At 41.2% G+C, this 1,084,186-nt stretch overlaps 1 protein-coding gene and 1 pseudogene across 8 annotated transcripts; one reads left to right on the top strand and one right to left on the bottom strand.

The window, feature by feature from the left end:
- Positions 1-14,287: 14,287 nt before the first annotated feature.
- Positions 14,288-17,166, bottom strand: LOC125883510 (uncharacterized; annotated as a pseudogene).
- Positions 17,167-221,963: 204,797 nt separating this feature from the next.
- nrxn2b (neurexin 2b) lies at positions 221,964-1,034,661 on the top strand. Of its 8 annotated transcripts, none has more exons than XM_049567816.1 (23): positions 221,964-222,183; positions 316,156-317,565; positions 369,590-369,610; positions 425,354-425,383; positions 473,450-473,467; positions 568,320-568,621; positions 585,381-585,404; positions 595,146-595,307; positions 609,886-610,324; positions 612,190-612,573; positions 616,203-616,406; positions 619,779-619,805; positions 645,670-645,789; positions 647,162-647,543; positions 649,554-649,744; positions 676,076-676,249; positions 684,214-684,333; positions 902,578-902,759; positions 983,680-983,851; positions 1,001,139-1,001,228; positions 1,012,040-1,012,365; positions 1,020,118-1,020,196; positions 1,032,134-1,034,660. In XM_049567816.1, exons 2-23 carry the CDS (start codon positions 316,854-316,856, stop codon positions 1,032,430-1,032,432), a joined length of 4,458 nt encoding a protein of 1,485 aa, XP_049423773.1. In that variant the 5' UTR covers positions 221,964-222,183; positions 316,156-316,853; the 3' UTR covers positions 1,032,433-1,034,660. The 8 variants fall into 8 exon arrangements, with proteins under 8 accessions (XP_049423773.1, XP_049423767.1, XP_049423772.1 ...); XM_049567810.1 differs by having other exon boundaries at positions 1,031,540-1,034,660; XM_049567815.1 differs by lacking the exon at positions 1,001,139-1,001,228 and having other exon boundaries at positions 1,031,540-1,034,661.
- The last annotated feature ends 49,525 nt before the right edge of the window (positions 1,034,662-1,084,186 follow it).

The following is a 1,084,186-nucleotide window of genomic DNA, read 5'->3' as shown; positions in this document are numbered from 1 at the left end:
GTGGCCCAGACCTGTTAGCTCAACTGTGTAATGATAAAGAATTAAAGAAACACTTCAATCGTCAGGTTTAATACTACGGTTTCAATACTCCAAGGCTTTTTAAAAGACTTCCTGAATTAAAGAGAAAAGGAGACAACGCTATGTATTATACTTCTTTAAATGACTTGCAAAATCAGGCTCTGATGTCTACAGAGGACAACACCAGTACAGGATCCCATGCTAGAGTTACTATAATTGATAAATATCAACCTACCTGTGAATATGAGGATAATCTGAGTGAGATACTTGCTAACCTCTTCTACTTCCCTTCTCCCTGCTCCTGCCTGGAGAAGTCTTATTTAGCCATCACTGATACCAAATCAAGTTACTGCGGCCTGGGAGATTGACACAAAATCAATGGTGGTGCATCTGCAGTGGGGACAGCTCGCATATTTAATATTCCTGAGGCTGCAGGACAGGAGGGAGGAATCAGGCAGAGGAAAGGATGGAGGGAAGTAAACCTCAGCAGCGGGCAAGTGTGTTTTGACTGATGGACCCGCAGATTGTATCTTGTGACCCTCACACTTATCTTTGTACAACCCGCACGGCCAGGTCGCGCTGTTGTCAAGAGTTCCCAGAAAGAAAAAAAAAAAGAAGAAAACAAGCATATCCCTCTGCTTACCTTCCAGTCACTTTGCCTTTCATTCCTTTGGTTATTTGAAGATTTTAAACCAGGTATTTGGTGCATATAACATTCCTTCTTTGACGTATTCATGAAAGCATAGGTATGAGAGGCTATAAAAGTGTGCCTACATAAATGACTGCAATACAGAGCTTTCTCTTAACACAGGCTCTCATCGCTCTGAAAGGTGAGGTATATTTCATCACTGAATGCATCAAATAGTCTGCTTTCAGTCCAGAGCACCTCAATAATCCTCTGATTTTAAGCCCTTTGTAGCTTAGTGTCCTTCATTTATTCATTTGTTTGTTTGATGTTGCTTATGTGTGTAGTGATGCTTACACAGTTTATTTATGACTGGAAGACATAGTTAGGTTTTGGTCTTTGGCACCTTTTACAATTTAAATTTAGACAAAGCAACATGAGGATCTGAGAGCATTGCTATCATGTTAGTTGATACAAGGATGCTGTATACAGAGAGAGACACCGGTGAGCTTTGCAAGGTATGCACAAATGGCTAAACACGAATGGCAAGTGAATGATTCTGGCCATCCCTTGAATATCCCTTTGGTGCTCATTAGGCAAACACTTGGTGCTGATTATTCACACAGGTCAAGCTCCACGTGAAATCCAAATTTGTAAATATCTCAGATCAGCTGAATTAAACCTGCCTACTCTTGTAGTCAGTTCCAGTAAATTCAATAAATATAACCCAATGGGAAATATACCGGACACTGGGGTACTGGATGTGAGTATTGGTTGCTAAATAATGCTTTGTGTATATTTTCCAATGGACACCAAATATACATTTTGAGATATATTAACATCTTGCATCATTGCACAAGTAAACTGAAAAAAGCACAAAATTATCTTTGAATATATTATGCATTATGAACCTTCAGGCCATGGCTACTCAGAGCTCCCAGCTACTCCTTTTTTTAAGCTAGGTAATACAAAATAGCTTGTCTAAAAGAGGGCAAAATTATGCTCCGAATTTAGGCAATTTTTTTCAAAAGAACAAATGGCATGTCCATTTTTAAAGGGGTCTCTTGAACTCTCACCTCAGATATCTTTTTTGCCTTACAATCAGTGTACCCCTTCAAATTAAAGCTGCATATTTGTCTTTTTAAGGAAAAGAACAACCAGAATGTTAACTGTACTATTATATACACATCACATAATCAGTAATATTGACTGTAAAATAATAAACCAAAGTATATCTGAATGTGATTCCTTAATTCTCCATATTGACATAGTTTTAATAGCCTTTATACTAAGACAGCATGATATAATTCCTGAAATTCAGTTATGGCTTTTGGTTTTGGTCTGCTACCCCAAGATTTTCAGTGGCCCCCAACTAGCAACCTCTATGAAAAATTTCCAGGGGTGCTACTGACAATGTGGCCCAACACCAAAAACCTGCTGCTTATTGAGGACACCATCAAACTAAAAAAAAGTGGCCTTTCAGGTTTGGATAGCCCAGGAAGATCTCCAGGTATGAGGCCAGAAAGACTTCAGTGAATGTAGTCCTGGAAGCAATAACTTGAATGTAGATAAGGTCTGTTGGGCGCCATGGAGACAGATTTTTTTTGGCAATTGCTCAAACAAAGGAAGTGGAGGCAGGGCCTTGCCTGGGCTCTTCTTAGCAGAGAGAACTGCTGATCTCAACTGAGGATATACCCAAGCAGAGGAGGGAACACTTTGAAGAACTCCTAACCTGACGCACACACACACACACACACACACACACACACACACACACACACACTCTGTGGAGGAGGCAGAACTGAAGGTTTAGGTGGAAGCATCGCCTATCTTTCTGGCAGAGGTCACTGAGGTAGCTAAAAATCTCTGCAGAGGAAAGGGGACAGTGGTGGATGAGATGTGGATATTGCTGTTCTGTTTTAGTTTAAATGCCCTCTCTAGGTTGCGGCCTAGAGAGGGTAGGTTATGGGTGTCAGAAAGAATGAGACTGTGGAATCAAGAGGTCAAAATAAGCTTCCTACACTGGGTGTCTGGGCTCACCCTTAGGGATATCTGGAAGGAATTCGGAATTGAACTGCTGCAAGTTGGTTCAGGCAAATGATCGGCTGCTTCCTGAATGCCTTTCTGTGGAAGAATGGTCAGGCACGTCTAATTGGGAGGAGACCTGGGGCAGACTTAGAGCACACTGGGGGGATTACATATCCTGTCTGGTTTGGGAACCCCTTGGGATCCCCCAGAAAGAGCTGGAGGATCTACTGGCTACCTTACTAAACCTGCTGCCACTGAGACCTGGACCCGAATAAACAGAAAATGGATGGATGTGTACTCAGTGTCCCCTCCAGTTACAAGTAAATAATTGTCTTCTTCAATACCTCCTGTTCAAAAGTGGTTGCCAACTCTTCTGCACTCCAGGTCCTTTTTTGTGTCTTTTTATTGTCTTTTTCTGTCCTGGAGACAAGGCATCTCCTCCATGCTTCTGAGGAAAACACAGCCTTTCTGCCCAGAATAGCTGCTTAGCCTGTTCAGTTGCATAACCCACCTTGACGACGGGCACAGAATGGCAAAGCAGTGGAACTAATATACGTATCATAATGCCTCAATTTCAAGGAGGGAGCACTCATAAGTTATTCACAGATCCTCTCTTTCCCCTGTTTCTCTCTTCTGATCGAATCAAGCTTATGACATATAATCATAGATGGCGAGTGACAAGACAGGAATGAAAAGAGAAATAAGAAGAATTGCGTCAAGAGGGTACACCAGGACAGAGCATCATCTGAGGGCAATTATGCAAGGGTTATGAGGCTCTTGGAACCTCGGCTTAAGATGTTCATATTGTCATTGTGGTCAGGAGAGGATGCTACGATTTTACAGGCTCATAAGAGAGAATGACTCGCCAAAACCTTTCAGGTTTTTATGAGAAAATGCCCGAGAGGCATGTAAAACCTACCTTTATTAAAGACCACTTAAGCTGCCTTTATGATGCCTAACAGCACTTGCTGATGGTTATAGGCATAACCTTGCGTCATGCTGGTTTATGAGGTTTATGGTTTATGAGTAGAATGGCTTTGGATACAGTGTGAGGAGGCTGGTGACTGTTCCTGCATGTAAGAGTGATGCTTTAGGAGGTGGAATTATATAGAGACGCTCATAGCTATTGGCTGCTTTAAGCAAACATGTTGTTGGATACTCATCTATTTTGTTATGCTAATCATTCCTATTTGGAGTCTGCTGGGGGTTGGAGTGTATCCCAGCATGCAGCAGTGGGCAGGTAAACATTCTGCAGGAGTTACCAATCTATCACAGGGCAAACATACAACATATACCAATTTTAAATGTTGTCACTCGATTAAATGGAGGTTATTAGGGGTTATCAGCCTCATACCGTAGATATAGCAGGGTCCTGCTCAAGTGGCAACCCCCAAATGAAACCAATTGTAATGTTCTGATCATCTAATTAAGTCTTGTTCAGTGTTCGGTTGTACTAAAAGACCCTCTAAGGAGTCAGATATTAAGTTTTTCCAATAAGTAAATTTTGTTTTAATGGTTTCAACCTTTTTCGCTGGCTAATTAGCATTAGCATATTCACAGTTAACCACAGCTGTAACTGCACCCTGCTAACTAAGCTAGCAGCTAGCGTTGGGTTTATCTCCACCCTTTCGTCCACATATGGTCGGTTCTGGCTCCAAAGAAACAAGATGGCGACAGCAAAAATCGAGAGCGTCGTTATCGGGCCATTAAATGCCTGTTGGGGTCTGGAGCATTGTCACCTCTACTTATGTTAGATTAAGGCATTAATACATGTGTTAGGTTGAGAAAAAACATGATTTGGCTTAAAATAAGTGTGGTTGCTAGTGATGTAATATTACCGTCACGTCACATAAGTTATGTCGTTAAAATTACTTAACACAGTTTTATTTTCACATGGGACACAGACCCAAGTCTTTTGGTTAAAAGTCCCATCCACTATCCAAACCATTCCCACATGTGGACTTTCTTGATTTCCTCCGTCAACACGTAAAAATAAACCTGGATATTTAATACGCTGATAATGGTCTTAATCTAGCAGTTGGTGTAGCGGCCCCCTCTAACCCCCATCTATGAAGCTGACAACCACTAACAGCGCTCGTTCCATCAAATGATAACATTTGAGCTGGATGCATTCACACCTGCAGCTGTTTAGCATTTCCAGTCCACCTGATTAAAATATCGCTCCAAAGTGTAAAGGGTTTTTGACAGAAAGTTAAACCAGACATCAAGAGGACTTCTTCTTCTTCGGCCCTTCTGCTGCAATATCTTAACATGACTCAGAGGGACAGAAAGGGAGAGGATCACTACATTCGCTTATTATGGTTACATAATCCCTTAGAGAGGTGCTGGCCTGTCCCAAGGCTCACTGGGGCTTTAAACTCAGACAAGGAATCCCTGACATGGGGAGGTGATTCCGCTCAGGGCCCCTGTCCTCCCAGGCATAAAAGCTGAATGTACAGTATTTGACTGTGCAGCCAGCCAAACCCACTGGCCTTGTGGCTGTCCAGGCCTCTCTCTCTTTCTCTTTCTCCCTCTCTCTCCATTTTTCTTTTGCTCCTCTACCCACTCTCATAGCCTCGGTTTTAATTGCTTTGAAGCTGAGCGCTCACCTCAGGGAGCTCAACAGGATGTTTTACAGAGGTTTGGGGAGACTGACTATTAATAAATAATACCTCCCGATCCTCTTTCTTCACCTCCATCTCTACACTACAGTGGGATGGTGAGGAGAATGGCAGAGAGGTAACAGCAGCTTTTTGTCACCTATAGTACTCTCCTGCTAAAGGTTAGGAGGCAGAGCAAGACAGGTTACATCAATAAATGGTGTAAATGGAATTAATTTTGATTTTTAGAAAAAATAAAATGCTGTTCATCTATTAGCAGCTGCCACCTTTGTAGTAAATTCAGCAACATTTTGCATTAGTAGTGAAATAGAAATAATAATTAAACCCACCCTTATCAGGTGTAATATTTCAAAGAACTGTGCCCTGTGTATTGCATATCATAAAGACAAGTACTGTTTTTTAACCTTGTGCTGCCAGTTAATAGATTCTGCGCTGTAAGGGAGAAAGTTATAAGTCATCAAAACAATATGTCTAATTATCATTCCAAATGAAATTGGCGTCACCTCCTGAGAAAAAAAAAACCCTTTTTATGCACTGCTCGCTTTGTTCTTACTTACAGTGGATTTCTTACTATACAGAGCTTTGACTTTTTGCTTTGTTGTTATGCTGCAAGGCACGACTTTACACTCAGGTTTTATAAGTGTGTTATGTGTCTCTAAAGCTTTCATAGCTGTATTGACCTTATAACAGAGCTAAACGCTCAGGAAACAATGGTTCCCAAATGCCCTTGCTAAAAGCCTGCCCATCCGTACTTTCATTCACTTTCACACAAAGGATAAGCCTTTATCAAACTCTTAAAGGAAACATCCACTTTAAAACTGTAATGCCATATCTTGGCACATTTTATTTTGTGGTGGTAGGTTTTTTCTACATGCCAGTGGGAAATGATGATTGGTTGTTTCTTTACAAATGAGTGTCAATATATTGATATATTTTTTGCACCAGATATTTGAGTTTAGAAGCAAGTTAATTTGTATTGGAAACAGATGAAGTAATCTCACCAGATATGCAGTTTCACACTACACAAAAAGTTAATTAAGGTTAAGAACTTAACAACTCAATAAATGACAATTATTGATTAGTGACAAGATGTTTGCAGCATGGAAGCAGAAGATATGTTCATTTGTACCGACAGTAACCTCAATTACGGTGACTGACAAGGGGCAAAAACACTGTGAATCAACACAACACATGCAAACAAACATCTTCACCAACTTGACGACACGAGGAAACATCGATTTGATGTATGTAGATGCATAACATTTGGAAAAATCAGAACTTAACAGACACTGCTTCCAGGGAACACTACAAAGTGATTGACAGCTGTGTTGGTGTCATGGCTATATGAAGAAAACTGGATACAGCATTAGAGGTGGGCCCCCACTCATTCATTCCACGAAAGTTGCTCAGTTGGGCATGAGTAGCCCTCCAATAACGCCAATAGAGAAGAATGATTGAATTGTGCGGCTCTTCGAGACTTTGGAAATCTTATCAGACCTAATGGACAAAATCCCTCATTTTACAGGGGGTGTGATGTTTGAAAAAAAAAAGTTTATCCACTAATTTACAGACGTGTCTTTCACACTGTAAGTCTGTAGAAGTCAAAAAGTAATTCCACTCTTGGCCACTATGTAAAATTGGCTTTAAAGCTCTGCACTGGTCTTGGGAGCTTGGTTGGTGTTGGAAAATGCCCTATAATATAAGTCCCACATGTTTTGGCTTATTTTAAAGGGGCAATATTCAGAGTGTATGAGGTGTCTGCACACAGTTCTCGGCATGGAGATGGCTAAGCTGGTGGCTAGCAGCTAACAGTGCTAACTCCATAAACAGCGCTAAACAACAGCAACAATGCTGACAGACCTAACTCATTAGGTCTTAAGTCTCTCATGTGGTACAGACGTCAAGGCCTTCTTTCTGAGAAATTTTTGCTCGTTTGCATTTTTGGTGTTTTTTGAGTATCGGCTACATTTTCTCGGTCTCTTGCCATGACTCGCTTCCTCTCCGTCTCCTGCTACCTAATTGGACTGTCCAGCCATCAATTCCTCTGCCTGCCCCGCTCAGCCCTACCTTGCCCTCATCAGCCAGACTCTGGATTGTCTCAAATTTTGCTGCAGATTGCAGATCTGCTCTTAACCTAGCATTAGCCTCTTGTAATATATTAGACTGCCAATTCAAACAAATTAATAGTGCCATAAACAGAGTTATCTAACTAGAGTTAGTAGCCTATACTTCAAATCGAGATTAGATCATTTATAGATCCCCAGCTATGGTTACCTCAATAATAGCTGATCAACAAATTAAGCAAATTATTTCCATTGTATTAGTAATGTCAGCAAAACCTATCGCTAGTTTTACTGCTTGTCCCATTATACGGGTTCTGAAAGTAACTATTAATATTATAGCCAGCTAACATAACATTAGCTTGTTTCATTATTAATTGTGTGTATTTTGTCAAATTATTTGGTTTGGCAGTCTAATAATACCCAAAAAGCTAATGCTAGGCTAACAGCACATTTAAAATAATATCTGATTTGTTATTACAATGTTAAAGTAAGCCAAAAAACGATTAGACCACACTTAGTGTTCCCTGGAAACAGTTTACCTTATGTTTTGAGCCTCCTCCAGTGTGCTAAATGCTGCATGAGCTTTTCGTTTGTCATCGAGCTGATGTTTTTGTGTGCTGTCATGTTGGTGAGTGTTTTCTAAAAGCTGTGCTTGTTTCGCCAAGTTAGATAAAATATTTCTTCATTTGCCTATGTTGTTTTTATTTGCAGCATGTTTGCCCTTGTCAGCCACTGTACGCTATAGGCCAATATGTAATGACGGTAAAAAGTAACTGGATATTCTAATGTTTGCATTTTATTTCACTGAAAAAGAATAAATAAAAATGTTGGGGTCTGAACCACACAAGCACTTCCCTTATGTCTGGAATATGATTTTTAGGCTGGGGCCTTTGTGAAGCACCACGATGCTTTATTTATAATGGTATGCTATGATTCATTTTACCTTTATGAAAAAATTGGAGCTCCTGCAATTTGGACATTACACTTGGCCATATTGCAATTTCGATAATATTTCGATTAATTGTGCAGCCTTAATATGAGGCATGTTGTGGGAAAGGAGGAGCACAAAATAAATGACAATACACACTGCAACACTACGAAATAACTGCTGTGAATCTCAAACTGTCAGTATCCAGGGATATTTTTAAATTTCCAGCAAGAGACTTTCCTTAACTATCTGCCCTTTATACTTTGTGTGGGTATATGGGATTAGCTTCTTTAATGAAGACTTATCTATACAACTGGAGCCCACCTTGAATGTACAGACCGGTTCCCCTGCTCCAGTTCCACTCCCCAGGCTGTGTGACTAATTAGATGCTGCAATGCATCATGATGGAAGGAGGAGATATTGAAGTTTAAAAAGGAAAAGGGGCAGTGAGATTGATCTGGTCCTAAATGATAGAGGAATTGATCATGGCTGCATGTGGCGGAGGGAGAGGAGCGATAGCATTCCCTAATGAGGAAGAATAGCCATTAGTGACAGAGTTAACAGATATGTGGGCAATCTCTCACGCTGATTAAAAAGGCTTATGAGTGCTGTGACGCGTTTGTCCTCCACATTCAGCGGGAACAAGGGGGAGGGAAGATTGGAGAGGATGCTGATGAAGTCAGCGGTCAGCTCCAGATTCAGATTTCACATCCCCAACCTGTGGGATTGTAGATGCACATATTGAGGAAAATATTGGCTCTCTGATGTGAGCTGATGACCATAATGTAAAAAGCGTATTAGCTACCTGTTTAACTTGTGATGGGAAGAAGGACTTCTGGGCTGTGTATGTGGAATATGCAGAATGCTAAATATTTTGTGTCTAGAACATTTGAGGATATTTACAACCATTCATTTACATTACTGCTTCTCCTATCCAAAATTTGGACACTATCAGTTACAATGTGACTGTTGATATGACCCAGAGGGACAAACACATGACTGGCAATTACTGGCGTATTACCATAGAGCTACTGCTACTACTTTTCCAGCACAGATGGATGATGCAGGTTGATTATATGTCTCTGCTTGCTTCTATTTTTTTTCTATTTACATTGCAGTACTATAATGCATTTGGCATTCATCGCACCATCTGACATGCCTAAAAAATTCAGTTTTGTACAGATTGTGCCTAAGACTTAATTAGATACAGCTCCTATTTTGCATATGCTATTAATTAGACACATTTTTATTTGTCTAGGTTTTAAAGGAGTTATTAAGTCACATAGCGGTCTAAGGGTTTAATGACAACAGCGTTGATACCTGGGAAATTTCTTACTGAGATTAATCCATTTCAGTGGAATTAATACTATCAGTAAATATGCTCATGAAGGTTCAACTATTACAAATCAATTCATGTCATTTTCCATTTGCAAACTATCTTGTTCAGTAATACTTAAACTTTTAGGAATTGCAGAGAAGCGGCAAGCAAGTTGCCAGAAGAATATGTTAGCATGGTACATTCCTGCAAACCACAAATATGTTAAAATTGCATGGTTCATATGTATCATGAGACACCTGCCAAGCTGCAGGCCACTGTTTGGGACCGAAAAACAACAAAGCCAGTCAAGATATAGTGAGTCATTGCTGTGTTCCCAGTGGCTTTTTAGCCACCAAATGTGGGTGTTTGTAGTGACCCATTGCTGTGTTTACAGCGGAGAAAGAGGCACACAAAATTTGTTTATATTCTAAACATTGCTGAGTTTTTTGCTGGGAGAGTGGCACAAAAAGGGATACTGAGGTAGTGCTGAGATAGTGTTGCTGTCTGAAAAGGATTGTATCCCCAGAACGGTGTATTTTGGTGTTTGTGACTAGACCTACCCAGATGTTAAAGCAGCTGTGCAGAACTTTTTACCATTAATAAAACTGTCCCTAGTTCGTGTCACCCCCCCCTTGAAGATCCGCATATTTATTTGAACCCAACAGCGACAAAAAAAGCCTTTCTCTATATGGCTATTTAGCGTAGCCTCGCGCAGGTCGGACGGACAGCAGAGGTCAGCAAACCAGTATACGGCGCCCGAGGCGGAAGTGATTCTGCTCGCCCGCAGCGGCCCGCAGTCATTAAACCACAGAAGAAGAAGGAGCTGTATTTACAGAGAAGGTTCTCCAAGTAAGCGGTATACAACAGGCATTGCTGAACGCATAACAGTTTTACCAGAGATGTATCTATAAGGACTTGGTTGTACTTTTGATGTCATGGCGGATAGCGAAGGAGCACCATCTAAAAGAAAAAGAAAAAGAACAGGACAGTGATAGGGCTCGAGCCCAAACGCGTGTAAACCTCGGTCAGGCATTCGCCAAGTGGAGAGAGCTGAGAGATTTGAAAGGTTTTAAAACTGATCCCGAGTTGGCCCTTTTCCTAATCGACAGGTATGTCATTTTTGTTTTTATTTAGAGAATATACCACAACTTGTTAGACATTGTTTCACTTCAATATATGACAACATGGAAGTTATAAGCAAGCTAAATGTAGCTGATGTGAACCGCTTTTGTCTAGTACAACAAACGCCACAAAATTCTGTGACTGTGACCATGAACACAAATATACAGCAGGCAGTTGTCCTCAGTTTATAAGAAATTCAGAGCTACACCAGAACATTTATGAACAGGTCTTACTTTAATACTAACCTGTGTAACGTTAGCATGTTTCCACTAATTACCTGGACCTGACCTAATGTTAGTAGCGTTAGCTTTGCAAGCGAAGGCTGCAGGTAACAGCTTTGCTGTGTTAGAAGTAGATCAGAACAGAAACACGACAGGAGAATTTACTGAGTCATTTTGCTGTTTCCACTAATTACTTGGACTGACCTGACGTTAGTTAATCCTCTCGCTCTCCAAAACGAATGCATGCGGTAATTGCCAGTTGCAGTTGAGATTTTAGGACACCAGGCTGTACCGCTTCGACCAAAGGGGTGCTATAATCAACGAAAACGAAAAGTTCTGCACAGCTGCTTTAACCAAAGCATTGTTGAAGTGTAAATTTTCAGCATATTTGTTACATATTAATGTGCAAATACAACATACCCATGGTTTGCTCTTGTACCATGCCAACTTTGTTTCTGACGTTTGAGTTAGAACAAGAGTCTGGAAAGGATATATCAAGCCATGCTTGCACAGCCCAATTTTATATAACCCTGCTCTGCTGAATGAGAAGCTTTGCCAGTAGAGCTTTTCCCTTTGTATCCACTTTTCCAAAACCAGCAGCCAGTGCATCACTTGCAAGTAGTCACTACATCACCAAGCCTTTGCCATCTGTTTCACAAGGATGTGTGAATGGACTTCATTGTGTAGCTCTCTGATGCAGCTAGCTACAAATGCTCCTTTAGAACAACCCATGCTCACTCCGACCCCATAATATATCGCCGTTTGGTCATGGACGTTCAATGTTGGGATACGATGTGCAAGGTACACCCAGCTCTGGGACACCCTGTCAAGTTTGGCCTGTTGTCTTCTTTAACAATACGTTTTCGTATTCACAAGAAATTTACTGTTTACATACAGTCTCTTTCAAAATAAACGCACTATATGAACGCTTTTTTACTTCAACAACTAACACACGTGGTTGGGTTCAGGCAACAAAAGCAGATGGTTTAGGTAACAAAAACATGGTTGGTTTTAGACAACAAAAGCAGATGGTTGGGTTTAGGCAACAAAAGCAGATGGTTGGGATTAGGCAACAAAAGCAGATGGTTGGGATTAGGCAACAAAAGCAGATGGTTGGGTTTAGGCAACAAAAACATGGTTGGTTTTAGGCAACAAAAGCAGATGGTTGGGATTAGGCAACAAAAAAAGATGGTTGGGATTAGGCAACAAAAGCAGATGGTTGGGTTTAGGCAACAAAAGCAGATGGTTGGATTTAGGCAACAAAAGCAGATGGCTGGGTTTAGGTAACAAAAACACGTGGTTGGGTTTAGGCAACAAAAGCGGATGGTTGGTTTTAGGCAACAAGAGCATGTGGTTGGATTTAGGCAACAATGGCATGTGGTTGGGTTAAGTCAACAAAAGCATGTGGTTGGGTTTAGGCAACAAAAGCAGATGGTTGGGTTTAGGCAACAAGAGCATGTGGTTGGATTTAGGCAACAATGGCACGTGGTTGGGTTAAGTCAACAAAAGCATGTGGTTGGGTTTAGGCAACAAAAGCACGTGGTTGGGTTAAGTCAACAAAAGCATGTGGTTGGGTTTAGGCAACAAAAGCAAGTGGTTTAGGCAACAAGAACAAGAGACTGGGTTGAGGCAACAAAAGCACATGGCTGGGTTTAGGCAACAAAAGCATGTTGCTAGATTTCGCCAACAAAAACACGTGGTTAGGTTTAGGCAACAAAACACATGGTTGGGTTTAGGCAATAAAAACAGACAGCTGGGTTTAGGCAACAAAAGCACGTGGTTGGGTTTAGGCAACAAAAACATGGTTGGTTTTAGGCAACAAAAACAGATGGTTGGGATTAGGCAACAAAAGCAGATGGTTGGGTTTAGGCAACAAAAGCACGTGGTTGGGTTTAGGCAACAAAAGCAGATGGTTGGTTTTAGGCAACAAAAGCAGATGGTTGGATTTAGGCAACAATGGCACATGGTTGGGTTAAGTCAACAAAAGCATGTGGTTGGGTTTAGGCAACAAAAGCAGATGGTTTAGGCAACAAGAACAAGTGACTGGGTTGAGGCAACAAAAGCACATGGCTGGGTTTAGGCAACAAAAGCATGTGGCTAGATTTCGCCAAAAAAAACCACGTGGTTAGGTTTAGGCAACAAAACACATGGTTGGGTTTAGGCAACAAAAACACATGGTAGGGTTTAGACAATAAAAACAGACAGCTGGGTTTAGGCAATAAAAGGACGTGGTTGGGTTTAGGCAACAAAAGCATGTGGCTAGATTTCGGCAACAAAAACACGTGGTTAGATTTAGGCAACAAAAACACATGGTTGGGTTTAGGCAACAAAAGCAGATGGTTGGTTTTAGGCAACAAAGCAGATGGTTGGGTTTAGGTAACAAAAACACGTGGTTGGGTTTAGGCAACAAAAGTAGATGGTTGGGTTTAGGCAACAAAAACACATGGTAGGGTTTAGACAATAAAAACAGATGGTTGGGTTTAGGCAACAAAAGCACGTGGTTGGGTTTAGGCAACAAAAGCATATGGTTGGGTTTAGGCAACAAAAGCACGTGGTTGGGTTTAGGCAACAAAAGCATATGGTTGGGTTTAGGCAACAAAAGCATGTGGCTAGATTTCGGCAACAAAAACACGTGGTTAGGTTTAGGCAACAAAAACACATGGCTGGGTTTAGGCAACAAGAACACATGGTAGGGTTTAGACAATAAAAAGAGACAGCTGGGTTTAGGCAACAAAAGCACATGGTTGGGTTTAGGCAACAAAAACATGGTTGGTTTTAGGCAACAAAAGCAGATGGTTGGGTTCAGGCAACAAGAGCATGTGGTTGGATTTAGGCAACAAAAACATGGTTGGTTTTAGGCAACAAAAGCATGTGGTTGGGTTTAGGCAACAAAAGGAGATGGTTTAGGCAACAAGAACAAGTGATTGGGTTTAGGCAACAAAAGCATTTGGCTAGATTTCGGCAACAAAAACACATGGTTGGGTTTAGGCAACAAAAACACATGATAGGGTTTAGACAATAAAAACAGACAGCTGGGTTTAGGCAACAAAAGCACGTGGTTGCGTTTAGGCAACAACAGCACGTGGTTGGGTTTAGGCAACAAAAGCATGTGGTTGCATTTAGGCAACAAAATCACATGGCTGGGTTTGGGCAACAAAAGCAGATGGTTGGGTTTGGGCAACAAAAGCATGTGGTGGATTTAGGCAACAAAAGCAGATGGTTTAGGCAACAAAAGCATGTGGTTGGGTTTCGGCAACATGAATGAAAGATACATCCTGGGATGCTCTGGGACACATCCTCAGTGATGTGTCTGATATCACTGGGTGTTTCAGGTCTTTTAACATCAGACGCCCTCACTCAGGTGACCCAGCCAGGGCTGATCAGGCCCTGGCTTGTGTCCCAACAACGTAGTTCCACTGATCTCTCCTCCTGATCCAAAGCCATCTGGAGGCTCTCTCTGCAGCCTCCATGGTGTTCTTTGTGGCTTTCCTCTTCGCAGCCCCTGTGATGCCAAGCAGTGTGAAAACTTTGCACAGTGAGCGGCCAGCAAAGCCTTGGAACCCCACTTCTATGGGCTTACATCGTGTCTTCCAGCCTCTTCCTTGGCATTGCTCCACCAGCTCCTGGTACTTAGACCGCTTTCGCTGGTTCGCCTCCTCGATGCGGTCTTCCCATGGAACTGTCAGTTCTATCATTAGAACTTGCCTTGCAGAGACAGAGGAAAGCACAATGTCTGGCCTCAGGGATGTTGTTCTGACGTGGTCCGGGAACTTGAGTTGCTTGCCCAAGTCTAATCTCAGCTCCCAGTCAGACGCTGAGGTGAGTAGGCCGGCTGCTGGTTTGGGTTGTGACTGAGGCTGCTCTCCAGCCCTGACAAAGATGATGTTCCTCTTGCCTTGCTGGTGCTTGTTGGTGTTGTTGTGGGCTATGGCTTTGGAGATGGCTTCAGCAGCTGCATTCAGCACTTGGTCGTGCCGCCAGCGATAGCAACCCTCCCCCACTGCTTTCGGGCAGCTGCTGAGGATGTGCTCAAGTGAACCTCTCCTGGAGCACAGAGCACAAGCTGGAGAGTCCGCCATGCCCCAGAGATGGAGATTAGCTGGGCTAGGTAGGACGTCATACACAACACGGCCCAGGTCACCTTCCTGTCCAGCGCTCCCTCCCATCTCGTCCATGCTCCCTGCTTCTGCATGCCAACCATCCTGCTGGTCCGCTCCTCCTTGACTCCTGCCCGCACCTCTTTCAGGACTAGCTGACGTTTGCCCTGCCTGTGTGCCTTCTCATAGTGAGGCTGAGGAAAAGCACCAAACCCTGCACGCCCTGTTGCCACTGTGCCCACCAAAGCCCTGTGTCTCAGCCGGGACTCAGCTACCTCCAGGCCTTCCTGGGCTTTCCACTTCCTGCCTGTACGCACCATGATGCCCCTGATGCAACTCTTGAGTCCTTAGAATCCTGATAGAGCATAGCCTCTCTCGTCCGAGAGACTCTGAACTCCTCGTCAAGGCTGCTGATTGGGAGCTGGAGTTTATTGGTCTTCCCATACAGTGCTGCGCTGCAGAGGCTGCGAGGCAAGCCCAGCCACCTGCGGAGGTAGCTGCTGATCTTCTTCTCCAGGGTTTCTACTGTTGACAGGGCCACCTCATACACTAACAAAGGCCAGAGAACCCGGGGTAGAACGCCATGCTGGTAAATCCACGTCTTAAATCTCCCGGGTAAGCCAGACTTGTCTACCGCTGACAGCCACGTTTCAAGCTCCTTGATGGTAATTTGGATTGCTGCTGTATCCCTGAGACTACAGTCGAAGACCTTTCCCAGGCTTTTGACCGGTTTCTCGATGATAGATGGGATTGCCATGCCATCCAACAGGAAGCGAAACCTATCACCTTTCCCTTCTTCAGCACCATGGCCCTGGATTTAGCTGGCTTGAAGCTCATTCTCGCCCAAGAAATAAGCTTTTCCAGGCCCTGGAGTATCCACCTCCCACCAGGCACTGATGTTGTGGTGACAGTGACATGAAGGCTCTGATGGGGGGCTGCCGAATGCCAGACTTGGACAGAGGGCCTCTGCATTCCGTTTCTGCTGCCTTGACTACCATGTTCATGGCAAGGGCGAAGAGGCTGACTGAGATGGTGCACCCAGTTATTATCCCCTTTTCGAGCCGATGCCAATTTGATGTTACACTCCCAGATGTGATCCTGAGCCTGAAGTTCCCGTAGTAATTCAGGATTAGGTCCTTGATCTTCCTGGGTACATGGTGTCGGTCCAGGGTAGTCTCAACCAGCTTGTGGGGTATGGAGCCGTATGCATTGGCGAGGTCAAGCCAAAGCACAACAAGGTCTCCTTTCCCCTCCCATGCCTCCCTAATCAGCTGGGTCACTACTCCGTGTGTTCTAGACATCCTGGTACACCCGGGATACCTGCTTTCTGGACCAATGTGTCAATATGGGTGTTCTTGAGGAGGAAGTCTGTTAACCTTCTGGATAGGATGCTGAAGAAGAGCTTCCCCTCAATGCTGAGAAGCGAGATGGTTCTGAACTGCTCCAGCTTGGTGGAATTCTCTTCCTTGGGTATCCAGACTCCCTCCTGCCTGCCTCCACTGGTCTGCTACAGCTCCTCTGCGCCAAATCACATGCAGGATCTTCCAGAGAGTTCTTAGGAGCTCTGGGCAGCGCTTGTACATCTTGTAGGGTACTCCGCTTGGTCCTGGGGCTGATTTGGCTCTGGCAGCAGCAACTACCTCCTGAACTTCCTTCCAGGTGGGCTCACGGGTGTTGAAGCCGGCAGTGGGAGATGGTATGTCCAACAGGGCTCTGAGGGGTCCTAGCTCCTGCTTTCTATCAGGGTCGCTCAGGTTGTTGTGCAGGAAGTGGTTTACTTCTTCCTTAGAGCAGTCTAGATGGCCGCTGCGCTTCTGCCCCAGTAGCTGTTTGGTGAATCCGAACGGATCAGCTGTGAATGCAGTTCGCTTCCTGTCCTCCGCCTCCTGTGCCATTCAGCTCTGCGCAGGGTCATCACTTTCTTCCTGATGATATTTCGGAGCTCAGCCAGTGGTGGTTTCTCCTCCTCAGTTGCTGCCTTGAACTGTCTTGCGAGAGACCGAAGCTCTTTCCTCAGTTGGTGGATTTTCTCTGCCCTTCGGTTCATAGTAAAGTTGGGTCTGATGGTCTTTCCCTCTTCCACACCGAACCTCTCTGCCCCAAAAGTGACAATGATGGTGGTCATGGTCTGAAGCCGTCTGTTGACATCCCCTTTTGCTGTTGATTCAATGATTCTGCCTGCATCCTCATCAAATTGGTGCCACACTCTGTGCTGGCTTGCGGGAGGCAACTTGATACGCTGCGGCTGAACTACTTCGCTGGGAGCTGGGGAGCTTAGCACTTGGACGTTCTGGGCTCTGTGGGGTGTGTCCTGGCTGGGCTCCTCCGTCGTCTCACCAGGACTGGTCCTGTGCGCTGTGATGCACTCCCCTGCACCAAGTATTTCATTCGGCCCTGATGGATTTTAAGGCCGCGCTCGTTTTTGCAGACCTTCCTGCAACTGCATCTTACGGTTATCGTCGTCGCTACGCCGTTTGCTGAAGTCATCACCGTTGGATCTGTCCTGCTGGGGAACTCATCCTCCCCCCCTCTCGGGTTCCCCTGGGGGTATGTCTCAGTAGGTTGATCTGTAGCTTCTAAAAGCACATGGTTGGGTTTAGGCAACACAAGCATGTGATGAGTTTCGTGGTTGCATTTAGGAAAAAAGAACAGGTTATAATGTGACATTTGACGCACATGTAGTGGATACATTGAAACTATGTTTCAACAACACCGTGGTTAACGTGTGGTCAGGTTTAGGTCCAAAAAACACTTGTTTATGGCAAGGTAAAGGTCATGTTTTGACTTGGGAGCACAATCCTTGTTGGAAATGCAGCGAAATCTCAGCAAAAAACAACGCACATCCCAAATATATCCCAGCTAGAAAAACAGCCATGGGTTGCTACAAAGAAAAGACATTTGGAGGATAAAAAGCTGTGGTAAAAACAGCAAGGGGTTCCTAAAGACCAACCAGTTTTGTTCATTTGTTGGTCTTGAACAGTGGTCTGCAGTAGCTTGGAGCTTGGCAGCCATCTTACCCCCCCCCCCACCCCCTCTACCTCCTGATGACAAAGTCAGCACATACTACTCCACTTTAGAAACGCTGATATGAGATACTTAAGATGCGCAAATGTTTATTTGCAATAATATACAATGAAAACTTTTTCTTCTGCTGACTGGGCTGAAATTTAAAATAAAAATAAAAACTGTCCACAAATGTTGTTAAATCAGGTCTAGTCCACTTTGGTAGCAACCATACTTTGTGGCTATGTGGTGCATCATTTATGTTATCCGGACTGTTTTCCCACAAACTACACGATTGCGTCCCCTTATCTAACCTTCCTTTGTTGTGAGCTGTATCTTGCCTGACAACCCACTAGAGCAGCATCCTTCTCTAGGCTCAGTAATGTGTGAAAAGGTTGTTGGCAGGACACTATTTTCACATACACACACACATGGATACACACACTGATCCCTGTGCCCTTTCTCTCTAATGTCATCATGCAATGGTGACAACTTGCAGTGTCCTGCTTTTTTCTTTTTTTAACAAACACACTTCTCCACTTTGTTAAGCTTGATGTGTTTGGGCTTCCATCACCCCACCCCTCCCCTTCTCTGTTTCCAGCTGTTTAGGTTTACTGCTTTAATGGGGTCAAATAATTGCAGATCGCAGACGCCACTGTTCACAACACTGCATTATTTTGTGCAGGAGACACTTTGAATTTACGTCTTTCATTGTTCCGAGCTGAGCCCTTCGCCCTGAGCTTCCCATGTTAATGAGACTGATGTATCAGATACGACCACACACACACACACACACACACACACACACACACACACACACACTGAAAAATCAATGGTCTGTTGTTAGCATTTATATGGCTTTGCTTGGATATCACTAGCTAAGAGGAAGCCTGCAAGCAACAGACACAAAATAAAAAAGAGAGGTTGTTAGCTGTAGCAGGTGATAGCCATGAAACAGACTTAGCGATGTTGTCCACTTAACGAAGCCCATTAAACACCACTCCCGACTAAATGCTTAGTGTTTTAACACAGATTCATGACATTCATAAATGTTTAGTGTCACTTTCAACCAATCATGAGCCAGGGTAATTTCAGGATTTATGCACTGTTTGTTCAGGAGGGAATACTTTATGTGACAGATGCTGATTGGGCTTTACACCATAGAAATAAGACAAGATGTTAAAAGATGTCAAAACACAATGACATCTCACAAAACACAAAATAAAACTACATTTCCAAAAAAACAGTGACACAGTGGTGCAGTGGTTAGCATTGTCACCTCACAGCAAAAGGGTTTGTGGTCCGAATCCAGGGTGGGGGATTTGAGTCTGGGGTGGAGGAGCCATTCTGTTCATGAACATGTTGCATGTTCTCCCTGTGTCAGTGTGGGATTTCTGAGGGTACTCCAGCTTCCTCCCAAAGTCATGCAGGTCATGTTAATTGGTGACTCTAAATTGCCTGTATGTGTTAACCCTGCTCTAGTCTGGTGACCTGTCCGGGGTTGTGCTTTCTGAAATGCTGTGTCATGTGAAATGTTGGAGTTTATGAAATGTCGTATTTTGTAAAATGTGCTTTCTGAAATATTGTTGTGTACTGTGAAAAGTTGAGTTTTCTGAAATGTTGTTTCGTCTTGACCCTCCGGGGTCAAGATCATAATGCTGAGTCCTGATTTACCATGTTAAATATTTCATTTGCCAATGTGAATCCTGCTAATACACTGAGAAAAGTACTTATGGATTGTGCCTGATACTGGAGTTATAGGCCAAATTTAGATCACAGGTAGATTTCAGAGTCTGTATCAAATTCTTGTTCTCTCTCTGAAACAGTAAGATCTTAATACCCTTACGGAAATCTGGATGAAGCAAGAGGGAGGGAAAAAAAAAGAGGGAGTGAAAAAAAAAAGAGGGAGTGAGGAGACTGAGCATAAAAGTGAAACATAATCCACAAGTATTGGTGCTAATCTTTTGATTTGGGCAAATTTCCTTCTGCAGCAGAATCAAAAGGTCTATTTGCATTTTTTTAACAGATGAGGTTTTAATTTTCACAGTTCTGTGGATTACCTCAATTCAAAGCTCCCTGTCATAAATGGAAAGATCTCTATCTTCACTCCCCTTCTCTCCTCATCTCACCTCCTCGCCTCTCTCTTGTTGTTGTGTGCACTTATGGATGAGAAGAATTGGGGAAATTAAAAAAACAGAGGCTGGTCTGTCTTGTCTTATGCAGGGTCCTCTCACACTAAATTATATTTGGACAGATTAGCTCTCTGTTCGATTGGATATGCAAATCTTACGCTGCCTTTTCTTCTGGTGGAGAAAAGGAAAAGGAGGAAGAGAGAACAGACAAGGAAGATTTTACTCCATCCTTTCCAACAGGTACACAGACAGCAAAGGGGTCAGACCTCCGATAATTGAAGTTTCTACGTCTTTTTTTTTTCTCATGCTCTGGGACACTTTTATCATACAGGCGTCAGTATTGGCGTGATGGTCCAACACAACAAACATTATTCCTTGGGGGATTTTCTCTTTTTTTAAACAACAGCTCCAGCTTAAAGGACAGGGAGAGTCCCATGTTGCTTGGGACGGAGGGACAGGTGGAGACTGGGGAGGCGGCAGCAGCCGAAAAGCAATTAACATTCACAAATAGCGTCAGGGAAGCTATCCGCTGAGGTTACACAGGCGCTGAATGTCACCTACTGCCTGGGCCCAATTCCTTCATTAAACCCTCCCATAAGGGCAGACACACTTAAATACATATTTGCATACAAATGCAGTGATTAACCCTCTAAGTGCATTAGCTCAGGCTGCTTCTTGGAGCCTCAGCGCTAATATCTCACTCACAGTTTGTCTATGTGTGCTTGAAATGAGGTGGAATAATGATCCTTTATTGACTTTGTTGAATTGACTTCCATCGGTTTCCTCTGGCTGTTTTGTTTATGGATTTCTGAGATGCATTATTCCTTTTCTCTACAAATAAATCACAGTGAAGCTTCAGTTTGCATTTGACATTATGACAGTGTGCTCTGTCTGATTTACGAAATACATTTCCATATAGTGTCCCATCAAACAATAAAGCAGTGAAGCAAAAAAGTTAAATGATCTCAGTTGAGGAAACTGTGTTATTACAATGCAAATACTATAGCACACACTATATAAGTCTGAAAAACAGAAAAGAGACATGGGGTTCATCAACTCAAATGGTTAACTTAATCATTAAACCACCTAAAATACTTTTGACTACTTACACATGCCAGTCTACAGAGTGCCCCATGATTGAGTCCTAAAACCTGTAAATGAGTTCGCATTTTACCGCTGATGGTTCCCTCATCTTAAAGTCAATGGATTTTTGAATGGGTTTTTGGTTAGATGCCTGAAATAAGGTCTGTGGTTATGCTTAAGAGACTTTTACATTTTGTCCTACAAGTTATAAACTTCACGATTCAGGAGTAGGGCATTTACTGGTGTACAGTATTTGATGCGTCTTAAAAAGGCAGTTGCTAACAAGTGACTAAATGAGACTATAGAACATCATCATATTGAACATAGCAGTCTCTTTGTGGTGGTGACATTGAGTTATGTGATAGTGGTGAAGTTCATTTATAGTCTAACTCTAGCTTTTTATTTCTGGCAATTGCATTAAGGCATCAAAAATCAAAAAAGTGGTGTTAATTAGTAAAGAATATCTTGCTGAACAAAAACGTGAAATTATCATCAATGCCAACAGCATTGCTGTGGAAACATTGTGCCCATTCTACAGTCACACCTAATGGTCACCCCTAGTAAGAAGGTAGCTCAATTTTGAACCACAAACCCCTTTAGTATTGTTAACTACTGTTAGATCTGTTAGCACCATTAGCAGTGTTAGCACGGCTAGGGGAGAGTGTGGCTGCCTGCTAAAGCTCATATTCAGAACCAGTCACGGCCGCACTTTAGGTTAGAAAATAGATCTGAGAGCAATACATGTAGTTTTAAACACCACGTTGTCTGTTTATTAGTTGCTTTTAACTCGGTCCGAATTGCTTCGGAACCGTCCATGCTGTGTTTTGGTCCATGCTGGACGAAGCCTTGCTGCCCGGACATCTCCCTCTCTCCCAGCCCCTCCCATGGGAGAGAGTCCAGTGGTCCCCTATGAGCCCAGCCCTCAAGACGTGCAACACTCCGTTAAATGTCATTCAGTTCATCAAAAAATATCCCAATTAAAATCAGTAGCATAATAAGCAGATATGCTCCGTGTTATTTTGTTTAATTTCAACAACACAGAGAACAGCTTGATCAAGCTGCGTGTGAGCTAACCATCAGGGATTTCACTCTCAGCAGTACGTGACTGCGCATGTGCGCCTACTTCCGAAACACAGCGGTTGGGGTGCGTTTGATTTATTGTACTGGGACGTTTGATTTTTCTACAGCTGGACCACGGATGTCAAAAAACGTTGTTTGCACCGGGACAGGACAAAAACAACAAATGAAACCAACGAAATTCCACACATTCTTGTGGTTGGCTCAAACGCTGTCAGCGTGACTTGAATAGTAGATATTTAAATAGTTTATCTAGTTTATTGCGGATGTTGATCAATGTGTTTTACAACAAAAAATAGGTAAAGAGGAAAAGAGACAAAGAAAAAAATGGCATGCATGGTTTTAAGTGTTCATTAAGGTTTCATACATGCCAGCACCCTAAACATTAAAACAAATATTTTACTATACAAGTTGTGAAGTGTTTCTAATTTCTTTCAACTCCATACAGGTACAGTAAAATATTGAAATGTTTTTATTTGTTTGTTTGGATTTCTACTTTGCTTTTTAAAAATGCATGAAGCGAGGAGAGGTGAACAACATGAAGCAATGAAGGTTTTGGTAATAGTACCAGCAAGAATTTAAAACTACTTTGACCCCTGGATAGCTCCCATCAGACTTAACTGGTGTGTAGTGCAGAACAGCCAAAGCTAACCAGCAGAGACTGGAGTGTGGGCAGTGGGCTGTATGTTTCTGCATGTTAACACAGCTAGCCAACTGCCAACATAAAATAAAATAAAAGGCAAGACATTTTCATCATAAAACATGCAAGTTTTCACCACCTCTAAATTCAAAGTGCTTGGAAATGCGTTGCTAAAGCTCACACTGAGTCCATGCACTGTCAGACCAGAAGGAAAGCAACTCTTGTATTTCACAGAATTTTGCACTTTCCTCCTAAAAATTAAACTGTTAGTTACTGGTAAATGGGTATCAGGCTATCGAAAGCAAAATTAGCTGAAACTGACATCCCTATTCCCAAATGTAGGATTTTATGGAGAAGGACAGAAGAGCCTCCTTTAAAAGGGGAGAGTGTATCCAAACATTTCTTACTGCTTTGTAAGCTTTGTTCTATTTGCAGCAGATGAACACTGACATGCAAGAGGGGAACCACTGAATATGCCAAAGGGCTGATATGTTCCTCCACTGCTGCACAGGCTAGTGTGCAGATAGGCAAGTGAGAGAGGCAAGGAGCAACAGAAGAAGAGGACAGAATGAAAATGGTAAGAGTCCTGATACATTTTTTTTTTTTTTGAGTCACACTTTAAAGGCGCGCTTCATGACCTCAGAGGCTCACCTCGAGGCTTTCACAGACAACTCCCCATGGAGTCGACAATAACAACAAGAAAAACAGAAGCTAGTCATTACCGATTTCTTTCTCCGTCCTGTTCCCCTCCACTCCTTTTCTACCCTCACTCCACACTTACTAAGTTACATATTGTTGCATAAAGATGGAGAACAAGTATTAAATAATTTGTTTTTCCTTTTCTTTGCCTCTATCGCTTCCCGACTATCTCTCCTCCTCCTCCCTCTCGTCCTCCCTCCTCTGTCCATTGGCAGCGCACACAGCCGTGAGCAGAGCTAATTAAATGCTTCTAAGTGAGTCGCCTCGCCTCGCCTGCCATTCCAGCCTCAGCAAAAGGTCATCCCACTCACAGGCACGAGGCAGACATTTCTCATGACTGTTTTCCTTTTGAGAAATTTAGCAGATTGTTAATTATCAGATTACAAGTTTGCCTCTTTTAAAGGCCAGCACGCCGCCCCGAGTTGCATGGCTGGGAAGAGGGGGAGAGAAACAGAGAGGAGAAAGAGAGAAGAGGGGGTATAAGCAATGAAGATGGCTGAGGGGGTCCAGCTTTTCTCCTCTTTGCTCGAGTTGAGTCAGGGCTATGATTCGTGATCAGACAGAGAGAGAATTTGAGATAAGCAGAGGAGAAGAAGCTCTCTGTCTGACAGTAACCCCTGCGCTCTCTGTCTGCTCCCATCAGCCCCTAGCAGGCTCTCCCTCCACCTCTCTTTCACTCTAATTCCTAATTCAAATAGAGACCGTTAAAAGAGCCAAAGCTGAGGGAGAAAACACAGACCTGGCCTCCAGAGATGACCGTACTCTGACCATGGGCGAAATCACCGCTCATAGAAAAACACCAACAACACTTGTTCACCTCTTCGTCACCTTTCATCGCTCAGCCCAATCCCTCCTGCTGTGTTGAAAGAGACACGAGGCCAGGGTAAAGTCAGCCAGGTGACATTTTGCATCCTGTTAGCGGAGGCAGGCATCTATGGGGGAGAAATTCCGGTTGCAGCGGCGCTATCGTAATGATCAAAGGGGTGGGGGTTAAACATGTCATTGGTGGGTGCCTGTGAATTACTGCTAGGAGGCTTGTTAGTGTGTTTGTAAGTGTGTGTGTGTGTGTGTGTGTGTGTGTGTGTGTGTGTGTGTCTGCGTGCGCGAGCTGGATGTTATTCTATTTGATGCACTGCCTGACTTTGAAACATACAAATCTGCACTCGAGGACTTTTCCACATAGAATACATCTATCTTTGTAGTAGAAATGTCCTCCTGATCACTACCATCTGTTTCGCTGTATAGATGCACATAGGCCACAAGGCACCTTAAACCTCCATTTACAAAAAATGCTCCACCATCAACCAAATAACTCATGTTTAACTCTGTTTCTTTAGCCTGATCCCTCAGTGCCTCTGGGCGCACCGCTTTTCAGCCATCAATCTATAAATTGATATGGTGTGTTAATGAGCCGATAATTGAGTCGTGAATCAGCTGTGGAAATGGGCAATGGCAAGTCATTGATAAAAGATCTGTGCGTTATACCCCTCGGCCAGAAACAAAGAAAACAATAAACATTGTACACTGTGTGTGGAGGATTTGAATTGGAGCAAGATTTAGCCCATTCAGAAACTAGAAAGTCAAATTTTGGTGCTCATCCTTTAGACGTGTAGAGTCAGCAGAACCTCGAAATACAGCTGCTTTTCTTAATTATGGTAAACCTGGTGTAAAAAGACTACATGGAAGAAACAATTATAAGTTATATTACTTTAAGAGAAGCATCCTGAGGCATTACCAGAGGTTTTGCATGTTTAAGCTCATTAAAGCTGGGGTAGGCAGAAATTTAGACAAGAAAAAAAACAGTCTGAAAAATACATCCTCCTCCTGCAGCTCTGGCCTTTCTGTCCCACAGTTCTTCCATTAGACATCCATGGCATATGCACATGCTTCACACAGCAACCCAGTGTTACATGGATTTACTTAATCTTATTTCATTAGAGTAGCACGCAGCCCCTCCTTGCCCTGCTCTTTCTGTCTGGTTATTAAAGCAGAAATGAGACAAGCATTAGCAAGCTAACATTAGCCATGCCATACTCCCTCTGTGTTACCTTCCCTCCGTTGTGGACTTCTTCTCTGGGAGGACAACAGGCTTCAGCTCAGAGGACAAACCTTCATCTGCAGCTATAGTGACTCAAATCTGGCCAGCACAAAGCTCCCAGCACTGAGGGTCACGGCAGGCTGGTAGCCAGCAGCAGCACCAGGTCCAACCTGTGTAATGGCAGCAACAGAAAGTTAGCTGATCTCCAGTTCCCTGGAGCAAGGTTTTGTGTTAGCTGGATTTGGGTTGCTGTGGCCTCTTACTGGGGGTCTGTCACCGGAGCTGCTGCCTGCTCTCATCCCAGCAAGGTCGGGAGTGAGGTGGAGGACACACTGTGATTCAAAGCTCTAGGTAATGTTAGCTACATCTGCCACTGAAACAGGCTTTCACCCAAGGGATCTGCAAATACATTTGTATTTGTAGCTGCAGCTGATAGGCATGCCCGCTCCCTGAAATGACCTGTGATTGGCCAAAGTCTCCTGTCACAAGTTAGATTTTCTAAAGCCTGTAAACAAAGCCAAGAGGGGGTGCAGAAGTCTAATTTTCTCTTAATCCACCTACTTTATAAAAAACCTAAAATTTACTGTTTGAATTTTGCTCAATGGCGCCAAAATTACACTGCCTACCACAGCTTTAACTTATTTGTCATACTTATCATGTTAAAGGGCAGTCCAACACCTGAGATTTCAGAGCAACCCTTGTAATTACTGCTTATACTTTACTTGATTATTTTATTTCATGCTGAATAGTCTACCTCCACTCCACTACATTTTAAAATAGAAATATTAGACATTTTTCTTCACTGCAGTTGACACCTGCTGCTCATTACTCTGTAGATAGCATAGAAGCATATGATGGTCCTCTGTGATATTAAGCATTGCTATTTAGATTCATAGATTCAACAACCCATCAGTAGATTAAACTATATAACAGTATCAAGTAGTTACAATAAGCTCCACTTCAACCTCTCCAATGGCACAATAATGAACTCTCTTGTCTAATGTGCACTTTGTCTTTCCCTTGTTAGCAAAATTACCAAAATGTGTAACAAATCGCCTACTGCTTGTGATGTAGGATTTTTTTTCTTGTAGGACTACCACTTTTACTTAAGTAGAAGTACTTCTTCCACAACTGGTGCTATCATCTGCTCATGAATTCAAAGCTTTTCTGCAGCTGGCTCTCAAATAATGGATAGCCAACCTTCCTTGACGGCACCACCACGGAGAGTTTTCAGACTGTGTTAGATTTTCATACCAGAGTAAAGTGAATAGAAATACATGGCTGGATGAAGAACAGTCTAAATCACAAAGTATTAAAAAAGAGAACAGCAAAAATGTGAAGTATACACAAATACAGATGGATGAAATAATGTACTTTCTCCAGTGAGATTGCACAGTGTAGTCTTTACGCGTGCTGACAGCATTTCACATCGCCCCATTCCTCTTTTAGCCTCACATATTCCCCGTTTTCTGACCTTCACCTTGCATTGGTGATTTGTAACTAATGTGCATAAGACGTTATTTGTGTCCCTGCCTGGGGCGACCAATGCTCTCTGTCCAAACAGCCCACTGCCTAGCCAACTAAGTAAATAAATTGGACAAGACGAACAAATGAATAAGGAGATGGATGTTCCCTTCTTGGAGACACAGAGGCCTAATTTGAGCTAATAAAGGACCACATCAAGCGTGACCCCTTGCTGAGAATGGAGGGTCGATGGAGTGTCGGTGGAGCCCATGCAATCTCAAGTCAATTGCTCACAGGCCCAAAGATCTCATCAGCTTCTTTTCTCTTTACAGAAAGAAAGCGATGGGAGAGCGAATGAAAAAGGAGAGACTGGGAAAGGAAGGAGAAAGGCAACTGACGGCTGATGTTTTAAAAACAGACTAGGTCTTTATCATCGTTCGCCCTCTCAATGCTCCGTCTCATCAGCTGCTAATCTGAAAAGGAGCCACTTAAGAATGAGCTGTTGTTTGTAATACCTCAGATCAATGGATGACCACTATTGCTGCAGTGAAATGGCAGGGGGGTGGGGGGCTGACTAGAGGAAAAACCACAGTAGATGAACAGAATTAGTCTCTAACCCTTTCCCTCTTGCCTGTCTTCCACTCTCTGTGGAGTTAGCCCCTGATCCGTGGGGTGGGGGGTTATGGGTAATCGCTAGAGCACTCCCAGCGCCAGCTGTGATCTGATTTGTGGCAGAGGGCAGCCAATTACAACCATTGCGTCACTTTGTGCAAGATGGTTACTGCCTGCAGGGGGAGGGTGGAAGAAGGGGAAGAAACTGTGGGGCAGGGCAGGAAGAATGGATGGAGAGAAAGAGAAAGAATGAGAGAAGAAGGAGCTGACAAAGAGTTTAGAGAGAGAAGGAAAGAAATGAACGGGGAGATGATAAAGAGCGAATGAGTGAGAGAGAGAAAATTACGTAAAGGATAATTACTTTTTTTTTTTTTTTTACAACTCAGTTTAACCAATACATTTTTTTTGCATATGGCATATGTAGATCCATAGAATATTTGCAGGTGCTGGATAAAATACCATCCAGGTAGACCATAATGTGAGGAAGCCCCTAGCTCTCACTGTCACAAACATGGCATGAACTGCCTGCTCTGCCTCTGAATGCCTTGCCCTGACTTTCTTATCCAGACCCTAACCAATTTCACTTCTCATACCTAAACCTAACCAGTTCAACCAACCAAAGGCAGCGGGCATTAGCCAATTAATAAGAGAGTAGGGTGGGTTACGCCTTCACCAGCCTAGAAAAAAAAATAGCCTCCCTGTGAGCTCCCTGGTTGTTTGAATTCATTTACCGCGAGTGCCAGGGTGCACTCCACTTGTAGTGTCGGTGGGTTTGGCCACAGAGATGCGAGTAATGGCTGGCTTGAACGCAGTCATTTTTAGAGCATGCCCCATGGGCGACTTATTGGCTCCCTGCAGGCAACCAGGCGCTCATGGGTACTGCGTTGGCTGCCACTTATAAGGCATATAATATTTGATAGCCAGCCCAGCACAGCGCTTTGTGTGAATATGTAGTATCAATATAGTATACTTTTATGGATATAGTCTGCTGGTTCTAATTTAGTTCTGTGAACACTGTTAATAAAGAATTCTAAAAAGCAGGCTTTCAAGTTAATTGGGTGTGAGGTGATTTTTACAGTAATTCAACTCTGAGTTTTTGCTTTCTGCACACACAAACATAAGGAGGAAAACCTGAAATTAAGAGAAAACAAATTAAGAGATTGTTTTTTATTTTAATTAATGATTTATGTATTAAATTGGGAATGCTTGACAGCAAATTCCCTGGCTGCTTTGCTCTGCCAGTCCACCCTGCTTTCACCCTAAAAGTTCTAAAAACCCAGTGTATGCTATGTACATGTCCAGCACCAAACAGCAGACAAAATCAGCTATTAGCTAGTGAACATAATGGAGCATCTGGCAGCTAAAGAACAAGATATTACCCTCTGGAGTTGGTGGGGACCAAAACAGAGCTAAAAGGAAAGTGAAATTTGGACTGACTTTTATCAGCAAGACAGACACACATGTCCAGATGAATGCTAACGTTGCTTTGTATCTGCTTGATGTGTTAATAGGAAGCTGGCAACAGGCTCATCATAACAATTTAATAGGTAGTGATATGTCAGTGCTTTGCTTGCAGCTCATTTCTTCTGCTGCCAAGTTTTTAAAAACTATTAATGCAAGTTTGAATATAAATATATAACCATTTCTGTGCCATCATTATTGCATATACCTAATGATTTCATCTACATTTATCTTAGTTTTAATATATCATCTAGTGACATATGTGTGGCTGTAGCAACTCCGATTGGCTTATGATATTTTTTAGTTGATATCAGCTAGTATCAGCAAAATATGAGAGAGTCTGTGTGTATGTGCATCCACAGTATCTCCAGATAACAGAAAGAGTAGACAAAATATTCATAACAAACTCGCATCAAGATTGTTACACCCAGACCAGCACAAACAGGAGAACACACATACACACGCTGCCACAGTGGCCATTATCACCACAGAGCATCATGGAAATGGGGTTAGACAAATAATAAGAGAGTTTCTTAGTAAAAGAGGATTGTAATGTGATAGAAAACAACACATGGGAGACAAATAAATAAAAAGAACGAGAGGTTGACTTTTCACATTCCATAAGATGCTGAGACGGCACAGCGCTGCGCTTCTACAAGTGAGCTCACCCACACTGACGTCCAGTACAAGACAAGTCTTACTGCTTTAGCCTGAAATATGCCAGCAAACATTTCAAAAGATATCAACAACTTATAACTTCTGACCCCGTCGAAAATGAGGGAGAGCACTGCAGAACGCGTTGCCCCAGATTCCTGTTTCCTACCATTAAGTTCATTTCCTTTCCATACTTCCTTCATTAGCGCCCATGTTAAGCTCTGCAGAATTGCTAATAAGTTAATTGAGGGCTTCTTAAGACTTTGTAGGTGACATTGAGAGGGAGATTGGCTTCACAATGTGTGGGAATGAGCTTTGCATAATATTTAATGGTCGCTCATGCTCCATATAGTGTAGCTGGAGCTACTTGTGAGCTCATACTGTCGCACACACACAGATATAGAATCACACACAGCAACACATGCACAGTTTCCTGCTATGAGTATGGTGTCAGTATTAATTAAACACGTTGTCTCCCACTAGGGGAGAAGCTGAGTGTGTGTGTGTGTGTGTGTGTGTGTGTGTGCGATCAGTCACCTTCTGTCTCATGGGCCGAGCAGAGGGTTTAAGTATGAAATCGACTATTTCTGAGTTGTGACTGCACTTTCCTTTCTCACACACACGCATACTCAGTGCAGTGTAAAGGTGGTTGTCTGTTTTCATTGTAATGTGTGTGTGTTTGTGTGTGTGTGTGTGTGTGTGTGTGTGTGTGGGCAGACAGGTTGACAGTGCATGCAGAGAGTCGGAGAGAAAGAGTCAGGCAGGCAGGCAGCAGCTGTATTGGGACTTCCCATTGGGGCCAAAGGTTTCCTGTCTCGCTCTCTGTCTCTTTGCCTCTCTTTCTTCTCCCCCAGAGGCTTTGTGTCGACAGAAGAGACCTCCATCCACACACTGACACACCATACACACTCACACATACTCTTCCTCCTCCAGACCAATGCTACGCCCACCAACAGGCCGCAGATGGTTGTCTGAGTGTCAGAAGAAATACAATGTAAAGTGAAATATTGAAAGGGAAGTCTAGTATGGTAATTCTGTCTCTTGAGTTTCTGTTTTTCTCTGTTATGTGTGTGTGTGTGTGTGTGTGTGTGTGTGTGTGTGTGTGTGTGTGTGTGTGTGTGTGCTTCCTGGGTATCTGCAGGACAGCTTGATTAGCTAGCTGTCCGATGTCAAAATTGCCCACAACAGATCAACCTTGAACAACCTTTCCGTCCACTTGATAAGGTCCACTTACCTCCAAAAGCTCTTATCTCATTCACTCATTCACTGCGGTGAGGAAAGTGAGCAGAGAGATATTGCAGAATGGCTTCAAAGACATTCTGCAATATCAATACAACATAACACATTCAGTTTGACACTTCAGTGTATTAAAAACTCTGAACATTTTTTGAGGTAATAATTTAAACCTTGACACTTTCAATTCAGTATTCTTGTAATTTACTTGTTCTATTTTCTGCTGCATTGTGCTTCTACTACATTACATTTTACTATATTATTCTACATTTTTTGCTCCCATTTGTTGATATAAAAGATCTAAGACATTTTGCTATACACACAAAAGACTTAACTCTCAGATTTTGTTCACAAATTTGTGAAAGTCTGCCTTAGTAAGTGCATGCACCTTTGCAATGATAATCCATCCACCTGACGAGTGTGGCATATTAAGATGCTGATTTAACAGCATTAATACTTCACAGCTGTTCCTCGGGATGGTCACAATAAAAGGCCACTCTAAAATGTGCATTTTGATCACAGAACACAATGCCACAGATGTCACAAGTTTTGAGGGGGCATGCCATTGGCATGCCAAGTGCTGGACTGTCCAACAGAGCTGTTGCCCATTAATCAAATGTTTATTTCACCACCATAAGCTGTCTCTAATGTTCTTTCCGTGAATTTGACAGTACATCCAACCATTCTCACGACTGCAGACCACGTGTAACCACACCAGCACAGGACCTTCAAATACAGCTTCTCCACCTGCAAGATTGTCTGAGACCAGCCACCTGAACAGCTGATGCAACAATTGGTTTACACAACCAAAAAAAATTGTGCATAAACTGTCAGAAACCTAAGGATTTCACATGACTAATGCTACAGGAATGCATTTTTTGGTCAAAGATACCCAAAAGAATTAGTCAGTATCTGGAGTGACCACCACGGGGCACTCTGTTCACAATGCTGGCATTAGCAAACTGCTCGCCCCCACAACGCCATACACGCTACGCTGTCTGCCATCTGCCGGGATTCATCTGTGAAGAGACCACTTTTCGTGCCAGATACCATCAACCATCACCAACAACGAACTGCAGTCAGGTCAAAACCCTGGTTAGGACAGCGGGGATGCAGACACCCTTCCCTGAGATGGTTTCTGATGGTTTGGGTAGAAATTCTTCGGTTGTGCAGACCAATTGTGGCATCAGCTGTCTGGGTGGCTGGTCTCAGCCGATCTTACAGGCCATGATGCTGGATGTTGGCTGCTGTGGTTACATGTAGTCTGCAGTTGTGGGGATGGTTGGATGTACTGTCAAATTCAAGGAAAGGATGTTGGAGACAGCTTATGTGGGGTTGTACTGTTTGATAAAACTACACATTTTAGAGTGGCATTTTATTGTGACCTTCATAGTGCACAACTGTGAAATGATCATGCTGTTTGATCAGCATCTCAATATGCCAAACCTATCAGATCAGGTGGATGAATTATTGTAGCAAAGGTGTAAGTCAGACATGTCCAAAGTCTGGCCTGGGGGCCAATTGTGGCCCGCAGACCAATTTTAATAGGCCCTCGGCTTGACTTTTAAAATATACCATATGTGGCCCATTACACAATAATGGTTAAACGAGCAAGATCACTTCGCATTTTTACTCTTCACCACACAATGACAGGACTATCATGCAGTTTGTTGACAGGTTCAATGTAGTAATAGATCCTTAAAAGATAAGAATAGTTGCATTTGTCTCACTTTTTTTTAAAAAACCCATTTGATGCGAGAAACAGTTGGCCCCCGGGTATTTTCACGTTCACCCCTGGTGTAAGTGCTTGCTACAGCAGATTTTAACACATCTGTTAACAAAATTTGAGAGATAAGTCTTTTGTGTACATTGAAGAAATCTTAGATCTTTCATTTCAAGTCATAAAATGGGAGCAAAAAAAGCGTTGCATTTATTTTTTTGTTCAGTGTACACACACAAACATTATTGTAGATTAAAGAAGCATTAATACAAAGTAGTTCATATTAGCTTGGATCTATAGCAACTAAGGAGATATCATGTGGGGCAAGTTATACAAGTTTACTGGAGAAAATTGTTGATGTGAAGACAACATTAAGGACGTTAAAGATATCTGCTCCGTTTCAGTAACACACATTTAGCAAATCCATCTACTGCAAATCTACTGCTCAAGATGATTGCCTTTCACTATCACAGTGAAAGAGAGAACATAAGCATGGTGATTACCCAACAATGGTCTTGGTCTTGGATTACAGCAATATATGGCCTGATCATGTAATACTGTATATTTGTCTTGAGGTGGTGGTGCTATGAATGGGGGAAATGTGATACTGAGCCATAGATAAAAACCTACGACATAGACCTTACATCAAATATAAACCCAGCTTTAGGGTACACTATGAGCTTTTTTATGAGAAGCAGCAAGTTCCTGCTGAGAAGCACAGTGAGAAATGGGCAGGTAGTGGTGATGACAGAGTTGATAAATGATCTGTGACCTGGAAGCTGTGAAAAATAGTGTGATTACCAGTCACATCTGACCAGTTATAAATGTATCGTAAAAAAAAAAAAAAAATGCAAATAACAGCATTTTATCCCTGAAATAACACTCCTACCACCTGCAGCTCCTGCACCATCTGTATCATTATCTGTATCATGAGTCCATATAGCAACAACAAGGCTATAAACAAGCAGGAAACTGAATTTAGATTGACAGCAGGATCAGTCTGCCAACAGGTGGCAGAGCGTGGGTGGTTCCTGGTGGTCTCGCTGCCTTCGGTATGCATCTACCTTTAGGTCAGACTACCTCGAAATCCTTGCTGAGGCATCATCATGCAGCATGGCTTCAGCTTTCCAGCAGCTGTCACATTTCTAAAGCAGGGCGGCATTTAGTGTTTATCCTCATTGCTGGCAACAGTTATACTATTGATAGGATTCTTAATTCATATACTGCACAACGCATATCAGTGTGAACGCTCAAATGTTGTAGCATCATGAGTACTTTTTATTTGATACATTAATATCTGGATGAGGCCCCATTTGTCACAGCATGGCTCTCATGGTGTGTTCACACCAAACGTGAAGCGAATTTTCAAGTCGTATTACTCACCCGAACACAGCTGGAGTGTTTTGCAACTGGTGGATATTCAGCCTTAATAGCTGCACTAACAGTTTTGCTAACTAACTGAGAAAGTATGTTGAATCCTTTACATGACTGCGGGAAATCCCTACCTAACCTGCCTGTTGGAGGCAGGACTCCTTATCAGTGCAAGCTTTAGTGAGAGGAAGGCAAGCGAGGTCTTTGACCAAGATGAAGTAACGTCATGGTATGCTAGATGAGCCCTTGTGGTATGTTCTAGAAATGACAAGAAAAGAGAATCAAGTCCTGAACTTAACTGAGATAATGGAGAAACAATATTGTATTGAGATTGACCGCGGGGAGATGACTGAAAAATTAAGAGGGTACAAGATACGAGACCTACCAAGCGATTGGCCAGGATATATTTGTTCATACACTTTTTACCAGCAATACATCATACATTGATGACCACCTGAGAATAAGTTCTACATGGTTCCAGTTGTCTTCTCACGGAATGCGGGTGGAAATGGGGAAGTGGAGCTGTACACCACCAGAATTTGTGTTGCTGTAAGACTGGCATACAAAATGAGGAACATTCTCTAATGTGCTCTCATACACAGGATATCCATGAGAAATATGGACATGACTCCACTGAACTGAGCTCACTCTTCATGGACACTGACAAAAGAATCCTAGTCATGTTACATATGTCTTGTGGTACTGGAGCACCAGCAGGTCTTTACTGAATGTGTTGTTAGTTGTATTACCTTCTAATGTTTTTACTAATGGGTTTATCCTGTATAAAAATTTTTTGGTTTACTGTTTGGACCCAGATATTTTATTTGTTTGTCTGCCTTACTAACTAGTCCTTTGGCTTCGCTAACTATTCGCCAAGCCTTCTGTTGTTTTGTTCTGTCTCTGTTCTTTCTATGCATTGAGAACTAGAGCTCCGGGTGCTCGCAGATGGTGACGAAAAGTTTGTCTTCCATTTCTGATTCTCGGTAACATCAGGAGAATCTCAACTAGATCTGAATGCTAATAGGTTTTTGCGACGCAGTGTCACGAGACTTTCTTGCTTCAGCTGAAAAATTAAACTCATGCAAATAAGCAAATAGAGTGAATTTAGTGTCATTTGCATTGACGTTGTATGTTAATAACAATGCGCGAATAGCTCACTTTGTATTCCATGTGAATACACCATTAAGCTGGACAAAAAAAGTGAGAGATTTATTATTAAATCTGAGATTTAATAGAGATCTAAGGTCTCTACTAATCTCAGACCAGACTGAATGTTTTGGTCCTCCTCACTGTGCCTCGTCACTTGTCATTGAGCTTACTGTGCCCTGGGAAGATGCTGTGGAGGAGGCCTGTGAGCCAAGAGCCTTAAGTACGCCGAGCTAGCAGACAATGCTGAGCAACACAGCTGGAAAGCAAAAGTTTGCCCAGTTAAAGTGGGGTGCAGAGGCTTCGTAGGCAAATCAACTACCAGGCTGTTAAAAGAAATGGGAATTCGAGGCCAAGTGAAACATCAGGCCATCAAAGTCCTCTCTGGTGCAGCCAACTGGTGGCTGGAGAGGTGCCAGTTCACCTCCCGGGCACTGCCGAGGTGCCCTTGAGCAAGGCACCGAACCCCCCAACCGCTCGGGGCGCCTCACCAAGGGCAGCCCCCTCACTCTGACATCTCTCCACTTTGTGTATGTATAGGTCCTGTTTGTGCATGTGTGTGTCTTTCGGACCTGTGTGTAATTGACAAGCAAGAGTGAAAAAATTGAATTTCCCCTCAGGGGGATTAATAAAGTAAATAAACTTAACTTAAACTTAACTTAAACTTAACAGGCAAGCCAGTGGCAGTGGATTAAGAGTACATACTATTTGGGCTTTAAAATACCACTAACAAAAGCAGGGTTTGAAGGAGTAAAAGAAGACAGGGGCACACCTGGGATGCCAGGTGTTGCCAATGAGCCCTCTGGAGGTATCGTGGACCTCAGCATGGCTTCAACTTTGACTCATAAAACACAAAGCAAAGAGGTATGGCAAGGACATCTGCCAACACTGGGGCTGATTAATGCTCTGTCTTATATATTCATGGGGTGCACCAGGCCAAGGTGTGTCCCATGTCACCAATTGTACTCATGAAGGTATGCAGCCCTACAATGAGAAGCAGACACAGCAGAGGACCCAAGCAGAGGGACTGTCACAGTACTGTATATTTTGCTGAAAGTACTTCAATATTTTTCTTACTGAGAAAAGTTCTAAATGCAGGACTTTTCCTTGTAATGTCGTATTTTAACATTGTGCCATTGTTCAGTATGGGATCTGAGCACTTCCTCCACTACTGATCTGGTATATTAAAAACAATGTTACTATTGCTATCAGGGAGGCATCTCTTGCACAAAAATCAGAGCAGTAATTTGAAGCGATAAGACCCAATTTGTATGAATTTGTTCAAGTTGTAAATGAAGCACATTGCGCTTGAGGTCTTGTTAAACCCTGAGTGAGAGAAGGAACATGAATTTGAAATGCTTTTGAAATACAGATGGGTTGCTCCATTTTGTTAAATGAAAATGTGAAAGCCTTGCAAATCAAATCACAACTAGCCCGGCGAAATCACTGCAGCCCTATGTTATAATTCTTCTCTCTAGGAAATATCGTTCAAGTGTGTCGGTTTATTTTATCCCGGTGCCATATATCTCCAAGGAGGGTACAGTACGTACGTGCACATCAGGCAAGATTCATGTTGGTGAGCTTTGTAATGAAGAAAAAGCACACAATGCAGGATTACCAATTCCACGCACAGCTGGAAAGCCTGTTGTGAATGATACCTGCTGCACATACAGTGATTTTGTTAAGTGAATCTCTGCTTTTCCCTGCGAGACCAATCTCGGCTGGTCTGTCATGCTGGACAAGTAGTTATTGAGTAAAAGATTGAAAGTGAGAAAGAAGAGATTGGGCGAAGAGGTTGGCGAAAGAGGGGGAAGGGAGGAAGGGCAAGAGACATGGCAGAAGGAAAAGTGAGAGAGCAAGGGCAGAGGATGAAGGGGGAAGAATGAGAGAGGAGTGAGAGAAAGAAGCTGCAGAGCTAATAGGAGGCAGAGAGAGAGATGGAGTGATGGATTTGACTGAATAAAGGAGAACCGCAGGGCTGACAGAGACAGTGGAGCCGAAGTGAGAGACTGCCCTGGGAGGCAAAAGATGCGGTGGAAGGAGAGGACAGGACAGCTCAGCTCTGCTGCTTGCTATTCCAGGTGTCATCTTTTCCAGTCGCTGCTGATTAGTGCCTGAACATATCTCCTGGGGAGAAAATTAAATATTGATCTATTTTTCTCTCTTCATTCTAACCCCCATCCTCTTTTTTTTACTCTGCTTCTTTTTTTTTTTTTTTTTTTTTTTTTATAAAGAAGACCACTACTGATGGAATTTCAAATGTGACTGGTCAGGGGTAAGCTGTGTTAGGCAGCTTTCACATATGACAAAAAAACTCTCCCCCTGTTCCCTTTAAGTCCATTCATCCAATGGTTTGTGCTTTTTACTGCTCTCTGTTCAGTGCAGTGAAAGCTGCTGCACCTTGCATGCAAGAGCATAGCCACTGTCTTTGCAATGCGTATCAGAATAAGGCATCTAGGAAACCAAAATGAGACAATCTAAGTACTTACAAAGACAAAGCTGTACTGTAGATTTATCTGTATTTGACAGCATATTGGTTGTGGTTTTATTGCAAGTTAAAATGAAGTAAATCAAACTACGTGGTGAATTTGGAAAGCTGCACTTCCTTGTTGAGAAGCTGAACTGAAATTAAATCCACTGTGATCATTTGGGCTAAGTTTCAAAACTGATGCTGTATATGTGACCTTTAAGAAAATCTTCAACGTTGTTTGCATTGCCAGTACAGCCACACAATCACATTTTCTTTTCATTACATTGGTAGGCCAATTTCATGTTTTTGAAAAAACATGAAGACATTAACATCCATTATGTTCTGGGTCAAACTGAAATACCTTGTTTAAATACACAGGCAAATTGTCAAAGTGTTGGTGATTGTAGGGCAACATGGATAAGTCTGTAATTGTAGACAATGCAGGCAGACTGACACAGTGCAGAGATTTATCAAAACAAGACTAGATCGAAGCCGAATATATAACTGGACCAGGTATGAAATGTTGAAACTAAGGCAGAATTCAACCAGTCACAGACTTTCACTTACAGCACTTGCCATTGAATACATTAACCTAGCAGCTAGCGGCCTTTTCCTCTATTTATATATGAGCTGTGAACAACAGAAGAATTTAACAAATGCAGCGCTACAAAATTCAGCTCCATTATAACTCATGAGGTTCACCGTCAGAATAATGGTCTTGTAGTAGACACTTTTTCTTCACATATGGGCCATCATGCTAACATTTGGAGCCTAAGCATATGATATTTTTCAATGTATGAATTAGCCTAGCAGGACTTTTTCTCTAATCATATGAAGCCAAGATTAATATTATATTATTAATTATTATAAGATATTATATATATATTATTAATATATATTATTTTTGTGGGGGCATTCTTGTCTTTGCAATTTATTGTTTTTTTATCTGTGAAATAAAAGTAAACATGTGGAGGGAAATGGTTTTCAGTTTACAACAACAAATAGCAGGTATACGTCGTCATGGCTGTCTGCACCTACTCATTTCAAAAGAGCAACGGCCAATGGGGAAACACCATCAGTCACTACAACCAATGGTGTAACTTCATCACTCACTCTCTCTCTCTCACTGACTCATGGACAGACTTTTGTGCTCTGCTGTGTTTATGGATTGTCAGAGTAAATATAACATCATGAAACACAAAAGCTTTTTTAAAAAACAAAATAATTAGGCCTATGGCAACTCTTCTATTAATGTAATACAGGATTTTTCTCTAAATAGTCCTATATTTATTTATTTCTATATTACTAAGAGTCTACAGTCATGTCATTTGAATCACTAAGTGCAAACTTCTGAAAGTACACTCAGAAGGGCATAACAAGACCGTATGACCAGAAGGTGTATCACATATAAAAGCCCAAATAATAAAAAACATTAATATCCTTCATGCCCACTGCAGCCTCCTACCCTCTCAGGTGGTATCATAAATCCTCCTACTCCACCTGAGTCCTCTGGGTGGCATAAAAAGAACAGCATCGCATGTAAATCCTCTCCTTGTCCCTCCTCCTCTCCCCCGTGTCCTGTTCTTCTCTGCGGAGCACTGGCTTTCAGTGTGACGGCCTCAGCTGTGAGGGCCCAGAGTGGTTGTGACAGGCTGGGATAGCAGCCGTTCCCCGCTGTCTGGGAGCATTAACTCTCCTTCTTCAGGGTGACTGGGGATGCCTTCTGGCCCCCATACCTGGCTTCTATAGGGTCTTCTCCACATCACTGGGCGGACTGGGCCACATGGACCTTTATTTTTTTTTTTACAATATGAAGAGCAACAGAAATGATGCAGTGATGATGGGGAATATTTTAAAGTTTGTTAATCATAAAAATGTATGTGATTAGTCTGAATTAAAAATTAACAGCATTCATTTATGTTTCTCTTACAGCCATATGAGAATGGTGTGAACACAGTGCTAAAACCTGGAGGTGCTGCATCTTGTTTTAACTGAAATAAACTACCACAGTAATGCCAGGCATTATTGTACACAAACAAGACTACTGCCAGGAAGACTAGCACCCCCGCCACCATCTGCACTGCCTTATATGTTCATTGTGGGCTGTTTAATGGCACAAAACAGCAAACTGAGCAAGAACAGACATCATACAGATGAGTGATCTCACTTTGGTCTGCTTCTGTCATCTAGGTTGATGAGAAAGCTTTTTTCTCACTGGGACTCAACATGTGTCTTACATTCAACAGCTTTTGTTTTTTATTTAGTCAAAACAACACAATATTTGAAATGGAATAATTTTACTTTTTTGCTGATTCCATTTTGGACGTGTTGGTGACAATATGTTGTACACCCAGGCTGGATGATGTACATGCATATGTCCCCTCCACATATGACTCCAGTAATTAACTCTCACGTCATATGATTACAGTTTGTGATAATGTTGAAAACTGATTTAAAACTATGCATATGCACAGTGCTGGACCTAGTAGATTCACTGCCCTGGTCAAGGTTCCCATGGTGTTCCCATGGTTTGATGAGATGGGATGAGAACGCGTTGGCGAGCATGTTGACCTGTAAAGATTACACACTGCACTACCAGGACTAGAGGCAGTACCCCTGCCACAGACCCACAGTTAACCTTTGGATCATATTTGCCTTACGCACCCTAGGTGTCCCTCTATGTCACTGATGGGAAGATTCACCACTGCTAAAGCAGCAGGTAAATTGGCTTGTTTTTCAAGTATACAGATAGCTAGAATATATCTTGCTTGGGGTTTTGGAAGTTATGACATGACTGATTGCTCCTTGTATCATATTTTTATTTTGAAATTGTGGAGTGACTCTTCATAAAGTTTTTTAATGACTGTAGTGTTGGTATTCTTTACTGTTCGTGACAGTTACTGTCACATCGGATGAATTACTGCAAGAAAGGGAGGAGAACTCAAACGCATTTAAATACACTTCAGGCAAGCAGGTAGACTCAAGGGAAATTTACTCAAAGCAAAAGTCGGGAACTCGCTTAATGCAACAGGATGAAAGCCCGAACAAACGAATCCCAGAGGGCATGACAGGTGAGCAGAGGCCTGTATTCCCAAGCAAGATTTTGAGTTAGCCAAGCAACTTCAGGGTTAACTCTGGGTTGTCAGTACTACGAAGCTGGTTTGCTTTTTATCAGGATAAATCACCATGGGTACTTAAACAGCTAACCTGCTCATGAGCTGGTTAACTTTACATGTCAACATCCGGAACACTTACCAATCAGATCACTAGAAAAAAAAGGATACTGACATGAACTTAAGTCTTGAATTATTTACGGGCTTTCTATGTCCACTCTGGTTTTCAAACAGAGCTTCTAACAAACGGAGAGATGGTTTACAACACTAACGTTGCTTTTAGCCTCATTTTCTTTGTGCAAAGTTTACTTTATTCCCAGAGTGATATCTTCCACTGTGGCTGATCTTTTCACTTTGATTCCGTCTCTGCAGCTCACAGTACCATGAGACACCTGTGAGATGAGAAGTGGAAGTAAAAACCAAAGACTGTCTTTTATTTAAAAAAAAAAAAAAAAAATCCACACAGTTAATTGGCTCCTGTGATTATAAATGCAACATTTCACTCAGACACCTCATCAGTCATTAACTACTTTCCTACTCTTTACATCAGTAGCAGACTCAGTCTGCCATTACTTACTTACTGAGTGTTTTTCTGTGAAATATTCAAAGAAGTTCCTTCATCATCCAACTAAATAGCAAAGAATCCTCACTCTACACTTAAATCATATTAAATAATACCTACACATATTTTAAGCCTTGGCTGTCTTTCAATATTTGGAAATCTTTTCTAGTTTTTCTACAGTCATTTACATTTCACTCTGATGAATATGACTTTTTGCTCTCCCTCGACAGGACATTCCCAAAGGTAATAAGTATCAACATTTTGTCTCATATCATGTAAAGTACTTCAGTCATGGCTCTGATGATGTTGCTCCTAATTAACAACATGGCTTCTTTCTCATGAACATGGCTGGATGGGAAAACCCAGAGTGATAATTGGCTTCATGATACCGTTTGTCCAAACGGCTGGTGTTAGAGTTAATAAAGACAGATAGCGAAAAGATATCTTGGGTATGGTGAATTCGCTTTGTAGCGCAGGCCTCAGGTACAGGTTCAAGTTCAGCTTCACAGGTTCAAGTTCGGTCAGCAAAGACATAAGCATCGTTGACAGTCTGGCAGAGAATGAGTGAAAAGGGGTTGCTTATATACTGCAGGGCTGATGAGGGAAAATGGAAACAGGTGAGCTGTGACAGAGACAGGTGGGAGAGTCTTAAAGCATTTGGTGGATGGATGGAGAATGGCAATGCAGGGGGCCTTGGGAAGTGGAAGTGGCTGGAGACAGTGACTGAGTATGGAGGACCAAACGTGTCACAGAAATAGTCAAGATGAATAATTAATGACTAACTGTACAATAAAAATAGTTGGAAATACATTTGCTTACAAATAATCTGATTAATCTATAAATCTATATTTTTTTAAGTAATTCATTGTTAGATGGGCAATTAAAAAAAAGGAATTATAAAAAGAATTTATAAATGACATATTAATTCCTACCTTCCCATATCCATGTCATACGTCTGCAAGTGACAGGTGATAGCCAATCAGAGAGCTTGTTACACGCCATGCATTGTTTGTCACAGGAAGGCTTAATGGAGAGGCTAAAAGGAGAAGCTAAATGACTCAGCAAATCAAATAGCAAAGCAGGGAAATGGAAGTGCAAATAGCAAAGGAAATCGCCCTTTTAAATGTCTGATTATAGCCTGTGTTCTTAATTCAATTTGTAAATCATTGTTTGTTTGTTTTTAAACTACATTTTCAAATATATTTTTAAATTCCATTAGTCATTTATGAATTTAGCAATGTATTTTTAAATTATGTACTTATTGACTGTTTTATGTTGTTTTTGTTGATCCTTTTTTTTTATGATGGATTAATATTTCATTCATGAATTCTTTTCATAATTCCTCTTTTTATTGCCCATTTATCAATCAATCAATCAATCAATCAATCAATCAATCAATCAATCAATCAATCAATCAATCAATCAAATTTATAAAGCCCAATATCACAAATCACAATTTGCCTCACAGGGCTTTACAGCATACGACATCCCTCTGTCCTTAAGACCCTCACAGCGGATAAGGAAAAACTCCCCAAAAAAACCCTTTAACGGGGAAAAAAACGGTAGAAACCTCAGGAAGAGCAACTGAGGAGGGATCCCTCTTCCAGGACGGACAGACGTGCAATAGATGTCGTAATTTAAATTTAAATTTAAATATCAAATAATGAATTACTCTGTAATTTATGTATTTGCACATAATTAAATTAATTTGTACACAAATTTGTTAACTATTTTTATTGTACAACTAGTTATTAATTGATTAAATGCTTTATTATTATTTCCATGACACCTGTGGCCCTCTATACGCCATAACCTAAAAACAGACTGAGTAAAAATAAAGTGAGACTGTGACACTGGGAGAGAAAACAAAATCGATCATCTTTTACAACTTTGTCGACTGTGAGGTGAGCTCTCCTGGTTACCATAGAAACACAAAAACTACTGTAAACAGGCCTACTTAACAACATATGCAGTAACAGGTACATAGGCTGTAGACCTACAGTATGTTTCTGACTTTAAAAACACCTACAGTATGAACTGTTATGTTCCCAGATTGTTACTCCTTATTCCCAAACATCATATCTTCTTCCATTGTACCTATCAGTACGCACTGTACTGGTGCACTGTCAGTGCATAAACATTACACTGTAAATTGTGAAGAATCACACTCTTCATTGTAGATCATATTCTAAAGTGTTACCAGCGTCTTTTACGTAGATGGTTTGTAGTCATGGTGCTGCTTGCATACTGATGTATTCTTGACTGTTTAGCGCTGCTATTAGTCTGCCACTATTATTTATATATGTTGCCTACTGCTCAAGTCCCAGTGTCTAATAAGCTTTCTGTAGAGGATAAAGTGGCTTGAATTTGAACTGAATTCCACATGGTTTCTATAGAAAAAGAGCATAATTAATAAATGACAAAAAAACTACAGTATGCATTATTTTATAAAACACACTGTAATTTGCACTATATCTGTGAATATATCCACGAAACATTGTTCCTTTCTATGAGATCCACTATTTAATTTCTTAAATATTGCAGTGAAATACATGCTGACCATTATCTGGTGGTAGACGAATTTGATTTAAATGAGATTTAATCAGCACTGCTACATCATAGTGTCATCAGTTCAAGTTAACACCTGTGAAATACTATGTGTTGCGATGCTAATGAAGCAGGTGAAGACATCGAAATTCTGCTGTTGAGGTTTAGCACCATCATACTCAGCTGCAGGTGATTGGCAAGGCTTTTGGGTTAACACCAACAAAGTGTTAACGTAAAAATGTTCATAGTAGAACAACAGTGTAAAATGGTGGTGTTAATTGTTTTAGCTCTATGCAATGTGAGGAATTATGAATACGTGTGAATACTGTATGCTTTTCCTTCCTGTTTGCCCCTCACAGCCATTAAGACTTATTGTCCCTGACACGGTAACTGTAAAGGCGTTTGCAAACCAATTCCCTCTTTTTCCCCAATCGACCTCTCTTTTCCACATTGGTGAGCAATCGCTATGAAAAAAATGCCTGACCTTTGGTTTTATAGACCATTTGCGATATGGAAAAAAAATGTCATAGTGTGATTCCTCTAACTACCTCGAGTGTTGAAGAAAAACCCAACAGCCCTCAGAATAAATGACCGTAAAAGGCCTTTGCAGTGCTTGTGTGTGTGTTTGGTATGGGTACCTTTATCCAGAAGTTCAATTTGAACTTTCACGCACCATAAATAGCCATCAAGCGGACATTGTGAACTTGTGAGATTGAGGAAAAGACAGCTCTTGCATTAAAAGGACGACCCCAGAACAGATGGGATGCTTTGCTCTGCTGACAAAGCCCAAGGCCTAAGACCAGACTCCATCATGATGACCAGTCCACCGTGGTTTCCACAAGAGAAATAGCAAGTAAATCTCGACTGGCTTAGATCCAAACATCCAATTATTCAGCGTCAGGGAAAGCCTCTACTCTTCCCAGCCTGACTTTATTTGAAAAATTTGAACAGGCCAAACAGGAAATGTGCTTTCATTTCCAGAGGCAGCCAAGAGCCAAGATTGAACGCCATTTTAATGAGCTTTCCCAATGAGGTGCCACCTGTTTTATCCAGATAATTGGATGATTGGCCACCCTTAAACGACCCCTGCTTGGCAAGCAATCTTTCTTTTTTTTTCTTTCTCTCTCTCTCTGTCACTATACCACTCGCAAGAATAACCATAACCAGTGCATGTAGAGAGCATATTGTTATTGAAAAGACTCAACAGATGATGGGGAAACTGAAAGCAGACAGCAGACAAACCATTACGCTTTTATGTGCAGGAATTAGTCTTGCCTGCAACTGTAAACCTTTCCAGCATCGTGCAAACAGCTCAGCTGGAGAATCCTATTTTTTTCTTATGGATTTCAATAAGAATACAAAGATATGGAGTCTCCCAGGCTGCTTTACAAACAGTATGCGGTTTCTATGACTGCGGTTCACCAGTGTATGGCTGTATGCTGTTGCAGCTATCTAAGTGACTTCATTTCATAATGGCACCATGCTATACTTGGTCTCAATTAGACCACATTTAGAGACGTCACAGCTCAGTGATGGCTTTAACAATAACCTTTCAGTTTTCTGTGTCATTATGAATCCATTTGCTGGAGAGCAGACACTGGGCTCCCTGCTGAGACAAGTCAAATGATCATATCTCTTTCAAAGTGCACTAGTGAACACCACAGACTATGATGAACTTGATAATTTCATCATTTTGGTCATACATACTGCAGACATAGCCTGCTGGTGCTGTGCCCCTGGGTGCGAATGAAGCCAATTTTACCCTCCTGGTGTCTGTCTAGGAGAATCATTAAAGAGAGACATTGTGGAGTGTAATGTCTTTGATGGCACTTTAACAAGCAGACAGAGCAGCATCGCTGATCATCAAGTGAGCTGAAAGTCTGACCCAAATGAAAGAGTTTTGATAAACTGACATGTAATGTAACAGAATTAAAGCAAAACACATTTAACATAAGCAAGTAAAGCCAATTATTGACTTTTTTGATACAAGATAAATCTAAGGGGTTGAGAGGTGATCAACAGAGAGCGAAAGACAGAAAAATAAGTTCTGTTACAAAAATGTCTATGTTTGTTTGGAACATTTCTGTTATCTTTGGGTTTTTTTGGTTTTTTTTTGGTCAAAGATTGCATCATTTGACCATTTTGAGCCTAAAATAGTAATTCAAATAAAACCACCAAATAAATCACTCTTTAGTGAACTGCTAACACATCATAGATAATAGAACCGACACATAACTTTCTGTGTTGCTGGTTGCACATTACAATACAAATACCTTTTACATTACCTTCATTCCCACTATAAATATAAGTCCCTCTACGTATTATGCATGTATGGTCTTTGTGTATAAGTAATTGTATACATTGTTTTATCTTATTTCATTTTATTATATTCGAATCTAAATGTTTATATATGTTATGCGTGTACAACTTATAACTCACTCCTAGAGTGCTAAAAACCAAGACTCTGTTGACTCCAAAGGCACCCTTTGGCATGTTTATAAGATGCACCAAACTAAGTCCAAGCAATAGTTGATGCGAAAAGCAAATGACATAGTATGAAGAGTGAGAAAATCTGCCCGGTGTGACCCGATGGGTCAAACAAAACTGGACTTTCATCCAAGAGACGTCAGTTTATGGGGTCCATGTCATTGGTCTGACAGCCCATTGGTCCGATGTATGTGATTATACTAGGCTATACTGTATTTGATCAGCAAATGCAACAAATGTAGGCTACTGGTCGAGATACAAGTGTCATAGAGAGGAGAGAGTGAAACACCATAACCTCCTGTTATTAACTCTGGGGTCCGAGTTGTGTGGGGAGCTCTCCGCGGTGCTGAACGGTTCCCGGTGGGCGTATTTCTGCCTTGACGGTGTGCCGCGACCGGCTCTGGGTCAGCTGGGAAAGGCTTGAGGCGGAGCAGGCTCACGGCTTATGTGTTTGTCACTTTCTTTTTCATTTTAACCCACACCATGATCTTTTCCTAACCCTAACCAAGTGGTTTTTGTGCCTAAACCTAACTAGACCTTAACCACAGGGCATCATGATGATTTCGGAACAACGTAACTTCGGAACAATGGGTTTAATATGGTCGGAACAATGGGATGTCGGAGCAATGGGTTGTTGGAATAATGGGCTGTCGGACCAATGGGCAAACCCCAGTTTATGTCCCATGTGAAACCAAAAGTCAATGTTGTTTTAACGTAATGTTCTGTCAGTTATGTAGCTACACCCCTTATAAAACCAAAGTGGTGTTGTTTTAAAGTAACCTTACATCAGTTACATAAGTACATCCCATTTGGAACCAAAATGAGCGTTCTTTTAATCTAACATTATGTTAGTTGTGTATCTACGTCCCTCGTGAAACCAAAGTCAGTGTTGTTTAAATGTAGCAATACACCATTTTCCGTATTGTTGCGCTCTGGTGTCACTCACGTTATGTAATTGCAATGTGTTACAGCGTAAAAAACATGTTAATCTTAAGCAAAAACATGATCTTTTTTCTAAACCTAACAAAATACTTTAGTTGCCCTAACCCACCCTGATCATTTCATAACATTAATGACATGTTACAATGTGTTGCAGCTGTGCATCACATGTAGATGCTAAAGAGTGCCCTGTGCTGTGAGATGCTGAGGGGCATGACAAAGTGTTGGGAATAAGAACAGGTTGGTCACCTTGTTTTGTAAAATGAAAGATAAATAACCCCTGTAACCTTGTAGACATCTGAAATGTTACAAGGGAACCCAACTAGAGGTCGAGTCATAAGGTTGGGAGACCACTCAATCTCAATTAAACAATCAATGTAATGTATTTTAAAAACTTACCAGACTATGTTTTTTTTATGTAAAATCTTAATCTGAAAGGAAACCAGTTACCACAGCAAAGGAAAAAGTGCTATATTTAAGTTTTATAAGTTTATGGTAGCATGAAAAGGAAGTACTCAATTAAACTGGAGTACCTGAGTACTTGTAAATGTGGTTACTTTCAACTGCTGACAATAACTTCCAGACAGCTGTACTATGGTTTTCAAATCTTCATTCTTCTGAAGCCATAACTTCTGAGGAGTAATGTTTATTGCCAAAACAACTTACTGTGCAGCTAAACACCAAATGTTCAGAAGTCTGTTATTTAGCCTAAATGAGACATTTCCTCTTGAACTTATTCAGTTCAATAACAAAACAGAACTGTCTGCTTAGGTATTAATAGAAAGCCTCTCACCATTGAAAAACCATTATGGATGTACAAAACCAATGAATTTACTTGTTTTACTTAGGATTTCTTGAAAATGAACTGTGAGGAAAAATAAACATATTCTCTTTTTTCACAATCAACTTTTCAATTGATCTCTCTGGAGAAACTGGTCTGTCTGTACTACAGCTGAGTAACATCTTCGCAAACCAGGCCAGCTCTCTGGGGGAAGGTGTCACACTGCCCTGCTGAACCTTGTTGGAACTGGATCAGCTCACTAATATTTTCAGATTATTGATGAAGCTCTTAGGCCTGAACATTTTTCAAACTGTTGAAAGGCTGCAGCTCCAGAGGCAGAGGAGTCAGGTCAGCCCACATTAGCACATTTGGTTTACTGCTTTAAAATCACTCTGACTGATATAGATACTTACATGCGTTTATTGAAATCAATTCAAATGTCAGGCATTTTTATGGCAAATGAATCATATACAGCTGCAGCAGGCAGTTATTTTCAACATGAAAGCTCTAAAACCCACTGTGCTCTCTATGTAATTGATAGTCGACCATTTAGAAGCTTTTCGTAGGAGCTCGTAGAGAGTTCAAATATTCAACATGAAGCCAGAGACAAATTTTGCTCCAGATCTGCTGGATGTATAAACAAGCAACTGTTTTGCTAACAAGTTGCGTCCATGTTGTGTTCCAACCTTGTTTCTCCAGTGCCCAAGTGGCCAAAATAATCAATTATTTAAGGTTTAAACGATTTTTCTTGTAAAACATTTCACGTGGACAACATGTCTATACTCATAGCACCATTTGGTACTCTCTCATGCCAGATGTGTGCCATTGCAGTGCAGCTATGACCACATCACAAATTGCTGTACCAGAATGACATGAAGAAGATGCTGAATTCCAAAATGTACTTGGATAAAGAACTCATAGGTGACATTCAAACTTTAACGGGAGAGAAAAGGCTTTGAGAATTAAGGCTAATCTATAGGTTTGACAAATATATTTCAGGTTAACTTACTCGACCCAATCAGCAGCACACAGCCACTCCCCAAAACTCTCCAATGGTATAAGTATATCAGAGAGTCTCCTGCAGTCACAGATGAGACTAGCCCATTCATAGCATTTGATTCTTCAACACCTAGTAAGACTTGAGGAGTGTGTAGTCAATAGGGCTGAACTATATGAGAAAATAAACTAATTGCAATTTTTAAACCAACATCCCAACTGTGTGATACAGTATGCATTTTTTTTACAACTGTCTTCTGTATTGTTTACTATACACAAGCATATATCATTCTATTATGTGACTGAAAATGAACAAAAAATTGGATACAGTCAACTTATCAAATTATCTTACTGTCTCTAGTCAGTTACAGAAACAAATCACATGAACTAAAGTGCACATTGACCTGTTGTAAACACGTTGTTATCCATTTCTGCTTCAGAAATGGTTAACATGGTCGGGAAGCAAAAGGAAAATCCTGATTTGCAGACACTGATGTCCAAGTTCAGGCCAACCTCTTCACAGTACCCAGCAAGTAGAAAGCAGAACAGCAACTTAACTTGGATTTTAGAAGCTGCAGCGTTTATTCATGGACAAACTAACACCTAAATCGTACATAAACTTCCCCCCTGACAACTTCATTGCTTCTTTATTCTCTGCTCTGATCACCAACACCTGTCTGCTCTCAGAGCATCCATCATCCTTTCTCTCTTTCTCTCCCCAGTCGCCAGAAGAAAATGTTGGCTGTATACATTTTTGCAAACCACAAATATGTTACCTTTGTACCTTTCATACGAAACATATCAACATTTCTAAAGTATATGAGCTGATTTTGTCACTTGTAGGTGGAGGGGATGGCATGATACCCATGTGAGGTGGCTGCCAAACTGCAGACTACTGTTCAAGACCATAGACTCTATAAAAAAAAGGCAGACGACATGACCCCAAAGTGAAGCCAAAACATCTGGATCGCCCCCTAGTGGCTGGCTGCAGTATAGGCCATAAACCCCACCCCTTTTGAGTTAGCAGATGGGACATTTAAAATTTAAAATTTAAAAAACAAAGTACACGTCAAATACATTTTTCAAAAAGATGGTGTGTCTCATTTTAAGAGGCTCTTATCACTCTGATGTATTTAGTTATTTAATGCATAAAAAGGGGGTGTGACCTCATGATTGACAGCTATGTGCCAATTGGTGTGCTTGCAGTCAATGGTGCTGCTCTGGATTGGTTGGATGGGTGTTTGGGCGGGAACTCGACGGCACAGGGATCTCCTGCACAGACTTGACATCTCAAGCGAAAGATGGCAGCTGCTGTGTCTGGGATATTTTGCCTTCATTTTTGTACAGTGAGGGTAAGAGGAGATGTGTTGTCCCTCTTTTTATACAGTTTGTTTGAGACCAACAAACAACAAAACTGGGTATTTTTTTAGTGAGTCATTGCTGTGTCTTCCAGAATTTTTTTAGCCACCAAATGTGGGTGTTTTTGTATTGCTGATGTTTTTATATTGCTGAGATATTGCTGCATTTCCAGCCAGGATTATTACACCAAAACTGGGTATTTTAAGACAAAACATGATCTTTTCCTGACCATAATCAAGTGTTTTTATGCCTAACCACAGCTTTGTTACAATGTGAAATTTCAACACATCTGCTACATAATAACTTACGAATTTAACATAATTATGGTCGGCAGAAATGTACAGTGCCAATATTTATTCCTGTGATTGGGTTGGCATGCATGAGCACTTAGGTGATCCCCAAAAGAGCTACACTACTCTCACAATAATGTAATATGTAAAAATGTGAATTGCATCAAAGCTTGCATGTAGCGTGGCATTTTACAAGTTGTTTTCTCCTAGTCTCATTTGCATATGTCACATGGAGCATAGAGCAGCATACCAACCCTCTGGTTGGTTGGATTGTGTAGCTTTACAAAAAAGTTTTTTTTTTTTTTTCTACAGCTTTTGCGATTTGAAAATTGCATTCTATTACATGGTGATGCCGATTTGAATGCAATTCAGGGTGGGTTTTTTTTCCTTTAGATAGATATGAAAGTCAAATCTGTGGAATGATACAATCCTTTTTACGAGGGCTTCGCTGTGTAAAATCCCATCATCATAGGAACATGTTTGACACACCCAAGATGAAACAAATGGACTGACTAACAGCTGGATGAATGGTCAGGATAAAGAAAGAGATAAAGATATGTTGCGTAAGGTGCGGGGGTCATGTATTAAGTTACGGTAAAAGAGAAATCATTCCGTCCATGTGTATTTGTGTTCTCACAAAGGTGTCTGTTCAAGATTGCGTATGCATGTGTGTGAAATGTTTGAACCTGAGAGCTGGGTGGGGGGGCAGACTTAGCTGGGTAATTGAGTGCTTAATCCCATCAAAGACTGCTTCATGCCGTCCGCCTCTCCCATAATCTGCCCATAATTACACACTCCCAGCATCAGACAAACACACACATACAATTAAAGTTGTATACACGTGTAGAAACACACACATACACACACACACACACACACACACACACACACACACGTACTGCCTCATTCAGCTTTAAAAACAGTTCATATTAAGGTTATGCTTTGTCCCCATGGTAACCGAAATCATTGTCGACAGTTTCACACCATTAGTGTCCTCCTGTAAACACATTCATATATTTGATATATTTATAGATTGTTATGCACACACTCATAATTAACTCTCATGTCAACATGTGTAATGTCACAAATGCAGTGTTATATCTTTCAGAAGTTCTGGTGGATCAGAGGCAGGCAGTTTTTCCTAATTAATATGCAAAAGTGTAGCAAAAGCACTCCAGAATCTTATCAGATTATCTCCTGTGTAGGTGAAAATGTGTGTGCAAGTATGAAGTTTCTCTCCTGTTGATGACATAATGTCTGCACTCTGTCTCCCACTGTTTGCATGACATTCTATAAACCCCCCCAGATTAATATCTTTCTTTATAATATCATCCCAGTCACTCACTTGTTATGACTTTGTCACACTGACGCTGCAGAGACAAATCCATTAGTGTCTGTATTTGGTTTCAGGTTGTCCGAGGAGATACAGAACCATTCGTCTGTCACAGTATGATATATATGCTACACAGTGTGTGAAACACACTCTTAACCTGTGGGTCAGGGTAGTGAATCCCAGTGCTGACACATCTTTGATCAAGCTAGGAAATGGCTCCAACAGGATGGTGTCCCACATAAATCCTGAATGGTAAGCCAGGTAAGCCGAGGAGAAGACGGAGGAGGAGGAGGAGGAGGAGGAGGGGGAGGAAAAGGAGGTGGTTTTTTTTCTTAGGCTGGCGTGGCCAAAGGGGCTAGCACTGATGCTAGTAAATAATATGGTAAATACTGACGCTTTTATTCCTAAACACTCCCATCTGTCTGGCCTAGGGAAGGAAAATAAATACTTGTGGAGTGAGGAGCGAGAGGGAGGGTGATGAACCAGCAGGGCAGCAGATTAGAATTGCAGACTTGTCACCAGAGGCATCCTGGTTTGAATCCCAAGGCATCTTGGGATAATGTGGTAGGGGCAGGTGAGGATGTGAAACCCTGTCTGCACTTTTAGTTGCCATCAGTGTGCCCATGAGCAAAGCATTTAATCCCACACATTGCCTCAGTAGAGCTGCTGGTGGCTAATAGTACATGACTAGAGTTGTTCTGTGCAGATCCCACATGTGAATGTGTTTTAGCATGTGACCTAATATTTAAAAAAAAAAAAAGCACATATGTTTTAGAAGAAAACAAGGAAATATTGCCTTATTGGGGCTGTACGTAAAATTCAAGGCATTAATATAGCAGCAAACAACTATTTGCTATGTCAAGATATAGTGGAGTAATGGCATCCTAAGCAAAAATGAAGTCACGTTACCTCTCTGTGATGTAATCCGAGCTTCCCTGCTCTTTGTTTTGGCAGACGGTCTGGCTGTGTGTGCATATTAGTTAATGTGAGTCCCTGTGTGTGCATCCAACTGGCTATTTAATTGCATCCACTCTGCAAATGCGCCCATACCGCAGTTACCGCTGATAACGCTGTCTCAACCCACAGTGGCAGAAGGGCCCTCAAGTTTCCCTGGCCCCCAGGATGTGCCAGGCTTTGAAGCCAATTTTCGTAGTGGCCAAACTGTGAAATTATAACTTCTGGGTCCGTCGCATGATGTTGTTTGGCCTAGAAAGACTTTTTTCATAGACTTACATTGGGAAAGTGACGTCTGTAAATCAGTGGATACATTTTTCAAATGTCACAACCCTCTTGAAGTTACTCATTTCACTGTGGGGATTTGATCTATTTGGTCTGATAACATCTTTGAAAGTCTAGAAGAGCTGCAGGATTATAATAATTTTATCCCCTTTCGAGATAGCAGAGGGCTAAACTGGATGTTAGCCACTCAGCTCACTAAAGTCTGTTGCTAATATATATTGATTAATTGATTGATTGATATCATCTCCTGTTTCTTTGTCTGTAACCTGGTAGCTCTTTAACCTCTTCATCCCCAGCACCAAGCAGCAGCTGCCTCTCCACCAGGCTCTGTACTGGGCTCTCTGTCCTTCCTCCTGACCACAGCATGGAGCTTTTCTGGTGGGGAAATACAGCGTGGAGAGTCAGTGATCCTCCAAGCTGGTCTGTTTTCCGCTGGAGACACGTGTGGCTTGCACCGCCACACAGTCCTGGGCATTAGAAGTTTTTTGGAGGGGCCGGGGTCTAGCTCAGGCTGATTTGGGAGGGGCCAGGTTCAGGCTTCAGTTCACACTGGTCAGTTCGGTTCAGGATGTAATTTTTTTAGTCCAATCAGAACTCTAGTACAGCCTCACAAAAGAGCTACCATGACTGCAGACTTGTTAGGAATTAAGTTGTCTTCTCTGTATACACAGTGGTGCTTTTTTCAACCACCATGCTGATTAAGAGAAGGGTCTCTGCCTGGGGTCGAATCAGAGACTTTGCAGTTGCATGAGGTTGAGGTCTGTTATGGTTCCAGTATGACATAAACGTTTTGTCCACATCAGAGGTAGCAGAAGCAGGTAGCTCAATGTCAAGGAGCATTCTAAAAATGTACTTTCATCACCTTTTATCACATCTTGTCTTTTTGATATGCAGCCTTTTCCACTTCAGTCAAGCATTAACACCTTTTTTCAATATTTAGCATTTCTTTTTACATCTCTGGCATTTCTTCGATGTAAAAATGGAAAACGTGCCTTAAAAGGTGGAACAAAATTCATCTAATGTAGATGAGAAGGACAGGAGGCGGAGAAAAGGCCAAAACTACAAAATAAAAAGAGGGCATAAAGTCAAAGAGCCTGCCAAATATAAACACCCATCCATCGCATCAACCACACACTCACATACACACACAGTTACGCACGCTCCATCAAACGGTGGAGGTAGGCCAACATGCACGATGGCTAAGTTGACCTCTTGTCTTGCTCAGGTGTCTATCAGCTGAGACAGAGAGGGAGCCAGGGGAGGGGGAGGGAGAGGAGAAGGAGGAGGAGAGGGTGGCAACAGACTGCCAGATCGCTGTGTGACAGAGCAGCGTGGCCTCTGGCACTGTCACCACCGCCGCCACTGCCGCCTCTGTTGTTGTTGCTGTCAGATGACGACAGGACAGAGGAAAAACAGAGGAAAACAAGGGAGGGTCGGGTTAGGGAGGACAGTGCTGCTGATTGGAAGGACTACCAAAGTATCTTATTCAAGTGGAAATGTTGTCACTTTGCACAAGTTGTTCTCAATTAGAAGTGAAATAACTAAAGAAAAGTGTTTACAGATAAACTCCTTGAATTTGTTCAAGCACACAAAAGCACCCCTTAATCCCAAAATGTCCTCTTAGCTCATGGCCGAAGTTTTAAAATTGAACACAAACAGACAAACGTCTGATGAAGGTCTTCTGACTCAAGCATTTTATATTTAGGAATAGGTCCTTTGATGTCGGCAGTGTGTGCTTTTTTTCCATGTTTTACTTGCTGGGGTATTAAATGGAGAACTTTATTCATTTGCAATACTTCTATAACTATTACATACTCCTATAACTGTATATGTTTTGTTTTTTTTTTAGCTTGAAAGTCTATACATGGACTATTAAACTTTGGCTCAGAAGTATTTGTATTTTTCTCAAAACGAGGGCATTTAATATCTGAGCGATAAGCAAACAGACCTCCAGTCACAGTGAGTACACTGGCATCAGCTCACAGTGCCATTATTCAACAGCAGTTCCGAGCCTTCGCCAGCACGCCAAATTGGATTTAGTCTGGAGTATACTGTATTGTACTGCTGGGCTAACTGCTGAGTGAGAGGCACTGGGTGTCCTCCCTCACCCCTCCCTGCTGTACTCTCTAATTCTCAGGCTGGACTCTCTCTGTCTCTGCCTCTAGCCAAGGAAGCCAAATGTCAGTTTCAGTCTTCCTCCACTGCCTCTGGTTTATTTTATATGTTTCGTGATCATTTGGAGTTTACCAACAAAATGGTTTTAGAGGTAACACACTCTCTAAGGCTTGAGAGACACACTTGGACATATACTGAAGGATTAAAAAACATAGAAAACAAACAGGGCTACATGTTTGATTCAAAGAGTGCTAGTTTAAGGCAGTCTTACATTGCCAGATTTAAGTCAATACTATGTTTGCACTGAGCCAGCGCTAGAGAAAGGTCTTGTAGATTAAAAGACGTTTCAAACACTTCAGCCACGGGTTTTATGAATTACTTCATTTAAGTTAGTCATCATCATTACAGATTAGTTATTAAGAGTTCATCATGTGCAGGTTGCTGCATACAGCTCACTTGTTTCCTGGTTAAAATTTATATCATTACAGAGAAACAACACCGTCCTCATGTACACTTATTATGTCATTGTCTATTGAGACAAAAAGTGTTTCGAGGGGTTCTATGTGAAATTCAGAGCGTATGACGTGGCTGAGTCAGCTGTTAGCAGCTAACAGTGCTAAGTCCATAAATGGTGCTAAACAACAGCAACAGTGCTGACAGAGCTAATGGTGTTGACCTGAGGGTAGTCTGACTCATCAGGTATAGACTGTGGCTTCAAGTCTGTCATCAGGCTGCTCATTTCTGCAGGCATTCTTCCTTCCACATTTAGTTCAGTAAACTACAATATACACTAGAGACCCTCTTGAGATGGGATCACTCCAGGTGCAATAAAGCTATCCATGATTTAAGTGAATGTATGCTACAGTAGGGGCGTAAAGTAGAGTGGCCAGTGGCCCCTTTCCTACTTCCTACCCTCTAACTTCCGGCAACCTTGCTGGGACCACTGCCATCTTCAAACTCAACCTTCATTTAATCCGAACTAAACACTTGTAAAGCATCGTGACTGCAGCTTGCACGGTTGGAACGTTATGGGGTTGACAAAAATTCATCCACAGACAGACAGACAAGCAGACTGACATATAAACACTGGCAAACTACTCAAAACCACCTCAACTGTTGTCATCTGGACCACATTTTGCTATGATTGCACACACACACACACACACACACACACGCACACGGTTAGTCGCAACTGCTGGTTTGTTTTCACCTTGTCAGTCTGTATGTGTGTTTGTGTCATCATGGCAAACTCTAGTCCTAGACACTCCTACTGAAGCAGGAACCACCACAGAGGCTGTTTTGAGTATTGTGGCAGGTCTGTCTGTCTGTGGACAAATTTTTGTCAACCTGATAACATTGCTAATGTGCAAGATGCATTCACAATACTTTACGGGTGAGTAGTTGAGATCAAAGTGAAGGTTGATTTTGAAGATGAGTGTGGCCTTACCAAGGGCACCATAAATAAGAGGGTAGGAAGTGGGAAAGGGGCCATTGGCCCCCCACTTTACACCCCTGGCAGACATTCACTTTAATCCGCAGATCACTGTATCATTGCTAGTTTGATCTCATAGCAGGATGGTCTCTTGTTATTTGAATATTAATTGAATCAGGCTTCTTTGTTGGCACAAAATCTTAAAGAATTTTAGGAGTATTAAGCTCCATTGTATCATTATAGTTTAACAACTACATGTGTCAAACTTTAAAACTGTATTGCATTGAAGGAATTTGCACAATACTTTGATATATGATATGTAAATTAAACGGCAGCTAAGTGACATCCAGGTTCTCTCTGTTTTTAAAGGCTTAGAACTATGACTTTACATTACACATACTATATGTAATTTGGTTTATTAATGTGCAAGCTTTCTATGGATCATATCTCATCTCCATTACATGAACCTTCACCACCATCCATGAACATACCATACTGAGTATCCTGTTCAGCTGTATTACCTTAAATTGCATAAAGGTCCATTAAGTTGCTTTTTAGATACATGGACTTGATTTTGTTAACAAAAAACCTTCAGCAGGAAAAAGAACATATTTTTCAGAGATCTTCAATTAAACAGGATGATCCACCTACAAAGTGCAGTTTTTCTGTATATGGTTTATTTTGCATATGTACTATTGATTATTGATTACTTTCCTGCTCATATTTGTAAACATATTTAAAACAAATTCTAGATTTTGCTTCCCACATTGACATTACATGATGAGGAATATCAGCAAAAAAGCCCACTTCAATTTATGTGAACTCAACTCCTATCAAATGCCTGTGCATAAGAAAAGGGGCAATAGTATGAGAAGGCTGAACATTTTTTAATCAGTGGAAAAATATTTTGTTTATTCATTTATTTTTTACCATTTGAACCTTTGAAGCGTATGTGTGTCATACTGTCTCTTTGCAAGATCAAAGTCCCCAAAGTGAGTCAAGTATGTCTGTCGATCTGATGTTCGATGAATAGGACAGAAAATCATAAGGGCCATGCCAAGCTCTGTCTTAAATGCCCGTACACATTTGCTGACAAACAAAAAAAGAAATCCTGCATTTAATTCACCACTGACGCAAATCACACCCACAACTGCACAAGTCCATATGTGGTGTGGATGTTTACATCGCTGTTATTCCAATTAGCCATATTCACACTTGGCTGGTTAGCACTGTATGCCTGTAAAAAGTTCCATCTGTTTATGTATCACAGCTTTGTGTTTCTCATACCAGCTGTCACAGGTCATTTAGTTAGCCGGAAGTGAGTCAAGCTTTCACAAATCCCACAAACAGCTCTATTGTCACCGTGTTATTGTTGAAACTCCTTTGACAGAGGTTATGTTGTTATACGGTTGTGTGCTGCAGCCGTTCTGAGTGATGACAGTGACATTTTATCGTGTTGTCTTCTGTTTGAGTCGCTGCTGTAGAAAATGTGAATGTTCTCATGGCTTGACATGAGGTGACTATTTTTAGCAAGAGGACATTTGATGATTTGAGGATTTCAGTGTCAACAGAGTTTTTCTTTTCATGGAAACATGACATGGAGCTAATCCTGCAGTGACAGACAGACAGTGAGAGAGTTTCATCCTTGGTCTTAGGAAAACGGCATCGTCCAGACTCCTAACACATGTGCACAGACACACTTGGAAACACACACAACTGATAATTAGCACAGAAGTGGAAATCATCTGGCTTAATTAAATGCCATAATCACAATCAGACTGATGGATACAGACGTTGCTACACACTCCTGTGCACAGGTACACTATAGGGATGCACACACTGCATACACACACCGTTTCACCCCACCCATCTGCATGCAACAGATTGACAATTTATTCAGTATTATAGGCATTAAAAACGTTTTGCAACCTGCCTGCACTGTCAGATTTAGCAGCTTTGGTGAAATTACAGTTGAGGATGTAAAGAGGTAATCTTCAATTTCTTTTTATCCAGTAGTAACTTTAATTGGGTGATAAGTGATACTTGTCAATCGAGCAATGTCACATCGTTTTTCTTGAAGTTTTAGGGAGTTTGTAAATGCTAATTTATGGTTATGTGGGGGTTTTCTTTTCTGTGTTTTTCTCTTGCAATTTGCAATTTGTTAAGCAGACATAGTAAGGAGTTTCATAGATTTTTGTTGTTTTAGGAAGGTATGGAAGCTTTGATATATATGTATTGGTGACATATTAAGTGTTTATGCAAATCAGTGGTGACATCTGTATCATTGCACAGAAGGAAGCATGCATCTTCTCATGGACGAGAGGCTCGTGCTCGTGATAGCGCAAGATGTAAACATTAAAGGTGGCCCCTGGGAAGGCAGCACAATACACAAACACCACCATTCACTGTATACCCCAGTGAAATTTCTGGAAGGCATGAAGGTATGAAAAATAGATACCACCCAAGCCTACAGTCCTCCTCAGCTTAACTGTAACGTTAGCTAGCAAAATGGTGCTAGGTGAGCCAGCAGTATATATATAAATATGTTCCATTATGAAACTGCTGAAACTTCTTTCTTTCTTGTTGAGTATTTTTTGGTGCTTTGAGCAGCACAAGCTGAGTGCCATCTGGATCCATTAGATTAGAAAGAAGGCAGCCATCTCTATGCCCGATATCTCCAGCACTCTGCAACTCACTAAACTATGTGGACTGATGAATGGCACTCCAGGTAAGAGTAAATAAAAAGGGTGATTTGGGGGTTAAGTACAACTCAAGTTATTCAGGTAATTGTTTTGGTCTTCTGGCCCAGGACTTTGCTGTTTTGGTTCACTCTCACCGCTCTCATAGATTTGTTATGAGCAGCAGCAGGCAGTTTTTTTTTTAATGAAAAAGCTCCAAAAACCCACTGTATGCTACCTGCCCAGCCCGATCCAACAGACAGAGTTACCATAGCTACTAGCTGGTGAACACTGGAGCATTTAGCAGCCAAAGCATCAAACATTTCCCACAGGAGTTGGTGGAGACCAAAACAGAGCAAAAGGCAGAGCGAATATTAGACTTACATTTGTCGCGTGGCTAGAAACACCACTCCAAATGATTGCGAATGTAGCTCCATATTTGCTTCATGTGTTAGCAGGGAACTGTTTGCTATCAAGTTCCCCGTGTCATCTTCAAGGCTGCTGCATGTGCTCCCATGACCGGGGATGGGAAGTTGTTCTTCTGACTTTGGCATGTTCATGAGGTTTTAAATCATACTGTGAAATATCATGGACGCTCAAGAGAAGATGTGTTGTATTTTACAGCTCAGAGCATCTAAACAAAATGTTGATAAATAACTGTTTCTGCACCAGTACATTCTCTAAAGTGACTAAAAATATGACTTTACTTGGCTTGTTATCAGAGGTAATGCCAATAGAAGACTCTTCTAATTTGGGTCACTCTATGTGGACAGCAACAGTCACAACCTAACACCATATTACAAATTCTATGTGGGCAAAAAATTCATTATGCAATATGTGAATTAGTTAAAACCATAACCCAAAATTTACTTTGTCCACCATGTTTCTGCGTAATTGACGTTCAAGTCAGCAAGTCGTGTACCAACGTTTTTACCAACATTCTGAGTTGTCATTTCAACATGTGAGGGCATTTGCATGAATCTTCACAACCGGGAACTAATTTTCTGATTATTCAATCATCACATGAATGCATCATAATAATATGTCAGTGTCGTGTTTACAGCTTGTTATTCTGAAGTTGTCAAAAATAATCAGTTATATGTAAAACTTCGACAGCAGGACTTTACCATTTAAGTATTATTCCACAGTTGTACTAATGCAATTTATAAATCAAGTTTGGTACTTTTTCCCACCACCAGCTGTACATTTGCAGACAGCCCTCTCACAGCCCCTTATCATAACCCCAAACATAACAGTCAGTGGTGTGTGCATCTGTGTACGCAGCTGACTGAAAAGCTGTGCGAGAGAGTTTCGAGCCTGCAGCTATAATTGAAATGCTGTTGGAGCCATTGGAAATGTAAAACACATCTCTTCTGTGAGCCAGAGGAACTTTTCCTAGAGCAACTGTAAAAGCTTTTATGAACCGGAGTCAGAGTTTGAAATCGCTACCATATTCAACAGAGAGAGAGAGAGAGAGAGAGTGAGAGCAAGAAAGTGGGCAATTATTTGAAAAAAAAGTTGTAGATTAGGCTATTACTTTAAAAATGCAAAGAGATATGGAAACCACATGTTAGCAGCTGCGCTTCAGGCAGTGGCGTGTGTGGGTTGGACACTTCATTACTTGGATTGATCAAACGCTTCTTTAATTACCACATCCATGGGTGTGCTAGGGCCCTTCAGCCAGCCATTTCGCCACGACAGTGATAATCAGCTTTGATGGTGTTGACCACTGCATTTGTGTAATTCTCCATCCGTCTTACTGACTGATTGCGATTTAAACAGCTAAAAAATAAAAATTACAGCCATGTGCTCTTAGAAGAGTTCCAATAACAGCTCTGTGTGCAGAAAACGTGCAGAAACTTGGCAAAAGACATCCAGAGACAATAAAGTGTGCTTGCAGTGGCCTATGCAATGACGGTAGACCAACAGCATGACTGTACATCATGAATTACTCGCTGAATCTTTTTCCATTGCACTTAGTCACATACCTTTGATCGATACACCAACTTTTCCACCTCCCCCAATCATAACGTTTTTCTAAACTAGCAGTTAGCAAAAGACAACCTACACTTCAATATGGCTAGTTACTTGTCACATTAGCCATAATGTTTTTGTGCCTTTAGCAGTCCATGCTAAGTGTGTTTAGCCGAAAGATAGTTTTTGGCTTCACTGACAAATGAAAGCTGCACTTTATCCCCATTCTCCGTGTAATCATTTGCCCGCCATTGTACTGGAGGGTGGGCTGAGGGGGGGTGGAGAGGGGGTGGACGGGTGCCCCAAAGCTTGTTTACCAAAAAACTGGGGTAGAAGATCAGAGAAGAAGGTAGTCGGCCTTCCATCAACTCTTGGAGTCTTAAGATGTGAATGTTGTTACGGTACGTTCAGGCTTTGAGGTCCACAGCTTTCGCCTTCAGCTTAACATTGTTAACAGCTAACTCCACACACGTAGCTTCTTAAGTCAACAGGCGTTCACTTAACCAAGTCTGCGCTAGATTCCAAAGAAGTAATTCACTGCCAGTGGTTGGACAGAATTGCTTGCACCAGATCAAACTTAAACTCGAGAGTGGCATTGGCTGCATTGAGAGCTGCCTTGTCGTCCTCTTGCAAGTTCGCAGCCAATGTCACTAGCGGCTACATCATTCTTGTCTTTCTGTGTCTGCTTTAGGGATTTTTTTATTCGGATTTATCATTTCTTTCTGAGGCCGTAAGTTATTCAATAGCTTTATGATAAAGTTGCAAAAAGTTAGAAAGAGAGCTATAGGGTTTGAAGGATAGAGTTAAAAAGTGTGGGAACAGGAGGCAAACACATCTGCTCCTCACGCACCATTTCCCAGAAGCTCATGAAAACTATTTTTGTGATTTTTAAAAATGTTTGCTTTGTTTCTTTTGCAAAATTATAAATGTGCATAAAAATAAGGGAGTTGAAATGCACCTACTGTGTGCAGCAATTGTATTTGTTGTTTGTGAATTTTACTCAAGGTTTATTGAGCCATCAGTTCACATTCTGCAGGTGTTAAGTAATACTGCAAGTGTAACTTCTATTATTTTTCCTCTCACCTAATGCCTATGACAGGTAAGTCTTATAAAGTAATGTCAGTTTTAAAAAATTCTACTCTTGCATTTAAAATGATGGATTGCATTTGCCAAGGCAGCAGAATGTTTCTGTGAAATGTAGTAATAGATTTTTGAAAACACAGGGAGCAGATGACTTCAGGAGGTCACTGCAGGAGAAATCAACAGCAGGGCTGAAGCTCCTGACTGTGATAAATACATGGGGTTCTATTCATCCCAGACATTAATTAAAGACACTGTGAAATAGAAAAATTAAGATTTCTTGAGAATAAATTAGTATGAAATGCTGAATACTGTATGAATGTGAGAATGGGCCAAAGCTTTTACAAAAGAAAACCTAGATATGGCTCCGCCGGGCGCATTTATGTCCTGTCTGCTGCGGCTGCACACATGCCACATTCGGGCGTGTTTGCACACATGCATGTGTTTGTCCGCCTGTCCGTCCCTATGTTTAGTATGTTGGCAGGGCTACCTCCATTACACTGTGACTGTTCATCAAAGCCCTGCTCCCAGGCAACCTTGTCGCCTGGCAACACGAGTGAGGTTCACCGAGGGGAGACTTCAACCAGGCGCAAAGGGAGAGAAAACAGAGAGAAAAAAGAAAGGGCAGGACACATTAGCTCCACCTCTAGCTTTCCACCTTTTGATTTTCTCCTGCATGGCTCTACAGTGTTACACAGTGTCTGCCTTCACTCTCTTAAAATCTGGCAACTCCATAATAAACCTACAGTTCGGCAGCATGCTGAAAACAGCTTGCGATTATACACTGAATCACATACGAACACTGAGGTAGGCAGGTAAGCTGTCAGTGTCATTTTGCTCGTGGCCTGCTGCTCAATATCACTCTGCCAATTGTTAAATCTGGCTCCAGCTCGATATAGAACCACATGCACACTCTAACTCTCCATCATCAGCCACCACTACATGCACATGCATCCATACTGGAGGCTCCGTGATCGAATGTGAAATGCGTCTTCATTTTAGAGCTGTTACACCGTAGAGCTGCAATTACCCACTGATGCCTGCTTACCGCCAGGCAATCAACACTCCATTAGCCCCTCCACACTCAGCCCTCAGACACACATATGGGCTGACACCCACAGACACACACACACGGACAGGCAGACACTTGTACGCACAAATGCACACTATCCCCCCCCCCTCCCCCCAGCAACTGCAATTCTAGAGGGGACGCAAATCATTACTGACTGCTGCGGCTGTTTTTTTTTCCTTTTTTTGTTGATCTTCCCTGTTTTCTGTGTCTTCCAGCATTTTTTCTCAATCCTTAAAATCATGCTGCTTCCCCGGCTCCTGCTTCCTGAAGGAACGCTAGCTTTTTCCATATTTAACATATTCTAGCAGAGGAAACCGATCATGTAATACTTCGCCCGGGGTACAGTAGAGAGTAAATGTGTTATTCATGGCCAAAGGCATTTCTATCATGTTAAGTGGAAAATCTGCCGCAGAGAGGTGACTGAGATGCAGGTGGTGCTGAAATGAACATAAACAGACACACACATACACTGAAACATGTTTATGAATCAGTGCACAGCAGCACAGACACATACAGTACAAACAGAGAGTCAAAAATAGTGAGATAAATGTGTAAATCTGCTTTGCTGGTTAAAATAGTAACTCTGCAGGGAGCAGCATTGCAGTTCACAGCTTTGGACTAATATATATATGTTTGCTTATGTTTTCCCTCTCTTAACTTTCTAATCCAGTTGAGGACACAGGCACCCTCCAAGTATATTTTCCACCCACTCCAGTCCTCCTCGCTCAGCGTATGTGTATTGTCGCCGCCTGCCACCCTTCAAACACTTGAGGCGAGGAGCGGGCCGTCCTTCACTTTGCCTTCTTTAAATTGGCGTTCTTTTGGGGAACTGTGAACAAACATTGAGCCCAAGGTGTCATTATTCATACTGATGACTCAGAGACAAGGAGATGTTTTTCTGTCTGAACACTGAGGAGAAAGCAATCACCACCCTGTATGGCAATATGGGAAATCATATGTAACGTGAAACATACAAGAAATACCATTAAACTGTCATCACATTCTTTTAAACAACTGCAAGGACACTCACTTACCTTATATAAAGCAAAGCATGTGGAAACAACCCTGAGCCACTGCATCATCCTTGTCTATAAGGCTTGAAATGTTCTTTGTTGGTTAAACTATGTTTCCATTAGCAGTGACTTTGTGGGTCAAAAGAATTCTTTAGTGTGAAATTGTTCTTTTCTTTTGAACTTCAATCCCTTCATGCCAAAGTAACCTTTGCAACTTGGGTGAGGAGGTCAATGTATCTGCTTTTGAAAATAGCTTGCTGCAGCTGAACTGTGGAACCTGGCTCAAACTTGCACAGGAAATTCTCCCTCCGACAATATGAAATAAATGCAGGCAGAGTAGAGAAATAACACCACTTTGTAAAATTGATATGGAGCTCTTTAAAGCGCCATGAATGGTTTTTTTTACACCCATCAACTTGTCCTTACAGTATGAGATGACTTGAAATCCACTTGCACTTCTGAAAATGTAATGATCTCCATACAGTGACAGAAGCCAAATGCTTTTATTTCCCGTGGTTATTACCGCGCTTCAGTTATTTATTTAGATATTCAGCCAGACCTCTGAGAGTGGTGCATGGTAAATCACACTCCTGTAATGTCGCCCCATTGAATTAATGCAAATATCTAAAATATGCCCTTAAGCAAGTTCATTAATATGTTAATTCAGACATGATAGACTTCAGTTGGAGTAGTTAGTTCATGAGGAAAAGTACACAGGTTAATTTGGATTAATGCTGTGTGTGCTGGAACTGAGCTCCATGTTAGATACAGGTCAAAGTGACTCAGCTAGAGAGCAAATAGATTAACTGTGGTGCTCAGCACTGGCATGTGTATAGTGTTATGTAAGCACACAGGCATGTATGATGTGCAGACACGTTATATACATGTAGGATCATTTCCAGAAAGTCAACTGTCTTACTCTAATAAGCTTAAAGGTAGGGTCTGGAGGATTTTCCAGTTGCTGTTTGTAAACACACATTCGAATTTGGCCCCTCCTATCAGGCTCAACTCTCCCCGGTGTACGGAGCCCGGAGGTACGGAAGAAGGCTTCACAGAAGAGGTTCAGGCAAGGCTGGTGCTGGTGCACACTCGGACACGCTCGGGCACGGCACCTGTGCTTTCTCATTGGCTGGGGAAATCTCCACCCAGAAGCAGTCCGAGCTCACAAAAACATCAAAATACAGTTAAAGGGCAGGAGCTCTGCAAACAGAGTCACCACCACACATGAGTAGAAGCCCATAGGTCAGGGCTGCCCAATTTGGGGCCCGCGGGCCAACCGATTAGTTTTGGCCCGCGGCCCATGCTCAAATTTTCAATAATTAAATAATTATTATTTTCCCGCTGCCAGCAGTCGGAATATCTCTTTAAATATTTATTTATTGTTGCACTTCCTCTACTGACCACAAATCAGCATTGTGTTACATTGAGGGTAGGGTGGCGCTGTTTAGCTCCCGTCAGCTCAAATCCGGCCGGAACTGACCAGAGAGGGAGAAGATGCTGGGATGGAGGCATGGAGCGTGTGAGGAATTGGCACACTGACAAAAGAAAGTTTAAAAATTGTTGGGAACACGAGTACTTTTTTACTGAAATTGATTCCAAGGCAGTATGTCTAATATGCAAGCAGAGAGTCGCTGTTTTAAAAGAATACAATCTCCGTCGCCACTTCGAAACCCAGCATTCCCATCAGTTCTCAAAATACACCGGAGACGAGAAAAAGGTGAAGGCTGGAGACCTGCTATCAAAGTTAACCTCCCAACAACGTACCCTACTCCAGCCGTCAACTGTACAAGAGAATGCCACTCGGGCAAGTTATCAGCTTAGCTCCATCATTGTCAGAAGCGGACGACCGTTTGCTGTGGGTGATTTTGTGAAACAATGTCTGACAGTTGCTGCTGACACCGTGTGCCCAAATCAGACGCAGGCTTTTTCCCAGATAAGTTTGTCACGGAACACCGTCACCCGCCGTGTGGAGGATATGGCCGAAGACGTTCGGGGCCAAATTGTCCAGAAAGCAGGTCAATTTTCTGCCTTCTCCATCGCGTGTGATGAAAGCACGGATATATCGGACTCGGCACAGCTGCTCGTCTTCCTGCGAGGCGTTAATGAGGACTTTGAAGTGTGTCAGGAACTCGCGGGCCTTGAAACACTGAAAGGGACAACAAAAGGAGTGGATGTTTTTATGGCAGTATAGTGAGTTATGGATAGGAACAGCTTAAAGTGGGAAAAGCTATCTGGCATCACGACCGACGGCGCCCCGGCTATGGTCGGTAAGAGAACAGGTCTCATTTATATGTATCATAGTCATTTAATTAAATGCACTGCAACATGAATGTTTAGTTTTGGCCCGTGACCCTCCACCCTGATTCATTTTTGGCCCTCCACTGAGAAGTATTTGGGCACCCCTGCCATAGGTGATGATTAAGCAGGATTTCATTTGTATATGTCTATATTTTGTTTTGTTTGAAAATCCTCCAGATCCTACCTTTAAGAGTTATAGTCATGTGTCATCTAGTGACAGAAACTGAACTCTGTCAATTCTGTTTATGTCCATAATCTTGCTAGGTGGTTAAAACTACACTGTACCATGCCAGTAATTCAGGACAGTTAGTTTGTAGCTGTTCACTTACGAGGCTTATGGTATGTTTTCAGTGGTGCTTTATCTTTACCAGAAATGGAGTCTGTTCTTGTGACTCAAGAACCTTTAATTATCAGTCTTTCAACCATGGTATCATTTGCATCCACCTACATTTAACAATGAATACAGACAAAGTTTTGTCATTGTGATATACAGTTATTTTCTACCAGCCATAAATGGTTTATCGCATAGGATCATTGAAGGGTGTTTGTTTCAGGGATAACTGGCTGTTGGAGAAACAGGCTTTCTGTCCAATGTAACATTTACCGGTTGGATCCTCAACATGTATCTGTCTGCTAGCCTCTTATGTTGTAACGTTAATAACAGCAGCAATAGCATTAGCTTTCTTATGCCAGCCTGAAAAATGCTCAGTTGTTTTCGTTTGCTCATTTCTAGCTACTTTTTCTTGCTAACACACAAGGTAAGTAACACAACATTGCTAGTATCACAAGTGAGCGCCAGAAATATTTATCATACACTAACCTCTGGCACCAATCATTGGCATCCAAATGTATTTGTGTCATAGAAGGCACATTCAGTAAAAAAAAAAAAAAAAAAAAATACAATCAGCTGCTTTTGTGACAATTTTATTTTCAAGATATGATACATGAGTAACTCAGTCCATAGGGACCTGGGTTGGGAACCGAGGTTCACCTATTCAAGTCCCTGTCCGGACCAAATACAGAGTGTGGACTGGTGGCTGGCCACTATTTTTTTTTTAATAAAGTATAGAAAATTTAAAAAAAAAAAAAAAAAAAAAAGTAGTACACACAGTGCATACAGGATTATGGCTGCCGACACCACTGCTGCTAATATTGGTCTCACAGAAATACGTGAACTTACCACAACCACATGACATGAAACAGGTATGTGTTGGAACCAGATGTAGCACATAGGCACAGAGCAACTTTAGGTTATGACTTTTATTTATACACAGAGCCCACACACAGTCTCTGAGGACGAGCAGGAGATAAGAAGAAGCCAGGTGATGGATTGAGGAGCCAACAGGTAGGTGAAAGTAGAACGTACACATGAGGCAGCATGTGGCATCTCATACATATTCTCTGAGCTGCAGTAGGCAACTTATGAGCAGGTGGGAACACTCGCGCTTAAGCATCATCGCAGGAAAACACCACACAGCCACAGGCAGGCGGACACCAGAGACGCAGAGGCAGAACTCGTGGTCAGGGACAGAAGGCTGGTGAGTTTACCAGGAAATAGACAACGCAGGCAGGGCAGAGGCAGGCAGGGTCGACAACGGGAGATTAGGCAGGTAAGAAGTGCTGGAAAGTCTTGCACGTGGATAAAATGCAATCTGGCAGAGAGTGTGTGTGCTGGAGAGGCTTTTATACCAGGCTGACTGGCTAATGAGCTGCAGCTGTGGAGGCAGGTGAGCAGAGTGGGGTGATCAGCTGGGAGTGGCTGGCAGGTAGAGCGAGGCAGAGGTGGGGAAAGTGGAGAAACACTGGGAGAGCAGGGAAGCAGGGTGCAGGCTGTGATATAACAATGCATTACATGGTGGTGGCATGTGTGGCAATGTGTTAAAATTACATGCCAGCATCATGAAAAGACGGCTAATGAAAAGTCAATGAAATGAAAAAATGAATGAATGAATTAATGTTGAATGTGATCCATACAAAATGAAGAAAAGTGATTTTTCCCACAGCTTGAACAATTTGCCTGGTGTGGACATGGTTGTTGCTACAAATTACCTGGTCCTCCAGATCTCCTTTGTTGTGGTGGGCACATAAATTCCCTGATTCAACAACATACACAATGGGCAGTGATTAATGTTATGACCTCATAGATAGTATTAACAGCAAGAAAGTCTGCTTAAGAAGGAGGTCAGGGTGGAGGATGGATCAAACATACACAGGACTTTCACACAGGAAACTGCTGTCGTAAGTGAAACTAAAAGTCAGCGTCGACTTCTTTTAACTTTACATTCTTGCGCCCTTTGTGTAGTTATGTCACATTACATGACATACTTGTATCACTGTACGACATACTTGCATCTCATACATAACAAACAGTTGGGGTTTTTTTGTAAACCTAACCAAGCAGATTTGGTGCCTAAACCCAGTTTTATCAGAGGTTGCAGTCATTTCGCATTTTTCTGTGAGATCACGGTGGCTACTATTATGACTCTGCGTTATCTTGTACTGTGAAAAAGAAGCACATTTCCCCTCTCTTTTTATTCTTGACTTTTCCCCAGGAAGGCACAAGCATTTCTGCAAGAGAGACCCTGTGAGAGCTCTGTTTCTGTTCAATAGCAGGAGGGTTATGCTGTTGCCATATCTGTTGCCTTGCAATAAAATGCTGAAAAACAGTCCAGGGAAGTCTGGTTCTTGTCCACTTTACAACAAAATACAGAGTTAGACCCACTACAGTTAAAAAAAAAAAAAATTGGAGAGAGAAAAAAGTGTCGTTAGTTGTCACAGTGTGCTGTGTGCTTTATCAGTGTTGGGCAGTAACACATTACTGGTAATGCACTACAATGAAGTATTACTTTGTCTAGTAACGAGTAGTGATACAATTTAAGTAATAATCTTTCAGTTACCCCAAAACCAGACAACTTGTTACAACGTTATAAAGTCATCACATCACTACTGACTTGAAATACAATATCACTCAACCCCCTTATCACTACACATGCATGTCACAAAGCAGTAACCTTGTATGGAAGATAGAAATGCTTACCTTAAGCAGCTAAAACTATTCCCATTACATTGATTTTGTCAGGAGGAAAGATGATAAAAACTCTATTGCTGCAGGTAGCAGTACTTGAACTTTTCACTGCAAAAAACACATCCTGGAACCTTCGGTCTGAAACACCTACATCAACTGACAGCATAACAATGTGAAGCACCATGAAATAAATCCCCCCCAAGGTGAGCCCTCCACAGCCGCAGATGCTGGCTGTAGCCCTACACTGGTTGAGTAACTAAAACTGGATTTTAATCGTTTACAGCTGCAGGCTACAAAGAACTCACAAAGCTTGTGACTGGATATGTGGTGGATCATATGTTGCGCCACGTGTGACTCTCTGTCTTTCAGGCAGAGCCTTCAGAAAATACCGGTCATAGTCAAGAGAAAACTGCCAGGTAAATAATCATCTATATGATTACACACCACATGACAGTTAGCCACTGCTCATGAGCAATATTTGAATATTGAGCATTGCAGTTGTTTCTTTGTCCACTGTTCTAACAAGATTAACTTTCCTAAAAATCTTTTTGCTTTTTGGCTGTAGGCAGTAGTTAATTTTGTGTTGGGAAGTTTAATTAGTAGCAGGTAGCTGGCTGTTATTATCACTCTTGTTTCTCAGGTGTCTTCAGCTGACACCTAAAGCACAAAAAGCTCCATTCGCATGCAGCTGCTATGACATGTAATGTCAAAAAGATAAACAGCTTGAATAAGTCCTGGAAAAATATGGCCTTAATAACATAAGTGCACCCCATGTGGCATTGACAGTAATCCCATCGGTTTATTTTATTCAATATGATATTTTGCCAGGTGAAGTTCAGCGGACATATTATTGTCATTTACTTCATAACATTGTATCACAGTCAACTTTGGCCTTAACTGAATAAAACATTGTTACATAACATACCACACAGCCAAGCACAAAAACTTCTTTTTTTAATTTAATTTTTTATTTTCTCTCTAACATGAAGCACAGCAGATTCATCCAACTTGGCTAGTACAACCAAACTTCTCACTCTGACACATTTCTTTTCAATTCTAGAAACACTGAAAACACTATCCAAAAATTCACTGTCACCGGAGACGTAAATTGCGTGCAGGTATCACTGAGCTGTGGGTCTATGTGACATTAGTATTAGTATTTTTTGCTGTGTAGTTGGATGATGATAATACTACTCTGAATATGTCACATTAAACACTTTAAAGGGATGCCTGACTGTTTCTGCTACTGACATAAAGGGTGAAAAAGTAATTAATGACTAATGAGGATCTGACAGAAATGTTACATTTATAATAACTAGTCCATACCCACTGAGTGCACAGTTGCCCACGTACAGTTTCACATGGTGTGTGTTTGGGATATAGGTCATAGGAAATTGCAGATTAAACAGTCAGCTGAACCCATTAAGAAGAGCAATGTATTCAGACAGAGTTTTCGTGAATTTGATAGTACGATTGCAGACGTTGCACTAGACTTTTTCGTCACTGGTCATTTTGACCGACAGGGTCATAAAAATCCCGTCATAATCTATTTTTACCATATCATTTTTAAATGATAATAAAGATATTCAAAGACATTTAGTTTTCGTTTTTAATAAATCCAACAAGCAAGTTATAAAGTGTGCATTAATAAGGACATGAACGAAAAGATTAACAGACATGCACACACCCATGCCACTAGGCTTTGCCCTGGACACACCGGACGGCACTAACGCCTTCCCTGTAAAATCCAGAATTGAATTTAAAATCCTACTGTTAACTTATAAAGCTCTAAATGGTCAAGCTCCGTCATATCTTAGAGAGCTCATAGTGCCTTATTATCCCACCAGAACACGCTCTGAGAATGCAGGGTTACTCGTGGTCCCTAAAGTCTCCAAAAGCAGATCAGGAGCCAGAGCCTTCAGCTATCAGGCTCCTCTCCTGTGGAATCATCTTCCTGTTACGGTCCGGGAGGCAGACACCGTCTCCACATTTAAGACTAGACTTAAGACTTTCCTCTTTGATAAAGCCTATAGTTAGGGCTGGCTCAGGCTTGCCCTGTACCAGCCCCTAGTTAGGCTGACTTAGGCCTAGTCTGCTGGAGGACCCCTCTATAATACACTGGGCACCTTCTCTCCTTCTCTCTCTCTCTCTCTCGTATCCTATTACTGCATCTAGCTAACCCGGCCATTCTGGATGTCACTAACTCGGCTTCTTCTCCGGAGCCTTTGTGCTCCACTGTCTCTCAGATTAACTCATACCGCAGCGGTGCCTGGACAGCGTGACGTGTGTGGTTGTGCTGCTGCCGTGGTCCTGCCAGATGCCTCCTGCTGCTGCTGCCATCATTAGTCATTAGTCATACTTCTACTGTTATTATACACATATGACTATTGTCACACATGTATACTGCCAGATATTAATACATACTTTCAACATATTGTACCGCAGTAGCCAGAACTATAACTATAATATTATTACTTTCATTAATGTTGTTGTAAGCTACTGTCATTACCTGCATCTCTCTCTCTCTCTCTCTCTCTCTCTCTCTCTCTCTCTCTCTCTCTGTCTCATTGTGTCATATGGATTACTGTTAATTTATTATGCTGATCTGTTCTGTATGACATCTATTGCACGTCTGTCCGTCCTGGAAGAGGGATCCCTCCTCAGTTGCTCTTCCTGAGGTTTCTACTGTTTTTTTCCCCCCATTAAAGGGGTTTTTTTGGGGAGTTTTTCCTTATCCGCTGTGAGGGTCTTAAGGACAGAGGGATGTCGTATGCTGTAAAGCCCTGTGAGGCAAATTGTGATTTGTGATATTGGGCTTTATAAATAAAATTGATTGATTGACTGATAATGCGTCCGGTGTGTCCAGGGCGTTATGTAGTTATGCCTGTAGGCTCGGTGACACAAAATTAAAATTGTAATGAAGTGATTAGGGTATTGAATATGTTCGGTTATGCACTGTTGTGTTTTTTTAAATTATAAACATGGTATTTTCTCCTCACGTTCCACAGTGCGTGCTATTTTATTTTGAAAATTTGCCGGATTCTCTCGTCTTTTCTGTACCCGTTTGGTACGATCCACTCTATCCAGCTTGACAGAAGCGCTCGCGGCTCGCATGAAAAATAGACCAGACGCGGAACTGAAGCACTGCCTCTGCGGGCGCTCCGCTCTGCTCAGCGGCCTGTGTGGACAGTCAGATAGGTTAACATGGGCGCAGACTGAAAACTGCCTCCGCTGCTGGGCGCTGGGCTTCGGTTCCACATCCAGTGTGTGCAGGGCGTTATGTCAACAACGCTACATGAAGCAGATGAATGACTTTTTCTCTGCAGTGTGAAAACGGCAGCCACTTAAACTACTGACTGTGCACTCTGCCGCCAAGTGGGCCGGGGTGGTAATTGCAACCAGTCAAAATGACTGACGGCCTTCAGATTTTCCGGTCATTGTTGTAAAAAACCGGACAGTGACCGAGAATATCCGGTTAACGCGACCCCTGTATGATTGCTCGGCTACAGCTGATGTCCGTTTGAGGTGCATACATATATCAACACATGTACACAGTAACTTGTGGGGTGAATGCATACAATTCAGTTAAAAGTGACTCTGTAAAAGAATATACTTTTTTGGGAAAAGTAGCTTTGTCACCTTCTGCCTATGCCAGTCCTCAATGCCTATGTGCAGTTTTACATAGATTGACCACGTCAGTGAGTAGACTGACAGAATGACACACTGACAGTTTCCGTGATTATGTACAACATACCATACCATGACTTAGTCATACCAAAAATTAGAAAAAAAACAACAACATTCAGCCACAGGGGGAGCCACAGCAATCGGTCGCATTTTAGCCATTTTTAAGCATTATTATGTTGTTATAGCGCCACACAGTTAATCAATTAGAGTTAAATTTCTCCAGTCACCTTGAGGCGTCCTGTTCTACATATCTACCAAGTTTAGTAAAAATCGATATGGCAGTTAGGCCTAGATAAGAAATTAGCTCTCTAGCGCCCCCATTTTGTTTGATGGGGTCAATAATGGAGGGGTCCCCTCAGATTATGTGTGGTCATATGCCTACAAAGTTGCGTGGTGATCGGTGAAACCCTTGAGATGTTACACACCTTTATGTGATGAGCCACGCCCTCTGCAATATTCATTGCCTTATAGAAGCTCAGTTTTAGTAAGTTTTCCAACTTGCCAAGAGGAAACTTCAGATATTGGTCCCTAGATTATGTTCACTGAGTTTCATGCAGATCGGTCAAACATCCTAGGAAGAGATCGATTTGAAGTGTTTTAAAAAAAAAAAAATTCAAAATGGTGGAAAATCTGTATAACCGGAAGTTATGGGTTCTTGATGCAAATTTGTTCCTCATGAGGAGAGGCATCTCCGTGCAAAATTTCATGTCTCTACGAAATACGTGGCATGAGATATGGCCATTCAAAGTTTGCAATTTCAATCGGTTGCTATAGCGCCCCCCTTTGGCCAGTTGATGTAATATTGCTTCATTCGCATCCTCCCATGACCCTCTACAATTTCACATGGACTGACCAAGTCAGTGAGGAGAAAAACGTGGAACAGACACACAGACAGAGTTTTCGTCATTATATAATAATGAGAGCCAATTAACAGCGTGTGGATTATTTTACTAATAAAATATTATTTGTTTTATCCTAGTTCTAATCACGTAGGTGTCTCATGTTATTTTGAGCTGCAGTGATGGACTCAGAGTGTAAAAGTAGCCGCACTGTCACTGCAGACTAAAATGAACTTTGCATAATTTCAAATAGTGCTAAAATCATGTGTTAAGTGTTGGAAACGATCTTTCTATTTGTTAGAAGTTCTGTTTCAAAACCAGTGGAAATAGAGCCCTGGAGCAATTAAATGATTCTACTGACCTATAAAAGCATATAGGCTCCTCTTTTTTACCTGTCACTCTGGACTTTCATCCATTGATACTTTTTTCTTCTGTGATCTTATTGGTCAGAGGTCAGGATGTTGACAGCCTGTGATCCGATACCTTGAAGTTAACCTGCTCTGGAGCAGGTCAGCTGTTAAGCAAAAGTTACCACAGTGATTTATCCCAGTAAAAAGAGAACAAGCTTCCTAGTACTAAAAACCCAGAGTTAACCCTGAAGTTACTTTTTTAACTCCAATTCTGCTTTGTAGTACAGGCCTCTGTAAACACAAGGGAGAGACGATACCAGAATTCTAAGCGGCAGTCATTTTGTTAAAAAGCAAGACTATTCAGCAGCTGGTTAGTATGTTTGGATACTCTTGATTACCTGTTTCACAGTAACTCTTTTTTTCTGTATTGAGCTGATAGTTACAAGTCCATTCATTCAATTTTTGGGTGGCCTCGCTCACTGTAGAAGTTCCTCCATTGAAGCAAAAACTAATCTTGACACCACTGAAACACCTTCAGCCACTCAAAGGCAGAAAGAGAAATTCGACCCATCCACTCATTGATTCTTTTTCCATTCCTACCCTCAGTTGTGCTGCACTTTTAAAGCTGGTGAAAAAAAAATACAGCAGTGTAGATGGGCATCGCTTGCAACCCTTAATAAAGAGAGACTGGGAGTCAACAAAAGTTGCTTATGTGAAAGTTTCTGATTAAAACAGCAGTGGTTAGGTATAGGCTTGAGTTCTCTACCCAGAAGTACATTCTAAAATCTTTCCCTTGGAACTTGTAGTGAATTGGATCTTGTATATTACTGAGCTTTTGTGCTTTAATAAAACATAAAACTAAAAACCCAGCGCTTACTGTTCTGCTGCCTCTCCCTTTTTTGGCAAGTATAAAGCATATATAAAACAGTGCAAAATATTAAATAGAATCTTGGCAAGAAAATCTATTGGAGAATGTGGCCCTACCACATTTCACAATAAGTGGCATACAGTGGAAAACCTTTGCTGCGTCTTCTAACTGCATCAAATCAATGGTCCACTGAGACTATAGAGAGCTGAGATTGCAGGAAAGTCTTTTATTTTACTCCTTAATTTAAGTTTATGCCATCTAATTAACCCTCACTACCTCGCTATGTTACCTCATCAAAATGATGTAATGTTATTAAAGGAACACCTGCCACCGTAGCAGAGAATAGATCAATCCATCAGCCAAGTTGCGTGCAGTACAAACACTTGAAGTTACTCACACAAAGCCAGACAGAGAAAGTCGTCTTCTTTCATGTTTCCCCACAAATCTCACTCTGTTTCTTCCTTCCTCAGTCCCTCTCTTCCATTTTTCTCAGTGACACCAGCAATGTAAATAATTACCCATAGTACTGAGAATGAAAAACAAAAACAGAAAAAAATCTCCTCCCACACAAACATCTCATAAACCACCACCCTGTCAAAAATGAGCCGCATTCCCAATTGCAGTTTTCGATCTGTATGTCAGTGTATCGCTGAAAGTAGTAATTAGGTTGTCAGGGAGAGAGCATGCGAGAGAAACATAATAAGCACCACACACACAGACAGCCTGTGCGGAAGGGACAGTTGGGGGACAGAAGAGCCATTATGAGAAAGCTGATGGCGGTGACAACTGTGTGCTATATGTCTTTACTGCTGCCTACCGAAAAACCTATTGACTATGTATTGACATACCTTTTTTGATCTCTTAAATGGAGAGCACACACATCACTGACAGGTCATTTTGATCTGAACATGTAGCCGTTGTAGCAGTGCTACTGTCTAACAGACTTGCCACTGTATACTGATAAATCCTCAGTTCAGTCAGACAACTCATGTTTAAATGTTTATTTCAACAGCAGAACATAGTTAGAGCTTAGCGTCTAGACTCCGGCCTCATCACTTCCCTCAAATATGTTTACATGAGATATTGCTAAGTGATGCTTAAATCTTTTCCCCCCTAGCCGGAGCCTGCAGGTGGATGCTGGGGTGGAGGTGGGGCTGAAAGAGCAAGTGGCAGTACTGATGCAGGGCAGCCGCAGCACAGACAATGCAAAGGGAGAGCTGGGAAGATTTTGCAGCTTAAATAAACCGCCAAATTTGGAGGGTGTGTTTGTAGATGACATACGGGGAGTGATGTATGACACGTGTGTATGAATCAGTGCAGCTCGACTTGACTGCCTGAACTAGCTCGCAGGCGTCACTCCATTTTACAAATAACCCTGAACAAATCTTCATTACATTAACCTTCCAGCATCTTTAGATTTGGATCAGCCTCTTGTCATGCACTGTTCATACGTGAGAAAGTTAAACAGCAGGGCAGATCAACACCTCAGATTGATTTGGTGCAAAGGGTGCAAACTGGAAGTGCTGTGACAAATAAAATGTACTGTTGGCCATGCCTTTTGATGAAACCATCTAAGCAGCCTAGCTCTGCTGGCCATTGAGAGGACACTGGTCAAGTCCCTGGAAAAGATGGCTAGTTGGTACGACAGGGTCACAGATCATTTTCTTGAAAAGGAACGGAGGGTAGAGTATAAATAAATGGACACATTTTATGATGTAGGCCGAAAATGAGCTTCCCCTCCTTGAAAGACCAGCAGCCGCCGCTGGTATAATCAACATATTTGGGAAGGCTGCCATCATGTGACCAATGTGCTGATACGGAAGTAGTCCCCTTAAGAAGCAGGGCCCCAGGAAGTGCACCTGGCTTTGAAGCCAAATTTCGTAGTGGACAAATAGTGGAATTACAACTTCTGGGTCTGTCACATGATGCCCTGCAGTCTCAAAAGACTTTTTCCCATTGACTTACATGTACTTAACTAGAAGTTAGTCGGCTCAGCCTGCAGAGGTCTCCAGTGGACCTATTCAAAGCAGAAGCAGTGCTGATCATTTTTAGATGTGGCGGGTAAACCATTTTGGCTTCATGTGCTACTGAGCAGCTTTTGTACCCTGTATCCAGGTCTTTTTATACATTCATGGTAAGAAGTCAGGTTGGCTTTGTGGATATATCAAACAAACATAGGACTTTCCCCCAAGAGACTGTGTGATACCCAGTGAACACTGAGTAATTTTTAGATACGTTGTTACCATGTCTCTTTTTCTAAACCTAACCTAGTTACCTTTACTTACCTAATGAGCTTATGTAACTTATGGAGGTTAGGTTTGGGCAATTAAAGTTACTGTGGTAGGTTTAGGAATAGAAACATGGTAAGGAGGTACCTTAAAATGACTCAAAGTTCACATGTTCCACACATTTTTCTCCTAGGGAAAGTTCCGGGGGAAAGTCCTGTGTTTTGTGACCCTTCCATCACCTCAACCTTCCCCTCGGGACCACTTACTGTTTGTTGTTTACCCTGGTCAGCACATTGGTTACATCAGCCTGCGCGGGTTATGCACAAATTACTGGCTCATGATTACTTAGGATATGTACAAATTTGGGTGCGTTACTTTTCATAGGAAAACACAAACAGTTTATGAGAACAGCCTGTGCATACTACACTGGACCACTGCCAAAGCCACAAAGGCATACAGCTGTCACTGATTTTATATCATGAACAAATGGTAATGTGCACTCAGGAGATTTTGTACAATCTTTAGGGTGTGAGTCCAAATAGCATTTTATTTTTTAAGCAGAAAAGCGATGGCAGAGTGCTGGGGAGGGCTTCATCCCAGCACTTCATGAAAAAAATGTTGGCTGTGCTTTTTTTAAGACATACTGAGTATTGGTTTTGTTTCTATTACAACCTAGCTAAAGAAGCAGCAGTGATGTCACCAGCACCTTTCTGAGGAGTTCAGAAATGTTCACTTTAAAGCATTCGAAGCAGCCGCACATAAAAGGCGGAGTGCCCTGAAAAAAGACACTGGGCGCTGTGCTTTTTCTCGAGGCAGCCAACTCTTAGACTTTTATTTTTAATATGCTGGTCAAAACAGGCTTGCTATGTCTCTCAGCTGCTTGTTTTCAGTGGAATCTGTGAGAAGAGTCATAAAACCCTGTAGCTAGCCATATAGGACTGCCTGGGCAGGCAGCTTTTCTCAAAACTAAATGGAGAAAGGTTGACAGCATTACTCAAGAGGAGGAAGAGTAAAAGAAGCAGTGAGAGAGTGAAAGAGATGCAGGGAAGAGAAAGGGAACAGTGACAAACAAAAACCCTCAAAAGCGAACAAGCGCAGAGAGAAATCTGACGCTCAATTGGCAAGAACTGGCAGGCCCTGACAAGTAGAAATGAAACGCAACAGTAAAGGGATTTGAAGCTCCATCTTCCCACCATCAGTCTCGATCACCCATAGCTCTTGTTAAGCCCCAACCATCAGCCACACGCAGAGTGGCTAACTAGCATCCCACAGCTCTACTTCCAATATGACAGTGTCCTTAACAGCATCAGCATGGCGGGGCAGAGAGTAACTAGGGTCTACAAAGAAGATAGCATTTCAGTTTAGGAAATGCAGGAATGTGTTGAGTTCACACATACACAATGAAATCAAAATTAAAAGAATGGTTCAGTTTTCATATATGTAAACACGAAACATAATGCATTTGCAATCTGAATGATTAGCTTAAAGACACTACAAGGAACTTTTAACTGGATATGCAAAAGTCTCTCGTTTCTGCTTCGTTTCTGCTGATGTCTGTGCGTGACCTACAACAGCAAATGAGACCATCGGTGTGAACATAAGCTATTTCTATATAGTGTATATCCATACCTTTAGGAAACTGTGTCCGGGTCCGTCCCAGGTCGCTTCCAGGATGAAACGTTTTACAGCACTCAGATGGCACACGTCATCTTACCTAGCTGCCTACATTTGACTAGTAGTGAAATGAAATAGTGACTGTTAAGAATAGTCGCTATTCCTCCTCCTCGACCCGACGTTAAAATAGCAGCAATCATCGGGTAAAAGTTGTGTGAAAGCACTGGACTCACCAACAGTCAGCCATGTCTCAGTCACACAGAGAAAATCCAATCCTCAGGAAGTCAGGAAATCCTTCAGGATAAATGTTTTGTACGCTAGCGATCTAGCATTTACCAGCCCAATCCTGACAGGAGCCGGCGGGTCCATGGCATTAGCTTAGGGAGCCACACACAGAGGCCACAGGTTGCGCAGATTCACCCCGCACCAGCGGGGATGAGGAGAGCAGGAGCTGCGGGGCTGGAACACCTCATCCAGCCAGGTGTCGACAGGGTCCAGCGAGTGCCTAGAAATAAAGAGGTGAGACACCGCTCCATACTCAGTCCAAGAAGCCGTGGAAGTGCTCACCAAACAGGCCTTCAGCCTTACCAGCCGACTGCTGCGTTTACCCCGGCGGCAGTGGTGCTTACGCCGGAGAGGTGGAGCTGGGGCACGGCAGAGGTGAGCTGGGATCCCCGATAGGGGCGGGGGCAAAGTTTTCCCTTGTTGTCTCAGGGGAAAACAGCAACGGCTGTCGTTTGGTTCTAATAATGGAGATTATTGTTGTTGTTGTTGTTATTTAGTTTTACTTTGACCACAATCACTTCACTCATCTCTACACGCTTGACTGATCCAACAAACATTCATTTTAGAGTTAACATGTTTAGTTTAATAAACGCCTTTTGGTCACCTTTAATCAGTGGACTCTCTGCAATTCCTGAGCCAGGTTTGTAACACATCCACCAGCCCCAACCTGCCTCCTTACATGGACTTCCACACCATACTACTTCATTCTTTACTCCCATCAGTGCATCTGTCATGTGATTGCAGCCTATAAAATTTTGTGGGTAATACACAAATTCCTGGCTCATGATTGCATGGGTTATCTAATCATATCCCAATTGTGTTGCATTACTTCCCATAGGTATATGGTATAAATTGTAAGGTATAGGTATATTTCACTGTCCTGGTTTGAGTCACTGCTTTGTCCTCAGTGTATATTTCAGACTGTCCTATACGAGCACACTTCAACCTCTTTTCAGTGCCTTGCCCTTCAAGTCTTGTCTCATAACACTGTTCCCCACACCACCCAAATATATCATGCAGTCCATCTGGGCAGATCCTTAACCTCTCAATTCTTCTATTCACCATCCTTTTTCCTCCCATGGCTCCCTCAGCTGCAGCCTCTCAACATGCTGACCCTGCTCCCAAGAGATCCAGCTGGGATAATGTGCAGCTATTTGCTGGGTGGTGACCTGAGCACAGATGGAAATACATACATGTTCACATACCAGCACACAAACCCACACTGCAAACCTATCCTCCTCTCCAGTAATCATGGAGAGGTCACACAGATAACCGCAGGTTGTGAGCTCAGTTTCTCAAGACTGCAAGTGGACTTCATCCATCATCATCTTCATCACAACAAACAAGTTATTTTGTATGTTAACGTGATGAGTGAAACATTGGAATGATCAGCATATTTGTTTAGTTCTGTTTTTGGATTCATACTTTTATTGCAGATGCATATCACATTATTTTCTGACTCATCCAGGTAATGACCATAAATTAATTATGGATGAAAAATAGATTTTCAGCCAGACAGATTTACGTATTGTGTTTTTTTGGTCTGGACCCTAATCAAACTGAAAGCATTCTACATTAATAAAATTCACCAGAATAAGTTTCAGCTTCAGGAAAAAAAGGTGATAATTCTATCATGGTGTTCTCAAACCTGATAAAATCCAGGGAGACTCTGTCCGACAATGTCTGCGTCTGTCAATCCTACATTCACACCCACTCCATGCAGTAATTGGTCAGCTGTGTGGAAGTGAGAAACTTGGCAGGGTTTGAACTTCTCTTTCAAGCTCAATTTTTTCATGTTTTTTTTCTGTCACTTTTTGTGTGAACAACCAAGTGCAATACTGTGCACTTCTTCCAGGAGAGACTGTCTTAAAGTGTGAGCCTGATTCACATATTTAAACAATTATCACATCTCAGCTGTCTTTTTGGCAGATGGCTTTTCAAGTGTGGCATCTCGTAACAGTTATACTGTTATACATATTGTACAAACTCATTCTTTCCCAGCATAAATGGGCACTTAAGGTATTGTTTTGGCATCATTTCTATTGCTCATATGGAGATTTAATGGCTGATATCAAGGATTTTTTAAAAGAGAATGGACATGGAAATGAATGGACATGTGGATTTTCTGAATTTATAGCAATGATGGAATAGACCAAGTTGTAATAAACTAGTATTATCCTTTTAAGGAATTCGTCAACCCCGAATGACCAATTGTACATCCCTTACTCGCCCTGTGTTAGGTTGAATTTGTGAAGAAAACTGTTTTTTTTCCCCGTATGCCTGATGTGAACGAAGAATCCAAAAACAGAGAAATTTCTTGATGAATTAAAGTCATAAAGCTCCATGTTTAACATCAACAAAACTGCATCAAAACATTTGTTTACAGTTTCTCACAGTATAATCCAAAGCCCTTTTTAGATAGGAATTGTGCAAATTTGCAGGAAAGCCCAATCAGTCTTTTTTCAGCATTGGCAGTATAAAAATAAAATCAGGCAGTGCAGAAAAATGCCGCCTACCTACTTTTGTTTATACAGAATGCGCCTTTTTCGGGGCAATGGGGGGCGTGAGCAAGTAACAAAATGTGTAGCTCAGTGTGTGACATAAACCGTGACGTGGGAGGGGAGCCATGGCTAGTCAGTCCTTCGGCAGTTCTCTCGTAAGTCGGCCCGTTCTTCACCGTTCCCATCACTTGACGGTTAATGGCCTCTCTGTTTGCGATGACAAGGCGGGTGTGCAATTCTTTGTCTCCTCAGTTGCTCATCTTTACAGTGTCTGTCAGGTTTGTGTTTCCCTCTTGCTACTAGCTGCTTGCTAATTCCTGCTATCAGTTGTTTCCTGTTTATCCATCGCCAGTGACTTGCACTTGCGGCGTCATCGACAGCTCCTCCCGTTGTGGAAGGCCGCCTCAACCTTTTCAAACTAAAAGGGTTCCGCCAATATGACTTCCCTACAAGGCGGATAATTGAGCACCGCGGATCAACTCGCCAATCCGGCTCTGTGTGCCTAAATGCTCACAGCTTGCTGGCAAAACGGCCCAACATTCGTGGAAAATGTGGCAGTGTAAAAGGGGCTCAAGTCTCATTCATCCAGTTGCATGCTTAGTACCTCTCAAACATACAGCACTCTCTGATGGGGAACTGAATTTAAAGTGAAATGTATTAATTCCGGGGCGGAACGGTGGTATGGTGGTTAGCACTCTCGCCTCACTGGTTCGATCCCAGGCGTGGGAGCCCTTCTGTGCGGAGTTTGCATGTTCTCCCTGTGTCAGCGTGGGTTCTCTCCGGGCACTCCGGCTTCCTCCCACAGTCCAAAGACATGCAGATTGGGGACTAGGTTAATTGATAACTCTAAATTGTCCGTAGGTGTGAATGTGAGCGTGAATGGTTGTTTGTCTCTATGTGTCAGCCCTGCGATAGTCTGGCGACCTGTCCAGGGTGTACCCTGCCTCTCGCCCGATGTCAGCTGGGATAGGCTCCAGCCCCCCCGCAACCCTCAAGAGGATGAAGCGGTTAGAAGATGGATGAATGAATGAATGAACATATTAATTCTCTCTTCTGAGCCAGACTCCATTGACAAAATAAGTAATTTTGTCGCTGAACACCAGAGTTGCTGATCTACCTCTGCCTCAATCAGTTATTATGTGACTTTGGTGTTTTAAAGGGTTAGTTCTGATTAACTGAAGTCACACATTACCACAAATTAACTGACAAAAGTAGTGGCAAATCAGCAGATCCTGTGTTCATCAAGGGAAAAATTATTATTTTTGTCATTGTTGTCTGGCTTTCACTTTAAGTTCCCCATCAGAGAGTTATGTATGTAAGTACTGATCATATGAATGAATAAACGATACTACAATGGTACTACACAAGTTGTGTAAGAGTTTGTAAATGGATGTTTTGATAAAGTTCTGCTGTTGTAAAACGCGGACCCCTATGACTTCAATTCATTAAGAATTTTCTCTGTTTTTGGATTCTTCGTTCATCTTTGTGGCGTGTAAGAAAAACACATCTTTCTTCATAGATTTAACATAATACAGGGTGAGTTACTGATATACAAATGGACATTTGAAGTGTGGATTATTCCTTTAATGCAGTGTTGTCTTTGTGCAGCCCTAATCCTGTAGTTCATATTATACTGTATATTCTACATATGAATCATATCTCAAGTAAACACATATATATAAATACAAGTCTGTTATTATAAATACTTGAAGTCTCTTATCTGCCTTCTTATTTGTGTTTTCACAGGAGGAGGATGCCCAGTGACCACGAGCTGAAGCTCCTTAGCTGGCCTTTCTCTCCTGATTAGGATCATAGCAGAAGGAGGTGGGAGGGAAGAGGAGAACAGGAACAAGGAGGAGGTGGAGGAAGGAGGAGAGGGCATCAGGGGAGCTCTCTAGGAACACACACCAGTTGACTCTGCTGCACCCTTCACAGTGGGAGCTGTCAATCCAATTATGCCGACAGTCTGGCCCACAGACACACACACACACGCACACATGCCCACATAGTACATACACTCTCCACCACTGCAATGAAGAGCTACACTCCACCCACATGAGCTGCTCATGCATACATTTACTCATGGACACCCTCAAACATTGCAGACATTTATAAGCACATCTACACACTCCCTGCCTACACACACACATGCACACCTATAAAGACAGCTCCAGCTGAGCCCCTGACTATCACCACATCCCCTGCTTGGTAAGAGTATCACAGCAACAACATGTGCAGCAGGGGGTGTGAAACTCTCTCCAGCTAATCAAGGCGTGTAAGCACCGGCATCTCCACACATAGCGAGAGACTTCAAAGCCCCGCTGTTGTGTGTTTCTTGCCTGTCTGTTGTAAATTCCCCTTTCAAATGCTACAACAAACCCTTTGAACATCCTTCCTGCCCCTTCTTCCTTTTCTCTCTCTCCCTCTTTCTCTCCATCTCTTCTCTCCGTCTTGGCAATCCACCTCTTTCATTACAGCTTGTTTACCGTGCAGTTAACCCTTTTTGTTCCTGATGTGAACGCAGGCTTTTTCTTTGTGTGTATGTTGCATCCTATTGCATAGCCTGACTGTTGTAATCGTGTCCTGGAGAAAGCATCGCAATATCTATTTTCTACCATCCAACACAAAACTTGGCAAGTTGTTCTGTTTGCTGTGCCATAAACAAGGGGAACAAACACAAATAATTGTGTTCCCAACAATCCTTCCTTCAATCTTAAGTGGCTTATGGCATAGAAGCTGAAAGCAGCGCTGAGAATTAATCCTGCTACATACAGTACATGGGTGGCCGCAGCAGAAACCAAAGCCCCGCAGCAGCACTAGTGTTCTGCATTCAACTACACATAGCACTGCATTTGCACTGCATGTGGTATGTCCTCTGCAGCCAGCAGATTTAAAATAAACTTTTCCTCCCTCACATGTGCACTGGTCACTTGAGCTTATGTAAGTTAAACCCAATTGCCAGAAAAAATGTTGGCATTAAAAGTCTCTACAAACCGCACATACGTTACATTTGTCCGTTATTATCTAAGGGATAACTTGAAACTTAAAATTTCAAAGTGACTGGGATGGTGAATGTGTGGTTAGGTTTATGCAATAAAAATCACATGGTTATGGTTAGGGAAAGATCATGTTTTGGCTTGAAATATCCTGTTTGAGGGACTCAGTCCTGACAGAAATAGAAGCCTGTCTCGACGCTGACAATTTGCGTCGAAATACCAAAGTTTGGAACAGAAAAAAGCTGATGGAAATCAGATGGGGTGCTGCAAAACACCCATGATTGGAGCATTAAAGTAGAAGGAAAACACTGACAGGTTGCTACAAAACTCACACAATTGGTGCCTAAAAAGTCAATGGAAACACCCAAGTGGATTGCTACAAAACACCCATGTTTGGTGCCTAAAACCCAGATGGAAAAACCCTGACGAGTCACTACAAAACATCTACATTTAAAGCCTAAATCCCAGATGGGAAAACACTGACAAGTTGCTATAAAACACCCACATTTAAAGCCTAAAACCCAGATGGAAAAACACTGATGGGTAGCTACAAAATACCCACTACTGATGCCTAAAAGCAGAAGGAAAAAACACTGACTGGTTGCTACAAAACACCCAAAATTTGTGCCTAAAAAGCCAATGGAAATACCCAATAAGACTGCAACAAAACACCCATGTTTGAAGCCTAAAAAAGCAGATAGAAACACACTGACAGGTCACTACAAAACATCCACGTTTGGAACCTAAAACCCAGATGGAAAAATACTGACGGGTTGCAACAAAACACCCACAGCTAAAGCCTAAAAAGGCAATTCATTGTCGAAACATAGCAATGACAAGCTAAACACAAACTATTTTATTGTTTGTTGATCTCAAACAGTAGTCTGCAGCTTAGCAGCCATCTCGCCTAGATGTCAAGCCATCCACTTTCCCTTCCCCCTCCCGATAAGAAAGTAAGCTCATATGTTCTGTCATTTTAGAAATGCTGATATGATTTGCATGAAATGTGCAAATGTAACATATCTGTGGTTTGCAGAATTGTATAATGCCAACATTTTCTTCTGGCACCTGGGCTGATCAATTGGGAATCATGATTCATGTGTCTGACCCAGCCAGTCCTCACTAATTGAGACGTGGTTCTCTCTCTCTCTCTCTCTCTCTCTCTCTCTCTCTCTCTCTCTCTCTCTCTCATCCTCCACCCACCTATTTTGCTTTAGCTTTGCCCTCTCTCCCACGGTGCCCATTGAGCTGAGGACGACATGCAGAGCAGACAGGCCTGTCAAAGAGCCATTACATAGAGGTGGCGCGAGGAAAGGGGGGAGGCAAGGGAGGATAAAGACGGTAGATTTCACAAACATTAATTACTGAATGTGTATTTAACAGCTCCAGAGGACTAAAATACCCTTTTCTGGCAAAGAAGTGCCATTTCAGTATAATTTTTCTTTAAGCTGCACAAGGCATGCTACATTCCTAAGTCATGTAGTGTGAGGTGATTTTGGTAAGCTGCACAGCATCTTCATGTTGAACAACTCTGAAGAGACAGTGATCACTATTAATACCACAAGGTGGTAAAGAGAAGGCAGAATTTCAAGCCAGAAATTATCCAGTGTAATACCAGCAACCTACAAAGGAGTCGATATTATTTTGTCTATACATAGATAAGCAAAGAAAATGGAAATAGGACACAGAGGGTGAGGGTGCAACAGACTGAGTTGAATTCTTTCTTAAGCAGTAGGAGTGATAGGGGAAAGAAGGATGTGAGATTAGGGAGAAAAGTGAGAAAAGGTGGGGGCTGAAAAGCATTTAGTTGAAAGAGGTGGTATAAAAGTAAAGACGTGAGTTAGAGGGAATAAGATGCTGAGTGAACGGAGAGCGAGGATATATAGAGGTAGTTTATGGTACAAAAGATAAATATGACAGTCTTCTTAGAGGGTGAGGCTAATGGATTTCTCTTGTTCAGCCCTCATCCTTTCTGAAACACATCCCCGTCCACCCGCAGATTATATTGAAAGCTCCGGACACTCGTCACGACTCGCTGCCTGAAAGTAATGGTGGTTCGCTTCCAATATGAAATGACCATTAATATGAAATGCTTTTGTTGTCGAGACTTCCCATTTCTGTATGATTTCAATTGGCTCTGACATACTGTATGGGTGTGTGATTCACAGGGAGCAGTCGGCTTTCTTTGGCATTTTAAACACCACATATTAGAGATCATGCTGCGATATTTTTCACCAGATCGAAACTGCACTCCCACCATGCCTGACGTGACATATGATAATGAGTTTTATGCGCACCGTTCCCATGCGTGACATATATCTCTGTCACATAATGATAAATGCAAGAGCTCTCTTAGCCAGATTGATTTTTTTATTCAGTGATTTCTCAGCTGAAAAAATAGCTGTCAATGCCTCTTGTTCTGCAGTCGCTTTGCTAGAAGGTACATGCCCTTGTCAGTAATTAAACAGCTCGAGAATAAACACTGCATTGGCTACGGAGCACCACTTGTCCACCAACAATGTAGCAGTTCATTTTTAACCATTAACATTTAAATGGCTGCTACGATTGATTGACCAAGTTTGAATGGCAATTTTAACACACAAGTGATTCCTCTCATCCGCTATCAGCGCTGATGTTGTCACAACATCGCATCATGGGGGCTTTGGCAATTATGTTTTCATCGTGCACAGTATTTACTGTCAGACACTCTCAAACAGCTCCATTTGTAACAGACTGAAATACAGTGTGACACAATAGCACCCGGAGTAATGACTGCCTTAAAAAGTAATCGGCACTGCTTAGATAATATAAAACAAAGCTAGTCATGGCCTGATTTGAGACACAATCATTAGATGAGCTTTTGCACCTCTTATTTGAGACCAAATAGACTCATTGTCATTGCACCATCCAGCAGCATGTCACATGGTTCTAAGAGGTAGTCAATGAATGATATGTATCTATATTTGATATGCTGAAGATCATTTGGAAATTGGATTGTGTTAAATGCACCACATATAACGTGATTGTCTATAGCATCACTCAGTCTGTTTGGTTGCATTGAGGTTCAATGAGTTCGGCTTACTGAATGATTCAGAAGATAATCATCCATCCATCTGCTCATCCTTTCAGTGTGATGTCTTCATTAAGATTTTCATCTGATCTTCTCAGTTTTATGGCATTATTTTCTATAACTGGTCATTACAGCATTTATTTAGACCAATGACAAATTGCTAGCAAACTTTTTCAAATTAATTATTAATGTATTAATTTAAATTTTTGATCAGTATATCCTTGCCAGGGACAACCCCTTCTGAAGACCAAAATGCCTAATCCCCATCAGCCTGAAAATGTCCCATCAGCCTGAAAATGTCCCATCAGCCTGAAAATGTCCCATCAGACTGAAAGTTCGTTTCTCTGACAGCCCATTATCCCAAAAACAAACACCAATTGCTCGGATGTCCTGTTTCTCTAAATAAAACAGACTCTCTTTAGTTAGACAACCCAATTGCCAAAGGAAATGTTTACATTGTACACTTCTGTTAAGCATATGTTACGTTCACAACAATGCTGAGGTGACTGTGTGGTTAGGTCTAGGGACAAAAACCAATTGGTCATGGTTAGGAAGAGTTCATGTTTTGGCTTTAACCACTCATGTTTGGTTGCACAAAATGTGCTGAAAAAGCAGGTGCAAGTCAATAGAACACACCCACGTTTGGTGGCTCAAACAGTGCCAGGTAAAAACACCCTGAATTGGTGACTCAAATGTTGCTTGGAAACCCTGTGAAAAGGCTGTAAAAAACACCCTTGATTGGTGGCTCAAACATGGCTGAGAAACAGCAGGGAGTGTGTATTTTTGGGAAAACAGTACTTTGGAACAAATGAAGTTTTTTTCTTATCTAAGGTCAGGAAATGGGCTTTTGGGCCAGTGGGACATTTTTTGGACGAATGGGCTTTTGGAATTTTTGGCCATGGGAAAAATCGTATCAAAATATGGATGGCATGCACTAAACATACTGCATCACTTGTTTTATATCTGCTGGCAAAACAGCATAGCATTTTATTTCTGTTTCTTTTATATCATGGTGATTAAAATCCTTTGTGTTAGAATTAGTCATAGTGTGAAGAAAAAAGATTTAAGACTTAAAAGTTGCCTGGTTAACTTATCCAGTATGTGAGCTGAAGTTATTCCTGATTCATCCATATCTGAAGAAGTCACTGCTTCACTGAGCAAAGCATTTCAACACCAGCTGCTCAAATGAGCTTGCTCTCTGTTTTAAAGTAGAAGACTGAGGCTGCACTGTGCAGGGTTTCTTTTTTGTACATGTTGGGTAGAGCATAACAAAGTGCGAGTGTGTTGTAGTTGTAAAATAGCAGAGCATTAGAAGTCAACAATTCAGTATTGACAGTATACAGAAGCACTCTCGAGATTATTGTAAAGCATGATTTAAAAAATGAAGATGTTGCACTGATGTAACAGATAATTTTAATTTTAAAAAAATGAAAATAAGAGCTGATCTTTATATTATGACATCTGTATATCACAAGACCAGGTTGGATTCTACTGAGAGCCATAAAGCCCCTAGATTGGATAATATAATATGAAACTGTAATATAGTAATATATATAATGTATGGAGTCGGGGTGAATGAGTTGGATATGAGTGAAAATGGAACAGACGTGGGTGTCTTTTTCTACCTCTGCTACAGTCATGGTGTCAAACATTTACAGCCTTCATCCAATGGAGAAACCACGTTAGACGTACATCAAATGAATCTGTCCTTGGTGTGTGCTGTGCCTGAGGGGTTCATCAGTGACAAATGGCCTCCAACCAACTCAGGTGAGGGAAGAGAATATCTACACTCAGCACTCTGATGGCTCCTCAGATGTTAGTCGTGTGTGTGTGTGTGTGTGTGTGTGTGGCAAGAGCGATGATTTTAAGAGACTGAGCTCATGAAATGCATGTGATTTTGGAACTCTGTAGTGACTTGTTGTCACACGGCTGATTGCCAGCTCTGCTTTGGTGGCATGTGGCCACTCAAACATGAAGTTGTATTAAATTCATTCATGTATAGTGTTGAGCACATGCACAGGTTTGGTGTTGTGGGAAATAAGCTATTGGGAGGTGTACAGTATATTTTATGTGTGTGACTGTTGGTGACTGTGTGCTCACGCATCTGCAAAATATATGATTGTATTTTAACTGCCCCCCATCAAACAATAAAATGTGTGTCTACGGGAACATGGAGAGCATTGTCCCTTCGGTGTACTGAATGCAAGACCATTTTGTCATACATACCTGCAGACATATATGTATGTATGTATGCAATAACCATCTTTTACTCATCGCTTCCTGTCTGTCTACATGTCCTCTTTTATTAATGAGAATTTGCCAGGGGATATGACTAGGCTCACCTTTTGCACAACATATCTACACAAGCAGGGTGATACCTTCCCATACTGTAATACAGTTTGTTTGAAGGAATGCTCACCACTCAAATGACATGTGTTTATTAGTTACTTACCCTGTGTTGTGTTGAATTCAAGAAGAAAATGTTGTTTTTCTTACATGCCACCATGGTGAATGGAGAAACCATAAAACAATCAATTTTTATGAGTATAATTAAATGGAACCACGTTTAATAACAGCAAAACTATATCAAAACACTGGTTTACAACCAGTGGTTTACACTGGTGGGGATACCTGGTACAGCTTTTAAATGATTTTTATCTTATCTGATGAACAAGAATTTTGTGTCTCTGTCAACAACCATTTCTCTTCATTGTCTTCTCTTAAGTACGGTGTGCCTCAGGGGTTCGTCCTGGGACCAGTTTTATTCTCCCTGTGCATGCTTCCGCTTTGGCATGTTATTCAGAGACACAGTGTCTCTTTTCATTTTTATGCTGATGATACCCAGATCTACCTGCCGGTCAGATCCACAAACCCTGGAATGATGTGTTAAGTCAATGACTGCTTTACTGATGTTAAAAGCTGGATGTCAAAGATTTTCCTTCAGCTGAACTCAGACAAGACAGAGGTTGTGTCAGAGGTCTTTGTGTGTTCCAGAGGCCAGGCTGAAAACTAAAGGGGATGGAGCATTTGTTGTCAGGGCCCCAAGGCTCTGGAACAGTCTGCCCAAGGAAATCAGGTTGGCTGAGTCGGTGATCCTTTCAAAGTCCCTTCTTAAAACATACTTTTATCAGAGAGCCTTTCCTGATTTTACTTAGGTGTTAAGTTCATTTAGACTGTCCTTTATTTCCTCAGTTTTTATATACCAAAGTTTTTTTATGTTTTTTAAAAGTTGTTGTTTTCATGTCTTGTTTTTTTAAATAACTGACATGTAAAGCACTCTGTTTTGAAAAGTGCTCTACAAATAAAGATTATTATTATTTATATCACAAACTCAAACAAGTCTCATTTATCCAGTCATATGCGCAGTACTTTCCAAACACATGCAATTTTACTAAAACTTTACTATTGAAAACCAAACTAAAAGTTAAACTTATCTACTTTTCCATCAATGCCAGACTCCATTGACAAAAACAGTAATTTTACCTCGCTAAACAGCAGGAGCGGCTGGTCTATCACGGCCTCAATCAGTGTGTCTGTGTCATTGTGTGACTTTAGTGAATTTGAACAAATCCTTTAAAACACCAAAGTCATACAATAAAACAAACAAACGAACTGATCGAGGCAGCAATAGACCAGCAGCTCCTTTGTAAAAATCAATGTTTTTGTCAATGGAGTCTGGCTTTGAAGAGAGCATAGATACATTTCACTTTCAGTTCAGTTTTAAATATTAAGGGTGTAGCGAAAATACATGTGCTTGGAAAGTAGTGAGCATATAACTGGATAAATGCGAGTTGGATTATACTGCAGCGGTTGTTTGAGAGTTTGTAAGCAGATGTTGTGATACAATTTTGCAGATGTTACTCTATGACTTCAATTCATCAAGAATTTTCTACATTTTTGGATTCTTCATTCATCGGAGCCATGTGAGAAACAAAGTTATTTTTTGTTATTTTGTTTGATTGTTTGTTATTTTTACAAATTCCGTGAAGTGAGTAATTTATATACAAATGATCATTTTGGTGGTCAAGTATTGTTGGAACGTGACGTTAGATTCCGTTTTTTTTTTTTTTAAAAACAAAGTGAAAACTTTTTTTTTTTTTAATTGATTGGATTATTGCATTAAAGGATAATTCAGGTTTGTTACAATTTGGATCTTATTTTTGTACTTCATCATGATCATGATCTCAGATCTCTATTATCCCAAAGGATGGACAAAAGTGCAATCCAAGTTGAAATATACTGGATTTATCCTAATAACACTAACCATAGTTGCTCTGCGAGGTGTATTCATCATAATTTAGCATGTTATTATATTAATATTTACTAATTACCACTGAATGACCTTATCGACATGCCAATAGCAAAGCCATAAAATATGGTACATTGTGACATATATTTAATATTATTTATAGAAATTATACTTTATTTTCATTAATTTGTTTATATGACCTCTCTTGAACAGATGAAGCAGATGTGTTATTTGAAGGAGGCAACTCAGAGTCAAATTCTCCAATTCAGCAACAAATCATGAACCAAAGTCTCCCATTTACTTTACCACAAATTTCCATATGTCTCCCATGCCTGACTGCAGCTTCCAAATACTGTCATAAAAGACAAGTGAACACTCCAGCCATCTGCTTTACATACTACCGTAGCATAACGTAGAGTATCATTACAAAGATCAAAGAGAGAATCACATCCTCTGAGTGCTTTGTGAGTGTTGGGAAGAATAAGAAGCTCTATCATAAAGAAAATGACAAGTAGCAATTAGAAGTGATTAGCATTATGGGAAACAATGGGAACATTTTCTTGTCATGGCACCACAGGAATGGTGTTTTCGTGTTCTCTTTATTTTAAGAAATGTTATCACTGCTTTTCTTCCGCCTCTAGCTAGAAGAAAGCAGTGAAGTAGGATCAAAATTAACCTGTGTGTCTGGCAGCTCTGAGTGCACAGATTGATTACGATCACAACCAGTTACGGTGACACCAGATGCTGCTGCCTTCAACAGCACAAAGGCAGCATTACTGAAATAGCATTTATTTATGGATTCCCATTCCCTCTTGATTCTGCTTTTAATTGGGATTTCGGCACACTCAAATGCATGCGCTGTATGCTTTGCACACGCACACGCATGTACTCACACACACACACACACACACACACACAGCCAATGAGAAATGAGCAGTCCTTTCCCATTGATTTCTGCTTTTCATTATGCTGCGGCGAGCGTTGGGGGGTATTTCACAAAGCGCTCTTTATCACCTGCGTTCTTTTATGAAATGGAAATTATAATCGTGGGAGAAAAACCTTCCAGCCGTCATTGTCAGAGCTAGTCCAGCTAAGTCTGCTGGGATGCATTCACTGACATACTGTAGGCTGGAAGAGACATCCACACTCATGGTCAGCTACTGATCTGAGCTTATTCGTCTGTAAACTGTTTCCACACAGTATCTGGAGTGCTTGGCTGCCATCCTAAAGACTGATTAGTTACTGAGAGAAGTAATCAAAATGTTGTCTGTGTGGTCTGACATCACAGCTCACACCTGCTCACCTTTTAACTGGCTCCTCTGCGTGAGGATTCATGATAGCGGTGGCTGATGGAGGGGGTGTTTTTAAAAATGAAAAAGAGAAAAGGTGTGAAAAATCTTCTCTCCCCTGAGTGCCTTGGTGCTTTTGCCAACATCTCTTCACGTCCACCTGTCGTTCTCTTTACCTGCACTTCTTCTCTTTCAGCGACTACTGCCTTTCTTGTGTGGACCGCAAACGAAGCCTCCCTCCTTCCTCATCCCCCCCCCCCCCCCCCCCCCACACACACACACACACACACACACATACTTCCACCCACCCATGTCCTAACACTACCTTGTGTCTCTCTTCCACATCTTTATGCCAGTTGCTTCATCTCTGCCTTCACACACACGCCATCCGCTCATTCGTACTCCAGAGGAAAGCATCTCGTCCAACAAAGAAGATGCCTTACCGTTCCATATGCTGTCTTTGCGCTTCGCTGTGCCCCAACTTTTTTTTTGTAATTGGATCATGTCTCTTGCAGCAAACCCAACTTCTGTTTGGAGGAATTTCACAACTTTACAGATATCATTCACATCTGTTTGAATCTATATATTTTGCTTTCTATAGAATACATCCTTCTGATCTTGAGCTATTTCTAGGGGCACCGTCAGAAATTCTGGACCCCCTAGACAGAGCTCACAGATAGAAGTATATATTATTCCTTTTATGTCCCAAGGCTCCTTTCTTGGTCAAGCTTCTGCTCTTTTGGACATCTTTTTGGCATACCAATGTAATAGTTTTTTCAAAGAGGACACTGTCTTAATAATTAAAGCACCTGTGTAAATAATAAAATTCATGATAGCTTAATTCAATTAAGCTGCTTCAGTTTGAGGGTTCTGCATGCTGGCTCACTGTCACTCTGTCATAGCTTACTTACTGACTTAAACAGAACACAGCCATTGTTAATACAATAGGTAACACAAGTGTCTGCACTTAAAAGCCTCATTATAGTTAAAGTAGAGTAGAAGTAAAAGTAGCATACAATGGAAACACTTAAGTAATGCCTTTGGTACACTAGAAGGCTTTGAAAATACTTCTGAAAGACTTCAGTCTGACACCCACCCACATCTAAAGACAATGTTGAGTTTAAAGTCACACACTGTAAGACTTTGCAAAGACTGGGGATCTTGCAGGATCACTATTTGCAGGACTACAACTCAATTCCTTTTGAGATTATTTCCCATCCTGCTCCTGGTGGTTAATATTACGCCAAACCACCTTTAAGAAATATGACATATTACAACTCCTTACATGTCTGCAAAAAGCACATATTTCTAGAAACACAAGATAAAAGGTATCATATGTCAACAGTATTCTGCATCAGTATAATTAATAAAGAGAAACTGAATTTGCATACAAACTTTACATTTTGGATTTTGTCGCCTCAATTCGCAACCAGCCTCCATTGGTTAGCTGCTCTATTTTTGTGGGAGGAGACAATGGTAATGAGAGGAATAGTTTCTCACTGAATAGGGGTCCATGTCATTGGTCCAACAGCCCATTGGTTCGACATCCCATTAGTCCGACTGTCTGCGGTGCTGAACGGCTCGCAGCGGGCGTATGGTGCGCCGCGACCGGCTCTGGGTCAGCTAGGAAAGGCTTGAGGTGGAGCAGACTCACAGCTTATGTGTTTGTCACTTTCTTTTTCATTTTAACCCACACCATGATCTTTTCCTGACCCTAACCAAGTGGTTTTTGTGCCTAAACCTAACCAGACCTTAACCACAGGGCATCATGATGATTTCGAAATGGACTTCGGAACAATGGGTTTAATATGGTCGGAACAATGGGATGTCGAACCAGTGGGCTGTCGATTTTTTTTTTTTTTTTTTTTAAAGATTAAATTGAAATTGAAATGTTGTTAGCTAAACAATGGGGTGGGGTGGTTTGTAAACAAAGCGTTACAACCATACATATACTGTAACCTATGTAACACTGGGCAGAGGCTGAGAGACCAGGGGTCCAGTGAAAGGTTACCAGAGGAGCAGCAAAGGTTTCACTGAGGTGCTGGTGGAAGTGTTTGCTGACTGTTTGACTCAGGCAGCAGACCAGTATTATGGGCTGATTCCATGTGAGGTAAGCATATGACAGGTCAGCCATGAGATACCAGAGTAGAATTAAATGCTAAGTACAAGAAAAACTGAGAAACTGATTGGGTCTATATACCTAGGTTTTCTATTCCACTTTCTTTTAGGTCAAAAAGTTTGCATCAAATGACAGTATTATACAACATCAAACACCCACAAACATGGGATGAGAGGCAGATGGCAGGACCTGGCTGGTTCACAGTCTTTATGAAGCAGAACCCCAGACTATCATTAAGGAGTCCAAGAGCAACCAGCCTTACACGGGCCACAAGTTTTAACAACACATATGTGGAACATTTCTTCAACAGCCTTGGACAGGTCATTGAGTGGTACACCTTTGACAGAAGCGACATATGGAATGTAGATGAAACTGGTGTAACAACAGACCAGTCACCAGACCCTGTTGTTCCACGTCACAGAGTTAAGCAGGTGGGTGCAATGACATCGGGTGAGAGAGGTGTGCCCCTGTCGGTAGCATGTGCTGTGCAAGCAGGAGGAAATGCAATTCCCCCCTTCTTTGAATTCCTCCATAAATGTTGCAAGGAATACTTTATCCAGAGAGGACCAACAGGGAGTGACAGAAGCGCTAACATCTCTGGATGGATGCGAGAAGAAGGCTTCCTTTTAGAGTAGTGGTTCTTATTCCTTGATCACTTTGTGGAACCCATGAAAGGTCAGGGCAGAGAAGTTTTGCTTTTGTTGGATAACTACTCATCACATACTTTATCTGTGAAAGCTGTCGACTTCTGCAAAGAAAAGGGGGGATTGTGCTACTTACCTTATGATGTTACCATGTGATGTGCTCCAGATGAGGCAGGCACCTCGGGGTTGTCTCCAAGTAAGACATTCACTTCATCCGCTATACGTTCGTTTTTAGAAGCAGGGCCAAGAAAAAACAGCCGGCAGGATCAGGAAGAGGAGGCAGTCTGAAATACTCACCGATACACCAGTGAAGCCAGCATTGATGGAAGAAGAACAGAGAGGATGAAGCACAAAAATGCAAGAAAGAGTATCTTAGGAAAGAATAAAGGCAAGCAATGAAAAAGGAGAGAAAGTCTGCCAAGAAAATGTTGAAAGCCAACGCTGAGGATTCTGAGACTTCAGACGGCAAAAAACTTTTGTGCTGTCTGTATGGAGCCATTTGGCAACTCCAGGTAAAATATGCCCTTTGCGGTGTGTGGGCCCACCAAGCCTGTACAAAAAGTAATGCCATATAATTCATATATAAACCACATAATCATGAGCCGGGAGGCTGTGATCACATGACACATGAGTTGCAGGCTGGTCTTGATCGTAATGAGAGCCAAGGAGTAAGTCAGGTGATTGAGTATAAAGAGTAACAAAGTGTAAGCATGGAAGAGGTAAGGGTTAGGACTTTGGACTTTGACCCAGGAGAATGCTGTTTGTGTCCTGTGTGAAACCAAAAGTCAATGCTGAGTGATTTTAAGTTACATAGGTATCTCACATCATGTTGCGTCAAGTCATGTCATTAAGTGTATAACATTTTACATGAACCATGATTCTTTTACCTATCCTAACCGGTAGGGGCACAAGTTTGTCAAAGATATCAAAGGAACCTTTTCATTTCAAATCTCGTAAGATGTCACACATATCATTGTATGAGGCTATGTTGATAATGCACATATAGACACACACACACACAGAAAGTGGGTTTAACTTTACACAACAAGTTTGTGGTTTTTTTTGTCAGAACTTTTAGAATAAATATAATGTATCTATCATTTTAGTACAGGTTTGATTTTGCACATTTTTTTGCATCTGTCCAAAGCCTTTAGAGAGCTGCTTGACAAAGGAGCAGTAAAGAAAATGTGGCGTAATTTGCTATGAATCACATACATCCACAACAAGAGAGAGGAACATGGCAGAAGTGGAAGTAATGTCCCTCTGAAAACGTTCCATGACAGAGAGAAGCTAACATAAACCTTTTTAGGAATGCACAACAACAATGATGATGCTTGCAGCAGCGTGTAATTTAATAACTGCACAGTATCTTTTCAGAACTCAGGTAGCTGCAGTGTCACATGCAAGACACAGGCAGAGAGTAGCAAGGGAGGAAATTTATCCTTCCATTTTGCCTTGTATTGTGAAATTCCACAACAAATAGAATAATACATTGGACGCAGTTAGCAAGGTTTCTGTACCTAATGATTTTTATCAAATGACAGGGCAAAAAACGCGTATAAAAAATATGGACTTTTTGTGCAAAGGCCTTTGGATTGTCCTTGTTAGCTTACCTCGCTAGTAACAAGAAGCCCCATTAGTAACAAAGGAACACTGTTTATTTCATATCAGCTCAGGAGGTCTGTGATATTCTTGCAGAGGTTTGAATTGGTGCCATTTCTAGGAAACAAATGTAAGTACTTGGTGGAAAAATTTGAGAACCCGGTCTCCCTATACAGCGCTTAAGTAAATGTACCTAACTGCATTCCACTACTGAAATAAACTAAATGTTCTTAAACGCCCTCAACTTAAACTTAAGTTTCCATAATTATAATAAGAAAAGAAAAATCCAGAACAATTTGCATGTATATCTAAAACATTTTACTGGTGCAAATTCTTGCACTTGCTGAGGAAGCTTGCCTAGGGTACCACATGTGCTAGGTCTGGCCCTGCTTATTATTATAGTGTTATTAGAACAAACTAAAAATGTATTAATCTCGGGGGCACAGTATTTCAACCCAAAATATTCTCACATCTCACTTGTAATTGCCAATAGAAGGCCAATACTTGTATCTCTTCCCAGGGGACAGCTCATATTTCCAGAAAATTCCCTTGTGACATGAATGCAGCATTCATCTCCCTCCACTTCCCTCCACCTTTCTCTTAAATCACTCCATGTACCCTCTTGGTTTCTAGGTGGCACACGTGATGAACACAGGTGATTAGCCCATGTAATGACCTCTGCGGTGTGCTTACAAGTCACCGAACCACTGTCACAGTCTGCAGAGACACTATCTGACACTGTTTACCTGCTCAGGGATGTGTGTTCATATGCTCTGGGTAAATACATAAATAAGTCAGGGCAGTTGTTACATACCCAGGTATCACTCCAGTAAATACTAATATGCCTGGAGACATGGCTTATAATGTCAATATATTAGCAGAGGCAACATCAGCAGTGTGACTTGTGTAAGTGCAGCTGTCTCGGGAATCAACATTTCTTGACGTGGATGATGAAGGGTTGATTACACGAAAGTGCAGCTAATGGAGGCGCAGCATTTGTTGTGAGTGCATGTGTACGTAGGTGGGTGGGTAAAAGACATGGGGTGGAGTGGGTGATAGAGATATGTAATTTTCCTCCATGCTTGTCGTCATGTGTGTGGGTGGGACTCGATGTTGATTCGTAATTTGCATGTTTGTGGAGGTCTGCATGTATGAATATGTGTGTGGTGTACGCTCATGTGTGACGTACATAAAAACCATGAAGGATTCTGTTCCTTGTTGCTCTGTCCCCACTGGCTGTGTATGTTCTCTTTCTCATCTGCACCACACACACACTCACACGCATCCTCCCTGTCCATCCTCCCCTCTCCATCATACTTCTCTCTACGGAACTGCCAAAAAAATGGCTGTCTTTTAAATGGCCCACTCAGCATGGTAAGATAACTCGCTTATCATCAAGGTCTGCTCTCTGCGTAGACATCACACGAGAGCGGAAAAACACCAGCACGCGGCTGTGGAGTTGTGTAAGGCTATGCATTTGCATACACATTCACACACTACTAACCCAGCACGTGCTTTTTTTGCATACAGAGAGCTGCATGTACACACACACGCAGCTACTTGCTGTGATGCTCATTCCTCATCCTCATTTTTAGCTTCCTCCACAACCAGTGCACTCTCCCCTCCTCTCCCACCCTCCCTGCTTTACCCTGTCTGCCCCATAGGGGAGATTTCACACAGAGTGAAATACAGCATTGCCAACATATGTCTCTAGCAATCAATTTATGCCACAGGGCTATCTCTCTTGGCTCCCTCAGCTTAATACACCACAGAGGGCTGCATGCAGGCCGGCTTGGCTCTGTCCTCATCATGTTTACTGGCAGAATTCATCTAAAAAGATGAACTTGCTTTGCATTGTGTGACTTTGTGCTTTATTTATTGACAAATGACAATAAGCAGCTGGCTTCAGCGCTTTATTATTTACATGCTGAGCAGAGTCACTGAAGCAGACACTTGTGTTTGATGTGCTGCCTCCCATTTACGACTGCAGTAATGTGGAAATTGTAATCGCTGGTGCAGAGCAGGTAAGTTAAAGTAAAGAACTGGTTGTTGATTTGTGTGAATGTGGTGGGGAACATCAGAAAAGGGCCATCTGAATCGCCTCTGGCGCCTTCCCTAAGTGTTTTGTTTTCAAGGTAAAAATGTTTCGTCGAAATTGCAGTGATGATCAGTCCGGCGTAATGTTTGTGCTCCCCTGTAAACACTGTGTCGCCCTGCAGCACGCCGGTTATTCCGGTTTTTCAGCACCAGTGGAGTGGACAGTTCCCTGTGAATTTTCCCTCTCTTTGATTTTTTTTTTTTTTCTCTCAGCAAAATAAATGCCCACTTTCAGGGTGAGGGCAGCAATGCATTAAGAACACAGGAAGGAGGGAGAGAGAGAGTGAAAGAATGGGGAGATAATCTAACACAGGTGTCTGTTTTTTTTTCTTTCTGTTTTTGAGGAGGAAATATGTCTCGCCTCTTATCAGAGCGCTGATGTGGGATCATTAATTTGCCTGCTTCTTCTCTCACTGCTGCTGCTGAAGCCTGCCGTTTCAGTCGATTGCCTACGGTCGTTAGGACAAGAAGCAGAAATGGAGGGATAAAAAAAAAAAAACAGCGAGGAGACGGAAGCATGAAGATTTATGTAGACATGTACACATACATACAAAGAGCACATACAATAGGTTGTAGACAGACACAAACACGACTCCACACCCACGCGATGAAATCGATTCCTTTCAATCTCTCACATGCATTCGCATGCACACCAGCCTAATCGCAGCTACTGTGTAAAAAAGCTGAAATGAATAGCTGGATGGACTGATGGACTGTCTTCATTATGTTCCAGTCCGCCTCTAAAAACCACTGGGAGGAGACGTAGAGGTAGGAGAGGTTTTAAATCACCATAATCCCTTCCCAGTGCCTTTTCACTCCTGCTTTTAAGTCGCCTCTCTTGCTCTCTTTTTTTGTATCTCTTCCTATTTGTCCATGTCAAACTACCCATGTGAGGAAAATAGGTGCCCTTCACTGTGAAATAACGTTCCGTTTTTTTTTTTAAATAAAGAAAAAAGGACACTGTTGCGGTCCTCGAGGGCTTCCAAGCTCCCAATCAGAATATTCCACTTTACTATGCATTCATTTCTAAATCCTATGGACCCCTGCTGGTACCCCCTCTCATTCAGATTGTGGTATAATTCTCCGCTTTAAATGCTCCCATCAATTAGTGGTGGTCTGAGGATCGCTTAGGGCAGCAGAACCACACCTCAGTGATTCAACCTGTCATCTTTTATAGATGTTGGTGAATCTAAGGCACATCTGCCCTCAGAGGGACCAGTGTGCCGAGTGGTCAGCCGTGGAATCCATTCTCCAGAAGTGGTCCAATAAAGTAGGGGAATAATGAGCAATGGAGCGTGAAAACGAGAGGCTTGGCTGAATAACAAGGTCGGTATTATTGCATGTGCTCCATTTATATTGACGACGAGGCCAAGAGATCTTAAAGAAGTGTGCCTTTTCAGAACACTCGCACACATACAGCGGTCTTTTTATCGGGCCCAATTACACAAACTAACATTGATTCTGTTTAAACCACAAACCAGTGCAGCATTTAATGAGCCTCAGTGCTATTAAAGCCTGGATTTTTCACCATAACCCTGCTATTAAAACATTCTAAATCAACTCAGTCTTTTCGGAGGCGTAACAGCTTTCTGTAAACTGTGGATTCTACACTTCTGCTCACTAATTACAGGTGGGAGTACCGAAAAGAAACTGCAATTTAAAAAAAAAAAAAAAAAAGAAAAAAGAAATTACAAGATCAACTAAAGAGGGTGCATTCAGATTGTACTGCTGATAACTATTGATTTTCCAAATGGGAACAAAAAATAGACTTAAATTAAAAGCGATTATTCACAACATAGCACATGAAACAAAAAGACACGGAACAAAAGCAGAGAACACAACAATACAGACTGGCAGTGAAAATGACATTTACGGGGTCTGATCTGGAGAAAAATATTCTAAAATAATGAATGTAATGAACAGAGTAAAAACCAGTTGTGAGTCAAAACTGAAGGGTTTATCAACAGGGCATTGCCAACCCACTGACCATTGTTCTCCACACACAGCTTGACATCCCCCACAGAAGCTATTGTTATGAAGGTCACTTCGCGGAAAAGAAATGAAAAGGGTTTCATTGCAGAAAGTTCAGGGTGAGGACCTCCGCTTCATTGAGCCCACGGCTGCATTATGCTCCTGTGGATAACGAACACTATTCACTTGGTACAATGCAACGTGGCCTCTGCAGCTCCCAGGTGGACCACATGAATGAGGAGACCTGGAGCCTGGCCATTGGTACTTTGTCAGAAAGTTACCCCAAGTTGGCTGACAGCCTCCTGGGAGGCAACACACACACTGGAAGGTCAGGTCCGAGTGTGGGTGACACTGTGTCCGCATGATGGTGTTTGCTTGTTTTGTTTTTGTGTGTGTTTGTGGTAAATAACAGCAAAACATTATTTTGTACTGTGCTAAATAATTTGTAGAATGCATGAAAAAGTCTATGTGTTTATATTTTTGTATTTTATGTTACAGAATTATTCAGTTGTCCCAGCATCTTGTGCATTACCATTTCAATGACACATTTTAGGTACAGTAGACACTCTAAATGAATATTTTATAATATTCTAGTTATTGTTTAAAATAAATGTTCAACATACCACAGCAGTAGTTCGAATTTTTTAGCCTATGTCAGCGATTTGCAACTTCATTCCCCACACACACTTATAGGATGATAATGAGGGAGCTTCTTCAAAACTCCGATTGTAGGTTGAAGAGTAATAATTGTGCAAATGTGTGTGTGTGTGCTCGTGGATGGCAGAGAACCTTGTTCACGAATCATAAAAGTTGCTACATGGGATTTCAACTCTGTCTCTCTGCTTTCAATTAAGCTGATAATGAGCTGACATTAAGGTCAAGCATGGACAGCGGTGCAGGAGAGTCATGAACATTAATGAAAAGAAAGTTGTCAGAGTGGCCAGTGAATATTATGTAACACAATAAGATTTCAATATGACCCTGCAGTGAGAAGCCTCTTTCTGTGTTTGTGGGTGTGGATTATTAACTTTATATCAGGTCAGTAAAATTTTGTTTGGATATACTGGTCTGTCTATTTTCCACTCTTAAGCACCTTTCACATACAAAGTGCTCAACAAAAAGTAAACTAACCATATTGGTCTTTAATGAAGATGTGCCATTTGCACATTTCCTCAACTAAAATGACAGGTGCAAAGATGCAACGATGTCTTTTTGTCTAAAACTCATTACATGTTATGTTACTGTTGAATGGCAAAAACACACTCATTTATTTCTTTGTTAACGTGAGTACGTGTTGACATTTAAACAGCCAGTACAGTAATAGACAGTCCTTTATTTAGCTTTAACATGGACAGGAAACCCAAATGTTATGGTTCAGTTTTTTAGGAAGACTGATAAAATCGATCCCTTTATGAAAGAGGAATCCAAACTTCTTTTGAGTGGGGACAGATTAGATAATGTAAAAATAAATGGGGGCCATCTGCTTCTCACATTTTATGGGTTATAAAAAAATACAAGCGAAACATCCAATACAAATGACACAAGCGAAAATGTTTCATCTTTCAGTGAAAAAGTATTCAACTTTCCACTGCTCCTGAAAGCAGCGGCCCTCACTGTCAACTCTACACTTCTTTGCTGTGGCCAAATCTGCTACCTAGCGTGACATGTCTGCTGTTAGGTAACTATTTGTTTTCTTGTTTATCATGCATTTATGAAAAAGACCTTAGTTCCAGCTGCATAGTTCCAACTTGGTGCATGTCCACAAACTGTATGATGGTCCTGCTATTGAGATGAACAGAAAAATGCAAAGTGATCTTGCTTGATTAACCAATATTGTGTAGCAGGCCACATATATTATATTTTGAAAGACAATCCATTGAAAATAGCTCTGGCCCCCGCGCCAGACCTTGAACATGCATGCCCTAAGAGAAATTACATTAAATTGCCAAGGATAGTGTATCATAAGATAGCATATAAAAAGCAAAGTCACATTTAGGCTACCCTATTCTAGTCTGTTAACAAACCAGTGGCCAAAATAAATTTTTCATTTCTGCAAACCACAGATATGAAACAATTGTAAGTTATTAAGTCGGGGATATGTTGAAAATGTACATTTCATTATGTTTCAACAATGTTACAAGCAGTTGGTTATGGTTAGAAAAAGATCATGCTTTGGCTTATGGTGCCTTAACTGCTGTTTAAAGCAGCTGTGCGGAACTTTTTACCATTAATAAAACTGTCCCTAGTTCGTGTCACCCTCCCCTTGAAGATCCGCATATTTATTTGAACCCAACAGCAACAAAAAAGCCTTTCTCTACATGGCTATTTAGCGTCGGACAGACAGCAGAAGTCAGCAAACGGTATACGGCACCCGCGGTGGAAGTAATTCTGCTCGCCCGCAGCAGCCCACAGTCATTAAACCACAGAAGAAGAAGGAGCTGTGTTTACAGAGAATGTTCTTTGAGTAAGCGGTACACAGTGGGCATTGCTGAACGCATAACAGTTTTACCAGAGATGTATCTATAAGGACTTGGTTGTACTTTTGATGTCATGGCGGATAACGAAGGAGCACCATCTAAAAGAAAAAGAACAGAAGAAGGCTAAACGGGACAGTGATAGGGCTCGAGCCCAAACGCGTGTAAATCTCAGTCGGGCATTCACCAAGTGGAGAGAGCTGAGAGATTTGAAAGGTTTTAAAACTGATCCCGAGTTGGCCCTTTTCCTAATCGACAGGTATGTCATTTTTGTTTTTATTTAGAGAATATACCGCAACTTGTTAGACGTTGTTTCACTTCAATATATGACAACATGGAAGTTATAAGCAAGCTAAATGTAGCTGATGTGAACTGCTTTTGTCTAGTACAACAAACGCCACAAAATTCTGTGACTGTGACCATGAACACAAATATACAGCAGGCAGTTGTCCTCAGTTTATAAGAAATTCAGAGCTACACCAGAACATTTATGAACAGGACTTACTTTAATACTAACCTGTGTAACATTAACATGTTTCCACTAATTACCTGGACCTGACCTAATGTTAGTAGCGTTAGCTTTGCAAGCGAAGGCTGCAGGTAACAGCTTTGCTGTGTTAGGATTAGATCAGAACAGAAACACGACAGGAGAATTTACTGAGTCATTTTGCTGTTTCCACTAATTACTTGGACTGACCTGACGTTACTTAATCCTCTCGCTCTCCAAAACAAATGCATGCGGTAATTGTCGGTTGCAGTCGAGATTTTACGACACCCGGCTGTGGGTGTCATGCCACTTCAACCAAAGGGGCGCTATAATCAACGAAAACAAAAAGTTGCTTTAAAGTGTTGCGATGTTTTGCTAAAAAACAACCGGTTCCATTGTTTGTTGGTCCTGAGATTAAGGCCTTCTAGCCTTTCAAAATCCCCTTCACAAATGATACTATATGTATGAAACACCCAAACATAATGTATCTGTGCATTGCAGAAATGTGCACTCACAACATTAAATTCTGGCAACTGGGTTGTAGTAAATCAGTGCCTTTTCATTCTTTCTGAAAACAAAACATGGCCTCTTGACTTTTTTTCTGGTGATAGTTCAAAACATGTGGCAAACGGTGTTTCTATGAGGCCACCAGAAACTAAAAGACAGTGAAATTATCACTAGAATATCACTATTCTCACCATCTCAGCAGATGGAGCAAAAAGTGATTTTGAATAAGGCTTTCTTGCTTCTGAGCCAGCAAGGTTGAGCCATATATATATTTATAAAAGATATATTCTAACACACAGCAAAACCTGGCAAAATGTTCTGACCATTTCCAGCAGAACAAGAAATCTGTTGTACGTTGCTGACTGTGATAAACTAATGCCTCATTCACATTCGCTACCTCTGTGTAGTAGCTTGAGAAAAAAAGAAATAAAAAATGTTTCAGCCATTAAAATAATGATGTAGTAAAACTTTGACGGATGATGGCATATGTTGCCCATATGTCTTGTCTAAATCCAAAGCCATATCTTTTGCCCTCAGCTAAATGCCTGACATGAAGAATCTAGGCCCTTTACATACTGTATCAAAACACATCTCTCCTCCACAGCAACACATACACATACCATACACTATGTATACTATATCTGCCATAACTGTACTGTCATGCATTATTTTAGCATGGGGGTAAAGAGAAGCCTGTGGAGGAGTAGTTGGCAGTGGTGCCAGCCACCCCAGCACTCTGACAAGATTACCTCTCCACCCAATTCAATTAGAAGCCCACTTTAGTCACCGCTCACCCCTTCAGGATCTCCATAATCATAACAGATGGCTTTCTATGAGACACCCACCATCTTTCACCTTTAGGAGGCCTGGAGAGAAGCAGAGCTGAAGCACTCATCATGGCACAGCAGTGGATCATGCTGAGTCTTTTTCACTGCGCGTCAGACTGATCCTTTGTAGCTGATGGTGTGTATGGTGCGTGGAAATACTATTTTAATATGAGTGAAGGTGGAGTCAATATTGCAAAAATAACTCAAATGGGGCCAAGTACCAGAAAAGCCCTGAAACAAAAAACTGCAAAACTGCATTGGAGAAAATGAAGCAGATTTTCCTCTTCATAAGTTTAAGAATCGAACTTATAAGCTACATTACTTTAGAGGAAAATGTTTTGATTGACTTGACTGATTGGCGGTCCATGTTCTTCTGTAAGAATTCATTTGTGTTAGGGCTTTTGAGACATTCCCTCCTTCACTATTTGAGAAGAACAGAATATGAGAAAAGATGACTTTCAATCATTTAAGTCCACTGAGTCTTGTAATATCAGGCTTTTACTCAGGCAGACTGAGGACGAAAAGAGAAGTTAAAAGCTGCTTTTGTCTTCAACATCTCAGACTTCTTAGCAACAGTCCTTTGATATTGATACATGGTTACTGCAAATTACAGGTTGTACTAATGACATATACTGTACCTTTGCATTGCAGCATAGTGTATTCTATATGTCATGTGGCATCAAAGAGAATTAAGACTGAAGAGTTACCTTTTGGTTTTAATTGCAATTAACATCCAGTTTGTGCAATTTGGATTTATGCAATTGATCATAGCAGTTGTATTGTATGTATCTCAACCCTGCTGGAAATGTAGCAATGTCTGAGTCAAAAAACAACTGGTTTTGGTGCCTCTATGCCTGTTGACAAAACAGCAACAGGTTGCCACAAAACCCCCAGGGTTGGGGCCTTAAAAAGCTGCTGGGAAAACAGCAATGGGTTGCTACGAAACACCCACGTTTGATGCTTAAAAAGCTGCTTGAAAAACAGTAATGGATGGTGTTGTTGCATTGACCAGAAATCATAATGAATGTTTTACTTCACATTTATTCATATGAACGTTAGGAGTCAGCCAGGACTTGTTGTAGCAACCATGACAACACAATAACATCAAAAATGAGATCATGTTTTGCACATCTCTGGAGACTCACACCAAGTACAGCAACACTATGTGGTCAAAACAGTGTAATGTTACAGCTGTCTACACCCCCCGTCGTTAACTTCGGTCCACAACCCCAAGTAATGCAACAGAAATATCGTATCAATTATTTCTTAACATACAACAATGTATTATGAAATAACAAGGTAGCTGGTCAAGCTAACACCTCAAATTAGAGAGTCTTGAAATTAAAGGGCATTGCTAATGCACAGTCACACACTGCAGCAAAACTCGAGGAATCAACATTTAAACACACACCTTCTTACACATCCAGCTTCACATATGCTTTGTATCTTGTCTAGTTTAGGTACTTAGAATTTGGCTTAGAAACTCCAACCTCCAAACCTGGTGAGATACATGGAGGTGGTAGACTGAACTAGGCTCTTGTCTTGTGTCTCTACACACTTTGTAACATTCTGCTTCTTTTCGGCACTTTTGTTTTTGATTTTGTCCTGTTCAGTGTGATCAGGTTTTTCAGTCATTTGTGTTTTGTCCATCTATAGTTCAAGTGTAAGTTCAGGTTCAGGACACATCTGGTTTGTTTGATTGTGTGGTTGTCTTTGGAGGCTGAGGCTCCATCACAGGCAGAACATGACGTTGTTTGCATCTATATTCCTTTTCTTCCGACTCTACCACCTAAGAACGAATTTTGTGAGAAATGTATCTTGAGTCTTACCACTTGATCTGGTGTTGGGGGAACCAGTGGCTTGCTGGTCCTGTCATAGCAGTGTTTCTGTGCTTTGCCCTTCTTTGTGACCTGAGCTTCAATGCTGGCTGCTGCTTTTCCAGCTGGTTTTAGCAGCTGCCTGCGAATGAGCAGGTACCTCAGTCTTTGTGGGGGTGAACCTAGGATCCTGTCTCTGTGCATGTTTCTTATGTTTAGTAGGTTCAGATTTAAGTCTGTTCTATCTTTTGTCTTCCGTCTTTTAGCACTCCTCACAGCTCTTTCATTGGGACAGTTGGACTGTGGGTACTCAGGACTGCTTATCACACGCAGGAAGTCCAGTCCAGTACAACTTTCGTGGTATGCTGTGGACTTAGAAGTAGCATTTTGGCTTGTTGATTACACAAACTGCTGAGCTGGTCAATTTCAAACCATCCTGAGTATGAGTCCACAGGCACGAGTCCTCAAGATTTTATTTTTTTTATATATATATATATACTTTATTAATCCCCAAGGGGAAATTCAATTTTTCACTCTGTTTATCAATTACACACAGGTCCGTACACACAAACAGGACCTACATGCACTAAGTGGAGAGATGTCAGAGTGGGCTGCCCATGACAGGTGCTCCGAGCGGTTGGGGGGTTCGATGCCTTGCTCAGGGGCACCTCGGCAGTGCCCAGAAGGTGAACTGGCACCTCTCCAGCCACCAGTCCACGCTCCATATTTTGGTCCGGATGGGGACTTGAGCAGGCGACCCTCCGATTCCCAACCCAAGTTGAAAAGGTCTGTGGATACAACAGACCAGGAGAGATCAGTAACTGTGTGTAGTTTAAGTGGTTATTTTTGTTAGTGGGGCTTCAAGCTGTTACAGATAGTGCATGCCTGAATGGCAGTCTCAATATCATCACTTAATGAAGGCCAGAACACAGTTTACCTTGCCCTTCTTTTTGTGGATTCCACACCTGGGTGTCCTTTGTGCAGCTCTTTCAGATATTCAGAGTGCAGAGGTGTGGGGATAACTAGTCTGCCTCCTTTCATGATGATCTTATCTTCAACAATGAGTTCATCATAGAAGCCAAAAAATGGTCTTCTGTCTGAAGGCACACTGCAGACACATCTTGGCCAGCAGGTGACAACGGAGAGTAGTTTCTGCAGCCGTTTGCTCGTGGAAATGCATGAGCCGCTGTGGGGATATCAGCTGAACCACCATTACCTCAAACTCCGGCTGTTCCTTCTCTTGAGGACAGACATTGTGCCTTGGTGCAAAGGCTGGTGGTAGGTTTCGATCACAACCAGTTTACCATAGATGTAGTCATATAACTTGTGACAGGCAAAAACCACTGCCAGCCACTTCTTCTCTATCTGTGCTTTTCTCTGTCTGGGTCAGTGTGCATAATGCATATGCCACAGGTTCGCCATCTTGGAGACAGGCAGCTCCTAAGCCATGCTGCGATGCATCACAGGTGAGAGTCACTGGTTTTTGCATGTCAAAGTACTGAAGCACAGGTGGGCTGTCTATCTTTAGCTTGTTGGAAGCATCTTGTTGATGTTGCGTCTAGCTCCATACCACATCCTTATGCAGTAACGGGTGTATTGGTGTTGACACTTCACTTAGGTTTTGGATGACTTTGCCTAGGTAGATAATCATTCTTGGGAAGCACTGGACAGCTGTCGTGTCCTCTAGAGGTGGCATTTTACTGATTGCTGTGATTTTTGTTGGATCTGCTTTAAGTTCTCCGACTGTGAACACATGTGCGACATAGCTCACCTCCTAGAGCCTGAACTTGCACTTTTTTGGGTTAAGCCTGAGCTTTAGCAGCCTGGCTCAATCCAACACTTTCCTCAGGTTTCTGTCATGCTCCTCAGCCCTCTTACTGCCAATGATGATGTCATCTATGATTATGGCGCTAAGGTATCCAGCAAAGATTTGTTCCATCATTCTGTTAATTCCAAGAGGAGTCTAAATTTGCCAAAAGGAGTTGCAAATGTTGTTTGGTGAGATGAAGAGTCATCCAGTTGGATTTGCCAGAAGGACCTTTTTTTTTTTGCGGAGAACAGAGAAGACAGTTGCGCCTGACATCTGTGCTGCTACCTCCTGCACTGTGCTCATGGGATGGTGAGGGCGCATCAGTGCTTTATTTAGGTCCCTTAGATCAATGCAGATGCGAATGTCGTCAGTCTCCTTTTTTCCTTCATTGCCACAGGGATGCACCATGGGGGCTTAACAACTGGTGTTACATCTGGATTTATATTCATCATGTAAGTGGCCAACCTTTGAATAGATCTGAATATTCCCTAAATCCTGTCTATGACAAAGTATGATTCTGAACAGTGTCTATGAGGTGTTCTCTGTTTTTATGATTATTTTGTATGCCTTTTATTAGATAGTAACTGTGAAGGGAGAGACAAGGGATGACATGCAGCAAAGGGCTGCAGGCAGGAATCAAACATGCGGCCACTGCGGCAAGGACAGTGCCTTTGTACATGGGGCATCTGCTCTACCCACTGAGCTACTGGGTGCCCCATGAGGTGAACTTTTTAACTTTTTTTTTTTCATCCTTAGGCTGTCATTCAAGCCAAGGATGGATTGTACACTTGCGTTCTCGTCTTGAATTTGCAGATTGTATGGCTGGTCACATAACCTGCAATACAGAGTCACCACAACAATCAGTTTGATCCTTGCTCCTCCGAAAGCAGTGGGTTTGGGTTGCTTTAGTGGCTTGATCAATTTTTCATTGTACAGGAAAATTACATTACATTTAGCCCCTGTGTCCACTGTCAACTTAAGACATCTGTCATTAACAGTTACCGTGCAATGTCCTTCCTTCTTGTAAATATCCATCATCAGTTCGAATAGAGTTTATGTCATCGTAGTCATGTAATGACAGTCCTTCAGAGGTGAATGTGTCGTCACTCTCTCTGTCTGTTTCAGCTGATTTTACTGTATTTGTAGATCTGCAATGCTTTTTGAGGTGATTTTGCTTTTTGCAGTTTTAACATTGTTGTCCATATTGGGCATTGGACACATTCGGCTGGGTGGGGCACCCCACAGTTTTTGCAGCTTGAAATGAATTTTCTGGCTTTATTGTTTAATGTTGCCCTGTGTTTCATCTGCACAGCCTCCACACCAGCAGTCACAGGTCTAGGTGCAGAGAAGGCTTTGCTGTGGTGTTCTGTGAGACTTATTTGACAAGTGTGTACAGCTTAAGCTAGTGTGAGGTCAGTGTCTCTCAGCAAGGCACGTCTGACGCCGTCAATGCAAATTCCACAAACCAGTCTGTCTCAGATGAGCTCATCTTGTCATGCACTAAAGTTGCAGGTTTTAGCCTGGTTTCGTGACGTACTCACATATGCTTCAATTTCTTTACCAGGTTTTTGGTATCTGATATTGAAGTTGTGCCTCTCCATTATCATGCATATCTCTTTGAATTTCTACTTCAGGCATTCAGGATCCTCCCTGGACTCTGCCTGTGTTATGAACTTGTGATGACCACAGGTGCATAGGTGAATAACCGCTCTCTCTAAATAGCCTTGGGTTCTGCGAGATTGAGGAGTATGTAGGCTTTAGTTCTGGCAGGTTTATCACTGTGTGCGGTGGCAATGAATATTTCATATTCGCGTTCAAACTTGTGCCAATTCTCTGCCACAATTCCATCAAAGACACCAGGGTCTGGACGCCCTGTGCAGGCCTTGCACAGCGACACTTTTTACTGTGCCTGCCGTGGTCACACATGGAAATATCGCACTTCTAACACCATGTTGTTTCATTGACTAAAAATCATACTGAATGTTCGACTTCATGGAGTCAGCCGGGAGGACATGTTGCAGCAACTATGACAAGACAACGTCAATAAAACTGAGATCATGTTTTGCACATCTCACAAGACTCAAACCAAGTATGGCAACATTCTGTGATCAAAACAGTGTAATAGCAAAAATCAGTGAGGGGTCACCAAAAAACACCCACATTTTGTGTCTAAATAGCCACTGAAAAAAAACAACAACAGATTGTTACAAAACACCCACGTTGGTGCCTAAAAAGTAGCTGAAAACACAGCAATGTGTGGTCTGCAGTCAGGCAGTGTCTCAAGGTGTCACACCATCATCCATCCCCTCTACCTCCAGATGACAAGTTCAGCTTATATGCTATGTCACTTTAGAAACGTTCATATGATACATATGAAACGTGCAACTGTTATATATTAGTGGTTTATGGAAACATATAATGCCAACATTTTCTTCTAGCAACTAGGCTCTTTATGTATCAATCCATTAAATTAAAGGTTTTGTGTAACTTTGTTAAATTCATGGGGAAACAGTTCCAGTACTCTAAAAACTACTGGCATTCCCATCAGCTTCTAGCCTGAGTGTCAGACTGAAGCTCCCAGAACCTTCAGTCTGACATGGCTTCCACTGAAGGCGATTTACAAGGGGGAGGGAATTTGATTTTTTCCCTAACCATCAGTAGAGATCAACGACTCACCCAGAATCTGATGTCATTAGTATCCATGCCTCGGGGGTGCCGAAAACAAGCGAGCATTGCCCGTTTAAAATGTCTCCGTCGTCGTGCACGCCCAGCTGCATCGCTGTTAAATCCAGTTTAGCAGCTTCCTTAATTTGGTCCTCCATTAACGCGAGTAGTGGCGAAATACCTCGATAGCATAGTTAATGTGGTCTGTAGGATCTGTAGCGGTCGCCATTGTTGCTATCCTCACCAATTACCCACCGGCGTACAGCTTGACATCAGCGTGGCGCTGATTGGCTAATCGCTAGACCCCCGGCGTTCATTGGTCCGTCCAGCGTTTGGACAAGATAAATCGCAAATTCATTAAAGTATGCCAGACCAGAGATACAACCCTACTCAGTTGAGTGGGCGGGATCTATGGTCTGGAACCAGGCTAATCAGCTTCTGCTGTACACTCTGGTTAACGCTAATTGGCAATGCTAGCATTCTAACACACTAGAGTCAGTGGTGAACAATATACCTGCTAAACATAAACATGTTAGCATTGTCATTGGGAGATGTAGATGCTATTCTCATCTTCTACTTATATGTCTTATTTCAGATTTTCTTGTGATGACCATGACAGTAGAGATAGGGTTGCTACTGTTGCTCTGAGCCAGATCACAATGTTTACCCAACTGCCCCTACTGAGTTTATGTGTTTGTTTTGTTATCAACATCTATTCATTCTTTGCTCACCCTTAGCCAGGCCTGGATCCTGGTAAATGTATCCGTCTTTGTGATGCTTGATGTTTGGTCATCTCTTTTCTAATCTGTTTGATTTTGTGTTTATCCTCACTGTTAAAAAACATATTATGATATTTAAATGGGCAGGGGATTTATGTTCTTTAATGAAGTATGAGCCAGTGAGTAAATCCAGAAACCTGAGAGTGTGTCATGCAATGATGGTGCTGTATCGTGGCGGGACCACAGCAGAGTGTCCTGCCCTGACATCAAACTCCACTTGAGATTCCTCCAGAGCTGGTTTCCTCCCCACTCTATTTTTCATGTAAACTATAAAATTCTTCCTTGTGTGTGATTCATGCACAATAAATGAGGCCCCAGTTGGGTCATTTCATGATACATTTTTAAAATACCCAACACTTCGGTCCCTTTGTGGCGCCTCGGGCTAAGGCACATACCATGTCCTCATGTCATTATGAGTCTGGGTCCAGCCTCAGACCCCTGTCTAACGCCATCCTAGATTTCTTTCTCACCTCCTCTCCTCTTTTTACTCCACACAACAAGACTTGAAAAGCACCAGAAATGGCATCAAACTTTATCAAAAAAAAAAAGCTGCTCTGCTGATTGGCTGTGTACTGTATGAAGACAACATTGTGGCTGCTTGCATATGATGGGAATCGAGTTTCTCCCGCTGAGAGGGAAGTTGGCACCAAAGCGCCTCTCGGTGTACACAAAACAGTGGATCAAAGGCACCAACGAGTCTTTTTGTTTTGGTAAGATGAGGATGTTCAGAGAATAGAAAGCAAGCATCCAAACAACAGGCAGTGCAGTGATATCGCTCAAGCCTCTTTTGTTGTTTAGCACCGCTTTTCTTCATTTTTGCTTGAACATAGATGATATGCTATTGTGCTCACGTCTATACTGTTAAATTACATTCTAAAAGAAGACATAAACCAAAAAGCCTCAGTATATGTGTTTTTTAACAAGTTTTTCAAGACCTGGAATGAACCGCAGAAGAGGAGTGCGGCAGCAGTCATTGCCTGTCATTCTGCACTTTATGTGTGTGTGTGTGTGTGTGTGTATGATCAAAGCGTCTGTATCCCACCATGTGCTGATCCAGCCCAGGCCAGATAGAGCTACTTAGTCCCTATAATGTCCTGGGGTCCCCTCTCATCGCTGCCTTTGAATCCTGTCACAGATAACAGTGCAGATTATATGCCTCTCCTGAGTCACTTTCAAGTTGACTGTACTCCAAAATCGCAAATCTCTCAATCTGTCTGCGTACACATCTGCGGCAGAGAGCAGCACTATCCAGGCTTCCATCTGACTTTGTTGTTTCTATCGGTGAACAACTGGAGGGAGTTCTTGTGCACAGCGTTCTTAAGGAGGAGAAACAACATACAGGCTACAGCAGGGTAGTAATATCACGGGCAGGCAAAAGGTGTAAAAAATTCATTGTGTTTTAACACAGTCACCTATAGCTGGACCATTTAAAACAATGTGAAAGTCAAATGTATACTGGAGAGATGTTGGTCCTTAGCTGCAAAGTCACTGCACAACAACAGTCATGGCACATGTGAGGAAGAAAAATATATACATGTATTTATTTACAAGATCTCCATTTAAGTATGTATGTATGTATCTGTGCTATCGTTTGTGTACTTATGTTTGTGTTTGGATGTGTATACGAGAGGGAGACTTGAGAGACTGTTTGTGCATAATGTGATCGCACTAGTGCAGGGTTTCCAAATTTATATTCAGGTCATATTGACCCCAAGTACCCATGTGAGAATTGCTCAGTAGAGGTAAAGGTGTAAAAGTAAAATTGTTCAAATGTGTGCTTTAGTTTACATTTAGAAGAAAAAAAAACGCAGCAAAGGTACTGCCAATTTCTGCCATTTTTCCTTTTGTGACATCATATTGACATAAGGAGAACAAAAGGGTGAAATCACAATTGAAAATTCACTTGTGTTAACTGGCTTTTTCCTAATAAGTGTACCGACATGCATTTATTATTCTCTCTTGCACCTATGGGGTTTCAAGTGTCTTGGTGTCCCAGAAGCTACAGTACTTGTTAGACAGAGCCGTGAGCAGGATTCAGGGCAAGTTTTTACTAAGAAGCCACCTCTGACACTGAAAAATGAAGCCAACGCTGAGGTGCCAAAAAGTGCAGTTCCTTTAATGGCCACTTGAGGCTGGCTCAAAGAGCAAGGTTAATCCCTATAGATCTCCATGTTAAAATGCCCACCTTTACAGCAGAAATAAACTTGTTTACAGCCTGGTACAAAAATGTTTTTGTCTATGTAGCCAATTTCACTGTTCATGACAGGCTCCCAGGAGGTGTGACAGGCGTTAAAGCTCATTTCAAAAGTGGCAAAACAGAATAATTACACTGTCACATGATGCCCTGCAGCCAAAAAACATTCTTTTCCATTGACTTCCATAGCAAAGGAGATGTCTGTAATTCAGTGGATACATTTTTTTGAGCATCACAAACTCCGGTAACGGAGTGCTAAACTGGAAGTAGGTTGGTCGGTGTAAGTCTCTAGTTTGCATGCTCTATGGACTGCACAGTGTGGAATAAGTACCAATCATCTGTGTAATTTTACACATGGCAGTTAAACCATTTTGGCTTCATGCGCTGATGGGATTCCGCCTCCAGTGCTGTATCCAGGTCTCTTTCATGGTTTTATTACAACTGTACAGGGGTGAAATGTTATGTAAAGTTATGTATAACTGACTGCTTTGAGTGTCAAGTTGCTACCACAATGACAATGTTGATTGGTATAAGCCCAGAATCACAGAGTATAGGTGTAGCAACAGCTGTCTCTATTTTAGTGTGTTTTTAGTTTATGAAGGTTAACTGTAACATTCTGGTTGCCTAAAAAAGTCTTGGCCAGTGGTAAAGTTGTACAAACAGACCGTCTAAGGAGTTGCATGTTCAGTTTTTCTGGAAAGTGCCTTTTGTTTTAATGGGTTTGAGCCTGTTTTTCACTAGCAAAAGTTAGCATTTCCATTAGCATTAGTATTATGACAACTAACCACAGCTGTAAATGCGCTGTGCTAACCAAGTTAGCAGTAAGCGCTAGAGTTGGCTCCACCTTCTTGTCCAAATATGTTCACTTCTGGCTCTAACTATCCAAGAAAGCACAACCAAAAAAAGTCGAGGCTTCAAAACAGTACTCCACAAACCAATGGGTGACGTCACGGTTGGTGTGACGTATGGTTTTTGCCCTGGACCCTCTGAAATTCCTGAATTCTATATCTTATTCAACCTTACGGAAATAAACTGTCCGCCCATTGTTGTGGCCAAGACATGCAGTTTCTCTGCTGTGCTGGTGTTCATGTCCCTGAACATGTGTGAATACAAGAAACGTGAAAAGGACAGATGGTGGTACTCTGAATTGGGAATCTGTCCTTCAGCTGTATGCTCATGAGACTATAATAACAAGCATCCGCCTGGTTAAAGTGGCTTTGTGCAAGGAAGCGAAGGTCCACCAGCTACGTAGTCCCCGATCTGTGGCTGAATATGTTTCATACTCCCTGCGGAGCGGCGATGGAAAACACCAAATTTTCAAGGTGGCTGTAGGGAAAATGCAGAAAAGAGGAATTAGAATTTAGAATGGGTGTAAATTGATAACTAATGGCAGAATTAATTGTAATACTCCATGAGAACATTTGCAATATGCTGAACCTCTACTTCCATTGACATCGGCACCCAGGTTTTTTTTATCTATTTATTTATTCATTTTATTTGAGGTGTCAGATGCGTTTCCCATGATCATGCAACATGACTTTAATTCTGTGTTCTTCATACTGGGAAAATGGAGTGCAGTACAGGTCCAGCCATCTGTGAATCCAACTTTATGTGCTCCCCCTAATATAATAATCATGGCTATTGCAGCTTTAAGAATGCATTTCAAAATGTGAGTAAGCCACAGGTGTCTCTGTTTGAGAATAAAAAACCTCTTTGGGTATATTAGGTATCTGCATAAAAGAGCCATTTTTGATTCCAGACATTTTCTCCGGAGGAAATTACACCATACCATGCCACGTCGGCAACTGATTTAAATCCCTTGATGCTACACATCACAAAGCCAGGGACATTACTATCCATCAGGACCCCACCCACTGCCAAATTATAACTATCCTCCTCTCAGTCCTGGCACAGGTTATTAATGGAGCCTAAGTAGCACAATGTGCAGTGTTTCCTTATGCTAATGGTCTTGTTGTCTGGCCTGAGAGGGAAGAAGTCCAAGCTCTGTCAAATGTAATCTTTTAATAAGGTTTAATACCAAAGAGAGAGACACTGCCTCCATCGTCCCATCCCCTTACCTGTTTCTTTTCCGGGCTCGGCCGCTGCTCCCTCATGCAAACATGCTGCAGCAGAGCACTTAGCTTCATCCGGGACGTGTCAGTGCTCAGTGGATGTGACGACTGAGAGGTGAGGAAGATGAGGAGGAGGAGGGGGCTGTAGGGTGAGGGTGGGGGTGGGGGCTTGGTTACACACAGGGCCTTGTTAATGGGTACACAATGTGCCGAGAGACAAGAAGCAGCACACTCCAGCAGACAGCGCTGTCATCACAGAGGGAGAGACAAAGTGGGAGGGTGAGAGAAAGGGAGAGAGAGGGGGGGAGGGTTATTATTCTCCCACTTTGTTTATCGGTTATCATTGGCGAGCGCGCAGACACGCAAGGACCAAAGCATTTAAAGCTTACACACAGGCACTGATTGACACACACACCATGCAGACACACACTCAGCGGTATGCAGGCAGGCAAAGACGCACATAGAAATAAGGAAATGAGCACATTCACACCCACGTACACACGCACAGCATGGTTAAGTGAATCTCCTAAATCACAAGCCAGTATTCAATTCATTAGGGAGCTCTTAGCAGCTGTTCTTGTCTAACCACATCAAGGCGCAGATTTAACACATGAATCTAAGACTGAACACTTAGATAAGTCTGCTATCCTAAGAGATGGGGGAATTTTCTCAATAATAGTCTGCCCTGAAATTGGTTTTAAACCCTGAGTCATAAGTACCGTTAAGCTGGCAGTATACTGCAATCAAAATTAGTGTATTCTCATAGGCATCATGGTGGGTGTGCAACCAAAAAAAAGAAAAAAGTGCTCTGAATTGGGTTGTGATTGCTGAAATCGTCTAATTCACCACTCCTAATTGCATCATTGCCTGCAGTTAGTCGCAGTATTATGGTTTCAATAGTTGTACTTAATTTTCATGTGAGCTGCACGTACATTTCTCCAGTACATCTGTTGTTTATTTAATTTTTTACACTGGCTAGATTCCATAAAAATTTTATTCTATGTAAAGATAATTCAGGTTTATTGTAATTTGGATCTCAGTTCTATCAGTTATGATGCAGGAACAATGTACTCATCAGTTGCTGACACCTGAGAACACAATGACATCTCTACAAAAAAAAAACTCTAGTCTTTGAGCCATGTCCTTGTGTTCCCTGATATCAGCAATCATAGTATTTAATGACCTCACTCTGAGATCTCTCCACTTTGTGTGTCTTTCGGACCTGTGTGTTAATGACAAAAGAGTGAAAAGATTGAATTTCCCCTCAGGGGGATTAATAAAGTATATAAAATAAAAAATAAAATATCAATCATCTGTTAATCTACAAAAATGGTTTTGGTCCATCTTGTACAACTTGTTGTTGTACGATGTCTCCTCATACAAGAGTTTGTATGATATCTAAGAAATTAAAGGGATAGTGCACCCAAAAATGAAAATTCAGCCATTATCTACTCACCCATATGCCGATGGAGGCCCTGGTGAAGTTTTAGAGTCCTCACATCCCTTGCAGAACAGCGGACGGAGCGGATAGCACACCTAATGGCAGACGGCGCCCCAGACTAACGTCCAAGATCCATACTGCTCATCCATAGTGATCCAAGTGTGCTGTAGCCGCGACATAAAAAGTTGTTTGGAAAAACGTCATATGAACTCTGTTTTTAGCCTCACTGTAGCCTGTAGCTCTGACTGCTTCTCTGTGCTCCGCGTTCACGTGTGCACGCCTGCGCGAGACCAGCGAAAGCATGAGCTTTGCTCACCCATGTTTACATCACGTGACACATGCACCGCAGGGAGAGACAATGTAATGGAGATACTTTGTGGATTCAATTTTGTGTTCTTGGACGTTAGTCTGGGGCGCCGTCTGCCATTAGGTGTGCTAGCCGCTCCCCCCACCGATCTCCGCAAGGGATGTGAGGACTCTAAAACTTCACCAGGGCCTCCATCGGCATATGGGTGAGTAGATAATGGCTGAATTTTCATTTTTGGGTGCACTGTCCCTTTAATGCCCCACAACAAAACAGTGTGTTGTCATAAAGTAAACTTATGTGCGTTAAATAAAGTTACGTAGGTTAGGTTTAGGAAAGTAAAGTTACATGGGTTAGGTCTAGGAGAAGAAGCATGGTTGGGCATCATTGTGTTACGTACTCAACGTAAAATTACATACGTAACATAAAGTGACGTAAGTTAAGTTTAGGCAAGTAAAGTTACATAGTTTAAGTTTAGGAAAAAGCTAGGAATGTAAGGTTTAGGAAAAGAATCAAGATTTGCCGTTGTCATGTACGAGCTTAACATAAAGATACATAGGGGAGAGTCACCACCATATTAACATTTTTCACTTCTCACTCTTTCACTCAGAGATTGTTGTTTTACGTACATATGTAATATTTTCAGGCCAACAATCTACATGTGTCTGCCATCAAAAACCACTTTAAGTTGTTGGATAGAGAAAACGTGTTCATGAGGCTTTTAAACTGGAAATGGACGCTGTCTGATGTTACAAATGAAGCCTATTTGAGTCTTAATTGTTCCAGCATGAGTTATGGTTGTAGCACGACTAAAAACAGCAATAAACCAACAATTTTAATTAATTATACACAATGTTTTTAGTCAAGCTTCTGTTTCTATGTTGATTTCATACCAAGAATTTGATCAGATAATCTATAAACATAATGATGTTATTAAAATTTACCAGACGCACCAGCTGGCGCACATTCGCCTCCTTGCTCGTTGGCAAATACATTAATCACACCTACATAGTTAGTGAATTAGATTGATGGAAGTTATAAAAACACCAGTCTGATTTAGAATGTAGTTGAATGACATCTAACTGAACACGGAGTGCATGCTTTTTGGAGAGGCCTGTGTGCAATTGCACACTGACCCCTGGAGAGTTAATGAAGCAAATGACAAACAACCGCCATACAAGCCTAGTGCCAACTAAATGTCCAATCCCTTTTACTTACATTTTGACAAACGCCTGTCTCAAGGTGTTCATCTTTATAGAAGTTCTTTGGATATATAAAACTTCATTATTGTCTACCCACTTGCTAGAAACTGAAGATTTAATGAAGTCAAATAATGAAGCATCTGGACAGTTGAGAACATAACATATGTTACAAACATGTCACCGGTTACGCCTGTGCTTTGGGATTAGTTGCAGACCACAGCTCATGTGCATGACATATGAAAATTATGCTAACTGACAATGAACAGATACATGCCAACAGTCGTGTGGATTTTAGCTCCACTACATACAAAGACAAATCTATATTCGAAAATATTCCTTGGTCTTAATTTTCACTTGGTTAGTGCTAAACTGGTTTTCCAGCTGTCATTCCTTGCAGAGTGGATGAATCGTGTTGATATTTCTCAGATATGTTTACTACATTATGGGTCACAATGACATTTATGTGGCAAGAGACAATATGCTCAATACAACCATAATGCATTACATTTAAGTTGACTCTGCCCTATTTAAGGTAAAGTGGTTTGGTTAGATTTAGGCAGACATACAGGACACAAACACCAGTCTAGTGCAGGAAAGTTGTGTGTTGTTTGACCCATCCCCCATCCCAGAAGTGCCTCCTCTCACTCTTTATACTACTTCCCTCTTTACTCCCTTCAGCCTTCCCAATTACATGGATTAAATATGCAGGACTGGCTGATGATAATGTGGGTTATATAGAAATTCTTGTGCATTACTTTTCATAGGTATATGTACAAAAAATGGATGGAGAACAGCCACCTTTAATTCCACACACATTTCCAAGAACTTCACAGCAATGCACGATGTACATGCTACACTTAACATAATCTCCTTCATATACCTAAGCTCCTTTCAGGAAAAAGATTATCATATGTATAGGCCATATTTATGATGGCTGTACTCCTGAGTTAGTAGCTGTACTTAGCACTTTTCAGATTGCCTACATTAGGTTAGTCTAATCAAGTTCAGCAGAATCATGGCCCATAAATAAAATACACAATACACCCAAGTGTAGCATTTCAAATACATTGCTCTGGTATTTAAATAAATTACAGCAGCTTCATTATTTTGAATATTTATTATGGATGGCTTTTAAACATGATGGATGGATGAGAAAAAAATGTAATGAAAGGGGTCGCTCAGTTTGGGAGACCATTAAACCAGCTGCACATATTCACCTCCTCATCCATCCTTTTTATCTAATGCTTGAAAAGACTATTCCTTGGTTCAGGGAACAAACATATCATCTACTATTCTTTTTTGTTTTATTTTTTTACCGTAAGAAAAAAAAACTGTAATGGTGCCAAAGTATTGACAATAGATTTTTTCCCACCTGACAAAATGCTACCTCACTTCAGAACACTTTTGTTCCACTGTAGCTCATCCCGAGAGAGAAGCTCGAATTGTCAGAACACCAGCTCAAAATCATTTTCAGCCAGTTGTATTATACATGTAGCTTTTACTTTTAGCACAGCCAGAGCATGTGTTGTCTCTGTTGTGGATTTCACTGTTGGGATTTACTTACTCCATCATCTCCTTCACCAAACCCCACCCTCTGGAGCAGACAGATGGACCTCCAGTCGCAGTATCCCACAGCCTTCGAGATCATGGCAACTATACTGGAGCCTGTTCTCTATGAATGTATGGCTTGAATCAGGTAAAGTAACCTTTAACTAGCCTGGTAAGAACATCCCGATGACGTGAGCTCAGCATTCTGTTTCGCTCTCTGTGTCAGTCTGTACTCAGTGCCACCCTAAACACTTTAAGAGGGCAGGAGTACTTGCCTTGACAGACAAACTCCTTCAGCCTATCAGCGTAAGAAAACACCAGGGAACATCTTCATCACCAGTGGAGCCAGTTGACAAATCAAGCTTTTGCCAAATCCAGTCAGAAAAACAGCAAATGGCAAATGTCATTCTGATAATACCATTCTGCCACAGTCCCATCTGCTTACGTAAACCACATCAATGACTACAGATGACATATCAGAGTCTTGAAGAGTCATCCCATTTCATTAAGGAACTTTTCAATGACTACCCCTTGTAACTCCACGGGGGCAAAGGGTCACTCAAAAACAAAGGGTAGGAGTAAAATAAGAGATGGGATTAGGCCAGAGTCTCTAAAAGCTATAGTAGTAATTCTTTAGCATCAAGAATTGTTATTCTAAAGTAGCAATACTGCCAAACAGAAGCAGCTAATGTAAAAGAACACATACTGAGGTGTACTGGGACTCCCAACACCACATAAAAAGCGAAGTTTCTCCTGATTGGTTCAGGGGTGGTTAGGATTCAAAGCACTCAGTTTAAGAATAAAGACTCTCAACTGCTGTTTGGAGCCCGCACAGTAAGCAATCTGCTTAACTTAAGCAAAGGCTCTGTGTTTATACTCAGCTGTCAAAAACAATAAGCTCATGGACAACATGGTGGGCAGCTCAGGCTGGCGATGGAGGGGTGTAGAGGTCACACAGAGAGAGACAGAAGAGGGAAGGAGGAGGAGATGGAGGATACAAGAAGAGAAATATGTGTGACTGACGTGTGTGTGTGCGTGCACATGTGTGTGTGTGTGTGCAAACCAGTGAGTAAGCAAATGCGTATGTTAGTGAGAGAGACAGACTGAGAGACATGCCTCCACCAGTGCTGAGGGCAGCAGGTTTTTGGCAGAAGCAGCGCTTTCGTGGGCGGAGGGGAGGAGAAGGGGACGAGAGAGGAGGAAGTGGAGGAGGAGGCAGAGGAAGAGAGAGGATTTGGCCGTGGTACCGGCGCCCAGGCATGTGGCGATGGCAGGGTTGTGTCAGGCCTGATTGGCTCCGGTCTTTGATGGAGGCTGACCTTGAGAGCTCGCTGCCTTTAACTGACTCTGACTGCCCGGTGAACACCAGCCGGACACATTCCCGCGCTCTGTCCCTGAGGCCACAGTCAGTAGGAGGCAGCCATGCAGGCATGAGATGTGCACTTCACATACTAACACACACTTACTACACATGTACACTGAAGTCACTGGAGCTGGCATTTCACCAAGCATCAAGATTTAAAGGGTCAGTTCACTCAAAGTACAAACAGACCTTTTCTCACCTACCTCTAGCTGTATTAACCTAGCATGTAGGCAAGTACATTTTCATACTTTTATCCTAGTTGGACCATTAGCATAACACCAAATTGCTGTATAAGGACACTGTGTTTTGCTCCATTTGTGGGCAAGTGTCATTCACAAAAATGTTACGCAAGATTTAAAAAATGGATTTCACACCTTGGAGCCTGAAATCAGCAGACAAAACATACATTTAGCAGCATCAGTAGTGGCATTAGAGGACCTGAAACAACTAGAAAATATTAACCCAGCTGCTAACAATGCCATCAGACTAACGCTGTAGTGTGACTGAAATAAAGGAGAAACAGTTTGACACTAAGATGAATGGTAAGAAAATGTCATGACATTGTACTGGCTTATGTGGCTGGACCGTGGCGAGGCCCAGCTTTAATTTAGAGTTTTTAGAGGATACTATTACTTTTCCTTCAAACCAACCAAAAGCCCACACAAGGAATCCTATCAGCAAATTACATTAAAACAATGGAGTGCGAAAAGATGGCCGGCACAGATCGCAGACAGTAAAGAAGGGGTGAGAAATCAGACTGGGATAGAGTAGTCACCTATGTCGCTGTCCTCCACACACCATGTGCGCACACACACACACACAGCAAAATCAGAAAAGTGTGATTAGTGAAGGAGGTGCAAAAATGACCACAACACAGGTGAGAGAGGTGTGAGGCAGAGGGGAGAAACTCTATAGAGTGAAATTCACAATATTGGCACACTATTATCATTAACCTCTTAGGCAAACAAGAGTTTCACAAAGATCTGGCAAAGTTTATAAATTAAGCTCAGGGTTTTAGCAGCATAACCCAAACAAAAGGAAAAGAAACAAAATGAACAAACGAAAAACACCAGGAACAAAACAAAATCAAAATGAACAACAAAGCAGCGGCAGTAGCAAAAACAGCAGATCAATGAGTTAATATACTGCCAGACAAATACATAATACAAAATGCAACATTGATTTTTACCTGTCCTGCCGGACTACTAGGACCACTCTCACAGAAGGTCAAATACACCAGGGATCACGGGTCGCTATGGCGCAGGACCTACGGTATAAAGCAGAGGGTAGATCACAAAATTTCACTTAAAAACAAAAAAACGAAAACCACTACCTACGAGAACAGTGCCAATCACAAGCCATCAGAACCCTGGGAGCAGATGGACAAAAGTCTGTGCCAATGAGATGCAGGCTTATATAGTAAACCAAACAAACTGAGAACTAGGAAGTAGTAGGGGCTGAGGCCTGCCTACATCCACACAGGAGCACATAAAACGGATAGTGGGCGAAACACATCATGTTCCTTCTCCTCCTCCTGATAGTGCTTTTAATGGCATTTACCAGAATCCACCGCACCAGAAGGAAAACAACCAATCGCGTCTTTAACACAGCTGTCAATCATGTCAGTCACTGCATATGAACTGAACCAAAACTGTCCATCTAGGCAGCGCTGATCAAATATGAATTATGTATTTCTCATCTCAGATGTTTTCAAAAACATATTTTAGTGTACTGTTTAGCTGCAAAATTATCAAATGCATTTTTAGTGCTCAACAGTACATTGAACTAAAATATGTTTCTGAAAACATCTGAAGTGAGAAATAGGCCATGCAGTTACAGAATCTTGATTCATATTAGGTCAGCGTTGCCTAGTTTGACAGTTTAAATGCATATCAGAAGCAGTGATTGACATGATATATCGCTCTGTCAGAGACTCCTTGGAACTGATTGCTTGTTTTTCTTAATGTGCAGTGGATTCCGGCAAATGAAGCACCATTAGAAGGAGGGATGTAGGGGTGAAGGAGTTTCATTGATTATCTGTCTTGTGGAGACTGTCTGGATGTAGTGAAAGTTTCAGCAAATATGAAAAAAATATTTTTAATAAGGTTACCAACTGTAGCTTTAAATGGCTCATGCATGCCATTGATGAGCAATCATACAAGAGGTCCATGAGGTCCAGGGTCCTGGTTACTCTGAATAATCTGCAGACTATTTATCTTTCACTAACCCTCTTGTATTTGGATGGTGGCAGAATTTTCATCGCTGGATTTTTTACAACCTGGACACACACACACACACACACACACACACACAATCTGCATAGCTACATATCTCCAGAGGTGTAAGTGAGAACACATATTTTGTAATTAGAATGAACTCACCATTTCAATTTCCACGGCACTGTAGATAAACAGCGAAAATGTTAGTGTTCCCTACAAAGGCTTTGGCAATAAACACAAAATATCCCTTTTTTTTCCATAGGTTTTGTTTCTCTTTTGTCTTCCTCAGGTGATAATTATTCATGCACTTTTAACATTTTAACTTTTAACTTTAGCTTTTAAGTGGACATGTATGAAAAGCCCTTAAAGCGGTCTGAAAAATGGAGGTTTGAAGATTTAATGTTCAGTAACAGCCGGGAATGCTTCATCTGCTGATAAAGATTATGTGATGTGATTGACAGCTCCACAGTAGCCACCTAATGGACCTTGTGGTGAGACTGCTTTCTCAAATACTACTTATTGTTTGATGTATTTGTATTTGTCCTCTTATTACGCCCCATGGTTTAAAAGTTTTTGGTTCCATCGGGTCTTCCCTGCTCTATATCATTAATAGCTCACTGGTCTCTGGCTGCTTCCCCTCCTGTTTTTAACAGGCGGTGGTCCAGCTGCTTCTTAAAAAGCCCAATCTGGACCCCTCATTATTTAGCAACTTTAGGCCCATTTCTAAGTTGCCTTTTATTTTAAAGATTTTAGAAAAAGTCATTGCTAACCAACTAGTCCCTGCCCTAAATAAGCATTGTATTCTTGACAAATTTCAATCTGGTTACCGTCAGAAGCATTCCATTGAGACAGCACTTCTTAGAGTGTCTAATGACATCATGATGGCCTCTGACACTGGTAAATGTACCATCCTAGTGCTGCTTGACCTTAGCGCAGCCTTCGATACCGTGGATCAGCGCATCCTGTTAGATAGGCTCAGTGACTGTGTTGGCATTTCAGGCAGTGCCCTTGACTGGCTTGCCTCCTACCTCTCAGGTAGAAGTTTCTCTGTAGCATCTGGTCCTCTTATGTCCAAGTCCGTCCCCCTTTCTTGTGGGGTGCCTCAGGGCTCAATGTTGGGTCCAATTTTGTTTGCTCTGTATATGCTTCCTCTTGGAAACATTATCAGCGGGTTTGAAGGTGTATCATATCATATGTACGCAGATGATATTCAGCTGTTGACTTTTGACCAGGCCATGCACTTTGATAAACACATCCATGCCTTGACCCGTACATGCTTTTTCCACCTTAAAAACATTGCAAAACTGAGATCTGTTGTATCACAACATTTGAGAGCCGTTTTTAAGAAGCACCTTAAAACCTACCTGTATAGGCAGGCATTCTTCAACTTGTCTTAAGTGATTTAGTTTTGCAACAACTGCTGCTGTTTCATTTTGTGTCTCTGTATGTTTGTATGTATATACTCTTGGTTTGTGTTTTAATCCTGTGAAGCACTTTGTGAGTTCTCTCTGTGAGATGTGCTATACAAATAAATTTTACTTACTTATTTACTTGCTTACTATGGTGCCGCAACATTTAATCTTTAAGAGTGTAAAGCTAAACATTAACCTTAGATTACACCTTTTTTAAAGTCCTAAGGATGAAAAAGCATTTTCCTTACCGTGTTATCCTTGTGAGGACAAACTGAAGTGATGACGGTGTTACAGCACACAGACACATGTGTCATAGTATCCAGCTGTGAATGAATCGGAAAGGATAGTTGGGACCCGAGGCACCTGTGGTGGTGAAGGTCACACGTTGAAGTGGTTCGTGAAGGACGCAGGAAAGTGATCCTGCCTTTAAAAACCCCACTGACATCACATTAGCTGGTGTCCAGGGAGCAGCAGTCATGAAACACACACACACACACACACACACACACACACACACACACACACACACACACACACACAGCCATCCAGGGGATCCTTTTTCAGCTTTAAACATGTCCTTTCTGGGAAATCCTCTCGAATTGCACATATGATCCATGTCCCCCCTTTGGGCAATATATATTAGAATCAACACTTACAGCAGGTAAAGGAAGGCTAGCTTGCAGTCAGAAACAGACCGCAGATGGCCGCTAGGACTCCATAATTTTGGACACATTTAGAGCAAAACATGTATTGACATGTGGTTTGTTGAAGTTGCTTTGATATTTAGACAACAAGTTTAGACACTACAATTATTTTCTGCACACAAGCCAATCAATAATCTAATTCTTCTCTTTTACCAATCCTGTGTTTCGTCTCGAAAAACACAGCACAATGTGGCCGCGATTGATTGTAAAAGTGCATTATTTTAATGCGTGTGGCTGTGAAGCACAACCAACATTTCTGATGCATTTCCTCATTCAGCTGTATGAACGCCGGTCTGCTTAATGTCTGCTTTTTTTGTTAGAAACTGCTGCTTGTTTTCTTTAAGTCTACACTTTGAGATAAGTGCCAAGCAATACTGTAAACAAGTTGGTCCCTGCATTCAAAGATGAAAGAACATTGTGAAAGCCAAGAGGTTTTTGGCTTCAGTGAGATGCGAAAGAATAATAATAATGGTGGATAAATTGAAGCCATTGTCACTTGGATATCAATCTCAGAACCCACTGCCTACAGCCTGACGACAATATAGCCTCTGGAAGCATTTGTCAATATTTTCCAGTGTAGCTAACAATGTCTGGACCAAGACTTCCTCTTTCATGTGCTAGTCATTGTTTACAGTTCGATTAGCAACTTTAGACAGGTCCGGAAAAAATTTGGCTGATCTCTAAAAACAGATATCTGCACATGAATGCAGATGAACTGGAGAAAAAAAAAAGCTAATAAAAAATCCTCATCATCAATCATCATCAGACAATAGCAGATACGTTTCAAGATTGCATTTCGGCCATTCCATCTCTTTTGCTCTGTTTACCTGCAGGCAACCAACGGCCACTCCAACATTATTGGTCGAAAAACCAGAATGCTTCAGATACAAAGCATCCATATGCAGATAACTGTTTATAAAGATGATATGGATATCTTTAGATACTAAGGTAGAGTTTGGTATGGTGAGAGGGCTTATACTCTGCATTTTCAAATTGTCAGAGTGTTAAAAAAAAATCTTAATCTGTGCAAAGACAAAATCACGAATAAGAAAAACATTTTTCTAAGGTATGAACTGATGAGGACAGAGAACTAAACACCAAAGGTGAGCAGTGATGATGAACGTTTAACTAATGTGCAATCGCTAAACTGTCAGTGTGAGACTGTCCTTTAGCACTGCAGTAATTAGAGTTACTGCTACAACACTAAATCCTGCACAACACTGTTGTGAGCACTTCTTATCTGAAGAGGATTCAAAAGCAAATACTTTTACTGGAGAACTTAAAATTAAATATGTTCATTCCGGTCGCCAGAAGAAAATGTTGGAATTGCACATTTCTGCAAACCGCAGATGCATTACACTTGTATTTTTCATACATATCACATCAACATGTCAATAGTGATGTAATAAATGAACTAATGGTGTCATCTGAAAGGTGGGGGGGTTGGGTGATGATGAACACACACTGCTGTTTTTTGGTAACACTTTGTGGCATTTCCATGGGGGATTGTGGCATCAAACCTCAGTGTCTTTCATTGACACATTGCAAGTTGCTGTTGCAAGTTGTGTTTGAGCCACCAGACCTGGGACTTTCTAACTGACCCATCCCTGCTTTTCCAGGGGCTTTTGTACCTCCAAACATGGGGATTTTAAACCAAAACACGTATTTCTCCTTAACCATAACAAGTGTTTTTTGTACCTAAACCTAATCACACCTGTGTTGTTGAGAAACAGTAAGCTTCAGCATATCTGTTACATAATAATGTACAAATGTAACGTGTCAGGGGTTTGCAGAAATGCACAATGCCAAAATGTTTTCATAGCGATTGGGTCGATGTGTTTATATACTAGTATATCTAATGTTAGACAGGTGTAGAAATGAACACCTCTTCCAACATTGCTTCATACCATCCAGATTTAAAACCTGCAGCACCTGATGTACTCCTGTTGACAGGGGTGAATTCTAAGATACTGTTTTCCTTAAGGTTATAACTGTACACTGCACATACAAAGTAAACCAATGAAATGATACTGGTTGTAGCAATAAATGTAGGAGTATGAGATGTGCAAAAATAAATTTGGAAAAGGAAGGCATGGTACATTGCACACTGCAAGGAAGCACTACTGCTACTGCTTGGTCAGTTTAAAAGTTTAAATAAAATGTTTTTATGATGCCAATTAAAAAACTACATCTATTGTGTTTTATATGAATGTACATCACATAATTACAACCACATATCATATTACTCACTACTAAATATTCTAAGACATATTAGGGTAACACCCACACAGGTATTTTCCCTTACTTTGTAAATAAAACATGTACAGACCACGTGACATCTGAGTTTGGTGATATCAACAAGCTCCCAGCATTTCTCTCCCTTCATTGTCTCCTCACAAGCTGTTGTGTCACCTTGGGAAAGCTGAGCCAGAATGTATTTCACAATGAAAAACACAGTAAAACCCTATTCTGCATTTATAGTTGTATTTTCATATGCCTTGTAACTGTAACAGTATCCAGGGCTGACACCATGGAAGATAGATTTTTGTTTGATGTTAAAAGACTGTGACATTTCTCTATGAACTATAGTGTGTCCCTGAAGAATACCACAGGTCTCTAGTTCTCATGTACTATTAATGTTATATATTTGTCCTGAGACAGTCTCTTTTGGATCAGCTAGCTGGTTGGATTTTCACCCCAGCTACAGTACATGCACATGGTGAATGGTTTGCAATTTGCAGACAAAGTCCTTTGATGGTAAAGGGCCCCTATGGCAACAAAAAAGGGAACCAGTAGGGGAAAAAAGAACATCAAAATGCTTCTCCTGCTGAGTATCCATGCAAGCTGAGAATCGCATGTTTTCAGGTGTGTCTTGAGCAAACACTCGTCCTACTGCAAAGCTTTTCCTGCTCACCTCCTGGGTCTAAATATAGAGGTAGAGAAGAAGGAGAGAATGAGTTAGAGTGAGAAAGAGAAACATCTCACACTGGCATGTTGTCAGATCGTCTTTTCTTGTGCTGATTTTTCCAATTATGGCTGAGTGACATGTAGTGTAGCAAATGGCGAAGGTGTTCAGGCTTATTTCACTGCAGACAGCAGTTAATGAGCTTTTTATCGTCTATTTATGTGATTTCTGTGTGAGAGCAGATGAAAGTGAAGACATCTCTGAGAAAATATTTCCCAGACACCTCTAATTGTGATGAAATAGGATATTTCTAACACCTGATCAGCTTTGATCACATTGTCTTTTTACCTTCTTTGTCATGTGTAGAAAAACTTAAGGCATATGATCTGTCACTTTAAAACCTCCCATTTAAAATATGATGGTGACCTGCTGACATAACTGTATATCTTGATATGCCTACTTATTGTAAAGGAATCAAGAGGGTACCCGTCTAGGGGTCATCCCTATGTTTCCAGGGTTCTATGTTTCCCGGGTTCTCTGTTCCCCACTTAATCCTGCAAAAAAGCTTCTATGTTCCCCACTTACACAAAAAGGGTTCTATGTTTCCCACTCGGTTGAGCGTTTTGTGTAAGCGGGGAACATGGAATTTCAAACCCATATTTTCCTTACAGATATTGGTTTTGATGAAGATCATATGGCGACACTAGGGAGTTTAATTAGAGTTATTTATTAATCCATAAAATAACCTCCCATCTTGAAAGGTGTTATACTCCATATATGCAACACAGTTTACTTCTTAAACTAAAAAGTGAGTTCCTAAATTTTGCATTAATGTTTAGTATCTTTAACTGTTCCTGCTGTAAAAACTGAAACACTGAAGGGAAAGTCTGGTGTTATACAACTCAGACTTGTTTTTGTAGTTTTGAGCACTACTGCCGCATTTCCACTGCATCTGAAGGCACAGCTCTACTTGACTCACTCTTTTTTGGTTTTTCAGTATCAAAAGTTTTGTTAAGTACCTGGTACCTGGTATTTTTTTTGGTACCATCTCAGTTGAGGTTCTAAGCGAGCTGAGCCAGTACTAAAAGGTGGAGTTACAGTGAAGCACTGCAGATCACTGATTGGCCAGAGAATTGTAACTCAGGACATTGTGCATAAACTCTCCATTTTAAAACAGCCAGATTTTAAGAAATGGCACCCTGTAAAACTACGCAGTACACTATGTACACTACACCTTACACTTGACAAAGTGCAGGTGTTCCTTTGTTTGGTCAGCTTGCTCTAATTTCCAGGGCATCACATAGGGCAGCCTGGTCAATGGTCGTCGACATGTACTCCTAAGTAAACCCCATCGTGGCAAATGACAGTATAAACATTGTGAAACACTGTGTGAGTTTTTTAAACTATTTTATGTTGCATGACATACATGTCATGTCGTTGTTTAGTATCAAACTTTTCTATGCCTAACCAAGTAGTCTGGGGACAAAACCTACTGGTGACACCCCAAACCTGGACATCCAAAACTGATGCTATAGGGGTACTAGAGTGTCGTAGATTTAATTATAGGGCCACTGACCAAGCTGCAATATTTGACAAGTTGGATGTGAGAACATGCTTGTTTAGGCGCTGATGAAAAGATTCGGCAAGTATCCTGCTGAGGATGATGTTGCGACAATTCGTGCAGTACTGCTATGGCAATTAGCTAAGGCTCCAACCTAAACTGTCTGTCTGTTTGCCTAATACAGTGGAAAATTAAATAAGGAAACTTTTCATACCAAAAGTGAGTCAAGTTGAAACCATGCAGAGGAAATGAGGCATGACATTTTATTAACCAAATATACTGCTGAGATCTGTGAACAGGGTAACATTACTAAAATTAAGTCAGACATAGGGCAGGAAATAGGAGTCGTCAGACAGGTTTTGAACAAACCCCAAGATTAGCCTTATGGGTCGACATTAGCAATGGTGTAGCCTTGACTTTAAGTGCAATGCAGACGACAGACTGGAAGTGGATAAATCACCTGACATCGCCCCCTTGTTTGTTGCTGTAGGTGCCACCCCTTCCATGCTAGCAAGCAGTTTGCTTTTTAGCAAATTAGCTACCTATGACAGACTCCCACAGGTTATGTGGTGTTGAGCCAAGCTGCACTTTATTTTTGTTTGTCAATAATCCATCCATAATCTTGAAGACAGTTGACCTATAGTAGAGGGATCCCAGAAACTACAACAATGAGCTTCTCCTCTACAAACATTTTCAACAGGAAGTAAGACTAAACTTCCTGAGCTGCCGCCAAGGTGGAAAAGAACCGAAACTACATTTTTTTCCCCCAAGTTAATCATATTTACACATACTAAATCCAATTAAAATATTATTAGGATCTTAGACTAAGAAAATAATTGCAATCATATCAGTTTAAAGCTAGGTTCATTTTCATATTTGAGATGACAGTCTGATATTAGATTTTTAATTAATTTCCAATGTATTGATTAAACTGCAGCAAGCAATGTTTACAAACCCTCAAACAGAAACCTGGATTATTTCCTGTTGACGACCAGCATCAATCACCGCATTAGTGGACGCCACAGAGCTCAGAGATGAATCATCCTTCGGAGGGACAGTCTTGGGTGTCCTCTACCCTCCCTTCTCCTCCGTCCCCATCCTCACCCCCTGGGGATGTGTAGGAAGTGCTGTAGGGGTTGAGGTGGGAGGGGTGAGACACACACATCAGGCCTCGATGATTAAGAGTCCACATCCAGTGACCATGAGTGTCAGCTTCTGCAACACACACCTTACCAGCCGCTCTGGTCTGGTAGAGTGTGAACCCTCCCCACCTGCCTCAGTCGGTGGGGGGGGCGGGGGAGGCATATAGCCCGTCATCCCCCACTGATGGATGGGGGACATTACGGCTCTTGGGGACAGGTGCCACTGACGATTAAAGGCCCCAGCCAGTGGCTTGGAAAGAATGGAAGTGGAAAGAGGAGAGAAGAAGGAAAGGGAAACTGTTGCCGCAGAACGAGTAAACACAAACGCTGCAGGGGAAGCAGACGTGAAACGAGTGGCGAGGTGGAGGGGAAGGAGGGGACATTGCAGGTAGAGAAGAGACAGATGGCCAGAGCAGTTTTTTCCTCTGCGTTTGGATTTTAAGTGTGATACAATACGACTGCCTGTGTACCAAAACAGTGATCACACAAGCTAACATGCCCGCTAACAGGTGCAGAAACACTTTGCTTTGTCTCTTTCAGCCCCCGTTTTTGATACAGGCTCACCAAAACAGACACTCTCCTATTTTTCTGTCTGTCTGCCAGACTCCTGCAGCTGCCTGGCTGCTCCCCTCTGTGCTGTGTTGATGACCTTTGTTTCCTAACCCTGTCAGCGAGCTATGGGGACAAATATTACCTCCCCTGCCTCAGGGGTAATTCACCTGTCTGTCATTGGCACACCCCCGCCCCTCCCTGGCCTGTCAAGGCATCATTGTCATGCTACCTTGTAAATGGCTGCTTGCACTGTTTGGCAGAGGTGACCCCAGAAATTGTTCATAGGGGTGGCCCGATGTGGCCTGTGGATATCTTGGGGTGGCACACCAAAACCAAAAGTGAGTGAACTTAAAGAATTTGCTTATGCTGAATATACTTGAGTGTAAGTGCAATGCTAGAACACTTGACTAGTTATTTAAACTGGTTAAAAAACGCCAATAAGCAGAGTTAAGGAATTGCATACTGACATACTTTGGTGTCTTATTTTACAGTTAATATTACGAATCATCTGATGTGTTGGCAATCCATGATTCTTCAAATATGCTGGATATCCTTTTCCTTAAAAAGATAAATATACAGCTTTAATTTGAAGGGATCCATTGTAAGGGACGCAACTTTCACTGGGAACGAGCCTTTTCAAGTTCATGGGAGAATCGTGCATACCCATAGAATCCATTTTCATTCACATATCTTGAGGTGAGAGTTCAAGGGACCCCTTTGAAAATGAACATGCCAGTCGATTGCTCACAACAATTCAGCCTAACTTTGGAGCGTTATTTAGCCCTCTTCCCGACAAACTACCGACATGACAAACTGCCGACATGACTAGCACCAGTGGATGCCTTAGGTTGTCTAGTTTCACAAGATATCACTAGTTTTGCTAACTTAAAAAAATAGCAAACCAAAGCATCCTAAAAGACAGATATATTGTCCTGCAGTTATTTTTGCTTCCACTGGCCCCTCCATGGGGGCATCACTGGTGTTTGGGATTCAGTCATTTCAATCATGAATTTTTCATTACCTCTGCTGTGTTCCCCATTTGCAGGTAAATGCATCAGTATTGTAATTTTAATTTCCATCTCTTTCATCAGTGCAAACACAAGAATCTGGAGATTTAGCCGATAAGTGGCAAGCTCGTACCAAATTGTTATGTCCCGTTGCACATGGGACCTCCATTCCTAGATAATGATCGCACCACTAAAATGAACCCCCTGTGGAGTTTAAAATGTGACAAAAATAATATGCACGCCACGGCTGGTTTCTATTATAGTTTCCATCATGGAAAACGGGGAAAAGAGGCGTTGTCGAGAGGAAGACATGCAAGTGAAATACGGGAGATAGGAAGCAGAAAGCAGCAATCCACTGGGAACGGGCCACTCTTTGTTGATGCCAAGTTCAACAGACTGATTGTGGAATTGAATCTCTACAGGGCCGAGGAGAGTAATAACAGGCCCGGGCTGAGAGAACGGAGCTATACTTTAGGATTCAACTGTGGAGTGAAATGTACTGCCATCAGCAGAAAAAAAAGGACAGGAGTAGGACCAATATCTATCCCCGCAACACCAGTGATTATCGGGAAATTGCCTTGACATTCAGCCATAATTTGCTTTGTAATGACTGAAAATAGCTGGGGATGAGCCTCCCAGATTGCTATGTTATCAAAAATTGCGCTCGTGAAAAACAACGTTTTCACATTTGCAAACAGCAGGGGGAACCACTTCATCAAACCAACCCCCCTCTTCCAATTTCAAATGTAGCTCCTCTTCTGATCCATCTGTTTTTTTTTCCATCTTTTTTTTTTTTTCTCGGCAAGACCAAATCCGTCAGTGTTTACTCTTATAATGTTTAATGTTTGCTCATCTGCTTACCCATAATCCCTCAGCACACATCCCCTCTCCTCCTTGGCCTCTATATTAAGGCTCTGTCGTCATTGACGGATTAACTCCTCTGAACTTCTTCGGGATGATACAGAGCTAAAACATACTACTGAACTATGCCTGGCTGTCATACCCACCACAATGTCTCTTTCTTGTGTGTGTGTGTGTGTGTGTGTGTGTGTGTATTTCTTGATACCCCTCAAGGGAATTCTACATCAGAAGTCCTCTTAAATCAATAAGAAGCTTTGATAAGGACTTTAAAACACATTACCAGCACCAACAGCTGTTTTTCAACGTTGTCATATAGCCTCCTGCTGACTTTTTCACCTTTTCAACCCACAAACCAATGAGTCACATGATGGAATATGTTCTTCAAGTGCTGCGCCAATCAACACCATGCAGACTTTTCCATCAAGTGCTGATGTTCTTTTTAAAGTACTTCCAAACAAACTGGAGTGTAAACAAAAAACTTTTATGGTTCCTCTCTTAAAACTTATGTATCTCACCTAATTATAAAGAAAGGAGTGTTCCTTCTCAGTTAGTCCACGTCTGATAGGTTGTCATGTGGGTTTCTGCTTCCTCTTGAAAGTGTCCCTTTATCAGTGAATCCGCACAGATACTGCTCTGAGCCTCTTGCCAGCTTATCTCCGTTAGACCGTTAATTAGCAGCAAGTGCAGCAATTACACTCAAATATCCTGTGCAACAAAGACACAAAAGATGGCCCCCTACCTACCCCCACTCCGCCTTACCCTGGCCTTAAAACTAGCTCCCACAAATGACGGAAAGGGGAGAGGGGGTTGAGGGGAAGGGAATGAGGAAGGAAGATTTTTGAGCAACACAAAGACAGAACCCGGATAAGACTCTGCTGTCGTTTTTAATTGGTTTGTCTCTCCTGAGAGGAGCCCCAAATCTGGAAGGTTTTAGATTGCGAGCCTCCTCCTGTATATGCGTGTAAGTTTGCAAGTGTGTGCATATCCATGAGTGCACTTTTGCATACATATAACACCACACCGATTGAATAACCAGCTGAAATTGGCGTGAGATTGACACTGGCATCATCTTCTGTGGTGGCAGATAGCCTCACAATGAACTCGGCCCAGCCAGTAGTTGCAAGGCTGCTGGATAAAACTTTTAGAAAATTATAAATTGGTTGTGTGTGAGAGAGAAGGCTCAGTTACACAGACTCTCTATCTTCCTGACATTTTATACAACATTGTGAACTTGAGGCTAAGTATTAAACATGTATTGTTGCATTTGTAGTTAATTCAGGTTGGATTTTGGTGCCAGCACCTGTCAAATTAGCCTATATCACAAATTGCAACAGAGAAGAAATTCTACTAATTAATATGCTTTAAACCAAAATTTTCCATGGTCAAATAAAGTTTATATTAAAGGGATGGTTCAGATTTTTGTAAGCTGGGTTCTATGAGCTACTTATCCATAGTCAATGTGCTGCCCACAGTAGATGGTGGTCGGCACGCCCCCAGTTTGGAAAAGCAAGCTGGGGTCTGACTCAGAAGCTAAGATAATCTCTTGCTTTTGATGGAGGTCAGCAACAAAACATATTTTAACCACCTTAAAAAAAACAGCCTCTATTGATAAAAAAAAATGTGATTTACTATCGCTGAACACAGGAGCTGCTGGTCTATCGCTGCCTTAATCAATGATTTTTTTGTGAGTTACTGTGTGACTTTGGCATTTTTGAGTGGTTAGTTTAGATTCACTTAAGTCACACAATAACACAAACTAAGCAGCTGATCAAAGCAGCAGTAGACCAGCAGCTCCTGTGTTCAGCGAGCTAATTACTGTTTTTGTCAGTGGAGTCTGGTGGCTTTGACGAGAGCATAGATGTGGAACTGAAGCTGTTAACTGCTTCCCCACTGGAATGGGAATTCTGATGAAAGGGTAAAGCGGTGAAAATACTCTCAATATAGCGTACACTTAAAGTGTCATTGATTGTCTTAGGTGGGATTTTTGTTTTTTTTTTGGTGACCAACATACGTTTTATTGTTGACCCCCATCCACAGCATATATTGCTTAGTTTCCATGTCAAACTCTAGCCTGTTTCTCCACTGTCTACTGTAGGTGATACATTGACTATGAATAAGTACCTCATACAACCCCACTACAAAAGATCCAAACTATCCCTTTAACGCTATATAATCTGTATTTGAATATTAATAAAGTGTTTCATGTGAGTGAGCTGACTGAACTTCGGCAGCTGTGAGTGCTCAGCTCCAGAGAAATATTGCACCAACTCACCAATTTCAGATCTTCCTTTGGTAGACACGGGTGTTTACAGGCGTCGCATTTGAAGATCCCTCAGCATCAAGTTCAAACAGTTCTCTCAGTGCTGTTGGAGGCAGTTTAGACAAGAGCAACGTGACATTATCTGACTCACTGAAAAGTATCTATTAGCTTTCAATCATGGTGATTGTGAGTATTGCTTACAGCCTGTGTCCCTATGCGGTATGTTAACTCAAGTCGATGCTGGCACTAGATTGCTTTACTTGGAGACTTACTTGTGCTGCAGTGCATTCACCAACTGGACTGCAATGTTCACTTCATGTTACAATTAGAAAGGAGCATAAAAATAACAAGAAAAAGACAATTTGTGAGCACTGTTGCTGTGGCGATGATTCAAGGAGCCCAAAATATGAATTGGGATTTAAGGGACACCCCACAGACGGCCAGGGGAGATTGTTGTTTGCACGATCCTGTTTAAATTGATCTAAAATAAAAACCATAATAGCTCGAGCTTTTATTGTCTTTGCATCAAAAAGCTAAGGCCTCTGTCTTTCCCATCATCACATCACATCACTTGTACATCCCCATAATGACCAAGGGAGATCCTTCTTTGCATAATCCTGGATATACGGTATCAATCTAAAATAAAAACCATAATAAGTTGCGCATTTGTTCTTTTTGACAGAGAAAGCTAAGGCTACTGTCTTCCATGTCACCACGTTGTATGCTCGTGATGATGTCATTACATTACGTCACATGCTTTGCAAAACCGCACAAAAACTACTCTGGTGGCACCAGAGGAATGAATGCTAAAACTATCAAAATGCCTTTGCAATCCACTCATAAAAATGATCAAAAACTCAAAAACTCATAAAACTCATTTTTTTACATTTAGAAATATTTTGGATCGTGTTTTGTAAAATTTGATTAAAAAACATACACAATTTTTTAATTTGTGATACAATTTCAGTACTTTAATCTACTATTTTAGTTTATTGACTTACATCAACTTTTAGCTTAGATTGTACAGATTTTACGGATATGAAGCATCTAAGGATACTCTAAAAACTGACATCAATATCAGCAAAAATACCAATGTAGGCACTGGCAGACCAGTTCTATTGCAGAGTCCTTAAGGGATAAATGTAGTCAATTAAGATCCTCACATCTTATGTACAGACATGTCCAGTGAATGAATGCAAACTCTATGGATCACACTCCACTGCATATGTCAGTGTTTCAAAAGCCCTCGGGTGTTATAGTTCTCCTCACATATGCAATCGGCTGGTCTGTGAACAGCTGACTAGACAGCAACCGGGAAACTGGCAACCATCTGGCGCCATTGGGGAACCAGGTTCCCCCCTGTAGCATTCATCATGAACAGCGGAACTCAAGGGGAAAGTAGAGACACAAATTAGGATGTAGCACATAATCCTAAAGGTTCTTGCACTGTTCCAGAATTACTTTTAATTGTGGAACGAGTCGGTAATGTACATCAAACAACATCTGTGGCGATGAAGTGTTTGTACACCAGTTAGCAAGACATTTAACAGGCAGTCGTGAAAAGCTTTTTAACTACACATTGTGCCAAACTACAGAAAACATCTGGCTTCTTATGACAGCACTCAAGGTCTAGTATGAGAGTGTCTTTTGCAATTACCCATGTGCCCTCTTGGGAACTTTTTTCTAAAATTATCAGTTTGCTGGTGTGCCTACTTGAAACCAGTGAAGCCCTGAGTGTTGGTCTTATTTTCTGTTTGGTTTCCCCGGCATGGATCCCCCCTACAGAGAAGAAAGAGGCTGAGGTGTGATGAGAACTGTTAAGGAGCCTGGACTTGGATGAGACTGTGGTAAACTTAAAAGGTATTGCAAGGGCAGTGCACTGTCACTGCAGTCTGACCATGAGAGCACTGAATTTTTGATGCCTACCAATCAGTGGAAGTGTGATAATGATGCTTACTGTAGGTGGTTGAAGGCTCACTGTCACATCTTATCAAAACTTTGACTGAGGGGATTGATTGATGAATTACTTTGGCATGAGGGTCTCAGATCAAAAAGCTTACAGTTGTAATAATACAGCTACACTTCACATTTTAAAAGCTAACTTTTGTTGATTTTTATTTCTTCTTTTTGTGTTGTTAGAACAGCAGATAACATGTTTAATCTTGCTTTGCTGCCCTCTATTGTTAATTTCTAAAGCTTTTTGCAGGGTGTCATAGGTAACACTACAAAGTACAGAAGTGAAAATAATTTCTATTTGAACAGAGAGTTGGAGGACTAATGATGACTTGACAGAGTGAAGTTTTTAACTGGAACATATCGCTACATTTTCAGGTGCACAATCAGCAGAAAGGTAAGGGTGAAGGAAAGAAATGAGATCGAGGAAATAAAAAATCAACTTCAAGCTCCTCTGCATGCATAGCTGACACTCAGAGGCTCACTGACAGGAGAGGCATACCAAGCAAATGCTTGGGCCCCCCTAAAAACTAATTTGAAAAAAGCAGCCCCCCAGTGGCCACTCATATTGACACATTTTGCAGTGACAACTATAAACCTGCTTAAACCTCCCATGAAAACACTATACAGTGCACCACCAGTGCTCCTAAAAAACCCAAGTGAGACCCCCTCTAGCTATCAGGTGTAGACTTAGGCTAGGCTGTAAACTTGACATTAGGCATCCCATTCAAGCCGGCATTATTTTCCTTCCACTTTCTGCGTGTTACTGTTTCCAAATCCCCTACGCTATGGAAACAACATCTTCCGAGCTTAAACGCTGAAAATGGCACGTTTTGACAAAGATCAGGATGGTGCAATAAGGCATCCCTGCTTTGTTGTTTGGTGAATTGTTGTAACAGTATACAACCAATGAAACATGTGAAGGCACCTCAAAGTTCTGACTTCATGTCGCAGGACCAATGATTATTTGTTTTGTGACACAATTGGTTACAGTTGATTTTCCACATAATTTTTGCACCAGTGACAGCGACTTCACCAATGTGCTGAACCATTCCACTTCACACAAGCTTCTGTAATATCGTCGTAATTATGTGCTGCTAGAACCACAAACAGCCAGAAAATCATCTGTGGTTTTAAGAGCTAAAGTATAGTCATGCTTCACCTCTAGGGCACCAATTAACAAATTATGTTTGTCTTAGTTTATCAGTAAAAGTTGAATCACACAGTAATATATGACATATTCTTTTGCAGAGCCATTTTAATGTCAGTGCTTGCATCCCCATGTGCAAATGTTCAACCAAAACAAGTTCACCCCCGACACTATTTAGCAAGGGCACTGTTGCTGCATCCTGGGCTAAGTGCCACCCAAGAAAACTGTGATTGGTTTAAAGAAACAAAGCAAGCCAAAGCGTTTTCTTCCCCTATAGCAGAGAGATAATCTGTGATTCCAGACCTTTCTTGAGCACTGACACAGCGCTGTGGAGACAGGTCTGGCTATGTGAGTCTACCATTGGCACAACCGTCAGAGCCTTGATGAGTTTCTTTGCCTGGGGCCCCCAGAGTCTAGGATTGCCACTGCTGACATTTGTTGTTCTCCTGTGGTGCATTCATGAGCGGCAAGAACCTGCAAGAGTTGACACTATACATTGATGAGCGGCACCATATTAATGCAAGAGCCATCAAAGTCACAGCCTCCTTTTGGCACCATATATGTTGTGAACCCACGGCTTCAAAGGGAAAGAGAATTGCACAACCTTACCATTTTTGTGAGCACCATAGTCATTGTTGTTATTGTTGTCCCAGCAAATGCACACACAAAAAAATCTTACTTAGAAATTTGTGGATTATACAATTTACCCACAGCACCAACAGCAGCAGCAGCAGTCTGACCTGCTCATTTCCTCTCGAAGCGATGTTTCACAACAGAAAGCCAGTGATTTCATCCATTTCCTCTGTCTGGTGTGTTTCCTTAATGACTGTAATCATGACCTTTTGTGGATCCTACAGCTCTACCTCTTCCCTTACAGAGCTCTCCAGCCTCTTGTCTGCACATTAATTCGCTCTTTTGAGAATCAAACCTTATTATGCCTGAAGGTCACACCATTATCCCCCACAGTAAGAATCCAAATATTCATACTGTAACTACTGCAGACTGTGGAGGCAAGAGAGAGAGATGTCACATTACCCTCTCTGCCACTGATGAAAACCCAAATGCTGGGAACCAGGCACACATATCCAAGACGGAGTTAAAAGCTCCCATCTCTAAAATGCTGTAGGTTAAAGATTGAAAATAGATCTTCTCAACAGCAACTGTGAGAGATACCCACTGTATTTCAGGGAATGCTGCAGCTAGAGAGGCACGCAAGCAAAGAGAAGAAGGCTGTGAGAAAAGGAACAAGAGTGTCACATCCATTTGTAACTCCCGCTGTGATGTCAGGATGCTGGCGGGGGCTCACCAACTGTGCACAGTGACGTTGATGGATGCAGGTGAGCGCCCTGACTTTCTCCCCAAATACTCATCTGTGAAGATCTGTCTGTTGTCGTTCCTTTATGAACCCATAGCTGAGAGATGGAGACAGCAAAAGATGAGAAATTGGGCCAGCGGAGTAGATGAGGGTGACAAAGATAAGAGTAAAGGTGAGAGTGGAGTGAGGAATAAAGTAGCAGAGAGTGTGAGAACAAGAAAAGAAAGTCTTTCAGAGAAGTGTTGAAGGGAGAGGAGATGGAGTAGCATGGCCATTCCAAAGAAAGTCAGACAGATAAAGAGAGTACACTATAAAGTTCGTCCTGCCTGAACTTTTTCCCTCAATTCTGTTTAAATATTAAAGGTTTGTAATTAAAAGGTGACGGAGTGGGACGCCACAGGGGGCTCTGGCTTTATTGACCAAGGAGTGACAAAGTATCACTCGTTGCGACTTGCAGCCTGAATCCAAGAGGGCAGCTTGGGGATCTTGAGGCAAGTGCGTCTGGAAGTCGAGATGTTTTCATCTGTTTACATCCCAGCAAGAGCCCGGCTGGCCTCCCGGGGCGAGCTGACGGATTTGAGGCAAGAGCCCACCATGGCAGATATGTATTTCTGAGCGTTTATGTATTGCTTAATTTGTTTCTCTCCCCCACATGGGATTGAACTCTTGCTGAGAGATGACTGGCAGACAAGAAAGAGGAGGAAAAAAAGTCAGTTTTCAGCACTTCATAGCATGTAGTGCAGAGGCAATTCCCCTGCCGCTGCACACTCACAATTTTGCTTTGGAAACACAAGGAAATGATTCACTGTGTTTGACCCTCTGTATGTTGTCGGAATGCCGAAGTGTGTTTCTCATTGTCTTTCAAGTGTGACAGCTTTGACTGCACACACCAATGCACAACACTTCTTCCTCGATGGCAGACACACAGCCAGATGGTGGAGTGTCAGGGGTCGACATACTTACCACCTCGAAACAAGAGCACAATTATTGATACAATAATGGCGCTGTATTGAATGGTCCTGCGACACCTCTGCATCATGAATAAAAGTAGCTACTGTGTCTCGAATGAGAGGAATGCCTGCTCAGTCTCAGCCATCTGCTCCTCCCCATCAGGGATGTCAATTGTTAACTTTTAATCAGTTGACTGCCGAGACTATATTTAACTAGTTCCCCCTATAACTGTACTGTATATAGCTGGGAGGCTGCGGCTCAAAGGTAGAGCAGGTCGTCTGCTAATCAGAAAATCAGAGGTTCAATTCCAGGCTTCTCATGTCTGCATGTCAATGCATCCTTGGGCAAGATACTGAACTCCAAAATTCCCCAGTCTGTGTGAGCATGTGAATGGTTACTGAGTAGCAGGTGGCACCCTGTACAAAAGCCTCAGCCACCAGTGTGTGAATGGATGAATGTGACGTGGGGTAAAAGCATTTTGAGTGGTTGGAAGATTAAAAAGACGCTATAAGTGAAGTCCATTTATCATTTATAGTAATAACTTACCAGTCGCCAAGATGGCACCATTACAGTCCAATAAGAATTATTCGCCTGGTGCACATACACCAAAAAAAAAGTTTCTAGCTTCTGGGTTTATCTTCACGGTATTCAGCCTACTGAATATGCACAATTGTGTTTGACATCACAGATTTTAAAAACACTTTTTTATATAAAGAGTCATAATTGGCCTTGAACAGTTTGACAGAAGTCTCTTTTACAATGGTGGTCTACTAGCAAAAATTGGAAGCAAGGCTGAGCTGCTTTCCTGTGGTATAAGTTACACATATTGGTCTATAGGTTAATTTTTTTCTACTCTTTAGCTTAACATCACTGCACTGTGCACCACACAGCTCTGTTGGGAGCAAATATTAGCAAGTGGCGCTGCTAATTAAGTGATTACTATTTGTAATGCCATCCTGACACAGCTGTGTTGCTGTGCAAACGTTGCGCCCACCCTCCAATCTCCCCTCACGTCGCCCTGGTGAGTAAGTAGTACAAACCCCCTTTAGCACTGTTAACTAGGCATATCACCGTTAGCTCTGTCTACATAGGGGGAGAACATAGGATGACCACCATGTTTCTGCAGCAGCGCCATTCCGGTGGTAGTACCAGCAGTAATCACAATGAGCTGCACTGTTAGCTAGCTTCCACCCAGTGCAGGTGGTGCATATTGCAGAGTGGCAAAGGCTAAAGTTAGCTAACCAGTGAAGACCCAGTGTAGGGTGGGCAGTGGGCACTATGTTTCCGCATGTTATCATGGCTAGTTGGCTGGCTGTCAACAAAGCCAACAGAAGATAAAGGGCTGCCAAAGCTCTCTGAAACAGTCGAGTGTCGGACCTAAAGGAGAGGCCTCCTGTATTTCATGTCATTTTGCATTTTTTTCTTAAACATTAACTGGTTAGTTACCAGTTAATTTGCTATCGAGAGCAAAACTGACTGAAACTGATACCCCCAGTTGTGAAATTGTGAATCAAGCAGGGATATTGTATTCGGTCCTTAGCTTCATTAATCATACATGCCTTTGAGTAAATTCACAGCTCCACAGATTTAATAAGAGCAGTGCTGGTAGGCCCAGGTAGTCTATGTGCCTCACACATACCAGTGTAAGAGAGATCATTATGGAAATTCTCAGAGGGAGGTGAACTTTAATAACTGCTCAAAATAAATCAAGAGGCAATATGAAAATTGACAGGCGTTTCTCCCCCCCAGACTTCAGGTAGAGTGCAGAATTGAAACAACACCAAGCATCAGAACATCTGAAGTAATATTGCTTCTTGAGGGAGATTCTGATTATGCAGGTTAGAATATTATGTGCCACTGCTTTGGGCAATCATGTTGTGCGGCAGCCGTGCTACTATTGCAATAAATCACAGTTTATGATAATGACTGAGGAGGAAATCATTGACACCTATGCATCCGGAACACGATGTGGTGTGAAGCTCATGCATATTCAGCACGGACACCTCTGTGTGTTACGCGCTTTGCTCATCAGAGGATTCCAGAGCGACATGTGTGATTATGTGAGGAGATGTAAATCTGAGGCTAGACGACAAAACACAGATGACCTTTCTGAACAAATCCAAGATGACCTTAGTATGTGACTGCAAATGTGAGCAATGACTGATACAGTTTCAAAGGGCAGTTATAGCTGCAGATGGAGAGAATATTAGCCTGCAGGATTCACTGATACATGTTCAGGTACATGCCTCAGGTGCCTCTTCTCCTAAATTCCAGTATCTTATGAGGGGAATGGTGTCCTGCATGACAAATGCAACAAATTATTTTTTACACTACACAAGGTTTACATTAATGATTCCCAAATACAAGCAGGCAGTTGGTTAACTTTAAAATAGTGTGATGGACAAACTTCTGCCTTCAACTACAGCAGCTGGATTACTCAGTTGTCAGCCTGATCTCACAGAACTACATGAAGTGGTATTGTGTTAAAATTATGTCCTGGAGTATTGGCTGTTTCAAACATGTGGTTAATGTTGTTAAGGGGCTGCAATTTCATCAGGTTTAGGCACCAAAACTACCTGGTTAGCTTTCGGGGAAAATTAGCTCTGTTGGGTTTTAGAAAACCGGGACACGAACAGTGGTCCCCTGGGTGACAGTTCTGTGTTTGTTTGACCATTCCACCACCCCAACCTCTTCCACACACACAGACTTTCTTGTTCTTTATACTGCCTATTGGGTCAGAAAATTAACCACAGCCTACGTAGTGATAATGTTGAACCAAGGAATCTGTGTGTTCACTACAACAAAGGGGTTCTAATTGACTTTCCAATGGCCCTGTTTCCATGGTGCTGTTTTAGTTAACTGTGTTTACTGCAGTTTAGGTCCACAAATGATACAAGTCAGTGCTAGAGTTGGAATAAGATACATTCTCAGCCTGCCCCTTGAAAGTCGAAGATTCAAATCATCAGTCGGGGACTCCTCAGACGACTGAGATTGCCTCATGTCAAGCAGTCTTTCTTCTTTCTTTTTTTTTTTTTGCTGGTCAGTGTATTGTGCAGTGTCTGGGGATGTTTTAGTCCCCAGGTTTTGCTGCAGAGTGAGCACTCTTGACTTTCACACTACTTCTGGAACAGAGAGCTGCGGACAGGATGCAGCATCATAGAGGAGGACAGATCTGTCTTGGTCTTGAGACTGGTCTCGAGACCACTTCTTGAAGGGCTCATCTTGGACTTGACTGCATTTTTACTTCATTTATTTTTTAGACAGGTTAAGACAACAACTATGGGGATATCACTGAGTTACCTGTGCAGCAGAGGTGTCCTTGGTGTTTGTATTTGTTTGCTCATAGAAAACAAAGAAAAATTCCCATATATAATATTCACCCCTGCAGTGCCTTCTGATTAATTTATCGCGACGTATCTCATGATACATTTGTACATATTATACAGTGTATAGCAATAAAAGAGGTGAATGAAGAGGAATCTTCATTTGTCTTCTGAGGGGGTTTTTATGGAAAAGTGGATCTTTATTCTCAGTTAGAAGAGTGCCTATTTTTTACATGTTCCACATTTTATTTTAAGTGTGTCATGCAGTGTGGGACTTGCTCTGGTCTGACCTTGGTCTTGACTCAGTCTAAACCCCTCAAAGTCTTGGTCTTGTCTCGGTCTCAATACGCTCCGCTCTTGGTCATGAATTAGTTGCAGTTTTAGGCGGTTTTGACTACAGCACTGCATTGCTCTTGTAAAATGTTTTCTTCTCTCCCTGTTCACTAGGTCCTGTTCCCCACTATTAACAGTTTTTTTCCAGTCTGCTTGATTAATTTCAGTTTAATGTTTTGGTTTATTTTAACATTATTAATCAAGTTGTATAAATGTTTAGTAAATTTGTTTTATGGGTTCATAGGATTATGATCTGCCTTGGATATTCTGGTAGATCAGCTGCTCAATCAAAGAAAGCACAATCACTTTTCCCTTAGTATGTCCTCTTAGCAGGGAGGGGCTGTGCCCTGTTGAGATGTAAGAAGGTAGGTAAGAAAGTGCTGCAGGAAATTACATTAGCTTACATTTAGTGTGCTCATTGGTGGGTATGTGTGCCAGATACATTGTGATGTTAGCCATAACTCTAAATCTTAAATCATCATTTTGTTAATATTTTTTATGACTTTCTTTGTTTAGCTTATCCTGTGCTTACCTGGGCAGGTGGTAGGCTCCAGTTAGGTAAGGCTGAAATAGTAAAATGCTTCACTGCAGTAGGGGGGATAGAGGAGGTGACAGCTTGCTGCGAGGCTGCATCTTTCATTAGTTTTGTGTTCTTTTTGCTTGAGTTTAATTTAGATTTGTTGAATTTCCCTGGTTCCATTTTTGCCCCCATTTCAGTAAGCTTTTTCTTAATAACTGCCAATTTTTTTCTTTTGCACTACCCCTCTTAATCTGTCTCCTTCTTCAACATCCCTTTTAAAAAATTCTGGCGCCAGAAATCATCTGCCTTTTATACAAAGTGGTGGCACCACACAGTCCTCCATGCTGCTTTCATATTCAGGATTTAAAAGTTTGATTTGTAAAGTCCATACAAAATGTGGTGTGAAAAGCAGGGTGGCACACTGAGGCTGTGCCAGCATTGCCAGGAACTGCCAGGCAATTGCCAGAAAAAATGTTGGTATTGTACATTTTTGCAATCCCCAGATATGTTACATTTTGTACATTATTATGTTGCAGATATGTTGAAACTTAATGTTTCAGCAATGCTGCAGGTAACCAGTGGTGAGGTTTATGTACACAATCCACTTGGTTCTGGTTAGAAAAAGCTCATAAGCTCATTTTTACCTCACCAAGGAGGTTATGTTTTCGCCAGTGTCGGTTTGTTTGTTTGCAAAATAACTCAAAAAGTTATGAACAGATTTTGATGAAATTTTCAGGAAAGGTGTATAATGGGACAAGGAACAGATGATAATATTTTGGTGGTGATCAGTTGAAGCAAAGTGGATAAAATAATAAATTAAATCTATCATCTGACAGCCTCAGCAGCAATTCCAATTTCTGAAGACAGTGAAAATAGTGCCATCTGGTGGCCGGAAAGCACATCTAGTTCTACTTGCTAAATGTCCTACTATTAAATGGAGAAACCTCTGTTCCTCCCTCCATCCGTCCTTCCCTCCGTCCTTCCATCATCATCCGTTTTCCTCCTCACTGCCTTTGACCTACTTCTCTGAATTTGCACATAGGCTTTCATACTGGTCATGTGCAGACAGCCGCGATGCCGTTTTTGCATTTTTCCCACATTTCTACTGTTTATATATACCTGTATGTGTGTACCTGTGTGCCCACGCAAATTAATGTTCTGTGTTGGAAAAAAAGAAAAGAAAAACATATTATATTCTGTGTTGGTACAAAATAAAAACGAAATAAATACACCACAGTGTCTCCATGGTGAAGGCATATATAACCTAATAATGATAGTGATGCAAATAACCTAATTATGATGCAGGCTGCAAAATCTGATGCAGAGGGGGAGGGAATATCACCTTCTTGGCAGAGGTCTGCACTCTCTGAGTGTTTTACTAGTTTTTCTTTTGTTTTTTGTTCTCGAACAGTAGTCTGCCCCCTTTAGCATCTGTATAAGATGCACTGGGCTTTCAAGTAACTCCAGTGTAAACCTACCTATGGCAATGATGTAGTAAAGTAAAGAGTGTGAAAGTCTGAGAAACCTACACTACCAAGGAAGTATATTTTGAAAAGACACTGTAGCAGGTAACAAGCACAAACTGACACATCCAAAACTGAAGCTAGAGGGATGCTTACTGTGCATTCCCACCAAAAGATTCATGAGCATCATAAGCAGCCAGCAGCCATTCATTTTCAATGAACACTCGCGACGAAGAGGGTCACTCGCGCCGGCTGCAGCGAGCAGCAGCCAGTTGCAGACCGTGAATATTCTCAAGGCAGGACAGTGAAAGAAAGAAAGAGATCTTCTGCAGCGCAGCTTGAAAGCCCCGTCACCTTCAGCCTTCTGCAAGCCCTGCCAGAGCTGCCAGGCAGCGCGATGCCAGCGACCTGAGCGACCGCTGGCGATTTTGAATCTTTTGGTGTGAAGGCACAGTTAGAGCACTGTAGCTTACAGTGTAGCACCACTGACCAAGCTGCTGTATTTGATGAATTGGGAGATAGAACATGTTGGTCGCCAAGTCTCTTTGGGAATTCTGGGGCTGAGTCTGGTTTCAGACCTTTGGTGCATTTCATACCGCTCTCTCTCCCGTTTCTTAATGATTATCTAATGATAATTAATCTTAAAAATAGAGAGAAAGGAACCTACTTTGATGAATTCATCCTGGTTGTAATCGTACTGTAAACTAAAATGGCCATGTAGCTTTTTCAACAGCATGTTGAACTTGTTCATTTTATTATCTGTATTTTAGACTTTATACTCGCCTCACTATACTTGTGAATTTGAGGGTTGCATTCAGTTTGAAGCACTGTGGATACAAAAGATATTAATTTCAGTGTGGTAAGAGTCTAAGAACTAGTGTAAATCATTAAGAGGTAACCTTCTTTTAATTACCTGTACTGCTCTGATAGCTGAGTCCATTAAAATATTTGCTCAAATAACCTTTCTGCCGCTCTGAATATTTTTATTTTAACACTGAGAACAGAGATGAACAGGCAATCGTATTTGAGGAAGGTTGTTGATGTTCTTTGGGATATATTCTCTCCAGCAGAAAACTTTTAAAACACGCTCCCTGCCTGTTGCCATTTTGCAGTGTGTCTTGACACATTTGCCAAAGGAATATTTGTCATTTATTTACACCAGCTAACTACCACCTGCGGAGGCTGAGTCAGAAAAATACTGGAGAAATAGTGAAGAGATGGCAACATCAGTGAGATTAGTAAATCAAGCCGCTCTCTGCAGCAGCACATAAACAAACCACTCAACTGAAGGCCGAGATTTTTTTTTTTTTTTTTGTTCCGCCTGCTGCATTTCATCCTCAATCATGGATAAAATGCAAAGCGGATGATAGGGCCACTGTGACTGTGTGTGCGCACTCTCTGTTTTCCTGTCCTCACCCATCATCTGGCCTCATTACAAACTTGCAAAAGGGAATGGCAAGGAGAAAATATGATAAAGGTCAGGCTGAAGAGTCAAAATAGCTGAGATGATGCTGGAGTCGTCTTAACTTTCATCATGTACTTGTTCCAAACTATTGATTTGTTTTTTTGGCACTGTCCTGAAAGAATGTTTGCAGTAATGCAATCGATCACACACAGGGTCATTGGAGTGTCACTCACAAAATAAGTCGTTATTCCTTCCTCTTCAACAAGAAAGTACTGCTAATAAAAACGCGTCCTGACCTGTCGCACTCTCTTATCATCACAGACTTACAATAGGGTTTAAAAAGGAAAAGAAATATAGTTTTAGCTTGTGACTGCTGAGCCCTCCGGGGATTTGATGGAAGACCTGACAAGCGGTGACAAACTTCTAGGACTGTCCCTGAAGGTGCTGGGGTGAGCATTAAGCAGGGAGAGTGATGGACCCTATTTTAGTCTCTGGGAGCTGATAAGGCTGGGATTCTGAATCACACATTTACAGTCACGGTTATTGAAAAGCAGGGTCACTTCACTCAGACGAGCTCTTCAGATGGAGATGGGGAGCTTGAAGAAAAGAAATGTATTAAGTATGGCCTGTCTTTGTCTCTGCCAAACTAGAATTTCAAGGACTTTTTCCGCTGATCTTATTCAAGGAGCAGACTCTTAATAAAATCTGTCACACCATCGCGGCGTTATGAACTTACACGCTTGTGTCTTAAGTGTTAAACATTCTAAAGGCTTGATTTACTGCGGCAATTACAATCTTTTAATATTGCTTACCATTGCTTCCCCTCTTTCTGCTCTGCAAAATATGGTTGCTGTAAAGGCATGGTTTTCAATACAATGTCCCAAAGGAGAGGAAGCTTGTATTGCTACACAGCTGCAGGAATCAATCAAAACGCAGATCAAAAGGAAAGAAACTGGGTTGTGTATTTCTGTTCTCACATTTCAGAATCATTTGGAAGAATAACATATTCTGATCCCACAACCCACAAGTCTGTTTGTTGCTGTTTACTGTAACTCTTGACATTTTGAATAACAATCGTGCCTGTTTTAGCAAGAAATATTTAGAAATTACTCATGCTAATTAATGTGCTTTCTTCAGGAAGAGTACTTAAAGTCTTGGCAGCCTCAGTGATTCACATGCAGAAAATCAGGCCTGTTTGTAAGACTTTTCTATAGCTTTTATAGCTTGTTTTTGAATGAGCCGTGGAACCGAAATGAAATAGTCATTATTTATGTCAGCATGTCATTTTTGATTTGACAAACTGTGGCTTCATTTTCCTCAAAAAAATGAATGGAAGAAAGACCACTCAGAATTAGTCAGAGCTTATGAATTTGGCTCAGACTCTGTTTGATAACATATCTCCTTTTTATTCTGTGACAAGTTATTCCATCTGGGGTTCAACCAGTCAATCTGTGAAATCAAAAGACCTCAAAAATGTAACAGAAATGTAACTGATCTGATGTCTGTAGAGGATTTGAGACTCGTAGTGCATTTTTTACATCCGATGTAAAGGGCCAGCAGACTCACATATGGCAACACTGGGTGTGTGCACAGGCAGAAGGCCTCTGTGGATCCTCATGGACATGGCCAGATTATCTCATGTATATCACACTGATGCTATGGGGATGTGGAGGTCGTGTGTCCACATACGACATGCAAGGTATCCTGGGTGCGTTGGTTATTGACATTCTGGGACAAAGTTCTCTTCTTTCAAGATACACTTACAGTTTTCACCGGAAATTTAATGTTTACATACAGTGTCTTTCAAAAAAAAAAAAAAAACACACTACATCTTTACAACACCGCAAACTGACAATTTTTTCCTGCAACAACAAACACACATGGCTGGGTTTAGCCAACAAAAGCAGGTGATTAGGTTTCGGCAACAAAAGCACGTCGTTAGGTTAGGCAAAAAGAACAGGGTTTGGCTTTAGGGCACCGCTCTCTGAAAGTCGGTGATTATTGGACTCATCTACCACCCCTCCAGCTGGCCCAACTCGGACTTTCGGCGCCTTAACTTTCATCCTTGTCCTGCCGCATTTGCCTCTGATGCCGCTGTGCGCTGGTAAACTATAACAGCAACCAGCCACGTATCATGCCGAAATTGAAGGATGCCTGTTTTGCTGGTTTCTGATGCCGCAAATCACTGTCCAAGCGTCAGATTTCGACAACTTCGGAGTGAGACTGGGCTCTTGAGCCAGGTCCAGAAATTGAAGCAGAGTTTCCCTCTCACACATGAAGCACACAACACTACTAGAAACACTTGTTTGGTTTAGGTGAGGTGTGGGGCCTGGGTAGAGCATGAAGAAGGAAGGACATGACACAGATTACATGTAGCGGCTTTGTAATTTGGTCGTAAACTACAGAGTCTCTTGCCTTTCCTTGGATTTCTCTATTTCATCTTCAGTCCTTACCAACAAAAGTTCCCAAATCTCTCCAATTACATATTTTTGTTGATGTCTTTGTGTAAATGGCGCTTCATCTTCAGCCTGGGATGTTTGTTTTGGTTCGGTTTCACACGAGCCACATGATAGAAATGCCATCAACATGCCCACTTGCTTGCTGGGAATTCTCCAAAAATTACCTGCTCTATTCACACAGGATTGAACATTGTTCCAACGGCCCAAATTCCAAAGTCCCGTGAGTCCAAAAAAAGGTCCCATTGGACCGAAAGCCCATTTCTCCAGCAACCCATTGTCCCAAAAACAACATGCTCAGTAGTCCTGTTTCGTTAGAGTCCCTGCAATAAGACACCCCAGTTGCCAGGAAAAGTGTTCACATTATGTTTCTGTAAATTGAAAATACATTACATTTGTCAACAATACTGTGGTGAATGAGTGGTTGGATTTAGGCACAAAAAACACTTGGTAACTGTTAGAAAAATATCATGTTTTGGCTTAAAACACTGGGAATACAGTGGGAGAACATCTGGGTTTGATGGCTCAAATGCTGGGAAAATGTTGCAAAAGGTTGGTAAAAAACCTCAGGGATCAGTGGCTCAACTACCACTGAGAAACACCATGAAAGGTCAGTAAAAAAATACTTCAAATTGGTGTCTCAGCCACTAGGAAACACTGCAAAGGTTGGTTAAAAGACCCAGGACAGGTGGCTCAAATGCTGCTGGGAAACTAACTAATTAAACTAACTCTGAGAAATGGAACTTTGAAGCAATGGGTGTTTGTTTTTTGGATAACAGGGTGTTGGAGAAATGGGCTTTCGGTCCAACAGAACATTTTCAGACTGCTGGTGCTTTGGAATTTTGGGCCATCAGAACAATGGCATGGCACCATTCACACATGGACTCAATTGGACATTACACAGACTTTAACTAGGGAGCTGGCAGAGAAAATTCTGTTTAATGTCCAATCCAACTGATTTGGACATTTGTGTTCTCACATACAGCTCCTCTGAGTAATATCTAGATAATTTCAGGTTTGCAGGGCATGTGTAAAGGGGCTTATGTCTGCAGAATTTTGGAGTATTTCCAGCCCTTTTGTAATTTACCATTATTGGATGGCAAAAACAAGAGAGCAAATATCAAGCTATTTAACTTATTATGAACAACACACTTTTAAAATTATCTTTACTGGTGCTTGAGGAACCATTCATAGAGTGCTGTATACTGTTAGACCAAGCCAAGAAATAATAATAAAAAATTGTTGAGTCCAGTATAAACAAGGTCCTGTGGGCATAATGTGGAGCCTAATATAAAGCTTAAGGCTATGCAGAGCGGGAACGTGGCTGCGGTTGTTCTCAGAGGCCCAGAAAGTACATAATAATTTTATCCGTTTCTGCCTTGAAGTGAACCAACCAGCTACAAGATGAATCATGAGCTTATAAGATTCAAGAAAAGGAACACCAAGGTATAATACTGTTTACATGACACTTTTTAGAAGGACTGAATTACTTGTCACATGCAGCAGTAGCTCACTCATCAGCTTCCCTTTGCTTATTAAAAAAATGATTCAACGAGTCAACCTTTGACTTTGAATCTCCTTCTCTAGTTTTATTTCAAGGAGCGAGACCATGACCTTGCAGCAGTTTTTCCTTCTTTTTTATATCAGAAATCAATGTAGGTGGCGGCACCTAACCTGAATGCCAGGCCTTCTCCTCTTAAATCAAATAGTTCCCCTAACACTCTCTATATTTATTTGTGCACACACATACCAGAGGCGCCCAAGGTCAAAGAAAGTATCATCTTGCCGATGCAAGAAATCCCCCTTCTGATAACAGCAAATGCCAAAGCTGGAGAGGCCACAGACACCAACCACAACTACACAGAGAGAGAGAAACCTCAGTGAACTTTCCCCACACTGAACCAGCCTGTGATTGATTTTCTACACAGATCTCTAAACGGGTGTTACTCTCCTATCTGTAACAGTAATGAATTTCATTATAAGGCCCTGGAACACACACACACAGAGATGGAGATGCTGGCCGATGGCAGGAGAGAGAGAGAGAGAGAGAGGAGGGGGAGATAAAAGAAAGACAGAGGGAGGGGAAGGCAGGGCTGTCATTCAGGGTCTGTCTGTCAATAGTGACAACGCATCTCCCCGCCGGCGGGAGACTGAAATAACAGCCAACTGCAGAGCAATTATAAACGCTGCCTACTGCTTTTAGGCAGCCTACACATTCCTCTGCATGCCTCAGTGTCCTATAGTTGTGGAAGTATGCATTTTAACATACATGTAAATATAGGCATATGAGTTTCCACCCTACTTCCTTCTCCAGCATGTCATAACCCGTGTGCCCGGTAACCACGGTGACCAAAGAAGTCCGGAGGCTGTGGATGTATCCAGGCCACAGTGAGTCAGGACGCACAATTGGATGACTCATTGCCTTCTTGGGGCTAAAAAAGTCCTTTCATCATTATCTCTCACTCTCTCCGACTCCCTGTCTTCCTCCCCACCCGCCTCCTCTTCCTTATTTTGCACTTATCTGCACCTCGGCGTTTCCCAGGTAAATAAAAGCCATTTGGTTTTCTCCCAGACCCCAGGGGAAAGTGTTGTCGTCTGACACCACAGAGAGGTGTCGGGGCATTCTGTTGACTTGCCACTCGCCTTATTTTCATATCTACTCTACCCTTCTGTTTGGTTGTTAAGGAAGTGAATTGCAGCCCTATCATTTTGTGGTCATTAGTATTCATGGAGGGCTGGGTCAGGTACCCCAGGAGTGATTGGCACTCATGAATAAGCCAAATGCCACTCGAGAACTTGCAGAAAAATTGTTAGTCGAGTTTTGTGCAAGATTTCAATCTCAAGTAGACGGTGGCCACAGTGGATGGCTTGTAATACTCAGAAGCTATTCAAAAGGTTACACTGGTTATTTATTTATTCTTTATCATTATGGAAATCAATTGCCAGATTTTTCACTGCTGGAGCAGCCATTCCTACCTCAAGCGCTGTCATTATTTATGCACCACCTGAACCAAATTGATTTGACACCGTTCTCATCGTGTTGGCCCCAGAAATGATTTCCCAGATGGGGCATAATGTCATACAAAAACATTAGGTTAACACTTAACATGGACTCTGGAGGAATTTTATTTTGAAATAGCTGCTCGATGAATTGGCTCCCGGTTCCACGAGTAAATCTAATATTGTCAGGCTAACTGATTGCTGTGCAAAAGGGGGAAATCAGTCTTTATGAATGCTTCATCACGCTGTCATGAGGCTCGTCTTCATTTAGTGGAGGTAAAAACAAGATGATATTAAAATGAGTTGGTGTTATATTTCAGAGACACAAAACCTGTGCATCAAGAAACCAGTCTCATCCATCTTTAAAATAAAAGCAATAAAACATTTTTTCCTGAGTCAGCGGCAAGGTGTGATGATTTAGACACCAAAATAACCAAAGAAGAATGAAAGAAACCAGCAGCACAAGATTTAGAGTCTTGTAGTAAAAGTGGATTAAGTGTACATCAGTTACCTTTTCACCAGTCAGTCAATAATGGTGGTATTATGGTATTAATTAAAACAAATTTGACCTATATTAACTAAAACACTTTTTCAGAGATTTTGTAAAAGTGCACTGAATGTTTTTTTATTTCATCTTTACTGCCATGATGCCTCTGATCACAATTACACATTCTTGCAAAGATTCTAAAGATACATTTTTACAAATATGACTTGTCATTTGCCAAACATGCCATTGCTATTTAATGAATAATTCCATATTAGGACTCTCATGATGACCGCAGTATTCCATGCTAATGACAAGCCAACTGTAGGGCAACTGTAGGGCGTGGCCCTCCACAACTTCTGTTTACTTTTGTTTATGGGAGCGTCGCATATTTAGGCTACACTCTGCTAACAAACACCAGCAGCATGATGAGCCACTGAGCATCTGTTCTGCGCTGAATGCCGCATATTTGTCATTTTTTCTAGTCGCCAAGAGTTGAAAAATACTGGACTTTGGCTGAGACGCTGCAGCCACTTGTCCCTGTCTCATTTTACCCAGCTGTCCAATCACAGTAGAGGAGGGGCGGGACAAATACAACAAAGACCAGCCATCACACTGCTGAACAACAACAATGAAAAAGACATCAATACTAAACCCACATAGACCAAGCGGCAAACTCAGAGGCTGATAAATGAAGCTAATACGGAGATGCCAAAAACTGCAGCATGGCCACTAGAGGCTGGCTTCAAAACAGAGTTATGTCCTACGGACACTCATGTTAAAATGCCGAGGTTTACAGCATAAATACACATGTTTACAGCATGGTACCAAAAAACAGTTTGGTCCAATATTAAAGGGCGGGGCCACTTGAGTGACAGACTGTCTGTGAAGCATCACCACAGTCTACAAGTCAGATCCACCCCTTGCTCTTCCACAGCTCCACCCTCCAAATAGGGTCACTTCTTGTTCCATAAAAACAACATGATGAAGCTACGTCCATTATTTATACAATATATGACGTACACTTGTGAGTCTGTCCTCTCCCCCTACATGATGTATCTGATAGCAATCAGATACATCCAAAGCCGAAACAACACTGCGCCTCATTGCTCTTCTATGTTCTGCATTTAACAATGAACTAGTATTTTGTTTTTAAACTGTCATCTTTGTCAACTGAAAAGCAACTATATAACGTAAATTAGTCTAACAATAAAACTTACTAATGAAGTACTAAAATCAGAATAAATGAAGTATTTGCAAAAACACAACAAAAAAAAAAAGAGGGTAATCGCACGTTGTGCTTTTGAGCCACCCTTAATCACCACTGGGGAAATTCCTTCAATGCGACAGCTCTATCAGTTGTTAAAATACCTTTTCGTATTGCTTGGTGATGAAAAATGTGTTATTCATTTAAAAAAATGTAGAATATGAATAATAACCTGTCTTTTAAATCTAGCACCTTTCTTTCATTTCTGAGGTGCTATACAGGTGAAAGTCTGTAAATATACACATTTCCAGAAATATGAATTACTTTCTCTTTTGTAAGCATGATAAAATTCACACTTTAGGAAACTAATATCAAACAAGATTTCTACATTTTGGTTGCTTGATTAGGTTCAATTGTATGTTCATGATGCATAATTTTACACCCAAGACTGCACTGGAAAATTCCATTTATTCCTCATACCATCTTCAGAGTGGCTGTGACCCAGAATACACCAGTTGTAGTAAAGCTCAGGATGAACATGTGGGTTTGTGTGTGAAAGTGGTATTACTCTCAGGCGAGCTAATTTGAATTTTGCTGTTGGTCAGTCGCTCATGTTCCTCCCTCAACCATAACAAATCCCACCATCTATCCTCCCTTTGTCCTACTGTTTTTAATCCATCTACTTCATTGTCCCTATCTCCTGTTCACACTTAGTCACTCTAATCCCTTCACTCTGCCCTCGCTTTTAGCTTTTCAAGAGTACATTCCATTTCTCTTTTTATTCAGCTCTTGTTCTTTTTGTCTGGTCTTTTGACCTTCTGTTCTGAAATTTTCCTCTCTATTTTTCTTGTTCTCTCTCTGTTGTTCTCTTTCATTCTTCCTGACGATGCTCTTAGTTTCTCTGTCTTGCTCCTTCCTCTTGTTTTTTTATTACTCCTCCACTGCTGCCTCTCCTCCCTGTATCCACAAACTCCTTCTGTTCACTTCTGTAATGACCTTTCCCCTAGTCATCCTCAGCTACCGTATGTGCATAAACTGTACATAAATATTACTACAACATGCACTTTTTCATCTCTGCCCCTCAGCCGATGCATGTTTAATCCTTAGCTTTAATTTCACCCGTATCCTCTGAAAAAGCCTGACACCATAAACACTAACTCGTCCTCTCAAGTATAGCAATACAAACTAACACCCACATACTTTGTTCCTCTCTCTCTCTCTCTCTCTCTCTCTCTCTCTCTCTCTCTCTCTCTCTCTCTCTACTTCACGCATACACCCATGTGCATGTTGACGGCTTGTCGCCTCGGTGACGTGACTGCACAGAGGTGACACTGCGTCTGTCACTTTGACAGCTGGCATTTCACAGCGATCCACTAACTACGGTACTCACATAGCAGACAGGAGATAGATAGAAAGAGATAGAATGGGGCAGAGAGAGAGGGAGAGAGAAAGAAAGAGAGAGGTTGTGCGAAGAGCAAGAAGATCAGCAAAACAATAAAATAAAACTCTGCGACAGATGGACAGTTTTGCTTTAATATTTCTGCCCTTATCTTACCCTTGCCCGTGACGATGAAGGTAAACTGCATAAGCTTAGTGTGCTGCTCAGTGCACAGTAACATGCGGTCTGTTTGAAGGACACAATGTGGTACATTAAGGGATGAGTTTTAAAAGCAAATGCTAATTGGCCAGCTTTGTTAATAAAACCATATGGTCACTTACAAGTCCCATCGATGATTTTTTTGGCCATATTGAATTGTTATTGAACAGTCTTACAGTATATGTGCAGTTTGATAGGGCTGTCGGACAGTACCAATTAGTGGTGACGAAGATGAGATAATGAGGCAAAAATCTGACTAAATGTATTTATATAACTGTTGATTTAGAAAAAAAAGTAAGGGAAAAAATGCATCAAGGGTAAAGTAATGATAAGGCAAGATTGCTGTTTTAGCTGAAGAGGATCAGCATCTTCCCTGCTTCATCAAGGGCGGCCCCTCGGTGCAGTCGTTTGCACTGTTGTCTCACTGAAAAAGGATTCCAGGTTCAAATCAAAGGCCGGCTTGCGCTCTTCTGTGTGGAGATTGCATGTTCTTCTCGTGTTAGTGTTGATTTTCTCCGGGCTCTCCAACTTCCTCCTGCAGTCCAAAGACATGCAGTCTAGGTTAATTGTTCACTCTATATTACCTTTAGATGTACATGTGAGAGTGGATAGTTTTCTGTCTTAGGGCTGGGATGATATGCTTAACCCTCAAAATGATCATTTTACAATACTTGGATGATGATTCAATATGTATTTGATGTTATGATTCATTGTGACTTTTTCAGTCAGACACTTCTAGAGATTATTATTAGACATATTTCCAAAAACAATGCACAGCCAATGTCATTCAGTCTCTCTGACGGTTATGTCAGCAGCACCATATACTGCATAGAAAAGTGCCAAAAAACGTTTTATGGACGGACCGTTTTTATGGTTTTATACATATTTCTACCATTTTTATTCCAGTGAAGCACTATATGACCTTGCTCTGTGAAAGGTGCTGTATTAAATATACTTTACTTACTTACTTACTCGAGTGTACATGTATAATAGACTGCATAAAAATATTTTTAGTTTTTGAAATGGGTGAAATCTTATTTCATTGTAACTACATTTGCAAATTCATCTCATTGTACTACAGAAGAATAAGTGAGCTCATGCACCCTGCAGTCCTTTCGTCTCAATCTCCACCTCTAGGAGACTATTTGCTGGCAGGAGAGTAGGCGAAGCTCCAGAGAAAGAGATTCAGTAGCAGCTGTAGCAAACTGAATCCAGACAACACAAACGACAGTGCCAGGGTTCCCAACTGGCTTGGTCTAATCTCTGCAATGGCAGCAACAGAAAGTTTGAAAGGAGAGGAGGAGGAAAGGAGGACAGCGTTTGTCCAGGGTGTACCATGTCTTTGCCCAATGACAGCTGGGATCAGCTCAAAGTGTACACAGTGGAGCAGGGAAAAAATCCTGCTCCACCCCATGTGTGTGACACGTCATGTCTGTGTCTAATGTATTTTGGCCATAATGTCTAACTTGAGTTATGATTCAATGCCGTTCAAAATATTTCATTTTCTGTGCCTTCAGTTTGGATTGCAGTGGGTATGTCTCTTAAACGATGCTCTGTGCTTTGTCTTGTAGTGGCACTTCATATTTTTGCTCTTAATAATCGCCGCCATCTCGGAACGCATAATGAGACATACTGTTTTTGAAATGTCCAATGAACAAGTAAGAGTCAGTCCATTCTTGATTAAAAGCCCTGTTCTTGCTGTCTACTTCTCTATCTCTAGAACACAGCCATATGAAATTACTCTTTTGACTCTTTTGATTCTTCCAACTGTTGTCTCTGATGTCATCTCTCCCGTGTGCATGGATCTCATTCACTCAAGTCACAATGCTTATCAGAATGCACAGATTTGAATGGCATCACGTGAGAGGATTTAATACATGCAATTGGTCTGCGAGTTTCCTTGTTGCTGAGCCAGTGCTACAAATGCTGAGCCAGTAAAAACAGAAACCCTCAGTCAAAATTTTAGAATTCTTAATTTGTCAGTCATAGGTCTGGGTCCATATATGACCCATTGAGGGCATGGAGAGGGATGGCATGTTAACAAGGGGGACGCATTTCGGTCATTTCGCTAACACTGGGTCCCCCCTTAAATTGCCAGCTAGACTTAATGCAGCCTCACAGAACCAATAGCTTAGTTGTAGACTGGTTTCTAGAATATGCAGCATATTTAAATCTCTCTATGTTACTCTATTGTTAACAGGCTTCCCTGACTTGATAAACGTAATGTTCACCTGTGTAGTGGCCATCTTGTATAGACAATATATATACTATACAGCATAGGACATAAAACAGAACTTTAAGGCTTTAAGGAAGAGTTGAGAATAAACAAGATAAAATAGGTAATTCTATCTACAGCACGACTATAAAACAGAAAAAAAAGTTTGGAGTCCATTAAGAAAGCGAGCAATCTCAGAACTAAGGAAGTTTAAGTAACAGGAATAGAGATCCCCAGTGCACTAGAGAATGAAACTCGAAAGGTAATGGAGAAAGGCATTAGAAGATGAGGAAAAAGGTATAAGTGAGCTACAAGAAAACTCAAGCCATTTCACAGAGAATGCTAGAGAGAAATGGAAAGGAAAGTGTCAGCTGGGATGAGGTCTGCAGGGACACCTTTATATTTGTCAAAAATTTCTCTTCACTGGGGAGGATAGTGGTGGTATGAAAGCAACAAAGCAGAACATACACATCAGTTCATGAAAGTTAGAATGTTTGTAGCTTATTCAGAACACAAAATGAGCCTCCTGAAAGAAGAATAAAATATCCAGTAATTGTTGAGTAACTAGAGTCATTCACTTTTTAACTTTCTGTAAGGGTAAATAAATAAATTAATAATAATTAGAAAAAACTAATTTGAACCAATTTCTTGACACATCCGAACAAATAAAGAACTACCTGGCTGCTCAGGGTGTTGAGATTATCCAGCCAAAAACATGCTGTGTAATAGATCTGGAAGATGCTTTTGGCTCAGCAACATACACGCTTGTGTGGGTAGATTTTTTTTTCTTCTGTGTACCAAATGCCACCAAAAACCATGATAAAGCCCATTTTCAAGACATAATGTGCAAAATTTAATATGCTTCACAACATTGGATTGCTACTTACCAAAGCATGACAGCGACGGAAAATTGGTATCATGGCAGGGTGCACAATCTCCCCTGCAGCATTCACGATGACAATGGAGGTAATCATTAGGCCATCAAAGAAGCTTGTTGCAGCAAAAAGGACACTTTCTACCAAACCATCAGGCAAATATTCTACACTAACTGTGTTCAGATATAAAGGACAAAGTCAGGAGTTTATTCTGGTAATTAGACTAAATTAAAATTTCATTTTTACTTAGTTATTTAGTCTGACACTGCCTTCATATTAACTGTTTTCTGTTAGGAGGGGTGTTTTTTCCCCTAATATATCAGTAGTTTATTGCAGATGTACGTACATGTGATCATGTAAGATCTTGGCATAATCACTACTTTTACAGAGTTAATTCTGCCGGCCGGAGACAGAGGAGTGAAGGAGCACTGCTCTGTGTCTTCTATGGCTTTGAGCTACTTTAAGATGTAAAAGAAATCCTTATATCTTTATGTCTTTTGGCCAGAGTCACACCGAAATATATATTGTATCCTTATTAGCCACTGTATGCACAGAAAATATCAAATGCAACTGGACAGACTTTGTCAGTAACAGGAAAAAAAAGTCTACACATTTTTCAAAATCTGAAATAATTCTAAGTGAGCTGGGGATGAAGTCGACACCTGTGAGGGTTGATGTCCAGCTCTGTTTATTCTAACTAGTGGGAGGGATTTTACTATGAAAGCTTCCTCAAAACCTTAACACAGCAGAGGAAGCAGTTTGGATGAGAAAGGTCAATAACGGATACATCTCTTTGTGGACTTTGGCTACATTTGGACTGCAGTAACAATAGTTTTTTTCTCCAACTGGATCTTTAAAACAGACTGTCCCCTCACTGTAACACTGTGCGTCTGCAGGTGATCAGTTTGGATTTGTGTGTCCAGACATCACCAACCTCTCTACATGGATTGCTGGAAAATTAATGAATGAAGGAATACTCACAGACATCTGATAATCCCCATTAATGTGACAGCATCTGCACTTCCAGTTCCAGTTTGGTTGCTCTTGCTGATTCGTACAGGTCTTGTATGTGTGAAATTATTGTTCATCCCATCATTAAGGCTCATGACTGGTCACAACATGCCAACCTGAAAATGACCCTTAGACCTGAGTCTTCCACGATTGCATGCTTAGCTCATATAGGTGCAACTTTGGTGTTATTCTAAATCTGTTTGACACAAGGTGCCTATTACTTTTGACTTGTCAACTGAGCCCTCTGGGAGTCTTTTACAGCAAAATGAGCCATTCAAAAGCACAGTGGTGGAAAGCAGGAAGCTGCTACGGCAGCTTGACCACAAGTGAGGGTGCACTGAAAGGACAAAATAGCAGCAGGTGATTAACGCAGTAAAAAAAGAGAAAATGCATTATGTTCATACCTTAATCATATTGCAATTAAAAAGTTCACATCGACAGCTCTAGTATAAAAGTAATAGTAAATTCCAGTATAATACATAATAAGAGATGTTTCAGTTGTCTTTTAAAACATATCCACAGATAGATGAACATCTGATCAACCACAAAGTCACTTGCTTTAAATGATATAGAGTACTTTTTAACAGGAAGTCCTTCATCCAACCCAAACTGCTCTGCTGCACATTAAGTGAAGTATTCTGTGTCTCCAGTAGCAGCAGCTGTTACTTTGAAATAAATAAGAGAAGTGCATCGTTAGAAAAAGGAGCAGCAGCCTCAGTGGATTAACAGACAAAGAAAATTTTACTTCACAGTTACAAGAAGAGAATCTACTCAGATTTGGTCTCCCTCTTGAGTCTTCTGACTCTATTAGTGTTAGCTCTAGTTACTTAAATGTGTATGAACTCCTCTTTAAGACTATACACGGAAAATGCATAGTAATCTGTTGTTTTAGAACCCACGCTGGGTTCAAACCTCGAACCCTCTTACTGTGAGGCGACAATGCTAACCGCTGGCACCACCACTGATGCCCTGGCCGTGGTGAGTAATTCTTACACTAGTGTTAGCAGTAGTGTCAGTGAGTAATCACACTTATGTCTTTAGTGGTTCAACATACAGGAGAATGACACTATGCAGAAAAAAAATGAATAAACATACATTTCTTTGCATTCATTTGATTCCAAGACACTCTGGTAAGAATAACGTTACCTTATTAATATGGACTTCAAAACAGTTCTCAAATGCAAAATAATGGAATTTTATACATGTAATTAAAATGTGATTCAAAGCAATTGACTATTAAATTTGGAGATAATCGTTTGACAGTCCTACTTTACACACACATTTACACCAGGGGGTTTTAATCAGTGCACAAAAGGAAGCAGAAAAACAGACTTTTACCCAGAAAGCTACAATGCAATTTGAGACAAATTGACTGTAGGATGACAGGCTCACCTGATGTGTAGAGGAACATGAGGGGATCTCGTTATCTGTGCTGATGCAGCTAAAGAACGCCAACAGGCAACAGGCCTGTCTGAAGAGGGACGGCAGCCTTATCAGAACTTCAACAGACGACTGGCGTTTTTCTTAATTTATTTCCACCAGATTGCCAGATCAAGACTGGCATTTCCATCAGGTCTTGCTGGTGAGAGCGAGTCCGTGTGCATGTGAATGTTCATTTTATGGTAATCCAGGTGAATGTGAAGGTGGCGGTGTTGTTACTATGTGTTATTTTTGAAATACCATTTGACTCCTCATTAATAATTTTACAGAGCATGCTGGCATTTGCTTTGCAGAGAACATCTGTCTGGGACTCAACCCTGGAGATGCTATTGTTCTGTGTGTGGTGTGTGTGTGTGTATGTGTGTGAATGGCTCTTTCTAAAATACCTCAATCTCTCCGCTTCATTGCTTCCACTTTTCTAATTTTCACTACCTCTCCCCTGCTTCTTCCTCCACTCCTTCTCTAATTACCTTTTCTTTACCATCCATTTCCCTGTTTAGCATATGAATTGGGCCCAGAACGTCTCTGTGTAGTTCACTTATTATGTTTGCACGTGTATGGATGAAAGAATATGCGCTACTAATGAAATACACTGAGAAATGCATTATATTCAATTAAGATGTGACTGTAACATGAGTTCAAAGTTGGTAAATATGCCTTTTGTTTATACAATGTAATGTATATGACCTTGAATCATAATTAGATAACACACAGGGATGTTAGCAGAAAACAAATGTAATTGCCACGCTCTTGTTTCACCACAGCTCTACTATCTGCTTTGCCTTCGTTTGTTGTTTTTTTTTTTTGTCTTCCTCCATTTCACATTTGATGGTACTTAAACAAATGCACATTATTAGAAAACATTGTTTATTCCTCATGTATAGGAAGGGTGAAACAAAGGGCAGGGTTTTTGTTTCATCTTATTCATTTCCTGCTCTTAAAGGAAAATCCAATGCCTTTCATGACAACTGAAAGCTAATCTTTCCAGACTGAAATTACTGATAGTATCACAGAATTACTGATACAGTAGCATATTTTTTGCCTGGTGTTGTATAGCTTTACATTTCTCATTTTCATGCAGACTGCAGTTGTTTAGTGTGGTTCCTGTATTTCATTTGTTCATATTATCATCTCAGCATTTGTGCTCTGAAGCTACACAAAATAATTTCAATGCTTTATTAAAAAGAAAGGATATAAAGAAACAAATTAAACATTGATAGCACAGGTGGCTGCTACTGTACTAGGTTGCATGCCTGTCAGCAGCATTTGGAATAGGAATTTAATTTTGGAAATGACAAGTTAAAAGATATTGCAGTAATATTTGGGATCAGGGATGTCTTTCCAAAACAATGGGGTTTTTATGATTTAGGTACCGATAAGAACAGCCTCTCAGAGGATCTCAGACAGCACCTGGTCTCATAGCGAGTTAATACCTTCTCTATTGTGAATTAGCAGGGGGGAAATGAGCCAGGGTCTTAAATGTGATTAATAACATCATAAAATCAATCTTAAAAAAAAAACTGAACTCGAAGAAATGCATTGCTTTTTTGATTTGGTGAGGATTTTGACATGTTAGAGATGTTACATGTTGCTTTGGAAAGTCACATTTCAAAATCCTGATTGTCGGACTACTTTTATGGTTGAAAAATGGTACTGATTGGTATTCAACCGAAAACAGTATGAACCACCTTTACAGCAATGTTTGCATAGGTGACTAGTTTAAGGGTTGGCGGGTTTCTATATTACATTGCTCACCTGCTATACATAAAGCAAAGGCAGAGGGAGCTCTGGAATTAAAAAGCCCCTTTAAGTTTATAATGAATGACTAGAAACGTTAAAATGTATAAAAACATATCCAAACGTGTTCCTTTTCGGAGGACTCTGTGGCTGTGGCCAGAGAGAAACCAGACCAAAAAGAGTACTGCACATGCTTGCAGTAATCTAAGGGATTTATGTGTGATAAGACTGTGCATGGATGACAGGATCAGGGCAGAGAGAGAGAGAGGGAGAGTGGGGTTCTGAAGCCGACACATCACACCGTATACTCTCTCAGATTACCCCCTTCTCACATAGCATTTCTCACTCATTTCCTAATGAGCTTAATGGACTGAGAGCAGAGTCTCACCTCTTTAAACCTGATGAGCTTGGGCAGAAAATTGATCTGCCTGGAGGGCTGATATGTGCTCATGCGATATTAGATAGATGCTATGTTCATTTTTCTCTCTGTCATTTTACAGCTTACATAATGGGTATAACTGTAATGTTGTCGTGGTAAAAGGTGTTTTCTGTTCCACAACAGCACAATATCCTAAAATAATGTATAATTTGTCAAACTCTTAAACACAAATGCTTTGATTGCCATAATAAAGTCCAGCATCACTGCTTTATAGCATACAATACCCATGGCCCATGGATAGAATATTAAACTGGCCAACTGGGCACAGGCTGAGGAGGCCAAAGAGTTAGGGGCCTCCCTGATCCTCATCTGAAAAATGTCAGTGACATGTACACCCCTTTTCCACCTAAATTATATGTGTATGTGTATATATATATGTTTTCAAACGTGGGTTTAAATCCATTAAAAAGAAGCAATAGACTCCTTTCCTATTGCCAGAGGACCAGAACCATGTATGAATATGGCTCTTTTTTTTTTTTTAGTGGTTTGGTGTCATAAATGTGCTGTAAAAAGGGTTGGTAAAAGCAAAAAGCAGTATTTAAGTGGTTTATTCTTTTTCATCTTTGTTACTTTTTCAGTCTCTCTTTGCAACGTGGTGCTGATTTCATTTCAAATGATGTTCAAGCGCTGCTCAGATAGAGATGGATGGTATTTTGTGGTGGTACATCATTGCATCATACACAAAGAGGCGAAAATTGGTATGTACTCCGGGGTCATCGCAGCCAATCGGAGCTGGAGCTGACAAATGCCTGTGAGTACTGCACAGTTATTTGTCCTGAGAATGAATGCTGATTCAAACACTTCCTGTAAAATATACCCTATTCCTATTAATTAAGTGTGTTTATACAGGTTTTTTAAATGCCGGAATACCTGTTAAAAATAGGCAATAGACTTCTTTCCTATTGCCAGCAGACGTTAGGTTCAACATCACGGACAGGCTGGAAAACAGGTTAGTGAACAGCAGAAAGTGCATGGAGGCCAGTGAAACTGTTACGGTGAGTTCTTCTCTTTCATAAGCTCTCTCTCTCTCTCAAACTTGGTGCCAATTAATGTTGAACGATGTTTGAGCACTGCTTGAATGATAGTTTGTGGTGGAGAAAAGAGGTGAAGATTAACACATCCACCTGGGTGTTGTATTTCTCTCACTGCCAATTGGAGCTAGAGCAAAAAATACCCATGACTACTGCTGAGCCAGTTGCCTCACAAGTGAATGCCAATTGTAACCGTTCCCATTAAAGACAAAAGCCAGATGTTAGTGGGTGTTGTTGGGTTTTGTCCAGTGGGAAAGGGGCTTCAAATTAACAGGCACCAACCAGGAAGAATCTTAAAATGGGCACAAAGATGATAAAGGAACTGGAAACATTCAAAAAATAACTATTAAAAGTGGCAAATCAACCCCATTGAGACCAAATTTCATCAAAAAGATGCATCATGGAGACAGGAAAAACAACAACAAAAGTTAAACTAGCACAAAGTCAGTGTCTTCCTCCTTCTTAAGAGAGGTGGTGGGGCCTCTTGCATATCTGTACCCAGGGGCCCATTAGCTAATAAATATGCCAGTGAAAATAACTCTTAATCTCATTTCTCTGATTACATTGCTACAGATGTGTAGACAAAACGTAGCCTCTGAATGATGTTCAGTGATGCAGCTCTGCCTCTGTCAGTGTCTCTATCATCTCCTAGTTTTACTCTTAATAGGTAGTGTGTTTCATTTTCCATTTGATGGAATCATTGTTCCTCCATAAGGTCACCTCTTCAAAGAGCAAGAAAAAAGCTTTCCTTTTTCCAGTTAACACCCACGCTTTTTCAAAAGGGGCTTTCCTAGCCTTTGGTTTGCCGCATCATAATAAAGCATTTGACCCATCAATTTAGGAACAGCCCGGAAAATAAGTGTGAAAAAAGACTTTTGTCATTTAAAGAGATGGGTGCTGTCAATCAATAAAATAAACAGCTGAGTGACAGCATTGTGATCATTAGCTAACAGCATGCAGCAAAGCCGTCTCTTTAAGAAAATTCAAACACTTGAAATTAGCTTCTTTATCAATAACAAGGTATCTTTGAATATCACGGGTACAAACACACCATCTCGCTGCAGACTCGAGGCAATTAGACAAAAGAGGAGTGTGGGAGATCAGAGCTGTGAAGCGGAGTCTGCAGGCGTACAGGGGGGTCCAGGATGATCACAGCCTCTTGCTGGGTCTCTGAGGGTCTGACTCAAGGGGAGATATCAGATCACAGAGCCGGGGTTCCACCACCCTCAGTGCTGGAGTAAAACGTAGACTCAACTCACAATTTTAAATAGATAGACATCTCCCAACTAATACAGTTCCAGCCACTTACTTTTGTTATATCTTTTTTAAGCTTTGACACCTCTCACCTTGGCGATCCCTAACAAGCCAGAGCACCTCGGCTATGTGTGAGTCACAGTGGAAAGTGATGGACTGACAGAGAAAGTGGTAAAATATACTCCTTGGTATATGTCAGTCACATGCAGCGAAGAGTGGGTTTGTGCCTCTGCAGCCTTGATTTTATGACACAGTCACACAGAGAGAACTGTGTGTGCCTGCACATGTAAGGCAGTCTACCCATCACATTCTCCCATACTTCAAATGGCAGCCATCTTGTTGACATCCATGTACTGCAGCCTTGGGAACCCGAGGCCTGAAGCCCACACTGAGGACAGAAATGAGCGCACTTGTTTGTTTGTTCGATAAAGCTCTTGTCTCTCCCTTCTTTCCAAAATCCGCCCCTTTCTAGCATATCGGAGGAGCGCTGATTAAAGCTTTTGCCACCACAAGAAGCGATCCATCAGGGTTGTACATGAGCTATCAAAAACCTCAAAGCCTGCGCTCGCTCGCTGCTTTGTCTTCCAATCAGAAGCAATGCGGCACATCAAACGGCTGACAAAACCTGGGTAAAAAGGGAATATTTTATTCATAGCTGTCAACGAAAAGGGAGGGATGAGATATTAGGGACAAGAGGAACCTGCTGCAATTTGGATCCTGAACCCTGAACTTGATGTCTCTTCCATTCGGGCCCTATGGGGATGCTTAATGAGGAAATGTGATCAGAGGAGCAGGTGACATCTGAAGTGTGTCAGGACACAAGAGGTGGTGATATTTACAATAGGCTGAGATCGCACTCCTACCTCTCTCTCTTTCACATGACATCAGCCCTCCAGATCTATTTATTCTCGTGTTGTTGCTGGGGTAGAGTTCTTACAGCATTTTAAACCTCTTAACCTTCACTTACCGTAACCCTAAATTGCTTTATTTGCTGCTGTGCAAATTAAAACCTTATCCATGCAGCATATGTGATCGTGTTAGATTTATGCAGCGATTTCAAGCTGTTAGATTTAAAGAAAAGCAGCTGAATCTTATTTAAAATGTATTGCAGACTGTCTCTGAATGGTAAACATGACTGAAAAATTGTATTTTTCAATGTTGTCAGTGCCACAAAATGAAATTCCACTCACCCCCCAGTTTACTTTTGCTGTGCCAGAAATCTCAGTGGCAAACCTAAGCAGATAAAACCCAAACTATAAGCATTACTAGACACAGTATTTAAAGTGATTTGGATGAACTAGCCCTTATACTACTTTGGTTCTATACACTGACAGAGAAACCACTGTACTCTGCAGAGAGCCCGAACCTTTGTGCCTATGTGTTTTACACAGTGAACAAGCTGTACTGAGAGTGTTTAACAGCTAGCTGTTTTCTACTAACCCAACAACCCTATAGCCAGAAAAAAAATGTTGGCAGAGTACATTTCTGCAAACCATGGATATGTTGCATTTGCACATTGTTATTTATCAGATATGTTGAAACTTAACATTTCAACAATGCTGTGTTTAATGTGTGCTTAGGTTTATGCACAAAAAAACACTTGGTCATGGTTAGGAAAAGATCATGTTTTGGCTTAAAATACCTCCTATGGGGGGCCCAATCCCTGCAGTTTCTTGGTAAGAAACAACAGCTTTTCATAGCATTATCCCCACTGACATGTCACTACAAAGCACCAACGCTTGGACCCTAAAGGCTGATAGAAAAAAGCAGATCGCTCTGAAACACCCACAACTGGAGCCTAAAAGCTGGTGGAAAAACACTGACGGGACGCCAGAAAAAACACCCACATTCAAGCATAAAAAGCTGATGGAAACACAGCTACCAGTCCCTGCAAACCACCAATGTTTAGGCCCTAAAAGCTGGTGGAAAAACAGCGATGGGTTGCAACAAAACACTCACTTTGGGACTTAAAAAATAGATTAAAAAACACAGCAATGACTCACTAAAACACAACAGGTTTTGTTGTTTGTTGACCTCTAATGGGACCATCCCTTTCTACCTGCAAATGACAAAGTTAGCTCATATATTACACCACTTTAGAAACCTTGATATGATATGATATGATATGATATGATATGATATGATATGATATGATATGTACAAAACATGCAAACCAATGTATTTGAGGTTTTGTAGAAATGTATACTACCAGCATTTCCTCTGGCAAATTGGCCGAACTCTAATCACAACAAATAATACCTTTTTACATAGCTGATGGAGCGTATATACTGTACTTCCATTCACTGTTGGCTTCTAGCAGCTTTGAATCTTTATCCCACTGAATTTTTATCGTTTTTATTAATTGTGTAATGCAGTGATAACAGAGTAAGTGAGAACAGGTGTAGAGACATAAACAGTTAAGAAAGAAGATTACATAAAAGAGACATACAATAAAAATAAAGACCAACTAAATACATCAGAGCAAAATAAAACAATATAAAACAAAAAAGGAATAGATCACAGGCTGAAACTGATGGGCATATAGGCAAAAACAAGTATACTGTGGACATGGAAAGATGTTTTTACATATTTGGGTCCAGAAGTCAGCACTGGGGTGATCTTCAGGTCATGTTCCAATTTAACTGAGGGATGGATATTGAATGATCGGGTGTGGATATTATCTTATACATTTTGGACAGTAGTTTTTCCCTGGTAGAGATGTTGATCAGTGCGGGGAGATCTAAGTTGGATGAGGTAATGTTGATTTTTTTTTTCTTTAACTGAGGTTAGGGTTAGGGTTATCTGGAGAAATTCTAAAAGTGATTCTCCCCGATGCCATACTTCAGAACCAAATGAGGAAACAAGACCAAAATGAGAAGTGAAGTGGTTTTCTGTTCATTATAAAGTCAGGATTATTCCAGATGGAGGTGTGTTTGTTAGGTGAGATTGTGGTGTTAATTATTTTGTGAAATTCCCACCAGGCCAGTAATGACAAAAAAATTGGAGTTCCAGATCTCCTTGAGTTTTGGATATTTGTAATGTGGCTAGTTTAATTCTAGGTGTTTTGTTTTTCCACTAAAATTTCAGGATAACAGAGTCTAGAGATGTGAACTATATTTGGAAATTAATCATGGGTAAAATGTTCATTTTTATTGTCGCAATTCTGCCTGTGAGGGATATTGGTAGATTAATCCAGCACTGAAGGTTATCCTCTATTGTTTTGAGAAGTGAGTTGAAGTTGAGGGAGACTAACTCTGACAGCTTGGGGGAGATGCTGATTACTCGATAAATGATATTACCAGTACGGAGTGAGAGTAGTGGTGATTGGTCTGCCACATCTCAGCAATTTGGGCTGAGAGGCAAAATGGTGGATTTAGATCAGTTGATAGTGTAGTCAGAAATTTGTGAGAATGTGTTTATTAGACTGATGGTTTCCGGTAGTAATGAGGAAGGGTTTTGTAGGTAAAGCAGGATGTCATCAGCATAAAGACTAATCTTATGGTGTGTGTTATTTGTTTGTATTCCTGTGATGTTAATGTTTTGATGAATGGCTGCTGCAAGTGGTTCCATAAATATTGCAAACAAAGATGGAGAGAGTGGGCATCCTTGCCTGGTGCCCCTGTGCAAAGTGAAACGTTGTGATATGATTCTGTTAGTGCTGATAGTGGCCATTGGTGATGTGTACAAAATCCTCACCCAGTGGATAAATGATTCACTGAAACCTAATTGTTTAAGTGTAGAAAATAAAGTTCCCCCAAATTACCTTATCAAATGCCTTTTCTGTTGGTGGGCTTGTGTGTGATGAATAATGGAGTAGGGTTAACAAGTCTGCATAGGTTATTTGATGAGTGTCTTCCTTTCATAAAGCCAGTTTGGTCTGAGTGGATGACAGATGGAGTGACTGTTTCCATTCGTAAAGCCAGGGCTTTGCTGATGATTTTTATATTTGTGTTGAGGAGAGACAGGGGACAATAGCTTGAGAGGGAGGCGGGGTCTTTGTCACGTTTTAGAAGGAGAGTGATTATAGCAGTGTTCAAGTCTGTGGAGAGTTTTGATTTTTTGTTTAATTTCAGCTGTTAATTTGTTAAAAATGGGGGCCAAAAGTGTTTATAGAACTCAGCAGGGAAGCCATCAGGTCCTGGGGATTTATTGTTGGGCATGAGTTTGAGTGCGTTGTGGAGTTCTGTAATTGTAAATGGTTGATCCAGAGTTTTAGCTTGGTCTTCTGTGAGCTGAGGCAGATGAATACTGTGTAAGAATGTGTCTATGTGTTTTTGGTTTGGTTGTGTGTTGATGAGTATAAATTGGTGTAAAAATCTTGAAAAATCTTATTCATTTCCTCAGGTGTATGTACAAGCTTCCCTGCTGAGTTCATATTCGTTGTAATTGTTGTTTTTTCTTTGTTTCATTTGATTTGGTTGGAAAGGTATTTCCCATATTTATTACTGTATGCAAAGTTTTCATGTCTGAGTCTTTCTAGGAGGAATGTAGTTTTTTTGTTCAAGTGTTCATTCAGTTGTAGTCTATTTCTGTAGATCAGTTTGGATTTGTACTGTGGAAGTTGTTGTGTTGATGTTCTGTAGTTCATGAATCTTTTGTTCTAAGTGTGTTTCCTGTTGGTTGTCTTTCTTTTTCTTGTGTGTGGAGTATGATATGATTTACCTCCTAACACTGCTTTCTCTGTTTCACAAAGTAGTGATCATGCTATTTTGGGCGAATCATTTATTTCTAGGAAGGATGCCCACTCTCTTTTGATAAAATTGTCAGATTCAGGGTCCTCAAGTAAAGATGTATTAAATCTCCATCTGTTGAATGGCTTGTGATAATATTTTATATTCCAGATAAGGGTGACAGGAGCATGGTCACTAATGGTGATGGGGTGTATGAGTATGTCTGAGATCTAGGATATAATTGAGTTGCTGGTTAAAAAGAAGTCAATGCGGGAGTAAGAGTGATGGACTGGTGAAAGGAAAGAGAATTCTCTTGCAGATGTGTGTTTAAGCTGCCAACCATTACCACGACCAAGATCACTCATGAAATGTTTGATTGTTTCTGTGGTTTGGCAGTTCCATGTGGTGTTTGAATTGTTAGATCTGTCTAGCATTGGGTCCATGACTGCATTGAAGTCTCCTCCAATTATTATTGGTGAATCCAATAGATTGGAGAGAGCGGTAAAGAAGGTGTGAAAGAGGGATGGGTCATCATTGTTTGGGCCATAGATGGATGGATGCAATAGTAATTGGGCTGTTGTGTATTATGATATTGATAGTGATAAATCGTCCTTCAGGATCTGCAATGGTATTGTCTTCCTATATAATGACAAAAACTCTGTCTGTGGGTGTGTCTGTCTGTTTCTGTTCCACGTGTTTCTCCTCACTGACTTGTTCAATCCATGTGAATATTACTAATATTACTATTATCAATTGGCCAAAGTGGAGCGCTATAGCAACCAATTGAAATCGCAAACTTTGAATGGCCATATCTCATGCCCCGTATTTTGTAGAGACATGAAACTTTGCACGGAGATGCCTCTCCTCATGAGGAACAAATTTACCTCGAAAACTCTTAACTTCTGGTTATATAGATTTTCAGCCATTTTGAATTTTTTGAAAAACACTTCAAATCTATCTCTTCCTAGGAAGTTTGACCAATCTGCATGAAACTGGGTGAACATAATCTAGGGACCAATATCTAAAGTTTCCCCTAGGAAAGTTGGAAAACTTACTAAAACTGAGCTTCTATAAGGCAATGAATATTGCAGAGGGCGTGGCTCATCACATAAAGGTGTATAACATCTCAAGGGTTTCACCAATCACCACGCAACTTTGTAGGCATATGACCACACATAATCTGAGGGGGACCTCTCCATTATTGACCCGATCAAACAAAATGGGGGCGCTAGAGAGCTAATTTCTTATCCAGGCCTAACCGCCATATCGATTTTTACTAAACTTGGTAGATATGTAGAACAGGACGCCTCAAGGTGACTGGAGAAATTTAACTCTAATTGGCAACTGGGTGGCGCTATAACAACAGAAAAATGCTTCAAAATGGCTAAAATGCGACTGATTGCTGTGGCTCCCCCTGTGGACATTTTTTTTTTTTCTTATTTTCGGTATGCCTAAGTCATGGTATGGTATGCTGTACATAATCACGGAAACTGTCAGTGTGTCATTCTGTCAGTCAGTCATTCTGTCTGTCTCACATTTTTCTACTCACTGACGTGGTCAATCTATGTGAAACTGCACATAGGCATTGAGGATTGGCATAGGTAGAAGGTGACAAAGCTACCAATGGGTATGGACTAGTTCTGAGTGAATGAAATGTTCTTGTTTATTAGTATTGCTACTCCTTTTTGTCTGGAGTTGAAATGGGCAGATAAGATGAAATTAAATTGTGGTGTTTTTAATTTATGACAGTCAGAACCAGATATATGGGTTTTTTGTAGAAGGCAAATATCTGCTTGTAATTTGTTTATGTTGTTGAGTACTTTGAGTCTTCTTGCCTGTGCACCAATCCAACGCATGTTATGAACTTAACTGACTTTATGCTGATAAGATATAGGGGTTCACACATCGAAGCTCAGAAACGTGGTGAAGTCTGTCCCATCCCCTTTAGACCAAACCTATGTTACTGTCACTCACCTCCGCTAATGTGTTAGCTTTTTTTCCTCTTTGACAGCACCCTCCATCTTCTACCCACCCTCCTCCTCCATGCTTTCACTGCTCCTCCTCTTAGATGGTGCTGCTTAGAAAGAGGAAAAAGATTTTGAGCAGCAAGCTGCCAGGAGATAAAAAGTACTTTTATCGGCTATTAGCTGAAGAGTGGATACAGCTTCAATCGAGCAGTATTCACAGCTGAGCCATGTATCATATCAAAAGAAGAAGAGTGCCCAGACATGTGTGATTGAATGCAGGCATATCCGTGATGTTTGTGTACAAATGCCTGACTCTCTGATCACTGATACAATTTTCGGATTTGAAAGGCAGGCTGAAACATGGGAGATGACCTTGATTCTGTGCTTATACAGTAAGTGTGTGTATGTGTGCATCTGTGTGTCCATTTTTAGGTCTGTCTGAGGTGTCAAGCACAGACTGTCTGTCTGTGGCCGATTTGTTCTCTTCACTTTTTCCAGAACTGTGATTGACACTTGGGTGGGGCAAAGTGCGTGTGTGTGCGTGTAAGAGACAAAGAGACAAGAGGTTGTTGGTAAGCCAGAGGTGATTTGTATGTGTATGTGACACATGTGTGTAAAGGGGAATTTATGAGTCAGGGACAAATGCGAGCGTGCCACGCTGACAGTCTCAATCACAGAGGCCTGATGTGAAGGGACAGGTCATGTCAGAACACAGGAGCAGCAGTTTCATCATCCAAAGGCCAGACGGGAGAGAAACGCCCACAAAGATAGACACTCACACTTAGCTGACAGCGTATGTCCCAGTGCACATGGGGGGACACAGGTAATCCTGTGCTTTAACATACACGAAAATAAAAAAAGAAATCAGATTTACATTAGTCAGTCACAGGCAGCATTCAGACAGAAGAGTCATAAGTAGAAATGGCAGCTGCAGAGCAATGTCATTGCTGTCATCACAACAAGAGGGTTGCTTTTCTCTCCTCCACAGGCATGTTGCGCTTGGCTGAGCAGAGAAGTTGAGTTTCCCGTCCCAGGCATAAAAGTATGTTCAGTGAATACAGTGAGGCTGTCAATGTCATCAAAATGAAGACAGGGGATTGAGTCATGCTGAAATCTGCCAGACTTTTTTTATTTTCAAAGGTTACCACTAGAAGTGAGAAAATATGTGTTCCATTCTTCAAAAGACCCTTATTTAGGACCACAAAATTATCTGAGATGCCACAGTTCCATGTGAGTTGTCAGGATTTTATTATTGTTAATATGGTTACAAGGCCTCTGACTTGTGTGTGTCTGCTATCTGCCCCAAAGAACCTCAATCTAAAGTTTACATTTGGATATAATATAGCAGCCTATAACCAGTGTCTGAGCCCTAGCATCAGCTAACTACACCAAATACCCCAGAAATACAGCTAAAAACAAACCATATCATTGGTTGATGGATCAATGCGTCATTGGCGTGCTGAAAAAAGTTGAGGCCAACTCAACTTGTTTTTGTAGCGCATCAAGACCATCTGCAGTGACAAAAGTTGGCCGTCAGTTTGTAGCTTCATGTCAACAGCTTCACTGCTGTGTCACTCGTAGTAGGAATGCAACATTTATTGGGATTCACAGGACCACAGATGATTTATCATTTGATAAAATCATCACTGGGCATTTAAAGGCTTTTCCTCTGCATGCTCTTTGTTCTCCAAACAAAGATAGCTAGGTGACACCCATCTCCACAGGAGGTCTCACCTCATACCTCAGTGAGACACAAGTCTCTCAACTTGATTGGACAGTACTGTTACAGTGACATGCCCCTCTGTGATGTCACCAAACTCTAAGCTAAGTCCTGCTCCTTTCAAGCTCTCTCTTGCTCTCCAGCTGTTAAACAGCTAACACCTCTTTCCGGCTGGGCCTGGAACAGCAGAGGCCCAGACCCTTGCTCCATAGCCCCAAACCACTAAAGGGAGGGCAATTGATCACAGACTCTCTTGCAAACACAAAGTTTGCAACTAGCTTTCCAGCAACAAGGAACTAAGTGAGTTAGCACCCAGCGTCTAAACCGTGAGCGACCAGCTTCCTCAGAGTTTCACCTTTGGAACATGGACCCAACAAAGACTGCACCTGGAACCATCTTCCCAGCCTTCTTCTGCTGGCTAACATAGCAACACACCACCAAGTGACTCTTTCTTCCATCCATTCAAGGATCGGTAACGTAACAACTGGGCATAGCTTATCACAGCTTTACAGGCTAGGCAAGACTGTTTAACTTGTTGTATGTGATTTGATGCTGTTCATTGAGTTATTGTTGTGATAGATTGCAGTTAGGTCATTGATTAGTTGGCTTCGCCAAAGCTAAGTGTTAAGTTTGCTAATACTTTTCACAAACAGATTCTTGCACACAACTAAACAATCTCTGCACTAATCCAGACCGTTTGCAACACACGTCACATTGACATAGACTCATTAACAAATAGGCTTTCAACAGAGCTACACCCACACAGGCATCTCACAGTTCCTGCTTCTTTTCCTTTGTCTTTGTCCTGACCACACGGTCAGACAAACACCTCCCCCCAAACTGAAGCAAGCCTTGATTCGGCCATTTTTGTAATTCTCTGTTGTCAGCCATGTTGTTTTGTAGGCCAAACGCCTCTTTGATCACCACACCCGCCTTTGTCTTTCTTTCTCTTCTTTCTTTCTTACACCCACACACACACACACACACACACACACACACACACATATACACACCAAGCTTGTATATAGTTAATTAGAATTTGTGTGTTTTGGTTTGCTTTGCTAATTTGTGAATAAATATAATTCTTTGGAATCATACCTGCTGTCTGTTTAATGTTGCGCAAGAGTGAATGAATAGTCAACCTCTGCTGCGTCAAGAACTCCGAAATCCTTCAGGCGTTACTGTTAGTTTTGGTTGTTGTCATTATTTTAATTATTAATCAAACTCCAAATTAATAGTTTAGCCTATTTTGTGAGACTGATATCTTTAACGGGCTATCATTTTTCACTTTACGGCAATGGTGCCCCGCAAGGTGATTTAATGTTAATTAAGTTACATTATTTAACATAATTATGAATTATTATTAATAATTATTAATTATTTCCAATAGCCAATTAAATCCCAACATATTTGGTGCCCCTTGGTGAGACCTAATGTGTTGACCCCAACATATTTGGTGCTGCCGTGTGAAGCCCAAATTTATGTTCCCAACACATTACACACTGGAATCACACAGAAAGAGACAAATCTTAGAGGTCACAGACATCTCCTCCAGATGTCAGCTTTACATCATGCTAAATCATTTGCTACCACTTTCAAATTGAGCTTCCAAAACAGCTGCACTAGAACAATGCAGGTTAAATGTTTTTTCTCAGGGGCATATAAAAGGTTGCTGTTTTGGTTGAGTGAAGCATTCGTCATCCTTGTTCCTTGCCCAGATTTTACAATCTGCCCAAGCATCTGGACGTACAACTTTCTGACCTGTTTTCTTGACATTTGGCATGGCTGTCGCCTAGAGCTTGGTGTATTTGAACATTTTGAAGCCAATTCTCAATTGAGTAAAAGAGGAAAAAGAGAGCTGGAACTGGCCGTTATGACATGGTTGTGCTATTTCACAAATATGTCACTTATCAGAAATACCTTCTAAATTAATAAAACATGCTCTTTGAGCTAGAAAAAAAATCTTGCAGCAAATTGGAGACATTTAAAAGATCATTTTACAAAACAAAATTACGTCTGTGTCTCTTAAAGTTTTAGGAAGCAATCCTCGCCAAGTAGTTATTAATAACCACTCATTGTTTTTTTTTTTATTCCTTCTTGTTAGCAATGCCAGCTCAGTAACTCCAGCTTATTAATCACACTGCCAAAAACAATGCACATAGCAAATGAGCCTGTCTAGTTTTCTATCTCAAGTTAATAGCTCCCATTGAGATTGGAAACATATGTGGTGTTTGTTTCATGACAAGTGATAGTAAAAGATGTAATTGATTGCTAGGACTATGAGGGAAACTCACTCATGCCGCTTTGCCAAGTACAGTACAGTTAATTCAATCACTGAAGTTGCCAGGAAAAAGAATTAGACATTCTCCAAAGGGCTGTTATGTTCTTCAAAAACTTCAGAATCAGAACAACAACAGTTATGGACAGGTATCTTTAATGCAGGGAGGAGGCAGCTTTCTAAGTACTGAGACAGGGTAGAAGCAGGAAATCTTCCAGTGAGAATATGTATAGCACTGAGCATGCTCCACTTACTTTAGATAGTACTGACCTTTCCCACAGTGTCCTTCGCAAACAGGAAACCCCAGTGGTCATGGTTGAAATATACAGTATGAAGGCTTTTGAGACAATACACCCACCCCGCTGCTCCTCGTGCAATTAGCACATTTACTGAGAGCACAAGAGTGCTGTGGTCTGCTCTTAGTACAGCTAATTATAATGTGCTGATTCCTGCAAAATGCATGTGCACACGACAAGTGAATTCATGCATACAGACCAACATGCCCAAACCCACGAATAAGGGAATGGTTGTATGTGTGTGACAGTGGGAGAGGTTGTAGGATAATGGTTATGCTAATAATAGAGCACCATCCTTTTATTAAAAAAAATAGATATTCTGTAAGACACATATTGATTGTATGATTTACTGGTAACATTTTTGTTCTAATGTGAGAACCGATAATAACTTTAATTTTAATTATTATAACCAAATTGTCTAGCATGAGTCAACTATCATTTTCTGGGTCTCAACCACTCATTTAATATCCAAGTAACTGGCTTAGAAACATTCACATTTTCTGTCAACCAATGCAGTATGTCCTCATACAACAGTTCGTACAATATCTAACAAATTAGCAACCCACCAATGGTGTTGTCACGTTACGTACTTAACGTAAAGTTCCACAGATTAAGTTTAGGCAGTGAGGTTATGGAGGTTACGGTTAGTAAAAGGAACATGGGTAGGCATTGTCAAGTTATCTTTTTAACATAAAGTTATGTAAGTTGGTTTTAGGCAACTAAAGTTACATAAGTTTGGTTTAAGAAAGTGGTGTTACGTATTTTAAGTTTAGGAAAAGCCACATGATTGGGCATTGTCACATTATTTACTTAACATAAAGTTTTGTACAGTTAACATAAAGCTAATAGGTTGGGTTTAGGAAAATAAAGTTATGAAGGTTATGCTTAGGTAAAGGAAGACGGTTAGGCATCATCATTACATTGTTTACTTAACATAAAGTTTTGTACACTTAATATAAAGTTACATAGATTAGATTCATACAAGTAAAGCTACATGAGTTAGGTTTACGCAAGATGCATAGGTTATGTTTAGCAAAGCAAAATTACCTCGGTAAGATTTAGGACAAGAAACATGGTTGGCTGTCATCACATCATGTACCTATGGCAAAGTTACGTATTTAAGGGAAAGTTACATAGGTTAGATTTACACAAGTAAAGTTATGTAGGTTACGTTTAGGAAAAGAGACATAGTGACGATGTCCCTTAAAATAAGTCAAGTCTTACTTTGTTTCACACATTCAAGAGCACTGGTCTCCTGGGGGCAAGTCCTGTGTTGTTTGACCCATCCACCACCCCAACCTGCGTCCTTAAGCAGACTTTTGCTCTTTATACTACTTCTTTCTTTACTCCCATTAGTGCATTTGTCACGTGATTGCAGCCTTCCCAATAACATGGGTTAAACATGAATTACTGGCCCATGACTACATGGGTTATATACAAATTCTGGTGCATTACTTTTTGTAGGTATACATAAGAACAGAGCATGAGAACAGCCTGAACAATGGTCAACTTGATCATGATCAAAATGTGAATGCCTCTGAGTAAACATCCCTAACTATTCCATCTCTTGTCAGTTCATAAGATTATAAATTTAATCAATGGAGTCATTGCCAAAGAACTTTTAGATGATTAAAACAATACATCTCTATTAGCAAAAAAAAATAAAACATTAAATTCCCTTGTTGTGTCTTCTCTGATTGAACTGCTGTTATCCTGTAATTAAATGGAGACTGTCAGTGCTGAATGCTGAGCCAGAGGCTTTTCCACTATGCCGTAAGTGGACCTCTGTGTGAAATCACTGTATGTTTTTAATTTCTTGGGATCAGTCCAACCCTCTCTAGTGTGCACTTTACTTCTACTACAGTGTCTACTTCCTGTCTCTCTGCATCAGTAAGACGAGAGCATCCCTCCCCTCTGCCACCATCATTCTTCATTTCCATCAGCTCCTTTCCCCAAACTGTAAACACTCCCTCACCTCCTGTCTGCGGCTGTGATCTCTGACCCCTGTGGCCTACGGGAGCTGCAGTCCTACTGATGTGTCTGTGCCCCAGTCACCTCCCGGGTGCTTTCTGGCTGAGTGGAGGCAGTCGCCGAGAGTTTCCTCGGGTGACCGAGCCCGACCGGACCCAGGTCACCCGCATGGGGATAAATCGCTCACCAACAGTCTACTGGGGAAACTTAGCTGACTGTTGGCCATTTATTCAGCACATTTGTCAGCTGTCTGCTGTGGACAGCATGTCTGTTGCAATGTAGAGCAAACAGAAAATGGTATTGTCAAGAAGTTAAACACACCTTACATTAAGCATGAACCAACTAGTCTGCAGCTGGGGGCAAATCTAAGGAAGTCAAGCTCTTGTAAAAGTAAAGGTTTGACTAAATAAATTACAATTGTGTATTTTTTAAGGGTAATAGAAGACTTAAGATTTAAGCCACTTGTTGCCTTGAGCCAGCGAGGAGCAAGTAGCCTTGCTGATTTTGGCATTGAATAAAATCCTCTTTCTGAGCTTCTTCTGCTAAAATAAGTTGCCCATGGCAAGAAACTGTACTTTAGAAGTTGTTTAGAAGTATCTATTGTCTAAAAAGAGGACGTGAAGTTTGTTGTGAACTACAGCCAGTGAGCAGCTTGGAAATGTCTGCCATGTCTGCTATCTGTAGTAGCAACAGTTTCCACTATCTTGTCTTCTTTGTCTTGATTTCCTGCATTAGGCATCATTTTGTTGTAACCCACTGCCTCTTAGTTCATAGTACATTACATTACATTTTATTTAGGTGACGCTTTTATCTAAAGCGACTTACAATAAGTGCATTCAACCATGTGAATAGCAAGAATCAAGTACATCAAGCTCAGCAAATATGCTGCACTGCTTCAAGTGCTACATTTAGAAATAATATGAGGTAAAGAAAGTGTGATCTTTTATGGGGCAAGGTGCAGTCTGAACAGATGAGTTTTCAGTCTGTGACAAAAGATTTGTAGAATTTCTGCTGTCCTGATGTCAAAGGAGAGTTTGTTTCAGCATTGTAGAGCAAGGACTCCAAACCGTTGTGATTTTATTGGTAGGTAGCCAGGTCTCCTTTGTAGCTGAGCACAGTGGACAGACTAAGGTGTATGGTTTGACCATGTCCTGTGTGTATGATGATCCTGAGTCATTGGCAGCACGGTAGGAAAGTACCAGTGTCTTGATTTGGACTGGAGCAGCCAGTGCAGGGTGTGGAGGGGCAGGGTAGTGTGAGAGAATTTAGATCAGCTGGGTTGCTGCATTCTGAGCTGCAGAGGTTGGATGGCACGTGCAGGCACATCAACCAGGTAGGCACTGTGGGGGTCTAGGTCCCAGATATTAAGAGCCTGGACCAGAACCTGCCCTGCGTCCTGGGTGAGGAATGGACGAAACCTCTTGCTGTTGTGGAAAATGTGCCTGCAGGACTGGCTTGTAGCAGCAATGTTGGCAGCAAAGTGGTCATCCAGTGTCACACCCAGCTTCCTCGCACTCCAGGCCAGGGATATAACAGAATTCTCAGTGGTAATGTAATGGAGATGAAGAGCAGCCTATTCTTGTCAAGGTTGGGGCTCTGGTGGTGTGCAGACATCCATTGAGAGATGTCAGCCAAACACACAGAGATTTGTGCTGCCACCTTTGTTTCTGATCAGATTTTACAGAGTAGAAAACTCCTAATCAACACATGATCAGAGAAATGAAACAGAGTTTTGTTGTCCACAAGCACATCCCAAGGGGATGAGGTAAATTTTGAAAATCATACAGTTATACATCATACTGCCTTTTGTTGTATTTTCACAGCTGTCAGCGAAATTAAGTATTTGGGCTTTTTTTCTAAAATACTACTGTTTAATTTGAATTCCAAAAGAAGTTAAGATGTGTGATGTTTGATTTCTCACTGCCACTGTTGGCCCGTATTCACATTAATATCAAATAAACCTAAAATTAAAAAGGCTCAAGTGCTTGTGTGCATGTGTTTTTTCAGTAGGAGAGAAGGCTTCCTTGCAACATCTTTTCACAAGCTCAGGCATCCTTCAGCCAAGCACATCTCCTTACATGTTCTTCTTTAGCTTCACCCCGTGTCAATTCTCACCCTATCCCCATCACTGCACCCGCGCAATTACACCGCAGCCACTGGCCGAGGTTAGAGGGAGTTCAGTGCTCTCAAGCTCAGCCCCTCGGTCCCTAAAGGACATTGATTCCTCTGACCTATGTGTGACTGCTCTTCCTCCAACCGAGGTTCACCGAGCTTCTTGCAGCATGCTTCAGTGCGCAGCTAATTTCCCAAGGCTCAGTGCACAAGGCTATTAGCACTGAGGCTAAACACTAGCTGCCACAAGCTGCTGCCTTGGTGAGATCTATAACCAGGCTGGTGGGAGATACTGAAGGCTTCCACTGGCTACTCATGCATGTACTCGTCTCCTCCTTAACCTGTTAATAGGACAATTTCACCAGGTAGATTCTGCTCATGAGCCAGCTGTGCCTGCGAGGATGTAGTAGCTGCCTTGCAAAATGGAGTGCACAGCTATCAGTTTTCTTGATACCAATGTTTACCTCGAGATTGTATTCTATTATGTTTTGCCACAACAATTAACAGGCATGAACCACTTGAGTTGCCTCATGCTCTGACAAAATCAGAAAAAATATATCAGACAAGTTACACCTAGTTAACACAAGTTATGCTACTGAGACCATAATTAGGCTAATTAATGCATTCATTAGCATATTTTAAAATACTTGTCTTCACAACACCCTTGGTAGCAGTATTAATATATTCTGTGGGTGTTAAAGCATTAAGAGGTGATAGCAGTTGTAAAAAAAATGTACATTAATTTTCTGGTTGATGATCCAATTTGATCAGATCATTTAGAGGGCACAAGTATGGAGAAGTTTCTGTGATGATAGTGTGTTGCTCTGTAGATATTGTGTTTTTAAATGAGTCCATACAAATATGTAAATGATATGACACCACCTAGCTTTGAACTAGGATCCTTTTACTACGTATAGGTGTCACACACCTGCCACTGGTGACCAGGAGATAAACAACTTAAAGAAAACTGTAATATTAGCTAGGGGTACTGCAGTATCAAGCTTTGAGCCACCTGTGGCAGCATTGACCACACTGTTAATGACTAGCACTCCAGTTAGTGAGTAAGGCAGAAGTCCTGCAGCACCTTTGATTGATGTAGTTTGTATTGGCGTAAATGGCATAGATATTATTCATTTGGAATAATTTGTGTTTTTTGTTCCTTTATACCAAGCCCCAAGAATAGAGCCAGGATTTGAAGCCAATTTGATGCAGCAGCTAAAATGTGGGATTACAACTTGCCAGTCCATGCCATGGGGCCCAAAAAAGACTTTTTCCTACAGATGTACATATGAAAAAGACGTCTGTAAATCAGTAGAAATATCTTTTTAAGCATTAAAACCCTAATTTGACCATCAGAATTTCATCCATTCTGTTCAACAACACTTCCCAGTCCAGAGGATGAAACACAAAGTTAGATGCTCAGCCAGTGCAATCCTCTATGGGCACAATGACACAGAAGATCCAGGTAATTTTATGAGCAGGAAGTCAAACTAGTTAGTAACTTTTACAGGAACAAACAGGACCCTGCCTTTAACACTGTGCTCAGTTCTCTTTATACATTCATGCTTTACACCTGCCTGACCTTTTTTTCCTATACTATACAATACCTGTCATCCAATGAGTTTGTGTTCTCTGGGCGACGAGCTGAAATGGTGGCCAGGGACATCAAACATTTAGTTCTTTAACTGATTTTCAAAGGTAAATTCAGTTTTTGCTTGACCCCCTCCACAGGGAATCTGGAGCTCAAGTTTAGCTTTAGAACAGCAGCCCAAGAGCAAGAAGTCTGTCCCATGTGCAAAGAATGACCCTTTGTGTACACTTTTTATGCAGACGTTATTCTGAACCGTAGGTGTAGAGGACAAATGTGCCCCCACCCCAATAAAAACATAAAATCACATTTCCACTATTCATTGAAGCATAAAGGTACAAACCTGGACAAAATAATTCAGCAAAATGAAGGAAATTATGTGTCTGATGCTGAAATTTTCTTGTAGAGGACCCACCCCAACCTGTCTCATTATGTGATCCCCCAGTGTTGAAACAAAAGCTATGCCCTTGTTCTGACAACATAGCTTTTTGTTTGTAGAGACTGTGAACAAAAACAATGTAACTGACGTTGTTGGTGGTGGTAGTGGTGGTGGTGAGGTGGGGTGATATTACCACTAGAAGTCACCAAAGTCAGAAATGTTCAACTTCCACACAAAGGGGCTTTGGGTGGGATGGTTGTCTGCCAACATTGACTCAAGTGGGTCACACTGACCCCCACTTTGCACCAATGAGTAAAATGAGCTGTTGTGTATAACTGTTATTTATGTAATTAAAATATCATAACAGAATTATGCTGCATGTTTCAATGATCTCTGAGTGGATACTGCGAACCCTCTGTGGTGTTCATCAGCCCCATGAAGCTCTGCTGCTGCTGTCTGTTCCTTAGATGTATGACACAGTGGGGACGAACATCGCCTCCAAACAAAAACCTATATCCCATCACCATGGAAACATTGACCCTGACCGAACCTCCCCACCCCAAGGCTGGGGACGCAACTGCATGATAAGCAGCTTTTCAACCCAAACTCCGGTCTGGACTTTGTGTCCCTCCCAGCCCATCCCGTTATGACGCCAGTTGCCAGAGGCCAGCGTGAATCTCATATACAGCAGCCTCTATCAGTTAGTCCGTAGGGGCGGCTGCTACTCAGTTAGGGCAGAGATAGTCACAACTGTGAGCTCATTTTGCCGCTGCTCTCTGCTGTATAGTGCGACAGAATAATCACACCAATAACACTCTCTGGCTCTATTTCAGCACAGGAGCTCTGAGGAAGGAAATTAAAGGAACAACGAGGAACGAGACTCTGCTCCGGATCTCACATCAATTTTTTTTTCAGACCTTCAGGCCGCCAAGGGAGGACATCCAAGGCAATAAGGCTCACAGCCTGCGGAGGGAATTGTTTTGCCAAAAATATTTGTTGTTTTCAATAATGTGGCTTTTGTATTGCACAGAGGAGAGGAGAGATTGTGGTTCACATACTGTCTCTTGTAGTGCCCTCAATTTGCCATAGAAGCCGTATTCCCTTACCCAGGAGATATAATGAGGAAAGAGCATGATTAGTATGATTAGTTGCCGGTGTGTGAGCCTGAATTTTGCCCTGTTGTGTGTGTGGTGTGGGGGGGAGGTTACTATAGAGTAAATGATTTCTCTTTTGCACGGCCCTATTTCTATTGCTGATACTGCTATGACTGCCTGTATTCAAACCTTGTTGTGTTGGCTTAGTGCCACTGGCATATGGTTACCACTGGATCCACTTGAAGACAGCAGATCCCCCAAGACTCAATTGCTTGCACAGATTCTCCTCATTCTGGTTCTGACAGGCTAAGTCCCCTTTTGCTAATCCTTTGGAAGGGTGCCCGACCCTAGGGACAACGGCCCAAAGAGCCAGCCCCCTGTCTCTGGAGCTTTGAACAGGTGCCCTTAGGGTCTTTCCTGGCCTCAGAGACACAACCTCCAATCCTCAGTGATCCTCGGGATGAGCCAGGAAAATGCTGCCCAGGCGAGCCAATGGCAGCCAGTCATGCAGGCAGCAACTGAGCATCAGCAGTTTCACAAAGACAGAGGACTGAGTGGGAGCCAGGAGATGGGACTAACACCACTGGTCAAAATAAAAGTGGGAGCACACATACAAACACACACACACACACACACACAAACACACACACACACACACACACACACACACACACAAAACCTTTCCAGTGCACAAACTTTCACTTACTCAAGGCTAACATTTGGCATGGGGATATTGCGGTTTGCTGCAAGTGGTCTTTCTCATACAGTGAAGTGTGTGTGTGTGTGTGTGTTTGTTTGTGAGTGAAGGATCCCTTTCATCTGTCCTCTGCTACCAATCTTGGACCCCCACCACCAGCATTACCCAGCCACCCACTCTCCTCACCCTTCTCCTCCTCTTACAGTGGCTGCATTCAAAGCCCCATCACTTTTCAGGTGATTGTTCTTCCTAATGTGATGACGGAGGAAGCGGAGTAACCACACTTCTTTATTTGTAAGAGCCACAGCATGGATGAGTGGGAGTAAATCAAAGAGAGAGAGACTGGAGTGTAGTGATAATATGAACAATGATGTAAAAAATAATATATGGCATATGTCTGAGTTTGTTTTTCCAGGAATTCTTTGAACTCTACTTTCTCTGCTGAGCGTTCTCTGGTTAGCATAATCTGTGTTACCCACCATGTGTAAACACATAAATAAATCAATAATGAGCACAGGGCTGCAGCTAATTAAAAATGCATTTCATTAGTCATTAATCTGGTGATTATTTTTTTAAAAAGCATTGTGAAAAATTAGCTTCACAGAGCCCAAAAGCTTTCTTTGCTTCACTCATTTTGTCTGGCCAACATTCCAAAACCAAAAAGTGTTGAATTTACATATATTTCAATTTCACATAAAACTAGGAAGAGTATGGGAAACTAGTACTTTTAAATGTTTGGCATTTCTCCTTAATAAATATCTCACTGTATCTGATTTACTATTATTAGAAACAGTTAATTTTAATAATCATTGTTTACTGATCAATGAATCAACTTATTAGCCCAGAAATAGATATGTACAGTAGGCATAGCCACTACAGATGGGACATTTCTGCTGCAGTGGGAAGTCAGTGAGGGATTATACTGCACTACAAGTCAAGTCAATTTGTTTGTACAGCCCAATAATACAAAACACAAATTTGCCTCAAGATGCTTTACAGTCTGTATAGCATACAACACCCTCTGTCCTCAGACCCTCAAGTTGGATAAGGAAAAACTCCCCCCAAAAACTTTGCTGGGGAAGATGGGAGAAACCTCGGGAAAAGCAAAAGGAGAGGGATCCTTCTCCCTGGAAGGCAGACATGCAGTAAATGTCATGTGTACAGAATGGAGCTAATTATAGATAGGTTGTAAATATGGGGGTCACCAAACAGATTTACCTCAGTACCTGAGACATAGGTCCTCCTTTCCTGACCTGGAAAGAGGACAGACTTCACAGACTGATAAGAGCAAAGGTCAAGCAAACAATTCACTACCAACTCTTAGTTCCGCCTTTTTGGAAAGGTGTAGGATTTGGGGGAATTACATGAACCTCTGCCCTTGTTATGGCCTCCCAGCTAGATCATCACTCTCAGGTTGAAAGAAGTGGCTGGTGATCGGCTCAGTTGCCAGTAGAAAATGTTGGCTTTGTATATTTCTGCAAAACACAGATAAGTTGCATTTGTACCTTTCATACCTATCATATCACGGCTTCTACAGTGATGTAGTTCTGGTAACATGTATAGGAGCTGGCTTTGTCATCAGGTGATGGAGGGGATGGTGGATGGCATGACACGGCTGCCAGGCAACAGAGATCTGCAGACCACTGTTTGAGACCAACATACAAAATGATTTTTTTAAAAGAAACATCACTGCTTTTCATTAAGTGATTGTTGCATCAAAACCAGGTGACTTAGGTCAAAACACAATCTTTTTCTGAACAATAACCAAATAGTTTTATATGTTAATCACGGAGCTGTTGAAATGTAAAGACATGTTAAGTTTCAGTGTATCCCCTACATAATACGGTACAATTGAAACGTATCTATGGTTTGCAAAAACCTACAATTCCAGCGTTTACTGTGGTGATTGGGTTGTGGTGTGTATAGGAGCAGGCCAGCACGTACAGTAATGCATGGGGAACTGCCCAGTTCAAAGAACTGGAGAGAAAACTGACACAATACAGAAAAATACATGTAGTGGTAGAAATTATTCAAATATGAGCACAAAAAGTAAGGAAATTTGTGTTTGGTAGATTATTTCTTTGTTGGAATAATGCTTCTTGGCAATAAATCGTATACTGTTGGAAAGCCTGTTTATTTCCCTTTTAAATGGTGTCACACTTGTAAGGGACATGCATTTGTGGGATGAGCAGCAGAGCTGAGTATGTGGGTTGCGCCCATGGAAAATTTGTCAAATCTTCTGCCAATGCCAAACAGCTTGTTTTTTTTGCTGTTGACTCTTATTTGGTGTCATTTGGTGGATTGGATGATTGAAGTCTGAAGAAACAAGACATATTGACAATTTAACAATTTATTAATTTAACAAACAGGAGCTGCAGTAGCGTGTGGAAGAACCATACACAGCCACAACAGCCTGGCACCTCCTCCTCATGCTGGTCACCAGCCTGGTCACACACAGCTGTGGGATGGCATCCCATTCTTCAACCAGCATTTGTCGCAAGACAGCCAATGTGGTTGTGTTAGTCACACTGGCATAAACAGCACGCCCAAGCTGATCCCATCAAGCTAATGTTCAGTGGGGCTGGCCATTCCATCCTCTCCACTCCCAAATTCTGGAGGTAGTCTCTAATAGACCCCAGTCTGTGGGGGCGAGCGTTGTCATCTTGGAGGATAGAGTTCAGTCCCAGACTGTGGAGATATGGGATTGCCACTGGTTGCAGAATTTCATTCCAATATCTCTCTGCACTGAGATTGCCTCCAAAGATGAAAAAAGCCTAGTTTTTTCAGTGAGGGAGATGCCACCCCACACCATCACACTGCCTCCACCAAAAGATGTTACTCTTGGTGCAGCAATCAGCAAAGTGTTCTCCGCATCTTCTCCACACTTTGACCCTACATTCCAACTGCCGTAGGCAGAATCTGGATTCATCGCTCAACATAACATTCCTCCACATGTTCAGGTTCCAGTGCACGTATTGACGGTGAAGGGCAGTCATGGCAGGCCTCCTGGCAGCCCCATGAGTCTGGGCAGAGAGCCATTGGCCATATCGTCCTGCAAACCGTGACTGCAAATCTGTAGAAGGCCTACTGTTCCTAAATGCTGACAGGATGAGGGAAACGGTCTTCTTGGGGTGCCATCTTCTTGGGATGCCCACTTCGTGGCCTGTCTCTGACATCCCCCGTTATATGGAACTTGGCCTTCAGTTTGCAGATGGTACCAGGGCTCACTCCAAATAATGCCGCAACTTGGTTTGCGGAACACCATCTTGAAGTTGCCCTTTTGCACAGGCCCTACCCAGATCAGTCAAACGTGACAGACACCAACTGACCACTGTAGCAGCGTACCAAAAGCCCAAAAGAGTCAATAGCAACAGCAAAAAAAAGCCGTTTGGCAGAGAAGATTTGGCAAATCATGGGCGCAACCTACATAGTCAGCTCTGCTACTCATCCCAGGAATGTATGTTCCTTACAAATGTGGCAATATTAAAAGGGAAATAAACAGGCTTTCCAACGGTATAAGAAGCATTGTTACAACAAAGAAATAATCTATCAAACACAAATTTCCTTATTTTTTGTGCTTAGTTTAGATGTAAAAAAAAGAAGAAGAAGAAGACGAAGAAACAAGAAACTGCTGAATCATTGCTGGATCATCTGTTGTATAACTTGAAGTGGCTTTGTAAGCTCTGACGTGGTTTAAATCTGCTTACCAGTCTGTCAGGAAGAGTAGAAGGTGTGAAGATGTCCCAGAGACTTACTGTAAGACATGCTTGTGCAAAATCAGAAAACAAGAGTACAGAGGAGACAAAAAAGGTAGCTGGAACCACAGACACCCATCCTTATGACCTTTTTCCAATTACTGCTTTCTTAAAAGGTTTGTTAACTTCTTGGTTGTTTAAATAGTGTCCTACAAAGCAGATTTCTCAGTACTAAGTTTAAGTAAATATATTAATGTAAAACAACAGGGATTAATCAGAGCACATTCTTTTATCATACAGCAAGAATCAGCCTTATTAAAATAGATTAGGATTAAAATAGCAAATGTTTCAAAAACCCAGGCTCCTCTCTTCTTTGGGATGTGGACACAGATGCAAGAGTGGCATTTTCTATAAAAGTGACAAACAAGTGGAACATGGGGGTGGTTTTAGATAACACATACAGCACAACATGAGGGAGGAAAGTGTTAGCACTTTACTGCATTCATTATCACATCTAATTAGCATAATAAGTACAGTAGTTATGCAAACCTGTTATGGGGAACCCGTCGAAGAAAGGTTAGCTCTTTAACTACTGACGAGGAGTCAAAGATCAGTGGGCACACACACACACAGTACGTACACACTGTATTGAGTCAGCCTCATTTACATAGATTCACTCAGTCATCACAAACTTATCACTTATCAACTAAACAAAACTCATCTGGCTCAACAAATCACACATTTTATCAAAGAAACAGTTTGTGGGTTTGACGAATTTACACAATAATCTTTGCATAATGATGATCAGGAGTTGAACTTTTGCTGCATCTGGGATGGTAAATAAGTATTTTGGCAGCAGTCCAACTTGCTCGCTTGTTTTTCTGCTGTTTTGCAGAAAATTGTCACTTTCTGCATGCAGAGATTTCCCAGCAGTGACCTGACATGTCTGACACCAAATTACATTTCAGAAAATCTAAAGCAGAATCTACATCGTTGCACTTGGACAGTAGTGCATTCTCTATTGCAGTTCTAATTTACAATTTTGGCAGATAAGATATATATTTACAAAATAAATCTTGACTAAAATATCTTGAAAACATCATGTCCAGAATTCAAAATAGCCCTCGAAAATAGAGCATTATAATCATACACACAAACGCACATGGTGCCTTTAGACCTAAAAAGAGACTCCAATCTCCCAGCTGACTGTGGTTTTGTCTTGCTCATAGTGGAATAACAGGGTCAAACTTACAACCAGACTGGTGGAGAACAATGCAAACACGCATTCAACTAACCTGTTTATTCCCTCTAAAGCCACGGAGCATGAAATGCACCCGCTCCCTCATGACACTACTCAAGCGAAACCACAGTCTTTATGGGGCTTATTAGAAAGCCTCAACACTCTGTCTGAAAGAAGGAGCAGAGGGAAAAGCAATGCCATGCAAGTGTCAAGAAAATGTTTTGATCTTTGCGGCAACAACAGAAGAAAGGAAATCAGCTGTTCATACATCAGCTTGGTAAAAATAAAAAATAAAAAAACAGGCTCCATATAAAGTCTTACACAGACGGCAAGGACTGGGCAGGTTTATGGGTGTCTTTGTCATTTTCCATTATTGTCCTGCATCCATTATACTAATACTCAACCATGAAGGCATGCATCAATGTATGCTACAGCATGAGGCTATTATCGTCCTCACTAGAATATTCTTGTGCTAGAGAGAAGCAAAAACTGTTTCACAATTCACAGTAGCCCATTTTTATTAGGACTTTGCCATTATCTCTATTTTCAGTAAAGGGGTCAGCCCAGGATGTATTCATGTGCGTGACAGCTAACGTGCATGCACGTGTTAAAGATAGGAATATATAACTGATACATTTTCTGTAACCTAATACTTAATATAAAAAAGAAATAATATTACAGTAGGATAAAGGAGGATTTCATAGCTGTTTGCACCCTGTTCTCTCATCTGTGTGGAGAACAGGGTGCCAGTGGCAGACCTGCCAATTCTGGTGTTCTCTGGTGAATGCCAATCAAGCTGCACAGTGCTGGGCTGTGAGCACAGGTCCCACTAGAGGACAACGGACCCTAATGCCACCCTTATGGAGTCTTTTTCTGACAGTTTTGTCAGAAACATGCACACTAGCCTGCTGGTGGTCATTTTGTAGCGCTCTGGCAGTGCTCCTCCTGCTCTTCTTTGCACATAGGAGCAGATACAGATAGTGCTCCTGAGTTGATGCCGTTCTACGGCCCTGTCCAGCTCTCCTCCTGTAACGGCGGGCCTCCTGGTGTCTCATCTATGCTCTTGAGACTGAGCTGGGAGACACAGCAAACCATCTTGCGATGAGACGTGGCTCCACGTCATTGGTCCGACAGCCCATTGGTCCGACATCCCATTGTTCCAATATATGATTATACTAGGCTATACTGTATCATAGAGGATCAGCAAACGCAACAAAAGTAGGCTACTGGTTGAGATACAAGTGTCATAGAGAGGAGAGAATGAAACACCATAACCTCCTGTTATTAACTCTGGGGTCCGGGTTGTGTGGGGAGCTCTCTGCGGTGCTGAATGGCTCCCGGCGGGTGTATTTCTGCCTTGATGGTGCACTGTGACCGGCTCTGGGTCAGCTGGGAAAGGCTTGAGGCAAAGCAGGCTCACGGCTTATGTGTTTGTCACTTTCTTTTTCATTTTAACACACACCATGATCTTTTCCTAACCCTAACCAAGTGGTTTTTGTGCCTAAACCTAACCAGACCTTAACCACAGGGCATCATGATGATTTCGGAACAACGGGACTTCGGAACAATGGGTTTAATATGGTCGGGACAATGGGATGTCAGACCAATGGGTTGTCGGAATAATGGGCTGTCGGACCAATGGGCAGACCCCCGATAGGTATGGATATGCCATCCTGGAGGAGCTGAACTACGTGCGTTAGGCTCTTAAATGTGCTATATAAATAAACTTGACATTGACATTGACCTGACAAATCCACCTTATCAGCTAGAAATAAGAAGCCTGCTGTTGGTTACTTCAGACTGTGCGAGATGAAAAACCTAGTGACAGCTATTAGCCTACCGCAAATCATGAGTGGTAAATTTGCCACCTTTATCACTGTAAACTGTTCTGACCAGTGTTGCCAGCTTGGTGACTTTCCTGCTAGATTAAATGACTTTTCAGACCCTCTCAGCCACTTTATTTCTTAAAAGCAACGAGCAACAAATTTAGCGACTTATTCAGACCATCAGGGAAAAAAGACAGAAATATGTTTTATTGGAATTTATTCCCATGCATGCTGCTCAGAGTAATCACAGTCCGTGGCTCTTCTACCATCAGTGCAGGGTCTCTCTCCCACTCTCCTTTTGCACCATGCAGTAGGTGTGGGACCAGCAGGAGGAGGGGAGACACTGCTGGCCATGCAATTTCAAGTTATAGTGAGTTTCTATGGTTACATTGACACTCTCGCTCTCTGGATTGGAAACATGAGAAAGTGGTGCACTGTATAGATGCCATATCTCCCATGCCAAATGTTTTGTTGAGGATTTTTCTATTGAATCTAATTCAGGGAAGTTTTAATGCTCCCATTAATGTGTGAAGACGTTACCAATATGCAAATGAGTATCGGCCTATGACGTCATCTGGCAACATTTAGCAACTTACAGGGCTTGCGTTAGCTAGTGTCATTGGAAAAGAGTAGGCAACACTTGACCATTTCACAGTTTGCAAACAACAATTATGTACATAAGGCTGTGCACACAATATGGCAACTAAAGTGTGGCGGCGTGTTAAAGCTTGACAAGCTATGCAAAGACATAAACTACCTAATTTCGCAAATGCTACCTAAATAGATTGACAAATGGTGACCAACTTCAAGCTCCGTGTGCTATTAGTAAGCGTGAAGAAGACTTTAGTAAGTGGCCAGATATATACACATATCTGGTGGAGAAACATAGCGTGTACAAAAGCAAGAAACTAGAAGCATACAAGTTACTGGATGCTTTCGACTATGTTATCTGTGGTCATGTACAGAACCTGAAATACCATGATATAGACTCAGAGTCTAGTGTCTTGAAATCAAAAATCCTCCACAGCCAAAGACAAGGACACAAGACCAATCTGTAAGAGGCTTGGGTTACAATTAACAAACCAGAAAGCTAACGTGACGTCCTAATGGGAATAGTATCCGCATTTTGTGTTGCTGGCTTGCTAGCTAGCATAGTTCAGAGCTCAATTATACAGTTGTTTTGCTAACGTGAATTCAGCTTCTGTTTTATCCACCTTATTTTTCACGGAAACACGGAGGCAAAACAGAACGCAGCCAGCTTCCGTTTTTTTGTGCGACACTTCCGGTCCAGCACTCTTACCACTGTGTAAATGGGAATCGCCTTGTTGTTTACCTTGCTGAGGTTAGCTATATATATACGTATATATCACATTTTTCACGTCACTATATCACGGTTTAGACTAATCTGATGTTTGTAAAGTCTATAAACACAATGACTGAACAAACATTAGTATTTTCTCTGTGTGTAATTAATAACATGGTTATCGTAGATTAGCTGGGCTAACCGTTAGCTGTTAGCTGTTAGCCGTGTCTGTAATAACTCACTAAACTCACAAAGTGGCCCGTGAAAAAAATATTTTCTCCAGCAGATGTTTTAGTTACAACATGATTGAGCTAACTGGAGTACTTTCATGTCGTATCCGACAACGGGAGGCTTTTAACGGATGACGATCCTGATGTTAGCTTTGCTGCTAGTGTTAACGTTAGCTGTCCCTGTCAGCTGCAGCTACTGATGCTTTCTAGACATCGTGATTTCCCAAAACTGAATAAATATCACACATAGCAACACAAAACTGCTTTGCTAGCTCAATCATGTTGTAACGGCTGGATGGTTGATGCGTACATGCTGATTCAGGTGCTATCAGAGCCGATCCGCGTATCACTATGGCTAAATGATCAACTCAGTCAATTAAAACAACCCGTCCTGGGTTAGGAGTGTATGTCGCTGACAGAAAGAAAGAAAGAAAGAAAGGGGAAAAAAAGATAGAAAAGCAGCGTACACCTCACATATTTATTTCTCACAGTTGCGCACACGTTTGGCTGGCATGCAGAAGCACCGTCTGTGTGTCGAGGGTGCGAGCCGCAGCTTCAGCTGCTCAGGTAGAGAGGCTTAGCCAGGTGTGTTTTTTCGCTGATTCGGTTCTGCAGGTTCTCTGCTGGTACACTGGAGATGGGGATCAAGCAGTTTGTCTCACTCGGGATAGATTGTGCTTTTTTGGTTCATAGTTTATGATTGACGTGCGATTTATTCGCGTTTAGAGGGAATAAATTTCCGTTATAACGGAAACGTGGGCACAGTTATCTAACGTTATACAAAATACACAGACTAACTAACTAACTAACTAACTGATTGACTAACATAAACAACTGAAAATTGAAAAAAAATTAGCTTGCACCGTTAGCTCCGGTAAGGGAAAGCATGAGGGAAAGCGGCTGACCGGAAGTCACGCACAAAAAAACGGAAGTTGATCACTATTTACTTCCGTGTTTGAAAATAAGGTGGATTGTAACACAAGAATTTTTGATTGTGTCCTCAGTCAAGTCCAGTCAAAAATGCTTATATCTTGCAGCCATAGACGCCGCCAGCATTTCAGTTTAATGAGTGGAATGCGTCCGTGGTTGCTAGTAGAAACTTCCTTAAATGCTTGGCAGAGATTATAAACACAAATAAGTGTGTATTAAAAAATAAGTAAAATTGAAGGCTCCTTCACCTCCAATTTTGTTTTCAATAGCTCCAGTCAACACAAGCAACCACAACCTATCCGACTGAGTCATGTTAACACGTCACTTGTTAAACTGAAACACAGTTTCTCTGAAACAGTAATGATCCTGTTGGAATTACGTAGAACTTGAGTCTGCTGTAATATCAGTTCTGACAACTGAACACAGCACAACCAGACATTTTGAAGCTGGTAACAGTTTTAATTCAGTGTTTTTGTCTGGATGGCTGAGGCAAAATGCCAAAACCATTGCCAACACGTGTGCGCATATTTTTGATAAGGTCTATATTTGCCATGCTAGTGCTTTACAAGCATAGCAACAGTAACTACGGGGGGCAGGGCTAAGCAAACTTTGCTAATGTGAGTCTTTGTTTAAAATTTTTTTTTTTTTAACTGGGAGAAAAGCCTCACAAAAATATGTACAGTATATAGGCCTATATGAATCACATTGTGGCAGCACACTATGTTCCTCTAAACTGAGTCATCGTTAATGCTCATTAGCCACCATTTGTTCTCTGTCCCCAAAGTGGCAGGTTCTCTATGTTGCAGGTTGTGGTTGCAAAAATATTAAATTCAGGGCAAATGTAAGTCTGATATTGCAACCAAAACTTAATGAAAGAGACAGAAGAGAGGAGACACAGACACACACACAAGTAGGCCAGCGACGAGATGATGTCTCGTCTCCAGAAACAGAATGCTCTGGGGTCCAGACAGTGACCTCGTCTCCTGCTGGCAGAGTAAACCCAAGTCAACCACAAAGACAGAAAACAGCTTTGACTATCCTCCTATGTACACATGCTCTACATGTATTTTTATATCCGCTCCAGTTGAAAGGAGAGGCCCATTACACTCAATAGGGATTTTTCTACCCCCTACTGTTACTCACAGCCATTTTCTTCTCTTTTCTAGGGGAGTTGGCAGGAAAAAAATAAAAACAAAAATGTTGCAGGAAAGAAAATAACTGAGAATTGTTTCTGAGCATCCAGCCTTCCTCTTTTTGTGGAAAATGAAATGGCATACTGTAATTCCAAAAGTAAACAAATGTTTACGGCAGGAGTCTTGCTGTTTAGGCTTCTCGAGCCTGTCCAAGAAGCATCTTTAAAGTATGGAGATGAGCACAGACGCTTCTTTAAAAACACACACACACACACGGCTCTACCGCTGCTGTGCATGGTATATTATTTATTTCCTGTACATCAAAACTAGACTGGAGAATAAGAGATGAAACTGAATTAAACATCATTTTAGGGAGAGACTAACCGTAAGTGTGCAAGGGAAAGTGGATGTATAAGTTTCCCAGGATTTTGTGTGAGCATCTTTGACTCTGTGAGTATGCGAATGTCAGACATACTTTACCTATATGCACATTGGCTGCTCTCTAACTTTCTAAATTCCATCTCATGACACAATGACAGATAAAAACCCAACAGCATCGCCCACCCACATCTCCCTCCTCTAGCTCCGTCTCCTCGTTCCTTACTGCGCCTCAAACCAGCTGCAATGAAACTCAAAAACCCACTTGGCTCGGTTCCCCTACCCCCCTCTACGCCTTTCAGAAATGCTCTCTAGTATTTAACAGACAATTACAGTACATTATTATACAAGAGCATGGGAAAAGAAACTGCCAGAACCTGTCTCATACGATGAGTGAGGCTATAATTTGGTGAACAAACTAATACATGTACAAAATGTAAACCACCACTTAATTATAGCTGCTGTGCAGCAATGGTCGGGGCCAGGCAATTTTAGGCAAAATTAGGCAATTGTGAGCAACACACACACTAAAACAAAGCATATCACAACATAGAAGTTACATCATATAATTATGGCGTGCCCCTCAAATTGTGGATGAGTGGCTGAAGTGATCAGACTCATAATATACAAAGGAAAGAAACTCAAGAACAAGAAAGTAAGAATAACATTAACTGCTAGCAATTATGAACAAACTGGCCTGATCTAGCTTAAAGCTAAACATTATCCATGGTGACAAAGATGAAAACATTTTTTAAAATGTAAAAGTAGCTATTGGATAGACTCTGCATAATCACTGATAGCTAAGCCAAAAAAAAAAACAGGGAAAAGAGACAAGGGATAACAGGGAAAAGTGTTGATAAAGAGTATTTGTCTCTCCGCAAAACTGCCTGGATCATAATTATTTTAACCTTGGTAGTCTCTAATCCACACAGCATGATGCCTGAACTTTCACATTAGAATGTCCATTCTGCCTTAGCTGAGGCTTGAACTCATAACTTCTGAGACTGAGGTCTGTCTTCTATCTCACTGAGCTAATTGGCAAGTGACAGTTCCTGTGTGACTTCACAAACTGACTAAGCCAAGCATCAGGGTGCCAGACAGTAGCCATCCATGCCATGGAAAAGCAAATTTCAAAGTGAAAGTTCCAAAGCTGTAGCACATATGGTTGATTTATTATGAATTTTCAAAGTTTTGAAATTTAGAGGCTTGCTGTAGCGCCACCATCAGAACTATTGTCTTGTGTTTCCAGTTGAGGACATCTGACATGGGACTGGACCTTTATGAAAAGTTTGGGTAGATTTCTCATATGGAAACATTGCACAAGCTGAGGCTTGAACTCACAATCTTCAACACCAAGAACCATCTGCTATCTCACTAAGCTAATTGGCAAACAGAAATGTCACATGTAGCTTCACAAATTGACTAAGCCAGTCACCTGTGTGCAAGACAGCAGCTGTTAGTATGTAAAGGCAGATTTCAAACAGCTGTCAAAAATTCAGTTATTAAGACAAAAACCTGAAAATACACAAATTGCATCTAGACAGCATGGAGATGTTGGTAATTTGTTTTTAACAATGATTTATTGGCTCCATAAGTGAAAAACTGATGTTTAAAAATGCCATTTTTGCATTGACTCCAATTGTTCGCATGAGAGCGAAATTCAAAATGCTGTAAAAAATTCAGTTTTTGAGATAAAATTCTGATATTTTCCAAACATTGTCTACCATGACTCCAAAATTTTGTCATGTCATTTTTTTAGCAAGAATTTGCAAGGATATGTTTACAATACCGTTTACAGTCAAACATTTTGATGCACTGTAGGCTCAATTTTAGATAAATCAAAAATCTGTGTGGATCGTTTGTATAGGACAGTCTGAAGATGCTCTGTAGCAAGTTTGGTGTCAACTAAGAAAAAATTGTGGGAGGAGATAGGTTTAATAAGTTTTACAGTTTTTGAAAAAAAACAGAGTGATGGACTTCATATTTTGCAATAGGTTTAAATGTACAAAAGTTTCCTCAGTACTTTGTTGTGAATTTTCAAAATTTTGAACTTTAGAGGCCTGCTGTAGCACCACCATCAGGACTATTGGCCTGTTTTTGCAGCTGAGGCAATCTAGCATGGGACTGGACCTTTGTGCAAAGTTTGGTGAGTTTTCGAGCATGGGAAGTATGATTTCCTCGGAAGAAGAAGAAGAACACGTAGCAAAATAATAGGGTCCTGGCAGCTTAGGCTGCCCGGCCCCTAAATATCCAAGATCTGTAGGTGACAGTTAAACTTATGCTTTTGATACTTAAAATTCACATTTTCTTTTATCAAATATTAAAAACTCAACAACTCTGAGTACAAACCAACATGGACTATCAGAACTTAAAGGATTAAGACCTATGATAGTTTTTCAGCACCTGCAATAAAGGTTTCCAACAAGTTTTATGATGATCAGACTGTTGGGTCTAAATCCCTGCTGGGCCATGCCCCTCTTCAGCAAAACTGTTGCTCCCTTTTGGTTAGTTGTAGAAACATTTTGGGGAGATGCTTAAATAGCTTTATTAAAAATATCCACATGGTTTGGTGATGTTTGGACAAACTGTCATTGATTTATGGCCAATTTTTGCATCTGGGCAATGCAATTGTTTGGAACAGGTGGCGCCCCCTATAGAGCTATTTCAAAATAATTTTACATACATCGTGTTGTGTTGTTATGAAATGTATCCTGTGAGTTTTGTAATGATTGGACAAACAATTTCTGATTTATGGTCTAATTTGTGTTATGCCGTATTTTTTTTTTGTTTGTTTTGCATTTCTGGCACCCTCTAGTGATCAATTTGAATTAAACTCTTAGGGTATTTTTTCCAGTCGCTGTTTGGACATATCTTTAAAGTTTTGTGATGATTGGCCCGATGGTTGTGGAGTTGGGTCTATTTATGTGTTGAGCCATGCCCCTTTTGAAGTTCATTGGTGAATGTCTTCAAAGCACAATGTGATCTCAATAAGTTTTCAATCTGTTTTGATGAGCTTCATCAAGTAAAGATTGGCAGAAAGTTTGGTACAGATGGGACATACGGTTTAGGAGAAAATGTCAAAAAAAAAAAAAAATTAAAATGGCAGAAAATCTAGTTAGCTGCCTTTTAATAGTTCTTGAGGCTTTTTTGTAGGGCTTGGACAGCTAAAAATCTGAACCACTGTCTTCAGCTATTAAGTACATCGCCAAGTCAAAGGCCAAATCACTGATTAGCACTGATAGGCTGTAAAAGATGGCTTGATATAGGTGACATCCCACTGGATCCAATAATAAGCATCCCAAGTGATTGGATATGCCTGTCATACATAAACATCTTCTTATTAACATTTGTGAATGCACGAGGAATGTCATTTAAATCATATAACAGACTAATGAAAGAGGGAAATTGAGAAGCATTACCGAGGCACCATACATAAATTGCATGCAGCCGGTTTAATATTACCAGATAATTGATTACTTGTACATACAGGGAGTCATGTGGTTTGTGACTTCCTGTAAAAGAGAACTCGGGAAATGAGAGAGCTACGAGACTGTGGGGTGATATCATCATCAGTGACACAAGACTAAATATCTATATATCTACATCTCTGGATGTACCCGCTGAAGAGCTCATAATGTTAAACTGCTGATATGGTAATAAAAATATATCTACTTAAACTGATGTTTGAAAATTACAGACATCCCATAGTAAATGTGATTGTGATTTTGTGATTATGTTCAGTTTAATACTCCTAACATACAAATACGTAGGTAAAGACACACTCAAGGCAAAGTAAAACGTTTGGACAGCATCTAGTTTTCTGAAATTGTACAAATTAAGTTCCAGTAATAAATAAATAACACCAGTCAGAGGTATAAAGTGAGGAGTTGCAGAGCCAAAAATGGTGTTATGCGTGGATGATTTCACAAGTTGTCAACCAGTTCAACTCAATGCTCATCCCAATTCCTACCTTAACTTAAAAGGCATTTTCTTCTTTCTTTTACTACTTGAATAGCGTCTGTTAAAGCACCTTTTTACTTTTGATTGCAAAGTTACTTGTAGAAGAATACAATTCTTATTATGGATAAGTTTGTGTGCCTCCCATGTGAAATGTATTTTATACACTTAAGGTGAGAATTAAAAGACACTGAAGATCACTCCTATGAATTAATACAATAAATGAGACTCAAGTGTTAGATATTAGTGAGGTTCATTTAAGCAATATCACACGAGAGGGAGTGATGTTGTACTGTGATATCGTCACGGCTGTGATTCGGTCATAGGCACGAGGCCGCAGGCCGAGTGCCGAAAACAATCACAGCCGTGACGATATCACAGTACAACATCACAAGCTCGAGTGTGATATTGCTTTTATACAACAGTTCAACAGTTAAATAAGCAAGGCTGATTAAGAAATGTTGAAAATGAGGACAAAATAGATAATTTAAGCATTTTATTTGTCTTCCGCCAACAAAAATAGTTCCCCCAGGACTCCGCTGTCACCGTTGCTATGTAACGCAAACATGGTGCGCCAGGCACTTACTCTTTATACACATTTATCTGCACGTTTCCATTAATTGTGCAGCCGGTGAAATAAGTTTCTGGTGACTGCATGGTGGACTGTTGCTTCACAGGCACAGCCGACTCTCCCTTCTAATCTGACAGTATGTTGCTTTTCTCCAAGTCATTGAGCTCCGCTGTCGAAACACTGACAAACCTGGATGTGTGCTCAGATGGATTCAGCTTTTTCTCTCCCTCATCTTCCTCTGATGACCATTCATAGTTCAATTCAAAACTTATTTTAGGAAATAAATCCATATTTTTGGCTGTTTGACAGTGGATGAATTAATTAGCCTACAACGCAACTGCTGACCTAACTGACACTAACCGTCAGTTTTGATTTGATTGTTGATTGCAATCAGCTGTGAGGCAGAGTGATACATACACAGTCAAATAACCGTGATGTTGTACTCCAGTATCATCACGGTTTTACTGTCTCTCAACCAGTCAGATTGCAGGGCAACAACTAACTGTTGTATAAATTAACATCACACACTCTTAGAAATAAGAGTTCCACAAGAGCTCTTTCCAAAGGGCTGAGGTTCTGCCTGGAACCATGTGCTTCTGAAGAACTCTTTTTGATTAAAGGGGTGTTTGTAAGACGAAAGCTGAAAACACACCAGCAGGGCCGTGGGTGATGCACGACAAGTGCTGCCCCTAGCAAACACCAGACATGTCGCGCTGCAGTTTGTCACCAGACAACCACACAAATTATTACTACTTTTACTGAAAGGTCTGTATCTCTTTCACCTCTGCATTAGCTTAAAATCATGTGTGGAGGGCGTCAGTAGCATAGTGGATAGTGCCGGCGCCCCATGTACAGAGGCGATGCCTTGCTACAGCAGTCGCAGACTCAACTTCGGCTTGCAACCATTTACTGCGTGTCATCCCCCCACTCTCTCTCTCTCTCTCTCCCCATTTCACTCTGTCCTATCCATTAAAGGTGAAAAAGCCCCAAAATTATAATCTTAAAAAATAATAATAATAAAAATCATGTGTGGAGAGCCTCTAATTAAAGATGATTTCTCACCTGAAGAGCCAATCTCCAGAGCTATGTCTCACCAGGCATTATCTTTTGGGCCATTGTCTTTATAATGACTGGATTGTGGGTCATTTAGTCTGGGATATTTCTCGACTTCAACAATGACTCTCACCTCATCTATTCTTCATCACACACAAGACAGCAACAGGGTTCTCTTTATACATACATGATGAGGAGAGGAGTCGAGCTACCATAGGAGCAGAGGAAAAGAGCTGCTACGGGAGCTGGTATGTACAAACAAAGAAGGGTGGAGGGAAAATGTATTCAGGGGGCAGCAAGGCTGGAAATAGGACAGTGGCATGAAGTGTCGCAGGGCAGGGCATCCAGGTGTATCAACACTTGTCTAGCCTCCGCCTGTGTGGGGTTGTGCATTAAAAACAATAGGGGCGTATTTTTTGACATGCTGTGTTTGCCACCAGTGTGTGTTGGCCTTAAGGGTTACACTAAGAACTCTTTTCATCCAAAGAACCTTTGTTAAAGAAAGCAGTTTTCCAGGGTTTTTTGTAAGACTTCTACTAAGAACCTTGTTCATCCAAAGAACCCTTTTCGGAAGTAAGAGTTCATCAAGAGTTCTTCAACTGTTAAAAGCATTTGTGTTAAAAGATCCTCACCCTCAAATATTCAAATGCAAACCCATGTTTAAAATAGTTTTTTTTATTTTTTTTTGATCGAAGATGTATCTGTAATCCCCTCAATCAATTAATTTTACTTAAGGTCTACCATAGAAGATATATTTACCATGAATTTGGTTCCCAACACTACTGCACCATTGAAATAGTTAAGGCTGTAGTGGTAGTGAGTTCACAAAATCTCCACACCCTAAAAACATGATTGTGAACCATGAGTGTTGTGGGTTGCGATGGACCCCATCAACCCTTGGAAGTCTCATGAAGGCCAAGGATGCTGAACATGGTTCCCTTGGTCCTAACTTGTTAAACTAAAACCATGATTAGAGAAGAGAGATCTATGAGTCCAGTCACTTACTATTTATGGAGCACTCCATTGTGGGTTCCCAATAAAACCCTTGGACTATTAAAGGGTTCTCAGATGAACCCCCTTGGTGGGTCCTTGTCAGCACCCTTAGAGGGTGAAAAAATTCTGAACAGAATGCCCAGAGAGGGTTGGAACCATTACACTTTAAGTGAGGGGGGTCTCTGTAAAACTTCTCACTAGGGCCTCTGAGTTGAACCTTGATTTTAGAAGAGCTATTTATGTTGGGTTTTAGGTGGGACCCTCTGGAGGGGTTCCAGGTGGAACCTTTAAAGAAGGTTCCACCTGGAACCAAAAAAGTTTACCTATGGGACAAGCCAAAGAACCCTATATGGTTCTAGTTAGTAACTTTATTTCTAAGAAACGACTTGAAACAACTTCAGTCTGCTACACCTTCCTGTATATATACAGGAAGCTATATGAGCTGATTCAATAGGTGAAAACATGTTAATGCTTTTATGAGCTGCAGCAAAGCATACATAATTATAGACGCTATGGAAGATAATTTATATTTCTTTTCTGTCTGTCTGACTCACTGGACGTGGCTAATTGTAAGGGGCTGCTGTAGAGAAATCTATGATGGATGTTCTCTCCTATGATTATCAAATGTAAAAAGAAAACTATTACTCTTTCACACCAGGCAAATAGACCACTTAATGATGTTTTTGCTAATAAGAGCTGCTTTCTGTCATATCTGCCCAGGATATATCTCAACATGATGTTCACATCATCTACATTTGTCTAGTTATCAAAGGGACTAAGAAAGGAGGACGGGTAGAGGATACAGTAGGATGAAAGGCTAGCAGATTAGGGGGTACATGTCAATGTGGAATTGTGAATGTTTTATTGATTTTTTGACTTGTGACTTTGCTATGTCTTTTCTCTTAGTGAATGAGTCTGTTTGCAGGTAGCCTACGCAGTCTGACTGGAGGTTAACTGTCAAGGAAGCTCTCTGTATAGCTGTTACTACAAATTTTACATAAACCTAAAATGTCTCTAGGTTTCTGTTTGGTGTAGCAAGACAAATGTCCATCGTATAAACTCGTTCTCTCTTTCTTGGTCTTTTTTCCTGACAGCGGTGATACTGAAAACACAGGATGTGCAGCCATGCATCTCCTGTTTTAAATCAAAAACAGTGCCACTGTCAACACATCAGATGCAGTCATGCATGTTGTACACCTGAACATCCCACACTCATCCTCTGTTATGAATGGGTGTCTATAGGGTATAATGGCAAAATCTCACAATTTGAAGTTACTTCATCACTCTGCGCTTTGATCCAGCCTAGTCCTGTTGTAGGTAGTGAAGCTATTTGGAGGAAAAGACAGTCATTTCCCTCCTAGAAAGTCACACGGAGCATTGAGCGTTCCCTTATTTAATGGTTCAATAGCGATACCTACTCCCTCCTGTTTGAGAGCATTGTTTCCCTATGGTTATTGCGCCATCAGTTACCCCTGCGGATGCCTGGCTGACATAAATGCATACTTCCCATGCCAGCAGAGCAAATTAAACTGAATTGAAGGTAGAGAGAGAGAGAATGGGAGATTAAGTGAGAGATGGCCTGAAGAGAGATAGAAAGAGAGGTACAGAGAGATTGAGTAAGAGATTGAAGGAATGACTTGCAATCAGGAGTAAAAGAGGCTCTCTCACTCTCACTTTGCAACCACACACACAAACACACAAATAGGTTTGTTATACTGCACATGTAAGGCCCTTTACTCCTTTACCTGCTGAGCATGAGCCTTAGTTTCGCTGTGTGTGCACACAGTTCTCCGTAATCTAGACCTATTTCCAATTCTAAATTGAAAACAAGGTGAAGTGAGACACAGTTCTACTTTGCATGTACAATCCAACAAACTCACCAGGTGGGAAGCCGGTGAGGGATTATGTCCTTGTTGCTAGTACTAGTGACTCTTACTGGTTGGTGTAAGCAGGTGGTGGGAAAATGTAAATCCCAGATATGTTAGAATGTTGCCCTTATCCCCATATTGGAGTAGTTAAGCCAGTCAGTTTTTTGTATGATATCTTGTGAAAACACATAATGTTTGTATAATAATGAATTAAGACCCCTACTGGTTATTTATGGCTCTCCACTTACTTATGGTAAAGTTGCGTACTTAATGTAAAGTTACAACAGTCAGGTTCAGGAAAATTAAGTTATGCGGGCTAGATTTAGTAACAGAATCATGGTTTGATGTAGTCGGGTAATGTACATAACCTATAGTTACATAGGCTAAGCTTAGGAGAATAAAGTTACATAGATTAGTTTTTGAAACAGAAACATGGTTTGGTGTTGTCACTTTACGTGCTTAACAGAAGTTTACGTACTTAACGTGATGTGACGATGTGACAACATGCCTTAAAATGACTCAAAACTTAAAAGTTCCCTTGGTTTCACATGGGACACAAACAGCGGTCCCCTAGGGAAAAGTCCTGGGTTTGTTTGACCAACCTGTGTTCTTGCGTAGACTTTCGCTCTTTATACAGTTTTTTTCTTTACTCCCGTCAGCACATTCATCACGTGATTGCAGCCTTCATGATTACATAGGTCATATATGAATTCTGGTGCATTTCTTTTATACATACAAACAGTGCTTGGGAACAGCCTGAGCTGGTGAATAAAAGGGTATCATAACTGATAGGAATGATTGTACAAACTACTCCAAAATGGGTTAAATTTGATTTTATATTTGAAATAAATAAACAATTCATCAACATTCTTACACAATAATACTACTTTTACTTTACTTACTCTACTTATACTTTTGCTTATATATTCTTAATGCAATAATGACTCAAACCAACTGATCTGTGCCAATGCAAACCCCAGTCAAAACTCATAAAGGAATACTCAGACACTTTGGGAAATCTGCTTATTTGCCATCTAACTGAGAGATGAGAAGATCAATACTAATTTCATCCATGCATTCAATACGGAGGTGGCTGCATGAGGTATTTAGCCCAGCTTAGTACCAAGTTTGTGGCAGGGAGGAACAACCAGAATTTGTCAAAAGCCTTTTGCTGATGTTCATATCTAACGCTCTGTAAAACCCTCGGCAAATAAGTGAATTTGAAAATGTGATTCCTTTAACTAGCATTGATCTTGGCCAAAACCTATTCGAAACGTAACCATTTAAGATACCCTAAGAAAAATGACATCATCTAATGGATGGAATGCTAAACCTGCCTCTGTCAAGGACCGAACCGGAAAAGCACACACCTATACATGTTGTACACATGCCTCACAGGAGGGGTAGTGGAGACCCCCGCGCTCATTTCCTCTGCCTTGACAGCGCAGCGCAAAGGCACCATTGTTCACCATCGGCAGGTGCTCTCCATCTCAGGAGGATAAAAGAGGGAGAGAATAATTGCTTACCCTTGCACTGTGTGTAAAGTGTGTCTCCTATCAGCAGCTGGGCATGATGACTACGATAATGGTGCGTCTTGCACAAGATGGGACTGCTCCCACCACCTCGTCAAACACAAAGACAACAAACCGCTGTCCATGTTCACCGCTGCGACAGTAATCTCTGGAGGGGCCCCCCTGGAAAATAGCACCCCTTGATCTGTGCCCGTGCTGTGGAAAGGAGCACACTCAGGGATACTCATTAAAACACCACACACAGAGTTACGGGTTTCAGTCTTAACTGTGATCTTTGTGGCAATCCATCCCACGATTTGCTCTCTCTGTCTCGTAAGCATAACACGAAAATACCGACATGTATTTCACATGCAACGCACAATTCATTCACACAGATAAACATCTCCAGTGGTGTCTCCTGCTGTGTATCTTTGTTCCTCTTTCTCCCTTGTGCAAAAGCTGCTATCTGCAAATATGCTGATGTTTTCATTGTTGCATTACATGCACACACGCACACACCATGTCCAAAGGGCTCCGTGGGGTAAATATGTTTGGAGCCATCATGCCTGATCATCTAATCATGACTGGGCCTTCAGGGAGCAGAGCATGCCTGCATCTTCCCTCGCCATACATGCTGATAGCACATTTCTCCCACAGTGCCCTTCAACATTACAGATTCATATCTCAGGTGGGTACAAAGACTGGCTGCATAAAGTGCTGCTTTGCCAATTTTCTTTTTTGAGGGAGATAATTAATGTTTTTTGAGGTTTTCCATCACTGCTATTATTTCTTCTTCTACTCCAAACAAATACAGGTTGTTTGGTGCATTCAGTTTGCTTGTGGTTACATGACTAATTCTCATCACCTACTGCTTTTCTTAGAATGTCATACTGTCTGAATCACCATCAAAACTTCATTTAACATCCTGCTGACATGAAGGCTTTTTGATTAGCAGCTACTGTATACCTGTGCCCAATCAGTAGTGTTGCTTTTGTCCAGAATAGCAGCTCTTTTTGTCCAATGTGGTAATAAAGAGGCAAAAGGTCCCAAAAAAGGACACTTGAGGTGCACAGCCCGAGGACTAAACTAGGACCATTACTGATTGCTGTAAACTTTTATGTAACACAAGTTGTGTTTAGCAGGTAATTTATTAGTCTGCCAAAAGCATTTGCTTTTCTACTTGTTCCTCTGTCACTGCAATGTACAATGTGTGATTTTCCTCATCTTTCTTTCAGTCTGATGTGTTCTCTACTCTACCATCATCTCCTGTTACTACAGTAAGATGGATACTGTACAGCGATCTCTGCTCTCTTTTTCTGTTTCTCTCTCTGTTTCACCTATTTTTGCTAATGACACCAGAGCAGTGATGCAAAGTAGGTTAGTACACTTACTTAACAACTGTACTACAATTCAATTTCGAGGCACCTTTGTGAGTATTTTTTATCTTTTTTTTGCTACTCAATACTTGTACTCTACTGTGTCTCAAAGGGAAACATTATACTTTTTAGGCCACTACTTTCATGTGATAACTCATGTTACTTTGCAGATACACATAATTAATGCAAAAAATAAAGAATGAATAGATTTTTATTTATTATTATGGGTTAATCTACACACCTGTTAAAAAAAAAAATATGAGCTTCACCTTCCCCAGATGAAACATTAATACATTAATGCATCAATGATTATAATCCAATAATATGATATATATTGTTCTGAAAAGTGCCATTTTACATAATGAGTACCTTTACTTTTGGTACTTTAAAGGAGCTCTATGCAAAATTCAGAGTGTATGAGTTATCTGCACATGAGTCTGACCCAGCGCTTGGCAGCTAACAGTGCTAACATTATAAACAGTGCAAAACAACGGCAAGAGCGCCGACAGAGCGAACAGTCTTAACCGGAGGGGAACCACATTTTGATGCTAAAAGTTTTTCACTTTTCAAAGGGTAACTTAGGTATTTTTCCGACCTTGACTTTATTTTCACCATGTCGTGATGTGTCTAACAACAATTTTTGAAGGTGGTCTAGTATTAAGTGAACCTGGCTACAGTGTAATTCCTGTGGGCAATTGAGCACCATCAATTTACATCCACCAGACTCCATTTAAATAAACAGTAATTTAAATATGAATAAAGCAGACATATTTTCACATCTAACTGGGAGAATTAAGGGTTGTTGTTTTTTTTCCACCCAAATCAGAGCTGGTGTCTGTTGAATCAGTGGAAAGGAAAACCAAGATGGCTTTCATAAGTTTTATTTTGCTTCTGTTGATTTTGAATGACATTTGTTTTACTATGATAAAATTACTGTTTATTTAAATGGAGCCTGGTGGGTTTGATGATAGCAATTTGGGGATGTTTCTGTTAAACATACAGGATCTTACTCCTTAACACACAATCTTTATCTATTTCTTTAGGGATCCTTTCCATAATGTTGTCACCACTTCAAGTAACAATCTGATCATGTCAGTGGCAAAAACAAGCACTTTTAGTTGGCATACAAATTGACAGACCAGTACTGGGCCAATTTTGTCTTGTTATTCCAGTTACATCAAAAATGGTCCAGGTTGAAAAACACTAAAGTTACCCTTTAAGCCACATTTGTAACAGAGTATATTTACACTGTTGTTTTTCTACTTTTACATAAGTATACGGTTAAGTATAAGGTGCAGTAGTGTATCGCTGTTTCCCTTATCCCATATTAAACGAATGCATTAGAGATGTGAATTCAGTTTCCATCTTCTGTGAAAATGGTAAATGGACCTGCATTTGTATAGCGCCTTCCTAGCCATCCGATCACTTAAAGTGCTTTTTACACTACGAGTCACATTCACCCATTCACACACACATTCATACACTGGTGGCCGAGGCTACCATACAAGGTGTCACCTGCTGCTCAGCTTTTAACACACTCATGCAGGGTTCAGTAGCTTGCTCAAGGATACTTCAACATGCAGATTGGAGGAGCTGGGGATCGGACTACTGATCTTCCGATTGGTGGACAACCCTCTCTACCTCTCAGCCACTGCTGCCCATATATCATGCAACTGAATCGTGTTGATTCCCAGTATCTACTTATGTCAAATTATTACAAAGGAAACAATTTTGTGAGTGGAGGATTGAGCAGAGTGTTGGGATATTTAAACCTAAAGCATATATCTCGAAGTAAGGCAAGTAAATCTTACAGTATTGCTCAACATTGTCCAGCATAAAATAATAACCTACATATAACCTGTATATGGTAAAGCTAGGGAATTATCGTGGCCATGGTAAGAAGAAACCAATGTTGACTGTTAGTAGGATTTCAAAAGCCAACAGCAATCTCTTTGTCAAAGCTTGACATTTTGTTGACCCATCCATCTACACTGACGTCCTCCCTATGCAAACTTTGTAGTTCTTGTAGTTCTCTACCAACATTAAACACTATTTCATCCTTTGCTCCCATCATAATTCCGAAAGCCGCAGGAGGGCTTGGACATAAACATATGGGAGCATTTGCTAAAACGACTGATGCTGTCATTTTTCTTACGAGGACAGTCTCTAAATTTGCCTCAGAGGGTAACAACACAGATTTGTAACGGAAATATTAAACTGCCATTTCTCTTCTTGGTGTCAGCATGCAAACCTCTTCTCCGCCTTTTCTCCATCATTTGTCGACCATTAGTCAACATCCGTCCAACATACAATGGAAATAGATCAATTTCTCTGACAGGTGTTGTGTCTCAGTAGCAAACCCACATGCCTTGCCTTGCTGGTTAATGATCTGGATGGAGGCTTTTAGGTTTCTCGCCCGAACAGCAACACTTTCACTTTACTGTAAGTACACATTGATCTGAAAACTCTGCCTTCCCTGAACCCTGCCCTGCTGACCATTATGATATCATGTAGGCCTATGAGCTTATCCAGTAAAAGTTGTAACCTGATGTACACGTGCTGTGTAAATAGATTAGTCTTCATAATGCAGATGCATGATAGTGCATGTCTCTCCAGGTCACTGAGTTCAGCTTTCTGTAGACAAAAATATATGTTTGATATGGAGAATATAGAAGAAGCAACCCAATTGCCAGAATAAGAGTTAGCATTAGGAAAAGATCATGTTTTGGCTAGGCATCTCACATAAGTGTCCAGTATCCACCTTCTGATGACAAAATCAGCTTGTGTACTTCGCTACTTTAGAAATGCTGATATGGTACATATGGAATGTACAAATGTAACATATCCATGATTAGCAGAAAAATGCAACACCAATCCCCTCCCCTGGCGACTGGGTAAGGATAAAGGAGCATCATATTGGTATTTCAAAATAAGCAAACCACTGCCTACCCTTTTAGACAAGACAGAAATAACAATCAACAGTGATACTAACCATCCCTGAGCATAACTGAATAAAGCACTCATGCCGAGCAGATAAACCACTGTTGTTGTGAACTCAAACATAGTGCACAAGTAACACCCACTTCACAATAACATTTTGCGTGTGCAGTCAGCTAGTACTCTATATGCAAACACCTACACAGCACTACAATTTCAGCTGGCACAAGATGATGAATTTATCTCATTAATATGCATTAGTCTGCACAGCTGTTGGAGCCACACTTTGTTATATATAGTTTGAGGAGACAGTTGTAATTTTATATAAAAGTGTTACCTATTACTGTTATGAATTTGGGTTTTCCAAACCTGTTCTGAAGAAGTATTGATTTCAGACCACGGCAAAATGCACCCAAGGAGACTTTTTAATGGGTACAACAGCCATTGTCACATCTAAGACAACCAAATTTATTTGTGTTCAAACAACTCTCCCTCTGCTCTTTTATGCCAAGTTATTATTTGTGAATTTGATGGAAATGTGATAATGTGTTCACAACAATAACAACAGACAAGGGAGATGGCTTCTTTGGCGTGTTGACTTTTTTTTTTCATGTCTGATTACATGGCACACTTGATTTGTCTCATTTCAGGGATGAGCAGGACTGAGATGGTAGCACTGTGATTCGGGGGCTCGGTACCATCAATTCAATTCAATTAGTTTTAATTAGCGCAATGGAGAGAAAGAGGAAAAAGCAACAACCTCACAGGGTCCTCCAACAATGAAATGAATTACTCATGAGTGAAAGCTTATCAAATCAGCCAGCTTTATATGTAGAGAATATTAAATCATGGCGCTGGAAGACATATGACTGGAATGAGTTATAGGCCTACTGATATTTAAACAGCATGAAATCTCTATGGGATTCAAATCAGATCATGATAACAGGCTGGCGGTTATTTGATGATATTTGGTGTGTTATTCAATGCTGCCATTGAAAACTCTGTTGCATCAAACAGCATTGACACACATTTGATTGAAGTATACATCTGACAGTGACCACAGAGACCTGCAGTTTTGTGAAAGGAAGGGCTCTGACAAATGTCATATACATAAGAGCAGTCTTTGATGATAACATCTATATATCAGAACACATTGTGGATTTGTGAGGAGGATGTCCTTGTCAACAAAAGTGTAATTCTACATACTGACTTTAAACAATGTACTAGAGCAGACAGGTTACACCTCAAAATGAAGTGGTGTCTACTTGTGACCCCTTGCCACAATTTGCTTTGGCCCGTGAGCTGTGAGCATTTTCACTCCAACCATAGTTGTTTCATTTGATTGTGTGGATTCCAAAAAAAAACTATCCAGTATTTCATAAGAAAAAAGGCTTCTAATTTTGTGTTTTTCTGTTGAATATTTTTCCTTTCTTTTCTATTCAAATAATCATCTTTAATGACTGCTCAGATGTGGCTGTGTCTTGACTAGCAGGGTGCACACAGCCCATTCACAGAAGAAATTGCTGGCACTGTGCATCTCTGCAAACCACAGATATGTAGTTGTTTCTTGACATAGACGATGCTGAGTGTCCTGCCAGGATAGTGCACAAAGAGCGATTGTTTTTTACTGAAACATTGCTGCGTTTCCAGTCAGGATAGGGCCACCGAAAGAAAGGTACTGTAAGCCAAAACATGATCTTTTCCCTAACCTTAACTAAGTGGTTTTTGTGCCTTAACCTAACTACTTGTTAACCACACTGTTGCTGAAGATAAATAAATGTAAAGTTTCAACGTATCTGCTGTGTAATAAAGTACAAATGTAACATGTCCCTGGTTTACAGAAATGGAAAATGCCAAATGTTTTTCTAGCAACCGAGTTGGGTACGAACTACGGGGGAGTGACGGGGAACATGGCTCCTCTTAACAAAACATGAGATCTCCTTTTGTAACTTCCTCATCATGGGTCATGCCTAAAAATAGGTTATTATTGATGTATGACTTATGGATGATGATGATACGTCATCACTAATTTTCTTATATAAGGGCAGCGGCATGCATGCTATTCTTGCCATCATCGAATCCTGGTTACACAATATTATCTTATCCCACTCCAAGCCAGTCACCACAATAAATGTTGGCATTGTACATTTCTGCAAACCATGGATATGTTACATTTGTAGGTCTTCGTGTAGTGGATATGCTGAAACTTTTTTTGAAATCGCTGTGATTAACAAAGGATATGTTTAGGCACAAAAACCACTTGGTTATGGTTAGGAAAAGATCATGTTATTACTTAAAATACCTACAGTCCCAGCTGGAAACACTTTAATGTCTCAGTAAAAAAATAATAAATAAACTTGGTTGTTTGTTGGTCTTTAACAATGGTCTGCAATGGTTTGCAGTGGTCTGCAACTTGGCAGGTGTCTCACCTGTAGGTCTCATGCCATCCACTATTCCCCTCTCCTCCCGATAACAAAGTCAGCTCAGGTACTACATCACTTTACGAACACTGTTATGACATGTACAACTGTATCCATTGATTGCAGAAATGCACATTGCTAACATTTCCTTCTGCCAACTGGGTTGCCCACTCTGCCGAATCACCATTATTCATTTGTCTGTTTTGTGGTCAGCATGCAGATGTGTCAAAAAGAAAAAAAAAGGAAGGCTGCTTGCAACTTTAATAAATTTACCAAAAATATATCAGCCAATCACATGCTAGCCTCAAAATGCCAAAATAGAAATCATTCCAGCTTTTAAAAATATATATATACTTTTTTTGCTGGGATTTTCTTACATAGAATGGTAAATTAATCCAATAAATGGCTGCCTTACACAGAACAGTCTTCTTTAAATAATTAGTTCTGGGTTGTAAAAGAGCTCCATTGTCACTTGTCCAACTTTGTAATGCTGCTTCTCATTAACAAAGGTTATCTTTAAGAAAAGGCTGTTTTATGTGCCCCAGATAAAATGTTAGAAAACAACAAACCAGCCTCTCCTTCACCCTCAGTGAGGACGAACTAGCATGAATTCTCCTCCTCTTTGAGTAGTTTAACCCGTGTACAACCTGCTTTGCTTGGAGAATGGAATGAGTCACAGCTCTTAATAGCAAAGACAGTACTTATTCTGTTCATTTTAGTTGACATTTTGTCTAAATTTGTCTGGTAAAATATCAATTTCTTAGGCCAAAATATCAGATTGTAATTGTGCTCAACCTTGTCTTGACTGTCAGAACTAAAAACCTCATCCTAGACCAAGAGCGACACAATTCTGCTGTGACAATGGGCCACCAACCCTCTACCAATACTCTTTTTAATCTGATATATTTTGGCCTGAGAAATTAATTCAGAGAGGTGCCAATATTCCTCTGACAGGCTGCCCTCGCACCACGCTGCTCAATAAGGCTGTGATTGATGTACCCCCTCCAGATTCATTGACCAGGACTGTGATTTTTTTGTTGACACAGTTCTCGCCTGTGACGTGGACAGACCTTCAAGGCAAAGCACGCTGATGGCTAGATGGATGAGATGCACTGTAAAATACTCCAAAGACACATTATTGATTTATGTATCAATAGCGTTTGTGTGGTCAATGGTTCCCAATGGTTTCTGATTGATCATCGCTGAGGCGTAAAGAAGACGTTTATTTACTTGTTTTTAATGCTTAACACATTTATTTTAATGGAAATCTAATAAGTGCTGAACTTGTAGACTTCAAACCATCTACGCTCCTATGAAAGACCACACTGCTCTGACCAAACAAAATATATCCTGCAAATGAGCAGAGCAGGCTGAAATGAAGACTTTTACAGTGGCAATTTGTTGACATGATGAGGGACATGATGAGGAGACACGGTTGCTCTCCCACTGAGGCAAGACAGAGCAACGGGCCACAGTGAGGCCATGGAAGGCTACTAATGAGGAACTTTGTCAGCCAAGTGTCTGACACCATGAGCAGAGGAAATGAAGAGAAAGTGGGAGTGGGAGAGAAATGCAGCTTCAGCTTCAAATGGTCTCCCTGACTCAAATGACCCTCTTCACTGGCCAGATCAAATGGTCCCACTTGTGCAGGTGACACCTTGTTTTCCAGGAGCAATGGGGATGCAGACTTTAGGATAACAGGTGATAGTGCAGTAGAAAGGGAATGGCTGGGGTGTCAAAGCTGATCCCACTTGTGGTCTTAAATAAATATGCTAAAACAGTGGTTTTCAAGTCCAGCAGGACACGGAGCCTGCAGGTTTTCATCTAACCTGCAAATTAGGGTCTGATTTGCACTCAGGATGTAAAGTGGATACATTTAAAGGAGCAGTTCACTTCAAAATCAAAAATACATATTTTTCCTCATACCTGTAGTACTATTTATCAATCTAATTTATTAAAGTCTGGGTTGAAGAATGTTGGCGATATAAGACGTAGAGATGTCTGCCTTCTCTCTAATATAGTGGAACTAGATGGCACTCGGCTTATGGTGCTCAAAGCACCAAAAAATATACATTTGAAAAACTCAACAGCAATGTCTCCTTCTAGAAATCATGACCCAATTACTCACAATAATCAACAGACCTTGTTGTGAGCAGTTTCATGTAGGAGCTATTTTCTCTCTGCTGAACTACACCCACCAATCAAATCACTGTGCAGAAGGAAACGTGCATCAACTCATGGACGAGAGGCTCACGCTTGTGACAGTATATAAACATTTGGCATCCTCCTCAGCTGAGCTGTAGCCTAATGTTAGCTGGCTCTCTGATGCTAACTGAGCTATTTTTTGCCGCTTCTGAGCACAACAAGCCATCTAGTTCCATTTAGGAATGTCAATGGTTAACTGTAAAATGGTTAATGGCTAAGAGTGGCTATTTTTGACCAGTTACAAATGTCAGTTTATAGGCTAATTTCTCTGTGCACCACCTGGGTCTGCAGGGAGCTAGCTAGCAGCAATGCTCATTCAACCCAACATTGCTTTGGAAATATTGTGCCTACCCTCTGGTGCCTCCCCAGGCTGCAATGGTAAGTAGCTTAAGCAGCTCAGTTTTGAGCTTCAAATCCCCATTAGCATTGTTAGCTCTGTTAGCACCATGTCAACACAGCTTGTGGTGCTAACATACTTAACAATGCTAAAGGGGTTTGCTGCTCAAAATGAAGCCACTTATTCAGCAGGGCTATCTGGGGGGAGACAGGAGATTGGCTACCATGTTTCTGCAATAGCGTGTTACCGGTGATCATCTCTAAATGAGCGGCACTACTAGCTAGCTCCCACCAGACCTGGGTGATGAACAGTGCAGAGCATCCAAGGCTAATGTAAGCTAAACAGTGGAGAGCGGATGGTGGCCAGCGGGCACTATGTTTCCACATGTTAATGTGGCTGTCAGCAGAGCCAACAGAAAAATAAAATAAAGGCAAGACATTTACATCACTAAACATTAAAATTTCACCACCTTTAAATGGACAGTGCTTTGAAATGTGGCACTAAAGCTCACTGAGTCAATGGAGCACCCAAATAAAACGGCCTCTTTTATTTTACTTCCTCATTTTCATTTTACATTTTTTTAATTGAAAACTAATCGGTTAGTTAACGGGTTAATGGGCGTCAGGCTATTGAAAGCAAAATCCAGCAAAGCTGATATCCCTTGTTCCATTATACTGGAGAAAAAGTAGACATCTGTTTGGCTGATGACTTCAACACTTTGCAACTTGCACCAAGAAAATATAGATTAATAAACAGCATTACAGGTAAGAGGAGAAATATGCAGTTTTGATTTCAGGGTGAACTGTCTCTTTAACTACCTAGAAGAATAAAATGAGCAGTGCTCTTTAGACTTGTGAAATACTTTGAGTCCAGTTTGCACACAAAAAGAAACTATAAAGCTGTGGATATTCAGATCATCTCAGCAAATTATTCCAGTTCCACTTGAACAAACAGCTCTGCCTCTCAGTATTAGCATACCTTCGAATGCATCTGGTATTTGACAGGCTGAGGTTTACTTTGAATTTGTAAACTATACCGTTATCATAGCAAAAGTATGTATATTTGGAATATTAGAGTGATACTTTGGATCTAAATATCACAGAGCATGGTATATATTCACTATTAACTTTATCTTCAGTACTACAGAGATGCTTAAATTGCTAATGAGAACATAGCAGTATGTGAATAATCTTTTTTTTATTCATTCAGGGACTTGCAAACTTGTAAACCCCCCTTACTCAATAGTCTCTCCTCTTTATCTATATAATATTGTTTAGTCACATATTTAGACTATCATTAATCTTCATGAGGGAAACGTATGTGTGTGTCCAAGTAAATAAACTGATGAGGGTTATGCCGTCTATGGAAGGAAATTTCTTTTTATGTTGTTTTTCCCTTTATGATGATGGGCGCACGGACCCACAGTTTTGTTTACATAATTGCCTGCAAAATGTTTGAGGCTGTGGGCAGTCATTAGCAAATAATAGCAGCAGTGCACCTGATAGTTATATCTTAAACAAGTAAGTTTGTGACTCATTAGGAATTGCTCCATTTTGCCTCAGACAGTGTAGTTTATATAATTAGGTTCCAGATAGGCTAGGCTGTCTGCTTTGATATCATTATTGGAGGCAGCTGTGACCATCCTTCACAAGCAGCACAGTTTGTAGTGTGTGTGCTGTTCTTTGGGTAGATTTTGTTGATTTTTATGGGACTGTAATATAGATTTTTACCCTTTTACTTCAATTTATCAAGATTTTTTTTCACTTACTGTCTTACAAGGCAGTAATTATAATATATATTATATTTACACATTATTACACTAAATATAAATGCTATTCTACAACAGGGAGCCATGCACCACTATCCAAAATAATCATTACCAAATGTCATCATAATAATAGACTTTAAAATTGCTATTATTATTACTACCAGTTCTGGTATTTTGATGTGCTGCTGTTTTGCATGTGGTTTGTCCAAATGGTGTTGCCATGTGTGTTTTATGTTATATTTGTCAGATAGTTGAAGTTGAAGTCTGAGTAAATGGTTAATTATTTTTTGTTGCACTGCATTTCTAATTTACAGCAGTAGCGACAGTAGTAGTGTCTTGCATATTTGTACTGTCAAGCTGTAATTGCTTATGATGCTTACAATTGATTGCTTACAATATAGTAGGATGTAAGTTTTCAGATATGGAGGATTTTTGTCTTGGTTTTGTCTTCATCTCAGACATGGATGGATTACTGAACAGGACTACTGGGCACGGGCTCAGGGGCCCGCAGTGTCAGGGGGCCCCCTAACCTTCACTTGCAAAATGTCACTCTAATTAACACATACTGACCAGGAAGAGACACAAACTGACCACAAAGTGACTCAAAAAAATACAAAGAGATGCAAAGTCACCATAAAGACACACAAGAGTACCTCAATAAGACATGAAATTACCCAAATGGCTACAAAAGACACAAAACAACCACATGGAAACACAAAATAACTACAGAGAGATACAAAACAACCATAAGAAGACACCAAATAACCACAAGGAGACACACAGTGACCACAAGGAGACACAAAGTGACCAAAAGCAGACACAAAATGACGACCACAAGGAGATGCATTACAACCACAGATGCAAAACGACTACAGAGAGACACAAAACAACCATAAAAAGACACAAAACAGCCACAAGGAGACACAAAATGAGTACAATGCTACACAAAACAACCATAAAAAGACACAAAACAACGACAAGGAGACACACAGTGAGCACAAGGAGACGTGACATAACACAAAATGACCACAAAGAGACACAAAATGACCACAAAGAGACACAAAACCATACAAATATGCGTGTTGATTACAGAGGGATGCAAAACCAGCACAAGTCTGTGTGTCTTGCCTCTTTGTAGGAGAGGTGGCGGGGCCCTTTGCATATCTGTGCCCAGGGGACCATTGTCTCATGATCCGTCCATGATCTCATATACCATCATCTTCTTTTACCACCCTATTTTCTTAATTCCCCAAATCTTAACCGGCTGTCAGGTGCGACCACTTACACAGGAAAGTATTTTCCAACAGCACATCCAGCACCGCCCTCCCGTCTCCCTCGCCCAGGGTGAAGTAGCCTTCTCCAGCCGGAGCGGGGCGTGTCTCTGTGGGCGGCCTCCTCAGTGCGGTGCCGCTGCCGCTGCCTGCTGATGCCGCCGTGTCTTCCAGTGGATGCAGGTGGAGATGCGTCAAAGCGTTCAGAAGCATCCACCAGAAACACGGCGACGAAACCTCCACAATAAAAATCCCCGGCGGTACATCGCAATGTGGGAGTTTTAATTTGAAAAGAACAATCTGAAGCTGCGTGTTGTGCATTGTGGCTGACTTGACGGCAGGGATGCAGGTGGAGCGACTCGGCCAGGACTGTTCACATCTGTCTTGAAGAGAGAGGAGGGAAAGAAAAGCTACGTTGTGGTCTGCTCAGCGCTCTGGATAAAAGAAAAAAGACACACAGAAGCGTGAACAGCATCCAAGATATATCCAGGGATATTTACAAACCTCCCCAAATCTGGAGAATATTATCGGAGGGATTGCCGCAAAACACAAGTAAGGACTTTTCTTTTCTTTGCTGTGACTATGCTTCTGTGGGGCTTTTTTTCTGGCTGTGAGGATTTGTCACTCTCTGCTAATGTCCTCCAAATGATGACAGGTGATGTCGGGGAAAAAATAAAAATACACTCACATAGTCTAATCGTGGACAATTGTTGGCTTTGTTCTGCTGAGAGGCAGCCAGCAGCAAACGATGCGTAATGGGTCAATATTTGGAGGAGATTTGGGAGGCGAGTGGATTTGAGGTCTGCTGTTTGTTTTCTGCGGCTCTGGGAGCAGACACGTTGAATCCGGTGTGTGTAGGGGGGGGGTGATGGACGTATATGTTTTGAAGCCACGCGTGACAGCAGTGTCCGAGTGTGGGAATTCACCAAAAAAAGAAATATGACAGTGGTCGGTGAAAGTCAGTTTGGGGGCTTCTTTAGGCTGTGGATGTGTTTACGCAGACGACTTGTGAGGGATTTCAGCTTCCGACACTCGAGGCAGCGTTTTATTCCAACAGCTCCGGTTTGGATTTTTTTTTTTTAAAGCCTAAATTGTAGCAAGTGAGACACGCTGTGTATTCTGTTGATTATACATGTGGCCTAATTTTCACACACACAGCCTGCTTACTTGAACATCTCCTTCACTCCAAATCCCTGAAATGAAAATTTTGCTGGGATTTTACCCACTACAGAGTCGAGTCATAATTCTGGCATGCATCATCGACTGAGTCTGAAATTATTTATCTATTATTATTTATAATAAATTTATCCTTAAAATGCTAAAATAAAATATTTATAATGCGCAGAATTAGGCCACCGGAGGGTATACTTTCTTTACTGGACAGCTGCATGATAATTGGCTGCTGAAGGGCAGAATCATCTGACCCTCTGTGGCGTTAACGCGATCTCCGAAGAGTTTCCTCAAAGTAAATGTGATCAGCACGACGTGTTAGTAATGCGTACAGTATACGTGGATATTTGGGAGCTCTATGTTGCGCCGACAACACTGCGACTGTATGCGACTCCTGCGCCACCGTGTCGCCAAACGCCCACTGGGGTGCGTAACGGTGTCTCTACACAAAATCCCCGAACCGGAGGAGAAATAACAAGTAGTACAAATCGGTAGATCGCTGATGCTGAGATGCGAGTCGGGTTGTGGGGTTAGTTGTACTAATTAAACCGAGCTGATGTCTAGTTCAGCTGCGCGGAGGAAGAGACTGAAGGTGAGGAGCAGAGAGAGAGGAGGAAAGCAGACACCACACGGAGAGTCCTTGTAAACGCCTGTGGGAAAACTGACCTACTCTGCATTTTTACACTGAAGCTGTGTGAACTTTTTCCACAATACATTTTAGACTAGTAGCTTGTCATTTTTATAATATTTGTCTATTGATCACTTGTCTGAAACCACTTCCACATCTTTATTGTTGGACTGTGTGGCTAGAGGAGACATTTACTACAGGAGAAATGTCAATAATACACTTTGTATTAATTTTAAAGACTTTGCTGACACATGGTGCTCACTGTGGTGAAGTCTGATGACTACAGAGAAGTGCCCCAGCTCTGATTGACTGACCTGAATTCATTGCTTGAAGGCCTTTGTGAGAATGACTGGCTGAACCACACACAGGAAGTTGTAGTGCTTATTGAGCTGGCTGTCTTCTTAATGCAAATGAAGCCCCGTGTGAGAAATCAAGCAAGGTGATGTGACCATGAATGGATTACTGAATGGGCCTACCGGGCACAGGCCCAGGAGCCCAAAGTGTCAGGGGCCCCTCTGGCCTTCACCTGCGAAATGTCACTCAGATTAACACTTAAAGGGCAGGAGGAGACACAAAACAAACACAAAGATGTTCAAAAGCCGCAGAGAGATGCAGAGGAACTGCAAAGAGACACAAAGTAACTGCAGAATGGGCAAAACAAACACGAAGAGAAACAACATGACTACAAAGACACACAAAGCAACCACAAGGAGACACGAAACATCTACAAAGAGACATAAAGCAAAAACAAAGAGACACCATATGACTACAAATAGACACAAAGGAACAGCAAAGACACACAAAAACTACAAATATGGGCAAAACAAACACGAAGAGAAACAACATGACTACAAAGAGACACAAAGCAACCACAAGGAGACACGAAATGACTACATGGACACATAAAACAACCACAGACACACAAAAGAACTAAAAATTGGGCAAAACAACCACATAGACAAACACTTTGACTACAAAGAGACATAAAGAAACCACAATGAGACACAAAACGAAAACAAGGAGACATGAAACAACTACAAAGACACACAAACAACCACAAAGAGGCACAAAAGGACTACAAAAAAGGAACTGCAAAGGCACACAATATAACTACAAAAAGGGACAAAACAACCAGAGAGAGAGAGACATAAAACGACTACAAAGAGACAACCACACAAGACTTCAGTGTGTGTCTCACTCCTTTGTAGGAAAGACGGTGGGGCCCTTTGCATGTCAGTGCCCAGGGGCCTATCTGCCCCTGTATGTGACCCATCTCCTGGTGACTTTCTCAGGCCAGAGACGTAGAGTTTCATAAAGCCAGGATGAAAGGCCATGCCAGAGGACATGACTGACACCTGAGCACTGAGGTCAAAAGTGTATTTTTCTGCCTTTTTCAGCGACTTCATCATCATTCAAGCAAAGAGTTGCAGCGCCAATATTGCTTTTCTCGAGCGCAATTTGGCAGTTGTTAATTCCCAATTGGCAGAAAAAAAGAGACTCCACCATCAAGCCAGTCTAACGAGTCTAGCTTAGACAATGGCTTTGGAAATACCTAAATAGCTTCTCCCCTTTATAACACGCTGAGCAGACACCGCTGGCAGAAAATGGGCCCATACATGATTCCACTTTTGTTCTCCGAGCTTTCAGTGCACTTCATGAAGGGTGCTTAACATTGCCTTTGTGGGTTGAGATGACTTATAATAATTGCAAATTCCCCTGCAATTTGAATAATTTCTCCAGACCTTTTCACTGTTTGTTATGCGGCGAGTGCAAAAAGTGGATTCGAGGTCCTGCGCTTCTCTTTGTTTTCGCTCATCCCTCTGACACGTAGCTCCTAACAACTTTTCCCTGAATACGAACCTGCAGCTTTTCAACTCAAATGCCATCATTCTGGGTCAACACACAATGGGCATGCCATTTGTTTGCGGCAGAAAAACAACACCTTTTCAAATGCATAATGCAAGTTATCGTGAAGTTGATGGAATCTGTGGACCCAGTTTGGTCAAGTTAGTCTCTGAAGATGAACTTGATGAAGGAGCTGGATCTCATGTGACTTATAAGATATTCAGTCTCATGCTGGGTATATTTAGGCCAAGTGTAGCCCTCGAAGCAGCTGTCAGATTGGAGGCATCAGTCAGAAACTCTATCCTTTCACAGGTCAGTGTTTTGAGCAGCTGTCATTTTCCCCTGACAGGAAGCCAAGGCACTGTCTTCTATCTCACCTCTATCAAAACATGCACCTCTCACACCCTCCCCACGCCCCTCCCCGCCCCGTCGCACCCCTCCGGTTTACCACTGCAGAGACTGAGAGAGCGAAATTGGAAGAGAAGAGAATCAGAATGGGTAATCTTCCTGTAATCCCTCGCACGGCGGCAAAGAGAGCAATCTGCCTCATTAACTCACTCTTCTGCCGCTTGCCGTCTGGCCCTCATCCATCTTCCCGTCCATCCGTCCACCATCCGCCCGCAGAGTGGGAGAGAAGAGAGGTTAGAGGAGCTTAGGGGAGCTATAAAGAAGACAGACACTTTCACTGGCATAAAAAAAAGGGGGGGGAGGAAATGCGATAGGAAAATGAAAGATTTCCTCCTACTCCTCCTCACGCCCTCCATTTTAGCCGTGGGGGCCATGATGAGGGAAGACGTTCCCCCTCCGGCGCTTTCTCTCGCCCTTCTATCACTTTTCGCCTTTGATTAGGCATAGTAGAGGTGGAACAGCCCATGATGGAGAGATGGATTGAAAGACTTCTCATTGTCTGTGAGTGATTGCGTGGATGGATTTGTGAAAGAAGGAGAAGGGGTGGCAGGCGGAGAGAGACAGAAGGGAAGACAGGATACAGTACGGCCCATCGATCCGATCGAGTTACGCCCTCTCCTCCTGTGTGGCCACGCCAGTAGGATATCGAGATTGGTACTAATATTAGTCAGTCGAACAGGACATTTATTATTGAGGATGTCAAAGTTAGTACATCTCTTGTCGTGCTGTCTGCTACAGAGGAAAAGGCTCAAAATTGACGCATGATGGCTCCAGTTGAGTTCAAAGCTCTTTGTGGCTTTTAACAACTTGCCTTTGGTCTTTCTAATTGAGGAAGAGTTGAGAGACTCGGGTGTTGGAAATCCTGGATTCGTGCCACATACTCTACTGTATTCCACAAAGATTGGGTCATGAATTCATTCAGCAGAGCTCGCGAGTACATCTGAATCTTGGATGAGGGTTTTTTTTTTTCTTCTCTCAAATAGTTGAAAGTAATGTAATCCCAGCCCCCTTTTTTTCATATCTAAGTAACCCCAAGAAAAGCAGGCCAATGAATTAATGAAGATGTTCTTTGTAGCCTCCAGTGGGATGATTTGAAATATTTGCATTACCATATCTCGCCTTTTAAGAGGCTCAGCTTGAATTTCTTAAAGAGAATCAGGGAGTATCAATAAAAGAGAAATAAAACAGGCGTTTCAAGGCGCTTTGTCATGTCAGCACCTTATCTCTTTTGGGTCTCACCTCAAATGTCATCTGCCTAGACCTGAGAGAATTCTTGGCTGGAGAGTTTCTCAGGACCGGCTTATGTTTCAGGCGTGAGACGGATCTCTTTAGCACCCGCCAGTGAGCTGTTTAACCTAAATTACTCCAGCGCAAAGGCAGCTGCTGTTTCTCAGGTTTAAAAATATCACCCCAGACTCCCTACCTCCCCGCTCGGAAGGGCACGTTCTGGACAAAACGAGCTGATGTAACCTCCCTGTTGATGATGATGTATCATGTTCACCTGCAACCTGAAGACAGTCCTTCCTCTCGGAGTCAGTAGTAAACACTGGAGGGCTTTTTGTGCTGCCGAGCCTGTTAGACCAAATTGTTCCAAGTCTTATTTGGCTCATCAGAAAAAAACCAAGACTGTCTCCATCTTTGTCTGAACTGTACCCATGATTCCAGGGTACGCTAACATGTGGTTAGCTGTGAAAGGATCCTATTTCAAAGTGGAGCAGGTTGCATAACAGGGATATGGGACACAAAAAAACCCCACATAAGAGTTTTATGCTCATAATTGAAGAGTGGGTGTTAGTAACTAATCCTTATGCTGTGGGATATCACTCATCCACACTATTTCTAGTTTTGCATAATCATGCAATTTGTTTGCATAACACTAGCATATATCTAACGACACAATAGCATTTGTGACTAAAGACAAGGGCTGGACATTAGCATCAGTCACTTACTCCATATTTTGACAGAGCCTTATGCAATGAAAGGCAAGCTAATCCACGATAAGGCTTTTTTTTCCTCTTAGGGAGTGTTTAATTAATTTGACCAATGGTCAACAATGCATATCATGAGATTGTTTCTTCAGATGAATGATAAAATGCAGTGAATACAGACAATCCAAGGAAAGTTCAGTCATCACTTTGACGTTAAAAGCGCTTGTGTTCTCTATACTTATTTTTATATGAGTTACACATGAGCTGTAGCCAAGGCCATGCATACCAGACGAGCTTCCTCAGACACACTTTTAATGATTGTATTATTTCTTTTTATGTTTTCTTTCTTTTCAACACCTCCTCCTGACTCCTTAGCTAACTCTCAGCAGAGCACCTTGAAAAACTGTAAGCATCGCTCTCAGTGAAGTACCCTTAAGAGAATTGTTGTGCTCCAACACAGTTTATTTCTCCCCTAGAAATCCATAAGGCTTTTGTCCGTCCTGTCATGCAGGAATAAATTTCCAGAGAACCACCCCTGCAGCCAAATCAATACAAGTTGTCCAAAGTTGAGCCATATGCTAAAAACTCCCGAGCTCACAACTTGACCTCTCATTGCTATTTCCACTTCTAGAATGCTCCTGTTCCTTACGCCCTATTCACTGGCTGAAATTAGGTCTGGATTGCGCCCACCTGTGGGAAGAATGGGCTGAGCAACAGGGGCCACTCAGGGGCTGATGGGGGTCATGATATTGAGATACTGTCTACTGCTGCAACTGCGGCCACACTCAGCCCCATCACAGCAGCACTTTCCCCGCTAGGCAATGGAGAGCGATGGCTATTCTGCGAGCCACAATGGCCACTTCACCGCGGAGAGGGAAAGGCTTTGGCGGGGCACAATGAGTCCTTTTAGAGAGGTGCTGCTGCCGCTGCTGGGGCCTGCATTGGGTTTGTGCAGCCAGCGTACCTTCATCAGGCTTCTCTTGTCACCGATACGATGGCGCTCTGTTTGCAGACAGCCACAGGGCAGAGTGTGGGAATAGCCACCATTTATCCCATAGAACTCTCACGTCGAGCGCTCTCAGCAGCCAAGGACATAGGTTGAGCAGGAAGGGTCAAACAATTACCCAGCACTATTCTCTCAGTTGTAATGAGGCAGGAATAGAGAAGCACAATTGAGCGATGACTGCTGACACCATTTTGCGATTTAAAAGGAAAAACACAGAAATGAAATGGGCACTCAAATTTAATCACATTTAGCTTTATTGTATTTTTATAGTTGTTATGTATCTTGCATTTGTGCACTAACTGTGTTTCCTCTAGCCTGGTATAGCAAGATCCATTCGCAAATGCGAGATAGTCTGGAACCTCTCAGTTAATTTTTGATTTCCAAGAGGCGTTACCAACAGCTGTGGACCAAAATGTCTGTGGAGACAATTGGATACACCCACAACCAATCAGAGCAACAAAATATCTGATGTAGCGTTGAGTGACGGACAAATGAAAGTAGACTACAGGATGCAGAGATGAGTAATCATGGTGCAGCATCAGCTTGTCTGTGAATGAGTGTCGCTGTTTTTGGTATCAGAATTCAAAAGAAGCGCTTCAACAGAGAGTTCAACATCAGCTGCAACCATCTTGATTGTTGGAAACTGGCTCAGCGGTGCTCCTCTTTACTAAGCTAGGTTAACACTTGGTATAATGTCAGCGGCATGAGAGCCAGAAGTGGCATCAGAACATATTTTGCATAAAGGCTCAGGTCAGTCATTGTTTCAAACCTGCTCATATTAGGTAAATGGTTGTGATTGGCCCAGCCCAGGCCAGGTCAGGTGCACATCTTTCTGAATGGAAGAGAGACCAGACATGCCTGCCAGAACAAATAAAACATTAGCTTGCAGATTTGTCTGATTCCAAGGCTGTACTTCATCCACTTTTTCTTTGCTTTTTTTTTTTTTTTTTGCTATAGAACAAATTGAATGCTTGATAGCTGAGTTGTTTATGTTTGTTTGCACTATATGTCTGGCTCCAAGAAGCTTCTCTTGTGTTGATGCATTTTTTAAAATTTGTTTATATATTTATTTATTTCCTTTTTGTCGGGGGCATATAAAGGCCGGTGCCACATTCATGCTCGATCTGCCACTTCAGCTGAAGTTGGCAGTTTAAAGAGTAAAGCAGAGGTGAAGGCTGACTGTATCTAAATTATAGTAAGAGGGAAAAGGAGGGAGGAGGGAGAATCGGGGGAGAGGAAGTCACATGCCATCTCTCACTCCCACTGTCTCAGTCCAATCCAACCATCCATCCAGATAGCTTCAGTGTGATTTGCTGACTAACTGCTTTGAAGCAGTGCAAGCTTTTCTTTAGTCTTTTGGACTGCTTCCCTCACCATACTTGGCCTTTTTAAGTGCTGTTGCATACACTTTTCTCCTACACTCCATTTTAATGAAGAATCAGAGAGCCATTCAACACTTTGTGATGATATTGCATGTTTGATCAACTCTGTAACAGATTTAACACAATGGTAATGCAGTACATTTCAGTGTTGTTGCTGTTTTCCACAAAAAAAATAAATCCTGTGCCACACAAGAAGCACAATTCCAGCTCCACCAGTCGTCATTAGTTTAACAAGAGGAGCTGCAGCGTTAGAATGAGCAGCGACAGTTTTATTGTCATGGCTCGTATACAAAACAAGCTCATGTGATATCAGCACCCTTTAATGTCTTTATGAGATGCATCTGGCTTTCAGCTAACTCCAGTGTAAACCCATCTGCAGCAGTACTCGGCACTGAGAGCAACTGGTGTACTATAAAGAGCAAAAGAAGCCCCCGTAGGGTGGGAGGAAGGGGAGGTAGATGAGTCAGACAGAACAACACTTTGATCCAGGAGAACACAGTTCGTGTCCCGTGTGAAACCAGAAATAAATTGTTTGGTGTTTATATCTGTTATTGTTTGTAATGTAACCTTACATAATTTACGTCGTGCGATGATGTCACTAACATGATATTTTCATCACATCCGTTATTGTAACATTACAAACCTTTTTCTTTATTTGTATTGTTGGCTAAACCTAACCTTGACATTAATCACTTGTTATAATGTGTTTAAGTTGTGTGTCACATAGAGACGCTAAAGGGTGCCGTGTGCATTGCTATGAGATGCTAAGCAGAAAAAACATGATGTCACATGACTGGACAGGTTGGGTTTTGGACAGGTGAATCACCGTCAAGCACAGTGCAGAGAACTGACAGCATTCACACCATAGATGCTAAGCCGTATAGTGTCCTGTTGTTATAAAACAACAATTAAAATGATATTATAGCCAGTACTATTTCACTTAATCAGTGTTTTAGAACACTCCTGGTTTAGTCTCAGCAGTCTGAAGATGTCCAAAGCTGCAGCCTCTCAAATCATGGCCCAGAAATGAAATGAGCCCAGATCTGATTGTTTTGGGATCAGAGCCACTCTCCCCATCAACGGTGCTAATTGCGGGGGTTTAGCACTTACCAGGTTTCCAAGTCTCTCTCTCCCTTTCCGTCTCTCGGTCTCTCTCCCATTCCCAAATGGAGCAGTCGAGGATTCATCTGTGTTTTCCCTCTCTTCCAAGCTGGTGTGACACACAATTTGGCCTGGGTGTTTGGGGACTGGCATGTATGGTGACTTGTGCCTCCCATTCCACAGCAAGTCCCCAGAATAACTCTGCGATTTGACATGGCCCCTGGTGTATAGCAAGCTGTAGAGTGTGGGAGACAGGAAGTGTGTGTGTGGTGTCACAGATGGTATTAGCAGCAGAGATGCTTGTGCCTGTTTTTACAGTGTGGATCCCTGGGAATGTATCAGGGATTTCCAACCCTGCTGCGGCCTGTCGGTCTGTCACCCTTTTCCATTTTTGGGGGAAATGGAGGGTACAATGCGAGGTTTCTTGACATTTTCTTCCGCTGCGTTTGCATAAAGTCTCAGACACAACGAGCTGAATTTGGAGAACAAGGCACAATAAAACTTCACTGGCAGTTTTTACCTCAGACATTTAAATTTTGAGATAAGACACCAGAAATTCAATAGGGTAACAGTGTCTACCATACAGTAAGAAGAATGATCAATATAGCTTCCAGGCTGACAGAGAATCAGAGAGATACTAACAGAGGAAACAAAAACAGAGAAGAGAGAGAAAAAAGACAACCACAGGCAGATCATAGGACCCCAGCAGACCTCCTAGGTCCTCCAAAGCACAGATGCTGTGTTGAAAAGTCAGCCCCACCAAATCCCTATCAAACTTCTTCAGAGCAGTATCGATTGAAAGCTCTCTCCCTTGCCAAGCCATTTTCTCCAAGGATCTGCAAGGCGGGCACTTTGCTCCAGTTACCCACTACTCACTCGCTAACCCTGCTCTGCCATCAGCCGTGAATCTATAAGACTTAGTCACACCTGTGTGGCCCGGAGCAAGTCAATGAGGAGAGAGAAAGTGAGTGTGTTGTTTTCTTCTCTAACATTTACATCTCCATCTTCTTCCTGGTTTATCCTTCTGGTGTTCTCAGGGAGCGAGTAAAGCCCCAGCCTGCTCACAGTGCAGCCGCTTTCACGGTTTCCAGGCGCTTTTATGGATTTGCAAAATGATCACATCAGCACTTCAAATCATCCATCATTAATGGCAGAAGGCCTAATTATTCTCTTGTGGATGATGTCTGAATACATTGATTAGGAATGTGAAACTGGAGATTCCTATTGGGATATGTTATTCTTCTTCAGTGTTTTGACTGCATTAATATTAACTGACATGCTCTGCCACAGGGAAGAAATTTCTACATTCAACCATATGAATTCACACTACACTTCAACATATATAACCTTGCAAATCTATGCTACATCTCACAGATTCAGTCCACACATTCTCATGCCCAGCTTGTCAAATACCGTTCCTTGGGCAGTGGCCCTAAACATCAAATTATGACTCTTTAAATACCCCTCAAACGTCACTTTTGGAAGTTCAGAAATGGAGTGTAAATTTATGCTTGTTACATGCATTGTGTCTTTTCAAAATAAAATTATATTTTCACAGGAAATGTACAGTTTCAGCTCATTAAAAGCATGCAGTCGCTTTTCAAAATAAACTTACATTTTCACAACTATATGTACAGTTTCTGCTTGTTAAATGCATGCCCTCTCTTTTAAAAATAAACTTCAGTTTTAATAGGAAATGTACAGTTTCCATGCGTTACATGCATGCATTCCCTTTTCAAAATTAACTTTGAGTATTGGTAAAACATTTAATTTTTAGGTTTACTTCCTTAGAATTAGGCCACACAAGCACATGGGTAGTTTTAGAGAAAAAGTAGTGTCATGTGATACACGTCACCTATGTCACGTGACATACTTCACCAGCATAGAATGTTATACAAACTAATACACTATGTTGTTATCAAATTAAGTCCACTGACTTTTGGTTTCATACAGGAAACAAACCCCATAAAGACTTTCTCACTCTTTATAGTTGCTTAGAATGTCAAACAATACAGCGCCCGATGTGACTCATACTGCTGCTAAAGGGTGTCTCTGTGCATCTGTATCTGACGCAAAGGGCCACTGACCAAGTGTTGGTATTTGATGAGTTGGGAGTGACAAACAGGTTGGTTCAGTCTGCGATATGACATTTTCATTATGGAACATCTTGAAACTACTGAGCCCAACAGATGTGTGCTGGAGCAATCACTTAAATATGGATTGTGAAAAGATGATAATATAATTCATAGCCTCTTGGACTAAATATTTAAAGCGAAGTGTTATAAATCAGTGGGTATAAAAATTTGCAAAACTTACATTTGTTGTGAAAATGTATTTTGAAAAAAAGGACATTTCCTAACAGATGCCCTGTTTTTCACTGTTTGAAATTTGGAAGTCAAAGTGGAGCCCAGTAAGAATATTTATATAGTCAGCTGTAGAGAGCATTTGTATCGATCAAGTGAAGGAGAGAACTGTAAGTCAGCCTACTCAAATAGGAAATGCCTAGCTCAAGGCTTAAAGCTTGCCAAGCCACAGTGGTTGAAGTGGAAACAAAAACAGAAGTTGCTGTAAAAACAACCCTAACCCTTACCTAAACATGGAGTATCTCTAGAATACTTAACACACTTTCTTAATGTCATACATTTACTTATCGTTGTTCAGATTTATCTGCTACTTGCAGCTGAATGCTGAGTGTCAGCTCTGAGAATTCCACTGACCTACCTTGATGTCATTAAGTGCTTGTGGCACACCCCACAGTGCATCGCCACCGCCAGCCTTTCCGGTTCAGAGCCGGAGAGCTGAACCAGAAACAATAGGTGCAAGATGCACTGTGGGATAGGCTGTGAGGACTCCATGACCATCAAGGAAGGACATGCTTTGTGCACATGACCCATTGGCACACTTAAGCAGCACGTACTTCACAGACAGCTCCCAGTGCTGCTGCTGTATTGTGAGCTGCTGTCGATTCAGCACCATGGACACTTCTCGATTGGCATGCATTGTTTCAGCTCTCTCACACTGGGCCCGGTGCTTTGTACATGGATAACTGAGTTACCAGATTAGACTGAGGTTAACAGTTTGACATGAGTCTGGATTGTCGGGGTTTTTCAAAGCTGGTTTAAAAAAACGATATCAGAGCAACAAGTCTTAAAGCCCAAACCTGTGGATAAGGAAAATGCTTATTAACAGCTCACTGGATCATGACAAAGATATATTTATTAGAAATGTTTCTTATGCGTACATCTTAAAAGCATGTTGAAATTAAATGAACTTCATTATCTTCACAAAAGTGAGCTTAGATTAACCATATTGCAAGGTTTCTGTCTCAGAGTACTCATTTGTTCTCTTCATCATCTGATAAATACATGTCACAAAAGCAGTAAATGGTCCCCGAAACAGTCCTTTTTGGTCCCAAAATGGTCCTTTTCAATTATTCCCCATTTCCCTTTGTATGTTTTCTTCACTCTGTATAAAGGAAATGTAACAAGCATTTGCCTAACCCAGTATGTAACATTTGGACTGCTCGTCTTTTTCCAGAAAAAATTGCAATCATAAATACAGTCTGTAATGAGAACATGCAAACAATTCTGATTTTTTTTTGGTGTAATTACCACAACTAAATTTTCATAATGATGAGCTACCTAAAATTACACATGCTAAAGTATACAACAAAATATATTTTCAGATACTGTGAGCAAAAAGAAATAAACTCAAGTAAAATATTCTGACTGTTAAAAGCCCAATGGGGCCAGAGCACTTTGCATGTGATTTTAAATTAAAATGTGAATTTGTCACGTGAACACAAAAAAAAATGCAAAACCGACTTTGCTGAAAAATGTTCATGCAATTGAAGCTGCTTTTTAAAGAGATTTCAGAGAGGTTTCATTTTCATACCAGGCTCATGATTATCACTTAAAAGTCTCTTTCACATCCACGGGGGAGAACCTCACCAAGCATGCACCCAGCATTGGAGTCTAACTACATTCACTGGTGATGTTTAACAGAGAGGAAACATTGTGGAGCACAGTGTAAAACAAAATGACACCTGTAAAAATGCAGGGACACATAAAATGAGACCATGAATCCATTGCCCCGGTGCATGCTGGGAGGGTTCTAAACACTGCTACTTCATGTAACTGCAATCAACACTCAATGTGAATGCAAATCATGCTTTAAACTCTCGGCTCATTTTGCCTTCATTTCAAAATAAGAGTGCTCTGTTATTCAAAACAACTTTATCCGGGACTGACAAATCAATCCTCAAAGCTTTCAGAGAACCACATGCTATCCTTGGGTTCAGCACTAGCTTTCGTTTTGCATTTATTTTTAACTTCAGTAGCTCACCCTGGTAACTTATGCTGCAAAACAAAGCTCACATCCTCCATGGAAGGTTAAGTTCAGGATTTAAACACCATTTCTGCAGGAAAACGTCAATACTTGTTACATTTTTAGATCATTTTCTCTCTATAGCTGTAAAATGTAGTGTCTAACAAGTAGCAGGTAGATGTTAGGAGTGTGTAGCTATCAATAATGAATTAAATTTAGACTATTAATTGCGTTACAAAACTCCCGACATCGATTGGCCCGGTGTAAACTGTTGCGCTCATATTTCATCATTGCAGCTCTGGAGAACATGAAACCAACTTTTTAAATAGAAATCTTTTTACAGAGCCAATACAGTATTAATGGAGAGTAAAGTATGTCCACTGTGCTCTAATAATGCTGCACTGCTGGGCCTTTTTATTTATGCATTTACACTGCACTTCCAGGAGCCCACTTTCACCTTGGCAATAGGAGCAGTGTTTTCTTTTAGTTGTTATTATGTTCTGTAATGCTCCGACTGGATTACCATGACATTTTTTATTCATGAAATAGAGTAGAGCATTGTTGATGTTAATTATACATTTGTTCTCCATATAAACTTTTATATTCTAGGTTGTACAACATCTTGAAAATGTATAAATGTATAAACACGGACAACAAGTATTTGTAGTCTTGTTTGCTACCATTTTTTCATCCTAGTTGTGTATTTTGTTTTCTGATTTTGCATAAAATAAAAATCCACTCTGCAGGCGGCTACACCTTTTTATTTTTTCTTCAGTGGTCCATTCTGTCCGTGAACAGGATTATTCAGTCCGCAGCCTTATTCATAGCAGCAGGGAAACTCAATTGCATATCAAAGGTATAAGTAAACAATCTGACAGTGGCTTACTCCGCGCACGCAAACACAGCCAGTGCCGAAAGGAGAGCCATGCCGCTGATTCATTGCCTTGGACAGTTCCTCTCCTCAGCCCATTCTGCCTCCACTCCCCCTTCTCCTCTCCAGCCAATTGTTTCTAAGGGAGTGAGAGGTTTCAGCACCTTGGATAGCTCCAGACCTGGACTGCTACTCACTTTCCCTCTGCCATTTTTTTCCCCCTACCATAGCACCAAGGAGCTGTTCTTTCAGCACCTAGTTCCACACACTCCTCAGCACAGTTCTCACTTTCTGTTTATGTGTGTACTCGAAGTTTGTTGTTGCTCCCTGGACAGCTCTGCGTGGAAGGACTGCTGCTCTGGCTTTTTCCTTATGATGGATTAGAGGTGTGTATGTGTGTGTCTTCGTATGTGTGGGGACTTGAACTGGATGCATTTGAAGTATACTCCAGTATATCTCTCTGCATTTACCTTTCTGTCTCTGAGTCTGGTTGCTGTTTACCTTCCTGACAGTACTCGCAATACTTTAATTCACTGCTGTTGCAGAAATTAATGGCAGGACTCAGGAAGTAAACAGCCCTCAAACGACCCAGTCAGGCCCATTTCTAAATACAATACAAAGGTTGTTTATTTGTGTGTTTGTGTGAGTGTGGGCTGGTGGTGGCCTAAGCTGCCGTTTTTATTAATTATTGACTTGTGTGAAGCCAGTGGGAAGGCCTTGCAGCCCTTGTGGGATAACACTACTATGATTATGTCTGATTTACAGCCCACAGCCCTCCTGATGACTGTGCAGGACTTTCTCCGCTCCTCGCACCTCTTCCCACTTCTCTTTTTCTCCCTTAACCCATTCTGGCTTTGAATCTAGCATTTCTTTTTTTTTTTTTTGTCTCTTTTTTTTTTTTACGTTTTTAAAATCAAGCCAGACTTGGGACTGGCATAATAGAGGCTTAGGGTGAGAACTGCTGACTGGAGCTCTTTGATGTTTGGGCTGCTGGTTTTACGTCAGGTCATGGTGTGTATGTAGTGATGAGGTCACGGGGTGTTAAGCCCAAGCCTCTTAGTGCACTTAAGGTAGCTGCGGAACATCTATGTAAGCTCTTTTGAAGTGCGTAGATTCTGTATGATGGTATGTGCAACTTCAGAAATTTTTCAGCAAAGGAAACACTGTAGTGATTTATGGATTATCATAGGACAGCAGCTCAATGTGCAATTACAGCACAGCTCTGTGGTATCGGTTTGTGTGTGTAAGTGGGCAAGAATGCATTTAAGTAGATTAGATTACATCAAATTAGAAAATGCTGTCTTAAGTATTCATCATGCAGGATTAAAATATATTTTACACAAAACACATTTCCATAACAATCCCAGCAATGCTTGTTTCAGCAAGAATGATCACATCCTTCAGAGTGCCTACATGTCCTTTTAGAGAAAGTTTTATATGCATATGAATGCATATGCATATCAGTATATGTGTATACATTTTGTGCATGCGTTTGCCCCGTTGATGTCCCCCGGCGCCACCTGTGACCTAAGGAAGGGTAAAGTCAGTATGCTGATGTGGCAGCTAATGCCTTTCCCACCCCTACAGATGGTCCTGATAGGCCACGACATGGCAAAGGGACAGCTGCTGGGTGTCACAGCAACACACAAGTAGGCATAGGGATCATTTAACGTGGCATTTATGTTTGTGCTGTGTAGGCTTTACCTTGTGTGTGACCTTCTACGTCAAAAATGTCAGCTTGTCAAGAACTATGATGAATGTTGCATATTTGACTTGTGGATTGGTTTCAGAAGAGTTTTCTGAATTTAAGTAGTTCAAGGAGCAAAAACATTTAAAGATACAAGAGTTTTTTCGTGCAACACTAACCACATTTATGTTTCCATGCAGCCTCATTTTTAAAGGGACAGTTCACCCCAATATCAAAAATACATAATTTTCCTCTTACCTGTCGTACTATTTATCAATCTAGTGTTAAGTGTTGGAGATGTCTGCCTTCTCTCAAATATAATGGAACTAGATGGTGCTCAGCTTGTGGTGTTCAAAGCATAAAGTTTGAAAAACTTAGCAGCAGTGTCTCTTTCCAGAAATCATGTCCCAGCTACTCAAGATAATCCACAAACCTTGGTGCGAGCAGTTTCACTGAGAACACTCTCTGTACCACACTACACCCACCAACTGTATCACTGTGCTGAAGGAGGCGTGCATCAACTGCTAGCTCACCTAGCATCACTAAGCTAGCAAATGTTACAAATCAGCCAAAGAGGATGCCATTCACCGCTTTAAAAATGAACATCTCGCAGATGGCAGTGGGAATACATTGTTTGCATTATCCTGCTTAAATCGATCCAAGTTAAGGAGCAAAAAATTAGGGCATTCATTCTTTTTGCAGCAGAAAGCTAAGGCTTCTGTCATCTGTGTCATTAGCCGTTAGCTTAAGTTAGCTTACCTTATGTGTTGTGCAAATGTAGGATTTTGTCGTAATTATACTAGTATTTTCCTGTAAAGGCTGTAGGTGATATTTGTTCACATAATCCTGTATATATCAATCTAAAATAAAAATCCTAATAGCTAAAAGTGGTATTCTTTCTGTATCAGAAAACTAAGGCTCCTGTCTTCCATGTCAACATGTTGTACATGCGTAATGACATCATTATATTACACTACATTATGTGTGGTGCAAAACCAAACAAAAATGCACAGTGGCGCCAGGGGAATGAATGATTAATCTATCACAATGCCTTTACACTCTGCTAAAAAAGTAATGAATGCACATAGTTCAAATAACTTAGGGAGTGTGAAGACATACTTTGTTTATGTTTCTACAAATAGAATGTTTATGTTTTGGATCAATATGTTTTGTGCACTTATTTTGTAAAATCTGATGAAACTTGTCCAGTTTTTGCATTGTTATTCATGACACAATTTCAATACTTTTATCAATTATAATAGTTTGTTGACTTACCTAGCCTTTAAGCTGAGGTTGTACAGATTTTAAGGATATGAGGCATTTGAAGATACTCCAAGAAATGACATCACACTAAGCAAAAATATTAATGGAGGCACTGACGGATTATTTCTATTGCAGCGTTCAAAGGGATAACATTTACATTTTGTGCACGAGCACAAGTTTGTCATCCATGACTAGATGTATGCTCCTTTCTGTGTGGAGATACAGCTGGTAGATGTAGCTCGCTGGAAAAAAAGCTGAGCTTGATGAGTGCCATCTTGTTTTTTTTTTTTTTTAGATTGGAGAGAAAGCAGACATTTCTACGGCTGATATCTCCAACACTTAGCAATGCACATCAAAAACAGTTGGATAGCTGACTGATAAATGGCAGTATGATTATGTATTTTTGACTCCTTTACGTGACCACATTTTCATGAAGAAGAATGTAATAGTTCATTATTTCTTATAGCCTACTACAGTAACCATATTTCTGTGTGTTTGTGTGTGTGCATCTGTTTATATGGAGCAATTGGTATGCCACCAATGTGCAGCTATTCGCAGTACAAAAGGCAAAGTGCAGTCAGTCGGTCAGGGACACAGACTGCTTCTAATCAATGTTAGTTTGGGCTTGAGTCAGAGGGGCAGGATGAGTAAAAAGTGGAAAAATTAGGTAAAGATGAAAGAGAAGTGATGACAGTAAAAACAAATGAAAAGAGAGTGGGCGATGTAATGGAAGTGATTTTTACATTCGCCCCTCTGTCTTTTGTAAGACAGAGGAATGAATATAAAGGTATGAAGAGGAGGAGAGAAAAATGTTCCTCTTTCCACTTAACACAGTGAGAGTCTACCAGAAAAAGAGACAGCCAGAGACAGAGTGGAAATGAGCTTTGGTGAGGGTGCAGAGAGCAACCTGTGGTTTGACATTGGCTCACCTTGGCTGTCTGTCAGTTGGAAGGAGGGGTCATCTGTCTCCCCCCGGTCCACTCCCTGCTGTTTTAATGAATTTACCGAGGCCTTGGGAATGGCTAATGCACTTGTTTATGGAGGTAGGAAAACAGGTGGCTACACAATTCACCTCTAGCAGTCGTATCCTGGGGGGAACCAAATAGTCCCTCCGGCTGGGGCCTCATGTGCAATTTGGTTACATTTTGTAGGTTTGAATCTAAATCATGACCTTTGGTATGTGTCCCCTGAGCTCTCTCTCATATCTCCTGGCTTAGGTAGTGTCTTAGACAGTGCATCAGGAATCTGTTTGAGTTTTAACCCAGTTTTCTATCATTTTTGTGAGAAATTCCAGCTTCACGGTTTTGTGAAGAGAAAGGTCCCATGGTAATACAAATACCCAGATGACTCCCACATGTGGGGCTGAGGCTTTCCTTTCCGCTCTGTCTGCCTGCCTCCTCGGTTGGCCTGTTGCTACCAAAGCATCCCATCCTTCATTCATATGCTCCACTGACTGTGCTGCGTCAAATAGGCAGCCCGTGAACTCAGGGGGAAGTATCCACAGAGAGATGGTGAGCTGCAGGGTGCAGGGGCAGTTGTGGGAAGTGATGTGGAGGAGTGAAGGGAATGCTGCTATCATCCTTTCCTATTAGAAGAGAGGAGAGAGAGGGAGGAGGGCCAGCGGGGAGAGACGGGGAAGAGACAATAAGTCCCAAGATGCCGAGAGGACAAGGAATATGCCTCTAGATGACACGTGAGCAGGAGCATATCAAACACAGTCATGTTCACGCCAAGGATGAGAGGCAAGGAAAGCGAGCGCAGACAGAGAAAGAGAGAAAAAGAGGGACTAAATCGTGAGACAGAGACCTTTACCTCCTGTGCAGTGTTAAATGCTAAACATGTTTCTGCTTACTGGAGAGCATGGCTTTCACAACCCTTCAGGCCTTTTCCTTGCCTCTGACTCCTGAGAGGGGGAGGAGTGAAGGGGGCAGAGGACTGGGTATGTCAGAGCTAGCTGTAGGCTGCTCGCCTGCCTGAGATTGCTAAGAGATCTTTCTCCCTTGCGGTCTTTTCCTGGCTAGCATAGTTCAATTCAGTATAAAAATGGCACGTAACCATTTTCTGATTTCAGTCTTTTTCTCTTCAAATGTTTCTCTTTGGCACAGTGGAGCTCTTAAAATATGCATTGGTTCAAGTTGAGTGATCAAATTGAGAAAATTGACTCTGACAAGATGGATTGAGAGCAGGCAGTGCCAACTGATGTATAAGAATGTAACAGAGTTGAAGAATTATTGATGCATTTCTCTCTATGTCACATCACTGTATTCAATATGTTGGTGTGTGTGTCTATGAATGACCATGAAAATTCACTGTAACTTTGAATTCAATCCAGCAATGAGATTTGTATTTAATAAAAGGATGGTAATTTGGCTGGAGCACGGCACGAGAGGGAAGCCATTGAAATGTTAGAAACAGAGAAGGTTAAATCTCTAGGAGACATGAATGTGCAACTAAAATCTATTCAATTTGACTTTCCTTTGCACAGGTGGGACATTAATGAAATGTCCACAGATCTAAAAACAACCTGGGGCTAAGTATAACCATTGTGAATGTTATGGTAATCTTTTTTATTTCATTATTATTTAAAATACATATAATATTATTATTTTTCATCTGACTACTAGCTGTTGTGGTAGGTGTCAAAATGGGCGGCCCCTCCCACTCCCAGAATGGTACAGTCCTACCCTAACGTACCGTCTCGAGACAGTTACCTAGGTCTGGTTTGGCCCGTGCAACGGTGCTTTTAAGAAGATGACGAATTAAAAAGTAAGATAAACTATGAGAAAGATAGAGCAAAAGTTTTAAATTAACGGATAGATTCTGTCCAAGTGCGAAATGTTCGGTGTTAAGTAGGCCCTACCCAGATAGCACACAATTATCGCTTTAGCGTTAATTGCCTTGAAGGTGAAACTGGAATAATATGGCGTTTGTGAAAACGGAGCTGAAGGGTTTAAAAATGGAGCGCCTCAACATGGTGAGTGTTTATTTTATCATTTCGTCTGTTCTTATCAAGTACAATTATAGACAGAGCTGGGTTTTATTACTTTGCAACTTATATTTTCAAGACGGACATGGAGTTTTAGGAGGTTTAAACTAATGACGCAGTTGTTTAACATGACTTAACGTTAATGATACAGTTAGCGTCATTTTGAGCAACGAAAAATAATGTCCAAAGTACAACGAAGTCGTTGTCGTCTTGTCATTTTTAACAAATACAAATTGCTTTAAGACGTTTACAATGATGGCTACCACTTTCTAGTAACTGTAAGTGGTGCAGAAAACTTGGTCGTTGTGTAATATATGAAACTATTTTAGTCTTTGCCAGAGGTAAGTTAGAAACACGGGTGTTTTCAGTTTTGGCTAATTAGGCCTCTGCACAGGCTGAATAAAAGCCTCCTGAGACCAGGCAATTCATAGTTGTCCTCTGTGGGAGACATGACACTGAGTCCTTTGTTTTTAACACCATGCGTGCAGTCTATTTGAGTCCTAATGTACTGTGTAAGTCACATCCTGGGCTTTCTAGTGAGGTGACACACATGGGAGTGTGACCAACAGAGCATATTTTCTATCCTGGGGGCAATTGCAGCAAACACGTTTTATGACAATAAGGGAGATAAGTCATCAAAGGTTACTGTCTTTTTTAAGGAGAGTCTTAAGTATATTATATTAAGTTAATACAAGTGTATGCTAATTTGAAGCCTTTCGTAATTCACATTTTAACCTTCAGGAAACCGAGCACTGAGCAATGCAAAAAAGGTTAATTGTCGAAAATCACTGAGTCAGATGTAGATTTGTCATGTAAACATACAAACACGCACATACACCATGTATAATCAGATGAAAGCATGCATGATTACCTTTGATATCACATTTTAAAAGCGAATTTAATCATGTAATGTAACTATACTGTAATGTGCTTTATTTTTTTAAAATATTGACCTGATGTCCACTTCAGGGGACATGTTGTAAAGATATTTTTGATGTGTTTCTTCCATCCTTATTACTTAAATTATGTATAGAAGATAATAATATTAAGCCTTTTTTTCTTCTGGGTCTCAGGAGTACATTTTACCTTCAGATAAAGAGAAATATGAGTTAAGCAAATAAATAAATACACATCAATAAAACAGTCTGTGCATGCTGACACTGTCCCGAGAAGAGGTCTAATCAGGCAACACAACTACAACTAAAAATACTTTTGTGGATGCACCATATTTTTAATACTAATGGTGTGGAGATGTGTCAGTTGGTAGTTGTTGTTCAGTGGTTTGTTTAAAAAAAAAAAAAAAAATAGCGATAGTAACTTGCAATGGGCTTCACTTTCACGCCAGCAGTCATTTTTTAAGAGTAGGTGGTGTTTCTGACCGGTGGATGTCTCATTTTAAAAGGAAACTCTTTCTATTATGTGGTACTTTGCACAAATTTGATGCCAAGTGAGGTTGACTGTCTGTTGCCTTGGCTATTTGCCAAGTACTGTTGTCGTTATTTGCTCATAGTTGGCAGAAGTTTAAAGAGTAGAGTAACTGCAGCCACCACGAACGATGTGGATATATTTTTTTTCAGCACGAATATAAAAGTCTGTCACCTCGGTTCCCACCAGCCAAAGGAAATTATTGTAAAACAGACTGCAGGTAAAATAATGCAGATTTAACATGGAGTGGTAATTTGAGAGATAATAGCTGACTGCTAGCTTGTCAGAGAAGACACTTCTTACTTCCTGTGTGTGTCATTTGGAGGGAATGATACCTGATGAAGAACAGGCATTCAGGATCTCAAGCATCTTTCTGAGAGGATTATGAAACATCAAAGAAGCAGTAAAACGCAGTAAAATTGGCAAACATAGCTACCCACAATTAAAGTGCATACAAACAGGGAATTGGGAAGTAAAATCAAGTTGAGGAGAACAGGTATGTGCCCAGTCAGATTATTACCTGTTTTAAATTGTGTGGAAAATGTGACTGGAGCATTATGTCAAATCGTAAAATGATGATAATTTCTGATTTTGCATCTGTCCAGAGCAGTTGTTGCCCCATCATTTTTATTCATCAAAAACACCACTGGATACTGAATTAAGTGAGGATTATCAGTGTGGGTTTCATGGCTTTGTAACTTTAGTGTCACCCATTGCAGCAGTGTGAAGCTTACTGCCACTAAGCACTGGATGTGATGCTTGTTGTGGTGTCCTTGAGAAAGTGGTGGAAAAGAGTGACTTCTATCCCCACAATATGTTCTGTAATAATTAGATAATTATTTAATAGTATCTTTTGACAAGGAGCTGTGGAAGCTCTGAAATAACTGCTCCAATAATCTAAGTGATTAGGAGCAAACTACTTCTCAGGGTAAAGTATGGTTTCAGATCTGAGGCAAGAGGGTATTCAGAGTTACTGTAAAAGATGTGATATGTGGAGTTTGGAGAGCATTTCAGTGCCTCAAACCTAGTGGCTCAGCTGTGGTGGCTCATCAGTGATGTCATAACTGGACAAGCAACATCTTGAACATAAAACATGCCCAGCAGTACTGAATTAAAAGGTCAATCATCGCTGGATGTATGCTTCATTGGTTTCTACTCTGAACTCAGGGTCATCTTACTCAGGTGTGTTTGTGCTGCTGTATGCCTGCGTGCCATCTTAATGCTCATAGGGTTTTCTGTGTGTCAGTGTGCCCGATAGTAGATGTGCTCATATTTTTGTCAGTGTGACTAAAGGTGTACGTGTTTGTGTAAGAGTATGTGCACATGTAAGGGAGTATTCATGGATCCTCGCCTGTGGGCAGGAAACATCATCTTTTCTTGTTTACAGGGAAGGGATGTCTCAGAGTGTAGGCTGCCTTTCACAGAGCTGCTGCCCATTGGTATGTGAAGGCTTTATAATTGAATTAGCCCAGGCCTTATGGCCTAATGTTGGAGGCACGCTGAGTTCCAACGCAACACTGCTTTCTCATTATTTGTGAAAAGAGGTCAGGAAGAATCGCATGTGGAAGTGCGTGTACTTGTTAAAGATGGGGCAGACATGCGATGACGCATGTATTTTTTTTCTTTAGGAGAAAATGCGGCTGTTTGTGCTTTTGAGATCAAAATATATCCACTTTGTTATTCTCCCGCCAGGTTACCTTGCCCTGCTCCTGTACCACATGTGGTGTGTGTGTGTGTGTGTGTGTGTGTGTGAGAGAGAGTGTGTGATGGATCTGGCTGGCTGGTAGATTTACCTCAGTGCTGGATGTGGCGATGATTGCTTCATCATCAGGCCCTGTGTAAATCTGGCAATGTTTAACCGCTGTCAGACACGTCCATCAATCAGAGCTCTTTGGGCACTTAGGGAGCTGAAAAACTGGTGTGGTTTATCCAGCAAAGAGTAGCTGTGTGTTTAACAAGTGAAGATATTCTGGTGCAAGTACCATGTATGCATCAAGGACACATTCACAATCTTTTTTTTTTGCAGTTGGCACCAATTCATGGCAGTTTGTAGGCACAAATCAGTGTGCACCAAATCTTTAATCTGCCCCGCTCTGTTTGTCTGTCTCTTTCTCTATGTCTCAATCTGTCTGCACATACACAGTGCACGGTGGTTGCCCACAGGTGCTGGCTACAGCTGAAAATGCTGGGGCACGCACAATCATTTATTTCAATCGGCCTTCTGTCAGTTTAGCATAGTTTAGCATAGCCACCTGAGGGCTGAAGAAAAAATGTATGCAGATTTGCCATTACTCAGAGATATCAGCTAAACAGCACTTTGCCTCCCCTGATCAACTGTATGTGCTGCATTACATCATTCTGAGATAATATACCGCAGCCCATCCATCTAATTTCCTTACACTTTCATTCAGCTGCATTTTCTGTTCTTATAGGGATCTCCTCTGTGCTACTGGATGTGTCAGGAAACCTGTACATTTGCATGTCTCTGCTTTTGCATTTACTTATTGGCTGCCTTCACCGGCTGTCTTTTTTTGCATTCCAACCTAGCGGCAGATCACACAAAATATGCTTAAGACACATTTCTGCTTCACACAATGCGGCCGCAGTAATACGTTCACTTCTAATGGCCTACAATCGGTTTGGTAGACAGTGGTTGGAAACGGTGGGACTGTGGAGGATGTCGGTGTGTATAATGAGGATTAAATCATAGATGGGTCGGGAGCAGTGTTGAGACACTGCTGCGGTTTGGGTTTTGTGCACACACACACACACACACACACACACACACTTGCACACTGAGGATGCCAAGCACTTAAGGCCCCACGGCCTAGCAGACAACACATGTGTGAGATGTCATTGTACATAATTTAGCACGAACAGGCCGCCTTGTTGGTCATGCGCTTAGCTGTGTGAATTGGATATCTGCGATTGTAATCAAGTTAGAGTTCACTCATATGGGTCATGTAGGCTAATCTAAGCTGTGGACTGCAAATGATAGTGTGGTATGTGAGCTACGGTATATATCAGCGAGGCCTATTAAAGCAGGAATAGACTGACTGTGAGTGTACAGTATGTTAAACTGTGCATGTGGTGAATTACTGCATGATTTACATGATTTCTAATAATGACTTGTGGATCTTATTGGAAAGTTTACATGATGGAAAACGTTAAGTCAAGAGGGAATTATGGAAATTATCCCTTTATTTTTCTTCATCAGACATATCTACCCCACCACATCTTTGTTTTTTTTTGTTGAAGCTGTTATACCTCATTAGCTTTGAGCCCCCTAGTACCATTTTAATGACAACAAATTCATTTAGCTGTGTTAACAAATGACGAATTATGATGCTTAGCTGGAGAGGAGAGAAGGAGGAAGGAGGCAAAAAGGAAGTGGAAAGGAAGGGAGGGAAAAATCGGCGAGACAGGAGGTTGGACTGAGGGGCCATGTAAAGTGGAGCTTAAATTCACTGTGGTAACTGTGACTTCCACAAAAGCACTCTGTGGTTGCGAGTCCTGCAGGAGAGACAGGCAGAGAAAATTGCTATCATTTGATATTCAAATAATATTCAAATAAAAAGCTTGTGCTTTACAGTCCCTCTGGCTTTCTCTCAACAACCGGCCTCTCCATCCTCCCCTCTCCTCTTCTTCTTCCTCTGGTTTCTTTGACTGTCTGTTGTGTATCTCCTCCCCCACTGAGTGTGTTTTAACACTCTTATTTCAAGGCAAATGGAGCTTGAGGGGCATTTCGACTCTCACGGGCAGTGGCTGTGTTTAATTGTGGTGCATCCAGCAGAGGGGACAAAAGACTATACAGTCTGTCTCTCTGTCTTTGTCCCAGTCTATGTAGCCAGTGTTCTTTTCTTGTTTTTCTTTCTTTCCAGTTCAGCTCAATTCTGTCTCCTCTGTGTTACTCTCATGAATGTTAAGTGAACATTTCCAGAGCATCTAAATACAACTGAATAAAATAAAAATAAATTGCTCATAACAATAAACATCTGTTCCGTTTGTATGACTGTGTGTGGATGTGTGTGGGAGTGTTAATGAAGGAGCTGTGATGCTGTGTAGTCATTCTGCAGTGACTCAGTGTCATGTGTCTGTGGCGAGGGTATTTTTCAATAAGAAAAAAATGAAATGCGTAGCATTAATTTAAAAAAAAAACAGCTCCAAGTAAACTAAACAAGCAGCTAGCACAGGCTGTCTTTCCCCTCTCTGTGTTGCATCACCCACAGTTTGGCACTGTTTGATCTGGCAAATGACTGATCTGTTTATATGATCTGCAGCGAGTCATTATGGCCGCCTGCCGCTTGGGCGACATGTCCCTCCCTGTGTGGCGTTCCCGGGGACATTCATCAAATGCCTAATGGCCAAAAACAGGGGCCAGGCCACACTCTTCCTCGAGACTTGTGGTTTTGGCCAACATGTTAACGTCTGCAGATGGAAAGAAGATGGAAGGCCAATTAGAATCCAATAAGTCCTATTTGTGTCCTTGGCATGCACCTTTTACCAGCGAATTTACATATCATTGTTGAGATGGAGAAACCTTCCACTATATTTGTGCTTCTTTTCATGTTTAGAGATAATCAAAAATGCATAGTGATAACAATTAAATTGAAGGTTTTGTTTTGCAGAAAAGTTGTTTTCAAAATTCAAGGATTTAGCCAACAAAATTAGTTGGATGTTTGTGGCATGGTATATGGCAGCAAGACAGACAACAACATTTGTGTTGAAGGTGAAAGGAATTCAGCATGTCCTTCTAAAGCCTTAGTCGGACTAGATTAGTTTTACATGGGCACGTGGGGTAATGTCACTGTACCACAGGACGTCGGTAATATTAATGGTCAATTCGCATGGGATAAGAAATACCAGTAAAACTACCACAAGTGGGAGGGGTAAATCCATTCAGGCACCGCCATCCCCTCCCGTCGTCATGTGCGTATGACGTTGCTTCCTGTGTGTACCACACCCAAACACACTTGAATCGTGTTCGTCGTAGGCCCACAGTACCTGAGGTTTCACATGGACTTGTCCAACTGTGAAGTACAAAACTGAGTGCTTCTTCAAGAGCCTCCATGCTTGAAAATCCATGAAAACCACTTGTAAACAGAATATGACGAAATATCTACACACATATTTACTGCTGGCACGGGATTAGTATTACCTGAGGTAATTTTCCAGGACCCTTTTACAGAAGGTAAAAGCCGCAGTAATCTTTACTGACATCGTGCGGTAATGATTACTGACATGGCACATTCGGACGGGACTAAAATCTCTGGTAATTATTACTTTACCTCACGTACCTATGTAAAACTAATCCCGTTTGGATAGGGCTTTAGTGAAACATGTCAGTATCATCTCTGCTCAGTTTCTTGGCAGTTCTCTGTTCATTCCTTGTGATAGTACTGTTGTGATAAGAATTACTGCAGTGTTTTACGAGTACCAAGCATGATAAAGGGAGTTACAAAATAGCTGATATCACCACATCTGCACAATGCTTGACACCGAGCCTGAATATGAGTGGCAGTTCAATTTTAATCACCCCTCATCAGCAGCGATCATCTAGGTAAACAGTGCACAGGGATGGGATAATTAATCATCAGTCCCTCGTCCTCAATTAGCCGACTATTGGAGAGGCGGAAGGGAATATTCCAATCGCCGAGCTGCTATAAAGGCGGCATGTTGATGACACATCATAGTTAAAGACTTCCACCATCCCAAGATCTAATAGGCAACATCTTGTTAGCAGTCCCTCAGTGGATAGTCTAGATGGGCTGAGAGCTGAAATGCGAGCAAAGAGGGAGAGGGAAGAGAAGAAGAGATGGCAGGAGAGATATATTTGTATCACATTAATTGATGTTTGCTTTTCTCAGTGCACATGCGACTGGTCGTCTTGTATATATAGTATGTGTGTCGGTGTGTTGGTGTGCACTCAAGTTTCTTTTCCATCAGTGGCAAAAAAGGATGAATCAATTATGGTCTGACTGCTGTGAGCAAGTGACTGCACTGCATCAGCATTTTCAGACTGGAAACAGTGGCACCACTCCCTAAAATCAATCAGTCAATAAACTGATCAATCAGTGGAGCTACACTCAAGCCATTTAGCTTAGGTAACCTTTCAATCAGTTTAATGAGCTGTGTCACTGCAGTGATTGAGGTAATGCAAGGCTCGTCAGAATGCACAGTGACGTCATATGATTTACCAGGAAATGATCTGGCATACTCAGACCTTTCTGGGTAATGCAGTATTTAATTATCCTGCTCCATCATGACTGATGTGGACCATAGACTCTTATTCACAAATACAGTGGGACTCATCAGATGTAAGTCGATGAGCTTTCAGGCTTGTTCTCCCCGTAAGACTTGTTTCTTGGAAGAAACGCACACTAAAACCAGTGCATCAAAGCCTACTGATAAAGAGAAATGAGCAGTGGGATTTTTTTTCTTGTATTGTGCCCCCCTTGTGAGCTGGCATTACCCTTGAATTCATTTGCTGTTACCAGAGCCACAGAGGGAGGAAGAAATGATATTGATCCTATGTCAGGCAGGGAGGAGATGCTCTGTGAGAAGGGGGTAAGGGAGGGAAGCAGTCAAAGAGAGGAAACGTGAATGCAGGGAAGACAGTGATAAAGTAAATTTGAATGTAAAGATAAAGAGGAAGAGAGAGCATGGAGAGAAATAGGCTTCCCAGGCAGGCTGGCATACAGCAGCTGTCAGATTAGTGCAGGGGGAGCGATGGTAAGCCGCGATGAGATGGCTGAACTTTTCACTGCCTATCCCCTAGCTCCCTTTGGTGGCACCACGGTCACTTTTTCAAAAGGCATTAGCTGTCACTCTGCGTGAACTTGGGCATCACCGCTCTCCCACTGTCTGTTCTCAGTGCCAGTCCCCTGTGATGCTGGCTAGCAGTTAGCTGGCAGCACTACCAACAAAGGATGACTACAAGGGCTACACCAGCTCAGTTACCTCAGATGGCTTTCTGCTTCATGCCTGATCTTGCTTTTGGATCTTTTGGAGTCCTCAGGTGACTCTGGCAGTTAGCTAGCAGCGTAGCAGGTGTGGGAGGGAGCATTCCTCTCTGAGGATGATCGGATGATCACATCCATATTTTTCCATTGCTAATGTACAGTGGTGCTCAGTGTACTGAGCCAGCTTTTGGTATTATACAGTATTGTCCTCTCGGCATTCTTTGCATTTCTTTGAAATACCGTACAGGAAAGTAATGTCGTAGTTACAACAGCTCCCTGTCAAAGTGGGCCAAAATTTGTTTGGGGTCTCATTGCTACAACAATGGATTTAATGACTTAACCCTCGTAAGTCATCAAGTTGAACAATTTGTTGTATTTTCATGATGTTTTTATATATTAGAAATGTCATTGCGCCTTGCAGTGGTCAGGTAGCAGATTTTTATTTCTAGGTTCACAGAAAATGTTTTGATAGACAATGTATGTAATGTTAGAGAGGGTAACCCGAGTGAAGCTGCATGGGTTTGTTTTAAAATTAAAGTTGGGAGTAGTGATGCGTAGGGCTGGGCGATAAAATGATAGCGATATCTATCGCGATAGACACGTGATCGATATCAATTGAAAATACGTTCGATAAAACGTCTAATAAAACAGGAAGAAAATCACCCTCCTGAACCGCAAGGCATTCTGGGGGATGCAGTTCCAGCGAGGGCTTCAGCCTCTTCCGGCGCTCCCGGCCCAGCTAAGCAAGTTTGGTTGCATGAACAAACTCACTCACTCACTGCTTGTAATGTACGTAACGTTCCAATAACCTGTTGAGTGAGACGCACACTAGCAGTTTCATGTTTGGTTGCGAGAGCAGGCGGCCGCAGCGGGGGGCGGTGACAAAAAGCCGCGATGAAGTCGGACAGTTTCCCGACAGTTTCCAGCAGCCTTCAGTCCGTACAGGAAGTCACAGACACACTTACATCCTGTCTGGAATGATGTCAATTCATTAAAAAAGTGATCAGACCCATATATCAGTTTGTTTTCAGTCTCCAGTTGTTTTAATTATGATAGATTAATTTATTAAAATGCTTTACAGGTGATCTGTAGTTTATGTTCATGGTTTAACCTCCATTTGACATGAATTCTCCTGTAAATCAGCATCATATCAGTTTGACCTGTCCCCTCAACTACACAGGCTCAATAAACAGTGTTTGACTATAAGGTTAATATTTTCAGAGGAAAAAAAATACAAGACAACAGCTTTCATTAAGGCTCAGTCAGATACAGTCAGGGCTTCACATCTGTACACATGTTATTTTAAGTGTTAATATACAGTAGACTGTCTAGGAAAGGTCAGTTCGCCAGTTTGGCAGTACTTCGGATTTTATAATTAACCAGTATATTTATTTATTTGACTGTTTTTCATGGTTATGTTGACCTCTTTTTCCCCTGTGTTCGTTTGTACATTACTGAGGAAAGGTTACTTTCAAAATAGAAGTGTTTAAATTTAACATTTTTTTCTTCTGGTCCTTATTTCAAATAGGTTTTAAAAAATTCAATAATTATCGATATCGACTGATATGAAACACTTATATCATGATACATTTTTCAGCCATATCGCCCAGCCCTAGTGATGTGCTTTTGCTCTAAACTGCAGTGAAACATTTTGATGGTAACAATATTGCCAACTACTAGAGTTTACTTGATTTCTGGTTTTGCCAGTCTGGGCCAGTGTACAAGCTTAAACAGATTTGATGAAAACCTCTTTAAAAAGACTGGACAATATCCAGGCTCAGTACTGTTATTACATTAAGGATCTTTTCAAACTACCTAGGTGGCAGGCAGCCTTACAGGCAGAGATAAGGGAAATGCATTTAAAAATGAGAAAGCAACTCATAATTAGTTACTGGATTGATTTAAAAGATACAACGCGTGCTGTGTTGTAATTACTGTTGCTGAGCCATATTGTGAAGTATAACTACTATTTGAACTATCAGTGTTACTCTCAAATCAGGCTGGGCTATATGAGACTGGATATTGCAGAGGCAGGATGAGCAAGACATTCTCAAGGTCTGGTCCCTTGAGCAGTAATGGAGGACAATCTGCCCAGTGAAAAATTGACAGAATATCAAAATTCAGCGCTGAACACAAAGTGAAGTTGTTGTTCTGTGGTTCTGTACAGTGAGTCCTCTGTTTATTGTTCAGTTCGTCTCTTGCGGATGAAATAGTTCCAGACACACAAGTAGCAGTTCAGTCAGTTGCTTAAAGAAGCAAAAGGGATGGAGACTGGAGAGAGTCAGATTTCATTCACAATCCCTCCATTTAATGTTTATCATCTACAAATCTCACTGGATCTGAGCCTAGCTGGACACTGGATGAAAACAAAATGGATGGATGGAAACAAAATGTTGAATCAATTGTGTTCATTTATTAATGAGTAGCAGCAGGCCTGCTTGAATGCTGATCAAAGTATCATGATTCCAGACCAGCCCTCAACGAAAAAATGTCAATCCCCTTCTTTTGGCCTGAATCTAGATTGTATTTTTGAAGAGCAGTTTTTGCAAATTGTTCTTTATGTTTCTCAGTTTGTTATAATGCACAACAACAAGTCTTAGTTTCTTTTCCACTTTCAGCTGCAATCTGGTAATTTAGTCATTCCTTTTACAATGTGGCAGTTTGGAGAAAAACTGATTAATATTATTGACTACTACCTCACACATCACAATTGTATAGGAGCCAAAATGGCAGCCAGACTCCTCATTTTGCGGCATAAATAAACACTGCAGTTGATGATGCAGGCTTTATTATTTATGCATGCTTGCTAAGTTGCAGCACTTATGCACTATATCCAGCCTTGAATAGACATCCTGTCAATTTAACCCCACAAAGCTTAGGAGAAGTAATGAGAAAATATTTTCAAGCCCCTAATTAAACCAATTTTACTGTAACTTAACCCCAGCCTTTGTAAATGTCAAAAGCACAACTCACCCTTGACAGTCTCAAAATTCAAGAAACAGAAATATTAAGGTTTATTCTGTTTTTAATATATCAATCAAAAATTAGATACATGTGTACAATCAAAAGAGACCCTTGTGGCCACAAGTAGATTTAAAGTATTTCAGCAGTCGGCACCATACTGCAAGCACATATTAGACCTTTACAGAGCAAACATTATAGTTTACAATATTAAATCCTCAGAACACTGCAGTGTATTTGATATGTGAGCTGTCTGCCTTTTTCACCTCCCAGCTAATAGTAATAACATTTATTCAAACAAAATCATCTTCTTTTTTTCCTCTTCCTTTTAACCTTGGAGCTTTGTGTTGGGGCTTTCTGTCTGTTTGGAAGGCTGACAGCCTGAGCTGCTGTTGTCAGAGGCTTTGCTCTCAAATACCACTCTAAGGTTTCATTCAATCAGTCATTCTCCCTGTGTCTCAGCATGCTGTGTATCGATGTTGGTTTGGAGCCCCTCTCCCACAGTGAGCCGCTGAAGTTGATGTAGCCTTAGGGCAGAATAAGCAGCCATCCAGCTGTGGATTGATGGGGGAGAAAGACATGTGCACATGCACACAAACACACACAAATGATCTACAAGCCTGTTATTGATTAGATCATCTTATTGCTGACTCCAATGTAGTACACTCATGTCAAAAGGGCTGTGGAACGCCACTTGGCTACACAGGGTGCACTCAATCAAACTGGCCAAAGCTGGGTTAAGAAAGTGTAACATCACTTAAAATACTGTAGTACACTTAAGTATCCTTTGCATGATGGTTTCTCACCACATTAGTGCCAACGTGACCACTTGCTTCTTAGGGAGTGACTCTCTTTTTGGTCACTTCACCCAAATCATAAAAAGACATTTTTCCATCCACCCCAACTTGTGGTTAGCAAGGTATCTCTCTGAGTATTTTTCTACTGTAAAATATTTACCTCTGGGAAAAAAACCCATAGTGAAATGGAGATGAATGGTGTTTTGTTTGTGCTGCTCAATGCATTGAAAACATACAACGGCAATGCCTTTCTAGAGGTACCATGTCTGAGATATTCTGAATAATACACAGTTAGCTGTCAACAATATTCTTTGGAAATTTCAATAGAAAGGCTTGGTACCACAAGGCATTAGCAAGAAAACATGTTTCATTGTGTTTTTGACCAACTGCCTCTTGTATATATTGTACTTTTAACAATACACTGTCACAGTCTGACAGTCTATGAATGATCTTGTGTTGCGAAGATGAGGTTTTCCATTTAACAACAGCAACTTGTACAGTATTACATTTCCCTCTCGGGTTGATAGGGAGGACACTGAGCAAGAGATACTGATAGGGAGGCATGCACCACTGTGGGAAGTCATAAAATGCCAGTTGTTCATTACCAGACTAATGGACAAAGAGTAAATCCTATAACCTAGTTAGAAAAGGGCTTTGTCTTTATAAGCCCTGCTCTCATTCTCTCATCAACACTTTCCTACACACACAGCAGTATCAACTCTTCATAGTCCATTTTTATCCACAGGCTACTTCCTTCCTTCCTCCCTAGTTTTCACTTGGACTTAGATGTCTGTAGACAACGGTTTGACTGATATGTTTTTTTTTTATGCATTTTATGTATTAAAACGATACATTACTTTTGCTCTACAAGACAGACCAAAACGGACAAGAGTGCATGTGCACACACACATACATGAGCTTCAGCCTGCACACACAAAGGGCAGCATCAATGACTGAGAGTGTAATGCATCCACCTCAGGTTTCCCCCAGTGCACACATCTACATGAGCAGCGACAGGGCTGAGGAGAAGAGGGGGAAGAGACAAAAAGGGAGAGTGAAAGCTGCAGACGGAAAGACAGATAAGAACTTGTAAGTGCTCCTCTTTCTATTATCCAGCTAAAGCAGGCCATTGTTATCACTTTTGCACTTGCTCTATTGGGGCAAGACGGTGCTATGTTTCATGCTGCTGTGTGTGTCACTATGTGTGTGTGTGTGTGTGTGTGTGTGTGTGTGTGTGTGTGTGTGTTGGGGTTTAAGTGTGCATGATTATTTGGCAGGGCCAGAGGCATTTTCACAGTATCACTTTGATGATGTTGGACCCATAGCAGGCAGGTGATGAAAATAGCATTGTGCTACCTCTGAGGCAGAAGAGGTAGTATTAACTTTGATCGCTCCGTCTGGATGTTTATTTTAGAAGGGAACTTTAAGTAATCAGCATGGAAATGGCTTAATTTTGCCTTCCTCCTACTGACACAACAGTACCCAGTTCAAAAGTGAAGTAGTTGAATAATGAAGTGCTTTGCTTGCTGTCCTTCTCTCCTCTCCTCTCCTCTCCTCTCCTCTCCTCTCCTCTCCTCTGACGATCCTCTGTAGGCTCTTGCTCTCACCCAGAGACTGCTAGTAGGGATCATCTCATGACATTACCAATGCAGGCAGAGTAATAGGACCCCTGGATTGATCCCTTTTTCCTCCACTAGGGGATCTTTGGCCAGAGGCTCAGGTTACAAAGCTGACATCATCTTTAGTACCCCCACCTCCCTCAGTCATACTTCCCCAACCCCACTAATCCTTCTCCTCCAGCGAGAAAAGATTTGCATGAATGAATGAGCAGCTTTAAAGGCCACATAACTAAAACAGATTTTGACAGATTGAAGGCTGATGTTAAAAAAACACAACAATAAAAAGTTAGTTTGTTAATTTGTAAAAGATGTCAAGTTAAGATTGTGCAGTATCCAGTGACCTATTAAAACATCTATTTAACTCCTCATGTCAAACTGTTTATAATGAATAATGCTAAATGTAGAGTAAATTCAAACCAATCAAATATTAAATCAAACTTACTCGTAACAATTATTTTTCAATCAAATAATCTGACCATTATTTTTTTTGATTGGTAGACTAATCTATTATAAAGCTTTTTTTCTTCTTACTCAAGTAATATAACACTTAAATAACCCAAAAATAAGAGCAAAAACTCATCACATAAATATTTAAATATGCTATTCAATCATCTTCTCTTAAAAACAGCCGCATATTTTAAAATTAGTCTAATTTTCATGTAACCATTGTTTTATGATAATATTAATGATAATAATAGGCCTTATATGTCAGAAGCCTGATCAGAAAGTACTGGAACTCAAATTCAAAAGCATTGCTGTAACACATTCACTCACTGGCCACTTTATTAGGTACACCTGTTCAACTGCTCATTAATGCAAATAGCTAATCAGCCAATCACATTGCAGCAATTCAATGCATTTAGGCATGTAGACATGGTCAAGACGACCTGTTGAGGTTCAAACTGAGCATCAGAATGGGATGGGGAAGAAACGCGATTTAAGTGACTTTTAACATGGCGTGGTTGTTGGTGCCATACTGGGCTGGTTTGAGTATTTCAGACACTGGGATTTTCACACACAACCATCTCTAGGGTTTGCAGAGGATGGTCTGAAAAAGAGAAAATATCCAGTGAACAGCAGTTCTCTGGGTGAAAATGCCTTGTTAATGCCAGAGGTCAGAGGAGAATGGCCAGACTGGTTCAAGATGACAGAAAGGCAACAGTAACTCATATAACCACTTGTTACAATCTTTGAACGAACAACACGTCAAATCTTGAAGTAGATGGGCTACAGCAGCTGAGGAGCACACTAGGTGCAACTCCTGTCAGCTAAGAACAGGAAACTGAGGTTACATTTTGCACAGGCTCACCAAAATTCGACAACAGAATATTAGAAAAACATTGCCTGGTCTGATGAGTCTCGATTTCTGCTGTGACATTCAGATGGTAGGGTCAGAATTTAGCATAAATAACATGAAAGCTTGGATCCATCCTGCCTTGTATCAACGGTTCAGGTAGGTGATGGTGGTGTAATGGTGTGGGGGAAATTTTCTTGGCACACTTTGGGCCCCTTAGTACCAACTGAGCGTAATTTAAACACCACAGCCAACCTGAGAATTGTTGCTGACCATGTTCATCCCTTTATGACCAAATCATCTCAAACTATTTTTTTTTGAACATGACAAAGCGTTTACTGTACTCCAGTCACCTCACAGTCACCAGACCTCAATCCAATAGAGCACCTTTGGGATGTGTTTATGTCACAAAGAATCAAGGCAGCTCTGAAGGCAAAAGGGGGTTCAACCCTGCACGAGCAAGGTTTGCCTAATAAAGTGGCCATTAATCACAGTGTATAATTGCAGTCCTTGCCCTGAACTGGAGAATCAGTATTTTTTCTTAGGTACCTGATTTAAAACTTAAAATGGTTATGACATTTTTTTTTTTGTTTGTTTTTTTAATCACTGGAGTAATATGCAGTTAAGATAATTACGAGCAAATACATTTTTGCATCCGTGTGGGGTGATTAAAGTAACTGAAAAGATTTACAGACAGTAACAGAAGTCACAGAAGTATCAGTGGTCTATAATGTTAGTTTAAGCTGTTTTGTTGCTTGTTCATGCTTGTTAAAGTAAACAGAAAATATAAAACAGCAGAATAAAAATGTTAGATGATATATGCGGTATCATCAGCAGAGGTGCATAAATTTTAAGTGATTACTACTAACAGAGGCACATTCCTCGTTTTAATAATCCTAATTTATCATTCTTGGGTGGGGACGAAAAGTAAACAGGACAGTGCTTTCTGTTGTTGTCTTGACAAAGCACTTCGGAATGCTTTCACTTTGAGTGTCTGTGCGCTGCAGTTGCACTCCTGTGAAAAGTCATTGTCACTTGTAGGTGAGGTTTTCAGCTGCAGCTTGTTCTCTGGATTATCCGTGTTTTCACCAGGTGCAGCCTACCTTATTGTGAAGCACTTACAGTTTATTTACTATCCTTATGATTGTTATTTTTTCTATAGTCACTTTTGTTTCTGCATAGCAAAATCAGCACAAAGACAAAAGAAACAATAAGTCTGAATGAGAATAGATGTGAAAACCTTGCTGAAGGAAATTATGCTGTATCACAAACCGCTGTATGTGTATAATTCAAATGAGGAGATAAATTTTGGGGTGCAGAGTGTTGGAATTAGCTCTTAGTGGCTGAATACATTAGCACCTTGTTGCAAACATTCAGTTATATTTGGTTGATAAACACACATATTTTGCTAGCTTTGTGCTTGCTCTGTTTCTCTTTCATTGACCAACTAAGCTTCACGATGTAATATTTATGGTTTGGCGTCATGATAATCTGCCTATAGGGAAAGTTGAGTCATCTCTTCTATCTCTCACTGCTTGGAGATGTTGAGTGGGAAGAGTAGTCAGAATAGCTGCTCAAATAATCTTAAAGTGAGTCACCACTAGTGACTTGATGGTATTGATCCACTGAATCCTACAAAGTAAAATAAAATGACAATGTAGCTTATTAATTTTGACAGTCCTTAATTTCGGTGTTGGCGGTAACGTGTTACAAAAGTGACTAGTTACTTTTAGCAGTAACAAAGTAATATAACGTGTAGCCAATAGGATTTCAGGTAATATATTACATTTACTATATCAAGTAAGGTGTTACCACCCCAAATTAAGTGCTTCTTGCCCAGAAGAGGAGTGTTTGTGTCTTACCACTTCATTTTTGGCTACATTATCAAACGGTGCCAGAGATTTGCACATGTGGGTGATGCCATGGAATGTGAATTAGTGCGTTTGATGTGTTTCCACTCACATACCTGCAGCATACTTACAATGGTGCAGCAATGCCAGCTCACTGTCCTTGGTACACAACTCTGTCTTAGTTGTTGTAGCTGCCCTGGAACCCACAGGCTGGTCTTTCAGCTCTGGTCGCCATAGTGTGACTGGCCTGCACGCCAACCTGCTTGTTGTGCTTGTTGTATTAACATCAGCATTTGTTTGTGTTTCATATAATAGGCCTACAATAAAAATATTGGAAGAATAAGAAGAGGAAAGACTAACATTGACTGTAATAACAAGAGGGGCTGGCAGTAGAACTGCCCGGCCCCTGATATGGGAAGTAATGGGGTGCAGTTTTTCAGTATGCATTAATTGGCACTAAAGTAATGATTAATTTTGCTCAGACATGCCTGCGAAATTTTTGTTATGTGATGCATGTGCAAGAATATTTATCTTTTTGAGGGTTCTTAAAATGGCACCCCTGACATGAACCAGGTGTGCGATTTATCAGTTATGAGATGAGGGTATGAGTCATGGCCACAGATGACAGGTTTTGTGTTCATCCACAACAGGGCAGGAACAGAACGGGAGCTAAATAAAGCTCAGAGATCTCCTAGAATACATGCTCACAGATCACAAAAACAAACACTATGGGGAAAAAAAGCCTCCTGAATTATTCATGAGTCTTCATGAGCATGTTTTATCAAGTTTTACCTTACCACTATCACATCAGGTGGAGTGTGACAAATAATGACAAAACACAGTGTATAGGGAGAGACAATGACAAAGAAAAACAGAAATAAAAAAACTAACTCCAAAAACAAGAATAGTAGAACTCTCAGGGGACGAGCAAAGCAACTTGATCCTTTCTTTGCCTCCACAGGACTGATTGTAAAACAGTTGCAGTACTCTGAGCTGGTGTCACTGGTCTCCATATTCTTGTTAATTTCCAGTAGTTGAGTTTTTCTTCACAGAAGGAATAGATTTGAGGAATGCATGTTTTACATTCTCTCCAGTAACCTTTAATGGCGAAAGTTAGTTAAGAACTGCAGCCGCATTGACAGTGACATGGTCAAATGCATTTTTACATCTAACTGTCATGAAAGGGAACACAATTAACTGGCATTAATATTAATGGAGGGGCGGCACGGTGGTGTGGTGATGTGCGGAGTTTGCATGTTCTCCCCGTGTCAGCGTGGGTTCTCTCCGGGCACTCCGGCTTCCTCCCACAGTCCAAAGACATGCAGATTGGGGACTAGGTTAATTGATAACTCTAAATTGTCCGTAGGTGTGAATGTGAGCGTGAATGGTTGTTTGTCTCTATGTGTCAGCCCTGCGATAGTCTGGCGACCTGTCCAGGGTGTACCCTGCCTCTCGCCCGATGTCAGCTGGGATAGGCTCCAGCCCCCCCGCAACCCTCAAGAGGATGAAGCGGTTAGAAGATGAATGAATGAATGAATATTAATGGTGTGATTTCTCTTTTGTTCAAAGGATCAGTAAGACTGTGATGAAGGGTAGATGTCATAATGTGACTGCTGCATTGTTAAATGTGTGTGAACAGGGGTGTGTATGGGTTTGTGTTGTTGACAGCGAGTATATATAAAGGTCTCTATAGGACCCTGTCTCCATAGTAACGGTGTGTAGAGTTTGATGTGAGTACAGGAATGCAAAAGACAGACTCTGGCCATTCATGTCTTCACATCTTGCACTTCTTTCCACTTGCCTGAGATACATGGGCTGAGGCCTGGGGAGCTGTCATCACTCTGCGACTGTTTTGTTCCTGTATATTTTTTGTCATTCTGAGAGGTGAGAAATGAAGGAATAGGCAACAGTGGGACATAGGTTAAACAAGTGGCCACTTCATTAGTTACTAGTCCCCAGTCAAGTTTGTTTGTTTTTCTGATCAAGTTTGTTTGCCCTGATCCCAATCCAAGTAATTTAATACTGAGTATCTTTCGATACTGAATTCAGATCTAATACTTCTAATTTTCTAGATAATACAGCTGCAAGTACATTAAAGTTATTAAAATCAATCCAGTGTATATGCTTGACATTAATATAGCTCTGCAATACATTAAAAACATTCCTGTGTCTAAGCTGTATCTTTATGTTTTTATTTTTTTCAAATATAAAATAAACTTTCTCTTTAATTTTTTTGTCCTTATGGCTGTCTCAAGGGAATTTCTCTGTCCCTTTAAGAGAGTTTTCTCCAGTGTTTGTTGCTTTGGTGTAGTCTGTGTTTGAGTTAGGTTACCTGAATGAACTGTATTTCATTGAGTGTTTATTTTTGTCATCTGACCATCTTTTGCACATATTAGGACACATTATTAGAATTACTTGCATTGGCTTTTTGCTGGTGGGGCTTTTGTTGCACTTGCAGTGGTGTTATGTGTGTGGTTGTGGAACATCATGCGCCATAGAAGACATCAAGAGACTCTCATGGTGAGCCAAAATGAAATCAGGGATCAAAACATGGCTAAATGACATAAAAAGTCTCGTACTGTGTTTTCGTTTATGACGTGTAGTGTTTTTCTGCAGGCGGGGCTCATTCCCTGCACTAACACACACAATAGCTCAGCGGAGTACAGAGACAGATGGATAGCAGGGAGTTGGAGAGTTGCAGAGAGAGTTGTTTTTCCTACATACATGAAAGGCAGAATATTAAAAACAGAGTGACAGGAAGGGGGAAGGGAGAGGGGATGACATGCAGTGAGGGGCCGCAGGTTGGAATCGAAGGCAGCGCATGAGGCACATGCTCTATCAGGTGAGCTGTTAGGCTCCCCACAATACCACTTTTAAGTAGGACCTCAGTAATAAACATATGATTGAATTTTCACACTTTGAAAGTGTCACCTAAAAACTGAACATTATGAGTTTTTGTAAAGAAAGATGTTATGGCAGGGCTGTTGTATTGGATTATATTAGATTGTAATAAAGTGGCCACTGAGAGTATAAAAAGGACACACACACACACACACACACACACACACACACACACACGCTAAAGACACTACTGTCAAATAGATGAGAAATGGCCCAATAGGTGCAGACTAATTTCAAAGTGACATATATTGCAGAAGTGTGTTTTAAGCTTACCTTTCTGCTTCAGCCATTAGCGACAGATTGGGCCATGCCAGACATTGTTTATTGCCTTGCTGGCTTCAAACACCCAGCAATAGACTCAGGGGTCACTGTGGGTGTTAAGACATGGGACAGTGATGTCAGCGCCATTATTCCTCGAAATACAGACAATACTCAATAAATTGTAGTTTCTGGAGAATGGCAGTGCTCTAACACAGACACACACACTTACACACATACACACATAACCCAAACGCTCTTCATCTGTTCTTGCTCTAAGCACCATAGTAGCATAAATCGATAGCCTAAAGCTGCCTGTTAAAGACCTTGGTGGGAATCCAACTTGGCTGCCTCAAAGCTCGCTTTTAAAGTGTAGAGATGCAGGATATCATTTTACTAATGGCCTGTGATTTTCAAATGTGTGGTCTTTTGTGAAGTACCTGGCACAAAAGATGCATATATAGGCTGCTGGCATTTTAGAATGAGTCTGTGTTGTATTTATGAAAATCAGATTTTATATCCAACTAAAGCAAAGGAAAACTGAGTGGTCAAAACAGAGTGCACTCGTCCCCAGTAGATCTCACTGCCACTTGTCCCAAGGAGTGGGACAGATGAAGGAATGGGAGGCAGAAGATGGAGGAGAAGGAGATGGTTAAAGCTCCTCAATAATTGATTCCCATCAGACGATATAAAAGTCCTTCATTCCACTTGAAATAATACATGAAACGTCTGCTACAGACACACTCGTGTCAATTTTTTAAGGTTGCCTCTTTTCCAGTGAGTACGCCAAATCAATCATTGTCCCAGTCAAATTTGGAAGTTCTTTTTTTATTGCTGTCCCGTATTTCATCCAATCAAAATTATTCACAGATTCCAAGCGTGGAGGAGTTGTCTCGGCTGGTTTTCAAGGTCTGCTTTGAAGGGGCACACAGGGACAAATTCTTCACCGTGGCATGGAATTTCTAGCAAAGAAGCCCAAATTTTTCCCTTTTCTCTTTTTACTCATGTTGAAATATATATCGTAGTGCCAGAGAGCCCTGAGTGCTTTCTCCTGCCCAGGACTTTAAAGTGCCATACCCCTCTCTTTTTTTTTCTCGTATGCCAGATCTAGTTCTCTTTCCTCTCCAGTAGTATATTAATACATGCACAAAAGAATTTGATTCATATTGATGTATATTACTTTACAAAATACAAACAACTACACAAACTGTGTGTGTGTGTCCATGGTTTGGATGAATATAGTTGTCATTGTTAGAGCTGTCAATCTTCCTCTATAATTCCATTTCCTAATTCCTATAATTCTTGTACTGTATGTCAAATCCAGTAAATATCACAATATAAAATGTGTGTTTATCTGTTTGAAAACTACAAATGTAGGAAGATAGCAAGTAGCCTACTTAGCCTACCTAACCATCTTTTAAGTGGTTATGTTTCTGGTCTGATTTTGAGCACACAGCTGATGACATAACAGCAGTGCATATTTAAGGGATTCAGTGTGAACAGAGCGTCCATTGCGACGTGGTAGAGGGGCGCGATGGCAATACATTGATTTAAAAAAAGAATTAATTTCAGCATTTGGTAAGTATCAATTTCTTTAACAGCCCTAGTGTCTGACTGTCTCTATTGGTGGTTTGCCCTGCAGTTTCTCTCTTTATATTTGCAGGCTGTGGACCTGTCAGTTGGCCACCTCACACCAGCCCTGACAGGTGTTGTCTGTGTCGCCTCACCTTTCTCTCTATGGACGACTGCACAAAGCACACACAAGCACACATGAATCACACACACAGCCTGAGCACAGCTGTCGTGACAAAGGCAGATTTGTTTTTTTTTTTTTTTTCCTTGTATAGTGTGCTTTCACTGCCAGAGCCAAGGTACTGTTATAGATTCAACATGACATCGTGAGCAATTATTTATTTTTTCATACTCAAAATGACATGAAGAAAGAGACTCCATGGTAAAATCAATTATGCTGAGTCGTAATGGCCTCTTCCTTATCGGCTGACATCTCTGTTTATGTATAATTGGTTCATGATAGCAGTCTCTTTGCCCAATAAGGCAGCCTTATCAAGTACATGTCTTAACACAATTTACTGCAACACAAATGCATTTTAATCGCAAATACATCTCTTGTGCTTTATGATCACACTAGAAATCTATAGGGTCATCTCCACCAGATCCCATCATCATGATGTCAGATAATGGATAAATGGATACATCTGAAAATGCCAACCTTTCAGGCTGAGTCCATGTGATCACGAAGCCAGTGAAGTATAAAGAACTGTTTAGTGGGGTCTCTCCTTACATCGCTCTCTCAGCACATGTTTTAAGGCTAGTTTCCATTCCCATTGCTGTGGCCTCATTTCTATTACCCTATCTGCTCTACTGGTGAAATGAGAAAATGGAAAAGTGGGAATTGACTATTACAGAACAGTGCAATAATTAAAACAGAGGTTCCTTTGGGTTTCACAAAGCACAGACTTTGTTACACCATATGGGTGTCAGTTTCAGGAAAGAAGTGTTGAGGGCGACCGACTGTGAGCGAGGTCCTTGTCTTACATGTTTCGGGATCTCCAGCCGCTACTACTTAAGCCTTCACACCTCAGGCCAACCTGATTAGGCCACCTCTGCCTTGTTTTCATCCACTTCCTCTTTATTAGCTAATTGGCTTAGCTCTCTCAGGGGGCCACAGACACATCGGATCAGCACACCAACCTGTGCTCCGTCTATTTCTGCCTCATTTTCTACCCCCACCCTCGTCTCTCTTTCTATGTCTGCCTCATTAACTGTCTCAGAATCTCACTTTTTCTTTGACGTGGCTACTTCACTCACCGCCTATGGCAGAGATGCATGAAGGAATGCCAAAGGACGATATTTCTTAGATGCTCTTGTTTGTCTATGAACACACAGATACATGAACACAAATGCACATGTTATATTCACTCAACTTAAAGTGAATTAATTATTCATGTTGTTTCTTTTCTGTGTTTAGAGACCCATCTTCTGTATTTGTCCATTTTCCCTTGTGGCAGAAAAACACACACACATGCACACTCAGAACGAAGGGCAAGTTTTACAACTGCTTTGCTGATGCTGGGTGTGGAGTCATAAAAACAGACAGCATCATCCTTGACTTATCACTGGCAATATAAACATAATAACTCCACTGGGACGCTGCATTACACTGTAATTGACCCTTCCTCATCTGCAAAATTGAGCCCATCATTTCCAGCTCATGTGTGGCAAGTCCTTAGTCTGGGTGGCGAATGAACATAAGAGGACTAGCTTAATGCTATCCGTGCAGCCACCTTGAAGTTAATTGTAACATTAAAAAGTGGTAAAATACGATGATTTTATGGAGGGATGATTATTATTATCATCATTAATTTGTATGGTTTTTTTTTTTTGTCATATGACACCAGTTTCATCCTTTTATCATCACGCATGGCATGGGTTTATAGCATTATATTTACTGTTAGTATACTCTGTTATTCAAAAAGTCAATACACTTTCACCGTCTTGGCATAGAGTCATTGACCAGAGATGATTTTTAATATCTTTGTACAAAACTGGTAATTGAAAAATCTGGGGGTATCGGATATGCAAATTAATATGTCTTACATTATTGTCTGATTTTAAGGAAGTTGGCATACTAGAAGTAGAAAGTGCACAGAAACACTTTTTATTTAAAAGTTTGGCAAAGAAGGAAAAGACTCATAAAGCCTTAGTCTGCCTATTGGAAAAATCTCTCTAGACCCGTAAAAATTGTGTGAGATGGTTCTCAGTGGACCCTGGTGATGATTTTCGGCACATAGAAATGGTCTGTTTGTGGTTAATTTAAGATAGAAACACTAATGAGCTACACCATCTAAACTCAGCATGAAGATTTCATAAAGGCAAGACAGCCTGTGAACTCTAAAACACTCATTTCTTGTTGGGGAAGAACGTTGCTCTTTTTCCACAATCACGACACTAACACTAGCTTTTTTTTTTGTTAATAATTTAAAATTTATCTTGTAGTTAACATTTAGTAAGACTAATCTTTGTTTACGATTAGGTTACGGTTTTGGCCATGCTGAAATGAATAATAGTCAAAAACAGATCAAGCTTCACCCACAATGGAAGGCCTGTGTGCTGTCTGTGATTTATTGCTTCTCACAGGGCTTGTTGACAGTTCACATTAGCTAATGCCAGTGATTTGAACTTCTTCGTAAAGCTTTGCTGATTAGAACTCCATCATGTTTCTATCTATAGCAGCAGCAGCAGCACTTAGAGGAGAGACAACTATAAAGCTGTGTGTTGAAAATGATGGCAGAGAGAGAGAGAGCAGATACACTGCCGGAAGACTTGCCCACAGAAAATCATTCAAACCCACATATACTGTTTACTGGAAAAGATCTCAATATTTTAAGTAGTTTGACACAGGCAAGCATTTTATGTCTTCAAGTTTAACAGAGGCTAAGTAGGTGACAGTATTAATATATTTCATATCTTGATTAGTCAGGAACCATGCAGATTTTAATTACTCACCATTCACAGGCTCCTTTGTGTAGTAGGAAGAAACAAATAGGAGGTGGCCCTAAGGACTGACTCTACATAAAGGTCATATCTGCAGTGCCATGTAGTCCTGTGGCCATCATTAAGCTTTGGCACATTCAAGCTTTTTGGGGATATAATGTATGGTGGTGATAATGTGCTTCTCATAGTCAGGCACCACCAGGGCCCTTGAGGGAACCATAGGGGACCTATTAGCATAATGAGGAAATGTATATTAATGACTTCTTTGATAAGAGGCTTCATGGTGACAGTGATGCTGGGACAGTGTCCCTAGCGCTAGCTGCAATATACTGCAAGTATACAATTCAGTCAATATTTATGCCTCACTGCTGCATCATTTGTAACACACATTCCATTGCATTTATCTTTTGGGATGCTTAACAAACTTCTGTAACACAGTATCACTGTTTGATTGATGGAATTAACTGAAAATCTTAAGGTAATGAGCTTATAAAGCTTAGACTGTATATGTCACAGTATATTGCATAGCTCAGATTATGGCTGTTGAAACTCCATGACGCCATGCACATCTCCTGTGTCTGTCCTTTAATCTGCAGGAGATGGTACTAACATTGAAAGAAAATTATGAGAAATTGTCCAGATAAATGTTTGGAAGGACAAACGTCAGCAATGCTAAAACAGTAGTTATTGACCTATGTAGCTTGCAGCTCACTGTAAACAAACAGAAAACACATTTGTATATATTTTTTTGGGTAATGCCCAATAATTCATGTTTTGGGTGTCATCAAATGTTTATGGACCAATTAGGCCCAAACTTCTGCTGCACTGAAATGTTTTGTATAAATGACAGTAGTCCTCGAACTAAGATATAACTATATTTTAGGCATAGGCAGTTAAATACAGTAGTATTTTTACTGATATTTTCAAGAATGCGGGTTTTATTATTTACACATTATTGCACAAATATCCCTAAATTGCATCATGCTAAATCCCATGAGTCCAACACCAAATCGCTCCACAGTATGTCATCATTTATTATTCATACATGAGATTTTCTCCTGGTCCTAATATATTTTCTGACTTGTGTGCTGAGAATTGCTGGAGTTGTGTTGGAAGCAGTCCTCGTGTCATCCCTGGTGGGATGGATGATGCTCTGAAATGTTGTTGGCTTGTGTAACCATTGGCGTGCCGTAGACTCGTGGTTCCGATGAGAGAATCCCATTGATTCACAGATGAGATTAGCCAAGGATTGTGGTGCTCATGAAGAGCGTGACAGAGCATGCTGTGCATATGCAGAGTTGAATAGAGCTCAGCAAAGGGTTTTGAGGGAGGAGCAAAAGAAGATGTGTCAAGTGTTTTTTTAACGCAGGTAGCGTAACATGCTTTTGTCTTTCTAAGTACATTTTGAGTTTGTTTGCACCAGATAAATGTTCCAAAATGGCAGCATATGCCCACACACTCACCCATCGCCTTTTTGTCCTTGCGTTTGGCAACACTTCCATTTCAGCAGCTTAAGCGGACCCCTCTAGCCCTGTCCTGTTGCCTGCTATTGGGCCATACAGCTGGGGCTGGGGTTGTGACAGAGCCACCCTTGGCTGTAAGGGCTATCAAGAACAAATGAAACCAAGGTCTACAAGCTGATAGTACGATTCTGTTACTCAGATACTATCAGGAAGAAATACTGACGCCTGGCCAACTACGCCCACACCTCGTCTTCTGCCAAGTGCACTGTTTCTTCTCCTCCTCCCCAAGGAGTTACCTGTGTACAGTTTTCTCCACATACTCACATCAGCATGTGGGCAAACCTTTGCATCATTAGGATATTGCTAATAATATGTGGGATTGTGTCAAGTATATATACAAGCATTCACATTGTACAGATAATGAATACCTATTTGCATGCATATGGAAGATATTCACAAGTCACTAGGGATGTACCACCGATATTTAGTAAATTCTGATCCATTTCCAATCCTTTGTTTACTGTAATATATTGTACTCTGTTTGAAAAATCTTGGAACCTTTTTCTCACAGTGAGTAACAGTGGACTTAATTAAATGATACCCACAGTGATGGAGGGAATTGAACAGGGTCACTTTGGGTTAAAGGAGGATTGCATTGCCTGTATTTCATTTGTATTTTGCACATGTAATACAGCTCTAATGTGCTGCTGTTTGATGTTTGCCGTGCAGTATATTATATGCTGTATATTTATGCTTTTGATGGAGAAAATCCTGTCCAGATTTTCCTGTCACAACAAATCCATGCTACCTTCTACAACTCTTTGGATGCTACAGCAAACAATTTAAGGAAAGCTTTAATACAGGCTATGTTTTTCTTTTTGCATAGCAATTCATCTGTCATAAATATCTGATTGGGCTTGATTTTACTAATTTTATTGTAGGCATACTTAAGTGCACTCTGTACATGTGTATTATGTAAAAATCCATACATGTCAGATTGTGACTTGGTACTGGAAGTATTACAGAAGTTTGAACTTTTATGAGGTCACCCAGACATGTATCACACTTGCACATTGTATAATATAGTGATAAATACTAATCCCTCAGTCTTCTCCATAACCTTTGCAGGGTTTACTTGATAATGAAATTAATGTTCCCTGACCAGGTCAATATTTTGGGGGCTATACTGGCAGTCCAAGCTGGCAAATAGCCACAACCAGGGCTGAAAATTAACTTTTTGGCTCACCGGCCAAGGGGACTGGTAGATGAAGAAATCCACCGGCCAAGCATATTTTTTACCAGCCAAAATAACGCATTGCCTTTTTCTGTCACATACACATTTGTTTCAGTACTTTTCATTGAGATAATACAGTATTATGTTGAATACAAGCTTAAAGGAGAGGCCAGAGTGAAATTTGAAGCAAAATTAGTTAAATATTATCTATTTAGCTAAAAATTCCATTTGCACTTTGTACTTCAAAATTTGTACTTCAAACATAACAGTAATTTACAGTTACATAGCAGGCTATGTGACACTTGCTGCATTCATGGTCACGGATGCTCTCCAGCTTCATCATTTTGTTACAAACGATGACAAACGAGTTGTTACGTTTTGTTTCTTTAGCGTATTGCCGACATACATTACAGCTCATTACTGTACCCTCAGCATCATAGTGTAGCCAGCCTCTTGAAACGCCGTTATCGCCGAACCTCCATGTCTCACAAAACTTTCTTTTTTTCTGTAACGTTTCAGCTTCGTCCTCATCTGTGTTTTTTCGCTTTGTCGGTGGTTTACTTACACCTGGTAAATGTCGCCACATGATGCCCAGGGTGATAGCTTACTTGCTACTAATAGTAGATCATGGATCTAGGCGCGCGATATGCCTATGTGCCCGCGTGTCCTCCAAGTAGGCCTACATCAGTTCCTAGATGCAGCAGACAGCAATTTTAAGTGCGACACACAACAAACAGAGCACTGGTACAAACATTTACCCGCCAATGTGGCGGATAGCCTTCTGAGATTTAGTCGCCAAATGGAAAATCTACCCGCATTTGGTGCTTGGTGGGTGTTAATTTTCAGCCCTGGCTGCAACCACTTTTCATCTTGACTCCTCAGAATATTCTTGATATAAAATCTGTGTCTCTTGTACCAGTGAATATTGTTTGGACAGCAAGTACACATTACTTTTGTATACTTTCACTGCCGATGACTTTACCTGTCGCCCAGTGTCAACTGCCAGGAACAGGCGGCTGACCTGTTTATCAAAGAACATTTGAGAACAAACCAGCAAGGCCGTAACTACCATTGAGGACACCGAGCATCATGACCTAAATGAATGAATAAAATGAAAATAAAAATAAACCATTTCATTTGTGCGGTGAAAGTACGTGGGAGGACCGATGGAACGTGATTGAGTGACTCTCTCTTCTCCATAATAACAATTATTTAAAAAAGAAAATTCTGGTAGCTTTCATACAGCTTTGCACACACATTATTCTTAGATGGATTACTCACGAATGCAGGGTCACAGAGAAATGCCACACATATCATATGAAAGTGCAGAGGATACCACACACATCATTGTGCTGTCATCCCACGCTGTAAATACTGATCAGTTGTCTACAAAATAAAAACCTGACAAATTTCTTTACAATCCATTATACAGATCTTGTTATCAGTCACTTCATATAGTGAGGAATATCGTAACTTACCACGTCTTAGGCTTGCATGTGTTTCTCCCTGTCTATCCACATTTGTAGTCTGGCTTTCAAGATGCAGATATCTCCATATTCTCCAGTTGTCACCCCATCAAACTTTGGGGGACATGTGTCCCCCCCCCCCAATGCCCAAAATGTCCCCCCAATATATAACTGAAACTGAAAAACAACAACAAAAAACATACAGGTCAGGCCAAAGAGGAGCACAGAGAAGTAAGTCAAGATCATGTCGACAAGAAAACGTTCAGAATTTTTTTTTACTGCAAAGTGGCAAATATTATCTTGGAGGAGATCATTGCACTTGGTTGACTATTTTTCTATTATCTTAGATGTAACTATTGCATGTTTCTTTCAGATAAAACACATTTTTGACTTGTGAATGAGTCAATGGAATTTCTTGCAATAATGATGTGTAGTTCTTTATAAATGTAGCCTCTTAATTTGGCTGTCAAAGTACACCAGATTGAAGACTTTTGATATATAATTGACAAAAATTTCTGACCCCCCCACGTGCACCACGACTAAATGACCTCAGTATTTCAAAAATCCTGCGTACGGCCCTGCAAACCAGGTGCATGAATGTAAACCATGTCAGTGGAAATTTGGCTGAAACAGTGGGCAACTGCAGATCAGAGACAGATAAATGTTTGGTATATATTAGACTTAGAAAAAGGGGTACACCAGGGGGGTGTCATAGTGTTGTGACAATCAGGCAGAGAAGGGCCTCATTTATTAACGATGGGGCTGTTGATGCATTCTGGAACATCAGTAAGAAGAGGTCTTGTTATATTGTCATGAGTACTGAGCAAAATGTCCGGATATGGATACAGATATGAGCACTATTTACTCAGTTCTGACCTCTGATGTCAAGTACAGTGCTACAGTTAATTAAAGCTTGTGAAGACAATTTATCTCTAGACTGCAGTTTAGTAGTTTGTTGCATCTGAGTTCTTATCTCGGAGGTCTCTGTTTAACAGACAATCCAAGACAAAGCTTGTGTTGTGAGGTGGTGCTCTGAAAAACAGTAGGAAACACAGATGGACAGAGTTCAGAGTTCAGACAAAGAGTGAGAGAGGGATAGGGATAGAGAGAGAGCGATGGAGGGAGTAAAAGCGAGAGCGCTCACTGGGAGAAAGTGTCAGGAGAGCTCTGGTCTTCCCTCCTTCGGAGAGACGCTGATCATAGAGTGCGTGGCTGTTGTGGGATCAAAGGCTTTGTCAGTCAAAGCCCCTTGACTCTGTCTCTGCAGAGCCGACTACAGGTACTCAGGGAGGCATGGACGTGGAATAATTCATGACCAGAGAGGCTAACCCTCAAATGCTCTCTCTGCCCAGAATGAGACAGCGCATCTGGGGTCACGGGTCTCAGAGACTCCCCTTATCAGCCCCCAGGCATGGAGTTGAGAACAGCTGCTGGGTTTGGCTCCTGTTCCTCTCCAGTATTATCTGTTTTAACACACGTACAGCACAGTCCTGTCTTTGGCACAAACACAGTCATACTGTGAAGTGTTTGTGTGTGGCATAAATGGCATGTTTTGCATGTATATGGGTGGGCAGGTGGGTGGATGCTTGGCATGAGATGTGTTGTTTTTCTGTGTGTGTGTTTGATATTTTTAGCTACCCTACTGATGCTTTGGTGAACCAAACAGTTAAATCACATTCTACTCACAGATCCAAGTTTCAAACATATGGTTTGGGCTTGCTGGAAGCGTATATGAATACTATTAAGTCATCTTCTGGCAGTTCTGTTACACAAGGCTGATTAGAAACACTCAGGCAATCAGCCAGGATTTACGTGAACTGAATATACATTTACTGGAATCTGAATTGATTATTTTGTACTATTGTGGTGAAACAAGTAAAGATGTTAAAATGTTTGAGTCTCCATTCACATTTAAGGTGAGGGGAATTCAGCTGTTGTCCTTAATATACTGCCAATATCTGCCCACAGCAGTATCAAACTGAGATTGAGTCATTTGTATTTGTGGAATCACGTAGCAGCTTTTCTCAAAAGAAGGGAAAGACACCCTGTCCTCCTCTGAGCATTTATTAATTGCACTTAATAGCTCAGCATAACCAGTGTATTTTAACAAGCACGATATTTTACAAGCTTTCACAACTATTGGCCAGTTATCGGCCGCAAAAAATCAGCATTTTTACATTTATTAAAATCATTGTTTTGTTTATCTCAGCAGATTATTTGCATTTATTATTAATAAATTGTTAATTACTATCTGATTGGTTAAACATCACAAGTAATATTCTATCAATACTGAAGTGCTGCTGTGCCACAGATTGGCAGAGATGAACACATTCCCAGACTGGAGCTGCTCCTGTGATCATGTAGAGCTGTGTGTCAAATGTAAGACAGCAGATAAAACTGAAGTAAAATTCAAAATCTTCTATGCTGAAGTTGCAGAAACACCCAGTGTTTTTCACTGGTAACATATACACAATAGTAATTACTAATTAAATTACTGGATAAACCTTTAGCTGTATGGGTATGAGAGAACTGCAAGGAGAGGTAAAGGGAATGAGATGGTGCCTGAACGCAGGCAAGAGATGTGACAAGATTATCATTAGATATAAAAATGCAGCACAGTGAGGATACAGACATTTTATACATCAGATATGGCCTATACAACGCAGATCTGCCGATGGGCATTCAGCACGCATTGGACCATTCATATGAGTCAGCTGTCACTCTGTTACTGTAAGTAGAGATGTCAGTGTAGTACAGTGTAGCAGTGTATTACATACACTTCATTGATGAACTAGAGAGTTGAGGACTAACACTGGGCTTCACGATCATAGAAAGTTTGTGTTATGTCAGAACTTTAGTCCATTCTCTCTGTCTCTCTCTGTCTCTGTCTGTCTGTCTGTCTGTCTGTCTCTCTCTCTCTCTCTCTCTCTCTCTCTCTTTCTCTTTCGCTCTCAAAGTATGGATGGATGAATGGATGGAATATTGCATATATGTACCAACACCAGGGAAGCCAGCTTGCAGTACATGTAAAGAAGATGACAGCATGGAAAGAGCTATGGCTCTTTTTATAGATAATGTTGAAAATCTTATGTAGCATTGAATTGAACATATGCTTAAAGGCATTTCTTCATAGTTTTGTGTTGGGGTTTGTTTCTAACTAACTTCTAACTTTTATTTTTAATGCAAATGCATGTCGGTTCGAAATATTAGTCATCAGTCTCCTTGATTACTAATAATCAGTATCAGCCTTAAAAAACGAAACCAACAAAACTGCTCACACTAAATGCGTGTAATGGTTAATCAGTAGGTAGTATTTGTGAGTGGCTGTCATACAAGCCTGTAATACATATCCCAGCTTTCAATAGCTGTGCACGTCAGGAACTTGCTCTGCCTGTTGGAGCACGGGGATATGAAGCAATTGTTCTGGTTGCAAAATGTGCGGGTTTTTACCTTAAAGATGGTTAATTCCTACTTCTTCAGGGATTTAACTAAAGTAAGTCTTGCTTACCATCGTGATTAACTTAGAAATACATGCAAAAATAGCACCAAATAGTTTGCTTCTAGGTTGGTACTACTCTTTTCCCAGCACACAGCTGCACTTCCAGTCAGCATATCAAGCTTCTGAAGTTTGCAGATGACTCTACCCTAATTGCGCTTATCTCAGTTGGGGACAAATCTGCCTACAGGTGGGAGATTGACCATCAGGTGACAAACAATCTGAGTTTGTCACTCTAAGACAAAGGAGATGGTTGTGTATTTAATTCTGCCCCATCACCCTTTGTGACTCACTCGACACTGTGGAGTCCTTCCGCTTAATGGGCACTATTGTGGCAGCTAAAGAAGTTCAACCTGCCAAAGTCAATGATGTTACACTTCACCACCACCATCATTGAGTCAGTTCTCACCGTCTCCATCACCATCTGCCACTTCCAAGTACAAACACAGACTAAAGTGTATAATTCACTCCAATGAGAAGGTGATTGGCTGCAATCTGCCTTCTCTCCACAACATGCATGCCTCCAGAACCCTGAGGCAAACAGAAAAGATTATGGCCGACCCTTCCCACTCCAGACAGAAACTGTTTGAAACACTTTCCTTTTGCAAGAGGTTGAAGTCCATCAGAACATAAACCTCATGCCATGTAACAGGTTATTCTCGACTGCAGGCAGCCTCTTGAACAAGTCCAGGACCCCCATTGACACTGACTTTTATCCTGCCCCATGGACACTGGGCATGACAACGTAAAGTCTCGAAATCTGTTAAGTCAGTTTGTTAAGTCAGTGCAGTTTTTCACAAATCTTATTTTTGCACATTGCACATATTCTTCATACAGTAAACAAAAATAAACATCTTACAACTCTCCATTTGAAAAAAACATAGCCTACATTTTACGCTTTTTTTTTTTTTTACTGGAAATTTCTATTTTATTTTGATTTTGGCGCTTGCAGTTTTTTTCTCCTCTCTTGCTATGTTTATAATGTCCATTATGCTCCAAATTACCAAGGCAAATTGCATGTACGTGAAAACCTACTTTCTAATTCTGATTTAAATCTGACCATGTGTGATGTGTTTTGATGACAGTCACATTTGTGATGGTGCTGTGCTTTCTTGTTTACCTAGTGATGAGATTTAATTCTCATAAAAAATGTGGTTCAACCTGACACATGCTGAATGGTTTCAGCTGATTACTGTTGATAACCGTTGAAAGCTTCCCAGCAGATTTATTTGAAAGAAAACATGAACAAGCCCCTTAAAAGCAATGCTTGAAGATCTATTAAATCCATTGCTTGGGATGACGCTGAGCTCTAAAGTAATTGTTTTCAGTTTGTATTTGATTGATGCTGTCTCGTTAGCGCTTGCTTGGTAACAGTGTTAACACATCAGAGGAATGTTACATTCTGAAAAGCAGCTTGCTTCTCCTTTCTCTTTCTTGTCTTTGTGCTAACATTGAGCTTGAGAAGGAAGAGCAGCATGTAGCACTTTGTGTGTGCACCCACATGTGCCAACGGTTAGGTGACAAAAAATTTGTTTTGTTTTTGTGATGTGGCATTGCATTAAGATCCCTCAACCAAATCCAAGTGACCCCTGTCTCTGCCAAATTGCCTTTGGAAGGCATCAGTGTTGCCATGACAGAACTGCAAGAAAGACACTTGTTTTTTCAACACTTGTGTAATTTGTACTTTACCTTTTACCGGCTGACAAAGTAAAGGGAACGAGAAGGGTGGGGATATTGTGTTGAGTGAAACTGAAATGATGGAGTAGAGGCAGTCCTGGCATTGGACAAACCCTTTCCACTCTCGCCTCCACTTCTCTTTCTGCTCCCCTTCCTCTAAATAATAAAACACTTGTTTCACCAGAGCCAGACATCTCTTCAAACCACGTCTCACTTTCTGTTCATTGCTGCCTCTGCCTCCCTCCATGCCCCAATGGTTAATAGTCTATATAGAAAACCATGATGTCTCTTTCTTTGCTTCTGATTAGAGAAAATAAGGTGCAAGTGTTTTTCCCCTACTGCTTAATGAACTTGATAAACTACATTGGGATTTAATTGTACACTGAACATTTAATCTGTGAACATGACATTAAAGGGTGTGGGTAGAGAGATGAGCATGAGAGAAATACAATAATTTATAATGATGATGTAATGCCACAATAGGCCACAGAAGTCTGTCAGCTATTTGCAGCTTGGTTTTATTTGTAATAGAAAGGAAATAATAATGACCTGGTGAACTCTAAGGCCTCCCTGTTGCCTAACCTTGTCATCTTTTGGTGAGGGATTACAGGATTATGCAGTGATTTGTATTGCAGCGCAGAGACACCTGTCACCTCTCTCTGTGTACTTCCATCGTAGTCTTGACAGACAAAAAGTCCCTTGTCAACCCATTAGAATATCTCTTTCTCTCTGCTATTGTTTTAATAAATAAATGAGAAGGCATGGGTAAACTGAAAAAATAGGTCAGGGTGAATGTGCTATGTAGAGGGTGGGGATGGAAAGACAGAGTAAGGGGGAAGAATGGGGAAAGAGGAAGGGCACTAAACTCTGAGGCAATAATTAAGTGGAATATGGAACGCGCCCTCGAGGGTACATTCGAATCAGCACTTTGCATTTTGATGGAATGTGAGACAGCGTGGAAGCCACTTTATTAATGAGTTTATTTATGTGCGGGTGGATGGCATTAGCCCTGACTCTGCGACACGCTTGGCCGGACTCTTCCCTCATACTTGCAAATTGCTGGCAGGGGGCAAACAAAGGTGACTCGAGGTCGCATCTACTCAGTGTACTACAAGCTGTGGAGACCAACCATGTAATGATCAACTTATTTACATAATGTCCCCTCGAAGTGCCCAATCATATGGATTTGTATGGGTTCATTAAAGTTTGACTCATATGAGATTTTGAAGCTGATAGATATTTTTGGCCATTTGAGCAGCTGATAGCTCGGACTGCATGTCATTGTCTTATGTTAATTCAGTTTTGGAGGCTTTATGTGTTCTTTAGCAAACGTGTCATGATTTGAACATCGTCGACTGAAAAACAGAGTGACGAAAACATCTAAGGCCTAAACTTAAATGTGGCATTGTCATTAATATGAATTAAAGGCTTATCATAGACAATCATAGTTGTATTTAACTAACACAACATAATTATTATTGTGTGTATTTGAAAATTGTTTCTAGACAGAATTGTTCAGTTCTCTCTTGAAAGGGGTTTCTTAATTGACACTGGGGCTGACCTCGATGCTTTAAAGCTTCAATCATTGCCATGGTAAGTGATGTTTTTCACAAGCAAACTGGTGGAGGAAACTGAAAGGAGTTGGCAAATGATAACTTACAGAACCATTGCATGCAATAGTCCACCCTCCACCTTCTCTCTCTCAGACACTTACACCGGCGCTAAGCCCTACCAAAGTTAGGTTGGATCCAGGTGAATGATTAGTGCATATGAATATTATAATTGATCACTGTTAACCCCCGGATCCCATCACGTCCCGTTGAAGCTTTGAGTGTTCATGGGTGTTAATCACTCAAGCTTCAAAGTTCTGAAATTGTCATATCAGTATTTCCCTATAATTGTACAGTAGAAATAGATATGTATAATATAGGGGAAAAACTGGAATGGATATTTGACATTATAAAAAAAAAGGCTTTTGAAAAGAAAAAAAAAGAATTGTCAAATATCCATTCCAGTGTTTCTGCTATATTCATTCTGCAGCTGTGCATTGCTGTGAGCTGTAGTGCTGCACTGTTGTGAGTCCATGAATGAGGCAAGATGATGGAAAGATGATGGAAATTTAGGAGGCAATTTGGCCTTGTGTGCTCTGTTTAATTTGGCATGCATTTACCACACCAGTCATAATTTTGTGTCAATGAAAACTCAACTCCTGGGATTTGCTCCTGGTGTTCTTCACCACTGCGCCCCATATAGGCTGAGTCCTTGGCAGCAGCCCGGGTTTGAGGCTGACCCGCGGTCCTTAGCATGTGGATTGTGGACTGATGAAAGTTTGGAAAAGTAACTCAGAAATATTTATAGAATCCTTCAAGAAACCTTAAAGTGTTAAATTTGAAAACAGAATTTGGTGTGGTTGTAGATGGTAGAGGTGTTAGTTTGATGGTAGAATATCCCCCTCCTCCCAACCTAGGGAAAATGGACATATCATAATGGTCTCCGGCAAAAGATAGTGGAAAATCCATTTAATGAAAATTGAAGTTCGAGTGGTACTTCTCTTTGTCACCTCTTCGTCTTTCATGTTCATGAGTTTGGAAGCCTCTTAATAAAGGCTGTGTCCGAGCTGCCGGCAAGCCTCCGCAGAGAAATGTATTTGTGACGAAGTTTATGAGGGCACCTGCCATAAAGATTTAAGACGGAGCTTTTAAGGCTGTTTGCAACTTAAGCACATGTATTGAGTTGGAAGGGGGGGATTATTGAGTGCTGCGTCAATATGGATTGTGCATGATGGCCTTCAGTACTTTCTGTGTGTTCCCCTCTTTCTTTTTCTCATCTTGTCAAGCATGTTACACAGCTAATCTCTTTTTTTCATCCACTCATCATCGCAGTCATAAATGAAACGTGGTTGTGAGGGAAGAGCTGATATTGCGGTTGGTCTGAGTGCTTTCCTCTTGCTCACATGGACACATATGCCCATAGACACACATCAATCCCCCCTCTCATCTGTGATTATGCATGAAATGGTTTACCACACTTGAGCATGAAATGACCGACATCATGAGAGAATACTCACGGGATTCGACATTTGATTGGCCTGTGGCTCACCACCTGTGAGATGAATATTCATGGACCTAATCTCCACTGACAACAAACACAACCAAACAAATAAATGGGAATTAATTTGGGAACCTGTGTAGAGATGACAGAAGGTCAGGAGATGATGCATTCAAATCTTTATCCTTTCTAAGAGAGTTTACCCTAATACAACTATACCAGTGTAACCTCTGCAAACGGGGCAGTTCGTGGCAGTTCCTGACAGAGTTGGTGCTGACATTAGTGCTTGTATCTTGTTCACTTTAATCCATTTTACAAATAGGCATTTTTAATTGAAGTTTAAAAATGATACTGTATATATTCTCTATGTATCCAGCCTGCAAATAACAATGTGTTCATTAGACTGATTATGTTGTGTTTATCCTCACATTCTGTGGACGATAATGGTGGATTAGTTGAGAGACTTTGAAGTCTGGGCTCTTTTTAGCAAACTAAATGTGACTGACAGAGAGTTTTGTATGCTTTTTTAAAAATGAATCCAGACTGAACTGAAAACAAATCTAGAAAACAGCCCTTTATAGGAGCTAAAGATTGGCTAAATCATTTGAGCATTTGAGATGTAAGTCATCTTCCTTTGCTACCACAATAAATGTTTGGATGAAGTGGAGAACTGGCTTCAGAAGAGTAGACTTCACAGAGAAGATGTTAACATATCGCTCTCCTGAGAGGGCATCAGTGAGATCAGTCGGTGTGCTGAGTGTCTTGTTGATTTCCTTCAGGATGTCAATATTGTGCCATGTAGGACTGAAGTGTCTAGTTCTCTGATCAGAGGGGAGAACATGAATTAGCAGTTTACTGTTCAGTTTTCAGCACCATGGCTTGATCCTTGATTTTGATCCACATCTTGCCTGGGCACTCAGTTTTAAGCTTGTGTTCCGGTGGCTTGAGCTCCTTTGAGGTCTTGGCAAGCTCCCACCGCTGCCTCCCACTATGGCTAAAGCAGCCCACTAGATTTTTGCATAAACCCACAGCACGGTCAATTCCTGGATCTTTCATTGTGTTACCCAACGCAGCAGCCTTGTGCTAAATCACTTATCTTTTTGTTTTTGACACTGTGCCTAGGTTTCAACTCAGTTTGGAGGCTGTAGTGATGATGTTTTGTTAAACCCAAAAATAACAAGAGTTAAATCAACACCCTTGAAACTGAGTGTTATGCACTTCACAAAGAGACTAAATTATAGCTAGGTTTTGTTAGGTTATAAATAAAAAATTCTATAAACCCCCCCCAATAGTGATATATAATCAAATAAAGCATCTGAATTTATGACACACACATCTAAGCATTTAAATATTGATGTATTCAATTTAAATTTAATATTTTTGTCATTTCTAAGTTAAAAAAAACACCTACAAAAATATTAAAACGATTACAGAGATCATTAAAAAAGAATAGGTCAGGTGTCTGTGGTCTTACAAAATGAATGGCCTGAAAGTCTAGCAGTATATTAGAATATTTTACAAAAATTTGTCATACTGTAAGTACAGGGGTGTAAATTAAGCAAAAATAAAAGTAAAGAGAGAGGGGGGAGCTGTGTGCATTGAAAGACAAGGCAGGAATGTCATCATTAAACATTTTCAGATAGTTACCACAGACATATTATCAGTTTCCTTTTGAAGTTATGCTCGTTATAATGGGTCCAATTTGAAGGAGCAAATAGTCAAAGTGAGCATGTTCAATCTGAAATGCTGTTGATCATTCCTGCTCAAGTGTAGGGAACAAGCCTGTTTCTCTTCTTGCTACTTACTGGTTTGCAAACTGATGGTTACTAGTCTCAGTTATCTTTGTTAAAATGCTATGTGGAGCAAAGGTAACTGTACAGTCTGTATCGCTTTTTTTCTTTTTTCAGTCACTTTGAATTGCAGTCTGAAATGTGTGTCAGCTAGAAAATGTGGATCAACTACAAATGTCTGACAGTAGGTTTAGTTTGGACCCCAAGGTCAGTATATTGAGCTCTGTAGACTATTAAAGCGAGTTAATATTCTGCAATATTGAAGCGACCTTTGATGTATTACTTTAAAATTTGAATTACCTCAAAGATCTGTCAAGGCTCTGCACTGAAGAGAGAGAACATTTTGAGGATTGGGTATTTGGAAAGGGCGTTCATTCAAGTCCCAACACTCACAACAACTTATCATCTTAACTTCAGCAGCTGCATCACTGAGGTGTTAACTTAAGGTTTGATCATGTACAGACACATACAGGCCAGACCAGCCATATGCTAGTCACTTTTGTTCAAAGCTGTAATTATTTTATGTTCCTGTTTGTCTGTCAAGAAGATAACCTTTACATTTGTTGGCCAGTGGCCTCGCTGCCTCTGGCATCATCCCTGGCTTTAATTAAAGCTGTAATTGTGCAGACAGACTTTTCTCTCATTATATCTAATCTTTTCTTTCAACCTGCTCGCTGTCCCCTGTTCAATTATCTGAACTGACTGTTGTGGAGGCAGCGTGTTTGGTAAAGCATGGGGTCAGAGGAAAATAAATGAAGTTGGAAGTTTGAGTATGACGATTTCCGCTTTGACTACATTAATCTTCATGGCTAGCTGTATGGTCTTGTGACATTCGAAATCAGATGTTAAGTGTCGGACATAGACGTTGCCTATGCCAACTGCTGCAATTAGGGCTGCAACTAATGATTATTTTCATTAGTAAGGCGTAAGGCCTTGCTATTTTAGCCACCATTTCGACTGTAAGGGAGCTGGGAGGGACAATACCATCACGCAGAGCTGCACCTGTTTCACCTGTGACCAATTTGTCCTCTGTACGGCATCATACCACACAGAGAGCTTTTCAGAAGCAGTGAGTGTTTTGTCTGCCCAATTTTGTGGATTTGCATATTTTTTGTTGATTTGGTCAGTTTCTTGATGTATGTTCATCCACCAAAGGTTAGTTAGGCTACATAGTTAATTTTGTCCATCTGTTTTAATTGTGTTTATTGTTGTCATTTTCTATTTTGTTGTGCTGTAGCCTACAGACAAAGTTAATACCATTAAAAGTCCATATGAACGACATGAATCAAAGATTTTTGGCTGTGTTTTAGTTGTTAACAATACATTCATCTTCATAATATGTTGTGACTATATAATTTACAAGTGGTGCTTGTTAGCAGGAGAATTGATCTGTGTGCAATGCGCCAAGGCCCCGTCAAAAATACACTAGCTACGTATTTTTAGCTCCTGAATCGCTTCGCGGCATGTCTGCTGGAATCACAAGCATTGTCTGGAGTGGCCATTATAAGCTCTGGTGGCTGCATCACATTAGGATAACTGTACTGAGTGCACTTTTTTATTTTGCAGTAATTTTTTAATCCATTAAATATCAGAAAGTTTTAAAAGCACCCTTTCCAATTTCCAAGAACCCAACTTTAAACCAACAGTAAACAAATCGAAAGCTATTAATTTTACAATGATGTGAAACAGATTTAAAGTGCTATATACCAGTAGCTTGGTATTTTGGCTAAGCAATTATGGGTGACTAATTTTCAAATATTCCAATAATTTAAGTACTACAAAAATATCTGAAAAACCCTATGTAGTGCTGTATTTTCCTAATCTGTTGCTTTTCAGAATTAATGAAGAGTAACTCTGTGTTCATGTGAAACCAATGTCGGTGCAGCAAGTTCCTCTGTTTCGGCCCTTGTCAAGGTCAGTCTTTCTCCACCATCAGTGTACTGGGTTTCATAGGGTGGAGAGTCTGCATACCACATACTGGTTGCAGCCTGCATCCTGCTGCTTTCAAAGTGACACTGTTCAGCATAGAACAAGCCTCTGATTTGTTTGTGATGAGTAGCTTATGATTAGCTTTTAGAGAGGGTATTGGAAGGTAGATGTAAGGGGTTAAACTGAGATTTAAGGATGACAGTGAGGTCTTAGGAAAGAGGTGTGTTTGTGTGTGTGGTTGTGAATTCAGGTAAAGGTGACCCCTGGATGGGCAAGGGATGGAATGGAAACTTAAGATCAGTATCTACAAACTTATCTCTGCTTGGGCCTTGTACACCATATTGACAGAGGAAACTACACTGGAGTGTGTATGTGTGTATTTGTTGATGGGGACACACATTTCATTTCATTTCATAGTATATGACATGACATCCTTAGTGCTCAGCTACCAAAAGTTTCTTTGTTTTAGGCATCCAGAATGTGTGCAAGTGAATATGCCGGCGACTTTCTATTTTTTATTCAATAGAACAACATTTTAATTGCCCTTTATTTAAAGTACTTGTTGTCCATTTCCAGCAACAACTTTAAGGTCAAAGGAATTGTGTTTTGTGTTTTGAACATATTTGTAATTGGGTTATGGTGTAAAAAAATATCAACCATAACACTTGTTTTCTGAGATGTGTGCTATACCCAGTGGAAAGAGAAAACCCCAGCCCATCCACACATCTTTTGTGTAGTTGGGTTTCGAGCCAGTCTTTCACAATTTAGTGCTGAAAACGAGGTGAAACTGCCTTAATTATGTTTCTTAGAAGCCTCTGCACTATTAAAGCCAACACAAACCCCTTTTGTTGTTGGGCAATTACATTGCTTCTTCACTGATGCTCTCTTTGCTTTGTAGGGCTTGCATTTTCTTGAATGGCCTCCACCCATGCATCTTAGATATGACCAGAAAATGGAATAGATATGAGGAGCTATGAGATTGCAGAAGAAAAGGAAAGCAGCAGAGAGTGAAAGAAGTCAGGCAGAGCAATGGAAAAAAAGGATTATTGAATATTGTGCTATTGTTAGTCAGGGACGTCAGAGTGCATGTGTGTGTGTAATCCAGTTGGAGAAGCAAGGGACACACAGAGCCATGCCAACTGTTATTGACTTCAGGCCGTAGGATTAATGCTGCACTTGTTCACTCCCTGATTATTGCCCACTCACCCCTTCTAAAGAAACAATCATGTATACAAGGCTATGGTTAGAAAGTCTTAGTGCAGCTCTACTCTTTCTCCTCCTCAGAACTTACATAGCTGAATATTACATTCATACACTTGACATATAATGTGGCGACAAATGAACAAATTTATGTTGTGAAGAAAAAAGGTGCAGCAACTCACCTTCTGTCACTGACAAACATAAGGATGTACTGTCCCCACAGTATAGATCAGCATTGCCCTTGGTTAATGTCTCTGCTGTATAAATGCCATGCTCAGAGGTCAGAGGTTAATGAAACATTTGCAGGTACAAGCACTGACCCTGATGCCCAAAGGCGCCGCTCTGTGTACTGAAAAATGCATATTGTTAATTTTAGCATGCATTATTCTTCAGGGCAGACAAGCTATACATAGCTTTATGGCCTAGCTTTGTGGCCTCCAGTCAAGGCACTTTACCTCGTTAAAAGATCCCGTTAAATAATTAATCGAGTCCATCAGCTTCAAAGGCAGTGATCAATCGATTGAGTAACTCCCTCACTACCATTCCTGAGGAAGCTGCAGCTTCCATGAAATTGTGTTTCCCTTCTTCACTAATGATTTATTCTTAGTCCTTCTAACTAACCAAACATGCTAAGACTAAGAAGTCAAACGGTAATTATTTTGAAAAGTTATGTCTAGCCTCATATCATCTTTGATCATCCCAATTTAAGGGATTGTTGGTTGTACTGTGTTTTCATGAAACCTGATTTGCACAGATCTGCCAAAGACAGATGGTAGTTAGTTAGGTAAGACTGACCGCTATTCGTAAAAGGTCATCTGCTGTGAGTTACACTGCAGTAAGAGAGAGAAGATGATAGTGATGATGGCTGAGAAAGAGAGCCCCAAAGGACTGCTGCTTTGCTGTCAGCTCTGACCCTCGCCTTGGGGTCAATATCAGCGGCATATATTTCTGCCTCTGGGTCTCCCCGGCAATGCAAACCGGACAACACTTGTATTTTTTCATCCAGTTGGAGCTGACATCGTTAATCATCCACATCTCCTTTTCTTGCCTTAGCTCCTCTTTGTGCCCCAGGCCCCTCTCCTCCCTTCTTACTCTGCTTTAGTCCCTCACCTCCTTGCCTGCCCTCCATGTCTTCGTCTTCTAAGTACAGACTTACTTTTATTCCGCATCAACCATGTCATAGTGAGGTCAGTCAGTATGCACTAAATATGCCACAGTGAGCATTTTCTGAAATTTAAAATCTGACTCATCCGTGGTAAACTTGTATAAAATGAAACCCAAAAGATTATGTAATATTGGCATTTTCAGTAGGTTAATAATCAGGGATGTCAACGGTTAACTATTATTCAATCAACTGCCAAGAATATTTTTGATCTGTTATGCACGGTCTATAGGTTACTGCACTGTACACCACCCAAGTCTAGTGGGAGCTATCTAGTGTGGATCATTCGGCAACGCTGTGTCAACTCTGTAGTGTTGCTGTGGAAACATTGTGCAAACTTTCCGGTCTCCCGTCAGGCTGCTCTGGTGAGTTAGTGGCTCAGTTTTTAGCCATAAATCCCCTTTACCATCGTTGTTATCTCTGTTAGCACCTTTAGCAGTGTCACCACAGCTAGTGGTGTAAACATACTTAACAATCCTTATGGGTTTTGCTGTTCAAAATGAAGCTACTTACTCACCAGGGCTTCCTGGGGGAGACCTGAGTGGGTCATCATGTTTCTGTTGTCCTGGTGGTGGGACGGCGTTGCCAGCTGTAACCGCCGAATTGGTTAACTTCCACCCTACCCTGGTGGTGCACAGTGCCGATCGGCTATGGCTAGCTAATCAGTGGAGACTGGAGGGTGGGCTGTGGGCACTATGTTTTCGCTTGTTAACATGGCTAGTCGGCTTTATGTCAGCAAACAAAATTAAAGGCAAGATATTTACATCACAAAACATTAAACTTTCACCACATCTAAATAGAAAGTGCTTTGAAATGCGGCAGTTAAGTTCACTGAGTCAACTGACCGCTGGGACTATCAAGAAAGGCCTCTTGTATTTCACATCATTTTGCATTTTTTTGTTTTTTTTTTTCCTTAATAATGAACAGGTTAGTTACCAGTTAATGGCTGCCAAGCTTTCAAAAGCAAAATCAACCAAAACTGACATCCCTAAGTATAATTTGACCTTAAATGATCTTAATAGAACAGCTTTCTGGTCTACGACTGCTGTCAGCAAATAGTAAATATCAACTGAAGTATTGCACAAGGTGGTAAGTGCACTGATGTTGACACACTTATTTGCTACTTTGTTAAGTCATTGTGTCTCTTACCTTTGCCCAGGCAAGATACGTTTTACCTGTGCTGCATTCAAATGCAAAACGTGAACTCTGTACGTGATTCAAAGGACGCCATCGAAAGGAAAGCAGGATTTTGTGTTGATTTGGACAAGGAGTACCCATCTGCTGTAAAGTAGATGGAGCACCTGGAAGGCGCTTAGGATTTCTTAGCAAAGAAGTGCACTGGGCCCTGCGCACAGCAAAACTCTTCAGGGGCAGTTTCATGTAAAAATCATTCATCTTTCACTTCTGTTGTACCTTCTCTGAAGTATTGACAAAGGGTTTGACACAAAGTAATTAGCCATTTCTCTCTGAAATGTCACCCTACTTAACACAAACAACCAATAAAATAATCACCAGCTTTCTTTTCTTGTATAACTGCTACCACAATGAGAAACTCTGTTCTTTAATGAGGGCATAGCTCAGTCAGTATGCCAGGGTCCTCTGTTTTGTCTTTTGCCCTTCATATCCATAAGAGGAGCAACATCTTTACTCAGCTATCAGCTTGGGAAATGGATTTTTCCACTGTGTTGAGGAAGTCAATTAGTTTCTTCTGATCATATTGCAGTGGTATTGTATCATCATTTCTTTTAGTATACTCGCTATGCAGACTTGGACCATTCAAACAGATGCAGATGTTATATCCCAAAAATGTTTGTTAGAGCATCCCATATTAACCGAGAAAGACTCAACAGCACGCTTTGCATTTTGCAGTTTGTTAAATTTGCAGTACTACAAAGTAAGGACGTACTGCAAAATTAATATTATATTTCAGATAATATGCAGTAAGGCCATGCTTTCTGTAAATAGTTTTAATGACATTCTTAAGAAATAATGGAATTCAGATTGCATGCTGATAATTTTATAATATACCAAAGATTATTTCTCTCCAGATTATATCATTGATTTGCATAATGGAAGACACAGTGACTTTTTTCTCATTTCAGTCTTAAAGTTGGATTTGGGGAGCACCTTTTAATGTGCATTTTCTCAGTAAGTTTCTATGCTTTCACTCTCTCCAAGGTCAATATCTCTCTGAGAGAATCAGGTTTGACAAAGAACTAGACATCCAAACAGAGTGAGGAGTGACTGTGTGTGCCAGAAAGGAGCAAGGATGAAAAGGAACAATGAGAATGAGTAGGAGGGAGTACACACACAAACTTTTGGAAGGCAGAACTCCTCCTCACCTCACCTAAAGCAGCATGGCCTCCTTCGGTAGCCTTTACTACACAGTAGCGCGAAGGGAGCCGTGCTGGCTCAGATTACCTCTGGTCTTCCCCTACAGTTGGTAACCTGCATTGGCTTTAATTCCCAGTAAAGCGTGGGTCATTCCAGCCACAGGGCATCACTATCCTAGATCTGACATTTTATTGGCAGAAACTCTTTATTTGTACTTCCTAATTCCAAAGTGAATTGTTTTCTTGCGGTCGACCAAAACACAGTTGGGTAATATTTCTGAGCTGCAGAAAACACATGCTTGAGGCTATTGTCACATACAGTAGGGGTTATCTTCCAACAAAATACCAGACAGACATAGTCGCAGCCAAAATGTTTAACCTTCTATATAGAGACTGCTCTGTTATTTAGAAACAAAACCCCCAGGTACTATTTTTTCCCAAGATTGTGCTTTATGTGTGTGGTCTTAGGGCTCATTTGGTTGAGTGGGCCATGTTTACTGATGTTTACTGTCAAAGTTAAGGGTTTGAGTCCCACTGGCGTCACGTATGATTAAAAAATATGCCTTTATGGTGCCTTCTAAGCACTTTGAATGCAAGCATCCACCCAGTGCCAGATAGTAGTGTTAGTTATGCAAGCTCGTCTCAGAGGAGGAGTCCTCCTGTAGGCAGATAACATCCCAGTTGTTGAGTTAGACCGCATTTGATAAAGTGAAAAAGGCAACATTGTTTAATATTTATTAGTAATGCATAAAGCCCACTGAAAAATTGAGAAACCTTGTACTCTTGCTGTTACCATAAAAAAAAGATCCAATCTTTACACACTAATTTAGGTATTTCAGAGATTTAATTGGTTTTCAAATACATCTGTCTGTAAGCTAGTTAGCTCGTCTGATGAATCTCCAGGATAGTGAATGGCATACTCATGAAAAGCCAAAGAAATTAACTGTAGATTAGGCTTTGATAGGTTTCTCTCTTTGCAACGTACACTTGTTGCTCAAAAAGATATTTTTTTTCCATATAAGGTTTTCAACTATCTCCATTCTGTGAGTAAATGGCATACAAGGCAAAGCTGCAAGTGGGTCTTCATTTCCAGCTCCTGTATGACCATGACATTTGTCATTTCCCAGCTAAAGGAACAGACATTGATCCGTGTCGAGCTGGCTGTCCACTCCTTTTAGCTTAACCGCCACTGGCTCATTGTAATGCCTCAGTGTCCTACAGGTGTCATTGGACCCCATTACTGGAGACAGGCTTGATTGGCTATGCAAGACACCTTGGCTCATTAGAGGCAGTCGAACCGGTGAGATTCCCATTTCCACGGCTTCTCTCTTTCGCATATTGGCCACAGATTTCTCTGATGTGCCATTGTCTGACTGGCACGATGAAAGTGACAGGAACTTTTCAACAGATACATTTCTGAGCACCAATACACTGCCAGTAACATGTGCAGGAGCTGTTGCCTTCACATCTGAGGTATTATTATATGATTTGTTTTAATGTAATATACAGTTGTCAAAAGATCAGATCTATAATTTGACTGTGGAAGTGATTAGGCATACTTCATATGATACTTTCTTGATCTTTGCACTGTTAGATTAAAAATGCTGTCTTTGACACAGCACTTCAACTTGCAGCCTTGAGAATGTGAGGTCTGAAAATATCAAATATATTATTCAATGGACAGACAGTGAGTCTGGTGGCGTTTTATTGCCTCTCTGAGAGCTTGTGGATTCTAAATATTCTTGCTTGGCTCAAGCTGATGTGTGTGTGTTATGTGACTTTGTGTAATGTGATGCAATTTTCAACACTTCTGACCTTGTGGTTACACAGATCTATCAAGCTTAATCCACACTGGATACACACTAACCTATTAGTTTACTGACCACACACGTACATGGAGATAAACTACTCCCACTTTCTCTCTCTCTATCTGTCTGTATTACTTAATTTGTTAAATCCCAGAGGAATATGATGCATAATGTAGGATTTAAGAGCTTTCTTACTCACAACACAGTCTGCTCTGCTCCCAGTGAGGCTTCTTGGGCTCAGTCTCACAGGTTAAGACCCACCAGGCCTCGGTCAAAGAGTATCTGCTAATCCCAGCTGTTGTTATGCTTGTTGGACTCTGTTGTGTAGGGTTTGCTGAACATTTTTCAATGAATTATAGTATTTATTTTTTTGAATTTGCAGTGCAGCATTTCTACATAACACCTGTAGTGATTGGTAGAATCTACACGTTCTTGTGACATAATTATTGAAAATATTGCAAGGATAGGACAAAACAAGCTCCTGCAAATAGGGCTGCACACAGGTCACATTACCAGGATATTTTCCGTCATATATTGACTTATTTTAATAGTAATCGAAAAATCTGAAGGCAGTCAGTCATTGTGACGGATTAGAACACTGAAGGCCATCTTTGCTAATTTTAAGTAGTTTACACCCTTGTCTAGTTGGTGGTTTGTCTGTGTTAATTAACTATTGTCCATTCTTGTATTTGATCTTATGTGCGTGACCTTCACGCTGCTTTAGCCCTCACATTGGTAAACTAAAATGCTCCATACCATTGCAAGATATCATGGCAGCTGAGTTTCTTGAGTTTCTCTGCACAGTTGGTGTCTACATGTTCAGTTGCAAGCTGATCCACGGCTAATGTCACCTGTTATTTTTGCTGCATTTGTTTTTCCATCACACAGCAGGGCAGTGAAAAGACGTTGACCTGTTGGAGGTGAGCTGTTTGCAGAGGTGCAGTAAGAGCTTGTTGTCTGCAGCTCTTCATCAACATCTCACTGTGGCTGTTTCTGATTTTACTCTTCCTCCCTGTGGTATTACTAGACTTACCTGTATTGAAGAGAAGCTGCTGACAAAGTTCTGCTAATTTAGTAACACATTTCATTTTTTCTAGATTCCTCACAATAAAAGTTCCCCATTATTTTGTAATGTAAACACTTCTATTGTGAAGCACCAAAATAAGGAAATATTGAGTTTTCGAGCAGAAACTTCAAACACCTTCTGATACGGCAGATAGCGAACATAAAACAATAAAGCAGATATCTAAACTAAAAACAGGAAGCAGGAGAGAAACTAAACTCCAAACCTCAGCGATTCAGTCAGAGGCTACAAAAGTACCGAGAGCTGAAGCTGAGACTTTTAAGACACCGTTCTCTGTGGTCTCCTTCAGACATAGGGGAGTTCAGCGTCACAACCCACTGGCTTGTTTGAGGGGGAGTAGCGGGGTTGTTGGGGGATGCCTGCAGCACACGAGACATCGCCGCTACCCACTTGAGGGTGGGAGGCCTGCCTTTTGGACCTGCACCGGAGAACATCCCTCTCTGGCACAGCTCGGCGTGGCATGGTGTGTCTTAAGTGGAAACGGAAATTGGTGCGGCCAAAAGTTAGAGTAGAAAAGGCCCACAGTATTGTACATGTCCAACTCGGTCATTTAATTCATCTCACAGACTGATTTAATGTAGTACGTGCAACATATAGACCAATGTCTCACTGTAGACTAATTAACAGACAGATTAAACAGAGGAGCAGCTCCGTGTCTCTCTTAGTGTTGCTGGAGAATTTGTGAGTGAGTGAGTGGGGCAGAGCTGTACAGAGAGTGTGAGAGAGGAGAGATGCACACTGGTATGCGTTATGTGACACAACTTGACCCTATATCGATAAAAATGGTATTGTCTAAATCTATATCTTGCTTTAAAATATATCGATATATCATACATAGTTGTTATATCGCCCAGCCCTGTGTGTTGTGTTGAGAGTTGAAAAACCCCAAATATGCAATTTACAGCATTGTAGGAAAAGAAGTCTCACATTTGAGAGCCTTGAAACAACAAATGTTGGCATTCGTATAAAAAAAAAAAAACTTGGAACAATCAACTGTGAATAGCTGCTGATATATTTTTTGATCAACTAATCCACGTATTGTTGCAGCTCTCCTCACAAATACAGCAGAGATGGGATAATTTGTTCTTAAACTGGATTGCAAATGCAGAGAGACTGTGCTTTTTTTCATATAGAGGAATGAAATTAGTTTTACCACTTATATACTTAAAGAGTGGACGACAGACTATTTCACGGACAGCTGTGTAGCATGCATAATTTTTTTCCTGTTTCTCCCAAAACTTCCTTAAACACTAAAGTAGGAAGCATTATACACTATTAATGGTTGTATCTTCAAAAAGATTTTACTGGCTGTGTTATAGTTATTTCATGAAGCCTTGCTGATTTATTGATTATGATTTTATATGCTTTTAATTATTAACTATGTTGGGAAATGTAGAAGCCTGCAATATGATTAGGGGTTTAGTTTATTTTAATTGATTGACAAATGGGATAAGTTTGGTCAGAGGTGGTATGACTGAGCACTGCAGATGTCAACTCATGTCACATTGTCAGCAGCAGTGATGGGTGTGTGGGTGACACAAAAGAGGGAATGGAGGGTGTGTGTGTATGTGTCTAGGGGTCTAGTGTATGCACTCATTGCCATCATTATCACCACACAACCACAATAGGTCATTGTAACTCCCCAAACACATTCACACTGCCACATCCATACATATGTCTTGTAGTCACCTTTCTCTGGTGAGTGTTTCAGCACTACACAGGTTATTTACAGCTGTGGCCTCGGCTCTCCTCCACACGCAATTAAAAAGCTGTTTGGATGCACTCGTGTGTAACTCATCGGCCATCTATCCCTCCTTTCTTCCCTCCCCTCCTTCCTTTTATTTTTCCTCCGTTTTGCTCACTGGAGGGGAGCTTTTTCATCATGCCACAGATGACATCCTCCTTTTTGTCAAGGTCGCTGAGGAGAGGCTCCCAGATGATTGTTGTCACCTGTCACCCCTTTTTCTTCTCAGCATCGGTTTTCCCTGTGATGTGCTGATTGTGCCGACACCATACGAGCTTTTGCAGAAGGTGGCTTTTTGCTCTGCTGCCATGAGCATATTCTTCCTGAGTGCAAAGTGTTTAGCCAAGTCATTGTCAGAGTGCAAGTGGTAATTTGCACAGGCCGTGTTCTTTAATGATGCTTTTCATGGGCTGAATGTCATGTCCTGATGGCTGGGCTTCAACTGATCCATTTTAGCTCCGGCCATACATGCAACCGTACTTCATATAGTTCTTTATGGGGAGCACTGGCTGGATGCCAGACTCTCTCCGGATGTTACTTTTCTCAATTAATCTGTGTGTGTGGGTGTGTTAGAGATCAGTGGAGCTACAGAGGTCATTATCTCTCAACCATCATCCAACCAGGCTGAACTTTGATGCCCCCCCCTCTTAAAGTCTCATGTTTATCGCTCCCTACCCTTTCATCCCGTACTGTGGATCACAGTTCAGCTGCAATTCTCCTCTACTCCTCCACCCCTTTATTGCTCCCAACTGTGAACTGCTGGTACCCCCTCTCTTTTTGGCTTAACTCCTCTCGGCCTCTCCCTCCTCCACCTTGTCCCATGAGCTCCCAGAGGTGACAGGCAATGAATGAGGACACTCATTGTTACGCCAGCTAGAGCAAAGCCATGCATTTTTAATCTGCTCTGACACTGTTCTCCATCTCTCTCTCTTTCTCTGTCTCTCGCTCTCTTTTTCTTTATTTCTCTCTCATTCTCTCTCTCTGTCTCTCTCTCTATCTTTCTTTCTCCGTCTCCCTCTGCATCCTGTCCCCCAGCCACAGCTTGATTCACACCCAGCGGAGAGTCATTTCACCTGGGACCACAAACCTCAGTGTCCTGCTTGCCCCTGGTGCTTGTGCCCCGCTGTGTGTGTATATCTGTGTGTTTGTGTTTGCACATGTGTGTGAATGGCAGACACCTCTACAGTGTAATTGTGCTTCAGGGCCTCACAGCTTGTGTCAGGCAGGGGGAGAATGGGAATAGGGGAGGGAGTCTGCATCCACTGACCTTCAGCCATTAGTAAAAGGCTGCTCTTGTTTGCTCTCACACAGACACAGACAAACATTTTGTCCACTGCTGGTAAATGTAGATTCATGAAACTAATAGCACTATTACTGGGGTCCTTTAATTTCCAGCCGACAACAGTCTCTTGTGTGGGTAGATCAATGGATTCATCAATAAGACACTTGGCAGATATTAAGCATTGTTGATTGAGAAAATGAGAATCCCATTCAGGAACTAAATGCATCCGCTTTGCTGATCTTACACAGAGACGTTGTGAAAAGATACATTTTTAATTGAAGAATTCACACTCAGTTGTAAGTCTATTAGGTACACATGCTTGAAGGTCCAGTGTGTAGGATTTAGAGGCATATATTGGTAGAAATTAAATGTAATATAATAAGTATGTTTTCTTTTGTGAATTATCACCTGAAAATAAGTTCTTCTATATGAAGTTTATAATGTTCAATATTTGCTAAAACTGTCATGATTCAAAGTCATGGTCACAATACAGCGAATTATATAGTATTATGCTGAGAAGCGTTGATAACATTTTGTCCATGCCATTTGAATCAATAAGGGTAGATTTAATATTCAAACCAGCATTGCTGCAAACCACAGCCTCCAATATGGCAAAAAGTGAATGTTTAAACTTTTATGAACGTAGAATTTACTTCAGGATTGTTTTATTAAACTGCAAAACACCTCAAATGAGCCTCAAAAACTTTCTGTAGAGGTGCATCAACTCTGACATGGTTTCAACAAAATGTGAACATAGACAACCAACAACAGGGTTTATATAAAGGTAGTAGTGTTGCACGGTATACCGGTACTAAAATAGTACCGCAGTACTAGAGTATTCCACACGGTACTATACTGCATTTGGAAAATACAGGTACTTTGAAATTAATTCAATTCATTAATTTAGTTAATTTATTTTACTCATTTATGCACATAAACGCCTTTCTTGTTCCTATTGGAGCACAGATTGTGCAAGTGGTGTGTAAGTTACCAAACTGTGACGTCCGTACCGAGGTACTTACCGAACCATGATTTTTTTGGTACCGTTACACCCCTACTATTTATTGTTCTAAAGGTTTGTATCCAAAAGGACTTTTCCTCAGGAAAAGTACCGAAGAGTATCGAAAAGTATTGAAATTCATATTGGTATTGTGACAACACTAAAAGGTAGTATTTGTAATAGCAGAATTGTAATGGATTAAACTACAAGGTATTTCCATTATATTGTCCACCCGCATTTGTCTTTATGTGTGCTCACACAAACAAAAAAACATGAGGCTGTTTACATGTGTAGATGGATCTAACTATTAGGTAGCAGATGTAGTGGCTGTATCTCAGTCTCATTCTGGGTTTGTCAACAAACAAGCCTATTTTTAGCCCCACTCAGGCATAGGGCAGCCGATCACTTAATGTGTAACCAGATTTATGATTGCAATACCACACCTCTGTTTGCACCATGTTTATATCCAGTTTATTTACACGGTTCTCACGTGTGTAGATGTTGTAATGGAAGTCATTACTCTCCTGCTCTGTGTGCCATACAGGGCATTAGTATGCTCTTAGTGGCGTTGTTGGTATTGAACTCTCCCTCTCCCTCAGAGCAGACTGACTGCTGCTCGGTCTTTCCCCACTTTTCCCAATCCTGATGTCACCTCACCTCTTTTCCTCGCCGATTTCCTCCCTCCGTCCCCGCCCCCGCCTTCCCTCCCCGCTGTTCTCTCTCCTCGTGCTTGAAGACGGTGAATTAGCTCCAGCCTTCAACAGGGATCTGCCTGTAATGAAGCCTTTGTGTTTGTACTCTGAGCCGGCGCCGTTTCGAAATTGAATTGAATGTTCTCTCCCCGCTCGGTTCCTCTTACCTTGCAGCTCCCAACACGGCTCCGGCTTTCTCCATTATCTCCCGCATTCCTCGCCACAATGCTCCACATTGTGTGCCTCAATACGCGGGCATGTTTTTTGAACGCATGCAAACGCTCCCAGGCGCACGTCCAAGTCCCTGCACCTGGTTGCATAATATGCTACACACACACACACACACACACACACACACACACACACACACACACACACATATATACAGTAGCAGCACCACTTTGTATAATATGAATGCCTGGAGATGTTCACTTGGTCAGACATACACATAGTCCTTTTCATCCAATAGACAGCCCCCTTTGCCATGTCCATGGCCCAATTTGCAGTAATGCTCTATTTTGGCACCCACAGCTCCCCGTGCACTTGTACTTGCACCCTCTCCATAGTACTTCTTTCTCTTCTTCCTTACACTGCTGCTGTCATCAGTGCTTATCCTTCAAGCTGGGTTATTGTTGCTGTTGTTACTGTTCTCAATGTGTGACAGCCTGTCTCGTGTCTTCTTGACCTTGCCCCATTCTTCACACGTGGCCACCCTGCCGTCTAGGAAGCCATCAACATAGTAGTTCTGCGTTCACCAAATCCTGCCTGTTAAGCAGGCGGCATTTTTGTGTCCCCTCGCCACGCTTAGGCTCTTTAGTCTCCCTTGCTTCCCCTCTGTCTGCTCCTACCTCTCTCACCCCCTTCCCTCCCATATTTCCTACTCTACTCTCCTGTTAATGGTCGAGAATGAAAGGGAGACCTTGTTTCTGTTCACTGCCCCAGTTGGCTCCTTGTCTTTCTTCCACTATTGTTGTTGGTGCTTACCCATGGTTATTGGATGCTTAAGAGGGTAAACACAGGCCTGACAGGAACATGACAGAGTACAGGGGGCGGGGGTTTATTTAGGGAGACTGAAAGAGAAATACATGAAATAGCAGGTGGAGTGTGATGAATGATCTATGATGGAACGCTTTCATATTCAAAGAAGGAAGAAAGCAGGCTGAGGGTCCTGTACTGCAGCAGAGGGTGCACCGAGGACTGCGAACAACTCAGGTTGCGGATTAATCCCGCACACCAAACCCAGATAACATTCGACATGCAGACCCTTTGCATGGGCCACAGGCTGAGAGCTGTAGCCACAACAGACCCAAAGTGTCAAAGCCACAGTCCAGTTTTTAGTTTATTTTTGTGTTTTTAATCTCTTTTATGTGTTTTTCTGATATACAGCAAATTGACAAGAAAACATTAGCATCCCCTCTGGGCCACAACATGTGACGTATCTCTACTCTTTTTGACAGTGACACTTTATGTAGGGATTATAGAAGAAAGATGCAAATGTGATGTTTTTACTCACTGTGTGACTTGGCAGGAAAATAGAATAGAAAAGAAATAGCTGGGCAGCAAAAGTAGCAGCACAGACAGCACCACAGGTTTAAGTGCCCAAAAGAAGGCATGAGGTTAGCAAGTGGCACTCTCCAGAGCTGAAAAGTGAAGCCAACATGGAATTGCCAAAATTACCAACATTTGGTTTATTTCAACCTGTCTCCTATCGTCCTAAATTTGTTTCAAGTGACTAGTGACATAAAAATAATAGTTAGCATGTTAGCCTAAATACAGCCAGGGCGCATAGTAGCGTCAGACCTGTTAAAACGTAAGTGAATGGGCATACTTAAAGTGCAAAGTTAGTCCACTAAACAAGCTTTTTTTCCACAAAGACCGCCTCATATCGTAAGGATAAATGTCAGAGAACATATAGGAAAAGACATGTAAATGTGTTGTCTTACCTTACCGGAGTGCTGCCATGTTTGTTTACCATTTAGCTCTGCTTTCCAAAGTGTGGCCGAAATATTGCGAGAACAAGCAGCGATCTCATACCATGCCTGAAATCTCGCGAGCTCTAGATAAAGCCCAGCAGGATACTACTCCAGGTGGAGGTGTCTCGTCCTCGGTCACATCCAAACCTTGAAAATAAGGCTGCAACCGGTCCCATTCCTTGCAACAGAGGCATTCCTCTTCTGTGGGCATTGGGGTACAGCATTCACAGGTACACCACCAATCTCCAGAGATACGCAGCCTTGCAGCAGCCATTCCTCCTCTCTCGTCCTCTACCTGTTGCGCCTCTCTCTCTCTCCTTCTCCGTTCTTCAATTTCATGACGCTCTTCGTCAGTGTATTCTGGCTCAAATAAATAAGGGCGGCCATCAAACTCTGCAAAATCAAATTCCTCCTCCACAAAGTTGAAGTCTGGCAAAAAGTCAGCCATCTATAAATCCTTCATAAAATAAATGAATGAACTTTTCAGGCTACTGTCCGGTTCTGCCTTCCAGCTGTTGCTGCTTGTTCTCGTGAGATTTCAGGCACGGTATGAGATCGCTGCTTGTTCTCGCGATATTTCAGCTGCGCTTTGGAAAGCAGAGCTAAATGGTAAACAAACAGGGCACCACACCGGTAAGGTAAGACAACACATTTACATGTCGTTTTCTATATGTTCTCTGACATTTATCCTAACGATATGAGGCGGTCTTTGTGGAAAAAAAGCTTGTTTAGTGGACTAACTTTGCACTTTAAGTATGCCCGTTCACTTACAATTTAACAGGTCTGACGCTACTATGCGCCCCGGCTGTATCTAGGCTAACGGCTAACATGCTAACTATTATTTCTGTGTCACTAGTCACTTGAAACAAATTTAGGACGATAGGAGACAGGTTGAAATAAACCAACATTTCCCTTTAAGGCTTTGACCGCTTTGAGTGACAGGTGGGTGATGTCTGCTTACAAGTTGCTACCATGCCAACAATGTTGGTTAGGTAAGATAACCATGTTGTAACCCCAGATTCACAAAGTATGTGTGTAGCTGTCACTATTTCAATGTGTTTTCAGTTCATGAAAGTTAAATGTAACACTTTGGTCAACTAAAAAAGTCTTGTTCAGCATTTGCTCACTAAAATAACCTCTAAGGAGTCAGGTATTCTGTTTTTCTGATTAAAAATCGCAAGCAAAGATTAATATTAGTATTATCATACTTCACTATATCTGTAAAAGCACCATGCTAACCAAGCCAGCAGCTTGTTTTAGCTTTAGCGTTATCCAGATATGGCCACTTCTAGCTCCAAAGATTCAAGATGGTGACAGGTAAAATGCCAAACTCTAGGCTTCAAAACAGAAGTCCACAAACCAATGGGTGATTTCACTGTGGCTGCGTTCATTATTTAAACAGTCTATGGAGATTAGAGAGGAGATGAAAATGAGGCCAAGAAAAACAATGAATTTGGGGGTTTTTTAAGTCTGGAAACATGATTTATTGATTTACATCAGAGCTTTTACTTATTTACCCTTCCCACTGGCACCAAGCTTATCTGACACTCACTTTTCCAACTGTAGGTTCTCTGTGGGAGAGCTGGGCAGCCGTTTACATACTTAGACTGAACAGCAACAATATAGAATAACTCATTACTGCTGCGTTATAGCTAGTTTAGTGCTGGTGGATGGGCACAGTGTGTACTGGCTGTAGTTCACTCAGCCATATGGCTGAGGTGATTACCCCAGTGGTGTCTGGCTTTAACTTTCACAGGTGGCTCTGTGGTGTAAACATATCACTGAGAGGAAGTTGCTTTTACTATTCGTAATAATCGTCAATCTGTGAGAATTGGTGTGAATGTGCTTATAAAGATTTACAGGGCTTTATTTGTGTGATCCTTTTTAGTTGGAACTTTGTTTCATGGGCTCTGTTTATTGTAGCCTGGTTATGTTTTTAATGAAAGAGATGCAGTTTGTAAACCTTGCTGAAGGGCAGGGATTTATCCAGTGTTAGTATGCTTTCTATTGCAGTTTTTTGTTACCCATTTGTCGAGGCAAACCTGCGCACGCAATTTGTTGGGTGAAATTGTTGGTTGCATATGTTATTTCCTATGTCATTATTTATGGTCTATTTTTCTTGGCTGTATTCATCAATACATTTTCAGCTACAGTGACCCAATTTCCCATGGGAATCATAAAAGTTTCATCTTATCTCATACCTGCACTTATGCAAACACACACACACAAACACAGAGTACAAAACACAAAGCCTAAGCATGTGCTGATGCAAAATGCATGAAAACATTAGCATTATGAAAATAAACATGCTACATTACAGATGTTAAAATGTAATATCATGCTTCCCTTCCCAACATATTGCAATGCATCATTATAGTTTACTTGAAGCACAATGAGTATCTGTATTACATTTTAGTACACTTAATTATTCCCCTGCCCTGTTGTTGGAGAGCAGACTGGTAGTCTGGAGTTCACACATCTTCATTTTTATTCAATGATTGGCATGATGCTCTTTAGATTCTTGATGGATTGGGGCTGGCTGTGAAATGATTGGTAAAATTACATGCATCAACAGTAAACTGGTGATAATAAGGCACAGCGTGAGCTAATCTAAAGCCGGCCAAGACGAGATACAAGAGCTTTTTTTGCAAGCAATTATTCAGAGGCATTATCCTCATGTTGTCTCTGTGACAGAGGGATAAAGTATGTGTTACTGTGTGTGTGTGTGTGTGTGTGTGTGTGTGTGTGTGTGTGTGTGTGTATGTGTGTGTGTTCAGGGCTCGACAGTGCGAGCGTTTCACTTGCATTTGCGACTAAAAATAGGTGTGTGCCGACTGTAAAAAATATTTAGGGGCACATGTGCACATAAAAAAATCATCCGAAGCAACCTATATTTTTGTCAATAAAAAAATATGATAATCTAACCACAAATGCTGGCCCTGCAGCGATCATTTCGGCATCTGGTCTATTTTCTGCGCGAGCCGCGAGCGAATGTGTCAAGCTGGGTAGTTACCCATGATGGAAAAACAGCCCCAAATGTGACGGAGACAACAGCTGGGAGCAAAACCGCTTGTCAACCAGTGTGGTGGAGAAATGCGCGTCTGATGTGAACGGAAGTGCTCTGGCTCGTGGGAGAATTTTGGTGCGCTTCGTAGGCAGGGCAGGCCCTGGCGTTATGGGCGGTTTTCCAAGCCACTGTCGGCACAACGAATATATTGTCCGAGCTCCACCGGGCACGTCAGCGGCACAACACGTCTGCAGCGTGAGTCCCGTAGCAGCTCGCCCCTCTGTTAATCAATTACAGCGGCTCCACCGGCAACGGGAGCGGCGCGACAACCCCCGTCTGTCGCGCGACAACTCTCTATTTTATGCGGCTCTTCTATTTTTGCCGCGCTACGCTCCCCTACGCGACCCTCCAGCAGATAAAACCTACATGAAATAGTGTGCTAAACGAGCACAATGTGTTTTTAAATGAATAAACCATTATCAGAGGTGATATATGATGATTTTTTTTCATGCATTTACCCATGTTTATCCGTGACATTGTGTAAATGTCCGTGGCGGACATTTGAAAGCGAGTAGATGACAAACAGTACAGTGAACTTGTAGATAACTCAAATATATGTAATAACTTAGGTGGAAAATGCTTTAACATTTCTTTCAGCCTACATGCAGCCTCTCGGCTCGGCGGTAAACAACCCCGCTGGCTTCTCTATGTGTCGCTTCCGTACGCAGTCAGTGGAGCCCCAGTGAATACGCCACGATGCTACGCTGACGTGACGCTTATGTTTGCAGCCGGTGGAGCCCGGCCGTTCAGTCCCACTGTGGGCAGCGTGGAAATAAGTCAAAGTGTGAAGGAGACGGACCCGGAAAAGTGGCCGACTTCTGGGGAGGCCTGCTCCGTTCTCCCCGCAGTTAGGGACTGTTCGCCACGGTACCGCTGCTGGTCAGGGTGGAAGTCCTCCTCAGAGTTTCAGAGGACCTGGAGAATGTTTTAGGATAGTAATAACATTATATAAGATAATCATATTGCAAAGACAATATACATATATAAGATAATAACATTAAAGACAAAATTAACTGCAATACTTTTTTTTGATGATTTTACTTTTCTGTACATTTTGTATACAAATTCATTAAATATTTTTGCTTGTAAATGTCTATTTGCATCACGTTTATTACGGAAAACACATTATTTGATCAATTTACATTGTGCTCCTAAAGTTCTTTGTGCACTCCTTGCTTTTTCAACTTAGGAGAACATGTGCTCCTTGGGAAAAAAGTTAGCGTCAAGCCCTGGTGTTTGTGTCTGCTGCATAGACTCAGAGGTTAAAGGTACTTCTCTGCATTGGTGAGTAGTCAATGCCTTTACAGACTGAGGACTGTGAGGACAGGGAGAAAAAGCTACAGTCAGTGTGAAGCACACACACGTGGGCAAGCATACAGTGCTCACAACTGTCAATTGCCAATGCGGTAGACAAAGGAACCTGTTTTGATGCCAGATCAATAGGTAAGCATATCGACTTCATTTTAAGATTACGTGATCATCAGCATTTTGGATTACTAAACAAACACACCTGAGACAACGTATACACCTTCTACTATACTGATGGATTTTACAAGGTCATAGTCAGTGCATTTTGTATTGATCAGCTGAGCCACTGTCTTTTAGGTTTTCCACTTGGTTTCGGTAGTAAATCCTGAGGCACTGAGTGGTTTCAATTGGCCTCAGAGGCAGCTGGTGTAATATTATTTTATTCCAGGGGTCATAATTTATCCTGTCTGTAATATCCCCACTGAGGCTGTTTGGAGGAGGATGCAGTTTGTCTTGCGAGTTCAGGTTGGATGCTCAAAGTACTCCTCCTGCCTTTTTCATGGCGCTTTTTCAGGAAGAGAGTGAGCATTAGCACTACTTACATAATCTGATCCTTTATTCTTAACTGCAGTTCCCCCCCAATCCAGCCTGTGTCTCCTCTCCTCTCTCTTCTGCCTAACCTACTTCTGCTGAGGGGCTTGCAAATACGTGCATATTCTGTCCCCTTTTTCACAGCTCCCCATGTGTGTGTCTGCATCTATATGTATGTGTGCACGCACAAAAGCTGTGTGTCACCTCATATCTTTTCAAAGCAAATTCTTGCCACTTCTTTGTTCTGAGTCACAAAGCGGCACCGCATGCCTGTGCATGTTCCAGCTCCTTCAGATTTAGAGCTGAACTAAAGGAGACCTGAATCAATGTTTTCAGAGCAGTGTCAGTTCCATTTTTCATCAGTTATTCTTAGTTACTTCCTTCTTTTCTCGACGAAGAAGACGAAAGAGAGCTGGAGAGAGATGGACTTGATACTGTGGACTGCATATGAGAGGAGCTGGGTGAGAGGTCTTTTGTAAGACACTGCTTTCAACCATATTGGCCAGATCAATATGCCACCATAGGAAGTACACTGAGTGAATTGAGAGGCCAATAATGAGCTCAGCGAGTCTACAAGGTCTGTGAAATTAAACACATTGCTCACCTGCTGCAGATATCAGTGGGCCTTGACTCTTAATAATCATATTGGCGCCCTAACGTCAATGGAAATCGCTAAGCTGGAACGTTGAGTGGAATATCCAGGCCCCAGCTTATTGCCTCTGCTGGTCCCCAGGTCTCCAGTGTGCTTGTGTTTTTTTTTTTGTTTTTTTGATTCCTCTGAAATGTTTGCAACAATACGACTCTCTATCAGCCTTAGCTGGGATATTGAAATGTCAATACCATTTACAAATCTGCAGTTGCGGTGATATCTTCTCAAAGTTTTAGGGTTTATGCGTCATCCACCCACTGAGTTTACGAGCCCTGAGGTCTAAAAGCCAATAAACGTTAAAGAGGTTGGTAATAATTGCAGGTTTCCTTCGAATAAGATTTGTCACTAATGGTATTTTTATGATAGCTGCAGACAGCCGATAGAATCTTAACCAACAAAATTGATTAAATGTTCTAACTTCATTATTCCAACTTTGACACCTCTTTGCCTAAATTAAAATATTTGGTGTATCAACACTGCTGGGTAAAAATGTACCAGCATCCTCTGAATGAAAGGGCATTTCAGCTCCTTTTAAACCAAACTTCCATTATAATTATTGTCAAAAACTATCACAAGGCCTATATTGTTTAATTGTGGTTACATTATTAGCCTTTTACACAGCTTTCAGCCTTCTGTCTCCAGTTCTTTTCACCAGCCCCTTTCACTCAAAAAAAAAAAAAAGTCCTCTATTAGACAGGTGCACAGGTAGCTTATGGGTAAATGGAAGCTCAGGGAGGTTGGGAGGTTGGCTTCTTAAAATATAGGGCAGCCTCCCTAATAAGGTGCAAATATCAGGCCCGTGGCATGAGCGAAGCAAATTGCTTTTTGACAGTATATTTAAGATGGTAATCGACTGTCATTTACCACAGCCAATTCGCTCTGAATTGCTACGTGTGCTTCAGTGTCCCTCCCCCTCCTGCTCTATCTCACTTCCTTTTCTTTCTGTCTACTCTCCCTCTCATTTTTCCTGTCTGATTCTTCCATAAGTCATTGGGGGGTGAGAAGGCAAAGCAACCCTCACATACATGAGCACTCTCACACACAATCACACAATCACACATGCTCATAATAGATGAAATACAGCTTTATATTCATGAATCCAGCACTTGTTCCAAGCTTAAGGAGACTGTTCTTTGACAGAGTGGTAGCTTCTGTACTTCAGTTTTACAGACATGAACAAGCAGCAAGATGTGTGAAGGTACACAACAAGCTGTGCAACCATTAAGTGTTTGTGTGTGTCCAAGTATTCTTATCAGGAATTTTTTGAATTTGAAGACATACATTAAAACTACTTACATGAAATGGTTAAAATCAAATTTATAGACACACAAAACTGGAGCTATAATTACCTAGGCATACTCACATATCTCCTTTCATGAAATTCTTTATCCCCTCATCTCACCAACTTCCATTCTAGTTGCTGGTGGGCTCATAAAAAAATAATTGCAATGCCTGTGTTCCTTCAAGACGCTCGCGGCACTCGCTGCCCTCTTATAGGTTGGTCGTCGGCTGCTGAAATGCTTCTCGTCATTGGGCTGCTCAGGAACCAGAAATGGGCTCTAATTGTGCCTGCCATTGCCCCAATTAACATGCAGGAATGATGGGATGGCTGCCACCATATACAGCTGATAATGGCCCCTTTTTTTGTTGTTGGAATTTTCTAGTGGCAAGCTGAAGTTGCCTCTAATGGTTGCTGTGAAATACAAACACAATATAAGGCTCCTGTATGCACAAGCAAAAGCTGTACTGGTCTTAGGAAAATTTGAAAAATGAGCTTGAAAAATTGAGACGCAAACAACATGTGCCCAAAAGAGTGCATGTGTAAATCCAACCATAATGGGTAGTCTGCAGAGCAATACATTTACCCACCCATGAGACATTCAATTTGATAATTCGTATTAATATGCCAGAGTTTTGTAAGCTTAGAAGGGACAATGTGAGATGCTTGTATGTGTCTTTGTTACTCCCCTGGCTTATCAACAAATCTTGTTTGTAGGTGATCCTAAATGCTTAAATTATTCATCTCTTCAATCTGAGCCTTTGTAAATCTTTAGAAATGAGCACATTTTTAGGATCAGGTATTTCCCTTTTAATAAATCAACTCTCAGTTTTCCTTCCCCTTTGCAGTGTAATAAAATTCATCCTTAGATTAACTCAGGTTTGACATTTCACAGCGTTTTCAGGCCATTATGAGACCCAGTGCACAACAAGTGACTGCTGCTGAATGAGTGTCCTTTTTCCACCCTCCAGTTGACAATGGCTATAGAAAAGACCCAGTGGCCATATTGACAAAAGTGTTTTCCTCCTAAAATAGACACAATACCTTTGTCAGCCGCACACTATCAGTTCCTCACTTCCTACACTGAGGCGCCGGCAGGTCTTTGTTTCTTACCAAGATGGTTCTCCGTCGTCTGATGGAGAGGAGATGAAGGAAGACGGAATGGAAAGAGTGTGTATGTGTGTCTTTTTGTGGAGGGATGGGAGCTGTGAGATAGTGAGCAAGTAGGCATCTGCAGAAGCACTGTGGAGCGAGTTCTTCCTTTATTCTGCCTCTCCTCTTTTTACACTCTCAAGCCTTACTTTCTTCTTTCTAATGCCTTACAACCTTCTGTCTTTCCTCTGTCCTGTCTCACTCTATCACTTCCTCCTCCCCTCTCTCTGTCTCTCTCTCTCTCTCTCTCTCTCTCTCTCTCTCTCTCTCTTCTCCCAGATAAGGCCAGTAGAGCTGCAGGCTGCTGGGCTGGTTAATTGGAACGGGAGAGTCTCGAGGCCTGGCCAGTGAGCCTTGTGCTTCCTACCAAAACATCTTCAGGCACCAAAGGCAGCCACACGCATGCTGCTGGGTACACACTCACACACACAAACTTAATCGGCCACATTCTCACACGCCCCCAGCAAACATTTTACATTTCACGCATGCAAAGCAACTTAGAACGGTTGAACAGGTATGGGTTCAGTATCTCACTCAAGGAAAGAGGAGGAAAACAGTACTTACAGATATCCGAGCTTGTATACTGTAAACATACTGTAGATGCCCAGAGCTGCCTTTGATTGCTCTCATATGCATCACCTTTGGCACTGATCAGCGCTGCTATATGTATACATGCACCAAACACAACACAGCCTCCATACTCCAGTGGCACACACTGAGACATCTGGGACCACTATTAACCCCCCCACCCCCCCACCCCAACACACACACACACACACACACACACACCAGTGATAACATGTCAAAGTCCAACCTGGGGCCCACACAAATCGCAAATTCATTCTATGTGTTAGTGTTAGCACTTAAGTCGGTTTCATTTGAATTTACACATTTAACGCTGGCTGCATGTCTAGTCTGCAAGCTCTCGCGCTTCTGAAAGGTTGGAAGTAGGTGGAACCAAAGTGGGATGGTGATGGATGGCTGGGTAAACTGAAAGAGGAAGCTAAAGAGAGAGGGAGTGTGAGGTGGGAGAGGCGTGATGGGAAATGAGAGGCATTATGAGGAGGGTAGTGTCAAACAGGGAGGAAAAAGGAGGCTGGAAGGACAAGCGAAAGAGGTATTTAGAGCTTGGATGAGCAGGCAGCCATACGCTAATGTTACAGTATGCGTGCAGAAAAACTCACTGTCAGTCTTTCTCCTCCTCTGTCTCACAACATGATTGGTACATTACACTGCAGTATGATGAGGCTGGCTGATGGCATGCAGATCTAATGGTGCCGTTGTGTCGAGGATGATGTGCGTGTGAACGCATGTGTTGCTGCGTGATTGCATCTCAAGTAGCATCAAGGGCTAAGTGTCACTGACGCCCTCTTTCTGTTTTTTTTTTTTTTTTTTTTTTTTTTGATGTCCCTCATGCTCAGTCTCTCTCTCTCCCCATGCTCCAGTTGTCGGCCATTTTGTTGGCTTCATCATGGATGTAATAATGTCTTTGAGTGACATGACTTGCTAACACTGAGAGGTCTGCTTCGTCTTGCCACTGGTGTCACTGGCCTACAATCATGCAGCGTGTGTGGCTCTCTGTGCCCTCATGTGTCCAGCTCTATCATTTATGTTGTCTCATATTTAAGGATGCCTGTCAGCAGTGGCATCCACAGACACAGGCCCACAGTGTCTTGTGTATGTAATTGCTCTCTGACTAGCCAGACTAGTTGAAATAAACCTCTTGCACTCAGTCCCTCCTTAAAAGGCCTTCATTATTTCCAGCCAGTGGTTATTGATTGACTTGATAAGGGAGACATTTGGGTGACCTGTTACTTTAGCACCATGTATAGTCAAAAGGAAGCCACAGACTATATAATATGTGATTAAATGTGGTTATCTTTTAAGCGTATTTCAGCTTGCGGAGAAAATTCATTTACTCCCCATGATTTACCCTGTCAAGGTGTCACGGCAAAAGGAGCAACAAGGAGTCCCGCTAAAGTCATTATTAATCGCACAGCAAGGCTAAAGCCCTTGATCTGTTTCATTAGCATCTCCTCATCAGGGCTAAACGCAGTTAGCACTAACAGCCAGAGCTAGTCACTAGCGGCTTACAGCTGACGCGGCTGATCAAAGGCTGTAGTCTGATGTAGAATAAAGGCCCGCTCACCTCTGTTAGCTCACACGCTCCACATGACTGGAGGACTGTGTCATGGAGCTCGGCTTTCGAAATACTGATTAGTTTTGTTTTGTTTTTTCCTTCCCCTCTCAGCTTTAAGGTGCTCTCTTTTCTTCATTTCTTCTCTGTAAAAAAGAACACACCTACATTTCAGAGGCTTTGTAATTCCCCCTTTCCCTCAATCCCTGAGTCATAAGTCTGCCTCTTCATCCTAGAGCTGCATTCCAGTGATGTCAGACAGTCAGAAATTTTGACTTTCTAGTAGGAAAGATGCACTGCAACAGCCCTCAAGAATTAAACTCATACACAGCATCTCAAGCCAGAAGTCTGACATCACATCAACGTGGTGGCAAAGACTGTAAACAGCAGCATTCCTGATTCATAAAATACTTTTATTTTTGTACTTCATGACCTAATTTTCTGACATTTATGAGCCTGTATATTTAGTAGTAGTAGTGAAAGTGCACTGAGATAGTAACATTTTTGCTAATTAGCTAGCTGATATCAAACCAGGACATGCAGGGATTAATTTGACAAAAGCAATAATATCTTGCTGTCTTTTTTATTTGCTTCGTGACTTTGCTAACAACTACCATTTAAACACACAAAGATTTTATTTACAGTTTCCTTGGAAATATCCAACTTCCCAGCCTGCTGTTTCTCTTATCTCCTCTCTCCGTCCTCTTCCCTTCAACCCTTAATATTCAAAATGTCTAGGCTCCAGCCTTCTCTTCTCATGTTTCTCTTTTCACCTCCCTCTCCCACCACTTCTTGTTTTAAATCCTTGTTCTCCATCTTGACCAGGAATATTAGAAGTGGCTCAGCGTGCCTCTCTGGTTAATTAGAGCACAGCAGCGGCAGCAGCAGCCTCGTGCTGACGGATGGTACACTGCTGAGCTTCTCACAGGCCAGGATTAATGGCTCCTGCCTGACTGGGATATGGTGTGTGTGTGTGTGTGTGTGTGTGTGTGTGTGTGTGTGTGTGTGTGTGCGCGCGTGCCTGTCTGCATGTGGAAACTGTGTGCATATGCGTAGGTGTATTTGTGCATAGGAAAACAATTTGCATGTGTAAATATTTGTGTGAGCTACACCTCTATTATCCTTTGTCTAGATTATTGTACTGTATAAATATTTCATACGCTTCAGCCGTTTTTATTGCACTTGAAAAGTGTTTCAGTGTAATATTTACAATTCTAAATAAGGTGTAACCCTTAGGTGGAAAAAAAGAAAAAATGTGCAACATTAAACTCTATGTGGCACTGGTGGACAGTGACGTATTCAAACCAGACTTCACCTGACTGCGTTTGAGCTAACTGTTTGTGGATGAAGGAAGATGAAAGCCTGGCACAGCTTCACACAACAGGTGTAGTCTGGTCTGTGGGGAATCTGAAGACCTTGGGCCAAGGCGGAGCTCTGCAAGAGATGGATTAAACACCAAAAACACACAAAGTCATGCCATACTTTGGTCATTGTAAGTGCTCTTAAAATTTGGTTGAATTCAGGCCTCTCCTCAAAAACCAATCAAGCTGTTGAGATTTCAGTCTCAGTTACTGTCTTGTTATCTTCTTCCCATTGCTGGCTTAGCTAACATGCTGTGGGCATGAACTGGCTCACAAATGTTTTAACATTTACTGATTGTTGATTATCATGGCAGTTATTGGGTACTTCCAATTGCAGCATTCAGATAAATGAGTAAAACAACTGTGGCACAGAATTATTAAATGCAGTTTTTTTCTTGTTATCATAAATATCAAGAACATCTGATCTATGACCTCCTTCACACCTTGAATTAAAATGTGTTTTTAGTGATCAGATAGTGACCACATAAAAGTACAGGCAGGGTTCAACGCTAAGGTTTTTTTTCACTTGCCCGGTCGGGCAAGTTGGTCAGAGATCTACTTGCCCGAAGTCAGTTTTTACTTGCCCTATAAAAATTGTTTAATTTAAGCAGCTATCAAATAACAAAGACTGCAGTTATTTTTATGTTATGTAATCTTTATTCACACTGTATTTATTAATTAAAACAACATATGTCATGTATTGTAGCTTAATTCCTACACAAAAATGACAGTGTCAGGGCTTAAAGTGAAAAATTTGTCAATCGTTCTCCATCTATAATTTTGCACCCTACTTGAGCCACGCCGACCTCTATTTATTTTTCACCCCTCTCTCCAGTTCTGCTGTATTAACACCGGGTTTAATATATTTTGCTTCCATCTCTCTGCCCTGCTCTACTCTACTTCAACGCTACTTAGCTCTCTCTCTGCTCTACCAGTAGACTACCACATCCACCTGTTGCACAAAACGCACACAGCAGTGTTTCCCCTAGGATGGAGTTGTAGCAGCGGAGGTGAAGCACACGCATGAAAAATAATTTTCAACTGCGTGAAACTTTTTTGTATGCTTGCAAAGCACAGCCTGCTGGGATGTTTCTATGTATCTACTGGCACCAGAAGGGCTCTTTAGGACTAAGTACATACAGTACATGTGTGCACAGTAATGAGCAGGTGAAATGAGGTGTTTCAAGATTTAGGAACATACAATTTTATTGAACATAATGAAAGTTAAAAGTCACATGACATGCTGCTGTTTTGTGCTATAACCTATTTAAGTGTTGGAAGTTGTTATTTACGTGCCAACGCCTGAACGCAACACAAGCTCAGCACCAAGAGTGCCATGCTGAGCTGCTGTGCGAGCGCGTCTGTGCGTAACAGCAGTCTGTTGATGGTTATTTACACAGTGTCCATAACAATAACTTTGTCAGCTGACAAACTGCACCGGGCTCGGGGTCAGGTTTGGTCAGGAAAATGCGGCCCGAGCCTCTCTAGCGTGCTCACCTGTGTGTGTGGCGGAACTTCACCATGTGCGATACAGAGAGCAGTGGAGAGAAATAGTATATTGTTATGTTATTATACGAAGCGTCCGTATCATATCAATGGGGGCTGTGGGCAGGACATTGTTACATAGCTGTGCCTCTGACTTTAGGCAGAAGAGCACGTTTTAAAATACATTTATTTTATCAATTAGTTATTAACTTTTACTATTTTTAGCAACGTGCTCGATCAGGCAAGTGAGTTTTTAGTTTACATGCCCGACCCTGAGTTTTACTTGCCCCGGGCAATCGGGAAATCCTTATTGTTGAGCCCTGACAGGTCTTAATGCACCCAAAACATCGAGGACACATTGTGATCCAATTGGCCAAACCACCTCCGGAGATGATCAGGGATGCATTGTGACCACATGACACATAAGTGTAAATGCAATTACATTCTCAATCCACATGCAACAACTGAGTGGGCAGAAATATGTAACTGAGCATAATTGTTAAAATTAGTTTTACATTTTTATTTTTACATCAATTTTCTCTCTGAAAATGCAGATAATACCATCATTTGCACCCTATGTATTTCAGTTTTTCTTTAATGACAAACATTAAAAAAAATTCTCATCCTAATAGTTGTTGACAGGCAGAGGTGGGGCTTGTTTGGGGTGGCAGGTGTATACTGAACAGGCCAGAATCAAGACAAGACCAGTGTGTGCTTTCAGTTTGAGCTGACTGAAATGTGCTGGTGAAATTTGACAATCCATATAGCAATAGAGCCATTTATAAAGTAATGGCAAATCACATGGTAGAGAACAGCTACAAACGTTCGGCTGTTTGTAAAGATTTTTTGATACCACTTTTTCCTTCCTGTGATCAACTCTGATACCTAAACTTGTCGAGTACCAATTCAGATACCACTGGGTTGAAAAAGAAAATAGATTAATTAATTCACAGCTGGACACTAGGGCCCCCTAATCAGTCCCTCCAGGATCTCACGGCAAAAAACTCCCTTGAAATTGTGGCCAAAAACCTTTGAATTTGAGGCCAATTTTGTCAAAAATTGCGATAAAAATTGCACATATTGACTGTATGTAATTTTTTTGCAGGAAATTGCAGCTCATGCCAAAAGGAGAAAAAAAAAATTAAAAGATTTTTTTAATTACTACTTCCAAAAAAATAAGTCATGTAATCACTTGCTATAATAATCATACTGAATATTACAAAAATAGCTGCAAATGTTATTTATAGTTCTCTTTAGTTTTATTTAATTAGTTTCAAAACATGGACTCCAATAATGTTGCAAAAAATCCTGAGTGAATATTGTAACTCTCAAACCACACAATGTGACTGTAAAACAACATGTAAGCTACATCTTCTGTAAACATAACATTTTCATACATTCAACACATATACATTTAAACAGTACAAATTCTTATGTCAATACAGAGCGTTTCTCCATATTGCAATGCCATTAGTGCGATTTGATGACACGTGTGATGACGTTTCAAATGACGTTGCATGCGTGACAACTTCCGCTCAGCCGGAAAATGCAGAAAAATCACAGGACTTTTGAAAAATTGCAAGTCCCCGCAAATATTGCGGACTTTCATTTGTGTTAATTATTGTGATGGCATTTTCTAGCGGGACTGCCTAATAGTCAACCAAAGGATATTCGACCAGAGAGGTCATTAGTTGGCAAGATTTCGTTGGTCGCTTAGTCGCAGAACCCCCCCCAGAACACAACAAAATAAAAAATTTAAAAAAAACAAAAACAAAAAACAAATATGAAACTCTATTAGGAGTTGCGCCTTGTCAAAATAAATCAAAATCTATATGCCTGGACTATGTGGGAATTTAATTTGAAAGGACAGATGCAGGAAGAGACTGCGCACACTCAGTAGTCAGAGAGGAGGAATGGAGCATCTGCAGCATTTCCGATGCTGGTGTGGGTATCGCACTTGGACATAGTGATTGGAGACAAATTATTTCCAGGTGTTCATATAATCAGGTTAATCGTATATAGGTACAGTCTGGATGCCAGATGCATTTAAATGCAAGGTGCAAAGGGGGGCGTTGTCACAAGTGATGGAATAGAAATAATAAATGGGACATTTTCCACTGCGGTATAGATGTAGCCAGAGACTCTTGGAGTTTGAGCAGAGTTTCTGTTAAGATTGTGCCAGCATTCCCCATGGGATGATGTGAGAAGAAATGGGTCGGTGGTGGCTCACATGACCATGCAGTTATCCTGAGGGTTGCAGAGCTTCACTTGGACAAGGAGTCGGGTCAGGGTGTATGAGGCTGGGTATAGATGGCTCTTTCAGTCAAGTTGCACAGCTCTGCCACAGCTCAGCCAAGCATTGTGCTAGAAAGCTGTCCTTTTTCTTGAGGAGAGAATTGAGGCAGATGGATGTCATGCTAGCAGTTTGGGAGGGGGGGGAATGGCAAACATGTTATTTTTGGATTGAAACTGGACCAAATCTGCATCGTACATGTCATTTGTAAAACAATGCTGTGACCAAATGCTGTAGAGGAGACATTGTGGACTACAACTGTAACAAAAATGATAATCCCAAATGCAGGCATAAATATAGACACACACAAACTCGCACTGAGTATACACGGTCCAGATGAACACTGTGCTGTCACACAAGGACAGTTGCTTTGCTGAATGCAGACAGCTGCACACGCAACTAGAATCAATCATAACCACACACACACACACACACACACACACACACACACACCACAACCCTCGGAGCTCTAGTTATCTCTTGAGGCTTGTTATGTTTCCTCAGTGTCCTTGGGATTTAATAGTACCGGGGCCAATACCCCCTAATAACTAGCAACACAATGCATGGAGGAGACACTGAACATAGTAAACCTTCATAAACACAGCACTGTGGAAAGAAGGGGAGATGCTGCTTGTGTCTGTAGCAGTAGAGAGTCCCCAAACAGACAGAAATAACTCAATGAATATTCAATTTGGCCAGGGAATATTCCAAATCTATTTACCCATAAGGGACACAGATGTGGTTAAAAGAATGGTTGATTAAACAAGCGTAAGCTCTCAAATTGTTCACAAAATGCAATTCTTTTGGTCCCAAAGTGTTTTATCATGTTTTTGTTGATGTTCATAATGGCAATTAAAACAATGTCATGATCTGTGTGTGGGGGTGGGTGGTTGCGTGTGTCTAAAACTGCAGGCTGTTTACTCATGAGGTAGTATATGTCTGCATATAGAAAGAAGTGTTTTTAATTTTGTTTTTTGTATATTCAAATCACACAGTACCTATCCAGACGTGTCTCAAAGCATCATTCTTGTCTCTAAACAGGACATACATTTCTACATTTCTAATCATTTCTGTTAATTTACAGTAGCATACGTATATGTTTATGCCAGCAAACGAGGGAAAAATGTGCAAACATGCAGATCGTACCCTGTCACTCAGAGACCAAAATAAACCAGCCCTGGTTTTATCATTCCTAGAGGCATGCTGTGCCTGCCACATATTAGAAGACATTTTGTCTGACAGCTTCTCACATTTAACAACAGTCTGACATACAGTAAGACGGGATCAGTCATGTGTTCTTGGTTCCAGATGTGTAGACATGAAAGTGTATGAAAAGTGGGAATCATGAGGCATAACACACAGGACTCCAGACCTCGTTTTGCTGTCAGAAACTCCAGAACTGTAGGTCAAGAAGCCATGTACTCAACGCAGACAGCAGATCACATCACCAGCTGAAATTTAGAAGGGTGACTGGCAGGAAAAGAGCTAAACATAGTGGTTAAACTACCTGCCAGTGTTTTCTTTTTGCACTCTCTTTTGTACCAGTTGACATGCATTGCCGCAGATACATGCTGCTAAGCTGCCACTGTAACTTGTTATCATCAGTGTCACCAAAGTGAGAACACTAATTGGATTTTGACACTGTAGGATTACAAATAGAGCTGTTTATCACAAAAAGCCCTCCATTGCTAAGACTAAAAAAACTTGACGTACATGTTAAACATCACTGATTTTGTTGTGATGATCAAGATGGCTGGGTAAAGTGCAATGTTTACATCAAGCACAGTGTCAACCTTTTGTTACAACTGTGAAATCACTCACAACAGCGGTTATTGTAAGGCCTATCGGTGACTGGTAGTTTTCTTGACTTGGCATAAGAGTGTATTTTATAATAGGACGAATAATATTCAGCGTATGAAGTTACGGTACAGCGCTGTCCGTGGTATGAGAGGGAGTGGATAAGATTGTCAGACAGACACATAGTCAGACAGACAGATGATAAGACAGTCAGACGAACACATCACTTAGTTTGGATCCTGCTTGCTTTCCATGGATGTAAACAGATCGTTTGATTTTCTCTTAGAGAGAAGGAGAGAGAGATGCAAACAACAAGGAGAAAACAGCTGTTTGTACACACCTCCCCCTGCTAATTTTGACAGAGCCTTTCATAAGTTTAAAAGAATATTTGGTGCTCTGAGAGCGCCATGTTTTTAAGTGTTTACTGTGATTAAAGCATTTATACTAAAATAGGTCATATATTGTGATTTATTGGGAGAAAGCAAGCAATTCTAAGTGTAATCAGACAATCAGCACCCCCATACTGGCCAACAGGAATGCTCCTATGTTTTATAACCACATTTTCCCACAACTGCAGTGATTTGATTTTGAGATTGGCAGTCCAGTCAGGCTCCTTAGCAAGAATTGTTTAATAGTTGAGGTCAGTACCTTGGGCATATGTTGACTTTTTCTTCAAATTAAATTAAATATTTTCATTAGGGCAATAGGACATAGTACAAAGAGGTGTCAGATTATACAGACATAGATGTATTGTCAGAGCTTGTGAATGTTAAGTTTGTTTTATGTGACGTAACATCCATCTTTACTGTCGGTTGCCTAAGCAGATTGTCTTCCATCCTGAGGCACTTAAATGCCAAGGGTGATGTGCACTGTGTGTCCCATGTTGAAAACACAACCTCATAAGTTCCATCGAAAAGCAGCACTGCTTTCCCCTGCTTGCCCATATGAACATCACCCAGAGAAAAATAGCCCCGATATTATTTGTCCTCCGCCCTCTTGTGTTTCTCACAGCTCTGTCTGTCCCCTCTGTCCTCCCTCATCTTTCTCCATCGGTGTTAAGCCTCGCCCCTCTGAGATCATGATTATGCAGCCTTTCTTTTCCTTGCTCTCTCTCTGTCTGTATTTCGCCCTCCCTCCCTCCCTTCCCTTCGTGCACGCTAGCGTCATTGCTGTTGTCACTTTGAAGCCAGGCAGGATAGCACAAGGGAGCATGTGCAGGGGTGAGCCTAGCTTTAATTGTAGACTGTTTGTGATGGAAATTAGATCTCACTCAAGAAATAATGGCTAGGGATTAGGCCGAGCCCCAGGGTCAAGACTGGCTGTTCAGACAGCTATTGACTCTGCAGCACTCCACTCTGAATCGCATTTGATTTAATGATGTGTGTGTTTGCATATGCATGTTCATAGCGTGTGTATATGTGCGCCACCATGGAAGGTTGTGATGTATTATACTCTTTTGCTGATTGGCCAGAAAGTGTGTATGGATGACAGCTATCTTCACTGCATATGAAACCATTATGTTGAGGTTCAGTACATTGGTTGACATATCTGTTGGCATGACTGAGAGGGAGCAGATGAAATAAGACATTCATATTACTCAGGCCCCTCTGGGAAGTATGGAGCCATGCAAAACTCAGAAAGCTTATTTATCGCGTGGCTTTAGACAAACTTTTTTTTTGAAGTGTCAGCTTTCAACTGAAAAGAGCGAAGGGATTTTTATATAGTACATGGTGTCTAAAGCCACAGGCGAAAGCAAACTACAGGCCAAGAAGATGAAAGATAACAGAGATTAAATAGCATGTGAAAATGAAAAACTGCTGATTAACTTAGCTTGGGATGTGTCAAATTTTGTATGTTATTTACATTTGTTTGTTTTTATTTTGTATGTGTGTTTCCTCCAGATCCCCACCTGCCACCATGACAATGGGATCCATACCTGTGTGAAGCTTTTTAGGCCCCAAATTTCTGGAGAAGAATGGGTTTACACTGAAACCATGAACGCATCGTTTGCTCCAGCAGACACCAGCAGACTCTGATACCCGTCTACTCTGCGGCTCCCTCACTCTTTTGCTCATTTTCTTCTGCTTGCACTCCCCTTAAAGAAAGATCACAATCGGATAACTCTTCCCCCAAGCTTTTGGCGGCAGCTCAAATTTCCTGGAAATTGCACTGAGATCTGGATTCTAGAGACGAAGATTCTATTTTCGGTCCAGGATAGACCAAGAGGCTTTTGAAGAAACGGCTGTGTTGAAATTATCATACCCCCCCCTCTTTTACTCTCTCCTGTTATTCCTCATTCCTTTCCTCCAAGTCCCAGAGGCACCAACTGATGGAGAGACGAAGGAGAGAGTCAGGATAAGGACAAGAATTAGAGCATCAGAGAGAAGAGGAAAAAACTGCTGATTCGCCAGGAAAATTGGAGTAGAGCCCCTGTGAGGATTATTTTACCCAGTGAGCTTGATATTCCAGTTCAGTGATATATAATACTCCTTGTTTACATTCAAAATCTCTTAGCCACAGTGAAGCTCAGCCTTACCTTGGGGGTGTAGTAGACCAATAAGGCATCAAGTAGAGAAGGGGAAACTTGGGAACTTTGAGCATGACAAGGGGGTTAAGATTCCTGTGTTGGCCCCTGTGGCCTCTGGCCCTCTTCAGCCTGCTCACTACAGTGAAGATGTTGGAATTTGGTGGGGCACCTGGCCAGTGGGCACGCTACGGACGCTGGGAAGCTGGATCAGTGGGCGAGCTGAGCTTCAGTCTCAAGACCAACATCAGCAAAGCCTTGGTACTCTACCTGGATGATGGCGGCAACTGCGACTTCTTGGAGCTTCTGATTGCTGGCGGGCGCCTCCAGCTGCGCTTCGCCATCCACTGTGCCGAGCCGGCCACATTGCATATGGAGACACGGGTGAATGATGACCGCTGGCACATGGTCTTGCTCACGCGCAACTTCCGCGAAACACTCCTGATGGTCGACGGTGAGACAAAAGTGGCTGAGGTTAAATCAAAGAGGAAGGAGATGGCAGTGGTCAGTGACCTGTTTGTGGGCGGGATCCCACCGGATGTGCGCCTCTCTGCACTGACGTCTAGCACAGTGAAGTACGAGCCACCGTTCCAGGGCTTGATCTCCAATCTGAAGGTGGGGGAGATGCCTCCCACTTTGTTAAATAGCCAGGGCATTCAGAGCGACCTGGAGTACCTCTGCACCAAACAGAACCCGTGCTTCAATGGAGGGTTTTGCTCTATTCAGTATGGAGAAGTTCACTGTGACTGCACCCACACCCGCTTCAAGGGGAAGTACTGCAAGGAAGGTAAGGAACCATCATACTCTACCTGCTTAACCATGGGTTCATTGCATCGTTCCTGTGCAGTATTCTCTGTTTTAGGTTAAGTCTGTGTTTGTGTGTAAGTTTGCATTGTTTGCTTGGTTACTCCAAGTCTGTAGTATGTCATGAGATGTTGGAAATATGACCTTTACCTTGAAGGGTTTTTTTGGTCACTTTGTAGCAATTAATTCCTCTAAGGTCAGTGGTTTGAGAGGTCCTGCATAGTAAAGCAAATTGTACAGTTCTGATGTGTATAAATTATACTAGACTAGTCTCTTCTTGACCTTTTCTACATGTCTTGTAGTGAAGTCACAAGTGACTTGTTTCTTTGGTGTGAGGCAGTAGGATCTCTGTTCTAGTGGGATGTAACAGCTGAGGTGTAGACATAGTGAGGGCGAAGAGGGACGAGGTTGAGATGCTTTCTGAAAAGGCAGGCATACTGCTATTTTCAGTCTATTGTCAAAATTGTTTTTAAAAAGTTTCATCGCTTGAAAGATTGAGTTGTTGAGAAAAAACACTTTCTTAGGGATTATGTGACTCATACAAGAGATTTAGACGTGGCACAGGTGCTACTTTGACTGTGGCTGGGATTTTTTTCTAAAACAATTCTTAACATCAAAGGTGCTGAATATCTATAACAGAATATTTCAAATGCAAAATCACACATTGAAGGTCTGCTTTTCAGCTGGCTTTCTTTCCTGCTGTTTTTTGCTATGTATATTTCTTCCTTTCTTTTTTCATTATTTCTCTGTCTTCTTTCTTTCTTTCTCTCCAAGCCCATTGTCTTGGGTGTACACCCTGCTCTTGCCTTCGTTTGCTCTTGGGATGTGCTCCTGTGCTGTCAGCTCATGTCAAACTCTGTTCTGTTTTACACCTCTGGCTCCCTCCTTCACTGACACATCCCATTTCCATATCTATGGTTTTTCCCTCTGCTTTACGTTCATCCATCTCTCGTGTTTCTTTTAGTCCCGCAGCATTTCCTTCACCCGCCTCCAACCTTCTCTTCTCAAGGCTATCTGGGCTTTCCATCTCTCTTCACCTCCCTCCCCCGCTCTGTCTCTCCCAAGCTCACTCCCTTACTCCACTTATCTCTCTTTCACCTTTACCCGCTGTCAGCACTTCCTACTCCTGCCCCTCCTCCCCCTGCACTTATCTCCCTCCTCTCTTTCTTTCAAACTGTCTGCATCTCCACACCTTGCTTGTGAATTCTCTCATTCCCTATGCCTCCATCAGACATTGCTTGCTCTGTCTTGATTATTTGTAATGGTGGGGAAAAGCCCTTCATCCCCCATTATCTCCATTCTCCCGCCCCCCCCTGTTGTATGTACTATTAACATTGCATCGCATAATCCATAATAATCAATAGTCTCAGTTGCTCCTACCTTGTCCTGTGTGATGAAATGACTTGTAATTACTGGATCTTCAAAAGGCAGATAACTACTTTGCCAGCAGTTATGTGTCAATTGTTTGAAGTGTTGCATTTTTGTGGCACCCAGAGATAAGCTTTGACAGCGCTGAAAAGGAAATCAACCCAAACAAAATATTTTGTTCAGTTTTTTTTTTCATGGACTATTGCTTTTGATAGATCTGAAGTAATAATAATAAAATCCGCATGCAGCCATGATTTTGATCAAAGCATAGCTTGTTTTGATGTAGAAAGTCTAGAACAGTCCTCACCAGTCAGAGAAGCTGTATTGTTTTGTCTTTTGCTCTCTGAAGAAGCCAAACTAAAGCATTCGCTTCTTGTGAAAGTTATTGCTGTTTAGAGACCCTATTGTACAGCAAATGATGTCACTGCTGGACAGCCATATAGGTCTGTCTGGCTCTCTCTCTTTCTTGCTGTCTCTCTCTCTCTCATATTTCTCAGTTCCTTTAATTCTTCAAGCTTTTCTGCCTCTCTCTCTGTGTGCTCTGTGTCAGATTGCTGTGTGGTTGCTGGAAGCAGATACTGCTGCCTGGCTCTTGGCTAAATTGAGAGCAGAATACCAATGCAGTGCTACAGTGACTGCAGGAAACATTTGTCCTTTTGAAATGGAGAGAGAGAGAGAGAGAGAGAGAGAGAGAGATAGAGAGAGAAAGGTAAGGAGCAGAAAATGGAACAAGAGGAAATCGGGGAGAGAGAGCTATGGCCGATCAACAGTGAGAAATGGAGAGTAAAGCAAGAACGAGAAAGACAGCATGAAGATATTAATTTGCTCAGTGTTAATTTATTTTCAGAGATGTTCTTTGGTTTGAGGACCGTTAATTGGGTCATTATGGCTGACTGCCAGTGCAGCGGTGTATTTATTCCTTTTATCTAACATGTGGGTGGGAATGTAAAGGTCTCTCTCTCTCTCTTTTAGTTGGTTTTAAGACACTTTAGATGTCTGTACTAACAAATCCATGTCTCGCTGTGTTAGCTCTCCGGTGAAGGGGCCATGTCAAAGGAAAGCTTGTTTTTAAGGGCTTGCTGCCTGCTCACTTTGGATAGGGAGAGCGCATCATTCCACGGGTACATTTTTAATGATGAGATGTGGCACTTGCAATATATTCATGTGTCTTGTTCTAGATGATTCATGATGTGCTACTTGATCATTTAGGCATTTAGCTGATGCTCTTCTCCACAGAGATTTATGTTCAGTGGAATAAACTTGAATTTCTAGAACACTAAGACTACTAGGGTTGGTTACACTTCACATTTGAACCAATACTGGCACATATGATTTATTATTGGTACCCAATGGTACCTTTTTCAGTACTTCATTCTTTTTGTAAAAACAGAAAAAGTTATTTCGGTTCAGTTCTAGCCATACACCCATCTGACCAATCATGAGCAGCAACACTGATTGTGAGCACACTGGTCAGCTAGCCTGGTATGACCATCCTGCTGATGTGAGTTCAACATTCTGTTAAGCTCTCTGTATCAGTCTGGCTTTGCTGCTGCAGGCGGTTGCTTGCAGAACAGTAATGGTGGCCCCCATAGCAGCAAGCTTTAACTTGATTTAATTGATTTCCCAGGTCTTGAATAAAGGTTTGAATGAATGAACTCTAATGTTAGTAGAACAAACGCATAAGTGAAGTTATTGCAGAAATAGAGCACCTAGCAGCGTCTCCGCTGCCCCTCGATCTGGGTTTGTGTTCAACTGACCTGACCGCGCAGGTTCTCTTGTCTGCCTGTCCAAACTGGGACCGTAAGATCGATAACAAACAGTTCTCAATGAAGGCTCAGTCCCAAAGGACGCTCAGTGATGTCATCCCCACCGCTTGCCCTGTGCCTGCCCCAGGCCCAGCTGTTGCCTGCACAGTGCTGCTGCACAAAATAAATCGGGGGGAGACTCAGCAGAGGAGCAGTGGGTTGTTATTATTCTGTGCAGCATGCCTTGTAATAAAATATAATACATTCGAATACATTTCTTGCTTTTACCCTGTTGGTGTGAATAAGTTACTAAATTTGTCGCTGCACTGTCCCGGTAAGAATCCAATGTTCATTGTTGTTTCACCACTGATGGGCTGAAGGAGTTTGTCTGTCAAAGCCAGTACTCCTGCAAACTGAAGGAGTTTGGGGCTGAACAGAATGTTGTGCTCACGTCGTCAGGGTGATCTTACCAGACTACTGATCGGCGCACATAGCTGTCAATCGTGACGTCAGTGGTTTTATAGCATCAAATAACAAATCGTGAATAAAACTTAACAGAAAACCAAACACTTAAACATACATCAGTGTGATAAGAACTACCTAAAATAACAGAGACCATTTGTGAGAAAGAAATGATTAGACGTGTATTTTGATCTTTTAGTTTGGCCCATGTCACATCAGCTGACACTGGGGGGGGTTGGCTTCATTTTTGGGGAGCTGTCATCCATCTCTATTATCTCTAGTCAGTGGTTTGGACATATGTGAATAAAGTATGTAAATCAATCACAAACAGCAATGATGCTTGACTTTTTATAGAATAAAATAAAAAAAGAAAATAGAGTAGAAGGGTGCTTCCACCTCCTGTCTGAACCCTGCGTTCTGAACCAGATGCACTCTCAGGTATCTAACTTTGGCACCAATTGATTTAACGCTGAACAGTACTCGGTGGGAGCAGAATTCAGTTCCCAGCCATAAAAACTACAAAAAAAGAGAGAGAGAACAAAGATCTTAGCAATGAAACGCATACAAGAGTAAAAAACTATGAAGCAGGAAAAACGCACAATGTCCCTGACTGCTAGTGATATCTACCCATGCAGATTGTTTTGGTTTCAAAGACCAAGGTTTTGAGATGTCAGTATATGAGGTATTTTTCTCTCCACCCCATTTACTCTGGAAGTAGGGGTGGGTGATGTGCAATCTGTCTAGCATCTGGGAGTTTGCCAAACTGCAGTAATTATTATTTTAATATTTATGGTTCAAAGAGGCAATTACAGGCAATATTAGTTTTGAAGCATCTATGTAATGACATTTCTTGATTTGTCCAGTATTCAGTTTAGTGGAATGGACACAACAGACAATTGTGTCTCGTCATTTTCTCCACAAACATTGATTTTACAAGAAAATTTACTTCATCAACATATATTATAATTTTACAATGTAAAATGACATAGTCTGAAGTAAGAGGATTTTGACCTCGTCACCTGCTCCCATATGTAATCTCATTTGTGGTTTTTATTGTATTTAAAAAATTACATTATTAAATTTGCATGCGAACATTGTCCCTGTTACTTTGAATAAACCACAGAGGAAGCTGTGCACAGTCGCCACAGGGTTTATTTACTTAATAAAAACTAGTTTGTGTAAGGACTGTTCAAGTGAGATCTAAGGATTATCCAGAACAGCTACAAGACTGTTTTGGGTAAGACATGTTGCTGCTGATATTTCTAAATGTTGTGAGCAACACAGACAAAATTCTGTTTACCTCTATTGTTGTGGGGTTAAGGCAGAGATCTCATCTAAAAACCTGGGCAAATGAAATCTAAAAAACTGACATGGCCAGGTACCAGCGTAATGAGAGAACAATTATTTACGAGTGATTTGGTTAAACTGACCTTTAAAAGGACATGATCTCCAAACCAAGAAATGCAGCAGAACACATAGACAGGTGAAAAGCAAATCATTAAGACAAATGTACCATAACCATAAAACAGAGTGTATAAACTAGGAATAATTCTAGGAAAATGAGTCCAGGTTCAGATATCATGGAATTGTCTTGACAAGCTGAGATATTTCATTGATGTCGCACCAACACTTCTGCTAAATTTAGGGACAAAGTAATGGCAAATTGATACTTTGTTGCAATATTTGTCTGTAACTGATCCAGCAATTTCAACCTGAACATGCATCCACCATGGCTGCCACTCAGAGCAGCAGCTCATTAGCAGAGAAACTGTTTATGTAAAAGGAACAAAGACAGCTTGTACACATGTGGGTGTTAAAGAAGCAATGGGATGTGAATCACCAAAACAATAGCTAATGGGCTTGTACAGGAAAATAAATAAAGAAAGCAGTTGTGTTTCATGGACACCAGATAATAATACATAAATTGCAGTGAAAGATACCTGTCCTTCAAAGACAGCCGAAGGAAGTGCTTTTAAGAGAGAAAAGGGGTTGTAGAATAGTGTAAGAATATGCAGTGTAATATCCTGTTGCAGGGTTAAGATGATATGTCTCTGGATTAAAGCTAAGATTTTACAATGGCCATGTAATTTAAAGAACAAAACAAGGACAAAAATGCACATGTGGTATAATGTATTGACAATCAGAACATAAGATGCTTACTGTAATTGGCAGCTGTTGGACAGTGATTCCCAAATGTGTTGAAAGCTTTTGGACGCTTATCCCTCAAACCCAAAATTCTAAATAAATAAATAAATAAATAAATAAATAAATAAATAAATCTTTAAAAATCACTGTGTAGTGATCAATTACATTAAAAACAGTAAAGAAGCTTCATTTTTCTTTCTCAGAGAGGTATGATGATGACTGATGTTGGCAGTGCTGTATGACAATGAAGGTTCGATTAAAGAAATGGAAATAAAATGTAGTTATTAATGACAACTGAGAAATATAAGATGCGCCAGGTACAACATCAACATTATTAACAGTAAGTTGGACCAGACAGTGAGAGAAAGTGTAGTGATCACCGTCCTCTTTACTGATAGCTGCTGTATGCTCATGAATACAAGGCTTTGGAAGTGGCAGGCTTTGATGTACACATTAGAGCATACCAAGAGAGAACTGAGTTTGACACAAAGAAGTTTCTTTTAAGTCTGACTTTAGCAGAGATTGAAAGGAAAAAAGGCCAAACTTTAGCAATATGATCTTAACCACATTGTTTTACGTAAATCTTCTCATAAGATGCACGTTCAACAACCACATTTTGACAGTCTGCAGTGCAGTTTGGACACATGATTGGAATTGAAGCGATCAGCCACAAAGGTCTAATTTACTACAAAAATATTGTCTTCCAGACTTTTTAAAATCCTTTGTAATGGTGAATGTCAGCCCAAAGTGGAATCAATGAAATCTGAACATTAAATATGACAGCTGAGGTTTTGTAATTTAAGGAGGTTGTGCCATCTCATCTCCCTCAAGCACATTTTTTTTTTATCCCGCTGCTCCCTTTGAGTCTGTATCTCCTGTTGCATTCATTTGAATACCAGTGATCTCAGTCAGCTGTTAGCACTCTTCATGCAAGTCTGGCACTGATAGGTTTCAGGGTTTTTTTGGCTCATTTACATTAATATTGTTCAGGTGGAGTGGAAGGTTGTTCACAAAGGATGGAGGTTGAAGGTGAACATCATACAGTCAACCTGATGTGTTTTTTAAACTGACCTTTGATATCAGACAAAATTCAGATTTTCCCTCACAAATATTATACTGACTGCTCACAGAGAAGCAAACAAACCACCTGAAAAATGTGCGTGCTGAATGTGAATGTGTGTAGGTGCACTGTTCCTGCTATAATCATAGATTCTGTTCCCATTGGCTTGCATTTTGAAGTAGTTTTGGGCAGACCTTTTTCCATTAGGGCCTGTAATTAAAGCCACGATGTGCCTCTGTGGGCCATTGTTTTTATAATTGATGCTGACCCTGGCTTTGTTCTCTGTTGAACCCCAAATGGCAGCGCGGGGCAATGCAGTTATGAGCTCTCAAGTCAGGGTAATTAGAGGTTAAATGAATTTGTGAAAATGACTGCCACGATATTAATATATTCATTTACTCAACAAACTATGAATAGTCTTTCAGGTTGCTACGAGGCTGGATTTGCACCTGTTTTTAAACCAATTTGTCATGTTGTTTTTATTCTTTTTAATGGCTCTTTAATTTCCATATACAGCTGACTTGACAGACTGAAGCTGTTAAAAAAAGGTATGCACAGTCACTCCATTAGAGTGAAATGAAAACAACAAATTCATCTAGCCAAAAATCATAGCATAAATGTTTTCTTTATCAGACTCTTTTTTTTCTTGGGAGAAACTTGACTTTAGAATAAAACTAAACCTAAAATCAGCATTTATTGACTATATTGATCTCTGGCCATTTTACTGTATCAATTTGCAAATGCACTGGTCAGTGAATGTAATTACTTTCATATTGATTTTAGAAAGTCAGTTGCTGGCAATTTCCACTGTGATTGTGATTTATTTAGCTAAGTAACAACACCAGGCTGAAAGTCATGGTTTTGCTGCCCCTACTGGTTAAAAGTTTCAAACTTGTTTTACCTCTGACCATACCCAGGGTCACTGATAGTTGTAGTTGGGTGTGGTCTGAAATGTGCTCTATTGTACCTACAACCACACCCAATAGTGGTGCCAGTGGTCTTGAAGCACACTTCAGGGGGTGTCTTTAAAATTGGATTTTTGTTGTTAATGTGGAAAGGCATGGCTTCACAGGAGATGTTTTAACAATGTTTTTTTACTCGTCTGTCTGACACGCCTCTGATGGAAGAGATATTCTACCCTTCTATTCTTAATTATGAGCTGTCCACTCAGGCTTGCATTTCACTCACGCTCTACACCTGTGCTTCCCAACCTGACAGAGGACTGATGTTACTGCTGCTGCTCTGTGTAGACGCTTATATGAATTCCTAACAGTAATATCAGAAATATATAGACATTCTCTGTACATTGGGAAGTTTGTTGTCTTAATTGGATTGTCATAGATTTAGGTGTAAAAATACTTACTTACAGTTGTAACGATACATTATATTGATTACACTTTTGTCAGATAATCAGCAGTCAGCTGTGGTTTACTTTGAAAAGTAATCTTCCCTGACCTAATCAGTTTTAAAGTGTAGGCGTGAATTTAGTTCTCTTTTTTTAGCTTTTGACAGGAAATGATACCTGGCAGTGTCACAGAAAATTGGATGTTATCTGTCCACATTTGCCGCCTGTTCTCTGGCAGTGATTTAAACACTACATCACCATTTATGAGGAAAAAAGGTTGATGCAGCAGCCCTTTTCCACTTGGCAGGGCCATACAGAGAAGTGTTCAAAAACAGCTGCTTAGCTCATTACTGAGTACTATTCTCCATTCACTTTCATCATCACTTTTTATTATATATGTTGGAATAAAGCAGAAACCTGGGTCCCTGAGGAGCCCTGTAGTTAACCAGGCCGGACCCTGCATGTCGGGAAGGCAGCTCCCCCCAAACCCCTTAAAGAAGGAAGCCGTGACCTCAGGGAGGTAGAGAGAGAGAGAGAGAGAGAGAGAGAGAGAGAGAGAGAGAGAGAGAGAGAGAGAGAGAGAGCGAGCGAGCTGTGTTCAAGGAGTCAACGTGTCAGCTTCAAACACACACTGTCCTTTTTATAGCTTGTGGAGATGTTTTAACACAGCCTGTCATAAGCAGATGCTGTTTTCCTCGACAGACCAGAGTAATCTGGATTTATCAGCTGTTGTAATTCATGAAAGATAAGAGCTCAACACCCCTCTTAACACCACAACACCTATGAACTTGGCATTTTATATGCTGCAGCTCTACCTCATTTTTAGCTCCCGCTTTAGCCTTATTCTCTGTTTTAACTTATATTCAGATTCAGAGGTGAGCTCAAACTTGATGTTGAAAATAACTACATTTTTCTTGCCTCAGCTGTGAGAGAAGAACAAAAATTTCACACCCATGAGCTTGACGTTTTGTACGACAACTCTTCCTTGACAAAATAAATATCATGTGATTACGACTGAACTTTTATTTTACAAAATCACATTTCACACAGCAAAACAAGGAGCTGTTATTTAAAATAGGTGTGTGTTTCAAAAAGGTATGACTGTTTCTCAACTGTGAATATGTCATAATTCCTGTTAATAAGCCAAATTACCATAGGACAATATCTCGCCTCTTATTCCCCAGTTACATAGTTTGTGTTGAGCCTTGAAAATTTCCCTTGATCCTTGATGCTTCCTGTTAGAAATAAGTCAAAAGTCCTCTCACCTTGACAGAAGATGAAGAAATGGTTGTTATTTTTCTATAAGCTTTTCCACATTCCATCCTCTGCCATTGCTTGAAATCCTGTGAGTTTTAGCTGCATTTGTTCTGAAAGAATAGCGCTTCTTTCTCTTTCTCTTGTAACATTCCTTTGGGCAATAAAGCATTCCAGCAGATTTTCCAGCAAATCTACCCTGATGGCACGAAAATGCAGAATGTAGGGATGGTCTAAATGATAGTAATGCTAGAGTATGCTGTACACAGTTCTTTAAATGTCCCCATATGTGAGTTGGGTGAGGCGGGACATTGAGTTTTAGTGGTGATAGTTGGGATAGGAGCGTGATAGAATGGGGCTGGGGCAAAGAGCAGAGGACACCAAGGAGACTCATACATCACAGTGATAATTGTGCTATCTCCCCACTGGCAACCACAGAGGGAGGAGGTGGGGTGAGTTGGGGCTGAGTGTTGGGGACGGGGGCGTCTCACTGCCTGATAATTGTACTCCCAATTAACTTGTCCTGTATACATAAATAAGTATGGTGCTAATGAGGGGGCTGCACCCCGTTAGGCTGCCTGAAGAGGTTCCACAGATAACCTTATCAGCAATACGTCTGGCTGTGACGACAGAGCCTGACAGAATCCAAGCCATGTCTTTCTGCCTTCACCAGCCAACTACACTGATAAAGTCTAATGAAGCCCTCCATGCTTCAAGTCTCCATTGGATCTGATCGCTCAGATTTTGTTGGTGTTTATCAAAGCTGCTGTGTTACAGCTCTGCTGCTGTGTGCTGTTGGGACTTGGTGTTTGTAAAGTAGCTGTCGTTATCTTTCTATCATTATGGCTGTCTTTCCCTCCCTTCCTCTAGTTACCAAATAAGCAATTCCCTCAGATTCAGTTTTTGTCGGTTGGTTACAGCCACAGATGGGAAGACTACGCAAATATTTAACATAAGTGTATTGGTAGACATTTCAGTGGTACAGTTTTCCCCCTCAAGTCACTGCGATAATGAAAGTAATAACAGACCTGATTATAGTGTACTTATCCAAAGGGGATTACTCAGTGCATAGTAAATAAATGAGAATAAATATGAAGAACATACCAATTGAACTATTTACATAATAATAATTAAGGACTGAGAACACAAAAAATGTAGAAAATTGCTCAGATAGAGGATATTACTAATAAAACATCCAGTACGTAGGAATTAAATTACACACCTCAATGTATACACTAAATTAAAATCTGTAACATAAGACTAAGAATTGTAAACAACAAATAATTACAAAAGTAGTTGTTAAGGTGCACCCTTTTAAAAGTAATCAGGATATTAATCTCGCTATGGAAGCCTACCCAACAGCAAGTATAATTTGTAAGGCTTTTGTTTTTGCATGTATTATAAACAACTACTAATACTACTAAATAACACTTTATTAGAGCTGACTGAACCCCCTTGATGGAATAACTGACTAACTTTGAATAACTAACTATTTGGGTGAATATCTACACTGTTGCCAGTCATCTTACTATTTGTTTCCAAAGTTGGGAAGGTAAATATTAAAGTAAAGGTAAATAAAAACAATTCACCAACCACTTTTAAGAGGAAATTTCTCCTAAAAACCCACTTACGCATTTTGAAGGTTTTGAGATTGACCAATGTCTCTTTATTTGGGATTCATTCATAGGTAAGAACAGAATCTACACACACTGAGGAGCACTCTTATGCACATTTTGTGCTGATGTGTTTGTGCAGAATGATAATAATAATTGTCTAGAAGATTAATATTACAATTAGGGATAGACCGATATGGATTTTTTAGGGCCGATGCCGATACCGATTTTTTTTCCATCACCCTTTGCCGATGACCGATTATGGACTGCCGATTTTCTTGAGCCGATATTTGGGGCCGATACTGCTTTTGCTCCCTCAATTTACATCAAAAAAATGACACAATGATAACAAATATTACAGGTCTCAAGTTTAAAATAAGAAACATTTATTGAACAGTAAAAAATACTAAAACAAGATGGAAAGTTGAGGTAGAACAGTTAGAATATTATTATTATTATTATACATTCAAATAAAAAAAGAGTTCAGTGCTCTTAAATCTTCCAGTAATGTCTTTATAAAATAAACAAATATTTAAGCTGAAGCATAAATAAAACAACAACTACTGTACACAGTAGGATTCGCTGCATGTGTGCTGCAGGGTCTTCCGGCAACACAGAGCTGCCCGTGGATGCCTGTCTGTAAATCATGCCAGGGAAACATAAATCTGCGAACCCACACGCGTATCGGCCGATGCCGATACAAGTAAAAAACTCAAATATCGGCCCGATATATCGGCCGGCCGATGTATCGGTCTATCCCTAATTACAATAACATTTTTATGAATTATATTTCTTAGAATAATTTTGATTATTTTACATCAAACATTACCATCTTTTAAAATAAACACTACCCTAACACTCTAAAGGCCCAAACATACTCAGGCGGAACATACACGGAGTGGACTCCGCGGAGGTCCACCCAGACTAAAAGTGGACGTCCGCAAGCCCTGTGTGCGCAAAGCTCAGATTTTACGACCACGCAGACTCCGCTCCGCGCACCAGTGTCACACAAATGACTGCTCGGCATGTATTTTTCACATCGTGGGGATTTTTCACAGACATTTTTACAGGAAACTACAACGCGGAAGTGCGCTCGACTATGGAAGCCCGAATGACTGTGGACATTCCTGGTGGAGTCCGCTCCGCTTATAGTACGCCCAAGTCTGTGAGCACCTCAATTCACATCAGTTTTGTAAATAGGAACCATGTCATCTAATAATTAGTGACTGATCATGCTAGAAATGATCACTGGTGGTTCTAGCGGGTAGGGCATATAGAGACAAAGCAGTGTTCTGAATAAGTTAGTAATAAGCTAAAGAGACAGAGCGTGAAATAGTCCACCTTCACCTTCTCTTTCCATCTTTCTCTCTTTGTAGACACACATGCACAGCCTGGAGGGTGCCATTGCTCTCCTCTCTGTCCTTAGTACTGACAGTTCAGTGTTTCCCACAGGACAGGAATCTATTCGTGGTGGTGTGGTCCTGGTGGGGGGAGGGGGGTGGGGGGGTATTAAAAATATTTTTCAATACTCATCTGTGTGAAGAAATGAACATCCAACGTCAGAGTTAATTACTAATGAGCAGAACCACACGGCCGGGCTCCACCGGCTGCAAACCTACGTCACGTCAGCGTAGCGTCGCGGCGTATTCATTTGGGCTCCACTGACTGCGTACAGAAGCGACACGTAGAGACGCTAGCGGGGTTGTTTACTGTTTGCCAAGCCGAGAGGCTGCATGTAGGCTGCATGAAATGTTAAAGCATTTTCCACCTAAGTTATTACATATATTTGAGTTATCTACAAGTTTACTGTACTGTTTGTCATCTACTCGCTTTCAAATGTCCGCCACGGATATTTACACAATGTCACGGATAAACATGGGTAAATGCATGGAAAAAATCATCACATATCACCTCTGATAATGGTTTATTCATTGAAAAACACATTGTGCTCCTTTAGCACACTATTTCATATTTATAGTTTTTATCTGCTGGAGGGTCGCGTAGGGGAGCATAGCGCGACAAAAATAGAAGAGTCGCGTAAAATAGAGAGTTGTCCCACGACAGACGGGGGTTGTCATGCTGCTCCCGTTGTCAGTGGAGCCGCTGTAATTGATTAACAGGGTGGCAAGCTGCTACGGGACTCGCGCTGCAGTTAACACTACTAACAGCGTGAGTTAATGTCTCTGCACATGTTGAGCTTCCAGCTATGTTAATACAGACACAGGCTAATAAAACAGCTAATATAACATGATGAGTTAGAGTTGTTTGGACCACTTTTGGACTTGTTTGCCCACATATTTGTACCGAGAGGTCTTTGGATCCGTTCTGCTACTACGTCTGCTTCTTCTTCTTCTGGTGGACCAGGTGCGTTAAGTGCGTCTTTACGATGCATACCGCCACCTATTGCACCGGAATTGTAACGACAAGCTACATTCACAGACACTGAGTCCCATTATAATGTGTTTATGAACGAGGTCGAACAGGTAGCGCCAAAAGCAGAAAAATCTATATGTGGCGGAGATAATTTATTCGTGGCGCACCGCCACAGATAAATGAATGTATGGGAAACACTGCAGTTGTGTTACTCTAATTCATAAAGTTTGTGGTTGATATTTTTAGCATGCCACACATATATTTGTTTGATTTTATACCCATTCCTGACACTACTAAATATGATAGCTTATTTGGTGCTCATTTTCTGCAGAAGCACCTCCACTTCAAAACAGGAGGTTTTAATTCATTAATTTATTTTTAATGTCTGGAGTCCGGTACTCCACCTTCTTTGGACTGTCGGGTAGGCATTCTTGACTTAACTCTCTCAACTTCATCTCTTTCCTTTTTAAGGGGATTTGTGGGCATTTACCTATGCTAGTGGCATGTGTGTTCAACTTACAAGGACAATGGCATGGGATCCATCATTATCACACAGTTGTGGACAATTCTGCCATTTTAAGAACACGTCATGAATCTGGCATTCCTTGTGACCTTTCTCAAGAACAAATTTAAAAAGATTTAAGAAGATTTTGGTGAATGATGCCAAATGATTTGCAATTTCGACCGATATTCAATTGAATACAGTACTGGATAGAGGCAACAGAGGACTGCTCAAGAAACACTTGTTTGGAACATTCCACTGGTATACAGGTTAGTTGGTAATAGATGATGATATCATTATCATTTCTTTTTTATTTACACAGCATCCCAGCTTTTTTGAAATTGGGGTTGTACTTTTTCTCCTCCCCCTCTAACTAGTCGACTTTTTTGCTTACCCTTACCCATCACCCACTCATTTATTTTTTCTACCCTCGACTGTGTAGTCATGGCTTTTTGCTGGCTGAACAATCCCAAGTTCAAAGGACACATGCTCCTGGGCCTCCATTCTCCTGTTGATGGATTCCCAGCCTCCTCCAACAGACAGCAAAGCAGAAATCCACTATTTAGGCATGGCTGCCTAATATTCCTCAACTCCGCATACTTTGATCAAAGGAAGTTGAGCTAACGCTTATCTCATTCTCACTTGCCATCCTATCTTCTTATTGCTCTCATGGTTACTTCTGTGCTTTTGCTTTTTGAGAGGGGAGGGAGACCGTATTAATCTACATTCCAAATAACAGATTCTGATCCAGTATTTTTCATAACCTGGTCTTCATTGCATAAAAAAAATAGAATAAAATAAAAAATCTGGTAACAACTGCTCCAGATGAGAGACTTCCTTAAATCCATAATCCCCTAATTCCTCCTTTTTTTGCACTGTATGAATACTTTTATGCAGATTGCTTCTCCTAGCCGAAGCAAAAAGCAAGCATTAATGGATTAAAGTGTAAGGTTAAGTTGCTTGACTCAAAGGAGCCGATGAGTGTTGAGCACACTCAAAACACATTTGTTTTGACTGGTATGATGCAATGGGATTGTAGTATGGGATGTTGGTGGGCTGTGTGCAATCAAGCGAATGGCTTCCAGTGAGGGTGTCAATCTGATGTTTCCAACCCACCACCTTCCTCACCCTTTTCTCAGGTGAGTCTTTACTGGCTTGAAGGTCCCTGCCAGTGTGATTGGCCGTCACATGCAATTAAAGCTTGCTCTCTACCCCTGCTGTCACTTTACAAGTGGAAAAGTGAGCGAAAGGTCTGGCTCTCACATCCCTGACACATGTCACTTGCTATCCATTCCCGTTATGGCTTAGCTGTAGGTAAAACAGTGGGCCCAAAAAAAAGACAAACATCTTCTGTGAAGTTAACCCCTTAACTCTGGAACGTATTTTTTCATTATTGCATAAATCAAATTTGTTTTGTTTGTGTCACTGCAGCATCACCTTGCAGCACAACCATGACATAAAGCATTCACAGGCAGTTATCGATAATTTGCACACTTGTATGTGACTGTAAAGTATTTTTCTAAATAATAGATGAGAAAATGGACATGCGCCTCATTGCAATGCATGCATTACAACACACTGCTGGAGTACATTAGACAGCTTTTCTAATGCAACAACAAAGCAAATCAATGAGGGATTCTCTGATGGCTTGTTTTTACTATGTTGACTATGCAGCATCAATATCCTAATGGACTCGCGTCAATGGCGTTAAATTTCATATACATAGATTTTTGAGTGTCCAGTGCAAAGCTTTATGCAATTAGGCTTGATTTTTTTTTTTCCCCTCAAGGTCTCATGACTATTTGTGTTCACTGTTAATTAACAGACAGGCAGCTCCCCAGAGGCTGCCGTTGCCAGAAAAGGGGGTATTTTCAGCTGCACAGTCAGACATGTTCTATATGAATATCTGCTCCTTGTGAGCTAACAGAGACCTACCTCTGTGGAGAAATGTTTGCTTAAAATAACGTTAAAAGACATTTTTGAACTTTATTTATATGTCTACATATATACATATATGTATATTCACAAGAGAGGAGCTATGTAATAAAGCTTTGTAAGTAATATCTATGATGCATTATTGCACATAAAAACACTCCACTGTGTTAAGTATTTCTTTCGCGCCTCAGTCAGATGTGGCTTTATCTTTAACCCTGATAATATTCTATGTTACTCACACATTTTATTGTAACACTTTGTAATCATGAAAGAAGAACAATAAGGCCAGAAATCCATTTCCGTCCCTTACCCAGTTTTACACTGGATATTGTAGGCTACATGTCAGCAGTGTTATGTTAAGGCCTACATAAAATATTTATACTTTATTGCTTTTATGTTTGATTATTGTTGCCTCGAAGTTTTCCAGCTTCTTTTTATATTTCAGTGTTGTGCTTGCTTACAGTCTGTATCTTAGCAGCTGTAGCAAATGTTCTCACTGGGTTGAATGCTTTGTCCTTACATTAATTAAATTGCTTTTGATCTGTTAATGCTGCGTGCTTGTTACTTAACTTGTCTCTTGTCTCGTCTCTGACAGTATTTTTCAACTGTCACTACTGTTACCAGATCTGGTCTTAAACAACGTATCATTTTAACTTAACCTTCAGAAGAGGATTCCATTGTGTACATTGTTAGCGTACTGCAGTCAAGCAACTTAGGGACTTTTTAAGGGCTCCTGCACTCTCAACCTCAAGGAGGCAAACCTAAGCTTGGTTTATTAGACCTACATGTTGCGAGGATTTAGAAAGAAACTAAAAGGAGAGGAGGAGAGAAAGATGGTGAAGTGTTGAACACCTTCCTACTTGCGAACCGTTAATCTCAGTCAACCAGTTTTGCTCTGCAACCCCAAGCTGCTGGTGAAAATAATGACTGACTGTATTGTGACTGATAAGAGATCCTTGCAACTCCGTGCATCAGGAGACCCCCCATGGCCCTTTCCTGGACAACTTGTTTGTTCATTGAGTCATAAACGAGATACATGGGGAGGCAGGGAAGACATGCTGTGGGAAACAAACAGCAGGGTGAAAAAGGTGTGAAAGCATGGGAGAATATTTGGACCACAGCGATTCTCAGAAGACGTTGTTGTCGACACAGATGGTGGGAAAACCCTCACCTTTCCTCTGTTCCTCCCTGCTTCTTGGGATTCCACTTCAATCAAACACTTGCCAGCTGAGCTTCAAAAGAGGACTGTAATCCCACTCCCTTTGCCAGTCAGAACCCCCTGCTACTGTAATATGACAGTATTGATATATGGAGTTGAGAAGGCTCAGATGCCTCTTGTCGCGCCCCATAGTCCTGACTAAGTGTGTTTCTTGAGCCACCATTGATACAGGTGCATAATACTCTCCACTACACTCAAGTTTGTAAAAGAGAGACCTTGATCACAACATGTGGGTCTCAAATTGGCCTTTAGAGACTACCTCAAGGAGCGAAGGTGCTATCACTGCTGATGTCTGCACAAACAGGGTGGCATGTATTATTACTTTATGCATCTCCTGTGAACCGCGGCTGCTTCTATGATATTTATTTATTTAGCCTTCCAAACAGACGGGACCACCTATGGAGTTAATACAGCTCCGGCGACACCAAATTACTAGGAAATGAGGTCTGATTGCTGATGTGCCTGCTGCTGTAATGCCGTCACTCAAGTTGCAAGCTGTTTGTGCTTCTGGCTCATCAGAGCTCTCCCGCCTCGCTGCTGAGTGAGACTTGACAACATCGAGGATAAAACTTCTGCTTTAGTTATTTATTTTTTTTCCGACACCACTCCCAATTTGCTTGAGCGCATTTTAATGAAATAACTAGGCTTATCGAAGAGCTCTGGTAATCTGACACAATCTGTCCGGTTCTGTGAGAGCGTTGAGAAGTAAGCGAGAGATTTCGGGCAAAATTGTGACATGATTCCCTTCCTGTTCTCACTGACTAAGCTACGATTAAACTCGGCATGTTCTCTGCACAGGGCAATAACCTGGTGAATCAGCCTAACTTCCCCACCCGCCAAATGTTGTACAGAAAACAGGTCAAAACATGAACAAGTTAGCCAAACATGTTGGATCTGGATGGCTGAAATAAACAAATGCCTCCAGCATTAATTGCCAAAGGTGGAAGCTTGTTAATCATACTGCAGAGAATGGGACATAGAAGGGAGGTTCAGATATAAGAAGGATCAGTAAGGATGACATTATAGAGCATACAGAGAGTGCAGAGATGTGAAGATAGTACTTTGGCTAATTGGTGGACAGAAAGGCGCTGCATGACATAATAATGTGGCAGCAGTAGTGACAAAATCATCCAACACCTTAAGAATAGGCTTATGTCTTTGATGGATTGCCCAGGGTGATATTTGTCAGGGAAAATGGAACAGCTTGAGGGGCACACTGTGAGTGCTGCGGGGCAGCACATTGTGACGCCAGCCTGTAGACTGTGTGTCTGTGGGAATGCGTTGAATCGCAATCAGGGGACGTATGTGTGGCTCTCAGTTTGTGCAAGGCCTCATTGGTGAGGTTTTCAGCATGGCTCCTCTGTGTCTCACAGGCAGGTTGACAGATGGAGTGGAAATATCCACACAAAAAAGGCACAACAAAGAAAGGTATAATAGGATTGTCTCTCAATGTGTGTGAAGACGTTTCACCTTTTCTCCTCTGTACATCCAGTTCCCCCGCTGCCACAACTAATGTTTTACCACACAGGCACAGACCTTAATGACAGTTTTCAGTTTCATCAGCATCAATATGATGATACGATAATGTGATGCAAGGAAACAGACTTTATTTTTCACATTCTGCAATGATTATTGTAATTATTCAATCTTTCTGTGCTTTTGCAGCAGTCATCACAACATAGCACCGCATTTATTCACAGCCATCCTTCTCAGCAAAAGGACTTAATCACACATTTCCATAAACACACAAACACATTGACACACATCCTCTGGCGTCACTGCTCACAAGTCGAGCAGAGAAGGTAAATATTGACTCAGACTTCTCATTAAAGGGCTTTTGACTATCACAGCCTGAAAAGGACATATAGTACACTAATTGCAAATTGTAGAATGCCTGGGGCGGTGTGTGCTGATGATAATGTTGACCCTTTATCTTCTTCCCTCTCCCCTGTGTAGGCCTATTGCCAAGGGATATCTTAGACCGAGGGGCAAAATCAGATTAGAGGTCATCCCGGTTGTAAAGAATGACACAATTTCACTGTAAAAGCAGAAAACATAGATCATGAGAAAATAGGGTTAATCTTGTTATGCCAAGAGTTCATGCCAAGTTTATACAATGAGCAGCTTCTAGTCCCGTTTTCTCTGCCAGCTCTTGTCTCTGCATTCCACTAAGCCGTGCATTTTTTTTGAATCATTTTTACAGCTCAGAGTTACAATAACCATAATGCCTTCCTTTAATGCTTGTTGTTTAGCCTCGGTTTAATTTAGGTCCACCATAGCAACAAAGTCATACAAAGTCACCAGCATCAACTGTGAATTGTGAAGTATCGTAAAAATAATTTTATTGACTGCATAGTTAAAGACTTAGCTTATGAATACAGAGGCAAGAACAAGGGCAAGAGAGAGCAAAGAGAGGAGGGATAAAAGAAATCACAATCCCAAAGAGAATTGTTCTGCTGTTCGCATGTCTGATCAAGCTTAAAAATGCTATTACTCTATTGTCACTGGAGCTGTTCTCCCTGGCTTAACTCTAGAAGATGCACTGACCTTTTCAACACTTTACCACATCAGGTCTATTACGCACCGACAGTTCACCTCTCCCTTTTCCTTGCGAGACGATAATACCAGCTCCCCTTTTTATTGTGATGAAAAGGCAGAGCTGGCTTTAGTGGGATTTCATTTCCTCTGCTCTCGGAGCTTCTATAGGCAGAAGTCCTGACAGTCACTTTACCTGAAAGCAATCACCAGGAACGACCGTTGCTTTAGCGTGTGATTGAATACCAATAAATCTGACCCTCTTTATTTCCCCCTCGAACACAGAATAGTGGAGGGATGCCAGCTTGTACAGACAAGAGAGAGGATTATCTTCCCTGGTTTAGCTACATGATCCTGCATCCTGACGCAGAGTTTCCGTCAAATATGTAGAGAAGAGGATTGATTGAAGCTGATATTGTACTCCATATAATACTAAGAACATTTATATTACCTCAGCCATTCAGTATATCTGTGTTTTACTGTATGAACAAAGATCTTCTGCTCTTTTCTTTGACTTTTCATTGCCACTGGAGGAGGTTAGAGCACTGAGATCATCGTGACTCAGAACTGCGTCTCCCTCCCACCAGAGCTTTCATCCCATTCGTCTGTGTCTGTGCAGCCCATTTTTGTGTGTTTTTCTTTGTCATCTGTACCACAAAGTGTTGATATTGGCTGATATATACAACAAGCCCAGACAATCACCATCTGCATCATTCAGTCCCCCTGAGTTTCAAAGACTAAACCATGACGCACGGATCTCAAAATGGCTTCCTGGTTGTTTTTGTAAAGTAAGGGCAGATGGGGGTAAGGATTGATTCCATGTTTTATTTGTGCTGCTTATGACAAAGAGGCTGTTTTGGCCTTTGAGAGGAAAGAGTGATCTTGAAGAGAGTAGCACAATTTGGACCAAAAAAAAAAGAAAAATAAATTCCTGTGATACTTCTATGGCAACGAGACATAATAGTTACACCCACATTGCTGTTAATGAATGATCAACCTGGTATTATCCTTTTATCCTGTCCCACTGGAGTGTTAATGTTGAGCTATGACTGTGCTGGATTTTTACCAGTATGACATTATTAAATCTAAATAGCATTAAGTGTTTTATTCACACACACGCATTTAGGTACAGACGCACAAATTTAGGCTTAACGCTAAAACACAGATTCCACACAAGCTGATGAGCTAGAGATGGATTTGTTTACTCCGTCTGTCTTCAGCCAGGTAACTACTGTGATATGGCCTGGTTTTTCGTTGATGTGTGTGCGTGTGTCTGTGCACCATTGCACTGCACAGGTGGCAGGCAGCAGGGACGAGCAGGTCTGTGAGCAGGTAGAATACCACTGAGGTGGAAATAACACAGTCTGGACTCCTCTGCTGCTCGGAGAGGCCTGGCGTGAAATGCTGCAGGTAGTGCTGACCGCACACTGTTGCTCCCCCCGCGCTGGACAAAATCTGGTACAGGTGCGTCCATGTGGCTTTGTATATCTGGACGAAACATGCAGGTAGAAGGCACAAACAAGCAGAGAAATAAATATCCACATATCATTCATACATGTCGAGCAAACAGCTGTTTGACATTTGTGAAGGTTGTGTGTTTCGCTTAGATTGGTATTGAAAGCTGATTCTTATGGTGAGATGTAACTTTTTCCATTTCAGTATTCACTTGAGGTCGTCATGTGATACTAAACAAAGAAACCGTAACATAACCTGGAATGGAATAGATGGAAACCAGTGATAGGCTGGAGGGTAGGAAGTTAGTCTAAAAACTGGTATGATTCGGGAATGGTATGTCAGCCTGTCATAATAATAACTTTGATTGGACAATATATTGTCTCACAAATGATTGCAATAAATGATATTATTGTCATTTTGAGGCTATTTTATGCCACTAATAAAATGAAAATTTAATAGCATAATAATACATGCACACCCTTTGTAACAGTAACACCTGTTAAGATATTCCAGAACATTCAAAATTACTCAGTTTAGGACTTCATTTGGCCAACGAAAACAAAACCGAGTGATGCCTCTTGGGACAAATAGACAAGCTTAGTGAGACTCTTGCAGCACTGCAGTTACCCCCACAGTCCGGCTGGTGTGCTGCAGTTGGCGCTTGGGGATGGACAGCCTGGGAGCTGAGTAGTTTGCTGGTGGATTTATGGAATGGAGGATAAAGTTGTTGGCAGGTAGACAACAAATGACAGACTTTTTGGCTTGTTGCCAGGGGTTGGCGAGCTAATGACTTTAATGATTATGCTTCTTCCTGTGCAAAAGTGCAACTGCAGGCTACCGTTAAGCTATACGCTGTGCCTTCTTTGAAGTGCTGTTTCATTGTTTTTTGAGACTGCTGTTCACTCCAGATATATGTTGGCTAAAATGTGACATGATCACGGTTATGTCCATATATCGTACGATAAGTTTATAATTATCGTGACAGGCCTAAAGTCTTGTAAAATAGAGTATTGGTCCAATATAAGATGTGTAGGGTTAGGGTTAGGGTTAGAAGATGCACTTAACATGTAAAGTCAATGTAGCGTCCTCTCAGTGGATAAGAAAAATAATAATTGTCCTATTAATTAATGAGAGGACAGAAATTGGACTGCTTTTTAATATTTGATTGCTGTGTCCAGAAAGCTCTATTGTACTACTGGTAGATGGCATTTCCAAGGCCATTGTTCTCATGCTTTCACCTGTTGCCACTGACCAAAGCCAGCACACTGTGCCCAGCTGAGAGCCCAACTGCTGTTTCAACCGCATTTTAAATAGACAGGTACCATAGCCAAAGGCAATCATAAACTCATTATTGTCCAAAAGGTCCAGCTGTGTAGCAGCCCCAAACTCAGTGATTACACCAAACACTGTTAGCAGACAGATGAAGAAAGACAGCATAAGCAAGGAAATCAAAAATGCTTACCAGCTGGTAAAAATGGTAAATTCTCACACCCTGTCCTTGAGGGCCTTAGCTACTGAAACATGTACTATTCACTTGACTCCGTCTGACCTGCATACATGAGCGATCAAGCTTTTTGGAGTGTAAAAGTGGCTACGAGGCGGGGAAGGCGAATAAAGGAGACCAGTCAACTCCCTTCTGTTCTGTCTCCTCCAAAGCCCTTCTTTTGTTCTTAGGTTTTTGGCAGCGAGCCTCGAGTCCAGTCAACTTTCACTGCAGTGATTTGTCTGTGACACATCAGTAGCTCACAGAGCCGCTCAACACTCTCATCTTAGGGAGTTTAGGGGGCGGGGGGCGAGGGGTGTGCGTGAGTGCCAGCGCTAGGTATCCTGTACTGTCTGCCTTTGGTTCAAGCTGTCATATCAGAGGTAGTTCTTCTCAGAAAATAAGTCCATTTTCTGTTGTAAAGAGACAGATAGAGCAACAGACAGACAGGCGCGCAGGCAGGCAGCCGAGCATGCTGGGTATAATCCCACTAACCAGGTGTGTTCCAGTATTCATTAGTTCTGATTCTTCAGCTCCAGGTTAAGTCAGGAAACAATCCATTACACGTTGACGTTAAAATGCAAACACGTACCGTTGACCTTAAAATGCAGAGGAAAATGTGAAATTTTGATAGAAAGGCAGCAGAATTTAATGATACAAGGCAAGGAATGAATATGTATGAATGAAAATCATGCAAAAAGGTGAGAAACTAGTATAATTTAAAAAAAAAAAAGAATTGCAATACATGATGGCTAAGAAGCATAAGAACTAATGATATGGCATTTATTGCAATAAATAACAGTACAGAGAGCACATGGAGCTCATTTCAGTCCTTTACGTGCCCCTAATGTAAAATAATTTACAGCATGATATACACTCAAATGATCAGTATATCCTATTTAGACTTGAGTTAACATATCCTTGGTAAGATTCAGTTACGTATCTTTACTTTAAGCTACAAAAATCCCAACCTCTTTGTAGTCTAAAGGTCTGTAATAACGTACTATAATGTGAGTGTGCTAACATATCTGCTTTATATGTAAAGAACAACATCCACAAATCATTTAAATGTTTCAACAGATACGATCCAATGCACCATTATTGCAAATCTGTGTAAATATTCTCGAGCTGTGTCGCAAATGGGCTATTTTTGAACTTAATAATGGTTATTGTTTTCTTTGGCAAAGAGAACAGTGCACTATGAGCACCCAGATGGTGCACTCATAACATTCAAAAAGTTGTGTGGAACATTGGACATTTATTACCGTCAGTGGCTGCCATGTTGCCTCTGTAGCGCCAGGGGCTAGACCACAAAAACATTTCAAACTTGTGAAATGTTGGCCGACTACTTCTGGTAAACACCAAAGCATTGCACAAATATACATGTGTATTTTTCACTACAACTATACTGTTGTTGGTTATAAGCCATCAGTTTTTTTTTTACTTGGTTAACTTGGTGTTATTTGGCACTACAAACGATAACATGAATGCTAAGGTTTGCTCGCTAGCTAGCTTAGAGGGGCACATTTTATCATCAGGCTTTGACATTTCATTATGCAAGTAAGATGTACATATTGTATGCAGTGTATAACATGTAATTGCGTCAGTCTTTGTTCATCTTCAGCTTTTATTGATATTTGTTTTGCCCAGTCATGTTGGAAAAATGTCAACTTCATTTGGATTGACATTGATCTTGGCCTCCTCCTGCATGTCTGTGAGATATCCTTGCTGGTTTTGGTGGCAATGCTATCATTGTGTCTTTGACATTCCAGCTGTCATCACATGTCCTCTTTCTATATGTATTACAGCACTGCCTCTTCCTGCTGTGGATCCCATGGAGCCTTCCTATTTTGTGACTCACTGACCCCCTTGCTCATGTACAAATCTGCACACTGCCCCTTTACATAACGCCTACGGCCCATTTCACTTTCACTCTGGTGAGCAAGACCGAAACAGTGTCTTGGTACACCCCCCCACCCCGACTCTTTTCCTCCGTATTCCCTCCCTATGGTTCAATGACCGCTGTCTCATTGAGGGATGGAGAAGCGCCTATGTTCCTATTGCCACATCCACATAAGGGAATGATGAATGTTTCAGTCCGATGGGGGACAGTGAGGGGCTGGAGACGAGGTCAGGGGTTGGTTCGAGACAATAATGCATAAATCTCAGGCAGAAATGGATGTCCCGAAACCCTAGCCCGAGCTGGAGTCCCCTTTTGGGTACAGTGCTGCCACAGGCCAAAACTCATTCCCTCAGACACATTCAGCCATTTCTGCAATGCTATGGCCGGAGTGCATTTCACTCCACAGTGCATTCCATTTAGAAATCACATTTCTTTTCCAGTTCTAAACTTTTTATCAAAGCTGATGTTCAGCAGACAGAGTGAGGGAGGGGGTTACCAAGTAAAGGTAAACTTTGTGTACTGTGCAGCTGCAGGTGCTACCTCGGCTTTAAAGGTTTTCACAAAATAGCGCCTCTGCAGTCATGATTGTTTGCTGTGTTTTCTGAGGATTTTCTGGTATATGCTGCAGTCGTTGACCTTAAGAAAGAAAGCAGCAGTTTGAAGTCTGTGCTGTCTGCCTCTGTGATCTTTCTGTGTCTTTGGTTTTCTTGTTGGTGGATGTGAATCATCCTGTAAGCCATGTCTCGGGCTGTGTTCACACTTAGCTTTTTCGATGGAAGTTGTTTAAACTCTGGAGCATTTATTCCATTAGCATGGTTCAATGGGGCAGGTCAGAACAATGCCACACTGGATTTTCGGATATATTCTAACGCGGGTAAATAACTGCACTTTACAAGACTGAAAGAGCAGGACGAAGTTGTTGTCCAGAAGAAAAGGGAGTTTGGTTTAATAAGAGTTAGAATGTATCATGAATCAAGTACAAGGATGGTACAAAATGACAGGTGATGACATGTGATAGCTCCGAGTTACTCATCTTTGGAAAACTGAGCAAATCAAATTGAAGCAAGGGCCAACCACAGTCTAGACTGATTCTCATATCCTGCTTGTGTTTCATGTGCTCTGAACTAAAATGCAGACCACAGACACGTCCATCATGTTTTCCCAAAGCACAAAGCAGTACTCAGAAATAATATTATTCCCTTTCCCATCATTTCTTACTCAAACCTCTTTCACCTTTATGGCTATATCACTATTTTTACTGGCCTGGTTATGTATGTTTATGCATCTGCAGTTTGTCTTGATTATGAAAGTGTAAATATTGTTTTAGTGATGTGCTGTACAAGTAAAGTTATTATTACTTGATCCCCTTCGCAACAAACATGAATTATGGTATGCAAAATGGCGCTTGAAGCCACTCGAGGTAATTTACATCAGCATTGAAAAACAATAGACTTTGTAATAGCTTTTGAGTTAAGATCTATCTTTTCTCCTCAACATCTATCTTCCCCTGCAATATTGGATTTTCAGCTCTCTGACTTGAGTGCAGTGGCCCAGAGCAGCAGCAGTCATTGCCCACCTTACCCCGTTATTTTTCTGACATTAAAGGCAATAAGATAATGGAGCTCTTGCAGCAAAGAGCAGGCTAATAAAGCATAGGACCATCCACTAGGCCACATAATGATTTTGGTAGCAATAATTCAGTATATGACTCATTTAAAGAGGGAGAAAGGGAATTTGATAGTGGGTGTTTTGCAAAATTTAGAAGTTCCTTTTTTGCTGTTGAATTAAGTCTCTCTGTTCATCAAATTTAGTTGGATTGGTATTAAATGAATACAATTTGTGTTATTTTGTGGTTGTCTTGTTATACAGCTGTTCTATATTGCAAGAGTTGTAAGTTTTCCTTCCCTTTACTACCCATTAGTAATAAAGACACATCAGACCAAGAAACCTGTTACGCTAGAAAGCTTACCCCAACCAGCTAGCAGTGATAAACAGGTCCTGTCCAATATTATTTGGGGACTGAGGGTGCATTGGATTTTCTTGTTGTTGGTCATTTAGACAGACAGAGTCAAAAAAATTCCATTATAAGCCCTCATTTCAATTATAGCTGTCACTGGCTCCTTTTGTTCTTTCTTTTTTTTGGTGACTTCTCTCAGCCTGTCCTTGCCCCACTCTCACTGTTTATCCTGACAGTGCTGTCGAAGTATTAGCTCTGCGCCAGGGACAGTTTGTGAGAGTCTGCCCACACACACACACACACACACACACACACACACACACACAATGACGGGACCAACTGTTAGCAATACACAACTGATGTCACCTATACAGATTTAACAACAGAGTCAAGCCTTTTCAGTGTCGGTATAAGTTTGTTGGGACCATTTTAGCTGCTGCTACTGTGTTGGCTTGTGCTAATTGGGCAGATGTTGAACTGACCAGATACACTTTTTTCGCCTTGTTTATCAATACCATCACAGTTCTTGGGCTTTTCAAAGAAGCCTCTGACACTCAGCTGTCGTGACATTTTCAATGGTATGTAGCAAAAGAGCCTATCAATACAATGGCTCATCCAAAGTGGTCACCTCTTTGGCTAAAGCAAACTAGACAACGAGGTTATGTAGCTAATGTGACAGCAAAGACAAAACTTGATAATAGCTGATTAACATGCCACCAGCTGGACAGGGTGTGAATTACTTAAAGTTATGATAGGTACCTCAGTGCTCTGATTTGTGAAAATGATGGACGGCCTTTGGATTATTCCATAATTGTTAATAAAAATCAGTCCATGACAGAAAATATTTGGTTGACATGACCTCTGTTTGGGATGTCAAATCATTAAATGTTAGATATCTTAACGTAGCACAATTCAGTACAAAGATTATTCCCAAAGTCACCCTGTTACTAAACCCCTGTGCTATGCAAATAAAGTCAGAGACCACAGAACTCCTTAACTACAGTGTTGAATAATGTTTTTTCCAAGACACACTTTATGGGTTTTTAGCCCACACAAGTAAATAACATTTACATTTACCCCTTTTGAACACCTCAACCCAAAATCCATCGGCCTCACCCAGCAGACTGTAATGTACACATTCACTCTGACATTCATCACTTCCTGACTGTAGGGAGCTGAACTGCTGTGGGCTCACTACCATCAACAGCTCTTGCCTCAGAGTGTGGTGGCATTTTTGGAGATCTATGAGGTGTTTATGAGCAGCTTGAAAAGGGCATTTTGCAGATTTATGGATGACAAGGCTAAATGATCTATGGAAAACAGGGAGGGTGAAAAAGAGTCATTGATGTTGATTGGAAAGAGTGTTTTTGGCAGTGTGCATTTTGTGTGTGTATTTGGGAGGGGTGTGTCCATCCCTCCCAATCCCACAATATCGGGGACCTTCCACAGTGCAATTTGACAGGGACATGAGGAGGTGGAGAGGAGGGGGGGGGTATAAATGAATAAATAAAAAGGTCACGTCAAGCCATTTTCATAAAAGCTCATTAACTTTTATTTGCTGCAAAAGATGTCTGTGTAATTAGAATAACAGAGATTGAGCTAATGAAATTTCAATAAACAGTGGTGGAGTGGAACCAAAAAATAATAACGCAGAGCTCACGCGTGTCTGAGACTCAACTGCACGTTATTGGCAGGTGACCTTTCAAGGAGATTGAGGTACATCCCAGATGTATTTTGCAAACTTTAGTTTGAGCATGCATATGTTTGTAATCATTCTGTTTACTGAGTGTTTGAGCACACATGATTTTTTTTTTTTTTTTGTGTGTGTGACAGGGTGATACAGTAACAGCTGTTTTTATTGCTTCTCCAACCTTTATTTATTTGTCTGCTGCCAAAGAAGTAGAGCAGTATATGACAAGTAATCGAACTGGCTTTCTCCACACATTGTTCAATAAAATGAGCAATCAGAAGCTCACATTTGTCTTTTATTAGCAGGTTTAATAGTGAGGGTGGCTGCTGTCATCCCTGCCTCACAGAATACAGCGCCGCTACTGCTCTGCCGTTTCCCCGGCCTGGCAGTGTCACGCTAACGAAGGCCAGGAGGATGAAGGTTTCCACCGCAGCCAGAACACAACGCAACTGATTTCAGTAATTAGCACAATTTCAACCTGAGAAATAGGAACTCATTAGTGAAATGTGCTTGGTGCAGTGTTCAGGAGAAGGTGCACACTTCTAGCGCGACATGATCAGACTTAGCAGTGGACACCGGCACCCTGCTCACATATATTATTGACAGCGGACAAGTATAGGTTTCACTGCGTGTTATTAGCAAGAGCAAGCCATGAATGATGAATGATACCTGATGTTACATTTGTAAGACGTGAATGAGTAAAGCTCTCTGTAATACAGTAATCAATGCTCAGTCAATTTGATCACTTCATTGGTTTTATATGTCTTTGACCTTCAAAGGTGGAAATCATTCTGTTGGGGCAGTGATGCTGTGACATGACAATTAAAAGCACGAGTATAATTTATGAGTTAATGACGGAAAAGATGGCTGCTTTGATATGACTAAGATTGCAGGGATTTGCTCCAAAGTCGCATCAACACCACCCATGTGTTGTTCCAACACCTCACCTTTCTAACCTGTGTGATACCTGGCTCACTTCCATAGATATGAGGGAGATTTGTCAGCCGCCCTGTTTGTTCACTGTGTGTGCTGATAGCCTGGCAGGCTGTTTGTTTGTTTATTCCCTGTCTAGGTCAAAGCAGATGCCCTCGCTCTTCTCCTCTGCCTTCCCACTCTCTCACCGAGTCTCTGAATCTGAGTCTCTGAACTCATACAGACCCTGCTGCACTGACCTTTTCACAGAACTATATGTGCTGTAAGGTAATGTCACAACATCCAATTCTCAAATCCAATGCACGTTGTCTAAGGAAGCTGAGAGTTGTCTCCGGTGGTGGGTAGACTCACGAATCGGTTGTTCTTTTGAAAAGACTTGAAGGTGAACAAGTCGCATGAGTTTGCTAAAGCAACAGAATCAAAATCTGGAAACTCGAGGTTCTGTAGTTGCTACATACAGTTTTATTGCAGAATAAATGATATTTTCCAAACATATTTAGAAAAATATACGTACTAAGTTATCATAAAAAAAGAAATATGTGGGACAGATAATGTCCTTCAGACAAGCAGGCACAGAGAGATAGATTTCCCCTCCGATCATTCTGTTAGATATTTCATGAACATGCTTTGATGTGCTGGTCCGACCATGAGCATTTAAATCCTGCAGATGAAAACCTTACAAATTGATTTTCAATCCATCTTCTGCTGATGTATTCAGAAATGTCCAGTTGACCAGAATCATTTGAAGCCTGAACGTGATGCATGGCCAGAAAGTACACAACCTTGAGTTGTTGTCAATAAAAGCGTCGGCATCACTCCACTCATCTGAAATGTTTTGATGAGCTCAAGTGGTTTTACTGTCTCATGGATCCATTCAGATACATTAAAGGTTATCAGCGTAGTAACATGTTGGAAACGGAGCTTAATGACGTCAGGTTTGTTTCAAGAAAATCAGATTTAAGTATAAGCTAAAGGTCTTGTGCATTCATACCATTAGTCCTACATTTGTATGCATTTTAGTACCCACAGCCTAACAGCACAGTATTGAATGCACAGTGCTGTGTATTTTGTGAAGCAGCTTTAACATATAACCATGTTTAAATCATCCTTATACTGGCTCATATATTTGTACTGAATTTTTTAAGATGTAAGATTCCAGGGGATGTGCAATATGTCTGTATAGATTGCAAGTAAGACATTATTAAAATTGATACATATGCTTTTTCTTTCCTTTTTGCTTTTACTCTGATACAGTCAGGAATCAATATAATTTATACCTTGGAGGACATTTTTCACAGAAATGATGGGTTTAATGAAAATGGCCCCATCTCAAAAAATTTCATGCTCTTTCGTTTCTTTTTTCCTGTGAAAAAATATGAGCACTTGTAATTTTAGCCATTAGAGAGTATTTTTCACAAGTATAATGAGATTATTATTAACAATATATTATATTGTATACTATATTAAGGATAGACCAATATATCGGCCGGCCGATATATCGGCCGATATTTGAGTTTTTTACTTGTATCAGCATCGGCTGATACGCGCGTGGGTTCGCAGATTTATTTTTCCCTGGCACTTTTTTTCATTTGAAAGTATGTGGTTAAGTTGAACAAAGCTGTTGAATCCTGTTGTGTACAGTAGTTGTTGTTTTATTTATGCTTCAGCTTAAATATTTGTTTATTTTATAAAGACATTACTGGAAGATTTAAGAGCACTGAACTCTTTTTTTTTTATTTGAATGTATAATAATAATAATAATAATAATATTCTACCTGTTCTACCTCAACTTTCCATCTTGTTTTAGTATTTTTTACTGTTCAATAAATGTTTCTTATTTTAAATTTGAGATCTGTAATATTTGTTATCATTGTGTCATTTTTTTTTTTATGTAAATTGAGCGAGCAAGGCTCAAGAAAATCGGCAGTCCATAATTGGTCATCGGCTAAGGGTGATGGAAAAAAATCGGTATCGGCATCGGCCCTAAAAAAAATCCATATCGGTCTATCCCTATACTATATATTTTATCCCCTTTTTTGTTTTGTTACAAAACAATACAATTAAGAATTAATGAGAAGGATTCAGTCCATGGTAATGCTGGATAACATTTACACATATAACTTACAAGAAGTAGACTCACAAGTCAGTCTTTAGACGCTTTGCTTAACTAAAGACTGATGACTTTCTCCCTGATTTTGTGTTTAGATGGGCGGATACAATTTCAGAGTTTAAAAAACTCCCTACGTTGCAGAACCAATACTAAATCTGCAGGGCGGTCCTTCGGTGGCTCGCTGAATTCTTGTGCTCGTAAACATAGTCCCACTAGAAACAGGTGTAGCGGTACAAAATGGCTCAGCCGTGCTCGCAGAAAACGCTGTCAAAGTTAGTGGGTGTTTGTCGTGTTTGCAGCGACACATTCTCGCCAACTAAAAGAAACAAACATAATCTTTTACAAGGCTATGACTCATCCGTCCGGCCGGCCGGACTACAGAGGCAATTGCCTTGTTGTTTACAAATACTTCCGGGTAGAAAGCCAGCAGAGCTTTTAGCTATATATATAGCCTATATATCACATTTTTCACATCAATGTATCATCGTTTGGACGAATCCGATGTTTGTAAAGTCTATAAACACAATGATTGAACAAACATTACTATTTCTGTGTGCACGTTGGGCAGGGCTAACCGTTAGCTGTTAGCCCTGTTAGCCGTTAGCAGTGTCTGTAATAGGTAATAACTCATTAAACGGTCCGTGAAAAAATGTCTTTTCCAGCGGATATCTCAGTTACATCATGATTGAGCTAGCAAAGCAGTTTTGTGTTGCTATGTGTGGTATTTATTCAGTTTTGGGAAATCACGATGTCTAGAAAGCATCAGTGGCTGCAGCTGACAGGGACAGCTAACACTAGCAGCAAAGCTAACATCAGGACGTCATCTGTTAAAAGCCTCCCGTTGTCGGATACGACATGAAACTACTCCAGTTAGCTCAATCATGTTGTAACTAAGACATCCGCTGGAAAAAATATTTTCTTCACGGATGAGCACACGTTTGATAAAACGGAGTTAAATCTTTCGGCATCCATTTTCAAGCTCTCTGTGTGTTTGTTTCCTTGCGGACAAGAAAAGGAGGAGCGCACATTTCCGAGAAGGCGTGTCCTTTTCAAAAATACAAGAGGCGTTGCTTTGTTGCCAGCCGTTTTCGCCGGTGTGTTAAACACACTTTAGAAAGGAGTGTCCCCAGACTATCAGAAGGCGGAGATCTCTGATTGTCTTTTGGCGAGACTATACAAGAAGTACCAATACCAGTGCCCTTAATGTAATACTTAAACCAGTAGAGTACTTCATTTGATAACTTCTTTTTTTTATTTTATTTGATACACATTATGTAAATGGATGTACTTAGTTGTGTAAAATGCCACCAGATGCTACGGGTTTGTAGTTTAGTCATACTTCTAAACATGTGGTTGGCTGAACTTCCAACTGTGTCACTGTGTTGGAAATAGGGTTGTAGATCTGGTCATAAAAAGGATCGAATACAGTTATCCTGAAGAAAAGTAAAGACTTCTTGCTACGGGGTTATCAGTACTGAGTAGGTGTTGAGGACCAATACCCAGCCCAAGTCCATGTTTGGTAACCATGGTAGTTAAGTGCAGTATTAATCTGAAACTGTATGTATCTATTGTGAATGTGTTTATCCTGGCTAGAATAACTCTTTGACCAGTCAGACTGCTTGGCTGGAGAGGCCTCACTTTATAAAGGAAACCTGTTTCAGGTTGTACAGACAACAAGCTCCTGCTGCGACACACTTCTCTAAAATAGCTCTATCCATTCTCTGATTCTCATGTGAAATCTCATGTGGACAGAGGGATTATGGCAGTGAAACATACTAGAACCCAAACAGACACTCACAGTAGCCACACTTTGAGCTAATGTAGGTCAACACACTCAAATACCCACATGCACTGACTGTACATACAGACGTACACACTGAGTATTGATTTACTGTCATACACCTTGAAGGAAGGAAGGCGGGGGGATGCCCCCAGGCTACCAACAGTTTTCCAGAAACTTCACATATTACCTGCATTGTTTACTTTCAGTATGCATATTTTCACAAATATTTATATATATTTTCCTTTTTGGAACAGCAGTCTGAGTTAGACACACATTGGCACCTGGCGAGACACTTGACTAGGTGTTGAAACTATGAAGCAATCGTTTTGACAATGGCATGTCTATTTCTTATTTATTTATTTATATTTTTGGGTGGGTTCAAACTCGGTGAGCTGGTGCTTTTTTTTTTTTGCACTCTCTACACTTTTAAGATTTTTTTCCTCTACCTCTCTAACTGATAAAGACACAGCCTCTTAAAGATGATGGTACTTGAAAGCTCAGCATTTCATTTTCACACTTTTGCCAACATCTTTCACATTTCTTTCTTTGGAGGTGAACAGCAGATAAATACTGGACTCGCAGAGCTGTAATTGTGACTACTTACATTCCCTGCATTTGACCTTTCACTAACATCAGTAGCTTTTATAGTTTGACTTTGTCTGTGGCTGAAAGGTGGCTTTGTTCAAGCTGAGGGCAGTTGTTGAATACAGGAGGACATTTATAATTGACTCAAATGTTCTTTAAGTGTAACATGAAAGGAACATGGTTTAGTTTTTGTTGTCCATTATGTAAATGTATTTGACCTCTTCAGCAGGTAAATAACCCAAGGTCTGACAGTGAGGTATCCCTTAAAAACCAGAGAAAAATGGATGTGATAGTTGACTGCATGCTCATTATTTTCAGCTGTTTTAAGATTCATCATACCGGTAACTACATGTGATGCGACAGTATGTGGTCCAAAACCCAACTTGGTAAAATATAAATCAAGCAGATGCAATAAACATCACTAATATATGAAACAAGTGCTACATTACACAGTAGATTTTCCCTTTACATTGTTAAATTCAAAAGGTAACAATATATCATTAATGGCAGGTAGGCTGCTCAGTTGTTTGCTTCCTTAACTTCAGTTTCACCCCTAAGGTGCCTTCAGTGTGACTTCAGGTTGCAGGGTATTTTCATCATGCACCTAATTTTGCTTTCTGCTATTTTTAAAGGGGAAAAAAAACAATACAAGAACTTTCTAGGAAAGCTATGAAACTTTGGGACTTGCAGTACAGTACCTGGCTGTACTCTGTCTGAGTCTCTCTCTATACTAGTGTCCTTGTACATGTGCATTGGTACAGAATTCAGAGAGCTAACTTCATCCCATGCTGTGACCAGATGGTCATCACTCAAAAACCTGAAAGGCAAGAATAGGATATAAAAACTGTGTTTGTAGTGTTGTTACAAATACTTTTCTAGCTTCAAAGCTTCATTCATAACATTGACATTGGAATTTTAAATCGACATTTGAATGCTGTGCAGACTACAATTAGGATTGTTTTCAACTTGTACAATCCAGACCTTTCTAATAACTCCACATTGTTGTAAAGTCCAAAAGCCAAAATTTACTGAACAAAAGATACATGTAAACATTTGCAAAATTTGCAATGTATTTTTATCTAATATAATATTCAGTTTTGGTTTATATTTGTTGGCGTTTAGCCTTTCAAAACAACATTTTCACTGAAGTCAAAAAACTTTTGGCTCTCCTGCTTGCTGCACACAAAGGGAGGCACGCACCAAAAAGCACCTTAAATAACATTTATTAATTAAAGAAAGTTAATTTGATTTAAAAAAAAAAGACTAATTTCATTCAGTGAATCACTGAAGTTGATGTTGAAGTTGAGGATTTTTTTTAGGTTGATGACGGCTTTATTCAAAACCCTCAATAAAACACACACACACACACACACACACACACATAATATACATATATACACAAAACAAAAACAGCTTCTTAATAAATATTAAATGTAGATTAATAGTTATAAACAAATATAAAAAAAGAAACAACTCTCTTGGCTCTTGTTTTTTGTACATTACTGTCTGGCTGAAATGGGTTTTTGGGAATATATTGTAACGGGGCTTCAAGACATGAAGAGTGGTTTGTAAAGCCTTTATTTTCCTCCACAGAGTCATGTCTCATATCTGCGGCTGTAAATGTGATATTACCACTCGCTATGGGAATTTCTTTTGCTCTGTTAGAATCAGTTGGACTGGCTGCCTAAATGCTGTGGGGATAACATTAGCTTGTGGCATGTGTCTTGCTCTTTGTTTTTGTCTATATCTCCACCTGTCATTACATCAGGGTGATGTTGGTGTAAACAAGTTGACACGTATTCCAACTGATGCAACCTGCTGTTGTTGTTTTATCCACCACTCTCTCGCCATTGCCCACATGTTAGCCGCTGCTGCTTTGTTAGCTCACACTAACGGGCAGACTGTGAACTGACTGGGGAGAGAATGACAAGAAAGTTGGTCCTTCAGTGCTGTGTTTAACCTATGTGACATCAACGGCAGCAGACTTTCGATCTGTGGTTTAGCAGGTTATTTGGGGCCTGATTGTCCAATAAATTAACTTCAAATTGCACTTGTTTTTTGTTGTTGGCCAATTTACATTCCCATTCTTGCAATAGATTTTTTTTTTTTTTTTTTAAAAATACTGAAAATGCCCATCCCTTGTTACCAATCACATTGCAATGAGCTAGCTTAACATAGCATGCCTCTAAGTGTGTCTCCCTGCAGTAGAAGTTTTGGTTAGAGGGTGGGAGGGGCAGACAGCGTGTTGCCTGTTGGGTCATGTGGGCTGTCTTGTTGAGGGCAGTGGTACTGAGAACATTATGTTTCACACAGTGTAAGTTGTATCTGTCATTTTTCAACTGTGATAAAATTAGTTCAACAAATAGCTCCATTTGTAATGTGTACCAAACTGAAAGCCTCGTACCTAAAGGTTCAATACAAATACATGTATTGTTACACCCCTCACTGATATACATATAAAATACAATTATGATTGTTTTTACCCTATTGACGTGAAAATCGCCTTTCCGCTTTGTTCTTTACACTGTATCAAAGGCTGTCAGATGACTTACAGTCCTACTGGAGGCTTTTGGCAAAGAGCTGTGCATAATGTTTATTAGAAATAATTTGTTTTTCTTATTTCTTTGTTTGTTGGCTGTTGTAGAGGACAAAATATCCTTCCAAGCCAGAGGAAAATGATAGGTGTTCTCTACAGCACATTGTTGTGCTCATAACACCTCATCTTTCAAAGCTGTAGAGAAACAAATCAATACTCCTCGTTTTATTTCTTGCTTTCTGTGTCAACAGAGAATTCCTGCTCACCTTTGTTCAGACGGTTCTGCTCTTTCTTTAGCTTTTGCAAACAAAGAAAACAATTTTCCCCCTTCTGCCTACTTTGTATTTAATTCTAGCACTGTATACTTTTCTATTTTAGAATCCCTTCGTGCATGTAATCCAGGGGCCTTGGGGCCACCCGGGGCAGTTCCAGACAAAGTCACATTAGCTTCTCTTGACCCCACAGCTGTAATCGGCTCTAGGGTGGTGTTTGGGGGGGGGGGGGGGGGGGGGTTTCATGGTGTTTTGCAAGCATCCCATGCTCAACGTTCAAGCACGAGGCAGAGAGTGAAGAGCAGGGATGGAAGCGTTACAACAGCTTACCTGGAGATTACAGCATCAGCAGTTCACTCACAATGCAACCCCGCAGGATTTGAGTGCCATTACCCTACCATGGCGATATTTTTTCTTCCCTCATCTGTGGTACTTGGAGATTTGTTGTGACTTTACGGGGCAATTATCAGAAAGGCAAGGATTGAGCTGTGGCTCTCCATCTAAGCACACACTTAGAGCGGATCCTGACAGTTTGAACTGCTGTCACCAAAACTGGGACATCTTGTGTTATATTAATTAAGCAGATGGCGTCAGATGACACGCTATGATCATTTATTTCTTTTCTGTTTTGTTATGTATGTCTGCAGTGGCTCTGTTGTGTCTACAGGCACATGGCAGAATCCTGCTCATCACAGTACACAGCTGTGAGCATGCAGTACACCCATAGATTTCGTTACAGTGTCTCCAGGGTGAGGTGTTTCCCTTCGTACTGTACATTGTCGAGAAGTCTATTTCAGAGATGGATGAGAAGCGATGGGAATTGGCAGCCGTCTTTTTCTTTCAGAAACCTCCAACAATAGCAGCCATGTTGTAGGAACGGAGAGGCTGGATAGCTCAATCCTAACTCAATCGAGGATCATCAACAATTGTCACTAAATCAGCCCCTTTAGTCTTTTGCTTCTCTCTCAATTCATTACAAGTGAATGGGCTTTTATTGGCGTGACCATTTTAACAGGGACTCAGGGAGTGTGGGGAAGCTTGTAAGGCTGGATCGACACAGGCAATTTATGAGGGGATCGACGGGCGACTTGAGGCCAAAACCAGCACAAAACAAACATAGCCAGAGAGAGCGAGGGAGAGATTAAGAGATTTGTCAAGCGCCCCCCCCCCCCCCCAAACCTCACTGTTCCTCCTTTTTATTATCCCTCCATTTTTTTTGTTCTCAGCTTGTTTGTTTTGCTCATCCCCCTTCAATCTTGGATGCTGCTGGTCTTCCAGGCTGCCTTGTCACTTTTTAGTGCATGCTTCTCTTTTTTTCTTTTCATATTTTCTCTGGCAGCCATCCCGGTACACTCCAACGTGTCCTGAGACTGATATTCAAAATATCATCACGCTCCATGTTTTTATTTCTTCATGAAAGTATTCTGAATTCAAAAATATAGATTTAAAATGAGAAGCAGCACTACATTAGAGCTACTTCCAGTTAAAGTCCCTCCATTCGAACAACTTGCTTTTTCCTGTAGTGCAAGTAGAGAATTTCTTGATAAGACAAAAACACAAAATCCTGGCAAACCGTCTTCTCACAGCGTCTTCTCCTCAATCACCTAGTTGTTTATCGATTCACCTACCTTCTGCTGCCATTCCATAATCTTTAAGGTTTCTGAAAGGTGTAGGTGTTTACATCTGAAGGTGGCATTGAAAGCACCAAGACATGTTGCATAAGAGTCTGAGGTATCAGAGCAGAAATGATGAATATGTCTCCATTCTTTGCAGTCAAACAAGAGTTGAAGCAGGTCACATTTTTCAGCTCATGTTAAAATCCCCACCGGTGATCAATACAACACATGCTGAGTGTGATGCGTTATCTTTCTTTTCAAGTAACCTTGACTTAATAAAGCAAGTTTTCAGTAAAATTCCTCCACAGTCCCAAATAATGTCTGACATGTAAGGCTTGGAAATGATTCAGACTTTACATTTATTGCCATTCAATTGAACCGTATCATGAATGTCGGAAACATGTCATTAGAAAATAAGAAAATGCGTTATTATTGCAGTTGAAATGTCTGATGTAAAACATAACAGACTTTTACTTGTGGACCACACAACAACACTTTCTACTTTCATGAATCTTCAAAATCAAATTTTAGGAAACTGTTAATGCTAGCAGTGTGCCATTTCAGAGGCCTGTGTTCTTTGTATTTGTTAGAGTGGAAGAGTCAAATGACTAAAGAAATATTACAACACTGAAGGATCCAGCAGTCGGGGGATTAAACGCAACACAAAATGAATCTATATAGCATCACAAAACATAATACCTTGATACTCAGAGAAAACTAACCTTGACTCATTCAGCATCTGCTTTTGTGTGTACCTGTAGAGGGTAATTAATTTTGTAAATAAGGAAATCAGAGCAATGGTTATTAGCTTGTTTAACTAGCACTACAGTGTATACTATATCTCTTAAAAACAAGTGCAAGGTCACAGATGGGTGAGAGGAGTCGTCTTTGTGATTAGAAACAATAGGTCTAATTGAAAACACTAGTGCTTTAAGTAAGCACTGGCAGAATAAATAAATGAATCAGTTCATAACTTCCTGCAGTGGCTTGAAATTTCATTGTAGCTGTCCTGTCTTTTGAGACATGTAGTCAGTTGTCTACATTTGTTATAAAAGCAACATTACAATCAACATGATATTATTTTAGAGAAAATATGAAAATATTGTGATATATATTGTGGCATAACCTAAATATGATAATGAGATATTATTTATAAGCCATAATCGGCTGGTCCTAATTAAAACTTGTGAAAAATGCAGAATTTTCTGGTGTATTATGTTTGCTGCTTGGCTTGTTGTTTCAGTAAATTGTGTAGATTTCTGTTCAGTGCCCCACCCTTAAACAGCACTCCTCAGTCTCATCCTGCTTCTTATTCCACATAACAGATAAGCTCCCTGCCAAGGTTTCTTACATCTCATATCTCCCTCGCCCCCAATCTAAACTCCCCTCCCTCCCTCTCCCACTCCTCTCTTTTTCCCATTATCTCCCCCCTCACTCCCATCTCCCCTGTCTTCCCAGCTTTACAAAGATAAGATTTGCTTTCCCAGTGAGTTCTTGGTGTCGATACTAATGTGCTGCTGGGGTCGATGAACTGTCAGACCACCTTCTCCCGACCTGCACCACACCTCTCCTGACCTTTCTACAGCAACAATACAGAAAATAAAAAAATCTTAAAGATACATACATGTTCCATTTGAGTACATTTTTAAACAGGTGTAATGCAGAGCGACATGTTGATAAAATATTCCTTTGTGCCCAAGTCAATGACATGTAGAACTTTTTTGTACCATGCCTCAAGTGATTCTTAAACTTATATTTATTAATATTCTACATAGCTGAATTAAACATGATAGAAACACGTCATTAGATCACATAAGCACACATGATGGGAGCACCAAGAGACATCAGCTTACTCACTGAGGGGTCTGGTAGAGAAATGGAGCAGCAAACATGTCACCTAATGTGTGCTGATGTGTCTTTGCTCACAGTTGTTGGGCTGAGGGAGGGAGCTGAGTGGCTGCCAGCTAACAGTTAGTGACATCAATGAGGTGGATCTACCGTTGCTGATTGAACCTAACTGTATGTGTCATCTTGGTGAACACTGTTACCCAAATCCCCTCAGAGCATCATAAGTATATATATATTTAGCACTAGGAACCCCGGTGGGACCCACATCTCAAACCTTGGCACCATTAGCGTTGTGCTCTGTCTTTAGAGCTCCACACAGAAATGACTTTGCAGTGTGTCTTTGCCATAGGGATAGAGACTTGAGATGCGGAGCCCAGAGGGTGAAATGTCACTGCAATGCTTTGACAGCAAATGAGTCGTTTGACTTTTTCCTTTACACCAGTCATACAGACTGAGAGCATGAATGAAACTTAAAAAAAGTCAAATCTCCAAAGTGTGGCAGCCACACTTACAGTTGATGTCTAATCATTACTGATCGCTCAGAAAGAGGCATCAAATAGGCAGTGACTTCACAGAGATTGTGCTAGCGGGCTGTCTTGAACAGCCAATGATGTCATCCCGTGTCTCAGTTTCTCCTTTCAGACTAGTTTTGCAGTCAATAGTTGTCAATTTTGTAAATGCTGAGGCTTTACTAGAGGCGTGTTGTAACTCTCTGTAAGAGCAAATGGCCTCTGTTTGATTGTGACTCACTTCTGTGCTTCACAGCAGCTGCTTGAAGTCTCACAGTTTGATTTGTTCACACAAATATCTTGATTGATACCTGTGCACTCCAACGCCTCAATTTTAGGTCATTTTTCTTCACGTGTCCATTTTTATGGATAGAGGGTGTCAGTATTTGGTTCAGCATATAGATTTTCCGCATGTACTATCAGTGATGTTGATAGGTTTTCAATTCAGTGAGCCCCCAGGATGGAAAGGAAGGTCATCTGAGAGGGTTCCAGGAAAACTGAGAGGGTCGATAATAAAAATGTGTTGTTGTTTTTACAAATTGTAACCCGCATTTGATGTTATTTGGTTTAAATCATGGTTATATTGATGTATGTTGAAAATGCATCCGATAATTACTGTAAACAAATAAAATCCCTAATCTTAAAACTTACCTACATACTGCATCATTATATACAGTCTGTGTACACAGCATTGTACAAATGTCACATTTTGAGTGAATATAGAAAGCACCAAAATCATCAACCCAGTATCAAGTAAATCAAATGTGATATATGATTGCAATATGTGATAATCCATAAAAATGTAAATAAGCCAGTAATTGTCTAACATTTTGAGAAATATACTTGTTGTCCTCCCTTCTAAGAAGAGTTTTTACATTTTCCTTTCACTTATCGAGACAAAGAACAAATGGGATCTTGTTTTCCACAAGACATGATAGATTTGGTAAGAAAAAGGCGGCCGCTGGTGAAAATATTTTTTGAACAGGGCTCATCCTCTAGACACTAAAGCATCATATGGGCATCATCAACATGAGTCAATACAGTGTCGATCAGTGGCTTAATCACATTATCACAATGTAGCTTTTTGGGGGGAAAAACATGGCCAGGGATGATGGCTGGCGGGCAGTTGTGAGATCTGTGCAGAGCACCAGAACAAAAACACATCACTGACAGTATGATATTAACATCCAAAACATGTCAAGTCACAGGTCACGCAATGCCACTGTGTCTATTTTCGACACATACCTGTTGTTCCCAGTGAAGCATTATCAGAGAATATGCAACAGGTTATATAATAGGGTGCATCCCCTGGACTATGATAGTGACTTTACTGCGTCCTTTCAGATTTTCATGTCAGGGATGCAGGAAGCGTACCAAGCATCACTGTACTGCACTGTTTGACCTGAACAGCACTCTTGTTTGATCATCTGTTGAGAACAAAAACAGGGCACTAAAGTGAACATACAGTACCTTTAGTGAAATAGGAGTAAAGCATAAAACATTCTGTAGTAGACTGAATGCTGATTAAAAAACACAGAAAAGGCTCTCCATTAATTTAAAATCAGCCTTGCATGTTTGTGTATTTGTATAATAATCTTACCCTTAGTTTTGTTCATCGGAAGAAATAATCTAGAGGATTTGATAGTGCGGGACAAAGAAACATGATCGCTTCATGTCATTTGATGAGTTCATGATCAAAGCCGGAGATTTCAGGAGCAATGGAAACAAATCTCTTTAGGTCACCTTAAAGAGGGATTAGTTAAAGTACACAAACTCATTTCAAATTGTAATAAAAAGTCAGATATGTCTAGATGTAGAGAAAATAGTCTGTGTTCATGGAGAACAAATGTCACCTTTAATTTAGTTTACCAGTATAATATTTTCTTGAAGCAAATGCTCTCCTGAAATCCTGAAACATTTTAGATTGCCTAGTGTGTCCAAACTAGAATCACCCTTAAAATACAGCTTGCATACTTTCTGTTTTGTCATGTATATGTGTCATTTCCACAGATAACCCTCCAAATTCAGATGACATGATGCCACATTGAGATACTTCCTACGTAGCGAGAGAGCTATTTAATTGCAGAGAAAAATTCAGCTATCTGATGCACCACCAGCAAACGTCAGGTTTTGGTTTCAGCCCATTATAATCAAAGAGCAAGGGCTTGCTTGCACTTACTCAAGCTGCCATTTTACATCAGTGTTGAGCAGTCATACAGGGAGAAAGTCATTGTGCTGTAGAAGAGGCAGAAATACCCCACTGACAGCAGCCTTAATAGACCAGAATGCCAGGCAGCCACAAGACATGTTTTGTTTGGATGGTGTGGCGCAGTGCTCACTTTTTCTTTCACTGGATGAAACTTAATATGCTCAGCTGCTTCTTGTTGTTTCCACCTTCACATACGCATCTCGGCGTTGTTGAAAGACAGTTTGGGAAATGTAGGAAATTACTGTAGAACTACACCAGGCAGGTTTTGTACACAAAAACATTTCATCAAGAAATACGACCTGAAGTGCTTTGATTTATGAGTGCGGTTTTCCTTTAATTTGTTACCCTGACAACCCAGTACTCTTTTTGTGTGTATGTGCGTGTGTGTGTAAAAATGAATTACATCTCTTTCAAACATAAGAATATTATAAAATCCAGTTCATCCCACGGTCAGCAGTAACTGTAGTGAAAGCAGCCCCTCTTTCAGGGCAAATCTTGAATAGAAACATGAAAATGCTTCCTCTCTGCTCTTCTGTGAATATGTTAGTTAACTGAGCACCAGCCATTACTTTAGAATTTAATTGCGGTGACACGTGAATGATACTAATACAAACTGCAGTGGAGTTTAAAATCAAGGTTAAATGTAGTGAAAAATGAGCCGAGTTGAAAATCAAATGTCATTAAGTCCGCTAGACAAGAGGGCCCTAATCGACAGGATGCAGCCAAGCCGGGCCAACGCTTGATTGGTGAAAGATACACTCACCCCCCCGACCCCCATCATGAAGTACCTGCTGTTTTGTGATTTTAAATATTCATGTTGCTTAGTGTTTTTTAGTATTTGAATAGTGTTTTTAAGCATTTTAAACCACACAGGTGCAATGCATTTAATCCGTTATGTATAATCACTGTAGTTTGTGCTGTCAGTGGTCCGCTTGCTTCCTCTTGCTGTCTGCACACAGTCAGCAGAGCTACAGATATCCAGGCTCATTTTCCTCCCTTTATAAGAAGCCATTTGCTTCCATCCATCCTTGTATATATTGTGAAAAACTAGTTCCACAGACTTGAAAATAGACACAGCCAGATAATCCATCACTGCGTTCATTTGATTCAGTCAAAGTCTCAGGTTTTTCAATATTTCATTGCGCCTCAGTTGAGTGTTTTCATATTATTGCTGTATTATTTTACACTTTGCTTCCTGTCAATCACCTGACACCCACAGGGGGAAATGGAGGTGGAATGGAAATGATCTCCCATTTAAATCCAGTCACGTTACAAACTTTATTGTAACATGGATGTTACGATAATGTTTGTCAGGTTATTCTTTTTACTTAGGTTGCCTTTAGTAAATGGAAAAGCATTTCAAGGTTTGACCTTACAAAACCTTTTTATTGCTCCTCCTCACAGAACCATTTGGGTTGTATAATCTGATGTTGCTGATAGCCCCCCTCCCCATGCCCATATCTTTTTGAGCATCAACAAATTGTCTTTCTTTACTGTCTTTTTGCCTCCCATCACCCCTCACTCTCCCCAGTCGGCTCCTATTAGACAAGCGATCATCTCTCGCTTAATTAGCCTACATCTCATTTGAACTGTTTGGAATCCGTTCTGTTTTGCTCTCCCCTGCTGAAACACATCTTTGCTGTTTTCTTATTAAAAAAAAACTGCTGTGCTGCTTTACAGCTCAAGCTCTTCAAAACCTTTCTGCTCACAGGGTATGGTAAAATGGCTTTATTTATTAGCTTTATTTTAAATTAGTGAACTAGTTATGGAAGATCATTGTTTTAGATAAACATGCTCATTTTAATATCTAAAGTTTCCCACTGTTTTTTTTTTATCTCAACCTGTCTCCTGTGTCTCTTTATCTTTATTTATTTCTGTCTGACCTTGTCCTCGTTGAACCTCATCCGTGGGCACCGATAATATGTCAGCCATTGCCTTTTCCCTGTCCTCTAACTTAAACTCTCAGTGCAGTGATGACATTGGCAGAAGAGGTGCATCCCCATTCATTTCTCGAGTTATTACCTTTCCCTGACCTCCCTGTGATACCTGCTTTTGCTTTATGAGTCAGCACTGTGTGAGGTTACACCAGTCTGTCTTTGTTAGTCCTGAAAGTATAGATATGCTACAGATGTGCATGATTGTTTCTGTAATAAGTGCGTCTAGAAGGCACTCAGAGTGCACAAGTGTGACTAGGCTGAACAATTGTCTATTAAAAATGGATTTATTTATTTATTTATTTTTGTTTTTTAGAATAGTTAGATCTGATCTGCCTGAAAAAAAAACAAAATGATAGACAGTCACAGGGAGTTCATGCCCTGTCACACTTTAACAAATCTTTTACACACTTCTTTGCCAGACTTCTAACTATTACTTTCATTCAGGACATTTTACGTAGATCTGAGGTTGAAAAAAAGCTTTTACTGTTCAGTGAAGAAAAACCCTATGCATCTGTTTAAGGTTGCATCTTTCTAATCCGTTCCATTTGACCCCAGTTCTCTCTTTCCCTCCCTCACATCATGCATTAAATGGCAAATGCTTTATATGTTGTGTTGTTGCTAGATAAATCAGTCAATATGTTTATTTTTTTTCTGTATCAGGATTAGAAAGCCTCTGCTATATTTGCACGTTTGTCGGGTGGAAGTTTTGTGTTTAGCTGTCGAGATTTGTTGTGAAATCTGCAAAGGCCATGTCTTGTGGATTAACTTGTCAGTCAGAGAGAAAGTTTCTGACAATGTGGGAGAGTTCAGGACAAAGCCTGCCTCTGATTAGAATATAAAGAGGAAGCAGAAGGGGTGTAGGGAGTGTGTGTGTATGTACGCACATGTTTCTATCCATCTGCCTGTCTTCTGTCTACTTACCCGTCTACGTTATTCAGTAATGTTGTTATTTCTTTCCCTTGGTGCTTCTCTTAAGTCATGTCAAATAGCCGTGGACAGAAGGGCCTTTTTCTCTTCCATTGTACCTTTTGAACTCAGTTACTTGAGTGACACTTTCTGGCCAGAATAACAGACTTTCAGTGTCTTTCCAGTGCAACTACAGAGACTCACAAGGCATGGGGCATGTAAAATAATGGTTTGCATTTGAAGTTTGGAATGAAACGCCGACTCAAAAGCAATACACTGTGCTACACTGTGGTTTATTATGCAGAATTCAATACGTGGTATACCAAAGAAAGCAGTAGAGCCAGTATTGTTCACAGCACTGTGGGGCCTCTTTGTTGGAAGATGTTGCCCAAAACTCTAAAACAACCCATTCTTACTCTAACCCAGCATTGTTTGGATAAGTGCTTACCTGTGTGGATCCAAAGAAAATGTTGTACTGTGTGCCGCTCCAATATCCACTCTGGTGACTTACTTGCTTTATGCCAGGTTTGAACTACAAAATACAGGGGAGGTAAACTGCAGCTGGGAACATTAGCCAAGCCAACCGCTTCATGGAAAAAAATATTCCTGGTGTATATGCAGTATAAATCTGACATTTTTTTATTTATTTATTTTTTTTATCTACAGTGAAAATGTGTTATATTTTAATTACTTAGACAGTTCAGTCTCGTTCATCTTAAAGTACATCATACTACATCAGTACAGAGTTAAAATTCTTTGTTACTGTCTCCACAAGAATCCAATATTACAAGCTTCACACATTTTATTGCAGTGCTGTTGTATTGGATCGCATTAGACTGCAAAGTATTCCCATTGTCTTGTCATTTATACAACAAGATGCCACTTTCCCCTCTTGCTGAAATCTCTGTAAACAGATAGGCTACCTGTATATGTATGCAAAATCTGTAGGCAACAGGACAAGATTTTGGTATCAAAAGCATTCTTGTGTCCTTTTGTATTCCGTTTGTAGTCCGAATAGTACTGACAAGGGCAAGGCAGTGTATTGGTATTATATCAATATCATGATGTGAGACTAGATACTGTCTAAGATTTTGGATATCGTAATATTGTAAGAGTTGTCTTTTTCTGGTTTTAAAGGGTGTATTACAGTAAAGTGATGTAATTTTCTGAAGTCACCAGACTGTTCTACCTGTTTTATTATTTGTCTTTACCCACTTAGTCATTATATCCACATTACTGATGATCATTTATAAACAATATCATTGTTATCTATTTTTATTTAAATAAGTTGAATTGAAAATTTACTTTTACTTATGTCCAGGTTTCTCCTTTAGTATGTCAGTGTATACATACACAGGCATACATATACAGTACTAAATTAATGTTCTATTTATTGTACATATCATTATGCAGCAGATGACAGTACCACATCTTCTCTCAAGGTGAAATACAACATTAGCTGCTTCCAAAAGTAATAGTAGCGGCAACGGCTATCCATACAACTGTATTTATATGTTTATACATTTTTACTGTTATTAAAGATAAAAAAAATATAAATACATCCAACAGTGAATTTCACAGTTTGTAGCTATTTCATAAAATGTTGACGTTAGTGTGATTTGCATGTGCTTTTCCAGCTGAGTTTAAGAATGAGAGAGATATGCAGTCACTTTTTCTGCGCCTGTGATGTTGAGCTTGGGCTCCCTCTGTGACGACTTGCTGCTGTGCTTTAGCCCTTTTATCTATAATGAGAAAATGATTCTGTGAACTATAAATGACGATTTTTTTTTAAAAAAAAAGAAGTCAACAATCACAATAGATTTTCCCAAGATGTGCGTTGATTTCTAAGGCCACAACTCTTTTTTTACTGATTTAATATTAACCGACAGAATGACTTTGAAAAGACATTTATTGCTCTTTGTGCAACCATTTCTTCTGTCATATATCCTCTTGAAATATAGTTCCTAAGAACTTCTTTCCATTTTCATGCTTCTTTATTTAACCAGCAGTTCAGTTCTAACATTGTAAGGTATACTTACAGTGTTGTGCCTTTCAATATTTGCAATATTACTTCATGCCCATTCATGATCTTTTTGTATTCAACCAACAGTTCATTGTGTAGCTTCCTTCGTGTGCACAGAACCGCGAGGATAGTGATGGAGAGGAGGTTGTTTTTCAATGCAGGCATGCTTTTCTCCCCTTGGTTAATCCTTTAGTTAGCTTGGTTGGGATTAGGTCTGAAAAGTCTCTCATTTGCCTCCAAAGCCCCAAGGGATTCGTTGGTGAAGGAATCCAGCTTCTCCACTGCTTCCATCTGAATTTTACTTTGGTATTTATTTTATCTATTTTTATTGCAGCCCACGTCTGATTTTTGCTCTCTTTTTGTACCCTGTGACTGTCTCCTTGATTAATTTTGGTTTTGTTTCTGGAGGTATTGCACACTAATTTAGAGATATGAAAGAAATGTCATATTTGACTGGCTGTCAATTTTAATGCAAGTTAGGCTGGATTTCAGCTTTTTAGATCTCTTTCAGTCTTAGATTAGATGGAAAAGGTTAGAATAAAGAATTTGTATTCCTCTTTTTATCCCAGGGCCCCGTTTTTGCACCGGGGCATCACATATACATAGGAAAGCTTTTGAGTATTTTCCTCTGAAAAACGTTCTGCACATTCCCATATGAATCACAAAGTACATTGAAAAGACTAGGATCCCAGTGGAGCTTAAAGCCTGAGGCTATGTGGGCTACACCCTAATGGAAAACAGCTCTGGGATAAAAGTAATAGGTGGTAAAGACTACTGTGAACTATCAATGGGATAAAAGGGACAAGCTTAGAGAGGGATGGGGTATATCCCACCAAGTGTCTGACTGAAATCGTATTTCTTCCCTAAGGCTAGATTTCACATCTACTCCAAGTGTGAAACAATGCTTGCTCAAAAGGAAAATCTGTTGAGTAAGAGTCAGCCTTGAAATGGTATGGATTTAACATTTAATGGTGCTCACCATTTCCTGTAGCATGGCCTCTTGACAAATGATTGTTAATGTTCTCAAGCAATACAATGTCTTTCTTATGAACTTTAGGCAACATGGCCAAAAAAAAAAAAGTCAAAAGTCAAAACAACAGAGTTTTTGCTCTGGCTTTTACGTGCAAACCCAAAACTATGTCTTGAAATTGTCAGTGTTTGTTGTTTTAAATGTTTCTTTGCTTTTAACTAGAACATTATACAAGAAGTTAAGGGTCTTATCATGTATCGAGTAAACCAACATCCAGATTATCCAAGAGATTAAATTTAGTGTGTCAGAATGAAAACAAATATTTTTGTTCCTTTATCTCTCCATGTCTGAACAGAAGCAGTTTCCCTCCATGTCACTGAATGTAAACTAAATGATGCTGAGTTTTGACAGACACAGAGACTACAAAGGTAGAAACGATTAGGGACTATGTTGAGAGATGAGAGGAAGCGAAAGATAGAGTCATGGCCAGTGATGATACAAACGTCCACTACTGTACATCAAACATCCTTTGCTTCAGCTTGGGAGAAAGAGAAGAAGATAGGAGGGAGCACAATGAAAGAAAGGATGATGGACTATGATCAGAGATGAGACGAGAGGAAAGGCAGAGTCATGGCCAGTGATTATATAAACAGCCACTGCTCTACATCAGACAAACATGGTTCCCATGGTTCATCTTGGCAAATGCTCCGTCATTCATGAAGGGCTTTCAGTCGGTGTAGTGGTATCCTTTCTGTTGTTTAAATGCACCACAGACTATTTACACTTAAGGACAGATTTAATCTGTGTAGTTTTATGTTGATGGTTATATGGAAAATGGTAAGACTTGTGACAATCGCCTTGTCCTGCTGAACTCAGTTCAGGCATCAGGGATACATAGTGAGAACATCCTTAGGTTGGAAAAAATCCTGGGGCCTCATTGTAGAAAAAAATATCCTAACTATTTGTCCAATCTTAAGTTTCAAAGATAGGAAAAAAAATCCTATTATCTTCCTAATCTTCCTATTACAGAAGCAATTACTAAACTCATGGCTGTGTCCTGTCCTTGCTAGACCTCCTGTCTTGACTTAAGAAATCCTAACTATAACTGTAAATTTGATTTTTCAATCTGCACTCACCCTGTCATGCCTGTTTCTTTGATTAGAATGTAGCGGTAGGGTACTCAGGATGGACGAACCACAACATCAATAGCTGTGACTTGTCACTGGCCAGCTAGCTTTCTATCGTGGACAAAAAGAGACGAGTGTTCAATTTTAGTTACAAGGAGTCGGAGACACTATTCAGGACTGTATGACGAGTGCTGCTCATGGTCTGAAATGTACACCTGCAAAGCGCCTACTGCGGGTAGATTTACTGCTTTGCTAGTAAGGCTATTCACCACATTAGCGGGTAAATGTCTGAACCAAAATCATCATGTGATAAAGAAAACAAAACAAACTTTCCCAGGAGTCTCTATTGTGTTTTGGTGTCTTTTATGGGTGTGCTGGTTTGCTGTTCCTCTGCTGTCTGTGTCACGCTGCTAACACACATCAGTAGAACTAAACTGACCATCTTGAGTACTCCTAGTTTTTTCGGCATTTTTAATTGTGCGGGACATTAACCAAACTCTTTACTTGCCACCTGTCTGCTGCTAGCAACTTTTGGGCTTGTGTGTTGCCAAGTGTAATGGGTTGCGGCCATTGTTGTAAAGGTAATAATATAGTTACACAAAGGCTGGACCAGGACAGCAGAGTCTTTATTTCCTCCCATATTGTTAACGGCAGTGCATTATGGCTTCATTCCTTCCATTCTTACCTTTCACAATAAAAGCCTTAGATGTGAACACTGCATCACTGCTTAACAGAAGGAACTTATTCACATGCTGGAGCTGTGGTTGTGAGTTGTTCAATATATTAAAAAAAGTTTGTATTGAACATATTTTACAAATTACATATCTTATATTTAATTTTATATATTTTACTGTCGCCACTAAATATGCAGGAACAAATGTATATGTTACACAAAAAAGCAATTTGATATTTTAGCCTGTAAAAAATATACTTGACTGGTGGATTTCTTAATTTACCAGTTCCCTTAGCTGGTGAATCAACCAAATTAGTTTCAGATAGCGGTGCTGCTGCCATTTATGGAAGTTCTTGTGGATTTAGGAAAAGGTCTATACCATCATAATTTTGGATTTCTAACTTGGAGAAGCGCCGAAGTTAGGACGGTTCTGAATTGCCTGAGTCCTATTCTATCCTATTCCTAAATACAGTTAAAAAAACATGTTTCTGCAATGCCAGAAATCATCAGTGTTATCCTAAATTGAGATAAGATAGGATTTCAGACTTAGGAAGTCTCTGTAACAGGACCCCTGATGTCTTGCTCAGATGTCCTTGAGGATTGGTGTTGTATGGTTGGCGTCTTAGCTCCGTGTGGAGCGGGACAACAGAGGAGTGAAATGAGAATATCACGTCCCTCAGAGTAATTACTCTATTAACCCTGTGGTTCCAATTACCTGTAAAATCATTGATTCAACTCAATATCCTTTTATATATCAAATAGGTCAGTAATAATAATTAACTCTCATTCAGAAACATGATTTGGTCCATTCACTGTTGAATTCAAGAGAAGTCCATCTCAGGAACTGTGTTGATGTGTTATGAGATCTGGTTGACTTGCTTACTTTTCAGCCTTGTTGGGCCCCTGGTAGTGTATATCAGACTGATAAATTTGAAATGCTGTTTTAATAAAATCTTAATGCTAAAAGCAACTACAACTTTGGAGGCTAACACTTATGGACTATATATAAAAAATGGATTTGCCCTTTTAGCTCTAAAATGTAGAATATTTTTCACTTCATGTGACCTCATAGTTTTCCATAAATTGTGTGCTGCTGTGGTACAAAATGGCCTGCAGCTGTTAATACTCTGACTGAAATACTTTACTAGACTAACACATGGACCCGGTGCAGTCTAGAGTCACTATAGAATATTATTGACCGTGCAACAGCTTAATACAGGAGCGTCCCATGAAGACCTAAGCCCAGCAGCCACAATACCAGATCAAAATGCCAAGTTCTCCGCGGAGATGCCATACCAAGCTAGAGGCTGTTTTACATTCTCGGTTAGGGCCTCATCTTCCAACTTGGGGTTTCTAGAGTGGCAGACGGCTGTACTTTTTTTTTCTAGCATTACAGATTGGCCTCTGCAGCTGTGGGGTAGCTGTTGTGAGTAAAGCGTCCTGCTGTAGCCTGAACTCTGTGACTCCATCTCACTGTATCATTAAGCCAGAGAGAAGTGTGTGAGAGTCAGTGTCTCTCAGTTGGGGATCGTCTTTGACTGAAGCCTCCTCTCCTCTATGGGAGGTAGTGTGCTTACAGTATGCTGGCTGAGGGCTCTCAACACTCCTATTGGACATTTCTTGAAGATAATAATATGGGTGTTTGTGAAACGATTGGGGCATTTGCAAGCTTTTAAGAAAATTGACAGGAAAAAAAGACATCAGCATAGATATTCAGACTTGGTATTCAGAGCAGACTTTGTTTTTCTGTCAAGCCAAGATCTCAAGCCTCATTGGCAGTCTTTATTTAGATTTTTTCTCATAAAGAACTTGTTTGAAGAAAAAATAGGAAGACATTTATTTGAAGAAAAGGTAACATCTAATGAGTCTGTTCATTGTGTGTTTTCTCCCTCTTTTTCATGCATTCCCTTTGGACCCTCCCTGAAGCTGAAGAGTATGCTGTTGAAGGTAAGACTGACGCTTAACTTCTCGGGCCCTCTGATGGCTTCCCTTAATGCTGTCATGGATGCTGATGCTGGCTGCTTGTTAATACTGTATGCTCTCCCTCTGGGGAGGGGCATTGTCAGTTTGGACTGCGGTTATAAGTGACTTCCAGGGGGCCTAAATTACAGTTTCCGAAAAGTGATGAATGTACAACCAAAACGATCCCTGTTTTATCTCCTTTTTTTTTTAAATTTTATCTTGTCTTTTTAAACTTTATTTTGTTTTACTGCAGTTTATCTCCACAGATAGAAGCATATGGTTGTATATTTCACTCAGGAATATAGTCATGCACTCATGGCATCTTGGGAATCTTGAGCTTGTTTACCAGTTAACAAAGTTTTGTTAAAGTTAACAAGATATGACATGGCAATTTTGAGATACTGTCTTCCGGCTTTCCTCCTTCCTATCTCCAGCAAAGGTGAACGGAGGCTGCCTGTCGGGGCCCCTGAGGGGCCTCATTAGCCCTAGGGTCAGGCACTAAACCAGTGCTGGATGTAGCAGACTTTAGGGATGGATCAGCCTTGGCTTGTCTGTCTGCAGGCTGTTGCCTGTCTCCACTTTGCACTGTTCCGGAAGAGGTTCACCCACTGGTTGACTGAATCTGTTTGTCAGTCAAATCAGACACTCTGTTAGATTGAAAAAAAGCTCTTTTTGAATCTCTGTGTTGAGTGGTAGTGGAGCTGCTGGCTGGTGTTTGCATGTTTTGGAGTTGCATTTCCTCCTTGCTGAGTTTGAGGTGATGGATTACCTATCACACGGCCCAAACCAGCAGGGGAAATCACTATGACAAACACCCTCTTGCTCCAGGTTTTCTTTAAAGCTGAAAACTTTAATGCTGCATTTATTTCTCAATCTTTATACCAAGCATGAGGTGTTTATCTTGTGGCATATAGGAAATATAAAAGCATATGTCATAGTGTCACATCCTTGTTATCTGCTAACTCAGTGAACTCTATTTGAATTCTGGTCTGCTCTTGGTATGTAGAATGTGTGCGCCTGTAGACTGTTTGAACCTGACATTTTCTCAGTGTGTTCCTACATGAGAGATGCAGGCCTCCTGTAATTACTGTATGTATGTGTGTGTGTGTGTGTGTGTGTGTGAGAATGCCCTTGCAGCAGGTGCCACGTCAGTGCTGCTGATGGGAAAATGTCAGGGGGATGGTGGGGAACAGGAATAAATGGTGGCAATTCCACAGTTCTGACTGATGGAAAAGCCCCTCCACACTGATGTGGAGTGAGGTGAGGGGCAGGAAAGCTTAGTGAGAGAGGGAGGACGGTGGAGGGTGAGCAGAGGAGGGTGAATTTTACTTTTTGACAGATCCAAGGGAGGGTAGGCAACTCCTGTGGGACCCCGGGTACCTCTGTTAAATTCCATCAAACTGCAGAAGTAAAGCCAGGCTCTCCAACTCATGTACACATGTGCAGTTCAGACTTATAGAGCCTAACCTTTTGGCTTAGTACTTGCACTTTTCTGACTGATTTCAAGTATATTCTGCAGATATTTCTTTGCATGGCAAAGGGCAAGGGCATATGTTGTAAGTTAAGGTTCGTATTAATTATGTGTGCTCCTGGCAATTTGAGAGGAGAACACCTCTCCTTGTGCAGAGGTCCAGTTGTTTTCTTCAGCAACACCATAATTCCAAAATGAAAGATCCCTTGGGCTTTTAAAGAATTTATCTTTTTTTGCGTTATAGTTTATTTTGACTAAGAAACACATTCCAAGGTTTTATTGAGATACTTACTAAAACTGAAAGTCCTGAAATGTAAATGGTAACACCTCAATTAATTTGTGCTCTCCAAAGTCATGTCATTTAATTAAAAACAAGGAGTTGTGTTCCCAGTTCCCTGTGTGTTCTGATCAACATGACAGCTCGATAGATTTAGTTAATGGTTCATTGTCTCTGATACTAAACCCTTAGAGTGCTACTGCACTCCTTTCTCTTCTATTTTTAGGGTTTCCCTGTGAACGTATTTGGTCTAATTAGTGTCAGTGACCATGTGTTCAAAGGTTGGTTGAGATTGATGATGCACAGGGACGTGGAAGCCCCGGGGGGGCCAGTGCCCCTGGAAGGCGGCTGGTGGCCCTCGCTCGTGTACTCTGGGGCGATTGATGATCTGCCTGCGACATTGACCTGTTTTTTACCGGCGAGCCAGCCACGCATTGCTATCCGTGTACTGATAGCTAAGCATGTCCTCTGCCCGCTGGACTTCGTGTGTGATGTATAGTTTGATCATGTAAACAGCAGTTTACATCATTGCTTGGTCCGGTAGTGTTCCTGTAGAGGCTAATAAAGAAATGACACTGAAGCGGAAAGCAGTGGAAGTCAAAGGTCAGATGAATGGTCTCGTGACCTAGAGGAACCCCTTTGAACCACCTGGATCTGGAATGCAACACCTCACTGCACCGATTTGTGTTGGTGTTGTTAAGAGTGGTTGACAAAGAAAAACAGTAGTGTGGATGAAATTTTTAGTTTGATTGTAACAATATGAATATGAAAGAGAGGATCTCTTAAATAGTTACAAAAAATAAAATACTGAGGAAGCAATAGATGTCAGAGGCAGTAAAAATGCATGGTGTTCATTCAGATGCTGGAGGCTAGCCATTTTTAATTTGCTCGAAATGATGGTCTGACAGACCATGACCATGAGCACGGCTGAGTGGAAACCAGCTCATATACAATTGGACAGTAACAGATCAAATCTAACCGTGGTCAGTGTTGCTGGCCTCTGAGACTGGCTGATAGATTTAGTGACCCGGTGCTTTGTTTGGGTGAGAGATGTTCTGAGCTGCCCACGCTGATCTTAATCAATCTGATCAAGGCTAATGATCTTTTCTCTCTGAGCCACGCAGACCTCCAACTTAATCTCACCCTTGGGGAAGGCAATAACAATTTTTTTCTTCTCCCTAACGTAAAAAATGGAGTTTGATGTTGGCTAAAGATACAGGATTATAGATTTGTGTGTGGCCTGTAGTAATAGGAGATTACTTTGGATCATCCAAACCAGATTATGGATTTTGTTCTTATTTGCACAAGGAATAAAACAAAATCATAGACTAAAAACTTGAATGTTTTCTAAATGCGTGTACGTCAAGGCAACAGAAGGAGAAAACACAGTCGGGCAAATATTAAATGTACTGATGTCATTATGGTATTAACCTAGATTTTGTTTGTTTCTGGAACAAATGGTGCTTGTACATGATCCTTGTTCAAATTCCAACTGCTGTCGTTATTTTTTGAATACCATTGGCTAAAGGGCCGACCACCTGGTTTTGATCTTGCCAAAAAATGATAAATTGCAAAAGCAATTGAGAATGATAGGCATTTATTTATATAACTGCGTTGCATAACAACGCAATTTGTCCATTCTTTATGATCAATAAAGCTTAACTGTGCATTTTTCATTGGGCGCACAAGAGATTTGCAGTGTTCAAACAAAGCAATCGATTGTAGAAGATTGCTGGCTAGCTTTTTACTCACAAGCACTAAAAAAGAAAAGAATAGCCTGCAAATAACACAATAACAAACACACACCCACATGCACACAGAAACCTCATTGGAAGGGGAAAAAAAATACCAAGGAGTGGAAGGGTGGAACAGAACTGAATGGTGTCTTTCTTCAGCTCTGAAATTGCTCAAGAGCCTTTGGACAGTAGGATGCCTTGATGTTGCCTCTGCCTGCCCAGCCTCTGCCAGATGTTGCAGTGAGATTAAGCATCCTCACGTCCTGGAGGAGCCAAAGTCCAGCCATGCCTGTTCTCACAAGACGTTAATTTCACCCCACACAGCTCACACTCTTTTCTCTCCTTCTATTTTTCTGCTTTGTGATAACAAAGTCTAAAGGGATGGAGTGGGCGTCCACTTGTGAGCAACTCCAGATGCTTCAGTGTCAACATGCGTGGCCACAGGCAATACTGTTTGCTATGATGGAGAGAGAAATGGATTGGACAATGCATGGCCTGGAGCTCTGGTGTTGTATAGTGTTTGTGTGTTTGTCTGTGTGTGTGAAGAAGAGAATTATGTGTGCCAGATTTTGCTGCTCTGCTTGAGGGTTTCTTTGTTCACATTTGCAGACTAGTGCAGCGCTGTAAAACTTTTAAATGGCTACATATGCCCTAGTTAGGCCTCTATCTGATACTTCTATACATACAGTGCGGTAGACTTTGTAATTATGGTGTTTTCAATATTAGAGCTTTGTCAAATTCTTCCCCAAGTCGAATTCTTTTTGACTCGAGCACTTTTGAGTCGCTGAAAGGTTGCTGCAGTTTTAATATGCTTTGGACCAGTGTTTTTAGCATACATTGCGCTCTTCAAAACTTTTTTGAAATCACCCCCCCTTCAGCTGACTCTTTTCCCTTCCAAGCACACACAAGTCATATCTTCAGCACTTCGACTGTATTACAATGACATTGTATTACAATGAGCTTTGGGAGGGATTTTAAGGCTTTCTTCAAAGTACTCCCTTCTCCTGTGTACTAAAATGAAATTTTGTTTTGCACCTCTGTGCCTTTGTTGCTTTGGAAATAGGAAAAAATACATAACGTCTTTTAAGTATTTCCCAATGGACTTAGGGGTTATGGGGTATTTGGAGTTTATATTGCCTCATCTCTCGTTTGGTTGTCTTCACCAACTAATTTATGCCCGGTCAGGGATACAGTCTTAGTAATCCTCCTCTCTTTTTGATCCCTCTACATCTATCACTCTATGGTTTCCCTCTTCCTCTCCCCTTATCCCTACACCTATCTTTAGCTTTATCCCTGTCTCATCAATCTCCCATTTTTGTTTTGTCTTCTTGCCACCTATCTGTACTCTCGACATCTCTTCCTTCCGTTCCTTTTGCCAATCCTCCCACTCTCTTTTTCTGTCCTCTCTTCTTAATCTCGGTCACCTTCCTCCCTCTTCTGGTAGATAAACTTATAGGTTGTAGCTAAGAGGCTTATTGGCGAGATGCCTCTATAGGAAACTGTGAAATGCAGCTTTGCTGAGTTATTGAAGGCTATATAGAGTGGACTGGAGAAGAAAACGCAAGGAATAAGGGGTGGACTCAGGTTTATTTACTGGCGCCCACACTGTGATATTTAGAGCTTGTTTTCATAGCTATGCGATGTTACTGAACTGGAAGACATTAATTTGCCTACACTTCATAATATATCAGATGGCAACACTTTAGAACTCCTGTGATAGCATCCATTGTTAGTGTCTTTAAAGCTTTGACCTTGTTCTTATAGAGGCTCTAAATGTTCAAAATCAGAATCAGAGTCTTATTTACTGTCAAGTAGGTTTTCGCATAGAAGGAATTTGCTTCAGTGTATGAGTGCTTAACATAAATATAAGCCCCTTTTACATTACCTGTTTAAGGCGGGAATGTTGGAACATTATTCTGCCTTGTCCTTCTGTATAAAAGGAAATGGAGGTACAGAGTTATCTCACCTTTAAGCCGACAGCTGAGGTAGTAATAGAGCAGAATTGATGTCTGTGTTAAAAGCGCAGGCTGGCAGGATGGTGCGGATGTGACATTTTGACAATATGTCATGTGTGGAACCCACAAAGTTTTAAAAGCAGCTAGCAGCAGTTAGCAGCTAACTCAGAGAAGACGCAGCTCCTTACCTCCCAAGCAGAGGACAAGATCAAATGCCATATAACAGGGACTGTAAGTGATTGTTATTGCCATGTTATGGTGAAAAATAGCAGCTCACACAACCCCATAAATGTTATATAACATATAGAGGTGTACAGTTGTGGTGATGATCCAAAACAAACTGATGACCAGCACTCACAGTTAAATTTACTGATTTAATGTGGGCAAAATTAACAGAACCTGACACATTTCAGCTGTTGTATCTGTGAGTGCAGGTGTTCTATTTGTTATTGCCATGTTATGCTGTTGTTATTGTTTAGAAAGTGCTGTGTTTAACGTTTGCTATATGTCACACTAGAGGCCAAAGCTGTTATGTATATGTCATGCTTGTCACACGTCTTCTGCTTCCAGAGTGCTGGCAGGCTATCTAGAATCACACATTAGGGTGGAATTATGCCTGCTTTGTTTATTTCTGTATTAAAAAAAGCAAAACTGGCATAATAAAGGGACTTTATTGCTGTGGTATCATGGGATATCCCTGTGTTAAAAGTGCTAATGTGCTGAGAAAGGGGACTTCTGGGATGGGCAGCTGTGTTGTCACAGGAGATGTTGTCAGGACTGTCCCATTGTCTTTCAAATTAGATTAGATTAGACAGTAGATCTCATTCAGTTCATTTTCCAAGTGCAGGTTGCTAATTAAGTGAGGGGCTTTAGGTTTGAAGTTGGTGATTTGTCAGACAGAAGCCGAGTCATCTGCTGAGATCTGTTGTTGAAGTTTGTCAGATTAAAGACTTTTAGCATCTCCAGCCACCTTGCTAAACCTGTACTTGGACCCTTTAAACCTGTCCTTGTCCTCACTCCTTAATGCCTCTTCCTTTTGCAACCTTAGCTGTCTGAGCTTAGTTGTGAACCAGGGTTTGTCATTGCTGTAACTCCCTCGGGTGTGTGATGGAATACAGCTGTATTCACAGAAACTGATGTAGGACGTCACAGCCTCTGTGAACTCATCCAGACTGTTGGTAGCAGTCCTGAAAACATCCCAATATGCAATCCAACCATGCCTGCAGATATCCTCATAACAGGTTTACAGAGCCTTATTTTCTGCCTGTATTCAAGAATCAGGTGGACCATGAGGTGGTCAAAGGGTCCCAATGCAGCATGGGGGACGGCATGATAGGCACTGCTGATTGTAGTTGGGCATTTAGCAAACTGTATTCAGGGAGTTTGTGGCTGAGATTACCTTTGTTAAAGTCACAGAGGACAGCCCTTAGGGAATACAGGTTTGTCTGCCACACAAACAGTGTCTGGTCAGCAAAGCATGAGTTGTGCCTCCTGCACATTGGCCTGCAGCGGAATGTAAACTCCGACTAGAATGAATGAAATAAACTCAAGGGGTAAGTAGTGAGGTTTGCATTTGATGAAAAAAGTTTCCAGACCAGGAAAACAGTGCTGTAGGATCACTGGCACGTCATTACACCAGCCACTGTTAGTATAAAAACAGATTCCTCCACCTTTTGATTTGCCTTGGTGCTCTGTGTCACGATTCACTCTGAACAGTTGAAAGCCTGGCAGCTGCAGCACAGGTTCTGATATCGATCCTCAAAGTCACATCTCTGTGAAGCACAAAACGGAGGATGAAGAAAACTCTGTTTTTTCCCACCAGTAGCTGAAGTTCATCCTGTGTGCTGCACAGTGAATGCACATCGGAGAAAAATATTCCTGGTAACAGAGTGTGAAGTCCATGCTAGTGCACTAATGCACCAGCCTGTTTCCCTCTCTTGCACAATTCACTGCTTTAATAGAAGTGAGTGCACCTTTGACCAGAATGTCCACGAGTTCCACTGAAAAAGGTGATAAAAGTAGGAAATGAATCCACTGGAGTTGTTTCCCTGATGTTCATAAGCTCATCTCTGGTGGAAGAGACTGGCTGTTAAAGAACAAATGTAAATAAAAATTACAAATTAAAGAAATAAGAATTATGTGAAGTAAAAGAGAGCTGAGCTGACAAGACTGTTGGCACTTTATTTACACGAAAAAAATGCCAAATGGCTTTTCTATTCTTGTCTCAACTCTTGCGGTCATGCAGACGATGTTGCTGCAATCCATGACAGAGATCTTCAACTCTTTAACTTTGATATTTTCCACTTTCATAGCCAGATTTGTCCACTCCTCAAGTAAAGAGTCACTGCTTTACCCCACCGCCCTACCCCACTCCACAACTCTTGTCATTGTATCCAGTGTGTCAGAACACTCTTATTGTGTACCCGCAGCCTTTTCTGATTTAAATTATGCCATGAAATGCCACTGACTGCAAACCTAGGGGTCCATGCTGGCCAGGTGACACTGTCAGAGATTGCATTTGGGCAGAGCCTGGTGAAAAGTCCATCTCCTGCTCGTCACCCGGCCAACAGCCAGTTCTAAGAAAATAAAAGCACTCGCACTCACCCTCACTTCCATCTGGCTTCTAAGCCAAAAGGTTGAGGGAAGTGGTAACTGCCTCATTTTTTTTCTGTGTGCATGTGTTTTTATGTGTTCCTCACAAGACAGACTTCTCACTTCTTTTTTACTGTATGTGTGTGCATCTGTGACACCTGCATGTGTATTTTCCATCACTTAAGCTTTTCTAAGGCCCAACCCCTCCTAATACCACACTGTCATACAGTTTCAGTCTCACTGCCTGACTCTCTTGTTCTCTTGATCCAAAGCAAACTCGTTCTTCACTCTGATGCATTCACCAGGTGAACGTTTGCTGTGACTCTCTTGTTTGGGGCCTGGCCTTTATTTGTTGTCCAACATTCATTTAGCAGGTCCACAGCTAAGTATGAACGGCTGTTGGTGGCACTAAGGCAGCGCAGAGAGAAATGGTCTGGTAAAATTGAGATCAATAGGCTGGCGAGATGAATGAGAGTGACCAATAAAAGAAGGGAAATGGGGAATAGAGCTATTCTCTCCTCATCCTTTCCTCAGTTTCATAATGGGAAAATAGTAACACTTGAGTGAGCTTGTTTTGCCACTGAGGAGCTCCCTTTGCTCAAATGTAAAATGATTTTCTTCTGGGATTTGAATGGAGTAGAATGAAGAATATGTTTTTCTCTTTCTTCATCCTCCTTTTTGTTTCCTCCCGTCACGTCTTTTCCCTTTGTTTCCTTTTTGTCTACTCTGGAGTCACCATCTTGCTCTCTCAGCATGTTTTGTTATTTTGACTCACCACCTTTTGCCTTTCAAGTTTAAGTCAGTTACCTTTAGAAATAAATGTAGTGTGATTTGACCTTAAACTTGTGACACTTTTTGTATCTTTTCTAGTAATGGAATAGAAGGACCATGGTGATTGCTGGCTTTTGATGGATGCATTTATGGCATTTACCTGCTATCTCAGTGGAAAATAAGAGCAAACCAAAGCATTTCTATTAGTCCAGACAATTGCACAGTGATGTGAAGTCAGCTAAACAATGCCTTTAACCCAAGTTCAAACCTTTTGTCAGTAAACACTTGAGGCAAGCTGCCAAAATGTCCTTCAGCAAGACATTGCATCCCTACTAGCTGAGGGGTTGCTGCACTGTAGCTGATCCTAACCTTTGACCCTCCTGTGAATAAAGCAGGCAATGGGAAAACATTTAACACAGACCACTGACTGCAGCTCTACTCTTCAAAGCCTGATCTGTGATGTCTACACATGTTGTGTTTTTAACATATCTTGCGTAATATACTGCAACACAGAAATGTATAGATGTACCAGCTTGTTTTTTTACTCTTCTCATTGTTGATACAGAAATAATCATAAACTGGTTGGTATGCCTTTGCACTGGCAACAGCCATGACTGGAGGCATTGTGGTTTTTCTTTTTGGTCAAATTTCATTAAATTTGGCACCAACGTCCACTTAGAGTCAAGAATGAACTGATCAGAATTTGGTGGTCGACAGTCGCGACCATGCGTCCATCTCACGCTCATGAACATAATATCTCAGTAAGGCCTTGAGGGAATTTCCTAGAAGTTGGCATAAAACAGTTCCAGACAGAACAACAAAAACATCAATATGTTTAATTCCCTGTATTGTTGTTTTTGTTGTTCTGTCTGGAACTGCTTTTATTGTTTATTGTTGTTGCCTGTCTTGGCCAGGTCTCCCTCGCAAAAGAGATTTTTAATCTCAATGGGACTTCACCTGGTTAAATATAGGTTGAATAAAATAAAAATAAAAAAACTTGGACCCAAGGATCAAGGTCACAGTGACCTCACAAAACATATGCTAATACTGACAAAATTTCACACAAATGTCTCATATGATAAAACGATGAAGTGATGAAAGTATATATCCAAATCGTCAAAGGTCAACTTCATAGTGACATCATAATGTTCTGCAAAAACACATCCGGCTGTTATTAAGTGTCATAACTCAAGGGAGGGGAGATATTGGGTCAGATACTGAATTAGTATAGTGACTATAGTGAGTATAGTGAAGATGTGTGTGAAGCATCCCTGTTCTTACAAACATGGATGTAAAGTGTAAATCCAACTTGGCCGGTTTGTGGAGGCACACAACCACTGGGCAGTAATTCTCGTTGTAGTTTAAAAGACTGTGTGGTTTGACAGGTAAATTGATTTAAAACAAACTCTAATTTTAAGATTTGTTAGCTTTTGCTGATAATGGTAATCCAGGGCTAGAAGCACTTGATTTACAAGAAGGATAAAAGTATTTAAACTGTGTATGCTTTAAAAAAAAAACACATACAAAAGCAGTCAAATCTCCTAAATCCAAAAATACCTTTGGGCTCAAGCAGACACAGTGTCTGATTTAATAATCCAGGTATATGTTTTCCTCATTAATTATGTCTCTTGTTTTAGAGACACAATTAATACAAGAGATGGTGTGTGTTAAGAGACTGAACAAACTTGTCCATTGCTCTTCTCACATGTGGATAACTAGTTGTTGTTGACAACTTGACACAAGCCTAGGGTTTAGTGTTCTTACACTCAAGCCAATAATTAAGTCTACAGCAACAACTCCAAGCTCAAATCTCTGAATTCACAGGTTTAGCCAGACTTTGCTAGATTAGGACCGGGCCTGTTAAAGCTTCCCCTATCCATGAACTTAGCTTCAGACGTGGCTGTTGCTCTTTGGTCAAATTTTTAAATATGCTGCAGAGATAAATCTGCATCAAATATAAATAAGTAAATAGACATTAACATAATTTTGTATCCTGTAACTGTGGTTACATAGAGTCTTGTTTTAAATACCATATAAAGAAAGTAATGAAAGTTTTGTTAAAGCTTTGCTCTAAACTGAGTATATACACCTGTCTGAAAGCAATTTCTAGTCTGTGGAGGCCATTATGTCATCTACACAACTACATAATTAAAAACTTAACACTTAATACATTTGGGTGTAAAGTGTAAATGGCAAATGTCTTGACAAAACAAACACATTTCATTACATTCCATATTAAAATGTGTTTAACAGTACTCTTATATTGCAGAACACAGAGCGGCAACTATTCTGGTTATTATTATTATAAGGAGTTTCTGCTGCTCTAGACATCTCACCCTGAAAAAATTAGTCTTCCTGGTTTCAAACTTGCATTGACAAAATTACAAAGTCATCTTTTACACGAACTATACAACAAGGCACTTTTTCATTTATCACAGCCTGGCTCCTGCCAGGCTCTGCACCCCACTGATTAAATAAAAGTGTCTTGCTTAAGTTTCTTTGGCTCATTCTTTGGCATTTATTAAAACTTTCACAAAAAAAAATGTTTTCATCAATGTTTGATTAATATTTGCTGCCCTGCGACTGCGAGCATCACAGCTCTAACTCTGTCTTCTCCGTAGTGAACCGGTGTGAACTCAGTCTGTGCTTTAAAGTTCATATCAGGCTTCAATTATCATGATTTAAAATCAGCTTTGGGAAGAAGCCAGACCCTGGATTTATTTGCCAGCTTTGCTCAACTCAGGGCTCTGATATAAAACCATGCTCTCCCTGGCCTCTTGTGTGCAGTTGCAGACTAGTTTATGATAAACAAAATGGACATCTCTGAGAAAAATAAATAGTTGAACTATCCCTTTTACAACATCCCTACCAACAGAGGTCCCCTGCTTTTTCTCTCTCCACTGTCAGTGTGGCCTAACAGCTATGATGAGTTGTTATCAGAAACACCATAAATTTGTGCAGCAGCTGCCATAAAGACTCACTCCCTACAGGTCTTATTTATTTATCTGTCGCCTCTCCAATTCTCCGAGGGCCGGAGAGGAGGAGCTTTAATGCCACAGACCTTCAGTGCTCACTTAGTGAGCTGGCTTAGGCCTGGCCTTCTTGCTTTCTCAGCATGTGATCATTTGGAGGGGGAGAAGTAGAAATGAAGGGAGTAGAGGGAGGACAGGGGCTGGAGGGAGATGGGGGTCAAGGAGCAAAGGAAAGAAGGAACAAACAGAGGAAGAAATAAATACGTAGGGATAGGATCCGGGAGAGAAGCGATAGAGTGAGGATGAGTAGAAGTTGGGGGAAATCTCAAGAGCTGAGGCATCAAACCAGCGGGCTGTTTCAGTGGAAGGAGACATGGCCTAGATACTTCACTGTTAATGACTGTTGAGCAAGGCCAGGGTTTCATTTTGTCAACTAAGCCAGTGTCATCCAGAAAATGCACACCATGTGTCCATTCAGCCCTGGGTGTGTTGGTGGGTGGTTGAAACTGTAGTCTTCACCGGGGTTGGGCAATATGGCCAAAATCCTCTATCAAGGCATATGTTATTTTATGTCACTGATAATGATACAGTAATTGTTCTATAAATTCATTTAAGAAGTGGTTTAAAATAACCTTGCCATTCGTCTTCATATTTAGATATATTTTTCTTTTATTAAGAACATCTATACAAACAAAAAAAATATACTTAAGTTAAAAACAAAAGACTCTAAATGGTAAAGTTCTTTTAAAGTAAAAGCTTTAGGATTCCTGACAAGATTAAACTTGTTACAAGTTTCAGTATTTACAGTTTTACTTTCCTCCTCCATCCCCAAACCACGTTACCTTGTGAGGCAGCTGGATTGGTGAGATCACAAGATCACTAATGAATCGCAACATCTTGTGAGAATCCAGTCCTGATTTGCTCCTGTGGTAGATACGGTATTGCTGAATCTGTACCAGTGTGCACATACTGTATCTACCATTCTGTTATATCGTCCAACGTCTCTAACATATTATACAGTATACTTGTTGTGACAGAGCATCAGCTAATGCGCGCCTTACACCAAATGACTTACAAGCACTTTCAGTGTCACAGTGTTGGAATTAAATCCTGAGATTTATCTCAGTTGGTGTGTGCTGCTGTGAACTTGATCGATTAGTGTAAGGTGGTCATAACAGTCAGTGTGAGCTGTCTTAAGTTCGTCTTTTTCTCATCTTGATGTTCCGACAAAATCAGACAGGTTCCTTTTAAATGTAAGACATGGCCTAACAAGTCATTAAACCCAAGGCCCCAGCAACTAGGTAATGCAGAATATGCCCCATATTGCTATTGATATTTGAATTAATAACATTCATTGAAATGTTCTTTAAACCCACGGTAACTCTGTATTTTGAATCATTTTTATAAGAAATTCAGACCATGACTCCTGCATCAACAGGTCAGGCGGTCTTATTTTCAGGATTGTTTGAGTCATCAGTGCTGCAACATGAACATGTAGAAAGCGAGTGGTGTACCAATCCAGGTGCCACAGGTGGCCACTAAGCTTGTACTCCAGATTGGGACTTTAGCTCTATCCTAGCAATTTGATTTCTCCAGGTTTCACCAGGAAACTCAAAGAAAGACAGCCATTTGTTTTCATGGCTCGACAGTTGGAAATGAATGAAACCGATCCAATCCCCCAGAACCTCGTCCTTCCTCCTTTTGCTCTGTCTTCTTTTGCTGACTGGAGACAGACAAATAAACATGCTCACACCTGTGGAGAATCCAGAGTATATCCACATCACTCTGTAATAGATTGAGTATCGGTGTGTTTATGTGTGTACGTGTCAGTGAGCGTGTGTGTGAGAGTGAAAGACGGAGTTTGTGCATGTGCAGGGCCCAGATTAAGCTGTCACACAGGCTGTGAGTGGTCCCAGACAGGCTGATCAATGTGGGGCCAGCTTGCAGATAATGAAGTGGTTAGGTCTCCCCTGATGCCTTTAATTGAACAAGTGTCGCTGGCTCGGCCCATCTGGACAGAAAGCATCCTGGGAATTGGGTGTTTTCATGTGGACCGTGGTCTGAATGGCTGGGAAGGAAGAGTAACTTTGGAGCCATGTGACCCTGCGAGTACCTCAGGAGACGGTAAACGGGTAACATGTGGGAGGACAAACTAGCAACATTAATCTTTTAGCTTAATGTGCAGAGCCTGTAGTGTACTGTAAACGTAAGCCTGTTTGTGCAGGGCTGTGTGCTCCTTCTCAAAGGAATTACACTGTGCACTGTGATGCTAAACATTCCAGTCCTTAATTTATCATTTCTCCGTTCAGTGAGGCTTTCCTCACAACTCGCCTGCTTTGTGATTGTGTTGAATAATCCCACATGAGCAGAGAGAGAGAGAGTGGGGTCTCATTTTGTTGTGTTACATCTAAGTTAATATTATTCATCTGGAGAAATTGTAGCCAGTGCTATCCTGTTTTGGTGTGGTATATGTCCTGTCCATATCTCTGGCTCTCAGGACCAGTGTAGGTTGATAGTACTGCTGGCTGCAAAAATTGAGTCCACCGCCTCTTCACATGGAAGCGCACTTCCTCTTCAGTCAGTGCCACAAGTAGAAGGAAGTCTCTGAATTTGCTGTTGCCTTAGTTCCCTTAAAATATGAAAATAGAGCAGTGTGTGAAAGCACATTTATTTACATCCTGGAGGACCAAAGGCATAACCATAAACTGCCTAAGGGTATTGCGTCTGCATGCAGGGAGAATTTATTACAATCGAGGAATTCTTTCCTGCGTGTGTGTGTTTTTACTGTTTAATTCTCTACCGCTGTCAAAGGTCCTATTTTGAAATCTGCAGGCACTAGAGAGTGCAAGCTGAACAATTCGGCGCCTTAAGCGTGTGGCCCAGTTGAATAAGATAAGGTCAGAACTCCATTCCTGATTTAGAGGATACAGAGCAGCTCCCATCTGGACACTGACAAGAGCAGCCTCCCTCGTCTCTCAAAGCCAAGTCAATGAAGAGACCTTCTACCTGCCTTGTTCACTGTTTCTCCTCTCCGTCAGACAGAGCCCCTATACACTATTCATAAACTTGGGCAGAGGGTTGTCTGACCTTTTTGCTGAAATGTTAGGGCAAATTAGTTGTCAGAGTAGTGGACGTGGCAGCCATGCTAAGCCCTAGCTCCTGTCCCATACACCTCCAGCTTCATTCCTTTTTTCACCTTTCCACAGTGTACCTGCCCTTTCTACTGCTATAGCCTTACGCCGGGTTCATGAAGGATGCGGAAGCGCTGCGATTTTCCATGGAGCGTTGCCTGCTTGCTTTCAGCGCTGATAACAGATTGGGTTGTTCACACTTGACGTAGGATGGTACCCAAATCTGGCAAGAAAACCCACTGATCATTCATTTTGAATGATATAAATTATCTGACTATGATAAATGATAAAATATACAGTACAGGCCAAAAGTTTGGACACACCTTCTCATTCAATGCGTTTTCTTTATTTTCATGACTATTTACATTGTAGATTCTCACTGAAGGCATCAAAACTATGAATGAACACATGTGGAGTTATGTACTTAACAAAAGGTGAAATAACTGAAAACATGTTTTATATTCTAGTTTCTTCAAAATAGCCACCCTTTGCTCTGATTACTGCTTTGCACACTCTTGGCATTCTCTCCATGAGCTTCAAGAGGTAGTCACCTGAAATGGTTTCCACTTCACAGGTGTGCCTTATCAGGGTTAATTAGTGGAATTTCTTGCTTTATCAATGGGGTTGGGACCATCAGTTGTGTTGTGCAGAAGTCAGGTTAATACACAGCCGACAGCCCTATTGGACAACTGTTAAAATTCACATTATGGCAAGAACCAATCAGCTAACTAAAGAAAAACCAGTGGCCATCATTACTTTAAGAAATGAAGGTCAGTCAGTCCGGAAAATTGCAAAACTTTACATGTGTCCCCAAGTGGAGTCAAAAACCATCAAGCGCTGAAAACTGGCACACATGAGGACCGACCAGGAAAGGAAGACCAAGAGTCACCTCTGCTTCTGAGGATAAGTTCATCCGAGTCACCAGCCTCAGAAATCGCAAGTTAACAGCAGCTCAGATCAGAGACCAGATGAATGCCACACAGAGTTCTAGCAGCAGACCCATCTCTAGAACAACTGTTAAGAGGAGACTGCGCGAATCAGGCCTTCATGGTCAAATAGCTGCTAGGAAACCACTGCTAAGGAGAGGCAACAAGCAGAAGAGATTTGTTTGGGCCAAGAAACACAAGGAATGGACATCAGACCAGTGGAAATCTGTGCTTTGGTCTGATGAGTCCAAATTTGAGATCTTTGGTTCCAACCGCCGTGTCTTTGTGAGACGCAGAAAAGGTGAACGGATGGATTCCACATGCCTGGTTCCCACTGTGAAGCATGGAGGAGGAGGTGTGATGGTGTGGGGGTGTTTTGCTGGTGACACTGTTGGGGATTTATTCAAAATTGAAGGCACACTGAACCAGCATGGCTACCACAGCATCCTGCAGCGACATGCCATCCCATCCGGTTTGCGTTTAGTTGGACGATCATTTATTTTTCAACAGGACAATGACCCCAAACACACCTCCAGGCTGTGTAATGGCTATTTGACCAAGAAGGAGAGTGATGGAGTGCTGCGGCAGATGACCTGGCCTCCACAGTCACCAGACCTGAACCCAATCGAGATGGTTTGGGGTGAGCTGGACCGCAGAGTGAAGGCAAAGGGGCCAACAAGTGCTAAACACCTCTGGGAACTCCTTCAAGACTGTTGGAAAACCATTTCAGGTGACTAGCTCTTGAAGCTCATGGAGAGAATGCCAAGAGTGTGCAAAGCAGTAATCAGAGCAAAGGGTGGCTATTTTGAAGAAACTAGAATATAAAACATGTTTTCAGTTATTTCACCTTTTTTTGTTAAGTACATAACTCCACATGTGTTCATTCATAGTTTTGATGCCTTCGGTGAGAATCTACAATGTAAATAGTCATGAAAATAAAGAAAACGCATTGAATGAGAAGGTGTGTCCAAACTTTTGGCCTGTACTGTATATTCAGGGTTTCCACATATTTGTCAGTTGTGTTTAAACAGAGAGCGAAAGAGACGTGCAGAGCCTCACAGACATGAAATTACACACACTCACAGACACGGTCACAAGCAAACAGAAACATAGCTCTACATGTGATTTAAACAGAGCAGAGAGCAGAATCTTTTTCTGATTGGTGTGGAGCAATGCGTTGTTGCTGGTGTGAATGGCCAGGCGACTGCAGATGGGTGGCTGCGTGATAATTAACAGATTGGGGCCCTTCTTCATCCAGTGTAAACCCAGCATTATACCCATCACTACCATGGTCAGACATTTTTATGCTTCCACACCGGCGATAGCCGTGGCTGGAGGCATTTCGTTTTTGGGTTGTCCATTCTTGTGAACAGGATATCTCAAAAACACCGTGAGGGAATTTCTTTAAATTTGGCGCAAATGTCCTCTTGGACTCAACAATGAACTAATTTGATTTTGGAAGTCGTAGATCAAGGTCACTGTGACCCTGCATCTGTCTCATTCTTGTAAACATGATAGCTTAAGAACACTGTGAGGGAATGTATTTGAACTTGGCACAAACTTCGATTCAATGATGAACTGTTTAGACTTTGGTGGTCAAAGGTAAAGGTCACTGTGACCTTGCCTGTGTTAGGGTTGGGTCGGTTCTCGGTAATACCAGTTCGGTCCGATACTCCGTCTTGGACCGGGTTTTATTTTTTGAGACCAACTGGACCACATACTTGGGCAGAACGTACGCGGAGTGGATGCCGCGGAGGTCCGCCCGGTAAAAGTGGACGTACGCAAGCCCTGTGCGTGCAAAGCACAACCGCGCGGACTTCGCTTCGCGCACCAGTGTCACACAAAAGACTGTTCAGCATGTATTTATCACATTACAGGGATTTTTCACAGACATTTTTACACGTAGTCCGCTCCGCTTATAGTACGCCCGAGTCTGTGAGCACTTGTGTCTGCCTCTTCACCAAGTGCACAGCAAGCAGGAGAGAGAGGGGCTGGGGCGGGGACTGAGCTAGGATGTGCGAGTGCACATGCGCCTCTAATGTAGCCTGGAGTTTGTTTAATAGTGACGGGGAGTCGATAATGGCGGACAATTTAGTCTCGACAAAATCAAGGAATGCGCCACTATGGCAACGCTTTGGCTTTGAGCCAGACGAAGGAGGCGAACCTTGTTTGCACTGATTGAGTAAGCTGCAAAATTTATTGGTAAGGAATAAAAGAAACAACTTGTTACTGTCACTCTGTTGTCCTAAGGTCGTTTTTTATTTTAAATGAGTCAGTTGCGCCCCCAAGTGGCGAAAATCTGGTATTACCAACTTGATGCGTTTTTTTTTTTTGTTTTTTTTTGTTTTTTTTCACAAAAACCGGACCCTTTTTTTTTTTTTTTTTTTTCTCCTCATACTGACCCAACCCTAGCCTGTGTCATTCTCATGATATCTCACAAAAGCTTTTTGGGAATTTTCTTCCATTTGGCAGAGACGCCCACTTGGATTCAAGAATGAACTGATCAGAATTTGGTGGTTGACGGTTAGGGTTAAGATTAACGGAGGGTTAGGGTAAAGGTCACTATTACCTCACAAAATATTTTTTTGACCATAACTCAATAATTCATACTGAAATTATGACAAAATCTACACAAATGTCTAATATGATAAAAAGATGAAGTGATGATATCATATATCCAAAAAGTCAAAAGTCAACTTCACTGTGACATCATAATGTTCAGCAAAAAAATCTCTTCTGGACATTATTTAGTGTCATAACTATAACAAACAATAACAGAATGGGAAGACATTTGGTCAGATACTGCATTGGCGACACTAATCTTGAGACTATGGTGATTATAAAGATCTTCTGTGCTGCTGGGGTGAAGATGTGCGCAAAGCATCTGTGGTTTCCCAGACATGATTCTAAACTGTAACTGTGACTTGACTGGTTAGCGAAGGAATACAACCACAAGGCGATAATTCTAGTTGTCTCGGTTACCGTCTTCTGATTGTAGAATAAGGCAGGCAGACGTGACACTTAAGTATGTTGAGCCAATATATTCACACACATTCATGAAGTGTAGCACAAAGAGGCAAATAAAAGTGATTCACACACTTGCATATGTCCACTGTGAGAAAACTGGCCTCCAACAGCTTATCAAAGGCAATACAAAGAAAATCAGCCATGTGGTCTATTCTCGCTGGAAGCTTTTCCTCCCAGGTAAACTGCAGGTCAGTCCTTTCAATCAGGAACGAATTTGAAAACTTCTCTACAGCAGTCAGCTGCGCATCCTTCGTAAATCACTGCCCTAATTTAGTCTATACATCACAAATCCTTGAATTACTATCAACCACTTTTACCCTGAATACAGAGCAGCTTATAATGAGCCCAAATGCAAGCAGCACCCTTTTAAAGCAGAGTAAACACTGAGCTTGCTGAGCCGCTGGCCCCCAGAGTCTACGCATATTCATTACCTTACGTAATGGCTTTTTAAAATAAACACCAGTGCATTCAGCAAGCATTAGTTATTCCTGCATAGTAATTAGCTACTCGAGACCGCTTTCTGTGTTATGTGTTACTGCTGGTGCACTTTTTCAAAACATCGAGCGAGAGTGAAACTTTGTGGTTACTCAGGAACAAGCTGCACATTTATGTTTCCAAGACAGATTTGTGCTATCTTATAGTATGGTTTTTATTTCTTTAATGCTGCCGGATTGTATTTCCTTGAAAGTAGACTGTAGGATGTGGTAATGGAGGAGCTCTGTTACCCTTAGGCTTCTGGCAGCTTTGCATATGGTGCTAGGTAGCCACTCAGATTTGATCCATCAGCCCAGATACAGCCAGGTTTTCTTTCCACATTTATTTGTGATCCAAAATACCCCTCATTTCCTCTTTTTCCTTCTACTTGCCAATTTGTCCCCTGCCTGAACTTGATCTATCTTGTGGTTCAGGGCTGAAACTCATCCCCTCTCCCTATAGGCCCCCTTGCCTTTACTTTCTGACCTTAGCCTGACACTGATCCTACCTTTTGAAGACAAGCGAAGATCAAGTGAGGATCAAGGGGTTAGTCGCTCTGGTTATACAGGGTTTTCGTTCCCCCTCCTTCCCTGTCTGTGGTTTTTGTTTGTCTGCGCTCTGCGGGTCGATGAGTCCTGCATGCTAAACTCGTGCAATAATTGGATGTGTGCCTGTTTGCAGCTGGCTCCAGCTCATCATTCAGTTTGAGAGGAAATCTATGGCAGGGTGATAAACATATTGCTAAGTAAGGCGATTGTAGGTCTGCGAGTGTCAGTGCACCCAGCACTGTGTACACAGGATGGCAGCACAGCATGTGGACAAAAGTGCAGATGACTGTCACCTGAGGTCAGCTTTTTCACCACTGTGGCAGCCTGTCACAGCACTATGCAAAAGCAAAGACCAGAGTTTATATATTCCCTCCTTAAAATTAGTCAGAGTTTCCATTAACATTTTACATGTGCTGATACAGAATTTGCAGACAAACTCCCCAACACTAACTTTCAAAAATGTGCTGACATGCCAAGAGCTGTATTCACACACTCACACAAAGTTTGTCATGAGCCATACCTTAGTGTTTAAAGAGTTTTGAGTTGCTTAGCTTAAACACAATCATTGCCTCTTACTGCCTCCACATACAGAGCAGGCAAACCAGCCAGTGTTTACCAATCAGTTACAGTCGCCATATCACATCCCGCCTGCCCTTACCGTTTACTGAAGGCCATGATTAAGTGCCATGATGGAAAGCATCAACATCCATTTCATCCATATTTGATGAGTGAATGTCTCCCTCCTATTACACACAACAGGAGGAAGCTGTAATCAACATTCACACACACTGTGAATAATTATTTACCCAGATAATGGCTGTGTTTATGCAAGCACAGAAAAAGGTTGATTTTTTTTTCCTCTCTGTTTTTTTTTTTTTCTTTCTATGATAAAGAGAACTCTGATTAGGTAATAGCATGACTGATTTCATGTTGTTTTTATTATTTGGCTTGTTCAGGCTGCCTCCTGATCTGTCAGCTAATGTTATTAGCCCCCTTCACAGACAAACCTTTGTCATCTCCAGGACAGCAGCTCCAGAATAAACTTATCAAAGAAGAACCTGGCATGCTGTCATTTGACCGTACTAATGATACAGCATAATAACCGAGCAAGTGTCTATTATGCACTCTGCTCACACGTAGACTCAGCAGAGGGGTAGATCATGGCTGCACTGAGCTGTGTTACGCTCAATTTCAGAGTCACCCTGTAAACCTTAGATTTTTATGAGCTAGACCCCATTTCTGCAGGGCAGCACCACATTAAAGAGAATGTGGATCCACAAATGAGGTCAGCTGAGCGGGCTGCTACATTGAGGGCAAAGAAATCATAGTGTCTGACTCCTACCTATTACAAATGGCATGTAAAGATTAGCATATAGAAATTGAGACTGATTATCAGAAATAGTATATCAGGACAGGGTCACATTGACACTGTAACATATAGTTTCCAGTTTGTTAAGTATACACCTAGCTATAAAAATGCAGCCCAATAAATAACAACAGTCCTGCTGTATATCTTTCTGTCATGAAGATTATAATGTTCGCTTTTTTTAACTGTATTGTCCTGTACAAAGCGGTGGTCCCAATATCAACCGTATTGATATGAATAAACTGGACAGAATAATAGAAACAATTGTTGGTATAGCGTGATGCTTTTCAAAAGCAGGACTGTTGTGTAAGACTGCATTAGTTTTAGCTCAGTGCACATAATAAACTGGAAGCTAAGTGTATTTTATTGTGAGGAACATCTCAATCATGTCATTTTGGCCCCTGTTCTGAGTCCTTTAAAAATTGAGACACGCCAATACAGAGTCCAGTCTGATACATATATTCACAGAGCAGCATTAAATGTGTCTGGCACATGAAAATAACAGTACAAGCTAATTAATTCAAGTTCTACAAACCTTGGTTCGAGACTACTGAATTGATCTGCTTAAATTATTGATATGATAAGAATTAAAGTTTAAGTGTTACCTTGTTGGAGTTGTTGAAACTACAGAGATGCTCAGTGTACACACAGTTGTACAGCAGGTACTGCACAGTTACAGATATACAGTATGAGCTCCTGCTGGCAACGCATGTGACCCCAGCTGGCAACTTTACCTCGAAGCGCAGGCTAAAAATAAGAAGCTAGCTGAATGTTTTGTACTCTGCTGCCCTAGGAGAGTGCCAGAGTTGCAGCTAAACGAATTTGTTTATTTTGATAGTCTGACATTTGAATTCCGAGTCACTTGCACTAGTGCCCCCAAATGATTTTTCACAGCAAAACACCCTAATTGTCACTCCCATATACGAGCAACATTCTCACACTGTGGGCTGTTGTAAGAGCAGAGCAGTACTGCGACACGAGCAGGCACAGACAAAGAAGACCAGAATTTAGTTGGTTTTATTTTGGCTGATACCTATCCTTTAAAACATGTGCTGCTCAAGATATCATTGTCTTGTCAGTTTTCTGTAATTTCTCAAAAGCTTGTTAACAATACAAAACATTATAAAGAGGAGTCCCCTCTAACCCTGCTAATAAAAAGTGCAAGTATTTTAAAGACCTGTACACATTTCATACATTTTCTTTGACAATGTCACACCCCCACTGCACATTTTGGCAGTCTTCTTTTGCTCTTTCCCCTTATTCTCTCATACTTCTGTCATTGCCTGCCACTGTTTAGTAGGCACTATGACAGCACTGACTGATGCAGGTCCAGCCAATGTATGACAGGCAGACACATGCCCACTCTGGGCCTCTCGCCCTCCGGGCCCTCATCTTGCCAGCCTGTTTTCATTTCCAGCAGCCAGGCAGGTGGACAAAATTAATGATCACAGTTGAGGTTTTTTTGGTCCCCTCTTTCAATGTTGGAACTGGTGGCGGTAGCAACGTGCTGCCCCCACCAACCCTTGAAGCCAAGTCCTGGAAAATGCATCCTTGACATCGACATCTCAGTTCAGCTTCAAACAAAGAAGCCATGTCATGCGTCTTCATGTTACTGTATGTCAACAGGCAAATAAATGTTTGGATGGAAATTCACAGTGCTTCAAAGCGTCTGCACACCAGCGTAGAGGAAGGGAACATTATTTGAACTCATTTCCAAAGGTTTGATTGCAACAGGACAAGCAATCTTTACTTCATGCGAATTTGATTTCTTCACTCTTGAAACAAGCTTTTAGTAGCATGTTCACACTCACAGGAGAGATTATAATCAAAATGGTTTTAGAGATTCATTTGAAATTGGCTTTTTTCATTTCACTACCTCCTCAACAAGCCTAAAGAGAGAATAAAGAGTAAAGAAAATCACTGGTGAGTGTATATATATATATACACTGATTTCCCAAAGCAAACATTCAAAAAATAAAAACATAGAGATACTATTAAAACCCAGAATAGGCACAGAACCATGTGTGGTAACTTAAGTCCATTTGAAACACGGTTGCCCTTTTGACGTTTACAGCCATTTACACAGATTTGCTATACTCTGTTGAGCAGCATGGATAAGAGTCGGGGCACTCTTTTATGCATAGTGCAATCTGTCTTGCACTAGCGGAAGGGAAGGAAAACCAACAAAGCGACAGGTGCCTTTCTAATGTTAGGCAAAAATGTCTGCTGTCCTGCCTGTGAACTTTTTTCCCCCAGCTGTTTGGTTGACTTTTTAGTCATGCATAGACTGACATCACAAGTATATGGCGGTGGGAGCTGCTGCTTTAATTAAATAGCCTGGAAGTGGTGTCAACAAGTCTTGGTTTCTCAGGACCATTTAGCTTTTATTTCACCAAATTTATATTGACCCTTGTTCCTTGTAGCATCGATCCCAGTTTTAAAAGAAACAGGAAGGACTCTTTGTCCTCCACTTAACGGTGTTGTTGCCTTTGCACACTGCTGTCGTTCCATTTCTCTCGACACTATCTCTCTAATTTGCAATGAAAGTATTGCAATGAAAGCATTTTAATGCTCCTCTTAACATTTCTCCAGCTAGTTTTCTCTTAGCTCTTTTTTATATTATAGTCATGTTTGCTGTGTTGAGGTAAAGCCTAGAATGCGGCTGTTGACTTTTAACTGAGCAGGGAATGTAGCCTCAACATTAACAGAAATTAATTGGGATATTTACACAACTGTATCAGAAGGCAGCAGACAGCCACACCAGCCATTAGTCCACTATGCATTCCCAAAGACCCTGAAGAGACCAATTTACCTGCTATTTACTGCCACAACAATCTTAATGGGAGACAGAGGACACCCAAAATGGCATATCTTGTTATTGCTGTTTTCCCTGCTTAATAATTGTCACCATTTGGGGGCCCCAGCAGGGCTGTCCTCTTTGCCCATGTTTTTTTTTTTCCCACCCAATAATAACACTGTGTTATTAGTAGCCATTAGCGTTCTCCATAGTGAACTGTACACATCATATCCACAGCTGCTAGACTCCTATCAGGGCTACTTTCCCTAGGCAGCAATGATTAGCACATCTAAGGAGCTGAATCGCTAAAGCAACAGGTGCACTGTTTATCCCACTCATGAAGAAAGTCTAATAGATGTGACTCAACTCTTCTTCTCTCACAGAAAGTAACCGGTTGTTGTTAAACGCAAACAGCTCAATTCTGCGGCAGAGACGCTGTATAGAAACTACAACATATTGATGATCCATTTTATTTCAGCAAGTGTTACATCACGGTGGCGACTGTGCATTTTTTTGTTCGTTGACATTTCTGCTTGTGAGTGAAGCGCACCTTGTTTGTGCTCATTTCTGTCATTGTGGGCTGTTGTGGGAGCATAGATCACATAAATAACAAGCAAAAATCTCAGATGCCTCAGCCTTATTGTGGTTGCTGGACCCGGGTCTGTACGAGAGCAGCATGTGTACAACTACTGTTGGCAGAATGCATAAACTATGCCGGGGCCAGAGCTTATAGGGTCATTAGCCTCTCTGTCTCTGTCACTGAGTAGATTTGTTCCTGTATTGGAGCTGTTTCACACTGTGTTCTGACTTTCAGACATCCACAGAGCTCTGTGGTGCCCCCATTAAATCTGCAGCTGCTTTTATGTGACCTGAGCTGCCAAACCCTCAAAAAAGAAAGTCCCTCTTTTGAATTATGAAGCAGCCAGGTGGATGTGTGTGGGAGGGGGTGATATCATTATGAAAATGTTTTTGAGACTTGGTTGGCTTTGGCTTGGCCTGTGTAATTTTCGTTCTGGTGTGAATACTCTCATTCGCCGCTGTGGCCAAATAAACACACAAACATGCAAATATGTAATCCGGGAGCTTCCACGTGATCTGCTCAAGCACACACATATTATATAGTCTAGATGATTGCAGTAGCATCTTCACTGCTTGCAGCATTTGGTGTTTTTTCCAGTTCAAAGATGAGATAGCTTATATGTAGGGGAGGAATCTGGTGCTTGTAGTAGCCCAGTACCTTTCACCCCAAGTCTCTGTCACCACACAACCTTTTATGGTAACTTTCTATCTCACTGTTTTTTTGTCTTCTTTCTCACACACACACACACACACACACACACATATTCTAATGACCCTCATTATAATCCATTATAGTGTTCTTTTCAGGCTGCATAGAACCACTTAAGCTTGTCCTTGTATGTAAGGATAGAACCTCTTTATACACTGACAGAGACGTCGTTAATAACCCTCTTCATTACATATAGAGTCGCTTCTTTCAGCTCAGTTGTCAAAAGAAAATGTTGGCATTATACGTCAAGACAACAGATTGGATTTGCATGTTTCAGACGTGTCATATCAATGTTTCTAAAATTATGTAGCTCTGATTACATGTACATGAGTTCAGTTTGTCATGGGGAAGTGGAGAGGATGGTGGATGGCGTGACACCGAGGCGAGATGACTGCCAAGCTACAGATCACTGTTGTGACCAACAGGCAAGAAAACTGGGTGTTTTTTAGCGAGACATCTTTGACATTTTTAGTTGTAATTGTGGTACTAAAACCGGGTATTTTAAATGTAAACATGATCTTTTCTTAACCATAGCTATATAACCACATGTTTCATCCAGAGTTGTTGAAATGCAAAGAAACATGGTTGGTGGCTTACATACAGGCTGGAGGTGGAGCCAGTGTTTGCCTGGCTGCTGGCTCAGGATAGGCTCAACACAGGTAAAATGGAATCAAAAGGACAAAGACTTGCATTATAGTGAAATATATTGCAGAGTCAGAACTGTATTGTACCCATAATATTCTGCTCAATCCCAAGACAACTCTTGCCCCCTCCACTCGGCCAAACCCTTCTGTTATGCTTGTTCACGTCTAAGGGTAGGGTGTCCTGATTGTTGTTGTGATGGAGGCAGTATCCGAAATTAACCCTTGACTCACTGGCCAAGGGGACTGGTATATGAAAAAAATCAACAGGCCAAAATAACGGTCGCGAGGAGCAGACCGACGGCAAGTGATAATGAATTTACCAAAATGTGTCAGTTTATAAGGTGCACCTGAATGCACCCTGAAGTCCTGTTGCTGTGTGTGTCAGACTTGCCTCCGACACAGACAGACAGCAGAGGACAGATGCAGTGTGACCGTGAATGACACTTAAATGTGGTAGAGACTCTTAGTTCAGAGTATACTTTTTAAATACCTGACTATCTGGTACAGACATTTACCTGCGAGTAAGGTGGATAGCCTTGTGAGATTTACTTGCCAAACTGAAACTCTACCCTCATTTGGTGCTTGGTTGGTGTGAATTTCAGACCTTGGATAGAGGGGTAGAGCAGAGTGTCAAAGTGTTTGGGCTACATGGCCTTCCAAACAGGTTCTTTGGAGGCTCACTCCAAACTGAGTGTTATGACAGCTCATCGGCAAAATGGCCTCACGAGCAACAAAAGAGGCCCACAAATGTAATGTCTTCGTTAATAAATAATCTTAGTTTAATGCATAAAAAAAGTGAAAATAAAAAAATTATGCATGACAGTCCTACACTTGGATTTCCCTATGGCCCATATGATGGCTGAAATTTAGCTAAATCCAGCAGTGAAGTTGCTGCACTTGTTACCACTCCGCTAATATCAGTGCACACTGGCAGAGCAGGAGCACGTGTTGCTAACGTTAGCTTACAAGTAATTAAACAGTGTTCTTTTTTATTTGATGACTTGTTTTATCAACTGATACTGTATAACATAAGTTGTGAACAAATTGCGAGTGCATGCTTTATCTTTATCCATAGATGTATAAGAGAACTGGATATATAGCTTTTCAGGCGGCCCCTGTTCTTTCTTACAAAGGTTGCTCAGTGGCGGGTGAAGCCTAAGAAGTTTGACTTCCCAGATGTAAGATTACCCTGATCTTTGACATCATTGGACCAGGAAGGTAGGCACACCAGAGACTTTGCTGGTTGAGTGGCTAACTTCTGGTTTAACCCTCCGCTAACTTGAATGGGGATTGAATCATTTTGACGATGATGATGACGATAGTGACTGATGATGTCACAGGGTCTTAAAGAGGTGTCTCATTTCTTAGGCCTAGTACTTCTGAAACCGTGTATTATTCTATGCGATTTGGCTGTTTGGCCACACGCAACCGCACTTTTGGGCCCTCGAAACCGCGTTTCTTTGAAACCGGAGTCCAGGGTGAAGTTTTTGGAAGACTCTGGTGCCAGCGGTTGCATGTAGATAGGATAACCATAGTATTTTATTACCTGTCTCCATTGTTTGATGTGAGAGCGACGGTGAATAGCTAGTGAAATGGCAGACCAAACAAACATGCTGGTGCTAACTTTATTTGTGAGTGTGTTTCACGGTACTGCTCAGTGAAGCTTGACTATCGGCATACTTTGCCTGAACAGATTCCCAATCCACATTTTCTTGTATTTTATCTACTTTGTATTCGTTTGTTACTTTGAGGAGCAATTCTACTTTGCTATCTGTCCACATGAATGACTCTCCCCTGCCTCAATTCGCCATTGTTGGTTAAAAAGAAAGAAAGAAAGAAAGAAAGAAGGGTAAGGTTGTTTCGTGCTATTTTGGGGATCGGGTTGTTCTTATTTTCCACACTTCCCTATTGACTCTGACCTCTGATTGGCCTTTCCGATATCATATTTTTTAATCACACCACTCGTGTGGACACTTTTTTTTTTTTTTTGTTTAAACCGGAGCCCGAAAACCTTTGGTTTCAGAAGTACACATGCCTGTCAGCCAGTTTGAACTAGCCAAACCATTAAGTATCTGTTTTGGTTCTGACTTAAATAAAGATGCATAGCTCCTCACAGGAAATGCTGTCACTTGCAGAAGTAGCTGATAGATGCCCTGAAACAGGATTGTCATCTGCAGTGTCTCATATACATTCAAGTAGGTGTTTACCCCTTCAACCATGCAGCCCCAACCCCCGGGGTGCGGTAAACAGTGGAGGAGGTTGACGTCAGAGAGAGGGGGAAGCCATAAGAAGATGAGAGGCATTTGAGTTTGAAGAGGGAGACGGCAGAGTACAAGGAATCACAACTCGGCTTCCCTGCTTATTCATCCAGAGCTCTGTATGGAAACCCCATTGGTGTTTTTAATAAAAAGAGGCATCACTCAAAACTAGGCGCTGACACATTCTACCTCCTTTCTACGTGTTCAGTTTGGGTTTTTTTTGTGGTCCCTACTTGCACCATTTCCTCTTTCCTCCTACATCTCTACCTTCCCTTTCTCTCTACATGAAATGACATCAGACACCTAATGAATATTTCATGACACTTCTTTACCCCTGTGCAAATAATGGATGCTATGAAAATCATAAATACATCTCTCTTCATCCTGGAGCTGGAACTGGAGCCGTCTACAGTATAGTCATGCCAAGAACTAGGTACTTGCACTGCTGCCATCAAGGACATTGTTTTGGGAGATTCATGCATGGAGCAGCACAGTTCAGTGGCTTCATATCAGGTCAAGACTTAAGCACATTGATCTGTTTATTCTGGACTTCTTTGCTTCTTTTCCTGTCTTTGTTTGTCCCAGATTTCAATCGATGCTATTTGTCAAAAATAATTAGGTAAGGTACAATTCAGGTGAAACGTTATCCTGCCAGTTCCTTTAATTTTTGCATTAAAATGAGTTTAAATAGACTAGGAAAAGTTATAAATATATGTACATGGTGACTTCCTGAGCCTGTCAGTGTAGGCCTGGTGTACGTGGTACCTTCTTCCCAACTTCAACAGGGAATAAAGGTCATTATCCTGGTGGCTTGAATCCTGAATGACTCTTGTAGCGCCTTGTGTAGATATTCTTAAGGCAGGGCTAATTTACCAGCAGTTGATAAACTCATGACAACACTGGTGTTACCAATTACAGAAGACATTTTGCAAGAAAAGATATTTGTTAATGTCGCTCAGTATCATTAGAGCATTGTATTAGGTTGGCACTAATGCAAGCCAAACATTTCCTACTGCTGCAGCTTCACATTAAAAGCATTAAAATGGCAAAATGCAAGCTGACTTTTTTATGAAGTCATCATAGGAAAGGCAACGTGGTTGTCAGTAATATTAGTGCTACAGCTATCGTTCATCAAAATGCATCAAGACAGTTGACCGTTTTCTGTATTTGCCGATCAGTTTGATATGTTGCTGGGAATAAGTTGGGTGCTGGGTGCGCTCTGCATGTGCGCCTCTTGTGTGTATGTTTTAGTACACACAAAAATTCATATCCCAGAGGTTTTTTATTGTTTGGGTTGTATTGCTTACTGTGTCTTACTCTAATGTTCCAATAAATATATAATGAAAGCACTCAGTGTGCTCAGTGCATATGCAAGATTTACCAAGCTCCACAAACCGCAACCAAGATTTAAACAGCATTTTTTTAAATTGATTTTTATTTTACTATAACTTGCAGCAAAGTGCAAAAGCATTCAGTTGCACTCCACTTAATTTTCAATATGTTGCATTTCTGTGGCCCCAAGGCATTTTTTGTTCCTTGTATTTTTGCACTAAATCATGGAAGCATAGCCCTGGCTGGAAAATAAATGTCAATTTACTTGCCTGACTTTAATCTGGAAGGGGAAGAAATCATCTTGATTAATTTCTTTTATGTTTAGGTATTTGGTGCAGCCGTTCTGCTCATCAAATATCCAGTTAATTGGGCTCGGATGTGAGTCATCAGAAAATGAAGCATCCAGGGGTTTTAGTTCCCGAATTAGCTTGGCTTTATTCAAGGGTGATGCTGGCCAGCTTGACGTTTTCCTTTTGCTTCATCTCCCTTTATCTCATTGAAGGCGATGCAGACAATTATTATAGATGACTTACCGAGATCCTTATTTAAAAATGCTTTTATCTTTCGTCCATTGTTCTTCAGTGTGACAGTAGCTCACTTTGAGTGTGCTGTTCTGTTGTTTTATTGTCGCCGTGCATTGCAGTGAACTTTGATTTGCTCTGAAGGAAGAAGTGGTTTCTCAAGATTTCCCCAGCTGCAGTGGAGTGTGTGGTGTAATAGCAAGTCAGAACTGAGATGCTGGTATAGACCATTCGGAGGCATTTAAAATGTTCTGGCTTTGTGTCTTTAATGGTACCGGATTGATGACTACCATGACTCTTTGCAACTTCTGTATGGACTGATATCTGGCTGTTGGCAGTATGGTGCTTTCTGGCACAGCAGGAACAATAAAGACATGCAGGGATTTCCATGCACTTAAGTAACCTGGTTACCTAGAGAGACCAGGTTGTGCACCTAATCAGAGGGTATATCCACATGTGCTGTAATAACCTATACTATAAATCTGCATATACTGCAAGTCAGTATTCACATTACCTATATTTGGAGCGAGGTTTTGTGGAGGCTACTTTGTGTTGGTTTCAGTTTGAGTCTGGATTTTAAATACGAGGACACATCACTACATGAAGTGATCTCTCTTTTCAACCCTCAGCTCTGCTGTTAACCTTCCCTGTGCAAAGTCTTTTTCATGCATTTAGGTACATGTAAGCAGCCAAATGGAAACACAAGTCTTTTTTACAATGAGACTGTCTCACAGGGCTGCAACAGAGTCTGTTCTTTATGTCTGCTTTACATTTTTACACAGAACTGAACAATGAGGACATCATGCCACTCCAGTGGGTAACTTTAGACAGTATGCCTGCAACACAGACTCAAAAGAGATGTGGCAGAACAGCATTAGCAGGAAGACATCACACCGCGTTTTGTACAGTACTGAAGGACCATGCCCATTCATTTAAACAAGTGATAACGTTTGTTTTGATGTCCTAAGAAATCAAATTATTGACAGGTCCCTCCCTCTTTTTGCAGTTACGTACTTTATGATTGTGTGAATATGAATATGTTCCATTAAGTGAATTTTCCACAAATATTTTTTGAAACAAACTTTTTAAAAAAATGGGTACTTAATTCTATTACAGCGTTTATTCCAAGTGTCTCTCTATTTCCTCTTGTCACACCAGCCAATCAATAGCTAATGGATATTAATACAAAGAACAGAGCATGCCTCATGCACCATGAGTGCCCAATCAGCCGGTGCTTTTCAAATCAAATCCACTCCAGTCATTGCTGATGGAGGTCTGTGGCCTGATTAAGGCAATTATTACTGTTACCTTGCCTTACCTTACCTTACCTTACCTCATATATGTTGAGCCCTCTGTCCACTGTCAATCATACGTGCACAAAAATAAAGATCTAAATGAGATTTTTAAAGAATGAAGTCTCTGGAAAGCCCACCCGTTTAATTTGATTTAAAGGATGTGATTATTCATTGTGCAGCTGCAATCAGCCCACACTTAGTCTTTGAATAGAGAAATCACCTCCTTAGCAAATGAATTCATGTATTCTCTATTGTGTCTTTAAAGCATTTATTGTCGAAGTGGCTTCCTCTAATGTTTCCAAGTTTGAAAGAGTAAGAGACACCCACGGTGTCTGCACCACTTCTGATTGACTCCTATTTTCTGAGCCGACACATGCAGCGCCCTATCTTTTTGATTGCCAGGCAAATGCAGAAACTCATCCATATTCGTATGGTTATTCAACAGCTTTCTAGAGTGAATACATCTGCATTTTTTTCAACTTCATTAATGACACACCGTATACAATGAGGCCAGACATTTTCCTGGATGCACCCACACATCACAGCCTTGACATTTAACCCAGTTTTCTTAGATTATCTAGCGGAAAAATCTTACATGCAGCACTGAAAGAAAGGAAGAATAGAACAGAGCAGGCTGAACACTGGAGAGGTTTCCGCCACTGAGAAACAGGTGAGGGCTCTCCTTAACCGCTCGCTATGAAGGCCATAGAGACAGAAGAGGATGAGCCTTGATGGGAGAGGTGGTATTTGTTTTGCAGGGTTAGCTGCTACCCACAGCAGGGCAAAAAACACCCCCACGCCTTGACAAAGATCAGGCCAACTTGGCAGTCTGACACACCGGGCCACTGTGAGGTCCTTACCATGGGATTTATTCTGCCTTTGCTGTATAAACAGTTTCTTATCTTATCTCTTACCTGTCGGCTGCAGGCCTGCCCTGACAGCATGTAGCTTGAGAGGAGCTATCATTAGGGAAAACTATGCTATGTTCACACAGCACCCAAAAGTGTCCCACCACTGATTTTGTTTTCCTCCCCCAGTGTGTCACCAACAGCATGTTTGGGACTCAGTGTGAAGAGCAAAAAGCTGGTCCACAAGGATTCAGTTTGTGCTGCAAAATAAAATGCAAAACCATGTTTCTTATGAAGCACTGGATACCCAGAATATTATTGGATGCAAATAATAACTCTGTCAGATAACTTTTTTTTTTTTTTGCTTTAACTTATGATTGTGTTGTAAGTGTTGATTGCACAATGTAGTGGCTGTAGAATAATGACAGAATCAACATTTGCATGAGCTCAACAACTGAGTTCAACTTAAGACAGGTGGCGGAAGCGCCCCGAAGCCAGCCAGTCTGCCCCGATATTATTTTAGTAATAGCCCTAACCTAACACATGCACATGCACACACAAGCAGACAGACAGAGACAAGAGATTAGTTGTATGTGCGATTAGAAAGGAGCAGAGGATGTTGTTTTCCCCAGTAGCCATCAGTAGCTATAGCAGTTACTGAGGAGTATTCATGTACGTTTTTTGCAGTTACTATTCCCTGTGGCAACAATGGTGGAACAACTGAAGTAAATGTGGAAACTGGTAGTTGCTAGTTGTTGTCAGAAAAACAGAAAGTCATCTAATTTTGGTGCTCATTTCAGCCTGGTGATCCTATAAACAGTCATGTTGCTCGCTTGATTTGTACTCAAGAGGTACACATCATAATAAAATATGAAAAAACACAAGCTGCATGTCTTTTCAGAAATAGTTGGCAGTTCATAATATCTGACAATCTCAGTAGAAATCAAAAAATTTGCAGCAATGAACAGAATTTCAGAACTGAAAATCCTGCCTAGTGAATGTACCCTCTGAGCTGTTGCACCCAGTGGAGAAGCAGAATTGACATGCTGCCATGCTGGATCCCGAGTGTGTGATTGTGTGTGTGTGTGTGTGTGTGTGTGTGTGTGTGTGTGTGTGTGTGTGTATGCAGTCGCTGTGTTCATTTGCACACATGCTCACAAGCAGGTCTGTATTTACAGCGGGAAGAGATAAGGACAATCAGCTCAAGTGTGTTGTTGCTTTAAAAATATTCCACAGTGAAATTACAAGATAATCATCATCACTACCACTTGGTATTATCTGCCGTGATGTGCTTCAGCATCCCAAAACGACGGAATAGAAAAACATTTTGCAGGGGAACTGATAGCGTAAAACTCTCTTACCTGTGTGAATACTCTGCATCACAGGTACGACTCCCTGTTAGCAACTGCTAGTGTGAACAGATGGCGGGTTAGTCACGCACACACATGCATACACCAGAGACTGAGAGAGATTGTAATGGAACTGTCCGTCAAGTCAAATCAGTGACAAACATGGGATGTTTCAATCTATTCCAGCAGCAGAAGGGAGACAGGGGGCTTTCAAGAGGGTATGATGATAGCAATGAAATGTGTTCAAATGCAACAAATGGATATTTTTCAGGCCATTCAGGAACATGTGAGTCTTTTCAGTGCTTCCAAAAGCAATTATACCAGTTATTTTACTCACATTTTTGATGGAATGTATAAATTATTTGAATTGGCCAGAGTGAAAAGTGTTTTTGTGAACCTGCAGCTGGACAGCAACCTTTTTCTTAAGACATGTCTGCTTGCTAATTCCCTCCTGAATCCTTCTCAACCAAAAATCGTGAATTGTGGGGCACAGTATTTTCGGATGGAATGAAATGACTCACATGACGTGACAAAAAAATACAGCAGGTAAAAATGCTGCGGTATCCCTGCAGGCATGTAGTGGGTGTCTGAAAGTTGTTGTTTTTTTCTCTCTCTATCTGGTTGGTTTTCAATGTTTGCATTTTATTTTTGTGCACACGTACTGTATATAAGTGTGTGTGTGTGTGTGTGTGTGTGTGTGTGTGTCTGTGTGTGTCTGTGTGTCTGTGTGTGAGTATCGGAGTCTGCCCATGCACCTGCATTCAGAAGGTAAAAGGGTTATAAATCACTGTCTCTGTGTGCGAGCATATGTTTGTGTTTTTCTTGCCTTTTCGGTCTGTTATGAGACGCTGCTCATCCTGACAGTCAGAATGGATGGCAGTCATTATTTATGATGCCGTCCACTCGTCACCGTGTGTTGTCACCACGCGGGCTGTCAGCTGCCACAAGATGGTAATCGCACAAATGCCATTCGGCTAGAACCTGGTAGATAAGTATCTGTGGTAAATAACTGTACGATGCGCTCTGCTCCTTGTGTGTGTTTGTGTGTGTGTGTGTGTGTGTGTGTGTGTGTGTGTGTTTTACAGAGAAGAAGATAAAGAGAGATAAAGATAGGGACATGGATGGTGTCTCCTCCGCTCTGATCACATGCATGTACCAGATTAGATTTCCAATTTAAATTTGAGAAGGCTTACACCCTAAGGGTGATGCTCAGCTGATTGCAGGTGTGTCTTTCATATAACATTCTATAATTATATAATTACTGTAAAAAATCATCATGGGGACAATTTGCAGCCTAGATAGCAGTGTGAACATTCACTCGGTTAAACTTTGCAGACTCCCAATTTTATATATAACTCTGCTGAAATGCTTTAACCCAAGTGATACTTTTTCTTCTTTTTTCAAACTTTAAACCATTTTGTATCTGCTTGTTTCAATGTCGCGCCAGCAGCTTCAACTTTTCCATCAGGCTGTTAGGTTTATGGGAATGCGTCCTTACATTCCATACACTGTAGGCGACTGTGAACACATGCCACAAATCAGTTCATCATGACATTTTCATGATGGCACAACAGGGTATGCATTTAACACATCTGCCCAAAGCCACAACAGGTGTGCAAAATATGTGCAAGTAATAAACATGCAAGTGCCAAATCAATAATTTATTTGGAAAAATATCACCTGCCGAGCTTCACAAAGTGCCAACAATGAAGCTGCCATGTCCTGCACTAAATCCTGTTCAGCAGCCCAGTTTGCTTTGTATTGAGCTCTGGCTGTAATCCATGTTGCATGTGATGGAACAAATAAACAGGTTCCTTGTCTACTAGTTTGTTCATTTTTCAACACTGGAAAGATCGGTAATTTGCCATCTGATTAATTAATGATCATGTTGAAGTTCAGAGCTAAGATGAGATTTTTGTAGCTTTAAATTGGTAGTTTCGCAAAAATCTTCGATTAATATCCTATTGCTGCACAGAATTTATCTTATTAGTTTAGTTAGTTTGTTTATCATTTTGGAAGCTCTCTTTGTGCCTGTGGCAACTGTCAGACAAATGCAGCCACTACAAAAAGACATTACAATTAAATACAGACATTAAAGCGCTCCACAACAACATCACCAACAAAATTCTATTACTTATTTAAGACATTGCAGGCAGTTTTGGATTCAGGCATTTGACAGTATGTCAGAAAAGTCTGGGAGCACTTTTCATCCTACTTTTCATTTGCATTTTCACTAGGGATGCACTAATACTACTTTTTTAGTACTGGTATCTGGGGCTTGGGTATTGGCCGATACTGAGTACCTTTCCGATACCAGTGTTTAAAGGTCCAGTGTGTAGGATTTGTGGGGACTCTGGCAGAAATGAAATAGAATATAGTAAGTATGTTTTCTTTAGTGTATAATCACCTGAAAAAAAGAATCTGTTTTTGTTACCTTAAAATGAGCCGTTCATTTGTAATATGGGAAGCAGGTCCTCATCTACAGCGACATTTTGCCTCCATGGTTAGCTGCTACCTGTCTGTTTGTTTGGGTTTAGCATCAGTGTGTCATTTCCATTTGTTTGTTAGGGGACGTAGGCTGCAACAGCAGTCACACTGTGAGATGGGCATCCCATATTTTTGACAATGTCAGAACATGTTTGCTGTTAGCTCCCTTACCTATGCAGTCTGCTAGTGCTTTGCTGCGTTGTCTAGCTATTTTAGTCAGTATTGGCCCGATATCCTATGTCGATATCGGATCAGTGAATTCCCAATTATTACAACCCGAGAAACTCATTTCCTTTGTATTTTGAGCGGATGTTTTGAACTTGAAACAAACATCCTTTCACACTTCTCTGTTACAATAACACATTCAGACCTTGTTTTAGTGTGCCAGGTGCTATGGCATATGCCAGATTTGCCCTAAGGCACAGTGTATGTGTGTATATGCGAGTGGTGCGGCAGGAAGGACGAGGTATAACAGAGAAGATAACGGAACCCCACCGAGGTAGCAAGGTGGTTTGTCGGGCTTCAAACCCTCATCACTCGCCACTTTGTCTGTGTGTATTTCTCTCTCTTTGTCTCTCCCCTTCCCCTTATGCTGACATTTTTCAGGGCTATGTGACGCCGTGAATGACAACTAGGGGCTCTTTGGAGTGTATGTCGGCAGAGTGGCCTGGCTGAAGGAGATAAGGAGAGGAGGCCGCACACATGCACACACATGCCCACACATGCTCACACAAACATGCACATAGTCCATACTTAAAAAAAGGACACAGGGACCTCCATACATAGAATCCAAAGGAAGTCCTGGTGTCATTTTAGAAAATAATTTTGTAATTTATGTAGTATGTACATAGCCACACACATTGTGGACATTTCTGCACATTCTGTCGTGGCCTAGTGTCAACATCAAGTGAACAACTCAAAGTAGCATTAACTGTTATTGATACTATACTTTGATGTGTTGTTAAAATGGAGTAGCATTTATCTCTTTTGCAAATTGCAGGGCTGAAATACTAAGCTCCTATGAAGAGATTAGTTACATTAAAACTTTTAAAAGTCTTGCCGTCTCAGCTTCAACGCACACGTTCACGTGTTGCATTTCCCACCTCCATCTCTTTGTGAAAGCGCTTTCATTGCAGCACCAGCCTGGATTCTGTTTGTTTGTTAGTTTATCCCTCAGGATATGAGCGGAAACTAACAATCAGTTTAAATTTTACCACATTTGCACGAGCTACATCACAAACGTATGCACACACATACACCTGTTGAATTGCACTACTCCAGTACTGTGTGAAAACACTAAAAGCATTTCAACAAGAGCGCTCCCGTAAGCACAGATGCTCATTAATATGTATAACCGTACACAGTAACTCAGGGTGATGCGCTCGCACACATATACACTCATATTCTCCGTCGCACCAGCGTAGAGCCCTAGCCCCAGCTTGCCGCCCTGCCTCTGGGATGGCAGTGGCAGATGGCGCCTGTTCAGAAGTGCCGGGTACCCAGATCTGTTGGTTGGAGCCCCGAGAGGCGCCGTTGATCATAGAAATGAAGTGGAGATGACACTGATCACTCTTCCGCCTCCTCCCCGAGCTCCCTCACTTTCAGTAAATGCAGAGGAGCTGAGAGATACTTAATGTGCAGAAAAGGTGAGGCAATATGGGAGGTGAATGCAAACAAACCAGAATCTTTACATGGAGGCAGTGTCTGGGGGAATTCGTATGCCGACAAGGCGGTGCTACCATCTTGTTAACTAAAAACAACACACACAAAAGGGGTGAATTGTCAGTGATAAGCCCAGGCGAAAAAGAAAACCCACCTTGATTGATTTTGGTATTTCTGAGGCAGCTCTAATTATATGCTTTTGTTACTGACACTGATGAAATACTCAGAAACAGTTATTGATTTGGCTGCCTGACTCTTTTTTCAAGGCAGATCCATTCCACTACAGCTGGTATCAATCTTTATCCCAGTTTCTGATGCCTTATTTAGCCGAACAATTAATTTTAATTACAGGAGCTTATATGGAAATTGATAGATCTGGATCACCGTAATATGGACTGTTTCTGAGACACTGCCTCCTTTTTGATGTAGACCAGATTAATATTTTAGATCCATTTTGTTCTTGAAACGAAACATAGTATCAGTCCTGATACTGTTTTTTCATGCTTTTTGTTGCAACGTGTAAAGACGACATTTACTGAGACATGTTTTAATCCAAACAAATTTTTGTTTGGCCATTTTGGAATACAGTGCCTGCTTACACAAACTACTTACACAAGCTGGAGAAATTATGATTTCAGGGTGTTGTGCATCCGTCCCATTCTTGTGAACCCAATTTCTCAGTACTGTCTTGAGGGAATTTCTTAAAATTTGGCAGAAACGTCCACTTGGACTCAAACATGTACTGATTAGATGTTGGTGGTCATGAGGTCACTGTGACCTCACTTCCGTCACATTCTTGTGAACACCATATCTGAGGATTGACTGGATGCATTTCATTACATCTGACACAAACAGCTTCTTGGAATTAAGCATGAGCTGATTACAATTTGGTGGTCAAAGGTCAAGATCACAGTGACCTCAAAGAACATGGTTTTGTCCATAAGTTAAGAAATCATATGCTAATAATGATTAAACTTCACACAAATGTCAAATGGGATAGAATGAAGTGATGACATTTGATATCCAGTTGGTCGACTATGTGATATCACAACATTTGGCAACATTGTCTACTGGCATGTCTCCATATGAGTCTGGACAGATACAAACTGCAACTTGACTGGCTGGTGGAGGCAAACAACTGCTTGGTGGTTATTGTAGTTACTGTCAGTTTTCGCGAATAGTTAATGTCATGTGAGAGTTCTTTGCTGATTTGGGTTGACATTAACTTTTGCCACTTCCTGTAGATCATGATGCCTAACCTTGGGTTGGACGGGTCAGTGTGTTGGTTACGCTGCACACAAGAAAGTAACGGGAGGATGTGAGCCATTTTGATTTTGTTTACGCCTCACATTCTAAAATGCTGCCATGATACCTCTGATTAGATGTGAGGCTTGATTTATACTGGTGAAATATTACCACCTAAAATTAAGTTTTCCATCACAGTAAGAAAATTTTGTTTTGAGTTTGATTCTTTGTTTAACACGGCAACTTGGCAAGTGGACACATGCACGTAGGCCACACACTCATGCCACACACAGACCTTCCTTAAGAGCTTCACCAGGGATGAATGTGTGGCCCAGGGAGTGGATCCTATTGAGAATACTGCTTCCTTTTTCAATTTTCCCCTCTCCCCTGGTCAGATAAAGCCCTTTTCTTTGGTATAAGACACACTGCATAATTGCATATAATTGGATTTAGCAGTTCAGTGACCTTGTGGTCAGTTTGCTGGACTTGACAGAAGATAGCCTGAGAGAAAGTATGTACTGTACACATCGGCACGTATGTTTTGGGCTTTTGAAAGACAAGATGATCTAGACAAGTAATGTCAGCCTGATCCCTGGTGACCTGATGTCAGATACTCAACAGTGGTCTTTAGCTAGTCCTTACACAGCGGTGAACATGTCCTGACTATTTAACACATGCTAATGTTATCACTCTTGTGGATCACCAGAATCAATCTTTTTATAGTGTCACATAATAAGAACTTCTAATAAGCAAAGGAGAGCAGTGGAGGGCCGCAGGGGATTTGAGTTCTTTGTGCCTCGAGCCGGCACATTAGCATTCATAGAGTATCATGGATTAGAGCAGTAATCCTCAGGAAGCTTGTTTTTTTCTGATTTTTGCGATATCTTTGGTGCTAACCAGTCATGGCTTTGGTGTTTTTACACTGCAATGCACAGAGACTGTACTTTATATCAAAGAGTGGAGCTGATTCTGAGGCATCTCCGTTCACGTAACTCTGTTTCATCTGTTCATGGCACTGTTTTACTCTTCTGTTTCAGTCACAGTGATGCTCATTGTTCATGCTAGCTGTTACAGTTATGTAGTTCAAATACACTAGAAACAAAACGGAATCACTCCTCCAGACAGGGGCTTTATTGAGGACCCAACAGACAGTGGATGTACAACATGGCGAATTTTCATGAGCTCACAGTGTTCACAGGGTAGTCAACTGGACTTTCATTTATAGAAGGTCAGACATTATTTCTTTAAGCCAGACTAATATCCAATTCAAGCCTAAAAACTGTGACGGAAAAATCCATTGGAAACTGATTCCTCTGTAAGTGTCTTATCTGCCTTCTCCAACTTGTAAACTGATGACCAAGTAATGACCCCCTGCCACTACACACACTAAGGGACAAAGGCGCCATATTCAGGGTCTCTCTCTTTCTCATGTGCGTTATGAGCCACTAATCCAGTTTCCTCTGGGCCCCCTGGGGATGAGCCGATCCAGCGGTGACTGGTATTCAGCCGCAGACACACTGCTCGGAACGGCTGCCATGGAGGAGATGAGGGCATTGAGTGCCAAATAGCTGGTGACTCAGGAAGCACCAAGCCCCTCTGATCTATTGCCAGATCCCTCTGAGGAGGTGGAGGTAGTGGGTGGAGGGCGGAGGAGGGTGGGATCGCAGATCAGGGAGGTTGAGCTACCCACTTTCCCAGTCCAACTGAAAATATTGCTTTGTGTCAAGCAACCTGCAGCTTTATGCTTCCCCTTTTTTCCAGTTTTGAGAGAAAAAATGCAAAGGATGCAAAAATAGCCCAGAGAACAGATTGAGCGGTTTTCTTAAAGAGCTGTCGTGGGGCTCGAAACAGCACGGCGGATCTGAGGATGAAGTCGTGACAGATGGGATCAGTTGAGCCTAGTACAAAAGCCCTATCCGATTAAGCAATCCTAGACTGTATGAGCGCTAGCCAAAACAACGGTGGTGAGGGTTTTGGCTAATAGTGATGACAATGTTTACTCTGCGTACAGTATCAAAGCCCCAAGGGCATTGGCAAAGCTACACTTTTGCACATGCATACACACATCAGGTGTGGCTGTGAGATAACATGGACTTCCACCTGAAGCGTGTGCGTCTAGCTCTCCCGAGAGCTCCTCAGGTTAACAGACTACTCCAATCAGTTTTTCTTGTTATTCTAGATAGGCAGATGCCAGAGAAATGAATATGATGATGTGATGTGTTTTCGCATCTCTACTTTACTATATTTGATCCGCCAAAATGTATAAACTCTGCCTGGTCTCTATCTACAATCTCTATCTGTTGGATTGTGATTTTATACATCTCGTATATCGACTTGCTTGTTTTAGATGATAGTAATGTAATAAAATGTTAATTAATACAGGTCTTTGTTCGTTCCACTTGTCTGCACTTCATCAGTGTTGTTATGCATGCTGACAAATGCTTACAGTTAAAGAATACAGCCTTGGCAATGTGGACTTAATGGGCTACAGGATTCCTGACTATATAAAAAGGATTTACCCCCAAAAGGCAATTTCGCTGTGGGAAGATTTATGAAAGGGTTGGGTTTATTCCATTGCCCTATACCTGCAATCTCTGCTGAGTTTACCTCTGTGGGCAATGAAGCAGGAGACAGTATTTTTTTTGTGAATGTCATTACTGATTCAAATGCACCCTTAATATAATTACTGAATTTTCTTATGTGGTTTTATAACCTTATTCAAATGCAAATCCCCCTTGACTTTTTCTAGTTGAGCGTTATGTATTTGGGTGGATAATGTAATAAAAACACACAATGGCAATCTTAATTGCTTGCAGAGAAAGACACACTGACAGGGAAAAGTGAGCTCCTCAGTGAGGCCAAAAAAGGGACAAAAGAACAGGGGATGATGGAGGTTAGGAAACAGGGTGAGAGAAAGATAAAGTCAGGCAGAGAAAGCAAAAAAGAGTACAAAGAGGACATTATCAGTAGATGAGAATGACAGTGGGAGAAAGACAGAGAGTAGAGGAATGTGAAGCAGAATGCGAATACACCAGTATGGCCATCGTCATGGTAGAAAAGATACTGGAGCCAGTTGCCATGCCAACAAGGGTTGGGCTGCAGCATCTCGAGTGTTTGTCCACAGAAGGCCTAAAAAGTGATGAGTGACTTTCAAGAGGAACAAAACTTGGGACGAAAACAATTCGGCAGTGTTGAGGGGAAAAAATGGATTTGTGTCAGTCTTTTCTCTTTCACCTCACCGTTCTTGGACTGACTATAGTAGCTCATATATTTTAGGGAAATATAGCTGACACTTCAAGGTGAAGCACTCCACATCGCTAAAGGAAAAAATTATTAATGAAGGCAATGGCAGGTTTTAGGCATTTCCAGACAGGAAGGATGATGAGCAGAAATATGGGTTCTGCCTGATCTCTGCTCCACTGGTTACATTATTTTGTGTATAACTTTTTGTATTGGAATTCTTTGTAGTAAAACTATTTGACTGATACCCATTCACAAATACACACACTTTGTTTCTTTTTTGTCTCTTTAGTTGTGGTTTTTCTCAGCGCCCATCATACGTGAAACCCCATTCCAAACAGAGCCGGGCTATTTCACAGCACAGCAGCACCAGACGTCTCCTACATTGTGTTTAACATTGTTGAAATATTTGTTTACAAGGTTCAGTGCCGTTTAATTTTCTTGTGATCAGCTCTCTCTCCTCTTTCTCTCCCTCTCTTCAGCTCCTTCTGCTCGCTCGAACTCAGGAGCCCTTTTGTTTGAATATGCAGAGGACTTCTCGCTCGCTGGTATTTGTTCAGTTTGCCTAATTAGAGTTTGGCGAGATGAAAGCAAGCAGCAGGGCTTTTTGCTCAGCGGCTCGAACTAAACGAGATACTGTTGTGTCTCTGGGAAAAAAACAACTTGAGATTTGTTGTTTCCTTAATTTCGGGTTGAGCTCTGCCATTTTATGGCATGGCTTTGCTTTCAGAAGAGATGGCTAGACAAAAAAAACCAAAAAAAAACAAAAAACTTTTTGTTTGAACTTATTGTTCTGTTCACATTAAGACTACTCACTTCTGTCCACATTTGCCTGACATTTTCCTTTTGACATTTCCTACAGCTTAGTGCACCTTCACTCAGACTCACACAGCAAATATTACAAAGTGTTCGCAGTAAAGGTTCACCTTAAGAATGCTCTCAAGTCTTCAATTTTATGGAAATAGCTGAAGTGGCCTATTATAACATAATGTATCAAAAATGACTTGGTTAATTCATCTGATTGTCAGAGCTGTCATCTTGCTTTAAGGGCAGTTAAGAGATTAAGGATGAATATAAGGCTAATCTATTTAACATTACATTTCGCACAGTTCAGCTTGCTAAAGAGTCTGTTCAAGCTACTTCTTCAGAACCATTTTATGCACCATTATGCAGCAAAGGAACACACGATTATGCTGTTGTGAGTTAGGAGGATATACCAGGTGGGAATTTTACAATCTCAGTTAAATCAAGCAGCATATTGTTCCCCACAAAGAGGATTCCAGCCTCAGAAAATAGGCTCATGAATTATGAATACATTTGTTACACAATTTCCATTAATTTTGCCATAATTATCCAACTCTCTCTCAAATGACTGAACTTCCAGGAGCACTGCAGATTCCATGGTCTAATGGTGTTTACCCGACCCAATGAGCTAAATGTAGTTAGTGCATCGTCTCAGTTGGAAGACATTAATTTTCCATTATGGGATGTTGTTGTAGTTACCTGCTGAGACCCACCCCCTGACACAAGGCAGGAAGTCGCCCTGACAGAACCTCACGGGAAGCCACATTTCCAGGAAAAGTCATTACGATTTTATTTTTTTTCCTAACACGAAACTACAGTTCACTGCCGTGCTGTTAGTGGAGAGGAACAGGATGTGTGCTCTAAACGCCGGCTGAAGGGAGAAAATTGTCAAAATGAAACATTAAACATCAACAAACGCTCAAGGCAAGGTGCTATTTTGCACTAATGTCCCTGTAGATTACTTTGCCTTGACTTGAGCTTCCATGGCTCAGAGGACCAGGGGATTTTGTTGTTTTTACTTTATCTCACTGACATGGGTTTACTTTTGCAATAGAGGCGACAATGATAGAAAAAATATCTGCCTGTACAAGTCATTTAATACACTTTGGAGCTGAACATTTTTACTAGTAAAGAATGATCATTAATTTTTTTTTTCTTTTTTACTTTATTGATTTCGGAGTGATCTCCCTTATTTGTAGATACTGACACATGAGACACATCACTAATAACTGGTTAAGTTTTTAGTATCTTTCCATTCAGAATTCCTTCTGTGCTTTTAAATTAGCTGAGATTTGAAATTTATATGAGACAACATGGTCATGGGGTAGACAACAGTAAATGCAGTTTTCATGGCCAGTTACATGGCAGGAAAATCAGTGTTTCTAGAACAGAAACTGTTAAACAATTAAACATTTGATATTACAAAAAGTAGTTCTCTATCTTCCGTCTTTTCAGGTTTGCTGCCATGTTTATGGAGGTAATTATGGCAGGCGGCTGTGGCTTAGGAAGTATGGTGGGTTCTCCACTAACTGGAAGATTAGCAGCTTGATCCCGGGCTTCTCCAGTCCACATGTTGAAGTACTGAACCTGGAATTGGCATGTGAATGTCTAAAAAACAAAACTCAGTAGCAGGTGGCACCGGCGACGGTAGCCTCAGCCACCAGTGTGTGCATGTGTGTATGCTAATAAGTGAATGTGACTCAAAGTGAGTGAGCCCTTTGAGTGGCCGGAAGACTAATCTGTCATTGTAGATGAACAAACGCCATCTTGTGTTGGAATTAAGAAGTGCAGTGGCAGGGCTTGCTCGTAGAAGTTGTTTAAGATGGCAGCGGCACCGTGTTGAAACTGCAATGTACACACAATGCTGTTTATTAGTAATATTCTAGTTCATTTTTAAAAAATGGCCGCAGTTTGTAGTAGTAGTCGTAGTAGTAATCTTTTTAAAGAAGAATTCGAAAATGCAAATGACAGTTGTCAGGGTATAAAACCTATGATCGCTTGATCTTGATACAAATCACGTCTTGATAGGCTAACAATAGCATAGCCTCAGGTGCTGAAAAGAAATTGATAAATTCTGAATTAAATCAAACCATGACCTTAAAATCATGACACCCCTAATGATCAAACTGATCAAAAGATTGCAAAAGGAGTTAGAACTTGAAAGGATGCTGGCTTTGGGTAGGTTATGTCAGTGTGGGGGGTTGAGGTATTTTAATGGTTTTGTACATCATCCCTTGGGTGGTTGCATGTGCTAATCATCCACTTGAGGACTGGCTTCCTTCCTTCCATCAATACTGCCGGTCTCTCATCACATCTGACGTTGCAATTACAGCTTCCAACATCCCAGAGAAAAAAACCCAAAACACACACACACACTGTAAAGGATGGCATTGCATTTTGTTGCCCACTCCCCACTTTTAGCTTCCCTAATGAGTACAGTCCAGAAGTGGCAATCAGAGGCATTCATTCCATGAAACTGACTGTGGAAAGAGAGCGGATGGAGTGGGGAACAGTTGTAGGATGCATCTGCAGCACTGGCAGTTGAAGATTAGGAAGAGGAGAGGAAGGACAGATGGATACTCTGAGAGAGGCCACCAGATCTCAGTGGGGACTAATGATTAGTTTTGACCTCATAAACGAAAGGAAAATAGAGGTCAGACATAGAATTTATTGGTTTTCACAAGATGGACCCACCATGGCTCTGCTAGGCCAGAAACTCGAAACATTTGGGAACTGAAAAAAATGCAAACAGGAGGACAGAATTTAGGAGATATACTCAAAGGCATGAGGATGCTGTGTTTGCTGTATGACACATTTTGCTTTCGATGTTGATAGAGCCCCTCCTTTAAAGGAAATGAATTGGGGTGTTATGTAAGAACGAGTGAAACATCGAGGCTCCTTTGTGCATCTTTAGGCCGTCTTGTGTAAATTAGCATAAGTGAAGAAATCATCAACATCCCTACTGTGTGTTAGCTTCCTTAGCTAAAACATGAAATTAGTCAAAATTCTCCGGCTCGACATATGGAGGTCCGATTTATTTATGAACTGTTTAATTAAGATGGAACGGCAACTGTTCAGATCTCTACTCCTCACCAGTCTCCAAGACACTCTGATTTATTTTTCCAGACATATCCCATGACATATTAGCTGTGTTTTAATGAACAAAATGTGCGAGTCAAAGTGATTCACTCAGCGTTATGCAGTTAATTAGGAGATGTGGGGGAGCATAATATCTCAATATGAGATATTTTCCCTTGTAGGACTTAACTATGATCTCCCCACGTACAGAATAGACAGTTATTAAGCCAATAAACAACACTTAAAGTGTTTGCAGTATGGGTAAACCCTTAGTGAACAAAATGTTTCACTATCAATTTCATATGGAATGTTCATTTTTTGTATCTTGAATTGTGCAGTATTTTGGGACAGTGCCTACACTAATTCTGAAAGACCAAAGCTGTGGCACCAAAGTTGGATCTTTATTCAAGTCAGGAGAAAAATGTTTTGGATTACCTGTCAAAGGAACATTGGTTTGAATATTCTCTGTCTGCAAACCTTGGCATGTGCAACCTTAATTATGTAGTGCTGCCCTGTCTAATTGTAACTTTGAATAGTAAATCATGTCATTTGACAGGCTTCCAAACAACTTAGTGCATCGCCCCTGACAGATGATGGCTGTTGCTGCTGTGTAAAGTGGAAAGTGACCATAAAGATTTAATGCTTCACTCGCTCAGCTTAAGTGCCTCGCCTGGGGTCAACAGTTCCCTGTGGTATTTCCGAGGGAATCAAATGCATGCTCATGCACACACACACATGCGCGCGCACACACACACACACACACACACACACACACACACACACACAGAAAAGAATTCTGAATTGCTGTAAAAGGAGTGCATTTTTTATTCAGATACCTTGAGAATCTAGGACATCCTGCCAGAAACCAACACACCAAACTGAGAAATAAACATGTTTTTTAATAATTTTTTGGTATATATTCACTGCAGAAATACAATGAAATCCTGTATAGTTTAATATGTGAATTTTATTTGCCGTGGTTCTGTAAAAATGTTCAGATTACCTGTCCACCGCTTTCATATTCAATGGATTGTACAGCCAGTGTAAAATTCCCTTTTTGCTTCTTTGTTGCTGAAATACAGCTGTGCCTTTGCTTCAAATATAAGCTCTTTTCACATTGCTGTTCTAACTGGTCAGTTGAGAAGCAGTCCGATCCGTGTTGCAATGTGATCATAGGGCTGCGGTGCATAACATTCAAGGGAGATGGTTTGCGGTACTGTTGCAGAATAAATCTGTAGAGAGGGACCTGTGTGGTGCTACAACTGAAACATCCTACAGATCCTGTCTTGATACAACTAAATCACAGCCACAAGAGATACATCTTGCAGCTAACATGGCAGTATTTCTCCCCAAATCTAGAGTAGTCTTGTGTGTAGTGCTGTAACAAATACTCAACAACATTACTATGTCTCCCACTTCTTACTCTTTCTGTCTTGTGGTGAATCTTAGTATTTGTGTCATAATGCTTTACAAAAGTTCAATCTCAGGCATAGTGGTTAGTGCACGCTCACACTCAAGCTGCACCCAGGCTTCTTAAGAATGCTGAATGATGGACTTTTACTCCCAGTGGCAGCTTGCAGTTAACCCAAATCTAATCTTTAAAACATCCCTTCAGAATCCTACTGGTGATGTCATACATCTGTGCTGTGCTACAGTGTATTGTTGTGCAAAACAAAAGACACTGCAGTGACCATGGTGTTCATGGAACTCCTAAAAATTTGCTATTTCACCCAGTGGTGGTACTTTACATCCTGTGTCACACAGTGTTGTATGCCTGATGCACAGTTATGTTTACTCATATTTGTCTCAGCACTTTTTGGATAAGCTAGCAAAACAGTTGTTTATAAACCTAATCTTTGCCTTAACCCCAAGATTAACCCTGCAGGGGGATTAAGGGCCATCAGCATCATTGATTAACAATATGACACTTAGATTTTGCTCCTTGTACTGCTGGCATGGCTGCGACTGCAACCAGACTTCCCTGTAGATTTCCAAATGACCTTTACTTGACAGCTGATAAATTCTCAAATTGGCAGTCATAACATCATACTAAAAAATATATATACAACTGAACATTTCCTAAAACACTGTATATTGACATTCAGAAGGACTGAATTATGTCCAACAACAAAATCTGTTCAGACGAGGGGTGTTGTATTCTGATACCAATGTAGCATCTTGCATCAGTAGATGGCCGGCCCTAACAGGTTTCCAAAGCAGACTATCATTAAACATGTACACAGGTGTGAGAGCAAATATGCAAATTATAGGAAAACATGAACAGTATATTCTATATGCATTCATACTTGTCATGCATCAAAAAACCCATATTGTATGTTTGTTTTCTTCAGTCTAGTTTACCTAATTTTCCAAACTTCAGAGATAAAACTAGCTCATACTTCACCACTCAGTCCAGCTTGTCATTTTCGTCAAACCAAAATAAAACAGTTTTTGTTATGCATTCTTACAGAGGTGCACTCAGGATATCATATTAGTGGAAAACTAATAAATGTGCACACATACCACAGTTGCTGAAGCCTGCCCTCCTATGTCTTACCTCTAGAAACAGATATCCGCATCTGTATGGCGATGGGACAAAATTTTGGTACCGTAAGTATACTGGTTTCTGTTTGTCGTCTGTTTGTAGTCTGAGTAGTGCTGACAATCGTGTTTGAACAACAAGGAAACAGTCTGTGCAGAGAGGTGGAACGCATTGGCCAAATACAATCTTTGATTTTCAATCTACAATCTTTCTTGAAATGTATCCCCATTCATATGCAGATATCTGCCTATAGAGATCAGCCAAAATTAGCGGCACATGGAAGACAAACTCTTGGCCCAGATACTCAATAGCTACACTCAATCTCCCAAAATGTTGGCCGTGTCCCAAGAGGGGCATCATCAGAGCGATAGCCAATGGGTTCAGAGATTATAGTAAGTGCTGCAAAACCAACCCCATTCAGGTGAAATACCAAGTTTTTAGGGAGTCCCAGGTGCTCATACTGTAAAAGCAGGCATAGTCATTGATGGAACACTGACTGACTGAATTTGAGTACTGAACAAAGCTTAAACTACTGACCATACAAGGACCAGTGGATCAAAGCGTTTCCAGTCTTGATGGCGCTTTTTAATTGAGGGTCAGTGCTGGTGTCAGGTAAATGACAAGACTTCATCTCAGCATGCCTTTTTTTATTCTTTTCTCTTTTTAGCTGAAACATCGATAAGGCATTTTGATGTTCCTCAGAGCAGTGGGCGAGCATTTCTTAGAATACACAGCATGTACTACAAATTATGACCAAGGTAGAATCTGTTCACTGTTCACACACACAGAAACTCAAAAGCTCGGAGAGTGGTGGGCTGCTACTCATTGTGAATTGGACCTGGCGTTGCAGTCCTGCGCCGCCCGCTGTGCTACAGAGATTTAAAAGGTGCCCAGCGGCACTACAGGGGAAAGTTGAGAACAGCTCGACTTTACAGATCCGATAAGTCTTGCCAGCTCGGGTACCATTGTTGTATCAAAAGAGTTTCAGCAATGCATATTCTGTGCTAAACTGTACAACCGGAAATTGACTACTTCCTCGTCTGTAGTATGGCAGCTATGTCAGATCACAACTGCCCAGCTGGAGCAGAATATATATATTACGTCCTCAGCCCAACGCACACACACACACATGCAGCCTCACAAGATGAAAGAGACTTCCTTTTACATTGTAGCTGTGTGTGAAGCAAGTCTTATATCCTTTATTAAAATCACAGCAAGCTGCAGTCTTTGACTCGACACTGTCGGTAAGTGTCTGTGGACCCAATGAGCAAGATTTTCACTTGATGTTAAAGTATAGAACATGTTTCTTCCCTTTGAAATGGGGCAAGCTCCATGTTAATAATTTAAAGCATTGTAAGACACGGAAGCCTTTAACATCAGTCTATAACTCTCAGCAAGATTATAGAGGTCTTCGTAGCCCCTCACCTCCCACTATCTCTTCCTTTCTCTCTCATAGAATAGATATCCACAATGAATTATTAAAGCACTTTGGATTCTGCCACAGTCTCTATATTACTTAAAGCTGTGCAAAGACACTATGCATTATGGATCAGCCAACTAAGATGAATATTATTCACATTCAATCAGAACCATTTTCCCACATCTTTTAAGCAGATGTTTTTACAAATTGCCCTGGTTTGTTTCTCAGCCCTCGAGGGCTGTGCCTACACTTTTTGGCAATGGGAGACATACAGCAATGATTACGCAGTGAAACTTTATCTGTGCCCAGGCCTAGTAAAAGCCAGTGATTTGTGGACGTGTCAAATGTTTTGGATATTGTGCGGTTTTATATCTTGTGCCAAGGGTGCACCCAGCAATAAGCTGCACATAAAACCATTTATTGTTCTTATTTTATACTTCATGACTTTTATACACTTGGATAGTTCTTGCTTTTTGGTAATGCTCGCTCCCACTAAAGTCATCAAAGGCGGTGTCGCTGAGAAATATGTTTTAACCGACTGCTGTTTTGGGATCTGCAAGGAAAGACGAGGGTTTTGTGTCAGTATGGCATGTGCCTTCAGGAGGCGCGTAAAGTGCGGTGGCCATATGTTGTGAGAGCGAGAGTCCTTGGAGGATGATGCTATTTAACATGCCATTGCAGCACCACAGGGGGCTTGGGAAGCAAACACATTCTTCGTTCTGACTTAGTCTATGTGTCCATCTGATGAACGAGGGAAGGAGGTAGTGAGAGGGAGTGCGGAAGGGGTAGAAAGGGCCAATAATGATGACTCCCATTCTTCTCTGTTCCCTTCCATTGTGTGTTGTTGTTGCTGTCCTGAGACCCAGCACATCTGTTCATGTGTGTGTAGGATGATGCGACAGAGTAATGTCTTACAAGGTCATTCAAGAACATGCTGTACCTGTCCAGACAAAGACATGCCAGAGACCACAGTATTAGCCACATATTTACTCGTTGATGCTTGATAAATTGATTAAGTAACAGTTAAGTGCAAGTGTCAGTCTGGTGTATCTACAGACTTGTATACAAACATATGGCACTGCCTGACTTTGTCTTTGTAAGGGCCAATATATTGATTATACTCTAATCATGGCTTGTTCCACGTGGGATGTATAAAATAACTATATTGCAAACATTATTTTTGCAATATACTACCATGAGATTCGCTTTGGCGCTTTAGTTCTCTCCCTCTTATAGACAAAACACACAAAAAAGACTCACCAAAATCCCCTGCCCCTCCACACCACTCTCTCCTGGGTGATAGTGTGTGAACAGCCGTGGTTTTGTATCTGCAGGGCTCCAGACCATGACCATTTTGTGACCATGAAGCACCAGGGCAACTTGCAGTTACTATTGATGTATGAACTGGAGAGCTGTCAATTTGTTTTCTGCTCAAAGTGAATAAATTCTCATGTTCAAAAATGCCTCATAATGCTTTAACTTTTCGCTAACTGCTACTAGCTAAGTGTTGAACGGAGAAGAGCTAGGTGCTTCAGAATTTAAGCACCAGTGGTTCTACTTTATTGTATTTATTTCATTACAGCAGTACTTTATTTAACTGTATTGTAATGAAATTTTATTTAACTTTATTGTAACAGTACTTTAACTTTGTTTAGACAGTGCATCATTTAACTTTGCTTTAACTGAAGTTGTTTTACTTAAGTTAACTTTGTTATAACAGTACTTTATTTAACTCTATTGTAACAGTATTTTATTTAACTTTATTTTAACAGTAGTTTTTTTTAAGTTTACTATTCTAGTAGTTTAAAGGAGAAAAGCCTGAAAATATTATGATATTATTTATAGGCCATGCTGACCAGACCTAGTCTTTATCGTGCACTATCTGGTAGGACACTGTTGTTTATGCCACCAACACTCATTTGAATGAAATCGGTAGTTTTCAAAACAATAGTGGCCTGTGTTCATCAGACCTGAAAGCAGAGCAGAAGAAATTGGCAGATGAGGAAGAGGAGAGCAGGAGGCAGCTGCAGCTGGCTAATGGAGGGCTGGATGTAAAGACGGGGAGCAAGGAAAAGGTGGAGAAATGGGTGGAAAAAAGAGGAGAAGAGGAGTTGGCCAGATAAGACGTAAGCATGTCTCCTCCTAATGGCAGAATTATGACCCAGCTCCATCTGCCACTCAATCATGACCAACCAATCGGTGCCGGTTCTATTCGGCACTCCCATCTGTACTCACCGCAGAATTAAGGATGTAATCAAATGCTCAGATGTCAAGGAGACAGGGAGACTCATAGTTTGGGCTGTGAATTTGTCACATTCTCAGTATGTGTGGCAAGCGTTGCTGCTTGTGGCTGTGGTAATTTCATTTGTGCTTCAATATTGAATGCAGAACGGAAGTTAAGAGAGATAGAGCTTTTCCTTATGTCGGCTGTATTCGGATGTCTTACAGTGATCAGTAATTTCAATTTTGAGTCATGCCGCCTCCTCTCTCTCTCTCTCTCTCTCTCTCTGTCTCTGTCTCTCTCTCTCTCTAACCACTTGCTAGTGAAAGCCATCACATCCTGATCAGGATCTGGCATGGTAGAGTAGGAGTCTGGCATCCTGAGCCTCTGCCAAGACAACAAAGTGTGTGTGACTGGCTGTGTGTGTGTGTGGCTTTTGTGTCTCTCTGTTTTGGGGAAAATGTGTGAAAAGAAAAGTTTGGCACGTTACACGGATCAAATCACAACTTATTAATTTCCTGATACGATACCTTGGAATGAATTTCTCCTTTTGATTGATTTTTGGCTTTTCTCAGCCATGGCGCTGCACACCTGTCTGTAAATCTCTGGTTAACACTGGCTGAGAAAATGCCTTTTGACAACATCCCTCTTTTCCTTTTCTTACTCTCTCTTTTCCAGCCTTTTCTCGTCTTCCTCTACCATAAAATCATGCCACTGTCTTTTGCCTGCCTGAGCTGGATGAAGCCGAGGCAGTGGGGTGGGGGCATTTGAATGATTTGGTATGCAGCGACAGCACCGTTCTGTTTCATTGCAGGAGCCTTCGCCTTATCTCCTTAATGGATTATGAGCAAGGGAACAAAAACAGAGGGAGGCAGAGTGAGAATGATTGGACTCCCTGCAAAGGGCCGGCAGGAAACGGACTGCAGCCAGATAAATAAAACACTCTGCCTGTACATTTCCTCTGCCCCTGAATCACAGATGTTATTAAGAAAGAAGACAATAGGAACAGCTTGTAGTCAAGAGTCATTTGAGCTTGAGCTTTGCATCCTGATTTACTCACTCGCTGGTGGTGGCATGGACATGTTTTGTGCATTCTGGCTGCAGCTAGCCCTAGTTGAGTGTTAATTTGTTTTCTGAGACATTAGACACTATCTTTTTCTTGTTTGCCTGCAAGAAAAAAGCAGCAACTGAATGTTTAAGTAACCTTAGCTGTCGAGCACCTCAGTTTGGTAGTTCGTTGTCTAAATGTCATACAGACGAACCCAGGTGAGTTTGCTGTGCTTGGAAACTGACGTTTTGGCATTGATTCATGCTTTTTTAAAGACTGTCTCTCCTTTATACAGTTCTGAAATCGGCTGCAGAAAACAGTGAGTACAGAATACCTGCATTCCTTTGGGGAAAAAAAGGTCATACTGCTGTATATGTAGAGCAATACAGGACCAAACTATGAATCTCAAGCACCGAGGAAACAATTCCAAATATAAAATATTCACATGTTTAATAGCTAAATCTTGTGCTAAAACATTCATAAACTGCAGCCAGCAGTGATGTAAGTCCTTTCAAGTCTGAAGGGTCTTTTATGTAGCAAATAGCTTTTATAGCAGATTACTGTAGAATATTTTCTGTATATTGGACCCTTGTTCATGCTTTTAAATGGTGATATTCCAAACACAAGTAAAGCACTCCAAGGCTGCACCACGGTACTTCCTTGATTGTAAGAGGTTAATTTGATGTTGTTGTTTGTTGGTAGTGCAGAGAGCCTTACGTTTGAAATGGTACTGATCAATGAAAAGACAGGTTTGCTTGAATCGATTTGACCTTTTGGGACTTCTTGTCCAACAGACGTAATATTGTTGATATGTGCTGCCCGGGGTTAAATCCAATTTGCTTTAGCCTTTCAGTTTATTTGGGAATAAACCTTGCTTTAGGCCATAGTTAAGTCCATGTTTCATTTTTGTTCTATTTCTCTTTTCAAGGTTTGCCTCCAAGAATTCTAACGACAAGACATGCCAGTGTATGTTTACAGTGCACTGCCCCTGTCACCTATAATTTTTGAGGAGATATGTTATTATATCGCTCCTGCCAGGCGTTTCTCCCTGATGATCCTCTGTGCAGTAGCCTTCCTCAACAGGTGCTCTAGGGAGGCTGATATTTTAAACAGAGGTATTATATAGGATAAACGTCCCTGTTAAGACCACAAATCCCATTTAAAGACATTTTTGATATAAATTACTCAAATTTAAGTGAGGAAATTTTAGTCAGAATGAAAGCCTTATCTTTCAATAATTGATTTATACTAATTTCTTATGTTTTTAGGTCACTGTGGTTGTAAACCCTGCTTCTCTACTACCGCTTAAGAATCTTTATTTTCATTTTCTCACAGTCTAGACAGGAGTGTGCATGTTGACATGCACAGTTATGTAGCACAAAATTCCTTGTGGTGGTACAACAAAGTCTATCAGAGACAGTAAGGTCCTTTTGTTCTGTTTTCACTGTTTTTACTCCAGTTAGTTAAATGAATGACCTTCAACAAGTAGGATTTGTTTGGGTTGTCATTTCTCTTAATAACGGCTTTGAAAATGTGGTTGCTATTTCTGTTGAGGCCATTGTGCTGCGACTTGATTGGCTACAGTGATTATCTGGAGACGGTAGATGTTGACAGTGAGTTTTGAGAGATTAGGACCTTAAAAAGATGATTTATTAAGAATTTTACACAGTATTGATTTTGTGAATGTTTTGATGGATGGATTTGCTATTTGATGTTAACTGTTGTTCACCAACCACAGCTGGATCTCACTGTGGACATCTTTCTTTGAAATCTATTGATCTGTGTTTTTGGCAAGATGTGTGTGCTATAGCCTACAGTAATAGAGACAGTAACTAAATATTTTGGGCTGGTGTTGTGTTGCTGGATACCCACATCTGTGTTAGAATAATCTTTGGCTTTGAGTTTTTAAAGGCAACACAAAACACTTTATCCCGTAGCGGGTTTTTTTTCTCCAGGTTTATCTCTGACCCTCTCTGTGTGAGACCTTGCAGAGCTCCGATTCTTTTTTTATGATTTGTGTACAGTAAGAGATGAGGAATTCAGTTCAAGCTTTTTCTGCCAAACAGTTCTGTGTGTTCCATAAGTACTCCAGAGGAAAAAAAAGCATTTGTGAGAGCAATAGCCTTCGGGGGTTGCGCCAAATGAAAATGCTTTTTTTTCTAAACCCCCCACACCTCACTCAAGAAGTGTTTGCTTGTTTTCTGTTACTATTCGCTCTCTCTCTCTCTATCTCTCTTTCTTGTTTTTTACCTTTGATTTGAACTCTGACATCCAAGTCTGCCCCAGGATGTCTGTCACAAACTGCAGTCCAACGTTGTGACAATGCTTTTTTTCTTCCCGTGCCTTTTATGACCTTCTTTTCTTCCTCTTTCTGTTCTTTTTTTCTGTTTTTTCCCTTTCAAGGTCTGGCGCACCTGACGTTAAACGACCAAGGTATGGGTTCATTCCTTTTATTTTAGTTCTGTTTTTTTAGAGGAATTGACTCAGCCTCTTTCCCTTCCCAACCCCTCGGAACTGCCGCTCTCCCTCCCAGTTTCCTCCTCTGCTTTTTACCTTCTCTCGGTGCCATGTCCCTCCATTTCTTCCCAATTCCCTCCTTGTCTTTTTAACTCTCTGCAACATCCTCCCCTGTTGCTGCCCCCTTCTTCCTCCTTCCATATCTCTCCATCTTTTTTTGTTGTGCCTCCTGCTTCTCCTCCCTCTCCCTGCCGCCATGTCTTTGTGCTTTTCCGTGACCTCCACCAATGTGTGTCCCACCCCTTGTCCTGTCCTATGGCTCACGTCCTGGACCTTCACCTCTGACCACCTTTGACCCCGACGACCTGACCCCCGGGGCTGAAGGTAACACTTTTCTGCTATCCCTTTTGCTTGGGTTTAAACAGAAAGTTAAAAAAAAAAAAAAAAAAAATGCTGATTCTATTGGAAATGTGTTGGTCAAAGTTACAAAAGCAAAATGTGTCCACACCCCCATTCACTAACACTTCAAGGTGAAAGTGTTGTCGAATGTGCAGAGTTTCTCTTCACCACTCTGCTGACATTCCCATTGTTTGGCATTCTGATTTAAAGGGCTACAGTTCAAGTTATGACTCAAGCTTAAATTATATGTTTGACTTTTCATGATAAAATGTGTCTGCAATTGTTCTGATGTTGCTATGAACACTGGATGTTATTTTTTATGCTATGTTGTACACCACAGCTGTTTAATCTCTGCCACACCACACCTCTCTCTATCCTTCACACTTTATTCTCCTCATCCTCGGATATTCAAATCATGAGCAACAGACATTTTATGTGAAAATTTGTGATTTTGTATACTCTTGCAGCCAAAAGGCATTTACCACTACACACCAAGCTCCAGGCTGACTATTTACTACTTCCTCACAGTTATGTTCTCCTCATTCTCTGACCTTTCTCTGCCTCTGGCCTCCCTGCGAGGGCCGTCCATGGAAATAAAAAGTGTTAAAGCAAAGTTCACAAGAGAGAAAGTAAGTGAACAAGTGCAGTAGCCAGTGAATGCTCTGACCTTTACTGGTGTGGAGAGAGCTTCCTGTCTTCTGCCATCATAGTCCGTGATCCAGGCAGACTGGATCAACAACCCATTTCCTCCAACTCAGCCCTTCACTCTGTTTCACTGATTAATCTCAAGTTGTTTTCCCCATCATGTCAAGATACTGAAGCTTTGGTTTAACTGACACATTTAGAGAGTGACTCACCTTGGATTTAAAAGCTCACTCTGACTTTCAGTGAACCCTGCTGAAACATTTGTCACCTTGCCCAGTAACTGGCTCCCAAATCACCTTTTCTTGTCTTTTTGTTCATTCGTTGGATTTTAGCTCCACATAAAGTGGAGCGAAACATTATAATATTATATCAGAACCTTAATTACTGCTGTGAAGAAATTGATTGAGTGCAGCAGCTGAATCAAAGTCAACTGTAGCGTCTATCATTAGTCTGCAAACCTATGTGTCAAATGATTTGGAGTGAGAATTTAAATTTGATTTATTACATAAAATTAAAAAAAAAAAAAGATCCATGGTTGTCAGTTCTACCACTGCAGGTGAAATTGTGCCTGACAGATTACAAGTAGATATAGTAGCTCATACCCAGTATCCATTGGTCTCTGTGTTTAATTAAGTTTAATCACATTTATTTTGCGAGGTCATGAATCTACAGGCCAAAAATGTACATCATCATAACCTATGTATTACTTAAAGTTGTCTTTATTCTTACAAAGTTCATACTTCCCTCTGTAGGATACAGTAAAAATATCAGTGCGAGTGTGTCTGAGTGTTTCAGACTCGAATTAAGTTTTCTGCCAACCAAAGATGGGTTATTTGTCATTTAATTGACTAGTCAATCAACAACAACAACAAGAAATAAACAAATAATATAAAATTAAAAATCTGCAACCATTTGATAAGTTATTTCAAATACTGCATGACAATACCAAATTGTAATGGTTCCTGCAACTCAAATGGGAAGATTTGCTGCTTGTATTAATTATTTTGTTTTGTTTTCATTATTGAAAATTCAATTTATTTTTCTTTTGGACTGTTGAGTAATACAACAAATTTGGGGGGAAAAAAATAATGCTCTGAATTGTACTCCTAAAATACATGAAATAAGTGTGCATGGCAGTAATTGGGAGTGTCGGGGAAGCATTTTTAAACGCATATCAACACATTTTCACTCTGACCTCATCACATATCATTGCTTGGTCATGGACTTTCCACGTGGATATATGATGTGCAGTTGGTAGCCTGGATGTGTCTGTTGTTGACGCTCAGGGACGCTGTGCCAACTTCAGCATGGTACACACATTGTTTCTTTTCAAAATACATGTTTTCACAGGAAATGTACAGTTTACATATAGTCTCTTTCAAAGTAAACGTAGTTCTTTGGTACAACACAATGAATTGCCTCCCAGGTAACAGTCAGGGATTGTTGGACCAATTCATTACTCCTCCCACCCGCCCTACTCAGACTTTTCACCCCCTTAACTTCCATTGTTGTCCAGCTTCGTTTACCCCTGACGGCATCAGGCGATGTCACACACTGACAGCGCTTAGCTGCATATCATGCCAATGTGAAAGGACAGCTTTTTTAATTTGTGTCTGATGTGGAAGTCACTGCCCAAGCACCGGTATGTGATGACTTCAGAATGAGACAGAGTTGGCCATTATTTGCCAGCCAATTACTTCACACTGCAAGAAGTTGGGCTAGACAAAGCTACCCTAGGGAGAAATCTAATTTGTTTTACTGAAACTACTAAGAAAATAGTTCACACTACTTTGTAAAAAAGGATTACATTGACAAAGTTCATGTGATACGAAACAAAATATGCCGGGCCACTCGGATGAGTTTATTGCAAAAAGTACCCACTTGTTCACAGGTCATATATGAGCCAGAAAAGTAAAATACGGCATTATACATTGAAAAGAATAGGAATGTCAGCTGTGTTTATGTATGCAGTATCCATCAGCTCATCAAGCAGGATTACTTGGTTAGCCAGGTAACTTCTAAAATAGCAAGCAACATCTTCTCTAAACGTAAGTTATTAAGTAGTAATAACCAATACTTTTGACTAATTGATACCAATTATGTTCAGATTTAGTTTTACAAATTCTGCTTGACAAATACATTGACTGGGCATGCTGTCACAGTGGTCAGGATTAAAGAAAAGAGGGTGGTGGTTTGAAGGGGGTTCATTGACCCTTCCCTAAACCTTGCCCCTTTGTGATGGTCCATCAAGCTGTTGGAGCGAGCAGGGAGCCCACACTGTAACTAACTGTACTCCCTAAAGAAATATTATCAAATTTTTGGAAAAACAAAAAAAGCAATTTCAGAAAGAAGCAGACAGAAGCCTGCAATTTCTGTGTGATGGATATCTCCAGGATGTCAAACTCACTAAGCAGCAAAAAGAGGTTTAAAAGATGAAAAGAGTAAAATCCTAAAGCCTACAGATCACAGTGTAAATGTGAACCACGGCATCACCTGGCAAACGAAGCAGAAGACAGTAAAATATAAAGGGAAACTTTGCCATTTTTTATCCAGAAGTTTGTCATTGCAGTGTATGCAGATGAATGGTGTTTGGCTTTTCCTGGAGCTCCCTGTCAGTGCCCAGACCTTCACTGGCAGATGGGCGCAGAGCTGCGGGGAAAGCCAGACACTGTTCATCTGCACACACTGTGATCACACAGAGCTGGCAGAATATCTGCAAAGTTTCCCTGCTTCCCTTCACTGGTTCCCACAGAGCAGGGTAGGTGTTTAGTCACTGTTATAATCATTAAATATCAAAAGCAACGTGTGTGTACATTCAGTAGGTGATCCGTTCACTAGCTAGTTAACCCGAAATTTTTCAGGGTTTGAATTTGGTTTTGGACAGGGAGGACACATATCTGTATATCTCACGTATACATGCCCCATGCACAACGTTTTGCTTAAAATCCACAAAACCAGCCTGAAAATGAAGAAGATCTGAAATGATAGCATGACAGTCTATGGAGCACAGCCATGTCGATGTCAGACCCTTGTCGGAGCCGGCTGATGTTTCACTTTGATTGGCCAGACTGCATTTGAGGGGTGAGACTCAGCAAAGGGTCGATTACAGTAGAGAAGCAAAGGTAAAATAAAAATTTAAATCATTCTTGTCTTTCTTATTCTTTTCGTTTTATGGCCCCAAACTGGATGAAGTTCCAGTACTTAACAACACAAAAAATGGCTAATTGGTATTTTTACCACTTAAATCAAGATGCATATATAAAGTTAAGTTAAACTACCAGCACTGAGTTCAGTTTGTTACTCAGTGATTCATGCTAAATTATGAAAATTGAGATTACCTTTACTCTTAATTAGCATCATCTTTATCTATAACCTCTGGCAAATCAGACATACTTTCAGCCCCAGCTCTGCTGCAGAGCTCACCCCGGGAGAAAACTTGTGTAAAATGTGTTCTCTCATCACTTTTTAACTATCATCGAGCAAGATCTTTGCCAGTTCATTGCTCCTGTATGGCTCAACACAAAGGCAGAATATATTTCTCTATCCCCATCAGACATTCACTGCCACCAGCAGATGAATCATGACCACAATCCCTTCATCTTTATGTAGTCTCGACTCTGCCTCCATATATGATCTTCCACAACCTGCTGCCATTTAACTCTGATCCCTGTCTGTAGTCAATCCCAAACTGGGCCGACTGTTTTCTCCAGCCACTCGCTTGTAAAGATGAGCACACACCAAGATGATAGAACATACCAGAAAAATGGAAAATGTGACATTAGAGGACCTATCCGTCTCTATCATCTCCCCTGAGACACGCCCTGATCTCAACATCAGACATTCAGACACCATGTCCAGGGCATAGCTGTGCATTGCCTGGCTCACACAAGCAGCAGGATCTAAACTTGAAAGGTGGCTGAAACTGAAAATTCCTTAGCTTTTTTTTTTTCTTTTTTAAAGAGAGAGAAGAAGGGTTCGGATTGTGAAAGATAAGGTGAGGAAACAAGTTGTAGAAAATAAATGGAATCCATCACAAGCACAGCTCAGCTGCTTTAATGTGCATGTCACTGACTGCATCACATTTCCCTCTCTCTCGTACATTACTTTCTCAAAAACAGTTGTGTAATAAAAAACAATCTCCAAATAGGCCGCAGGCACCCAGCGGAGGTCTAATGCATTATTCTGTTAGGAGATAACATAAAACAACTACTGTACAGATACCAATATGTACTTTTTTCCTGTTGTTATTTTCATTTTCTTCATCAGGGCTAATCCATGCTAGTTAGATAAAGGCTGTGCAATGAAAAACAATACAACTAGGTAAATAACTCTGGGGGGGATGGTTGCCATATTATCAGAGTTCAAAGTAAAGTAGCTGATTATGCTGGTGTCATCAAACAGTGCATTGCCAGCCATTTATATTGATCACCCTGTAGCCAGAATTAATACAGTGTTTGTTCCCAATGGACAGGCCAGAAACATCTTAAAAGAGAAAAATCAATAAACCTATTTGGTAAAGGCAAGAACGTGTGACATGTTAGCGAATTAGATGATTTCACTGAAGGATTTAGTCACCTTCCAGCTTCCCTTTTCTAATTGTACCCATGTATGTGTCCCTGCATGTCAGGATAGCCATGATTTTAACAAAAAAAAGAAAGAAAGGAAAAAAAAAAAGAGGGGGTTTGGTCAATGTTAACGATCAGAGGCGGGTGTCTCAGCCATCACATAACCAGGCCAAAGAAATCAATGTCAGTCTCTTCTCAAACCCAAGGCTGTCCTTCACAGCTGTAGGAAGGACAAACCTCAGGCTTCAGTCAGATCTCTATCAGCCTGTCTGTCTTTAGTCTGTGTAAGAATACTGCCAACCACACACATTGGACCACATGATTGGAAAAGCCACAGGTTACATTTAACAATGAAATTGTGATTATCTTTTAAGAGGAGCTTTGACAGACATGAACTCTGTGAACAACAGTTATCACCAACAGAAGTAATTAAAATGGCCTACATTGTTGCAGAATCATGTTTACATGTAAATAACCAATTCTAATGTCATTTTAATTGAGAAATGGAGAAGGCATTTTTGGGCATTACCCACTGCTCTAAGTGTGAATCTCATCATAACATCATCCTTGTAAACTATCATGGCAGTAAACACAAATTCTCATTAAGGAATATGGATAAAACTGATGCATTCAATTCAGACAAATGCAGCAAATAATGCTACCTTGTACTACCTTGGACTTTTTCGGAAAGGTTGAAATAGAAAGATCTCTAGTATAGTATAGTATTGACAGAAAAAAAAGTCATTTTGTTGGATGTTTATAAAAGGAAAGACACTGAGATTGCATTCCAACATAATTTTACCACTAATTGGTTCATGCATCTAAAAAAGTAGACTGAGATGATGCGATGTGTTTAGATTTTAGACTGAAGAAATTCTGTGAGTGCAGCAGCAGAATAGAAATAAGGTATTTGGGCTCACTTTTGGGAGCTGAAAAAACTATTGCAAAGTTATGCTGAAGGCAGTGCACTATTGACCTCGACCAAATGTTGTGGTCAAACTTCCATTGTGATAGGATTAATTTTGCAGGAGCTATGGCCACAAGTACAGTTTGCTCAACAGTCACAAAAACAGGGAAAAAAGGCAGAAATCGAGGCTTATCTTGCTTAATCTGCTGATTTTGAGGCTGATTTTTAATTTTTATTGGCCAAGACATGAATATAGTTGTTATTGCATTACAATATTGAGAATCCTCTTTTTTCCCAGAGTAGAGTAGTGCAAAGACAACATTTGTTTGACTATGTTTGACATGCATCATTTGGTCCAGTTTGATTCAGGTCTGTAGTTTCAAGCAAGGTATTATTGGCCCTTTACCCAGAGCTTGTCTTATCAGAGAACAGACAAAATAGCCCTTAAGGAATGTGCACACATATGCAATATGTTATCTTTTGAATTTAAAGACACAGACCACAAAGTCATCCAAGGGGAAAAAAATAAAAATAAATAAGTCTGCATTATGGCATTAAGCTCTATTGAGATTCAATGAAAAATCTTTTTAGCGTAGCAAGAAATACACAATTACAAACTAGTCTTGGGTGGTAAATAATGCCCGGACAATGTAGCTACAAACTTAATGTTGTTGCTGTTGGCTGTCAACCTCATATCTCCATTTTCTCATTTTTATCTTTTATAAATGAATGCTATTGGTCATTATGGCCAGGATGAAATGCTTACTCGTCGATTTAGTACAGTCGTGACACCTGGGTGCTGATTCAACATGTATTGCAATTTTTAAGTATTTTGATCCAACAAAAATTGCAATTAAATATTAGGATTTATTGCGATGTTTACCTACTTTTTAACCCACTAGACCATGGGAAAAATTGTAATCAAACACTTCTAGAGACTGTATATCAAAAGACATATTTCCAAAAACAATACACATTAAAACGATGGATAAAATAAAAACAACAACATGCTTTTTTAAGTGACCTTAAACTGCCACTTGTAGCTGCCCCTGCAATACATGGATTTATTTGTGGCAGCCATCACAACATCGATTATAAATTATCATTTTTCTATTTAAAATAGGTAACATCTTATTCCATTGTAGAGCTGCACTCACTGCATTGACTTGCTTAGTGCCTCACCCCACTCTGGCTTTCTCTTTCTGTTTATCAGACCACTAATGAGATGACAAAGTTAGCTTGTGCACCCCATGGCAATTAATCAATTTTTTTTATAAAGCCCAATATCAATAATCACAATTTGCCTCCGAGGGCTTTAGAGCATACGACATCCCTCTGTCCTTTGAACCCTCACAGCGGATAAGGAAAAACCTTTCACGGAGGAAAAAAAAAACGGTAGAAACCTCGGGAAGAGCAACTGAGGAGGGATCCCTCTCCCAGGACGGTTAGACGTGCAATAGATGTCGTACAGAACAGACCATAATAACGCATTTGGAGTAATCCATATGACAATATGATACATAAAGCAGTCCCTCCAGAAAATTGCGATCTTGAGATCGCAAAACTTAATGCAAATTCAACGAAAGTCTGCAATATTTGCAGGTGCTTGCAATTTTTCAAGAGTCCCGCGATTTTTCCACATTTTCCGGCCGACCAGAAGTCGTCAAGCATGCGAGGTCATTTGAAACATCATCACACGCGTCATCAAATGCGCTAATGCCATTGCAGTATGGAGAAACGCTCTATATTGACATAAGAATTAGCACTGTTTAAATGTATACAATATGTGTTGAATGCATTAAATTGTTATGTTTACAGAAGATGTAGCTTACATGTTGTTTTACAGTCACATTGTCTGGTTTGAGAGCTACAGTATTCACTCAGGATTTTTGGCAACATTATTGGAGTCCATGTTTCGAAACTAATTATAGTTAACAATATTTGTCATTTGCCACAATTTCCCGTAAAAAAAAATCAGGGGGTTTTGGGCCACGAGATCCTGTAGGGACTGGATAATAGTCGTATTTGTATAACAGTAGAAATATGACTAATGATAACAGCAACAGTAGGAGACAGGAGAGAAGGGGCTCTGTGAATTATAGGAGGTCCCCCGGCAGACTAGGCATATGTCAGCCTAACTAGGGGCTGGTACAAGGCAAGCCTGAGCCAGCCCTAACTATAAGCTTTATCAAAAAGGAAAGTCTTAAGTCTAGTCTTAAATGCGGAGATGGTGTCTGCCTCCCGGACTGAAACAGGAAGATGGTTCCACAGAGGAGGAGCCTGATAGCTGAAGGCTCTGGCTCCTGATCTACTTTTGGAGACTTTAGGGACCACGAGTAACCCTGCATTCTCAGAGCGCAGTGTTCTGGTGGGATAATAAGGCACTATGAGCTCTCTAAGATGTGACAGAGCCTGACCATTTAGAGCTTTATAAGTTAGTAGTAGGATTTTAAATTCAATTCTGGATTTTACAGGGAGCCAGTGCAGAGACGCTAAAACAGGAGAAATGTGATCTTGTTTCTTAATTCCTGTCAGTACACGTGCCACCACGTTCTGGATCAGCTGGAGAGCCATTATGGAACTATTTGCTGGGAAGAGAGCAGGTGTGAGCTTTGGAAATGGAGCTTCAGTAGCAGCTGTTGGAACTTGAATTCAGGTGGCACAAACCCCAGTTCCAGGGTTAACAGCGGGCTATGTCTACTCTGTGTAATGGCAGCAAAAAAAAGTTTGCGGATTTAGCAGGGTCAAATGATAAAATATCATGTGCCTCATAAACTCATAGATCAGAATAAAGCAGCAACTTCTTTCTATCTCCGCATTTGAAGTATATCAATTCAGGTACTTAGGTGAATCGATTATTATCCCATCCGTATTGGTCACGTCTGTCAGTGGGTTTTATAGATATTCAACCAATTAAAACTAGTAAAAATAGCTTCTGTCTAACTGCATTGGATCCTCAAACTGTCAGCAAAACCTCATAACTCCATCCTGCCTCCATTATCTTGAATGAAATGCTATGCACAGTAGAGCTTAAGGTGAACACCGACAAGACGATTTCATTTTACTTCTAAATAAGGAACTAAATAAAGAAACAAAATAGAAAAAGGCTAAATAAAGAACTGGGTGTTTGAATATGTACATCATTTTCTTTACTCAAGAAACACTGAGGCCATTCACTCTTCTACCGCTGAATAGTCTCCTAGCAGCTTGGAGTGAGGCTGAGATACTCTGGGATGCGCAGTGATAAACAGAGATGGCGAGAGCTGGTCAAGGAGGGGCTGACCAAATCAATGCAGCTTTGAATGAAACAAGATTTAACACATTTTGAATAGTAAAAAAATAAATAAATACATTTTGATACTGTGGCGAGCCACAATAAATGAATAAATGTATGGGAAACACTGAGTTTAGTCTAACATTTACTTTCTAAATATAGCTCATACTGTCCTAAATCCTTTATAACAGGGGTTTTGGCCAAATGTACTCAACAACAGGAAAAAATGAGCGCCCACATAGCTACAATAAATTTTGTGACCTCTAAGTTGATGATACTGTGATGTGATGCATTTACTGATGCGACTGTTCTAATCAATGACAAACAAAACATGTAGTTCAGTGTTCACTAGTCAAAGACCTCATAACTCAATTTGAGCTTGATTTTGGTAAAATATTAGTAAGATAATGACACATGCAAGTATCTTACCATATGCAAATACACACTTCCAACTCTGATGATGCAGTGTCCAACAGTGTTTATAGGTGATATGAACAGCATAAAATAGGACTTTTTTTTTTTTTTTCACTCCAGCAGGCACGCTAACTAAAGCTGTGAAATATAATATTGCTTTGGTCACCATGCACAACTTAATAATTACCTACAGTACAGTGACAGTAAACGGTAACGATCCAGTGTATATGTAGTTGTATCTGTCTCATAAAACTCAATTAACAGTATTATTAACTGTCCAATTTATTGTGCAGTGTATCCTGTGCTGTATGCTAATATAGATGTAGCCTATTTCCTCGAAACAGCAGTCTCCAAGGTGCTCAAGTGCTGCTCCAAACAGCTGCCCTGAAGGTGTTTCAGCTTTAACAAACTAATTAAGAGGCCCTTAAATAATTAAAATTGCCGTTTCCAATAATAGAAAAAAATGTGCAAGTTAATGGCTCTAAATTGCCAACATTTTCAGCCCCTTGGCTTTGGAACTGCAGATGCTTTTGCACACGGACCATTTGGTTTCCATGTGAATGAAGTCCCCCACCGCCACCACCACCTCTTTTGGAGAGGCCAGCACGATGCATACTGGGAATCAAATTAACCAGGCCCTGGGAGATTGTCTCTTGGCAGGTTTAATGTAGATCTCCTTGGAGATACTGTGGGGAAAATGAAGAGAATATCCAGCCTGATCTGTATCTAACCTCGAATGTAATAGACTAGGTCCAGGTCAAGATAGCCATCTCTGTCTGAGCTCACTGAGGGCAGTTTATAGAGTCCTCGTGCCACTGTGTTTGGTCTGAGCTATTTAAACACACTGAGAAGTGCAGTGAAGCGCAGTACAAGTGTGAAACCAACACAACATCATTCTGCATGCTGTATGCTTTTGTTTTTTAAACATGTCAGTATCATTTTATTAATATATAGACCAACTCTTGCCTTGAATGAAAAAGCTTCTGTTTCAAATGTCTGAGGAGGTTCACAAATTATCACTACTCCAACACTTGTTTTTATCATTTTATCATCATAGAAGTTTGTCTTTAGTCCTTCATATCCAGATCTTTGTCTTAAACAACAGGAGCCTGAAGAAATTCTCACATGAAAATCACCATCAGATAAACTGAACATCAAAATTCTATTTTTGTTAGTCTTTTCACATGGCATTAAATAATCTTTGTTCTTGGAAACCCATCAACATGTGTTCCTGCACTATATAACTGCCTATTTAGAGATGGGTCGATTTGCGGTTTGGCAGTTCAGTCTGGAAAATTAAGAAGTAGCCTACATCAGCAACCTGTGTTGACAGTGTCACAGCACTAAATCCAACTTAAATTGCATTAGTGAGAAGCAATATTAACATAATTTTATGTTTATAAACTGACTAATACTAGTGTCTGACAGGCTGTTTGCAATTTACAGCCAAGCTCAGGTCGATGTCTGCAACACCAAGGAGATTCAAATTCAGTAGAGGTGGGAGGGGGGATGGCAGAGAGGCTGTATTTGTTTCCTAAAGTGCTTGTGTTTTTTGAGCTGACGAGGAGACATGACATCAGTTTCGTCAGCACTGTCAGTCTCTCAAGAAAACTAAAACTGTGCCAGTATGATGACATTTTAGATTTAAAGCCGAGGGAAGAGGCTGCAGCGTTGTTTTGAGCCAAACTTAAGTCAGACGCTGTGTTTCTATTTACATCTGTTGCTCGCTTTGAAAGCACTGCAATGGATTAGGAACGGCTGATTCATGAAATTTTTTCAACTACATCAACCAAAATACAGCTGGAAGTATCTTTTAAGGTTAATTACCATCGCTAATAACAAGCGAGACTATTTGCTGACCGCTAAAGTATATGTCATTTCCAGTAAATATTACAATATGAAACATACAGTATTTTTTGTTTTTAAAAAAAAGTGACATAGCAAAAAGGCTACTCACCTGTCTTGAATTGTTTACGTGTCCAGTCTTATCTTGAGCACACACCTAATAGCTACTTGGTTTGTTAACAGAAGCACATATTTAAAACACTGTGTGGACAGAGAGCTCCGATGTTACGCCATGCTGCAGGATAGCCGGACGGTAGTCGTCTGTTGGGACACAGTGCCGTTATTTTCCGCTCTAAATCGAATCAGATCATGTTTATTTATATAGCACCTTCTCATACAAGTAAATGTAACTCAGAGTGCTTCACAGATACACAGTTTCAGCCAGGTGAAATGCACTCCAGAGAGGCTGCTGAGTCAAGTGGGACACATGGTAAAATTTGGTACAGTCCTTTCTTTGGCTTATCAAAACGGCTTGAAAATTTTAACATCAGCTTAACCTAGCCTGTAACCCACTGACCTTTAATATCAACTACACTTAAAATCTTTCATTTGATCAGTGGAGACTCTGCTTTCTCCACTGAGCTGAACAAATGGTTATGGCTTGACATGCTGGCATAGCTAAAACAGGGATGCCTGCAGTTTTCAATGCAGTGTTTTATTTAAACAGTTACACAGCAGTGGGGGGTAATGGCATAAACACAAAACATCATAGTTTGATTAACATTAAAGCTGCTGAAAAATGTGCTGGAGAGTCGGCCTGTAGGCAGCAATAAATAAGGTGTTGCAGTGATATTGCCAAAAAAAAAAAAAAAACCTGTTGAGAAAATGCTCATAACTCATACTTTTTTTTTACTTTTATGGCAAAAGGGCTATATTAAAAATAAATATTTGATAAATATTTGGTTCTTAAATAATGCATTCACCAAACTAATAACTGCACTTTAAAAGGAAAGAATGTAATCCAAACAAATAGTGGAACTATATTTGGATAATAAGTAGTGCCACTGAGATAATTAAATATTAAAGAAAAATGAAAAATTGCTTTTTTTTTTTGTTCAGCAGCATTGTGCATCACAGCTAAAACGTCTTGTTGAGGGACTCATCTTTGGTGCTGTTAGTCATTCTGTCATGTTCTCCACATTGTTAAAGTTTCTTTTGATGGTTAGTTTTCTGTGATTTAATGAGGCAAGAGCAGTGTTCAACTTTACCATGGCAACTACTACTGTAACTATACTTCGATCTAAAGTAATAGTTTAAATTGAGTGATTTTTTAGCAAGTAAACCGATTCAAAATTACCCCTTATTTTTCAAGTCTAAGAATATGCGCTTAAAACTATGTAAACAGAGATATGAAAAATGAATATAAATGTAAGTAATTCCCTGGCTACTGATATACTTACACCTATTTATATATATTAGTGAAGACAAAACACATTATTGCCTTACTTTCTAATATAAGCCTTTTATTATGCTGGCAAACCAATATAAGTTTTGCCAAACACTGACATTGTTCAGCAACCTTCTCCTCAAATCTTGTGTTTGAATAATTACATTTTCTGTCATCACTAATAAAGTGATGCCCAGCTTCAGATAAAGGGAGCAATTAACAAATTTTTAAAATTGAAGAAGGATTTTGCCATGTTGCGATCGCAACAAATAATGCAAATTCAGTCACTCCCCCATGAATTCTTTGCAAACTTGCAATTTTGTCCAATCACCACTAATTTACTGCAAATTTGACTATTTAAAACAGGTAAAATCTCATTTCATTGTAGAGCTGCGTGCCAAGAATTGATTCCTTCAGCCCCTCTCTCTCTGTTTATCATCACACTATTGCTGCCAGACCAGAGCACATATATTGCTGCTTGTTTAGTGGACTTTTGACATCTAGATTTGATGCACTAGGTATCCTGGGTGCCTCTGTTGTTGACATTCTGGGATTCCGTCAATTTACAAGCGGTACATGCATTGTGACTTTTCAAAATATACTTCTGTTTTCACAGGGAATGTAGAGTGTCTGCTTCTTAGATACATACAGTCTTTTTCAAAACTTACATCAGTAAAACACCCTGTATTTATGTTTATTTCCTTGTGCAAAAAATGCATGTGGTTAGGTTGAGGCAACAAACACACATGGTCAGGTTTGGAAAAAAACATTATAGTTTGGCTCAACATTGGTTCCCTGGTAAAAGTCTGGTGCTTTTTTGACTTTTCCACCACCCCTCTGCCACCCTACAGGGACTGTCCAGCTCCTCAAGTCATATTGTTTTGTGGTGACTTTTAAACTGACACCACCTGGCATACTGCTGTGAAAGGAAGGCTTTTATCGTCAGTGTCTAACACAGAAACTTTGGCATCACAAGGCTCAACCCTCTTGTGTTGTATGAAGATTAACAGCTCATTGGCAGATGTTAATTGCTGCTGCGGGGCTTCTGCCCAAGTGGCCAAACATGAGGAGAGTGCCTTAAATGGAAACGGTCCTTCAGCGTTGAGTCGAATGCATAGACTGTAAAAACAAAAGTTTGCCATTTCAGCCATCACCATCTAAGTTTCTTAAGTTAGAAGTGATCATATTTGGGTGAGAAGTTGGTGCTGTGGAGATGCGAGGGGTGGATTTGAGTGAGAGGCCAACAACGCCATCAGCAGACAGTCTTTCACTCAAGTAGCCTACCCTTAGTTATGCATAAATTAAAGCCTTAATGAAATGTAAATGACTAAGTTAGAAAAAAAAATCACCCCCTGTACAGTTGTCATTAATGAGGAAATTAGCTGTAGACATCAAAAGCGTTTTCTGTACCAGGCTGTAAACATCTTTATTTCTGCTGTAAAGTAGGACATTTTAACCCTGGGATCTTTGGGGATTTACTGATTTTTGGAGCCAGCCCCAAGTGGCCATTCAAAGAACTGCAGGTTTTGGAACTTTGGACTAAACTTGCTGCTTGATCGACTGGCATTAACAGCTGATGAGCGCTGCCCTCTATCCCATCACAATTAGATTCTAATTCTGTGGGAAACACTGAATGCTCAAAATGAAAAGCTCAGAATCTATGAAAGCATCACATCTATTTTTGCAATCTTCACTTGTCCCCACAATTTCATTGCGAAAAACCAAAACAAAATGAAACCAAACGATAATAACAACAACAAAATAATGCTTATAAACATTGCAACATGCATCCCAGTTTTTCAGAAAAGCTGCTGTAAAATCAGGCATCTCAGGCCACATCAATCCCAAAAACAGCAAAATCCTGGAGGGACTGTGGTTTTATGAAACTTTTGGTATTATCGCCAAACATATGAGTATTGCTAGTTGCATATGTATTTCTCAGCAGAACATTCATACTTTACTATCCATCTTAAAACATCTTCCAGTCACCTCTTTTTCCATCAGTTTAAATTTTAACCTCTTATTAAAGCTTGGATTAAAACTTAAGTAAAACAAAACTCCAATTTAAATGGTAATGGTGATCCTTCTTTGATTTTAAACAAGGTATAAGGTGCTGCAAAATCCACTCACACAGCGTGATGTCATCCAGTTAAAAATGTCATCATCAGTGTGCATCCCACGGGACAATCATTTAGAATTTTTCTGTGACCTCTTCCGCCCTGTTCAGCAGCCAGGGCATGGTGGGCTGTCTGGCTTGAAGCCTGCGAGGCTACTGCAGAGACATTAGGCCAGGATGACAGAAGTCCTCACACAGGCAGGAATTTCTCCTGACACAGCAGCAGGCTAAAATGGATGGAGCACTACAGCAGCCTGAATCTGCTGCACACAGTCCCCACAGCCATATAGAGAAAAGCCTGGGATGAGTAGATCTGTGGCTGTGGGGCCACTATGGCTACAACATGCCATTGCTGTTGTGCTATAATCATCAGAGTTTCAGTTTGTCCCGCTCCGAACCAAAGTTATAATACCTAGCCAGAAATATATACACAAAGTTCAAAAGGTAGAGAGGATTTTCTGTTTTTGCTCCATTATGAGACAACTGTAACAAACTAAAACAATAATACTGTTTTTTTATGCTTTGAGGCATACGTGAGAGTGGACTAGCCCAAACCAAAATGAAAATACATACAAGTTTTGATGTATTATGCCCTTGAAGCCATATGAAGACATGTACAAAAGTTCCATCATGAAACCAAAAGGAAATTAGAAATCACAACCTAATTAACACTGTCCACCAAATAATATTAGAAATATCAGAATCCATAGTCGAGGTCAACCATGTATGAGTCAGTTCCTGTTAATGGCGTAATCACAATCATGAGGCTAATGCTGATTGACAGGGCTGGACTGAGGCTACTCTGCGTGACCTTCAGAGGCTTCCTTGGGTGAAGTGAGTGACAGAGTTTGAGGTGTGTGACAGTCCCAGTCCCTCTGCCCCCCTCTCCGAGATTGATCGGACGCCTGTATTGTGTTTCCCAGGCTAGTCACGCCTCGTTATTGGCAGCCTCACTTAGAGAAACTGACAGGGCACGTCATACACACAGCCAAGTCCCACTTTACAAGGGAATGGACGCACACTGCTGTTCACACATATGCACCCAAACAACAAATTCTATTACTAGGTGGTTCCTTTTAGACTTTAGGACCACGTTACCTGTGTAGTAGGCTGCTGTTCGATTAAATACACTCACTCTGAGTGCCCCTTAGTTAAATCACAGTATTATGTGTTTGGCTTCTTACATCACCTTTTGAGGGAGAAAAAAACAAAACTTTACAAGCATATCAAAGACAAGCAAAATAATTATGCCAGAGGTTCTCATTAATATTACCATTGCAATACAAAAATATGCTTAATTACAGATTGACAAAAGCAGTACAAAGTGAAGAGGATCAGAAAACGCTCCCATCTGTTAGATGCATTGTAAGACTAGTCCTAAGACATAGGAGTGCAACAGTGTTGAGTTACTTTCATGTGTAGGTACAGCAGAACATCTGGAAGTTAAATATAGTAATTTAAATGACACCTCTATTTTCCTCTATCTTTTACCAACCAGTCAGTCGACCTTGACTTGAATATGTCTGGCTGAAGACATTCACAAGTAGGAATTAAGCTGTGTGGATTGGCTCTTGAATCCCTACCTGTGAATGTGTAATGAAAACAGGTTGTCGCCAAATGACATGTTGTATGTCTTATCATTCTAACAATATATTAGCATCGAACACAGGTAACAGTGAATCTTGAGTTAGGCTATCTGTAGTTTTAAGACCATTTAGTCATGTTTAAAAGCATACTTGTTTCAATCTAAACTACATGTAATTAGCAAACTACAGCAGTTCTTTTCTACTGAGATTCAAAAATTCTCAGCAGATGCAGAAAACCAAACAATAAAGCCAGACTTGACACATATCAACAGAAGTTTGTTTCTGCCCATTTTATGCAAAAAGCTATACAGAATCTAGGGAGCCCAAATGTTACTGAAGCCTAAATTAATGTTATAAATGCATACAGGCTTTAGCTGGGCCAAAGGCAGCCTCAGGGGCTGAAAAATGAAGCCAAGACGGAAGTGCCAAAAACTGCAGTCCCTCACATGGCTACTTGAGGCTGGCTCCAAGAGCAAGTCAGTCTAAACCTCCATCTTAAAATGCCCAACTTAACAGCAAAGGTAAACATGTGTACAGCCTGGTACAAAAAAGGTTTTGGTCATTATAGCTAATGTACAGGGGTGAAATTTTATACAACTCACCCCTTGAAATGTTATTATGGCTTAAAGTTATGCTAATTAAGGGCAGGTCGCTTTGAATGACAGGCAATCTGTGACGCACCCCCACAGCCTACGAGTCAGATCCACCCCTTGCTCCTCAGGTCCACCTTCTCATCCAAATATGGTCACTTCTGGCTCCAAAGTATTCAAGATGGCGATGGCAAATCAGTCGGGGGTGTCATGGTGGCTATGTCTATTATTTTATACAGTCTATGAGCTAGGGAGTTGGAGAGTCAGCTTCTTGTCCTTTTGAAATCATACTTTAGCATATTTCTGCACTGCTGGCACTAAAATAAATCACACTAATATATTTTACAGCTGACAATAATATAAAAGTTGTATCTGCTTTCTGAAAGCAAATACATATTTCTGATGCTAGTTGTATCTTTACTGAATTGATTTTTCTTTTCCTCCATTAATATGTACAATCTCACACTGAAGCTTCTAAATGTCATTCTAATTTAGGGAATTACACCTTTATAAAATACATCCCAACTTCAACAAGCCCAAGACAGTTAAGAGACGTTAGTCTGACCAGGCTTAAATTTGTAGTTTTCGAAATCAAAGCTCATGTTTAAAATATTGAAAGGGAAAACGAAACATATTGAAACAGCTCCAAAGCTAACTGTTTAAGTCTATAAATCATTAGATTTAAATGATTGTATATTGAAAGTAAATACATGGAAATAATGGTGACATTATTGGGACTGAACAAGGTTCATACACTTTAAATCTAGGGACAGAAATATTAAATAAATGAAAAAGTATTCAGCTTTGAGTTTCTTGTGTGCAGACCCATTTTTTGTAACAAATGAGATTTTGTGCCAAAAACATGCCAAATGATGTTATAAAAAAGGAATCAATTTCAACAGAAAATTCCAACTATTCTCTAATAATGGTGTGTCCCCATGGATATTGTCAGAGTTACTAAGGAAACCAAATATACTGACAACTGTTGTCCCATTGATGGATAGAGGCCATTTACACCATGAACACAGCATGCACCCATAGGCCTTGTGTAGCAGCATTTATTTACTCCTTCTTCATATGTAGCTGTTGCCCTCTCTGCCTTTTCCTTTAATTGCCTGAACCTTTATCCCCAATGTTATTTTTCCCCAAGCTTCAGTGGTGTGACCCTATTGTTCCATCTCCTTTTTTAACATTTGTAGTCCTTATTTAGAAGCAAGCTTAATTGAATTTGGCCCATGGGGCATTAATCTTGGGGCTGTGTGGTCAGAGGCTGGAAATTGGATCCAGGTCAGGTTTTTACATGTTGTAATTAAGGTCACCAGGGGCAAGAGAGAGGGAAAGGGAGGAAATAAAGCAGGGGAGGAGGGTTGGAGGAGCACATTACATAGAGTAGGAGACGCAGGGAGGACTGAGGGAGAAGTATGGAAATGGGAGAGGTGAGTAAGGCTGGTTCAGATGAGCAGTGAAAGACATGGAAGAGTAGGAAAAGATGAGAACAAAGGGTGAGAGTCTCCAGGAAGACAAATGGGAGAGAGTAATGGTATATTTACAGACCAGATGAGAAAGTAAGGGCTGGGTGAGCTCAATGAAAGAGGGATGAGGAAGAAAAATAGGATGAGCAGCATATAGACTGTAACATATTTTCACTGGGTATTGTCTGACCAAAGGCATTTTGCTATTCCAAGCATAGCCAAAGGGCCCGTGATTACAAAGGCTTTCAAATGTGAGACAAATACAACTCATCTCTCCCTTTTCTCTATCTGCCTGCATCCTTCTTTCCATTTCTGTCTGTTTCCACCTTATTCTTGTCATCATTTGCTTTCTCTCTATCTCTCTGTGTTCCTTGCTGTCTCCCTTTCTCTGTTCTTGTCTGCTTCCCAGAGAGAGACAAAATCAGGCGGTGGGGGAAACTGATGAAGACAGGGATATGTGGAAATAGAGAAGGGGACAGGGAGGAGGGGGAATGGAGAGATGAGGCCCATCAGGAGATGAGTGTAACAGGAGTAGAATGATAATGACCAGTGAGCCCATGCTTTGCACTGCACTGTCTGTGCAGAGTTGGTGTCACCGGGAAAAATCCGCAGAGCATGCATGTACTGTAATGTCTAATCTGGTCCCTGCCTACACACGGCCTCTATACTCTCCTACTCGGTTCAGCAATGCAGACGCTGCTATAAACCCCTTGAGGGACCAGGAACTCCCAACAATTACCACGAGGAACATCAAAAGGATCGCACACTCATAGAATTAATCATCCCCCTTCTATAACACACATACATTCATGCACACTTATTGCGATGAAGCAGTCTTGCTTCATATCTTATTTCCACAGTCTTAGCATTGTTCGATTGCATAAAGCTCATGAATACTTGCTCTGTGATAAAAGCATTTCAGGCGACGAGGTTAGAGAGCCAAGAGTTAAAACCACGCTCTAGTACCACACTCCCTCTAATGTTCTCAAAGCATTTAAATGTAGACTGCAGCAAAATTGAAAGCTGAATAAGTAAATTTTAGGCCGCATATTTAATAGTCTTTTCAGGAAAAAAAAGCAGCTCTGGCTGGCCGACTAGAATGAAATGTAATGAACAAAAATAATCACTCTCTCTTTCACAGTCTCTCTCTGTCCTGGGGAAAATGATATTTCTGCATTTAGTAAATAAAAAGAAAGAAGGGAGAGCTAATCTCTTTGGTGGAAGAGGAGGACGGACTAATGAAACATGTTGACACATGTATTAGAGGCTGCCATAATTGAATAAGGGGATTTGGAAGAGAGAGAGAACATTATTAAGATATGTGGGGATTTAAAACGGTAGAGGGCCAACTGTGTAAAACCAGTGCCTAGAAACATCTCCTTCATGTTGTCTTAGTAAAAGAGGCTTGGTTTGTTTCCAAACTGCCTTTCTGTGTGACTATTTTATGTTTACCTCTGTTTGCATAAAACATATCTTTGTAAGCCACAGCTGGTATCTCTAGTTAAGTTAAATTTACTAGATAGCCATTATGAGCTCAGACATTTCAGGTCGACGTTTTTATTGATGACCCCTTTCTGCAATTTTAAAATCAACTGTACGCAGCAATTCAATATAAAAGGTTGCTCACATGCTGTGTACATGCACCATCTGTAGCGATAAAAGCACCCATCAAAACAAAAGCAAGCTGAATGTGCTCTTCCCATAAGTCAAGAAATATATGCAGTATAAAATATGTTTATAGGCTAGCTAGATGGTAAAGCCACAAGAGCAAATCAAAGTATTACCAAATAAAACAAGGTGGTATGCTAACATTTATGTCATTGCTAAAGATAAATTGATTACACAGAAGCAAATGGATTGTGTAATACCACCTTCCACATTTTAAATACATGTTACAATTGCTTAGATATTACTAACTGCAGCAAGAAATATTTTTAAAAATGCATTTAACAGACTGACTCACACACAGTGGCCATCTCATCCTCAGTAATTAACATACTGTTGATATAGCATATTTGCATGGACATAATTGACGAAACAGTCGTGAAGAAACAAGGGGCATGACTGTTGCAGAGACTGTGGCTGCCTCAAAGGGTGTCACCACTGCTTCTAGACCTTTGTTTGCATTTAATTAGCAGTATTCATATTACCATGTTGTACAGCCACCTGTTTCAAATATCATTATCCCATTAAATGGGAGTTGTCATCACTATCATTATAATGCTTTAGATGGGGCAAACTGCACCTACCAGTAGGCCAGAAGGTGCATATCCTTCTTATCCTCATATGATTTATATACGTGGGTAATGTTGTGGTGCTTTTGCAGTAGTGCTGCACGATTTTATAAAAATGTGCGATTGCGATTTGAGTGGAAAATATTGCGATTTGCAATTGCGATTAAAATATAATAAATAAATGGTATCATTAGTCTTCTTGCTTGATTCAGTGTTTCCCCTACATTATATTAGGGGGCACTGACCTGACGTGACATGTTATTTTATGGACAGTGTGTCAATGACCATCAACAGACTGAGCACAGTCAAACACGCTGCTCACACAGCAGCGCAGCACGGCACTGTACACACAGCGGAGCGAGCATATGTTGCATTCAGGAGTTGTCACATAAATGACAAACTCCAACACGCCATAGCACAACACAGCTCGAACCCGAGCAAAGTTGCTCAGTTTTTCATTTGTTATTATATAGTTTGTTATGGAGTCCGTGATTTCCCTGTGACACTTACAAATGTTTGCGTAACTGTGCTTGGATGTTGTTTTATGAGGCTCTGGCGGCTTTCAGTTGTCTCACTGTCTTTAACGTTACACAGGTTGGCTTTCTCTCGGCTTTCTCTTCCTATTTTTCTCTGTGCTGTCTCGAGTGCTGATATAGATTGGTCGAGTTGCCGCGGGACGTAAGTTTTACACTTACACAGCACGTCTTCCTGTTCAACGTCGCCGTACCTGAATTCAAAGTATCGCCATGTAACAGACGTTTTTTTTCACCACCAACTCAGCCTGTTCATGGTCGAGCTCGTGCTCTTCTTCAGCTTCTTCATGCTCTTCTTCAGCGTCTCGTTATGCAATTGCAAAGCCTGACATCTCGATTGCGATTAGATTAATCGTGCAGCACTGTCTTGCAGTCTGGTTAGGTTTATGCACCAAAACTACTCGGTTAGGTTTAGGAAAATATATTTATTTAGGTTAAAATAAGTATAATTTATTAACCTAAGCTGCATACAATAAAGTAGGTCTGTGCGGGATTTTGGTTCCACACAGGGCATGAACAGTGGTCTCCTGGGTGGAGTCCTATCTTTGCCGCTATTAATACTGCATCACCTGACTTCCACCTTTGGTACTGTCATAATTACTATGGCCACTAGAAAATAAATATGGAAGGGAAAGTAGGGCCATACTACTTCAACTGTATGCTCCCAAAGACAACTGATAATAGCCATATAATGGGCTGATAACATCCAAAGCAAGTGGTACCCCTCACTTTGATTCCTAGGCAGTACATTTTTCTTTTCAATCTGTCCCATTTAAGCAACACAAAAATAACTTAGCTCAAAACTGCAGGTAATAGCTAAGTGGTGATATTCCTGCCCAGTGTGTGAAAGAAGCATGGAAGCTCTTCCTGAATAAAATAATGATTTCGACCTCCGCTTTATGAAAGTAGAATAATGATATCATTGCTTTCAAGCACAGTAGAGTGTGGATAGTTCAGTGGTAAATTCCTTGCCCACCATGTAGGAGGACTAACTAAAATTCCTCGAAGGAAAACAAAAACTTGCAAAAGGTCAATGACAAAACAGGATAAGCTTCGATGACCAAATAACAAGTAGTGTCAGGCAAAGAAAATGGTTAGAAGCTCTGCTCACAGGAGGTGGAAAATCATATTTCAAAAGCAAAATCATTTTTTTTTTCTTTAAACATTGAGAAACCTGGACTTAATATTAGATACTTTGCCTGTCTTTTGTCTTTAGCATGTAGTCAAATAAGCAACAAGCTGCTCAGTGTGCTGTTGTCCTGGATTATATAGTTAGATTACAGGATATATGACTGGCTGATGAATGTCCATAACTGAGCCAGGCTTATGAACTGTGCTACTGTTTGCCAAAAGAACTGCCAACAGAATATGTTTGACATTTAAGTTATTTTTAACACTGTGTAAATTTACATTTAAATATGATAATTGAAATGCAGTAGGTAGCAGTTATTGTTTTCTCTGACAGACTGGTACAGACAAATTAAAACAATGACTCAATTCAAATCCAATGGGTAACAGGTGTTGAAAGGCTTGCTGGTGTTTACTGATAAATGAGCATCAAAGGGACACAAAAACTTTACTGAATGACAAGTTAATATCATAAACCCTTATTATAAGGCTTCAGGATTATTTCTAAATAATAGGAACACAAAATGATTGCCTTCATTCTTAAACATTTTATTAGAAAAATATAAAATTCAAGGTGTTCAAATTTCATCAAATCCATTAAATCCGAAAAAGTGAGAAGATACTTGAGTTTAATGAGAGTGTTGGCAATCTAATCTTATTATGTAAATGCAGTGTGAAACAACAAAGTCGCAGCTCTCTCAGTAGAAAGAGAGATAGCTCAGCGTTTTGCAGGTCATGACCTTTCCCAGCTGTAGCCGCGCCGTTTTTAATTCCTATCCTAACATTTGAGAAACGACACATAATGACCTTGTCCTCCAAATGACTCCTTTCATTGGACTGATCAAAGCTACCTATCTTATCTCCAAATGGGCTTAATTGGGCATATGATGTGTGTAGTGAAAGGTTTTAACATATTACTGAGGCTTGGTGAACCAAAATAATTCCCCCTCGTTAAGATAAGAAGCCAGTGCCAACTGTCTGGAGTGCTTTCAGTGAATTTCGCTGTGCGCTCTCTGCATCAAGGTGAACTGTCGAATAGCCAGACAGCAAAGTCGCTTACCAAGGTTACTGGGAATTCACAGGCTTTCATTTTTTAGAAGAGTTGTTAACAATTCATTATTCAGTTTTGGTACAGTCTTACATTACACTGCTTTTGTCACAGGTACAATTGCTAAGTGCATGTCCTAATCATTAGTTGAAAGACTTAAATGACATGTTCTTACCTATTACATTGTGTTCTTGAATGGAAAAAGCCTACTTTTATCCCACTGCATATTTCCCTAGGAGAATACATCAGCTTTTTTTTTTTTCTTGCAAATGAAAAGGGAAGCTGGTAAAAGGTTGTCACGGCCTTCTGAGACATTTTACACCAGGCAAAATACACCGCCTCATTTTTTCTTCTTGCTAATTCTGAGAATTCATAGGGCAGTGGGTGGTTTTGTGCTCGCCGGAGCATACAAGCAGAGGCAATGAGGCAAGTGGAATAACATTAGATCCCCTTGTTTGAAACTGCAATCCACGGAGCAGGTAGACGGGGTGGGGGGGGGGTGCATTTATGTTGGCGGCTCTGATCAAGTGCATAACTAATGACTGCTGCTCCAAATGTCAGCAGAGACGTAGGGCTACCCTGACGGATGCCACACATCACACAAGAAATATCAAATTACAGGACCTGATCAAAACAAGGGCTAATTTTCTCAGCGAGCACCAGGGGACAGGGATATTATGAGGAGAAAGACGGGTGGTGGGCCTGGGGATGAGGATCTGGACGAGGAGGTTGAGTAAAAAAAAAAAGAAAAAGAAAGCTGACATCAAATGAAGCCATTAGGCAGAGGAAAGGGCCTTCATGTTGACTGTGGGCTTTTATGTCAGTTGAGAACAAAGGAGATGCTGTGTAAGTCACAGGATCGCTAAAACGTTTTCATGCGGCTGACGGCGCCACAATCACAGTCATAAGCTCACTATTAAAGCTATTTCTCTGTGTGCATGATTTGCATTCCTAAAACCAGCACAAGCGTTTTTCATTACCACGATTTATCAAGTGCATTTGCCTTTAAAGGAAGAACACACTTAAGAATAACAGTATATATTAGTATGCCTGTGACAGAATGAGCTCTGAGATCTTCACTTGCAGCTCTGACAGGGTTGTCAGAATTCATGTGTGCTCTAATAAATCAAATTTTACATTAATCTCATTCTTTTAAAATAAAACTACTCCCATCAGACACATGGAACAGTCCTTCTTCCACAGGTAGCTCTGCTTGTTTCACCTCCAGCACTCTCAAAGTGCCTCCGTATGAGGGTATAGATTTTTACAACAATGCCCTCCTGAGGAAATTTAGAGTAAAACAGTGTACAGGCAGTGCTCATTCAAACTCTGTGTGTATTTATACATCAATCATTCCCTCTGAGTTTCCTCTTTATAGCTATATCTGTCTGCATGCATTTGTATTTCTGTCTGGCTTTCCCTTCAGCCACCCAGTTTGATTCCACATTTCCTGATTATTATTCATCCTGGTACATCAGAAGCAATTATACACATGCAGAGGTAGAAATGGTTAATTCCCAGTTTCAATGGAGAAAGCATCAGTGATGAAGTTAATTAAAGCCTTGTGAGAAAACCTATTCTGTTGCGGCATCAATTCAGGGCCTATGATTTATTCATCTTATAAATAAAGTGATAATCTTAGTCGAGGAAAAACCATGACATCTGAGCTGGTGCCCTGAACCTTCCTGCTGTCTTTCTTTACTAAAAAGAAATAGAAATACCATATAGAGTGTAATGAAGCTCAAAAACACTACAGGGTTAAAGAACATCAAATTGTAACCTGTATAACTCTCCTCAGAAGCCAATAGTTAGAATTTAAAATGAGTTAACCAGCATCTATTCTTGACCTGTCCTAAAATTATACTGCAACTGGGAATTTGTTCCTTGCCCATGCTCCTACTTTCTTTATAATAAATCATTATCTTATATTAAGCCTGCTTTTTATGTGATAAATGGGTACTAGATTAACTATGTTCAGAGGGAAAGATACTTGCATCTTATATTTTTATCAAATGAAATGATAACACAACATCAACACTAATTTCCTAACCATTCCCAAGAACGGTTCACATTTACAAGAGGAGAGCAGGAGAGCAATTTATTAATTTTATCTAAGAAAATCACAATGACTCACTGTTCCCAGTGATTAATCATAGTTTTAATAGTGGCATGAAGAACAACACCGCTTATCGGATCAATCTCATTCCACAACAAATCATCTGTAATTTTGTCAAGACATGACACACTGCAATAGGGCTGCCCCCTAACAGTCCGGGTCCATGTCATTGGTCCGACAGCCCATTGGTCCGACGGTCCGTGGTGCCCGCTCCCGGCGGGTGTATTTCTACCTTGATGGTGCGCCGCGATCGGCTCTGGGTCAGCTGGGAAAGGCTTGAGGCGAAGCAGGCTCACAGCTTATGTGTTTGTCACTTTCTTTTTCATTTTAACCCACACCATGATCTTTTCCTGACCCTAACCAAGTGGTTTTTGTGCCTAAACCTAACCAGACCTTAACCACATGGTATCATGATGATTTCGGAACAGACTTCGGAACAATGGGTTTAATATGGTCGGAACAATGGGATGTCGGACCAGTGGGCTGTCGGACCAATGGGCAGTTCCCAACAGTCCACCAAACGTTAGTCGACCAGAAAAGTCATTAGTTAGCAAGATTTCATTGGTCGCTTAGTTGCAGGAAAAAGGGGAAAAAAAGAAACTTTATTAGGAGCTGCGCCTTGTCTATCTGTCTTGTCTATCTATAAATCAAAACCTATACGACTCGACCGTGTGGGAATTTTATTTGAAAGGTCAGATACAGGAAGAGGCCACGCTCAGCAGCCAGACGGGAGTCACGTTACATTACTTTCCCTTCTTCTGTAAACATTCAGTCTGATAAATACATAAAAGTTGATCATGTTAGTGCAGGGCTACCCAGAGCTTTACACCTGTCCCACGGACGATAGGCTTACACACTTAGAAACAGCTCTTGGAAAAAGATCAGCTCTGCACTAAGGATTTCAGGTAAATATGGCTATACAATGCTTGTTAAGGTTGCTTAGCAACCTCAGAGGCAACCTGCTGCCGCACTCTTGAAAGCTGGCACAAAAATGGCACAAGAATCGCACCCAGCACCCGACTCCACGTTTTCCAGGTTGTTAAAGACGCGGCATGTATACAGTCCTCAATTACAAGGGCTGGTACCTGCGGTTATTCCACAGGTAGTTAATAACTTGTAAGGCAGGAAATCCAAAGTGTGGGACCATTTTGAGATGGTGAAGGATGAACCTGAGGTGATATATTAACTCTGCAGACAAACATTTGCATACATCATTTGTCGACTACAAACATGACGTATCATCTGAAACGTGTAAGTAGCTGCATGCCCATTAGCCCCTGAGCACAATCATTACTGCTTTGCTGACAGCGTCATGAACAGGCGGCTCGCTCAGTGTGTGATGTGCACTTGTAGATAAAATATAGGCCTATATTAATGAAGGTTCATTACGGTTTTGTATTTCTCTGTAATGTAGCACAGTGTTAACAATGTTACCTATACTATCCTTTCTCAGATCTTAAACTCAAACCACCCTGCCCAGTATCGTAAACACAGTCAACTAATGGCCCTAAGTGATGACTATTGGTCGACTAGGAAAATTCTTAGTAGGGGGCAGTCCTACACTGAAATGTAATCCAAAGGATGTTATAGCCCAGGCATCAAATACTGAGACTTTGTCACAAATCTGGACTTACAGGGACCACAGTTCCTATTCTGTGTGAAACCAAAAGTCAAAGTTGTTTTAACATAATGTTGCACGATTTCTGAAGTCATCACACACTGACATCACTTGCATGACAAATTTACATCATGTTACGTTGTGTAACAGAAGCACTCATTTTAACCCAGAAGATTTTTTTTTTTTCTAAAACTAACCAAGTAGTTTTGTTGCCATGTTACAGCTGTGCTTCACATAGATACGCATAAAGGTGCCCTGTTCGTTGCTATGAGATGCCAAGAGGTGTGACAAAGTGTCGGTATTTGATGACTTGGGAATGAGATTGGCTTGTATGCTACCAGATTCTAAACATTAATACAAACATGACCACCAGTGTCATAACATGAACACACAAGCGCTTACAATGTGTGCAAACAAAATCCAAAAATTGAGCTGAACTGTGTTTGCAGTTCTGTTTTAAGTTCTGAATATGTGTCCAGTCTATCTGTACATAGGATCCTATGAATTAAATAGGAGAATGTCACACAGGTGTTACTCTCAATTCATGAGAGTTCTTCAAATAGAAAGATGAGCTGTGTAATAGAGCAGCTCAAATAGAACCGCAATGCTGCACTGAGGGAATCTCAAATTGGTTAAACAGATGTAGCTGAATTGACTTTGAGCTTTTAACACTGAAGGAGATCACATTGTGTCTCCATCAGAGGTAACTATTCTCTTGAACTCTGTAATGAAACACCCATAGTAAGTGAATGTTGTTTGGGTATGAACCCATTTTGTTTGAAAGAACGGTTGCTACAGTGGGGAGAGGTTTGCCTTTTTCTTAATGCTGTGTGCAAGTTAAGGAGATTTGGGTCGATGTCTTTTCTTCTCCACCTCTACCATAATTCCTGCCCCGCATCCACATATTAATTATTCAGTTTCTGCCCTTCAACCCCACCACCCCACTCCCATCTTTTTGGCTTCAGGATAATCTCATCAGGCTTTCATAACATTGGCTTTGTCTTGACTTTTTTCTTCCTCTGCACACAAAAATGACTTTAGTTACATTACATGGTCAAATACATCCCATGGGGTTACAACTGTTATAAAAACAATTTGAAAACAGCTATCTTGAAAGGGTTTTCTACATTCACCAGGTTGAAACAGCTTCTGTGTTTAGGGTTGTCAAGTGCTGTCAGTTACACCAGTGTGTTCATCGTTTGACAACACATAAAAATGTGTCTGACAAGATAAATAAACTTTAACAGAAATCCCCTCTGTCAGTTTCTATTTACTATTTATATCATTTCAAACTTGCTAAGCAGTGAGGAGGGATGTTTATTGATTTTATCTTCATACAAGACTTCTTGGTGTTTACGGGATTTTCGAGTGAAATGAGGAAATCAAAAGAAGGAACATAAAAAAAGTTGTTGATGGCTCTGACATTTATACTTTGAGCGAACGTTACCTGTCACTACAATGTATACAGTAAGTAAAGACATCACCACAACAAAATTAAAAGACATATTTTCTTGTTTGCTGAGTTTCTTTTTCACTGAGAGACACTCTGCACCCTCACTGAAGCAGTTAAAGATTAAAGGTGTGACCGAGCATCCCTCCTTATGAACCCTGAGGTATTAACAACTTATGCTTCGCCAAATTAGAGCAATGGCATTTAAACGTGGCTGACAGCTGAGTGAACCTCAACATGCCTGAAATTCAGGTCTCAGTCTTTCTCAGGGTGAATTATTACTATAAAATACTGGAGCTTATTAGAAGTTAAAACTGTATTTATCATTTATTGAGCAAACTTTTGAGTTTTGTTTACAGCTTCAGTAAAAGCTCCCAATTATTCAGCCGTTTACTATGATCTTACCTAAACCAATGCATTCTGTTCTCCTTAAAAATCTAGAATGTCACACCAAACCCTGCTCAGAAATATGGCAATTTTGTGTGCTCTTAATTTTCAGATACAAATATACATGCATTATAAAGTCTTATCCAATACCTTTCTTAAAGAATCACCCAATCAGAGGTTTGTAGTTCTCCTTTACTGCACAGCAAATCAGCTTGAGTTTGCAGCAGCCATCTGAACTTCTTCAGTTACTCCCACAGCATAGTCGACCTCTTGACTGTCCCATCAATATGTTCAGCACTCATATTTTCAACACATTCTTTGCTAAATTATGGCAAAATCCACCACTATCAGCTCCATCATTATCCCAACTAGAACTGCTCACTCATTACCATAATATTATTGTATTGTTATTATTCAAGTGGTGATAATCCACAGTACATAAGGTATACAGTATGTATTTTAGTTTATAGAGGAAGTAAATGTGTGAATGACCTGCTGGGAGCAATTCTGTTACAAGTATTCCACCGATTTGGCATTGAACATTTATAACATTATCGGTCTCAAGATGGACAGTTACATAACAAAAGGAAAGAAAGAAATCAAAGTCAATGTAGCAGAACCAGAAATATCTCATCTACTAAAACTTGTAATAAATTGCCTCATCAGTTATGGCCATTTATTAGACTTTGCACAGCTCCATGTGGAGCCACAAAACAACTGTTTTCACATATGCAGTAATACTCAACACCTGTAAACAGACAGAATTTAATCATAAGGATAGGGAGAGTTGGTGTTCTATTTTAAACGATATCTTTTACATTGTGCGCCAGTTGATCCACACCATCCCAGTGAATTACCCTGACACTGACACTAAAACAAACAATGTAAGGGTACTACATCTAATCACGACATCTGTGATGTATGGCTACATCACACAGAGATAATCAAGGTTTGAAGCAGAACTACTGTAAGCAGCCACATATTTTGAAAAAATGTATGTATAAGGAAGGGAAATTGAACACGAGTTGACATGATCAGCATAAATGCAGATTATTCTGTTCAGCATTTGATGTTTTAACACTTTATTGACACTGTGAAAATGTTTCATCTTGCAAATCCAGCCTGGCACTGGCAACATCCTTTGCAAAGATGCAAAAAACTTTTTTTGCCACCTGTCAATTCAAGAGGTGAATATCTGATATACACAAGCTACATTGATGATGTAATGATGTAGAATGAAGGACTGTAGTAACGAGGAGTGGGTGATGGGGGATCAATATAGCTCAGTATTGTGATATTATTGTTTGTTGCATGGATGCCAAGTATTGATTTTTTATTATGTAAATTATTAATAATACGAATAAAACTTTTGATAGCCTACTAAAATGATTAAATCAGTAGCTTTTTCAGTCCACTGGATATGATTTGCTGCTATAACAGTGACTGAACCGAGATAAACCCACTGAGAACTTATTTGTTTTGGATAAATGTTGACAAAGTTTTCCTTTGGGGACATAATTTGCTGTTTAAAAAAGGTAATGAATCGCAATATATTGCAATATGTTACCACAATACTTAGCATATCGTAATACATTTAAAATCACAATAATATTGTATCATGACAATATCATATCATGGGGCCTCTGGTGAATCCCAACCCTACCAGTAACTTCAGAGAACCATTTCTAATACTGAAGTCTTGTCGTAATAAATGCATGTAGTGCCTTTTTAGTGTGCTTACTCCTAGAAGCATGTTGAGAGTACATCAAGTTCTCACTGAGTGGTTCTCAAATAATACCACAAAGTCCCAGTTACAATCACTTTGACCCAGCTAATTAATTGGTAGATTAATCAACTAATATAAATATTAAGTGAATAATTTAATCAAGCAGCAGGGCTTGGCAACAGTAACCACAGACCATTAACTCGGGTAGAGCATTACAGCATTAGTCCAATCACATCTAACAGAACAAGCACACTAATCATAAAGGAACAGAGCGGAGGCCTTGATAGCGGGACACTCCAGCATTTACAGAGTACCCTTCTTAACCCCTCACAAAGTACCAAAGCATAGTGAAATGTCTGTGCTTTGTTGGACCCAAGAGAGCCTTCAAAGTGTCCTTCATGTCATTATTTTACCCTTATGCATAGACAAGTCACACTGTGCCAAAATCTTTATTTTCCCTTCATTTTAAATTCATCCTCTTTATAGTCTCTCCTCCTCTTTTATCCCTTTCCTCTCTTCCTCCTCTTCCCACAGTTCTGTTTTTGGCTTTTGCACAATTTGCTGGACTTTCTAAGAAGTCTGTAGCAGGCATCCTTAACAGTTACTTATGACTTCCATTACCCCAGTCAGGTGCCTTTCCTAACTAGTTTCAAATGAGCAAAACGACTGTGGGCCATATGCAACTGAGCAACTGATTAAACCTGTTTATCAAACAGATGATAACCATTTAACGAAATTAAAGCATTTAGAAAAAGGCAACATGCACAAATTTTGAGGTCTGACAATTATCTAGCAACATGTAATAAGATAGCTTCACAGTGAACAGGGATAGACTGTAATGCTTGATGCGTGTGTTATATGCTCTGTGCTTTGCTTTTAGCAATTATAGTGTAATTATATCTGTTTACAGTTGTTTTGTTTATGCAACAAAAATACCCCCTACTCAAATACTGTTTTCCTTTTTGGTTTATCATAACACACATGTCCTCTTGGGCAAAAACAATATCTATCATCTATCTAAGATGACACAGTATCCCTCTTGGTGTGCCCATTTTATCATTTATCCTTGCTTGTAATCTCCATTTTCTAAGAAAGAAAAAACAAGTCAAGCCTTATCTAGTGTTTAGCGTCTGCATTTTGCTGTTGACTGACACGCTCAGACACTTTCAGTGGCAGGCTGAAATTACACATTGTTCTTGTGGGGGCCCTCTAATGGCAAATCTGGGAGCACTTTGGTATTTTGTGAGGAAAAAACAAACCATTTAATGAAATCAGCGATCAAATGCGGATGTTTTTCCTGTGACAGTTTTGAGAATGTAGACATAAAGGGGAGCTCATTACAGAAAAAGAGGCAGAAAACAGACCTAAGCCATGCAGGCTGTAAATGCTGACACTTCATCAAATGAAAACCCTGAAAAAGAAGTCGCTGTTTTACTGCAAGCCAAGAAAATGGTGTACACAGTGAAAGCTTGGAACATACAATCTGAATGTTGAGGCATTTGTTAAAGGTTTTAGTTTGTACGCATGTAGCATGTAGCTGTAATGTATGTTTGTCATGTTTAATGGGTGGATGTGTGTTTGCATTTGTATTGTCAAGGAGCACTTGACATCAGAGGAGAGGTATGGGCTGAGGGTAGCAGAAGGGGATTTGGTGAATTACCAGACTGCAGCCTCAGCATCCAGTCCAGAGGATTAGAGCATGGACTGGGGTCCAGGAAAGAGATGTGCAGACGCACTCGGAGAAGGGGATCAGTGTGTGCGTTTGTGTGGGAAGCATTGGTCAAACACTGGCTTCAAGCGCTACCCAACAACTGAGAGGGACCATGTCATATCACAGGCAAGCACCCTCAAGGTCACTGGGATGCATGGAAAGCGTGATGTGCAGCATGCCAGTTGAAATTACTTCATTATAACAGAATACAATACACATACACTTTGAAAACCCCTCTGGACTGTCAAGGATATGTGAAAATTTACTGCGATTGGTTGAAACACTCAGCTATTTACATGAAGTACACAGATATTTTGAATTTTAGTAATAGCATTTTTTTTCTTACTGAATACTTAATAATCCTATTCCCAGAGGCTGCAACAATATAACACATAGATGTCAAAATTATGTAACTGCTTTGTTAATATACATAAGGTACATATACGCATTGGCATTTAAGTAGTCAACCAGTCACTGAAGAAGGGTAACCAGTCAGCCACTAACTACAGAGCTTATACATATAACACTATAGTATGTTCTCAAACCCATGTCATTATTTTTACCCTTTTTAGGCACCGCAATGCCTTTCTCTTCCACACTGCGCTCAAATAGAGCTATGATGACTGTTACTGTACTTATTTTCTCCTGGGAGAGCCACTCAAGCGTACTGGCCTCTTAGGGTCCAAAAGACCAATGGTTGCTCAGAAAAGCACTCTGGCTATCAACCCAGCTCAGTCGCTCAACTGTATCACTGTTACCTGGCAACAGAGCTTTCTCCTGCCTCCTGTGGATGCAGCAGGATAAAAATAAATAGAACTATTAGGTAGACTATAGCAAGATACTTCATTTATATTGGTAGATTATTTTTCAATTTATGCAAGCCATAAACTTGTAAGCCACATTTGATATTGGTGAGGGGTCTAGGTTTGTCATTGATTGCTTCAATGACGAGAGGGAATAATTGGAGAGCAAACCAGACAATCAATGTTTTGCACGGAGCCTGTGACTTGGAGAAAAAAAACTTACTAAATGCCACAGATCCACTTCAGGCTCAGATTCTTGCATTGGGTCTATTAAAATTGAAACCAAAGAAAGATGCCATCATCCTGATGCCTTCATGTTTCCTGTCAGACAGATATTAGTAACACTGCAAATGATACTTTCTCTTTCTCAGTTAATTCCACATGCAGTTGACCGTTTTTTGGATTGGTGGGTCTGCTTGTTAGCTGCACTGTCGTTTCTGTGTTACATAATTGGATAACTCTTTAGAGTTGGAATTACTGTATATGATGCTGCCCACACATCAAACGCAAACAAATACAGAGGCATTTTTGTGCATGTGAATAAAGACGTACACCCACATCTTTAAAGTTGTACTCAAGTTAAGCTTGGCCTCAAGCTAAATGGCAATTGACAAGCTATTTAGCATATAATTAGGACCTGGACACAGACAGCCTACATAAAAGACTAAAGAGTAGCTGTCATATTTCCAGGACTCCACTTTTTACAACAGCTCTCATGTCTGTGGTGAAGCTAGGATGACACTCAATCTCTCTCTACCACTTGTTTTACCTTGCTCTGGCAGTGGTGGCAGCAAATGGAGTATTTAACCCTAGTTGACTGCTCAGGATTCCAGTAATGACCCTGGAATACGATCAGAAGCAAACCCCCTAAAACACATGAATGGCAGAGGGAGGGATAAGAGAGAGGAGGGCACAGGAGAGTGATCCTTGTAAATGCCACATAAAAAAGAAACATACCAATATCGAGTGTGACAAATGCTCTTACAAACTGAATGCTTTTCAGGATTACAAAAGCAAGGACAGGGTAAAGAGGTCAGACTCTGACAAGCCTTGCCTTGGGAAGAGCCTCTCAATTCACAATACAAGAACAGAGCATGTTGATAGGATGGCGACAGCAACTCAAGCCTCAACCATATGTTGCTGCCTCTTGAATCCTGCTTCTCTTTTTTTCATCTCTTGCACACTTGTTTGCCCTTATCTGAATTGTTATTTTTATGCTCCCACTGGCTGTATTTATTTATTTTTTTTCTGGTGAAACTTACTTTTAAGGTATTCGTACTTACAAGAGGACACTGGTGACCATGGTCCTTGCAATATTCACAAAGCTGGGTGATGATCTGAGCTACATATATGTAATTGAACCTTTTTGCCGGTTGATTGCAATTCCCCAAAGCAGCACAGTAGTTGAGATTGTCAGAAGAAAGAATGAATTGTTTCATCAAGTGCTCCTAATGACATGTTTCTTTTAAAATGATAAAGTCAAACCTTGCATCTTTTAGTCTAATTTGGAGGACTTGTTGCTAGTTGTGTTCCAAATACTTTGATCTGTCCACACGTAGGTGTTCTGTGCCTAAAAGATCGCTCTCAAATATGCCTGGAAGAGAGCAGGTAGCTTGTTGGTCCCTCCCTTCATTTGCCTGATCACTTTCTTCTCCAGTGTCTCCCTAAAATTGCATTCAAGGAGATTTAACTTGGATAGTCTGCTTTTCAGGTTGCGCAGGTCTTTGGGATAACCTACATTCACTTGCTGCCTGGATGCAGTTTTCACCTGCATTAGTAGCACCTCAGAATTCTTGACATCCTTGGGGACTGACTGGTCAGGAGGACCTCAGAAAAGCAGTACTGTCACCATGATGATTTGCTCTTTAATCACATTCAGGACCTGTGGTTGCACCTGAACAATGGCTCAAGCAATCTCAGGTGACAGGTTATATTGAGCATGGTTCAGAGGCCAGGGACTGCAACAATCGTACTGCCTCAGGAAGCACACAAGAATTTAGTGCCTGCCTCTTCTTATTTCAGTTTGAATCCCAGTTCAACAGGGCCCACTGCCTTCACCTCATGGGCCTGGTTGCTGCTTTGGTGCAAGTAGTCCCACTTGCCCCCTTTTTTCATGTGGTCAAGAGGTGCTTCACTGAGCCTTCACAGAGTGAGCTCTTCTTTAGTGGAGCTCTCCATGACCAGTGGTTTATCCCTGTCTCATGTCTACAAATGCATCCCTGTAAGGCTGGGTTTTCACTGACACTGGCATTGACAAAGGGGGGCCCAAAGTACCCCTCTCCAGTGAGCTGGGTTCCCTGGATGTTTGAGCCAATTAACTCAGCAGCAGACTTGATGTCTAGAGCAGGTCTGAACCCAGGGAAGTGAGAACTCCATCCTCATGTGATCAGAGAGATCTGATGTTGCTTTGCATGGCAGAAGTTAACTGGTGTTGCTTGCCGTGGTGAAAGCACATTGTTCAGTCTTTTTTCTCTTTGAAGAACAATAGCCCACCCCTGGGGTAGGATATTATGGCACACACATGGCCTCAGGGCTTGCTTTATACCTACTCTCCTTTCAGTCTTCTGTTACTTCTTTGACAGGTTGTGGTGTAATGGTGCGGCTAAATTGGTGGTTCTACTTTGTTCTAGATACTGTAGTTTTCAGTGATTCAACTTCGTTCACAAGACCCATGATTAGTATTATTATCATTACAGAAAGTTGAATTTTATCAATTAGTCAGTTTGTTTGTTTTACATAGTTTAGATTACCAAAGCAATCACAGTGTGCTAATTTTGAGTGTGCATCCTGAGTAAGGTGCATGCTTGGCCCACTGGCCTAACCTTTAAAAGCACTGACCCTCCATGAGGTGAATTTGAGTTGCTTGCTAATGACTTTTTTTCCATGAAGGCAACCTTTCCCTGAGGTGACCCCTCCTGTAAAGGACATAACTCATTTTACAGTAATTACACTTCAACAGCAGCACCTTACCTTTACTTGGCTTTTACTCTTAAAAAAAAAAAAAAAGTGTTGCATCCCTGTCAGAGAATTGTAGACTGCAGAGTGTCACTGCACACCTGGATATCTTGGAAAAATAATATTAATGTAGTGAGAGACTGTTGAAGAGAGACAGCAAAGCAGAGATAAAGAGGTGGAATGAAAGCTTATGTTCAGGAATTAATATTCATTTATCTTTTCATTTATACCCTGTTCAAATGCACTGCTTTGAACGTCAGTGTAGCATAAGTTTGAATCATTCTGACGCTTTATTGTTATACATCGTATTTGAGGAACATTTTACCCCACACATCAGCGCATATCTAGACAAGTATCACACCACTGAGGAGCTTCATTAAAGTAACTGCTTCCACAGGAATTTTCACCTTTGTGACAATCAGTTGTTCCTCTAAAGTTGTCAGAATAGCTAGCACTGCCATGTGCATTTCCACATTAAAAGACATATGACTCATGTTCATGTTCTCGGTGAAAATCTTGAGCCAATTGGAAGTCCCTGTCTCTATCTATGACACAATGAAATAACAATGGTTAACAGTTTGAGCTATATATGTTCCTCTAGACGGATAGATACATACACACACACACACACACACACACACACACACACACACACACACAGGGGCGCACACACACAGACGTCTGAGTTGGGTTTAAGCAGGGAACGCTATGTAAAGGCCAGACAGTGGATGATTACTTGTCAGTGACATCTTGAGGGGAAATTAAACAGAGACACTGAATGTCACATGCTGATCTCTTTGCCCTATGACCGATTAAAAGCCCCTCTTCAAATGCTGTAGCTTAGGCACATCATGTTTTCTTGACTTGCTTGCATGAATATTTTACCTCATGTTGAACTTTGTAAAGTCAAAGTGTCTGTAGCTTATTAGTAATCTATATGACGTTTTATCTAATACTGACGAGGGTGTCAGATAGTCCAGCTGAATATTTGACAATGGGCGAGCCAGTGAGGCCATACTGAGAAATGCAGGGAACAGAAAATTACTTATGCACTTTTTTCTCTGCACACAGTATTGTATTGAATAATTTAATGTAATAAGAATGTGTCGTATTTAAATAATTTAAAGTGACCCAGGCTACGATAGAGTACACAAACAAATAAATATTACACACAAAATGTCAGAATCTTTCTGTACTTCCCAACCTGCTGCAATGACTACATTTACTCGCACACTAATATTTCACTATTATTTTGTGTATGACAGTATTCTGAATTTGATACCAGTCAGGTTAACAGCATATTCTCTTTGTAGCATTCTTCAGACAGCAGTTAACACCTCATGGCCTTTTGCCTGTTTCAGTCCAACATGCCAACAGTTTCCAAGGCTGTGATAGAGATGCATGTTCAAACGAAAAGACCATATTTCTGATCATAAGAGGAAACAAACATATGTTTAAACATCATAAAAGACTCAAATATTGAGACACCACCCTTTTCAAAGAAGGTGGTTGACTAAATAAACAAAGGAGGCTGTCTTTGCATGATACAACAAGTCCGCCACTGGTGGTGAACTGTGATAAAATCCTATTTTGATGCAAAGAAGCAACATGGCATAAATGGCTCCAGCTTCTCCATATTTTGATATGATAAACAACATGTTAGGGCACGTTAATCGGAGTATGCACGGCTGCGTGCAAACAGGAATATTAGTGGTTTAATCATTTTCATTAGTCACAATGAACAGCTTAGTAGTAATATTGTCTTTTTTAGAATAAGGGCAAAAACTGAATGTTTTGTTCATGTAAATGCAGTGAATGAGACGTCACATCAGGGAAAGAATAATTGTATAACTAACATGTTTTTTTTTTTTTTGTTTTTTTAAAAAATCAGTCTGAATCCTTGCTGTTTTTTTCCTTCTTTTTTTTTCTTTTTCTTTTATTGAGTTAATTAGAATATCAATTACATGCCTGATGTGCATGTTATCCCCTTCACTGCCTGTGGGGTCCATTTTATTCTTCTTCTTATTTATTTATTTATTTTAACCAAAGGGAGGTGTGTTAATGAAACGTACCTGGAGGCAGTTTCTTTCACGCATAGTGTTATTCCACCACATTCATATTAAAAAACAGTTTTACAGTTCTGTGTTTCATTCAGGGGATTTAGTCATATGATTACCATTCTTTGCTAGAGCAACATTGTATTCAGTTTATTAATTAAAAAAAAAAAAAAAAAAAAAAAAAGGTTACCTGAGAGTCCTTTCAGTGGTGTAAACCATGCATAGGTAGGGCTGGGTAATATTCCAATATTATTATGATATGAGAAAATAGGTATTGTAGTAGATTTTGGATATTGTAATGTCACTTGTGTTGTTTTAAAGGCTGTATTACAGTGAAGTTATGTCATTTTCTGAACTTGCAATAGTCATTAAATCCACATAACTGATGATTGTTCATCAGAAATCTCGTTGTGTAAATATATTGTGAAAGCCCCAACTCTACAGTTTCGTTGCAATATTAATTTTGAGGTATTTGCTCAAAAATATGGTCACATTTGATTGTCTTCATATTGCCCAGCCCAATGCATACATCGTTTTTCCCTGTGGTGAACCTCTAACATGGAATTTTCATGGTATTTTATTTTTTGCACAACTCAAGAGAACACAGTGGAGTGAGTAACCTACTGCTTTTATCCGTTTATCTCATTAGGTGAAATCCACCAGTAATAAGATCTTGATCAAGGCAAATACCAGCAGTTTTTCCTTGTTTGCTCACTGTTGTGGAAAATAAGCACAAAGTCATTCCAACAGTTGGGTTGTCAACTCTGTGTGAGTGTGTGAGTATAGATTTCGTCCCGCAGTCTCTTGAGGATTGAGTAAATGCCCAGTCATCTTTCCCATTTCCATACTTTGCACATCACAGGGGGAGACTCTTGTAAAAGCATGGCATTGTTACGCCTGTGCAGATACCATAGTTGTGCTCACAATGCAAGAGACCACACCAGGAACAGCTTTAGCTATTGTTTGATGCCAGCAGACAGAGGCACGGTGGTGAGATGAAATATTAATAGTGAAACAGTTCACGTAAGTGCCGTGCTCAGTCGGAGTTTTTGAGTGAATTCATTGATTCCTAATATGTTGTTCTTGATGTTGCCTCACGCCCACTGTCTTTCTGTCTTTACCTCTCTTATGCGTTTTTAAGAAGTAGCAGCTTTGAAAGCATAAATGATGTTTGTTTGTGGGCGGAAGTTAGCAAAGCTGTGAGGCAAAGACGGAGTGCACAATAGAAGACAGAATGGCTTCTCACTCATTCATGAATTTAGATGATTTTCAGTATAGATTTACACTCAGAAACATACACTTTGTAAACTCATTCTGTTTTTATTTTCCAATTTGTGCCATCATTTTTCATGATGTAATCAGCTGTGAACATTTAGATTAGCTTTCCAGTTTTCACAAGGAGTGCATTTATGTCTTTGTGGGTCAATATGTTGTACGTATGTTTGTGTTCAGTAGCCCTTTCTCTTTTTGAGTATACAGACTTTTTCATTCTAGCTAATACTGACAATTGTATGAAATTTACAATCATTAGTTCCAGTACCTTAATACTGGTTACACTGAATCAGCACATGGCCTACTGGGACGCTGTAACATTATTTGTTAGACCTGTCATTTCTGCTATGAACAGTGCATAAGGCACTACTTTGACCTGCAATGAATTTTAAAATGACCAAAACTAAACGAGTCTAGATCTGTCTCTAAATGTGAACAACAGTTATTCCGAGATTGTCACCTGTGGTTTCCACAAAGCGACGCAGTGTGAGGAGAACTATAGCAAATGTAATCTGAGCCGATTAACTGGCAAGTTAGCAAACGCTGCAACCACTAATTAAAACATTAAATGTACTGATCCCTAATGCAGTAAATTTTGAATTTATTTCAGAAGTGAAAGACAAGGAAGGGAGATTCGTTTTAGTAAAGGGTAAATTAGACAATGAAGAAGTAACTCTACTTAATGTGTATGCCCCCCCTGGGAGCAAAAAAATATTCTTCAAAAAATTATTTGAATTGATAGTTTTGGAAACACAAGGAATTCTAATTTGTGGTGGTGATCTTAATGTCCAACTGCAACCAAAATTAGATACATCTAATCAGCGCCAAAAGAAAAGTCCTAATGCCATCCTAGTTCAGAGGATGCTTACAGAGTTGGGTCTGATAGACGTGTGGAGAGAGTCTCATCCAGGAGAAAAACAATTCACCTATTATTCCCCATGTCACTCAGTATACTCACGAATTGATTATCTGTTTATGTATAAGTCAGATTGGCACAGAGTCAGGGACTGTAAAATTGGGATTAGGGATGTATCTGATCATTCAGGGGTGTACCTAACCCTGCACCTAACTAAGCAACGGAAAAATACACTTTGGAGACTTAATACGAGCATTTTAAATGACAAAACAGTTCAGAAACAGATTCAACAGGAATTTAAAACATATTTACAAAATAACGATAATGGGGAGGTGTCTCCAAGTATTTTATGGACAGCAAAGGCAGTTGTTCGAGGCAAAATTATTGCCCTCACAGCTTTTCGTAAAAAGGAAAAACAGAGAAGACTTGTAGAACTACAAGCGGAAATGAAGTCATTAGAAACTAGACACATGGAACGAAGAGATCCACAAATATTAATTCAAATAAACAAAATTAAACAGGATATAAATGGCATATACGATGAAGAAATAGAAAAACAACTTAAATTCACTAAACAAAAGTATTATGAGACAGGGCATAGGGCAATGAAACTACTCTCCTGGAGGATTCGAAACAGCGGGGAAAAATATGATTTATAAGATTAGAAACCCCAAGACACAAAAAGTTTGCAGTGAATCAGAGGACATTCAACATGCTTTTGAACTATATTATAAAGAACTATATAACCAACCGACCATGGTAGATATTACAACAATAGAGACTTTTCTAAGTTCACTAGATTTACCATCTATAGGAGAACAACAAAATAAAGAAATTATGGCTGGGATAACGGCAGAAGAACTGAACAAAGCCATTTCGAGATTGAAAGCTAATAAGGCTCCAGGTTCGATGGCAGAACACCTGTTCTGCTTAACTGTTTCAACCATATACTGAGAACAGGAGAAGCCCCCCAATCATGGAAGGAAGCAGTTATCTCTATCATCCCGAAAGAAGGGAAAGATAAAAATGAATGCAGCTCATACAGACCAATATCAGTCTTAAATGTAGACTATAAATTATTTGCTTCAATCCTATCTAGGAGACTGGAGTCCATTGTCCCGGAGCTGGTAGATTTGGACCAAGCAGGTTTTGTATTAAACAGACAGACACAGGATAATATAAGGAGAACTCTACAGGTGGTGAGTCATATTACATCAGAAAACATCAGTGCAATTTTAGTCAGCCTAGATGCTGAAAAGGCATTTGACTCGTGGGTTGGGAATATTTATACAGGGTACTCGCAAGATTCGGCTTCAAAGATGGTTTTATTAAATGTATTAGAGCATTATACTTTTCTCCAACAGCCAGGATCAGGGTTAATGGACACCTGTCGCAAACTATTCATTTGGAAAGAGGGACACGCCAAGGCTGTCCCCTGAGTCCGACCTTATTCGCATTATTTATTGAACCCCTTGCTCAAGCGATTAGAGAGGACTCTGGGATAAAGGGGACTATGATTAGAGGAGAAGAACATAAGATTTGTATGTTTGCGGATGATGTTTGCTTTTTATTACAAGCCCAGACTCAAGCATCCCAAAATTGATGTCCCTGCTAAAAGAATATAATTTATACTCTGGATATAAGCTTAATATCCAAAAAACCCAAACCCTCACATTTAACTATATTCCCCACCCAGATATTAAAGGGAAATACAATTTTAAATGGGACTACTTAAAATAAAATATTTAGGAATAAACCTTACTAAAGATATGTCAAAACTTTTGAAAGTAACTACGGCTCCATTAATAAGGAGATCAAATCTGATATTTCTAGATGGACACTCCTCCCACTGGACATGAGTAATAGAATAGAAATCATTAAAATGAATGTGTTGCCACGGCTTCTTTTTCTTTTCCAGTCTCTGCCACTAGAGGTGCCCCAAACACAATTTGATGAGTGGAATGCCTGGATCTCGAGGTTCATTTGGAGCAGTAGAAGACCTAGGGTCCAGTTCAAGATTCTGCAGCTAAAAAGAGAAGGGAGGAGAGAGCTTTACCATGTTTACAGGATTATTATTATGCTGCACAGTTGAAACCCTTAGTATACTGGTGCTCTCCAAATTGTGAATCTAAATGGAAATGCTTGGAAACTACACAGTTAAAAATTCCAATTCAATCTATTATAGGAAATAAAAACCAAGCAGAAAAATATTATAACAGTTTGAATCAATGGACTGTATTCACTCTCAAACTATGGTTTAAGGTTTTGAGGAAGTTACAAATAGAGAAACAGGCAAGAGTCTTGAATTGGATAGCATGTGATCCAGAATTTGAACCTGCTAGATTGGACGGGGGCTTTAAACAGTGGGTTAGGAGAGGATCACATCCTTTTGTTCCTCATTTCAAACAGTAAATTTCAGAGTTATGAGTCTATTTCAGCCACATTTGGACTGGAGAAGCAGGACTTCCATAGATACCTGCAAGTCAGAGACTATTATATTAAAAAATTACAAATCAAGGAGGAGAAGGAATACAATTTAATCTCTATATTTCATGAGGCTTATGAAAAGAAAGATAATAAAAAGTTGGTCTCAAGAATATATGGAAGTATCCAAGCTTCTAAAAATCATTCTCGTTTTCCATTAAACAGAAGTGGGAGAAGGAGTCAGAAACACAAATATCAGAAGAGACCTGGATAGAAATATGTGAGACACAAGCAACCACTACAAACTCGAGATCTCTACGAGAGTTCGGCTGGAAGAATGTAGTGAGATTTTTTATAACTCCTAAAATAACAGCACTACGAACAGGCACACAGAGCCGAGGCTTTTGTTGGAGACAATGTGGAACCCCTATGGCTAACCATGTTCATGTTTTTTGGTCCTGTCCGAAAATCCAGCCATTTTGGAGGGACATATTAACCGAGATAAATAAAATTATAGGAGTGGATTTAGAATTTTCTTTTGTTGTTTTATATCTCGGCAAAATTCCGAAAACAGTTTTGCATAAGGACAGATACTTGTTGAAGATTCTTCTGGCTAGCAGTAGGAAAGCCATAACTAGAAGGTGGATGCAAGTAGATCCTCCAACATTGATCCAGTGGCATGGGATCATTCATGAAATTTACTGTATGGAGAAACTTACTTTTATTTTAAGACTCCAATTGGAGAAGTGTATGGAACACTGGGAAAAATGGATCGAATATGCGCCTTGAAAAGTGTGACATTTGGCTATGATGTATATGTATGTACAGTATGTATGTGTAATAGAAAGCTTTGATTTTAACTGTACCACCCATGATGATCTCATGTTCTATTTACATGTTGATAAATAAAAAGTTAAAAAAAAAAAAACATTAAATGTAACTTACAGTAGGTGAACTGTCAGCAAGTTGGACCAACACAGGCAATGTGTGTAGGCACTGTGGACCTTAGAATAACACCTAGCAAACACTGGATTCCAGAACCAACTTGGACTTTAAAGGTGTTTAAAAATAAGATAACTATTGCAGGAAAGTTACAGTAAAGCTAGTTGAACTGTTTTTACAGTAATATTGTTGCCTGCTGATAATCTAATGAATGAAAAAATACAAATAAAAGCACATGTAATAATAAGCTGACTTTGTAAGATTCATAACAAGGGGGTCAGTGCGTCTTATTTTTTTGGTAACCTGAATTGTGGACAGCCATGGTTTTCCCTCCCTGTGTCCTTGTATTGTTCTTTTCCTTTTCCGTGTTGGTGTGTGTGTGTGTGTGTGTGTGTGTGTGTGTGTGTGTGTCTGTGTGTGTGTTGGTGCCCCGCGTCTCACTCATCCATGTGTGTCGTGTTCTCTCCACTCTCCTCTCTCTCGGCATATGGTGGAGAAGGGCTGACAGCTAAGCGGTGCTGAGAGCGAGAGGTGTGGAGAGTCTGGTAAGAGATGGAAGGTAAATCGACAGCAGACAGGGGTCACTGCTTCTCGGCTTTGACACTGGGGTGCCGAAAAAAGAAAATGGGTTGATTTTCCAGTGATGGCACCGTGGTCACAAAAAGTTACATGCATTGTTCGGTGTAATGAGGGGTATCATACAGTGTAGGCAGTGTGGAAAGTGTGGCTGGGCTTACAAAAGCTCACCAGCCTTGGCCTCAATGTTTCCATCATGAAATACAAAGCCCCCCCTCCCAAACTGTTGATGACATCCAGCTGGGGTTATTTACTGTACTACAGTGGTCACTAGGGACTTTATAGCTCTGCCCCTAGTTGCTATCAGCTCTTCAGAATGATATATCATCAATAAAATATAGTCACCCCAGCTTTGCGTCCCACACTGTAAAAATGGCATGGCTACTATAACTTTATATTTGTACACAGCTGCCATGATGTGATATTACATGAAAGGGTCTGCACCACTCTGTGTATCTTTGTCGCCGCTGGTGTGCTCGCTGTGGCCTGGGAGAAGCGGAGAAGCATGATAGATGAGCTATGTTTGACCAACTATCTCTTAATTTGTTATCTTTGCCTCCTTGTCTCACTCAGACACACACACACACACACACACACACTACTCGTCTCGTCCCTGTCATTGGTTATACCCCCATGTGTAAGAGCATGTTTGTTGATGTCAGAGCAAGCAGGGCAGCTGATACCACTCGGGAGCCGGAGACATCCTTGTCAAAAATCCAGGATATTAACAAACAAGGCCTGGGAGACTCAGACCTATTGATTGTGTTCATTCCTCTGGCACCTTTTCTTCCTTTGCCTTCTTCCACCACTGTGGACATTTAAGCTTTGTCTTAGCTCTTGCGCCTCGACTGTAGATCAAGAACAGTGTCAGCACTGCAAGGCAAAGCGCCCTGCGCTCCATCTGCTCTGGCTGGGATTCTTGTTCTGCTCCGTGTGTTGGGACTGAAGAGGCTTCTTTTCACCTTGGACATCAAATTGTAGCCATCTTGCCAGCGAAGAGAGCAGCCTATCCTGGGCCACTTTGCTCATGGCTGGCAGTAATATGCTGTAAGGGAACTCTAACCAGCAGCTCAGTGGGCGAAAGTGTAAATTACCCTCTGGTGACATTGTGCATTTGAGTGAGCTTGTGAACTTGTTGTTTTATATCTCAAGTACACAGAGCCCTTAAAACCTTTACATTTAATTCCCCCCTATTTACTGTGAAATATTTTTCATTTAGTGCATACAGTAGAATATGGCACATTGCAGTCAGGTTGTTAATTATTTATCCAATAATGCAAGGTTACACGTAAAAGAGATATTATGTGCATTATAATGAATCCCACTGCCTGCTGTGATTGGCCAGTGCTCATTAAGGTGACTCATCGAAGTTAGAAGCGGTTAGGATTTGAGCAAAGAGATCATGGTTAGGACGAATATGAGCCAATGTGGGATATTCTCTGAGATAACAGTGCTGAGGCCCAGGAATATACACCCAGGTGTAAATAGCCACATTGGCTAGTTGGCATTGTTGGCTATGGCATACTCTGCCATGATGCAATATACACACGTGTGTAAATAGCAAAATTGGCTATTTCTACCCCATATGCAAATATCATTGATGGCTATGGACACCAAGGTGTAAATAGCAACCAAAAAACCAAACCTTTTTCCCATACTGCCATCTTATTACACACAACAAATAAACACCAAAAAAGTACAGTAGTTTTAATAAAATGTTTGAACGTATGTCCAGAAATATTGTGCAACTCGTATAATGTTCAACAGGTCACTAACAAGGCTTCAACACAAGTGTTCATACATCTCAGAATTGTGCAGCAGGTGCAGATTTTTTACTTTGTGTACAGCTCAACTTCACTGAAAAATAAGTTTTGCTTTTCACGAGTTAATTGCATGCACCTCCACCCCCGAATTGATCTTAACACCTAATGTATACTTGCTTCAATATGTAACACCTGCCAAAAGCTCCAGTCTTTAATTAAGAATTTGACCCCTACAGCATGGATCAATATTGCAGATGAGAATCATGCATTTTTATTAAAACTTTTTTTTTTAATGTTTGAATCATCTATTGAACACTGGAGCGAATCCAAAGGGAATACGAGCCAGGTTGTGTTCCCCTTTTATTAAGCAGTGCGGTGAGGTATCAGGTGGTCCTTTTGGGTTTCTTTATCATTTGCCACCCTTCCGTGCCTCTTTTTCTTCTGCATTCTCAATCTGTCACTCTATTTGTGACTCTGACAGTAACTGCATGTGGTGCAAAGTTTACCAGAACCATCATGGTTAGTGTGACATGTCATTTTTTTCAGGAGGTGACGAGAGGCAGAATGCTGGGCCTAATCTGCACCCGATAATTACTTACTGAACGTGACAATCTGTGTATTTATGCCACTGAAATGTTGAAATCTGGGTTTTATAATTGGCCTCTTTTTTGCCTTATTTTATTTATCATCATGTATTATTGTTATTCCTCCTGGCTAGGTTGCTTATGACCTGCCTAATTGGATAATCTGGTGTTTTAAAAGTCACAAATACGTGGTAAATGCAGTTAGAGAGAATATTTTTTGAAGAACCCAACAACACAGTGTTTTTTTAATGAGTTTGAATCCTAGGAGGAGTTATTTGCAGAGTAGAGAGAAAAGTGGAAAGTGAATGTCAAGAAGTTAGCTGTTGCTGGAGAGGTTTTCTTATGACCTTTAAGACTTGTTTTATAAAGAAAATATGAATGCTGCCTTCTGAACATCCCTGGTAGTTGTTTTCCTCCACCATCTCAATTAGCAGCTCTGTTGAGGCTCATGTGTGGAATAGCACTCCAGTAGACATCTAATGCTAATTGCAGCCTGACTTTTTTTTTTTTTTTTTTTTTTTTTTTCTCTCCCACTGCTATTATACCCCATTTTGTCATAACTGTCTTTTGGCGAGCAGGTGCACTCAAGTGACATTTTGCTTTGCTCTTTGAATTGATCCATCTTTTCTCTTTCTCTCTCTTTTTTTCTCCCTCTACAGGTGACTCATCTCAAGTCGGTAAGTCTTTCTATACATTCTGCCACCTATGCATGCTGTTTTACATGCACATACTTCGCTGCCATAGCAACTGAAAGGTTACAGGCCACTGTTATTATACAGTGCAGTTAGGTACGTGCGGACATTAGCAGGCATGCAAACAAACCACCAATTATCTCTTGTAATTTCAGCTGGTGTACAAAAATGAACAGAGATTTTCCTTTGAATAGTAATCATTGCAGAACTTCCTCTGCCTTTCTGCTCTTTCATTTTCATTCTATATGCATTGTAGCTATTTGATATTGCCTACTACATTACCTTTAATTTGTTTGTACTGTATATTGAAGGGGGAATTTCCAAGTGTTTACTGTGGAAAGACAAAACTCTTAGTCCCTACTTTGTGAGTCTCATAAACTGCATTACTTTCCAATGTAAATGCAAATATTGAACGTTTCAGCAAACGACTTGCCAGTTTGGAAGCCCGGGCACATTTCTGTTTGCATAACATTGTACTGTACGATGTTGTTATGCTGCACTGACTTGCCTTATCAGGATCCAGGATTTGATGAGTTGTTCCTGTGTCATTTTCAAGTTCATGAAGTCTGTGAAAGTGACTTATGTTGTGGCTGAGGTGCAGTGATTCAGATTTAGAGGTACGGATTTCAGTAAAAGACCCGCTATGTGCATGGAGTTATACAGTTTTCATTCACCCGTTATTTGTTCATCTGCCTCAGGTGGATTTTAACGCTGCACCTATCAGACTTTCAATCTGTGTGGTTGAGTGCTTCCCATGTTTGAATGGGACTGTTGGTGGCAATTCAGATGTACAATGCATATCCACACTACTATTAACGGCTCACTTTCCTTTAGCTAGCTCTTCCACGTTGCACTAACTTTCAAAATGACCTTTCCATTCAAGAAACTTATGAGAGGGAAATGCAAAGTTATGGGCAAATTCCATTTCATCCTCCATGTTGTTGTGTACCAGGCCTACAGTGCTCTGGACCATTAAGGAATTTATTAAAATGGGGACAGAGCCTTTATCTGTAAATATGCTGACATGTCACAGTACGCTAGCTTTCTATCAGCATATCATTTGGAATCAGTGGGGGTGGAAGACATGGGCGAGGGACAGGATTGGAGCGGGATGAGAGCAGAGATGGACAGACTAATGGGACGTATCAACACCTCGCACAAACAGTGAGAAAATGAGATGGGTAGAGTTTAAAACTCTCACTCACAGCACTTTGCAGCAGCGTTCTCCTGCTGTAGTGATGTGTCAGTGTTATCGCTCGCCTCCTAATAATTAGCTTTGTCTCGCTGCAATACCTTCTTTGCATTATGAACGTGCAATCAGCACAGCAGAGTGTGCAGCATGCAATGAGAAAAGCATGCTGTCGTTCTCACACAGTCATGATAAAAAGTTTGTAACCAATCCCACGGTGAATGTTTTCCCCTGTGAGATCAGTGCTGATAATTCAAGCATGTCTCCTGATCCTTATGCGTTAATAGTTTTTTGTGTGTGTCTGCCTGTCTAGCTTTGTCCGATGAGGGTATGGCCAAGAGGTCTGATGTCTCCTGAATACTAATGTGGCATTTTGTCTGTCTGCAGCAGCTTAGGAAGCGGGTGGGGACTGGGGGTTTGGTTGGGGACATGTTCACCCCTGGGGTGCGGTGGAGAGTGAGCACAAATACCACACCCATTCCTTACCACCCTGCAAGAATCAAGATCCAGAGAGGGAGGAATAAAAAAAGGAAAAAAAAAAAAAAAAAAAAACTAATTAAAATTTGATCTGGGGGGCCAGTGCAAATTGAGTTTCATCTTTATTAAGACCAGTGGGCAAAGAAGAGGAAGATAATTCAGTTTTGGTTTTGAGATACAAGCTGTTTCTGTGTCAGTCTGCAAATTCAACATAGTTTTAGCATGTGTGCAATTTTATGCTTCAATATTTATGGTTTCACAAGAAAAGATTTCACAAGCCTGTCACAAAACATTGTCTGAGCAGCTAATTCATTAACATATTGTGATTATTGAGCAGGGCAGTAGCACTGTCATTTTTATATTAGTTCATACATTTTTCCCTGAGGGACCAGTAAAGCCTGATTTATGGTCCTGCGTTAAATCAACGACGTTGCTACGTCGTAGGGTACATGGCTACGCAGAAGGCTCCCTGTAGCCCCTGGCGTAGCCTGACGTGCTAGCCTGAGTGTCAGACTGAAGCTCCCAGAACCTTCAGTCTGACATGGCTTCCATTGAAGGCGATTTACAAGGGGGAGGGAATTTGATTTTTCCCTAACCAATCAGTAGAGATCAACGACTCACCCAGAATCTGACATCATTAGTATTGATAGCATGTATTGTATTGATGCTTGATAGCAACGCATTTCCGGTTCCGTATTTCCAGATTGCGCCATCCCCGCCATCTTTAAACATCTTCTGTTGCGATGTAGATGTTGCAGTATTACGGCCCATTTGTGCTCAACGTTCAATACGGATACGGATACGGACAGAGCCGTCTGTCCGTGCTCTGCGTTCATTTCTCTGTGCCCGGAAAAGCCGGAAGCTAAACAAAGAAGAATCAACTAGAGACGACGATAACCATTCAGGAAAGGAACACAGCCTCCTACCGCTTTGGCGGTGAATTGCACCGCGACGAAATGGAGTGACGGAGAAGTTCGAAGGGTTCACGACGGCGTCACGGCAACGACGTAGGTACATCGTAGGTACGCCGCAGGACCATAAATCAGGCTTATGGGAACAGAGGTTAAAGGGGACCTACTATGCTTTTCCATATTCTGTGTGTTAAATATAGTGTTGCAATGAAGGATGTCCATATTAAACATGGTCACAGTTTCAAATATATAGGTAAACATATGTAAATGTAATCATGTGAGCGAAAACCTCAGGTTTCCTACCATTTTAAATCGAAACACTATATATCTAACAGTTTTTTTCTACTCTGGCTACAGTATGATGTCATAGTGTGACGGATTTCTTTATATGGTCACCTGCTCCAGACACGCTACTGCAAGTGTTTACATCATGTATCCTACACTGCAACATGAAGCTACATGCTAACGTCAGGGAATCATGTAAACTTGGTTGCTGATGTTGTAAATTTCTCCTTGATACCAGATCATATTCCTGCTGGGAGATGTCTGGTTGTGGTGAGAAGTTTTCATTTGGGATGTTTTCATTGTAAAAAGTGCTGCTTTTCCCTGGCTGCACTGCTAATGTAGACGTAGCTACATGTTAACATCAGGAAAACATGTAATCTTGTTTGCTGATTTTGTTTATTTGACCCAAATTTTGGATTATGTTCCTGCTGGAACGTGTTTACGTGTGACTAAAAGCTTTTATTGGTGATGTTTAACTGTAGAAAGCGGCACTCTTCTCAGCTACAGTCATTCCCTGATTGCATGATGGTGCAGAGACTCCGAGATATGGAAGACCTGAAAAAGCTGACTAATCAGAGCAGACTGGGCTTTTTTCTTTTTGGAGGGGGTCTTAAATAGACAGGCACTAAACCTTTTCAGACTGAGGGTCTTCTAACGTGTTTTTTTGAACATTAAAGCATGTAAACTTGTTCTGGTAGAAACCCTGAATTCAAGTATGAACCTGAATATAACCAAAATAGGTCCTTTGCAATTGTATATTAATTTAAGGTCAGAAACATATATTGTTGTTATTTTTTATACAAGTGCATTGAGAGGAAATTCATAAATACAGTAATAAGATTATTATGTGATAGCGGTGCAAAAGTCAGATTTTGCAGAGAGACAGTCCTTAACAGCCCACGATTGCAGCACCATCTCTGTCAAATGAGTTTTATTGGTCTAAACAACAGTGGTTTCTTCAAAAATGGATAAGCAGTGTAAAATATAGCTAAATCTCACACACTCACATCATCCCCTTGAGTGAGTCCACATGGGAGCTTATGTCACATCCAGCTCCACACCAGTCAAATAATTTGACAACCGGTGTTGCAAAATATATCATTGCTGGAAGTTCATATTGTTGTTTTTCTAGACAGTCGAGTCGTTTTTTATGTGTCTATTCACTGCCAGGTTTATGAGGCAGGTAGTGGCAGGGGTAATTGTTGTCCCTTAGATGTAGAGGCAGGCAGGCACACTACAAACACAGATCCTTATCCTATTGCTGAATTTCATTCTGACTCCAAAAACTGGCATTGGCAGAGGCAGAGACATCTTTCTGTGCACATCTCTCTGTCTGTCTCTCTCATGCCTTGTTCTCCTCAGCTCAGACGATTAGCATCTCTCTTTCCCTTTTTTCTCCCTCCCTCCCTTGAATGCCAACCCCAGGCTAGTCAGAGCCAGCACAAGCCTCTTGAAGCTGCAGTGGGATTGGCCCGCTCACCACACATGGTACTGAGGATGCTCAGTGAACCACACATCTACAATTAGGATGTGAAAATAAGGGATTCAGGCTCTGTACTGGGTGGGGGTTGGTACTTAGCAGAGCACATAGTTTTTCTCTACGCTCCCTATCTATGATGCGCAATAGTCAGACAAACCCTCAGAAAATATGTCAAACCTGGAGCTATTTATTTTTTTTATTTTTTATTTTTTTAAATTCAGACATCATTCTTTTCATGCAACTCCCAGAGTCTAGCATTGTGTATTTATTCACAGTTGGAATATTAATAATGTTGCGCGAATACAGGCGTGAAGGAACAGCCCCACTGTGAACATTGAAATGGTTCATAACTGTGCAAATTTATGAATTTCTTTCATCACCTTGATCATTAAAACACTGCACACTGAGGCAATGTTCCGTTTGATAGCGGCGGCCTGGCTACTTAATTGAAGAAGTCTTAAACATCAGCCACAAATGTGGAAACCAAGACAATAAAACCACTCTATTTTCCTTTGAAACGCAACCAGTGCTTAAGTTATTCTCTCTGCCTGGTGATAAACAGCATGGCCTCAAAAGAGCACAACGGAATGGCCGATCCACAGTATAACTCACGAGCCTGTGGCCACATTTACATACTAGAGCAGGGCGGTAATGAGATAGCTACCTGAGATAATTAGTACTCAAAGTGTCCGGCTCTCATCCCTTACCACAGGGAACCAGTTTAACTCACTACAATTAAACGGCTACTCATTTGCTCCATTTGAGGCACCATTTATGCCATTTTATGCTCCACTGTGTCTTAACACAACGGTGGCTTAAGTAGCGGAAACTTGGACCAGAAGATGTGGAAGGATACATGGATATATAGATTGGAAAATGAGAGACAGGCATGGAGCAGTAATAATAATTTGCGTCCTTACTGCTCTATTTAAACAGGCTCATTTTCCTTTGGCATTAATATGCATCTCACATTTGCACTAGATCCTGATTAGCTGGATTACATTTCCAACTGATGGTTGAAATGTCTATTTACCTTACCCAAATATTCCTCTTGTAGTACATGCATTCTTTAAAACTGTCAGTGGACACCTCGTCTTATATGTTCCCCACCCACAACTATCCTGACAGGCTGTTTTTGACAAGGATTTTATTCTTTGATCCGGCTTCCTCCTTTTTAGATTTATTTGTATGTTTCTGCTGTTGGTATACAGTATGTGGGTTGGGAATGTAATACATGCAGTCTTTGTTGTTATTGTAACCACCACTTCTTTCTGGCTAGAGCTGGTTTGGATAATAGGTCTTCAGGTCATTGCCGTCCGAAAGCCCAGTTTGCAAAAGAAAGTACTTGAGTTGACTTTGTCATCTGGAGGAGAGGGTGGTGGATGATGTGACACCTAGCAGGGTACATGCCAAGCTGCAGGCCTTTGTGTAAGACTGACAAACAACAAAAGCAGTCATGTTTAGTCAGTCTTCAGTGTGTTTTCCAGTGACTTTTTAGCCACCACCAGCGTGAGTGTTTTTTAGCAACCCATTGCTGTTTTTCCACAAGTGATAGCACCACAAAGAGCAGTTGGGGTTTTTTTGTACCAAGACATTGATGTGTTTCCTGCCAGGGTAGTGCCGCAAAAAGCGGTTGTTTTTACTGACACATTGCTGCTGTCCACTACTACTACTACTGACCACTGTTCAACAAAAAAGCTTGTGCTTTAGCGAGTCATCTCTATTAAACCAGTGGCTTCGTAGCCTTCAAACCTGGGTGTTTTTAGCAACCTGTCCCTGTTTTTCCACCAGGGATAGTATCACAAAAAACTGTTGTTTTTTACATAGATATCGCTGCGTTCCCTGCTAGGGCCACACAAAGTGGTTGCTTTTTACAGAGACATTGCTGCATTTCCTGTGCCCCAAAAACATGGAATTTCAATCACAGCGTTACTGAAACAAAAAAAGCCTGGTAAGTTTTCATCGTCTCTGCTGCATAATAATGTGCAAATGTGAATTTAAAAGAAAAAAAAAAAAAAAAAAAAAAAATTGGCGAACCCAGCCCAGTCAGTCAGATGTTGGAACAGATGTAAGGAAGGAATTGCATGTTGTTTCTCCCTGTATATAAAATAATAAAGGCCCGTCTCTACATTCCGTGTGACTGTGGTGTGGCTTAGAAATATCATCATTAACACTAATGACAATAAATCCTGACTTGTAAAATGTTAATGTTGCTGACAGTGGCTCTGTAACTGCTCTGCTGACTTCCTGCCTTTTTTTGAAGGCTGGAGAAATCCCTGACATGGCAATCACTCAAAGCTACTGCTGTTATATTTTATCCTTGTCTTGTCTCAAACGAATAAATTAAACTGTAATATCTTGACTGGTGAGAAATCGCGTTTGGTTGTTATAAATGATGGCGTGTCGATAGTGTGTGATCGTTGAGCTTAGTGTATTCAGCTGAGCCCTGTGAGACTACACACTAGGAATAAGAGATGGAGAGCACTGCTAGATCTACATTGGTTCCAGCATGTGAAGATTAACGGCGTCTGCTTCCATTAGCCTCAGAGTAATTGTTAAGACAGCAATGAACAGTCCATAGCTCTAATCCTCAAATCAAAGAGAAGTTGCACAGACCACCAACATTCAGGTTTGATTTCCTTCACTCAAAAAAAGAAAAACATGACTTAATCTTCCCATTTTGCTCAGAGATCACAGTGCAGGGGAGATTTACTTCCTGTATTTACTAATTAGCTAGCATTTGATTCAGAGTTCTTGAAAGATTAGTCACTTACTACAGAACTGTAAAAGTAATACAAGCTTTGTGGAAGTAAAGATGTCAATTTTATGACAAAGGCGGCATTTCTAAATTTGGAGCTTCTTTACTTGCAATAGGGTGTGACTTACTGTACACCGTGAGGAAAACCTGCATCTCCTGGGAGTTTAAGAGTGTGAATACAAAGACGGATGGTGGGGGGGAAAAACAGTATACAGAGATGAAAGGTTCAGGGAGAACAAAGCATGTCAAGGAGGTGAGCTTGGTGTGTAAGGGTTGTTTTTGTGCATGCAGTTCGCACACACACTCTTGTAAGACACTGGCAGAATCGTGAGGAAGCAAGACAGAAAAGGGGCAAAATTGAAACAACCCTCACCTACAATGTATTATACCATCTTGACCTAACCTTGCAGCTAATCGCCCTGTGTTTTTTAAGGACATCTGTCACCTTTTATGTGGATGTCCAGTCACTGTTGATTATAAATTGAATCAATCAGTTCTGAGTGTGTGCCATATTGATGGGGAAAGGAGTTGTATCAGCAATGCCTACATGTACCAGGATGCATTGGGTGCCAGCTACTGACGTCCAGCCAAAACATAGTGTAGCCTGCTTATTGGACCGTCTCTGAACGGTCAGTTCAATGTCTGCCTGGTTAGCACAAGCTAAAGGCTGATTTATAGTAGGCCTAGGCTGTGTTGAGCATGTATACTTGTGTGATGGTGTGTCCTGAATGTGGGCATCTTTTGCTAGACACACTCTCTCCAGAAAGAAAACATGCTAATGTTATTAGCATAAGCCTGTGATATTTTACATTGCATAAAATAGCCCAGAGGCTACTGGTCTTGTCCTGTACTCATATGAAACCTGAAAGAAGGTAGCAACCCTTAACAAGGTAACATTACAAAATTTGGTTCCATTATAACTCACAAGGTTCACAGACAAAAACTTGTCCTTTGCTAGACACTTTCTCCCCAGAAATAGATTACTAGCATAAGCCTATGACATCTTGCATTGCATAAATTAGCCTAGTGGCTAGTGGACTGTCCTCTCGTCGTATGAAGCCAGGATAAATCACATACAGACTTAAAAAGCTTTTTGTTTGGCTTCATTGTCTTCAAACTTTTGTTACCTGTTAAAGAAAAGTAAATAAAACCTTAACTGCAGATCTGCATTGGCACGACATGTGGCTACATTTTGGGGAGGTGCATGTAAGGCTACGGTGTAGGTCACGGCGTATGCTCCTGCTTAGGCTATGGCTAAGGTTATGACCTAGGTCACAGCGTAGACTCTGCATTGACTTTGCACAGAAGTGTACCCTACGGCTTAGGTATTGTGTTGATTCAGCACAGTAGTATAAATCCCATTTAACACAGCAACAGCCATTAAACGGTGTCACAAACTCACACCAACTCTGAAAGGCTTCACTCTGTCGTTAAACCTCGTAAAAATGACGTTATGTAACGTTAGCCCTCTGTGTGTGTGTGTGTGTGGATGAGAAAGAATAGAAAATCAATATGTGGTGGTCAGTGTTGTTATTCTGGGGCCTGCCACAAATTAATCAGTGTATGGAAATCACTGATATCCATTTATTGATTATTAAAAAAAAAAAAAAAAAAAAGGCAATCCACATCCCCAAATTGAAAACCGAATACCTTCCCAACGAAGAAGTATCTTAATAGTTGAATATTCGGGTCCAGCCCTAGTGAGGTGACAAAAAGGTCTTTGGCACACCTCTGTCCAAGTAAGGAGTAAAACTATATTGCATTGTAACACACACAGGCGGTGACACTCGGCTGTTCACATTACCACACTGTTGTCTGAATGTCTGTGACAGCATCCGACAAAAACTGCCCTTGTGGAAATTCATTGCAGCGGCATGATACAGTTTCTGTTGGCATCAGAGGACAAAGGCACCACCACTTTTTGCTCTCAGCAGGTCAGGTCCTGGAGGGTCACTGGCCATATCCTCTTGCATGGCAGCCGCAGCCTCAGCCTTTCTGTGCTGCATAATCAGGCTCAAATAAAGAAGGCTAAATATCTGAGTCAGCTAAAACACTGTAAAATGAGAAGAAAAAAAACACCAAAAAATGTATACTCTGCACTCATAATTTAGGATGCCATTTTTGCTAATGGGAATGCAGCTACTTTGTGAATAGAACAATGAAGTTCTGTTTATGAGCAGTATTAAGAACGCACCCCATATTGTAGTTGAACTTGCCTGTAGTTCTTCCTCCTTCCAGCTGCGTCGCTGTTGCATCAAATGACGGTGCTGGAAGGAGGAAGAGAAACAGATTTTGCAGCTGCTGCGCTCCATTTTCTCTGTAAATATAGCATTTGCTGGGGATTCAATTGGTTCATTGGATTACATTTACCATCAACACTGATTGGACATCCACATAAAAGCTGTTGAAATTTCCCCTTTAAGTAGCACCAAAACGCACTGTCTCCATTCATATTTTCGCCTTAGCATCAATTCATACAATGTCCTTTGGCTTTTGTGGCAAGCCCAAGGCTGAACTTCACTGCAGTTCTCATTGCAGATCTATTAGGTTGATTTGACTCCATGAGGGGATATAGAAAGAGCTGGCATGTGAGGAAAAAGGGGTTAGAAAGAAAAAGGGCGAGTAATGTGGTTATATTATGGGAGCAGCAGGGGTGTTTGTTAAGTATAGGGCCAGGCCACGGCTGTAGATGGGCCCCGGTGCCCTGTAGCTCCACAGCTTAGAGGGAGCGTTCATTAACAGCCTCAGCTTATTACTAACAGCTGGTGCTGGGTACTGCCCAGGGCCTATCATATGCATTAACACTCACCATCACACACACACACACACACACACACACACACACACACACACACACACATCTGTACACTTTCACTCTTATGACTTTAAAATTGACTATTCATTCCCTAACTTGATAACATTCAGTCATTTTTTGATGTATATGATGCTGTGAAAGCACGCTACAACAGGAGATAAGAAGCACCACCACATGAGGCATTCTTTTTATTAGAAGACACTTTGTTTTCTGTGGCCTGTATTCTGCCTGTGTTACACTGTTGCTGCTGATTTCCTGTTGTTCAGTTTGGAATTTCTTTTAGTGGCAGTGCTGCGAGTTCTTCCATGGTGGCTATACGGTGGCCATAACCGCACTTCTATTACACAGCTCCTTTTCTGTTTATTCCCACCTAACCCACTGCTGTTGCAGCTTCTAGACCCATACAGAATAAACCATAAACCTCTTGTGTTTGAGAGTTTGGGGGGTTTTTTAGAGGAAAGAGCCGTAAATATGTTGCAAATAGCAAAAAAATTCAAAACTTTGAACCCAAAAAGTAGAACTACAAAATGTATGGTATCCAGCCTCTCAATAAAAAGTAAGCATAAGACAGAGTGGAAATTACCATTTATTTTATGAAGGGGGAAAAAAAAAAAAAAAAAAAAATCATAGTCTGACATCCTAAATATAACATTGGCTGTGGAACCCTGAAGTGCTCCCTCACAGACAAGTGAATCACTTCACACAGCAAACATGTCCTCACTTTAACTCTGTCTAAAACTCAATCTTGTTTTCTCTTTTACACGTGCACACACACAGACCATCGCTTGCCTGTGTTGCCTCAGGGTCGTGATAGTGCGACTGTGGGTCTGAGGAGGCGATTGCAGACAGAGTCAGCAGCTAAACGTTCACTCCTACAGGCGCTAATCGACTGTGTGCGCACACCTGTGAACTCTGCACAGCAGCACTGTGCAGAGATATGTGTGTTTGACAGGGGTATATCATGTCCATTTATTGTTCAGCTCCACATAAATGTGGTTTATGTGAGCCTGGTGATAATGTTGTGACTCAAGTGCTGATGAATGAAATGGAAAGAAAAGTGAGGTGAATTAAACTGACAGGAGAGGCAGAGACTTTTTGGCAAGGTTAAACACCACGTGTTTAGAGCTACACTGACTTTGACAGTGTTGAAAATAACTTCGGTTGTTGATAGACAGCTCTGGCTGATGCACATGTTAAGCTTTTAGCTTGTTAAGTAATTGTAGGTCATGAGCATTTCCTGACAGAAGCTGCAGTTGCTCCAAAGCTGGAGAGTGAATATTAATGAAATGTGTGTAAACCTCCCAGGCTTATTTAAAGGACTGGTAAATATTCACAACACTTCCTGTAACATTTGCATTGATAATACAAGAAGCAAAAACAGTTGCACTGTTAATTCATAATTGATTATAGATGAGGATGGTTTGGTGTTATGAATATGTATGATAGAAGGCATTTAAACACACTTTTTCTTTATCTTAGCCATTGTGGTGCACAGACATACCTGGTTTCCACAGCCACAGTTAGCCACAAATGGACATTTTCATTTTCCTTAATTATGTTTATAAACATACTTGTGTCTGTGTCACCAGTCTTTAGACATTACAAGGAAAAGAACTGCAAGAAGGTGTCTGTTCACCTAATGTGGGTCACATTGGTTCTCATGTTTGGTGATTAAAATTACCAACACTGTAGCTACATCTAATGAAACACTCACACATGAATCACACACCCTGTGTCTGTAAGCCATCATCGTCAGTGACATCTTAATCCTCATCAGATGTCAAAAAGGTAATCAATAATGGAATAGAGCAAAAGAGGCGCATATTGAAAACGTTGACAAAGTGCTTCATGGGATAAAAAAAAAGAAAGAAACGGAGAGATAAGATGATGAAACAGTGGAAAGCAGCAAGATAAAACACAAACCAAAACAATAGAATAAAATGATTAAAAAAAAAAAAATACACATGCTTAGTTGAGAAAACCGGAAAACCCTGCGTCCACCTCATCTTTTAATATTATTCTTATGTTGTTTTTACTGTTTTTAAATTTATACCACTTCATGTGTGGGATACATCTCATCTAATGCAAGTCCAAACAAACAAGACTACAGTAAATTACTGTCAGTCTGGCACTGTTGTATATTTCATGGCATCGAAAATAACACCTACAGGATTTCTAAATATCCCGCTATACCTTGATTCCGCCCAAGCCTAATGTATGCCTGTGTCTGTGTTTCTTTGTGTAAACTTAAAGTATAACACAGCCAGTTCATTCATCATTATGACAGACCCTGAGCTTCTGGTACATTTAGCTGCCTCACAAACTCTTCCTGTTTCTCTGTCTTGCATAACCTAAGCTGTGAGACTGGTATCAGATAATAAATTGCCGCAGCAGGGATCTGATCTGACCTGTGTTAATGTGAAAATCAGATGCTGTCCTTTTTGCGCTGCACAGACAGATGTGAAAAGATTATTTGTGTCACTTATGGGGGGAAAACATGACTGTTACAAATGCTGCATTGTAGACAAAAACACAGAGGTTGATAGAAGCAGGATTAAACAACATTAAACACTGAGATAGAGATCAATTCCAATAGGTGTAGCATTTTAAAGTTAAACTGCATCATTTGTCGCATAAGTGAAATCTTGGTATGATTAATGTCAACAGATGGGGCTATGATGGAAACAATTGCTCTCCTCTATTTCTGTAAGCAAACTGTAAGATAATGTGCTGAAATGGTTTGTCATCCACACACAATGCAAACAGGAGTCAAAATGAAGTTTTAGTGTTTCATTTTTTATTTTCCTGTTCAACTGTTTTACTTTGGGAGCACCCTAACTTCCTATATGATATCACTCCTACATTAATCATTGCATAATTTCAGCTGGCTTACGTCATTTCCAACAGTGCTTAAAAGAAGGAAAAGGTGGGGCGTCGGTAGAGTAGTGGATAGTGCCAGCGCCCCACGTACAGAGGCGATGCCTCGCTGCAGTGGTCACAGGTTTGATTCCGGCTTGCAGCCATGTGCTGCGTGTCACCCCCCCGCTCTCTGTACGAAGTAGGAAAAGTAGGAAAAGGTGTTAACACACTCCATTATTACCCAAACCCTCCCCCTGTAAGCTTCTGGGGCCCAGGGACTCCTGTGTGCTGCAGCCACTGTGAATTAGTTGGTGATAACTGCTATGTGGTTCCCAGGCAACGGTCAGCAGCAACCCACAATCGGCCTGATCGATCGATAGAGAACCCGATCGGGGGGATGAAACCCATGAATCAATCTGTCTGAGCATGAACCACAAGACCCACTCTCTCTCACTCACACACACACACACACACACACACACACACACACACACACACACACACACACACACACACACTCATGGCAGGACACATACAGTATGTGTCCTACCCTATGTAAGGCAAATGATTCATAGTAAGACCACAGATGCCCCCCCCCCACCACCACCAGCATCACCACCACTATTCAGACACACACATGCACAAAGGAAAGCCTAAATTATCTCAATTTACGTAGCTATAGCGCAGCTGTTAGTAACGTTTTACGTGACGTCAGTTCTTTTAATGAGCTTTTTCAGCAATGAACTGGCATGTGGAATTGCTGCATATGTTCTGTCATGCTACACAAACAGGTTTTTAGTCTTTTGCGATGGCTGCTGGTTCCACTGCTTAGAATTTAATTACACACATTAGTGCAGTGCTTGTTCTTTGCCTTGCATCCTTTCATTTAGGATAAACACGAACATGAAATGTAGTGCTTATCAAATCACGGCTTTCATAACTAAGATAAATGGATGCAGCTTTGCCAGTGCAGTGTGTTTGATGACTGGCTAATCTATATGTTAGCCAGTCCCCAGTGTATTGAAAAGCTAGGTGTAATGGTAGGAACACAAACACTTTTTACACTTTTTACACTTTTTAGGTACTGAGCAGCCTGTCTCTATCACCTCCTGTGATAAGACACAGTGGGTTTTAAAAACAATTTGTATTCCACCATCTCAGCAGCCAGGTTTATGTTATATTGAATCTCATAAACAGGCAGAAAGGAACTCCACAGCCACCAGTACAAGGGCCAGGAGCCTAGTTGGTGGTGTGGCAGAGGCTGCTGCGTCGCTGCTTTGCCATTTTATGGTGGACTAGGTAGCATTTGATAGGACCCTGGTTTCCTGGCTTGTGGTCTCACACAGTGTGTGAATATTTGTGAGATGGGTGTTTGGATGTCAGTGGCGGGCACAGGATTTCATCACAGCCCCTCTCTTCTTTACATGTCTCTCTGTTAGAGAAGTATTCAGTGGATGATCCACAGTTTACAGTATAATGTCCAGATGCATGTTAACACCTGGTGGACAGCTCTATGTCTGTTCGTTCACCCCTGGCATTACAATGCATCTCTATGTGCATCTCAATTGACCACTTGAGATTGGCTCTCACTTCCCAGCTATATGCAAATAAACACGTTCATCATTTCATTCACCATCATGGGGGACCTCTGCTGTGGGAGTGTGAGCTCTGTGGTTGGGAACAGCTGCTGAAATTCTGCTTGCACCCATGCAGTGACAGGGCTAATGCTACCTTAGGGACATTAAGTAGTTTTAACGACAGACAGCAGCCATTTTGGTGTCAGTGTTAATTTGCCGGGGCTGTTTAACTGTTGCTTCTATGTTAACGTGATAACTGGGCTGATGTTACACTGACCATTCACTGGAAGGAGACCAGCTCTGAAGACAGTTCTTCAGTGCTGTGTCAACCTGTATAGGCAGCAACAGAAAGTTTGGTTTGGAGGCAGGAACCTCCTGCCTCCCATATGCATTTGCTGATGTTGAACCACAGCAGGTTTCGAACCCTGGATCTTCCGCATGGAAGATGAGTGCTCCACTATACCACTACACTATTAACATACATGTAAGCTATTATGTTAATGTCAATAATGAGGAATTGGTGTTTACATTCACTCCGTTTATCTGATTGTTGTAAAACCCATATTTATTGTTATCTCACAAATCTCCTATCAAATGTAACATCACATATTATTCCTAATTTATTTTTTCCAGTGTGGAGTGATACATGAGTCACATAAGACATGATGAGAATGACCATAGGCTGTCTAACACAGAAAGTGGAGGACAGGATGACAAAAAGTCAGGACACTGGAAAGCATCACTAATTGCGAAATAGTTGGCACAGATCCCCATGATACTTTAACTGTCAGTAGCAAGAAATTATTTCAGCGCATCCCCAACTTCTTCAGCTTCTCCTCCGCAGTCCGGAGATGTTGCTGTGGAGTAAAGCATCCAGTGAGCTGCTACTTTGAGGTGATAAATGGGGGGCCGGTAGACCCGAAGTGTTATCAGTGCTGCTAAGGCCTGCAAACTAGGAGAACACAGGGTTTGCTCTGGGGTAGGACACAGCCAGGCTATGAGGGTAAGGTTGATATATCGCTGCACAGTCACAATAGGATTCATGTTGTAAGGGCCTCGGCGAACATTGTGCGAACAAGAGGGCCAATAGCTGCAAGTATGTGTGTTCACAGTGAGAGGGAGGCACTATGTAATTTATGTCGGTATATATATATGTGTGTGCGCACATTCTAAGAGTCCTCGTACAGTTTGATATGAATCACTCACAAAATATTGTGTACTCCATTGAATGTAGTGTTAGGTGAAGTATATTCCACTCTGCAGCAGAGATGATTGAGTTTTTACAAGAACTGCTGTGTGTGTGCGCGTATGTGTGTGTGATTGATAGATGTGCTTGTTAAAAAAGGCATGCGGCTGTGAAACGACCGACCAATTAAATCCAATCTGTTCCAGAGGACAGATGACATCATAAAAGTGCGTCATCCTGCCAGTGCCTACACGGTGCCCGCACACACTCACAGATACATATAGCTGTACTATGACAGAGTGGCATTTGCTCACTATGCTTAAAATGTTTACAAAAACAGTCATTCACCTGTCTTCTACTCCTCGTCTTTTCCTCCTCCTCTGACCTGTGTGTGTAAATCAAAGTGTGTATGTCTGCCCATGCATTTGGACTAGAAGATCTCATGGAGCAGAATCAACAATTAGAGTTTTAAGATGGAATAGGATCAGCTGTAACGCAACATATTGCATGTGAAACATCCAGAAATGTTCAATAGTAGAGATCATGATCTTTTTTTGGCAAGTAAGCTTAGTAACAATATCAGATGAGAGGGAAACCTGAATGAAAATAATTAAACACGCTTACACTAGGGCCACACCGCCTGCGGAAGTGCCACGAATAGCCTCGAAGCGCCGAGAAGAGAAGGCAGTTTCCTTTCGGCGCCCATGTTAACCGACTGTGTCGTCCACACTGGCCGCGCTGCGCCGGGAAGCTCCGCGGCAGGCTCACGATTTGCAGCGATCAGTTCGGCATCTGGTCTATTTTCTGCGCGAGCCGCGAGCGAATCTGACAAGCCAGGCAGTGAAAAACAAGAGCTGGGAGCAGAATCGCTTGTCGATGACGTGGAGAAATGCGCGTCTGATGTGAACGGAGGTGCTCCGGCACGCGCGAGAATTTCGGTGCGCTGCGCTTCCGCGGGCAGTGTGGCCCTGGCGTTACACTGCATTTCAAACCCTCATTGTTGTGTTGTCTTATGTTTTCCCTTCCCTCTAATTTAACTGTAAAGTTTACATTCTGTCGGAGAGGTAATGTAGACGAGACAGTTATGCAACACTTCTCTTTTTATCCTCATTGTCTCCCTCCTCCATTTTTTCTTCTTTTTTTTCAAGGCTGTTGTGTCACTGCAGATAAAGTGGGCCATACTTAAAAAAAATACATCTCTTGTCAGTTTTTCAAAACCTGCGGAGTCCAGGTGGGGTCATGGATGAAAAAAACTGATTTGTGCTCTCAAGTTACTAATTTGTGCTTTTGATTTAATCATTCATGCTCTCAATTGAGATCTGTACTTGCTATTGTACATTCACTTTTAAGCTCTGTCTTTCTCTGCCTCTTTCCAGATCAGAAAGTACTGGACCTCAAATTCAAAAGGATTGCTATAACACATAAATTGATTTTATTAACGTATATTACAGCAACCCTTTCCCTAAACTGAAGAACCAGTATTTTTACTTAAGTACTTGACGTATAACTTAAAGTGGTGCCATGGATTAATTTAGTCACTGGTGTGATATGCAGTTAAGATAATTACTGGCGAATGTATTTTTTACATCAGTGTGGAAAAGTCGATTTGTCGACATGTCGACATCAGTGGCACAAGTCGACAACCCAGGTCGTGTGTTTTTTCCCTCTCTCTTTTTGTGTAGTTGTGTACGGAATACAATCCTGCCTCTGATTACACTGAGCGGAGCAGACTCTGCGAGGAATGTCCACAGTCATTCGGGCTTTCATAGTCGAGCACACTTCCGCGTTGTAGTTTCCTGTAAAAATGTCTGTGAAAATCCCTGCGATGTGAAAAATACATGCCGGGCAGTCACTGGTGCACGGAGTGGAGTCCGCGCGGTCGTAAAATCTGAGCTTTGTGCGCACAGGGCTTGTGGACGTCCGCTTTGAGTCCGCGCGGACCTCCGCAGAGTCCGTTCCGCGTACGTTCCGCCCGAGTATGTTCGGGCCTTGACAGACACACATCACATGTGTGGAGATACTTCACTTTCCTCCGCCGTGTCTGTGTGATGACGTCATCAAATGACTTGTTGACTCGACTCGACTTTATTGACAGATAAGTTGACCTGCAAAAAATCAAAGTCATCAATGCCCTAGTGTGGGGTAGGGATGGGCATCGATTTTCGATTATTGATGCTTGATTGTTAAGGATTTTTATCGATCACAAAAAGTTTTGCTCGATAGTGTTTCCGGGGTCTGCCCATTGGTCCGACAGCCCATTATTCTGACAACCCATTGGTCTGACATCCCATTGTCCCGACCATATAAACCCATTGTTCCGAAGTCCCGTTGTTCCGAAATCATCATGATGCCCTGTGGTTAAGGTCTGGTTAGGTTTAGGCACAACAACCACTTGGTTAGGGTCAGGAAAAGATCATGGTGTGGGTTAAAATGAAAAAGAAAGTGACAAACACATAAGCCGTGAGCCTGCTTCGCCTCAAGCCTTTCCCAGCTGACCCAGAGCCGGTCAGGCGCACTGTCAAGGCGGAAATATGCCCGCTGGGAACCGTTAAGCACCGCAGAGAGCTCCCCACACAACCCGGACCCCAGAGTTAATAACAGGAGGTTATGGTGTTTCATTCTCTCCTCTCAATGACACTTGTATCTCGACCAGTAGCCTACTTTTGTTGCGTTTGCTGATCCTTTATGGTACACAAATACAGTATAGCCTAGTATAATCACATATCGGAACAACGGGATGTCGGACCAATGGGCTGTCGGACCGATGACATGGAGCCGTGTTTCCCCTACAATGCTACAGGCCCGGCAAACTGCTGTGCCTATGAGACCCCCGCCGGACCTATGCCAGGCAAAAAAAATCATAAACAGACGGAGGCTCTCATCGCTCTCCAAAGTCTTGGTGGCTTCCCTTGAGGCCTCTGAAAACACTATGCCATTGAAAGACGTAGGTTTCGCTGAAAACTGAAGCCTGTAACTCCTGGCTGGCAACGGTTGTAAACACCCAGGGGTGAACTGCGCATGCGCGCCATTCTTCCTCTTTGGCCTGGGGGGTTGAAGGTCAAAACTGGGGCAGTTGCACTCTCTTGTGGCGACAGTCTGCACTGCACTCTTTTGTTTTCTTTCTTTTGAAATACTGGCTTATCAATTAATCGATAATTGATCGTTCATTTTTTTGATGATCGAATAATGAATTTTGATCGTTTGCCCATCCCTAGTGTGGGGCGAGGAAAGTAACTGAAACTATTTACCGACTGCAATGGTCTGTTTTCTGATTCTTGCATGCCCATTAAAGAAAAATGAAAATATAAATGGCCGAAAAATAACGCCAGATAAAGCATTACTTTAGCAGCAGTGCAGAAACTTTGTGAGTACTGGTAACAGATGCACTTTCCACATGTTGACTATCTTAATATATCATGCTTGGGTGGGGACAAGAAGTAAACAGGACTATGGTGTCTTGATGCCATCCTGGCAATGCGTTCTAGGATGCTTTCACTTCAACTTTCTTTATACAGCAGTTGTAGTGCAGTGAAAAGTCATTTCCAAGTTATGGGTGAGGCTTTTTTAGCTGCAGCTTATTCTCTGGAGTAAACCATGCTTTGACCAGGCGCTGACACACGTTTTGCAAATTGACGTATTTCCAGAATCGATGAAGTCAATTACGTCGATGAATCACCCCAGCCACAGCACAGAAATTGTGTGGCTATTTATTAGCAGTTAATAGATACCTGAAGCCATCCTACAGCAGCATGAACAACATGAATGTCTCCAAATTAAGGATACGCATTTCACACGTTGCACAGCAGCAGTAACTTCATTAATTATTTATTGGGGACGGCACAAATTGTTGTAGTGGTGGTACAATACTGCAATACCCCTCACTCATTATCTCAACATGATGATGAAGCAGCTGCATCACACCAAAGACAATATGAAATCGAGAGCATGAATTAGAAATTTGAGATCACAGATTAGTTTCCTTCTTTTCCTCCATGACACCTTCCAGTCTTTGTTTTTTTCTTTTTCAGGCAGACAGTTTTTAGTTCAGGAAAGTGAGGAGAATATTCAATATCTAATCTTTGCCACCCAGCACGGGTTAACTTTATTTCATAAGCATCGTTTCAGTAGAAGGATTTGCCTTTTTATCAAACACCAGTGCAAAGTCATGGCAAAGATGTGGAGTTTGAGTTTGCACTCTTTCATTCTGCCCCACCAGTTTTTTTTTTCACACTTTGTGAATGCATTCAGACTGATTTACAAGCAATGTGGTCATGCATAAATGGATAGATTGCATTTTCTAAATGACAGAAGGTGAAGCAGAAATGCAATTAGAGTACAAATATGTGGTTGTCTAGCCTGTAATATACATGGCAAAAGCATTACCCATCTCACAAGCAGACACAAACACGCTCACATGCACACACACGTAAGGTACAAACACCCACAGACACATTTTTCTCCTCGTTCTATGGTTATCCTTTCATTTCCTATACCCCACCTTTTTTTTCTTTCATGTGTCTTCTAATTAGCACAAGCTCCTGGAGAGGAAGACAGTGAAACACACACACACACACACACACGTATACACTACGCACAAGCAGAAAGCTTTATTTACCCTTTGTCACATGGGAGAATGAGCCATATGGCTGGCTATGGATGCTAAAAAAACAGAGGATATGATAATTTAATTAAAATATGTATGTAGTTAACAGCCTACAGAACACCAGCAATAGCTTCAGACATTGTCACAGGCGGTGAGCTTTTTTTTATCTGAATGTGCAAATGTGTAAATCCCACACAGTCTGTCTCTCACACAAGATATAGGAAGTCACCTTTTTTAAGGGGTGAAGAATGCAGATTGACGGTATGTTCAAGGAAGTGCCCCGATAGTTTGTGTGTAGCAGAATGGTGTGCATGCATGCGAGTCTTGGCCTTGAATGCATATACCAACCCCCCTGTGCAGCACTCGGGAGGTAGAATTAAAGTGGATTTAAGGGAGGCGAGGGTTGGAGGAGAGCGAGGGTTTATAGCTCTGATTGCCATGCCCACCACTCATAATGAGACGCATTACAGAGCTGATGTTGTAAGATTAGGGTGACTTAAGAGACATGAGCAGCCTTACAGATCAGGAAAGAGCTAGAAAGTGAGAGAGTGCGCGAGGGGCTGAAGAGAGGAAAATAAGGAAGGGGCATAAATTAGTCAGAGGTTGGTAATAAAGGAGTAGTTTGGAGGAGACACAAGGAAGGAAAATGGAATAAGAAAAACAAAAGGCGGAAGGGAGCCAAAAAATTGGGATTACACCATATTTCAGCAAGGCCCAAAGGTGGGATGGGCAAAACAACAAAAAAATGGATGGTGGCATTGGAGAAAGGAGGGGCAAGAGAAAAAAAGCAGACGGGGGACAAAAAAAAAAAAAAAAAAGAAACAGACAAAGGAAATATCTGCATTCCTGTCAGCATGCAGGAACGGCAGAGAAGCTCTCAGTTATTAAAGCGTTGACAGCCTCTGACAGCGATATAGCTCCATTTTGCTCTGGCCCCATCACTGCCTTGACTGGAATTCAAAACAGGCTAGGATGTCATGTAGACAGGTGTTTGTGTCCCCTTTTTGTTACAATTGGTTGGAATAAAAAAATAAAAAAAAAGGAAAGGAAATCTTCTGTCCCTCCCTGCAGCCCACTTGTTTGATTTGATTGTGTAGTAAAGCTGATTTTCTGGGACAACACGTTCCCGGTGATGTCGAGTTTTTGATATGCACTCAGATTTGTATAGCTGCCAGCTGCTAAACAACATATTAAGTACAATATACATGCCAAAATGAGACCTTAGTGACAATGCTTCAAAGTTTAATATCGAAACAAAAGGGCTTGCTGTTCCAGCAAAGAAGGAAAAACAATCAAACAGTGTACAGATGGTGACTTATTTGTTAGTTTGGTGTTTGAGAGTGACTCTCACAGTTTTGATGGTTTGCAACCAGCTGAAGCAGACTGGGATTGGATAAGATTTAGCAGTGTTTTCAAGCTTCTTCCATGCTTCTAATTGTGTGTTGGTAAACACTTTTTTTTTTTTTAAGATTTTCAACAAAAGTTTTATATATTGCCAACCTCCCAAACGTGTTGTTTTCTGCTGCATGACGACACTGTCCGGTGCACTCTAATTGATGTCGTCTTGTGATGAACACAGCTCAGAATGTTTGAGTAATTGAATGTGAAAGGGAAAAATTGAAAGATGCAAATGAGCTGCTGAGCATGCACAAAACTCCTTGTAAATAAAATTATTAATAAGAAAAGGACAATGCAATGTTTAAACTACACACCGATGGCTCAAATGATATTTTTAAGTCCCAATTCAGTGGATTTCTGTATAATGAGGATTAAGGTTGCAAGTTTCTGCAAACCATGGATACGTTACATTTGTACATTTCAAAAGTATTGTATCAACATTTCTAAAGTGACGTAGTATATGAGGTAACTTTTTCATCTAGAGATGGAGGGGATGGTTGATGGTGTGTCACCAAGGGGAGATGCCTGCCAAGCTGTAGACAACTATTTAAGAACAATAAACTACAAAACAGTTTATGATTTTGCAAGTGATTGCTGTGTTTCCAGCAGCTTTTCAGCTGCTAAACATAGGTGTTTTGAAGCAACCTGTCTCTGTGTTTCTAGCAGCTTTTTAGACATGGAAAGCATTTTTTGAACTGAGACATAGCATTTTTTTTTTTCAGCGAGGACAGTACCACCAAAATTGATTGTATTGATAATGAAGACATTGCTGTTTTTTACTGCCTACTACAAAAGTGGCACCTCCACTGTGTCTGTAGCTCTCTCGACTCATGGGGCAGCTGTTTTCTTGAGGAAGAGGTGTTTCGGGATTGGATGTCTTCTTTTTTCGGCTGGCAGTAGTCATCTTGGGAGAAGTGAGCACTGCAGACCCGATGGTCTGCAAAGCGCAGTGTCTGGACAGGAGTGTTAGCATCCATTTGTAGCACAACTAGCCACAACGTCAGCATCTCGCCGTCCGACAAAGGCAGCCTGTGAAAGCTGTACGGGGTGTTGCGCGACATCCTGTTCTTGCAATTCGGATAAGCACAAACACAAACTATTGTTTTCAATCGATGCAGCAAAACTCTCAACTGTACTCTGGGACTGCCAGTGCCACTCTGAGCCGTGCTCAGCATGGCTCCTCTGTTTTCTTCCGGCAACGAGCAAAGCTCTCGCGAGATGACGTCACAGCCCAGAGGAAGTGAAGAGTAAGGGAAACGCTTAGTATGCTATTTACAGAGATAGCACTGGCGATCTGAACCGGTCAGTGGCGAAAAAAGCACTTTTAATGTGCAAACTTATACAGGACGCATTTGCCCCTGTTACCGTTTTAGCTTGTTTCACGGCTGCCAGCTGCATCCGCCTCCCTCAATACTGAACCAATTTTAGAACGAGTTGTACCCATGAATCATACGCACACATACACATGGGGAGATAGGGCCCAGGTTGAAAAATACCAAAGTTATCCTTTAACCATACATAGTAAAGCTTCAGTGTATACACTACACTACATAAACAAATTGTGCAAAAATAAAGTATCTGTGTTTTCAGACATAAAACGCCACCATTTTTTATGGTGACTGTGTTGATGCAGATATTTCATTGGAAAATCACAACACAATGCATCCATTTGTACATGTACGCAATAAACACGTTTTGTTTTCAGTTTACTCATTCTAATAATGAGTAGAATGCACATAGGTAGTTAAAGATGACCTTCACTCTGCATTGTGCCCTTTAGAATGAATTCTCTTCCAAGGACACTGTGCCATCCACAAGGAACCGTTGATAAATGCCTGAGGGTGTAACCAAGGACTGCTCTGATTCACAGGGGCCTCGGTGACAAACAGCCTTTACTGTGTAACATGGTTTAATGGGTATAAGAGTGGACGACCTTCCACATGCCTTACACAACATCTTCATCATAGTATGACTGTGGGCTCTGTATTGTGTTATTGCGAGTGTTGCAGGTGTGTATTTGTCTGCGTATTAAGAGGGTCCCGGTTGTGTGAACGGTGTAGAGACAGTCGCATTTGCACCTATATTGCCTGGTTTTCATTGTCTTTGAGAGTGCACAGTGAATAGCAATGGACACATTTCTCGGATTTTGTTCTACAGAGACTGACATTGTTACTCCCAGATGTCCACAATGCAATCCAGTGTCTACAGTGTCGCTACAATTTGCATGAATTTCAGTTTATTGATGTGCAGTGGATGGAGAGGGAAATGCATAATGAATCTTGAACCGTTGTTTAATGTCACCGAAGCACAGAATAATGTGGACTTGTGATAAATGCCTGATAAAGTGAATCGGTTGGTAATATAATAACACTTGTTTATTTAGTGTAGTAGTTGGTGTATATGAAATTATTGTAGTGAAGCAAGTGGATATGATGCAGAGATACCTGCGGGGGCCACATCCTCTGCTCCTAGCGGGACGGCAATGTTTGTCTCTAAAGATAAAGATATATATATATATATATATATATATATATCACAGTGATATAATACAATAAATGACACATTTATGGCACAATGCAGTCCAATTTTGTGCCATGCACATGAGGTCATCAGGCAGCTAGCAAGTAATATTGCAATCCTACTGAGGGTGTGATGTCCTCTGACAATTATAAAAGCTTTTGGAAGTGACAGCAGCTTCTTACCTCAGAATAGAGGTTGCAACACTGTCTGGAGCAAAATTTATGCACATGCTGTCAAACTGAAGATTAAATAACTGAAATATTAGGCTTTTTTTTTTTTGTTACAGTATTGCAAGGTGCAGGAGTTACATTTTATATAGTGCTGCGATTCAAGTTGTATACAGTGCTTCATCTTATTTGTTTCTGCAGGAAAATGTTGCAGCACAGCAGACACCATTAGTGTCAGTTAGCATCACCACTGAAACTAATCACGCAACACTGAGCTGTAGTTGACAGTTAAAGGTTCCCAGCACCATACCAACATGCTCCTGCTGCTGGTTGTTATCCTGCTGGTGTGGATACAAAGTTTAGTAGGCTTTAAGTACATAGCTTCCTTACTGACAACACATTTATATTACGATACAATGTAAGTAACATACAACATTTGCAATACTGTGTATGCAAAGCACTTACTGCAAATGATGAGGGAGTTTTAGATTTTAATTCTGAAAGTCTCTCATAATTGTACAGAATTGTTGAAACTTGATGGGCTGAATTTAAGAATTGTCTATCAGTGTCGGAGAAGGTTCTCAGTTGTCTAGGTCATGGTAATCTGGACTTGCTCGACTTTCTTGAAGACGTTTCACCTCTCATCCGAGAGGCTTCTTAGTTTTAAAGAACTGGTGCAGATCCGCAGGCTTTTAACTCTATGTGGGTGTAAACCATAACAGAGTCTTTGAGGTCATGTGAGCTCTAAGTTTAAGAGTCATTGAGGTCACATGTGAGTCGTTTGCCCACCCGGCCATCATGAGTAATGTCTATCAGTCTATCAGTAATCATATTTTCTTTCAGTAACAGAAGGGGAGACACTGCATTGCTGATACTAATCTTAGGTGCCCACTTTGAAACTGTTTTGATTGTATGATGATGTGTGCGAAGCATCTATGTTTTCACAGACATGGATATAAATCATAAGTGCATCTTGACTGGCGCACTGAGACATACAACCACAGGGTAATTCTGTATTTTTCCTCATTTTTTTAGTTTACGGTCAGTCAGTCCAAGTCTCTAATATTTGGCTGTGTTGCAGTATGACAGATTGAGTTGACCGTAGCTCATACAATGATCTCATGTTAGTCTGACTCAGCTGCAAATTTGCACAATGCATTGGGTCTAAATATTACCAGAGGGGATAAAGGTATTCTCTAAAACTCCAAACCCCAAGTCCACAACTGGCACTGGCAGCCTGGTATGATTGTCTACCACTTCAATGCTTGTGCAAATCCAGATACAGATTGAAAAATAATAATAATAATAATAATAATAATAATAATAAAAATAAATTTAACATTGCAAAGCTTAGAGGCCTTGGAGGTGGCAAGTGCTCTCTAAGTGCTGTCTAGTTTTTGTTATTTTCTTTTCAGTCAACAGCTTGGTCTGTTATTTCATCTTTATTCACTTTTGAGAAAACAACACATTTAAACAACGATGCATGATAAATTAATATCTATTTTTAGTGATGCTCAAAGAGACATGCAACATTTTGACTCCAGACACTTATCCAGCTCTTGGTTTTGCCTCTGCTTTGCATCCTGACATTCCCCGTTTGTATGTAATCACCATTCTAAACAGGTTGTAATCAGTGGGCTAGGAAGAGGCTGAATCTGAAGCCTCTGCTCTGATTGGGAACAACAACATGTCAGCTTCCCAGCTGATGGCAGGGCTACTTTTATTAATATGAAATCTTTTTGTATTCACTACCTACTCTTGGCAGAGAAATGGAAACACAGTATATATATTAAAAATGCTGGGAATGAGGGTTCCCCCATTAAAAATTCTGACAGTGGAATAATGGACACATTGAAATGTAAGACCAAAGAAAATGTGAATATGTGAATTTTATAAAATGAACATTAGGCATCAAAAGCAACAAGGAATGAAAAATAATGAGCAGGTGAGCTACAGAACAATGTGCAGCTGGTCCTGATCTTGCTCATTCTCAGAAAAAAAATCCAACACGATGCCAGTTTTACATTTGTCTTTAGTCATCAATGACACCTTGACAGAACACCAAAGCCTAAAACACAAAGACAATGTACTGCTACAAAAGGAAACTTGACAAAGCTTAGGGAGACAACAAAAGAAATAATTCATATTACATACTTCATTTTTGTGTTTTTCTGTTGTTTTCTCCCCCCTATAACAGCGCTACAGTAAGTGCTGTAGATTTCGATGTGGGGTCCATCAGTCTATTCCCTTTCGCCTTAGAGGTGGTGAGCTCATTGCCATTTCTCAGCAGGCTGTTTCTTTTAGCTGGAGGCTCTCTTGGGTTGAAGTATGTTACATTCGGGGAGTCCTTTGTGTCCTTTATTGGTTTCAAAGTCAGCTGCAGGAGTATTTTATGTTAGCGCATTTACCTTTCCTTAGATGTGTGGCTGCAGACGTAAAATTATTAGATACACATCTCTATTGGTTTATGTTTGATCAGCTAGAATTAGGATAAGGCCGATGTTGATAAGGGGCATCAACTACTATTCACAAGCATACAGTGGTTGGTCCATTACAGAAAGTTATGTTTTAAAGACTCGCAGCCTTTGGTTACAGTGATGCACACAGTGGGAACACAAGTACAGTCAGCAGATAATTCAAATTAAAAACACAAAAGGTTAAACACTAACTATTAAAGGAATACTTTGCCATCTCTGCCTTTACAGTGTCTGTGTTTCACTGGCTGCCCTGGGCTGTTGCACGAACTACAGGCTGTACTTCCGCTTTTTTGTATATAACACCACTGGTTGCTGATTTTGCAAAATGGTCACCAGTGGCAGTCCAACAACCATTACTGTTGAGCCCTGACATGTCTACAACAGATTCAGATTTAGGTGTAAACCATATAAATCGATTTTACTACAAGTTAAAAACACAATTCAAAAAAGTGTATTGTGCAGCAACTTTAACGTGTATATTTAGCCTAATTTATGTAATTTGGGCGTCACTGGTGAATTAATCTAAATGCACTCCATCCTGTGTGAAAAATACGTGTAAATTGAATCATATACATGCAAATATTGACAGTTGTGGTCAAAAAGCTTTGGTATTTCCGTCAGCCTTTAAATATTATATACTGTATTTGTTGTCTAGGCTTTTTGAAATTCTGTCTCTTTGTTGCACACACAGACGAACGCAGATACGGAGTATTCACTGCTATTCCTTTAGTATTCACAGTGCGCTCTTGAAAGTGGCAGAGTCCATTCCCTCTGAGTTGTTCGCAGCAAGGCCACCTCAGATGGATTCTGTCATTGTCGGCCACAAAAAAAGCTCCTGTGTGTTTGATACAGTGTTACAAATGCTGTAGCTCACTATCCAAAGGCTTTTAATTGTGTTAGGCAGCCACAGGCCTTTTTGTCCAACAGGACTTCTGACAATACAGCTCTGATTGTGGTTTTGGACAAACAATAGCGCAGTGATTTGAGCCACTCGGCCAGTGATTGCTGCCAGGGCAGACTTTGTGACTTTGTGTTCTTGTGATGGAGATGGCAGGGGACGACGTCAACATCCTCCTCATGAACCACTCAAGACTGGGGGTTGGTTGTGTTTGTCTGTGAGTGGGTGGCTGTTTGCATTTTTCATTCTTTCACGCTCTCTTCATGTTGCTTTTTTCTCCAGGAAATGCCTCTATCAACCCTTCAATTTTTGATCCAAGTTCACAAACTCTATGTGCCTCTCTGTTTGCCTGTCTAGTGTGTGTGTGTATATATATATATATATATATATATATATATATATAAATTCCTAGTGGTTCCTGGCTATGTAGCCACTGATCACATACTGAGATATTTTTGGAAGGTATTGCAACTTTTGACTTGGGGGATATAGTGGTGTCTTGTGGTGAGGACCGCAGATGACAACCAGCCGAAACTTGATTTACTTGATTAGAATGCCCTCAGTGGTCTTTGTTCAGGTGGTTCTTACTGGGAGCTGAATTATCTGTAGAGGTTTCCTCCTCTCTGAAACAAAACAAACCCAATGATTAAAACTGGTAAAAACACTGAATAAAGCAGTTTCACTTTACATATCAGTGTTTGCCCAATGCTTTTTGCCACGTCAGAGACGGACGGCTCACCCACCACATGGTAATGCGTGCTCACCTTTTTTTCTCTGCTAACTTAGGATCCAGACATTCAGAAGGTTTTCACCAGGACCCAAATTGCCCGCAATAGTCGCCTCCTCTCCAAAACAAACAGGCACAGTGATTTAACTGGTAACAACACTGAACAAAGCAGTTTCATGTTACAAATCATTGTTTTCCCAGCGCTGCTCATTGCAGATGGGTTTCCAACTGGAGTTTCCAATACAAAAAGGCGAATGGCCCTGTCTAGAGCCAGTGTTTGGTTTGTTTGTTCTGGGCAACTGTAAAAACATGGCGGTGAAAATGGCGATCTCCATAAACAAGGATCTGCTCCCTATGTAGGTATAACAGGCTCATTCTAAGGAGGGGAAAACACAGCGATTCTGCTATGGGAATCTCAAAAAAGGTATATCTTAAAGATGATAATATGGATTGACATTTTTGACTTTTCATTGATGATATTGGATTGTTGATCATTGAATCGATACATAAACCCAGACTGAAGGATTGTTACACACCTAGTACCTGCCTAAGTAATTGATAAGCCACTGGAGGTAAATCAGGACACCCTATTGCACTATGAAGCAGTGGAATTTACATTTCTACCTCTTTAAAAAAATAAGCTATCAAACTGCCACTTTGGATACTAGCAATATGGAAATTGTCCCATGACTGTAGCAGTATCCCAGCCCCTGCTCTGTGGGCTAGAAGTTGAGGTCAGAGTGAAGGACAGGGGGTCAGGTGGATCTGTTAGCTGTGGGTAAGAGGAAGCCGACGGATGAAACCCTGCCAGGCCCAAGAGCTCAGTATCTGGCCATTGCCCGCCACTCTACACTGCTTCCACCTGCAGCAGGTGGCGCGACCCGGACACTTGACACACACTCAGCCAGACAGAGTGATAGATGACTGTTGGCCCTCTTTGTCATGACAAGAACGGGTCAGTATGAATACACACACTCACAAATGGCATCCCATCAGGGACAGTGTCCTGCCTCACACCTAACAGCTGCCCCTTTGGCTCAGCGTCACTCCCCATTCAGCTTTCCTCTTTTCAGCCATTTCTAATCAGTTCAACTCCACAACTTGAGTCCAAAACAAAGACTTTTTTTTCTCTGCTGGCCTCAACCAGTTAATTTCAGCCCTAATGAGCCAATATATGTATTTGCTAATATCTCTGTTCTCATGGTGCAAAGACAGGCACCCAGTCAGATTGAACTTGTGACTGAATGAAATCAGACTGAGCTGGGGACACAAAGTGTTTGCGTGGGCGTCAGTGCACTCATGCATGCGTTTGAGCCTGCATGTGTTGAAGTTTCCAGACTAATGAGGCTTCCCTCCAAGCTTCACCGACATCAAAACACACTGAGACACTGCAAGACAGATACATTTGATGGATCTGTTCAGCTGCCTCGCCAAACTACAAGCATACAGGTAGCTTGGCACAGATGCTGAAAATGAATATTCATTGCACGCTTATCCCACTCCTGTTTTACACTGTTTCTCCTCTAAAGACAATGTTACTTTCCACTGTATATATGCTTTTTCCATAAAATATCAGGTAGTGTTTTTTAGAAAGTGGCAGGCAAAGACAGAAGGCAGTGCTTTGTTCAGCAGAAGTGATTAAAAGGAGAGACAATTTAATTAAAGTTGGACATTTGGGCACAATGAAAAGAAGACATTTATCATCTTCTCCATCAATTAGTTGGCAGAGGGAGCTCAGGCATAGAACAGACTAGCAATGTGGAGTCATCATTTCATTTGGTCCACGGAACAGCAACCTGGCAAAAAAAGATTTTCAGTGGATGTGAGGTTTTATTTTGATCTTACTTGATTTAGCATTTTGTTTGTGGCCTGTCGAGTTTAGGGTTGACTGATCTGCGTTCACAACTAGAGACATAAAGGAGGCCAGCATGCAGTTTCACACTGGTGTTTTTGTTTGTATCTTTTAAAAGTTTAAATTAATTGATCCAAACACAACAATAACATCATGCAAAGCTTGTTTCCTTTATTCGCAATGCTTTAACGTACCATGACTGCATGCAGTTTCACCCAGGGTGTTCATAGTAATCAAGCCTTTTATTCTTATATTTACAGTACTAATATGAAAGCAAAATACCAGGGCAACTATGAGGAAAGTGCTCCATTCAAACAGTAATCACTGTTGGTAAATGTGCACCTTGTGTGCTATTCTATTACCAGTGCAGTCTTTCAATCACAACAGAATGGATGCTCCCCAGAGAGAGCTTTTGTGTCTGCTACAAATATGCAAATACTGGTTGAAAAGCAGAAAAAAACAACCTACAGGCATTGGGAATTCATCAAGCAAGATGACGATATGAAATGTGTATTACAGTTGGGGTTAAGTGAATGATAAAATTGCAGGTAGGAAGCTTGTGTGGGCGGGCAGATGGATAGAACGAAAGAGAGTGAGAGGGAAGTGGATAGGTAGAGAAAAAGAGGAGAGAGGAGCAGTGGAGGTGGCGGGATTGCGTTGGAGGAGGACAGAATGGCAGGAGGGTGAAGCAGCTTTCTTCTCTTGGCAGGGTTGAAGAGGAGGGTAGAAGAGCAGCAAAGGGCTGGAGGTGGGCAGGAGAACATACTCACTATCTGATTCAATTAACAGCACATGCTAGAAACAAAGGTGCAGCTGCCGGGCTATGGATACAACAGCATATCACCTCTGACATTGCTTTTTTATTTATGCTAAGGTTGCCATCAGCGCTGTCTGCAGTAATTTACAGCGCTGACTCGGGCTTTAAAATGGAACATTGGCATCGGCCTGAAATGAACATTTCTGCGGATATGACAAGCCGATAAGATGACACTTTCATTATGGACTTTAATTAGTCAAAATAGGTCAAATTTGCAATGATCGTGGCTATTGTCAGGCTCCTCTCAGGGAGAGCATTATCCAAGCCTGTTAAAATAGGATACATTTAACAGCTTGAATAAAAATGTTGCATGGAGAAAAAAAAGTGGTGTGCTTTACATGTAACCTAAGTTGAAGCAGTTGCCTTTTACTTTTGCCCAATAAATATGTACATTTTAAAAAGCACTGCATTTTATATCTGCATCTGCCAGTGGATCATGACTATAAACACAGACATAGTTATGTGTTAATTCCACTACAAGAGACTTGATTGTCTCTGCAATTAGGTAAAAAAAAAGTATGCACGTATATTGGTAGTAGCAATCGGCCAAAGTGATCTGGACAAATATCAGTCGAGATGCACCAATTTATCTACCGAACACTGGTAGTGGCCAGTGTTTTTTTTCTGTTTGTCACATCAGTTTTGTTCAGGTTAAAAAGCAAGGCTCAAAACTAACGCTGTCCAGTTGTCACAAGGACAGTAGGAAACAAGTTTGGAGCTAACAGAGATCTTCCCAAGGACGAAAGGTTGCAGTAAACTCTGTTGTGATATGTCAGGGATGCATCCTATTTTTTTTTCCTTGATAATACTACATTGTTACCAACACGTCTGTTAAAATCAACAGTAGGGGAGCTAGTTAACGTTAGCTGGAACTAACTGCTAACAGACATTGCATTAAGTTACATTATGATGAATACAGGCTGTCTTCGGTAAAAATGAGAATTGGGCAAACGTTAGTTGTAATGTTCTCATGTTAAGGGAAATTTGTATTACATACATGTATACATGTATAACATGTTATAAAAAACAAACAAACAAAAACTTTAGAAGCAGTTATTTAAAAGATATATGTATATACACATCTATATCTTTTAAATAACCACTTCTAAAGTTTTTTTTTGTACATATATATGTACAAAAAAAAACTTATATATACTTATATATACTTATATATATATATATATATATGTATGTGTGTGTGTGTGTGTGTGTGTGTGTGTGTGTGTGTGTGAACTCGCATATCTATCCAACAGTGTTAATGTGGTAAAGGACCTTAGAAAATTTTCTATTCTATTGTTGTTTTTTCAAAATGACTGGAAACACAAGTCCCCTCTTGGCAACTTATAGTGACAGTCCATTGTTAGCAAGGTTGACGTGTGTGTGTGTGTGTGTGTGTGTGTGTGTGTGTGTGTGTACTCGCATACCTATCCAACAGTGTTAATGTGGTAAAAGACCTTAGAAAATTTTCTATTCTATTGTTGTTTTTTCAAAATGACTGGAAACACAAGTCCCCTCTTGGCAACTTATAGTGACAGTCCATTGTTAGCAAGGTTGACGTGTGTGTGTGTGTGTGTGTGTGTGTGTGTGTGTATTTATTCACATCTGACCTTGGAAATCTCTCCAGTATGTGGAGTTCTGTAGGAGGATTTTCCTAAAACCTTCTGTAAACCCTGACTCACTCATTTACCGAGCCCCTAATAAGTTTAAATGAATTTCATGAGTATGTTTTAAAGGAACCGTTATGGTCATTAGATTATAAGAGCTGTTAGGCTTTTCCACATCACAGGAGATTTAATAGTTTAAGACAAACGTTGAAACCATTTCATTTTTGGGTCATTACATTTGGAATGACTGGTTATTTGCTACTTCGGTGCAAGAGTATCAGCATTAACCATCACAATCCCACATCAGTCATACGGCTCAGAGGGACTATGTAAAGCTTAGTATATTTGTCTGAAGAAATACTACACACTGAATGTGCTTTGCACTGCACTAAATTGTGGTTAGGCCATGGGAATTAGCTCACTTTCCTCTTTGTACTATACCTTTGATGAAGGCGCTTAAAGCCCAGTTTTGATCGAGTGAAGCTGTTCTGGGTCCAGCCGTAGTAAATTCAGTGCTCTGAACATGTGTACCTACTGTATGTGAATGATCTGCCAAGTGAAATTGTCTGGAGGAATCCTTGCAAAAAGATGCATATGAAAGTAGATATCATACTCCAGACTCGAGCATAAACTGTTTTTGAAATTTTGGATTTTGCTTTCTTTGAAAGTGTAATGGAATGCCATATTAAGGCTGCCTCTAGTGTATGACGCAGAATAAAAACCGCCTGATGCAGTGCTAATGCAGGATATATGAAGGACTTCACCATGGCTGTCACTGTGTATCTGCATGGTGGGGTCCACATTTCTTTGATAATGGATACAGAAATATAACTTTGGCATGCAACATGGACTCGGGAATTGGATTTTGATAGGAGTAGTGAGAATGCAGCGCTCAAGACTCCCTACATCTTAAGATTCTCATATTGCCTAAGGCCACACTCATCCACTCATTCAGCCCGACAGAGCTCATGAAAAAAAAAGGAGAGGAAGAGAGTATGTTTGGAGTCTCTGTGCTTCATTTGATTAGGGTGTCCTCCGTGGCTAAATTTAGCCCCAGTGTTTTGGACATCTCTCAGGAATATCTCTGTTGATTGCATTGATGATGTGTTTTTATTCATAAACTCTTAACCCACTGCATCTATTATTGCTTTTTTAATCATGAAGAAGAGGGGAGCAGTGGTCACGCTATAGATTTATGCAAACACATAAAGCTGGCAGTAATTTGTTATGATTTACTCACTGCGGGTGGGGATTTCTTTTTCAACACTTGGCTTTATTTTTTCATGAAGAATAAAACATTAAATATTTGTTATTCTCAAGCTGATAGAATTTACTGATGTTTTCCATACACGCTTCAGAAGTCTATTTGAAGAGTTTATTCCAGCATTTACTATTCTTAATGTGGAAGAGAAGAAAAGCTGCACTTTACCGATACCAACTAACTGAAATTGACAAGTAAATGTTTATTAACTTGAAAGAAAATTGTGCCACTTCAGCTGCAGATGTCTAAGGGATATGTAGTTTTGTGCTGGCAGTCTGCCATCCATTAAAGATATTATAATTTTACTGCCATTTATTCTGAGATTAAGAAAAAAGCACTACCTCACACTCTCTTTTTGTACCAGAAAGCATTGTAGCAGACCCTTACACCTCATTTCCACATAGTTTTGTTTTTCTGTCTCAGGGAAGTTTATTTCTTTTTCTGAATTATAGAAACACAACTGCGGAAACAACAAAAGTTATTCTGAGTATTGACACCCAGTCTTGTAGAATATGCACATGGAACAGTACAGAAACAAAACAGGATGAATGATGCATGGTAACAAATACATGAGGAGCTTTGCCTGTCAGATGTGTAGCCAGTTTTATTAAGTAGCTTGTTAAAAGACACATAATTCACTATGCATTAGGGCTGTACCCAAATATTCGGATATTCAAATATTTGTTTCTATGGGTAGGTATTCGTTATGAAAATTTGATATTTGATATTCCTTTTTTTATTTACTCTTTTTTTTTTTTTAAATGTATTTATTTTTTTTTTTTTTTTACATATTTTTTGGTGCTAAATGTAGTCTTTTTGTTGTTGGTAAATGTAGGTTATCTTTAAAAATCAAAACTTTTAAATTGCATTGTTAAAAATGTGAAAATATAGTATCGCCTACCAACGGAGCTTGTGCACGGCACGCTTGAGCGCATCCGTCTGAGGCTGTGGATCAGTGCCACCACTTTATCACTATTCCCTCTAACTTGTAGCTGTTTTTTCGTTATCTTTTGAATTTAATATGAGTTATGGAACCATTTTTGTCAACGTTTGTTTCCCCCGTTTTGTACAATAAATTATTGTTTAAAGTTTCAACAAGTTTCTTTTGGAGTACGTGACACACGTGTGATTTGAAAACGGCCGCGGACTGTCACCTGCTCAACACATCAGTACCTTCGGATGCCATGACAGTAATCGCCCCCCCCCCCCCCCCCGCTAATTCGTTTTTATGCTAACTTCCTGCGGCACGGTGCAGATGGTCTGTCTGAAATCTGCTGCAAAACTTAGATTTTTTTTTTTTTTTTTTTTTTTAACACAATTGAGGCAAATTCAGGACCACAGAAAACAGAGAGAGGAGTTTTGCAAACATGTCAGAGATCAGGGAGGTTCTCATAGGAATGAATGGACATCTGGTTGACTCACCTATGTACACAGAGCTATATGGAAATGAGGCCAGCCCAGTCGTAGAGTGTTTTTCTTAACCTGTCTTTTAACCTGTAACTCTAATTGTATAGAAAGTAAGTAATATAAAGGTATACGGTATGTGCAAGAAAAAGTTTGTATTCCTTGTATTTGCTGACAATTTTTTTCTGAAACCAACTGTATCCAGTCTTCCACTCTCCAGATTTGAATCTGAAACTTGACAGCATCTGTCAAAAAATGTCCAGGTTTTGAATGACATTTGTGTCTGAAGGGAAACTTTAGGGGGTCTCCTCTTGATTTGGCTCATGAGTGTCCTGACAAAGTCAATCATCTGTTACAGCTCAATATCTGGTGTACACAAGTTTGCGATCACTCCCTCTCTGATACTGCTTTCTTTCTCATTTCTTTCTGCTGTTTGCCACCAGAATTTTACACGTTACTATACATACCAGCCATTTTTAGTTTAGACTGGTCAGCTCTAACCCCTTTGCAATGTTGGTTTGTGACTGTTGGAAATCTGGTGTTTGACCAGTCCTTGTACTGGATACCGAAAGGAGGCTCTGCCCAGACCAATTTAATTGCTTGGGGATTTCTACGGCAAACGGCGGCATAGGAATGAGAGAAAATAAGTTCTATCCACGGAGTAAAGGAAGTAAGAAATGCTGATGCATGGTGTTAAACGCCCGCTCTACCCTCACCCTATTCTTTTAAAACATATTTTTGGAGTCTCAGAAGTTGAGATCCTCACGGAGTTTGTTGGCCAACTGTGCATAAGGAAATAACATTTCGTCAGCATAGATCATTAGTCTTTGTAGAGCCTATACTGTTGACTACAGAAAAAAAGTCTTGGGGAGATTGGATATTAACACTGTGGACCACAGGTGGTCTGACTCTGCAGGACCTGGTCTTGGATCGCAAACAGCATCCGGTCTGAGGCACTGCCAAATACTGATCTGTAATCACATTATATCCTGCCTAATGAAGTCCAAAGCCTGAAGCCACTACTACAGTCTAATGTACCTTTTTTAGGGTTGCAATTTATGTATGTAGATATGCATGCATGATTAAGTGTATGATTAATTACATGCATCAGAGTGGACATTACTGTAGTTCTAGAGCATGCACAGTTGGTGGTTTGACCTTAATACTGGCTTTATGCAGTGCTTGTTTTATTTAAATCAGTGTTTAAATTGAATCTTGCTTGTTGCTCCTGGTTAGACAATAGCAGAAAGAGGTTGCTTCTGCTTTGTGAGCGCTCATGTGTCCGCTCGTGTTTTGAGCTCATATGTATGTGAACTTGCTTTTCTGCACATGTTCCTGTTTTTGCAACCCTCCTCATTGCCCTCCATGTCAGCCCATGCAGCTCATTAGGGCTAGGGCACATCTTGACTCTCTTGACTGTGCCATTGTCATGGCAACACAAGAATTAAACTTCTCAGGGCATCTCTGCCTGTTTCTGTGCCCTCGCCTCCCAGGCACTTAGAAAAATCTTGCGGAATTTCTGTGTGGGTTTTTTTTGTGTTCAGCTGTATCCACAAGTGCCGGGCTGAGAATGGTGTTTGTGTGTCTGTGCAAGGTTGTGCAAATTTACAATATACATCTCCCCACACATGTGGGAAGAGACTCTCTATAGGCGGCGTTCCAAATTGCCGTGACCTATGTATGGCCCCAGCGCCGCTTGTCTTTGCCTTGAAACCCTAATAAAAGTTGTCTGTCTGCAGCACTAGCCAGAGCCACTTATCTACCTGACGGGATGAGAGCAGAGTGGAGCAGCAATTTGTATGCACAGAAACACTCCGGCTGTCACGGGGTGGGCTAACCCGGGAGATTAAGAACCCGGAGAGGCTTTAGTGTCGGGAAGAGATCATGTTTTGGTCCTAGTGATCAGCACTAGCTGCCACATGACAGTGTGATAAACAGGCGACTCAGACAGCACATCGTGGTTGATTTAAATAGCCCCTCACACTCACCTCACTATTAACGGGGCCGTAGCTACTTTGAAGGATGCACTCTCGATGCCTCATGAAATATCTTAGTTAGGAAAGGCAGAGCAAGGGAAAGATGTTACACAGCAATATATAAAGAGAGAAGGGGTGATTTACTTTATAGAGTAAAGTACACCCATAATCCGCTGCTTCAAAATGTATCCTCTGACAGTTTTTTATGGTTGTTCAATTGACAGCCTATTAACACAAGTCTTTAATTTTGTCATCATGAAACTGTGGCTCAAATAAGCCCATTCAATAAAAGGAGGGAACTTAATGTTTTTCCTCTATCACATAAATAGTGGCAGCTTCATGTGTGTGTGTCTGTGGGTATGTGGGGTGAGCTTGGCCCTCTGTATTAGTTTTATGTGCACCTTTGGCCTGCAGTTTACTTCTTTGATTTGTCTGTTTGTCAATACCCTGGCTCCGCTGTAAAAGGCAGTATTCTCAGTGTGGACATTTTCAACCCAGTTGGCTTTTACTGTGAGACTGCCAGTATTACTCAACCTGGTTTACCAACCCTCCTCCAGGCTCCTCATATAGAGAGGTGGTATTGGTTTTAATGACTTATGCCATTGTTTTTCATAGCTTCGAGGCAATGCATTCAGTAGCTCTAATCTGGGTTTCGGACAGAACAAAAAAAAATCTCAGCATGAGAATGGATTTTTCCTTCAAATGAAGTCAGTCTTCTGTGCTTACAGTGTTGGATATGCTTTGTGTTGGCCCTTTGGGATGCGTGTAAGTAGGCCTTATCCATGTAACATAATTCCTTATAGGGCCTGCTTTGTTGTCACAAATAGGATTCAGCGTCCACTAGACGAGCACTAATCCAGGGCAACTGTATGTAGCTTTTTAGTCATATCAAGATTTACAGTTTACTGTTAGTTTCTCGTATTAGGCCCGCCTGACTTGTTTTCTCTCCAGTTCAGTTAGTTGGCAGAGAATAAACACAAGCGTGTGCCAGCCAGTGTATTAGGACTTTGGGGCTTTGAGAATATATAATAAGACATACTGTAGCTATTGGATCATGCGTTTATCAGAGAGCTGAATGTGTACAGCTTATTATTGTGGCTCTTTGCTAAGTGCCTTGCTACAAGACCTTTTAGCACCTGATGCTAACAAACACCCCTGACAATCCCCAAATGGTTGCACGGAGATTTAAGATGTGGATAGAGAAAATGAGACAGAGGGATAATGACTAGGTGATGGAGAGAAATAGATGGATAAAGAAAGATAGAGGGGGGCATCTCAGTTGGGGGAACATAATGGATCTGAACTTAATCAGCAATCAACATTAATGTTGGTGTTGCAGTGTTTATTCAAATTAATCATCAAGGACAGGGCACCCCCCCTCCCCATGCCAGAAGAGCGGTGAATTTGTCTCCGCAGTGCCTTGCCGAGGAAATTGATGATGAATTACTCCGTTTATCAAGTCGCCCCCATTAACGAGCCTGCTGACGTCCCTGTCTCCATCCCAGAAGATGTTTTCTTTGGCTTCAGCGGATGGTAATTTGGATCCTGAAGAATTTTTTTTTTTCCTCCCCCGCTCGTCGCCTGAGTGAAAAGTGAACCTGCAACAAGCTTCAGTGGTAATGGCTAGGTATGATGCTGAACCTTAATGCATTTCACATAACATCTCGCTGGTTAGATAAGTGGATGAGTAGCAGTGGAAGGAGCAGTTACGCCAAAGTGAGGAAGCAAGAGTGTGCATAAATCCCAGGGTATCTTCTCTGGCAGCTGCGGGTAAACACAGATTAATGTTGTTCGACCGACACATCAGAGAGGATGTGTGCTTAGATAATTAAGACATACTCAGAATATTGAGCCTCTGTCCAGATGGATTCGTGTCAAAGTTTTCCTCTAATAATCTGGGATCAGATTTGTCTGTCCCCGTTGGATAAAAAAAGTCTAAAATACAAAACGATGCAGTTAAAAAAGTTTTAGCCAGGCTTAGAAGTGCCAACAAATAAGCCTAAAGCTCACTCAAACTGATAGGAGAAAGTGTTTCTTTAAGCTATCTTTGGCTTAACTGAACAAAGGTAGGTAATTTGGCTTAGTTCAGCAAAGACGGGTCTAACTTGTCAGGCTATAGATTGAAACTAAATGAAAAAACAGTGGAGATTCATTAACCACCAACCTTCCATGAGAGATGGATGGCTGAAGATGGCAAAAAAGAGGTAGAGCAAGAAAAAGAAGCAATCAGATGAAAGGGTGAAGAAATGCTTGTGGCAGTGGAAAAATGGCTAGATATCGGCGAGCGCATTTCTTGTGTAGGCCATTCGTCATGTACAGCTGGAATGGGAAGGGGAGAATGGATGGAGGTGCGCAGGGGAGCAACGAAGGAGGGGCGGGAGAGAGGTAGAGGCTGGGGAGTGATGAACAGTTGGCCTATCCCATCAAGGATGCCTTCTAACCTGTGCTACAAAGAGGGGCATCCATCACGCAGGCAAGCGGAAGTGCTTTACACAAATGCACAGACATAGAAACACACCACTCACATACTGGGCTCACACTCACAAAGGGCACAGTAATCACAGCCAGGGGCTACTGTGCATCACCCAGTAAACTCTATTACACCCTGAAGTGTGTGGAGATGTTTCACTGCACCATTTTTAAGGTGCAGGTAGGGTGCAAGAAAGTGCTTCTGTTCAACATTATCTTCATCAATCAATGTATTTTGTGTTAGTCATTTTCTATGTCTGTTAGTAGTTTTTGTTCTTTCTTCCATTATATACCTGTAAAGGTATTAGGGATTACCACATGTCATGGCAGAAGCACACAATAATTGTAAAGAAGCAAGCTCAAGTAACATGTCAAAAAATGATGCCCGTTTGGGTCACAATGAAAGTGTCAAACATTCCACCTTCATCCAGTCACATAATGCGTGCTACAACAAACCTTATTTGTGTGTCATAGCAAAACAGGTGGTGTTTTATCTTGTTGACTTAGGCTACATTCACATCACACACAAATATGGCCCAGTGCTGACTTTTTTGCTCTCATATAACACAGATCGGATTGTTTTAGAGTGACGTGGGCACAGAAAGCGTTTATGTTTGGATCAGATCTGGGCCATTTTCATATATGGTCCTAAATTTGATACATATTCGATTACTGGCCATGCGACCACTGCAAGAAAGGTCATATTGGGATTCATGTGTGTTTTTCCTATATATCTGTTGTTTGGCCATGTCACACTTTCCTGTGCAGGAGCGGAATACTCACTATACAGTGTAGAAACATTCCGTCGAAACTACAGAATGCTTCCAAAGCCTTATTGCGGCTGCAGTAGGCTGCCCCAGTCACCAGCCAGTAGAGCCCAACTGCCATATGCTTTCTGACTGAAACACTTTGCCTACATGCTGTGACAGCATTGTTGTGAGGTGTCGACAGAGATATTGTAATATAGCCCTAGACACTGTGAGGTTTGGAGAAAGTGTTCCTCTGTGAAACCCTCCACACTGCCGCCACTTCTGCCAGCCACACCCACACCTCTCTCTCCTCAGAATTACTAGTTTTCTGTTCACACTGATGTTCACATATGAGTCACTTCAAACATGAATACGAACAATCTAGGTAGAAAGATTGGAACTGGGGGAAAAACGGGGGTTATTCGGGGGTTAAGCATTATAACGTGAATGCAGCCATAGTGACTACTTCCAGGTTCTGCAATTCAGCTAATATGCTAACTGCCTCCAATATTCTCTGTTCCCTCAAAGGTTTTTCGAGACAGTAAGGAAATGTTCAACAGCACAGATTTTTGTGTCAAAGTTCAGATTAAACACAAACACAAATGTACTATGATTACACTGATCGCAGCAATTGGGGCAAAATAAATAGAGTTTGGTTCATAATTTTGCTTTTTACAAATGATGATGGAGTCCTGAAAGTGCTGATATGATACTGAGGAAAAGTGTTTATTATAGAGAGCAGTGTCAGTGTGGAAGCAGTGGTTTGAGAGCTGGAAAACCTTCACACCCCATGTGTGCTGATTTGTGTGTGCACATACACAGGAACATGTGTTCATATCTGTGTGTGCATATGGCTGCATTTTCTGTTCCAGTGCAAGTTTTTCATCCTCAAAGGGGACAGCATTGTTTTGCACATACTGCAGGGCAGGCATTAATCTGCACAGCCCTGACACTAGCCCAGCTGCGTGTCAAATGAGCCACATGTGTGTGTGTCTTATGTGAAAATGTGCATTTCACACTTGTGTGTGTGTACACTGAAGCCCATTCATTTGTTTCCTCTATGGTCGTCCTGTTTACGATATCGGGGCACAAGTGTCGCTCCCGGCTCGGCAGATGTTGGTGCTAACGCCGCTCAACTGTTCACTCTTAATCATGTGGGCACACTTCAGACACCCTGCTGCTGCAGTTATGGATTAGTCTCTTCCAGCTATTGACTGCTGGCGAAGCTGAAGGCTGGGGGAAGGCTGATAAAAGACACCTGAGTGTGTGTGGCACGCCAGGGCCCCGGCTGTGGTTTTTATTGACTACCTGGCCTAATCAACACTCAGAGCCGAAGGGAGAGCTTGTTAGCAGCCATATACTGCTTAGATGCCTTCATGGTGTAACGGTGTAGGTGAGTGGATGGATGGGTGGTGTGTTAGTCTTAAATGTCAAGGTGAGTTCAAGAAGATAAAAGCAGGGGCAGGAAAAAAAATTCTTAAGTGCCAGAACATGCAGACACACACACTCCTGCTGTCAGTCTCACACCCCCTAGTGTAACTCTCATTAGAATGTAGTTATGAAAATAGTGCCCACTCAGACTTCAACACAGATTTTGGCTTCAGACTCGCTGCTCTACCTCAATTCCACATTGGGAATACCCTGGAAACATAGATCAGTGCAATTAAAATAGAAAGCTACCCACACTCGAGGGATGAAAGCTGGTCAGGTTGGTATCCTGTCTGTAACAATGCCAATGAAAAGTTGTGACCAGATCAGTCAGGCACGGTAGTCAATGATAGTAACATGTCAGAATTTTACTAATTAAGCATACCCACGGTCTGTCCAGTCCACCCCCAAAATATATACTGTATTTATGTTAAAAAAGAAACCTAAAAAAGTAGGACATCTCACTGTCTGATTGCTTTTCTGTGATGCAGTTTGATGTGCTCTCAGAATGGTGCACTGCACATTATTTACAATCAAATGGAAACAGACGGAGTCGATCATGTATAATGAGTTTGACCTGTGATGGATTGTGTTCTTAAGGGAGCCAATGATGGTTAATTTCAGTAGGTAGAAGTGTCTACCTATGTTCAAGTTCTATCAAGGTGTAGTGTTCAAGGTTTATATGGTCATGGACAACCTGAAAACGTCATGTAAATTGGAAATAGGAATTTTGAGGCCTGGAAAAGTGGTTTGTGCTTGACAGATACCAGATATTGTCCAGATATAAATTCACGGCAAAGCCAAGAAAATTGTGATTTATTCATTTCTGGCTTCACTTGAGCAAGTATAAGGTATGGCATGAAAAAGACCAGTAGCCGGGCCTTGCAAACTGTGAACTGTGTTGCTAAACGTTCTACATCTCAAACATGGGAGAGGCAGCATGAGTTAGCTATGCTTAACAATAAGTACCAGGCTGCTGTTGCTGCTGCTGTGTGAATCAACTCCCATTACTTTTTACCCCGGTGATGACCATGATACCCACTGCCTGCTACAGTGTTTCCCTCTTGTTCACCATCAAGAAAGGGACTCATTTGGGGTGCTGTGTCCAGAAATAACTGGAGAGGCTAATTCTCACTTACATGTTTCTTCAAGTCATGTTAAAACACAAGCAAGCTTTTTCAGGTAATGTTCCCTGACAGCCATGTAGCTCCCAGCAGTGAGCCCAAGTTTTCATATACAGTACATGTACTTTTGGACTGGTTTGACATGGGTTTTAAATATGTTTCATGTAACTTTACAAACAAACGTTTCAAAAAAATGTATGGTCATGAAAAGTCATGGGAATATTTTAGTAAAAATGTGTACGAACCCTGGGTACAGTGATAAATGTAAATGCTTGCTTCAAATTCATGAATACCTTGCTTTTGATTCAATGAAACAAATATACCCAATTCATACATTTTTATTGGTACTGTTGCCAGAGTTTCCTCTCTGTAGTGCTGAGCAGCATGACCCAAAATCTGTATCCAATTCACAAGTGGGGAACTCTGGCAGTTGGCTTTCAATGCAATACATGCGTGCCTGTCTTCAAATAAGTACAGGCCTCAAGAGCAGGTTAGACACTATTGTCTGCCAGCATATGCGCTCCTTGGACTTGGACACGAATGCGCTAAACAGTGGTACTGTTTTTGCTAAACAAAAATATAAACATCGGAAGGACATAAAATAAATCAAAAAACGGGAGCTGTGGAATTATGTGTTGCGTAGTATTGTCCTTCCACAGAGAATCTGTGCACCAAAGTGTGTTTAAACGTAACTGGATTATTTACGCCTCAAGAAAAGTTCTACCTCCTCAGAGAAACTTTTAACTAAATCTCCAAACATCTTTCTTCTTTTTCTCCAATTAAATCTCCAAACTGTTGTTAAACCACAGCCACGCCAGCCTAAGTGCTGTTGACACACTTCATATGTTTGAGCTTTATTTCTATAGACAAATGCATCAAGAGGAAGAGGAGAGTGAGTGAGTGGTGGGTAGACTGCGAAAAGACAGCCTTAGTTAAGCATTATTAAAAATGGATGAGGGCATTACTTGCTTTTTATAATATCTGATTTAGAGTTAATGAGGGAAATTAGAGCGAGGGGAGGGAGAAAAGACTGATTGTACCAGGGAATGGGGAGGAAACTCTGCTGTGGTGCTTGGTGCCTTTGTTGCCATGGAGATCAGTGGGGAGGCAATTAGAAATGTGCAGATCGTGTTTGAATGGTGTATGCATAATTGATTAAAATCATCTACATTGTGGTTATGGTGGCGATAGTGGTGATGATGATGAAAAATCAATACTTCATTTTGTGGTGAATATTACAGTGAATTTGACAGGGATGTGTCTTACTTAGAACTTAATACAGAAACGTGCAACATAAAGCTTTATGGGTTTGGTGAGCTGTTTTGCGGTCGCTGTGTTGATGTTTAGCTGTGACAGATTGGTTTGCTTTTAACTGCTTTGGTTTTTAAAACAGCGGGGTAACAAATAAAGTCCGTATCATATTCTCCCGCTTTAAACTGTTTTGTGGTTTGGTTTACAGTGTTGTTGACCTTCATTTGCACAGCATCTTGCTCTGGGGAATAGTTTTTAGCAGCACAGCTGGCACTTGGCACGCTATGAGTGTATTATAAAAAGTATCTGTACTGTAAACAATACATCTTTTTTTTAAATGTCTGCATGAATCTGTTTTGCATATGTTTAATTTTAGGATTACTTAAGTGCCGTTAAATACCATATTCTTATCATCAGAACAATTCAAACAATTATGATTTTGATGTTGCATTAAAATGTGCTACAGTTTATGGCAGATGCATTAGTATTATTCCTGGACAACCAGTTTGTAACATCAGTGACACAGTAACCAGACACTGAACCTCAACAACCAAGGAAATATGTTTAATTGTACTCTTTATTTACGGAACACATTACTATGCTTATAAACATGAATAGAAATTAACCAGTGTTTTTACAAGTTGACCTCACAGCCGCCAATATAGGCTTTTCTTTGGTTCCTATAGGCAGTATGGAAAGTATGGGGTTTGATTTTAGTAATTTCAGCTCTGGATAAGTACGGAAAAAGAAAAGAGAGCATGGATAAATATTTGTGTTTCCAGTCTATTGGCCCGATTCTGTTCCCTAAAATAAAAGATTCAGAATTATTAAAAACAGATAAGTCGTACTAGCAGAGTTTTTTCATGGCATTCGGAGTGCACAGCCAGTATGCTTATTACTGTGTGAGAGAGTGTGGTCCAGATGATGCCTTTGATTGCAAGGAAGGAAGTATGGCATATCTACTGAATGTACACTCCTACGCAAAGCTGTCTCTACACCTGTACGTCACAGCCTGCAAAACATAAGTGCCATATAATTGTACCAAATCTGTACATTTGCGACCAAATTAGTTTGAAAGAAAATGCAGCAATATCTTTGAATTGCTTATATATATATATGTAGCATCACAAATAACCTAGCAGTAAACCTGTCGGAACATTTATGAGTAATGCAGTGATGCAGTTATAAGAAATGTGAACTAAATATCCTCTCTGCTTGAGGAAACCATACCTGCATGGCTGCATTCATCATCGATTTTATGGAGACAGTGGATAAACAAGGCTGCACTGATGCTGTGAAAATGTAATGAATCACTTCTCGTTCATAAAGGAGACTTAAAAATATGAAGGGAGCAATAACATAATATTAATTGAATACATTAAGTAAAATAATATGAGTATATGTAGCATTTGTTAGTTCACCCCCCCCCCCCCCCCTTTAGGCAGAGATGTTTGTCAGTGGAATGCTGTTTAAGAGTGTCAACTGAACAGCCACAATGGGCGAATGTAGTTTTTTCGAAGGCTGGCTTGACAATCCCAAATAAAAAGCCTGGTTGGCTGGTTTCAAATGGGTAAAAAAAGCTAGATGCAAACTTGTGTAAAATTGGTTGACATCTCCAGCATGAGGGAGGCAGCAAATGTAAGCCATAATGGCAAAAGACCTGTCATTTTGTCACAGCATCCTCTGCACCCACAGTCACAATGTTTTTGGGGCAACCTAATGTTAAAAATCTCTGTCTGGAAATTTGAGGCCAGAAAAGTATGGAAGTTTGAAATGTAAATGTGTAGGAACCCTGCAAATTTTAGTCAGGTGTTATAACCTTATTTAAAGTAAAACTTATTTTCTGAAGGGACAGTCCACTATCACAGTTTGACTTAACTATGTTTAGTTTGAAGCCTGTGAGCTCCATTTCTCTCTCAATAGATCCACTAGTTATTAAAGTTGCTGCAAAATACTGTTTAGTTGTTAAGGTGTTGCAAATACAAAGTCGTGCACATAAATTAGTCTTCATCACAATGAAAATGGATTCTTTAAAAAATTTTTTTTTTTTTTTTTTTGGTTGTGTCATTTTCAAACTCAAACCACACGGAGCTCCTTTGTGCTGCAGTGACAGATTAGAAAGGAAAGATTCACGCTGAGCATGCTATTAGTTTTTAATTAAAATCTTATTCTCATAAATTCTTACCCAACATTATAGTTGAATCATAATAGCCAAAATAAGGCGAAATGTTAATTACAGCTGTTGTCTTTTTTGATCCGAGCTCATTTAAAGGCTCAGAGTTAAGGCAGTGTGAAGTAGATTGCCCCAAAATGCATAACAATTCATTAAACAAATTTAACCAACACTAACTAACATATTTGATACTTCAGTCACTTTTCATTTTAGAGTTTTTCTTTTTTTTTGCTTTTTTTCTTGGTACTGTCGGTGGTGTTGAAAACACTTAGTACAGACTACATTAGACTGGTGTGTCTCACTTCCATAAGAGACCTTCTTTTATACATCATTGACCCAAATGAAAATGTGGTGCATACTGCGCCATTAAGGGTAATTACCAGTAGGTGTGGTGGGGGAGTGGCTGTCATTCATGATTAAATCGTAGTCTTTCCTCCCTTTTAACAGCAATCCACCTACCACACATGGCATGTACTTGTCATGGTAAGAACACATCTCTATAGTGAGTCTTCCAACATATCTTCCTGATGTGTGGAAAGAGGCAGCACATGTAGTTACTGTGGTCTGAGGAGACAATCTGGTATTTGATAAAGAGCCAGACCAGAATCTTACTGGACCTGCAGAAATGATTTGGCAGAATCCAGCAGCTGGTTACTGACATGTACAGGGGACGTGACTACACAAGCTTTATGCATTAGCGTAGTTCATACAGACAGCTGTGTGCTGATGACCATTCATGACACAGTGAAGTCAAGTTCATGGCAAGGTCCGACAATACAGAAATAGAAATAGAAAAAAATATATGTGCACATTGAAACAATTGAAAACTGAGTTTGATTCCATTATCTGTATTGTTCTCTTGCAGCTCTATACAGATTGATGTTTAAGGACAGTGCCTTTCTTCCAGTCTCTTCCTGGGTATCTGTTGCTTCCTGTCTCTTTTCATCCTTCGCGCTTTCACCACTATGCATTTTCCGTGGTTGCAATATTGCCTGTCTCCCAGTCAGGACCCTGTCTCCATAGTGATGGGGTGTCCATGCCACTGCCTGGCACTGGCACTCCAGAGATTTGCTGTTTTACGGGCTCGCTGCCAAGCCTGCCTCTTTGCAGGTGCCAGTGTGTTGTACACTGCAAAACTGTTAAATCCATGACTGACACACGGTAGTGTTTGCAGCTTTGTAGTGAATTTTACACCTGACTTCTGAATGTGTTTGCCATTATAGTACACATTTATAACTGACTTCAAAAACATACTTTTGTTTTGACCCAAATATTGGAATTCACACTTCAAACAGCCTGTGTGCTGTATGTCTGTGCATTTATTTAATTCTTCAGTTTTAATTGCAAGACAAAAGACATTATACAACATTATAGAAAAGCAGGTAAACAAGAGGGAATAAAATGTATACAGAACTATAAATAAAGTCAAGTCAAGTCAATGAGTAGTATTTTTTCCTTGTTTATCACTTAATGAGAATAGCTTTCTCTGTGATTGTTAGAACCGCAAGCAGTTATGTACAGTTTATGTTGGTCAAGCAACAAGTAAATTGTTGATGTGTGACCTAGTAAGCAGAGGAGGATAGAGGAGGATAATGACTCAATGATCAGTGTTTAGTGAGTGTGCGTTCCCAGGTGGCATGATGTACCTATCCAGGCTATTTTGTGTGTAATGCGAACAGATTTCTGTCCCATTACAAAATGAAAGTTTGCCCAGTGAAGTGGAGTATCAGTATCTGTACGAATTGTAGACTAGTACCTTCAGTCTTGAAAATTTGTTTTGTACATTTGGGGGAGGAAAGTCTATGTTGGCGGATGAATTATTTTAGTTGCAAAACTTAACCCCAATGCTCTACATCTAGATTCAGTGGGGAAATGAAACCCAGAGTGTAGTGGTGGAAGATATGTTCAGGATGTGTGATGCCTTTTTTAATCCATGTGTGGAAGATAAGCAGTTTCTTGTTAATTATAAAATCTTTACTCGTGATGGGAGTAAATTTAGATGGTGCAAACAAAGTGTTTGTGTTTCCACTAGGCTGTCAGAGCTGATAAAACAAAGATGGTGTTTGATAGAACTGATAGGCTGAGAAATGGTTGATCCAAAATCTGAATATAAACTATTTGTTTTTTTATCTAACCACGTTACCTAATTGATTGGGGTAGATTCATTTGAACACACACAGTGAAGGTGCCAGAATGTAATGGTAAAGATGTGGCACTTCGAAGATTTCCTTTGTTTTTGGTCTTTGCAAAGTAGCAAGTTTATTTCTCTGCATCTTGTTTGGAGGTTAGGTGGTCGGTAGGCATATTTGTCTCGTCCTTCTGCGCAGTATGAAGCTTTGTGATAAGGAGAGGAGAGAAATTTCGAGTTTACCCCATCAGAGGCTTTCTGCATCCAAGGCAGTAGTTCCTGCCTGTTGTAATGATGACTAATGCATTCATTTAAATAGTCTCCATGTGTTACTGGTTTTTACCTTTGATTAAATCACTTTATTCTGGATAGATTATGGATTTCATGACTTTTTTCTATCCTGTGAGTTAGTGCCTTGCTGATGAATTTTAATCCATTTTATGTCTATGTGAGAAACTGGAAGGTAACTTGATGGCAAGGTTGGGTATTTAATAGGGTTAGGAGGAGCTTTGTTCACAGGTTGTCTTGAATTTCTTTTTATATCAGTTGTCAATTTGTTAAACAGCGGTGCTAGAACAGACTAGACGAGTTCATAGAACTCAAAAGGGAAGCCATCAAGTCCTTGTACTTTGTTATTGGGCATGGTATTGAGAGCAGTGCAAAGTTCATCCTGTTTTTATTGCTGAATCAAATATGTTGGGTTTTTTTTTTTTCTTCACAAAGCTGTCCGAAGTCAATACTGTTTAGAAATGAGTTGATGTCCTCTTGACTTGGGTCATTTTCTGATGACTATAGATATAAATACATAACATCTTTGAAGGATCTCCACAGGTGAAATGTGGTGGCTTCGCGGTTGAATCCAATGTTATTTCTTTATTTATTTTCTTGTACAAGTCTATTTTATCAGGAATTGAATTTTCTTGTATATACTTTAGTTTAGTTGAAACTTAGATCTGTTGAATTAAGTCTCGTTGATGATGTGTTGTGGTGTGATGCTGTAATACTGGTTGATAATGTAGTGTGTTGATGAGACAAAGACAAATACAAACAGTTATAGACACAAAAATACAATTAACAAATTATACAAAACATAGAGGAAAGTGCAAGAGTGTGTTGCAGATCAGTGAGCATGGGGCACAGGCAAATGTACATGCCTTTACATTTCACCGACACTATGATCCGACTGCTGCATAGCCTTATTCTTTTAGAAAAAGTGCTAAAAAGGAGCAGCAGTCTAGCATACAGCTTAGCCCCCTTTTCATTTTGTATTGCTGGGATTTAAGCTGAAATATTTAGGTTATTGCTCTCTTAAATGAGATGCTAAACACATTTGGATTGGATGCTTTTTTTGCCGATCTACTTGGTGTGATTACACCTTTGCAAGGCCTTGCAATGAATAGGTTATTGAGATTTTAAGTCTTGCTAAAGTCTCATTGTATTAAAGACTCTTAAGTCATAGAACAGTGTACATTTTAATAAATGAATAGTCTGATTTCATGCACAGGTTGAACATTACAGTCTGAGTGGAGTGTGTGGGAGGCTAGAAGCAGTGGCGATCAAATAGTTTTCCTTCTAACAAATCAACTGTATAAGCAGGTCAGCACACAAAGACTTGTACACTTCAAGGCAAGGTGTATGAAAAGAGCGCTGAAATATAATAGAATATGACATATAGTTCTGGCACTGTTCCCTGAAAATGTATTCATTTCCGTTTAACTAATGAATTACAAGTGGATCCATCCTCATTATGGCTGTAGCAGAGATTGGAAAAGTCTACGATAAATATCTCATCTTACAATGCTGATCTAATGTAATGCATGATGGCAGGTTAACAAAGACATTATAAAGTCTATACCCCGTGTCTTTTCTGTCTGTGCTGAATGCTTCCCTAACAAGAATATAACAACATCTTAACACAATAACAGCAATGACACAGATTCCCACCACACTGTAGATAAAAGGCAGCGCTTGATATTGACTCTATGACAATCCTATTCATGTCCTCATTAGCACACACAGAATGGCTTTGTGTGTTGAAACAAGCGCAGTTTCATTCCTCTGCCTTTGACTTGGAGCAAGGCGCTTTAAATAGCTTTGCTGTCTTTCTTTTTTCTCCCTGTCAGTCCATCATCGGGGTCTCACCTGTCTGAATGTCTTCCCCTCTCTCTGAACAGACATGTTTGTGTATGATATGTCATTTGCATCAGCTTCCTAAGGTGAGATGGATAGATAAAAAGGGAGACAGTTTTCCTCATTAGAGTCACAGTTTCATTTCTGACATAAATGAAGATGACCTCAATCTGTTACAGGATGTATCCCTACCCTCCCTCCCTACTGCCACCCTCTGGTTGTGCAATAAATGCAACGTGTCTGGTTTTCTTTAGGGCTAAGCTGCATGTTTAAGGCTCCAACATGGTGTGATGTGGCTGTCGTTGGCTTTAAAGACATTTTGTGAACAGAAAATGGATGCGCAGATGGGGAAATTGATATCAGACATACATATACAACAGCATGGGTCAAATACTGTTTGAAATGTTTCCATTTACTTCAGTTGAACAGAATGTTGGATCTCTAAGGGGCGTGTATGAAATGCAAAAAAAAAATAAAAAAAAATGCTCGTTCCAGATTTGAAAATGTGAGGGATTGGTGCATTTCTTTGTCTCAAATGATGGTAAATTGAATTCCCTGGGGTTTTGGAATACTGGCCAAAAAACAAGAAAGGCATCACATCAGTTAGGCCTTCTTTTGACTAAAATCATTTGAGATGTATGTAGGTTGATGTATAATGAAAAAAATACTTTTAGTTTTAGTCTAAATAACACTAATAATGCAGTGTTTCTTTTACATGAAAAATTGGTCCTGACTTTTTTGCATTGGCAACAAACAGATGATTTAATCTTTTTGCATTTATAACAAAAAGATTATAATAAACTCAACCTGTATTATTCAAAAGAATAGAAAATTCTCTTCTTAAGCGTGAAAACATATGAGGGAAAACATGATGTTGGTAAATGTCTAGTCTGTTGTGACAGTATGTTGAAAGGTGTGGGATAATGCCAGCTCTGTTGACATGAAATTGGATTTGCTCCTGTAATGGCAGATTATGAGGCTGGATTGGATACAATAGCTGAATGCAGGTTTTGTTGCATAATAACGATTGTTACTTTCATTCCTCCATCACCTACAGAGCAGCATTATGTTATACTCCCATAGCTGTTTGATGCTGTCAACACATGATGGCTACATCTGAATGTTCCTGTAGATCAAGGTCATAAATTCAATAGTGTGGGCTAAATAAATACATTTGAAAAGAAATAAAACAAAAACAAGAGGGATCTACCTTTGTTTACCCCCTGATAAAGGGTTTTTTCAGGTGGAGTTTTTCCTTATCTGCTGTGAGGTTGACTTAACTTATTCGTACAGACCTTTGGGTTGCCTTTGGGTATGGAATGTGCTATATAAATTAATTTGCCATGCCTTGCCTTGCCTTGCCTATCAGTAGGGTGCAGATCTCTGCCAGGTGACTAAGCGGATCGCTCAGGCCACTCTAGACAACTCCTGTATTCCAGAAGACGCGACGCAGCGTGTTTCAGAAGCATCCCAGAAATACATGCCTCATCTGTTAACCAAAACATGACCACAAATGTTGGATCCCTGTCATTTGATGTTAACTTTGTCTTTTGGCTACAGCACAACAAATCAGGAAATAACACAAAGTTGAAATAGACAAAAAAAAAAAAAAAACCACCATTTAACTGCTGACTTCCTTTTGATGCAGAAATATCAAGGAAAATGACCAAATCAACAGAATCTGTAAGTCTACAAAATCGTAGAACACTCTGCTTCTGAAACGCACCAGGTGTTTTATGACACGTTGTGGTGAACAGCACAAGTCCGGGTGGCAGCCAGGGCAACTGGTACACGGTGCAGCTGCGCGGGTGGAGTTATCACTCCCGTCTCCCTTACAGTCAAGATGGCAGCAAAGATAACAAAAATGGGAATTTATTCATCTTGTAATGTGCCTAACTTTAGTGGCTCCTAACATATTGAATATGGAAATAATCTGCAGATGCTCCAGTTCAAAAATAAGACCAGACTTTTCTTCGGATGTCAGTTTTTGAGCCGTGACGAAAGCCAAAATGTGGCCTGTAACAGATGGTAAAGCTTGTTGTTTTCAGCTAAGTAGATTTCTGGAAAACTGGCACCCCCTACCAGCCAGTTAAGAGGAGTGAGGAGTCAGTATCGGTCAATGTCGGTATAAAACAGTCAATAAAACAGGTTTCTCACTAATTGTGAATTATGGAACAAGGAGAGGTCTTTGAGCTTACAGACTCAGATATTTATCTCTTCCAGGCTTATGCCTGGCGCAGATGAAAATGGTTGTCATTAACATCATTGCCACCATGGCTTGCGTTCATATAATCAATAGTTTCTTTAGTTCTCCTTTACTATTATCTTTATCACCATTGTCATGATCAATAATATCATTATCAGCGTAACCACCATCCATAACACAAAGTTAACTTTAATGCTTCTTTTCAGTGTGTTTTGTGCTTGATTTTATACACACACACACACACACACACACACACGTATTTACTCAAACATCACCTTGACAGTGTCATCTCTCTTCCGCACACTGGCAGCTCCAACTGTTTTCCGTTCTTGCTCTCTCCTTCTCTTCTCTCTCTCCCTCACATCGTCTCAGTGTGCGATAAGTCGCCTGAGCACCTCATTATGCATGTTGCAGCAGTACACGCTTCATACTGTGACATGCTTAGATTGTTAATGGTAAAAGATAGTTCGTGTGGAGGGTGGTTGGATTGTAGGCGGATGGTGAAGGGTGGTGTTGGGGAGGGTAGGTGGGTGGGGGGGGCTCCTTCTTCATAAATCAAGTGTGTCAAATTACAAGATTGTGTTACATGATTAGCATCTACATAATGAGAGGAGTTCATTAGCCTCCTTTATTAGCCGTGATTGGGCTTTCCGGATGCCATGAAGGAAAAAGCTTTCAGAGTTTGGGCGCATATTTGTTTATTAAGGTAATGGATTTGGAAACTGCATCTCAAGGGTGCAGGAGTGTTTGTATGTCTGTTATTGTGGTTTTCGGTGTTTCTTGAGTGAGGCGTATGAGTTTGATATAGAAGGCTATCCAGTGTGAATACATGCATAAGCACATAAATGCCTGCGTGAAGAGGTTTGAGTGCACACAAACACATTAACATGTAGGCATACACATATAGAGCTGATGGTGTATTGTTCTTAAACCCTCAACATCCCATGTTCCTTCCCCTCAACACACTCACACCCCAACCCCCACCTGTGAAGCATCTGCTCAGTTCGTAGTGTGTACTCACCTGCCCAGCACGCCAGCTCAATCCACTGTCACTAAATCCATTTAGTCCATATGGCTCTGCCACGTCTCTTCTTCAGTGCCTGCAGCGCGTGTGTGTGTTTGGCTTTCCTCGTACCTGACTACACTTTGAAATCCTTCTCAGAGGGTCAGACTCTCTAAAATCTCCCTTGGGATCACTCAGGATTTTCTTTGCACTCTTCAGCAAAAATTTCACATCTGCTTCTTTACTCTTGTTTGTGCTTCTGGGGCCCGACTGCTACATCTTGTTTAACTTGGTACAAGCTTTGATAAGAATTGTTTTTAGAGCCATGTTGCGTGTGGTGTGATAAACTGTTCTCCCTATGTTTCATCTGCATCTCATACTATTAAAAAGCAGTGAAATGATGTGATGGGTGTTACCTCCAGTTGACGTTTTTGTGCATTTAAAAAAAATCCCTATTTGTTATGGTAGCTGCTCTGAAAATATCATTCAATGCTGGCTGCAAAATACATATTTCACCACTGCTGACAGCTTTTGAGTTACAATAGACTGTAAAGGAAAATGTGAATACACCTAAAAGTTAGATTTACTAAAAAATATGTGTTCTGTGATACTACATAGTGAACATTTTTGTGGCAATGTGCTATTAAAGAGGTTATTTTTACTGCAGTATTCTTAATGCATTTGCTCCTGATTACCCACTAATGTCCTTAAATGGCTCTAACCCTAATTAGTATAATTTACAGTCCTGCTGCAGGGAATAGTCAAGTCAAATCCATCCTTGTATCCTATTGGGACCCACTGTGGGTTTGTGGTTTTACAAAATCACAGAAAACAAGAAAATGTTTCTTACAGGGACACTGCTGATGTTCAGCCAGTGTTGTATCATAACCATGTGGGAGGTGTGTGTAAATGAATTGTGGTAGACTTACCTCCATTTTACCAGTGCCCAGATCTCCCTGCTGAATTGCCAGCAAAATTCAGCGTTTCCGTTTCGCTTCATCTTGTAGATTTTCGCTGTTGCCTGAACTACAGATTGTGTCTGTGATGGGAGCAGGTATACAAAAATGAGGAAGTACAAAGTATAGAACTCACTCTCACAAACTGTAAAACTAGGCAGTGCTGATCAGTCATTAACTAAGATTCTGTTGCTGCAAAATCTACTTCTCGCCTAAAATGTTTTCAGAAACAATTTTAGTGCACTGTTCTGCTGTAGTGCGAGAGTTTGTGAACAGGAAATGGGAGCCGTACTATTTGTTGTTGTTTTTTTTTTTTTTCTTAATGGATGCTGAAAATAAAAAAAAAATAGATCAAATGGTTTTTCCATCTTTTTGTCATTTTGTGTCTCTTTGAAGTAAGAGAAGAAAGAGAGAGGGGGATTTCAAAGTCCAGTGTTACTGTGTAGTTCTCTGGTGTATCAATAAAGTGTATAAACTACACTGCAGAGTGGAGTCTCTACTAACAGAGACAAACAGTGACAGCTGATTCTTATGAACGGGTTGAATGTGCACATTACATCTGGTGTATGAAATGTTTATATCGTCATATTGCCATCTCACTGTCCCAGCACGGACTATCCAACAACTACCAAGTAGAATAGCGATTTGCTATTGCTATTGATTAACCTCACACATTACATTACATTACATTACATCACATGGATAGCGGTTATTAATAAGTTTAACAACAAAGTCGAGCCTTTGAAAGCTGGGTGTTGGATGTAAGCTGCTGCTAATCAGCTCATGCTAACACTCTGGAGACAGCCCTTCAGCGCTGTGTCTAACCTGTTACGGGTGGTCGGAGATCAGACCCTCTGCGCAATCCTGTTGTCTTCTTATGGAACTGTGACAGACGTTTACACCACAGCATGTTTTGCCCTCCTGACAGCGTACTGCAGTTGTTGTTCTTTGTTTTTATTGGCAGCTCACAAACCAAATTTAAAGGTACATGTACCATATGTACCATGTGATGTATATCGTGCATCCCTATTTTTCTGTCTTTTGGCTCTCTGTGAAAATCTTTTCAGAAACATGCTTACTTGCTTACTGTTTGAGTGTAATATGAGACAATTTGTTACGAGCCGGCCACCATATTATTTTTGGATGGCCAATTCGTTTTAGGTCACCCACCAGTGGGAGTATATATTGGTCAGGTGCTGCACAGTGCATTCTGGAAGTTTTAGGTTTCTTACTTCATAAGCTAAAGCGAATGCACAGCCCTTTTCCTATGTTTTCTCTGATCATGTAGCAGCTCCAATTTTAACAGTATTTGTGTCTTTCTATTGCATAGATCATTGTTTTCCAGCACTGAAATACCTCTTTAAGTGTATATTACTTTTATCTGGAAAAACCCTATTGGCGTCCTGATACCCATGTTGTATTTTTACTCACTACCATAGCACCATGTTTGAAATATATGTCTTCAGATTGCTTATGTGTGTATTTCTGGGGGAAAAAGGTTTCATATTAACTGCCTTAACACAGCGACACAGCACACAGACACAAACCGACACACACACACACACACACACACACACACACACACACACACACACACACACACACATATTCCCTGAGTGCTCTTTGGCCCTTTTCGCCCCTTTGTTTTCTTCTCTCTCTTGGTCTGTCAACATATCGTAAGTGTGGGATGAGAATGTGAAGTGGTAAGTGGCAAGGCATGACCCTTCCTTCCCCTTGCACACGCACACACACACGCACACGCACACACACACACACACACACGCACACACAAATACACACCGTCTCCGCTTGTATCTTCCCTGTCCTATCCCAGTGGTATTGAGGTGCTATCTTTCTCTAACCTGTCAAGGTTGTCAGGCACTGATGGATGGCAAACAGATAGGGTGGAGGGAGGGACAGGAGCACCAGGACATAAACAGTGCTCCCTTCTGCATCCTGCCCTTGCTCTGTCTCAGCCTCCACACGCAGCTGCTGATGATGGTGGAATGCTCACCAGTGGGCCTTCTTTGAAGACTGGATGTATGGTTTCTTAGCTGCTTTGCTCGGCTTGTATTTTTCAGCTTGTTTTGACATTTCAGAGTGATGTGTAGTTATGATTCAGAGTGGATCAAATGGATTTATCTGGACCAGTCTTGGACAGTTCTTTGTGATGTCTTTAAGTTTATAGTGCCAATAGGTCGTGTTTTGTGTCCATATCCCCATGCCATAACATAATATTTGTGGAGAGAAAACACAAGGAGCTGAAGGATATAAAGCTCTGTGTATGAGATGATGTTCTAACATGTACATAGACATATGATCCCACATCCAACAAAGACATTCAAACACCTGTGTTTCTCCCTACAAATGCAGTAGAGAGCCCTGGATGTGTTGTCTGCTTCACATATGTGCGCTCAGGATGTCAAGAAGCTCATAGAGAAACGAGCATCATTCATGGCGACGAGCCCCTCCTGGAGGTCAGCGCACGCCACATCTTTGAAATGTAATTATGTGGCGATTGGTGAAGTGTGGATGGGGATATGGCAATTTATGGGCGACTTAGTCCTAATGGATGGCAACCGAGCCATTCCATCCGGTCCAAACACACACCCTCACACACTCCAAGGCCCTGGTAGAGATTAGAATGAACGAGGGATGGAGGTTGAGGCGATGAGTGCATGGCCCGGTACAAGGAGAGGGCAGTGTGGATATTGTGTGTGTGACTGATCTCCTGGCTGATACTGTCTATCTGATTCAGGGTCAGTGATATAGATTTGAAGCTAATGAGAGATTCACAGGTTCACAAATGGCAGTTTTAGGTAGAAAGTGAGGCCAGTCAAGCCATGATGTCACAGCTACTGTATGATGCAATATCATGGCTATTCATGTTGCTGTTTGGTAGAGGGTGCAAATCACTAGTCTCATCACGGTACAATAACTTCTTTGGTCAACAATACAATAATGGCTGATATCACAAAGTCTGCCACGTTACGTTCTGCTACAAATATGTCACCCCCTTTTTTCCTCTTATCCATAAAAGAAAAAAAAAACACAACATGAGAAATAGCCTAATTGTTACAACCAGTTAAGTGCAGTTAAGTTTACTTGAAATTGACTCCTATAACACACATAAAACATGGTTTAACAACAAGAGCATTTAAAGATAGGATAAAAATCAGCTCAACAATAACTGTCAAGGTTCATAGACAACAGTTGTTTTTAGGTAGTCACCTGTTATTAGCTTAAGCACATCAGTTAGCCTGGCAGCTAGCTGACTTTTCCTCTACTCATAGCTTAACAAACCACATGTATTATTTATACTTTTTCTAACTCACTGTTGTTTTTATTCACTGTATCACCCAACAGAACAGCACCGTTGAATTTCAGCCTGCATGCAAGTTTTTCTCAGGCCTAACTTTGTTGAAACAGAACAGCTGATGTTGCTGTAGCGAGCAGTGGTGGATAGAGTACTGAAAATATATACTCAAAAATAAAAATCACTCCAATAAAAAATGAAAAAGTAAGTAAAAAATCCATACTCTCACCAGGGAGACCGTTGATTGACCAGAAGTCAATCGAGTTATTTTAATAGGAACATAGTGCACTAGTATATGTAGCATACTACTACAATACCTTAGTAAAAATCCAAATTATTTTAGGCCAAACCATTGTGGTTTTTTATTTTAAACCTAACCACATGCTTTTCTTGCCTAAACTGAAGAAAATAAATGCTATTGTTTACCTTCTTGTGTAGTGTATATTAAAGAAATTGTGTAATATGTATATATTGTACATATAATGTAATGATAAATTGATACGCTGTCCCTGAACATATTGTATGATTTGGGAGTGAGAATGTCTGCCTGGCGCTGATTGACAGTGACACAGATGTGTCATGGAAATTTCAAAATAAAGGCATATCTTAAAGATGATGATATGCTTATATATGTTTTCACTTTGCATTCATGATAATGGATCGTTAATCATTGAATTGATACACTTGTCCAAAGTGATGTATTGTCACACCCCTGCTGTGAGGGTAGAGAGGGATTAGTATTAAGTTTACCTGAGATATGTTTAACCTGAAAACAACCTACAAAACACCCATTCACCCTCATACTTAGAACGGCATGTAGCTTGAGAGCTTCAAGGTCACACTCTGGGTATCACACGAGGACCAATTCAGCTTGCTGAAAGGGCGCCGGCCTAGCTCGGATTGTTTTCCTGTGGACATAATTAACTGCGAATAGAGATTAGGATTATTTCATTTAGGTAATCTGGCCCAGGAGTCCCCAGCCAGCAGTGGTCGGGAGAGATAGAGGAGGATAAATTGGTAATGTCTTATAATGAGCAGCTACAACAGGCATGCTTTGGCCCCAACCAGACAAACAAGCATGCAGTCGCCCCATTGCCTTCTCCTTCCATTGTGACAGGGCCCAGAATGGGAAATCATTTTTCCATTTATTTTTTAATCATTTTCTCAATTTCCCCCTCCCTGCCGTCCATGCCGAAAGTAATTTAATCTGTGGGCCACTTCAAAAGACACATTTTTATGCGCATGCTCACGTCCCCTGCCAAATAACACACATTGCACGTCTGTGGACTTGGACGCACGTACACACAGACACACTTTTCTCCTTTCCTTGAGGGTACGGTGTCATTTTGGGGAAATACATTGTTAAGATACTTTCTCATTCCATACTAAATGTTGGTATTTACTGTAGGTTTATGTGATAAGGAAACATGAGCAGGAACTGGAGTCAAAACAAAGCTATTTTTGGTCGCATCTCTGGGAATCATCATCTCTGAACATTTTTCCACCTCAACTTTGCCACAGATGGCATTTGCTTGTTGTCACCCAAAAAGGGGTTAGAATAAAAGCGTGCTGGTTAAAAAATGAAAATCCTTTGAACTTTGCATCAAGCCTCCCAGACTGTGTGTGTGTGTTTTTTTTTTTTTCTTCCATGGAGCCATAGTTGACACCAGCTTTGCAGTGCACACAGGCTTAACAGTTTGCCTGCATTCAAAGCACAGCAACAAATCCCATCCACAAGTATATGTTTTCTCCCCCCAACAATCACAGTGGAGAGGTGTCTGTCTGTCTGCCTGCCACCAAACATTGGTTTGCTTGCAATTGTATAGACTCTGAAGATTTTTGTTTACCTTATTTATACCAGTGGTAACCGTGGAGAGCACAATAACCAACAATGAGCAGTGCCCCTGTGATTTTCTAAATGTATCTATGTAGCAGACTTCCAGAGGCTAAATCATTTCTGCTGACAAATAATAAAGGAGAGGTGGTGGATTGTAGGCGCTGGCCCATAAATATTTAAGTACTGGAGGATTATTACAGAGTTGGGTTTTATAGGAAGCCTCGACTCTGATTGTAGTGGCTTGGAGGGATTGTGAATGTGTGCCTGTGCGCACATTTGTGCTGCCCGTGGTGTCATGCTTTATACATTTTTGCCAACATCTTTGTGATGATTTTGTTTAGTCTTTTTATGATCTCAGAAATCTCACAACTGCACATCAAGACCTAACTGTCTTTGTGATGCGTTTATGTGATCTGCAGTAGACCTTTTTAGTTGTTGACAGAACTTCTTTTCAAGTATTCTTCACAACTTGAACCCCAAAGAGCATCATAGTTGGACTGGTACAACACAAGGCAACAGTGTCGCAAATGCTTTATTGTCATCATTTTATTTATCTTCCTGTGACCCTGTATCCTCATATGAGGACACTACATTTTGGGTTTGCTGAATCGTATATTCTGCTAAAGTTAGACCTGTTGTCCTCATTTGTGGACACTTTTTATGTGCCATAGTGTTGGCAAAGGCAGAATACACAAATCGATATAAAAACAAGATGACAGCCATCTTGGTCAAGTCAGTCTACAACCGATTCAAGTGCAAAAGTGGACAAGGTAAAACATCTGATAAAATTTTATGGCCGAAACGTGTATATTTATGCTTAATAACACATTGTAGTTTGATATGGCACACACATTTTACCAACTTTAGCAATAGTAACAAGCTAAAATGCTGTTAATTAGGAAGTACTCATTCAAGGACATTAGGACATTTGTATCGTTTTGATTAATGACATTGGAACTTGTATTATCGTACCATAGGTATGACAGACGGAAGGGACATTCCTTGATTGGAGTATAGAGTAAGGAAAATTCATACAGTTATAAAACAAACAAATCACAAAGCTTTTAGATATGTTTCCTTTCCTTTTGTCTTTGCATTGTCATTTTGAGGTATTGGAAGAAATAGTTTTGAATAGTTATAGACTTGAATAGTGATCCCTAACCCACAGGGTTACAAAACATTAAACAAATGTTGGATTGTTTGTAATTTTGTTTTTGCACAGCAATGCTCAGCCATTGAAATAAACAGTTTTATGCCTAAACACTTATGACTATTAAGAAGACACCCATTGTCTCCATAGGAAGATTTATTTTTTTCAAAAACTACTTATTGTTCAAAGACGATGCTTGCTTTTTGATGTTTGTTTTGTTTTTGTTTTTTATTTATTTATCAGGTCCTTCTTATCCCAGATAACTAGGAGAGATGGAGAAATTAAGAACGCACACCAAACAATGGGGGCCTCATTTTTTATTTTGTTTTTTTGTGTTTGTTTGTTTGTTTTTTTATTACAATTTTAGTGAACTACCACTTATTGTGGCTGAAAGAAAAAAAAAAAAAATCACCACCCAGGGGTGATGTACCGACAGCAAGCAGCCTCTTAACTTTATGCTGTAGACTAAAATCTCAATTTAGTGAATATCAGACGAGAAGACTGCAGAATGAGAAATAGAGAGAGATCATTAAAAGTGTATGAGAGGTTATTTTTTATATGTTTGCGAGGAATCCCAGCATGCCCTCTGCTGTCTCCTCTCTCTCTCAGCCCACTGACCCTCAGCCACTCCCCAGTGGTGCAGACCAGCTCTCGCCTTCCTCTTGGCGTTTATTGGTTGGTGGATGAGGAAAAATGACTGTGACATTAGCTATCGATTCCACATTAACGCATCGGGCTCCAACGCTGCCCCAGACACATTGATTTCTATTTTGGTTGTCACTGGAGAACACAAAAAAGTGAGGCCTGCTCGGCTTTGAAAAATGGATGGGGTGTCCTTTTTTAAATGGCTACCAGCTCACAAGTCGGTGTTTTCCCAGCGCCGAAGGCACCCCACATGGCCGCACTTCATGTAAGCCTGCAAGTGGCAAGGCACACAATATTTGTTTCTCTGTTTCAGCTTCATGTCTGATTCCTCATGCTCTCTGCACTGACCAACATTAACAGTTGCATATCTGTACATCAGGAATCACTGGTTTCAATGTGTTTAGAGGGTGTGTAACTGTTATTCCTGATGTTAGCAACCTCATTTATAAAGGGCATTGGTTCATTTGTCGAGAATTCACAAAAATGCGCCCCACCATGAGAGATGTAACCACAGGAATACCCCTGAATGACTGCCACATTTTAAATAACACTGAACAATGTGCCATGTTTTAGCTGTGAAAAGCTTTTTGCATATGTTGACATAATTAGCCAACACTATACAAATGAGTTGTGTGGCTGCTGCGGCAGTGTCATGGTCTTTGTTCAGCATCTGGCTGGTGGTGCACAGGGAGGCCTGCACACAGGATAATGGGGCTGATGGCAGGTGTCGATTTGTGCTGGGCATCTGAAAGCCTTTCCGTCTGATGGTTGGCGGATGAACCGTCATGCCAGGGTGGACACATGAGAATAAGCCAGGCGACGGTGTCCAGCTCTGCCAGCCAGTCACTTGGTCAGCTTGTTGGTTGGTTTGTGTGCTGGTGATTTGGCAGAGTCTAACCACCACAGGGCAAAGTCAAGTGTGTGGGTTGCTAAATACATTTTCTATGATTCCTTTAATTATAAGCTTTTAAATATTTCGGGTGAAGACTGAGATTTCGCTCATGCTCCAGTATTATACTAGGTAAGCAGCGCAGCTTACTTCAATGGCAGTCACATTGATTACAGTGCACAGATGTTTGCACAGAGCCATTCATGGCGAAAGGTCACTTACTGCAGAATATCCTCCTCTATCCTGCTGAATTAGCCACAGGTAACAGTCCTGTAGGACACTGGTGTTACAGGTGAGGGTTGAAGAGGTGTAGTTGTCTAACCTAACACTCCAGGATCCAGTTGTAGAGGGGGATGTCAATGCCAAGGTCAAAAGTTTGCTGATCATCTGATCATGGGTGACAGTACTGAAAGCTGAATGGAGGTCGATAGATATCACTCTCACAGAGGGGTTACTTTTGTTCAGGTTCAAGTTCATCCTCCCCTTGGAGGTCATCCAGTGTGGTTGGTTGTTAGGTTTTGAGATGAGCCAGGACCAGCCTCCCAATGCACTTCATGATAGTGGGGGTGAGTGCAACAGGGCGGAAGTTGTTCAGGTTTGCTGCAGTGGAGTGTTTAGGCACAGGTACAATGGAGATGGTTTTAAAGCATGTGGGGACAGCTGCTCGGGCCAGTGACAGGTTGAGGATGTCAGTCAGGATCTCAGTTAGCTGCCCAGCACAGGCCCTGAGCACACGTGCGGGGATACCATCAGGGCCAGCAGATTTACGTGCATCAATCCTTCTCAGTGCAGCACACACATCAGTGGGGAAGAGTGTCAGGGGCTGGTGGTCAAGAGGGAACAGGAGGGTGGGTTTGTAGTCTGTGATGACCTGGATGCATTACCATACTGTGGGTGTCTGGGGGTCAGAGTTGTTACTGAAGTGTTTCTAAAGCCTTAGCTTGTGGCTGTGCTCAGCCCTCTTTGATCTCCTCTTCAGGTTAACTCTGGATGAACTGTGGGTTTATGCCCCCACCTGATCTAAAAGCTGAATTGCGCACCTTCAGCAGTAGACAGACCTCTCTGTTCATCCACGGCTTCTCATTTAGCTGTTAGCTGTGAGATTTAGCTTACTATTACATCTCTCTACTGTTTAATGTCAAAATATCATCACCCCCTTAGACTCAGCAACACTAAAACTTTCCCCACTCGCTGAGTGACCATGTTCTAGCATCACCTTTTACATTTTTTTTTTTTTTTTTTAAATTTATTTTTATTTTACATGAATATTTATACAGAAAGTTTTACCACTTATCTGGCTGTTAAACACATAATTCTGGCAAAGTAATACAGGAATGCAGCTGGCCTGTATGACCTTACCTCTGCATGCATCAGATTCTTTCTGTAGGCAGCCACGAATTCCTATAATAGAAAGACAGGAGGAGGCTCTTAAAAACATCTACACATTTTATTGCTGACATACCAGAGAGCTGTGACAAATTAAGTAATTGGCTCCCATCATATCTGATATATATGATGTGTTGATAGATGTGTAAACATAATTACAGGTTTAAATCAATTACATTTACAGTTACAGTTACTGTAACATTACAGTTTGTATTCTTGCTTGACTAACGAATGCTATGTTGTGAAGAATGCAAGCTTTGCCTTGCTTGCCAGAGTGCCAAAAGTACAGTTTAGAAGCTCCAGGCAAGAGGTGACATTGTGTTTGTCCAAATGTGAGCTTGTGCGTGTGTGTGTGTGTGTGTGTGTGTGTGTGTGTGTGTGTGTGTGTGTGCATAAAGGAGTGCGTATGCAGAAGTAAGAGATTGATGATTAAAACAGGGAGAGCTTACTCACGAAGCCTCCCTCGGTCATCCCTTGCTCCTAAAGCTTTGCTCCCAGTCAGTCATGTCAGGGCCACTGAGTGTCAGATGTTAGCTGAGCACTTATGATTGACATGTACATGCATGTGTGACGTTTTGTAAAAGAAATGAATAATTTGGACATCTATCAAGGTCTAGAATACACTTTATAAAGGTTAAGTCAAATAAAATGTCTTCAAAAAACAGAAACAAATCATTGCCAGGAGAGTTTGGTTTAAACTGCCAGACATTTTATATTTGTCATAAAGTTAAAGTTGCATGTGTCTCAAAGGAACTGAACCCCCTTTCACTTTAATGACCAAATGACATCTTTGTTATTCTGTACACACACACTTTCCCTCACCTTCTTTTCTGCAGACCTCACTAACAAGTGGTTCTTGAATCTTCTTCTCCTCTCTTGCATGAGATTTCAGTCTCCCGGTGTTTATTTTATCACTGGATTGTAACCATTACATCTCTTTGATTCACGGCACATAATGGGACATATGAACATTACAAATTATAGACTGACTCAGCTGTACTTAGAATTAGATAAAATCGATAAAGTACATATAACTATGTGCCACTTTTCATACATATCTAAATGCAGCCCACAAAGAGTGATCCTTGCCGTCAGCCTGTTTATATTTTGGCATTACTTATATTTCAGATTGGCACCTTCTTGATATTTCATATTTGCATTATAGTATATTTGCAATCTATCTTGCTCAGTACCACAACTGCCACATAACAATTTCCCCCTGCATAAGTAAAGTTCTATCTATCTTTCTTATCTTATCAGTGCACGCACTTAAAGCCACCTGCCGAGCATTTGAATTTGATGTGTGTCATCGAATAAATTCATCCCTCCATCCACCTCACAGTCAAGCTGTTGCAGTTTCTTGGAAACTCACAGTTGGCTCCATTCCTGAAAGTCCAGCTTTTGCTGCACCGAGAGCTCACCAGCTGTGATTTTGGTGATGAAACTGCGCTAGTGTGATCACTTTAGTCCATGTTAATCATAGTGAATCATTCAGTGTGTTACAACGTGACTCTATATATAACTATGTATGATAAGATCAGTAGCCCTCACACTGACTGATGACAATCGCTGTGTTAGGATGCTCCAACCTATCTGCACGGACGTGTGCTTTGAGTCTGTGTGCTTGTTGAATTGGCTGAGTTGTTGGGGAATATGTGTGCCACAGTTTGCCCTGCCAGAGGCCTCTGAGGAACAAAAGAGACAGCGCTGACACTGTAGAGCTTTCATGAGACACATGGTGGGCAAGTGTTTGTACATCTTCCCCCATCAGTGACTCCCCCGTCCTCGCATCTTATCACCATCCATTTCTCTGTCCAACAGCTCCTCTTTCCCTGCTCTTTCATCCCCGGCTCTGTCCCTTCCCTGTTATCCTTATTTCCTTTGGAATTTCCCCATCTCGCAGCACATGCTGTTGTTTACGCTGAGCTAAGTGTGATCAGGTGCTGAATTCATTTACTGCCTCATATCTGGGGAACAAATGGCTTTGGCGCTTTTAAGTTCGACTGATGAAAAGTTTGTGGACAGGATGTTCATGGAATAGTACGATAATGTCAGAAGAAAAGTGAGCACAAAAATGGGTAGGAAGAAGGACATGGAGGGAAATAAATATGAGACTGCCAGAGAGATGGAAGTAATCATGTGGTTTTTTTCTGGCATAGAGAAAGGAAGGTGTGGGAGGAGAGAGAGAGAGTGTCACGGGGGAAAGTGCTAGGGATATTCAGCAAGAGAGGGGGAGAGATGACAGAGAGAATGCAGAAAGAGATATAGAGCAAGAGGGATGGTGATTTTGATGATGATGATGCATCACCAGCACAGTTGATAAAGAGAGAAAGAGAGAAATGGACGGGGGAAAGAAGGAAGAGAGGAAATGTCCACACAATTACTGTGGCTGCCAGAAAGAGGCTCATCAAATGGCACTTGGCACAGCAGGCCTCTGCTCCACGCAGCTGGTGGAGGAGGGAGAGAATGGGCTTTGACAGCGGGGAGAAAAGATGGGAGGGAGGAAGTGAGGGCTGCAGAGGAAAGGTTGCAGGGATGCATGGGGAACCAGCTTGGACGGATTCAAAACACGGGACATCTTGTGTACAGGGCAGGGGACGATGAGGGGTGGCTTATTGTAGAGAATGGGACACAAAATCAGAGGTGTCAGTCCTCGTGAATATGCAGAGAGGGAGAGGAAGATGGAGGGATGCTGGCATGGCAAATGGAGGGAGATTTTATGTGCCATAGAGAGTGAGTGGAAGAGTGTGGGGGTGGGGAGTAGGAGATGTCATGCCACAGGACATGTTTCATCTTTTTGATGGGCTACTACAGTATATTTAGTATCAGGATGGGCATTCATAGGTATAGTTCCTTACACAAATAATACACCTTACTTTTACATGCGTTTTGATCCTGCTTGACCCCATGAAAGTTTATGCATGCATGTATTTTTAATAAGTTAAACTGCCACAAATCTTTGATCCACGTCATTCATACCTGAACTTTCCTGGACTGGGTTTAACTTTGTCTGTATCCTGAAGCACAAAAAAGTAGTTAATAGCATCACTAATCACAGTTAAAACAACACAGAGCACATATTACTTATCATTTACTAATGGTAGAAGATGATAAAAATGATAAAATCAACAAAATCTGCAAGTCTACAAAATTGAGCAGGCAATCTGCAACACTGAAACACTCTTACTGTGGTATGATGACATGCAGAAGACAGACTAAAGCAGGTCACAGCCGGACTGCAGAGTGCTGTGCCCAGTGAATTTGTCTTCCCCAGCTCCCTGACAGTCATGATGGTGGCGAGACGAACAAAAATGGTGATTTATTCATCTCATATCATGGGTAGCTTTAGTGGATCAGAACATATCCGGTATGGAAATAATCAGCAAATACTACAGTTCAAAGTGAGACCAAACCTTTCTTTGGATATCAATTTTTGAGCCATGACAAAGGCCAGAATGTGGCCTCTGACAGACGGTAAGATTTGTTGTTTTTAGCTGAGCTGATTTCCGGGAGACTTGGAGCCCCAGCTGGTTGAGAGGAGTGAAGAGAGAGCAGTCATTGATTGTATAAAGCAGTCAGTAAAACATGGTTATCAGCAATTAGGAATCACCAAAACCACAAGAGGTCCTTGACCATTCAGTCATAAATGTGCACACGAAATATTAGGCTGATTGGTCCAGTAGTTTGCAGGATAAGCTGTGGACAGACAGATACACACACTCACTCATGCATGCACACACATGACCAGATAAATAATCCCCTCCAGACTTACACCCAGCGGAGATAATGAATCCAAAATGCTTTGAGGACGGAGTGTGATCCACTTGGCCAGACTACCTCTGAAGGTAGTCAGGACATATTGTGACCAAATGGAACGCAAGCGTAAAAGCAAATGTGTTTTCAATCCAGAGACAACAACTACGTGAGCCGCTATACATGATCACGCGTGACTGTTCCCAAGACAAGGAGTTAGCAGCTATTAGCAAGTTACACTACTAGCATGCTATGCAATTGTTTCTGTGGTTCACAATTCAAAAAAATGTCTCCAAATGTGCATTGCTCCGGAGGGCCATTTTTTTGAAAGTCGGCTACACACACTCCCAAGCAGAAGCATAGCATAGCTTAATATTATCCAGAATGACATCATTGCCACAGAGCCATTGACAAGGCACTGGCTAAGCAAAAGATGAAGACTGGCTATAATTGGTTCTGGCTGCAGTGTCGCTGAAAAATTAAACATATAAAATTGGCAAAGCAAATGAATAGCAACAGGAGAAGTGGCAAGAGCAGGGTAAATCGTACCTTGTTTCTTTGATTTGTTTTGGGACCGGCAGAAACGAGAGGAGTGACTTTTGGTTGTTTGAGCTGAACAGAGCTATTAGGTATGAATCAGATCTCAATGTGGACACTGGAGATGCATATTAATACCAGATTTAACTATAATCAGGTTAAATTATATCCAGATACAATCTGGATACAAGAGACATTTAATGCTAGGTGTAAAGGGGGTCCACCTGTATTTGTATTTATGCAGGTTTCATGTGTTTGTTGGTGTGAAAAGTGTAAACCAAAACAAAAAAAGTGACTAATGTTTAACATATCGTGTAAAAATTGCAAATAACATTCCCAACATTTAATGTTTAATTGCTAAGGCACACCAATTTCAATTTCCCAGGCAGTGTCTGAGTTCGCTGATACATTGTTAGCACTGCAGAGGCTTGGCGAGTGTGTATGTGTATGTGTGTGTTTATCTGTGTGACTGAGTCAATCACAATAGCGGAGTTTAATAGAATGAAGAGAAAGCTTAGGCAATCAAAGCAGAGAGAGAATCCTTGCTGGCACTCGGCAGCAACAAGATGGCCAGTCAATGCTAATTTCAATAACTCTTTAATTATTGGTGTCAGAGCTCCTTTGGATCATTTTGCGCTGTGTGAGCAAGCAAGACAGAGAAGAGAGAGAACAGGAGGAAAGGCAACAAGATAGGGAGTCTCAGTTCTAAAATATTAATGAAATATGAATGACGGGAGATACAGGAGGTGAGGGGAGGGGGAGCTGGAGATGAGAAGGTGGGGGGGTGGGGGGGCATAACTGTGATGGAAACGTCTCTTCTGTAATATTGATGCTGAGAGTTTGGTTTTAGGGGCAACTTTGGATGGGAGTGAGGGAAAAGAGATAGAAGGTTAACATCTTTCTCACTTATGCACGTACTTCTCGCTCAACATCTCATCTCAACTCCCATATGAACTCTAGTTTTCATTAAAAAAAGAAAGCTTCCTCTGTTTCCCTGTTAGTGTTGCCCTCCTCTTCTGTCAGTCTCCTCTACTCTTCCCTCGTTCTGGGGAATATCTCACTTTATGACATTGCCTCCTCTCCTTCCTCCCCGTTTCTCTGCTGTGTTTAGATCACACTTCTTGAGTGGTATGCTCTTGTGATTCGTGACACAGTTCTGTACCGTCCATCCTCATCTTACATTTTTTGCAAGCACAGAATCTCTCTAGATCTAATCTAATCTAGAGTCTGTGGAATTTGGCATTTTGGCCGTGGCCAACTTGGATTTTTGGAGCCAGAAGTGACCATATTTGGAGAAGAGGGTGGATATAACCCTAACACTAGCTGCTAGCTTAGTTAGCATGGTGTATTTCTGCTAATTTTTGATTGTGAAAAACAGTCTTAAAAACCACATCCTTAAAGGCCACACCCTTAGATACACATAAGCCTCATTAAGCCTCATTAACATTAAAAGTGGCGATCTATATAAAAACTAACCCCCTGGACAGTTGTCATGAATGTGGAAATTAGCTATAGAGACCAAATCTGTTCTGGGCTGTAAACATGTTTATTTCTGCTTGGCATTTTAACATGGGGGTCTATGGGAATTTACTCACTCTCAGAGCCAGTCTTGGAGAACTGAGTTTTTTTGGCTTCACTTTTCAGCCCCAGAGGTTCCCCCTTTGTTACTCTATGACCTCCTTCCATGAAGAGAACATTAAACACAGCCACTTTAGACTCAAACACCATCATTAAGTTTGCTGACAACATAGCTGTGCTGGACCTGATCACAGATAATAATAAAAAGACCTGGAAGAAGTAGAGGACCTGGCCCGATTGTGTCAGGACAACAACCTACTCCTGAACATCGGCAAAACTAAGGAGATGACAGTGGTCTTTGGGAAGAGGCAGCCAAGGAACTATGCTCCCCTTAATATTAATGAGTTCTCAGTGGGGAGGGTGGATAGCTTTAAATACCTTGGTGTCCACATCCCTGAGAGCCTGACCTGGGTGCTGCATACTAACTCAGTAGTGAGAAATGCGAGGCAGAAACGGTTTTACCCGAGGTGTCTGCGGATATTCTTGGTATCTTCTCAAAGCACCACTGAGAGCGTCCTGACGGGAAACATCGCTACGGTATGGACACGGCACCGAACGGGACTTCAAGACCCTGCAAAGAGTGGTTCATTCGGCTGCTGCTCTACCCTGCATAAAGGATATTTCTACCAGACACTGCAAAAATAAGGCCAGGAGAATAATTAAAGACCTCAGGATAACAGCCTTTTTACCCTGCCGAGGTTGGGAAGAAGGTACCGTTTACACCAGGCCGTATTTTGATTTAATGTAACAAATTGATTGATCAATTGATGGTTGACATTACTCTCAAATGCTAGAATCAGGGTTTGGACAATTTTATATAAACTCGATCACTGTGAAGTTGTGCTAACAACAACAGTCACTTCCAGGTAGACACTGGTAGTTTATTTCCGTTGCAGAGATATGTAAAATTGGCAAACTTGTTGATTTGTGTCGTCATTTTCAGTCGTAACTGGAACATTTAAAGATATACAGTTAAACATGGTAGTCCGACCTATCTGATGTTTCTGCTGTGCTCACTTATGTATGCTTTGCTAGTGTCCTTGATAAGGACGAAAGCTAAGCGATGTTCTCCTGTGAAATGTGGTTGCAGCAAAATGCATTTTAGCCACCTAAAAAAAAATCTATATCAGTGTAAGTGTGTGCCGTATGTGAATATTTGCTCTGCTTTACCTTGCACACTGACCAATTGAGTTTGCAGTTGATCAGCAACTCCAGTGTTCTGCTAAGTAAAATTACTACTTTTGTCAATTGTGTCCAGTGGCTTTGATATAACAGCAAGATAAAACGGTGAAAATATTCAAAATATAGTGTACACTTACACTGATATTGAACTCTGGTAGGCCTTTTTAGGTGGCTTCAAACTAACCGATTGAGGCAGCAATTGCTCAGCACTGATTGATTTGTATGTATGTCACATGAGGGTTTTCTACCCAGATGTTATTGGAAATAAACTTCTGATTAGGTCTATACCTACAAAATGAATGTAGCAGGGTCTTTGTACCTCTAGTGCAAGGCTGGCTTTATGCTTAATACATCAAAATAACCTGGTCCCATACTGGTGTACTTTTTGTTTTTCCTTGCTTCCTCCTCTTCCCACAAAGAACAAGAAACTCAGTAGGGAATCCCCACTTGTCCAATTCTTGAAGTGAAAAGAATAGCATGTTAGCATACTGTCGAGCAGCAGATGCTAACTTCCCTGAGTGGGAGGTGTCTAACTAACACTGCCAGGTTGGTCTTTGTTGTCAGGATGCATTAACACTTGTTGGCTTCTCCAGGGCTGTTCAGTTGCATTTTGTGGTGAATAATATGAATGTTGTACTCACTTCAGCTGCTTTTGTGGTTTGTTTCTTTAGTAAAAAACAATTGCATGTATTAAACACATTGTGCAGGAAATCCAAGAAGAGTATCCGTTGCAACAGTGACATCTAATGCAGATCTGAATGAGATTAAAGATAAACAGAAAAAAGAGACAAGTGTATAATTACAGCTTAAACAATGTAGGAGTATGATCAAGGTAGATTTCTTTATTTAACCACGCACTTGAAAATTCAGTATTTTCTGAACTCTTAATGAGTCGAGCATCATCTTACAACTGAAGCACATGTAATTTAAATTTTCACTTAGTATAGCACCACAATAAAATGGTATATTTAATTGTATTCTCCTTAAACAAAAAAGGCTGTATAAAACCTGCTTAATTACAGGAACAAGACAATTATTATCTGTTACTCCCAGTCTCGCCTTGGCTGCATGCACCTTTTTTTCCTTTCCTGAGCTGTGGCAGAGAATAATGCCTGTGTTATCTGTGGCCAAAAATCCAGTAAATCCACTTTTATACCCTCTTAGTGTGACCAGCACCCCTTCTTTTCTGTGACATATTCCTTTAACAATCCAGGCTTTAACTTTAGAACACACTGAAAAAATGTAACGCTCCTTTGAAAGAAGTGGCAACTGTGAGCCCACTTTTATTTTTTCCCATAAATATCACATGAACTTTCCCATATTGCACGGCAATAGACTGTCACTGTTTCTTCACCGTTAACAATGGCTGGAGTTGTCACAGTACACCCCGCGGTGTCAAACGTACCTTATCTCTTTAGTTCTTCATTGAAGGTTAGCTAGCTGAGCCTCAGGGAACACTTCAGATGTCTGCAGCTTAAAGAGTTGTGACATTGACACAGGAGTCACAGTAGAGTCACGTCTCCTACATTTGACAAGGTTGTGATGAGTCTAGCATCATATTAAGGACAGAACGTGCGGCGTTGTCGTCAATGTAAAGCGGGCCTGGGTGAAAATAAGTCTTTTTTTAAGTGGATGTTACACGTTGAAAGAAACCCAACAATCTTTCTAAATACTCACAGGCCTGGGGAAACACATGCACACTGCAGCGCACACACAGTAAAACACCCACATACACTGGCTCAGCGACTGCCCACGCTACTGCGCAGAGGAAGTGTCTGTCTGTGTGTGTGTGTGTGTGTGTGTGTGTGTGTGTGTGTGTGGTTTCACTGAAGCAGCAAGGCTCTTCTAAGCCTACAGACAGTCAGGGAGAGACAGGGAATGAGTGGGACAGATAGGGCCTGATGTCTAATTAACTTACTGCCTTCAGAGAATGTGTGTGTTTCCTTAAATCCAAGGCAAATGATGACCACTGGGTAGAGAGAATAGGAGAAGGGGGTGCAGTGATAAAGAATAAGAGAATGTTGAGGCATGGGAAGTGCTGCTGTATTTCATATGAAAGGTGCTGTATGTGTACTTTAAACACTGATTAATTTGTATATTATGCATGTTTCCTCCCGAAGAATGAAGGCTAATAACAGAAAAAAGGAAAATGCAGTAGCATGTGCCGGCTGTGGTGGTCATGTTTTCCATGTCGGTTGCAGCAGCTATCAAAAAAGTCTCACTACATAACTCAAGAGCATCTCAGAAAACATCCCGATGAACCTACGTGAGGAGAAAATGTTCCACACAGTGTCCTGTTCCGCCACAGACTGAATTCTCTTCGGCAGTCGCAGACATGGAAGCTCAAGCCAAGCATTTCTGGGGAGAGCAGAGCCATGTGAATGTTGCATGCTATGCAAACACCTGATGGGTATTTGCTCGCGTTGTAGGTTCAGCCTTTTCTGAACTGAAATTCCCCGCGATGCCACATCTACAGTATTTGCTCACAGACTTGTTTTTAGTGAAAAGCAAAGAAAGGCGAGTGTTGACGGCTAGTACGACTGCGAAAATCACTCTGTGTGAGATTGAAAAACAAACTCACTAAGACACAGAAGTCAGGCAGGAAGACATGGAGAGGCAGGGGCAAGGGGAGGCAGTGAATTAGAGTCTTTAATTAGACCAGACATAGAGTGCTGTCTGCTTGTATCACACAGGCTAGGCCTAAAGGGGAAGTATGAAGGGAAAGTCACTTTCAAGCTCCACTAATATAATGGGGCCCCCGTGGGACCAAGCAGGGGGTTGATGTTTTTTTTTTTTTTTTTTCTTTTTGGCTTATTTCTGTGCGTGCACGCGAGTGTGTGTTCGTCTCAAAAGCCGTCTCCCTGTGTTCAACATGTTCCAAGGTTGCCTCAAACAGCTGAAGTCATCACTGTAGACCATGAGGTTAATTTGTGACTTTTTGCCATTATCATCCTCAGCAGCAGCAGCAGCAGCAGCAGCAGCAGCACAGGCACACACAAATAGAGCCTTTTGCTAAGCCCGGTGTCATATCAGTCTTGTGTGGCTAAGCAGGCTGTTCAGTGAGTTGTGAAATTGAAATGCAGCCTTGGTTATTAGACAAACAGCCCATCACCCGTACTGCTAGTTCACTGTCAATAGGCACTGTAGCGTCAACTAACAACACAACTCATTTGTTGATTAAGAAGAGCTGTGCATGTTGTGTATGCTTATGTGTACGGGAGCGCTCATGCAGGTTTACTGGTGGATGTGTGTAGGGGTGTGTGTGTGATTGTACTTGGGTGCCATCATTATAAATTGCAGATGCTACATGGGTGTGACATATTAATCCTATAAGCAGCAGTACAAATGAAAACATGACTTCTGGTTAAATATTCCATTTGAATCTATTAACCCGCTGACAAAGTATTACAAATATGAATTTACAGTATAGCAAGTGTACACAGCTGACAGGGTTTCACCTGTATCAATTTAATATTGGTATGCACCAGTTAGAAGTGAAAGAAAACCTTTTATTTAGAGAAACTGAATGATGTTTGCTTCTCCAGCAATTTCTCATTGCATACCCAATAAAGCTTTACATTCTGATCATTCCCTCTCTTTGGTGAATGATCACTGTACTCACTCAGTACAGAACTTCGAGATCTAAGACTAAAGATTGTGTATTGTCATATTCTTGTGTACTAGCATACGTAGAAAAACAAAATGTTTCTCCCAGCCCACATCAGTGCAACATGAAACCATACAAATATATATCTAAAAATTCCCTCAAAAACAATCCAACCAAAAACATCTGAATACAAAAAAACACCTCGCACAATGCATTGTAGTGCACTTCGAAAGAAAGTCCATGCTTCAGTTTGATGCTGACAACTGGTGTATGTCACTGAGCGACCAGCACTGATCGGGGGGGTTTAGAGGGTCAGTGGAAGGTTGGGCATGTCCTGTGGGGGGACGCCATGTGTTGATGATCCTGACTGCTTGCTTGTAAATGCTATTTAGCATTCTGCTGGATTCGGCACAGATGCTCTTGTGCCTCTACCCAGCCAGCAGGAGGACAAACAGACTGTGGGAAGGGTGGTGGAGACCCTTGATCATGCTAGAGGCCCAGCACTGATGGTACATCTCCAGCAGGAAGGGGAGGGTGGCACCAATGAACTTGCTAGTTGTCTTTACTATCATGTTTAGCTGGTGTTGTTTGGTCGCTTTGCAGTTACTGAAGCAGGCAGTGAGGCCATAGGTGCCCTTGTAGTGAGGCCTGGGATGGGAAGGCTTGCCCTTTTAAGTCATGGGAGGGAATGGAGCTACTGTTGGGCTTTTTTTTAACAATGGTCAAGATGTTAATGGTTGAAGCCTGGTTGTCTGCCAGGTGAACTCCCAGGAACTTGGTGTTACTGACCCTCTCCACAACAGTGCAACTGATGGTCAGCAGCAAATGATCGAGCCTGCCAACCCTCCTGAAGTAAATCACCATCTCCTTTGTTTGTCAATGTCAGGGGGGAGATTGTAGGATCTGCAACATGTGCCTAGTTGCTTACCTCCATCCTGTATGCAGATCCATCATCATTGCTGACAAGACCCACTACTGTTCTATCATTGGAAGACTTGATGATGTGATTGATGTTAGATCTGGCAGTAGAGTCACGGGTGAATCATTTGATTCTCTTAGTCTAGTTGCTATAGGAAATAGGGCTAGCTATCAGGTCTCAGTATATCAGAATGTCTCCAGTCAAATGATAGCTGCAGTCAAGCCTTTTTGCATTCCCATGCCCTGCCAATCCATTGCTGCTGTCTTTGGGGACACTCTCCTCCCGGCAAATGGTCAGTTCAGTGTCTGCCTGGTTAGCACAAGCTAACACAGCAAACAACATCCAAAATCCATCCATTATGCGGTCCAAACAAACTCACACTGACACTGAAATGCTAGCAGTTACCTGTCACTGTGTGTGCGCAGGCAGATGGAGTTGCACAACTTTCCTTGGCGTGGAGCTCATACTCCTGCAGCAGCAACTATAACAGATTATAGGTATCAACTGCAGTACTCTCTTGGTATTGGTACCATTTTAATGGTACTGGTATTGTAATTTTTTAAACAATTCCCAGCCCTAAAAGGTAGTGATGGTGTACTGACAACATCATTGGACAAACTGAATGAGGTTTATCACAGATGTGTCAGTTCCAGATGATCAGAGCATCTCCACTTCCTCCATCACTTTCACACTGTCAGCTTCACTGTCAGCAAAGCATAGCATGCATGTAAGGACCTGTACGGTCGGTGACTGTAAGGGGTAAAATAGTAAAAGAGCTGCTGTACAGGTGTCCCACTAGAAACACACACATTCAATAATTCAGAAGCAACAGCTGTCAAACTGACAACAGATGTGCATTCTGTCTCCCTGAGTGGATGAGTAATCGATGCTTTGCAAACTGTTCATTTTTTCGGTGATAAAGTGTCAATCAGTGTGTTACAGTTGCATTTAGTTTGAGACATTTCTGGTGATTAGTGTTAGTATTATTGGAGCTGGTTTTAGATTGGAGCTGTGTCAAAGACAAGGTTTTGTTGGGCAGTAGTTGTTACCCTCTCAGATATGGTCCCATCACCGCATCCCTTGAGAGCAACCGTCCCAGATGGTTGACACATGGCACTAGTTATTTGTTAGTCACCCTACTGTCCTTTTATCTCTGCCTGTCTTATTCACACTTCATACCTCTTGTAAATAACACTTATGACAACAATGTAACCTCAAAAACTCCTATGTAACATAAATACATGTTACCTTTAACCTTCGCCCAGAAGAAGTGATGAGGCTTCTTGGATGAGAAGCAAACCATTTTTAAAAAAAAGCAGGTTCTTTTGCTTTTTACTATATACTTCTATATGCTGTATATCCTTTTTCCTACCACCCCCTGTTTATTTTTAGAGATGTGATATGTTGTAATATGACCTGCATTGATGAAATGCACAAATGTGTACTTTAATCTATAAAACTGAAAAGCAATTTCTGTTTTTGCACAGTATGTTTTCAACAACTAGCATGCTGTAGTTATGACTCAGCCATGTGTACAGAGGTTTTTGCAAACCTATAACATGCTACCTTCATACTGGAGCTAGCCTATAGAATCATAGTGTGAAGACTTCTTTTTGAGTGACTATAACCGAAATAAGTGCTCAAGGTTGTGATAACTGTGTAGTTGCTGAAGGAGACCAAAGGGCTCTTCATTCACTTTCCCGTCTTAAACTTTGCATTTTGGGGAATAAACCAGCAGTCTTGACATAACTGAACCTGATATTTGTGACCTTTTTTGTGTATTGGTTTTGGAAATGGATACTTAATATTTGACCTCGGAGGAAATGTTACACCTTACACAGAACTTTATTTTTTATGTCTTTTGTATTAACTGTGAAATTTACACAAGCTTTCAAGATGTTGATTTTCATGAGCCATTTGATCTAATGCCCTAACATTTCCCAGACAGAAGCAACAACACTCTCTACTCCTCTATAATCTAATATTCAGAAGCAGTTGTCTCAATGCTGGGCTGATTCATGTTGCTACATTCATCATTGGCAAGCCTCCAGAGGAAAGGTTAGCATTAAGCTAAAGGGTTACCAATACATCAGCTCTTGTAGTCTGTTTATTGTCCAGTCAGTGAAGCAGCCAAGACGATAATTTTACATTCGCTTTTAAGCATCAGTGTAATTATTGGCCAAGTTTGAAAGCTTTAAAACATTTTCTGTAAGTTTGGCTTGGGTGACAACATGCATTGTACATTTCATTTGTACCTACACTCAGTGACTCATTTCAACATTCAGTTTTCTTACTGGGAGGCTTCATTAGGACTCAGTTGGAGTCACAGAGAGATGCAAGCTGCTGGGGGTAAAAAAAAGGCTACCGTTGAGAGGTTTTCTGGATGCCCATGCAGTTTTGACACGTCACCTTTATTTACTTAATAGTTTAAAAGTTGTCACATACACAACACCAGATCCTCCTTCCCTTGACCAAACTCTGTGCTTGTGTGCAAACAGCCATGTTTTACAGCTCCTCTGTGGGCAGTTACACAGTTTTTCGATAGCGGGTTCAAGGGGTCAAACGCCTTTAGCAACAAGTTCCGCTCATTAAAACTCTTCCTCAGCTGACCGAATGCCTTATTAGTGGTTCAGCATACTGGATTATGTATCGGCTCTCTCAACATTGGCATTTACTCAAATATTACCTAAACGTAGGTTGTTGTTTCTGTGTGTGTGTGTGTGTGTGTGTGTGTGTGTGTGTGTGTGTGTGTGTGTGTGTGCGCGCGCAGTTCCCACAAATATCAGTCTTACCCTTTTCTTTATATTTACCAATGCGTTACCATAGTTTTCCCAATTATGCATTTTCTATGCACATGTAGTCTGTGTTACTGCTACACAAATGTGTTACCAGCCTCTTTTTTCACATGCCAGTGCTAAACTTCACAAGGTGGTTATAATGTATGGGAAGAGCACGCTAATTCCCTTGAGTCCAACCCCACATTGACCCTTCGCTAAGCTGGGCCACTGTCCAATCTTACGTTAGCAACTGTGACCAGGCACGATGGGTCTGTCAAGCTGTCACAACAAAGACAAATACCTAAACCAGAGTGCATAAGGAACCTGCAAGTCCAATGGTAGTTATCCTGAGTGTCTACTTTGGAGATGATAGAAGTTCAACAAAGACACTAATTAACGAAATCTAGTTTAGCACATTAGCAAACAAAGATGATTAAGATTCATTATAAAGTACTGTTGTTTCAACTTTTGGTAGTCATATATCATTTGAGGCTGTTTGCTCTTTAAAGGTCCAGTGTGTAAGATTTAGTGGCATCTAGTGGTGAGATTCCAGGTTGCAACCAACTGAAACTTCTCCTGTGAGCCAAGCACGTAGGAGAACTACAGTAGCTGACACAAAACGGAACTGGCCTTATTCTGTAGAAATTGGGAATGGTAAGGTCTTCCCTTGATTTTAATATCTTCATCATTCACGACACTTCACCAACAGATTGTCAGTATAGCTTATAAATGCATTTGTTGTCTTTTGTGTCTATGTCTCGCTGATATTTCAGAATTATTATTTTAGAAATTTGTTATGTTTTCCTTTTGATTATGTCTCAGTGGTATCGTTGGAGGCATCATAATGCCATGTGGGGTGCAAAAGCTTTACAATTTGGCAACAGTAACCAAGGGATTGGGACGTAGGGAAGGGTCAATTGGTAGGAGTTGCTAGTGCAGCAACAAGATGTAAACACAGGCTTCCCATTTTGGCTATTGTGTTTGTTGGAATGCATGGCCATGTTGGAGGAACCACTACTGGGAACTGGACCCTTGTTTTTTGTGGTGTCAAAATTTCAAAGGCATCACAGGAGGGGAGTAAAAAGAGCATAGCTGTCTTCTAGTATCTGTGTCCTGTCTCATACATAGCATCAATGACTAAGCATTCAGCTGGAGAAAACAGACTTTGTTTGTCAGAGATGTTGTGTTTTTTTTTTGTTTTTTTTTTGGTCTTTCCAAAGAAGAGGCCAACTCGTTGGCTTTAATGTTATTATGGGCACAAACACACTAAACCACCACACAACTTTACTTTACAGCACACAATGACATTAACATATTAAGTAAAGCATTTTACAATGGGTAATTTTTCAGGCAATTTGCCAAGGATTCTCATACAATTAAAAGAAGCCACATAAAACATCATCAGGCACCCTTCCAGATAAACACCTCATTGTTCTTCATTTTCTCTCTGCTTTATTGACAGTAATCTGTGATAAATTGTGCAAACATGAGCATTTCATTAAATTTAATGCATGCTTCTCTTCAGACTTAACATTTTAATACAACTATAATCTTTTTTTAAAGAGTATCTTATGTTATATTGCAGACCATATGCTGTGCTTGTTGTGTTTAAAAGTGTCTTCATAGAAATATTCACTTGGGTTTGTGCCTTTGCCTGAGATATTTTCAACACAGTTCAATACAGAGTTAATGAGCCAAGACTAACCAATGCTCACTGGAGCCATAGGACGAGGGGAATCCATACCTCTGTATTTCACATGGCCTCTTCCGTGTTACTGAGGTAAAATATACAGACATTAGCCTGATTGTTGTTGCAGAGCGTGACCAGCCATCTATGTGATATAGGAAGTGTACAGTTAAGTTATCCTGGACATAAGTTGTATTTCTCGTGTAGAACATTGGGCCTTTGGGAAATAATAGCCTCAACTTTGCATTTGCAAACGACTAACAAACAGAACTCCCCACACATGAATCTTTAAGTCATTTTTCATAGGATTTACAGTGGTATCATGAATAGAATGGATTTTCTTTAAATAAAGTTTATTTATCTTATTCCTAGACATGTGAGTACCATGAACTGTTATGGTCACTTTGCTCTCCTAATCCTAGCTCTGAACGTACACACTCATTCTTGAGACTGGGTGTATGTTCAGACAAATCATGTCCAACCAAAAAAAAAAAACAAAAACAAAAAAAAAACATAATTTAAAAATCATAACTTATCAACATACTAATTCCATTTTGGAGGTGACACATTATTTTTAAAGGATTTATATGTATGAAATAAATATGATATATGAATATTTTGACCTGCCTTCATTTTTGTAACCCCTAAAATTGTCCTGTGCCAGAAAACACCTACAACAACTTGTTAATAGCCTTCAAAATGTAAACTTAAAAACGTACTAGTATAATCATCTTTGTTTTAAAATATTTTTCTTATAAAAATGTTGGCCCTGTTAAGATATGTCTATATTTTGTCAACTGTCAGATTTCTACAAAAAACATAATTTAATTCAACAGAAGCTAACCCCTTGTTAGCTATATTCCTAGGACTCCTGTCTCACTTCCTGGTTTTAGAAAAGTACGTATGAAATGCTGCTCAAGTACCGGTCAGCATTCTATTTTTTTGATTAATTCATTAAATATTATTGCTAACAGGTGTGTCTAAACCATAAACTCTGTAGCCCAAAACTAAATTAAAAATATGTTTCTTAAAATTAATATATTGCTAAGCATTAGGAGATGTCTTACCAACTCTGACAAATAAAATGCCTACTAACTACGACTGCTGTGAAGTTACTTTTGAATAAACTTTTGTCAACTCTGTAAAGCCTAGTTCACATTACATGATTTTCACCCTGATTTTGCGTCGCGGAGACTATCGTAATCTTTTGAGTGTTCAAACCTGGCGACATGTGTTTCTGTCAGCGGGAGTCTCGCCAACTGTGTTAAGACCTGTGTGTGCACATCACAAGATTTCTCCACCGAGCCCTCACCGACAGAGCCCCAGATAACGTGGTGACGTCCCCAAACTACGTTTTTTAACTTGGAGACGACACATCGTAAAGGCATGGATATTCTTCCCAACGTTGAATCAGATCTGCCGTCAGGGCCTGGGTCCAAACACAACGCGCCCCCTGTGATCCTGTGGACACCACCATTGTTGTTGTTGCTTGCCGACTTGTCAGTGTTGCCAGATCTTGGGAGAGAAACAAGCAACCAGGGCTATGGAAACAAGCCCCAAAAGAAGTGACTATCATGCAATTAAATAACTAATTAGACGAATATAGACAAAGGTGACGTTTAGAGAGCAAGCCCAAATAAGCAACTCCACTTTAGAAACAAGCAGACCTTGCAAGTGACAACCCCTGCGGCTTGTCCTCACATTTCTTCTGTCCTCCTGTGTGCTGACGTGGGATGTATCCCGCCTCTCATTGGCTGATGCTCTTTGTCAGTCGTGTCACACTTCTCCAGTTTTCTAGCATGCCAGATATCCAGTCCCAGTCTCAGAGGAGGGGGCGACTTGCTCGTAGGCTTGTTCACACATGAGGACTCGTCGTGGCAGACTATCTGCCGGCTCACCTCTCGCCCAAGGTGGCTCTCAAGATCCTCTGCGACGTCAAAATCGCGGTGAAAATCGTGTAATGTGAACTAGGCTTAAGACGTCAACTCAGTCAGATCTTAACTCTGACATCCATGCTGACTAAGCTGACAAAACTCAAAATTATCTTGAATTATTGCCTGACCCATACTTGTTGTTACATTTTTGTATTGCAGTATTAAATTTCAATATATTGTCCCATCCCTAGTTGTAATTGATAGCGTCAGTTGAATTCAGACATGGGAAAATAGGTCTTTCACAGTTATTTTCTTTGAAAAGTTTGTCAGTTTGGTTTCAAATTCTTACATTTCCTCAGATTTTTTTTCCAAAAGTTCACTTTGTAATAGCTGATTTCTAAAAATCTGGATCAATCGAAAAGACGAGCTTCATGTTTAAAATGACTTTCTGCATGCATCCAGTTTTTTTTATTTACATATATATATGACATCAGCTCTGCAGGGTGGCTGACAACTCTGTCGTAGTGAAGATGCATTTTTTTTCTCTCATATTCATTGAATAAATGTTCATAAGGATTTATAAAATTAGTTGTAGTAGTATATATATTTATTAGTATATAAAATATATTTTGCCAGTATTTGGAGAATAAAAATCAGAAACTCAAAAGGTTTTGTCCCAATTCTCAGAATAGGTGATTACTAACAATGGCATGGCACTCTGTAATCTGATACAATGTACAAGGTGTGTTGGTGAGTACAATCTGATGATAGGGGGGGCTCACATTTCTCCAGTAAAGGGCATGTTCTGGCTCAAGTTATTAAGGCTTATTATGTACTTTTCTTGTCTTGCAGTGAGCTCCCCCGTTGGCTAAGGAGCCAGCCATTCAGCAGCACACAAGCCTATCGTTAGTGTCAGTTTACTTGACATTTTCTTTGTGTCCCCGTTGAGCCCAGAGACTTGAACAGCCCTCCACTGTGATAATAGTCACCTGTCAGACACCCACAGTATGAAAGAAAATAAATGACTGAAGAAAAATGAACGAGGGGAAAGTGGAAGAAAGAGTGCAAATCAGGGAGAGAGAAAGAGGTGGTGCGGAGTCACGAGACAGCTGCCATCCTGTCTGATATTGTGGTTACAAAATGGATTGTTTCCAAGGCGACAGATGATTACAGACAACTGTTATATCCCCATTAAGTCTTATCCTTTACCACCTCAAATTATCCTCAAGAACAAGAGTGTGAGGAAAAGAGGACAGGCAGTACTGTCTCATGAAAATGCTACATGTAAACTTGACAGTGAGTGAGCGAGTCAAAAAGGTCAAACCAAAGTGCCGTCTTGCTCCTTAGCACACAATGCTGACACAGGCCAGCTCAAGAAACACCTTGTTTTCAGAGTCACGTCAGGGTTATGTGACCCAACTGTACCAGTCCACCAGTGAAGAACAGATTTAGTATGCAAATCACGCTCAATTCTGTTCCTACCAGCTCAATGGAAAGATTTACTTTTTTTCCTTTGCTACCTGCATACTCCTCCAGCGACCTTCAAATTCTGTCAATCAAAGCAATGGCATAGGGGATTAAATTAAAACGAATCATGCACTCTTAAAAATGTGACCTGCAGCAACATTTAAAGGTGGAGAAGCAAAAGGAATCTAATCAAGTGTCTTTATGCCAAGGGCTCTTAAAATGCATGTCGTCCGCCTGTGCACTTAGTCATGGGTTAGAATAGTCTATGGACACCTTGTAGACATAAATTGTACTAATAAAGTCAAGTGGGTGATCAGAATGGCAGATGCAAATTGTACCAGTACATTTTTCATAGCAATGTCAAAAAGATGAAACCATGTTAAGGTAACTGATAAAATAATAATCTTATTTGAGACCAATGCATCTTGTGTGAGACTGGCTAATCTTGAGATAAATTTGGACACCTAGTCACTCAAATTTTTCAAGAGTTCCCCTCACACTACAATCCACCTCATATGATAGAAAATACTGTCTCTGAATCCTGTAGCTCTTTATCCACCTGTATCATCTCCAAGAAATGTGAGGCTTTATCATTCCACAACCTGGCCCACCTAGACTCGGGTATGAATATTTTTAGTCTGCAAGGCTCAAGAGGTAAAAGAAGGCAATCGAGGCAGCTTGAATGTTCTTATGCTTTACCTCACTGTGGACAGCTCATTTAATATTGACACCCCTGCTCTTTCGGCAGCAACCCTTAGAACAAAAAGAAACACTATGAATGCCGGGGTAGCACATTCACTATGGCTCAACAAGCCCCTCTTTACTGGGAGGGAATGGTCAGTGCAACAAAGAACTTTAGCCTCCAGCAAATGAGCTGAGCAGACAGCAGATTATAGCTCCTTCATTACAGGATTGCAATCAGTCCATGGATCGATACATACAGTAATCACCAGCTGTGCAAAAAGGAGAGTAGAGAGGGTTGGTTGTGGGAACAATGCTCCTCTATTTCAGTATTGTGTCAATGACTACAAGAGATTGGAGGTAGATATCCATAAATGCACCCACAAATTACTAATACAGCTTGATACTAGATAGTAGAACTAGATAGTATCAAAGACCAGGTCAGGGCTGGACATGGGGGAAACATAGAGATAGAAGTTGCAGATAATGGGGAATTGTTTTTTTAAGTTATACATGCACATTCCTTATGCTATTAATAGTATATAATATTGATGTTGAAGAAAAGAAAAAAGAAAGCCCAGTTTAACTCTGACAGACCTGGTGCCGCAATATCCTTGTTTACATTCTGGTCAGGGTCAAAGCACACATTTCTGTTTAGCAAGATTAAACTAAAGAATGCTGACGGTCTAATGCAGCATTTCCCCTAATGTCTTTCACCTCAACAAGGCTATAGTGTGGGGCTAAGACCTACATGTAAGGCTCAGTACAGAGCAAAATAATAGAGTGTAAAGCCAGCCTTACACCAAACAACTTTCCAATAGACAGAATTCACACAGACAACACAGATACATTTCCAGTGTCAGAATAAAATCATAAGAGTTTAAGCTCAGGTGGTGCGCACTCCTGTGATCTCGAATGTTTGGTGTAAGGTGGTCATAAACCTCAGTTCGAGCTGGCCTGAGTCAGTCTCTTTCTTCTTCTTCTTCTTCTTCTTCTGTCGATGTTCTGACAAAATCAAACATTTAATAATATTGCAATTTTTTAGTTTTGACTCATGCAAATTATGAAGTTCAGTAATGCAAACATTGTCAACAACCAATAGCTGCACTCTCTCCAGCACCAAACAAGAAGCAGCAAACTGGGTAGTCAGTAAACATGGAGGGTCCGGGGAGGCGCAAGAACATGAATAAGTCTCAGTTTGCTTTAACTGAGGCAAAGGCCAAGAAACTGGTGGAGATATGGAGTGAACAAGAGTGTGTGTTTAGTTCCAACCAGCACATATTTTTGGTGGCCACATAATCTAAAATGTGAAGTTTTTATGCAAATACGGCTTATCTTTGTAGATTATATTGATGCCAAATTTAATAGAATCAAAACCTGACACCTTTTATCCTGTGTTTCTAGAGTTATGAGATTTTGCGTATGCATATGGAAACTCAAATTCTAATTTTCTCAGTTGGAGTTTGGCGAAATATTCTTCACCAGGAGCTAGAATCTAGTTATAGTCTTGCAAATAGTGACTAAAAGATGCAAATCTTTGCTAAATCTTATAGTGTGTGACTAAAAATTCACACTGTCTTAAGATGTGAGAGGCTGTCAGACTTTAGTCTTTTCAAAGTCTTCTGGTGTATGGTCCAGTACAGCTAGATCATGGATCAGTATCAAGATCAATGCAATTTAAATAATATAAACTGTATATGTATTTAAACATTCATCATAGTTTACATTTAAGGGGTGAACAGCACTGCATTGGACTGAAATCCTATAATATCAATTTTTTGAAGGCTGTTCATACAGGTTTGATGACCATTACATATTCTGTACACAGGTAGTTCTGACCAGCTGAAGGAAAATGTATCTTCAAGCAATTTTGAACATTCTTGCTTTTGTCCAAGCTTTGAATACCATATGTGTTTTTGTTAAGCAACGGTGACAGTTCAGATTTATGTGTGAAGGAGACGGCGAAGGTAAAATCCATGAGGAGTGAAACATAAAGCTGGGCGGGGGCACGGAGATCTGAGCAATCGATCAATCATCCCACTTCAGCAGTTCCTCAGCACCCCACCTCACCACCATGTGACACTGGAACTCGCCCCACTTTTCAAAAATCTACATTGTCCTGTCCTCTTTTCTTCGCTTTGCCTCGGTCATTGTCCTCTTTCTGTCTTGCTTTTTGTTCTTCTTTCATTCTGTCTGTTTTTGATCTCTTTCGTTTGGTTCGCCACATGCTAAACAGTTGTGTATATAAGAGGAATATGCTGTATGTGTCCCAGAGCTCTTTATCATTGCCCAGGAGTTCAATTGGTATATTCATATTCATATGTCTAGTTATTTACTTATGTGGTGTGGGATTTTTTGCGAGCGTTTGTACGTGTGCAAGTTCTTTATCACTGGCCAAGCGTTTAATAAGCAAACCAACAATTTCCCCAGCAGTTCACAGGGCTTTCCATGTGCCTCGGAGCTAGCTCGGGACACTAGCCGGTCTGTGGACCCAGCAGGCCTGTTTGATTCATGAAGCAGCATCAAAGCTTTCATATGCCCCATACATTTCCCACCGCTCTCTCTCATCTCGCTGTTGAATCACTCCTCTAAAGCCGTCTGATACTCTCTCTGCGGGGTGGATGGCACTCGTCGGAAGCTAATAGAGGGTGACTGTATATGCACATGTGGGTGTGTTTGTATGCGTGTGTGTTTGTGTGTGTAAGAATGCCGAGGTAATGTGATGTGACGAGTGGATTTGCCAGCATGTGGTCATAGATTTCAGATGTTTTAACATGCACATGCACACATGCACACACTTGTCTTATTCCACTCTCTCTTTTCTAATTCGCCTAAAACTACCTAATTACTCCCAATATGTAATCCAATCGGCCAAAAAGCAGTATGTTAAGGTTCATTATGCGTTGACTAATGCACCACACAAGTTTGGATGGAGCTATTCATGCAGCTCATCTTATTAAACCTGCTCTCCCTCTCTCTCAGTCTGAGCTGAATCCAATTTAATAACACATGCTGCACTGCGCTTTTATTACTGTAATATCCACCAAAGAACGGCCTAAAATGGCACTTTCGGGGCACCATTGACAAACACGTTGTATTTGTATTCTTGTGACACTTTATCACCATTTATGATGCTGTGTTTTTCCAGAGTGGGGACACTTGTTATAAATATCAATAGATCATAACTCATGGCATTGCTGTTGCAGGCAAGCTACATACTTGTTCACACATCCTGATGCTCATACTTGGCTTGTGGCTCGTGCACAGTGCTTGTGTCTGTGTGTGGGTTGGAGTGTGTGGTGGTCCAAGTCAATGCCATTGATTCCACTGAGGCCGGAGCTCCGTCCTCTTCCTCTGTCTCTCCTTCCCCTTCGCTCTCACTGTGTAGCTCACAGAACTGAAGCTTTGCCAATGAACATCGAAGGCCAGGGGCTGCAGAGAGCAAGCTGCTTGACACAATGACTGCAACAGCAAAGTGCTTTGCTGTTGCTGATAGCATGATTGTGACAGAGGTGGCAGTGGCCGTTGAGGTGATTGAATCCACTTTGTGTAACATATAAAGGCAGAGCGCAGAAAGAAAAAGGTGTTGCCAAACAGATAGGACACATGAGGAGAGGCTGAATCTCCTGGAGGATTAAAATCCAGACGCAAGCATCTAAAATGAGGCACAGAAAATCAGGGGAGACTGAGAGAGGTCCCAGAGGATGGTTGCTGGTCCAGCAAAGAGGAGTCTGAGTGAAAAGAGAGGATGAGCAGCCAGCCTGGCACATGAGCAAACTGAGCGGCTGCTTAGCCCTCCCAATGAGCACTTGAAATGTCCCAAGCTCACTACACAAGTTGGGTAGGGATCCACAAATAATACAAGGGCCCCACGTACTGCTCATGTCAAAATGGGTGTCGGTGTTTGCAATTTCAATGAATGTATGAAGCAGAATTGTCCTTCTGGTGACAAAAAGAGAAAATAACATCATGAGAGTGAATTGTGGGAACAGCAATTAGGCAAACATTGCATCTCCCAAGTCTGTCTGTCTTGGAAACGTTAGCTGTGCAGTGCCGGCCTGTCTTTGTCTTGCTTGTTTGCCAGTCACTTCTGGGGCTGTGTTCCGTTACTTTGTGTGTGTCAAAGGTGAGAGTAGACTACAACTACTGTATTTATAACATGATTATGCGTTCATATGCACATATATTAGCAACAACCTGAGTGTGTCCAGACAATATATGGGTGTGATGGCACTTCACATAGTCTCTCAGTCAAGGTTTAGTTACAAATCTGGACTAATGAACTATTTTATGTTAACTTTTATTTAAACAGAGCTCCCTCAGTCTTTCTTTGTCATTTGATCATTGTACCATACTTTGCACATTATTATTAGATATTTGTTATAAATCTATGTTATTCACCATATGGTTGCCTTGTGCATCATATCCTTTTGGTCGTATCATATCCTTCATTCTGACATCTTAGAGAAATTCAGCCCTTTCCAATGAGACTATAACACTAAAATATTTACCAAACTTAAGCCAGAGCAAAAGACCCTGAGAAGGGCTATTCATGGGGTTAGGAGGATAGTATTTAGTGTAGTCTATTTAAAGATAGTTTACTGGTGCAAATAGGTCCCACTTTTAGCCTCACATGTGTATTTGTACATTATGTGAGCTTAAAATACACAAAGTGATCAGAGCCATGTAAAGTGGCAACATTGTATCATTGTACATTTTGTGTTTTATACATATGATATCAAGGTTTCTAAAGTTATGTCATACAAGTGCCTACATTGTCATCTGGAGATGGAGGGGACAGTGGACAGGGTGGAATATAGTCTTGCGTGACCAGCCTCCCGTACTTCGGAATGGGAGTCTGGGGACATTCGTCTTTCATTTTGTAATAGAAATGGGCGGGGATATCCAGACCACGTGACGGCGCTGCCATAGATATGGCACGTGTGTTACATGTAACAGAGACATTGCAGCTCTGCAAAGTAGCTGAATCAAATGAAATCATATCCATTTTAATCTCTTCTTGCAATGCACTGAACACTTCCTTTTTTGTTGTACTACAGACAACAATTCAGGGAACAGCAATTCCGATGTAGGCAGGTGTAAGGCAAAGCTAATCAGCCGTTGGTCGAGGAAGTACGGAAGTACACGGATTTGGATCCAATCGCATCACTGCCACTGGGAGCCAGCGCTAGTTCTATTACAACTTTCTTATGGGAATGTCCACAGATGACAGAGTCAGCCAGCGTGCTGACGTCATCGGCGTCTGTGTAAGAGACTAAGTGGAATAGTGTGACACTTAGGCAAGATGCCTGCCAAGCTGCAGAACATTGTTCAAGACCAACAAACAACATAGCTGGTTGCTTTTTTAAGCCTTGTTTCCACCAAGCAGTGCGGTACGGTACAGTTCAGTTTGGTACTTTTTTTCATTTCCACTGCCACTACCGTTCCGTACTGTTCCCATTTTTTGGTACCCCTTCTGTTGGAGTGCCTAGAACACAGATCTGGTCCTAAATGGAAGAGCTATGAAAACTGCAGTCTGTTAATTGGTTGATAGCGGACGGTGCTTTGGGCTGAGTTGTGGCTGGTTTTAAGGCTCATGTAACTATTGTTCATACTGTTGAGAGCTTTATTAATAGACTGTGACTATAAAATGAAATAATGTTTTACTGCCCCTCACAGTAGCTGTACACCGAGAAAAAAAAAAATAATTCACTGGGCTGACTGCCGGCACCTTTTAAGGTGGAATGTTAACTTGTAATTTTACTGCATGAGGTGAAGACATGACTCAATCAACACACCTTAAATATTCCATATGACAAGTTTGACCAATACTTTAGTTTTTATATGACATACACTTTTAGTAATGAGTGGATCTAAAAGTGTTTATATTAATTTCAGTGGGGTTATGTGAATGGCATATATTCTAATCCTCACTTGAGGACAAGGGAAAAAAAAAAAGCGTTGCAGAGCGTCAGGCTATGGCAACACTAAACCCCCGAGCTTGCCTGAGAAGGACTAAACCTGCCATTTTTGAATATCCTACGGAGAGAGACTCACTGCCTGTTTTATTTTGTTGCCGTGCAACCTTGTATTGTAGACTATAAACAGGGTGCAGACTTCCATCTGTGATGATGAGGAAATAAAGTTAGAGCTGGACTTAGCAGTGAGTGACAACAACCCCGCCCACATTTAAGGGTACTGTTCATGGTGGAAACGCTAGGGTCTTGGTACCATGTCTGAAGATTAGTTTTGATTCCAAAGGTACCATACTGAAAGTGTTTGGTGGAAACAGGGCTTTAGTGAGTCATCGCTGTTTCAGCCACTGAACATGGGTATTTTTACAATTTTGTAAGTGATCAGAAGCACCTTAAACTCTGATTTGATGTGGATAGGGAGCCATGTCAGAGCACACTTTGGAGCATTTGAAATATAAGGTGTTGTGATCTTGTACTGATTCCTGGGTTGAAACTCTATTCTTCCAGAGAAATCAGATGTCAGCCAGAGAGCAACACTTCAAAAGCTGGTAGGGGTTTATGTTTAGATATTACAGAAAGAACTGTGCTTACACTACTACCAAAAGCTCCAACAATACCATTTTGTATCAGGGGAATCATTCAGTCTGTTTTTTACCATTTTCTCTTTGTGGCATTTGCATGGGTATAATTTTTAAGCCACCGAACTTATGAATCTGACGCGTAGGAGAAGCAGCCTGAAGTGCCAGCATCATAAAAGGCCGCTGCTGGATACATGTGGGCAGATGATAAACACTTCATTACATCTGCTTAGTCATGAAGCAATTGTTGGTTAGATTGCTCTGCCTAGATGCAGCGAGTATAATGTTTGACCCCAAAAAATACCCAGCACTAAAGGTCTGTCCACCAAACGCAATGACATCAAATACCAGCGGAACTCAGCATTTAATTAATAATAAAGATGCTGTTAGGGGTGGCTAAATTTCAAATGACTCATTTCTGTAATGTAGTCAGGGCCTTCTGCGAGGTTAATTGAGACCTTGACAGCACTTAAGTCTCTGCTGTGTGCTTGTGTGTCTTGTCTTACCTCTGGCTACAGTGGTGGCTCTTGGGCTTTATGGAAAGAGATTTGATCTGAGTGAAAAGCGTACACCGGTACTCCAAGTGTGTATGTGCATGTAATCACAAAAGTGCTACCATGGGAGGGAGAGAATGAGATAGAGATGTACAGTAGATGTAAAAGGAGGAACAGATGTATAGTGTGAGCACATATTCAATGGAGCTGAAGGGTTCTCATTGAATTCCTTATATTAGTTTACGTGTCTTGAAAGTCGAAGCTGAAGTGATCCTCCTTTCTCTCCTGGGAAACCTTTAAAGTGCCCTGCAGTGTGGAGGAGGAACGACAACTTCCTGCCGCATACAGGAGACACAGGATGACTTTACCCAACTCGTAATATGAGATGGATCAGTGTCACTTTTTGGATAACAAAACAGTGTAATACTGGCTTGTCAATAGTTTTTTCACTTTGATAATTTAAAATAATTTACCAAGGGGCATTGCTGGCATCGCGACCAGACTGACGGGTGCAACAGTGAAAACCTTCTCCCCTCTAGTTCTCTTCTGTCACTCCCTGATCCTCTCCAGCTTTATCTCCTCCTCTCAGCCTTCTATTCATTAAACAGACATGAACAAAAGAAAGTTTTTTGTTTGCAGCTCGTGCCTCTCCATCACACACGGCTCCATCTCGCTGAGCTCATGGAAGCAATCACGAGCTGTTTGTTGCTTACCGTTAAACAGCCCATACTTTGGGAAGGGGTCCAACTTAATACATAATTGAAAATGGTCGCCGTGGTCCATTTGCTACGCTTTTGTTCTTCCTACATCAGCAACGCAGGCACTGCCAGGAGGCTGCTCTTGGGGGGATTTGCTTTTTTTTTTTTGCCTCCTCTGTGTCATTTTTCCCCTTCATCTCTTTCTCGTCCTCCTTTGATGCCTTTTTCGATGACAATTCACACTTCAGTTGAGATTGCTCTAAATTTTGATTTCAGCCAAAATGGTCTTTTAAGTAGCTGTCTCTGTCTGGATGCCATTCGTCCCTCACTTCCCCATTTTTTTTCCTCCCCACACATGAAATGTTTTTCTTTTATGTGAGTGCATGCACCCATGATATGCAGCTGTGTTTGTCTCAAAGTGAGCTCTGTCATCCCCTTTAATGTTCCAAAAGTATAGTGGGTAGTATGTCACTTAACACAGCACTTTTTCTGCCTCTCAGTATAGCTTTGTTTTTCCTTTTCATATGACTTTGATGCAGCATTTATTCATTAATAAATTGGTGTTAATGAAATAGTACAATTTGCCTTATGTAGGCTGTCCATGGTCGTATCTCAGTATGAAGTGCTCAGCTATGACATGGACACACTATTATCCATCTCCACTCTTCTCCTCTCACCTAAGATTGCTCCAGCAGTGAACTCGCTCGCTCATGAAATTTGGCTTTCAGTCTGTCTGCCAACGGACCACCCCTTCTGGCCAGCCCCAGCCTCTGTCCCCAGGGAAATGCACCGGGGTCTCGGTGCGATCTTGCTGTAATGGAACTTCAGGATAAACTAGATTTGATGATCCACCCATATGGGGGCCTCTTGGCGGTTTGAGTTTGCCCCCTTCTCTTTCCTGCTTCAGCCCTAAACCTCATTACCTGAGGCTGATTCTTCAATCTGGTCCCTCCCCAGGGAAACAGAGGTGAGGAGGGGAAAAATGAACTCAGGAAGTGGAGTGTCACTTCAGATCACAGTTCATGTTGGGAAACATGATTTGTATAACCACTGAGTGGGGAAGAGTTATTTGAGAGTTGAGAGATCTCGCTGTAATTGGTGGTGTCATGTGTATCTTTTGCTTTTTATTGGCACCAAGAAGACGCTGATTCGTACCACATATTGTATTGTAGGATTTGTGATATTCAGTTCAAGGATCATCCTTTGTATGCCTCTGCGCTGGCGATAGCTGTGGCTGGAGACATTATGTTTTTGGGTTGTCTGTCCGTCCGTCTGTCTGTCCATCCCATTATTGTGAATGCACTATCTTAAGAACCCCTGAAGGGGATTTCTTCAAATTTGGCACAAATGTCTGTTTAGATTTTGTTGGTCACAGGCTAAAGATCAGGGTGACTGTGATCTGGTCGATGGCATTCTCGTGAACACATCATCTCAAGACCACTGTGAGGGAATTTTTTCAAATTCAGCACAAATGCCCACCTGGACCCAAGGATGAACTGATTAGAAGTTGGTGGTCAAAGGTCAAGGCCACTGTGACCTTTGGTCCATCTTGTTTTTGTGAATACTAAATCTCAAGAAGGCCTTGAGGCAATTTCTTCAAATCTGGCGCAAACATCCACTTGGACTCAAGAAGAAACTGATTTGATTTTGGTTGTCAAAGGTCAACTTCACTGTGACATCATAATGTTTTTCCAAAACATTTGGTCGGATACTGAATTGGTGACACTAATCTTGGGTGTCCACCTTGAAACTGTGCTGTTTGTATCGATCTTCTGTGCTGGTGGGTTTAAGATGTGTGTGAAGCATCCACATTGTAGAATTCATAGCTTCTTTGCAGCAACATTCATATTTAAATGATTGTCTACTGTCGTGGCTACATATGGATGTGAACTCTAACTGCTACTTGTCTGGTTAACAGAGGCATACAGCTGCAAGGCAGTAATTCTAGTTAATGTTATCATACTGTAGATGAAACCATTGATCCAATAGGGAAATGAGTAGCAAAAGTGATGTGATTAAGAGGAGAAATACAAGATATGATCCAGAAAAATCAGCATGTGATAGCAGAAAGATTAAATAAAATAGGCTGTATGTAAATATAATCATAGGGAATAATATGGAGAACTAGATTAAAGCTAATCCTATGCTCCTTGGCTTCAGTGTCCACACCTTGACACATGCGTTTGAGGTGTCACTGTTGTGAGTTTCGTTGCGGTGGTACTTTCTGTTGTGACAGCTGCAGGTGTTTGTTCAGTTCCTGACAGATGCACACGCTGTACTCCCCTGCTGCTGTTAGGCTGCTGTTTGACATGTGTCCATTGTACAAACTGGCTGCTTTGACTGGTAGTGTGTGAACGAAGCTCACCGCAGTGGAAGGTGGCCATGTGCTAAGGATGGACTGACAGGCATTAGCAAAGTTGTCAGCACCTTTTTTTTTTTTTTTGCCTTTCTGTTTGGCATTCATGCTTCTCCTGTTATTCCCTCCACTTTTTGTCTCCATACCACTCTCAGACACTCTCTTACTGCTCTATTATTCCGTGGCAGATGCATCACCCTACACTGAAGGTGTTTTATGTGTTAGATTATTATGTGTTGCTCATTTCTTTTTAAACTAAACACATTCTATTTTTGCCCGTAAAGTTTTGATGGTAAAAACATATCTTGCATGCATAAGAGCTACAGCAGCAATCAGTGTTGTAGCTCTGGAAACGATAACCACAGCTAATCGGTTTCAAAAATATTTGACCCATGGGATTCTTGCACTGTAAAGTAATTGAGTGTTACATCAGTGTTGGTGCTGGTTAAGTGAAACTGAGCAGTACCAGTGTTTAGGAGTTCTGCTCAAGGACTTTTTGCCTTGGTTTTTCCAAAACTCAACAAAAAAGTCTGCATCCACATAGTATTTCTTTAGCTTACCTTTCTTTTTCTTTTCCCTTCTTTTTTCTCCAGGCAAGGAAGAGTCAGTAGCCACCTTCAAGGGCAACGAGTTCTTCTGCTATGACCTGTCGCTGACGCCCATCCAGAGCAGCACAGATGAGATCACGCTCTCCTTCCGTACTCTGCAACGCAACGGCCTCATGCTGCACACCGGCAAGTCGGCAGACTACGTAAATCTTTCGTTGAAGAGCGGCGCGGTCTGGCTGGTCATCAACCTGGGCTCGGGGGCGTTCGAGGCCCTGGTGGAGCCCGTCAACGGCAAGTTCAACGACAACGCCTGGCATGACGTGCGCGTCACCCGCAACCTGCGCCAGGTAAACACTGCCCGGGTAATCCAGGGCCTCCGCGGGCGGAGTGGGGCCAATCTGTCTGCCACCCACCCTATCTCTGCTGCTTTTTTTGACTCTCTATCTTTACGCCTTTTCTCTCTGCACACAGAGCACACAGGGAGTGTTTGTTTCACCTTCTTTCTCTCCTCTCCTGTTGCTCGCTCCCAACCTTAACAGAAGTTTCTTTTTCTTCTAGGTCGACGTTGAACAGAAGGCTGGTGCTGTTTTTTTCCCTCTTTCTTGGCTTTGTTTTTTTTTTTTTTTTCTTAAAGATCAAAGATACATTTTACCTTCATATTCAAAGGTCATTCAAGGCAAAATGTGAGAATACACCAAAGTGCAAGTGAAAATGAGACTATAATCACAATTACAGTGAATGTATAGTTAATACAACATATGCATACATCATAATGCAATCAAAGGCAACTACACACATTTAGCGTGTTACCAAGGGCATTGTTTTGCGCTGTTATTAATGAGCAAGTGAAGAAAGTGCTCCGCTCAGTATGTATGCACATAATGTACTCGGCTACACAAATGGAATGCACCCTAATTTATCAAAGGTGACAATGCACTTAAACCCCTTCTGAACAAATTACCCAACACATCTTTACAAACCTTTAATCGTAGCTAATGGAAAACAAAAGAGCCCCAGCAACCTGGATGGCTGCGTGTGAATAGGTGTGTCCCTGTGCTTGTTCCATCGACTTTGTTTTATCATATACACACATGCACAACAAAGCTCTTAGCACATGTACATAGAGTACGCTTTCTGAATACGTTTGGATGCACCAGGTCATCAGTTGGCAGTTGCATTTACTGGCAGTGAGATACAATCAATTTCACTTACACAAGCTGTGCTTACTCCTTCACATTTTTTTTTGGTAATAGTAATTGGAATGAATGGCTTGTCAGACCTAATAATGGGCATTGTAAGCGGCGCCGAATGCAAAAAAGCTAAATGTGAATGCATTAACACAAAGACAGTGCATCAACTTCTTTGTGTGCGCCTGCAAAAAACATCTGCAAAAAGGTGGTGGTGGGGGATAACTAGTAGCATCAAACTCTTGTGCTTTGAGACACCCAAGAAGAAAAACCTGAGAGCAAAGTGATTCTTAATGTGAACTAAGTGCTGTTAAATTATAGGTTGAAATTTCCATGCCAACCAGACTCTGCAATTTCTGTCATTTTGCAATAATATTATTATATATTTCAGTGTGGTAACTTGGAAATAGTCCAAGACTTGTGGAGCTGCTGTTTTATTAGCATATGCTGTGCTTGTGATTGGATAAGGCCAAATGATCATACACACACTGACACACACAAGATGCAGCATCTCAGACACACACACACACACACACTCACATATACATGCATCGTGGGGATCAAATATGTTATGCTGCCGAGCTGTGTGCGATCAGCAGAGTGAGACTAGCTTAATGAGTTTGGGAAGCCAACACGGTTTTAAAGATTTACAGCATGAGCCAACCCACCTACCACCAACTGCACCGTAATGACCATTAGGAAAACACATGCACACATACTAAACGGAGACACTATTATATGCCTGTCTTGTTTACCCATCTGACTGTCTGTCTGTCTGTCTGCACTGGCATTTCCGATAAAAAAAAAAAAAATGCTGTTACTGCAAGGATTCTGCCTGGAAAATCAAATACCTCTCAACTTTAGTCAGTTTGGAGCACAACCAGTTCTACCATTACAAAACAATACTTGTGCAATTTTGTTCAATGCAGTTTTGAGTGTCTTGAAGTAAAGAGCTTACTCGAATTTACATTTAAAAATAATAAGTGAGAGCTCTGCAAGAAATCTAATCCTCCATCCACATTTAAATCACTTCATTCTGTAATTACTTATAAACAGTTGTTGCTAACTAGACGGCACATCTAATGGTGGTGATGTTATTTCACTTTATTTGTGAGCCCTACTGTACTCAACCCATGCCTCGACCCAGAACTAACCACCCACAATCTGTGCTGTCCATGTGATCTCCATTCACTCACATCACAACAGCTTGAATCCACAGTGGATCATTGTAATTGACATAACAGGCGGCCTAAGCGTTAAAGAGCTCTCTAGATTTACCCCGGTCCATCCCCACTGAGAGACACGAGGACAGAGGTATCGATGACATTGACCACCTCTGACCCTGTGTTTACTCTCGGGCTGATACCCAGCTGATCAATGAGCACTTCCATGCTTCAAGGTCCCAGAGATCACACGTGCATTCACACAGTTAACTCACATACCAAACAAACACTGTAGGAAACACTAACATTTTTTTATGGTTCTTTTTTTATTTGCATTACTTGATTATTATTCTATCAAATAAAAAGCTGTTAGTTTTTTTTTTGGTTGTTTGTTTTGTTTTTACATATAAATGAGCTGAAAGTAACAAAAAAGGGGAAAAAATGTGCTCATTAGCAGTTATTTAATGTTACAAGTTGAGAATTATGTGACATATTTTAGCATTAATCAGTAACACTCAAAATAAGATAACACTGTTTTGATCATGGGGCAAAACTATGTTGATGCACAATAAAATTATTCCTCATATAGTATAGTTATAGTATGATAGTATACTGTATAAATGTGTATAGTACTGAAGATTTCTAAACTTAAGTCAAAATATTATTAGAAATCGAAAAAAAAAAAATGTTTTGTTTGAGCTTTTTTAATAACTGCACATGGTGTCTGTAACAGCAGCCAGGCACTGCAAGCTAAATATTAAAGAACAAAACCATTATTCTGTGTATGATTTATACAATCTCTGAGCCCATCGGCTATCGATCTGATGACCATTTAGCCTCTGGGAGCAACGGCCAATATTTTAGGGCTTTCTGTGAAGCCAGTGGATGTCTTGGCCAAGACTTCTTCCTTTATGCGCCGCTTATGGTTTACAGTCTGATTGTTCACAGAAATACAACGCCCCGTAAACAGATACTTGCATGTGATAGCAGATTTAAGATGATCAGATCCGATGATGGCCGAATGGTTCCAAAATCGCATTTCAGCTTATATGTTCCAACTCTTTTGTTCTCTACACGGACTGTTGCATGCAACCAAAGCCTACCCAAATGTGATTGGTTAATACCACCCGGACTATAGACAAACTACAAACAAAAACCAGGATGCTTCCAATGCCAAATTCTCATCCCATAGCGTACAGATTCTGCATACATATGCAGATATCTGTTTTTAGAGGTAATATTCTTCATTAAGGGATTACTAAGCATTGACAAAATAACAGGATCACCTCATAATGTAATGCTGTTCTATACAAAGATGCCCTCTAAAAAAGGCCAGAGTTGGACTAACACTTCCATTGTAGTCTACCAAAACATGTCCAATTTAATCTGAATAAAACTGTATTTATTGCAGAGTTGCTAATTTAGATCACACTGTATTTTGCCTACTATTTTGCCCACACCCTATAGTTTCCAAATACAGTATACTCACATCAACAAATGTCTTAGCAATCAAATCGTGCACAATGTCCTTCCAACACTAAATAATCACAATATTTCCATCCTTTCTACTAAATAACTTTATTTTTCAGACTGTGCGTGGCCATACTGACAATGAACAAACCATCAACTTGCACGTCTTGTCCCTCCCTTGTAGTTGGTTGGTTACTGTTAATTACATGATCTAATTTTAATACAGCTGCCAATGTAAACAGCGCCCCCACACAAACACACCGTTCTTGTTTTCCACTGCTCTTCCCGTTGGAGTTAACATGATATCTTGCACTAAAAATAGCCTGCAGTCTACAAGACAAGCGTTGGATTTCAGCTGAGGTTATCGTACAGCCCCAGTGGTCTCCGAAGTCTCATCCACTCTCCGTCTGTTGTTCTTAATGGGTCTTGCAACGTCATGCATATCTACCCCTGCATCAGTAAGCTCCAAAATAAGTAAAGCCTGTGAGCTCTCACAAGCCCATCTCTCTCTCTCTCTCTGACTCTCTCTCCCTCTGAATGTGTATATTTGCCGTCTTTCTCCACAAAACCTATGAATTTGTCAGCTTTGTGTGGGACAAAATGAAGCAGACAGAATTAGGTGAGGTGATAGGGACTCTCCGCCAAGAGAGAGAGAGAGAGAGAGAGCGAGAGGAGGGGGAGGAATGGGTAGGCTCCATGTCTACATGATCACAGATTCAGAGCTCCCCTTAGTGGCATCTGGCAGTACTGCAAATGTGTATGTGGAGAGTGGTGTGTGTTTGAAGAGTTTGGCTAATCCCTGTGGTGTACAGTTGATAGGCAGCCAAGGACACTTGCCTTGACCTCTCATCAGTGCAAGACTCTCCCTATAATGCATATCCCCACCCGTTCTACGCGATTCAATGCACATATTAGTTAGCATAAGCAGCAACGGGTCTCTCCTTCACCTCCTCCCTCCTCCCTCCCTCTGCTCTCCCTGACATGATGATCTACCATCATGGACATCATGTAGACTTCAGCAATGGTGACCATGCTTGCCCTTTCCTTCCTCTGGGATCACTAAACACACTGCAGAAAGAAGAAGGGCAAAGACAAAGATGGAAACCCTCATGTCAGGGTGTCTTGGGAAATGATAGATATACCCGATACACAGCACCAAAATAGAACACGTTGTAAAAATAGGTCAAGTATTAAGTGTGCAATGACACTCAAGTCAGCATAAATCTGGCAGTTAAAGCCCTTCATGCACAATGCTTAGTTTAAATAAAAACTGCTCATTCTTCACTGTACCGTATGCTCTACAAGTATTGATTTTCTGATCTTGTTAAATCCCGCTCTGATTTTTCCAGAAGCCCTGCAGACACGCGGACTAATCCACACACTGCTGTATTCCTTGTAGGGATAACTTTTAGCTTTGACGGCTGGAAAAGGCGGCCACAATTCCATTGAAAATATAAAAAAAAACAGACCACTGGCGCCTGTGTTATTATGCCCCTACCCATTACCGTTATTACCTTAACTCAAAGTCAATCAGTCAGTGTCTGTGTGTGTATTGCACAGCAGTAGAGCAAGTGCAGATCAGGTAGAGGCTCATGTTCTGTGGGACTCTTGATGCATGTTTGTTGGTTAACATATTGCTTTTATAAGATTCACATACAGGTTCTGATATCATTGCCAGCAGCGAGACGGGAGCATCGAATAAAAGACCCAACAGCAGTCAGCAGATTTATTTTATCAGCTCTCTGTCCTGGCGCATATTCAGTATTTCCATAGCATTAACAAGTTCAACCAGCAAACACAGCAGCATCAACAACTGTGGAGCAACTGTCCTGTGTCTGGAGCCCAACTTAGTTATGATTGGATACTGCTGTGGTTAATATTCCTCCAGTCCGGCCAATATCAAGAATTAATCCAGGAAACATGATTAGTTGAACTCAGTTTGTCAGCCCTTATTTTATTTAGTTTTGAAAATTACTTTATTTGTCTCTAGGGAAATTTGTCTGAGACATAAAGGCTGCCGCATAAAAATACATACATTGTGCAGAAACAGAAGTAAAGTACATAGCACAGACAAGTGCATCAAATACATGCAACACTGCCCCTCATATTACACCCTCTTTTTGTCCTGGGTTTGGGAGATGCACTGATAGACAGAGATAGAGTTTTTATACCTATTCAGATATCAGTTGGAACCCTATAGTGTCTACCTGATTGGAACACTTTGTATTCTGAAGACAGGATACAAACAGGGAGGGGACTGCAGTAATTCTCCTAGCCTTTTCAACTTAAGTTTTCTATTGTTTAAATTCTGTTGGTGGGAATCTTTTATAAGGGTACAATAGCAGTAAGCAACATCTTTTCTTTAGACATGGTAGATGGAGTAGCCATTGTAGAATCACAGTGAAGTCTGCCATGTATACATGCATGCACCCAGTGATGTCTGGAGCAGCGTGCCACTAATTGGTGAAAATCTGTTTTTAGTAGCCATGGCTACTCTTTAAAGTAATAAAATATTTGTAAAGGAATCACATTCTATGCATGACAGGCGGATGAGTCACCCTGCTGCTCTGTAGTTGACTATAGTATAGCTTTGTAATGGTGTTTTTGGGTCCCATTCACTTACCTCTGTGATATTGTTAATGGCTTGATTTTCGTCCATGGTTTGTTGGTATTATGGCAATGCAATGCCAGGAAAAAAAACATGGATACCACGCTTCCGAATACAGAAATACACTAATCCATATAATAATGTATTCTTGGAGGGCTAACTTTCCATGCAGATGATCACTGGAACAATCAAAATGGCCTCGCAACAGAACAGCCCATCTGCACGCTGTAACAGGCATCTGCGTCCCACAGGACACCACAGGCAGTCAGAGGAAACATGAGACACACACTGGCAGGAGAGAGGAAATGTGCGCTTGTATGTCTGTGGTTTTTGTTTGTTGATGAGAAGAAGAGTGTGTGAGACAATGATTGTGCACACAAGAGAGAGTGGGAAATGAAGTGTAGTGCCGCTATCTGAGACTAAAGGAATATCAGACCAGTGGGAGGATTGGGCGAGCAATGGAGAAGAGATGACAATTTACTACGAAAAGAAGAAAACAGAAGCAAGCTTTCTTTTTAATTCCCCAGTGTGACTTTACAACCAGACGATTCAACATCCAGTGTGTCGCAGAACTGGGCCAGTAGCTTAGCCAGCAGCCAAAGAGAGAAACCTCTGAACTCAATACCTCCTTTTTTTCCAATCCCATTTTCCCTTTTATATCACTTGCTCCCTTTTTACTCTCACCTACAGAATGATCTGTCCTTCTCTTGTCTCTGCTGTCTCTCTCTCTCTGTCTGTACCTTGATGTTCTTTAAGTCCCCCACCCATGCACATCTCCTTTCCATAATTGGACCTTGGATGCGGCTATTGGATTAATGAATGGATCAAACAGATTTTTTTCATGTTTTTTAGTAGTGTATGCATAGCCTGGAGGTGCAGCTCCCGGTGCAGAGTTCAGTTGGAGGAGGCGAGCTTTGATCTGCATTTGGATTGAGCTCAGCAAAGGTCACGTTGAGAACCAAAATCTTTCACACATAGGTCATGACCATTATGAGTCATTGCGGTTTTAAGAAAGTGTTTTTTTTTCTTATTTACTCAGGGACTACACAGCCTTAAAACTAAATGTTTGTTTTGCTGAAAAACACTAATGATTCAACCTCTGTAAGAAATCCTTCATTTTGCAATCCCCTGCCAACAGAAGTGTTGCATTTTACATATCTGGCAACAGCAGTAGGGTTTTACTTTCTTTGAATAAGCAAAAATGAAGAAGGTAGTCAGCATAAGTAACACAAGTATCAACAACTGTTTTTAAGTCTCCGCGATGGTAAAAGCCATGGCCGGAGTCATTGTGTTTTCGGGTTGTCCATCTGTTCATATGTATGTCTGTTGATGTGTCCCGTTCTTGTGAACGCCGTATCTCAAGAATGCCTTGAGAGAATTTCTTTAAATTTGGCACAAACATCCACTTGGACTCAAAAACGAACTCATTAGAATTTGATGGGCAAAGAAATATCAAAATCACTGTGACCTTCCGTCCATCTCATTCTCATGAAAGCAGTTTCTCAAGAAGGCCTTGAGGAAATTTCCACAAATGTGGTGCAAATGTCCACTTGGACTCAAGAAATGACTGATTTGAATTTGGGGGACAAAGATCAAGGTCACTCTGACCTCTCAAAACATATCAGCATTCATATCATATTCATACACAAATTTCTAATAGGATAAAATGATGAAGTGATGACATTACATATCCAAAAGGTCATCTTCACTGTGGCATCTTAATGTCTTGCAAAAACGCTTTTCTGGACATTAAGACGCCTGTCCATGGGGAAAACAGTTACTTTCAGAGTTTAGATCATTGTGAATCCACGGGCATGCATGTGGTTATTTATGATTGTGGAGGATGAAGCACACCCTCAGTCAATAATAGATAATAAAACCTAACGCACACAAACTTCACAAGCAGCAAGACGACTTAAGATAACATCCAATAAGGTAAACATAGTTATTCAGTTGAGCGCACACGCACAGACACGCCCCATCAAATTCTAAACTTCTCCTAGCCTCAATACATGCCTCCCATACATAATGGAAATCACTGCTAGCCAACTGTATGCATTCACATTCAACACACAACACACACTGCACCTGCATACACCCTCTGTATCTCTCTATATGGTTGATAAATAGAGAACTAGGCTAAGTCAACGGATAGAAAACCTTTGATAAAAGGGGGGGAAAAAAATGACTTTACATCCAAAAAAGTGACTTGAAAATGAAAAGCCATCACAGCTCACTGCTCATGACTGCAAAATTAATCAGAGAGACTCATTGTCATGTATTAGCATTGTAAGATCTTCTACATGCAGTGTGATCTTCTAAAAGCATTATTCCTTTTGAAAATGAGGAATTTCAAAATTACTTTAGCGTTTTAAACCCTTCATTCATCATTCAGTCACTGATATGTTGTAATCCCAGTTACTTAGACATCGCCATATTTAAGACGCAGGTTTTAAGTGGCAAGACATGTTGAGGAAACAATCGCATTTATTTCATATGAGACGACAGAATGAGGACGTCAGCCCTCCCCCTTCAATCAATACTAGGTGCCTGGTCGCTCCCCGCCTCTTTGTCGTTCTTTCTGTCTCCGCCTCTCTCACTTGTTCAGATTTATCATCCATTTCTGTAAGGCATGATCAGCTGCAATTACCCTCCTTCTCTCCTCCTCCGTCACTCCATCCCTCCACTTCCTCTCCTCTCATCCAACGTACCTCCAAGAGGCAGTCAGAATTCCTAAGAGAGAACCAATCAATGCCTCTCGCACTCCTCTTCCCCTCCCTTTCTCTCTCATTTTCACTCTGTCTCTCCTTCGTCCATTCTTGCTAGTGACTTGTCACTTAGCAACGGTGCGTGCTATGCTGTTGGGAAGTGAATCGTCCATGGCCGCAGTACTCCAGTAGTTGCATTAACCCTTTCTAAACAACTAGGTCCTCCAGTTAAACATCATGTTATCGATTTAAAAAAATGTCTTAAAAGTTCTAAATTACATGACAGAAGCATTTTGGAGCCCACCACAGTCTTTGGACCTGCTGTGTATGCAGGGACAAAATGATCCAAGCAAAACTATTTTCAACTACTGAGTGAAAATAATAAACTTTAAAAGTGACTGGTTACTTCAGCTGTTTCACTCTGGAGCCCTAGGCTTACATGTTATGCCCCCACCCCCACACACACACACATACACCTTGTGGATTAGCTCCTACCATTCACGTTAGCATCTCAGTGATGTCAGCATAAAGCATTTAGCATAATGACAGATTGAATCTTTTGTGGCCAAATCTAAAATGCCATTTAGAGTGCTCAGCTTTGCCAACACACAGAGCAACGCACTTATATGGTTACGGTAGAAATTGCTATTGAAGACAGGCAGTGGTAGTGGATTTGTTTGATGTACATAATGACATGCTAACACCCCTGTAATCCTTTCTCAGTGTACCGCCAATGACATTTTAAGTAATCCACCAGTGGAGAGGAGGTGGGGGCGCAGTCACCGTGTGTGTGAGCAGATGTGCCTTTTCTTTCTTCTCTTGTGCTTTTTCCCCGTGCCGATCAGAGGTCAACGCCCCAAGCACAGCGTGCGCATGTACATTTCCCAAACTACAAACGCCTCGTGCTAAAAACATCGGCACAGTTGTTTGATACCAACACCGAGAGGTTCTGTGCATTTAAGGAGGGGGAAAAAAAGCTCATTTGCATCACATTTCCACTGCATTAGCATATCCGCCAACATTCCCACACTCACTCACTCACTCATCAGCCTCATTTGCCGCTACCTGCTCGAGCACTTTCATGTTTATTCATCCCTCTGTCTGGGAGACCTATAATCAGATAACAAATCTCTGCACCATTAGCACATTCAAACAGGTAATAAAATACTAGTGAGACAGAAACAGGTAAGAGATCAAGGAAGAGATTAAGGGAGAGAACAGGACAAGTCAGCAATGACGGAGGAGAATAAGGAGAGGAGGGAGACCAGCTGTGAACATATTTTAATAACATCAGAGTTGAAAACCTGTAGTTTAGACCACATTCATATGCATCCTTAGCTTTTAGCTGCATCAAAATTTAGGAAGTGTTAGCTTTAAACATTTTTTTCATTAAGCGTGTTCCAAAGTCCAAAAAACAACTAAAGACGATTAAACAAGAGGTAGCTGAAACTACTGCCTGTAAAACATGCATATTCATGTTCAGCTGCTATAGCTGTGTGCTCCAAACTTGATATAAATTTATGGGTTAAGAGGACATAGAAATAAAAGTTAACTATACAATTAATCTTGTTTTCCCAATTTGTTGTGAATTCCTAAATTACATTGCGTAATTTAGTTAGATGAGCCATCTGTCTGAAGAAAAGATTGAGTGTATTTCCCCATGATTGCACAGACATTCAAGCATTGAGCTTTACAGTAGCTTGAATCTTTACTGCAACATGTTACAGCCTCGGTAGTCTTACTTGCAGGTTGACATTGAGCTCATCCTGATGAAATCTAAAGAGAAAGAAGGGAGGCAGTCAGTCAGTCAGTCAGAGACGGGGAAATAGAGGTGAGGATGATGGGAGGCACAACAGAAAAAGGAGAGAGAATTATGGCCGTCTGCATTGCAATGCACAATATGTTCTACTGCAATTTTCGTGCACACGCACACACACCTATACAGAAGCCCACACCCTCGCAAGCTGTTTGTTTGCAGACTTCTCTCCGCTGTAATTGCAGTGACATTTATATTTGCACCTGAAGCCTGTCTGCCAGTTTCCATTACTTGGAGCCAGATTTAGAGAGAGGCAGACTAGAGTGAATGGCGGATGATTGGAATGAACGCAAAACCAAATGTACCTGAAAGAACTATTTTGAATCGAAGCCCAGTTCCCCTCCATCTGACAGGGTCACTCACAGTGTCTGTGTTACAGAGGAACGCCTAATGCACCACACACGCACACACAAATACACAGTAAAGCACCTAAATCTATATAATATGGATTCTCACACTCACACAGCAACAAAAATTGAGCTTCTACTTACGCAGGTAATATGGAATTGTGTCTCTAATCATTAATTCAGACTGAAAAATTTTCGCCTGATGACAAATGGCACCAATTCTCTCTCTACCCACCCCATAATACCATTCTACAATATCAGTTTCATCACTTATTTCTAAAGGCCCAAATTTATATAAGAACGGTCATCAGTCTTAGACCTTTCTACGTTACAATGATAAATCTATCTGGACTGGAAATCTTGGCCTGACTGCACCATCCATTTGTCATTAAATATTTATTCGGCTTATTCGCCGGTTGCCGCAGTTCAGTAACGTCCACGGTGACAAGTGTGTAAAAGATCAGCGACTCAACAAAAACATCATTTTACATTTTTGCCAACTTTGGCTGGCATCCTGCAGGTCTCCACCTGTCTGTGAAATACAAAGCTACAAAACGCAGATAGTGAATTACAATGTTCGCAGAATTTGCATGAGCTCATTTCCCTTCTTTCCCGCCCCATCCCCGAGTATTTAATACATGAAGATTTCACAGCCCAGGGGGCCCTGTGAGACAGATGCAACACAAAGTTGTTTGTCTGGGCCTGTGGTTGTTTACATGACTGGGAGCTTTATCCTCCATCAGCAAACATCGGCATTTGCAGCCTTCGTTTTCCCACATGGGTCAATTACAGAGAGGGTGATGGGCTGTCACAGCAGGGGCCCCAGGCATGTTGGGTTTGAGGCAAAGTCGAAACAAGCACAATGTATGGAGTAAATAAATTCACCGTAAGACAGTAAAATTAGAAGTAAGAAAGTGGTGACTTGGTCTATCCTTGATACTCAGCCCACTATATTTCCTCTGGTTACCAGACCATTCTGTTTATGGTTTGACAACAAAAATAGAACAAAACATTAATTTTCTGCACGATTGATCTTGACAATGGAGCAGCCGTTTGGCAGTATTTACAGTTCTCAAGCTGTGAAAAGTCTGACTTGTATAATAGCTACGCCTCTAGATCTTCACATCACTTTCAATGGCTCAGTTCACCACACTTCTTTCTAGTCTTCCAGTTTATTCATCCAGCATTTTCTACATCTTACTCTTCAAATCAAGACCCAATCTAACTCCCTATGTAGACTTTTATATTTATGGTGTTGAAAACTGAGAAGAAATTATAATTACTTCAAATTGTGTGCAATGCTTAATCAAGACCTCTATCTATCTATCTGTCTGTCTGTCTGTGCCATTCCATTTTAATTCTTGTATTTTAATTATCAATGAAACAAAGAAAAAACAGATTCTTAAGTCTCTACGCAAGTTCTAAATCCATGTTCATCTCCTTCATTCCGTTGTCTGTTGAAAAGTCAATATCCATTTCTCTGCTTGCATTGACCTTGTAAGACTCAATCCTGGCAGAGACCTGCTCAGGAGAATCAAAAATAACCTGCTCTTCTTATATGCATATGCTGCTTACTTATAGAACACTGACAGGCATATGCTCACTTCTTATACTAGATTCTGCAGACACCATGCATACAGAACTCTTAATATAATCTCTTCCTTTCATTTCCACCACCCATCTTTTCACACGCTGCCATCACTTTATCGTGTAATTTCAAAGATCATCAGCAATTTTTGAAGGATAAATTTTTCACAACCATCCCAGGGCTGCTCTGTCAAAGAACTGATAGAGAGATAAGTTCAAAATCCAGACATCAAACGCCTGTGAGTGATCTAAAAGTTACAGAATTCAAAATGTTGCACTTAAAAATCTCTCATTTTTCTCCCCGCTGTATCACAGAACGTCTTTCAATGAGTGTAGAAAAGCCCACAATCATTGTCACCTTTGTACCACTCCATTTGTCTAACTTAAAGGTCCAGTGTATAGGATTTATGGGGACACATTGGCAGAAGTGTAATATAATATAGTAAGTATGTATTCTTTCACCTTTTCTCACCTGAATAAGAATCCTTGTGTTTTCGTTACCCTAGAATGAGCCATATCTACATAAGGATCACGTTCTCTACTATTAAGATCGCCATGTTCTATCGCTATGTTTCTACGGTAGCACAGAACAGACAAACCTTCAGTTCATTAAATGACCACTAGAGGCTGGCTCCAAAATCCTTATAGGACCCCCCCCCCCTATTAAAATGCCCATCTTTACAGCAGAAATAAACATATTTAGAGCCTGAACGAAAACATTTGTAGTCTCTCTGGCTAATACTGACATGGAAGCTGTATAGGGTGTTAATTTTTTTCTAACTTTCCGGTTTACATTTTATTAAGACCCAAAGTTACACAGATTTAAGGGGGTAACTAAATCAAACCCATGGGTGAGGTCACGGTAGTTACGTCCATTATTTATACAGTCTACGGCTGATAACTCAACTCCTGATAAAATGTCCTGGACATCTTGAGCTTTAGTTATAACTATATATAATAAAAAGGTAGGTTTGGATTCGTAGGTGCTAGGTTAGCGGCCTGTCTCTAACATGCCAAACAGTGCTGGAGAAACACTGATTTGTAATGTAACGTCACCTGGTCTGTTTTTTTGAAGACAAGCAGACCTCTGCAGATCATTTCAGCTCTAGGTTAAAACCTCCTGAACAATGAACACTGAATGATTTCTTAACAGAAGTTTTAGCTTGTTGCAATCTGCAATAATCACTACTAGCTGTCACTAAATCCCCCTAACTCTTACACACTGAACCTTGAATAAACTACTGTTAGGTTCCCAGTTGTTGAAGCTTCCTATCCATCATATCCACTTGTTTGATGTGAGCTGCTGTTTTTCTAAACTCAAAAAATGTGGAAATACAGTGTGGTGTGGATACACAAATTCAAATCCACCATTGGATCTTATTTACCTAAATAATGGATCAAGAGAGTCATTAGTCAGAGTAGATGACTGTTGACAGCACTTGGCATGACCCCAGCTCAAAGACTGGGCGTGCATAGAGCTTGAAATAGTAAGCCCATGGGGAGGACTTTGTTTATGGTTACAACTTAGACTCAACTCCCACGCAGATGGCACACACACATAGTAAGCCATCCCACACACAAACACTCACAGTACTGTACATGCTACAAGGACAGACTAGCAGACTCACTCAACAAATGCCAACCTCTACGCAAACATAAGACATTGTGGTTTCAGTCTGTATCCGTATGCATGTATGTATTTTAACTGCCTGTCTTGGAGCTTCGCTGAAATGTATCATATTTAAACAGCACCAGTCTAGATTATATCTTTATGTACAATCTGTTTTAACAGCCTAAGTCATGAATTTAGTTTTGAAACCCTATTTCCAAAATGAAGGAACCTGTAGATTCACCCTTTTATGGCCAAATTCTGTTGTGAGATATGGTCACCCACTGCAGGTGACAATGTCAACTTTCAGATCAAGATATAAGATGTCCTCTAGATGTCTACTCACATCCTGAGGGGAAACTCAGGGCAAATCTCAGTGACACATCTTTTAGCTTCTCACTGCTGATACAGGGGAGACTGACTGACCACCACTCAGTAGCATGGACAGTGACGTAGAACTTACCAGCCATGAGAAGCTGCCAGGCTCTCTGTGTCTCTGCTGGAAAGACAAGGAGTCTGGTGGATATTTGACAGCCACTAGAAACACATTCATGTCCCATTCGGAGAGTTTCTGTTTGGGTATCTGTGTTGTAGCTCGGCTAGTGGATCTACTATATGCCATTTAAAATGGTTATTGGTACTTTACGTAAGCCCCACATATATTTTCAAGCTCTGCATGTTATTTGTGTGCACATGTGTTGTGTTTACCAGGGTTCCCACCATCATGTAAAACCTGGAAAAGTCATGGAATTTCACAGTCTTGTTTTCCAGGCATGGGAAAGTCATGAAATAAGTAAAACTCATGACAGGTTTGGAAAAGTCATGGAATTTTGTATGTGTGTGTTGAAATTAGTTGTTACAATAGTCTTCCATGAATTACCTCTAATGTAATGTAATATAGCATAGCTCTAATATGCATCGCTGTGACATTTTGCCAACATGTATGTTTCTTCACTTTCTCCCAATGTTCTTTCTCTACCTATATTTATGCCAACTAGCTGGACTTGTGTTTGAATAAACTTTGAATCTGATATTTTCGAATAAGAATAGAAAATAGGATGACAGTGTGATTTAATGTAGGGTCATGAATCCCAGCTTCCCTACTTATGCTTTGCCCCATTACTACTTGAACATTTACGTGTTTATGTTATACTTTGTGAATGGTCAAGGAAATTTTATTATGGGTCTTTGTTAAGTCATGGAAAAGTTTGAAATATTTCCATTAAATTGTGTGGGAACCCTGGTTAACTTCCTCTGAAGAGGACTAGATCTCGCTTATATATGACTTTGTTTTTCCATCCGAGGTGCCAAGGATGTATGGATCGACAGATCTTTACACATTTTTGAAGTGAACCATGCCTTGCCATTTACATGGGGTGACAATCATAAATAATAACAATAAATCATTTCCTCCTCTCGCAAAGCGATGTTTGACCCCATTCTCAGAACTGTCATCTTTTCCATCCTACTGGAGCTTGCAAGCCTGACATGGTGTTTCAAACACAGGGATTCATTGACCGAACAGGTGACCGGCTGTGTGACACAGCTCTTCATTTATTGATTTATTGATTTTCATTTCATGTTCTAGTTTGCATGCTTTTCTCTCCTCAGGGCCCACACTGTGTTGAGTTGCTGAATGACCATTTCTCTCACTTTCAGGATGCTGTAAACACCAGTTCCCTCAATGATATCCCTCTCTCCTCCTCTCTGACTTTCTCTATCCTTTCCTCTCATGCTTAAGAATATGCTGAATTTATTCTGTTTCCCTCAATGTCCCATCACTTAACTTGCACTGTAGATTTACCACAACTGTCCATTTTTACAATGCAATAATTTGTTTTTGGTTTTTCTCTTGCATATATCACATTACTCCCTTAATGACTACTTGGGGATATTTTGCCAAGAGATTTGCACCTTTCCAAGTCACCAAGACATGATTGGCCTCGCCCAGTTCTAAAAGATGCTATTTTGAAATGGACTAGACCCTACCGCCAGCCATGGCCGCTGACCACATTAGGCTGTCAGAGTGAATACTGATGTACTTTTCCCTCATCCCCTTCCCTGCTCAAAACAAACATCCCCATCAAAGCGACCCAAATCCCCTCTGTGAAAGTTGATTTGCTAACTCTTGTCTCTTTTACTAACAAGCTTCAGAATTCTTCCAATCTGATTCTTTTCATTGGTGAATTTTCTTTTCCCTTACCTTTTATGATTTCAACGACTAACACTGTGTCATTCACGGAATGTGAACCATCTGTTGTTTTCTCTACTTAACTTGCGACTTACATACTAACAAATGTATTGTTATCCTTTTATTCCTTTTTTTACATTTTATTTTATAGATGACCCTTGAAAAACAAAAGAATTATACGATTGCTTTCTTTATTTCTTTATTTGGATGTTTTACTATATCAGCACTAGGAAAAAAAGACATTTTCTTTTTAATTATATTTTAATAGTAGATCTTTTTTGTTATTGAAAGGAGAAGCTGGTTTTGCAAAAGGCGATTTTTTTTTTCTTTGCCACTTTTTTGGGGTTGAGGTGTGTTTTCTTGAGTTTAAGGTTTGTCATTATTTTTTTTTCTTTCTCCTCCCCCTGTTTTCTCCTGAAGCACGCAGGCATTGGACACGCTATGGTAAACAAACTGCATTATATGGTAGATATCATTCTAATTGTCTTATACTTTGGTTTGCCCTGGGTTTTCCGTTACCTCTTTCTATTCTGTTTGCTTTACTGAAAGTACAATCCGCCATCAATTCCAAGGTAGCTGAAAAACTCCACCTCTCTGTTTTTCTTTTAGCCCTCTCTATATATGTTTTTGCTTTTTATTGCCATCCAGTTCCCCCCTTCCTGAAAAGAATTGACGTGTTCATCCAAAGAGGTCTGCCCAAAAAGAAATAGAAATTACATAAATTTAGAGTTTAAGATTTTATTTTTTTCTTTTATTTTCAGTCCCTTTTTATTTGTTATTTTTCTTTTACTTCAGACACTATCCGTATGAAGAAATAAAGAATCATAATGCAAGATATTTTCTGAATTGAGTATAAAAAGCTGTATAGTTACCTTTTCTTTTTTGTTAAACCCTGTTTCCTCCTGATTTATTTTCCTAAGAAGAACCCTATGAAGTGAGCGTACACAGCAGACTTCTCAAGCACACAAATAACCTACTAGAGCAACTCCAGTGAGAGGAAGTAAAAAAAAATAAAGAAAGAAAAATCAGTTCATTAATTCTCTAACATTTTAACAACATGAGAGGAATTGCACTGAGACCATTTTGCTATGTGGCCTCAGATGGACCTGCTCAGCCTGTTATGGAGCGTCCTGTTATCCAGGCTTGCCATCCTGTGGTTTATGGAGTCATGAAGAGTATTTACAACTCTTGATTTAGCGGCCAAAGCCCTCACTGTAAAGTAGGCCTCAAATGAGGGTTTGATCCCATTAGTGGCCTTAGGCTGATTTATGATCAAGATGGGGCTGTTCCAAGACCTGCATCTGAACACACCCGCTCTTACACACATGCACACACTTAATAAAGTACTTTAATATGGCATTAGTCCCCTGAACTCAGGTGCAGAAACGAAACCAAGAGTACTGGTAAAAGCTCATAATTGAAAATAAAATGGCAATTGCACTTTTATTAAGCTGCAAACCGGGGGGAGTTTGCCAGAATAACTTACGGACATTTAGACTCTCTGACTAAGATCTTATTTTACTAGTTGGGATCAGTCTTACTTGCTTTCACTGGACTTTTTAATCAGTAAATGAAGAAGTCTGGCCATTGATACAGACCATAATGGAAAGTGCCTGGGAAACTCTGAACTGCGTGCGATCGACCCCTCATTAACACTAACACTAACTTATATTTCTTATACTTTACTGGCCTCACCCCTTGCATGAAGAGACCTGACCCCCTCTTCCCAATCTTTTTGTTTTTTTTTTGTTTGTTTTTTTTTAATATACAGATTGCATTGAGTATATATGTATATGTATATATCATGGCTAACATATATACATACATATATCAGTTGTCCTAATATAATCAATATGGCCATGAAACATGTTAGCCACACCCTCTTGCTGTTTATTTATTTTATTTTATTTTTACTTTTATTTTTTACTTCTATAAGTTTATCTTCAAAATATTACTTACTAAAATGAATAATGACCTCACATCTTATCTTGCTGAAACAAAAAAGGGAAAAAAGTAAAGAGGAGAGACAGATTTTCATTTTCTTGGTGAATAGAGGATTGATGCCCCAAGAAATAAATCTGCCCAATCCATCATAACGCAGGAGTCGAAGAAAACTGTTATGAGTGCGCAGAAAGCCACTGTATCTAGTGACTCACTCAGTCATGGCTCAAATTTGACAAAAGTGATGAAGCAATTTTGAGCTCACATCAGCAATAGTGTGGTGAAATCCTAGTGGGGGGCATAATGAGAACTGCAATCATGTCTGGGTGCAAATTTTTTGTGTGTGTGCGTCCGATAGGACAGAGATAGTGATGATATGACATGCTCCATCATTGGAATACTAATTGCTCTATTCACCAAGACAGGGACGTCCTCTCTCGCCTCTCAGTTTTCCCTATTCTTTAAAAAAACCCTCTCATTCCCGTTGATTTCATCTGTGATTGGTGACATTGGTCCCATCCTGTCCCACTACTTCCACCTCCAAACTGACAGTATCCAGTGGTTGTGTCCCTGCACCCTGTTTGCATGTTTCTATTGGCTAGAACGTCCTCACATCAGCATACTCACAGGGTTCAAATGCTGCTCTAGCCCAGCACGTGTCAAGTCTGTCGTACACGTGTCTAGATGGGTTTTTCTGTTGCATTCCTGTCCAAACCTTAACATTGAAAGCTCCTTCCCCTTTCCCCCATTTGTCTGGTGTCGTGGTGCCCTGCAATTAAATTTACTCCCCCACTACTTTCCCCATTTTGCTGCATCTTGCCAGATGGTTTAAAAGTTTTGTTTTATTTAACAGTTGGTCTGTTTGTGTTGTGTCTAATGGAATTCCCCTCCCATATCCTCATTCTTCCTGTCATCTTCCCATTTAAATGCATGGCTTGTGTGTCACCCCGTTAGCTTGGATGGATTCATTTTGTTTCCTCTTAACCTAAACAAACCCTTGCACATGAAATAACACATTCAGTCCAAATTTGGACCTGGTTTGAGCAATCAAATTTCAGAGGACTTTTAAAGAATCCTCACCTACTTATCACTTTGACTAAATTTACTAAGATAGTGTTACTAATCTACTGTTTGAATCAAACCTTTGTTGTAACTGTACTAACAACCATTTTTGTGTCTGACTTTCCCTTACTTACAAAAGTACTAACCGATTTTGTTCACCCTCCAACCCTTTTAACTCTTTTCGGCACACAACTAAAGAACTCCTCCTTTCTCACCCCAACCCCCTGGACAACTGTTGCCAAAACAGCACTCGCCCCGAGCCTCCCAACCTTCCCTCATTAACTAACCTAGATATGTAGCTTAGTTAAAACTACAGACTCCATATTTAGTGTTGGAAGACAGATTGTCCACCTACTATAAATTACTCCCAGCTAATACACATTGACAAGCTGCCAGACACCTATTGAAGTCCAACACTGGATGGGAATCCTTTCTTTCCCTTTCTCTCTTGAATATCCTTCCTTCCTGCGGGTCTGAATTTGACCTGAGCTAACAGGAGGGGCAGTGTGTGTGTGTGATCTTTTATGATACATTTTAACTGTATTATGCAATAAGTTAACTCCAAAATTAACACCTTGTTTCTCCCTGCAAAAGATCAAATGTAGTGCCAACAAGGGTAAGTGATACATTTTCAAGGTAAGCTCGTTGCCTCCTCTCTGCACCGACTATGATGATAAATATCTGAAGGTACTGATAGATGTCTATACTTGGTCAGACTGTGCTGCATAGGTTAGAAATTGCTGACAAAGAAATGACAGACTCTCACTCAGAATAAAGAGTTGGATGCTCCAAATCACAACTTCCCCTCGGGATTGAAGTTAGAACATGATCTGTAGTCCTGAATACAAGATGTGTGCGCAGTGAGAGTGAGTATGTCACACAGAGCTATTTTTCATTGTATGTGTTGAAAGCCTGATATACTGTAGCTTCAGATATCATGAAGTGTAAAGTTCCTTTCTTTTTTTGTCATATTGGAGCTGTTGTGAACATATCATAAGCTTTAAGACTTACTTTGGTTCTTGTCATCATTCGCTCAGTACCGTCTGGGTTCATTCTGATGTAGGTCTTTATAGATGTAGAGCCTGCTTGTATTACCTTCTGGGTACTTTTTGTCATATTTTCTTTCTTAATTTGACCCTTATCAGCACATAAGTGGCTACCAGACTACTGAAAATGAATAAAGGCACTGGATGAGCAGTGATAGTATGATGGCCATTGTGTACAAGTGTTTAAAGGCCCAGACACACCAAACTGACATCAAAGAACTGACGTCAGCGAAGACTGATTGTTGCATTGCGTCACGTTGCCTGTGTCTCAGCCAAAAAGTTGTACTTGAGGAAACTGTCTACAGCCAACAGTCAACTAGCACATATGTTCTACGCCTGCATCAAAGGAAATAACTCTCCATACCAGCAGGTGTCACTAGTCTCTATTTGTCATTCAAATAGGACAGATTGTTCATTAACAACACATCCCGGTGTTGAAAGGACAGTGATATATACTGTATACTGCTAGTGAACAATAACCAGTCCCTCCAGAAAATAGCGATCGCAATAATTAACGCAAATTCAATGAAAGTCCGCAATATTTGCAGGGGCTTTCAATTTTTCAAAAGTCCTTTGAAACGTCACCAGACGCGTCATCAAATCGCACCAATGGCCTTGCAATATGGAGAAACGTTCTGTATTGACACAAGAATTTGTACTGTTTAAATGCATACAATATGTGTTGAATGTATTAAGATGTTATGTTTACAGAAGATGTAGCTTACATGTTGTTGTACAGTCACATTGTGTGGTTTGAGAGATACAATATTCACTCAGGATTTTTTACAACATTATTGGAGTCCATGTTTTGGAAACTGATTAAATAAAACTAAAGAGAACTTTAAAAAAAAATTGCAGCAATTTTTGTAATATTCAGTATGATTATTATAGCAAGTGATTACATGAGTCGTAGTAGTAGTTTAAAAAAAAAAAAAACACTTTTGCCATTAGGCGCAATTTTTGTCATTTGCCAGTTTTTGACAAAATTGGCTGCAAATTCAAGGGCTTTGTGCCGCAAGATCCTGGAGGGACTGAATAACAGAAAGAGTTACAAAATGTTTCTGCTAAAAAGCTCAATGGCTCATACCCTCTTTACTTCAGTTGTTTTTTTTTTTTTTGCTTCCCTCACTTCTGTTTCTCTTCTCGTATACTGAGCTCAACTGCAAACCAGTTCACAGGCTCTGCCGACAGTTCAACATGTTGAATCGGCAGAAAAGCAACGGCTGACCAGTGTCAACAGTGCAGGACACACACCAAATACTAGGGCAACAGATGCTCACGGACAGCCCGACATCCACTGACTGGCAACCATCAGTCTGGTGTGTCAGGGCCCTAAGACATGATGTGGATACACCTCTGAGCACATTAGAATAACACTTGGCTGTAGTGTATACAGTCCTAGTTAGTATGATCATTTCAAGTATTGTTATTGACTTTCTTTGTTCAATTTAAGTGTGGTCAGTGTAATCCCAGTTGGAATCATGTCACTATGACCTTTGTTGACTTGATTAGAGGGGGATCTACGTGTTGGAGCGTTGCGTTGCCAGCAGCCTGCAGTCATTGAGCCAGATATGGTCAATGAGCCAGTAACACGCTCAACTGAGCGCACAGCAGGACTCCACACAGAATGGTTCTAGTTGACTGTGCACTGCTTTGTCATTCTGTAGGTAGTTTGTGGTTTGTGAGGAACAAGCAAAAAAGAGATTGACCACCCCCCCAGAAAGCAGAAAGCTCCCCATGATTTGAATTCAAAGCTGTGTCAATCCCTTCACAGTATATTCATCAGTAAACAGCTCCAGTCTGTGTTTTCTATGATATCTGGGACACAGTTCAGCACAGATCAGCCAGCTCTGTTTGGTTTCTGTTTGTACTGGGCTAAAGAAGTATTTGAAGAGCAGCTGGGTAAAAATCAAGGGATCCAATAGAAGCAGCAAGGAGGATTAAATAGTCCTATTTGTTTTAGTGGCAGTGTGTTGGTTGCTTGTTTTAGGTACATATGAAAAGAGGAAGGGGAGTTCTAGTCAATTTTATTAGTTCTAATATATCCAGTAGAGTGAAGTTCTCACTGAAAAAGGAGCAGAGAAGGAGGCTAGAAATGTGTTAATTAGACTGTTATATTTTTGTATTTATCAGGCATTGTTCTTAGATTGTCACACCAGGCTGTTTCAAGAAGGGAACTGTGATCACACAATCATACAGAATTATTTTCAGGCCATATTGTTGCATATGCTCAGGTTTCTCAGACAGTTTTTTTTTCGGCGCCAAAGAAATCACAGTTGTTTTCATAAAGTAAATAAAGGGGTAAGCTGCCATTTCATGTTAATGATTGTTTTGGTCCTGTCACTTCAATTACTTTGAATACATTTACAATAAAAAAAACACACACACACACACACACACACACAGGTGGTGTTACTTTTTGTGACCTGGATCCAACATTTTGCACCGCAGGGCCCGCCTTGTCTTGGTGACAAGTAAAATATCCATAATTAAGTCTTTTTTTTAAAGCTGTGTTTCCCCACGCTGAATGATAACATTTATGACACAGGAGCCAGAGTCGCTCTGGGTAATCTTAATATTTTGCTCTTTTATTTAAAGAATAATCTGTCTGTCTGCATTTTCCAGCAAAGATTTTGAGATAGGAATACACTGTGATTCCCTCCAAACTGTATGGCGGCCTCCAGGCCAGTAGCATCAGGGTATTTCCATCAGCGACCTGTGATATCATCACCCTTTCCTTCCTCTGGCCAGTGATGCAAGTGCTTGTAATGTCACCCAATGGGATGAGTGTGCAGTCTGGTTGAAGCAAAGACTAGCTAGTTCTCATGAATAATTACAAAGTCACTTCAGAGGAAACAGGAGGAAAGTTGTTTTACTTCTGTTCGTTTTTGACTAATAATGCATGTGCATGTTTTGTATCTTTGACATATTGGGCCCTATTTAAACGATCTATAGCGCATAGTCTGAAGTGCATGACGCAAGTCCATTTTGGGCCTGTCCAACTCAACTTGTACTAGTCAAACAGTGCATTATCTGGGTGCAAAGTTAGGTGTAAGTGGCAAAGGAGATGTATTTACTCTCTTAATTAATCAATCAGTGTCTTTCCCATTCTCTTTAAAAGCAATGTGCGCCTACTCCCAGCACTCTGCTTTTTACGTGGCGGATTCAGTGAATTGGAGAAACAGTTTTCTGTTGAGTAGTGTATTAAGAGCAGTAATGTCACAACAGCAAATATAATGGGACATTTAAGAAGCAAAAATAGTAACTGTATGTCTTCTCATGCATTAATGTACAAAGAGTCTCTTTTATTAGGGAGTCTGCTCTGCTTTCTGCTATGTTCACATTTTTGGTAATATAATCAAAATTTTCCTCATTAATGATGTAATACTTAATCTACCCGCAACCCATTTGCACATCCCTGTGTGTAACAAGCAGAGTGTACACGTGTTTTCAACCTGCCTGTGTAGGTGCTTCTGAACAATGCGCTCTTTAAATGGCAGTAAATGCTCCGCCATTCTGACTGTAGGATAGGTTTTTGTTGGCAACTACCAATGACGTTTGTGCTGTGCCGCTTTGTACTAGATGTAGGATAGCGCCCATTGTCTCTGTGGGGTTTTATTGTCCAACCATCACACAATGAATCAGTGACTTTTATATGATTGCCAAAGGGAATTTTTCTGATACACTGCTTACATTTGAAAGCTTTGAAGAACCGTTTAAATGGTGGACTCTTGGATGATAGAGATGTCAAGAGAAAGAAAAACAGAAAAAAAAAATACTTTACCAATCTCAATTTTCCCCTTGTTAGTTGGGAACTTTACAGGTGTCTGGCAGCTAGCCAATGTTAGTTCATTATGGCCAATGAGCACATCCAGCCCTGAAGATGTAACATCAGTGACCCTCCAGAAAATGTTGCCTCACAAGATCTAGCTTGGCCATTAAAGATGTTCTTGGGCACTTAAGTTACCACATTAGTCTCAGAAAGTTTACAGGTTTTATCTTTACCCTTTGACTCTCAATGCTATTTCCTTACTTCGAGAAGAGGTCATGCCATTGGTAGATGGCTTTGGCCAAAGTCTGTAAGACCATTTTAAATGGATACATCATGAGACTTCCCCCTCCCACCTTGTTTCTCCTTCTTAGCCACCTGTAGGGTCTCTTTCGTCACTAAAGGATAAATGAAGTTGCCCTGCTGAAAGCCTCGTGCGAGATCTTCAAAGATGACCCCAACACACCAGCACTGTCAACCGCTGATTCTTCATGCCAGATATATCTGGCCAATACGATCGCTCTTTATCTCCAAGTAGTAACAGCAGACATAAAAATGGGTTGCCCTGTTAAGAAGGGAAGTACGGCAAATAAAAAAAAAAAAAAAAAAACAGTCAAGAAAAAGAGAAGACGAGCACTTAGCTGGGGCGACTGATCTGTTGAGTGCAGTTGCTAAGGTTTCTTTTCAGCCTTCTGCTTTAGAATGTTTGCTGCATTTCATACTGTGTTCAAGCTTTTTTGTTTGTGTTTTTATTTCTTTCAATTTAGGGTAAATGCCATTTTTGCAGCCTGAAATCAGTTCTTCTGTGTATTGTTTAAAAGGCAAAGAAAATGTGCTCACAGCCTGTTATTAGGGTGCAATTATGCCCATCAGCACCACGCTGAAGGAAAGAAGCGTCTTGAGATCCAACGTGCAAAATGCCATAGAGCCACATTCAAAATATTTTTGTAAACGGCCACAAATATGAAGTTAGGCCTCGAATGAAACGCAGGTAGTTTGTGTTAGCATCACTTCTGAGTGTGCAGAGGTAATGAAAAACAGATGGTTGTGTACACGGCTCCCTGCAGTCCTGTATTTAAGCTGTGTACATTTATGCAGAATAACAGATGTTGAATCAGAGACATGAGTACTTCACTTTCGCCCAGGCCAACTCCATTAGGATAATTAGACAATAAATTGGTCACTAACTGCAAAAATCCCCCCCAAATCAAACAGCATTATTTGGCAGGATGTTTGTGTAGCAGCATAGCCGCGGCACTGATAGCAAATACAGCCAGGATATAATATAATTAGCCAAATTATACTTATTAGCATTTTTATCAAGTACCGCAATTTGCGTCTTTGTTATGAGTATTATGTAAAAGAATGTTCCTGGAAGAACCAAGTAGAGGAAATCCTTATCCTCATGTGAGATGCATTCTATTTTAATGTGATGATGTCTCATGTCATTTTCCTCACTCTAAAGGGCATCCTTTGAACCGACAAGGTAGGGTCTGGTGTTACATTTGAAATGGTTGCTTCACCTCATCTTGTAAGGCCTTGTGTAACAAGAGTAGTCCCCTCATATGCTGTTGTAATTAAGGTTAAAACTATTTTTGATCAACTTAGTCATGTTCCATTTATATAAGGGCACTGAGACTTAATTGTGCAGAGATCAAAATACCATTTGAGGTTTTTAAAAAAGTGCAATCTCACAGAAATGCCAGGAGGAGACTCAAAATGTTCCATTTATGCATCTGTTTTTAATTTTTTGTATTTTTTGTTGGGGGGGGGCTATTAAGACTATCTCATACCATCAGCTTGCGGCTCAACAAACGTGCGGCACAAGATGTGTAACCTTGCACAAAAGACGAAGACTCGAGGCAATTGAATATTGAAACGCGATTTATTGTTACTGGTAGTTCACCGAATGAGGGCTGGTTCAGCAAAGGAATATCACAGAATAGCTATGTTAGTCATAGTGAAGGCCCAGTAATTACCTGTAAGTTCATGTTTTTGTCCTGGCTGCTATATTGATTTGTACATGTCTTTACTGTGCACTTACTCCAGTGAGGGATGCAGTTAAAGCCTACTTTAGCCATTACTCAATTAAATCAGGAGTCAGTTCCATTGGTTTTGTCTTAGCAACTGCACTTTAGAGTGAAAGCCCCCAGTCTGAGTGGCACCAAAAGCAACCAACCAAGCGATACCATTTAGGGGACAACCCCACCTATCTCTGGTGTTTAATCCACTTTCTTCCTTGTTTTTCCTCCTCATTCCTCTAATTTCTCTCCACTCTCATCATTCTCTTCGTCTACCTATCCCTGCTCTATTTCTTTCTCTCTCTATCTCTCTCTGTCTGTCTCCTTTGGGCCATGCCTATGCCAGGTCACCATCTCAGTGGATGGTATATTGACCACCACTGGTTACACCCAGGAGGATTACACCATGTTGGGCTCAGATGACTTCTTCTACATTGGAGGGAGCCCCAACACCGCCGACCTGCCCGGATCGCCAGTCAGCAACAACTTCATGGGGTGCCTTAAAGATGTGAGTTGTTCTGTGTGATTATGCAGTGAATGTATACTGTATGTAGCTGATCAAACATGCAACCATGCACACGTTCTTCTTTGTGTATCTCCCTGCCTCATGCTAGCTGGTTACATGCTATGAAAACAATTCTGCCCACTTTAGCCCGCAGTTTGTGGTTGATTTAAAGGGGAACTTAAGTGTTTTTCAACCTGGACTGTATTTCCCTATGTTTTTGTGTCCAAGTGGCCAATTGGAACAACATATTTTGAAATTGGTCAAGCGTTAAGCAACAAGGCCCCAGCTAGAAGCAGTGAAACAGGCTGCAATGTAACCATTCTGGGCAATCATGAACCATCACTGTGCATCCACCAAAAGTAATTGTTTTGCCATTGTCAGGTGTCAGACAATTTTTAGGATTAAGATGCTTTTTCCAACCAAAAGCAGAGCCAAAATTGTGATCGCTAAACTCATCAGACTCTGTTTAAATAAATAGTCATTTTATCATCGTAAAACACACTCATTCAGAGTTGACAGAAACAAAATCCAACTTGCAAAAGCAAATCTGGTCCGTCTTTCGCCAACTCGGGTTTGATTGAAATGAACCCTTAATTCACCCAGTTAGATGCAAAAATATGGTAACTCTATTCACACTAAAATTAAATGTAGAAATAGTGATTTTTGGGCAGTTTCTGGTTTAAAAAGAAGGATCTTACTCTTTAACAAAAAGGTCTCTCTGTAGGGATCCTTTCCATAATGTTGTCAGACACTTAAAATAACAACTGAAGCCTGTCAGTGGCAAAAACAAGCACTCTAGTGGATGTAAATTGACGATGCATGATTGCCTTGAGTGGTTACATTACAGCCTGTTTCACAGCTGTCGGCTGCAGCCCTGTCACTTAATACTGGACAAATCTTAAAAATTGTCACTTAGGCACAAAACATGGGAAAATAGGGTCCAAGTTAAAAAAATATATCAATGTTACCCTTTAAGAACAGCTGTGTTGCATCATTGCAAAGTGGGGGCATTTTTTGTCCATGGATTACTCGCTTGCATCAGTTAACGGGTGTCTCAAAACTACTGGTGAGAAAATTTTATTCCAAACTAAATGGGGGAAAAAAAAAATATCACAACATTGCAGTGAGAACACACAACATGTACAACTGTGGTATAGCGTCATACTCACACAAACACATCGCTCCCATATGTGAGAACAGGAGGTGTCAGACATACAGTATTCTGAGTCTCTTTCGAGTATTTATTACCTCCCTCTCCTCTTCACCACACTGCAGACCAGATATATCCGATAGGCACAGCAAACACCACAACAGGATGGCAGGAAATCAAACAGAAAGTGTCACATTTATACACAGCTGCATATACAATAGAACTGGATAGATATGTAGAGGACAGTTGCCTTATAAAAAACTTTATTACTTCATCTTTGCCAAAAAATGACTTTTATTTTCACCAGGGTTTTAATTCACAGCTTAACAAGCTGTCAAGAGGACCAATCACAGCTTAACGTATTATGCCCTTGTAAATGTAATGACTTGTATAGAGGCGACGCAACATGGTGCCATCGCATTTCCTCATAAAACCACGCTGATTGAATAAGTAATTACTTTTGCCATCACTTTTAATGGATCGCACAGTAATCGCCCTATCTCTAACTTAATTATGCCTGTAGAATTACATTTTCATTATTTGGGTTGCTATCAGAAGGATCCCTAGTGGGTCTTAAACTTCCCAAGGCGTTTAACTATCCTCTCTCATCAAGACAAGGCTGGATTTACAGTCAACGTACAGACAGAGAACTGGGATGTGGAGGAGGGGTGTGAATGGTGGAAACGCATGCTATGGCGAGAGCTAACAGCAACAAATAGAGGTGAAAGTGAAGATGCAATGTGAGCCAAGTCCTGGAAATGAAATGAGCAGATGGTTGAAGAGCAGAACATTTAAGACTGTTGGTTAGACTGAGTGATCTCCCAATAAGGAGCAAAGCAAGTAGAGATGCTGCACGGAGGAAATGAGGGAGAAAGAGCTGCAAGTGGAGGAATGAATTAAATGTTTGGTATGTATAGTGCTGAAAAAAGACAATAGACCTCATGCAGCAACATTCTCCTAAATTTCTCTCATGTTTTCTCCAAAAAGTAAGAGACCAAGAGAGAACTCCAGATGCACAAAATGTTCTTTACAATCCAAATCTGCCTTTACCCAGGTGTGCTTAATTATTAATCCCACTTGATCATAAGTCACCTATTAGCATAGGGAATGCCCCTATATAAGGGCAGGTGTGGTACCGTGTGCAAATACTCAGACACATGACCAAAAATTGGAGAGATTCCTCTGAACAGAAGGCTGTAAAAAGAAGGAGGACTTCTGCAGCAGCAAAATTCATGTACTGTTAAATAAATTTAAACACAGTAAATATGATTTTCCAGTGTCTGTACTGGTGTTACAGGAAAAAAAACAAAAATCAATCAGTGGCAAAACATTTGCTGTATCAGCAGCAGTGGTGAAGGAAGTTTTCAAATCCTTTACTTAAGTAATAGTACGAAAACCACACTGTAAAGGTATTCTGTTTCTAGTAAAAGCTCTGCATTGAAAATGTTACTCAAGTAAAAAATATGTAAGTACAGTCAGGGAAATGTATTGAAGCATTTAAGTAAAAGTACTTGATCCAGAAAAGTTTAAAAAAAAATGAAATGAATACAAAATTATAAAAAATAATTCAAAGAAAAAGCAGCAAGTCACAGAGGCTGGAACCATGTAATGTTTTTTGCATAAAAACATGACTTACATAATTATCAAAATAGTTTCCAATTGATTTTCTAATCAATTGTCAAAAGTGTTTCAGCTGTACTATTTTCATGTGATTTGTTTGCAAAAATCTTCATTTAAGATGTAATTGTCAAAAAATAGTACTTGAGTAAAAATGACAATGTTTTCATGATAACTGTAGTGGAGTAAAAGTAGAAAGTGGTATGAAATGAAAATACTTGTGTTAAGTAGAAGTGCCTCAAATTTATATTTAAGAACAATACCTCAGTAAATGTACTTAGTTACATTTGACCACTGGTCGGCAGAGGGATGAACAGTAACTGAAATTACAGTAATCGGGATCAGTGGACCAAATATAGTAGTATGTCTTGAGCCCTGAAATTCCACTAATCACTAATCATTTGAATAACCCTAAAACATGCAATCATGCATTTTTAAAATGTTCTTCAAATTTAAAACTTATGTTTCCTCATGTTGGGCAACAATATGTGGACTGTGAAAATGAGATGTTTTTCTCTTATCTTGCTGAGAGTGCTCTCGACCACCAAACAATCGGTGAGTCCCAGAAATCATTGGGTACCAGCAAAGTAAGAACAAACTGTGGATACGAACAAAAATTAGAGGAAATTTGTTCATATATTATTTCTTGCCTGAGGCCTACTGTTCCCAGAAATGTGGAGTTTGCGTTTGTCTGTCACGATTTTTATTGGATTGCAGACAAAAGTGAGGAAAGAAAAGTGGATGAAGAAGTGAAAGTTTGGAAGTAGAGATAAGATACAGACGAGAGTGAAGGGAAGGTGTTCGAGACAAAATCCAGGAGAGGAGAGAGAAGTGGTACTGTAAACATCAGATATTGGCATTCATGTTTGACCTTCTGCCAAGGGCTGCATCTTTCATTTAGCAGGCTGGGTTCAGGTCAGCTCTGCAAAACATGTCTCAAATGTTGTGTAGTCAAGTATAGAATCTCAAAAATCTTGTTTTCCTCAAATCAAGGGAAGCAGTTTGCTGACAGCATGAGGCAGTCTCTCACTATTCCTGTGGGCCTACTGTGGATAGAGACTTTTATGATTTCCATATTCTGCTGTTGACTGTAGCTTTAGTCAGAATGGTACCAAGTGTGCGCAGCCAAGGTCTATATAGAATATGATATCTATGAGAGACATAACTAATTTGTCACTTTTTGAAGGTGTGTTTACAGTTCCAGTACCAGTTTTGAGCTTACTTGAAGCTGGAGCTTAGTGGTTGTTTTTCCTGCTGCTTGTGTTTTATGGGCTCAACTTTCCACCTACGGTCAAGCTCTAATGACTACATCAGTTCAACTGAGCCAGGAAGGTAATCACGCAGAAAAGCACTGAGAAAACCTTCATCGAGAGTAACTGAGAGCGCCAGGTAGAGTAGTACAGTGGTAGCTGAAAATAAAGAGGAAAGTGAGTGGTTGGGGGGTAGACAGCAGTGTGTTTCATCCTGTGCTAGTTCAGTGGCACAGCTCGGATTATCAGTGGTGTTATGGTCCGGGGCAAGGCTTTCATGCCGCCACCGTGGTCAAACGCCTTTGATACGCTTGGCCAGTACCCTCCAGGCAGCAGGAATCCAAAGGAAGAGCGCCGCAGAAGAAGAGTAAAAAGGCACCAAAAGAGGCACTGAAGCCCTATGAAGTTTTTATTTGCTGTGTGTGTGTGTGTGTGTGTGTGTGCTCATATGTGTATGTGTGTGTGTTCAAAGTCACCCACATGCTATGATCATACACTGTGTGATGTATGTGTGTGTTTTCTAGGCTCCCAGTCAGAGTGCTGGGGTGTGAAATCATGTCTCTCTGCTCCTCAGCCCCCTAGTCTTGTTTCCACAGATTCCTCTCTTCTTCCGCACGTCGCCATCTGTCTCTCCTCCGCAACCTCCGCCTCTCCATCTCCCTCCTAGACAGTGACCTTGCTATCGCCCATTTCACACTCCTCCCTCCATCTCAGTCCCTCCCCCTCTCTCCTCCTCTTCCCACCTCTCTCATCACTTCCCTCCACCTCGCTCTTCCTCTCATCTTCCCTTTTCTCGGGGGCACTTTTGTGTAATTAAGTCCATGGTAGCGCTGTTGGCACGCCAGCTTTGCCATCCTGACGGCCAAATTAAAAATTGATTTCTTCGACTGATTCCATGCACTGGATGAATGCTCTGGCCCTCCTCCTCGTCCTCACTCTCTTTCACTCTCTCTGCCGTCCTGCCCTCCCAACTTCATATTGATGCTCTATCTCTTCTTCTGCAGCTTCTTCCTCGTCTCACCTTTGTTATGTGATAAAATCTTCTGGAGTTGTCCATCGCCCCCCACTCACATCCCACCTACCACAAGTAAACGTTCATTCGAGACTTTGTGGTTGGAAGGGCATTGCTGTAAAACATGCCCTTTGCCCTTTCCAATTGTGCTTCCTTATCATTAAGGCAACAGCAGTCAATGCAATCTATAGTGATACTGAGAGTACATCACTAATTGTCGGTAAATGTCATTAAAGTTACTAAATATAAAAGGTAGACGGGCACTTAGAGAGCGCAGACCTCCACCAAGGCCAGTCTTCTATGATATTCAAATCTACAAGCGCAGCCACTGCATATGTCTGGGTTTACTTGCCAAAGTATTAGAATTATGTCAAAATATGGTTATGCCTAGCTGAAGCCTCATCACCTCAGCTATGCATTTATTATGTATTTATAAATTAGAAATTTGTCAAATACTTTATGGAACAGATTCATGTAACATTCAGAACATTAATACAGAAGTAAAACCACTATTTGGTCTTTAAAAAAATAGTGGAGTAATGGTGTCCTGCATGTGAGTCCCCATGAGTGTGTCCCACTGACCGCTGCACTGAACAGCACTGCACTCATACAGCAGTTACCACTGGTATCAATACTGTTAGCATTGTTTCTGAAGTTGGCACCAACAGCTGCCAGCCACAGGTTTAGCCATCTCCGTGTTGGAAATCGTGCAGACAGTCCCACCCCAGACACTGAATTATTGCACGCATTTACATGGACATGAATAACCCGTTTATGATCGGATTTTTGGAGTATCCCGTTTATATATTTCAGCACGTAATCACCATATCCCCATTTTCAGAAATGGGAATAAAACCTTATCTCATTTAGAGAAACCCGAACATGCTGGGTAGAGTACTGCAAAAGACAAAGGTTACTGTTGTATGTATAAGCCTTACCTTGGTTATTGAGAGCTGTCGACAACCTGCGCAGATGCAGTCAAGTGACTTAACAGAAATATAAACAATGGCAGCAGCAAGAGAGCTGCACTTTCAGAGCGATAAAGAAACAGTTTTTATGCCTCCATGGCAGCGATAGTTGTGACTGGAGGCATATGTCTCTGGGCTGTCCTATTCTCGTGAATGTGATATCTCAAGAACACCTTGATGAATTTTCTCTAAATTCGGCAAAAATGCCCACTTGGACTCAAGGATGAAATTATTAGAATTTTGTGTTAGAAGGTCAAGGTCACTGTGACCTTGCATTCATCTCATTCTTATGAAAGTAATATCTCAAGAAGGCCCTGAGAAAATTTCCTCAAATTTGGCACAGACATCCACTTGGACTCAAGGATGAAATTATTAGAATTTGGTGGTCAAAGGTCAAGGTTACTGAGACCTCACAAAACATGTTTTTGGTCATAACTCAAGAATTCATATGCTACTTACGACAACAGTTCACACAAATGTTTAATAGGATAAAATGATGAAGTGATGACATTTTATATTTGAAAAAGGTCAAACTGGTGTAAACTGTAACTGCAACTGCACTTTGCGGTCAACTCAACTTGGTTCGTGGAGGCATACAACTGCGAGGCAGCAATTCTGGTTTTCTAACAGTAATGAAAGAGACTGCATATATTCTTCCATCGGTGCTCTGTCCTGTACACAGTGACAGTGACAGACTGGCACTGGTCAAAGTGGAAGACAGTGTTACAAGAGTAGCATAGCTGCTTTCAGGAATAACCTTAAGTGAGTAACTATGTAGTGTGTGTGTGTGTGTGCGTGCAGTTGAGAGAAAGAGAGAGACGATGGATGCACTGAGGGCAGAGGAAACAGCTGTTGGTGATCGGAGCAAAGAAAAATTAGCTGTTAAGTTGTCAAGTGGTAGCAAATGTACAGTTTAGTGTTTAATATTTCTTGTTGCTCTCATCTCCCATTGTTAGTTTGTTTTTGTAAACGTCACAGCATCTGCACAAATAGAGTCCAGTAATTAGTAAGCAGCCTAGTAGTATTTTTTATGTATAAGAGGAATATGAATAAACCTATCTCTCTGTGCTTACATTAACACCACATACTAGATATGATCTTAACTGAGATAAGCCTCATAAATGTGTTACTCACGTAAACACACTCCTAAATAGGCTCTGAAATTCACATACAGCTCATTTAACATAAAATTGAGAAAAAAAAGCCTTTATTATTGTATAAATACTATATATGCAAGTATCAAATGCTTAGACTGAAATAATGTGTGTAGTTTGTTCAAAAATATGTTGTAACAGTCACCAGAGTGTTAAAATTGTACCAGTCTTTCCATGAAGCCACTGTCTCAGAGTGCTCCGTACTGACTGCTTTCTGTATGAAGTCATGTGTAGGCTACCCCAGAGGATTACTGGTACTTTTGTATATGACACCTTCACCGTAGTTCTACAATTGGCTATGTTTTGTCACTACTGAACTTTAATATCATCTGTTAGATTTTAGGATGTATGAATTTTTTTCTGCTCAATCTAAATGCCCAAACCTCGCAGTGTCAATGAAAGTGAAAAAATAATTTGTGTATCTGCTCCATGATTTGGATCTGTTCCGAAATGTAATGTGTTCTTCATTTCCACCAAGTTTTATGAAAATCAGGCCAGTAGTTTATCTGTAATCCTGCTGACAAACAGACAAGCAAACCGAACTGAAAACATCACCTCCTAAGCGGAGGTATATATTTGTTAAGTAACTTCATAGTAACACCTTAAAGGATTTATTGGTTGACTGTCTTTGAATCTTTGGCAACACTAGTGCAAACACAGGCTCAAACTGTGTGATACACAACCCCATATACATCAGGAAAAAATAATTATTTTTGTAATACTGACCTGCAGGGTGTTAGATTTGCAGAGTTTCTCGATGACAAAACAAATCAATGCAGTCACCCCTGAGGAAGGCTTTGGCCCAGTCACAGTCCATGTCGGGGCCCACACACATTCTGGTTTTAGAAATATAACTGAAGTTATTCCAACATAAAAACACCCCGTGGCTCTGCTGCACAAGTCAATGTATTCAGAAGAGAAGGGAAGTGATAATCACATGAAAAGAGGGGACTGAAACTGTGTTGCTTGAACATTATGAACTGATCTCAAGAAGTCAATTTTTTTAAGACCTTTGACAGCAGTCTTTTAATTAGTGGACAAAGCCGGCGAGCTTCTCTTCAGTGGGCGCTTTAGCTTGTTAGATGATCGGTCAAGACTTGCCCTCCCACCGTTGAGGAGTCACATATTACAAATGTCTGTAAAAAGCCAGAGTCCCTGAAGGATTTGAAGATATGCAAGAAAGGCATATGGTCAAGATGCTGAGTCAGCACATGCATTTATACAGAATCTGCCCCTGACTGGGTACAGATCATCCAGGTCCTTTGCTTTACAAAGACACAGCTTATTTGATACACCGTTCAGAGTGAGCCTTGCATGCCTCACACAAGCTGGTGCTCCCTTGCATTGCACTGTCCCTCTCATTTGTCATTCACTGCCACCTTCTCCTTCCTCCCTTACTGTTGGACACCTCTCCCTCATTTTAACCTACATTATTCTGCATTCTGCTTTTTGTTTTTCATTGCCCCCAGCTACTCCTCTCCTTTTACATTTGCAGACCTGCCAACCTGTACGCATTTTGCGTACCAGGCACGCATTTTGACATCAAAGTATGCTGGTACGATTTGATGCTCTAAAAGAACTTTGAGAGCTTGTCTGTAAACAGATGGCTTGTGTCTATTACAGCTAGCTTCTATCTTAGCAGTTAGCTTCTGTCTGTAAACAGTTAACTACAGTCTCATAGCAGTTAGCTTCTGTCTGTTAGCAGTTAGCTCCTATTAGCTCCTCACCGTCAGTTCAGACCGGAGTTACCGTGTGTTCAGTCCGGTAAACAGTATCACCTTCTCACGCCCGTTTAAGAAATCTCACTCCACCGTTTTAGAGTCCTTTTTTTTATATTTTTACATCCTCTATTGTGTTCACTTTGTGTGTGTGTGTGTGTGTGTGTGTGTGTGTGTGTGTGTGTGTGCGTGCGGGCACGTGTGTGTGTGCGCCCAACGGGGCCAAACTCCGTTGTGCGCGATACAGAGAGCGACCATGTAGAGAGAGAAATGACACGTGGTCTGTAAATAAGATAAATAACGTAAGGCTATTTAGTTTGTTTAATAAAAGGACAAGGTATAGACCTGTTCTATGGGAAAGGTTACCTTAAGTGACTTCTTTGTGATCTGGCGCTATATAGAAAATAAAATTAAATAAAATTAACTTGACTTTCAAGAGGGGGCGGGGCGGGGTGCCCCCCTAATAGGGGGAAACACTGAAGTAAATAGTGCCCAAGTCGGCTGTCATCGATACATTGCTGGCGAGAATTGTACCAAGGTAAGCAAATTGCAGACAAATTTACATTCAACTGTGTTATGAAACCATGTGCCCTGCCTGAATAACTATAACACACTTATGATAAAAAAGACTTTTTGTTTGATGAGTCTGCTTAATTTCTATAAGAAAAAAACAAGGCAATAAGAAGAGAGTAGTTCTAATAGGTGTCGTACTACACAAGAACATGATGAGGAATGCTAATGTAATGCACTTGTCTATGATCTATTATCTATTTCTGTATGAAATTGCTTGAAAATAGGATTTCGCCATGTGATGTTTCAAAATTTTCTCGGGGGAGAACCCCCCGAATCCCACTTGAAATCTTTCTTTTTGTCACAACAGGACATATAAATGTATTTATTAAGCAGATGATCAATACTACCATCAGACTGATGAAACTGACCTTGATCTGCGCCATAAAACAAATATTGGGCGTCTATGGATGTATGTGGGGCTTAGGCCTATAGATATGAATATGTAAACATACGCTCATTTCTTCTGTTTGCCACATGTGCATATTGACTTTTACGGTAAAAAAAAAAAAAAAAAAAAAAAGTGCTGCCATGTCCACATATGTTCATGACCAAGCATTTTCATGTCTTGCCCCTGTTGAATTGAAGACGATAAACACCAAGCTAATCTTAGGCACACACATAGCTTGGATCGAACCCACAAAGAAACTGGTAGTGTGAAAAGATTAAAGTTTCACTGGTCAGTAATAACAGACACGTTTGCCACTAATTCTGCTCTCTCTGAAGATCCCATGCAGTAACATCAATGTCGAAATCACAGTTGATATTACAGCGAGCTAATTCTGGTCATCTGCCTTTATTCTGGCTTCTATTTGCATCTAGTTGGATGGCACAAAATCCCTTCAACATCAGTCTTCACTTCAATGACATACTGAAGGCTGGCGTGATCATCTGTCATGTTTGTGATGTCCCATCTCTGCCTAATCAGCTAGTTTGAGCACAGTCATGACTAAGAAACCCAATCTCTGAGAAATGCGTTGTTTGGTGTTCAATTTAAAGACTTTTTGTGATGTCAGATGCAGTTACTGTTACATACGTCAGCCTCTAGTCCCTAAGCAGCAATGTTCTTTACATGTAGTTGTATTTTGTTCACTGTTGACATTTTAGGCAAGATTCAAGAAGGCAGTCTGCAAAATCGAAAGGCTCATCCCCTCATGACCAGTGCATTATTTTTATCGCAAAATTAGAATATTGATGTTCATTTTGTGCCAGGTCATATGGGATTTTTGTCTGGGTGCAGCTGACATAAGGATCCATCCTCTAGGAAACCAACTTACCATGGCAACGATACTGGAAAACCTGGTCATCATCAGTGTTGTCATTTACCCAGATATCATTAAAGGGGGAATTTGACTCAACCAATATCCTCCTGGGGACACACACTAACTTTCATGGTAATTTGACCATTAATTGACAGAAATATTGTCCGTCCGTCCGTCCGTCCGTCCGTCCGTCGCCCCCCCCCCCCCCCCCCCCCTTTTGATAAGTCCATTTTCCATTTTTGGGTTGCTTTGCAATGTAGGCAGTTGTTGCCAATGCTGGAAGCACTGCAACTTTCTCTGCAGGATTCTCTGCTATAAAACAAGGCTTTCACCCAAGGGACATGTACATGCATCTTTGTGTAACAGCCAATATGACCTCTCTCTGAGATGACCTATGATTGGCTGTAAATTCTCTCGTCATGTGCTAGATTTTTTAAAGCCCAAAAACAGAGCCAGGAGGAGAAGCAGTAGTCTGGTTTTCTCTCAGAGCATTTTAATTACAATATGGTTGAAATTTATTATGGGATTTTTGCCCACAGACGCTAGAATGACACTGCCTACCTCAGCTTTAACCCTCAAAGATATTCTTCATTATAGCCATCCAACACTAGCTTAGATTTGGTCTGATATTGGGCCATATTGCAGACACTGACTGGCTCTCAAAGTCATCTGCTGCAGCGTGTTGCCAGCTTTATTTCCTGCCTCGTCTCTTCCCTACATGTTGTATGATCCCTTGTAAAAAAAAATAAATAAATAAAAAAAAGCAGAACAGCAGGCTGCATTTTATGTAGAAACAGAGCAGCATGGATAAACAAAAATAAATACCTCAAAATAAATGAAATGGAAGTAAATCTCCCTCCTCCCACTGCCTTTTCTCTCTTTCACCTACCCCTCTCTTTTTCTAACACCTTAAGCCAGGAGAGCTCACGCCTTATTAGCTGCCAGTTTTAGCGTTATCATGGCTAATTACCAGGACTAATCTCTGCTAATGACGACATTATGAGGTGTACAGTACATGTGGCAGCGTGGCCAAGGTAGGAGATAACCAAAGAAGGCTTAAGTTCAAGAATAACCCAGCATATCTTTGTTCTTGCGGTTCATCCTGTGCCTGTGCGTAGGTGTGGTGTTTGATAGAGAGGACGAGAGAGAGGAAGGGGTACAGAGAGAGAGAAGGAGGGAGAGAGAGAGAGCGCATGTGAAAAAAAAATAGGTAAGATCGGAGGGCGTTTGAAAGAGATACCGTGAAAGACAATGAGGAATGACAGCAGCAGTCTGGTGAAATTAGATAGTCAGAAGCCAATACAGTGAACCGCATTGCACAAGACGAGCCTTTCAGTGCTGCAAATACGAAAACAGGCCAATGCAAACAAAAGCAAATGGTGACTAAATGCACAGATAATTATTCAGCCCTCATTCTTGGGCTAAGCAGAAGCTCTCAGAATCAACTGAAGGGAATATTCAGTAATTTATCTGTGGAGCCAGACATTCAGGTTGTGCCTAGTTTTCACCTTTATAATTGAATCCTGACAAAATTTATTTGGAACTTCTTTTTCTTTGAAGTTGATTTTTTATAGTCTATCAAAAGGAACAGAAATCAATGGCTATGAAGAAGGTAAGAAAACAGTGGTAACAACGGGGTGTAATAATATCAGTTTGTACTTTAACAGGCAAAAGCATAGAAAACCACTGTCTTGGTGCTATGGAAAGAGTGTTAAGCTCCAAACACAATGAGCAGGAAGCTTTTCTGCGTCTTAACTTGACAATTCCACAGAACATGTCTGCAGCAGGAATCAAACCCGAGACTCTGCTTAACCTCATAGCTGCGCCGGCGCCAGAAAACAAAGATAGGGGAAATGGCTTCTCTACATTCCTATTACCTGTCAGGGAGTACGTGTTGGTGTGTGAGAGAGCGTGAAGAGCACTACAATCAGGAGAGCGGAAAACATACACACAAACAAATGCAAAGACCTTAGCTGCTTCACAGTAGTACCTTGAGGACGGCCTCTTCAAAACGCTGTCTACGGAGTGTTCGGCAAATAAAAGAACAGAAACTATGAAAGACAAGGATAATTTACTTTGCCTTTAGCACTTAATCCATTATGAATGCATATAGTGAGGCATAGACACATACTTTGAGCTGAAACAATAGAGCCGTATTTCATCAAAGGCTGTCGGAGACATTTACATTAAGGCCGTGGGCAACACTCACTCCTCCCTGTGCCTGAGTATCCCCCGGAGCCTTTTAAGTTTGTTCCGTTCATTGTGCATACTGTACATACTGACATTTCTGAGCTACACCTCTTGTACAACAACAAATATTCTGTGCACTTTATGGATTTGAGTTAGGAGTTTATACAGTGTTGAACAGAGTTTGATGCACAGTCAATGGAAGCACGCCCTGTGCAACTCAGTGGTTCTAAGTGGTCGCTCCGGATTGCCGTATTACGTCATGACACATTAGTAAACTGAGCACTCATCTGACCTAAATTTCTCAGCAAGGGGATTGTTATTTAAAGATAGAAAAACAGCTTCTGTAGAATGTTTGTGTAAGCACTGGTTAGTACAAACACTGCTTTTCAAAAGAACGTCATGTATTTCATTCATGACTTGATTCATCATTTCCCCATGCAGACAAGATTTCCCAGCAGCCACTATAACTGACACTTGAAATTAATTTGGGCAATTAGGATGCATCTGCGGGATCTCAGGATTATGGACGGAATGTTCTTCTCTGTTGCAGCTGTGTTATAGGCTATTGCGATTTGCCATTTAGAATATTAATCCATTTTTTTTTATATCAACAAAGTGCTTTACAATAAAACAACAATAAAGTTAAAAATGTGAACAAGACATTCAAGAGGATAAAATAGTTTAGAGTTCATTCGAGAAGACGTTGCTGAGTTTGTCAGCCTAAGATCCTTGGGCAGAGAGTTCCACAATGGAGGATCCCGGACAGCAAAAGCCTGGTCACCTTCAGTGACAAGTAGAGATTTCGGAACCGTTAGTTGAGCCTTGCTAGATGATCTCAAGCAGCGATCAGGCTCATAGGGAGTTAGCAGATCACAGATACAGGCAGGAGCCTGATCATTCAAGGCTTTTTTAAACAAGCACTAAAATCTCAGGCCCTGTCTATTCAAGTACAGATGTTTTTGAAAATAAAACCTAGTCCAAATCCTCACAGTACAAGCTACCTTTTTCAGAACACCAACTGGAGATCTCATCACTATTGATTCCCTGCCATTGTAAGGGCAAAGGAGCTCACTTAAAGATAGAAGCATGATATGGGTAATGTCCAGAACGTAAAGGTTTTGCTTCCACTCTTCTTGAAAGTGCCCCACAATCTGCCAGTTCTACCAGGCCTGATCCAGAACCATCGTTTTTGGCGGACTATAAACCACTGCTGAGGTGGACCAATAAACATTGGGTGCAGCATACGCCACCATTCAGCTGTGAAGTGGTGTAGCGTTAAGTAGTCGTTAGACCAAGCAGTGTTGACCAAAAGGAAACAAACCAGTAGTCCCCCATTGTTGTAACTGTCCTGGTGCATGCTGATTACACACAAAGCAGTGATTGGCATTGGCAAATTGAGGTGATGATATCATAGTTTTGAAAAATCTGCGCCTTGAAAGATGTTTTCAAAATTCTCCCTTTTAGTGACGTGAAAGTCTGCGTATTGACAAGAGGCTGAAACACAGAGGAAAACATCTGTTTTCAATCATATCTTCATTCATTTAGATAAGACCTTAAAATACATTCTAAAACTCACAGTGAAGAGCAGCAAGGATTAGTGTGATGTGGTCGTCTGTATTTTTATACGCTCCTGTTATTAATAGTAATAATTATTACCTTGTAATTACCTTCTCTCCTCTCTGCTTTCCAGGTGGTGTACAAGAACAATGACTTCAAGCTGGAGCTCTCACGGCTGGCCATTGAGCGTGACCCTAAAATCACCCTGAATGGCGACCTGGTGTTCCGCTGCGAGGACGTGGCAGCCCTGGACCCCGTCACCTTTGAGACCCCTGAGTCCTACATCTCCCTGCCCAAGTGGAACACCAAGAAGACGGGATCTATCTCCTTCGACTTCCGCACTACGGAGCCCAGCGGGCTACTGCTCTTCAGCCACGGCCGCCCCCAGGGTCCCAAAGAGCAGAAGCCCGGTAGGGAGCTGAAGACTGATTATTTTGCCATGGAGCTGCTGGAGGGGTATTTGTACCTGCTGATCGATATGGGCTCTGGAAAAACAAAGCTGAAGGCCAGCAACAAGAAGGTCAATGATGGGGAATGGTGCCATGTAGATTTCCAGAGGGAAGGGAGGAAAGGTGAGGGGTGCTTGTTTTGTTAAAACTATCAACTGATGTAGAATTCAATTGTGCATGTGCACACTGTGTGTTTTATTTTTGTTGGATTATTTTTTCTCCGCAATCTAAAGCCAGACCCATTCTTTTTTTCACGCCAACATTTAACCATTAATAATTCCTGTTCACAATTTGCAGGACATCAGAAATCAGTAGGATTTAGTGACCTGTACCAAGTAGTTGTTACTCTGTTTACATGATTAAGAGACAAGTATAATTTTGACTGTAGCTAATAGTATCCACCCAATCGACAACCAACACTGAAAAAAAACTAACAAACATTTGTTTCAACTTAAAAAAGTTAGTGTCTGGGCTGTTTAAGAATTTTAGGTTGACTGAATTTAAGAAGACAAGTTGAGGTAGTCTTGTATTGATTCAAAACAAATACGCTTTTCCCCTCAAATAAACTCAGTTCATTTGTCTTACATTTAAAGACAACTGAATCAAGATCAAGTGTATTTAACTAAAAAGTTTTGCTCTGAATCATTACAAAATAATCTCAACTAAGGATGGGCAAACGATCAAAATTCATTATTCAGTCATCAAAAAAATGAATGATCAATTATTGATTAATTGATAAGCGAGTATTTCAAAAGAGGGAAAACAAAAGAGTGCAGTGCAGACTGTCGCTGCAAGAGAGCGCAGCTGCCCCAGTTTTGAGCTTCAACACTTTAAGGTGACCTTGTATTTTGGAAGATCTTCAAAACTACACTGGTTCTTATTATTAGCAACCTTACAATTGAGGTTAGATATGTGTTGGTAGCTCCACACTATTACAGAAAACCACAAATGTGCACTTGGGCTAAACATGTACTTAATCTATTAATATTCCCCTTGTGTTTTGTAGCTTCTTTAAGCAGCTGATTGGAAGAGTTCACTGGATTAGAGGGACGCGGATAGTGTCGCAAATTTGTCACAGAAAAGGAGACTGAATCGGCTTTGACACAGTCTAAAACCGTCTAGCTCTCCATGCTAATCCAAGCATGTTAAGACCAAAGCTAAGAAATGGTTACACATGCTATTAATGATACTGTGGTTGTTGTTGATGTAAGTTTATTCCTCATACCTGAAGAGGAACTTGTGTTCCGATGTTTCGTCTGAATGTGGGCACAAACAGGGGCATCTGCATGCTTGAGTGTCTGGTGTCTGATGAATGATCTGTAGGTGGGCAAGCACCTAGGACATTATATCTCCCCCTAATGGCGTCTTATAATGAGGAAGGGTGTGAATGAGTGTGTATATGTGTGCGCGCGCATGCATGTGATCTCACTGCTGCTCCTGCTGTAATTGGCTTTTAATAGAAAATTAAGACGGAGTCGTTAATCACAGAAAGATAGAGGGCCTTTTGTTTCACCCACTCCCTGCTGCATTCTGCTTCCCTTCTCCTCCATTTAGCCTATTACAGACACATTAGACACACACACACACACACACACACACACACACACACACACACATTCACTCTACTGTCATCTATTCTCCCTGTCTCTTGTATGTCCCTCTGTCTGTGCTCTATGTCCCTAAATTATCCACTTACTGCTCCTCCCTCCCAACCATTCACTCACTTGCCCACTCACTCAGCCACTTGACCTCCCATCCACTCACCCACCTGTGCAGACCACACACTTCTTTAATATTCTGTACTGTGTCATTGAGTCATTAAAACACACTTTAATCTCTCACTTAATACAATATGCATGCCTAGATATATGCAAACACATAAGTTGCACTCCATAGGTATTAACAATAGATATGGTTAGACCGATTTGCCCCTATATTAGCAAGATTTTTAGATTTGATAGATAACTTGGTAATGTCTTGTCTTTCAGGATCTATCTCAGTCAACAGCCGCAGTATGCCCTTCAGCTCCCCGGAGGGCAGTGAAATCCTGGACCTGGACAGTGAGATGTACCTGGGTGGGCTGCCTGAGCCTAAGTCGGACCTCATCCTGCCGCCAGAGGTTTGGACGGCACTGCTTAACTACGGCTACGTAGGCTGCGTCCGCGACCTCTTCATCGATGGCAAGAGCCGTGACGTCCGCCGTCTAGCTGAGATCCAGAGCGCATTCGGTGTCAGCAGTTTTTGTACCCGTGAACTGCAGAAGAGGTGCAGCAGCGCCCCCTGTGGCAATGCAGGTCTGTGCAAAGAAGGCTGGAACCGCTACATTTGTGATTGCATCGGCACCGGATACCTCGGCACCAACTGTGAGATAGGTAAGGAAGCTGATGTGTGTCTTTATGGGTCTTCACTGCACTAGAATTCAGTCAGGGTTCTGAACAGCAATGCATGCATCTAGACTGCGATAGTACACAGTTGACGGATCCCAAGTCTCACCACCCTTAGTTACTGCTGGTGAGTCAGGCACACTTGATGAAGAGGAATATGGCAACACCGTTTCTGTTTAGCCGGGTGCCACAGTATGTATTAGTTTCTGGGCATTAGGTAATATAGCTTCAAAAATCCAACAGCAAGGACTACAGTGTGTGATGAAAGGAAATATCCAGGATGTTAACTTTTATGAAGAAGGCAAAATGACATAAATTGAGTTTACGGTCTCAGCGATAAAGGGAGAAGTAGAGACCGAGGTCAACATTGCTCCTGCACTGCCGGGTGTATGTCCTCTTTTGCTCTTCTGGGAATCAGAAAAGTACTCTATGTAGTTGCTACTGAATACAGATCATAGTGCTGACCTAACGCTAGTCTCTCTTTACTGTAGAGTTACGTTAATGGGTGGATTATGAGAGAATGGGTCCCTGGGCACAAATATGTAAAAAGAATCACCACCTGTCCTACATGGGAGCAGGACACACAGAGTTTGTGGTGGTTCTGCATCTTTTTGTTGTTGTTTTGTCTCTTTGTGGTCTTTTTGTGGCTGTTTTTCCACTTTTTGTAGTTATTTTATGTGTCTTTGCAGTTCCTTTGCATCTCTTTCTGGTCATTTTGAGTCTCTTCCTGGTCGGTATGTGTTAATATGAGTGACATATTACAGGAGAAGGCCATGGGGCCTCCTGGCAATATGGGCCCTTGGACCTGTTCCCAGTAAGTCTGTTCAGTAATCCATGCAGGGCAGTACGTAGCCTTACAGAGATATTATAAAAAAGGATCTTTGGCCATGGTCTATTCTGGCTAACGATAATTCATGCTATCTTAAAAATATGTCAGCAACCAATCTGTTTGTCCTTTTCCAAATATCTTTAATATTACAAAAGAACGGAAGCAAACCTCGCCGATGTTGTTGATATAGCTATACATTAGCTAGCTAGTGAGCTAGTGTTTTGCTAGCATTAGCCAACTTATGTGTCTTTATACAACGCAGTATCTCCATGAAGACTGTTACAGTCACCCAGCCACATCTTTTAACCAGCTACAACATTTGGTTTTCTTTTCAATACAGATGAGTCTAGCACATAGTGAAAAGTTGATATAAGTTTTTCTGTCTCCCAAGCTTGTTCAACTGTTACTAAAGCACAGAGCGAAAAGGGGCGGGACTTAGGAAGGGATAATAGTGTTGCGTTATCCCAAACAAGACACACAAATTAGCAAAATAACTTTCTGAACTAACTTTATCTGTAACTTTTTACAGTGAAGCAAAAAATACTTTCCCATAATCAAGGCATCATAAACTACAGATGGTGAAAACATGAAACAATGAAAACTTGCTAAAACACTAATGTAGCACAATGTTTACAATATAGTGTTTTGAAAACTCCATCCGGTGCAGCGGGGCAGGGAAACAAGTGTAGAATGAGCATTTCGACAATGTGCTTCCTTGTATTTCACACAACCAAGCAGCTGCTGTATGGGTAGAGTGAGAGCTCCGCAGGGAGTGAACCAAATGCCACCCGAGGCCGGGTGGCATTAGAGCCCGCCGGCTGGGAGGGTGGGGGGGGTGGGGGTGGAGGCTGAAGCACTGAGGGGCCGGCAGCAGTGTGACAGAGCAGCCGGGCCTACCGCCGCCATCTGTGTCAGTCACGCAAACCCAGGTGGCGCATACGCCACGGCGAGGGGAGGTGAGCCAGTCAAATAGCACCACGTACGTCTGATTCATTCCAATTAGCTGCAAGCGCCTCGCTTCATGGTTTGTCTTTGCACGTCCGTGGGGGTGAGTGAGCCATGACAGTATGGGATTTTGAGGGACAAGGAGGGTAATGAGGGAAGGAGAGATTGGATTCAAATCAGGACAGTGGAGGTAGAGGATGAAATGTCTTTATTTTGAAGGGTGATATTTTAGCAGTTTTGTCTTTGGGAGCTCAGATGACAGGTTTGGGTTCAGTGAAGCTCTTTTGCCATCTAGTGGGGCTTTCTGTTACTGCAGGAATATGGCACAGGGAACTTCTCTTAAAACCAGCTGCATATTTCTCTGTGTCAATAGACTGAGCACATGGATTAACAGTGTGCAGGGAAAATCAATGAAATTGACAGATGAAGAAAACCCAGAGGCTATTACATGACGCCTCCAGGCCACATTAACTTAAACGCATCAATGGTGTTTTGAGCTGGCATTAATGAATATTCTTTGTGTGCTATCGATTGTTTTCATTAATTAATATAATAATGCTGTATTGGGAGTATATCACATTTTATGAAAGTGGGGTCTTTATTAAAAAAAAAAAAAAAGAAAGAAAAAAAAATATCAGAAACAATGTGTGTTGGTCCAGCATGTTGGATGTGATCTCTGTTTAAACATCACTGCTCGTTACCTGTTTGCTTGCCTATCCGGGATTTCTCTGCAACCTTTAGCATCATTTCCCAAAACCTAAACATCAGATTTGCCCTTTGACAGTGAGTCATGTTAGCCTGTGGTGACGCACATCGACCCACACCGCAAAATAAGAGCAGTACTCAGGAAACTGTCACTCTACACAGCAGTCTATTTATGGCATGGCTGATTCTAGAGAGAATAACCACGGTTGTGCCGAGTGTGAATGAGGATTTCACGGAAGCCAGCAGCACTTTTTATGACAAGTATCTAAGCTTGAGGACGGTTTCATATCGGAGTCATAATGAATATCACATGCTGTTTCCTTTCTTTTGTTATAATGAATACTTTCATTTTGTGTGTTGGGTGGTAGATTTGTCATCTGATGAAAATGTAATAGGGATGTGAGACATCCTGAGCATATGCTGCAAACACAGGATATTAGCTCAGCACAAATGATGACACAACAATATGTATTAAGACAATGACATGGCAAACAGCAAAAAGGTGCAATTACAAGAACAGAAAAAGAGACATATGCCTAGGGGTGTAGTGTACATGCTGTCATCAAACTTTTAAACCCACGTAGTTGCCTATGAAGTGCAGCAATGACATGTTTTGATCGCTGTAGTAAGTTTTCAGACACATGCGGCTTTGATCATCATTCTCACTGAACGTTCCCTTGATCTTCTGTTGTGGATATGGCGTCTTAATACACCTATTTTGACAGGGGGTTTTGTCTGGAGGGGCAGTTGTTGCCATCTAGTTCCATTATATTGAAAAAAGGGCATTTCTCCAGATGATATCTGCAACTCACACCAAAACAATTTAGATTGTAAGAGGAAAAATATGTATTCTAGATTTGGGTTGAGCAACCAGGTGTGCAGTGTTTGGTGAAACTGGGATTTAATTATATCAAATGGGAAGATTGTCCAAAGATAATAAAAACATTGTCAGTGTCGTTTAGACCCACTTTGAATTTGGCAGATGCTGTCGATACTGGACTGTCATATCCAGTTGATCTTCCGCCTATGTTCTGGGTTTATATGAATCACTACCTCTCTGTGAGCACACTCTCCTGTGCAACGTGTGACCTACTCATCACCATCACACTCCTTTTCTCTCCCTCACACCCATATCCAGAGGCGACGGTGCTGAGTTACGACGGCAGCATGTACCTGAAGATCATCATGCCGGTCACCATGCACACAGAGGCTGAAGACGTGGCGCTGCGCTTCATGTCTCAGCGGGCGTACGGCCTGCTCATGGCCACCACCTCCAAGGAGTCGGCGGACACCCTGAGACTGGAGCTGGACGGAGGCCGCGTCAAGCTCACAGTAAACCTTGGTAGGCCACCGTGGTTCATTGTGGTTGTCCATGCTAACCTTTCCCTTAGCATACCCTGTCTCCTCATCTTCACTCTGTATTTTAGTATTGTGTACTGCAGAACTTAGAAGAATTGTTTAACATTTTGCGTTTCACTCCAGTTTTTTTTTTTTTCATTGTCAAATAGTCAGGTGGGGAAAAGCTTCTAAATTTGTACCTCAGTATTTGTTTTGTATGACAGAGTACTCTGTATTTCAATTAATGGATGTCAGTACAGTAAGCTAACAAGCTAGGTTATGCCCATCCCTGCCCTGCCTTGAAATAAGAAATGCCAACAGTATTCGAACGCAATTTATTTGAGGAAACTGAGGTACAAATACAGAAACTTCTCCCCCACAAACTGATAAAGTGCTTGCTGCAGGAAAGTTAGACTACAAGTAAATATATTAAGGTATCCCCCATTTTGTCCTCTGTGGGGAGCCACCCTGCAGTCATTTCTGTTTCATATTATTTGACCCCGTCCTCTCTGCATTCATCCATCTCCTTTTGTTCCCTGTGAAGCCTCATAGCACCTCCTCCAGTTTAAAAGCTCCATCTCTAACAGTAAACCCTGGCCCAGTCCTGAGCCTTAACCCACTAACCTGTCTCTAGAAGCTTCAAGGTGGCCTTGCCCCTGTGTCGCTCCTCCTCATGGTTCTGCTCTTTTCCCATTTTTGCGGAGTTAGCTGAGGGGCTGGTTGGCTCCACTTCTGCCCAGCGGCGGTGCTAAGAGGAGATAGAGATCCTCATCATAAGTAATTACAGATGAGTTTAAAGAAGAGGGTGGTGTAAAAAGGTCTGGCAGGCAATCATAGGAGGGAGAAGGTCAGTGAAATTGTAGGGTACAGTTTGTAAGATAGATGGATGTATAAAAGGACATTCCCTCTAATAACTGGCTGCAGGAATGCAAACCTTTTGACATATTAATATCCCATTGCAATGAATATTAGTACTCTGGGGAAGATGGGTATGACCTTCCAGCTCTGGATACTTTAAATCTGTTCTAATCGTTTGAAGGAAAAGACTCCCAGCGGTGAACCTGGAGGAGCATAACACAGTTGCACCCAGGAATATGGGAGTTTAAGCCACCATAGAGACAGGAAGTGAGGGCAGAGGTGGCCACTCTTCTCTCTTTCTCTATTTCCCTCTCTCTCTCTTGCTTCTCTTCTTCCTTCTCCCTCTCTCATTTTCTGTCACTCATAAGCACTCCACCTGGCCAAGACTTCGAAAGATGGAACTTTTCATCCCTTCAATGGCCTGTATGTCTGCGGCCCTTTGGATCAAACAGTCAGAGTGACCGGCTCACAGCTGTAGTTGTCCGAAGTTGCACACACATTTGGACTTATTGTCCACTGGGTCACAGCTTGACCTGCTGGCAGTCCCCAAGCAGACACTTGCGGCTAATCCATAACAGCAAAACCCTCAAGTTAATTTGTACGCTGAATTCCCCACAGAGATTCCCACTCCTCCGTTTAAGTGGGGCTTAAGTGACACCTCAAAAAAGTCAAACAGTTGACTGACACAAAAGCTCTGCTCAGGATTTCCGTAGCTCTTTTGTGAGGGAATTAATTAACAATTAATGTGAAACGCATCAGCTTTGAATCCTCAATATCAGTGAAGGCTTTAATCCTTGTTAAGATAATTAAAATCCTGCTAATGAATCACCAGGAAAGGCTATAATTGGACAGATTTAGCCCTAATGATATTTATTAGTTGTAGATAATGATGATAACCTGTTCAATATGTCAGCTGAAGCCTAGTCTGTCACTCTAACAGATGACAGCTGGCTCATTTAAGTTTAACACCATCACACATTATTTTTATTGATTATCAATTCAAAAGAAAATCCACATCCTGGAGAGCGACTTTTACTTTTTCAAAATGCTTGGACAAATGTGGCTTCGTTCATGAAATGTCGCTGCTTACCAACACATTAGGTCCTTCAATACATGTAACGGAAGTGGATTTGTATTACTCCCCACCTCTCTACAGCGTGACACTGGTCCCTGGCTGTTTGTGTCCACTATTCTGTAGCGGTTGACAGCTCGAGACCACAACCCAACCACGCCGCCACATGCACACACAGGGTACAGCCACTAGATGGGGCTGAACAGCAATTAATTAGTTACAAGATAAGATATTTGATGAGGAAAAGTAATGACATACTTTAAAGATCCCTGAGAAGTAAGTTCCTGTTTATGTAAGCCCCATCCCAAGTGGGGAGTTAAAGGTCAGTGTAAGTTATGTTTCTCGCTGTAAAATAGCAGAGCAGATGCTTACTGAACCTGCTTGGACCATAGTCTTCCAGCTGAAGGACAAAGCTGTTTAACCAACACGTCACCATCCCGACAACACAGCTTGTAAAATGATAACACTTTTCACTGTGTTTTTGTCGCACCACTTGTAGCAAATAGCACAGAGTAGGGTCTTATTTCTTGTGGTTTGTGTGCACCAGGCATGCAGTGGCTGGGATGTGCAGATCACCCTTTCTTGTCATTTACACTGTTGGGTTTCTCATGCCCAAAGTGCTGCAGAAGGCAAGAGCATCTCAAATTGCTGGGAAAGAGCGGCTAAAGTTAAAGGTGCGAGGCATTGCACCGGCTCTAGTGGTACACAGCAGATGTAGGAATAAAAGGGGTATTTGTGCACAGTGTGAGCGTAACAGCTACACGGTGTTTCATAGGTAAGAAAGAAACCGCCTGAAGTTATTTAGGCCGTCTAAACTTGGCCAAAACATCTTGTGCAGTTGAAATTATCAGGCTCTATCTGACATGCTTAATAAGGTTAATCATATATTTGTAATATTTGAAGTATTGCATGTTTTATATAGTGTTGTTATGATTTACAAAGGGGAAAAACAACAGATTTTTGACATAAAAAAACATAAAGGCATTGCCAGATGGGATGTTCAATTCTGTGCTGAGTACTTTATAACTGCACGCTATGCGGATAGAACCTTATAATTCCAAGTACACAATTTGCATTTTGATGTTGTGTTTATTACAACAATGGAGCATTAAGGTTTATTTTTAAGCATTATCATTATGATGACATTGCATTATTCTCTCCTTGTATAAACCCCATGGTGTGAGTCTTGCCTTCTGCTGTGCTTTGGGGGTATCGGGTGGAAGGAGGGTGGATAGATGATGGGGTTGATGGAGGTAAAGGGTGATCCTGACTCAGAGCCTGTCCCCGGATGGTGGCCCCAGAGCAATGCTTGGTTGTCTGCAGAATGTACCTTGAAGGATGTAAAATGTCTTTTTTCTCTTTTATCCTCTTTCTGTCTCTTTCTTTCTCTTTTTCTTTTCTTTTTTTTTTTTTTCAATCTCACCATTTCGCTCTTTCTCCCGCCAGATTGTATCAGGATAGACTGTAGCCTCAGTAAGTGGTTCTATCCATTTTTCTGACTAAAATGTATCTGTCTATCTCATTCTTGATTCTGTGCAGTGGCCCTTTTCTGCTTTTTCCTGACCTCACATTCAGTGACACCTCTTTCATTACCCATTTCACTCTGCCCATTTTCCTGCCTTTGAATAAGCATCTTTTTCTTTTCCAATACATGTCATTTTCCTTCATTGCCATCTCTCACTTGTATTTTTCTTACCGCTTCATTTGTATGTCTCTCCTCACCTCTTTTTCAAGTATGTGATCTAAGTCATATTTTTCTTCTTTCCATAAGTTCTGTCACTTTGAGTTTGCTTTTTCTGTCACCGATTTAATTAATGTTTCACTTGCATAATTATCAGGATTTTTCATCCTGCAATCCTCCTCACTTGCCTACCCACACTCCTCTGTGAAATTATTTCATTGCGTCTCCCATGCTTATTACCCATTCTATTCATTTTCCTGTCAACCTCCTCCAAAAAACGCATTCAGAAAAGGGCAACTTGACACACCCCTGTTGGATGTTCCTATTTTCTATTATGCGGCACTGAGCCTCGGCTCCACTCGGCTGCACACACAGGTGTTGCTTGTTTTCTATGTGGGACAAACTATAGTTTTGGCCCCCAGAAAGCTAATTGCTTATCCACTGAGAGACGGCACCACCTGGCGCGTGCTTGTTTTCGGAGCAAGCTAATGTTTTTCTGCCCCATGCTGACAGAATGATAGCAAACTGTTATTTCTATCATGGCCACTGACAATTGAACAACTAGCCCACAGGTAAGTGCTGCCAGCCACGGTGACAAAAAAAATGGAGAAAACCTGATGTTTGCCACAATGTTTGTGTCTGTGTGGATGTTCAGTTCCCATGCTGTCTTTGTGAGGGTAGAGAGATGGGGGCTTGCCTTTGATTAACTTCAGCAACAGAGGTGGTAGCATCACAAAGCAAAAAAAAAAAAAAAAAGTGTTTTTTGTTTGTGTTTTTTTTTCATTTGCTTTTCTACCTTAGAAATGTGCGTTTTAAAGAACTTAAATATTTATTTAGCCATTGGTACATAGCATTAGTTTGCAGTCAGACTTATCAGTTTTGGCCAGTGATCAAGATTTGTATTTGGCATTCAATTAGAAATTGGTAATGCCTGCTTTATCCTGTACTGTTGATGGTAACATAATCAGTGTGGAAGCTGCTTCTGTAGAGTCATACAAATGTGTTGGTATTTGAACCACACTTTTGTTATGCTTCTGCTGCATGTGTATCACGTCCCTGCACTTAAAATGCACTTGAACGCTGTTTATGTGAGACTTTATGGAACGCAATCCAAAAACTTCAAAAGCCTCCACCAGGCATGGAAGTGGTCTCAGTGTATGACGAATTACACCACTTATTATGTGTGGAGCCACTGGCATGACACACATTCAAATAATGCTTAAAGGATGCCTGTACCCGCAGTTTGCCACTAGATGTCGTACAAGCACTGGGGATGTTGTGTGTTCTCCCTGCAGCAGGGAGGACATGGAGACTGAAGCTATTTTTTTTTTTTTATCCCACCACAGGGCTCTCAGTTACTCCTCTGGAGCTGCTGTGGATTCTATTTTACTGTATATGACCTTATATGATGGTTGAGGTCATGGCAGATTAGTATGTTCTGATGTGACAAACGTTGCAGTCCGAGAATGTCAGGGGTCTTGCAGTTTTTCACAGATTATACATTCTGCCAGTCTTTCTTCATACCACTATGATGGAAAGGCGCCTTTGGTCATTGATATTCTTTTAATTAAGGGTGTGTGTTTAAATATTGATGCGGTATTCTCTGCTTGAGCAACAATCTGTCACAGACTTGGAACACTGGCTTTCAGTGGTTTTGCAAGGAATAGTTTATCTAACCTTTATATTCTCTGGTTGACTGAGCACCCTTGTGCAGCAGTGCCCTGCTTCATGGCCACTCAGTCACACATTGCGCTATATAAAATATCCCAAAATATGAGCATTTGAGTGTTTAAAAGAGGGGAAGAGACTGTGTGGGAGAGCAATATCAGCTAAAAGAGAGAGAGAGCAAACCAGGGTAAAGCTACAGACAACAATTTATTCACTGCCATGACATCTCCCGCTCGATTCCTCCTCCGGAGACCTACAGTAACTAAAGCCTAGACTTCGAGTAAGAAAATCAGCTACCAAAGTCTCTCTGCTGGCTGGCCCATGCAGATAGGTTTTCTTGCAGGATAAGCAGTGCTATTGATATCTCACTAAATATATTTTATATCCTGATTGCGTATGGACTGAAAAGGCCAGCAAGCGGTGGAATAGAATATTGAATACCGTATATCCATGTCTCTACAATATAGGACAAGTCAAAATACAATGTCCTCAGCTGCTAGCTATTCAGACTGAAGCACCTTTTGCTGAGGTATGATATGTAGTTTTAGAGGTAATGGGCAACAACTTATGTCGTCAAATACCGCCACTTTGTCAGTGGACATCAGCGTCAGACTTGGACACAAAGAGGCACCATTTGTGGCGGTATGATAAGCACTGGTAAGCGAAATTTGTAATGCCTTTGGCAACTATCATAATTTTAAAAAAGCAAGAAAGTCTGTATAGGACAGATGGGAGGGGAGGTGGATGTGTCATACATACTCTAAACCTCCAGGAGTCTGCTGTTTGGTTCCTGAGTAAATTGTAAGCTAAATCATGTTTTGTTTTTCTAACCCCTAACTACGTGCTTGTGTTACCTAAACCTAAGGAAATCAACCTTTTACCTACGTTGTAAGTTCATTGTGCCAAAAAGACAATTAGGCATGTAATAAACAGAAACTGTACATTTCCTTTCAAAATGAAAGTGTATTTTGAAAAAACACAGTCCATGTAACAAGCATAAATTGACACTGCATTCGCAAACATCCAAAACAGATGCCGGAGGGTACCAAACACATCATATTTTAACGTGTATGTCCACTGACACAGTGGTGGTATTTGAAGAGTTGGGATGAGAACATGCTAAAACAGTGTATGCATTTTTGAAAATGGGTGTATTTCCACAATAAACTCTTAAAAATGTGGGGAGTTTTCCACTTGATTACAAAAAGCAATCCCACCCTGTAATTTTATCATCACATGACTGCATCATAACTTGTTGGAAGAACTTACAAACCAAAAGAAAAATGGGAACAGTAGGACTTAATGATGATCAGAAAAGAGGGGGTGCTTTAAATTTGGTTGCTTTTTGGGACACTGATGGACCCAGCAAGTTCTACTGGATCATTAGCATACTGATTGCATTAGCACTTTGATAGCGTTGGCCACTGTTGGAAGAAGTATTAAGGTGCTGTGAAAGTATTCCACTACTAGTAAAAGTCCTGAACTCAAAACCTAACTTAGGTAAAAGTATTAAACTTAGTAAAAGTAAGTATTTGAAAAAGTATTTCATCAAGTGGAAAAGTATGTAAAGTATAAGTACCTTGAATTTGTGCTTATTAAGTACTGTTAGTACTTGAGTAAATGTACTTAGTTACATTCCACCACTGGCAGTCACATACACTACTGTTTCTTTGTTTGTTGTAGCATTACCACTGCTCCTACTTCTAAAACTACAGGAGTTCAGCTAGTGCCCTACTACTTGATCTTTTTTTATTTCTGGGGCTTTGTGAGGCTCAGGAAGTAAAAGCTCAGCCTTGTGTTTTTATTGCACTATACTGTGACCCTGCTCTCCCACCTTAATGCGACTGGATATGATATGGAGCAGAGCTGTAGCCCTCAGCTCCAGTCGGGTCAGGGTGTCAGGCTGATGATATCTGTTTGGAAGGTGGCCTTTCAGCAGCCAGCAGCACCCTCTCTTAGCGCTAGATGAGATGAGATTTGGCATGACATATGGCCAGCATGTGGGGCGCGAGCGCTCCGTCTGTTAATGGCATACCCTTTGGCCTATCAACCTGTGAGTTCTCACTCCAGACCACACCAAGACACACGCTGTGTCTGTGTGTGTAGAAGAGACGAAAAGCGACTGATTATTCAGTATGTGTGCATATGTAAACAGAGCAACACTTAAAAAATACTGTATTTCAATCACTGGCTGTTTCAATGGACTACCCTCTGCGTTTTTATTGTAACCTTACATTGACAGATGTAACCAGATACTGTAGAGTCAGGTAGTTAGCAGTGCATCTCATTTATGTTGCTTAATGGGAACAGGACTTAGTAATGGATGTAAAGTGTGAGTTTACAACTTGAATCCCAAGGACACTGCACTGCACTGAACAGGAAATTATTGGATGGCATTAGGCTTCCAAAGAGACTTGGGTAGTAGCTAATGTTAAAAAGCTTTAAAAGCTATTTCTCAATCAGCTTGAGCAACAGGGTCTGAAATGATCACAAAATCACCCCAGGTTTAATATTTCATAGAGCGTAATATGAGCAAAAGGGTCAGTTTTTGTTCGACTCTTCGGCTAATTTGTTTTGATATTCATTTGCAGATTATGTATTTAAATCAAACCTGCTGACTTTTGTGAGCATTAAAATCACAGAGCAATTAACAGACACAGGGGGGATGGCAGAGATGAAATCTCCGTGTATGAATACCAAGCGTGTTAAAGATTCCAATATCTGTGAACACACTGACGTAAAATAAGCCTTTTCCATGGGATAATGGTAGTGATCTGTACTATGCTCTCAAACTGACATTCTTCTTCTACCTGCTTTACCTGCAAGAATAGAGAGATGCATTTATTACAAGTTAATAGCAAAGCACCGCTAGACCCTTGAGATTAAATTAACAACCCATGAAAATCTTTCTAACTTCTTACCTTGTTACTGTGGTGCTACCAGTGTATATTAGTTAATTGCGACATCAGTGTTGGGTGTGGTAGATACAGTTGTCAAGCCTTCTGAAATACCTAGTAAAGGTCATGTAGCTCTATGACCACACCCAGAGGTGAAATAGACTTGAAATGTTCAACCAAACACTGTAGTGAAACCACATTGTACCTCTGATCGGCAACTCACACCAAAACAATCCAAATTGAAAAATAGCGCTACAGGTAAGAGGAAAAATATGTGTTTATGATTTTGGAGGTGAGTGCATCACTTTGTGAGTGCATAAATTCATGACATCAAATACTTTACATACAGGATGGAAATCCCTGGTAGAAGAATGCTCTGTATGCACATACCAATCAGTGGTGTGAGATTGTTGGGCCACTAACCTTGCTCAAACAAACAAAACCCATGGTATCAAATTGATTGCAGGAGGCAAACCAAGATAGAGCAACTATTACATTTGGAAGCATGCACAAAATGCTATTGATTTTCATTTAGTCGCAACTAAATGCCTCAGTATATTTTTCCACTGACCTACTCCTTATCCTATAATTGAGGAAATTTCCAGATAAGCAAATATGGGGCCTCATTTTAGCTTTTTATTTAACTATACCATAGACCAACAATAAAAGCTAATTGCACCACGACTTGAGTGCATTTCTCTCCAATTCTGCCAGTAATTTGAACGCCCACAAACACAGATTTACGCACACATACGTTCACAGATGCATGCATCACTTGACACTTATTGTGGGCAGAGAAATGAATCTGAGATTTGCCCACACAAACAAACGGGTTGTATTTCTGTCACTGAAGCTGTCACCCTCTTCAGTCTTAACTGCTTCCACCGAGGTTGTCAGGTGTCACACTCATCCCCCAAGTGTTCTGCACAGTCACGACCACTGAGATATGTAGCATACTCCATGTAGCTCTGTAACCATTATCACTGCCAATACATTACATGTGTTCAGAGACTGCGGGTGCCATGACCATTTTACATTTGAATGACTGGATTGTTTGGTCTAATTTGTTTTTAAGTTCTTACCGGCCACCCCTGCTCCTTCTTGCTTGTCTCTGAGCAGATGGCTCGCTTACGTTCTCAGTGAATCACAAATATTGAATTGGAATGAGTTTCCAATCGCTCACTTAAATCCTGACTCATCACATCCTATCTGAGCCAAATAGATGTCAAAGATGGATATGCAGTAGGCACTAGAAGTTGCCCTCAGCAGGCACACCATCCTACAGTTTATGAAGTTTGATCATGTATCAGAGTTAGACTGTATAAAATTTATTTTGGAGATGCTCGGATTGGGATTTGATTTTTAAAGGCAATTTAATGCTCCATTGGAGGATAGCCCCTTTTTATTTAATGTTCATTTTATCCTTCAAAACCCCAGGCCAAATGTGATGCAATGAGCCAAAAAGAGGAGTATGTTATTAACATAATGCCTAAGATCTGTGCACCCTCAGAGATATGTACGTCATTTGATATAAATAGATTTATATTAAAAGCAATCATCCAGTTCAGCGATGGACAACAGAAATTAATTGCACATATCCCAGTAGTTAACAAGTTCAAATATAATTAACAGCTGTCTGTGTGATGCTGGTGCACTGTTAAGCACCAGTGAGAAAACATACAATATGTAAACACATAAACAACCTTCCTGGCAGTTGTCTAGAAATAACGTGCTGTCACGCACAAATCATCTTTTCAAGACGGAAACCGCACACATAAATACCTCCTCCATGGATGCAACTTCATTTAATTTCCACACAATTTATCATATTTTGCTCTTTGCATTTTTTAATGGGAGTGAACCAAATGCTTCTTAAAATGTTAAACAGAAATGACCTAATAAAGAAGTGCTTTGAAGCCTATATGAACTTCAAAGGAATATGTAATCTGAGCATTTTCCTAACTACAGCTGGAATGGGATGTGCGAGGGTGAGTGTGTTTGTGTGGGAACATCCATGCGTGATAAATTGGACATGTACACTGCTAATGTTTACAGTGCAATGTACTGTGACCTCTAATCTCTGTCTCTATGCATATTGTTAACGTGCTGGTAGAAATTTCTGTCAACTGAGGCCGGTGTCTGTTGCATAGCCAAGGCCAGTTGCTGTGGAAAAAAGTTGAAGTACAAGAGTATGCAATTGCTAAATGCCATATTTATTATTATAAATGACTCTGAAAACAACGTATAAAGGTTAGGTTAAGAAGTTTTGCTATCTTTTCACTTGCAGATTCCTGAATATTATGTAAGATTTATTTATCACTTAAAGTAAATGGCATAGCCATGTGGAGTTGATTGAGCATTTGCTGCTGTGACACCAAAGCTGTAGAATGACAGATAAGAGACGCAGATAAACCTTTTGAACTGGTAGTTACTGGCAGCACTGTATTGTATTAATTTAATTTATTCATTTTTCATTGTGTAAGCATTGAGTAATTGTTATGAATAGTGCGTATTATCATTTTAATTATTATTATTAGTGTAGTAGTTGTAGTAATAGTAATAGTTATAGTTGTAGTGGCCAAACATTACATTTCTATAAGATACTGCATTTAAGAGAATACATTAATGGTTTGTTGCTGTTAAAGGCAACTAATTGCACTTATAAGGAGGGGCTCTGACCATAGACTGTATAAAATAATGGATGTAGCCATCATGACCTGTTGGTTTGAAGACCTCATGTTTGGCATTTTGGCTGTCACCACCTTACACTTTTGGAGTTAGAAGTGACCATGTTTGAACAAGAAGTTTGAACAAACCTTAATGCCAGCTGCTAGCATTGGCCATTTCAATATGGGGGTCAATGGGGATTGTCTTGCTCTTGGAGCCAGCCTCAAGTGGCCGTTCGAGGAACTCCAGTTTTAGGCACGTTTGCTTCTTTCTTCAGCCCCGGAGGCTGTTGCTCGGCTCTGACAACCAATGGCAAATGAACAAATGGAAAGAGAACAAGAGAGGGAAAACAAAAGAAATCTGAGGAGCCAGGGGTTATAAGTAACGCTGAGTGAATGAAGAAGGTCTAACAAGGATGGCACTGTGCCTTTTTTTCCCCTCTCTTTACTTCCTCTTCCCTCCTCCTGCCTCGGTTCTCTGTGAACTGGAGACACCTGAGGCAATCTGCTCAGTAGACCTAACCGGGTGAGGAGATTGCCTTCCTGTCCTTTTTGTCTAATACGAATTGTCCACACCAATGTTCTGCTGTCTACTTGTGCTCTGGCCGCAATTTCAATTCTTTTACTTGAAAAAGGTAGAAAAGGAAAGGTGCTTTCTCTGTCTTTACACCTGGGACCCGGTCAAGTGCTGGGAGCCAGCATGTTTAAGAGGACGACGTGGTCCACTGAACAGCTTGTGGAGCATGTTGAGCAGGAGGGTGGCATGCTTGTCTCACTCAAAGCCCTCTGGGACCTCAGCGGCGCATAGATAGTAGCCTCTCCCTTTTGGAGACACAGTTTTGCCAGCCAAATATTGGAAGCCATTTTTACTTTTAACAAGTTGTGTTTACACATACCCAAAATAGCTATTATCTGTGAAGAGGCCAGTTAGTTTTTAGTCTTGAACACTTCAGTCCTCTGGGTTTACTCTCTGCACAGTTGTGTGGTTGGTTGTCTGTTTTGCTGGCTGCTTTGTTTAATTTTAAGGACATTATTACTTACCATAAGTAGCAGATGTAGTAATCCATTAGACACCCCCTAGTGAGCCCCTCCTGGCCACAATTATTGTGGTGAATGGTGTGCTAACATGCTACGCTGCTGTTCTCCTTCATGTTTGAGTTCTTCTGTATTCCTGTGTCGTGTACTGTAATCCTTGTGGAAAGATCTGATTATAGACATGCTTATATTCTCTTATCTTTTATGCATGTCTGGTGACCTTTTGCCTGTTAGGGCCAATATATGGTGATGGTGACTGTACATTATTCAGAAAAAAGAAGTTTATCTGATGCATACGCAAGAACTTATTGTGGATCTTAGGCAGTGTTTTAGTGCTGCTGATCCTTAGCTTTTCATGGAAACATAACAGTTATTTTAAGATTTCATGACACTAAAAAAGTGACAATCTTCTGCACCGAAATTTAGCATTTAAATACAAGGTAGCATAAACTTACTCTGTGTCTGTTGTAGTAAATTAAAGATCCAGTGTGTAGGATTTAGGGAGATATTGAGAGAAATGGAACAGAAAAGGCTTAAGTATGTTTTCTTTAGTGCATAATCACCTGAAAATAAGAATAGTTGTGTTTTTGTTACCTTTGAATAAATCATTTATATCTTAATGAGGAGTAAGTTTTTATCCACCATATTGCAGCGCCATGTTCCTACAGTAGCCCACAATTGACAAACTACACACTGGCTCTAGATAGGGCCATTTGCATTTTTGCCTTTTTTATGTTTTTGCATTGGCCACCGTAGTTGGCAGCCCCTTCTGCAATGAGCTGAATAGTGTCAGGACAAACAAGGATTTTTAACGCGAAACTGCTTTATTCAGTGTTTCATGGTTTTAAATCACTGAGTCTATTTGTTGTGGATGGGAGGAGACCTCTGTGCATAATTCGGCTCCTGGTAAAAATTGGAATCCTTACCAGGAGTTTACATTTGGCACATAGATTAGGTTTCAGATACAATCATCAATTTTTACCGCTTGATGCCTATGGATCTATGGATCCTACTCACTGCTTCTTTAACATATAACTCAATAAAGACAAGGTGCAAGGGGAGCTTGAAGTCATTACTTTGAAAAGTATACTAACAAAGTTTTGTACTCTACATATGAAGTGCAAAATATCATTTTACTCCATCAATAGAACAACAATTCTCCATGTCCACATGGGGTACAGACTCCTTTTACATCTATTTTTCACAGGAATTTTTGTCAACACAGTGGTAGAAATTGATCAGACCTCAATGACTGCACAGAGGACAGGACCTTTCTGATGTATTTGAATGTGGCTGCCTCGCCAGCATAGCCTCAGTCCATGATCAGTCTGCCTCCTTTCACTGCTACGTGGCACAGGCGACAGGTTAGATGTGGACTCATTACAGAAACTCTAATGAGAGAACCGGCAGCAGCCTGGAGCTGTCGAAACCCATACTGCCTTGCAGGACTGATGGCTATCCCGTGGGACCATACCCTCCTGCCACAGCATGCTGGAAAATGCCGTTCAAATCATAAATCAGCATCCCCCCGGGACCTTCCTCTGAAGAGTGAGGAAGAGAGATGCAAGGAGGGGTAGGGAAAAAAAAGCGGATGAAGAAAACTGATAAGGCAATGCAGGGCAAGCATAAAAAGAGAAAGCAAAATGGGGGGGAATGCAGATGGCAGTACCTAAGAGAAGAAGGGAGTCTCCTGTGTTTGATGCACCCAAGGGAGTTCTAAATTCTGGAGAGCACAGGTAAAATGTATGATTCATGTCTCGCTTCGCAAAATCATCTGCTGTCCTCTCAACATCTTCCTGACTCAAATGTGTCTTCCTGCGGTGGCCATCTGCAATTCTCGAAGCTATCGACAGAGGTTATCTTGTCATGGATGCTAAAGCATCGACACAGCCGTCCTACACAGGGCCGAGAACAGTGGGAAAGAGAAAGTGTGTGGCCCCTTATAGTGAGCATTGAATACAAATGTCTGTGTGCGAGTGGGCATGTCACATTTTGCTTCAGAAAAAGGAGAGTCAACGCTTGTGCACGCTCACACACACAGTCACAGGCTGCCTTATCTCTGTAATTGGCATGGGGGGTCAGAGCGGCAGGTGTAGATAATCATGGCTGGGGGTCATAATCTGTTCACTGCTCCCCTCCCTCCTTATTTTTCTTCTCTCAGCGACCCCTCCCTAACCATCATAGCCACACACACCCGCACACACTTTTGCCGTTTTACACAAACTCGGTCACCTCTCGTATTTTTTGTCCCCGTTTGTGATGTGACGCCATGTTGGAGATGTTTTGGATGAGGCCGCAGGGGGGCTTTTTCACTGTCGTGTCAGCATGAGACGGTGTCCTCAACTGACTGCTAGACCCCCCACTTACCACTTGCCAATTCTCCCCTAATGCATCCCTCCACCCTACCCCACGATCTGTTCTCAGAGTACAACACATAGAGCAGAACAAGGAGAGCTGCTTTACAGGGGGCAGAACTTTATAGATTAAAGGTGGAGAAATAGGTTAGAACGGGGGGAAAGAAAGAACAGGAAAGATGGCCAGGAGCAACAGCGAAATGAGGAGTTAGGAGAAGGAAAAGAGCCGTAGACAGAGAAGGGGCCTTGATGTAGATGTCTCCTTGCGTTTCTATCAGTGTTATCTGTTCATATCTTTCACTTCCATCACGGCATCGTTGCTGTTAGCAGATGGCTGCCATTTAGATGACACGCGTGCAGGCACAGCCGCACACATGCATACGCACACTCAGAAACACACCCAGCTTTTCATTAGATCTGCAGCGATAGGCCCATGCTCCTTTTGAGATAGAAAATATGATATCTTAAGATAGGAGCCAAATGACATTATCGTCAAAAGAGGTCTTATCCTGATAACTCTGAAGAGCAAAGTAAATCCTGTCTCTTGCCATAGAAACCATATTAGCTTCTGCAGCCTTATGTAACTATTGCTGCTATCTGCCTTTGCTTTTACATAAAAATAACAAGTCCATATGGGTCACTCCGTCGAAGAACTCTCAGCCTTCTCATAAACCACATTCCACAGCAGTAGAAAAGTCATTTCTGCTTCCATTTTCACATATGGTGTGTGTATGCAATAACCATTTGGTAAATGATGCAGCAATGCTGCCTGCAGTGAGCGACTGAGGCAAAAAAAAAAGCAAACAAGGGCAGAAAAAACTCCATTCAAATACACGCATGTACTATATAATGTATATATTATTGGCCTGTGTGGCTCTGGCAAAGCACACTTTCAGATTCAGCCATTGCTCAGCTCAGTTTTACACACCTCCAAATTTGAAAGTCAATGAAGACAGTTAACACAGTTACTGGTCAAGAATCATAAAATAGCACCTAGGTTTCAGAATAGGGCATCATTTGCATAGTCCTACCTCTGTGAATTAAATTTTAGCCACATATATAGGAAACAGATGGATTGCAAGGAGCAGTATTTTGTCACCACGGAGCTAAGAAAATCTATTAGGACTTATTTCCATTAGGAAAAATGTGTAATATTTAAAATCAGTGAACAATAACCTGATTGCATTGTGCAATACATCGCCATGTTGAAAACTGCCAAATGATAACTGCATTTGACAGAAGGAAAATCCATAAATGATCATTTTACTGTATGTGCATTTACATCATTTTCAATATGCCCTCATTCTTTAGTTTTCTCACTGTATCTTTACTTTTTAAAGTTTTTTTCCTCCCCTAGAGGAGGCAGTAGATTTATTCAGGCAAAGTCAGATATCAGATACAAATGCAAGAAACATTTTTTTTTCTAAAGATTATGAGAAGTATATCTGTGGCATGCAGTCTGTCTGTCTGCCTGTGCACACCATGACTTGTACTAATGTATTCATTTTTTATAAAATTCACAAGTATTTTGAAGCAAGACCAAACCGGGAAACAAATCACCTACAGACCTTACAGTGTGATTCATATTTCACGTAATACAGAGCAATATTGGTAATTTCTGAAATGCTTGTCCTTGATTTATACTAGGTAAACATGCAAATGAAGCTGTCAGATTCTTTTTAAACAAACTAAAGGTATTTGTTGTTATTTTTCGATGCCAAGAATGCTGGAAAAGCAAAAAAAAACAGATTAAATGAATAAAAGTATACAGCGTGTCAGGAAGGCTTCTCCAACTTCTCCTTCTACAACCTTACAGAACAAGCTTTGGTAAGAAAAAGACAGAAATAGAGGCGAAAATAGACTGAGATAGCACTGATTAAATAAAATGCAGGCATCGCAGTGCTGTTTCCACAAGAAAAATGCAGATTAGTGTACAAGCCAGAGAATGGCAAGATGCTGACTGAGAGGTTAGACCTATTCACAAGGCTCTATCCAATAGCATTCAGTCAAAGCTTGTATCCAAGTATGATTTCCATAGCAAAAATTTGACTCACTTATTCCTTTCAAACCCAGGAAATGCAGATATCTTTAAAGACACGTTATCCACGTGTTGATGGATGGATGGATGGATGGATGGATGGATACAGACTGAGAAAGAGGAGCTCTACTTGTCACCAACAATCAACAGTTTTTGTTTGCTAGTAAGGATATGCCATGTAGCTTTATTGCAGCTATACATAATTCTTATCCCTGTTGGTTAAGTTTCAGTTGACTATTGGGACCCATGCATCAGTCAAAACAAGTAGAGCTTCGTAGAGCATACATATTAACATAAAGGGAGAGTATCTTATCTGGCTTGTTTAACAGATTTCCTTCTGCACCAGAGGTTATAATTAAATGTGAAATTTCTTAGATGTTATTATATTTGTGTGTCATAAAGCTGGCAGGAGATTATAGTGCATGAAAAATGTAATTTCGCTCACCATCAGTAACCCACTGCTTTAATAGCAGAGTTTCCATTATCTCTCTTGCATCTATTCAGGATGTAAAGACAAGGGTTTTTACAGAAACAAGCCAAGATGCTACCCCTCGGTGAATGATTCTCATGGCCTGTTGGTTTAGTTTTGTAAGTTCCAGGCAGCCATTTTACTGGTGGGAAAAAAAACATCATTCCAGGGCATTATTTTGACTGTCAGTTTTATTGTATTCATATGACAGAAAAATACTATTGGAAGGCACAGTGACAGTGACACTTTTAGTCTTTCAGTTTACAACATAAATATGATATTCTTTCCTCGTCACTCAGTCACTCACTTGTACTGTGTAGATTTAACCAACCTTTATTTCCCATGTGGTATTTTAATTTACTGTATTGTACATTATGGTAACATACCTATTGGACATACACTGCCACCGTGACTTCACCCATTGGTTTGTAAACCCCCGTTTTGAGGCCTCGAGTTTGGCAATTTGGCCGTAGCTACCTTAGACTTTTGGAGTTAGAAGTGACCATATTTGAACAGGCAGAGCAAACCGTATTGCCAGCTGCTGGCATGGTTACCACAGTGCATTTACAGCTATTGTTAACTCTGATAATACCAATGCTAATTTTCGCTAGCATAAAACAGGCTTAAAGCCTTAAAAAACTGAACCTCCAACTCCTGAAGGTTTTTTAAGTTTGGCACTTCAGCCATTGCTATCCTGGAATTTTGGAGCCAGAAATGACAATATTTGGACAACAGAGGGGAGACAACCCTCATGCTAGCTGCTACCGTAGTTAGTATGATGCATTCACAGCTATGGTTTAGTGTGACAATGTAAATGCTAATGCTAAGTTTTGTTAGCAAAAAATAGGCTTAAAACTATTAAAACAAAATTTACTTTCTGGGAGAACTGAATGTCTGACTTCTTTTAGGATCTTTTGGTGCAGCCAAACACTAAACAAAACGTTTTAGGCAACTAAAAACATTTAACTTTCATGATCTGAAAACATACTGAAATAGTGACAGCTATGGCTAAATGTATGAATTAAGGTTACCTCATGGTTTACATAATAATTGTCGCTGTGGTCACAATTTATCAACGGATGGCACCCAACTGTCATCCAAAGCATTCACGTCCTTAATTATATAACTTTCAGCCATGATACCATTTAAACAGCAGAGTTATATAGAAATTCACCCCCAAACAGTTGTCATAAACAAGAAAATTAAATTTCCAGACCAAAATAGACTATTTACATTTATATTTCTGCTTTAATTTGGGCATTTTAACATGGGTGTCTATGAGGATTTGATTGTTTTTGGAGCCAGCCTCAAGTGGCCATTAGAGGAACTGCAATTTTTATTTTATTTTTTTTTATTTTATTTTCAGCCCCGAAGATTGCTGCCTTCTTTTGTAGCAGCTCACCAGTGAGTTTGAATTATTACAGGCACTGTTACACTGTAAAATTAAGTCTCATTTTATTGAATCGCCTCAGTCTGTGCATCCAATCAAGATTGACTGCTTTGACTGATTGTGCTGCTTTAATAGCTAGCCACCATCATAGTGCAGATATTTCATACATTTGTAGCACTTAGGCTATTATCTGCAACACTACAGATGAGTGTCATTTTCTGCCGTTTATACTGTAGTTCCCTGAATGAGCTATAAGCGTAACATAATCTCACTTTCAAATGGTAATCAGACACTGATTATATGCAGTGGAAAACACGCACGATATTACTTTATGAATAAACATGTGACCTGCATATTATTAAGTTCTTTTGGTAACGTGGTCTGATCTCCCGCATGTCAAGATGTACTTTGTTTGTTTGTGATTTATTGTTTGCTTTGCTGTGGTTTGTTTTGGAAATGTAACAAGTAATACAAGGATACTGAGGGTTTCTCCTGCTTTGGCAAACATCTCTGAGTCATGTTTGCTTTTCATAAAGGATATGACAAATATCCTTTTGCACATGGTGTCCTCAATCTTGCATTAACATTTCTAATGAATGCGGTGAGTATGTGAGAGCGGTGGCAGAAAGGGCTCTCTGTGTCCCGGAATTTAGGCCCCACCGTCCAGACACCAGTCGGCTGGAGTAATCAAGTGTGAAGGTTGTGAGGAGCAAACAGCCATTAACCTCCCAAACACAGGCCGTCATCGCCGTCTGCAGAGGACAGAGGGGAGGGCGGGCGTGTATGTGTGTGTGTGTGTGTGTGTGTGTGATTTTCACTGTTGGTATGTGAATGAGAGTGAGTGCCAGGGTGTAGTATAGGATTTTGTATGTGTGTCCTTTATTGCTGTCTGATGGATAGAGTGGATAGTGGATGAGTGCAAGGTGCGTGTCTGCAGCTAGGACTGTCATCAGTTGGGTAGAGAGGATTGTGTGTGTGTGTGTGTGTGTGTGTGTGTGTGTGTGTGTGTGTACATCTGGGTGTGTGCAATGGTGCTTGCAGCATGCAAGTTTGAGGCCTTGGCTACAGTCTGGTAAATACTCATTGGCGTACTTTCAGACTTTCACATATATACTCTGGCATTTTTAACTATTTATTCTGATTTGTGGTCAAATCAGGCCATGCATCCCACACTGTCTGCCAATCCAATATGATCTCAGCACACATTACTCCCATATGGCGGTGCAGTGTGGCTGTGCTTGGCACGCCCAGGCCTGTGACCGCCTGTTTGACATGCCACTGTGTCGGCTGGTGTGATGCCATGCTGAACCAACCCATCTGCTCCAGGCCGAGCTGGCACGAGGGAGAACTCATTGGAGGCATGCATGAGGAAAAAGGGCATTGGACCTGGGGTTTGGCGAGGCATGGCGTCCAAAAATCTACTGAACTACTGCCCTCAAAATGGTCCAGAGCATAAACAAGGGTGTGATGGAGTGTGTGAGTGTGTTTGTTTTCAGTCAGCGAGTAAATACACTTTTGAAAAGTGGATAAGCTGTCCACCTTACTAGCTGTAGAAGGCTTCCACCAGCCTGAAACTGCAGGTGAAGTCTTTATTATGTAAATTAATTTTGCATATTATGAAAGTATTATCAAGAGTGGTGCTTTCATGAATTAATTCTCTCCTGAAACTGTAACTGAGGTTTTGTTTGTGGGTCAGTGACAAAGAAGTCGAAGTAATTTAAAAAAAATCAAACCAAGATGCAATCTGTTATGAATATAAAGCATGCAGTTTTACAGTGTTTGTGGATGTCTTCCTCATGGGGATCGCCAACTGAATGTCATAGTTTACTCACCTATTTATGTCTCGTTACATCACGGGATAGAGGTGTATTTATTGTAGGTGGAGAGCTGTAGGATTAAGGTTGTGTTTGATAATGTGTGTGTGGGTTCTGGGAGTGGGATTGCAGGTTTGCATGTCTTAGGTGTAGGCCAAATTTGGTCACAAATGTTCCAATACATAATGATTGGCCTTTATACATAAGATGTTTGTGTAATTTAGGTTAGTGTGAGGTACACAAAGTTCAAATCAAGCAGCAACCTCGGGCTGAAAAATGAAGCCAACATGGAAGTGCCAAAGACTGCAGTTCTTTGAATGGCCACTTGAGGCTGGTTCCAGATGCTAGTCAGTCCCCATAGATCCACATATTAAAATGCCCAACTTTACAGTAAAAATAAATCTGTTTACAGCCTTGCACAAAAACAGTTCTGGTCTCTATATCTAATTTCCTCCTTCATGACAACTGAATTTTATAAACTCACCCATTTCCATTTTATTAGGGCTTAAAGTTGCACATAATTAAGGGTGGGCTGCTGTCTGTGACCAGCTGTTTGCCGGTAGTATCCTCAGCTTCTCAGTCAGATCCACCCCTTGCTCCTCCACAACGCCAATAATATGGTCACTTCTGGCTCCAAAAAAACCCAAGATGGCGACGGTCAAAATGCTGAACTTGAGGCTTCAAGCAGGAATCAACCAATGAATGAATGACTTCATAGTAGCTACGTCCACTACTTTTACAGATGTTAGAAATTTAGTGAAAGAATAAAGAAGATTTAAGGTCAGGTAGAAGTTATAAGAGTTAGAAGTTATGGTTAATGCTTGGTGAAGGTTTAGGGTTAAGATTAGGAATGTTAATCAGTTAACTGCCAAGATTATTTTTGACCAGTTGTGCATGTCTGTCAATAGGTTAATGTTGCCACCTTTTAGTTTACTGCACTATACACCAACTAGGTCTGGTTGGAGCTCTTTAGTGCTGCCGCTTATTTGGAGATGACCGCTAGTAATGCCAACCCAATCCAACAGGAATGCTATGGAAACACTGTGCACACCCTCTGGTCCCCCCCCAGGTTGCCCCATTGAGTAGGTGTCCCAATTTTGAGCCGCAACCCACTTGAGCATTACTGTTAGCACTGTTGGCAGCATCAGCATGCTAGTGGTGCTAGTCGACGGCATTACCAGCAGGAATTAAGGGGTCAGCAGGACCTATGGGGTGCATAGTGCAGAGCAGCCAAGGCTAACATTAGCTCTACCATTGGATAACGTGGCTACCTGAAAAGTGGCGCTTAACTTACTGAGTAAATGGAGCATGGGACCAAGGGAAAGACTGCTTGTATTTCATGTACATTTTCATTTAAAATTAACGGATTAGTTATCAGTTAATAGGTATTGGGCTACCAAAAACAAAATCAAGTGAAACTGACATCCGTAATTAGGACTGTAGCAATTCAGCTAAAGCCACCAAAGAATACGTCCAAGGCTATGCAGTCTCCTCAAAGTCACGCCAGACCATTGGGCATGTGTGCGAATAGGATTGAAAATATGTGTAACATTGGATTGGAGCAGGTTATCAGTGTGTCTTTCAGAACACATCAGGGGTCCTTTTCAGTGCTGCAATGAGATGTTCAGTATTTATAGGATTTGTTCATTTGGGTGGGAGGAGAGCATTCAGCCGTTTGAACTTAAGAGGCAACACACTGTGAGGCTCTGTTAAAAAAGAATCGATAGCAAGTCAAGCGGATTCAGAGGAGATACAGTTCAGGAAGGTGTTTTAAAGGCAGAGATACCTGGGACAGATCAGTTGTTTGTGGATTTCTGTGTGTCTCTGTGTGTGTGTTTTCTAACAGTAGCTTGCAGTGCAGGGAAGTCATTTGAGGGTAAGGAGAGTGTGTTGGAGGAGGAAAGGATTGTTAGAGAGACGTACAAGGATATGGCAGGGAGAAAGGGAGAAAGTGTGTGTGTGTGTGTGTGTGTGTGTGTGAGAGAGAGAGAGAGAGAGAGAGAGAGACTGAGGGGGGGTGGGGGCGTTCCTCTTCATTACCGACACTAAGGAGCCATGCCAGGAGCACAGATGGCAGAGGAGAGAGGGGGGGCTTGAGGTTGGCACATAAATTGCAACACACACTTGCACACCGCATACATTCACACAAAGCAACATAAAAAAAAAATATGTAAATCCAAAGAATAAGTTATCAAAGCTCAATATGCTGTCTTTACAATTGTGATATACAAGTCAGGTATAGCAAACAACACATTCACATGGATATTGCCCACAAGACCACCTGCCCACGCACACACGCACACACAGACACGTGTCATCAAGCCATCCCAGGGTGTTCTCATGCCAGTCTTTTGGCCAGGACAGCAACTGTGCTGACACTGCATTTCTCTCCTTATCTTTTGGCAGTCTCACTTTGTCTAACAGCACACACACACGCACACACACTACCGTCCCATCACGCTCCCTTTTCTCCAACCCCTCATCACCACTGATGCTATAACCTAAGACCTAAATTAACATTTTAACAGCACATTTTTAAAATAAATAAATTAAAAAAAGTCTCTCTCTCTATCTATCACTCACACGCACACACACTCAGACCCCCAATGGTCCAATTAGGAGCACTGGTCTGTTTGCGCGGCAGGAAAGCGGGGCGCCCTGTTTGTGTGTGGGAGATGTATCTATTGTGCACAGCATGTACTGCTCTCCTCTGCAAGGTTGAACGGAAGAGCAAGCAGTCACACTCTCTCTTTACTTCTCTCTCTCACACACAGGCACACACACACACAGACCTCCCACAAAACTTGGAAGCAAGAAAGCCATGTAGTCTCAGTTCATAGCCTACAGTACCTACAATACAATATACCTAAGAAACGCCTACCACCTCCCCGTTCTTACACTGTAGCTGAAATCTCTTTGTTGCATGAAAATCCATCTTCCAACACCGGCTATGCATTTTTAAATTTATACACATCATTTACCGTGGACACGTAGCTGGATATGGACTATAGAACATAAAACATCTATAAATGTTGATCGATTGTTAGCAAAAATAAATGTGCAGCTGCTATCGCTTTGTCAAGTTTAAAATTGTCTTTTCAGTGGATGCAAAAGTCATTTTTCCATCATATTTAATAACTTTGAAAGCCCCAGAAAAGAAAAACATTGATTAATGGTTTTAATGATTACTGGAAGAACATTTTGCATCCGCTAGCTTCGGGCTTTTTCTTTTTCAAATTTCATTTCAAATAAGATTTTTGCTCTCGGCACATGTACAGAGAAGGAAATGGCTTCCAGGTGATGGTGCCATATGGTTACCTTATTTTAATACCTTTTTACATTATTATGTGACAGTTGTTGTGCAATAACTGTTTGAAATTAAGTGTGTTTGGTTCACGTGTGCTTCTGTTGAAACAGTACACACATTTTAGATCTTTTTTCAATTAATTTTAGACTGCAATTTTCTGTCTGACACATGCTTAGTTGACACAGAATCACATACGCAGAGAATAACACAGTTAATTTTGTGCAAAATAAATTGCCTTGTATAAAATGTCAATGTAATATACTTATCCATGAAGACATTTTTTAAACCTATTTCCAAATAATGCTTAGTTTAGTAGGATTTGTTAAGATTAATGTCAATGCAGTTCTGACACGAATGAAAGTTCACGTGCATCACCCCCCCACTGCTGATGGCCCACTCCTGATTCCTGACATTTTCAAATTGCATAATGAACATTATTATTCAACAGCAGCCATTCAGAACATACAATAACAACCCTGCAGCATATCTCCTGTGATTTTAGTTGCAAAGAACTAAGTGCATCCTCTTTACACATTTTCAAAGTGGTTTGCACTAGCACAAGTATGTGCATACATCTGTGTGTACAGTACAGTGTGTCTAATTCACTGTGCTTTCCCAGATGGGTGCACAGCAGGGGGTTGCCTGAGGTCTATCACCTGGTAGTGAAATGCTAATCATGAACATAAATAAAGTCCTACGCTTATACTGCACGCACACACACACATATTCCCACTTCGATTACAACATTATGCCTTTCTTGCTAAACTGGAATTTTCTGGAGACATCTTTTTTTATCCTCCTCTTTTCCATATGAATTCACAAAGAAGCCAGGCATTACTATTCCCCCCTGGTCAGCATTTGGTCTCTCTGGTTGGATTTTTATCCTCCTCCGCTGTTCTGCATGAAAAATCCATTTCAATCAGCTGGTATCCACCCTCATCCCCACATTTTCTGTTATCTTCTTCCCCTCCTCCATGTCTTTCTTTCAAGACCTCTTTTTTTTAACCCACAGAATCAGCGTCCTCCCTTTTTTCCTGAGAGTGGGGCTGCTGAGCCGAGAATGAAACACTATACTGTGTTTCTTTCTTGAGCCATTTTAATTGGACTCCAGTCCACTGTTATATTTTCTTTTCTCTCATGTGTGCTTGCGAGTGGGGATGCACAAATGTGTGTGGCTTTGCAGAAACTCATGACCTCAAAAGTCCCTGAGTGCTAGTTGCTCATAATTATTTTCTCTTCCAGGGAATTTGAATCGCAGAGCTTGAACTTGCATTCGCAACTGTATCTCATACTTGACGATGGCACGATCTGTCAAACCTCGTAAGAGGGAATATGACGCTGTTGTGGAACTGGACATAGTAGTTAGGGTTCCCCTGTTCAGTTCAGTCAGAGGCATTTTTAGGGCAAAGCATTGTTCTAGGATATTTTTATCTGTTCAATGTTACATTTTCTTTTGATCTGTGACAGTAGATTAGAGACTTTCCAAAGTGACAGTGATGAAGATAAATGTATTTTTACCACTGATCAAAATCCAGCCGCATCACTAGAATAAAATGTCAGTATTGTATGTTACTGCAAACTACATACATGTTACATACATTGGTTCCTTTCATATGCATCATAGCAACATTTTTAGAGTGACATAGATCAGATTACATGTATTTGCAGTATCTCATCACAAGGTGGAGGGCATGGATGGATGTCATGATACCTAGGTGAGATCAAGCAGCAGACAGTGGCAAACGACAGTATATGAACAACAAACAACATTTTCTGCCATGTTTGTTATGACAAAACCTGGTATTTTGTAACGGCACATTGTCAGCCATGTTTGTTGCGACAAAATTTAATATTCTCCCAGCTGGCACTGAATGTCACTCCCCTCAGAGAGACACTGGACTCTTACATAGGAGTGAGTTACATAGATGTTAAATTTAAGTTGGAATGAAAATTGGGTTGACTATGACATCCTTTATGGCTAAAAGTTGGTATGTTACGTCAAGGTGACGTTGGTATGAGATGTTTGAGTGACGGTGGATTTTGGTTACGTCACCCAACGTCTCACCCTAAAGTCAACCTAATGTCAATAACGACCTCTAATGACATTGGTGGCCAGCTGTGTAAAGCCAAAACATGATCTTTTCCAACCCCCTGCTTTTTTGTGCTCAGACTTAACCAAGTTAACCACAGCGATTTCACAAGAACTGAAACTTAAAGGGCATAAAGTTTCAACACATCCACTGCATATGAAATGTACAAATGTAATGTATCTGTATTTTCCAGAAATATACAAAGCCAACATTTATTCTGGCAACTGGGTTGCTTCATCTTAATTTCAGTGGCATTTGAACGTACAGTGGGTTTTTCCAGCCACCAGTGTGGCTAAGTTGATTGGGGCATGAACTGTCTCGTTAGCTCAGATACATCATCACATCCACTCCCTCCAAGCAAATGTTGACCTGCTGACACCCCTTGCTGTTATCCCTGGACCCGGCAATCTCAACACAAACCACATATGCCTGAGCGACCCTGACAATGACTTGCCCCCATGTATGGCTGCATGACTCATGACTGGCTCTGTTGTTGTCTACTGTTGGGCCAGCAGCAGACTTACCAGGGACTGCCCGTGGCCCTATCATGCTGTGGCACTGTTGTTTTGGCCAATACATTGGCTAACACTGATCGCTCCTCTTTGGCCGGCTTCAAGCCCTCTGGCCAGCATCAGACTTCAGCGCACTTGTTAGCTTAACAACCGTGTCTGGGAAGCTCACTGGGTTTGCTGTGTGGCCAGAATCAGTCGAGGATGGTTCTGAGTGACAATGGGGATGTAAGCTGGACCACACATTAGACTGGTTTCATGCAGAATGCAACTGAAACAAATCTCAAAGTAGTGTTTAGTCCTGTTTTTACTTTGCAACATATTCAGTTTGTGAAATGCTCCTTCTATTTTAAGCATTAATCTGAGAGACATCTTGATCTCTGTGCCACTTGTACACAGTCAGAGCAAACAAACATTTCTCATCTCTCACTTCCTGATTGTCATGATGGAAATGTTGTCATCACTGACTGATGAGCAGCCTCACTCCCTGAAGTTGTTTTGATTAGGGTTTAGACATAATGATTATACAACTGTGTTCAAGTACTCACTGCTGCAACAGCAACCACACAGCCTGAATAGAGACTGATGGCAACAACCCGCAGCCAATGGCTGAAGGCTCGTGTTCCATTGATCCGATTGCATTAATCAAGGTTGTTTACAGAGAGAACACAGCCACCAATGATGGATGACTGCTGGTAATTACGCAACAGCCCGCAAACATCACACCTCTCATTTATGGTGTGCTGACACAGTCAATGAAGATAATCCACAGTCCTGGCTATTTTTACACTAGTTAAGAAATCTCCCTGACACCTCTTCAGCTCCCACACGTTTAGAAAGTGCAAAGGAAAAAGTGACAGGATGAGAGGGGATGGGAATAAAAGAGATGAAAAGAGAGGGAGCTTCTGTTTGTGTGATCACAGCCCTTTGCCCTGCTGATCTCTGAGACAAAGTGAGAGGGCACAAGTGGCAGGATGAGAATTAATTGCATTTTAATAATCGGCAGCTCTTTTATTAATGAGCCCTGCGTCCCCCTTTGTTTTCCAGCAGTGAGTACTTCCCTCTGCCAGTGGCTGAATTAGAGGCTTAGCGACTCATTTAACCCTGCTCTCAACTTCCTTGTTTGCAGTGTTACCTGGGCAGTAAAGTGAGGCTTCACTTTGCTGTCAGCAATACACCGCATTGAGCCAACACCAGGTGCTTCATCAATATGTGGTTTCGAAGCAGTCATTGTTCTGCTGTAACACCCACGGCATAATGATCTGGGCGTAAAGCCAATGAATAAATATGCCAAAAGGTAATGTTTTAATTTCAGAGTCATACTCTTGATCACAGCAAGTTATTCGTCAACCTTTGACCCCTACGACCAAGTGTGTGACTTGCATCCCAAACTTTTCCTCAAGTGTTGTTGTTACTGTGTCGTGCTTTGCTCCTACAACCTAATAGGTCCCTCGCTTCACTTTTATACCACCTTTTGCCCGGAGCTTTTTGTTGCTTGGCTAGCCCATCCAGAGCAGCCCATATATCTTCAGCCCCCCATTGTTAGTGGTATTATAGCCAAATGGCTCCTGCTAGGTGTGCAGCAGTGGCCCTTGCTCTCCTGCGGCCTGTAGCAGCCAAGCCAAATAAATATTACATGGACCCTATTCTAAAGGGTAGCCATTCCCACTCATTTGTGCTGCACTAGACTCTTATAACTTTTACAATCTTACATCAGCCAGCCGGCTGTGCTGCTGCTGCTCGGTTGCACTTTGTTCCTCCGTTTCTTAGTTCTTCTCTTGGGTTCTTTTCACTCTTCTTTATTTCATCTTCATCCGTTTTCATATTTCCCCCTCTGTCCTCCTATCTGTCTTTGTATCAGCTCTAACTTCTCTGCTGGCAACTTTCAGCCACTCTTTGCAGCAATATTGTAGCCTTTTCCTTTATATTTACTTCACACATGGTGTGATCAAAAGTCTCTCTTTCCAATTTCATGTGGCTGAAGACAAAAAGCCCATGAAAAAAAAAACAATATAATAAAAAAGAAGTAACAGGGGTAAATGGGAAAACAATTCTCCAGTGGGCCATGTGTATGTTCTTTCCAGGCAGGGCCATCAATTGATGGGACTTTTTTTTTTTTTTTTTTTTTTTTTTTCATCTAAACTACATAATTCCACACACAACTGGGAAGTGGACAATCATATTTCACCAGGCTGTTCTATATCATCCAGTCGAGCACCTGGTATAATACACTCAGGCTGCAGCCAGCCAACTAGTCAGAAAAGTCCCTGAAAGCAGAGTAGGATTTCTAATATTAGATCTGCAATAAACAAATCATCAGCGCTAATGGTGTAAGAAAGCCATTGTCTTTGGATGTCACTTTTCTTTATTTACCAGCGACAATGGCCCTTGCTTCACTCCAGAGCTGCCTAAAAGCGCACAGAGTACAGAAGGTGGCTTAATGGAAGTGACTACTCTCCTCCGGCATACTGCTATTTCAGTCTGCCCTGCTGCTGTTTACAGAATCCTCCTTCTTCCCTCTTATCACTGATTACCTTCACCTGGGTACCATGACATTGTGCACGCCCACTGCTGGCAGGCCATCATTTCAGCCTCTGAAGCCATGTGAGAGATGACTCCTCTTTGTTGTCACATCACATACTTCCTCACTCTTGTATGCCTATTATTGAGCCCTTAAACAAACTTTGACAGCTATTAACCAGTACCAGCCACTGCCCTGATTTTAGCCGTGAATCACGTCCACTCGTCAATGAAAGAGGAATCCATGACTGCTGTCTCAATCAAAATCTCCCCTGCTGTCACTCCCTAACGTCAGCAATTTGTTCTAATGTAGATGTAATAAGGCCCTGTCATTGGCAGGATATAAATAGCTTGTTCCCCACTTTGAAAATGCGTTTATGTAAATATGGCTCCAATAAGCATTCTCCATATGCATCAAACTGTTTCTTTCAGAGGCAGAATAACAACAAGAGAGGTGAGTGTAGGAGAGGGGAAGGGGGACAGCATTTTGGGGGATGAGCAGTTAAACTGCTAGATTCAGCCATCCAGACTGTCCTAAACACGACTTAATGTAACGTCTGTAACACAGCACCTCCAGTCGTCGTCGCTGCCTGTTCTAATTGACTTCCTCAACTGGTTATTTCTCCCACTGCCTTTGACGACATCATGCTGCAACACTGTGAGCTTTTGAGAGGACATTCGATTTTACAGTCTGTCAGGCTGGATATTTGATTCCTTTCATTTCCACTATACAGGGAGAATCTATAGTGTGAATGTGTCTCACAAACATGCAGGTTTTCTCCACTGGCACTGTCACCTACTGTGTATGAACTGTGTGTGTGTGGGTGCATGAGTGGGCCCGCACAGCATTCCCTGCTGTGCTGTTTGTGATTTGATTCCCCCCCACTCCACTACCACAGGCAAAGGACCCGAGACGCTGTTCGCGGGGCAGAAGCTGAACGACAATGAGTGGCACACGGTGAAGGTGGTGCGAAGAGGCAAGAGCCTGCAACTGTCTGTGGATAATGTCACAGTGGAAGGTTAGTTGTGTTCGCTACATTGAGGGATTAATTTGGGGTGAGGGCAGTGATCAAGACCTCAGTGAGTGTGAGGATGTAGTCACAAATCCACATGTATTACTCCACCGTAATGCATCCACCCACATAGAGTCAACTGTTGTGCCATTTGTCATTAACGACTCAATTGAAAGTGGAAGGTGACTAATTATGATGATAATGAATCAGACATGGAGGTGGCATGTGGTTTGTTCACTTACTATTAAACTGATATTTAGGGAAAATGGTAACAGAGCTAAAAGGTGCTTATCTGTAAATGTCATAATATTTTGAAGATGAAAATTCATTACCAATTGATGAGTACACCTTAATATGGTTTCAATGTAACCCACCTATGTCTCATTTAAAAGGCAGGACAATATGATAGTTCTTCAAGCATTTACCGGCAGTGTGTGAGCAACTGTGTACAAAGTACGGAGGTACAGGTTCTGCCAACGTCTGAAGAAAATAGCAAGAGAAGAATGAAAGGTCAGGAGACGAGGTGGAGTCACGGGCACTCAAAGTATTGTGGCCTCAGGCAAAAGGATGGCAGGGCAAAGGACGAGGGAAGAGGAGAGAAAAAGGTGTGAGCTAGATGAAGGGAAGAGAGTGGGCACGCTGAGGCCAGAAGCAAAGAATGACCCTGTGATGTTCTGACTGGTTCACAAACTGGTTCATGGGAGAGAAGAAAATAGGAAGCACCCGGGGAGTCCTTGCGAGGCTGGGCAGGCTTCAGCAGGGAAGGCATTTAAATCGGCGGCTTGCCAAGCTCATTACTCCACATCTCCCAGTAAACACAATATAAATTGTGGCATGTAGAGCAGTAACAAGAGATTTTCTGCAATGTTATGCTTGTATAATTTCCTTCACAGCAGGTTAGACAAATAGGCTCAACCCTTGTGAACCTGCACAATAAAAACATATACTGTACACACACACAGTTTTCTAAAGCAACTGAAATCAATTTTAAGATCTAATAAACATAACAAAGAAAAAGCCAAAGCCATATAATGTGCACTTTTCACTTAATTTTCACATCAGATACAGTAAATTAGAGTTTATTTGCATTGCTTTACAGTGAAATGCATTATAAATGCATTTTAATATGTCCATGATGAAATTAAGTTTGGCGTACAATTTCAACAGAAGTTATGAATAACTAGAAGTTTAACATATGGTGCTTTAGAAAATATCAGATGCTTAGAATGGTTATAATCCTGTCAGTGTTACAATGTGACATAATCCTTCACATTTTCTCAGCATGCCTTTTACTGCCTCAAGGAGAACATAGCATTGAATGTGTTGTCACTTGTGTTCTGAATTAACGCTGTGTTTTCTGTTCCCTCCACTATTCTAGGCCAGATGACTGGTGCCCACACGCGTCTCGAGTTCCACAACATCGAGACAGGCATCATGACCGAGCGGCGCTTCATATCCGTGGTGCCCTCAAACTTCATTGGCCATCTCCAGGGCCTGACCTTCAACGGGGTGCCCTACCTTGACCAGTGCAAAAACGGTGACATCTCCTACTGCGAACTGAATGCCCGCTTCGGCATGCGCCACATCATTGCAGATCCGGTGACGTTTCGAACGAAAGGCAGCTACTTAGCTTTAGCAACGTTACAAGCTTACGCCTCCATGCACCTCTTCTTTCAGTTCAAAACCACCACACCTGACGGCCTGATGCTCTTCAACTCTGGGGACGGGAGTGACTTCATTGTCGTGGAACTGGTGAAGGGGTGAGTCCCGCATGATTTGTGCTGGAAGTCACGCACCTTCCTTTGCTGTAACGCAATATCACTTTGTACAAGCAGTCCATTTCCAGTCCTATTTTCTGCTAATTCTAACCCAGCTGCACATTATTTGAAACACAGTGAGGAGCTTGGTGAATAGTCAGTTGATCACCACACAAATCAAGTAATTTAGAAATATGTTCTTGGCAACAAAACAATACATGAGCTGAATCATGTTGTTTTTTTTCCCTAGAGTTAACCCAGATCAGTGAGTCATTTAATGCTGCTATGAATCAGGGCTGGCTGGATGAAAGTGACTTTAGCACAAGTAATCATAATCAGTCGTCTTAAAAGCTAAGCTGAACGCTGCACATACCGCTGGAAAACAGAACTCAGAGAAATATGCATGTCTGGTTTTTTTTCTTGAAAACTTCTCTCTTGGGTATTTATTTTACAATCCATTAACCGATAACTGTTAATGCATATATGTGAGCATAATGCATTTCTCTGGCCAGCAAAGTATTTGGCCAATTTCCTACAAGCTAGAAGCTAGCACACACCCAAAATAAACTGCTTCAAATTGTGAATTGTATCACCCTAAAAGCTGTTCATAATTAGAGTATCAAAAAGAGGCTTTTGCGTGTGTATCTCTCTTCCTCTTGTGCTCTATTGTTAGCACTGTTACAACACAAAAGCCTGAGCTGCCTCTGTCACACAAAGACAAGAGGCTACATAAAGGAATTGGAATCAAGGTGGGAAAAAACCCTACATACCTTGAATGAAACAGCCACAATAGCCTTTACCCAAAACACAAAAGGCAGCCATATTTGTGAGAAAGGGGGAACTGTGCCACCTCGTCTGCCTTTGGGCAAACAGGGGCTTTTAGACAAAAACAGGTTTCTGTATTTGCATGTCAAACCGGTGAGCAAACAAAAAATAAATCCAAACTTCGTGCAGCAACATAAACTGGTCGTATTATCTATATCAAAAGTAATTTCTTAGACAGAACACAGGATGGAGACATTAGAGACAAAATAGGTGAGCACTTCATTTCATCAGGACGATTGGAGGTTGAGTGTTGTTGACTGTAACTTGTCATCAGTGCCTGTTAATGAGAGAAAACATGTTGTACTACTGATTGCCACCATTTCCAGAAATGATTTTCTTTCCATTCCTTCAAGAACAGCTGCTGCATTGTAATAATGACAGCTAGGAATGTCCCGATCCGATATTCGGATCGGTATCGGCCGCCAATATTAGCAAAAAACGTGCATCGGCATCGGATCGGACTGCATGGAAAAATGCCGATCCAAGAACTCCGATCCAGTTTTTCATGGAGTCTGATCCAGGTTTTCCGGCCAGCCCAGCACTCCGCAATTCAAGCAGTCCATTCAGTGATCCGCTCCAGCACTTACTATCAATCCACCAGGCCAGCATTCAGACACACAGGAAACAGCAGCACCAGGTTGACACTGACACTACAAAAAAAACTGAAAAGGAAAGGCTGCATTGTTTGTTAAGTGTCAACAATGTCTTGTGGTGTTAATCTATTTTTTATTTATTAGGGGGCCAAAGCACAAGTGTGTGGAGTCTTGCTGCTATTTTAATTTCAATGTTAGACATTTTAAAGATTTCTTGTGTTGATTTATTTTCTATTTATTAAGGGGCCAAAGCAGCCAAAGCAAAGCAGCTATATTTTTTATTTAATGTTAATGTTCAAGTTTAAAGTTTGTTTATTTAACCCTGTTAACAATAAACAGGTCAGTTTCTCATACCAACTGTTGTGGATCATTCTAACTAACCCGATTAAGTAGTTGTTCTTGTTAGAGTAATATCTCTTGATCAAACCTTTTCTAACATGACTGACATGACATGACTATGCGCTTGGATCGGATCAGTATCAGTATCGGCCAAAACTTAAGGCTGTAATATCGGTATCGGATCGGAAGTGAAAAAGCTGGATCGGGACATCCCTAGTGACAACACAAACACATACTCTTATGTCTTTCTTCGCAGATACGTCCACTACGTCTTTGATCTCGGCAATGGGCCGTCGCTGATGAAGGGCAACTCGGACAAGCCGCTCAACGATAACCAATGGCACAACGTGGTGGTGTCCCGGGATGCCAACAATGTACATACGCTTAAGATCGATTCACGCACCGTCACGCAGCACTCCAATGGAGCCCGAAACCTGGACCTCAAAGGTAACAGCAGGCTCGTCTGGGCCTCAGTGATGCATTCCTCTTGAAAACATTACCACTGACAGGGAATAAGTATTCCAGTGTCATCCTTGGTCTGTCCCTTAAGTGTTGTTGGAAGGTGGCCATGAACACATGCCAGCTCAAATCCATCTAAATTAGACCCACTTCCAGGATCACAGCGGCTTCTACAATAGCCCCACTCTACATCGATTGGTTTTCTTAGTCACTGAGGAATTCTTACTTTTCTGTTTTTTTTTTTGTTTGTTTTTTTTGTTTTTTTAATTTTTAAATTTTAGATAATTGACAAAATAACAATTCAAGGTATTAACTTTTTCTACCCATACCGTAGAAAAACCACTTATAAAATCTCAGGTTTACAAGGATTTGCATTTTCTAGATTTTTATTTCCTGAAGTGTTGGACATTTCGGTTCATTGGCCGGGATAACCAGAGAAAACTCAATGATGCTGCCAATTGTAAATGTGCTTGCCAAACAAGAGTGGACAGGGGGGTGAAATAAAACTTAACAAAAGCCTGGCAGCATCTGTGCCAGCCTATCCTCTTCACCTTGAAAGATGACCCCACCCCCTCTCTCCCACCACCACCCCTTTCAGCAGATGGCTGGCTTTACAGGGACAGGGCAATATACAAGCAATATCCTTTACCGATTGGTGTCTCAATATGACCCAAATGCAACAACAGACCAAGGTGAAAAAATAACCGTACCAGAAACAATAACAGTTTATCACTTCATCCTTTCTGTGCTTTGCTCTTTTATGTTTTCTCTATTTTTTTTCTCACCTTCAAATTGGACACACTTGACTTTTAGCCGTAGTATGATGACTATCTTTTGATGGAGACACCTTTACTTCTTTGACTTCAAACTACCCTGCCCTCGTGAATCATCTTGGAATAATAGCTGTGGTTACAAGGCACTTAAATGTGAATAGGCATCTCTGGTGCACTGTTAGGCTGGGACTGGAAGCTCAGGTAATTGTTAGCTTCAGACCTCAGAAATCTGGTTTTCTGATGTATTATTTGGATGCTTGAGAGTGGCTGCCTGTGGAGCTTAAGAGTGACAGCAATACAATAAAAGTAGAAAGTCAAAGGGAAAGAGATTCTTACTCAGCAGAAAGACCTTGTGATATTGATAGTGCACATTGTGGACAGATGGTAGCTTCTTTCTAAACTCTTTCGAGTGTCTGTCTGTCGTAACATTAACATTTGCTCTGGATGATTCACTTTGATTTGGTCTGTGTCATGCCCCAGAGTTCGGAATGCTCTTGAGGCTACTGTGGGTTGCTGTGTAACATACATCAGAAGTCAGGGTGAGCCCCTGGGGCCACTGAAGGATGCAAGGAGTCAAAAGATCAAAAGGGGCCCCAAGCTTTTTTGGGGGGAAGACATGATTTATAGACAGACTTTTTTCAGTTTCTTGTTTCCTTTGGGGTATGTGAAGTGCAATTAAGAAGGATAATTGTAAGGGAGGGGGTTATAGAGGAATGGCACTGTGCCAGTGTCCTTATGCTGGGTTATAGACAAGGGTACTGAAGACGGAACAAGCTTTCGTAGAATGCAGACATAGAGAATGAAGAGTGTAAAATTAGATCCTGTGGTTTTAGCAGTGAGACATATAATTAGCAGCCTGGTCTCACAAAATTTAATGGTGAAATGCAAATAAAGTGCATCATGCACATGGCCAATTATGTTATTGTCACATATGCTTTGGAGGAGAAATATAATTGTCACATTATTTGTGTGCTCATCTCACACAAGACTGCGATGTCAATAGAGGAATCTGTAATTACTTGATTTAATGAATGCTTGCTTTCAAGGTTTCTGAGTTTAGCAGGCTGCAGTTTAATATGTATTCATTACACATTGTATGTGATTTATAGATAAAACTAGTCTCCATGCACTCTTTGTGGCTAATCTCCTCTGGAGATCTGTTACAGTAAATGTAATAACTGATCTCTGTAATTAGGAGGGTCTTCTTTTGATCGATTGCTTCTGTCTAGGCTGTGGCAAAGGCTGCTGTCAGTCAACTCTCAGTCAGACAGTCAGTGAGGCTTTTAAGGGAGTGTGCTGCTGTCATGTAGGTGTTGGACAGTGCTGTTTTAGGTTTATGTCTTAGCCAGGACCATTATCCCACATCATCCTCGTCTCAGACTCTTCCACCATATTCAGACATATTGAACTGTGTCCTGAACAAATAAAAGCAAAGATTGTTTAAAAGACATAGCTTCCAGTTCTGGAAAGTGAAGCCAATGCAGAGGTGCCTTAAACCTGCACTCTTTCTAATGGCCAGCATGGGGCAACTCCACTGGTTGCACAAAGAAGAGCAATTGTATAAACGTCTTAGAGACAATCCCTCTTTGTCTCACTTGATTCATTACCTCAGATTTTCGTGGTGAGTTTATGGTCTCAGTCACTATGGCATGATGTTCATTATGTAAATAATGGTCCCATTTGGAGTAAAATAGACAATAAAGCAGGGTATGCCTTGGGGCATGGCTATCTCATGATTCACAAGTTGCTACTACTGCAACTTGTCAATCGGGATAGAGGAGTAGCAATGTGTCATCGACATTGTGTCAGTCAGATCCACCCTCTCGTTCCAACTATGGTTTCTCTTGGCTTCAAAAAAACAACAAGATGGCGATGGCCAAAATGCCACACTCAAACTTCAGAACATTGGACAACAAACCAATGGGTGATTTCACGGCGGCTGTTTCCACTTCTTTTATACAATCTATGAGCAGAAGTTCATAACCAACTTACACCTTCGGCTGTCACTCAACATGATCTCATCCCCACTTGTCATATTTGGGCAGAAGCTCATTCGTTACTAAAATGGCGCCAGGGGCAGCCTTTTGCATTGTATCTTGCCATAGAAGGGGTCGGTAGTAAGAAGGGGTTGCTGGATAGGTTTAGGCTACAAAAGTACTTGGTAATGGTTAGGAAAAGTTTGTGGATGTTGCTTAAAAAACACCTGGCTTCAAGTGGCACAAACATTGCGGTAAGAAGGGGTCTAGGGATTTACGCACACAACTACTCGGTTATGGCTAGGAAAGGATTGCAGATGTTGCCAAAAAACCAACCAGTTGTGAGTGGCATAAATGCAGTGGTAAGACAGGGTCGACAGGTTTGGGCAACATAGTACTTGGTTATGGTTAATACCAGGCTTTAAATGACAAGAATGCCACAACAGATGTTATTGTTTATTGGTCTCAAACATCATTGTCCTGGGTCAGAGTCTGGTGTTTGTTGGACCCAACCATCCACCTCCACCCCCACCCACAGTAAGCAGACTTTGAAGCTCTTTAAACTACATACGTTGATCTGAGCGTCTAATTATGATGTGGATGGGTTTACATTGGAATTGGTGGAGAGACTGGTGCATTTCATATAGAGGCTAAAGGGTATTCCCAGCATCACACTGCCGAAGGGGCATATTTTGATGCCCAGGGAGAGAGACCAGGCTGTGTCATCATAGTTTACACAATGTAAATATAATCTGTCTACCCATTATTGGAACAAACATTGTTCTCCAAGCAATACAACTGGTGTTAGCATTTCCTCACTCAGCTTGAGTGATTAATAGACAATTGCACCTCCGTCTTATAAAACATCACCAACCAAGCGTGCACCGACAAGATCCCTCAGCTGTCCGCCGCAGAGCCATGCAGCGACAATGGCTGCATTTGCATATCCAATAGTGCAGACGCCTCATTGAATGATTTCCCTCACAAATGAAACAGAAGGCAGCCGTTTTGCCTTTTCTGTGCCCAATCAACACAGTATACATGGCTGGGGAGTAAACCTCCATCTGTGTTATTAATCTGTGAGCCACTGTTTAGAAACTTCTTTATTTTCGCGGGTCCTTTTCTTTATCAGAGCAACTCTCGCCTGCAGGGGATGGAGGCTGAGGCAGCTCGGTGCTAGTGGGAAAAAATAATAGTTGTAAATCTCGCTTCAGAGGACCTTAGTGTGGAGAAGATGTCTCTATCCGCAATTCCCCCGTCTAATTGGGCATTCAAACCCTGCTCTGTAGTGCTGTGACCATTCCCCTGCCAAAATATCATACACGGCTCAAACACTGTAGTGCCATAAACACTGGAGCAAAGCACCAAAGCTAAACATGAATGCAAGTGAAGAAAGACTCTTGACAAATATGTAAACATATGTTCTATTAAACATGATAGACAGAATTTTTCTCTCCTCTTAGATTTGCATACACACAGACACACACACAGCATGCTATTAATGCTTTTTCTGACTGTTCAGCAGTCACACACAAAGCTTTGCAAATCAAACACAGAAGAAATGGTAACAATAAGCCATTCCTCACAATATCTGTGCTCTGTTTTAACACCGTTTCTGCCTGCATTTCAAAGAAAAAAAAAACAATTTTCCAAGCTTTATCTGTGTAATTGCCCAGAGAAAATGGGGAAAATAGGTTTTGTGCTCTCTGTCTTCCTTCTCTTTGTTTTTGGACAGGCAAAAAAAATCTTCAAGGCATCCCTCTTTGTCAGCTCAAGTATGGCGAGGGGGCAGCACACACAGTCCCTGAGGATAGCACTGAGTGGATCTAGTTCTGTATAGTGAATGGCAGTTTCAGAAGAAGACATGTTGAATGCACACTGTACAGGGGACGCAGCCTCGTCATCCTGTTGACAACCCGCAGTATACAGTGATAGCAGCTTTCTGCCCTCTTGCCCTAAAAAAGCATTGTTGATTGTGCAACACAACTCATATGAAAGGATTCTTATCAAAAGCTTTGTAAATAAACAGAAATTACAGAAATTTTTCAGATAAAAAATGCCATGAATCACAATAAGCTTAATATGATACCACTATTTAGGGAGTGTGGAATCTTAGAGCTTGTGATTTGGATATGGAAAGTAGGACACATGACCAGCAGACGTGACCTTAATCATAGCTTACTGGAGCTATTGTTCAGTGTTATGCTAAAAAAGTAGTGAGGAACAGAGTGTTCCTTAGTCCATATGCATATGTTTCACTTGCATAATATAGCATTATCAAACTAGGACTACTTGTTCGGGTCAATTTGTTCTCACTTGGGTCAGAACAAATTTCCTGCTCCACTGTAAGATTGAAGCTTCTTCTATTTGAATTGTCACAGAGGAAATAAGAAGACCTTGTCAAAGAGTCTTTCTTAAGCTCAAAATAAGCTCAGGCATGCCAAACTAAAACTAATTGGTATCTGCCATCTCATTGCACGATATCAGACAGACCTGCCAACATGTTACAATCGGTTTCATCTTCAGTCTTAGACTGCCTCCACTCTAACTGATTTACGTAGGGGAGGGAGATCCATTTTCCCCTAACCAATCACTGGAGACCAACATGTCTTCCTGAATCTTGCATAATTTTAATTCAGATACACACCGTGTGTTACTTTGAATTTGTGAAGAAAATATTTTCCTCATATACCTCTATGGTGAATGGAGAATTCAAAAAAAGGAACATTAGTCATGAGTTGAACTAATTAGGGCCCACATTTAATGAGGGAAAACTCCATCAAAACGTCAATTTACAAACTCTCACACTACTTGTGCAGTATAATGTGCATTTTGAGTTTAAATGCATGTGTGCCCAGGCATGATTCTCATCTGTGCTAGAAACTTTGGGACTAACCTGTTACATGCTAACATTAATGGTAAATGGTAAATGGACCTGCATTTGTATAGCACCTTTCTAGTTATCCGATCATTCAAAGCGCTTTTTACACTACGAGCCACATTCACCCATTCGCACACACATTCATATACTGGTAGCCAAGACTACCATACAAGGTGCCATCTGCTGCTCAGGTTTTAACTCACTCACACACCAATGGAAGCATCATCGGGAGCAATCTGGGGTTCAGTATCTTGCTCAAGGATAGCCGCCCCATGCTAAAAGCATGTCTTTGAGAAGTACTTTACGACTGGATAAACGAGACTTGGATTATACTGCAGGAGTTGTGTGAGAGTTTGTAAATGGATGTTTTGATATAGTTTTCTGCTGTTAAATGCAGACCCTGATTACTTCTATTCATGAAGAATGTTTGAATTTTTTGGATTTTCCGTTCACTGTGCCAGAAAAACAAAGTTTTCTTCAAGAATTTAAAGTAAAACACTTGAGTAAATGGTATACAAATAGTTTGCAAGTGAAGTAACCCTTTGAGTCCACTTTGATGCATGGCAATGCCAACGTACTGGTTTTACCAGGGTTTAAAGGGTGGAGCATAGTGAAGTAAAGGAAACTACAATGTCAGGTGATAATGAGAAGACATTGATTTAGAACAGCCGTGATAGCAGTGTCTATCTTGTATATAGCAGTTGCCATTTTTGTTGTTACTCCTTATTAGTCTCTGCACGCAGCTTAGCAAAGCTTAACAACACCTCGACAGTGGCACTGATTGGATCGATTGATTTTTAACCAAGAACTATTGTTTCATGTCACAATGCCAGAGAAATAGTCAAGTGAGTGGATTCAAAGGTCTGAACCCAGACAAGCCATACGTACCTGTCATTTTTTCTTAAAAATATTCTGTTTCTATTTTAATTATATCAAATGAATTAACTATTATGTCCGTATGTTAAGTAATATTTAGCATGACAGTGTGGCTGTTATATACTGGTGACATCATCAGATGAAGCCAGGACAATGAACACAGTATTAACGCTCTGTCTTGGAATCTCATCTGCGGCTTTTTAAAATAATTTTATTTTGGGGCTCTTATGATTGCCTAAGACGTTCACCAATGGGATCCTAAGCAGTATAAACTGTCGTCGGTTACAAACACCCCTCCCCAAGCGCTACTTTGCTCCAGTAAAAATGTAGTTAATTATCACTGAATAAATTCAAACCCGGCGAAGGGATTTCCTTCATCAAACACATCCCCTCCATCTCTGCAGGAAAGCATCAAACAGCCTGTTGTTTAATGCTTCATATTGTGTGGACTGCTTTGCTTGTTTCAGTAGTGGCTTTTGATATTTTGCCACATGGCCCTGATGGGGCATTGGTTTCATTATTTCACATTTATGGTGTGAAATGTTTCAACTGTTAACCACAGTGTAATACAAATACCCCCCCCCCCCCCCAAACACCGAAACATTTTTTTTTTATGCTCGCCAGGTGTTACGTGTAGCATTTTAACATTAGTAATTACCATGTTCATTTTGAGGCCTCAGTATAATTAGAAAAAAAATAAACAAGACCATCAGCCAGAAGACAAGCAGCCTCCTCTAGGGAAGATAGCAGGGGAAATTAGCAGCATCCCCTTTGTGACAGGAAGCAATAGGGTTTATATGATGTGTCTTCATTTTGAGGTACAGCCACACCATAAATACCACTTGAGGTGAACAGAGGCTAGTTGTCCCTGTTTGTTTATGCTAAGCATGCCAAGGTATCTCAATTAATTTAACAATGATATATTGATCATTAATTCATTAGTGCTACACATCACCAAGGACACTTCATGTTAAATAGTGAATGTCCTCTGGCTTAAGCCAATGAGAATATGTGTCCTTTGCCATATCATCTTGCATCTTTTATCAGTTTATAGAACGCCTATATCATAGAGCTTAGAGTTCACAGTATTAATCATTGTTGCATTGTTTACATAGCAACACCAAAGAGTACTGTACAGAGCATATCATGACCTTACAAATTAAAGTCTCAGTTTTGGAGCAGAATTACTAATGTTGGAAATCAGTGATTGATCTCTCCCAGGCTTACAAATGTAAAATGCAAATTCAGAAAACTGGAGCGATGCATTATTAAAGTTAGTCAAGCAAACAACAGAGCGCTGCCTGTTTTTAGCAGCCGTCTGGTGTTGTAGTACTGCTCGGTTTGCATCTGGCATTTTCCTTGTAAAGCTCAAGTTGAAGTAAACAGTGTTGGTCATGTGGAAGAGGAAGGAGACACAAACAACCATGCCCTGAAGGGAATACCCTGCTTTACTATGCCAAGAATATGACAATGTCAAAGATATTAATGTCATTATTAAATACAGTGATGGCAAATGAGAAGTAACAGCAACAACAGTAGCATAAACCTAATGAAGAGTTTTTCAGGTTGAGGAAAAGCAAGGAGGAGGGATAATTTGGCGTGCAGTATTCAGACAGTGCCTGTCCCTTTCTTTTGAAGATGCTTTCTAATGAGGCATACTTGCGTAGAATTGTAAAGAGATGGCATTGAATATGTTCTATTTTTTTCAACTAAAGCAGAACAAATTGAAACACAATATGGAGGAGAGGTTTGGCAAAGGGGAGAGAGGAGGAGAGAAAGACAAACAGGTACATAGTTTTTAACGAGCTGTGCTCTTGCCAGCGGTGAAATTGAGATTAGCTGTTTGATCATACCAAAGCATTTCTTTCTGCTTTGTGGTTTACTATCAGTATCTGACAAACCAAGCTAAACTAGTCGCTCTTTTAATCCTGTACACTCCCCAAATTATAAAGCTGTCGGTTACACAGTAGAAAGTGCAGGCCATCCCAGAGGAAACCAAACCACATGAAGCCCAGTGCCTCCTGGAATTCAATTTTAAGTCTTTTAGTCGCACAAATGTGAAAGGCCAGAAGATAATCAGTGCTTATTGTTGTAATGGAAGAACGTCTGGCAGTACATTAATTATAACCTGGGGCAAGCATCCAGACTTGTTCGTATAAGTACAGATAAGGTGAAAGTTGTTTAATAACCCTTTTTTGGTCCATATCTCTCTCGATGGTTTGATTGGTCTACCTTTTTTATATTTTTTGGGCACAAGACCTGTTGGAATATTTTGCAGGAGGTATAAATTTTGGGGTAATTATCTTGACTGGAGAAGTTGTGTTAGAATTTAGAACTTTGTGAACAAAGCAGCATGTGGAATTGGTCATTCTCATAATGCTCCTTTTTTGGTACAGTCTCAAAAAAGAAAGGTAATACATATTCAGCACAGTAACTTTTGCTCTTTGACATTGTACGCTGCCATCTAAATCAAGTGCTAACATTGTTCAGTCTCAGCCCGTTTTAGGTACACTTCCAGCTCATTCTAATTCCCATGTCATCAAATACCGACACTTTGTCTGAGCATGTGATTCTGACTCCAAAGGCACCCTTTAGCGTCTTTATGAGACCCACCAGGCTTTCAACTGACTCCAATGTTAACCTGTAACTTAAGTACCTGTGGCTGTTGTTTTAGTCAATGTTGTTCTAACGTAACGTTACATAGTTTACATATGGTCATTGTGCATCACTCACAAGACATATTTATGTTAAGTGACAAACACATTTATTTTACCCAAAAAAATGATCTCTTCTTCTCTACCTAAGTAGTTTTATTGTCTAAATCTAACCGCGACTGTTTCACAGGCCGAATCACATCAGTTGCTCATGTAGACATCTGGGTCAACTTGATCTCACTACATAACAGAGACAACAATAGTCAATTTGTGTGCATGCCAACACAGTCAGTTGTTCAGCAGATATCCATAATAACCTCATCTATAGTGTTCTGTTTGTACCATCATACCGCTTACTGTGGTAACTCAAAGTATTTTGCGACCCCCCACACACACATGCAAAGGTGACTCAAGACAGAACTGATTAGTGGATTTTCATTGTGAGGTTGACATTTACACTGCTGGCAGTATGAACCATATTTGGTACAACAGAGATTTGTAAGAGATAAACAGCACCAAGCGGAAGCTTTTTATTTAAGGCACATTTATGCAAATATTTTCCGAAGGAACATAATGTCTGAAAGAACAGCATTGTAGAACTACATATATCCAACCTGCCTTGTACCTGCCAAGTCTGTTGCCAGTAAACAACTTCAGTGGAACAGCTGTGGGTTAAGTGCCTTGGTCAAAGGAAACTCACTGGAGTGTACTGTATACATCAACAACGTAGTCTCCCATAGCAAATCTTGTTTGTTAGGCAAAAAAGTTTTTATTTTTACCAGGTATCTACCGTATCTCCAGACAGAATTGGTTGACACGCCAGATGTTTGCATCCTTAGGGATATCTAAACTCCTGACCCTGGCGAATGGGCATATTTTGATGGGTGATGTCTTAGTGAAATGATGTGTTTACATGGTAGTGGCCCTACAGAGTCCACATGTTCACTAGCTTCCAAATTAACCCACAAACCATAAAATCAACCTCACATTGACGAGTGGCCCTTAAAATTTAGCGAAATGCTATTTCCTCATCTCCTCTGTCCTCCATCCATACATCCACACATACACCTGTACATACATCCACATATCCACTGATTTATTTCAACGCAACGTTAATGGCGTTTCCCTGCTGTTGTCCAGCAGCTTCTATTCCCTTTGCCTTATTTGGGAGGTTGTCTATATTATGTGTAATCATAATGTTATTGCGGTACTACGTAGGTAATTTAGCCCTGTAACCCCTCACTCCAAGGGACACTTTTCTTGTGATACCCTTCTTTGTAAGAGGATCAAGATATGCAACAGTAACAGGCACTCTGGAGCTGCTACAGGGCCTCAGTGTCCTGCTCAAGGACACAGTACCATGTTATATATTTGGTATAAAAGATAATTGTGGCCACAGTCTCTGACAAAAAGAACACGACTTTAACGTCTTAAGGCCCTGACTCAGCTCCTGTATGTGCTTCTTTTACAATCTCAGCATTATCTATGTTTTCCACTGCCTTTTGTCATCTGTGTAGCATTTGGCCTTGAAGACACTGTTGTCAGGCCAACGCTGGTTTGCCTCGGTGACTCCTCATGAGCAGCACATGATCAAAACCACTGTCCTCTTGAGTACACTGTCACCAGTGCATTAACATTTTCACTTATTCAAAGTGAGTCTTTGTCAGAGTGGACATAAAACATATTCTATTCATCCTGTGACGATATACATGCATTGTCACATCCTCTGGGTTTTCCTGTCCTTCCATTGTATTGTGTTGAGAGGAAATGTCATTACCATAATGCCAGGGTCTACTCCATTATGCAAGAAGAATACATTTCTCTTCTCCCTCTCTTTTGCTTCTTATTATCGCCCTCCTACATAACGCCACGTCAGTGTGAATAGCCTTTAAAATCAGCGTCTCTGGAGCGCCAGTACAGATCTATCAAGTGAAGGACAAGCAGAGATGTGATCACACGGACAAAATCTATTGTCCAGCATTAAAAATTGAAATCCTATTCATCCCAACTGCAGGCACCATGGACACAGCACAGAAAATAATTTGATTCTGGAGGCAAAATACTGCAAGTGCTGATTACATATCTTTTTCCATAAATGTTCTTGACCTTTTAATCTTTAGAAGACTATACAGTTATAGCTTAAGGGGCTTCAAGTATTAAAAATGCTTTAAGTTCGTATTAAGCTGTCAAATGTCATTGTGGGTGTGTTCCAGCCTACAGCTTTTCTGTTGGCCACTAGGTGCTGGCACTGTGAAGGCTACGTCTTGAATTCAGTGAAAGAATCCTTGAGAGTTGTCCGACTTATGCAGAGACACTTTTTGTCCACACAAGATATGTTTTCAATAGCTCCAAACTTATGTTTTGGAAGTTTTATTGTCTATTATGATAAAGATATGAAGGCTTTAAGAGGTGTGTCGTAGGGCTACGTTTATTTCATTGATGTCTGAGCCCAGCACGTAGTCTCCTTGCACGTTGCAAAAATGTGTCTTGGCTCTGCCATGATGATATGTGTTTTTCCCCCTGGTTTATGCTTTCAGAGACAGACAATGAACAACTTTTTTTTGCCTCTGAGCCAGTGATAGGCATAGGTATTATTCTTTCAGGTTGTCTGTCTATTTGCCCCACTCTCTTAAATGCAGTATCTCAAGAGCGCCTGGAGGGATTTTCTTCAAATTTGACACAAATGTCCACATGGATTTAACAATGAAGTGATTTAAATTTGGTGGTCATAGGTCCATGGTCAAGGTTACTGTGATCTATATCTCAAGATGCCTGGAGGGGTTGTTGTCAGTTTGGCCCTAATGTTCACTTTGCATCAAGGATAAACTCACTAGATTTGGGTGGTCAAACATCAAGGTCATGTGACCTTGCATTTGTCCCATTTACCTGAAAGCGTTATCTCAAGACCACCCTGGGGGAAATTCTTCTAATTTGGCACAAACATCCACTTTGAGGTGGTAAGGTAGTAATTCTAGTATAACTTAATATTCTTTCACTTTTCTGTAATATTTGTTATTCTTCTTCAAAGATTTTTCTTGAAACAAATATCAACATTTTGAAACTAATCAGGCAGATCAGTGTCAAGAATGTACACTGGTAGACTTTTTAAAATAGTTTCAGACTGATTTCGATAACAAAAATTGTTTAGATTACTACTTTTGCATTCAGACTGGAAGATGTTCCCAGTCCCAGCGTTCCCTCGAGACTTGTTAGCTGTGAGTGTTGTGAGTGCGAACAGTAAACCAGGTGTGCAAGAAAGGTTTCAGTTGCAATCTAACACTGCTGGGAAGAGAAGTGAGAAATGTGAGTTTGAGTATGTGTGTTTACAGCATGTGTACTTTGTTCAATCTCCTTTTAACGCTGCTTTAGTTTGCACCAGGTGTAGGATTGTGAGTGGCAGAGAGGGAAGAGGCAATGTAATAAAGATCTGCCAAAGCAGCCCCTGAATCCATTTCCATAATAATAACTAAACAAATCACATGCAGCATAACTGGATTTGCGTCTCATGTCAGAAAGTATAAATTTCTGCTTCTTCAGGCTCTTGCTTTGCACCTCTGCATTGGAAGATTTGGGGGCGTGAAGACAGTGGAAGCAGTTTGGGAGGATGTCATTTTCATCCACGTGGCACTGTTAGTTTGTCACAATCTACATCAGTGCAGTTGGTGATGTGATCACTATTCTTATCTTCCTCGTTATTTAGGTTTTCAGTCAGCAACACCTCTCCCTAATTATGAAGTTCAATCTGTCAGCCTTTATCATTGTGTTTATTAAGTAAACAAAGTCTTTTTACAACCACCTCCTAATTATAGTCACTTCTTTTGAAGTCAGCTAAAAGGTGTTTACAAGTCAATATAGCAAGTGTCAAGTCGTTTATATAAATCCGCCTTAATATATATGTCCTTCACTCAGTCCAATACCACCTCACCTTGCCTTCCAGACACTTTTTTGTTTCCTTTTAATTCATTTCCCTCCCATGTCCTTCTCTATCCCCTCTATTTTTCTGCTCAGTGTCAGTGCTCTCTCTCAATAAATGATGGGCTAGGTAGCTTGAGTGCTGCAATAGAGCGGTGTGTTTTAGCTTTTTTTTTTTTTCCTCCCACTGACCTGTCTTACATTACAATTTACTTTGGCATTACTCCGAGCTTTGGCCACTTTCCCACCCTCCCTTCTCTCTCCCGCTTCATTTCTCCCTTTTATCAAAAAGCCAGCTTCCTCGGTAGAGGTGGAACTGATGTAGAGGCAGCGTTTCTCTGACAGTGAGTGTATTTGTGTGTCTGTGTCTGCACACGTGCATGTGTGTACAGTTTATGCCTAATTCTCTCTGTCACAATTTTAACTTATCAGATAAGTTCTCTAAATGATTTTTTTAAAGGTCTAGTGTGTAGGATTTTGTGGGGTATATTGGCAGAGATAAATAAAAGATAATCAGTGTGTTTTTATTTATTTATTTATTAGTGTATAATCATCTTAAAACAGAATTGTTGTCTTTTTGTTACCTTAGAATGAGCCATTTATATCTACATAGGGAGCAGGTCCTCGACCATGGAGATTATCATGTTTCTACAGTAGCCCATAACAGACAAACAAAACAGTGTCTAGATAGGGTTTTAATCACCTGGTCAGTTTGTTTTAGAAAGGAAGAGACTTCTGCGGATAATTCAGCTCCTGGTAAAAGCATCCTTATCAAAGACCACTTAAGGAATTCTGATCGGGAGAAGTTTCAGCTGGTTGCAATCTGCAATCTTCACCACTAGATGTCACTAAACCCCCCCCTAAGTCTTACACACTGCTCCTTTAAGTGAGCAACCTCAGTTGTAATAAAAATCATGATCATAAATTAATTATCAAGCAAAATTTCCAAACAATCAGGTAATAGAAAAAATATTCTTAAACAAAACCAGCTATAGTTGCAGTCCTAACATGCCTGTACTTTACTACGTCAAAAGCTCTGTTAGTGGGTAATAATGTTAACTAGCTGTAATCATAGTATCATGGGAAGTGTCAGTTTCTTACATTTAAAGCACCCAATAATTGGAATGTCATCTTTGTGTCAGTTGACAAATGCAGTGACATTACACACATAATAATAGTAAAAATATTTTTCGGCATTTTATGTGTGAGTAGCTCTTGGATTAGTTGGCTGTTTTTAAAATACATGGTAGGAGCAAAATACAAAACTGTAGGGGTGGGAATCACCAAAGGCTCCATGATACAATATGATCATGATACATAGCTCACATTATGATGATATTGCAATTTTAAATATTTTGCAATATACTCAGCTCCTTTTAATGGACTGAAAAAGCAACTGATTTTAATATTCTAGTATCCAAGTCTTTATTTATTTATTATTTGCAGTTTTAATAATTTATATAATAAAATATCAATACTTGGCCCCTGTGTATCAATACAATATTGGCCAGCAAAATATCAAGTTACTAGGCCTATGTTGTATCGACTTTTCCCTGTCACAAAACAAAACCTGTAACATTTGTATATGAGAAATGGCAAACTAATTAATGTTACACACATACACTTAATGAAATTCTTCTCCATGCAAACAAAAGGCCAGAAAGAAAGATGCAATTAAACTGTCTATCCTGCCTATTTTCATACTGTAATGGTGTATTCATAACTTCGCACCAGACCAAGAAAAGAAGCCTGATTTTCAATAACTGCCAGGTAAAAGGTAAATGTCATCCCTGTCAGGTGAGCAGACTGGGAAAAGAGAGCCGTTTCCAATGGAAAAATAGAGATAGTGCAGTTAATACAGAAACTATAAAACATGGCGATGGTTTGTGAGAAAAGATGAAAAATAGAGATGTGAAAATAACATTTCAAGTAATAAATGTTATATTGCCTTGGACTGAACACAAATAAGGCTTAGGATCCCCCCCCACTGTCCCATCCATTTACAGTTAGTTGATTTTCACAATTCAACAAATGAGTAATGAAGATAAATTTACCCCATTCAGTGGTGTATTTACGAGACACTGGGACTGGCTTTGTCCCTCGTCAGTCATAAATCCTTGGGGCCTCATTGCCTGCCTTCACCTGGCAGGGGCCCGACCAGTAATAATGCCCCCTGATGAATGGGTTATTGTCATGGGTGCATTTGTTTATTTTCCACACACACAGGTCCCCTTCTCCATCATCCTAGAACGATTGAGAAAGAGGTTGAAAGAGAAAAGCCTGCCCTCCCTCCTGTGGTGGAGGCCATCATGAGGGTCCACTTAAGAGTAGAAATAACAGAACAGTGGGGTTCTTAAGATAACTCAAGACTGACAAGTTATTTTTATAGCATTATAGGCAGATTGGAGTGAAATTGAAGAGCTGTTCAATGGACAGTGAGTAATAGAATAACTGATAGGACACTGTGACAGCAGTGGATTTTACTGCAGGATATGGACACATTGTCCAACTCATAGCTGGAATCTCTTCACTGTAATATCTTGAACAACTGTGAGCACACAGTCAGTCACTGCAGGTTTACCATCTCCAAAAATGTCACCTGAATTCATCAATTGAAAAGTGCAGTATGTGCATAATCAACTTCTCCCAGCTTTAAAATTAGACCAGGGTAGTAGAACTGAGTAAAGCAAAGAGAAAAGGAGAGGAAGAGGAGATAAATAAAGGCAAGGTGAGGATATCGTGAGCACCAACAGCGAGGGTGGGAAGGGAAAGGGCAGGGAGACGAACACAAATTTGAGGAAAATGGAGAGTAAAAGATAGTGACCAAGCAAAGCGAGAAAAACTGAAGTGTGGTGAAAAGGAAAGAGCGCAGCCATGGCAAAGCGAAAGGACACTCAATTCGGAGTGACATTTCATAGAGGGAGAAGGGAAGCATGAAAGTGTGTAATGATGCCTGTCTGTGTCACTATACAATCTTTCACAAGTGTCACCAGTGAGCACTGGCACATATTCGGAGGCCTCTCAAGGAGTCACATACCGACTGCTTGTGTTTAGGTCAATGAAACCTTGTCATGTTGTATGTTTCATTCTCTGTTTTTGTTTCTGAAATAATGAATTCAGGAATTTTTCATCCATCCAATGTAGATATACAGCACTGTACATCCTTCTAGGTAAATTATGGGCTAGTTGCAGCTTATATAATTTTATTGCAACAGGAAACACTATGCCGTAAATGATTATAGAGCAGCTAAGAGACCTTAGAGATGCTGTAAAGCACGCCATCGAGGGGTTTATTAACTAAATGTGCAGCAGCTTTAACATGAATTGATGGAGATGAACAAATCAAATAATAATGCTGTGCTTAATTAAGAGATGAATAATATATTTGCAGTACATCTCATAAAAGCAAAGACTGCCAGTGTATAATGTGATTTCTGGTTATGATATTTACCTTTTGTGTATCACAGTATAAATGCTCAGCACATGGTTGTCAAAAATGCATAATTACTGCTTATGAAGGCAGCTGCAGACAATTTTTTTTGCTAGTATTTAAAGAGGACTTAGTGTGCTCATTTTCGGGTTAGTAGTTGTATTTTGAGTTTCTACTAGAACATGTTTGCGCCCTTTAATGTTCAAAAAACTCATTATTTTCCACACACTGTCTGTGCTGGGACACCTGTATTCACATTCTGTCTGGAACACTTTTGCTAAGTGCGTGTCTCTTTAAGCTCCAATGCAGACAGCAGATTTTATTTTGTTATATTGTATTTTTTTTCCTAGGATTGCAAAGGCAAAACCTTCCCTACTCCACCTTACGCCTGGGCCATACAGCCTGTGTGAGCAGCGCATGTGCATCAAGGGGCATTTTATTTTGTCGCCTGTGTGAACAGGTTAGAGCAGCCATCCTGCCCGCGTGAGCAGGGTGGCTGCTCCAGAAAAAATACAGCTTTCACTCCAGATTTAATGTCTGTATCTGTATAATGTGTCATGGACATGAAAAAAAAATATGTTTTTTTTAACTCAACACTTGTTTCTATGTCAAATTAAAAGCCCTCCAGCTTCTCTGTGGACAGAATCCCTTCATTTGATTAACACAAGGATTTTATTTTAGAATACTGATGGTTATTATCAAAGGCAAACACAGTGTAGAAATATTAGACTGGAAGGCAGCAGTGCCATAGCAGCAACACTGTCTCTGTGAGCACAGCACAGGTGTAAGCCGGAGCAATTCAGTCGGTAGCTGTCATGCAGAGGTAGAAGTAGGTAATATGGCCCAGATGTTACACTGCCTCTGACTGGCTTACCCTGAAATTCTTATCCTAACCAATCTTATTTCACATCCCTAAATATAACCAATCCAGTCAACAAGGGCAACAAGAACTGGCCAGTCAGAGAGAGTGGGGTAGGTCATACCTTTGCCAATCTGACAGGGGAGGGGGAGGGTTTCCCGAAAAAGCCCAGTCTGCTCTGATTGGTCAGCTTTAACAGGTCTTGCCATCTCTGCGTCGCCATTGCAACCTAGGCAATGACTCCAATGGAGTATAGCGTCACTTTCTGCTGTGAAAAGCCACAAATGAAAGCTTCACAACCAAAATCTGCACAACCAGCGGGAATATGATCCAGAAATTAACAACTTTGGCAACTAAGATTACAGGTTTCCCCAAAGTTAGTATGTAACTACATGTAGCATTGTATGTAATGTAAACACTTTCAGTACTGTGCTTGGAGTAGATGACCAAATAAAGAAATCTTGTCTTGAAAGTAGAAAACACAGTTGGAAACTGAGTATTCAGAGCAGTAGGACATTTGAGTTGTTTGCTCACAGTGGTTATTTTTACATACATTTACCTCATTATTTGAAACTTTGGCCACATTTAATCTAAGTATCCAACATTGTAACATATGTCTATATGGCAGAAAATAAGGGGAAGCATAATAGGTCTGCTTTAAAGTTAGGCAGACTAGATTGTTTGTTACTGGAAGGAACAGTAATGAACTAATCAATTGTGAGTTACTCCATTTCTTTCTCTCTGCCTTGTTTTTCTTGCTCAGTTTGCCTGTGTCAAAATGTCCAAGTGCATAAAATGATTTTCATACAACATGCAGTGCAAGAATGCTAATGAGCACATGACTAACACAAACATTAGAAGCTCAGTTTGTGCTTTAGTAATAGTCGTGTAAGGCAGGTTAATTTTCCCTTGCCTAAATGTTCCTCATCACAGGCAAACAAGGACCTGAATATTGATGAGTCATTGCTTAATTTGTGCTACAAAAGAACCTTGATTGTGGTGACGGCATGCAAAATATATGCAGACACAGTCAATTTTACCTCATTGTAATTGTTAAATATTGCATTTTCACTCATTGTTTCCAATTACTCTGTTTACAGGTTTGTCTCCCTCACTTAGCTGCCTACATTGAGAGCGAGCCTTTGAAAATGTATTACACCACCTGTGGTTACAATAGAGCTGCGAGAGAGTGAGCGAGCATGCACCTGTTAGTGAAAACATGCCACTACAGTATCAAATAATTACGGGTTTAGTTGCCTTCAGTCTTTTTTTTCCGCGCAGAATTCAAAACATTTCTTGCTATAGCATTTGCTTTCAGATACACTCGCAACCAAAACACAACGTAATTATACAACTCATGATTTAGCATCAACAATTAACACGCAAGCAGCAACAACATTTATTCTCTTCACCAATCGTCTTGTTGTGGCGTCTTAGCAGATCGGAGCGCCTCTGTAATTAGCAATCACACAATCCCTGCATCTTCCTGCTGGCTGCCATTGTCCCAGCCCCTGCCTATAACACACAGCGCCACCGCCTAACAGCCATTCATTTGCACAGCCCGCAGCATATGTGTGTGTGTGTGTGTGTGTGTGTGTGTGTGTGTGTGCGCGCGTTTGCATGTGTTCTTGTGTTTCTCATCAGCAATCATTCAATCTTTGTCAATTAGAGCCAGCATGAGAGCGAAGCAACACAAGCGGCAGAGAGAGGAGAGAGTGAGGACTTGAGAGGGAGGCAGAGATTGTTAATAGAGCATTTAATGAAAGTTAATGGTCGGCTTTGTGTTCGCCAGGGAATTGGTAAGAGAGAGCTGATTATTGTTTGGAGATGAGACCGGGCATTGTGCATTCATGGCCTGTTCTCATGATCAAACTTGCCTTAATGATGGATATAAATAATGTATATCACAGTATTGCTAGATATGGAGAAAGACTGCAATACCATCACTTCACTTGGGAGCCAATTACAGGCGAGGATGAAATACAGGTCTTGTCTTGAGCTGACAAGGTGTACTGACCAAATAAAATTAATAGGCTAACCACTGCTATTAGATTTAAACATCTACAAAAAAGTAAACTTTTCCATGATAGAAAAATCCCAAACTCCATTATTTTGCCACAGCAGCTGAAGCCTTTTAAACACTATTTTTGGATGTTGAGATGGGAGTCATGGGTCTTACACCCATGAAATTCATTCCCCTTGCAGATAACTCAAATATAATGAAAACAGTGAAATTGGAGCTATGAGGTTTTTCTCTTGTCGGGTAGTTTTTTCTGGCCAAATAATATATATATAACACAGCCGAGGGATGTGCACATTGCACCTCTGTGAAAGTAAACTTCCAAGGTATCAAAAAAATGACTAATATTTTCCAGTCAACGCTCCTGTTTGCTAGAAATCAAAGAACAAGTTGTGAGCGGCTGCTGTGGTTCCTAAGGTCATCCACCCAGCTCCCACATGACTCACAGATCAAATTTGTGGATCAGCAAAACGGGATATATGAGGTTTACACACTGTGGAAGACAAATGAAACCATCATCACAGAGATATAGTATATTTCATTTCAAAACCCTCGGAAAACCCTGATTGTCCAGTGCAAATGTTAAGCCAATGTGCTCCTCCAGATTGCGCTGTCAGAGCCTCTCCAGGGTCCCATATCATAGCATCCCAACTTCCTCCCATCGGCCCCTGAGAGGTCATTAAGGTAACCATAGAGATGTGGAGGTGGTGGTCTCTGGCGATGTCTGGGAGGCTGTAATTGGTCCCGTCTTGTCGATCGCTCTGAGCTCTTCAGCAGCACAGGCATTCATCACTGCTGGGACAGCAGAGACAGACTACGACACAGTGTCTGTCTGGGAGGAAAATGGTTACTCATCGTTCTAACCTGCCCACAATAGAACAGCTCCAAAGACTATGAGCCAAAAAACATAGATCAAGTTGTATAAATGGCAAAAACCCATCTTATAGCACCTTCAGATATCAGTCTTGTCCATATTAGTGAAGTATAGCTTCAAAAATATCAGCACACAAGCACTAAGCTACTGTGTATAAACACTCAAAATATTCTGTCCTTAGTAAGTTTTGTGAAATACTGAACTAACACCATCATTGTGGAATAAAACACTGCTGTCATATTAAAACACCTTTAAATGTTATTTACTAGATACCTTAGTGGAAAAACAACCTTGAGGAGTTTTTTCTGTCCACAAATATAAACATGGTCTGTGTACAAAAATATCATCTGCTTTTATCTTCTTCTTTTTTTTTTTTTTTTTTAATGTTGTGAAATAAAATCACTCTACACTATAAATAGACAATAGATAGTGCATAGAAAGTTTGTGTTGGGTCTCTCAGCTGCATGAAAGGCACAGATCAGGTTTTTTGAAGTGGGACTGTTTGAGATGCTTATCTATAGTCTGCTGTATTGCTGTAGATGAGGGTCAGCAGCAAAACATGTCTTGGTCATTAAAAAAAATCAATACTTACCTAAAAAATCAATATCAATCTAAGTGATTGCTATAGTTATTGTATTTCCACTGCTTTACCTTGCTGTCAGATGATTCTTTCAATTAGCACTCCTTTCTCAACAGTGTAACTTCCACATTCCTACACAAAAAAGCCTAATTGTTGCTGTGCAATGTTGGGCACTTGGGTCACAAAGAAATGAAAACAGCTGTGCCCAGTTGCAGTGACTTTTGCACTTTGACATTTGCAGTGAACATTTCTCTCAGACGATTGTGTCAAACCACCAACAAGTAAGCAACAGAGACACTTGCTGAAGAGCACTGCTGTACCCGACCAGTAGCTAACATTACGCTACACCTACAAGTATATAAGTTTACTTACCAAACAACCAGTTAAGTGTGAATTGCTGGCATCTTCTGATTAAGAAAGATCCTGAGGTTGTGTTGTAACGAAGTCCAGGCAGCAGTAGCTCTCTGGGTCCGTGAGCATGCACTTACAGTTCACAGTTAGCTTCAGCTCTCTCTGGGCCTCCAGTTTCCTCAGAAGTCTCCCTCTGCAAAAGTTCTTCATCTCTATACTCTGGTTCATAAAGTTACATCTTTGTCACCACAGTGAATGGCATGTCGTTGTCATGATCACTCTTTTTTGTGTTTTTGCTTAGGAATATGGAAGTTACACTGTTGAGAAAATGGCTGTCTGACAGCAAGGTAAAGCGGAGAAAAAATTCTGAATTTAGTATCCACTTACATTGATATTGATTTTATTAGGTAGGCCTTTTATTTAAGTGGTTAAAATGTGTGTTGCTGCCAACCTTATCCACAGCAATGCAGCTCTGAGCTTCTGGGGTACTAGTCTGATCTGTTTCTCCAAACAGGGAGTGTGCTGACCTCCATCTGCTGTATGTAATACACTGACTACAGATAAGTATCTCATATAGCCCCACTTCGAAAACCCTGAACTATCCCTTTAAATCATGTATGTAGCACCACTGGGATAACTACCGGTATGACTCTGGATTTCTCCAACGCTAACTTGACTGCTAGCTGGTTTAAGATGTTTAGAGCTGGAATCTCTGCAGTAAACATCTCTCTAGCGGCGCTGCAGCTGCGTCGCATTTAAAAACAAGGTGGATAAGCTGTAAAAGTATGCTGCAGTACAAACTGTTCATGGCCCAAATGAGCAAGGAAGTCAGAACTTTACCCAAAGAAATCTGTAATTCAGATGAAAGTATTCAACTCCAAACTGAGCACAATGAGTGGGTGTGTGTATGCATTCTGCATATTTATTCATCTCCTGTCGTCTTTACTCCACTGAAAGAAAACAAAACTTACATGACTAATTTTTACAGTACATCTGGCACAGCCCTCACTCTTCTCTCGTCTTACTCCAGTTATGCAGTCAGCCAGTGGAATCTCTAACACGCTGTTGACTCCTGCAGGAAACGCGCGGTTTGTTCTTTGGAGATTAACTCCATACCGATAATTTCATATTTGCTAAATGGTTCTTTACAGCCGCGATTTCAGGACATCAGTCAGCCGGACAGCTAATGAATTCGTCGTATTGATTGTAATGCCCGGGAGCCCCAGCTGGGAAATATGAAGTGTCAAGTGCTCATTAATTCTAGAGAGAAGTTGGCAAACATCATTGACTCATTCCATTACACAAAGTCCACATATAATTGACCTCGTGGCTCATTGCTTCTCAGAGTGCTAAAGTTGAAAGTTCTGGTTTTCAGCTGTGAAAATGATTTTTATTATTTATTTTTTCCGAGTCAGAAGCTTTTCCGATGGCCCCATCTTTGTAGCAGGATCTCCCCCATGTGTGAAAAGATTTTGCTGGATGCTCATTTTATGCCTTCTTAAAGATAAAGTAGGAGTTTTGATGACGAGAAACGCCTGAAGCATTTCAAACCGTGTTTATTCATATGCACCTACATCAAAGGACTCTTTGTGCTTTTCATAATTTCACTTGGCATTTTCTCCATAACTCCACAGAACAGAAGAAAAGAGAAAGAAAGAGAGACAGAGTGAGAGAGAGAACAATTTGGCTTAAGAGTGGATGGATATTTCCTTTTATGTTGTAATGTAAAGAGACCTTAATTGTGCTTGAGCTCTGAGATATCCCAGAGCTTTCACACATTCGGCTTCCTCCGTGAGAAAGTGCTGCTGTGTATGTTCTGATCTCCTCCCAGAAGACTATATAGACAGGCTCACGCAATAAATCTTTCCAAGCACCAGATGTAAAGCATCAAATGCCATTCCCAATGCTTCTCACTTGATGCTGTGCAATCCATTCCTGTCAACAGTCTTTAAATCATGCAATCATCAAAACATGTTGTTAGCACCTCTGCAATGAGGAGCATTTTGTTAGGGGACGTCTCTCAGGAGCACACCTCCAAACAGTCACACTGCTTGGCTTTAAAATGTCATTTCTCTGTCTCTTGGTGACAGTAATGTTTACTGTCTGCTACCTGCACACACACACAGACATAGCGCATCAGCAGCAAACAAATTTACAGGAACCCCATATACCCACAAATGGGTCAGAGACTTGCTCATTCAGCCTTTAACACCAGCCGCACTAAGGAGACATTTCACATTGAGCACATGAATCACAGACAGTGTTGTTTGCTGTGTTAACCATCAAAAATATATCTAGTGTTGTAATTAATTAGTCAGTGTGATCCCGCCCTTGTCCCTTTGTTGACTGACACTCTTCTCTTCTCTGTAGAGTACATTGAAGTTCATGTTATTTGCATGTTATTTAATATTTGAACATTGAGTGTTTATACATGAAAAGGCACATTGTGGCATCTTGTACTCGATTGTTCAGCAGTATGTAAATGACAAACTTGTTTCCCTGCAATTACCACAACCTGCTTGAGAGTTTTGAATTGTAACCAGCATGTGAAGGTTTATGACTTGACTTTTTTGACTGGGAGAAAAAAAAAAACACTTGGATGTTGGAGTAGATTGCTGCTCAATCAGGGAGAGTGAAAACAGGTTTGCCCCATTAGTTTCTCTTAGCAGGGAGGGGCTGGGCCCTGTTAAGATGTAAGATGGTAGGTGAGATCGTCCTGCAGGAAATTACATTAGCTTACATTTGGTGTGCTCATCGGAGAGTATTTGTGCTCATAGATCATTTGTGGCACCAGCAGGAACTGAGAAATCTTACTATACTGTTTTGTTAATTTTTCCGTTTGATTTTGATGCTCCGTTCAGCCCTCCCTACCTGGGAAGGTGGTAGGTTCCAATTCGGTGAGGCTGAGATAACGCTGTTCACTGCAGTAGGAGGGAAAGAAGAGGTGGCAGCTTAATGTGAGGTTGCAGCTTCCCTCAGTTTCATTAGTGTTCTTTTTGCAAGTTTTATTAAAGGGCCAGTGTGTAATATTTGGCATGGTTTATTGTCAATCTGAATCTTCATTCATTCATTCATCTTCTAACCGCTTCATCCTCTTGAGGGTCGCGGGGGGGCTTGAGCCTATCCCAGCTGATATCGGGCGAGAGGCAGGGTACACCCTGGACAGGTTGCCAGACTATCACAGGGCTGACACAGAGAGACAGACAACCATTCACACCTACGGACAATTTAGAGTTACCAATTAACCTAGTCCCCAATCTGCATGTCTTTGGACTGTGGGAGGAAGCCGGAGTGCCCAGAGAGAACCCACGCTGACACGGGGAGAACATGCAAACTCCGCACAGAAGGGCTCCCACGCCCGGGATCGAACCAGCAACCCTCTTGCTGTGAGGCGAGAGTGCTAACCACCATACCACCGTGCCGCCGTCAATCTGAATCTGAATCTGAATATTCTACCCATTAATATGTTTATATAAGTGTATAATCGCTATAAAATAAAATTTGTTTGGTTTTTGTAGCCTTATAATTATGCTTTTATATATATATATATAGCAAGGGCCTTGCTTTAAAGCGGTCGCCATCTTGCACCGCCATGTATGTACGGCAGCCCGAGCGGACAATCCAGCCAGCCAGAGAACGCGTTTCGCATGTATAAATGAACCAACGAAGACAGCGGAAGGAAGGAAGAAGGAGGAGGAAACAGCAGAGAGTGTTAGTAGTTTGTCGATAGAGAGTAGTGAAAAGTTTTTTTAGTTTTTAGTTTTTTATAAAGTTTGCGAATGGACCACACTTACCACACAACAGGAGAGAATGAACCCGAACCGTCATCTGCGAGGAAAAGAAGACGCAACTTCACTCCTTGTGATGCACTCTCTGCGGCGCTTTTCCTCCTGATGATATATCTCCCCAACAATGGTAGCACCGAATCCCATTCTGTGCAGCAAAATGGGAGCAGAGGATTCAGCCTCTCTTCTTGCCCACTCAGCATCAAACACATGGAGTTCCTCATCTGTATGCTCCGGCTCAAACAGGTATGGCTCTGTGTGCGCTACAGGAAACTCTTCAAAATCGCGTTCAAAGTCGTGCCGGCTGGAGATTGGTGGAGCAGAGAGGGGAGGGTGTACCCGCTGGGTACTGTAAGCGGGTATGTGTGTATGAAGGGTGTGTGTTACACCAGAAGAGTCAGAGTTTGGGACGGAGTCTTTTATCCCCTGGAGTGTTACCGGAGTTTTTGGAGTGCTCAAATAAACGGGCCTTTTTCCCGAACGCTACTCTGGTCTCCTGCTCGTGAGGGATTCATTACAATATTGTAACATGGTTTTGATTTCTAAATAAATATTCACCTCGTTGCTAGATAGACCTACTCCTGAAAAACTCAAGTCTGCGCAAGGCTTTTTGTCCCTACGAGGCCACCGTCATTTACCCGACAGGAGGGTTGAGCGAGTGAGCCCTGCAATCTAGAGTTTGACCACTGATGTCACTGTTTTCAACTGTTTTCAACCCATTTTACACACTGGCCCTTTAAATTTCCAGGGTTTAATTTTTCCTCTGTTTCAGTGAACTTTTGCTTCTGCAGCATCTAGTGCAGAGCAACATCATCCCTTTATCTGGGGTGGCAGTGCTACACCTACAATGAAATGTATGTGTTGTTTAGATGTGAGATTTGTGTCATTGTGTTTTCAATGGTGAATTCAGATGATACTGCATTGAATGATGCTGCAAATACAGTTGTTCAGTTTGTTGCTTGTCGAGCAATGGCCCATTCACAGTGGAGTATTTATTGGCAGAGCAATCCTGTGATTTACAGTATGTTACCTGCTTGCTTCAGCAGCAACAACAACAAAAGAATGAATTATACTTTGCAAGGATGGAAGGTGGAATATATTAGGAGCCCTTTATTGCTTCCTTCCACTGACATTTAAATTTTTGTTTGCTTTGATGTTAGATCATCTCACTATGAGTCGTTTCATCTGAGCCTGCTTAATGCGGATATGCATATTAATGTCGTTTAAAGAAGTCTTAAATGAACGTCATTGTCTAAATAGGTTTAATTTGCTCTATTACAGTTCAGAATCAGTGTTGAAAAATGTTAAATCTTTCTCACAGGTGGTTCCTATGTGTGTGTTTTTTCAGGGGAGCTGTACATCGGTGGCGTGACGAAAAACATGTACAGCAATCTGCCCAAGCTGATCGCATCCCGGGACGGGTACCAGGGCTGCTTGGCCTCCGTGGACCTGAACGGGAGACTCCCCGACCTGATCGCAGATGCCCTCCACAGGGTGGGTCAGGTGGAACGAGGCTGCGATGGTGAGTGGGGGAAACAGATGTCCATCTCATACGGACTTTAACACGCCGCACCAATCAAATCAAAAGTAACAGTACTGTTTAATACCTTTTGAAGCTACCTTCCATAACTACTGACATCCATGTTAAAAAGTTATTATCTCTCCTGTGAATCAACAGGGGAAATCAAATAACATTGATTTCAAGTGTTTGTGTTAACACACAGTGTGTAATCTGGTGTCCTTGCTATTAGTGACAGTTTCTCACAGAGACTGCCAACTTCCTGACAATTTCTCATTAAAGCTAGCTCAGTTTGAGAAGATTACAGATAATTATAAAGAGAACAAGTCAAAAGTTGGATTGAGTGTTTTTTTTTTTTTTTTTTGGTGTACAATTTAATGAATCTGTCATTTAGAGACAGAAATTGAAAACATCTCGTGTTTAATTGCTACATGTTTTCGACAGTGATGATATGTTTTAATTGTTACTTAGGAAGGTAAAAACATTATTTTCATTTTAACACAGTACACAAGGACATTTTTTACACACCACGGTGATTCTTTCCTTTAAATAGACACTCAAGCCTTTTCTGTTTTTATTTACTCTCATAAATTCATGGCCTGATTACACACAAGACTGCCAGTTGCACAGCACAGAGCTTTCAGTAAGGACACACCAGTGCAGTAATTCGGTGCATTTTTTCTGTGGCTGTTATTCCCTGATTTACACCAGTAACCGCGCCCAGATTCCCTCAGCTCTGGGCAGTCTTTACAATCTAAGCCCCTGTCCTCTGTATATCCTCTCTATTGCCCTATAAAACCTGCATGAGGGAGGTATCTCTCTCCTCTAATGTTATTGTCAGTGTGGCTAATCTCAGCAACACCCCACCCTCATTGGCTTCCCTCATCAATCTTGCATTTGTTGTGTTTTTACCTCTGCTGTGCGCAGTTCGCCACCATGTCTCGGGCTGCATGGCTCCTGTGCCGGGTAGTTAATCCTGAGTATAACAGTGGATTTTGGCTACAGCATTTCCCCTTCCGCACACCCCACATTTTACACTCCCCCGCCACCACATCTCAATGGCGTGCTGAGTGTCGGGGAGCACAGACTTGATTTCCCTGAGGGCTGCACTGGCCGACTCGTTGCGGCACTGATCCAGCTTTTTTTTTTCTTCTCCCCCTCAATCCCTAGCGCTGCTACTTCTGCCAGCCCGCCTTATTACCTGACTACAGTTATACACCACAATTACTTCGCTCAAAACACTGTTTAAAACTGCATTAAGCTATCATATTGACTCCCCCAGGCATCCAACATGGATGCTAATATTAGTTAATGATTGGAGGTGCCGGGGAGCTGCACAGCTGTAATTGACCAGTTTTGGAAGTGTGGACCTTTATGACAAATAATAGTATACCTAGACCTGAGGCTGTTGCAAATCCATGTATCCCCTTGCTAATATTACAGGAATACATCAAAAACACTTTTGACTACCTATCTAATCCACTGTAATCAAATTCAGACTAGTATTCCTCACCATGTAGCAGTGAAGCCAGACACTTATATCAAATCAGTAAAATTACGACTTTATATTTAATATTTTTGATTGATCTTCTCTAGCAACTACAGCTCAGACCCAATCTCATATTTCCTGGCTGACTAATGCAAAAGTAATGAAGAGGACTTTTCTAAAATGCAGTGTTGTCCTGGGTATGGATCACCGCCAGAATCCTGACCGACTTGGTTCTGAGGTTATTGTTAGTTGGTGGACTGGGGATGCGGAGTGGTCAGAGGTGGCTGCTAGTCCGGTCTCGGTAGACTTAAGGCCAAGCAAAGGGCAGAACAGTGAGCTTGTTCTTGTAGCTCTGTGCTGACTCGGCGGATCACAATAACACAGAATAAGACGGGGGAAAACAAAGGAGATGGGGAGAGTTGAAGTGCAGCTATATTAACAGTGTTGCTGACTCACTGTAGCTCAAGAGTAGTTCAACAAGGAAATAAGGCCAAAGAATGGAGGAAAAACATCTTTATGGCAGAAATACTTAGTAGGTCATCAGTAGTAGGAGTATGTATATATTAATTATATCTGCAGGTCCTTAAAAAGTCTTAAAATGTCTTAAATTAATTTAAAATATAAGACCCTGACACACTAAGCCAACAATCATCCGTCGGTTTACGCTAGGCTGTTGGTTGGCGTCTGTCGCCTGTTGCGGTGTGTCCCATATTGTAAGCCCTCGTAGCCCTTGTCGGCTTTTATTCAGCTGATTCAGCATGTTGAATTAGCATTGGAGATGGCAGAGCCTATTGTTAAATTAAATCACTTTGATTGGCAGTTCAGCTCAGCGCACTAGAAGGTAAACGTGAGGAAAGTAAACAAGCAGCAAAAGTCAAGATGGTGTAAGATCAGCACAAACTTGTTGTTTATCTTCAGGCAATGCGTTCTTTTGCAGAAACATGTTGTGATGGATTGTGTTGTTTACTGGGTCACGGTACATATCCTTTGTTAATTCAATATCAGTTTGTGTTGGTAATATGCTAACTGGCTATGTAGCATCTTGTTGGTCTTACAGTTTCCCTTTTGTAATGACAAATACACGTGGCCGCCGACTGCTGGTATGGAGAGTTATTTTCTCTAATGCAGGTGCAGAAACTACATGCTAGTTGGCTGTCGGGTGTAGTCTTTGCAGTGTGTTGAGGTTCAACTTTTTGGCTGAGACACAGGCGCCTGGAGGCGAGGCGACTGGTGGCCTTCGTTGCCACCAGTCCTTTGTTGTCGCTGTCGTGTAGTCACTAAATAGTTCTAAATTTGAATTTGTGAGATTTATCCACTTTCATTCATTCACTATAATAATTATATTCTTAAATAAAACCTTCCTCTGCATGGGACCACATGTATATTACTTAACATTTATACTTAACTGCAATGCTTGAATAAGAAAAATATGATTTGTCCAAAGATAAATCTTATATTTGATTAAAAATACTTAAAGGTGTTTTGAGGTGATTAAAAGAAACTGCAGGAGAAGAAGTCCACAGGAGACATTGATGGATTACACACAGTATTTAATGAAAGGTGGATTGAGGAAAATCACAGTTAAACATATCGAGTGTAACACAGTGTATGCCATCCAGAGATTCTGAGAGTGTCCTTGTCTAAACCTTGTACGTAACCTTAACTTTTCTCGAGATCACTCCATGTTCCTGAATGAGGGTATTCTGTACCAATCTATGAATGTGTGAAGATTCTATTGTACACTGACTTTGAAGAAAAAAAGTATGCCCACCTAAGGCCAGGTTCAGACCAAAGATTGGAGACGAGACAAGTTGACAAGCTACAGTGTCTGGTCATTTTGACTTGACCAGCAGACTTCACTACAAGCCAATTGGCAGGTAACATACTTTACGTTTAAAACCAGCAGACTGGCCAGTTCACACCGCTGCAACTTTTCTCTGCAACGTTGTAAAACGGTTCCATCATGTCGCAAATGCTTGGTCTACACTGGGCTTTAGTCTGGTGAGTCCGGGGCACAGGGCAACCTTTCTTCAACCTGGGTTGCTATAGTAACAGAGCCAGCCAGCACCCCTCTATCTGGGCAGCTGTGCTCCCTCCATCAGTTGGGAGACCACAGATGAAACATAGCTCCAACAGAGGTCGAGTAGCCTGACCTCATGGCCTCTTTCAAGCCTGTTGCTGACCCGACCATCCTGACCATTACCCTAAGCTTAGCTGTCACACATTACATTCAGCTGACTCAGAATGAGGGTTTCAGTACAGCAAAAAAAGCATTAAAGTGTCTAGCAGCTTTAAGTACCCTGATATTTGTAGTAGCAGAGTTTAGATCCAAAATTAAAACATGACTTAGAAGTAAAAAAAAAACACCAATAAAAAAATGTAAGCTTCCTTTAAACAAGTATTTTATTATGAACTGAGAGCTTAGCTGGCTCTGTAGTTGAGCACTCTGGCCTACTCTACACTGCTAAAATGTGAGCAGATGTTCCAGTTGTAACCCAGCTGTTAGTCGTAGATGCAGGTGACAGCAGCGAGGGAGTGGAGATGTGTGTTCACTTTGGGTTTCACAGTGACGTTAAGCTTATTGGCTCCCTATATCGTGCGAGATTTCCCTGAGCATTTGGAGCAAACACAGCAGATGGATTTTTATGCCCCAACAAACACAAGGCACCTAATAACAGGTTCTCAGGCAGCCATGGAAAGGTAGCGTTTGGCCGATCAATACTTGAAGGGAGAGTGAGGAAGCAATTATATGACTTGGTTATCAATTATGACAATATTCTTAATTAGCTCCTCAAGGGACCCTTTTATTAGCGAATAATTAATGGGGCAATTAGTGTGGTTAGGATATACTTACAGAGCCCATAGAAAGGAAATGACGTTGAATTTAAGTGGACATTTTGCAGCAGAAAGTAAAATCTCCCGTAGATCAGTGATTTATTTATTTTTATTTTTTATTATTTATTGCCTGAAGGTTTAGGGGGGTGGTTTTTAATTGGGCCATTTGTAAATGGCACAGTGAGATGTCTGTTTATCTATGCAGAAACAAATTAGTCTGGCACTGAACCATGGTTCTTTGGAAATGTTTGTGTTTAATTGAGATTTTAATGAGAATCCCCACCACCACCGACACCAATGCGACAGCTACCGCACATCCTTATTTTTAGAACTTCTCTCTTGCCTTTGACTTGATCTGCATCCTAATCTTATCTTTCATTCAGCTTCATTCCCATCTAATGTTGAAAACAATTACTTGAAATTGGGTTTTGTTGGGCGAAAAACTAATGAAGATCTTATCTACTTTCGTTTCCATCAGACATACTGTATTAGCTTCTAATAATAGAGGCAACAAAGACATACACTTGGTAAATTATTTTCCATATCATGCCAGTTTATGTGACAATGCCTGCTGGGTCAGTGGAATGTATAATCTGATGTGGCAATATGATTTTTGAAAGCAGACTGTCACATTACCAATCTGAATAAGTGGCTGGAATTCCACAGAGAAATTACAACGCTGGAGTTTCTAATTGACAATTTAAATGTCTCTAGCCATTCATGACAGTGGGTGGGATCATCAGGAGACAGCATCCCCCAAAACACACACACACACACACACACACACACACACACACACACACACACACGCACATCACACACAGATATAATGGAGATGCTAAACAAGAACCGACTCCACCACCAACACTAATTCCCAATGCAAATGTGCCCCTTGCACGGCGATTACACTGGGTTTCAACCTTGAATTAATGTCAAATTGAATCTGAATACATTTTTAAGCAACATAAATCAAATCAATGTTAGGCTGTGAGTGAGGAGCTACTGTATTTGGATGCAGTCGTTGGGCCTTTCAATGCAAATACACATATACACCACTTCTATATCAATTTTTCATCATGTGTTACCTTGAATTCGTGAAAACTTTATTTATGTCTTGTGCCTCCACAGTGAGTGAAGCCCAGGCATGCTCAATGCATGTCCTACATAGGCAGAATTACTTTATATTGTAACATTGAGCAAATTGCATGTGTTTGTTAAGTATTGAGCATATGATTGGATAAATGACACTAGGATTATACTGTACAAGTTGTGTGAGAGTTTGTGAAGGAATATTTTGACGTAGTCTTGCTGTTGTGAAATGCCAACCCTGAGTATTTCAGGTCATGAAGAATGTTGATCAGTGGAGGCAAGCGAGAGAAACAAAGTTTTCCCCACTAATTCAAGATAACAAGCACTGAGTAACTGATATACAAATGGTCATTTTGTAGACAAAGTATTTCTTTAATCTAGTAGCCAGGTCCCCATATGAACATTGCAATGGGTTTTCTTGCTGTAATCATTCCTCCTGTACATACTGACTATTAAGAGATCTCTTCCTAATGTACTTTTAATGGAAGTGATGGAGGACAAAGTCCAGTCCTTGTTTTGTGCAGAAATGTATTCAGAGGTTTACCTGAAGCTTGCATTAAGATATTCTTGATATATCAGCTTATGAAGTTCATATGGCTAATGGATTAATAACCACTTGCCTAATTACACATCCAGCAGAAACGGAGCAGCATGAGTCTCAGTGCCTCACAAATATAAATTCATGTTTCTCACAGTGAGCTGGAGGCAGCTGAATGTGTTAATTCTATGTGGGATTTACAGTACTAGTAGTAGAAAACCTTTCACAGTACAGCGGTTGCTTGAATGTAAATATCTAACAAGTTGTCCAACCTTTACGATCAAATAGGTCCTTTGTTCCTACTTTCTAATGGCTGAAATACAAGGGGTATGGACACAGTGTGACACATCTGCTATAGCATGCCCACATCAGAGCGCCTCCATTATAATCAACTGAACTGTCAACTGACCATGGAAGCCACACATGCATGTGCAGGCATCACGCTGCTCAACGCTATTTTTACATGGCTATTCTATTTTGATGCCTCTGCACTGGTGATAGCTGTGGCCGAAAGCATTATGTTTTTGGGTTGTCCGTCCCATTCTCATAAATGCAATATCTCAAGAACACCTTGAGGGACCGTTTTCAATTATCCACTTGGATTCAAGTAAAAACTGATTAGAATTTGGTGGTCAAAGGTCAAAGCCACCGTGACCTTGTATATCTCATTCTGTGAACGTGATATCTCAAGAGTTCATTATGGGAATTTCTTCACAATGGGTATTGACGTCCATTTGGACTCAGCAATGAACTGATAAGAATTTGGTGGTCAAAGGTCATTGTGACTTCACAAAACATGTATTTTCTCCAAAACTCAAGAATTCATACACTAATTATAACACAATTTCACATAAATGTCTGATAGGATATCCAAAAGGTCAATGGTCGACTTCACTGTGACATCATGATGTTCTTCAAAAACACTTTCCTGGCCATTATTCACTGTCATATGTCAGGAACAGAAGGGGAGACATTTGGTCAGATACGGAATTGGTGACTCTTATCTAGGGTGTCCACCTTGAAACTATACCGATTGTATAGATCCTCTGTGCTGAAGATGGTGTGTGAAGCATTCATGTTTTCACAGAGATAGATGTAAACTGAAAGTGGACCTTGACTTGTATGCAGGGGCATACAATCACAAGGCAGTCATTGTAGTTTTCCCTGTATGCGTGGCTCTGCGGCCCTCCAACAGGTAAAAACTACATAGAATTCTGTAAAAAATTTGTAAAGTCTGTTTAAAAATAACTCAGATGAATACCTCATTATGCAAGAGGCAAAGTGAAGCAGCAGAGCATCCTTTTGGGTGTTATTACATTTAACATTTAAATGAATCAATCAAATCAATGCATCCTGTTGTGAAAATAATCAAATTAATTAATTCAGAACCAGTTAATATAGGCTGTACTTTAAACCCTGCATAACCAACTGCATTACCACCTGGCAAACTCAATATGGACACAGTGAAGATAGCAGCAACCATACACTACAAAGACAGAGTCTGTGTAGCACGTAGATACTCACTCCACCTGGCTCGGGGGGGCGGGGTCCTCTGGCAATTTTTTTTTTGACGTTTTTGAAATAAAAATCCTTTGTTACTGTCATGGTTTTATAGAGGGGATGGCTTATACACAACATACATATTGAGGGTGTTGTGTCCCCTGTGCCCCTCGCCCATCCATCCACCCGCCTCCTCCCGACAAGGACTTTTGTTCCCGTCTTAATTACTATGGCCACTAGAGGTCGCTGCCGAGCAAACAATAAACATATATTTGGGTTGTAAAAAGCTTTTTGTACAAACAACCTATTAGGTTATTTTTTGGGGAAGAACAATCTCTAAATATCATATATTGTTAAATAGAATTCTTGAGCTGTTATTTACAAAAGAAGTGGACCGCCAGCAGAGCTTCCCTGCGTCAGCTGAAAATGCTTTAGATACTACAACCTCATTAGTAAGCCCTGTGCATCATTTGTGGTCCTCCTCATGAATTTCATATGTTCTGGTTTTGCCCTCAGGACCCAGTACCACCTGTACGGAGGAGTCTTGCTACCATCAGGGGGTGTGTCTCCAGCAGTGGGAGGGCTTCACCTGCGACTGCACCATGACGTCCTATGGAGGTTCATTCTGCAACGACCGTAAGTGAAACTTTTCAAGCTGACTGCCATGGTTTGAGTGTGTATGACTGCAGTGAGTGGTGCAGGTGGAGCTGTTGATAGATTGATAGCTCGTGATAGGACTTACAGTTATTAAACTGCACAGGGAACTTTGCAGTTCTGCTGTTTAAGTGGCACCAAGAGGCCGCTGTTCCCTCCTCAATGGTTTGAGGAAAACTTGTTAACGCACTACAGCTGACAAGTGAAATATTAAAATCAAAATATTAGTTGACAAGGCTTCATTACCTCAATTCAGCAGGGCCAAACAGATTGTGCTACACTGAACATTCACTCCTCTATTCACGTTCTATTACACGCACGTCTTTCATTGTAACACCTCAAATTGCACAAGTCAGAGTCCACTGTGGGATTGGCGCCTTGGCTCTGGAGGCACCGTTAGCACATGCTGTGAGGAGAAACGGTGATTAAAGTCTTGTGTCCCAGCCATGTGGTCACCTGCTGGGTGGCTGGCAGCAAGGGGGTTCAGAAAGGAGAGTATTGAGAGAGGGCCAGAAAGATTTATCCTAGGTGTGTTGTTTATCTTATTGATTTAAGTGTTAATTTGTTTAAGGTCAACACTCTGTATTTGATGTAATGTGATTGTGGTCCCTGCTTTTTACTGAGTGTCCACTGAAGCTACATTTTACATGCTTGCGTAGATGTGAACTAGCTATCTAGCTAACTGGCTACTGTAAAGACTGGAAGTGTTCAGGTGAAACTGCACTGGACTGCATATGACAACATGAAATTTGATAAGATGGCTGTTTTTTGCAGTCTTTAAGAATTCAGCCCGGTAACATGAAGCTTAAGTACAATTAGCATTCAGTACTCCTCACAGGCTTGATTTAAACAGGGGCAGAGGCAGGGTGACAGGCTAATAGACTTGTTTGCATAAGTCTTTGTTTGCTTATTAAGTGGTGGGCGCTGAGTTAAGCTGTATCACCCTCACCTTCGTCTCTATTTTTGTAAACCACCCTATGTTCCATTCGTGATGGAGTTTATCTTTGATTGTTGTTATGTCAGTTGCCGTGTTAGCTAGACAGAATATGATTGGGCATGACAGTAAGGGGATGATTAGCAAGGTGCTCCTTTGGCTCTTGGAAGACTCCAGCAAGGAGAAGGCGATAATAACTGCTCTGTCGGCGTGACAGCCATGCCGAGATAAGCAGGAGAGATCCCCTCGCTCCTTGAGAGAGGAGAGCAAATGATGAAGAGAGCAGAGGGGTGCTGATTCCTGCATTCGAGTTGTTGCCTGTGGGGAGCGTTGGCTGTTTTACTGTGCTGGCTTCAAAGATGACAGGAACTGTGTGGCACCAGGGAGCAAGCCAACATGTGTTCTGTGGAGAGACCAAGGATGTGTGTCTGATTTGTGAGAGTGTGTGGAGTGGAGGGGAAGGACCTCACCAGCAGCCTGAACAAAGATATCGTATGACTGCAGAGCCAAAAAGAAGCATTTAAATTACTATCTGTTTGCAATACAGGCAGTCTTGTTAAGCAGTCAGTTCTAAATTAGGTCAAACTTCATGAAAATCTCCCACACATGAGAGCATCAGTAGTGGGTACCTTCATATGCACACTAATTCCACTATTACTCAGAATATGACAGTAATCCAAATTCCATAACAGTCATGTAAACAGAGTACTCTGTTTGGATATTCCAAATTAGGCCTTATTCTAAATGAAGCATTTTCCTGATTAAGATGTGGGATATGCTGGCATGTTCAGGTTGTAATACCATTCTGTGGTCACGTATGCAGCATGTAAGGAATATATATTATTTATATATATTATATAATCGGTTGTTTAAAGGAAAATATTGCTGATGTTTTCACAGACACATAAAATAGATAGAGAGGGAATTATGATATATTATATGGTAAAAAAAAAAGCAGATCTTTTAAGTGTTTTTGGGTGAACAAACATTATAAAAGGTTGTTTAATAAATGTTTATGATTGCATTTGTGCTAATTCAAAGGTAGTGTCATGAAGGACTGAATGACTTCATATCAGTTCAGTTTTTTATCTATAATGATTTCTGTGTTTCCCTGGCACGAAAGGGGGGATAAATAACTGCAAAAACAAACAAACAAACAGAAAAAAAAACAACAACAAAAAACATGGGTATCGGTATCGGCCCAGAGTTTCACAAACGGTGCATCCCTGCCATTTAAACAGCTCAGTAGGGATAACGACTTTATCAAAGTAAAGGGCATATTTTGTGCATGTAAATATTATCAATGAAACTAGCTTATTATTGTTTTTGATTCAGAACATTAAGTACCAAACGTTCATTGGCAGCTGTTTAAAGTCCACTCCCTCCCTCACTCTGTGTCTTTTTGCAATGTTTTCTCAGTGAGGGATTGCCATACTACAGTATAACACATTGGCAGTATTTGAGAGAACGGTCAGAACCTCTAACTTGCTGATGGCACATTTGTGGAGAATTAATTTTACATCTCATCGAGGCCAATTAGAAAATAAGCCTGCAAGGGCAAACTGCTGTCAAAATTCATTTAAAATGTAATGTCTAACACTGTGATATTAATGTGTACATTACCTATACTTTTCCAAATGTGTTATACAACAGTTTGTCAGCCCCTTTCACAGTGTGCATGCATTGCTATAGCTGGTTTGTATTGCAGCAAATTCTTCCTTTACAGCAGCTGCACATCTTGAGGCCTGCCCTCTTCATCTATGCCAGCTTGGAACTTTGAAAAACACATTTCACATCTCTTGACCTTGACAGCCCGCCCTGAGTTAAACTCTTGGCTCCTTGTCTTCATCGTCTTCTCTTTGTGTTTCCCGTCCTTCTCGCCACGCAAGCAGCTTATCCTTGAGGCTTTTTCTGGACTTGCGCAATCACCATATCAACATTTATCTGAACATGCCAACCTTGGGGGAAATTTCCTTGAGCCTTCTCTGGAATCTCAAGGTAGGACCTAATTTGCGTATGAAGGCAATGCTCTGAGAAAGTGTTGCATCGTTTTTTTTTGTTTTTCTAGTGGACACGGAAGACTTGCAGTGTTAACTCACAGCCCTATCATCAGTTTCTCTCTTTACTCCAGTGCAAAATAGCTCTCCCCTGTTCCCTGCCATGTGCCCTTGATTTGTCTTCCACATATCTGAAATGGACAGCTTTGAAATGGTATAATTCCTTGTCGAATTTCTTTCCGTAGCCACGGAAATCAAATAGCTTGTATCCTGCTTTTCTGTGTCTGCACGCATAATGCGAATGAGACCGTGATAAACAGGTGTATGGGTTGCATCTCTTTGTAGCTTTACAAAGGGTGCGGATGCACGTCATCAAAAGAGGGGATGGAAATAGGGGCAGCAAAATGAATCACAAAGAGCCAGCCTGCCACGTGATCACACTCTTTATCTCCCACTCAGCAGTCATACTCTGGCAAATACAGTATAAACATACAGTGCACACACACACACACCTTCTGTGTAACCTTCCAGGCACACACTAGTTCCCCACCTGTACTGTTTATGATGTTTCTTGCTTCCCTTTTAAAAAAAAAAAAAAAAAATTTAATTTTGCTTTCAAAGAAGAAGGAACGACTTGAATAGAGTGATTGCCGCTGCTTTTCATTCTCTGTGTGGAATAAGAAATTAGCATAATTATTCTCCCAATGTTGCTCACACGGCTGTTTGTGGATGGCCTTCCTAGGTGGCCGTGATAGGCAAAGCATAGTGGAGTATAATTGGCATGTGTGTCCATGTGTGTGTGGACTAAACTGCTCTGTTAGAACGTCAATAAGCCTGCTGAAGACATATCCTAACACAGGAAACAGACAAACATATTTTCACTGGGGGGTGCTGCCATAAATGTGCATGCATGACAACGTATGTGCACGCGTTTAGGCAAGACAGCTGAGCCAACTGAAGACACCGTTCAAGACCAATAAAAGACAAAACCAGGTGCTTTTAGCAAGACTTTGGCAGCATTGTCAGCTGTGATTGTGCCACCAAAAGAGGGTATGTTAAGCCAAAATAAGATCTTTTTTTTTTTTTTTTTTTTTAACCATAACTAAGTGGATTTTGTGCATAAACATAACCACATGTTAACCACAGCAAACATAAGTTTACGCAAAGTTTCAACATAGCCGCTATATAATAACGTACAGTTGTTATATATCGATTCTGTGCAGAAACATACAGTTCAAACATTTTTTCTGGCAACTCAGACACAATTTCGCTCTGGTCTGCATGCGCCAAAATATCCAGTATTTCCTTTGGAATAGTGTCGAACATCCAGTTGTCTCTTTGCTGAAGCCACTCACGTCCTCTGGGCAGATCATAATGTAACATCTGCTTGCCTGCCACTCAGTCCTTAGCTACTATAAAACTGCATCCGAATGGATAAGCCCCTGCAGTGGAAGTCCCAAGATGTTTTATGGATTTAAAAAGCAGCTCCAAACTTTCCTGGCAAATTTCTGGTCTTTCTCAGCCAGTTCAGCATGTCTGTGCTAGCTTAGCTGACCCATTGTCTGACCCTGATCCTTACACTTTGACTTGGCGTGATGATGTTGCCACGTCAGATCGTCATATATTTTCCAACAGGCACCTCATTATATGTTGTTCAACGTTCAACACAAATGTGCAGATAGTCCATGATTTATGGTAAAACAGGCAAATATTTACAGAGTGTTGTTCCACCCCTTGTCAATAGGGGGTTCTGCAGCCCTCAGTACACACCCTCCCGCATCTACAAACAGCCATAATGCACACTAAGAGTGGAGTTTCACTTGGTAAACATTGTTCAATAGAGAAAAGCTTTAGTCTATTTTCCTCATTTTAAGCCCACTCATTTATTTCACTCTGGGTGGAAAGGTTGTCAAAATTATTGACACCACAGTTATTATTTATGAATGCAGATTCACGGTTGAGTGGAGTAGATATTAAACAGAGAAAGGGTTCAATTGTGCAGCATTTTTCAACATCGATGTTTCATCCCAGATAAACTGAAGTGATTTGTCTTGTTATTACCTGTTGGACATCAGCCAATCATGCTGGCTGTGTGTGATGTGGTGAAGGTTAACTCTGTCCACAGCTACAGGAAACACTCCATCAAACCTGTGGTGAAAGGTATTGGTTGTCTTTGCATATTAGATTTCTTTAATTTTTTTTTTATCCGCATAATTGAATAGGAGGATGAGTCAATCGGCCTTAAGTAGCTGCTTACTAAAGCGTTCCATTAGCTCTGGCTTCAATGACTTTTAGTGTCACATAATTTACCCCTCTCTACTCTGCCAAGAATAAAAGCTATTTAATAATCAAACTCACTTAATGGTATAATTTATTGCATCTGAGAATCCTTATTTTTTTTTTTTTTTTCCCACTGTCTCCTCATTGTTTCGAGCCCTCTCTAAAAGTCACACATTTTAGCGCCCAGAGGGGAGGGCAGGGGACAAAATAAAGTGTGACACATTGAGAAGCTGGCACTAAAACAGGATTATCCCGGGGTTATCCGCTCTGTTTGGTGGCGTTGATGAGGCCATGCTCAGGGCTACACTGAAGTGCGTTTCGTTCAGGCGTTATTTAAAGCACACTCCCATGTCCTTTCCCTCCCCTGTCTCATCAACAATTCAGATGTTTGTTTTTGAAGCTGCATTGTTATTGTTTTATGCAGTTGCCTTCTGGGCATCCACTAACAGTTAAGAAAGGGTCTGCTCAGTAGAGTTGTTATTTTCATAAATGGTATATTGAAGCTTTTTCAATTAGTTTTTACAGTTTAAAAAAAAGTAGACCATGTGCAAATGCATTTACCACAATACTGCAGTACACAGTGGTTCCTAAGTTGAACTGTATATTTTCTTACCTCCTAAATTCCTTGGTCCAGGAAACAATTTTTTAGAGCTGCCCTCTCTGAATTGAAACCAATTGCTTTCCCCTCATCCCCATGTCATACTGGACTGCAGTCTCCTTTTTTTCACTGACATTGCTTATTTATGAGTGTCCACCTGACATGGCAGATAAGAAAAGACACCATTGAGGAAACCCAGCAGCCTGATTGGCAGAAAGTTTGGATTAAAAGTGATCACCGTTGCCCAGGGTTAACACTGTTGCCTTTTACTCGTGGATAAATGGACACTGCTTGCCGCTGACTCCTACTTGACGTTTGTCAAGTTTCTATGTAGCAATGCCGCTGAGCAGTGCAACAGTTCAAACTGTGGTGGGTGGGCTTCTTTGTATATCTGAAGCAATTCAGAAGCTCAAATCCCAGCGGAGGAGCTCACATTTTGTTGGATGGTACTGTTTGCACCTCCTCAGTGACCCTTTCTGTTGGTCAGTTTGCTCTGACAGGCCTACCGCGCTGCACTCAGGGGAGGCTAATCCATGAAGCGTGGCTTTGAGGAAGGGGCTGGTACAAATAAAATGTGGCATTCCTCCTTCCCACACACAGTCTACTGACCTTGGCAGCCACATATAAACAAAAGTACTCTCTAACAGTGTTTAGTATCAAATGTATCCCTTTCCTAAAACAGCTTCTTCTTCTCTGTTCTCATTAGCAGCAGAAACATCTGGTGCTATTACACTGAAAAACACATCACTTGTAATTCAAACTGGAGGTTGTTGCACATACTGTACCACTATGTTCACGCACACAGACGCATTTAAGGCACAACAAATAGAAAAAAAGGCTGTCTTATAACCCTTCTTACATGCACACACACACACACCAGAGAGAGCATTTGTTATTCAGCAGCAGCCTGCGGTGATTGACTGGTCTATTTGTCTCTGCGTAGCGTATAAGTGGGCCACTTGGTATTCTGCCTTATTCATCTGGAACCAACTCAGACAGAGATGCTGTGTAAGTGCGTGCGGTACGAGGGCTTTGTTTCTCTCTCTCTCTCTCTCTCTCCCTCTTGCGCACATTCTCTCGTTCTCTGTTTATGTGAGTGAGAGAGCAACGGAGAGAGAACAAGACGGAGAGGGAGATGCTGGGAGGAGCACACTGTGTCTGTGCAATTCTTTGTTTAACTGTGTGCATTCGCTGGGCGTTAGCACAGCACGTGCGTGTGTACAATGAATCCAGCTGCCGGTGCATAGTGCTGTCAGGCATACTAATTGAGTGCAGAGTTCCAGTGTGTTTGCAGCAACAGCGCTGATTTCGATCTGCCCCCTCTCCCAATCTCTCATCTCTATTTCTTGTTTTCTCTATAACCGTCCCCACAGAAAAACACAAAAGCATCAACCAGTGGCCCTAATATGCTGCATGTTGAAGAGACTTAAAGGGATACACAATTTGTATCAGGCACTATGTGTAAATGAACTATGTTAAATTTCCCTCCATCTTGCCAGCACCCAGATCTCCCTGCTCATTTGCCTGGGTATTGGGCTGTTGCTTGAACAGATTGTATTTCCTCATTTTTGTATGTCTGCCTCCACAGACACAAGTATGGAAGGGGACTGAGAGAGAGACACTCCTCTGTCTCTCAAACTCAGATCAAACTCAGATCAAACGGTAAAACTAGGCAGTAAGGATCAAATCTAAACCAGTATTCTGTAATTGCATTGCCTATTTGTCACCTTAAATGTCTCCAGAAACATATTTGAAGTGCACTGTTTGGCTGTAATGGGGAGAGTTTATCAATAGGAAGCGGGTGCTGTGCTGTTTTCTGTATCATGAAAATGGAGGCTGAAAAAACTCAGATCAAAAACTAAGCAGTGCTGATCAAATATGAACCAAGATTCTGTTATTGCATTGCCTTCCCCTAAAATGTTTTCATAAACATATTTTAGCTTACTGTCGACTGTAATACAAAATCATTTGTTGCTGGCCAGCAGCCATTTCATTTCTGAAGGACAACTTGCATTAGAGCTCTGATTGGGCCCAACAAATCAGGCAAGACCCTACATGAACCTATATACTTTCTCTTCAAGCCGACCCACGGCAGCAGTTTTGGTCCCCAGCCTGATTAAAAACCTAAATTTCTACTGTAAAAAATATGTTTTTTTATTTCATATATTCTACTTTTTTTTTAAATGTAAAAACGTTTATAACAAGCTAAGAGTTGACGTGTTTCCCTGCACCACTTCTCCTTCTTGTCTTCCTTCTGTTATGTGTCCCTCAGTGCATCCAGTGCACACAGCGGTCCATGGCTATGTGGCACGCAGATGATGATCACTACTTACGCTGCCGGGGAGGCATTTTCTGCCTCTCTCCCTGGTACTTCACTATAATGCCCCGTTGTTCCATCTCTCTCCCTCTCTTAGTCGCAGTCCCCCTCTTTCCCTCTCAATTCACCCCAATAAAACGCCTGCCATTTACGTGTGAGTTTCAATAACAAACAACAACAAAAAAAAAAATAAAGTGCACCAGTAAATTGGTGAGAACCCAACTGTATTCATGCCCGGGCAGATGAATGAGAAATTACAGCCTGGCTTAGCCCAAACCCAGTGGGCCAGGCAGAGAATCAGAGCTCTAACTTGCATTACGTCACCCACCAGCAGGAGAGTTATTGGTCCAGTTTGGTGTCGTGCGTTCTGGTAGTTGTAGGTTTTCCACCTCTTGAGCAAAAGTGACACAGCCCTTATTCTCTTTTTTTCTCTAATCATGTAGCACCAGTTTCAAATATACTGGCATGTTTCTGCCACATCAACAGCCAAGTTTTGTGATAAGACCATCTTTCCTGCAGTGAAATGTTTCAATTTGTGCCAAATATCATATTAGTTAATACCTTTATTTGGAAACTTTATTTTGGATCAAACATTATGTTTAATAATAGAAAATGGACCTCTTTGTTTGAATGTGCATTTACTGTAGCTCTTTGTTTACTGAGCCCTTTATTTATGTCATGGGAGGGCCATAACACTAAGTGAATTGACTTTAACAATTCTGAAAGACTAAGTGCCGCTCGCTAAGTGCTGTACTCCTTGTCTTTGCTAGCCTACTGTTAATGCTTAATAGGCTTGATAGGTTTCAGCAGGCATTGGTCATGCCTAGCCCTTCTTGTATTATCTCCCCACCAAATTTTAATGAAACCTGATTACTGAAATGCATTCGCTCTCATCCTGAGCAGCAACTCTACAGGTGATCATTTGCTCGGTACATCGCTTGAAATGAAGAAAAAAAAGGGAGAAAAGAAAATCAAAGATGGCTACTGGTCTCTAGAGCTAAATAGCCTCACGAATCCAGCCTCACTGTGAGTGTAATGCACTTGGTTTAGGCTTAACATCGATTGTCAGGCCGCTTGTTGTGATGAAGGTCACACTGGCTTCAACATGGACTCAGTGCTCAACACAGCGTGGATCAGGACAGACTTAAGGGGAGGCTTTAGCCCTCTCAGATTCTCATCACCAGCTGAAATCACTCAGCCCAAACTCAGGAGGAATGAGTAAGCAGAGCTGCAAACCTCTCAGAGAGGGAGATAGAAAAAAAAGAAAATTCCCCTCAAACCCCCTGATCCAATAAGGGAAATCAACTGTTTTCACCCCAGAAGCCGCCTGAGAGAAAGACGAGCGTGGTCGCGCATATAGCCAACTCATGGAAGGTGGCTGACTCGTTTTCTTGGCTCATATTCTCCATGACTCTCCATACTCGTATTTGTTGATTGTTGTTTTTGACTCCTCCCACCTTTTCTGTGGCTCCCATCTTCTCTCTGCGTCGTTTGCCAGCCAGCCCCAAAGAGCTGCTTGTCCGGACCTAGCAATTAACCGCCACCTCATTAGGCCAGAAACGCAGTGTGAATCCTGAATAATCACTTGGCTTGCTTTTTTTTCATACCCATAAACACACACACACACACACACACACACACACACACGAGAGCCCTCTCTACTTCTCAGTTGTGGGCTGCTCCACAAATGAGATGGAGAGAGAGCGGGGAGGTTGCAGCTATCTTTCCATTTGCAGACCCGGTGAGTGAAAGCATGGGCAAAGAAATGAGAGGATGGATGGGAAGCAGTGAAAAGAAGAGAGCGCGAGTAAGGGAATGAAATAGGGTTTGGGCATGCAAAGGCAATTTTGGCTCCCCCAAAAGAGGGCAGCGCTAAGCCCATTGGGCTTTAGAAGTCACCATGTCAAGAGCTTGAAGGGGATTGGTCGAGGGTGGACAGCCATATTCTGTGGCCTGTGGTGCTGAGGGTGGCAGGTGAAAGTAATAGCTTGGCTCCACATATGGCTTAGTTGGAAATAGCGCTTTTCACTGGTATTAATTGAAATTTTCAATCGGTTTGCCAGTTTTCAAGACTCAGTACATGTGCAATAGAGATGAGAATTCCTCGTTAATAGCGAGCATTTACATTATCTGTTTAGCTTTAAGCTCTATTTGTCTCCAGGCCTGGTAGCTATCTGTCTGTTTCTTTGGGTAAAAACACCAACGGAAACTTTCTTTTGGTCTTGATGAGTTTTTATTTTGTCTTGAACCGGCGCAGATTTTCCACTCCTTGCTTGGTTTTAATTAAAGACCTGGTGAGCTTTTAAACCACAATGTGCATTAAAGGACAATTAATGGGGCTTTGTAATTGCTTTGAGACCACTCCAGCCACTTGCAAACATTATCAAAAGCCTTTCACTGTACGCTGGAATAAGAACAAGAGAGGTGGGAGGGATATTCTGTGCGTGTGCGGACTTGGGAAAGAGAATCAAAATATAAAAGAGGGTGAAAAACAAGGGGAAAGCAATTATTTCTCACAGGTGCTCAGATCACACATTTCATATTAGTCAATTCCTTTGTTGACGCTTTGTAAATAGCAGCACGGCACATCTGACTAGTGTCAATATTCTGGACCTGATTGAATTCAGTGGAGCAAATGCGCTTGCAAATACAATACACACCTTCTGCAATCAAACATGACTCGGAGAGATGTACTTTGTGTGTGTGTGTGTGTGTGTGTGTGTGTGTGTGTGTGTGTGATGCGTTTTAAATGCTGCCACAGTGTTAGCATGACGCAAATGGCAGTCACAGGCAGGTGCTAAAAGGCTTTCAGCCTTCTCATTTTATTTAAACAATTTCCAGTCCCTTTTCTTACTTCCTGTGATTCTTGGTCAGATGGCACGGATATGTTAATCTGTTACAAGAGCTTTACTTTCTTTTCTATTACCAAACATTTTCCTTAACTACAGCAAAAAATTACAGTTATTAGAACATAAGTCATCACTTTTACAGTTGCTGCAAAAACATGTCAAACACACAAAGCAGCAAAAGTCAGGATCATCCTCGATAGAACAGAATAAACAATAACCACATTTTTAATATTTAAGTGAGATAGATGCCACATATAGTTATAGGCAGGTACTACGCAGAGCCTACACTGTAGCCTACACATGTGGCCTACACCATTGTGAGCATTTATATTTGTGCAGTAGTCTAACTGCGTTTCTCCGAATTACACCTTCAAAACGCTTCTTGCAGGTGGGGTTTCTGTGCCACTTAAATTACACTAGAGGCAGGGAGACTTTTCTTTCTCTACCATCCCTGAAGCCAGGATACATCACACGCAGAACTTCAGATGCTGTTTTGTGTGGGCTTTGTTTTCTTCACAAGTTATTGTGTCTTATCAGTGAAATAAAAGTAAAAAAAACAACAAAACAACAACAACAAAAAAACCTTTGTTTCCACTAAAGGGAAATGGTTTTCGGTTTACAATCATAAACAAGAGATCTGCTGCACCACCTTCATTAGTTACATTTGTGGGGAGGTGCACGTCATGCTAAGGTGTATGCTATGCCTTGCCAATTTCTTTATTCTTAGGACTGTGAAGGTATGAGCCAACCTAATCAGGTAAGCTAGTACTCCTTACCTTTGTTGGTTTTATTGGTTAGGTTTTGGCAAGAGGAGATGGTCAGGCTTAGAGTAAGAATATCAGGGTAAGCCAATCAAAGGCAGAGTCAGGATACTGCCATCCAGGGGAAAAAGCTTGCCTGTGTCATAGGGTACGTATCTATGCAGAGCCCATGCCATAGGTATAGTGTTGATTCAATGCAGCAGTATTACCTTTGGCCATGCTCTGCTTTTGTTGTCACAGTACTTGTAAGTATGAGACTGGTGAAGAGGCTCGTCTTGAGTATCAGCTTTGCCAGCATGAGTGGCAGCTGCAATACAAACAGACGCAGAGTTTATCATTGGAAGTGCTGACCACCTGAAATAATAGCTGGTGCTTTAGGGATGACTGCACTCCCAGAATACATCACATATTGGATAGTACTGTCCACACATAGGATTTGGTGGGAGGAAACACTGCTATGTTAGACAGTTAAACTCCCTCGTATTCGCTGTCTGTCTTTTGTGCTTGATTGCCCTCCTCTAGACACACACTTACGCAAACACACAGGAAACTCTGCTGAGAATGTCAATGTTTCCTCAGGGCATCAGCACGGAGAGAGACCTTTACTCAAGTTGACGTGGTAGATCATCAGGACTGACGCGAACACACGCGCACGCATACAAACACACATCTTCCTTGTATTTATCCCTGTGGGGGTCGAGCTATCGATAAGTTGAGCTGACAGTCTCCCCTTCACCTTGTCTTCCCTTTCCATCCTGCCCTCTTTCTCAACTCCTCCATCTCCCTGCCCTCTATTCCCTGTACAACTCCCATTAGTCTCTCTCCCACTGCTGCTCCCTGTAGGCCGAGGGAATCCCATGTTACCGGTAACGGTGGCTTAAGCATATAAAGCATGAGAAATTTAAACATCAGAATGATGATGTTAAATGAATTGTGGTCTTTGAAGTCTATTCAAGCCAGAGCTTAAATAAGTCCTCAACCAGGGTAGAATTTAACAAAGTTTATTTCATCAGGGCAACAAGTGTGCAGCAACCCTCCTTTTCTTAAAGTTTGGTTGGTTTGTGATACATGATGCACGAAAAGGACTGACAACATCTTCTTGTGTCACGCTATAAAATAAGAGTCTGACAAATGTTTTCGATTTCTTTCCTTGTCTTTTGGGTCTATGGGTATTTTACCTCTAAATAACTGCAGTAGTGATAACACATGCTAACATGCTAAACATTTGCCATAACGAAAGTCTGATTAGATCAGAGATGTGGATAAAGGAAGAGATAATGTCTAGATGGTTAACTTGGCAATGTTTTATAGCTACACTTTGTTTTATATGCTTCATTATACACATCATCCCACATTGTTAGAAATGAGGATGATGATAAAGCATTTGAATTCACTAATTATAAACAGAAAAAAACAACAAAACCCTCTCTGTGTGGATTTTCAAGGCAACGACATCCAAATACAACCAAAATGCTGATCGGACTCGGGAAACTAATATAGATTGAGGTTCTTGTTAAAAGATGCAGTGCATGTCCGTGAACTCCTAAAGCATACTTTGGCAAGAGTCCCATAATAGCTCTAAAATAACAATTGATCTTCTGTTAGCTAGAAACTTAAAATGGCTTTTGAAAAACATGCACTTCACCGAAACTAATATTTAACTCATCAGACATTTCTCCCTCCACAGCACTTCTTATCAATGCGTTCTCATCCCAACTTGCTCTCGCTCTTTAAACTAAGGTAGTTGCTGGTGGGATTACAAACTGCCACCAGCTGCTGTGTTTCAGAACGCTGTGAAAGGTGCCTTTGTGCATTGGTATCTTATACAGATGTCCACTGACATAACACCGGTGTTGACAACTTTGGTTGTTTACCCACGTGTCAACCTGGTGCATATTATACCGTCACGAAAGGTGCTTTTTTGAGTTGTTATCTTATGCCCTGGCCACTGACAAAGCGGCGGTATCTGACAAGTGGCAATGTGAATAGGCTGCTCTTTTCCTTGAATGAATGATTGTAGTCATTTGTCTAGAGTAGTAGCAATACATTCCATGAACTTTGGCAGTAGTTAAGTGGCTGTACATAAGTTTGACTGAAAGACCTCTATGTGAACTGGATATGGTTTGACCATATGAATTATGCAACATGTCTTAATCAGTCAGTACATTCTCTGTGGCAAATCCCCAATTGTTCATCATTTTCCCTGTGATCAAATTCTACTCCATGACAATTGTCCATTGATTGAACATAGAATTGGTCCCTCCATGTATGTCTTGTAATTGTCTTGTTCAGGTGGTACTAATCCAACAGAGCTCATGTCCATGTGATCTTTGTATGTTAGAGTATGTTTTTTGTATTCATGTGCTTGCATTCCAATCAGGAGCATCAGTGTAGTGCAAACTGACTTGCTCCTGAACACTGTCTGTTATATTTTGTACTCAGTTGGACAAAAACTCCCTACACATCCTCTTCTCCATCCCCAGACCAGTAATGGAACTCCCCAAGCAGAAACGCAGTGGCCATTTTAAAGCAGGGCTGAATAAGGCGGTCAGTGAGGTGATAAATGATGGTGGCCGAAGAGGGCGATAAATCAGGAATATCCCTGATTCCCCTTCCCTAAAGAATTAATATACACTGAGGTGCATTTCATTGCATAGACTGTGACAATTTAATAGATTTTCTTTGCCTCTCGCTTATCCCCAAACCCCTTTTGTTAAAGCCCTGCGTAGAATTTTATATCATCTCGGGGTTATTATGTTGTGTCCAGAGAGAGATCTTATTGATATTTAGCTTCACAAGAAGAACAATCTTTTTGTTCTTTTTTTTTATATTCACTTCTGTGACAGAGCTGCATTATAAAACCTAATCTTCAGCGTATGTGCTTCACTGTGCTTTTGATTAAGATCTTTTGACTCACAGTGTTTGACTTAATGAAGATATGTGGACACGGTGTATGTGCTTGTGTTCCCCTGTGTTGCTATACTGGGATGAGCTATGCTTAGACTCTCTCAACATTATCACTTCATTTCAATGCCTTTGTTTTCTGTACTACGACGGCTGACATGAGAATGGGCCGAGTAGAGATGAGAGCAACCGAGAGAAGAGCAAAGGAAGATGTAGACAGAAGCAGTGAGAGAGAGAGAGAGAGAGAGAGAGAGAGAGATGACACTCTTCAAAGCTGTCGAGGGAAAGTTTGACTTTCACAGTTGGAATGCATAAACAAGTCAGCCTTCTCTTCTTCCTTTAAAACAACCCGCATCGCTATCTGACACAAGATAAGCTTTGCTTTTTTCATTTCTGTATCATTGAAGTTCAGTTGCTTATAGGCAGTGACTCTGATTCTGTAAGACACCATTATTAACATTGATTGAAGAAATCTTGATCAATAGTGTACCCATACTTCACCCCCACAGCTGCATCATATCAAACATAGATCAATGCATTCATTTCCCCTTACTGTATCAATTTTGTTATTGCTCTTAGTCCTTTTTTGCCATAAGGGGTGCTATATTAGTACAAATTTTAATTTTCCATTCTATATTTTCAGCATTAGTAGAGCGGGGGATGGGCAAATGTTTACTCAAAAGCCTAGAATCAGTGCTTACCCCTAAAGAAATCTAATATAATTGGGTAAATGTTCATCTGTTGGCCTAATATTCATTTCAGAGTATCTAAGACCACATCTATCACATTAGAGCAGAGACTGGATCATTATGGCATGGATTCAGGTGTAGCAGCTAAACATCAATTTTGTCAACTCTTCTCTAGCATAGCAGAACAAAAATAGGTTTCGAGATTCGTAATGATGTCTATGCCAAATTCCTACTCAACCTATGTTCTCTAATTTAAAAGTAGTAACATTAGAGATCCTTTGCCTCTTTTTAGGTGGCCTTTGAAATGAGTCATCCTCAACATTTGTCACATTATGGTTTCAGAAAAATAAAGTAACTTGGAGAAAAGTTAGACACAGCATAGGATGTAGGCTCTACTGTATGATTTTTATTACCTTGGCAACTATTATGTTTTCCTGAATGATGTACACATTTTTAGGCATTTTATTACCTGAAAAGGCTTGAAGCATAGTGTGTATTGCTGCTATAAATGGAGGGAAAAAAACCCTCCCCTGGGGAGCATGCCCTGGGGGATCCCTCTAGGTGTGGGCTGATCCCTGAATGTTCTTTGGTGTCGATCCATCTGATATGATAGGAAAAAGTTAAATTACAAAATGCACATTATGTAATACAGATCAGACACACACATACAGGTATAAATTAAGCTGCCGAAGCAGGAGGTAGAGTGTGATTTTCACAGGACAGTGAAAAATAATGGCGTAGACCTATGGATGTAAAATTGCCATGCAGACATGTTAATGAAAGCATCTGATACCAGGTTTGCATCCCATCTACCAGCAATTAACACTGGTTTCCTTTAGTCGCAATGACAGTCCATCTCTGCCCTAAATCAAGTGTAGTGTATCTTAAAGGGATAGTTCAGATTTTTTGTGGTAGGGTTATATGAGGTACCTATCTATAGACAGTATATTACAAACAGTAGGTTTTAGTTGGCATGTCCCTAGTTTAAAGAAGCAGACTGGAGTCATGTAAGCTAAACCGTCTACTACTTTAGAAAATTCAGCAACAAAACGTTATTTGGCCACCAAAAAAAAGTCTGTTACTTTAAGTGTATGCTATATTTAGAATATTTTCATTGCTTAACCTAAATGTCAGACAAGTGCTTTGACAGTGACAGTGACACTGGGAAAATGAAGCCGTTATTATATTGCTCTCCTCAGTGCCAGAATCCATTGAGGGGAAAAAGTGATTTAACATTGCTGAACACAGGAGGTGCTGGTCTACTACCGCCTTGATCAGTTATTTCTTTTGTGTCATTGTGTGACTTTTGCTTTTAGAGGGGCTTACTTCGGATTCACCAAAGTCACATAATAACATAACTGATTGATGCAGCGGTAGACAAGTGGCTCCCCTGTTAAGTGAGCTAAAATTACCATTTTTGTCAATGGAGTCTGGTGGCCTTGATGAAAGCAAAGATAGGGGACTAAAGTTGTTAATTAATGGCTTCCCTGTCAGAATGGGCTGTCTGACCCCCGTGCACAGCGGTAAACTATATGAAATACAATGATCGTGGCTAAGTACTTCATATGACCCCAATTCAGAAAATCCATATCCCTTTAAACGTAGCTTGATAGATAAGAAAAGACATCGGATGCAGATATGTTCTTAGAATGCACTGGTGTTCATTGTGTTTTGCATGTGTTGCCTAAACATTTGATTTCACTGCTCTGTCATTCCTCATTATTTCCTCCTTTCTTGTTGTTGTCATGACTTCCCTGCTCTTGGGGGAAGCATTACCTTTATAGCTGCTACCAGCTCACCGCTGGCCATAAGGAGATTATATGCACTCTAAAATATATATGCTCCCAAACTCCTTAGAGTAAACCCAAGATTAAATGAAAAAGGATATTGGTGTGAGCTCACAGGTCACAGGCAGACGCAGACTGATAATATACATATTTTATGTTTGTTTACTATTCTAATGCCACACACACACAAAAACACACACACATGCACATGCAGAGGCACATAAGTCTACCCCACAGTGCATCTGAGGAGGGCCAGGGATCGATTGGAGCCAGGCATATGAGTATAACAAAGTGGACAAGTGTCCTTGAGCAGAGCAGAAACTGCATTAATAACCTCCAGTGATGACGGCCCACTTCGCTCTGAATGCAGCCATTCTGACTGTAGCTGAAAATGCGTCTCTGTAATACATGCGTTTCTACAAATTGGTTTCCCGGCACTCATTGGAGAATCAAGAAGAATTTTAATTGTGCTTGGGATGCTGAGGAAGATGCAGCCGGAGCATCCAACCTGTCGTCATGAATCATGTTGCTGCTGAATACTTTCCACGCTCTGCTTTCTCTCTGACAGATCACTCACTACACATGCATTTGTCTTGTGTTTTCCAACTGTTTTTTTCTTAATTGACCTGCTTGAAATAAGGCTGAACCCCTTCCTCCCTCCCATGTCTCCAACTCTGTACTTGGCCCTTCCTGTATTATTCATGGTGAGGCTGTCCTTTGTAAATGGAGTAGCTCAGGCAGCCCATTCAGCTGGTGTGCAATGGAGGTGACCATGGGCTGGCCTGGCAAAACTTTTCCACTCTAAGAGCTTTTAAAAGCAAAAGTGGGAGGAAAATTAGCAGCAGGATAACCCAGTGAAACAAAATGCTATATCAACATTAAGGCTACAGCTCCACCACACACACTCAACCAGAAGCCTTAGACAACCCTGACGAAACAAACAAGATCGCAGAGCTCATTTTTACCCCCGCAGCCCTTCAAATGGTAGAAAATGTGCTTACAGCAGCAACGCTGTTGAATAATTTATTTGCATTGCGCTAGTTCATGTGTATGGTGCTTTGTTTTCTTAATTCATTCCATTCACTCAGAACTTATCAGTGTTTTAAAATTCAAGTGAGCTGGAGACCATGCTATGAATAGAGCTGAATTTCTATTTTGTTGTGAGAATAATACAAATACATGATAGGACTTAATTTAAGGTAATTCATCACACTCAGGATATTACTCTCCCATTGTACATCTCAAATTGGAGATTTCATTCAAACTTCTCTTCCAAAATCAGGACATTTTCACCACCTGTTGTCTTCCTCACATTTTTTAATCAATAGAAAACGACCAATCTAAGATGATATTACAGAATGCCATCAGCGTTAGCGGTTCTTTCATCGTGGCTGCCACAGATGTTGTTGCAAACCTCTCTGTCCATGACCACCTCTGATCTGGGACACCTTTGAGTGAGGTTGCCCTTCACCTTTCAATTCCATGAATGAACAGGCTGAAGAATAACTGTCCACTTACCTAGAGGGGAGATGAATGGGACATTTAAATCGTATTGAAATGCTGTGAAAGAAAAGAGAGAGGAGTTTGAATTGTTTCTCTCTCTTACTCGCCCTACCCCTCCACCCCAACCCACGCACACCACCACCACCCATGGTTCTTGCAGTTAAATTTATTTGTCCTAATTCCTATTATCACCTCTCCACTCTCTGCCAGTAGCAGTTGCTTTAATCCCCCCCTCCCCCCATCACGTCTCTTTTGTTACTCATTTCAATTTGGCATTTGTATAAATGTTATGTTATCTATGAAGCCAGCATAATTTAGTTACTGCACCTCATTAGTAAAGGACCACGGTTGCTCCATATTAACCTCAGATTCAGTCTTTGTTGTGTATCAGTTGATCATACACCGTCTCTAAAGATGCACACGTGAAAATGTATTGATAGGGCATGTCCATTATTTATTTGTCTTTTATTTTTGAGGTGTTTATATCATTGTGTAGCTTCTTAGTTGTGCTCCTTATATATTTGGATCCAAGTTGAAAGTTTGTATCTTTTAGTGCCAAAAAGCTGTTTCCCAAAGCTCTTCTTAAAACATTTTCCCACGACTTGACATGTTTCTGCATGATAACACTGCTACATATACTGTAAGCCCTCTAGCCCAGCTTATGTACCTCTCCATGACTTAGCCAAGCCTTCTTTTAAAATTGTGTGTTATAAATCATTCAAATTATTCCTCCAACCCTCTAACTGGCACATAAGCTAAGCACAAACAAACAAAGTAAGTGATCGAAGCAGTGTTAGACCAGTAACTTCCTTGTTCTGCAGTGTTTTTCAAAGGAGTTTGGTGGTTTTAAGGAGAGCGATATAACCAATGCTCTTGCATACCTCAACGACAGAATAGGTTAATTTCCACATATATGACCCCAAAATGCACATTACATTTCAAATGGTTGCAGTTTTAAATACGTCCTCAGCATTATGAAGTGGTTGCTGTAACGCTATAAAACTTCATGGTTAGGTTTAAACAACAAAACTAAGTAGTGGTTCGTCTTAGAAAAAAAACCATCATGGTTTGACCCTAAATAAGTGCTTGTGTCGCCATCACATAAGTCACTTTACATATGTCAGTAGCATAGAATGCTACACATAGTAGCATAATACGCTACATTGTTACCAAAAGCAGTCAACGTTAGCTTTGGGCCATGAACACCAGTCTCAAGTCCTGTGCTTGTTTGACCCATCCGCCACCCCTTCTGCCCACACTGTAGGGGAACTCTTCTATCATTATTCAACGTAACACTGGCTGTCTCTGTCTATACTACATTACCTCACTTCCTCCACTGCTCCCATAATAATTACTAAGGCCACTAGAGGGCACCACCTTAGAATAATTGTAAGAATGGGTTGAAATAAGGTTTTTTTTGTTGTTGTTGTTGGTAAAAGCCTGGATATAACAGCTTCAGTTCCGTGTCAGAAAGGCTGTCTGACAGCAAGATTAGGCAGTGAAAATATTACACTGACTGTGGATAAGTGCCTCATAAAAGCACACATCAAAAATTTGCACCAACTTTTAGTTACTGTTATTATTTTTATCATGATTATTATCAGCAGTTAGGAGCAATTAATCAGAGTTTTATCAAAATTGCAAAATGGACTAGTGCAATATCCAAATCGCAGCAGGTGTGATAATACTGAAAGGCAAAATATGTGTCAAAATACCATTCTTGATGAAGTGTTGTGGTGCTACAAATATGTTCCAGCCTACATCCAGCCTATTCTGCAAACTTAAGGAAAACAGATCCTCTGAAAGAACATTGCACCATGATCATTTTAAAACATTTTTTATGAAAATCATTTCCTCTAACATCATGACTGATATCTTAATTGGAAGATTAGTCAAAATTATTGCAATCATAATTTTTTTCTTTTCAAAACTTTGAGCCCTAATAGTGATGGCTGTTCTAATCTACATCACTCCTTTTGCTACGGGCTGAGTGGGTGATTCCATTTAAAAACCCAGAAAAGAACGCAGATGGACCCGCTCTTTAAGTAGCAATTGAGTTAAAAGTAATTTAAAATGACATTACATCAGGCAATGCATCATCTCATGCCCATCATACTGCAAAGTAATGTTGGGCATTTTCACCTCCACTGCCCTTAGTAACACTTTCACTTGCTTGGGGGCATAAAAGTTTATTTTTCTGTGTATTCTTTATGGACAATCGTAAAAATACTGCTGTTACTCAATAAGAAATATCCCTCTGCTTTCCCTCAATGATTTTCTGTTTTATGGTGAGCTTGACTTTCCAATAGATGGCTTCCAGACTCCTAAATTGGCCTATCTTTGCTTCTTGGCACAGATGGAGCATGCATGAGTAGTCTGCATACAGGCATTAAGTGCGTTTCGATCTAAAAGCCCATCAGTGCGATTCTCCTCAGCGTACAAATGTGCACACAAGCCCATGTCCATACCCTCCCTTTACACACACACACACACACACACACACACACACACACAAACACATAGCCTAATAAATATTGCCCCCCCCCCCAGTATTTTGTGTCATTCCACTCCCCCGAGAGAGGCCCATATCGACAGGCAGCACAGCTTTGCTTGATCAATAGTTTCTCTCTCTGCTTCTCCCCTTCTGTCTCTTGCTCCCAGCACATCTCACACATATCTCAGTTCCCTGTTCTCCCTCTGATCTCCTAGCAGAATTACTTCTCATGTTGAGCATATAGCCAGAAAGCACAAAAGCTCCAATCAATCTCATTTGGTTTCATTTTCAATCAATTACCCAGTATCCCGCATGTTGGAATCTGGCGGGAAGGCAGGCAAGGGGGGGTCCTCTGCATTTGATTGTATATCACAGAAATTTTCATTGGCAAGGTGCACGGTGCCTCAACCCTGATTTGCACAGCCAGTCCCCGTCAGCAGCGCTATAATGTGCTGCTGGGAAAAGGCCAAAAGGTCATATGGAACCATTTAAGTCCAACTAGATTGAATACAGCTGCAGCGCTCTGTAGCCTGCACTCTTATGACGAGTGAGTAAAACTGAAGTATACTTGGAGATTAGATGCCTCTCCCAGTTGCATACATATTCAAAAACAATGTCTTATCTCATGAGTCATAATGCCTCAAGTCTTGAGATGCCTTGATACAGTAGAATATGTAATAGCAGCTGAACTGACATCATAGTCATCTGTGATATAATTACTGCTACTACAGCTGCTAATGAAAACACAAAAATAATTATAGTGTCATTTGTTATTTAAAATATAATTTGCCTCTCCTTTTTCTTGTGTTAAGGGCTTTCCATTGAAAGCAAGAGCAGTTTTGATCAGTTCTACAATAACCCTATGCTGAAGAACGATTCATTGATTATATCAGAGGTGAATGCAGAGGAGACTTTTAATTAAAGGCCAGCGCTGGCAAAATGATTCAGTGTCCTGATTTAGAATATAGCACATGAAGGAAAGTGTGATGAGAGTGGGAGGTGGAGAAACAGGGGATGTGGAGGAAAAAGTGCAGGCCTACAGGTCCCCCCTGAGGGCCCAGCCACAGCTTTGTGTAAATACACGGCAGCAGTGCACAGCAGAGAGAGAAGTCTCTCGCTCTGAAGCGAGAAATCCAGTCATTTTAGGGAGCTAACATAGCTGGAATGCCATCTCCTCCCAACCTTTTTTTTTTTTTTTTTACCTTTTTGAAGTCACAGCGCACTGGGAATTGTCTGGACTGGTTTAAAATGTGTTCGGCTGCATTTGAATTAGCTTAGAATCAAGATCCGCAGGCTAAAGACAAACTTGTAACTCTCCCTGTATGTGTTTTTTGGAGATAATGTCCAATGCGCAGGCAGTGTAGTGGATGAAAGAAGGGGATGCAAAAGGTAAACGGGGGAGAAGATTAAGGAGAAAGGAAACTGCTACTATGTGTAGTTTCAGTATCTCACACCCCACCCGCACTCGTCATTGGTGGCATTTGGGGCTGTCAAGGACCAGAAAAGGGAGAAAATCCCAACTTTTGATGCCTGCCCTAGCTGCAGTGATAAAATATTGAAGTGGTTTTCAGCTCGCAGTGCAGTCGCCACTCTTTAGATATATTCTGCTTCAAGATAAAAGGCTGACCCCCCTACTGCTGCTATACTTCACCTCACCCTTTCTCATCAATTACTCTCCCTTTGTCTTACTTGTTCTCTCGGTGCCCCGCTCACCTTGTCTCATAGTTGTTCTTGCCCTAGCACACATATTTTCTGCCTGTCTTTGTTGGAGAGAGTGAAAGAGAGCGAATGAATGACACTATAACAAATAATTACTGGATGGTTTGTCTCACACTAGCCGGTTTATAAGCTCATACGTGTGACCGTTTGCAACACAGTTCACACTAAGCCTTTAAGTGCATCTTGGCTGATCTCTAAGTGAACGTGTTTTTCCACTTAACTGACACACTGCGCCACATTTACAACTAGTGTGTCTACTGTATTGTTGATTGAAATGTGTCCCTGACTACAAGCAAGGACTGCCCAGTCAGCCATGTGTATGGCATTGGATTTCAGGGCAATTCAAGTGTTTTAATGAATGGTGTTGGATCCACAGCCACTCGCAGACACTCTCTTTCTGTATGTGCTGGCAATTAAAATGTGGCCATCTTTGTTGGTAATAACATGATGCAGTGTACCGTAAACTATGACAGCAGTGTCCCTGAGACAGAATGTGCGCTTGGAAGCTAACTCCAATCAAAAGTGGTCACTCGAGAGACATTGGCGACACGCTGATGCCAGGTGTGAACTGTAATCCACCTCAGAAGGATGTGGACACAGTCTGGATGTTTCCAGCTCGTTTGTTTTCTGACAATGCTGTGTGCACTTCAGGCTGTGGGCAAGGACCAGCAATCTCAATTCCCCTCATGCCTATGCCTCTCTTTCCCCCCCTATCTGACTCTCAATCTCTCTGTCTGTCCCTCTCTCTCTACCCTCCTCCTCCCATATGGCAGTGATTCATCACAGCAGTGAAACTGTGAACACAGGCCGACTGGCCAGTGAGTAGCGTATGGTAGCTACAGCTGGCACTTATTTTTAAAAAAATCAGACAAAAGAGGGAGGTAGAGAATGGTTTCATTGCTTTCTTTGTTGTTGTTGTTGTTGTATTTTTAAGTATTTTTAAAATTCACGTGACCTGTCAAGTCAGATCGATAAGACAAGCTCCCTCCTAAGTTGATGCCAGGCATGTGTTGGCCGACCAGTCCTTTATTTTTGAGGTGCATACCAGTGGTAATATTATACTTTGTATGTGATATACACTCTTTCTAAATGACTTCATACTTTAATACCAGGGATGGACTGCGAATGAAAAATGGCTCTGGACTTTTGACTCAGACCAGCCCACCAGTCCCCCCCAGCGATACACCACCACCCACATAACCCACGCCACACTTTACATAAACAAGATTACTAAACAACATTTCTAACAATAACTTTAGTGAAATAAATATAAAATAAGACAAGGGGTAGGTGTTGCCAATAGGAGAAGGCTGGCTAGAAGGAGCACATATTGGCACAGGGATCCTAGCTCTGGCTCAGATCTGTCCATTGCAGATGGACTACCCTCAACCTGGCTGAGTAATTAGTATAAATTAGTATATTAGTATAATAACATTCAATAAAAAGCACAATGTCATAGTTTCTACAATAGAATAATGTTAGTATGTTATTAATTCATTAATATTATTTCCTCATTAAATCCCTGTGCAAGAAAAATGCTCTACATTTGTGGTTAGTCTCTAATTTGTTAATGCAAAATACCTAATTATCAATAATCAGAACTATTCAGTTTGCTACTTTTTTAAATCTCCCACCCCACCAAGGCTTTGATTGGTAGGTCCACAAAAAGTGACACTGATAAGCACATCTACTTTATGAACAGCTGAATAGGTTTCAACATAAGGCACCTGATATAGCTAAAAAGCCAGCAAGGCAAACCTTGGTTGTCTTATCCCTGTTTTCTTCCGTCTTATCGCTGTAGCTCCAGAACCTTGACTAACAGTTGAACTGGTATTACTGCGCTCACTGGGCTGTGCTCTCTGCTCTCCCTCCTCTCTGCTGCAAGTGGCTTCAGACTCACTAGGCTAAAATGACTGACTGGTAACAGCTCCAAAGGAATAAATAGTTATTTTAAAACATTTGGCTGAGTTAACCTCAAGGGACTCCCTCAGCTGTTCAGCACTACCTTTTTTTTTTCTTTTTGTTTGTCCATCTTGCTCTACTCCATGATTTCTTCAAATGTCACCCTCTAAGCGAGATGGGAAAGGGTCTGGGCCCAAAGGACTGGAGTAATTGGCTTGGAGAAAGAGGCTGACAGGTGTAATACCCAACCACTGTGGGCTCATCTGGGGCAGTCAACCACACTGCACCTGGTTATTTTTATATTTTGCATTGCATTGGTCCATTTGTTAGGCAGCCCAGCGAGAAAACTCCCGCTGCTTCAGGTGGCCAGTCCCAGTATGACCAATACATAATAAATAGCCAGTGATGGACATGAAGTTGGTGTAGCTTTATCCTGTTAAAAAGACATATGCAAATAGGCTTTCAGATCAGATTTTCCATCCATCCATCTTCTAACCGCTTATCCTCTTGAGGGTCGCGGGGGGGCTGGAGCCTATCCCAGCTGACATTGGGTGAGAGGCAGGGTACACCCTGGACAGGTCGCCAGACTATCGCAGGGCTGACACATAGAGACAAACAACCATTCACGCTCACATTCACACCTACGGACAATTTAGAGTTATCAATTAACCTAGTCCCCAATCTGCATGTCTTTGGACTGTGGGAGGAAGCCGGAGTGCCCGGAGAGAACCCACGCTGACACGGGGAGAACATGCAAACTCCGCACAGAAAGGCTCCCACACCCGGGATCGAACCGGCAACCCTCTTGCTGTGAGGCGACAGTGCTAACCACCACACCACTGTGCCACGCTAGATCACATTTTTATGTTTTTAAATTAAATTTTCCATACATTGTCATTTTGTTACAAACTCTAGATGTCTGCCATCCTCATGGGATCATAGTTTTTATTTCTTATGGCAAGCAGCCACCATCTCCCTTGCCCCACAACAGATATTCAGAGGCGATGAAATGTGACAGCTTGGCGTATGGCTATCATTAAAAAGAGCATTACAGAAACTGATCATGCCCACTATAATGATCAAGTTGAATGGTTTCTTGTAATTTGCTGTACAGCTTTTGTTTTCTCTTAATTTATTTTTTTGCACAGAAAAATGATGAAATGAAAAAATACATTGAAGTATATCTGTGAAAGCATGACCTTACTCTTTAGACTTAGTGCTGCAGTTATTGGAATGAGTGCAATATTTTCAAATAATTAATAGGAGAAAAATAAGATACTACTTTAACCATTGAATGATACATTATAAAATAGGCAGTGGGAGTGTCATTTCTTTATTGCTTTTTAAAAACGATTATAAAGGACACCAAATCACATGAGAGAAAGCATGCAGTCTAGAAGGGAAAGAAGTGGAGAAGAAATGATGAAAGAGTAAGAGAGGAGAAAAAGGAGATCCATACTGTAGGAGGAGATTGTTTCCTCACTCCCAGTGGTCTCCAGAGAACCAGCAGTGCAGCAGGAAAGAGGAGCACGAATCAGCAGAGCACACACACACACCATGTTCAGAGTGTTTCTAGATAATAAGCAGAGTTTTTAAAACCTTCCCCAATATTTTTCTTATTCATCTTCCTGATTCTTTTTATCCCTCCCACACCTTATCCTTCTCTCCTCTATACATCCATACTTAAATCATACTCTTTACTTTTTTTTTTTACACACTCGCTTCCTCCTTATTGCCGTCTCTCTCTTCCCACCCCAACTGTGAGTCAGTTCCACTTTTAACACTTGCCTCATACATTTCCTCTTCCCTTCTTATCTCTGCTTCCTCTCCATGTTTCATGTTGTTTCTATCCCTCTTCCCATCTTTTCCTCACTGTCTCATCTCACTGAATTCCCCCCTCCATTTTCCCCTGCTCATCATTCTCTTTTCATCCTTCCCTCCTTTCCACTGTACTCCCCTGTAGCTGTAGAGTACATAAATGAGGTGATGTAAGAACTGGTGAACATCGGAACTTTCACGCAGGGTTTCCTGGAATTTTTGTCAATGTGTTTCCTTAAAAGCTAGCTAGCAGAGCAGAGACCTCAGTCTAGGTGGCGGTAATGCACCTTGACACTGGTTGCCACATGCCATGATGGAAAAATAGAAGACAGAGCAACCTCAGTGTACTTGTCAGTCAGTTAGACAGCACAGATGGCAGAGAGTGATAGGAGCAACATAGCTCAGAAACTGACAGAGTGTAAATTGTTCCGATATTCGGATGAAATAATGTTTCGTTCTAACAAAATGATGCTTTAACCTAAACGCAAGTTAGTTTCAGGAGTTTGCCTCTAATATTTGGTAGCCAACTGTTACATCAAGCTGGTAATTCTGTTTTAAAACACTTTGCACACACAAGTGCATCGACAGCAATCTTGAAACCACAGATCCCCCCCACATAACAAATCCCAATTTAACCCCTGCCTACATGTATACCATCACTGTCTCAACCTCTTTATCAGAGCTTACCCTTGTGTTTTTCCAATTTAACATTGGACTACAACAAGGACCCCTGGGTGTCACAAGGCCTTATCAAATTATCTGGACATAAAAGGGTAAAACAGATGGGGCAGGAGGTCTCAGGGAGGCTGCAAAGAGGGACATTAAGAGGAAAATTTGTGCATCAATTTATTGAGTATCGCTGGTCTGTGTGTGTGTGTGTGTGTGTGTGTGTGTGTGTGTGTGTGTGTGTTGGGGCAAGTCAATAGTCAGCTTGAGAAGAGATAAGAGGAGAGAGCACGTGATTTGAGTTTAAGATGCACTCTGTACGCCCAGCTCTGAGAAATCACTCAGGCTTTGAACCCTGTCTTTACTCTGGTTTAATTCATGAAGTAGCCGTGGTGTGTGTTTGTGTGTGTGCGCATGTGTGTGTGCATGCCGAATTTCAGACAGAACAAGGAAGAAAGCAGCATGGAGACAGAGAGAGATAAGTAAGGCCGATTTGCGTGTGCGGGGCAAAGGAGGAGAGCGAGGCACTCAGCTCTAGTGGAATCCATCTTAGCTGGGCTCTAGTGGAATCCACTCCACTGTCTTCATTTTCATATCACTCCTACTTACTTTCCTTGTATCAGGTAATCAGTGATCTGCCTTTGCCTTGACGTTTGACTGTATTTTGTCTTTTTCTACATTCAGGGTGATAACCTTATATCTTTCTGTCACCTTTACAAAAGCTGAGATAGGAAGTCTTCCTTTTAACTTGACATTTATACAATTTTGACATGATATAAGTGTTTCTGAAAAGGTTTCAACTGAAGAGACAGACATTCAGTTGTGCTGTTGTATTTGGTCACAAGGGAACAAAGCAGCAAATGCTGATTGCTTTTCTGCTCTGATTTGATTTGCTCTAAAAAACATGGCTTATTGGCTTTCCCTCTTGACACCTAATGTTCTTTATATTTCCCTCACTCTCATTCTGGCTAAGACTGAATGTTGAATCAGAACTCTATTCTAAGGTTAAAGGTTGATTTGGTAATTGCAGTCATCTAAAAAAAACAACAAGTGACTGTTTTATATGCAGCGCTTGAGAAAGTAGCTTTTTGTGTAGGTACCAGTGTTGGGCAGTAACACATTTCAGTAATAATATTAGTTACCCTAAAACCATTTAACTCCATAAATATAACTTTTGTCATCACCCCACTACTGACTTGAAATGCCGCATGCCCATCAGTAGATTCATTTTTGTGATTGCCATGCTGCACATGCACGTCACAATGCAGCAAGTTAGTTTGGAGGACGGAAACACTTACCTTAAGTGGCTGGAAATACTGCCATTGCTTTGATTTTGAGTAACAAGCCCAACAGTGGTAAATGGTAAATGGACCTGCATTTGTATAGCACCTTTCTAGTCAACTAGTGACCACTCAAAGCGCTTTTTACACTATGAGTCACGTTCATCCACACATTCATACACTGGTGGCCGAGGCTACCATACAAGGTGCCACCTGCTACTCAGTTTTAACACACTCACACACCGATAGAACAGCCATCGGGAGCAATTTGGGGTTCAGTATCTTGCTCAAGGATACTTCGACATGCAGCCTGGAGGAGCCCGGGATCGATCCGCTGATCTTTGGATTGGTTGACGACCCGCTCTACCTCTGAGCCACAGCCGTCACAGTAGTAGGTTCATTGATATCAAACTAAACAAAAGACTTTATTTTTTTCTTATAATGATGAGGTTTGGATTAAACTGATTGAAATGTTATAAGCAGGTAAACAGTGAGTTGTGAATTTGCTTTTAAAGAAAATGAACAAAAGTAAACCATTCCCCTATCTGTCTAAATTATTAAATCAAATTTCAACTCATTGGGCTAGGCAGGGTGTCTCCTCTAACCCCTCTTTACTCACAAGCAGAGTGTTCTGACCCCAGGTCAAATCAGACTTAATGCAGTTCACATCTCACCAGTTTTGTCGACCCTTTGACACATGTATCTCCACCTCAGCCAAAAGCCTTTTTGGTAACTGATTAAGTCCCCTCTTTGGAGCATATTTTACTGCCATACCTAAACCATTACGGTAGTTCCCCGAAGGCTTGATTTGTGCAGCAGGATGCCAAGGCTTGCCCGGCAAATGGGAAGTAAAGACTGCGAGGCACTCAGCTCTGAAATCCATCTTAGCTGGACTCTGGTAGAATCCACTTAACTGTCCAAAACAGACTTGATGAAGTTCTCATCTCACCTTACCTATATTGCTGACCCTTTGACACCTGTATCTCTGTTTTGGTAACTGATTTACATCCCTTTTGTAGCATATTTTACTTCCATACCTAAACCATCATTGTAGCTCCTAGGAGGTTTTATTTGTGCAGCAGGATGCCAAGGCTTGCCCGGCAAACGGGTAGTAAATTATTAATAATAGGCCTAAATGAGACTGTTAGTCATTGGCTGAAAAGTAGAGGTCTATGTGTGTGTGCTGGCTCACTTTTCTGCATTCAGTCACTGCGGGGATAATTATTTAAAGGGAAAGAAATTGGAGAAACAAAGAGAAAATGGCTGCAGAAATAGAGAGGGATGATGGTATGGGGAAGGAATTTGGGATGTAGACGGCATGTGGAGAGGATGAATTGCATAATTAAAAAAGTAGCCAGCACATATTGATTGCGCAGATCCTGAGATAGGATTGTGAAAGAATGTCCTGGGAGTGGAGCTGTCCCCAGGCCAGAGTGAGAGATAGCAAGGGCATGGGGCAGGGATAATGAGCTCCTACAAATGGAAACTGCTGCTCATTTAATACACGGTTATCTGTTTCATTTTGATGGAGACGTGCAAAAGAGCATGAAGGCACATACAGTATATCCATACATTTAGCCGGAGAAATGCAGATATTGACATGCTGCCACGCAGACATACCGCAGATACACAGGCATACTTGCAAACATAATCAGTATTCTCATGATACAAAAGGCACGAAATGGCACATGCACAGATCTGCACACAGACAGACATTTAATTTGTACATCCTGTCTCCGTGAAAACTGTTGGCATGCTGTCCCTTTATTTTGTGTCACCTCCATTTTTTGGTACCGCAGGCTGTTTAGGAAGCCAAAAAACATTGTGTGTGCCCCGAGGGAGGCGAAGTGAAAGTAGAGAGAGGGAGAGAGAGACAGCAGTCTCCTGTTCAGCTGAGTCAATTTGGCTGCTGGTCTCCTCTCAGTGTGTTTGAAGTGTGTTTGTTGACCCATAGACCCACAGCACTAACATCCACCCATGAGTTTAGATTTACCCTGCTGGCAATTGTAAGCAATAGAGCACAAGAGAGATAAGGGGGATGTTGAGAGAGCGGCAGAGAGTTGTTGAGATGTTTTTCATAAAAACTTTCAGTCCAACTGCTACAACAACAAATAGTGACTCAATATAAAACCAGTTAATGAAAGATTTAGCATTTTAAAATGTCTTGTTTTGTTGAAATGCTTATGTTTGATTCTGTGAAGGCCCTTTTTAAGAATTGCAACAGGGCCTAAGGCAGTTATCATTTTCAGATGACTGCACATGGAGAACCTTAGGCAATATTTTATCATGGCTGCCTCTAAATCAACACATACATCTAAATATATTTTGGGATAAGACTCATAGGCTTCTCCTCAGGAATAGCAATTTTTTTAGTAGCATAGAGCGGACAAACCAAAGGCTGGCTCCGATTAGGGTCATTTGCATTTCCGTGTTGGCAACCATAGGAGCATTAGTGAAGCATTAGTGGAATGTCACTGAGTACATTTACTCAAATAATGTAGAAAAGCCTTTAAGGTACATAAAGTATTTGCTTCGTACATAAATCGATTCATGGGTTAATTGATATTTTGATAACTGATGAAGTAATTTCTTTTCATGCAAAACAACCAACCATTTCATGGTTCCAGCTTCTCAAGGTCAAGGTCAAGGTCAAATTTATTTATATAGCACATTTAAAACAACCGAGGTTTGTCGAAGTGCTGTACAATCTAGAAAGCACTAAAGTATTAAAATACAACTATAGAAATAGAAAAATCAGTATTAGAGCACACAGTACATAGAAATATTAAGAGTAACAATAGAAAACAAAATAAAGTGCACAATAGGCACAAAATTCAATAACAACAGTCCATACATCGGCAATGTTCGGCTCAACATGCGTCAAATGCTAACGAGAAGAGATGGGTCTTCAGCAACGACTTAAATATCTCAAGAGTCTGGGCAGATCTAATATACAATGGTAAGCTGTTCCACAATTTTGGGGCAGCCACCGCAAAGGCTAGTTTTGAGCCTAGATATTGGGACATCTAGAAGCAACTCATTTGATGACCTCAGTGCTCTAGCTGGTGTGTGAACATGGATGAGTTCAACTAAGTACTGGGGGGCCAGACCATTCAATATCTTAAAAACAAACATCAAAATCTTAAAATCAATCCTGCAGCGGACAGGAAGCCAATGCAAAGAGGCCAGAACCGGTGTGATGTGGTCACGTTTTTTCGTGCTGGTCAAAAGGCGAGCAGCAGCATTTTGCACTAGCTGCAGATGCCGCAAAGAACGTTTATCTAAGCCCACATAGAGAGAGTTGCAGTAATCAAGCCTAGACGTAATGAAGGCATGGATAACTCTCTCAAAGTCTTTGGGTGAGAGATAGGGCTTTACTTTGGCGAGCAGGTGAAGCTGAAGGAAAGCACCTTTGACCACAGAACCTGTCAAACTTAAAAGCACTATCAAAAGTGACACCAAGGCTTTTAATGAAAGAACATCCAAATACAATAATCTCAGTCTTATTATCATTTAGATTCAGGAAATTTAGGCCCATCCAAGTTGTTATGTCATTAAGACAAGCTAACAGAGGCTGCAGAGAGTCCTTACATTTTAATTTCTCCACTGTGAAGATTGGCTGCTTTTCCTTTTCAGTATTGCAATTATTTTCATTTATATATTATAAAACAAGCATTGTGAAGGTGTAACTTTGGGCTATGAATTTAATGGAAATGATCATAAATTCTACACAAAATAGTTAAAATTAGCTTCAATTCAACAATCAGTGAAATGCTGCTCAAGCATCAATAATAATAAACTAATTCTTTAAAATATAATAGTCACATAGTATAGTAACAGTCATAGTAGTCATAGTCATTTCCCAAGTAGACTCACCTACTTTTACTTTCGTAATGTTTTTGATGCAGATTTTGTAATGGATTATTTTTACAGTGTGGTATTAGTACTTTTTTATTGTAAAGGATCTGAATACTTCCTCCACCACTGGGTATTGCTATATGTATTCTTCCCTTACATCTATTTCCATGCACTTCTTGCCGCCCTGCTGTGCAGAGAGGTTCTATGGATAGAGCTTTGTCTTACATCAAAATGTCATCGTCTCCAGCTCCAGCAAGGTTTTTTTTTGAGATTGCGCTTTGTCAGATGACACACTGCCTTCAGAGTCAGCAGGATGATGGTGTGTGGCGTGTTGTTTTTACAGCTTAAATCTCTAAGTCGGTCAAGTTTGCCGTCTTGGTCTCCCACAGGTACCTCGGCGGTGAGAAATGTCGGGTGACAGCGTCAAAGACTTCAAAGGAGGGTTCACGTTTGAATGCTGAGGGAGCGCAAAACCCTGTACAGAGGGACACATACTCAGGAATGCATAAACAAAGACAAGCGTACAAGTGTAGACACATGCTCGCACACCGTCTCACAGGCGCGCGCACACTCTCTCAAACACACGTGCACACTCATTTACTCCTGTGTCCTCTGACTCAGTCTTTCAGCTTGTCTTTGTTGAATTTATCAGCATAATCCTTCTGTCTTTGCTTGTTCAATAGAGAAATGGAAAAACTAAGCCAGAGGGGTGCGAGGGGGGCGGGAATGGGAGAGACACAGCCGCAAAGTAGTAGGAAGGAGACAGGACATTAAAATGCATGGCTGCCCTTGCCAGTTCCGATAAAGCTCACAATACACCGGCATCAAATTCCATCAAATAGTCATCACTGCAGACGGTATATAGCAGGCAGAGGTTCTTGGCACTGCATCCAAAAGCCCTGTTCATGGAGCTCCATGTGCATGTGTGAGTGTGTCAGTGTGTGCGGTCTGACCTTCCTGCAGGCCACTCTATGTCCTTGTGTTCAGTGCTGCCACCCTTTGACCGGCACTAATGGCATAAAGCACTGCCGCTGACAGTGGACACACACACCTGGCCTCACTCTAATGCAGAATCCCCCATGGTCAATCCCAAACACCTCTCCCTCTCTTATCCCTTTATGATTCTATACTCCTCCTGTATTCCCTGTCTTCCCCTCTCTCACTCTTCACATTCCACCTCTGTTCTCTTTCTGTAAGCCTCATTGCCTGCCCTGTACTGTACCTGCCCGGAATCCTAAAGGGACATTGCAAGAGTGCCACTTCCCGGCAACACAAATGCGCACCCACACAGAAGGACACAAACACATTTACTGATCAACTAACCCTCCCCTGCTCTCACCTGGCCTGCAGGGGTGTACAGTATGTGTGTGTGGAGGAGGTGGTGGGTTAGCAGAGGCGGGGGAAAAAAGGAAATAGGCTGTCAATAGTTGCTCTGGGCTGAGAAAATGTCAAAGACAGACATGGCAGATGGACTGAGAGACACTGGGTGCTCTCTTCACGGTGTACTGCCTTGCTGATCGATCGTGAATAGCCCTCGGTCAAGGCTGATTCAATGTCAAAGTATTGCATGTTAAAGATGCAACCTGCTGTTGAGGCTGACCTTTGCATTGTGGGGCTTAGTGTGTGTGTACGGTGTGTTTCCTGTAAGGAAATGTGAAATGAATGCCAGATACAAACTGAAAATGTGAGCTACCATGTTCTGCCGGTGTCAATACTAGCCTGAGGTGGCACCGATCAATCTCAGAGATCAAGATTAATTTAATATCCTGATCTCTCCAAGACTTGGTTTGTTTAGACTGCGTAAGGTTGAAAGAAACGTCAATATCAAGTTCAAAATGACACCTCAGGCAACGTTGTATTTCCCTATCTCCATAGTGAAAAATCTGTAAAATGCATCTACTTCTTTAGTTAATAAGTTAAGTTTATAATTGAGGCAGGCACAAGCCACCACACCTTGAGAAATGTGGACATAAAGAACAAGGCTTGCTGTAAGCAGGTAGAGTTGTGTTTAAAGCAGAAAAATTGGATTCCAGGGGTTGGATACTGACATTTTAACTTGGTAAATAAGACCAATAATTAGCCAGCTATCTGCAACAGGTTTTTGCCCTTTCACGGTGGCACCCAGGCAGCCATAAAGCCGGGGCCAAGTTCAGCTGAGCACAAATACCAGAGCATGAGGCAGGGGAAATAAGCGGGTTGAAATGCCTCTACGCGCTTTTTCCTCTCAGATGATTGATGGTGGACATTGTTCTGTGGCTTTTAGTCACAGGCTTGTAATTGCTTTTTGATATTGTTACAAATGAGAAATTACTCTGTCCCATTACCAGCGCTGGAGATAAACAATAGGGAGGCTTCAGCAGAGTAGGACGATAAGGCAGTGTTTACAAAGGGAAAGTACCGACGTTCACATTCCATTTATTCGAACTGAGTTACAAAATGCACAGTGGATGAGGTAAAGTAGATAGCATTGAGATAGTTTGATACCTTAGGATGTAAATTACTAAGAAATGCATGTGCTCTATCATTTCACAAAACTACACTGGCAGACAAGAGTAATAAATAAAACTCAAATAAAAGATATATCATGGCGAGAAGACAAACAGAACATTATTCAGCCACCTGAAAAAATCAAGTCATGTCTTTAATGCTGCAGAACACAATATTTTTTAAATATTATAACGGTCCCTGTGCAGCTCATCCAGTCCTGTGGTAAACAGCCTCAAGGAGTTATATTAATGGTCCCTGTCTCTTCATGTCAGGCCTTGTGTAAGTAATGTCCTGGAACGTTGCTCACTGTTCCTTCCTGCCCCCTAACAAGACACCTCCCAACCCCCACAGCCGCCACCTTTCTCACCCCATCTCCTCCCAACACCCTCCCCCTCAGCCAACCGTGGCAACCACACCAACACAGCAAGCAATGCTAATCACCCATTACTTATCTGATCCATCACAAATGGAGGTGTGCCTTGGTGATGGGTGACAGATGAAATGGAGGTGGTGTGTGTGTATGTGTGATCAGGTGCTGGGTGTTTGTGATGGAAATCTAATGCTCTGAGCACTAGGGATTATTATCCCAATTATCAAGAGCATGGACATGATCCTGTCGACACTGGTGACATTTCCGATACATCATTGTCACAGAGAATATAACCCAGTGTGAAATACAGCACACGCATTAATGGCCTGTGTGACAATGGTAGCCTGTTTGTTGGGTTGTCGATTGCTCCGCTGGAATAGGCGAGACAAGTCCACGTTAGGGCAAGTCTTAATAAGCAAATGGTTAGCTCGTGGCAAATCTTAGCAAACCATTATTTTTACCCAGCATTGTAATGTTTTTCTTGTAAAGATTTGTACAGTGTTTAGTACTGTCAGTGTCTGGATCTAATAGTTAAATGTTCAAGTTGTTGTTGTCTATGCAAGGCCACGAATATTAGGAAATACCTCATTTGAATATTCAAAGAAAAAGTGTCTGAATACTTGTTATACCAAAAATTATTTTCTTTATGTTAAGTCAGCAACTGGGGGAGTTTTATGGTAATATCTGTGAGTTAATGTTTTTATCCTAGTGTCTTATTTTTTTGTCTAAAAATGTATGGAATTTTACGAAACATCTTTAAATGACATCTTCTAAAAATTATTTTTTTTTATTATAGTTTTAGCCCAAACTCTCAATTTCAGTGGCACTTATGTATACCAAACTTTGTAGTTTTATTCCAATCTATATTCTGAAGGCCTTTACAGAGTGGTTTGTTCATATATCATTCATAGCTTGATTAATACAACATTTATTCCTGAAAACATGGGGAAAATAGATTTTTCATGGCTGCTGAAGGTTTTTTTCTGATTTATGGAGTAATAAAAAATGATGACCAAAAATTCCCTCAGTAAAAACCTTTGACTGTAATATGATAAGCAAATGAAAGGAATTTTGAACCTGGCTTCATCCGATGTTCATTTAAAGTTCTGGAAATGTGTGCTGATCAGCACATATTTAATAAGATAACACCTCATTAGCATATTTAACATAATCAGCTGGAGTTTCATGGTGGTATATTTTAGTTAAAAATGAAACTCCATTGTCTTCCTTGAAATGTGAAGTGACTCACATCAGGCTAGTCCATGCTAAGGCTTAAATCCTTGTTTTTGTGGCTTAAGTCTGAATCCAGTCCATGTTTCTAAGTCAAGTCCTCGAACGGATCAAACAGGGACATTTCTAACACACTCAGAGAATGTCCGATCAGACACTTCTCATTAATCCGAACCACTTCATTCCCCATCCACCTTCCTCCTGCTCTCTCTCTCTCTTTCTGTCACTACCATTTTTCTTTAACTTAAAGATCGACAAATCCTATGCCATTGCATCAATACAACAGTGTAGAGTGGTAGACCTGCAATTGGCTTATGAAGACTTGTGATCCAACTTGGCTTTTTACCTACAAGGACTTTAGAATTAAGTTCACTTGACAAGACTGGCATGATTTGGACTGATCTCAATCGATCTCAGACTTGGATTGCAGAGTCATGTCAAGTCAAGACTTAAAACAACAGCTGTGCTGCAATGTCAAGGACTTATGGAGGGAAGACCCCAACAGTGTGGATAGATGCATGCTATTGAAGACAGGAATAACAAACTATATGCTAGCATCAGAAAAATAGTCAGCTTTTATACGGACCATTGATGTGTCATTGTTTAATGATAGTTTTTTAATAGTTTTAAGACAATAAGCATCTGTGATTTCTGAATTGTGTGCATCAGTTGAGCAGGTTATAAATCAAACGCAATCTCTGCTTATGAACACAACATTTTAACTTGTGTTTGTCTGTGGGGCCTCTTCTGCTCAGTGACAGTATAGATGTAACGTGAGTGTTGACATTGAGTGTCCAGTGCTTCTTCTTTTGCTTGGTTACTTCTTGAAAATGACACCACTACATTACCAGTATTTGTTTGGCCAGAAGTTATTTTGCATCTCCCTTTAAAGCACAGCTCTAGAGTGCAGCGTGGCTTGCTTTGATTCATACAGCTGCAAGATGCTAAAAAACTTGTTTGCCATTGTATAAAAAAACAAACCTGCTCTCAGAGGTAGCAAAGATCCCTGCAGTATACGTCCCAGCCTTGGTGACGGAGGCAAGCTGGCGTGCAATGAGTCTCTACACTCAAAACATGTCCCCTCTGTGTTGCGAGCTTCCCACATGATTCCCACCCTTGCCCTTGGACATGGAAAACAACTTCCTTAATTGATAGGAACATGCCATGTGATGCAGGCTGATGACTCAAAAGCAGTGTTTGGTGCCTGGAGGTGGTGCTTTCCACAAGGGATTTTTTGGGTTTGCATGTTGGAGGCTAAGGTAAGCCACTGATCGCATGTCAATTAGACAGCTAGAGAGTAATTAAGAGGTCCACAACAAGTGTGTGTATGAAAGTGGCTGAGAGAGGGAGACAGAAATAGAAGCAAAGACCACATAGCAGTTTCTGGGCGCACTAGTTAGGGGAAGCCATTTTGCATTCTCCAACTGACCGTGCTTTCCGGAATACTAATAAAAACCCCCAACCACACAAAGCAAAAGCCGAGGAAACTGATGATGAAATATGCAACTAGAGTTGTTTGTTTTGTGATGCCTCAAAGCCAAGGTTATTTGTCATCTCATGGAGAGGGTTTCTCATTCTTAACTGATTCTGTCTGCCATGGGCTCATAAGAACAATCTGTTAAGGGCAAAGAAGTCACTACCATCATTTATCATAAACTGGTGAAGCAATAAATATGCCTTAAATGGTTTTCCTTGTCACCATGTGTGCATTTTTTTTTTTTACGTTTTTTTTTTAGAGATGCATCTTCTTATCTGCCTGCCTAAACATATAATGTGTTGAAGGCTTTACACCTCTTCATTTAGCTTCTTAGCTTCTCGTCACAGAAGAGAGGTGATAATGAAACAGGAAAAAGATGGTACGTACTAGGAATCAAGTCACAAGGTATCACCCATTAATGATGTTATAGTCTCTGAATAAGAACCTTAATACTTCTCATTTCAATTTGAAATGCGATTGGAATGAAAATTAATCAGAACCCCTGTTGTTCCCACACTCCCCTGCTTGTAGCAGAGATTTAGGTGTTTGTACCGACTCACACACACACGCACACACGCACACGCACACGCACACACGCACACATGCACACACGCACAGGCATGGGTACATGCGCGTGCGCGCGCACACACACACACACTGTGTTTGTAACTTGTGTTTTGATCAGTCTTGTGTGTGGTATGCTTTGTGATCTAGTCTCCAGTGGATGCCATCTCTGAAGTGTTTAATCACTGATTATTCTGTCAGTCAGGAGCAGCTGGCTCAGTGAGTTCAGCGTGTGTGCGTGTGTGTGTGTGTGTGTGTGTGTGTGTGTGTGTGTGTGTGTGTGTTTGTGTGCGTAAGAGAATTTGTTGGGATAGGGAGAAAATTACGAGCCGGTTGCCAAACTGCAGCAACTCTGCAAAATCACTGTATGTGTCTTTCTTTCCTTGACTCAACCACATGCATATATGCAGTGAGGTATCAGGCTCGCATGCAAAGTGAAATGAACTCAATGTGAAATGCAAGTCTCATTAATGTCAAGTGAAATTTATTCATATGGCCTTTAACGAACCATTATCAGTGCGATACAAACAGTTATTAAGGGACCAAAAACACAAACATGAAACCCTGTGACAGACCTCAGGGCACAAAATCAAGGCAGAAGATGCCTGTTAACATCTGATGTATACATGTAAATATAGATGCAGATAGATGTTGTTGTGTATATGTATGTAGCTTGTACTCTGAATAAAACTACATCTCAAATTTGGTTTGTTATTTCCATCTGTTTAATTTGACTAACCAGGGTAATTTTTAAAATGTTTTTTAAACCTGTACTAGAAAGTTTTTCACTACTGGAAAGATAGCCTTTTTTTAAAACTGGGCTTTCTATGCAGTAAAAAGACATAGTAGTTGGTTCTACATGACCAAAGAAAACAGAGAAAAAGGGCCATGGTCACACTTTTGCTCGAAAGGTAGCAGACCAACTAGTCAGAATGCAGAGCCCATCGATTTGTCACAGTGGTGGCTGGCTGGTAACAAGCAATCTTGTGTTTCTGAAAACATTTGGGGTGAGAAAAAGGCAATGCAATAACAGAATCTTGATTTGTATTTGATGAGTGCAGTCTAGTTTTACTGTTTGATCTCAGTTTTTCTCAGCCTCTGTTTTTACTGCGCAGGAGACGGTACGGTGCCTACTTCCTGTTCACAATTCTCACCATGACAGCTAAACGGGGCACTAAATTATGTTTCTGAAGACATTTAGGAGCCAAATAGGCAATGCAGTAACATAATCTTGATTTGTATTTGACAAGTTTTGCCTAGTTTTACAGTTGTTGTTTTTCAGCCTCTGTTTTTTACTGTGAAGGAAACAGTATGGCACCCACTATCTGTTCACAATTCTCACGATTACAGCTAAACAGGGCACTAAAATATGTGTCTGAAGACATTTTTGGAGCAAAGTAGGGAATGCATCAACGTAATCTGTAAGTAATATTTTTGAGACAGCGAGAGAGAGCAGCAGGTTTGTCTCTTGGGCTACTTATATACTCTGTTTCCGTAGTGGTGGCATGGGTGGTGGGCAATACAAAAATGGAGATGTATGGCAGATATTTTGAGCAACAGCATGAGAGCCAACAAAACTCGTGTCATCTGGCAGAGTTTCGCTGGGAGAGGAGCAGAGAGACTGGACACTAGCTAGATGGGAGGGATTTTACCATAGCTAATTTACACATACTTCCCACATTGTTACAGTACAAAGCTGGTTGAAAGATGGCAAAGTATCCCTTTAAGAAAAGAAAACATGGGCCTGTTAGTTTTGATGTAAGTGTTAACAAAGGCTCTATCCATCACAACAGTAAGAAATAAAATCGTAGCTATGAGTGATTATTAAATCAAAAAATCCTTGCTGAACATGATGTATGCTATTATTGACAGAATTCACTGCATTTATAGAAAAATATGAATTGTAAATATGGATATATAGGTAATTTTCATAATAAAATTAATGAAGTCAATATCCTCCACTTTCACTGCTCCACAGTATTGGACAGGTTGACTCCACGATTAATGTTTCACCTGTAACAGATTGTGAAGAGATCATTTTAATCATCTTCATTATGGACTTCTTGAGATAAAGCTCAAATGAAACTAAACACATCTTAATTTGAAATCTTCTGCTATGAACTTTACAAAAACCCACATACCTGGACACACACCTCAGTAGGAGATATATAATCATAAAAAAAAAATCAGCCTTTCCTGGTGTGTGTTATGGTTATTTGTTCCTGAAGTATTGTTCAACTCTGCTTTTATGAATTGCATTATATGAGAAAAAAACTGTTTTTGTTTTTGTGTTGTCCCCTGTAATTGAGACATGCTGAACCTGCCTTCAGTTGAGAGGAAAGGAACTGAAGAGTTTTTGAAGGAGGGAGCTGTCCCAGGTGCTGAATTCACTTCCAAACCTCTTGTTAGTTTCAAGAGAAGACTAAAGTTAAGATGATATTTGGAAGAGGATGTTAGGGAGGGAGGATGGCAGCGTTGCATAATTCAGAGAGGAAGGTAGCGGGAGATTTGTTTGAGTGAAAATGACAGACAGCAACGGCACTGACACAGAAAAGAGAAAGATGAAGAAGAAGAAGAGGGAGGGAGATGCATGTGAGGCAGCTACAGAGGAAGTATGCATGTGTCAGGAAAGTGTGGTTTTCTAGTAACAGTTGAGCCAGCGAGTATGTGACCTTCGCCACAGTGAAGGCAGTGCCGAGGGAATAGAGCAGATGGATGACTAGCTGGTGTCTCAGCACCTCTCTAGTCCACTACTGGCATACGCTGTCCATTTGTCAGCATTAGGGGGAGGAGGAGGAGGAAGAGGAGGAGGAGGAGGAGGAGGAGGAAGACCATATGGGGAGTTGCAGTGGAAGCTTTACTGTATGTACTCTCACTGCTCTCCCTCTCCTGATAGATTGCTAGATCAGATGGATAGATGGATGATTAAGCAGATATCATATTCATTGTGGATCACATTCATTCCAATGTGTTTAAAGATTTCCAATATATTTACAGTACTGCAGCCCAGAGACCTCAAAGGGCTAGGATCTTACAGCTGAGAGCGGATGATGCAGGCACACACCTTCAGAGTAGGAGAGCTACTGGGAAAGAAACTAGACGACAGAATTGGAGTGCATTATAATAAATCCACCAGGGAAGCGCTTGAGCGCAGCCCAGGGAAGTGTGCCTGCACTCAATTGAAAAATGAGCAAAGTTGCATCATGTCCATTTAGAGTTCAGACGCATTTGGATGTCCTCTGAGCTGCAGACATTCGGTACCTGACTCAATATTGTAGCTCTAAAAGCAACAAACACCAGGCAGCATGGTTTCTATTGATGCTTTACATCTTATACTGAAGCCCCAATCCATCTTGTGCCACGAATAGGTTGTCTCTGCCATGTGCTCCGGTTAATCAATGCAGCCAGCATGACTGTTTGTGTTTGTATCAACTTGATTTCGACAGAGACACAGCTGCCATGAAATGCTTTACTTCTGCATCATTTCCTTTTCAGTCTGCAGAGGAAGCTTTGCATTTTAAAATCACTCATAGAAATACTTTAATTTGCTTTATATGTCAAGAAGCTGCATCAAAAGAGTAATTTGAGTGATGCAATGAGTATTGTTCTGGAGCATAACTTGGACCAAACTGCTGAAGCTTTTTATAGATATCAGACTCTATAGAATCTTCTGCAGATGAGACATTGGAAGATGCTCCATGGTTCGTTAAAAGTGTGTGCCTCGAGGCATATCATTTGAGTGTCTTGGAGTTTTGTGCCAATATTCAACAGTAAAAACTAGAGATCATCTTGTGATGGGATCACACCAGCTGTGAGGCCAAATCCATGTGTATGGTGCAATGGAACACGTGATATGAGATAAGTGGGTTTGGCAAATCAGGTGAACTGTGCCGGATGTAGTCAATATTTCTTAGATTGCCGTGGATCAGTAGACTGGGATGATTGATTGAAACCAGGTAACAGTTCTCCAGCTTAAATTAATGTGGGTCCTTGAATGGCCTCTGTGGTAATTCCCACTACAACTGGTGTCTTCAGAACTACAGGCAGAAACAATACCAGCCATCGCCAATCAAAACAATGGTACATACTGTTTAGCCAGGAGCATTGCCATGCCTTCAGGGGAATCAGTTACACAATGGCGTAGTAGAGACCAGCTCCTCGTACACAGCAAAGAAACAGCTCCTAATAGCAGGAGCAAAATGTTTTGTTTTACACATTTTACTAGTAACACAATAACACTGTCTGCATTGCTCTGTGAATATCTTGGTCTGGTGTGTTTGTGCATGGAGCCATGTTCTTCTGTTTGGAGGCATTAAAACATGGATTTAAGGATAACTGTTGATTCTTGTTATACGAAACACCATGGGCCTTGTTGTGTATGCATGTATTCAATGTCAACATGGTCAGTGGCCTGTGCTTCACACTGATACCCATCTAGCATCAGTTTCCACCACATCATTGCCGTGCAGTTGATTGACTGTCTGGTGCATCTGAAACATATGCTATCAGATGCCTTGTGGATTGGTATCGGAATCAAAGGGCCACTGACCAGGCTGCCATATTTGATGCCATGGGAATGACAGCAGGTTGTCAATGTTTGTGTGTGTCTATCCAAGATCATCCATGTAGATGTGTTTATGACAAATGTTTCAGCTGATTTCAATGGTTTTATTCAGTTTAGGAACTCATAGTTACTATGAAGTTTATTTGCTTGTTTAGGCTATGAAATGACCTCAGAATTTATATCAATATGTTGTCTTTTACAGCTCATAATACCAAGACATTACAGTGCTGCTTCTTAGACTGAAAGTGTGTATCTTGGGCCTGTGTGTGAAATAACAATGAAGTGGGGAAAAAGAGGAAATTCCTCAAATGTATTTCTTCTTCTTCTTCTTCTTCTTCTCATTATTATTATTCCTCTTCCTTGTCTTCTTCTTCATATTGTAATGTAGTGGATGATTGGTCACATGTAGACCTAATCAGCATCCTGCTCTCACACAGTCACAATACATGCATGTATATTTGCAGCATTGGGAACAAACTTGGGTCTCACATGGTCTTGTGCAATTTTGTTTTTTCTTTCTCCCCTAAATTCAGCATCTTGAAACTGGGATTGACAGGTTTTTCCCCCTGTTGTTGCCGCTGTGTTGTTGCAGCATTGGAACAATTTTATCAGTTCTTGGTTTCATCACAGTTGTGAAAGCATTTTCACACATGGAGCACAATGCACTGTAACAAGGGGATGATAGGAAATAGGTTTCTATGCTTTACAAACTCAACTGAGTCACCACTCCGCAACTTGGTTAAAAAGCTGAGCACATGTGGGAGGAATGAGTAAACTATTTTGCTTAGTATTGTAGTTCAGATCCAACTTGATTTTCCCTCTCTTCTCCCTGGAATTGTGAGCAGTCCAAACGTGGGAGGGCAGAAACATATATTTTTAAATCTAATCTGTTTTATTTTTACCAGCCCCTGAAGCAAAGAGTTTTGCTATTGGTATGATTCACAGTTGCCACCTCAACTACATTAATTAGAGGATGAGTCAGTAAGTTTTGGGGCAGCTAGGTTAAGTTATATTAATCACACATGGAGCAACACAGCACTACAAATTTAATCAGGTGGCTTTAAGGGAGGATGCTGTTTAAGGATTGTATTGAAGGGTAGCAGAGCCCCCAAAAATGCAGAGTCACAACAGGACTGATGATCACCCACACTGCACTAACACACATGCACCACCCAACCCATCTTACTTTGTAAGGGACTGTTCAAACTGAACTAAAATAGAGTTTCCGGAAAATTAAAACAGGAAAGTGTGCTGTCTTTTGTTCATATTTTGTGTATGTGTGTGTATTTTTTGATTGTTGTCTGGCGTGTGTCTCTAAAGGGAGAACAATTGGTTCTTTGAAACACACACACAAAGAATCCATCGCCAGACATTTGGCCAGTGAGCTACAATTTTAGTGCCATCTGCTGTGGGCTAATACACCAGTTAAAAAGAATACTGGCAGTGAGGCTTGTCAGAGTTGGAAGCTTTTTGTCTTTTCCAAATACGACCATGTACTTCACTTTGATAGGACAGGTCAAAGGGCATGTTTCATGACACATTTCCTCGTACCAGAGGGGTTGCTAGCTAGTGAATTGGTAAGATTAGTAGAACTACAATGAACAAGAACAAAAATGCAACACTTTAGTTTTCGCGCCCATTTCTTATGAGTTGAAATAAAAGATCTAACTCTATTTTCTATGCACACAAAAGACTTGATTCTCTCAAACTGTGTACACAAATGTGTTTGAATCTGTGTAAGTGGGTAAGTGGGTAATCCATCGACCTCACAGGTGTGGCATATTAGTCCATCCATCTATCCATTCTCGTCCATGACCTGGTCGTGGGGACAGCAGGCTAGCCAAGGCATATCAAGTTACTTAATAAGCAGCAGGTGTGGCTTGGGATAGTCACAGTTAAAGGCCATTCTAAAATGTGCAGTTTGTTCACACAACACAGTGCCACAGATGTTGCAAGTTTTTGGGGAGTGTGCCATTGGCATGCTGACTGCAGGGATCTCCATGAGAGCTGTTGTCCAGGGGCTGAATGTTTATTTCACGAGCATAAGCCATCTTCAATGTCATTTCCAAATTTTGGCAGCACATGAATTTAATCTGTGAACAAAGTTTGAGAGAGCTCAGTCTTTTGTGTGCATAGACAAAGTGTTAGATCTTTTATGTCCACTCATGCAAAATGGGAGCAAAAACAAAAGTATTGAATTAAGAGTTTTATTCAGTGCAGTCATGGTGGTTTTGACTACTGAGTGGGCCGTACCATTCAGATGAAATTGCTTTTGAAGCTAGTAGGACCGACCACTGTTGTTTGGCCTAAGCAAATGCTATTTAGATATAAGGCTGGATACAGCCCAGTCGCCAGAAGAAAGTGTTGGCATTGTACATTTCTGCAAACCACAGATATATTTAGAGATTTCATATGTTTGAAACCAACATTGCTGAAGTGACATAGGTCAGATAACATGTATATGAACTGACTGTCATTAGGTGGGGGAGGTGATGTTGGATGGTGTTACACCACAGCGAGATGGCTGCCAAGCTGCAGATCGCTATTCAAGGCCAACAAACAACCATTTGTTTTTTTTTTAGTGACACATTTCCAGCGGTGACCTTTCCACCAAAAATGTTTTTTTTTAAACCAAAAACATGATCTTTTCTTAACAATAACCAAGTGGTTTTATGCCTAAACATAACCACATGTTAACCACAGTGTTGTTGAAACCTAAACTTTTAACTGATGTGCTAGATAATAATGTACAAATGATACACATCCTTGATTTGCAGAAACCAACATGTATTCTGGCGATTAGATTGCTGGTTTATGCTGCTGAGTATCTGCTCGTTGCTTGGGCTAAAATTCAAGGAAGCTTTAAAGGTGTATTAGATCAGAGAATGGTCTTGTAAAGTGTTCTGACATAACTAGTAGCTATTTGTAAGACTAACTAGCTACATTAGCTTGCGGGTGGCTGGAATACCAAGTGGGCCGTGTCACTTGGATGACACTGGCTAATTAAGCTAGTAGGGCCAGCCAATGTACAACATGTAAGCCCAAGCAGATAGAACGCAGATATAAGGTCAGGTTAAGCCATCAAGTATATGCTCTTCGCTTGGGTGAGAATTGGATGTAATGGTACGTTAAGGTAGGTCACTGCTGGAGAATGGTACTGCCTGTCAGAGGACTCAATAGATTTATGAGGACATAGCTTGATACCCACTGCAGGGACCAGTGATGGGTCAAGTTTCAGACCTAGTCCAAATGTCCTGGTTATAATTTTCACTAATACAAATATTGAGAAGTTATTAGTACTTTTTCTACACGTGATTATTTTGTTCTCATTATTTGTATATGATTTAGTATACAATCAGTATTTAGTGAATGATACTGGAAAATATCCTTAATGTTGTGATAATTGCTTCAGTTTCTATCCATCACCTCATTGTCAAAGTGTAACTTGTAAATTCTGAATCAGAGGGAGAGAGTGTACAGATTTCTACCTTGGACAGTCTCTATCTGACTTTTTGTCTTGTCTCTACCATGTTTGGCTGTCTCGATGTCTCTCTCTTCCCCTCTCTGTTTCTGTGTCTTTCTCTCGTTTCCTCTCGTCTGCTTTGGATCAATGGCTTCCACCAGCCAAACCCATCTTATTGACATTTCTGTGCTCTCAAAGTAACAGAACACTGGTCAGAAAATAGTCATCCTCCGAAACTCAGCCCGGGATATAAATAAAGCTGTCAGTTTGAGACGTCACATAGCTATTACAGTTACAGTGTCATGTTTCACACTTGCATTCTTATGATCAGTAAATTGCCTGTCACAGTTACTTGAGTTCTCCCAGCTTATTTAAAGATAAGCACTTTTTCAGTTCTCCAGGGCTATTTGGACTAATGGATATTGAGCGTGTTAATATTTTTCTGCTCATTTCAATGCGTTTACATGTTGCCGCGTCAGCCTTTTTTTGGTAATGAGAACGAGGGAGGTCCGGTAGTCTTGGGGATTTTTTAAACAGGATGAAGTCTAGCTCTTTTTTTTTGTCTTTTCATCAGTATAGAAGAGCTTCCCTCAATTTCGAGTTATTTATTTATTTATTTTATCTTGCACCTCGTCGTGCTGTTGTAATGATGTCCTTCTCAAAGCAGGTCAGCACAAATACATTTCAGACTGTCACTCATTTGCCTACCTTTTTCTTGTTCATACACACAAATGGACACACAAACAGAGGTAAAGCCACAGCCCATAATGCTGTTTCTTGTCCAGTGTGAAAGGCTCTAAAGTTGGGTGTGCAGGCATTGAAATGTGACAGGTATTCTTTTGTGAAGTGTTGATATACGCGCAGGGTGAGCTGACATAGACAGCATGACTGTCAAGCACACACATTTCAAGCAGACTTGGAACAGTCCTTCATCTTCAGAGTCCAATGACACACAGAGGAAACTCAGAAATGGATGAACTCACTCAAGCTGAATGGCCTTGAAGGGATATTGCTTTTGTTAGCCTTTTTTGCCTTTGCTTTCGTGTATTTGCATGCATACCATTGTAGATACAAGTTGAATAATGTATGCTTTTAGTAGTAGTGAAATGCAACAAAGTGCATTTACTCAAGTACTGTATTTAAGTCCAATTTTGAGGTACTTGTACTCTAAGTATTTTCATCTTATGCGTCTTTATACTCTTCTCTAAAGAGAAATTCTGTACTTTTTACTCCACTACAATTATTTGATAGATTTTGTGACTTTGCAGATCCACAGTAGGAATACAAAATATAAATCCATAGGAAATTATGATATATTATTATAAGTCAAACCACCCAGCAGAAAATTAGGTAGTTTAAATTGGCCCCATTTTTACCATATATCATGTTATTCTGAAATGGGTCATTCTGCATAAGAAGTACTTATACATTTGGTACTTAAAATTGTGATGCTAATACGTTTGTACTTCTACATATGATTTTGAATGCAGTACTTTTACTTGTAATACACTTCTTTTTGGATCCAAATCACAACAGTTGTTTACAATAACTTCCAGGTAGAAAACCCAACAAGATAGTGATTGAGTCCATAGCAACTTTTACTTAGTAAGAGATCTGAATAGTTCTTACACCTCTGATTTTTAGCTGTGCAATATTGGGCAAGTTGAGAGAAGTTTCATTCACTAATCATCAACCTCTCATGGCAAAATCTCTAGTTACTTTTGTTTTTCAGTGTTAAAAGAACAAATTCAAAGCTTATATGTCAACAGGGAGCCACCGTATTTAGCACACTTTGTTCCAGAAGTTAAATATTGTAATCTTGAGCTTTAGGAATTCAAGGGGTCGACTTGTAGCAAACAGCTGAAAAGAGACACACCCCCTCTCACTACTCCCAAGATGTTTTGCTTTTTTATTTTTCCCTGTCACACTCCCATTTGTTAAATGCTCATTTTAGAGCAGAGGAATGGTTCCCAATTGATTTGGCCCTTTGTACCCCCCCTGCTCGCTCTAGTACACTCCTCTCCGCCTCTGCGATTATGCCTTCCAGTGGTTAGCTGAGGCCGTTTATTTTGGATGGTGAAAGAATCACAGCCTGCCAAAATACAATTGGTCAGGCCAAGTTTCCGAATGGCCAGTTACCTTTTGAAAAGCCCTGTGAAATAGGATGCAGGCCATAAGTCACACATCTTGAGGTAACCTTCAATAAATCCTCTCTGTTTGTAATTGTCATTTTAATGATTTTTGCCATGAGAGGCATGTCCACACACTGAATTACCTGTACTTGCCATTTGTATGAGCATTGCTATATTAATTGTGTGATGATAATTGTTGTATTGTCACAAAGTTTCCCAAGTTTCTGGGAATTAGTTTGACCAACATCTAGCTAAACATATTTTGTACCCTTGGCAAAAAAAAAAGTCTTGTCTCAGTATGCTATTGAAGATTAATCTTCGGAAATTTTTGATAGTTCTACTAGTGTTGGTGATGCAGTATTTTATCCTGTCAAGGTATGAGGGAAAACTCTTTATGTCACTGAAGGAAAAGTCAGCTTAGGCCATCACTGCTGCTTCTACCCTGGCTGTACATTGAAAAATATCCTCTAGCAGATTATTCACATATTTGCATTTTGCTTACGATAAAGCACTTTCAGGTAGCCATAGTAAAGCATTGCCTGGGAACTCCATTAAGCATTCAGTGGCCTGTCACAGTAGAACAGGCTTATAGGTTTCAACCTTACCCTTGTTCCCTTGTCACTGATATGCACACATACAAATTGCAAGGCCTGTGCTACACTCACAGGGGCCCACCTCAGTCTCTTTCTTCCCCACGGCTTCATTTAATGACTTCATCAGTCATCTGCAAGATTTTTTTCCCTTTTTTATCATTAGACTGACTCTGGCCAGCGACATTTCTGGGATTGGTTTGACTTGCACGGGCAGACGGTGAATCATGCAAAGGGTCTTGGGAGTACTGGAGATCCAAAGCTCCATGATTATCCCTTTCACTCAGGCTGGATGAAGGCTGAGCTGGCTGGACTAAAAGCCCAGATCAGTGCCTCTACAAATGGGACCCTAAGCCCCAGGGCTGCTAACCCTTCTTTATTCAAGCTGGCTTACTGGCAGAAGTCGGTATGTGGTGGTGCAGACACATGAGGTCAGTCGGTCTCTGCCTCTCTTTCTCTGTCTGACCCCGTTTTGTATTTCCCTGTAATAGAATACCCAAATGTTATTCTTTCTATTCTTAAATTCTGAATCTGGTTAGTGGCCGATAAGATAAAGATTGAACATCTAATGAAAATGACATAGGAGAAAGGTCTCGGATTTAAAACCACAATTTAGCATATTGATCAAACACAGTCCAGCCATATACAAACTTACAAGCTAATCTTGTTTCTGATGTTTTTCTTTAAAGGGACTAACCTCTAATTTGCCATGGCCCTTGTCACTGCTAACTCCCTTTGTTGACATATGTGTAGCCACTGTAAATCCCCCATCTAATGGTATATTCAATGACCATCTTTTGCACTACAGCCTTTGATGATCTCCATGATGACTTGTGGATATAGTAAAGGGGGAAGAAATTTCAATATGGTTATGAAGAGTTCAGCTTAAATCCCCCTCTGCCTGCCTGAGAACTTCCCCTTGAGAAATTTGTCTGAAGTTAACTGGGACGCTCGTGAAATTACTCCTATATGGTTGTGAGGGGATAAAGGGAATTGCTACTGTACATACTACCTCCCCACAGACTCAAACTAGCAGTCTACCCTTTTTTTGTGTGACAGCTCCTCAACACCATGAATCTCTGATGTAAGCCCAGAAGAGGCTGCTGAGTCTCTGGTGGCAGCAAGGCACTGGTTGAGTGCCATTTGCAGCCTTTTAAAGCTGGAGCTTTTCACCTGGTGCACAATAGTTTACACTGATGGCACTCAAGTATAAAGCTGAATAAGGAGTCATCTCTTTGAGCTTTAGGCATTTTTCTCACATGCCTCCTGCCCCCCCCACCCCTCCCCCACCCCCAATGTCATTTTTAGGCCCCTGTATATGCTGCAACACATTTTGTCACCAATAGATTCACTGCTGTTTTCAGCCCTCGCCTCAATCTCTGAGAAGTCGAAATAATTCAGAAGAGGACATGGGAATTTGTCTGTCAGGGCTGCGTCCTAAGTTGTCACACCTTGTGGCTGCAGGCTAGATTTACAGCCACAGGGGTGGTTTTGGTTTCCCAAGAGCTATCACAGCCACCAACCACACACCTCCTGACGAGTAAAGTTTATAGGGGGTGTTGAAGTTTTGATTTGCTGCAATAAGGTATGTCTCTGCAACATGTAGATGGTGCACAAGTCTTACTTGTTTGCATCATTTATGTATGCAAACATACGCACATGGTAATGACCACCCACCAACCGTGTATTGGTGCAAGCTGTAAGCTCTGTATTCTTAGCATCATCTAATTGCTCTGCCTATCCTCTAATACCCTTCCAGCACTGTGTTTGCTTTCCAATGATTCCTATCCCCTACTGTGCCCCCCCTCCGCAGCCATTCTCCGCTAAATAATGAATTTGTTTGAAGCTAGTCTCTCTCTCCCTGTGCTAACCGCAAGCTACAACCATTATATTGTGGTTCTCTTTAATGTGTTCTTGCTCTTCTCAGCAATCTGTGACCCTTGGAGATAATTGTGAAGCCATTATGTGGAATCATTGTCATTATGCAGGCTGCCATGGCATGATTGTTGTACCTTGTGCATTTTTGCATTATTGACCAGGGTCGTTGCTTTGGTTAGAGATGTTGTGATATTTAGCTGAATGTGCCCCGAATTAAAGTTAAATGTTAATGGTATGTCTTATTAGGCTGGGTCCTCAAAACATTTTATGATGACATGACTGTAGAATTAGGGGTCTGACATAATTTGGACCCAGGTAGTTTGAGGGTTTTAGCATAAATTGTATGGTCTAGTTTCTCAGACAAGATATATTTTAAGCTGATGGATGTCGCGATATACTATTATACGATACGGCATTAATGATAACCGTGATATTCAAAATTACATATTGATATTGTGTTAATAATACAAAAATGCAATTTTGCAATCGGCCACTGTGGTTCTCACTCTTGGCTCACAGGAGAAGTTTCATTTGGTTGCAGTCCGTGACCTCACTGCTACTGCCACTAAAGCCAACACATTCGAACTTTAAAGACAATATTAATGCCAGCAAGTAATTTTACCTATATACCTACACCTATGTATGTTGTCATGATGGTAATTATTTTAATCATTATAGTTGTATTTAAAAAAGATAACTCTTATAGCTGTTCTGAGATGGGCTGTAAATGGCAGTATATGGTGGTGCTCCATATAAATGATGTCCAGCAGAGTCATCTAGTAGGTTCCTTGAGAAGCTGGGCTGATTTGTCTTATGAACTCAACATACACCAGTCAGCCAAAACTTTAAAACCACTGGTGGGTGAAGTGAATAACATTGATCATCTTGTTACAATGCAATCTGCTGGGAAACCTTTGGTCCTGGCATTCATTTTGACGCTACTTGAAGTGCTCCACCCACCCAGACACCATTGCCAACCAAGTACACCCCTCATGGCAATGCCAAACCCCTATTGCAGTGGCCCTCCCAGCAGGATAATGTCCTCCTGAGGTATCCCCGATCTATGGTGGGGCTTCTTTGGATCAACTTGTTGATGTTGAGGCATGGACACAGGACCTCTTGGGGTTTGTTCTGTGGTGTCTGGTACCAGGGCGCTCGTAGCAGATCTTTTAAGTCTTCTAGGTTGTGAGGTGGCCTACTAGCACATCACACAAATGCTTGAACTGATTGGGATCTGGGCAATTTCTTAAGCCAGGTTGGTGCCTTGAGCGCTTTTTCCATGTTCCTTGGGCCATTCCTGAGCAGTTTTTGATGTGCAGCACGCCACATTGTCCTGCTGGGGGGGGCACTGCCATTGTAGAGTGCTGTTGCCATGAGGGGATGTACTTGGTCTGCAGTGGTGTTTGGGTGGGTGGAGTGCATCAAGTGGTGTCCTCATGAATGCAAGGACCCAAGGTTTCCCAGCAGAACATTGCATTGTAACAAGATGATCAGTGTTACTCACTTTAGCTGCCTGTGGCTCTAATGTTTTATCTGATTGGTGTATGTCTTTTCCAGTGGTACTCTTGATATGTATTGTCACATTCATCTAAATCGGCAAAACAGAAAAGTGAAGACTTAAACCTTTACCGTTATCTCTTAGGCATTGATGTCTATAGTAGCTGGCCTTCTCCCCTCTCATCCCAATGAAATTGCTTGCACTGTGCTTCTTCCACAGCCCTGATGGATGGGTGAGTTCACAGTATAAAGCAATGTTCTGTTTAGTGGCATATGTCTCACACTCTAAGCTTGGATCACATGGACAATCATACATGCACATTCACAAATATGCACGCATACATACACTATAGTCACAGCAGACACAGTCCTCCTCAAAAAGCTATAGACAAACAGTCAGCGGATCTGCATTAGAGGCCTGCAGGCAAACTTAAACAGAGTCTCTGCCAGACTCAGACACAGCAACAGTAATTTGTTTTCCTTTGGAATCAAAAGGCACATGCAAGACTAGCCTAAATAAAGATACACAGGATGATACAGTATTAAGTGTACACTCACTCTTTGTACACAGATAACCATGAGTGCAGTTCCTTCTAAGACTTGGACAATTGACTATGTATTTCAAAAAGCCCTTTCAGATTACTTAATTGGACAGTATTGGCGTCTTGAGCTGATGTGTTGTTGTTCTCTTTCACAGCATGAAATAAAAAGGAACAGGGTAGCAATTGACTGTGCAGTAAAGGTCGATTTTAAAAAAAGCCACTAAAGTAGATTTTTATTCTCTGGCTCTGTCTTGTAGCTATTCTCATTTTTCTTTGTCTATTCCCGACCCTTCACTTATTCATTTTACTCATCTATTAAATTAAAATTTCACTGTGTACGTTAAACTTTTTAAACGATTTTCTTTTTTCCTAATCAGATTGCTATTTTTCTCTCCGTTTTACATATTTGTATTCTCTTTGTTGTCTGAGAAACTTTGTTCCCTCAGAGAGACTCAGAGAACAAGAAGTCAATTCATTTTTTCCATTGCTTTTGTTACCGTATCATTTGTACAGTAGCTGCGTGACTTAAGAGAGAACTTCTGTTGTTCCTCTTTAATTAGTGAATTGTGTCATAACAGTTTCTTGTATTTATACTGCTTTCCATGATTCATGTGACAAAAAGTCATGTTGCATTTGATTTTATAAAACATAAAACATGCAACCATGTGGAGCTGGCTGTAGGGGTAGTCGTTATTTTGCTTGGCTTAGAGTTTTTGCGTGACAGCTTAGTTTTGGTCTGTGAACGACATGGTATAAAGCACCACCATGCCCTTTTCTTTTTCCTTTGCTGTGGTTTGTCCATTTGAGCCAGTGCCAGTGAAGTACAAAATGGCAAAATTACAGCAAACATTACTGGGACTACAGGACACCTGTCTTTTCGTGGTGGAAAATAGCAGCCTGTTCCCGGTTCAATCACTCACTGAACATTTGAAAGGGTCATAACTCGCTCAGTCGCCATCGAGGGCTACCTTAAGTGTGTTTTTAAGAGACACTGACTGAATATGTATGCGACTGTATGTGAGTCACAGAGGACACATATACAGTAACATACAAAAGGGACTTTCAGTGGTGCAGTAGCACAGAGAACAGGCAAAAATGAAGATATAGAAACAAATATAGACAAACAGCACTTGCTAAATGTTGTATACAAAGATACAATACAGTGGGAATATAATTTTCAACCAAAAATATGAATATTTTCATTTCTGTTCCTGTTTCTGCAAGTTCAGTAGAGCCTCATTGTTATTTTTATATCCTTCATCAGTGCTTTAAAAGTCAAATTAAAGCAACGGCTCACTCCAACATCACAGACATATTTTTCCTCATACCTGTGCTTGGATCATTTTGGCTTGAGATGACGAGTGTTTGAGATATTGGCCATAGAGATGTCTGCCTTCTTTCCAATATAATAACGAGTTCAGTAGAAATGACATAGTCCCCACATAAAACTGCTCATAACAAGGTCTGTGGATAATCTTCAGTTACCGGGGTCATGATTTCTTGAAAGAGACATTGCTGTTGAGTTTTTCGAATGTATTTTTTGGCACTTTGAGCGCCACAAGCCGAGTGCCATTTAGCTCCATTATATTGGTGATATGGCAGACATCTCTATGGCTGATGTCTCACACCAAAACAATCTAGATTGATAAATAGCAATATGGGTAAGAGGAGAAATATGTATTTTCGATTTGATGGATGAACTGTCCTTTTAAGCATACTACTTACCCCAAGAACATCCTGCTTTTCTGTTTCACAACAGAAGCCCTTCACTGGTTCCTCCTCGTCTCATGTCTGTAGTCTGATTCCATGTTGACTCTCAGTGGTATTTTGCTACAGTCATTATGATGATTAACAGAAAAAACTGTTAGTCAATATAATGCACTTAATTTATACGACTGAAAGGGTGTTTTGGGTAGAGAATTGATTTGGCCCCCTTAACTGCTGGAAGGCTATTTACTGTGAATGCATGCCTCTCTCTCCTCCGGCTCTCTATTCAAGTAGGTAAATGACTGACCTGTTGAGATAGATAGCGCAATCAAAACCCTATTCAAACTCATTTCACACAAGTGATTGCTCCAAATTACCAAAAACATTATCTCTGTGCAGATCTCTGTGTTTGTTCTTTGGGAACAAGCAGAGCTTATGAGGGTACAGTGCCATCACAGCAGAAACAAATGTAGCCTGTAAAACAGTGGGAGAGATGCTCAGTGATATTCAGATAACAAATTCACCATATGATACATAGCAGAGGGGGAACGCATTGGATTTCAGTTGTTTTCCACATTTGTTCCGGGTGTCATATCATGTATTTATTGCTTAAATGTTTTCTGGGTTCATGACCTAATCAGATGGGCATTTTGCTTGCTTGTTTGTGCAGCTTGTTTAGAGAACAGTGACCTGAACCAACACAGCTATATAATGTGTACTCTGACATAAGTTGTCTCTGTGAAGCTTCCTTGGCACTCTAAGCCCCAAGCTGAATGAACCTGTAGAGATGGTGATGAGACAAAGAGATGGGCCTACGCTGAGGCTAAAGTTACAAATCGGGAAAGGTCAGCGAGAGGAACGAGCTGAGCTGTCACTCCACACAAATGTCAGAAGAACAGTTCGCCAGGTGGTATTAGTCAAAAGGTGAGCCAATTAATCCTGATTAGACAGCAAGGTTTTCAGGGGATAGAGAGTCAGATTTTTTTTTCTTTATGGAAGACATAAAGAGACAAAGAAAAATTGCGAGAAGCCAAGCCTGCATTTTCTTGTCTTAGGAACACTTTCTGTTGTAGCATTGTTGTGGTAGCATGCTTAATTACTCTACACATTATAAGGTAGGTTAATTTTGTTCATTTCAGTGATTTTATTTGATCGACATTTGCAATTTTTATTATAAACAAATCTAAAAATAAACAATCTGGAACTGATTTTCTATTCCTTGTTTACATACATTTCATACATTACATACACTTCTGGCAGACAACCACAACTCTGAAGTATGCACAAAGGAGATATGACGCCACCAACAGGTGATGGCGACCAAATGACACCTGCTGTATCCTTGATTAAAAATACAGATTTCTCTGGGTTTGAACTTTGTTGGAAACTTTTGAGATAATGTAAGTACAAACTCAAATATATATATTTATATCATTGGTCTAGTCATTTTTTGGAAATTTAAATGCAGAAAAGTTACATATTGTATCTTCAATTTCATTGCAGACAGCCATAATGAACTCATATTCCCGTATGGGATAATTATAATAATAGTTTGTCCTGCCATTTGATTTTTATTCACATGTATGTTATGATCCCATTCATCCCCACCATCTTTCAGTGATTTACTGCTTCCTGTTTTGTTTAATCTCAGTGATTTACCACAAGTGTCTCCACCCATGCAGTATCGGTTTTTTCAGTATGTCACTTGGCATTATGTGGACCGGTTCTCTCCTTTTGTTTCGATGATATACAGACATTTGAAATGGGATGTGTTGCACAAATGAACAAAATAAATTGATGGATCGTCCACGCCCTCAGCTCACATTCATTCTCCTTCCTCCAGAGGTCTCTAAACGCCATTATACCAGTGGGCTCGCACCTCAGATAAAAACATAAACAGTGCAGTGCCTACCATGCCAGCTGTTATAATCTCTGTTATATATCATTTTATATTCTTTTTATTTTCCCACCCATGCCTTTATATTCCCAGACTCTCTTTGTCTCATACCTTGCCTCTCTCGTCTGCATGCTCCCGTCTGTCTCACTTTCTGGTGCATGGCTTTCACGATGATTTTGCAGGTGCACTGTGATCTTTTCCAAAGCATGAATTATCACAAAACAAACACAGTGCAGGATCTGATTTTTTTTTTTTTTTTTTTTTGGTTTGTTTTTTTTAAAGTATTGCTACAACCTAGCCTCACTGACAGTAATGGATGATCCTGGTCACTCCCTACCAAGTGTGGAGAGGCATGTCCTGATCAGTTCTTGCTCTGTGCAGCACCAACAGGGACAGGGAGGGCCTTTCATATCATGTTTTTGTCAATAATGGATTCATGTGTGAGATGGGTAATGTGATATAAGTTTACACTGTAACAGCCCCTCAATCAATGTCGTCGCCCTTCCTGTCATTGGAGAGTGACACTGCAATCAGTACCGCTGCTGCCACTCTCACCCAAGAGTGATTACAGTGGATGAGAGGGGACAAGCCGTAGAGCTTTGTTTAGTCACCTTCTCCAGTCTCTGTGTTGCTTCTCAGTCCAGCATCTCATATTGATCAGACCAATGTAGCAAATGAAATGACCACGGTGTGCAAAGAACAAGAAATGTCATCTACATACAACAAAATACTTATAAATAGGGAAACAGTTTAATGAAGAACCACATTTCACACAGACTAAGGGCATGTTCACACCTGCCTTGTTTAGTTGGGTTGAAGTGAACCCTGGAGCGTTTACTCCATCGATGCAGTTCATTTGAACAGGTGTGATGATGGCAGTTGCACTGGGATGCTGACCAAAATAACTATGTCTGGTTTCTTTGGGCATCACAAAGTTTGGTTGGCTTGTAACTGCTGCCGTGTGAACACAAACCAAACTTAAGGCAATATGCCACACTGTAACATATTGGTCCCTGATTTGGATCAGAATAAACGAACTATAGGTGTGAAAACAACCAAAATGATTGCAATTGCCGACTCTTACATACCATAATCCTCTTATGAGGAATGTAGGCTTTTTATTGGAGCACAAAGTGAGTAGTGATGAAAGGGACCCAGTAGGTGGTTGGAAAATGACCCCTTTGAAAGCCAACTTAAAGAGGACATATTATACTCATTTTCGGGCCTTTGTATTTGACTGGACTCCTATAGAGCAGCCACACACGATTACCTGTACACAAAGCTTTGTAGATCTTCAGGATGTTGTGCCTCTCGCTGCACTGCTTCCTTGTATTTCCTGCATCCCGCAAAAACGGTCTGCGTAATTTACTCCACCCCCCGGCCCTCGCCTCCCGCCGAGCCCACTCCGCTGTGATTGGTCACACTCCTGAGGACTTCCGAAGGGCTGCCGAGCGCTGCCGGCATGCCTGGGCATGCCCATATAAGTAAGTCCGGCATGCATTAACGTCACACGGACTACACTGTTTAAAAAAAAGACTGTAAAACACAGCGTGCAGAGCCATCCAAAACAGCTTGCAGGGCTCACTTCCAAATGCACGAACCTCATTATTTGACGTGTTGGCATCATTTAACTCAAGTATGCGACATTGTAACAACATTTATAGGTCAGAAAAGAGGAAAAGTATAATAGTTCTCCTTTAAAGAATTGTATGTTATATAATAGATTGTCTTCCCCCCATGCTTCCTTATATATCTGCTCTATTCCAATCTACCCCCTGTGCTTCGATTCACAGTCATTGCATGTTTCTTAGCCACACTGTTGTTGTCCTGTGATTGTGTTAAATCACTTTAACGGCCTTTGTGTGCTCCATGAACGATGTTTTAACACAACAGGACAGCTCAGTTTGCCCTGGGTGGGGCACAGTTTGGAGGGATGAATCTTTTCCGCTGTGCTCATTAAGTGATGGATCTCGTAACAGGAAAGAGACGATGTCAAAAACAACTTGATCTGATGAGACCATCTGCAGAAGCTGGAGAAGCATCTGTTAGGCCAAGGGGTAGTCATCGAAATGAATCTGTGTCAATCCAGGACAACTGCAGATATGTTCTTTCACTGTCGCTGATTTGAGGTTCTCTAACTGTTGCTGCTGTATTTCAAAATTCAAATGGTTCTGATAAATTTGGTTGTGACGTCTGAGAGTAGTTGGACTATGAAAGCACTATCTTAAGTACTATGAATTTTTAATGGGGCTTTCATTTAGAATTTTCCAAATCATCTCATGATATTAAGCCAGAGAGGATTGGAAGTGAACTTCTGAGGCAGGGAATTAGTGGGTCTTGTGAGGCCAGAAGGCTCCATCTACATCTTTGTGCCGGTTAGACATAATTCGATACCTCATAGATTTAGCAATGGTGACTTTGACTTTTCGACAATAGTGTAAACGTCTCCATCGTCTTTCCACTCCCCCACAGACTCTCTTTGTTTGTTGGCCTCATGCCTGGTGTATCCCTGGCCTCGCCCTAAACTTCATTCCTCCTGCCTATCTGCTTCCCCGTCTTTACCTCTCTCCATCCTTCAACTCTCTCCTCAGGGAGTCAGAAAGCTAATGGCTTTGAGCCGAGTCCTCACCATTAATCAGGCCCCCATTAGCCAAGCCCATATAAAGCTTTGGACTAATGGATAGACAGGAATGAGTGGACCAATGAAGACAATAGTTTACAGATGGAGAGACAGGACAGGGGAGTGAGGTGGAATCACAAAATAGGGCAGGGACAAAGTGAGGTTGCATTGTTACAACTGACTTATACCATCTCTCTAGAGGTCATGTCTGGGGCATCTGTCCATAACATCTGCTGACACTTTCATTGGTTTTTAGGATTTAAATCGTTAATAGCATTCCATGACCATTCAGTAGAAATAGGAATAAAGGGGTATTGCAATGCACACTTGGATTTGTTTTGTTTTGACTCTGTAAGTGTACTATTATTAAGGTCTTTAGTGATACTATTCCAGTTTTCATTTGACTGATTTGACTTGTGAATGTAGTGAACAGGATGATTTCTTGGCAAGTGTTATTCTAAATTATTTTTTAAATTGAAAATTAAATACATTTTTTGACATTTGTTATTGGGCTTAATGACATTCCTCAGTATTTTACATTAAAGCTGTAGTTTGTAACTAACAAAAAAGATACTATATACTATACACTATATCCACACAGTAGTACCTGAGACACATATGCAGTGAAAAAAAAAAAAAAATCATGTTCTTCTGCCTCCTCTTAGTGCTCCTAATGGCATTTCGACGAATCCTCTGCAGCTGAACAAAAGTTTGGGATGTTTGAAGTTTGTGTCGCCATGTTGAAATCAGTCATGCCAAAACCAAGCATGGCCCACCACTCAAAGCAAACTTTCTCATTTTACAGCTAAACAGTACACTAAGATATGTTTCTGAAAACATTTGAGGCTAGAAATGGGTAATGCAGTGACAGAATCTCAATTCATATTTGATTACTGCCTAGTTTGACAGTCTGACTGTAGTTCACAAGCAGTAATTGACATGATTGACCACTGATTTGGAGACTTGTTGGCTCTGATTGGTTGTTTTATAGATGCTATGAACCTTAGCTTTAATTCTGTAGAACGTAATGGTTGCTAGGTAGCTATTTCAGTATTGGCCTCCACATATCAGACTGACATGAAGCTAAATTAGAGTTAACCTCACTGTTTGCTTGCTATATATGGAAGGAAATTACCTTTATTTTGCAAATTATGCTGAACTCTCCACCTCACTTGAAATCTACCTGGTAAGCCAAGACACCTTGCCTCTGCTGTCTTGCAGATTAGCAGTTCAATAACAGCTTGTAATGCTATGTGTTTCCTTGGCATTGGTGGAATCCACAGGGATCCTTTGATTAGCTTTGGTGCTCTGTGCTTCTGTTTATGTCTCTCTGCTCATGCTTACTGTACCCCCATCTTGCCTATCTCACTCACGCACAGACACACACATGTGCACAAACACAACTTTTTTCCTCATTATGACTTGGAGGAATCTGCTGAGTTGGGAGGATCCAGACAGCAATTATCCAAGCCAGAGAGTCAGCAAGCAGCACTGCACCGTAGGAAAGGCCTGTTAGACAGAGACAACACCATGTTCTCTGAGTCGGATAGTCCTCATCAGAGCCAGAGCCGCTCTGTGACTGACTACCCTGTCTTTGGTCGCAATGAAAGAGAAGAGGGAAAACACTAAAAGGGCCAATTTAATAGGCTGCAAAACGAGAGTATTGGAGTGTGGGTGGAAAAAGAGAAGGAGATATCCAAAGGCGCTGTGATGTGATGTATCACTCTGCCAATAGTAATGGCAAGTTGGAAGCTGGAATGATGGTGCACAGCCACATCTTTAAAAGTATCTGAGAGGCTGCCTTTTTCTTCCGTAATGGAATGAGAAAAAAATTACCATTGCTTCTTTTTTCAGGTCACATATTCTACGTTCCAGGAAGTGGTGACATGTCTCATATAATGAGAGCAGATGGAGAAAATGCCCCCCACATACCCTTCAATCATGTCTTACTCTGATGCTATCAAAGCAGATCTTCTCTGCTGTATTTTAAAATGTGGCTTTCTTCCAACTAGGATCATTTTCATTTTGTTTGTATGTTGTGTTGGCATTGATATTTATGAAAGTGAACATGCTGAGTGGCAAAGATCAACAGTAAGTTGAGTTTCCAGCCAAGGGGAGGGGGTGCATCTTTGCCTGTACCCCAAACCAGTCATTTTCCATTCCTGCAGGTTTTCCCCACAGTGGCAGGCTTTCTACTTCTTGCATGACAGAGGCTCTGCCAAGGTCTGAAATATATATGAGGGGGTGCGGGACGGCGCGCCATTTCAGGACCTCCCATTATGACTGCGAATCAGAGCATTCTCCTCAGCACTGAATAATTCATGCAGAGAAAGTATCTGCTTAGTCAGATTTTTTTTCTTCTACCTGATGCGGGGAATGGATAGAAAGCAGTCAGCACTCGTCCTAGAGTAGCTTGGGTACAGAGTTCAAGATCAAGTTCGAGTCAAGGGACTTATAAAGTGGAAATAAAAACTTTAATCTTTGCAAATGACAGATAGAGAAAGAGAGATTGTCCCTTGAAAAAAAGTACATTCCAGGAAGTCTTTTTGCAACCTGCAGAATTGCAAAGGAGCAGGTGAGGTGGAGGATGAGTTGGAGCGAGAAGGGCTGTTCCGGTCGCCCTCCTTTATTTATTCCAGACGCTCTCAGTGTCCCATTACTCACGCAGCAGCCTGAGAGATCTTACTCATTGAAACCCTGTGAAAGCCCTGCGTCAGCAACACAGACGGACTGAGAGAGCGGCAAGCAGAGAGATAGAGAGGAAGAGAGGGCAATAGACAAAACAGAGGTGAGACAAAACACTCGTCCTGCTCTCAGCCCCATTTTTCCTGAGTGTGTCTGCCGGTGGTTGCTATCCAAACCTCCATTAGCCTCCATGAATAATGAAAAGGAACAATGAGTGTGTTAGCATTGAGCTATTTCCCCCCTTCACTGCAGGGACCTACACCCCTGTGAGCAAGTGGGTGGGTATGAAGGCAGACAAGGTTGAGAAATTAGAAAAGATGTGCCAAGAATGCCTTCCTATGCCCAGGCTGATCTAAAAGAGAAAATTAGAGTTCTTTTTGGAACTACCCGCTCTATCCATCTTGCTGCCGGACGGGTTTGTGTCAGGGGAATCATCGTTTATGGACTTCTTATCTGTTTAAGGTGAAATGGCTTGAGGGAGAAAACTTTGTTTTGATTGGTTTCAAAAGTTTGGGATTGAGTTTTGTATCACTACACTTTTATCTGAGGAACAGGAAACACCCTAGAATAAAACCTTTGCTACCAATTACAACTGTGCACATATTAATACATAATGATATACTAACCAATATTTGAACTTCAAATGAGTAATAAAACTCTAGAAAGCATATCCACCCTTTAAGGAGGCCCTTAGAAGACTCTCATAATGTATATTTAAAGTCTCTTGAATTCTTAAAGCTGTAGCACACACTGTGACTTCAAATGCCAATGCAAGAGAACAGTTTGGATTTTTGAAAGTATTAAGGACTTGTTCACCTGAATTTGAGCTCTGAATGGATTTGATCACTTGTGGCAGAGCAATGCATGGAACTCATCAGTTGTTAGTGTCTACTCGTGCTTTCTCCATTCCACTCATTTGTTGCTGTTTATGAAAGTGCCTATTTAAGGGGAGATACCCCAGGTGAATAGGATCACCATGAAACTTCCCCAGTTGATTATTTATAGTATGGCAATTTTTGTTTTTTACATTTCAAGTTTTCTGTATGTTTACATATGCAAATTTGGCATTATGTAATCAAATATTTGCTAGATTCAAAATACCTGTTACATTTTGTTGACATTTTAGAGTCAAAGGCTTTTACAGAGGGAATTTTGCATGTCTCTTTTTATGACTCCAAAAAAATCAATTTTTACCATGTTTTTAGGTAGAAAATGTTCAATGAATCAGGCTATAAATAATATATAAACAAACCACTCTGTTAAGACCTTCAGATCATAGATAGGAATAAAATTGTGAAGTTTGGTGCATGTAAGTTCGACTGAAGTTGAGATTGTTGGCTCAGAGTATGAGAAAAACTCATTTTGAGACTCAAGACTCAACTCTAAACATTTGAGCTAACAGATCTGACCATGAAGCTTTCCCAGTTGATTACGTAGTTAAAGACAATTATTTTTTGTAGTACACATTTTCTGAAATTGTGTGTTTAGATATGCAAATCAAGCACTATCTAAGGAAATATGCACTTTTTGCGTACATCTCTGGAACAGAAATCTGAACTAAAATGCCTTAATGTGTTTTTTGGCTGTTTTCTTTCAACTAGCATGAAAGTAGACAATATTATTGCAGCAAAATAGTCCAAAATCTCAAAATTGACCAAAAAAAAAAAATTTCACCCAGGGTATTGTGCCTTTGTTTATTACCCTTTGTGCACCAGTAAGCCTGCCCACCATTGACCCAGCCTCTTTCTTGAAATCGATCTGAACAAAGAGAACAATGCTCTCAGTTAAAGGAAACTGGTTATCTTCTGTATTCTAGCCTGAATTTTCTATTTACACTTTAGATATAAAATACATATTTCTGTTAGCTTCCAACATTTCTTCACCCTCTGCTCTGTGATCCACATCCCTTTAGCTGTTAGCGCACACACACCCTGCCACAACCATTGCTATCTCTTTCTGTTGTGAGAACACTTGAAATGGCTCAAATCAGACAGCAACAGCTGGCCTCAGACCTCTGCTCAGGAAAAAAAGTGTCAGGATAGGCTGAGAGCAACAGAGAGGGAGGGCAGTAGTGATAGTACAAAGAGGAAGCAGACAGAGGCTGAATGAGTGAAAGAAATAGAGACTGAGAAGGGGAAAGACTGGCAGTGATGAAATAGAGACTGAAAGGAGAAACAGAGTTACAGAGTGAAGCTGTGAAAACAGACATGAAAGCACTATGTGCCTCAGCTCCTCCCTCTGAAAGCCAGCAGGAAGAGATGTTAGGATGAAGGAACATGAATTGTCAAACAGATGACACCCATGCTCCGTTACGTCACTTTGAAGGGATGTCAATTACTCATGACACGTAGCTCAGCAGCATCACCTGTCACTGGGGCTTGTGATGGATTTTTTCACATCTTGAAGTACTTTCATGTTGTTTGCATTCCCTTCCCCATAACATATGGAATATTATATATATTTTCCTTAAGAAATTCAAACATTTCAAGTGTATGCACACCAGTTACCTTTTGGTAAAGACTGTTTGAATAAAGCTGTGCTTAAATGGTCATAATGTATTACTGCAGTTAAGGTCTTTTGTATTTTAGATAGGCACCTTTACTTGTACTTAACTGCATTAAGCATGTCACAGGACCCTTTTTGGTTTATTTCAGTCATCACATTTTTACATAAGCTGGAGCTTAAGGCACTACACCTAATAAAAGACGTTGTTCAATTCTCATACAATATATACCTAAGACCTTTGTGAGAACTCTACAGACACTGTAAATTATTGCAAAGAGAGATACTAGATACTGTACTTATTGAAATAGTTGAGGCTAAACACCAAAGCCTTTATATGCCTCTGCGCTGGCGAGGCCTTGGCTGGAGGCATTATGCTTTTGGTTTGTCCAATTATCTGTCCTATCTCATGAATGTAATATCTAAAGAACACCTTAAGGGATTTTTTTTTTTTTTTTCCAAATTTGGCACAGCTGTATACTTGTACTCAATGATGAACTGATTAGGGGTTCGTAGATTAAAAGTCAAGGTCACTGTGACTTTGGCTATCTTTTTCTTGTTAATGCCATTTTTCAAAAACAACTTGAAAGGCTTTATTCACATTTGGTACACACATCCACTTGGACTCAACAATGAACTGATTAGATTGTGATGGTCAAGGTTACTGTGACCTTGCATCCGTTCATTCTCCTGAATGTAATACCTCATGAACGCCTTGAAGGAATTTCCTCAAATTTGGCACAAACGTCCACTTGGACTCAACAATGAACTGATTAGAATTTGGTGGTCAAAGCTCAAGGACACTGTGACCTTACAAAATATGTTTTGGTGATGACATTTTATGTCCAAAAGATCAACTTCACTGTGACATGAAAATGTTCTGCATAAACACTTTTCTGTTTATTGTTCAACATCCTAACTTGGGGACAGAAGGGGAGACATTTTGTCAGATAGTGAATTGGTGACACTCATCTTGGGTGCCCACCTTGACATTGTGTTGGTTATATAGATCATCTGTGCTGTGAGGGTAGGATGGCTAGGAAGCATCCATGTTTTAACAGACATGGATGTAAACTATAATTGCAACTTAACTGCATGGAGTCATACAACCAAGAGGCAGTCATTCTAGTTTTATATTTACTGCAAGCACATTTTCCTTTGCATAAGCATTTTTTTTTATCTACCTTTTCCTTTTGAAGATACCATACAAACCTTTATACAAGAATACATTGCTGCAGTACTGCGTTTAGATGGCAAAGGCCGTGTTGAACTCTTGAATAACATTGGCTGTGTTTTAGTGCATGCCGCATGCAGCCTCACCCCTCAACTTCTGCCTGTTCAGTGATCTTGGTGCTCTGCAGTCATGGTGATGGTTAGGATCCATGGTTGAAAGTCAGACACCCCACTCAATTGCACATCTCTTATGTCAGCCAGGGTAGGGCTGTACACGTGTGATTTCATGCTCGGCCGTGCATGTTTTCACTCAGTCCATTGTCCCTTTTTACTTCCTTCCTGGTCTCTGTTCTCTCCTCCCTCACTTATTCATGTGGTCGCATAGCAGGGGCAGGAAGGAAATGCAGGTGAAGGACTTGGACAGTCAGCACTCTACGTGTCAGTCAAACCCTGTTTCCTAAAAATGTAATTCATACATTAATTAATTTGCACAATTTTTCCCAGCAATATTCATTCCTGGAAACAAGAGGTTATGTTTGCTCAACTCAAGGCACTTGGTTAAAGTTGGAAAAAATCATGATGTCTGTCTTTCTGTTCTCCTGTCTCCCTCTCTGTCTATGTCCACCAGCTCTTGGCTTTGTAGTGTAGGATGTTCAAAGAGAGAGCCAGGCTCGAGAGAACATCTTCTGTTTGATTGCAGAGGGGTCAATGTTGATTGCTGCAGGTTTTAGTTCCTCAGAAAAATATACAGAGGAGAGGCACAGTGTGCGTGTGTCTCCACGTGTGTGTAGGTTGAGGTTGTGCAAAAAGTTACTGTGCATGTGGCTGGATGCTGTTGCACGTGCTCGATTGTGAATCAGTTCCTGGAAGAAAGAATCTGAGAAACGGGACAGCTGGTCTGCTCTGAACTCTCCTGCCTTATTATTTGCTGAGATGTTGTGCCAGAGCACTGTGGTCAGTTATTATCACCTACAGTCCTTCACTTGCAGCCAATTTTACCAAGCTCTTCCAAAGCATGACCCAGACAGACAGAGGTGGGGAGGGCAACAGAGAAGGGACGGTGACCCGTGGCAGTTGATTAGCTCTCTTTTGTAGCTTTGAATCCGACGTGAACTTTCACTTAAGAAGCTGATGTGAAAATCAGCACGGGTCATAAAAAAGGAGTATTCACTCAGCTGTTTCTTTAACTGCAAAATGGGCGATAAAAAAGATGGTTAAAAGTGCTGCCATTGATTACCAGAGGTCAAAGAGGGGAGCTCAATACATGTTCTGTGCTGATGGAGTCAAATGATGAATGGCAGTGTAAACAACTCGCGCTCTTATTCTTAGAGGAATCAGTGTGTGTGTCCAGCCTTGTGATGAAGTGCAGATCTAATCTTTATATGTTAATGACATCTCCTCCCCCGACCTCTTTCACCCCAGAATGACCCTCATCTCCAAATTCAACCAATTTAAAGCCACCACTGTTCAGAACTGCCCGTGTTAAAAATTCTTCAGGCTGCCATTTCAACCCACCTGTCTAATGCACAACAATAATGATCGAGCAAATTTAAAGGAGATGGCTAGGGGGAGTTTAAAGTTAGAGGGGGGGAGAAAAAGACAAAGAGGAAGAGAGAAGTGATTAAAGGTGTAATGGATGGGCGAAGGAGCTGGGGGAATGGGCGCACTTGGTTCCTGGGACACTGCGAGACGGTGAAATATGACGCCCAAAAAGCAAAGTGACAGAGAAAAATGTCTCTCTCCTTTTTCCGCTCCCCTCGCTTATCACAGCAAATCAGCCCGGTGTCTTCAGAAATTTCTCAGGTGCGCGCCACACCTCGTGAACACTGCTAAACAGGCCTAGCGGACAGGGGGCGAAGAAAAAAAACAAAGTGATTACTTCTGGCTAGCCATGTTTAATCAGTCCTCCACTATGCTTTAGATAACTTCTGACCCAGGCTTGATAGGAAATTAAAACGATTTCTTTTGGTGTAGAATTCAAGGAGTAATTTCCTGAAGGACATCTGTGTCCTAATTACATTCTGGGCAATGCTCCATTACGGGGTCAACGGCGACAGCCTTTTTCATTCGAAAAGCAGGAAGTGAATTGCTAGCATTCATCTCGTTATCGGTTCCTCTGATGCCCTGTGACCTCACTAACCTTCCCAGGGACCCATGTCCCCATCAAAGCTCCACCGTGCGTTAAAAGGCATGGTGTAAAATAGTTGGTCGTAACATAGATAGGACTCATAAAATGGGACTTTGCAAACTTTTTAACACTTAGCTTCTCACTTAGAATAGCCCAGTAACCTTCTCCAAGGCAGCTAGGTTGCCTAATTTTCCCCTGAAAAAAATCAATAAAAGTTTAAATGTATGTTATGGTAAGAGTATTTTCACCACTTTACCTTTCCATCAGACAGCCCATTTTGAGGGGGAAGCCATTAAATGGCTTCAATTCTCCATCTATGCTCTCGTCAAAGTCACCAGACTAAAATTTAGCTTACGGAACAGGGGACCTGCTGATCTACTGCTGCTTCAGTCAGTTAATTTGTGTTATTGTGTGACTTAAGTGAAGCTGAAATTATCCTTTTAAATGCCAAAGTCACACACAACACAAAAAAGTGAACTGATTAAGGCAGCAGTAGACTAGCAGCTCCTTTGTTCAGCAACGTCAAATCACTGTTTTTCGCAATAGAGTCTGTCTTTGAAGAGATCGATAAGGCAGCTTCATATCCTTGTTGGAAATTGCTGTCTGACATCCAGGTAAAGCGGTAAAAATACTCTCACTATAGCATACGCTTTTACTAATTTTATCTTTTTTCGGTGCCTGAAATAAATTTTGTTGCCGAACCAGCCACAGCAGTAGATTGCTTAGCTCCCATGTCAGTGTTCAGCCTACTTCTCCAAACTAGGTGCGTGCCAACTGACTGTTTGTAATATACTGTCTATGAATAAGTACCCCAAATGACCCTACTTTAAAAAATTTGGAATTATCCCTTCAACAGATGTAAACAATAGCCATGGATGAGATGCATAGATCAAAAAACAATGCAGTCATAGTCATCTTTTGAAAATGAACTGTTCTAAAGCAAGAAATATCCCCTTTCTATGAGTAGATTTGGTGTTTCTGAAGTGTCTTATTCACACAGTGGATAAACACGGCTTTGCACTGACAGCAGCACCTTCACACACTTGGCTCTGGTTAGCATTCAGTCATTGTAGTCGCCTCCTTGGGCCCAGTGTCTAGACAGTAATTTCATGAATAAATACAATAGATATTGCATGAGTTTGGCCCTTCTGATTGATCTGTAAGCCCTGTGTTGATATGATGAATACCATAGAAAGAAGTGCTGCGGTGCATACTGTATACCTCACTTGACTTGAAAACAATGCAGGGGATGACTGTCTGTGTTTGTGCGCCGGGTCCTCACTGTCAGCATTATGCAGAGCAGATGCATACTCAAGCATAGAAATACACACATTTACGCACTCGCACAGTGATGCATTCAGACAGGAATCCTTATAAAGACATGAGCGAATATTATGAACATGTACGCAAACTGCTTATACACTCTCGCACACACTCATGAATGGAGTCAGTAATAGAAGTAGGTCAGACAGACCGAGAAAGGGGCATTGATTTCACACAGCTACAAGACTAACTACCTCTTCACTCATTGTATCACATCCTAGCGACAGCACACATATTGATTTGGCTGAGTTTGGTGCATGAAAACTTCCCAACAACAGCATTTTATCTTGATGATACTTAGCTACTTTCTGTGGCTATAAAGTCAACATAAATGAGAGCTATGATATGATGCTCTCCGACACAGAGAGGTAAGGTTCTGTACTGCTTGAGCAAGCTGGAAAAGGTCTTCTTCTGCCTGTGGTGCAGAAGATGGAGAAGAGGAGGACGGGGGTGGTGGGAGATATAGAGAAGACCAGGAGCTTCAGCTGTGTTGTCCACAGGGCCTTACTACTCACTCAGTTGTCAGATTGTGTTAACGTACAGATTGTATGTGTCTGTAGGTGTTCAGGACAGCATGGAACATGCTTAAAGGGATACTTTGGCAATTTTCATTCAGCTTTGTATCATAAAAACTTTGCTTAATCATTCCAGCACCCAGATCTCCTTGCACATCTCTCAGTATGAAACCCGTCATGCAGGGGATTTTCTCCTGCTTTCGGGCTGTTGCTCCAACTACAGATTGTACCATTGCAATTTTGTAGCTCTGGAGTATAGAAGCATTGATTTAGATTGAGAGAGACTGGTTCCCCTTCTCTCTCAAAATCAGACCAAACTCGTATCACACTGTAAATTTAGGCAGTGCCAATTAAATATAAACCAAGATTCTGTTACTGTATTGCCTATTTCTTTCCTAAAGTGTCTTTTAGAAACATATTTTAGTGCACTTTTTGGCTGTAATTTGAGAATTTGTGAACAAAGCGGGTGTGGCATTCTGTTTGTTCTGTTGAAAAAAAACTGAGATCAAACTGTTTAACTAAACAGCACGGATCAAATATAAGCCAAGATTGTGGTGCTGCGTTGCCTATTTGTCAACTAAAATAAACACAAACATGTTTGAGTGCACTGTTTAACTGTAATTCGAGATCATTTGTTTTCAGCCGGCCACCATATTGTTTACTGCATCAAAGTGGCCACGTTACATTATGCCACCCACCTACCTCTTGCGCAAGAGCGGATGTCACAGCCCTTTTCCTCTATTTCATCTGGTCATGTAGCAACAACTTCAAGAGTAAATGGGTGTTGATATTGCTGTGTAAAAACGTATTCATATTTTTTATTGCGCGGAAAAATCTCTTATCTGAGACATTTGAATCCAAATACATTGGGGAATAATCTAATACCCTAACAAAGTCTGTTGTTGGGTCCTTTCATCATTTTCAGTTTCAGGCTCGAACTAATGATAATAGACTCTGTGATATTTAACCTAACTTTGAACTGACAAACCTGGATAATTGCACATGATGATTTAAATATGAGCTAATTCATTTGAAAGTCATTATGAGATTTTACACTATATATATCTGTCTGTGATCAGATTCAGTGGCAAAACATGGAACAGTCTCATAAACATCAGTGTACCAGACATTGTGCTAAAGTCAAACTATAGAGGATGCACTGTGCTCTTATGTCAATCTATTTCACTGTCCGTCAGAGGAACATGCAGCCTGTTTGTGCATTAAGTTGCTTGGTGGGCGTGTGCGCCTCGATAATTCTTATGTTCCCTTGATTAATGTCCAGCCACTGTTAAGCTGAGTTTGATTGATACCATGTGATGATGAGAACTCACAGGCCCCAAAGTGTCTGATTGATATCACAGACAAATATTCCACAATTACTAATTGAAATGTGGCTGGCTGGCCCACAATGACATTGTCATTAGTGTGACACAGTGGCTGCCCTGTCTGAGCTCAACGCCTACATGCATTTTGAGAGAGAAATGAAAGCCATTGAGAAAATGCTGGTGGAGAGAAAAAGAAGACTAACTGCTTTAAATTAGACTGCTAATAAAATGGTGCAAAAATGTAAATATAAGGGAAGCCATCTCATCCTTGTTTCCATCATGATTAATTACTTTTTTAAATAATACATGGTCATAGTCTGTATTTTGATATATTGGAAACACATGATTGGATTTACACATTACAGGAAGTGCATGCACTTGTTATTTATGGTCTACACATCCTACTAATGTGTATGTGGTCACTGATAAGTCTACCACACATAATTTTGCAGTTTGGGTTTGTATGCCACCCACGGAACATGTACACCTGCTGTGATAGATCATGCAGAGAATGAAGGGTGGGGAGGGGGAACATTGTCTACAAGTACTGAGAGATGAGAGTGGCAAGGTGAGCAAATGGGGTGGAAAATTCAGAATGGTGTCCTACTATGATGACGACCATTTCCTGTAAAACAAGACAGAGTGCGTGGCAGCCTTGGAATAAAAGAACAGAAGAGTGGAATTGTCTTTAGACTGATGGGGGAGTTGCACTAATGGTCACAGAGCCAGTGCGAAAGCGCAGAGGTGACAAGTTAAACAGTACTGGCACAATGTAACGCAATGGGGGAAGAAAGGAAGGATCTTTTAAATTGTTTTCATTCTCTTTAGTCTTGTTAAACCGAAAAAGTGCCCCAAAACAAAATCTTCAATCCAATTTAAAAACTTAAGTAAGCTTGTCCACTGGAGAATTATGAGATATTTGATAATTTTCTATTTTTTTTTTTTTTTTTTCCTCAGTGGCAAACATATAAATTTGTACTCATAGTAAATACTATTAACATAGGGCCAGATTAGGGCATAGTCACACAAATTGGTGAATGAAAGCAAGTGACCATTACCTGCAAGGTGATATTTTATGCTGAATGTGGGCTGTGGCAGGTGTGACACACACTGAAAGATAGCACACTAGCTTATGTTAGCTAGCTTTAGTGCAGAAAATGATGTTATTGGTGGAGCTTTCATTTTCTTATGTCCCTGTCTCCCGACTCACTAGCAGCCAGGCAGCATCTCTCATGTGGGGCAGTTTGCATTTTTCATGGCCAATATCATACTATATGAGCTGATTAGAAATGTCAACAATCAACGTCTTCTGCAAACATACTTCTTTGCTATTGAGGCTGCAACTTTGCCAATCAAACTTAACGAAAGTTTAACTCAACGAGATGGAAAGACGCAAATTTGCTTTGCCCTTGGAAGCGAATGTTTTATTCGCTCTTGCACTCGCATTGAAGGAAAGTGAACTGGAGGCAAATATGGGGCAATGATAGTTTAGCACTTGTGTGACCAACCACTTACCTAAGAAAATCCATTCACAGTACGTAGTGTAATGGGGGGTATACTAAGTAAACCTACCTCTTTTCCTGGCTGTTTACAGTGTACCCACCTAAGAGCCAAAAAGCCATTGCAATATATAGGAGAGTATATCCACTTCCTGTTCAGTAACTTACCCATTTATATAGTACACCCACCTCATCAACTACCTGTACACCACCGTCCACTACCCCTTATTGGTGGTAAGCCTGGACTGAAATAATAGACTGTCATTAATCATTGGACACCGCCAATGAATTTGGACAGCTTCTAACACTGGGATTACTAGACTGCTTTGCCATTCAGTGTGCCTGGATTATTTTGAATTTCAAAAATGCCCACATCAACCCAAAAGTGAGAATAATCCAGTGATGCATCAGTCACATCTGGATATTAATGTATCCTGCTATAGTTGTAGCAGTGCACAAACATTCTACATCTAAACAAGAAAGCTGCAGCTCTGCAGTTCTGCAGTGGCGTGCCCACTATAAAATGAATACCTACATTCCATTCATTCTTAATAATCATATATTCAACACAGGTAACTGCTTGGGCCTCAAGTCATCCCCAGATTATAGCACCTGATAGTGAAATCAAATTAAACCAAATTAAAATGAGCCTATTATAGGCCTAATGAATGTAGAATGCAATGGCTGCTCTTTTGGCTGCAGGGTGCCAGGAAGTCATGAAGAAAGGGGAAGGCCTTTATGTTCTAAAATCACAGATCATATCAGGAAACAGTCCAATCATAAAGGGCGCTCGGGGATACACAAGTCAATGACCACTGAAAAATGTTCTGTGTACAGTTCACCACTCCTGGATAATCTTTGAGGCTTTTGTCTCCAGGGCCAGACAGTCTCGCTGGAAAGGAACTGCAGAGTGTTTTCCTGCATTTTGAAAGACACTGTGTTTCATATAAAGTTAATGTAGTATACTCTGCCCTTTCCCACACTCTCCTCACCAGAAGCCATTGAACTTCACTCCAGGCTAATGTTAAAACTTGACAAGACGAGTCATGATGAGAACAGTGTGTGTGTGTGTGTGTGTGTGTGTGTGTGTGTGTGTGTGTGTGTGTGTGTGTGTGTGTGTGAGGATGAGTGTATGTGTGAAGTGCCTGGCTCGTTCCAACATGTCTTAATCAGTGCCAATAGCTCTTGCAAAGCCCCTCAGCTCTGGTGGCCTGGTGGCCGGTTGTCTGGGAAGGAGCAAACACACGCTAACATACAAACGCAGACACTAAAACAACTGTGAATGCCATCTGGCTTTCACAGGCCCCTGCGGAGGGGCCCGGGCCCTCAGAGGGATGTGCAAAAGGAGTGGGTGGTGGGAGAAAGACAAGGAAGAGGGAAGGAGGGAGCAAAGGATGAGTTTGTGTGTGTGTGTGTGTGTGAAATTGCAGACTGATAGGTCTCCACCTGCCCACTACTTATTGCTAATTGGCCATCAGGCTGTTGATGCTGTGCCAACACAATAGCACGATGCCAGTGCACAATCTGACTGCCATATTTTCTGTCTTTTCTCTGTTTACTCACTTGTATCTTGTTGTCCTCCCTTATCCTATCACTGCTTTGGAGTCCAAACTCTGTGGAGACCACTTGTAATTTAAGAGTAATGTGAGCAGAAAGGCTGAATCCTGGAGGACGTGAGGCGACAGTAAATCTAAATGCCCTCACCACGGGCATGAGAAATGCTCAAGTAGTACATTGCTGTTGCTATGACTTGGCACCTGGTGTCCTTGCACAAGGTTAAGTGAAGTTTCCCATGTAAAAACAGCATTGTCTGCTTTGCATGCTAACGAGGTCTGTCAGTGCATAATGTACGGGTAAGCTATCTACAGACAGCTGCTGACTCCTCTTACTAGGAAATATGTTTCTGAAGCGGTGTTTGAACTGGAATTACAAAGGTGGTAAACCCAACCTCAGGTGTCCTTAAAGTCTCTTCTGTTTTGGTATTCACAAGGGTTTACTCATCTTCTGTATCTGTGAACGTTTTTGTGTCAGTATGTGTCCCACTTTCCCAATTCCCTTTGTGAAATATTTGGTTTCCAGGTTAATGTCTGGAATCATATGTGATACCTTGCAGGAAACAGTTCATTGGTGGCACAAAATAAAAAAGGGACAGTGAAGTGACTTTACTTTTTTTCAGTTTTCCAACACCAATCCATGCAGAGATTCTAAAGATGTGATGTGTAGTCTTGGTCTTATTAAGAAACTGTCAGTCCTTTTTCCCAGTGGAATTGAGTTTTATTAGCAATTTAGCAGTTTCAACATGAAGTGTAATGTTAATGGTAAGAATAACATTGTTGAAAGAGAGTACATGCCAAAATTGTTGATGCACAGCTTGAGTCCAAGGCAAGCAACATGAGCTGTCAGACACTGAAACGTGTTTATAGAGAATCACCAGTTTGACTCAATTAATGCAAATTTAGATGTGAAATTAAAGTGGTGACACCATTTCTGTCATAATCAACCATTGCATGGCTCTGTAAAACCTACTGGATGATTACAATGAAGAGAACGTATTATGACATTGTCATAATCCTTATTCTCATTTAAAAGTTTGGTTCAGAAATGATTATATTATTGTCCCCATTATTATTGTGTGTACTGAATATCTGTTGACTTTAGTTAGCATGGATGATGTGATTATTCAAACCATTTTCATTCCCAGGTCATCAAATACAGATGCTTTGTCACGCCCCTCTGCATCTCATGGCAGTGCACAGGGCACCCTGCACCATATCATCTATATTTAATGCACAGCTGACACACATTAAAACAAGTGATTAATGTGAAACTCTCACAGTTAGGTTTAGGCAACAAAAACACTTGGTTAGATTTCATAACACGATCAGGTTTTGGTTTAAAATAAGTTTGTTACATAACAATAGCAAACACTAATGCAAGTACGTCATATATTAGTGACATCACATCCCACTCACACTGAGTGGCGTGAAAAAGCAGATGTATTTGACAACCTGGGAATGAGAATGGGCTGGATTTTTTGGCAACAGACTTTCGGCAGCCTTACTGAGTTTTCAGAGGGCCATTGCCCTCTCCATTTGATTCGACTGATCTAAATTTGTTAAGGCCAAAGGAAAGGCCAATGGTAATCTAATCAGTCTTTTTTACAAACAAGTAATAGAAAGTCTATTATGGCTAAGTAAAAGTGATTTGGATTAGAAATGAGTATGGACACTTAACAGACAAATGCTGGCAAGTGGATTGGGGTAATTAATAGCCCTTCATGGAGGAGCTAGGGGAGGAGCAGTTAGTGATAAGTTTGTATTGGCATAAGGAGAAAGACAAGAGGATAATCGTCATTGAATCAAAGTTGTGTGTCTTTTACAAACCAGTCTTTTTTTCTTTTTTTTTTGTTAACTGAAGGAGAGAGACAGAGGAGACAATTTACCCCCGGGGAGTTGGAGCATCAGTGAAAAAAGGAGAAGGCAGAGGAGGAAGAATATGATTATGTAGCTGGGCATTGCAAATTGAATTATTTAAATGTACGCACTGTAATCACGGGCAAGGAAGTGAAAATAAAATGACAAGAGCCAGCGAGTGAACCAGAATGGAGGAGACGGAGAGGAAAAAATGCAGGCTTGTGTGCACGGTGCGATTCTTGTACGCATTGTTTTAACCATGCATGTGCCAAAGCTCTCTGTACCATATGCTATTTCAGCGAAGTTATTTGAAATGCAAGGTTTGCCTGCACTTCAAAGCAACAAGGTCCTTGGACCATGAGCTAGAAGAGCAGACTCCATGTTTGGACTACAGCAGCCAATAGAAAAGGGAAGACATTAAGCATAACTGCCATGACACAGCCTCGGGTGTCAATGTCGTATGCATAGATTCATTTATGTAATCTATAGTTGGAGCTCCCTCACAAGCCAATTCCAGAGGGCCAGAGATTCATTTCCTCCCCTGATTAAATATCAACTCTGCCGTTTTGTGTGCCATTAATCCTATGTGCTTTTTTTACATTACTGTTCCCTCTGTAGTTCCAATCATCCCAGATTAGCGATCCTCCATTACACGTTCCTCTCTCATTTCCACAAGCATTCATCCTCTCGTGTTACATGCTAGCAGTGGTGCCTATCTCTTGGCTAACAAAAGGACATTCCTGCCCATTTCCTATTATTAGTGTGGAAGCCTAATGACTTTATCATACCCTGTCATAGAATGATTCCTGTAAACCCTCACAGTGCATAAGCGAGACCAGACACAGGGCAGAGCTGAATAAAGAGTGTAAGGGTCTTTAATTAAATGTGTCATCTTGGCATTTGATAAGCCCAGCAGGGCATTATAGCTGCCAGCTATAGAGCCTGATGGTGGGAGAGGGGACCGAAAGCCAACTGTCTCCATCTATCATCACTACTACAACAAGAAACAAAATGCAGTCATAGTTTTGCTTACACAAAGAGACAATATATTTGCATCACATTTATCAAACAGGGCAGGAATGCACGGTCTTTTATGGCAATGATGAAAGGGGGGCCATACTACAGTTGCTATAATCTCTATAAACACATATCTGCATGTGGATGCAGCATCTGTAGGCAACGCGACAAGATTTTGGTATCAGAAGTGTTCTGGTTTTGTTTGTAGTCTGGGTAGTATTGACCAATTATGTTTGAGTGGTAGGTAAATGGTTCATGAAGGGAAACGCACTGGCTTAAACACGGGGCTCTAGTTTCCCGGCACAGCGCAGGGTGGTGAACACTGCGCAGAGCTAGTTTCGAGCAGCGCAACCCGAGGCGCTCAGTTTGGTAGTTTGGCAGACCGAGGTGCGCTGAGACGGGTGTGGCGGCGCAGCAGGGGGAGGTGTCGACAGATCCAGTTTGGCGCAGTGACAGTTTCGTGCCAAAAGGCTTCGCTGAAGGTGCGCTAAAAGCTCGGCAGCTGAAACCAGGTCTACTGTCAGTGCAGGCGGAGCGCAGCCGGTGTAAGCCGAAGTTTGGCTGACCGGCGGACAGTGCGCACACGTCACCAAAACCGCGCAGGCAGGTTTCCAGAATATCAGGCACATTAACAATGCAATAAATACCCATAAAAACCACTATTCAATGCAACTATCTGCAATCAGCACATAAATGTATCTCTATATCGACTGTCCTGTCACATCTGATGTCAGATCAAAGGGGATTGGCACCGTTTGGCACGATTGGCACGCGTAATGGAAACCGAACCTGATTTGATTAACACAGCTGCAAACTAATGAGTTCACATCCCTCTCAGCCAACCACAAACAGCCACAGCATCAGATAGGGAGTATATATTCAGCATCTGTCATCTTAGAAAAGCCAAAAGAAAAGAAAAGAGTGAGACTGCGAGAGAGAGAGAGAGAGAGAGAGAGAGAGAGCGCACATGCACGAGAGAAACGCAACATTGATTTACAATTGTGGTGACCTCCTCCCAGGCTACCTTTGCATCATCAGCCCGTGGAGGTCTGCTCGTAGTTCCATATATTCGGACACTGCGAGCTTGGACCTCCCGGACCAAAACATCACTTTCCTCCTGGGAGGAGTTTGGCCATCTGACACTGCTGCTCTCTTCTGCCATTGCAAATTGAGTAAACTCTCATTACACCTTCGCACGGTGCATTTAAGGGTGAGGAGAGGGGCTTATTTGATTGGTGTGATGTGTGTAAAACCCACTCCACGCCTTCTCTCCTCCCTCTTTCCAACTTGCGCCGGTAGGAGGGACGGAGGTGGGATAGAGGAGTAGCTGCGCCAGGCGCAAGGTGTGCCAAACTTACACAATTCGCCTGGCCACACCCAGTTAGTGAAGCGCAGGTGCGCAGCGCCCCCGCCGCGCCCGGTCTGCGAAACTAGAGCCCACAGTCTTCAAACCTTTTGTTTCGGGACAATCATATACTGGAACAGCCTTGGTTTGGTTTAGGCAACCAAACTGCTGGTTTAGAAAAAAAGATAATGTTTTGGGTTGAAATTAGTACCTGAATTATTAATGAGTACTGCAGGACTACTGCATTTTAGTAGTCATTAAGTAGGCCCAAAAAGTAGTCAACTATACATATATACATATATATATATATATAGAGAGAGAGAGAGAGAGAGAGAGAGAGAGAGAGAGAGATCTGGCAGAAGCTGAAATAGCACAGTCTTTGATTGGCTCTGAGAGGCTGTTTACAAATCAGCTGTAACCTGATAGGACTCAACCCCCAGCAGGCTTGTCTAAGCTGGAGATTTTGGCCATCACCGTCTTGGATTTTTGGCACCAGAGGTGACCATATTTGGACGAGAGGGTGGAGGTAACCCTAACATTTGCTGCTAGCTTGGTTGATATAGTGCAATTTACAGCCATGGTTAACTTTGATAAGGCTAATGCTCACCAGCAAAAAGCAGGCTTAAAACCATTTAAAACAAGATGTACTCAGCAGAAAAACTAAACATTCGACTCCTTAAAGCAAGTACAAGCAAATGCTGAACAAGCCCTTTTCAGATGACCAAAATGTTATGATAAACTTAAATGAACTGAACTGAACTGAACTGAATGCTGTGAATGTGGCGTTAGACCATGGTTACGTCACCTAACCAACATTGTCACTATGGACAGTACCCACCTGTCTCTGAAAGAGGCCCCTCCCATCATTATAAATAACTTTAAGCCTCTAACATTTAAACAGGTGAGATACGTAAAAATTTAACACCTGTACAGTTGTCATGAACAGGGAAATTATCGAGACCAAAAACATTTTTTTGTACCAGGCTGTTATTTCTGCATTTTAACATGATAGTTCATGGGGATTGACTTGCTCCTGGAGCCAGCCTCAAGTGGTCATTTGAGGAACTGCAGTTTTTGGCAATTCCGCATTGGGCTTTAGGTTTCAGCCCCGGAGATTGCCATTTGACAATTTAGCTTTATATTAGCCTTTTTTTCAAAATCTGCATTTGTATACAGATATCTGTTTATGGATATTACCCAAAATAACAGAGGAGTTCCTGGCTCGTGTGTCCACTGTTTACAAAAGAACCCTTAAGATACTGTCTGGTGCCACTAGAAGCTTAATATCCAATAGACAGACCGATAACATACGTTTGAACAATGTAGTCACTGAGTGTTTGTTGTGACAGTAAATGATTCAGATATTTTGTCACTGAAATTAATTTGTAATTGTAAAATAAGCCAATATAAATGCTTTGTCTAGCACTATGGTTGAAATACCAGAGGTGCATGCATTAAACTTTCTGCTGTGTTTTGGATCACTTGTTTTGTACAAACTAGACTCTATTGTCCCCACGGTGGTAGGTAGTGGTCTTTTAGCTTTACTTGTGTTGGCAGCTTAGAAGAGATGTCAGAGAAATCACTGATGAAAACATCAGACATCTGAGAGTAAAGATGAATGTGTTCACCTCGCCCAATCTTCAAATATGGATTGCACCTAGAAAGTGCTCACACAGCCCTCTTTCGCCATCTAAATTATTGAGTGTGTACATGCGATGTGTTTACTTGGCCTGTGTCTGTATGAATAAGTAATGATGTGTCACGCACAGAGCATGTAAAGAAGTACAAAGGGCAGAGGTTTCCAAACAGCAAAGGGGGAGAGAATTTTGTGGAGACAGTTGGGTAGGAGAATTTGGCTCTCTAAACTGTAATTCTATCCCTGTAAGAACTAAATGTTCTCATACAAAGACAATCTTTTATATTGAGGACATTTTGTTGCTATCAGCTGCAACCACAAGCACAATTTTAGGATTGTTCAGGGTCTAGAATTAAGGTTACAGTTACATTGCATTTGGTCTGTCAGGAGCCAAAGTGCATAGTTTAGAATATCAAGTCTCTATTCTATTTACCACTATCTATTATCATAAACGTCTTTGACTTTTTTCACTGCTAACATCTGATGCACTGCAGGCTTGCCATGTGTCCTGGTAGTCAAAGGCTCCCAACATTTTTATAAGGACAGTTTTTACATGCAACGCATAATACACAACATATGCTGCTCCACAATCCAGTGGTAAAAACCAATAGATCTGCTGTTCAGCGTCATGTATTACATTAGTGTTAGCAAGGGTATGTCTGTTAGCTGGTTTGAGATCTGCAGAGGTGTCTAATGCTCGCGGGCTCGATTATTCAGTGATTGACCCATTTTATTGGATGGCTCCTGGCGTGTAATTCCCCTCTACCTGACACCCCAACCCAGCAGACTCAATGTCAACTGGCTCAATTTCCTGTTCACCGCTGAAGTGCCCGTCAAGAATTTATTTTTTTTTTTCTTCACCTTTACTCTCACTCTCCAAGGTTGATAATACAGTACTTTCCCACGCCATTTAAAATGACTCTTTCCTTTTGTGTTTCAGTGAAAAATCAGTCAGGGATCTAACACAATGCCATTAACTGTGCCAGCCTGTGAAAAAAGTTATATAAAGGCTGTACAGATCATTTTTCCCATCGGGTTTTTAACACAGCACCTCACCAATAAAAGGCAATCACATTATCAGTATCACTTACATCCAGGGACTGGTGTTTGCATCCAGACCGCTGACTGATGGTGCATGGTCAATGACCATTATCAAAGACATGTCATAGAATAAGCATTTTACAGTAGCAGTGTGTACATTGATGCATATGTTTATGTTTTTCACATGGTTTCTCCATTTCTTCCTGGTGGCTTGAAATGACTTAATTTAATAACCACTGTAACAGCCACTCCAGGTCATTAAGTCTGCAGGAGAAAAAGACGATGGTTTCATGACTAATTACTATGTAAGTGATGTCACCCCGTGCCTCGGCTCTTTGCATGTGTTCATGTCATGCATGGGGATGAGAGAGGAATGGAGAGAAAGAGCAGCATATAAGAATGACTGAAAGGAAAAAAAAAGGTTACATTTCAAGACATTTATTTTAAAGATGAATGTATTTACCCATAGGCTAACTGTGTTATTGTTTGATAATCATTTTCAGTGACTCTAGTCCAATTAAAAACTCAATCATTTCCAGGCCATTAAAATGTGCAGCGCAGCACTTTTTGCCATCCTGATTGGCAGCAGCAGTCGATACCATGATGGAAAGTCATGTTCACATATTCAAAGCAGGCATGCCCATCTGCCTATTGATAACCTGGACATGTTAACCCTTCAACCTTGCACTGCTGCAAGTTAACAGATAAGCTCTGGAACTTGACGCCTCCATCGGCGTCTTCCCTAAAGAGTAGTGACTCAATAGGATGCCTGCGCTTAGGTGGGCACTGTCCCCTATTGAGCAGGTTTCTAGGAGCTGTCAAAGGAGGGAGAGAACAAGGGAGAATGGAATGATGAGAAATGTCCCTGGACAACTTTTTTTGTGTGCCACTATTTTTCCTCTCCTCCACCATCATGGAGTAGACCACCCTGAGAGGTGGTCCTCTATGCCTGCTGTTTATTGCACATAATTTCAAGATCAAAGCATGACTCCATGTTGGTTAAAAACAAATCACAATCATCTCCAACCACTGGGAGGCACCCCACTTGACCTTTTTTTTTTTTTTTTTTTTTTACATCTCATTGGCCCTGTGGGAGAAAACCTACTGTGAAGATTGATTTGTTAACCGCAGGGATTTGTGATACAGAGAAGCTGCCGTGAAAGGTTTGCCATCCAGTATAGATCCATAAATGAGGATTTTGTTGCCTTCTGTATTCCCAGCTCCTGACCCATAATAGTACGTGTGAAAAATCCAGTTGGGGGCCGGTTGCGAGTGTGGAGGCCTGCCTTTGTAGGGAACCTCGACTCGGGTGACTGAGTTCAAGGTCTTTGCTGCCAAACAGCATCAACGATTTAGCACGCTGGGCACTATGGATTACTTTGTGGCTTTGATATGAAAAGCATTACAAAGAACAGAAGCAACAGAAGTTCTACATGTGAAAACACATTTCAAGCACACACACATATGCAAAGATAAATACAGACATCACTTGCAATATTATCAGTCAGTTTTTGTCATTACATAAAGGCAAACGGTGGAGGATGGGAATTTCAGGGGAAAGTTAAGAAATAGAAAACAATTAAACTTGTTGTATTAACCTATTTATTTAATGAGAGGAAAAACAATGCACGTAGTAATCACACTTAACAGAAACAATGCATTCAAAGGTTGGGACAAAAGACTCTTGCTGTGTATGTTGGTTTTCTTAAACATATTCAGCTGCTGTGCTGCCCTGTTGCGGGCAGCGGCGGCAGTGGCTTCTGTGTGCAGAGCGTGTAACGAAGGCTGACACGTTGAGGAGGCAGCAGTCACCCTGTCCATTAACTCTGAAATCCTGATTCCAGTCAGCTACGCTGCAACAGAGGCTCTGCACTTTTGCTGCACCCACAAAACACACGCACACGTCTCTCTCTCACACACACACACACACACACACACACACACACACAAACATAGTCTGTCTCAATGTACAAACTCACCCAAAACATACCCTTTAAGGATATTTTCTGCCTCTGTTTTTTGAAAAGTTGTACTTTGCCACTGATAAGTGAAACTGTATACAGAGAACTGGGAGGAAATATTTTCCCTCTGAGGGGAAATCAGTGGAAAGTGTTTATTTCAAGGGTTTCTCCCTTTCGATAAGAGATGACACAAGAAGGAGCAAACATCAGAAAGGGGGATTATGACCAAACTGCCTCCCAGAGGGAGCGAATGATAAAAACTAGAGGGTTTTTTTTTCTTTTTTCCTTAAAAAAGTCTAAGCTGGGAGCTGGTATTGGGGGGAAAGGATTAAAATGACAGGTATGAATATCAAGAGAAGATTGGGCTATCCTGGTGAAAGGACACTCGGTGCTGAGAAGCTGTGCAAACTGATATATGTGCAGACAGGAATCTACAAATACTGCCTAACATTACATTTTTTCCCTGGTTTACTCTCTGCTTATTGCTGCTCTGTCTCCTGGATAAATAAATGCCTCTATAGTTTTAGTTACAAGTTTGCTTGCCATATGCTCTTTACTGAAGTTGTGAATTTGGCAGGATTGCTTGCAAACTTGTCATTTCAAAGGTATCTGTTGCTGTTACTCAGGGCCAACAAAGTGCAAAGTTCGCTAAGTTAAAACTTTTAATATGCTGCAATATATCCACAAAATATACCCACATACTGCCTCCAACAGGCAGTGTAACATCACTTCACACTATTAGTGGGTGTATTCACTAAGAAGTGAGCTAAAAAAGGAGCTCAACTGATCCTAGTTAAGATTTATTAAGACCTGAGATTTGAATTTGGTTTCAGCAGTGCTTAGTCGTGTTTCTGATCATACCCTATGCTGCTCAAGGTTCATGTATAGATGCAACGCTTTTGTTTTTGCTCCTATTTTTCACAGGTTAAAGATCTAAGACGTTTTTCATGCACTCAGTCGGTATATCTCTTGGGATGGTCACGATAAAAGGCCAATCTAAAATGTGAAGTTGATGACACAACACAATCCCACAGATGTCACAAGTTTTGAGGGAGAGTGTTGTTGGCATGCTGACTGCATGAATGTCCACCAGAGCTGTTGCCCATGAACTAAATGTTCATTTTACCACCATAAGCTGTCGCCAGTGTTGTTTCCCTGATTTTGGTAGTACATCCAACCGGCCTCACAAGCGCTCAACATTAAACTGCTGTAAGGTCAAGACCGTGGTGAAGGTGACGAGCATGCAGACGAGCATCCCTGAGACAGTTTCTCATAGTTTATGCAGAAATTCTTCAGTAGTGTTGTTTCAGTGAATTTGGCAGTACATCCGAGCAGCCTCACAACAGCAGATCAAGTGTAACCACATAAGCTCAAGGCCTCCACATCCTGCTTCTTTACCTGCAAAATCGTCAGAGACCAGGCACCTGAGCAGCTGATGCAACAACTGGTTTGCACAACTGAAGAATTTCTGCACAAACAACGAGAAACTGTCTCAGGGATGCTCGTCTGCATGCTTGTCATCCATACTACGGTCTTGACCTAACAGCAGTTTGCTGTTGTAACGGACTTGTGTGTTTGTGAGGTTGGTTGGATGTCTGGCCAAAATCACAGAAACGACATTAAGTTATCAGGCAGCAGCTGTGGTAGACATTCCTGCAGTCAGCATGCCAATGGCCCCCTTACTCAAAACGTGGGGCATTTGTGTCATTGCATAAAAAAAAAAAAAAGTCTTAGATTTTTGATTAATAATTTGTAATCCAGCCTTGTTAGCCAATTAGCATAACAAATAACAGATCTAACAATTCGGTAGGTTTGTTGGTGCATGATAGATTGGACTGTGATAAATGAGTTCTCAAGACTGTGAATACACAAGCCAAAAGTAATTTTAAAAAACCCAGTCAATTTCATTTTAAAAACACAGCACTTTCCATAAAAATAATTATCTGGCTTGATAAGAGTTCTGCTGCCCGACCAATGTATTGAGTCTTGGTTGGTACAGGCTGTGTTTTTGGGCTCAGTTCAATTGTGATTATTTCCAAATGTCATTTATTTTTCTGTCTGTCTGTGTCTGTGTGCCAGACGTCTATCCTTGTGTGTCATATGTTGCAGCTAAATACACAATTCCCAGTGGGAAAACAGAAAAAGATGATACACAGCCAACTGTGAACCAATGTGTTACATTAGCCTTGTGAAGTAATGGTCAGTAATGGATACAATTTTAAAAAAGTATAGCCTCAGATCACAGGTCAGTTTCTAGTCTTAGGCTTGGAAGACTGTTGGACTGTTTACCTGTCTTCTCCTTGCCATAGAATGCTGTGCACACTCCATGGGTACATTATACACCTCCACTGTTTAAGTGTATTAGCTGAGCAACTCCTGGAAGACAATATAATAACACTATGCTAACTTAAATCTCTGGTGGAAACCCAAGCTTCGTGTGCAAAAACACTTTTGTGCACAGGTTGCTGTTTTTACATGCACGAGCGCCTCTGCAAATATTTAGTAAATACAGCCCAGCATTGCCTGGTGGCTTTGTCTGTGTTGTACTTGTACAGCAGCATCTCCGACTGTGTTTGCAAACCATGTAGGGTGCTATCAGCCATAGACAAAATTGCAGCTCAGGCCATGTATCTCTTATGTGCAGGATAAGGCCAAGAGAATTCTCTCCCCAATCTGTTCCCTGCAGATTTCTCATTGTTGTTGTGTGTTAATCTGGGTGATAACAGCGAGGGCTCGACGCTCCCTATCTGGAGTTTAAATCGATAGGCACTTCCATTTATCGAACACAGACCCCAACGGAGCATCAAAAACGGCTTATGTCTTAAATAAGCAGTTATACAGTGCGCTGTCTGTCTTTCTGTTGATCTTTCTTTTTTTTTCACACATACACACTCACATTAACGGCTGTTCCTCTTCACGTAGGCTTTGGATAAATTAGATGTGATTCAGCAGGCATTTTAAACACTGGGGCGTCTCATACCCTAGAGCTCTGCAATCTGGCTCCCCAGAAAGATGATGACTCTTTCTTTCTCTTTTTCATGTGCTCTCCGTCTCTCCCCTCTCCTCTCCGAACTTTTTTCTCTTGCACCGTACTCTGTCCCCCCTCTCTCCCCAGTGCTATTGTTGGGCCCTCATCGCGTATCGAAATTGTATTTAAAATCCTTAAATCCTTGTCAAAATTTCTCCCTGTGTGCAGGAGATTACTGTGAGCCAGTATTATTCTGGAATAGCTTTAGCAGACACTCTCCCTCCCCACCAACCTTTGAGCATGTACCCTGATTACTACCTTCACAATGGCATGTAGACAGGAACCGTTTTCAGGTCCCGGTAAACCTGTAAATCACCGTCTGAAGTTGTTGCAAAGCAAAGAGTAATCACTTAAACAAAAAAAGAGAAATGTTTCAGCACAAGTGATAATAACAATAAACAGCCATTGCAGCTGGGAGTTCTGTCCCAGTGTGAGCTGCATCAACGGCGTGGTTGCCTGCATGCAGCAGAAACATATCTTTTCCATATTGTTGTGGCTCAGCGAGAGTAATACGCTTCGGGGCCAGTTGTCCGTGGCTTGAGGTTAGGGGGGCCCCACATAGACATCATGGATGCAGGAGGATGAGGTAGAGATGAGCCCATCTGGCCCAGACAGCTGGGTCCACAGCTGGAGGGACAGACAGTGACAGCTGACTCACCACGCAGCGCTAGGCTGCAGAGAAGGATGGATGGATGGCTGGAGGGGGAGGAAGGAAGCAATGGAGAGAAGATAAGTAGAGGTGAGAGAGAAAGATGGGAAAAGCTTGCCAGCCTACCAGCAGCGCTATTATTTTGCATTTTTGCAACAGCGGAATAAAGGTGAAGATCTAGATCACAGATTAGTAATTTTGCTCCTAAATTAATTTTTGCACATGACCCATCGATTGCACCATTTAGTTAATGATTTGAGTAAAGTATTTTAAATGTGGCATGCCCCAGTGCCAAGCAGGATTGAATTTCATAGAATTCCTTCTTGTACAGTAGGTGGGTTCCCATGCATGTACATATGCGGACAAAATAAAGAGACTGATTCCTCGCAGAAGGCCAAAACAACCAGTCACACACACATACATATTCTCACACAATAGTCATACTTTCACACATGGTCAAAATTGTTAAGTCATTTGTAGTGACTTTCAGCAAAACTAATAAATCAAAATAAGCTACTGAAGGGTGAACGGGTGAACTTGTTTCAGATGGGTTTTCTGGGCTAAAAATAAACCACTGTCTAGTGCGCTGTAAAACTCTGGAAACTCTGGATCTGGTTACACAATAACAGTGTCCTCCAGCCTTGATATGTATATTTTCTCCCTGGGATAGCCCTTGGAGTACAGCAAACACACCCACTTTGGAATCCAGTGGTCCTTCCCACGCATCTTGCAGCCACCATACTGCTAACTCTGAAGGCATCTTTCTCAAAATCAATTCTCCGTGACAGTCATTATGTAATGTGACGCAATACCGATGTCATTAGCAAGCTAAGAATCTCTTTCTAACAGTATATTAAACTCAAAATGTGTTTCAGGGTCAGTGTGACTGAAAATGAAAGTCAAATATGTAGGGAATGCCAACGACAGAAGTATACCCATGTATCTCTGTATTAACCCCAAATGGCTCATTAAGGTTGTATTCTTCCTTTCAACATTTTTTAAATTGACACTTTTTCAAAAGTACAAATGAACTGGAATAAAATGAATTCACAAATTAGGTCATTTGAGAGCATAAATTGCTGACTGACTGCAAATTTAAAACTCCTGACACCACCAAACTCTGTAAGAGATGTGTACATGATTACTCAGTGGCCAAAAAGCTTGTCTGGAGCATCGACCGTGGCCTCACCGTAGGGTGAACCAAGTTTCATCTGTTCCTCTGTTGTCAAGACGGTAAATTATTTTGACTGTGGGTGAAAAAAAAAAGCTGATTACAGCACCCCCAGGGGAAAGCCATACCTGTGCTGTTTAAATATTCAACATCCCAACCTACTGATAGATATCAGATCTTTGTAATTACCAAACACCCAATTAACTAGGACAGGGAGAGCTAACATAAGATTGGCAGACAATGTCATTCTGCGTATGATCATTAATGGAATCTCCGAGAAAACGGCTTTTATGGTGATGGGGAATGGAAGAAGGGGGGTGAAGGGAGGAGTAAGTGATTTATATTTCTTCCTCATCTCCTTGCTGTCTCCCTCTCCCTCTCTCCTTGAGGATATATCATTTCACATGATTAAGATGTGTGCAACCTGCTCTTTCAGCCAAGCGAAACAGGAGACACCCCCTCTTGCTAGTTATCTCTCCTCTCCTCTACCTAGCTGCGGCTTCTTGTGCCCACAACACACAGTTTCTCCTTTAATCCCTCCCCTCTAATTACCAAACATTCTCCCCCTGTTTTTTTCCTGTTTGTCTTTCATCCAGAGCCGTTCTTTTTTATCTAACCCTTCTCCTGAAATTCCTCCTGCATCCAAATCATTATTATCCCTCTCACTTCCTGTGACCCTGGTATCATTATACACCATGAAGATGCATTCATTTGAATAGATATTCATAGTTTTCGAAGCTGGGTAAGCCACAATGCTATTAGTGGATTCCTTTGTCCATAATGCTGTACTGTAATGCACCCATCAGCTCTGTGTAGATGGCTTCTTTTTTTTTTTCATTCATCATTGTGATCTCTTTTGTGGCTTACTTTGAAGCCATTGTTGGGTAAATGTATGCATCTGATTACCGGCAGGATAATTGATGCTGGGTTGGTGGAAAACCAATAGATTTTAATTACCGAACCTTTCTGAGAGCAGCATATTAAAGTCAGTAAATAAACAGTATGACTCACATTACAAGCCACAATCAGGCTGCTGGCCCATGTTACTGCCTTTGCCTGCCCTATACAGTATGATGGCCACACTGTGTACTGCATATGTCACATTCACTTAAGAATACATATACATAAATGTTTAATTTTAGGAAACGCACAGTGTATAGTTGAGATTGTTCTCCAAAGAAAAGACAACCTCCATTGTTCAAATGCTTAAAAAGATCTATTTTTACATTTTCCTTGACAAGAAACCTGAGGTCTTGTACTTTCTTAAAAACAAACTTTCCTGTGATGTCAGCACAGTACCATAAAAGCTTTTGGGTAGCTCCTCAGTGGGCGGTCATGTGCAACATGTCTGACTTTGATACCAATGACCACAGTTTGCACCATGACCATAACTACAATCTTTCCCTAACATGAGATATGGCTCATATTAACCACTTTTATGATAGTTGTGTGGGCGATTTTGGAAGGCAAAACTGTCATCCTGACAACAGCAGCGCCAGATCAGAGAATGCTCAAATGGGTCATATTGGAATGCCATTAGAAACAATCTAATTTTTCATTTACGAATGATGACTTCTTAATTTATGTGGGGATGATTTACACAGTTTTCATCTCTAACTGTAATAATATATGCTAGTTGTTTTGTCATGTAAAATCTTCTCAAAGTAGATGGCCCTTTGCTAGAGTTGTATCGGAAATGCCTCCAATTCTGCCTAAAATGCTGGATTGGGCATTGATACTTGCAGAGTCTATGCACCATTCTGATACCAAGTAATTCATAAGTAAACTTTAATTAAAACTCCCTGAGGTTGTCAATGTTGTTTAAGCTTGAATTAGTGTTTTTAGAATATCTCTGGAGTGCTGCAGTCTAAAAACTTACTTTAAATGGCTTCTGCTTCATTGCCCTTGTAGCGTGAGAGAGTGGGCATATCCCTTTCAGAAGCTTTGGAATCCATCACGAACAGCATTGGATTTTTTTTAGAGACTTTATACAACTGAGAAATCCAACAATAAAGGTCTTCTGTGATTATTTATCCATTTTTTTTATGTTATGAAAATCTTTTGTTGTTAGCCAAGGCCTACTGAGGGCAAGTTGTATCCCATGATGCATTGGGTTGAAGCTGTTGACGAATTAGAAACAGTGTTTATCCCAGAGGCCATGCACAATGGAACAACATGGAAATCACCCCATCCTTGTTTGGGCAGCAGCCAAAATAATGAGTGGAATATCGTGAGGGTAATCAATAATGAGTAGATTATGCTTTGCACACTTGGATAGCATTGTAAGGCGCACGCCCAGGGTGTTCTCAGCATTTCATTGAGATATATATATATATATATATATATATATATATATATATATATATATATATATATATATATATATATATATATATATATATGTATAAAAATGTGTGCTATATAATTTAGGTAAGATATAATTATTGTTATTCTAGTTTCAAAGATTTTATTTGGTTTCTTGACACAGAAAATTGGTTAGTCATATACAGTTGCTATTATTCAATAGCATCTGATTGGTACTCAGTATTGGCCCATCACGACATCAGGTATCAGAATGGGTATCAGGAAGGTAAACTGGTATTGTGAGATCTTTACCCTTTTCCTGCGTATGGTGGGTGTCTCACTTTGGATTCAGCCACTTGTACAACTGTAGATTTCTGCTGTCAGATAAATTTTCTGTCTTGCAAAAAGTCTGAGAAACCAAACTATCTGAAGACAGCTGATGACTGACAACGCTAATGCCAAACTACTTTGAGTCAGTATACCAGTCAAACAAGGTTATTTCCCTATTTGCAGTATCCAGCGGCATACTTATATAAGCATCCAACATTGGGGGCTCAGTCTGGAGGAAGTTTCTCCAACAGTGCACTTACATAAGCGGCTAACATTGGGGGCTCAGTGCGGGAGAAAGCTACTGAATAGCACAAACAGGAGACGGGAGTTAAAAATTGATGACTTGCTTTTTGTGTTTCGCCTTCCCCTACTGTGCAAGCATTCAGAGATTCAGCTTGTCCTAGTTTCCTGACCTCACCCAAAAAAATCTGAGCCTTTCCTCTACTTTGGTGTTGTTTGTTGCTACTGGCACCCTTCATATAGATCTATGCATTAACATTCACATAACCACGGTGACTCATTTTTTACTTTGTCTACTCTGTCATCTTTGCTTCTTAGCATTGTTAACATAATGAATTAGGTGTGTAATGGCAGGAAGGTGAAGATGTAAGAGGCTTTCATCCCACGTCTCCAAACTAATCCTACTTCCTCCATCTATGACCTCACTTCCCCTGAGGGATTTTGGACTTTGTAGTTTCACTGGGGGAATATTCTGTGGCTAGGCTTCTCACTTCTGGGACCACCGGTGTTGCATCACACAGCAGTAACACTGACATGGCATTCATGTGTGTGTAGTGCAATTAGTATGTGCGCATGTGTCTGCAGCGATTCTTCACCTGTGTGTATTTGTGTGCTTTGTGTTCCTTGTTTTTTTCTGCGCCGGAGGGGAGCAGAGCAGCAGGTGTTGGCAGTCCTCTGTGTCTTTCATCATAATGAGTTCCCAGTCCACACACTGTCCTCTAAAGGAAACAACTACAGTGTTAGTGACAGACTCATAGTGAAACAGCACATTTTACATGCACTTCGAAGCATGCTTAGAGATACACTTTATAGTAAACAGTATTGTGTTATTTGTGCTCCTCCTTCTAAGTGTTTCCCTATTTCTTCTTTTCTGTTTTGTAAAATAATAAGCATTTTTGTCATTGTTCTTTTTCTGATAGCAAATGCAGTTGAATGTGCCTGTATAGCATCATTCAAAACAGCTCTGTTCCCCAGTTACACCAATCAGTTGACCTAATGAAGACTTTAAAAGTTTGGAAAGATATCAGACTATTCATATTACCAGGTGGTCAATTACCAACGCTTTGTCACACTCCTTGGCATGTAATATCGACACCAAAGGCAACCTTTAGCGTGTTTATGAGACACAGTGGACTTTCAACCAACTCCAGTGTAAACCCATCCACAGTAATACTTAGAAGAAGAAGACAATGATATACTTTATTAAGCAGGGTGCCTCAGCTTTGCCCAGGAGGCGAACTGCCACCTCTCCAGCTAACAGTCCATGCTCCATACTTGGTCTGGATGGGGACTTGTGCCGGCGATCCTCCAGTTCCCTACCGTTGCCCCAACTGTCCCAACCACCCCTTACGTGATGCTAGAGAGCAAAAAAGTCTACAAAGGGTGATGAATGGCTTTAACCCAATACATGATCCTTTTTCTAAACCTAACCAAGTAGTTTGTTGCCTATACCCAACTGTGATAGTTTCACAACATTAACAACTAAATGTATTTTAGCTGTGCCTTACAAAGAGGCACTAAAGGGGACCCTGTGCATCGCTGTTAGATGCAGAGGGGTATGATGAAGTGTTGGTATTTGCCGACAGGATGAAGATAGAAATGGTACAGATATACAATTACAACAGTTTTATCAAGAACAATTACAACAGTTTTATTGACAGTATGCAGCTGAAAACAAAACAAAGAAAGAAAAAGATCTAATCCATTAACACAACACTTGCTGGGTTTGGACACTAGCAGAAACACTTGCACAATATAAAGACTACAAAGAATTACCTGAGCAGACCATTATGTGGAGATCCGTGCACTGAGGAAGTAAGAGTGTGAAATAAAAGGCCAACTCCCACCCACCATCTTCATTACTTTTAATTTAATAATATGCAGCATTTCAGACGGACAACCTTTATTATAAGGTTTTGTTCTCACGACCATTAACTTGTCTGGCCAGAAAGGTCAAATTCAACAGCACTGTAATATTATACATTTTGAGTAGGTGTGTTCTTGAGTATATACAGTGTGGGAAGTCTATAATGTCACATTGTAGTTCTTAGGACTTGTTAAGAACCTGTCAGAGAGATTTCTAACTACATAGGAGGATTGTTTCAGGTCGGAATTTCTTGACATGTGTTGTTGAATCAGATTGCATTATATTATACAGCGCTCCCTTTGTTTCATCCACTATAGTTAAATGTAGTATAATTAACAAATTTTTAGAGCAATTAAAATATTACCTGTGGAGGTACAATAAATACTGGCAAGGGAGGATTTGCTAAAGATTTTCAGCTCCCCAAAACAAAAGAGAGAAACTTGAAGTTAGAGAATGGGCGCAAGCTTTAGGATTTGGACACTGCATTGTTGCATGGATTGTGGGGGCGGGCTCTTTTTTTCTGCAATTTTGTAATCCTTCCTCTAAGTTCAGCAGTTCAGTCATGGTGCAAGATCAGGACACGTATCCCGGTCACCCTGGGTGTCACATCTCCTTCACCCTGACAGCAGCAAGCACAGCAACTCTTGTCTCCCCTGAGATGTTCCCACCTGGCAGAGGTGTTTGTGTGTGCGTGGGTGTGTAAATGAGTAATAGTCCAGACTCTTTTCTCTCCATCAGTGCAGAATACCTGCACTGGCTTTTCCTGTTTTGGCCATTTTTCTTGCTTCTTGTCTCTTGCACTGAGCTCCCGTCCCAGCTGAGATCTCTATCGGCCATGATTTATCTGATACAAAATCTCCCTCCATTTCTCTCCTTCTTGCTCTTTCCCTCTGTCTCTCTATCTCTCATACTCCGTTTTCTCCTGCAGTCCAGTGTCTACATTACTCACTGCACTGCTTGCGTCTTTCTCCTCCTCATTATTTTGCATCCCTATGTTTCTCGCACTCCTCCCATGGTCATGTTTTCTTGGTGTCTCCACCTGTCACTCTTTGTTTTTCTGCCTTGCCCACACTACATAGTCCGCCCTCTCTTTGGCAAAAATAGCTGAAAAATGAGCACATGGTGTGCGGGGAGAAAATAAAAGGCAAGCGGAGGGGGGCAATTGAGGTCCAGGCTTGAAAGGTGTGCTTAGTGATGAGTGCAGAGGGGCCAAAAGACAAAAGGAGGGGGGAAGAGGATTAAGAGATGAGAAGAAACAAGTGTGGATGCACAAAACAAAACATTGTGTCTGCACAGACAATAAAAGGGAAATATTCCTTATTAAATGTGTCAGTTAGTAAATAATTCACTTTATGTCAGGTGCTTTGGTATTTAGTGTAAGTTGTGGATGCGCACACTCACCTACACAAGTGTGCCTTGCTTTACATACTCAAGAGGATGTGCTTTCTGGCAGTGTTTTAAAAAACTGTGTGTGCAAACAAGCCCAACATGCATGCGTGCCTCCCATCATTCTTGTGTGCGTGCTCTCCTCCTTCAATTCTCTCCACTCATTCCCCTCCCACTCTCTCTCTCCCTCTCTCTCTCTCTCTCTCTCTCTCTCTCTCTTGCTCGCTCTCTGGCTCTCTCACTGCTCCAACCAGACACACAAACACTCTCTCTCCCTGTCTCTGCTCTGCCCTATGTATCATAGTCACCGTCTGTGCATTCAAAGGATCCGACTGTGTCCACCTTTCCCTTTCGGCTCTATTTCTGCCCCTGACTCTTGTTTTTTTGCCCTGCCCAGTACAGAGCCATGCGCTCGTGCCTTCAGGGGGGGTGGCTGACTTGATCGGAGGAAAAGGAGAAGGGAGAACTGTGCGGGCAGGAAGGATGCGCTCGTTGCTGCAGCTTCTGATTCAATTAGCATGAATTTCACAGCAGAGGCAGCAGCGGCAGTAGCGGCAGCATCGTCAGACTCTCTCAGCAAGCCAGCAGCAGCACCCCGTGTCGGAGCCCCATCGAGAGGACCAGCAGCTGCTTCTCATCTGCCTCCCACCCCAAGAAGCAGTGTCTGAAGGGGCAGAGAAAACGGAATCCTATTCTCAAAGGGTGAAGAGCAGTCACAAGTAGGACGGAGCTTGGTTTCAAGTCTGAGGATTGGAGGATTGTTGAACTGGACATCTACCACTCTGATGCTGGTTCAGAGCTTTGGTTATGGTTTAATCCTGTTAAGGTGTCTTCTTAGTGCTGTTCTTCATTCCATGACCCATATTGATTTATTTTGTCAGAAAAGAGGAGAGGGAATTCAGCACCGCCGCACTTGGAAATAGCCGACCGTTTTGTCCTCCCTCTCACCATCCCTTTTTCTCCCCAGTCCTGTATTCTATTTATTCATCCATCCCTTGTTTTCCCGCTCTCGGCTGCAGACCGAACGGGTTCAGAGCTCCTTCAGGGATTCAAAGCCCTGAAACGGGATTCGGCTGCTCCTTCATCTCAGCACCCTTGCTTCTGCCCCTCTTTCTTCGCCTCTCCCTTTTGCGCCCTGGTTTTGCTCCTATGTATTTTTCTATCCTACTGCTCTCCATTTAAGTTGTCTCCGAAAATCTCCAAAGGGATGTCGGGAGTCTTTTTCTCCATGATGGAGGATTGGCTTATGGGAGGAAAAACCTTCTGAAGATCTCCCCAAGGCGAAGGAAACCCTGTCGAACAATTAACTCAAAGAGCTGTACACAAGATATTTTTCAAGGAGCTAAGATGGAGTCTTGTGTTTGCTAAATCAGTGCTGCTAAGCTGTGATTATTTGTTTTAGGGTGCCAAGGAAGTTGCCTGTTAGACAAAAGAGGTTACGTTTTCTACAAAAGGTCTAATTGTTTTAGGAGAGGAGTGGGAGTTGTTTTTGTTCTCAAGGATCCAGTCAGAAGCTTTTGGATATCGACACTAGACTGTTGGAGGATTTTTGGGGTCTTTCTTTTCAGGAAGGATTTTGTAATTTTTCGTTTTTTTCCTTTCCTATCATTTTTGGGATTTTCAAACAAGGATCTTTTTTTCTTTCTTTCTTGGCTTATTTTTTATTTGTATTTTCTTTTCATCCCTGGGCTGGAAAGCAGGGGATCATGGGCCCCGGATTCATTTGAGATGATCACTTCCTGTTTGTGTCGTATGAGGGGGAGGGGCCTTCTGTTCCTTTCAGGCCCCGCCCCCATGGAGCAGGAGGTGGAAGTGGAGGTGGACGGAGGGTTGCTACTGGTACCCAGGCCGGCAGCGGCGTCACCAGTTGTGTGGGCCAGTCCGGCCTTCCTGTTCAGGCTGGTGCTCTCTCTGGCGCTGCTGGTGTTCCCCTGCCCAGCCGTGGCAGCCCGAGTTTCCTCCTCCCTCAGTACCACCCACCACGTCCACCACTTCCACAACAAGCATGGTACTGTGCCCATTGCCATCAACCGGATGCCCTTTCTTACACGTGGGGGCCATGGTAAGATCTCTTTTTGTAGACTTTTCCAGAACTGACCAGCGAATGATTGACCACTTGTGCTGAGTGACTTGCAAAAGTACATGTGTGCGTAGGGGAATGACATGGACTTTAGGGGTCAATGGGAGTTAATTTTCTTCAAGGGTTGATTTGTGGTGGCAATGAGCTCTAAGTTGAGTACATAAGCCCAGGCAATTGGTTCATCCATCTATTGATCTCTGTCATCTCTGGAAAGACTGAGAGGAGCCAGGCCTTGGTGACCAACCTCACTGCCTCAGCTCCCCATAGGCCAGTGTCTTGATTCATGCCCTCGAATTGGCGGATGATGCTTCCAGAGGCTGTTCCCGTCTGGGCTTTTTGCAGCACACCCCCAGCCAGCTGGGTCTCGCTACTTGCCTTTCAAGCTCAGCCATCTTGGGTCTACTGATGTATTGAACTGTGGCCAATTTAAATTCATGTAATCACCACCCGTAGTAATTGTTGATGCATGATGGCAGCCACTAAAAGAGAATGGCCTTAACTGGTTGTTGAGATGCGAAATCTCACATGCTGTGTGTCATGGTACATTGTGTTCTGAGGGGAAAGCCATTGATAATTGCCTGCGCACTACTTATTTTGTCCTACTTTCTACAGTATATGTCTTTGGCTCAGTGCTCTGTGGTGCATCAGTTGCTGCGCTGTTCTTAGCCTAAGCTGTCAGGGACAAGGCAGAGTTTCACTCTGATGATTCCTTTGATGTTCCCCAGCCCGAGCTTTTTCCAATGCAATTTTTCTTCTCCCTTTTTCCCTGTATTTATTACTCTTGCTCCTTTTCAACACTCTGCACATACATTACTTTGACAGGAGACGTTAATAGCATTTATTGATTCCTCACCATGTTCATGCTCATGTTGTTCCATTTGCATCCACTTAGTGTTTTTTTCCAACAAGCACTACTTGTGTCTGTCTGTCTGTCTGTCTGTCTGTCTGTCTCCACCTCCTCTCCTGCTCTCTTCTCTCTTGCCTCAGTATACCTGTAATCTGTATCAATCAATCTGGTGTCAGATGAGCAGAGGAGCTTCACGTAGCTCTTTGCGGTCGATTGGCTGTGGTAAGCTTCTATAGACATCATCGGCACACAACCTTGTCCCTGGTGCTCGGTACTGCATTGGATTTATGGCTATCCATATTCTTCTCCCAGCCCACAGCTGCATGCGCACAAGTCCTCCCAGTCAAAGTGTGACTGAGCACACAAATGAGGGCTAACCTGTGTCATAGAGGGGATATCAAAGAGTGTTCCTGGTGTCTTGTCAATCAATGACCTAACCTTTTTTATGGTGTTCATTGGTGGTGTAAAGGTTCACAGATTTCATGACTTTGTTTGTCTTTTGATACTGAGGTCAAACTTCAGTTGCTGATTTTCTATTATTTTGTCATTCATTTTCAGAGACCATTGAAACAAAGATGTTTATGATAGACTTGATTATTAAAACACCAGATTTCCAAATAATCAAATTTTATAGCCTGTGAGATATAAGATAATATACTCTGTAATGTTCACTTGTAATGTGAACAATCATATCAGACAACAAACAGATTGTTTAGGTAGATACCTAAATTACACTGCTTTCCTGTATGAGTAGCTGTCCAAGTTTGTCTACCACCCACCTGAAGATGAATGTGAAATGTGTTTGTGTGCTGAAACACTGTAATGGCAAATATACAGGAGGATCTTTTGTGTGCCCCTTGGTCTAAATTGTGTCTCAAAAACCTTTGCACCTTTGATAACAACTCAAATCAGCTTGCTAGCACTTATTAGCACCTCTTTCTCATCTGGCTGAGCACTATTATGGATCCCACTGCTTTTCTTGGCAAGTCCCGCCCTGCTCTGCTGTCATTGGCTCATCATGCCAATGCATCAAGGTCGTAGGTTGTTAGGGTTAGGGCAAAGAGGTCACAGATAGGGCTGGTACTAGCCAATTACAGCACAGTAAGCTGGGGCTTGCCAAGAAAAGCAGTGGGATCCATGATAATTCATTGTTACAACATATGGGGACCTTGCGTCTCACAGTTAACAAACAACAATCATTAGCCCCATCTCATCGGTAATTGAAACAGAACATGAATTCTTATGTTTTCACATAAATTGCTCAGTGAACCCAACATTCACCTTTTTATGTTGTTATTTTAAAGTTAGCACATTTCTTAACATGGTAGTTTATCAGAGAGAAAAACTGAGTAACAGCACAAAGGCTGTATGAGCTGCCAGTTTAGAAGATACAAACTAGTTACCTCCTCTGATTGCTATTTCTTTTTTTATTTCCCTGCCTTCTCCTCTGTCTAGCTTGGATAATTGGATTGCACTTCTCATACCTTGAGTTGCTAAGCTATTTAAATTGGCATAATTAACATAAAAATGTTCTCTGGCTCGCTCTGTGGATTTATGGCTGTCAGATGATATTGGCCTGCAAGAGAAATGGTATGTTTGCCCCTGTGAAAAGGAAAGGCTACATTTCCATAACAAACTTAGAGCTCAAGCTCAGGCTGGGACGTCACCCTCGGCTCCTCAGGCCTGTCTGTTAGTCCTCTGCTTGTGCTCATAGCTGCAAGTTTGATAATCACGCATAAAGAAGTGCATGTTGAGTGGAAAAGCAGCAAAGCAAAAGCAAGATGGAGAAGTTATTTGGTTGGTTGGTTGGTTGGTTGGTTGGTTGGCTGGCTGCGTTTCACTGTTCTTTCTTTCCCCTGGCAGTATGCTGTAGCAGTTACTAATGTACGCCTACACAGCAAACACTGCTGCTTCTCATTCGGTTTGTGTTGTTTTTAGTAGCACACGTCCAGCTTTTTCATTATCTACTATAAGACAGCACACGCACATTAGAATGCTACTCTTGTGCTGGGAGTCAATTTCAATCGCCATCATAAATACTTCCATTACAGCCTGGCATATCAAGTCCTTGTCTGAAATACCAGCTCTCCATGTATTGTCGACCAAGTGGCACAGCTTATTACCAACACTAATACCCCACTCTGTGATAAGAGCCCACTTGCTTCAGAGCCTTTTTCGGTAGACAGTTTCTCAACTGGGTGTCATTGTCACAACACTGTAGTAGAGCCTTTGCCACCACAGACACACACAAACACACACTTTAGTAAGGCCTCACGTCAGCACAGAAAGCCTCAGAAAGCCCTCCACCTGCTTGCCCCACAGTCTGCCAAGCAAGTCGTACTGTCTGCTGGGAAGGAGGGCACCTAGCATCCATTAAGCTGTCATTGTGGCCCTGAACCCACCGCTGGGTTTTAGCATATCAGGTCTATGAGACTGAAGGCTCAGGCCTTATCTGCTGCTGTCTTCCCACAATGTCATTATTATGCTGCACCTGTCTGGATGAGCTCCTGCAGGTCTCTCTTGCTGGCACCCATGTATGACTACACACATGCTGCCCAGCAGATCAAATAAACTGCAATCTTTAAAAACATTCAAGACATGTATGGGCTGGTTTTGTCTTTCATATGGGCTGAAATGAAAATATATTGCACATACATGTTGCATGTATGGCAGATACAATAATTAAATGGGGCTTGGCTTGCTTGTGTGTAGGTGGAACCATCTTGGATGAGGCCCATCCTTGATGCTTGGTGCACGCATCTGCCTCCATGTCTTTGAAGTGATCAGTAACCAATAGGGGGCCTCAGCCGGAGACCCACCATTTGCCACTGTTCTCCACTGTTACCATCATCCACCCTGATGGATGAAGGGCTGCCCGATTCAGAGGGCCCTTTCTGTCAGTCCGAGACAGCGACCAATTGCAGGTTTGGATATGTAAAGCAGTTCATTACTGTCTATTCAGATGCAGCAAAGTCTCACCCACACTGCTGTGATTACGGCTAATTGGAGTGTCTTGACCGCTGAACTGTGGCATTTCACCAGGCTGTCTGCCCGATGATAAGTGACCCCCTGCACACATGCATGCAGCCGGCCTTGCATTGGCTACCTGCTTAGATCCATGGGAAATGTGAAGGTTCATGCTGCAAAGTACAACTTCTTCTATGAGTGTGTGCCTCATTATGCTGTGCCGATGTGTTGCATCATAAGTATGTCCTCTGTTCCCTATAAGATATTTACAATACACGCATGAATACACTAGCACTGCAATTAGACGGAGATTGCGCTGAGGTGTGAACTGCCTACATCATCCCAAATATAAACCAATAAGCTCTGCCCAGGGCTTGTTTATATGTGTGATCATCACTCTTTCGCACCAGTGGCACGGCAGCGGTTTCGTCAGTGTGTCTGGCTTCATTCTTTGCTCATCTATCAACACATCTGTGCTTGCAAACAACACACACCTATGCACACTTTGCATGACCCTGAATTGGAGACAGAGGAAGGAAATGTTTGCCATGCGAGGTAATCCATACCTGAACACCCCACTGCATAGGGCTAAAGGGATTAAAAACCTAATTTTGATTCAGGCTGTCTTTGATGTTTTAGATGGAGAGCTTCCAAGAGATTTTACCGCTGGGTGGATCACTTTGTCCTTGGCAGTGGACAGAATATATCCACCGGGGGCTTCCAGAAGTGGGCCCAGTATGTACATACTACACGTGTGTGCATCTGCACGTGCCTTCAAATGCACACAAGTACAAATATTATAGACAGACTCCCAAGGTTGAAACATCTCCCAGTGTCTCAGGGCGAAATTTCAAGAATCATAAGCCTCATTCACCTCTTGCCCTCCTTGTCATAATTGGTCACCTAGGAAACCGAGGACATCCTCAACCCCAGGTGTGTTTGTGGAAATGCGCAGGAAATGGAAGGTTGACCTTGATCACCTCAGACCACCAAATGATTTAAGATTCAGACAAGACCATAATTACAATGGCTCACACATCACCTGGGCCTTCTCTCAGCTTCGCTTGAAGTTTGTGTGTGTTTGTGTGAGGAGCTTTTGCACGTCACACATTTTTTTCAAATTCTTTCATGTTCAAACTTGCAACTTCACCGTCAAAGGAAAACACATCCATTGTTATCTCTCCAGCAAAGCTTTGTTTACAGCATGGCTGGTATTGTGAAAAAAGACAATAATAATTTTTTTGCTATGGTAAAACAGGCTCCATTTTTGTTGTGGTTGTCATATTTAAAATATGAATTGCATCAACAAAATGAACAGAAAACTGAAAAAAGACAGGCTACTCTACATAATTGTGTTCATTGAATGAAAGTAAAATGTGATGTGCAATATATGAAGGCATTAAAATACAATTTTAAATGATGGCAGGAGTGTTTGTCCACATTGAATTACACCATGAAACAACTGGCACCCAAAGGGTATTTACTTGACTTTTACTGTGTACTGATGTTAATTACGGGGTTGTCATGGTGAATGCACTGACCCCTCCTCTTTTGCTGGTCTTTGGTAATCACGACAACCCACCTCACAGTGCCCTTAAAGTAATTGAAGAGATATTGTGTATTCACACACCTTTGACCTCCCTGTATAAATTCAATCCCTCACTGTCGTCTCTGGCATGGATTTCTTTACCTTTTTAACTTGAGCATATAATTACCATACCGATTATTCCAGTGTCAGTGTTGTTCCTGAGCTGCTCTACTTTCTCTTCATTGTCATCTTTGTTCTCTTAGTTACCTCTCCAGTCACTTTACCTTCAGTCTGTATTATCATCTAGACCAAATCATCCTCTAAGCTTTTTTTTATTTTTCTACTTCTGTTTCTTTTTGCATTGTCTCCTCTTTTGGAGCCATGCTTTCTACATGCCCTGGTCCACTTCCTACGGGAGAACAGTCGCTGTTTGTCGTCCTCTGTGCGGCGTTGTTTGCTTTGCTTGACTACACATGCATACTGATGAGTTCAGCTGCTGCCCACACCCATCCATCCGCCCTATCCTGAACAAGCAGGGTCACTAGCCCTCTGAGTCCCAAGGTTCGAGCACCATCTTTGCTGAAAACCGCCCAGTGTGTGGCCCTCTCTTCTCAAGTCTTGTCCTTTTCTTTTGCCGGTGGCCTGTATCACTGGTTACTGTGCTTATGGCAAGCTGCTATGTTTGATAATCACCACTTTATCTCTGGGCTGCAGGGGGAGGTCAGGTGCAATGTGTGTGTGTTCATCTGTGTGTGTAGGGATGTTGAGGGGGAGAGCTGTTGAGCGCTTTCCTTTGAGAGTCAAGTCACAACCCTTCTCTTTCAGAGAACGCCATTAGTATTCATTATTCTCCCTCCACACCAAGTCCAAGGCGCACAACCACATGCACGGACACGCACATCGTGATGAGAAACCGAAAGGACGCCTCAGGTGTTCTGGCCAGTTAAGATAAGCTTGCTGGTTTGACATTTTCTGTCCTGCCCTCACACTCCCCAACCTCCCAACCCATTTTTACACCTGAGCATTAGTGCTGCTGTAAAAGGGGTTTATATATATACATATATGTGTATATATATATATATATATATGTGTGTGTATATATATATATATATATATATATATATATATACATATACATATATATATATATATATATATATATATAAGTGTGCCAGACTACAGTCTTCCAAACAGCTGCCAAGACCGAAAATGGAGCGAGTGTGTCATCAACTTCAGTTAGTTCAGAGATGTTGGATTGTTGAGCCCACAGTTGCAGAAGTTAGTTTAACAGGTTTTTTTTTTTCCCAAGAACTTCTTTGTCTCTTGCTCGGTACTTGGCTCTGGGTCGGTGCATTTTTGATAGCTTATGAAGTGCAATGAAGGAATGTGGGCGTATCAAGCAGCTCTCAGCAGCAGTTTGAATCCACATCCCTGTTGTCTGATACCACAAACACACTTCAGCAGTACCCTCAAAGTTCATGCTGCTTAGTTTGTGTATATGTGCTTGCTGGCATGTGAGCGTCTCTTTGGTGGCTGCCTTGCTTTCCTGCACGATTATTTGTACGCCTCTGATGCCTCTAGGCCCAGGGCTGAAAGCTGGCCCTGTGGGCTTGTCCTCCCATTGTTTTGGCTGTAGTTAATTGCTGCAGAATGGCAGCCAGCCTGCTGTTAGGTGATCAGTCAGGAAGCAGATGTGACAGGATGTGTAGCAAAACCATTTCCGCCAAATTCACAAAAAGTTGTCCCAAGAGCTTAGGTAGATTTTAACTAAACAAGTAAAAGTGCCAAAACTGAAATGGAAAATGGAAAATTGGAGATTACTATCTTCATATGCCAAAAAGTTTAACTGTAAAAAGTTAATCAGTTAACACTATTAAAACGGATTGATATTGTGCTTACCACTGAAATAACAATAGAGATAATAAAAAACAATTGCTTTTGGTGTAAATGGTATGTATGCATCTGAAAATCAGCTGTCATAACGCCAGTGATTTTTGCAAGAAGTCATCAATAGAAAACCATTATCCAAATGTGTTTTCATGTTTTATTTTTTTTTATCTCCATTTCTTTAATCTGCTTTCTTGTTTAAAGGAATAACCGTTCTCATTTTCTTGAGGGTGTCTTCAGTTCCAGGTCCCTCTGTTAGTGCGAGACGGAGCACAGTAAAGTTTGTTAGGACAAAATAAAGCTCAGAATAGTTTGATATACACACCGGTACACGGATCACCTCTGCAGTCTTCCTTCATGCAGTTACCTTGCTTGTGAGCACATCTCCCCTGCTTGCCACTGAAATTGATTTGGCCTGTCTTGCTCTCACGTTTTTGGGCACCGACACGAAATAAGGTGTCATACACAAGTGCGGAGACCAGATAAACGCTTTCCGCCCAACACAGCCATTCATAGTTTTTCTATTAAAAGGAAGCACCGGGTAAGGCGAGGAAAGATGGCACTTTGCTTGGCCGAGGTGCCGAGGATCCTCCACCGCCTCGGGTTTGATTAATGCCCCTCCAAAAGCAAGAGAAGCCATGCACCAATCTATATGTCACAAACTAACGACTATGAATAGGAGTAGCATTCTAGCTCTTATTATTTGCAAGTATAGTGGTATTGACTTAGTACATTTTTCTCATGAATTTTATTTTGAAATGTGTCCTTACAAGCTAAATTTCAGCCTTCATCAGAAGCAGGTGCAGCTGAATAACAGTTTCTCTGGGGTACTCACAATAAAGTGTTTCCTCCTTGAAATTTAGCTGTCTGAAAATGTGCTAAAAGTTTGCATTAGCTCAGGGGAGGTGACATGCTTACTCTGCGGTGTTGTGTTGCGGGGATGTTCTTATATCCACCCACCTTCCCTGCCACGGCACATGAAAGCACCGCAGGCACATCAGTGGGAGTGCATCACGGCGTGGGCAACGCCTTGGCTTTGTAGATGGCAGAGACGAGGGGGCCAGATCTTCAGAGGGTGCGGTGATGTAAGCGGGCTTTAATTATTTAGCCGTCAGATATTAAAGCAGTGCGACTTGGGTGCCCGCGCCGAGGATTTGAGTCTCCACTGGGAGTGCTCGCCATTAATAAACAAAGTGGCTTGTATTATGCATGACTGATGCTTTGAAAAACCGCCACCTCTGCCACTCTACCCAACCCCAAGGAGTTTTAGGAGGCAGAGGAAAATGCTTTCATCAGCTTTGCAACTATGTGAATGCAACCGGCTAACATTCCCAACATACAACCTCAGATTTCAAGGGACCATTTCCAAATGAAGCTGTCCAGGAACTATTAAGCAAAAATATTAACATATATAATATCATGTTGGAAATTTAAGAGATCCATGCAGAAATTCCAGTACATGACTTCTTGCGAGCACAGGCAGCGCTGAGGGATGTGAGTTTGTTTATTAGGCACAGCTTTGCATAACAGGGAGCAAATTCGAGTCAATGTACACAGATGCCTTTGTCAGTGCACTTTGCATCAATATTTACAGAACATCATATTCTTATTGCTCACTAGCATAATAATAACCATAACATATGCACTGCATTATATGCATGAAAAGATCATAATACAAAGGAGCAAACATTGCGGCATTCATATACAATGCACATAAGTGGAGATGTATTTTTAAAAATACACTACCATTGAAAAGCTGGGAATCTCCTGCCACAAAAGCTTGTTTGGTCCAGTCAGATGGCTGAGAGAGCTACTCAAAATTTTTAAGTGGCCTTTCAGTCCTCTTTACAAATAGATGTTATTTTGTAAGGAGGGCTTGTTTTGTACATGGAGAGCGTAATACTGCACAACAGTTCAACCAGACTGACAACTGAAAGGGCAGAAAGAGACAAAGATCCCTCTAGGCAACAGCTGAATAAGAATAGAAGAAATCAGCCGTCACTGATGAAAGAAACTGGAAGTTTAGCATCAAAATGTGTGCGGATATCAATAAGAACAGGTTCCTGTTTGAGAATTAAGTGCACAATAATGCCTATAATAAGCTGGAATCAACATGCAATGTGTTGCTGTAGCAAAACCATTCCTTAAACTTAACAACGGAAATGTAAGGTCTAATCGTTGAGTAGACTACAGAGGGCCCACAGAGAGACAATTTCCCCAGAATATTTAGAGACCAGTTGCACCATTGTGGTTCAATAATGATTAGGGGTCACTTGTGCTTTTTCGGACTGGAAAATAAATTCAAAATCTAAGTTCTCACAGTATTCTCCCCTGTCATACAACACTGTGGGGATATCAACTAGATGGAAGTTTTAATCACTCTTCTTTTTGGGGGGCCAAAACTATTTCAGATATGAATAATACATTTTTGTCTGAATTATACTGTTTTTATCTCTGGAAAAATAGCTTTTATTGAAGGAAATGAGAAAATGTAACAGATGATTCTAAGCCATTGAACAGTAGTATGTAGGAATTTTATAGATATTTTTTTTGCACATTGACTTTGTGGATTTGAATACTGGATATAACCTGTTGCAGCTAAGCAAGGGTAGAGGGCATGATAGAAGCATCTTTTAGTCTTAACCTGGCATTCCAAAATGGAGGAGATGATTTTTGAAACCATTTTGTTATGTGTTTGATTTTACCATCTTGCAGTCTAGCGGTGGCAGACATACATCATGGCGTCTGTTCCCCGTACTGTACTTCACCTGATGATTTCTCGTACTTGCTGATGCATGTTTAGGAATTCACAAACATCTGTGAAGTGAATATCTAGAGAAAGGCTTCATCCACTCCAATGAATTCAGTGTTGGTACCTTACTAATCAGTGCCACATTAACAGTATTCTCTGCCTCGTTTCTCCCCACCTATGGTGAACACTGTATGGCCCATTAAACATTTATCTATCGAGCTAGCTTTGCTCAGCTGCTCTCCCGCTTGGCTCCATCCTGCATTTCATTGTATTAAAAAAAGCTTTCCATGGTTGCATTGCCTTCAAATATTTCAATGTAATATCCTTGACTGAGAGCACTCACAACAAGCAGGATGTCAACAGGGGTTTCCTTGTCAGCTTTTGTTTATTCCGTTTGGTTGACAGAGGAAGCAACCCATGGGACCGGGCAGTGTATTGGCTACGCTTGTTATATACCCATGATTTATTTTTACCGCAGTCCTTTGGGGACACTGATTTCTTGGCTTAATTATTCCTTGTAGCTGCACTGTGTTGTTATGGAGTTTAGAGTGTACCAAGGCAAAACATTATATATTGCTTCAGCAGAGGCGGTGCATTTTCACTGTTTGAAATAATATGTCAGGACGTGAAATTGAAGGTTTACTGAGAGAGCTTGACAGACAGCAACCTCCTGCTGAGTCTCTGCATACACCATATCACATAAATACACATGTACGCAAATGCACACACCCACACATGTTCTACCGGCAGAAAGTAACTTTGCAGAGTTCAAGCGAACTTCAAAGATCTCTGCATCTTCATCCGACACATCTGTGTCAGGGCTCTGATGACTGACAGACATGGCATCCATCACAATCATTCCCCCCCTGCCACTACCACTAATGTGCCCACAAGTCATCCCTGCATGCAGCTTCCATATCGCAGAAGGACCAAGGGGAACATGAAATATCAGGCGGAAATGAGGAAGAATGGTGGAAAGAGTGGAGATTAAGAGAGTAGGGAAAAGAAGAGAGCTTGCACAGTAGGGAGAGGAAAAGGAAGGTTGGGGAGTGTAAGGGAGAAAAAACTACAGAGAGTGATAGAGTCTCAGTACGGTGTGTTTGAAGCCCTAACTCATCTTCTTGCACACAGAGCCTTGACACACTTAAATCTCCTCCCCGGGGCCTTTGGGGGGCTGTAGAGATGAACCAAGGCACTATTGGAGCAGAACCAGAGATAGGCGAACCCCCGCTACTTCCCACTCTGCTCCACTCTGCTCTGCACCGCTGCCATCTTATCCCAACCCATCAGTCATTTCACCGCCGAAATAGGTTATTCAGGAGGACGCCCAGGTGATGGTCCCATTTGGGGCTATCCAAAGCCACGCTCAGCTTCACAGGTCTGGGTCACATAGTCATAAACCTTTGCTTGTCAGACCAGTTGCTCTTCTGCCCATGGAACTATTGAAATGTGCATTGACATTTTTCCTTTACATCCCTTACCACTCTATTGCACATGATGGAAAAGGCCTTGAGTAAATAAGAGCACCTGATATAATACAAAAGCGTTAACGGACTAGCCATTTTGCAAATACCTTAAATGATTCCATCTGTGTGTTGCATTAGTTCTAGAATAGGGTTGATTCTCAACAATCAGACCAGTATAGGAGATCGTATTGGTCTCATTTTGGTTGTGGATCAGGTGCAGCCTGTTCTGTTATTGTATGGAGCAATAGTCTAGGTCAACATCTACTAGGAGAGTGTCAAGTGAAAGCGATAACTCGAAGTGGCTGTAAACTAGATTGATTGCAGTGGAGAACAGCGCAGGCAGAGCATTCCTAATGGTAGTGGGGCAGGGGAGGCCTATCCAGCGTCATCCTGTACTTACAGAGAGAGTGGAGTCTATAATCTGTCTGCAACGATAACTGTAATGTGGGGGCCTTTATCTGCCAAGGGGGAAACCAAGAGGCTTATCTCATGGCCTGTATGTAAGGCAAATCACTCAGTTGCCCATCCTCTACAAGCTTCACCCTATCCTCCCCCTCTTCTTCTTCCACACGCCAGCTAATGTTTCCTCATTGGGCAGATTATTGACCGCCAATGGCAGAGCATGTGGGCGAGCTAAGAGGCTCACTCTGGCAGAAAATCTGGAAATGGATTGTTTCCCCAGAATCTCCCATTTTCAACTGCACAGCTAAGTGTAGAATGTCTTCGTGAAAGATGTAACAGGGAGAAACATGACATTTCATCTGCTTATTTGTTTATGCTGGAGGATTAAATGGCCCCTCAGCCACATAAATTGAACCTGGCATCGAACACTTCTCCTAAATACTGAGAATCCACACTTAATTTGACTCTCCGAAGTAATTTAGGCTCCTTGAAATATTTTCAATTAAACTCGTGTATCTTGTGTCCTGAAACCTTGGAGCTCTCTTTAGCAGAGCTATCTTACTGCATATTCATCAGTCAGGATAATAACTATCCAGCACACAAGCAGAGTTGCCCTTTTTAAGCTTGGATAGAAGGCTTGGTTTACCCGCAAACTGGGTTAGATTACAACTAACTGTCATCATGAAACTAAATCCTGCAGGGACAAAGTATTATTGTGCTGCTAGGGGGCCTTGCATTGGTTAGGTTGTATTTTTAGTCTTGCTGGCACCCGTAATGATCAGATTGCAGGCCTGTTTGCTCTATAGTTACCAAAACAAACACCGTGACATCGTGTAGAAGACAAACAAATTGCAGCAAGGTTCATTTGTAACCAGGCAGCAGAAGTCATTTGGCATTTGAGGAATTGCACCGATAGACATTCAGATGCCAGACATATCTAGCTCAAGGTAGATGGATGGTTGGCATGAAGCTAATTAAGGCTACATCCTGGCACTGCCAAACAAACGGCCTCCACCTGGACTCCATTGCTCAGATGCTGTTGAGCATGCTTGACCTTCCGCCGTCCACTTGTCTTCGTGTCTGCGTCTGTCTGCATTTGAATCATTTCCTGCACAGGAGCCTTGATCTGTTTGCCAATGATTTAGTGTCGTTTTCCTTTCCTTTTTTTTTTTTTTTTTTCCACTCACCGTTACTCTTATTCTTGATTAACATCCCTTGCTGTGCTGCTGTATTTTAATTTCCATTTTCTCTTCCTTTCCATTATTGAGGGCCAGATAAAGAGAGTGTGTTTGCAGTGAGTGGCCACAATGATATATAGCCATCTCATGCACACGGCTTTTTGCAGAGGTGGAGTTCCCAGCACTGCACTTGACTTGAATCATTTCCCCCGTTGAGAGAGTGCGCTCCCTAGCTGTCAGTCATCCGTCTTGCTTTGTCAGTTCCCTTCCACCATTCATAGCCACCATCTTCCTTTCTGGATGTGCTCTGTGGTCTTCCATACATTGCACAGAAACAAAGCTCTCCAGGTATTGATTGTATTTCACTCACAGGTATAGGGTATTGCCTATAAGCTGTACTTTAGGGATCAAAAGGTCAGAGCTATTGGAGAGTAATAAACAAGATGGATGCAGGACTCTGGTAGAGGCCTTTAAGTGGTAGATAATGGATGCACTGTTATGCTATCATCAACAGGAGTGTTTAAAACATTTCTTTCTTGTTCTTTTCTTACCCCGCTGTATTATTGTTGGAGATAATTTCAAATCTGTCAAAGAAACGGAAGTCGTGGGATCCCATTACTATTTTTACTCTGGGTTGTCAGTGATTCAGAGAAGCTGTATGCAGATGATTCACATGTTATGATGTGGAGAGACTGTAAATGTACTGTATTTCATCAGTCCTATGTGACTCATTTCATTTGCGCAAATAAAACTGGTGCTCCAAAATCACTAATTACTAATCACGTCCATTCCCACAAATACCTTCGGAAATGGAATTTAATGAGAGCGTTTTCCTCAAACATTTAACACTGAATGTGTTTATCTCATTTAAAATGACATACCTTTTTTTAATGAAGTCCTTGTCTCACTAATCAAATTAATTACACAATGTACATTTAACTTTAAAACGTTTGATCTGCAGTGTCAGAGCTGAGGAGCAATTACAATACCAGCGGCATGCTGGGTAATAAAATGAGAGCATTGATATGCTGTTTGCATATTCAGGTTGCTTTATGGCTCACATGCAGTAATCATGGAGGGTGATGTTGGTTTGCTCATGTCATAATCAAAGTACTGTGTGAGTCAATTTGTGTTGATGGCAGAGGTGGCAATATGTGTTATGAGTACGCTCTTACTGTGTGTGTGTGTGTGTGTGTGTGTGTGTGTGTGTGTGTGTGTGTCACACAAGGCCAGATAGATGGAAGGACAGGAACAGAGAGAGGGGGAGAGGATTGATGAATGCGGGCACAGTGGGCGAGCAGGTGAGAGATGGAGAGCGTTATTTTTCTCCCTCTCTCTTTTCTCTCAGTGCCGGGAGGTGACCTCTAGCTCAGCGATATGAAGAGAATGTCACGCAACATTGCCCCTCCCTTTGCCCCAGACACAGATGAAGTTTTATTTTTTGTGCCATGCTGTGGAGAGAAAACAATTCTTCCCCTCCTTGATTAATGTCTGATATGTGGGTAGGCAGTACACAAGAGGCAGTAAAGAAAAGGATTCTTTTATACATTCTTTCTCTCTGATCTGCCACATGTATTAATCAGACTGTTGACAGGCTCAGCGGAGAGCCGCAGTGTCCAGGGCTTCCTCCCTCAGGATGTCACCTATGATCCTTTCTCATTGGTTAGTTGACCTCCCTCCTGAGGGGACCACTGTCTCACACTGAAACATTTCAAGCCTTTCATTGGAAAATGAAATCCCAGTGGAAAATCTTTATACTGTATAAGACTAAGGTCAAGAGCCAGCTGCCACATCATGAATACCTAATATGTGCCTTTGTCCAATGAATTACCAAGGCACGCATTTGATTCTACATTTGCTCCCATTTTTTGCTTTGTTATACTAGACCTTAGTCCATAATGTTGCCATCTTGAGATAGGAAGCATTAGATGCAGGGTGAGGGTTTCAGTCACAACTTTACCTACTTCAGGTGCATAGAGAATGGGAAAAAAGAAGTGGTTAAAACTCAATCCAGTCACCAGAAGACCTTGTTGGCATTGTATGTTTCTTCGAACCATGAGTATGTTACATTTGTACATTTTACACGTATCTTACCAACATTTCTAAACAAGATATTATATGAGCTGGCTTTGTCATGCCTAAGTGGAGAGGATGGTGAATGGTGTGGAACCTGAGCAAGACTGCTGCTAAGCTGCAGACCACATTTCGAGACCAACGAACAACACCATTGGTTTTGTTTTAGCAACCCATCGCTTTATTATAGATGTTTTTTTAAGCACCAAATGGCATTTTAGTGACCTGTTGCTGTTTCAAAAGTGCCGCTAACCTATCACTGTTTTACAAGTGGCCATTTAAGCACCGAATGTGGGTGCTTTTTAGCAACCCATGGCTGTTTTTCCAGCAGCTTTTTAAAGGACAACTTTGGTATTTTTCAACCTGGGCCCTATTTCCCCATGTATATGTGTGCGTATGATTCATGGGTACAACTCGTTCTAAAATTGGTTCAGTATTGAGGGAGGCGGATGCAACCGGAACCGCGAAACGAGCTAAAACGGTAACGGGGGCAAATACGTCCCGTATAAGTTTGCGCATTAAAAGTGCTTTTTTCGCCACTGACCGGTTCAGATTGCCAGTGCTATGAGTGGAGTCAGCTGTCAGTCAGTGTTGGAGCAGAGAGGGGGAGGGCTGCCCCGCTGGGTACTGTAAGTGAGTATGTGTGTATGAAGTGTGTGTTTTTTCGCCACTGACTGGTTCAGTTTGCCAGTGCTATCTCTGTAAATAGCATACTAACTTAGCCTTTCCCTTACCTCTGGGCTGTGTGATGTCACGAGCTTTGCTCCACTGTATCTGTAGCTCTCTCGACTCGTGGGACAGCCGTTTTCTTGAGGAAGAGGTGTTTCGGGATTGGATGTCTTCTCTTCTTCGGCTGGCAGTAGTCATCTTGGGAGAAGTGAGCACTGCAGATCCAATGGTCTGCAAGGCGCAGTGTCTGGAAAGAAGTGTTAGCATCCATTTGTAGCACAACTAGCCACAACTTCAGCATCTCGCCGTCCAACAAAGGCAGCCTATAAAAGCTGTACGGGGTGTTCCATCCTGTTCTTGCGTTCGGGAAAAAGGCCCATTTATTTGAGCACTCAGAGAACTCCGGTAACACTCCAGGGGGTAGCACGTAAAAGACTCCGTCCTCTGACTCTTCTTGCGTAACACACACACTTCATACACACATACTCACTTACAGTACCCAGCGGGGCAGCCCTCCCCATCTCTGCTCCAACACTGACTGACAGCTGACTCCACTCATAGCACTCATAGCACTGGCGATCTGAACCGGTCAGTGGTGAAAAAAAGCACTTTTAATGCGCAAACATGTACGGGACGCATTTGCCACCTTTTTAGCTTGTTTCGTGGCTCCGGTTGCATCCGCCTCCCTCAATACTGAACCAATTTTAGAACGAGTTGTACCCATGAATCATACACACACATACACATGGGGAAATAGGGCCCAGGTTGAAAAATACCGAAGTTGTCCTTTAAGCACCAAGTGTGGGTATATTTTAGCGACCCATGGCTGTTTTTCCAGCAGCTTTTTAAGCACAAACAGTAGGTGTTTTGTGGTGACCCATCGCATTTTCACAAGCAGCTTTTCCAGGCACCAAACATAGGTGTGTTTTAGTGACCCATTGATGTTTTACAAGCAGCTTTTTGGACACCAATCATGGGTATTTTCTTAGTGATCACTGTTTTTCTACTGGGAAAAGTGCCACGAAAGTTGGTTGTTTTTGAAGCAGGGGAAAAAATGGAGGACAACCAATAATGTACATCCACACAAATATCAGCCAATGGTGAATCACCATTGATGGGTTGTATATATGGTCATGTGCCTTTGGGCCAACAAGAAGCAGTGACAGCGAATGTGACCGTGGAGCCATATGCAAACCTGTCATGATGGCAACAAAGGACATGTGCATGGATATGACAGATCTCCTCCAGTGCACTGGTGACATGTCAGTATGGTTGATTACTCCGCAAAGATGTTACTGTTTTCCAGATGGATGGGGCAGTTTGCATCCTTGAGTGCCTCCCCGTGTCGTTAATTACCAAGTAAAGAGAACCGCCCCCCCATCTCAACCACTACTTCCTCTCTGTAATTACCTGTCAGACCTGACCATCACTGGCTTTCCCTTTTACACAAGACCTTCCGTTCTTTACCTTCAACACCATTCAGTCAGTCTGCCCAGCAATCAACTCTGCCCTCTAAATCACACATTCAAGCTTTCAAACCAGTGACAAGGCATGGCTGGTGTTTAATGGTAGCAAATGTCAGATTTGACAGAAGGTCCCTTTAGAGGAAAGCTGTCAGAGGCTTGTCAAGTCTGACATGTGAAAGGCGAGGTGACATTAGGTTGTGGCCATGGACAGTGGGTGGTGGGGCTGACATGAGCTGGCTGAGCAGGAACCTGTTGTCAGGTTTGTTTTTTTTAGCAACTTCTTTGTCTGCACCTGTGGAGATAGTCCAAGACCTGCAAGAAAACACTAGCAAGTAAATAGAATGGGTTTTTTCACTGTACAAACGTATTTGCAAGTTGGAAGAAGCTTGAAGGTGAGGAAAAGCACGTAGCTGCAGTGCGTGGGTTAGTGTGCATCTGTGTCTACGTGCATGCTAGTACAATTTGTGAAATAGAAGCTGCTGCCAAGCTCATTAGAGAGTCATGCAACACATATTACATTGTTTACATTTAGCAGAGCTTTGCTAGGTGTCATCCCAATACCTTTTGATGAGTGGAAACTGACAGAAGGTTCCTCACACTGCACGGAGTGGGAGGTACGTGTGCAGTTATGTATAATGCACGTGTATGTGTAGGCAGTGTTTGTGTGGGTGGCAGAAGAGCTGGCATCCAGGCATCTGGAAAGGTGACTTTCACTCCAAACAAAGCTGAGGTTTGATTGGCAGGAGGATATCCACTCCACTCCATGTGTGTCTCATTGCTATTTGATTACGAATTAAGCTCTACACGCTTGAAGTGAACAGATACCTTGTTACAGGTGTGGCAAGAGATAACTGATAATCTTTTCCTCATATTTACTCAAGACTCAAGGACGTCTTACACAATGAAGAAGCAATAAGACAAGGGATTACAGTGTAAGAGAATTGCAACGCATGAAGGGGTTTTCTTTTTTTACCACATGACCGAAAGCTATTAGAGAAAACTTCATTGTACCTGACTTGGTGCTGCTGTTTTCCACACCGTTGGTCTCACTGCTTCACTGTACTTACCAGGGTGTCTGCAGAGCCTTAAAAAGTCTTAAAAAGTTTTCAGTTTAATTTTAGAAATATTAGGCCTTAAAAGTCATAAAATGCCCATACATTCAAATTTGAGAGGTCTGAATTGCCAGTAACATTTTATCTAATTTCATTTCTTTTGAATTCTTTTTGTCAAAATGAGACAAGCTCATCTACATTTCTGATGTTATAAATCTTTAAACCTACTACCAAACCTAATGCTATGTTTTTATTTTGAACTCGCACTTTCCTATTGGAAAAATGTAGATTAACCTAACATTTGACTAAAAATGATCTTGATAAGGTTATAAAAAGCATTAAACTTAAGTATCTGATACCTGTAGAAACCCTGTACATACTGATTTGTGTGTGCCACTGGCTGAAACAGAAAGACAAATAGTTGATACTGAATTAACAAATGTTTCCTGGGTGATTAGTTCTCGATCTCAATCTCAGACACAGTGCTTTCTTTTGGTAATTACTTTTATGCTATTAGAAAGCTAACACTTTGATTAAAAGCCCACAGCTGTGATGCCCAATAAGGTATGCATGAAAGAAAGGTTTGGAAACATGGAAGAGAAACAGGTTAATTCAGGACTAACTTTGAGAGCAGTGCATAATGTTTTGCCTTATTGTTTTAGTCAGAAAATGCAGGTTTTGGCTTTTGTTTTATAAGATATTAAGAGATATATTTTTTTAATCTCTTTTATGCAAGTTCTACCACTCCCTGAAAACGCTACAGTATGTCATTTATAATGCATATTGTGGGGACTAATAACCAAAGAAACATTTGGTTTTGATGAATTGTGCATTATATTGTACTGGGTAGATAGATTGGTATTAAATCTGTGGTTTATGGTCAGTTTCTGGTAGCACCCAAACCTCCAGTGTTAAGTTTCTTTTTGCACACTTCATTGCTATCATAGGCATGCACTTAAGGTACGGTCACACACGAGCAAATGCACTTCAGTGACCATTTCCAGCTGAGACGATTCATGCTGAATGTCAGTGACACACACAGAAAACTAGCTTACAAGATGATGTTAGCAAGTTTGCTAATAAATAGCACAACATATGATGTTATTGGTTCATTTTCCAGTTTCTTATGTTCGTGCTTATCTCTCCACTTACTGCCAGCCCGGCACCATCTCTCATGTGAGGCAGTTTGTATTATTATTTTTTTGCTGATATAATACAGTATTGGCTGATGAAACACGACAACAATCAATTTCTTCTCCACACATACTTCTTTGCTATTAGCTGAGGCTGCGTTTGCTGCCCCGAGTTTATCAAAGTTATACTCCATGCAATGTGAAGTTGCGAATTTGCTTTCCCACCAGAAGCAAATACTTTAATTGCTGCTTTGTTCACACTCAGATGAAGTAAACGGGAGGCAGACATGCAGCAGTGTTAATTTTGCTCATGTGTGACAGTGTAGTTATACTTTACCTTACAGAATATCAAGGACCTGCAGGCAATTAGTATTATCAGATAAGTGGGGTGAGCCATACCTTCGCCATCCTAGGAAAGACAATTCGCCAGTGGTATATATAAAGCAGGGGAGTGCTGGCATGGCCTGTTCCTGTTACATGACATACTGTAGGGAGGTTTTCATCCCACCACCAGTCCACTGAATTTCAAACCAGTGTCACCACCAATGCCAAGGCTGGACACCTCTCTCAGAGTTCCAGAAAATAGCCACTACCTGAAAAATATAGCAGAATATACTGAAGAAAATGGGCATAACACTTGTGCACTTTCCCCTCAAGTCACAGCTCTTAATCAATTAGTGAGACCAAATAAAATCCACAGAGGCTTTGTGTTGCATTAAGCAGGCAATAGTGAAGAACAGGCAGGCATTTGGGAATTCTGAAGGGAAAAAAATGGAAAAGCTTTCTTCTTAACCTCCTCTTTGGAAACAAGAATGCTGTTATCAATCTCACTTTGCAGAGCTCCAGGGTTGTTTCAGGCAAACACCTGAAAGAAGAAAAACACAGGGCAGGAATTTCATTCACTTGCTACAGTATTTAAATGGGAGCATAACAATACATTTTGGAATGTATAATCAACACTCCACCATCACTCCTGCTGGCTATCCGCATGATACGGGTTATCTCAGAGGTCCCAATTAAAAAATCAGTAACATTCTTGTGTTCTGAAAATATCATACTGCTTCTTCTCACTGTCCTCACCTCAGTGATCTCTTCTCTTCTGTTTTTGACAAGAAGATGACGAAGAATTTCGTGCTCGGCACCCCGTTGAAATATGAATATAGTTTGAAGAGTAACAGACGGAATGGAATGATAAGAGGATATGAAGGACAGACGAAGAAATCTGGGCTGTTTAGAAAGACCAGAGGGTTTTACACTTCTATAAAACCAGAATCTATTAAAGTAAATAGCAAATAGCAGTGTATTCAGGCACATTTGAAAATATCAAAATTGTTTAAATCTCAAGGGTAGAAATAATTTAGTGTGATATTGCTTATCAAACCAGCCTTTTTGTGGGACTCAGTACCAAAGCATACCAAATGAGTCTGGCTGTCTCTTAGCAGAGCAGTGGCTGCAGTTTAGGAGATACATTTTGTTTTTCACATTTCAATTGCTCAGTTTTTCTGCAAATGACCAGAATTTTATTTGGCCAAGGAGAACAATCAGTGTTTCAGTCAGATTGGACAAGACATCCATCTTTGTGTCATTTCGAGTCTTATGTAACAGTCTTTCTCTGAAACTGACCGTGCACAGTGAAAGTGAAGTGCATGTAATCAACCTGGAGTCACACTGCAGCACCCTATCCCCATAAAGGCTTCCTCTCTGACACACCACGATCTCTTGGCGCTCTCAGAATGACTGCTGTCCTTATTGATCCCTTCTTCCCTTCTGACTTGCTCTCTGTTTCATCTCCTCCCCATCCAAGCCAGCTCTACAGTATTTCCCCATCAGTGATGTGGAGCTGGGAGGCTTTTGGGGCTGCAGCTAGAGCAGCTGTCACCGGCACAGCGGACACTCTTAATTGGCTCCCCTGGGGCAGTCCCCTTGGTGGAGCAGAGCAGGGCAGTGACTGTGGAGGCATGCTGGAGGGAACCACAGCTCATGCAGGCCTAGTTTAAAAACCCGCTGAAAAGGCCTCTGGGCTGCATTGCTGTGCTTTAAAATTCAGTTGGCAATTGACCAGTCCTGAGTCCCACTCCCCTTAGATACTGTTGCTAAGTCAGACAAGCTTGACAAAAAGAAACATAGTGATGCCAGTTTTTCTTAGCCAAGTGCTGCATTGTTTTTTAGATAGTTTTGAGTGTCAGACAATATAACTTCAGAAGCAAAAAGCAAGGACTACAGGATGTGATGAAAGGGTATATTGACATACATATTTATGATCAAGGCAAAATGTCACAAGTTCAGGCCTCCGGTAACAGCTAAAAGGGAGGAGTAGAGACCAAAGATGACAAGGCTATCAGTCGACATTGCTCCTGCACTGCCGGGTATTATGGATGGATTACTGAATGAGCCTACTGGGCACTGGCCCGGAAACCCAAAGTGTCAAGGCTACCTCTGGCCTTCATCTACAAAATGTCACTCATATTAACACATACCGTCCAGGAAGAGACTCAAAGTGACCACAAAAAGATGCAAATGAACTACAAAGAGACAGAAAACAACTACAAAAAGCATAATTACCATGAAGGAATGAAAATGACTACATATGCGAACACACAAAAAGATGCATAATGACAACATAGAGACACGAAACCACCACAAAGTCTCTTATCTTTCTCTTATGTAGGAGAGGTGGTGGGACCTTTTGCATATCTGTGCTCAAAGTCCCGTTCTCTCATAATCCACCCATGCTGGGCATGTGTCCAGTTTTCCCCTTCTGGGTATCATTAAAGTACTCTGTATTCATGGACCATGGTGCTGGCCAACGTTAGTCTCTCTTTACTTTAGCAAGTTACATGAGTTACTTCAGGGTGGCACGTAGCCTTACAGAGTTTTTACAAAAACAAAGGAATATAGACTTGATCTTTTCTGGCTAACAATAATTCATGTTACCTTGAAAATGGGCCTGTATCAGCAGCCAAAGGGGAAATTGGACTGAGGTTCTGCCAGGTACGAAGTTTGTTCAACTGTTTTTGGAGCACAGAGCAAAAGGGCTGGGACGTAGAAAGAGCTGAAGGCTAGAGAGTGTCTTTGTAAATAGATTATTTATTGTTGTTTGTAACCTTTCATGGTTATATTGAGAAGGATAGTCAGTATGTGATACTGATACCATACGACGGTTCTGGAATGGTCAGACAGTGATGGCACAATCTGTTGGCCAGTGCTACTCTTGATACAGTAATGACATATAATAATGTCATTATTCAATGAATCATTATGGATTTTAAAATGTACTTTTTATTGCAGCAAATTTGAAAATTGGCTCCTAATGCATTGGACTGAGCAGAGTAAACATCCAAGCTAGAAAAACGCATTCTGAACAAACAACAAAAGACATTTCAAAGATGCCAGTTCCTCCATTTGATGAGCTACATTGTCTGTTAGGAGTGGTTGCTGTAATGGTTTTGCAGGAACTCCTAATGTGTCACCTGTTCCAGATATTGCATCCTCAGCCATGCGCAAGCTGTTTAAAATGGTCGTATCTCGTATATCCCTGTTGTTACCTAAAGCTGTGGTGTATACAAAGACAGGACATATTCTGAAAGGAGTTTGTATGGTCTGTTAGAGCCATTGACTGTCACTGTTTGGCTTTAAGCATATAATCTAAAGATCTTCTGTAGTTTCTACAATCAGATATATCAAGACACTAATAGTGATCTCCCAGCATTGCAGAAATCTCAACATTACTTTCTGGTGTGCTGCACACTTTCAACCTTTGCATTTTTCCATGTCTCCATCTCTTCAGTTTCATATCATCTTTTACCTTAATATACCTCTATCTATCATGACTGTTCCTTTCTTCTCAGACGTGCCGGCTTTGTGGAGCTCAGTGCCAGAGCAGAGGGATGAGTCGGTGAATCAGACATCTGCTTTCCCCTCTCCCACTCGCTCATTTTTATTCCTCAGCTCTGCCATCCGGTCCTGCACTCCTTCATGCCACATGTTCCTGACCTGCTTAGATTCCCACTCTCTATAGCTTCTGTTCCTTATTTCCTGCCTCCTAATTTTTCCTTCTGGTTTTCTTACCATCGGCATCTCCTACTGTACCATCCTTCTTTCATCCATTCCCTTCCTGTTTCTCTTTCTGTCTGCTGCGGCAACAAGGAGGTTTTATCTTTATTTTCTGGTCCCCTCATTACCGCTAATGCAATTCCAGCACTTCTGTTTTTTTCATCCTTTGCCTCTCGCCCCCTTTAGTCCAGCCGAGACTGATTAGGTGGCATTGTTATAGGACTCCAAACAAATAAAAGCGTGGTTCTGTTTCTCCTGCTGTTAATTGAGATGCAAGTTGACAGAGGGAGAGATAGATGAAGGGATGGAGGAGGAACGAATAAAATCTGGGAGGTTTGGAGGGGATAACTTGAGTATCAGAGAGCATTGCCAATCTCACTAATGGCTGTGTCTCAGCATTACTCAGAGATTGGCTTTTTGGCAGGCGCAGTGTTTATGATGTCTTTTTTTTTTTTTTTTCCTTCAAAGTTTATTCAGCAAGCAGTGCTGTCAGCGTGAAATCTGCAGTCACTGAAAACAAACTTTTCAATGTTGACCTCACTTTTTCATTTAAGTCATTTGGCTAGTTGTTTTGAGCTGTGACAGAAAGAAAAAGTGTACAACACCAGAGCTGGTATCAGTCACAAGAACTTCACCTAATGAAGCAGTAGGACATAAGAGCCATTCTAACAGAGGAACAAAGCCTTGGTGTATTAGCTAATGATTAACATCCATTCACTGGTGTATTAAATGGTACCCAATTAGCACTGAGTAGCAACTTTACGGTGTAATATTTTCATAGCCTCTGGTTCCCTGGCATTTTCAACTGATTTGTTAATTAAAGTTAGGTGGGGGTGAGGGGGTGATTGACCTTTTAGCTCAATTTGTTTCCTAGCTGCCGCTGGATCAGGGGTGTATTTCCCTTTATTTCCTGGTGAGTAACCGAGCGAGGAGAGAGGCCTGCACCCTCGGGTATCCTGCAGTCTGAATTATACAGTCACTGGGCCTGGCTGTTTGTACATGCACTGTACAAACACACACACATATTCATAGCACAGTAACAGAATTATGCATCCGTGTCTGTTCTTGTTAGCAAACAGTGCACACACAGCAGGTGTGCACCTGCTCCGACGCACCTGCATTTAAAGACGCAACAACACGTAGCTGTTGTGGCAGCAACAGAAACACAGAACGGTGTGGATATGCATTGTTTTTAGTATGTGACAGTATGTTGGTCCAGCACTGACAAACATGTTTTTTTTAAGTTGAATGTTTTAAATCAAGTTGTCAGGGAAACTGCTTCACTTAAAACTCACCAACAAACCAGTAGTTTGTAACTACTTCAACAAGGATAAATCACTCCAGGTCTTTTTTCATTCAGTTTTTAAGGTCAATGAGGTTACAGGACTTGACAACATTTGACTGTTTACTGCACAGATCCATTTATTTTCTCCAGTGGTAGCAGCTGTCAGAGCAAGCTGTGTGGAGCACACCATATGCTCCACTTCGCTTTCAATATTTTTGATTATAACAAACTAATTCATTGTGCTAAACAACAGTGGCAACTGTGTTCTGCCCCAAAGAGGCTCTGAAGAAAACCTTGACATTAAAAAAAAAAGGTTGGGTGTTTTGGCCAAGTTAGCATGTATTTAATCATATACATATATATATATATATATAAAATGGAGGTAGCTGCTGTGACAACATGTTTGTGGAATTGTGTTTTAAAGCCCCGACTTTGGCATTTTGGCCCTTGCTATCTTGGATTTTTGGACCCAAGTGACCATATTTGAACAAGGAGGACCGCTAGCTGCTAGCTTGGTTAGCGTGGTGCATTTACAGTGATGGTAAAATATGGTAATGCTAATACGACTTTTTGCTAGAGAAACCAAAATGCAAAGTTACTCACCAGAAAAACTGAACATTGAGCTCCATAGAGGGCTGTTAAGTACATCCAAAAGCTGAACAAGACTTATCCAGGCAACCACAACATTACAGTTCTGTGAATCAATTTGAATCTGGGGTTACGCCTTGTTACATTACCAAACTAACATTGTCACTGTGGTAGCATCAATGGAAGGCGTCCATGTCCAGGTGCCCCATGTACAGAGCCAATGCTTCGCTGCAGCGGTCGCAGGCTCGACTCCGGCTTGCAACCCTTTGCTGCATGTCAACCCCCACTCTCTCTCTCTCTCTCTCTCTCTCTCTCTCTCTCTCACCCCATTTCAATCTGTCCTGTCCATTAAAGGCAAAAAGCCTTCCTCAACTGTAAGCCTTAATAATATTAAATGGGTAAGTTGTATGAAAATTCCCCTCCCTACAGTTGTCATGAAAGGAGATATTAACTATAGACCAAAACCATTTTTTGTACAAGGCTGTAAACATGTTAATTTCTGTTGTAAAGTTGGGCATTTTGACATGGGGTTCTATGGGGGTTGACCTACTCTTGAAGCCAGCCTCAAGTGGCCATTGGAGGAACTGCAATTTCTGGCACTTTTATGTTGGCTTCATTTTTCAGCCCAAGAGATTGCCGCTTGTATATAATCTGCTAAACACTTCCCATATCTTACCAAAATCTAAACTTTTACATTCATCTTGATGCCACCTCCTGCCTCTCATTCTGTGTAACTGCAGCAAAACCAGAGTAGATTTTGGAAAATTCTCAAACAGCATGCTTTGAGTCTATTATCTAGTAGATCCATCTCAGCTCTGCTCAGCCTAATGGCTGGTCTTATTCAACCGCAGGTCAGTTGCTCTTTCTCTGTACCTTAGCTTGTCCACTACTCCAGGGTGAACCATGTTGTGCTCAGGATGGTTAATCAAGCTGGATAATGAGCTGTAGCAGCAGGAGATCTTTTCCATCCTCTACTGTTTATGTTTAAGTACAACACTCGACTGGTCCCAGTTTAAAGAGGTGGAAACCTGGAGATACAACTGAGTTTCAGAAAAGAAAATGTGAGGAAATGGTGAATGACAAAGGAGACAGCTGTGGAGTGATGGAGGGTCTCAGACCAAGGCCAGTTACAGGGTTAGTTAGGCAGCTTACAGGGGTCTCCCACTGACTCAAATGAAGAGTGATGGCAGGTCTAGACTGACAGGCACACTGACCCCTGAGACTGATGAAAGGTGCCACAGGGAGACAGATGAGGGTGTGATGGGAACGGACACATCAGATGGAATGGTGGACGAAAAGGTCAAAGTTTGGTGCACAGCATGAAAGGGAATTCGTACTCTGTTCGTTGTGATCAGAGAAATGAAAGTTACTTTGAAGTGGTACCTCGTGGACAGAAAGCTTTTCAACTGCAGAGTTGACGTGGTGCTTGGTAGATGCTTGGAGGACTGCAAAGCCTGCCTGGGGAAACCCTTGAAAAACACACAGAAATATTTCTATATGTTAGATATATAATTGATGCTGCTGTAATCAAGAGTTAGAGCTGTTGAGGATTTTTTTCCACCTGTACTGTTACAGTGTTTCATAAATTGATTCGTATGTTTGTTCTTTTTGGTTTAAAAGTCTATAATCATTATGTTTTTTTTTTTGCTTTTATTGGTGACAGTAAAAACAGGAAACATGCAACAGAGGTGCCCAGCTGAAATCGACATATTGTGGTTACTGCCTCATAAGTCATTTCAGTTGGAGTTTTACTGTCAGAATTGATCGGGTGCACTTCAATAAAAGCACCCACAGGAGCATATTTGTTGTCTTTAGAAATACCAGTTAGTTGAAAATGTGGTAAGGATTGTAACTGGGGAAAGAACCCCAAGAAAATGTATATATATATGCATCCATAAAAAAGATAACCCTGAATAAGATATTAGGAACACTTAGTTTGTTTCCTGAAATAGTTATAAGGCTAGGACTTAACATGGATGGTAAATACATGTTCAGTTGTTGATTCTGGTCATATATGTATGTGGTCTGCTCTACTCTTGTCACATTCACATTACAAATTTAAAACAAGGGGGACTCCTTGAGTTCCATTTCAAGTCTTCCTCTCGATGTAGTCTTAGTGATAAACAGTGACAGGGGGAGGAAAGGAAAGAGCCATACGCCTCCAGTCATTAAAAGATGTAAGCTATAGAGATAGAGTGTGCTGTCCCTCTGCCTGATAGGACCCTTTTCAGAAAGAACATACATTAGCATGATGCCATAGCCTCGCTGTGGCACAGAGGAGAAAGAAGGGAGCCAAGGAGAACGAAATTTGTCAGGAGTCGCAGTGTTATTGCAAAAGAGAATAGATGGAGAAAATAACCAACTGGATGAATGGGAGTCGACAGTGGAAGTGAGTAAGCGCAGGCAGTAACCTTGAGGTTAGAGAAGCTCGGTTGTGATGGAGAAGGAAGAATACCAATGTTTTCTCTCAAGGGAGAGGCAGCCAAGGCACATAACCAACTGTTGTCCTGTAGTGCGCCTGTGCAGTGACCAGAGCTAGCAGACTCTGATCTTTCTGGGCAGCTCCCAGTAGAGCTGTATGAATGTCAGAGTATTGCTGCAAAAGAGCATGCAAGCTCAGTTGACTGTCCCTGCATAAATAAATGTTTAACAAGGTCTACAGTCCTGCTGGCAGCCGTGTAGAAGCTATGTGGTTAATTATACCCAATGCTATTCAAACTTTTTGCCAAATTTTGCCATCATTGGAACCAGTAGTATTGCAAGAAATGTACAAATTTTCCTGAGGGCGGTGCTACAGGCCACAAGGTAATTAATCTTGACCGCTATTGGTTAGATCGCCATGCTCTGTACCAAACTGTACATCCCGAAGCCTCCCCACTGGCAAGGTGAAAAAAGTAAACGACAAAACACAGTGTGTGTGTGTGTGTGTGTGTGTGTGTGTTTGTGTGGGTGTGACAGAGACTGTTGCAGATGTAGATATCAATTGAGAGAAAAATGCTCCCAATGACTGCCTCCCGTGTCACATTAATGACACACGTGTGTTACTATGACGTTATCTGCTTCCACACACTCATATGCAAATCCACCCTAGGAAAGCCAATTCTCATTGTAACACATGTTCAGTCACCTGAAGCACAAAAGCTGTTGCACGTTGGCCCAAGAGAGCAAGATGGATCATCTCAGTCAAGACCATAGACGTTTCTATTCATGCCACCTCTCTATAGAAGCTAATGGATTTTCCCTGCAGCACATCTTTATTGTCTAATGCACAATAATGTCTCGGATGTTTTATGAGTTCGACCTAGCATGCAGACAGAGAAGAAAGTAACGCCAAGGCTGATCGATGGCTAGGTAGTTGATGGATATAACCATATGGAACAGGAAGGTTGATGGGGAAGATGGGGAAAACACGGAGCTGTGGTGCAGAAAGCTACATTAGATGCCTAATGCTGCTCTGCAGAGAGACATCTGGGCTTAATGCATAGCACAAGGTTTCTTGTATCTTATCTGTGGTGAATTATAAATATGGGTATGTGGGGATGGCGTGCATACCTAGACAGATTTGGACAGAAATGGGCCTAAGGGATGTAGTTAAATCAGCTGTGGTTATTCATAGACATAGTGCATTTCTTTTCTGTTTCACATTGTGTTGGTTTCATTCAAAGGCTTGTAGTGTTTTCTAGCAATGATATTACACAAAATGATTACAGCAATATTTACTGGTGTCTGTGTAGAGGACATTGACAAAAGAAGAAATATGATCTTAAAATATGGCAAACATTTCACGTCACAAACTTTAAATTGAGTACGATCAGTACGACTTGAGATATGCATCACACTCAAAAATAATACATGTCCTTGTGTATATGCTTGTGGCTTTGAGTCACTTTGTACAGAAGGAGATGTTAGTTCAGCGGTGCATAGCATGAAGGGATGGTTCAGCGCTCCTGTGGGAGTGGCTCTGTACCTGTCTCTTTTATGCCCGCAATGCTTGGCTGCACTAAGCACCCATCTGTAGGAACACACGGGGTGAAGCAGAGGCGGGCGACCGCTGATAGACCATGGAGAGAATCGGTAACGGTTTGATGTTACAGGGAGAGAAGAGAATCTGCACAGCCAGTGAACAGACAAAAACTCACAGTTAGCTTATCCGTATGCAATCAAGCACACAGATAGTTGTCCAGTGGAAGTTGGACGGCAGGTTGCGCTACATCCGAAGTTCTACATTCACACCTGGGAGCTGCTCAGTGCAAACATGCTTCTCATTCTGGGCACTGCACAGCTCAAGTGAATGTTTTTACACCGCTTCTTTCTCTAAACCTTTCCCCCCTGTTTCTTTTTTTGAACCTCACACAGCCACAAAAGCCAAGGTGTCTTACAGCTGCAAATGTCATTTTGAAGGATATTATCTCAATTTTCTTTAAACATCAAGTCTCTGTACTGATGGTGGTATTCAATGAAAAATGATACCACCTGAGGAAATTGTGTCAAAACTAAAGGTGAAGCACTTGCCTTGATTATTCTGTTATTGTCTAACAGATAAAAAAAAAAAACCCTCTGTGTCCATTTTGAAATCCTTAAAAGATGTAATACTCTGCAGCTCTGCAAAAAAAAAAAAAAAAAAGATGACCTTCCACTGTGGAGGGATCAAGGCAAAGGCCTTGGCTGCAGATAAAGTTTCACTCAGCACGCTAACCGGCCGACGTTCCACCGCTGCGTTGTATGGCAGACCTTAGAAGATTATTAAACCCCGTTCAGGTTGTCTCTCAGCTTCCCGGCTCCACTGACTCGGCCCCTCTCTTTCTTTTTGCAGCCTTCAAAGTCACTAGTCTTTAGCCAGCCAATCCTCTTAGCACCAGGAAGAGGATATCCCTTCGACACAATGCTGACGTTCGCAGCATGAGGCCTGTCAGATGTGTATGAGGTGTCAGTGTGTGTGTTTCTAAGAACCCAGCTTCTTTTCATATATATATATATATATATATATATATATATATAGAAGCATGTGCGTTCCAAAATGGGGAGTGACGTCAGACAGCCATTAGCAGTGCAATAAATAGTATAGTGTTTTTGCATTCATAATGAACAAAGCATGTGTGTGTGTATGTAAGGGTCTACTAGTCCTCACACACGCTGCACTTTGTCTGAACTACTCTTATCTATACAAACAGCCATATAGTGCTTGCTGATTATGTTCATGCATTTGGCAGGCTGAATGGGCAGTATGTCTCTTTCAACAGGCCCGGTAATCACATCGGCCACTTTTTGCCAGTGTTTGTGTAACACTGTTAACTCCTGATAATAACCACGAGTCAGCAAGGTTTTTATTTATGCCCCTGATGGTCAGCACTCAACAATTGACATTTGTCTGCCATTTTTTCAAGTGTGGGCTGCGTATGACCTTTGATATAAGGAGGTGTTTGTGGTATATCTTTGTCTATTGGCTGAAAGTGCCAGTTTTTATGATTTAATAGCAATTATCACTTTTGGGGGAAAAGAATAGACAGTTTATCGGTCCCAGGATGGCTTGAACAGAGCTTGCCGTGTTTGTGTTGCTGCTATCTCTGTGCCGCACGCAGACATATTTAGGGGGTAGCGGGCGGGGCAGGTTGGGAATGAGGTGATGTGTTTGTGTTAGATGAAATGACGTTTTGTTGTTGTTATCCTTCAATGCCATCCTTGTTGCTTATTTGGCTCATTCCTCTCAATGTATTGCTTTTAAGGCTTCAGTGAGAGAAAGAGAGATGGGAAGAGGCAGAAAATATGGAGATAAAGACGCTGGAAGAAAGACAGAGACAAAGGGGAAATGGAAGGGTTGCAAAACACAAAGAAGGGAAGTGAATCCAGCGTCTGTGAGAAATAGAAGCACTGCCAAGGGAATTTAAGAGAGAGCTGGTAAAGAAAGAAGTCGATGATGGAGAGGAAGTCATCTTTGCTATAATATTCTCCTGTATAATGTTTAAATGAAAGAACCACGGCCTCAGTCCGGCTAGATAGATTCAGAAAGAGACTCTGGGGAAATGCAGAAGAGCTGGGGAAAGAGTGAGAGTTCTTATGGACACTGATTCACTCAGAAAAAGACTTTGTTTTCAATGGGCTCCATCTTGCCATCACTCATTGTTATTCTAGAAACAGTCGGGCAAATCAAATGTGGGCGAAGGAGTGTGTGTGCATGTATGTGTGTGAGTTAGTGTGTTTAAAGTACATAGATAAAGGTGGTAGAGCAGGCAACAGAAAGGAGCACTTTAGCCTAATGCGCCATGATGTCTGGCTCTACTAACGCATTTGACACATCTCTGCAACTCACATTAGACCTGCATATTTCATAAGTGTAATGTTTATTTCATCACACGTCTATCTTCAGCTCTCGCTTCATATCGACGTGGCCCAGCCCCTGTGAGCCGCTGCATGGCATGTTCTATCTTATTTTTGTATCTATTCCTGCATTCACATATATGTTTTGTCCTCATTTACCCCCATTTCTTTTATGCTTTAGGTCACGCTGCAGTGTCAGCCCACGCAGTGTGTCCTTTTTCCTTTGATGTTTTTGCTGCCTTATTTGCTAAAAGAAAAAGAGAGACATTGACATAATGTCTGAAATATAATGGCCAGATTGTCTAGATTTAAAGCTACACCATAGAGGATTCATATTTAAAATCAAACCTGCATGATTAGCACAACTCGCTAAGCCTGAATGGGACCTATTGGACGATTGAGAGCATTTTGATTCAGATTTAAATGGAATTCTGTTGTCTGGTGTGGACGTTCTCATTCTGGGCAAGGTTGTCTTTCACTGTCTTCCAAAAGGACCTATACAAGCGTTTTCTGATCTGGCTCCACTATTGTCAGGACAACACTGTCATTGTTCTCCAAAAAGTGTGTGGTATCCCACCTGTATTCCAGCTGCCATTTGAAACTGTCATCATGTGAAGAATCCTGTTATTGTCTGTCTCACAAAGCTGGTAATTCTTCTTCCGAGAGTCATTTACTGAAGTTCTCATCAACATGGGAATATGTTAACACCATGTTGAAAATTGTTTTTCACATTGACTAGACTATGTGAAAACAACATTGGTATAGAAAAGTGACATGTGGTCCCTTATGGATAGATTAGTATGTAGCACTCTCTGAGGCACATTCATGCTTGCTGATGTTTTCTGACACGTCCAATTTAGTTGATCTATCCCATGTGTATGCAAGGTGCTGCAGTAAAATAAGAAGAGGGAGCTATTTTAAGCAACTCCTATCTGGACTAATTTTGCTGCAAGTTGCAGGATCCCATCATAAATAGTGTCGCCTACCCATTCAATTCTCATTTTACAGTATAGTATGCCATACCTCATGACATTAACTGAAAACATATTTGGCATAGGAGGTGAATTGTCAAGGGGTTCACAATAACAATAAATCAGCAGATGCCTGCAATAACAACAAGAGAAGAATGCAAATGCACACACCCAGCAGCATTTTGTACAGTACAAACAATGCACAACGATGAAATGAAATGAAGGATGACATCATTATGGGTTATGGTTAAGATAAGCATTCTTGTATGTGACAAAAAAGTCTACATTAATCACTGCTTTAATTCACCACCCAGAGACCCAGAGTGCTAACTGACCCCAATCAGTCACACCCACAGTGTGCGTTTAGCGAAAATACTAGATGCAAACATGCTCATGGTGGATCATCCAGCCAAGACTTCGTTGCACAACCTTTCTGCTGTTTGTGACAATCCCTGCCACGGCTGTCACTGCTGAGTGCTTGTTCACCTCAAGTTTTTTTGAATTCAAGGAGCTCAGTGGGACTAAAGAGGCTGAGTGGACTGGGTACTGATTGTTGTAACTCACTGTACAGAGGAGGATGTCAACAACCACTGTGTCACCTACAAATGTAGCATTGTGTTTTGTTCTACACGGTGTGTGCTTGTGGGATTTGGCTGCAGTAGAGTTTATATTGTCTCTAAATCTTTGTGCTGACTGTCTTGGTGATGCTTTATTCTGCTGTTAAAGTGGTAGTTTATTTAATTTATGTAGCCTAATAATGCTCGTTGCCCCCACTGCAGGGCCATTGCTCTTTTTGTTTGTCAGTTCTGTTTTTTTTAATTGTCTAAGTTTTGTTGACTTTTCTGTTTCAATTTTAAAAGACTACTCTGAGGAAGTTGATTGCATATATTTATGACTGATGCTGAGTTGTATGCTTAGTCTGCAAATGTCCAATTTTAGAAAAGGAACAGGGCAGGAGGGCTCAGTCGTGCAGTTCATGATTTTGTTCCACCCATTGATTTTGTTTTGTAGCCTAAAGGTGTTCTTCAGGTGGTGATGTTTACTAAGGACACATTTTTACTGACCTACTATTTACTATTTACTCACACCTCTAATCGATGTGGTGGAGAAACTAGTCCTTAAGCTCTGTCCATATGTGTGTGGCACACAGGCTCATCTGGTATTCAGTGGTAAGTCCTGAGCCCCTCTACTGCAGCAGTGAAGCACACGATCCAGAAATCCACAAACACTGATTAGTCTCTTCTCTTTTTAACTACATCTATATTCACACATACTCACTCAGAAACTCTGTCTTAACCGTATTTCTCACAAACACGTGGTTACCACGTTTGGGGCAATGAAATTACTAGGGCTAGGCTAAGTTACCTGTGAAAATGGGTATGTTTTCAAAACACCTGCTTTGTTGACAGAAAGTTGGACTCCCCCACCCTCACGCTCAGCGTCACGGTGACATGGACCTCCTGTCTGTTTCTGTAAGCTGACACCATTTCCCTCAGTGGAAACGAAGCTCATTCACTTGTATTTCACAGACAAGAAACAATAAATTGTGAAGACAGTAAAGCCTCCACTAAAATAGCATTTTAAGTCTTGTGTGTGATTTATCCTTCAGGATTTATCCTGGCTTCATATGAGCAGAGGAAATCTCCGCTCATCGCTAGGCTAATGTATACAATGTAAAATGCCATAGGCTGGCGCTAACGTTAGCATGTTGTATTTGCTTGGAAAATGTGATTAGTATAATACAGTTGTTTTGTCGGTGAATGTTGTGAGCTGTAATGGAGCCAAACTGTGTGCCGTTACCTTTGTTACATGCTGCTGTTGTCCCTGGCTTTATATGAGAAGAGGAAAAGATTGCTAGATGCTAGGCTAATTTATAAAATGTAAAACGCCATAGACATGTGCTAATTGCGTTAGCATGTTGTACTGGTGGGGGAAATATGTCCAGTGTTTGTCTGTCAGTTCTGCGATTTATAGTGAAGCCAATTTGCGTATTTGTGTTTGAAATTGTCCCGATTAAGCCATGTTTAATGTGTGTTTTGAATCAACTATATAAATAAAGTTTGATTTGAACTAAACTTTACAGCACTTAACACAGTCCACCACCACCGACTAGTGTTTTGGAGGTGTAACTGCAGAGTGACACAGACACACCACCGCAGAAGTAAAAATAACATGCAGATTTTTTTTTTTTTTTGCCACGACTCATCCATTAGTTGAAGATTATGTGCGACTTTAGTTGACCAAGATTTTCTTTGGTTGACTACAGCCCTAGAAATTACCAACAGAAAACCGCTCCAAACAAGGCTGGCACTCTCATTTTACAGGCAAATCAATATGAAAGTCCAGGCTTTGAACTTAATGAATACACAATAAGTTTCTTCACTTTTGTTCTACCCATTCAAGAGCTTCATAAGTTCCATTCTCATCACCAAAAAGCTGATTCGTATGACTGACATTTGGCTAGTCACTATACAACAGAGAAATTTACCTAATTGACCTAAACTTAAGATTTTTTATTTGTTTGACAAATCAAATACTAAAGTATTATGCACCAGACATTATTGGGTCAGTTCATATTTAAAAGAGATGCATTAGTAACTGAAATATGTTGCAAATGAAACGATAATCAAAAGAATACCAGAGCAGGGTACTGCATAAGATTTTAACTTTTCACTATATCGCTACCTCTGTTTTGTTTTCTCTCTGTTGGATGTCTTATTTTAGAACTTCCCTTAATCGCTAAAGCTAAAAGATATGTCCATCCATTTCATCTAACGTTCACACCACTGTCAACAGTCTCCTCACCATCTCAGCCAAAGAGTGCATGTGGTGGTGCTGGGGTCGCTGTATTGCTTAGGGGCCATTAATTTCCAAGCTGTGTTTAACGCACTTGGCGCTCTGTGGAAAAGATGATATGTATATGTAAGAGTTTTCGGGGGCCAGGAAAGAAGCAAGCAAACAAGGGAGGGCGAAAGAGAAATGAAGAAGCAAGAAGAAAGAAGAGATAGAGAGGGAGGAGGTGATTATGGAAGTAAAAATAGGAAGTCGAGGCATTGCAAAGGTCTAGACGAGAGAGGAGGAAGAGAGGATATAAAAATAATAATAGGCATATGCTGTATTCTAGATTGCTTGGCTCAGGAAGGTGCAATGAAATTTCAACCCCAGGTTAGATGCAACATTTTGTCCTCAGTAGCAACCCCTCGAGCCAGTAAAACTGCATATTTACCACAGATCTTACACATCATAATCACAGGGGATGACCCACATAGGAAAGAATACATTTAGATGACTGCCTGTCTGATGAGAAATCCTAGTTCTGTTAAAGTGAGGTGACAATATGTTGTTTTTTCTCCATTGACCTCCAAATGTTTTGTACAGGTTATTTTAATTTTAATGAGTTGGTTCAAGTATCAGCCCTGGGTAGGGCCTTCCTTTTGAGGTCCTCTTTCAAAGCAGGCTCTTTGCTAAATATTTAGGCCATGGGGCTGATGATATAAATAAATATGGACACATTTTCTCTTCAGCAAAATTTAGTTTTCAGTCCAGTCTCTGTGCCTCCCTCTGCTCTGTTCTATTATTTGTTGTGTGCTTTGGGAGTTGAGATTTTTAAGAGAGATTCAAAAGGCCAGGAGTTTAGTGTTGATACCACAAACATTCCTAAAAGCAGCATATATATTTCATATGATTAATCGCTGAGTTGCAAAACAATCACAGTTTCATTAAGAGCGTGATTGCAGCCCTAAAATACTTCCTTTCTTGAGGAGACATTGCAAACACGCACACAACAGCATTTAAAACCCAGGTGGAAGTGTCATATGTTTCATTGTCTCCAACTCCCAGTCCTGTTCTTGTCCCTTTACATCCTCAATCTGTCTATCAGATCCTCTGTGCATACTGAATGGAGGCTGGAAATGAGCATAGAGACATTTTGGGACATCAGACATCTTTGATTATTTCTCTTCAACACATATTCCAATTCTCTGCAGCTTTGCCTCAATTTCCATTTCTCTATCTTTGTAGCAGTCCTCCTCTTTAAAATTGTCTCTCTCCTATTTCTCCTCCCTCCAGTGGTGGTTGTAAGGTCTCTCATTAACCCAAACCCAGCCCGCAGAGCTGGGGTCATTTCCCGCCTTGTTGCCAGTCATATACTGGTGTCGACCCCCCCTCTGGTTCAGTTACAGACCCTCCCACGCTTGCTGTTCCAGCCCCTGGCACCGGATTTCCTAGCAAGCTGAGGCCTCAGAGAGGCAAAGCTTTCCAACCATGATCCAAATGAATTGTGACAAGGATCTAATGCACCACTGAGAAACTCCTCTGTGTTTTTGCAGGGTGCCTCCATCATTCCTGTTTTTGTGCTTTTGTTATTGCGGGTTTATTTATTTGCTTAGTGTCACATAGATTTTTCTATTCAATGCTCACATTTATCAATATGTGCAATCACACTGAAATTTAGTATTAGCTACAAGAATCATCTTGAGAATATTAGAAATATTGACTTTTTATAAATACATGCATCATGTTTATCTTGGTAACATAAACTGTTGTTTTGCATCGCATACCTTCTGGGGCTCTTGAAAAATATGACTGTATCCATGTGTGTGTACTGTATAGGCTTGTGTGTTGTGCATTTACTGTAAGCCATTACGACACCGAGATGCAAACAAAACCGACAACTGCCCTGCCCATACCCATTTAAAGGAACGCTGCACCTTGATTACACAGAAAACTTGTACTTGTGACCCCTGAAACTCAAATCATTCTCTGTTACTAGTAGATGTCACAAGAAATAAGTGGGTAAATGCGTCTTATTTATTTAGGTCTTGGCAGTAGGACATTTGAGGGGGCCAAAATGCGTTCCCCTTAACCTGCCATCTTTCTCCATCCTGCGGGTCCAAACCCACGATGCCATGCTTTCCCTGCCAAGACCTATAAAACTGTAAATTGAGCGTTTCTACTTAAACCACCGCTGCATTTGCGGCACTGGTTGAGCAACCGGGAAACTCAAAAACCAATTACATGCATTAAATCGTCTCACGTGATACTAATCTAAACAAATCTGTGCATTCCAGTGACCATTGCAACTTGAATGAGTGAGAAACACAAAGGAGAGACGAGACGAGTGACAACAGTCAGGGAAATAAGAGAGCCAGGGAAAAGTAATTTCACATGGCATGTTTTGAAGAAAGAAAGTAGACAGTGAAAATAGAGCTTTTAATTAAGAATGGACAGACTGTTACGTGTTCATTCTTCCCATGGGTAGTTCAAAACCACTGTGTCTCATCTTGTGTTCTGAGACCGCGAGGATTATTAAAAGCAGCAAAGTGAAGCGCCGCTACGATAGCACAGAGCATCTGTAGAGCAAACATACCCACTCGAATCTGCACTGACGGCACAGAAAATAAAATGTTTTGTACCAGGTTATTTGTTGCATGAAATCATACGAGGTACAACTTTTGTAGGGTTTTGTTCTCATTTTCAGCCTCTGATTTATTTCCTTCTTTTTTCTACTTGTCATCTACTGGCATATTTATTGTATGTCCCTGTTCACTTTACATTTAGTAGTGTAGAAAGAATGTAAAATAAGGTTACGGAACAGTTAAAAATCCTATTCAATGAAGATGGAAAGGTCATTGGACAAAGAAAAGAGGGCCAATGAGACTCCACAGTAGATGGCAAAGTGGGTTCAGGTCATATCTGTACCCCTTCAGTGGCAGAATGTTTGCTGGGTCCCTTAGTTTTCCTTTTTGCCACTTCTTTGTCCATCCATCCATCCATCCATCCATCCATCTGCTAAGTCCAGCTGAGATAGATGCCAACTCTGCCCCACTCTTGCCACCATGTCATCTCCGCTCTCCTCTCCCTTCCAAATGGCTGCTTGTTTTCAGGCTGCGCAGCCTGCCTGTTCAGCCGTGTTAGAGGGCACCTGCTGAGGCTGGGAATGAAGACAGCGAAAAAGAAAAAGTAATGATCCGAGCCTTGACACGGGTCCGGCGCACCAGGTCAGGGTAGGTTTAGTGTAGATGGGACAAAGCGCGGTCCAACAGATATTGTTACCAGGCAGCTTGTTTTTGGCCCGCCAAATTTCCAGGAACCCAGCTGGGCATCTGGATGATGACACAGGCACAGAGTAAATTTTTGGAGCAGAGCACACACACGTATTTGTGTTGCAAGGTGTTGGCTTGTGTTCAGACAGTGTGCATTGTTGCGTGTGCATGCCCTTCACATGCCTCCTCTCTGCTGTTTCATCTTGATGCTTTAGTAAAGTTTTTGTCAAACTTTGAGGTGTGGCTTGTATGATGTTTCTGTCACTCAAAATATAATTGGGCCTGTGTGTGTGTGTGTGTGTGTGTGTGTGTGTGTGTGTGTCTGTGTCTGTGTGTGTGAGAGAAAGATTTGGGGGCTTGCTTCTTTGTGTGCACACACAGGTACTGTACGTGCATGCTTTTATTTGCTTCCTCTAGCTTGTTTAGTTTTATTTTTCCCCAAAGTCGGTTTTGATTCCAGTTTAATAAAAAACCCTAAAGCACAGATACTGTAGCATTACCAGATTTTGCTCCAGGCATAATTAAACCGCAGCTTATGGTAATGCACTCATCATCTTTCTCTCTGTATGGAAATGACCAAAATATTGCTGTCAGAAAAGTTATTTTAAAAACTGCCTCCTCGGGGAAAACACATTTAAATTATCAATCACACCTACTGGAGCCTCTGTATGAGCTAGAATTCCCTCAAAATGAAATAAACAAACAAGCAAGCAAACAGATTAATAAATAAACACATAAACACATAAATAGATAAATATCTTCACAGCTCATTTGCATCTTACTCCCCGTGTTGCCGCACAGCGCTTCATCCAATCCCCATCTTTTCAATTAACACTGGATGAAGTTGCTCGGTGATATGGAAACAGTAGAGGTGATGAACCCTGTATTTTCCTCCAGCTATTCTCAGTCTCTCTCACACACACACACACACGCACTCTCTTTTCTGTCCCCTTTTTTATATTCCTGCACCATCCCCGCCACCCTTTGCTTCCTCCTCTGGATCTGCTTGTGCTGAACTCCACACTGATATCGCTCGGTTAAAATGGAGGTCAGCGGAAAGAGCAGGTGAATGAAAAATCAGAATACTGAACAGCCTGATGCACACACAATCCATTCACACACATGCTGCTTAGGTACCTATGCGTAGATCAATCATAGGCAGCCACAGCAGGTGCTATCATGGAAACTGATGGGGTGGTGCGAGGGCGCCACAAGTCCTTTCATGTGTCCAATTAGTGCCTGGCACAGGCATCTCTTCTACAGAAGCGTACCTATTATAGCCAGGGGCCAGTTTTAGGAGGGATGGGTGGAAGTATCTGTTTTGTGAAAGATAATTTTTCAAGCAGTTACAGTGCATTGAATGTTGACAACAGTGCACAATTATATGCAAGTTTTACTGTTGAAATTGTCGGTATAAATTCTGTTTTGCCGAATGCAACCCAGTGTAGAGATTCATGTAAAGAAATGTATGGAAATTAGGAACAGGTATATTTCCCTGCCTGTTACTCCCTCAGGTGTGAGATAGGGTACAAACCTCCGCATTTTGGGGGAAATGAGATGGAAAACATTGTACCGGCACACCTTGTTAAAATTCAATGAATGGCCTCCTGTTTATGCCCAGTAGTTTATTTTTCCCCGTCTGGAAGATGTTTTTCTGTTAGTACAAGGGCTATGTCTCTCACGACCACCAGTACAAGCTGTAAACAAACTCATGAAATAGCCACTGAGCAGAATGTTTTTATCCCAGAGGATTATCTTTGGTTTTAATCAACCACTGAGCTGGTCATGAGTTGTCTGCTGCGGTGTTTCTCCAGTTCTCAGCTTGGCAGCTCACATGAGTTGAAAATGTAATAAAGTTAAGATTTCGGGAAGAGCAGAGTTGTGGTGAGCTGCCTTAGGAATTCACTATTCATTGTAGCTATGCTTAACTTACAATGGGCTGAGGAGAATACTGCAAGCACTCACTCCCCACCCAACAGGTACACCTAATTACACCATGTTTCTGCAGTATGACTTGGGAGGACAATTCTCAGTGAGGAAAAGATAATATTTTGGCTTAAAATACCCACTTTAGAGGGAAAAATACGTGTGGGAAAGCAGCAAAGTCATAGTAAGAAAAAAAAAAAAAAAAAACGCTTTCTGTGGCACTATCTCTGCTGGAGAGGCATTGACGGGTAGTTAATAACACCAAAGTTTGGAGCCTAAAAAGCCGCTGGAAAAACACTAACCATCACTACAAAACACCAGTAGTTGAGCCAAAAAGCTGATTGAGACATGTCAAGAGGTTGCTACAAAACACCCATGTTTGAAGCCTAAAAAGCCGATGGAACCACAGCAATGACTTCATTGCTATTCTCGAACGGTGGTCTGCAGTTTGGCAGCTGTCTCGCCCAGGTGACATCCACTGTCCTCACCACCTCCTGATGACAAATTCAGCATATATACTATGTCACTTTAGATGTACTAATGTAACATATTCATGGTTTGCCAAAAATGTACAATACCGACATTTTCTTCTGGCATTTCATCTATGAAAAACAAAAATCCCAACGAGCTCCTGTCCTGTCTCTTTGTACAGCAGGTATTGTCTCATTATGTGATATGACAGCTGCTGCACTGGCATGATCCCGATTTAATCAGACAGTATGTTTAAGTCAGCTGGCAAAGAAATGCACATCTAAAGTTAAGAAAATATGATGTGCAATGTTATTTAGTTTGATTTAATTGGTTTCAATACATCTTTCCAAATGACTGCGGTGGAAATTGTAGGCAGCTGGCTAACACTGGCACATTTACAGAAATGCTAATTCATTTGGGTCCCTATGAATAAATACATGAAATTGAATGTACAGCCTATTGTCAGTTTTCATTTGCACTTTATATTACAGCTCAGAAATAACGTGGTTATAGTGGGAAAACATGCCTCACAGTGTTTGGTTTAATCTGGTAATTGAAAAGAAGCAGGTAATGTGGTAACATAGTGTTATTTAACAGGAACTACCACAAGAGTTTCAGGTAACAAGTCACAGCATTACACATAATTTGTACTGAACAGTATTACCTGGAATAAATAGAAAGAATATTTGGAGCTTCAGGGGTTGAATTTCAGCATTATAATGTGGTAATTACCAATTTTTGATTTTGAAGGTGTTGTGCTGATAGTAGCTTATAATTGTGTGAAAACATCAGCGTATATTACCTCATTATTATCGGGTTATTATCCAGTAATATCACCTTATTACCACTTTAGTCAAAATATTGCACTGATATAACCATGTCTTACCAACATTGTAACTTTACTATTGCTACATTGTTTGTGTCACATTGCTATTTTTAAATGTTTTTTCCTATTATTACCCTTTGTTTCTGGCCCCATATTATGCTATTACAAACATTTCAGTCCAGTATTACCCAGATATACTCATTGTGAATACCAAGCTATTACCTGGTTATGTACTTTGTTATTACCTGGCTCTGGAATGTATTATACTTCAAGTAGCTTTTGTAAATGAAATTGGAGTCTGAATTAAAGATAGACTATCTTAAAAAATGGAGTTATTGGTACTGGGGGAAGAAAAAATGCAAAAACTGCCTTTACAAGATGAATTTACTTGTAAAATTAACCCCAATCCTATTTTGCAAAAGAATTGCTTTGCTAACTCAATCTGCCTCAACCAAAAATAGACATCCAGCAAGAATATCTCAAAATAACCAATTGTATTCACCACACTCACATTTCACTGAAGGGTGAGTGAGCACCAGTTACTGTGAGAGACAGAGAATTTATCGTCCTCTGTAGAGGAACTGACATGAACAAGGACCATTTCAGACAAACCTGATATACAGAATCACCCGTGGCTCAGTCTAGAGCAAAAATGTTGTTTTGCAAATTCACTTCATTACAACTCTGCACCAAATAGCAACTTAGCCAGGGTCGCACCGTTAGACTGACTAATAGCCTGGCTGTCGTGATTGTAGCTTGTGATTAACACATCTTAATAAAAAGATGTATTCACACATTTATTCCAGAGCTGTTACTGATTTTGCATTATATCACTTTCAGTGGTGAATGTTTTTATTTTTAATCACTTCATATATATTAAAAGACTAAATTGGTGTCCTTATTTTCACAACCATTTATCACCAGTACCACTTGTGTACTCATTATGCAAACCAGTAGATTTGTTCTTACATGCAACACATTGACAAAGAACAGCATGCAAAAATGACACTGATTACGCATTTCCAAACTGCTAGGCATACTGTATATCTGGGCCATATTACTCAAATATTGCATTTGCCAGAATACACGGCAGACTAATATTATACATAATAATGGAGCATACCCATGATATTGCTGTTCATTTAATTGTGATACAGTCAGGTTTCAACCCACCATGCCGCACCCCATCTCCCACACAAAAGTTATTACTCTAAGCCGATGCAGCCCATTTAGTCTCTGTTATTCTCATGCCTTCACATATTGAGACACATGCACGTACACAGGTGCGTGATAAAGTGAGAGAGGAAGTAATAAATGTAGGCCACTGTATGTCGCTCAAAGTATAAGCTGCTGTTAATTTAGAATGTAAATGGGATTCCTTTGTCTTCCTTCCACCTAGATTTTACTGCATTTACTTTCAGAGCAGGAGAACAAATACACACAAGAACATTTTTAGAGTGTACTGCACTGCAACCTTTGATTTAAATGAGTCTCTGTTGGCAGCTGTGATCTGTAGGAGGCATGATAGCATTAGGCCTAATGTCCCAGTCTATCAGTACATGCAGTGGTGTTACTGGATAATGGTGGTTAAAAGGGGGCCCTTTTTTTAACCAGGCAGAGGTGTTCTGTGTTTTGATAAAGGCAGCTGAGGAAAATGGAGAACGTAGTTATGTGTGTGAAATGGATTCGCTCTTTGAGCTTTGCATTAAAAGGGGCCTAGAACATTTGGAAATGAGATTTCCCCCCTTGCCAAGGTTTTATCCTTCATTTGCGCAATGCACATTAGCAGCACCTAAATAAGATATTCCTTGGTACAAAATGCCTTTGGCAGGTACTTGTGTGTTTGTATGTGTGTCCTTGTCCAGGTACTATTTCAAATGTGTACCCAGGGCTCCTGCCAGGACCCAGCCAGCTCAGGTTTGTCTCACATCAGCAGATTTCTGTTGTCAAATATTTTTCTGTTGTGCTTCAGCCACCAACAGTTAAATTGAGGGGAAGAAGTGAACCAGAAACACAAAAGCGGAGGAAAAAAAACTATTTCTCTCGCTGTATTTGGCACCAATGTAGCTGTCATTTCTTTTTGTCTTTTTCTTTTGTTATTTTTTCTTTTCTGTCTGTCCCACCAGTGTTTTGATGGTTTCAGACCCCAGGACAAATCGTGGTTGTTTCTCTTGTCAGAAGAAATACATCTCTTAAAACACGCCTTGTCATGATGAACCAATGCCAGTCCCATCAAGGGTCCTCTGAGTGCTCCAGGTGCTCTTCTGTGGGTGTCCTTATGAAAATACCAAGTGCCTCATTGACCCATTTCTGCCTGTAATGTCCCACTTTAAGTAGCAATTTCTACTTTGCACAAAATGACTATACTATATCTGCAGGGGGCTGATAGGGCTGTTGATCAATAACAATTACTTAACGATTTCTCAGTCGTGTGGAGAGTTTTCTTTGAAAACTCATTTTCTAATTTGTATGCTGTTTGGGAACAAAATGCTCCCTTTGAAGTGTCAAGACACTGCAAATTCTCAAGTAGCCCTAGAGCTGATAAGGACAGAGTGTCTTGCTCAAGGACACTTCAGCAGGGCGGGCTTTAAAACTGGGGACTTCTAGTTATAGAGCGGTATTCAATCACATGGCATTATACATTCATAATGCACAAGATAAAATCAAAGCCTTTCATTCAAGAGTGCAGGTATGCTGTCCACTAAAACATGGTCAAATATAGAAGCACTCTGGTAGGCTGTGTTGTTGCTACCTACCAGGTTTTATAGTCTTACTAGATGTTTGTTGTAGCCTCTCTGTAAAGCAGTACTGTCACGGTAAATGTCAGATTGCTGAGAGTTTTTTCCCCCTCTGTGAATCCTCTGCTAATATACTCACACAGCTACTCTGCCTCTGAATGTTTCCTCTAGTCCGTATCCTTGCCTGAGGGTCCTTAGCCCCTTGTGGTTTCTCATGCGATCAATAAAGAGGGGGGCGTTCGATCGTCTCATCACCTACCCCTGCTCCTGCTTCACATCCAAGACAACTGTGCCGCAAATGTACCCACATACAGTACAGCGTTCTCTCTCACGCTATGTCTCTCCACTTCACTTCATCCCCTCTCCCCCCTGTTCACACGCTTACCCTTTAACGTTAAACTTTGCTGTCAAGTCCCTGCGGCCAAGCCTGAGCGCAAAGACAAATGTTTCCTGTCGAAATGAGAATTGATTTTTTCCAACTGCCTCTGTAATCAGTGGTTCATACATTTTCATTTCAATAATAAGTGGCAAGGGGCATCGTTGCAGTAATGCTTTTCCCTATTGGGAACTGAAGGGCACCTGGGGAGGGAGGGATGACCGCACACCATGTGGTTGCTCAGGAGGTGATGTTCTAGCAGCAAGTTAGGTACCTTGTTGATGAGATCATGCCATTTATTACTACTTGTGTGCCCTTGAGTCCACTTGATCAGAGGGAGGTAGTAGCATGATAAACACTTAAAGGCCAGTCACATTATAACAAGTAGCTCTTGAGTACCACTTGACCCATAACTATTATTTTCAAACAATATCAACCTGCAAAGATGCGACCTGGTGCTGCCTTTCACATGTAGAGGAATGAGACCATCTTCATGAAGAGTGAGGTCAAGAAAAAATTGCGAGAGGATAGAGACAATGTTATGGGACGAAAACGTTGGATGAGTGACAGTGTATGCCACGCTGACAGATTTAGTGACGGGGTGGAGATGGAGGAAAGTGGATGCGGAGGGCAGGAGTTGGAGCCAAACTTAATGGCCTATACAGCGGCGAGTAGCGAGGTAAATCAGCCTATAAATCCATGTGCTGATGTACCAGGCCAAGGCTTGGCACGGTCCCCTGCCAGCGGTTAGCGGTTGCTTTCCACCTGACTTCCCCCATTCTTCTGGCTCTTATTTCTCTCATTCTGCCTCCTGTCTTATTGTCCCTGACGTGACACAGACATCTGAGGTACTATATCTGTGATGCGAGAAAAATGTAGCAGCAGTAAAGACTTGAATTTTGATTCCTCTTTAACCTTACTCCCTGCAAAGTTCTATGCAGAAATATGTTTTTATTATTGAAACTTGGATAGAGACCTTTGGCATCTGTTGTTTTTCAGGCTAACCTGGTGACTTGGTGGTTTTTGCCCACAATACCCATGATTTTATCCAGCTGTGAGCCTTTGTCCTCCTCTCCCATATTTCCTGTCTCTCTCCACTGAGACACAGAAGCATCTTTTAAAGTTTATGCATGCAACATCATTACATGAATATCATAAATCCAAGACATTTGACAGCTTTATTGCAACATAAAGCAGCTAATTTAATTTAAGGTGCCATCTATATTCCAGTGGCAAACCTGCACCTCCTACACATGGACATTAGTTTACTCTGGAGAGAAGTGCAGTCATTGTGGATTTGTTGAAGCATCACTGCTTAAGGAGGATACAGAAAAGAAACTTGATTTGTCATGACTGATGCCAGGCCTGGTGGTGTTTGGCTGTACAGCCATTTGGTAATGTTTATTTTCAGGTTTTTATTGGCCCCCAGTTCTCCCTAACGTGTTTGCAAGAGAGGAGAAATGCCAAAAAAGATAATGATACTGAACAAACATACTCCTATCTTGCTGACATTTTTCTTTAACAGATGCAAAGGCTCAGAGGATCACTATAATATAACATCATTTTAGAGAATGTGCCTGCGATGCAGCCCTGTCGCCTAGGAGTTACATTTATATGCAACTAATTTGAAACAGCAACTACATTTTTTGAGAATATGAAAATGCAGAGTAAATTATGTTTTCTGTTAACATAATGAGGAAATGTTGCTAATTAACATACCTAGCAAGTCACAAAAATGTTGATACTACTATCAGCAAAATGTTCCCTGTCAAGGTATTTCATTTGTTTTCCACCAAAATAAGCAATCCTGCACTACACTGTCCACTTATAGTGACTATAACATTATTTTTATATCATAATTAAGGGAAACTTTTGTATTTTTCAACTTGGACCCTATTTTTCCAAATATCTGTTTCTAAGAGGCTAATGGAGGCATCAGTTTTTGAGACTGGTCCAATATTGACAGAGACTACTGCAGCTGGCAGCGGTGATACAGGCTACAGTCTAACCACTTGAGGCATTTGACGCTGTCAGTTTATGTCCACTTGCTTGTTTTTACCACTGACAAGCTTAAAATATTATTATAAGTGTCTGAAATCATCATGGAAAGGCTCCTTCAGAGAGATGAACCAATTTTCTGTACCTATCCATCCATCTGTTTTCAACTACTTATCCGAAGCCAGGTCATGGGGGGGCAGTAGGCTGAGCAAAGTATCCCAGACATCCCTCTCTCCAGCAACACTTTCCAGCTCCTCCTGGGGGACCCCGAGGTGTTCCCAGGCCAGACATGATATGTAATCCCTTCAGCGTGTTCTGGGTTTGCCCTTGGGCCTCCTACCAGTAGGATGTGCCCGGAACAGCTCTAACTGGAGGCGCCCCGGAGGCATCCTGATCAGATGCCCGAATCTCCTCAACTGACATCTTTTGACGCAGTGGAGCAGCGCATGTATCGCTTTTTGTTATTCTGTGTAACCAGGTCTTGCTCAAGGAGAAGTCTCATTTGAAATCTTGCAGACTTTTTCACATTGTCAAAATCAGCTAAATATTCAGCCATTATATTAATCTTGACATAATCTTTTACATAACTTGTTTCTTGTTATCCAGTACAACAAACTCGTCCCTGTACTCCTCTCTCCAATTCTCACTAACGTTTCCACTGTTGTTTTCCTGCAACAAGTCATCTCATGCGAGATTTCTCCTTGAGCGAGACTTGTTTATACACAATAACAAACAGTCTGGATCAAGTGATAGGGAAAGAAAAACTTTTTTATTTCTCTGTAGGGATCCTTTCCATCATGTTGTCAGACACAATAGACATCTGAGCCTGTCTGTGGCAAAAACAAGCACTTTTAGCGGATGTAAATAGACAGTGCAAAATGCCTTAAGTGATTACACTGCAGCCTGTTTCGCTTTTCAGTAATAGCTGTCTTCATTAGTCAGCTGACAAGCTCTGAAGCTTTCGGGTCAGCCTGAAATCTTTCCCTAACCTTAACCAAAACCACAAAAAAGAGTCTTGAGGTGAACCAGGAATTCTGGTGTCGCAGTCCTGCACTTTGTTTGTTCACCATAAACCCACACCACCTTCCTGCGAATTCAGCGCAGTACATAATCGAGTCCTTCATTAACTCAAAGACACATTTCCGATTATGTTGCATGGTAATGTCTTATGAAAGCATTTTTGTATAGTATGCAATTTCTAGAAGACAGGGTTGTGATATGTGCACTTAACAGCACTGACAACAGGTACAGCACTTTCCTTTTTTCAGACGGTGTTTCATACTTGGCAGCTGTTTGACATGTATATAGGGCATCATCCACACACCTCATTGCATATGCATCTAACCCAAGGCAATGTGTTCCGCAAGGCACGTTGACGAAGCCACAGGCATTTGCATCTGGACACATAGTGCGCATCATCATCATCATCATCACCTGTCCACCTACTGGGGAATGTCAGAGCACTGAATCATTTGTACTTTTCTCTATAGGCCACTGGTTCTCATGATCCAGCCTGCAATTACCCACAATTTGAAGGGGGAAAAAAAATTGAAGGCAAGGACAGCAGAGATAGGAATGTACCACGTGTCTGTGTGGTAAAGTGAGTGGTGGCTATATGCTACCTCTTAGCCTTTATATCCCTTGACATTTCCTTCACTCTGGCCCACTTTGCTTTCTCTCCTTTTCAGTTTGATCCTGAAATGATCCAGTGACAGAAAGGTACAGTGCTCTCTATGTTCTGGTGTTTTATTGAGCTAAATTCCCCTGACGCTCACAAGAAAATGAACTCCTTCGTGGCCTTTGCCATGCTAAGCTTTACCCCAGATCTATCACATTTGGAAAAACGGGGAGGACTCACCACTGTGGCTTAATGTGGTGTATATCTCTTGGTAGGCTGGGCTATTTTGACTAATTGAAGCGCAGCATGGCGTTTGATAAACAAGCTGTTCCCCCCACTGCATGCGACTAATAGAATCTCCTCAGTTGAATTAATAATGGCGCAATAATTTAGTCCATGTTTATCTGTGACACTGGGGAATGAACACGCAGGGAGGACACTAAGCTGCAAAAAGGAATTCTAAACATGATTAATTATACCTCAATAATGACTACTTTTTCACTATATTTTAGTATGATTTAGCTATTTTTAATTGCGGATATGTCATAAATGTTCTTTTCACCGACTGCAGTATTTATCTAATGTTAGAGTACAATATTTTTGTTTGTGTCACGCACAGAACAAATCCATGTGTGGAGTGGATTTTTCCTTTAAGGACTGCTGTTTTCAGCTATAGCGTACCTTTAAGTGGCCACTTTTGAGTGGCTAGTTGGTTACAGACTGCCAAGTGCCACTTCACACATTATTCAGTGTCTGCAGTGGAGTTGCCCTGTAGCAGAGTGGAGGATAAGAGTAAAACACGATAACAACCTGTGGCAAATGGATACATCTTTTCTCAGGATGGCAACGAGCGGATGGCGGTAGCTCGGCTCTGTTCGCTGGGTTATTGCAAGTGCGATGTCAGCGGAAGACCGAAGGCTGTCATTCACATTTGATTGAGGCTGACATTTTGTCGGCGTTCACCTTCCCGCCCTTTCTTGATACATGGAATCAGCCCTGGTTTGCTTGTCAGATGGTTTCCATTAGTTGGGCGGTTAGGTGTATGAGAACAGCTCCCTGGTGGATTAGTGTTGATAGTCTGTCAGTCTCTCACACTGAAATGCAAGACTTCACAGAGGTTTCCCTTTTTATTCTCTGTATATTTGCTATCACTCCCCCAGTGATTGTTCATCCTGAAAGCCTTGACTTGTGTTTATACAGCAAGAATTCATCTCTAAGTAATCCCTGGAACCTCAAGTATGTGTTTCATCATATTACATGACTGGGTGTCAAACTGCATTTAAGCAGGTGTTATAATCTGAAATGTTGCTTCTCTCTTCTTCTGATCAGTCACACAGTATCATGAGGTCAGGAGAATGGGTATGTTTACAGTATTGCACAGAGACAGTATGTAGTGTATAACTTACTAAACGGTAAACTGCAGGTTGTGGTCATTTCATGCCTTAGAATTTCCAGGACTTTCCTAAGAGTGGGATAAAAACCTGGTGGAAATATTTTTGATTTTACTTTTTTATAGGGGTGGCTAGATGGGGCCAGTGGCACAACATAACCAAAAACCATAACTTGATTTAAGTTGAAAGCTAGGTGAAGCCAGTTGAAAATGATCAATATGAGAATTGAGAAATTACATACTGATTAACTTTGGATTCTCATTTTATTGTTGATATTACTAATTGTGTGATGTGCATATCATACCAGTACAGTTAACCTTTTGAGTTCCACAACAATCCTGTTTTAATGTGTTATGTATCTATACGTGTTGGATGATTTAAATATCGTCTGGTTGTCCTTTTTCTTAAAGAACAAATAGACATCATTATTGTAAGGAAGAAAATATTTACTGGCAACAAGCCTTAGGGGAGACTCAAAGGTACTCATAGAACCCATTTTCATACAGATATCTTGAGGTGAGAGTTCAGGGGACCTCTTTAGAAATTTCCATGCCAGTTGTTCCCTCCCCAAAACATTGGAGTGTTATTTAGCCTCCTTCCTGACAAGCTATGCCAACATGGTTGGTACCAATAAATGCCTTCGGACACCTTTGTGCCAGCTTGAAAAATTAGCATGCCACAGCATCTTGAAGGCAGCAATACTGGCCTCAAATGTGGAGGGGACTGGGGGGTGGCAGTGATTATATCATGGTGGCCATGGCCCCCCAGGCCCTCCTTGGGGGTGCCACTGGAGCCAGCAGATGCTGGAATTAAAATCTGAATCCTAAAATTTGGGGATTTCTGAACACACATATCAATATCAGGGAAAATCTGTCCAGTAAAGCAGAAATAAGCTAATTTCCAGCTCACTTCTGTAGGCAGAAGTGATGCTTCAACACTAACTGCAGCTAACTAGCTTGAAAATAAGTATGAAACATGTAGGAGTTATTGCATCATTATTGCATTGTGCACATCTGCAGTGAGTACACTGACTATATATCTGCAAATATCAGGTATTTATGTCGTGATTTGTCTTTAAGTTACTGTGTTACAGCACACTGTGTGGTCTGCTTGGTATTATAGTCACGCCAGTTATCAGGTCTGTAATATTAGATGGGCTATGTAATGCATGTCACGGTTGGTATGCGGGTCCAGCAGTATTTCAATAGTATTTTCTGCAATCCAATATGTTTTATCTGTCTCTGGGATTGTGACACCTGCAGCTCACTGTTGTATTTGTAGCACTAACTGACAACTAGATCAAAGTTTATCTCTCGATGTGAAGTAAAGGATATTGCTTTTGTTGGAAAGCATAATAGCAACAGATGTGTTTATGAAAATCCCTGTTTTCTACAGATTCTAATACTGATAGCAGCCCCTTTTCCATGATTTGTTTTTTTCTTTTTTGTGAGCTCTGGCATTAGCTGTTTTTTTTTTTTAGGATCTGTCGTTAGGTTCGGACACAATGAAAGATTAAATACCTCCGGGATAAGCATGTTGGGTGTGAGGGAGTGCAGAGAAGAAATGCACAGTAATGACCCAATCTGTTTGAGGATGGAAAGTAATTCAGTGTTAAGCAATTCCGGTTGAGTGACAGGCCTGGCGAGAGGCCTTGATTTCCCCACAGCGCTGTCTTAATCTCCATCTTCAAACTAACCTCATACATAAAAAGACCACCAATTAGGAGTTAGTCGGGGCTGCCCACCGTCCTGGATTATGATTCCATAATTGAGTGTGCTGGAGGTCACTACGCTTACTCTATCTCTGCGGGGGAACTTTATTTGGAAGCGGCCTTGCCAACAGAAGGTGATGGCTTCCTAATAGCTGCCAGCTTCAAGCAAAATTGCCTGTCAATGAAGGTAATTGGGCACATAAGCCATTGTGTGCACTGTCATTCCATCCACATTCAGATCCCCTGTAACACCTTAAAAAATAGGCAGTCAGTTTTACATCACCATGCAGTTAATACACACCTGACATCTTGGCTGATTGAATAACCTCTGATCAGACTGTTATTTTCTGTTTTACACTGCATATGTCCCCTCTATTATTATTTAACATTAATTGTCACATGCACAGAGCTCATCAGGTGTAATTGAGCAGTCAGTGCTGGTAGATGCCTTTCACTGGATGCCTTCTTTGGGGATTTAGCTGGATTAGCCCACCCTTGTCATCGCACTGCACAACAGTATTCAACTCTGGCAGTTTCTTTAACACATCTGTCTAGCCCAGCTGGCTGATTAGCCGGTGCACATATATTTCCTCACTGTCACTAGCTTTCTCTTTCCTCACTCTCGTACATCCCTCACTAAAATCAGCAGGTGTAGCTGGGCGATCTCACTGCTGTACTCCTGTCCTCTTTCCTCCACACCCACACATCCCTCTCTGCATTTGGGTTTCTGATTGTGAACTCATGTCTCTCACCCACCGCTAACACTAATCAGGTCAGGTCTGGCGATCACAGAGTGAGGCTACGGAGGGGCAGCTGAGAGTAGTGCCAAACAATCGATAGGCAAGCACTGAAATTTAAGGAGAGGAAGGGAAATACGTAGCATATGCATTTGGTGCTTTGGAGTACCAGGAGGCACTGAGGCAGTGAGGCAGCAGCTTAGGATCTCATATACATTGCACAGCTGCAGCTTTTTATTGTCATACAGCTCATAGACCAAAAAAAAAAAAAAACAGCATATATGAATGGATTTGTGTGCTTTTGCTGCAGGTAAGAACAAGACTTTAATATTAACTGGAAGTGTATTCATAAGAGAATCTCTAAGTGAGAAATGAGCAACCAGTTTAGACCTAAGGGGGTTTTGGTCTGGTACCAAAGAGAGACGATAAGAGAGGGGCTCTACCCTTCGGCCATTATTCACCTTCATAGCTCCCATAAACCAGGAAATGTTCCGGTGTAAAAAAGGGAAATTGATTCGAAAATGGGGAGAACTGTAAAACCAGAGATGAAACACTGCGCAGGTGGAAGCTCTCAGCTGAGTGTGTACATAAAATACAGTGGGAGCCACACAATTTGAAGACGCATATCAGCACATCGTTGAGCTGAGCTGTTGAGTCTAGTCGCCGCCCTGGCTGTTCTCCCTTCTCAACCCCATATTCTACTACTTCTCACCTCTTATCTCTCTCTCTGCTTCCCTCTCTCTTTCATCTCGCGGCTTCTTTTATTCACCATGTATCATTTTTGCCCGACCCAGGACTGTGTCAGCTGCTGATTGAAGCCATCAACTATTTAGCTAAATGCAACAGAGTTCTGGCCAAAGTCCTCCCTTCAACTCCTGCCACTGACTCAACTCTGAAGCAGCTTGGTGAATTATTCACAAGTACCCTCTCTTCCCTTTGGCTACAGACCTATACAGCTACTTCACTTTTGGACTTCATTGGTTTTCAGCCTAAGGTGGCAAATAAAGCCTTAGCTAATGCAGACACCGCTGCAGGTTAGTTCTGGTTTAACTTCCATTGGGGGATTTATACTGCTTTCATTAGCTGGGCCTAATCTTATGGATTTCAAATAATTTGCATGGGGTTGCTACTGTAAGGTTGGGCTTTAAGGTGGTCACATGATACCCAGTACAGCAATGCTGGAGCCAGATTTTGATAAATGATCTGAGAACAGCTTCAGAAATGCAGAATGTGATGGAAAATTAAGTTTTTGTAAAGCAGTATCTCGAGATTACAGAAGAAAACAAAGTTGCACATAACATCTGTGGGGGAAGGCTATCAGGGGAGGCTTTGTCTATAATTCCTGCTTATTCTTTAAAGACAATTCAGCCCTTGTATAGAGAGAACATCAGCAGTGTTTTTTAAGTAGCGGTGCGTAGGTGACAGCATGGTCAAAGAGCGGAGAGGGCTGGTGAAGGGATGTGTGGTGGTGCAGTGCAGTGTCTGGATTTGCCATCGATGTCAATAGCGAGCACAACGGAGTGCACAGCGCGGCCTCTTTGTATTGTAAACGTGGGAGGCAGGCCTTTCACTTTTCCCAGGACTCGACCGCTGTGAGGCTCCCTGAGGCTGTGCTGCTGGAACAACACACATGCACACACTCACACAGTCAGACGGCATGACTACACCCACCCACCATGTAGCGTCCTCAGATTTTCTTTCTCTGAAGCACATACAACATGCCCACATGTTCTGAATATAGCTTAATAGCTGCACCAGTCTTATTATACCAAAATAAGCTTCATTCATTTTGTGTTGAACATATTTTTTTTTTATGATAAACAGTTCAAAGGTACACAGTTAAAGCTCAGAAGTGTTGTATTTAATAAAATAATAAAAGGTTAGGTTCAAGAAGCACTTCAAACAGCACCAGACTGCCACAGCTGAAGTTGTATAATGAGTTTTTTAGCTGTAGCTAGAAGTTACAGGTCTCGCTAATCACTGTTTTTTCAGACAAGCTGTTAAAGTTCAGATAGTTAAGACTTGTTTTTTGTATGCCGCTGCAGCCATCAGCGGAACAGGCAGCTTTTAAGTTGAGCATTAATTAGGAGCACAGCCAGGAGTCCAAGTTAGCATTTAGCTCCTGACTCCTTCTTAGCATCTTTCCTCAAAAGAGAATGGAAATCCAAATGAGATAAATAGGAAAGCAGGAGGAAGTGGCATGATGAGTAGGGAGAGGTCAAATCAATGGGGCACTGATTCAGCAGGCGCGTTTATCACAGACTTTAGCTACAAGACAATTGTAAGCATAGGTGTGTGTGTGTGTGTGTGTGTGTGTGTGTGTGTGTGTGTGTGTGTGTACTTACTACATAGTAAGGGCCCCAACACATAACCAAGAGAATTAGGACATTTTTAGAAAGTGAGGACATTTTTGCCGGTCCTCCATTCTTGAAAGGCCTGTTTGAGGGTTTTGACTTTGTTTCAAGGTTACGGTTAGATTCAGGTTTAATTAAGGTTAGGGTAATTGTTGTTGGGGTTAGGCAATTAGTTGTGATGATTAAGGTAAGAGTAATGGCGAGGGAATGGGTTATATAAAAGAGGGCCCTCACATAGATAGAAGTGGCTGTACCTTGGCTCTATAAGGTTGTGGAGGATGAGTTTTGTCTCGAGTCTGGACCCGTAATTTACAGTACATGCAGACTGCAGTCATTAATTGACTCAGAAACAAAGAACACCAAAAAAGATCTTTGTGTACTGATTCTGCCAGAACATAAAAGCTGTGGATAGTGGAACCACATGGCACTGCTTCTTCTAGTCTCTGTTGACAACAATCAGAGCACTTGGCTTGCATTGATTCGACCGGCCAACACAGCTACCAGTGTTGGCTACACGTATCACCTGTATTGACCGGATTATTAGCTTCCCCTGACTGATTCCCTCGCAGGTATAAATGATTATTGGATTGCTGGAGAAGCAAATGGTACAATGTGTAGAAGAGAAGTCAGTCATCCGTGTAGGTTTTATTGACCTCCTTACATGGAAAAGATGGAAGGAGGAAAGGGAGAATGAACTGTTAGGAGATCTCAAAATGAAGACTGATACAGGCAAATGTGTTGTTTCCTTTGTCCTAAAAAATATCTCAAATGTAGAAAGTTAAAATTACATTATAAAACTTGAGGCATGATGAGGCACCGTGGTGTGGTGGTTAGCACTCTCGCCTCACAGCAAGAGGGTTGCCGGTTCGATCCCGGGCGTGGGAGCCCTTCTGTGTGGAGTTTGCATGTTCTCCCCGTGTCAGCGTGGGTTCTCTCCGGGCACTCCAGCTTCCTGCCACAGTCCAAAGACATGCAGATTGGGGACTAGGTTAATTGGTAACTCTAAATTGTCCGTAGGTGTGAATGTGAGTGTGAATGGTTGTTTGTCTCTATGTGTCAGCCCTGTGATAGTCTGGCGACCTGTCCAGGGTGTACCCTGCCTCTCACCCGATGTAGCTGGGATAGGCTCCAGCCCCCCCGCGACCCTCAAGAGGATGAAGCGGTTAGAAGATGAATGAATGAATGAATGAACTTGAGGTTGCATATTCAGTGATTTATGAAATGTCTGTTCACAAAAAAAGACACTTCATCTCCATGTACCTTGTTGTTATTCCTCTCTGAAGACCTCTGTTCACAAGGACATTGTGGTTTCCCTGAATGAAGACTCCCGTGTCTGTCAGTGCGTTAAATGGGAGGGAGAACAGAGCAGTAGTGCTCTGTGATTTGGCCGAGGTCATCCTTTTGTTGTCGTCAGCGCAGCTACACGGCAGATGGACCCGGCCCCTCTGTGAAATTAGCAAAGCAGTTGTCCTTGGTGGCATCAGCTGCCTTTCACCGACACAGGCGTCTTTTATTTCAAACACGCTGTAGTGCAGTAGATTGGGGACAAATGATTAGCAGGGTCTTATTGAATTAGCAGAGTAATCGCTGTTTTATTGTTTAAGTGTTTTCTCTTTGGAGTAGATAGAGTGTTGCAGATTAAGTGTGGGGGTGTGGATGCTTGTGTTGTGTTTATGTGCATTCACATGCTGCATATTTGCCTTCACGGGCACATGCTTGTGAGGGTGGAGGGTTTTTGAAAGTCAGTGCAAATATTTTGGTCGTTTTAATTTGAAGGTGCCTCCAGCTAGTAATTTGGTGCTAATACTAAATACTTACAGATTAATTTGTCAAAAAGTCAAATAAATGATGTGGGTTTGCCCCAGACATCTGTCTCAACAGGATAGCGATTGCGTTGTATGCAATGGAAAATGAAAATCCTTTACAAAAAGAAAAACTGACATATTGGGTATCATATCTACGTTTCTAAAGTGAAATACTATATGAGTGGACTTTGTCATGCAGAGGAGGAGGAGATGGTGGATGGCATGTCACCTAGGTGAGATGCTTGCCAAGCTGCAGACCACTGTTCGAGCCCAACAAACAACAAAACCGGATTTGTTTTAGCGAGTCATCACTGCGTCTCCAGCAGCCTTCGAGTCACCAAATGTCTGTGTTTTGTTGTGACCCACTGTTTTCCAGAGTAGTTGTTTTTTTTTTTACCAAGATACCTCTTTGTTTCCTGCCAGCATAGTGCTGCTGCTGCTGCTGCTGCTGCTGTCTTTTACTGAGACATTACTGCATTTTCTTAAGGGATTGTGCCCCCAAAACTGGGTACTTTCAGCCAAAACATGATCTGCTACATAGTAACATACAAATGTAACGTATTCGTGGTTTGTAGAAATGTACAGTGCCGACATTTTTCTGGTGATTGCTGTGTTCAGGGAGCTGTCATGTGTATAGCTGTGACATGTTTGAGATGTGGATTAAATGGTTGTTGTAGCAGAAAACAGTAGAATGATTTCTCAGTAAAAAAAAAACTTACTTTCAAACACTAATGTCCCCCATCTGTAACCTCACATATGCACCAAATTTAAATGTATCCACTGATTCTGAACACTATGGATGAACTCTGTAGATGGTTAAATCAGTTCTAAAAGTTTGGAAGCATACAGAATCAATACATGACTGTAAAGTTATTTAATAGTATTGTGTTGCTGTAAAAAATGCGATACATGAACACTAGTAATTCATGTCTCTGTATTGTGTACTGAATCTATATTTCAAAATAAGTTCCTGAAGAAAGCAGTAGTAGTCGTATCACTTTCACAGAAAAGCTTTGTGAGTTTAGAGTTCCGTCTTATAAATGGAATTTTAGTAGCTCGCTCAGCAAACTAGTAACATCAAATTCCCTGTCCAACAACAGCAATTTATCCTCCTGGTGTCCATGAAGAATACCTTGAAATACTGTTTACTCATTCTTTTTACATTACTCTTAATGCCTGTGTAAACAAACTGAATCAAATGATAATTGTAATGGCTCACTGTCATTCCTCTCACTTGTGCATTTCTCTTACCACGGTTTCCTTGGGCGCTCGGCCCACTCCACATCCTCCACCATGTCCTTCAGGGGAGGCGGAGGCACTGAAAGCAGAAATAGCCACTCATGCATCACTACAGTCACACGGCCTTGTTCACTCCTCGTCTCTCACTCCATCTCCCTTTTGTCTTTTAAACAAAGGGGCATGAATATCAGGGAGAGTGTTAACCCTCCGAGAGCACTGCATTGACCCACCACCTTGCAGCTCCTACGCTACTTTTCACTTCACCATGGTCAATTTTTAGCTCTGGCATGATAAAATGTGGTAATAGCAGTAAGAGTGCATTCATGTCAGCTGAATGAGAAGCTCTGATTGGAGTTGGATTTAGTGTGAATAGTCCAAGGATCTTCTCTCATGGAGAACGTTTGACTTTGTCTTCCCTCTTTCACTACTGTCCTCAATTTCTCTTTCAGTCGTTTTTGGTGTTCAGGTGTGGTATTGTATTCTCATGGGTCATTTCTATAAAAAAACCACAAAGTAGACAAGATTTCAAAAGTTTATTTTTGAACGCCTGATAATCTTCAGCTTGAATTTAGAGCCACTTCTTTGTCCCTGAAATGTACAAATTTAGGCTGGCACCTTTCTCTCTGTTTGTGCATGTAATTAGGGTTTGACTTACTTAGGCTGCAGCTAATTACATTATCAGCAACAACTGCTTTCTAGTTAATGCTATCGCCATATTGGATTAGCGACTCAGTGAACGCCAGGCTCCGCTTGAAGTTTAATGAGTGCACAGCCGTGACTCTCTGTCCGCACTTTGTTTGCTGTTATGAAATACTTACATTATGTTGATTTATCATCTGTGGTCTTTTTCTTTCTCTGAAGCTTTGCTTTGTTTTACTAATTCACTGCACACCTTTTGCAGTGCACTCACCCTTTCTCTACTGTCACTGAGATTTATGTGCAATGCAGGTTCATTTAAATTCCTCCTACCCGACACCGCGTTCCTGCACATATTTGCACCTTGCTTTTAGAGGCCAGGATTTTCCCACCAAAACTTACTCTTGTAAATTGTGTGAATCCATCAGAAAGAGCACTAAGCTATACTGATCATATCTTGTTTTTTTTTTGTTTTTTTTTGCATGGCTCTCCTTTTAAATGTATTTAAATGAAGGAGAGAGGCGCACTGATTGCACACAGGGCTTCTGCTTAATAAACAACACACATTCACTTAGTTGAACAATGCATTTGAAAAAAGGCAAATTTGGCTCTGAGTGTAAACAAACACTTACAGTAGCTACCAGCCAATACATACACACACAGCTCTACGCTTTTGTTTGCTGTTAATGCAAATTAAGCTGCTTTTCTGGCACTAATAGTTGGTGGTCATGCAACTTCACTGTATATACAACAAATATGGCTACTACATGAACAACACTTGACCTGCAGTGCTTCCTGCTCTTCCAGGTAAACGTTTGAAATGTACCTTTTACCCATCTTTCATTCGTCCTATTGGCGTTCTGTATCGGTTAGTGTGTGTGTGTTGTGACACCTCACTGGAAAGACTGCAACATATTAGAGCAAAGGGGAGAGTCCCTGGCATTGAGATTGATCAGGTGCAGCATCAGAGCGGACAGGCCACTGATTGCAGACAGTAATGATCACACATGTCAGGTGCTCGGCACAAATAAGCACTTACACACACTACAGCACGCATGCACCATGTTGGAAACACATTCACGGGAAAAGAATATGTTTCTGGCTTGCTAAGGCCAGGTTAAACACACAAAGAAGTGAAACATGTAATGAGGGATGAAGATTGTGTGTGAGCTCTGAAGAGCCCCATGGCTTTAGATTTTCTGGTCTACCGATCTACCGTCAGGGTGAAACTTCTGTCTCGGCCTTTCCTATGATGCGTTTCTTTCTGTACATGTAGTGAGATGAGAGGTTTGAAGCACTCTGTAGTGCTGATACCAAAAAAAAAAGAGGTTGAGAGTTGTCTCACATCACTGAAAACTTGTTCTGCTATCAAACTCCATTGTAGCTGCACTGGAAGTAACTCGACATGACAGTATGCCTTGTGCGTTCAGTGAGCTAACCAGGGCAATTCAAAACAGTCACAATACATAAAAAAGCTTCCAGAAATGTGAGGTAAAGTGCCTCAGTTATTTAACACGCAGTGTTTTACCATTATTCCCACAAATAACAAAAATGTGATAATAGTGAATACTTAAAAGTGGTTTACCAGTGGTTCAAGTAGAGAGTCATAAAGCAAAATGGCGGTTACACAGGAACTATCTGCGGTTTGCTAAAAATAACCACCATGTGTTTTGAATTGAGTTAGGAGTTGTTATACAGCTTCATTTGGAGGAAAAATAATACTTTATTTCCTCCTCTAAAAGTTACGGCCTTGCTTTAAATACTATTGTGTTTTTCTTCTTCTTTGTTCAACCTTTTATAACTGTAGTAAATAACCATTATAAATGATAACTAAGATACAGAAGAACAAAACTTGACTTCACAAAGGAATACTTTGCCTATTTTTGACCAGATTTGTATCGTAACAATGTGGGTAGAATGTGTAAATGAACTGTGGTAAACTTCCCTCCATCCTGCCAACAAGCAGATCTCCCTGCTCATTTGCCAGTGAAATGCGTTGTCCAGCAGATTTTCCCTGGCTCTAGGGCTTTTGCTCAAACTACAGACTATGCTTCCTCATTTTTGTATGCTTGCCACCACAATGGACACTAAAACCCCTTTCACACATGCTCTGCAAACCTGAAATTATCTAGACATTACCTGGAGGGAAGGCAAAAGTCCGAATCAGTTAATTTGGACCTTAAACAGATTTTACCTTGCCAGCTCCCTAGTACAAAGTACAAAATTAGCCCATGTGTGAATAGAGCAGGTAATTGTACGCAGCATTCACAGTGAGTTGATGACATTTCTGCCTTGAGGCTTGCACAAAACCAGAAGAAAACAAACATCCAAGGGTGTAAAAGAACAGTTGTTTGCATGAAGATGGCAACAAAAATATCGAACTGGAGAGATGATGAGATTTTGGAAACTCTGTAAGGGTCAAAGCCGTAACCGTCAGACAAACTATGAGAACAGCAAAAGACTCATTTGTTTATGGGCAAATTATGAACTGTCTATGTAACTGCGGTTTAATCCGTGTCATGTCCCACCTCCTGCACGCTCTACCAAGGCGTTACCCCTCGCCTAAGCCAAACAGAGTATTTCCAGTATGTGAGAACGCTTCGGACGAGGACAATCTCCTCTTGTGGGCTACGTATGTGAAAGGAACATTCAATGCCCAGACCAGAATCTGCAGACATTGTCCAGAATTCATGTGAGAAAAGGGCTGAAGAGAATAGATGCAGATCAATAGAGACTCATCCCTTTCTCTCTCTGTCTCACATTGCAGACCAGACTCTGATCAAACTGTAAAACTAGGCAGTGCTGATCAAATATGAACCAAGATTCTCAGACTGTGTTGCCTTTTTCTACCTTAGATGTTTCCAGAGTCATATTTTAGCTTGCCGTTTAACTGCCACCATATTGCTTTCAGACAAGCCAATGCCACTCATCTCATATTACCTCACCCACCAGCGGGAGCAGTAATTGGTCAGGTTCAGCATAGTGCGTTCTTGTAGCTGTAGGTTTTCTACCTCTTGAGCAAAAGTTTTCTCTGGTCATATAGCAGCAATTTCAAAGGTATTTGTGTCTTCCTACTGCCTAGATAGCCCAGTTTTATGAAAAGACCATCCATCCAGCAGTGACATACTTCTTTAAGTATAAAGCTCTTTATTCTTTGGATTGCAGACAGTCGAATGCAGATCTGAAATACAAAGGTTCTGGGTCAGAATGCAGGACAACACCTTCACTCAAGCTTGACAATTACTGCAAGCTTGGGGATTGCTCATACTTTACATACATTATTGCCGGTAAGGTATCATCTAGGAATCTCAGGCTGAAATGCCACCATTACACACTCACACTCAGCACTAACAAAAGCTTTACACCAAGAAGCTCACTTCTGAAAATAAAAAAAAAAACCTGAAAGCCTCTAAAATATTTTTAGACTATGCCTCTTGTGACACTGTGATTTGACTGATGTGTTGTGCGTGCACGTGTGTATGTGTGCGCCCTATCTCCAGCCTCAGACACATCCACAATAACAGCCCAGGCCTAATAATGATTCCTAATAGGGAGCAGTAATTGGAAATAGCAACTTCATTAGTGAGTGACAGCAGCAGGTGATAAGACAGGGGAATACTGTGTAGCCAGTGATGCTAGAAACTCATTATCTGCAATGCATGCCCCACTCCTTAATTATTTGAGAGGATCTTCACACTCTTCACAGCCCCTCTCTCTCTTTGACTGTGGATTTTTAAGTAGTTTCTTTAAAAGAGATATTTGGGGTGCCTCTGTTATCTGTCTTTGGGAGGTGGATGGCCTTGGGATGAAAGTGATGAAACGGAAGAGGAGCCGTAATGAGAATCTCCGCGCTTCGGCCTTTGATGCAAAGTAGATGCAGCTATCCATATTTCCTTTTTTTTTTGTGGGTTAGCCTCACTGCAGACTGCCGCAGTTGTTTGATTTTTAATATGCCCAACATTACTCGCCAACATTTTTCATTAGCAGCTTATTATTGCTACCCAAATACAATATGTCACCGGCAAGACAGAAGTTTAGCTGTAGTGCGCAGCCAAAAGTGTTCTCATTTCTCCCCTGAAAGCAAGGTTCATTAAAATAAGCACTCTTGCGGGAACATGGAGCTTACATGATGCCTGTGTATTATGTGCTTTGTACTTCAGCACTCTAGACCCAGCTTTCCCCCACGGACCTCATATTTCACCTCTGACCATGGATAAAGTGGATTTACCTCCAAACAAAGCCTGTATAAAGGTCAATGTGGTCAAGGATTATAAACATTTTACATTTCTGGAGCTTTGTCTTTACCAAAAAGCAGCCAATGTTGGCATTGTACATTTCCGCAAACCATGGATACAATACATTTGTACATTTCATATGTATCATATCAACATTTCCAAAGTGACTTTTGTCATTTGGAGGTGAAAGGGGTGGTGGATGGCATGTCACCGAGGCTAGAGCCATGTGAAGCTGCAAATCACTTCAGACAACTGTTTGAAACCAACAAACAACAAAACCTGTTGTAATTTAATGAGTCATTGCTGTTTTTCCAGTGAGTATTTAAGCACCAAATGTGGGTATTTTGTAGTGTGTTTTTTACTAACACATTGCTGCTTTCCCTCCTGGGACTGTGCCCTCCAAACCGGAGGTCTACAACCGATTCCAAAACAAAAGTGGACAAGGTACAAAACCTGATCACATTTTATGGTTTAAAGTTTTTCATTTATGCTGAATAACATTTGTAGTTGAATTTGGTTCATATATTTGCCTAAATTTAGCAATAGTAACAAGCTCAGATTCTTTTAACTAGGAGGTATTCATATGAAGACATTGGAACTTTATTATTGTGTTACTACAGAATTTCACATAGGCCAATTAGGACAGACTGTTCCTACACACAAAAAGGACATTCCTTGATTGGAGTAATCACAAGACTTTTAGATATGTTGATTTATTTACAATTTCACTTTCGCACTGCCATGTTCAGGCATTGAAAGGAACAGTTTTGGACTTGAGGAGTGACCTCTAACACACAAAGTCACTAAACATTTAACAAATGTTGTATTATTTGTAAATTAGTTTTCGTACAACAATGTTCAGGCACTGAAATAAGCGATTTCATCCTTTATTACAGACCTGTTCTATTAAAAATAAACCCATTGTCCCCATTTGAGGATCTCACTTTTGTTGAAAAACTATTAACTGTTCAAAGACAATGCTTAATTTTTAAACTTATCAGGTCCTACTATTTCCAAATAGATAGGACAAATTAAAAATGCACAGTAAACAAAAGCTCGGGTCTCGAGAGGCTGATCCTAAACACACATTAACCACAGCATTGATGAAACATCACCAATATTATTTCTGGCAATTGGGTTATGCAGAGATACTAAGCAGGCTGACTATGAGTGCACATGCGTATGTGTCTATCTGTGTGTAGATAGTAAGACCTGCTGTAGAGTTTGATTGCCTTACAATAGTTTCCTCTCATTTGGCCTGTGATTGGCTGCCGCTGGGAGGGTGGTCGAGAACCGGAGGAGACAAAGGGAGAGGCAAAGAATGAGAGACGGAGAGAGTGCTTGAACCCTTGAGTGGCATCGGTGATGCTAATACACTGTTCAGAGACAGAGCGAGAGAGAGGGGAAAGAAAATTGAAATAGTAAAAGTGATTGAAGGAAACAGGGGAGTCGGGCAGGCTAATGACACCCAAGATCACAGTGATTGAGAGAAGAGGTAAGATTATCCCTGATTATCTTTGAGAATATCTTAAAGCATTAACATCGGAGGGAGGAAAGAGACTGAGAACAAGTGTTCTCATCCACAAGGCTTATAGAAATGCTCCAGAAGTGTGGCAGAGAAGGCCTTAAATCTATGCTCTTGATCAAACGTGATGGGCAGAAACTGTGAAAGGCGGGCTTAAAGGTCAAACATATCATGCCTATTGCAAAGCATGATCTAACACACTTAGTAACACACACAAGGCTACCACTCATGTTGCAGCAAGATGTAATTGGGGATGATTAGCTCCCCTTTGTGTTGTCCTTTGTGTCATCTTCATGCCAGTTCTGCATGCCTGGAGGGGCTCCCAGCTGTAACAGTGGCGTGACAGGCTAGAGGGGCGGTTATGACCACTTGCTACATAACATAGCAACTGCCATCATACAGTCAATATAGCTACATCATTCAGGATTATGAATATAGATTTTTAGACATCAGGTACACCAGTAAGCGAAGCTGATCCGATAAAGTTTCGACACATATTCCAGCCTGAAGGTGAACAGTGCAGCATGACAAACACACACAGAGAGCCCAGGTATTCTGCTCCCAATCAGTGGATGTTTTTAGACGGAGATTCCAGCATCTTGTGGCCATCTGCGGTCGTGAGAGGACTAACGATATTGTGTTTACTGCCGGGACCAGCCAAGACAGCAGCGGGCGCGGCAGCCAAAGAACTGTCGCATCCATCCTGATTGGAATTCAAATGGATCACCCTCGCCGGGATCAATACTGCATGATAATGATGTTGTGACATTTGGAGAGGGGGATCGTGCGCGGGGATGTGTGTTTGCAACCCTCATGGCGTGTCTGTGCCGGAGGTTGTCAGGGTGTATAAGCAAGTGTGTGGCTCTGGATTTGCAGTCACGTAACCCTCCTTGTTTTCCCTGCATCCGGTCAACAGTGTCAGAAGCAACATTGTTACTTTAACTCACTTATTATTTTAAATGATTCTGCTTTTGCATTAAATCACAAAAATGGCAATTACCTCCTCTCCTCCTCTCCAAACTTAGGATGACTCAGTGTGATTTCCTTTACTGTGGATCACCAGGGAAACCAGATAACTTTGACATGCAACATTGTTCGGATCTCTTGGAACTGAAAAACTCAAAAATAGTGAAACCCAGAGAGAGACGTTTCTACCATTTCTCATTTTATTTGGCATTATGGAAGACATGGAAGAAATCAAATGAAGGGTATGGGACTGGGTTATAGGAAGTAAGTAAATCACCTTTCTAGTCATTTCTGGAGAAACAGTAATACTACTACTTTAATATCTTCCTGTATCAGGTTTATGAACACACTTTATGGGGCTTTAAAAATGAAATAAAAGGCTGCTATATCATTTGAAAGCTTTGACTGTGTTATAGCAATGACAAATCTCAGTTTTCAATTCTTTGATTCCTCTAAAAAAAACTTTTTTTCAGTTATGTGTTTTTCAGAACTGAATTATATTTATCCTTGTACCCTCCAGCTGACGCATCTTTGGCCTTAGACCACCGAAATGCACTGGCCTCTCCCGTGCTGAATTAGTTTTAGCCATGGCAGCTTGTTTTATGAGCAACATCAGCGATCTATCAAAGAGGTTGGGGACAGCCCTTTAGCACCATTGATCGCTCCACTCTGCAGACTGTGCATATATAACCCCCCCAATACATCACTGGATAACGCTTCATCAAGAGAGATAGATGAAACACAGTAGCAAACTTGGTCTGCATTAGAGATACTAAATATTTCTGAGGGTGCTTGCCCTGCTGATTAATGGCTTCATAAAACGTCCACAGCTACCCCTCATCTTTCGGCAGCTTTTCAATCACAGGATACTGTCAGAGAGACTCTGCTCGGAGCTTCGGGAAAGAGTGAAATTTGAATCTGATTTGTGCTTGTTTGTTTTGTCCGTCGGAAACATTTATATCAGCATCCTCTACATCCGGCGATTAGTGTCAAGAGGGGCATCCGTCTGGTTTACAGAACTATTTTCGTTCCTCTCTTTCTTTCCTGCTGTGTCTGTCGATATTTTCCGCTCATCCTTGTCTCCTAAGCTCTCCCCGCTCCACACGCTTACCTGTTTTTTCAGCTCATCCGGTCCGTCCAGCTCCTAAAAGAGTTGGCTACATTGTAGTGAAACACTATTAATTACCTTGTCATCCCTAGACAGTTGGCAGTGGCAGGTTTTAGACCAGCTCTCTGAGGAGGTGGGCGGACACCGGAGCTAAATTAAAAAGCTGGGAGAGCTTGGCATATCCTGTCATTGGTATATTTAATGAAAAACCCAACATGTGTGTCCATGTGTGTGTGTAGTTTGGCGAAGGACAGGGTGATAGACGTGCAGAATTATAAACAGATGGGCGGAAGGAGAGAATCAGACACGTATTGACTAAGTGAGAGACCAAGAAACAGCTGGTGGTTACATGTGCAGAGGTCCAGAGACAAAGAGAAATGAGGCCAACACAAACAGTACAGGCGGCAACCAGAGCGCATCAGGACAGCAGGCATCTATCATTTTTAAAATGCAGAACACATGCCGAGGGGATCTGAAGCGTGTACAGGCAATAACTTTGGACTGTGTACTTTACCTTGTTATCTTTTTGTCATTCAACCAGAAGCTATTTTGAAAGTTCTACATATGTGTCCCCACCTGTACTGTTACCTGATCCGAACCTCTCTTGTTAGATGAACAGATGCCTCCTCTAATAGGCTACTACAGTACTCAAAGCAAAGTTTCCAAAAGTTTTGGACATTATTTCTATCAGTTAGGAAAACACTGTACTCATCACACTAACTGCTGTAATCTGGGAGTGTGGCAACATGGCTATTACAAAGTCAGAAGCATGTCTGATCAGACAGCTTGTAAACATGCCGGTTTGCAACAGTTAAGCACATTATGCAACATTTTACCTAAAAACAGCAGCTTTAACATCAGTTAGATGGTACACTGACTTGTAATAGGGAGAATGGTGCCGCCTTCATTCCCACTCCATGCCCTGAATGCCTGTTCCTGCACTACGTAACCTTAGTGAGGGGGTAGGATCTCCCGGGAGAGATGCTTTACAGCTCTACAGCACACACACCACCAGATAACATCAGCTTTCAGAGCAAGCTTCTTTGGTTTAATATTTTGGTATTGCAACCCTTAATCCCCTGCTCCTGTTGTGTTTTACCTGTAGACTCACATTGTATACATTACACCAGAGAGAAGACAAGACAAAGCTAATGTTGACGAAATAATCGTTGCTGTAAAAAAATCCAGTCTCCATACATCATTAGCAATAAATGATGAATGATATTTTGTAATTGAGCAAACTTAGGCAGCGTTACAAGCTGTTTATACTGTCCAGACGTAAGCTGTAGAAAACCATGACAATCCGACAGCAAAGCGTACTTTAATGCCAATGTTATTTATGATAGATTGTAACGTATGCTGTATCTTTATCAGTGTTATTCCAAGCGGCAGCCTCCAGGGCTGAAAAACGAAGCTTACATGGAAGTGCCAAAAACTGCAGTTCCTTGAATGGCCACTTGAGGCTGGCTCTAGAAGCAAGTCAACTCTAATAGTCACCATATTAAAATGTCCAACTTTACAGCATAAATAAACATGTTTACAGGCTGGTACAAAAAACAGTTTGGGCCTCTATAGCTAATTTCCCCCTTCATGACAACTGTACAGGGGGTTCATTTTTATATAACTCACCCATTTACATTTTAATAAGGCTTAAATTGATACATAATTAAGGGTGGGCCACTTTGAGTGGCAGGCTATGTGCCGATAGTGCCCCACGCTTTTCAGTCAGATCCACCCCTCACTCCTCCACACCACCTGCCTCTCACCCAAATATGGTCACATCTTGCTCCAAAAAACCAAAATGGCGACCGCTGAAATGCTGAATTCAAGGCTTCAAATTGGGAGTCCACAAACCAATGTGTGACATCATGGTATCTTTGTCCATTATTTTTACAATCTATGTGCAATCCCCGTCTAAGGGTAGTTTTTCCAGATAGCAAAACATTACATTCAAACACTTAGAAGGTTATGACCTGAAAATGCTAGCTGTGTTTCAGCCTGTGTCAAAATCTTTGTACACTTTGCTGTTGAATTGTCATGGTGTTCCAGTTAGCTGCGAGACAGATCGGAAAGCCTATGTAAAGACAGTATAAACAGTTTGCAGTCTTTTTTTTATGAAAGACATGTGCCAATCAAAAATTGTAAGAGCACCAATTTGCAAATATACCAATTCTAGCATAATGCTGCTTTAATTAAACTGCTTTAAGAGGTCAAATTAGCAGTGAGTGCACCTAAATATCAGTAATACGAGAAAAACTATGTGCTTACAACTACAGCCTGCATGGCAGCTCAAACTTTAACTGGACAGTTGGTCTGCAGATATGATGGATTTTTGACAAACTTATGCTGTTAGCTTTTATTTTCTCTTCTTAATACTCTTGGCTAACCCAGGTGTTGTTGTAGTAGTGCCTTCATACTGAAGTTATTTTATTCCAGTAATTTGTGGTATGCAGCAAAAGATGCTTCCTACTTAAGCACATCACATAACAAGCCAAGCCACGCTGCCTCCTCTGAGTTTCCCCCCGAAACAGAGATGGAGATTTGGTGTTTAGATATACCCCCCTACCACTTCACCTAATGGAAAAGCCATGTCATCTTTCCCAGGGCCCCCTTCACACAAAACAGGCATGCTGGGGATCTGTGTGTACCAGGCTGCGGTGGTGAAACACTCGGAGACATGTCCAGTCCCCCGCAGTGTTGTTTATCCCGGTCCAGACCTGTGTTTGGCCTGGCGAGTGTGAACACGCTGCAGCAGCCCCGGGGAGCTGTCCGTGGTGCTGAAACCAAGGATCTCTCCACCACTGCTGGGACTGCTGCTCCTCCACTGCTTCACTAGCTGATTAGCCAACATAGCATGATGTCTCTGGCCCTGACTTCACAGGCAGGTGTATTTTGAGCACTATACCCATTACTTTAAGTGGAAACTTAATTTGTTATCACCGCCTACTTTTGTTGGCCTTCACCTATTTAGAATCATATTTAATCATTTTTGTGTGACGTTCCCTGAAGTGTAAATGGATTCTCAGCTTTCATCACATCAGAAAGCATTTCCTTGAAAAAATAGTGCCAGTATATGAAAGCAGTGTTTTAAATATAGATTATCACAGCTCCAATGTGCTGTGATAAACAATCCATTTAATAGCACGGCCCCAAATCTGATTTATAGAAACATATGCACCCAAAGGATAACCAACCACGCAGTAATTTTCTTTAAGTTTGCTTCATTTGACATTTTCAAAATGAATATAGAGTGTGCAGAGGATTGTAAGCACTTTATAAAAGGTCACAGATATGAAGATTCATGGTAAAAGATTCATATTAAAAGTTTACTGAAATGCTTTTACTCCCTGAGCTGTTCTTTAACCCTGCTCAGTAAAGACAAGATTAGAACTGTACAAAGTCTCCTGATTGTCCAAAAGTCCTTTAAGTGAGTTGTTTAAGGTCAAAAAATGCTTTTGTGAATTCAGAGTGGACTGTCGAGAAGCCGTTACACTACCCTGCGAGAATCTAAAGGGAGGCATACAAATTGAATTATCCCGCTTGGTTGTGGCCATTGGGATGATATCGTAACAGGTGATAGCAAGCCTTGCTGCAACAGCATATCCTTGTCTGGCTCTATTAAGCGCAGCTTGAGTCTTAAACGTGGGAGAGAGAGTCCATTGGGAAGGGTCTGTTATTTTCAATCCTTCACTGAAGAGGGTATGATGTTACTGCGGTATTATATCTTTAAAAAAAATGCTTAGGAGGGTGAAAGAAACTAAAAGAAAGGAGAGAGAAAGAGTGAAAAGAGCCCTGGGAAATCTCCCGCCCCATCTCGCAGGCACCTCAGCTTCGCTGTTCCTCTCACTCACCTCACTGACTTTCAATCGCCGGAGCCAATTTGCTGGGAGAGAAACCCCACGCTGGCAAGAAATGAAACCACCTCAACTCCTCGACACACACCTACCCCGCAGCAACCGTCCTTCTCCTCCTCTCCATCGCCTCCTATATTCTCCCCTCTCCAGTCTCCCAGCACATCAAAGGCCTGGAAGAGAAACATGGAGACTCACTTGGTCGCCTCTTTGCCTCTCCACTCTTCATTTTGTACGGCAGCCTCCCTCCTCTCCCTCCTGGGTTTCTTGTGCCAACTGTGAGTCCGTTAGAGAGAAAGAGAGGTTGACAGTAAGAGATTTAATAGTCCTTGTGCTGCTGCGGTGTAACAAGAAAAAGAGGAGTTGATCAAGTTGAGGTGCTCATCTAATACCAATTACTGCTGTTTTTATGCCTCTGCACCAGAGATAGCTGTGGCCAGAGGCATTATGTTTTTGGGTCATCCATTCCATTGTTGTGAATGTGATACCTTAATAATGTCTTGAGGGACTTTCTGCCACTTTGGCACAAATGTCAACTTGGACTCAACAATGAACTGATTAGATTTTGTTGGTTAAAGGTCACTGTTACCTTACATCCACCTCATTCTTATAAATGTAGTATCTCAAGAGGGCCCTCGGGATTTCCTCAAATTTGGCACAAACATCCACTTGGACTCAGTGATGAACTAATTAGATTTCGGTGGGCAAAGGTCAAGGTTATTGTGACCATTAAATCCATTTTATTCTCGCAATAACTAAAAATGCCTTCAGGGAATTTTCTAAAATTTGGCACCAATGTCCACTTGGCCACAGCAATAAACTGATTTGATTTTTTGGGGGGGGGTCAGAGGTCACTGTCACTTTACATCTGTCTCTTTCTTGTAAATGCAATATCTCAGGAAAGACCTCAAGGGAATTTCCTTGGGAAAACCGCCTGCTTGGACTCAAGAATTCATAGGCTAATTATGCCACAAAATTACACACAAATGTCTAATAAGATAAAATGGTTAAACTATGACATTTATATCCAAAAGGTCTAAGGTCAACTTAACTGTGACATCATTATGTTCTGGCCATAATTCAATGCCATATCTCAAAAACAGAAGGGGAGACATTTGGTCAGAAGCTGCATTGGCGACACCAATCTTGGGTGTCCATTTTGAAACTGTGCTGATTGTAGAGATCTTCTGTGCTGCCGGGTTGAAGATGTCTGTGAAGCATCCATGTTTTAGAATATGTTGACATTTGCAGGAACATGCATAATTAAAGCATGCACAACTGTAGTGGCTACATATGTATTTAGACGGACATGGATGTAAACTGTAACTGAAACTTGACTGGTTTGCAGAGGCATACAACCGGGTTGCAGTTATTCTAGTTTGTTTAGTTTTTTTTGGACTAGCTCATTGTTTGCCCTTCAGACTCACTGTTTCCAGCAAATCAACATCAGGTTAATAAATACAGTGGAACTGACACTTACGTTTGACACACTGCACTGTTTCAAAGGTTGATGTTATAATTTGAACCAAAACACTAGAAGTCAGAGTTTGAATAGCTTAATTTTACAAGAAGTCGAGGGCATCACGCGAATGAACACGTTCTACTATCTGCTGTAATGCATTGGAGACCAATTGAGGGAGAAAATGGTGAGAGTAGAAGGAAGGAGACAGGAAACAAAGGTAGAGAAGGTAAAAAAAGAGAGGAGGGTTGTTTGCCTGAGGCTCTGGCTCTCCCCAGCACAGTGGTGGCAGTTTCAGGGGCTTGAGACTGTAAATAATTTACCATCTCACCTCAAAGAACACACACACACGCACCGCACACTGGAGCCCTCAGCATTGCACATGCACAGACTTTCTCTTTGCACACACATGCACAGACAACAGCCATTTTAGTTTCATTTCTTATGGGAGCACCAGCCACATTACTATTTCATTTAATGTTTTTGTATATTTTCTTTGCTGACATACAAGGGAGTAGGAAGGGAAAGTGGGGGGCAGAGTTAACTCCAGGGCCAAGAAGTAACACACACATGCAATACAGTGGAGGAGAATCACTGTTGGTTTTCCGTACACTTCCTGTCCTCCCTCTCCTTTATACTCCAGTGACGCTGCACTTATCAAAGGTCTTGATGCATGTTCAAATGACCTCACTGCAGGCTGATCGGCCCAAAGCTATCACTGAACAACGCGTAGCGATGACACTAAATTACCCCACTGTTTGTTATTACCATCGTAGCATTTAATTGCATTTTGAGCACCCCCAGGGAGCAGGGTGCACCATTTTACTGCTGCATTGTAATGGTTTTATAGTTATTCCGTCTCTGGCATGAAAACACCATTACTCCCCAGAAGGCTCCTCCTGACATTTAGCGTGGAAGTGTTGGGTGAGGGGTGGGGAAAGAGTGATGTGTAAAACGGATAAATATGTAGGTGGGGTGGGGGGATGCTGTAGAATGGGGGTGTTCGTGGAAAGGCACGCAAAATGTCAGATGTGAGCTGCATAGCGGACTAAGAAGTGAATGTCAAGGGCCGATGGACAGCTGCTGAGCAATTTCCTGGTCATTAGCGAGATACCAGTGACCTGAGGCGGTGCGGATGACCTCAGTTCGCTCATGGCGAGTGTGTGTCAGTGACTGAGCCACAGGCTAATAAAAAAATGTAGTGTTGGTACTGTGCAGCGTGCAGACATTGGAAGCCGTCTGCAGAATGTAGGGCCTAACTAGGGTTTGTATTAGAGATGTGCTTGTGGCACATAGTGGTGTCATTTTACAAACATTTTACAAACACTGAACAGTGAACTGTATACCGCTTTCCTGGAAGTTTAGGACAGTTTGAGACTCTGAATGAATAAAGTTTTGCTTGAATGCACACACTCATGTTTTCGCACATAATCTTATTTCATTGGAGTGGTAATAGTTGAAATCATCTTTAAGGGCAGAATAGACATAACTGGGTTTTGCTGTGGCAGTGTTTTCCAGCCCTAATTGGGCTCTGGACTCAAACATCTCCTGCCCCTCTGCACATAACCTCTGCTATACTAACAACAAATACCACACACAAAGCTGACCCATGAGGAGGGACATGACGTGCAATCTGGAGGCAGAAAGTTTCATCAGTCATGTAAAATGCATGCTCTCTCTCATACTTAATGTTACAGCTGGCCCGACAGTAGGTCAACAGGCTGCTCTGCTACGGGTTGAGTGGTTATGGACACACCCTTGTGGATAATCAAAATAGAACTGCTAATGCAGAAAGGAGTGCTGTATACGCTAACTTGTGAAAGCAATGGTAGTCATGGTGATGAAGGCAACAGAAACTGTCTGCAGTGATGTTGCAATCAAAATGTTTCACCATGGCGTATAATTAAACCGGTGTACCAGCGCATGTTGAGTGTAAATTATATATAAAAACTGCAAGACGACTGTCTCTTAAAAATTCTTCTTCCTGGAACATTTGTATTAAATTAAACATTAAAGCAGCTCTATGCGACATTCACAGCACTAATGTAACAGCAAACTTTTCAAAGAAACAGTGGAGTAATGGCGTCCTGAGCAGATAATAAAGTCACGCTAACTCTGTTGTATTGGGAGATTCTGTGTTCTTTGTAGTGGTAGACGATTCAACCGTCTAGCTACTGGCTCAGCCACCTCCATGTTGAGAACATTGACTGTATAAAATAATGGATGAAGCTATCATGCCACCCATTGGTTTGTGGACTCCAATCTTGAAGCTTTGTGTTCGGCATGTTGGCCGTCAACTTCTAGGTCTTTTGGAACCAGAAAGGATCATACATGGACGAGAGGTTGAAGCTTTGGAAGGGCCAAGGGTGGGTCTCACCCACAGACTTAAGCCACATCTCACAGACAGCCTGTCGCTCAAAGCAGCCCTGTTCTTATATATGCATAACTTTAAACCTTAGTAAAATGTAAACAGATGAGTTAAATAAAAATTCAACCCACATACCCAGCCAGCATTTCTAGGTGGGGATAAATGGGCTGAAGACGGGGCCCTATATGGGGTGCACTGGTTCTACAATGGCCCTGTGCTGATTGCCCACATGTTTGATTTTACCCAAGAAAAGATCCCCATATTGGGCACATACCCACTTGGTACCCAGGTAGCCCTAGCATAACCCATGCATTATCCATTTGGGTAAACCCATCCATGTGGGCAATTGGCATGGGGCCATTATTACTCTTTGACAATCCCATATAGGGCCCGTTTTTCAGTGTATTTACTACCCACATGGACCCCATATACAAATGTGTCTGGGTACAGTTGTTAAATTAGCTACAGAGACCCAAACAATTTTTGTACCAGACTGTAAACAAGTTTAGTTGTGCTGTAAAGTTGGGCATTATAACAATGGGGTCTCTGGGAATAGACATGCTTAGGGCCAACCTCAAGTGGCCATTCAAGGAACTGCAGTTTTAAGGACTTTAAAGTTGGTTTTATTTTTCAGTCCAGGGGGTTGCTGCTTTGTTTAAGAAACCCTCTTCAGACTCTGAATGATAGATAGGGTTCATTCTGAACTTATCTGCAAAAGGTTTAACTCGCTGCTCCAAATGGACCTGACCATAATGATGTCACACTAACTGGATTGGAAAAGAGGTTGCTACTGAACCATGCAATAACCCGTCACCCAAACCATATTTGATAAGCAAAGTCATCATTCATAAATGATTAATGTCCTCAAATGTGTTTTGTTGGAAAAAACATTGAAAAACTGACACTGTTTGGGGCGCCAAGTAGCTCACCTGGTAGAGCGGGCACCCTGTGTATAAGGTCCCATGACCTTGCCACAGCGGCCATAGGTTCGATTCCAATCCTGGCCCTTTGCTGCATGTCATTCCTTCTATATCCTCCTTTCATGCGAACACTTTCTTATCAAAGAAAGGCTTAAAAGCCCAAAAAATAATCTAAAAAAGCAAAGAAAGAAAAACTGGCACTGTTGAATGAGCAAGAACGTCAGTTGCCAACACAGCATGGAGCAACACTTAGCAACATTTTCTCACACTGAACACTAAACAACACCCTGATTTGCATGCTAACAGTGTTTTACGGACACATACGCCACCCCTCCTCCCCTCCTGCCTTGTTCCCTCTGAAATGCCAGTAAGTGGTGGGGGCTCTGCAGCAATTCCCAGCATCCCTTATGGTCTCATGTTCCCTCCTGGCATGACACAGATGGAGAAGGCCGTGCCCCACCGGTGCCACTTTGTTTGGGTGGTGTTTTGCTGTGATTTTGAAGCCTGTAGGCGCTGGCAGGGACACACAGGCCTCTCCTGGCATGGAGTCGTATCATCTCTGCAGGATGATAAGCTAACGTGAGGGGGGGGGGTTATTTAGGAGAGGAAAATGGAGACATGATGCTGCAGTGCATAGCGGGAATATAGACCATATCTACGCAAGACTACAGAGGACATGGAGATTTTTTTATGTGTTAATTTTGTTGATATTTGTTATAAAACCACCTCACCTTCTTGCTTCTACCCACCTTGATAGCATGTCAAAACAGTAGCCGAGGCTTATCCGATCATTCTCTTCATACTGCAGAATGCACTCCATCCCTTCTTCCCTTGATTCCTACCTCCCTCTCTTCCCTTTCCCACCTTCCCATCCTTACGCCAGTGTGTTACTAATCAGGGTGCACAGAGCCAGACAGTTTGTTTGTTATCCGATAAGAAGGATGGACCAGAGGGAGGGGGGGGGGGGGGGGGGGGTATAGGAGCAGGGGGGAGGGAGAGACATTCTGAAAATATCAGCAAATTGGATTTAGCAGGAGAAAATAGCATGTATCTGATAGCACACAGACTTGATTCTATTAATGCAGGCGGAGAAAGTAAAGCAGGTGGTGTGTGAGACTGTGTGTTTGTGTGTGCATGGCTGTGTGTGTGTGTGATGGTGGTTTTAATTAAGGAGGTGCAACATGGAACAGTTCCCCCTCCACACCCTTTGTGACAGAAGATAGGTATTTGAAAGCTGGCACTCTCTCTCTGTTTCTCAACATGGCTGCCCAACCCCCCCAGCCTCTTAGCTCCCTCCTCCCTCTTCTGCCTCACACACACACACACACATCCCCCAAACTCCACATCACAACCACCTACCTCCTCTGCCTCCGTCGAGCCCACCCCACCCCACAGGTTTGTCGCTTCCTTGAAAGGAGGCCAAAATGCTCAACAAAGCAGTTGTTGCTCATTGCGTTTGATATGGAAATTTTTAAGATAGCTGCTAATAAACAATGAAATATAACCTCCACCGCTTGCCAAATTTTCACTTGGAGAACTGCCTCTACCTAGTTATTTCTTTTTCCAATACCCTGCTCCATCTGCACACCATTTCACCCAATCGACGAGAAAATGGGCAGCGATCAACAACCGAAAATACACACATACCCTCCGCACCTCTACTCCCAATCCTTTTCTGTCTTTTCCCCTCCCGCCTTCCTCTCAATATCTTCCTTGGCTGACCTAGATAGTGAAAAGCGAGGAGATGGAAAAACATGACTTCAGCAGAATCAAAATTCTTTTCAACGGTCTTGCAGACTAGCCTTTTGTTATGCAGCTCGACAGGCAATTGCATATTCTTCCACTTCCAGATGGCAGTATTTATAGCAAAGGTTGCTGTTGTTCCAAACACTCATAGGTTGTTTCTGTTTTTCCCCCCTTTGCTAAATAAGGGCAACTTTGAATATTTGACTTCAGAATTTCGGTTTTATCTCACGTGTGTTTGCACAGTCATACCTCAGTTGTATCTCGAGGAGAGAGGAAATTGCAAAAACATGCTTGAAACTCATTTTTTCCCTGTGCATTTTCACCCAGAAAGCCTCAGTCTCTCTCTTTTCCTCCGTCACAGTGAGGAGATGTATTTACATCACCACACACTGGCTGCATGTTTCGATCCAATAGTCAGGCATGAAGAAACGCTGTCAGAATGCAGTTCTGTTTGTCCTGCCTGTGTACCGCTCTGCCACTGCCAAACTAGGTCATTAGACCGTGCATCAGAAGTATGGATAGTCTATGCTGAATAAAAAAAGCCTGTTCCCAGACACCGTGTTAAGGAGACAGTTCACCCCAAAATAAAAAATACATATTTTTCCTCTTACTGGTACCACTATTTATCTGTCTAGATTTTTTTGGTATGAGTTGCAGACTGTTGGATATATCGAATAAAGTCTGTCCTTTCTTCAGTATAATGGAACCAGATGGCGCAGAAGGAAGTGTGCATCTGCTGCTACCTTACCTAGCACCACTGAGCTATCTAGTGTAACAGCTCAGCCAACAAGAACGCCATTTTTGTTCACATCTCGCACTGTCACATGCCTCTAGTCCATGAATAGATGCTTCTCTCTGCGCCATGACATGGTTGGCAGATGTCGGTAGAAAGAAAATAGTTCCAACATGACACTGCTCAACACACAGAATACGAAGGCTCACGCTCATGACAGCACAAGATGTCAATATTAATTGCTACCGCCTTGGCTGAGCTGTATCTTTAGCTAGCTCAGTGGGGGGTCTGCCCATTGGTCCGACAGCCCATTATTCCGACAACCCATTGGTAACAGGAAGAAATGTGTATTTATGGTTGTGGGGTGAAGTGTGCCTTTAAGAGTATGTGAGTTGGAAAATTCAGCTTGTATGTGTGTTTTTCAAAATGCGATTAGGGGTACACATTGCAGTTAATTTTGGATGCAAGAATTTTGGCATACACTTTTCACATCATGTCTCAAGGACCTTATCCAGCCTCTGGTTTCTATGCTCTGCTCTTGATCTTTGCCTCTGATTCCTCTTTTGTCCTGGATGAATGACTTTGTGTAAAGGACGGCATTTATTACATCCTCTATAGAGAGGCCATGGCTAAGTATGATAAATGAGTGATGAATTTATCGGTATGTGATGAATGTACAATCTCACTGAGGTGCATTTGAACTAAAGAATTTCTCTCTTCTCTCTCTCTTTCATGCTCTCCTCCTGCTCCCACTGATGCCTTGAAAACAACCAAATAGGTAAGTGACAGAATCCCACTTTGCACACTAAAATGTCAAATTGAGTTATTTGGTTCATTTTCTTTGCTAGAAAAAGGCAGAGGCTGTACAGCGGCAAGCTTAGGCAGCAGGTACAAAAGAGATGCAGAATGGTCTTCAAGGATCCTTTAATAGTGAGGCATTTCCACTGCCTGGTGACTTTTAATGGGATTCTGGTCCCTTTGAATGAGAATGACAATGGTTTACATACTGTATCAGTGCACCTGTGAAGCAAGGAACAACATTCGTAGGGGAAAAAAAAAGTGTTATAAGGAAGGTATTCTTTTAATTAAATTTCTCTTCGCCGGCCAGTACTAGCAGCTTTTTCTGAAAACCTCAACGCTGTCATTCTGGCTGTGATTTAGGCACAGGCGGCTGCTTGCTTTTAATTACGTATTTAGCTCAAATGGGGGGAAGCCTTGACTGTAAGTTTTCTGAGAGCCCGCTCTTGTGGCTCAGAATCTAGGCGTAGCATTAAATTTTAATAGACAAGAGGGTTGCAATGCGTCTTACTTCCTTCCACCACTGACTCATTTTCTACTTATTCCTCTATGTATCACATTTTAATAGTCAGGGGACACTGCAATATTAATGTGTATGGTGATTATAAGAAAGGGGCAATCGCCAGATTTTTGGAGGCAAATTACCTCCTGCATTTGTAAATGAGGGCAGCTCGCACCACCACCTCTGTGCTGTTGATGGGCCGATTTATATCAAACCAGTTAGAGGAAATCTGGAGTTTGCTTTAACTTTTTTTCTCCGTGCTGGTTCCTTTTAACAAAATAACATTGGGTTGCTCATTAGAGCTCACAGCAGACTGCATTAGAGACAGCATGTGATGCTTCACTTCATTTTGTCTGGCCCTCCCTCCCTCGCGCTCTCCCTCCATTTCCATGTGCATTCTGCCACCACCCTCTCCTTTCTCACCAGCACAAAGGCAAATAGCTCATCTGTCTCTCTGGCTTTATTCTGCCCTTCTGTCTTTCCATTATCCCTCTCCGTCTCCTTTTGTCCTTTTTCATAATAATGCAAACCATCTTTTCCCATCTTTTTTTACGCTCCCTCACGTTCTGTGCTGTTATTCCGCTCACACCTCATAAGGCAGGAAAAGAGAGCAAGATGGCGTTTGCGTTGCCTTACAATGGGGGCTCATGTGTTCCAATTTAATTTTCTCATTTGATCTTGTCAAACGGCTGTATTTGGAATACATGAGCCTGTTTAAATTCATGAGGTCAGGAGGAGTGCTTTCTGTAATTGGAATCATTTACACACTTTCTTGAAGATGCCCTCTTGGCTCATTGGTGACAACAATATGATGAGTGTGAGGGTGAGAATGGCCAGTGTACTCCACACCACAAGGAAATCAGAAGCAATAACACTGCATTGTTGTAGTAGGGGTGGAATATAAATCTTAATCAGACAGTCAGCTCTCTGCCCTCTTCTGATAGTGAACAGACTACAGTATCATATGAATTTTTTTTGCTTGGGACTTGGCGTAAAGTCTTATTCACAGGAAGACGAAGCTGTAGGAGTAAAGTCATTACTCTTCTTACACTTCCTGGGCAATGTACTTCGCTGCATATTTTAAAACCAACTTGCTTTAATATGAAGTCTTGTTAACAAGGACAACTTTAAACAGACTTACATAACCACCCACTACATTAGTCTACCCTATCTATGGTGAAGGTAGATGAGCCAGAGGCTTGTGCCTCTCAGTTAGGTTAGGTTTGTGCCTAAACCTAACCAGACCTTAATCACAGGGCATCATGATGATTTCGGAACGGACTTAGGAACAATGAGTTTAATATGGTCGGAACAATGGGATGTCGGACCAATGGGCTGTCGAACCAATGGGCAGTTCCCTCTCCAGCAACACTGTTGGGTCGGCACAGCATTACTAGCGATAATCCCCAAATGAGCTACGCTGCTAGCTAGCTCCCACCCGACCCAATTGGTGCACGGTGCAGTAAACTGAAGAGCAACAGAATTAACCTATGGACTGACATGCATTAGGTAAAACTATTTTCAGTGGTTAACTGATTAACAGTTATGAATGGCAGTAATTGTATCAGGGTGGCTGTGGGCCCCACGGCCAACCCTTAGCGGCGCCACTGTTCCGGTGTCGTTTCCAAAGGTATAAAAATGTAGACATACTTGAACTAAAAGGAGATACAGATATAACCTTGTCACAGTATTATCAAATCTTAAAACGGAGAGAATGCAATCAAGCCATTTATTCTTGATTACTCCTCTACATTCAGCCAGAGTGCTCTTGCCCACGCAGGAGAAAGTTATTATCGTTGTGGGATGAAGAGAAAAAAAATCGCTGTGTTGTTGAGTCTCCATTCACCCTCAGTGGTTACATTGTTGTAAGGAAATCCAAGGTGTTTGGACATTATGCTGTCAAAATACTGCCACCTGTGAGCATGTGAGAGACAAAAATAGTGTAAACACTGTCAAACAAGCTCTATTCAAGGGGGGGAGGACAGACGTGCCAAACATCCGACTTAACACACACACATACACACGTGCACACACACACACACACACACACACACACACACACAATATCCTAAACCTAACTTTAACCATACCACTAAGTAAAGTAGAAAGGGACAGTTTAACCCATTAATAAAAAGGTTACATCTAATGTTATCTGAGGTTTTCCAGTGTGGTCCAAAATCAACACTGTTGTTTGTTGATAGGGTTTTTTTTAGTAACATAAGGGGACATAAGGACAGGTCCCAAAATAAAGAAGTCAAAAGCACAAGCATTTTTATTACGAACCACTGGAAACTTTGGCAAAGAGGCATATTTGTTATTCTGAATGACACTATCCAAGAGATATGTCGAATGTCCCAGTTTCCAAAAGTGGTGCTCAAAGAATGAAATTGCTTTACATGCAGCTCAAAATAACATGCTTTCTCATTTTTGTTTTCACGTGTTTGAGCTGTAATTTTTTAATTTCTGATACTAGGCAGGAACTCAGTTTTTGTTGTGCTACAATTTGCATTTTAAAGCAGCCCTCTTCCCGAGAAATTCAGCTCATAGATTACTAAATTGGATTGTTCATTCGGTTGTGGTGACAATGTAATCGCTGCCTAGGTGATGTTCACAGTTTCTTTGACTGAATGAAACACTTTATGTATGTACCGTGCTGTATTCACAGGGTTGATTGGGGCTGATGGTGGACAGGACTGTGACACGAGAATCCCAGGTTCAATTCTGGTTAAATGTTAATAGAAAAGGAAGACTTATAATACAAAAATAGTGCCATAGTCATTGTGGGTGGATAGTTTATTGTAGGATTGCCTACAATAAACTATCCACTGCTGTGAAAAAAAATGGCAGTAAACATTTGCTAATATGTTTACTATAAACATTTTTGCGACTTGTCAGGTAAGCTAATTAGTAATATTTCTTCATTATGTTGATAGAAAATATATTTGCTATTTCAGTATAGTTGTACATAAATGTAATTTCTAAGGCTGTGAAAGATGTTAGTCAAAAAGACCTACAATCTTCTGAGTGACCATGCATACTGCAGACATTTCAGAAGTGGCAGTGAGATCCAATCTTGTTTTGAGCCTCCGCTATTGGATTTGTCAGCGTGACTGACAGTCAAAGGCAACCTTTGGGACATCACCTGCTGTGTTGAGCTGTGAGAAATACTTATACAGTAAATACATGTAATATATACAGTCCATCAGCGCTCTACCCTCATCTTTAATCAGTGTGTTCCCTGTGCAGGAAATGTCCTTAGAGACTTCCCATGTGGCACGCTGCAGACACACTCTCAAATCCTATTGGCTGTCATCATCTTCAGACTGTGGTCTTGTCAAGCCACCTTTATTGATTGAATGTAAATCAAAGTGTCCCAGCTACTCTGTGTGATAGTCATCCTTAATTCTGAAAACTCCCAATAGAATATCATGTTTATGACGGAGTTAAGTGTAATACCACAAAAATATCCTGAGCCAATGATTTAGCCCTGAATTGTGTGACTTATAAAAGCCCCCACACTTTTTTCCTTCTGATGTCAAAAGAAAAAAAAATGTGTGAGCTCCTTAGATGTAACTGTACCAAGGTCAGAGGAATTCTGTATCTTTTCAAACATGGATATGCAACAGTTAAGCATAAGGAGCCCATCATGTGTTTGATCAGCAGTGTTTGAGCAGTGTATTCACGCCTTGGAAATGTATTGTTTTCTCTGCATTTGCATTTCAGTTGAATATGAATCAGGATCAGACAAAACTATACATGACTGAAAGAATGCAGGAAAGAGCAGAGACGGAGAGAGTCACGGAGACAGATGAGTGAGCATCGTGCAGAGACAACGTGTGAACAGAGGTTTGGTGCTGCAGGGAGTGGAGCTGCTGGTTTCAGTGGTGCTTTAAATGACCCTGCTATCTCTCTTGCATTAAACACACTGCCCTGCAATCTACACTAAGCCCGAAGCCTCTCTCTGTGCAATCCGCTTACCCTTGAATAGCTCTAAATTAGCAGTTGGCTTTTTCACTTTATGCGTCTAGAGGGCCAGAGGAGAGTCAAGGAGGTTTTTTTTTTTATTTGTCTTCCAGTAGTAAAGACTTAAGAAAAAGCCTGCAGAAAAATGTGTTTTTAATTAGCTTACCTTAAGGGTGGTCCCTCTCCTGAAACCTTTGATTAATTAGATAGGACAGTTTCAGATGATGGAGCCTGTGGGCGACCCTGGATGCTTCGCTCTTTCTTTAAGGACTTCACTACCCCAAAATCCTTTAATGTGACATCAATGAGCTGTTCGCTCCTCAAACCTAAATTTTCCTCTTAATGTCTGATGGGGAAGGAGGTGGTGAAGAGGTCTTTTACTTTTTAGGAGACACAGGTAGTGGCTCTATATTCCATGAAAAGAAAATCTAGCTTAGACTGCATATTTTCTATTCACTTCTTTTTTACTCATCACCTTTTACCCATGTACATGTCCATGTTCTCTCTCATCCTTCTCCTCTGTTGTATGTCTCATTCAATGGTGGAAGAAGTGGAAGAAGAAGTGGTGCTCAGATCTTTTACTCAAGTTAACGTAACGTTAACGTATCAAAAGTAAAAGAACTCATAATGCAAAATATTACATAAATTAGCTATATATAGTTTTGGAATTTTATACCTAATTCATCATAAGCAGCTATTACTTATAGTCAAGGCAGGGCCAATTTTAAGAGGTGTAAACACTTTTGGTATAACAATGCATAATTGTGGCATGCTTTATCAAAATCACTCGGATGTTACAGCGTCTCATTTCTACATAAACGTGGATTCATGTCACTGTCTCGATTTTGGGTCATTTGGGGATTTTGTTTGATTTAAATGTACAAAGTCTTGACTTTCAGAATATTAAACTCTTATCGCCACATTCAGACCATTAATATAATTTCGAAGCTTGTTAAGGCATATTAAACAGCTAGCAGCTAACACATTAGCCGCTGGGGCTACTCAGCGCCATTCTTCCCATGTATGTCTCCCTGAAGCTGATAGTAACAAGGCATGATCTAGGATGGTAGCTTTTCATCTGGTTTCAAATTAATAGTCTTGGCTTTCATATTAAAGCCTTTCAAACCAATTGATGAACCACTGGCAACCTGCTTGAGCTAGTTCTGAGAGATTTAGCATTGCGCATGAAAACATAATGTTGCATTTTTAAACTTTTGTCAATATGGACGCACTACACATCATTAGCTCCGTTAGAGTCTTCACAATTAGATCGCTCAGCTCATTTTACTGAAAGTTTTAGCACTAGCATATAATTCATTCAGATTTACCAGCATGGTAAACAAGAGAGTACTGACTCTCAACCTTTGAAGCTGTCAGTAGTCCAAATGTGTGTCCATTCTTTAATTAACTATATTTCTGTAGTCAGTAAGGTTCCACCAATACAACTAACCAAAAGAATTTTCATGAAATTAATCCAAGTTGTGAATATTGTCATTTAAAGTCCGTTGCTAACTGTATGCTAACTTCGTTCGTCAAACTGGCCGCAGTTCTTCCGACATAAACAGTATTTTCTCGTCTTTGGGTATACTGGTTTTAATAATCTTGCTGGCTACAAAATAAAAGTGACTCCAAGCGTCATCCATGAGACAACCCCCGAGCACAGTCTGCACTCCAAATTTGAACGGCCAATGAGCTCTTTCTAATAGCAGTTAGAACTCAAAATGTGTCTCAGGGTCAATTTAAAAAACGATTGCGCAAGTCACAAATGAAGTGAAGTAAAAGTACAAAGATGCATAAAATCAAAATACTCCAGTAAATTATCTCAAATTTGTCCTTAAGTACAGTACTTGAATATATGTACTTAATTACATTCCACTATGTCTCTCATTGGTCATGTGACAACAAACTCACTCAGCAAACTAATGTCTCTATAGGTCGACATCTCCTGGGGCAATGCTACATTAAGCCTCCCATCTGGTGGGATTACAATTACAGGTATTTAATTTGGCAGCGCTTCATTAGTGCTTTGTTATGCTGTCTGACACAGTCAAGCCTCCTCCACCAATGACAACGACCTGCATTAACAGAGATTAGATGACAGAGCCGATCGAGATGATGACACAGGAGAAAGGTAATTGGGTTGTACGGGCGTAAAATCTTAAGAAAGGGATAAACCAAGGGGAGAGAAACAGAAAATTGACGACATGAAAAAGGAGCGAAAAAACAACAAGAGCTGCACAAGAGTGATTTTTGAGTACAAATAAGTCACCTTATCAACTTAAATCCCAGAGATTCCTCCAGAGACGCCGTGGATTTGCCTTAATTACCTACTCAAATTCTGAAAAACTTCTCAGTGCACAATGAGGGATTAATAAAAATGCTAAACTGGTCCTTAACAGCACTAAATGAGTCCTCTATCCAAAGACTCACTATTAGATCTTTTGCTTCTTTTATCCCATTGGAGCACTTCAAAGTATAAAAAAGTATTGCAGTTCTAGTCCTTTAATAATGTAGTTCACTTTATTATTCAAGTTCAGACTGTTTGGAACAGGTTATCTCCTGCCATGTGCACCTTTAAATTTTAATGTATTTCCAAATTCACACTAGAGTGGAGCTGTCATTTGTGTGTAAGAGCCACTGAAGCATTTCTTCAGTCATTCCACATGGACTCTGACCTTTGTTACTGTCGTCACTGTCCTCAAATCAGGTTGGCTTATACCAGAACTTTCATGGATATAAAATGTTTTGGAGTAGCCTTAATGAGGAGTGTGCAGAAAGAAGACACACATTGATTTTTTTTTTCCCTACACCAACCATAGCTCTATATGTCGGTGACAATCTCATTGTAAAACTGCAGGCTTTGGTGCGTCATCATAGACAAAGTTAACGGTGCCCTGCTTTCCTTATAAACAAGCAAAAGTTATTTACAGTCAATGCTACTCATCAAAATGCATTGTGTATCCCATCAAGGTCCACTAAATGTCTTGAATGCATTTCCCTCCTTGTAAAAAAAAATTTGCAAAGCCATTATATAAAAAGTATTTCACATCCATGTCCTTTACATCCATGTTAACTTGCTAGCAGTGGTCTTGTGGTACATTGCTGCATATCTTCATGTGTTCTGTGGAACTGTGGGAAACCATTGGTAGGACCTTGTATTGTCACCCGAGCATGTGTTTGAATAGATACACAGCACTTACAGAAGTAAAAAAAAACAAAAAAAAAACCCAACAAGCTTTACCTAGCCTGGCTCTGGCTAAATGGAAAAACATCCACCTACCAGAACCTCATACGCTCATTAATTAGCATTTTTTTGTATCTTGTTTGTTTAATCTGTTTAAAAACCTAATTGTCAAAACCACAGGTTGTGGTGAATTTCTTGAGTCTGGAGATTTGTGGGAATCGTTGACCAGACCAAGAAATGGTTCCAGTAACATAACTCCCCGCTAAGCTAAGATAAACTAAGCTAATCGCTTGCTGGCTCTAGTTTGATACTTAATGCACAATTGTGAGAGCAGTATAGACAAGTCTGAGAAAGACTGCAAGTAAACAAGTCATCCTTACTGTGGTGGCATCTCCCTACAGTACACACACATTTGAATACAAACTGTCCTAAGAAGTGTGTCATTTTCAGTGTTTGCTTTCTATTTTACATTACTGTTGACAACATCAGGGAGAACCTGCACACTTCTCAGCTGCTTCAACAGTAGTGGTAAACTTCAACTTTGGGGGAAAAAAAACTGATTGTGAAACAAGTAATGTCAGCTTGGTTAACAGTGTTTAGCAAACGTAGCTACATTTGTGGGCTAACATTTCTGTCCGGGGGTTGTGGTGGTCCCACAGAATAAATTTACTCAGTCAACTAACTGTAGCTTTATTGTGAAATATACATGCAAAGTTAGTTGCTCCAACTGGTGCAATGACTACAAAATAAAGATTGTTTGGTCGGCATTACAAACGGAAACCGACAATGTTGCTCAGTGTTTAGGTTTTATCGAGTGTTAACCAACTCAGTCGGATTTATTTTGGTTGCTCATAGTGACAACAGCTGTATCTAAGTGTCCTCATAAAAGCCTTCAATTTTACTCTTATCAATTCAAAATTGAATTTCAAATTCCAATTCATTCACCAATTTACACAGTTTGTATTAAACTGTAACACTGGCAGCTCTATGTTTAATGGGAGTGTTTTTTTTTGTTTGTTTGTTTTTGTTTACCATGGAAGAGTTTATGGTTACTTAGCAGTCAACAATAGTATCTACATTTTCTGCAAAAGTTTGTCATGAATTAGCTTTCATCGTTTCAAAAATCCACAACCTTCGCTGCTTTCACTGTCAGCAGGCAGCAGCAGACACAGAGACTCGCCACCGCAGTAATGGCGGGGCCATTCAAAGTGGTCGACGAATTTGTGTATGAAAACAAGCTTTTTTTCCAAAATACCAAACTACTCCTTTTACGTGTTCACAACACAAGTGGTGTGTTTGCATGCTTCACATGTCTCTGAGCTGTGTGTTGATTGATATATCTATAGAAAGAGAAGCCTGTCTGTCCCGTGAGATAGACAGGTGATGGATGTCTAATACTGGCATTGAGGATTGCTCCGAAATTGGTCGCAACCTCCAAGTGTTGTACCTCAGTGACTCAAGTAGTAAAGAAAATGAGGTGGTAGAGTGAGGAGAGTTTGACCTGGGTCAAGCAGCTGATCAGCGCCAGCAGTCACTACAGTTAATGGATTGTTGTCTGTCCACTGTCTGCAGAGGAGATTTACAGGCAGCGCCTATCAGGGGAACATCAGCACCTGCTTCTTAACTGGCTGCATTCAGTCTGGCGTGGACATAGAGGAACTGATGTAACAATAAACATAGACAGCTGTGGGGCGCCGCAGTGATTTACTTCTGTCGAGCCCTGCATTGTTGTGTTTAGGTGTATATGTTGTTTTGTCAGATGTTGTGTTTGTAGGCCATACTGAAAGCTGCCAATTTTAGAAGCGATGTTCTTGTGTTTCCTTTCCTCCCAGTCAAAACACTGCACATGTTGATAGCTTCTGGTTTACCGCATGATTGAGCATCAGTGATATGTCAGGTGAAAAGAAGTATTTTTTATCCTCTGCACCTCCCGCCCATGTAGGTCACTTCTATATGCACAATGCTGGATTAAAAATTAAAGACACCTACAATAATATAGGGAACCATTTGGTGCCATTGATTTCCTCCCATAGCAGCCAACATCTTGCCTCTTGTCAGAGCATGCTTTTTAATCAGACCCATGCAGGAGTCTGTCTTTGTCGAATGAAAAGAGAATGCAGGGGCTGACTGGTTGGGAGGGAGGATGAGGAGGAAAGAAAAAAGCACCGAACAATTGGCATGAAATGAACTGTCGTCAAAGCCAGTGCTTCGCTGAGCATAAAACAGTCAGGAGGGGATGATTTATTGTCGCGGAGAGAACAAGGGCTCTGCTCTGTATGCATATTGTATGTGTTCTGATGGAGTTGTGGCCCCTATCGAGCACTGTTTCTAAAACATGAAATCATAATAATGGGGGAAAAAGTGGTTGAAGCTTACAAATTGAAACTTTTGACTCTGGTTGCATTCTTCTTTCTTTCCTCTGGACCATTCGATCTGTTGAGTCTTTGCTATTTTTTTCCCTCTCCGTCACCTTCTCCTTGTGCCTGTCGCTCCCTGATTCACATTTTGTTTATTTCCCCCTGCTGCCCATCTCTCTCCTACTCTGCCAGGATGTTTCACAGCCTTTCGCTTCCTTCATATCCCCTCTCTGCCTCCCACATTTCCCTGTCACCCCTTGCGCCCTTCCCTCCATACCCTCAGTCTCTTTCTCCTCCCTGGAGCCAAATCAAGACAGCTCCCTGCTTCCTTTTCCAGATACAGGAGGAGCAGTAGGGGTGGGGGGGGGATGGGGTGTGGGGGGTGAAGTAGCAGCGAGGGGGTCTTTGTAGTCAAATTGACTTGTGCCTTGTTCACCAAACAGATGAGCCGGGCAGGTCTGTGCCCGGGCTCAACAGTATGCATGACACACTCATTTGTCATGCATTGGCCTGTACGTCTACTCCTGCCAAAACGCTGTCCTGGCTCCCATCCCAACTCTCTCCTTATTCACTCAGCACTTAGGCTTGGGGGAAAAACACAGGCACAAAATGGCTGCCGCTGTCACTGCACTGTTCTCTCGGTGAGTGAAGAAGGAGGAGGCTGTATTTTTCTAATGTTCTATGAAGAATGAGATGGTGCAAGAGTGCTTTTCATGTGTAAACTGTCGAGGCAATGTCAGCATTGGGTTCTGAATTCTCCAGGATTGTGATTTATGGTGTCCTTTTGGATCTTTTAATTGCCACTAGTGTCTTAAAGGGGATCAAAATTGATCATGATATCTGTTTTAAGCTAAAGCTTTTGTTACTTCCTTTAGTCCATAGTCATTTTTCCTGCGTCAATCCAATGATTCCTTTCAAAGTATAAAATCACACAAAGTGAGGCTCCAGGACCAAAGTTTCCTCTGAGGTGACAGTTTAGTGACCTACATGAAGTGATTTATTACCTCAGCGTGATTTATTACATTGACCTTAACAATATTTAGTCGGACATTAGTCATCGCGTCACCTTGTCCCCAGAAATTGAGTGCCATAAATTGGTTTGGAAGTTTTTGAAGCAGCTTATACACGGAGACTCTCCTCTAGATTAGAGGCTTAGTTGCATCAGCCACCATTTTCTCACTGATGAACGTCCCCATTTTGTAAAGGTCAGTGCTGTGTTTTTTTGTGCTTTCCTCAATGTAGGGTAGTTCCTCTTTTGTTCCTCCTCCATCCACTTTCTCTGTCCCTCTCTCCCTCCCAGATTACGGTGTGGTGTGGGCACGGCAAACACTGTGTGCTGGTTATTAAGGCCAATTTCCATCACCCCTTCTCCTCTCCTGTCACCAGCGTGCCTTAGCTAGGGAGAAAATGGATTTTAATGGGCGGCAGTTGATTAGTGCAACACTAACGGCAAGTCAAGTAGTGTGGACGGCTGTGTATAGAGTGAGGTTGATTTAGAGAGGCAGGGGGCACAGAGAGAGAGTACGAAGATGAAACAGAGAGTGAGGGAGTGAATCAGTTATTGACTGACTGATCGATTGTGGCAAATGAGTTCTTATCTAGCCATATATCCACATACACATATAAACAACATTTATAATGACTAGTTATATTTATGTACACAGACACAATGCTTGCAAATTGAAACTTCTGACTCACTTTGTTTGACATTTGTGTTTTCCCGCCGTGTCATGAATGCTCTCTCATTCTGTCACCATCTCATTGTCCGTGTCCCTCTCTGACTCACATGCAGTTTGTTTCCTGCTTGTTGTTAAGCAGGGGCCAGCCCACTCCTCCTCTTTCATCATTTCCACTTGTATGGCAGCTTTTCATGCACCAAGCTCATGGTAATGTTTTTGGGGTTTTTTCACTAATTTGAAAAAAATTATATATATATATGTATATATATATACATATATATATATAAAACCTAGGTTTATCTCTGACGTACTTTTAGGCTTAAGTAGGCTGTTTTGAGGGCAAGAAAGCCGTGCAGGATGAAGCACTTAGTGCACAATACAAAGGGCACTGAAAGTTAAGCCGAATGCAGCATAGACAAAGGGTTTTACCTCAGTTAACCAACTAAAAATATCCACTGTAAAACATAATGGAACTGTGTAGTAGTGCAGTCTACCCATCCTGCCAATAATTTGTAAGGGCATCTTCTACGTAGGAGATATTACCTCCTACAGAGGAGATACTACTTCTGAGTTGGAGATAATACTTTACTTTTAATGTTTGGGTCAACATATGCTGCAAAAATTGTTTACATAGATCAAAAAGCTTAGGACAGAATCATTCCTGCACAAATGCTGTTAAAATAATTGGCCTATAGTCATCAAACAGTCTGCCTACAGTGTGCATTTTGAGTCTCAACATGATGACATACAGGAAAACAATTTAAAACTGCTGTAATTCTTTTATTTTTGAACTTAACTCCCATGGCCCTTTGCCTTGAGATACCTGTCTGCTTCCAGCTGGCTAACAGAGGCTGGTGCTGCATGTACATTGAAATCATGACGAGAAAAAGAGTCCTTTCCTCTCAATGAACAATGTAGTCTCTTTGAAGCTTATTGCTTCTCATAATGGAAACAAGAAAACAAATGCACATGGGGCAAGCACCCAAGGCAGTAATATTGGGGAGGACACAAGTGGTAGTACCAAACCACTTGCATGTCCAGGATCACCATGTGTTGTTTAAAAGAATATTGCTAACAATATCCACTTAGATATAATTAATAGTGTTGAAAATATCCAGTTTAAAAATGAACTCAGGAGGACTAATTTGAAACCCAACCAGCAGTGTTGATGAAGGGGCTCTCGTGCAACTCCTCAGAGCAATGTTTGCCTAATAATGAAGCTCCTTTAGGTATTTGGAGAAGTGTTTTTCTTATATTTCGACTTCCAACCTGCTTTAATTAAATTAGATTTCCATGTCTCGAGTGTTACATTTCAGAAGTCTTGTCAAGAGCAGGAAGACTTCTGCCAACGAACCTAATGTATACGAGAGAGCGTTGCTGTTTATTAAAGATCTCTCTCCCTCCCTGCCAAATCAAAAGTAGGCCACTGCAAAACTGTGAGCCACTGTAAATCACTCCTTCCATGTGCTGTAACTCCTCTCTACACGTTCTCATTTCTACATGTATACCTGTATAACAACATTGAGTTCGGCTCACTGACATGTCAAGGGTAAGGATCCAAAATTGCATTAGGGATTTATTGCAAGAGGCCGCAGGCGAGATAGCAAATAGGTTGATGTTGCGCTCGCAAACATTTTTATCATGTTAGAGGATTGGGGGCGTTGTTATTAACCATGGCAATAACAGCTAATAAGACTACAACCCAGTTTGTTTTAGCCCGTTGGATAGTCGTGAGCTGCATTTTTTCTGTAGTGCCTCAAAGATAGAGCAGCATCCAGTAATCCTGTGCTCTAGCTCCCCCTGTGGTCTTTCTGTGCAAGAACAGTGGGTTCAGATGGGGTGTTTGCACTATTTAATGCTAAAGAGATGGGTACATTTTGGCAGTGGTGGACTTTAACTGTACTCTACCTAGATAAAGTTTGAGATATTTGTATTTTACAGCAAGTATATCCATTTTATGCCACTTTACAGTTCTGCTCCTCTGCATCTCAGAGGGAAATATTGTACTTTTTACTCTCCTACATTTTTGACACTTTTTAACATACATTTATTTGACTTTTTATATATAAAAAAAGCCTGCTATTATTATATGATATGATGCAGTTCTATATTACTAATCTGCCTTATAGTGTACAGAGTATCTAAAATTGGCTCCACATTGATGAACTACAACGTTAAAATGCTCTTACATGATTGTTTGTAATAAAAACTGAATATTATGATATTCTATTGAAAGGAGCCATTCTGCATAATGAGTGCATTTACCTTTGGTACTTTAGTGGAGATACTTTCCAGTTTTCAACAAGCTTTGTGTCATGACAATCTGGGTAGTATGTGTGAATGAACTGTGTCGAACGTCCCTCCATCTGATCTGCACCCAGATCTCCCCACTCATTTAAAAGCAAAAAAACACTGGCTCTTGGGCTGTTGCTTGAACTAAAGATTGTACTTCCTTATTTTTGTACACCTACCCTCACCATGGACACAACAACGCATTCTCATCTTTACTCGTCAAATACCGCAGCTTTGGCTATGGACTTTCATGTCTATTATTGATGCGTTAGGTATCCCCCTGCATCTGTTGTTGACGTTCCAGGACGCCATGTCAATTTACGCTTGTTACATGCATTGTGTCTTTTCAAAATACTTACATCGGTAAAACACCTCATATTTACGTTTATTTCCAACAAAAGCATGTGGTAAGACATAGGTATAACGATAATGGTTCGGCTCTGCATTCACACAGGAAGCAAACAGCGGGCTACCAGGTGAAAGTCCAGGATTTGTTGGACCCATTTACCTCCCCTCCCACTCGCCCTTTAGGGCCTTCCCAGCTCCTTATATTACGTTGTTAGTGGCAACATTACCAACTCCAATGCATTTCATATCTCCGCGAAAGTTGCCTCAGTGTGTTGGTATCTAACGCAGACGTTCACTGACCAAGCCCAGGTATTTGGTGACTTTGGTTGGTGGCCACTGCATCAACAACTGACGCCACCCAGTGCGTATTATACCGCCACCAAAGATGCCTTTGTGTGTCAGAATCTAAAGCCCAGATCACTGACAAAGTGGTGGTAATTGATGAGTTCAGAATGAGAACAGGTTGGAGGAGTATGTTAGTAGTTCGAGGGAAAGTCACCCCTCGCTGTCTCTCTCAAAGTCAGACCAAATTTCAATCATATGATAAAACTAAGCAGCGTTGATCAAATATAAACCAAGATTCTGTCACTACATTGCCCGTTTCTCGCCTCAAATGTTTTTAGAAACGTATGTTAGTTTACTGTTTAACTGTAATTCAAGATTGTGTGTTACAAGCCAGCTGTCATTTTGTTTGATGTGTAGAAACGGCCAAGCTTGCATTAAGTCTCCCACCAGCAGAAGTGTTTGTTGGTCCAGTGTGGCGCAGTGTATTCTGGTAGTTGTAGGTTTTCTACCTCTTTCTGTTTTCCTCTGTTTTCCTCTGTTTTCTCTGGTTATATAGCACCAATTTCAAAAGTATCTGCGTCTCTCCACTACATAGGCAGCCCAGTTTTATGAAAAGACCATCTTTCCAGTAGTGAACTACTTCTTTAAATAAAGGATCTGAATACTTCTTCCACCACTGCAGCCTAGCCACATGACATATGTAACATAACCAGCAAAGGATCCTTTCATTTCCCCGATTTGCCTGCCAACCACTACGCCAGTTCACCCGTGATCTGACCGAGCTGCACAGCAGTCGTCCAAAGCTAACGAGCGCCACCAAAAAAAAAGAAGAGAGGAGGGAATCAGTGAGGACGGGAGAGGCTGGGGAGAGGATGGGACACACATTACGGGAGGATTTCAAAGTCAAGCGTTCTGTTAAGAAGACGGCATGTGGTGGCTGTGGAGTGAGTGGTTCACAGTGTTACCATCACCATGTGGGGGGCTGTTGACCGAGGGGCATATGAAGCAGAGGGAGAGCGGCACACACAAGCCTCAGCTCACTGTAGCCCCCTGATTACAGCACTCCTCTCATCTCTCATCATTAATGTCTCCCCTCTCTCTCTCTCTGCTCCTCTCTAGAGGAGAGCTGCTCTGTATTTGCTTGTGTGAGCAGTTACATTATTCACACAAAGCCATCCCACTCAATCACACACACTCACACAGTTTGTCATGATTGCGCCGATCATGTAATTAAACACTGTTTTATTTAGCACTGCGAAGCCACATGATATTGCACACGCAAAGTCAGACTTTATGATGAACAGTTTAATCCTAAGGATTTCGAAATACATGAGACATCTTTATATAAGACTGTATGAGTTTGATTTGTCTGGAGAAGCCAGGCAATAAATAATGCATTTTCACTGCATTTGTTTCTGACATTTTCAGCAAATAGGGTTAAGTAAAGCAGATTACTTCAATCTGAACTCTTGCAATAAGTCCGGAACATCAAGTAAAATTATTTCACCCTGTTGCCAGACGTTTCCACTGTGAGGAAAGTTACATTTCGGAACACAGATTGTCTTGTTAAGATGGATTTTAGTATAGCCATGAGCATGAACAATGCATTTTAATCAAAAAGAAATCTTCAGGTATTTTTTCATTCACTCTCTCAGTCCTCTTTCTCCCCGAGCAGGAGCTACAGGCAGCCCCAGTTATGGCGTCACTTCACTGTCTGCCTGTTGGAGGATTAGTTTTAAAATTTCATTGATCAATTTTTCATTAGGTCTTGCCCTCAAGTTATATCATGTACTTCTGAACCCACTCTGAGCCGGTGTGGAGCCTCAGATCTTTAACACTACAGATGACTGGCTTTTGGCTCCAGATTACGTGCCTGAGGACTGCATTGTATCCCTGTGTTGTCCATGTATTCTTAAGTCTTTCATGTAGATGCTGCCTTCACTTACCTTTCCAATTTCAGCATTTAAAAAAAAGCTGGACTTGACTGAGGTTAGAAAAGGTCTGGTCTCCCTCTACGTCCTCGCCTCTCTCTCCATCTTGCTGCTTTTTCTATCTCCTGCTTGATCTCTTCCATCCCTTCTTCCTAATCTCTCCATCCTCCCCCGCCTTCCTCTAACCTCTCCGTCCACCACTTTGTGTTGGCATTGCTGAAGGCAAGGGACGCGGTGGATGTTTGAAATCTCACAGAGGGTATCTCATTAAAACCAGCTAGGCCTGCTCCACATACCTCGCTGGCTTCTTCAGAGGTACGTGGAGAAAAATGAGGGCAGACACCGAGGAAGGTGAGGAAAGAGACAACAAAGAGAGAAGGTAGCAGCGGTAGTTGAAGGGCAGGGGATAGAGGTAATAGGCGGAGGCAGAGGTCGGGGTTACTAATCTTTTATCCCTTCTTCCCGTCATCGTCTCTCTTCCTTTCCGCTTTGTTTTACCCTATGCAACTTTGTCTCCCTCTCTCCGTCTGTCTTTGCCTGCTGGTAGCAACAGCTGTGGGAGGAAATGGAGAGAAAACTGTCATCTCATTGCTCCATCTGCCCCTGCTACTAACATGCCTGTGTCATGGCCAACACTGGCTCGTTCTTTCTCTCCCTCCTCATCCTCTCTTCTTCCCATAAATCTCACCTCTACCTGTTGCTCTCTTGTTTAGTCTCTACTGACAAGTTCACCTGGACCTTATACACTTGCTACGTGCATATGTCTTTACACATGCTTTACTGTGTTTTGAACAACCCAATTGCCAGAATAAATGTTGGCATTTTACATTTCTGCAAACCGCAGATGTGTTGCATTTGTCATTATTATGTAGCGGAAACATTTAAAGTTTACATTTCATCAACGCTGTGGTTAGAGTATGCTTAGGTTTAGGCTCAGAAAACACTTGGGTATGTCTAGGAAAAGATCATGTTTTGGTTTTGAAAACTAATTCCAATTCAGGCTAGGAATGATGCAATGACCCAGTAAAAAACAACTGCTTTTTGTGGCAGTATCCCAACAAGAAATGCAACAATGTCTTGGTTAAAAACAACCGCTATTCGTGACAGCAGGAAGTGCAGCGGTGTCTTGATAAAAAACAATCACTTTTTGTGATACTACACTGGCAAGAAACACAGCTGTGTCTCAGTCAAAAACAACTGCTATTTGTGCCACTTCCGGGCAGGATATGCGATGGAAAAAAAACCCCACTTTTTGTGGCACTATGCCAATGTTTTGGTGAAAAACAACTGCTTTCCTATCCTGGCTAGAAATGTCTCAAGTCTCAAAGCTTTATCATGGCTTTATCCCTGGTGGAAATACAGTGATCACTCGCTAAAAAACAACCAGTTTTGTTGTTTGTTGGTCTTGAACAGTGGCGTGCAGCTTGGCAGTCATCTCCCCTAGGTGCCTCACCATCCACCATCTGGTCCACGTCCTGATGACAAGGTCAACTCATATACTATGTCACTTCAGAAACGTTGGTATGATTCATGTGAAACATACAAATGTAATTAATCCAGGGTTTGCTGAAGTGTACAATGCCAACATTATCTTTTGATGACTGGGATAATTTTGTACCCTGATTGTGGGAGGTAGCAGGATACGTTCCATTTATCTGTGGGTCTTGTATGCCACAGCATTAGGCCAGCGGTACACACCTACACCATTACAGCTTCAGGCACAAAGATAAGCCCCTTTATTGAGCTTAAAATATCATACAATGTATGTCTTCATAATATTTAATCCTTGCAGCAGAACAGCTCCACCGGGTAAGATATTTTGTAAAGATAGTAGCTCAGATTATCCACTGGGGTCCCTTAGTTAGATGCTATAGATTCACTCTTTTTGCCAACCCAGTCTAATGCAGTTTTTTTTGCTGATTTTGTAACCAAGGCACCAACCATTTATTGTATGTTGCCTCCACACTGCTAGCATGTAATGGATTCTGAAAGACTCAGCCCGACAAATGACAAACGAAAGTCATATTTTGTTATTTAAAAGGGAACTTTGGTAACTTGGACCCTATTTCCCCATGTTCAGTGTCAAAGTAACTTGTGGGAACAACAATTTTTTGGAATTAAACTTGCATTTAGGGGGAGGGCTATAGTCGGCAGGGACAGAACAGGCTACATTGTGACCACTCAGGACAGGTGCACCCATCAGTCTACGTCCATTAAATGTGCTTGCTTTTGCCACTGACAGGCTCCGAATATTATTAGAAGTGTCTTAGAACGTCACGGAAAGGATTTTACATACTCATAAGTGCTATATTGTAGGCAACAGGACTTGCTTGCTTGTTTGAAGAAGCTTCTTGGATGAGAGGCGAAATGTCTTCAAGAAACACAAGTCCAGTTGCCTACGATATAGCAGTGATGATTACCATGACCTGGATGACTGAGAATCTTCACTGACATTTTTCGCGACAAATGGACACAAAACAGACCTGTAAGGAAAAAAGTTTCATTTTTCTGTAAACTTTAGTTTGTAAAGTTCTGGAGTTCCCCTTTAAAACCACGAGAGGTAGCGGTTTAATGCCCAAATTTTGAGATGTCCTTCTCTGAGGTTACTGCCTTCATGCCCTCACATACAGAACAGGTGAATGACATTTACTTTGTCGTATTGACACAAAAGAAAGATTTCAAAATACTGGATTCAAAGCATTCCCCAAATAAATGTTCCAGTAACTCAGAATAATCCACAGTTTTCAGTAGAGTCACCTTCCTTCAGAAAAAAAACATGTTTTTGCAGGCAAAAGCAATTCTGGCACCAACTATTTTGTCTTGTTGCTCTGATATCAGTAAATTAATCATTCAGCTTTATAAAATAAAAGTGTCAACCTGTATGACTGCCCTGTGTAGCTGCCTTTGTGATTTAGGAATGATTCACATTATTTTTATCCACTTCCTTAATAAATCTTGTTTAAATGAACATCAGTGCAGTTTCACAGAATGAGAGGTAGGGGGCCTCGCCTTGCACTGAAATCTTGGAGGGATGCAGGGGGAGAAGAGGAAAGAGAGAGAGGGAGCACGAGATGAGGAGGTCTATCCCTGTATCCTCGCAGCCTCGTACAAGAAGCTAATACTTCTTGACATCCGTGAAACCCTTTTTTAATCTGCTGACTGAAAGTGATGGGGAGGGAAAGGGAATGGGGAAGGAGAGAAGAGGAAGTACTGCAGGAGTTTTTCTGTGTACAAAATCAGCTCCAGTTTGAAAATGATCCTCTTAGGTTTTTTTTTTTTTCATTTCTGAGTGTTGTTGGCACGTCCTTTGGTCGTGCCGCGAGGGGCATTCAGCCGTGATGTCTGTGCAAATCCCTTTTTTTTTTTCTTTTTTTTTTTTCAAGCAGACATCATTTATTGCAAGGTTGGAGCTCACATCACATATCATAAACCTTGTTAAAGTCAATGCACTGTGCAGAGATGTGTTCTTTTGATGAGCCTGAAGGCATAAAGCACTAATTTAGAGCTAAGCTATATCACTTTCTTTTTACATCCATTCTCCGTGCATCCATTTAGCTTCCCAATTGGATGTCATGTATTTCAGGTGTTTCCATCTGTGCTCAGACAGCCAGGACTTGTTCTGTCGCCCTGGCCCATAGAGACAATAAGAATCCACAGGAAGAAAAGAAGACCTATCAAAAGATAGCAGGATACAGCAGCTACATGAGCAGCTTATATGTCATGTGTCTTGAAGGCTCTGGAAGATCGCTGTGATCACTGTAATCACCAGTGCCTGTCCGTACTTTGGCAGGGAAGCTCTGCTAATTACAGAGAAAATGTTTGCTGTTTGTTTACCCGCGAGAACCGGCTGGAAACAATATATTTCCATGCTACCGTGAGGCCCCCTCCTGACTGGCTGTTGTCTGAGAAGTGTTGACTGAAATCCAGGGTGAACTGTGCTCGTTGTTTGTCTAATTTCGCTCATTAGCCACATCGTGCACACTTAAGTATGAGCTCGGGAAATGAGTCTGGGTTGTTTGAGGTACTGGAGTTGTTGTGGTGGTGGAGATGCCACTGGAGTGTGCGGACACTGGAATGGCTGCCTGGTTGCATCAAATCAATTCTGTTTCTGTTTAGGGGCAACTGTGCCGTTATCTGCTTGCTGCTGTTAATAAGACAAGATGAAATAAGATTTGGGCTTTATTTGCCTCCGAGCGTCTCTTTCAACCATCTTGGCTCCAATTCATTTCTATAACATGTCTTATTTCACTTAGAGAGAGCAGTCCTTTGTACTGAAAGGCACTTGAATGAGCATGCAATGAGAACAAATGTCTCCTCACTGGACAGACACAGCTCGGCCTTTCTCAGCATCGAATTAATTCCTCCTTTACAGAATTACACCATTGTGACATTTAAGAATTGTAAATGGCTTTGTAACAGCCACAGCACATCTCACCAGTGCTGCCATGCATTGTCCAAACATTCTCAACAGGCTCTGAAACAGCCCGCAGCTAAACACTTGCGCCGGCGTTTTTCCTCCACTGTTCCTTCCCCTGTCATGAAAATACACAGTCTTTGTATTCATCAACACCGCTTTGGTTTAAGCGAGCCTGGGGGCTGCGAGCAGAGGAAATTACATGTAAACGTTGCGGTTTGAAGGTTAGACTGCCCCAAGCGTGCACGCAAAAGTACACAAAATCAGTGAGAGGGAAACATGCAGATGAACACGTATGGAAAGATAAATTTGGTTTAATGCAGTGAAAGTAATGAGCAAAGACTTTAAAAACTTTTTTGACGCCATCCACACACAAAGAGGCCTTTCTTTAGTCAGCGCCAGCCTATTGTCCGTGCCTAAGAAATATAGATTATTCAGTTTTAATTTGGAGGACAGCTGGACATTTTTGGTATGCAGTATTGCTCCACCACACCTGCAGTATCCCGTTCGAGTTACAGTACAGTGAGCAGTAGAGCTTGGTGATATGAAGAAAATCAAGTATCAAGATATTTTTGTTCAAATGCCTCAATATTGATATTGCAATAATATTGTAGGGGTTTTTTTCCTTAAAATTAGTCCAGTACATAAATGGATGATCAAATTAGTTGGTGATTCATATAAGAGTTGACAACTTATTGATTAATCATTGCAGCTTTACTTACAGTATTATAGTTTCTAAAATCTAAGACAATATCTTGTGTCATATCACAATATCGATTTAATATCGACATATTGCCCAGCCCTGGTGAGCAGTAGTGTTGCTTTCAGTAAGCTCTGTATTTCTTCTGTGGTATCTTGACAATATCCCTTTTAATTTGACTTTTTCTTTCTTTAGCAAATGATTCTCAAATTTAAATGACAAAATAGTTTGTTTGTAATTGCCCTTCACAATGACAGAAGTTCCGTTGTCGGGCAACCCTATCAGCAGGATGAAATAATTTGCCAGAGCCTTCTAAAACAATTACAGATGACTGTTGGAAATAAAACTATTTTCAGATCCCACACCTTGATGTTTTTTTGTAGATTTTAGCACAAAAACAACTTGGTTATTCTTCTTGCAAGTAAAAATTCCCAAACAACTACAAGTGTCATGTCCTTTTTGGCTGGAAAAAAAAGAACAATTTCCTCCCTTTCCTGACACATTATCTTTATTTTTTAACTCGTCTTTGCACATTTTCTTTCCTGTCAAAGGTTCTTTTTTTTGTTTTGTTTTGTTTGTTTTTGTAAACTTTCTACATATCCAGATCCAGATCCAGAGCCCTTTGGGACAAACGTGTGACTTTGGGCTATATCAGTAAACATGACTCGTCTTCTGTGTACATATCATGATTGTCCCATAGACTAAAAGAGGCTCTATGCGAAATTCAAAGTGCATGAGTTGTCTGCACGCTGTTCTCAACATGGTGCTGGCAGAGCCGATGGCTAACAGTGCTAACTGCATAAAAAATGCTACACTACAGCACTGCTGACAAAGCTAACTGTGTTAACCAGTGGGGAACCGGGAGGTGGCACTAGATCAGCGGTAACCACCATATGAACACAGTGCAAAACGGCAGCAATGAGCTAGCCAGTGAGATGTACACATGCAACAACATGTACAACAAACCACAGAGAAGCTCAGACTACAATACATAGAGACATCATTCTCTGCTCAGGACACCATTGCTCCACTTAATCTTATGTAGCAAATAGTGGTTTGCTGCTGTATTAATGCTGTGAATGTGGTATACAGAACCTTTAACATGAAGGGCTCCTGCACATCCAGAAAGTGAAGGCATGTGCATGTAGTAGATTAGTGAACAGGACTGCCAGGCACAGGCCCAGAGGCACAAAGTGGCAGGGGCCACCAGGCCTTCATCTGGAAAATGTCATTTAAATATACAGATACTAACCAGGTAGAAACACAGAATTACAACAAAGAGACACAAAGCAACCAAAACAGAAAAAATTACCTCATAGAGATGCAAAGCGGCACAAAAGAGTAGAGTAGAGTAGTGACTACAAAGCTACGCAAAATAACAACACCAAAGAGGCAAAACCACAAAGTCTGGGTGACTTGCTGCTATGCAGGAGAAGTACTGGGGCCTTTTGTTTATCTGTACCCAGGGGCCCATTGTCTCATAATCAAGTCCATGCATGTGTTTTTTAAAACAAACTTGTTTTTTTCAAGTAAATTCCAACTGAAGAAAATATATACGCAGCTCCTATTTGTAACAGCTTAGACTGTTTATATACAACACAAATTAAGTGTTGGTGACTTTAGCAAAACATTATTAAACCCAACAGATTGCCTGAGAGTCCAGTTGGCTCCTCAGCTTACATGACGCACCAGCGAGGAAGAGCACGAGGCCTCCACCAGTAACCCCAGTGTTTGTTTTCCATCCTCTTACAGTCTGTGTTTGTTTGTTTGTGCACACAAGCGTCTGTGAATTCTTATCCCCCCCCCCCCCGTTAAGGGCCTTATTTGCTGCTTGTGCATCGGCCGCCAAGAAGTCTCTCAGCACCAGCCAACAAATGGATTGTTATGTAACGGCCACAGCCTGCTATGTTTGACTGCCAACCTGCAGAGATAGAGAGGGGATGGAGGGACAAAGGGAGGGTTAACGGCAAAGAAAGAGAATGAGAGAAAGGGAGGCAGGCAGTTAGAGAAAGAGAGAAGGAGTAAGTGACGCGCCTCGGGCTAAATGTTGTGGTTCCAGACACGGCACAGCAAATCTTCTTTTCTGTTCCCCTTTTCTCTCTCCTTTCTCTCGCGTGTTTGGGTTTTGTCTCGTCACATTATTGGTTCGGCTTGATTTGTTTTCCATTGAAGGGCTCTCAGCAAAGTACAGACAGTCATTTATTTAGTATCTCCCATCCCTTGCCTCGCTCGTCCGTCTTGCCAGTTCCCCCCCACATGTGAAATATCAGCTCAGTGACAGGCGTACTCAGACAGTCACCCCTGTCCAGGAGTCCCCGCGGGCCTGGCGAGACGAGGGAGGAAAGACGAAAAGAATACAATCGACTGTCTCTGCTTTATTCGGGCACTTCAACACTGATTCGACATCAGAGAACAGAGTCACCAATGACATTTCAGATGACTACCCAGGGTCCTCCGAGAGCTGGAGTGGATTTTTTTTTTTTTTTTTTTTTTTTTTGCGATCACCTCCTCTCTGTATCTGTCAGGTTGAACCCATTCTTATCATTTAGCTATGCAGTTCAGTACCCACCACAGCAGCGTGTGGCACATTTTGGCTTTAAGTCTCATGAGATCAGAGGGGGTCTAGACCACCTTCGGTCTTCAAAGACACAGGCTTATATATTTGTTCTATATTTCCTCTGAGGCTAATCTTTATGGATGCAAGCTCTTGAGTGAGCTGAGTGAATAGATAATGGTCCTTCAATGTGGGTAGAAATGGATGCGCGTAACACTGAATCCCACCCAGCAGCTTTCATGTGTCAACAACAGTCAAAGCTTCACAAGATCCCCAAATCCTGTGTGGACTGACCTGTGCTAGCTCATCATGCGTGCGTGTCGGAACACGTTCAGCACACATGCACACGATATTTAATGCATGCACTTCACACATCCACTACAGACTATGTTGTTCTTTCATCTCCCCACTTCATCCTCCTCCGCCTTTGATGTGGGATACCCTGGAGCCTGAGGAATACAGTCCTGGGGAATGAAACAGAGTAGATCTGTGCTCTTGCTCCTAGGAAGAGGCTTCCCATTGATCCCGCTTGCGTCTCTTGGTCTCTCTCTCTCAGCCCCCTTTTGTTGCCTTCAATCACTCACCCCACCACCTCCCCCAAGATCCAACATCTAGCTGTCCTTCCACCGACATCCATTACAATCATCTTTTCTTCTCATGCAAGATGAGGGTCATTATTCCCTACACTGTACACATTGTTCTTTTAACCACGCCCACACCTCGAATACGATAACAAGTCGTCTGAGCCCTACAGTGCACTCAGCCCGTTTCATTAAAGAACCATTTAGAATGTTGCTCCAACCTCCGGTCAAGTGGGCTGCGGGGGTCTATTTCATGTTATGCTCTAAGTTGCTCAAGTGGAGGTTGATGTTGGCTCTGACAAACTGATTGTGCAAGGTGTTGGCTTGCTCACTCTATTTCTGACAAGTGGTATATCAGAGAGGCCATTACATCCATGTAGCAAGCTGGAGAGGTGAAGTCAGTGGAGACTAATTTTATCCAGTAGGCAGTGCTAGCAGAGTAGGGAAGCTCTGGTAGTTTAACAGTAATTTGGCAAGTTTTCCATTAGTTTGAGGGTTGTTGGTATTCAAGTGGTTTCTGTGGGGGAAAAAAAATCTGTTTCATGTTCCTTGTTGAGACTTCCCTCCAAAATACTACCACACAGGTTGTTTTTATAGGCGGAAATTACAAACCATATTTCCTTTTTTTTCCCAACCTCCAGTGGCTGTAATAATTATTACACCAGCAAAGGAGGAAGTCATAATCATGACTTTGATGCTCTTCGTACTACTTCATTCCCATAGACCTAGCTTTGATGCTCTTATATGCTATATGTGACATAAGTCAGGTGAGATACATCGCATTACCTTGGTAACAAACTTACCTGTTTTACCATCCTGCAACTCTGCATCGTCATATGAGGACATTACATTTTGGGTTTGCCGCACCTTATACTTCATTTTGCCTAACTTTGACCTGTTGTCCTTGTTCGTGGACACTTTTGTTGTGCCATCTATTTGTAGCAAAAGCACAATAAAATTATCCATGTAAAAACAAGATGGTAGTCACACCAAGTCAGTCTGCAGCTGATCTTGACACAAAAGTGGGCAAGGTAAAAACATGGTAAAATGTTATGGTTGAACTTGTTTAATTTTGCTTAATAACGTTTGTGGTTAGTACTTGTTTGAGGACATTGGGACTTTATTATTGTATAACTGCAGCATTTCTCACGGGCCAAGTAGGATAAACAGACTGTACCTGACGGTACACAAATGACATTCCAAGCTTGGAATATGGAGAAAGGAAAATTCATACAGTTAATAAACGGACAAGTCACAAGGCTTTTAGATATGTTGCATTATTTGCAAATTTGCTTTAGAGCAGCCACATTCCGGCATTTAAATTACCAGTTTTGAACAGTTTTAACCTTGAACAGTGACCCCAAATCCATAGAGGTGAAAGGCAATCATCTAATGTTGCATTGTTTGCAATTTTGTTTTTGCATAACAATGTTCAGGCATTGAAATAAACAGTTTTATATTTTTTTTTTTTTTTACACACTTGTGACTATTGAAATTAAACCCATTGTCCCCATATGAGGACATCATTCTTTTTCAAAACTACTTATTGTTCAAGACAATGCGTAGTTTTTATACTTTTCTGGTCCTACTGATTCCAAATAGTTAGGGAAATATAAAAATGCAAACCAAATAAAACCTCGCGTTTCAGGATGTTAGGACAAACCATGATCCTTTTTCTAAAGGAGTTTTCTTGCCTGAACCAGACGACATAGTTTTGGTGCAACTGCGACCGTTTCACAACGTTAACCACCTGTTTAAAACTCAACCGTTAATGGTCATATACAAGCTATTCTGTCATCCAGCGCTAGGTGTCCTAATTCAGGAGATGCTCCTGTGGGTCGTATTCAGATGTACGAACATACAACCTATGTGGTCACATTGGTTAGAGGACTTGTTGTCCTTGTTCCTTGACATGATCTCATTTCAAATCCCCCTTTGTATTCATTTCATTTCCGTCCATTCAAAGCTTTGTGAGCACAGTTCATGCATAAACCTTCCTGCATGTATAATTTTACAATTTGAGCCACCGTTTCGTAAGGTCACCACTTCAAGGATGGAATGGCTAACACCGGCTTTAGCCTGTGTTTGTTTATGTACTGTGAAGGCCACTCCAGTGTAATTAGGACGATGTTAACACTAATGGGTCTGTGGCTATTAAACATTATCAGGAAGTGCACACACTTGCTCGCACCCCCTCGAAACACACACACATAGGCACACACCTGTTTTCCCATAGACCCAGCAGCAACAAAACAGACTGACCTTTTCAGAACATCACAGTTTAATGACTCTGTATGGGAATATGGTTGTTATTCTGAGCAGATCTGTTATTATTTCTTCATGCAGTACATGTCAGTATTTCACAGTGCCCATGTTTAAAGTAAGCATATCTCTTCAGACCATCTGTTTCTCCAAGCACTAGCTACCTTTCTTTCTTTTTTTTTCTGTTCTCTGCTGTATTTCAACATTAACACCAGACAAAGTCTTGCTAACATCTGCTTTCAGTGTATTTTGCAGGCTTAGCATTTGGGGGTGGTGGTGGCGGGTTGGGGACGGGTCAGTGTGGCGATGTGCACCCTCCAAACATGGTAAATAATTAAACAACGGGGGCCAGGGCATAGCCTGGAGCTGAAATATTCACATGTCTCCGTCTGCGGCTGCTGTTTGATTGGCATGTTATTAAAAGTGTTAATGTGAGAGGATGCTGCAGTTCTTGCTACTCTGTGCGTGTTTGTGTGTTTAAGCGTGTGTTTCTGAGTAGGGGTGTGTGAGCATTCTGCTTATGCTTGTGAGTAATGGGTATTAAGGTGTCAGAACCCCCCCTTGTATGGGCAGAGTCTTGAACAAAAACGCCGTTCATGCGTGAACTATGGACATTAACACTGATAAACACAATTACTGCAAACTTCAGAAACGACTAACCAAATTAAATGGTGCACTGGTGTAAAACGCTGTCCAGTTGTTCAAGAAATCAGTTACAGTAGACAGTAAACCTCCCTAATGTCGAAACTTCCCTTACAATATGAAGTATTGTAAATGTATTTATTAAAAGTTTCAATACATAATCAGATCTACACAACCAACAAAACAAAACAAAACAAACACTGAGGTCCTCACTGTACTTTGGAGACTGGCATCTTTTTGGTATTTATCATGTTCTGCCTCTGCATGTCTTTTTTTCCAGCATTGATTCAAACATCACAATTACAAAACAGTACAGCAATTTACAATGGTGACTCAGTGTTGTTGTCTGAGCAAGAATGACCTCTTAAACCTCATGATTGCTTTTTAATCCTCTTTTCAGTTCTTAAGGTATGGTGGGAACACATAAAGTGATTAGCTAAAATAAATGTACTGACATCTGGTTCCTGAGGCTTATACATAGACTGTGTAAAATAATGGATGTAGCCATTGTGGCATCACCCTCTGGCACGCCTCAGTCATTGGCACATCTGCATTGGCTTCATTTTTCCACCTTGGAGGTTGTAACTTGGGCTTATACAGTAGTTCTTTGGTTTATTTGGTCAAAAAGACTGCTAGTATAAAAAAAGATGAAATAATCACTAACTCCACAAGTAACTGACTGCCTGATTGACGGACTACTTATTTGTATTCCTAGCTCTTGCATAATTCTGTGATAATGCTTAACAACAAAATAAATCGAAGGGCAGCTTGCTTGTGTGCCTTTGATGAAAATAAAGTTTGCTTTTCATCAGAGCAGCTCAGTTGGACGTCACTGTCTCAACCTCACCAGACTATTGAGCAGGCTATCAGACAGAGGAGGGTATTCTGGGCTGATCAATAAGACTTCTGGATGATATATATGCAGGGCAGATGTGTTGTCCTGCCGAACAACCTTTCTAAAGACGAGTCTCTGTCTAAAATCAGGACTAACCATCACCCTTACTGCTTAACCTTCTACCTTCTTTCCTTTACTTCCGCTGGATTCCTCCATTTCAACATATTTGCAAAAAGACAAGCATCTGAGTGCTACCTCAGGAATGGTATTTGTACAAAAATCACTCTCTGATACTAGCATCCCCTCCAGGGACATAACAAGCATTTTGAAATGTTTCAAACAAACGTTGCAAGCACATCATTGGTGTCGAAAGCAAAGTAGGAGAAAACATTTGAATCCTCCCGAATTGTGAAAGGCACAGCTGTGTATCAAGTTCCCACTGGTAGAATTAGGGAGGGGAATAATCATCAGACATCTCTAGCTGACAGAAGTGATTTCTCAACAGTCTGATTCATATTCATACTTGTGCTGTTGACATAACTCACAACCGTAATTTAAAGAAAATACTTAAGTGTTCTTGTCATCTCTAAGTCACGTTTAATATGATTGATTTTAAATGAAGGCATTCAGAACATGCAAACCATTTCTTTTCATTTATCTGCCCTTGCGCTTGGATCTGAGGCAAGACATAACAAAATGTGATTTTAGAAAGTAGGTGACAATCTGCCACTGAAATCAGTTTTTGTCAGTAACCTGTAATTCCATTCAGATAGAGAGGGCTTAGCTATTTTTCGCCTGGTATGACTATCATCTTAGAAACAAATAAGCACCAATCAGCTTTGAAGAAATCTATCGCTCCCTTCTATTAGCCGCCCCAATAATGTGCTGTTGACTCTGCAGGAGTTCACACACAGGTATTAGGCAGAGCTCCGATGTTGCTGTGAACTTATCTTTAAGGCACTCTACATTGTTTGTACGTCAAACCCACAAACACTAAGGATTTGTGTTACCCTATACTTTATTGGGCTTCAGATTGCAGTTTATCTATACAAAGAGTCATGGAGATATTTTGGCTGTTGGGCAAGAATACATTATCTGGTGAAAGCTCAATAAAGGCAGACAAAGAAAATAAGTTAGTAAAATAGCAGATTGGAAAGAAGGCAGACAAAATATTCTGCGATACAAATAATAAGGCACATAGTTGGGGTTTAATATGCAGAGGTGGTACCTATGGATTGCCTATGGATGCCTGAAAGGAGTGATAGTGTGGACCATTTTACCCAGTATGTCCCTTTTTTAAGTGCACGAGGGAAGACTTGACTGTCCACACCCTACCAGGGACAAGGACCACAGTATGTAGTTACTAACCATGTTAAATGTGGAAGAAAACGTAATCACAAATAGAAATAAATAGGCAGTGATGTCTTTCTTTGAGCTAGCCTTAACGAGCCAACTGGTCTGACATTGCCAGATCAAATTGTGAATCAAGTGTGAATTAGTCTGGAACCTCTGGGTTAATTTCCTATTTCTAAGGGATGTTTGCAGTTGAGTCGAATGTGCTGTAGCAACTTGTCTGGAAGTTCATTTTTCAGCGTACATTTTTGACAGTACGTATGACAAGACAATCTCACTTTAAAGGGGCACTTTTTAGCTTATTTATTTCAGCAAATAAAACCTACTCGCAGCCTCAGGGATCATTTACGCTAAACATTAGATTCGCAGACAGAGATGAACAGAGGCTTATTCCCATACTCTGTGTTCATTTTATCCATATTTGTGCACATATTCTGAAAGCTTACAGGTAAGGACAAAACAGTGCAGTACCACCGGCCATCATGGTGGCAGTGTAGAGAAGTTCAAGCAAGATACGACCATAGGAGAAGACAAAGACATTTAAATTATGGTGGAAAGGAATGAATCAGTAGTGAAAAGAATTCTCCATCCACATGTTTGAATGTATAAAATGGCTGCATCAAAAACTGCCATCTACAACACTGCCTCTCTTTAAAGTTACAAAATTATGACCGCCTCCACTTTTGACTCTGACCTCAAGTGCTATTTATTGGCTGTATCTGTGTCATCATAAAGGACGCATGGAAGGGCAGCAATGTTTACACTGTTTCAAATTGACACATATATTCACATACGAAAAGGGAGTATAAATGAGCCTTTAGTCTGAAACCCTGGTCATGGGATAACATTTGGTCATAACCCCTGTCGGTATTCCAGAATGGTATTTGCTATCAGATGTGATGTGATAACTTTGACCTCTTTGCATTGATATTTCCCCATTAGATTATGTTAACCCATGTCTGGAATTCCCATCAATAACCCCTTAAACAAAATCTACAGAATGCTAGCTGCATAAAACTGAATGACATTAAGTGTCCTCTTAGTCTGGCACATTGCATTTTGAATATTAAACAGTGTGTATACTCACATTTATATGTTTTCAGATACATTTAGACATTTTTATTGGCAATACTGTCATTTAAGGACATATTCATACTTTACAACTGTACTTCAAGGATTCATGTTTCATCTCCAGATTTGGTGATACAGTCAGGGTCTGTGCAGCATGTGAAATATGTATAATCAGTCCAATTATTTTCCAAGTTTAAGGTCAGTCCAATTACTCTCTTTCAATATAGTCCACACTGAGGTGCAGTGTCCCATCTCCCAGCTCGTACTGCAGAACTCAGCAGACCCAATTACAACTGAAGCTCTTATCTGCCTGTTAAGATCAAACTAAGTCTACAAGAAAGTCAGGGTTTGAGTTTCCTTAAAGAGGAACACTACCTAAATTAGAAATTCCAATATGGTATGCCCATCCCCTAAGAAAGTTGAATCAATATTTGTGAATATATTCTTTCTCAAAGCCAGAAACTAGAGAGGTAATGCTGCATTCACATGCTCCTTGGATGGTCCAGTTTCCTGAGCTGGAAAGTTGTTCTTCCGACTTAGGTGTGTTCATGTGTTTTTAAGTCGTAATGTGGAAACAACATGGACACTACAAGGACAATGTTTTGAATTTTATTGCACAGACATTTAACATCCCAGAGAAGATTCATGTTGCTTTTCAAGTATTGGAAAACTGTTTGAAGCTTTATGTTACAGAGTGATTTTGTCCCACACTTGCTGCTGCACCAGTATATTCCATAAAACCACTAAAATATTGCTCTACCAGACGTGTTGTTAAAGTTAATGCTAATACATACAATGTCTAACTAATTCAGGTTACTCTATGTGGACAACAACAAGTAACAGTTAGAACCTTAAACCATATTACAAATTACGTATTAGCAAAAAATTATTATGCAATAGGTGATTAATAAAATCAATCAATTTTCAATCAATCAATTTTATTTATGAAGCCCAATATCACAAATCACAATTTGCCTCACAGGGCTTTACAGCATACGACATCCCTCTGTCCTTAGGACCCTCACAGCGGGTAAGGAAAAACTCCCCCAAAAAAAACCTTTAACGGGGAAAAAAACGGTAGAAACCTCAGGAAGAGCAACTGAGGAGGGATCCCTCTTCCAGGACGGACAGACGTGCAATAGATGTCGTACAGAACGGATCAGCATAATAAATTAACAGTAATCCGAGAGAGAGAGACAGAGAGAGATGAAGGACAGACGGTAATGACAGTAGCTTACAACAACATTATTGAAAGTAATAATATTATAATTAATAATAATATATTAATATCTGATAGTATACATATGTGACAATAATCATATGTGTATAATAACAGTAGAAGTATGACTAATGATAACAGCAGCAGCAGGAGGCATCTGGCAAGACCATGGCAGCAGCACAACCACACACGTCACGCTGTCCAGGCACCGCTGTGATATGAGTTAATCTGAGAGACAGTGGAGCACAAAGGCTCCAAAGAAGAAGCCGAGTTATTGACATCCAGAATGGCCGAGTTAGCAAGATGCAGTAATAGGACATGAGAGAGAGAGAGAGAGAGAGAGAGAGAGAGAGAGAGAGAGAGAAGGTGCCCGGTGTATTATAGGGGGGTCCTCTGGCAGACTAGGCATAAGTCAGCCTAACTAGGGGCTGGTACAGGGCAAGCCTGAGCCAGCCCTAACTATAAGTTTTATCAAAGAGGAAAGTCTTAAGTCTAGTCTTGAATGTGGAGACGGTGTCTGCCTCCCGGACTGCAGCAGGAAGATGATTCCACAGGAGAGGAGCCTGATAGCTGAAGGCTCTGGCTCCTGATCTACTTTTGGAGACTTTAGGGACCACGAATAACCCTGCATTCTCCGAGTGCAGAGTTCTGGTGGGATAATATGGCACTATGAGCTCTCTAAGATATGATGGAGCTTGACCATTTAGAGCTTTATAAGTTAACAGTAGGATTTTAAATTCAATTCTGGATTTTACAGGGAGCCAGTGCAGAGAAGCTAAAACAGGAGAAATATGATCTCGTTTCTTAGTTCCTGTTAGTACACGTGCTGCTGCATTCTGGATTAGCTGGAGAGTTTTAAAGGACTTACTAGAGCTACCTGATAATAGAGAGTTACAGTAATCCAGCCTTGAGGTAACAAAAGCGTGGACCAATTTTTGTGCATGTTTTCGGATCAGGATAGGCCTAATTTTCGCAATATTACGCAGATGAAAAAAAATGCAGTCTGTGAGGTTGTTTTAAATGAGAATTAAAAGACAAATCTTGATCAAATGTTACTCCGAGGTTTCTTACGGTAAATAAAATAAAAGGCTCTTAACATCAACTAAACATTTACTTTCATCTCACATCAAATCAGTAAGTTTTGTATCAAAATTCTGGCAGACTTGCAGACATGAGGGGGCATTCATGTGAATTTCCTATAGGTTGGAACTCAAATTTCTGATTATTCCAGCATTACATGAATGTAACGTCTCAAACTTGTGATGTCATCAGGTATACAGTCTGAAGCTGCTCCATACACAATGAATGTAAGCCTGATTTTGTGGAACCACAGAATGTTCGTTTCCTTTTTATACTCAAATGAGCTTTACTCTACTGTACTGTAGTGTTCTCAGTTGTGAAACAGAAAATGTAACTTTTTGGTTTCCAAAACAATTTGTTTTTGGTCGACATGCTGTGAAGGCTTCAAAAGTGGGTGCTGTAACCATTATGGAGCCTGTTCCATGTTGGTGGAGAGGGGTATCAGTGTCATCATCATATCTTCCCCAATTGTCTATGGAGCACTTCCACACATTACACTTGATGACTTCACAAATTTGAGTTTTAGTACTCTAGTTTTTAGATTCTTGAGAAAGTTGTTTCTGTTAACTAATATTTTTGGACTTTTTTTAAACCATAAGAATAAGGTCATGGGCATTGTTCTTCTTTAAGGTGTGAAATGGACACGATTTAACTAAATAACCAACTAAATCATAATTATAGTCATGTTAGGTACAATAAAGTTGTCACATACAATAGATGTGCCTTCAAATCCCTGATACTGTCTTAACCTTCTCACTTGTATTAATGATAGTAGGCACTTGAGAGTCATAAAGTGTGTAGAAACTCTAGCTAACCAGCCTAGATCAGATTAGCATCTTTACTAAATTTTTTAGCATTCATAGAAAGATGCTGCTTTTGACAAATCTCCGTATCTACAAAGAGCGAGTTAACACATCATATCTTACACCTAACTGGACTCTGGAAAGTGCTGGAAACTTTGAGGGCGCCCTAATCAAGCGCTGTCTCTCCTCATGTAACAGGAAGGTCTCTCTCATCCTTCGAGGCAATCTTGCAGAAAGCATAGATAGAAGAGGAATATTATCCAACCACATCAGAGGGGGATGACTTGCTATTTCCTCTCTAGACGCAGCCAATCTTTTGGATGCTATTTCTACATTTTCTTATATACCACGACAGAGAAATAGCTATCAGAGCAAGGGTGGCGATGTTGACGAGGTTGTTAGACTACGAAAAGGGAGCGTCGGAGTGTGTTTGTGTGTGCGTGCCCGCACAAGTCAGGGAAAGAGATAGAAAGACCCTAAAATGTCAGCAAAGTGTGTGTGGTCTTCACCAAGTTCTTGTCTGTGTGTGTGTGTGTGTGTGTGTGTGTGTGCGTGTGCGTATGTGCATGTGCGTGTGTGTGTGTGTAACTCTGCAACTTCAAAAATCAACAGCTGTCTGGAAACTTTTGGCAAATGTCTCATCTCAGCCCCTTTTTTCTCGCCGTCTTTTTTCTCCCAGTCTGCGCATCTCTTTGTAAGTGTCTCTGAAATATATGTTGTGTCAAAAAAAGTAGCAAAAAAAAAAGGTTTCAGTCTTCTCGTTTAAAAGGAATCAATAGCTCTGTCTCTCTCCTTAACTGCTTCAAAGAATCAGTCGGCACTGATGCAATAATACACGAAGGTTGGAGGAACCATCTGTGTGTTATTGAGTTATTGTTTGAGAGCCTGTCTGAGAGTTTAAAATAAGAAGTGTGTATAAATTTACGTGGGTGTACAGTGCCGGTGTGCCTTGAGGCTTATTTTCTCTGAAGAATTGACTTCATCACCACCATCAGTCCTTTTTCCTTGTGGAATTTTCATTTTATCGCCGGGTCTGTCTTGCAATTTTCACGCTGTCAGCTCCCATGAGGCTTTGCAGCTGACGTTCGACACTGCAACATTGACCGCACGCCTTAATGAAAAATCGTGGCGTCTGGTTTCTCCAATATGACCTGTTTATCCCCACGGTAGATAGTAGTGGCCGAGAATCCACTATCCCAAATCAATGGCCCCTCACAGAGAAAGCATCCCAAATGATAAACTCAATCCTAAATACACTCTCTTCTCTCCCCAACACAGAAGAAGAGTGAGGAGGAGGGGTGGGGTGTGAAAAATCAAAATCAATAGGTTTTTCATTACTGCTTTGATTCATGAGCCTTTTCTGATTATTTTTTCCACCAGATCCGTGGACAAAGGAAAATGGTATTTTTTTTATCCGTTCTTCTTCAGACCAAATTACCAGCCAGTCCATGTGAATGGAAATGATAATCAAGGGGCGTCCCACAATGTTTTGATTCATCTCTTTGCATTCTCTCCACCTCTAGCGCCGCAGGTAGGATTGATTGGTCAGATCAATGGCGCCAGAGCTAATTGGACAAAAGTAATAAATATTTAGCCTCTTTTTTTAGGGGGGTTGGTGGAACACATGAGTGCAACAGAGCATTTCCATCATTATTGTTATTCTAGCAAAAGCGGGAAGGCAGATTGCTTGATTAGACCACGGTGGACTGAAGGTCAGAGAAATCCATACAGGGCCAGGTTTTTGTTTGCCGACAACTCCCAAGGCAGCACTAATTTACTTTGAACTCCCAGTTTCCAATGAAGGTATACAGTTACTGCTTGAGAGAACTCAGATGTAGATTCTTCTGTCTGACTTGTTCTCTTGATTAGTTGCAGACACACAAATGCACACTTTCACAAATACACATCAGGTGCACAGTGTTAAAAGTGGTTGACACTTACATGTATGTGCACTTCTGCACATATTCATAGGGACATACATGGCAACAAGTGCCCATACCTATTGACAAAACAGTAGCTTGCCAGTGGCCTCCAGAATAACCCATGTGACCACAACAAAAACAAATCATATGGTGTTTCCTGATGTGCTGTCTCTGTGGGTAAGGTTGGCTGAACATAAAAATACTTGGATGAGGTTCTGGGAAAGGTAATGTTTATTGTTTGACGTAGAGCTGAGAGATGTAGAAAATCAAATATACAGATATTTTTGACCAGATGTTTCTATCAGTATTGTAGGGTTGGCTATTAATGTTTTCACAAAGTGTTTACATAATGAGATTTTTGATAAATAATCATCAGTAATGTGGAAAGTCTGTAAAACACAACATTTCTAAAATCAGAAATCAAAGACAGTATCTAGTCTCTGGGTAAGAGGACTTTTACAGAAATCATCATCGTTGTTTTTTCAGGACATTTGAACAACAACCAGATTTTGTCATTTTTCCAGTGGAAACAGAGGAGAATCCTGGCAGGGGGATATGTTCTAACCACATGCTTTACTGCTTTATTACATTACTTACATTGGCATTGCAAAGCAGACCAAAACTTTTAGGATGGTTTCTATTTTAGTTAGCTATAAAAATCAACCTAAATCTTGTTCGAACAAGGTACACCAATAAGCCAAAACATTAAAACCATTGGTGGGTGAAGTGAATAACATCGATTGTCTTGTTACAGTGCAATGTTCTGCTGGGAAACCTTGGGTCCTGGTGTTCATGTGGATGCTACTTGACATGCTCCACCCACCGGAACACCGTTGCAGACAAAATACACCCCTTCATGGCAACGTCACTTGTCGATGGCAGTGCCCCCCCAGCAAGATAATGCACCATGCCACATCACAAAAACTGCTCAAGACTGACCCCAGGAACGGGACAAAGAGCTTAAAGCGTTGACCTGACTTCCAAATACTCCAGATCCCAAACTGACTGAACATTTACGGGATGTGCTGGTACCCCAGAGGTACCCCAGATCTACAGTGGATACTCCTTGGACCGGACTTGGCTCTGACCTGTTTAGGCATGGACACAGGACCTCTGGAGGGTGTCCCTTGGTGTCTGGCACCAGGGTGTTAGCTTCAGATCTTTTGAGTCCTGTGGGTTGTAAGGTGGGGTACCAGCATGTCCCACAGATGTTTAATCAGACTGGGATCTGGGGAATTAGGAGGCTAGGTTGATGCCTTGAGCTCTTTGTCACTTTTCTCAGACCATTCCTGAGCAGTTTTTGTGGTGTGGCGTGGCGCATTGTCCTGCTGGGGGAGTGCCATTTCCATAATGGGGGGTGCCTGGTCCACACTGGTGTTTAAGTGGGTGGAGCGTGTCGGGTGGCTTCCACACGAATGTCATAACCCAAGATTTCCCAACAGAACATTGCATTGTAACAAGATGATCAGTGTCGTTCACTTCACCTGTCAGTGGTTTTAATGTTTTGGCTGATAGGTGTATTTCACCCCTGTGAACATGTCACTCCTTTTATGTTTGTATCAGAGGTGTGGTCCCCTGTTCCATAACCTATTTTGACTTCTTTTTTGTTGTCAGTTCAAAGAACTACTGCCCAAAGAGCATCTCAAGATGTATAGACCCTCTCTGGTTATCAGGAGATCATTCTCTTGAAGAAAGCCAGGGCATGCTGCCCTCCAGACATGTCTTCTTGGGTTTGATAAACACCCTTTCTCTCTCTTTTTCACTCTGTCTCGCCTTCCCATTAGTGTGTGTTGCAGTTCAGGCTTCGGAGGATTTTGCCTCAACCGGAGCAGCAGGTGTTTGCTGGGAGAAACAGTGACACATGGATGCGCCCTGTCAGACTACTCATTAGAGACTCTGCACCTCCTTTGTCTCCTCATTTAGTGGAGGGAGGAATGCACGTACACACAAACACAAACACGCACGTATACAAGTGCACAAAGCAGCAGGTGGCCACTATCAGCTGGACAAATCAAAGCAGGCAAAGTTAACACCAGCTTATTGGATGGATGTTAGAGCGAAAGAGAAGTAGAAAGTATTTCCAAGTGCTACTAGAGTTCTTTTTTTTTCTCAACTTTGGCACTTCTGTTCATGGCATTCATGCTAGTAAAAGTACTGATGATAGAGACAAAGTAAAATATGACAAGTGTGACTGTGACAGTGGCATCAGGCATACAGGAAACTCTAGGGAAGACAAAGCATATGGTAGATGCTTCGCATGAAAGGGGTGTTAATTGATGAGAATTAGTTCACTGTGGGAACACACATAAGATATGCAGTGATGATTCGTGCCACATGTCTAATTCTTCATACACCCTAAATGAGATATCAGTGTTTTTTATATCTCTGCATTAAAGTTTTAAAAAGGGATTTCTGGAAGTCTTGGGAGCTTAATTAGAGCAGAAAATAAATTTCAGTGTATTCAGTGACACAACACATGTAATAATAGTTGAGGTACATTAAAAAGGGGCTAGAATGAGACCTGTTGGACCAAAGTCGTATTAGAGATGGACCACAGTGACTGACACATATTGCATTATAATACCATATTTGATCTGTCTCACTGGAAAAAAATGTTTTAATCAATTTGAAATAATTCCCCCAGTATTTGATATGTTGTGTTTTAAAGTAGAGTCCCTGTTGATTTCTTGACTACTGCTTCAACAGCCAGAATACAATTAAATCCTCAACAATAGAGGTGTTTGAAATTATGTTAAAGCTACAACAATGCTGGAGTCACTCTTTCTGACATTGCCTCATATCCATGTGTCATCTGATGAGTAAATACCTATATGACTAGCTGAGTGAAAATGACCTCGAACTATCTGAATAATTGATTAATATGTAATTTACTATGCAATGATGGAATGACACACTGAAGTAGGGATGATACAGGTTTTACTTTTATAGCACTAGATCAAGATTTCTCTTATTGTTTTCCCAACATATTGTACATTCTTTACAGCAAAGAAAAGTCAAGAAAATCTACATATGTATGTCCATGTATGTCCTTGTATTACTTTAACAAAGCAGTGTGGCATTTGACCATTGCATTTCCATAGAATTGAAGGACTTTCAAGAGACAAATTTAAGAAAGAACAGGCAATGTTGGTGCAATAAACAACAAGATATCCTGACTTTAAGGCCTTGTTAAGACTGCAAGCCAAATTCATTTTCTTTACATTTCTACATTGTATCCAGATCGGTTTTTAAAAGTCTGGACAGCAAAGAAACACATGAAATTTTTGCAAATCTTATCCAAACCACATTTGGAGGTGGTTTGAAATGTGATTCCAATCAAATTTCTACACGTGTCTGACTCCTAACACTTGCGCCATTCAGATCCAATTTCAGCTGTCTTTGCGTCAGTCCCAACGCATTACACAACAGTGAGGTCAAATCCAGTGGAGGAAGCGCTGAGCAGAATTAAGAATCTGCTGCTAGCAGAGCGCTATGGAAAACAGCATGGAGAGTTTGACAAAGAAGTTCTGCACTAGATTTCGCCCTGTTTGGGGGCGAAATGATAGACCTCCTTTTTTAATGTTTCCACGATGGCAAGCTCCCCCCCCTCCCAATATCACTGTCATGGAGCTTTTTAAGGTACCAGGAAGGTAGCCTATGAAACTAGATATTCTAAGGCATCCATTGGTACCAGCCATGTCATGCTAGCTTGTCAGGAAGGAGGACAAAGAAGGCTCTGAATGTATGCTACATTTTGTAGAGGGAAAAACTGGCATGGCCATTTTCAAAGGGCTCCCTGTAATTCTCACCTCAGGATATCTGAATGAAAATGGTTTCTGCGGCAACCTACAAGTCACTTTATAGACATGCCAACCTAACACTTAACCAGTTTTTGGCAAAAACCACGCAGTTTCTTTTTTATATGCTGGATCCATTCGTAGCTTCTATCATCTGAAAATGGTGGTGACATAGTTTTCAAGGAGCAGATATATACTACTACAGCATAATAGGGTTCCTAAAATTCATTAATAGCTTTTAGTTTTTATGTGTCATGCCAAGATTTTCAGTGGCCCCATCTGGTCATCCCTATGAAGGATTTCTGGGGGCACCACTGCAGTGCAGAAAGGTTGATGTCTGAACACACAGACGTGATCTAATCATCTTCAAATAACATTGTGGACAGTCTGCCTGCACTGTGAATGTAGCCTTAGTTAAAGGTATGGGTCAAACTCCAAAAACATTGGATCCTAAATTTCCCACAACGCAACTACATGCATTAATTTGTCCTTAATTCAAACTACCATCAACCATTCTCTCTTTTTCCCAACGTGGCTCCACTCTCATCCATCACAACATGGCTCCCCTCCCTCCCTGTTTGTCGGCCATTTTAGAAATCTTTTCTCCTCTTCCTCACAGCTGTCTCTTGCCCAGCTTCTGCGAAGCTCCAGTGCTGCACTGTTAATAATAAACACTGGGAAAAAAGAAAAAAAAAGGAAAACGCCAACTTTCTTCTTCTCTCCACCATCCTCAATTCACACTTTACCATCCTCTCTACTCCCTGTCTCCGTACCCTGTTGTCTTTCTTCATCCTCTCTTTTTCCCCCCTCCTCTGGCACACAACCTCTTTATAGCCCTGCTTGCCGTGCTGTGATAATTAGTCAGCGCTAAAATAATACAGCCTCAAGAAAACAACAAGAGCTGAGAAGAGGGCTTAGCTCCGCTGGGAGGGAAGGAGGAGAGGAGGAGGAGGGAGGGGCAGTGAGAGCCAGAAAGAAGCAGAGAGAGGAAGCAAGAGAGAGAGGGAGGAGAGTTGTGTGTGTCAGCCGATTTCAAATGGCTACCAGCGGATTGCTAGATAATGAAAGTGTCGGGTAGCTGAGTGAGTGAGTGTCTGTGTGCAACAAGACCGCATGTCTCCATTCTTTATCAGCCAGCCTTTTCCCTGCGTATGACTAAGAGTGTGTGTGGCCTGTTGCTGTGGATGTTGTTTGAAGGTCCATTGGCCCTGCAGTTATTCCATCGTCTCTGACCAGAGCATACCTTGGAGATTTGTCAGGCAGAACACACACAAGGACGTGTGTGCCTCATAAACTGTATAAAATAATGGGCACAGTCACTGTGACGTCACCCATCAGCTTGTGGACTCTTGTTTTGTAGCCTCGAGTTTTGCTATAATGGCTTTTTGGAGCCAGAAGAGACCATATTTGGACAAGACAGTGGGGATAACCCTAACATTAGCTTAGCTGTGAGCTTAGTATGGTGCATTTACAGATACACTGGGTTAACTGTGATAATGCTAATGCAAATTTTCACTAGCAAAAAAAAAAAAAAAAAAAACAGGCATGAAAACATTAAACAAAATGTTCTTTACTAAAAACTGAACATCGGACTCTCTAGTGGGTCTTTTAGCGCAACCAAATGTTACACAAGACTTTTTTTAGGTGACCAAAATGTTACAATTAACGTACATGATCCGAAAACACACCAAAAGTTAGCTATAGTAAGTCTGGAATTACGCCACGGTAACATTACCTAATCAGTGTTGTCGTCGTGTTAGCAACTTGCCAATGAACAGCACCCACCTGTCACTCAAAGCAGCTAAGCCCTTAATTATACATAATTTTTATGCTAACCCTTAAGTGCAACACACACCGCCGCCGCACGCCGCGCGTCAAAACGCCTGCCTTCATTATATTCTATGAACCAACTCACACTGGTGCCGGCCAACGCGCCGCACCGCTCTGCTTCAGCCTACTGCTTTATTTCCAGCGCGGCTGGCGCTCATGGCGGCACTTTATGTACGTCTCGTCTCGTAGGATCAACTCTGGTTGTTTCAAATTTTAATAAGACGGCTTTGATAAGAAACTCACCCGTGAAATTCAAGTTGTTATTGCCTCAAAGTTTTTCCTCTTCTTCTTCTGTTACTAGCAGTTGGCAACCGTTGGCAGCTAGTGTAGGTACAGCCACCTAGCGGGCTGGGGTGGGAAATACATGTTGATGGTGCCGCTGCACGCCGCTGCGAGTGTGTGTTGGGGGGCGGCCCTTGACGGCCATAGTGCCGCGCCAGCGGCGGTGTGTGTTGCACTTTATGCTAGCTGCTACCTTTGTTAGCATGGTGCATTTACAGCTATGGTTGACTGAGGTAATGCTAATACAGATGTGCTAGCAAAAAAAGGCTTAAAACTATTAAAACAAAATGTACTTACCAGAGAAACTGACTCCTTAGAGGGTCTTTTAGTACAACCAAATGCTTAAAAAACTTTTTTAGGCAAACAAAATGTTATAATTAACTAGCTACAACTATGTCTACACTCGGAATCTGAGGTTACACCACGAACGTTATCTAACCAACATTGTCGCTGTGGTAGCAACTTGTCACAGCTCCCACTTGTCACTCAAAGTGACCACGCCCTTAATTAAGCCAAAATATCTTTTAAATGAGTAAGTTATATAAAAATGTACCCCTATACATTCAAGGAACTGCAGTTTGTGGCACTTCACCATTCATGTTTTCATCCCCAGAGGTTGCCGCTTGGCACTGCTGTGTCCATGTGATTATGCATATATATAAATCTGCAGCCAGTTGACAAAAAATCGAATTTTAACAATCATTTAATTATCTATCTGGTTTAGCAAGGAAGAATGTCAAACACATGTAGCATCACAAAAACCTTTCTTCTTTCATGTCATATCATATAAATTGAAAATCTTTGCGTTTTTGTTCCCTGTGAACAGACAAAAAGCTATTTGAAGACTTCATTTTGGCCTCTGGGACGTTGTTATGGAGCTTTTACACTGTTTCTGCTATTTCATAGACCTAATTGGAGGAGCAGATGACCAGGGGCCAAAATTTGGAATGAAATGATACTTGAATTAACCTTATTCATATGGAAAAAAAACCCAACAACTTTAAAAGTGCTCTGATTCTGGCAAGGCTATCAAAAGTGAGGTTAGTCAGACTTATTCACAAAGGAAAATGTTGAGCAAACACAACAGTCAAAAGTAGCAAGCAGTGAAAGTGTGTCTGTGTATATGCAACAGTGTCTGCATTTCCATCTCTGAGCTTCATACAGCTACATATACATACATTAGTATGTACACAAATCAGCCTGTGTTTGTTTGTATTTATGTTCCAGCGAAGAGTGACAGCCCACAGGGTTGAGAGCAGCTCACTGTGGTTTCATTACTCTGTGCTAATCACAGCCAATGCCCATCATTCCTCATTCACCAACGGGCTTATTGGAGCCAAGCCAAGTCCTAACTCCTCTGTTACAGTTCAAACATGAAATCGCTCAGCGTATGAGGCGGGTAGGTTTTTTTTTTTTTTTTTTTTTTTTTTTAGGCTGGAACTCAAAAATACTGTTGAGGCAAAGTTCCTTTGACAGGGAGATCTGAGGAATTTCTTTTGTTGATGTTGAGGGCTGGTGGTTACACTGACAGCATAGCCAACACTAAGTTTGTCAGTTCGCCCTAGTTTGAATGCAACGCAACCGAGGGCAAGTGAAACTGCAATGGCTCGGCAGATTAACATTTCAAAGGGGAGTGACAGCCAGCACTGGTGCTACTACTAGTGCTAAAGCTAAGCATGACTACATGATACACACTGCCAATAACACTGTTAGAATAGCATGTTCAGGCCACTGGTTTTCAAACTTTTCACTGAAATGGTATTAAATTCTTGCTGTTAGTCAGTGTGTGACTCTGCACTGATATGTCTGTCTGCTGTGACACTCACTCAATTATTTTTGTCATGCTCTATTCATTCAATTAAAAAAGAAGGTATTTGACATTAAACTATAGCCTACAGATTTTCATTAACTGCAGTTTCTCCAACTCAACAAAATAAATATGTTACAGAAGAAAATATACATAATGCCGACCTTGCAATTCTCTGCAGTCAAGTCTTCCCCCTGTTTTTTGGTGGTGCTGAACATATTCTGCATTGGTGTTTGAGAATACACCTAACAGCTTTCTTACTTAGCCTACTTATTATGTTGTAATTGAGTGATAACCCCCTTATTCTATCCTCTCTATGTGTTTTTACAGCTGGGACAACTTACATCTTCGGGAGAGGCGGAGCCCTCATCACATATACCTGGCCACCCAATGACCGGCCGAGCACACGGGCAGACCGGCTGGCAGTGGGCTTCAGCACGCAGCTGAAGGAGGCTGTTCTGGTCAGGGTAGAGAGCGCCAAGGGACTTGGAGATTACCTGGAGCTGCACATAGTAAGATACCGCCTTGGGGATATTGAGGGGGGGATGAAATGGATGGGGGAATGGCGAAGGTACACTAAGCTACATTCACACAGTTGAATCACTTGGGAAAACCCGGAAAGAAAGAAGGGGATTGGGAAGTACCTGAACAGGGAAGGTGAAAAGAAAATAAAAGTGGGGTGTATAAAGATGCCAAGGGACTGGGAGATTAGGCTAGTCACTGGAGAATGAGTAAGAGGAGGGAGAGAATGAATGCGGGAAGGAGAGGCAGAGATAGAAAGAAAGGATGTCAAAGATAGTGGAAAGATGGTCTGCACCAAGGGACGGAGCAAACCAGAAGCTACAAATAGTAAGAGGAAGGCTGTAGAAGAAAGACAGTTGAGGAGTTGGGGTCATTGATGCAGAGTGAGTATAGTTAAAGGATGGCACTTTGTTAGCAGTAGTGACTGGGCTGTAGACAAGATGACTCTGTGCATCTTTGTTGAAGTGGATATTAAAACATGTATGGAAATTCTGGTGTTTCAAGCTGGTAAAAGATAGAAGCTTGGTATGTACACTTTGATAAATATTTTGTCTCTTCCAACCTGGGCTTTTCCCCCCATATTTTTGTGTCTTAATGTCTAATGGAAACAGCTATGTTTGAAATTGGACCAGTATAGAGTGAGCCAGCAGTGGCCAAACAGGTTGCAATATAACCACTTGGAGCATTTGTGCAACGTCAGTTTACATCAACTCAGAGTGCTTGTTTTTGCGCCAGCAGGCTCAGATTATCATTTCAACTGTCTGACAATTAATGGAAAGTATCCTTACAGAGATAAACCTCTTTGTTAAAGAGTAGGATCCTTTTTGTTTGGCCAGAAACAACCCTGAAATCACCAAATTCACCAGACTTCATTTTAATAAACAGGAATTTTACCATGTATAAAGCCAGCATGTTTTCACATCCAACTGGGTGAATTAAGGGTTAATTTCAACCAAAGCAGAGTTGGTGACCATTGGAACAGTGGAGAGGCGAAAAAAGATGTTTTTTGTTTGTTTGTTTCTGTCAGCTTTGAATGAAGTGTGTTTTCGGACAAAAAAAATTGTTTATCAAAAAATGGAATCTGGTTAAATTGACGATGGCAATTTCAGGGCTGTTTCTGGGTTACTCTTTGACAAAGTACTCTCTTTCAGTGCTGGACCATTTTCAAAAATTGCTGTTCCCATTAGTCGCTTAGACACAAAACCATGGGAAAATAGAATCCAGGTTGAAAAACACCAAAGTTACCCTTTAATCATGACCACTCTTTTTAGGAGTTTTACTGAATTTGTGGAGCTTTGGAGCTAATTTCAGTTTATTTTGTAACTTGGGTTCCTGGTAGTTTTGTTCCTAATTTCTACTGGTTTGTGACCACTCTTACTTCTTTAAGCACTGTCATTGTGTTCCTAGATGACAGGAATTAGCTTAGTAAGTTAATTGTGATGGGAATGATGGCCAAGGCTAGACGTAAGTTGGACTTGAGTTTATGTATGGAGAAATACTAAGACAATGCTAGCCATTTATACATGTGTAATGGCTTACAATTTCAGGTTCTATTCAAGTTTGGCTGATGTTGGCATGCAGATTTTGATGTATAAAAAGCTGTGGTTAGATATTTCAACTAAGGAATTTCCTTCTGGCATTTAAACAGTATTTTTGCTGTGTAGTGCAAGGGTCACTGAGAGGAATCAGTGTGTGCACAGTCCAGAAAAAAGCATTTCATCTTATCCCCTGTCAAACTAGTTATTGGCCCCATCACTGCTTTCATTGTTTTCATATGTTAGGCTTAAAGGTCATTTAAAACCACCTCTAATGATAACTTTAAATGGCAATTAAGGGACAGCAGGCGTTTAAAAATGCATTTACACGGACTCTAATTGTCTCGTTGACCCCTGTGCTTCCTCTTCCCAATATTACATTCAAAGCTCATTTTCATTTTAATAGGGGGTTTTCTGTTAATTACCAACCAAGACTATACCTGGTGACTCTGATCCACTTACCATGTTGCTGGAGTCACGCAATTAAACACTGTGCCTTGTCAGATTCACAACTCCAGTGTTTTACTGTACCAGCTGGTGGAAAAGATGTTACAATGTCCTGCAGTTCTTTTACACTCTCTTAAAGCGTGCAGTGATAAGACACTATCACTGTTATCTACACTTATCTACACTCAGCCATCTGTGCAAGTGTGTGTGTGTATAAGTGTGTATGTGTATGTGTGATCACACCACTCCAACATCCTAGTGACCCCAATTTGTTTGGGCTGCCCGTGCCTGGAAGCGACAGGAACATAGTTGACCCCAGGTCACTTCTCATCCAGTGATCAGTAAACTGAGAGGAACAGAGGAAGGGATGATGGGAAAGAGGTGTAGGTGAAAGAGTGGGGGTGGGTGGGTGGTGGATAGTCCAAGTAGGTCAAGGCCAATTTGAATGCTCTTAACATCAGTGATGAATAATGATAATGATTGTAAGCATGAAAGATTGCAGTTTTAAACGCAATGGACACAACAAATGATGCTGGGGTTGGAGTGGTGATGTCGTGGAGCTCAACTGCAGCAACCTTAAAGGGTCAGTTCCTGTAATTTTTGTAGCATAATTTCCACAGCTTTTTAATATTCAAAGGATTGTTTGGAGAAAGTCAGCTATGACTCAATCAAAAGCACACAGAAATATAAAAAGAATATCATCAAGTAACACTAGCAGTATTTAGTCCACCCAAATTACAAAAGCACATTTCCTCATGTACCTCAACTGTGGTCTCTCCATGTGGATTGCCCAGGTTTTTAGACTTTAGCAGCCATTTAGATACATTGGAAGTAAATGGAATTTCCTCGCAGTGCTAACAGCATTGAAAGAGGAAATTTTAAAAACTGAACAGTGGCATCTCTTTTCAGAAGCACTGGCCTAATTACTTAACATAGTCCACAGACATCACCGTGACTGGAACTACTTTCAAGATATAGTTCCCATTTTAAACTGTTTTATTTCAACATTTTGGGGGGCACATATGAAATGGGGGGTAAGGGGTCCATCCCCTGGAAGTTTGCAATGTCAAACACTTAATTTCCTGCATTCTGGGGATTTTTTTGTGCACCAATTTGTACCTTTTCTGCATCAATTTATGGTGGAAATGTCGTTAAATTGGTCAAAATAAAAGTCGCTTTTATGTTTATTGGGGTAGTGACAAAGTCACAGGTTCTAAATATTGAGCGTGCTGTGTCCCCTGCATCCCCACCTCCCACCCACCCCAAAATCTACAGCTTTACTGTGGATTATCCCAACTAATGAGAGGTTGTTTCTGGGAAGAAGTATCACTGTTAAATTTTAAATGTTACTTCAGTGCTGTGACCACAAAATACCATTAGCCTCCATTGTTTTAAGGTGGGGCATTTATTTCAAAACTTAGGGAAATTATGCCAAAACTAGGGGTAGATGCCACCAGAGATGTGACTTGGGTGAACTTATTCTTTAACTTAGACAAAACTTTGAGTTTTGGTAAGTTTGTGCATTAGTTTTTTGTTCTACCCTGTTTATCAATGCCCGTCCCAGACGATCACTCATCAGTCATTATTTTGCCTGTTCTCCCCCTCAACTGCATATTCTCCATCTAACTTCTGTGTCTTTCATTTGCTCCCTCATTCCCTCACGTCTGGCCTGTTCACTCTCTTTTTCTCTCCCTCTCACACACACATCAGTGCCTCCGACACACCAGCCCAGCTCCTCTGCTCCCATTGCAATTACATTTCATTTGCTGCCGCTGCTCCCGAGTCGCTCCCCTAAATGACTCTGTTCAGCCCGTGGTGGGTGTTTGGGTCCCGTTAATTATGCCCGTCTCTCTTTGAGGGGAGAAGTACAGGCAAATTAGACCTGAGAACCCAGGAGCCATGGCCCCATATCACCCCACCTGATCGGGGCCTCACAGACCCAATCAAACTACAAAATAGCTCCACGTGCAAGCAGTGATGGTGGCCCTTAGGTCCAATACCTGGGGCTCTATTCGTTAGCTTTTGCTCGTAGTGGTTCAAAAATAGCATTTCAGTTTTCATTCCAGGTTAGCTTGTTTTCTGGACTCTAATAGGATTTCAGAGGTTCTTATCCTGACTGACATATTTGGAAATGCCTCTGTACAATTTGAAGAAAATGTATTGTTTTGTGTAGATTTCATGTCTAGCAGCATTTCAAGGACAGACATTCACCCATAAGGTAGTTGACTAGTATTAATGTTCGAGTTAATGGCCTGTCTAAGCTGGGTGTCATTGAGTCAGGTGCCCACAGACTCCGATCACAACAGCTTCCTGTCATTGTAGGATATGACACATCATTGATGGATGCTGTCTCTGTCTGTCTAACTAAAAAATACTGGCTCTGTGGGGCACAGCTGATAATAACATGCCATCAGGACATGATAGAGCATGATTCCTTATCTCTCACGAACCACCCGTCTCTTTATATAGCCTTCCTCCCTTACCTGCCCTCTACCTCTTTCGTGCCACCCCCCTCTATTTCTGTCCATTTACCTGACACAGGGCAGGACATCACTCACTACATCTTCTTGACATGCTGTCATCAGGCCCGGGGGTAGGAGATGTAAAGTTGAGGTTGTTGGATGAGGTGCTTATACTGATTCTGCTGACTGTGGCTGCCTTTAAAAGAGACTTAGCATATCCTTACAAGGCCTTGTTTCTTGCACTTCCCTAATTATTTACTGTGGGTGTGTCTGAAAGTGCTGCAAACTTCCTAGTTGACATTTTGAGAGTTCTAGATGAAAAAGCTTTGAAATTCATTATCTGGAAAATGCCATAGGAATGAATCATCGCTGAGCAGACTAAACATGACTGTGCATATTTCTGTTGGTGAGCAGTATTGCTCATATGTCTATAAAGATCCCCTGCCATCCAGGCCAGGGAATTTCAAGCAGGAGTAAAAAAAAAAAACAAAAAAAACCAACTGGATTTGCTGTCTGGTCTTGAAGGACATTCGGTGTTTGTTCAGCAGACGTGATCAGTTCTACGGACTGGTGGGGAGTTCCTCTGTATTTAATCACCCAGAGAAATTAAATACCACAGAACTCCCCAAGAGTCAGTAGAACTAATTAAGGCTCTTGGATGAATGGTGAAAGATTTTCAAGAACACTCAGCAAGTCCAGTTGCCTTTTCATTGTGCACTGATGAACATGTTAGTAGCTAAAATTGTAACCCCCAATGTATTCATTGGTTTGAATTGACAACTCTATTTGTGGTAAGCAGTGGCTGTCATAGGGTTTTTGTGTCATATGTCTATCTGGTCAACATGGGCTGTTGCGGTTAGTCTAAACTTTTCATTCCAAACAAAATGCTATTGCCGCTGCATTCACTACATAGCAGATTTTCTTTCCTGAGAAAGACTTTCTCAACTTTACATGATTAGAATAGCAAAGGTCAAATCCACTTGCTTAGCAATTTACAGGTCTTTGAACCATACCCCACGGCCTTCTTTAGCAAATGGAACTTGCTCAAATGTTATCAACCAAGTACAAAACCTTGGACAAGAAAGTTTGAGAGATCATAACTCCTATTAATATTCAAGGAAGGTCTCTGGTGTCAGATGTGGATTGTCTCCTTAATCTTTCTCTACCATGGACTCCTAAACCAAGACTTGACTTCTTCCCAGCTGATGCTTTAACTGGTTTTGGTCAGTTGTTCTGTGACGACCATGAAAGAGTTCCAAGGTACTTTGGTCAAGCAACGACACCTGAACAAATTCTATTTACCAAATAAGGTGAGGTAGTGAAATGACTTCTTTGAAGGGAGTATGTCAGATTTTTTCCCCACAACATAGAAGATACCCTTTGGATTTACCACTCACAACATGAATTTGGTAGGAATATACACAACTTTTATTACTTCAGTGAGCATTTCTGTTTTCTTCCATTTAGTAGACAGGATGTCTCTTGGTCCCCACAATGTCTTTGACAGGATGTTAGATCGACAAAACTAAAAATGATCATTTGGGAGGGCAGGACATCATTTTTGCCAATCTTCATGACATTTCTACCATCAGGGCCTGGGGTGTGAGATTCAGGGAATGAAGGGTACGGACAGATATGGAAGTGGGCTGATAGCTAAATCTTCCATCTGTGGCTGCTGGAAAAGGCAGATGTCCTTGCAAGACCTTGGAAGCCAAAAGGAACAGACTATGACTTATATATAAAAAAGGCCAAAAGCATTTTTTCTGAACTTTCCTGCCACATGAACAGTTCAAACAAATTACTATTATTATCACAAATAAGAATTGCATTTATATCAATTGAAATTCCAAATGATGCATTCCTTTTCTTTAAGGTACAAGGTATCTGCTGATATTCTTCGGAAGTGATTTTTTTAGGTAAGCTGGTTGGCTAAACCAAATCTCTGTCCAGGTGTAAGAATTAAAACCGATCAGGTGTAGAGCGCAACTGTAAATGCCTGCCTTTAATTGTATGTTAGCTGCATTTTTAAGAACCAGGGATTGACCGATTATCGGCCTGGCGAATTATCTGCCAGGATATTCAGAATTTTTATGCTCATCAGAATCTGTATTTTTATTAATCCATTAGTGGATAAAATAAATAAATAAAAAATGCATTACTCTGGTTCTGATGCAGCCACCTGTCTTTGTAGTCACCACTCTATAGCCTCCCTCAAGTCCTGCTGACAACACTATGTGATTGGTTACAAATCTCGAGTAATATCCTATCAACTGCCTCAATGAATGAGTCGAGCTGTGTGTTGAACGTAAGGTAGCAGAAATGACTGAAGTTGTAATAAACATCACAATTCCTTTCGCTGAAGTTGCAAAAAAACTGCTGTTTCTGCTGGTAACGCTCTGCTATTAGTAATAGTAGTTACTAGATGTAACTTCAGTTCTATGAGTACAAGAACTGCAAGGATAAGAGGAGAGAGTGAGATGGTGCCTGGATAGGGCAAGAGATGTGACCCATGACCAGATTGTTATAGTTTATCAAATGCAGGGCTGTGACTGTACAAACATTTTATATACCAAACATAGGCACATATATGCATTTCCTAGGATAACAAAGGCATGCCCTGCCTTACTCTCCCTCTGACTGGCTAGTGCTTGTTGCCCTAGTTGCTTGGGTGTGTTAGGTTTAAGCAAGGGGAATCAGATCGATTAATTGATATTAATTGATTAGGGCAGAATGACAAGGTAAGCCAATCAGAGGCAGAGCAAGGCTAACCATGCCTTCGCTATCATAGGAAATGCAAATTTGCAACGTGGTTATATAACGCATTCTGCATTCAAGCTGTGTTGGACTTTTCATACGAATCAGTCACCATTGTGTTTACTCACTGTTAGTAGAGAATCCCGTCTGCAGAGTAGTTCATACTGATACAGCAGTGATAAACTAGAGAACTGCATGGTAACACTGGGCTTCATGATCAAAGAAAGTTTTTGTATCACTTCTGTCCATACTTTGTCTCCCTCTAAAAGTGTATCATGGGAGCATTACACATACCAACACCAGGGAAGGCAGACTGCTTACATGCATAAAAGGTGTCAGCGTGGGGAGAGCAATGGTTCTATTTTTACAGATAATGTTGAAAAGTCTTTAGCAGTATGTATTAAACATATGCCCTAAAGGCATTTAAATGAAAATTTGTATTGGAATTTGTGTTTCTCAAAATGTTAACAAGACTTTTAGTTACTGCATCTGTATATGGGTTCCAAATGTCGTCCAGGGGTCTCCTTTATTAGTAATAATTGGAATCTGTATCAGCCCTGACAAAAACGGTCAACCCCTACTAAGAACAGGTTAACTTTTAGACGGCACAGCAGTCCGTTCAAGTGTTTTGTAAGGATACACATTCCTCCTGCCTTAGCCTCACTAGACTGTGTGAAAGCTGCAGTAATATGGCAGTCTGGTGTGTTTCAGCGCAGTCATAACTCACTGCAAACAAAAGTACAAAGTTCTTTTGTTTTGTGCTGACTTGATAGTATGAGTTTTTGTCCATTTTTTCCAGTACACAAGCATTGGCAATTTGAATACTGGGCATGCAAGGAGTGTTTCCTTTCATTTCAGTCTGGCATTTTGTCTTACTCCAGCTTCATGCTCTGCTGTTCCTGCTACCTGGCTCAGGTGACAGCACTGCAGGCAGTCCCCCCACCCAGTGTGATAAACAAAGACACTGGCGTAAACTAAGACCATCTCAGATTTTGCCTCCCTCATCCAAAAGAGTTGAGGGAAACTGCTTGTCTAGAGGGGCCTAACAAAATTTAAACCATCTTCAGCTTTTTGACTCATCAGGTATTAATAGAAACTAGCATGCAGGTTCTTAAGTTCTTAGGTTCTTAAGACTGTTCAGATGTATGAGTCTTTTCTGCTGTTTTTTACTCAAAGTAATAAAGGCAGAAAAAACAGTAGCAAGTCGGAGTTATTTGTTATGCACGCAGAGATGAGTCATTAATGAAGAAAGGAGCAAATATCAGAGTCGTTCTCTTCATGAGCTCCTCATAAACTTTTTAAATGGCCTGACAGATGGCTGAATAAAGTTGTAGCAGTTTAGACGCACCTTTCAAACGAGAGGACTTGCACTATCTTTTTTAGTGCATTTCTTTCGAGGTGTCTGTTTGTATTTATTGCCGTTCTCACAGGCACCGCTCACATTTGACAGTCATTACATTTACAGCTGGCAAGTTGTCGCGCTAACTGCTCTGTGGGAAGTGTCTCATCTGCAGTTATGGGCCGGTGCACAGTGCGCAGCAGGCCTCCCAGAGTACCTCCATCACTGGCTGTCCGGTCCCGGCTCATAGCATTAAATAAGGGCTGCCTCTGATTACCCGTTAGGGAGCCATCCCTCACCACAACTGTCTAGTTTGAGCAGGGGCAGAGAAAGAGAGGGAGGCAGGGAGGGGGGAGTAGCAAAAGGGACATGGCTGTATTTTCTCCTCTTGACCCCACCCTTACCCTTCTCCCAGCATGTGACAAATGCTGATTACGAGAGTAATAGAGAGAGACACGTTTCTGCACGCAGGCGTTTTGTGGTCAGCATCCCCACAGTCACAATGTGAAGTGCAGCATCTGACTTCATTAGCTTCACCATGATCTCTTTTCCTCTCGCTGCCGGCTAATGAGAGGAACAATCCTCTTTTTTCCAGGATATACCACTACGCTGCCTTTTTTTTTCATTTTTTAATTTTCTGACGGCCAGAGGTTATCTGTCAAGGGTTTAAGGCAGCGACTGTTTAATTACAGGTTGAAAAATGTGATCTGACGTGCGACGGCAGCCCGGGATAAGATGAGTGGCGAGAAGAGCAGGGTGGATGGAGAGATTTGAGGGTGCAGTGGGGAGTCGAGAGATGCTGGCGTCAGATAAAGGCAGATGGTGATGCAGATAAAACTGTCAGGGAGAGGCAGAGGCTTTTATCCTCTACTCCCCGCCCCCGGTAACACAGGCACACACACAGTACGCCTTTACTCCTAACTAGCTGTCAGTAGCACACAGAGTCACGCGCTGCTCTCAGGTTCCAGCTAGCTGCCAGAGTTGCAAGGACAGACCATTTTGCAAGGACACCTTCACATTCACTTACAAGACATGTATGGTTAACCTCAGTACACTTTAATGCGTGCAGACAATTTACAAGGGCAGCCCCACACATGGTGATTGTGTTATTTCCTTATTTATAACTCTTCCCCCCTCCCCTCCACCTTTCCTTTCTTAAATAGGTGTCACTTCTCCCACCTACTCTCCTTCATCTTGTCAGAGGGGTAAAAGCCAAACATGCAGGGAGGGACGAAGGGATGAAGCGTGGCGAACAATTGAGGGAGAAAGGGAGGCATTGCTTTGATGAATGCAGCTGCCTCGCAAAGGGGAGCGTGGGCCGCCGTCAGTAATGAGATCGGGTCCTGGTGGGTTTGGCAGGGTCTCTCTCCTCAGTTGGCGGGAGCCTGACAGCATATCGATTAATCCTTCCCTTTCGCATCACTAATTAATTGTCCCTGCGGGTGGAGGGGTGGCAGTGTGTGAGCTGAAGAGAGGGCACAGACTCTACCTCTGAATTTTCATCATGGGTGGCTAACTTTGGATGGGCAAGGGGATTAGGGGCGAAGCTTTTCTATAAATCCCACTTCCTTCATGAGGATTCATATCTAACCATTCATAACCAAAATCCATCTACTTGACTGGTGATGCTTGTAGAGGGCAGCACACAGCATGGGTTTAATTGCTGCCTAAGAGGCCGAAGGCAGAGCACATCTGTCTCACGACTCTTGATGACCATTTTAAAGCAGGGCCTCTGCTGGTACCTCATTTGTCTTGATTTTTAGATGCAAGGCATTCTGCAAATCCAAGAAGTAAGTCTTCTTACTTCTACTTACTACTACACAATGAGCTTCACTTCATTGTGTGGCTTTATTATTTTGTCTGATCTAAATGTAAATGGTCTAAAGGATCATTTATTTTGTCAACTGTGCAGCAGCTGAGGGAATGAAAGGGTACATCCACAAGGGGTTACATACTGTCGAAGTTCAGCTTGACTGCACTGGATTAATGCATTTCAAGCCCATACAAGAGATATGAAGCATTTTGCACTTCAAGCCACACGTACCAGTGATGTCATAATAGCTGTTTCGCCTTTGACAGCGGATGAAAAGCACCTGCCTTGATATTACTGATTGAGGCTTGATGTGATTTAAAGCCTATATAATACAGTGTCAATTTACCCTTGAGGATCCAATCAGGAAGTAACAGATAACATTACATTGCATTTTTAATGTCTTCTGTTAAATGCATAGACAGTATAAAATAATGGACATAGTCACAGTGATGTCACCCTGGTTTGTACTCCTGTTTTGTAGGCAAAAATGCCTTTGGCAGTTTTGCCATAGCCACCTTGGATGTTTGGAGCCAGAAGTGACCACATTTAGACCAGAGGATGGAGATAACCCTAAGTTTAGCTGTTGGCTTGCATGCATTTACAGCTATAGCCATTGTGTTAACTGTCACTTTGCTAATGTTAATTTTCAGATAGCAGGAACAGGCTTAAAGCCACTAAAACAAACTGTATTTTCTAGAAAGATGGAGCATCAGACTCCATTGAGGATCTTTTAGCAAAACCAAATGCTGATCAAGACTTTCTTAGGGGACCAACATGTGACAATTAACTTTAATAAGCTAAAAACATACTGAAATAGCACTTGTCAACGGATGGCACCTGCTTGTCACTCAAACCAGCCACTAAGTTATGCATTCATTTAAGTCTTAATGACATTTAGATTGGTGAGTCATATAAAAATTCACCCTCATACAGTTTTCATGAACAGGGAAATTAGGTATAGAGACCAAAACGGTTTTTATACCAGGCATCAAACATGTTTATTTCTGCTGTAAAGTTGGGCATTTTAACATGGGAGTCTATGGGGATTGACTTTCTCCTGGAGCCAGCCTCAAGTGGCCATTTAAGGAACTGCAGTTTTTGGAACTTCCACATTGGCTTCATTTTTCTGCCCTAAGGTTGCTGCTTGGCTTAATGTTAACAGTTGAGCTTCACTGCACTGTACTGCACTCTATAAGGACACCAGTTTGGTTTGCTACTATGTATTGTAAAGTGGTGCTTCCCATTTGTGGACTCAATTGGAAAATGGTTTTGTCCACTGCAACTAACACATTGGAGGTAATTTGGGGTTTAGTGTTTTGCTAAAGGATACTTTGACATGTGGACAGGAGCTAGGGATGGAACCACCAACCTCCCAGAGGTGTTATTATAACGCTTGAATAAGGGACAGTCAGGACCAGGCTTGTAGTTACTGGCTGACACTTAAATATTCCCCATATTTATACATATTGAAAATGTTTTCACTGATTGGTCCACTTCAAAATTGTGCTCCATGAAAACAGGTTTCAGTGCTTTAGTTTTGCAAATTTGTTGTCTTTGTTTTTGGCACTTAAAATACATAATTATCACTAAAACTAACTCCTGATAAGTCCTTAAAAAAGATGATCAGATTGTTAACAATCTGATCATCTGTACTCCCTATCGGTCACTGTACTTGTAGCTCACACTGTGTACGTACCATATGAGAGCAGAGTAGTAGATGGGCTTTCCGGATCAATAAGCTATTAAGGTCCAAGAGAGCAGACCTGTCTGTATGGTTTCAGTTTTGCCTTTAATAATCACCTGGGAAGACAAAACTACCCTGTTCCTATTCTTTCTCGTCATCATCTGCCATCTCCTTTCTTCCTCTCATCCACCTCTGTACCCTGTCAACATACTTGTAGTTTAAACGCAGTGGTTCATCACCTTAGTCCAGATGAGTACTGTACAACTGCATAGCACGACTAATGCCTAGGAGTCTAATATGATGCATGCCGATTCATAATTTTCCACACAACTTATGTAGTCAGCATTGTGATGCATCGTACTGACAGTGTCATCTTAGCCACTTGTGTCGTTTTATTTAAGATTTAATCTGCATTGTATTTAAGCATTTCACATTTGTTTTGTGGGGTTTTAATCTTGGGGATTTGGATTTACATGTAGGGGTTCACAATATGACTGCATGAATCAGTAAAGAAAAAAAGAAGGAGTTGGTCCTCAACAGTACTAATACAAAAACTGTGGAGAGAGTAGTAGCATAGAATTGGGAGGACGAAGGGCAGAAAGAAATTAAGAGCATGTAAGATGGAGAGGGGAAAAAAGAAGAGTACATTTATCCAGTCTACTTTGTCTTTCGTGAGGTGCCCCGAGGAGAGGGCCACTGCGAGGTCCTTTCCAAATGTCACCACTGCACATCCAGCCTACAGCTCCCTTTGGATGCACTTTAGCCAGGCCTCCCCCCACTCGCTACAATAAGCATCGGGCCAACGCAGACGGGACAACTCATTTATTGAACGCAACTCTAAATTCATCCGGCATTACTCATTAGACATTATGCCTTCATTTGCATTCTGATTCATCTACACCTACTGTTGCTGCCGCCACCGCCGCTATTAACGATTCTCTGTGACTAATACACTCATTTTCTGTTTGAGCGCGCAGGTGTCTGCACTATTCTGAATTGTCTCATTAAAACTATTCTCTTCCATGATTAACTCATAATGCTGACACATGCATGAATTTTCCGAGCGGATACGTCATCCTTAAACAAACACCAATTTCCTACAGTGCTTGTATGCAAACTAACCAATTTTCACATTTAACACCTTCCCTCGGCGGCTCCTGACTGTGTGTTATAATTGTCTACTGAGTATCACTGAAAGCTGCCTGTTAGCATTTTATCTAATACTTTTTGGACTTTGGCTGACCCTTATGTCTTCCTCGCTCTTTGATTCATCACCACATCCATAATTTATCCTTGCCCTTTCCATGCAAGTTTGTCTATTGACTTTCTGTACTGTTTTAATAAAGCTTATGTCTTCTATCGATTGTAAAACCACTATGAGTCCAAGCCCACTTTAATATATCAATCGACCACCAAATGAGCATCCTACATCACTTTTGGCCCACTTTTCTGTAGAAAAAATAATCTATATGTTGTTGCCCAAACATTATGAGTGTTGCTATGAGGACAATCAGCAGAACTCTCAGCTCCAAAAATCTGCTTTGGACTTTTTCCACCCCTATCTTAAAATGGCGGTCAGCTTAAAGCCCAAACACTTTTTCCGAATCTTTTCTTGCTCTTATCTCTGTGTATTTGTTGACTACCTTGGGGAGGATGTTTCTACCTCGAACATAGTCGAGCACAAAGGAGAGACTGAGAGCAGAGGAGCAGAGAACGATAAGTAGAAAAAGAAACTTAGACACTCAGGGAGAAAAAAGAGAAAAGCAACAGAGCCGGAGAGAGAAAGATGGACTATGAGAGAATGTCTCAGAGTCCCGGAAAGGCAAAAAAAGATGTTTACATCTGCTCATCCATGCAGAGCGCACATGACTATGTTTCCAAGCCCTCGGTGATGTACTCAAGGCAGCAATGATGAATGCATCCTTTCTCAGTCAACACTCTTAACTTTGCGAGTCCATCAGCCATTCTGCTGTTGGCAGACCAGGAAAAAACCACTTCATTATTCAGTGCTTTTGTTGTTCTGAAAATGAACGCCATTAAGAATGAATGTGTAGAGCCGTCAGCATAAATGCAGTTGGAACTGAGAGTGAAGATCTTAAAAAGCGACCAGCAAAGATAAGAACACTTTTTTTCCAACTGTAAACTTTTGAGGAATAAAAGAGCTCTTAATAAATGTCACAGCACTGAGTTAAATTCCACACAAAGTCCCTTTGAGGAAGAAAAAGAGGCAGTCGGATGGGCCAGGACCATGGCAGTGACTGTGCCATGATGCTTTCCTTTTACTAAGTTCAGACTTGGTTGCATGTCAAGGTTGGTGATGTTGCGCAGTGTACAACAAGTGCTGCTACACTGGCATACTGGCTGTCAATGTGCAGAGTCCATAGGCCGAGTATATTTCATCCACTCACCATAACTTGCTCCAAATAACTTTCTGTTCTTTGGAGAGGAAAAGAAGCTGAGAAGGGATGATGAGCAGCATGACAGGGGAGATACAGAAGGACTGAAAACAACAGAACAAATGACACAATTCAAATTGCTATTGAGGTAATATATTATATCATATATATCATTTTTACCAGTTAATATAACACTGTACTGATCACATTAGTTGCTGCGATCTGGAAACACAGCAAAATCACTGCAATAAGCAAACACTAAGCAGCCAAATTACTGTATCTAAATCACTTAATTTGGAGGTAACACTGATTGAAGCAACCAAAATGTCAGCAATGATATTGCATTCTTCTCAGTTGGGAGTTATTGTAATTAGTCATTTTCGAGTTGTAAGTAGTGTTCAAGGCGACTCCCAATCTGTAATTATAGCTGATAAACTCTTTTCAGAAAGCTCCGATATATCTGACCCACTGCTGAATTACATGGAAGTGCCTAAAAGAAGGCAAACCAATGTGAATACCTCACATCTTCCAAAGGCACCCAGTGTAATTTAACTCAAATTTAATCGATGTGTTGTTACAGTGTCAGTGTTTATAACCCTCACTCAACTAACTCTGCAGTCACACAACTGGTTTTGAAGTATCCAGATATGTGAAAAAATTATGTAATTCATTATGTAAATCATGAGCATTGGAGTCTTTTCAGTCTCTACCAGCCATCCCAGGTGACATGAAAGCAGCTTTATCCCTTATTGGAAAGAACCACTGTGCGTCACTGTGTTGAGTCAGGAATTCGGTCTATAAACCGTAATGGCTAGAACGGATGGTTGGGGTAATGTTGTTTTCTCTTCTTAATATGTTTGGCTAACCTGGGATTCTGTTCATTACACTTTCCTGATTAGTGATTCTGTTGTCTTTCCAAATCTCAACAATTAGCCCTTCCTAAGTCCTGCCCGCTTTTGCTTTGTTCTCCAGTTGCAAAAGCTTGGAATGTGGCAAAACCTCATTCAAATTTCCCGTTTCCTATTATACTTAGATATGTTATATGCTAGCTACATTGAAAAGAAAACAAAATGTTGAAAATGGTTAAATGATGTGGTCGGTTGACTGTCAGAATCTTCATAGACTAATTAGATTGTAAACTGTCACATCTTGAATTAGCTAATGTTAGCAAAATGCTAGCAAACTTGCTAGATAATGTGATGAGTTAGCCTAATGCCAGATCAATACCGTCAGCTGAGTTAGCTTCCTCCTCATTTTTGTGATAACATTTAAAAGATTTGGAAAAGACAGATGAGTTGGCTGATGACATGTTTTAAAGATAATGAATTATCATTATCTAGGAAGTATCAAGGCTAACGTTCCTTTGTTTGTATTATCTTTGTAAGGTTTCATGCTGCCTTGAAGTAGCTAAAGCAACTTTCAGCAGTAAAGGGAGACTAATGTTAGGTCAGTACCATGGTCAGTATTCATTGACAAATGCATTGCTGTCATCTTCTTGAAACTATATTGCCTGATGCCTAGCAAAAAAAGCACGAACCGGCATCTCCATGTTTCTTTTTGTCAAGCTCATCTGACTTAGCAACAGTATCTGAAGGGGATGGGATTTAGGATTGCTCAATTAACTTGTAATTTTTGCTTAGAGAAATAGTGTCAGGTGTGGACAAAAAAGTCATTGTTGAATGATTTTTCCTGTAAGAAAAATTAAAATGTGTAGCCTCTTCTCTCTTTCAGCTGTTTCTTTTTTATGGGCCGAGGAGTAGTTTCACCAGTAATGTATCCGCACTGATATGACTGACTGAGGTCTTAGCTCACTGAGCAGCCAGAGAAGTCGACTGTCCCGTCTTCCCCTCTCCTCCCCCAGGAGATGAAATCCTGTTGTCAGACCAGTGATAACCGATGCATTTTGGGCCTCCGAGGTCTGTGCAAACCTTTCGCAGAGACCAACCTATGGATGTCTCACTGCTGAATCTTTCATGCGCTATCACCCTGCCGATAAGGTGCAAATAGGATTCGCTCGCTGCAGGTGCTATGTTGCTTTGGTAAATCTACAGTAAAGACCGCTTCTGGTTGGATTTGAAGCAAAGGATGATGGAGTTGGAGACAGGTGTGGAAGGAGAGAGTGGAAACAGAAAAGTGAGAGAGAGGACAGAGTGGATTATGTTGTAAATATACTATAACAGATATGAGGTGTGTACATAATGATTCCCCCACAGTGATCCCTCATCTTTGGCTTGTAACTAATCCAAGCCACGTATATGCTCTCAGAATCGTCCAATGTTTAAGTATCACAGTGTTAAAATTGAAGTTATTGTGACAACATAAATGCACACAATTTCTGCAGCAGTTTAATGCTTTCAACTCTCATCCAACCCCCCCTTTTTAACAATCTGTCTGTCTGTCAGTATATATTCATCGACCACATCCTCTTTTGTGTCTCTTTTGTGTCAGAATTGGCTCTGAATTTGATCAAAGATGGAAGAGGAAGGGTGGGGATAAACTGGGGGGGGGAGAAAAATAGTATATCTCTCACTCACTTTGATTCATTTCAGCTGCCGTTCAGCGTCTTGCTCTTTCTCCTGGGAAGGGGTCAGTTGGAGGGAAATACACAAGCAGCCAAAACTGCAAATGGCTTCGGCAAACAAAACAAAAAAGGGCTTTTGTCTCCTTAAGCTCGCATTCACAAGAGCTGTGCGAATCAAGACCTGAGGAGGGAGAAGAACATTTCATTTGTGACATGTTTATGAGATGTGGAGGGGGGGGGGGAAAGTCCCAAACAAAAAACTGTGTCAGACTGAGAATATTTAGAGAAGTCGAGAATCAAGACAATTCTCTGAGTCTTTGATTCTCACTGAGCAGCACTGTCTCACATGCCCCCCTCCTTGTATTTTGGGGGGAAGTAAAGCCACAATGGAGGAACCTCTAATAAGTGATTGAAGGATTGGTGCCATCGTGTTATTCCTGCGCAATTTAGGAGGAGAAGGAAGTTCATCATTCATTCATTGGCTGCTGCTGCTGCTGGGAATTGGGTGTACCCCCATTCTTAGGTTCATCCGGTTGGGTTCAAGACAGTCAGATGCAAGAATCAGCAACAGCCTTCAGTCATTTAGTTTGTAACCAAGCATGCCTTGTTTTGTAAGTTTCGCTCTCTCTATCCTTCGTCGAGGAACTCTTGGATGCATAAAAAAGCTGCTGGATGAAAGAAACTTTTTTAATTTTCCACCAAAAGAAATAGAAAAGCAAAGGTAATCCCCTTCAAGTAAACTACGAGCTTATCCGTCATCAGGCAACCACGAGCCACTGAACTCAGACATCATTAAATGAGTCTGAAGCTCCTTTTTAAAATTGTAATAAAATGGAATTGATAGGTATGGTTATCCTTGTTTGTTCCTGCATTTCCTAACTCTCTGTCTATAATTCTTTTATTATATCTGTGTTTTTCTCTATCACTCCCTCTTTGCCGAGTCAGCGCTTGTACTTACACAGAGCCAGGCCTCAGAATGATATGCTGAATAAGTACCCTTATATCCGTAGCTGATGTAGCAAAAGGCTGAGGGAGAGTTGGTGCAAGTAAGGGAGGGAGAAGTCGCCGGTTTCACTATAATGAGGGTAGGAAAATGTGTTTTCATATAGTGCCCCCCAAAAAAGGACATGTGCTGACATTATTTCAGCATAAGCTATGATGTGAGACATTTAGGGACGTGGGCAGATTAGCAAATGTATCTACCGCAGCAGAGAATCTGACATTTTTCGGTGGATCTGTAAAGTTAAGCAGGATACTTGGCGGGGGCGCAGGCTCATTAGGGTCGCGCAAGAAGTCACTCGCAAGACAAAGAGTCCGCCAACTCTACTATTATCTTGTGCAGTTTGGACACACGAATCCGTCCTACTCAACTAAGACTGGGGCAGTAGCCTTCAAGCTGTTCTTCTCCTCTGCAAAGAGCTGGGCCAAGGCGAGGGGAAAAAAAAGGATTGCTAGTTGGATGTCTTCCCAGAGCAATTAGCTGAACCCACATGCCTGTTTGATTAATACACAGATGAAAATTAGCTTCTCACAGCCACTCTGCTGAGCCTGAGACTCTTCCATGGTGACCAGGTTGAACGTCAGTTTGCTTTTTGTGACTGTTGACTCATCTTTAGGGTATATGTGGAGCGTAACATTCAAAAAAGTTGGATTTGCGCGATCCGCATTACTGCTGCTGACGCATGATGAATGGACGAAGAGGCAGACCACAGTCATCCGTGTTGACAAATGAAGCTTTTCCCCCGTCTTGCTTACTCCACCTGTTCACTGGTTTACATTGCCATGCAATCTTCGCTCAGTCGACCGGCGCGCAATCCATACATATGTGACAGATAGGGCATAGCTATCAAAGCTGGCAGCCCCAATAATTAGAAAAAGGCAATAGTCGGGGCCAAGGAGACCATTTCCCTGATGGATTAACAGCAATCGCTTACAGCGGCGCCCCAGAGCTGTTTACACTGGCAGTCATAAGGCAGATGTATTGAGCATCAGTAATGCCTTTCTCTGGGTCCACTCGATCAAAAGCAATCGGCTAGCTAATCAACAGATGTAATGGCGTACAGTGGTCTGTTTCCAAAAGCAGCAGATGTATTATCATCAGAGAAAATAAGATGCGTAAACAACACACACTTCCGGGCCATCCGGTCTCTCTCTCATCCACACATACACACTACAACACACCTGGGAGGGATGATCTGAGCGCTGACTGTGATGTCAGTTACACAAAGAAGAGGAGGACGCCTAGGAGTTATTCCGAGGCCCCCACCTGCTGTTTTAACAAGGCCCAGATCAGTGATCCTACTCTGGGTCAGACGGCCAGGGGTGGTGCCTCTCAGCTCTGATGCCCCCTGCTAGGTTTGCAGTTGTGTGTGAGGGATCCTGCTACACTCTGTCTGGCCTGGCGGGCCTCCATCATGCCTGTCTAAAATGGGAAATGCTCAGTGCTGACATCATCTACACCAGAGTTGCCTCACTGTTGAAGGGGGGCATCCCAGGGGTTAGATGGTTTAGAGGGGAAGCAGGAGGGAAAGGGAGTAACATACGCACATAAACATGCATACAGCACAGACACATGCTTCATAAATCTCTCCTAGCTGGAGGCTGTCACGGCGGGGTGTCGAGATGCTACGCTTGCCATGACAATTAGCTGCACATCTGGCCTGATGATTGAGAGAGTCAGGCCAGACAGCTGTTACAACACTACCAGTGTTTAATGCGTGAATCTGGAGGGTCCCGGAACAACAGAGTGGAGGCAGTCTGGCGGTTGGGGGGGTGTCAGAGGGAGCTGCAAGTTAGCCACCGAATCTAATGTTGAATGAAATGTGTGGCAAATAGCCTGTAAGGCCTGATGTGGATTACTCCTTTAAGGCCTGGTGCCAAGAGAGAAACACTGCAGCCTTTCTCAGACAGTATGTGATACTGAGCTGTAAAGTGACTAACGGAGGGTGTCAACTCAATTTATGGGCACACAGAGCAAGTATAGAGCAATCCACACTTTCAGTGAGAGTTTATGGCTATTCTGGATTTCTTCACTATTTACTGAACAGTGAATTTGATTTACTGCAAGCTAACAATATGTGACTCAGTATCAGATCACAAGACAACTTGAGTAGACAGCTAACTAGCTGTAAGTAGTCACTCCAGTCACTGTCTGATCAGTCCGAACCTTGCTGTCTTTGAATCCTTGGTACTACAACAGGATTACATAAACACTGTGAGTCCTGATAAGGTGTAATGAATATGCAACAGTGCATTTCATGGGTGAACCCATTTAAATTCAGTTTATTTACCCTCTGAGGCTGAAATCATATCAAATATCACAAAAATGAATTTACACAGGGTGTTTGCACAGAGTAAGTGATAGCAAACTAATGCAGGCTGTTAGAAAAGTTAATTAATTACTGACCATATTTTTATACTTACTGTACCACCATCTCACTGCTTGTAGGGATACCAAACAGAATGAGTGTGCATCCACACAAAAAAAGCAAGAAATAGCTTGTGGCTACAGATCATTATTCACTGCAGGCTGACTCCAAAATATAAATGTCTTGAAGTAAGAAATATCAGTCTGGATAGCATGGGTGCATCCATGCAAGCTAAATGGTAAAATGCGCGTTTGTGAATTGCAGCGACGGCCGTCACTTAATGTCCGTGCTCAGCTGGGTGAAACAGATAGCAGGAAAGGTTATTCCAGTAATTGGCTTGATGATTAGTAAAGTGTAAGTGTAATCAGGGATTTAGAGGAAGATTGCTTTCAGGGTGTAGATTTATATGCCTGCTGAATAATATGGGATGTAAAGGTGAACTTATCTTCACATCATGACATCATGACCTCTGTCGGTGTGACCCTGGGTTATTGACATTAGTGGATATTAAAAAGAATATAATGTAATGTTGGGTGGGGTGAGGATGATCATGAGAAAGGTAACTGAGTAGTTAGTTCATATAGGCATGCCTCAATGTCAGTGTCAGGGCGAAATCTACCACATGCTCTTCTTTCATCTACTTACAGATAATCATAGTGACTACATGAAAAGATCGAGGTGAAGGCTCTTTTAATACATGAACCAAAATATTAAATCAATGAAACAAGACAAATATATTATTATCACACAAAGATAAACTTAAATTTAACACTAAAATTTTCTAAATATACTCATGATTATACTAAATATCATGAACATAGTAGTAACAACCGTTTACCTTCTCTGTTATATGGGTGCCATATAATATCCTCTGCTTAGAAGGTAAGGAGCTCTTGAAGTCATTGTTTTCCTAACTTGTGGATATTTTTGGTTGCTGTTCTCTTTCTTTGAGTTAGCTGCTAACTGCTATCACCTTTTTAAATCTCCCATGGGGGGTCACATACATAACAAGTCGTAAAAACATCACACCCGTTCTGCCCATGGTCCCGTCCAGCCAGCTGTCCTGTTTATACAGACACCATCTAAGCACTGTTACTACCTCCCATGGTAGCTTAAGCTCTGTCACCCCAAATTCACAAACGTGTCTTATATACAGAAAGGCAAAGTGGCATAACAGCACGACATTTCCGCACGATATCCCCTATCTCTCAGCAGTGGCTCCTCCAAGGGGGTCCACGGCCCCTTAAAAAAAAGCAATTGCTGGCCTGCCATTGGCTCCCCCCGACAAAATATTTGGAGGCTGATACTACTATGTTGAAGAGGCTGTGGCACACTCATTTTTTTAAGCCAGCATGAAGGTAGTTGTATCTTCTGAAGCTAGACAACCTAAGGCATCAATTGGTACCAACCATGTCAGCATAGCTTTTTGGGAAGGGGGTTAAATAATACTCCAAATTTAGGCCAAAAAAAATGGCAGTGACCATTTTCAAAGGGGTCCCTTAAACTCTCACCTCAAGATATCTGAATGAAAATTGTTTTCAGTGGTTACCCAAGAATCTACTCTAAACTTAAGAGGGCTTGTTCCCAGTAAATGTTTTGTTCCTTACAATCAATGAAAAAAAAAATCTGTATATTTCTCTTTTAAAATAAAAGGACAACCAGCCTATTTGAGGAGGAACAATGAATTGCTTAACAAATGAATACATAACATGTTAAAACAGGGTTGTTGTGGCGCACACAACATTAACTGTCTGGTATTAGTCTATGCACATCAGATAGTTCCTAATATTAACTGTAAAATAAGAAACCATGGGTTTCAACTTATCGATATACTTTAACAGCATAATTGAACTCCCGAAATTCAGTTATGACTTTTGGTTTTGGTGTGCCACCACAAGATTTTCAGTGGCCCCATCTGGCCACCCCTTTGAAAGATTTCTGGGGGCGCCGCTGTCTCTCAAAAGGTAATATCTGAAAGGAGAGAAATAAACCAGATGCAGACAGCATCTTGTGAACATGACAGTAAGAAAAGAAAGGGCAAAGTCACCTCTTAGTCCACACAGCTCTGGCAAGTGAGAGCACAGAGAGAGGCAACACATTAACACTAACATGTCCTGAGTGGACATGTAAGGGAGGAAATGCCTCCTTGTGAAGGTATGATGAGGAGAGCACCCCAGCACCCGCCCCTCGACTTCCAGCACCACCCCATCCCCGACTTTTAATTATCCCCTGGAATGATGAAAATGAAAAAGAAATAGTAAAGATGGAAGCATAGCCGTGGCGGCGGTTGGGTCATTTAGCCATGCATTTATAAAATGAGATCCCCCTGCTCGGTCTGGAGCCATATTAGAAAGTTTAATGCCTGTCTGGAGACATAAAAGGAGGGAAGGTCGACCTAATATGCTAGTTATATAGGTGGCGACGTATCATGACAGACACACACCAACACCTCTCTCAGACAGCTCACATGTATTTAATATCCTCCCAGTCTCACTCACTGTCACGTCATCAGACAGAGACAGATGGCCAGATAGTGACAGATACTTAGAGGAAACACCTGTGTCTGTCTTTTGCAATGTCTGCTGTTTATCATCCCACCCGTCCCTTCATAGACCACTAAATATCTACAGCATGTGTATGTTATTAGCCATAAACTAAAATCAAAATGTCAAGAGGCTCAAAGTATGACGTACATCGAATGACGAAGCCTCTTTTTCCATTTCACAATCAACGGCGCTCAGAGAATACCTCCCTAAAAAGCAGCAGCTGCAGAATCTAAATACTTCATTACAGTATCCTCAAGGTACATTCCCATACACTCCAACCAATAAATGTATGCAGCCATGACGCTCTTTACAGCTGCTTATATTCTACAAGGATATTAACAGCATATGCCAGCGTCTCATCACTGCCATATTTAGCGATTCGGCGCTCGTCTTCTTCTCCCTGTTGGCTGGCGGAGGGGAGAAAGCACCAATTCCCTCATCAAACACAAAAGTTAAAACAATTTAATTAAACTGTAAACTTCCTCGCAGTGTCCTACAGCGCGTTTAATCTGCTGCTTTGATGCTATTAGCTATGATATAAGAGGTGTTTGTTATGACGGTGCTGATCCCCTGTAATTACTGGAAGTACCCCGTCCTTGGGCTCCCGGACATAATGTTGACGGCAGCCATTTTGAATGAGAGGGAGAGAAATGTCAAGAGAGTTGACTTTGAATCTGATGGGAATCGTGTAATGTCACTGTCGCTGTGTTCAGCAGCATCTGATAAAGGGCCCGCTCCTGAATGCATTCTCCAGTGAGAGCTGGCCTGCCCCCTCTCACACAGGTGATTTGCTTTTTATCATTTTCTTTCCTGCCTGCATCCAAATATCAGCTGACTTCAGTGTCAAAGTGAGGACACGATCTGTACAGTCCGTGAGCGGTGGAATATGGTGCATGTTATAGACATAAGCAGACGGACCCAGAAATCCCCACGCAGCCCATATCAGCATCTTCTGCAGAGCAACTGTCGTTGACCTTCATGTCACTCGGCTGTGTAACACATCGTGACCCGGAGCGTCCTCCGTCAAGGCCCCGTCCTCGGCCTTTCTCACCCTGTCGGTGTCACTCCACATGGCTTTGTGTCAACCAAGGCCAGGATGTCGTGTAACCCTTCTCTCCTTATCAAAGTCACGATAGATACAACCTGCCCTGAGTCACTTACACCGACACGCTGTCTCTCCATGTCTGGATCTTTCTCTATATATCTTTCTCTCTCTAGCTGTTTTTTTTGTTTTTTTTCTTTGCTCTAATATCAGTTTAGATCTGTTTCTTATTACTTCAAAGGTCTTAGTTCTTCCATACTAGGTTTAGCTCATGGTAGTTTTTCTGTAATAAACTGCTGTGGCGGCCATTTATCCTGACTGTAGCTAAGTATTTTTAAAACCTTTACCTCTGTTATTGTTTTCAGTCCGATCAATGTCTGTTACGGTCTCCGGACCTTAGTACATTTATTTTTCTGTGTTTAATGTGCTGTGCACGTTAGTATGGGAATTATTCGGCCAGCACTTGTCAGTCATTTATGTGTGTATCTAATTGTCTGCTCTTCTGGAGGGAATCCCCGGCAGACCACGCCTCCAGCCCGCTCTCCTCTGCTGCTGTTCAGTGTTCCCCCGCTTGCTGGTCGGCCGGCCCCCTCGCTGTCGTCATCGGTTCCGGCCAATCACCGCTTCACCGGCCCCTCGTTTGAACCTTTAAAAGCTGCACGGAGTCAAGCGCCATGGCGGCTGTGATTTAACCTGAGCAGTCCGCCTCGCTCTTTTTAGTGTTTTCAGCTGCTGTAATTCGTCGTTGTTGTTGTTGCATTTGGGAATCTGAGGGCTTTAGGATCTAGTTCCTTAGCGTAGCCACATACCCTTTTTCACACACACATAGATGGTTTGCTGTATAGATCACCAGCCTTATGGGTGTCGGTTTGAGTGTTGTTTTGTTTGGTCAGGTAAGTCATAGAGTAGACAGGCAGATTTGTTTTTAGTTTTGTTATTCTGGATGGCCTTCCACCACCATTAGTTAAGTTGGTTGGGGTATTTATTTTGTTGGTGACAGGTCAGAGTTTTTGTTTTATTTGTTTTATGGTTTGTCGTCACCCACAGCCCTTCCCAGAGTTTGTTTAAATGTAATGTATCGCCGAGGCTCCTTTGGTGAAGCCCGATTTCCGGGTTGTGTTGCTGAGCCTGCGAGCGCGATTTTCTTTTTGTGTGCCGCTTTTTACAAAGTGTAGCTTGTATTGTTTTTTTATTTTGTATATGAATAAACGGCAGTTTGCCTTATTCACTTGATTGTTTGGTTTTATGTTGCTTCCCTTACCCCTAGACACATACTGGGTTGTAACAATGTCACAACTACGTCAAAGTGATAATGATAATATTATTAACATTATTGAAAGGAAGCAAAAAGGTATTTGGAGATACAGTCAGTGAGAAATGGTCCCTTAGCCTCCAGGCATCTGAGTGGTGGGACTGTTTGATTTGCAGGTCAACTGGCTAGGACATGTGTACTTGTAGACAGCTAGCAGTTTTGTTAGCAGTCATATTGCAGTGTAAAACTTTCTTTAAACTAGCGCAAGATACTGTGAGGTGGGCCTCCTCAGATGGCACACGAGCTACAAACATGCACAGAGGCGTTTATGCTCAACACATTGCTCCAAAACACCAGGTGGCTGGCGTACAGACAAAGTATTCTGTGGATAAGCAAGAGTCCAAAAAGTAGGCTGCCTGGCAACAGTACTAAACACTGAGGTACCACCAAACATAGTATATAGCATTTTTATACTATAATTATAACTGTTGCTTACCTCCAAGTCGAAATTATTTTATACCACTTTGTTTCCCCCCAGGTTGCCACTCTTTCCATGAGGCCATTATTTTAGCTTTTACAATCAGCAAAAAGCCTCTTTTTTCCCTATTTCTTTCCAAGAATTATAAGGCCATTTGAGCGTCCCTGTGGTGTCTTTATGAAGAGTCCTAGAGATGTGTGTACATGCAGACCTTCTCGGCCAGTCTCTGCTGTTTAATTGAAAAGCTCAGCATGTGCAGTGGGCGCCTAGTTACAGAAATTCAAAGGTTCACGACTAAGCATTATGACAACTTACTGAGCCTTCGCACTCAACACAGATGGGGTGATTATATCATTTTCCAGCGTACAAAGCTCATGGCGAGGACACTACAGCGACCATAAACCACAGCAAACGACTGCACCACTTGCCATTTAAGCAGACTTACCTTGACTTGAGCACTCGTGTTTTTAAGCCTTCTATTTGCTACAACTGACTTAAGTATCTAGTTTGCAAACTGGGGCTTGTCATCTGCTGTCAGTGTTTCTCCATTAGCTCATTTCAGCAGCTAAGGTGCAACACAAGACGTGCAGGGCTGGGTAAGGGTGCATTACCTAAAAAGCAGTGAGTTGCGCTCCTAAGTCGTGCATAGCAGGTCATTGTTTGGCTGTTTCAGGCAAGGACAGTCTGGTTAAGTTGCAGATTCATGCAAGTCACAGACAGGCAGCACCATCTTTAAAACAAAAGATATAAAATATGTATTGAAGTCCTTTGGGTTTGCGTTTTTTCATAAAAGTGAGCACAGGTTTTATGAATCAGATCTTTATGCTGTAACAACAAAAAACATGTCATTTTATTTCATCTAGACTTTAAATAATTCCTTGTTAAAACATCTTGCTTCCTTTTTTTATTGACTCATCTCTGTCCTTTCCTCCCTCCCGTCCGCCCTTCTCATTTACGCTTTTTCTCGCTTTTTTTATCCACCTTCCTCTGAAGATGGTCGACTTCATGCATGTTGAAAAAGCCTGAGCCCTGCCATGTATTTGTTCCAGTTAGACAGGGTTTAGCCAACTCTGTAATTGGCCTGTGGTTAATCCCTGTCTTTCTTTTTAGCCACTTTCAATGGAGGGTAAATTACTTCTCCGTCTGCCTGTGGCACAAATTGGTTTACGTGGTGTGTGTTTGTGTGTGTTTGTGTGTGTTGTGCACGCTGTAAAAGAAATATTATGGCACTCCAAAATGTTCAAACGTGAGTGTAGGCTGCAGGTATTCTCATATGTCAATACCAAAACAATAAGAGGGAGCAAAGTAAAAACAAAATTGGAGTCGTGATGAAAGGCTGCCATGTAAAATAACCACAGCACCCCACTGAGACACTGTGTGATGGATGACATGCATGTTATTTTTTAACAGCTTAGGGAGACTTAAGGGAGACTGTAAAACTCATGCACAATTAGCATCCTCAGGGTGAAAGGCTGTAAATCTGTCGTCGGTAAAGCATCTGAATGCGTAAGACGCCAGTCTAGGGGCCCATGTGGTATGGATCGCTGTGCAGATACCTGCAGAAGGCCAGATTAATAGTGATGGGAAGATGAGATGCCACAAAGAATTCATTATTCCTCCTCTTAAATAAATGAGCCCTGGGCTGCGACTTCACCGCTGCCACCTCAGATATAACACACGCTTTAATGAGAGCTGTCGGGCGCCGTGAGCATGTGCATCCTGGTACGTGTATGCATGTGCGGACCTCTCTGCTTTGGCTTGTGTGTGACATCCGCATGCACAGCTCTGCACGTGCTCCAGGGGAAGATGTGAAGGAATAAGGAAGAGGTGCATGTGAATTGAATTTTGACTTTAAGTGAGCTGTATGTTTGAGGCGACTGGACAATCCTTTATTGCTTCCTAGAACGCTTACAGTGCACATCCCACTACCGGTCTGCCTGGAAATGCTGCTTATGGACATCTCATTGAGTTTCCCAAACGTTCACTCTATGGATTAAGCAATCATCGTCTGATGTATAAGTGTCTGTGTGTATCTACACAGCCATCATTTTTTTACTAACCATGTAATGAAACCCATCTGAAGTGCAGTACGCTGAAAATGGCAGCTTTACAATCTAGTGGAGGATTAGATATAATTTACCTTTTTATGTTGCTGGCTTTCATTCATTTAAGATGCAAAGTGTTTGCCAAAGAGATAAAGTATTACGTGTTTGGCTCAATGGAAAAGTGACCCCTACGAGGCTATAGTGGGAGTTTGATTGCCTCGTCAAGCTTACAAGTAGGCTATCAAGTACTTTGACAAAAGAATCAAAATGCTCATATAAAAATAAAATTGATGAGCCTGTTTATGTATTTACATTCTGCCAGGTCTTCTGTGTGCTGTTTTATGAAGCACGTAATTCACTCGGGCAATATGTCAATGTTATACAGATGTTGTGATCAAGACTAGGTATAGCTTTCATATATTGTAATATCCTAAGTTTTGTCTTTTCCTAGATTGAAAGGCTGAACTATAGTTAAGTTTTGTATTTTCTGAATTTACCAGACTGCTGTAGCTGTTCTGTCATTTGCCCACATTACTGGTAATGATTAGTTATCAATAGTCTCATTGTGTAAATATTTTGTGAAAGCGCAAATACAACCCTACAAATTTGCCGCAATATTGATATTTTAGTATTTGGTCAAAAATACCTTGATTTGAGTGTCTCTATATCACCCAGCCCTGTCATTCCCATACAAAACTAAGAGTATGCAGGACAAGATGCATTACACTGCACATGTCAATTGTGCAAAAACAAAGCAGCTTCTCTGCAAACCGCTAATGATGAGGCAAATCTTAGCGCACTGGTTTGCAGATCTCTATGGTGTAGCATCCATAGCTTAGAGGCAATGTCAGATCTTCTTATGAGTGACATAGTCTGCTGACTAGGACACCGCCAAAGGGGGAAAGGGGCATTAGAATGCCAAAATGAACATAAGGGAAAGAGTCAAAGATCTAATGTTAACTGTGGATATGTAGTAGCATCTTTATCTCCTAGCAGTTTCGTCTGTATGTCACTAAACATTCTTAATTACGTTGTTGTGGCAATGTAATCACTGCCTTGATAATGTCCAGAGACAGCTCGTCTTTCAAGTAACAAAACACTACATCCATGTACTGCTTAACCTTCAGAAGGAGGTGTTTGAGAGGACTGCAGGTGTACAAAGTGCAGGACCTTGACACCACAACGTTGGGTTCATGTCCAGACTCCTGTCTTAGGTTTAGGCAACATAATCAATTCATGGTTAGGGGAAGATTGTGATTTTGGTTATATGTTAACAAAAAGGGCAGTAGTCAAAAAACAATGCTGCTGTCACTGTGATTGGATATTGTATTATTAGACTGCTGATTTGGGTGGAAAACAACTGAAGTAAGTTGTCACTGAACATTTTGCTGATATAATTAGTATCAACATTTTTGCAAGGTACGTTAAGTAGCAAAATGTCCTCTTTATGTTAATAGGAAATGTAAATTGCTCAGCATTACATTTTCCTTAAAACATTTGCTGTTTCAAGTTAGTTGTATATAAACGTAATTACTTGGATACAGGGCTGGTAGTAGGGGTACCACGTTTAGTCCTGACTGGCTATGCAGTTAACCTTAATATGTTCATCAATAAGTGATAATCACAGTCAGAACATGCTGTATAGAGCATTGATGGCGATGGTAGATTAGAGTGTCTGTGGAGAGCATTAGAGTAAGAGGAAATGAAAAGGCAAAAGCAATCTGGGGCAAAGTACGAAACAAAGAAAACACTAAAAAGAAGGTGAAATATGCAAATTTGCACATACCATATTTTTTTGTTGTTGATTTATGATTATTGTTTGTTAGTGAAGTTGTTTATGTCGACTTCTCATTAGCTCTTGCTCTTGTTCATAATGAATAAATAACAATAATAAAGCAAATTTTTTGTGGGGGGGGGCATAGGACATAGAATGCACTGAGGCTGGCACTGTTCAGAGGGATAGCATTGTGTATATATGTGTGTGCACGTGTGTACTATCTCTGAGAACCTATGTTCGCTACAGCACACAGGACTTTTGACAGAGCCCCGCAGGGCTGGTCACACACAAAAAGGGAGTATACAAACACACACTGCAGAGAGTCCAATAACTGACATCTTTGCTTCTGAACAAAATTATGTCTCTTTGCATAATATGACATCACATGTTGCTTCATTGTAAATGTTATTTTAAGCCGGCTGGTCAAATTCTATTATATTCTACCCTACTCTACTCTGTACCATTCAGCTCTCCTCCAACCTTTATCTGTGTGCTCTAAATCTGTCAAGTCCATTCTAGTGATTGTGTCTGTCACTGAGGCTGCATCTTCTGCTCAACTGTTTCAGTGTGGACTTATTCTCCCCCAACCCACCCACCTCATCCCTCATCCCTCCATCCTCCACCCTCTTCCTGGCTCTTATTTTCTCATCATGCTGCTTGGCGCCGTCTGCCATGCTTTTGTCCCATTCTCTCTCGCAGCCAACATGGAATCATCTGGCTTCGGCCTCTTCAGCACAGGCTGTAGGATAGTTATATTTACCAGTCCAGTAATTGGGGTTGCAAAACCTTGTTGGTGTGTGTGTGTGTGTGCGCATCAGGTGTTTGTGGTGGATGAGCTGAGCTGGTCATTTAGCCCTATAGAAACCAGTTTGAATTGGAAGGTGGTATGGCAAATCATATGAAATTCAGATATTGCACTGTTTAATTAATTTGGTAATTAGGTATTTGCTAACACATAACACATGATGACTATTCCAGCAACTTCAATCAAATGGCCTCCATTTTGCCACATTCTTAACGCATAATGAAATGTGCCTTGTATAATGAGTAAGACCTATTTACAAACCTTGGTATTCGTTAGTGGGAGGTTGTGGGGAGAGATTTTCTATTAATGAAGAAGGTAGGTCAAAGCAATGGAAGAAGTGTTTTGTGTTTGTATGCCCTGTTAGTGGCGTTACTAGGCCTTAAGGCAACCACACGGCACTACAGAAACACTCACTTCAGAATCACCTTGACAAACCATTTAGAGCCAAACAGCTCAGTGGGCCTGGAGCTATTCTGCCCAAAAATTGTGTAAATACATGACGTTTTATTCAAAGCTAAAAACCTCTAGGAGAATGCAAAGTGCATTTCAAAAGACTAGCACAGACATTGTACCATATAAACACACTGATTTGCAGGCATAGGCGTGATTCAGGGCACACAGGGCCCTCAATATTTGGAACAAGTGCATTTGTCCCCTCTAATAAAAACATGGAGGTAGCAGAGGACTTTTACTATGACAACATTAAAGACATTTACACCATAAACTGATGCAGAAAAGAAACAAACTGGTGCATGAAAATTCATTTGACTGGAGGAAATTAAGTGTTTGAGGCAATTTTCTGGTGAAAGACCCCCTACCCCCCTGTTTAATATGTGTACCACACTTTGTTGACACAAAACCTACACCCTTGTTTGCAGGCATTATTAGGGAAGCCCACTGATGTGAGAAGGGTCTAGCCATGAAGCTCCATGCTTGGGCCCACCTCACCTCCTCCATCTGACCGTTTCCGGTCCCAAGCTTGAAGAAGGAAGTGAAATGTGTCCGCCAAAGACAATTAACAGAATATGATAGCATGCATTCATCCCTTTGAACAAGCCACACAACCTTCGCCAATAACACCAAGGTAAACAATACAATGTTAATATTTCAATATAACTGTAACTTATAAAGTTAGTTTAGATAACATATTGTTAAGCAGCAAATAACTTGGACTAACCTTATGAATTTACTGGCATTAGCTAACATTAGCTAGCTATGCTAATGTCGTAGACAGTAACGTTAGCTTACGTTCATGAGGTTACCTTTATAAGTTACAGTTATATCAAAATATTAAAGTTGTATTGTTTATCTTGGTGTTATTGGTGGAGGGCACATACACCTGTAGCCCATAATACAGTAGCATCTAAACATGTAATACACTTATTTCTTAAGGACAGGCACAACAAACAATGCATATAGTCTAAATGTGAAACCAAATATAATCAGTTAGCTTGTAATAGGCCTTATAACAATATCATCTTCATCATCTATCATCTCATCGCAATAAAACAACACAATGTGCAATATAATACAGTGGCATGTAGGGAAGCATTATAAACACACTATACACGCTAACACACATACACATACAAACACACATGATGTTGCACCATGGATCCTGGCTATGGACATTGGTCCCATCGCTACAGGTGGACTCAAGCCTGGAGCTCTGCAGCAGGATGCTATTAATTGATGTGGTCACCACCTACAGCAACGCTGGCAACCTTACTAATTGCTTTGCAGTTTTGACCAAGGGTCTTTTTCAATATATTACATATATTGTGTGACATTGAGTTGCACCTTAGGTAATTCTCTGAATATTCCTTGGCCTTGTCTCATTTGCAGTTGCCCATAGCTGCAAAGTCAGCAGCAGTTGCAGCATGGGATGGTGCATAAGCCTCACCCTCTGCATTTTTGCTGGTGGTTACTGAGGTGGACAGTATGTCAGCGTTTCTTGCTTGACAAGTTACAAAACAATCTGTTGTGACTTATGAGAATGTCCATACACTTGGAATAATAATACAGCTAATTGGCCAATGTGTTTCAATAGCACATAAAAGTTAGATGGATGTTAAATGGATTTTTATGAATAGAGCGATTTATCTTTGCTAATAATATGTTGGATTCAGAAAAAAACTCAAATTGTCAAACAATAATTTGGCGGACCCCTGCAGTAACTCTGAGGCTCCCCTAGGGATTATAGACCCCATTTCGAAGACCCAGGGTTCAGACCATATTGGTTCAACATCAAATGGTGTAGGTCATTGCACATCTAAACTGACAACCTTTCCAAACATCATTCCATGCAGCACTTTCAGTGTGAACTGCTGGATCAGGATTCAGATGCTGCCAGTCCTTGCCTGCTCTAAATTTACATAAATGATGAGTGAGTCGGGTCAAGTGACCTGAGTGCCTGTCACTCCATCTCTCTGACTGAGAACTGATGAGTGATTTACTTTTTAATCACTTTGCCCCAGACACTTCGTTTTTCAGCATCTTTTCTCTGACTCCTCTCACACTCTGTTCCCGCTCTCTCTTTCCACTTTCCTTTTTTTGCTTTACTGCCCTCTTTTTCAGCACCCTGTCCTTTCCACCTCTCCTATGGGAGACATGATTCTTTATATCAGATTGAGTGTGTCTGAGTGATATTGCTAGTCTGATGACTGAGGCCCACCCTTCTTTTGAAGGACGTTGTGACAGGAGGGGTGCCAAGGTGCGTGCCAGGCCTAGAAAAGGTGCCCTGAATTTGGGTCACTGGCTTCAGACCACCCTCCCACCTACCTTCCACTGAACGCCTCTGTCTGTTCAGCACAACATTGCCTCCCTCAAAAACCTATAATTCAACTTAGAGACTATAATCACCAAAAGTGAATGCATTTTATTGTCATCATTTTCCTCCATTTAAGTCACAGCCACAAAAAATAAAAGGCTCTAGGACCTTTCAATTAGTGATCACAGTCCTTTTAAACGCCTGTCTACCTCTGGCTACAAACACCTGGCCCTCCATCATCTTACGGCACTGGCACTATTAATAAGCTTTATTATAGCACATTGACATTTCAGTGATGTCTTTTTAATTACTTTGATTGATAGTTTGGGATAGATGAAACCAGGATGGTGGGTCAGGGGGAGGGAGGGGGAGAGACTAGGACGATTCATTCAGTTGTGAATCAGTAACCTTTCCATCTGAGAGCTTAAATGTAAATGGCGCCCCAAGGGTGATGATCATACTATATATCAATGCCATTTAGATTCACTCAGAAAACGAATGAGCCCTTCTAAGTGAATATTTCAGTTTTTTTTCTCCCATCTGGAAGTATATATTACTTGGATTTCTGGTCAGGGAAGATAAATACGAAATGATTATGGCAAACACTAGCTGGAAATGCTTGCTAGATATCGACTAAGCAGGGCCTGTAGACGAGCCTGTCGATTCCTGTCAGCGCACATGAAAAGAAAATGATTCTTTAAAAACAAAGAACTCATCTTCTCAAATAATTACATCATTTTTTTATTATTATTTTTTTTTTTTTTGCTTCAGACTTTTGCAGATGTAATTGATTTTTCCTTTCATACTTTCTGCTGTACTTAAAGGCCACAAGGATCAGGACGGTCACAGTGTGCGGAAGGCCTAGAGAATCCGTCTAATTACAGAGCCATCACAGGTACTTCTCAGTCAGAGGAAAGTCTCTCTGGATAAGAGCTTTTGCTAAACGCCTTAAATGTAAATGAAGTTGTTTACGATTCTGCTGTGTCAGTGCGCTGGCCGATGCTTACAGCGCTGACAGAAGCACTCCCCAAAGAACAAAGACAACATGGCTGGGGGGGTGGGTTCTCATCTCTCCTCTTGTACTCCAAACTACTTACTAAACAGGATGGCAGAAATGTTTTGTGTCTGTCAAGATAGGGGAGGTGAGAGGAGCACTGGTCTCATGTTCTGCCATAAAATAATAGATGAATGAGGGTTGGGGAGTGTTTAGATGTCTTTGAGAATATTTTAGTCTCCCCACATATTAGGTGCAGTAGCATGTTTTAACAAGGCCTTTGCCAGAGGGTGGGAAAATATTGTTTGATTTGTACCTAGACAGCAGGGTGGGCAAACAACAGAACATTTCGTTGCCAAGATCCAAAGGCAGTGGTTTTGTTGGGCGTGGTCCTCCACCAGAAAATATTGAGCATCAGACATTTGATTTCCTGGGCTGTCGATGGATTGTTCACAAGAAAAAAAGGATTCTGAAACCATATTAGATCATGTAATCCAGCCTTGGGCTTGATCTAGATCAAACCTTCAAATGTGTGGTTCAGAACTTTTTAGTAGGATTGGGATACCTTTGATCCAATCAGGATTATCCTGATCCCAGCGGAAAGGTGGATTCACGGTGGACTGTAAAAAAAACTTGATTAGTTTAACTGTTACAGTGATAAAGTAGACATTAGGCTACCAAGAGTCTCGCATAGCCAGACCTATGTCCACAACACTATGTTAGCACTAGAAGAAAGTCTGAAACCTTTCTGCAATAGGGGACAAAAATGCATCTTGAGCAGCACTTAGCCCAGGATGCGGTGACAGTGCTCTTGCAAAATAGAGTGAACATCTTTTGGGGGAACATTTGCACATGGAGAAGCGAGCGCTGTCATTAAAATGACCCGCAAAAGAAAACACCACAAAAAACATTAACAGTCATATGTCAGCTGTGTGATTCAACTTAAACTGGTATAAAAGACAAACATGATTTGATTATCAGTGCCCCAGAGGTGAAGCATGACTATGCTTTCGCTGTGGAGGAACTCACTGGACCAGTTAAAAGCAAAGACAATTTGCTGGCTGTTTGTGGCTCTAGCAGAACATTATTATAAAGATATCACAGAAGCTCATGTGAAGTGGAACAGATCAGTGCATTAGTGAAGTCAATGTCACTGGCACATGCCGCCGCCAGGGTAAAAAGATGTGGCAAATCAACTCTGACTGGCTGTGCCAGAAAATGGATCAACATAGGGCATGAGTGTTCTGTGAGACGGAATCTTGGCTTTTCTGAGGTGCGTTCACAAGTTGTTACATTTGTTGTAGATTTTTGCAATTCACCAAAAGAACAAAGCATGCTTGCTTTATTGCATGATCTAAATCTTGTCAGAACATGCCATTTTCAGTGTGTGTGTTGTTAGCTCGGAGGTTGTTGTTCTTGTTGTTTCCTGTAGCAAAGACGATTCAGAAACACGCAGATAATGAAAGGAAGAAAAAATGCTGGCCGAAATCAGCTGCCCAGTTTCAGGCTTATATCCATAGTCTATATCAAGTGAGTCACACTAGGCTACCTATTAAGCCTCTCAGTACAGTAAAGTTAAAAAACGGATGTTGTTTCCGGTAAAACAATTCCCCAAATAGCTGTCAAAATCAAATGAAAATCAAAGATCTCCATTTTGCTCTCTTTGGCGACACCTATGGCAATAAGTTGTAAATGCAGATGTTTGTTGACAGACTGCCCTCATCCTGATATGTAGTCCCATTAAGAGTACAGGTTATCTATATTTGGTAAACTTGAATAGTTTGTATTTGGATCAGGGTTATCCAATCTAGTGTTGCTCTGAAAAAACACGGCATAAAACTAAAATGGATTGGCTGATCCTGGACAGCAAAACATCGGATTTCCAAATTTAATAATTCTGAATATAAGTCTGAACAACTGGGCCCTGCATTCTGCTGGATTTTTATGCACCAATTTATGGTGTGAATGTCTTTAATTTTGTCAAATTAAAAGTCCCCTGCTACCTCTATGTTTTCTTTGGGGTGGACAAACGCACATGGGGGGCATGTCCCCTGCTTCCCCCCAAAAAATCTACTCCTAAGCCCAGATCAAAGTATGACTAAATGCACTTATTCACACACATTTTATCTAACCCTCTACATCCACATCCCTTATCACTGACTATTCTAAAAGTCTGCACAGAGGGCAAGTGTTACCTTCAAAAGTTATCTGACCCAAAGTGAAGATATTAATACCCATTACTCTACTGAAAACGGTCCCCAGATGTTAGACACATTTATACTGCACATCTGTCTTGGCGTACATTACACCTTTATACTTCTAAATGGCCACTTTGAAGCAGGAAACTAACATGTCAAAAGCTTAACTGTGTGTCCCAGAATATCTCTTTTTCACACACCTTATTTCCCTTTAATCACTGAGGGGCACTTTACATTTCTGAGCTTAAAATATCTTTATTACAAATTTAAATGGGTACACGTCACACACAGTTATCTTTTATGGCCGGTTTATTTCAATCTGTAAGAGACAAATGTTCTCCTCTGTGCTTTAAATAACCATATTACTGATTTTTTTTTTTCAGACTGCACAGTCTTTTGTTATTAGGCAAGCCAAATCTGTACTCAACAACAAAATAAAACAAATGGTTTAAAATGAATTCAATAGGCCTTTTTTTCCTGAACAGAAAGCAGTGATTAAGCCTAATTAGAAAACTGAAAGGAAACAGCAATGGAAAAAAATAGAGGGAGGCTACTCTCAGCATTAGTGTCAGAAATATAAAATATATTAAGCTATAAAACAGAAAGTCGAACTAAATCAAGTGGTAAACAAACACTGATTTTGGTTGGCTTTACTTTTAAAATTAGGCTATAGTCAGTTCAGTTTTTTTCTCCATGTGCGCCGCATAGACTGTGAATAATGGCTCCGTCTTCACCAGTCAGTTGCGACAGCTGTGCTGATTAATTCTAGTGACATGAGCTGCTCTCCTATCACTTTGGCACAGCAGCTGTATTTTGCCACTTTCATGACAGAATTCACTCACTATTTATAACAGCACTGGAAAGGATTTAGAAATATTGATATGAAAATATTGGGGATAATTACTCAAGCTTTTACTCTGCCACACTCCTGTGTAAAAACAGTTGCACAAGGCTTCATCTGAAGCACTGCAGCCTGCAGTTTATCACTGTGGGGCTGATGGAGGCTGCAGACTGGAGGGTATGACTGATTTATGTACCTGTAAGTGCTTTTTTTTGTTTGTTTGTTTTGTTTGAGTTGTGTTTGTTTTGGAAGTGGTCACATACTCTGAAATTTGTGGATAAAGGATACCAGTTCACTCGCCAAGAATATGTTGGCAGTGTATGTTTTTCATACCACAGATGGATTACATTTGTACATTTTTATGTGTAGCATATCAACCTTTCGAAAGTGACTTGAGCTTGAGTTGTGTGAGCAGACTTTGTAATCAGGAGGTGGAGGGGAAGGTGGATGATGTGACGTCTGGGCGAGACGCCTGCCAGGCTGCAGACCACTGTTCAACACACAACAGACAAAACTGGTTGTTTTTTAGTGAGTAATCGCTGCATTTCCAGGAGCTTTTTAACCACGAAAAGTGGATGTTTCTTCTTTGGTGTTTTCACCAGGGGTTGTGCCAGGAAAAGCAGTTGTTTTGAACGAGTATCATTCAAAACAACTGCATCATTCCTGCCAGGACAGTACCACAAAAAGTTGTTTTTTAGTGAGAGATCGTTGCGTTTCCTGCCAAGATAGTGCCACAAATGTTTTTTTCATATTAAGACATTGTTGCCAGGATTGTGCTGCCAAAAAGTGGGTTTTAAGCCAGAAGAAGATCTCTTCCCAACCATAATCAAGTGGTCTTCGAGCCTAAACACACTAATCAAGGCATTGTTGAAATGTAAAGAGACTTTGCAGAAATGTACAAAGCCAACATTTAGTCTAGCTTCACTGAAACCCACACAGAAGATACCCACTTAGATGAAAAGGCAGCATTTTAACAAAAGTGATATATTTAACATCATTCCCCAAAATCTGACTTCTATTGCCAACATTAAGAACTAACTCAACATTCCTTTTGGTGCCTATTTTTTTTTTATCCATTATTTCTGTTCCACCACACAATTTTCAGTTCTCTGACCATTCTTTCCAGGAGACTTTTGTTGCCGAAGTTGCCGTTCATTGTCATCTTCCGTTAATAATTTTCATTTTCTGTTTCCCCTGCCTCCCTCTGCCTTCTGCCATCATCACTTGATGTCAGACAATGTGAAACCTCTCCTGTGAAGAGCCGTTTACTTGATTGGGATGATAATCAAAATCTCAAGTGGCTTTGCACCTTGGTGACAATGTGCTTCACGCTCAATTTTGTATCCAGTTTGTCCCCTTTTTATCCTTGTAGGAAGGTAGTTTTTTCCTTGTTTTTTTTCTTAAAGGCATCGGCATAATTGATCATGAAGTGGGAGGCCTTTCTGTCCAACCACAAAGCACTTGACATTTGAAATATTAGAAGCTGAAATTGTTAGAATTTCTTAACAGTGTGCCATAATTTTAGGTCTGTGGCAGTGAAAACCATTTCTCTGACAAATCACACACAGTGCACCTTCCAGAGAGTCTTTTGCAGCACTGTTAACATTTTGGGAAATAACTCACCTCAACACTATTGTGCCATGAACTCAATGCACCCCCTTAATGAAATGTAAGAGCATTAGAATTGGATTGTACATGTTTTTTAATTGCATTTCCTACCAATCACTGTTGAAATACTGTGTTTAAAACAATGTCTTTTCTCTCCCATCAGTGTTGCTCACTGAGGCATTGGTCCATGCTGTTCATTTCTGATCTCCAGAATTTAATTTAGCTTTAATTAATACAGCAAAGCTTCAGAGTCACTCAGAGGACAATGTTCAGTTCTCACTCAGGAAAGTCTCTGTATCTCCTTAACCTTACAAAGTTGTATAAGACATTTTTTTTTTTTTTTAGTTAGGGCTTCAGAAATGCAGCAAAATGTATCACCGTTGTTAGATTTGAACTTCTAAGGAGACTGTTTCTCTCAAAGATGCCGTATGAGCTTGTCTCAACAGCAATAAGGTCCTCTGTTGATTACTGAGCTCGTTTGAACACAGACAGACCTCTGCCTCAGCAGCACATGCAAATATTAACTTCAGAGCCACGCTGCGGAAGACGAAATGGTACATTCATTGTTCGAGCGATGCCTGAAAATGCTATTAGCGGCGAGATAAAGTGAAAGAGATGGAGTGAGAGAAAGATATCCATCTTTTATGAGCATTTCCCACTTCTTCCACTGGGCTCTCTGTGGCTCACGGTGTCCAACCCTCTTCACTAATCCCATTTAGCAAAAATGTAATCAGAAAAAGCCCATTGGAGTTTCTGCTGCCCCGCTCTCTTCCTGTGCGGGCTCGACTTCAGATTCTTACATCATCGACATCCTCAGTTTGTCTCTTGCTCGCTTTAGTCAGACTCTTATGGCCACTTATGGGTTGTGCTGTCCGTTCGTGTTGCAGTTGATTACTTGTATGCCCGCCTCTCTGTGGGTTTGGTCGCATGTTCACTTGTCATTGTGTTTTATGGCGGGAAAGTCAGCTGAGCTCTTTGTTCTTTTTAGCTTCACATTCATACAACAACTCACTAAAATAAGGGCTTTCCCTTTTGTCGGTGAAGATTCTCATCATCCAGATCACGGTGATCATAAGTGCTACATCGTAGGCAATTGGACTTATCCACTGTCCATCAAGACAGATGGTTTGAAAGAGGTGTGAAAGAAGCCACCTACGTCAAGCTGGAACGACCATCGTTAAACAGAGAAGGTAGCCTACAACACCACTTATCACTCACCTACAATGCAGTCTTGGGATTCCTCCCCAGACGACTTCGCACCCACTGACACCTGGTCCCATACAACACACAAGATGGCCAGATGGGTCAACACGGGTCCTTGCTCATTTTCAGGTTGTGGTCAGCTACTAGAGGTGCATGCTTTGGTATCAGACAGATTTCTCTTGAAGATTAATGTCAATGTTAATGTTACCTTTCTAGCCATGCGACACTGCACCGTAGCTGAAAAACCTCTGGTTTCTTTAGGCTAACTCATTTAGCTTTAGCCCAGCTCGTAGCTGTTAGCTAGCTTTTATAGTCCGGGAACTCTCTGGTGAGGAATGGCAGGGAAACGTCATGATAACGTGGAATTTAACAGGTGCTTTATTTCTTCAGTGCACATAAACACAGCCTTTTTTACAATCGGTACACTGGAATTTGAGATTATCTAGACTTTTTCTCCTAACTACTGTTGCTTTGTAAAAGCATGCGTCTCACTGTGTCTGTAGCACTTGAATTGCGATACTTTTCTTTTCCACTCCCATCACAACATCACCAAGGTTGCAGCTACTTTTGTGAGTAAAACTAATAAAATGATGGCCAAAACAACAACACTTAAGATTCTGATCATCCTTTTTTGAACTATCATTGCAGCATGACACTGAAGAATGGCATTGTTTGCTCTTTGTGAGATGCCACAACATTTGTTTATGTGATACTGATTTCACCAAACAATGAGTGTATCATTCATGGAGATGACATATGTATTGCTTTTACTGCTTTGTTACAGTTTTGTTACAGTTTTTAAAAGTGCCGTATAGCCTAGATAATTTATTATATTAATTATTATAATCTGTGTTATTTATTAACTGCAGTAAAAGCACATTGTCATTCACTTGGCTGTTTGACAGTCTTTTCTTAGTTCATAAATCCATCTATCTGCTTGTTAGTCTGTCCATCTGCCTGTCTGTCTCAGCAAGCAACCAGCCTGTGGTCTATTCCCTCCCCCAACTCCACAACCAACATTTTTTATGGCTTCATGGTGGTTTGAGGACAGCCAAGCAAAAAGGAAAACATCCTAATCTAGGGCACGAGCTGCATTCCATTAGCTAGGCCTGCCAACCCTTATCTATTGATCTGCCCGGATTTGGGAGACTTTCTAACTTTATATTTTGAGGAGTTGTGTGGAGTGGGACTAGCGCCTCACTGATCTGACAGATAAAAACAAAGATGAAAGAGCTGCATTTAGGCACAGGCTCGGGACAATAAGCAGAGATGAGCAAAGGGGGATTGAGCTGGAGATAAAGGGATGAAGTGGAGGATGTAGAGGAATGTGTGAGAGGCAGATGTTTGCCCTCCAACACCAGTGAAGGTCACAAGGTTTAGTGTAAAAAAAAAAAAAAATAAAGTGTAAACAGATCATAATCACAGTAGCTTGTGCACTGACTTTAATTAACACTGCACTGTGTGTTGCGTTGCATCCACTGCATCCTTTATGATTCCACTTTTCAGTAGATAAAAGACCAGACTGTCAAAATGTCCACACCCAGCCAGCCCATGCTGTTTTCTTAGTTTTGACAGCGGGCATGGCTGGCTTGGCTTCCTGTGTCAAACTTTCAGCCACTGGTTCCAGATCACTTGAAAAGGACAGAGAAAAAGAAATACTTGACAGCTGAAGAGGAAAAGGATAGAGCATGGTTCAATTTTGTCAATCTAGATGTACGAATACAGGTAAATATCAGTCAGGTTAAAGCCTAGTTGCCCAAAGAAATGTTTTGTATTGTATGTTTCTGCAAACCACAGATGCGTTACACTTGTACATTTTATGCGTATCACATCCATGTTTCTAAAGCGATGCATTACATGAGCTGACTTTGTCATGTAGAGGTGGAGGGGATGGTGGATGGCGTGATACCTAAGCAAGACCACTGTTTGATACCAACAACAAAACTGCTGTGTTTTAGCCAGTCATCTCTGCATTTTCCAGCATTTTCTTTGGCATTACATGTGGTTGTTTTTTAGCGAACCATCACTGTGTCTTCTGAAGGTAGCACTTCAAAAAGCGGAAATGCCTTACCAAGACATCTATGTGTTTGCTGCCGGGACAGTGCCACAAATAGCGATTGTTTTTACAGAGATATTGCTGCATTTCCTTCCAGGATAGTGCAATGACAAGCCAATGTTTTTTTACAGAGATAGCACTGCTTTTCCTGCAGTGATAGTGCCATGAAAACCAGTTGTTTTTTTTTTACAGATGCATTGCTGTATTTCTTGCCAAAAAGGGGTTATTTTTTACCAAGACACCACCATGTTTCCTGCCAAAATAGTGCCACAAAAAGCAGTTATTTATACCAAGCTATTGCCGCATTTCCTGTCTATTATAGTGCCACAAAAAGTGTTATTTATTTTATTTTATTTTATTTATTTTTTTTCCCAGAGACAATACTGTCACATACAAATGTAACATATCAGTGGTTCACAGGAATGGACAATACCAACACTTATTTTGGCGATTGGGTTGTCAGATAAAATTATAAGTGTGTTATGTAAATATGAAAGCATACAGGGGAAGTAGAACACATAATTAATGATGAAAAATAAAGACCACCTGGAGCCATTGCCAACATTTAACAGCTGTCATTATGGAAAGTTTTCTCAGCCATCCTTCTCGTCTTTCTTCCACCATCCGTTCTCCCTGTCTGCCTCCCATGCTGCATAAGTCGACCTGGAAATGCATATATACCCAAACACTTCCTTAATTAAAACTGTCGCTCCTCTCCTTTCGGCTCGGTGGCCCGTCCCAGCCCCTCAGCCCTCACTGACAGCCATTCAGAGCAGAAAATCTGTGGACAGCATCGCCCTGCTAGCGGGCTAATCTCTGCCTCTCACACCCTGTTTCTGAATTAACTGTCCTCATTATCGCATCCTCCCAGAAACTCTCCCTCTCCTCTCTTTTCCTATCATCCCTCTCCTCCTCCTACTGCATCCTTTCTCTCCTCCTCTTCCTCTTCACCCTCCTACTCTCTCGTGTAGCTCTCCTCTTCTTCCTTTCCGGCTCACCCCCAAAAAGTAGGACGACAGGAGAGAGAGAGAGAAAAATCTTCTTTTTTTTTTCCCTCGCCTAAAGTTGAGAAATTCTAAATAGCATCGTGAGTGGCCACGGGCGAGAAAACGCATTTTAGTGTCAGCCAAATGATAATTGCATTTCAGCTGTGGTGGTGGAGGGGGCTCATTACATAAGCAAAACATGAGAGCTCACCATGTTTGGGGCTGGAGCTGTCACAGAGGTGTTTTGAAATGTAGCCAAGGGAACATGGCTGCATTACCAGAGCCCAACCACAAAACATTTAGTCAAGCCTTTTTCATTAACCCTAACTCACCTTCTAATTATGCCATGCAGTTGTAGCCAGCTTACTGTAAATGTCCTTGTTAGTAGTGCAGTAGTGAGTGGTGTAGGGCTGGATGTCAGGAGTATTATTCTAACAAACACTAAAAGCAGTAATTGATTAATTTCTATTGTTGTGAAACATGAGACTGTTAACATAAAATACAGTATGTTCATTAGCTAGTCAGTAGCTAGTCTGCTATTTGGTGCTTGGCAGGCAGTAAACAGTGGGTTTATCAGAGGAGTTAAAGGGTAAGTTTTGTATTATTTCCAACCCGGACCCTATTTTTCCATGGTTTTGTGTCTAAGTGACTAATGGGAACAACAATTTTTGAAATTGGTCAAGTATTGAGTGAGAGGGCTGCAGCAGCGAAACAGGCTGTAAGGTAAACTCAGGACGTGTTTACTCTGTCAATTTATGTCCACTATAAGTGCTTGTTTTGCCACTGACAGGCTCAGATTATTATTTAAAATGACTGACAATTTAGGTAGAGAATCCCTACAGAGATTGATATTTTTGTGAAAGAGTAATATCCCTTTTGTTAAACCAGAAACAGCCCCAAATTTGCCATCTCCAAACCCACCAGACTCCATTTAAATAAACAGTATTTAAGCATATAAAGAGCCAGCATATTTTAACATTTAACTGGGTAAATTAAGGGTTCATTTTAATCAAATCCAAGCTGAAGATTGTGGGAACATTAGAGAGATGAGCCAAGGTGGATTTTGTGAGTTTTATTTTGTTCCTTTTTATTTTGAATAAAGTGTGTTTTGCCATGATAAAATTACTGTTTATTTACATGGAGTCTGGCTGGTTTGGCCATGGTGATTTCAGGGCTGTTTCTGGTTAAACAAAAAGGTTCTTACTCTTTAACAAAAAGGTCTGTCTCTGTGGGGATCCTTTCCATGACTTGTCAGACACTTGGAATTATAATCTGAGCCTGTCAGTGGCAAAGATAAGCACTATTAGTAGACATAACGTGCGAACCCTGTAAGTCCACGTCACAGCAGCATTTAAAAACAACCAAAACAAGTTTTGCAATAGAATATATTCATTTCAGTGGAATCTCTGGACTCATGTAGAGTTCAACTTTGGTGAGCTTTGACATGCACTGTTTGACCAGCAGCAAACCATGCAGAAAGTGCTGACCTCTGAGGGAAGTGAGAGCCAGAAAGTCCAAAATAAAGGAAGCCAAGCTAACAAACTTTATAACTGCCAGTTAGTTAGCCCAGAGACCTATTGTGCCCATGACTGTGACAGACTAGTGCCAGCATGTTCTCAGCCAGTTAGCGTGTTGGCTGTTAGCTTACCATCTATAATGGTTCCCCAACTAGCTCAGTGACCTTTTGTTTTTTGGGACACACTGTCATTTGATTGAACATATAGTAAGAGCTATCAAAACACTCTGGACTGAAGTAATAAGTAACAGATTTTCTGACACCTATATGTGACCACTAATTACTTTTTTTGCTCAAGAAGGGACCTGAAATAAACCTCTGAAATAAAGCCTATTAAAGCGATAAGAGCTACTTTTCCAGTATTTTCAGTGTGTCTCACCTCATTTGTTATTGTGTCAGTGACTAACTATAAAAAATGTTGGGCGCGGTTAAAATGCAGTTGCTTGCAAGTTGAGAAATTGAGGGGTCTCTTACCCAGAAATTGGACTTAATGCTTGTCCAGTCAGAGTTGACACCTGAATAAAGCTGTTGATGATTCAGCGATAGTGACTTTTAAAACCAAAAGCAATTTAGAAGTGCTCTAAAATGCTGTGCACTTCAAGATTTGTATTTTTGAATACCTAAAATGGTGTCAGGATGAGCAAGAATCCTATATGTAAGACATAAAATCATGATACAATAAACCGTGCAGTCTGTCTGCAGTGTAGACAGGTGCAGTGTCTATAACTGGGTCCGAATGGGCTTTAGCTTGCCAGGTAATCTGTCTTTTGCCAATTCCAGCCTGTCTCCTTCAGTAAGAGTACAATACATGTACTGCTGGGATTTTCTCCCCAATGAGGAATCCTGTCAGCAGCCAGCACTGCCTAGTCTTGTAGGCTCTGAAAGCTTCTCATGCTGACTTTACTGCACTGTCTCGAAAGCATGATTTATTATATACATTAAGTGCATCAGGCCAAAATCCTTTGCTAATTTCATAGTGTACATGCACATCTGTTGTCTGACAAAATGTAATACAGTCAATGAGTCAGAGGTTGAAGGCCACAGCTGGAGACAGCTCCCCAACATGAAGGGAAGGTGTCCGGGGGTAGAGTACAGCATGCGCTGGCACTGATAGCACACTCCATCACTTGTCGGCTTCACAGCAAGCTCTCTGATAGCCAACACTTTAGCAAGATGGACCATTCCATCGGCGAGGATGCAGTTAAGGGTCAAGAAGACTGATGGACAGACACGGGATGTCAGGCTACAGTAAGCGAGAGTCGGAGGACGGAGATGAAACAGGGAAAAAAAAGGCTAGAGGAAAGGCAGGAGGCAGGAAGGGAACACGGGCTCACATGAAGACCTCAAATGCTTTCATTATTGGCTGTCAGATGCCAGCATGAGATAGAGACCGTCCTCCAGACGTTGGGTCAGGACTCCAATCTTCAGCCACAGCAGAGCGAGAGGGGCTGCGGAGGAAAAACAATTCACCGGTGCTGACATGTAGGCAATGGAAAGAAACTCGGCAACACCGATGCTCGTAAACAGGAGACATACAGACTGGATGGTGTTTGTAGAGAGGCATCACAGAACATACACACCTGCATTCAGCACTAATATGCAACCAAGAGAGGGAACTTACTCAAAACACTGACAAGGAAGCAATAACTCCTTCTTCAACACACCGGTTTATACATCACACACGCACACTCCCACTCAACCACAAAGCTCTCCCTCAAAAACAAATTCAGGGTCTTTTATTTCTTAGGAGCATCATTCAGAAAGAAACATCAGTGCATTCCTCCCAGGACACTATGGCCTCTCTTTCATCTACTTGCTAATGATGTTCCCCTGCACCATTCACTGAGGCCTTTTAATGGCACGTGGAGGAGGGAGTGGGGGGGCAGGAGGGAAGGGAGGCACGTTGACCTGCTTTTTATTGAGAATAATGGCGCCAAAATGGCTCCCATCGGCTCCAATATTTCCCAGGTGTCTGTTCATTTATCACCAGACCTGCGCTTCTCGGGAGAATCATAATACAGGCAGAAAAAAAACATTCAACTCTCCATTAATGGCCACTCAGCCTGAGCTGAAATATCTCTGCAGGAAGGGCGGCATCAAAAGCATCCTTTTATACCTGCAGGCAGGACGCACTCTGCCTTTGTCTTATTTTAGTTAAGCATTTGCAGAGTGCTCGCTGCTGCCATATAACTGTATCTTATTCAGACTGATAGTGGCTGTAGAAATTATTGGGTACGGTAGATCTGAACCGTAGAGTTTAGTTTTGAGAGCAGACATGAGCAGCAATGTTTGCATCCAAATTAACCAAAATCCCACGATTTTTTCCTTCAGTAAACTAGGCTTTATGCTCTCTAACTCACTCAATCCATTTCAGGATCCCCGAATACGCTGACTTTTCCTAAGCAGTGATGCAAAGCACGTCACTCACTGACAGTTTTACTCGTCGTATAAAGAGATTCCAAAAAATATCACAAAATGGACTAAAACAAGACAGTCTAAAAGTTGTTTAGTGTGCAGCAAACCAACGTTTTACAGCTATACTAAAATATTCATCGGGTGGGAGCTCGTCCCAGACAGGCGGCATCGACAAGAGTGGATTTATCTATTTTGTCAGTCTCCGCTTATGGCCAAGACAGCTTCACAAAAACATCTCTTCCCCCAGGGGATTTCAAGCCGGCGTTTTTCACCTCATCTCCTTCCCTCCTTATTTCTCAGTTCCCTTCTTACCTTTTTCTAGTGCAGAGCTTTACTGTGTTCACTGTGTTTTGTAACATACAACCACCCAGGAAAAGGGCCAAATATTACAGGCGTGCACTGTACCAAATGGCTATCTAGACCAAACTCAAAAATGTGTTCTCACTCTGCCGCAGGCACTGAATGCCTTGGGTCTGGCTGGAAGGCAGTATTAGTTTAGGAAGAACCCTCTGAATCACAGTAATGTTGAGATCACTTTGGCCCCTGTAGGAGGTGGTACACTGGGATCACAAGTCCATCTCCAATGAATACAACTTGTTTCAGCCCTTCAGCTTTCCCTTTTCACTGAAAAATGGCTCAGTAGTGTCCTATTGTCTTTAACTGTTATGTGCTGCGCAGACAAACCATTACAGAAGTGGGGCCAAATCCACAGTAATGCTCTGTAGACTGGTTTTAAGTGACATACTAGGAGGTATAAATTAAGCCTTTACTGGCATATCTTCCATATTTTCTGAAAACAAGTCTTATTTCATTCAAAATATTTCCATGTGTAAAAATGTTTTAAATTATTACTGCCCTACCCCCATCCATCAAACCAATCCATGAAGTGCACAATTTGTAACAAAGTATGCTACTGATACTTACGTTTAACTTGCAGGAAATTTACATTTTTCACTGGTTTGCTCATCATTTTTCAGAGGAAAAAAAATTAAAGTGATTACACCCTGAAATGTGTGTTAATGTTGGCAATTGCACAGAAAAGCCACACAGATCAGCCACAGTGTTAAAGTCACTGACAGGTGAAGTTAATAACAGTGATCAGTTTGTTATAATGCAGTGTTCTGCTCAGAAACCTTGGGATTTCCCCCCATCCCAGTCTGATCAAGGAACCATGGAATGGCACGGTAACCCAGAGCCAAGGCTAATCCACAGTGGGGCCTCATCGGATTAGACTTGGCTTTGACCTGTCAAGGCATGGACATAGGACCTGGTGGGTGCCCTGTGGTGTTTGGCACCAAGGTGTTGGCAGCAGATCCTTTAAGTCCTGTGGCTTGCGAAGGGTAGTACAAGCATGTCCCAGAGATGCTCAGTTGGATTGAGGTCTGGGGACGGTGGAGGCCATGTCAGTGCCTTGAAGTCTTTGTCACATTCCTAGGGCCTTCCTGAGCAGTGTTTGTGGTGTGGTGTGGTGTGGTGTGGTGTGGTGTGGTGTGGCATGGGACATTGTCCTCATGGGGGCGTCAGTGCCACTGGGGAGTACCGTTGCCATGAGGGGGTGAACTTGGTCTTCAATGCTGTTTGGTTGGGTGGTGCTGTCAAGTGGCATCCACATTAATGTCTGGACCCAAGGTTTCCCAGCAGAACATTGCATTGTAACAAGATGACCAATGTTACTCACTTCATCTGTCAGTAGTTTTAATGTTATGGCTGACTGGTGTATGTGCTTACACAACTACTGTCAGTTAGATCAAAGTTAAGCCAGGAGGTTACAATTGACAGATTGTGTAATGGGTTACAGCATTTGGTGTTCTTCTTCTTTCTAAAAAAAAATATAAAATTGGTGGCGCTAAAGTGTGCTGGTGCTTACCCCATTTCCACCAATATTGAATGGGTGTCATTCAGATTCCCCCAGCTAATTTTGAACCATTTAGAGTATTTCGAACTATAGCTTGTTTTGACGCATCCTTGATTACAATGGTTCTGATCGAAACTGCCAGAAACATCGGCTGGTTCACTGGATAGCACCAAGGTTCCAAGAATCTAAATTTGGAAAGGGGTAACAGATTATCTGCCCACATTTTTAGAGTTCATTCTCAGTAATGAATTTGGAAAAGAAAGTGCCGTCATAACCATAATCAGACCCATACTGCAAAAATCTTTTAGAGTAACACTGTGTTTTTTGCTTCCATCAAGTGCTTTAAATTCTCACCTTGCTCTAGCAATGTAAAGATGCACTCTGGGGTGTGTCAGTACAACATGACATCACTAGCAGATGCTAGGGGGCACACTTCTGACACGTATACTTAGTTTATCAGTTATTTTGGCTGTAAAACCAAAATTAAGTTGGTGGTTAAATGTTGTGGCCACCCATAATCAAAATGCCTTGAATGCAGTCATTGAAAGGCACTTTGCTAAGCAAAAAGACAAATTATCACAAACTCCAACTGAGGACTATTTGTAACCCCTTTTCTTTGACAGTCTCAATGGAGCTGAATAATCCCATTTTAGCAGCGTCAAATCAGGGCTATCTATGGCCCATTACCTTTGCTAGATTGCTGTCTGTTGGATATGAGAGGGTCTTTAATAGAGAGCTCAGTGCCGGCGTCCAGTGATTGTTGATAGTGTTTGATATGGGAAATCAGAGCCCTCAGGCCTGGCTTATGCACTCTAATCCTTATAGAGAGATAAGGGGAGAAGGCCTTTTAAATGTGACACAGAGGCATATACACACATCACAGCACGTACAGTCAACAAGCACACAGATTGAAGGGCACTACACCGATGCATAAACACACACACACTCCTCTGATATCGTGCTGTCTCAGTATGTGACATTATCTCAGACATGCGAACAAAGAAGCCAACACGTGCGCACACACAAACACACACTTACAAAGGCACTGTCGAGACACTTATAGTGTGGTGCCAGATCTGAGACATCAGCATTATCTGGAAATATGACTTTTATCTCGTGCTTGTCATCACTTCACAAAACTCTGTGTGTGTGTGTGTGTGTGTGTGTGTGTGTGTGTGTGTGTGTGTGTGTGTTTGTTGGCTGTGGCCCAAATTGTCAAACTCCTACTGTCTGTAAGATCAGTACAGCAACATCGAAGGCTAAAAAATGAAGCCAAAAACTGCAGTTGCTCGAATGGCTATTTGGCTCCAGAAGTGAGACAATCACCGTAGACCCCCATGTTGAAATGGCAACTTTACAGCAGAAATTTACAAAAAATGCCTGGTACAAAAATGATTTTGGTCTCTATGGCTAATTTTCCCATTCATTATAACTGTACAAAGTGAATTTTTATGTAACTAATCTCTTTTAATGTTACTAAGGCTTAAAAGTATGCATAACAGGTGGGTAGGGCTGGGTATTGTTAAAAATTACAATACCTGTACCCTTAAAGTGATACCAATACCAATAGAGAAGCCTATTCCATTCAATACCAATAATCTGAATGGACTGGCATGTAGTATAGCCATACTTTGATTGTTCTTGTGGCATCTCAGCACACTAAAATGATAACTCTGTCGATACACTGCGCTTGACTTCACCGCACCAGAGACTGTATCAGTTATAGCTGCTGCTGCAGGAGTGTGAGCTGTGAGAGTCCACCCCCACACACACAGCTGACAGGGCTAACTGTTAGCATCACATGGCTAACATAACCTGACGTTTTTTAACAAGGCTAAAATTGTAGTTGAATCGTTTTGGTGTGAATTGGAGTTTCTTGGGACTGTTTAATAGCTCGAATGTTAGATGTTACTGTTGCATTTGCTCATGCTAACGGGAAGAAGAGCAGCTTCAGAGACGCCAGCAACAAAAAGTTTGCTGATATGGCAGGGAGTCGGAACAGTCTATCATGAGCCCCCTTGCACAAAAAAAGAACATGGTATTGTTTGACTGGAGAAGTTTTAAAGCTCACTGGTACTGGGTTGTTGCAGTTGATACCATAAAGGTAACGAGTACCGAAACCCAGCCCTACAGGTGGGCGACAACATTGGTTAGGTAACATAAACATGGTATAATCCCTGATTCAGGGGTTCAGTATAGGTGTAGCCATATCTGATGCTATTTCTGTGTATTTTCAGTTAATGAAAGATAACTGTAATGTTTTGATCACCTAAAAGTCTCAGTAAAGGACCCTCTAAGGAGTCAGATGTTCAGTTTTTTTGGTAAGTACATTTTGTTTTAATGGTTTTAAATCTGCAAGCAAAAATTAGGATTAATATTACCACTGTAGCTGTACACTCTATTTCAAATACGGTCACTTCTGGCTCCATAAATCCAAGATGGCAACGGCCAAAATGCCAGTTTAGAGGCTTCAAAATGGAAGTCCACAAACTGATGGCTGAAGTCACGGTCATTACATCCATTATTTTATACTGTCTAATCTTTTTACCCCTGCTTCTTCCTCTCTGCCATCCACTTTTCTGAAAGTCAGAACAGCCAGCTATTAAACATGCACACGGAGCATCTGACATATAAACAACTCTCAATAAAGCATGTCCAACCCTCCCCAGACAAACACACACTAACCTATCAGATCAGGTCCTCCGGTCGGTGCCGCAGTAATCAATCTCCATTATGTATTATCTCCGTGCTCATGGAAGACACACACACTCATCATTATGAATTGAGTTCTGTGTTTATTAGACCAAATGAATTGTATGCAGAAAATCCATAATCACAAAAGAGAACGTCTGTTCGGTCTGTTGAGGCGGAATAAAAGCCACAGACACACACTGAGAGAAAAAAAATCTTACATGTTTTCCAGTGAAACATACATATTCTGCTATAACAAGGGCTGTTAACTGAGCAAGAATGCTATTTCTACACCGAAGCAGGCAGGGTATGAGTTATTTAATCTTTTTACAGTGCAGGGAGAGGAACAAAAAAAGGGGGAGCGACCGAGACAGAGGCTGCTAGAGAGATAAATAGAAGAGGCCAGAGTTTAAGAGAGACACAAACAATAACGAGTACAAAGAGAAGCTAGGAGAGAACTACCAGCTGGGTAGTATTTATGCAAATTTTGATTTAGCAATTATGAAAATGAATGAGCAGAATAGAAACAGAAAAGCTGGAATAAATGGCCTCAATAACACAAAAGACAAAAATGTATGCTTAATTGGAATAGAAAGGTGTTCTGATGATTAAGATGTGACAGGAACAGAAAGGCATTTACTGACTGAATACAACATGAACATTTGTATGTAAAAGGCTTCCAACAGAGCCAAAAGACATTTTATACATGCTGTGAGGAAAAATAGAATATGACCAAAACTTGCTGAGGACCTCTTTTCCTACTGATGAAATTAAATAAATATGTTTATTCATATAAAGCCAGCTGATAACTATGCACGTAATTAGCATTTCAATTTTGCAATCTCTCTAAAGTTTGCCTTGAATTTTGTTGGCACTTATATGAAACAACGCTACGGAGACAGACACAGGTGCAGTGAGAAACAGAGACCAAGGCAGGCAGGCAGAGGAGTGAGAAGACGGGAGGCTGGAGAAAGAAAGGGAGGAGGCTCATTAGGAGAAATTCGGGGCCGAAGCAGTTCTGCATTTTCCTTCTGCTCTGTAATTAAGAAATGGATTAATGAGAAAGAGACACACGCGTCTGCCAATGCCACCGCAATAAACAAGCTGAAGAAAAGTTTGTTGTTCCGTAGCTGCTCGAGAGGGAGCAGAGTGCGCTCATGACGTTACGCTCATTGACTTCTTGTCTCTTTGCATCCTTCTCTGTTCCCTTTTTATGCGCTTCTGGCTCTGTTTATAGCCCCCGCTCTCGAAATACCCTTGTTCTAGTCTTTGCTGAAGCTTTCCCATTAGCCTTCACCTTGTCTTGAATATGTAGGCTACTTGCAAGTGGGGCAAGTATGTGCTTGTGTGTGTGTGTGTGTGTGCTTGTGTGTAGCTTTGTGTTCTCGTTCTTTGATACAAACCAAGATCAATCAATTTTACGAATCAAATTTGAGCATCTGACACTTCATATCCTGCATTCTGGTGATTTTTTTTTTGTATGCATCAATTTATGGTGGAGATGTCTTTATATGTAAACACAAAATTCAGGCGGCAGGTGACAATGCAGAATATAATGGAATATAATGCAGTGAAGCACTCAGGCATTCTGTATTGCTTTGAAATATTTATTCTCCTGTAGATCGACTTTTCTCATTTCATGTCATCCCTGCTGAGCAAACACACATGTAGGCATGATTTACTGTTCAGTCCTCCTTTGTGTCTTTTGTTTGAGGAAGTTAGCTCTTTAAATGGTTACTTGGCAGATTTTCAACCAGCTCTGTATCATAACCACGTGGGTAGTGTGTGTAAATAAACCTTTGTTAAACTTCACTGCATCTTACCAGCGACAAGACCTCCCTACTTATCTCTTAGCTCAAAATTTCGGTTGCTCCAGGGTAGCTGCCCGAACTGCAAGTGGTACCTGCATTTTTGCGTGCCTGCCACCACGGAGTGTAGATGCTAATCAAGAAAGAGTGCCGCACCAACATAAACTGTTTGGCTGTATCAAACAAAATTGTGAACAGGAAGTGGGCTTCATACTATTCCTGTATTGCAAAATGGTGGCTGAAAAAACGGAGATTATCGAATATAAACCAAGATTCTGTTGCAGTACAAATTTAAGCTCACTGTTTACTGACCTCTTCACTGTGACATCAAAATGTTCTGTGTTTCAAAAACACTTCCTTGGCATATAACTGTCAAGTGGTATCTCTAGTTTAAATTAATCTCAAGCTACTGTCAGTGAAACACGACACTTCCTGCACAGTTGTTTCACATAAAAACCTTTCAGTATATGAAGGGCATATTCCTCCCTCTCCTGGCAGGCTTTTAATGTCAAACATCTGTAGGAAGTGCTGAATTTCATCATAACACTGTAAAAAACAGCAAAGTGGAGACACTTGAGAAGGCCCTGGCCTTTCTTTAATAATGTGTTATTAATGCTAATAGCACTCTCTCAATAAATTACACAATTCTCTTGTAATTTCCTGCCAGAATTAGGTTTGTTTTTTTTACAAAATAAAAGCAGTCAACAGAATGTCCTCATGCGTACAGCAAAAGCTAACAGGCTGTTTGTAAGTGTGTGTGTGTTCCTGTCTTTATACATCAGTGTGCGCATGTGAGCAGGCAGCAGGTGGTGTGTGTCGGGGGTGGCAGTTGCAGCGGGGGGGGGGGGCGCAGGTGTCAGGTGCACAAGGCTCAAGCGGAGGTTGAGGTATTGTGAGGCCTGTGTGTAAGATAGGCGATGATGCGTGCTGGCGGAGTTGTCGGCTCAAGTCTATTCCCACTTTTTTTTCTGTCTTTATCTCGTCAGCGCACACACACACACACACACACACACACACACACACATTCATGCATAAACTGCAGATAGCTAGCTGTCCAAGAGGGCATGTTTGTCTTAGATGAGAATCAAAACTGAGCTCATGACCCCAGTGGTGACTGTATGTATAAATAAAAACTGAGAATTTTTAGATTGTAGCATCTAGTTTGCACCTTTTCTACTTACAAAACAGACTGTTATTCTTCTTGATCAAATGTTGCCTCAGGCTATACCTTTCTTTTTCTTCTACGTAAATTCCACTCACATGGAATTGTGCAGTTTTCAGTTGCTTCCCTTGGGATCCATATTGTAGCTGTTATTCTCTTTGGCGTCATTTTAAAACCTATCGCTCATCTTCTTAAGCCCTGTCACTTGTCATAGAGACTCAATCGGCTCAACAGAGTGTATTATAGTGTGCTGCTTCATGGCTGACATTGATCTCATTTGAATGAGAGTGCATTGTGTTTTCTTTTTCCTTCAACCTACTACGAATTTGTACGACACTTTGCGACCGCCACATTATCACCCAAGCATGGCCTTTGGTAGAACCACAGATGTACAGAGACGCTGTTGTATTGTGCAGTATTAGGTATTCATGGACCTCTAATTCAATTACTTCTGGGTGTCAGTAGAGAACATGCTCAGTGCCTGTGTCCTGAGCCCGAGCACAACACACAGTGGTGATGTTTGCATGTTTGGATTTCCACGCCGTGGAATGCACAGCCCACATTAATACGCAGTCAGCATCTGTGTTTTGTGTTTGTGTGTGCGACTGTATGGAGATGAGCTCTCATACAAATCTCTTGTAAAAATTTTCCGCATGCATGCTCCCATGTATTACAGGATCTCAGTCAAAATGCAGTGACATGAAGAAGAGAGTGCGCAGAGCATGAACCCAAGCCAAAGGTTTTTTTTTATATTTGTCTTTGCCTCTTAACTTCACACAGCGTCTCCTATACAGGACCATCGTACTGGGAGGATATCAGGCTAAATCAGGGACCGTTTCAATCTGACAGATGACCCAGATATATACAGTAGACCCAAAGACATTTAAATTGTGTTTGACAGTAATCTTTTTTAATTTTTTTAACAGCAGAACCTTCATGATTCAGTTGCATTTCTCTGACAGCATAATGATGAGGTTAAATCAAGCAACATTTGAAAGGTAGTGTAAAAAAAATAGACTGCAGAAAAGTTAGAATTTTAGACATGTTGGCATTAGAATAAAAAAAAAATGTTGTTAGTGAACAAAATCTGCATATTTGTCACATTGTGCAAAATGGAATTTTGCCGATAACCCTACCCGGGGTAGAACAAAACACTTTTTTTTCATTTGAATTTTGATATGTTCCCTTCACTTATGGTCGTGCCATAAATAGTGGTGAATCTGTTCACTTACCCCACAGGTGAAAAAGAATAAAACCACCCTGGAGATGATGGAGGTATCTCCTTAATCTCATGTAATTTTCCCCCTATTACTAGCATGTAGTTCAAATTTGTGCTGATAGCACCCTGATGTCTGTCCTACACCTTAAAGCAATATAAATATCAAAATATGTATTATTTATAAAACTAGATGCTTTTAAAAATAAGTTGTCACAGGTGGAAATTTCACACTGATACATTTTTTAAAAGAAAATTACTTTTACTTAAGGTAATATATGATGGTATGTTGGCACAGTTAAGACCGTTACGTTGCACAGAAAAAAATCAAGGTTGTGCAATCAAGTAAAATGTGTAAAGTGAGGGGTAAAAGGCATTTTTAAATTCAATTTAAAATGTAAAAAAGTATGAAAAACTACTGTTTTCATTTCTTTTATGGAGAAAAGGGGTATTTCAAAAACTTTTAACCTTGAATTTAAGATTTCAAAATGTATGTTACTGTTACTGTACTGTTACTTTAAAGAATTTACACAGACTACAATTAATAATCTACAAACACCAATCCAACTTCCATACCTTTATTTAATACAACATTTTTTGGACTATAAAAGGTGGAGGAGTTTAATACTGCCCTCTGAAAAAGTCAAGGTGTCATAAATGCCATAAATGACACCCCTGCATGTTATCCAGAGTTCAGTGTCAGTGATTTTATGTGAGTCTGGTGTTCTTTAAAGCTGGTGTAGAATCTATCAAGAACTACTTTTAGATCAGCCTTCAGCCCAAACCTGCAAAAGCGTTGCTTATTGACAGCTAGCTTGATCATGACCTTAACAGTCAACCATACATAAACTCTTTTTCAGATAGAATTGGCTCGCTTTCCTAGAGTGTTGACATAATTCTGATTTTTGGATGAGAACATTCAGGTCACTGAGAAATCAATACGATCTACTGATGTAATTATTACACAATAAATTTCATCATGAAGAGTTCTGTTACTTTTACATGACAACAGAAACAACAAAATAAAAGTTTGAACACTTTAAATGAACCAAGCCAAATATAGATGAAGATACAGCAGGCAAAAAACAACTCAAAGACTGTTAAAGACCAAGTGAGTACAGTGGATCTGTTTACAGCACAGCTTGTCAACTCGTCTGAAATGTTACGGCACGGGCAACACACCCTAATTAATTCAACATCCATGGGTTTGAGCTTTACGCTAGCTCACATTTGTGTCTGATCCGAGGGCTGCTGTACTTCCTTCACTTTAAAATGCCCTTCCTTTTCATTGAGAGTAGATGGAGACATGAAGAGGTTTAGAGGTGATTGTTCATCTCAGTGTTTAAACAGGTATTTGTAGACTTTCTGCTGTTAAGTGGACTGAATTGAAGTTTTTTTTTTTAAAGCAATCCTTTTTACTTTCATTGTGTCTTCTTGTCTGATTTGCCCAGTTTACCCTCCCTCTCTTCGTCCTCTTCTCTCCTTCCCTCCATCCATCCATGGCCCCTCTAGCGCCACTGAAGACATTTATTTGAGGGGAGTGATGAGGTGCGTAGTCTGAGGAAGGTCTGTCTGCTTGATTGGCTGATAAGATGTCTGCTTAGGGTTTTTCAGAGGGGAAGGCAGGGAGCGGGTGAGAGTGGGCCTGAGCATCAAGTGAGGAGGCTCTCGTATGCGCTCCCACGCTCCTCAAAGCAGTAATGAGAGAAGTGCAAGCCGTTGGGGTGCCCCTCGATTGATATTTGATGTGTGATTTATTTTTTTATTCTTTTTTTTTTTTTCTCTTCTCAGTCCTCGAGCTGGCACAGCGGTGTGGCGTTTATATTTTACGCCTCAGAGATGTGTGGTGGAGTAGGCAACACGCAAGGAGTGAGAGTAAATAAAGGCTCATGTTAAATCATTGTGGATTTATAGGGAGGTGGGTTTTTTGTTACTGTGAGGTGGGTGGGGGCAACACACACATGTACACACACACACATTGACAGTACAGTAAGTGGTTCTGCCCCAGCAGCGCTAAACAAGGCCAACAGTCCACAGTTATGGACAGTAAATAGAGCAGAGAGCACTACCTGTAAATAACCAACAACACAGCCTCATAAATCCTGTGTGTGTGTGTGTGTGTGTGTGTGTGTGTGTGTGTGTGTGTGTGTGTGTGTGAGAGAGTCTGTCTCATACTAGCACATATAAACACAAGCCATGAGTCCAGAAGGGCAGCCGTGTGTGTGTGGGTATGTGTGTGCGCCCTGGCTGCACTGATTAATTTTAATAAGTCCTGACCCGTGTTTGAGTCTGCACAGCTCACTCAGTGCCCATACGTTTGTGTACATTTCTCATCATGTGCTTTGATCCAATATTACACGTCTGTGTGCGTGTGTGCACACACAACAGGGCCAAGCCTGAATAGATATCAGAGGCCAGAGGGATGCAACCTCTCTCTGACCTCCCTGCTTTTGCTCCCCCTCCCCACCCCCCACCCGTTCGTCCAGACTGCTTCATGTCCACACAGGTCAGATGGGCATATGTGCGCACAGTTAACGCTGGCGTCCGTCCAGTGACCTGAGCAAGGTGGGCTTGCACACTGGCACAGAAATCAGAAGCCAGCTGCAAGCAGGGCACACAGGCACACAGAAGCCTGTTGACACACGATATTTGCTGGTGGGGGTGTTTCATGTGGGGAAAATTGTTCTCTGCAGAGTTTCCTGTGTTTGAGCTAAGAAACATTTACAGCTCACTAGGTCATGGAGGGATGGAGACGCTGCATGTCTTGTAAAACTGCCCCCTACTGTTAGTCTTTCTACTGTTAACATTTGAGCTGTTATTGGGTTTTGTGGGTGTAAAAGAAGCCAATAAAATGTCAGTTAAACATTAAGGTTTCTGTTTCCCCTTAGCAATTATGGGAGGACATTTTGAAGGTGCAGATGATCCCATGCTAATATGGAAAACAGGAATTATTGACTAAGCCCAGATATGGAAATTTGATTTTCAGAAGTGGTTGGGGGACACAGTTAGCACAGACGCAAATCCTCAAAAGGGATTTAGTATTTCAGATCCCCTTACCCAGGGTTGAACAAAACACAACTGTGTTCTTTCCTAATTTTGATATAACTACTTTATGAAATGGATTATTTTATACAAAAAAAATACAGCTTAAAGTGATGAAATTATAAAGATACTGACTCACCCCATGGGTGAGAAAGTGCAGAATAAAACCACTCTGGAGATACTGGGTTAATATCATGTAATTTTTCCCTATTGCTATGATTTAGCTCAAATTGGCACCATGCCCTGATATTTGCCCTATACCTCAGAGCAATATGAATATCAAAATATGTGTTTATCATAAAGTGCAACACACACCGCCGCCATACGCTGCGCGTCAAAACGCCCGCCTCCATTATATTCTATGAACAAACCCACAACGGCGCCGGCCGCCGCGCCGCGCCACGCCGCTCTGCTTCAGCCCACTGCTCTATTTCCAGCGCGGCCAGCGCTGCAAGAAAAGCCTTTTATGTACGTCTCGGACACCGTAGTATCAACTCTGGTTGAAACTAACTAAACTAACTCACCCATGAAATCCAAGTTGTTGTTACCTCAAAGTTTTTCCTCTTCTTTTTCCATTACTAGCAGTTGGCAACCGTTGGCAACTAGTGTAAGTACAGCCACCTAGAGGGCTGGGGTGGGAAATACACTTTAGTGTTAACGGTGCCACTGTGGCCCGCTGCCAATGTGTGTGTTGGGGGGTGGCACTTGACGGCCACAGCGCCACGCTGGGGGGTAGTGTGTGTTGCACTTAAAACTAGAGCCTAGAGGCTTTTCAATACAAATTTGGCATAGGCAGAAATTTCACACAGATATCTTTAGTTAAGGTAATATGATAATATAACTCAATAAAGGTGGTGCAATAAAGCTAATAGAAATTAATATGTAACAAAGTGTGCAAAAATTAACGTTTTTTTCTCTCTCTCTTTTATACTTTTTGAGATATATCAGAAGTATCCCCATTTTATTGGCAGAAACTGTTAACACATGGTTCTAGTGCAAAGTGTATCTTCTCTTTTTTTCTTAATTTCTTTTTTTTTTTTTGGCTGAACCGCAGCATTAGAGGCCAGCCCTGTAATACAAAAGTGACTGAGTCAGTGAGTGAGCGATGATCTGAGCGTTGGTGTTTCCCTATTAGCTGCCGCTCTTTCAAAATGAACACAGGGCTCGACAGTGTGAGTGTTTCACTCGCATTTGCGACTAAAAATAGGTGTGTGCGAACTGTAAAAAATATTTAGGGGCACATGTGCGCATTAAAAAATTAGCCGAAGCAGCCTATATTTTTGTCAATAAAAAAATAATGATAATCTAACCGCAAATGTTGGAGGAACTCCAGCCGCCTTCCCTCTTCCCTCTTCCCCGTGTGGCACGTTATGGGCGGTTTTCCAAGCCACTGTCGGTACAATGAATATCGTGCGCGACGCCAAGGGTAGTGGTGCCGCTTTGTCAGGCGTTGCTGCCCTCTCCATAGACAAACAATGGGACAGCCAGCGCAAAGCGGTTTTACAGCTGATCATGTGTAGAGGCCTTTAGGGACCATTCGCCATGGTACCACTGCTGGGCAGGGTGGAAATAAAACCCTTTTCACACAGAGTGCGCAAAGCGCAGACCTCTGCCGACAAACCCATTCATTGTGTATGTGCTACCGCGGCGCAAGAACACACCGCTCTGCCGCCGATCTGAGTGGCCTGCACTCGAGTTGAATTTTTTTTAATTTCACCGCAACGTGCTGTGACGACACCCACCACGCGCGTCCAATAGCAGAGAAGAGCCTGAAGTAGACCCGAAAGTGGTCACCATGGAGCTGTAGCTCCTGAACGAGCCTGTACTCCCCCAAATCCTGTCCTCTGCGCCCTACCCTGCGGTGGGCGCTGCAAAAGCTCTGTGTGAAAGGGGCTTAAGTCCTGCAGAGTTTCAGAGGACCTGGAGAATGTTTTAGGATAGTAATAACATTATATAAGATAATCAGATTGCAAAGACAATATACATATATAAGATAATAACATTAAAGACAAAATTAACTGCAATACTTTTTTTTGATGATTTTACCTTTCTGTACATTTTGTATACAAATAAATAATTTTGCTTGTAAATGTCTATTTGCATCACGTTTATTACGGAAAACACATTATTTGATCAATTTACATTGTGTCCCGAAAGTTCTTTGTGCACTCCTTGCTTTTTCAACTTATGAGCACGTGTTCCTTGGGAAAAAAGTTAGCGTCAAGCCCTGGAACATGTGCTGAGAGTCCTGTAGTATTGTTGTCTTTAACCAGTGTGGCATGTTAGCATAGTGAAATTAGCCAGCTAGCTAATGTAATGCTTCATTCAAACACTGGACAGAGGAAAGAGAGGATCACCTTATCAGTTTGTTTGAAGAACAGCCGTGTCTGTATGACATGAGTCTTACTTTTTTTTTTTAACAATTTTGACTATTATTTGTCAGAACCAGTGCTGCCTCTGTTATGAGGAATAATAAGAAAGTGATTAAAACTGAAATAAATTCTACAATATACGATGTCAGAGGGGGTGCCGCTACATTAACAAAATTCAGTTTTTGGTCATCAGCGTTGATAGAATGTTTTACAAACCATTGTTATTGGTCAAACTTGGCTCAGGAAGTGGCCAATGACTGCACAGTCTTCACCAGTCATGCAGGAAATTGCATCACTGACCTGAGATGAAGAGCGAGTTGTGTTAAATGATCAGTGGGTACAGCTCCACAGAAAGCAGCTCCCTCCCGATATGTGACTGTGTCTACGTCAAGTAACGTGTCCATTTTAACATGTGTTTACATTCAGTTTTGGACTGCAATAATGGGACCAGTGCTCTCAACAGTTGTTTCCTGTTTCAAAATAAAAGTCCTCATTTCAAATTAAAAGCCCTCCTGCCATATCGTAGGCACATTAGTTTTCAGAGTGTAAAAAAAAGGCAGGGGACATCTCCCCTGTGCCTCCCCCCACCCTTTAAATTTCGCCCCTGAGCAAGCTTGAATCTATTGGAAGAGAAGATAGCGCATGCATTTGTATGGGTGGTTTGTATACCTGTGTGTGTACACGCGTTATCTGTAATGGAGTGTGTGTTTGTGTTGTATTCACAGTGTGTGTACATGCCAGAGACTGTCACACAAAATTGTTGCTGCTACTTGACAGCACAATCAGAGTGTGATGTTTACATTGACGCATTCCCTGCTCATTTTTAGTGTAGCCATTATTTCTCCGACAGACAACATTACGGCTCACAGCCAGCGTGTGTGTATGCATGTGTGTGTTGGGAACGGTCCAGCGATGTCCAGACATACAGTATATGTGTGTTTGTGGCGGACAGGGATTAAAAAAAGGAGAGAAGAAACAAATTGAAAGCCAGGCTGTGAGTGTTCGATCTCACTGGCCTATCATTTTCTTGGCACATAATTCATCACGGTTGACGACCATCGCCGGCGGCGCTCTGAACTGGCACGGTAGGGTTGCTATGGTGACAGCAAGAGAGGGAAGAGCACCTGCGGCTGGCAAGACAGCGGCGTTTATCACCTGCTGGGGGTGCCGGGTCACACCTGGCAAGCTGACCGCCCACACATGTACAAACACATGTTCATGCAGACGGAGATATCATACAAAATATGGAAGAATTTAAGAAAGTCAGTGCAGCACCTCCAGCATCTGACAGAGTTACACTTGTACTAAAACACTTTGAGTACATAAGCAAAGAAAAGGAAAGTAGCGCTACAGAGTGGTTACTGGCTGTTGAGTGAACATTTCTACAGACAAGATCCTCTGTACAAAGTTTTTTGTGGTGATTGTATGTTTTTTTTATGTTTTTCATTTTTCAAATTGAATGAGAAACATGAAAGTTTAGTTTTAAAACCCTGGGAGTGTGAACTTCACACATATGGACAGTTAGAGCTGAAAAGAGAAAAGCAAATGAGTACATGTATATTACTGTTGTCTGGTTTAAATCCCCCAAAACTCCAAAATGTCAACATTTAAAGGAATTTAAGATTAATGAAAAATGTATTCTGACTATTTTAAGTTTAAAAGCCTGGCATATCTTACTCCTTTGTGCCATAAAGCTTTATTTTCCAGAGACGTGGTTGCATGGGATGACATGATCCTTCATTACCATGAACATGCACACTGTAATTTATTCTGACTGAATTCTACATTCATCATCCAGCTGCCAAAAATGCTCAGTAGTGCACCAAATGTGTATTAATCCACTCCCGAAAATAGTCCCCAACAAATGTACAATTTCATCCTGTTTGATTTATGTTTCTTAAAAACTGCAATTGTTGTTTTAGGAAATTATACAACCTTTATTAAAAAAAGGAACTAAGGCTATGGCCATGGAATCAGCACCACTTGGGGGGACTGGCAGTAATAATAATGGCACTTTGTTAAGTTTATTTATGATTATGATTGGGTGACAATGGGTGTTTGCCTACATATCATTAATTTAAATATTTGCGGGGACATTTGTCTCCTCCAAACATATTCAGTTTCAACAGTATTGAGAAATGGCCAATAACAGTAATAAAAATACTATCACCAGCATTATGCTGTAATGTAGTTAAAAGCAAAATTACAAGGTATTCACAGGGCAGTTTGGGTTTTTTGGTAGTCGTGTCTAACACAACTACTGTTAAGGTGTGAGCAGGCTGTCAGTGGTGGTGGTGTGTGTGTGTTTGTGTGTGTCCAGTGTCGTCCCGTCACATTGTCACTTTCTATCTTCAGTAGTCTCAGTTAGAAAGAAGATGTGCACCCTGACATCTCCCGCTGTAAGTCTCAGGAAGAGATGGAGCTGAAAGCTTTTCTTTTCACTTAGTTCAAACCGAGGTCTTTGAAGACTGCACTGCCGCCTTGTAAACGAAAACCGCACACTGCCGTCGCCGCTGGAGACCGCTTCAATGCTTTATGAGCAACTTTGTAACTGTCACTTGTGAAGAAATGCAATGTTTTTTTAAGCACTTGGATGCAGTAGCAAACAACATTAGCACCGATGTATTTACCTCTACCTTTAAAATACCATGATGATTTGGCATTCATCACAACAGTGCACCTCATTTTTGCATAAATTACGTGAGCGGAATGTTACGAGAGCCGTGTAGGGTGCAATATTAATGTATGTGCTTCTACTCAGAGTGATTGCAACAATACAGTGTTAATTTTTCATCCACATCATGTCAGACTGTGAAAGCACTCACCCCTGTGAGACACAGGGTAAAGGTACAAAGAAAGTAATTTAACATTTAATTATTCATTATCTGTTGCAATTTGCTACATTATACATTATGCCACTTGTGTGCACTGCTCAGCTCTGGATATATATGAGCTCATTAGCTCCTACTTAATATACAATGTACTGTTTGTTCACAGCAAACCCCCTAATGTTTTTCTCTCCAGTAATCTGTGAAATGTAGCTGTAACATTTATAGGGAATGAATGGATAATTGCGCATGGTCAGTTAATATTGCTCGTGTTTTTTAACATCAAAAAATCTCAATAATTAACTATATTCTTGTTATTCAGGTAGATAATTGACTGTAGCACTCCAACTCTACTGCAGTATTCTAATAGCTCATTGAATTGCTCATATGCCGCTGTAGATTCTAACAAGCAATTTATTTTGATCTAGGAGCTAGAATTTAAATGGAGTAATAATCATCCGCAGCAGTGATTAATAATCGTTGTTTCAGTTTGCATAAAACAGTATCTCTTTAATGTCATTGTGTAATTACCTTTTTGCTTTGAGGAACATATTTGACAAATCAGAGTAATTGACTTTATGAAGCAGTTCACTTGTTACATGGTTTATTTCCATCTTCATCTGCCAACCAAATTATCCACATCTACATTCTTGCTTATATTTACAGTTCTTTACCTCTTGTGTTTATTGATATGAGCAGCAGTATTTCTATATTGTTTAAAATAAGCACAACAAAACATGGCACATTGTTGTAAATTCGCAGGCTAGGCTAGAGCTTTGATTCTTTGCCCAAACACACTCTAGCTTCAGTGTAGGCCGTGGGGAATTCAAAGTCTTTACTCAAATGTTATCTTTATGTCCTGGCTCAGATGCTGGGTTTTAAAAACCATTTGGCAATGATTGGTCATGCAGAAAAACAGGTCTTTCTTTTCACCTGGACGTTAATTCTAAAGCGAGACTGACAGTAATTAATTCTTATTATTCCTATAAAATTAGCCTAAAACGCCTATCCAAGGCATATCCAAAGTAAACTGAAAGTTCTTGAACAACTTGGAGTACATGCATATACACGGTCTCTTTTGAAAAGAAACACTCTGAAGTTTTTTCTCTGACAGTCTGAATGACTATAAGTGCCACCAGCATTCATTAATAAAAGTTTGAACACACTGAAGTGGAAGGTATTTATTTCTGCATGACTATTTTCTTATAAAACAGCTGCCTGCAGATGCTGTAGCTGGGACTTCTTAGCTGGAAAACACAATGGGACCATAGTGTGAAGGCTTACCTAGTCTTAATTCAAAGTAGTTGACAATACTGCAGAAAATGAATATTTTACAGATGTTTTCCAAGGTTTTGTCAAGGCGCTCTTCAAAAAAAGAAGTTCAAACAGTGTACTCAATGTGTGATTACAAGTGAATAACAAATCAGCCGAAACAGAAATGTCTTTTTGGGACCTTATTGTACATAAGAACATTTGGAGAAAATCTAAATTAGTCAGAAAGAGACAATAGAAGAACCTTCTGTCTATTATCTATTTATATTTATAATGGTCTATGTTAAAAGAAAGATACTCAAGCTGCTCAGGCTGTGTGCCTTTTTTTCCAACTTCATTGGCTGTAAGAAGCATCAGTCATCCGCACAACCAATTGCTTCTGGCTTGACATTCCAGAACTTCCTTTCAACATAGGCTCTTGTTGGCGATTGTTGGCTGTGGACGAGACATGGAAGCTCCTACTGGGTCAAGTGAGGTGTCAATCAAGAAGTCAGGGTGCTGTCAGTAACACATGCAAACTAGAATTATTATGGTCAATACATGGCGAGACTAGAACATCTGAAATGATCCAACTGCAGTCCATGGATATTGATGGATGTAATATGTGGTTAGACTTAGTGACTTGCTATATTTGGATCGTCTGGACCTTTGCGAATGTATCAAGACCATTTATGGCAGAATATGATCTATCAGTGGATTATAATGAGGCTTTATAGGTGAGTTGTAACTGTTTGCTTGTTTGTTGGGGATCTGACAGAGGCATTTGTTGTACCTGCTGTTATGTAAGTTGTAGCTTGAAGTAGTTTGCATCACTTAATTCACAAGAATCTTAGCTTTGCAAAGATATGTCACATGAGCAACTACTGAAACTCAACGGTTTTGTTCATATCATAGTTGTTTGAGAAATGAAACTGGCCTGTGGCTGGTGGGTGAGGTTTTAGGCTAATCAGGATTCAGAAGAGGTGCCTTCGTTAAAAGCGCAAGAACTGTCACAGCCCAAACTTGTACACTTAGCTGTTTTTGTTTGTTTGTTGGTTGGTTGGTTGGTTGGTTGGTTGGTTTTACCAAAAACTTAAAAAATGTATTCCTAGAGAGGAAGAAAATTGATATTTATGTGCAACAAATCAATTGCCCAAACACAATACGATGAGTTTTTGAATCGATCTAGCACTTATGTTCTGGCTCCTCGTGTGTAGCCTAGTGGTTTGTTCAGCATTAACACGCTGTCAGTTCAGTTTTGTGTTTGGCTGAATGTGGCAAAGCTGCTTTGAAGTTGCCTATTTTTGCTTCTGATTCTTCAGGGCTCCTCTGGCTCAAACAGACAGTACGAGCGAGAGCTACGAGATTCATCTGACACCTTCCCCGCCTGTGTGTGTGTTTACCTTGTTTGTGTATTGCCCATGTAATGTAAGCCATATGGATTTGTTGTCTTGATTTTATTTGCATCTAATATGAGCACCCAAACAATCATGGTGTTTGACTGGAGTAAAGCCAGAATAAACAGTTTTATTAAAGCTACTATTTGAAGTTTTCTGTAACGTCAATTGCTTTGTACACATGACCTGCCCATAGCTCATATATAGCTATATATAGATATGGAAGAAGCATGATTCTGTTCCTGAGTACTTTCTGATCATTTTGGTCTCAACCATAACACAAACTCATGGAACGGTATGGCAGAAGTGGGCAGATTAGTTTTAGGCCTGGAGTGCTCCAACTGGCCACTGCTGTTACTTAGCAGCCATGAAGAGAACAAGCTCTTCAGCAACACTCGACAGATGTGAGCCCAACGACCCGAGGTAACAGTTCCGGCTCTAATAGTGGTGCCGCGGGGTGAAGGTGGCCTGGCACGCTAGAATATGTTATGAATTAGCATGTTATGAGTTACCAAGTTTATCCAGCTAAGGACAGAATATATGAAACACAACACCCATAACTACAGCCTCGGAAATGAATCCACACCTGTGTGGCACAGTTATATTTCTGGCATTTACAGCTGCTTTTTTGTTGTTGTTTTTAATGACTGGATTTATCTTTTGTGATCTACAGTTGTTAAGAGGTCATGGTCATTTCATGTATTTCTGTGAGATCACATTGCTTTAGCCGGTAGTGTTTTTACCTACAGTTATGGTGATAAGGAGGGCGGTGACATGCACAAAGGATCCATGTCTGAATTTGAAGCTAGGGTGATGCGGTTACATACAGTGATGGAAGATGTCTTAAGATCTTTTACTCAAGTACAAGTGGCAAAACTACAGTGTAAAGTTCATTAAAATATACTTTAAGTTCCCCCCGTAGAAGTACTCATTATGCAGAATGGCCCATTTTGGTTCATGTATATTATATTACCGACTTACTGATACATCATTGTGATCACTTCAATGTTTGCAGCTAATAGTACGGCTAATTCTATGTACTTATGATGCTGGGTGACAAAACCTATAATACTACATCATAATTTATTAGTAGGTATGGAGAAAATCAAAGATCACAATATTCCAAACACCTCACTATCGATATTGCAACAATAGTATAGAATTAACTATTGGTGCTTTCACAAAATATTTACACAATGAGAGTTTTGAAAAAATATCATCAGTAATGTGGATTTATTGACTAAGTGGGTAAAGATAGATAGATACAAACAGCTAGAACAGTCTGGTTAATTCATACAATTACTATTTTGCAGCCTTTAAAACCAGGAAAAAGCACTTACAAAATTACGATAACCGAAATTATATCAATATAACATTTATGTATTGCCAAGCCCTAATATGTAGTGACATAAAAAATAAGATATTTGCCTCCAAAATGTATAAAAGTAGAAGTAGAAAGCATAAAATTAAATTTTTTGAGTAAAGTACAAGTACCTTGTGTTGTACTTAAGTACAGCATTTAGGAAATATTCTTAGTTAAATTACAACACTGGGGACAGACAACAGCATCGAGATTGGACCATGCTATAAACTATGAATTATGTTCAAAGACGTTTTTGTTTTTCCTTTCGCTCTCTCTTTTTACAACATTTAACCATGGCGACCATGATATATTTAGACATGACGATCATGGTTATGGTAAAGGTTAAGTACTGAGGCACTTGCTTAGATCATGGTTAATAAAAGGGGTGATGTAAATTCCCGGTCTGTGACGGGACACAAACTCCAGCATTTGAGTCAGACATGCTCCACAGCCATCCATTACCCTGACCTCCACACCCATACTTTCTGCCTTGCTATGTTGAGAGCACAATTCTTCTTGCAGTGGCGTGATTGATGTAATTTATCAAGGGTGGAATTGTGCAATTGGAACATAATACTTTGATTATAGCTGGAAACGCAGCATATGTCACCAAGAACTGAACACTATAAGCTTTACAGATGTATGGTTTGTTACAGGCCCTTTTGATTGGATTGCACAGGTGTTCATATTAAACTAAACAAACGGATGTAGAAAGACACACACCAGAACTGGATTATGGTATCAGATTTATCAGTCGTCCAGTGGTTTGCTTGAAAACAACATGTGTGCGTTGGTTAACCAGCAGTCAGCTCGACGGCAGCGCAGCAAAGACAGGAAGAGAATGAAAGGACAACAAGGCAGACAGCCAGGGACAGAGAAAGGGATTGTGTTCGCTTTATCCATGTTTGCTCAGTTTAGCGCAGGGCAAATATTAGCCAGTGTGCTCGGCAGCCGTTCTTCTCTACTGGGCGTCGGCCTAACGCCCTGTCCGCAGAGACTGAAAGGCAAAAAGAGAACAGGGAGAAAGGAAGAGAATAAATGGGAGAGATGGAGTTATCAGGCTAGCAGATGGTAAGAGAAATTGAAAAGAGACCAAATGATGGCAGAGAATTCAGAGAGAAAGTTGGGAGTTAGAAAGAGAGCAATCTGAGCGATTATCCTAAAGTCTGTGGTACAGATCAGAAGTGACTTTTTTTTTACTGTCAGAACATACTTACAGAGTACAGGTCTCGTACTGTATCTTGTTTCATATTGCTGCTTTTAATGGTACATGTCTTATTCCGGTCTTTGGATGGAAGCTCATAGTGGCATTTACTTTTTTCCTTTCTGACAGGTTGCTTTATCGTGCCAAGAAAATTATTCTGTTTAGGTCTGTCCAAACCCCAGACTGTACAATATGAGGCACTGTTGTTTGATGTTTGCAACCACAGAGGAGAAAACAAAGGTAAAGAAATAAAAAGCAAACAGATACACGCTCTGTTTTTTTTTCTTGGCGGCTCTGTTCAGCATTTCTGAGGACAGAGAGAGAGAGACAGAGTAGGGAGGGAAAATGAGGCTGCAAGGACAGAGAGTGGAGAAGAGAAGAGAAGAGAAAACAATAGAGACAGAAAACACTTTGCTCTTGATTTTGTCCGAAGGTCACAGTCATTCCTTTCAATTTTGGCCAGCTGCCTGCCTCGCTCCTCTTCAACAGAGAGGAACAGGCTGCTTTCAGAACACACACACGAAAACAAACAGTAATACACATGTCTTGCCCATAGCAACACATAAAGTCACAAAGTGTAAGAACATCAAGAAATCTCCCACTTTGGCTTTTTCTTGCAGTGTACACTCAGGCATGACAAATTGTATGTGCAAACTGCAGATGAAAAGAGAAGTCATCTCCTCTGCTCTCCGTTTGTCTCAGCGCCTGTGGTATATACACCTGATTTCTAGAGGTAAAGATCGTCATGGGCCCACTCAGTTGCTGTTGACTGAGGCCTGGCCCTGGACCAAAGTCAGGCTGGGAGCAAATTACATGAAGTCTAATCAGGTTGAGTTCGGTCCTCCATTAATGCTACAGGTCTGGAGTCTGTGCCCTGTGACTATTAACAGTGGTTTTTGAGGCGACTTTTAGGACATGAATTGCTTTTCTTTTGCGACATGGCTGCTAGTTACTTAGTGTTCTCTCTCTGTTTGGTCAGTCTGGGTCATTTCAGATCTAATTATCCTCTATTTTTGACCAGGTCTGACTGTTCTTGGGTCACTCATGGAGCAGGTCTGTTTTGTTATTTCAATCAATTTAAGCACATTAGTTTCAGGTGGGTTGTTATGGCTCTGTTTCGACACGGGTCAGGAAGCTTGGACCCATGAAGAACTCTATCTTGAGCATGTAGGGCATCAAACCAGTCACCAGGAGAAAATGCTGGCATTGTTTCTGCAAACCACGGTTATGTTACATTTGTATATTTCCTACCAATCATATTGAAGTTGGATGGTGGATGGTGTGACCCCTACACAAAATGATTGCCAAGCTGTAGACCACTGTTCAAGACCAACAAACAACAAAACTGGTTGTTTTTTAACGAGTCTTCGTCGCGTCTCCCAGCAGCTTTTCAGTCACCAAATACTGATGTTTTTGGCCTTCCGTTACTGTGTTTCCACCGTTGACAGTGCCCAAAAAGTGGCCACTTTTGAACAAGACATCACTGCGTTTCCTGCCAGGATAGTGCCATGAAAAGCATTTGTTTTTTGACAGAGACATTGTTGCGTTTCCTAATGGTATACTACCATGAAAAGCAGCTGTTTTATACCGAGACAACGCTAGGACTGTGCCACTTAAAGATGTATTTTATGTCAAAATATATTTTCCTACCCATAACCATGTAGTTGTTACATGTTGTTGAAACATTAAGTTTCAATGTATCTGCTACATAATAATGTACATTTGTAATGCATCTGTGATACAATACAATAATATATGTGTAAGATTTACTTTAGCAATTGAGTTGAGGGAATGTATACACTGCAACTTAGGAACCCAAATGCAGCTCTCTGTTCTGGTCACAAATCTAATAACATTTCAATGTTATATAAAATGTTGGAATAAAGTGTTATTTTGAATTCACCAATTCTAAATTACGAAAGAATTTGAGAAACATCTTAAAAAATTTTGTAGCACGCTACCCTGTTTCATTCCATCTGAATCTCCAAAATACAAACCTTTTTGTCAAGGTCTCAATTAGGATAAACAGCACAGTGATGGCAAGGTATTCATGCTTTTATACATTCTTTGGCCTGATTCCAGCATCAAATAAGACATAAATTGAACACCGTGCCACAGAATTAACCCGTACAATGTCAGAAAGGATTATTACACAAAGCCACTAAACAAAAGGCAGATTAAGCACAATAGTCAAGGACTCAGCTATCTCATTTCACAGTTTGCTGACTAGATTTATGCTGCCAGGCAAGAATGATCTACAAACCTATTTTGTTTTGAGTTGACGCACCTTTCTCCATCAGACACAGAATGTCTCTCTGAGTATCATCTCTTTCTCTCAGATCACTCCCGAGAGCATGTGGATCAATTGGATTCTACCAAACCCATGTTAGCAACTCCAGTCAACACAGTAATGAACCTCCGGGGAGTGAAAGAGCAGGTGATGAGGGCAGACAGATTAGAAAATGGAGAAAAAGCAAAGGAAAGGTAAAAGCCAAAGTGAGAGAAATAATAAAGGAGGACATCTGAAGGTGAGGCAGTTGCCATTCCTCGCTGAAGGAAGTCAAAAATTGATTTTGAAGCTTTTATTGTTCTAATAGGCAGCAAAGACTGAATTGCTTCTAGTGCTTCACCTTATTAGTATCTATTGCTGAAAAAAAATAGGGTATGTTGACAGCAAATCAGAGGTCTATCAAAACAAAGTAGCATCAAGAAACACTGTATCTCCGTACTTTGATAACACCGATATAATGTCATTCAGTCATCAGTGATTGCTCCACTCTGTCAGTGGAAAGGTAGTCAGTATAATTAGGTTTGGTGGCAGATGCAGGGATTATTGCCTATCTTATTGTTGAAGTGAATTCAAGTGACTTGATGAAGGATTATGTGGAGCTGGCAAAGGCAAAGGATAATTGAATACAAAAAAAGAGCTGAAAAGGATAAAACGACGTGGATGGGAAACTTTATTAGTCTTGTAAGCCTCTTTGTCCCATATAAGGTCACCCAAACTAACAAATATCTACTGGTGTCTGGGCCTGAAGGGCTTTTGGTAAAGGGATGAAGAGTAGGCGGATGCTTTTCTGGCTTTGCCTCAAGGAATACGCCCCCGCAGCTCCAAAGTTGTGGCTTTCTACCCTTCGCGCTCCACTTTTTTTTTACCAGTTGTTCTTCTGTTTACTTCCACTTCTTGTTACTGTTTCTTTCATCATATCATTGTATTGTCATTTCTCTGTTATTCCTCATACATTTGTGCTTTGTTTAGCCTACCTGTTCCTCCTCTCTCTACTTTATCTTCTACATCCTCCACCTATCTCTGGTTGGTGACTCAAGGAGGCCTCTGACATGAATCATCTTTGCTCTTTCAAAGGTTTCATTTGTGTTGGGGCGTCGGTGGATTAGTGGTAGAGCAGGCGCCCGATGTACAAGACTGTTGCCGCAGCTGCCCGGGTTCGACTCCAGCCTGTGGCCCTTTGCTGCATGTCACTCCCCTTCTCTCTCCCCCCTTCACGCTCTTCTGTCCTATCCATTAAAGGCTTAAAAATGCCCAAAACATATCTTTTTAAAAAAAACTTTCACTTGTGCATCTGGATAATGTAACCTGTCTCCACATCTCTTGGCAGGTGAAGATTTAGAGATGTAAATGATTCTATTTTAGTGCCAAGGTGGCATATTCCCTTAATATCACCTTTATGTCTTACTCATGCCAAGCAGTGAAAAGCAGACTGGCAGCACTTGATGGGTGTTGAGTACCCACAGGCAAACTGGCACTTTCTACATGTATTTATTAAAGCTGTTCAATATTTTTCTTTGAACAATGGCTCCAATGACTTTTTGTAATGTGAAAGATGTTTCTCATGAACCCACAGAGAATTTTCACTTAACTCAGCATCTTTGAGCTCATTGTCTGGGCAGGCAGTTCTGATAAACCAACCAAAAAAGACCTGGCCAAAGATGTTAGCTACAATCTACCGTAGTGAAGCATTTAGCAGCTGAAAGAGCAGATATTTCCCTCATGGTGGGAATCAAAACAAAGCAAAAACAAGCATAACTGTTAGGGCTGGTTATCAGTGCTCGATATCTTCACAGTATCGACCAAAATAACCCAGTACCAAGTAGTACTGAAACACCTCCAGTCAACAATACCTGCATTGAGTCCTTTTAGCATTGGAGGTCTGATCCTAGACCGTCCCAACTCCCCGCTGGATCCATAAACTTTCTGTTGCTGCCGTCTCTGGAGCCCCCAGCCCCAGCAAACGGTCAGTTCAGAAAACATTGGCAATTTAGTGTGCTAAGACGCTACCAACACTTGTGATGTATGGCTATACTACACACCACTCCATTAACATTAAGGGTATCAAATAGTATCGTAATTTTGTAAATGATACCCAGCCCTATTGACTGTTGCATTTAATTTGACAAAGCACACAATGCCTAAGGGGCTGTGTCCACCAAAGGATTTTTTTCTGAGGCCAGGTATTTTTATAATTGTTTGCAATGGGACCGAGTATTTCCGATCCTTACAAACATCTCCGGCATGACAAGGCACTGAGAGTGAATTCTGCTCTAAGTGCAGCCTATAAGTTGAAAAACATTCAACCTTTAGGTAAAACATTGCATGCGCCACTGACACTTTTTGCCCAGCACTTCAATTACAGTGAAGCAAGAACAGATACCACAAAAAAAGTGTCACGTCTTACAGGTCCCAGTGCTGCACAACAACAATGCAGGAGAAATACATTACTATACTATATATACACTCTTGGTCTTCCTTTCCTGGGTCGGTCCTCATGTGTGCCAGTTTCGTTGTAGCGCTTGATGGTTGGGGACACATTGGGGACACATTTAAAGTTTTTGCAATTTTCCGGACTGACTGACCTTCATTTCTTAAAGTAATGATGGCCACTCGTTTTTCTTTAGTTAGCTGATTGGTTCTTGCCATAATATGAATTTTAACAGTTGTCCAATAGGGCTGTCGGCTGTGTATTAACCTGACTTCTGCACAACACAACTGATGGTCCCAACCCCATTGATAAAGCAAGAAATTCCACTAATTAACCCTGATAAGGCACACCTGTGAAGTGGAAACCATTTCAGGTGACTACCTCTTGAAGCTCATGGAGAGAATGCCAAGAGTGTGCAAAGCAGTAATCAGAGCAAAGGGTGGCTATTTTGAAGAAACTAGAATATAAAACATGTTTTCAGTTATTTCACCTTTTTTTGTTAAGTACATAACTCCACATGTGTTCATTCATAGTTTTGATGCCTTCAGTGAGAATCTACAATGTAAATTGTCATGAAAATAAAGAAAATGCATTGAATGAGAAGGTGTGTCCAAACTTTTGGCCTGTACTGTATATATATTAATACATGCTTATGCTTATACCACATACAACCAAAGCGTCTCAGCTGAAAAGACACTGTGCCTCCAAAGTGCTCACAAATGCTCCCAGCTGGGCGTTTCCTCAGGAGTGCATGGTGTTTTCAGTTGGGGAAAAAACACATTGGTAGGCACGGGGCCTATATGCTACTATTGTTCCTCATCTGCAGGATGTGCACATAGGCAGCCATTTCCTAACATGTTGACCTTATCAACTTTAGGTGATAATACATTATGTAAATGTTGCATTGACAGCTTCCTGCCAGCAAGTGGCCAAAAACATAATTAATGCAGGTTTAAGCAAAATTTCTAACAAAAATCGATTCATTTCAATAGATTTGCTGCACTCAGTGGATTCTCTCAAACCTTATCTGTGTGGTGCGTTCATGTAGAGTTCAACTTGATGAACTCAGGAACATTCACACATAGAATTATACACACAAATACTAATGACAGACAGTGCATGGTCTCTGTTGTTCATCAGACACAAAGCAGTGACAGCCCCACTTCACCCAGCCACCAGGAAATCACATACACAAATCCCCGTGTCTGTGTTTATGTGTGTGTGTGTGTATGCATCCATCAGCTCTCTGCAGCTTTGCCAACAAGGCTGTGGTGTGTGTGTGTGTGTGTGTGTGTGTGTGGCAGCGTAACCTCGTTCGAGGACGTTCTCATGTTTGCATATTAACGTGTGTGGGTGTTCATGGGAAGAGGAGGTAAGTCAGGCAGGATTCAAACATACAGATCTGATGGTCATTGTGCTGAAGGACACCATCCATCATTGGTCTCAGTGGTGCAGGTCATAATGGAATCAACTCAGAATATATGTATGTGTGTGTGTGTGTGTGTGTGTGTGTGTGTGTGTGTGTGTGTGTGTGTGTGTTCATGTCTTGACATCGGAGGCTGACGCTGTGTGAATTAAGAGTTTTGGTGCTAGGTGACAACATAATCAGGATTATAGAGGATGATGTTATGGCTGATTTATATTTCCCCCCCTCTCCGTCTTCAGCTGCTTCCCGCTGCAGTATTTTGGCTCGCTGCCAGTGTGTGTGTACTCCAGGACAAATGGGCAAGCCCAGTGTGAGTCATGCTCAGATGGGAGATTCAGACACACACATATACACACACACACCACATCTGTCTAACTCATCAATTTTGCAACGAGATCTGATTCTCGGTCCGAGCAGCCGCTAGTTGTTTGTCAGAGCAGGAGGGGACGGGTAGCTGTGTGACCACTGTCGCAAAGAAAGAGAGTTGAGGGAAGGAGGCAGAGAGAAGGAGATAAAGTGCTATTAAGATGAGGAGATGGAGGGGGGGCAACTCTCTCAAGGTGACTGCTGAAGATCGTGGCAAACACATACAAATGAGTTGTCTGAGCAGAAACTGAGAGAAGGTGTAGTAAATGAAACCAAGCGTATCCTCTCTGCAAACTGTTGTGTCGCCGCCTTTCTCTTTTCCCCTGTTACCCAAATGGAAACACCACACATGCAGCTCTGCGCGCATGTGTGTCATTTGAGGTGACGGCATGAAATCTGAGCACTAGATAACAGTATTCCTGATCCAAAATGACTTTTGGCCCTTAAGTCCTCTTCCTCTTTCTGTCACACGCACACACGCTGAAGACGTTAGGTGAATGGACAATGGGTGGTTTAGCCAGCGAGGAGGGTGCGTGTTATGCAACAGCCTATTTCTTCTTACATAACGCTGCAGTTTCAGAGTGGAAGATTAGCCCCGCTATACTGTTCTCCTTGTAGCAGATGCCACAGCCGATCTCCTCTGGCAGGCATTCTGCATACATGTCGACACGCTGGTTAGCCATATAGAGCCAGAATTACCCTGAGAAGAAAGATGCAGCGAAACCATCTGATGGTATATGTGGCTTGGTTGCAGAAGTCCGTGGAATAGAAAAAAATTCAGCAATATTAATCTGTAAATAGCACATACAATTTACCATGAGAGCTGGAGTATAAGTTGAAATGCTTGCTGTAGCACTATGAAATATTAAGCTGCCTTACACCACGTGGAAGTGTCAGATGTGTGTGTCCACAGAGGGGAGAAAAAAAATTAATTGCTTTTCGTTGGGCATCCAGTGAAAATCTATTTATCAGTCATTTCTCTGTCCATGCTGCTCCACTGGCTGATTCATAAGCTAATAAATACTGCAGCTCCGCATACTTACACTGGTATGTCAAGTTAGGCTCAAGCAGATACAGGCTGTGATAGATCATTATTGGGGAAATGAGAAAGACGCTGATGAATAGTTTGCATTTCCACCACCCACGGGGCTATTAATATGAAATCTGTCAAACCATATCACAGGCGTCAGCAAATTCCCGAACTGGTCAGCCCCGTTTCTGGACCGTTTCTCGAGGTGCGTTGATGCAGCAAAATGCAAAATACCTCTACTGATTGAAACAACTGCAGCTGTATCTGTGAGAGTGTTGCTGATTTCAGCCTCCAGTCCATCCAGCAGTTGCTTCTCTGTTGTTTTTCCGTTGTTTCCGCTTTCTAATCTGCCTGTTCGGCGCTCATGTATCAGATCTAAAAGGGAAATGCAGAAAGACATTGAGAATATGCAAATATATGAAGAAGACGAAGTGTGTGGAGGTGAAGCTGTAGGGTTGCTACTGTGATTGAGCTGTCTGTAAAGAAATGAAACCAAGAATTAAAATCCTTCAAAAATGCATTCCCCCTTTGTCTATTTCCCCCCTTCTTAATTGACTACCAGTGTGTGCAGCGAAGAGAAAACGAGATCTTGACATCTTCAAAAGAGGCTTTGATCTCAAAGCACCTTGAGGCCCGGGAGGATCATCAAGGTTCCCTCTGTCCTTTTATCGCGCAGTGTTTCTCTCTGCCCCTCGCTCCTCCTACTGCGCTCCCTCTTCCTTTTCTGCTCGGTGTGATCAGCGGGAGCACTCTGAGACTGCCTGATAGCCCTAATACAGACAACTGCAGCCTCGTTCTGGCGCCACCTCATTCCCATTCAGCCCTCGTCAACAGCGTTTACCCCAACGAGCTCTCGTACATTGCAAGGTCGTGTTGAAATATTTCAGGAACTCTCTCCGTATTCCGGCACTGCACCTTCTGGTCTGTGGCCGCTGCACAGAATTCCGAAGCCAATTTTCTTTGTCTTTGAGAAAAAGGAAGGAGAGACTAATGAGAGGATTACACAAACTTTTTTTTTTTTTTTGGCAGCTAAACTCTGTCGTCAACTGTATGAGAGGCTGATCAGCAGTTTTTGCTCTGTGGAAAACATCTTTTTTTCTTGTACCAAGATCTAAGATATTTGGCAAGGACAGCAAGTTTGTGCCTGAGAAATTAGAATAATATTTAAGAGTTTTTTCTCACTAAACTCAATGCAGCAAACCCAAAGTGATTTTGGTTGAGGTTGAAACTCATTCCAGTCTCTAGGCGTTTCCTCCAACCCCCCACCATTGAAGATCTTTGATTGTTTAATTGAACTCGGAAACTAAAAGACACGCTGTCTTCCTTGGGCACTTGAGATTTTAATCAAATGTAATTGAAATGTATCATATCACGTATCATAAAGCTGAGCTCTTTTTCCCTCTGGTCTACAGTGGACCCCCTACCGACCCCACTGATTAACCCATGGAAAGAAAAGTAAGATGAGCTAACCTCTGGATAAGAGTGCAAAAACATAACATTCTTCCTCCTGACATTAGCCGACAGCTGAAGCAGATTAAGGACTACTAAGCAGTAGTTTAGAAGCTGTGGTGTTTAAAGAGCAGCCAGGGCTTATTGTCAGTTACCTACCAGTCCCTTCATTTCAATGTTGCAGGCTTGACTGCTCCCAGTCATTCAAAGAGGTTTTTTTTCCCCTTCTGTTTCCAGAGATATGTTCGCTTAAGGGAAATGGCCATTAAAATGTCATTACTGCTACACTAAAATCATTTTTTGAAAAGCACTGGTTCCCAGCGGCTTCCCACCGTAATGGGCTCAATACATTCCCTCAGCACCGGGAAGAACCCTAATGTTGCGGAACACAAATGCTAATCTCTCTGTAAATATCACTCAAATTCACTCTCCCTTCTGCTTTTCAGTCATAATAGCACGGATTCATTCTGCTTTGCCCTGGCAAATTGAATTAACTCTCCAGGCAAAGGTGTTACGATTATTCTAAGCTTCCTAGTGCGTGGGCTGTAATGGAGATGATCCTGGCATTTCCACTCCATCCAAAAGCATTTCACTCACCCGCTCCGTTTTCTTCCTTGCTGCAGCATCTCAAAGGTATCAGTGATTAAATTTTCATTCACGTGCGCCTCACTAATCACCCTCTAACAGTATTCATATTCATGTCTTGGAATCAATATTGGATTTCAGCATGCATGGGGAGAGTGGGTGGAAAGACTGCAAGGGTCAGTCCATAACATGAATCAATTGATTAAGTGCCTAAGAAGCTGCAAGCACTTTGCCATTTGAGACCCTCTTTGCAGAATAAGATCATCTGTTGGGCAGTCCATCAAGGTCCACTCCGAGGAACTCATCCTTGTCTAACGTAGTTCATGTATAAGATTCTATTTCTTGTTGTGCCCCTACATTGATTCTTTCATTTATTCGACTTTGTCTTATAACGTAGTTTGTGTAGGAGAGTCTATTTCCTGTTGTGCTCCTACATTGATTGGTCTTCGTTATTCCAACTGTGTCTTATAACGTAGTTCATGTAGGAGAGTCTGTTTCCTGTTGTGCTCCTAAATTGATTCATCTTATTCATTTCGACAGTGTCTTATATTCAGCTGATTTCTCTACGGCATTAATCATGGCCACCAGCACTTTCACTGGCACAGCCATTTGAGCATGCTCAATTAATACCCTAATTGAGGTTGTCATCAGTGCATGGCCATACTGTGGCCTTGCCTGAATACTGTAACCACTTTACACAGCACCAAAGAGTGGTTAGAATGCACATAAATTTGGCTGTGATTATACCGCTCATTAACTTACTGTACAACCTCTGCACTTATTTACTCAATTAACTTGCTATTTTAAGTTCTGTTAACATTAGGATGTTTTATTTTCCTTTTTTTAAATACTTAATCAGCCATGAATAATGGAAAACCGCTGCGAGCAAAAGCCACGCGTTCACCTCTGAATATCTCGGCATATGGAAGGTGGCACAATAAATGCACATAGCTAATGAGATAATGGGATCAATGGAGTTGTTGCTGCGGTGGGTTGATAGTAGCAGTGTGCAGAAGTGACCCCCCACTGTGCAAATGAGCTTGACCTGTAGTGACAACCAGGAAGTGTTTCTTGCAGTGGTGTAGGCGCCAGACTACTGCTCTGGATCTTATGGCAGTGCAGAACAAAACTGCAACAGAAGATTTACTGCCAGACAGAGAATTAGTGTGTAATGGTGCTGTCTGGTATGTACTCTATCTGTTTCTCCCTCTCCCTCACCCTTGTTCTAAGCCTCTCTGGCAGACTGTAACTCTGTAAATGACTTTGACCTTTCCTGGGACTGAGGACAGGAACCACAGAGGGAGAGGAGAGAGATGGCGGGAGATGAGAGTAGAGTAGGCGGTTGACTGTAATAAACTCGAAGCAGTGGGCGGCTGTCAACACTAATAGATGGGAGAGGGGAGGGGGTCACCGGGTTGATGAATACTAAAGGTGCCTGAGTCCTCAACAAGTACTCTGTTTTTTTGCCAGGCTGATGTGTGTGAGATCTGATGCTCACAGCATCATCACACTACAGGCAGTGAGGGCCTTTTTGGTGACTCAAGGAAAATATATTTAGATTTTAGCTACAGAGCAGCAAAGGAGAAACCTAATCGTGTGTATTAGCACAGCTTGATGACTGCAGTGTAATTGTATTGCATTGTAGTGTAGCACTACTGTTTAATTCACAATTTGATTGCTTCAGTGCAGTGCATTCACACACACATAATGATCTGTTTTTTTTTAAAATAGTATCCCCATTATGTGATGCCAGCTGGAAACTAGTTATTCTAAGGGGGAATCTTTGGGTATTGACAGTTAAACATGTAAAATGGGACATCAGTAACAAAGAGTGGTTTTAGGTTTGTGTCAAATGGATTTGGTCTAGTAGAATACAAGGCTAACATGCTAATGTTTGGCAGATATAATGTTCGCCATCTTAACATGTTAGCATGCTAACATTTGACCAATTAGCATCAAACACAAAGTACAGCTGAGGCTGAAGGGAATGTAATTAGAGTGTTTAGCCATAAATTAAAGTATTGAACTGACAGTTAAGGAGTCACCTGAACTGTTAACCAATGGGCTGTTAGTTATGGAGAGATAGGCAATTTTATTTAATAGAATATGAATAAAGTAAAAAAAAAAAAAAAAAAGCTTGTGATGGCTTGATTGAAATTTTAGTTATACCCACTTCCAAAAGTTAAGGGATTTTTTTTAAAGGAGATGAAATGTCCAAAGTGCACTCTGCAGTTTAATTTTTTCTATAATTAGGTGCATTCTTCTCATGATGTTCTCTGTCATCCTATGTCTATAGGAACGGGGAAAGATCGGCGTGATCTTCAACGTGGGAACGGACGACATAACCATCGAGGAGAGCGCAGTGATGGTGAGCGACGGCAAATACCACGTAGTGCGATTCACACGGAGTGGTGGCAACGCCACACTACAGGTGGACAACCAGCCCGTCATCGAACGTTTCCCCTCAGGTAGGAACAGAGGCCCCAGTCTGGGGACTGAAAGAGGAAGGAAGGGAGCTTTCAGTGTTGGATTTGAACCTTCACAGTATTGAATTCTTCGATAAAGTGGGTAACACAGTGAAGAGAGAAAGACGGAGCTTCAAAAAAGAAATATCATTCATTAATTCAGCCTCCCATGTGCTACTAAGAGTGATTTTTATAGAACATTCTGTAAGGGCTCTGGTTTATTTATCGGGATATTCATATTTAGAGCACGCCTGCATTATTCTAGGTGATTAAGACAGGTTCTGGTCTAAAAGAGCCAAGCAGGCTTCCTGAGGCAAGCAATCTCCCACCGAAGAGCATCCAGCTCTCTGCAGTTAGTGTGCCATTGTAGCTTCTGGCACTGTGAAAGCCAGCATTGAATCGAGGCCAGCAGAATGTGAATATGCCAGTCAGGCATGGTTGGTGACATGGGTTTTGGGCAGGATACAGAAAGAGGACACTTGATGTTTGGAAAGTATGTGGAGGTGTTTACAAGTCATGCCTCGGCTCCAGACGCAACATCATTACACATACAGAATTAAAACGAGGGCAAACACCCGATGAGTCACCGCTGGGAGTGTGCTAATTCCCCCACTTGTTGTTGAACCATAATCATGATATTCTATTATGGCCTGAATTATGGGGCTATTTTTGGTTTGCGCAGAAGCTCTCAGTTAATTTCTCTCTCCACTGTGTTTCCCCTTTGTTCATGGTTGTTCAAAGGAAGACATTTTGTGTTCCCGTCCTGAGTTTGCATTTGGTAAACACCAGGCTAAGCCAGGCTCTGCTGCCTGCCAGTGTTAGGTGTTGATAATCACATGGAAAACTAATGACCTGTATGCAAAACTAGGAGTTTTCAAAGCTTTGGAGCTCTGGTACATTCACAGATTTGCAAACAATTTTGCCTACCAGTGTTTTATTCTCCACTGATGCTGTCTGACTGGTAACTCTCCATCCCCGTTCCATCTCCATTGTCTAAAAACACTGCCTATGTATCGTCATTGTTTCAAACAGCAGGGAGAGTGCTGCTAATGTGGCCATGATATTTACTCTAGTTGACATATAGAGCAATGGGACTGTGACATTCTCTTTCACAGCAGTGATCCCATATTTTCAGGCTTTGTTTTGGCTTTGAGAGAAGAGCATTCTCTTGCTCATCCGTCAGTGTGGCGAGGCCGGACTGAGGGGCACGCATCACAGGCAGAAGAGGAAGCGCTCTGTGACAGTTCACTCTTTTCAGCTGTTATTATGATGGAAATGCAGCCCTTTTTGCAAAAGCACACACTCCAAAAAAAGGAGCCTTCAACTAACAATAGCGCTGAGCTCTCAGAAACTAACAGCAAAGCAGCCTGTTAACATCGGCAAGTGAATGTCATCATCCAAATCTATGTTTTGTTTCATCAAGAAACAATAATGCTCAGCCCATATTGTATTCCTTTTATTCCTCTTCCCTTCCGCCCTCCTTGCCGCTGTTGTTGTCTTTGTCAAACATTTCTTTCCTTTTCCTCTTCTTGATCAAGAATTGAAGAGTGTTCGTTTGTTGTTGTTTGTTGAGTTTTGTGTTTGTCTGCCGGGGGCTGGAGCCCATCTTAAGTTTTGGGAGGTTAAGGGGGCTGAAGAAGGGGGCGTACTTGGTTGGTGTGTAGAATAGCTTTGATTCATTTATGTGAGCTAGATACACTCAAACTATTTTCGGGCGCCCGCTTTGATGGCTCCGGCACAGGCTTTGAAGGTTCCAGTCATCATCGTCTGGCAGGGCGGCGTCCTGGGGAAACAGAGATGTTACACATTAGGAGAGCAAAACCTCGGATGACGCTGAGGCACAAGAGGGCGGAGGAATACGTAGGGGAAAGAGTGAGTGAGGGGTTGGGGGGGTGGCAACTTCCTAACTGAGACAGGAGGTGTGTAAAGAGAGAGAGTGAGGTAATATTTCATAGAGAGGGGAAAGAAAAAGGGGGGGTGGGCTCCCTCGTTGAATCAAGTTCCTGTGACCCAGATTGGAGATTTAGACTTCTTCTGATTGTCTAAATGGGACAAAATACTCTATACTCACGACACATTGAGACTGACTTCATTTCTTGATGCTTACATTATGCAATATCATCGGCATGCTGTCCCTGTGGAACACTGAATCTTAAAATGTCCATGTAGCCAGATTTGGAAGAAAATAGAGCAAGTTGTCATGAAAGATACCTCCAATGGGGCGTTCTGTAAAGTATTACAGGTGCCAAGTTTGTCTAGTTCCTCTAACAGAACAAGGACGTGCAGTTTCCTGTGAAATCTCCCTCCCCACAGGGACTGTTGTGACCCACATCAGGCAGTCTCGTAGGGATGCCGTTGCAGTATTGAGCCCTGTCTAATGCTTTGTGCATACAGAGACTTACGTGTGGGATTTATCCTCAGCGTAGACCCTGGCCTAACAACTGTAAAAGCTCCCATAGGGAATAAAGACAGAATGTAAATCTGTCACCTCACACATGAGAGACAGTGACAGGTTATTTTTCTGTATCTTTTTTAGACACACACGTATTTACAGACACTGTCATTAAGGCTTAGATTGGGAAGTGCTTGCATCGCTTTACGGCCTGGGCTTGCCAGCAGGCAACATATAAACAGAAGGCCATTGCAAGGTGATGATTTGGAGAGACAGGATGTTGACAGCAAACATGGTCGTCATGGGTCAGGCACGTTCAACGGCAAAGCAACACGTCTCCTGATGTCCCACAAAGTGATGTTTGTAGTCCTCAGGGAGCGTGTGTGTGTTTTTTTGCTCCTTGTCTGATTCTACGTAAGACAGTGCACATGTCTATGACATCGCGTGTGTGTGTGTTGTCCTTTTTTCATGTGTGTCTGTGTGTGTGTGCATGTATGCATTTGATGGATAGAGAACAGACAAAAAGTGTCAGAGGAGCGCCCAGCCAGCTAATCCAGTGTGTCAGGTGTCCCCGGTGGGTCCTGCAGCAACAGTTATTGGCCCACCCCACGTCCCACATCCCCCAAAAATGGCAGACTGGCTCAATAAAAACATCACTGTGTCACACTGAGCACCTCAACCTGGCCACAGATGTTAGCAGCAGTGCCATATGGACTATAATTGTACCATTTCACATCCAACTCCCTTTATTTACTGGTCATCTGCGGTGATGTGACAAATTTTTTAGGCTGCAGTGGTTTATTGGCAATTTTATACCATGCCTTGAAGAATTTCTGATTTTGTTTTTGTTTGGCGAAAGGGCGTGCGTTATTTTCAGCTCAGCACATAGCCTGGACATAGCAGCCTCATTACTGTTCTGCATTAAAACTAATTTGTTATCAGATTACATCATCTTCCTCTTGTTAGAGAAGTAAAGCAACATCTTTCCCAAGGACAACTGCTTCAACAGAATGTTCATTAATATAGCAGGTGGCCTAGGTTAGGATAATCCTCTGACTCATCCACTTATCATAACCTCACACATAATGCAGGAGTAAACCGCCCTCTGCTCAGCATCAGGTGTTGCTAGCTTCTGCATCACAAATTATTTCGCAGTAACCTCACAGATCATTAATTAAAATAAAAAATGATGAAAATTGAAAAGTTGAACTCTTATTAAATGGAACACACACTTCCTCAGCTGATTAAATTCAGGGATTTTGCTTCTACAGCCTTACTTTATCTGGTAGCATCAGTAGCAGACTTTATTCCTGCTACTGTTGTAGCAGCTGTGGTTAAACAGCAAAAGTTACAGTTGTCATGAGGTTATAATGTGATCACTGTAGCACAAGTAGAAAAAGTCACAAAGTCAGTGAGCTCTCTGAGCAAAAGGTACCTAAAGTTTGCAAACATTAGCCACCATAAGCTGCTGGTCATACCAGATCAAGTAAGATTGTAGTGACATGAGTGTATGAAATTAAATAATGGTGTTTTACTGCTAATCAATTCAAACTTTCAAGTATAAGTGAAGCAAAGCGTAATTGCCTTTTTCAAAAGCTCAAAAAAAAAACTTCAAAAGAGTTTGCTTGCTAATGATGCAGCAAAGGCTGTGTTGTAACACATCTTACATTTGATTTTCAGTTGAAGTGCACATCAATACAGAGCTACTCAGTCAATATTGGTTCATTCAGTCAACTAACAGCAATATCAATTCAGAATTATCAATATTTGTATCATAAAAATCCCATATTAGTCAAATCTTGTGGTTATCATGATGAAATTTGCCTGTGAGCCAGTTTTCTGTGCACCTGTCTTTGTTTATAATTATTGTGTATAGGTCATAAGCCCCACCCCTTCATGCTAAAAGATGGGGCATGGGCCAAACTAAAAAAATCAAAGTAAAAGTCTAATATTCTTTCTCCAAAGATTATTTAATTTTAGGACTTTATTATCACACTAATATTTGAATAAGTTAGGTTTTAATGAGTTATTAAATGCTATAAAAAGAGGGTGTGACATCATGATTTACAGCTGTGTGTGTCAGTTGGTGTGCTTGCGATTAATAAGGCTGCTCGCAACTTGGTTGGACGCTGGGCGGGAACTTGACACTGTGGCTCAACTTCCTGATTACTACTGCACAGACTCCGGCTCCAAAAGCACAAGATGGAGATGGCCGTATCTGGAATATTTGACTCCATTTTTGTACAGTGGGAGGACGAGGAGACGCGTCGTCCATCTTTATATACAGTCTGTGGTTAAGACACACTGAGGGAAGGTTAGATTTAGTGAGCGGGGGCCTGCTACAGCATTAATCCCCCTCTTATAAGGAGCCAGCCACCCTTGCAGCAGCTACTGCCTCCCGAACAATCAGAGTAGGAGAAGAAAGCGCTTCAAGGGAGAGAATGAGGCTGAATATACCATGTGTACGTGGCTATTTATGTACGGATGTATACATATACGGTCCCTTTTATGTTCTCATATGTTACCTGAATACCTGACTGCCCAGCTTCGTCTCTGCTTTGTCTTGCACCCCCCCATCCATCTCATGATCATCTTCTCTTTGCAAATTGCCTCACATTAACTTTTTTCTGATTATAGTCATTCACCACAGCAGATTATGACATTACGGTAAGAAGGGAGCTTTGGAAAAAATCCACCCGTTTCATGTGGGTTTATACCACACTTGGCATTTGGACTTCATTGCGATGCCCCCCCCCCCCCGAGCTTGAGATAATCATGCATTTTACAAGCGTTGTTATATTGTCACCATCGCAGCGTATTGGCTGTGATTACCATATTTTGCTGCCTCATAACCGTGCCGTTACGACCAATAAGAGCACACGGTGCAGCGTCTTTCTTCCACACTTACTGCTCTCACTTGTCAGTATTTACAGGCAGCAGATCTACCATAAAGCTGTCACTTTGCTTTAGGTTCTGACTGGGAATTGGAGAGAGGAAGTGGCAGGGGTGAGGTGGTCGTGCATGGATGGAGGGGTCGACGGCAGGGAGATAGAGGAGAGGAAAAGCAATACTCTACAGCGAAGGGTTTGAGATGCTTTGTTGGGAAGTGATGGAGGTGGAGTGAGGGAGAGATGGAGAAGGTTGGAGAAAAAAAAAAAAAAGAGGACCAGATCCAGTATACATGCTGGAAGCTGGCTGCTGTCACGGCTGTGATGGATGAGGCTTTGTATGTTACTGAATAATAAGCACTCCACAAATTGGATTGCATCACAGCAGGGAAGATTACATTTACGCAGTACGGTATGGTACAGCACGCCCCTCACATGCATGCACGCACAGACACAATGGACAGTAGCCTGGCACAGTAATAATTTCATAACTACTATTACAGCTACTTTATTACAAAATGTCTCTCTATTGAAATACATTGAGACACGACAGTCATTTGAGTAGACCGACACGCCACTTAATACCGATCATAAATCAATCAAAGAAAGATACACAAGACACAAAGAGAGGGCTATTGTCATTCCCTGTTTTCATTCTGTAAGGTGTTTCAGAGATGTGTTCAGCGTGAAGGCTGACCATTAGAGAGGGAGGGAAGAAGAGAGACGTGTATTCAGGAGAGACTCTTTGTGCCAGCGAGGTCAGATCCAGCTCCTCCAACTGAGCTGTTAAATTGTTCTTACTCCTCAGATAAATGGTCAAAGAAAAGGGGTCAACAAAGCTCTTTCCTTCCTCCTACCCCTTTATCATGTCTCCACTGTTCTAGATATCCATCTTTGTCTTTGCGACCTCCACACCCCGGGAGAAAGAAAAGCATTTGTGAATAAGCAAGGAAGATAAAGAGACAATGTGAGGAGGGGATGCTGAACTGCTTCCCTCTTCCCTTTTGGCAAAAGCAATATGAGCACTCAGCAGTGCCAGTTAAAATGCTAAAAGTAGGGGAGAGCAACAGGATTAGGACAGGAGAGGGGTGCACTCTATACAAGACAACACAGTCAGACAAATGGCTGGAGGCAGATGGACTTTAGCTGAGCGTGGACTAGATTTCACTTCACTAGCTCGGGCCTCGGAGCAAGGAGTATCGAAGCAGCCCTACGTGACATTGGTGGTTCACCAAGCAGAAGATGGTAGATGAGTTCGCAGGGTGATGCACAGAGCACAGTGTGGACTCAGAAACCATCTGTACCGTCCTATTGTTCAGGAGGAGCACCGCTGTATTCTGTAAGCTAGGCTCATTTGTCTGTTAGCTTCATTGTTGTCATTACTGTCATTAATGGTGCTTATGGTAATTACTACATGCAGTGCTGCAGCAGCACCGGGCAGTATGGCCTAATCTACTGAGTTACCCTTACAGCCTGTCATTAAGCTTAACTTTGGGTTAGTTCTGCTTGATTTGACTTCCATTTTAGGAGCATAAATGTTAAAAATAATGTTAAGAAAAAATGCAATTTCTACTGCTACTGTTAACATCGATTCCTTACAGTTCACCCCCAAAGCAAAATTCTATATTTTTCCTCTTACTTGTAGTACTATTTATAAATCTTGTTTGTTTTGGTGTGAGTTGCGTTGGAGATATCAGCTGTAGAGATGTCTGCCTTCTCTCTAATATAATGAAACTAGATGGCACTCAGCTTGTGGTGCTCAAAGCACCATTTATTTATTTATTTATTTATTTATCTCTTTCCAGTAATCACAACCCAGTTACTTAAGATCATCCACAGACCTTATTGTGAGCAGTTTCATGTAGGAACTATTTTCTGTCGACCAAACTACACCTCACAAATGTCCTTTTGGTAAATTTAATAAACCAACTTGGGTGGCAGTACGAGAAACGCAGACGTTTCGACAGGAAGTGATTTTGACCAAACTACACCTGCCAACCGTATTATTGGTGGGTATGCATCGGCAGAAAGAAAATAGTTCCTACGTGAACATGTTCACAACGAGGTTTGTGGAATATCTTCAGCAATCGGATCATGATTTCTGTAACGAGATGTTGCTGTTGAGTTTTTTTTAAATGTTTGTTTGCTTGTTTTGGGCACTTTGAGCACCACGACTCAAGTGCCATCTTGTTCCATTATATTAGAAACATTTCTTCGGCTGATATCTCCAATACTCAGCAACTCGCCCCAAAACTAGATTGATTGAAATCTAGATTAGGCTGCAGTTGATTATTTTCATTATCCACTAATCTGCCATTTAATTTGTCTTTGATTAGAATTTTGATTGATTTGATACTTTACTATATCTTATTACTTATTTCTACACTTTTGTGTTTTATTTCAGTACGTGTTTGAATACAGGCCGGGGTGGGGGAGCCCTTCTGTGCGGAGATTGCTTGTCCTCCCCCTTAAATTGACTGTAGGTGTGAATGTGAGCATGAGTGGCTGTCCGTCTCTATGTGTTAGCCATGCAATAGTCAGGCGACCTGTTCAGGGTGTACCCCACCTCCCGACCCCAGGAACAGGATAAGCGATAACAGAAAATGAATGCATGAATACCATAAGGTAGCTGAGTCATTCTAATTTAATGTGTATTGGCTAACTGAACACTTGAATTAAACATGGTCATTATTTTTCTTGTAGTTATTGGTGGAGTTTTTAAAGTCTAATAACACCCCCAAGCAAAAAACCCTGCAACCGCTAGTCCTCTCAGGACATCGATCTGTTACAATGCATAACTGACATTTGTCATAGTTTGCATTTGTGTTTTACTCGTCATTATATTCAAGAAAGTACAGCAAAAAAAGTCGGAGAGAGTTAATTGAGGTCATCCAGCTCAGTCACTTGTCACTGATGACAGTTTCCCCTTCATTCTGCGGGTTCTTATTGGGCCTCTGGTGCTCTGAGTCTCCTTCTGATTGGATCTCGCACAGTTGGAAGGTATCTCCAATTATTGGCCTGTGGCTATGGGATGATGGAGAGGGAGAGAGAGAACAGAGAAATAGTAAAGAAAGTAATGATGAGGAGAGAGAGAGAGAAGGAGACTCAGCTAAGTAGTGCAGAGCAGGAGAGGGAAAAGATTGCTTTAGGTAATTAGAGAAGTGACAACTTTGATTTCCACACGAGTGGTGGGGCTTTCTCTGGCTCACTCCGGCAGCCACCCTCGCACAAATCCACCGTGGCCGAGATGAAAGGTGGTGAGGATCCTGTCGAAGCAAGAAAAGAGTGGGGAAGAAATGAAAACGAGCGCGTTGGATTGATAACTGCCGCATAGATGAGCAAGCAGTTAAAACAGTGAGATATTTGTTTCAAGTGCATGCCGACACGAGCGGTGGGTGATGTATTTACATTGAACAAAGGAGTGTGGTAGGTAGATAAATCGCCTTCTTTTTCCGCGCGTTTCACATGAAGAAACACAACTTGCTGCAATCTTTGGCTTTAATGAAAATATGCACTGCAAAAATGGCATCTTTTTAATGTACATTTTATCCATTTTTGAGCCCTTAAAGTCATGTTTTCTTGAAAGAAATCTGCCTGTGCACTAAGAATATTTAAGCAATCACGTATCATTTTTCTTGATTTTGGTACAACAATCTTTCTTATTCTGTCATGTTATTGACACTCTAGTAAATAACTGAAACAGTTTGAAATATCTATCTGAATGCTGCAGGCAGATTGTCATGCCTGCGCTGACAATAGCTGTAGCAAGAGATATTATGTTTTTCGGGTTGTCTGTCCGTCCATCTTTCACATTCTTGATCGCCTTGAGGGAATTTTTTCAAATTTTGCACAAGTCCATTTTGAGTCAGGGATGATTGGACTAGATTTTGGTGATCAAAGGTCAAGATCACCATGACCTTGCATCCCTCTCATTCTTGTGAACCCGCTATCTCAAGAATACTTTGACGAACTTCTATAAATTTGGCACAAACGTCCACTTCAGGTCACTGATAAACTGATTAGAATTTGGAAATTAAAGGTCAAGATCACTGTGGCCTTACATCCATCTTAAACTTGTGAACAAGATATCTCAAGAGGGCCTTGAGGGAATTTCATCAAATTTGGCACAAACGTCCACTTGGACTCAAGAATGAACTCACAGGGGAGGTGGTCTGTGTGCTTGTTTGTTTTCCCAGACAAACTGTTGCTCTCCCCTACTTTTAGCAAACTGTAACTGCAACTTGGCCAACTTGACAGGTTCATATACAAATGCGACGTGGATAATAAGACTTGTAGGAACAGACAAAAATAGTTTGATAAGATGGATATTTCTGCAGGGATGCATTTAGTAGCACAGGGTTACAGTGCATAGGCCAGTGTTTTTTTTCTCCCCATCTGCTCCAAAACATCCAGTGGATATGAGAGCAATCCATCTAAAGTTACCTAATGAAAAACAGAATGAGGCTAGTTTGACAGAGAGAGGTTTCTGTGAGAGGGAGGGTGAGCGAGATGGCCGGTGGCCAATCGTCTCCAATGTAATCTCCATTCTTGTGGATGGATTTCCGATGTGGGTGTCCTGTACAAGGGCATCTGGCTGCCTGCAGAGCTACATGATATACAGTTGGCTCCTTGGAGAGTCTCCACACACACACTCACGTGTACTAACACAGACGCACACATATGTGCTGATACAGAAGGAGACAGGGAGTGAGACAGAACGGTGTGTGATTCATATGCCAGATTATCAGCACACTAGAATCCAGTTCTCCCAGACAGACACAGAAACAAGACACTCTACACTCCAAGCACGCCGCACAGGTCTCTCAGCCGTCCTCCACCTTGCTTTGTGTCTCCCCGAGGTGCCAGTCAATCAGTGTGCCCTTGCCTTGCCCCTAGCACAGCAGCTGTGATACCTACCCAGGACGGGTCCCATCATGGCGGTTAATCCAGCCGATGCTCCAGGCGCCAAACATGGGGCGCAGGAGGAGGACGGATAGGTTTCTGGCTTCCACACTGAAGACACCACACCAGTGTTTCAGACGTTTTAGGCCTCAGGGGGTCCAGAGCCGCAGGCGTGTTGGCTGACCAAACACACAGGACTAGTGTGGATAAGTCTGGACCAGCCTCTGATATTTACTTACACACAGTCGGCTCGAGTGCTTGGCTTAAATTAAGTTAAGCTATTTATATGCACCTATAATTAGAAAACACAAGCTTTTTGCCCATATGTTCACCAATTATACAGTATGCCTGGTGAAAACCTAGGCCTGAATGCCTGGTGAAATGAATTACAGCTGAAGTAGATCATTAACACATACTTGTATTCTGAATGACCATGCCTGAGAAAGATACAAGTCTAAAATGTTAAGAGCTATTTATCAAAGTCTATGTATTACCGTATTATCCCATATTATATGCATCACAGAGTTATTATATTCACCCAGTTTATTGTGACTTAGATATGATGTTTATATGTAGCTGCTCAAAATCAATGATACAAATGCATAAACAAGAAAGAGGAAAAGAATGCTCCAGATCAAAGCAATAGCAGCAAAGGTATCTTGACTTTTAGTACCTAAAATGGGTCAGGCTGCAAATATGAGTTAATCTGGAACCTTTCAGTTCATCTCTAAGGGGCGTTATCAACAGTTGTAGACTAAAATGGTCATAGTCTGTGCCATCTCTGTAGAGTTTTCTGCAACTAAGCAACCACCTGCAGAGTAGACAATAAGCTTCCTGTTTCTAGGGGTAAACTAGCCTCGAAATCCAGACCCAAATCTAGAAAGATTTAGGGTCTGGCCATGAGTAATGCAAATGGCCCAACTCGAGGGGCGGCACCAAGCATGCATTTGAAAATATCACTGCACGCAATTGGATAACACTATGACCAATCAGAACAATACACGGGGTGACATATACGCTTAGCTACCAGCGGAGCTAACTGGTAGATTAGACTCTTGCCGTATCCAGTCGGCAAAACAGCAAAAACATCCTTCTTGCAAAGGAACTCGAGCGCCGTCTTCTGTTCCTCTTTTAGAGAAAAAGCCAAGTCTAACTCGTTCATTGTAGCGGCCAAAGCTGTTTCACACAACTGTTGTTCATCCGTAGTCATCTTGCAATGTTTACTGATTCTGGACTTTGTTGTCGCAGCGCTGTCGTCATCTGTTTAGCTCGCCTCTGGCCCGCCTATATCAGATACACCGATGTGATTGGTGCAGCTCGGTTTCATGGGCATAGATAATGAGCATCATTACTGATTGCCAGAGTGACTCGCTGAGCAAATTCAAATTGTGCTCTCGCGAGAACTCTGGATTTCCAGGGTAGGGGTAATCTGCATATGTTGTGCATTTGCTGGCGTTAGTATGGATGGAGATTATTTCCGAAACTGTGCTAAACACACGTGCGTATGGAGATTGTTTTCGTTTTAAAATGCAGACACATCTGACAGAGCAAATCAAACATCTCACAGATTCATTTGGTTCAGAGGGTAGGGTCAAGCCCAAAAACACTAATATCTTTCCTATCATGCAACCAAAAACATCTTTCATTGGACACTTCCTGACTGGTAAGCACCCACAGCTTTCAAAATTCAACACCTCAAGATTATTATGTGGGCTTTTAATTATACCTTTCTTGTCTGAAGCCCAAGCTGAGATGACCCTTGACTAGTGCTTTCACTTTGACGTGTGAAATCAGTGGAATGCCCCTTTAAGGTGATGTTAATCTGCACAAAAACACACCCTAGCCACTGATGTCCATTGGTCGATGTTGGTCATTACAGAAAGCATATATGCCTCAACAGTTTAAAGCCAGTGTTTGATTTGCTGGTTTATTTCTCTCTCTCTCTTGTTTATCGGATTTCCTTGAGCGCCAGGTCCGATAGTATTGTTTCGCCGTCTTTCACATCAGGCAAAGGGAATAGTCTTGGGAGCGGAGTGAGTGCGATAATGGCAGTGAGGGAGAAGACGAAGGCCCAGCTGTTTAATCTATCCCCCCATTCTCATGCAGAGCAGGCTTTAGCTAGTGGGGAGGAGAGCGAGAAGGGAGAAGTTTCACTGGTTCACTCAGAATGACTTATTTCTCCAAGGATCCGAGCGCAAACAGATGCAAACAAACAAGCAGGACACGGAGGAATTTAGATTCTCTGACAGTGCAGTGTGGATGACACAAAAAAAACCTGTCCAACAGAACTTTGTCGGATTACTTTCCCGTTGGCTCTACATACTTCTCATTCATCACATCACATTCTGCTCTCCGTGGTTTCCATCACTTCCTCGTTTTTTTTCCCTTGTCCATCTTTTTGTTTTGAGTAGATGCACAAAGCCATTGTTTGTCGATTGCACCGTCATTTTTGGGCTGTTGATGAGGATGTTGTCACTCACTTGTGTTTGTCGGAGAAAGAATACACAGACATTTGCATACTGTACACACACTCTTCACTTTTAGCATTCATTACTTCCTCCACTATACACTGAGTCAGACTGTGTGTGTGTAGTAATGGATGGCAGTGCCTGTGTCACAATGTACCACATTTAATCTCCTCGTAATATACTCACTCTGTTACCAGGCAATGAAGAAGGATGGAAGGATTAAATGGAGCGAAGGTGAACAAAACAAAAGGAGGGATTTAAGGGGGCAAGTGAGAGGAATGTGGGAGGAAGAAATAGACTTTGGATGAAGGGAAGAAATAAGGAGCAGAAGAGTGGATGAATAAAAAGAGAAAATTGTGGAGGAAGGAACGGAGGAAAGTAGGACAAAGGAAGAAAGAGCAAAAGCTAATGAAGAAATAATGGAAAAAGGAGGGAATTGGGGAGCAAAAAGGAGATAATGAAGATGCAAGGAGAGAACAGGGCATGGAAGGAATTGGGGAGAAAGGAATCAAAATGGACGTAGGGTAAGAAAAAGGATGTAAGGAAGTGTGGATGAATGATTGTTTGAGAGAAAGGGAAGGACAATTGGAGAAGAAGAGTAGTTTGAGGGAAAGAAGTGAGCACGAAAGAATGAATACATGAATAACACAAGGGAAACTGATGAAGAAAACAGTGATGGAAGCAAAAAAGGAAGGAAACATTCCATAGAGGAGCCAAGGAGGAGAAGGAATGGTAGTTTGCTGGCCGCAGTGTGCAACAGCTGCCACCAGAGGGAGAAATACGTCTCTCCAGTTGATAGTCATGATCAACCATTACTTGGATGATAAAATGGACCCTTCATAGGATTACTGGAAGTGGCTGCCTCAGTGGGATTCAAACAAGAAAAGTTTAAAGAGGGAGGAGGTTTAGTCAGATTTGTGGACGAGATAGCAGATGCAGCAGTAGGAGAAGAACATGCACACACACAGGATTGATTCATCTCGCTAAGGACTGCTGCCTCCCACTATTTTCCCTTCACTCTGTTATTATTTTGATCGCCTTTTCTCAGCAACCCCACCCACCTCACCCCTCTCATTTCTCCCTCCATCTTTCCCTCTCCTCTCTCCGTCTGCCTCCTCCTGCTCGACTTCAGTGATTGCTGCGGAGTGCCCATGTCATCTCTAAAATAGGGTTGTATGTGTGTGTGTGGTGCACTGTAATTGCTGCACCGCCTTTCCGGAAGGCAGAGTGGTACCTGACTAATCTTAAGTTTGGTGTGAACACATGCATGTAATTGGTCACACTAACATGCTGCAGTACAGTTCTGAGAACGGTTTGGTGCTGCTACAGATGGTTTTAAGTCACTAGAAGTTACTGGGAATTGTTTTTTAAAAAATGTCTCCACCCCCCGTAGGGTTAATTAAGATTTTATTGCAGGTAATAAAAAGAATCATTACTGGCAATTATATATTATAGAAAGATGAAAACATCTACTAACATGTAATTTCCTGCATATGACCTGCACTCCATTCTCACTCACATGAACACAGAGCTCTGTTTGCAGCATTTAAATGGCACTGAGTCATATGCATTACATTGGAACCACCTACTCTTACATGCTGTTCGTCCTCTATATGCGTCTCCATCCATCTGCCAGCTATCATTCATTCCACTCCTTTTTTCGCTGTTCAATTCTCATTACCTTCTTCCACAGCGGCCCTCTTTCCCATGCACAAACAACTGTTCATATACAGTATGCTCACGCACACACCTCCTCAGACTGCGTGAGCCATTATTGCGCAGGCAGGCGTGGGTAGAGAGACCCCTGGGGAGTGGAAGTAGGTACTGCAGAACTGAGAGGTGGTCTATTTTAGATCACTGCAGCAGCACAGAGCAGTGGGGGGAAGCAAAATCAAAGTATACTAGTTAGGATGCAGGATATACTTCAGAGCGTGGCTGTTTACTGTTAAGATGTTGGTCCCAAACTCTCCTTCAGTCTTTAAATTGTCTCTCTGCAGACAGTTTCATCAGCCAATGGCAAACTGCTCACAATGTGGTTTCAGAGACTGTTTCAGAGGCTTAGTTGATTTAGGGTGAAAACACAGCTGCAGTTCATTACGAAAGTTGGGGGGGGACATGAAACAGAGGGTTTGGGGGTAGTATCAAACACTCAATTGACTGATTTCTGGTTAATTTTTTGCACCAATTTGTGCATTTTCTGCATCAATTCATAGTGTAAATTTGGAATGTCAGTTTTGGTTAATATCCATTAAAGCATAACTAATTGGTGAATTTTTTTTACGAAAACAAAAAAACACACACAGAAATGACGTGAAATAATATTTTGTGACGCAAATGTCTTGCCTTTTAATTTATTTCATGTTGACTTTGCTAACAGACAGCCAGCTGGCTGCATTAACATGTAGAAAACATAGCTACCCACCCTCCAATATCCACTGGTTAGCTAACTTTAGCCTTGACCGCTCTGCACCACACAGGACAGTTTGCTGCAGAAACATGGTAGCCACCACCCGCTCTCCACCAGGTTGCCTCGGTGAGTAAGCGGCTTCATTTTTGATCGCAAATCCTCTTTAGCATAGTTGACTACATTAGCACCATTAGCTGTGCTGACACTGTTAGCAGTGCTAACAGAGCTAAGAGTGATAACATAGTTTTCAGTGCTTAGAAGGGTTTGCAGCTAAAATTGAGCTGGTTACTCACCAGGATGACCTGGTAGAAAACCGAAGGGTGGGCACAATTTTTCCACAGCAGTGGTGTTGGGTCAGGACGGCATTACTAGCGCTAAACATTGAATGACTGGCACATCTAGCTAGCTCCCACTTGCACTTGTTTGGTGTGCAGTGCAACAGACAGAAGAGTAGCAAATAAACCTATAGATGGACATGTGTTACAGGTCAAAAATATTCTTGGCGGTTGACTGATTAATGTTTGATCATGGACATTTCTAGTGTCAGTCTGTGCTGTAACTAATGACTATTTTCATTACCAAATAATCTGGCAATTATTTTCATGATAAATCATTTAGTCTAACAAAAAAAAAAAAAGTGAAAAACGCTCATAACAATTTCCCAGAGTCCTAAGCGATGTTTTTAAATGGCATCTTTTGTCCAACCAATTGCCCAAAATCCAATGATTCTTTATTCACTATCATAAATGACAAAGAAAAACATCAGATTCTTTCATTTGAGAAGCTGGAACCTATAAATGTTTGACATTTTTGCTTGAAAAATGTCTTAACCAACATTTTATTATCAAATTCTTAATTTTCAAGTTTCAGTTGACTAATTGATATATTGGAGGGGGGCAAATTAACATTTCTGCTTGATGAGTAGCTTGATTTTTGTGATTGGTATGAGTTCTGCAGTGCTTGGGGTAGTCGGGAGGGGGTAATTAAGTACACTTTGAGCATACTGTGGGCTACTTTAAGCTCTTAGAGTAATTTGTATCACCTTGTTTGTAACAAGTGACACATTTTTTATATCGTTTCTCACTCATAAATGTTGGAAATTGGATAATTTCCAGTGAATTCTAATTGTAACAGCATGTTCCTCCTTTTCTGGGAACCCCCCAGAACTTTGTTCCTCCTCAAGGACGCCTGGGGATTCCCTGACCCCATTTTTTGGGAATCACTGTGCTAGTATAGCCTATAATCTGCCACAATTGCTGTTTGACATAGACAATAAATCCTAATTAAGCCTCTGACATTGCCACCACATTAGACTTCATCAAACCCCCAGCCTGGCCACCATCAGCCCTCATCTCCCCTAATTCCAGCTCCGTCTCTATTGACAGTGCTGGAGATGTACGCAGCACGACCCCGAGGTTGATTGAAGTGAAGTGAGGGATAATAAGTTTGCGCAGTGGCGGTGAAACTTCTTTGACACGCTGATGAAGTGATGCTAATTGCCAAGTGCCACTGAGAAGTGCTCAATTAATGCATAAGGGGAAAAAAAACCTGGGAAAAACAGTGCTGACAGTTTCACTAAATCCTTTTTTGCTTTAGTTGAAGTAGAGGATTCAAAGTGAAGTGATGCTCCCATGGCAGAACGCCATCCTGTTGTCGGATTTGGGAGGAAAGGATATTCTAATCAGAAACTCTTTGTGTGCAACAGGAGCTAAAATGTCTTCCTTGAAACGACCATGAAATGTATATTAGCACTGTGTGATTATCTCATGCTCATGTGAAATAACAATGCTTTATTGCTGACATTGAAATGTGTGTTTTTTTCTGCTGTATTCATTCACAGTGTAGTAATTCTGTTGTTCAATGACTGCTGGTTCTGTGTGTGATTCTAGCTGTATTTACTTCTACTGCTAATGCATTTCTAAAGTGTATTCACTTTGCGGATAGCTATCATGAGTTTCTACGAATGTAATCATACTATACCTAAATAATTCATAAATCTGTTTAACTTGTTAGTGCATTTAAAAAACACTTAAACTCAAGGTAACTAGAATGCTTTTCTAACCAAACAAACCAGCCCAAAAACACATCCTCAAGTTCTTCCTGTCCTAACTAAAGCTGATTTAAAGTACATAACTTGCTAAACATTTGCCATGTTGCCCTTCTAACCTCTAACCTTTCAACTTCCAGATTTCTTTGTAACCTCTCTTAATTTGTCTTCTCAAATTTCTTAAAGGGAACTTTGATAATGAGCGCCTGGCTATTGCTAGACAAAGAATCCCATACCGACTCGGTCGGGTAGTTGACGAGTGGCTACTCGACAAAGGTAATAAAATCCCTTTAACTCCACTAATGATCTAACCGCCTAACCTACCGATAACCACCACTCTGGAGGAGGTGCAGTGCCACGCAGCAGGGGTGAATGTGATTTGGCTCTTCTAATAGAACTGTAGGTCCCCTTTAATCCACAGCAGATTTAACATGCATAATAATAATTGGCTGATATATCATAACTCATTCCATTCAATTATTCCCTTTTTCAATTGGTACCTGAAAACTACCTTGGGAATTAAACATTATTGGAATATATGATCATATATTTGCCAAACCTTTACATCCTAGTTTGCCCAGTTGAGGCAGCTCACTGTATAATATTGGCAATTTCTTTTTAAGGTTTTCATTAATATTGCCATTCAAAAGCATTGCAGATCTCCAGGGGACCATATCCAAAGCACCTTAAACTGGGGCTGCATCTCTTCAGAGAATTAACCCCCAAATAACCCGACATAACCCCCTAATAACCTAACCACATGTAAATAGCCTATTGATTCCGTTTTTTCTTTCCTGTGTCTTTTGTTGGCTGAATGTGCTGAAAAATTATTACTGGATTTTCAAGAGAAAAAAGAATCCCCCTTGAAAGTCACTAAAAGTTAAAGGGACTGTTGAAGTGTTTGTTCAGTAATCAGTCTATTTGCAGCATGTGGGCGCACATATTTTTCCGCCCCGATATTATGCATATAACAAACGCCAGAAGTGCCGAATGTGGTCCCATCAAAGTGATGATTCTTTAACCCTTTGAGTGCCGAATGTCCCAACCTCTTTGTCTTTGTCTTGTGCCGTGTGTTTGTGCTGCTGAAGGTGGTTGATTCTTTAAAAGAAAAGAGGAATAAAATAAATCAGTGTAGCGGAGTCTTAAAATAGTTTCTGTGTTGCAGTAGAAAGCATTACAGACATTTATTTGTCATGCACTACTGTGCATATTGTGACGTCTGGTAGTTTCAAACGAGAGAACATACAGTACCATTTAGCAGAATAAAGCAGTATAGGGTTTTGGTGTAGATTATCAGAAAGTCCAAAAGTCTGAGGCTTTATCTTTTTTATTTGCATAAGAGATGTATGGAGATTATCGCAAATTAAGACCTTCAAGCATTAGCCAATTATCTTTAGGAGCTCCTTTGAAACGGTATTGTGAACGATAACACACAGTGATGAATTCAGAAGATAAAATTTGTCTCTGAGAGCAAAATGAAGTATTCATGCGACAGACAAACAAGATAAATGAAAAGCACTTGCATATTTATTTCATGGAAGCAAAACAATCCTTGCATTCATCTGCAGCTCCTATAAACTGACTTCTCTGCTCTCCTCCAGTACGTCGGGGAAACGCACTTCTGCTGAGGGTAGTTAGGACACAAATTAGAATCAAAAAGGCTTGGGAGATGAAAGTTGAATGAAAAACTGGATCAATAAAAAATGACTTGCCCACTTATAAAATGATTTACGCATGCCATGAGAGTCTAAAGAGAATGAGCTATGTATAATTCTCTTTCTTCCATAGTTTGAAAATGAGTCTGCATCCAATCATTTAGATGAGAACGCTGAGAAAGTAGGAAGACGAAATAAACAAATAATCCCCGTCAAAACTCAAGTGAGGGCTTTGATCAGGGTGCGATTTTGGAAAAATGTTGCTTATTTGTTAATCTGATTGGATTCGTTAATGAAGTGTCATACACACGTCATGGACTGAAGAGGCACAGTGGTTTTGGAATTTGTGAGATACCGTTTGCATATAAGACATGTTAGCCTAGATAATAAGGGGGATTAGCGGACATTTCCGAGCTCAAAGGGTTAAAGCTGTTTGTTGCTTTGATAAGGAAGCGGCTAGAACACAAAGCTAAGAACCTTCTAAGCAGAATCTAACCACCTAACAGCAAATCAAACTCCACCCACACTAACCGCTGAGGGCTTCTCTCATGATCTCCCCACATTCCACCGCAAAATTGAAACCATTCGAGAAACTCTGCCAGCTTTGCCCTGCTGGTGACAAATTCAGAGAGCCCTCAGTTATAACCTTGTTATAAATGATGTTTTAACATTTGAGCGCTAATTGGACCTGGATGTCAGTATTTGGAAGAACTTGGACAGGTTGCGGCGATCGCTCTGGACAAAAACGAACCTAAAAAAAGCTAACTAAGTTCTAACCACTACTAAATGAAGCAACTCTCCAGCTGGCATCTTCTTCCCCTTGTCTCCACATCTGCCCTAATGCAAAACTCAGAGGGTTAAAACAAAGCAAATAACTGAACACCAAATTCAAAAAAATGACGCATCTGCTCTGGATGATTTCAGCAAAATGTGTTTGAAATGAAGGTCCCTTTAACATTTATTGTTTTCACCACTATGGAAAGTGTTTGAATGTACTGTTCTGTGTATCATATGCTGTGCAGGGTGAGGGGTTTATGTATGAAAGAAATTACAGACTCTTGTGTGGTAAACAGCCTGGACCATCCTCTGTAATAGATGTCCAGTAATAGTCCAGGCTGTGTTACCAAAATGGGCTTTTGGTCTCCAATATGTGGTGATTTTATTACATGAATGCCTCAAAGGGTCTTGACCAGAGTGCACAATACAATCAGCCCCATGGGTCTCCTCTCCAAGTGCCTCTAATGTTTCATCAATTCTGTAAAATTTAACAGAAAAACTTCCAGATCTCATTGGTGCTACAACAGTGCCATTGATGGAAACAACATAACAGCACTAATCGCCCACAATAACTCTCACAAATCTGTGTTTTAGTCCCACTGGGATATAATGGGAGTCGTTGCAGCCAGCAGTGTCCTAGGGGGGAGCTGTGCTGTGGCGCCGCACTGTCACTGCATCTCATTCCGAAGCCCTTATCCCATCTCCGCTACTGTGTGTGAGGCAGATCAGAGCGAGCATCTCTGGCCGGCTCTGTGCCCGCTGACTAAATCCAAAACGGCAGCCATTACAGGGACCCAATGGAGGGGAAAAATCAGGGTGCCAAAAGTTTTCAACAGCTCTATCCGAGCCCAAAACTTACTGAGATGCATCCCCTTTTTTCCTTGCGTCTTTCTCTTGCCTTGTGATGGATCTGTCATTCCAGGTTTTCTGCTCTTTATCTACCCTTCCTACCCCTCACTCTCCTTTATTCTTCTTTTCCTTTGACCGTCAACACCAGCCCTCACCGAAAACTTGGCAAGCATTCTCTTTGTCAGTGCACCCTGTTTCTTTAGAAACAACAATAATGTGTTACTGTTTCCTGATCTCATCAGGGAGCTCCACAAGAAAATAAAGATTACAAATAACCAGCAAGAATCAATTCCCCTTAGCTGTTCCCTTTAGCAGATGAGCAAGGAAACGAATAAAGCTCCCTGAAGAATTGGCGCTTTATATCTTCTTCTGGCGAAGAGTCTATCCCTCTGGAGCTCTCCAACAGCATGACGATCAAGCTCTGAGTTGAGCTACATGAGTGCAGGGAGGAATACTACAACACCGGGTCTCTGTGGCCTAAAAACCAGAGCAAAGCTGAAGAAACCAGGTTTAATGTTCAGTGTTTAATGGTCTGATGTAAGCTCCCCCATTCCCTAATCAAAGGCAATCAAGTCCTCCCACTTGGTGTGAGGCCAGAGCCCAAATCAACATCTCCAGGCCAGGCATTGGTCCAGATCTGCTATTCATGATCCCGGCTTCATTTTAGAGATTCTCTCACATCAGGCCGCAGTCAACAGAGAGTAAATCTGTCTGAGTCTGCCTTTCAGCAACCCCATGGTGAGCTTTGTATCCCACTGAGTTACTATCTTGTTCTCATTTGATCTCCCTGCACTATTATGGCCATATTTGAGGGAAGTAGGGGGAAAATTGTATGAATTTTAACATGCTTGCTCATGAGTAGAAAAGTGGCTGCAAGAAAGCGGCTCTGAAAGAAGGGCCACTTTGCTGTTATTTCATGGTCCCCTACCATGAAATGGCCTAAAAACAGCACAGTCACAGCTGGAGTGAATAAAAGAGAGAAGATTGTCCCTCGCTAACCACCGTGCCATCTCTCTTTATGTCTGTGCATCGACAGTATCACCTTCTTAAGATCTATGTACAGATATAGGATCAGAGATAGAGCCACATCTGATAAAATCCGATCTACTGTCTCCAGAGTCCTGTGGATTCGGCGCCACAATCTCAGTGCCCTCAGCTGCCTTCAAGGACCTCAGGGCTCCATGCTGCCTCACAAGGCTTTCAGTTGAGCTTCATGCCGCATTTGGTCCCTCATCTCCATTGTCAAACACAATTAATTCATAGTGTTCTACCCAAACCAGCCCAGCTTCTGAGGAGCAAAAAAGCAAAACGCTCTTAATTACCAAAGAGAGCCTTGTGCCGAGGAGATAACTTGGGAACACTTCATAATCGACTTTGTCAGCATCCCACCCCACCCCCATTGTGCTCCAGTCTTCGACTTTCTCCCTCCGTATTCTTTTTTCTTTCTGTAGAGAAGAAAATGGAAATAAGGGGGAGTTCTTGTTTGTTGATACAGATACTAGAAATTCTGCAGGCGCATGAAGGATTTGTGAACACAAACCCATAAAGACTGTGCGTGCAAATGGTCCAACTTTCTGTTCCGCGCATCACAAAGCAGTGTATTGACTGAGGTGAATTCTGGGCCATCCCTCCCACCCTGCGACTCAGCTAAGAGAAAACATTTGAGATAGAAGCTCCTTGCAACCATATGGCATCCCTCCTCTCTGTGAGATAACAGGAGTAGAAGGAGGATGAGAGAGGCGTAATGATGACGGTGGAGGGAGAGAGATACTGCTCTCTCCAGCTGCAGTCCTTTTCATATCCCCTCCACCGAGGATGGTTACACTTAGATCATCCTCCCCATCCCCCCCTCCAATCTCCCTCTGCCTCCTCCCAGACAATCACCTCCTCCAGGTTAGCGGCTAACAGCCAGGGGAGAGCACAGTATCAAGCCACCGTCCCCTCCCATCCTCCTACCTACATTCTGGGGGTTGAAGCAGACATACAGCCATTATTTCACAGCCTCTGAAAAGCAATCTCTGCATTAACACGCAGAGTGTGGCCCTAACCCAGCCCACTCCCCAGCTTGGCTTGGCTCAGCTAGTAATTACCTATCTTAGACAAGCCACTTTTCTCTATGTTTAGAAAAAAGTCCAGGAGGATGGTGCATCGATACAAAGTTAGAATTCGGAAACTTGCTATTACTCCCGTTACTGGAACAGCTTACTGGGAGAGCTTACTTTTGGCTGAAGAAGTAACTGACACCAGACAAAATTGATGCAACCTGTACCCAACTGATAAAACCTTTTAACTTGGTGGTCTTTCATTAGAAAAACCCTCAGGCACAAATGAAGTGATGGCTTTTACATTCCCTGCAGAACCTTATACTTCATTCAAGGGAAAAGACAATCTCAGTGACAGACAGAACCTAAAATGGAGAAAAGACACCATCTGGTTTATTGCAACTTTCATCTTGTTTTGGGACATTTCGGTCTGCTGGTATAGATAACACTGCTCTTGTCAAAGTAATTGCTGAGTTCTGGGAACAGGGCACTATTGCTATAAAGTTGACACTAGCCCACAGGAACAGTGCTGCGCTTTGAGGCCAATTTGACATTGTGGCTAACTGTGCAGATAAAATTTCTTAGTCCGTCATGTGATGTCATGAAGCCCAAAAAGACTTTTTCCCATAGACTTACATTGTAAAAGTGGTTAACTTTTTTTGAGCATCACAACTCCGTGAAATGACTCATTGCACTACTGGGATTTGATTTATTTGGTTTAATAACATTTGGAAAGTCTTGAAGACCTGCACAATTATCCCTTTTTTCCCATTCAAGTTAGCTGAGAGCTACACCAGAGGTTAACTTAACCGCTTAGCTGATGCGCCTGCTCCATGGCCCCCACGATACAGAAGATCCAGCTAATAGTACACCTAAACCTAAACCTAAAAAGTAACTGTAATTTACCTTTTGTACTTTTGACTGTTTCTTACAGAGTCTTACAAGTCTGAAAGCTGAGCATGTTATTTTGGAGTTTTTCCCACCCCTGTGTAAAGGCATACTCAGTTCTTCTATACGAGCATCTTTTCTGGGGAATACAGTGATACAGGATGTTATGGCCTCAGGTACATATAATTTAACCCTGTAATAACCACATGGTTAACCATGTGATAAACTGACTGCATTTGAAAAATAGGCCAGGGAAGCTGAAGGTGACTCACCAGCCATTCAGTATCCTCTACATGGCACTTTCCTCTACCTCATTTTGCTTTCTCCTGCCATTGTTCTCACTACCTTACTAGTCTTCTTCCTACTTCTTTCTTACCATCATACTCCTATGTATTACCGAATGTTTCTCTTCCTCAGCCACTGTCTTTTAACTGCATGATTCCTCTTGTTCTTTTTATCAAGCCTGTCATCCACTCCCTCCACCCCTCCCTTCATGCCCTCACTCTGTCTCTTTGACATTCTGTCCTCATGCAGGCTCTCTCTTTCTCTGTCCTACTCGTCTGTCATCCTCCCTTGCTCCTGTCATCTCTCATGTCCCCATTCTCTCAGTCCCTGTCCGACCTCCTCTTTCTTTAGCCTTACTCTCTTTCAGGCATCCGATAACTCAGGAGCTGCCCTGTGGCCAGTACCCAAAAAAAAAGTCAATTACATGTTACATATCGGTTTCTGTAATAGGCATGATTTATTTTTTTATCAAGCACTGTTCACTCCCACTAGACTATCAGCCACTGAGCCCCCCGGGTTATCAAACCAAAGGTGGGTGTGATTGTAGAAGATAATACTTTAGAAATAGTCATGCCCACCTAGATGCCCTATTTAAGCAGCTATGAGTGTACAGCTCCCAGCCAGTACACCATGTTTTCTCTGGCTGTAGGACAGAAGCAAAGATTCACCAACCTGCAACACCTCCAAAGCACGATATCTAGTCGAGGCGGAATCGCATGCCTATAAGCACAATATAAGTTTGACTGCTCAGTCCTTCTCAAGTTGGCCCTCTACTTCTTTATGTTGCTTTACTCTCAGTTTCCAGCATGTGTCTATGCATATCCCTTCATTACCCAGAGCTATTTTTACTCTGCTTTGTTGTGAGAAATTTGAGGGGCACTGTGCTACTTTGTGCTTTCCATATTCCCCTGTGGATTTTCTGAGCGTATACTACATGGATTTAAATGAAACAGGGACTTAGAGAGTTACAGAACTAAAAGAAGAAAGGGGCTAACTTCTCTCATAGATTTATCATAATGGATGGCTGGACAGATAGGACCAATGATAGAACAAATGATAGAACCAGCTATAGAATAATAGAGTGGTACAGGCGTGACAATTTCTATACAGTGGCCAAACGGTGTAACTACAACCTCTGGGTCCGTCATGTGATGCCATGGGGCCCAAAAAGACCTTTTCCCATAGACTTACATTGTGAAAGAGACATCTATAAATTAATGGATACATTTAGAGTGTTACAACCCCTGTGAAATGACTCATTTAACTTCGGCATTTGACGCATTCGGCTTGTCAGAATAAGATTTCGAAAGTCTAATAGAGCCACACAATGAAATCATTTTATCCTCATTTATGTTAGTGGGGGGCTGAACATGAAGTTAGCCACAAGTCTATAGTGCACTTAGGCTATGGGCCCCACAATGCCCATAGCCTAAGCCTAGAACTCTAGGGAAGAATGTGAGGCAGCAGCCACCCAATTCCACCAAACTGGTCCAATAGACCCTCATCAGCGTGCAAACCCCATGTGCTGTGATGTCTTCTACACACACGTGCAGTAAGCTGTCAAAACCAACATACAAACCCACAAAAGGAAAGGCGCATGTAAATAAATGTCAGGCACATACACACTACTTGAAAAGGCCAACTATCACCAACATAAAGGGCATTTCACTGACATATTTCATGAGTTATTATATACACGCACACACCCTACCCTCTGCTGCAGCGCCACATCCAGCTCTGTCATATTAAGCGCTGTGATTGCTTGTCATGCAGAGGCTTCTTCTTCCTACCCTCTCCCACCCCTCTACTCCACCCTGCTGCCGCCCGCCCCCCAAATTGGCTCTAAAACCATGTCACTTTTGATTTGCCCTGGCAGACCCTGAAACAATAACTTCATCAGGCCCTGTTAGAGTCTCATCCTGACCAGACAGCTCCAAAAACAAACACTGATTTCCCTTCATCTAGTCTAGAGGGCACCTTTCTGCTTTTTTTTTTTTTTCTTTTTTTGCTCTATCTCAGATGGGATGGACGCACAAATGGACGTTACGGTGCTCTCCTGTGCTCGAAGCTCATATTCCCTTTTTTTTTTTTTTTTTTAAAGAAAGACATCGTCACATGCCCTAACTGCAACGCAGAATTATATAGGTCACCCGACGGATTCTTGGACACTTGCGTGTGCACCGATTTCCAGAGGTATAACTAATCCCCCCTACTCTGCATCATAATCATAAGCCGCTTGTCAATATGGCTTACTTATGCCTGTGTCACCGGCTCAGAGTGTTACTGTGACACCAATACACTTGACTCCTCAGGAGTAAACTGTCCCGTCTGAACAGATCCTTCTCTGGTTTGGAGTTGCTGCTCACACACAGGGAGGGTTGGGTGTTGTTTTAAAGGAACTTGAGCTGTTTGGTAAACCAAGAGTACTTTAGGAGAATTGATGATGATGTGTGTCCTTAACTTGTCTTTATTCATGACCCTTTACTGGAGAGTGGGGGCCGACTGGGGCTGCTTGAAATGGGAGACCCTCTGGGCTGATGTGTGGGTGTGTATGTACGTGTCCTCTTGTCAAGGACACTGGAAGAGTGATACAAGAAGGCCATAACGTGGACTCAGACTGTTAATGTGCATTTCAACGTGTGATGTTTCAAGGTCCTCTGTACGTACACAAGCATGGTTATTCTCCTGTATTTTCCTCGCTGATGTCCACTATTCGACAACTTGTCCCTCCCATCTTTCTCCATTCTTTTTTTTAAATCCCTCCTCCACCAACCATGCTTAGTGATGAGATAATAGAGTGAGACTCAGCTATTATGTCAACAGTGCATATGCCAGTCATTAAATCTCATCACTATGAAGTTAAGGGACGGGAGCCGGATCCCTTGAGGGCCCCTGGCGGGCCTAATGATCTGATAATGGGATGACACATGTAATAACCCATCTCAGTGGAATAGATGTATCTCTCCTGCCCTTTTGTAGAAAATGTACAGATATACACATATATTAAACATGTGGTTTTACACCCACACACACAAATGCATGTGCATTAATTCATTATTTGTCTGATATTCCCACCCACCTGGGTGTTACACATATGTCGGAACAAGTGCTTCCATATAGAGTGATAGTGAATCATAATTACAGTGATGAAGTACCCTTTCAGCGCTTTTAATTGAAAACAAATGGGACCCGGGCCCGTCCCTTGTGTCTCCATGCTGATGAGAGCTGGCTTTCAATCCCACAGAGACAACAACAGAACATTCAAAAGATATTCAAAAGGTTCATTTGTCATCGTTAAACATAATTGCACCCATAGAAGCCAGTTTCAGTTGTGAAAGACAGGAGGTGCAAATATGTGAACATATGCACCAAGGAGCAGTGGAAGTCTTTCATACCTTTGTAAAATACAAGAAATCTGCATACATGCACCCGCACATACAGAAACACACAGTCCTATCAAGCCAGAGGGGTCTCTCATTTCAGTGGCACAGCATCTCTAGGGAGTCTATATTTTGCACTCACAGGCACACATTAGTGTAGTATCCCTTTCACAAACAAACACACTCCCTCTTTCCTTACACCCATTGATTTATCCATAAAAGCTCTTTGGCTTCTCCTCGAAGTAATTACCTCATCTGGTCTGTTTTTAACCAACATCCGCCCAACAGTATCCCGCAATAATACTCCCCTCCCTCCACTCTCCATCTTTCTTCATATCCACATGATTCATAATAGGGGTCGAAGTTCAACTCAAGTGGTATGATGGGATGTCCCCAAGGTGGGAGCGGATGCAAATATGGGCTCTAGAAAAAAGAAAAAGTATAAATAAATCCATCAGCTGAGGAAAATACTGGGAGAAAAACTACACCTGTTAGACCGCCCCTACTCCACCTCTTCACCACAAGTCCTGGTAACACATTAGTATTGGACCCTGGTTAAATGGTCGACCCTATCCTCCCTTCATCCATCTATCCATCCAGATGAATGGTAATGACCACAGAGAGGGAGAGCCCCTGCTGAATTAAACATTTCCTTCCAATGAGGATCTTATTTTCCTCCGTTGGATGGCAGAGCGAGGCGACATTTTTTTCCACTGGCAGAGGTACTTTATCATTGTGCAGCTCAGGTGCATTGGAGGTCAATGACACAGTCCCAGCATTGTTCTAATATATTCCATCTCGGGGCAAATTAGATGCATTTCGCTGTGAACCTTCAGTCTCAGGGTCAAGCCGCAACTGCCCCTGCAATTTATTTGACTGCCAGATTCAGGCTGCCTTTTCTGAGAATGTAGCACGTGCCCAGCCCTATAATGGCTGCACCTGCAGCAAACCAGGGTCCAATCTCCCTAAAGTGTTGCCCAGGAAATCCCATATGATTGAAATAGTCCCTCTATCTCCCCTGTCTTTCTGTTTTTGAGTCTGTGTATTACTTTGTTTCATGTGCAAGCAAACCCAGAGACCATGACTGATTTGTATTCTTTGCCCTTTCTGTCTTTTTCTTCCCTCTCCCCATGGTTTCTCTTCTTCTCTCACCTCCACTTCCTCTCTCTTCTTTGTCCATTTCTTCATCTTCCTTATCTCACACACATCAGGTCGCCAGTTGACCATCTTCAACAGCCAGGCGTTCATCAAAATTGGTGGCGGTGGAGAGAAGGGGCGCCACTTCCAGGGGCAGATCTCAGGCTTGTACTACAACGGCCTGCAGGTGCTCAAACTGGCAGCCGAGGGCGACCCCAACGTCCAGACCCAGGGTAACCTGCGGCTGGTGGGTGATGTGCCATCGGTGCTCACTACCGACACCACCTCCACCACCCCGCTGGCTGATATGTCCACCACAATTATGGAGACAACAACCACAATGGCTACAACCACCACCCGCAAACAGCGCTCGCCCACCATGAGGGACAGTGTCACACAGGTGAGCCATCACGAGTTTGTGGTGCGAGCTTGTTAACATGACTCACAACGAAAAGCTAAAAACAAACAGTAGCTGGCGTTTGAGTCACTGAGATATTTTGGTGCAGTTACTTTTAATTAGCTTTCTAAAATTCCTCTACAAAAGTGCTGAAAACAATATTTGATAGATTAAACAGCCAAGTACCCAGATGGCCCCTCTCTTGGACCAGTAGATGCACATTTCAAAAGAAATCCTACGTCAACTGCAAGGTCAAACAGTCACATCCTCAGAGCTGTGTTTTATGTGAACCCTCAGCCACATTCAGAAGTACAAACAGCCCTCAGCCTCAGAGGGAGTCACATAACAGCTTTGTGTGGCCAGTCCTATTAGAGCAATCAACAGTGAAATTTTGATTTGCTCTAAGAAGATATGGCTGACTAAACCCCAGACGCGGTAGCCTGCTGGAAATTACAGCACATCCAGACGGTTCAACAAAGGCTGGAGGAGGAGAGGAACGTAATGAAAAGGAAATCCTGCAGCAGCAACAGAACAACAACTTCAGGCGCCATAAACTTATATTTATGACTCTCCTCCACGAGCATGTGAAAGGCTATGACTTATGGTCTGATGATTATCCCCGTGTGCTAGAGGTAGCCGTCGCCATCATGGTAAGTAACAATTAACAAACAGTAGGGAAGTGCTGTTGCCCACATAGTGGAGGATGGAGGAAGCGGGTCATCCAGGCCAACTACTCTCATAAAAAGTCCTAATAACAGGCTCCATGTGTTCCAGGGGAGTATGTGCTCTAGTTCACATCTACTATCATTAGCTACAAGCTGTGTGTTGTGCAAAAAGTCCTTTCTGCACTGCATTTGAAAGTATGTGTGATCCAGATCATCATTCAAAGCTTTTCTTCCATGCCAGCAGTACATTATGTCAGTTATTTCTATGTTACTGTAATGACTGTAACTACTTGGAAGCGGTCCCCTTTTAAAGCTTCAACTGTCCAACAAACTTTTGTGATGTCGCAGGAAACACAAAGGCGAGGTGCCAATTACCAGCGCATTCCTCTCATTCGGTTGTGTTCATTAGCACTATTCATGTCCACGGAAGCTTATCCAAGATCAGTCGGTGAGCCACTCACGCTCGTCCCTGACATCCACAATCAGCACATTCAGAATATATTTAGACCAGCACACTCTTTGTCCCTTTATCATCATCTCGAGCCTGAGCACAATCTGCCCTTTTTGAAAGTCCTATCTGTCTCATTTTGGATAAACGCAGCAGCACCAATTAGAGTGAAGTCAAGGTGAGGGTGTTGATGGCAAGAGTGCGCGATTCATGCCACTTTGTATTGCAAACACCCAGTCCAAAGAAAATTGGAATGTTGGTTTTGCATTAACTCCTGATTATTTGTTGTTTTTCTTCCTCTTGTATAGAAAAAAGTCACTTAACAGAGCCTCATCAAAGCAGTGCTCTGATGGCAGTTGAGAAAAGCTAAGATGGTAGTCCTGTTCACAAATGTTTACCCCAACACATTATTTAAATTTATTTTTTACTCATGTACTCTGTTTATACCATTTATTATACGTTGTATTGGAACATGTGTCAATACTAGGGCAGGGTATCGTTTAAAAACTTAAGATACCAGTACCCTTAAAGTGATATGCATACCAATGGAGCCTGATGAGGTGTTTCATCCTGTTACTTATGTTCTCAGCTTTCCTGAAATAATCCTTCTGCTTTTTCTGCATTTATTTTCAACAGATGCCACAGGCATGTAATGTAGCCATACTTTCGAATGTTTTGGTGGCATCTTGGCATGTAAACCACCAACTCCGTCAAATACACCGCGCTTGGCTTCACCACACCACAGATACCTTTTCTCCACCAGCATAGTATGGGTTCCAGTCTTGTTGCTGTACCTAATTTTGAAATATTCAGAGCATTTCAACCGAAACTACTTCGGAACCTGAAAAGTTGTTTCCCAACTGGAAACAAAAAAATGGTAGGTTTTTCTTGACCAGAAGTGTGAACTGTGTCGACATCAGTGGGCGTGTCATATTCTACAGGATGCAAACAGAGAATAGAGAAGGCAATGGAGATGTTAAGTTATGTTGAGAAATCATCTGGAAAAAATGGTCTTAATAGCTGGTCCATGCTTGTTTTTGGATAAAAACAAATATCTGTAGTACCAGAGCAGAACTTTGCTGGTAGGCTAATTGATGTGATCTGCCATCTTGCTACAACTGCTTACTTTCATTGTGTATTGTGCAGTGCCCTCTGTTGATGATGCAACCTTGATTACAATGGCTCTGATCAAAGCTAGTAAAAACACAGACTGGTTTGCATAGATAGCACCAAGGTTCCAGGAGTCCTGAGTGGACCTGGTTCAAGAATCAGATCTAATTTGGGGGAAAAGGCGTAACACTATATGGGTTGTAGCTGCTGCAGTAGTGGGCGAAACACGTGTCATTATATCGAGGAATGCTTGCAGTGACTGACTGCTAGTAATACCACACAAATTGTATTATTTTTTCTAGATCTAAAGGCAAAAAGGATTGAACGCAGGTATCACCTGACTGGAGAAGGTCTGATACTACTTGATACTGGGTTATTTTGATACCTTGAAGGTACTCTGCCCTAGTTATTACTGCTGTCACTGCCGCACAACCTGCTGCCCCTGTGGGGACAAATGAAGTTATTCTTGACTTCTTTCAGTCAGTTGGAATGTAATTACAAACAAGTTAGATTTTTTTTTTTTTTTTTTTTTTTTTGACTCAAAGGTCGGTCAGGGCTCCTTTACAGGCACCACCGTCTCCATCCTGCTCAGTTGGCATGACTTATTTAGATGAATGGTCCATGGTTTAGTGTTTCTGCGTCTTCTCTCTAAAGATGAGATCAATGGAACCTGACTCTAACATGTCACATGTAGCTATCCACTCAGTTCAATATCATATCTCCAGCCTCCAGACTTCTTGGCGGAAACATTCTTCCATGATCAGCATATAACGAGCTTTTTACAGCAGTGGTCTGTGATGTGAAATTGGCAGCCATAGAGGGCCCCCGTTTGATAAATTATCTGGAACCACTTTAGTATTGTTGAGTGTTGTCTGCTTCTGTTGTTACAAGCCCTAATGTGTGCTGCATTCGCTGACTGACATTTATGTAGGGTCATAAAAAAGCAGAGTCCCACCTTTAGAGTGCTTTTTATTGCTAAGAATCTATTTTCCAGCTAGTGTACGTATATTGTAACAGCTTCTTTTTTATTATTATTATGTACCTAGCGGAACATAGTGTATCGTCACAATGGCCTAAAATAGCATTAAAGATATGTGCTTGAGAATGACTAGACATTACCAATGAGTCACTCATCCACATTCTTTAATGATCAAAGATATTTTGCCATGCCTACAAAAACATGAGGGCATTATTGGAGTGTATAGTTGGCTAACACAGCCCTGATCTTTCATTCAGATAGTCCCAGTGTGACTCGATAATTTTTATTTTCGAATTTGCTCTTATTTGCAAGGCCATGTTGAAGGCCTGGCAGGCTCATCTGCTCACCCTCGATGGAGAGAGAAAATAAAAGAGAAAACATTAACTGTTCTTCTGAAACTGTTATTAGAAACAGTTGTAGTCAAGTAAAAATGAAGCAAAAAGTCGTGAGAGGTGGAGAATTACATTGATATTGAACAGCTGTTAGACAGCAGACAGTGTATGAAGTCTTGCTCTTCTCAGCACTGGGTGCCCGGGACGTCTGTCCTGGGAAAAAGCCTATGGTGCACAGGGTGTTGTCGTTTGTCTTTATATTTATGGCAGCAACAGCAGTTTGGAATAAGAAGTAAAAGGGCACTTAGCAAGAGCGGTGGTGTGTATCACAGCTGAACAAACAACTCATATACAACTGAACTAAACTCTGTAAATAGCTCAAATTTAGGCAGCATATATGTTGCACTATGAGTTCTTTAAGTGTTTGAGCTACACTTAAACACAGCATTGTAAATGTTTTTTTTTTTTTTTAATTAAAATTAAGAGCAAGGTGCTAACAGCTAATTGGCAAGGTATCTGAATGCATCTCTGTTTTATAATGTGCAATGCAGGTTTCAGAAGTGGTTAAATTCTTACAGATTAAATGTTCAAGTTGTAGGTCTTAACAAATTCAATTAAAGGCTTCTAATTGTAGATTCCCAAGGTGCATTTTGCCAAGAAACATCCAATCACCAAGCTTCAAATTCATTTATATGTGCTGTTGGTTGGAAGCTACAATTTGTTGTTAAGTAAACTGATTTTACATTCTGCAGAATAAATAAATTTGTTGCCCACATTTTGGATGAATCAGTATCTGTGTGGGTGTTACATTTGTTTTCGTCTTCTTCCAGTTTCGATTTTTCAAGGGTAGCTTTTTCGCTAATCAATACATGATAATGTTTACATACGCATAATATTTCAGTTTGTGCCCGTATTCTGAAAAAGGCAATATTCCTACCAAGCTGTATACATGGCTAATTAAAATGAATATTCCAATTACATTCATGTTGACATGCAGCCATGCATACTCCACCCAAACATGTTGTTTATCACGTCAAAATATGGAAAAGTGAAGCTGATGGAGCCGCTTGTGCTATTTTGCTTCTTTGCATCAAAATAGATTTTCTTGAGTTTTCCAAAAGTGGCAGACTTGTTGGACCGTGCAAACACATTCTTCCTCTTTCATTCCTTCAGCACATTGAAAAGGTTGGTGTTGCGATATCCACAACTTGTTGATATCCAAGTCTTACATAATGTGTAAAAGTAGATGTGTTTCTTCTTCCGACCAGAAATGCGGGCTTTACTTTTGGACATGCATCTCTACCACAGCTTGCCAGCAACTGGTTTTTGCACAACGTGTCCATGACAAGTAGCCACATGTCACAAATTGCTGCAAAAGACCCAGTGAAAAGACATTCCGAATGCTCCTAAAACCTGAATAATATCCCATGTCTTCTTCTGAGAATGCTTCATTCGCAAAAAGGCCTTTTTCAAAATATCCAAATTCAGTATACTGTCATATTTGAAATAAAAATGGAATATTAGTTTGCATGATGTAAATGTTGTTAATAGTGACTGTATTTTCCATCCTGTCAGAGGCACGCACACATATTGTTCAGCTCTGACATAGGAGGACCCCATACAGTGAGTGTTTTTCCAATCGAAAAAACTGACATCACTGAGCAAAACAGAAGACCAACTGAAATCCCTGAAAAAGATCAGAGAGGCGGACAGTGATTCAGAGGTCTGGAACCAAATCAGATTTCAACTTTTAAATCCCACATATAGTGTCTTTAAATAACACAGACACAAGCCTTTATTTAGGCATTGCTTTACATAGGCACTGGTTATGTGGCTTCTTGGGATCTTGGTGCAGTCTGGCTGTAGGTGTGTTTGGCAAAACTCAGTCAGTCAAAATACACAGTATATTCCAGGAAATGGATAATTCACTCAGCTATTTGAGTTCTGTATTTTCTTCTATCGCCAAGATATGGAACCATATAAAGAGATACTGAAGCTAGTGTAGGATAACTGGTGTCATGCTATTGTTCCGACAGCCCAAAAATTCCAAAGCCCCATCAGTCCGACAGACTCATTAGTCTGAAAGCCCATTTCTCTGACAACCTGTTACCCCAAAAACAAACAATGCTCCAAAGTCCCGCCAGCTTTCAGTTTACTAGCAGCGTTTGAGCCACAGATCATGGTTGTTTTTACCGACCCTTTACAAAGTCTTACAGCAGCATCTGACCCACTGGTCCCAGATGTTTTTACCAAGTCTTCGCAGTATTTCCCAGCATCTTTTGTGCCACCAAACATGGGTATTTTAAGCCAAAACATGATCTATTCTTAACCATAACCAAATGTTTTTTGTGCCTAAACCTAACCACGTTAACCACAACATTGTTGACAAATGTCAGTTATCCATGGTTAAATTAATGTGAGCATTTTTCTGGTGATTGGGTTGTATAACTGCAGGAAGTGTGTATTTTCAGAGAAGCGGGACTTTGGAGCAATGGGCGTTTGTTTTTGGGATAAAATGGGCTTTCGGTACAATGGGCAGTCTTTGGATGACTTGAGTGGTTACTAGGGAATGTCTCTGTAAAACAGAAAGAAATTTTTATTTACTTTTATTAGAGTACACCGGTATCTTAACATTATAGATTACAGTCATATACTGACAATCACTGATCTGCTGCAGATCAGTACATCACATAATAGTCACATGAGAATATATATTATATATATATATATATATGTATTTATATGCACAGTCTTTTGGGTAGTTAATAATCCATGCCTGTGGTGTAGTTTGTGGCAGAGCAAACATAGTAATAGCATTATAAATACTGCGATAGGCAAAGCCAACAGGAGCTATGGAGCTCTAATGAATATCCCCAGCACCCGCCAAGACACAGTGGAGACAGCAGGAGACAGGCCAGGGTGGCGGGAAGCAAGCGAGCGGAAACACAAATTTCAATTTCTCCAAAAGCTCTGAGCTACCCGCCGCGCTGCAGCTTTGATCATAGTGGAATAATGCACTTTGATGCTTAGAATAAAAGATCTACCTTTTGATGTGTGTGTGTGGGGCCTGATTTTTTTCCTTCCCTTCACCCCTTGGATACTGTGGGTTTCCATGAAACAGTCAGAGTCATCACTTGTCTCGCGCTGACCCAAATTTAGTGTCAGGGTGTTATAAAACTAAGATCACAAGCTACACTCTTGCTGCTACTGTCTTAAGTCGAGAGCACTCCCAGGTGTTTGTGATCTCTCTCCGATTCATCTGGATGGATGCGAGACAGTTTAAAGTTGTCTCCTCATGGACTCAACTTGGAAACTGATGAGAAAAGTTCTGACCAGGTCAAACTGGAGTTTGGATATACTCCTCCAGCTCTTTTCCGGCATTTATCAGTGCACTGGGGTAGTGGGCCTTGTGTGATTTTTTTTTTTATCCAATGAATTACACTCAGTGCTGATACTGTGAGGTGTTTTGGATGTCGAGGTTGAATTTGGGTTTACAAGTATGTCACAAATGTTGCACTAAATTACAACTGTGACAACTCCAGGAGGCTGAAATAGACATTTGACATTCAGCCAGCAAGACATTGGATTATGGCCACAAACACACCCTGCCGTGGGCATTTATTGATTACTGGGTTGCTCAATTTAAAGAAGTACACATTTAAATTGATTCACTATGTGCCATTTTATATGGAGTTAGGAAAAGTGAAGCAGTTGAGTGCATGGATGGAATAGAAATGTAAGTGCATGTTAGACGGAGATATTACAGAGAAACTTAAGCATGGTCAGCAGGCTCATTCAAGAGCCAGGTAATGTGAACACACACTCGTACAATGTAATTTATAACTTATGGCCAGGCTGCAGATTAATAACGGAGAGAAAATGCAGTGTGGCTCTTGAATCAATTATGCTGCTAAAAGCCCCTCTATTTTCTAAAACCCCCGTATTGAAAACAATCAGACAGTGGGGGTGGACTGATGTTTTCAGCAAATTTGCTACTGTACAAACTGCTCAACAATAAATCTTTATGTTTTAACCCAAGAAAGATGCTTTTACCAACAGACTTTTTAACATTTGCCTCTATTGGATGCATTAGCTTGTGTGTGACTAAGTATCAGTGGAGCCAAGAACCTCACTGTGGCTGCCAGAGACTCCTTGTATCATCTAGACCAGTACAATTTGTCCTGACTGTCTCTCCTCTGCTTTCTGTCTCTGTTCTTTCAGAATGCGGATGACCTCTTAGTAGCATCAGCTGAGTGTCCTAGCGATGACGAAGATTTGGAGGAGTGTGAGCCTGGAAATGGTGAGTCAACTCAGGGAGTTCTGTCTTCATAATACTTGGTATCCAAAAACAGTGCAGCCTAGAAACTGCTATATTGCTGTATCCCTTACTCCACTTTTATATGACACTTTGTGACTGCAAAGCCCTCTGTATGCAGCTCCAATTGACCAGATGTGTAGCCTCCATCCCCCTTTCTTATTGCTTTTCAAAGCAGCAGGCAGTCGGCAGCACCACAGTCCATAAATTGCTCAGCCAAGTGGTAGTATCTGGCATTTACCCAGCTGTTGCACCAATCTCCTGCCCCAATTTTAACAAGGCAGGACAGTTCCAAAGCGGAAACGCAGCTTGTTCTGCACCGCACACAGCTGTAGCCTGGCAGGCCCGGTGGCTGAGGCGCTGTTAGTGCAAACAGCGGGTCAAGTAATGTTCTGACACCATGACAGGAGGTGGACGTTAAAGGCCATGTGTTTTACTCCCCACCTCTGTGGTTTCTACCTCTATTAAGCCGGCCATACTTGAAAACTGCCAAGGACCACGTGTGGTGAAGCAGCGTGATTCAAACGAGTTCCAAATAATGTAGGAGACAAAATCGAGATATGCAGATCCACATTTAATGACATTTTCTCCTGAAAGATCGTGTCTGATAAGATTTTTGTCGTTGAATGGCATCACAGATTGAAATGACTGGTGTGGGTGGGATGGAAACAACAATTGCCTCCAGTGAAACCTATCATTAAAACAGTGCCAGTATACATGCTGTTATAGAGCCTGGGATAGGCCTTTTTCATGGAAGACATTTTGACATATCACAGTAGGAAAAGCACAGGCGTAAATAATGAAATTATTGAAAGCTGCTTTGATTTCAGGCTCCTGGCATCGTGCACACTGGAACGCTTCAATAGAACAGAGCTATTGTTATAAGTAACACCTGTGCTTTATAAAGTAGTAGAAATTGTTCTTCCGGAACCCTGTTAATAACTCCTGGGGCGTAAGCAATCTTTTAGAATTAAGTTCAGAAATGTGCACTTTATTTGCATATTATAGATGGCTGTGCAGATTGCAGTGAGTCAAACACATTCAGTAAAGTATGCAAGCAGATTAAACAAAGAATAGTTTCTACAGAGAAGCGAGGGATTTTACTTTAAAAATACTCCACATAATTTTCTGACATATTTATCACATCACAAGAGATAACTGAACAATTAGCACATGGAAACAGGATTAAACTTGGCAAATAGGGCTTCTTTTTTAAATTTCACTGTCTTTAATCATATCACACTTGGCTCACTCTAAGAAACCATGCCTAGGAGCGCATATTAAGTATGCTTAAATTATACACATTGTCACTTTGCAAAAAAGTATAGTATAAGATCTATTTATACATGTTATCTCTGGAGTTCCCCAGACCCATCTTTGGTAGAAACAAAAGCAGATTGAGCATAATGCAGTTTATTATGAGCTTGTTTCATGCTTTTACAAAATAGAAAAAAATGTAAATTAAAAACTAAATTGAAAATGTATCACTAATCTTAGTGTGGATCCATTATGAATTATACAACATAAAGGCCAGATTTGCCCAAAATCGACTCTAATGCATGGAGCAAACCTTCAGTAACAATAAAAGAAGAACAAGAGTCTCAACAATGTCATTGTGTGTGAAAGAACTTCACCGTCCTTGACTTAAGTTTTATCAGGAAAGAGGATTAGTGGTTTGAATAGAATATATGTCGGACAGTAAATGGCAGAGATTATAACATTCGGTATGTTTGTGTGAGGAGAAACGGATCTGAACCTGTGCTGAGAAACTCGAGTGGAGCATTCTCTTGTGGTTTTCTCTGTAGGTGGTGGGGACCGAAATAGAGACTCAATTCCCTTCTTATCGAAAGGAGAAATGAGAGTTTTTCAGTGGATGCTATGCCCAAGCTTAATCTCCCATGGGCAAACTCTCTCTCTCTCTCTCTCTCTCTCTCGTATGCCCACACAAACACACACACATACGGTGGCAGACATGCTCACCTCACCAGACAGACACTTGTCTCTCTCACTCTGTGGGTGTAAAGTTTTCTCTCGGCAGCCGTCTCTCCTGAGAAACAACAAACGGGCTCGCGCACACACACATGCTCCGTATCGCACCTTCCAGATGCCACGAGAGTTCCGGCGTGGCGAGCCAGCGGGGTCGGATAAGCCTCGGTGAAAACTGACGAGGAGGAGAGAAGAATCAACGCTGTCCGCAAAACATGTCCCCTCTCCATCACGGCTCCACAAACACAGGCCTGTAGTCATTGTATGATAGGAGCAATTCCCAGGGTTTTCAATACCATGTGAGAATGCAGCTCTGTCTTGTTGAACTGCCTTCAGGAAGGAGAAGAAATGTTAAGCACAGCTGCGGATTTTCTATTAAGCCGGGCGAGATATGACTGCTGTGAATTCATGGGGATCAATACAACTCCTTCCTACAGTATATACAGCATATACAGCCAGAGGAGCTCCATGTGCTTTACTGATGGATTTACCTGCAGCTGTAGTACTACACACAATTCAAGGGATGCAACTTGTTTTCTTACAACTGCATTTCACCCAGGCATTTTTTTTTTTGTTTTTTTGTTTTTTTGTTTTTTTGTTTGAGCTGTCTGCTGCTAAACGATGACCCTCAGACGATGATTGCGGGGCAGCCACAGTCACACGCTCACTGACAAGCTCAGAGTGGGTGCAAAAATAGACAAAAGCGGCAGGACGCGGCGAAGAAAGGACCCGAGGAAGAGACGAGTGAGAAAGAGCTGGAAGGACTGCGTTGTGAAGGACTGACTCTCATTGAGATTTGTGTCACGTTCCTTTGCGCTCAAAGCAGGAGAGAGAAATACGGAGAGGGGAGAGACGGAGAGAGAGAGAGAAGGAAGAGGAAGCGAAAGAGAGGATGCAAAATTGAGGGAGTGTGCAGAGTGAAATTCCCATGAAGGATTCCCGCCTTTCCCACCAGGCTAATTAAACTTTGACTTTGTTAGGGGAGCCTTAATTACATCACCCAATTAAAGCTTTGGTTTGGATCCTCTGGTGTTGTTAATGAGCCTCTGTCAGAAGAGTGACAAGACCTAGGAAGTGGGGACAGAGATGAAACGTACTGGGGGAAAACAGAAAAACATATTACATATATATTTATATATTCCAGTGAGCACTAACATACATGAAAAGTCATCTTAGAGACACTACTCGTATTTACAGTAACACACAATTACAGAATATCAAACAAACGTCTCTTTCTCCAACAACAAGCCCCGCTCATTAAATCTCTTTCATTTTATCTCCCTTCTCTACCTCAGCACGACCTCACTTCCCCTCTCCCTCACATACCTCCGAGCTACTTATCAGTCCCAGGATGTTGTAGGCGCTATATCGGTTTTACTCCGACAAGATCAGAGCTTTGACGAGCTCCTCAATAATTCATCAGGCGACATGCTATGGAGGCAACCTGCGAGTGTTCTTTTTAGGTTGAGGAGTGAAACTAAGAGATGTGGTGATAGATGAGGGATGACCCAGAGCACTGAGCCCCCTTGCCCTGTGTGACTCAGAGCTTGCTTGTGATCAAACCCACGCTGCTCAATGGGTTTGGGTGTCAGTGATTTGTCAGTGTGATGCTTTATTGATCTCCCTCTGCTTGCTGTCCTCCACAAGTAAACAGCCTCGGGTTTATCATATGGGTTCCACAAGTCAGATCTTGAACGCCTTGAACGAGCATGATCTCTGAACAGTACTCCATCCTGAGGAGCGCGTCCTCAACGTTACTGTAACGTCCAATCTCAAGCACAGTGCTTAGTACAACAAACTTTCTTCTGATCTGACCAATTTCAGTGAAAATAATGTGGCAATTACACAAGATATCAAGATTGCAGTAATAATGGGGTGAATTTACAAAGTAATTGCATGATCACAAATCAGCAGGACTGAAAAATGAAAATGAAGAACAAAAGGCATAGCAATTTGTAAATGAGTGGATAATAACAAAGACTACTGATTGTATTGAGCTATTATACAAGTTTATTGCATAACACTACTCAGCAACAAGGCTGTTTAAATTGCTCTACATGAGACAATGAAAGTCAATAAAACACAATGCAATATAAAAGCAAAGAAATAGGATTTTAAAGAATACAGGGTATAAACATTAGCTTAAACAAACCAAAATGTCAATATAACATGTTTACATTTAACTTAAATTGATAAATATTTAACAGAAAATTCACAGTTCGAGAGGTGTCACAGTTTCCTATGTTTTCAATATAGGGGGAAAAAAAATACCAGAGAAAATTTCCCTGATTTTGAATACATTTATTAAAACTGACATCATTAAGAATGATCTTGAACAACGATGAGGCTATATTGACCGGCTGGAGAACATATAAAGGTCATACTGTAGTCATAAACAAATACAAATGAAAGAAGCAATTCTTTTCCTGAAATGCCAGAGAAATTCCCTTGGGAAATATTGTCACACGGCTCAGTTACATTAAGCATGTTTGTAAAGCCTGTGTTTTCCACCACAGAGTCAGGTCTCATACCTGCGGCTCTAAATGTAACGTAACCACTTGCCGCGGTGATTTCTTTTGCTCTGAATCAGTTAGGAATGGCTGCCTAAATGCTGCGGGGATAACGTTAGCTTGTGGGTTGCCCCTTGTTTTCACCCATAGTTCCACATTTTGTAATTGAGTTGGCATGTTTGAAGTACTCCCACTGATGTAACCTACTGTCGTGTATCAGACGCAACTCTCTGTTGTTTCTTTTTTCCACCACACACTCGCCATCATCCTCCTAATAAAAACTGAAACCAAATTGGTTCCCGACACCAGACCTGTAAGTTAGCAGAGGATCTTCTATTTCTGGTCTGGACATGGCGTTAGGGGTTTAACTAACCATCTTGCCCGATGGCAAAGGGCCTCCCAGGGCATGTCGCCACACTGCAAAAACATGGGACATGCTGGCACCCCATCTTGCGTCCCACATGACTGAAGGATCTGTTGCTGACACCCTGGCGCCAGACACTGGTCCTGTGTCCATGCCTCAACAGGTCAGAGCCCCCACCGTTGATTGGACATAGCCTTAACAGTACATCCTGCAGATGCTTGATCTGTTTGGGATGTTGAAAATTTGGAGGCCTCGTCGACACCTTGAGTTCTTTGGCACATTCCTCAGGCCATTCCTGAGCAATTTTTGTGGTGTGGCATGGCGTGTTGTCCTGCTGGGATGGCCACTGCCATGGGGGAGTGCCGTTACCATGAGGGGGTTTACTTGATCTGCAACGTTGTGTAGGTGGGTCCTGCATGTCAGGTGGTATCCACATGAATACCAGGACCAAAGGTTTCCCAGCAGAACATTGTAACGAAATGATCAATGTTATTTACTTCACCCTTCAGTGGTTTTAATGTTGAGTCTGATCGGTGTATATTCACTGTGTATTTATGACTGCTATTGAGCAGCGTCACAGTTACAGTCGTTAAACAATGAGCATCAAAGAGAGCTTCATAGAGATCAGTCAGGGGAATCAGTTATTACATCTGTTGGCTCTACAGAAATGATTGCAGAGACCGGTGCTCAGTCAGCTCAGTCTGCTGTTTAATGCACATATCAAAAAGTGAAGAACTGTATTATTCAACATTATTCAGATGCCTTGTAACCATTTTACTTCAGACTGGTCAGTGGTGCATTTTATCATTAAGTATTTCTGCTGCAAATCCATGTTTACTAAAACTTACTAATCTATTGAAATTACAATTAAAATCAGATGTTAACCCAGAGCAGTGGAGGGAGAATGGGTTCTTTATTCACTTCAAACAGTAAACAAACATCATAGTTTCTTCCGGGAGCTTCACAATTTATTTTGACCAAGCTATTTCTTAATTACTCAGTTTTCTATTGCTTGTATTTCCCAAGAGCCAATTAGCTTTGCAGTTGTTTGACCTTTTCATTTAAAAAATACACTCAAAAGGAAATCTTAGAGGAGCAAAGAGATGTGAAGCCGATGAAGAGTTAATTTGCGAAAAGAGATAAAACGCCATTTGGATTGATATTCCCTCCAGTGCACAATAAAAAGAACATGTTTTATCTGATAGCACATGATCTATCAGATAACATTTTGCAAATGGACCCTTTGTATATACTTGGTTGCAGCACCATGGTAAGAGTAAAAAAACAAGATAGACACACCAGGTCCATGCCATCGCAGGGAGGTGATGAAGTAATAGATGTTGATATATCTGCAACAAGTAGAGATTCTCTGTGCACTGAGATTTATTACCGCAGTGAGGTTGAAACATCAGGCGGGCTGGAGAAACAAATCCAGCCAGGTTCATGGCGCTGATCCAGTTGCTGATGAGCTGTAGGGAGGTGACTTTGACTGTAGCCAATATGTGACTCTCAGTGAGACACGATATGGGTGGGGCATCATCCCTTTGTGTCAGAATAAATCACTTTGTCTGAGAGCGGCAGCAGCAAATGCAGCATTTGTAAACGGTTTATGGAGTCGCATGTCTGAAGAATCTGGGTTTTTTCCCTCCCTATTGCACAGAGTACACGGCTATTATTGTATCTATTGCGGCATGATTTAAAAGCAAGCAAGGGAACATTTAATATGCTCGGACACGCTGTTGGATTTTCCATCTGCAGCCTAATCAAAGCTGAATTATAGAATGCTCAAACTCCAAACAACCTTTTTGCGCTAAATATTTCAAATGGATGCGAGTGGGGCAACGTGATCGGTAGAATAATGATGTTTGTCAAGAGATCGACATAGATGCATCACTATCCATCTGCCCTGTTCTCATGTTGAGTAAATACAAGGGGGTGACTCATACTGGCAGCTCTGTGGAGTGGCGTGTGGGTAAAGATAAAGAAGAAATTTCATCATGTGGGCTAAACGTGGTTCCACTGCCTCAGCTGTTCAAATCAATGGAGTCAAACTCAATCAATCAAGCTGAATACCTTTGAGTCTCTCTCGCTTTAATGCTTAAATTGCAGCAATGCAATGTTCAAGAAAGAGACGCCCACACACTGGAATCATGTTATATGTATTTTTCAGCACTGTTTGCATCAGAGCAGGTCTCAGTCAGGCCTGGTTTCGGTGCAGACACTGCTGACTGAACCAGTATGAGGGGTTTTTGATGTAAAATAAAATAACTAAATATCTCATGCTCACTTGGGTTTGCCGTTGACAACCTCCTGCATGTTAAAAATCCATCAAATGGTGAGTTTCCTCTGGTTTCATATCAGGCTGTAGTTCTTGGCAGCTTTCAGCAAGAGAACACGTCTATTAACAACATATGTCTTTTTCCTCAGCCTGTCAGCAACCTGCCTTGGTATTAACTGAGCAATCAGAGCTGCATACAGAGGGAAGAGGGTGCAGTCGTGGAGAAGGAAAAAAACCAATTGAAGGTGTTGATAGGTTTAAACTATGGGTGCCGTAGGCTTGGGTCACACAACAGGAAATGACAGGATGGTTCATTTGATAACTGCCTACTGTGCTGAGATATGGCTCACTCTGTATATGAGGGCTGAGGTTCATTATCTTTCTGGTAGCCACTGCCTGCCAGTCATATGGGACGATGGCCTTCAGGCTTTGGCTCAACTGAGCGCTATGAGTACAGCAGAGTGACGTGGCACCATGTCCTAACAGCATGCATGCGTCTGACCATCGCATAACAACAGATGCTCTCTGTCCACACTGATTCTGTTAGATATGCACTTTGTTACGTCATGTAAATAAACCACATAGCTATCAGCTGTCCGCTCCAGATCAGACTGGAGACATACAAGGGGTGAGTAGCCTTCTTGCCATCTGCCTACGTTTGTACTTTTTAAACAGAAAACACATTTTATATTGTGATATTTGCTAGGAATGACATACAATATGGCCAACAGCAAGTAGGTTGGTATTACCTATGGTCATTCCAGCTGACACTTTTAAATAAAAAGGTATCCTATAGATACCATCTATTATGGTGTTTTCAACACAAGTGACAGGAATAAATGCAAACAGCACATCCAACAAAAGTTTTGCTCAAAACAGCAGGCCATGTTGCCGTTCACGCTCTCTCGATCGCATTCAGTTATTTGTCTTAAAAATCCTTTACTGTTAACTAGAGTTGGGTCAGTTTCTGGTTTTGCTGGTCCAGTCTGGGGAACAAGCTTAAACCAGTTTGATTTTAGGCGAAGAGGCTGAACAAGTATTTGTCATTCTGACATGTTCTGGGGGGGAGTGGCGCATATTGTGTTTGCTTGCTAGAAAGTTAATGTCTTTTTTGGGGTGACAAAACATGGCAAAGTTAGTTTCTCCAGAAAACTAAAACTGAGCCAGTACGCAACATTTTGGATTTGAAGGCAACGAAAGAGGTGTCCTAACTGGCCTCAAGCAAAGCAGCGTGTCATAACGAGCTTAACTTTTGTTGGACGCCATGTTTTTATTTATTCCTGTCACTCACTTTGAGAGCTCCACAATGAACGACGAATGTCTCATTCATGAGGTTAAAATGAGGAATTATCTACATGATACCTCCTTATTTACTACAAAAACCAATATAAGGTGGCAGCTGACTGGAGGGAGATCACCAGGAAGCTTACAGTTTCTGGGAAGGTAAATGACCATCGCTACTAACAACCTAGGTCACTTGCTGTTGGCTGTATGGTCTCTCATAATATAAAACGTGTTTCTGTTTAAAAAGTACAAATGTAGGAAGATAGCAAGCAGGCTACTCATCCATCGAAAGTGGTTGTGTCTCCAGTATTGCCTTGACTGCACAGCTGATATATATGTGGTTTTGCTGACATCACGTAACAGAAAGTGCATATTTACTGGATTCGGCGTGGACAGAGCTTCAATGTTATATGGTGAAACGCGATAGTCGGACGCTCGTTTGCTATTAGGACACAATGTTATCAGAGTCCACTCGAGAGTGGCTGCTGAGTCAAGTGAGAGACCAAGTGGTAAAATTCTGTTGTCCAGTTTGGCTTTATATCAAACTGGTTTGAAAATTTTATAGCCCAACTCTACTGTTGAAGACTTCCATAATATCTACATTTGCTTCCAGAAAATCTCACGAATCCTTTTAAAGCACTTTTCTAAGGGTTCATATAGGATAGACTTAAGATAAAAAACGTTCAGATGAAGCAGTGTCCCTGATTCTGCAAAGGAGTTTACAATCACAAGACCCTCCATTTGCTATGACAGCCACATGTACTGTAAGTGGGGCACACAGTGAGTGGAGACACTCCTCAGTAATTGGTGGGCTGCAGGTATAAAGCTTGAAATTGCACTTGCAGCATCTCTACCATACTGACAGATGGCAAAGTAAAGATAGCGACACTGCCATCTCCTCCATCGCCCTCAGTCACACGTACGTCCCATATCTCTGTGGAACTATCTCTGAGGTCCCCAAAACATTTTTTTTTCTTCTCCTGTGACTTTGACAAGTTATTTCAGAAAACCAAAAGATTTCTTGGAACGCACTAAACTTGCAAAAATCCTTCCTGGTGCGACTCTTCTTTGTTCCTTAAATGTGACACTGCGCTCCGCTGTCCTCTCAGCCTTCAAGGTGAAACACAGCCCTCAAATGCAGAAAGAAAGGGAATATAATGGCAAGAAATAACTTGAGCATTGCCATGGAAACTAGCCTTTCCAGCAATAGCACAGAAATAAGAAGTTAGGAGAAAGGTTGAAGAATTCCTACATTTGTTTCCTGTTACAGCTTTCACATTTTGCTTCATTTCAAGGCCTGTTTTTCTCAAGTGTGTTGTTATATGCTTATATGTTTAGAGGCTTTGTTAACTCAATGCATCACCCTCTGTAAACAAAGCCTTTGCTATTCTGAAAATGTATGGTTGTATGACTGACAAAGTTTTGGGGGGCTTGAGCGTTGCTGAGCTGAATAAAAAGCTACGGGGGAATTGTTCCAATCCCAACACCTCCCCCTTACAAATCTCCCATCATCCCTGAAATGCCTGACCCAACCCCCTCCCCCTCTGAGTCACTCTGATTTACCTCATCAAATGAACAAAGAGCCAGAGTCATGATTTTATGCTGGTGATGTTGGCATTTCTTTGGTCATGTTTTACTGTTACCTTCCCTTTTTCTCCCCCTCCAAGATGTGCCATAATCTAATCCCCCCTGCCATGTTTTTTCAAATGTTTCCTTGACTGTGACCCTTACACATTTGCCACACTGAAGGAAAAATTGTTCTGAAGTTAACAGTAGTGTATAAACTGATATTCTGCCATGTTCTGTTAACATACTCCCATATGTTTAACCCTGAACTCCAGCTGGGCCTGTCGTAGGATTCCTCCTGAATGAATGCAACTTTTATCAATGATATTGTTACACACCCAATAATCTTTATTTAATTTGGGTGTTTTCACTGTGGGCTAAAATCAGATTACATAACCAAAGCTTGACAACAAATTCTGGCTCATTAAGACAATTTCTGTAACTGTTCACTTATGTTAGTAGCTGTTAAAGAAGGATATTATTGCCCCATGTTTATGTGTAGTGTTTGGGAGGGAACTGGGCATCAGGGAGCAGTAGTGTTTAATGCTGTCTCTCAGTTTACTGAGAGTTTGGGTTGGAAATTAGGGGCATCACTTTCCTGCAGCAGCTCCTGAGGGGTTGCATACAGATTAAGATAATTAGAAATGAGCCATCACAACCATGCCCAAAGGGGGAAAAGGGATTGAGCCCATTCTTCATGAGAATTCTGAAAACATTTCTTTACATTCTGATTATTTTTTACGCAAAAGGGGAGAGGAGGTAAACAAGGGTGGGGGAAGTTGTTTATCACTATCCGAGAACAATCTTACACAGCTTTCTTTTTGTAATTTTTTTTTCATGCAAAAATCATGCGGCCAATTTGTTGATGTAAGTGACCTGAACCTCGTGGTTTGCTATCTTATTTAACCAATCACAGCAGAAACATCTGTTAGTGTAGTCAGCATAGGTGACACTAGAAAGTTAGCAGTGTAGTAAGTTAGATGTTAAGTTGTTCAGTGTAATTTGTAGTCTACTTTTATCTTGTTTTAGTGATATAACATGTAGGTCTGTGCAGCATAGGGAGATAGGTCAGAACAGCCAGGAGCAGGTGCAGAGTAGATAGAGTATTGTCTTACATCTTGTATTTATTTCAGTTCACAGTTAGTCAGCATATTAACTTTTTTTAAATAGAACAGACTAACTAAACTTATATAACTAACCTCATGTTAAGTTTTAGTGCTGTTCTAATACTGGTGTTGCTGTATTCATTTGAACTGTTTTTCTTCTGTTCATCTGGAGGTGGTCACTTTCTCAGGCGGTTTCTAACATGCTTTTCCTCCGTTGTCTCTTTCTTGTCCTAGGAGGTGAATTAGTGTTGCCCATAATAACGGTGGACTCCCTAGACCCCCCATCCATCGCCACCCGCTACCCAGTAATCCCCCCACCCCCCACCACCTACCGCCCTTTCCTCACCCTGCTCGAAACCACCAAAGAGTCCCTCCCCTTGCCCAATGGCCGGCCCCCCTGCCCCTTGGACCAGGAGGACTGCGAGGAGACCATCGAGGTGTCTGCATACGGCTCGGGGGAGATGACCGAGTCGGATGACGAGGACTATTACAAAAACTCCCCCCTGGTCACCGACAGGACTGTCCTCCCTCCTCCCCCGGCCGTCGAGGGCAGTGTCCAGAACCCCCAAGACCGCCATTTCTCCCGCTCCCCAAACTCCCATCGCCCACCTCTCTCCTCCACCCCCACGGCCAACCCCGACCAGCTCAGCCCACACATCAAGCCGGCCGCCGGCGGCAGCAGCAGTAGCAACAACAAAATCCCCGCCGGAAAAATGAACACCCGGGACCAGGTGCTGCTGCCGCCGGCCCACCCCTCTTCCGACCCAGGCCACCGCAGAGTCCCAGGAATAACCTATCCCCCAAATTTCCCCCATGTTCCCACTCCAGACCCCACGTCTCCTGAGAGAGGGCTCCCAGGTGCCGTGGAGGTGCAGCAGTCCAGCAGCACCACGGGAATGGTGGTCGGCATCGTGGCGGCCGCCGCCCTCTGCATCCTCATCCTGCTCTACGCCATGTACAAGTACCGCAACCGCGACGAAGGCTCCTACCAGGTGGACCAGAGCCGCAACTATATCAGTAATTCAGCCACACAGAGCAACGGAGCCCTGGTGAAGGAGAAACAGCCCAGCACTGCCAAGACGGTCACCAAGAACAAGAAGAACAAAGACAAAGAGTACTACGTCTGAGGGAGCGCCGCCGTGACACACAGAGACAGACAGTAGATGCACTTAGAGAAGGAAAGAGACAAGAGGGAGAAAGAGGGAGAGAGAACAGGCAGTATATGGAAAATGGCGACAGAGGGTAAATCATTTAAAACTCAGTATTGTCAGGTGGCCATACATGTCACTAATTCCAGTCTAATCAGAGGGAGGCAGAAAAATAAGAAGGCAAGGTGACGACATGGTTCTGTTCACACCACTCAGCATTGCTTTCATTTGACTACTTATTAATGTTAACCATGGTGTGGATTTAAAGAAAGGCTATTACACTTCAGATCTCAACACATACTGTGCCAACAACCGTGTACCAAATGCTGATAAAACAGTGATTTATGGGTAAGCACACGACAGTTTAATATCTTGAGTACTGTAGGACAGCACCACCATCAGTATTTGTGTCATGGTCTGTGCTTCACTCTGAGGCAAGCTTGTGGTGTAAGCCTTCACCTTGGACAGTATCAACATATTATTTTCCACCTGTTTGAATTAGCAACTTGACATCCCTCTGTAAAATCGATATACTGCCAGCTTACAGAAACATTGTGTCAAATCCAGCTCTCCCGCCTCTGTAAGTGTTCCACGTCTGATCTCTTACCTCTCGTCGGATCTCTCTCTCTCTTCCTCTCATTCGCTCGTGCACTCTGTTTCTCTCCTTGTCTACGGTGCTCCGCAGCTGATGCGACGTAAACTCTGCCGTGTTTCAAGCATGTAGTATTCATTTACGAAAAAGAGATAAAAACTGTTTTTCTTTCTGTGGAGTTTTAAAAAAAAAAAAATAAAAAATATGACGATGATTGATGATCATAACAACGTTAAACGTAGCAACTATGTGAGATACCACCGCTCCAACCTACTGGATGATAACTTGTACGTTTAGCCGCCAAAAACTTGTTGAGGCCAAAACCCCTTGGTCGTCCTTTGTTCCAGCAGATCTGTGTCATGTGTTTCTGGGGCTCCAAGGCGCCCCCTAGCGGGCCAGCAGAGAAACTGTCACTTCCTTACAGTTACTAATAACCGAAAAACAGAAAAAACCTCCAGCAAACAAGATGAACTCTGTTCTATATAATTATAAATATATGTATAGACGTTGCAGAAATCTATGGACCTAAAGCGTGAGCGAGTGGAAAAGCGAGAGTACGCTGATCATGCGCAGCGAAGACAGACTTTAGGATTTTTGACGTCAGAACAGTGACACCGCCCAAACACCCCACTCCCCAGACCCCGCCCCTCTCATGAACAGTACGGCTGATGCAACGCCTTGCTGCAAGACTCAGTCACTTTGGTTTGCTCTTTTCTGTTCTTTTTTTATTTGATTCTTTTCTCTGGAGAAATGAGAGACATTTTAGGGAAATTCTGAATTCATTCTCGCTGGAGTTCCACTGTGGAGAGAGATACCTTGCAGCTGAAAAAGCGACTGTGTCTTTCGCCCCCCTCTCTAGCCTGACTGGACTGATGGCAGCCAATGGGCAAAGCAAACTTTGTGGGAAGAGCACACAAATAAAAAGGTGAACGGCAGTTCCCTGGAAGATGTACAACAGAACTCTAGTATTCCAATTTTCTCAACTCTATTAAAAAAGAAAACTGTACCATGAAAAGAAAAGAAAAATCCTGAAAAAAGTTTGTGAAATGTCTAAATATTTGACTCTCATCCCATTACTAAGAGAAATGTGTTTTCCCTACTATCATTCCTGTTTGGAGAAAAAAATGACTATGATTCTGGGAAACGGAAATTTCTATGTATTTTCTTTTGGTAATTGAGCAAATGTGATTTGGGTTATGAACATGAAACCATGCATTCTCCTTTTATTCCACTCTCCATCTGTCATCCTCAAACTATTTTTTGTCCTGCATCTATTCCTTTTTTCTCTGTACGGCAGATTGTATGTCCCCATACCCTGTGGAGAAAGCAGGCTCTATCCATCCTCCATATTTTTTTTTAAATTATTTTTATCTATTTCTGTCTATATGGCTGGAGACAAGATGGCAGCCACTTCATTTGACAGGCTCCATTGATTCACTCTCCTGCCACGTCCGTCTGGTTTCTCTCTTTCTCCATTCCAAGCATACTCCTCCCAGTATCTTCCTGTTCTTTCTAAATGTTATTGTAAAGTGTTCCAGTGAGATGACTCTAAATATGTGTACATTAACAGAGGGAATACACTTGGTTATATACTTCTTACTCCCTGTGTTGCGTGGTCTCTTTATCGTCTGATTGTCTCTCGGTTTGATTTGAGTAACTGGACAGTTAGAAAAACCTGCACTTGAGTTTGATTTCCAACTTTGTCACCCCCCCACTAGCAGACCGCTAAGACCCCTTCAAATGCTGGTGGATTTCATCTCTCCCTAGTGGCTCTACTTTAGCAGTCAAAATATATTACCTGTATTTATCAATTTTCCAAATTAGTCCAATATTTAGAAAATAAGTTAGTTTAGGGTCACTTCCAAGTATTGCTAAGATAAGAATCTTTTAATGTGAGAACTGGAAGGTTGATTTATTAGCCACAAAGGGTTTTAGTTTATATGTGTTTTAGTTTATATACATTTTAGAAATCAGTGTTGAAGTCCTTTTACACATGCACTGCAACCCTGTACTTACCTACACATTACTCAGAGGAACTTTACGTGAGGATGCAGATATCCAAATCAATTGAACTGGACATCAAACAGACTTTACCCTGCCAGCTCCCTAATATTGAGCTAACAATGTAAAGTCAGCAGCTATTTGTTACAAAATATATGCCTGTAAATATGAGCGTACATGTGAAGTAAAATGGATCATTTGCTGAGATGATTTTATTGTGATCACATTAATAATTTCCATTCGCGAGTTAACTGTAATTCATATAGTGTTAGCATCGACCTAACAGATGAAGCACTAATTATTTGCCAGATTGTTGTAGCATTTAGAATCACAATAATATTTTTTTACCAAGTTAGGTTTTTACTTACATGGGATTTACCTTGGAGTTAGGTGCATATAATAGGCAATTGAGTTAAGTACATTTATTAAGTATAGAATAGTAAATAACAAAAGAAAAATTTTTAAAAAATGTTTTTTTCAAAATACATAGGCTTCTTCAGGTGTTATGTTGAGGGTTACTAAAGTATTAAATATGCATAGTTTTTACATATGACGTTTCTTGTAGAGGTTGACAAGGGAGTGAAAATCCACTCCCTTGTCAACCTCTACAAGAAACTTGGTTGTTTGTTAGCAAATTATGAACCAGCTACATAAACAAAACACTGCAATTTCGGCAGCTTACTTTTTGTGTCATGTCTTGCCTCCTTTTCACTCTATCCAAGCTGCAACCTCCAGGGCTTGAAATGAAGCCAACAAGGAAATACCAAAAACTGCAATTCCTTGAATGGCCACTTGAGGCTAGCTCCAGAAGTTAGATGCTTAACGTTACAGTAGAAATGAACATGTTTACAGCCTTAAGGCTAAAAGTTATGCACAGTTAAGGGCAGGGATGCTTGAGTGACAATCTGTCTGGCACCCCTTGTTCCTCTACAACTTCGCCCCCTCATTCAAATATGGTCACTTCTCGCTCCAAAAAAAAACAAACAAACAAACAAACAAACAAAAAAAAAAACAGGATGGTAACGGTAAAAATGCCAAACTTGAGGCTTAGAAAAGCAATCCACAAACCAATAGATGACATCACAGCAGCAACCTCCATTATTTCATACAGTCTGTAGCTCCACCTAAGCACCGCCCCTTGCCCAAAGCGACCCAGAGTGTGCAGGAGGCAAGACATGATGCAAAAAGTATTTTGTGGAAATTGCAGTGTTTTCTTTACGAGATTGCGCTTAATTTGATCATAAGCAAGAGTCTATTGGCATTTCTTGAATTTGTCTGACAATTTCAGCAACAGCCCCGACAGATGTTCCCCAATCTCCTCATCACTCCAGTTAGACATGTTTGTTGGCAGCTACCTTTCTTTTTCACCTGTGAATGTTTGTATTCTTCCGGTTTCGCACTATTTCGCACTAATTATAGTAATATCATGGACACGTCCCCTCGCTCGCTGTGGATCTTCTGGACTATGATCTGCTCTAATTTCACATGGGCTCAGCTGGACAGAACACGAACTGTTTAATATCTGACCCAACTGATTCAGACATTTGCGTTTTCATATACAGCTCTACAGGGTAATGTCTAGATAGGTTCAGGGTTGCGGTGCATCTATAAAAGGGGCTTACAAATTATGTACACTACATTTTTTTCTAACCATTTGCCCAGGGCCAGATCCTTCTATGCATTTTTCCTCCTTTTTCCAGACAGCCACTGGTCAATGAGCAGACTCCTGAAACATGTAGAGTTAGGTGCATCAAGTCTGCATTCATTTCATGCCAGTTACATTACTACTGTAGACCTCGGGTGTCTCAATTTTGTCTGAGGAAAGGCAGACAGGGCCAGACTTCATACCTGTCTAATTCCTCTATCACTTTTTAACCTGCATGACCAGGTTAGACAGAGCTGGTGCTTCATATAGGGAGTTTTTGAATGACTTACCCCAACAGAGAGAGTGGTGTGAAGAGCCCCAAGACAGCACCTCTGGAGCAGGTAGGGACTCATTGTACTGCAGAAGGACTCGTCATCATTGATGAGCTGCTGTCACTGTGACCTGAAACAAAGAAAAACAGTCAATCACCCACCTAACCAAGGTGACAGGTTTTTGTTCATTTCTGGGATTTGAATCAAACCTGCAGTGGCAGAGCTGCTGCTATATTTTTCTTGTTGTGATTTAATGACCTGCCAGGGTGTTGCTTATCTTTATATATACAGATGTTAAGTCAGGAGTGTTATTCCGTAGGTGTTGCTTGGCTGCGATCACACAGGATATTATTAAAAAAAAAAAAACATAAACACATCTAATTTCAATCCTACTGACGCACAAACTGCAGCTACCTAAATTTATTTTTTGCACTTTATTCATTTGTGACGTGAAATAACACCACAGACCTTACTCTCAGCTGGGACAGATTTGAGGAGTATTGTATGAAACCACTTTTGATGAGTTTTATTATAACCCATCTTTTCATGAATTTTGGTTTTCAGAACACGTTTTTGGAAAACTCACTTGAAAAACTATCGCCAGTTACATTTGAATCTTCCCCAACAGCCTTCACACCTCTAAAGGAAAATACTTTTCACATAGTGCAACACAAATCATCACAAGTAGTCAATCAGTTTGGTGGAGATGTTTAAAACCCACGGTGAAAGCGTCGGGTCCCAAACTTTAAAGAGCAATCATACAACTCAAGTACAGTCCTCAACACCTCTCCAATCAAGACCAACATGCATTCACAGTGGCTTTACTTCAGTTTCAGACTGTTTGACAGACAGAGGCTGAGGTAAGTGCTCTAATGGTGTAGTGGTGATTTACTCATACCATGACATTTTTAAAAAATATTCTGTCACTCAGCTATTTATTTGATCAGTCTAAATTGTGAAAATAAAATGCACATAAAACTTACTATGTAGGTTTACTGTCACTGCCTGATGAGATATACGTTAATTAATTAATTAATTACAATAAATGTCTTGATAGACTTCTGCCTAGAATCTGATAAACTTCACTGATAAAAGCGGAGGCATTTGAAGCTGTTGTTGACAACTTTTTGTCACGTTTGCCAACACTGTCACTGCATTCACACAGTCGTTTATGAGACAGCTAATTTGTGAAAAACAATTATGTTCCTCCACCTCCTCTTGCCTCTAATGGCATTTACTAGACTCCCCTGCAAGTGAACAAAAACAACCAGTCAGAGCCCAGGAGTCTCTAATGCAGCTCTCAATCAATCAAACACTGCTCCTGAGCTGCAGCCAAACTGTCAATCTACGCAGTCCTGATCAAATATGAATCAAGATTCTGTAACTGCATTAGGGTTGTGCCATATCATACTATTCACAATAACAGTGGTACAATTTTTAATGTGATGAGAAAAATTCATATTGTGATAATGGCAATGTTTCAGCCATTACCATTATGCGCAGCAATGATAAGCATGACTGAAAGCGAAACTGCTACTGGCTCTGCGGTGGAGGAGTTGAGCAGTGTGGATTCAGCGGCATCGCTAGTCCCGGGACATATGTTTCATGAACAGTCCTGAATTATTTCCACTGTTATAGCAAGTTACTGCTCAGAGTAAACTCAGTCAGCAGCTCCTCTAGCAGCAGCTCAGCATCTCTCTCTCCCTATCCTCTTACTATGCGCACACAGGAGTCAATGTCGTCAGGTAGTTATGTCATAAACCTGTCATAGTGTAAACCTATGTGACGCTTGCTGCATGACAGAAAAACTATATAAATGCAGGTCTGTGAGTGTGTAAGTGGGTCCAGTGGTTTCACAAGTTACAGAGGGATGGGTAGAAGAGAATTCCAGTGCATAAAGGTCCAGGTGGAAGAAAACAACTCAGTCATTTAAGAATTTTCCTAAAGAGATTTAATTTTCTAAAGATCCAAGTAGGGCTGAGCAATATGGTCAAAAATTCATATCTCGGTATTTACAGTCTGAGTGGCGATACACGATATATATCTCAGTTTTTTGTTTTGTTTTTTTTTTACAAAATGGGCTACATGTTCAGTTGCAAATTAAAGCCACATTTCAGATGTCACAAGCACTTTTATAAAAACAGACTGATCAAAATAAAATGCAAAGACAGGGTTTTTTTCCCTGTTTGAAAATATACAGCTGCAAAATATGGAAATGAAAAGTTATATAAAATGAATAGCAGGGCTGTATGTTACCTTTTTGCACATAGCACTGGAGCTACAGAGGTTTAAAGGTTTGCAGTACAGGCCACAAAACTATAACATGAGTATAAAAGTACAAAGTAGGCATACATCCAGTGTACTTCGGAACAATCAAAAATCTTTGCTTTTCAAATGAATCAAGTACTGAATAATGATTTTTTTTTTTTAATTCATTTAATCTTATTTATGCATACAGCATTAATAGAGAGGCAGAGGAAGGGAAGAAGCAAGAGTTTTAAAACTTTAAAGTCCTATCTCTACTAACAGCCTGGACCTCTGAAATTGAGGTGCAAGACTTATGATACTCATACACATTTGACAGGCCACGGCCATATCCTTTTTGATTCTACTGGACTAGGACAAAGATGAAAGAAAAATGGTGCATGGTGAGGAATTGAGTAGTTGTGTAGGGAGGACTGGGCAGCTCTCTTTTGAGTGACTTTGGCTAATTTTACCTACTTTAGTATTTTTAGCAATGACTTACCAAACACATTTGATGTTTCCTTCGAAATGAATCTGTAGCAGCTGCTGAAGAAGAAGTCATGTGAAGTGGACTGCACCGGCATGTCAGTTTCTAATGGCCCAGGGCCACAGAGAGGGAGAGGCAGGGAGAGAGTAGTGGGTTAGCTGGCTATGTTTGGGCCTGACTCAGCTGTTCCAGTATCGAAAAATCTGCTTACTTTAAACCTGGGTACATCATCATGGTAATATATGATCCACCGCTATTCTTTAGTTGCCACCTATACAGTATACACAGTAACTTTTATACGTACATAGCACAAAATTGTATTCATAGTTTGATGACCAATATCATTTCCCAGGCTTCCTGTGCTGTTTTGTATATTCCAGCTATACCAGTCTGTAATCTGTTACTGACAGAAAATAGCAGTCTACAGCAGGCTAGCAGCTCTGTGAGGCTGTACTTGAGGACAGTAATGCTTTGAGCTAAATGCTAACGTCAGCTGAGACATAAACATGCTGACAATGACAATGCTAACATGCTGATGTTTGTAAACATTACACAGTCTAATGTTAAGCATTTTAGCATGTTAGCATGCAACCATTTGCTAATTAGCCTGAAACAAAGTACAGATGAGGCTCATGGGAATGCCATTAGTTTCACTTAGTTTAGTCAAAGTAAGGGAACACGATGAAGGCAGAGTCTGCAAGGGGAGAACAGTCCTTTCCTCCAGCCTGTAAATGCTGGGAAAGTGCAGTTTAAAAACTCACATAAGAGACACTATTACATTTACTATAGATATGACTAATTAAACTTACCATAATATCGGTACCCTACTACTATTAGCACCATAATTTAAAAGACTAGCATCGTGTTTCAGTGAATTCCATGCACATTTCGAGACAGTATGACAGCGCTAATGTTACTCAACGCCATTAGCCTATGTTTTGATGATTTGCTTTAACACTCATGCAGGGATTTGCCACCTCAAAAATGATAGGTCCTGAGAGGCTCACAACTTTTTGGACCAGTGGCTAAACAATCTAACACTCTTCATATATAGTGTGTGATCCTTTTTGTTGAACCAGAAACATCCCTGGAATCGCCATCACGAAAGCTACCAGACTCCGTTTAAATAAACAGTAGTTTAAGCATGCACAGAGCCAGTGTATTTTCACATGTAACAGGGTGAATTAAGGGTTAGAGTAGGTGATTGTTAAAACAATGGAGAAAAAAAACCAAGATGGTTTCTGTGAGTTTTATTTTGGTTCCATCATGTTTGAATGAAGTGTGTTTTACAATGATAAAATTACAGTTTATTTAAATAGTCTGGTGGGTCTGTCGATGGTCTAGTCTCGCTCACCAGACCTTTCTCAAGAAAAGACAGGTCTGGCTGGGCCGACTCTCACTTTAAGATTGGAGAAAAAAAACGCCCCAGCTGCTTGTATTTCTTTCAACCAATCACAATCGTTCTGGGCGGTGCCACAGCAATGGTGCGCTTGCAAAAATACTGCCGTGGGGAAACGGGTTTTGGTGTAACACGCCCACAAAAATATCGCCTACAGGACGCGAACCATGGCAGAAAAATGGCTACATTCCCTGCAAGATCAAACACCGCAAAAGTTAGTAAAGGACATGTTGAAAACAGTTAAAAACTGCTACACAACCGGAGGTTGTGAGAGGCTGATCTTTGCAGCGAACTTCCGCCCACTCAGACTAGTCGATGGCAATCTTTACTCTTTAACAAAAAGGTCTATCTTGCTACTCTTGCTCAGTACTGGACCAATTTAAAAAGTGTTGTTTCCATTTGTCAATCAGACACAAAATATAGGAAAGTAGGGACCAGGTTGAAAAATATTATTTAACTGTGGATTTTTACATTTATTTGAGGTGCAGAAAGCCACACAGCAACTCTTCAGCATGGTAGAAAACTATATAGGCTATATTGTGACGTTTAAAAAGTGATGTTTTGTGGGCATTCCCATAAATACCAACAGTATCTAGGCTATAGGTTTCTTCCTTTGGGCACCATAGCTTTACACTGAAAATTTCCTAACAATCCATCTCCTAGTTGCTGTCATATTTCATACTGGACCAATGGTGGACCAACGAACTGACAGGCTGAGATTGCCATCTCTAGGGTTGTGCCACTAGCATGGCTTAAAACAGGCATTTTACCTGCATCACTTAACAAATGCTCAGTCTTGCAGTGTAGTACCTTGGAGCAAAACTGGTTACAGTCACTATAACAGTCGTTGCCGGTACCGTATACCTGTCTGTTGCTTTTCTGTTGGCAAAGCAGTGTATCATGGCCTGTCCACCATGTGCAGAATCCAGCACACTATGCATGAACTTTAATGAGACTGCACCAGAGGGATAGGTGCATAGTAAAATACTGCTGTAGGAGCAGATGTTGTGTGTCATATTCCGTGTCTCAGCTGACCTCTCAACATGGAGACAAGCCGTTGGATTGATTGCTTAGACAGGCAATATCTTTGTTACGCTTACTTTGCTGTGTCATTATGAGCAGGTTAGGCAAAGTGGTTTGTTCCCTGTTGATATTCTTTGCAGCCAGCGTTCAGCACACAACCAGAGCAGTTGTTTACAAGGCCTACATCCATGATGGGCTAATGGAGCAAGCAGCGCAATTAATGCACTTCCATACACACCACTGAAATACCCGATTTCAATGTCAGAGAAATTAAACAGCTGATCCCAATATCCCATCCACCTATGTAGCAAACTACAGTACTTCACTTGTCAAAAGTGCACACTTTAACTGTGTAAATAAATGCCAATGCATTAGAGTCAAAAAGCAGAGAAATATTGTGAGTAAAATAGCATCACTAAGGAGGGCGAGGAGGACTGAGTAGGCAAAACGATTTGCAGACAAGGGAGGATCCTGGGAAAATGAAGTGACCTTTAAAATTGCAGCAAATCGTGTAGCAAAAAAAAAAAAAAACCTACAAGAAAGTGCCAATGTAAATTTGTTACTACCAAAGCTTGTGTTAGATTCCACAGCTCTTATGTGTTGCAGGTGTTGCAGGTTTACATGCTGCAGAGGTGGCAGTGGTAGAGTTAAATGTTACATGTCTGCATAGACTGCTGGTGTTAACTGCAGGCAATGAGTCAATTCTCATAGATTTGCATAAGTGCTTTTTAAGTGATGAAGGTGACAGTCCTGGCAAATTAGACAGCACAAATTAAATATCACAATCATGGCAGAGTAAATGTATGGATTCATGAAACATTTGCAGTGTATTATTTCAGCCATAACATTGAGGCTGCATTAGCTCTAGGGATGACAGTTTCGTTCCACCACTTTGTTCCAGGTGACCATGGTAAACATTATACCTGCTAAACATCAACATGTTATTATCGTCATTATGAGCATATTAGCATGCTGATGTTAACATTTAGCTGTGCCAAAGTACAGCCTCAGAGCCTCTAGCGTGGCTGGAGACGAGTTATGTTTCAACCTCCTCACTATCTTCTGCATTTTTTGACGAGCAGTCAAATCCTTCAATTCAAATACACAGAGTTCAAAAGCATTTCTCCTAAGCAACACATCACACAGTAAACAAGGTCTTAGGGGGCATACACATCCTTCTCCAGACCTTTCTTTTGTTTTCTGTTTTCTTTTCATGCAGTCACCACTTTCAGAGTACCATATAAACCATAAATCATCATATAAACATATCAAACCTCTCTCACTGATGGCTTTGGTCCTTGTTAAATCAACCTCTAAATACCTCTCCAAATAGCCAGCCCAGAAGAAATGTTGGCATTCTACCTTATGCAAACCACAAATACGCTACATTTGCACGATGATGTAGTATATGAGCAGACTTTGACATCAGGAGGTGGAGCGGATGGTAGATGGCATGTCACTTAGGTGAGACGCCTGCCAAGCTGGAGACCACTGTTTAAGACCAGCAAACAACACCGGTTGTGATTTTGTAAATCACCCCTGAGTTTCCATCGGCTTTTTGGGCACCAAACATGGATGTTTTGTAGCGATCTATCACTGTTTCTAGATACTTTTTAAGGCTTGAAAAGGAGCTGAAATTTACTGAGACAGTGCTGCTTTTCCTGCCAGTATTGTGCTCCTAGAACAGGGTATTTTAAGCCATAACATTATCTTTTCCTAACTATAACCAGGTGGTTTTTGTGCCTGAACCTAACCACACGTTGTATGAAAGTTACGTTGCAACAATGTAATGCAATGTAACATATCCATGGTTTTCAGAAAAGTACAATGCCAAAATTTTTCTGGTGAATGGGCTGTAATAGCAGGGAGTTCTGTTGCAGAGTTATGAGTAGTTCTCACATCCCGTCTGAGAATATACCTGACAAAGATTGAAGTCAGATCCATATGCATATAATCATTAGTAAATAGAGTTTACAGATGTCAGTGGTTAACTATTTATTGGTTACTACCGAGAATATGTTTGACCAATTAAACATGTCAGTCTAGGTCAATTTTGCTACTCTTCAATTTACTGCACTGCGCACCATCTGGATCTGAAGAGAGACAGACTGCCAGCTAGCCACATTATTATAAAGAACCATGGTGCCCACTGCCCACCCTCGGGTCTCCACTGGTTAGCTAGCCTTTGCTGCTCTTCACTGCACGCCAGCTACGTCAGGTGGGAGCCAGTGGCACCACTTATTTGCAGATTACCATTACTAACACTGCCCCAACCCAGCTGCATTACTTTGGAAACATGGTACCCACCCTCCAGTCTTCCCCCAGGTTGCCCCAAGTAAGCTGCTCAATCTTAAGCTATTAACATTCTTTAGCATGTTTACTACTGTTAGCAGAGTTAGCAGTGTCAGCAAGGCTAGTGGTGCATAGTTAACATTGCTTAAGTGGTTTTGCAGCTAATATAAAGCCTGGGGTTGGGGGGGTGGGGGGGGGCCAAAGGGCTGCCACCATGTTTCTGCAGCAGCGTTGTACCACCACCAGGATGATGTTGCCAGCAGTAATCGCAAAGGACCGGCAGCGCTAGCTAGCTCGCTCCCACTCAACCCGATTAGTGCACAGTGCAAAACAGCCAAGTTAGCTAATCAGTGGAGACCAGAGTGTAGGAATTAGGCACTATGTTTCCACATGTTAATGTGGCTAGCTGTCTGTCAACACAGCCAACAGAAGAGGAAATAAATGGAAGACATTTACATCACAAAACATTAAAATTTCACCATCTCTGAATGGACGGGCCTTCGAAATGTGGTCCAGTAAAATGTCTACAGTACAGTACACAATACATATCTATGTCACAATTCTTAAAAATAGTTCTTATGGGATTATCTGAATTAATACCCTACCAAAATAATACAATATATAATTTGTCCAGTAGCCCATAGCTATCCATCGCTCACTGTCCACTGAAAGAAGACTTCTGGTCTCCCTCAGTCGAGTTGTACGAACTAAGGCACAAAGGAAAGATGCCACATCAGGCACTTAATTGAATTCATTAAATATGCATTACAGCTAAACGTTGAACAAATTTTGAAATTGTTGTTCTATTATCTCTCATTGTGATAGATGTGAGCAATGCTTTACTTTTGTGCGTCTCTACACCCCCATCGCCCAAAGATAAAGAGCCTCCTCTATGATCAAGTTAAAAAACACTGAGTCAAAAGTTTATGCAGTGCTCCCTCCATAGGGATTGAATCAGCACATATACAGAGAGACTGTATCAAATCACGAGCTCTGTTTGTAAATCTGGAGCAGAGGTTAGTCAAGGTAAGGAAGGAAATAAGAACGAGACTCCATTTTGTGCGGTGTTTCCTCCACATTTCATCATCCAATCTCCTATCCTACTGTGAGATGTACCCCATGGCCGCTTTTCCCGTTTACTCACCAATCTGTAAAATGTGATGCATGGAGCACACTATGATAAAACATCTCAAATATTCCCAGACTAAACTAGATGACCTCCTAACACTCAGTGGCCCTCCAACTGAGAGAGACTTGTTTCTGCCCCGCTCTGCTCGACAGTCATCAAATTAAAGAAGCCAAAATCAAAGTAGTGGCATCATTTCCCCACTGGCGGAAAGCTCTGCTGTAAACATGCCTGAGGACTTGGCTTTCACAAGTAATATGACATCACTGGTTAGACAGACGATCAGCAATGACACCATCTCAGCAGCAAATTATCAGCATTGTGCATGAGTGTGGGTCTGTGCACGTGTGGGTGCATGCCAGAATCAGAGGAGGAGCTGCAGCTTCAGACTTGTTTATCTGCCTCTGAGTTAAAGCGCAAACGAGCTGTGAGATGTTGTGTTTGGTTGTGTGTGTGTGTGTGTGTGTGTGTGTGTGTGTTACTCAGTGTTTAAACGTGTGTGTGATCATGCACCCCAAGGCAGCATTTATGATAGAGGGGGGCTTCCACAGGAAAAGCTGTACCCAAAGACAACCAGGCAGGTAATCCTCACATTATGTCACCTTGCTTAGTTCACAGGCAAGTTAAAAGCAAGTCCACAGACACCTGGAGACTGCAGTGAACACTGAGCTGCTGTTTAAGGCAACACTGGGTGACATGTTAAAATTTTCCAACGGGCCACCATAAGCCTTGCAACTGGCATTTGCTTATATATTAGCGCAGGTGAGAGTCAGATGTGAAAATATGTTGGCTGTATATACACTATACATGCTATTTTTCACCACTGTCTGCATCCTGCTGTCTGCCTGCTGAGCAGCAGCTCTCACCCAATCTTCGAAGGCAATCCATTGAATTAGTAAAATAAAAAGACAAAAATCGACAAATACATCGGGAACTGCATGATGTACTCAGCCGATTTCTGATATATTCATCCCATCACCCAACACTAATTCAAAGACTACAACCCTTGAAAAACTACAAGACAAAAGCATGGTAGACTTGACTTGTTTACTTGTTAGACTGAATAAAAAGATACTTGTGGAATTTCTGACTACTATGGAGCAACATTTTGTTGTATGTTTTGTATTCCGTGATGTATAAGGCTTAGTCCTGCATCAGGTCAGGTACCCATGGGTAACCCACTGGTACCCCACAGTCAGTTACCCACAAAAAAAAGCACTTTTGCCTGGTGGTATTTGTCTTAATTTTATTTTCATGTAAGGTTCTGGGTAAAACAAAGATCATACAGGTTAGATTGTGGGTAAAGGATTATAAATATATAAACTTAAAATAATGAAATTTAATTAATGTTTTAATGTTCTAATCTTCTGACTGCTAACTTTGTTGTTGGCTGTCATGTTCCAACTGGTATACTAGAGCCGCTTCAATAAGCTGCGTTAATACAGACAAATTAATTGTAGAGATATGATACTTAATATTATCAGAATAACCAAAAAAAAAAATAATTTAAACTGCATTTAACAAATTACCTTATTTTCACATGTATTAAATGTGCCAAAATGATCAATATATACATGCTACCTTATGAGTCATTTGAACAGATCATGCTTATTTGCAGTTTCAGGTTGGGCCACAGATCTTTTATCATTGGGTTGCATCAGGCTGCACAGCTATTTGGGGATATGTTCAGGTAGCAAGATGGGTGTGGTTTTGCACGTCACGGTGCCCAGGTGGGTTTTGAAAACTAGACCTGTGCAGGACTCAGACTCTGGTATGCTCTTGTATACTGGATCACAAGTGCCATAAACACATTCCTGCTGACTGTTTAATGCTATTCCACTGAGAGACAGAGGAAGTTTGCAGCTGTAAAGAATGTGAGTAAGAATACGCATTCAGCACATTATCCCTCAAGGACAAACACTTGCAGACAAGAAATGCTGGATGCTGGACCACTTGTCACATTCACTCATTCACACACATTCATATACTGGTAGCCAAGGTGCTACCTGTTACTAAGGTTGGATATCGTTTGAATTTTAGCGATTCTGATTCCGATTCCGATTCTGCTTTCCAATTCCAGTTCCTAACAATTCTCAATTCCGATTCTTTGAGGAGCGAGGTCAAAAAATGTCAAATGCTTATTTCACACAATTTTTTTTTTTTTTTTTTTTAAATACACCTTTCCACACATTGACTCACATTCAGTCAGTCATTCACATTCTGCAGGGAACTAGCAGGTATAAAAAAAAAAAAAGAAACAGAAACAGTTCAAGAAAATAAGCATATCTCAAGTCTTCTCAGGCAGTATATGTGAACGTCCAGCAGATTGTGTTTCCCGCATTAAAGAAAACGTATTCACCCGGTGTAAAGGAGGCCTGCATGGAACAAGCAGGTATAAAAACTCCCCACATTAACAGTTTTTGTTCAGAAAAATAAGCATATCTGCCTTCTCAGGCAGTACACGTGAACGTTCAGCACAGACTGTGTCTGACAAACAAGGATACGTCGTTCGCATGTTCCACCACCAAGCAGCAGGGTCATCAGATGTAACGATGGGTGGCATATCCTTGTACGTCTGCAACTCCTTCTCAACTCCGTCCTGGATGGATGTGGAGGTCTGCAGTGATGTCATCTTTACAGCATCTTCGTCAGCAAAAAGCTCCTCCAGTGGAGTCATCCTCACAGTTTTGCAGGGAGGCGGCTGCAAAACAAATAACAAACAAGCTTATCCAAAGTTCAAGCATCCATAGATAATAATTAAGATTCAGAATCTATCAAATATAATTTCTGCTATCATATGCTTAAATGCTCCTCTTCCTCACTCTCCACTCCTTCCTTGTCGCCCTGGCTCCTCTCACCATCTCCTCCAGTTTCACGTTGTGGGACCAGCTTGTTAGCTTGAGCAGTAATGTTAGGTCGTAAACTCGACTGCGAGCTTTCATCTACAAAAACACATTTGACGCGGTCGCTTATTAAATTTGGAAACTAAACAAATGTTATTTAAATCTTCAATAAAAGTTCACTGAACTTACCTGACTGCGAGGGCTCCGACGAGGAGGTGCTGGCTGTTGGCTGAGCCGGGCTGAGGTGTTGCACTGTGCCGAACAGTCATCCATTTTGACAAAATGAAGCCACACTTTAGAGCGCCTGCTGCACTCCGTGATGGCAAACAGCTTACTTTATACAGGTTCGTATCGTGTTTTCAACAAAGAAAATATCTGTGCTCAGTCCAAAAAGAGCGACTTGCCATGAGAAGCTGGGGGTAGACGCAGCTGCGCATGCATTTTTAACAGAAATGAGTGTGTGCAGCGAGGGACAATTTTTAGGAATCAAAAAGCAGAACCGAAATTAAAATTTCTTAATGATTCCAGTGGAACCGAAAATTTGGAACCGGTTCTAATTTGCAACCGGTTCTCAGGACCCAACCCTACCTGTTAGTCAGTTATTCATTCACATGCACTCACACACCAGTGGCACTGCTATCGGAAGAAATTTGGGTTTCAGTATCTTGCCCAGGGTACTTGTGGAACGGAGGTGTGAAATTTACCAATCTTCCACTTAGTGGATGTCTGGCTCTACTTCCTGATCTTCTCACAGGTTAACAAATCTATGATATGGCTATCATTAGCCACACAAGCTAATGTTTCTTGTTCATTCCTTTATATAATTATTTAAATAATACTGTGCTCTGCAAAAACATGTGCTCTGACATATGCTGCCATATTGTGTATACAAGTAACCTGCTTACTAAACTTGGAAGAGCATCATCTGAGGGATGTCTTGTAGTCTTTCAAAATTTGCTGAGCAACATGTGCTGACCATAATAATCTATACCATATGCCAACAGTGTTTCCACACATGAATGAATGGTTAATCACTGTAATATGATAATATCACCAATTTCCATTATAGAAACACAAACAATGAGTAGCAATAACCTTATAAGCAATAACCCTTAACCACAGATAATGATCCATAACGTTACTACATATTAGCTACAGCAATACCTGAGCTACACCTCAGCAACTTGGCTACATCTCTGTAAGTGCTGAATAGAATGTAACAGATTTAAAGGGTTGAACAGAGTAAATGGTTGGCTGGCTAATTAGATTGTGGAGTGATACTAACTACAGTTCAAAGTATCTGCCAGTGATAAGCCCAGAGTCCCAGTATCTCATCCTGGATCAACCAATATCTAAAGTTTTCATGTGGGTAGTCCTTGTTAAACACCATAAGGCCAAAACCATAAAGTCTTGTGTCTGTAAGGGTCGAGTTGAGTACTCAGCAGAAGCTCTGGTCACACAGACACAATCTTGCAATCATCACCAGCAGCCAGAGGGACTAACAGCTCCCAACTCTGAGTACCTCTCCAGCAGTCAGGTTTTGTTCCGCTGGCTCACTTCTACTTTTGTTTGTAAAATATCGAAAGTCAGCTGAGTTACTTAAAAAACATCAGTTTTTGATCAGACATACACAACATCAGTGTTTAAATTAAATTTTCAAAAGTAAAAAAAAAAAACAAAAAAACAAATCAATAAACATGAAAGTTCTGTTGAGGATGAAAACTCTTGATTGTGCATTTTATTTCATATTTCTTAATACTGCATGCATGTGCTGTGTTTATTCATTGATTTACAAGTTTATTTATTCAAGTTTATATAAAACTTCTGTAAATAAACAGTCCTCTTATTTGCTTATTCAAAAGCATTGATCTGCATCTCAACTCTGTGGCGGTTCTGTATTTTTCAACAACACAAATACAGTGAGTTTTATTTAGAAAACTAGACTTAGTGCCTCATGGTTGCATATCTCCACAAAGCCATCAAGTTGCAATTACAGAAGATCTATACAATTGGCACAGTTTTGATTCATCAATTCAGTATCTGACCAAATGTCTCCCCTTCTGTTTCAGAGTTATGATGTTACGTAATGGTCAGAAAAGTCTTTTTGCAGAACTAATGTCAGTGATGCGGACCTTTGATCTTTTGGATATAAAATGTCATCATTTCATAATTTTATCCCATTATATATTTGTGTAAAATTTTGCCATAATTAGCATATAAATTGTTGAGTTATGGAAATAAACATGTGTTCATTGTTTATTCCATGTGGACGTTTGTGCCAAATCTGAGGAAATTCACTCAAGGCCTTCTAAAGATATTGCATCCACAAGACTGAGACAGATGCAAGGTCACACTGACCTTGACCTTTGACCACCAAGTTCTAATCAGTCCATTGTTGAATCCAAGTGGATGTTTGTGCCCAATTTGAAGAAATTCCCTTAAGACTACTGCACATTTACATATATGTAGTTTTTTTGTCGAGCTGCAAGTGTCATGTAGGTTTACATAATCAAAGGTTTATGACAAAATCACTTGACGACACCTACTCCAGTGTGCACATGGCTAGAAAAGAGAGGCAATGTGCTGCTGCCAGATGAGCCACTGAATGAGTTCCCTCTGAGTGGTAACTCGCTAAAAAAGTCTGAGAAGTGCAAGGCTGTTCATAAAACATTAAGGACGCGACAGTTTATTCCACACTACTGAAGCTGCTCCTCTTTATAGAACCACAGTGGAGTCTGTGATAAGTTTGCTTTCAACCATGCTTGTCGTTGCCGTGCGTGACAGTATGATGTCAATATGTCAACGAGTCGCTATATCGTGAGTATCACGATATGAATTTTTTATATGCTATTAAAAATGATACCGGTATTAATGAGAACAAGATGATATGTTATTCCCCCTGAGTTTCACCCACTTCCGACATAAACCATGCCCATTTCCAATGGTGATACAGATTATTTTGTAGGTTTATCAGATACAGATTGGTGTACTCACTCATTCCTAGTATTCCTAGCTACTTTATTTTCTTACCTCGTATGGCATTGCTACTATATTCTACAAACATCTGCTAAATTTGCATAATGCCATGCCAATGTGTAAGATATATTACTTATTCATAACAGGCTGTGTTTCGACACCCTCATGTGAGTGTATGTCTCACCCAGCAGGCCTCTAACATATGCTGGACAGTCAGTGTGTGCAGTCTCTCCACTGTGAATCCCACTACTCCCCTACCATCAGCAGCTCTCTGGGGGGGAGCGTCTGATCAGTGCTTCTCGCTAAGACGCTCAGTAGGTTGAAGCGGGGGTTTTGTGTGATGACACTCACACTGATCTGGGATCTGTTCTACCACCAGGGGGTCCCTCCATGGCGCTACACCAGCCAAAACCCTTCTGCTTGCCTTCGAACTGTATTTATGCCACTCTGTCTCTCCGCCTCTCTTCTTTATCTCTGGTCTTCCTATCACTGTCGTTCATTCTCCTTCCCTTCTTTCCTCTCTCTCTCTCCTCACAAGATGCGTCACGGTGTTTAGACTAATTGACAGCACCTCTTGGGCATGACACAAATAGAGCCTTAATTTACAAGTCAAATATGTATAAGGAGCAGTGCATAAACGAAGGGGAGGCTGTAAGTGCAGCAGGAAGGGGGTGAGGAGAGGGAATTAAATAACTGGATAAAAGATGGTGAGCCAGGGCTAAAACCTGGGCATAGAGGGAGCTTGAAGAAAAGTATACAGTGAGAACAAGTGTGGGTGTGTTCAAGTGTGTGTGGCTGCTCACTGAAGTTTGTCTTTGAAGTGCGGTTCTGTCTGCATGTGTAAACGTGGGTGTGCTCGTGTCAGCGTGAACACATGGGCGTCGATGCATGAGTATGTATGTGCAGGCACAAGAGGGTGTTTTTGTACAGTAGGCAGTGCAGAGGGTGCCCATGCATGTGTGTATAATATATAGGGACATAAGGATCAGTGTGTGCATGAATGTGTGTGTGTGTTTGTGTGTGTGTGAATGAGAGAGCGGTTGTCACTGCAGAGAGAAATCCAGACTGCGGGGCAGAAGAGGAGGATGATGGATGAACAGGTAGCTGCCTCCGAACCTGAGCTGCTGGAATGATGCCATACAAACACACCACACTTACCTATCAATCTGGCTGTCAGCGGATTACAGTCTGACACAGTTACAGTACACACTCCCACAAAGTGTGTGAAAGAGAGGGAGAAGAGCAGCTGAAAGAGATGTCGGGGAGGGAGGAGACAAACTTGGAGCGAGATTGCAAAATCACTCACAGAGGGTTTGCGTGTTGATGAGCGCGCGTGTGTATGCGAGTACCCTCCCTCCGGCACCCCTCCCCAACTATTTTTGCCCAGTTGCCATGGCAACCATCATCCTTATGCTTGTGTGCATGTGTTTGGGAATGTAAAGTGAATGTCGAGGCTCGCAAAAGCTGCATTGTCCACACCTCAAAGCCGCGCTCCATGCCTCAGCTCGGAGCTCCACGGTGAGAGCTGGAATGACTCCCAAAAACCCACTTCACCCATAATCCCCTCCTCACCTCCACACCCGACCCGACTCCCACCAGCCTTAGATAATCATTCACAGTTTGAGATTATTCATGGCCTCAGTTATGTGGAACAAATTAAGGACACATAGAATGACTAGGTGCTCATTAAGGGCTATTCCAGATAGGGCTCCATTATAGAATGCTCTAATTAAACTGCCGTGGCACTGAAGCAGCATCCGGCTGACCTCGCCGCCTCCAAAGACACTTCAGCTCCATCACACAACCAGGATCCACTCATTACCACCCTGCATTTTCTCTGGGCTAATGAGTGTGTGTGTGTGGTGGTTTAAGAGCTTTTTGGGAAGTGAATCAGCTTTGTTCTGCAGCCCTGCCTGAGAAAGATGATGTTAATGCATGCTGTGACATCAGTGTTACGTCTACGTGCACATTAAAACTTGAGGTTAGTGTAATGAAACAGACAGGAAAGTGGTAGGGCTGAGTGTGTGGATGTGTGTGTGTGTGTGTGTGTGTGTGTGTGTTAAATGAGTGCGTTTTAAGCAAACAACCCACAGAAAGGCTTAATTATCACCCAACTAAGCAACTCTACAATGTTTTTTTTTTACTTAAATTAAGGTTTTGTGGCTTTAAACCAGGATGGTTTGTATCCAAAAAACTTAGAATTAAATAACCTAAAATTGCCACCTCACAGTTGTATGCATCTGCGAACCAGTCAAGTTGCAGTTATTATTTACATCTATGTCTGTCCAGACTAACATGTAGCCATGAGAGTTGACAATCAGGGGCGGAAATCCCGGGGGGGACGGGGGGGACATGACTCCCCCTTCAGTAAAGCTGTACCCCCCTAGAATCATTTGAGACACAATTAATAATTTTTGAACAGTGCAGTAGTATTTATTGAAAACACAATGTAAGCGGTGCTCATTATAATCGCGCAATAATGTGTTATTTAAATCTTAAAAGATTTAGTCCCCCCCTCCCATTCCTAGTAGTGGTATATCCCACACTCTTTCCAACAGGCGGGGCTACTTGGCAGCAGTAGCAGCATGTGGCTGGAACCGCTGCCCACATCACGCATCGCAGGGTAAGACGTTCACTCACACAGACACAGTTTAACTTACACAAGTTACAACACATCCCATTTACTGTTACAACAAGCCCCAGGCCCAGGCTGATAATATAAACTGTCTGCAACATTTCTCCTGCATTGTTCAAAAGCCTACTCAATTACGAGTGCTGCTAAGCTAAAAGCTAATGATTAAGCTCAGAGTTTAGTGATAGAGAGGACAGGAGAGAAAGAAGAGGGAGAGGACAGGACAAGAGCAGTCAGTGGCGGAGCAATGGGTACCTGTCTGTAGGCTCTCCACCTGTCAGTGAGACAAACATGAAAGACGTGCAGACAAGGAGCGGTCATTACGTGCGACTATTACGCACGGTTGTGGCAGAGCGGCACGTATGGGTACCTGTCTGTAGGCTCTCCTCCCATCAGTGAGACAAACATCAAAGACGTGCAGACGAGGAGCGGCCATTACGCGCGACTATTACACACGGTTGTGAGGTGCGCAGCGGTAGATCTAACAGCACACTGTTTATAAACCAGTTTAATTGCAGGAAATGTTTAGTTTTAGTTTTAGTTTAGTTAGTATAGACATTCACTCTGCCTGTTGGAGAGATAGAGAGAAGATTAAAGCGTCAAACTGCGGTAAAAGATGCTGTATAAAAGACAGGCTACAACTTTTTTTCCTTGTCCCCCCCTGGAATTATTCTCCAAAATTCCACTGTTTATTGTGTCTCCCCCCCCCCCAACTATGAAGGTGAGGTTTGGATGTTGCTGCAAAGAAACTACACACTGTAAAACACTGATGCTTCACACACATCTTCAACCCGGCAGCAAAGAAGATCTATACAATCAACACAGTTTCAAGGTGAACACCCAGGATTAATGTCACTAATTTAGTATCATTATGATGTCGCGGCAAAGTTGACTTTTGACTGTTTGGATAGAAATTGTCACCACTTCATAATTCTATCATATCAGAAATGTGTGTGACATTTTGTAATAATTAGCACATGAATTACTGAGTTATGGCCTCAAACATGATATGAGGTATGAACGAGATGTTCTCCAAGCTCTGACTGACTCCATCTTCCGAGTTACTGGGAGCATTCCCTTTTGTTCAGTATGTTAACATATCTTGACCTCAACAAGACGGCCCTATGGTCGCTCCTTCCCAACGCGGTCAGTGCTGCTTTGTAGGCGCATAGCAGAGATCCAGAGTGGTTATTTTCCTTGAACGAACAAGAGCATGACAGCACCTTACATTCCCAGTGTCACACCAGTCACCATAAAGCACATGCCTGCCCTACTTCTCCCACCAGTGTCCTCTGTTTTCTCATATCAGCATTTAGAAAAAGAATCACCTGGTTGAATGGTGCTATCCAGGATTTAATCAAGCTTCAGTGAAACAAAGAATATTACAGTTCCTGATATCCGCTGCACACTAATCTGGCACAGAGGTCGTCCAATTTGTTGCCCAAGACATGTGAAGTGGCTAACAGGATGCTAGTTCGCTTAGTGCCATGGTCTTTATTTTTTTCCTTGATGTTTACTGATGTTTGAATTAGAAAACCTGGTCCTGGTTAGATATCAGAAGTCAGCAGGTGACCATCTTTGAAAGCCAACCAGCCAAGATAGCCGAAATGACAGAGAGGCAAATAGGACATCATATGAAATCTTCACAAATCTTAGCAATAAATCCTGCAGTGTGGAATGTTTAAGGCCAGGGATCTTATATCTTTCAGTTAAAATCCTTCATTTTTAACTAGTTCTATTCTCGCCATATCTTTTGCCACTACAAGGCAACAGCAAGTGTGACGTGTCTTTTAAATGAGGGAGGGAGGACACAGTAATATAATGTTTTTTTGTGGGGGTGTTAAGTACTGGTTTCAGGGGATGGGTCTAATTGCTGGTGTTACAGTCTCAGTAAGCGCTTTACTATTTGGAGATGCTACAGGAGCTAAAACCTAGCTGGTGGTATTTCCCATTTTTGGGGGCACAAGTTTTCAGATTAGTTAACAGCACAGCTCTGTTTTGAGTCTAACATTAGGTTGCCTAGCCACGTTTGAGACAGTCTTTCGCTGTGTGTCTGTCCAAACAGGGCATTTGGTAGCCACAATATTGCCAAAAAACATCTATGTCTTGTCACCTCCTTAAACTATTTACATTAAGGCTTTATATTTAAGGATGTTGTAACTGTTAAGCTGCTGTCTTCTGTGCTAAGATGACAAAGTTTCCTGAGAGGGAGCACTCGTCTTTCCCTTCTAGTTGTCCCACGTCTGACACCAAAAACAACATCATGTGGTTTGTTTGTTAGCAATTCCACCGATGGGACACTACCCACTCAGTATTTAACCTGGATGAGAGCGATTTTGCAGTATGCATCAGGTTAGCGAGCATGTTTGTGATCATGTAGACACACCTACGTATGTGAGTGTTAATGTGTGTGAATATATACAGCATGTGTGAATGCCTGCAGGTGTGGCAAGGTCAGCATTTTGTATTCATACAAGATCGATTTGTGTCTGTGTGCAGTTATGCATCTCTGTGTGTGGTGTGTCTTTACATAGAGCATATTTATTCCTTACACCTGTCACTGCTGTATTTGTGAGCGTATACAGGGGTGTGAGAATGCAGCTGTATGCAAGTGTTTTTCATGTTTGCATTATATGTATATATTGTATGTGTGTGAGTCACTTCAACACACATATCACTGCAGACAGAATAAGATGTAATGGCTTCAGCTAACATTTCTATATTTTTTCAAGACAGTCTCAATAAAAGAACATGAGTGAGTAAAATGAAAATACATCCGTAACACAAGCAGGAGGGAAAATAAAAAGCTGAATGGGACTGGATGGGGATACATTCTGCCATGTCATATTGAATTACACCTTAAAATGGGAAATATCACTGCTGTTCTGCTTTCACAGTGTGGGATTGTTTATCACAGCATTTCAGCTCACGAGTCTGAGTAAGAGCTTTGTTTGCAGCCAAAAAGGCTTCCTGTCTCACTTCATCTACTTCAACTGAAGGTGTTGTTGACTCCTATTTAGTGGACCAAAACTTATTGACAGTTTCATTATGAGATGGTACTCCATGATTAACAGTTGAATTAAGACCTGGGAAAGTTAAAATGTGGCATTACCATAATGATTTATGCCACAATGCTTATTATGCCCAAATTGCATTGTCTCATCTGAGTTCAACCCAATCGCTAGAAAAAATGTTAGCATTATCTATTTCTCCAAATGCATTACATTTGTACCTTCTTATGCAGAAGATACATCAAAACTTGCCATTTTTAACAATGCCATGGTTAATGGCTATCACCGGTGCGGTATTTCCTGCTTTGACCATGCATGCCTCTGCAAACCCATCAAGTTACACTTACAGTTTACATCCATGTCTGTGAAAACATGGATGCTTCACACACATCTTCCCAGTTATAATTTACACCTATGTCTGTCCAGACTAACATGTAGCTATGAGAGTTGACAATGCTTCAATTTGGATGTTGCTGCAAAGAAACTACATATTGTTAAACACTGATGCTTCACACACATCTTCAACCCGGCAGCAAAGAAGATCTATACAATCAGCACAGTTTCAAGGTGTAGACCCAAGATTAGTGTCACTAATTCAGTATCTGACCAATGTCTCCCCTTCTGTTCCTGAGTTATGACACTGTGTAATGGCCAGAAAAATGTTTTTGCAGAACATTATGATGTCACAGTGAAGTTGACATTTGACCTTTTGGATTTAAAATGTCATCACTTCATAATTACATCCTATTAGACATTCATGCAGAATTTTGTCATGATTAGCATATGAGCTCCTGAATTATGGCCAAAAACAAGCTTGTAAGATCACCATGACCTTGACTTTTGACCACCAAATTCTATCCACTTAGAATAAAGTGGAAGTTTTGGGTTTGTTGAGGACATTCCCTCAAGGCTTTCATATATCTGATCAGCCTATCCTTGAGTTTGGGAGAACTGTGTGCTAAATTTTAATACATTTCCTTAAGGCGTTCTTGAGAAATTGAGACAGACGGTGAGAATGAAACAGAAGAGGTCACAACAAAAACATTGACCTTGGAGATATGACCCCCAAAATCTAAGCAGTTCATTCATGGGACCAACTGGATATTTGTGCTGAATTTGAAGATATTCCCTTAAGGAATTCTTGAAATATTGCGTTCACGAGAATGAGGTGGATTGACGAACAACCCTTAAAGTAACACCTCCAGCTTGGCTATCACCGGTGCGGAGGCATAAAAAAACACTTGGTTATAGTTAGGAAAAGATCGCGTTTTGGCTTAAAATATCCAGTATTGGTGGCACAATAATGTCTCAGTAAAAAAACACAGTCTTTTTTCATGGCACTATCTCGGTTGAATAAAAAAAGACAGATCGCTAAAATCACCCACATTTCATGGATAAAAAGCCGCAGGAAACACAGACTCGATAAAACACAACCTGTTTTGTTATTTGCTGGTTGCAAACAGTGGTCTGCAGCTTGGCAGGCATCTCACCTAATTGTCATGCCATCCACCATTCCCTCCACCTCCCAATGACAAAGTCAGCTCATGTACTACATTACTTTAGAAATGTTGATATGATATATATGAAATGGACAAATGTAATTTATTCATGGTTTGCAGAAACATACAATGCCGACATTTTCTTCAAGCGACGTGGCTGCTGATTTTTCATACAAATCAGAATACTGCAGCAGTGCTTTGGGGGACTAGATTGTGTATCCGTTTTAGTTTATTTATTACGTACGGCTACTGTCTGACAACCTACAGTTATCTTGCATTTAAAAGCATGCAGTTATAACATTAAATATAATTGATGTAAAGACAGCAATCAAGAATATACTGGAGTATTAAGTGCTTACATACAATATGTCTCTGTGTTTCTCTGATGTGATTGTGGGAGTTAGTTTACTAAATTAAAAGAGATCAAATAAAGTAAGCTATATTTTGATTCTGTTAAAGAAAATGGACCTAATACTATTTATATTATTATATGTGTGTTCTGTTTAAGCCCATTAATATTAAAGAATTACATCATGTGGTTTCGGTTTTTGTCCAAGTAATGCCAACGCTAAAATTGGTTACAGATACACTGAAATTCAAAAACAGTGAATATATTCATCCCCATTTATCAACAACGTCACAGTCAGTTTTGTCAAACTGTCTAATAAAATCACAAAATGCCTCTAATGAAGGATGGGTACTGAAACCAGGTACTAAATTAGCCCCGGAGCTAAATTATCAAAGTCCGTAGTATTGATAAGCTCTGACGGTATCGGTTCTTTTATCAGTACTTTGGTTTTATTATCATCCTGCAGCTTCTCATCTGTGCTGTGTGCCGGGGCTGAACTCCTCCACATACACACATTCACATATACATACACACACCGACAAGACAAACATAACCGGTGAACAGCTGAGCGGCCGCGGTGGAAACAAAGCGAAGATAACTCGAAAATGACTTGAGTTGACACCAGCTATATTCATTACTGTAAGTGCAATTAAACCTTAGCAACTAAGAAGCCAATACTTTATCAATACATGTGTTTAGCAAGCATGAACATGTAAACATGTAGACAGTGATATTCAATATGCTCTGTCCACTGTCTCTCATCTACCGTCACTAACGTTATGTCTCACACAAGGACAGCACGCTAGTTCAGCTGATAGCGAATTGTAACTAAAAAGCTCAAATGAAGCTGTCTGTATGTAGACTAACTTAGTTTGACACTTATCTTAAAATACTTTTAAACTTAGCTGCCGGCTCAGACAAACAGCCCCAACTCTCTACCAGCACTAATGTCACCTGCACATAGTGAATCACATCAGTAGAGAGGGAGCAGGACAGAGGACAGGAGGACTGGAGGACAGGAGGACTGACTGATTAAAAACTAAACTTCACTCAGTATTGTGACGTCAGGAATGTTATTTATGTAATGACTGTGCTGTTGTAAAAAATACTGTTGCTGCTCTAGGAACAACAATTTGTTATATTTAAAATATTTAATAATCTTGTTCTGATTTTATTCTTTTTGAATTAATATATTTTCTAAATTATTTAGAAATGAAAAAGAACCGATAAAAATACCGATAAAGTACCGGATGGATAAGGAGTAATGATAAAAGTAGTAGTATCTATAAAATCTTAATGATACCCATACCTACCTCTAACTATCACCTAACTGTCACTCTGAGAAAATTCGCATTGCTAACTACAACACTTTTCAGTGGCACAATTAATGAATTATTAGCTGTTCACATCTGGATATGTCAATGGTAACACCTCCATTCTGCATGTATGGAGAAAAAAAAAAACATTCCCAGGAAGTTTCCAGAAACCTCACGAAGACAGCTAACACTCAGTAAAACTGCACTGTTCAAGGTTTTCTACACAAGTTTTTTTTTTTTCAGCCAAATTAAAACCATTCCACTCTGTTTGGACTTATATCCTAAAACTACAAAAAGGTGAAGTGACAAAAAACCTAAGTTTATCTCCTACATGGGAGATGTTGTCTCCTACATAGACTGTGTTGAGAGTGAGAAAGTCATGCAGAGAGGCAGCTAAGTGCACAATACAAACTGTCAGTGATGTTTTCATATGCACACCTTCATGCATAAATGGGCACAGCATCTCCCTTAATGAGGAGTCTGCTGTGGAGCAGCAGCGAGCAGCAATGCACAGCAGCTCTGCTATGTTCATATGTTAGAGTATGTCATTAATATTTTCCACATTAATAATGTATAATTTCCACCACCTGCAACCCATCTACTATTAATAAAAATTTTACTTTTACTGCTACTGTATGAAAGCTGCTATGATGATTGTGTAAGCCTGTTGGTTCACATTTCAAATGTGTGCAGAAGGCTAATCAGAGTTTTGTGTTGCATCCATAATGTTAGTGCAAAAAACATGTACTGATCTCTTTCTCTTGCTTGCTTGCTTGCTGTGTCGACTGCATTTGTGCGCCTGTAGGAACCCTAGATGTTGTGGGTGGGCGGTCCTTGTGCATATGAAATGTAGGTGCTACTGTACAGTTCTAGTATGTCTTATAGTGGGCATTTGCGGGTTGGTAACTACAAAGGTAAAGTCTTTTGTTTATGCTGGGTTTGGCTGAACTTTTAATGCCATTTGTATCATGTATAAGCACTTCATTCTGTATGGTGTCCTCACTCTCAAAAAAGGCCTACTAAAGCCATAAAGTCTATCTCCCACAGGAGATAACATCCCATACATGGGGAATAAACTTGAATTTTTTTTTATTTTATTTTTTTTGTCTTACCTTGTCTTTCAGGATTTTATAAATCACTTAAAAGCTAAACAACATCATGATTGGTAAACCCTTTGTCCTTCATTTTGTACCTGTCTCTCATGTGTGGAAAGCAGCATAATGATAACATCACACTGGGTCTCCTGGGATCTCATTTATTCTAACATTTGATCATCACCTCCAGATGTAAACACAAGTTTCACATGCTATGAAATATGAAGGAGTGAAAGCTGCTTCATTAAAATCTGTCTGGATTTCATCATCACCTCTCAAATTGTGAGATACTCCAGAATATATAATCGTCAAACTCCTGCACCTTCTGCAAAGCTATCACCAACATGACAAAGTACGCTATTAACAGCACAAACATAAACTCACAAGAATCAAAATGACTTTTTCTTTCTAATCACCGTTTCACAAGATTCATTACTCGATGCTAATAATATCTCTCACACAGCGACATACCACAGATCTGATTGTCTAATTAGAGCAACATCGCCAGTCTACTGTCACATTAGAGTCCACAGTTAGCATCTCAAAGACCTACATGATGAAACAGTAAGTGTAAACTGACATATACATCCTCAGTGAGAGCTAAAAATTCCTAGCCCCTGCCATTATCATTAACTTTCCATCCAAATGAAGTGTAAATTTTAATTGAATTTCCCTAATATCTGCAAAATAAAAGGGGAATTGTGCACTTCCATCCACCTCTTGTTATGCTAAGTCTCTAGTTGGGTGCCATTAAACCGTGGTAAAAGAAGGCACTTGTGATGATGTCATTAAAAGAGCTCCAGTCAAAGCTCAAATGAACAAAAACGATATGGAATACAGTTATAGAAATAGGACATTTCAATTTGTTTCATGTATTAATTTGAGGAAGGTCATAGTGTCCTTTTTGCTCCACACAGCTCTGATGTGTTCCATTTTTCATCTACCCCGAGTTATAGTATGTTTCCATCAGTGTTAGTTTTGGCAGCTATTTTAGATTTAGTCTAAGTCTCTGTCTTAAAACGAAAATGCTCATTAGTTTTAGTCGCATTTTAGTCATTTTTTTCCATTACAGTTTTAGTCTAGTTTTAGTCAACTTGCATTTCTCCAGCAGTTTTTGACAATTTTAAGGTGAGATTTACAACACACTTACTGATCATCTTTTGAAAAGCTCAGCATCTCTCTATTTATGATCTCAAAAGCTTGAACACCACGAATAACTAATCTGAGACAACTAGAATTTGTTCCAGGTTCATTGAAGAAGAAGCAGAGAAAAAAAATTCATTAAAGCCTAAATTCTTTATAAATCTGCAACATGTTTGTCTGAAGGATTAAACTTGTGTTTTTTCACAGAGTTGGTGATAAAAACTAAACTTTTTTCTCTCCAGACTGTTTACTTAATGGCACAGCTACACTCACAGATAACCAGTGTCTTCCCTGCCTGTCAATCCATAAATCTTCCCAAGACAGTCCAGATATAAATGTTCTGAGTTCTGTGGGGAACACATATGTGAACACCAGCAACCGGTGGCTGCTTGCTCTGCTGCCGTTCAGAACAACTAGAGCTAACTGCTTATAGTCACCACTGCAACTAACAAACTCCAAAAATCCATTCAGGAGCTCCACCATCCACAGTCAGACAAACATGGCTGATTATTTACTTCTGAATTACAGCTCACAACTCGCATCACCAGCTGTCGCTGCTACAGTGGCTAGCAAAACATCATGGCACTAACAATTTACTAGAGCTTGCCAGCCCGTCGCTAATGCACCATTTGGAGATAATTGCAGGTACGGACGTTCTCAGCTTCCAATGTCCAATAGGTCTAACATTTTTGTCACGTCTTGTCAAGGAATATGAAACATATATAGGCTGGTGCTGATTTCTGGTTTAACCAGTTCGGTCCGGTTTAAGAGCTCCACCCGGTTTAATTCACGTCAACCGGATAAATGGGGTGGTGGTGGGGGTGGGGGGGCCTTTTCACATCAGCGGTGTGTCAAGGGACTATATTCAACTTATCTTGCATTGTAACATGCATTATGACAACTTAATAAGGTTTATGTATGTTTTTAAATCAAGTGGAGGAGCCTACAAGTGTTTTGTTTAGTTTGTCTCAGAGGCTCCGCGGACTGCGGACTCCACTCAGCGGTCTGAGAGAGAAGTGTCCTTCTGCTTCTTCTTCTTCTTGTGTAACCTTGAGTGTATTGGCGGTTAATACAGCATTATCGGCATCTAGTGGACTGGAAGCACATTACACCTATAATGGGCTTTCATTGGGAAAAATAGCTCAAATGCGAACCCCAGTGGTAAAATTAGGTATATAATTTGATACATTGGTTGGGTTAGATATTTGGCTTTAAATCAAACCGGTTGGAAAATTTTCAAACTTGCACAAGCCTGAACATATATATAAAATTTTCTTAGTATTTATTATCAACACCTCAAAGGGTTCTGGGTAATGTTGTCTTTCATTACTGGATTTAAAGATTTTTGTAGAGCATATGCATTTGTAAAGCATGAACAAAAAGAAACAGAAAATGAAGGTAAAGATTTGCTTTCTGGAGTTTTATTTCTAATGTTAATGTAGATTGAGACATGAAATGTATCAGTATCTTTGAAATAATGTTTATATGAATTATCAGCCCGTTGTCATTCTGTGATATTTTTGTTCTCAATAATAAATTGAATTTGACCAAACTGTTTTGCCTGAAAAGTGTCTCAAATGATTAATCGACTTTCAAAATAATACCTGATTAATATGTGTTGATCCATTAAGCAATTCACTGAGCCACTGCAATTACTTGGCCTATACGAGGTTTTAGCTTTGCACTTAACTCTATTTCTGCCACCAGTAACAAAACAAATGGTGAATTTGTGTCTCTGTTGCAATTTATTTCAGTCATTGTATTTTCCATAGGAACACTGGCCCCGGTGCAGCTTTCAAGTACTACAAGTGCTTTTACTGACACTAGCAGGTTTGCCAATTGCAAGCTGGGACAGGGTCCAGTTCTCTGAAACAGTGAGCAGGGTAAGCAGACATAGAGAACTGATAAATAATACAAATAGAAGTTGTAAAACCCATAAAAATACTGTGATTACAACATATCTGAGTGAGATACTTAAGTATTGGCCGAAGTAAGTTATTTATACGTATGTATGCATTCATTTGTGTAGGTGACAGAAGAAGAGATCTAGTTATTCTTTTGTAAACTATTGTTAAGTGATACTTGAAGGGAAAGTGAACATATAAAGGGTGGACAACAATAAGAAGGAGGAGGAACTGTAGAGGAAGAAGGTTAAGCACACAGTAAGCACAGAGGTGGGTCAACTCATGAGGTCTATATACAGCCAACAACTCAACCAATTTATTATCTCCTAAGCGGGATGAATGGACTTCCCGGATTTCATTTGGATAAGAAATGAGGCACAGCAAGGAAAACCGATCCGTCATCATTTCCCCTTGCTCAGGACAGGCTATGAATGGCTCTTAAGAACACCATTTATTAAGGCTTACTCTGTACTATATACCCCTGGTTCCTCTTAAAATGTTCAATTGCACCACCACTGGTCATGAATCACAACATGGACTCCCAAATCCCCAGGGACAGAGTCTCAGGGAAAATAAATGAACTGCACCATCAGCCCTCTGCAGTAGTACAGCTTACTAAAGACGATGATGTCATATTCCTCATTTTTAGACTCTGTTTTGTTCTTTTTGGTGGAATATGAGTTATTTTATTCTCCTTTTCTTTATTTGTTTTTTATACCATCTGGCTTTTCTGCTCTTTAATTTACTGACAGATTGATGTCTTTATTTATCTCTTCTTAATGCTGAAGCCTGATATCTCTTCCAATTAGAGCCCAACTGATACATTAGCATCAACCAATTATAGCTTTTCACAGATATCATTGCAAGAGTATTTCAGTATAGAAATGCCAAAGATATGTTTGAGGTAAAGATCCTAAATTCATTCCTGAGCTTGGAAACAGCAGTTGACAAAACTGTCTCATTGCGTGATCCATTTAGTAGCAGTATTGCTATTTTTTTCCACAGTTTATCCACCAGAGAGCAATGTTAAGGTTATTTTTCATCTGTAAAATGTCCTCAGTTTAAACAGAGGGGTGACAAATTTTAGGAAAACCTGAAAAAATGAGTGAAGAAACATAACGAATGCAGATGCTCTCACACAAGTGAGGTAAAATTAAGCAATTAACATTCATTCATGCTCTCTGGCAGGTATGAAAATGATTCGTCACCAGATCTCAACCCAGTGAAACAACTATAGGAGATTTTGGTCCGACGTGTTCAGGTTCATTTATGCTCAACCCTTCTATCCGTACTTCGCATTCATGTCATCTGTATTTGTACATGTTTTCTGAACGCTTCCGATACATATGAAACAGAGCAGTACCACTGGAAATCAGACTCAGAATCAGAATCAGAAATACTTTATTGATCCCCGAGGGGAAATTATTTATGTTACAGGTGCTCCTTGCAAGAAAAGAAAGATACGTGAAAATATAAGAAATTTAAACAGTAGTGAGTAGAGTTGTACAGTTTGATGGCCACAGGCAGGAATGATTTCCTGTGGCGCTCAGTGGTACATCTTGGTGGTATGAATCTCCCACTGAAAGTACTCTTGTGCCTGACCAGCACATGGTGGAGTGGGTGTGAGACACTGTCCAAGATAGTTCGTAGCTTAGACAGCATCCTCCTCTCTGACACCACCATCAGAGAGTCACACTCCGTTCCCACAACGTCACTGGCCTTGCGGATCAGTTTGTTGAGTCTGCTGGTGTCCGCCACCCTCAGCTTGCTGCCCCAGCACACAACAGCATAGAGGATAGCACTGGCCACCACAGACTCATAGAAAATCCTGAGCATAGTCCGGCAGATGTTGAAGGACCTCAGTCGCCTCAGAAAATAGAGACGGCTCCGGCCCTTCCTGTAGAGAGCGTTAGTGTTCTTAACCCAGTCCAGTTTATTGTCAGTGTGTACCCCCAGGTACTTATAGTCCTCTACAATGTCCGCAGTGACCCCCTGGATGGAAACAGGGGTCACCGGTGTCTTGGTCCTCCTCAGATCCACAGCCAGTTGCTTTGTCTTTGCCACGTTGAGCTGCAGATGGTTCTGCTCACACCATGTGACAAAGTTATCCACAACAGCCCTGTACTCATCCTCATCACCCTTGGTGATACATCCAACTATAGCAGAGTCATCAGAAAACTTCTGAAGATGGCAGGTCTCAGTGCAATAGCTGAAGTCTGTGGTGTAGAGGGTGAAGAGGAAGGGAGAGAAGACAGTCCCCTGCGGGGCCCTGGTATTGCTGACCACTCTGTCTGACACACAGCGTTGCAAGCGCACATACTGTGGTCTGCCAGTCAAGTAGTCTACAATCCAAGACACCAGGGGGGCATCCACCTGCATTGCTGTCAGCTTGTCACCCAGTAGAGCTGGACGTATGGTGTTGAACGCACTAGAGAAGTCAAAAAACATGACCCTCACAGTGCTCGCCGGCCTACCCAAATGGGCGTAGACACGGTTGAGCAGGTAGATGATGGCATCCTCAACTCCAAGTTGGGGCTGATAGGCGAACTGGAGGGGGTCCAAAAGTGGCTTGACCATGGGCCAGAGCTGCTCCAAAACGAGTCTCTCCAGGGTCTTCATGATGTGGGAGGTCAATGCCACGGGTCTGTAGTCCTTGGAGCCACTGGGACGCGACGTCTTTGGCACAGGAACGAGGCAAGATGTCTTCCACAGCAAGGGGACCCTCTGGAGACTCATGTTGAAGACATGCTGAAGTACTCCACATAGCTGGGGGGCACAGGCTTTGAGCACCCTGGGGGTGATACTATCAGGGCCTGCAGCCTTATTTGAGTGGAGTCTCATCAGCTGTCTTCTCACATGGTCAGCAATGAAGCACATTGTGGAGGTGACGATACATGGGGGAGGGGTGTAGTCCTCATGATGGAGAGAGCAGTCAGTCTGACCACGGAGGGAGGAGGTGTGAGGAGGAGGAGGGGGGGTCAAGCAGGAGGGTGTTGAGGTGTGAGAGGGAGGAGTGGGGGAGGAGGGCAGAGTGGGAGATGGTTGACCAAGACAGACAGCAGAAGAGTCAGGGGGGATAGGCAGGGCCAGTGGTGTCAAATCTGTTAAAAAACAGATTCAGTTCATTGGCCCTGTCCACGCTGCCTTCAACTCCTCTGTGGTTGTTGGTCCTGAAGCCAGTGGTGGTCCTCATTCTACTCCAGACCTCTCTCATGTTGTTCTGCTGGAGTTTCCTCTCCAGCTTCCTCCTGTACCTCTCCTTAGCCTCCCTGATCTTCATCTTCAGCTCCCCCTGTATTGTTCTCACCTCCTCCCTGTTACCAGCTCTGAAGGCCCTCTTCTTTGCGCTGAGGATGACTTTGATGTCCTTTGTTACCCACGGTTTGTTATTTGGATAACAGTGGACAGTCCTGGCTGGGACAGTGGAGTCCACACAGAAACTGATGTAGTCCATGATGCATTCTGTGAGCCCGTCGATGTCCTCCCCATGTGGCTCACAGACAAAGCAGTTCCAGTGCTGGTTCGGGGCCAGTGCTGGTGCTGGTTCTCAGTTGGTTCAACTTGCGAACCAGCTGAGAACCAATTTGCTTTTCCACGGCTCGAGGTGGTTAGGGTGCCACGTCATTGCGTCACCGTATACGTCAGTTACGTCCAACAACAACAACAACAACAACAACGGCGAACCACGTACTTGTGCAGCTGTTACTCCTGGCGCTACGAGGCCTCATCTGCATCCAAACATGGCAGATACGTTGTATTTGTGCTGCTCGACAAGATTTGTATGGACGGCAATAATGTTCCAGAAGACAGGTAATAACCTAACACGGTTTGTCTCTTACTAACACTGAACGTGAGATTGTTATGTTAGCCTTTGCTGTAAGCTAACATTAGCTGGAAGAGCACAGTTCACAATGCAAATGTGTAACGTTATGTGTTGCGTACTTATTTAGACAACTGAGGGCTTATTGTAGTTTCAGCTGGACAAAAGAGGATGCTTAGCTATTGATTTTAGTATTGATCACTCTCCACTCAACATGCTTATTTACCTATACATGTTTGTCCTACCCCATGCAGAGCTGGCTCATGAAGCACTTTGCGGACACTGGCAGATTGGCCCCTGAACAACACACCTATAACTACAGATTAAGCAGTGCACGGTCGGTTGTGGAAATGGCTTTTGGGAGATTAAAAAGGACGGTGGAGGTGCCTCCTAAAAGCCTTACCTGACTACTTTTACCTGTGTTTGCTGGACTACTTCATGTCACCAATATTGTTTCATCCTTCAGTTCAATAAATTCATAGAAATGATTATGGCTGTCATGTTCTCATTTCTTCATAAACGCAGTGACTGAAGACATCTATGAAAAGCATCTTCATAAATGGGTATCCTGTTGAGGTCTTGACTTGTTTTTACTAGCTTTACTTGAACTTATTACACAGTTAAATTGTACATTATTAAGTGAAAACATACAGAAGCAGACATGTCTCTTTAGAAGGGAATTTATTTAAATACAAAAAACAATCTAATGATAAAAGTGACAAGTGTGCACTGAATGTGCAAAACTAAAACTTCCCACGAAGAAACACACTGGTGTCAGTCTCCAGCAGTGTTCTCTCCTCTCTGGTAGGACAGCTCACATACTGTGTAAATGTGGGCAATGTTGTTTCCATGGTGACATGGTTGAAGTCACCCGAGATAGCTATGAAGGTACTCGGGTGTTTAGTCTGCAGGCGGGCTATGGCGGAGTGAATGACGTCACATGCCGACGTCGGGTTGGCAGAGGGGGAGATGTAAACAGTTACAATAATGGCATGTGAAAACTCCCTGGGCAAATAATACGGCCTGAGTCCAACAGCAAACAGTTTAATGTCCAGGCAACAGATTTGTTCCTTAATAGAAATATGGTCAGGACTGCACCAGCGGTTATTTACTAGAACGGCAAGCCCCCCTCCTTTGCGCTTACCACTCTCCGTGCAGTCCCTGACAGCCCGAACAGTCTGAAAGCCACTGATGGAGACATTATTGTCGGGAATGTCCTGGTGAAGCCATGTCTCAGTGAAGCACATCAGACTACATTCCCGGTACTCCTTCTGACTCCTGGCGACCGCTTCGTGGGGATAGTGTAGCATAGGTCAAGCAAGATATGACGAAGACATTTTAAGTCTTACAGGGAATGAATCAGTAATTTAGTTAAAAGAATTCTCCATCCATGTCCCAAAGTATTTAATGGCCTCGCAGAGCACCACCGTCTACAACACTGCCTTCATTAATAGGTACATTTTTACAACCTTTACCATCGTCGTCATGGTTGATGTTATCAGAAAAGGAGTGCCAGCTAGTGAATGTATCTATGCCAACATAAAGGACGCATGGAAATATGTGAGCAGTGACAGCTACAATGTTCGAAATGAACATGTCTATTTTTAAACATAAAGGGAGTATAAATGAGCCCATAGGCTCACCACCATCAAAAAATTTGTTTATCTTCTGGAAAAATGGGGTTCAAGCCTTCCAGCAAAATTTCTTCCAGCAGAGACTTGCTGAATCAATGCCAATGCACACTGAAGCTGATCTGGCAGCACAAGATGGCCTAACACCTTAAGACACTTTATGTCAGTTTTTCCTTTAATGTGTTGTCTGTCTGTAGCTTGGTCACAATTAAAGCAGAAATGATTGGTTGATTAATCAACTCTGACAACAATTTTAAAAATCAATCAATTGTTTAAGTCATTTGTGAAGGAAAAACTCCTGAAATTCACTGGTTTGGGATTTGGACTGTTGACTGAACAAAACAAGACATCTGAAAGATGTTACCTTAAGCTCTGACAACTGTTGTGGACAATATTTTGACTTTTGTTCTTCCTTAAATTACTAAAGCTTCGGTAGGTAGAAATCTAGAAAAGGACAAAAAAGCAGAATTTGAAAAGACACCCTCCTCCAGTAGCTCTTCCCTCTTCCCCCCATCCTAAGCCCCTTCCACCAAACAACCACAGCCAGTAACACAGTGTTTCCCATAGACTGATTTTTAAGAGTATTTCATTGTGCAGTTGCATGCAGCTCCTTCGCTCAGCCCCTCTTTGCCCTGTACTCTCTCTCTGTTTATCAGACCAAATGAAACACAAATGAGATAAGAATTTGTACTCTAACCACCCCACAGTCCCTCCACCACCCTCTCTGTCGTTGTGGATTGCTTCCCTGGGAGGAGAGCAGGCAGCAGCTCTAGAAATGGAACCTCAGTCAGCGGCTGTAGCAGCTTAAATTTGTCCAGCACAAATCCCCCAGTACCAGGTGTCACAGTGGGCTGGTGGCCAGCGGCAGCATGGGTCTAACCTGTGTTTAGGCAGCAACAGAAAGTCTGTTGATCCAACAGGGAGTCTGGAGTTTGCGCTGGCTGGATTTAGGGTTGCTGCAGTAGAAGACTGGGGGTCTGTTTCCTGAGATGCTGCCCGCTCCCCTCCCTGCAAGGTGGTCTGCAGCTGCAGGGAGTGAAGCAGTGGACATGATTTGACGCTCTTGCTAATGTTAGCTTCAGCAATGTAAAGTTGAAGCAGCAGCCATAAGACTTTTGCTCCTGTTAGCAGAAGGCTTAACTACTAGCAGCATTTTCGTTGAAATGTTTATTTAGTTTATTGTCAGACTCTCTTTTAGACCCATTTTTGGAAAAGTGTTTCTTCATTTTTTGTGTTGCTTTGCAGTGTAGGTAGTTGTTGCCAATGCCGGAATAGCAACTTTCTCTGCAGGATTCTCCACTACTGAATTAGGCTTAATCCAAGGGGGCTGCACGCTCATCTGCATTTTTAGAACAGCCAGTAAGGGTGCCCTCTCTCTGAAATAAACTGTGATTAGCCAAAGTCTCCCGTCGTGGCCTAGTTGTTTTTTAAAGCCTGAAAACAGAGCCAAGAGGAGGTGCAGAAGTCTAGTGTTCTCTCAGTCCACTTGAATTACAATATGCTTAAAGTTTATTATGGGACTTTTGCCCAATGATGCCAAAATAAAACTGCCTTCCACAGCTTTAAAATAAGCTGCATATGATGAATCGATGATGAAAATAACTGTTGGCTGAAGCCGTAGTTTAAATCATCTTACAAGCCATAATACCATAAATCCCGGCTTCTAAAATGTGTAGATTCCAAATTTAATATCTTTGGCTTTTGGAAAATTCTCCTGACAAAATAAGCTGTCCAAAGATGTCATCTTTTTTTTTTAACTCTTAAATATCAGCATCATTATCAGCCTAAAAGTATTAGTCATGCTCTAATTCAGATTTCATGTTTCATCACAGACAGGCTTTTGATTGACCCACCTGATTAATAACAATTACAGATATTGTGCTTTCTCTGAGTGCATTAGTCATGTGATCATTCAGGGCTCACACCTGTGATAAGAACGTCTGTCTCTGTAACTGACATGTCATGAAAAAATGAGTGTGAGAAAAATCATATCTTATCAAGACAAAAAGTCAGACAGAGTAGTCATCAATTACAGTAGATAGCCTGTCTTAGTAATTGGGCTGCTGCTGAATTGACTGGGGGCAATACAGTGTAAAAAAAAATGCATTACACTTTAAAGTCGCATACTTTAGTAAATTAACCTAAAGATTGGATTATCCCCGATGGATGCACTGTGCACTAATTAGACCAAACCTAGCGCCGTATGGTTGAGTCATTTTTATCTGCCATCCTATAGAGTTACAATAAAGCTACTTGCTACGTGTCTTTCACAGCCAGCAGTCTGCAGGAGAGTGTAGCTGCTGACATACAGTATCCAATAAGATTTATCCCCCCACCGCTGGGGACTTCTCAGGCTAAATTAACAGCAAATAGCTGCTGTCTCAGACCGTTTTTGTCACAACAATGAAGCATGTAATTGTTTTGTACACATGCACGAAGGCCAACCGCAATATTTACCCTGCAAACACTTCTCCCTCTCAAGTCTTTCATGCATGCAGGCACATTTATTCAGGGCTCTCTTATCGGCTGCCACAAAACAGGCAGGTTTTGTGGCGGCGTTGTGCTGTGTAATTGTTTGTGCACTGCTGGCGTGCACTTCACAGTCCTATCTCGGACACGCTCTGGTTGATGCGGGTTAGTTGTGAAATCAAGCGAGGGGACGGATGATTTTCCTTTTAATGTAACGATATAGGCCCAAGAACGGTGGCAAATTTGGCACGGCGACAGGTGAAACATGTTGACACAAATTGCAAAATGAGTCTTTGATCAGCAAGAGGGAAATATCACCACCGAAGAATATTTGAAGTAAGCCTTTCTTATGCGTGTTTTTGCAAAGCTCACAATACTAGGAATTACTGGGAGTCAAGACAACACTCTCACTCATACTTCCTTTTCCTCTTGCCATGATACTCACTCTGTTGTGATAAGCAGCAAAGACTAAAGACTGTGTAATATTTTAATTCTGCATACATTTCCATAAAGACTTTCTGTCTGTAATTTCCATGATCTCAATCTGTCAATCAGCCCTCCACAGTTACGTGTGCAGCTCTCCACGGTGGGAGGACCCACTCTCCCTAAAAACATCATTAGTCAGCCCCGCCGTGCAAAGCTATTTCTGACAGCGGCTCATCAAAGGGCCTCCAGATGAGTGAGGAAGACGAAACAAACGCTCAACCTCTGACCTGATGCACTGTTGGTATACAATTCAGCTGCTGTGAGGTGGGACAACACAGTGGCAAAATGGCAGGCAACAGTGGTAATTAATAGAAAATATTAGTGCACAAAGTCTCATGTGATTATGTGCTGCAGCAGCTGCCCCCAGGAGGTGACTATGCACTTACACATTGCCCTCTGGTGGTTGCATCTGCACAGATATAACTGAATGGATATCCTCCTCAGCCTGATTAATGCATGTAAGGAGAGATTTGTCTTTTTACAATCAAGGTGCAGCTAAACGTGTGTTGTTAGCAATATTTCCATTTTTAGTCTGACACACAGATTTATACAGTGGAACAGACAACACATTCATCTACTGGCTAAGTGACTAAATTTGGTCTTTCCTGAGTTTCAGTACAGTGTAAGTGAAAAAGTAGCTCTGCTATCCTTGGCTTGAGATGTCTTGGTTTTCCATTATTACAGCACTGGGGACATCTTTGTTTCAATGTCAATTTGCTGTAAGCCAGTCTTATCAGACTGCTGGCTTTTTTCCCTGCTCTGACTCACTCGTTACCCTCAAAAGGAGACTGTGTAATTTGGCTGTGTGAGCCTGTATCACACATCAGATTGGCACATAACAGGTCTAAAGCCTGAGGTCTTGACTTTCTCTGGAAATAGGAGAGACGTTATGCAAGAAGTTCTTATAGAAATATTATAGTTCTTGTGTCACTGCTGCTGCTGCTGCTACTCTGCAAAATATGATCAGACGCAGGGCCACTATGAATGTGAATGTCTTTTTACATTTCAGTGTGCACTAAGGCTGTATACAACAAATTTGGTGGGATACATGTCTGAAAATATATATATATTTTGCATATTCAAGAGGTAATAACAAGTTGGATGCCTTTGAGAGACCACAACTGTATTGTAACAAGTAAAACTATATTTTTCAATAAAGCAACTGCAAATATGGACACCTTGGCGAACTGACTGTAAAGTACTAGGACAGAGAAAAACATTGCTTTTGATGCTCTTGCTGAAATGACTCATTCGACCCCCTGAAGAGTGATCTTCATATCAGTTACTTACCCAAAGAAAGCTCCTCAGTTGGACCCAAAATATGACATGAATGTTAATGTTGCCATTTTCAGTGCAGAAAGGTGGCCTTTCAGAAGCTATTTCTGAGCCTAATTAAAATCTTTTCTTATGGGTTTATATTTAACATGAGAACGAGTTTGTGACCTCCTGAGAATTACCTGCATTACAGCAAAAAATGCTTCTCTCAGGCTTCACACCAAAAACAGAGGTGACAATCAGATTTCTTTTATGGCTGGGAGGCTTGTCCATATGTTTCAGGTGGGAGGATATTTTCGGAGCATGGGTCAACATGTCACACAAGTCACAGGACTTTGTTTACTGATTGGCTGTGGTTAAAATTTGTGTTTGGTTTAGACTTGGTTTGAAAAATAAAAGTGACGCTTCAAATACAGGAACAAGTATGAAAAGACTGTTTCAGTTTAATTTAGGGATGTCTTGCATTGAAGTCTTATTCCACAGCAATGAGGGCTGGGGATGCATGATATTGGATTTTTGCCAATATCAGATCTGCCGATATTTTCAAACTAATTTTGGCTGATTGCCGATGCAGATATATGCACATTTTTCCCACTTAATTGCAGAGAACATCAAGTCTCTCCTGTAGTGAAATTAACATATTATTATGCCTACTTTTATAGTAGTGGCCCACTGCAGACTGCTTTTCAAAATGTACACATTCACTAGACAAAATAAGAGAAATACTTCTGACTGAGATAACATGTAAAACATGCACAAATATATTGTCAAGTAACACTTTCAAAGAAAACTGTAAAAGCATCCTACTTCAACAAGCTCGGACGATGCTTTCTCTGAGACAATCCTAACAGCTAATCCATAAATTAAATAATCTTCTCAGCCCATAATATCGGCAGGAATGTTGCAGGCTTGTTGTAACAAAGGTATAAATGGCACGTCTGTGTTTTGTGCAGTGCATTCACAAAAGAAGAGTTAAGTCTGTATTTTACGCAAATTTACTGACATTATCCCCCCCAGATATGATGCGCATGGTTAATAACACTTAATAGCACTACTAGCAGTGATGTACTGTTTAAACATCCTTTTTCTCTTAAATGTGGATTTAAACAAACAGAACCAATTCTGCCACACATTGTCACATGTTATCCATCTCATAATCTTTTGAGATTTTCGCTCTTCTGATGGATTTGAAATTGCTTTTTCTGCAAACGAGTCTCCATGCTGTGTAGCAAGATGAGCTTCCTGTACCCAAAATGCTGTCAGAACTTGAATTTGTAATTGCCGTGCAGCCTCCATAACTTTGGACTGGGAGAGAGGTAGAAACAAGGTGTAGAGAAAACAAAAAACCTAAACATGCCCCCAAATCAGTAGCTATGTTTCCATTCAAAAGTGATTCGAATCACTGGGAAATGTGCATTAAAAGAAATACGAATCCTGTGTGTTTCCATTAAATGTACGGACTTTGGTGAAAACTACGAACTTGCGCGAGTTTTCCGCAGAACTGGAAACAAAACAAGTCTCGCATTCTTCTTCCTCTACGTTTTCTGGCGGTTGGCAACCAGCTTATAAATGCATTACCGCCTTCCCGACCCGGGGTGTGGATATCACCATGGAGAGAGGTGCGCTACGTCAGACTTAATTCGAACATAACTGAGTGTAACATCCCCTGAGTGTATTTTAGTTTGTGCGAATCGGGGGATTTCAATTCGAATTTTGGCGTTTCCATCATAATTTTCCGATGCGATACTTCTAGATGCGATCTAAACAGGCTGATGGAAACATGGCTACAGAGATGCTGATTTACAGTGGATTGATATTATTATATAACCTCTGTCTTTGGCGAATTATGGTAGGTAATTTGCAGTGGAATTTTTACTTGACAAATTACAGATATGGCAAAGTTGCACGTGATTACGATCACAAATGACCCCCCACAATTACCAGAGGTCCCCTGGTAATGCTAATGGCATGTCAATAGGGCTGAAGTCGCAGAAAACACTTGAGAGATGGCGAAAACTTAGACAAGAGATTTTTTTGCTTTGACCAACAACAAAGTGGAACTGTTACTGAAAGTTACATGAGTGTAATAGCTGGTCAAGGCATCAGAGAACAGATTGGAAGTTGTTGCAATGCAAATACCGTGACATATATAGAGAAATACAAAGACCATTATCCATTACTGGAGGAAGCCATGGCAATGGGACAGGAGTAACAGTTAACAATATCACAAAAGGTATGTAGGCCTAGCTATAATGTTTTGGCTTGACACCTCATGACTGATAAGACCCAATCATGAAGCAAATGCGGGTATCTGTGTCACTGTTTTCAAACTAAAACAGTGCAGTGTTTTTAGAGGTCTCCATTTTAGAGATTCTAAAATGCCAGAGTAGCATGGTCGCTTGGCGTAAACACAGCAATAGTTAAGCATTTTAAAATGAAAATGTATTCCTGTGGATGTAACCTTGGGCGTTTGCTTGCTTTCCTTATTTCTGTCTCTGTTCTCGTGCATTGATTTGCCTAAGCTGAACAGCCAATCAGAGTGATCTCACTCAGACAGGACTCTCTACCAATTCAACACGCTGCAAAAACCTGCCTACAAAGGCTAACTAGTGCTAACGGTACAGGACACACGCAAAAACCAGGGCCACAGATGCTCACAACCTGACACTGGCCAACAGCCAACTATCAGCCTGGTGTGTCAGAGCCATAGGTCCAATATTCACTCTCTTTTAGCTCTGTTTTTGGTCTCTACTAACGCCTGAGGGAAATGTCTGTCTCTTTCACTAATAAATGCTCCACTATGTTCACTGGCTAGTCTCGAACTTTGCTGCTGAGCAAGGAGTGTGCCGTGACTTTTTAAGAGCTTTTTCTCTGAAAACACGGCACTCTAATGTACCATACAACACAGTGAAATTCCAGGACAGTAGAAAGGTATGAAAAATTAGATACTGCCAAAGCCTGTGCTGCAGCTTAAAACAACACAGGTGAACCACAATGGTAAAGCTGCAGGTCAGATGGCTCCATAGAGCCAAGGGGAACTGCACATTCAGGTGTAGATTCATCACTACCAGCAACCCCTTTGTTTTTAAATTTTCATTGATTTAGTTTCCCGAAAAAATGATTTATTATAGCTGCTTTAATAAGATGTAAACCTCTGCTTCCTCAATGCTTCCTCCAAGGAATTAACCCAAACAATAAATTTTCTGACAACACCTTCACACACCTTGAACGTCTTTAAAAATAAAGCTCTCAACCTAGTGTGACAGGAAATTGCTCATTTAAAAGTGATAATTACAAAAATGTTCAAGTGATGCATTTAGCAAAAATGTCAAACACTCACTAGTTACAGCTCCTCCACTGTCCCCTCAAAGCTGGGGCAGGCTGTTTATTTTAGCTTCAATGGGCAGAAATCCCATAATAAACTCTAAGCATATTGTAACTCAAGAGGACTATGAGAACACTCGACTTCTGCACCTCCTCTTGGCTGTGTTTTCAGGTTTTAGAGAATCTAGTTTGTGAAGACAGTCTTTGCCCAATCACAGCTCATTTCAGAGAGAGGGGTTTTCTACTGGCTGCTTTACAAACGCACATGCATGTCACTTCAGTGAAAGCCTGATTTAATAACAGAGAATCCTGCAGAGAACATTATTTCACCACTGGCAACAACTACCTACACTGCAAAGCAACCCCCAAAAGGAAGACAGACGTCTCCAAATCTCAAAGAGAATCTGACAATAAACAAAATCAAACACATGTAAAAATTGGTGGCGCATTCTTTAACTTCACCTTTATGTAGCTAAGGTTAGCTAGAGCCTCAAACCAGTGTGTCCTCTGTCTCACTCCCCTCTGCTACACATCAGCTCACCAAGAGAAGAGCAAGAGATGGACCCCAGGTCAGAACCCAGCCACTGCAAACACCAGCTGTAGGGGATCAGACAGCCCCAACTCTCCACCAGATCAAGCAAACTTTCTGTTGCTGCCATTACACAAATTAAACTGGGGCTGCTGCTGGTCATCAATATGCAGTGACACTAAGCTCTGAGGCAATTGCACTGGCTGAATTTGAGTCGCTACAGCTACCAACCAAAGGTCTGTTTCTGGAGCTGCTGCCTGCTCTCCTCTGGGGGAAGCAGTCCACAGCATCACAGAGGGACCGTGAGGCGGCTAGCTAGTTAGTTTTTGTCTCATAAACAGAGGGAGAGCTTTACAATGAAATAAGATTAAACAAATCAATGTATGGAAACACTTGGTTAATGAATGAAGTTAATGCATGGTCATGCCCATGGTCACCTGGTTGAAGGGGCTAAGAACAGAGAGAGGAAAGCTGCAGGAGGAGGATGAATTCTTTTTTTTTTGTCTTTTCCATTGAATCATTGGATATTGCAGCATTGAACAGTGTGAACATACAGTTCATCAGCGGTAGAATGTAACTAACTACATTTACTCAAGTACTGTACCTAAGTACAAATTTGAGGTTCCTGTACTTGAGTCTTTTCTTTTCATGGCGCTTTCTCCTTCTACCACAACATCTGAGGTGCATGCATTTTCACCATTCATTCTTCTTTTATAAAACACAATTTCATGTGTCTGAGATGTTGTCTGTCCAAATGTATTGTTTATACATCTGGCCCCAGATGTTCTGTCTCTCACAGTGTGTGGCTTGCTATCTCGAGTAAAGACAAGATGGAATGTAATGAGGTGCCTCTGTGATGTTTTTGACCTCGCTGGGTGCGCTGAGACACGGCGACGTACTTTACTTCGACTCGCTCCCTTCTCATCAAGTCTGTCAGTCAACTGGATAACACAGAGAATTGAGAATCAGCAGCGTCAGCGAGGACGTGATGGAGAAACTCTCTGCAACATCTGACCCTCCTCTACCCTGGCGCAAGTCTCCAAGGCTCTTGTTGCCATGGACACTGTGAATGAAAGCCTATAAAGCGCAGTGGTGTGGCTCTGCAGTGCCGTCACACTGAGCACTTAGTGCTTTGTTGTTGTTATTTTTCTATTTATTTGGTTTATTTAAATCAATTCCCCATGTTGGATGTATTCTGTTCCCTTTAAATCAAATAAACAGAATAGAATATTTCATGTATTATATTCAATAAGAGGAAAATAAAACTCAAAGTAAAGTTTTATATACTCTTTAATGAATATACACACATTGGAAAATCAGTAAAACCTCAAATGACTATGTAGCCTACGCTGACTGTACACTACTTGCAGTGCCTTTGCACTGAGCACTTAGTGTTTTATTGACAGATAAAGTTAGTAACTAGCTGGTAAACATAGTGGAGCATTAAGCAGCTAAAGAGACAGATATTTTATTCATGAGTCCAAAACCAGAGACCAAGCAACCCAGTCACCAGAATAAATGTTGGCCTTGTGCATTTCTTAAAACCATGGATAAGTTACATTTGTACATTATTATGTAGTGCATGCATTAAAACTTTAAGTTTTAACACCGTGCTTGATGTGTGGTCAAATTTAGGCACAAAAAATACTCGGTAATGGTTAAAAGGTCATGTTCTGGCCTAAAATACAAAGTTTGGATGGCTAAAAAGCTGCAATGTTACGGTAAAAAAACATTGTCTCAGCATTGTCTTGAAAAAAACAACACTTTTTGTGGCACTATCCCAATAGGAAACACAATGACAGGCCACTAGGAAACAACCATGTTTGGCGTCTAAAAACCCGCGGAAACACAGCGATGTGCTGCTAAAAACAACCACTTTTGTTGGTCTCAAACAGTGGGCTGCAGCTTGGCAAACTTCTCACCATCCACCATCCCCTCTAACTCGTGATAAAAAAGTCAGCTCACATATTACATCACGTTATTAATGCTGATATGATACATATGAAAGATACAAATATTTCATGTCGGTGGTTTGAAGAAATGTACAAATACATTTTCTTCTGGCGACTGGACAGAAAGGAAGGTGAATACTGGATTTACATTTTTCATGCAACTAGAAACACAACTTTTGCTAATTTTAAGTGCGTAAATTAACAATAGTTTACTTTACAAAGTGGTAATACACTTGGCCACTTTATTAGGTACACCTGTTCAACGGCTTGTTAACGCAAATAGTATAAGCCAATAATAAGCCAACCAGGTGGCAGCAATTCAATGCATTTAGGCATGTAGACATGGTCAAGATGACCTGTTGAGGTTCAAACTGAGCATCAGAATGGGATGGGGAAGAGATATGATTTAAGTGACTTTAAACATGGCATGGTTGCTGGTGCCATACGGGCTGAGTATTTCAGAAACTCCTGATCTACTGGGATTTTTACACAGCTAAGAGCCTGTCAGCTAAGAACACGAAACTGAGGTTACAATTTGCACAGGCTCACCAAAATTTGACAACAGAATATTAGAAAAACATTGCCTGGTCTAATGAGTCTCGATTTCTGCTGTGACATTCAGATGGTAGGGTCAGAATTTAGCATAAATAACATGAAAGCATGGATCCATCCTGCCTTGTATCAACGGTTCAGGTAGGTGGTGGTGGTGTAATGGTGTGGGGGATGTTCTTGGCACTCTTTGGGCCCCTTAGTACCAACTGAGCTTTAAACGCCACACCTGAGTATTGCTGCTGTCTGTGCCCATCCCTTTTCGACCAATGCTAACCCATCTTCTGATGGCTACTTCCAGCAGGATAACACACCGCGTCACAAAGCTAAAATCATCTCAAACTGGTTTTTTGAACATGACAATGTTCACTCCACTCCAATGGCCTCCACAGTCACCAGATCTCAATCCAAAGATATTTTCTGGGGCATTTTTGCCTTAAATGGACAGGCCAGTTAAGTGTGAAAGGGGGAGAGAGAGAGGGGATGACATGCAGCAAAGGGCTACAGGCTGGACTCGAACCCAGGCCGCTGCGGCAACAGCTTTGTACATGGGGCGCCTGCTCTACCACTAAGCCACCGACGCCCCTATGCCACCAAAAATTAAGACAGTTCTGAAGGCAAAAGGGGGTCCAGCCTGGTGCTAGCAAGGTGTACCTAATAAAGTGTGCAATAAGTGTATGTCAGTGTACTGTTTCTTGTTTATTTTGCTGCCCCAAGTGGCCAACAAGAAAAATCAATTGATGCTTTTTAATTATTTTTTTACTTCAGATGAAATCCAGATGACCCCCAATACACCTTTTTTATTCCACCCAGTTCTTTTATAGCTATTTCAAAACAGTGGATAAAACATTTAAGTTTATTATATTGCTGACCTTTTGTTTCAGATATTTTTATTTAATTCCCATTTGTAATTTTATCCTCAGACATCTTTAACACTGTCTCCTGATCTGAGTTAAGCCTCTCCTTATTCAAAATAAACTTGTTAACTTCAAATCTTTTTTCTCTTCACAGCTCAAAAGATCATGTTCAGCATTGTGTAAGGAGCTGAACATCAGGTGTTCTAATTTTTCTCTCAGTTCAGTAATCAAATCCGGCTCCCACTAGTCAGGGTCTCCTATTTCCCAAGCGAGAACATCTTATCAACGTTAATGAAGAGTGAGAATGAAGTTCTCTCTGTCTCCCTCAATTGTTCTCTGCTTAGCTGCCTTTGACGTAAAACTATTTTGGCCTGCAGAGTAGCAAAATACAATTAAAAAAAAAGGAAGCAAACACTGATGTTTTCTCATGTGATTTAATTTGATTCTAGTCTTAACGCCATGGAAAAGAATCATTACTTTGGGAAGTTTCAAAGATGCTAATTGTTTTGGATACTTTAATCTGGCTCAATCAGAGAAAAAGCAATGTGTATACTTTCTACCAAAAATAACACCATTTAAGCTGTGAACCATGATGAAGGGGGAGCATGAAGGTTTGGCACTGTTTTCTACCTCAGGGTCTGGACAACCCAGAACAATAAGACAATCAATAAATGTGTAGTAGGAACACTGCAGAAGATTATCAGGGCAATTGTGAGCAGGGTTATAGAATATCTGTGACATACTGTTTATTGACAATGATGAGATTGATGGACATTTGAGTTTTGTAAAAGGCTAAATTTGAGAGTCAACTTACAAAAATAATAAAGGCATATTGATGGCTCCAGAAACCCCATTCATCTTAATAAATGTGGCACTCTAATAATAACATACACAGACACGTTTTTGCTCGCAACAACCTTTGCAAAACACAGAAGGTATAACACCACTATATATACACACACTGAGAGAAAGGTTAAAGTTATTTGAGTGTATAGGTTTCATTTACAAAAAAAAGGATTCTGGCAGAGCAGATACAAAGAAATGTGCCTGTTGTGTTGTTTTCTGTAGATGCTCATATAGTCAAGGTAACTACCACAGGGCTCCCAGACACAGAGTGACCCCGAGGATTCGTCAACTGCAAATCTGTCCAAGAATATGCATAACTTAAGTGCAATACATAGCACTTTTATATACAGTCAGAAGCCAAACAAAATATTTCCAACAGCATTATAGAACACAAAACAATATATTAGGCCAAGGCAGTAATTATATGTCCACCACCCAAATATTCATGCCTTCCTTCAAATAATAATAAACAATATGATTTAAAAAAAAAATCCTATGCTACGACGGGCAACTACATGTCCCTTTCAGAATAATCATTAACAAATGTAAACAGAGTCATAATTAAACTAAACAAATTGTCACTATTATTATTATCACAGTTTGTAGTATAATGGTGCACTGCAGTTCTGCATATGGCTGCCCATTTTTGGTGAAAAAACGTGGGCCAATTTCCAAGTGTTAATAAATCACCTTTGCTTGGGCAGCATCACGGTATCACACTATACCAGGGTATTTAGAAATCCCTACGGTATGATTTTCAATACCGTCAAAAATACAGACGCTCATCTTTGTATTAACCTCACACTAGAGAGGCCATGCTAAGGATGTTTTTCATGCAGCACATATCACTCGCCTCCAGAGGTCAGTGTGGTGCAAGAGGCAACTGAGCTGTCTGCTAGTGGTGGAGATAAGCATAACAGGATCAACTGTAAACAGCTGACCTGTCTCGTGCCCGCAACAGCAAAGAGAACAGAGAGACCATAGAGAAAACAGCTTATTTTCACATCTAATTTGGTGAATTGGGGGTTTATTTGACCACACCAGAGTTGGTGATTGCTGGAACAATGGACTAACTAACTAAAGGACTAACAAGACTAACCAAGATGGATTTGGTGAAAATTATTTTGTGTCTGTCGGGTTTGAATGAAAAGTGTTTTCTCGTAAGTTAACAAGGCACTTAAGCCTGGCGCAGTTCTGTGAAAGATTCAATATATTAATGATTTGTCTATTTATGAATATTTAATAAACAGACAAAGATAAAAAAAAAAAAAAAGATTTTGTTTTTTGACATTTTGTGACTCTCTTGTGCATTTATCTGTATTTATCGTACTGTAAACGTTGAGAGAGTTTGGGTAAGGTAGCATACCTGCCGGTCGCAAGGAAATTCCAGGAAGGTGTGAAGGTATGAAAAATTAGATACCAGCCAAGCCTACAATCAACCATCACTGATGTTAGCTTTCATAGCTAAGTTACCAACCTGCAGTTCATTAGCCACACATTCAACCAGCAACCAACAATGCACACAAGAATCCACACAGGAATTCCAATGGCCTTGTGAACTCGTACCTCAGCGAATGGCAAATAAAGTCTTGAATGTTGAACAATAGTGCTAACAAGTGTATACAACAAATCTGAATGTCTTTATAGCATTATATTTGTCAAAGAGCCCAGGGGAAGTCTGAGTAAAGTGTCCATCGTGTATGTTGCTTATTATGTGCAATCTATGTAGACAGTAGAGGGTAAAAAAAATCAGTATAGTGAAGTATACTACTACAAGAATAATAAAATCAATTGTCAGTCCTGTAGATATAGTTTGCTGCAATGAAAAAGACTGAAGTGAGATGAACAGACTTAAAACCACATCTTATCAGATAAAACCAATGCTGACAAAGTTTTCCTTTGGGGCCATAATTTGCAATTAAAAAAAGGGTATTAAAGGCAATACACAGCATTATCGTAAAACCTTAAAAATCGTGATAATATTGTATCTCGATAAACATGTCATGGGGCCTTTGGTAATTCCCATCCCTAACAGACACATAGTAGCTTTCATCTATAGCATATTTGTATAGTATACTCTACAGATGCACTTTCTTATAATAAATAATTTAATATGACTGCAATATAAGCATCCCATGTATTGGGGG

The sequence above is a fragment of the Epinephelus fuscoguttatus genome, linkage group LG23 (assembly GCF_011397635.1).
Source record: "Epinephelus fuscoguttatus linkage group LG23, E.fuscoguttatus.final_Chr_v1".
Lineage (NCBI taxonomy): Eukaryota > Metazoa > Chordata > Actinopteri > Perciformes > Serranidae > Epinephelus > Epinephelus fuscoguttatus.
This window is presented reverse-complemented; position numbering and strand designations above follow the sequence as displayed.

Bases quoted from the DNA above. Each gene is read 5' to 3' on its own strand.
- nrxn2b (XM_049567810.1), top strand. From the start codon at position 316,854: ATGACAAGGGGGTTAAGATTCCTGTGTTGGCCCCTGTGGCCTCTGGCC. The intron at 612,574-616,202 runs GTAAGGAAGCTG...ACCCATATCCAG, and splicing joins CGGCACCAACTGTGAGATAG to AGGCGACGGTGCTGAGTTAC. The intron at 902,760-983,679 runs GTAAGATACCGC...CTATGTCTATAG, and splicing joins ATTACCTGGAGCTGCACATA to GAACGGGGAAAGATCGGCGT.